This window comes from Somniosus microcephalus, chromosome 5 (genome assembly GCF_052327205.1).
Source record: "Somniosus microcephalus isolate GS21.2 chromosome 5, FLI_Smic_1.0, whole genome shotgun sequence".
In the NCBI taxonomy this organism is placed as follows: domain Eukaryota; kingdom Metazoa; phylum Chordata; class Chondrichthyes; order Squaliformes; family Somniosidae; genus Somniosus; species Somniosus microcephalus.
The window spans coordinates 256,546,271-257,699,703 of NC_140991.1; the positions used below are offsets into that span (position 1 = coordinate 256,546,271).

At 45.8% G+C, this 1,153,433-nt stretch overlaps 2 protein-coding genes across 3 annotated transcripts; one reads left to right on the forward strand and one right to left on the reverse strand.

Annotated features, from left to right (window-relative positions):
* The first annotated feature begins 131,212 nt into the window (after positions 1–131,212).
* dtnbp1a (dystrobrevin binding protein 1a) lies at positions 131,213–476,555 on the forward strand. 2 transcript variants are annotated; one of them, XM_085988854.1, is made up of 10 exons: positions 131,214–131,394; positions 132,741–132,788; positions 138,621–138,671; positions 189,379–189,439; positions 206,011–206,143; positions 333,787–333,919; positions 337,534–337,556; positions 433,550–433,705; positions 455,675–455,818; positions 475,858–476,555. In XM_085988854.1, the coding sequence occupies exons 1-10, from the start codon at positions 131,339–131,341 to the stop codon at positions 476,088–476,090; spliced, it is 1,038 nt and encodes a 345-aa protein (XP_085844980.1). In that variant the 5' UTR covers positions 131,214–131,338; the 3' UTR covers positions 476,091–476,555. The 2 variants fall into 2 exon arrangements, with proteins under 2 accessions (XP_085844982.1, XP_085844980.1); XM_085988856.1 differs by lacking the exons at positions 333,787–333,919; positions 337,534–337,556 and having other exon boundaries at positions 131,213–131,394.
* A 733-nt stretch (positions 476,556–477,288) lies between these two features.
* Positions 477,289–912,173, reverse strand: LOC147117669 (protein Jumonji-like). The gene is given in 20 exon segments (XM_085988853.1): positions 477,289–479,186; positions 483,075–483,182; positions 486,506–486,689; positions 493,585–493,715; positions 494,891–495,073; positions 506,819–506,924; positions 510,290–510,404; positions 518,779–518,849; positions 519,039–519,157; positions 521,277–521,369; positions 529,693–530,180; positions 546,978–547,604; positions 547,607–547,994; positions 556,473–556,708; positions 578,197–578,376; positions 611,603–611,772; positions 684,469–684,619; positions 722,132–722,221; positions 749,995–750,145; positions 911,667–912,173. Coding segments are annotated over 20 exon segments (3,816 nt in total). The 5' UTR covers positions 911,712–912,173; the 3' UTR covers positions 477,289–479,006.
* Between the last annotated feature and the right edge of the window lie 241,260 nt (positions 912,174–1,153,433).

Genomic DNA, 1,153,433 nt, shown 5'->3' on the forward strand with positions numbered 1-1,153,433 from the left:
CACACCTCACCCAAGAAGCTAGCGAGGGCAAAAGCCATGCAAGGCACAAGATAGAGATCCTAAAGTGCCAGTTTACAGAAGCAAGGAGTAACGAGATGAGACTGCGGGAAGAGAATGCCCGCCTCACCTTAGAAGTAACAGAGCAGGAGGAAATGGTTAGGGAGGTAAAGGCAGCTTATAAGCTGGCCTGCGACCAAAGGTTTGAGGAAGCAGAACATGGCCCCTGTAGGGCAGAGATAGAGGCCTAGAAATTCAGTTAGGGGCGCCCAGCTCGCCTGGGCGCCGGAATTACCGCTGCGCGCGGAGCCACTTGCGCCAGCGGGAAATTCACTTTCAGCGCCCCAAGTGGAAGCCGGCCGCTAAACAAGGTTTTCAGCGCCCCGCTTGGGGCGCTGAAACTGAATATCGGCGTGCAAAGTGCCGCAGCGCCACTCGCTGCGGCACGGCAGCCTGCGGTACTGCAGGCCTTCCTCTCAGTCTTAAGGGGGAGGTGCCTGCAACAGCGCAATCCCCGCTCGCGAGTGCCGGCAAATGAGCCCGGCACCAAGGAGAAGTGCCGGGCTCTCTGGAAACAGCCGGCAATGCCGCGGAGGGGTGGTGAAGGAGGCCGGGGACGGAGGTGCGGGCAGGCGGCCGCCGAAAAAGCGGCCGGCCGCACCTCCACCTTAACTCGCCCCACTACCGGCACAGGTAGGCCCCGTGTACCGGTCGCTGTTTGCGGCCGGCGCGGGGGAGGCGGCAGCAACCAAATATGGCCAGCGGGGCGATAGCGGGGCGCTGCACACCGATGACGTCATCGGTGGTGGCGCAGCGCTACTGGCTAATGCCGCCATTGGTGCCCCGCTAAATATCGCGGTAGGTTTGCACAGTGGCGCAAAAGCCCTCTTTGGGTGCAAACTGGTGGCGCAGGCCACTGAATTTCTAGGCCAGAAAGCCTTAACATGGCTTTAAAAAGAGCAAAGGGGATGATTTGTCTGATCAGCCCGAAGGTAGGTCAGCCGGATTTTACTGGCAACCTAAGCAAAACAGCCCCACAGGCAACACCCAGGGAAAAGCTGGCTAGGGAATTAGAGATCCCAAGACAGCAGCCCATAGCTCCGAGTTTTGAGGAGCTCTGACAACAAGAAGGGGTGGACAATGGGGTGGTAGGAGAATGCCAGCAGGTCCCGCTAGGCAGGCGGGGACCAGAACAAGTGTACCCCCTCCGACAACGGAGGTACGGTCCGCCCGTGAATGATAATGACCATGGGGCTGTTCAGCATACCTATCTGGTGGCCTATGATGCCCGACAGCTCAGAGGCCTGGTGAAACATATTCCCCTGCTCTCTGAAAAGGGAGACCCCTCAGTGCACTTCCAGGGGATAGAACAGGCAGCCTGTGTTAACAGCTGTGATGAGGAAGAGAAAGCCAAAATGTTGCTTTTCTCTGTAGATAGTAAGCTCTATCAAACCCTTTCAGATGAGGCTAAGAGAGGGCAGAAGGGTTTTGAGGACCTAAAGGAGGAAATACTGGAAGCCATGGGTGTGAACGACGGCAATCCATTCGATCGCATAGGGAAAACACTGCAGAAGGGGAGACCCCACAGGCATTTGCAGACAGGCTGTGGCCAGTCTACAACAGCGCGTGTACAGGGGGACAAAATAGGGTACAACTGAACCAGCAGCAGCGGACCCAATGGCTTCGTTGCCTGGTGTACAATTGCCTGCCCCAGATAAAAGCAAAGGCTGATACCTGGTTTGACCCCCGAGACCCCCTAGCAACTGAAGAGACTGTAATCCGGCAGCTCACGGTAGCATATAGGAATGGTAGGAATAGTGGGACCCCCCAGCACAAGGGTAAGGTCCACGAGGTCAAACCTGGGGCTCAATACAAGAAAGAGTGGCGCCAGGAGGGGAGCTGTCCCTCCCAGAACAAGGTCACTTGTTACAGGTGCGGAGAGGATGGCCACTGGTGCAGGGATTGTAAAAAGCCTGGGAGAGACGATAAAGCCAGGGCCCCCGTAGCCCCAACTCAAAAGGCAGAGACAGAAACTCCTCCCGATACAGTCGAGTCCATCCTGGAGTCGATAAAACCTTTCCTCAGGGCCAATCAGGGAAAGGTAGTAGCCATCAGTGGTGCTGCAGCCCCCTCGCCCACCTCTGCCTCCCCACAATGACTGGCCAGTATGCTGGCCAAGAAGGGTGCACGTGCAGGCACTTTCTGGGACCCATATGAGTCTGGGCCAGTGGCAGCGATTACAAGCAAGGATGGGACACAAGGAAAATCAGGTAAATTGTATAAATCTGACCATACAAGTTCAAGTTCACAGGCTGTAAAGACAGGCACTGTGGCTTGTTCCAAGGGAAAAGTTGTCCGGCCCACCAATTGGGACACTTCCCCGCCCCAGTGGGACCTAAGTTTTGGTCAAAGTTTAAATTTGAACCAGTTATTTGGCTCAGAAACAGAGAAACAGCAGCCTGAGAGTAGAAATTGGCAGGCTGCTGCCAGTTCATTCACAGAAGATCGTTTGGAGACTGCCCGCGTATGCGCAGTCGCTGGTCTGGAGACAGGAATCCCCCAGTCTTCTGAACAACAGGTTCACACAGATGCAGTCGCGCGCCTGAGGGGAGAGGTTTCCCAACACCGGGTTCACACAGGCGCAGTTTCCCAGCCCGTGACCCAAGCGGCTCTTCTTCAGTTTTCCCGCGCAGGCGCAGTCGCACGCCTGAGGGGAGAGGTTTCCCAACACCGGGTTCGCGCAGGCGCAATCACAGACTTGGAACCCCCAGCGGCTCCTTTTCACTGTGAGGCCGCGCGCAAAGGCGCAGTCGGCCGTTTAAAGGTCCCTGTTTCTCAGTCTATACGCGCAGGCGCAGTAGCCTGCTTGGAAGACCCAGCGGTTCTTCCTACCCTTTTCAGTGAAATCGAACGCGCAGGCGTGGTTGCCTGTGATAGTGTAGCGGTTCTCCAGCCCTGTGAAGAGATTGAACGCACAGGCACAGTTGCCTGCGGGACCACAGCGGCTCCTCTTCGGTTTCCCTGCGCAGGCAGTGTCACCTGTTTGAAGACAGAGCCTTCACAGCCTCTGCCGGGGGACTCCAGGGAGGAGGTTTGCGCAGGCGCAGTCGCCTGCTTGAAGACTGAGGCTTCACAGCCTCTGCCGGGGGACTCCGGGGAGGAGGTTCATGCAGGCGCAGTTCCCCAGCCTGGGACCACAGCGGCTCCTCATCAGTTTTCCCGCGCAGGTGCAGTCGCCTGTTTGAAGACAGAGGCTTCACAGCCTCTGGCGAGGGACTCCGGGGAGGAGGTTTGCGCAGGCGCAGTCGCCTGTTTGAAGACAGAGGCTTCACAGCCTCTGCTGACAGACTCAGGGGAGGAGGTTCGCGCAGGCGCAGTCGCCTGTTTAAAGGGACAAGCTTCCCAGCCCACTTCTAGAGTGGTTCCCCCTATGGTGTGGGACTCTGGGGAGGAAGGGATAGCAATTCCTCTTGCAGGGGAGCCGGTACCAGGTTTTGGACCTGGAGAGGAAGATTTTCAGCCATCAGCAGCGGGTGGTGAGGGGATACCTGCCCCCAGTACAGGAGTGGGTAGGGAAAAGGAGACAAACCTGGAGTACCGGCAGGCTGCCAGGTACATTATATAGTCCGGGCTGTTTGCACCATGGGGAGAAGGTTCCCAGCCAGCTAGGGCTGTGACCCAGGCTCAGGGTTCGTCAGCCAAAGTTTCCCCCACAGAGACGCCCCGCAGAAGGTCTCAGCGGGTCCGCAAGCCCAAGAAAAGGTGGTCACCAGGGTACCTGCCACAAAGAGCAATCTCCCGAGCCCGGGAGGAAACAGATCAGAGAGGTCCCCAATCAGCAGCCATAAGCTGCCAGGGACCAGAAGCAGGAGACAGTCCAGCTTCACTGCAGGCAGCAGTAATCTGCGACACTGACACCAGAGATTAGCCTGGCCATCCGAAGACGGGCGGCATTTGTATTATAGCTTTGTGTTAAGTAACCAATGTTTAAAACTTGTTGTTAAGGTGTTTAAATTTTAAGTTTAGAATTTACTAGTAGTGTTGAGTTTAAGTTTAAAGTTTAAGTTTACAAGTGTGCCAAATGCTTGTATTTTGGTCCGAGGTCGAGGGACCCGACCATGTCTCCACCTAAGGCAGCAGGTCAGTGAGACACCTGGCTGCATGTCCTTTTAAGTTTTTTTTACAGGAGAGTGGACCAAGAAGCAGCCCTGTTCGCCCAGCCCGAGCTGGGCATCAAATGAATATTTACAGAATGTTGGGGATCACCTTGCCACTGGACAAATCCAGGAGGAGACCCCGCAGCGACCTTTGGGAGAAACCGGACAGGGTCCAGAGGAACTTGCCTACTCATCCTATGCGGAAGAGATGGCCCCAGCTGGGTGGGGCATGGCCCCCAACCCAGCACTATCCTGACCGAAGTTCACTTGCGGGAGACCTCGCTATTGAGGAGTTATGGTGGGGAAGCGTGGGTGCCTTGTCAGATAGGGACGCGTTCCCCAGGAGTGGGTGGTGATGGCCCGGGAAAGATTGTATAGGGGAGGGGGGGACCCAAGAGTCGCGTGGGTGCATTCGGGGAAGGGAGGAACTCACCCGGGGGCCCACGGGCAAAGTTAGAGTGTAAGTGTGGCTGGGGAGGATGAGTGGGTGGCCGGATCTGGGATCCAAGTTTGAGTGTGGGGCCAGTGAGAGCCGCCACACAGGCACCCATCATTTTCTCCAGCCAGTTGAGGGAAGACGGGAGGGGGAGGGACTGGGAGTTGCAATCCCATACTCCCCAGTCTCGGTCTGTATAATGTGAGGGGTACCCCGCCTCCACAAAGGGACAAGGGAACGGCTCAGGGCTGGCGGAGCAGGCTGTTCTGTAAAATCCATTCTGCATGTTTTAAAAGTTTAAGACCATTAAAGGGGGATGGAAGGAACATTTACTGCCCGGGTGGGAGGAGCAATACCCACTCGAATTTCGTGACCCATCATTGGCATGTGATGGCTGGGGTTTATTTCAGCATTTTGTTTCAAATGTTTCAGCATTTTGTTTCAAATGTTTAATGGAGATTTTTGGATCTTGTTTTACAGTTCCAAGTGGTGCAGAGGCGTAGCACCCTCTCCGTGCTTGGAATCATTTTGATTACATTGTATAACCAAGATTGCAACATTTTGTAATATGTTATAATGTAACAAGTGGTGCAGGGGTATGAGTCCCCTTGTTGTAACATTGTGTAATTGATGTATCTGTAGATGCCTACCGTACCATGGTTTTTCTCGGATTTAAGGGGAATAGACGGGTCGGGGGATCAGTGGTAGGTAGCTATAGGTAAATACAGGCAATGGTTGTTTGTCAGGGGTCAGAAAGTTTTGCTCACTTTCTTCAAATGGATACTACAAGCAAGTTGGAAGTATCCAAAGGGGGGAATGTAGGGGTTCACAAAATCCCTCAGCCCCGAAGATACTGGAGATATTAATCTACATCATGGACGAAGACTCGTGGAATTTAAATTGTCTCCGGGTTGGACAATGTTTTAAAACATACCCAGAACTGAAAAAGGCTGCATTGAAAAGCTCGTTGGCAGAGCAGCACGTGGACAACACTGGAATTGAGGAACTTTGTGGAAAAATTCGCACACTTTAAGACAGTACATTTTTATTAATAAAATTGTTCCCTTGAGTTTGGTAAATTGCAAAGGGGTTTAAAAAATGGCCGTCAGAAAAGCATGGCAGGGACAATGGGGCTTGGAAAGCAGCTCGTGGATGTCTGTGAAAAGTGGGAGGGTCAAGCAGTGATTAATTCTGTCAATCAAAACCAGGGAGTTTCCCTTCCCTACAGAGGCAATGTTTGTTTACAGGAAACTGCAGGATGTTGACATAAGGGATTAATCCACTTGAGACTGCAGTTTCGATGACCACAGGACAAAGGGGCTTCTGTTTACATAGTAATCCAACTCCATTCAAAGCCCAGCACACAATTGAGACACACCTAAACTACGGAAGAGATTTACTAAGAAAAGGAATGAATGGGTTTGAATCACCCATTACTCAGACAATAGGGCAGTTGGCTCCCTCTTCTTTTAGCCAGATGAACTCCAGATGTGGGCGGGATCATTTCGGCCCCAGAATGAAGACACATTCAAACCACCCCAAGCTTTATTCGAAACCCATTCCAGACAAAGGAAGCAGTTTGGCCACTGGGAAATAGCCCGTTTGAATCAGCCAATCATGGCCTTTCTCTTGTGTGTTCGAACTTTCTGGCGCGAATTTGCACACAGACCTTTTCAGTGCCAAAACAGCAGGAGCTCACAGGATATAAAGATAGCTTCTCAGAAGCTCTCTCTCTTTTTCTCCTTGGACCGCAGGTGAGCTCTTCTCTCTCTTTGGGCCACAGGTGAGCAGGTTTCTGACTCCTCAGCAAGGCAATCTAGTAAGGAGTTAGAGGGGTGGTAATTTAAGGGAAATTGCTAAGATTGTAAGACTTACACTGTAGCCATTTATCCCTCATTTTTGCCATCTGCCTTCCCCTGTTAAGCAATTTTACATTGATCGTGTGGTGTAGTTTTCTTTAGTTAATAAATTTGACTTTCTTACATTCAGACCATTTGTCCGTTTTTAATATATCATTAATTATAAATTCCTCCAGTCAGAACTGGAAGGTGGGGTTTAGCGATTCGAAACCGCTGTTTGGAAATTGGTTTATAGTGCACTGCAAAAGCTGTCTGACCAGGTAAATTACCGTAAACCAGGTAAAAGATTGGAATTGGTCACAGTGCAGGCAAAGGCTGCTGACCAGGTAAATTACTGTAAACCAGGTAAAAGATGCCCCCCTACACTATAGAGATTCAAACATGGAGTTGTGGGGAAGATGGATACAAATTTTGGACGTGACAGCATGTTCAATGACTTTAGAGAGGATAGCAAGTTTTGAAGAGAGGGCAGTAATTTGCAAGAACAGAAGTGTAAAGGGTGCTTATTTTGAGGAGGGGGAGGTTGATGGTTTTGAAAGGGAGGAGAAAGTAACTGAGTAGAGGGAACCATTTATAATGTGAGCTAGTATGGGGCCAGGAAAGGAAGTTGGGTGGTCAGCAGTTTAGTGGGAACAAGGTCAAGAGAACAGAAGGTGGATCTCATGGACAAGATGAGCTTGGAGAGATTTGGGCCACTTACCACCACCCGTTTGCGTCGCTATCCTGGTGAAAAATGGAGGCTGACACTCTAGCGTGGGACTTGGCGGCCGCCATTTTGTTGAGGGCCTTAGAATTGCCAATAGCAGCGCTGGCCCTGGGCATGTAAATGAAGAGAGGGTGACATCAGTCAGCGTGCACCCCGAACTTAACGCCACCTCAGCAAACTTTGACCTTAGCGCTGAGTTCAGTGCTGGGTCCTAAGCTCGCTCTGAAAACAGAGTGTTCAGCAGACTGATAGGGCTGGATTTTGTCAATGGGAAGCTTTTGGAGACGGGACTGCTGCTTGCCAGCTTTCAATCCTGCCTCCATCAGCTTCACAGAATCACAGAATCACAGAATCACAGAATCCTCACAGTGCAGATAGAGGCCATTTCGGCCCATCGAGCCTGCACCAACACATATCCCACCCTATCCCCGTAACCCCACGTATTTAATCCCCTAACACACATTAAGGGTCAATTTATCATAGCCAAATCAACCTAACCCACCCAGCTTCTGGACAACCAGCGGGACTTTCCCCAGATTGACCTTGTTAAGCCCGCCCAGTGGGCTCAGCAGGCCAATTAGGGGGAAGTCACTGACAGAGCACGTCACCATATGACGTGCCATCTGTCAAGATTTTTTTGAAAGAAGAAATGTCAGCGTTTGACAGCTCTGTGAAGCTGTCAAACACTGACATTCTGTGTAGTTTAATGAGCCCTTGTGTTCAGGACTCATCAAACTTTTCAACTTTGCAGAAATCACCTGGCTGTTGGTTCGGAGGATCCAACAGCCAGTCTGTGAAATCTACAATGGAGATGTCACAACTCCGGCTCCGCAGCGGCTGAAGTCTGTAGGCAGAAACAAAGGTAAGTGAACATTTTCTAACACTTTACACTCACCTTACATACTTACCACTCCACACTTGCACCCATCACTCACCTCTACATTGCATTTTCAGACCCCCGCAGACCTCCTACTTGCCTCCTGCACCCCGGAGGGGTTCCCCGAGGTTGGGAAGCCTGCACTTCGGATGGAAAAATGGGGCTAATCCTATTTTCTGCCTGTTAACTACCTGTTAACAGGCAGTTAATAAGATTGAATCCCTTTCCCACCTCGAGGAGACGGGACCTGGGACAGAACAGCTTCCCGCCTCCTGGCAAGAGGGCATGGAGGTGGGATGGGGGCAGGTTTGCCACCCACCCCCAAATTCTGCAACTTTACCGGCAGTCCCACCTCCATACCCGCCTCCTTGGGGCTGACAAAATCCAGCCCATAGAGTTGCAGTCAGCACCTCTTAAAGGGACACACACACATCATTCAGGTAAGTTTGCATTTAAGCTTTTGGACTGGATTTTTATTATTTTATTGAAGTAATGGCTTGATGCAATACATGTTAAAAGTTTTTTAAATATGCAGGGAGTGCAGAGAGTGCTGCTGGAGGCTTGCAAGGCCTCAGATGGTAAAGGAAGGCCTCTGAGAAGACAGAAAATGCTGGAAAAACTCAGCCGGTCAGGCAGCATCCATGAAGAGAGATACAGAGCTCACAGCTCTGGTTGAGATGCTGCCTGACCTGCTGAGTATTTCCAGCATTTCCTGCTTTTATTTCAGATTTCCAGCATTCGCTCGCAGAGGGAAGAGGAAGACGCAGAAGAGGAAGATGCAGAAGAGGAGGAAGCAGAAGGAAGGATGCAACCCAGACAGCCCATTGCTGGCTGGGATTTCCGGGATGGAATCATCCGCCTAGGTACCAGTGACCACAACCCCAATTCCCCTTTCAACATTTGTCCCACACCTTACCTTCCCTCTGTTACTGACCATCACAACGTCCTTTTAGCCATAATGCTGAAATAAAAGCCACCACAAAACAAGCTTTCCAATCCAACTTTATACATCTATCCATCCAATATGACATCAAAAAATCAACTCATCACCTTTATACATTCCCTTAGTGACTGTCTTGTGTGTGCCTTTGCCATCCTACTGATGTCACACAATGTTATCCCAGTGGCTGCAACATGGCTGGTGGAAGACTGCAGACTTTCAGTGGGGGGGCACTAAAAATGCCCTTGCTGGTTGACCTTGAGGAGCTGGTAGCTGGGATGGTCAAATCGAGTGATGGTGTTTCTTCTTCTTCTTCATTCTTCTCTCCCTCTTCTTGGTCACCCACTAGTTGAGCAGGCTGCATTTCTTGAATGTGTGAAATACGGAAGGCACAAGGGTGGAGTTGTGGTGAGAGGAAGGCAGGAAAGCAAGAGGTGCATGCGAGAAGGAGGATAATGTATGAGGATACCAGCATCTTGTATTCTTTCAGCCCTGCCGCTGGTCAAGGGCTCAGCCTTGCCCCTGCCAAGAATGGCCTGTACTATCTCCTCCAAGGGGGTGAGGTGAAGCTAGGAATGGGAGGTGTGCCTCGTGTTTGGTGCAGATTGTTGGTAGGTGAGTGATTGGGGGGATGGGGGGAGTCGTGCATTGAGAAGTGTGTGAGGTTAGTGGTGCTGTTGGTAGAAGACGGCTTTTGAAGATGCATTCAGTGACTTGACCACTGGTCTGAGGTCATGGAGCTTCTTTGGGCACTGGAGCGTACTCGTGGGGGTGACACTGCTGGCAGTGACGGCATCGGTGATCTGGTCCCACATCCTTCTTTCTGAGGGCTTCCTGGGTTGCATCCTTCCTTCTGCTTCCTCCTCTTCTGCGTCCTCCTCTTCTGCTTCCTCCTCTTCTGCATCTTCCCCTTCTGTGTAGAAGACCTCTCTTGTAGTGTTGGCCCCCTGCACAAAGCTGGAATGCTGCATGCGAGACCCTGGGTGCCCTTCCCTGGCTTGTTGAGCCATTTGTGTTAGTGCTGAAGCACTTTTCTAATCTTGCCTAAAAAAACAATTACTGTTTGGATCTTTTACTTGCCTTGTTTCTTCTTTCTCTTGGCTCCCTCCGCCCATTTTGGAGGTGGGAACATTTTTAAAAAACAAAGGTTTTCATTGGCAGAAATTCAGCTCTCAAGGCCTTTTTCACAGCCAATCAAGAGCCCAGAATTGCAAGACTGATATGGTAACGTCATAGATACAATCGTCTCATATTTGGCATTTATTTTTATATGGCAAACTAGAAAGATGACTGATGAACAAGTCTTCTCATAGATGAGCTCTGACTAAACACTTTCCATAAATTCATAATGAAAGTTCTTGAAGTGTGGGAAAGAATGAAGTGCCTGCTGCTTTCATGGAAAAAAAACCCTTGAACTAGAAAATTTATTTACTATTTACTCAGGTAAAAGATTAATAAATTGATACATAACATGCTGCACTTTACTTTAAACTAAGCTTCTAAGTTAAAATGTTATAAAAAGCATATCATTGGTGTCAAATGATGATGACACATTAATGGCCCAGAAATTCGGGTCGGAGGCTTCCCGCAGGTGCAAGCCTCCGACCTGCACTTATCTTGCGCACCAGCCGTTGAGCTGTGGGCCCACGTGATATTCCAATCCTGGGCCTCCTCCAACTGCCGGCACGCAGTGCTTGCGTATCCCAGGGGCGCAGTTAGTTCGAAGCGTCCCCTGGGAGCACGTGGGCCATGGAGAGCCAATGGTAGCAGGGAATGCTTCATTCATAAATTTGACAGAAAGAGCTGTCAAACCTATAAATACTATAAGCCCCGAAACATAACTAAAACTTCAAATAATTTTTTTTTAAATCACATTTTTAACATAACTATAAATTACATGAAATAACTATTTTAAACAATAATTTAAATTTTTGAAAAAATGTATTACATTTTCTAACGGGGCTAAAAATAAACTTACCTTTCTTTAAATTATTTTAAAATAATAAACCTGTGGAAAAAATGTTTTAATTTTAATTAATTCACCACTTACCTTGTTAAAAGCAGACCTTGCGCCTGTTTTTTAAAAGTGTAACTGCTGGAGACTTACCCTCCCGGAGAACCCTGCAAAAAAAATGTAAGTTCGATGCGCACGCGCTGCCTCTCCGGCGCACACGTTCCACCTGTCAACCCCTTCTTTTAAGGGAATGGATGTTCCGGTTTCCCGCGCATGTGCAGTGCATGCATGAAACCGGCACTTTCGTTGGGCCTACGCGGGAGTACCCAGTGCGTACTCACGCGTGGGGACCTGAATTTCTGGGCCATTAAGTTAATGTGCCGCAATCAGTTCTATATGCCCCACTCAAGAAAATATCCTAAACATTTACTAAATATATTTATCTAACCCTTTACAATTCAAACTTTGTGCTCTAAGCTTATAGAAACATAGAAACATAGAAGATAGGAGCAGGAGTAGGCCATTCGGCCCTTCGAGCCTGCTCCGCCATTCAATGAGATCATGGCTGATCATCCAAATTCAGTACCCTGTCCCTGCCTTCTCCCCATATCCCTTGATCCCTTTAGCCTTAACTGGATATATTTGCAGAACTGATAGAATTTTATTGCACACAAGATTCTTATTTAATGGGATATTTCCCATTACACAAACAATTTCTCTGATATAAATTATCAGCTTCAGTTATTTTTTTTTTAAATTGCAGATAAATAAAATATTTTTGCCCGTAGATTCATTAAAAGGAAAAGAGCTAAAGCAATCAAGAAAAATGTAATGCTAAACCTGCCTCCAAGAATCTGAATTTCCTCTTTTGTTTCCTGAACAACTCTTAACTCTCTACCAAGCCCAAGTGTGTCCGATACTGCTGCCACTCAGTTCCAAATGTTCCAGCATCACTCCCTGTAGACTTTAGCAACTTTAAAGAACTCTAGAAACCACCAAATGTAGCAAGAGCCAGTAGAAATCAACCAGCAACTAACCTGCAAATAGTTGATGATCCCATCAAATAGCGCTGGTGGGGGCTCCTTCCTGTGCATGTTTAAGAGAGGGCTTTAGCTGCAGCGTTGAACTCCAAAATGGTAGCACTGGCGTCAAATCAGCGGTACACGCTGATTGACGCCACGATCTGCCTACTTTGCATACTTCCGGTGCACGCTTCCAGCACCTGCACTAACTCCCTACCAAGATGGTGTCCAGCGCAGCCCCACCAGAAGTGTGTGTGCACGCTGTGGATGCCATGGAGACTCCTGCCCCACCAGAGCAGGAAAGTTGACCGGATGCCCTTGAATACTCTGCCACATGTAAATGATGGTGGGGAGGCAAGGCCCAAGAACCCGCATGTTTTCTCTGCCTTCTGTTTCTACTACCACTGACCCCAGGTGCTACCGTGAGAAGGGTGGTAGTAGACCCTAGGCAGCAGCAGGAGGCCCACTTTTAAAGGCCCTTTTGGAAGGAGAAGGCCCAGTAGTGGTTACCTCTCCCCCACTAACCTATTTTAGGCCTTAGCTCAGAATGAGGCCTAAAATAAAATTTTGCATTAAATCTTCAGGTGCTTCTGCCCCCTTTAAACGTGACTCCCTCCTTCTGGCCCTGCTGTGGGTGTCATACTGCAGTGCTGCCACATTGTCTTGGCCAGCAGCAGCAGGTTGCTCTATGTAGCGGGCATCCAGCGCACTCCGCATAACTAATGACCCCCTACCCAGAAAAATAGGCTAGCCTCACAGCAGGACAGGGACAGTGAACAATATTCCACCAGCAGTGAACCGCCCCAGAGGAACATACAGCCCTTAAAGTGCTAAATTTTGATAAATTTAGTGCAAGCCACCTAGAATAAGGGAGTAGGGCGAACAACTACATCCCATTGTTTGTTTTTAATCTTAGTTGTTTAGATTTAAATTTCAATTGTCATTGGCCCAGAATTTGCTGGAGTGGCGTAGGCCATTAGTTAGACTTTTTCTCTCACCCAACAACTTAAAACAAATTTGCGCCGGAAGTTGCTGGAAGTGCGAGCTGATAACAACGCAGCGACGCAGCGAGGTCAACATGGCATCTGGGACCTCGGTGAACAATGGGACCAACAGTCTATCTCATTAACCAATGAGATTTTAGGATTGAGAAAGAAACAGAGGAACATCAGACAAGGAACTAGAGTGAATTAGAGTCAAATTACATACAGAAATAAAGGGGGCAAGAAAGATTAGATTAAGTGAGAGAGAAAGAAAAAGAGCCAGAAAGGAAAATTAAGAAAAAAATTTAAAATGTTAATTTAAAAAATCTCTAACAACCATTTACTACCTGTTTCCTTTCTGGGCCGGAGAAGTTGAGTGGCATTGCAGGAACATAAATTTTATAATTAAAAGGGTCCTTACGCTGTTAAGTACCAGCCCTAATTTTCTGCGGTCAGTTCAATTTGTGTTTACGGCACAAATGCAGCAATTTCTTGAAACTCATGGAAAGGCTGATGACAAGTTGCCTTTTTCGCAAAGCTAACGGAGGAGCGGCGCAAATCATCCAGCAATTTGTGGCGATTTGTAATTCACGAGGTATCTCTTTCTCACCACAAATTGCTGGACAATTTAAACACTAATAATGGCGTGCACATTAAACTCGCCGTTATATTCCCAGAAAATTCTGGGCCATATGAGAATGGCTTCAGTGCCACTGCAAATAGTTAGACAGACTGGATTTTGTTTAGGTTTTTTCTACCATATGAGCAGGCATCTGAGGGGACTGGTGGGCGAGCAGGCATATGTTGCTATCTTGTGAGAACAGCTTCATGCCAGTGCATTCCTGCCATCCCACTGGTACTGTGCACGGGCTCTGCGTGACCAATGATCAGAGGGAAAGCAGACCAAATAGTGCTGATAAGATCAGTGAAGCCCTAAGAGATGGTTGCCTGCAACTAGTCAGCAAGCCTGTCAAAGACACCTTTACTCTGGCACCCAAGGCCCCTATGGCAGCAGTCTGAGTATCCATGCCAGAGACACAGTCTTCCTTTAGAACTTTGCTGGTGAGGGCCTCTGCTGTAAATCATCCTGGAACTACCGCACACAGTGTGGCCTACAGTGCTGCAAATCCATCTGTGATGATACCACAGATGCTGGCAATGGACTTTTCTCACTTGCCCTGCCATCTGCTGCACGTTCAGGGAGATTGTCCCCATTGGCCACATGAAATTGTGATGTTCTGCAAACATCCTTTTTAAAAGCATGACCAGTGAGATCTGAGAACTGAGGCTCTTCAGCCAAGGGTATTGTTGATTTCCTAATTTAAATGCCTGCAGCAATTTAAAGAGGCCATAATACAAAAAATATTTTTGGCCGAAGAATAAGAAGTTTGCTTCTTTCAAAAATGGCAATGAGGTCAGCAAGGTCCCGAGCAGGGCCCAGAGAGTCCAGTTCACAGACAAAGTTGATAGGTGGCTTAGCAGCACTAAAGGCACTATATAAATTCAAGTTCTTCCTTTCTAATGGCTGAAAGCAAAGGTGGTAATGAAATGTTTAAATGGAAGGTGCTTGTTGCTATCCTACATCTGAAAGTATTATAACCAGGGAATGAATGGAAACACCTGGGTGAAGTTAAATTTAGTGCCAAACTCTGTATTCTCCATGCAAATGAAAAGGTCAGGACTAGGTTGATAAATTCTGCAATACAGTGTATAGTTAAAGTGCCCTAGCTTGCCAGGAAAATGTATGGTATCCTTTCAGAGTTTATCATCAATCTCCAACTCCATTCTGAGTGTCCCCCTCCTAAATGTTTTCTCCTTGATTTCTTCTAGTCCATTCTCATCAATAACATTTGGAAGACTAGCCTGGCATCTCCACCTCTACAACTGTGACCCCTGCCTCACCCACATGGCACCAGTCCACATACACCCATTCAGGGGCATGTTCTTAGTGAGTCAGAGAGTGACACATAGAGCAGTAAATAGGAGGGCTGGGACCTGGAAGATAAGGAGGTGTTTGAGTCAGGCTGGAGAGTTAAGAACTAATTGTCCGCGTATTTTAAAAGAAACTTCTGCGCATTTTAAAATAATCTAGGGAAGAGATAGCAGACGCACTATTACACATACTTAATATTTATTAGAAAAAGGTGTAGTGCCAGAGGACGGGCAGATAGCGAATGTTATACCTATATTTAAGAAGGGAGATAGAACATGTCCAAGGAACTATAGACCAGTGAGCTTAACATCGGTAGTAGGAAAAATAATGGAAGCCCTACTAAAGGGGAAAATAGAAAATATCTAGAAACCAAAAGTATAATAATGAATAGTCAACATGGATTTCAAAAGGGAAAGTCTTGCTTGACCAACCTCATTGAATTTTTTGAAGAGGTAACAGGGAGAATAGATAAGGGTAATGCAGTAGATGTAATATATCTAGATTTCCAAAAGGCCTTTGATAAGGTACCACATCATAGACTAATGAATAAGGTCAGAGCATACGGAGTCAGGGGACAAGTAGCAGAATGGATAGCTAGCTGGCTGTAAGACAGAAAGCAGAGAGTAGGGGTAAAAGGTAGCTATTCAGAGTGGCAGAAGGTGGGAAGTGGGGTCCCACAAGGATCAGTGCTGGGACCACTGATGTTCACAATTTATATTAATGAGTTAGACTTTGAAATCAAAAACGCAATTTCTAAATTTGTGGATGACACCAGAGTGGGAGGGATAGTCAACACTGAGGAGGACCGCAACAAATTATAAGAAGACATCAATAAACTTGCAGAATAGGCATATAATTAGCAAATGAATTTCAACATAGATATGTGCGAGGGATTAAATTTTGGTAAGAAAAATAAGGAGGTCACATATTACTTGTAAAATAAGAATCTAAATGGGGTAGAGGAGCAAAGGAGTACAAATACACAAATCACTAAAAGTTGCGATGCAGGTCAATAAGGCCATAACAAAAGTAAACCAAGCACTAGAGCTTATTTCTAGTGGGATAGAATTGAAAAGTAGAGAAGTTATGCTGAACTTGTATCAAACCTTGGTTAGACCACACTTGGAGTATTGTGTACAGTTCTGGTTCATATTATAAAAAGGATATAGAGGCACTGGAGAGGGTGCAAAATAGATTTACAAGGATGATACCAGAACTAGAGAGGTGCAAAATAGATTTACAAGGATGATAACAGAACTGGAAAGGATGAACAGCCTGGGTCTCTTTTCTCTTGAAACGAGAAGGCCTAATAGAGGTTTTTAAAATTATGAAAGGTTTTGATAGAGTAGACACACAGGCCTCGATTTTAACTCAGCTGCGGGCTATTGGCGTGTTCCCCGAATTTCGTGTTTCCCACACGAATCTAAATGGATGTGGGAGATTGATGCAATTTTAACTCAATTGGCCAATTGATTTCCAACGTGTGGGAAGCCTTTGCAAATGGGTTTCTCATGACTGAAAGTCCCCTCCGATGACGTCATCATTGCTGCTGCATTTAAGGTCCACAGCAAGCCTTGCTTCTTCTGCAGACTGCCAAGCTCTCTCCATTTGATGGCACAGGAACCTACAGGAACAATGGCCAGCGGGAGGCCAAGAGCAGCTCCTAAGTTTGACGAGGCAGCACTACAGACATTGGTGGATGGGGCTAGGGCCCACAGGGAGGTCCTGTTCTCTTCATCAGGGAGGAAGCAGCCTCCTAGTCAGACCAAGGCTGTGTGGATACAGGTGGCTGGGGAGGTCAACTCCTTGGGGGTCACACGGCGCACCTGGATGCAGTGCAGGAAAAGATTCCATGACCTTCAATGCACTGGAAAAGTATAAAGTTCCCATCACCCTCAATCTGATCCCCACTGCCTTTCCTCACCAGCACTCAGCTTTAGCAATCTCTTCTTCCACATCCCACTTGACACTCACATCCATGCACCCTTACCCATTCCCTCTCTCTCTATGCTCACATTCACATAACTATTCCACCATGCAGCCCTCACACTCCCTATCACTCTGATGCTTTGAACACAAATGACAATACACAGGGAGGGCCCTTGGTCTTGCAACCTCACTCTATCTTTGTCTCCTTCTAAGTATCTATGCTATGCAATCTCTACACTCACTCCTTCATTCTCACTCAACCTCCACTTGTCTCCCTCATTGCAGGAAAAGAGCTCACAATAAAAGGGAAAGAGCCAGGACAGGAGGAGGCCCACCATCATTAGCCCAGCTCACCCCCTGGGAGGAAGCCGTCCTGGAAATTGTCGGGGTTGAAAAAGATGCGCACGTTGGGGACGGACAGACGGGTGCATCACAGCAAGCTAGTGACAGAATAGTTTTGCATCTCTCTCATTGACATTGCATGAGTCGCTGATAATGATTCTGAAGCTATAACAGATGGACTTATGATCATCTGCAATATGCAATGTGCATGTAACCTTGACCTCACATCTCTAACTCTTTCCTTTACTCCCCCACAGGACCATCGAGAGCCCCCGTCCCCACTGTCCAGGAGGAAGAGCCTGAGCTTCCAGAGTCCTCAGAGGAATCTGCAACCTCTGAGGGCGCAGTGTCAGCAGAAATAAGCGCACCCAGCACCAGAGCAGACACTCACACCTCGGTGGGACCTTCGGGACATAGAGTAATGTTGTCACCTGGTGTATCACAGTTCACAAGTGAGCATCAGCAGATTGTGGAGACAGGGACAGCAGTGGAGAGTCCTCGTCGGAGGGCGCAGGACTCTGCCAGCTCGGCTCAGCTGCATGTCAACCCTCTGCCTCTGGGTCCATCCATAAGATCAGAGGTGATGGAACTCCATGCACAGATGCAGGAGTCTCTGGCAGATTTTGTCTCTAGGGTCGCTGCGAGTGTGGAGCGAATAGAGGAGTCCATAGCGAACATGAGCAGAGCCTTTGTGGAGTCATTGGCGCATGAACGCATCAACACAGAAAGCATGGCTACCTACGTGGAAATGATTGCTGCCTCCGTGGTAAGGCTGGCTACGGTAGAGGAGAGGAGTGCTACAGCCATGGAGGAGGTTAGTCGCCAGGGTATGGAAAACATGGTGAGTGTTCAGAATAGAATGACATCTCTTGAGGAGTGATGGGCATCTATTGAACATAGAAACCAGACCTTCTGAGTAGGACTGCCATTGCAGATACAGGTCCCCATGGCCCCCCTGATGTGCAGCAAGGTGCTCTCCAGCCACTTGCAGGCACGGAGGGGGAGCTGACCCATGAGAGGGAGGTTGGTGGCAGACCTCAAGGAAGTGGGGGTTCCTCTCCAGGCGCTCACACTTCCATGCCACTGCAGAGCCCTCGGTCAGAGCCCCACCGGAGTCCACACCCAAGTGAGGTAGACGTCAAAACCCCTGCACGGCCGCAGGAGCAGCAGACTGTTGACGAGCCCTCACAGGCTCGCCATCCCAGAGGACGCCCGCCAAAGGTGTCGAGACAGGAGCAGCAGGAAAGTGAGCAAGGGGCCTCCACATCTGCTGAAGCCACAGGGGAACCACGACGTAGGAGCACGCGTAAGAGGAAAATAAAGCACAAGTAGTCACAAGGGTAGTCACTTGGGTGAAATTTTATGAATTGTTAAAAAAAGCCATCAGATGAATTCTGTCAATAAAAAGTCTGATGGCTACTGCTGTATTTGTGGCGTGTGTCATTTCGCGAATGGGACTTTCACATTGAGGGCTTAGGATTACTTGCAATTGTCAGTATGCTGGACAAATAGCTAGGAATCTGCAGTATCTTGGCCATTGTCAATGCTCAGGTAAGAAGCTGCGAGGCAAAATTGCTTGATTGGCTAGGCTAAGCAAATCTGGCCAGGATGAGTGCATACCTTGCATCCCGGGCAACAATGTTCTGGCATAATGCTGCTGCTGGTTGTTGGTCCACTGCAGGATGGTCGTTTTCGCCCTCCTCCTCCTCCTCATCATCATCATCTGAGGAGGGTATGTGAGGAGCCACTTGGTCCTCAGGAATCTGCAAGCCACGACGCTGTACCATGTTGTGAAGTGCACAGCAAACCACGACGATTCTGGAGACCCTGGCTGCTGAGTACTGTAGGGCTCCACCTGATCTATCCAGGCATCTGAAGCACATCTTCAGCAAACCGACGGTTTGCTTGATAATGGATCTGGTGGAAATGTGGCTGGTGTTGTCGCGCTCCTCAGCTTCATTGGCTGGCCTCCTCAACGGCGTCATTAGCCAAGTCCTCAGGGGATAGCCCTTGTCTCCAAGTAGCCATCCGTGAAGTTGGTCTGGCGGCCTGAATAGCGGAGGCACACTAGACTGGCACAGTATGAAGGAGCCTTGGCAACTGCCAGGGTACATGGCACAAACATGCAAAATCTCCTTCTTGTGGTCACACACCAGCTGAACGTTAAGGGTGTGGAAGCCCTTGCGGTTGACAAAAATACCTGGATTGTGATGGGGTGTCCTAAGGGCCACATGTGTGCAGTCAACGATGCCCTGCACCCTTTGAAAGTCTGCCAGATGAGCTAATCCAACCGCTCGCGCCGTCACACTTGCGCGATTCTTGGTGAAATGGATGTGATTGTGCGCGAGGGCAAAGAGGGCATCGGTCACCTGCCTGATGCAAGTGTGTGTGGCTGCCTGGGAAATGCCGCTGATGTCTGCTGATGATCCCTGGAATGAGCCTGAGGCAAAAAAGTTGAGTGCGGTGGTGACTTTGATGGCCACTGGTAAGGAGTGTCCACCTGGTCCTCTGGGCAGCAGGTCTTGCTGTAGCATTGCGCAGATGTCAGTCACTACCTCTCGCGAAAGTTGGAGCCGCCTTTGGCACTGCTGCTCAGACATGTTGAGGTAGCTGACCCTGTGTCTGTAGACCCTGTTTGGGGGCTATCTCCTGCGCCGACGGGCTTCCAGGCGCTGGCCCCTTCTGGCCTGTGCTGCCTCAGGTGGGTGAGCAGCAGCTGTCGCTCCTGCTGCTGCTGCTGCTGTTGCTGGTGCTGCTGTTGTTCCTGGTTCTGCTGCTGCTGCGCCTGGTGCTTGAGTTCCTCTAATGCCCAGAAGGGAAGGAAAAAAATGGCTCCCATGCTTCTGGCATATGCCTCCGTTGAGGAAGCGCTGAGTGAAGGTGACGAGAGGGGTTTCCCAGGAGTTCACACTGGAGATGTGTGTGAGGCTCCAACCTTCCACAGGTGTGGTTAAGCCTAGTAAAAGTTGCCCCAGGCCTGAGACAAAAAATCCTGCCACCTGCAAATGATGGCTGATCAAATCTCCTCTTTAATGGTTGACCTGCAGCTGATAGCCAGCAAGCCAATAGTGCTCCCGCCAGGTTTCACAGTCATGATTCCCACCAAGCGTGTTTTATGTGGGAAAAGGGTTAAAAGTGCAAGGGACTGTTAAAATGGCATTATAGAGGCCATTTAGTGGTGATTAAGGGCCTTAAAGACCAGTCCCGCCTGTTGGATGCGGGACGGATTCGGGACCATCAGACACGCCTGTGTAAAAATGGCTCGGAGTCGGGGACCAGGCGGGGGGGTCCCGACCGCCAGTTTTTGCGATTTTAAACCCCCGCACGCCTCCAAGCCCGCCTCCACGGCTCAGTTAAAATCGAGGCCACAGAGAGTGTTTCCACTTGTGAGGAAGAGCCAAAACTAGTGGCCATCAATAAAAGATAGTCACGAAGAAATCAAAAAAGGGAATTCAGAAGAAACTTCTTTACCAGAGAGTGATGAGAATGTGGAAGTTGCTACTACAGAAAGTAATTGAGGCGAATAGTATAGATGCATTTAATGGGAAGCCCGATAATAATATGAGGAAGAATAGAGGGTTATGCTGATAGAATTAAATGAGGAAGGATGGGAGGAGGCTCGAGTGGAGCATAAACACCGCCATGGACTGGTTCGGTTGAATGGCCTGTTTCTGTGCTGTATATTCTATGTAATTCTATGCCCTTGGCTGGGGAGTCCTCAAGAACCTGGTCTTCAAACAGAAAATGATCCAGGAGCATAGAATTCATACATAGGCAGTGGAAATGGCTTCCATGAATGCGTTGCAGTTAGTGAATAAGTTGAAGGAGTCCATTACTCGCATTTGCAACAAAATGAAGGAGGTTTATGAGATCATGTAGACCACCCTGGAGCATGTGGCAGTCCAGGAGATATCTGCAGCTATATGGAACCAGGAGGTGTATCTAAAGACAGTCATGGCCTCCTGAATGGCAGCTACGACTGCTTCCATTGATTCCTTGCAAGACACCTGTTATGTTCATAAATAAATAGACGTTTTCATTATGAACAGCTAGCTTGAGCTAGTCATTTATTCAGCCATGTGGACTAGTGTACAGGCATCCATCTTGACTACTGCCTTGTGGGTAGCCCACTCCTAAACCTACAGCTCCACCTAGTGTACCATTCTAGAATGACATGTTACTGATCATTACATCCCCCTTCCTTAGAGGTTAAACAAAATCAATATCAATCAATCATAACGACATAAACATCTTCACAACAGTCAACACATTTTCAAAGCTTTACTTTATGAACTCTAAGCTTTTCATTCTTTCATTATAGTTTTCTTTGTGCTCAAAGATTAAGTCTATCAGGCTTTTTTACTTCACGTGTGGATCTTCTCAGCACAGGTAAGTCTGATGTGTTTTCATGAGAGCCTGTATGTGTGTTTGTGTTAGATTGTTCTGGTGGTGAGTGACAAGATTCAGTTGCGGCATTGTCATCGATTTGCTCTTGGATAGTTTCTTGTGTTTTCAGGAGGGAACGGCGGTTCCTCCTGAGAATCTGTCCTTCCTCAGTTCTAACAGTGTATGACCTTGGTCCTACTTCCTCAAGAACTGTAGCTTTCCTGTTCCATGCATCTGGATCCTCAATCCTGACAACATCATCCCTTGTCAATGGTTTCAGAGTTTTGGATGACTTCTCATAGTGTGATTTCTGTTTCAGCTTTAACAGTTGAAGTCTCTGTCTCAGTTCCTTACTCTGCTTTTCTTTTGCACAGCAGGGTAGCGTGGTGCACAACTTGCGACCCATTAGGAGTTCAGCAGGTGAAGAACCACAGTCTAAAGGGAAGGCTCGGTAGCTCAGCAGGGCGAGATAAGGATCAGACTTGCTTTCTGTTGCTTTCTTCAGTAGCTGTTTGAGAACGTGAACACCTTTCTCTGCCTTACCATTCGACTGAGCATACAGAGGGCTGGATGTGATGTGTTGAAAGTCATAATGTGCTGCAAATTGTTGCCACTCCTTACAGTTGAAGCACGGACCATTGTCGCTAACGGCAATCCTGGGAATTCCATGTCTAGCGAAGATGGATTTAACATGCATTATGACACTGCTTGCTGATGTGCTTGAGAGCAGCGCCATCTCAGGATAGTTAGAATAGTAGTCAATCACTAATAGTAGTCTTTACCATTCAAATGAAAAAGGTCCATACCAACCTTTTGCCAAGGTGCTGTTGGTAAGTCAGCTACTATCATTGGTTCCTTTGCTTGTTTGTTTTGGTGTTTCTGAAATGTCTCACATATGCCTAACATGTTCTCAATGTCCTTATTTATGCCAGGCCAATAAACAGTGTCTCTTGCTCTCCTTTTGCATTTTTCAATTCCGAGGTGTCCCTCATGAATCCTTTTGAGCATGTCTCGGCGTAGAGCCTGTGGAATGACTATTCTGTTCTGTTTTAGTAATAGTCCACTTGCGACACTCAACTCTGACCTGATGTGATAGTACTTTGGACAGGAACCTTTTGGCCAACCATGATGAATGTTCTCTATTACTGTTTGTAACACTGTGGCCTAGAAATTCAGTAAGGCGCCGTCAGCTTTGCGGCCAGTTACCGCCCAAAGAGGGCTTCTGCGCCAATAGAGGAGTTTGCGCTGATATTCAGCGCAGCGGTAATGGCGGCGGTAGCCGTTAGCGCTGCGCCGGCACCGATGACATCATCGGTGTGCGCAGTGCCCCGGTTCCGCCCCGATACCGGCCCGACCCCCATATTTAGTTGCGGCCGCCTCTTCCGCAGCGGCCGCAAACAGCGATCAGAAAACGGGGCCGTACTGTGGCCTTAGTGGGGCGCTTTAAGGTGGAGGTGCGGCCGGCCGCTTTTTTGGCGGCCGCCTGCCTGCACCTCCTTCCCCGGCCTCCTCCACCCACCCCCCCGCCGCGGCATTGCCGGCTGCTGTCCGCGAACCCGGCACTTCTCCGTGGTGCCGGGCTCATTTGCCGGCACTATCCAGCGGCGATCTCCCCATTGCAGGCACCTCCCATTTAAGAGAAGGAGGAGGCCTGCAGTACCGCAGCCTGCCGCTCCGCAGCGGGTGGCGCAGCGGCGCCTAGAGCGCTGAAATTCAGTTTCAGCGCCCCAAGCGGGGGCGGGCACACCCTGGAATAACGCCCGGTTCCGACTTGGGGCGCAAAAACTGAATATCTGACGGGCGCAACTGGCTCCGCGCTCAGCGCTAACTTTTGGGCGCATGCCAGCTGGCGGGCCCAAAGTGAATTTCTAGGCCTGTATCTTTTACTGTTTCTTCTGCTATTTGCTTTGATTTTGTGTCTGACACGCCGCAGTGACCATACTCACATGAACATCCACATCTTCCTCAGTAGAGCTCACATGACTCATTGTGGGTGCTCGGGATAGTGCATCTGCTAACACTATGTGTTTGCCTGGTGTGTAGATCAGTTCAAAGTCATATCTTTGCAGCTTCATCATGAGTCGTTGAATCCTTGGATACATCTCATTCAGATTTTTTTTTATGATGGCAACCAGTGGGCAGTGGTCTGTCTCAACTGTGAAGGTGGGAAGTCCATATATGTAGCCATGGAACTTTTCTAGTCCAACTACCAAGCCTAGACATTCCTTTTCAATCTGGCATATCGACACTCAGAATCAGTCATAGACCTGGAGGCATAGGCAACAGGCTTCCAATCTTCACCCTCTGCTTGTAGCAAGACTGCGCCTAGGCCATCTTTTGATGCATCCGTTGACACTTTGATTCTCTTTGTTGGGTCAAAGAAGGTGAGTACAGGTGTGGTTGTCAGCACTGTTTTAAGGTTCATCCACTCTTGTTCATGTCTTTCTGTCCATGCGAACTCATTTGTTTTATGTAGCAGGTCTCGCAGACAGGCTGTCTTGGCTGACAAGTTAGGAATGAACTTTCCAATGAAGTTTATCATCCCCATGATGCGTAGCACTCCTTTTTTGTCAGTGGGTCGGGGCATTTTGAGTATGGCGTTTACTTTTTCCATATCTGGCTCTAATTCTTTACCAGATAGATTATCTCCTAGGAAAGTGACTTCCTGGACACCAAACTGACACTTGGCTTTGTTGAGCTTCAGTCCATTCCAGCGTATGCTCTGTAGCACTTTAGTCAGTCTCTCATTGTGTTCTTTCAGTGTGGAGCCCCAGATGATGATGTCATCAACATAGACCCGAACTCCTTCCAGACCTTCAATTATGTGTTCCATCGCTCTATGAAAGATTTCAGATGCAGATATTATCCCGAAAGGCATTCTGAGGAAACAATACCTGCCAAATGGTGTGTTGAAGGTACAGTATTTGGTGCTCTCTTCATCCAGTTTTAGTTGCCAAAATCCTTGTGAGGCATCGAGCTTTGTGAAATATCTGGCACCTGACATTTCACTGGTGATTTCTTCTCGCTTGGGAATCTGGTAGTGTTCACATTTTATGTTTGCATTTAAGTCCTTTGGATCCATGCATACTCTTAGATCATTGTTCTTTTTCTTTACACATACCATGGAGTTAACCCAGTCTGTTGGCTCTTCGACTTTCCTGATGACTCCTAGTGTGGTCATTCTGTCCAGTTCTTTCTTGAGCCGGTCATGCAGGGGTGCTGGAACTCTCCGTGGAGCATGTACCACTGGCTGAGCATTCTCCTTTAGCTGGATCTTGTATGTGAATGGTAGAACTCCAAATCCTTTGAACACATCCTGGAAATTACTCACTACAGAATCCACCGAGTCATCTGGTCTGCTTATGGCACAGTTTATACGGTAGACTCTCTTGACCAGTTCTAAGTCCTCACAAGCTTTGTCACCTAGTTGTGAATCAAGTCCTTCAGCCACAACAGAAAACATAAGATGATGCACTTTGTCTTTGACTGTCACTTTAAGTGTGCATACACCTAAGCTATCTATTTTCTGTCCATTATAGTTCTTCAATAGTACTGACTTTTTCTGTATTTTGGGCTTTTCTTTCATATTTTTAATGTCACTCATACTGATTAAGTTTGCTTTTGCCCCAGTGTCTAGTTTCCATGTAACTAATGCTCCATTTACCTGCAGTGGCATCATCCATTTGTCCTCTTTTACTGCATTAACTTTATGTTCAGCATTGTCCATTCCTGAGGGCTGCACATTTTCTGTATCATTTTCGATATTGTCATATGACACCATTCCTACAAAAAATGTTTCACTTAAATCAGTGTCCTCTATCACATTGACTTGTTGCCCTTTCTTTGTTTTTACTTTTGAAAAGCATTGTTTGGCAAAGTGATTCTTTCCATTACATTTTGTGCACATTTTTCCAAACGCTGGGCATTGTCTTGACTGGTGCTGGTAACCATAGCGTTTACAATTAAAAATTCCATCCTCCGATTGCTTTGCATTTCTGTTCTGCCCATGTTTCTTCCCCTTGCAGAACACAGCACCGACAGCAGCACAGTCACTCATTACAGTCGCATTATTATTAATTTCACTGAAAGTCTTCGCGTGCTTCTGAGCTATCTCACTGGCATGGCATATTTTCACAGCATTCTCCAATGTTAGTTCGGTTTCTCTCAACAGACATTCCCTGACTTTTTTATCATGAATACCAAACACAATCTGGTCACGAATCATGGATGATTTCAGTTCAGAGAAATTACATGTCTGTGCTTTCAGTTTCAGATCAGTTATAAAGCTATCAAAAGTCTCATTTTGCTGCTGTGTCCGTGAACGGAACACGTACCTCTCATAGGTCTCGTTCTTTTTGGGAGAACAATGTGTATCAAACTTCTTTAGCACATCATCCATCTTTTCTCTGTCCTCCTCTTGATCAAATACAAATGTATTAAATACCTCTATCGCCTGTGGGCCTGCAACCGTGAGCAGTAAAGCTATTTTCCTTGTATCTGGCATCGCACCGAATCCGATGGCGGCAATGTAGAGTTCAAATTGTTGTTTGAAAGTCCGTCAATTGCAGTCGACATTCCCCGTGAGTTTCAAACCCTCCGGTGGCTTCAAATTCTCCATGTCGCGTTTCACAATATTCAGCAGATATTACCAATCCTGGTACCATGTTGTATGTTCATAAATAAATAGACATTTTCATTATGAACAGCTAGCTTGAGCTAGTCATTTATTCAGCCATGTGGACTAGTGTACAGGCATCCATCTTGACTACTGCCTTGTGGGTAGCCCACTCCTAAACCTACAGCTCCACCTAGAGTACCATTCTAGAATGACATGTTACTGATCATTACAACACCCTTAAGAGCACCGTAGGTCTGGGCTTCCAAGACTTATTTGAGACTATTCAGTCTGTTCTCTTGCCAAACATTGTACCAACTAATCCATTGCTCAGCACCAGTGGGCTGCCAGTATGGTGACTAAAGATGCATTTGACTCTCAGGATAGTGACTCAGCGGTTCTTTCCTTGCAGCCCCCTCTGATGCCAGCAGATGAAGGAACTTTGGGTCAGGTTGAGGACACCATTGCAAATGCAAGCAAGATGCAGCCAGAAGCAAGTCGTTGAAGGACTTCAGCTTTACTGAGATAAGTGTCACCTCAGTCCTTGAAGGTTTCAGCTGCGAAGACGCAGACACCCATCTCACAACCTTCTGACATTTAGGGAGCACCATGGAGAAGAGGTTAGGTATAAAAGTAAGCATGGTTTTAGGTACAAGGGGTAGACACAGTGGTAAGAAATAAAACTAGGAAATTCTGTTTTTTTGGTTCAGTAAACTGTCCGTTGATGTGTGTGTTTGTGTATTTTTTTCTGTTGGAGTATCCAGAATCTTTTTCCTTAAGATGATAAGGGATGGATATTTCCTGAAAAGGGTAAAAGATTTATTGGTTTTGGGAATAGTGGTCAGTATTGAGCAATCGCAGGGGATCCTTGGGGCAATAATGATCTTTGCTGTACACTTGTTATGATATTTACTGAAAGCATTTGGTGATAATTTACTCCCAACAACAACAATTTGTATTTAAAGAGTGCCTTTAATGCAGTAAAACATCCCAAGATGCTTCACAGGAGTATTGTAAGACAAAAAATTTGACACCGAGCCACAAAAGGAGAAATTAGGGTCGATGACCAAAAGCTTGGTCAAAGAGGTAGGTTTTAAGAAGCGTTTTAAAGGAGGAGAGATAGAGAGGTGGAGAGGTTCAGGGAGGGAATTCCAGAGCTTAGGGCCTAGGCAGCTGAAGGCACGGCCGCCAATGCTAGAGCGATTAAAATCAGGGATGCTCAAGAGGGCCGAATTAGAGGAGCGCAGATATCTCGGGTGGTTGTGGAGCTGGAGGAGATTACAGAGATAGAGAGGGGCAAGGCCATGGAGGGATTTGAAAACAAAGGTGAGAATTTTAAAATTGAGGCATTGCTTAACCGGGAGCCAATGTAGGTTAGCGAGCACAGGGGTGATGGGTGAACGGGACTTGGTGTGAGTTAGGACACAGGCAGCTGAGTTTTGGATGACCTCAAGTTTACATAGGATAGAACGTGGGAGGCCAGCCAGGAGTGCATTGGAATAGTCAAGTCTAGAGGTAACAAAGGCATGGATTAGGGTTTCAGCAGCAGATGAGCTGAGGACGGGCATAGACGGGCGATGTTATGGAGGTGGAAATAGGTGGTCTTAGTTATGCCGCGGATATGTGGTCGGAAGCTCATTTCAGGGTCACCAAGGTTGCGAACAACCTGGTTCAGCCTCAGACAGATGTTAGGGAGAGGGATGGAGTTGGTGGCTAGGGAGTGGAGTTTGTGGTGGGGACCGAAGACAATGACCGGAATTTTCCGGGGTGGTAGCAGACGCAATCGCTGGCGGGTCAGGTGGGAAAGTTGTTATTTTTGACAGTGCTGTCATCCTGCCCCCACATGCCTTTCCCCCAGATGCGTCTGTCATTGCGGAGCTGACCCGACCGGCAGCGGCCGGCGACCCAATTAAAATCATTATCACGCAGTTTACCGGCACTTAAGAGCCTTTTTTCACTTACTTTTTAAATTTCCGTGCATGGCCACGGGATTCACGCAGCTCGGGAAGCATGTCCGTCAACCTGAGGTGGGAGTTCCGTGGCCATTGCGCCAGCTGATTACTTGACAGCATCAAATGTACAGTAAAAGCTCCCACTGACAGATGATCACTTTCCTCAGGCAGAAGCTGTTGCTCAGTCCATTTCCAGCACAGATTCTGCAGGCTGCAAGTGTTTCCAGCAAAGTCTCCATCCAGCGTCACCTCATTGGAAGAACTCTCTCACCATTGCCAGATTGCTTCTGTCATCTGTACTTCACCTGCCATCTATTCCATCAACATGGGTGCCGTTTATACTGTCTCACCTTGGTCCTCAGAATCTGACCATGATGAGCCCCAACATCAGCAGCACCAGGCACACCAGCAGCACCAACAACAACACCAACCTTCTCCACAATCAACTGATGCTGCACAGGACAGAGGGCATCAGCACCCGAGCACATTGCTGCCTGGGAGGCCAGGGATGGCCTCATCATGGCCAGATTTAGTTAACTTTATGCTGTACACCCATATGGCTGCAACAGGATGCGCCAGGTTGGCACCACCGCACACCAACATCATAAAGCATCCATAAGCATATGGAGGGAGTCATCGGAGAACCTGGGTGCAGCCCTCTGCCTTTGTGCAGTCATTGTCAGTGTTTGCAGCACTCCAGTGCTGTAGTGCACTGACAGCACTATGTTAGATTAAACTTCAAATTTAATGTGGCCATTGTCCCTTTAAAGATTCCGTCTGAAAACGCGTCATGAATGACGTCACCAGACCCGCTCCATCTCATTGGGCAGGATAACGCACTGGGCGGGCTTAATAGGCCCCATTAAGGTAAGTTCATTTCAACAGTGGGATGGAGCCAGCAGCGGGGTCACGACCCGCCACGGACACCGCCTGCACCGTACCCGCCCAGGTAGGCAAAATTCCGGCCAATGGCTTCAGTCTTCCCAATATTTAATTGGAGAAAATTCCTGCTCATCCAGTACTGGACAATTTAGAGACTGTGGGGGGGTCGAGAGAAGAGGTAGTGAAGTAGAGTTGGGTGTCATCAGCATACATGTGGAAACTGATGCTGTGTTTTCGGATGATGTCACTAAGGGGTAGCATGTAGATGAGAAATAAGAGGGGGCCAAGGATAGATCCTTGGGGGAAACCAGAAGTAATGATGTGGGAGCGGGAAGAGAAGCCACTGCAGGTGATTCTCTGGCTACGATTTGATAGGTAAGAATGGAACCAGGCGAGTGCAGTCCCACCCAGCTGGACGATGGTGGAGAAGCATTGGAGGAGGATGGAGTGGTCAACCATGTCAAAGGCTGCAGACAGGTCGAGAAGGACGAGGAGGGATAGTTTGCCTTTGTCACAGTCACAAAAGATGTAATTTGTGACTTTGATGAGAGCCGTTTCGGTACTGCGGCGGGGTGGAAACTTGATTGGAGGGATTCAAACATGGAGTTCCGGGAAAGATGGGCATGGATTTGGGAGGCGACAACACATTCAAGGACTTTGGAGAGGAAAGGGAGGTTGGAGATGGGGTGATAGTTTGCAAGGACGGAGGGGTCAAGGGTTGGTTTTTTGAGGAGGGGGTGATGACGGCAGATTTGAAGGAGAAGGGGACAGTACCTGAGGAGAGAGAACCATTAACAATGTCAGCTAACATGGGAGCCAAATAAGGAAGATGGGTGGTCAGCAGTTTATTGGGAATAGGGTCGAGGGAGCAGGAAGCGGGTCTCATGGACAAGATGAGGGTCATGAGGGGAGATCGGAGAAAGATTGGAGAAAGATGCGAGTTCAGGGCTAGGGCAGGGGGGGGAACATTAGAGGAAGTTTGGCCCAGTGGGCTAGGGGAAGGAAGGGAAGTGGCAGAGGCAGCTGATCGGATGGTCTCAAGAAGTCCATAGGCTCCTCGCACTTGTTGTTGGAGGTGAGGGTGGAGGAGACAGGGGAAAGGGGTTTAAGAAGATGGTTAGCAGTGGAGAATAGGAGCCGGGGTTATCTTTGCATTTCAGAATAATCCTGGAATAGTGAGCAGTTTTGACAGACAAGAGCAAGACCCGATAATGCTTTATGTGGTCCAGCCAGATTTGGCGGTGAATGGCTAAACCAGTTGTCCGCCATATCCGATCAGGTCTGCATCCCTTGGACTTAAGGGAGCAAAGATGAGAGCCGTACCAGGGGGAGCGGCCAGAGTGAGAGAGAGTAATGGTTTTAATAGGGACTAGGGCATCAAAGGTGTTGGTGAGGGTGTGGTTGTGCAGAGCTGCAGAAATGTCATGGTGAATGGAGGTCCAAAGGCTGGACAGTTGGGATTTCATAATGCAGTTGTAAGAGAGTTGGGAGAGAGTTTTTTCCAGGAGTGGATACAGAAGGAAGTGGGGTTGGGGTTGTGTGGGTGGGGGGCGGGCGGGGGAAGGGTGATGTAGGTGGAGAGTGATACAAGGAAGTGGTCAGAGATGGCCTTATCTGCGATTGACACAATGGGAGTAGCGAGGCCACGATAGATGGCAAGGTGAAGAGGGTGACTGTGAATATGGGTTGGGGAAATTTCATGGTGGGAGAGATTATGGGAGGATACGAGGGTAGTGAACTCAGAGGAGCGATGGAGATTGAAATCACCGAGGATGAGAAGTCGCTCGGTGCAGAGGCTGAAGGAGGAAAGCAGTGAAAATATCTCGTTGATAACATTTTTATGGTACTTGGGTGGGCAGTAGAGAATGAGAATTTTAAATGGGAATTGAGAGGGGTGGAACAAGGTGAGATGCTCAAAGGAGGAGAAAGTGCCAGAGAAGTAGGGGGCTAGACCACGGTGTGACTTACATTGGCTCCCGGTTTGGCAATGCATCAATTTTAAAATTCTCATCCTTGTGTTCAAATTCCTCCATGGCCTCGCCCCCCCCTATCTCTGTAACCTCCTCCAATCCTACAACCCTCAGAGATATATGCGCTCCTCCAATTCTCGCCTCTTGTCCATCCCCTATTTTAATCACCACCATTTGCAGCCGTGCTTTCAGCTGCCTAGGCCCTAAACTTTGGAATTCCCTCCCTCAACCTCTCCACCTTGCTACCTCTCTCTCCTCCTTTAAGACGCTCCTTAAAACGTACCTCTTTGACCAAGCTTTTAGTCATCTGTCCTATGTGGCTTGGTGTCAAATTTTGTTTCATAATGCTCCTGTGACACACTTTCGGTTGTTTTACTACGTTAAAGGCGCTATATAAATACAAGTTGCAATATTGCCTGAAAACAGGCAGTTTTACAGTAGAAAATCTGCAGTCTGCTGCATGTCCACTTGAGGACACAGGTGAAATGAGAGTTACTTCAGTCCCAAGAATCTCATATAGGATTCTGTGGTGGCATAGTGGAGTCCCTTAAAATAAAAACATTGGCCCAGAAATTCCAGAACGGGGCTTGCAGCGCGTGCAAGCCCCGTATTTACACTTACCCCGCGCTACTGCCGATCAGCTCCAGGGACGCCTGGAATTGGTGTTTCCAGAAGAAGAATCCCGGGCAGCGTATGACGTCACGCCGCCCAGGAGTGCAGCCAGCGCGAAGTCAGGAGCGTGCAGTGCAAGTGAGACACGCCCCTTGAGGTCTCAGTTTCACTGGACACGCCCCCAATGTTTCTGTCAAGCTGCTAACCATTTTTACATGCAAAGCAGCAGTTTAAATAGGTTTTTGGAAGTTTTTTGAAGATTTTGGTAACTTTCATAAACTTTTTTAAATGTTTACATTATTTTGAGTAATCTGAAGTAGTTTTAAAGAGAATTAAAGCAATTTAAAGACTTTTAAAAGCCCTAAAAGAATTTTTTTAATTCCATTTATTTATTTAGCAATGTCGTCGTCATACGTGTCTTCACACTGTTCCCTTTGGGGAACTGTATGAAGTGGTGGAAGGATTTATGGCCATGATTAACGCTCATTCCGTGACCGTAACCATCTTTGAACCAGCCATTAGGGCGGTTAGTCCTATGGCGGGAGGGTTTTACGGGCTCCCACAAGCTATACAAGGAGGTGGGGCCACCCACACCCACGGACGCAAATATCCCACTGGATGTCAACCCAGAATTTAGAGCCGGAGCTCCGACTCCACTTGCCGGGACTGTCTGGAGCGGGGTTCGAAACCCTACCCTGATCTGGCCCAGCGGCGGGGATCCTACCGCTATGACAAAGGCCCAATCCGATTAGCAACGTGAAATGGCAGCATAGGGCTCCAGTCACGGGGAGGGAAAAGGCGCAGGAAACGTATGGGTGTCACCTTTTGTGCGGAGTGGGCCTTTTGCGTAGCAGTAAGCATCCCCGCCGCTGGGCCAGAAGGAGTAGGGTTTTGAACCCCACTCCAGACAGTCCCGGCAAGTGGAGTCGGAGCTCCAACTTTAAATTCTGGGTGGACATCCAGCGGGATGCTTGCGTCCGTGGGTGTTGGTGGCCCCCCCCCCCCCCTCAGATGGGTTGTGGGAGCCCGTAAAACCCGCCCGCCATAGGACTAACCACCCTAATGGCTGGTTCAAAGATGGTTACGGTCACGGAATGAGCGTTAATCACGGCCATAAATCCTTCCACCACTTCATACAGTTCCCCAAAGGGAACAGTGTGAGGATACGTACGATGATGACCTCTTGCGCAATGCACCTCCTTGGACCCTCAGTCGCAGATGCGAGGGGGCAAGTTGTGCAATTGTTAAATTTTTTATTTTATTGACATGTAAAATGTTGGCCCAGTAATTCCCTTCCAAATGCGCTAGTACGGTCGGGGTACTTACGCATCTGGCCAGATGAAATGCCGGTTTTCAGCATGCACAGTGCATGTGGGGAAAACAGGCATTTCCTGTCCTCTGAACGAAGGGGTTCAGGGGCAGAATGCGTGCGACTGCACAGGCAGCGCGTGCGCAGTATAATTCGCCGCTTTCATTAATGCTTTCAGTGAGGTCCAGTCATTACAACTTACACATGAAAAAAGCATGGGTACAGTTGCTCCAGAGGCTGCGGAGGAAGATATTTCTTATCGTGGAGCTTCTGAAAGTGTGTATGTCTGTATATATTCCTTTGCGTGTTATGTATATATTCCTTTACTTATGTGTATGAATGTATTATTTAATTATGACTTTCAGAGAAAGTAACTTATTGGAAAATCATAATTAAAAATATACATTCATACACATTAGTAAAGGAATATAAAACATACATACATATACGTAAAGGAATATATGTGGACATACATACATAACTCATTCTCACATTCCATTCACACAGCCACAATTGCTCCTTCTACCTACCGTTCTGAAAACCCGTTTAAAAAAAAAAAAATTAAATTTAAAACTTAGTTAAAATTTCTTAAAATAACTTCCCTCCCTTTCCCAAACCTAAATATTGCATTTCATAAGCTCCTCCATAAAATATATCTCCTTCCCCAGCCAATGAACAACTTTACACTTGCTTTTTTTAAGTGCAAGTTCTAGGGACTTACCCTCACTGAATCCATCAGTGAAATCCACAAAGTTCACTGCGCAAGCGCTGCCTGTGCAGTCGCACGCGCTGTGAATAGACCTCGGGTCTGGAAATGCCGGCGTTCCCCGCATGCGCTGTTCCTGCTGAACGCCGGCATTTCCAACGGCCAGATGCGTGAGTAACCCAACCGTACTCACGCTTCTGGCCTGGAATTTCTGGCCCATTGTGGCAGCTCCTGGGAAGTGAGCATTCCTTTACATGAGGATGTGCAGCTGTTTGCAAATGAGCTACACATGTAGAGAATGTTATTCTTTCCTGTTCCAGTAAATATCAGCACTGATCAAGAGAACATGTATGGTCACATGGGTGAAATCTATGACTCTTTGGACCTTGGCAAATCCTGCCACTTGGTAAAGTTGCAATGCTCTGTCATGTTGCTGCAGGTTATCCACCGGAGCTGATGAAATTACTAGCTCTAGAGAACAGTCATCTGTGGCATGTGTGATGCACTATATAGGTGGCTGTTCGGGATAAGTGTAGACGGTGTAAGTGGTGGGGATTGTATTATATCCTTCCCTCAGTTCCCTGTATTACACATCATCCTTTAAATTCCTACTTAATTGTAGTGTATGTACCTTTAAGAGCCCCTGTGTACTGTAATACCGGTAGTGACCACTCGGGTATATAAGCCTGTATAGTGTCTTGTATCTTTTAGTTCACCTCCAGACTTTGTTCAGTAAACACCTGTTAAACCAACTCCTGCATTCCGTGTCTCCATTAACACACGGATACAACAGTGGCGACGAATTGGAAATGGACTTACCTGCAATTCGGCAGCACCTCAAGGAGATCGATTCCTCAGACGAAGGTCGAAGAAAAAAAAAGAAAAAAAAAAACTGTGGTTTCACCAGCTAGCCGGGCTGGTGGCAGGTACTGCACTAATCCTTCCTGGGCGGCGGGCTGGGGCTCAATCGGGTGGCTCTGCAGCGGGGCCGAGCAGCGAGTTGGAAGGCAGAGGCAAACAGAGATGGAGGGTGGAGCACTCGGGAGACGGCCGGCGCTGCAAAGCAGGTCGGCGTTCGGACCAAGCAGAGGGAGGGAAAAGTCCCAGAGAGTCCGGCAGGAACGGGTCTCCAACTATTAAAAATATCTGTGTAAATAAAAACCGCGGAGAACAGCATTGTCAGCAGCGGTAGCGGCGGGAAAGCGCAGGAGGCGCCATTTTTTCTCGGCAGGGAAGAAAGGAAAGCGCGGGAGGCGCCATTTTTGATTTTCAGGATGCCTAAGACTGGCAATATTACTGCTTTCGATAGTGATATAGAGGATTGGACCACATATGTGGAAAGAGTGGAGGTATATTGCACAGCGAATGAAGTAGAGGATGATAAAAAGGCATCGGTACTTCTAAATCTGATGGGCGCAAGGACATACGGGCTGTTACGAAACTTAATCACTCCAGCCAAACCGATGGACAAGAATTTTAAGGAGATTGTTGATACCCTACAGGAGCACTTAAACCCAACACCGCTGCTGATAGCGGAACGATTCAAATTCTACAGGAGGAATCAGCACAAGAATGAAAGTAACGCTGATTACCTCACCGAATTAAGAAAGCTGTCAAAGCACTGCCAATTCGGGGCAGAACTGGCAGATTCTCTACGAGACAAATTCGTCAGCGGTCTCCTAAGTGAAGGAACACAGAAAAGGCTACTTTCTGAGAAAGATTTGACAATGGACAAGGCTTTCAGTGTGGCTGTATCATACGAAGCAGCAGCAAGAGGAGCTGCAGAGATACAGCAAAAGCCACAGGACTTCGGCACCCATGAAATGACACGGGGTTTCGAGAGATGTTATCGCTGCGGCAGATCCACCCATGACCAGAGGGACTGCTGGTTCAAGGACAAAGCATGCAGGCAATGCGGAAAGATGGGACACATTGCACGTGTATGCTGATCTGGAAACAAAAAATCCACTGACAGAAAGAAAATCAATAAGGAAAAGTACAGAAAGGTACAAATGATGACGGACAGTAGCTCCAAATACCAGAAGAGCGATAGCGACTCCGGAAATAAGAGACTAAGCTGTCTCAAATTACATAATGTAATTGCCAAAGAAGATTACCAGACCATTTGGGTTACCCTCATGATAGCGGGGTCCCCAGTTAAAATGGAGCTAGATACAGGATCAGCTCTGACCGTCATAAGTCGATGGGATTACGAGCGGCTATTTCTGCATATACCTTTGAAAGACACATCCGTTATCTTGAAGACATATACGGGGCAGAAAGTATACCCCAGAGGGAAAATAAGGGTGCCTGTTGTATAAAACGGCAAGGAAATACAGAAGTTGTATTTATACGTTCTGCAAGATGGTGGTCCACCGCTGTTGGGACGTGAATGGATCCGGAAGATACGTTTAGACTGGCACTCCATTCAGGCACTGATGGTGACCAGTAAGAAAAAAAATGATGATGACGTCATACCTGAACGATTAAAAGACATCTTGGCCAACGCCAAAGAAGTGTTTCAACAGGAACTAGGAAACTTGAAAGGCGTCACCGCCTCAATAAAAGTGGAAGATGCGGCAATTCCCAAGATTTTTAAGGCAAGGCCGGTGCCATACGCAATTCGTCCAGCAGTCGAGGCAGAGCTGGAGAATTTGGAAAAGGCAGGCGTGTTATCCAAGGTAGATTGGAGCGAGTGGGCAACACCCATCATCCCGGTCATGAAGAAAACGTTGAATAATGATAAATCTGAAGAACAGAGAAAAATTCGCATCTGTGGGAACTTCAAGGTGACTGTAAACCTGGTCCTTCACATGGTACAGTATCCTCTTCCGAGGATAGAAGATATTTTCGCCTCACTATCCGGAGGGAAACGTTTCACCAAAATTGACTTGGCACAGGCATATCTACAGATGGAGGTTGAGGAGGCCTCTAAAAAGTATCTCACGATAAACACACACAAAGGCCTGTACCAGTACAATCGACTGGTTTTCGGAGTAGCATCAGCTCCAGCTATCTGGCAAAGAGCTATGGAGCAAGTCCTGCAAGGGATTCCGGGGACTCAATGCTACCTAGATGACATCCTTGTAACAGGAGAAAACGACAATGAGCACCTTGCCAATTTGGAGCAGGTGCTCACTAGGCTGAGAGAACGGGGCCTACGAGCAAATCGCCCCAAGTGCGAATTTTTCCAGAAACAAATATCATATTGGGGCCATATAATTAACAAAGAAGGGTTGCATAAGTCACCTGAAAAAATTGAAGCGGTCATAAAAGCCCCAGCACCTGAAAATGTCTCACAATTAAGGTCGTTCCTGGGATTGATAAATTACTATCATAAATTTTTACCGAACTTGTCAACTGTTCTGCACCCTCTTAACACACTGCTACAAACGGGAATAATTTGGAAATGGAGCGAAGACTGTAAACGTGCCTTCCATAAATGCAAAGGCTTGATCACGTCCAAGGAAGTGTTGGCTCATTACAACCCATCACTGCCAATCAGACTGGCGTGCGATGCATCCCCTTACGGCGTAGGAGTGGTATTATTGCATAGATTCCCCGATGGCTCGGAGCGGTCAATAGCTTTTGCGTCACGCTCATTGAACTCAGCTGAGCGTAACTAAGCCCAGATCGACAGGGAAGCACTCAGCCTGGTATGGGGAGTGAAGAAATTCAACCATTACCTACACGGACAAAAATTTACCTTGTTGACTGACCATCAACCCCTCGTCTCCATATTCAACCCTAAAAAGGGCGTTCCCATTATGACAGCGCAAAGGCTACAGAGGTGGTCCCTTTTCCTAGGGGCACACCAATATGACATAGAATACAAAGGATCAAAACAGCATGGGAATGCTGACGGTTTATCGCGCCTACCGTTGCCAATGGTAGAAGAGGCACCTACAGTGGACCCAGTGGAGATGTTCCACTCAACCATAGTGGAATGTCTACCAGTAACAAATTCTACCATTGAAAAGGAAACGAGAAATGACCCAACTCTCTCACGAGTCTACGATTTAACGGTGAAGGGATGGCCAGCACATGGCGAACCACTGTTGCCAGCATTCTCGCAAAGAAGAGGACAGCTGTCAGTGTGCCGAGGAACCTTGATGTGTGGATCCAGAGTGGTGATTCCACCCAAACTCCAGGATAAAGTGTTAAAGGAGCATCTGGCAGCCGGAACTATTTGCACACGACTAGGACCGCTGATGTATACCGTGGACATTGGAGAAAGCATAATAAGGCGCCATGCTGACCAGATCGTAGAGTCATCCGAAAAGGGACAACCTACACCACAACTCTATACGCCTAATGATGAAGCAGAGATACCCATAGTATCTACCTCCGATCCGGTGATACTGGAACCAGATGAACCTGACACTGGCATTCAAGCCGAATCGACCTTGCCAAAAGAACCTACTACACCACCGAAAACTACTACACCACCGAGGCGTTATCCGGACCGAGTCAGGAAGCCTCCAGAGAGACTGACTTATAATTGATTAACTGCAGCAAATGTGTAGATTATTGTTCTTGTAAACATGTTAATTAATGATTACTTAAAATGTTATGTCCTAATTATCTAAAAGGGGAGGAATTGTAGTGTATGTACCTTTAAGAGCCCCTGTGTACTGTAATACCGGTAGTGACCACTCGGGTATATAAGCCTGTATAGTGTCTTGTATCTTTTAGTTCACCTCCAGACTTTGTTGAGTAAACACCTGTTAAACCAACTCCTGCATTCCGTGTCTCCATTAACACACAGATACAACAGTAATTATCTCAAATCCCTTTGGCTAGTGGATGTTGAAGAGTTATGAAGAGCCACACTTCCAGCACCTATCTATGGTCTCCAAGGAGCAAACATTGCAACTTTCTTTATTTATGGAAAAGTTCCATTGGCATGTATGGTTATCATTGTGTGGTTGAAGATCATTTGGACATTGATGGAGATGAAGTGAATGGAGGTTTGTAGGTTTGCAATGCAAACTGGCTGATCCTGGACACATCTGCATCCAGTACCTATGCTGCTGAACAAACAAAACAAGGCCTCTTCTTCCAGTTTCCTTCCTCCTCAGATAATTTTGCAACTAATGCCAACTGTCTTCATTAGATCTCATCAGGTGTGAATTCTGCTCAATTGTGGTGATCTGAATGACTTTTAACAAGGGCTTAACCAGGTAAAACAAATTTATACTTTGAACTCGTGGGAATGTGAGCAAAAGGTGACATCACCAGAGAGTATGTTTCTATAATTTGCAAGTAGTGCACACACACCTAATTAGTTTGAGGGTGAAAGGTTACTCCGAATTAATGTTTAATTTGCGCATGCAGTAAACCAATCAGTAATTTTAGTCCTGAAAGATTCAATTCAGTAGGATAAATAATAGGCAATGACAATATGAAATTCAGCATTATTTTCTCCTCCCAACAGTTCCAGGTTCACCCCTATCTCCATGCTTCTGCCTTCAGTCCCTCATTTATCCTCTAGGTTCCTCTACTTGGTTTTTCTGCTGCCCCACTCTCTCTTATGCCTCTGATATCTCCTCACAGCTCCCTTCATGCCATTGAACCCTTTCTGCTGCCCAATGTAAATCAAAATTCTGCATGAAACCTACTTCGTTTGCCTTCATAAAATAGCTTGCTGCTATTTCTCACTTTTACACTTAGAGTGCTCTTGAGAGAGAGCAACTGTGGGGAGCAGGTCAGTTCCATTCTCTCTTGTGTTGTTCATCCTTATTTGTACCCTGAAACAGGTGCAATATCACTGTAGGTAATAGACCAGTTGCAGAGTAAGAGGGAGGCTGAAATAACCCCATTTCACAATATCCCAAATTATTCCTGCTTCAAAAATAAGTCAGTAGCACTTTTTTGAAGGCAAATGGAGTGGGTGTGAGGGGAGGAGTTTGGAGATTGATTAGACAGGCAGAGAATGGGTGCTCAAGCATACATGGAGTGGGTAACAGGGAGAAAACCAGCATGCTCTGTAACTCCACATTCCTTCAAATACCATCAACTGTGGTAGCCTAACACCTAACTAATATTGAACCCTGAGTAAACGTCTTAAATCTGTCTTTGCAATATTGATCCAAAATCAGCTTTCACTAATCTCTTCTCATATCCACAGCTTGCAGTTTCACCAGTTACATAAGAACATAAGAAATAGGAACAGGAGTAAGCCATATGGCCTTTTGAGCCTGCTCCGTCTTTCAATAAGATAATGGCTGATCTTCTACCTCAACTCCACTTTCCCACTCTATCCCCATATCCGTTCTCTGCAGTTTAACCATTTCCAGTGTTTCCTTCCAAAAAATTTCCCTAAGAACTGTTTTCACATCTCCTTTGGATCTCAGGAGGAAACTTTGTTTTGAACATTTAACAACACTGCTTCTTCTCTCCCCGCCCCCCAAGAGACAATTACACATTAATGGCTAAGATTTCTGTTTTTAAAGAATGTCATCATGGGCATCAATGCATTGAGCCTCAAAGTAACTTGAGGTATTGTTTTATCAATTCTATTTGCAGTTTACGCTCACAAATGTACATTCATTTCTTTATTAGCATGGATTTCCGGCAAGCTTCCGTACTCAATTTCTAGAATGGCGTTGGGACGATATGGTTTTGCATGGCATAGCAGAGCACAGCACAGCACAATTGCGACAGCCAATTCTTCTTGGTAAAACTCAGGAGTTTCAGAAAACTTGATCCATAGGGGTTAAGTAACTGTAGGTGATTTTTTCATATTCATCAAGGTGAGAAGTCAGTGCTCGGGATTGGTCAGGAGAGTCAGGGGGTAATTATCTAAACGCATGCTGGCAGTAGGGAACCTTGGCCATTGGTTACGCGTTCCGGAAATTTGCAGGCAGCACACCCATGGTCTTCTGACGTGCACTGCATGTGGACGAGGTTGCCCACCTCCAGCGCATATTTGGAAAATTACCCCTTTAGTGTTCAGTATGTCATGTTGTGACATGCTTTTCTGATTCAGGCTCACAGAAAGAAAATTTGTTTTGAGCAGTTAATAACACTGATTCTTCCCTCCCCCGAGGCAATTAAATATTAATGGCTAAGATTTCCATTTTTAAACAGTGTGTCATCCCTCAAAGTACCTTGAAACAATGTTTAAGTAATTCTATTTGTGGTTTACACTCCCAAATGTACATTAATGTCCTTATTAGCATAGCTTTCTAGCAGGCTTTGCACTTAATTTCCAGAGGTGAGTTGGCATTTCTGCACAAATTGGGGTAAATCTTTGTCTTTAGATTTCCAGCACAGAGCTCCGTGCCCCATAAGTGCTAAAAACAAAAAATTACCCAGTTATATTTTTGACACAAGTGAGAAGGTAAAATCATTACCAATAAAAATGACACTGTAGTGAATGTTCTCACTCCTATTCATTGGACTTTTTTTCTACAGTCAATACATTACCCTTCACTAATACATTTAAATAAATGTATTTATTACAAGCATTCACCCTCAACTCTCACCAATCTTTGATAATTACCAATTCAGAGCTACAGAAACCCATACACACATGCCCCAAAAACACACGACTGTTATTTTACAAGTTCTAAATGTAGGGGGCTCCCCATAAATGTACTCCATTTAAAGAACAGTTTCTGAAACAAAATAAAACTTCCACACATAGTCAACCCTATAAGTCTGAGCAGTAGCTGGTTAGTTGTTTTATTAATTAGAGTTGTAATTGAATAAACCTAGACACAGCTACCAAAACAACAGAACATTATTCCAAGGAGCTTTCTTGTTATGATTTCTACCCAGCTCCCACCCTGTATGTTCTCTCCATAACCAATGATCTGCACTAGCTTCCCCCTCAGCGCATCTCCTCCTGGACTTTTGTTATATTATACATAACTGACTCATAACCTATATTATAGTCAGCTGTGGCTCAGTGGTAGCACTCTCGCCTCTGAGTCAGAAGGTTGTGGGTTCAAGTCCACTCCAGAGACTTGAGCACATAATCTAGGTTGACACTCCAGTGCAGTACTAAGGGAGCGCTGCACTGTTGGAGGTGCCGACTTTCAGATGAGACTTTAAACCGAGGCTTCCTCAACCCTCTCTGGTGGATGTAAAATATCCCATGGCACTATTTCGAAGAAGAGCAGGGGAGTTCTCTCATAACCAACATCACTAAAACAGGTTATCTGGTTATCACATTGCTGTTTGTGGGTCCTTGCTGTGTGCAAACTGGCTGCTGCATTTCCTACATTACAGCAGTGACTACACTTCAAAAGTACTTCATTGGCTGTAAAGCATGTTGGGATGTCCTGAAATGTGTCATATAAATGCAAGTCTTTCTTTCTTGCTAGATAGCTCTACACAGTGGCAATTAAAAACAATAGGAGTATAATTTATTGCAGTTATTGACTACCTGCCTGCCAGGTCCATGGAGAACACAATCTGATTCAGAAAGCATGCTAGGAGAGAGATACTTAATGGAAATCAAAAACAAATTATTCCACTGTGTTGAGATTGGGTGACCTCCAGGAAACAAAGGGTGTAACCAACATCCCAATCTTCTTGACTGGCACTCAGGCTAACATAGAAACTTGGCACATTGCTTGATCCAAAGCTGGGTTTTCTTCCTAAATCTGTTCTGGCACTAAACTCATCTTCTTCCACCTTTGAAACAACATAGACCTCCACCCTAACCCTTTTCTCCTCTATTGCTGAGACATGTCCTTATCACATCAAAGCTCAAGTTCTCAAATGCTGCCCAAGTCAGCCTCCCTGATTCCACTGTCCATAAATAGCAACTCATTTGCCTCCTTACCAGCTAAAAGTCCCTCACTTCCATCTTCCTGGTCCTCAACGAGACACCTTGCCCTCCTTGGAATGAGGTTCCCATTTCTCACTCAACCAACAACAACTTGCATTTATATAGCGCTTTAATGTAGTAAAACTCTGGTGCCCTGCTGGGATGATCACTATGCTTAGGAAACATCTCATGTGCTCATAGGCCAGGTTGTTTCCCTGTACCCAGCATTCCCAATAAGGTGACTGGAACATAGGAACAGGAATAGGCCATTCAGCCCCTCAAGCCTGTTCCGCATTTAATTAGATCATGGCTGATCTACATCTCAACTCCATTTACCCACCTTGGTTATATATTCTTTAATACCCTTACTGAACAGAAATCTATCAATCTCAGTTTTGAAATTTTCAATTGACCTAGCCTCAACAGCTTTTTGGAAGAAAGAGATCCAGTTTTCCACTACCCTTTGTGCGATGAAGTGCTTCCTGCCATCACCTCTGAATGGCCTAGCTTTAATTTTAAGGTTATGCCCCTTGTTCTGCACTCCCCCACCAGAGGAAATAGTTTCTCTCAATTTACCCTATCAAATCCTCTTAAACATCTCAATTAGATCACCCCTTAAACTTCTATACTCAAAGGAATACAAGCCTAGTCTATGCAACCTGTCCTCGTAATTTAACCCTTTTAGTCCTGGTATTATTCTGGTGAATCTGCGCTGCACCCCCTCCAAGGCCAATACAGTCTTCCTGAGGAGAACTGAACTAAACGCAGTACTCCAGATGCGGTCTAATTAGAGATTTATACGACTGTAGCATAACATCCACCCCTTTGTATTCCAGCCCCCTTGAGATAAGGACTAACATTCCATTTGCCTTTTAAATTATTTTAGTGATTTCTGTACATGGACCCCTAAATCTCCCTGCTCCTCTACATTCCCTAGCTTCTCGCCATTTAGAAACTACTCTGATCTATCTTTCTTAGGTTCAAAGTGGATGACCTCACACTTCCCCACATTGAACTCCATCTGCCACACTTTTGCCCACTCACTTAACCTATCAATAGCCCTTTCCAACTTTCTGCTCCCATCTACACTACTTACTGTGCCACCTAACTTAGTGATTTAGACTAGTAATAAACACCAATTTCCAGAGATTAATAGTTTGAAATATCCTTCAATAATTTTGAATGCTCTATTTCTCACCATACTGATTTATTTTTGCATAGTATTTCACATTATGTTTCTAACATTCTCTCACTCTGTCCATATCACAGTATAGAGTTTAAAAGTTTTGTTAATGTTGTTGCAAAATAAAGCTGAACCAGTCATTCCAACCCAGAATGCAGTCACTAAAATGACATTAAATCTGGATGATTGCACAGGGTATTTAATAAATGATGGGATAGAACTTCTGTGGAGTTCTACCACCATATGTTCAATTTACGTTGTTTCTCCGGAGTTTCCACTGATCTTCCGCCAAAGTTACGATGACAATTGGGAGAATCCACGTTGAAATTCCAAGTGAATAACAGGAATCTGATATGTACAATCAGGTATGGAATCTGATATGTATAATTAATGTTAAGAATTCCAGTCAGCGAAGCCAGCAGGAATTGGAATAATAGGGCTATAAAATAGGAGTCAAGGTCACCTCCACCTTCTTCTAGCCTAGCTTAGGAATTATCTGCTGTATCAGCTAATTTGCAAACCACAGATGTATCAAACATTGTTCGGCAGGGCCAATCCATTCATAGAATAGCAACAAGAGCATGTCACAGCTGTGCAATTTCACTACACTGCTGAATTTTCTAAAGTATAGGAGGGCATTGATGGTATCCAGGCCTACAGTACATTTCAGTTTAGAATGCTAGCTCCAAGTGACACTTTCAAACACAGCTTACATTGCAAGGTACTGAGTGTAGTTTGTATGGATGTGTATGCTTGTGAATAAGAAGGACAAGACATAACAACAAGATGGTACTAGACCTGAGCTTGGAGAAGGCCTCTGGCTTCACCCTCCCCTAATGGAGGAAAGGGCAAGGCAATAGGAATAAGTAGATACCTCCTTGAGAGTTTGCGCATAGTCATTCTTTCTGTGCTGTCAAATTTTCTGATTCTAACCCATCAATGCTTTAATAAGCAAGGATATTTAGGACAGAAGCAAAATACTGCAGATGCTGGAAATCTGAAATAAAAAACAGAAAATATTGGAAATATTCAGGTCAGGCAGCATCTATGGAGAGAGAAAAAGAGTTAACGTTTCAGGTGATGACCTTTCATCAGAACTGGAAAAATTTTAAGATGTAACAGGTTTTAAGCAAGTACAGAGGCAGGGAAAGAAAGAACAAAAGGGAAGGTCTGTGATAGGGTTGAATGCAGGAAAGATTCAATGACAAAAGGGATGATGGTGCAGGCAAAAGGGGGTGGTAATGGGACAAGTAAAGAAACAAAAGGCGGCTCCTCAAAGGAAGTCAAGGCATTGTAATTTTTGGTCTTCAGCCAGTTCGGGCCTGTTCCATTTTATTAGGCGTTATCCCAATTCTGCAAGCAGAGAAGTAGTTTTAAGGGATTGTAAATTTAAGGAGAACATATAGTGACAGACTTATGCCCAACCTATAGCCCATCCTGTGTGTCAGCAACTGCACATGCATCGTAAGCTCGGGTGAGTTCGAAGGGTTTGCTGTGTGAAGTATCTTTAAGATTTCAGTGTTACAATGTAAGTTGTATCATAGAAACATAGAAGATAGGAGCAGGAGTAGGCCATTCGGCCCCTCGAGTCTGCTCCGCCATTCAATGAGATCATGGCTGATCATGTACACTCAGTACCCTGTCCCTGCCTTCTCCCCATATCCCTTGATCCCTTTAGCCTTAAGAAATATATCTAGCTCCTTCTTGAATATATTTAATGAATTGGCCTCGACTGCCTTCTGTGGTAGAGAATTCCACAGGTTCACCACTCTCTGGGTGAAGAAATTCCTCCTCATCTCTGTCCTAAATGGCTTACCCCTTATCGTTAGACTGTGACCCCTGGTTTCAGACTCCCCCGCCATCGGGAACATCCTTCCTGCATCTAGTCTGTCTAGTCCTGTTAGAATTTTATAAGTTTCAATGAGATCCCCTCTCATTCTTCTAAACTCCAGCGAGTATAAGCCCAATCGACCCAATCTCTCCTCATACGTCATTCCTGCCATCCCAGGTATCAGACTGGTGAATCTTCGCTGCACTCCCTCCATAGCAAGAACGCCCTTCCTCAGATAAGGTGACCAAAACTGCACACAAAACTCAAGGTGTGGTCTCACCAAGGCTCTGTACAACTGTAGCAAGACATCCTTGCTTCTGTACTCGAATCCTCTCGCTATGAAGGCCAACATACCATTTGCTTTCTTAACCGCCTGCTGCACCTGCATGCTTACCTTCAGCGACTGGTGCACAAGGACACCCAGGTCTCGTTGCACTTCCCCTTCTCCCAATCTATTGCCGTTCAGATAATAATCTGCCTTCCTGTTTTTGCCACCAAAGTGGATAACCTCGCATTTATCCACGTTATACTGCATCTGCCATGCATCTGCCCAATCACCCAACCTGCCCAAATATATCCTTTAAATGTGCCATGTTGCTGTCTGGCCATGCATAGTAAGCACTGAAATGGCTTTACAGCTGCATGAAGGGAGACCAGTACAAGAGTAACAGGATCAGAAAAGATACTTTGTGGTATGTGTACTTGGGACTGATACTAACTATGGCATGCTGGGTAGCATAACTTTTCCTCAAATCTGCTATCTACACCGACATTTGCAACCAGGTTCTCTGGTGGTTGCAGAGAGCAATTTAATTCAGCTATCTCCTGTCAGGCATTTCAAATTACTTTTCTCTGGTGAATGCCAATCACAGCAAGTCTCCTTTATCCCATTGCATGCATCAGCCTCCCAAGGCCACCATCTATAAATAGCCTGTACACATTCATGAACCATCCATTGATGAGAAATTGTGTGAATCTTTGATCTCTTCTCTTCATTTTATATGAAAAAGGAGTTTAATTCAGAGTATTTATTGCCTTGAATTTCTATATTTTTTTATGCTCTAAAGATTAAATGCAAACATTGCGAGTGCAGTCTGCCAACAATAAACAGAGGGGCTGAAATTCCGCGGGGATTCCGCCAGTCATTTCTGCTAGAGTTATAGCAGGAAACAGATGAAAGCCCTGCGTAGTTTCAGCAGCAGAGTATTTGCTTCACTGCTACAGCCCTTTAAATAACTGCAGCAATGCTTTGCAGGGGGAATAAGGTAGATTTTAAGGAGCATCTTAAAGAAGGAGAGAGAGATAGCGATGTGGAGAGGTTTACGGAGGGAATTCCAGAGCTTGGGGCCTAGGCAGCTTAAGGCACAGCCGCCAATGGTGGAGCAATTAAAATCAAGGATGCGCAAGAGGCCAGCATTGGAGGAGCGCAGAAATCTCTGAGGGTTGTAGGGCTGGAAGAGTTTATAGAGATAGGGAGGGGCAAGGCCATGGCGGGATTTGAAAACAAGGATGAGAATTTTAAAATCAAGACATTGCCGGACTGGGAGGCAATGTAGGTCAGCGAACACAACGGTGGTGGGTGAGCAGGACTTGGTGCGAGTTAGGATATGCCCAGGAGTGCATTGGAATGGTCAAGTCTAGAGGTAACAAAGGCATGGATGTGGATTTCAGCAGCAGATGAGCTGAGGCAGGGGCGGAGTCAGGTGATGTTACGGAGATGGAAATAGGCGGTCTTAGTGATCGTGCAGATATGTGGTTGGAAGCTAATTTCGGGGTCACATGTGACACCAAGGTTGCGAACAGTCTGGTTCAGCCTCAGGCAGCTGCTACGGAGAGGGTTGGAATCGGTGGATCGGAAACAGAGTTTGTGGCAGGGACCAAAGACAATGGCTTCGGTCTTCCCAATATTTAGTTGGAGGAAATTTCTGCTCATCCAGTACAGGATGTCGGGCAAGCAGTCTGACAATTTAAAGACAGTGGAAGGGTCGAGAGAAGTGGTGGTGAGGTAGAGCTGGGTGTCATCAGCGTACATGGATTTCAGCAGCAGATGAGCTGAGGCAGGGGCGGAGTCGGGCAATGGCACAGATGTGGGAAGTAGGCGGTCTTAGTGATGGAGCAGATATGTGGCTGGAAGCTCATCTCAGGGTCAAATACAGCACCAAGGTTGCGAACAGTCTGGTTCAGCCTCAGACAGTTGTCGTGGGAGAGGGATGGAATCGGTGGTTGGAGAACCGAGTTCGTGGTGGGGACTGATGACAATGGCTTCAGTGGAGATGAGGTAGAAGATCAGCCATGATCTTATTGAATGGGAGAGCAGGCTCGAAGGGCCAAATGACCAACTACTGCTCCTATTTCTTATGTTCTTATGTTCCCAATATTTAGTTGCAGGAAATTTTTGCTCATCTAGTAGGTCGGACAAACAGTGTGACAAATCAGAGACAGTTGAGAGGTCAAGACAGGTAGTTGTGAAGTAGAGCTGGGTGTCGACAGAGTACATGTGGAACCTGATGTTATGTTTTTGGATGATATTACCGAGGGGCAGCATGTAGATGAGAAATAGTAGGAGGCCGAGGATAGATCACTAGTTCGGCAAAACTGGAATTATTACCCAAAATATTAAGAACTAAAATTATAAAGACTGTATTGATATATGATCCTATGTAATCCTATATGGTATTGAGCAGAGTCAATGACTGACAGAGAGAGAGAGAGATTTTTTGTAAGTTTCTGATCCAAGCAAAGACAGTGTTTAACTTTGAGGAATTCTAAAGAGGTTTTCAAAAAGGTTAAGTACCTGTAGAGACATAACAAAATATTAATTAACAGCCTACAGCCAAGTAGTAGCAACAATGCACTTGTGACTAAATAATTACTATTACGTAGAAACATATCAGATGTTTTTCTCATGATCAGGAGCAAAGTATTCCAAAAATAAATCTATATTATCAAACATGATTTATCTTAATAGTCTCCTGTATTAGATCACTTCATACCTAACTTTTACATTCTGAAAAATCCTTACTAACAGGGGACAAAATAGTTAATGTATGTGCTGAGTTGTATAATGTGTATTAATTTGGTATGTTAGCATTGAGGGAGCATTAGCACATTTTTGCACTTCATTCCAAAAATGTTCATGTTGCCGAACTTAATTAACATACTTTAAGGCATAGATCTAGTAGTAATGTTTCTTTTGGCTTAAGGGCTTGTTATCCACCAATTAGTGACAAACTTGCAAATATACTTATGATTGAATTTCAGCCTACATCACATTAATAATGCTCGTTATAAGGCAGTAAGAGAGTGTTGATAGAAATCCAGCAGGGATTGGAGCTGGAGACACTGGAAACAGCAGCTCAGCTGTTTCAGTCCACACAGCAGTATCAGTGCATTCACAATTTCATTAACATGTAGGAGGAGGAGGAAGAAGAACAGTAAAGGAAGTACAGTTACAAAGCCATAAGAGGAGGTCTACCATGCTCCACTACTATCCCAAACTACAAGCCTCCGTTGGTGAAAGAACTAACCTAAACTCACTGAGGAGCAGTGTGTGTAGATGTTGTGCCTCACCAAGGAAACCACAGGTAAATTATGCCATCTCCTAGAACCAGGCCTGCAACCACGGAGTAACATTATAACTGCATTGTCATATTGATAAAAGTGATAACAGCATTCAATTTTTCATTAAGGGCTCCTTCCAGGAATGCCTGGAGACTCAGCAAAGATCAGTCAATTTGCAGTTCACTGCTGCATTATCCAAGTCACAGGTGCTTTGTTTCAACAAACTAGTGAATACATTAAATCGCCACTGGCATTTATAACAGTATATAAGAAAGGCAGACATGCTATTTCAAAAACTGTAACTTTCCCAGGGTACAGGGCGCCATCAATTGCACACATTTGGCCATGCAAACACCCATTCAACATCCAATGATGTTCATCGATAGAAAAGCACATCATTGAATAAACACAGTGGACAGTGACCATTGTTACGTCAATATGCACATCAATGCATTGTTACTAATGAGTGACCATGACACCCATATCTTGAAAGAATCTTATTCCAGATTAGAGACAAGTTGGACAGTTGTTTTTTTTTCCCCCAAAGTACAGACTTCCCACTTGAAATGTGAATGACATTGAAAACTGTTTGATTATTATTAAAACCTAACTGGTTTACTAATGTTCTTCAGGGAAGGGAATTTGCCACCCCTGCAAATGACTCCAGTCCCATATTATGTGGTTGACTCTTAATGCTCTTCGAAGTAGCCTAGTGAGCCATTTGGTTTTGCTATGAAGATCAAGCAGAAGGCCCACCTAGGGATGGGTACTAAATATAGCCTTGCAAGCAACGTTCCCTTTAAGCTGTGCAGCCGCGCAGCCTTGGAATGCTCTGCAAGTCCCGTGCAGCCAATGAGCAGGCTTTCAAATAGAAAAACCACGCATGGGCGGAATTTTGAATGGGACAAAACAAAATTAGAGGGAGCATTGCTTGCGAGTACTGCCCACATACCAATAAGTAATTATGTAGCTCAGGCCATGTCAAGCACTTCACAAACAATTAATTACTTTTGAAAGGACAGTCATTATTGTTATGTAGCCAAGCATGGTAGGCAGTTGCAGCAAATGAGATAAATAACCAGTTAATCTGTGTTTTTATATTGGTGCTGTTGATAGAAGGACTATTGTTTACCTGGACACTGAGAGAACACTCCATTCTTTGGCAAATTGTGCCATGGGATCTTTTTCGACTGCCGGAACAGGGCCTTAGTTTAATGTCTCATCTGAAAGACAGCACCTCCAATAATGCAATATTCCCTTAGTACTGCACTAAAGTGTAAACCTAGACTATGTGCTCAAATCCTGGAGCAGGGCAGGGACTCACAATCTTCTGACTCAGAGGTTACCAAGTGAGCTAAGCCAGTGGACTATAATACTGTTTTGCAGCTCATTACATTCAAGGCAAGTGCAGCATTTACTCTTTTCACAATTTTTAGATGTAGAGACCAATGGTTTGCAGCAGAAACAAGAGCAGCAGTGTTACACCAGAGCACGCATTGTCGCCATTCACACTTACACTAAGCACCAGCCCACAAACTACGGAAGTATTTTGGGATTTCCTGTGACAGAGGAGCATGAGAAAACACTGGGTCTTGCACAGCATAGTGGTGAGGATGGGACAGAAGAGGTGAGGGCTGATGATTTGGCAGCAGGTTCAGGATGGAGTCCTACCATACTGGTTGCCTCTGCTCAGGGTTCTCGATGCGGCGACTTCTGGGTGCTCGAGCCTGGTCATGGACTACTGCAACCTGGCTGCTTCTGGCACCATGGCAACTATTGGTTGGGAGGGGTGGAAGTGAATGTGCAGGCATCCTGAGAGAGGCCAGCATATTCTGCTCCAAACATGCCACTGCCACTCCCTTGGGGCTGGGGCTCATCACTTCCATTGATCTGTGGGAGAGCTGATTGCAGAAGGTGACCTACCCCTTCAAAGCCCCTATCCATTCGATCCATCAAACTCTCCATTGTGGAGCCCAGAGTCTGCATGACAGCCATTTGGGCTTCTGCTAAAGCTGCAAAGTGTGCTAACATGTACTCCTGCTCTGAGGGCCCGGCTGCAGCATCTCTACAGGTGACCACACTATTCAGCATAGACTGCAGAGTGGTGATGCCATGCAAGATGATACCACGGAGGCTGGATGCAGACTCATCCACAATCTCAGCCATAGTGGTGAAGCTACTTTGCATGCTTTCCAAAACCTCAAAACAGCTGTTTGTATGAGGCCCGCACTTTCTTGCCATGGCTAGGCCCTCAAAGTCTTCATCTCTTGTCATGTTCAGCAGAGCTGGGAGAGGGTCTCACCCTGTGGTGAGGTCTCTCCCGGTCTGTCCCTGCTACCAGTATCGTATATAGTGGATGATGAGGTCTAGAAGAAGCAAGATGGAAAAGGTATGTGGAGATGATGAATGTAAATGGAAGTGTGAGTGATGTGAAGTAAAGGAGCAGTGGGAATAGTTGATGGTTGTGCAAGTGATAGTATGTGAAAAGATAATAGTGTTAGTGTGTGGTGTGAAGAGGAAAAGAAGTGTGTGTGCTTGGAATGAGAAAGAGATGTGTCGTTGTGATTGCATGTTGAAGGTGTAATGATATCAGCAAATAGTGATGATATTTGTCTGTGTTTGATTACTTATGCCTTACAGCATATTTGTCTGTGTTTTTGATTACTTGTGCCTGACCAGCAGAGGTCATGTGAGAGACAAGCAGTCCAGAGGAGTTTTACTTTCAGTTTCATTCTAGATGCATCACAGCATAGTGTGTTCTGTAAAAAGCTGTAGAAAGTCTTGAACAAGACTTTAGATTAAACAACATTCTCTTTCAGAAATGAGTCTTTATTGAACCCAAAAAGAAATCAAAACATGATGTCAGAAGTGGCTGAAAGAGAAAAAATCTGAAGTTAGCAACTTGATGGGACAGTGAAAGCAGTTGTGGCAAGTAAGCGAAATCAGCTCTCCACATATTAGCAAGCCAGAAGAGAACATCGTTGCTTACCATTAGAGAATAGCTAACGAAGTGAAAGAATGGAAGGTTTACACCCACCGGCGACGCTTCAATTAACAGGTAATGTGGCTGAAAATTGGAGAAGGTTCAAACAACGTTTAGAGTTGTATTTAGCGGCAATCGGAGCTGACAAGAAAAGTAATAAACAGAAATCGTCACTGTTCTTGCATGTCGTGGGTGATGAAGCGCTGGAGGTGTATAATAACTTCACATTCGCTGTTGATGGAGACAAAATGAAGCTAGATAAAATAATGGAACAGTTTGAGGCCTACTGCATACCTAAATGCAACATGACCTTTGAGAGGCACAAATTTTTCACATGTGTACAGAAAATCGGCGAGACTATTGATCAGTATGTGACTGAACTGAGAAACCGGAGCAAATCGTGTGAATTTGGGGGACTCACAGACTCGCTGATAAAAGACAGACTGGTGTGTGGTATTCGAGATAATGGTCTAAGGGAAAGACTGCTAAGAGAGCAAGATCTAGACCTGGGAAAAGCCATAGCACTGTGTAGGGTTGCAGAGACTGTGAAGTTGCAGGCAAAGGAGCTGTTCAGTGACAGTAGCTGCAACGTGGATGCAGTGAGAAAGAACGGATACAAACCGTTTAACAAAGAGAGCGCCAATGTGAAAAAAGAGACGTGGCCAGCAAACGAAAATGAAAGAGACAATTGGAAGTCATGTAGTCGATGCGGTACACAGCATCCACCAAGAAAGTGTCCAGCATATGGTAAAACATGCAATAGATGCAACAAAACAACCATTATGCCCGTTGCTGTAAGAACCAAGCGCAACAAAGCAAGGTCCATACAGTAGATGAAAGCGAGATAGAGGAATTCAATGTAGATGTTGTGTCTGAAAACAAAAAAGAAAGAGACTGGATGTTGACACTAAAAGTGAATGACATACACATTCCATTTAAATTGGATACTGGAGCACAAGTTAATGTGATATCAGAGACCGATTTTAAGAGAATTAGACCCAGACCAAAGTTACATGGAATACAAGTGAAAATGACCGGATACTCAGGTACTGATATGCCAGTGAAAGGAAAATGCATTGTCAAAGTAACACACAAGGACAGAGAGCACACGCTAGCATTAATCGTGGTGCCAAAGGATGTGCAAGCCATACTAGGGTTAAAAGCCTGTGAGAGACTGAACCTGGTAAAGAGAGTCCTCGTTGTGGAAAACGAAGGAGAGACAGTCTATGATGAACTCATGAAAGAGTACAAAGACCTATTTAAGGGTCTAGGCTGCATTCCAGGAGAACACATGATCAGAGTAGATAAAAGTATGACACCGGTCATACATCCATGCAGAAAAGTTCCGTTTGCTCTTCAAAAGCAACTGAAGGCAGAGTTGGACAGGATGGAAAGCCTGAACGTGATTCAGAAGATAGATGAGCCAACTGAGTGGGTGAGTTCCCTCATCGTAGTGGACAAAAAGAATCGAAAGCTCAGAATTTGCCTGGATCCAAGAGATCTAAACAGAGCAATAAAGAGAGAGCACTTCAAGCTTCCTACACGTGAGGAAATCATGGCACAGTTTGCAAATGCAAAATATTTCAGCAAGTTAGATGCGTCCTCAGGATTTTGGCAGATGAAGCTGGACGAAGCAAGTTCAAGACTGTGCACGTTCAACACTCCATTTGGCAGATACAGATTCCTAAGGTTACCATTTGGCATTGCCTCAGCTCCTGAAGTGTATCACAAGACTATCCATATGATCTATGAGCACCTGGAGGGAGTTGATACATCAATGGATGACATCATAGTATGGGGAACCACGAGAACTGAGCATGACGAGAGACTGAAAAAAGTGCTGGAAGCAACAAGGAAAACAAACCTGAAGCTGAATAGAGAGAAATGCCAGCTCGGGGTGACAGAACTGACATTCGTGGGAGATATCCTTAGCAGTGAGGGCATCAGACCAGATCCCAGAAAGGTGTCCGCCATTGAGAATATGCCAAGGCCACAATGCAAAAAGGACGTGCAGAGGTTTAATGGAATGATCAACTACATGGGTAAATTCATATCCAACCTCTCAGAAAAAATAGCGCCACTGAGAAGACTAACTGAAAAGAACATAGAATGGGAATGGAATCATGAGCATGAGAAGTCATGGAGCGATCTAAAGAAACTGCTCACAGAGGAACCAGTTCTGAGGTTTTATGACCCAGCGAGACCCATCAAGATATCATCAGATGCATCACAGAGTGGGCTCGGTGCCGTTCTTCTGCAACAATATGACTACTGGCAACCTATTGCATATGCATCGCGCTCAATGACAGACGCGGAGACGCGATATGCTCAAATAGAAAAGGAGCTGCTCAGCATCACATACGCCTGTGAAAGATTTCACCAGTTTGTGGCAGGACAAGCAATCAGTGTAGAGACTGACCATAAGCCCTTGATTACATTGTTCCAAAAGCCACTGAATAGCTGTCCGCTTAGAATACAAAGAATGATGATCAGGCTGCAACGCTATACACTGAATGTTGCGTACACACCGGGTAAGCTGATGTATACAGCAGACACGTTGTCCAGAGCTGTTGACCCAAGTGAGCCCGCAAACACCACAATGGATGAAAAAGTGAACGCCTACGTGGACATGATCACAAGTGCACTGCCCATAGCAGATGCAAAAATGGAGCTCATAAAGACTGAGACAAACAAAGATGAAACAATGAGACGACTGAGAAAAAGCATCTTGGATGGATGGCCCAACATGAAGCAAGACTGCTCACCTGATATAGCAGAGTACTGGAACTGCAGGGCGGAACTATCAGTGGTTGAAGACATCATCTACAAAGGAAGTAAAATAGTTATCCCAAAGAGTCTGAGAAGAGAGATGCTAAAAAAGATCCATGGAGGACATCTGGGAATCGAAAAGTGTAAGAAAAGAGCACGAGAGGTGATGTACTGGCCACGAATCAACCAAGATGTGACAAATGAGGTGTCAAACTACACAATATGCCTGAAATATCGAGCAAGCAATCCGGTAGGACCACTAAAGCCACACCCAGCACCAGACAGACCTTACCAGAAGGTAGGCGCTGACCTATTCGTATGTCAAGGGAAGGACTATCTTGTCGTCACAGACTATTACTCCCTGTATCCAGAGGTTTGTAGACTGTACACCACCACTGCAGAAGCTGTGATAAGAAGTATGAAAGCCATATTCTCCAGACATGGCGTGGCAAGCGAGGTCTTCACAGACAACGGACCCCACTTTAACAATGCAAATTTCCGACACTTTGCCAAAGAGTGGGACTTTGTCCACACAACGTCAAGTCCTCACTATCCACAGTCCAATGGACTAGTGGAAAAATCGGTCCAGACAGTGAAAAGACTGATGTACAAGGCAAAAGACAGTGGAACTGACTTCTACCAAAGCATGCTTGTATACCGCACAACGCCGCTCGAGTGTGGTATGTCACCAGCCCAACTCCTGATGGGACGTTGGCTAAGGTCAAACCTACCCATCCCGGAGAACCTCCTGAAAACAAAAGAGGGGGAGAAAGTGAGGAAGTTCAAAGAGCAACAGAAAGAAAAGCAAAAGTACTACTATGACAGAGGAACACAAAACCTACCTGAACTCCACACTGGTGACCAAGTAAGGTTGAAAGACAAAACAAACACATGGACTCAGAAGGGAACTGTCCTGAGTGAAGTTCAACCAAGATCATACACCATTCAGACAGATGAGGGTGCTGTTCTGAGAAGAAATCGTCGAGATCTTCTCATGGGACCAGCCACAGCAGGTCAAGAGACTGATACTGGTGAACAACCTGATCACACAGCTGAGAACCAATCATCTGAGGCAACAACTCAGATTCAAGGACAATCAATCAGAAAATCCTCAAGACACGTGAAGCCTCCTGAGAGACTCATTGAGCAAATTTAAGGACTATTGTTAAAGAAGGAAGTAATGTTATCTTATTCTTTCTTCAAGTTCTAGTGTATTGACATATTTCATGTGAACACACAAAGCAAGGGTAAAAAACCTTGATCATGATAATGATAATGTAAGTTCATTAAATGTTGTTAGTTAAAAGTAAAATATTTTTGTTTTAAGAAAGGGAGATGTAATGATATCAGCAAATAGTGATGATATTTGTCTGTGTTTGATTACTTATGCCTTACAGCATATTTGTCTGTGTTTTTGATTACTTGTGCCTGACCAGCAGAGGTCATGTGAGAGACAAGCAGTCCAGAGGAGTTTTACTTTCAGTTTCATTCTAGATGCATCACAGCATAGTGTGTTCTGTAAAAAGCTGTAGAAAGTCTTGAACAAGACTTTAGATTAAACAACATTCTCTTTCAGAAATGAGTCTTTATTGAACCCAAAAAGAAATCAAAACAGAAGGATGTGATGAAGGAGTGGTAATACTTTAGAGTGATGGGGCAGCAGTGAGAGGAGTAGTGTGAGGTGTTGTTGAGAAGGGTGTGCTCACCCTTGCTGCTCTTGTGAGGTCATTAAACCTCTTTCTGAAATGAACCCAGGTCCTAGGAGTGATGCTGTTGGCACGGACCCCATCAGCCACTCCTATCCAGGCTTGCTTGACAGTGGCCTTGGAGATGCTTCACTGGCTGCTGGGGAAAGAGTACCTCCATCCTGGCTCTCAATTCCTCCACTAGGATCTCGCATCTGAAAAGTGAGGGGCAGCTCTTCGACTCATTTGTGCTACTACAATCTTTCCCAGCATTCTTCCAACAAAAATAAAAGCAGGAAATGCAACCTCACTTTAAGAGGCACATCCCTGCTTTATGTACAGTCGGAAATTGCAATGTAAATAGCGCGGGACATGTGAGCGGGCTGCTCGAGTTAAAATGGCCTGGGCCTCACGCCAACATCATCATGGGGACTTCCTGCCCACCTGATTCCTGCCCCATTTAATCAACTCTATTGTTTCTGAACAGTTGTTACTTTCACCTATTGAATTGTTCGTTCTAATAACAGTGAGTAAGCATCAAAAATGCATCAACTGTGAAATGTTTTGGCACTTTAGGCTTTGAAGTGCGCTATATAACTGCAAGTTTTTTCTTCTCTTTCTGACCATGCCTCACACCAAGCAGATTTTCTCAGTGTGTGAGAAAGGTTCCAACTGTTTCTCTTGAACTGATGTCTGGAATATGCTTGTTGACGTTAACGAGCAGTTAACAAGCTTGTTTTCACGTTCCAGCACTTTGCATGTAACAAAATCTCACAAAGGCAAAAATACCCATTTCATAGGAAATTTACAAAACGATCAGCATTCCTCCCTAGTTTATTCACTTTTTTGTAACACTTTGCACCACAAGGAACATGTCTTTCCCAGAACTTACTCTGTATTAAATCAGCTATATGTCTTAATTGGTATTGTTGGTGATAGACTTGCACTATTAGTAATTCTAACAACAATGTGGACATCTGGTTTTAATTAGTCACAAACTGTTCAAAGCACCTCTGGTACCCAGCCTAATGCAGCATTTTACATGTAGACAAGCTGAGCTGACCATTACCCAAGCAACCTGTGGTACACTATTGTGTCTGTCACTCAAGCACATGCAAACAATTTCAATATAAAATTCATTTTTAAAGAAACACAGACCATCACGAAAGTACTTACATTTTAACTTAAAAAAAAACTAAGATATATGTCTCTGTTAAATTGTCCCCGCATCAATAAACACCTCGACCTGTGACTTTGGTGTTTATTCAAACTGTCAAGAGTGATTTAAAACCTCTTAAAACTCATGAACTTAAATTAGTACAGGACTGTTATAATTCAATTTGGCCCAGAAATTCGGGTCCCAACGCGTGAGTACGCACGGGGTACTCACGCGTAGGCCCAACGAATGTGCCGGTTTCATGCATGCACTGCGCATGTGCGGAAACTGGCACTTCCGTTCCCCTGAAAGAAGGTGGGACGCGTGCGCCAGAGAGGCAGCGCGTGCGCATCGAAATTACGTTTTTTTCCCAGGTTTTTCCAGGAGGGTAAGTCTCCAGCAGTTACACTTTTAAAAAGCAGGCGCAAGGCCTGCTTGTAACAAGGTAAGTGGTGAATTAATTACAATTAAAACATTTTTTCCACAGGTTTATTATTTTTAAATACTTTAAAGAAAGGTAAGTTTATTTTTAGCCCTGTTAGATGTAATTAATTTTTTCAAAAATTTAAATTATTGTTTAAAATAGTTATTTCATGTAATTTAGTTATTTTTTAAATGTGATTTTTAAAAATTTATTTGAAGTTTCAGTGATGTTTTGGGGCTTATAGTATTTATAGGTTTGACAGCTCTTCCTGTCAAACTTATGAATGAAGCATTCCCTGCTACCATTGGCTCTCCATGGCCCACGTGATCCTAGGGGATGCATCGAACTAACTGCACCCCTGGGATACGCAAGCACTGCACGCCGGCAGTTGGAGGAGGCCCAGGATCGGAATCTCACGCGGGCCCACAGCTCAACGGCCGGCGCGCTTGGTAAGTACAGGTCGGGGGCTTGCACCCGCGGGAAGCCCCCGACCCGAATTTCTGGGCCATTATTTAGCAACAGTGATCAAATAAGTTTGATTTCTTAAAACTGGGATAATTTAACTTGAGTAAAGTTAAAAGTTTTCCTGTTTTCTATCTGGAATTATAAATGTTATCTTTACAATACACACTGCCCTTCATATAATCACAAACACTGAAAATTCACTCAGCGGTGAGCTCCTTCAATCTTGATTCTAGGGGCTAGAAATTGGAAATCGCTAAAAACCTGCCAGTGCCACCTCGGGTTGGAGTTAACGGCCACTGAAATTGATGGCAATGGCAGGACTGGTAAATCGGCGGTGGTTGCTAATTAACATTAGCCCTGCGCTAAACTTACCGTGCAAGGCCGTTTTTGTGGCGTTGGTCCCGGCAGGAGGCCCAGTGCAGCATGGCCATAGCGTCATTGCAGCAAGAACAGCCTTCCCTTAAGGCAAGGCTGTCATTTCAGAAAGCAGTTTGGTCCCTTACAGGGGAACTGCCTTCTAAAATGAAATAAATAATCATTTTAAAATAGGCAGTTTTTAGCCCTTACAGCTCAACTGCCTTCTGAAAAAAAATTAACATTAAAAAGAATTCCCAAATGGGAGTTTTCAGCTCTTAAAGCTGAATTGCCTTCCACATCTAAAAGAAAATGGGAAAAGTGCTTCAGCACTAACACATATGCCTCAGCAAGCCAGGGAAGGGGTACCTAAGGTCTCACAGGCAGCACACCAGCTTTGTGCAGGGTGTCAACACTGCAAGAGAGGTCCACTACCCATATGGGCCAGGAGGCCCTCCAGAAAGAAGGATGTGGGACCAGATCACCGAGGCAGTCACTGCCAGCAGTGTCGCCCCCACGACCTGGCACCAGTGCCCAAAGAAGCTTCATGACCTCAGACCAGTGGTCAAGGTCAGTGAATGCATCTTCAAAAGCTGTCTCTTACCAACTGCATCTCACACACTTCTCAATGCACAGCTCCCGACCCCACTCACTTACCAATAATCAACTAAAATCACGAGACACATCTCCAATTCCTAGCTTCACCTCACCCCCTTGGAGGAGACAGTGCAGGCCATTCTTAGCAGGGGCATGGTTGACCCCTTGGCCAGTGGCGGGGCTGAAAGGATACGAGATGCTGGTATCCTCATATGTTATCATCCTTCTCGCATGCACCTCTTGCTTTCTTGCCCTCCCCTCACCACAACGCCACCCTTGTGCCTTCCTCATTTCACTCACCCAAGAAATGTAGCCTGCCCAGCCAGTGGTCGACCAAGAAGAGGGAGAGTGAAGAAGGAGGAAAAAAAAGCCACTTGATTTGACACTCCCAGCCACCAGCTCCTGAAGGTCGACCAGCAAGGCCATTTGCAGTGTCCCCCACTGAAAGTCAGCAGCTTTCCACCAGCCATGCTGCAGCCACTGTGTAACATCAGTAGGATAGGCAAAGGCACACACAAGACAGTCACTAAGAGAGTGCATAAGGGTGATCAGTTGATTTCTTGAAGTCATATTGGATGGATAGATGTATAAAGTTGGATTGGAAAGGTGGCTTTTATTTCAGCATTGTGGCCAAGAGGACGCTGTGATGGTCAGTAATAGAGGGAAGGCAAGGTCTGGGACAAATGGTGAAATGGGAATTGGGGTTGTGGTCACTGGTACCGCAGGCAGATCATTCCATCCTGGATATCCCAGCCAGAAAGTGGCTGAGTGGGTTGCATCCTTCCTTCTGTGTCCTCATGTTGTAAATCTGAAATAAAAGCAGAAAATGCTGGAAATATTCAGCAGGTAAGGCAGCATCTTGACTCGAGATGTGAACTCTGTTTTCTCTCTCCATAGATGCTGCCTGACCTGTTGCCTGTTTCCAGCATTTTTTGTCTTCTCAGAGGCCATCCTTTACCATCTGAGGCTTTGCAAGCATCCAGCAGCACTCCCTGCACACTTAAAAAACTTTTATTTTCTATTATACCAAGCCACTACTTCAATAAAATATTTTTAAAAGCCAGTCGAAAAGCTTAAATGCAAACTTACCTGAAAGATGTGCATGCCCCTTTAAGAATTACTGACAGTGTCCATCAGTCTGCTGCACGCTCGCTTTTCAGAGCGAGCTTAGGACCCAGCGCTAAGGTCCATGTTCGCAGAGTGTGACGTTGCGTCAGCGTGCAGTCACGCTCTCCATATCTGCATCTCCAGGGCCAATGCTGCTATTGGCAGCGCCAAGGCCCTCACCAAAATGGCAGCCGCCAGGTCCCGTGCCAGAGAAGGGCGTTAAGAGCGGCGGCCGCCATTTTTTGCCAGGATTGCGGCATTAACTTGTGACAGTAAGTAGCCCAATTTCTGGGCCTAGATCTTTAATGCTGATTCTATGACAGCATTATCAGTATGCCAATGGCAAAAGTGCAGTAAACTGCTTTGCATGCAAACATGCATTGGTATAACCAAGACAACCTTCGAGAGCTGGTCTTGCATCATTTTAACTACCAATGGTGCAAAATCCACCTTTCACTTTGTAAGATTAGGATCACAGGCCACACACAGATTACCCAAAGGGTTTTAGGAGTTGCAAGGCTTTTATTAAAGAGCTAGGCCTAGAAATTCAGTTGCGTTCGCCAGCCGTTAGCGCCATAAGAGGGGTAGATTTCGAGCGCTAGGCACTTAGCGCCCGGGCGCAGACCGATCTGCGCCTACGCCCAACTTTAGTTGACATTTAGCGCCGGCGCAAAGTGTTTGCGCCCGCTCAGCTGCGCGCGCAGCTTATGACGTCATTTCGTCGTGCAACGCCGTTTGTGCGCCCCAAACCGGAACTTCAGTGGCGCCCGCCCAATGTGGGCGTGGCGCTGTTAAGAACTGTGAAGTGGAATGCAGCAGAGGCCCTGCGGGCCTCGGGGAGCGTTAATTAAAGGGCACTTAGACTGAACTATAAAGGGCAGCCATTTTGCTGCAATGACTTTAGTGCTACGGATTTCTGGACAGAGACCAAGGAAGAGACCTTACTGAATTGGGCCAACATAGGAGAGGTATTTTTGGCTTCTGGCCAGAGCTTGCAAATTTGTCTCATTGTGATTTCACTGTTTGCAAGTATATTATGGGGGCTGCATGGGGTTCCAACCCTCAGTTCCAGCATTATGTGCGAAGGGCTCGCAGATGCTGTGTGAGAGGGGCAGCCATGCCAAGACGTAGAGGGGCCATCAGGCGTCGGCAACGTAGGCCTTACCCACTCAGGGAATACCGCCAGCAGGTGTCCTATCTCACCATGACTGCCGCGCATTGTGTTAAGAGGCTGCGCTTCAGAAGGGAGGTGGTTGCAGAGATCTGCCAGCTGCTTCACAGAGATCTGCGTCCACAGCTGATGTGCAGGACGTCTCTGTCGGTGGAAGTGAAGGTCACGGTGGCTCTGAACTTTTATGCAAGCGGCTCCTTCCAAGCCGCTGCTGGGGACATAGCGAACATCTCCCAGTTCGCCGTGCATCGCTGCATCCGGCAGGTCACCGATGCCCTTTTCGCAAGGAGACACCAATTCATCTCCTTCCCCATGACCCTAGAGAGGCAGGAGCAGCGTGCAGTCGGATTTGCGAGGATCGCTGACTTCCCCATGGTGCAGGGCGCCATTGACTGCACGCATGTGGCTATGCGGGCACCTATCGACAATGCCGAGGATTACCGCAACCGGAAGGGCTACCATTCCCTCAATGTACAGCTGGTGTGTGTCCACAGGCAGCGCATCCTAGCTGTCAATGCCCGCTTTCCAGGAAGCAGCCACGATGCATTTATCCTGCGCCAGACTACTGTGGCTGACATGTTCCAGGCACAGCCTCCCCCAAGAGGATGGCTTATCGGGGACAAAGGCTATCCTTTGTGTACATGGCTCAAGACCCCGCTCCACGCGCCCAGGACCCCTGCTGAGGAGGCATACAACGAAAGCCATCAAGCCACAAGGAACATCATAGAGCAAATGATTGGCGTCCTCAAGCAACGGTTCCGCTGCCTGGATCGTTCCGGCGGATCTCTACAGTATTCGCCGGATAGAGTCTCCCAGTTCGTCGTCGTTTGCTGCATGCTGCACAACCTGGCTATCCGCAGGACTCAGGCACTGCCACCTCACGTTGGACCACCACCTCAGGAGGACGAGCAGGAGGACCATGAGGAGGAGGAGGAGGAGGAGGAGGAGTACCAGCCCAGGAGGGAGCCACAAGGTCCAAGGGCCGTCCGTCGGCGGCTTATTGAACGACACTTCTGGGCCCCCTGTCAGGGAGTGGCTTGTGGCAATGAACGCACCTGAATGCAGCCGCTCCGCAAGCCCTCAGCCGGTTAACGCAACAACCACTTGAAACATCACACATGGACAAGCTGAATAAATAAAAAGCTTTATTTAACAAACTCAGGGCCCTTCCCACATGAAACCCAAAAACAGACAAGACCCCCAAAAAACAGTCAAAAACATATCTCACTCCCACAACCTGGGGAGGAATAACAAAACTTGTCCATCCAAATGGCCTTCATCCTCGGCCTTACCAAGACAAACCCCCCCATACAGAACACAAACACCCCCATATAAAAAAACATTTGCCTTCATCTTCGGCCTTACCAAAATAAACCCCCCCCCATATAGAACACAAACACCGAGAGGGCAAGTCCTTGTCCAGGCTTTTCCGGCCCCTGGCCGACCTGCTGCTCCGCCTCAACCTGGGCCCTGTGGGTGTTGCAAGGCTGGGGGAAGGCTCCTGAGGGGCACAATGCGTGACGGCAGATGCCCTTGGGGGTCGGTCTAGACGAGCTCCGGCCCTGGAGGGGCCGGCTGCTGACTGCTGCAGCTGTGGCTGGGCAGCATCAGTCTCTCCAGCAGCTCGTCGCAGCTTTGCTGGGGGAGTGGCAGTGGCGGCTGCAGCAATGGGGGCAAGCTGGCTGATGCCAGGCGCTCGCTGGTCGCCAGAGACACTGGCAGTCGGCCGGGCTGGCACTGCAGCAAGCGCAGCAATCTGGTGAAGCCCAGACCGCTGTGCTGCAGCAGCGCGGCGGGTGCCCTGGCGATGCGTGCGTGACACAGCGAGTGTGGCAGCAGTGAGTGCCCGTACTGCCCTGGTCTGTGCCCGCATCAGACCAGCCAGTGACTGCACGGCACCACTCATCAACTCTGCACTCGCTGCCTGTGCTGCCCTGAAATCGGCCCGACTCGCGTCCTGTGATGCCCTGAATTCTTCGTGACCCCTGGCCTGTGCTGCCCCGAATTGTTTGTGACCCCTGGCCTGTGTTGCCGCGAGTTCTTCTAAACCCCTGGCCTGTGAGGCCCCGAAATCGGCCACACTATGAGCCAGGGACTCAATGGCCTCAGGCAACCGTCCCACAACCCCCATGAACTCGGTGTGCCGACGATCCGAGTCCGCAGACATTTGATCAAGGAGGCGCACCTCCTGGGCGAGGACCGTCTCCGGACTGGAGGCCGGACTCTCCCTCTGGGGAGAAGGCCGCCGAGCTGCCCGACCCTTCCCGCGTGGCTGGACGCCACTGGGCCCAGCAACTGCACTCCCCTGCAACACTTCCCCCCTCTGGGGAGAAGGCCGCCGAGCTGGCCAACCCTTCCCGCGTGGCAGGATGCCACTGGGCACAGGAGCTACACTCCCCTGCAACACTTCCCCCCTCTGGGGAGAAGGCAGCCATGCTGCCCGACTCTTCCCGCGTGGCTGGACGCCACTGGGCACAGGAGCTACACCCCCCTGCAACACTTCCCCCTGGCTCTCCTCCAGGCAAGACGTGTCCCCTCCATTGCCATCCCCTGGCGCGGATGAGGGTTCCCCCGATGTGCCGCCTTCCTCTTGCTCCTCGTCGTCCTCCTCTTCCGAGGGACTGACACTCGCAGCCTCAGGGACCTCCTCCTCACCAGCTGAAAGCAGGAAGGCACAAGAGTAGCTTTAGAGTGAGGACAGGGCGTCAGCGAGGGAGGCATGAGTGGTGGCATTATGCGCATTGGTCGGACAGTGGCAAAGGATGTAGATCTGAAGCGCAAGGGGAACGAGAGAGGTCCAAACGCTCATGTCCTTACCATTGGGGCCCAGCACAGGGTCGGCATCTCCAATTGCAACGGGGCCAATCACCCAGGCACCCATGAGTCGACCCACGCGCTCCTCCAGGTCACTGAGCTCCTGGAACTGGGCACGGCCTCCCCCGGTGACAGTCCGGCTCTTCAGATTCTGGGCCAGCTTGGCCTGCAAGAGAAAGGACGGCCTCTAAGTACAGTGTGGTGCCCTGTTGTTGTGTGCACTGCCTCCCATGGTGGAATAGCTTGGCCAGTGTGGTGCCCTGTTGTTGTGTGCACTGCCTCCCATGGTGGAATAGCTTGGCCAGTGTGGTGCCCTGTTGTTGTGTGCACTGCCTCCCATGGTCGAATAGCTTGGCCAGTGTGGTGCCCTGTTGTTGTGTGCACTGCCTCCCATGGTCGAATAGCTTGGCCAGTGTGGTGCCCTGTTGTTGTGTGCACTGCCTCCCATGGTCGAATAGCTTGGCCAGTGTGTAAAGTGCAGAAAGTGCTATTGATGTTCATGCCAGTGCCATAGCTGCTGGAGGAGGGCTGGCCATTAGGCCTTTGAGGTCCCTTTGCCCATAATGTGAGGTGCACATGCAAGGATGAGGAGGACAATGGAAAGGGTACTCACCCTGACCAACCGAGTGAGGTCGTTAAACTTTTTCCGGCATTGGTCACCAGTCCTGGGGACATCGCTGTTGGCTGTGACCCTCTGGGCGATTTCCCTCCAGGCTCTCCTGTAGAGCCTCTTGGGAGCCTTCTTGCCACTGTCCGGGCACAAGATATCTCTTCTCCTCTCCAAAGCCCTAACCAGCACCTTTAAATCATGGGCAGAGAAGCGCTGCGCTCGCTCACGGGCCCTCTGCATCCTTGCTGGCGCTATTTCTCTCCAGCAGCAGTGTTTAGGCCTAGCTGGAGGGCTGCAGTATCCAGGGCGTGGCAGCAGACCAAGTCGACCCTTCCTCCTTTAAGAGCTGGCCGGCGCCAGGGTGTCTGCTGTCAAACAAAACATGACCGCACCTGCGCTGCGCCCGGCCTCGGCGGTATCAGTCTGCACCGCCGGCTTAGCGCCTAAAGATAGGGGTGCAATGCCAGTTTTAGCGCTCGAGCAAACTCCTTGGCCAAAGCTACTGAATATCGGCGAAGTGGCCTCCACTTTCCGGCGGGCGCAAACTTTAGCGCCCGCCCGACTTTACCGCCCCAAAAGTGGCTATACTGAATTTCTGGCCCTACAGTTTTAAAGGATAATCAAACATTACATATGGTTTAAGCTGAGTATAATAGACATACAACCCGTGACAGTAGAAAGCGATCTACGACTCCCGAAGTGGAACGCCATGACCGGACAGTTGGGTAGATGTCTGATGAGACAGCGTGGAGGTCTCGGGTCAGCAGGTCTTTGCAGTCTGTAACAGCAGTCAGTTCTGTCTATTCATCCCCCGGGCTGTTGGAGGCGTTAGGCCTGAGCCAGCATTGATTTCCACCTTGAAAAAGCCTTCGCCCCTCGCTGCCTGACTTCTTCTCTCAGCCCTCTATATTTATAATTATTTCGGTGGGCTGTGATCTATCTAGTGTCAATCACCTATAATCATCTATAACCCAAGTGTGGTGCGGGAAAACATCCCTCACTGCTCCTTTCTGCATGGCTGACGAGGCCTTTCTCTTATCTTTGAGGGATGTTTTGTTATGTTTCTTTAAGGACATTTTATGGCTTTGTGGCTCCTTATTGTCTAGCTACGACTATCCTCCCGTGTTTTCTTGCATTTTACGATCTTCTTATCATTTTGGTGTTTGTTAATTGACCTTGCTGACACTTCACCCATTTGTTCCTGACAGCATTTTAATTTCTGTTCTAAGAGTCAAACTTCATCTATGAATCTAATAGCTATTTCTTACAACTTACCTTTATTAAAAATTATTTAAAACTGAGACAACTTACTTGTTCGACTGAAAAAAGCTGACTGCTCACTCAAATTATTTTCATTGTGGTGAACCGTACAAGACTAATAAGCAGCAATTAAAATCTCATGCATGGAATTGTGACGATGCCCCACTCCGTGGTAATGCAACCAGGCAGTGAGAATACACTTCTTCACTTGCGTTGCTGCTGCACCAAAAGTTTAAAGATAGCATAAAACTCGATCATTGATAAGAAGGAGGAAATTATATGCTACAACTCCCATTAGCATACAAAAGATATTCTCTGAATTTTTAACTGTCTGCACCTTAGGTTATACTGTTATCTATTTACCAATTTAACCTATTGCTGGCCAGCACTCTATTTAATGATTTACTTTGCTGTTAAATTACACGTTTCCAAGTTTGCATTTCCAGCGGGGAGCCTCAGCCACCAGCTGCACATATTGGGCAATTACCGTTCCACTGCCTATGAATCTCTGTCCCTGGATAGAAAATCATGGGTTGCATGCCCACAAGGTTCCTTGTCAACAATGAAAACTTGGAAAATTGGCCCTGTAAAATCTGTGCAGTAGAGCTGGAACAATAAAGTCGTAAACAATGCATCAAGCATTTTCTTGACAACAAAGTCATAGAACAATGTGAGAAAGTAAAATATTAATTTGTACATAAGAACTATTTTACTTTACTTTCCTGTTACTTTTTAAATTATATTGTTATAATTTTAAAAAGTTGACTTGCAAGGTAAAATAAATTAACAGTTGACAATTTAAAACTGACAACTTGAGCAAGAAATCTAAATGAAAAAGTGGCCTTCCTTAAAGATACAAGGGTAAATTCACTGATTTCACGCCCCAAACGTGGAATCAGGCTTGAAGGGAGCGCAGGTCGAGGAATCGGTACAAAACTGTTGTAGCCCTATATCTCATTCACACTCCCTTCAAGCATGGCTCACCTGTGAATTTACCCTATAGCTCCCTAAGATTAGCAAATGTAGGAAAATAAAAGGGTGATTACATTCTCCCAGTTGGAAAGCCACCTCCCAGGGAGTGTGGGTCCGATGTAGGGCTACAATATTGGCCCAGAAATTCGGGTCGAGGGCTTCCCGCGGGTGTAAGCCCCCGACCTGCACTTACCTTGCGGGCCGGCCGTTGAGCTGTGGGCCCCCGTGGAATTCCGATCCTGGGCCTGTTCCAACTGCCGGCGCGTAGTTCTTGCGTATCCCAGGGGCGCAGTTAGTTCAATGCGTCCCCTGGGATCATGTGGGCCATGGGGAGCCAATCGGAGCAGGGAATGCTTCATTCATAAATTTGACAGGAAGGGCTGTCAAACTTATAAATACTATAAGCCCCAAAACATCACTAAATCTTCAAATAAATTTTTAAAAAACATCACATTTTTTAAATAAACTATAAATTACATGAAATAACTATTTTAAACAATAATTTAAATTTTTGAAAAAAATAATTTTATTTTCTAACGGAGCTAAAAATAAACTTACCTTTCTTTAAAGTATTTAAAAATAATAAACCTGTGGAAAAAATGTTTTAATTTTAATTAATTCACCACTTACCTTGTAAAAGGCAGGCCTTGCGACTGCTTTTTATATGTGTAACTTCTGGAGACTTACCCTCCCGGGAAAACCTGGAAAAAAAATGTAAGTTCGATGCGCACGTGCAGCCTCTCCTGCGCACACGTTCGACCTTTCAACCCCTTCTTTCAGGGGAACGGAAGTGCCGGTTTCCCGCGCATGTGCAGTGCATGCAGGAAACCGGCACTTCCATTGGGCTTACGGGTGAGTACCCCGTGCGTACTCACCCATGGAGACCCAAATTTTTGGGCCATTGTATCCCTGATTCTCCATCTGTGATCCTATGAGTGAGGATCCCCACTGTTAGTGCGAGATTATGGAATCATCCTATTTATCCTACTACAGTATTTCTTTACATGGTTTGTAGCACCAACCAACATCCCTGCTAAGGACATAGTCCATGTAGAACACTACAATTATAGAATAAATCCAAATATTGCATGGAATACAGCAACAGACCTGAACTTGAGTGCATAGGTTGAGGCGTTAAAATTGTACACCACACTAATGCCTGCTAAATGTGTTACCGTTTATTCCATGGATGTGTATATGTATATATAGATAGATAGTTTTAACTCTTCTTAGCATGCCTTGAGTGAGTTCACTTGTCCAGTTGTGCTCTTCTTCTGGGATTTTAAATATGTAATAATGTTTTGCAGTTTCAATCTGTATAAACTGAAAACAAACAAACAGTTTGGTCCAGGCAGATAGGAATCTGTACCTCACAAATAAGTTGTATTTGAGAATTCTTTGCTGTTTTACACTAATTCACTGCCATGGGCCATTGTAAAGGACCACTGGTGAAGCAGAGGGATGCTACAATAAGGCTCACATTGGTGTCAAATTAAAATTGAACAGGTCATTGACACGTTGAAGAGATGATTTAGGCACCCTCAGTATGTTCGCAATATTGTCTCATGATTCTCCATTCCATCATTCAGGTCTGCACATTGGAGGTGATGACTTGCCTCTAAACCTATGTGGGAATTATGGCTGCTCGAGGAACTCCGGCTCCGTGTTGAAGAGCTGGAGTCCGAGCTTCAAACACTGAGACACATCAGGGAGGGGGAGAGTTACCTGGACTCTGTGTATCAGGAGGTAGTCACACCAATTAGATTAATTAATTCAGATGTAGTCCGTGGCCAAGGTCAGGATGGTGTGACTAGAAGTGAGGCAGGTACAGGGATCCAGGAGGTAGTGTTGGAGGAGCCGCAGCCCTCGTTCTTGTCCAACAGGTTCGAGGCTCTTACTCCCTGTGAGGATGGGAACAGGGACTGCGGGGAGGATGAGCACCGTGGAGAGGGGGGCCATTCAAGTGGGGGGAGTTAAAAGAAATGTTGTAGTGGTAGGGGATAGTATCGTTAGGGGGATAGATAGAGTTCTTTGCAGCCGAGAGCGAGAGTCCCGAAGGCTGTGTTGCCTGCCCGGTGCCAGGGTTAAGGACATCTCCTCTAGACTGGAGAGAAACTTGGAGTGGGAGGGGGAGGATCCAGTTGTCGTGGTCCATGTTGGTACCAACGACATAGATAGGGCAAGGAAGGAGGTTCTGCTGAGGGAGTTTGAGCAGCTAGGGGTCAAATTAAAAAGCAGAACCACAAGGGTAATAATCTCTGGATTATTACCTGAGCCACGAGCGAATTTGGCTAGGACAAATAAAATTAGAGAGTTAAATGCATGGCTCAAAGACTGGTGTGGGAGAAATGGGTTTTGCTTCCTGGGACACTGGCACCAGTACTGGGGCAGGAGGGAGCTGTTTCGTTGGGACGGGCTTCACTTGGCCAGTGCTGGGACTAGAGTCCTGGCGGATCATATAACTAGGGCTGTAGAGAGGGCTTTAAACTAACTAGTGGGGGGGAGGTTCCAAGAGAGCAAATAATAAAAATGACAACAGAGAAGGTCATAGACTTAGGTAGCAGTGGGGAAATTAAAAACCAGAGCATGTCAGGAAGGGGCAGAAGGTATGGAGTAAAAGGTAAAGTAATAAAAAGGGCAAAAGCAGGCACTAAGTGTCACAAAACATCTTTGAAAGTTCTCTATCTGAATGCACGTAGCATTCGTAACAAAATAGATGAGTTAATGGCACAAATAACTACATATGGGTATGATCTTGTGGCCATTACAGAAACATGGCTGCAGGGTGACAATGCCTGGGAATTAAACATACCAGGTTATTTAACGATCAGGAAGGACAGGCAGGAAGGAAGGGGAGGTGGGGTGGCTATGTTAATAAAGGAAGGAATCACTGTAATACAGAGAAATGATATTGGGTCAAAAGATCAGGATAATGAAACAGTTTGGGTGGAGGTTAGGAATAATAAGGGGAAAAAAACACTAGTGGGCGTAGTCTATAGGCCTCCGAACAGTGGCAACTCTGTTGGACGGAGTATCAATCAGGAAATAGTTGAGGCTTGTAATAAGGGAACATCTATAATTATGGGGGATTTTAACTATCATATTAATTGGACAAATCAAATTGGGCAGGGCTGCCTTGAGGATGAGTTCATTGAGTGTATTAGGGATGGGTTTCTTGAGCAGTATGTAACTGAACCGACCAGGGGGCAAGCAACCTTGGATCTGGTCCTGTGTAACGAGACAGGATTAATTAAAAATGTCCTAGTAAAGGATCCCCTTGGAATGAGTGACCATAACATGGTTGAATTCCATATTCAATTAGAGGGTGAGAAGGTTGGATCTCAAACAAGCGTGCTAAGCTTGAATAAAGGAGACTATGAAGGTATGAGAGCGGAATTGAGTAGAGTGGATTGGGAAAATAGATTAAAGGGTAAGACGATACATGATCAGTGGTGTACATTTAAGGAGTTATTTTACAACTTCCAAAAAATATATATTCCACTGAGAAGAAAAGGGTGTAAAAGAAAAGTCAGCCATCCGTGGCTAAGTAAAGAAATTAAGGATAGTATTCGACTAAAAACAAGGGCATATAAGGTAGCCAAATCTAGTGGGAGGATAGAGGATTGGGAAAACTTTAAAAGACAACAAAAAATAACAAAAAGATTGATTAAGAAAGGGAAGATAGATTATGAAAGTAAATTAGCAAAAAATATAAAAACAGATAGTAAGAGTTTTTATAGTTATATAAAAAGAAAAAGGGTGGCTAAAGTAAATGTTGGTCCATTAGAGGATCAGACTGGGAAATTAATGGTGGGAAATATGGAGATGGCAAAAACACTGAATGAATATTTTATATCAGTCTTTACAGTAGAAGACACTAAGAATATCCCAACACTGGACAAACAGGGGGCTAAAGGGGGGGAGGAGCTAAACACGATCAAAATCACTAAGGAAGTGGTACTCAGTAAAATAATGGGACTCAAGGCGGATAAATCACCTGGACCTGATGGCTTACATCCTAGGGTCTTGAGGGAAGTGGCGGTAGGGATTGTGGATGCATTGGTAATAATTTTCCAAAACTCCCTGGACTCGGCAAAGGTCCCGGCAGACTGGAAAACTGCTAATGTAATACCCTTATTTAAAAAGGGCAGTAGACAGAAGGCTGGAAACTATAGACCGGTTAGCCTAACATCTGTGGTAGGTAAAATTTTGGAGTCCATTATTAAGGAGACAGTAACAGGTCATTTGGATAATCATAATTTAATAGGACAAAGTCAGCATGGTTTTATGAAGGGGAAGTCATGTTTGACAAATTTGCTGGAGTTCTTTGAGGAAGTAACATATAGGGTGGATAAAGGGGAACCAGTGGACGTAGTGTATTTAGACTTCCAAAAGGCATTTGACAAGGTGCCACACAAAAGATTATTGCTTAAGATAAAAAATCACGGGATTGGGGGTAATATTCTGGCATGGATAGAGGATTGGCTATCTAACAGAAGGCAGAGAGTTGGGATAAATGGTTCATTCTCAGACTGGCAATCAGTAACTAGTGGTGTTCCGCAGGGGTCAGTGCTGGGTCCCCAACTCTTTACAATCTATATTAACGATTTGGAGGAGGGGACCGAGTGTAACATATCAAAGTTTGCAGATGATACTAAGATGGGAGGGAAAGTAGTGAGTGAGGAGGACATAAAAAACCTGCAAGGGGACATAGACAGGCTAAGTAAGTGGGCAGAGATTTGGCAGATGGAATACAATACTGGAAAGTGTGAGGTTATACACTTTGGCAGGAAAAATCGTAGAGCAAGTTATTGTCTTAATGGCAAGAAACTGGAAAGTACTGAAGTACAAAGGGATCTGGGGGTCCTGGTGCACGAAACTCAAAAGGTTAGTATGCAGGTGCAGCAAGTGATTAAGAAGGCCAATGGAATGTTGGCTTTCATTGCTAGGGGGATAGAATATAAAAATAGGGAGGTATTGCTTCAGTTGTACAAGGTATTGGTGAGACCGCACCTGGAATACTGCGTACAGTTTTGGTGTCCATACTTAAGAAAGGACATACTTGCTCTCGAGTCAGTACAAAGAAGGTTCACTCGGTTAATCCCGGGGATGAGGGGATGGACATATGAGGAGAGGTTGCGTAGATTGGGACTCTACTCATTGGAATTCAGAAGAATGAGAGGCGATCTTATTGAAACATATAAGATTGTGAAGGGGTTGGATCGGGTGGATGCGGGGAAGATGTTCCCGATGATGGGTGAAACTAGAACTAGGGGGCATAGTCTTAGAATAAGGGGCTGCTCTTTCAAAACTGAGATGAGGAGGAACTACTTCACTCAGAGGGTGGTAGATCCATGGAATATGCTGCCCCAAAAAGCTGTAGAAGCTACATCATTACATATATTTAAAACAGAAAGAGACAGTTTCCTAGAAGTAAAGGGAATTAAGGGTTACGGGGAGCGGGCAGGAATTTGGACATGAGTCTAGGTTCGGATTGGTCATGGCCCTGTGGGTAGCGGAGCGGGCCCAGGGGCCGTGTAGCCTGATCCTGCTCCTATTTCGTGTGTCTAATTCTGTTAGATTCAGGAGATGGTTCGGTGATAGTGGATTGGCAGTTAGGATCAGATCAGCCATGATCTTATTGAATGGCGGAGCAGGCTCGAGGGGCCGATTGGCCTACTCCTGCTCCTATTTCTTATGTTCTTATGTTCTTATTAAGCAGAGATTCCTGCAGTTGCCACTCACCCCAGGCTGCTCTTTATTATTGAGAAGCCTTCTATGATTGTTGCTGCAAAGGAAGGCATTGCACTCTGCCACCAGCCTTGCCATCTGCTGCACATTTTTGAAGAGGTTTTTCAGTGCCTTCATATGAGTTTCATGTTCTGCCTAGCATCCTTTTTTTCATAACAGGACCCCTGATAATATTGTCCAAATGATGTTCAGACAAGAGCTGGCATTAACCTTAGCTACTGCTCAAGAACATCCTTCTCCACTGCCACAACACTTCCGCTAGCTCCCTTGTTTGTTGTGCAGAACCCAGTGTCATTTCTCATCTAAACTATTTATAATCACCCCAATTGACTCCCTCTGGGCTGGTTAGTTAGAGTGAATTTCTGCTGGCTCTCTCTGCTGTTGAGGGCCCTGGCATGGCATCAATTTCTCTCTCTGCTTCTTCCTCCCTGCATCCAGCTCCTTTGGAGAAAAAAAGTCAAGAGAAATGCAATGAGTTTCCTGCTAGCCACTGTTTCTATATTGTTGTGCTTATGTAAGGATCTCCCCAGTGTACGAGTGTCAGAAAACTGATTTAAAAAATCTTACACACTCTTCCGCCTCTGTACATCCTCATTGCATTGAAATCAAGACTCAATCTAGTCTTCTACTGCAACACATTCTTTCCCAGGTCATTAAAACTGTAGAATTTCTTAGCTTCTTCAGTCTTTTCTTCTTCCTACAGTCTTCGGGCTTTTAATACCAAAGTACCAAATCACTGTTTGACCACCTAATCACTACTTCTGATTTACTACTTATTTTTTTCTCTTTTATTCTTTTCCAGCCTCAGTGTATTAAGGGACTCGGTCAGTTCCTCACTTTGGCTTCTAATAATAAAAACACATTACTAATAGCAAAAGTCTGGTGAGCTTTTTCACTCAAATTGTGAATGTGTTCACAGATTAAATGTTAAAACAAAATCTGAGTCAAACACTGCAATTGTTTTTGGATGAAGGCACATGAGCATTCAATAAAATAAGGGAGCTTCCTGTCCAAATTTGGAAAGCTTTTGATTAATACTCTACAATAATGGGCAACCTTTGGCTATTGGGCAGCTTTAAGTGCGACAGCTTCAGATCATCTCCATCTTCAACAGGGCCAATTTTGCAAGTACTGAATCCTATCTGTAAGGTAAAAAGATTTAAAATTCATAATTTCCTTTTAAGAATTTCATTGTATTTCCTATTCACTCATTTCAATTGGAAATAATTAACATATATCTTAAGTAGTTACTTCATTCATTCCCCTGACAATGAACAATGATAGAAAAGACATAAAAAGAAAACTGAACATTTTAGGGTACATTTACACTAAAAGTTTAGAAGTGTGAAACAGTTTTGGCTTTGCACCGACACTAAACCAGTAGGTGTCAGCCTTGGCTCAGTGGTAGCACTTTCGAGTCAGAAACATAGAAGATAGGAACAGGAGTAGGCCATTCGGCCCCTCGAGCCTGTTCCGCCATTTAATGAGATCATGGCTGATCATCCAAACTCAGTACCCTGTCCCTGCTTTCACCCCATATCCTTTGATCCCTTTAGCCTTAAGAAATATATCTAACTCCTTCTTGAATATATTTAATAAGTTGGCCTCAACTGCCTTCTGTGGTAGAGAATTCCACAGGTTCACCACTCTCTGGGTGAAGAAATTCCTCCTCATCTCAGTCCTAAATGGCTTACCCCTTATCCTTAGACTATGACCCCTGGTTCTGGACTCCCCCGCCATCAGGAACATCCTTCCTGCATCTAGTCTGTCTAGTCCTGTTAGAATTTTATAAGTTTCAATGAGATCCCTGACATGAATCAGCCATTCATGAAAGAAAGACTTGTGAAGTGATGCTGAGCGGCCTGCGGGTGGCGCTGCCAGGGAGAATATAAATACTCGGGCACGGGCCCAGCTTGCGCAGGGACATTCTTAACAGGAACTAGTGAAGGACACAACTAGACCTCCATGTTGTAAAACAGTTGATTAAAGCTTTGTTTAACGCTTAGACCAAGTGCCTAGTAGTTTTCTTACGTCAATCCCCTCTCATTCTTCTAAACTCTAGCGAATATAATCCTAATCGACCCAATCTCTCTTCATACGTCATTCCTGCCATCCCAGGTATCAGTCTGGTGAATCTTCGCTGCACTCCCTCCATGACAAGAACATCCTTCCTCAGATAAGGCGACCAAAACTGCACACAATACTAAAGGTGTGGTCTCACCAAGGCCTTGTACAACTGCAGCAAGACATCCTTGCTCCTGTACTCAAATTCTCTCGCTATGAAGGCCAACATACAATTTGCCTTCTTAACCGCCTGCTGCACCTGCATGCTTACCTTCAGCGACTGGTGCACAATGACACCCAGGTCTCGTTGCACTTCCCCTTTTCCCAATCTATTGCCGTTCAGATAATAATCTGTCTTCCTGTTTTTGCCACCAAAGTGGATAACCTCGCATTTATCCACATCTGCCATGCATCTGCCCAATCACCCAACCTGTCCAAATCATACTGGAGTTTCTCTGCATCCTCCTCACAGCACATACACCCACCCAGCTTTGTGTCATCTGCAAACTTGGAGATAGTACATCTAGTTCCCTCGTCTGGATCATTAATATATATTGTGAATAGCTGGGGTCCTAGCACTGATCCCCGCGGTACCCCACTAGTCACTGCCTGCCACTCGGAAAAAGATCCGTTTATTCCAACTCTTTGCTTCCTGTCTGCCAATCAGTTCTCTATCCAAGTCAGTACCTTACCCCCAATCCCATGTGCTTTAACTTTGCACACCAATCTCTTATGCGGGACCTTATCGAAAGCCTTCTGAAAGTCCAAATACACCACATCCACTGGTTCTCCCTTATCTATTCTACCAGTGAGATCCTCAAAAAATTCCAGTAGATTAGTCAAGCATGATTTACCTTTTGTAAATCCATGTTGACTTTGTCCAATCCTGTCACTGTTTTCCAAGTGCTCTGCTATTACATCTTTTATAATGGACTTTAGCATTTTCCCCACTACCGATGTCAGGCTTACCGGTCTATAATTCCCCATTTTCTCTCTACCACCTTTTTTAAATAGTGGGGTTACATTAGCTACCCTCCAATCCATGGGAACTGTTCCAGAGTCTATAGAATTTTGGAAGATGACCAGCAATGCATCTACTATTTCTAGGGCCACTTCCTTAAGTACTCTAGGATGTAGATTATCAGGCCCTGGGGATTTATCGGCATTCAATTCCATCAATTTCCCTAACACCATTTCCCTACAAATACTGATTTCATTCAATTCCTCCCTCTCATTAGACCCTATGTTCTCCGACATCTCTGGAAGGTTATTTGTGTCCTCCTTTGTGAAGATAGAACCAAAGTATGTATTTCTTTGTTCCCCATTATAAATTCCCCTGATTCTGACTGCAAGGACCTACGCTTGACTTCACCAATCTTTTTCTCTTCACATATCTATAGAGTCAGATCTATAGAGTAGGTTCAAGTCCCACTCCAGAGACTCGAGCAGATAATCTCAGCTGACACTCCAGTACAGCACTGATGGAACGCTGTCTGTCAGAGGTGCAGTCTTTCAGATAAGACTTTAATCTGAGGCCCTGTTCACCTTTATCAGGAGGACGTAAAAGATCCCATGGCACTATTCGAAGAGCAGGAGAGTTCTCCCCAGTGTCACAGCCAATATTTACCTTTCAACCAACATCGCTTAAACAGATTATCTGGTCATTATCTCATTACCATTTGTAGGACCTTGCTGTGCACATATTGGCTGCCGCGTTTTCTACATTACAGCAGTAATTACACTTCAAAAGTGCTTAATTGGCTGTAAAGCGCTTTGGGACGTCCTGAGGTCCTGAAAGGTGCTATATAAATGCATGTTCTTTCTCAGTGCAAATTTGGTTTAAAGCCCAAACTGGCTCTAATATTAAATGGAGTGAGACTTGCTCCGGTCAGGTTCAGCTGCATTTATAAAACCACACTGCACTAATTTTACAGTAAAAAGGGCTAGTTTTGCAAGGAAAGGCTCCTAGCACAGTGCCTCACAAGTGGCAAAAACAGGTCAAAAATCGGGCCTGCAATATTACTGCCCTATCTCTATTGCCACGCTTGCTAGTAGTGAAAATCCGTGCCAAGAAAATAATCATAGAATCACAGAAAGTTACAACGCGGAAGGAGGCCATTTCGGCCCATCATGTCCGCGCCGGCCAACAAAGAGCTATCCAGCCTAATCCCACTTCCCAGCTCTTGGTCCGTAGCCCTGCAGGTTACAGCATCCCAAGTGCACATCCAAGTACTTTTTAATGTGGTTAGGGTTCCTGCCACTACCACCCTTTCAGGCAGTGAGTTCCAGACCCCCACAACCCTCTGGGTGAAGAAATTTCCCCTCAAATCCCCTCTAAACCTTCCCCCAATTACTTTAAATCTGTGCCCCCTGGTTTTTGACTCCTCTGTTAAGGGAAATAGGTCCTTTCTATCCACTTTATCTATGCCCCTCATAATTTTATACACCTCAATAATGTCTCCCTTCAGCCTCCTCTGTTCCAAGGAAAACAGACCCAGCCTATCCAGTCTTTCCTCATAGCTAAGATTCTCTACTCCCGGCAACATCCTTGTAAATCTCCTCTGTATCCTCTCTAGTGCAATCACATCTTTCCTGTATCTAAGCCCCACAAACCAACCCTATAAGTTAAATGCACCTTTTGCAATTTAAGAACTAAATGGTTTGCAAGCAGTTCTGAGGCAGCTGAATAAAAAGTTCATCAGATAAAAGAAAAAGTTCAGATGAAAGATGTCTTTCCATTCAATAGCTGCTTTTTCCATTACATAGTTTATGGTTACTGTGTGCATGTGTGTGCAGAGCAGCCATGTGATTATGTTCACACAGAATGGTGGTCTCTGAATCTGGGACACTAATTAGTTGCCTTGTGCTGTAGTTGAAACATTATGATAATTTGCATTAGTCCTTTGGGAATATAGGATTACACTGATTGATATTATCAATTGCTTTAAGGATTATAGTCATGGTATCATAAGCAAGACCATTCAGCCATCCTGCTTTCTTTGGCTTGCAAAGCAGAATGGGACATATTTTAGTAAGCTTTCACTATCAGTACTCTGCATTTCATTAGCATTATGATAAATACTTATTGCAATCTCCAGATGGTAACATTTAACAGACTACAATGCTTCTTCTGTTAAATTGAAATAGACATTGACTTCTACAATAAGGATGAGATCTTTGGATAATAAAAGATACCACCCAATTTAGCTCATGTAAATTGGAGGAGCAAATCTATATTTTGGTTGACTGGGGCTTCTATGTTATTTTTACATATTACAAGTCTTCCTTGTCCTTATAAACCCACAGAATAAAATCAAGAAAATACAGGCAGTAATCATGCAAGAATGAATGATTTCATCAATCTTTGTCTTTTGCTTAAGCGGCTTTCTGCCATCAACATACCTGTGTCTGACCAGACCTGAAGCGTGTTAAATTACTGTATAAATGCACAACTAGGTAGTTAATGTACCTTCCTTAAATGCTGTGTTGAGCATATACACAACCACTACTACTAAAAGTTTTAGATTTAAAAAATATTTATACCTGGCTAAATGTTTGCCAGTTTTTCCATTTTATCTGGTAATGTAATGTGTTTGTAATGTTAGGCTTCTTGAAATAAAATAAAGAAAAAACAGCTTTGCAAGATGATGTTCAGTAAGCCTGTGGTAATGATATTAGCTGGTGATGAAAGGTGGCGACAATTATGCCATTTACTCAAAATGAAAAGAAAGCTCTCAGTAAAGAATGAAGATACTGGACATTTCAATTAGTTATAGTTTTTTTTTATTTTCCAGTTTTGGGGACCTTTATGTGGTTTACAACAGCAGTGCCCAAGCTTTTGTCCTTGTAGGCTACATAGATCCATAACCATGGAGCCTCGAGGCCATGTATAATGTTTAAATCAATATTCCCAAAATTTGCAAATATCTCAAGATACTGATAGTAACAGATATTGGTTTTCTGATTTAGGATTTAAACAGTACTAAAAACAGCCCTTTCTAAACCTCCAGGCCCACAAAATTCAAACAGGACAAAGACAGTAACAAATATAAATGGAAATAGGAATGAGCTGCTGGTGCTTTGAGGACCAGATTGCCAAGGCTCGGGAACTGCAGGTTGGTCACTCCTGGCTTAGATATTTGTTCCTTTTTTTTACTGTATAACCATTGTGCCGTTATTAGAGTCCAAGAACAGTCAAACTCATGCTATGTCCCCACTTTTCAAAATGGTTACTTGACTTAAGCATAAGCTTGTAGGAATGTCTAGTTCCTATCCAAAAGACTGAGGTCCACTCAGGCGATCAAATAAATGAGGTTTAATGAAAACTAACAGAGTTTAACGGATAACTACAGGAGAACATCGAATATAGGTCTAGTCAGTTCGGAGGCTCCACGATGACTGCTTGGGCGGTCCTGTGGCTGACGTCATGACATCATCACGTTTTTCCCACCGGTGGGGGATCACGTGATGAATGGCATGATGCCATCGCGTTTACTCGCGCTATTAAAGTGATCGCGCTCTGTACATGTAAACAGTGAAAACAAAGATACAGACTCAGGCTGTAACTAACATATTATTAAAGGGAATTATATACAATTGATTGGAGTCCCTTAGTGGCTCCGCCACATGCGCCCCCCCAGAATTGTCTTTAATAGCAAAAGTAAAATGGCGAGGAGGCCTGGCAAGCCTGTCAGATCGACTTCTGTAGCCTTGAAGTGGGAGCTGATGGACAGCGGGCGAGCTGGCGGGCGGTTGCGTTTGATCTGGCACGGCAACTGTGGGCGGTCGGCCACGTTTCGGCAGTTGTGCGATCTCGACTGGGCGGTCAAGGTCCAAGTGAGCCGGCTTCAACCGGTCAACCGAAATGTGGTTCGGTTTACCTCTGACATCGACCGAAAAAGATTTGTCTCCCGGCTCTATCACGCAGAAAGGACCAGTGTAAGGGGGTTTGAGCAGGCCCCGATGAGTGTCGTGGCGGATAAACACATAGTCGGCGTTCTTCAGCTCAGCTGGGACGTGGGAGCTCTGCAAGCCGTGATGTGACGTAGGCACTGGAGCTTCTGGCCGACTCCTGGTGTCTGATGAGCTGCTGGGATGCGGACCATGGCTCTGTTGGAGTCGGAAGTAAATCCCCTGGTACGTGTAGCGGCTGGCCATATACGAGCTCCGTCGTGGACGATGGAAGATCTTCTTTAGGCACCGTACGAAGACCCAAAAGGACCCATGGAAGCCTGTCCACCCAGCCCGCACCTTGAAGGCTGGCTCGCAGTGCGGCCTTGAGCGACCTGTGGAATCGTTCGCACAGGCCGTTCGCCTGTGGATGGTAGGCAGTGATGCGATGTAGCTTGATGCCGAGCCCCTGAGCCACAGCGTTCCAGAGCTCCGAAGAAAACTGTAGCCCACGATCAGACGAGATGTCCGCCAGTACCCCGAAACGGGCGACCCAAGAGGAGATGAATGCCCTGGCGACGTCTGCGGAAGTGGTGGATGACAAAGGAACCGCCTCCGGCCATCAAGTGGTGCGGTCCACCATTGTAAGAAGATGAGTAAACCCGTGCGAAGGCAGAAGTGGCCCCACCAGGTCCACATGCACATGATCAAACCTACGTTCCGGAACAGCGAAAGTGGCCAATGGAGCCTTGACGTGACGCTGCACCTTGGCCTTTTGGCCGACCACGCAGGTGTTGGCCCAGTCGCGAACATCCATGTGTATGCACCGCCACACGAATTTAGATGACATCAGCCGTTGCGAGGCCTTCATGCCAGGGTGCGACAACCGTGTATGGCGTCAAAAACTTTTCGGCGCCAGGCGACCGTGACGATAGGGTGAGGATCTCCTACGGAGACGTCGCAGAGTAGCGTAGTGCCCGCGGCGTGAAATTTGACGTCGGCCGCTTGGAGGCTAGAGGGGTTGGTTCTGTAAGATTGGACTTCCGGATCCGAGGCTTGATCCGCAGCCATGAGGGCATAGTCGATGCCGAGCTGGACTGCATGAACGGTCGCGCGGGAGAGGCAATCCGCCACCAAGTTGTCTTTACCGGACACATGCTGAATGTCAGTGGTGAATTCTGAGATAAACGTCAACTGACGTTGTTGCCAAGCTGACCGCGGTTCGGCGGTCTTGGCCATAGCGAACGTTAGTGGCTTATGGTCCACAAAAACCGTGAACGGACGTCCCTCTAGCAAGAACCGGAAATGGCGGATGGCCAGACAAAGGGCCAGCAACTCCCGGTCGAACGTGCTGTACTTCCGTTCGTTTCGCCATAGTTGATGGCTGAAAAACGCCAGTGGTTGCCACGTCCCATGCACCCACTGTTCCTGCACTGCGCCGATGGCGTAGTCTGACGCGTCGGTGGTAAGGGCAATGGTGGCACCTGGCAGCGGGTGTGCCAGCATGGTTGCATTGGCTAAAGCGCCTTTTGTGTCGACGAACGCCCGGTCCATGTCGACCGTCCAGCTAATCGGATTCTTGCCGGACTTGCCCTTGAGGGCCTTGTACAGGGGCTGCATGAGCAGAGCTGCATTAGGGACGAACTGGTGATAAAAATTTACCATCCCGAGGAACTCCTGCAGGGCCTTGACGGTCTGCAGGCGCGGGAACGAAGTAACCGCCTCCATCTTCATTTGCAGGGGAATTGCGCCGTCCGATGTGATGCGATGGCCTAAGAAATCAATCTGTTGCAGGCCGAACTGGCACTTGGCTGGGTTGATGATCAAGCCGTGTTGACTGAGGCGTCTAAAGAGGGTGCGCAAATGTCAGATGTGCTCCTCTTTATTAGGGCTGGCGATGAGGATGTCGTCGAGGTAGACGAATAGAAACTTGAGGTCCCGAAGCACGGAGTTCATCAAGCGCTGGAAAGCCTGTGCAGCGTTCTTCAATCCAAACGGCATCCGCAGAAATTCAAACAGGCCGAATGGGGTGATGACTGCAGTTTTCGGGACGTCTTGCGGGTGTACGGGGACCTGGTGGTAGCCACGGACAAGGTCGACTTTTGAAAAAATGGTATTTCCCGCCAAATGGGCAGAGAAATCCTGAATATGAGGGACCGATCAGGAGTAGTGGCGTCGTTCAGGCGTCGGTAGTCGCCGCAAGGCCGCCATCCGCCGCCAGATTTCGGAACAATGTGGAGAGGCGAAGACCAGGGACTATTTGACCGGCAAATAATCCCTAGTCGCTCCATCGTGTCGAACTCCGCTTTCGCAGCCGCGAGCTTGCCAGGTTCGAGGCACCGGGCCTGTGCGTAGACCGGGGAGCCAGTAGTGGTGATGTGATGTTCGACACCATGTTTCGTGGCCGTGGAAGAGAAAGTAGGTCTGGTCAGGTCTGGGAAATCTCCGAGGAGGCGAGTGAAGTCATCCGGAGGTGGGAACGCACAGGAGACAGTGCGCACTACGGTGTTACCACGGTGGCACAGGATGGAGTGAAAAGTGGCCACATTGATCAACCGGCGGTGCCGTACATCCACCAGGAGGCCGTTGGCGCACAAAAAATCCGCCCCGAGGATGGCTTGAAAGACTTTGGCCGTGATGAAATCCCAGTAAAACCGCTGGCTGCCGAAGCACACCTGGACCCGCCGGCTTCCGAAGGTCCGAATGGCCCCGCCATTAGCCGCCTGGAGGGAGAGGCCGTGCCCCCCGGCTTGTAGATCAAGATTTGATGCGGGTAGGATGCTACACTGCGCCCCGGTGTCGCAGAGGAAACGTCGACCAGATAGGGAGTCGTTGATGAAGAGGAGTTTTCCCGAATCACCGATTGCCATCGCAGCCACGGGGCGCTCGTTATAACCGGTCCTCTTTCGACAGGGTGGCTGTTGTTTTTTTTTGAGCGAAAAGCTGCAGGGAGGGCGGCAGCATCTTGCTTTCACGGCAAAACGGGCGTGGTAGAAGCACAACCCCGCAGGTTGAGGGGCTGGAGCAGCGTCTGTGGGGGATGGGCGCCTCGTGGCAGCACAGTACTGCTGTGTCACCGCGAAGATCTTGTCCGCTTCGGCAGCCAGCTCTGCGCAGTCTGTGACTTCCGACCTGACTAGGGCAGCCTGAACTTGCTCTGGTAGCTGGCTGAGGAATAGCTCCCTGAAGAGGAAGCATTCCGGTTCGGAGCCCAGGAGCGTGAGCATTTGGCTCATGAGCTCGGACGGCTTGGAGTCCCCGAGGCCGGGCATATTGAGCAGCCGGCGGGCGCGCTCCGACTTTGTGAGCCCAAAGACCTGTAACAACTGCGCCTTTATCGTTTAATACTTGCGATCTTCTGGTGGATTACCAAGCAGGCTGACGATCCGCAAGGCTGTGGCGCTGTCGAGGGCGGCGACCATGTGATAGTAACGGGTCTGATCCGCAACGATGTTCCTGATTGCGAACTGGGCTTCAGCCTGGATGAACCACGTGGTAGCTTCAAAGCAACGGCGTTCGATTCCGTGTTCAGTAACTTCTGCGAAAACCGTTCGCAAAAGTCGGGGTCACCAATGTAGGAATGTCTAGTTCCTATCCAAAAGACTGAGGTCCACTCAGGCGATCAAATAAACGAGGTTTAATGAAAACTAACAGAGTTTAACGGATAACTACAGGAGAACATCGAATATAGGTCTAGTCAGTTCAGAGGCTCAACGAGGACTGCTTGGGCGGTCCCGCCGGTGGGGGATCACGTGATGAACGGCGTGACGTCATCGCGTTTACCCTCGCTATTAAAGTGATCGCGCTTTGTACATGTAAAAAGTGAAAACAAAGATACAGACTCAGGCTGTAGCTAACATATTATTAAAGGGAATTATATACAATTGATCGGAGTCCCTTAGTGGCTCCGCCACAAGCTAAAGAATTTTTTCTTGTAACTTTTTAAAAGAAACATTTCTGCAATTCCTTTGTGTGGTGTGCGGCACACTATATAATGGATAAGTAACATATTTTCAAGCCTCTGCTAATGTCATTCTATAATCTAGGTGGTGTGCAAGAGTAGCCTGGGGAGACATGCCTTCCAATTTCTCTTGAGTGCATGCCTGGCCTCCAATCAACTCCTAAGCTGAAATCAGGACTTTGTCACTTGAAAAATGCCATACAAAAATCCATGTCCTAGCAGTCCAAGACAGAACATGATGTGTGCAGAATTGCAGGTCTTTGGTTCATGTCCACGTTTCTCCACCCCAAGATTTCCTGATTTTAACTAGGATAACTGGGGGAGATACCAAGCCGAGAAAAAATATTTCCTCAGAAAGATGAAATGGTAATTGGAGAATCAGGCGACTCATACTGCTCTCCCGTGCACTAGCAGTAGGGTATAGGCTCAGGAGTAAGACTACCTGATCTTCTCATTTGAAAAATGTCAGGTAGCTAACGTGGACCTATGAATCAAAAGGAAAAAGTGTTTTAAGGGAAATAGGAAGAGAAGAGCAATAAACAGTACATTGCATGATGGAATTTGTTAGTTGCTACCAGTTTGGACGTTATTTCTGAGTGACCCAGAAAATTTTGCTGAGGAAATCATATCATTTAGTCAATATCAACACATTCCATTACTCTTCTTTCCCTCTTTGCAGAAGAGAGCACAGAACACCAGGGAGAGGCAGAGAACCTAAGGTGGTCCTCCATCAATCTCACAATTAACATCGGCAGAGGAGGAAGCGCTGGAGATCAGTGGAGTCTTGGCATGCCTGGCCGTCAGAGATGGGAAGATGGGGGCCTCCCAGCTACCTGGTGACAGAATTAACTATCATACAGCTACATGGCATACAACGCTCACTCATGTTGGCTTGATGTCAGCAGCGAGTGAAATATGATCATGTGCATAATGATCACTTAAAACATTCTTACCATGACAGTTCTAATCCATGTCTTTAATCTCCCAGAGGGCCTTCAAACGTTCCGCAGGATGATGACGACACTGTAGGGTTCGCAAAAATCCTTGAAATACAGTATACGGGTAGGGCCCCTGAAGTGGCCACATTGTGAGAACACAGAATGGAGTTGGCAGTTCTCATGGCCCAGTTCAAAAGGACACACACACAGTACCTAACAGCAGTCTGAGTCATCATCGATTAGAAGAATCCAGAACCTTACTGTTTTTGATATTGTAATGTGGTTACAGCAGTAAACAAAACTATTAGCACCTGGAGGTGCGCTAATCGCTGGCAGAGCGGTAACCGATCTCAGAAACCGCTGAGCACACACAAACGGAGGGACACTAAATGGATTCCCATTATGGCAAAGCGGTAACCGATCTCAGAAACTGCTGAGCACACACAAACGAAGTGACACTAATCGGATTCCCATTAGTTCGATTTGCGAGCAGTTAAAATTAATGTGCTTGCTTTTGTTAAAGCAATCTTAACAAAGGAAAACGGTTGATTTGGCGCCAAGATTAGGACCAGAAAAGAGTATAACCGTTCAGGTAAATCGTCAGCAAGTCAGTCTAAGATTCGACCAGAGTAAGGAAGACTCCTCCGGAGACGGTTCACACCGTGAAGTCCAAGTCCAGTTACCATCAGGAGTTCGAGGACCGTGCGGAACAGAAAACGGCTAGAGGATTTCGGAGGACTTCCAAAGTTTGTACAGGAGAGCGAGTCCAGGAGCCGGTCCCATAAGGAAGGTCGGAGGTCCCGGACGACACCAAGTAACAGGGTCCAGGAGCCGGTCCCATAAGGAAGATCGGAAATTCCAGACTTAACAAGAAGTACCAAGGTCTAGAAGGGTTTTGAAATTCTGGTGAGCATAAAGGCCCAACTCTACCTAACTGACATAATTGACGTATATTCAGTAACGGGAGGGTTTGTAACGTTAAGGGTATTTGTAAGTGTGATTTATCCCTCGATGTGTCCGTGCGCTTCCCTCACCCCCGCTTTTAGCTTATCGCTATTTTAGAACTGTTTATATGCTTTAAAGTTATTTTTCTCAGTGTATAATTTAGTCCTCTGTGAGAAACGTTATTTTTCGTCTGTATTTATTCTTGCCATTTTTCTCTGTGCACATTCTCTTTCAAAAATAAAGATCGTTTTGATTTAAAACTCAATCTGTCTCATCTGACCATTTGTCTTCCGAGTCACGAGTTGGGCCAACACACAAAGGTTGTCTGGCAATAAGCCCAGTGTCTAGAACCGTGAGGGGGGAGCGCATTGAAACCGCTCACGAGTAGTGCGAAAATCAAAACCGATTTAGCACACCATAAGCTCGTTAAAACGACCCCTTACAGAATGGTGACCGCGGCAGGACACTGGCTACAGAAACCTTGTGTGGTGGACAAAGACTCGGGTGAGGCAGATGTGATGGAAGATAAGTTAGCTTCCTACGTGTGTGGGAAAGTCAATGTAGCGAAAAAATGGGTGTATGACATGTTAGGAGCCGAGCGTCCCCTAAAGGCAGCCGCTCAGTGGACGGCTAGTAAAAAGCACCACAAGGGCATTGAGAAAGCGGTATGGCTCATGTGTTATAAAAAGCAGGTTCTGGTACTGGACCACGCGGTGGCCAGTAAAGAATCTAAGATTAGGCATTTGTCCCAAGAGCTGCAGGAAAAGGTTGCAGCAGAAGGGAAAGTGCTAGTGGCCCTGGAAGCAATAAGCCAAGAGAGGGCAGCGATGGTCTGGGTTCATCGGGGGAAAGTAGAGCACATGGAAAGCCAGGCCGCTGAAGTACAGCGTGAGCACCAAGCCAGGGTAGAAAGGCTAAAGGGCAAGATAGCTGAGTTAGAGGGGAGTGCTAGTTTTAGGGTAGAACATGTTGAGTACCAAGCAAGAGAATCTAGGGAAAGAGAAAGGAAGTTAAAAGTGGAAATTAGCAGTCTCACGGGGGAACTTAAGGCACAGGAGGAGAAAGTAGCCGAGGTAAAAGCAGCTTATAAGGTGGCTTGCACTCAGGGGTTTGAGGAAGCAGACCACGGCCCCTGTAGGCAGGAAATTGAAAGCCTACGTATGGAGTTGGCCAAAGCAAAGGGGATGATATGTCTCATTAGCCCAAAAATCGGCCAGGCTGAATTTAACAGCAACCCAGTCAGGGCAGTCCCGCAGGCAGCCCCTAGAACTAAACGGGTTAGGGAACCTGAGGTTGCACAGCCACCACCCCTAGCCCCTAGTTTTCCAGAGGTCTAGGAACAGGAGCAGGTGGGGAATGAAGAACCCCAGGTAGACCAGGCTAGCCCAAGAGAGAGTCAGGGACCGGGACCGGTGTACCCCATTATACAGTGGAGGTACGGACCACCCGGTAACGACGGGGAGCCTGGGGACATCCAGAACCAATTCCTGGTGCCACACGGTACGCAACAATTGCGTTCCATGGTGAGCTACATCCCCAAGCTCACCATGAAGGGGGACCCTTCTCTGCACTTTAGGGAGATAGAGCAGGCGGCCTGTGTGAATGACTGCCACGAGGCAGAAAAGGCCAAAATGATGCTGTTCTCCCTGGGTAGCAATCTCCTCCAGACGCTACCCGATGAGTGTAAGAGGGGTCAGGAGAATTATGGCAAGCTCAAGGAAGAGATCCTGGAGGCCATGGGGATGAATGAGGGGAGTCCGTTCTCCCGGGTAGAGAAAGCAGTCCAGCTCCCCGGGGAATTCCCGCAGGCGTTCGCAGACAGGCTGTGGCCAGTCTATCAGGATGCGTGCCCGGGAATGCCGGCGCGAGCGCACCTGAACGGGGAACAGTTAGTTCACTGGCTAAGGTGCCTTATGAACAACTCCCTGCCCCGCGTTCGAATGCAGGCAATGGCCTGGTTCGACCCCCGAAACCCTCTGACCACGGAGGCGACGGTAATCCGCCAACTCACTGTCACCTTTAGAAATGGGAGGGATAGTGAGACACCCCAGCAAAAAGGGGAGGTTTGTGAGGTCAGGCCTGGTGACCAGCCCCGTAAAGAGTGGCGCCAGGAAGGGAGCCGTCCCAACCAAAGCAGGCAAACATGCTACGGTTGCGGGAAGGAGGGGCATTGGCGCAGGGACTGTAAGAATCCCTGGAAGGACACAAGGGAAAAGGTTCCCACAGCCCCAGTCCAAAAGGCAGAGACAGAAATTGCTCCCGCTGGGATCGCGTCATTTTTAGAGGCCATGCGGTCTCTTCTGACTGGCCAGGGAAGTACAGCTGCTGTAGTTCCCTCCCCCACCTCTATATCCCCCACAATGACTAGAGCCAGCGCAGCCTGTCGACCTGTGTCCCCCAGAAAGACATGCACAGGAAAAGACCTCCAGTAAAATGGAGGAATGCCTGTGGTGCCAGGTTGCGGAGGCTAAGTTAGTTGAGCAGGCTTTAAGGGAGGAGAACGCTAGGTTAACAGCGAGGGCTGGCAGTTTAGAGGGTCAGCTAAAGGTTTTTAAAATGGTTCATGAAGATTTTCAGCCACCAGCAGCGGGTGGTGAGGGGATACCTGCCCCCAGTACAGGAGTGGGTAGGGAAGAGGAGATAAAACTAGATTACTAGCTAGCTGCCAGGTATATTAAACAGCGCAAGCTGTTTAAGCCGGAGGCAGGGAAACAGACAGCAGGGGCTGAAAAGGCCAGTAAAGAGTTAAACGCTGTAGGGGAGCTGCAGCCACAGGTCACACAGGCTGGACGTGCAGCCTGCGTGAGGGGAAGAGTGGTCTCATCTAGACGGGAGACTCCCCCATTGTTCTGGGACCCAGGAGGAGAGGAGCCGGAGGTCTTAGGTCCTGTCCCTGGTTACCCAGAAGGGGAGGAGCCGGAGGTCCCAGGTCCTGTCCCCGATCACCCAGAAGGGGAGGAGCCGGAGGTCCCAGGTCCTGTCCCTGGTCATAATGAAGCCGAGTCGGAGGACGAAGGTCCCGCCCCCGACTGCGGTGAAGGGGAGGAGCCGGAGGTTTTAGGTCTTGCCCCTCAGTGTAGCATTAGAGAGGTGCCGTCTGGGGGCGGGGACTCTCAACCTGGAGTCCCAGGTAGCAAAGAGGTGCCTGCCGCTGACCCAGAGCCTAGGGAGGCGGAGCCTGCGGGAGGAAGCCCACAGCCGGCAGTCGTGGGGAAGCCACGAACTGCAGCCAGGGCCAAAACTCCAGCCAAGGGTCCGACCCATGAGGAAACCTCATATGTGGTGACCGTCAGACGGTCAGATAGAAAACCGCAACCGAAGAAGGTCTGGCCGCCGGTTTTCACAAAAGGAAACCCCCGTAAGAAAGCTGCGGGAAGTTTAAACAGTCCACAGCCAGCAGCCACGGGCTGCCTGGGACTAGCAGCTGAGACTGATGTGGGAACGCCGCAGGGGGAGGCCTGCGACAGTCCCCGCAGATTATAAGCTGGCCGTCCGGAGACGGGCGGCAGATGTACATAGATATATATAGTTTTGGAGAATAAGGTTTAGTTATTGTTATTTTAGAATGAATGTATAAGGTATTCCATTGGATTGTTTTGTACATTGGATGGTTTTGTAATATTTTGGATTGTTCTGTACCTTGTTGGATTTCGCATTATATTGTATTATGATTATTCTGTTATGACTCTAGGTGAGTCTGTATATTGTTTAAAGGTTTGTCGCCAATAGGAAATGTTTTCTCAAACTTCGTTGTTCGGAATGAGGAAAGTGCGGGCGAGGTACACTCCTTAGCAAGGTAAATTACGGGGAAGGTCAGTTGGGGAGGGAACGGATTTGTGCTCACCCAAAGACATTTTATGATACAAAGACGATTGAAGATGCTCATTGTATCACAGGGGGGACTGTAGGATTCGCAAAAATCCTTGAAATACAGTATACGGGTAGGGCCCCTGAAGTGGCCACATTGTGAGAACACAGAATGGAGTTGGCAGTTCTCATGGCCCAGTTCAAAAGGACACACACACAGTACCTAACAGCAGTCTGAGTCATCATCGATTAGAAGAATCCAGAACCTTACTGTTTTTGATATTGTAATGTGGTTACAGCAGTAAACAAAACTATTAGCACCTGGAGGTGCGCTAATCGCTGGCAGAGCGGTAACCGATCTCAGAAACCGCTGAGCACACACAAACGGAGGGACACTAAATGGATTCCCATTATGGCAAAGCGGTAACCGATCTCAGAAACTGCTGAGCACACACAAACGAAGGGACACTAATCGGATTCCCATTAGTTCGATTTGCGAGCAGTTAAAATTAATGTGCTTGCTTTTGTTAAAGCAACCTTAACAAAGGAAAACGGTTGATTTGGCGCCAAGATTAGGGCCAGAAAAGAGTATAACCGTTCAGGTAAATCGTCAGCAAGTCAGTCTAAGATTCAACCAGAGTAAGGAAGACTCCTCCGGAGATGGTTCACACCGTAAAGTCCAAGTCCAGTTACCATCAGGAGTTCGAGGACCGTGCGGAACAGAAAACGGCTAGAGGATTTCGGAGGACTTCCAAAGTTTGTACAGGAGAGCGAGTCCAGGAGCCGGTCCCATAAGGAAGGTCGGAGGTCCCGGACGACACCAAGTAACAGGGTCCAGGAGCCGGTCCCATAAGGAAGATCGGAAATTCCAGACGTAACAAGAAGTACCAAGGTCCAGAAGGGTTTTGAAATTCTGGTGAGCATAAAGGCCCAACTCTACCTAACTGACATAATTGAGGTATATTCAGTAACGGGAGGGTTTGTAACGTTAAGGGTATTGTAAGTCAGGAGTGTGATTTATCCCTCGATGTGCCGGGCGCTTCCCTCACCCCCGCTTTTAGCTTATCGCTATTTTAGAACTGTTTATATGCTTTAAAGTTATTTTTCTCAGTGTATAATTTAGTCCTCTGTGAGAAACGTTATTTTTCGTCTGCATTTATTCTTGCCATTTTTCTCTGTGTACATTCTCTTTCAAAAATAAAGATCGTTTTGATTTAAAACTCAATCTGTCTCATCTGACCATTTGTCTTCCGAGTCACGAGTTGGGCCAACACACAAAGGTTGTCTGGCAATAAGCCCAGTGTCTAGAACCGTGAGGGGGGAGCGCTTCGAAACCGCTCACGAGTAGTGCGAAAATCAAAACCGATTTAGCACACCATAAGCTCGTTAAAACGACCCCTTACACTCCTCAGAGGAGGTCACACACTCTATGGGCGTACAGGAACAAGACTCATGCAGAACATGCACCAGCTCAGATACTCCCACTTCAGTGGGACCAGTAAGGAAGATAGTTGAATTTTCACCTGGTGACTCACATATCACAAGTGAGCAAGAGCAGATGGTGGCGACAGGGACAGCAGTGCATTATACATGTCGGAGGTCACAGGATGCTCCAAGCTGTGCTCAGCTGGATGCAGATGCTGTACCTCGGGGGCCGTCGACGAAGAGGATACTTCTGGAGCAGCAACAATGAATGTGCAATGTACTGGCAGGCTTTCAAGCCACACTGTGCATGATTGCAGAGAGATTGGAGGAGTCCGTCTCAAGCATGAGTGGCATGATGTCGCAGGCCTTTGCGATGATGTCTTCGTCCATGGAAAGTATGGCCACCTGCATGGAGCAGCAAACGCGGCAATCAAACGAGTGCATGCAGGCCCTCACCAATGGCTTGCACACTATGAAAACCACCTTAAATAGGATTGATGAAACCCTAGCCTTGGCCATTCATTGCCTCACTGATCTGCAGCAAAGTGCTCTCCAACTCATTGCTAGCAGGGAAGTGCGGGTGGGCCATGAGGGGGATAGAATCATAACATTGTGGCGACACGCCACCATTGGACATAATCAGCTCACGGCGGCACGGACAGTTTACGCAGGCGCACTGCCGGCAGCAGCCGCCCCCAGCCGTGGGCCCTTTCCTCCGGCAACTTGTTTCCCGCAGGGACAGGCTGCCGGGAGCACTTCCTGTCTGGGGAGTATTTAAGTGGTTGCGCGGGCTTTTTAACTTCACTTGTATTGCCATGATGTAAATTAAAGCAGTTGTGTTCCATCAACTCTGGTCTCGACTCCCACGTTTGCCGCGGTATCTCAACAACATCATAGAATGGTTACAGCACAGGAGGCCATTCGGTCCGTCGAGCCCATGCCAGCTCTCTGCAAGAGCACTTCAGTTAGTCCCACTCCCTTGCCCTTTCCCCGTAGCCCTGCAAACTTTTTTCCTTCAAGTACTTATCCAATTCCCTTTTGAAAGCCACGATTGAATCTGCCTGTCATGAATCGCAACTTCTACAAGAAGTAACTCAGGAAGTACTACTGAACGGCTAGCTGAGGGCGCCGCCCGAGGAGTATAAATAGTCAGGCGTGGGCCCAACTTGGCCAGAGACAGACTGGAAACAGGAAGCTAGTGACTACTAACTAGACCTCCATGTTTTGTTACAAGTCGATTAAAGCCTTGCTTTATGTACAACCAAGTGCGTAGTGAGTCTTTATTGCGTCAATTTAATCGACTTGATATCGTCTCCACGCCTTGGGTGATTCGGAACAACCAGCTGCAACTCGAACTGCAGAAAGGGACCTGGGCAAGAAACTGATCCATCATGGAAAAACTCCTTAGACCCGCTCGTCTCGACCTGGACCCGAATGAACCTGCGGCAGCGAAGGTATGGAAGCATTGGTTTCGTACCTTTAGCAACTTTCTTGAAGAATGTGGGGCGGGTGCCTCTAATAAGTTATGAATGCTTATTAACTACGTATCCCCTCATGTGTATGATTATATTGAGGACTGTATAGACTACGACGCTGCTATCAAAATTTTACAGCAGCTATTTGTCAAGTCCCCGAATGAAATCTTTGCTCGACACCTACTGGCCACAACTTGGCAGCAGCCTGGGGAATCACTCGATGAATTCCTCCAGAAACTTCGCAGGCTCAGCAAAGATTGTAACCTTAAAGCGGTTACAGCTGAACAGTATCAAGAGGAAGTAACAACAGAAAATGCTGGAAAAACTCAGCAGGTCAGGCAACATCCGTGGAGAGAAATTTGAGTTGACGTTTCAGGTCGAACCCTTCTTCAAAACTGGAAAGAAAAGAAAATAGATTGAAGGCAGGGCTGCGATCGGACAAAAGAAGTGAAAGAAACAAAAGAAGTAAAAGAGCTAGACGAGATGGTAATAGGCTGAGATTGGGTGTAAAGTGTACTGGCAGGGCAAGAGATAGCTGCCAGGTGGGAGAGTGAAACAAAAGGAAAGTGGGGGGGGGGGGGAAGGAGTGGAAAAATTACAAGAAAAAATGTGTAATAGGGGCCGAGGTTATGATCTGAAATTGTTGAACTCGATATTGAGTCCGGAAGGCTGCAGAGTGCCTAATCGGAAGATGAGGTGCTGTTCCTCGAGTTTACGTTGAGCTTCCGTGGAACAATACAAGAGGCCAAGGACGGTGAGGTCCGAGTGGGAATGGAGCGGTGAATTAAAATGACAGGCGACTGGAAGTTCGGGGTCACCCTTACGGACTGAATGGAGGTGTTCCACAAAGCGGTCACCCAATCTGCGTTTGGTCTCCCCAATGTAGAGGAGACCGCATCGTGAGTAGCGAATACAGTATACTAGATTGCGAGAAGTACAAGTAAATCGCTGTTTCACCTGGAAGGGGTGTTTGGGGCCCTGGACAGTGGGACGGGGGGAGGTATAGGGGCAGGTGTTACATCTCCTCCGCTTGCACAGGAAGGTGTCAGGCGAAGGGGAAGGGCTGTTTGGGGTGATAGAGGAGTGGACTAGGGTGTCTCGGAGGGAGCAGTCCCTATGGAATGCTGAAAGGGGAGGGGAGGGGAGGGGAAGATACGTTTGGTGGTGGGATCACTTTGGAGGTAACGGAAATGCCGGAGGATGAGGCACTCTGCAGCCTTCCGGACTCAATATTGAGTTCAACAATTTCAGATCATAACCTCGGCCCCTATTACACATTTTTTCTTGTAATTTTTCCACTCCTTTCCCCCCCCCTTTCCTTTTGTTTCTCTCTCACACCAGGCAGCTGTCTCTTGCCCTGCCAGTACACTTCACACCTAATCTCAGCCTATTACCATCTCGTCTAGCTCTTTTACTTCTTTTGTTTCTTTCACTTCTTTTGTCCGATCGCAGCCCTGCCTTCGATCTATTTTCTTTTCTTTCCAGTTTTGAAGAACGGTTCAACCCGAAACGTCAACTCAAATTTCTCTCCACGGATGTTGCCTGACCTGCTGAGTTTTTCCAGCATTTTCTGTTGTTATTTCGGATTTCCAACATCTGCAGTATTTTGCTATTGTACTAGTATCAAGAGGAAATAATCCGCGATTCCTTTATCAATGGGATTGCGTCCCCTTTTATACGTCAGCGCCTGCTGGAAAATAAAACCCTCAATTTACGGACTGCTTATGGCCAGGCGTGTTCCCTGGACTTGGCCAAGAAGAATGCAGACACTTATCTCCCACCACATGCACGGGCGGCGGCTATCACCCTTAGTAAGTCTTTCGATAGGTCTCGGGTGGATGCCTCCGCTGATGATGACTCTACTCTAACGGACGACGACCCTACCCTAGGGGCCTTTGCTGATGACGACCCCGCCCTAGCAGCATCCTGGCAATCAGGAAGAAGTGTTTCTTTTGTGGAGGTACGTTCCATTACAGAAAATTTTGCCCGGCTCGTAATGCGACCTGCAATCATTGCAGCAAGAAAGGACACTTTTCCAAGGTACGCCAGTCACGGGCCTCTGCTAACAAGAAAGGCCGCTCCTCTAAAGTATACCGGTCGAGAGCTCCTGTTAGCTTCACGGCTGATATCTATGGAGCTGCTCCTCCCTCAAGAACCACTGCTAAGGCTACAGCTGCCGAAGGAAAAATTACCCCTCCTCCCATCACAGCTGTTTTTCCCTAAAGTTTGTCCCATGCAGCTATGAAGGTTTCAGTAAATGGGCACACTCTAAGCGCGCTAATCGACTCCTGCAGCTCTGGCAGCTTCATTAGTAAGCGGGCTGTCAGCAGGTTAAAACTGCGCATTTATCCCTCGGACAGGGAGATTGCAATGGCTCTGACGACTCTGACCACCAATTCTTCTGGCTTCTGTCTTGTCAACCTCATCCTCAATGATCGCACGTATCCCTCCACCCGGCTTGGAGTACTCGAAAACTTATGTAGCGATGTGCTTCTGGGACAGGACTTCCAGAAGCAGCACAAAAGACTCACTTTTGAGTTTGGAGGGTCTAAGCCGGAGCTTACCATTTCTAAGGTACCGTTTTGTGCGCTCTCGGCGGCCTTACTCGGTGAGCCCTCCCTGTTTGCCAATTTCTCCCCCCGCTGTAAACCCATAGCCACCAAATCGCGGCGCTTTAGCCAAGACGACCGAGCATTTATCGAGGCAGAAATCTCTCGCCTTTTAGCTGACGGTATTATCGAGCCGTGTTCATCCCCCTGGCGGGCTCAAGTCGTCATTGTGAAAAACCCTTTAAAACAACATAAGAAACGTCTGTGTATTGATTATTCACAGACTATTAATCAATATACCGATCTGGATGCCCACCCGCTACCACGCATAGATGACATGGTCAACAACCTTGCCAAATACAAGGTATTTTCAACCTTCGATTTAAAGAACACGTACCATCAGGTACCGCTGAAAGACTCTGACAAAAAGTATACAGCCTTTGAGGCCAATGGTCGGCTTTATTAGTTTCGTCACCTTCCATTTGGGGTCACCAATGGGGTGGCCGTCTTCCAACGGGCAATGGATGGCCTAGTCCGGCAAGAGAACTTGACAGATACCTTTCCGTATTTAGACAATATCACTATTGCCGGCCATGATCAAAAGGAGCATGATGCCAATCTTCAGAGATTTTTTGACATTCTCCGCTGTCGCCACTTAACGTTAAACGAATCCAAATCGGTGAAATCGGTGCCATCAATGAACATTCTCAGCTACTGGGTGGGCAACGGTGTTATTAAACTGGACCCAGAGCGACTTCGTCCACTTCAGGAGTCCTCTCCCCCTACAAATCTCGGCTCTCTTCGTCGGGCACTTGGCATGTTTGCTTATTACGCAAAGTGGATACCTCACTTCTCCGATAAAATACAGCCCCTGCTTCATGCGAAGTCTTTTCCATTGGAAGCAACGGCTATTTCTGCCTTCAACCTCCTCAAACGACAGCTGGAGAAAGCCACGCTTCGCTCCATTGACGAAAAGCTTCCTTTTGTGGTCGAATGCAATGCATCGGAGGTGGCGATCTCAGCTACCTTGAATCAAGGTGGTCAGCCCGTGGCATTCCTATCCAGAACCTTACAGGGTAGCGAGCTCCATTACCCTCCCGTTGAGAAGGAGGCTGCAGCCATCATCGAGGCTGTACGTCAATGGAGTCATTTTCTTGCTCGGCGTCATTTCATGCTCATAACTGACCAGTGCTCCGTGGCCTTCATGTTGGATAACCGGAAGTGCACGAAAATCAAAAATAATAAAATTCAACTCTGGAGGATGGAGCTGGCCGCCTTTGGATATAATATCCGTTACCGACCTGGCAAACAGAATGTGGCCCCAGATACCTTCACACGGGCATTTTGCTCTTCAATGTCAACGTCGACTCTGGCGGATCTGCATATGGACTTATGCCATCCTGGCGTTACCCGTATGTTGCACTTTGTGCGCTCCAAAAATCTACCATTCTCAACGGAGGACGTAAAGAAAACATGCTCCTCCTGTAGGATTTGTGCAGAATTGAAACCACAATTCTTCCACCCATCAGATGACTTACTCATACATGCAATGCAGCCTATGCAGAGGCTCAGCATAGGCTTTAAAGGGCCATTGCCTTCATCGACGCGGAACACCTACCTACTTACGATGGTAGACGAGTATTCATGCTTTCCCTTCGCCTTCCCCTGTCCTAATATGCTTACCTCTACGGTAATTAAATGCCTCGATCAGGTCTTTTCCCTTTGCGGGATGGCCAATTTTATCCACACGGATCGGGGTCCCTCCTTTATGTCGAGTGAACTTAAAAGTTATCTCTCCCAACGGGGAATCGCCTCGAGTAAGACGACACCATATCACCCAATCGGCAATGGACAGGTTGAACGATACAATGCCATCACCTGGAATGCTGTCCGTCTGGCACTGAGGTCACGCAACCTACCAGACCAGCAGTGGGAAACTGTGCTCCCCGACGTGTTACACTCTATCAGGTCTCTTCTCTCCACATCCACTAATGTCACACATCATGAGCGATTCTTCAAGTTCCGGCGTCGTTCTACACACGGGACATCTCTACCGTCATGGTTGGTGGCTCCAGGCCCTGTGCTACTCCGGAGGTTCGTCCAGTGGGCCAAGAACGACCCTCTCGTTGACGAGGTGGAGTTAACGGAGGTAAACCCCACGTATGCGCACGTGCAGTACCCCGATGGCTGGGAGTCCACCGTCTCGCTCAGAGATCTGGCTCCCTGTCCAACCGGTCACACGGGCCCGAATGATGTAGGATCCCATGACGATGATGTCAACACTCTGCACCCCTATGAAGATGATGCCCTACCTGGGACATCGAGGGATCTGCCGGCAGTGCTACCGGACCAACTCAGGGAGCCGAACGCTCCCCATAGGATGGCCACCCGAAATCAGGACGCCGGACAATCTCCGGCTACGACCCAGGATGAGGCCAGCTCTGCGCCTGTGGGGACCCGCACCCGGAGTCATGATATTCCCAGGCCTTCACAGGACGATCAAGACGACGCGGACACTACCGACTTACCGGTACGGGCCAAGTGACCCAGGGACCAGGACACGGTCCGGGGAGATGTGCCTTCCGGTCACAAGCAGAAAGCTAAACGACTACGGCTCTTTTTGGTCCGCCTAGTCTGTTAAAGGAAGACTGGACTTCCAAACCTTTTAGGGAGGAAGAATGTCATAAATCGCAACTTCTACAAGAAGTAACTCAGGAAGTACTACTGAACGGCCAGCTGAGGGCGCCGCCCGAGGAGTATAAATACTCAGGCATGGGCCCAACTTGGCCAGAGACAGTCTGGAAACAGGAAGCTAGTGGCTACTAACTAGACCTCCATGTTTTGTTACAAGTCGATTAAAGCCTTGCTTTATGTACAGCCAAGTGCGTAGTGAGTCTTTATTACATCACTGCCTCTACCACCCTTTCAGGCAGTGCATTCTAGATCATAACTACTTGCTGCATAAAGTTTTTCCTCATGTTGCCTTTGGTTCTTCTGCCAATCACCTTAAATCTGTGTCCTCTGGTTCTCGGCCCTTCTGCTAATGGGAACTGTAGTGTATGTACCTTTAACAGGAGAACTACTTTTACAGCTCCTGTATACTGTAGTACCGGCAGTGACCACACCTGTATGTAAACCCTGTGTAGGGATCTGTACTGTTAGTTTTTAGACGACCCTCATCCAGTAAACATCTGTTGATTGTTAATCTGCAGTCTCCGTCTATTTATTGAAGAACACCATACCTTAAGATTCACGGATTTAACAGGAACAGTTTCTCTCTACCTACTCTGTTTAGACCCCTCACGATTTTGAACACATCTATCAAATTTCCTCTCAACTTTCTCTGCCCTAAGGAGAAAAACCCCAGCTTCTCCAGTCTATCCATGTTGATGTTGAAAGGGGTCATGGAAGTGGGAACTCGGCTCAAAGCGCTTCCATGTCTCACCCATTGACTCTGAGAGTACGCTGCCATACCCACTGCAAAATCAGGCGATTATTTATTTACACCACTTTCCCGTGTTGCCCATTTTTGGCTGCTGCCTGGCAAGTGGCATTTTAACTTGTGATGAATAGTAAGGCAAGAATTAACGCCAAACAATGGGTGGCTATGAAAGGGGTGCTTGGTTGATTGCAGGACTGCTTTGTGTTGGGGATGGTTGGGGCGGGGGGGAGAGGGGCAAGTGGGTTTAGCATGTGGCTGCCAGATGGGTGAACTGGTGGAACCTAACTGAACCTCACCATTGAGGGAATCCCGGGCAGCAATATACGTCACTGCTGGTGCATTGGCCGCATCACATTCCTCCTCCTCCGAAGAGGCTCTGTGCTCTGCGCCTTGTTCCTCCTGAAGGTCCAAACCTCGCTGCTGTGAAATGTTGTGCAGAGCGTAGCACACCACGACCATTCTGAAGACCCTGGTTGGTGCATAATGAAGGGTGCCTCCAGATCTATCAAGGCACTTGAAGCGCATTTGGTTGTCATATGGCTTTCATTGTATCGCTCCTGGACCTCAATGGTTGGGTTCCACATGGGTGTCATCAGCCACGTTTTAAGTGGGTATCCCTTGTCTCCAAGCAGCCAGCCAGTAAGTCTGCTTCGAGGTGTGAAGAGGTCAGGGAGGGTGGACTGATGAAGGATGAAAGCATCATGACAGCTGCCTGGGAATTTTCTGCACACCTGCAAATTCATCTTTTTGTGGTTGCACCAGCTGTACATTGATGGAGTGGAAGCCCTTGTGGTTGATGAATACTCCTGGGTGATCTGGGGGTGCCTTACTTGATACATGCATGCAGTCGATGATGCCCTGCACCTGTGGGAAACCAGCCAGAGCTGCAAGCCCGAGCGCCCACTCATTCTGACTGGCATCATCGGTGGCAAAGTGTACATAATTGCCTGCCCTAGCAAACATAGCATCAGTCACCTGTGTTATGCATTTGTGGGCGCTGATTGCGTGATCCTGCGAATGTCTCCAGCAGATCGCTGGAAGGAGCCAAAGGCCAAGAAGTTGAGGGTAGTGGCGACTTTAAAGCATGGCCACCAGGTCCATTTGGCAGCACGACTTTTTCCAGCGGGCTGCAAATGTCTGCCACCACCTAAAGCGAGACCCTGAGCCTCCTGGGACACTAGTGCGACATGTCCAGGAAACTGATCCTCTACCTGTACACCCAGTGTTGCGGGTATCCCCTCCTGCAAGCTGCACCTCTCTGCTCATCCCCTCTCTCCTGCGGAGAAGTAGGTCTGTGACGAACAGGCTGCTGCTGCTCCTGCGTGTGGTGCTGCTGCTGGTCTTTCTGCTGCTGGTGCGCTTCCTGCTGCTGCTGTTGATGCTGCTGGCCATCTTGGTCCTCATCTGAGGTCCAAAGTAAAACAGCATAAGCAGCACCCATGCTGACCTGATCGATCACAGCTGCAAAGTGCAGATCAGACGTACAAACCTCCAAAGTAGTGAAAGTCACCTCTCAGCACAAGTACTGTGAGCAAAAACCTTTCACACAAGCAGGTAAGAAAGCAGCTGTGAGCATTCAGTACTTATTGGAACATTTGCCTGTCACTCCTTCAGCCCTCTAAACTGCTGCTGTGTTCTCACCTTATTTTCACTGGCAAGTTGCAGGAAGCTCGGCAAACCCATGCACCCAGTTAAATCCCCAAACCCACGTTACTATCGCTCTTAATGAGCTATTAACATATTGAAATTGACAACCTGCTCTGCCAAATAGCCAACAGATAATCGATCGATCGATCAATCAATCATTTCATTCATTTATTATTTTACACTACATTTTGTGTATTTAAGATAGTATCTGACTACTATCTGAATTTATGTTTATAAATTATTGGGAGGGTAGAAGTGGGAGTGATGATCAACACTGAGTTGGCCGGTTACAAATTTAATAAAATTAACACTTTGCTCTCACCAACGTGTGCGGTCCCTTTAAATTTGCTGTGCGATATCTCATCCAGCAGCAGGAGCTGGTGAGCAGCCTGAGTGGGACCTCGCGATTGGCAAGCGACCTAGGGGGCACATTGGTGTGCGGCCCTCAACAGCTCACCAAAACTTGTTAAATGGCCCTCCAGCCCAAATAACTGCCCACCCATGTACCAGAGGGTTCAAAGACTTATTCTATTTAGTTAGAATTTAGGAACAGAAAAGAAGCTGTTACATTGCTGTGTGTTTACCATAGATCCCCAAATAGAGAGAAGGCAATAGAGGAACACATCTGCAGGCAAATTTCAGAGAAATGTAAAAATAATAGAGCAGTAATAGTAGAGGATTTCAATTATCCTAATATACTGTATATACTTTCCTAAAATGTGAACAGGAGAATTTCCTTAATCAGTATGTTTCTAGTCCAACAAGGAAGGAAGCAGTGCTGGATCTAGTTCTGGGGAATGAAATAGGGCAAGTGGAGTACGAGAACATCTGGGTAATAGTGATCATAATGTAATTAGGTTTAAAGTAGTTACGGAAAGGAACAAAGAAAAATCAAAGGTGAAAATACCCAACTGGAAGAGAGCAAATTTCAGTGATTTGTGAAGGGATCTAGCACAGGTGGACTGGAAACAAAGATTGGCCAGGAAAACAGAAAATGAGCAATGGCAAGTCTTCAAGACAGAGATACTTTGTGTACAAAGGAAGCCATAGACAGACTGGTGAGATGGACACATGGCAGATGCAATTTAATGCAGAGAAGTGTGAAGTGATGCACTTTGGGAGAAACAACATGGAGAGGCACTATAATCTAAATGGTACTATTTTGAGGGGGTGCAAAAGCAGAGGGACCTGGGGATGCACATCCCAAATCCTTGAAGGTGGAAAGGCAAGTTGATTAGACAGTTAAGAAAGCATATGGGATACTTGGCTTTGTAAATAGGGGCATTGAATACAAAAACAAGGAAGACATGCTAAACCTTTATTTGGTTAGGCCCCAGCTGGAGTATTGTGTACAACTCTGGGCACCACACTTTAGGAAGGAGAGGGTACAGATGAGGTTTACCAGGGTGATACCAGTGATGAGGGACTTCAGTTATGTGGGGAGATTGGAGAAGCTGGGATTGTTCTCTTTAGTGCAGAGCAAGTTAAAGGGAGATCTAATGGAGGTATTCAAAAATATGAATGGTTTTGATAGAGCAAGTAGGGAGAAACTGTTTCCTCTGGCAAGTGGTTCGGTAACAAGAGGTCATAGATTTAAAATAATTGGCAAAAGAACGAGAGGAAATGAGGAGAAGTTATTTCACATAGAGGGTTGTTATGATCTGGAACACATTATCTGAAAGAGTGGTAGAATCAGATTCCATAAGAACTTTCAAAAGGCAATTGGACATGTATTTGAAGAGAATTAATTTGTAGGGTCATGGGGAAAAAGCTGGGGAGTGGGACTAAATTAGACAGCTCTTTCAAAGAACCGGCACAGGCATGATGAGCCAAAAGATCCCCTTCTGTGCTGTAGGATTCTATGCCCCGGAATTTATGGTCAGTGACAAAGGAACAGTGCTTGCTGTTCACTTCACTGACAGCTGGCCAAAAAGTTTTTGCGGGCTTTTGAGCGGAGACTTGCTGAAATCCAGCGTCTGATCCAGCGCAGCGCCATCTACAGGGGATCTGTGGCGTCTGTGAGCAGCTCAAGAAACAACGAGGCTCTTCAACCAATCAGATTGAACAATCGTCATGGAGACACGCAGAGTCTAAACCAGGAAGTATAAAGCAGGAAGTATAACTTAGATTTAAATCATGTACAGAAAGTGAAATAAAGATTGGAAAAGACAAATGGGATTAAGAGAGCAAGATAAAGAGATAGAAAAAGTTAAAAAAAAATTAATTAAAAATCTCCAACACTAATTAACTTCTGAAGGAATGAGATTCCACACTTATAAAATTACATTTTCAGGGTCAGAGAGATTGGCAATAATTATCACTTATCAGGCCGTTAAAAATTCACTTACTCCTGAATCGACCAGCCATAACCTATAATGACATCTTTAGTGAGGAACTAGTGGGCAAGTGCAGCAACTTCACAGCATTGCATTGATTTCAGTACCGAGTCTATTGGTGACGAATGTTACACAGGAAGAGTGGGGTATCTCGAACAGCAACTTAGGATTTCTGTGTTTAACTGTGCCTGTGCAGATGCCGGGAGTTACTGTCCGATTTACTCCATTATAACGGTGAGCATTGTTAGCCTCATCATTATTATCTACACAAAATGTGATTCTAGGTTGGGTAGGTCTATTCTTTCTTTACACTGGTTATCAGGCCAGCAAACTACATTTTGAAGACCATACTAAAATTACTAATTTTCCAATCTTGAGATCAATAAATTAAGTTATTATAACAATAGGTGTCGGCAAGAACTTAGTTTACAGCAGAACTTCTGGCAAAACTCATCAGAGACAAGTGCTCCACAATCTCACTAGTCTCTAAAAAGTGTAGGCCTGTCTTTTAGGTATTTTTAAAAATGTATTCATTTATGGGATGTGGGTGTCGCTGGCAAGGCCAGCATTTATTGCCCATCCCTAATTGCCCTTGAGAAGGTAGTGGTGAGCCGCTTTCTTGAACCACTGCAGTCCGTGTGGTGAAGGTACTCCCACAGTGCTGTTAGGTAGGAAGTTCCAGGACTTTGGAGGGGAACTTGGAGGTGGTGGTGTGCCCATGCGCCTGCAGCCCTTGTTCTTCTAGGTGGAAGAGGTCGCGGGTTTGGGAGGTGCTGCCGAAAAAGCCTTGGCGAGTTGCTGCAGTGCATCTTGTAGATGGTACACATTGCATCCACGGTACGCTGGTGGCGGAGGGAGTGAATGTTTAAGGTGGTGGATGGGGTGCCAATCAAGCGGGCTGCTTTGTCCTGGATAGTATTGAGCATCTTGAGTGTTGTTGGAGCTGCACTCATCCAGGCAAGTGGAGAGTATTCCATCACACTCCTTACTTGTGCCTTGTAGATGGTGAAAAGGCTTTGGGAGTCAGGAGGTCAGACACTCATCGCAGAATACCGAGCCTCTGGCCTGCTCTTGTTGCCACAGTATTTATGAGGCTGGTCCAGTTAAGGTTCTGGCCAATGGTGAACCCCAGGATGTTGACGGTGGGGAATTCGGCGATGGTAATGCTGTTGAATGTCAAGGGGAGGTGGTTAGACTCTCGTTTGTTGGAGACAGTCATTGCCTGGCACTTCTGTGGCGTGAATGTTACCTGCCACATATCAGCCCAAGCCTGAACGTTGTCCAGGTCTTGTTGCATGCAACCATGGACTGCTTCATTATCTGAAGAGTTGTGAATGGCGCTGAACACTATGCAGTCATCAGCGACATCCCCATTTCTGACCTTATGTTGGTGGGAAGGTCATTGATGAAGCAGCTGAAGATGGTTGGGCCTAGGATACTGCCCTGAGGATGTCCTGGGGCTGTGATGATTAACCTTCAACCACCACAACCATCTTCCTTTATGCTAGGTATGAGTCCACCCAGTGGAGCGTTTTCCCCTCCGATTCCTGTAGACTTCAGTTTTACTAGGGCTCCTTGATGACACTTGGTTAAATGCTGCCTTGATGTCAAGGGCAGTCACTCTCAGCTCACCTCTGGAATTCAGCTCCTTTGTCCATGTTTGGACCAAGGCTGTAGTGAGGTCGGGAGCCGAGTGGTCTTGGCGAAACCCAAACTCGGCATCAGTGAGCAGGTTATTGGTGAGTAAGTGCCGCTTGATAGCACTGTCGATGACACCTTCCATCACTTTGCTGATGATTGAGAGTAGACTGATGGGGCGGTAATTGGCCAGGTTGGATTTGTCCTGCTTTTTGTGGACAGGACATACCTGGGCAGTTTTCCACATTGTCGGATAGATGCCTGTGTTGTAGCTGTACTGGAACAGCTTGGCTAGAGGCGCGGCTAATTCTGGAACACAAGTCTTCAGCACGATAGCCGGGATGTTGTGGGGGCCCATAGCCTTTGCTGTATCCAGTGCGCTCAGCCATTTCTTGATATCATGTGGAGTGAGTGAATAGAACTGGCTGAAGGCTGGCTTGTGTGATGGTGGGGACCACAGCACCTCATGGATGCCCAGTTTTGAGCTGCTAGATCTGTTCTGAATCTATCCCATTTAGCAGGGTGGTAGTGCCACACAACACAATGGAGGGTTTCCTCAGTGTGAAGATGGGACTTCGTCTCCACAATGACTGTGTGGTGGTCACTGCTACCAATACTGTCATGGACAGATGCATTCAGATGCATCTGCGACAGGTAGATTGGTGAGGACGAGGTCAAGTAAGTTTTTTCCTCGTGTTGGTTCTCTCACCACCTGTCGCAGGCCCAGACTGGGAGTTATGTCCTTCAGGACTCGGCCAGCCCAGTCAGTAGTGGTGCTACCGAGCCACTCTTGGTGATGGACATTGAAGTCCCCCAGAGTACATTCTGTGCCCTTGCTACTCTTAGTGCTTCATCCAAGTGGTGTTCAACATGGAGGAATACTGATTGTCACATACCGCCCTTCCTCAGCTGATGAATCAGCAGGAGGTTTCCTTGCCTATGCTTGACCTGAAGCCATGAGACTTCATGGGGTCTGGAGTCAATGTTAAGTCACCCAGGGTCACTCCTTCCCGACTGTATACCACTGTGCCACCACCTTTGGTGGGTCTGTCCTACCGGTGGGACAGGACATACCCAGTGATGGAGGAGTTTGGGACATTTGCTGAAAGGTATGATTCTGTGAGTATGACTATGTCAGGCTGTTGCTTGACTAGTCTGTGGGACAACTCTCCCAATTTTGGCACAATTCCCCAGATGTTGATGAGGAGGACTTTGCAGGGTCGACTGGGCTGGGTGTGCTGTTGCCATGTCCGTAGCCGGTGCCGAGGTCGATGCTGGGTGGTCCGGCTGGTTTCATTCTTATTATTGTATTTCGTAGTGGGTCGTTACAACTGAGTGACTTGCTAGGCCATTTCAGAGGGCAGTTAAGAATCAACCACATTGTTGTGGGTCTGGAGTCACATATAGGCTAGACCAGGTAAGGACGGCAGATTCCCTTCCCTAAAGGACACTAGTGAACCAGATGGGTTTTTACGACAATCCGATAGTTTCATGGTTACCATTACTGATGCTAGCTTTTTATTCCAGATTTATTTAATTAACAGAATTTAAATTCCCCAACTCACGCCTCTGGATCATTAGTCCAGGCCTCTGGATTACTAGCCCAGTGACATTATCACTTCTGATGAAGGGTCCCAGACCTGAAACGTTAACTCTGTTTCTCTCTCCATGGATGCTGCCTGGCCTGCTGAGTATTTCCAGCATTTTCTGTTGTTATTTTTGACATTACCACTACGCTACCGTTCCCTTTCCATACTAGTGCTTCCAATATGTCTTCCTTTTTCCTCAACCAAGGATTCCCCTCTACCGTAGTTGACATGACCCTCGACTGTGATCATTCCATTTCCCACACTGCTGCTCTCACCCCTTCTCCTCCCTCCCACAACCACGATAGGGTTCCTCTTGTCCTCACCTTTCACCCCACCAGCCTCCACATTCAATGGATCATTCTCCGCCATTTCCACTACCTCCAGCATGATCCGACCACCAAACACATCTTCCCCTCCCCTCCCCTCCCCTTCCAGCATGCTGAAGGGACCGCTCCCTCCGCGACACCCTGGTCCACTCCTCAATCACCCCCTCCCCTTCCCATGGCACCTTCCCGTGCAAACGCAGGAGATGCAACACCTGCCCTTTTATCTCTTCCCTTCCCACTGCCCAGGGCCCCAAACACTCCTTCCAGGTGAAACAGCAATTTACTTGTACTTCTTTCAATTTAGTATACTGTGTTTGCTGCTCACAATGCAGACTCCTCTACATTGGGGAGACCAAAAGCTGATTGGGTGACCGCTTTTTGGAACACCTTCATTCAGTTCGTAAGCGTGACCCCGAGCTTCCGGTCGCATTAATTCTCCGCTCCAGTCCCACTCTGACCTCTCTGTCCTTGGCCTCTTACACTGTTCCAACAAAGCTCAGCATAAGCTCGAGGAACAGCACCTCATCTTTTGATTAGGCACTTTACAGCCTTCTGGACTCAACATCAAGTTCAACAATTTCAGACCATAACCTCTGCCCCTATTTTTTCACATGGCAGCATGCTAATTCTGCCATTCCCATTTACACCTCTTCTAGACTCATCCTTTGTTTCTTTACTTGTCCCATTATCACCTCCTTTTGCTTTGTACAATCATACCTTTTGTCATTTAATCACTCCTGCCTTCCACCCTATCACAGACCTTCCCTTTTGTTCTTTCCTCCCTTCTCCCTTTCCCTGCCCCTGCGCTTGCTTAAAATCTGTTACATCTCCAACTTTTTCCAGTTCTGATGAAAGGTCATCGACGTGAAACGTTAACTCTGTTTCTCTTGCCACAGATGCTGCCTGACCTGCTGAGTATTTCCAGCATTTTCTGTTTTTATTTCAAATTTCCAGCATCTGTAGTATTTTGCTTTTGGTTAAGCCTCTCACTCCATTGTAACTGTCCCACCCAAGTGGGGAGAGTTAAAATTGGCTCCAAGGAGTTTTACTCCTTGTGGTTGTATGGGTTTGTCACTTTTCTCCTTGGTGTCTTCCAACCAAAGTTAGCTTTAAACTTAATTGTTGTTTGTGGAAGGTGTTTCATTCTGTGCCTTTGCTTATAAACCTTGATTTCTATAGCTTTATTAATGCTATTTTGAGGGAGTTATGTATTTTTGAGTTGAATTCCCATGAAGCGGACTTGATTTTTGAGATATCATTGTTAAACTGTTGGGTCTAAAATAACACTATTGCTTTGAATGAGTGAGGCAGGACTGATTTTTATTGTTAGCATTCTAGCCTAGGGTCATAAGTAGTTTGATGCAGTAAGCTATTTGAAAAAAGACGTAACATGCCAAAATTGCATCCTTCGCGAGAAATGCCACAACATTCACTGACTATTAATGCAAGTATCAGTCGTTTTAATTTAATAGTTGATCTCCTGTGACATTGATTACGGACAAAAATTTTAAAAAAACTTGTTTCCTGCTATGTTGAGTTTGTGGCAGAGCCACCAAGGAACTCTTATACGAATGTATATAATTGCCTTTAAATCTGTATTCTTTCGCTGTATGTAAATAGCGCGGTCTCTAAAGGGTTAAGACCGAACGCGATGACGTCATCACGTGGGTCACGTGACGTTCCCAACGGCGGGAAACGTCATGACGTCATGACGTCGGACTGAGGGGCCTCCCCTTCTCAGTCCTCGTGGAGCCAGCATTAAGCAAGCACCTGTTGATTTGTTCTCCTGCGTTTTTGTTTGTTACTTCCACCAGTTTGCATTAAACATCATTTTGGTTAGCTGATTGACTCACTCTCAGTATTTTCGTCAGGAATTTACCAATTCCTACAGTGGTGACCCCGAATCTTCGCGGACGATCTTCACGGAGGAAGCGAGACGCAGTGACATGATGGAAGCAAACACAGTGGCTTTGAAGCTCCCTCAGTTTTGGGAACAACAGGCGGCCTCCTGGTTCGTGCAAGCAGAGGCTCAGTTCGAACTTCGGAACATAGTGCAGGATCAGACCCGTTACCTCTACGTGGTCTCCGCACTCGACAGCTCCATGGCTTCGAGGATCATCAGCCTGCTGGAAAAACCCCCGGCGGACAGCAAGTACAACACCCTTAAGGCGCGGCTTATCCAGGTATTCGGCCTCACAAAGTCAGAACTCGCACGGCGGTTACTCACGCTGCCCGGGTTAGGCGACTCCAAGCCGTCGGAGTTAATGAGCCAGACGCTCACATTCCTTGGTTCAGAACCGCAATGTTTCCTCTTTCGGGAATTGTTCCTGAGCCAATTGCCCGAGCAGGTGCAAGCGGCCCTCACGAGGTTGGACACTGCGGATTGTGTGGCGCTGGCCGCCGAGGCCGACACAATTTACGCCGTCATGCAACAAAACTGTGCCGCCACGAGGCATCCCGCCCAGAAGGGCCCCGCCCTGATGCCTCCACCATCCGGTTGGTGTTATTACCACGCCATTTCGGCCCGAAGGCCAGATGCTGCCGCCCTCCCTGCGGGTTCAAGTCTAAGGCAATGAAGAAACACCAGCACCAACAGCGCGACGGGAAGACTGAACCTGAAGTAGGCCCCACGGCCGCGATGGCGATTGGCGATTCCGGGAAGCTATTATATATCACCGATTCCATCTCAGGCCGGCGGTTCATATGCGACACGGGAGCGCAGTGTAGTATCCTTCCCGCCTCGGTCCTCGACATCCGGGCTGGGAGGCGCGGTTGTCCCCTCTAAGCTGCCAACGGCGGTGCTATTCGGACATTCGGGAAACGGCGGGCCCAGGTGTGTTTCGGCAGTCTGGGAGTTTATCCCCGCCAAAATTTCGTAAGCGATCCTCAGCGCCGATTTTTTATGCACCAAAAGCTTGTCGGTCGATTTTAAAAATCGTCAGCTGATCAACGCCGCCACGTCCAACTCCATCCCGTGTTTTCGGGGTTCAGTCGCGTCGCACACGGTCTCCTGCGCTTCACCAACGCCCAACGAATTCACCCGCCTTCTCGGTGAATTTCCAGAGTTAACCAGGCCCACCTTTTCTGCCACGACCGCCAAGCATAGGGTGGAGCACCACATTACAACGACCGGTTCCCCAGTCTACGCACGGGCTCGGCGACTAGAACCCAGCAAACTCGCGGCCGCTAAGGCGGAGTTCGCCGCAATGGAGCGGTTGGGGATTATTCGCCGGTCGAATAGTCCCTGGTCCTCGCCGCTCCATATCGTCCCTAAACCCGGCGGCGGATGGCGGCCCTGCGGTGACTACCGACGGCTTAATGATGTCACAACTCCGGATAGGTACCCCATACCACACATCCAGGATTTCTCCGCGCATTTGGCGGGGAATTCGATCTTTTCCAAGGTTGACCTCGTCCGTGGGTACTATCAAGTGCCTGTACACCCCCAGGACATCCCAAAGACAGCGGTTATTACCCCCTTTGGCCTATTTGAGTTCCTCCGAATGCCATTTGGGCTCAAAAATGCGGCACAGGCGTTCCAGCGCCTTATGGATTCGGTGATGCGGGACCTTAAGTTTTTATTTGTGTATCTCGATGATATCCTGATCGCCAGCGCCACTAAAGAAGAACACCTCAGTCATCTGCGCGCCCTCTTTCGCCGCCTCCATCAGCATGGCCTGATAATCAACCCGGCCAAATGCCAGTTCGGGCTGCAGCAGATGGACTTTTTGGGCCACCGCATCACTTCGGAGGGGGCACTGCCACTCCAGTCAAAGGTGGAGACAATCGCAGCATTTCCGCGGCCACAGTCCGTCAAGACCCTCCAGGAGTTCCCGGGTATGGTAAATTTTTACCATCGTTTTGTTCCCAGGGCCGCGCAACTGATGCAACCGCTTTATGAGGCCCTCAGAGGAAAACCGGGAAAGGAACCCGTGGTTTGGACGCTTGAGATGGATTGCGCCTTCAGAGACACAAAGGCTGCTCTCGCAAATGCAACGATGTTGGCACACCCACTGCCTGGAGCCACCATCGCTCTTACGACCGACGCTTCTGATTACGCCATCGGAGCCGTGCAGGAGCAATGGGTCAATGGTGCGTGGCAGCCACTGGCGTTTTTTAGTCACCAACTGCGCAGTAATGAGCGCAAGTACAGCACGTTCGACAGCGAGTTGTTAGCGCTGTTTCTGGCTATCCACCATTTTCGTTTTCTTTTGGAAGGGCGCCACTTCACCGCGTTTGTGGACCACAAACCGCTGACTTTTGCTATGGCCAAGACTACCAAACCGTGGTCGGCTCGGCAGCAGCGACAACTCACCTTTATTTCAGAGTTTACCACCGACATCCATCACGTGGCCAGCAAGGACAACATGGTGGCCGATTGCCTCTCACGGGCATCCGTCCAGGCCGTCCAGCTGGGAATAGATTATTCACACATGGCTGCCAACCAAGCAGCCGACCCGGAAACTCAGGCATTTCGTACCGACTCCTCCTGCCTCCAGCCAACAGATGTGCATTTCCACACGGCGGGTACCTCCTTGCTCTGCGACATCTCCTTGGGGGATCCCCGCCCGATCGTTCCGGTTTCCTGGCATTGGAAAGTCTTTGACGCCATACACAGACTGTCACATCCCGGCGTGAAGGCGTCTCAAAAGTTACTGGCATCCAAATTCGTCTGGAGAGGGATGCGCAAGGACGTCCGCGACTGGGCGAACACCTGCGTCGTTTGCCAAAGAGCCAAAGTGCAACGTCATGTTAAAGCCCCCTTGGCCACCTTCGAAGTACCGGAATGCCGTTTCAACCACGTCAACGTCGACCTCGTTGGGCCACTTCTGCCGTCACAAGGTTTCACTCACCTCCTGACCATGGTCGACTGCACTACAAGATGGCCAGAGGCGGTTCCTCTGACGTCCACTACCTCCACGGATGTCGCCAGGGCTTTTATTTCCTCATGGGTGGCACAGTTCAGCATCCCATCAGATATTTTGTCTGACCGCGGTCCACAATTCTCGTCTGAACTTTGGAACGCTGTAGCCTTAGGTTTGGGCACCAAGCTCCATCGCACCACGGCCTACCACCCGCAGGCCAACGGGTTATGTGAGTGCTTTCATCGGTCATTGAAGGCGTCACTGAGAGCCAGCCTCCAGGGCACTGCATGGGTAGACAGGCTGCCTTGGGTTATGCTTGGTTTGCGTACGGCACCAAAGGAAGACCTGCAGTCATCTGCCGCGGAACTGGTGTACGGCCAGCCACTTCGGGTGCCAGGCGAGTTCCTGCCGTCATCAACGAAGCTGTGGTCCGCAGCCGACCAACTGGAAGCTCACCGGGAAGCAGCCCAAGTGTTCCAGCCAATTCCAACGTCACATCACGGTTTTCCAGCCCCCCACATCCCAATGGAGCTAATGCGGGCCAAGTTCGTTTTTGTCCGTCACGATGCCCATCGCAGTCCACTCAGGCCTCCTTATACGGGCCTTTTCCGAGTATTGCAGACGGGTGCCAAGAGCTTTTTGGTCGACATCGGTGGCAAGCCCGACCACATTTCAATCGACTGCCTCAAGCCCGCGCACCTGGACCTCGAACAACCAGTCGAAATTGCACAGCCACCGCGTCGTGGTCGACCGCCCGCTGCTACCACGCCTGACCGGATCGCTCCACCCACCCGTTCATCAACTGCCCAGCAAATTCCTCTCCGGGAATATAGGAGTCGTTCGAACAGGCTTGTCCGACCTCCTCTTCCATTGACTTTTGTTATTAAAGACAATTCTGGGGAGGCGCATGTGGCAGAGCCACCAAGGAACACTTACACGAATGTATATAATTGCCTTTAAATCTGTATTCTTTCGCTGTATGTAAATAGCGCGGTCTCTAAAGGGTTAAGACCGAACGCGATGACGTCATCACGTGGGTCACGTGACGTTCCCAATGGCGGGAAACGTCATGACGTCGGACTGAGGTGCCTCCCCTTCTCAGTCCTCGTGGAGCCAGCATTAAGCAAGCACCTGTTGATTTGTTCTCCTGCGTTTTTGTTTGTTACTTCCACCAGTTTGCATTAAACATCGTTTTGGTTAGCTGATTGACTCGCTCTCAGTATTTTTGTCAGGAATTTACCAATTCCTACAAGTTATCTTCCACATTCTAACTGTACTTATAACCTTTTCTCTGGCTTTCTGTTTGCCTTGCACTTTCTCTCTCATGGGTTTATTGGGGCCAATTTTAACTCAGGGTGGGAATCGGGGGTGCGGGGGCTGAAGCAGGAGGTGAACTGTCCAGCTCAGGGTGTTAGGCCCAGGAGATTTTAACTCCTAGTTCTCATTTACATGTCCCAACACTGACTTGCGCACAAAACCGACGGGAATAATGTCACCACCGGCGGATGGTAGTCAAAATTAGTGGGGAGACCAGGCTGCTGCCAGGGACCCATGGAAACGGTTCAACCTTCCAAGATTGCCCTGGAGTCACCAGGAATTAAAGACTAATCTCCAGGACACGCCTGCGAGCAACCCAGGAGAGAAATCATAGGGGCATTAAAACATTTTTTGAAAACTTGTTTACTAGTTATAGAAATATTGGGCATGGGAAAAAAGGCTATTTTACTGACAGTCAAGAATCATCCAATTGGGTAAAGAAGCGTCTGTTCACTTTCCGATTGGCATAGGAAGGCGGTGCACCACGAGGATGGACATGTTGGGCGACCAATGGCGAGAGTTTGGGGGCGGGGCGGTTGGAAACAGGGGGTCATGTGAGGAAACCTCCAGGAATATGTCCAACCACAGCTGGCAACCCTACCGGCAACGCAAGTAAGGATTTGGGTGGGGAGGCCAGCAAATCAGTGATCGGGATAGAGGGAAGCACTGGCAGGGAAATGTCATGTGCATTCAGATGATGTCATCAGGACGCAACATCGCCACTTAAATTTGGCCCCCGCTCCTCTGGGCGGTCAGTCCTCTTATGCCGGAATTCAGGCTAGCAAAAATGGTGGGGGGCCTGTACCATTCCTGCTAAGTGGGGGGTGGGGTGAAATCTGCCCTCAAGTCTCCCTTTGTCTCTGACTCTTTGATTGTTTATCTCTCTCCCTCTTTCTGTAAATCTCTGCTTACTTGTTTTCTCATTGTGCTGTATATCTACCACTTTGCCATATACCTCTCGAAAGTCTATGGCCTCAAAATTCGGCTCGGGCGGTTGCGCAAAACAGGCAGTATCGGATTGGCTGCCCGTTATACACTGCGCATGATATTCATATCAGATACTACGTATAATGGGCAGCCGATCCAATACCGCCTACTTTGCGCAAATGGCCTCCTTCTGTAATGCTATGATTGCATTAGGATGAGAGTGAGTGTCAGTGGTGGTTCGTCAGATGGGGATGTGAGTAGGTGCACAGATAGTGAGGGATGGGTGAACCTGCAAGGTAGGCTGGTGTGAGGAGTGATGTGCAGTAGACTTGGGAAGGCAGAGTGATGGGGTTGGGGTGACAGGCACATCAGGATGTAGGCGACTGTGGCGTTACACTCAGCTTTCCTGACCTCATGAGTCTTTGAATCTTTTGCGGCACTGGATCCACATCCTCCTCACCACATCCCTGTTGCTGACCTCCTCTGCGATCTCTGGCCATGCCCTTTTAGTGTCTTTGGCTGGTCTCTTTCTGCCATCCGCAGGGAAGAGGACCTCCCTGCATGCTCTTACTCCCTGGATCAGCACTTCCAGAAGGCATCTGGGAATCTTGGCGCTGCCCTCTGTCTTTATGTCTCCATGACCCACAGAATTGTCAATGTTATTCAGCAATTTTGAGCTCTTGAAATCACCTTGAACACTGCTACAGCAACCTTCAAATGAGATGTGTGCAAGGTTGCTTTAAATTTCCACGCAGAAAACAAGTCATCGGTGACGTCATCAGACCCGCTCCATTTAATTGGGCCGGGAAACACGCATGACTCTTTCAATTGGTGCCATTGAATTAAACGCGCAGTGCAGAAAGCACTGTTGAAATCTTCGGGATGGCGACCCGCCACAAGGCCCGCACACACCTGACCTGACTCCAAGCTAAAGATTCCGGCCAATCTGTCTAAAAGTGAAGGAAGCTTCTTCTAGATGATTACTGTAACAGCTGCTCATACAGCTGGCAAATACTCCAGTTACCTGCAATTTCATCCAAACTAAAATTGATGAGCTGAGTGATTCTGTTTATATCCAGATGTTACAGTAACCAGCTGCAAGCCTCCTTTAACGTTAGCTGGGAGAGGGCACTTGAAACATGCTGCTGACTAAAGTTGCATTTATGTCTGACATTCTCTCACTTTGTGTAATTCTCAGCTTGTTTCTCTCTCCTTTTGTCTGTATCCCTCAGGGATTTTTATCTTTTAATTTCTCTCCATATACATGTTTTTCTTTCATTATATCTGTTCCTCTATATCTCTCCCATATGTTCTCTCTGTATCCCTCTCTCCCTCACTCATATTGATTGTATCCCTCTGCATTTGTTTCTCCCGCTGTCTCAGGTCGTCTCATAACCAGCCTGTATCAGGCTTGCTCACTCTCAGGTAAAAATAGGCACTTGAAACTAGTTGAACTGCCTAAATGTACCTCAAAAAAGGTTCTTAAATTCATGCTTGAGGTTGTTTTCAAGTCATTTGGATAAACAAACTCAATCACATTATAGCCTGAGGAAAAATATAGTTTTGAGTTGTTGCACAGATTACCTGAATCATAAGCTGGATTTTTTTCCCCCACAATGCCTATGCTGAAACTGACATGCTGAAAATTCTGAGCAGTGCTTATTAAAGTTGTTAAGTGTCTTTGGCTGCAAAGCTGTGGGAAGAATATCAATTCAAACCCTAAGTTTTTCAGAGGTGTCAGCCTTCACTCAGTGGTGGTACTGTCACCTCGGAGTCAGACAGTTGTTGGTTCAATTCCCACTCCAGAGATTTGAGCACATAATCCAGGCTGGCACCTCAGTGTAGTACTGAGAGAGTGCTGCAACATTGGAGGTGCTGTCTTTCAGGATCTCTCGGGTGGTTGTAAAAGATCCCATGGCAGCATTCAAAGACAAGCAGGGGAGTCCTCTAGGTGTCCTAGCCAATATTTATTGCTCAACCAAATCACTAAAAACACATTGGGCTAAACATTCGGGGACTTAACGCCACCTGTTATGGGCAAATAGTTGCGTTAAGAGGGCGGCCACTGCTCTTTTATCAGCTGGTGGCGGGTCCTCCATTTTCCAAGGCTCAGCAGCACTGGCGGTAACATCAATCGCTCTGCAAATTGAAATGAGGGAGAGGTGACTTCAGTCAGCATGCAACACCGACTTAACGTCACCATGGCGAACTTGGACCTTTGCGCTGAGTTCAGGTCCTAAGGGTGCTAAGCTCATCATGTAAACCTAGCATGCAGCAGACTGACAGTGGCGCTGTCAGCACCTCTTAAAGGAACACATACGTCTTTCAGGTAATTTTGCATTTAAGCTTTTGGACTGGGTTCTTTTGATTTTATTGAAGTAGTGGCTTGCTGCAATACATGTTAAAAGTTTTTTTTTAAGTGTGTAGGGAGTGCTGCTGGATGCTTGCAAGGCCTCGGATGGTAAAGGAAGGCCTCCGAGAAGCCAGAAAATGCTGTATTGAGCATCCATGGAGAGAGAAATAGAGTTCACGTCTCAGGTCAAGATGCTGCCTGACCTGTTGAGTATTTCCAGTATTTTATGCTGTAATTTCAGATTTCCAGCATCTGCTCGCAGAGGAGGATGCTGAAGAGGAGGTAGCAGATGAGGAGATAGCAGAAGAGGAGGTAGCAGAAGAGGAGGAAGCAGAAGGAAGGATGCAACCAGACAGCCCCTTTCTGGCCGGGATATCCAGAATGGAATCATCCGCCTGCGGTACCAGTGCCCACAACCCCAATTCCCCTTTCAACAATTGTCTCACACCTTACCTTCCCTCTGCTACTGACCATCACAGCGTCCTTTTGGCCATAATGCTGAAATAAAAGCCAGCACAAAGTAAACTTTCCAATCCAACTTTATACATTTATCCATCCAATATGACATCAAGAAATCAACTCATCACCCTTATGCGTTCTCTTAGTGTGTGTGCCTTTGCCTATCCTACGAAGTGCTACCTTAATGGCTGCAGCATGGCTGGTGGAAAGCTGCTGACTTTCAGTGGGGGACAGTGCAAATGGCCTTGCTAGTCGTCCTTGAGGAGCTGGTGGCTGGGACGGTCAAATCGAGTGATGGTGTTTCTTCTTCTTCTTCGCTCTCCTTTCCCTCTTCTTGGAGTTGTGGTGAGGGGAGGGCGGGAAAGCAAGAGGTGCATGCGAGAAGGAGGATAACGTATGAGGATACCAGCATCTTATATCCTTTCTGCCCTGTCGCTGGCCAAGGGCTCAGCTATGCCCCTGCCAAGAATGGCCTGCACCGTCTCCTCCAAGGGGGTGAGGTGAGGCTAGGAATGGAAGGTGTACCTCATGATTGGTACAGATTGTTGGTAGGTGAGTGATTACGGGTTGGGGGGGAGGGCGGGCGAGTCGTACATTGAGCAGTGTGTCAGGCTAGTGGTGCAGTTAGTAGGAGATGGCTTTTGAAGATGCATTCACCTTGACCAATGGTCTGAGGTCATGAAGCTTCTTTGGGCACTGAAGCCAGGCTGGCAGTGACGGCCTCGGTGATCTGGTCCCACATTGTTCTTTCTGGAGGGCCTCCTGGCCCCTGTGGGCAGAGGACCTTTCTTGCTGTGTTGACCCCCTGCAAAAAGCTGAAATGCTGAGGCGAGACCCTGGGTGCTCCTTCCCTGACTTGCTGAGCCATTTGTGTTAGTGCTGAAGCACTTTTCCCATTTTTTGAAGTTTGGAAGGCAATTCAGCTTTAAGAGCTGAAGACTCCCATTGGGACTACTATTTAACGTTAATTATTTTTTTTAAAAGGCAGTAAGGGTTGAAAACTGCATTTTCACTTCATTTTTATTTTTCAGTTCAGAAGGCATTGCCTTGTTAATTCATTGAACGTAAGAATTAGGAACAGGAGTTGGCCTGCTCCGCCATTCAATAAAATCATGGCTGATCTTCGGCCTCAACTCCACTATCCTGCCCTATCCCCCTATCCCTCGATTCCTCTAGAGTCCAAAAATCTATCTATCTTAGCCTTGAATATACTCAACGACTGAGCATCCACAGCACTTTCGGGCAGAGAATTCCAAAGATTCACAACCCTCGAAGTGAAGAAATTCCTCCTCTTCTCAGTCTTAAAAGGCCGAACCCTTATCCTGAGATGATGCCCCTAGTTCTAGACTCTCCAGCCAGGGGAAACAATCTCTCAGCGTCTATCCTGTCAATCTCCCTCAGAATCTTTAATGTTTCAATGAGATCACCTCTCATTCTTCTAAACTCCAGAGAGTATAGGCCCAATCTACTCAATATCTCCTCATAGGGCAATCCTCTGATCCTAGGAATCAATCTAGTGAACCTTAGTTGCACTGCCTCTAAGGCAAGTATATCCTTCCTTAGATAAGGAGACCAAAACTGTGCACAGTACTCCAGCTGTAATCTCACCAAAGCCCTGTACAATTGTAGCAAGACTTCCTTACTCTTATACTCCAACCCCCTTGCAATAAAGGTCAACATGCCATTTGCCTTCCTAATTGCTTGCTGTACCTGCCTGCTAACACTCTTGTGTTTCTTGTACTAGGATACCTATATCTCTCTGAACACCAACATTTAATAGTTTCTCACCATTTAAAAAATATTCTTTTTTCCTATTCTTCCTACCAAATGAATAACCTCACATTTCCCCACATTATACTCCGTCTGCCACCTTATTGCCCACTCACTTAACCTGTCTATATAGCTTTGCAGGCTCTTTGCGTCCTCCTCACAGCTTATTTTCCCACCTAGCTTTGTATCATCAGCAAACTTGGATACATTACACTCGGTCCCTTCGTCTAAGTCATTAATATAGATTGGATATAGCTGAGGCCCGCACTAGTTACAGGCTGACAATCTGAAAATGACCCGTTTATCTCTACTCTCGGTTTTCTGTCCATTAACCAATCCTCTATCCATGCTAATACATCACCCAGCAACCCCATGAGCCCTTATCTTGCATAGCAACCTTTTATGTGGCACCTTATTGAATGCCTTTTGAAAATCCAAATATACTATATCCACTGGTTCCCCTTTATCTACCCTGCTAGTTACATCCTCAAAAAACTCTAATAAATTTGTCAAACACGATTTCCCTTTCATAAAAACCATGCTGACTCTGCCTAATCATATTATGATTTTCTAAGTGCCCTGTTACCACTTCCTTAATAATGGATTCCAGCATTTTCTCGACAACTGATATCAGGCTAACTGCAGTTCCCTGTTTACTCTCTTTCTCCTTTCTTGAATAGCGGGGTTACATTTGCTACCTTCCAATCTGCTGGGACCATTCCTGAATCTAGGGAATTTTGGAAGATCACAACCAATGCATCCACTATCTATGCAGCCACCTCTTTTAGAACTCTAGGATGTAGGCCATCAGGTCCAGGGGATTTGTTGGCTTTGAAGCCTTTTTAATCTCCCACAATTCCTTGCGAACTCTATTGCCTGGCTTCCGGAGGCTGTTAGAAGCTGGAACGCCGCTTCTAGACGGCAACTTCGACTCCCATGCCTACACGAATGCCACCAGGAGGGCGTTATGCGGTAAGTTAGTGCTGGGCTAAAAATCTTTAGTCACCAGCGTGAATTTTTCTTTTGTAGCACTTCGTCCATTTTCAGCGGCCGTTAACCCGAGGCCACACCAACACCGGCAACTCTCGTGGCGGCCACAAATTTTTAGCCTATTATCTGGTCATTATCTCACTGCTGTTTGTGGGACTTTGCGCTGCATAAACTGCTGCGATTTCCTACATTACAACAGTGACTACACTGTAAAAGTTCTTCACTGGCTGTAAAGCATTTTGGGACATCTTGAGGTCATGAAAGGCGTTACACAAACACAAGTTCTTTCTTTCTTCTTTCAGAGAGGCTCAGGCCTCCGAGTAAAAACAATGAAGATATTCAAAGACAGCTAGGACAATTTTGTAAGTAATGTTAATGTGAAATAGGCAATTTTATGACTTTATGTTATAGACTTTATTTTCAACATTGAATATTGCAGTTACTGAAAAAACAAAGGTCATGGTTAAAAGGGTTTTCCAAAACATTTCAGAGCAATTTGATTGGTTATCTTTCTCCTTTCTCTTATTAGCACATTTTTGCTCATATTTGATTGCTTGCTGTTTTATGAATACAAAATTCAAAGCAGCAAAAAAATTAGAAATTATGACAAGTCTGACAAAAACACAAGCTAAACAACCCATTTTAATTACATTATTACGAGCAGATCTCCCCAGCATTGCTTATGGAAAATAAAATGATACATTGTTTTGTAATGGCAGGTATAATATATCATGTAATGCACAACTTTATAGGCAGGCTTAATCATCTTATTGTGGCGGAGCCACCAAAGGACTCAGAGCGGTTGTACATAATTCCTTTAACAGCAATGTAGTTACTGTCTGTGCCTGTACCTTTAATTACACTGTTTGACTGTACAATGCCTAGTTACCTTTACAGCACGGTTTCAACATGATGACGTCATGCCGTGAGTCACGTGATGCCCCAATGGCGGGAAGAACGTGATGACATCACTCTCCTGATCAGGGGGTCAGTCCTCGTGGAGCCCTCAAGGAGAATAGACCTGTTATTGATGTGTTCTAGCAGTTTCCAGTTTAAACTCGTTTGTTTTCATTAAAGTTCATTAATTTAATTACCTGAGTCGAACTCAGTCTTTTTGATAGGAACCTCCGTTCCTACATTATTGTGAAATATATGAGTTTTAATATTTTTGTTATGTTATTTTGGGGATTCTCACGATCAGATGCTGTAACTTTAGCAGAAACCCTGCATAGACGATAAACAGGGTTTCAACCAAAAATCCGCCAAAGTTAGGTCAGCTGATTAGGAGAACCCCCTCCTGCCACAGAAAGTTCGCAGTGCTTATTTTTAGTGTGTACTTGCTAGGCTCAGAGCAGACAAAATGGCAGATAAAAAGATTATCAAATTGTCTTTTAAACAATTTCATTGGTTTCCCTTCTTTCTTTTATTCATTTATTTGTCTGACTGGGCATTCAGGATTGTTTGTTTTCATAAGTCCTGAGTAGTTTCTCACTTTGGTTTTCTATTTGCTATTCTCATTTTGAGTAGTGCATTTCCTACCCTTTTAGTTCTGATTTGCTGCTGTTCTACTTGGAGCCAACTGACAGAGAGAGCAACGAAAAGTATGGCAGAATGTATAACACATACAGGAAGTGAATGTTACATGCACATTTTTATATATTACTAGATTTCCTGTGGTATTGCTCATGGTGAGTTGGAGAATATGCTGTTTCATAACTATTAGAATAGTTAGTGACAAAGTGTGAGGAGGACGTTCTTATGGGAACTAAATGTGACTCTTACAGGAAGTGTGCACTATACACAAGACTTTTAATATATTGTAGGCATATTAAAGATCTATCTTATATTACTGGTTGATCTCCTATGGCATTACACGTGGTAAGTCGGGCAATATGATCTCTCTTACCTGTCTCTGTTGTCTTTGTGGTGCCATTTGTCTCTGTCTCTTCCTAACTATTCTTTTTGCTTCTCTCTTTTTCTTCTTTCCTTTCAGGTGAGAGGTGGTGGATGGCATGGCATAGTATGGCAGGGAAACAATGGTTACAGGGTACATTTGGGGTGGGGGTTGTGGTGAAAATGTGGTCCTCAGTTGCTCCCTTCCTATCCTCTTTCCCAATCACTCATGCTTCCCTCACCCCGACTCCAATTGTATCCCCTACCCCTTTGAATTACCCGCTCAACACCTGTATGTTCCCCTCCCATTTGCTCCACTGTTACTTATCTCACTCATCTTAACCTTCCATCCACCAATCCACTTGATTCCCTAATGGTAGGTGGTGAGAGACCAGAAAGCCCCTCAGGTTCCACCTGTTTATAGTGCTTACTGGCAGATATCCTATAGCATTGCTTAAGGTTAAGTGGGAAGATACGCTGCTTATTAATGACAGGAATATATTACTATTTAATATACAATGTATTATTATGATGCTAATGGGGAGATGTGTGTAACTGGCATGTCCATTTCAGGTCTAATTACAGTAAATCTCCATGTCCTGAGGTAATTTGAGGCACATTATTCTTAGACACATACTGAGGTCATTTAATAGGTACTTTCTGTAGTTGGTGAAGTTTCTCTGTAGATTTAGCTGTGGCTCTGTGGGTAGCACTCTCACCTCGGAGTCAAAAGGTTGTGGGTTCAAGTCCCACTCCAGAGACTGGAGCACAAAATCTAGGCTACTAGGGACTTGAGCACATAAAGCTAGGCTGACACTCCAGTGCAGTGCTGAGGGAGTGCTGCACTGTTGGAGGTGCCGTCTTTCGGATAAGACGTTAAACCGAAGCCCCGTCTGCTCTCTCAGGTGGATGTAAAAGATTCCATAGCACTATTTCGAAGAAGAGCAGGGGAGTTATCACCGGTGTCCTGGCCAATATTTATCCCTCAACCAACATAACAAAAAAAACAGATTATCTGGTTATTATCACATTGCTGTTTGTGTCAGTTTGCTGTGTGCAAATTGGCTGCCCCGTTTCCCACATTACAACAGTGACTGCACTTCAAATAGTACTTCATTGGCTGTAAAGCACTTTGAGACATCCAGTGGTCGTGAAAGGCGCAATATAAATGCAAGTCTTTCTTTCATTGTCAGAAGTGCTGTCTTTCGGATGAGACGTTAAACCGAGGCCCCAGCTGCCCTCCCAGATGGATGTAAAAGGTCCCACAGCACTATTTCGAAGAAGAGTTGGGGAGTTCTCCCCGGTGTCCTGGCCAAATATTTGACCCCTCAACCAACATCACTAAAACAGGTTATCTGGTCATGATCACATTGCTGTTTGTGGGACATTGTTGTTCACAAAAATTGGCTGCCACGTTTCCTACATTAAAACAGTGACTACACTTCAAATAGTACTGTATTGGCTGTAAAGCGTTTTGGGAAGTCCTGAGGTCATGAAAGGAGCTATATATAAATGTAAGACTTTCTTATCTTTTATTGGCAGCTCCTTGTCAATCTCTGGCTTCTCCATAGGGTCAAAAATTCACACATTTGATAAAGTGTACACCTGAAATGTGATGAATACATCTCAAAAGTTTTATCGATACATAGATAAAAAATGTATTTTAATAAAGTGGGGTGGGCAATCTTGGTGGTGCACTTGTTATAGAACACTGAGGTATTCAGTTTTGGGAACTGGGTTTGAATCTAACCTTGATTGATGGGATGGAATATTCCTCTCTCCAAGTTATGAGATCTGTGTGAAGAGAGTATGGGGAAGTTCCAACCTTATTTCTCGTGGGCATGAATCCACAGCATACATTTGTTCATAATTCCACATTAATTACCACTGAATAAAATTTTAATTGAAAAAAGCCAGAAGGATAGCTTATTTGGTTAAAGGAAATGTCACACTGACATAGAAAGAATAAGGCACAATTTTCAAGAGCTAGTTTTATTTTACCTGATTTTGGGATTGTTAATGTTGACACTAGAAGCAAAGATAAGACAAATTTCAATTCCCTCACTTTGATGAACAGAAAATTCAATATTTAAGTTTTTGCATGAAAAGCTGCTGGGATAAAATAATGCTTTTGTACAATTGTGTCAAGGTAGCACAAAAATGTACAAACAGTAACTGTGCAGATAACCTAAAGAAAAAAATAAATAAAACAGAATCCACCAATTAAATCAAATGGACAGCTGGATATTCCTGAAAATAAAATTATGGATAGGTTTTATGCCCAGTATTCATTAAGAATTTGAACAAAACGACATACTTCAATTACCTGCAACTTCTCACAGAAAATATAATTGGTTGGCTGCCAATAGAAAGATAATTATATTATACAGATGAAAAGCTCAAACAGCTGTGTATCATAACCTCTCTGTCGTCAGTAGGATAATAATAAAAATTGAAATGCATGTCATGTAGGAAATGTGAGAATCACTTACTAACATGGTAGCGATTCTCTCAGACAACAATTCATTTTCAAACAGAAAAGTTTGAGGATGACCATAAGCCCTTGGTAATGAAGTTGGAGCTTTCCTTGAGTCATTTATTATTTTAGACTCACGGATGATGTAGAGAATTACCAGTGGGTAGAGGTTGGGTGTGAAAAATCTGCCAAGTTACATTGGGAAGATCAATGATTCCAGCGACTGAGGCGAGTTGTGTGTTTCCTGATGCAAAGGGTTGCATTACTTTTCTGTGTCGCCTTAATTCCCAAGTTTGGCCATTTTATTACACCTTGTAAATGGTACAAAAAAATTAATACGTTGTTACAATATGGGCACTGGATATGATCTCAAGTTACTTGATATTATCAGCATTATTTCTGGGTTAAAAGTAAGCAATAAAAAAATCAACCATGTATGAGTTTAAAGGTGTGGTATAAGTTGTGTGAAACTTGATTACACAGATTTTGTCCACTACTAATAAAAAATCATGTTTTTGGAGGTTTTGGTTCACATAAAATGTGAGTATTCATGAAGCCAAAGATAATTCTACTCTTTAGAATACAGACTATTCTCTGATATGAATAATGGATAGGCACACAGAGGGGCAGGGACACTATCTTAGAATTCATGCAAGATCTAATTCTGGGTGCATTCTTCTTAATATTCTATGCCTTCTGGTTTTATCCACTTTCCTTCTGTTAGGAACAATTGCTTTGACTTTCTTTAAATTATTCTACAACTACACGGATGTTACAAATTTAGAAGCAACGTTGGTATATTCTCTGGTTCAGTGGAGTCAGTTGCTCCCTTAAGCGGTCAGAATATCTTACTTTTATGGCCGTTAACTCACACTGCCCTAAATCTACATGTATGATGGGATAACCCAAGGATGTGATCTGGACTGGATACTTGTGTCTTTCACACGTGTATTTCCTCGATCTCTTCAACAGAAAACCAAGCAAACACTTGCTGAGATGAGACTTGATACAAATTATTAGCTGTTTTATTTCCCATCAGGAAAACATATAGAACAAAAAAAAATTTCAGCAATACAACTTGCATGATAATATAAAAATGATGAACACACTACTTCAGTGGGTCACCTTATTTGACTTGAAGCTAATTTTCTAACTCCCATCTCCTTTATTACATGCCTTTTACTGTCCTGCTGCTACTAACTTTCACAGCTCCCTGTTTAAAAGCCTAACTTCAGTGTCTGCTTTGAGTCAAACTGACGACCCACTCCTCCACAAGACCAGAATCCATCAGCCTAACTTGGCAGTGAATAGAAAAACAAAATATTACAGATCCTGGAAATCTGAAATAAAAACAGAAAATGCTGGAAATACTCAGCAGGTCAGGCAGCATCTGTGGAGAGAGAAACAGGGTTAATCTTTCATCAGAACTCAGTCAGAACCTGAAACGTTGGGCTAGATTTTCAGGGAGCCGTCAGGCGGGGTTTCAGGCGTGTGGGGGGGGGGAAATCCCAACTTTGGGGGTCCCGACACCATCCCGCCCAAAACCCCGCCCCAGGTAAGTTTCAGGGGCGGCAAGTACCCGCCCCGCACTGGGACCCGCTGAAACCAGGCAGGAAGGGATTAGTGCCAATTAACTGCCTGTTAACAGGCAGTTTTTAGCCTAATCCCCATTTTGAGGGGTTTCGTGTGGGTTTCCCAACGGCTCCAAACCACACCAGGTTAGAGCAGCGGGCCGTCGGGTTGAATGAGTTGGAGGGGTCGCGATGTCGGTGCTCAGGTGAGTGATGGGTATATGAGTGTAAAGGTAAGTGTGTTTGGTGCGTCTAAAGTGTGTAAAGAACTTTTACTTACCTTAACAGCCTTTCTTCCTGTAACCGTCGGGAGCGCAGCACTCAGCCGGAACTGAAAGCTGAACGGCTGCGATCTGTCAAAAGTGACAGCCTTCAGCTTTTAGTGCTGCTGAGATTTCTAAATGAGTCTGTGCAGAAAGACTCATCTTAGAAATCAGACTGTCAGTGTTTGACAGCCTCAAACAGCTGTAAAACACTGATATTTCATCTGTCAGAAATCTTGACAGATGAAATTTCAGTCTGTGATGTCACCTGTTGCCGGGTGGCCCTTAATTGGCCTGCTGAGCCTGCTGGGCGGGCTTAACAAGGTCAATCAAGGGAAAATCGCGCGGATTGGCCGGACGTCGAAGTAGGCGGGTCAGAAACCCGAAAGGGGAAGTCCCGCCTTCTTCCCGACAGGTTCAACAAAATCGACCCCGTTAACTCTGTTTCTCTCTCTGCTGCCTAACCTGCTGAGTATTTCCAGCATTTTCTGTTTTTATTATTGTCGATGAATAGAGTTGATGCAGCAGAATGAGTGTGAATTTCAAACTATCTTTTACTATCTCCAACACACTGGTTCAAATTTCCCATTTGGCATTTTAGTTATACCTACTCACCCTGCTATTTTGTGAATTTTATTCCTTGAGAGCCAAGTTTAGCTTAATATTAACATTTGTAACATATATTACATCAAGGTTCCCCCACATAGTCTGAAGTCCTGATACATAATTTTCTCTTCTTTTATGTACTGTCCCATCCACCATTTTCCAGCTGTCCATTTATTTTCAAAATTTCAACCGAATATTTTCTGGTAGGATAACTGATCACACCTCCTAGTGATGCCGAATTAAAAATGGCCAGTGAAGAAGCACAAAGCTATGCAATGCAGGTTCAACCAAAGTGGACAGGTCTATACGGAGCTGGTGACAGCTGACATGGCTCGGGCGTACTGGTTCAGAAGAGTATATGAGGAAGGCCTAAATGGCTGATTCTGTAATTGTTCTCACCGGTACAATGGGTTATGGGACACCTGAACCCATCCTCCGCATAGGGCCAACCACCCAATCGGCTGGTATAAATGGTTACGAAAACTACCAGTAGATTTCCGTAGGCGCATTACACTTGCAAGTTCTACAATGAACTTTCTATCTCATATATGAAGATCGAACAGAAGTTGCAATCTCAAAGTAGGGCTCCACAATGCATTATTAATATCAATATTTAACTATAGCTCTAAAATGCGATTATGCACCAAAGTAATGAATAGGCGAATCGGTGGATTCACGCTTTGCACATTACTAAAGGTTAAGCCTCAGGACAAAATCTTAAATGAGACTGTACAATATCTGAATGATCAACTAACACTGTCCCGGTTATTTGATCATTACCAACTCCTCTGGTGTGGACATCTCATGCACCACCCCGACTCTGACCCTGCCTGACCATTCACCACCAAATCACCACCAACATGAAAGCAAGCCAGCCAATGGGGTTGAGGTCCTGCAGTCAGGGTTTCGGGAGCTAGGGAGGAAGTTAAAGAGCAGCACCTCAAAGGTTGTAATCTCTGGATTACTCAGTGCCACACACTAGTGAGTATGGAATAGTAGGATAAGACGGGTTAACACGTAGCTGGAGAAATGGTTTCAGATTCCTGGGGAATTAGGGCCAGTTCTGGGGCAGAAGGGACCTGATCAAGATGGACGGATTGCACCTCAACAAAGCTGGGTCCAATGTCCTCATGGGGCAGTTAACTAGTGCTGTGGGGGAGGGTTTCCATCCCAATGAAGAAGGAAGCAGTGCTGGATCTAGTTCTGGGAATGAAGTAGGGAAAGTGGAGCATGTTTCAATGGGGGAGCATTTGGGGAACAGTGATCATAATTTCATCAGGATTAGAATAGTTGTAGAAAAGGACAAGTAACAATCACGTGTAAAAATACTTAACTGGAGGAGGGCTAATTTCAGTTAATTGAAAAGGGATCTGGCCCAGGTAAATTGGAATTAAAAATTAATAGGCAAACCAGTAATTGAACAATGGGAGGCCTTCAAAGAGGAGATGGTTCAGGTACAGAGTAAACATATTCCCACGAGGGGGAAAGGAAGGGTATCTAAAACTAGAGCTACCTAGATGACTAAAGATAAAGAAATTAAAATGAAACAGAAAAAGGAATCTTATGACAAATGTAAGGTTTACAATACAGTTGAGAACAAAGCTGAATAGAGAAAGTACAAAGATTTGCAACTAACATAAAAGGGAACCCAAAAGTATTTTATAAACATGTAACTAGTAAAAGGGTAGTCAAATAAAGGGTCGGTAACCAGAGGGCACAGACATAAGGTGATTGACAAAAAAAACAGCGGCGACATGAGGAAACTTTTTTTTTACATAGTTGTGATCTGGAATGCACTAACTGAAAGGATGGTGGAACCAGATTCAATAGTAATTTTCAAAACTGAATTGGATAATACTTGGGAAAACATTGACAGGACTATGGGGAAAGAGCAGGGGAGTGGGATTAATTGGATAGCTCTACCAAAGCGTGGGCACAGGCACGATCAGCCAAATGGCCTCCTTCTGTGCTGTATCATTCTATGATTCTATGAGGCAGACCCAGAACAAGATGGGATGACAACATAAAAGTGCTCCTTAATAGCATGGGCATTACTGCTAATGAAACACATATGAGAGCTCTGATGGTTGGAAGAAGCTAATAGTTGCAATGTCCCCTCAAGGATAGTAGATGATGACAGTGGGGACAACAGAAGTTCAATTTTTACATGTGTGGCCCAGTTTTCAGGATCGCCAGTTCTCGACAGCTTTTCCCTTTCCAAATTCCCATCATGACCTTCCAATTCAGAAGTTTGAATTATGGTTTCAAGCACTACGGCTACTCACTAATGTCAAAGGTTTTAGTTATGGAGAACCTTGGGCTTTTCACCCTTGAATCGAGGCATCTTAGCGGTAATCTTACAGAGGTATATAAATAGTAATGGTAAATCTGGAAAATTGCTTGAAACTAAGTTGTGACTGTAGAATGAGAACATAGGTTCAAACCAGAAAATGCTAATTTAAGATTGATATTAGAAAGTTCTTCTTCACACAAAGTGATCAATACATGGAATGGACTCAGATAGAATAGTGGAGGCAAAAACCCTCGAATTAATCAAGAGTATTTTGGATGGATAAACAAAGATGAGCTGAATCTCTTGGGTTCTCCTGAATCCCCATTTCTATCAATCTTTCCCATCCCAGCATTCTCTGTCCAATTTTGGATTTAGTAAAAGAGATTAACCCTAAAGGGTTCTTTCAATTAGGATTCCAGGAGCCCAGAATCCACGTGTGAACTCCTGGCTTTTACATTGGAAAATTAATTTTCCACAGACTTAGTCTAATAGAATAAACACTGGGGGCAGGATTTTCATTGTGCCGTGGAGTCGGGATTGGAGGCATGCGGGGGGTTAAAATCCCCAAATCAGGGGTCCCGACCCCTTCCCGCACCCAAACTCGCCTCCATGCCAGTTTCAAAGGAGGCGGGTACCCACCCTGCACTGGGACCCACCTACCCGAGGCATGAAGGGATTAGTGCCAATTAACTGCCTGTTAACAGGCAGTTTTTAGCCTAATCCCTATTTTTGATGTTGAAGTATGGGATTCCCGATGGCTCCAAACCACGCCAAGTCAGAGGAGGCGGGCTGTCAGGTTGAAGGACTTGGAGGGGTCAAGATGTCGGTGTTCAGGTGAGTGATGTGTGCATGAGTGCAAAGGTAAGTGTGTTTGGTGTGTCTAAAGTAATTAAATAAGTTTTACATACCTTTTCTTACTTTTTCAGCCTTCCTTTAGGTTCCGGGAGTCCCTCATCTCACCAGCACAGAAAGCAGAATGGCTGTGAACTGTCAAAAGTGAAAGCCTTCAGCTTACTGTGCAGGAAAGATTTCTAACTGAGTCTGTGGAGAAGGACTCAGATTAGAAGTAAGACTGTCAGTGTTTGACAGCTTCAAACAGCTGTGAAACGCTGATATTTCATCTGTCAAAAGCTCTTGACAGATGAAATTTCAGTCTGTGACATCACCTGTTGCCAGGTGGCCCTTAATTGGCCTGCTGAGCCCGCTGGGTGGGCTCAACAAGGTCAAGCAAGTTAAAATTGCGTGGATTGGCCGCATCTTGATGGAGGCGGGACTACAACCCCAAAAGTTGTAGTCCCGCCTCCAACCCAACTCCCGAGTTAAATTCCTGCCCTGGGAGTTGGCTCACAGTATCCAGATTAAAGGAAGTACCTTAAGTAGGGTTGCCACCTGCCTGGTTTTGAAACCCACAATCTGAATTTTGAGTGGGCTTTCCAGAGATTTCTACAATATGATTCGCCTCGCCAACCTGTGTTCAGTGATAGTACTTTCACCTGATTCAGAAGGATGTGGGTTTAAGCCCACTTCAGGACTTGAGCACATAATATGGGCTTACATTTCGGTGCAGTACTGAGAGAGCGTTGCATTATAGAAGTACTGTCTTCCATTTGAGACATTAAACCGAGGTCTTCTCAGGTTGACATAAAAGATCGCATGTCACTACTCAAAAAAGAGAAGGGGAGTTCTTCCCTGTACTGCCCAACATTTAATTGGTCCACTAACACCACCAAAAAACAGTCATTTGTCTCATTGATGTGTGTGGGTCTTTACAGCCAATGAATTACTTTTGAAATTCTCATTTTTGTTTTCACATTCCTCCATAGCCTTGCCCCTCCCTATCTCTGTACCTTCTGCAACCCTACAACCCTCCAAGATATCTGCGCTCCTCCAATTCTGACCTCTTGCACATCCCCGATTTTCTTCACTCCACTATTTGCTGCAGTTGTACAGGGCCTTGGTGAGACCACACCTTGAGTATTGTGTGCAGTTTTGGTCGCCTTATCTGAGGATGTTCTTGCCATGGAGGGAGTGCAGCGAAGATTCACCAGGCTGATACCTGGGATGGCAGGAATGACGTATGAGGAGAGATTGGGTCGATTGGGCTTATACTCGCAGGAGCTTAGAAGAATGAGAGGGGATCTCATTGAAACTTATAAAATTCTAACAGGACTAGACAGACTAGATGCAGGAAGGATGTTCCCGATGGCCGGGGAGTCCAGAACCAGGGGTCACAGTCTAAGGATAAGGGGTAAGCCATTTAGGACAGAGATGAGGAGGAATTTCTTCACCCAGAGAGTGGTGAACCTGTGGAATTCTCTACCACAGAAGGCAGCAGAGGCCAATTCATTAAATATATTCAAGAAGGAGTTAGATATAATTCTTAAGGCTAAAGGGATCAAGGGATATGGGGAGAAAGCAGGGACAGGGTACTGAATTTGGATGATCAGCCATGATCTCATTGAATGGCGGAGCAGGCTCGAGGGGCCAAATGGCCTACTCCTGCTCCTATCTTCTATGTATCTATGTATTTGTGGCCATGCCTTGTTACCAAGGCTCTCAGCTCTGGAATTCCCTCCCCAAACCTCTCTTTCCTCCTTTAAGTCACTCCTTAAAACCTACCTCTTTGACCAAGTGTCACAGTTGGCAGTACTCTCGCCTCTAAGTCAGAAGGTTGTGGGTTCAAATCCCACTCCAGAGACTTGAGCACAAAAATCTAGGCTGACACTCCAGTACAGTACTGAGGGAGTGCTGCACTGTTGGAGGCGCCATCTTTCGGGTGAAATGTTAAACCGAGGCCCCGTCTGCCCTCTCAGATGGACGTAAAAAATCCTATAGCACTATTTCATGGTGTCCTGGCCAATATTTATCCCTTAATCATCATCTAAAACAGATTATCTGGTCATTATCACTTTGCTGTGCGTGGAAGCTTGCTGTGCTCAAATTGGCTGTCGCGTTTCCTACATTACAACAGTGACTACACTTCAAAAAGTACTTCATTGGCTGTAAAGCACTTTAGGACGTCTGGTGGCCGTGAAAAGCGCTATATAAATGTAAGTTGTTGATGTTGTAGACAAACTACACTTCAAAAATAATCAACGAATTTTCATCATTCAGCACGGAAGCGAATCGCTGTTCAAGGCTGGCCGAACAAAAAGATGACACCTGCCCTACATTCACACAGCAGAGGATCGGTTGTCTGCACTTCGGTTCTGACCTGAGGGACGAAGCCTCGACCGCATTCAACTTATCCGAAGCAAGCAGTCGTCTATCGCTAGGAGACGCGTGCCGGGTCCGGACCCTGGCTGGCAGAGTGCGAGGGAGAGTGCCGGAAGTGTGTGCCGCGGAGGGGGTCCGGCCTCTGGCCCCGCCCCTGGCTGGCAGAGTGTGAGGGAGAGGCGGGGCAGTGAGTCTGCTTCTACTCACGGATGGCTTGTTTACGGCGGCCTAGTCCCGCACTTGGGCAGTGTTAGGAGCTGCAAGGATGTTTGAGAATTTCAAAGAGCGGCTGCTGAGCGCGCAGCAGGATCTCAGCACCGGGTAGGAGAGGAGAGGAGCGGGAGACACGGCGGGCTGTATGCGGGAGAATCGGGCCCAGGGTTAGAATCAGGGCCGGGGACTCTCCTTCCTTCTGTTGGAGCGAAAGAGACAGTTAGACTGGCTTCAGTCAGATTGGTGCTGAGTTCTTTTTATATGTAATTGAAATAAAATAGTCAGTTTATCGGTGACAACCTGTTGCCGTGACCCTAACCTATAGAGAACGGTGCCTGAAACGCCATGTGTGTCAGTTGCGAAATCCTCCCACTTTCTGTAAGTTTATAACCAATTCCAGTTCCCGGGAAAGTATTTCAGCATAAAAAGTACTTGGTTTTCAGCACAGTTACAAACCTCTGTTTCGGAATTTTTTTTTTTACAAATAAAATTCCTAAATATTTATAAATTGAGTTTCCGAACTACACTTGGCCGTGTCCTTCCTGTCTGTTTTGCAAATCTTGAGTTGGAAGCAGCATGACAGTCATGTGAGAGCAGTTGGGACAGGCTTATTTTCCTCCCGATATCTGCTCAGTACTTGGGATGACGCCAAGTGAAGCTGCCTCATAAACTGATAGGAAACTTGCCTTGTGACATTTGCCCACACTATTCTTCAGTTGTCTGCTGAAAGTTTGTGAGCTGCATGGCACGATTTACTTCCTGCTGGGTTAGAAACTTCCCCCAGTGGCTGAGCTGAAGTTGGCAACTTGCGTGTGCAGATTCTGGCGGAAGTCTCCATCTTTCCACCGTTGCAGAAGACTAGTTTATTATTTTGTGCAAGCTGTTAAGTGACGGCATTGCTATTAAAGTAATCTTGTTCTCTTGCGAGGGAAGTGCCTCCAAAATGAATGGCCATCCTGTCTGAACTTAGTCAGTAATTCAAGGTAAAAAAGTTTTAAAATGGCAATTTGGAATTTGTGTGCAGAAAGCATACAATATCCTGCTATGTCTGCAGCCCAAGGAAGACTGCATACTAGTTTGTCAACATCACTGGCTCCAAGTATGGTATAAATCAGTAGCGTTTGAACTTTTGTTCTGTGGCAGACCCCTTGTGAATATTGACACTCCTATTGTTGCTCTAAAACCTATGAAAGAAAACAGTGCAATATCTGTACATTCATTTGTTTGACCTCCAAGTAGTATTTACATACCATGAGGAATTTCAAATTCTGTTCGCTAGCTCCCTTTACAGCTGTTATTTTCTTATAGAATCGCAATCAAATTGTAAGTGGGAAAATAAATTGTCTTCAAACTCGAAGCATGAAATCAAACACACTTCGAGTACTGATTTAACATTCGTTGTATTGCTATGTGCATCTGTTATGTATTAAATATTTGCTTGTCTCTAATTTCAGCTTAAAGACACTGAGTGACAAATCTAAAGAAGTAAAAATTAAGCCACGGTAATTATCATCTACTTCCAAACACTTTTTGCTAGAGTAGCTAGCTTGAGTTGGTTTGAAATCAGTCAATGGCACAAATATTTGACAGATGGTGTAAGGTGCAATTTTATCCATGTGAGGAAATTCCAATGCTTTGATTGAATACTCAGTCAACTGTTTATATACTGAAAAATTATTTTGAAGTTGAACAGAAAGTATTTAGACAACTGCATTTACAACCATTTTACAAATTTCTGCAAGTTACAGAATTTTCCAGAAAAAATTGATCAGTAACAGATGTTTTGTGACATCATTCCACAATTTGCAAACCAAAATGTCAACCAAAAAGAGCTATGGAAGGACGGCAGTCATTTGACTTGTTCAATTTGTAAAGCGTAACTAGAAGAATACAGAGGGATTCTGTCTTGGATTAGATAGAAATTTATTAAGCATTCTCATAATTTTTGTGGATAGGTAAAACAAATTCTGTTACTTTTTTGGTTTCTAAGTGGTTTGTTGCTGCACTATTTACTTTGAGTGTTCAGCTATTATCATTGTTTGCCTAGAAGCTGCCTCTGCCGTTTCCCTCCCTTTCCCAAGCCCACCAAGCCAAACTTCCCTGAGGGGTTCCCCCCTGCCCTAGCCCTGAACTCGCATCTTTCCCTGGTTTCTCTCCTATGTCCCCATATGCCCTCTCTCAGCTCATCTTGTCCATGAAACCCACCGCCTGCTCCCTCGACCCTTAGCCCACCAAACTGCTGACCACCCAACTTCCCTTACTGGCCCCCATGTTAGCTGACGTTGTTAACGGTTCCCTCTCCTTGGGTACTGTCCCCCTCCCCTTCAAATCTGCCGTCATCACCCCTCTCAAAAAACCAACCCTTGACCCCGTCGTTCTTGCAAACTACCGCCCCATCTCCAACCTCCCTTGTCTCTCAAGTCCTTGAACGTGTTGTCGCTTCGCAAATCTGTGCCCATCTTTCCTGCAACTCCATAGTTGAACCCGACCAATCGGGTTTCCACCCCTGCCACAGCACTGAAACGGCCCTTATCAAAGTTACAAATGGCCTCCTATGTGACTGACCGTGGTAAACTATCCTCGACCGGTCTTCATCTTTTGACATGGTTGACCACACCATCCTCTTCCAATGCCTCTCCTCCATCGTCCATCTTGGTGGGACTGTCCTCGCCTGGTTCCATTCCTAATTATCCAGTCGTAGTCAGAGAATCACCTGTAATGGCTGCTCTTCCTGCTCCCGCACCATTACATATGGAGTCCCCCAAGGACCTTTCCTTGGCCCCCTCCTATTTCTCATCTACATGCTGCCCCTCGACAACATCATCCAAAAATATGCCAGGTTCCACATATAAGCTGACGACACCCAGCGCTACCTCTCTCGACCCCTCCATTGCCTCTGATTTGTCATGCTGCTTATCCGACATCCAGTATTGGATGAGCAGAAATTTCCTCCAACTAAATATTGGGAAGATCAAAGCTATTGTCTTCAGTCCCTGCCACAAACTCCGTTCCCTAGCCTCCAACTCCATCCCTCCCTCTCCCAGGTCCCTGTCTGAGGCTGAACCAGACCATTCACAACCTTGATGCCCTATTTGACCCTGAGCTGAGCTTCTGACCCCATATTATCTCATCATCAAGACCATCTACTTCCAACTCTAACGTCGCCTGTCTCCGCCCCGCCTCAGCTCATCTGCTGCTGAAACCCTAATCGGTGCCTTTATTACCTCTAGACTTGATTATTCCAATGTTCTCCTAGCTGGCTTCCCACCTTGCACCCTCTGTAAACTTGAGCTCATCCAAAACTCTGCTGCCTGTACAAGAAACTTTGTGATATCCGGCACTGACGGGACCGAGCTGTTGCCGATCTATCAAAACTGCCGGACATACAAAGTTAATGTTGAAGCATACGGAGGTTTTCATCTCCGTATCTGACAACAAACACTGTTGCTTAGCAACAGCTTCTAAACAGTCGGCTGCAGCTGCAAGCGTCTCTAGCTGAAGCTGTTGCTATAGCTACAGACCTTGCAGTGCCTGACTGGGGGGAAAAAAAGCAACGAGAACTAAAAAAACTTATAGAAAACGGCTCCTGATTTTTGCCGTTAGATCGAGTATTCCGGACATATAACCTCCGGATAAACCAAAGTTTCCTGTATCAAAATTCTGCTGCTTGTATCCTAACTCGCACCAAGTCCCATTCACCCATCACCCCTGTGCTCACTGACTTACGTTGGCCCCCAGTCTGGTAATGCCTCGGTTTAAAAAATTCCCATCCTTGTTTTCAAATCCCTCCATTGCCTTGCCCCTCCTTATCTCTAACCTTCTCCAGCCCTACAACCTTCTGAGATATCTGTGCTCCTTCAATTTTGGCCTCTTGCGCATCCCCGATTTTCAATGCTCCACCATTGGCGGCCATGCCTTCAGCTGTCTAGGCCCTAAGCTCTGGAATTCCCTCACTAAACCTTGCTACCTCTCCTCCTTTAAGACGCTCCTTGAAACCTCATTCCTTGACCAAGCTTTCGGTCACCTGTCCTAATATCTCCTTATATGGCTCGGTGTCAAATTATGTTTGATATAGCTCCCGTGAAGCACATTGGGACATTTTGCTACGTTAAAGGTGCTATACAAATGCAGGTTGTTGTAGAATGGCAATTTAATTTTGTAAAAGTAATTATCCATTATATTGTCAAGTCAATTATTTTGAGTGGCACAGCTCATTTGTGCATTAGATCAGTGTTCAGTCACTGGGGTGTGGGTTCATTCTTGAGTCCCTAATCTTAGCTAGACTGTGTTTCTTCAAGAAGAGGAGAAATTAGACTTGTAAGCTAGGTTTTTCTGCTGGCATGCTTGGCAGCGTGTGATTCTTCCGGTCCCCACAATTTTAATGGAGAGGAAAATCAAGGACTAGTAAATGCACAGCGGAAAGCCCTGGTCCGAGTGTTCTTGTGCCCTTTCCAGTGGCTGGTTCAAGAATGGCATTAGCAGAGTTCTGCAAATGTGTTGTCTACCTAGCCTTTTGACATTGATGTGGAAAGGGAGGACAACATAACCATGAAGGAAAAATAAGATACAAAATGGAGGGAAACTATAACCTTATTGTGATAAGATTGATATATTAAAAGGTAAAATTAATTTGGAAAAGTATATTTCCCTGGTAGCTTAGAATTTTCCTGGTTGGGAAGTTTTGGCTCTGAGGATTCTGTTTGTTCGCTGGTGGGTATTGGTGCTTTTAAGAGTAAAACTATACATTATAACAATAGATTGGATTAAGGAGCAGCTCATTTTGAGATCACCGATCAGATTTTGGGGAATAGCCAGATATATAAGTTTGATTAGTTTATTTAATATATCCCCTCTCTTTCTTTTTATTTTAAATGCACTTCTCTCATTACTGATCTCATCATCCAATGTCATGTCCACCTGTTCTATCTCCCTGGTAAATACTGAAGCAAAATAATATTTAATATTTCTGCCATCGTTACCTGTGGTATTATCCTGCCTATCCCTTAATGGCCCTATTCCCATTCCAACCTTCCTTTTTTATTGATGTGCCTGTAAAATATTTTACTATTTTGTTTTATGTTCCTTGATAGTTCCTCTTTGCCTTCCTAATTGTTTTTTTGACTTCTCTCCTAACCTCTTCATATTCTCCCTTATCATGCACTTCCCTGCTGTCCGTGCACTTCATGTATGTCTCTTTCTTTACCCTCAATTGTTCCCTTATGCCTTTATTCATCCATGGAGTCTCATTAGTGTTTAGTTTGTTCTTTCCTTTTAGTGGAATATATTGTTCCTGCACTCTATTGAACACCATTATAATGTTTCCCATTGCTGTTTTACATTGTTGTATGCCAATATTGTTGCCCATTTTATTTTCCCCAAGTTCTATTCTCAGCCCCTCAAAATCAGTTTTTCTCCAATCTATTAACCTGGTTTTCATCATACTTTATGTCCTTCTCAATTATCATCTTAAAGCGTATTATATTATGGTCACTATTGCCTAGATGTTCCCCTACTTTTACTTTTCTTATCTGTTCTGGTTCATTCCCCATTACTAGATCCAATAGCGAATCCTCCCTTAATCTCTCTCACTCTCTTCATATTCTCCCTTTTCATGCTCTCCCTTGCTGTCCATGTACTTAATGTATGCCGCTTTCCTTACCCTCAATTTTTCCCTTATGGCTTTATTCATCCATGGTGTCTCATTAGCTTGATAAGATATTTAAAATGTATATTGATAGGACTGGAGGGCATGGCTATAAAATATGTAGGTACTGAGTCAAATTAGATGCCAGGAAATGGTCAGGATCGTTGTCATCTCAAGCAGGTAGTGCCAAATATGAGTATGCTGTACTCGTTTAAGAAGGGACTCAAATTCTGAGAAAGGAGAACATTAAGGTGTGTCAGGACTATGGGGCTTAGTGTTATAAATTTTGGGCCTTGTCTAGATTTTATCTCTGGTGCAGTGTCACAGGTCTCCTGTAATTGGAACTCATATCCCCCACAATGAGGAGTTTATCTTTACCATCCAGTATCTAGTCCTAAAATAGCATGACTGGAGTTTGTATTAATGGAAGCCCATTTTATATGAACTGGTTTCCATAATATTGCTCATGTAACCATGTATGCTTCGCCAATCTTCTGAAAGGTGGACTGAATAATGATTTTAGTGAGATGCGGCCAGGTGCAAATCATCAAGGCCTTAAAAGTAGGAGGTGGTGGAGACGTAGAGGGGTTTAGGGAGAGAATTCCTGAGTGTGGGTCCTAGGCAGCTGAAGGCACAGCTGCCAATGGTGGGGCAAAAGGAGGAGGAGAGGCACAAAAGGTCAGAGTCGGTGGAATCGAGGGTTTGGGTATGGAGTTGGAAGTGTATACCATCTTAGTGATGGAGCGTATATAGAGTCAAGCTCAGCTTGGGGTTAAATAGGACGGCGAGATTGCGAGTGGTCTGGTGTGGCTGGGGAGAGGGATGGAATTGGTGATGAGGGTACAGAGTTTGGAGCGGGGGCAGAAGTCTTCTCTATGTTTAACTGGAGGAAGTTGTGGCTAATCCAAGACTGGATATCGGACAAGCAATCTGACAGCACAGAAGGGAGTGCTGGTGTCAAGAGGTGGTGAAGAGGTAGAGCTTGGACATCTTCAGCATACATGTGGAAGTTGGCCACAAGTCTACGGATGATGTCGTCAAGGAGCAGCATGTAGATAAGAAAAAGGAGGTGGCCAAGGATGGATCCTTGGGGGACTGCAGCAACGATGTGGGGAAGAGAAGAGAATCCATTGCTGGGGATGCTTTGGCTATGATTGGATAATTAAGAGTGGAGCCAATTGAGGCCAGTCCCACTGAGCTGTGTAACAGAGGCAAGGCGTTGAAGCAGGATGGTGTGGTCAACCATGTCAAAGGCTGCAGAGAGGCCGAGGAGGAGGGATGCTACACCATGGTCACAGTCACAAAGGATGTTATTTGTGACTTTAGTTAGGGCCATTTCAGCATTATGGCAGGGACAGAAACCTGATTGGAAAGACTCAAACAGTGAGTTGCAGGAAAGATGGGCACAGATTTCGGAGGTAACAATATGATCAAGGACTCCAGTGTTTCAAGCTATTTTTACAACTGACTTTATTTGTTTGAAATGTTCCAAATCTGGAATCTTTTGATAACATACCAGTTTAATCCTAAAATGCTTGGTTAAAAATTGTCCAAATTGGATACTTTGAACTGAAGTACAAGGATATCCAGAAATAAGTACAATTGTGGTGATTTTTTTTTGAAGTAGTACTAAATTGTCTGGGTTTGATATGTTACACATTGGCTCAACATTTCTGATTTGTTTTCACAGGAGCTCAGATGGTTTGCCAAAGTTTGCTGCAGGAGCTGAGTTACTAAGCAGGTAAGGATAGTTATGCTTGTTTGATGGATTGTGCTGTTGTAAAATTCAGAGCATAGGTTTATATTACCGTACAAATTTTTTAGCAAGCAATTTGCTACTCACTTCTAGTGTCATGAGTGGAAGGACCATACACCAATGTTATAATTCTCTACCACAGAAGGCAGTAAAGGCCAATTCATTAAATATATTCAAGAAGGAGTTGGATATATTTCTTAAGGCTAAAGGGATCAAGGGATATGGGGAGAAGGCAGGAACAGGGTACTGAATTTGGATGATCAGCCATGATCGCATTGAATGGCGGAGCAGGCTCGAGGGGCCGAATGGCCTACTCCTACTATGTTTCTATAATGTTAAATACAATAATAGATATTGCCACGGCCACTTACATTCTATTTGCCAACAAAAAATGCATTGAGAGATGCTGTCTTTGAAATGCCAGTGAAAATCATGTAATCCAGTCTGCTTAAAAAAACATTCGGTCTATTCAGTCACTGTAAACCAGTGTGCCTAATTATGAATGGAAGGAATCGCAGAATAAGGTCCCTAAAACACTAGTGTTAATCTTAGCAAATCCCTGAATCTCATGGAACAGATATTGAGTTTAACTTATTCAGTCACTAAGTAGTGGCCCTGATTGTGGCATATAAAGGAAAGCAGCACTTGATGGCATTGGAAACTGTTTTGTATAACACTGGTGTCAACCACTAAAGCAGGTACATTGAATGCATTGATTAATATAAATCCATGTTTAGAACTTCGCATAGAGCTTGTGTTCAATTTTCCTACATTGTACTTTCTCTCAATTTGGTTTCACCTGCTTGTTTTTGTTATTTTAAAACTATACCTGAGAAGGTTGAGGAAGTTGGACTTAATAACATGCTACAACAAGATACGGTGCTATTTTGTTAACCAAGGTTAGAGAATTTATCTTGAAACCTCTTGGTTTCACATGGATGGCTTTTATATAAATAGGTGCAGCTTCACTGCTAGAAAATGATAATGTATTGTGTATTTGATGCAAAAAAACCTTGATTCTTGCATGTTGTGACATACTCTGGATTAAATGTTATTTCCAAGGCAATTTTCTAAGCCAATTAACCATGCTGTTTATTTTGTACATAAAATGTTGGCATACTTCAATGTGATGACACACTTTATCTCGGTTTTAGGAATGTTTCAACTAGAACCTCTGTTGCACATAACTCTTATTCAGGAACATTACTGCATTAATACGGTATTAGTGGAATTTTCCAATTAAAACACCCTGAGGTCGTCCTCACTAAAGCTGAAAGACAGAAAAACATCAGTGTACATATTTTGCAAATCCTGGCCCTAAACATTTCCATAATTATCTGTTAATCAAACTACTTATCATTGCTGTGCATGTGACTATGTATGCACAGAGATGTTGACCACTTTAATCTGCAAACTGAAGGATATATAATCATAGCCAAAGGATAATGAGATTAAAAATGCCAAGTCATTTACTGTAATTCTTAAATTGTGCTTCAGGGAGTATTTGAACAAGAGTTTTGTCTCCATAGTGCAAAATCACAAGGAAATTGTAATAGATACAGAACAAAAAGACTTGAAAATGAATTTAGTTTGAAACAAATTCTGTGTGAAGCTATTAGTCTTGTTTCATTAGTTGCACATCTGCCGATGCACTTTATTATGGTCATATTTATGCTAATATATATGTACAAATGTATGTTGAAATGTTTAAGTGTCCTAATCCAAATTGTACACTCTCGGGAGCCGCAAGCCTACATTTCGTTGTACTGCACTTGTGCACTAACAATGACAAAAGTTGATTTGATTTGATTTTGATACTTGGTGGTGTTGGAAGTGGTTTGCATGTGTAAGGATTGAAGTGCTGAGAAAGATAAGCTGGAGTTTGAAAGCAACATCTGTTCTCGGTGCTGTCCGTTTACACTGTATTGTCTCCACATTGATCCTGAAATGAAATCTTGTCTAGAGCTGGGTTTACTTTATACCAGGACCAATGTTGAATGCAGAATTCACTGCACTTATATTGCTCGTTGGAAAGATTCTTTCCCACCCCCAACTTTTGTCTGCTCTGTTCAAAGCAGTGACTCAAATGGGCTATAATTACAAAGCTGTTGGCAGTCCTGAATTGCTTTGTCTAGAATTACACCTCAAAATGCCAGTTCAGGCAAGTACTGACAGGCAATTTGACCACAGTAAGACATCACAGCTGAGGCTGATTCTGTTCTCGCCTGATGTCTACACATGCCGTTGACTTCGGTCACTGTGTAGAAATCATGACCAGGAAGCCTGGTTGATTTGCATAAAAGCACAGAAGTGGACTAAGAAAGACTGACCTAGACCGAGTGTACAACAATCTGTCACATATCCTCTGTTACATATCCTTTCTAAAATTAATATTTTAAGGTTTTAAAAAAGTCATATTTTAAATTTGTCATTCCAAGCAGTCATCTACCACTTTCTAAATGCCTGAAGCCTGACCTCAGCCTGTCTGCCCCAATACCTGCAGGCCAACTCCTAATTACATTGCCCAATATTTATCATCCTGTGGTTTAACATTGCTCTACCAGCAGCATGTATTGTGTCTGCCTATGGATCATTTGGTTGCTAGGCTTGTATTTCTGGCAGTGTTTTGCCACATAAACTGAATAACTGGACAAACCTGAAATTTTTTCGTAGATTTCAACAGTGCAGTTTCTGGAAATTGCAAATGTAATGCACAGGGACATAAAGTGAAACATAGAAACAAGGAGCAGGAGTTGGCCATTCGGCCCCTCGAGCCTGCTCCGCCATTCAATGCGATCATGGCTGATCATCCAAATTCAGTACCCTGTCCCTGCTTTCTGCCCATACCCCTTGATCCCTTTAGCCTTAAGAAATATATCCAACTCCTTCTTGAATATATTTAATGAATTGGCCTCTACTGTCTTCTGTGGTAGAGAGTTCCACAGGTTCACCACTCTGGGTGAAGAAATTCCTCCTCATTTCTGTCCTAAATTGCTTACCCCTTATCCTTAGACTGTGACCCCTGGTTCTGGACTCCCCGACCATCGGGAACATCCTGCATCTAGTCTGTCCAGTCCTGTCAGAATTTTATAAGTTTCAACGAGATCCCCTCTCATTCTTCTAAACTCGTGAGTATAAGCCCAATCGACCCAATCTCTCCTCATACGTCATTCCTGCCATCCCAGGTATCAGCCTGGTGAATCTTCGCTGAACTCCTTCCATGGCAAGAACATTCTTCCTCAGATAAAGCGACCAAAACTGCACACAATACTCAAGATGTAGTCTCACCAAGGCCCTGTACAACTGTGGCAAGACATCCTTGTTCCTGTACTCAAACCCTCTCGCTACGAAGGCCAACATACCATTTGCCTTCTCAACCGCCTGCTGCACCTGCATGCTTACCTTTAGCGACTGGTGCACAATGACACCCAGGTCTTGTTGCACTTCCCCTTCTCCCAATCTATTGCCATTCAGATAATAATCTGCCTTCCTGTTTTTGACACCAAAGTGGATAACCTCACATTTATCCACGTTATATTGCATCTGCCATGCTTCTGCCCAATCACCCAACCTGTCCAAATCATCCTGGAGTTTCTCGGCATCCTCCTCACAGCACACACGCCCACCCAGCTTTGTGTCGTCTGCAAACTTGGAGATATTACATCTAGTTCCCTTGTCTAGATCATTGATATATATTGTGACTAGCTGGGGTCCAAGGACCGATCCCTGCGGTACCCCACTAGTCGCTGCCTGCCACTCGGAAAAAGACCTGTTTATTCCAACTCTTTGGTTTCTGTCTGCCAACCAGTTCTCTATCCAAGTCAATACGTTGCCCCCAATCCCATGTGCCTTAACTTTACATGCTAATCTCTTATGCGGGACCTTATCGAAAGCCTTTTGAAAGTCCAAATACACCACATCCACTGGTTCTCCCTTATCTATTTTACCAGTTACATCCTCACAAAATTCCAGTAGATTAGTCGAGCATGATTTACCTTTTGTAAATCCATGTTGACTTTGTCTGATCCTGTCACTGTTTTCCAAGTGCTCTGCTATTACATCTTTTATAATGCAAGAAGTCACACAACACCAGGTTATAGTCCAACAGCTTTATTTGAAGTCACAAGCTTTCGGAGCGCTGCTCCTTCTTCAAGTGAAGTGGAGAAATGCATAAAGACACAGCTTATATAGTCAGAGAATCATGTCAGATGTTTACAGGTAACCTTTCCAACTGCCATTTATCACACCTCGGCAGAGAGTTAATCACAGCAGTCAAAGGTGTGAATGGTGTCCAAACAGGTCAGTCAGGGAAACATTACATCAAAGAACAATGAGGTGGGGTCACAAGGGGTCAAATATTGCAGATGCTGGGGTCTGTATGAAAAACAAAATAACAGACAAAAAACATTTTTTTTTTTTTTTTTTTTTTTTTGGCTGGAAATCACAGCAGGTCCGGCCGCATCTGTGTAGAGAGAACAAGCCAATGTCGACTCGAGTCTGGATGACCCTGCATCAGGTGGGGTTACATGTAGCGTGACATGAACCCAAGATCTCGGTTGAGGCCGTCCTCATGGGTGCGGAACTTGGCTATCACTTTCCTGGATCACTGGGCCTGCTTCTGGGAAAGGTGGGACTTGTACAAGTCGGACGGGTTGCACCTGAACCAGAGCGGGACAAATATCCTTGCGGGGAGGTTTGCTAGCACTGTTGGGGGGGGTTTAAACTAACTTGGCAGGGGGATGGGATACAGAGGGGAGCTGAAATAGGGGGTGATGTGCTGCCAATTATAGAGAAAAAAACAAGTCAGCTTGGTAGACAGGGCAAATATATAAGGGCAAGGCTGGATGGCATCTATTTTAATGCAAGGAGTCTTGCAAATAAGGTGGATGAACTGAAGGTGTTGATAAACACATGGGAGTATGATATTGTTGCTATCACGGAGACATGGTTGAGGGAGGGGCAAGACTGGCAGCTCACTATTCCGGGGTACAGAATCTTCAGGCGAGACAGAGGGGGAGGTATAAGAGGAGGGGGTGTCGCGATATTAATTAAGGAGTCAATTACTGCAGTAAGGAGGGATGATATATTAGCAGGGTCCTCTAATGAGGCCATATGGGTGGAGCTTAAAAACAAAAAGAGGGCAAGCACTTTGCTGGGAGTGTACTATAGGCCTCCAAACAGTCTCGGGGAGATAGAGGAACAGATATGTAGGCAAATCTCAGAGAAATGTGCAAATAATAGGGTAATAATAATGGGGGATTTCAACTTCCCCAATATTAACTGGGATAGTCAGAGTGTGAAAGGCTCAGAGGGTGTAGAATTCTTAAAGTGCATCCAGGAGAGCTTTTTGAGCCAGCATGTAGAAAGTCCTACAAGAGAGGGGGCGGTACTGGACCTAATTCTAGGGAATGTGGCCGGCCAAGTGGATAAAGTGCTAGTAGGTGAGCACTTTGGTGATAGTGACCATAATATGGTAAGATTTAAGGTGGTCATGGAAAAGGACAGGGATGGGCCGGAAATAAAGGTTCTAAATTGGGGGAAGGCCGATTTTAATAGGATAAGGCAGGATCTGGCCAAAATGGACTGGGATCAGCTACTTGTAGGAAAATCCGCATCGGAGCAATGGGAGGCTTTCAGAAGGGAGATTGAGATCATACAATGGCAACATGTTCCCGTAAAGGTCAAGAGTGGTTCCACAAACCACAGGGAACCTTGGATGTCAGGGGATATACGAGAATGGATTAGGAAAAAAAGGAGGGCTTTTGGTAGATACAAAAGGCTAAAGATGGAGGAAGCCCTAGAGGAGTACAAAAAGTGCAGGGGGATACTTAAAAAAGAAATTAGGAGATCAAGGAGGGGCCATGAAATAACACTGGCGAGCAAAATAAAGGAAAATCCGAAGATGTTTTATAAGTATATTAAGGGTAAGAGGATAACTAGGGAAAAAATAGAGCCCATTAGGGACAAAAGTGGCAATCTGTGTGTGGAGCCGGAAGATGTAGGAGGGGTTCTAAATGAATTTTTTGCATCTGTTTTCACTATGGAGAAGGACGATGTAGACATAGAAATAGGGCGGGGGGACTGTGATATGCTCGAATATATTAACATCGAGAGGGAGGAGGTATTGGCGGTTTTAGCTGGCCTAAAAATGGATAAATCCCCAGGCCCGGATGAAATGTATCCCAGGCTGCTGTGTGAGGCAAAGGAAGAGATTGCGGGGGCTCTAACACATATATTCAGGACCTCTCTGGCCACAGGGGATGTGCCAGAGGACTGGAGAACCGCTAATGTAGTACCATTATTCAAGAAGGGTAGTAGGGAAAAACCGGGGAACTACAGGCCAGTGAGCCTAACATCAGTGGTAGGAAAATTATTGGAAAAAATTCTGAGGGACAAAATTTGTCTCCACTTGGAGAGGCAAGGATTAATCAGGGATAGTCAACATGGCTTTGTCAAGGGAAGATCATGTCTGACTAATTTGATTGAATTTTTTGAGGGGGTGACTAGGTGTGTGGATGAGGGTAACGCAGTGGATGTGGTATACATGGATTTCAGTAAGGCCTTCGATAAAGTCCCGCACAGGAGACTGGTCAAGAAGGTAAGAGCCCATGGAATCCAGGGTGCCTTGGCACATTGGATACAAAACTGGCTTAGCGGCAGAAGGCAGAGGGTGATGGTCGAAGGTTGTTTTTGTGACTGGAAGCCTGTGGCCAGTGGGGTACCACAGGGATCAGTGCTGGGTCCCTTGCTGTTTGTGGTCTATATTAATGACTTGGATATGAATGTAAAGGGTATGATCAGTAAGTTCGCGGATGATACAAAAATTGGTAGGGTGGTAAATAGCGAGGAGGGTAGCCTCAGTCTGCAGGACGATATAGATGGGTTGGTCAGATGGGCGGAACAGTGGCAAATGGAATTTAACCCGGAAAAGTGTGAGGTGATGCACTTTGGGGGGACTAACAAGGCAAGGGAATACACAATGAATGGAAAGACCCTAGGCAAGACGGAGGGTCAGAGGGATCTGGGTGTGCAAGTACACAGATCCCTGAAGGCGGCGGAACAGGTGGATAAGGTGGTAAAAAAGGCATATGGGACACTTGCCTTCATTAGCCGAGGCATTGAATATAAGAGCAAGGAGGTTATGATGGAGCTGTATAAAACACTGGTTAGGCCACAGCTGGAATACTGTGTGCAGTTCTGGTCGCCACACTACAGGAAGGATGTGATCGCGTTAGAGAGGGTGCAGAGGAGGTTCACCAGGATGTTACCAGGGCTGGAGCGCTTCAGCTATGAAGAGAGACTGGGCAGATTGGGTTTGTTTTCCTTGGAGCAGAGGAGGCTGAGGGGGGACATGATTGAGGTGTACAAAATTATGAGGGGCATAGATAGGATGGATGCTGAGGAGCTTTTTCCCTTAGTAGAGGGGTCAATAACTAGGGGGCATAGATTCAAGGTAAAGGGCGGGAGGTTTAGAGGGGATTTGAGAAAGAACTTTTTCACCCAGAGGGTGGTTGGAGTCTGGAACTCACTGCCTGAAAGGGTTGTGGAGGCAGAAACCCTCAACATTTAAGAAGCATTTGGATGGGCACTTGAAATGCCATAGCATACAATTCACAATTCACAATTCAAATCGCTTTATTGGCATGATAAGTTACATCTTATGTTGCCAAAGCATCAAAATACATTTATGGTTGAGCACATAAACGCAGTTCTATTCATACAGTGTATAAACAGGTATATCCCTGAGTGTATAAATATACATTCGCATTGTTTATATATATTCATTTCTTAGTTTACTGGTTGTCCCTCTGTTCATGGCAAGCTGTAACATAGTGTGCCGCCAGTGTTACACAGCTTCTCTCCTCTCCCAGTAGGAATGGGAGTTTTTGGTTGTCATTCACAAGGCTACGGGCCAAATGCTGGAATATGGGATTAGATTAGACAGGGCTTGATGGCCGGCGTGGACACGATGGGCCGAAGGGCCTCTATCTGTGCTGTATTACTCTATGACTCTATGTATTTAATTGGTCTGCCATTTCTTTGTTCCCCATTATAAATTCCCCTGATTCTGACTGCAAGGGACCTACGCTTGACTTCACCAATCTTTTTCTCTTCACATATCTATAAAAGCTTTTACAGTCAGTTTTTATGTTCCCTGCAAGTTTACTCCCATATTCTATTTTCCCCCTCTTAATTAATCCCTTTGTTGAATCCTAAACTGTTCCCAATCCTCAGGTTTACTGCTTTTTCTGGCCAATTTATATGTCCTCTCCTTGGATCTTATGCTATCGCTAATTTCCCTTGTTAACCACGGTTGAGTCACCTATTTTATTTTTATGTCAAACTGGGATGAACAAATTCTGTAGTTCATCCATGTGGTCTTTGAATGTTTGCCATTGCCTATCCACCGTCAACTCTGAGTGACATTCCCCAATCAATCCTACCCAACTCACACCTCATACCAACGTAGTTTCCTTTATTTAAATTCAGGACCCTAGTCTCTGAGTCAACTACTTCACTCTCCATCTTAATGAAGAATTCGATCATATTATGATCGCTCTGACCCAAGGGGCCTCGTACAACAAGATTGCTAATTAATCCTTTCTCATTACATAATACCCAGTCTAAGATGGCCTGATCTCTAGTTGGTTCCTCGACATATTGGTCCAGAAAACCATCCCGTAAACACTCCAGGAATTCCTCCTCCACAGTATTGTTACTAATTTGGTTAGCCCAATCTATATGTAGATTAAAGTCACCCATGATGACTGCTGTGTCCTTATTGCACGCTTCTCTAATTTCCCTTTTAATGCCATCCCCAACCTCCGCATTACTGTTTGGAGGTATATATACCACTCCCACTAACGTTTTCTGCCCCTTGGTATTTCTCAGTTCTACCCATACAGATTCCACATCATCAGAGCTAATATCCTTCCTTACAATTGTGTTAATCCCCTCTTTAACCAGCAATGCTACCCCACCTCCCTTTCCTTTTTGCCTATCTTTCCTGAATATTGAATACCCCTGGATGTTGAGTTCCCAGCCTTGGCCACCCTGGAGCCATGTTTCCGTAATCCCAATCAAATCATATTCGTTTACCTCTATTTGCGCAGCTAATTCATCCACCTTATTACGAATGCTCCTCGCATTAAGACACAAAGGCTTGTTTTTTTAACGCTCTTAGACCTATTAGAATGATTATTTACTGTGACCATGTTTGATTTAAACCGTTGATTTCTCCTTCCTATCTTTTGCTTTTATCCTTGTTTCCCTTTCCTCTGTCTCCCTGCTCAGGTTCCCAACCCCCTGCCATTTTAGTTTAAACCCTCCCCCAGAGCATGAGCAAACACTCCCCCTAGGACATTGGTCCCGGCTGGTGAATATTTTTAAAGTGTAATTGAGACTGTACAGTTTTTAAATTGCTCATTCCTGTAATTTTTTATAACTGTAAATTACAGTATCCATTTTGGTACAACAGCTCAGCCTATGATCAAATTCAGATTTCTAGGGTTTTAAACTGTGGGGAAGGGGTTACCTTTAATATGGCCCCATGTACATTAGTGGTCCTCATGAGGTTTGCTGTGGGCCTTGGTAGAGATTTGTGTTTCCCACTGCATTTTTGCTTTTGTTACCAGTCCCAATTCAGCTGCAAGTGAGTTTCAGCCTTTTTTTAAATATCAAAAACTGTGCTATTTAATGAAAACTTTATGAAATTTCTCACAAAATATAAATGTGTGGGAATATAGAAATTATTAGATGAAAAAAGACTGCAGTCCATCTAGTTTTCCTTCTACCATCCTGGTAATTGCATGGCACAGTGATGTTGATTAATCATAGCAATCAATCTCAATCAATTAGTCTACAACAGACCCAGACATGAGGCGAGCAAAACCCCAGTGGTGCAAAGCTTTGGGAACTGTAGATCCAAAGTCACCTGTTCCTCCTAAGCATGCTACACTTACCATTTGTCATGTCTCAAATTACTCATACACTGTCCCAAAATATTCTATTCTGAAAGAAATCTTATCTAATTTGCATTTGAATCAATAATATCTGTTTCTGCCATCTCATTAGGGAGCCTTTTCCAGAGATTAACCACTCGCTCACTGGAATGTTGCCATAGATTAGTTATGAATTTACCCCCCTTCAAGCGCAGGCTTCTACTGTGCTGGACAAGCCTGAAACAGCATGTCATGGTCTACATTATCTAGTCCATTTTAAATTCTAAATACAACAATCATATCTCCTCGAGTGCTGTTTACATTTCTCTTTTCCAGTGAGAAAATGACAAATTGACATAATGGCTCCTCATAATCCAATCCCTCCATCCTCTCAATCATTCTGGTTGCTCTCTTCTGTATCCTTTCAACAGCAGCAACGTTTTAAAACTCCAAAAACATAACAGTAGCTTTTAATTTTCTTCAACTGCTGCATGCTATCATTGTTAGCTGTGTGGTGCAGCTCCGATCTGGTTACATGATGCTTTTGCAGTAGAATGAATCCAGTGTCGGTATTCAAAAATCCTGTTCTGCTTGCAATCCTATAAATCTAAAGTCTGGTTTTAGAATGCTGAGATTGTGTATGGAAATGTGAATAATACATCTAAAATAACTGGCTTGAATCAACAGAAAGGAAAGGAATTCTTAACTGTCATGTTCTGTTCCTTAAAATGAGTAAAATACTAAATTTATAATGAAAATAATTGATGTTTATAACTCGAGTAGCCAAGCTCAGTTTACTGTGTGGTTTTGGCAATCTAGGTTGACGACTATTATGTTCTGTGGAGTATTTGATCATCTTTGATGTATCTATTCCTCTAACCCCCATTCCTGTTGTCAACCAGATAGTCATCTGGTTTCTTTTAGAAGCTATTAAACAACCCAGAATGGACATATCAATCTTTATAATGAAAGGATTTGCATATGGCATGTGACTAGGGTGTGGCAAAGCATGCAATGTGCCTATAGGTTGTGAAGCACGCTGATTTAGCACAGATGTTCATCCATGAAATACAGTCGACAAAATAGTGATATTATGATCACTTATCACTATCTAATTTTTTTCTTGCCTTTATTAAAAAGTTTCTATTCTGAAAAGGAAACCAGTGATCAACCAAAGTGATATGTATTTTCCCCATACACCCTACCTTTTTAAAAAAAAAATAGAATTGAACCTAGTTAACACACACACAATTCTGAAAGCATAACCTTTCAATTTACAATTTTATTTTCTAATTATTTGTATTGCTCATTACATTTATCTTTCTCATTGCACTTAATATTGATTTACTAATATTTAATTACATAGTATTACATAGTATTTACAGTACAGAAACAGGCCATTCGACCCAACAGATCCACGCCAGTGTTTATGCTCCTCACAAGCCTCCTCCCACCCTTCTTCATCTAACCCCATCAACATATTCTTCTATTCCTTTCTCCCTCGCACCCATCATAATGAAGTGTTTCGAGAGACTGGTCCTGGCTCACATCAAAGCCAGTGTTCCTGCCTCTCTTGACCAACACCAGTTTGCCTATCGTGCAAACAGATCAACGGAGGACGCAATCACAACTGCTCTACACTCTGCACTGAATCACCTAGATGGTAAAGAGACCTACATCAGAATGCTGTTCATAGACTACAGCTCAGCATTCAACACTCGTCCCCAACAAGCTGGCCACCAAACTCTTGGCCTGAACACTTCCCTCTGAAACTGGACCCTGGACTTCCTAACAAACAGACCCCAGTCTGTCAAATTAGGTAACCACACCCTTTCCCTCCCCCCCCCCCCCCCCCCCGGACCCTGAACACGGGGGCCCCACAAGGATGTGTGCTGAGCCCCCTCCTCTACTCCCTCTTCACCCACGACTGTGTGGCTGTTCATGGTTCCAACACCATCATCAAGTTTGCGGATGATACCACGGTAGTAGGCCAGATCACCAACAACGATGAGTCAGCCTACAGGGAGGAGGTCCAGCATCTCGTGAAGTGGTGCGCCGATAACAACCTGGCCCTTAACATCAAGAAAACCAAAGAAATCATTGTGGACTTCAGGAAGTCTAAAGGCGGAAGTCACACCCCCAGCCACATCAATGGGGCTGTGGTGGAAAGGGTGGACAGCTTTAAGTTCCTTGGAGTCCACATCACGGAAGACCTCTCCTGGTCCCTCAATACCTCCTCTCTGGTGAAGAAGGCCCAGCAGCACCTATATTTCCTAAGGAGGCTGAAGGGATGTAACCTGTCACCCCTGATCCTCTCTAACTTTTACCGCTGCACAATAGAGAACATCCTGACGAACTGTATCACAGTATGGTATGGCAGCTGTAGCTACTATGACCGGAAAGCCCTGCAGCGGGTAGTCAAAACTGCCCAACGCATTACCGGCACCCGGCTACCGACCATAGAGCACATATACCAGAAACGCTGTTTACGGAGGTCACGGTCCATCATCAAAGACCCTACCCACCCCAGCCACAGTCTGTTTGCCCTCCTGCCATCTGGGAGACGCTACAGATGCATTCGCACCCGTACGACCAGATTTAGGAACAGCTTCTTTCCCAGGGCTGTCATCCTACTGAACTCCACAAATAAACTCTAAAGCCTGCACATCTGCCAATGCACTTTATTATGGTTATGTTAATGTATTACAAGCCAAATGTATGTTGAATGTTTAAATGTCTTAATCTAAATGTACACTCTCGGGAGCCGCAAGCCTACATTTCGTTGTACTGCACTTGTGCACTAACAATGACAAAAGTTGATTTGATTGATTTGATGTGGCTTCCCCTTAAATGCATCTATGCTTGTTGCCTCAACTACTCCTTGTGATAGCGAGTTCCACATTCTAACCACTCTCTGGATAAAGAAGCTGCTCCTGAATTCCCTATTGGATTTATTAGTGACTATCTTATATTTATGGCCCCTAGTTCTGGTCTCGCCCACATGTGGAAACCACTTCTCTACATCTACCCTATCAAACCCTTCCATAATCTTAAAGACCTCTATCAGGTCACCCCTCAGTCTTTTTTCTAGAGAAAACAGCCCCAGCCTGTTCATTCTTTCCTGATAGGTATAACCTCTCGGGCTAGGTTTCCCGTTGTATTTAATTAACATACTCACGGCTTTTAATAATTAAAGTACCACCTGCATTTCATAATCACAGTCACTAAACCAGTCACTAAACCAGAAAAACAATCATGAACTGATTAATAAAATGTATTCAATGAGATTATCACATTTTTGTCTGAATTTGCTACTTTATGAATCCCTACATATTGTGCATCAACAATGCGTGTTGTCTTTGACTCTCTGCCTGCTGCCTTGATCAGAGATCACATGAATACATGAGATAATGAAGTGAAAGACAAATGGCTAGTTGGCACAAGTTCACTGTGCAAATCTTCCCATAATTTAGCACTAATTGGCACATATAGGGTGGACAAGGGATGGCAGTACAGTTCAGTTTACACTTAAGGACAGAAAGTCAGTGCCTATGCACCTGAAATTTCCCATGGTGCTCTCCCTATGAGCGCTACCATGAGTGCTAGATTGGGGAATCATCCTTGGTAGATGGTACTTAGGAACAGGCAAATAGGACCTCATTGAAAGCCAAGTGTTCTGTTTTGCGAAGCGCATGCGCTGAAAACCAGCACTTCCGATCTGTCAAGAAGGGCCTCTGCGGGTGGAGAGTTCTCCGCCTGCCTGCTGAAAACCTTTAAAAAATCTTACACCTGGTAAAAGCAAGCATAAGGTCTGCTTTTACCAGCATAAGAGTTTACAAAAATAAAAAAAATTTCACTCATTTATAATTTATAATAATTTAAAAATACTTTTTAAAAAAAAAGGTAAGTTTAGTTTTAGCCCCGTAATTTTTTTTAAATAATTGATGTTTTAGTGTGTTTGAGTGATCCTCATTCATACTTTTGACTGGTCTAAGCTGAGAGACCTGTCCAAGTGTGAAGGGGGATTCCCTTCTTCCATTGGTTCCCCATGGCCCATGTGATCCCAGGGACGCTTGTGAACTGCCTGCGCCCCTGGGATACCTGGGCCTCTGTGCGCACGCACACCAGGGGAGGCCCAGGAGCGGAAGTGTCCGGACTTCCAGAGCCCTCGGGTAAGGCCATAGATTTTTGCCAGATTGGAGGCATCCGCACGCAGGAAGGCTCCGATCGGAAAATCTGGGCCATTAAAGTGTTTAATTTTGTCTCGATTATCTCTGGGGCAGGAATGTTGCTTGTATCTTCTTGTGAATGCTTGCAGGAAATAATCATTTTGAATGTTTACTATCTCATGCTCATCCTTTGTTTCTAGCCCATTAGCATCTTTTACAGTTCTTTTTTATATATTAATTCAATTTTCAATTTTATTTGTCACGTAACCAAATACAGCAAGTGAAATCCAGACAGTGAAATGCTTTTTCCTTAACGAGCCGAGCGCACCAAGCAGCAAAGGACACTTAGCTGCCTGGTACGCACGGAGCCCGCAAGGACGTTGGATGTGGGTGTCGTTGGCAAGGCTAGCATTTATTGCCCATCCTTAATTGCCCTTGAGAAGGTGGCGGTGAGCTGCCTTGTTGAACTGCTGCAGTCTGTGTGGTGAAGGTGCTCCCACAGTAGTGTTAGGGAGGGAGTTACAGGAATTGACCCAGTGATGATGAAGGAACGGTGATATATTTACAATCAGGATGTTGTGTGACATGGAGGGGAACTTGGAGGTGAAATTTGAGGTGGTGGTGGTCCCATGCGCCTGTTGACCATGTCCTTCTAGGTGGTAGAGGTCTCGGGATTGGGGGGTGGTGCCAAAAAAGCCGTGGCGAGTTGCTGCAGTGCATCTTGTAGACGGTACACACTGCAGCCACTGTACGCCGGTGGTGGAGGGAGTGAATGTTTAAGGTGGTGGATGGGCTGCTTTGTCCTGAATGGTGTCGAGCTTTTTAAGTGTTGTTGGAGCTGCACTCATCCAGGCAAGTGGAGAGTATTCCAACACACTCCTGACTTGTGCCTTCTAGATGGTGGAAAGGCTTTGGGGAGTCAGGAGGTGAGTCACTTGTCATAGAATACCCAGCTTCTGACCTGCTCTTGTATCCATAGTATTTATGTGGCTGGTCCAGTTAAGTTTCTGGTCAATGGTGACCTCCAGGATGTTGATGGTGGGGGATTTGACGATGGCAATGCTGTTGAATGTCAAGGTGATGTGGTTAGACACACTCTCGTGGGAGATAGTCATTACCTGGCACTTGTGTGGCGCAAATGTTACTTGACACTTATCAGCCCAAGCCTAAATGTCGTCCAGGTCTTGCTACATGTGGGCATGGACTGCTTCATTATCTGAGGAGTTGAGAATGGAACTGAACACTGTGCAATCACCAGCGAAAAACCCCACTTCTGAACTTATGATGGAGGGAAGGTCATTGCTGAAGCAGCTGAAGATGGTTGGGCCTAGGACACTGCCCTGAGGAACTCCTGCAGCAATGTCCTGGGGCTGAGATGATTGACCTCCAACCACCACAACCATCTTCCTTTGTGCTAGGTATGACTCCAGCCAGTGGAGCGTTTTCCCCCCGATTCCCATTGACTTCAATTTTACTGAGGCTCCTTGATGCCACACTCTGTCAAATGCTGCCTTGTTGTCAAGGGCAGTCACTCTAACCTCACTTCTGGAATTCAACTCTTGTCCATGTTTGGACCAAGGCTGTAATGCGGTCTGGAGCTGAGTGGTCCTGGCGGAACTCAAACTGAGCATCGGTGAGCAGGTTATTGGTGAGTAAGCGTCGCTTGATAGCACTGTCAACGACCCCTTCCATCACTTTGATGATTGAGAGTAGGCTCATGGGGCGATAACTGACTAGATTGGATTTGTCCTGCTTTTTGTGGACAGGACATACCAGGACAGTTTTCCACTTTGTCGGGTAGATGCCACTGTTGTAACTACTGGAATGGCGTGGCTAGTTCTGGAGCACAGGTCTTCAGCATTGCAGCCAGGATATTGTCGGGCCCCATAGCCTTTGCTGTATCCAGTTGCTCAGCCATTTCTTGATATCATGTGGAGCGAATTGAATTGGTTGAAGACTGGCTTCTATGACGGTGGGGACCTCGGGAGTAGATCGAGATGGATCATCCACTCAGCACTTCTGGTTAAAGATGGTTGCAAAAGATTCAGCCTTGTCTTTTGCATCCGTGTGCTTGGCTTCGCCATCATTGAGGATGAGGATGTTCATGGAGCCCCCTTCTCCCATTAGTTGTTTAATTGTCCACCACCATTCACGACCAGAAGTGGCAGGACTGCAGAGCTCTGATATGATCCGTTCATTGTGGGATCGCTTAGCCCTGTCTATAGCATGCTGCTTCCGTTGTTTAGCATGCATGTCCTGTGTTGTAGCTTCACAAGGTTGGCACCTCATTTTTAGGTACGTCTGGTGCTGCTCCTGGCATGCTGTTCTGCATTCCTCATTGAACCAGGGTTGGTTCCCTGGCTTGATGGTAATAGTAGAGTGAGGGATATGTTGGGCCATGAGGTTACAGATTGTGGTGGAATACAATTCTGCTGATAGCCCACAGTGCCTCATGGATTCCCAGTTTTGATCTGTTCTGAATCTATCCCATTTAGCATGGTGGTAGTGCCACACAACACGTTGGAGAATGTGACAGACTTCATCTCCAAGAACTGTGCGGTGGCCATGCCTACCAATACTGTCATGGTCAGATGCATCTGCGACATGTAGATTGGTGAGGATGTGGCCAAGTAGGTTGTTACCTCGCGTTGGTGTTCTCCCCACCTGCCGCAAGCCCAGTCTGGCAGCTGTGTCCTTCAGGACTCGGCCAGCTCGGTCAGTAGTGGTGCTGCCGAGCCACTGGTGATGGAAATTGAGGTCCCTTACGCAGAGTACGCTCTGTACCCTTGCTGCCCTCCGTGCTTCTTTCAACAGGAAGGAAACAATATTGGCAAAACTATGGCAGGCATATGGTTGACCACATATGGAATGTCCATTTCTGATTACTATTTTTGGAAAAGCACAAACACATTGGAAATTAATCAGAAAAGGACAAAAAGTGCTGTGTCCTGGTACCGAAGGCACTTCACTTTTGTTTGTACTTTATGCAACAATCAGTCTTGATGTATTTGTTTTTTTATCTTAGTTGTGACAAATGTTGATGTGGTTTTCAAAGTAACTTTTTAAGAGTATTCTAGAATTGCTAAGCTTGCCGTCTGTGCTGCTCTTCAAGGCTAGGTCTTTCTTCGACTATTTTCCTTTTCTGACTATTATTTACCTTTAGAGAGTTGTGATCTTGGGTAATAGAGAATGCAAAGAGAAAGAATTAGGCCTAGAAATTCAGTTAGGGGCGCCCAGCTCGCCTGGGCGGCGGAATTACCGCTGCGCGCGGAGCCACTTGCGCCAGCGGGAAATTCAGTTTCAGCGCCCCAAGTGGAAGCCAGCCGCTAAACAAGGGTTTCGGCGCCCCGCTTGGGGCGCTGAAACTGAATATCGGCGTGCAAAGTGCCGCAGCGCCACCCGCTGCGGCACGGCAGCCTGCGGTACTGCAGGCCTTCCTCTCACTCTTAAGGGGGAGGTGCCTGCAACAGTGCGATCCCCGCTCGCGAGTGCCGGCAAATGAGCCCGGCACCAAGGAGAAGTGCTGGGCTCTCTGGAAACAGCCGGCAATGCCGCGGGGGGGGGGGGGCTGTAGGAGGCAGGGGACGGAGGTGCGGGCAGGCAGCTGCCGAAAAAGCGGCCGGCCGCACCTCCACCTTAACTCGCCCCACTACTGGCACAGGTAGGCCCCGTGTACCGGTCGCTGTTTGCAGCCGGCGCGGGGGAGGCGGCAGCAACCAAATATGGCCAGCGGGGAGATAGCAGGGCGCTGCACACACCGATGACGTCATCGGTGGCGGCGCAGCGCTACTGGCTAACGCCGCCATTAGCGCCCCGCTAAATATCGCGGTAGGTTTGCACAGTGGCGCAAAAGCCCTCTTTGGGCGCAAACTGGTGGCGCAGGCCACTGAATTTCTAGCCCTTGGTGTTGTAGCAAATAAACTGAACCACAGAGAACCTCTGTCGGAAGACCATTTTTCCATTAACAAAATGGGAAATGTTGAACTGTAGAAGTGACTGGTCATTTGATTACAATCTGTTTGAAATTCACATCTTCCATTTATAATTTGGAATTTGAGAACACCCTGATACTGTGTCGGTTTTATAATTGTCAGTTATCTAGACGTCATTTTATAGTTGTCAGTTGTCTAAATGTTTTGTCCTCCCTGGAGAATATGCTAAATAATTTGGATGAGTTGTCACTGATCCATTTATAAATTATGGTAATAGATTCATTTTGTGGGCATTAAATACTGCAGAGTAAAAGGTTTTTGCACAGCGAGGCTCTGTAATTGCAATTGTGAATGTACAAATCTGACCTCATTACTTGAGTAGACTTGATATCTAGGTTCTATTCACTCGATGTGCTGTTGCTGTCAATGCCAATTTTGAGGAACTATGGTACTGTGATTCAGCAGCATGGGTTGTCATGCAAAATTTGACAAAGATAAATGTGTATAGATTGAGTCTTAATTGCATTTGGTATTTGTCTTGACTATTTAACTGGAATTGATGGTCAGTGTGGAGATTTTACAGGCAATTGTTTAAAAATAATTTTATCTCTGAAGGAGAAGGGTAATACTGTAACACTTTAATTGAGGCCTGTGAAGATTGGTTTCCAGACCATATCAATGCTGTCACTAGGCTTATATATTGTATCAGTATCATACAGTATGAAAAATAGTACTCCAGTCAATACATTTTTATGTTGTGCCAGTACACTTCAACATTGCTCTTAATTCATTATCTCAAATTTCTACTATCAACAATGATCTGTTGTGCTGTTACCGTAACCTGATATTGTATAGTTTAACATGATGTCCACAAATCGCCTGATGTTTTTCACAATTCAACTAGACAAAGTACAAAATGTTACTTACCCACCATTGCATTTCACCAAGATCCAAGTGAAAAAATCTACAGTGTAGTGCATGAAAATGTCATATGCTTACCATTGTTTTACGGAAATCTCAGTGACTATGTTTTATGCAATGAATATCCTGATTAGCCAGTGTGGTTTGGGAAATGAACCAAGCAGATGTTAATGTCCAGCACATCCAGTGTATGTCAGATAATAGATGTGAGTTACAAGGATCCAGTTGTCGTGGTCCATGTTGGTACAAACGACAGATAGGACTAGGAAGCCGGTTCTGTTAAAGGAGTATGAGCAGCTAGGGGTCAAATTAAAAGACAGAACCTCAAGGGTATTACCTGAGCCACGAGCGAATTTGGCTAGGACAAATAAAATTAGAGAGTTAAATGCGTGGCTCAAAGACTGGTGTGGGAGAAATGGGTTTTGCTTCCTGGGACACTGGCACCAGTACTGGGGCAGGAGGGAGCTGTTCCATTGGGACGGGCTTCACTTGGCCAGTGCTGGGACTAGAGTCCTGGCGGATCATATAACTAGGGCTGTAGAGAGTGTAGTGTCCGTGTGTAGATAAAGACACTGAAGACAGGAGTTGGTTCATAGGTATTTACTAAGCAAGTCTGGGGTGGGGGGGGGTTTCTAAAGGATATACACAATACACAGGCTTATATAGCCCAAGTGGCAATTACCGGCATTACTCACACCTGGGGCTCTTAAAGGCACATACACCACAATTGCTCTTAAAGGCACATACACCACAGAGAGGGCTTTAAACTAACTAGTGGGGGGGAGGTTCCTAGAGAGCAAATAATAAAAATGACAACAGAGAAGGTCATAGACTTAGGTAGCAGTGGGGAAATTAAAAACCAGAGCGTGTCAGGAAGGGGCAGAAGGTATGGAGTAAAAGGTAAAGTAATAAAAAGGGCAAAAGCAGGAACTAAGTGTCACAAAACATCTTTGAAAATTCTCTATCTGAATGCACGTAGCATTCGTAACAAAATAGACGAGTTAATGGCACAAATAACTGATGCGCTATCAATTACTCATAAAAGACTGAGAGTTAAGAGAGTAACCAAAGGCTTTTATTAACAAAAGAATGAAGGTCTGCCTCAAGTGGTCGACCGGTCCAGAAAATACAAAGGGCTGGGGAGCAGTCACCTTTATACTAGGACTTGTGGGAGGAGTCAGCCGAGGCATGTCCAGGCATGTACACAGTGAAATACAAACAGTGGTTTACCACAATAACTACATATGGGTATGATCTTGTGGCCATTACAGAAACATGGCTGCAGGGTGACAATGCCTGGGAATTAAACATACCAGGTTATTTAACGATCAGGAAGGACAGGCAGGAAGGAAGGGGAGGTGGGGTGGCTATGTTAATAAAGGAAGGAATCATTGTAATACAGAGAAATGATATTGGGTCAAAAGATCAGGATAATGAAACAGTTTGGGTGGAGATAAGGAATAATAAGGGGAACAAAACACTAGTGGGCGTAGTCTATAGGCCTCCGAACAGTTGCAACACTGTTGGACGGAGTATCAATCAGGAAATAGTTGAGGCTTGTAATAAGGGAACATCTATAATTATGGGGGATTTTAACTATCATATTAATTGGACAAATCAAATTGGGCAGGGCTGCCTTGAGGATGAGTTCATTGAGTGTATTAGGGATGGGTTTCTTGAGCAGTATGTAACTGAACCGACCAGGGGGCAAGCAACCTTAGATCTGGTCCTGTGTAACGAGACAGGATTAATTAAAAATGTCCTAGTAAAGGATCCCCTTGGAATGAGTGACCATAACATGGTTGAATTCCATATTCAATTAGAGGGTGAGAAGGTTGGATCTCAAACAAGCGTGCTAAGCTTGAATAAAGGAGACTATGAAGGTATGAGAGCGGAATTGAGTAGAGTGGATTGGGAAAATAGATTAAAGGGTAAGACGATACATGATCAGTGGTGTACATTTAAGGAGTTATTTTACAACTTCCAAAAAATATATATTCCACTGAGAAGAAAAGGGTGTAAAAGAAAAGACAGCCATCTGTGGCTAAGTAAAGAAATTAAGGATAGTATTCGACTAAAAACAAGGGCATATAAGGTAGCCAAATCTAGTGGGAGGATAGAGGATTGGGAAAACTTTAAAAGACAGCAAAAAATAACAAAAAGATTGATTAAGAAAGGGAAGATAGATTATGAAAGTAAATGAGCAAAAAATATAAAAACAGATAGTAAGAGTTTTTATAGTTATATAAAAAGAAAAAGGGTGGCTAAAGTAAATGTTGGTCCCTTAGAGGATGAGACCGGGAAATTAATGGTGAGAAATATGGAGATGGCAAAAACACTGAATATTTTGTATCAGTCTTTACAGTAGAGGACACTAAGAATATCCCAACACTGGACAAACAGGGGGCTATAGGGGGGGTGGAGCTAAACACGATCAAAATCACTAAGGAAGTGGTACTCGGTAAAATAATGGGACTCAAGGCGGATAAATCACCTGGACCGGATGGCTTACATCCTAGGGTCTTGAGGGAAGTGGCAGTAGGGATTGTGGATGCATTGGTAATAATTTTCCAAAACTCCCTGGACTCGGCAAAGGTCCCGGCAGACTGGAAAACTGCTAATGTAACACCCTTATTTAAAAAGGGCAGTAGACAGAAGGCTGGAAACTATAGACCGGTTAGCCTAACATCTGTGGTAGGTAAAATTTTGGAGTCCATTATTAAGGAGACAGTAACAGGACATTTGGATAATCATAATTTAATAGGACAAAGTCAGCATGGTTTTATGAAGGGGAAGTCATGTTTGACAAATTTGCTGGAGTTCTTTGAGGAAGTAACGTATAGGGTGGATAAAGGGGAACCAGTGGACGTAGTGTATTTAGACTTCCAAAAGGCATTTGACAAGGTGCCACACAAGATTATTGCTTAAGATAAAAAATCACGGGATTGGGGGTAATATTCTGGCATGGATAGAGGATTGGCTATCTAACAGAAGGCAGAGAGTTGGGATAAATGGTTCATTCTCAGACTGGCAATCAGTAACTAGTGGTGTTCCGCAGGGGTCAGTGCTGGGTCCCCAACTCTTTACAATCTATATTAACGATTTGGAGGAGGGGACCGAGTGTAACATATCAAAGTTTGCAGATGATACTAAGATGGGGGGGAAAGTAGTGAGTGAGGAGGACATAAAAAACCTGCAAGGGGACATAGACAGGCTAAGTAAGTGGGCCGAGATTTGGCAGATGGAATACAATACTGGAAAGTGTGAGGTTATGCACTTTGGCAGGAAAAATCGTAGAGCAAGTTATTATCTTAATGACAAGAAACTGGAAAGTACTGAAGTACAAAGGGATCTGGGGGTCCTGGTGCACGAAACTCAAAAGGTTAGTATACAGGTGCAGCAAGTGATTAAGAAGGCCAACGGAATGTTGGCTTTCATTGCTAGGGGGATAGAATATAAAAATAGGGAGGTATTGCTTCAGTTGTACAAGGTATTAGTGAGACCGCACCTGGAATACTGCATACAGTTTTGGTGTCCATACTTAAGAAAGGACATACTTGCTCTCGAGTCAGTACAAAGAAGGTTCACTCGGTTAATCCCGGGGATGAGGGGATGGACATATGAGGAGAGGTTGAGTAGATTGGGACTCTACTCATTGGAGTTCAGAAGAATGAGAGGCGATCTTATTGAAACATATAAGATTGTGAAGGGGTTGGATCGGGTGGATGCGGGGAGGATGTTCCCGATGATGGGTAAAACTAGAACTAGGGGGCATAGTCTTAGAATAAGGGGCTGCTCTTTCAAAACTGAGATGAGGAGGAACTACTTCACTCAGAGGGTGGTAGGTCCATGGAATATGCTGCCCCAAAAAGCTGCAGAAGCTACATCATTACATACGTTTAAAACAGAAATAGACAGTTTCCTAGAAGTAAAGGGAATTAAGGGTTACGGGGAGCGGGCAGGAATTTGGACATGAGTCTAGGTTCGGATCGGTCATGGCCCTGTGGGTAGAGGAACGGGCCCAGGGGCCGTGTAGTCTGATCCTGCTCCTATTTCGTGTGTCTAATTCTGTTAGATTCAGGAGATGGTTCTGTGATAGTAGATTGGCGGTTAGGATCAGATCAGCCATGATCTTATTGAATGGCGGAGCAGGCTCGAGGGGCCGATTGGCCTACTCCTGCTCCTATTTCTTATGTTCTTAAGAAGCAATTGAGTTGATGGTTCTGATGATGGCCTTGACCATGAAACTGAAGTGCCAACAGAACCATGTCATTAATATACTGTCTAATGTTTGTCTGATTGTTAAATGCTTCATGTGCTCCATGGATGAAGCAGTGTTTGGGTAGCTGGTTTTGTGCAAGATATTTTTTGCAATCAATGAATAGTGCACTTTGAAAATGACTGCTAGTACATCCCCTCCCCCCCACCCCCCCCCCCCCAAAAAAAAGAAACCCAAGGCAAAATTGAGGACTTTGTTTTAAATGAAATGGAAGAACTAGAAAGCTGAAAAGATTTAAAACCAATAAATCCCCAGGATTAGGTGGTATTTAAGAGTTCTGGGAGAGATTGTGGTGAGGGCAGATTTGTAATGCAGTCATTGGACATTACGGAGGTACCAATAGACTGGTGTGGTGCCCGTGTTCAAAAAGGGTGACATCTTGGATACCAGCAACATGTGGACCTTTGGTCTTTCTTCAGTTATGTGTAAAATAATTGAATTGATTTATAAAGATCAAACTTGAATATTATTTATATAAGAACCTAATAAACAGCAGTCAGCATGCTTTAAAAGAGGAAGATCATGCCTGGCCAACCTCCTTGATTTCTTTTGAAGAAGTGACAACCCAAATGGATTGCGGTAAACCCTAAAAAGTGTTCTACCTATAAACCATTATAGGGGATATGCTGGCTATATTGGAACCAGTAAAGTAGAAGCATGGGAAGGTGGTGCCAGAGAGGAGAATCATAGAACAGTACAGCACAGAAGGAGGCCATTTGGCCTATCTAGTCTGCACCGGCTCTTTTGAGCTCTTCCCATATCCCTGACATTTTTTGTCTGTTGTTGGGAAATTACTAGAGTATATAATTAAGGATAGAGTGATGAACACCTTTTCAGTTGATCGGAGAGAGCCAGCATGGATTTGTAAAGGGCAGGTCATGCCTGACGAACCTGATTGCATTTTTTGAAGAGGTGACTAAAGTAGTAGATGGGATTGTCTATGGATGTCATTTATATGGACTTCCCAAAGGCATTTAATAAAGTCCCTCATAAGAGACTGTTCTCTAAAGTTGAAGCTTGTGGAATTGAAGGCAAATTATTGACTGTTAGGAAATTGGCTGAGTGACAGGAGACAGAGCGTAGGAATATTGGGCAGGTATAATTGCAAAATACTACTGATGAAGGGTCCCAGACCTGAAACGTTAACTCTGTTTCTCTCTCCACGGATGCTGCCTGGCCTGCTGAGTATTTCCAGCTTTTTCTGTTGATATTGGGCAGGTACTCTAATTGGCAGGATGTGACTAGTGGTACCCCGCAAGGATCTTTGTTGGGGCCTCAACTATTCACCATTTTTATTAATGACTCACATGATGGGATAGAGAGCCACATCTCCAAGTTTGCGGATGACGCAAAGATAGGTGGCATGGTAACTAGTGATAAAATTGCAGAGGTATTAAAAGATTAAGTGAATGGGCAAAACTGTGGCAAATGTGAGGTCACCCACTTTGGACTTAGAAAGGATAGAACAGAGTACTTTATAAATGGTGAAAAGCTAGAAGCAGTGGAGGTCCAAAGAGACTTGGGGGTCCATGTACATAGATCATTAAAATGTCATGCCGGTACAGAAAATAAACAAAAAAGCTAATGGAATGCTGGCCTTTATATCTAGAGGACTAGAATACAAGGGGCTAGAAATTATGCTACAGCTATACAAAACCCTGTTAAGACGACACCTGGAGTACTGTGAGCAGTTCTGGGCACCACACCTTAGGAAGGATATATTGGCCTTGGAGGGAGTGCAGCGTAGATTTACCAGAATGATACCCGGACTTCAAGGATTAAGTTACAAGGAGAAATTACACAACCTAAGGTTGTATTCCCTGGCATTTAAACGGTTAAGGGGTGATTTGAACAAAGTTTTCAAAATATTATGGGGAATTAATAGGGTAGACAGAGAAACTGCTTCTGCTGGCTGGGGAGTCTAAGACTAGGGGGCATAGTCTAAAAATTAGAGCGAGGTCTTTCAAGCGTGAAGTTAGGAAACACTTCTACACGCAAAGGGTGGTAGAAGTTTGGAACTCTCTTCCACAAACGGTAATTGATGCTAGATCAATTGTTAATTTTAAATCTGAGATTGATAGATTTCTGTTAACCAAAGGTATTAAGCGATATGGGGCAAAGGTGGGTATATAGAGTTAGGTCACACATCAGCTATAATAAAGACAGTAGAGAGAAAGGATCTTGGCTTGGAAAAACAAAATGTAGAATCAGTTTGGGTGGAGCTAAGAAACAAGAAGGGGCAGAAAACACTAGTGGGAGTAGTCTATAGGCTCCGTAACAGTGGTTGCAGTGTCAGGCAGAGTATAAATCAGGAAATTAGAGATGCATGTAACAAGGGTAATACAGTAATCATAGGGGACTTTAACTTTCATATAGACTGGGCAAACCAAATTTGTAGAAATAGTGCCGAGGAAGAGTTCATGGAATGGATTCAAGATAGTTTTCTAGATCAGTATGTCAAGGAACCTATGAGGGAACTGGCTATTTTAGATCTAGTACTGTGCAATGAGACAGGGTTAATAACCTTGTAGTTAAGGAGCCTCTGGGGAGCAGTGATCATAATATGATAAACTCAGCATAAAATTCTGAGTGATTTAGTTAAACCCAAAATTAGTGTCCTAAACTTGAACAAAGCAAACTATATAGGTCTGAGGGGCGAGTTGGCTAAGGTAGGTTGGGAAATTAAATTTAAAAATATGACCGTAGAAAAGCAATGGCAAACATTTAAAAAGTCATTCATAATTCGCAACGAATATACATTCCCTTAAGGAATAAAAACACCACAGGAAAACCGTGGCTAACGAGAAATTAAAGATAGTATTAGATTAAAGGAAGAGGCTTATAATGTTGCCAAAAGGAGTAGTAAGCCTGAGAATTTGGAGGATTCGGCAAAGGAGGACCAAGACATTGATAAAGAAGGGGAAAATAGAATGAGCGTGAACTAGCGAGAGACATAAAAACAGACTGTAAAAGCTTCAATCGTTATGTAAAAAGGAAAAGATTAGCGAAAGTAAACGTGAGTCCCTTACAGGCTGAGACAGGAGAAATTATAATGGGGAATAAGGAAATGGCAGAGAAATTAAACAAATACTTTGTGCCTGTCTTCATGGAAGAAGACACACAAACTTCCCAGAAAAAGTGGCGAACCAAGGGTCTAGCGAGAATAAGGAACTGAAAGAAATTAGTAAAAAAAAAAAAAAAGTACTGGAGAAATTAATGGGACTGAAAGCTGATAAATCCCCATGACCTGATAGCCTACATCCTAGGGTTTTAAAAGAGGTGGCTATAGAGATAGTGGATGCATTGGTTGTAACCTTGCAAAATTCCATAGATTATAGAATGGTTCCCACAGATTGGAAGGTAGCAAATGTAACCTCACTATTTTAAGAAAGGAGGGAGAGAGAAAACAGGGAACTACAGATCAGTTAGCCTGACAGCAGGGCACTTAGAAAATAATAATAGGATTGGGCACAGTCAACACAGATTTATGAAAGAGAAATCATGTTTGACGAATCTGAGAGTTTTTTGAGGTTGTAACTAGCAGAATAGATGAGGGGGAACCAGTGGATGGTGTATTTGGATTTTCAGAAGGCTTTTGATAAGTTGCCACACAGGAGTTTATTAAACAAAATTAGGGCTCATGGGATTGAGGGTAATATACTAGCATGGATTGGTTAACGGACAGAAAACAGAGAGTCGTAATAAACGGGTCATTTTCGGGTTGGCAGGCTGTAACTAGTGGGGTACCGTAAGGATCAGTGCTTGGGCCTCAGCTATTCACAATCTATATCAATGATTTGGATGAGGGGACCAAACGTAATATATCGAAGTTTGCTGATGATACAAAGCTAGGTGGGAATGTAAGTTGTGAGGTGGATGCAAAGAGGCTTCAAGGGGATATAGATAGGCTAAGTGAGTGGGCAAAAACATGGCAAATGGAATATAATGTGGAGAAATGTGAAGTTATCCACTTTGGTAGGAAAAATAGAAAAGCAGAGTATTTTTTAAATGGTGAGAGATTGGGAAATGTTGGTGTTCAGAGGGACCTGGGTGTCCTTGTACACGAATCACTGAAAGTTAACATGCAGGTACGGCAAGCAATTAGGAAAGCAAATGGTATGTTGGCCTTTATTACAAGAGGATTTGAGTATAAGAGCAAAGATGACTTACTGCAATTATATAGGCCCCTGGGGAGACCACATCTGAAGTATTGTGTACAGTTTTGGTCTCCTTACCTAAGGAAGGATATGCTTGCCATAGAGGGAGTGCAACAAAGGTTTACCAGACTGGTTCCTGGGATGGGGGGGATTGTCCCATGAGGGGAGATTGAGTAGACTGGGCCTATATTCTCTAGAGTTTATAAGAATGAGAGGTGATCTCATTGAAACATACATAATTCTTACAGGGCTTGACAGGGTAGATGCAGGGAGGATGTTTCCTCTGGCTGGAGAGTCTAGAAAAAAGGGTCACCATCTCAGAATGAGGGGTCAGCCATTTAGGACTGAGATGAGGAGAAATTTATTCACTCAAATTTTGGAACTCTCTACCCCAGAGGGCTGTGGAGGCTCAGCTGTTGAATATATTCAAGACCGAGATCGATAGATTTTTGGATATGAAAGAAATCAAGGGATATGGGGATAGTGCAGGAAAGTGGAGTTGCGGTAGAAGATCAGCCATGATCTTACTGAATGGCTGAGCAGGCTCAAGGGGCCAAATGCCTACTCCTGCTCCTAGTTCTTATGTGGTACTTTATCAAATGGCTTTTGAAAGTCCACATACACAACGTCAACAGCACTGCCCTCCTCCACTCTCTTACCTCCTCAAAAAACTGTGATGGATGAGTTGGTATGATTGCTGAAAATGTGGGGAGAGCAGGGAAATGAGGAGAATGTGTGGTAATGACTGAAAGAGGAGGAGGGGGAACAGGAGGGCTGAGAGATGGCCTACAAATAATTAGAAGAGCTTGGATGCAGAAAAACAGTTTGTATGCCTGTGCAAGTGGGTACAAATAATAAATAATAGCCTTAGTTTACATGTAAGCATCATGTTAAAAGCTGCACATAGCTTATTATAAGTTGAGGCTTTAGAGTAGATACCAGTTTGTCATTCTTGTTGTTCTATTTTACTTTTTCACCTGTACAGCTCCAACACATTTGTGTCTCGAAGTAGCATCTGCATTGGTGAATAGCATTTCACCACCTGAGCGAAGTGTACTGTTCCTAAGATCCCACATTGATCTCCAGTTCCTTAGGATCCCTTTCGATATGTCCTTATAATACTTGAACTGTGCTGAGTGGAATGTTTACCCTCTTCGAACTGGAACTCAAACACGATCTTGGGCAGCTTAGACCATTTCAGCTGAACTTTAATCAGCGTGGTCTAAATCTATGACAAGCCAACAATTGCCAGGAACTCAGTGTTTCGAATCTTCTCTTGCTGTCTGATGTTCATTATGGTGTGTAGGTTTCAAAGCCTTTGATGTAGCGTCTGTAGACTTTCCAAGTCTTGCAACTGTGGACAAGAGACAACAAGACCGCTGCTTTATATTCTTTAAGCTTGGTCTTGATTTTTAGTCCAAATTCATCTCCCTACTGTTTCATAAGACAGCAAAAAGCTGAACATGCCTTCCTCAGTTAATGAAGCACTTTATACAGAAATGTACTCGATGATAGGGTGCTGCCCAGATTGGTAATTTGCTAGACTGAGTTCAGCTGCTCTCTCGATGATTGTTGATGGTGAGTACCTTGAGCAAGGAACATAACCCCAGTCTTCAGATTGATTGATAGATTGTAGTTCTTAGCTACAGATGCAAAATGGTTACAAAGTTACAAAATGTTTACAGCACAGCAACAGTCTATGCAGTTCAACAGATCCATGCTGGTTTATGCTCCACATGAGCCTCCTCCCACCCTACCTCATCTAACCCCATCAACAAATTCTTCTCTTCCTTTCTCCCTCATGTCCTTATCTAGTTTCCCCTTAAATGCATCTATGCTGTTCATCATAACTACTGCTTGTGGTAGCAAGTTCCACATTCTAACTACTCCCTATAAAGAAGTTTTTCCTGAATTCCCTATTGGATTTATTAGTGACTATCTTATATTTATGGCCCCTAGTTCTGGTCTTGCCCACAAGTGGAAACATCATCTTTCTGTTTACCCTATAAAACCCTTTCATAATCTTAAAGACCTCTATCAGGTTGCCCCTCAGTCTTCCCTTTTCTAGAAAAGAGCCCCTGCATGTTCAATCTTTCCTGATAGCTATAACTTCTCAGTTCTGGTATCATTATAGTAAATCTGTTTTGCACCTTCTCCAATGCCTCTATCCTTTTTATAATATGGAGTAAAGTGCTTTGGGACTTCCTGAGGTCATGAAAGGCACTATGTAAATACAAGTCTTTCAAGTCTTTATTTCATTCTTACGCTAACAAGTTTGAATTAAATTTAAGATTTAGCTTAACCCTCGATTTGGGCATCTACAAGCTACTGGGTGAATTAATTAAAACTTGCCGAATTATCAAGGAAAATGTCAGATACAATTTATTGGTTAAAAAGTCATAACTTATAGTTAAAGTTGGACAGAGTTGCTTATAAAAGAGTGGCCAAAGTTACGCAGACAATTCAGTGTATATTGCTATAAATCAGCATTAATGAATGCTGTGTATTAATTATAGAAGAGATCAGCGCCTGAGATTATTACATTTGGTTATGTTATTTTAGGGTTAAACCCCTAGATGGCTGACAGTAACAGCTTTAATGGCCAGTTTATTGGATAGATTATCATCTAGATACTGGTGGCGAGCAATGTTTGAGTGCTTGCATGACCCCGTCTTTGAGCGGCATGGTTGAGTCACTCCTTCCTTCCCTAGGATACAAGCATTAGCTCCTGAAGCGTTGAGTTTTTGAGCTTCCTTTCAGCAGCGGGGTTATCTGTTCCACTTGGATCCTAATTCCAGCTGAGCCCACTTACATATGAGTGACGATATCTGGCTTCACTCCCCTTTCTCTGATAAAGCTAAGTGACACTTCTCTCTGTCTGCGATTGGCTAGTACAGCCTCACAAGCTAACTTCGTATTTTACTCCCTGTCCTAATATGCTGTACCTGTAAAGGCACCTTTCGGCATCTGCTAGGTAAAGATTCTTAGTTCACTTAGGTTCTCTTAATTTTGTAAATGAGACTGCTACTTCTACTGTGAAGGAATAGCCATAATCAGAAAAATACACCACCCTATGAACAGAATTTTGACTTTATTAAAACATGACATACTGGGTCTGGAAGCCTTAACAATCAAAAGCTGCAAACAGCATGCAGGCTTTTGAGATAAGATAGGTTGTTGACACTGAGACAATAGCCTTATTGAAGTAGAAAGTTAAAGGTTTCTAAAAGTCTGCAGCTTGGAAAGAACATAATAGCCATACCCAGTTTAAGTGTTATAAACCAACACTTCGGAAAGAAATCACATAAATTAAAGAAACATGTGCCTTTGTAAAAATAACATCAAGTAAAAGAAACACCTAACATCAAATGAAACATGGGAGGCACTAGCCATCACATTGTTTTTGTGTTGAACTTGGAACATCTAGGAAACACGAAGTCTGTGTTGCAACCAGTTGAGGTGTTCTAAATGCAAAAGTTACAAACGGGAAACTTTGATAAAAATGACATCAAATAGAACCACTGCTCCGCATTGTTTTTATGATAAGTTTTGAACATCTAAAGGTAGCGACACCTACACAGCAAACACAAGTCTGCTTGCGACAGCTGAACTAACTAAGAATAGAAGAAGTCAACAGAAAAATGACTAGAGATAATTAGCTTACATCAGCAGAAAACGTCAAAGGATATACCACTGAAAAAAGGGTATAAATATAGAACTTTCAAATGGGAAGATAGATTCGCTGAAAGGGGCAAAGCGATTCTCAGGCTTCAGAGGCAGGCTCTGTAAGCCTAAAACTCTGAGTCTTAGGTATCAAAGGTATTTGATTTTGGTGGATATCCTGGAATAGACTAAGAAATGTAAAAATGTAACGAAGTTAAGATTTGAGAATAAGGATCTCTGATAAGATTTGTAAGCTTTTATATTTGGAACTGTTAATGTTGTGACTGAATCACCAGCTGTAATTACATGTCGGTTCTTTAATAAATCTATATTTTTTTAGAATTGTCTCACATAGTACTTCTGTATCAAACTTGCAAACCCAATCTCTGTACACTCTTTGGTGAGGAGTTGCAGAATTCTGGGGGAGTTTTCTGGACCCTCATAATATCCGGAAGGTTACAGTCTAGCTAAACTTATTAAAAGTGCTATCTGGAGGATGGTAACATCTTCAGGTCGTTCCTTTCCTTTAGGGAGCGATAGTCTAAACCTTTAGACCCAATTAAGCGTCTTTAGGATTCGGCTACCTCTAACTTTAGTTGAAGGTGAACGTCTGGGGAATACGCCTGATCTGGGGTAGCCTGAAAGGGGCTAGGACTAGTAATAATCCTTTCACTACAAGGATAAAGCAAGAGACAGCTTGCTTTCTCTAGAAAAATATACCTACAGAATGTCTACCATTGGAAGGATGTAATAGCCCTCTATTTTATATATCTATTTCGAAGGGAAGTCTCTCTACATTCACTTAACCAATCAGGGTGGCACCTGTGCTGGAAGGTCTCGCCCCGCCTGCCAAACAAACCTGATAAATGTGGAATCCTGTGACCATCACTGAGGCACTGGGGCATGGCTTTTCCCCAGCAAGACAGACTTATGTCAACGACTTCCCTGCTGATCAGTCTTGCATTTCTCCAAGGTTTTTCACGCAAATACATGTTACATGTTTATCCTCCCTTGGTGCTATTTTAAGTGGGGAGCAGCAACATTTTTAATACTGTAAGGAATGCCTTTCCTGGTGCAATTAACCTAGTGGTGTTATGGCTTGAATTAGTTTATGGCTTTTCCATGGCTTGAACTAGCTGAGAACGTGTGTTAGTTAAAAGCCTTTTCCCAGCATTCAGTTCAACAGCTGAATTCCATTTTGTGTGGTCAGCTTTCAAGCTAAAGCTCGATTTTTAGACATTTTTCAGCATTTCACCTACGAATCTTGAAGGCACCCTTCAAGCAATTTGCTAGGCATTGTTCCTACAAACTCCTTAACATGATTTAAATGTATTGCAGATTCTTGTGGTGGTTTATTTCTACCATAAATTGTTAACATTTGCAAAAACATTATTCTAACGAACCAACCTTACTTATACAAGGTGTCAGAGAAATGCTATCCATGACTGATCTGTTGTGGTCCAGTACTTGCATGTGGACATTTCAGACTATAGTTTAACTTTAGACATTTTAACAGAACACTTTCATCCTATTTGAATCTTCAGACTTCAAGCCGCATACTTTTTTTTTTAAGTGTATTTGGACTATTGTGTCCTATAGTTTAATTGACCTCATCTCTTCCCCTTTTTGAAACTAATGGCCCAAAAGTTGCAGTCGGTGGCGTAGCTGCGGTGTACGCCGCTGACCTACGAAAATAATCCAAACTTACTTTGTGCGAGGCCCAGAACGGAGACTTGCTCTTTGGTGCTGCAGAGTTCTGCGCAGCGTATGACATCAGGGAGGCCAGGAGTGCAGCGTACAGCCTATGTGTAAGGGAAGGCACGTCCACAAAAGCTGTCAAAACTTAAGTCACACCCGCAGAAACTTCTCTCCATCTCTTCCATTGAAATTACCTTTTAAAAACTTCTAAAAACTTTTAATTAAATTGGTACTTGGACTTATTTCATATCAGCATTTTGGTTTTTTTGATCCAAACTCTCAATTTATTAGTTCCTATGTATACAACTTCCTGTTTTGATACTCAGTAAATGTCTAACAAGTAATGTTGAACTTCAGAAAGAGATTCTCAGCCATATATTCAATGTTAATTTTCAGGATTAAAATATATTAATCAGACCTCATTTAGACTGGTAATAGATAAATATATATTCATTCTTAATGATGCATTATATTGTTTATTATGTTCATTTTTGAGTTGAATGGACAGAATTGGTCACTGAAATCTGAAGTTCACTTAATTTAATGTTCTTCTTCAACTTTCCAAGTAATTAAAATTAATACTTGACCTTCTGTGTTTCTAAAGGATATTTTTTCATGAGGAATCAATTTAATTTTCAGAATTTAACTAAGTTAAATAGAGTATGCTAACTAGTGTGTTCACATGAAACTTGCAAAATTTTTAAATAGTTAAATTGTACGATTTGGTTGTTTGCTCTCTGTTTAATATAAAACTAAAGTACACGAAAGATAACATCCCCTCGCTACACACTGTTAAAACAAAACTAAAATTTATCCATGAAATCTTGACCTGATTTCTGCTTAAGTCTGTGCAAAGTCAAACATTCCGAGGGCACGCACTGCACTGAGAAGTGTGTTTTGACTTTAGGAGATGTTTTTTGAACATGGCTGCGCCCTGTGATAACTGTTCTTAGTAATACAATGCTACAAATATTTACTTGTGTACGTCTCTCTCACATACACATAAAAAGCACCAATTTATATTGAACGTCAAGCTAGAAAAATTGAAACCTTTTCCAGTTTGCCATATTTCCTGGTTTTGAAGATTGGGTGTCAGTACTGTACCGTGTCTCTCTATATATGGGAAAATGCTGGAATCTATTCTAAAGGAGGCAATAAGTGGGCACTTAGAAACTAATAGTAAGATTGGGCAGAGTCAACATGGATTTATGAAAGGGAAATCCTCTTTAACAAACCTATTGGAGTTCTTTGAGGATGTAACTAGTGGAGTAGACAAAGGGGAACTGGTAGATGTGGTATATTTGGATTTTCAGAAGGCCTTCGATAAGGTCCCACACAAGAGGTTGGTGAACAAAATTAGGGCACATGGAATTGGGGCTAATATACTAGCATGGATTGAGAATTGGTTAACAGATAGAAAACAAAGAGTAGGGATAAATGAGTCTTTTTCAGGATGACAGGCTGTGACTAGTGAGGTACTGCAAGGATCGGTGCTTGGGCCCCAGCTATTCACAATCTATATCAATGATTTGGATGAGGGGACTAAATGTAACATTTCCAAATTTACTGATGATACAAAGCTAGGTGACAGTGTCAGATGTGAAGAGGCTTCAAGGGGATCTCGACAGGCTCAGTGAGTGGGCGAGAACATGGCAGATGGAATATAATAATGTGGATAAATGTGAAGTTATCCACTTTGGTAGAAAAAACAGAAAGGCAGAGTATTTCCCAAATGGTGAAAGATTGGGGAATGCAGATGCTCAAAGGGACCTGGGTGTCCTTGTACATGAGTCACTGAAAGTGAATGTGCAGGTGCAGCAAGCCATTAGGAAGGCATATGGTATGCTGGCTTCATTACAAGAGGAGTGGAGTACAGGAGTAAAGAAGTCTTACTCCAATTATATAGGGCATTGGTGAGACCACACCTGGAGTACTGTGTACAATTTTGGTCTTGCCTAAGGAAGGATATACTTGCCATAGAGTGAGTGCAACGAAGGTTCATTAGATTGATTCCTGGGATGGCGGGACTGTCGTATGAGAAGAGATTGAGTAAACTAGGCCTGTATTCTCTTGAATTCAGAAGAATGAGAGGGGATCTCATTGAAGCATACAAAATTATTACAGGGCTTGATAGGGTGGATGCTGGGAGAATGTTTCCCTTGGCTGGAGAGTCTAGAACCAGGGGCAACAGCCTCAGGATAAAGGGTAGGCCATTCAGGACTGAGATGAGAAGACATTTCTTCACAGAGGGTGGTGAATCTTTGGAATTGTCTACCCCAGAGGGGGTGGAGGCTCAGTCATTGGGTATATTCAAAACAGAAGTCGATAGATTTCTGATTAGTAAGGGCATCAAGGGATATGGCGATAGGGCCGGTGAATGGAGTTGAGGCAGAAGATCAGCCATGATCTCATTGAATGGCGGAGCAGGCTCGAAGGGCTGAATGGCCTACTCCTCCTATTTTTTATGTTCATATGCTTTAAATTGAAAGGCACGGCCATTTGAACTTTAAACGACCGACAAAACAAGTTTCCGCCACCAAAATACATACATAGATCTTTTTAAGTTGTGAATCAGGCTCCCACTCCTGCTTTCACTAACCGTAAAATTTTCGGCTGCAATTGCTGGGCAGTTGGTGGGCAAATAGCCCAACTGTGTGGCAGCAGTTGTGATTTCCAAGGCGGTGCGGATCATTTGTCAAGGCGTACCTTGACAGATCGCAAGTTCGGGATTTAGCGCATGCGGAAATCCCGAACTTGCGGTATGATGGCGTGCACTCCGACGCCGTCATACCCACTGCAAAATCCGGGCCATTATGTCAATCTAGAAGAATGATGGCAGTGTGAAACCTGGTCATGTGCTGCAGGATGCTATGGTTGGAAAAAATAGTACACTGTTGGTATCAGATTGCTCTTGTTTAAATGTAATTTTTTCCTCATTCGGCTTGTGCGCTGCCCTAAGCTCATTTATCAATGTACTGTGCGCGGGAACGGTAGTGTAGTGGTAATGTCACTGGGCTAGTAATCCAGAGACGTGAGTTCAAATCCCACCACGGGGAATTTAAATTCAGTTAATTAAATAAATCTGGAATAAAAAGCTAGTTTCATGGTTACCACTGCCTACTGATACTATCAGATTGTCGTAAAAACCCATCTGGTTCACGAATGTCCTTTTAGGGAAGGAAATCTGCCGTCCTTACCTCGTCTGGTATATGTGACTCCAATGTGGTTGACTCTGAAATGGCCTAGACCCACCAGTTGGAAAGGAGTGGCCCTGGGGGTCCTCGACATTGACTCCGGACCCCATGAAGTCTCATGGCTTCAGGTCAAGCATGGGCAAGGAATCCTCCTGCTGATTCCCAACTACCGCCCTCCCTACGTACTCCTCCATATTGAACTTGGAAGAAGCACAGAGTAGCAAGGGCACAGAATGAACTCTAGGTGGGGGACTCCATCACCAAGAGTGGCTCAGTAGCACCATGACTGACCGAACTGGCCGAGTCCTGAAGGACATAGCTGCCAGTCTGGGCCTGCGACAGGTGGCGAGAGAACCCACACGAGGGAAAAACCTACTTGACCTCGTCCTCTCCAATCTACCTGTCGCAGCTGCATCTGTCCATGACAGTATTGGTAGCTGTCCTGTCTTCACACTGTGTTGCATGGCACTACCACTGTGTTAAATGGGATAGATTCAGATCAGATCCAGCAGCTCAAAACTGGGTATCCATGACGCACCCTGGGCCATCAGCAGCAGCAGAATTGTATTCTACCACAATCTGTAACCTCATGGCCCGGCATATCCCTCACTCTACCATTACCATCAAGCCAGGGGACCAACTCTGGTTAAATAAGGAGTGTAGAAGAGCATGCCAGGAGCAGCACCAGGCCTTTCTAAAAATGAGGTGCCAACCTGGGGAAGCTGCAACACAGGACTACATGCATGCTGAAAAGTGGAAGCAACATGCTATAGACGGGGCTAAGTGATCCCACAATCAATGGATCAGATCAAAGCTCTGCAGTCCTGTCGCATCCAGTCGAGAATGGTGGTGGACCATTAAACAACTAACTGGAGGAGGAGGCTCCATGAATATCTCCATCCTCAATGATGGTGGAGCCCAGCATGCGAGTGCAAAGGACAAGGCTGAAGCGTTTGCAACCAACTTCAGAAGTGCTGAGTGGACGATCCATATCGGCCTACTCCTGAGGTCCCCACCATCACAGAAACCTGTCTTCAGCTAATTCGATTCACTCCATGTGATATCAAGAAACAGCTGAGTGCACTGGATACAGCAAAGGCTATGGGCCCCAACAACATCCCGGCTATTGTGCTCTAGAACTAGCCGCGCCTCTAGCCAAGCTGTTCCAGTACAGCTACAACACTGGCATCTATCCGACAATGTGGAAAACTGCCCAGGTATGTCCTGTCTGCAAAATGCAGGACAAATCCAACCTGGCCAATTACCGCCCCATCAGTCTACTCTCAATCATCAGCAAAGTGATGGAAGGTGTCATCGACAGTGCTATCAAGCGGCACTTACTCACCAAAAACCTGCTCACTGATGCCCAGTTTGGGTTCCGCCAAGACCAGTCGGCACCTGACCTCATTACAGCTTTGGTACAAACATAGACGAAGGAGCTGAATTCCAGAGGTGAGGTGAGAGTGACTGCCCTTGACATCAAGGCAGCATTTGACCAAGTGTGGCATCAAGGAGCCCTAGTAAAATTGAAGTCAATGGGAATTGGGGGGAAAACGCTCCACTGGCTGGAGTCATACCTAGCACAAAGGAAGATGGTTATGGTGATTGAAGGTCAATCATCACAGCCTCAGGACATCGCTGCAGGAGTTCCTCAGGGCAGTGTCCTAGGCCCAACCATCTTCAGCTGCTTCATCAATGACCTTCTCTCCAACATAAGGTCAGAAATGGGGATGTTCGCTGATGACTGCACAGCCTTCAGCACCATTCACAACTCCTCAGATAATGAAGCAGTCCATGCCCGCATGCAGCAAGACCTGGACGACGTTCAGGCTTGGGCTGATAAGTGGCAGGTAACATTCACGCCACAGAAGTGCCAGGCAATGATTATCTCCAACAAGCGAGAGTCTATCCACCTCCCCATGACATTCAATGACATTACCATTGCCGAATCCCCCACCATCAACATCCTGGGGGTCACCATTGAACAGAAGCTTAAATGGACCAGCCACACACATACTGTGGCAACGAGAGCAGGTCAGAGGCTAGGTATTCTGAGGCGAGTGTCTCACCTCCTGACTCCCCAAAGCCTTTCCACCATCTACCACGCAGAAGTCAGAAGTGTGATGGAATACTCTCCACTTGCCTGGATGAGTGCAGCTCCAACAACACTCAAGAAGCTCGACACTATCTAGGACAAAGCAGCCCACTTGATTGGCACCCTATCTACCACCTTAAACATTCACTTCCTCCACCCCCGGCATACCGTGGCTGCAGTGTGTACCATCTACAAGATGCACTGTAGCAACTCGCCAAGGCTTCTTTGGCAGCACCTCCCAAACCCGCGACCTCTTCCACCTAGAAGGACAAGGGCAGCAGACGCATGGGAACACCACCACCTCCAAGTTCCCCTCCAAGTCACATACCATCCTGACTTAGAAGCATATCGCCGATCATTCCTCGTCGCTGGGTCAAAATCCTGGAACTCCCCACCTAACAGCACTGTGGGAGTACCTTCACCACACAGACTGCAGCGGTTTAAGAAGGCGGCTCACCATCACCTTCTCGAGGGTAATTAGGGACGGGCATTAAATGTTGGCCTTGCCAGCGACGCCCACATCCCATCAACTAATTTTAAAAATAACGAATATAAAGCATATAATCCCATATGCATAATAATTTACAAAGTTGGTTCTGTTCATGTATTTTATTTAATTGGTTTTATCGCCCACAAGTGGTAGAAAAGCGAAATAATTAGAGGATAAGAAAGACAAAACTAAACATTTGAGACATAAGAGAAAATGGAGAGATTGTTTTTTCTATATTGGAGAGTAAAGGATAACAACTGAAAGGTGTAATTAAGATTATAAATTAGCTTCATACAGAGGAGAAACTCTCATCCCAAAGTTTTACCAATCTTTTACCTAATTGAGTTCCAGACATCTTTCGTCATGGTAGTCTGTTTTGTTCTAGTTGCATGAAATGGGGCAAGCTAGGAATTTTTAGGGGTGTCCTGTCTAGGTTAAATGTGCAAAAGTAACTAGCTCTATAAAATATACACCCATTGCACAGTGTGGAGTGATTGTCCCAACTGTTTGGATCCAACTTAACCGAGCAAGATAGAGCAATTAATATTGTCATCATAATGTGCACGAGGACAGATTTGATAAGCCCTTGTATTTATCAGGGTTGGACCAAGGGCAGTTGCAGATCCCTTCGGATGAAGACATTTTTGTGCTGATGTTCCTCTGCCTGTAACCTATAGAAGCAACAAGGCATGAATGGCTGGTGCTCTCCTGAGTTAAGGCTGCATTATCTTAAGGCATCACTTTGACCAAAGTATGGCATTACAAGGCAGGAAAGTTGACTTTGATAATTAACAACTGCTCATGTGAAGTGCCTGTGCCTAAAAGCAGAATTGATTGCCAAGTACTTTGGGAACTGTAAATTCATCCTATCAGCACTCTGCACCTAAAACAATTTGAGGATCCCACACATCCACCAATGATTGGCTTTGAAGCTGAGAACCTCGGAGTGCCTGACTGCAAGCAGATGATTTTTGAATCTGTTGCTGTTATGAGCAACACTGAAATTGCTGATGTGTAGGAGGATGGTAGGAATGAGTGAGGAAGACGCCCAAGCAAGTGGATCCAGCAAGTGGACAGAAGTAAGGGAATCTGACCCCACCACAGCCATAATGTCCAATTCTGTGTGATTGCTGAGGAAGTTGCAGACAACCAAACTAGACGCCCTGATGCGCTAAATACTTTGTCACCGAATGTGCTGTTGGCAGGAAGCAAACCACAATGAGTCATTTGCAGAGTGATTGAACTTTGTGTATCACAGCTTGTACAGTTTTCAAGTTTTGATCATGTGCTTTTTTTAGTGTTCGTGTAGTGTTTTGTTTTGCTGTGCTATTTAATTACAACTACTTAATGGGGTATTGAACAATTCAAATTTTTTGAGCAAAAAATGACTTGACATGAGACTATTGTACCTAGATATCGACATCCACAAGGATGGGCAATCGGAACCTTGGATTACTGTCTTCCGAAGAACAACTCCTCCAACAATGTAACACTTGCTCATTATTGTACTCCAGGACTTAGCTCAAGGAGAAACTTTTTTTGCCAGTGAACAATGCCATGGGAGATCAACTAAATCCTATTACATTGTGCGTTACATAATCCAGTACTCTTGCTATTTGTAAAATAGTAATGCGCAGGAGGCCTGTTACAGTAATAAAATATGGTAAGCCTTTGTTATTAAAGCCATTCCTTTATAAAAAAAAAAATAAAAAAAAATATTGGATGCCACAGAATTGGGACTATACTAAGTTCACTGTATATTTTTGAAAGTACAGGTAGACTATCCTTTATCCGAAAACCTCGGGACCAGCTGTGTTTCGGTTTTCGGAGAATTTCGGATTTCGGAAGGTGGGTCCGCGGGGGGTCGTGCGCACGACTTACGCTGACGCGCAGCGTAAGTCGTGCGCATGGCCCCCCGCCGCCGCCCCCCCCGCGGACGCCGGCCCCGCCCCCCCCCCGTGGACCCCCGCCGACCCCGACCCCCGCCGACTTACGGTCGGGGTCCGCAGGGGGTCGTGCGCACGACTTACGCTGAACAAAAAAACCTTCGGTTTTTAGAGGGTTTCGGTTTTCGGAAGTTCGGATAAAGGGTAGTCTACCTGTACTTGAAAAATTACTCGGTGAGGAAGGAGTAATTACAAAGAAGCTAATTAAGACTAATTAAAAAAAATTCTCCTTTGTAACTTTGGAACTCTAAATTCAGTGAAAGGGAATTCATTCCAAAATGATCTGAATTGAAGCATTTAGGTTAATTTTCCATGCACCTTGCCCGATTGAGCACTTCAAGGTTTGATTTAAGGTGCATTTACACATTGTCAGTATAAAATAATTTCAAGACTCAACCGAGTGCACAGTAGAGCAAAGTGTTTCAGGAATTGGGTTTGAGATAGCACGGAGTATAAATCTAGTAGTGTCAAACCTGGTTTGGAAAATACTCTAGTACCTCCTGGGCACTTTTTAAATCTACTTTACCTTGCTGTAAGTGTTGCGAAAGAGAGGACTCTCTCGCGCTCTCTCTCGTGCTATTCAAATTTTAATTTTCCATTGGGTTGGGGGGTTGGGGGGGGGGACTGCATTTGTCTATACAGGCACATGCAGCGCTCTTTACTCAACAGACAGTTCTAGGTCTTTAAAATTATGAAGGGGTGTGATGGGGTCGATGTAGAGAAAATGTTTCTGCTTGTGGGGGAATCCAAAACTAGGAGTCATAAATATAAGATATTCCCTAATAAATCCAATAAGAAACTCAGGAGAAACTTCTTTACCCAGAGAGTGGTGGGAATGTGGAACTTTTGACCATGTGAAGTAGTTGAGATGAATAGCATAGATGTATTTAAGGGGAAGCTTGGTAAGCACATGAGGAAGAAAGGAATAGAAGTATATGCTGATTCTCACCAACTTCTACCGGTGCACCATCGAGAGTACCCTGTTCGGCTGCATCACTACCTGGTATGGCAACTGCACCGCCACAGACCGCAAGGCTCTACAGATGGTGGTGAAAGCTGCACAAATTATAGGAATTAATCTACCTGCTGCTCAGGATATCTACCCCGAGAGGTGCCGGGGGAAGGCCCTGAGAGTCATCAAAGACACGAGCCACCCCAGCCACAACCTCTTCGCCCTGCTCCTGTCCGGTAAGAGATATCGAAGCAGACGGTCTCGTACCAGCAGGTTTCAAAACAGCTTCTACCCCCAGGCCGTAAGACTCGTGAATGAATAATTTATTATTTATTTCTGTTGTCTTATTTATTATTACTGTATTTCTGTTAGTATTTTTATCATTGCTATGCCATATTCTAATGTTGGGAGGACTCGTAAAAATCAACATTTCATTGTGCAGTACACACGTTTGCATATATGACAAATAAAATTGAATTGAATTGATAGGGGTAGATGAAATAGGGTGGCAGGAGGCTTGTGTAGAGCATAAACACTGGCACACACGAGTTGTGCTGAATGACCTGGTTCTGTGTTGTAGATTCTATGTATGTAGTTCTAGCCAGGCAGGGACCAAGCAATGTAAACAAGGCTTTTCCTGACTAGAACCTGAGCTAAAACTAGCCATCTTCAACCTAGCTGCAGTGCAACTGCTTGGTATCTCTAGTTGCTTTGTTCTAAACTGTGCGCATATGATTTGCACTGGAGTTTTGTTCTGATGAGATGGTCAATTGATCACATAGTGATGATGTGCCTCTGAGCCATACACAAGTCGAAGTGGTTGCAGTTGACTACAATAAATTTGATTTTTTTGTATCATAACATGGAAACGATATAAAGCATGAGCTTGTGAACTCTCTGAGGCCATTTTTAAAACTATGTTGAGCAGGAATCTTTTTATACCTCCCACCCTGCCCCACTTTTTAATTTCTTATCTCCCTCCCAACCCCTGGTCCTTATGCCAAATCCTGTGTCCCTTCCCCCTCCAGTACAACGACACCCCAGGTTCCTTATGTCCAGTTCTGCCCACCGTCTGGGCCATTGCCTCTGCATCCAACCTCCAGGAGACCCATGCAGCTAAAATTCTAGCACTTTCCATTTCTTCCTCCCTCCCCATCCCACATTGCTGGGAAAATCCCCAGGATCCCCACTACAGTGCTGCAAACTGCATGACCCACCGCCCAATTGCTATCAAGTCTTCCTTCCACAGTACTGCTAAACACCAGGTACTGACTTGCAATATGGTATATCTTGGCGACCATTTTGCTATGTATTCTGGCCTTTATAAGTAAACTAAAATGAAATGTATACATAAAGGCATACATAATAGTCAAGAACTCTTGATTCATAATTTTCATCAAAAAATAGACAATTGCAGAAGTTGATCTTGCAGTACCAATTAAAAAGTTAAGAATACCATGTAATATAAACAATTTGACCTATTTAGTTACTGGAAATCATGTCCTTGATCCGATGTGCATTATATGGCATATGAGCTGGATTTTTCTGTAGAAATAACGGTGAAGCGAACAGCGCTCAGTTATTAAAATGTAAATCGAACAGCAATTTCCAGTGACCACACGTGCGCAGCTAAACGCAGAAATCCGAGTTGTCCCGCTGCTCCAGACGCTGCGCCATACTGATATCTCGCCGAGAGACTCTGCATTGAAATACATGGAACGGCGTGAAGTTGCTGTACTAATCTGATACACTGGGGCATTCATCCAGCTGTCTGGGGATAAGGGAGGGTCTCTAAGTGAACTGCCCTGGGTCCCTCTTCCTCTGGATAGAGTGCTGCTGTAGAGTATTTGGGAACGGGTCACCAAGTTTGCAGCTGGTAGGTAGGTATATTTTAATGGGTGGATGGGAATTAACATGTCTGAAGACGTTAAAGGCAGTGTGATAATAGAGCTTACATAAATGACTAGAGCTTGGCACTTGTGGTTGGTTAGCCCCTGAATACCTTGGGATGTTGCTCTGTACTACCCTGATCAGTATCTGTTACATGCTTCCAGATTAAATATACAGTATAGGCCAGATTTTGCTGTAGAGATAACGGTGAGGCTAATGGCGCTCATCGTTATTAAAGTGTAAATTGGACAGTAACTTCCGGTGACCACACATGCGCAGTTAAATATGGAAATCAGGAAGTTGCTGAACAAGTTGCCTCGCTCCTCCAGAAGCTGCGCTATACTGGTATCTCGCCGAGAGACTCTGCATTGAAATACTTGGAATAGCATGAAGTTGCTGTACTTGTGAGATATACGCACTAAACTCGCCAGAAAAAGTTAGGGCTTGCCCATTCCAGTGTAAGTACATTTTTAATATGTTATAATTACTGTCAAACAACCTCTCTGGTACTGAAAATTAACTTTTACAAGTGTGGAGTCTCATGCCTTCAGATTTTAATTATTGTTGGGAGATTTAAATGTAAATAACTTTTTCGGTCTCTTTCTATACATAATTTGCAGTTAAATTAAATATTTTAACTTACACTTCCTGGTTCAGATTTGGTGCTGCTCATTTAACGATTCTTCAATCTGATTGGATAAGTAGATACACTGGTCACACAGGTTCCAGATCCCCTGTAGAAGGCGCTGCACTGAAATGGCTTTCTAATTACAGTAAGTTCCAGTGCAAAATCTCATAGAAGGTCTGTGGGCAGATGAAAGTGTAATGAACGGCTAGCACCGTTTGTTTGCCACTGAAGGCAAAATCCGGCCCAATATCTGTTCTAAAATGGTATATTCTGTGACTCACCATGACCAACATCATGGCAGATCTGCCAGCATTATAAAAAATTATAGACCAGAATTTGCAGTTGTGATGACGGTGAACTGGCAACGTTCGATGTCATTCCGCCTTTGAAACTGACCGCAACTTCAGGATTTGGCGCATGCAGAAATTCTGAAGTTGCGGTCTGTCAATGATGGCTCCAAATCAGGCTACACTGTGCTCCCTTCCACCTGCGCCCCCCCGGCCTCCACATAGCCGGCAATCTGTGTAATCAGCCAAATCAGGGAACTGACGAAAACTTCAGCTCTTCCGCGGTAATATGCTGTTAAATTCCCCACTGAAAGTTAGTCCCAATGGAATTAGGTGTAACTGGGGTTGTGACAGCGTTATTACTGCTAAACAAATGTTAAGGGCCTGGAAAACTAATTTTAATTTTGTGCAATGTGAAATTTGTCCATTTTAATAAAATTTAAATGTTTAAGAAACGATTTTTAAAGTTTGCCCAACTTTGTTTCAGGTTTGCTTTTTCCCCATGTGAGAGTCCCAATTTTTGTTTTGCTTTCGCGAACATTTTTAAAAAGTTAGAATTTTAAGAGCTCACTCACTTCCTTGTTTGCTGTCTGATAATTCTGCATTTTGATTGGTTGTTTAGACAGCCTGTTGATATCACAACAGTTTGCACTATAGTTCCCCACTATACTTCATTGATGTGAATTGAGTGTCAGAAAACCCGCAGATCTCGACATGGGGATCTCGAGATCCTTGTGCAAAGTGTACGTCGGGGCCAGCAGTGAATGCCTTTGCTTCGCTGTTTACTGTAAATTCCGGGCCATTAAGTTGTACGTGCATTTTCTCTGTCACACTCCAATTTCTGTGTTGCACTTCAAAAACAACTATGAAGAAACATAGAAACTTTTCAATTGTACAAAATAATGGAGCCTGAATGTATGCAGCCTGTTAATTGACCTCTGTGAACTTGCAGGGCTGGATTTTCATTCAGGAGTCGGGTTGGAGGCAGGACTACAACTTTCGGGGTTGTAGTCCCGCCTCCATCGAGTTGTAGCCAACCCACGCGATTTTAACTTGATTGACCTTGTTGAGCCCACTCAGCAGGCCAATTAAGGGCCACCCGGCAACAGGTGACATCACAGACTGAAATTTCATCTGTCAAGAGGTTTTGACAGATGAAATATCAGTGTTTCATAGCTATTTGAAGCTGTCAAACACTGACAGTCTTCTAACCTGAGTCCTTCTCCACAGACTCGGTTAGAAATCTCTCCTGCACAGAAAGCTGCAGGCTGTCACTTTTGACAGTTCGCAGCCATTCTGCTTTCTGTGCCAGTGAGATGAGGGACTCCCCGAACCTAAAGGAAGGAAGGCTGAAAAGGTAAGAAAATGTATGTAAAACTTATTTAATCACTTTAGACACACCACACACACTTATTGCACTCGTGCACACATCACTCACCTGAACACCGACATCTTGACCCCTCCAAGCCCTTCAACCCGACAGCCCGACTCCTCCAACTTGGCGTGGTTTGGAGCCGTCGGGAATCCCACAGTTCAAGCTTAAAAATAGGGATTAGGCTAAAAACTGCCTAACAGGCAGTTAATTGGCACTAATCCCTTCCTGCCTCGGAGGCGGGTCCCAGTGCGGGGCGGGTACCCGCCTCCTTCGAAACTGGCATGGGGTCGGGACCCCCGATTTCGGGAATTTAACCCCCCGCACGCCTCTAATCCCGACTCCACGGCACGCTGAAAATCGAGCCCGCAGTGTTTACTTAACAGACTTTGTGGCCTTAAAGGATGCATACCTTGCCCAGAAGAATAATACATGGGATTTTAGATCCATATAAAACACCACATCTTTTGAGTTGCAGTGAGCAGAGCCACAGATTTGTTTGTGTGTGTATCTTTTTCACCGAGAAAAGTAACCTGTATTCAAGATTCTTTCAATCCTCTACTGAATTGCAAGTTACATATTTAAAGGTCAGCATCACACCAATTGCAAAAAGAATTATTCAGTCCTGCTGTATGCTATCACCAAACATTGTGGAAAACAGTTTTTATTAATTGTTTTGCGGCTTCATTAGTATAACTCGTTTTAAAATCTGAACTAACAATTCAGTTACTGCATGAGTGAAATAACTAGGATACATGACTGCTTTCAGGGCAATTTCCAGGGACAGGTGAACCTTTGCCAGTAATTAATGTTGTACTGTTTAGTTTAACTTGACGTGGTTTATTGCTTGTGCGATTTTTGTTATCGTTAATATGGCTGATACTTTGTGTTTGAAAGGTTTCATTAGAGGGCATTTTTTAATGAGTGATTAAAGGTTTTGTGGGCTAACCGATTACAATGATATAAAGTGTAAATGGTGCAGTAAGAAAATGGATTATTAGCAATCCTTTAGTTTAAAAAAAAAATCAAGTTATATGGCAGTAAAGTATCTCTTGAATCAAAAACCAAGCACTCTTGCAATGCGCAAGGGGACAGAGGAAAATTATTTGAAGGTCATATGAATAATAAGCTGAAAACCACTGAAGTGGATTATGTTGAATGCAATACGATAGAAAGTGGAAGGGAGGTGGTGTGGAAATGAACTGTGAAATCGAACTTATCTGCAGTCTTTTAAAACATGGATTTATGTTCAATAGAGTTTTGATAACTGCTTTTTTCAGAGGAAATTCAATCTGCTTTAATGCAGATGTCTACCCACAGTGCTAACTATGTGATGGACCAGTCAAAGCCTTGCACATCCCTTTTTCCAACTGAATTTACAGTACATGACTGACGAAGTGGCCATAAAAACAAAATTTTGACATGTTCAGTCATAGAGTAAAAATCCATTAATCTTTATCCAATGTTTTTGCTATAGGTAAAGGAGTAGTGGAATCAAAATCTGTATTATGATTTCAGGCTATCTGCCAATGCTCTCTATTCATCCCCACGGCAGAAAGTAGCTTCCATAGTCAAGCCAAAGCCTTTATAACTTTGTGTGGAGTGAATTGCCGTATGCCAAGTTTACATAGGCCTTTACTATTACAACTGGAATGAGAAACTACTTTTGAATGTCACAAACAGCACATCTAGTTATCAGAAGGTGCAGTGACTCTTCACAAAGAATTGCAGAGATTGGAACAGAATAATATTTTGCCTAGCAATCTTTTAAAATAATAGAGGAAAAATTCTGCACTTTTCAAAGCAAAAAAAAAAAAATTCTGCCCATTTGACTAGGATTTATTTATACAGGGCTTTGGTGAGAGTGCTGTGTGCAGTTTTGGTCTCCTTGCCTAAGAAAGGATATACAGGAAACTCGATTTACCGGCACCTAAATAACCAGAAATCTCTGTTAACCGGCAAAATTCAAGAGTAGGTTCAGGTAAGTTTTACTTCATATTAGTGGCCGTTCCTGGATCTGTGGCTGTGTAACCGGGGTTCCTGCACCTGTTGCTAAGCAATAGGGACACCTGGATCTTGTGGCCGGGGTTCCAGCACCTGTTGCTAAGCAATAGGGACACCTGGATCTTGTGGCCGGGGTTCCAGCACCTGTTGCTAAGCAACAGGGAAGCCTGGATTTGTTGCTGTGTACGGAGCTCTCGTACCTTTTACTATACCTCTCTGTAATCCGGACTTTTTGATAAACCGGCACCACGTCGGTGCCGGATAAAAAAGAGTTTCCTGTACTTGCCATAGAGGGAGTGCAGCAAAGGTTCACCAGACCGATTCCTGGGATGGCAGACTTTCGTATGAGGAGAGATTGGATCGACTAGGCCTGTATTCACTAGAGTTTAGAAGAATGAGAGGGGATCTCGTGGAAACGTATGAAATTCTGACGGGGCTAGACAGACTGGATGCAGGGAGGATGTTTCCCCTGGTTGGAGGGTCTAGAACGAGGGGCCACAGTCTCTGGATACGGGGTAGGACATTTAGGACTGAGATGAGGAGAAATTTCTTCACTGAGGGTGGTAAACCTGTGGAATTCTCTACCACAAGGCTGTGGAGGCCAAGTCACTGGATATATTTAAGAAGATGATAGATAGATTTCTAGACGCAAAAGGCATCAAGGGGTATGGGGAGAGTGGGTATATGGTATTGAGATAGAGGATTAGCCATGATCATATTGAATGGCGGAGCAGGCTCGAAGGGCCGAATGGCCTACTCCTCCTATTTTTCTGTTCTATGTTTCTAGGACAACCATAGAACTACTTGGCTCTTCACTGGATAAGAGTCGTTTAGTTGTATTGAGAGTTTGCATTTTTGATGGTGAATTGAGGATCACATTGCAGCAGAAGTATGTTCGAGCCATCTTGTTTTAGCAACTTTTGTGGTCATTACTGTGTTTTTATGTTAAAATGCAGCTCGTGCTAAATGAGTGGTGGTTCTGTCTATTTCAGTTGTCATTATACATGACTCAGCCTTTCACCTGACAGGAGTGGTTACTCATTTTACTTGGGCTTTGTTAAGTGCTGCCTGATTCCCTACTGCAATTCTGGCCCGCTAAACATAAATCCAAGAGCTTCCGCTTTGGGCATAATTGTGATCCTGCTGCAAATTGTGCTAGTTTTCAGAAATGTCTTTTTTGCTCCGGTTTCTGCTCAAATTTATTTGCATATCGCCAAACATAAAATCCTCCATGAACCAGCACAATCGGGCAGCGTTTTAGGACACCCTTAAAAAAAAAAAAAAAAAAAATTAAACAAATTTTGCGTTAAATATTCCTCTGTATATTTGAGAGGTAACCTGGTGTAGTTTTATTAATACAATTGAAAATGGGTCTATCGCAAAAAAATAAGCATTTTTAATTGGTATCTAGCAATGTTCCCTGTAATTTTGTTTGGTGCAGCGCAGGCCATTCATAATACTGCACATGTGCGGTTTTTCTCATTGCAAGCCGGCCATGTGGGGTCCCTGGAGCATTGTGTGGCCATGCAGCTTACAGAGAACATTTGTGTCTAATTCACTACCTGTGAGTAACCTTATTTTAATAACTAAATGACTTTTAAAAAAACTACACAGAACCATTTACTAGTTACATTGGTGCCAGACTTGACTATTCCAATGCACTCCTGGCTGGCCTCCCACATTCTACCCAACGTAAACTTGAGGTGATCCAAAACTTGGCTGCCCATGTCCTAACTCGCACCAAGTCCCGTTCACCCATCACCCCTGTGCTCGCTGACCTACATTGGCTCCCGGATAAGCAATGCCTCGATTTCAAAATTCTCATCCTTGTTTTCAAATCCCTCCATGGCCTCGCCCCTCCCTATCTCTGTAATCTCCTTCAGCCCCACAAACCCCCGAGATATCTGCGCTTCTCTAATTCTGCCCTCTTAAGCATCCCTGATTATAATCACTCAACCATTGGTGGCCGTGCCTTCTGTTGCCAAGGCCCTAAGCTCTGGAATTCCCTGCCTAAACCCCTCCACCTCTCTGTACCTCTCTCTCCTCCTTTAAGACGCTCCTTAAAACTTACCTTTGACCAACCTGCCCTAATTTCTCCCTATGTGGCTGAGTCAAATTTTTTGTCTTAATACTCCTGTGAAGCGCATGTTTTACTACGTTAAAGGCGCTATATAAATACTTCTTCTTCTTCTTCTTGTCCTATTTATTTGAACTTCATTTTCATTTTTAAAAATAAACTTCTATTGTTCAAACCCAACTTTAAAATCTTTCTCCAACATTGTTTTTCTTTTGCCTCCCTGCTTCCACTACCCATTTTAGAAGTGACAGCAATGGCTTTTTAAAAATTGGCATTTGACTGAAAATGAACTTTAAGATCAGGTTTTAAAAAAGCAGAGAGTTCCTATTTTTTTTATCTTCAGAAGATTACTTGATCAAATATTTTTTTTAAAACGGCAAATCTTACTGTTTTTGTAGAATCGTAGAATGGTTACAGCACGGAAGGCGGCCATTTGGCCTGTCGAGTCCGTGCCGACTCCGTTAGTCCCACTCCCCTGCCCTTTCTCTGTAGCCCTGCAAATTTTTTTCCTTCAGATACTTATCCAACTCCCTTTTGAAAGATAAGATTGAGTCTGCATTCCAGATCTTAACCACTCGCTGCGTAAAAAAGTTTTTTCTTACTTCACCTTTTTGGTTCTTTTGCCAATCACCTTAAATCTGTGTCCTCTGCCAATGGGAACAGTTTCTCTCTCTCTCTACTCTGTCCAGACCCCTCATGATTTTGAACACCTCTATCAAATTTCCTCTCAATCTTCTCTGCTCCAAGGAGAACAACCCAGCTTCTCCAGTTTATCCACATAACTAAACCCGCGATCACTGTTCCCTAAATGTGCACCTGCTGACACTTGCTCCACTTGACCTACCTCATTCCCTAGAACCAGATCCAGCAATGCCTCCTCCCTTGTCGTGCTGGAAACATACTGATCAAGAAAGTTCTCCTGAACACACTTCAGAAATTCTTCCCCTTCTTTGCCCTTTACACTATTAATTTTGTTTTGTTTGTATCTTTTTTAAAGGTATGAGAATACATGGGCAGCCCTGCACAAACGGGCCGAGGACTGTGCTAAAGTCGGAGAGGTATGATATCAAAATAAATTTCGAAATATTCATTTCAGTGCACTCTTCCCCAGCTAATGCTCAGATAAATTTCCCCAACTGTGTTGAATATCTCATGGATGTTAGTTTTGGGTTTCAACTTTTTTATTACTTCCACAACAGGAGTTATTCTTTTAGAAATTGTAATACACAATAAACTACCTTCCCCTTTGCTTCACTGTGAAGCCCTACATATCCATATTCTTTTTGATTGCTGCTTCACTGAGCAAAATTTCTGTGAAAGAGGATCATGTAAGCAAGATGTCAACTGTTTCAATAACTGAATGCTACTAGCTTTGCAACACAGTTGGCATGAGTATTGGATTCATTCCCATCTTACTGCAAAGTACTTTTATTTCCATTCATGTATATTACACGAGGCATCTGAGTGGAAATCAACTGCAATTGTAATCACACTGGATGACCTCTTCTATAAGCTCATTTGTGAGACTGTCCTGGATTTTTGGCTTTAGAGATTAACATGTTAACCGTGTTGGTGTCTCTAGAAGAGTTGGGAAATTATTCGTCTTGCTTGCCAGGACCCAGACCCAGACCCTTAGGTGGCCTTCATATGAACTGGCCAGCAGACCACTACGCCTGCTTTCAATTGAAATTGGCCTTCCTCCAATTAAGTATTTTTACTCTAGATTGCTCCCTGTCCTTTTCCATAGCTAATCTAAACCTTATCACACTGTGATCACTGTTCACTAAATGTTTCCCTACTGACACTTGCTCTACTTGACCCACCTCATTCCCCAGATCCAGCAATATTTCCTTCCTCGTTGGGCCAGAAACATACTGATCAAGAAAATTCACCTGAACACACTTCAGAAATTCTTCCCCTCTCTGCCCTTTACACTATTACTGTCCCAGTCTATATTAGGATAGTTGAAGTCCCCCATTATCACTACTCTATAGTTCTTGCACCTCTCTGTAATTTTCCGACAAATTTGCTCCTCTATATCCTTCCCACTAGTTGGTGACCTATAGAATACACCCAGTAGTGTAATGGCACCTCTATTGTTTCTTAACTCTAATCAAATAGATTCTGTCCTTGACCCCTCCAGGACATCCTCTCTCTCCAGCACTATGATATTCTCCTTAATCAATACTGCCACCCCACCTCCTTTCTTTCCTTCCCTATCTTTCGTGAGCACTTTATATCCAAGAATATTTAGTACCCAATCCTGCCCTTTTTTTGAGCCAGGTCCCCGTTATCACCACAACATCATATTCTCATGTGTCTATTTGTGCCTACAGCTCACCAACCTTATTTAACCACACTTTGTGCATTCACACACATGCACTGTAAGCCTATCTTAGACCACCTTGTATTTTCTCTTAGTACAGTATTAGGTGGGGTCAGACTATTTCTAGTGCTATCTGTCTCTTCCAATCCTTTGTGCACCTTGTTTCTCCTTTCAAATGCTACATCCTGGTGCCCATCCCCCTGTCAAATTAGCATATGGCACAAGATGTGCATTCCACAGGACCGAGGTGCCCTGCCATGCCTCTACTTAATAGACTAAGGGGGAAAAATTGGGACGTGCCCCCATTGGGGCGCTACTTTTAGCACCCTGAAAAAGTTAGCACCCCAGCAGCCGAAATTCACTGGTAGCGCCCCAAGAGGGAGGCGGGGCGCTACTGGAAGCGCCCCACCTCTTGGGGCGCTGCGAATGAATATCGTGGCGCTATGTGCCACAGCGTCACCTGCCGAGGTATTGCAGGCCTTCCGCCCCTTATTAAAGGGGAGGGGCCTAGCGCAGTGTGACCCAGGGCCCAGCTGGGCCACCACGGATCGGAGTACTGGCAAAAGAACCCGGCACTCAAGAGAAGTGCCGGGCTCACAGAGCGCAGCCGGCACTCCGTGGGGCGGCTGTTCAGGAGGCCGGGGACAGCAACAGGTGCTGGCAGGTGGCCTGCAACAAAAATGGCCGCCTGGCACCTTCCCTTTAATTAGCGCCGCCCCGGCCGCAGGTAGGTCCCCCTGACCCTGTCGGGCATAGCGTCCGGCGGTAAGTCGGGGCACTACAGAAGATCACGGCCGGGGCTTGAGCAGGTCGCTGTGCACGATGATGGCGTCATCGGCGGTGGCGCAGCGCCGTGTGGCGCTAAGGGTTACCGCTGCCGCTAACCTCCTGCTGAATTTTGCGGGTGGCGTTGGTGGCGCTAGTTGCTTTGTGCCCCGGGAGGCGCAAAGCAACTGAATTTTTTAGGCCTAAGTAACTTAACAGAAATAAACTTAAGACTTAAAATAAATCATCAGCTGCTCACCAATCGGCTCCTTCCCTTGCACGGACATCGCTTACCTCACTCCCTGACGCTCGTGCTTCCTCCGGGCTCCGTACTCTTCGGCCTACCTTTATCTGTAGCCGCTCCTCTCGCTCTCCCGCAGGTCCGCTCTCGTCTATTAACTTAGAGACCTTGGGTTCTGTGGCTCCACTCCTTTTCAGTTAGACGTTTCGGCCGTCGCCTTCCTCCTCCACCGAATTCCTGCGTTCACCAAGTTCCTCCACTCTGCTTGCGATTTACCCAACTGTCTCCTAGCTCTGTGTTCAAGCTCTCAAGTTTCTGGAGTAGGGTTTGAAGTCAACCTTATGACTCGGGTAGTATGCTTCCACTGAGCCAAGACTGACACAAGCGTCACAGTTCAGCATTGTCTGCTATGAGGACATAATACTAGGTTAAATGGTTTCTAATAATGCAATTTAGTGACCCCAAGGTATCTGTTACTGTTAACTACAGGCCATTTTACCCAACCTTTTTAGCAAGCTGGATAGATCGTGCAGCACAATATGCATACCATTACAAAGATTATTGAATTATACTATAAAGTGTGATCTGAAGTTTGAACTGTAGTGATCCTTGTATTCTACAGTTTTTTTGTTTAGATTTTAATTTTGTTGATATGGTTTCCCTATCTCGATTTTTCAGTTTGGGTGTGAATGTGGTGGGGCTACTGGAAAGGGACCTTATGCACACCATGTTGTGTTTAGCTATCAATAGATTACACTGAAATTTATTTAATCCATTCTGTTTTCAACAAACAATAAAGGGGAGTTTGTGATATAGCAGGTTAGTACATTGGGATGTGATTCAGTTAGGGTCGAGGTAAAATAACTGGTTCAGATGGCCAACAAAGATGAACCTTGCACATTTGTTCTTATGCAGTCTGTACTGTCGTGCAATGTTGAAACTGATGCATACTGATTGGGTAGAAGCTGCAGCTCCCTCCTCAGCCAATTTGTGTACGACTGCTGTGCGCAAATTGACGGGTGCATTTCCCTACATTGCAACAGTGACTACACTTCAAAAATATTTAATTGGCTGTGAAGTGTTTTGGGACATGAAAGATGCTATATAAATGCAAGTTTGTTCCTCTTTCTATTTAAAAATTAGAGTTCCATTACTGTGGGGGGATCATACTTGCATAAAACAAGCTATTCTTCACATTTGTTTTCCTTCCCTATATATCCTGACCTGAACCGGCCTCCAAACCTCCCACTTCCTGTTTTAACAGAGTTGGGGACGGGCAACCAACCTGCTACTAGGAGGCGGGATGTCAATTTAAATATTAAAATGTGGCTGAAAGCCTCTTCTTTAACCACCATTTTGTTTTTAACTCTCTGGTCGGGTTTTACACACTTCGTAAAACCCAGCAGTTACAGCAAGGCGAGGACTGCTGCAGCCAGGAGGTAAGTGCCTTTATACCTACCTCCTGGATCCAGGGTGCCTGCCTACCCGTGATCGGAGATCCCCTCATGAAGCCTCCGATTGGCATCCCGGACCACCCCACGATCACAGAGGCCAGCCCCGATCTGATCTCTTCACTTTCTCCCCCCCCCCCCCCCCCCACATGATCTTGAGGCCAGCCCTGATCTGAATTCCCCCCCGCCCCCCATGATCTTGAGGCCGGCCGCGATCCTTCGGTGGCCGGCCCGATCTTCCTCACCCCACCACTGATCAGCATGAAGCTGGCTACCATCCTCTGATGGCCGGCCCGATCTTTCTCACCTCCCCCCTCCTCGATGGCCCCAATCTTCCTCACCTGGCAGGAGCAGGAGTGTTCCTCCTGGCCCCACATTAAAACCACGCAGGCAATAAATTTGCTGCATTACAGCAACGGGTGAACAGCTTTTGTATTGAGGCAGCAGGTGGACCACAGTAAATGTCAAACTGCACTCCCAAGTCCCCGAGAAACTCCACAGGAAATAATCTTGTTTCATTGAAACTCCAAGAGTGTTAAGTCGACTGAAATCACCTTGATGCTAAAGATGCTTTCTGTTCTTTGTAAATGTATACGTTGAACTTGGCCATCATTGTGTTTAGTATAGATAGTCACTTACGATATTTTATTGGATACAACAAGTGTGCAGACGGTTAATTGACTTTAAACTACTATAGATTTATTGCAGATATCAGTGAATAATGGACTTTTTCCTGTTGACTTCGAACTTTATTTTTTAAAATGGAACTGGAATTGTTTTGAGTAGAATGACATTGCTTTATAACATTCTGGCAAAACTACTATTTGAGTCTTGTAATATCAAAGCTACTTTTTAGTTATTTGAGGATACATTGGGCACCTGATCTTTAAATAACGGGAAAGTCATAAGGTATTGCAGTTGGTACTTGAAAGTGCGCATATCAGTGAAAACGTGACATTGGTGTATTGACCCAGCAGCTGAAGATTGCAATGTTAGAGCTATTCCTCAAAACTGTAATTGCTGTGTTCCGATGAATGGTGAAATTGATGCAGCTAAACAGTTCTGCTGAATGGAATGGAATACAAAATGTTCATTTAGGTCCAAGTGATTGGACTGTTGCTTTTCGAAGTCAAGAGAACTGAGAGCAAAGTTCAATGTTCATTTAAAATGTAGACGATTGAGCAAAAAGTTCATGCGGGTGATTATAAAACAAGTGGAAGGAGTTCTCAAACCACCTTCGTCCGAAATGCAAGGATGTGCTTTGTCCTGTTAAGTATCAATTCATTCAGACGATGACTAAAATATCAAAGTGGTTAACTAAAATAAAAGTCATAATTTTTCCCTGTACAACGCTGTTGGGATTAATGTATATTAGTAAACTGTCCATTTTTTCCTGAACTCAAAGTGGAATTCTGACCTGTAAACCTGGGCTTGAGCATGAGTAGGAAGTAGAGCTAGGGTTGGTGGCCAAGTTGTGATCGAGATATTGAACTTGAGCATAGGAAGCATGATATTGAAATTTGTTGGTGACTCAAAAGTAGGGATTTTGGCAAGCAGTGAGGTAGACTGCAAGAGACATCTGGGGGATGTAGATAGGTTAGTGAACTGAGCAGATGCAACTTAATGTGAAGAAGTGTGAGGTAATAGATTTTGGGAACAAAAACAAAGAATGGGAATATATAGTCAGTGGAAAGACACTGAAGAGTATGAAGGAACAAAGTGTGAGTGCAGGAATAAAGCAAATACAAAATCCAATAACCTTTTGGGTTTTATAAACAGGGGCATAGAATACAAAAGCAAATAACTTACAAATTTATACAAGGCAATGGTTAAGCCACAGTTAGTTCACTCTTTGCAGTAAATATGTAGTTAGAAAGTGAAGTAATCTTTTAACTAAAAGTTCATTGTATATTGTCCAACCTGAGGAACAGGAGTAGGCCATTGAGCCCCTCGAGCCTATGCCACCATTCAGAGATGAATCATGGCTGATCTGCGACCTAACTCCATATACCCGCCTTTGGCCCATATCTCTAAATACCTTTGGTTAACACAAATCTATCAATCTCATATTTAAAATTAACAATTGATCTAGCATCAATTGCTGTTTGCGGAAGAGAGTTCCAAACTTCTACCACCCTTTGTGTGTAGAAGTGTTTCCTAATTTCACTCCTGAAAGGCCTGGCTCTAATTTTTAGACTATGCCCCTAGTCCTATAATCCCCAACCAACGGAAACAGTTTCTCTCTATCTATCCTTTCTGTTCCCCATAATTTCTTGAAAACTTTGATCAGATCAGCCCTTAACCTTCTGGAGGATAATGGCCACTGTCTCAGGTTGAACCAGACTATTCCCAATCTTGGTGTCCTATTCTGACCCCATATCCTCCCCATCACAAAGACCATTTACTTCTGTCCCCACCTCTGTGCACCTGCTGCTGAAACCCTCCAATGCCAAACCCTCATCAGTACCTCCATACTGGACTGTTTCAATGCTCTCCTGGCAAACCTCCCACCTTCGATAAACTTCAGTTTATCCAAAACTCTGCTGCCTTTATCCTATCCCAGGCCAAGTCCCATTCACCAGTGGGCCAAGTCCCATTCACCAGTGGGCCAAGTCCCATTCACCAGTGGGCCAAGTCCCATTCACACCTACCTTGGCTCCAATTTAAAATTCCTATCTTTGTTTAAATGGCTTCACCCCTCCTTATTCCTGTAACCTCCTCCAGCCCTACAACACCTCCAGAATTCCCCATTACTCTGACTCTGGCCTCTCTTCTCCCCACCATTTATAGCCATGCTTATGCGCCTGACCCTCCTGTTTGACTGACTAAGCTCTTGGTCAGTTCTCCTGATACCTCCTGCTTTGTCTCGGGAATCATTTTTGTTCGATTACACCTCTGAAACGCCCAAATTAAAGGTGCTATATAAATGTTGTTGTATTAGATGTGTTAATGAAATATTTTTACTTTAGTGTATTCTGTAGTTTTTTTATCCAGAGATGGTTTTTACTCTTAAATTCATCTTACTGATCATCCACTCCTTTGCTTCTTGCAAATGCTTTCCAACTTTCTCCCTCTCCGCTGGAACCAGATGATTATACTGTTCTTTATTTCTATAGGAGTTTATTATCTTCATTAATAAATTATTACAATAAAATTGAAAACTTAATTTATGACAGCAAATTTCCATTTTAATATATAAACAGATTATAAAATGGGTGTCGGCCATGGTTCAGTGGTAGCACTCTCATATATCTGAGTCAGAGGGTTGTGGGTTCAAGCCCCACTCCAGAGGCTTGAGCACAATCTAGGCAGGCAATTCATTGCTGTACTGTTGGAGACGCCGTCTTTCGGTCGAGACGTTAAACCAAGGCCCCGTCTGCTCTCTGGGTGTAAAAGATCCCATGGCACTATTTGAAGACGATCAGTGGAGTTCTCCCGGTGTCCTGGCCAACATTTATCCCTCAACCAACACCTAAAACGGATTATTATTGCATTGCTGTTTAGTGGGAATTTACTGTGTGCCAAATGACTGCTGCATTCCCTTCATTACAAGTGATTATACGTCAAATAAAATGCTTTGGGATCTCCTGAGATCGTAAAAGGTGCTATATAAATACAAGTTATTTCTTTCTTTCCAACTGCATATATACTTTGTTAACCAGTAGTAATTTAAACTAAAAGAATTGTGGTGCTATCCAATGTTTATTCTGTGTTCAAACAGGCAAAGTTTTTTCTAGTTTTGGTTCAGAAATCCTGGTGTATTTCCTAAGTTTTAATTTGTTATCTCGGATACTTGCCATGAAATGTCTTTTATTTGACATAATTCTACATTGCTAGCAGCCCCTGTGGCATTGCTTATGGTAAATCAGATGATAAGCTGTTAGGATGTGTTATTCTGCTTGGGTGGATCAGTGTTTAATTAGGCCTCTCACTTTAAGGTCACAGACTAAGTTCTGTAACGAACAATTGTATGGCGAGGGGAAATTGACGAGCAGAAGGTGCTTATCAATTTCTGGCTCCAGAACATAGAAAAGTAAACACAAAATAAAAAACAAATTGTACTTTTTCCACACTGAAGTGTAAGATCTGAAAGTGTGAAGGATGCTCTCAAAACTAATGCCGCACTTAGTAGCAGTGCTATTCTTGGAAGAGGATTTTTTTTTAAATTGGCTTTGTAGGAGGCGGACTATAGCTTATTAGAAGATTAGTACAGTAAGTTTTTACAATCCTCATTAGTTATAGTTGTATGTTGTTGTAATGGTGTGTGATAACACGATCATTGATAAAGCTAATAACTAATGAGCACTTGTGCTGAGATTTCGGATCTCTGTCACAAGTGCCGTATGTCACCGTGCCATCAGCTATGTTGGTTTGCTTATGAATGTCCTTTATTTCATAAAATAATTTTTCATATTGATTTTTTTTTTAAATAGCAGTTACTTCATCTAGTGGCTGTCTGCACTGTAGTCTTATGTTCCTGTGTTATTGTAGGAACGTGGGTTCCTAACTAAAAGACTGAGTTCTACTCAGGCGATCAAACAAAACGAACTTTAATGAAACAAACAGGTTTTAACAAGAAACTGCAGGATAACATCGAATGTAGGTCTGCTCTCTTCGGAGGCTCCACGAGGACTGCCCCGGCAGTCCCGTGGCTGACGTCATGACGTCATCACGTTCTCCTGCCAGTGGGGAATCACGTGATGAACGGCGTGATGTCATCACGTTTCAGCCGCGCTGTTAAAGTAACCACACTCTGTACAGTTAAACAGCATAAATAAAGATACAGACTCAGGCTGTAGCTAACATGTTGTTAAAGGAATTATATACAAATGATCTGAGTCCTTTGGTGGCTCCGCCACATGATCACCTATATTTTCATTAGGCTTTTATTTTAATTTTAGATCGTAGGTGGTGCATTTATTGTTGTACATTTCACTTATCTTTATCAATCCATAGTCTGTAAATATTTAACTACTTGAATGAATGCTTGGCAAACTCAATTATGCAAACTGCTTTATAGACTGATGAGTTTGACAAACAGACACGGGCAACAGTTTGTAAAGGAAAGGACTTTATATAGCACCTTTCACGACCTCCGGATGTTCCAAAGCACGTCACAGCCATTGATACAGTTTTGACGTGTAATCATTGTTGTAATGTAGCCATTATGTACACAGTAAGGTCCCTCAAACCACAGTGTAATAAATGACCAGATCATCTGTTTTAGTGGTAGTTGGGGGATAAATATTGGCCCCAGGCACATTAGAGATGTCAGCAGTGGCTCAGTGGTAGCACTCTCCCCTCTGAGTCAGAAGGTCGTGGGTTCAAGTCCCACTCCAGAAACTTGAGCTCATAATCTAGTCTGACACTCTAGTGCAGTACTGAGGGAGCACTGCACTGTTGGAGGTGCTGTCCTTCAGACAAGACGTCAAACGCTATATAAAAACACATCAGTGTATTCTAAAAGTTACTACAGCACTATTGACATGATTAATGTTGATTTCAGTATTGGTTTGCTTATGAATGTTCAGTACAACTATCATGGTCACCTTGGGCTTTTTTGCATTAAACTGGAAACCACTACTTAAAATAAAATGACATATAGTGTATTGTGTTTTATTGTATTTCTGGGCTATATGAAACCCCAGTCCAGTTTCCCTGAAGTTGGTATTCATTTACATTAATTCACGTGCCATTCTTCCAAAGAGGAAAAGGATGGTGTATATGTCAAATGGGCATAACCGAATTAGACCATGCGGTATATATATTATATAAGCGTGCTGTTAACATTCACAATGACCAGCTGTATATACTGCATATTCCGTGAACTTGGTCTCGCTACACAGCTCCTGGGTTTCCCCAACTGCACCCTAACCCATCTCGGGCTGGCAGATGCTTAATTCATATCTCACCTTGTACTTATATTTGTTGTCTCTTGAATTGTCCCTCTGACTTGCTGGGCAGTACAGTCACTGGCTTATGAAGTGCTGACAGATTGCCATTTCAACTGACAAGCAATTCACTGAACAGTATGGGACCTCTGCATCCCCAGCTTTTGTTAGCTCCCTAACACTTGTGAACCAGCAAAATGATCAGTTTAATTGGCTATCTGACTCTCAGTTCTATTTTCTTGGCCCAGGAACCATTTCCTTAAAGTGTTTGAAACATTCAGACTGAGCGTTCAAAAGAGCAGGGCCAAGATGGCTGAAGGCTGTCACTAATGATGGGATGAATGGAGGGGTGAGAAAAGGCCAGAGTTGAAGGGGGTGGAAGGGCATGTAAGGCTGGAGTAGGTTGCAGAGATAGGATTGGGCAAGCCATTTGAAGAGACGGATGATTTTAAATTGGCTTTCTGTGCTCCAATGCAATCAATGTAGATCAGTGGAATAGGATGCAGACAACTGAGTTTTGAACAAATTGGAGTTTGTGGAGCGTGGGAGGCCAGCAAGAAGGGCATTGGTGAAATTGAGTCAAGAGGCGACTAAAGTGTGGATAAGGGTTTCAGCAGCAGCAGGGATGAGGTAGGGATAGAGGCAGATTATATTGCAGGGGTAGAAGTAAGCAGTCTTGGTGAAGGTTTGAAGCTCAGCTGTGGGTTGAAACAGGTTTTGCGTGGTCTGGTTCATTTAGATGAATAGGAAAAGATTATTTCCTATGTTTGGATAGTCAGATGGGCGCCATCAATCTAAAATTGTCATTGAGCGAGGAGAGAGGTTAGGAGTAATGTTCCCCCTAAGGTCTGTGGCCGCGCACCGATGGCGAGGTCCCGCGCAGGCTGCTCACCAGCTGCTGCCGCTGGAAGAGATACCGAGCATTCGCATACCAAGAAATTTAAAAGGCCTGCGCAGGGGGAAAAGAATTAGAGGGAGCATTGATTAAGAGAACTGTCTTTACGTAGGGAGTTGTTAGAGTGTAGAATGCTTTGCCACAAGGAGTGGCTGACGTAGAGGCCATGCTTAAGGGAAAGTGGATAAACTTTTGAAGCAACAAAACATACGGGGCTATGGGGAGGAAGCTGGCTAGTAGGATTAATTTTGGATTGCTTTTGCAAAGAGCTGGCACAGACATGGTGGGCCAACAGTAGTTTAGGGAAAGCGGGACTCTTGAAATTTCCCTTCACTAGTAGGAAGTTTCTGTCCCCAAGTGTCCATGAGACTCCTTGAGAGTCCCACTCTTCTAAAACTCCTGTGATTCCACAGTAAGAGCTGAGCACCCTGTCCCAGAATTCTGATCCTGGGCCTGGCTCTGGTGCTGACCCTGTCTAGCTCCCACCTGTTACAAACATATGAAATTGACAGGCAGGAAAAGACCAGCAACTCCATCTAGGCTTCCCCACACATGATGCCCAGAGCATCATGACTAAACATTCCTCCTCCCCCCCCATCCCACCTGCAGCCATGTAATCAACTGGGAGAGGCATATTCATATATTACAGGTAATTGAGCTAGTCCTGTAGGGGGCAATGATAGATTACACTGTAGCTCCAAATGCTGTCTTTAGTTTGGAAGGACAAAATCTTTAATTGTATTATACAGGATTTCATAGGATATACGGCACAGAAACAGGCCATTTGGCCCAACCAGTCCATGCCGGCGTTTATCCTGCACACGAGCCTCCTCCCGTTTTTCATCTAAATCTATCAGCATAACCCTCTATTCCCTTTTCCCTCATATGTTTGTCTAGCCTCCCCTTAAATGCATCTCTACTATTCACTTCAACCACTCCCTGTGGTAGTGAGTTCCGCATCCTCACCACTCATTAGGTAAAGAAGTTTCTTCTGAATTCCCTATTTGATTTTGTGACTATTTTATATTGATGGCCTCTAGTTATGCTCTTCCCCACAAGTGGCAACATTCTCTCTGTATCCACTCTCAAAATTTTTCATAATATTTAAAGACCTCTATTAGGTCACCCCTCAGCCTTTTTTTTCCCCAAGAGAAAAGAGACCCAGCCTGCTCATCCTTTCCTGATATGTATACCCTCACATTTCTGGTATCATCCTTGTAAATCTTCTCTGCACCCTCTCCAGTGCCTCTATATCCTTTTTATAATATGGCGACCAGAACTGTACGCAGTACTCGAAGCGTGGTCTAACCAAGGTTCGATGCAGGTTTAGCATAACTTCCCTACTTTTCAATTCTATCCCTCTAGGAATAAACCCTAGTGCTTGGTTTGCTTTTTTTATGGCCATGCTAATCTGTGTGTCAATTTTGAGTGATTTGTGTATTTGTACTCCTAGATCCCTTTGTTCCTCTACCCCACCTAGACTTGCACCCTCCAAGTGATAAGTGACCTCCCTATTCTTCCTACCAAAATGTAACACCTCGCATTTATCTGTGTTGAACTTCATTTGCCAATATTTGCCCATTCTACAAGTTTATTAATGTCCTCTTGTAACTTGTTGCAGTCCTCCTCAGTATTGATGACCCCCCCAATTTGGTGTCATCCACAAATTTAGAAATTGTGTTTTTGATTCCCAAATCTAAATCGTTAATGTAAATTGTGAACAGCAGTGGCCCTAGCACTGATCCTTGTGGAACACCACTACCCACCTTCTGCCACTGTGAATAGCTACCCTTTACTCCTACTCTGTTTTCTGTCCTGAAACTATTGCAATGCGCTGTATTTTCCGATTGGAGGCTTCCTGCGTGCAGAGGCCTCCGATCTGGAAAAATCAACGGACTTAACTGAGGGCTCCCGAGGTGTGTGTACTTCCGCATGTGGTTCGCAAGCGTCCCTGGGATCACGTGGGCCATGGGGAGCCAATAGGAGAAGGGAATCTCCCTTCATACACTTGACAGACCTGTCAAATATATGAATGGAGATCACCCCAAAGCACTGTAAAACATTAAATATGTTTTTAAAAATATTTTTTAAATGAGTTGAAATTACAATAAATTAAATATTTTAAACAAAAATTAAAATTTTTTGAAGTGTATTTTTTTACGGGGCTAAAAAGAAATTTACCTTTTTAAAAGTTTTTAAATGATAAATGAGTGAATTTTTTTTTACTTTTTTCGAAGCATTCTTGACGGATCGGAAATGCCAGTTTTCAGCGCATGTGCTTGACGTGCCTAAAACCGGCATTTCTGATGTCCCTACGGGTGTGTACGCAAGGTGTAGGGATCGGACTATACGGCCCTATGTATTTTCAGTTCAGTTGGACACAGATATATTTTAAAAATCCTGTAAGCCACAAATTATGTTGCTGAAGCAGTTAAGGTGTTAAGCAACACAAGTAAAACTTAGCACCAGTTCTTAATAGTCAGAATAACTCCATATTTTAGAGTGGTATATGTGCCACTGAGATGATCACAGTAAACATTGGATTTGCATTATGTAGTACTTTTTATAAAATGTACCTTTTTTATTTTCTAAAGTGGCTTTTGACATCACAACATCATGTATCATAGAAATTACAGCACAAAAAGGGGTCATGCAGCCCAGTGCACCTGTGCTACTGCTAGCTCTTCGATTGGAGCCCTCCACTGTAATCTAATTTTCCTGTATCCTTTTATATTCATCTACCAATAAGGAATGTAGCACTGCAGGGAATGGAGAACAACAAAATTCATTTTGAGGAATGAATATTTGTGAAAATGGAGTCTGGGACATACAAGATGATCTGAGCAAATGGGAAATCTGTTTCCAATACTTGAGAACCACTTATGGACTTGCTCAGTGACTTAATTCATATATTTGTTCACCATTTTTCAGTTCTGTTTTAAGTGTCTGTGGAGGTAGATAACCTGCACTGTGATTTTTACCACTGACTATTATAAGCGGCTAAAAAGTGTGGGCACAACCAGAATGACTTGCTGTTATGTCCCCTTTTTCTTCTATGAGGAAGGGCCTAGTCTCTACTAACCACCTTCCCTTAATGGTGTGGCCAATTTGGGGATTTCTAGTGTGCACCAGCGTTCTACCGCTTTGTATTATAGTGTAATAGCAAAATACTGCGGATGCTGGAAATCTGAAATAACAGAAAATGCTGGAAATACTCAGCAGGCCAGGCAGCATCCGTGGAGAGAGAAACAGGGTTAACGTTTCAGGTCTGGGACCCTTCATCAGAACTGGAAAAAGCTGGAGATGTAATGGATTTTAAGCAGGTGCAGAGATGGGGGGGGGGGGGGAGGGGAGGAAGGAATTGAAAGAACATGCTGTGAAAATGTTGCAAATGGGAATGGCAAAATCATACTGCATGAAAAATGAGGGCAGGGATTATTATCTGAAATTGTTGAACTCCCATGTTGAGTCCGGCAGGCTGTAAAGTGCCCAATCGAAAGATGAGGTGCTGTTCCTCGAGCTTACGTTGAGCTTCATTAGAACAATGTATTAGGCCGAGGACAGATCAGAGTGGGAGTGAAGTGGAGAATTAAAGTGACAGGCGACCGGAAGCTCAGGGTCACCCTTACGGACTGAACGGAGGTGTTCCGCAAAGCGGTCGCCCAATCTGCGTTTGGCCTCCCCAATGTAGAGGAGACCGCATCGTGAGCAGCGAATACAGTATATTAAATTGCAAGAAGTACAAGTAAATCGCTGTTTCACCTGGAAGGGGTTTTTGGGGCCCTGGACAGTGGGAAGGGAGGAGGTAAAAGGGCATGTGTTGCATCTCCTGCGCTTGCACGGGAAGGTGCCAGGTGAAGGAGAAGGGCTGTTGGGGGTGATTGAGGAGTGGACCAGGGTGTCGCGGAGGGAGTGGTCCCTTCGGAATGCTGAAAGGGGAGGTGAGGGGAAGATGTGTTTGGTGGTGGGATCACGTTGGAGGTGGCGGAAATGGCGGAGGATGATCCGTTGGATGTGGAGGCTGGTGGGGTGAAAGGTGAGGACAAGGGGAACCCTATCGTGGTTCTGGGAGGGAGGGGAAGGGGTGAGAGCAGAAGTGCAGGAAATAGAACGGACACAGTCAAGGGCCGTGTCAACCACAGTAGAGTGGAATCCTCAGTTGAGGAAAAAGGAAGACATGTTGGAAGCACTGGTATGGAAGGTGGCATCGTCCGAACAGACGCGGTGGAGACGGAGAAACTGGGAGAATGGAATAGAGTCCTTACAGGAAGCGGGGTGGGAGGAAGTGTAGTCCAGGTAGCTGTGGGAGTCGGTGGGCTTGTAGTGGATGTTAGTCGAAAGCCGATTGCCAGAAATGGAGACGGAGAAGTCAAGGAAGGGAAGAGTCGGAGATGGACCATGTGAAGGTGAGGGAAGGGTGGAAATTGGAAGTAAAGTGAATGAACTTACCTAGTTCAGGGCGAGAGCAGGAAATGGCACCAATACAGTTGTCGATGTACCGGAAAAAGAGGTGAGGGAGGGGACCTGAGTAGGACTGGAACAAAGAATGTTCCACATATCCCATGACCAGGCAGTCATAGCTAGGGCCCATGCGGGTTCCCATAGCAACACCTTTAATTTGGAGGAAGTGAGTGGAGTCAAAGGAGAAGTTGTTCAATGTGAGAACAAGTTCAGCCAGGCGGAGGAGGGTGGTGGTGGATGGGGACTGGTTGGGCCTCTGTTCAAGGAAGAAGCGGAGCGCCCGAAGGCCATCCTGGTGGGAGATGGAGGTGTCGAAGGATTGGACGTCCATAGTGAAAAGGAGACAGTTGGGGCCAGGAAACTGTTAAAGTGACGGAGGGCGTCGGAAGAGTCGCGAATGTAGGTGGGAAGAGACAGGACAAGGAGAAAAAATAGAGTCGAGATAAGAAGAGCTAAGTTCCATGGGACAAGAACAGGCTGAAACGATGGGTCTACCAGGGCAGTCCTATTTGTGGATCTTTGGAAGGAGATAGAAGTGGGCTGTGCGGGGTTGGGGGACTATGAGGTTGGCGGCCATGGAGGGAAGATCTCCAGAGGAGATGAGGTCAGTGACACAGTTGGAAACAATGGCTTGATGTTTGCTAGTGGGGTCATGGTCCAGGCGGAGGTAGGAGGAGGTGTTGGAGAGTTGCCGTTCAGCTTCCCCACGGTAGAGGTCGGTTCGCCAAACAACAACAGCACCACCCTTATCAGCAGGTTTAATGACGATGTTAGGGTTGGATCGGAGAGAACGGAGTGCTGCAAGTTCAGAGGGAGTTAAGTTGGAGTGAGAGAAGGGAGCAGAGAAATGGAGACGGCCGATGTCACGTCGGCAGTTAGCAATGAAAAGATCTAGAGAGGGTAAGAGGCCAGAGGGAGGGGAAATGGTATTACCATCTCGCCTCGCCTTGAATATCTCTTAATGTCTCTTCATCTCTCTCAGACCTTCCCTTTTGTTCTTTCATCCCCTCGCCCATTTCCCAGCCCCCAAACTTGCTTTTTAATCTGTTTCATTTCCTGCTTTTTTCTCAGTTCTGACGAAGGGTCTTTGACCTGAAACACTAACTCTGTTTCTCTCTCCACGGGTGTTGCCTGGCCTGCTGAGTTTTTCCAGCGTTTTCTGTTATTTTGGATTTCCAGCATCCACAGTATTTTGCTATATCACTTGTAGATGTGCTGTGCTTTGGAATGCAATTTAAATGCAGCATCAACAAAATGTATGGGCTGAGAAAGTAGTTGTGATGGGTACACTTTCACACCATGTGATAGTTTCACCAATAGATATTGTAAAACATGGGGGATAGCCAGTTCGAAGTAGTTAAGTACAGCTTCTGCAGGCCAGCTATACTTAACAATACAGTCTACTCCTGATAATTCTGGGGGGTTTTCTGTGCTGAAAAAATTAGAATTATTCAATAATTTGATTTAAGCAGTGTTAATGCCACAGCAAAAGTGGTAATTTAGAGCCAATCAAAATTTGAACCATCGGATAATTTGAATTGTTGCTTGTTTTTAACTGTATTTTCATCTGAATTTACTGAGTGGTTCACAATGTTGCAGGCAGTAGATGGCAAAGTGGTGGTACTGTCAGCATACTGGGAGAAAAAAACGAACCAATTAATCGAGCTGCAGGAACAGCTCCAACAAATTCCAGCATTGTTAGTAGGCCTGGACACCCTGACATCCAAACTTGGTGAGTGTTTTTTTTCTTTCAGTTAAATCCCAAAGATGCTTGTGGAACCCAGTAATTACATTTTTCTTGATGTGGTAATGTATTCTGTGATGTTCAGTTGTGAATTTTCTTGACAGATCCTCTGCATCCCCGGGAAATGGACATTCGTTGGCAGAGCCCACCTACTGCTCAGTGAATGCCTGTGAAACTCTTACACCTGGTAAAAGCAGGCATAGGGCCGCCTTTTGCCAGCGTAAGAGTTTAAATAAAAAAGCCTCCAACTGCAAATTCAGGCCCAATATCTTTAGTAGCCATGTACACAATTATGATGATGACCTAGACATTTCTTGCGTTGGGGTTAATCCTTGGGTAACAGAAAGAATGGGAAAAATTGTATGTTTTTCTCACTTACCTTGGGTGGGTGTTTTTTTAAATCTGCATAAAATTGAGCAAAAAACTATTGGGATTTCTATTCATATTTAATACCAGTAATTTTGTAATTGGAGTTGTCTAGATGTGCTAGTGGTTTGCCCACTTTGCCATTTAAGTCAAAGCATTGGGTAATGGAATTTGCTATTTTGGAAGTGACTTTAGTTTACATTTATGCTAAGGTTTCCACAGTTGTAAATGGGCCTTTTGAGTGCATTTCTAGCCCTCCGTTATAGTGAATAAGTTAATAGGATATTTCTTGTTAAGTTTTCAATTCTAAATATAACTCTGAATTATGACCTTGATGTCAAGACTCCTTGTAAACCAACTTGCTACTCAACTATCTTGAAGGCTCTTTCTCTAAGGGTTAGATGCCTTGAACCAGTCAAGATGTTAAAGGAGGTACGATGACTATGTGTGCGGGAAGTGTATCCAGTTGCAGCTGCTGGCAGACCGCATTGCGGCGCTGGAGCTGCGAATGGATAGATACTGGAGCATTCGCGATGCTTAGGACATCGTGGATAGCACGTTTAGGGAGTTGTCACACCGCAGGTAAAGGCTGCACAGGCAGGAAGGGAATGGGTGACCGCCAGGCAGAGTAGTAGGCGCAGGCAGGTAGTGCAGGGGTCCCCTGTGGCCATCCCCCCCCTCTCAAACAGATATACCGCTTTGGATATTGTTGGGGGAGATGGCTTATCAGGAGAAGGCAGCAGTAGCCAACTTCCTGGCACAATGAGTGGTTCTGCTGCACAGGACGGGAGGAAAAAGAGCGGGAGAGCTATAGTGATGGGGGATTCTATTGTAAGGGGAATAGATAGGCGTTTTTGCCGCCACAAACGAGACTCCAGGATGGTATGTTGCCTCCCTGGCGCAAGGGTCAAGGATGTCTCGGAGTGGCTGCAGGGCATTCTAGAGGGGATGGGTGAACAGCCAGTTGTCGTGGTGCATATAGGTACCAACAGTATAGGTAAAAACCGAGATGAGGTCCTAAAAGCTGAATATAGGGAGTTAGGAGGTAAATTAAAAAATAGGAGCTCAAAGGTAGTAATCTCAGGATTGTTACTAGTGCCACATGCTAGTCAGAGTAGCAATAGAAGGATATTTCAGATGAATACTGTGGTGTATGTGCCTTTAAGAGCAATTATGGTGTATGTGCCTTTAAGAGCCCCAGGTGTGCGTAATGCCGGTAATTGCCACTTGGGCTATATAAGCCTGTGTATTGTGTATATCCTTTAGAAACCCCCCCCCCCAGACTTGCTTAGTAAATACCTATGAACCAACTCCTGTCTTCAGTGTCTTTATCTACACACGGACACTACAGTGGCGACGAAGTGGAAACGGACTTACCTGCAATTCGGCAGCACCTCAAGGACATCGATTCCTCCAGCGTCCAGAAGACTCAAGGAAGTAAGAGAAACTGTGGTTTCACCAGCTGGCCAAGCTGGTGACAGGTACTGCGCTAATCCTTCCTGGGCGTCAGGCTGGAGCTCCAGCGGCGGGCTCTACAGCTGAGACAGGCAGCGAAATCGGAGGCAAGCAATAACGGACTGGGAGGGTGCACTCGAGAGACGGCCGGCGCGGCAAGCAGGTCAGCGTTTAGACCTCCGTCGGGAACGAGTCTCCAACAGTGAATAAACGGAAACCACAGTAAAACAGCGTTGTTATCGGTAGCAGCGGCGGGAAAGCGCGGGAAGCGCCATATCGTTGCTACAGAGGGGAAAAAAAAAAGCACGGGAAGCGCCATATCTTTTCTGAAATGCCTAAATCTGGTAATATTGAGGCTTTTGATGGCGAAATAGAAGATTGGACCACATACGTGGAAAGAGTAGAGGTTTATTGCACTGCAAATGGAATAACAGATGAAAAAAAAGCTTCAGTACTTCTGAACTGAATGGGCGCGAAGACATACGGGCTGTTACGAAATTTAATCACTCCAGCCAAACCAAAGGACAAGACTTTTAAAGAAATTGTTGATACCCTGCAGGAGCATTTAAACCCAACACCGCTGCTGATAGCGGAACGATTCAAGTTCTTCAAGAGAAATCAACACAAGAATGAAAGTAACGCTGATTACCTAACCGAATTAAGAAAGCTATCAAAGTACTGCCAATTCGGAGCAGGACTGTCGGATTATCTTCGAGACAAATTTGTTTGCGGTCTCTTAAGTGAAGGAACACAAAAAAGACTGCTTTCTGAAAAAGATTTAACATTGGACAAAGCTTTCAGTATGGCTGTATCATACGAAGCAGCAGCAAAAGGAGCTGCAGAGATACAACAAGAGACACAGGACTTCAGCACCCATAAAATGACACAGGAGTTCGGAAGATGTTATCGCTGCGGCAGATCCACCCATAACCAGAGGGACTGCTGGTTCAAGGGCAAAGCATGCAGGCAATGTGGTAAGATTGGACACATTGCACGGGTATGCCAATCTGGACAAAATAAATCCACTGACAGAAAACAAAAAATCAATAAAGAAAAGTACAGGAAGGTACAAATGATGACGGACAATAGCTCCGAAGACCAGAATAGCGATAGCGACTCCGGAAACAAGAGACTAAGCTGTCTCAAATTACATAATGTACTTGCCAAAGAGGATTACCAAACCATTTGGGTTACCCTCACAATAGCAGGGTCCCCAGTTAAAATGGAGCTAGATACAGGATCAGCTCTAACCGTAATAAATCGACGAGATTACGAGAGGCTATTTTCGCATATACCTCTAAAAGACACATCCATTATCTTAAAAACATATACGGGGCAGAAAGTCTACCCCAAAGGAAAAATAAGGGTGCCTGTGGTATACAACGGCAAAGAAATACAAAAGTTGTATTTATACATTCTACAAGATGGTGGTCCACCGTTGTTGGGACGTGAATGGATAAGGAAGATACGTTTAGACTGGCACTCCATTCAGGCACTGACGGTGACCAGTAAGGAAAAAAACAATGATGACATCATACCTGAACGATTAAAAGACATCTTGGCCAACGCCAAAGAAGTGTTTCAAGAGAAACTAGGAACCTTGAAAGGCATCACCGCCTCAATAAAAGTGGAAGATACAGCAATTCAAAAAAATTTTAAGGCAAGACCGGTGCAGAGCTGAAGAATTTGGAAAAGGCAGGCGTATTATCCAAAATAGATTGGAGCGAATGGGCAACACCCATCGTTCCAGTCATGAAAAAAGCATTGAAAAATAACTCTGAGGAACAGAGAAAAATTCGCATCTGTGGGGACTTTAAGGTGACTGTAAACCCGGTCCTTCACACGGTACAGTATCCTCTTCCGAGGATAGAAGATATTTTCACCTCACTATCCGGAGGGAAACGTTTCACAAAAATTGACTTGGCACAGGCATATCTACAGATGGAGGTTGAGGAGACCTCTAAAAAGTATCTCACAATAAACACACACAAAGGCCTGTACCAGTACAATCGACTGGTTTTTGGAATAGCATCAGCTCCAGCTATCTGGCAAAGAGCTATGGAGCAAGTCCTGCAAGGGATTCCGGGGACTCAATGCTACCTAGACGACATCCTTATAACAGGAGAAAACGACAACGAGCACCTTGCCAATTTGGAGCAGGTGCTCACTAGGCTGAAAGAACGGGGCCTACGAGCAAATCGCCCCAAGTGCGAATTTTTCCAAAATCAGATATCATATTGTGGCCACATATTAATAAGGAAGGGTTGCATAAGTCACCTGAAAAAATTGAAGCAGTTATAAAAGCCCCAGCACCTGAAAATGTTTCACAATTAAGGTCATTCCTGGGATTAATAACTTAGTATCATAAATTTTTACCGAACTTATCAACTATTCTACACCCTCTTAATGATCTTCTACACACAGGAGTGATTTGGAAATGGAACGAAGACTGTAAACGTGCCTTCCATAAATGTAAAGACTTAATCACATCCGAGAAAGTTTTGGCTCATTACAACCCATCACTACCAATCAGACTGGCGTGCGATGCATCCCCTTACGGCATAGGAGCAGTATTGTCCCATAGATTCCCTGATGGCTCGGAACGGCCGATAGCTTTTGCGTCACGCTCATTGAACTCAGCTGAGCGTAACTATGCCCAGATAGACAGGGAAGCACTCAGCCTGGTATGGGGAGTGAAGAAATTCAACCATTACCTACACGGACAAAAATTTACCTTGCTGACTGACCATCAACCCCTCATCTCCATACTCAACCCTAAAAAAGGTGTCCCCATTGTGGTAAACCACTGTTGTTAGTATTGTTGTTCACCACTGTTATTAGTACTGTTGTTCACTGTTAGTACTGTTGTTCACTTTTGCATATTGTTGTACTTGCCTGTGCATGCCTCAGCTGACTCCGCCCCTGGCTCCACCCTCATGGCTGGATATAAAGGTGGCTGCTCGGCAGCCCCCGGCCCTTTTGGATACCAGGCAACCACAAGAGGCATGCTCTGTTCTTTGGTAATAAAAGCCTGTCTGTTACTTTCTCAACTTCCAGTCTTTTGTAGCAATTGATAGTGCATCACCCATTATGACGGCACAAAGACTACAGAGGTGGTCCCTTTTTCTAGGGGCACACCAATACAACATTGAATACAAAGGGTCAAAACAGCATGGGAATGCTGACGGTTTATCACGCCTACCGTTGCCAACGATAGAAGAGGCACCTACAGTAGACCCAGTAGAGATATTCCACTCTACCATAGTGGAATGTCTACCGGTGACAAATTCTGCCATTGAAAGGGAGACAAGAAATGACCCTACTCTCTCACGGGTCTACGATTTAACAGTGAAGGGATGGCCAGCACATGGCGAACCACTGTTGCCAGCATTCTCACAAAGAAGAGAACAGCTGTCAGTGTGCCGAGGAACCTTGATGTGTGGATCCAGAGTGGTGATTCCACCCAAACTCCAGGATAAAGTGCTAAAGGAGCTTCACGAGGGGCATCTGGGTGGAGTGAAAATGAAGAACCTAGCTAGGGCGTTTGTATGGTGGCCAGGTATCGATGGAGACATCGAAGACATGACCAAGAGCTGCCTAGGATGCCAGAAGGTCCAAAATGCTCCGCCACAGGGCCCTCTACATCCATGGGAGTGGCCCTCATCTCCCTGGCAAAGGGTGCACATCGACTTTGGTCCATTTATGGACTCAATGTTCTTAATCGCAGTTGATGCACACTCCAAGTGGCTGGAGGTAATAAAGATGTCCTCCACCACCACGGACAAAACCATCACAGTATTAAGGACCATATTTGCCAGGAATGGGCTGCCGGAGCAGATATGTTCTGATAATGGACCGCAATTTGTGTCCGAAGAATTCAGAAAGTTCTTAAAAAACAATGGGGTAAAGCACTACACGTCCGCCCCATACCATCCCGCCACCAATGGATTGGCTGAAAGGTTTGTCCAGACCTTCAAGAAGGCCATCAAGGCCATGGGTAATGAAGACATAAAACTTCAGCACAAGGTGGATAACTTCTTATTTGCGTATAGGAATGCAACGCATATGGTTACTAACCAAACTCCCACCATGATGTTCTACAATAGAAACCTAAGATGCTGGCTGGATTTGGTCAAGCCCAACATCCGAAGGGACGTGGAGAACCGGCAGTTTCAGGGCATGAATGAAAGGCCAACTAGGGCCTTCCAGATAGGTCAACCGGTTTTGGCCCGGGACTACCGTACCGAGAAATGGCAGCCTGGAACTATCTGCACATGATTAGGACCACTGATGTATACCGTGGACATCGGAGACAGCATAATAAGGCGCCATGCTGACCAAATCATCAAGTCATCCGAAAAGGGACAACCTACACCACCACTCTATACATCTAACGATGAAGTAGAGATACCCATATCTACCTCCGATCCGGTGATACTGGAGCCCGATGAACCCGACACTAGCCTTCAAGCCGAATCAGCCTTGCCAGAAGAACCTACTACACCACCAGAAACGACTACACCCCCGAGGCGTTATCCGGACCGAGTCAGGAAGCCTCCTGAGAGACTAACTTATAATTAATTAATACAGCAATGTATATTATTTTGCATATAACATGTAATTAATAATTACTTAAAATATGATGTACTAGTTAGCTAGAAGGGGAGGAATTATGGTGTATGTGCCTTTAAGAGCCCCAGGTGTGCGTAATGCCGGTAATTGCCACTTGGGCTATATAAGCCTGTGTATTGTGTATATCCTTTAGAAACCCCCCCCCCCCCCCCCCCCAGACTTGCTTAGTAAATACCTATGAACCAACTCCTGTCTTCAGTGTCTTTATCTACACACGGACACTGCAAATATGTGGCTAGAGGAATGGTGCAGTGGGGAAGGGATTCAAATTCCTGGGGCATTGGAACCGGTTCTGGCGGAGGTGGAACCAGTACAAACTGGACGGTTTGCACCTGGGCAGGACTGGGACTGATGTCCAAGGGGGAGTGTTTGCTAGTGCTGTTGGGGAGGGTTTAAACTGAAATGGCAGAGGATTGGGAACCTGTGCAGGGAGACAGAGGAAAGGGAAGCAAGGATAGAAGCAAATGACAGGAAGGAGAAAAGCAAAAGTGGAAGTCAGAGAAATCAAGGGTGTAAATCAAACAGGGCTACAGTAAATAATTCTAAAAGGACTGAGTGTTTAAAAAAAAAAAAAAAACAAGCCTGAAGGCTTTGTGTCTTAATGCGAGGAGCATTCATAATAAGGTGGATGAATTAGCTGCGCAAATAGATGTAAACGGATATGATATAATTGGGATTATGGAGACATGGCTCCAGGGTGACCAAGGCTGGGAATTCAACATCCAGGGGTATTCAATATTCAGGAAGGACAGGCAAAAAAGAAACGGAGGTGGGGTAGCATTGCTGGTTAAAGAGGAGATTAACACAATAGTAAGGAAGGATATTCGCTCTGATGATGTGGAATCTGTGTGGGTAGAGCTGAGAAATACTAAGGGGCAGAAAACGTTAGTGGGAGTCGTATACAGACCCCCAAACAGTAATGCTGAGGTTGGGGATAGCATTAAATGGGAAATTAGAGATGCGTGCAATAAGGGCACAGCCGTTATCATGGGTGACTTTAATCTACATATAGATTGGGCTAACCAAATTAGTAACAATACTGTGGAGGAGGAATTCCTAGAGTGTATACGGGATGGTTTCCTGGACCAATATGTCGAGGAACCAACTAGAGATCAGGCCATCTTAGACTGGGTATTATGTAATGAGAGAGGATTAATTAGCAATCTTGTTGTGCGAGAGGCCCCTTGGGGAGGAGCGATCATAATATGATAGAATTCTTCATTTAAGATGGGGAGTGAAGTAGTTGACTCAAAGACTAGGGTCCTGAATTTAAATAAAGGAAACTACAATGGTATGAGGCGCGAGTTGGCTAGGATTGATTGGGGAATGTTACTCAAAGGGTTGACGGTGGATAGGCAATGGCAAACATTGAAAGGCCGCCTGGATGAACTACAGAATTTGTTCATCCCTGTCTGGCATAAAAATAAAACAAAAAAAGTGGCGCAACCGTGGCTAACAAGGGAAATTAGGGATAGCATAAGATCCAAGGAGAGGACATATAAATTGGCCAGAAAAAGCAGCAAACCTGAGGATTGGGAGCAGTTTAGGATTCAGCAAAGGAGGACAAAAGGATTAATTAAGAGGGGGGAAATAGAGTATGAGAGTAAGCTTGCAGGGAACATAAAAACTGACTGTAAAAGCTTCTATAGATATGTGAAGATAAAAAGATTGGTGAAGTCAAGCGTAGGTCCCTTGCAGTCAGAATCAGGGGAATTTATAATGGGGAACAAAGAAATGGCAGACCAATTAAATACATACTTTGGTTCTGTCTTCACAAAGGAGGACACAAATAACCTCCCAGAGATGTCGGGGAACATGGGTCTAATGAGAGGATGGAACTGAATGAAATCGGTATTTGTAGGGAACTGGTGTTGGGGAAATTGATGGGATTGAAGGCCGATAAATCCCCAGGGCCTGATAATCTACATCCGAGGGTACTTAAGGAAGTGGCCCTAGAAATAGTAGAGGCATTGCTAGTCGTCATCCAAAATTCTATAGAATCTGGCACAGTTCCCATGGATTAGGGTAGCTAGTGTAACCCCACTATTCAAAAAGGTGGTAGAGAGAAAACGGGGAATTATAGACTGTTAAATTTGACATCGGTAGTGGGGAAAATGCTGGAGTCCATTATAAAAGATGTAATAGCAGAGCACTTGGAAAACAGTGACAGGATTGGACAAAGTCAACATGGATTTACAAAAGGTAAATCCTGCTTGACTAATCTACTGAAATTTTTTGAAGATGTAACTGGTAGAATAGATAAGGGAGAACCAGTGGATGTGGTGTATTTAGACTTTCAGAAGGCTTTCCATAAGGCCCCACATAAGAAATTAGCGTGCAAAGTTAAAACACATGGGATTGGGAGTAAGGTACTGACTTGGATAGAGAACTGGTTGGCAGACGGGAAGCAAAGAGTTGGAATAAACGGGTCTTTTTCCGAGTGGCAGGCGGTGACTAGTGGGGTACCGCAGGGATCGGTGCTAGGACCCCAGCTATTCACAATATATATTAATGATCTAGACGAGGGAACTAGATGTAATATCTCCAAGTTTGCAAATGACACAAAGCTGGGTGGGCGTGTGTGTTATGAGGAGGATGCAGAGAAACTCAGTATGATTTGGACAGGTTAGGTGATATGGCAGATGCAGTATAATGTGGATAATAGCGAGGCTATCCATTTTGGTGGCAAAAACAGGAAGGCAGATTATTATCTGAATGGCAATAGATTAGGAGAAGGGGAAGTGCAACGATACCTGGGTGTCCTTGTGCACCAGTGGCTGAAGGTAAGCATGCAGGTGCAGCAGGCGGTTAAGAAGGCAAATGGTATGTTGGCCTTCATAGCGAGAGGGTTCGAGTACAGGAGCAAGGATGTCTTGCTGCAGTTGTACAGGGCCTTGGTGAGACCACACCTTGAGTATTGTGTGCAGTTTTGGCCGCCTTATCTGAGGAAGGCTGTTCTTGCCAGGGAAGGAGTGCAGCGAAGATTCACCAGAGTGATACCTGGGATGGCAGGAATGACATATGAGGAGAGATTGGGTCGATTGGGCTTATATTCGCTGGAGTTTAGAAGAATGAGCGGGGATCTCATTGAAACTTATAAAATTCAAACAGGACTAGACAGACTAGATGCAGGAAGGATGTTCCCGATGGCGGGGAGTCCAGAACCAGGGGTCACAGTCTAAGGATAAGGGGTAAGCCATTTAGGACTGAGATTAGGAGGAATTTCTTCACCCAGAGAGTGGTGAACCTGTGGAATTCTCTACCACAGAAGGCAGTAGAGGCCAATTCATTAAATATATTCAAGAAGGAGTTAGATATATTTCTTGAGGCTAAAGGATCAAGGGATATGGGGAGAAAGCAGGGACAGGGTACTGAGTTTGGATGATCAGCCATGATCTCATTAAATGGCGGAGCAGGCTTGAGGGGCCGAATGGCCTACTCCTGCTCCTATCTTCTATGCTTCTATGATGTGCAAGGTCCCTGACCTCATTGTTGAATGTGTCCTTGTTGCTTTGATTGTGATTCTGATTTTACAGGAATCAAATCCGATTTTTCCATCTTTGGACAAATTCAAAACACAATGAATGGGATGGGGGCTTTCCTATCTCTGCTGAGGTGGTTCCAATGCCTATAGTAATTGAGTTGTGATTCTTGACCCATTTACTGTCCGCAAAGTCCGTGCTCCTTCATATATGTTGTATGATGATTCTGAAAATTCTTGGTAAATTAAGAAGGCAGGAACAGCATTGTGTTCTCATAATGGCCAAGGAAATCTTAGTTACTGGGACTGGCCCAGCTGATCATCAACTGAACATTTCCTATAGACTGGGTCCTTTGTCTAAGGCGATCAGATTTACTGCAGATCTATCCAAAACATCCAACAAGCCCTTCGCACAAACATGCTGTTAAACCTGTGCTACCATATCCTGAATGCATTTTTCATTGCTCGTGTTTTTTTTAGAACTTTAATATTCTATATTAACAGGACCAGTTTTTCTTAATCTGTTTCCTTTGGTAATGAAATTTAAGATGTCACTAATAGATTTAGGAATACATGCAGTTACATGACAAACTGGGTTGAGAATTACCAGTACAGGTAGATTATCCTTTATCCGAAAACCTCGGGACCAGCCGTGTTTCGGTTTTCGGAAAATTTTGGATTTCGGAAGGTGGGGCGGGGGGGTCGGCGGGGGTCCGCAGTCGTGGCTTGTCCGTTGCTGCTAGCCTGGAATGCAATGAAGTTCCGCATTTCCACCAACAGGTCGTCGTGCTCGGTCGGAACAGGGGCCGGCACCGCCGCGGGCTCAGAGCTCTCGTTGCTTTCGAGCCTTTGGAAGAGAGTCAGGTGGTTCCGCGGGGGGTCGTGCGCACGACTTACGCTGACCCTCTGCTCAGCGTAAGTCCGCGGGGGTCGGGGTCGGCGGGGGGTCGTGCGCACGACTTACGCTGACCCTCTGCTCAGCGTAAGTCGTGCGCCACTCTGGTCATGTCGTGCGCACGACTTACGCTGAACGAAAAAACCTTCGGTTTTTAGAGGGTTTCGGTTTTCGGAAGTTCGGATAAAAGGTAGTCTACCTGTAATAGTTAAGTGTTCCTACTTAAGTTATGGTTACCTCAAGAGTCACTTTAGACCATATATGCAATATAAGCCTCCATGGAACAATATTCATTCTTGTACTAAACACGACTGCTTCAATTTGTCTTCCAAAGGTGGTACACTTTTTTTTGTGCACAACTGCTTGAAGGTATTGGGAATGAGGATCAACCTTAATCTTTGGTGGCACTGTAATGCAACATGAAGATTAAAATGAATGGCATGTTACAATAACTACTTTTATTATGATCTTCCTTGTTCCATATTGTTTGAATGTACCTTATCCTATATAGCTATATAGTTTCCACCCTCTCTTCATTGATTTGTGTTCTCCGTTTTGGAGTGCTTGGATTCATTTGGGGAAAAATCTTATTTGCTGTTTGACGCAGGCTATTTGCTTGCGTCAAAAAAGAACCAGGGATCTTATCCAGTGTTGGATTGGCAGAGATCACTTGGTTCTTACAAGACTAAAGGAATCAATCGCCTTTGAAGGCGCACCATCCCAGTGATTTCCCCCCCCCTCCTTTAACCCTTCCTGCTAAACCCCCAATTGTGTAATGGCCTAATTTAATGTACCTGAAGGAAATATTCAGCAATTTGCAAAAGTTGTGCCAAAAGTAATTCATTTTAACTTTTTCCTCTTACAATTCAATGGTACTGTGTAGTTGACCAGTGTCCAGTTCCTAGCAGGTTCACGAGAAGAATGTGTCCACTTTTAGCTTGTGTAATTTGAATTCCTGGCATTGTACAGTACAGCTTAAATATTGAAACAATTAAATTTAGAATATTTGAATTTTGCACCCTTCAAACTTTGAATCTATCTGAACACTTATACCTAGCATTTCCTTATAAATAGAACACTATTATAACTTGTATTTCCATGATAACATGCTTCCATTGAGATAAAGTGGATGTAAATTGGCACAAGCCCCTTATGGGCCTTGTTATTTGCTGCAAAATAAACATTTATGTTATAAAGATGTACCTTGCCAACAGCACAGAATTTTTAGATCAGCATTTAATTGTTGCTTTTGTCTCTCTTTTGCATTCATACGATATTGCGGAAATTGAGTTCATAAAAGGGCATTGCTGAATTTAGGTACAACTAGTGTGGTAAATTTATAATGGGGCACTGCATTAAAAAAAATTGGTTCCCTATTCGTTGTCGAAATGAACACAGAACTGCGTTTGTAGATGAAAAAATACTGACACTGCTTTATTTTCAGAAAGATGCTCAAATTGTTAATTTAAATGTTTGATTCTTGAGTAAAGTATGATTTCTTGCATCTCTAGCCAAGCTGTTTCAGTACAGCTACAACACTGCCATCTATCCGACAATGTGGAAAACTGCCTAGGTATGTCCTGTCCACTAAAAGCAGGACAAATCCAATCCGGCCAATTACCGCCCCATCAGTCTACTCTCAATCATCAGCAAATTGATGGAAGGTGTCGTTGACCGCGCTATCAAGCAGCACTTACTCACCAATAACTTGCTCACTGATGCACAGTTCGGGTTTTGCCAGGACCACTCGGCTCCAGACCTCTTTACAGCCTTGGTCCAAACATGGACAAAAGAGCTGAATTCCAGAGGTGAGAGTGACTGCCCTTGACATCAAGGTAGCATTTGTCCCGAGTGTGGCATCAAGGAGCCCTAGTAAAACTGAAGTCAATGGGAATCGGGGGGCAAACTCTCCACTGGCTGGAGTCATACCTAGCACAAAAGAAGATGGTTGTGGTTGTTGGAGGTCAATCACCACAGCCCCAGGACATTGCTGCAGGAGTTCTTCAGGGCAGTGTCCTAGGCCTAACCATCTTCAGCTGCTTCATCAATAACCTTAGCTCCATCATAAGGTCAGAAGTGGGGATGTTCGCTGATGACTGTACAGTGTTCAGTGCCATTCGCAACTCCCCATATAATGAAGCCGTCCATGCCCGCATGCAGCAAGACCTGGACGACATTCCGGATTGGGCTGATAAGTGGCAATTAACATTCGCGCCACACAAGAGCCAGGCAATGACTATCTCCAACAAGCGAGAATCTAACCACTGCCCCTTGACATTCAACGGCGTTATCATCGCTGAATCCCCCACCATCAACATCCTGGGGGGTCACCATTGACCAGAAACTTAACTGGACCAGCCACTTAAATACTGTGGCTACAAATGCAGGCCAGAGGCTGGGTATTCTGTGACGATTGTCTCACCTCCTGACTCCCCAAAACCTTTCCACCATCTACAAGGCACAAGTCAGGAGTGTGATGGAATACTCACTACTTGCCTGGATGAGTGCAACTCCAACAACACTCGAGGAGCTCGACACCATCCAGGACAGAGCAACCCGCTTGATTGGCACCCCATCCGCCATGTTAAACATTCACTCCCTTCACTACCGGCGCACTGTGGCTGCAGTGTGTACCATCTGCAAGATGCACTGCAGCAACTCGCTAAGGCTTCTTTGGCAGCACCTCCCAAACCCGCGACCTCTTCCACCTAGAAGGACAAGGGCAGTAGGCGCATTGGAACACCATCATCTGCAAGTTCCCCTCCAAGTTACATACCATCCTGACTTGGAAATATATCGCCGTTACTTCATCATCGGTGGGTCAAAATCCTGGAACTCCCTACCTTCACCACAAGGATTGCAGCAGTTCAAGAAGACGGCTCAAGGGCAATTAGGGATGGGCAATAAATGCTGGTCTTGCCAGCGGTGCCCATGTCTCATGAACAAATTTTTAAAAAAGTAACTAGAATACTCAATTCAGAAATTGTGTGGTTTAATACATTTTTTCAAATGCTTTGATACGCTACTCAGTATTAGAAGTTTGGAGAAAACATGTTGATGGATATTTGAAAGCTGCAAAGGAAATGGAACATGGGTAGGTCATTCAACCCCTCAAGCCTGTTCCGTCATTCAATTAGAACGTGGCTTATCTGTATCCTAACTCCATCTACCTGCCTTGGTTTTGTAACCCTTAATACCCTTGCCTAACAAAAATCTGTCGATCTCTGTTTTGAAATTTGCATTTGATCTAATCTCAACAGCTTTTTGGGAGGGAGTTCCATATTTGCCCTACCCTTTGTGTGAAGACGTGCTTACTGATGTCATCTTTGAACGGCCTTGCTCTAATTAAGGTTATGTCCTCTTGTTCTCGAAGGTGTGAATTTAAGATACCGTAATCTAAGTTGAAGCAAATTTTGTTTGAATTGCAGTTTAGCTTTGCATAATTTACTCATTCGCTTGCATAATTTACTCATTCACTTGTGTTAAGTAAAGATTGTTCAGTAGACTCTTTTTCTGCAACAGTTCATTTTTTAAATATTTCATAAAATTTTAATGTGCAAGAACTGAAAATTGCTGAACCAGCTACTACAGGGGCATTAATTCCACCGGACCTGTTGACAGTTAAGGGTGGCACTTTATTCAACGGAAACTCTTTTTATTATACACTTCCCTAGTGTATAATAATAAGTATTACATGTTAGAGGGTTGACAGCATGCATAGTTTTTCAATTTTTAACCATCCAGTGACAATTATGGTGGTTGGTAGTTGTGAAATTTTGGGTTTTGTGCTAGATATTCTCTAGTTCACTATTGCCAGTGTCAGGCATTTCTTTAAGTGGACATGATCCAGAGTGTACCAATACTGCCCAGTATCTCGCTAAATGATAGCTGGGATCATAACTTACTGCAATTTTGCATGTGCTGCAAACTCGTTCTCCTGTATCTATAGAAGAGGAACTGAACAGCATTCTAGTGAGATGAGGCAAGATTGTAAACCAACAAACTGGTTTATTTTACATAAAAATACATGAATGGACAGAATACAGTTAGTCATAGAATCATATGACACAGAAGGAGGCCATTTGGCCCATTGAGTCCATTCCAGCTCTCTAGAGCAATCCAGTCAGTCCCATTCCCCCGCTCTATCCCCATCTCCCCTTGAAAACATTGAGTGTCTCCGCTTCCACCACATCCGTCAGCAGCGAATTCCAGGTCGTCGCCAATCGCTGCGTAAAATAGTTTTTCCTCACATCCCACCCCCCCCCCCCCCCCGTATCTCTTGCCCAAAACCTTAAATCTGTGTACCCCTAGTCCTTGTACCATCAACTAGTGGGAACAGCCTTCCCCTGTCTAGCCTATCCAAACCTGTCATAATCTTGTACACCTCTATCAAATCACCCTCAACCTCCTTTGCTCTAATGAAAACAAATCCAGCTTCTCCAACCTGTCCTTGTAGCTAAGATCCCCCATCCCTGAAACCATTCTGGTAAATCTCCTCTGCACCCTCTCAAGGACCTTCACATCCTTCCTAAAGTGTGGTGACCAGAACTGGATGCAATACTCCAGTTGTGACCTAACCAGTGCTTTATAAAGGTTCAGCACAACTTCTCTACTTTTGTATGCAATACCTCTATTTATGAAACCCAAGATCCCACATGCTTTGCTAACCACTCTCTCAATATGTCCTGCCACCTTCAGGGACCTTTGCACATTAACTCCCAGACCCCTCTGTCCCTGCACACTCTTTAAAATTAAGTGTGTATTGCCTCTTCCTGTTCCTTCTGCCAAAATGCACCACCTCACTTCTCTATTAAATTCCATCTGCCACTTGTCTGCCCATTCTGCTAGCCTTTCTATGACCTGTTGCAGTCGATTGGTATCATCCTCACTGTTTATCACATCCCCAAGTTTGGTGTCATCGGCAAATTGAGAAATTCTACTCTGTATTCCAATATCCAGGTCATTTATATATATCTCAAAAAAGCAGTAGCCCCAGCACTGACCCTTGGGGAACACCACTGTCTACCATCCTCCAGTCTGGAAAAACAGCCATTTACCACAACTCGCTGTTTTCTGTCCTTAAGCCAATTCCTTATCCAAGCTGCCACTGAGCCTCAATTTTGTTAACTAGCCTTCTATGTGGTACTTTGTTAAACACCTTCCGAAAATCCATGCAGACAACATCCATTGCATTCCCTTCATCAATCCTCCCTGTTAACTACTTCAAAAAATTCAATTAGATTAGTCAAACACGATCTGCCTTTTACAAATCCGTGTTGGCTCTCCTTAATTGGCTTAAACCTCTCCAAGTGCCTATTAATTTTTTCCTTGATTATTGTTTCTAAAACTTTACCCACCACTGATGTTAACCTAACTGGCCTGTAGTTACTAGAATTGTCCTTACACCCTTCTTGAACAATGGTGTCACATTTGCCACTTCCCAATCCTCGGGCACCTCCCCCGCATCTAGAGAAGATTGGAAAATGATGGCAGGCGCTTCCGCTATCTCCTCCCCCAATTCCCTTAGCAATCTGGGATGCAAGCCATCTGGTTCAGGCAACTCGTCTACTCTAAGCATACCCAGCCTTTCTAGTACATCCTGTTTAGCAATTTTCACCCTTTCCATTGCTTCTACCTTTTCCGCTTCTACCAATATTTTGTCAGCATCCAACTCCTTAGTAAACACTGATACAAAGTACTCATTGAGTATTCTAGCCTTGCCCTGCGCCTCTAAGCATATATCACCACCTTTGTCTCTAATAGGCCCCACCCCTTCTCTTACTACCTGCTTACTGTTTACATGCCGGTAGAAGATTTTTGGGTTCCCTTTTATGTTAACCGCCATTCTACTTTCATATTCTCTCTTTGCCAACCTTATTTTCATCTTCACTTCCCCTCTCAACTTACTGTATTTGGTCTGGTTCTCCCTTGAAGAATTCACCTGACATGCATCATACACCCTCTTTTTTTTTGTTTTATCATTTTTATGTCCCTCATCATCCAAGGAGCCCTTGCTTTGGTTCCCTTACCCTTCCCTCTTGTTGGAATGTACCTAGCCTGTACTTGGAACATCTCCTCCTTAAAGATCACCCATTGTTCTTAGTTTTTCCTGTCAGTCTTTGGTTCCATTTTACCCTGGCTAGATCCTTTCACATCCCATTGAAGTTAGCCCTATTCTAGTTTAGAAGTTCCACTCAAGATTGTTCCTTGCTCTCTCCATTGCTAATCTAAATCTTATGATACAATGATCACTTGTACCCAAGCGTTCTCCCACAGACACTTGGTCGAACTGGCCCACCTCATTCCCCAGCACCAGATCCAGCAATGCCTCCTTCCTAGTTGGGCCAAGAACATATTGGTCAAGGAAATTCTCCTGAACATATTTCAGAAATTCCTCCCCCTCCTTTCCCTTTACCCTAGCATTATCCCAATCGATATTTGGGTAATTAAAGTCCCCCAGTATCACCACTCTATAGCTCTTGCATATCTGTGATTTCCCTGCAGATTTGCTCCTTTACCTCCCTCTCACTATTTATTTGGAGGCCTATAGAATGCCCCCAATAGTGTGATCATACCCCTTTTGCTCCTCAACTCTAACCAAATGGATTTTGTCCTTGTCCCCTCAAGAACATCCTCCCTTTCCAACATTACACTGCCACTCCACCTCCCTTTTTTCCTTCCCTATCTTGAACAGCTTGTACCCTTGAATATTAAGTGCCCAGTCCTCACCGTTTTTAAGCCACGGTTCCGTTATTGCCACAACATCATATTGCCACACAGCTAATTGTGCTTGTAGCTCACCAACCTTATTCACCACACTTTGTGCGTTTACGTACATGCATTCTAAACCCATTTTTTAATTTTTCATCATCTTTTAGCCTGCTCCTATCTAAAATGGTACTACTTCCGCCTCTAGTACTACTTTCTACTCTAGTACTATCCAACACACTCACTCTTCTATGCACCTTATTCCTCTTTTCTACTCTTGTATGCTAGTGCCCATCCCCCTGCCAAGCTAGTTTAATGGTGTGGAGATGCCGGAGTTGGACTGGGGTGGACAAATGTAAGAAGTCACACAACACCAGGTTATAGTCCAACAGCTTTATTTGAAATCACAAGCTTTCGGAGCGCTGCTCCTTCTTCAGGTGAAGTGGAGAAATGCATAAAGACACAGCTTATATAGTCAGAGAATCATGTCAGATGTTTACAGGTAACCTTTCCAACTGCCATTTATCACACCTCGGCAGAGAGATAATCACAGCAGTCAAAGGTGTGAATGGTGTCCAAACAGGTCAGTCGGGGAAACATTACATCAAGAACAATGAGGTGGGGTCACAAGGGGTCAAATATTGCTGATGCTGGGGTCTGTATGAAAAACAAAAAAACAGACAAAAAACATTTTTTTTGGCTGGAAATCACAGCAGGTCCGGCCGCATCTGTGTAGAGAGAACATGCCAATGTCGACTCGAGTCTGGATGACCCTGCGTCAGGTGGGGTTACATGTAGCGTGACATGAACCCAAGATCTCTGTTGAGGCCGTCCTCATGGGTGCGGAACTTGGCTATCAGTTTCTGCTCGACGATTTTGCGTTGTCGTGTGTCTCGAAGGCCGCCTTGGAGAATGCTTACCCGAAGATCGGAGGCTGAATGTCCTTGACTGCTGAAGTGTTCCCCGACTGGGAGGGAACACTCCTGCCTGGTGATTGTTGCGCGGTGTCCGTTCATCCGTTGTCGCAGTGTCTGCATGGTCTCGCCGATGTACCATGCTCCAGGGCATCCTTTCCTGCAACGTATGAGGTAGACAACGTTGGCCGAGTCACATGAGTATGTACCATGTACCTGGTGGGTGGTGTCCTCACGCGTGATGATGGTATCTGTGTTGATGATCTGGCATGTCTTGCAGAGGTTGCTGTGGCAAGGTTGTGTGGTGTCGTGGTCGCTGTTCTCCTGAAAGCTGGGTAATTTGCTGCGAACGATGGTCTGTTTGAGGTTAGGCGGCTGTTTTAAAGCGAGTAGTGGAGGCGTGGGGATGGCCTTAGCGAGGTGTTCGTCGTCATCGATGACATGTTGAAGGCTGCGAAGAACATGGCGTAGTTTCTCCGCTCCGGGGAAGTACTGGACGACGAAGGGTACTCTGTTGGTTGTGTCCCGTGTTTGTCTTCTGAGGAGGTCTATGCGATTTTTCGCTGTGGCCCGTCTGAACTGTCGATCGACGAGTCGAGCGTCATATCCCGTTCTTACAAGGGCGTCTTTCAGTGTTTATCTCTCTGCCGAGGTGTGATAAACGGCAGTTGGAAAGGTTACCTGTAAACATCTGACATGATTCTCTGACTATATAAGCTGTGTCTTTATGCATTTCTCCACTTCACCTGAAGAAGGAGCAGCGCTCCGAAAGCTTGTGATTTCAAATAAAGCTGTTGGACTATAACCTGGTGTTGTGTGACTTCTTACATAAGCTAGTTTAAACCCTCCCCAACAGCACAAGGAACTCCTTGGGTGGGGCAGGGAGCGGGAGTGGCAGTTGATTGAGCACCATGGAGTGGGATGGTAGCAGAATTCAGGGACATTTTAGTAGTTAGTCACATGTGCCTATGGTTACAGGGAAAGGTAGCGTTAGGAAAATAGGGCGCTCAATATTAAAGGTTGGACTGCTGTGTTACTCCTTCAGGGAAGGCAATATGGTGGCTGTTGATACCTGCCACAGTGCCTGCAGATAAAGTAGCAAATAATAAACTGCAATTGTGTTCATTAATGGAATCTAACATCCGTCTGTATATAAATAAAAAGATTGTCCATCATGTTCTGCAGATATGATTTGTCCATGTGAGTGCACATGATTTGAATTATATAGAAGTTACAACATGGAAACAAGCCTGTTGACCACACCAAATGGCACATCATTTGATTCAAGAAACTCTCGACACTTTGCTCAGTGTTATTATTAGTTCTAAAGTCTACCCGAACTTAACTAATCATTACATTCTTGGACAGATTTTGGGCTAAAAATTCAATTGCCTCTGAAAATAGACGAGGGGATCACGACGCACGATCAACCGGCGTCCGTTCAAAGTAATGCAGGCAGGATGCAAACTACATGCCGCATGCTAATTATAATGATTGTGGCATGCATCCCAGTGCTGAATGCACTGCTGAGTGGCTGCACACCTCAGCAGGGGGCCCAAGTTCATGCAAAGCTAGCCTGCACTACTTAAAGGCAGCCTGCACCTCTTAAAGGGGAGCTGCATTCTCGCTGCAGCAGGTGATTCATCTGGCTGGGGGAACAGAGTCTGAACAGGAACAGCACAGAGTAATGGTGGAACAGGGCAGAGAACAGGCTACAAGATTCTCTGATGCAGCACTGGAGGCCTTGGTGCAGGAGGTGGACAGGAGGCGAGAGGTCCTATATCCACGGGGGCAGGACAATGTTCCCTCTAATTTCTTTTTTCTACTGAGCGGGCCACAAACTCCTTTGAGCGTGACCTTTTTGTCGGTGGGCAAATTTTACAACAACGACAACAACTTTTACACCAACAATGGCAGCAACAGCATTCACTTAAAAGCATATATACAGTAATACCATATTGCCATCCCAGCATCTCAAATCATGAGGCAATCAGACAAGGTTCTATTCAAGTTTAACATAACTTCTCTGCTTTTGAATTCTACTCTTCTAGAAATTAACCCCAGTGCTTTATTTGAACTTTTATAGTTTTTTTTTTAACCTGCGTTGCTACTTTTAATGATGTGAATCTATACCCCTAGATCCCTTTGCACCTCTATTCCATTTAGTCTCTTACTTTCCAAGGTGTAGGTAGTCTCCTTATTCCTCCTACCAAAATGCACCACCTCACACTTATCTATATGGGCTGGATTACCTGTATGTGCTGTAAATTCAATGTAATTCTATGTAACTGTTATTTTCTTATAAGATCAGTTTTAGCAGCAACACTATTATAACCACGTGCCAGACAATGTGACTGCTCTCAAAATTCCTCTTGTAGTGCAGCACCTGTCAACTTTTTTTTTGAAGGGGTGGGAAGAGATTCCATTGGGAAATCATTTGGCCTATCCTTTCTAATAAAGAATTGAACCTGCCGTTGCCTTCATTAGCATTCGGGATAAAATCTGTAGTGCTACTGCAGTTTGAAATTTGCTTCCGTTCGTATTCATCTTCAGGTTGTTACTGCCATTTACCAGTTTGTATGCCATCATTGCATATCAGTACATTGTAGATGTGGTCAGTGGATACTGGATGTGTCTTTTTTGTCAGTTTTCTACTCGTACCGTAGAAGTTTAAAGCACAGAATGAGGCCATTTGGCCCTTTGTATCTGTGCCAGCTGTTTTCTAGGATAAGACAAAACTAATCCTACTACTCTACTCTCTTGTATCTTCTGCTTCTAAATATTTACCAATTTCCTCTTAAAAGATGAAATGGTCTGTGCCTCGATCATTCCTTGTAGCAAAGCAGTCCATGTTCCAGCAAGCCACTGTGTACTAACCCCTCTCCTCACTCTCTTATTGATTAATTTTAATTTGATGAGCCCTTGTCACTGACTCCCCAACTACAGGAAATAGTCTTTACCTATTTGCTCGATTAAAACTCCTCTTCATTTTAAAAACGTCCTATTAAATTTTCTCTTCTCCAGTGGAAATAGTCGCATTATCCCTGGCATCTACCTGGTGAATCTGTACAATACAATCTCTGTGTTTAATGTCCTTTCTGTAATGGGGTGCCCAAAACTGCACACTGTACTCTAATTATGGCCTAACCAATGTTTTGTACAAATTCATCATCATCTCTCTATTCTTGAACTCTATGCTCCTATTTATAAAACTAAAAATTCAATTCACCTTCTTAATGGCTTTATCTACCTGCACTTGCACTTTCAGGGAATTAGATATTTGAAATCCTAAGTCTTTTTGTTCAGCTGCACCTTACATTGACTTTCCATTAACTATATATTCTGATTCCTTGTTTTTTTTTCCTCCCAAAGTGTACTACTTTACACTGATGCATTTTTTCCCAGTAAGGCCATTTAAACATCAGTCTCTGGACTCCAATGGCTCAGCTCATTAAGGCAGGGAGCAGCCAAGCCATTGGGTTAGTCCAGTGACTGATGTTTAAATGGTCATGCAGGAGAAAACGCAGTGTCAGCTGTGGATCAGTTGGTAGCACCCTCGCCTTTGAGTCAGAAGGTTGTGGATTCAAGAGACTTGAGCACAAAAAATCTAGGCTGACACTCCAGTGGAGTACTGCACTGTCGGAGGTGCCATCTTTTGGGCGAGATGTTAAACCGACGTCCCGTCTGCGCTCTCAGGTGGATGTAAAAGATCCCATGACACTATTTTGAAGAAGAGCAGGGGAGTTATCCCCGGTGTCCTGGCCAATATTTATCCCTCAATCAACACAAACAAAAACAGATTATCTGATCATTATCACATTGCTGTTTGTGGAAGCTTGCTGTGTTCAAATTGGCTGCCGCGTTTCCTACATCACGACAGTGACTACACTTCAAAAAGTACTTCATTGGCTGTTCAGTGCTTTGGGAAGTCCGGTAATCGTGAAAGGCGCTATATAAATGCAAGTCTGTCTTTCTTTATGACAACTGCTCCAATTCATACTCCAACTCGCCCAGCTTAGCATTCAACTGCATTGTGAACGTGACTAATTTCTTTGCAACTACCATACCTGGTGGATTATTTCAAATGTTTATCACCCTTTGAACAAGCATTTTTTTTGTTTGGGTTTTAAATTTACTTTTACTATTTTAAATTAATCATCTTGTCCTGACTGAAAGTAAATTTTGGGTGCACACCACATTATGTACCTTGATGAGATCTTCCCTTAACCATCTGCTCTCTAATCTTTCCTTGAAGTGCATCCCCTTTACAGTTGGGCTTTTCTCTAAACTGCCTCCAATACATATTTATCTCTTCTGAAATGTGATAAAAATTGTGCACAGTATCCCACATATGACCTGACCGCTGGTTACAAAGTCTTTAGACTTTCACTCCACGGTTCTGGCTTGGCATCTAAATACTCAGTTTATTTATTTTTAATTGCTTCTCCACATTGTCTCTACATTGAAAGTTGCAAGTCTACTGTCTGTTTCTTTTCAAAGCTTCGTTGTGCTAATTCTATTTGTTTTATTGTATATTTATCCCCATATGCCCAACTTTTGGTATTCAACTTGTTGGTATAAAATTCAGCTTGCCTTTTATCTGCCTGATTACATTAAAGATCTTAATCTTTCTGCAAAACATTGAAGTGAAGGAGAAATTTATTTAAGGATGAGTATTACTGTTTTCCTTTTTTAAAAAAACAATGTAGAAAGATTTTTATTGGATCACTGACTTTTAACTCTACACTACGGAGCTCCCTATTGTATAGGAGGAAATAAATTTGGCTCCTAAATGTATTTTTCATCGATGTACATTTTACTAATGTCATACACCAAGTGGTCGCTATTTGTACTGGAATTGCATTTGCTTTGGTTGGTTGTGCATTCCTAGCTTTTGTAATCTGTTTATCGTGAGATTTTTTAAATTTTGTTCCTGGGATGTGGGCGTCGCTGGCATCCCATACCTAATTGCCCTTGAGAAGCTGGTGGTGAGCCGCCTTCTTGAATCACTGCAGTCCTTGTGAAGGTGCTCCCATAGTGCTGTTCGGGAGGGAGTTCCAGGATTTTGACACAGGAACGGTGATTATACTTCCAACAACAACTTGTATTTATATAGCGCCTTGGAGGGATTTGAAAACAAGGATGAGAATTTTGAAATCGAGTCGCTGCTTAACCGGGAGCCAATGTAGGTCAGCGAGCACAGGGGTGATGGGCGAACGGGACTTGGTGCGAGTTAGGACACAGACAACTGAGTTTTGGATGATCTCAAGTTTACGTAGGGTAGAATGTGGGTGGCCAGCCAGGAGTGCGTTGGAATAGTCAAGTCTAGAGGTAACAAAGGCATGGATGAGGGTTTCAGCAGCGGATGAGCTGAGGCAAGGACGGAGACGGGCGATATTATGCAGGTGAAAATAGGCAGTCTGTAGATATGTGGTCGGAAGCAGACAGATGTTAGGGAGAGGGATGGAGTCAGTGGCTAGGGAACAGAGTTTGTGGCGGGGACCGAAAACAATGGCTTTGGTCTTCCCAATATTTAATTGGAGAAAATTTCTGCTCATCCAGAACTGTATGTCGGACAAGTAGTCTGGCAATTTAGACACCGTGGAGTGGTTGAGGGAAGAGGCGCAGAGCTGGTTGTCGTCAGCGTACATGAAACTGACGCTGTGTTTTTGGATGATGTCGCCAAGGGGCAACATGTAGATGAGAAATAGGAGGGTGCCAAGGATAGACCCTTGGGGGACACCAGAGGTAACGATGCGGGAGCGGGAAGAGAAGCCGTTGCAGGTGATTCTCTGGCTATGATTAGATAGATAAGAATGGAACTGGGCGAGTGCAGTCCCACCCAGCTGGACGACGGTGGAGAGGCGTTGGAGAAGGATGGAGTGGTCAACCGTGTCAAAGGCTGCAGACAAGTCGAGAAGGACGAGGAGGGATCGTTTACCTTTGTCGCAGTCGCAAAGGATGTCATTTGTGACTTTGAGAGCTGTTTCGGTACTGTGGCAAGGGCGGAAACCTGATTGGTGGGATTCAATTGGTGGAATTGCGGTCACCATCACCTCCAAGTCAGGATGGTGTGTGACTTGGAGGTGATGGTGTTCCCATGCGCCTGCTGCCCTTGTCCTTCTGGGTAGAAGAGGTCGCGGGTTTGGGAGATGCTGTCGAAGAGATTACCAAATAATGTACCGAATGATAGCAGTGGAACTTTGAGCTGTTGTCAGATTTTTCAGTTGGAGAGATGTGCAAAATCATTCAATGTAAAAATAAATAAAAATTAGAAATGGCGAACTGGATTACTGGCTGCACCAGTTATTTATTTGCAATTGAGTTTGTGTATTTCTTGTACTAGCCACTGATGAATGTAGTTCAAATGGGTGGCAGCCAATTTCAAGTGTCAACAGATAACGTTCAGTCATAGAAAGAAAGATATGATACAAAAATAGCTGTTAACAGCAGGTTTAAATTATCTAGGGGAAATTAACAACACTAGCACACAAGTCTATGCATTATAAAGATTGGAATTGGTCACAATCCTATTACTGTACTAAAATGTGATCTGGCAGGCAGTTCTAATGAATATGCATTAAAAACAGAAAATGCTGGAAATACTCAGCAGGTCAGGCAGCATCTGTGGAGAGGGAGACAAAGTTAACGTTTCAGGTCGATGACATTTGGTCAGCACTGGAAAAAGTTAGAGATGTAACCGGTTTTAAGCAAGTACAGAGGCAGGGAAAGAGGGAGGGGAGGAAAGAACAAAAGGGAAGATTTGTGATAGGGTGGAAAGCAGGAGAGATTAACTGACAAAAGGGATGATGGTGCAAGGCAAAGGGACAAAAAGAAACACAAGATGGGTCTAGAGGAGGTGTAAATGGAGTAGCAGAATCATTGCCAACATCTGCTGTCTGGAAAAAATGGGGACAGTGGTTATGATCTGAAATTGTTGAACTCAATGTTGAGTCCGGAAGGCTGTAAAGTGCCTAATCGAAAGATGAGCTGCTCTTCCTCGAGCTTGTGTTGAGCTTCATTGGAGGCCGAGGTCAGATTGGGAGTGGAACGGATAATTAAAATGACAAGCAACGGGAAGGTTGGGGTCACGCTTGCGGACTGAAGGGAGGTGTTCTGCAAAGTGATCACCCAGTCTGCATTTGGTGGTCTCAATGTAGAGGATAGCACATAGTGAGCAGTGAATATAGTATACTAAATTGAAAGAAATACAAGTAAATCACTGTTTCACCTGGAAGGAGTATTTGGGGCCTTGGATGGTGGGAAAGGAGGAGGTAAAAGGGCAGATGTTGCCTCTCTTGCGCTTGCATGGGAAGGGGAGGAGGTGTTGGGGGTGATTGAAGAGTGGACCAGGGTGTCACAGAGGGAATGGTCCCTTTGGAATGCTGGAAGGGGAGGGGAAGATGTGTTTGGTGGTGGCATCATGCTGGATGGAGGTGGTGGAAATGGCAGAGGATGATCATTGAATGTGGAGGCTGGTAGGGTGGAAGGTGAGGATAAGAGGAACCCTATCGTGCTTCTTGGAGGAAGGGGGGAAGGGGTGAGAGCAGAAATGCGGAAAATGGGACGAAGACTGTCAAGGGCCCATTCAACCACGGTGGAGGAGAATCCTCAGTTAAGGAAAAAGGAAGATGTATTTGAAGCTCTGGTATGGAAGAACATACCAGAATGGTCAGAACAGATGCGACGGAGAAACTGGAAGAATGGAATAGAGTCCTTCCAGGAAGCAGGGTGGGAGGAAGTGTTCAAGGTAGCTGTGGGCTTATAGTGGATATTAGTTGACAGCCTATCCCCAGAAATGGAGATGGAGAATTTGAGGAAGGGAAATTTTGGAGATGGACCATGTGAAGATGAGGGAAGGGTGGAAATTGGAAGCAAAGTTGATGAAATTTTCCAATTCGGGGCAAGAGTAGAAAACTGCACCGATGCAGTTATCAATGTACCAGGAAAAGAGGTGAGGGAGGGGACCCGAGTAGGACTGGAACAAAATGTTCTGCATATCCCACAAAAAGGCAGACATAGCTTAGGACCTCTACGGGTTTCCATAGCGACACCTTTTATTTGGAGGAAGTGAGTGGAGTCAGAGGAGTTGTTGTTCAATGTGAGAACAAGTTCAACCAGGCGGAGGAAGGTGGAGGTGGATGGGGACTGGTTTGGGCCCCCGTTCAAGGAAGAAGCGGAGTGCCTTAAGGCTCTCCTGGTGGGGGATAAGAACATAACATAAGAAATAGGAGCAGGAGTAGGCCAATCGGCCCCTCGAGCCTGCTCCGCCATTCAATAAGATCATGGCTGATCTGATCCTAACCGCCAATCCACTATCACAGAACCATCTCCTGAATCTAACAGAATTAGACACACGAAATAGGAGCAGGATCAGGCTACATGGCCCCTGGGCCCGCTCCGCTACCCACAGGGCCATGACCGATCCGAACCTAGACTCATGTCCAAATTCCTGCCCGCTCCCCGTAACCCTTAATTCCCTTTACTTCTAGGAAACTGTCTCTTTCTGTTTTAAATTTATGTAATGATGTAGCTTCTACAGCTTTTTGGGGCAGCATATTCCATGGACCTACCACCCTCTGAGTGAAGTAGTTCCTCCTCATCTCAGTTTTGAAAGAGCAGCCCCTTATTCTAAGACTATGCCCCCTAGTTCTAGTTTCACCCATCATCGGGAACATCCTCCCCGCATCCACCCGATCCAACCCCTTCACAATCTTATATGTTTCAATAAGATCGCCTCTCATTCTTCTGAACTCCAATGAGTAGAGTCCCAATCTACTCAACCTCTCCTCATATGTCCATCCCCTCATCCCCGGGATTAACCGAGTGAACCTTCTTTGTACTGACTCGAGAGCAAGTATGTCCTTTCTTAAGTATGGACACCAAAACTGTACGCAGTACTCCAGGTGCGGTCTCACCAATACCTTGTACAACTGAAGCAATACCTCCCTATTTTTATATTCTATCCCCCTAGCAATGAAAGCCAACATTCCATTGGCCTTCTTAATCACTTGCTGCACCTGCATACTAACCTTTTGAGTTTCGTGCACCAGGACCCCCAGATCCCTTTGTACTTCAGTACTTTCCAGTTTCTTGCCATTAAGATAATAACTTGCTCTACGATTTTTCCTGCCAAAGTGCATAACCTCACACTTTCCAGTATTGTATTCCATCTGCCAAATCTCTGCCCACTTACTTAGCCTGTCTATGTCCCCTTGCAGGTTTTTTATGTCCTCCTCACTCACTACTTTCCCTCCCATCTTCGTATCATCTGCAAACTTTGATGTGTTACACTCAGTCCCCTCCTCCAAATCGTTAATATAGATTGTAAAGAGTTGGAGACCCAGCACTGACCCCTGTGGAACACCACTAGTTACTGATTGCCAGTCTGAGAATGAACCATTTATCCCAACTCTCTGCCTTCTGTTAGATAGCCAATCTTCTATCCATGCCAGAATATTACCCCCAATCCCGTGATTTTTTATCTTAAGCAATAATCTTTTGTGTGGCACCTTGTCAAATGCCTTTTGGAAGTCTAAATACACTACGTCCACTGGTTCCCCTTTATCCACCCTATATGTTACTTCCTCAAAGAACTCCAGCAAATTTGTCAAACATGACTTCCCCTTCATAAAACCATGCTGACTTTGTCCTATTAAATTATGATTATCCAAATGTCCTGTTACTGTCTCCTTAATAATGGACTCCAAAATTTTACCTACCACAGATGTTAGGCTAACCGGTCTATAGTTTCCAGCCTTCTGTCTACTGCCCTTTTTAAATAAGGGTGTTACATTAGCAGTTTTCCAGTCTGCCGGGACCTTTGCCGAGTCCAGGGAGTTTTGGAAAATTATTACCAATGCATCCACAATCCCTACCGCCACTTCCCTCAAGCCCCTAGGATGTAAGCCATCAGGTCCAGGTGATTTATCCGCCTTGAGTCCCATTATTTTACCGAGTACCACTTCCTTAGTGATTTTGATCGTGTTTAGCTCCTCCCCCTCCCCCCCCCCCCCCCCCATAGCCCCCTGTTTGTCCAGTGTTGGGATATTCTTAGTGTCTTCTACTGTAAAGACTGATATAAAATATTCATTCAGTGTTTTTGCCATCTCCATATTTCCCACCATTAATTTCCTGGTCTCATCCTCTAAGGGACCAACATTTACTTTAGCCACCCTTTTTCTTTTTATATAACTATAAAAACTCTTACTATCTGTTTTTATATTTTTTGCTAATTTACTTTCATAATCTATCTTCCCTTTCTTAATCAATCTTTTTGTTACTTTTTGCTGTCTTTTAAAGTTTTCCCAATCCTCTATCCTCCCACTAGATTTGGCTACCTTATATGCCCTTGTTTTTAGTCGAATACTATCCTTAATTTCTTTACTTAGCCACGGATGGCTGACTTTTCTTTTACACCCTTTTCTTCTCAGTGGAATATATATTTTTTGGAAGTTGTAAAATAACTCCTTAAATGTACACCACTGATCATGTATCGTCTTACCCTTTAATCTATTTTCCCAATCCACTCTACTCAATTCCGCTCTCATACCTTCATAGTCTCCTTTATTCAAGCTTAGCACGCTTGTTTGAGATCCAACCTTCTCACCCTCTAATTGAATATGGAATTCAACCATGTTATGGTCACTCATTCCAAGGGGATCCTTTACTAGGACATTTTTAATTAATCCTGTCTCGTTACACAGGACCAGATCTAAGGTTGCTTGCCCCCTGGTCGGTTCAGTTACATACTGCTCAAGAAACCCATCCCTAATACACTCAATGAACTCCTCCTCAAGGCAGCCCTGCCCAATTTGATTTGTCCAATTAATATGATGGTTAAAATCCCCCATAATTATAGATGCTCCCTTATTACAAGCCTCAACTATTTCCTGATTGATACTCCGTCCAACAGAGTTGCAACTGTTCGGAGGCCTATAGACTACGCCCACTAGTGTTTTGTTCCCCTTATTATTCCTTATCTCCACCCAAACTGTTTCATTATCCTGATCTTTTGACCCAATATCATTTCTCTGTATTACAGTGATTCCTTCCTTTATTAACATAGCCACCCCACCTCCCCTTCCTTCCTGCCTGTCCTTCCTGATCGTTAAATAACCTGGTGATATACCTATCAATTCCTCCAATAAAAGGCGAAGAGTTACGAAGGTGACTAAAGGTTTTTATTGACTAAATAACAGAGCCCACTCTCGTGGGTGATCCGATCCAAGCAGGAGGAATACCAGCCAGTCGCTCACCTTTATACCTGGCCTGGTGGGTGGAGCCAAGGCGGAGTCGGCAGTGGTCATCCCAGGTATAGCAGTGTGGCAAGAGGCGACCTCGTACCGTGATACAATAGTGGTCAGTGATACAGTTATAACGAACAGTGGTGAACAGTGCTAACTACTAACAGTGATACGATAGTGAACGTGGTTTACCACATTCACCCCTTGTTTAGAATTAAGTCCGGCGGGGTGAAGTGTACTACCAATTCTGGTAGGTCAGTCTGTCCGGAGGCTTCGTAAGCCTCTCCGATCGCCGCAGCGGTGGTGTTGCCTTATCCGGTGCTGGTGCCTTATCCGGTGTTGATGCTGGTGTTTGCGTGGTCGGCGAGGGCTCGTGGGGTTCCGGCATGCCGTCTACCTGGACTGAGGTTGGGGGGGGTGGTGGCGGTGTTTCCGGATCGGCTGAGGGTGCGAGGTCTCGTAGGGAGACAGTGTCCTCCCGCCCGTCTGGGTACGCCACGTAGGCGTACTGGGGGTTGGCGTGCAGGAGGTTCACCCTCTCGACCAGGGGGTCCGTTTTATGGGTCCTCACGTGTTTCCGCAGCCAGACCGGCCCCGGGGCGGTCAGCCAGGTTGGTAGAGTGGTTCCCGTAGTCGACTTCCTGGGGAAAACGAACATTCGTTCATGGGGGGTGGTGTTAGTGGCCGTGCAAAGTAATGACCGGATGGAGTGCAGCGCTGTCGGGAGGACTTCTTGCCAGCGGGAGGTTGGGAGGCCCTTAGACTTTAAGGCTAAGAGGACGGCCTTCCATACCGTCGCGTTCTCTCTTTCCACCTGACCGTTACCTCTGGGGTTGTAGCTGGTGGTCCTGCTTGCTGCAATACCTCTCTCTAGGAGGAATTGCCGGAGTTCCTCGCTCATGAAGGAGGAGCCCCGGTCGCTGTGTATATAGTTCGGGAACCCGAACAAGGCGAAGAGGGCATTCAGGCACTTAATGACCGTGCTACTGGTCATGTCGGGGCAGGGGAAGGCAAAGGGGAAACGGGAGTACTCATCAACGATGTTGAGGAAGTACACATTACGGTCAGAGGACGGGAGGGGCCCCTTAAAGTCGATGCTCAGGCGCTCGAAGGGGCGGGTGGCCTTGATCAGGCTTGCTCGGTCCGGCCTATAGAAGTGCGGTTTGCACTCCGCACAGGTCTGGCAGTTCCTGGTCATGGTCCTGACCTCCTCGATGGAGTAGGTCAGGTTGCGGGCCTTAATGAAATGGTAGAGTCTGGTGACTCCGGGGTGGCAGAGCTGGTCGTGGAGGGTCTGAAGCCTATCGATATGCGCGCTGGCGCATGTCATTCGTGAAAGGGCATCAGGGGATTCGTTCAGCTTGCCTGGCCGGTACAAGATCTCATAATCGTAGGTGGAGAGCTCGATTCTCCATCTCAAAATCTTGTCATTCTTGATTTTGCCCTTCAGCTTGTTATTAAACATGAAAGCCACCGAACGCTGGTCGGTGAGGAGGGTAAATCGTTTGCCTGCCAGGTAGTGCCTCCAGCGCCGTACTGCCTCCACGATCGCCTGGGCCTCTTTCTCGACCGACGAATGTCGGATCTCGGGGCCCTGTAGGGTCCTTGAGAAGAAGGCCACTGGCCTCCCCTCCTGGTTTAGGGTGGCGGCTAAGGCGAAGTCGGATGCGTCGCTCTCCACCTGAAAGGGGATGGACTCGTCCACTGCGTGCATCGTGGCCTTGGCTATGTCTCCCTTAATGAGGGAGAAGGCCGCGCACGCCTCCTCCGTGAGGGGGAAGGAAGTGGCTTTCAGGAGGGGTCTGGCTTTGTCCGCGTAATTGGGTACCCATTGGGCATAGTAGGCGAAAAGCCCCAGGGTTCTCCTAAGTGCTTTAGGGCAGTGGGGGAGGGGTAGCTCCATGAGGGGGCGCATTCTTTCTGGGTCGGGGCCGATGATTCCGTTCTCCACTACGCAGCCGAGGATGGCAAGGCGCGTGGTGTTAAACACGCATTTCTCCTTATTGTAGGTGAGGTTCAGCCGTTGGGCCGTACGGAGGAATTTCTCCAGATTCGCGTCATGTTCCTGCCGGTCGCGGCCGCAGATAGTGACGTTATCTAGGTAGGGGAATGTAGCCTGCAGTTCGTTCTGGTCAACCATCTGGTCCATCTCCCTTTGGAAGACCGAGACCCCATTAGTGACACCGAAGGGGACCCTAAGGAAGTGGTATAGGCGCCCATTCGCCTCGAAGGCGGTATACTGGCGGTCCTCAGGGTGGATAGGGAGTTGGTGGTAGGCCGACTTCAGGTCGATGGTCGAGAATACTTTATACTGTGCAATCTGATTGACCATGTCAGATATGCGGGGGAGGGGGTATGCGTCCAGCTGGGTATATCTGTTTATGGTCTGGCTGTAGTCGATGACCAGGCGGTTTTTATCGCCGGTCTTTACGACTACGACCTGGGCACGCCAGGGGCTGCTGCTCCCCTCGATAATGCCCTCTTTCAGGAGGCGCCGCACCTCAGAGCTAATGAAGGCTCTGTCCCCGGCGCTATACCGCCTGCTTTTGGTAGCGACGGGTTTGCAGTCAGGGGTAAGGTTAGCAAACAGAGAGGGTGGCGGGACCTTGAGGGTGGAGAGGCTGCAGGTGTTACGCGGTGGGCGGTTTAACGTTTGCTGGTTGTTGACTGTGAGTGGGGGGAGGGGTCCACCGTATGCTAGGGTTACGCTTTGGAGGTGGGATTGGAAGTCCAGCCCTAGTAGGACGGCAGCGCAGAGATGGGGGAGGACGAGGAGTTTAAAGTTTTTATACTCCGTGCCCTTAACCAACAGGGTCACGACACAGTAGCCGCTGATGTCCGTGGCGTGGGACCTCGATGCCATCGAGATTCGGCTGCGCGTTGGTAGGACAGAGAGGGAGTAGTGGCTCACCGTGTCTGGGTGGATGAAGCTCTCCGTGCTTCCGCTGTCGAACAGGCAGGTCGTGGCGTGGCCGTTCACTTTGATGTCCATCATTGACTTGGACAGATGGTGCGGGCGGGCTTGGTCCAGGGTGACGGAAGCTAGTGTGTAGCTGAGCGAGTCGTTGTCATCTGCGGGCGAGGCGGTCGGGCGTGGTGAGTAAAATGGCGTCTCCCACGAGGTAGGGCCCCATGAGGCACTATTGGGGTCGGTTGCCTTAATCAAAGATGGCCGCCCCCATGACTCATGTGTGGGGATGCTGGCCTCAGTTGCCCTAAACAAAGATGGCCGCCCCCATGACTCATGTGTGGGGATGCTGGCCTCAGTTGCCCTAAACAAAGATGGCCGCCCCCATGACTCATGTGTGGGGATGCTGGCCTCAGTTGCCCTAAACGAAGATGGCCGCCCCCATAGTTCGCATGCGGCACTGCTGGCCTCTGAGGATCCGCTCCTGCAGGCCTTGGAGAAGTGGCCTTTCTTCAGGCAGGTTTTACATATGGAGTTCTTGGCTGGGCAGCGCGACCTCGGGTGCTTCTCCTGGCCACAAAAAAAACAGCCGGCGGCCCGATCGCGGATGCCCGATGTCGGGGCCGGTGCCGGGGGTGGCGGGGCCGGTCGGGTCCGGGACGCCGACGCAGAGGTAGGTCCCGGGGGCGGCGCTGGGAAGGGTGCTGTGGTAGGGGTCGGGCCCGAGTCCCAGGGTCGCGAGCAGTACCTGGTGAATGCTTCCTGATCTTGGTGGGCCACTTCCAGGGAGATAGCGAGGGCTTCAGCTTTTTCCATGCTGAGGTCTTTAGCTTCCAGCAGTCTTTGCCGTGAGTACTCGGACCGTAGGCCTTTCAGGAATGCGTCGCGGATATTATCTTCAGTATTTTCGGCTGCCGACACCGATTTAAACTCACAGTTCCTGGCGAGTGCATATAGCGCCTGTGAGAATTCGGCTACTGATTCTCCTGGCTGTTGCGGCCGTGATCTTAGGAGGTGCCTAGCGTACATGTAGTTTACCGGGGTCCGGTACTTCTGTTTCAGCAGGTTGATGGCGGTCTCGTAGGTAGTCATGTCCTCGATGAGAGTGTATACTCTCGGGCTCAGTTGTGCCTGCAGGACACTTAGTTTGGATGCCTGAGGGACGCTGGATTCTCTCAGGTATGATTCGAAGCAGACCAGCCAGTGTTTAAAGTCTGCGGCTGAGTTTGCTGCTCGTGGGTTCAGGTCCAGGTACGGCGGTCTGAGGGCTCGCAGCCAAGCTGGCTGGTGTGGCTGTGCTCCTGGGAGCTGCGCTGGTGGCTCCTCCGCCGGTTGTGACTCGTTGTCGGACATCATTAAATTTAGTCAATAAAATTGATATACCTATCAATTCCTCCAATAAAAGGCGAAGAGTTACGAAGGTGACTAAAGGTTTTTATTGACTAAATAACAGAGCCCACTCTCGTGGGTGATCCGATCCAAGCAGGAGGAATACCAGCCAGTCGCTCACCTTTATACCTGGCCTGGTGGGTGGAGCCAAGGCGGAGTCGGCAGTGGTCATCCCAGGTATAGCAGTGTGGCAAGAGGCGACCTCGTACCGTGATACAATAGTGGTCAGTGATACAGTTATAACGAACAGTGGTGAACAGTGCTAACTACTAACAGTGATACGATAGTGAACGTGGTTTACCACACCTGGTATGTTTAATTCCCAGGCATTGTCACCGTGCAGCCATGTTTCTGTAATGGCCACAAGATCATACCCATATGTAGTTATTTGTGCCATTAACTCGTCTATTTTGTTACGAATGCTACGTGCATTCAGATAGAGAACTTTCAAATATGTTTTGTGACACTTAGTTCCTGCTTTTGCCCTTTTTATTACTTTACCTTTTACTCCATACCTTCTGCCCCTTCCTGACATGCTCTGGTTTTTAATTTCACCACTGCTACCTAAGTCTATGACCTTCTCTGTTGTCATTTTTATTATTTGCTCTCTAGGAACCTCCCCCCCCACTAGTTAGTTTAAAGCCCTCTCTACAGCCCTAGTTATATGATCCGCCAGGACTCCAGTCCCAGCACTGGCCAAGTGAAGCCCGTCCCAACGGAACAGCTCCCTCCTGCCCCAGTACTGGTGCCAGTGTCCCAGGAAGCAAAACCCATTTCTCCCACACCAGTCTTTGAGCCACGCATTTAACTCTCTAATTTTATTTGTCCTAGCCAAATTCGCTCGTGGCTCAGGTAATAATCCAGAGATTATTACCCTTGTGGTTCTGCTTTTTAATTTGGCCCCTAGCTGCTCAAACTCCCTCAGCAGAACCGCCTTCCTTGTCCTATCTATGTCGTTGGTACCAACATGGACCACGACAACTGGATCCTCCCTCCCACTCCAAGTTTCTCTCCAGTCCAGAGGAGATGTCCTTAACCCTGGCACCGGGCAGGCAACACAGCCTTCGGGACTCTCGCTCTCGGCTGCAAAGAACTCTACCTATCCCCCGAACGATACTATCCCCTACCACTACAACATTTCTTTTAACTCTCTCCCCCCCCCACCCCCCCAACTTGAATGGCCCCCTGCTCCACGGTGCTGTGGCGAGGTTGCTCATCCTCCCTGCAGTCCCTGTTCCCATCCTCACAGGGAGTAAGAGCCTCGAACCTGTTGGACAAGTGCAAGGGCTGCGGCTCCTCCAACACTACCTCCTGGATCCCCGTACCTGCCTCACTTCTAGTCACACCATCCTGACCCTGGCCACGGACTACATCTGAATTAATTAATCTAATTGGTGTGACTACCTCCTGATACAGAGTCCAGGTAACTCTTCCCCCTCCCTGATGTGTCTTAGTGTTTGAAGCTCGGACTCCAGCTCTTCAACACGGAGCCGGAATTCCTCGAGCAGCCAACACTTACTGCAAATGTGATCACCGTGAGCATCAATGGTGTCCACCAGCTCCCACATATTGCAGCAGCAACACATCACCTGATCTCCCATTCTATGTAATTAATTAAATTTATTAATATTATTCTTAAATACCCTCTGCCCCGATTCTAGATGGTGGATATCACACCTTAGAAACTATAAACCAAAGAGATTTAAGCTTAAAAAGGGAGAAATACTTACCAACCAATCACTTACCCGCTTTCTGGTGACGTCACACTTGGATTACTTTTTACCTCTCTCCTTCCCTCCGAGTTCCAAGATTGGAGATTGGTAGGTCTTACCTGGGTCTCTGGAGCCTTTATACAGCCGCTCAGCCCGCGATTCCCACCGATTCTCGCACTGAGGCCTTACCTGGGTCTTGGGAGCCTTTATACAGCCGCTCAGCCCGCGATTCCCGCCGGATAGAGGGATTGGACGTCCATGGTGAAAAGGAGACGGTTAGGGCCAGGAAACTGTAAGTTGTTTAAGTGGCGGAGTGCGTCAGAAGAGTCGTAGATGTAGATGGGAAGAGATTGGACAAGGGGAGAAAAAATGGTCGAGATAGGAAGAAATCAGTTCTGTGGGGCAAGAACAGGCTCAAACGATGGGTCTACCAGGGGAGTCCTGTTTGTGGATCGTGGGAAGAAGGTAGAAGAGGGCTGTGCAGGGTTGGGGGACTATGAGGTTGGAAACCATGGAGGGAAGATATTCAGAGGAGATGAGGTCAGTGTGAAGAGATAATTACAGTCCTAGCCCTTTTGGGCTACCCCAGATCAGGTGTATTCCCCAGACGTTCACCCTCAACTTAAGTTAGAGATAGCCGCATTCCATAAGACGCTTAAATGAGTCTAAAGGTTCAGGCTATCTCTCCCTAAAGGAAAGGAACGACTAAAGATGTTACCGTCCTCCGGATAGTACTTTTAATAAGTTGAACTAGACTGTAACCTTCCGGATATTATGAGGGTCCGGAATACCCCCCAGATTTCTGCAACTGCTTACAAAAGAGTGTACAGAATTTGTGGGTTCACGAGTCTATACAGATTCACTCTTTGAGACAATTCTAGAAATATATAGTTTTATTTAAGAGCCGGCATTCAGTTAACATCTGTTGAATCAGTCGTAACATTAACAATTCAAAGTACAATTAGCTTACATTTCTTATTTCTCAGAGATCCTTATTCTCAAATCTTTACTTCATTATATTTCTTATTTCTAAATCCAGAACATCCACCAAAAATCAATACTTTAACTTCCTGAGACTCGTAGTTAAAAACTTAAAGATGCCTCTGGAAAGTTGAGAAACGCCCTGCCCGTTCAGTGTGTTCGGACGTTCTGTTAAAAAAGGTCTTATTTTTATACCCTTTTGGCTTTGGTTTCTTCTTTGATGTTCTCTGCTGATGTCGGCTAATTGTCTTTATTGATACCTCTGTTTGAATGCTTTCTATGTTACGATCAATTCAACTATTGCATGCATAATTATTTCTCTACTTTTAGGTGTTCCAAAAACCATCATAAAAACAATGACAGCTATGGTTTCTGTTTGATGCCATTCTTATCGAAGATTCTTCATTTAATTCTTAATTTTGGCTTAACTGCTTTTTTGCAGACATTGTGTCTTTCCTTATTCTCCATGTTCAATACAAACACAATGCAATTGCTTGGTGTCTCTATTGAAGTTATATCTTCAAAGCCTTCTTGTTGGTATGGTTTTTACTATATGTAAATCAAAACCACTTTAACTGTGTTTACTTGTTTTCTAGCTATCTCAATTGGTTGCATATTTAATCTTATGGTTCCTGTTTTCCAAGTTTAACATAAAACTATTTGACCAGCAGATGTTTCTTTTCTTGATGTCATGTTTCAAAGGCACATGCCTCTTTTAATGTTTGTATTTCTGTTTTATCGTGTCAGCTCTTCACACTTTAAACTGTGTCTCTCATTGTGTCCGTTGCAAACCGTAGACCTTTCGAACCACCAGTGGTTTGCTTCAATCTTTCATTGTTTTAGAATATTTAACTAATTCCCATTTCAAAGCTTGTTTACAGCTTTGTTATCAACTGATCTTTTCTCAGAAGCCTGTATTCTGTTTACAGCCTGTGTGCTGAGACCCGTGTCTTTTAAACCCAGTATGTCTTTTATTAATAATATTAGAAATCTGTTCATGGCGTCGTGTATTTCTCTGAATCATGGCTATTCCTTCACAAGTGACGATCTGGGAAATAATGGCTTGATGTTCAGTGGTGTGGTCATAGTCCAGGGGGAGGTAGGAAGAGGTTGTCAGAGAGTTGGCGTTCAGCCTCTGCAAGGTAGAGGTCGGTTTGCCAAACAGCAATAGCGCCACCCTTGTCAGCAGGTTTAATGACAATGTTAGGGTTGGACCGGAGTGAACGGAGTGCTACAAGTTCAGAGGTAGGTTAGAGTAATTGAGGAGAGTAGAAAAATTGAGAGAGCCAATGTCACACCAGCAGTTCCCAATGAAAAGATCGAGAGGGTAAGAGGCCAGAGGGAAGGATCCAGGTGGAATGAGAATTCTGAAGATGGGAGAAAGAATCTGCTGTACGGGGGGAAGACTCCTGGCCAAAGAAGTGGGCATGGAGGCAAAGACAATGGAAGATGAGCTCTGTCATGCCGAACTCGAAACTCATTAAGTTGATGAAGCTGAGGCCTTTGCTGAGGACTGATCATTCAGGGTCAGAGAGCGGAAGATCAGAGGGGATAGTGAAAACATGGCAAAAGATGAGATGGGGTCAGAGGAAAGTGAAGGGGAAGAAGGTTCTGGTTGGGCATTGGTATCCAAGAGTTGTTGAAGCTTGCGAAATGGAGTGAGTCGGTGCCGCTGAAGAGAGCATGCAGGTGGTGGCGTGTGGCATTGAGCGTGGATCTCAGGATGTGGAGAGAGCAGTGGTTTGAGGAACGCTGACTATCTTGGAGATATCTGTAATCATGGGTGAATCCAAAACCTGAAGAGTGGAATTTCAGTTGAAATCCATGTGGAATAAATCTGAGCCAGAGACAGTTGCTGAGGAAAGAGATGTGGCTGTGGAAGCAAGCTTTGGTAGATACCTGATCAAACACGAGAAGGAAAACAGAAAGCAATGAAGGTGAACAAGGTAAAACAGACAAACTGAAGAGCAGAACAACTTCAAGGTGGGCATTCCTACAAGAGAATGCCCACTTTATGAATATGATATGGTATTTCAGCTATAATTAAAACAGAAAATGCTGGAAATACTCAGCAGGTCAGGCAGCATCTGTGGAGAGAGAAACAGAGTTAACATTTCAGGTCAATGACCCTTCGTCAGAACTGGAAAAAGTTGGAGATGGAACAGGTTTTTAAGCAAGTGTACAGGCAGGGAAAAGCTAAATGGCTTTAAATGAAGAAAGTAACTTGTAATGTGCAAAATTTGTTGTGCAGGTCCCAAGTAATGTCCTTTATGGAAGGATATCTGCTGTCCTTGCGTGGTCTGGCCTATATGTGACTCCAGACCCACAGTTGACTCTTAACTGCCCTCTGAAATGGCCTAGCAAACCACTCAGTTGTAACAAATTGCTATGAAACACAATATAATAAGAATAAAACCGGATGGACCACCGGGCATCGACCTCGGCACCGGCTACGCACACGACAACAGCACACCCAGCAAAGTCATTCTCACCAACATCTGGGGACTTGTGCCAAAATTGGGAGAGCTGTCCCACAGACTAGTCAAGCAGCATCCTGACAGTCATACTCTCAGAATCATACCTTTCAGCCAATGTCCCAAACTCCTCTATCACCATCCCTGGGTATGTCCTGTCCCAGCGGCAGGACAGACCCACCAGGGGTGGCGGCACAGTGGTATATAGTTGGGAAGGAGTGGCCCTGGGAGTCCTCAACATCGACTCTGGCATCAGGTCAAGCATGAGCAAGGAAACCTCCTGCTGATTACTACCTACTGCCCTCCCTCAGCTGATAAATCCATGTTGAATACCACTTGGAAGAAGCACTGAGAGTAGCAAGGGCACAGAATGTATTCAGGGTGGGGGACTTCAATGTCCATCACCAAGAGTGGCTCGATAGCACCACTGCTGACCGAGATGGCCGAGTCCTGAAGGACATAACTGCCAGTCTGGGCCTGTGACAGGTGGTGAGAGAACCAACACGAGGGGAAAACCTACTTGACCTCATCCTCACCAATTTACCTGTCGCAGATGCATCTGTCCATGACGGTATTGGTAGCAGTGACCATCGCACAGTCATTGTGGAGACGAAGTCCCGTCTTCACGCTGAGGACACCCTTCATCGTGTTGTGTGGCACTACCACCGTGCTAAATGGGATAGATTCAGAACAGATCTAGCAGCTCAAAACTGGCGCTGTCGGCTCTCAGCAGCAGCAAGAATTGTATTCCACCACAATCTGTAACCTCATGGCCTGGCATATCCCTCATTCTACCATTACCATCAAGCCAGAGGACCAACCCTGGTTCAATGAGGCGTGTAGAAGAGTATGCCAGGAGCAGCGCCAGGCGCACCTAAAAATGAGGTGCCAACCTGGGGAAGCTGCAACACAGGACTACATGCATGCTAAAAAGCAGAAGCAGCATGCAATAGACAGAGCTAAGCGATCCCACAATCAATGGATCAGATCAAAGCTCTGCAGTCCTGCCACATCTAGTTGTGAATGGTGGTGGACCATTAAACAACTAAAGAGGGGAGGAGGCTCCGTGAATATTCTCCTCCTCCATGATGATGATGGAGCCCAGCACGTGAGTGCAAAAGACAAGGCTGAAGCGTTTGCAACCATCTTCAGCCAAAAGTGCCAAGTGGACGATCCATAACTGCCACCTCTTGAGGTCGCCACTATCACAGAAGCCAGTCTTCAGCCAATTCGATTCACTCCACGTGATATCAAGAAAAGGCTGAGCGCACTGGATACAGCAAAGGCTATGGGCCCCGACAACATCCCGGCTGTCGTGCTGAAGACTTGTGCTCCGGAACTAGTCGCACTTCTAGCCAAGCTGCTCCAGTATTGGCATCTATCCAACAATGTGGAAAACTGCCCAGGTATGTCCTGTCCACAAAAAGCAGGACCAATCCAATCCGGCCAATTACCGCCCCATCAGTCTACTATCAATCATCAGCAAAGTGATGGAAGGTGTCATCGACAGTGCTATCAAGCGGCACTTACTCACCAATAACCTGCTCACTGATGCCCAGTTTGTATTCCGCCAAGACCAGTCGGCTCTCAACCTCTTTACAGCCTTGGTCCAAACATGGATAAACTAGCTGAATTCCCGAGGTGAGGTGAGAGTGACTGCCCTTGACATCAAGGCAGCATTTGACAGAGTGTGGCATCAAGGAGCCCTAGTAAAACTGAAGTCAATGGGAATCGGGGGGGAAAACGCTCCACTGGCTGGAATCATACCTAGCACAAAGGAAGATGGTTGTGGTGGTTGGAGGTCAATCATCACAGCCCCAGGACATCGCTGCAGGAGTTCTTCAGGGCAGTGTCCTAGGCCCAACCAATTTCAGCTGCTTCATCAATGACCTTCCCTCCAACATAAGGTCAGAAATAGAGATGTTCGCTGATGAATGCACAGTGTTCAGTGCCATTCACAACTCCTCAGATAATGAAGCAGTCCATGCCCCCATGTAACAAGACCTGAACGACGTTCAAGCTCGGGCTGATAAGTGGCAGGTAACAGTCGCGTCACAGAAGTGCCAGGCAATGACTATCTTCAACAAGCGAGAGTCTAATCACTGCCCCTTGACATTCAAAGGCATTACTGTTAAGTCCGTGAATGATTGAGACACGGACTAGCAGGAGAGAAACAAACAGAACTTTACTGGTGAAAGGCATAAACGAATCTAACAAAACAGAGGCTCTCTAGCGCCTTTTATACAGGGGTGGTCACTGCCGGTACTGCAGTCTGAGACCAGTTATTCTCTTAAAGGTACATACACAACAATTCCTCCCCTTTTAGATAAACAGTACATAACATTCATTTAACAACTAAATAATAACAAATTACAATCACAATTACTGTTGCTAGATACATTGGTTAAGTTTAAGCAATTATAAGTTCAGTCTTTGAGGAGACTTCCTGATTCTGTCTGGATAACGCCTCTTTGGGGTATCAGGTTCTTCTGGCAATGTTGAGTCGGAATCAATGTCATTGTTTGGTTCATCTGCTTCCAATATTACCGGGTCTGCGGTAGCTGCAATTGGAACGTCGATTTCATTACCAGGTGTATCAGATCGTGGTGTGGAGTTGACGTTTTCCAGTGACTCTAGAATCTGGTCAGCATGTCGTCTTACAATGCTCTCCCCAACGTCCACGGTATACATGAGAGGTCCTTGTCGTGTACAAATCGTTCCTGGCTGCCATTTCTCAGTGCGGTAGTCCCGGGCCAAAACTGGTTGACCTATCTTAAAACTCCTGGTTGGCCTTTCATTCATATTCTGAAACTGCCTGTTCTCCACATCTCTTCGGACGTTTGGCTTAACCAAATCCAAGCGGCATCGTAGTCTTCGATTGAAGAACATCATGGCTGGAGTTTGGTTGGTAACCGCATGTGTCGCATTCCGGTAGGCAAACAAGAAGTTGTCCACCTTGTGTTGTAGGGGTATATCTTCATTACACATTGCCTTGATAGCCTTCTTGAATGTTTGGACAAACCTCTCGGCCAATCCATTAGTGGCTGGATGATATGGGGCAGATGTGTAATGCTTAACACCATTGTTCTTTAAGAACCTCCGGAACTCTTCAGATACAAACTGTGGTCCATTGTCAGAGCAAATCTGTTCAGGCAGCCCATTCCTGGTGAATATGGTTCGTAAAACTGTGATAGTTTTTTCCGTGGTGGTTGAGGACATTTTTATTACCTCTGGCCACTTTGTGCATCCACCGCAATTAAAAACATCGAGTCCATGAAGGGACCAGCAAAATCAATGTGCACCCTTTGCCATGGAGATGAGGGCCACTCCCATGGATGCAGAGGAGCTTGTGGTGGGGCGTTTTGGACCTTCTGGCATCCTGCACAGCTCTTGGTCATCTCTTTGATTTCTCTATCGATTCCCAGCCACCACACAAACGCTCTGGCTAAGCTCTTCATTTTTACCCCACCCAGATGACCCTCATGAAGCTCATTGAGCACTCTATCCATCAACTTAGGTGGAATTACTACTCTGGATCCACACATCAAGGTTCCTCTGCAGACTGACAGCTGTTCTCTTCTCGGCGAGAATGCTGGCAGCAGTGGTTCGCCATGTGCTGGCCATCCCTTCACCGTTAAATCATAGACCCGTGATAGTGTCGGGTCATTCCGTGTTTCCTTTTCTATGTTTGCATTCGTCACAGGGAGACATTCGACTATGGTCGAGTGGAATAACGCCATTGGATCCACTGCAAGGTCTTCTTCTTCCACCGTCGGCAACGGTAGACGTGACAATCCATCAGCATTTCCATGCTGTTTAGTTCCTTTGTACTCGATGTCATATTGGTGTGCCCCTAGGAAAAGGGACCATCTCTGCAGCTGTTGTGCTGTCATTATCGGTACGCCCTTCTGAGGGTTGAAAATGGAGACAAGAGGTTGATGATCGGTTAGTAGAGTAAATTTTTGACCGTGCAGATAGTGATTGAACTTCTTCACCCCCCACACTAGGCTGAGGGCCTCTCTGTCAATCTGGGCGTAGTTACGCTTGGCAGAAGTTAACGAGCGTGACGCAAAAGCTATCGGCCTCTCCGAACCATCAAGGAATTTATGTGACAGTACCGCCCCAATGCCGTAGGGCGACGCATCACACGCCAGCCTGATTGGCAGTGTTGGGTTGTAGTGAGCCAATACTTCCTTTGAAGTGATTAAGTCCTTACTCTTCTGAAAAGCACGCTTACAATCATCGCTCCATTTCCATGCTACCCCCATTCGTAGCAGGGCGTTCAGTGGGTGCAGAATTGTCGACAAATTCGGCAAAAACTTATGATAGTAATCACCAACCCGAGGAATGACCTCAGCTGCGACACATTTTCAGGCGCTGGGGCCTTAACAACCGCTTCAATTTTGTCAGGGGACTTATGTAACCCCTCTTCATCAATCACGTGGCCACAATACGATATCTGTTTCTTAAAAAATTCGCACTTGGGGCGGTTGGCTCGCAGCCCATGTTCCTGTAGTCTAGTGAGCACCTGTTCTAGATTGTTAAGGTGTTCACTGTCATCTTCACCTGTTACAAGGATGTCGTCCAAGTAACACTGAGTCCCCGGAATCCCTTGCAGGACTTGTTCCATCGCTCTTTGCCATATCGCCGGAGCCGATGCTACTCCGAATACCAATCGATGATACTGGTAAAGACCTTTGTGAGTGTTTATCGTGAGATACTTCCTAGAGGACTCTTCAACCTCCATCTGCAAATATGCTTGTGCTAGGTCAATTTTTGTAAAACGCTTCCCTCCAGACAGCGAGGCGAAGATGTCTTCTATCCTTGGAAGAGGATATTGTACTGTGCGAAGGACAGGGTTCACCGTCACCTTGAAATCCCCACAGATGCGAATCTTTCTTGGCTCTCCGGACTTATTGCTTAACGTTTTCTTCATGACCGGAACGATGGGTGTCGCCCACTCGCTCCAGTCGACCTTAGACAACACGCCCGCCTTCTCCAGATTCTCCAGCTCTGCCTCGACGGCTGGGCGAATTGCATATGGTACCGGTCTCGCTTTGAAAAACTTGGGAACTGCATTCTCTTCTATTTTTATCGAGGCGGTTACGCCTTTAAGCGTGCCCAGTTCTTGTTGAAATACCTCTTTGGCATTAGCTAAGATTGTTAACAATCGTCCAGGAGTGACGTCTTCATTTTTACCGTCCACCGTCATTGCATGAATGGAATGCCAATCTAAGTTTATCTTCCTGATCCATTCCCGTCCCAATAACGGTGGTCCACCATTTGGCAGTATGTAGAGATACAATTTCCGTATTTTCTTGCCATTGTATTCGACAGGCACCCTTATTTTTCCTCTGGGGTATACTTTTTGCCCCGTATACGTCGTCAAGACGATGGATGTCTCTCTCAAGGGTATGTGTGAAAATAGCCGCTCATAGTCTCGTCGATTCATGACGGTTAGCGCTGATCCTGTATCCAATTCCATTTTAACTTGGGACCCTGCTATCGTGAGAGTGACCCAAATGGTTCGGTGATCCTCTTTTGCGATTACATTGTGAAGTTTGAGACAGCTTAGTCTTCTGTTTCCGGATTCACTATCGCTCATCTGGTCTTCGGAACTACTGTCCGTCATCTTTTGTACTTTCTTGTACGGTTCCTTAGTAGCCTTTTTGTTGTCGCTGGTCTTCTTCCCAGACCTACAAACTCGTGCAATGTGTCCAATCTTTCCGCATTGTCTGCATATTTTGTCTTCATGACCAGCAGTCCTTCTGGTCATGGTTAGTTCTGCCGCAGCGATAACATTTTGCAAATCCCCGTGTCATTTCGTGGGTGCCGTATTCCTGTGGTTTTTGTTGAATTTCTGCAGCTCCCCTGGCTGCTGCTTCATACGATATTGCCACGCTGAAAGCCTTATCTAGCGTCAGCTCTTTTTCTGCGAGTAACTTCTTCTGTGTTCCTTCACTCAGGAGTCCACAGACAAATTTGTCCCGTAGGGTATCTGCCAGTCCTGCTCCGAACTGGCAGTGCTTTGATAGCTTGCGTAGTTCCGTAAGATACTCAGCATTGCTCTCATCTTTGTGCTGAGTTCTCCTGTGGAATTTAAATCTTTCTGCTATCAACAGCGGTGCAGGGTTTAAGTGCTCCTGTAGAACAGCAACAATTTCGTTAAAACTCTTCGCCTTCGGTTTGGCTGGAGTAATCAGGTCCCGCAATAGGCCGTACGTTCTAGCGCCCATTAAGTTTAACAATACCGATGCCTTTTTCCCCTCCGCTATATCGTTTGCCTCGAAATATACCTCTACTCTTTCCACATACGTGGTCCAGTCCTCTAATGTATTATCAAAAGCAGTGATACAGCCAGTCTTCGGCATCTTGCAAATCTAAAATGGCGCCTCCCGCGCTTTGCCGCCTTCTCCGATTTAACAAAATGGTGCCTCCCGTGCTTTTCCTTCTTCTCCGCTGTTGTTAGCGCTGCTTTCCACGGTTTCCTGCGCGTTAAATATTAATTCGTTTTCTTTTATTATCTTCCCGTCGTGGAGCGGACCCTCTGGGACACTTCCCTCCCTCTTCTGAGGTCCGAACGCTGCCCAGCTTCGAAACACCGGCCGCGCCCTGTATGCTCCACCCTCTCTCTCTCCTTGCTTCCCGACTCTCTGCACGGCCCCGTTGCAGCCCAGGAAGGATCAGCGCACTACCTGCCACCAGCCCGATTAGCTGGGAAACCACGGACCGAGGAACCCAGCCTGGCTCTGGACAGTCTCTCCTGCAAGTTTTGAAATCGATGATTGACGGTCGACGCCCGTTTCTCGAGTTTCAATGGCCTATTTTTTTTTTTCTTTCTTTTGGCTCTGACCTTCAACACGTCGTCTGAGCTGCTGCTGAGTTGCAGGTAAGTTCGTTTCTAACTCGTCGCCAGTGCTAAGTCCGTGAATGATTGAGACACGGACTAGCAGGAGAGAAACAAACAGAACTTTACTGCTGAAAGGCATAAACGAATCTAACAAAACAGAGGCTGTCTAGCGCCTTTTATACAGGGGTGGTCACTGCCGGTACTGCAGTCTGAGACCAGTTATTCTCTTAAAGGTACATACACAACAATTACCATCGCCAAATCACCCACCATCAACATCCTGGGGATCACCATTGACCAGAAACTTAACTGGACCAGCCACATAAATACTGTGGCAACAAGAGCCAGGTCAGAGGCTAGTATTCTGCGGCGAGTGATTCATCTCTTGACTCCCCAAATCCTTTCTACCATCTACAAAGCACAAGTAAGGAGCGTGAATGAATACTCTCCACTTGCCTGGATGAGTGCCACTCCAACAACATTCGAGGAGCTTGACATCATCCAGGACAAAGCAGCCCGCTTGATTGGCTCCCCATCCACTACCTTAAACATTCACTCCCTCCACCACAGGTGCACCGTGGCTGCGGTGTGTACCATCTACAAGATGCACTGCAGCAACTTACCAAGACTTCTTCGGCAGCACCTCCCAAACCCGCAACCTCTTGCACCTAGAAGGACAAGAGCAGCAGGCGCATGGGAACACCACCACCTCCAAGTTCCTCATCAAATCACACACCATCCTGACTTGGAAGTATATCAAGGTTCCTTCATAATCGCTGGGTTAAAATCCTGGAACTCCCTCCGTAACAGCACTGTTGGGAGTACCTTCACCAAACGGACTGCAGTGGTTCAAGAAGGCGGCCAAGGGTAATTAGGGGTGGGCAATAAATGCTGGCTTTGCCAGCGATGCCCACATCCCAGGAACGAATATTTTTTAAAAATTGATTTTCTCAACAAATGTCTGTTAAGGAGCAATTTTTTATGTTTAATATATGTTGCATAATTTATTATCTCCTTTCTAAAACAGTAAAGAATTATTTTAGCTTTAAACTAGATACTGTCCTGAGCGAGAGTTAAATTTTTGGGGGCTTCAGTTTAAATTTTAGTTGCCACTAGGTGGTGCTGCTATTACATAGTGTTAAACCTAGCAAGCCAGTGGGATTGATTCAAAGCAGCATTCTGGAGTCGTGCAGTTTTTTTTAAATTCTTACGTGAGCTAAGAGCATAGGAATGGGTAATATGGAGAGATTTGTAAAGACAATTTTTTTTATAGATTTCCCTTATTATTGTCTTTTCAGTGAGCTGTTTTCTAGGAATTAAATTCTGGAGAAGTCTAAAGCCCTAGTTTTCACCACGGATGTTTTTGTTACCATTGAGTCTCTAACGATCAGGTCTTGAGCAGGGGAGTATTTGCCATGATCTGGGCCTGACTGGCTGGTTGAATGCTGCAATGTCTAAATTCAACTTCAGAGCTCTAGCAAAACCACAAGTCTGTTTCAGTGATGCAAAAAACTCATCCTAAAGAATGTAGATAAAATGTTTACTATAAAACATTTTTTTTAAATTTGTTTTCCTGTTGCTATGTTTTCCAGGTTAACTTTTTGCCTGGTTGTCACATTTTTCCCTTGGGTAGTTCACCAAAGAGAAGGCCATGGTTTTGTGAGGTGGGGGCCATCCCCACCTGGATTCAGACTGCTCAAACGTATTTCATAGAGTACTCCTACAGGCAACAGACAGGAGGCTTTCATTTTATTTATCTGAGCTGCATTCAAACCATGTTTGTTTTGAAATATAGACCACATTTTAAATGAAACTTCTGAAATACTAAACAGTCAGCAACTGTAATAATTCCACAAGGAACTATGGAGCCATCTATCTTTTCCTGTTGCAGTACCCACCACTTAAAACGCCCACATTTAAGATGGGCAGTTGCTTATATTGGCCAAAAAGTGATAGCTGTTAGCCGTTTGTATTAACGTCAATTTCAAAGTTGCCAGTTATAGCGTCTTAAGTGCTCTGTTTATTTTGGGCAGAAACCGCTGTACTTATTAATGACCAGGTTTCACAGTCAGCTATTAGCACAGAATTAATCAGATTCATTGAAGCTAGAGCTAGAACAACGGCTAGTGTTAAAGTTGGGCAGTTGCCGCAAGCTGTAAAGTTCAAAGTTAGCCTTTTTTTGTAGACCCTGCTAAAATGAAACTTGTTTTTATACTTAAAGCTGTTCACCTCTACTTCACTTTATCTTCTCATCCTGATTAGGTCTGTTGGTCCCATGGCTGAAATTCTTGAGTTGTCGTAAGAGGTGCATGAGAGTAGGCCAAGGTAAATTATCATCTGATTTCCACCACCCCCACCCTAGCTAGCTAATTCCTTTGATGCTGGAGTTGATATTGGAAATGTGGTGTGTGGGGAAATCATGGGAGTAAACTAGTATCTCATGACTCGGCATTAAACCACTCCAGTATACTGCCTAAAAACCAATGTACTGCTAATTCACAAACGTATGAATACGGAATTTATTCTACTATTACCCATTGTGTCCTTTATCTAAGTAAGAAATTTGACTTGCTTACAATAAAACTAGTTATGCACATGGAGTTGGTGCAGATGGTTAAATATTGTTTTGTTTGCATATATAGTAATAGTCACAGAAAATTTGACAACCATTTACATGAAGTATTAATGTAAAGTTGATCATTTGTATTTCCTAATGGACTAGACATGACAACGGTGCTCAGTAAAAATAACTTGCATTTATAGAGTCCTAATCACAATTACTCACTCTGTTTCCATATTCCTTCAACTCATTTTCCTTTATCCACCTAGCCAATCTATACTTGAATATTGAGAGATTTTCTGCCCCAACCATTAATCCTGGAAGTGAATTCCAGAGTCTCTCAACTCCCAGAAAAGAAGTTTATCCTACCCTCTGGTCTAATTTTCTTACATTTAATGTTGGATCTATCACCCCTCCACTAGTGGAACAAGTCCGATTCCATCTACCTTGTCCCATCCTTTTATAATTTTAAGCATTTCTATCATATTTCCCCATAATCTCCATTATTCTAATGAAAAAAAGCCCAATTTTTTAAGCCTTTCATTTATTTGTATTTCCTCATACCAGGCAGCATCCAAGTGAATCTGTGTGATGCCCTCTCTCGAGCCTCAATATCCTTCCTATAATGTGGAGTCCAATACTGCACGCAGTACTGTAACTAAGGTCTTTAGTAAGGTTTGATACAGGCTCATCATGACCTCTTGCCAGCAAATTTCTGTACAGCAAAGTACCTCAACAGCACTGTCAATCTGTTTTTGGTCTTACTGGTTGAGCGACAAATTTTAGCCGGGACACCAGGGGAATGGCCTTGCACTTTGAATAGTGCACTGGGATCTTTTATGTACACCTGAATAGGCAGACTGAGTCACTTGAATTGGTTTAATGTCTAATCTTAAAGATGGCACCTCTGACATGCAGTCCTCCCTTCAGTACTGCACTGAAGTGTCAGCCTGGATTATGCGCTCAAACCCCTGGAGTGGGACTTGAACCCACAACCTCCTGACTCGGAGGCAAGAGTGCTACCAACTACGCCACGGCTGACACCTAGAGCTTGAACCCATGGCCTTCTGACTCTGAGGCTAAAGCTATCACTGAGCCACGCTGATTGAAAGACTCACCAGCAACACTGGTTGATCAGAGTGCATCACCAAAGCTTGGAGCTTATTGTATGAAATTCTCAAATGGTCTCATGAATCATGTATACCTGTCATTTTCCCTTTTAGAAGATCAGTATTGATTTACTTTTGATTTTGTGCATAAAACATTTACAGTTTTCAGTCTTGGAATCCAATTTCAGATATGGAAAACCTTTAGGAAAATAAAATAGCATGTTAAGCAAAATTCTGTGACATAGCTGTGGGGTACAGCCCAGTAGCTCCAGTGATTAAGCATGGGACTCCCAACTGGAAACTTTTGAATTCACATCCCAGTTACAGTTGTTCAGATTTTGCAGTTTGTCCCGAAGCTGCCAGATAGAGCATAACCATTCCGTGGGTTGAAGGGGGGTTGAAGGGTGTGGTGGAAGCACTACTACGAACAGTCCTCCTATCTTGTAGAGCATGACTTTTCTCAGTTAATCATAGAGAATGCTGACTGGAGCAGTGCAGAAGCAACTCATGCCCTTAGGTTTTGATTTCCATGTTGATTATAGTCTTGGGTAATAGATTCAACATTGTTTAAGTCACAAGTTGTATTTTTGTGATTTTCTCAATTGGATAACTTAATGTAGACAACAATTGGCATTAATACAGCACCTTTATCGTAGAAAAAACATCTGTGCATCACAGGCGTGTAAGGAGACAAATTGAAGCTGTGCCAAAGAGGGCAATATTAGGAGGAGTGACTAAAAACTTGATCAATGAGGTAGGTTTTAAGGAGAGTCTTAAAGGGGGAGAGGAAGGTAGATAGGCAGAGGTTTAGGGAGGGAATCCCAGAGCATCGGGGCTAGACAGCTGAAGGCACGGCCGCCAGTGGTGGGGTGTAGGGAGTGGGGGATGCACAAGTAGGTAGTCACAGTTGGAGGAGGGTTGTAGTGCTGGAGAAGGTTGCACCAATAGGAAGGGGTGAAGCCATGAAAGGATTTGAACACTAGGATGAGAATTTTAATTTGAGATTTTGGGGGACCGGGAGCCAATGTGAGTCAGTGAGCAATGGAATCAAAGGTGAGCGGGACTTGATGTGGAATAGGATAGGGGCAGCAGAGTTTTGGATGAACACAACTTCATGGAGGGTGGATGTTGGAAAGCTAGCTAGGAGAGAATTGGAATAGTCGAGTCTGTAAGTGACAAAGGCAAGGATAATGGTTTCAGCAGCAGATGTTACGGAGGCAGAAGTTGGTGTGGTCCTTGTGATAGAGACGATATGGGTCGAAAGCTCAGCACAGGGTTGCCGAGGTTGCAAGCAGACTGCTTCAACCGAAGACAGTGGCCAGAGAGGAGGATAAAATAGGTCATGAAGGTATGCAGTTGATGGTGGGGGTTGAAGACAGTGACTTCCGTCTTCTCAATGTCTAAAGCGAAGAAATTATGGCTCATCCAAGACTGGATGTCAGACAAGCAGTCTGACAGCACAGAGGCAGTGGAGTCTTGGGGGAGGTTTAGCTTGGTGGGCAAGTGGAAGGGGGAATGCAGCAAAGGCAGCTGAATGGTTGGTCTCAATCTTAGTGACAAAGAAGTCCATGAGCTCATAGTACTTGATGTTCGAGGTGAGGGTGGAAGGAGCAGGGGAGATAGGTTTAAAGAGATGAGCCTGAAATCGGCCAAACCAGTGCAAAAGAGCAAGGAATTTCAGCACAAATTATTTAAAATCGGGTTACTAGCAGGTGGTGGACCATATGCTCTAATTAAAAATGTTTTTTTTGTGATAAACCCATTTTCAACTATATTAATAAAACTGCACCAGGTTACCACTCTTAAATATATCTAGGAATAATTTTTAACACAACTTTTTTAAAATTATGTTCTATAACGCTACCCGATTGCGCTGCTTTTTCGGTGATATTCAAATGAGTTTGAGCGGAAACTTGAGCAAAAAAGCCACTTCTGAAAACTAGTGCAATTTTGAGCGCATTTAACGCTTCAATAACCGATTGCGCCCAAAGCGGAAACTCTTGGCCATGGGTTCTGCTTAGACAATTGGAAAATAGTGATCCATTCATGTAATGTTTCGATGGCAGTGTGAGCAGTTTAACTTCTTTTTCATTAATGAAGTAAAGAATTAGATTTATAGCTCGAAGCATTACAATTGTAAAGCAGAGTTTAAACAAAAACAAAAGTGACAGCTGTTTGTCAAAAAGGTTGTACACTCAGTTTTATATTAGTAGTCAGATATTCTAACTAAACCTCAAGTTAGTTCATATATCTTGGGTTTCTGACAAACAGTGCTGTTTTATTTATAGTGCAACTTGAATACAGGAATGTTTATGCCGATCCTGTAGAAATGTTTCAGTTCTAGCTGTGTTTACCAGCTCCTGGCAACAATTTGATCTTTTACTTTCATACAGTCTGCTCCAATTAGTTAAATCAAATCTCTGTAGCTGACATTCAATGAAAGGCACGGTTGCTTATCCCTCTTGAGCATCTGACACTTTGACTCGTTTCTGCATCAGAAGGTTGTGGGTTTGAGCCGCATGCCAACAATTTGTACTTGCAGTCTGCAGTGCATTGTGAGAAAGAAACGAACCATATTCCCTTAGTTATAAATGGAGCACATATAATTCCAGAACATTGGGATGTACAAATAGTAATGTGTGACTCTGGCCTTATAATTAAGTTGTGCTTGGACCCCTTGTAGATTATTCAGTCCAGCCTCATCAGTGGTGTACTTTTCATGTACCTCTCTTACATAATAATAATATATGGTCAAACCCACTACATGTCTCTTATTGTTCTGCTTACCAACAACAGCAACTTGCATTTATATAAACGCATTTAACGTCAAAACATAGTAAAATGTCCCAAGGCTCTTTACAGAAGCATTATAAAACAAAATTTGACACCGAGCCACATGAGATATTATGGCAGATGACCAAAAGCTTGGTCAAAGAGGTAGATTTTAAGGAGAGTCTTAAAGGAGGAAGGAGATGTAGAGAGGGAATTCCAGAACTTAGAGCCTAGGCAGCTGAAGGCACGGCCACCAATGGTGAAGCGATTAAAATCGGGGATGTTCAAGAGGCCAGAATTAGAGGAGTGCAAATATCTCAAGGTTGTGGGGCTGGAGGAGATTACAGAGATAGGGAGGGGCGAGGCCATGGAGGGATTTGAAAAGAAGGATGAGAATTTTAAAATCAAGGCATCGCTGAACCAGTGTAGGTCAGTGAGCACAGGGGTGATGGGTGTGAGTTAGGACACGGGCAGCAAAGTTTTGGATGACCTCAAGTTTATGGAGGGTAGAACATGGGAGGCCGACCAGGAGTGCATTGGAATAGTCAAGTCTAGAGGTAACAAAGACATGGACGAGGGTTTCAGCAGCAGATGAGCTGGGGCGGGGCGGAGGCAGCCGATGTTCCAGAGGTGGAAATAGGCGGTCTTAGTAATGACGCGGATATGTGGTCGGAAGCTTATCTCGGGGACAAATATGACACCAAGATTGCAAACAGTATGGTTCAGCCTCAGACAGTTGCCAGGGAGAGGGATGGAGTTGGTAGCTAGGGAACAGAGTTTGTGGCAGGGGCCAAAGACAATGGCTTTGGTCTTTCCAATATTTAGTTGGAGAAAATTTCTGCTCATCCAGTACAGAATGTTGGACAAGCAGTCTGACAATTTAGAGACAGTGGAAGGGTCGAGAGAGGTGGTGGTGAGGTAGAGCTGGATGTCGTCAGTGTACATGTGGAAACTGATGCTGTGTTTTCGGATGACGTCACCGAGGGGCAGCATGTAGATGAGAAATAGGAAGGGGCCAAGGATAGATCCTTGGGGGACACCCGAGGTAATGATGGAGGAGCAGGAAGTGAAGCCATAGTATTTTATGCAAAATTAGCAGTTGGTTAAGATGTTGCTGTTGTAAAATACTTCAGGGCATGCTAAATTAGCAGTTGGTTAAGATGTTGCTGTTGTAAAATACTTCAGGGCATGCTAAATTAGCAGTTGGTTAAGATGTTGCTGTTGGAAAATACTTCAGGGTATGCTGTATCAGTTACATCATTATTGATGTTAAATCCTCTAAATATAGAAGTGTGATCTGCCCTTTCTTATAATTGCTCCTTTAATGTAGTGGTCATGGCTAAGCAAGATAAGATCATCACCTCTAGGCATCTCCACAGGTCTCCTATATTGCTCTTAATTAAAAGTGTACTGCAGCGCTTTTGAAGCGGATGATTTTTCCCTCCCAACATTTAATGACCTGACTGAAATTCGAAACACCCCACTGTGGGAAATCATGTGTCAGCTGAACTTCTTATTTAACCCTGGTCTGTTAATATGCATAACATGAATGCTTCCCATCACCAGGCAACCCAGCTTCCAGTAAATGTTAAAATTCGTATCTTTTGAGCATCTAGTTTTGAGGAAATTATGCAATTGAGTTGCATGGGGTAGCTAGCCACTAAAATGCTATTCTATACTATCCAAAGCCTTCAGATTTGGCGTCCTATTTTATCACTGCAGTCGGATCTACCCCAGCTATTCACAATATATATGTACAAACTAGATGTAATATCTCCAAGTTTGCAGACGACACAAAGCTAGGTGGGCATGTGTGCTGTGAGGAGGATGCTGAGAAACTCCAGTATGATTTGGACAGGTTGGGTGATTGGGCAGAAGCATGGCAGATGCAATATAACGTGGATAAATGCGAGGTTATCCACTTTGGTGTCAAAAACAGGAAGGCAGATTATTATCTGAATGGCAATAGATTGGGAGAAGGGGAAGTGCAACGAGACCTGGGCGTCCTTGTGCACTAGTCGCTGAAAGTAAGCATGCAGGTGCAGCAGGCGGTTAAGAAGGCAAATGGTATGTTGGCCTTCGTAGCGAGAGGGTTAGAGTACAGGAACAAGGATGTCTTGCTGCAGTTGTACAGGGCCTTGGTGAGACCACATCTTGAGTATTGTGTGCAGTTTTGGTCACCTTATCTGAGGAAGGATGTTCTTGCCATGGAACGAGTGCAGCGAAGATTCACCAGGCTAATACCTGGGATGGCAGGAATGACGTATGAGGAGAGATTGGGTCGATTGGGCTTGTACTCGCTGGAGTTTAGAAGAATGAGAGGGGATCTCATCGAAACTTATAAAATTCTAACAGGACTAGACAGACTAGATGCTGGAAGGATGTTCCCGATGGTCGGGGAGTCCAGAACCAGGGGTCATAGTCGAAGGATAAGGGGTAAGCCATTTAGGACAGAGATGAGAAGGAATTTCTTCACCCAGAGAGTGGTGAACCTGTGGAATTCTCTACCAAAGAAGGCAGTAGAGGCCAATTCATTCTTAAATATATTCAAGAAGGAGTTAGATATATTTCTTAAGGCTAAAAGGATCAAGGGATATGGAGAGAAGGCAGGAACAGGGTACTGAATTTGGATATTCAGCCATGATCTCATTGAATGGCAGAGCAGGCTCGAGGGGCCGAATGGCCTACTCCTGCTCCTATCTTCTATGTTTCTATGATGGTTCAGTAGGTAACCACATTGCTTGGTGTGCAGCTAAGCCATTTCGACTAATGTCTCAATCACAAGTCTAACCTAAGTTGGATCTCAGCATGGCATTCTACAATTGGTTTAGTGTTCCTGGATTAGGGAGGAGAAAAATAAACCAGGGTTCCACTTCCTGATCACTATCCAACAACCCCAGCTATAAAGTGCGGACAGGTGGCTGTTGGGTTAGGACAGTATCAGACTTGGCTATGACGTACCCACATGGGGAATTAGTCTACAGGTTCTGGTTTTCTAGATTAATGCATGAAAATGACCACTTAGACAAGGTACAAGAGGGTTCTTCATTCTCTTAGAAATGTACCTGCTTTGCTCAGTTTGTAACGCACTCACTTTATGGGTCAAAAGGTTGTGGGTTCATGTCCCACACTTGGACTTGAGTGCATTGTGAAGGCTGAAACGCCAAAGTAGTGCTTAAGAAATATTGCATTGTCAGAGGTGCCTACTTCAAATGACACCTTAAACCAATGTTCCATCTGCTGGTTCAGGTGGGGTTTAAAGATCCCACTGCACTATTTGAAGAAGAACAGAGTTCTCCTGTTGTCCTGGTCAGCATTCCTTCTTCAACCAAGTACACTTTAAAAAAAAAAAAAGTTGAATGGTCATTCTTCTCTCAACTATTAGATGTTACAATTGTAGATTAGCAATAAATTGTATGAAGCGCATTGAGATTATTCTATGAGAAAGATGCTATATAACTGCAAGAATTATTTACCCCAGCATGAGTGTGCCTTGCAAGAAAATGAGCGAAGTGGGGAAATTACTGTAGCTAGGGAACACAACAGCAATTTACATCTATATACCGCCTTTAACATAGCAAAACATCCGAAGGCGCTTGTATACTGCATATTGTTGTGATTTGAGTGTTATGCAGTGTACCAAGGATGTCACAACAACTTGCATTTATATAGCACCTTTAACATTGTAAAACGTCCCAAGGCGCTTCACGAGCGTTATCAAACAAAATTTGACACCGAGTCACATAAGGAGATATTAGGATAGGTGGCTAAAAGCTTGGTCAAAGATGTAGGCATTTAGGAGCGTCGTAAAGGAGGAGAGCATGGTAGAGAGGCAAAGGGAGGGAATTCCAGAACTTAGGGCCAAGGCAGCTGAAGGTCCACCCGCCAATGGTAGGGCAATGGTAATTGGGGATGTGCAAAAGGCCAGATTTGGAGGAGCGCAGAGATTTCGGAGTGTTGTAGGGCTGGAGGCGGTTACAGAGATGGGAGGGGTGAGAACCTGTCACGATACTATTTTGGAGCTCCACTGGACACTCTCTTAACCTTGTACAGCTAAACATGCGTTACGCAGCATGAAGGACCTGCACCAGCACTATTTAAAGGAATCATCAACTACTTACAGGTTAGTTGCTGGTTGATTTCTTCTGGCTGTTGCTGCAAGTCTACACATTTTTGGGGCTTTCTATAGTTGTTTCAAGTTTCAAAAGTCTACAGGAAGTGGTGTGGCAGGTGCTGAAGTACTTTTTGCTGACTTCAAGGTTTCTGCACAAACCAGGTACTTGCAGACATGGGTGCAATTGTAGGCCTTCCTCTTGGAATCGAGCATGACTGAGAATGAGCAGAGGCCGCGCAGAGCAGGACAAGCTGCTAGAGGAGGGGGAGAAGGGCTCTCAGCAAGGTGTTCACAGAGCAATTCTCCTGAACCTCAGCAACGACCAATGTTTGAGACATCTGCACTTCACTAAGGAGGTTGTCACTGAAGTCTGCCACCTGCTGCAGCCACAACTCCAACCTCAGAGCAGTGCAAGGACCGCATTGCCTGTGGCTGTGAAAGTGACCGTGGCTATGAACCTTTATGCATCTGGCTCCTTCCAGGCTGGTGCTGGAGATATTGGCAACATCTTGCAGTTTGCAGTCCACTGTTGCATAAGGGAGGTCACTGAATCGCTCTCTTCAAAGAGAGATAACTTCATTTCATTCCCTCTTGCCAGAGACAAGCAGGCGGAGCGAACAACAGGGTTTGCAAGGTTTGCAGGCTTCCTCATGGTGCAGGGTGCCATTGACTGCACGTACATTGCTTTGCATGCGCTGCATATCAACTCTGCCATGTACTGGAACCGATAGAGATTCCACTCCCTCAACGCCCAGCTGGTATGTGGCCAGCGACAGCGAATCATGCTGGTCAATACCTTAATCCTGGCAGCAGTCATGATGCCTTCATTCTGCGGCAGTCCGCTGTGCCAGCTGCATTTCAGCTACCACGGCAAACCAAAGGGTAGCTATTGGGCGACGAGGGCTCTCCGCTGACGGCAAGGCTCATGACTGCGGTTTGCAACCCATGCACACGTGTGCAGTACGCATACAATGAGAGCCATGCTGCCACAAGAAATGTGATAGAGCAGAGCATTGGTGTGCTGAAGCAACGATTCCGCTGTCTGGACTGCTCTGGAGGAGCCCTGCAGTACCCGACTGAGCAGATGTCAAGATTTGTGGTAGTATGCTGCACAACCTTGCTTTCATGAGCGAACAGCCCTTGCCACCACCTATCAGACAAGAAGCTGAGGAGGAGCAAGAAGAGGAAGGGAGGCTGCAACCTAGAAAGCCCCTTTCTCCCAGGCTGTACGTGAAGAACTGATTCAAGTGCGATACCAGTAACCTCAAGCCCAATTCCCCATTCACCAACAGTTCCACAATCCTTACTTTCCCTCTGTCCTGAATGCTGTCACCCTGAGAGGACAGCAGACTCATGCTCCATGGAGCCACTGCCACTCCCTCATTGCGGTGCCTCAGCAATCCTAGTAATCTGTTGGAGGACAGATTGCTGGACTGCTGTGACACCCTGCAAGCTCCTTTTAACACTGGTATCCACAGCCATGATGGCAACAGTCTGAGCTTGCGTGGCAGCAAGCTGACTGCATGATTTCAGTCTGAGCTGCCACTGCAGCACTCCAACTTTTGGTTGAAGCTGTTGATGCTGCAATGGAAGCTGAGATAGGGGCCATCAGATGCTGCATCGTGGTTGTGTCCACAAGTGTGTTGATGGAGTTGGCCACCAGTTCCCTGCTGGAAAGGATGGACTCCAGCTCTGCGCAAAGCCCTGTGCCAAGTTAATGCCGGACTCCTCCATGCTCCTTGACATTGCGCACAGGCTTTCTGGCAGGCTTCCAAATGCATCAAGCATTTCGTTGTATGCATCCATCAGCCTTCTTCTGTAGCTAGGCGCATCAAAGTCCTCATCTGAGTCCTCTGCAGCAGAACTTGTGTGCAAGCTGAGATGTGAGGGTGAGGTGAAGCATATGAATGTTTGGTATGAGCCCTGATTGATAAGAGATTGTTGGTAAGTGAGTGATTGGGGTGTGGTGATTTGAGCAGTGGCTGAGGCTGGTGGTGTGTGTGGTAAACCACTGTTTGTATTCCACTGTGTACATGCCTGGACATGCCTCGGCTGACTCCTCCCACAAGTCCTAGTATAAAGGTGACTGCTCCCCAGCCCCCTTTGTAATCTGGACCGGTCGACCACTCGAGGCAGACCTTCATTCTTTTGTTAGTAAAAGCCTTTAGTTACTCTCTTAACTCTCAGTCTTTTATGAGTAATTGATAGCGCATCAATTTTATTAACAAATTTTTATAATGGAGAAGATCCTCACACCAGCATGCCTGGACTTAGATCATCGGGAGGCGGACTCATCCACCAAGTTTACTCACTGGCTTAAGTGTTTCGAAAAATTCCTGACCGCCTCCGCAGCAATCAAATCGGACGAGGACAAACTGGATGTCCTGACCTCCAAAGTGAACCACCGAGTGTACTCGGTCATCCAAGACGCGACCTCGTACGCGGACGCTATCAAGCTCCTCAAGGACCAGTACACGCGCCCAGTGAACGAAGTGTACGCCAGGCACCTTCTGGGGAGTCGTAAACAACAACCTGGGGAATCGACCGTGGAATACCTTCAGGCACTGTCTGTGCTTGGCCGGGCCTGTGGTTGTAAGGATGTAAAGGCCGCCGTGTACACAGAGGAACTTATCCGGGACGCTTTTGTAGCGGGCCACAGATCCAATTACACCCGACAGCGACTGTTGGAGCAGAGTGACCTCGACCTCAACAAGGCCTCTGAACTCGCACTATCACTGGATGCAGCCTACCGGGGCATGGATGCCTACTCCTCTGCACCGTGGACGCCGCGGGGAATGACAGCCTGGGACACGGTAGGACCGCCTCATAGCGCCGTGCCACCCCAGCAACGGCTCAACTACCGCAGCAGTGTCCCAAGGCCAGACAGCAGTGCCCCAAGGCCAGAAATGCTACTTCTGTGGCCAGGCAAAACACCCCAGAGCGCGCTGCCCGGCGAAAAACGCGATCTGCTCGGGCTGCGGGAAGAAGGGACACTACGCTAACGTCTGCAGCGCCAAAGCCACCCCGAACCCCAGCAGCGCCGCGTGTGGGCCATGCGGGCCGCCATCTTGGGCCTCCCCGGCCATGTGCGAACCACCGGTACAGCAGCCATTTTGGACGCCTCCAGCCACATGGGAATCATGGACGCCGCCATCTTGGACGACAGCCGGAACGCAGCAGGCCCCCAACACCGCCTCATCTGATACCCGCAGCGACACACCGACCCCTACGCTGGCATCCGTTACACTGGACCAAGCGAGACCGCACCAGCTGGCCAGCTCCACAATGGACATTAAGGTAAATGGCCACGATACAATCTGCCTTTTTGACTCTGGGAGCACGGAGAGCTTCATCCACCCCGACACGGTGCGGCGTTGCTCTCTCCCAGTCCTGCCTGCGCACCAGCGGATTTCTATGGCCTCCGAGTCCCAGTCGGCGGACATCGGTGGCTACTGCGTAGTGACACTCGTAGTAGACGGGACCGTGTACGATCATTTTAAACTTCTGGTCCTGCCCGACCTCTGCGCTGCCGTTCTGCTGGGGTTAGATTTTCAGTGCCACCTTAAAAGTGTTACGATGGCGTACGGTGGACCCCTACCCCCACTCACAGTCCGCAGCCAGCAGCTCCCAAATTGCCCGCCGCGCACCAGGTGCAACCTCTCCACACTCAGAGTCACCCCCCCCCCCCCCCCCACTGTTTGCTAACCTCACCCCCGACTGTAAGCCCATCGCCACAAAGAGCAGGCGATACAGTGCCGGGGACAGGGTTTTCATTAAAACCGAAGTGGAGCGGCTCCTGAAGGAAGGGATTATTGAGGGCAGCACCAGCCCCTGGCGAGCCCAGGTTGTGGTCGTTAAGACCGGCGAGAAGCAGCGCCTGGTCATCGACTACAGCCAGACAATAAATCGCTACACCCTGCTGGATGCCTACCCACTCCCCCGCATAGCTGATATGGTCAACCAGATCGCGCAGTACCGCGTCTTCTCGACCATTGACCTGAAATCAGCGTACCACCAGCTCCCTATCCGCCCTGAGGACCGCCAGTATACTGCCTTTGAGGCAAACGGCCGCCTCTATCACTTCCTTAGGGTTCCCTTTGGCGTCACCAACGGGGTCTCCGTCTTCCAAAGGGAGATGGACCGGATGGTAGATCAAAATGCGTTGCAGGCCACTTTCCCATATCTGGACAATGTGACCATCTGCGGCCGTGACTTGCAGGACCATGACGCAAACCTCAAAAAATTCCTCCGCACCGCCCAACTCCTGAACCTGACATATAACAAGGAGAAGTGCATATTCTGCACAAACCGCCTCGCCATCCTTGGCTGTGTTGTGGAACACGGAGTCATCGGCCCCGACCCCGACCGGATGCGTCCCCTTATGGAACTCCCACTGCCTCAAGGCCCTGAAGAGGTGCCTAGGGTTTTTCTCCTATTATGCCCAGTGGGTCCCCTACTATACGGACAAGGCCCATCCGCTGATCAAGTCCACCTCTTTTCCCTTGACGGCAGAGGCCCGCTTAGCCTTCCACCGTATCAAGGAAGACATTGCCAAAGCCACCATGCACGCAGTGGACGAATCCATCCCCTTCCAGGTGGAAAGCGACACGTCCGACTTTGCCCTGGCCGCTACCCTCAATCAGGCGGGGAGACCCGTGGCCTTCTTTTCACGAACCCTCCAAGGCCCGGAGACCAGACACTCTGCTGTTGAGAAGGAGGCCCAGGCGATTGTGGAGGCTGTGCGTCATTGGAGGCACTACCTGGCCGGAAAACGATTTACCCTGCTCACTGACCAACGTTCAGTTGCTTTCATGTTTAACAACAAGCAGAGGGGCAAAATCAAAAATGACAAGATCTTGAGGTGGAGAATCGAACTTTCCACCTACAATTACGAGATCTTGTACCGGCCCGGGAAGCTCAATGAACCCCCGGATGCGCTATCGCGTGGCACCTGCGCCAGCGCGCAGATCGATAGACTGCGGGCCCTCCACAATGACCTCTGCCACCCGGGGGTCACCAGGTTCTTCCACTTCATCAAGGCCCGCAACCTGCCTTACTCTATTGAGGAGGTCAGGACCATGACCAGGAACTGCCAAGTCTGCGCTGAGTACAAACCGCACTTTTATAGACCAGACAGGGCCCACCTGATAAAAGCCACTCACCCCTTCGAGCGCCTGAGCGTTGATTTTAAAGGGCCTCTCCCCTCCTCCGACCGCAATGTGTACTTCCTCAATATTATTGATGAGTACTCCCGTTTCCCGTTCGCCATCCCCTGCCCGGACATGACCAGTGCCACGGTCATTAAATGTCTGAACGACCTCTTCACCCTGTTTGGTTTCCCCAGCTATATCCATAGCGACCGGGGCTCATCGTTTATGAGCGACGAACTCCGTCAGTACCTGCTAACTAGGGGTATTGCCACAAGCAGGACCACCAGTTACAACCCCCGGGGGAATGGACAGGTGGAAAGAGAAAATGCGACAGTTTGGAAGGCCGCCTTGCTAGCCTTAAAGTCTAGGGGCCTTCCAACCTCCCGCTGGCAGGATGTGCTCCCCGATGCGCTCCACTCTATTCGGTCACTGCTCTGCACTGCCACTAACGCCACCCCTCATGAGAAAATGTTTGTCTTCCCAAGGAAGTCCACATCGGGGACATCGCTACCGCCATGGCTGACGTCCCCAGGGCCGGTCCTACTGAGAAGGCACGTGAGGACCCATAAAACGGACCCCCTGGTCGAGAGGGTCGACCTCCTCCACGCCAACCCCCAGTATGCTTACATTGCATACCCGGACGGGCGGGTGGACACAGTCTCCATAAGAGACCTTGCATCCTCGGGGGCCGCAGTAACCCACTACTCACTACCACCCCCCCCCCCCCCCCCCCCCCACGATCCGATATCCAGCCCAGCAGGCCTGGGCCCAGCGACCCGCTCGACACCTACGAGGACAACACGCCTGTGCCACAGCCTACGCGGGACTCAACGCCGGAAGCTCCACTACCCCTGCCGTCGCCACGCCGATCACAGCGGCAGACAAGACCTCCGGAGAGACTCCAATACACTAACTTTTAATACACTTCACCCCGCCGGACTCAATTTTAAACAAGGGGTGAATGTGGTAAACCACTGTTTGTATTCCACTGTGTACATGCCTGGACATGCCTCGGCTGACTCCTCCCACAAGTCCTAGTATAAAGGTGACTGCTCCCCAGCCCCCTTTGTATTCTGGACCGGTCGACCACTCGAGGCAGACCTTCATTCTTTTGTTAATAAAAGCCTGTTAGTTACTCTCTTAACTCTCAGTCTTTTATGAGTAATTGATAGCGCATGTGGTGCAGTTGGTAGGATATGGCATTTGAAGATGCATTCACTGACCTTAACCACTGTGTGAAATCATTAAACTTCTTGTGACACTGCATCCAGGTCCTAGGGGATGTAGTCCTAGCATTGATCGCATTGCCTTCTCACCGTATGTCTGGAGGGCCTCGTGGTCCGCTGCGGATACAGGACGTCTCTCCTCCATTCCACCTCCTTCACCAAGACCTCCAGTGCAGCGTCGGAAAACCTGGATGCCAGCTGTCTCCCTGGATGCTAGCTCTCTCCCTTGTTCAGCCATTCTTCTCTCTTTCCCAGTTCACAGAGACTCAGCTCACAAAGGACTCCCAGTGCCTGCTCCAGCCGCAATACATCTCTCCTTTAAGAGGTGCAGGCTAGTTTTAAGTAGTGCTAGCAAGTTATGATTTTGGACCCGCTGCAGATGTGTGCAGCCAATTAACCACACTGTTAGCGCTGGCTGCACACACAAATCATAAGCTGGCAGCACGAAGATGCCGTGCTGCCTGCATAACATTAAACGGGCGCAGGTTAATCACGTGTCGCGATCCCTGCACCGGTTTTCGGGGCCTATCCAATTTAACCCCCCACAGTTTGTGATTTAGGACTATTTCATTGTGTGAAGGGTAAACATTGACATAGATTGGTTGGGCCAAATGGGTTGTTTCCTTATTGTTACTTGTAACTTCGATGATGAGCAGTCTGGTAAAGCAAGGTTGATGAAGAGCTGAATTATTTTGCAGAGAACACATGACTGAACAAGAGTAATAATTCTATATTTCCTTAAACTTCTCCAACAATACTTCCCATAATACAAAAACAACAAAAACATAATCAACTATTCTGAACGGCAGACAGAATATTCATTTTTTTTGTTTTATTTCCTTTTGAGCTAGGAAAACTGACTTTTTAATTTGTTCCTGGGATGTGGGCACCATTGGCAAGGCCTGCATTTATTGCCCATCCCTAATTGCCCTTGAGAAGGTGGTGGTGAGCTGCTGCCTTGAACCGCTGCAGTCCTTGTGGTGAAGGTACTCCCACAGTGCTGTTAGGGAGGGAGTTCCAGGATTTTGACCCAGCGACGATGAAGGAACAGTGATATATTTCCAAGTCAGGATGGTGTGTAACTTGGAGAGGAACTTGGAAGTGATGGTATTCCCATGAGCCTGCTGCCCTTGTCCTTCTAGGTGGTAGAGGTCGCAGGTTTGGGAGGTGCTGACGAAAAAGACTTGCCGAGTTGCTACAGTGCATCTTGTACACACTGCAGCCACGGTGTGCCGGTGGTGGAGGGAGTGAATGTTTAAGGCTGAATCAAGTCACCTCAATCAGAATAGATGTGAATGGTCACTGAAATATCCAAACTAATTTTCATTGGGTTTAAAGCCAGTCTAAGTCTAGAGCATGCACTCTAGGCTGGCACTTCAGTGCAGTACTCCGGTACCATCTAACTCGGGTACCTTCAGCAACTGGTTTGTGGCAGAGAATTTGATCTAACCACCTTTGGTGTAAAGCATTTTTCTCTAACTGCCCAATTCTTTTTGTCATTATCTTAAATTTGTGTTCAATGGCTACCATCTTACCAACTATCGGAAACAACCGATGACAACATTTTCTCCAGCTAACCTTTAATAATATTGATTGTTGTCATCCCTGAATCTTCTCAGCTCTAGCTTTTTTTTTAAAAGTCCTAATTTCTCGTGAATGAGCATAAACTGGGGTGACATGCCTGCAGGTTTCCCTTGATTTCAGGGGTGAAGCTCCTGACATTCATTCGTCAAGTCCCCTTGGTGTCTTGAACCATCATGTGGCAAAATGCAGCTGTGAAATTATTTCATACTGTGCAGTTGTACTAGCAGCACACAGGAGCTCTCACACTGAACGGTTTGAGACTTCCTCTTTTAAATATCTTGTAACATCTTAATTCTGAACTCTGCTATTAAGTGTCCTAAGAAATTGAACTCAAAAGCAAATACATGCATGGTCTAGTTTTGCATATTGTTAATCTGCCAAGATTATCTATTATAGTTGTGAAGTCAGGGAAGACAATCTGTAGTGTTATTCTGGGTATAGTATGTAAAAAAAAAATCTTGCATTTATATAGTGCCTTTCACATTTTCAAAGAGCTTCATTCACTGTGAATGAATGACTTTTGATGTTCAGTCACTGTTATATAAACAAGTGCGCCAACCAATTTGTGAACAGCCAAGTTCCCACAAACAAAAATGAAATAATTGACCAGTTGATCTGCTTTTGATGGTTTAGACTGAGAGCAATGTTGGCCAGGATGCCAGCAGAACGCCCTGCTCTTTGAGTAGTGCAATTAGATCTTTTAATTCCACCTAAACAGATGGACAAGGCTTTGGCTTAACATCTCATCCAAAGGAAGCATCTCTGACAGTGCAACATTCCCTTAAAACTGCACTGAAATGGCAGGCTAGCTAATGTGCTTAAATTTATAAAGTAGGGCTTGAACCCATAACCTTCTGACTTGGAGGCAAGAGTGCTAAGACACTACAAAAAATAGTGTGGCATTCAGAGACTCGAAAGCAGTTGGGATATTTTCAGTGAATGGGAGAACACACCCCTTTCTCTTTCCTTTAACCCCACAAGAGAAAAACTTGGATCCCAAAGCAATCATTGAAACTTGGATTTTTGTGACCAAATTAAGGGCTCTGTGAAATTTATTTACAGCTCACTCTAACTCTTCACATGTACATTGTTGGTGCTTATGATTTATTTATTGAGTGGGGGTCTTCAATGTCTTGTTTAAAATCACCGTGAAAGTGAATTTTCCTTTAGTTTGATTTTATTACCTAAAAAGGCAGTTTTATGGGAAAGAGATTTTGAGAGCACAAAGGAGCACTATATATACAGTATTGTGAAAAGCTTAGGTTGGAGCTGTATATATTTTGAATGTCATGAATAGTTATGGTCTTTTAGAAAATCAGCTACTGCATATAACCAAATCCCTGTTTCTATTCTTGTGTATTACAGTATATTGCTCTTTTCAATAGGCACATAGCTCTTGAGAGTCTCTGCATGGGTGCGTTTCAGACACTGCAGGATTTGTTTTCCTCCGGCACTGCAGCCTTTCCAGAGTGGAGAATGAGTGTACTACTTTTCTGTGTGCCCATTGTAGCAGCCTTAAGGCAATACAACATAGAGCAGTCTCTTCAGATTTGCAAACCATGTCAAGTGAAAAATGTCTAGCTGCAGAATATTATTGTTTTCCTGTTTTTTTTAATGTAGCAGTTTAATCTGCCTTTGATTCAGATAAATATTTTATTTAAGATTTGAATGAAATGTTCTCTAGTCCAACACCTTTTTTACTAGAATTACGTTTTATTATAACACATTTATGATTAGATCGATTACATGTGCTTAAAATAGGGGAATCCTCTAAATATGAGTGTTTATTTACATGCCCTTGGATGGCAGTTGCTCTTATTGAGAATGAGTATTTAAACTACAGAAAGTGTATTTAAACTACTGGACTATAATTGGGTTGAATAGACCGAGTGTGAATAACTGAGGGAGTGCTACAATTTGCACACATGAAACGAATCCCATGAGGTGCACTCACAACAAGATATATGATGGAGAGCTAGAATCGCCGCACAGATTATAAAAAGGATAGTAGTTACATGAATTGAAGCAAGCAAGGTAGCATATTAGAACAAGGATAAACACCTGGAAATCTATTCGCAAGATGGTGACGCAGTAACTGGTTTAGACCAGCTTCATGAATTCTAGCACCCAGCTCTTCAACATGAAAATATCCTTTAGTACAAGTATGATATTTAAAGAAAGGAAAGACGAATGAAGAGCCTGACTTCACATGAAAACAATGCCTCTGGGAACTTCTGAAACTGGATGAGTGACTAGCTCTCTGACAGAAATCAAAAATGTCCTAAAAAGTTAACAGTAGTCACAGAACTATGTTAAAGTTAGTCAAGAATAGTAGAAAGGCTTTGGGATACAGTTCAGGTTCCAGCCCGGTAAAGACCAATGTTCCCTGTCATTTTTTTTGAGCCGCGCGTCCTCTAACGGGCTGCGCGGCCTATTCAAGACGCTGCGCATGCGCACTTTTTTCAAATTAAAAGCTGGCTCACTGACTGCGCAGGACCCCTGGAGCGCTGCGCAGATTAAAGGGAGCATTGGTAGAGACCTGTTCATAGAAACATAGAATTGTTACAGCACAGAAGAAGGCCATTCGTCCCGTCGAGCCCGTGCCGGCTCTCTGCAAGAGCACTTCAGCTAGTCCCACTCCTCCGCCCTTTCCCCGTAGCCCTGCAAATTTCTTTCTTTCAGATACTTATCCAACTCCGTTTTGAAAGCTGTGATTAAGTCTGTCTGTACCACCCTTTCAGGCAGTGAATTCCAGATCACCACCACTCGCTGCGTAAATTTTTTTTTTCTTGCGTTGCCTTTGGTCCTTTTGCCAATCACCTTAAATCTGTGTCCTCTGGTTCTCGACCCTTCTGCCAATGGGAACAGTTTCTCTCTATCTACTGTCTTGACCCCTCATGATTTTGAATACCTCTATCAAACTCCTCTCGATCTTCTCTGCTCTAAGGAGAACAACCCCAGCTTCTCCAGACTATCCATGTAACTGAAGTCCCTCATCCCTAGAATCATTCTCATAAATCTTTTCTGCACCCTCTCTAAGGCCTGCACATCCTTCCTAAAGTGTGGTGCCCAGAATTGGACACAGTACTCCAGTTGGGGCCGAACCAGTGTTTTATACAGGTTCATCATGATTTCCACGCTTTCCTACTCTATACCTCTATTCATGAAGCCCAGGATCCCATAAGCTTTCTCAACCTGCCCTGCCACCTTCAATGATTTGTGCACTTTCTGTTCGTGCACCCCCTTCAGGATTGTTTCATTTAGTTTATATGTCCACTCCTCATTCTTTCTACCAAAATGTATCACTTGACACTTTTCTGTGTTAAATTTCATCTGCCACGTGTACACCCATTTCACCAGCCTGCCTATGTCTTCCTGAAGTCTATCACTCTCCTCCTCACTGTTCACTATACTTCCAAGTTTTGTGTCATCTGCAAATTTTGAAATTGTGTTCTGTACACCCACGTCCAAGTCATTAATACATATCAAGAAAAGCAGTGGTCCTAGAACCGACCCCTGGGTCCTTCCTCCTCCAGTCCGAGAAACAGCCGTTCACCACTACTCTCTGTTTCCTATCACTTAGCCAATTCCGTATCCATGCTGCCACTGTCTCTCTTATTCCATGGACTTCAACTTTGCTGACAAGCCTATTATGTGGCACTTTGTTGAAACACCTTTTAGAAATCCATGTACACTACATCAACTGCATTACCCTTATCAACCCTCTCTGTTACCTCATCAAAGAACTCGATCAAGTTAGTTAAACACGATTTGCCTTTAACAAATCCGTGCTGGCTTTCCTTAATTAATCCACACCTATCCAAGTGACTGCTAATTTTGTCCTTGATTACTGTTTCTAAAAGCTTCCCCACTACCAAGGTTAAACTGACTGGCCTGTAGTTGCTGGGTTTATCTTTACACCCTTTTTTGAACAATGGTGTAACATTTGCAATTCTCCACTCCTCTGGCACCACTCCCGTACCTATGGAGGATTGGAATATTATGGGCAGTACCTCCGCTATTTCCTCCCTCAATTCCCTCAGCATCCTAGGATGCATCCCATCCGCTCCTGGTGATTTATCTACTTTAAGTACAGCCAGCCTTTCTAATATCTCCTCTTCATTAATATTTATCCTATCAAGTATCTCCACTACCTCCTTTACTATGTCTATGGCAGCATCCTCTTGGTGAAGACAGATGCAAAGTACTAGTTTAGTACCTCAACCATGCCCTTTGCCTCCATGCATAGGTCTCTTCTTTGGTCCCTAATCGGCCCCACCCCTCCGCTCACTACTCTTTTGCTATTTATGTGCCTATAGAAGACTTTTGGATTACCTTTTATGTTGGCTGCCATTCTATTCTCATACCCTCTCTTTGCCTGTCTTACTTTCTCATTCACTTCTCCTCTGACCTTTCTATATATAGCCTGATTCTCAGATGTATTTGCAACCTGACATCTGTCATACACGCCTATTTTCTGCTGCTTCATATTCTCTATCTCTTTTGTCATCTAGGGAGCCCTGACTTTAGTTGCCCTGCCTTTACCCCTAGTGGGAATGCACCTCAACTGTACCTGAACTATTTCCTCTTTAAAGGCAGCCCATTGTTCCACTACAGTTTTGCCTGCCAATCTTTGATTCCACTTTACCTGGGCCAGATCCGTTCTCATGCCATTGAAATTGGCGCTCCCCCCCCCCCCCCCCCCCCCACCCTCCCCAATTAAACATTTTCACTCCGGATTGCTCCCTGTCCTTTTCCATAGCTAATCTAAACCTTGTGATACCTTATTTATATTACGTGGCTTGAACTTTAACTGTCCTGTTTAGGAGAGCCCTTCACCAGCCTTGCTAAATACATGTGTTGACCTCTCTCCCAGAAGTTTAAATGTTTAGATAGCACGGAGGAGAAGCTCTGAACATTTGTATTGAGATAAGGTAGGTTTGAAAATACCCGAGGATCCAACAGGTCCTCTTAAGCATTTTGTGCTACAGTAGATTAACAATCTGCGCAATGTGAAATGGAAGCAGTACGAGTCTCCTGTCTCCATGGAGTCTCGCTCCACATGGCTACAGGGTCAGGTTAGCTCCCGACTCCAGATTTGCACTTCCAAGTTTAGTGTTGGTGCAAGGTAGAAATTGCTTTGCACCAACACTGTGCATGGAGCTTTCTATTTGACAGTATGAGTGGATGGAGGCCATTATTGCATCATCCCTTGAGAAAAGTGTAAACTTATGGAATTGGCTTTCTGTCTATTGTAAGAAAATAACTGAGCTACTACTGGCTCGACTATGTTTGTTTGTTATTCAACTAAATGTTGTTCAAAGCTCAAGAATGTTTTTCCCAAGGCATTTCAGAATAGACTAGTTTTACTCCCTGGGAGTGATGATAAAGCAACAGTTGAAAATTAGTTCCTAGGTATGTGTGAAAATTATTAGTCTAAAAACTGCCTGCAATATTGGTGTCCACCTGTCACATATGGGGCTTGATCCTCCTGAAATTATTCACTTCGTAACACTTCCAAGGTAATGGCCCAGAATTTGCAGTAGTAATAACGGCGAGGCTGCCAGCGCTAACCGTTATTACTGGGTAAAACTGAGAAACTTCTGGCGTCTGCACATGTGCAGTTAAACATGGATATTTGGAAGTTGCTATCGGAGATACCCTGCTCCTCCACAGGGTGCGCTGTTGCAGTCTTCGCTAATAGAATCAACACAGAATCACTCATTTGGTGTGAACGTAAACGAATCGCCCACAATTCTTGCTATAAAGACCGATGAAAAACTTAAGCCTTATTCAGTCAGGTGTAACTGAGTTTTTAATGGTGTACTAAGTCATAATTACTGCTGAACAACCTCTCTGGCCCTGAAAAATTAATTTTCCAGGTGTGGAGTCTTATTCCCAGAAGAAAATTTAAATGTTGCAGATTTATTTATTTTTTTTAAAAAGATTTTTTTATAATTTGTGTTTTGCTATTTAAGTTTCTCCCTTAATCCCATGTATACGTCCCAATCTTTATTTCATTTTCTGCACAATGATTTAAATGTATTTTATATTTCTTACTTTTTACTTCCTGCTTTGCCGTCTCAGAATTGTTCAGTCTGACTGGCTGATCAGTCTCCCTGATGCCTGCCCTGTTCACAGACCCAACAGATCCCCTGTAGAAGGCGGCAAATTCAAACTGACTTGGAAAAGAGGAAGTCTGCGCTCTAGAATCCGCTAAAATTTTGTGGGCAGCTTTTTTTCGAGGTGTACAGCGAGCCGTTCCTTCGCTGCTGACCGCAAAATCCGGGCCAATGTATTCATAAAAGATGATGACTGTTGGCATCTCCAGCTTGAGAGCTATTGCACCTGCACCAGCTTTGCTCACACTGTTGTAGCACCTTACTTGCTTGAGTGCCAGCCCAGATACATTCACTCAGTAGGATTTTATTAACTAGACAGAGGAAGTGACACAAGGTGACACAGCCGGGACTCGGAGAATCCTGCCCCGCAATAAAAGCTGTGTACACTCTCTTTGCTTTGATGGGTCCATGGGGAAGTACATAAATTCTGATGCCGATCCCAACAGGTCATCTGTGGCGTGTTTAATGCAGTGATGCACTGCTGATTGACTAATGTGACTGAAGGTTGCATAAAAATTCATAAATGTAGACACTTCAACAGTGACTGACAAGACTGTACCTCTGCTAGAAATCTTACCTTTGTTTATTTCCTGGTATATTTCAGTTGTTTCTCAGGTGGAACAACTGAAATATACCAGGAAGCATGAGGCCACTCCCACCCAGTGTTATTTACATAGGTGGGCAGCCAAAGTGTCTTGCCTGGAGTGGATTAAAACATTAAGATTTTCCTTTACTCCTGCTGTGCTGCCTAATATCGGCCGATAATATCAATGAAAATCTAAGCCAAAATCTGTTCCTACCAACAAGTTGAGATATATGTAAATTAATGGCAACATTGATTTTAAAATTCGTAAGTGACCCTGAGGTGCCATAGTGTACACCGAAGCAAACTACCATGACAAATAGCCTGGACACTCCTGGCCTGAAACTTTATTGCTCACCAACCACTGGGTAATTAGAGCTTCAGAGGAACATGGGAACAGGAGTAGGCCATTCAGCCCCTCGAGCCTGCTCCGCTATTCAGTTAGAGCTTTGAAAAAGTTTTGATTTTCCCAGCACCATGTGTGAGTATGTGATGGAATAAGCACAGAACAATTTCATTTCCAACAACAACTTGCAGTATAGAACACCTTTAATGTCCCAAGGTGCTTCACAAGACCGTTACCAAATAGAATTTGACACCAAGCCACATGAGGTATTAGGACAGATGGCCAAAAGCTTGATCAAAGAGGTAGGTTTCAAGGAGTATCGTAAAGGAGGAGAGAGAGGCGGAGAGGTTTAGGAAGGAAATTCTAGATTTTAGTGCCCAGGCAGCTGAAGGCATGGCCTTCAGTGGTGGAGCGATTAAAATCAGGGATACGCAAGAGGCCAAAATTGGACGAGTGCAGAGTTCTCTGAAGGTTATGGAGCTGGAGGAGGTTAGAGATGGGGAGAGGTGAGGCCATGGAGGGATTTAAAAACAAGGATGAGAATTTTAAAGTCGAGGCATTGTCGATCCAGGACCCAGTGTAGGTCAGCGAGCACAGGGGCGATGGATGAACAGGGCTTGGTGCAAGAGGATATGGACAGCAGAGTTTTGGATGAGCTCAAGTTGTACGGTGGAAGATGGGAGGCCAACCAAGAGAGCTTGGAATAGTCAAGTCTGGAGTTAACAAAAGCATGGATGAGGGTTTCAGCAGCTGATGAGCTGCAGCAGGGTAGCAGCGTGGAGTCCGCCGAAGGTACGGAGGTGGAAGTAGGCGGTCTTGGTGATGTAGCGGTTATGTGGTCGGAACTCATGTCTGGGTCAAATACGACACCAAGATGAAAGCTGGATTGAATGAGAGTATGGTTTTAATGTGGTGGTTTCAACATTGTGACTACATTTTAATTAGTATATGGATGCCGTGTCAAAGATGTACAGCAGCGAGTATACTCGGCACACTTGTATTGATTTGTAAAAGCCTAAATGGTCCACTTACTAGCCTTGAGTCACCACCTGGATATGGGCATCAGTGGGATGAAAATGGGCAACCTAATCTTGCCATGTCTTGACACTTCCCTAACTGTAGTACTTCGTTTATTGAGCAGTTTCTGCTGCTAACATATGGACCAGGATTTTCCACTTATGCCCTCACCAGCCCGTGACTTTACAACCATTAAAGTGACTGGGCAAAAAATTGCGCACTGGTGAGTGCAGAAGCGAAAACTACAGCCGCCAGTTCAAAAGAAGTCTATGCGTGGGTTCCCACAATTTGGCCAGCTTGTAAATGGACTTAGATTTTTAGATATGCATATTCATGGAAACTTTGTAACCGTCATGTCCACATTAATGTGGTGCAGACACACTGGCCTAGAAATTGGATCTTGCATGCCTGTCTTTTGGGTGAAAAATTGACCCAATATGGCGTGCACGCGTGCATTTCATGCCAGGAAAGCGCCACATGCCAAATTGGTTAGGACGCCTCAAAGTTGTCCAGGGCGCATGACAGAAACGAGTGTTGGACCTATTTCCTTTGCAAACCAAGGGCTTGGTGCTGGTTTTAGGCCCCTTTCCCATACTCGATTGCGACTGACTGCAGCATGCGCCGTACATGCTATAGTCAGTTTTCTTAGGCCTAAAACAGCCAAAACCAAGCAAGGTGATGGAGATAAAGCTGGTCATCGTCAGCATACATGTGGCAGCTGACCTCTTGTCTTCAAATGATATCGTCAAGGAGCAGCATGTAGATGAGTAAGGGGAGCAGGCAAAGGATAGTTCTTCGGGGGACTGTGGAGGTAACAGTGCATGGAGCAGGAAGAGAAGCCACTGTGGGTGATACTCTCTTTGATTGGATAGAGTCAGAGTGGAACCAAGCTAGGGCCATTGCACTGAATTGGACAACAGAGGAATGGCATTTGAGGACAACGGTGTGGTTGACCATGTCAAAGACTGCAGAGAAGTCAAGGAGGCCCAGTCACTGTCACCGTGGATGTTATTTTGACTTTGGTTAGGGTTATTTTAGTGCTGTGGCAGGGAAGGAAACCTGATTATTGGAGAAATTCATAAAATGGAGTTGTGGAAAAGTTGGATATGGATTTAGGAGGCAATAACACATTTGAGGAAGTTAAAGATGATGGGTAGGTTGGAGATTGGGTGGTACTTTGCAAGGATGGAGGGGCTATTTTGAAGAGTGAGGTGACGGGCAGTTTTGAAAAGGAGGGGGGCCAGTACCGGAGAGGAAACCATTTACAACGTCAATTAGCATAGGGACCAGGAAGTGAAGTTGGATATCCGTTTAGTGGGAATGAGGTGAAGCAAGCAGGCGGTAGATCTCACAGACAAGATGAGCTTGGAGAGAGCATGATGCAGGATCGGAAACTGGAAAAAGAAGTGGGTTCAGAACTAGGACAGGGGGAAGCCTGGAGGGAGGTTTGGTTTGGTTGGCAAATGGAAAAGCGAAAGTAGCAGAATGAAAAAACGGATAAAATTTTCTTCAGATACTCAAGTAAGGGACTGTTTGAGTTGCATTTTGAAATTGCTTTGTAATTCAGCTTGGGTCTCTACTGTGTTACGAGCCTGACATTTATCATAAGCCTCCTTTATCTGTTTCATTTTAATCTCTGGGGGGGGGTTATTTTGATGAAAGGGTGAAAGCAGGCACTAAGTGGGTGCTGTGTGAATAAGACATGCCTGTTTGAAAGTTTGATTTTAGCATGCAAATTTGGGCCTAATTGCTGATGACCATAATTTGAACTTGCCTGGAGGCGCTAAATCAGACACCCACAGATTTAGCACTCAGGCGCTGATAGAAGCGATTTTCATGGCGCAGTATATGTGGGTTCCACGCACCCACTTACACTGAAGGTGTGGAGTCCGCTGGCTGACACACAACGGCAGGTTTCAGGATGGTTCAGGGACTGAAACAGAGGGTGCACGGGTTCACGGATGTGGCATTGGAGGCCCTAGAGGAGGAGGGATGTCCTGTACCCACAGAGAGGGAAGGGGCCCACCTCGTCCTCCTGTCCCACTCTCCTGCAGGAGCTGCTGCTGCTCTGCCTGGCCTCATGTCCTCATCCAGACCAAGAGGGACCCCTAGCAAAATGCCCATGACCAAGCACTCCTTCTGGTGACTCCTATAAGGTAGAGTAGCACAGCACCCACTCTTTTTAGGAGAAGTCCTCAGAGAATTTCCAGTAAAAATATTGATGGGTAGTAATCTCAGGATTGCTCCCAGTGCCATGTTTTAGTGAGTATAGAAACCAGATGATAGTGCAGGTAAATGCGTGGCTGAAGAAGTGGTGCAGGAGGGAGAGTTTCAGATTCTTGGGGCGTTGGTCCGGTTCTGGGGAAGGGGAACCCGTACAAAATGGACAGGTTGCACCTGAGCAAAGCTGGGACCAATGTCCTCGCTGAGAGATTAACTAGTACTATTGGGGAGGCTTTAAACTAATTTGGCAGGGGGAGGGGAAGCAGGAAGTAGTAGAGAGGGGCAGAAATGAGATCAGAGGGCAGAGAGATATGAACAGCGGTAAAATTAGGAATATCCCAAAAATTGCGGGGACCAGATTGAGGAAAATAGCAAAAGTGACGAAGGAGGTATTGAATTGTATATATGTCAATGACCGTAGTGTAACTAATAAGGCTGGTGAGCTGCAGGCACAAATTGCTGCATGGGATTATGATGTGGTTGCATTAACAGACACATGGCTCAACCAAGGCCAGGAATGGGTTCTTAATATTCCTGGTTACCAAGTGATCAAGAATGCTAGAGGAGGAAAAAGAGGAGCAGGCGTGGCAGTATTGATTAAGGATGATACAATTCTAAATAGAAAGGATTTACTAGATGGTTCTAGGACTGAATCTATTTGGCTTGAGTTGAGAACAGAGGGGGAACTGTTACATTGTTGGGAGTTTTTTCTTAGAGCTCCGAACAGTGAGAAGGAGGTAGATGAGCAAATTTGTTGGCAAATTTCAAAGGCGTGTAACAAAGAGAGAGTAGTAACATTAGGAGATACTAATTATCCTAATAGACTGGGAAAAACAAGGATGGAAGCAGTGTTGGATCTGGTTCTGGAAATTGAAGTAGGACAAGTGGAGTGTGTTACAGTAGCAGATCATCTAGCTAACAGTGACCACAACATAATTTGGTTTAAAGTAATTAGGGAAAGAGACCAGAAAATATCGAAGGTAAAAAGGCTCAACTGGGGAAGAGCTAATTTCAGTGATTTAAGGTCTAGGGACAGGTAGATTGGAAAAGGTGATTGCACAGTAAAGGAGTAACGGAGAAATGGAGGGCATTCAGGGAAGAGATAGTTCAGGTACAAACTAGGCATAATCGTTTGAAAGGAAAAGGTACAGCGTCCAAAGCTAATGCACCATGGATGACAAAAGATATAAAAGTTAAAATAAAGCAGAAAAAGGGTATGGCAAATGTCAGAAGCAAGATTTGGTTAACAATCAGGAAGTTATGGATAGTTCAGGAGAGAATTGAAAAAGTTAATATAGGAGGTACATAAGAACATAAATAGGAGCAGGAGTAGGCCATTTGGCCCTTCGAGCCTGCTCCGCCATTCAATGAGATCATGGCTAATCTTCTGCCTCAACTCCATTCACCGGCCCTATCGCCATATCCCTTGATGCCCTTACTAGTCAGAAATCTATCGACTTCTGTTTTGAATATACCCAATGACTGAGCCTCCACAGCCCTCTGGGGTAGAGAATTCCAAAGATTCACCACCCTCTGTGTGAAGAAATGTCTTCTCATCTCAGTCCTGAATGGCCTACCCTTTACCCTGAGGCTGTGGCCTCTGGTTCTAGCCTCCCCAGCTAAGGGAAACATTCTCCCAGCATCCACCCTATCAAGCCCTGTAATAATTTTGAATGCTTCAATGAGATCCCCTCTCATTCTTCTGAATTCAAGAGAATACAGGCCTAGTTTACTCAATCTCTTCATTCGACAGTCCCGCCATCCCAGGAATTAATCTCGTGAACCTTCGTTGCACTCCCTCTATGGCAAGTATATCCTTCCTTAGGTAAGGAGACCAAAATTGTACACCGTACTCCAGGTGTGGTCTCACCAAGGCACTATATATTTGGAGTAAGCCTTCTTTACTCCTGTACTCAAATCCTCTTGTAATGAAGGCTAGCATCCCATTTGCCTTCCCAATGGCTTGCTGCACATTCACTTTCAGTGACTCATGTACACGGACACCCAGGTCCCTTTGAGCATCTGCATTCCCCAATCTTTCGCCATTTAGGAAATACTCTGCCTTTCTGTTTTTTCTACCAAAGTGGATAACTTCACATTTATCCACATTATATTCCATCTGCCATGTTCACGCCCACTCACTGAGCCTATCGAGATCCCCTTGAAGCCTCTTCGCAACTGACACTGCCACCTAGCTTTTTATCATCAGCAAATTTGGAAATGTTACATTTAGTCCCCTCATCCAAATCATTGATATGGATTGTGAATAGCTGGGGCCCAAGCACCGATCCTTGCGGTACCCCACTAGTCACAGCCTGCCATCCTGAAAAAGACCCGTATATCCCTACTGCAGGGGGAGGCGTGTGCGCCCAGTCAGCTTCACCTCTGACTGTCCTGAGTGGTTCGAATCGCTCCCACACCCCTGGGTTCTAGACACCGGACTTGGGTACAGGCGGTGATACAGAAAATCGAGTAGACAAGTGGTTTGGTGTAAGAAAACCAAAATTTTATTATAAGCAGAATACAACAATTTTATGAAAATTACTGGTATGAAAATACAGGCATAAAACAATTACACTTATATGGGAATGGGGAACATACGGCACATCGAGGGAAAACAATTACATTAACAATCCCCTTATCCTTATCCCACCCCCTATACCTAACTAGATTATGCTATGAGGGGCCAGGAATTCATGCTCACCAATTCAAAACCTGTTGCTTTAATGGTTGAGAGTTTTGGGGTCCGTCCTGGGCTGCCCTTTTGGGGTATCCTGTCGCCACGTGGTCTCGGGGCGCGGCGCTGAAGTTGTTGATGCGAAGCACCCTCCATTTCCTCAGCTACTGTCGTCTCATCGCGATGAGTTTTCTTCTTCTCCCTCGGGCGGTCGTCGGCGGTAATATTACGGTCGGGGGTCGATTGGCGGTTTTTACCGCTTAGACGATTTTACTAACCAAGCTTCGAACGCCAGTTTATTCGTTGCGGGCGCTGCCACCCACTCTTCGAACGCCAGCTTATTCTCACTGTCCATACATGCAATGCCAATTTATTCACCAAACGCCAGCTTATAACTAGGCGTTTGGTTTTTCCCAATGCGTCTTTCGCTGCCCTTCTCTGCTTTTATCGGGTTACCTTCTTCTTTGTCTCGTCTCATCTTGTCTGCCTGTTTGTGGCCTGTGTGTCCTGTGTGGCTTTGAACTCTGGTCTCGTTCTCCTCCCGCATTTGGCCCCGGTGTAATGGGCGTCCTTGGTTGTTGAGCGGCGCGGGGAGCGAGAAGAGAGCCTGCCACGAGGCCAGGGCACGAGAACGAGCGGCAGCAGGCCAAAGGCCAAACGATGAGAGCAGGAGCAAGAGAGAGCGATTGTCACTGATGCGCCTACAATTATACCCATTCTTCAACCCCTTATCTGCGCGCCAAATCAGGTCAGTCCATTGTTTAACTTTTGGCGGGCGTGTTTAAATGATTACAGCCATTTATTTTAACGACATGTAGGGTGGTTGTCTCCAGGTCTAATGGCCCCGATGTCCTGCTTGTTTTGTCATGAATAAGACTTAATTGTCCCCCTCCTGACTTGATGGCTACTGAGAGCTGTTACCGATTAAATATGCAGAAACCTAATGGCCTCGATTCTAGGCCCATTCTGGCTTGATTTATTTCAAGTTGAGTGAATGCGTATTCTGTGTTTACTTTGGCTGGCTCCAGGGAGTCCTTTTTCACAGATTCCTGCATTTTAAGTTTCGTCTCCGGGCCTGCTTGTCTGCAGAGCCTTGCTTTAAAAATCCTGTCGGTTTTGGTCACGAGGTTACAGAAGCCATTTTGGGCACCCTGGTTTTAATAACTTGTCCAAAACAGGGTCCCTTGATCCATAATTTGGGGAGTGCGGGAATTTTGAGAACCCTGCACTTACACTACTCTTTGTTTTCTGTCTGTTAACCAATTCTCAATCCATGCTAGTTGATGCACTATCAATCACTCAAAAGACTGAGGTTAAGCGAGTAACTAACAGGCTTTTATTAACAAGAGAATGAAGGTGTGCCTCGAGTGGTCGACCAGTCCAGAATACAGAGGGACTGTGGAGCAGTCACCTTTATACCTGGACTCGTGGGAGGAGTCAGCCGAGGCATGTACAGACATGTACACAGTGGAATACAAACAGTGGTTTACCACATTCACCCCTTGTTTAAAAATGAGTCCGGCGGGGTGAAGTGTATTAAAAGTTTGTGTATTGGAGTCTCTCCGGAGGTCTTGTCTGCCGCTGTGATCGACGTGGCGATGGCAGGGGTAGTGAAGCTTCCGGCGTCGAGTCCCGCGTAGGCTGGGGCACTGGTGTGTAGTCCTCGTGGGTGTTGAGCGGGTCGCGGGGCCCAGGCGTGCCGTCTGCTGGGGTTGGATATTGGATCGTGGGGGGGGGGGTGGTAGTGGGTTACTGGGGCCCCCGAGGGTGCGAGGTCTCGTATGGAGACTGCGTCCTCCCGCCCGTCCGGGTACGCAATGTAAGCGTACTGGGGGTTGGTGTGGAGGAGGTCGACCCTCTCGACCAGGGGGTCCGTTTTATGGGTCCTCACTTGTCTTCTCAGTAGGACCGGCCCTGGGGACGTCAGCCATGGCGGTAGCGATGTCCCCGATGTGGACTTCCTTGGGAAGACAAACATTTTCTCATGAGGGGTGGCGTTAGTGGCAGTGCAGAGCAGTGACCGAATAGAGTGGAGCGCATCGGGGAGCACATCCTGCCAGCGGGAGGTCGGAAGGCCCCTAGACTTTAAGGCTAGCAGGGCGGCCTTCCAAACTGTCGCATTCTCTCTTTCCACCTGTCCGTTCCCCCGGGGGTTGTAACTGGTGGTCCTGCTTGTGGCAATACCCCTAGCGAGCAGGTACTGACGGAGTTCGTTGCTCATAAACGATGAGCCCCAGTCGCTATGGATATAGCTGGGGAAACCGAACAGGGTGAAGAGGTTGTTCAGACATTTCATGACCGTGGCACTGGTCATGTCCGGGCAGGGGATGGCGAACGGGAAACGGGAGTACTCATCAATAATGTTGAGGAAGTACACATTACGGTCGGAGGAGGGGAGAGGCCCTTTAAAATCAACGCTCAGGCGCTCGAAGGGGCGAGTGGCTTTTATCAGGTGAGCCCTGTCTGGTCTATAAAAGTGCGGTTTGCACTCGGCGCAGACTTGGCAGTTCCTGGTCATGGTCCTGACCTCCTCAATGGAGTAAGGCAGGTTGCGGGCCTTGATGAAGTGGAAGAACCTGGTGACCCCCGGGTGGCAGAGGTCATTGTGGAGGGCCCGCAGTCTATCGATCTGCGCGCTGGCGCAGGTGCCACGCGATAGAGCATCCGGGGGTTCATTGAGCTTCCCGGGCCGGTACAAGATCTCGTAATTGTAGGTGGAAAGTTCGATTCTCCACCTCAAGATCTTGTCATTTTTGATTTTGCCCCTCTGCTTGTTGTTAAACATAAAAGCAACTGAACGCTGGTCAGTGAGCAGGGTAAATCGTTTTCCGGCCAGGTAGTGCCTCCAATGACGCACAGCCTCCACAATAGCCTGGGCCTCCTTCTCAACAGCGGAGTGTCTGGTCTCCGGGCCCTGGAGGGTTCATGAAAAGAAGACCACGGGTCTCCCCGCCTGATTAAGGGTAGCGGCCAGGGCAAAGTCGGACGTGTCGCTTTCCACCTGGAAGGGGATGGATTCGTCCACTGCGTGCATGGTGGCTTTGGCAATGTCTTCCTTGATACGGTGGAAGGCTAAGCGGGCCTCTGCCGTCAAGGGAAAAGAGGTGGACTTGATCAGCGGACGGGCCTTGTCTGCATAGTAGGGGACCCACTGGGCGTAATAGGAGAAAAACCCGAGGCACCTCTTCAGGGCCTTGAGGCAGTGGGGCAGTGGGAGTTCCATAAGGGGACGCATCCGGTCGGGGTCGGGACCAATGACTCCGTGTTCCACAACACAGCCAAGGATGGCGAGGCGGGTTGTGCGGAATATGCACTTCTCCTTGTTATACGTCAGGTTCAGGAGTTGGGCGGTGCAGAGGAATTTTTCGAGGTTTGCGTCATGGTCCTGCAAGTCATGGCCGCAGATGGTCACATTGTCCAGATATGGGAAAGTGGCCTGCAACGCATTTTGATCGACCATCCGGTCCATCTCCCTTTGGAGTTGGATATTGGATCGTGGGGGGGGGGACGCCAAAGGGAACCCTAAGGAAGTGATAGAGGTGGCTGTTTGCCTCAAAGGCAGTATACTGGCGGTCCTCAGGGCGGATAGGGAGCAGGTGGTACGCTGATTTCAGGTCAATGGTCGAGAAGACGCGGTACTGCGCGATCTAGTTGACCATATCAGCTATGCGGGGGAGTGGGTAAGCGTCCAGCAGGGTGTAGCGATTTATTGTCTGGCTGTAGTCAATGACCAGGCGCTGCTTCTCGCCGGTCTTAACGACCACAACCTGGGCTCGCCAGGGGCTGGTGCTGCCCTCAATAATCCCCTCCTTCAGGAGCCGCTCCACTTCGGTTTTAATGAAAACCCTGTCCCCGGCACTGTATCGCCTGCTCTTTGTGGCGATGGGCTTACAGTCGGGGGTGAGGTTAGCAAACAGTGGGGGGGGGTGACTGAGTGTGGAGAGGTTGCACCTGGTGCGCGGTGGGCAATTTGGAAGCTGCTGGCTGCGGACTGTGAGTGGGGGGAGCGGTCCACCGTACGCCATCGTAACACTTTTAAGGTGGCACTGAAAATCTAACCCCAGTAGAACGGCAGCGCAGAGGTGGGGCAGGACCAGAAGTTTAAAATTATCGTACACAGTCCCGTCTACTAAGAGTGGCACCACGCAGTAGCCGCCAATGTCCGCCGACTGGGACTCGGAGGCCATAGAAATCCGCTGGTGCGCAGGCAGGACTGGGAGAGAGCAACGCCGCACCGTGTCGGGGTGGATGAAGCTCTCCGTGCTCCCAGAGTCAAAAAGGCAGATTGTTTCGTGACCATTTACCTTAATGTCCATTGTGGACTGGGCCAGTTGGTGCGGTCTCGCTTGGTCCAGCGTAACGGAGGCCAGCGTAGGGGTCGGTGTGTTGTTGCGGGTATCAGATGAGGCGGTGTTGGGGGCCTGCTGCGTCCCGGCTGGCGTCCAAGATGGCGGCGTCCATGATCCCCATGTGGCTGGAGGCGTCCAAAATGGCTGCTGTTCCAGTGGTTCGCACATGGCAGGGGAGGCCCAAGATGGCGGCCCGCACGGCCCACACGCGGCGCTGCTGGGGTTCGGGGTGGCTTTGGCCCTGCAGACGCTGGCGTAGTGTCCCTTCTTCCCGCAGCCCGAGCAGATCGCATTTTTCGCCGGGCAGCGCGCTCTGGGGTGTTTGGCCTGGCCACAGAAGTAGCATTTCTGGCCTTGGGACACTGCTGCGGTAGTTGGGCCGTTGCTGGGATGTGGCTGGGGTGGCACGGCGCTATGAGACGGTCCTACCGTGTCCCAGGCTGTCGTTCCCCGCGGCGTCCACGGTGCAGAGGAGTAGGCATCCATGCCCCGGTAGGCTGCATCCAGTGATAGTGCGAGTTCAGAGGCCTTGTTGAGGTCGAGGTCACTCTGCTCCAACAGTCGCTGTCGGGTGTAATTGGACCTGTGGCCCGCTACAAAAGCGTCCCGGATAAGTTCCTCTGTGTACACGGCGGCCTTTACATCCTTACAACCACAGGCCCGGCCAAGCACAGACAGTGCCTGAAGGTATTCCTCGGTCGATTCCCCAGGTGGTTGTTTACGACTCCCCAGGAGGTGCCTGGCGTACACCTCGTTCACTGGGCGTGTGTACTGGTCCTTGAGGAGCTTGATAGCAGCCGTGTACGAGGTCGCGTCCTGGATGACCGAGTACGCTCGGTGGTTCACTTTGGAGGTCAGGACATCCAGTTTGTCCTCATCCGATTTGACCGTTGCAGCGGAGGCGATCAGGAATTTTTCAAAGCACCTAAGCCAGTGAGCAAACTTGGTGGATGCGTCCGCCTCCCGATGGTCTAAGTCTAGGCATGCTGGTGTGAGGATCTTCTCCATTATAAAAAATCTTGTTAATAAAATTGATGCGCTATCAATCACTCAAAAGACTGAGGTTAAGCGAGTAACTAACAGGCTTTTATTAACAAGAGAATGAAGGTATGCCTCGAGTGGTCGACCAGTCCAGAATACAGAGGGACTGTGGAGCAGTCACCTTTATACCTGGACTCGTGGGAGGAGTCAGCCGAGGCATGTACAGACATGTACACAGTGGGATACAAACAGTGGTTTACCACACTAGTATATTACCCCCAATTCCATGTACCCTAATTTTGTTCACCAACCTCTTGTGTGGGACCTTATCGAAGGCCTTCTGAAAATCCAGATACACCACATCTACCGGTTCCCCTTTGTCTACTCCACTAGTAAAGAGAGGTGACGAGAAAAGACTAGCAAGCAACTTTAAAATGAACCCTAAAACTTTTTTATAAACATATAAAGTGTAAGCGGTTTGCTAAGGGAAAAAGTTGGGCCCAAAGGGAAAACTTCATGTGGAGGCAGAAGACATGGCAAAAGTATTAAATGAGTACTTTGCATCTGTCTTCACAAAGGAAGTGGATGATGTGATGGTTGCACTAAAAGAGGAGAGGGAAGTTATGGACAGGATGATGATAGATAGAGAAGACGTACTAAAAAGATTAGCATTACTGAAATTTAGTAAATCATCTGGTCCAGATGGAATGCAACCTAGGTTGCTGAAAGAAGCAAAGGTAGAAATAGCAGAGCAAAATCTAGGCTGACATTCCCGTGTAGTACTGAGGGAGTGCTGCACTGTCGGAGGTGTTGTCTTTCGGATGAGATGTTCAGTCGAGGCCCCGTCTGCCCCCTCAGGTGGATGTATAAGATCCGATGGCACTATTTCGCAGAAGAGCAGGGGAGTTATCCTTGGTGTCCTAGCCAATATTTATCCCTCAATCAACACTAAAACAGATGATCTAGTCATTATCACATTACTGTTTGTGGGAGCAAGCTGTGCTTAAATTGGCTGCCACCAGTTACAACACTGACTACACTTCGAAAAGTACTTTATTGGCTGTAAAGTGCTTTGGGACATCCGGTGGTTGTGAAAGGCGCTATATAAATGCAAGTCTGTCTTTCTGTCTGTCTCTCTCTTCTCTCTCTCGCTCTTTCCCTCGCGCTCTCTCACGCTATCTCACGCTATCTCTTGCTCTCTCTCGCTCTTTCTCGCTTTCTTCCTCTTTCTTGCTTTCTTTCTATTCAATCATTCTATTCAATCGTTCTTTGTCTGTCGGTCGTGCTGGAGGTTTGCTAATGTTATACCACTATTTAAGAAAGGGGAGAGGAATAAACCAGGAAACTACAGGCCAGTTAGCCTAACATCTGAGGTGGGGAAGATATTGGAAACCATTATCAGACAAAAGAAACTTTCATTTGGAAATTTGGTTAATCAAGTAGAGCCAGCATGGATTTGTTAAAGGTAAATCATGTCTGACGAACTTGATTGAATTCTTTGATGAGGTAACATTCCATTGAGAAATAAAAACTCCATGGGTAAAGTGATCCATCCGTGGCTGACAAAAGAAGTTAACGATAGTATTAGATTAAAAGAAGAGGCTTATACTGTTAAGAATAGTAGTAAGCCTGAGGATTGGGAGAGCTTTAGAAACAAGAAAAGGATGACCAAAAAATTGATTAAAAGGGAAAAAAATAGAATGTGAGTAAACTAGCAAGAAATATAGAAACAGATTGTAAGAGCTTCTACAAGTATGTAAAAAGGAAGAGAGTAGCAAAAGTAAGCATTGGTCCCTTTAGAGGTTGAGGCAGGCGAAATTATAATGGGGAAGAAGGACATGGCAGAGACTTTAAACAAATATTTTGTATCTGTGTTCACAGTAGAAGACACAAAAAACATACCAAAAATAGTGGGTAACCAAGGAGCTAATGAGAGTGAGGAACTTAAAGTAATTAAGATAAGTAGAGAAAAAGTACTTGAGAAACTAATGGGACTAAAAGCTGACAAATCCCCTGGACCTGATAGCCTACATCCTAGGGTTCTGAAAGAGGTAGCTGCAGAGCTGGTGAATGCATTGGTGGTGATCTTCTAAAATTCCCTAGATTCTAGAATGGTCCCAGCAGATTGAAAGGTAAGAAATTTAACCCCGCTATTCAAAGAAGGAGGGAGAGAGAAAACCAGGAACTAGAGGCCAGTTAGCCTGACATCAGGCGTCGGGAAAATGCTGGGATCCTTTATGTGGTAACAGGACACTTAGAAAATCATAATATGATTAGGCAGAGTCAACATGGTTTTATGAAAGGGCAATCGTGTTTAACAAATTTATTAGAGTTTTTTGAGGATGTAACTAGCAGGGTAGATAAAGGGGAACAAGTGGATGTAGTATATTTGGATTTCCAAATGGATAGGTGCCACATAAAAGGTTGCTATGCAAGATAAGGGCTCATAGGGTTGGGGTAATATAGTAGCATGGGTAGAGGATTGGAAAACGGACAGAAAAGAGAGAGTACGGATAAACAGGTCATTTTCCGGTTGGCAGGTTGTAACTAGTGGGGTACCGAAAGGATCAGTGCTTGGACCTCAGCTTTTTATTAATCTATATTAATGACTTGGATGAAGGGACTGAGTGCATCCAAGTTTGCTGACGATACAAAGTTAGGTAGGAAAGTAAACTCTGAAGAGGACACAAAGAGCCTGCAAAGGGATATAGACAGGTTAAGTGAGTGGGCAATAAGGTGGCAGATGGAGCATGATGTGGGGAAATGAGAGGTTATTCACTTTGGTAGGAAGAATAGGAAAATAGAACATTTTTTAAATGGTGAGAAACTATTAAATGTTGGTGTTCAGAGAGATTTAGGTGTCCTTGTACAGGAAACAGAGTTAGCATGCAGGTACAGCAAGCAGTTAGGAAGGCAAATGACACGTTGGCCTTTGCAAGGGGGTTGGAGTAGAAGAGTAAGGAAGTCTTGCTACAATTGTACAGGGCTTTGGTGAGAGCGCACCTGGAGTACTCTGCACAGTTTTGGTTTCTTTATCTGAGGAAGGATGTACTTAACTGAGAGGCAGCGCAACAAAGGCTCACTAGATTGATTTCATGGATGATGGGTTGTCCTATGAGAAGAGATTGAGTTATTTGGGCCTATACTCTCTGGAGTTTAGAAGAATGAGAGGTGATCGCATTGAAACATAAGATTCTGAGGGAGATTGACAGGGTAGATGCTGAGAGGTTGTTTCTGTAAAGTCCGCGCCTCAATAATACATGGACTTCGGGAGAACAGTTTAACAGGTATTTTACTGAACAAGAGGCAGCTTGAAACTGAAACTACAGAAGACTGCTAGGGCCTTTTATACAGGGGTGGTCACTGCCGGTACTGCAGTCTAAGACCAGTTATTCCCTTAAAGGTACATACACAACAATTCCTCCCCTTTTAGATAAACAGTACATAACATTCATTTAACAACTAAATAATAACTAATTACAATTACAATTTTCTCAGTAATATATACATCAACTGAAATAGTCATTTATAAGTTCAGTCTTTGAGGAGGCTTCCAGATCCGGACTGGATAGCGTCTTTCTCGAGTATCCTGTTCTGGCAGTGGAGTCAATTCTGGCTCATTGTCATTGGTTGGTTCGTCAGCTTCCAATACCCCTGTTTCTGAGGTAGACGCAATCTGTACTTTGGGCTCGTTACCAGGTACACATGCTTGTGGTACAGGTTTGGCTTGTTCCTGTGACTCTAGAATCTGGTCAGCATGGCGTCTCACGATGCTCTCTCCAATGTCCACTGTGTACATCAGTGGTCCCTGCTGTGTGCATATCGTGCCTGGCTGCCATTTTTCTGTTCGGTAATCGCGGGCCAAGACTGGTTGCCCTATCTTGAAGCTCCTGGTTGGCTTCTCATTTATGTGCTGGAACTGCTTATCCTCAACATCTCGTCTTATGTTTGGCTTGAGCAAATCCAAGCAACATCTTAGTCTCCGGTTGAAAAACAGTATGGCTGGAGTTTGGTTGGTTACTGCATGTGTCGCATTCCGGTAAGCAAACAGGAAGTTATCCACCTTGTGTTGCAGTGGTATGTCGTCATTATACATTGCCTTTATGGCCTTTTTAAAGGTCTGAACAAACCTCTCAGCCAATCCATTTGTGGCTGGATGATATGGGGCAGATGTGTAATGTTTCACCCCATTATTCTTCAGGAACCTCCGGAAATCCTCAGACACAAACTGTGGGCCATTGTCGGAACAGATCTGTTCTGGCAACCCATTCCTGGCGAAGATGGTCCTTAGGACTGCAATAGTTTTCTCCGTGGTGGTGGAGGACATTTTAATGACCTCTGGCCATTTCGAATGGGCGTCCACAGCGATTAGAAACATTGAGTCCATAAATGGACCAGCGAAATCAATGTGTACCTGTTGCCATGGAGATGAGGGCCACTCCCATGGATGTAGCGGGGCCTATGGTGGAGCGTTTTGGACCTTCTGGCATCCTGTGCATCTCTTGGTCATATCCTCGATTTCTTTATCAATTCCTGGCCACCACACAAACGCCCTGGCTAGGCTCTTCATTTTTACCCCTCCCAGATGACCCTCGTGAAGCTCATTGAGTACTCTTATCTCTCAACTTGGGTGGAATTACCACTCGGGATCCACACATCAAGGTTCCCCGGCACACTGACAGCTGTTCCCTCCTTGGTGAGAATGCTGGCAACAGTGAGTTGCCATATGCTGGCCATCCCTTCACCGTCAAATCGTAGACCCGAGAGAGTGTCGGGTCATTTCGGGTTTCCTTCTCAATACTTGCGTTTGTAACAGGCAAACATTCGACTATGGTTGCATGTAATACCTCCACAGGGTCCACTGCAGGTGCTTCTTCCGCCGTAGGCAACGGTAGGCGCGACAGCCCATCAGCGTTTCCATGTTGTTTCGTACCTTTGTACTCTATGTCATACTGATGTGCCCCTAGAAACAGTGACCATCTTTGCAGCCGTTGCGCCGTCATCACCGGAACGCCCTTTGGGTTAAAAATTGAGACCAGGGGTTGATGATCAGTCAGTAGGGTGAATTTCTGCCCGTGCAGGTAGTGATTGAACTTCTTCACCCCCCACACCAGGCTGAGGGCCTCCCTGTCAATCTGGGCGTAGTTACGCTCGGCGGAGGTTAGCGAGCGCGATGCAAAGGCTATTGGCCTCTGTGAACCGTCACGGAATTTGTGTGACAGCACCGCTCCAATGCCGTAAGGTGACGCATCACATGCCAACCGAATCGGTAGTGTTGGGTTGTAGTGGGCCAATACTTCTTTTGAAGTGATTTGGCATTTACATTCCTGAAAGGCACGCTTACACTCATCACTCCATTTCCATGCTACACCAGTTTGAAGGAGGGCGTTCAGTGGGTGCAGAATTGTAGATAAATTCGGCAAGAACTTATGGTAGTAGTTCACCAACCCGAGTAATGACCTCAGTTGCGACACATTTTCTGGTGCTGGAGCCTTGACTACAGCCTCAATCTTGTCCGGCGACTTATGCAACCCTTCCTCATCAATCATGTGGCCACAATACGAGATTTGTCTCCTGAAGAACTCGCATTTGGGACGGTTGGCTCGTAGCCCATATTCCTGCAATCTCGCGAGCACCTGTTCCAGGTTGGCAAGGTGTTCATTGTCATTTTCGCCCGTAACCAGGATGTCGTCCAAATAACACTGGGTCCCCGGGATCCCTTGCAGGACTTGTTCCATTGCCCTCTGCCACATAGCCGGGGCTGATGCTACCCCAAATACCAGTCGATTGTACTGGTAAAGGCCTTTGTGAGTGTTTATCGTGAGGTATTTCCTAGATGCTTCTTCCACCTCCATTTGTAGATACGCTTGAGCCAGGTCAATCTTTGTAAAACGTTTCCCTCCAGATAGTGAGGCGAAAATATCTTCTATCCGCGGAAGCGGATACTGTACTGTGTGCAGGACTGGGTTCACAGTCACCTTGAAGTCCCCACAGATGCGAACCTTCCTTGGCTCCCCAGGCGTGCTGCTCAATGCTTTCTTCATTATAGGAACGATGGGTGTGGCCCACTCGCTCCAGTCCACCTTAGACAGCACCCCCGAACGCTCCAGACTCTCCAGTTCAGCTTCCACAGCTGGGCGTATCGCGTATGGCACCGGTCTGGCCTTGAAAAATTTTGGGGTTGCGTTATCCTCAATCTTTATGGTTGCCTTTACTCCTTTTAGAGTCCCAAGTCCTTGTTGGAACACCGCTTTCGCGTCAGATAGAATTTGTGACAGACGTCCAGGTGCGACGTCATCATCTTTTTTGTCAGTCACAGTTAGTGCCAGAATGGAATGCCAATCCAATTGTAGTCTTCGGATCCATTCACGTCCCAATAATGGTGGTCCTGCATCTCGTAGTATATACATGTATAGTTTCTGTGTTTCCTTTCCGTTATATTCAACTGGCACCCTTATTTTTCCTCTGGGGTAGACCTTTTGCCCCGTGTATGTCTTCAATACAATGGACGTGTCCTTTAAGGGTATGTGTGAAAATAGCCGCTCATAGTCTCGTCGATTCATGACAGTTAGGGCTGATCCTGTGTCCAATTCCATCTTCACTGGGGACCCTGCTATCATGAGGGTGACCCAAATGGTTCGGTGATCTTCTTTTCCGATCACATTGTATAACTTTAAACAACTTAGTCGCCTGCTCCCGGAGTCCTTATCACTCTCCTGATCTTCTGAACTACTATCTTGTCAGTTTCTTTACTTTCCTGTACTGTTCCTTAGTAGTTCTTGTCGTGTTGGTCTTCTTTCCCGACCTGCAGACTCTTGCTATATGTCCCATTTTCCCGCATTGCCTGCATATTTTGTCTTTAAACCAGCAGTCCTTCTGCTCATGGGTTGTTCTGCCGCAGCGATAGCACTTTTCGGCTCCATACGCCATTTCGTTAGCGCTGTATTCTTGTGGTTTCTGTTGTATTTCCGCAGCTCCCCGTGCTGCTGCTTCGTAGGATACTGCCACGCTGAAAGCCTGTTCTAGCGTCAGGTCCTTTTTTGAAAGTAGTCGTTTCTGGGTTCCTTCACTCTGGAGCCCACAGACAAACTTATCCCGTAAGGTGTCTGCCAGTCCTCCTCCGAACTGGCAGTGCTTCGATAACTTGCGTAGTTCCGTAAGATAGTCAGCATTGCCCTCATCTTTGTGCTGGTTCCTTTTATGGAACTTGAATCTTTCTGCTATCAGCAGTGGTGTAGGGCTTAGATGTTCCTGTAAGATATGAACAATCTCCTCAAAACTTTTCTCCATTGGTTTAACTGGGGTAATTAAATTCCGCAATAGGCCGTACGTACTCGCACCCATCAGATTTAATAATACCGACGCCCTCTTTCCATCAGCCGCCTCATTTGCCTTGCAGTACACTTCAATTCTTTCCACATACATGGTCCAGGCTTCTACCTCGTTGTCGCAAGCAGTGATACTGCCACTTTTCGGCATCTTGGGCGATTTAAAATGGCGCCTCCCGTGCTTTTACTTCTTCCCCAATGGAATAAAATGGCGCCTCCCGCGCTTTTGCTTCTTCCCCGACGGGATAAAATGGCGCCTCCCGTGCTTTTGCTTCTTCCCCTTACTGCCACGCTGCTCCTAGCGTTCTACGGGGTAATGGCGGCGACCCGCAGCTTCGGCGCGTCTCGCTTTCCTTCCCCCCCCCCCCCCCCCCGGTTTAGTTTCTCTCCGCTGTCCTGTTCTCGAGCACCGACCGCTCCCTGTGCCCTTTTCTTTTCCCGGCGACGCTGCGCGGCCCGATTTGTAGAGTCGCTCGATCGAGCTTGAGCCCACCGCAGTCCGGAAGGGTCAGCGCGCTACCTGCTACCAGCACAATTCGCTGGAACCACAGTCTCTCCCGCAATTCTCCAAACACCGATGGATTCTTTGGGCGGTTGCCCTCGGTCGACGCCCGTTGCTCAGACTAAGACCTTCCAGGACCTTCCTTTCAGGCAAGATCCCTGTGAGATGATGCCACACTGCAGGTGAGTTCGAACTTACTCGTCGCCACTGTAAAGTCCGCGCCTCAATAATACACGGACTTCGGGAGAACAGTTTAACAGGTATTTTACTGAACAAGAGGCAGCTTGAAACTGAAACTACAGAAGACTGCTAGGGCCTTTTATACAGGGGTGGTCACTGCCGGTACTGCAGTCTAAGACCAGTTATTCCCTTAAAGGTACATACACAACAGTTTCCCCTGGTTAGAGTGTCTAGAACTAGGGGGCATAGTCTCAGGGTAAGAGGTTGGCCATTTAAGAATGAGATGAAGAGGAATTTCTTCAGGGTTGTGAATCTATTCTCTGCCCCAAAGGGCTGTGGATGCTGAATCATTGAGTATATTCAAGGTTGAGATAGGTAGATTTTTGGACTCTATGGGGATCGGACGGGAAAGTGGAGTTGAGGTTGAAGATCAGCCATGATCTTATTGAATGGCGGAGCAGGCTACTCCTCCTAATTCTTATGTTCTTAGAAGGTTGATCAGGGTGGTACAGTAGATGTATATATGGACTTTCAGAAGGCATTTGACAAAGTGCCACACAGGAGGCTTATTAAGACAATGGTAGCCCATGGAATTAAGGGGGAAGTGGCAGTATGGATTCAAAATTGGCTTAGTGGCAGGAAGCAAAGAATAGTGGTGGATGAATGTTTTTCAGACTGGGAGGTGGTTTGCAGTCGTGTTCCCCAAGGGTCAGTTTTGGGTTCATTACGTTTTGCACTTTTTATAAACAACTTAGACTCCGCTCTAGGGAGCAATATTATAAAGTTTGCAGATGATACGAAACTTGGCAAAGCAGTAGATCATGATGAGGATAGTTATAGAAACATAGAAACATAGAGATAGGAACAGGAGTAGGCCATTCGGCCCTTCGAGCCTGCTCCGCCATTCAATGAGATCATGGCTGATCTTCGTCTGAGATCATAGCTGATCTTACCAGTTCAGTACCCCGTCCCCGCCTTTTCTCCGTAACCCTTAATCCCCTTAGCCTTCAGAAATATATCCAATTCTCTCTTGAAAATATTTATTGAATTAGCCTTCACAGCCCTCTGTGGCAGGGAATTCCACAGGCTCACCACTCTTTGAGTGAAGAAATTCTTCCTCATCTCTGTTTTAAATGATTTGCCTGCTATTTTTAGACTGTGGCCCCTGGTTCTGTGCTCCCCTGCCATTGGAAACATTCTCTCTGAATTCAGCCTGTCCAGGCCTGCCATAATTTTATATGTTTCGATGAGATCCCCTCCCAATCTTCTAAACTCCAGTGAGTACAAGCCCAAACTATTCAATCTCTCCTCGTAGGTCATTCCCGCCATTCCAGGTATCAGCCTGGTGAATCGCCGCTGCACTCTTTCCATGGCAAGAACATCCTTCCGCAGATGGGGCGACCAAAACTGTACACAATACTCCAGATGCGGTCTCACCAGCACCTTGTACAGCTGTAGTAAGGTATCCCTATTCCTATACTCGAACCCCCTTGATATGAAGGCCAACATACCATTTGCCTTCTTAATCGCCTGTTGCACCTGCATGCTCTCCTTCAGTGACTGGTGCACAAGAACACCCAGGTCCCTCTGCACTTCCCCATCTCCCAATCTATTGCCATTTAGATAATAATCCACCCTCCTGTTTTTACCCCCAAAGTGGATAACCTCGCATTTATCCACATTATAGTGCATCTGCCACGTATCCGCCCATTCCCCCAACCTGTCCAAATCGCACTGTAGCCTCCTGACATCCTCATCAGAGCCCACCCCTCCTCCTAGTTTAGTGTCGTCAGCGAATTTGGAAATATTGCATCCAATTCCCTGATCCAGATCATTTATATATATTGTGAACAGCTGGGGTCCCAGGACAGATCCTTGCGGCACCCCGCTGGTCACTGCCTGCCACTCCGAAAACGAGCCGTTTATTCCAACTCTCTGTTTTCTATCCGCCAGCCAGTTCTCTATCCACGTTAATACTTTGCCCCCAATCCCATGAGCCTTAATTTTGCATGATAATCTTTTGTGTGGAACCTTATCGAAGGCTTTCTGGAAGTCAAGGTACACCACATCCACTGGCTCTCCCCCATCTATTTTACCAGTTACTTCCTCAAAAAATTCCAGCAGATTAGTCAAACACGATTTACCCTTTGTAAATCCATGTTGACTCTGTCCGATCCTTTCCCCATTTGTCAAGTGCTCCGCTATTTTATCCTTAATAATGGACTCTAGCATTTTGCCCACAACCGATGTAAGGCTTACTGGTCTATAATTCCCTGCTTTCTCTCTACCCCCCTTTTTAAATATTGGGGTAACATTAGCTACCCTCCAATCCACGGGTACTGTTCCTGAGTCAATGGAGTTCCGGAAGATGATCCTTAGAGCATCTGCTATCTCCAGGGCCACCTCCTTAAGTACCCTAGGATGTAGTTTATCAGGCCCCGGGGATTTGTCGGCCTTCAGTCCCCTCAACTTACCCAACACCATATCCCTAGAGATACTAATTTCTGTCAGCTCCTCCCTCTCATTAGTCCCTATGTTTGTCGATATTCCTGGGAGGTTATTTGTGTCCTCCTTTGTGAATACAGAACCAAAGTATGAGTTTAATTGGTCTGCCATTTCCTTATTCTCCATTATATATTCTCCCGAATCGGACTGCAAGGGACCGACTTGGGATTTTACCAGTCTTTTCCTCCTGATATACCGATAAAAGCTTTTGCAGTCTGTCTTTATGTTTGCTGCAAGTTTACTTTCGTATTCTATTTTCCCCTTCCTGATTAATCCCTTTGTCCTCTTTTGCTGTATCCTGTACTGCCCCCAATCTTCTGGTCTGGTGCTTTTTTTTGCCAGTTGATATGCCCTTTTTTTTTATTTTATGCTGTCCCTAATTTCCCTCGTTATCCACGGTTGAGTCACCTTTTTAGGTTTATTTTTATGCCAAACCGGTATAAACATGTTCTGGAATTCTTCCATTCTATCTTTGAATGCTTGTCATTGTCTATCCACTGTCAATCCCCCCAGAAACACCACCCAATCAATCTTACCCAATTCCCGTCTCATACCCTCGTAATTCCCTTTATTTAAGTTCTGGACCTTAGTCTCTGATTCAATTTCCTCACTCTCCATCTCGACTGAGAGCTCGATCATATTATGATCGCTCTGACCCAAGGGGCCTCGTACAAGAAGATTGCTGATAAGTCCCTTCTCATTGCACAATACCCAGTCTAAAATGGCCTGATCTCGAGTCGGCTCCTCGACATATTGGTCCAGATAACCGTCCCGAAAACATTCCAGGAATTCCTCCTCCTCAGAATTTTTACTAATTTGGGTAGTCCAATCAATATGTAAATTAAAGTCACCCATGATGACAGCTGTGCTCTTATCGCACGCTTCTCTAATTTCCCTTTTTATGCCTTCCCTCACCTCCATATTACTATTTGGAGGCCTATATATCACACCCACTAACGTTTTCCTCCCCTTGCTATTTCTCATTTCTACCCATACAGATTCCGTTTCATCCGAGTTAATATCCTTCCTTTCCATTGCATTAATCCCCTCCTTTACCAGCAATGCTACCCCACCTCCCCTACCTTTTTGCCGATCCTTCCTAAATATTGTATATCCCTGGATGTTAAGTTCCCAGCCTTGCCCACCCTGCAGCCACGTTTCTGTAATCCCAATCAAATCATACTTGTTTACCTCTATTTCCACAACTAATTCATCCACCTTGTTCCTAATGCTTCTAGCATTAAGATACAAAGCCTTCAGGCTTGCTTTTTTCACACTCTCATTATGAATTAGTTTGGCCCTTTGTGTTTCTCTCCTTTGCTTATTGCTTCTCACCTTTCTACCATCTATTTCTAACTTCATATGACTTCCCTCTTTTCCACTACCTAGGTTCCCATCCCCCTGCCAAATTAGTTTAAATCCTCCCGAACCGCCCTAGAAAATATTACCCCGAGGACATCAGCTCCCTCACAGTTCAGGTGTAGACCGTCCCCTTGGTACAGGTCACTCCTCCCCAAGAACTGGTTCCAATGCCTCAAGAATTTAAATCCCTCTCCCTTGCACCACTGCTCAAGCCACGTATTTAGCTTATCTATCTTACTCTCTCTAAACTTATTAGCTCGTGGCACTGGTAGCAATCCAGAGATTACTACCTTTGAGGTCCTACTTTTCAATTTAGCTCCTAACTCCCTTCAGGCTCGCATAGACAAGATGGTGAAATGGGCAGAAGCATGGCAAATGGAGTTCAATGCGGAGAAGTGTGAAGTGATCCACTTTGGGAGGACTAATATGGAAAGACCGTATACTATAAATGGCACATTTTTGAAAAGTGTAAATGAGCAGAGACACCTTGGTGTCCACATACACAAATCCTTAAAGGTGGCAGAGCACGTTGATAAGGTGGTCAAAAAAGCAGAAGGGTTACTTGGTTTGGAATAGAATATAAAAGCAAAAAGATCATTCTGAATCACTGGTTAGGCCTCAGCTGGAGTATTGTGGACAATTCTAGGCACCACACTTCAGAAAGATGTAAAGGCATTAGAAAGGTTACAGCGGATGTTGACAGGATGTTGCCAGGGATGAGGGACTTCAGTGATGAGAGCTTGGAAAAGTTAGGACTGTTATCCTTGGAACAGAGAAAGTTAAGAGGTGACCTAATAGAGGCTTTCAAAATGATGAGAGGTTTTGATAGAGTGGAGAGAGAAAAATATTCCCCCTGGCGAGTGGGTCAATAACTAGAGATCATGGATTCAAAAAGACCTAGAGGGGAGATGCGAAATTTTTTCACTGAGTTGTCGGGATCTGGAAAGGTGGTGGAAACTGATTCCATCGATGATTTTAAAACAGAGTTGGACAGGTACTTTAGGATGAGCAACTTGCAGGGTTAGGGACAAAAAGTGGGGATGTGGGACTAAGTACGACTGCTCTTTCAAAAAGCTAGCACAGGCATGACGGGCCAAATGGTCTCCTTTTGTGCTTTGTTTCTCTGAATTTCTAAGTGTTGGTGAAGTCTTGATAAACTGTCCCAGAATGTTTCCCAATGTGTTTCAAAAGTCCTCTTCAAGCCTCCAGCTGCAAGTGAACAGTAAAAGCTAAGCATGGCTTTAAGTAGCGCTCGAAATCCTCAGCAATGACATGCTGGTCGCTGTTATGAGAGAGTGTTAGTTGAAGCGCTAGCCAGCAAAATGCCGTGCAACCTCTTTGCCAATTAAGTTGCCTGCGAGCACTTAGTAATCAGCTTCTTAACGCTCCTTCAGGCTGGCGTTCCTAACGCGTGCTTCAACTCCTTTACTAAGATGGCGCCTTGCACTAAACGCAGGCTAAACCAGTGTTGCAGCTCAAGATCCCATCTTGGCCAACTCGGAGTCTCTTTAGCACTTAAAGTATGCGGGGAAAGTCGCCCCCTATATCTTTAGTCATCCATGCAGCTCTAGCTTTGGATGCCCTTCCTTTCCCCCTCTTGTGAATGTGTCTAGTTTGTACCCGAACTATCTACTCTTTGAAGGCCTCCCATTACTCATTTACTTTTTACCTACCAAGTTTTGATTCCAATCCATCTGGGCCAGATTCCCTTTCGACTTGCTGAAATAGCCCTTCTCCAGTTGAGTATTATCATGTTTGATTGTTCCTTGTTCTTTTCTATAACTATTCTAAACCAAATATTGTGATCAGTGTTTCCCAAATACTCCCCCAATGAAACATGCTCCATTTGCCCCACTTCATTCCCCAGAACAAAACCCTGCACTGCTTCTTTCCTCGTTTGGCTGGAAACATACTGATCACAAGTTCTCTTGTACACATTTCAGAAATTCCTCCCCCTCTTTGCCCTATATTAGGATAATATTCCTCCAAGATTATTCTGATGGATGAGGATAATCTATCCATGACTTCTCTTTCCTCATTCCCTCCATTGTAACCTTCAATTTCAAGTGTGAGGAGCTTGTGGATACTTTTTGTCTTGAAGACTGAAATTAGCCTCTCGGCTGCCTGAGATGACTCCTGCATCACTTCCTGCAATCCCTATCCCTCCTCAGGTTCATTTCCTCTGAGATGTATCTACTGCCTCCTTGAACCTGCCCACACACAACTATCTACCTTTACAGAAAATGCTGGAAATGCTTGGCAGGTCAGGCAGCATCTGTGGAGAGAGAAACCGATTTAATGGGCCGGATTTTCCGACCCCCACGGGTGCGTACGAGGTGTGTACGCACCCGTAGGGGCCTCGCAAGTGCCGGGTTTAGGCATGCAAAGCGCATGCGCTACAACCCGGCACTTCCGATCTGTCAAGAATTCTCTTGACAGATCATCTGCCTGCCCAGGAGAAGGGCCTCCGCAGGCAGAGAGTTCCGCTTTCTGCACAACATCCGCCCGTTGAAAACCTTTAAAAATCTTACGCCTGCGTTTGGTTTCCCCATTGTAGAGGAGACTGCATCGTGAGCAGCGAATACAGTATACTAAATTGAAAAGAAGTACAAACAAATCATGGTCACCTGGAAGGAGTGTTTGGGGCCCTGGTCAGTGGAAAAGGAGGAGGTAAAAGGGCAGGTGTTGCACCTCCTGCCTGCCACCCTATCAGACCTTCTCTTTTGTTCTTTCCTCTCCACCCCTCCCCCTGCCCTTTTCCGGTCTCTATACTTGCTTAAAACCTGTTACATCTGTAACATTTTCCAGTTCTGAAGAAAGGTCATCGACCTGAAATGTTAATTCTGTTTCTCTTGCCACAGATGCTGCCTGACCTGAGTATTTCTAGCATAATCAGGGTGAATTTGCTGCAACTAGAATACAGTCATGATGTGGAAGCACTTGCGTTTGTTCTGCACTATAAATGAGATATCCATGTTTTCCCATAACCATCACTGAAATTTCACTTAAATACATCAGACTAATTGCCACCATATAAGTCATGCACGAATAACCTATGAAAATCTATCAAACAACTATGTCTATTTTGATTGCATTGTTTAAAAGATGTTGCACGTCTTTTGCAAGCACTATGCTCAAAGTATATCTAAATATACAAGCTCTATGCTGGTATAGAGGTCGAAGAGCAGAATAAAAAGTACCATGTAGTTTAATAGGGATTCAGTCTGTGTGGTTAATGTTCAGGTTAAGTGTATTTGAAAGTTTGTGGTGCTGCAGTTTGGAATTAGAACATTCTTGGAAACAATTTCAGTGATCTGTCAACATGGGGTGAGCTTCAGTGACTGGTTCTCCCTCACCCACTAACAGAGTTTGGATAGGCATCAATGCTAGGATTTTATCTTCAATCCTGTGCTTGCTTTAACTTCAAGTGCTACTAGGTCACCCCATTGCACAATTATTAAACAGAATTAAAAGGGTATGGGGAAAGGGCAAGAGAATGAAAATAAATGGATAGCCCTTTGAGAGTTGGCACAGATGCGATGGACTGAATTGCCTTTTGTATTGTAAAATTCTAAATTACTGTTTTAGTTGAATCAAAATTTAAATGACCAGCCTACAGCATATGCTTCTCTCAGTGAATCTTTGAAGAAGAGGTAGATATATGAGTGGGGAATGCATTCCAATGTTTCATTTGCCTGCCTATAAATGTAACAAGGATTTGAGATTTATAATATAATCTTGTGGCATCTTAATTTGAATAGTAGCTCCGAGCAAAACAATTTAAAGCTGTACCTGTGGGCAATGTGGTTATCTGGCTGAGTGTTATTGCTGTAATTTTAGAAGATAGTTTTAGTAAAAAGAATTGTCTAACTGCGCTCCCAGTTAGGTAGAATGAGATTAAGCTAACATTACACAATACAGGTAGACTATCCTTTATCCAAAAACCTTGGGACCAGCCGTGTTTCGGATTTCGGAAAATTTTGGATTTCAGAAGGTATTACGGGGCAGCACCCCGTAAGCCACCACATTAATATTTCTGCAGCGAACCTTATGAATACCTGTATTCACACTGAGTGGGATAAATAAAGACTATAAATACTGTAGTATTACAGGGATAAATACTCTAGTACAGTTTATTTGTAAGGAAAACATTCAGTAAAACTTCAAACATATACAGGTACAAACTAAGCTAAATACCTGTACGTATACATGCAGTAAAGGTACATTACATCTGGCTTGAGGATCTTGGAGAAGAGGGTACATCAGTGTTGTAATCGCCGTCATCAGGTTGGAGTTGGACATCTGAAGATGGGCCAGGAACAGGATTCTCAAGTGATGAAGCAGCACTACGACAGATAGCCTTTTTAAAGATTTCTTCCAGTGTCATCTGTCTCATTAACATTGGTTTCTGTCTAAGCAGTCTCTCTTTAATTGAGTAAACTTGCATAATCTCTTGCTCACTGATAAATGCACGTTGTTCAAGGCCAGCAATTAACTGATCACACATTGTCACCATATCGTCTATGGGGATTTTTTCACCTGTGCTCACAATGTCATCATCATCATCATCACTACTATCCTCATGCTTGTCTTTATTTAACACCATTTCAGCAATTTCCCCATCACTCAATGAATTCACAACAGGTGCATCATTGTCAATGTTCAGCACTTCTTCGATGCCAGCTTCCTCTAACTTATTTACACTTTCGGATGATAAACCTTTGGCGTAAGTAAGGAGGTTTGATATCATCATCTTCTCCTGACTGACAGGAAATCCTTCAAAATCTTCATCTGCAGGTCCATCTTCATGAAACATCGTTGAAGGCCAAAGTCTGTGCCAAGCATTTATTAATGTTGGTTTGTCAACATCGTTCCAAGCATTAGCAACTGCGTAAATGGCATCCTTAACATTGAACTCTTTCAGGAAGCTTTGGATTCCTATGCCTCTGTTGATTGCATCAAGCATAGAGTTCAAAAAAACGTCTTTATACTTGCTCTTCATGGAGCATAAAATTCCTTGGTCACAAGGCTGTATTAAAGATGTCACATTAGGGGGAAAGTTAATGCCGAAAACATAACTTTTCACAAGAAGTTCAGGAGGGGGATGTGCGGAGCAGTTGTCCAGGAACAATAAAATTTTGCAGTTTTCTTCCAGTCCAGCTTGCCTGCAATGAGCTCGTGTCGCTGGTACGAAGTGGTTATTGAACCAGTGAGAAAATATTCCTCTGGTTACCCATGCTTTCTTGCTCGCATAATAATGCACAGGTAAATTGCATACACCTTTCAAACATCTAGGATGTTGGCTTTTTCCAATCACTACCAACTTTAACTTGTGTGTGCCTGCAGCATTGGCACACCCAAGAACAGTCAGCCTGTCCTTAGCGTCCTTAAAACCTGCTGGTGCACTCTCATCAGCCATTGCTAATGTTTTTCTAGGAACGTAGCGCCAGAACAGAGCTGTTTCATCAGCATTGTAAATTTGTTCAGGACCGAGGTTTTCATCAGATATTATTTTGGCAAATTCGTCTATGTAATTTTCAGCTGCTTCATGATCAGCAGAAGCTTTTTCACCACAGATTTTCAGATATTTTATACCATGACGCTTCTTAAATTTATGCAGCCAACCTTCTGAATATTCACACTCGACTTTAATGTTCAGTTCTTCATGGTATATTCTAGCTTGTTTCATGACCATCAAACCAGTCAGTGGCACACGTTCACCTCTTCGTTGTCGAATCCACTCAATCAGCACACGGTCAAGATCTTCATTTTTTGCCCTATGCAATGTTTTCCTACTTTTCATTAGTTTATGGTCATCACTGTCAGTGTAAAACTTCAACAACTTGTCTTTCTGATTCTTTAAGTCATATATGGTGGTAGTTCCCACACCATATTCTTCAGTAAGACGCCGCACAGACACACCACAATCAAGCTTCTGCAATAACTCCACTTTCTGCGATATCGATAATGAGAGATGCTTCCTTCTCTGCTTCTCACTGTTACCCATAGGGGTATCTGCAGCTCTTTTTAGCATTTTCACAAATCATAAAAAAACAACAAATATCAAAGAGAGCAGCAGACACACGTGTGACAGCGCTGAGACACAACTGAAGCCTCACACCTGCGTGGGTCAAGCATCGGCCGCGTCGGGTCATGTCGTGCGCACGACTTACGCTCCACGAAAAAACTTTCGGTTTTCGGAAGTGCGGATAAAGGATAGTCTACCTGTAATGACCATTATTGCATCACACTAGTTCCCTTCTTGTTTGCTAGCTAAATGCAGTCACAAACAATATTTCAGCATTCTCTCCTTGTATTTCTGATTGTTAGCAAGCAAAAAAATGTGAATTTGAAAATCTACAGCTGCAGTTAGGTGTCTGCAGTATTCTCAGCACATTTACTTTAACTATGTCTTAAATACCACATCAGCCATGTAGTGTTACAAGCGGGGTACGATAGCAAAATACTGCAGATGCTGGAAATCCGAAATAACAATAGAAAATGCTGGAAAAACTCAGCAGGCCAGGCAACATCCGTGGAGAGAAAATAAAGTCAACATTTCGGGTCAAACCATTTGTCAAGACTGGGAAAGCACAGGAAATGAAATACTGTAGATTGAAAGGCCAGGCTGGGAGAGAACAAAAGAGAAGTGAAGAGACATTAAGAGGTGTTTAAAATGAGACGAGATGGTGATAGGACTAGTGGAGACAAAAGACGGCTCTAGATTAGGTGTGAAATGTGCTGGCAGAATGAGAGACAGCTGCCATGTGGGAGAGAGAAAAAGGGGGGGGAAGGGCCAAAACACAGGGGTGGATAAAAAATAAGTAAAAATGTATTGGGGGGCCGAGGTTATGATCTGAAATTATTGAACTCGATATTGAGTCCGGAAGGCTGTAAAGTGTTACAAGAAATTTGGCTGTGCTAGGAAGCCTGCTGGAGTTGTTAGGAATTCAGGAAAAATCTTTTGGAATAAGTGCATCTTAGTAAGCCATAAAACAAAAATGGTGCATAATGATTTTAAGGAATATATCTACTCAAATTTAAAGGAACATTATCACTCATGTTTTTATATCAATTTTTGAAAATGTGGTGTTGTTCCTGTCTGTTCAACTGCGCATTCAGAAAAACGGTGGCAGGCTGCTCCATGACAGCTGTCATCACTTTTTCTATGGTCCACTCTCTGGGCTTTTTTTTCTTTGCAACAATGAGACGTTCTACACTATATATTAAGCACTGGCCAAACCCTTCGCTTTGTGGCTGATTGACTGGAATGACGCCCACAGTTGAGACTCGAGTCAGCACCTAGGTGGGAAGCAAGTACCTGAACTGTTGCACTGTGGTTCCCTTGCACAGTTCTTAATGATGTAGTAGTGTCCGGGTCTTGCCACTTTAACTTGCCACATAATTCAGTCCATGAGTCGCATCTGCAGTCAGGCAACCTTTACATCAATGTGACCCGTAACATTTATGGTATGCAGAGGAAGAATTTATATGGTCTATGCAAAGATGCATGGCTGATTAGCCAGCTCTACAGTTTAGACTCGGAAAAGTTTCATGGTTGTATTTGTTTCCAGAAAGTTTTTTTCCCCCCCCAAGTTAAGTGAAAATTCTGCCTGTCTTATTGAAAATTAATGTTTATGGTCCTGGGATCTGGAGAATGCTGATCTGAATGGTGCCTTTCTGAGCTTGGGAACATCAGTAAATCAAGGTGAAACTATTTTGTGCTGCTGTACTACACCAGTCATGTACGCTGAATACAGGTTTAATGGTGATGCAGGCAAAAAGCCATAGTTATACTGCACACTCCCCTTGCTGTTAAGTGGAAGAGAGTAGAGCTCCAAATTTACCCCTTTTCAAATTAAAATTTCATATGAAGTATCAGCTTGGCTCAGTGGTGGCCTCTCCATATCAGAAGGCTGTGGGTTCACGCTCCACCGCAGGACTCGAGTACAAAATCTAGGCTGACACTTGAGCGCAGTACTGAAGGTGTTGTTCGAGGTACTGTCTTTTGGATGAGATGTTAAATTGATGCCCACCTGCCTATACAGGTGGATGTAAAAGATCCATGACAGATTTTAGGAGAGTTCTCTTGATCAACATTTATCCCTCAGCCCCCACCACCAAAATAGGTATGTCCTTGCTATTTGTGGGACCTTGCTGTAGGCCACTTGTCTGCCGCAAAACAAGTGACTACACTTCAACAATCACTCATTGGCTGCGAAGTGCTTTAGGATCTTCTGAGGATGCACAAGGTGCTATATAAATGCAAGAATGCTAATTTTTGGCCTTCAGTTGTTAGTGGCAAAAAGATCTAATGGGCTACACCAATTTATTTTTTTAATCAGAGTTGTAAGGCAGTTCGGCAAGGTGCCAATGTTAAACTTTAAAAAGTAGTTTTTAAAAGTAGCAGCTTAAGTGCAACACCTTTTTTATAGGTAGTTTTACTATCATCATTATATGCTGCACCTGCAAAGGTGCTCAGCAAAAGATCTGATGCCAAAGCTATTGTACAATCAGTTATAAAACTCAAAATATCTTTGATCAGTAGTTTTTATAGGGAGGAGCACTGAAAGTTCTTGCCCACTGCCCACACCTCCTTTAAGGGAATACTTCAGTTTAAAGCCTTAAAGTGGCTCTTGAGCTGGTCTGAAAAAATGTATCAATATTTATTTGCCTCTCGTCTGAAGGAGGTGACTCAAGACAGGGTGCAGTTCTGTTAGTGCAAGCAGCACTCGGGTAATGCCTCCAGTTGCCATTCTACATGTGTGAGCATAAATACAGACTATTCAACGTGGAGGTCATCACAGCTGAGCCCAATTCTTTCACTGCCCAATATCCACCCATGCTTACTTTTGTAGGAGTGGTTAGAACCAGGCATGGGAACCATGGATGGCTATTGTTATGGTAGTGATGGATTATTAGCAACAATATTATAACTATGTTGAATGTACCAAACCCATTTATTTTTTACAGTATAAATTTAGTCATGAGCACTTACACATGCTCACTTTTCAGGGAGCAGGAGCAATGAGTCGAATAGCTTCATTATGTGCTGTAGAATTCTATCACTTGTTTACCTGCATTTATCCTGAAGTTACTGTGAAGTTTTAAAAAAAATATTTCTAGGTATGTGGCCAATACTGGCAAGACTGCATTTATTGTCCTGAGAAAGTAATTGGTTGGCTTTTTCCTTGAACCATTGCAGACCTTGTGGAGATGGTGCTTTTATGATGGTGTTAGGTAGGGAATTACAGGATTTTGACACAACGACAATGAAGAAATGTCAGGATGGTGTGTGAGTTGGAGGAAAACTTTGAGGTGATGGTGTTCCCACGACATTACTACTCTGGTCCTTGGTGGTACAAGTTGCAAGGGAGGGGCGGTGCTGTCAAAGTAACCTTGAGTTTTTGCTTGTACAGTTAGATCCTGTAGATCATCCAAATTAAGTTATGTCCTTTATTGGTCGAACAATAATATGGAATGGAATGAATGGACATGATGCTGACCTTTTAAATGTAAGAACATTGGAAGTGTTGCATGAAATTGTATATGCCTAAAGTGTGCAATACTGAAGTATACTAGTGTATACCAGGATTTCTTTGGTTGTTGCATTTGCTATGGTATATAATAGGTGATTAGCATCAGAAATACAGATAGCTATTGTACAGGGATAAAGGGTAAGAACAAAGACAAATGCATCAAATGGCAATGTTGCTTTAAACAAAAATTTGCATACATGAAATGAGTTTAGGCAGTCTCGGTCCAGTTTCTAATGGGCATGAGACCACTGCATAAAACACCCCTAATTTTGCACTAAATTGGAAATCTGAGAGGATACATAATGGCTGAGAGGAAACATGTTAGCTGGTGTGGGAAATAGAAAAATCATCGGCACGCAGGAAGAGGAATTCTGAGATTGGTGATGAAGGAAATTGCAAGCACAGCGTGAGAGAGCTTTACTCTGTGTCTACCTATACTATGCCTGACCTGGGCACAGTCAATCAGTGCTAATGTTGAGTGCCCACAGTGGAATGCTGTATTCCCAGTACTGTACTAACATCCCTCACTTTGGGTGCAAAATGTATATAAAAATTACACTCATTTGAGACTTTGTATACCAAATAGGATCATCTATGAGACTGAGCAATTGGGATGTAATTTTGTTACATAGAGGCATGATTTTTCTTATAATGAATTTAGTCTGCTAATAGGAATTTTCTTTCACATAATATGAGGTATGCTATTTTGAATTGTGTCTCAAGGGGTTTTATACCCTTACCTATATAACAATTAAGAAGGACTCCGGGGTGGAGAGTTTAGTTAACGGCCATTTTATTTACAATGTGCTTCTTCACTCAATGCACTACATTTCCCATAGTGCATTGCAAATCACCACTACGGTATCCCATGTGGGACAATTCTAATACACATTCAAAATACACAACATATTTCCTCCCCCTTAAAATAGAATGTCCACAAAACAGAATAACTGAAAATGACTATAACTTTGGAAGAGAGTGTAGACTGCCTCTACACTCCGCTAACCCTGGGGATTATTCTGCCCCATGCACACCGGTTAGCACTAACTGTAACTAAGGTGCTCTGGAGGCTGCCTTTCTCTTTGGGGGTAACGCCTAGTCTCAGGAGCAGGCTCTGGCTGGCTCTCCCGTGACCCTGCAGGCGTGGCTTCCTCCCTCGATGGCACAAGAGTGGATGGTGCCATCGTCTCAGGGTCGGACGACCAGTCCCTGCTGGAGTCCCCAGCAGGTCCTTGATCCTCTGTTTCTTGGGTTACCTGTGGCGACTGTCTTGGCAGTAACTGGTCTACACGCCGTCTCCATGTTCGGTCGTCTCCGGTGCGGACTCTATGAAACGGGGCCTGTCTTTTGAATGACCGTAGCCGGGACCCACCGCTCCGGGGTGGTGTAGTTACGCGCGAGGACTTTGCCCCCCACCACAAAGTGTCGTTCTTTGGATCTCTGAGCTCGTCTGCTGACTTGATCCTGCTGATTGGCGTGCACCACTGCTTCTGTGGACGTTGGCCTCAGCAGGTCAAGGCGTGCCCGTAGCTGCCTTCCCATGAGTAGGTAAGCAGGAGATGCTCCAGTCGTAGCATGAGGCGTGTTTCGGTATTTCAGCAAGAAAGCATTCAGGCGCTGCTTTAGAGGAGCATCACTTCTTGCCGCTTTCAACGCACGTTTCAGCGTTCTGACAAATCTCTCCGCCAATCCATTCGTGGATGGATGATAAGGCGCGGAGAACGTGAGCTGGATTCCATTGCTCTTGAGGAACTCCTCCATCTCCTGGGATGTGAACTGTGTTCCATTGTCGGTTACGATCTGCTCCGGCAGACCAAATCGCCCGAACATCTCTCTGAGTCTCGATGGTTTTCTCCGTAGTGGTAGTGGACATTACTGCAACCTCCGGCCATTTGGAATGGGAGTCCACCGCGACCAGGAACATCGCTCCTTCCACTGGTCCCGCGAAGTCCAGATGGATCCGTTGCCACGGTGTCGCCGGCCATTCCCATGGATGCAGTGGCGCTGCTCTTGGCGTATCCCTGGTTGTCTCGCATGATGGGCATGATTTCGCTTCAACTTCAATTTCATGATCCAGACCGGGCCACCAGAAGTAGCTTCGTGCTAGCTCCTTCATCCGGACAATACCACAATGTCCTGATTGCAGCTTGTTGAGGACATGTTTCCGCAGCTTTGGTGGTATGATCACTCGCATGCCCCAAAGGAGGCATCCTGACTTGACAGACAACTCCTTCCCTCTTGACAGGTAAAGTAGGAGCTCGGGTGGTGCGTCTGACACCCGTGATCCGTCTCCTCGCATCACCCAATCCAGCACCTTGGATAGCGTAGGGTCCACTCTGGTCTCTTTCTTGACTTGACCTGCCGGGCCGTGACGGGGGCATTGCTCACCATGTCAAAGTAGAAAATCTTCTGCTCACAGCCTTCAGAGGGCACAGGCAGCGGAAGTCTTGACAATCCGTCCGCATTGCCATGTGCTACTGACCTCCAGTATTTGATGTTGTAATTGTGAGCGCTTAACATCAGCGCCCAGCGCTGCATCCTGCACGCTGCCAGGGAGGGTATTCCTGTGTGTGGACCAAAGATCGATGTCAGAGGACGATGATCCGTCAGCAAGGTGAATTTCCTTCCGAACAAGTAGTGATGGAACTTTTTGATTCCAAAGATGATGCCCAAAGCCTCTTTTTCGATCTGCGGGTATTTCACCTCCGCCTTGCTCAGGGACCTTGACGCGAATGCAATTGGCTTCTCTTCGCCTGAGGGAAAGATGTGGGACACGACCGCGCCGACTCCATAAGGCGACGCGTCACAGACCAGCTGAATCTGCAACGACGGGTCAAAGTGCGTCAACACTCTGGGGTCAGTCAAAGCTGCTTTGGCTTTCTTGAATGCAGCTTCGCACTCCTTCGTCCACGCCCAGGCCTTGCCCTGACACAGCAACTCATGTAATGGCTTCAACAGTGATGCCAGCTGTGGAATAAACTTTCTGTAATAGTTCAGGAGACCTAAGAATGACCGCAGCTGGCCGACATTTGTAGGTGCAGGAGCGTCGGCAATGGCTTTCACTTTCGACGGTGCTGTGTGTAGGCTGTCCGCGTCGATGACATGGCCTAGGTACGCCACTGATGGCTTGAAAAATTTGCATTTGTCCTTGCGAACGCGTAAGCCATATTCTTCAAGTCTTCCCAGTGTCTTCGTCAGGTTCTGCAGATGCTCGTTGTCGTCCTTTCCTGTGACAAGGATATCGTCGAGATAACATTGTACCCCTGGAATGCCGCTTAAGATCTGGTCCATGGCCCGCTGAAACAATGCTGGTGCTGACGTTATACCAAAGGGTAGGCGGCAGTACCTGCAGAGGCCCTTGTGGGTGGTGATGGTGAGGTACTTCTGTGAGTCCTCTTCTACATGCATCTGCAAGTAGGCTTGGCATAGATCAATCTTGCTAAACTGACCGCCTGCTAGACCTGCGAAAAGATCTTCAATGATGGGGAGGGGGTACTGTTCAGCTGAGAGCACAGGATTCACTGTTACTTTGCAATCTCCACATAAGCAAACTGCGCCGTCACTCTTCATCACTGGTACCACGGGCGTGGCCCACTCACTGTGCGAAACCGGCACCAGGACCCCTATCTTGACCAGACGCTCCAGGTCAGCCTCCACCTTTGGTCTGAGGGCGTAGGGAACGTTCCTGGCCTTCAGGAATCGTGGCTGGCTGTCAGGCTTCACCTTGAGTTTGACCGTAATCCCCTTCATACTCCCCAATTCTCCGTCAAAGATAGCCGCATGCTTTGTCAACACTGCCGCTAGCCCCGCCTCTTCGACTGACACCGCATTCACTTTTTCCCAATCCAGATGAATTTTCTCCAACCATGGCCTGCCCATCAGGGATGGATAGTCACCCTTGACCACGTAAACTGGCAGCACCACGGTTTGTCCATTAAGCTCCACCTTGACCTCCGTCTTACCCAGCATTGGGACTGTTTCCCAAGTGTAGGTCTTTAAGATGAGCTTGGCCGGCGTCAGTGATAGGTGGTTCAGTTTTTCATTGAATAGCTTCTCTGAAATCAAGGAGACAGCGGCCCCCGTATCCAGCTCCATTTTGACCGGTATTCCCTCTAGCAGCGGAGTGACTCTATAGCCTGATGAGCCTCCATTCACCGTTAACACATGGAGATTCAGCTCCCCATCAGAGTCTGTGTCACTGTCTTCTTGTTCTTGTTTCACCATGTGTAGGTTTTTCTTTTTAGAACGCCAGTTGGATGTGTTTCCTTTGTTTTTGTGTGCCTCTGTGTAGGATTGTTTGCTTTGCCCTTTACACACACGTTCAATGTGTCCTTTCTTTTCACATTTCCGACAGGTCAGGTCTTTACACCAGCAGTCCGATGGCTGATGACTTGACCTTCCACATCTGTAACACTCTCTGGTGCCCCTTGCATGCTTATCCGGTGTAGCTGCTACCCTGTGCACTCCTGTTGCAGCCCCCAACAGCTGTGCATCTTTAGCTGCTAACTCCATAGACACAGCGAGCTCCACTGCTGATTTAAGCATCAGTTTGTCAGTCGTGAGCAAGCGCTTCTGTGTTGCTTCACATCTTAATCCACACACAAACCTATCACGGACAGTGTCATTTAGAGTTTCACCAAACTCTCAATGCTCAGTTAGCTTCTTTAGCACTGCAACATATTCGGCTATGGACTCACCCTCCCCTTGGTTTCGTTTGTGAAACCTGAACCTCTCGGCAATCAGCAGCGGCTTGGGTGCGAAATGTGTTTCCAAAACTTCCACAATCTGATCATATGTCTTAGCTCCAGGTGCATCAAACTCCGTAACAAGCCAAATGTTTTTGCTCCGATCACACTGAGGAACGTCGCCACTTTCACGTCATCTTTAATGCCATTTGCAGTCACGAAAAATCCGAAACGCTCTGTATAAACACTCTATTGCTTCACTGTTTCATCAAATGGTCCAAACGCATAGCATAGCCATTTTTTTTATTTTTTTTTATTTTTTTTATAAAAACAGTCCTTTTCCTCCACTTTATATAAAAAAATAAAAAAAAAATTACAGTCCTTTTCCTCCACTTCATTTCACTGTATCGTTACTCTCCCCCTTCTTATTTGTGTAACACACGAACCGCCACCTTTACGAGGCGATTGCATCAGCACTAAACTGCGGGCGCGCCATTAAGAAAAGACAGGAACTTCTTACTTTAAACATCGCCGATTCCAGTGCAAAGTGATGCGCAAATCCGTCGTCCTCGTCGCCAGTTTTGTTGTGTCTCAAGGGGTTGTATACCCTTACCTATATAACAATTAAGGAGGACTCCGGGGTGGAGAGTTTAGTTAACGGCCATTTTATTTACAATGTGCTTCTTCACTCAATGCACTACATTTCCCATAGTGCATTGCAAATCACCACTACGGTATCCCATGTGGGACAATTCTAATACACATTCAAAATACACATGAATAATGAGCCAGTTTCCACTAATAAAGTTCTCTACGAATTTACTATTTCAGTTGCTGTAAAGGACATAGATAATGCAAAGTGAATTTGAATTATTTTGTAACCTCCAGAACTCTATCTCATGCCTAGTCCAATTAGCCCAATCATGCCCAGCAGCAAAAAGTGACATGGCAGAGAGTATTGGCAATGCTGTTAGAGGTGCGGATTTCTCTTCACTGTCATAACACCTGACATCAGGCACGGTTGCATAGTGGTTATGTTACTGGACTAGTAATCCAGAGAACTGGGCTAATGATTTGAAGGCGTGAGTTCAAATCCCCCCACGGAACTGGGGAATTTAAATTCAGTTAATTAAATAAATCGGTTATAAAAAGCTTGGCCGGAATTTTCTGGGATTCGTGCAGGCACGATTGGATGTGGGTCGGGTGGGAAATTTGAAAAAAGTTGCAGCAGGTCAGGAACCTGCCGTCATCCTGCCCCCACACGCCTTTCCCTCGAGCGCGTTTGCCGGTATGGCAGCAACCCGACCAGCAGAGGCGGGCGACCTAATTCAAATTATTAACAGGTAGTTGTCAGACGCTTAAGAGCCTTTTTCAGCCTACCTTTCGAATTTCCCTGGCTGCCCACAGGATTCACGCAGCACAGGAACCACATCTGTCAGCCTGGCTGCATTCCCAGCACACATTTAGATTTCTACAGGCTGCAAGTGCTTCCAGCAAAGTCGCCATCCAGTCTCCCCTCATTGTTGCAACCTATCACTCCACTGACAGCTTGCTCCTCTGATCTCTACTTGACCTGCCATCTACTCCATCAGCATGGCTGCCGTTTATACTGTGTCACCATGATCCTCAGAGTCGGACCACGATTAGCCCCAACACCAGCAGCACCAACAACAACACCACCAACCTTCTCAACCACCTGATGCTGCACAGGACAGAGGGCATCAGTGCAGGGCTGCACCACGCTGGTGGCAATACCCCCAACACAGGGTATACAGGCAGAGGATGAGCTTCCTCAACATGACTGAGCAGCAGTGCCAAAAGAAGCTCAGGTTATCGTGCCAGGTCATCGCAGACATTTGCAGATTGCTGGCGCAAGACCTGCAGCCCAGAGGAGTGGGTGGACACGCCTTACCAGTGGCTGTCGAAGTCACCAGTGCCCTCAACTTCTTCGCCTCAGGCTCCTTCAGGGATCTGTAGCAGACATTTGCAGTTGGCTGCCCACAGATGCATCACACAGGTCACCGATGCCCTGTTTGACAAGTCAGCCAATTATATCAGCTTTGTCACTGATGAATCCAGTGTTATTGAGCAGGCACTCGGCTGTGCCACTCTGGCTGGCTTCCCATGGGTGCAGGGCGTCATTGACTGCACAAATGTGGCCATCAGGGCACCGCATCATAACCCAGGAGTCTTTGTCAACTGCAAGGGCTTCCACTCTCTGTGTGCAGCTAGTCTGCAATCATAGGAAGATCATCATGCATGTGTGTGCCATATTCCCTGGCAGCTGCCATGACTCTTTCGTCCTTCGCCAGTCCAGCCTCCCTCAGCTCTCTGCTCCTCCAAACAGATTTTCCGGCTGGCTGCATGGAGATGAGGGCTATCCACTGAAGACGTTGCTGATGAATACCCTTGCAGAGGCCAAGTCTGTGGCCCAGGAGAGATACAGTGAAAGCCACATTTCCACCACCTGTGTCCTAGAACAGACAAGAGGCATGCTCAAAATGCGCTTCAGCTGCCTTGACAGATCTAGAGGAGCCCTTCAGTCCGCACCAGCTAGGGTCTCCAGAATCATCGTGGTCTGCTGCGCCCTGCACTAAATAGCGCAGCAGTGAGGATTAATGCTGCATGAGGAGCAAGGCACTGAGCGCACAGCCTCTTCAGAGGAGGAGCAGGAGCTGGAGGAACCTTCGGGCCAGATCCCACCAGCACCCAAGCACATTGCTGCCAGGGATGGCCTCATCATGTCCAGATTTACTTAACTTTTCTCAGTACACCCATATGGCTGCCACATGCTGCGCCAGGTTGGCACCACCCCACACCATAAAGGATCCCTACAACAACCAAGCATTCCTTTCACATTGACCACCATTACTGGAGGTACCGTTATGTCTTACCAGTCACTGCAACTCACTAAACCACTTCCAAAGGTGCACGCAAATGTGTTCAAGACAGGAAAGTGGTGAAAATTAAGATTTTAATGGTTGACAATACATTAACGGAAACTTGCTATTAACATTGACTAAAACACCTAAGTGGCTACCCTGTGCATCTATTTGTGTGTCATCTTTCTCTTATGTGTGCTTCTACGAGCTGCTACCCCTACGAGCTGCTACCCCTGTGGCTTCAGCAGAGGTAGAGGCAGCCTGCTCACTTCCCTGCTGCGACTGCTTAGACACTCTTGGTGGACATCCTGAGAGTTTTGGAACCTGTGATGGCCCCGCCAAAGTCTGCTCCTCCTGCGACTGTGTAGGGGCAAACTCTACCATCGCGATCCGAGGAGGCATCTGGGGCTCTGACTGAGGGGGTGGCAACGGGGCAGACGTGTAAGCGCTTCCCCCCTCACCGTCATCCCCCCTCATATGGGCCACCTGCACTTCCCTGCTAGCAAGGAGCTGGCGAGCACCTTGCTGCACATCAGTGGGGCCATGAGGTCCCATGTCTATGCTGGCATTCCTCCTAGACAGGAGGTCTATGAGCCTCTGCCATCTATGCTCCATGGATAGCCATCTCTTCTCCATAGAGACCATGTGCTCCTGTGAGTGGCGCATTAGCTGCGCCATGCAGGTGGCCATCCTATCCATGGAAGTGCCGCCAGTCACCATCGCCTGCGACACGGTGGTGCTCATGTTGGAGATGGACCCCTCCATTCTCAACATTTGCAGACATCACGGTCGCAAAACCTGTCGGAGCCCCCTGCACCACTTCTGCACCTCCATGATCACCCTCTTTCTGGATGGCCACCGAGGCTCAGCGTCTGCATGCAGCTGAGCAGAGCTGGGAGCGTCCTGCACCCTCTGGCGAGGAGTCTCCACTGCTGTCCCTGTCTCCACCATCTGCTCTTGCTCACTTGTGACTTATGATGGACCCGGTGACACCACTACTCTCTCTCACGTGGGACCCTCCGAGTTGTGCATATCTGCACTGGTGCTGGGCGTGCTCATGTCTGGTGACGCTGCACCCTTAGAGGCTGGAGGCTCCTCTAAGGAGTTGTCTTGCTCTTCTGGACAGTGGGGGGGGGGCCTCTTGATGGACCTGTGGGAGAGTAAAGAGATGAGTTAGATATGTCATATGAAGAATGGATACATGATGACCATTCAGTGGCTGATGACATCAGTCCCCATATGAATGACTGATGTATGCCATGTACTTTGAGATGAAATTCTGTCACCAGGTTGTCCCCCTCTCTCCGTCTCCCACCTCCAGCTGTTCAGCCGCTCCTGATACTTCCAACGCAGCCTCCTCTGCTGTTGAGGGTGGCAAATGATGGAGGCCCACCTCCAGTTCTCTGCCTCTCCCACTTATTGTGCGCTCTCTTCCTGCAAGGAGGGAAAGAAGGGAAGGTTGAGTGAGGGTGATGGAATGAGAGTATGGAATGGATGGGTTACATCTTTGGAGGGAGACTATGATGGGAGTGTGTTGGCAATGCCATGTGGCCTCCTTGCATGTTGTTAGTTGGTATGATTGCATTAGGATGTGGCTAGTAAGATGGGGATGTGATAATATAGATAGAGAGAGGGATGGGTGGAGGTGTAAGGTATGTTGGGGTGAGTAAGGATGTGCAGGATTAGGGTTGGGAAGGCGGAGTGATGGGGATGTGATGAGAGGCACAGCAGGATGAAGTTGAGTGTGGCTTTGTACTCGCCTCTCCTGATCTAATGAGATCATTGAAGCGTTTGCGGCAATGCACCCAGGTCCTTCTGAACACATCCCTGCTGTTGACTTCCTCTGCAATTTGGAGCCAGGCTCTCTCTCTTTCCTGGGGAGGTCTCTTCCGCCCATTGGAAGGGAAGAAGACCTCCCTGCATGCTCTGACTCCCTCCACAAGCATTTGGAGGGAGTCATCGGATAACCTGGGTGCAGCCCTCTACCTCTGTGCAGCCATCTCTGCAACTGTTTGGAGCAATGAAAACCTCCAGTGTGCTGCCTGCACAGTCCTAGATGAACCTTCAAATGCAATGTGACCGTGGCTCTTTCAAATATCCCGGCTGAAAACGAGTCATAGATGACATCATCAGAGCCGCACCATTTAATAGGGCTGGGAAATGCGCAGGGCGGGCTTAATAGGCCCCATTAGCGCAAAATCAATTTCTGCAGTGGGATGGAAACAACGACGAGTCGCGACCCGCCATGCCAACCAACCCGCCCTGGTACAGAAAATTCCGGCCCTAGTATCATTAATGGTGACCATGAAACTACCAGATTGCCGTAAAAACCCATCTGGTTCACTAATGTCCTTTAGTGAAGGAAATCTGCTGTCCTTCCTTGGTCTGATCTATATGTGACTCCAGACCCACAGCAATGTGGTTGACTCTTAACTGCCCTAGCAAGCCACTCTGTTGTACCAAACCGCTACAAAGAAGTATACCAAGAATAAAACTGGACAGAACACCCGGCATCAACCTCGGCACCGGACACGACAAAGGCAAACCCAGTCGACCCTGCAAAGTCCTCCTCACTAACATCTGGGGATGTGCTAAAATTGGGAGAGCTGTCCCACAGACTAGTCAAGTTAACAGCCTGACACAGTAATAATTACAGAATCATACCTTTCAGCCAATGTCCCAGACTCCTCCATCACCATCTCTGGGTATGACCTGTCCCACCGGCAGGACAGACCCACCAGAGGTGGCGGCACAGTGGTATACAGTCGGGAGGGAGTGGTCTTGGGGTCCAAAGTCAATGTTGAGGACTCCCATGAAGTCTCATGGCATCAGGTCAAACATGGGCAAGGAAACTTCCTGCTGAGTAACACCTACTACCCTCCCTCAGCTGATGAATCAGTACTCCGCCATGTTGAACACACTTGGAAGAAGCAATGAGGGCACAGAACATACTCTGGGTGGGGGACTTTAATGTCCATCGCCGAGTGGCTCGGTAATACCACTACTGACTGAGCTGGCAGAGTCCTGATGGACATAGCTGCCAAACTGGGTCAGCAGCAGGCAGTGAGAGAACCAACATGAGGGAAAAATCTACTTGACGTCGTTCTCGCCAGTCTACCTGTCGCAGATGAATCTGTCCACGACAATATTGTTAGGAGTGACCATCGCACAGTCCTTGTGGAGACAAAGTCCCATCTTCACATTGAGGACACTCTCCATCGTGTTGTGTGGCTCTACCACTGTGCAGAACAGATCTAGCAGCTCAAAATGGGGCTTCCATGAAGCACTGTGGGCCATCAACAGCAGCAGAATTATATTCCACCACAATTTGTAACCTGATGGCCCGGCATATCCCTCACTCTACCATTGCCATTAAGCCAGGGGACCAACCCTGGTTCAATGAGGCGTGTACAAGAGCATGCCAGGAACAGCACCAGGCGTACCTAAAAATGAAGTGCCAACCTGGTGAAGTTACAACACAGGACTGCATACATGCTAAACAGCAGAAACAGCATTCTCCAGACAGGGCTAAGCAATCCCACAACCAACGAATCAGATCAAAGCTCTGCAGTCCTGCCCCATCCAGTTGTGAATCATGGTGGACAATTAAACAACTAATGGGAGGAGGAGGCTCCATGAACATCCGAACCCTCAATGATGGCAGAGTCCAGCATGCAAGTGCAAAAGACAAGGCTGAAGCGTTCACAACCATCTTCAGCCAGAAGTACCGAGTGGATGATCATAAGAACATAAGAAATAGGAGCAGGAGTAGGCCAATCGGCCCCTCGAGCCTGCTCCACCATTCAATAAGATCATGGCTGATCTGATCCTAACCGCCAATCTACTATCACAGAACCATCTCCTGAATTTAACAGAATTAGACACAAGAAATAGGAGCAGGATCAGGCTACACGGCCCCTGGGCCCGCTCCGCTACCCACAGGGCTATGTCCGATCCGAACCTAGACTCATGTCCAAATTCCTGCCCGCTCCCCGTAATCCTTAATTCCCTTTACTTCTAGGAAACTGTCTATTTCTGTTTTAAATTTATGTAATGATGTAGCTTCTACAGCTTTTTGGGCAGCATATTCCATGGACCTACCACCCTCCTGAGTGAAGTAGTTCCTCCTCATCGCAGTTTTGAAAGAGCAGCCCCTTATTCTAAGACTATGCCCCCTAGTTCTAGTTTCACCCATCATCGGGAACATCCTCCCCGCATCCACCCGATCCAACCCCTTCACAATCTTATATGTTTCAATAAGATCGCCTCTCATTCTTCTGAACTCCAATGAGTAGAGTCCCAATCTACTCAACCTCTCCTCATATGACCACCCCCTCATCCCCGGGATTAACCGAGTGAACCTTCTTTGTACTGACTCGAGAGCAAGTATGTCCTTTCTTAAGTATGGACACCAAAACTGTATGCAGTATTCCAGGTGCGGTCTCACCAATACCTTGTACAACTGAAGCAATACCTCCCTATTTTTATATTCTATCCCCCTAGCAATGAAAGCCAACATTCCATTGGCCTTCTTAATCACTTGCTGCACCTGCATACTAACCTTTTGAGTTTCGTGCACCAGGACCCCCCAGATCCCTTTGTACTTCAGTACTTTCCAGTTTCTTGCCATTAAGATAATAACTTGCTCTACGATTTTTCCTGCCAAAGTGCATAACCTCACACTTTCCAGTATTGTATTCCATCTGCCAAATCTCTGCCCACTTACTTAGCCTGTCTATGTCCCCTTGCAGGTTTTTTATGTCCTCCTCACTCACTACTTTCCCCCCCATCTTAGTATCATCTGCAAACTTTGATATGTTACACTCGGTCCCCTCCTCCAAATCGTTAATATAGATTGTAAAGAGTTGGGGACCCAGCACTGACCCCTGCGGAACACCACTAGTTACTGATTGCCAGTCTGAGAATGAACCATTTATCCCAACTCTCTGCCTTCTGTTAGATAGCCAATCCTCTATCCATGCCAGAATATTACCCCCAATCCCGTGATTTTTTATCTTAAGCAATAATCTTTTGTGTGGCACCTTGTCAAATGCCTTTTGGAAGTCTAAATACACTACGTCCACTGGTTCCCCTTTATCCACCCTATACGTTACTTCCTCAAAGAACTCCAGCAAATTTGTCAAACATGACTTCCCCTTCATAAAACCATGCTGACTTTGTCCTATTAAATTATGATTATCCAAATGTCCTGTTACTGTCTCCTTAATAATGGACTCCAAAATTTTACCTACCACAGATGTTAGGCTAACCGGTCTATCGTTTCCAGCCTTCTGCCTATTGCCCTTTTTAAATAAGGGTGTTACATTAGCAGTTTTCCAGTCTGCCGGGACCTTTGCTGAGTCCAGGGAGTTTTGGAAAATTATTACCAATGCATCCACAATCCCTATCGCCACTTCCCTCAAGACCCTAGGATGTAAGCCATCAGGTCCAGGTGATTTATCTGCCTTGAGTCCCATTATTTTACCGAGTACCACTTCCTTAGTGATTTTGATCGTGTTTAGCTCCTCCCCCCCCCCCCCCCCCCCCAGTGTTGGGATATTCTTAGTGTCCTCTACTGTAAAGACTGATACAAAATATTCATTCAGTGTTTTTGCCATCTCCATATTTCCCACCATTAATTTCCCGGTCTCATCCTCTAAGGGGCCAACATTTACTTTAGCCACCCTTTTTCTTTTTATATAACTATAAAAACTCTTACTATCTGTTTTTATATTTTTTGCTAATTTACTTTCATAATCTATCTTCCCTTTCTTAATCAATCTTTTTGTTATTTTTTGCTGTCTTTTAAAGTTTTCCCAATCCTCTATCCTCCCACTAGATTTGGCTACCTTATATGCCCTTGTTTTTAGTCGAATACTATCCTTAATTTCTTTACTTAGCCACGGATGGTTGTCTTTTCTTTTACACCCTTTTCTTCTCAGTGGAATATTTTTTTTTTTGGAAGTTGTAAAATAACTCCTTAAATGTACACCACTGATCATGTATCGTCTTACCCTTTAATCTATTTTCCCAATCCACTCTACTCAATTCCGCTCTCATACCTTCATAGTCTCCTTTATTCAAGCTTAGCACGCTTGTTTGAGATCCAACCTTCTCACCCTCTAATTGAATATGGAATTCAACCATGTTATGGTCACTCATTCCAAGGGGATCCTTTACTAGGACATTTTTAATTAATCCTGTCTCGTTACACAGGACCAGATCTAAGGTTGCTTGCCCCCTGGTCGGTTCAGTTACATACTGCTCAAGAAACCCATCCCTAATACACTCAATGAACTCATCCATCTCGGCCTCTTCCTGAGGTTCCTACCCTCACAGAAGCCAGTCTTCAGCCAATTCGATTCAGTGCACGTGATATCAAGAAACAGCTGAGTGCACTGGATACAGCTAAGGCTATGGGCCCAGACAACATCCAGCAGTCATGCTAAAGACGTGTGTTCCAGAACTAGCCGCGCCTCTAGCCGAGCTGTTCAGTACAGCTACAACACTGGCATCCACCCGACAAAGTGGAAAATTGCCCAGGTATGTCCTGTCCACAAACTGCAGGACAAATCCAATCCGGCCAATTATCGCCCCACCAGTCTACTCTCAAATCATCAGCAAAGTGATGAAAGTTGTTGTCAATGGTGCTATCAAGTGGCACTTACTCACCAGTAACCTGCTCACCGATGCCCAGTTTGGGTTCTGCCAGGACCACTCGGCTCCAGACCTCATTACAGCTTTTGTCCATACTTAGACAAAAGAGCTGAGTTTCAGAGGTGAGGTTAGAGTGACTACCCTAGACATCAAGGCAGCATTTGACCGAGTGTGGCGTCAAGGAGCCCGAGTAAAATTGAAGTCAATGGAAATCGAGGGGAAAACTCTCCACTGGCTGGAGTCATACCTAGCACAAAGGAAGATGATTGTAGTTGTCAGAGGTCAATCATCTCAGTCCCAGAACATCACTACAGGAGTTCCTAGGCCCAGCCATCTTCAGCTGCTTCATTAATGACCTTCCCTCCATCATAAGGTCAGAAGTGCAGATACTCGCTGGTGATTGCATAATGTTCAGTTCCATTTGCAACTCCTCAGATAATGAAACTGTCCGTGTCCGTATGCAGCAAGACCTGGACAACATTCAGGCTTGTGCTGATAAGTAACAAGTAACATTCACGTCACACAAGTGCCAGGCAATGACTATCTCCAATAAGAGAGAGTCTACCCACCTCCAATTGACATTCAAAAGGATTACCATTGCCAAATCCCCCACCATCAACATTCTGGGGGCCACCATTGACCAGAACCTTAACTGGATCAGCCACATTAATACCGTGGCTACAAGAGCAGGTCAGAGGCTGAGTATTCTGCAGCGAGTGTCTCACCACCTGACTTCCCAAAGCCTTTCCACCATTTACAAGGCACAAGTAAGGAGTGTGATGGAATACTCTCCACTTGCCTGGATGAGTGCAGCTCCAACAACACTCAAGAAGCTTGATACCATCCAGGACAAAGCAGTCCGCTTGATTGGCACCACCACCTTCAACATTCACTCCCTCCGCCACTGGTGCACCGTGGCTGCGGTGTGTACCATCTACAAGATGCACTGCAGCAACTCGCCAAGGCTTCTTCAACAGCACCTCCCAAACACTCGACCTCTTCCACCTAGAAGGACAAGAGAGCAGACGCATAGGAACACCATCACCTGCAAGTTCCCCTCCAAGTTACACACCATCCTGACTTGGAAATATATCGCCGTTCTGTCATTCTGGCTGGGTCAAAATCCTGGAACTCCCTCCCTAACAGCACTGTGGGAGTACGATCACCACACGGACTGCAGCGGTTCAAGAAGGCAGCTCACCACCACCTTCTCGAGGGCAATTAGGGATGGGCAATAAATGCTGGCCTTGCCAGCGATGCCCACGTCCCATGAACGAATAAAGAAAATACATATATAATAGCGACTGGAAAATGAGATTTTACCATTTAGTGAGCACGAGCCAAAAATACTTCTTTTTGGTTTTTTTCTTGGTAATCTTCTCCTATTCTCTGAAAGGTACTGACAACTTGCCCCACTACCTTGCTCAAGTGGCCATTCATGTGTGATCCTAACCATTGAATATTGACTATGTGGACATTACAACTGAGCCCCATCCTATCTTCACTACATGTCCACATATGCATACTTCCAGTGGGTGGGTGGCAGATCAGTGGATAGCAATCAAGAGCAGAAATCCTAGATAACTTTTTTTCCTCCTAACCCAGGGTGCTGAGGTCAATAATTATGCCACTATCACCGCCTTGGATGAAATCAGCTAAATCAACACAGACCTAAGATTAAGCAGAGGCATTTCTGTTCTGTGTGGCTTTAGTTGAGTCTGTATGGTACTTTTCAGTAAGAGTACTTTTCTATTATAGTAACATTCAAGCCGTATATTTTTTGCGCTCGGTGGAATAAGGAAGAATAAGCATCAATCATATGTTTGACATTTGACTGTTCTTGATGAGAGACCTCATGAGGCTGATGCGCATTTTTTCTCTTGCAACATGTTCAGATCCGATTAAAGGAATAGAGCAGTATCATATACTCGCCTGCTTGCCAGTACTCTAGAGAAGAAATTTGCTGTTGTGCAATGTCCCACTATATGAACTATTAACTTAATTCTGTCAAGTGCCATTGTTTAAATACTGTAATCTACAAAAACTAGTTTCAAACAGTTGATCTGTCCCTGATTCTCTGATACATAGTAACATCAAACTAGGGGGTCACCAGAGTTGTGAGAGTTAATATTTTTCTCTCCCTTCAAGTGAAGTGCCTCGTGTCTACTTGGCACATCTCCAGACTTTTTTGACTCGTATCTTGTTGAGCTTGTTAAGATGAATCAATTACTAGCAACAAACTTAAAGATTCGTATATGAAAATTGCCTAATAAATGGCAGGCAGTGTGCTTTCAGAAGCGAGGGATCATGTCTGACCAACCTCCTTGACTTTTATGAGGAACTAACATCCCAAGTGGATGTTTGAAAGCTCGATGATATATTGCACCTAGACTTCCAGAAAGCCATTGAAAAAGTTCAACATAAAAGGCTGTTACACAAGACAAAACTCTGAGGTGGAAAAAAACTGTCTGAAAGAGGGGAAACAGCAGCTAATTAGGGGAGTGATCTTAGGTTGGGGAAATATACGGAGTAGCACGTCCCAGGGATCAGTGCTGGAACCCCTAATAAAAACTTGAATTTTTGGTTACTGTCGATCCCCATTAACAAAAAACTAAGTTAAACAACCACCTCCTGGGTGCTTAGGAAGAGTTCTTCAATCCCAACAGTTTTATAAAGTTTTATAAACATGTCAGAGGGTTCTTCAGTTCCCTCGGCAACACCGGGTACTCCAACTAGTAGATGATAAACAAAGGTAATTGAGTCCAGTCAAGCAACTATAGAAAACTAGGCAAAATTTACATGTGGGCAGAGACTGATCTTCAGTATCCGAAGACTAATTACAAAAACTTGGATTCTTCAGTCTTACAAGTAGGTTGAGAGAGAGAATTTTGTACATAAGATACTAAGTGAAATAGAAAAACTTAGTCTGGAGCACTATTTCAAGTTAAACTCTGACTGCAGGAAAGAAAGACTTGCATTTATATAGCGCCTTTCATGACCACTGGACGTCTCAAAGCGCTTTACAGCCAATGAAGTACTTTTGAAGTGTAGTCACTGTTCTAATGTGGGAAACGCGGCAGCCAATTTGCGCACCGCAAGCTCCCACAAACAGCAATGTGATAATGACCCGATAATCTGTTTTTGGTATGTTGATTGAGGGATAAATATTGGCCAGGATGCCGGGGATAACTCCCCTGCCCTCCTTCGAAATAGTGCCATGGGAACTTTTACGTCCACTTGAGAGAGCAGACGGGGCCTCGGTTTAACATCTCATCTGAAAGACGGCACCTCCGACAGTGCAGCATTCCCTCAGCACTGCACTGGAGTGTCAGCCTAGATTTATGTGCTCAAGTCTCTGGAGTGGGACTTGAACCCACAACCTTCTGACTCCGAGGCAAGTGTGCTACCCACTGAGCCACAGCTGACACAGGACAAGGAGACTGGTTCAGGACTGGTGTCAGGAAGCACTTTATACAGAGTGGCCTTGAATGGCCTCTTGGTTAGGGTAGTGGAGGCACAAACTGGAAGCATTTAAGGAACAGTACTAGAATTCTGGTTGCCATATTATAAAAAGGATATGGAGGCACTGGAGAGGGTGCAAAAAAGATTTACAAGGATGACAGCACGGTGGCATAGTGGTTAGCACTGTTGCCTCACAGCGCCAGGGACCCGGGTTCGAATCCGGCCTCGGGCGACTGTCTGTGTGGAGTTTGCACATTCTCCCCGTGTTTGCGTGGGTTTCCTCCGGGTGCTCCGGTTTCCTCCCACAGTCCAAAGATGTGCGGGTTAGGTTGATTGGCTATGATAAATTGACCCTTAGTGTTAGGGGGATTGAATACGTGGGGTTACGGGGATAGGGTGGGATATGTGTCGGTGCAGGCTCGATGGGCCGAAATGGCCTCTATCTGCACTGTGGGGTTCCTGTGATTTCCTGTGATACCAGAAATGCGAGGTTATACCTATCAGGAAAGGATGAACAGGCTGGGTCTCTTTTCTTTTGAAAAGAGAAGGCTGAGGGGGTGACCTAATAGAGGTCTTTAAAATTATGAAAGGTTCTAATAGAGTGGGTACAGAGAGAGTGTTTCCACTTGTGGGGAAGAGGAAAGCTAGAGGCCATCAATATAAGATAGTCACCAAGAAATCAAATAGGGAATGCAGAAGAAACTTCTTTACCCAGAACTCTCTACCACAGGGAGTGGTTAAAGTGAATAGTATAGATGCATTTAAGGGGAGGCTGGATAAACATAAGAGGGAGAAGGGAATAGAGGGATATGCTGATAGATTTAGATAAGGAAAGACTGGAGGAGGCTCGAGTGCAGCATAAACGCCGGCATGGACTGGTTGGACCGAATGACCTGTTTCTGTGCTGTATATCTTATGTAATCCTCTGTCCTCCTATGAACAGTTAGATTCTGTGATTGGGTGGGAGGCGGACAATAGTTTTCTAAGAAAGGGTGAACTAGAGTTGAATAGTCTCCCTGGTTTTCCCTTTGTGAATAATCTGAGCTCCTATAACTATAATGTTTTTAAAGCTTTTCTATGGCAAATAAAATCAACTGTACTTTATTATCCACCTTTACTCTGATAAAGTGGACTTAAAATATCAAGATTTATCTGTCTATAATTGTTTTGTATGATATTTTAACTTGGTTTCACAACTGCTTTCAATATCGATTTTCTTCTGATTGCTCCCTGCTTACCAAATTTATTTACTGCTGAATGCTTCATTTAATTACTGATATTAACTCTATTGTTTGGACCTCTGGTTAGAGCATGATGTCCTTACAATAGCTTTTTTTTACTTGCTGAGAGCTATGGGTTAACAATTCAATTCAAAAACATTGGATGAAAGAATGGGTATGTTTTAAAAACACTTTTTCAGCCTAAGATGTGGAAAGAACACTAAAACACCTATACACACCTGTGCCTTTAAAGCATCTTATATTTGGTGATAATTCTGACAAATGAATTTGTATGTGTAAGTGAAATAAGTTACTCATTTTATGTGGATGTGTGTGACTTCTTCTTCTTAGGCAGTCCTTTGAAACCGAGGATGACTTGCTTCCACATTAAAAATGAGTTCTCAGGTGACTGATGAGTCCAATGCGGGACCTACAGTCTCTGTCACAGGTGGGGCAGACGGTGGTTGAAGGGGCGGGTGGGTGGGGTGCTTGGGTTGACGTGCGCTCCTTGCGCTGCCTGCGCTTGGCTTCCGCTTGCTCCCGGCAAAGAAACTCGAGGTGTTTGGCGCCTTCCCGGATGCTTCTCCTCCACTTTGTGCGGTCTTGGGCCAGGGATTCCCAGGTGTCGATGGGGATGTTGCACTTTTTCAAGGAGGCTTTGAGGGTGTCCTTGAAGCGTTTCCTCTGCCCACCTGGGGCTCTCTTGCCATGTCGGAGTTCCGAGTAGAGCACTTGTTTTGGGAGCCTCGTATCAGGCATGTGGACAATGTGACCCATCCATCGGAGCTGATTGAGCGTGGTCAAAGCTTCGATGCTGAGGATGTTGGCCTGAGCAAGGGCACTGACGTTGGTGCGCCTATCCTGCCAATGGAATGGCAGGATCTTGCGGAGGCAGTGTTGGTACCTCTCCAGTGCTTTGAGGTGCTTGCTGTACATGGTCCATGTCTCTGAGGCATACAGCAGGGCGGGTATCACTGCTGCTCTGTAGACCATGAGCTTAGTGCCGGGTTTGAGGTCCTGGTCTTCAAACACTCTCTTCCTCAGGCGACCGAAGGCTGCACTGGCACACTGAAGGTGGTGTTGGACTTCGTCATCGACGTCTGCCCTTGTTGACAGTAGGCTCCCGAGGTATGGAAAGTGGTCCACGTTGTCCAAGGCCCTGTCGTGGATTTTGATAATCGGGGGCAGTACTGTGTGGCAGGGGCAGGTTGGTAGAGGACTTTTGTCTTACAGATGTTTAGTGTAAGGCCCATGCTCTCGTATGCTTTGGTGAAGGTGTTGACGATGGTTTGGAGTTCGACTTCCGAGTGAGCGCAGACGCAAGCGTCGTCTGCATACTGTAATTCGACGATAGAGGATGGGACGACCTTGGATCTGGACTGGAGGTGACAGAGGTTGAACAGTTTCCCGTTTGTTCTGTAAATTAGCTCCACTCCAGCGGGGAGCTTACTGAGGGTGAGATGGAGCATTGCAGCAAGGAAGATCGAGAAGAGTGTTGGTGCGATGAGACAGCCTTGCTTGACCCCGGTTCATACGTGAATTGGGTCTGTGGTGGAACCGTTGGTCAGGATCACGGCTTGCATGTCGTCATGAAGCAGGCGGAGGATGGTGACAAACTGTTGAGGTCAGCCGAATTTGAGGAGGACCCTCCATAATCCCTCACGGTTGACAGTGTCGAAGGCATTTGTGAGATCAAAGAAGGCCATGTACAGCGGTTGGTGCTGTTCCCTGCATTTCTCGTGTAATTGACGTGCGGTGAAGACCATGTCCAATGTGCCCCTTAGTGGGCAGAATCCGCATTGTGACTCTGGGAGGAGCTCTTCGTCCACTGGGTGAAGGCGATTGAGGAGGATTCTTGCAATGACTTTCCCTGTGGCAGACAGCAGGGAAACTCCTCTGTAATTACCGCAATCGGACTTGTCACTTTTCTTGAAGATGATCATAATTACGGCGTCTCTGAGATCCCCTGGCATGCTCTCCTCCTTCCAGATAAGAGAAATTAGTTCATGAATTCGCGCCAGTAATGCTTCTCCACCATGCTTTAGTGCCTCGGCAGGGATTCCTTCTGCTCCTGAGGCCTTGTTGTTCTTCAGTTGTCGGATGGCCTTTTCAACCTCATGCTGGGCTCGGGTTGTGCGGAGATGGTGGCAGGTAGCATGCTGTGGGATGGAGTTGAGGACACTCGTGTCGAAGACAGAGTCGTGGTTAAGGAGATCTTCGAAGTGCTCCTTCCAGCGGGCACTGACTGCCTCTCTGTCCTTGATGAGTACCTCTCCGTTCTTGGCCCGCAGTGGTGTAGGGCCTTGGGTGCTTGGGCCGTAGGCGGTCTTGACTGCGCTAAAGAATCCACGCACGTCGTGGCTGTCAGCTAGCTGCTGGATCTCCTGCACTTTCTCCACCCACCATCTGTTCTTTAGGTCGCGAGTTTATTGTTGGACCTCGGCCTTCAGGCTTCTGTAGAGCTGCTTTCTTGCTCTTGAGTTCTGTTGCTGTTTCCAGATCAGGAATGCCTTGCGCTTGCAGCTTATTAGCTCCTGGATCTCCTGGTCGTTCTCGTCAAACCAGTCTTGGTGTTTCCTGGTCGAGTGACCGAGCGTCTCTTCACAGGTGCTGATTATGGAGGCCTTGAGTGCAGACCAGGCGCTGTGGACACTCTGTGTCTCTGCATCACTGGGAGTCGTCAGGTTGTTTGTGAGGCGCAGGCTGAATAGGGCTTTCTTAGCAGGGTCTTTGAGTGCTCCAGCGTTAATTTTCCTGCGGCATTGTTTCTGTTGCCGCTGCTGTTTTGGGGCTACATTTAATGGAGATGACAGGGCGGATTAGGCGGTGGTCTGTCCAGCAGTCATCAGCGCCTGTCATGGCGTGGGTGATGCGGACGTCCTTGCAGTCCCTCACTCAGACGATGACGTAGTCCAGCGGATGCCAGTGCTTGGAGCGAGGGTGCTGCCATGAAGCCTTGTACTTGTCCCTCTGACGGAACAAGGTGTTGGTTATGACAAGGCCATGTTCTAAGCACTTCGACAGGAGGAGGGTACTGTTGAAGTTGGCTTTCCTTAACCCCTCTCTACTGATCACACCCCCCCAGAGGTCTGTGTCCTTTCCAACTCTGGCGTTAAAGTCGCCAAGGACGATCAGCTTGTCGCCCGTTGGGACTCGGGACAGGGATTGTTCGAGGCTGGAGTAGAATTCCTCTTTGGTCTCGTCTGTGGCTTCCAATGTTGGGGCGTACGCACTGATGACCGTAAGCGCACTGGTTCCGGGCTAGGGTGAGCCGAAGAGTCAGGAGGCGCTCGTTTATACCGCTAGGGGAGTCTCTGAGACGCCCAACCAGTTCATTTTTTTATGGCGAAGCCTACCCCATGGAGGCGGCGTTCTTCTTCAGGTTTGCCTTTCCAGAAGAAGTTGTAACTACCGCCTTGCTCCTTGAGCTGGCCTTCCCCTGCCCGGCGGGTTATGCTTAGGGCAGCGATGTCAATGTCGAAACGTCTGAGCTCCCGGGCAACGATAGCAGTATGGCGTTCCGGTCTGTCACTGTTGGGGTTGTTCATGAGGGTCCTGACGTTCCAGGTCCCGAACTTCATTTTAAAGGGTGGAAGATGCCTGTGCGTGAATTCTTTTAACGTGGGGTGGCCGTTGCACACCAGCTACCACACGGGTTTGACAGAGCAAGGTCTTGGTCCAATGGCAAGGGGATCCAAGACGATTGGAGGCCAGGCTCTGCTACAATGGCCTAGCACACACAGAGAACCATACTCCTACTGTCCTCCTTCCCGCAGGTCCTCTATGCCTGAGTTTCGTAGGATGCATTGTGGTCCTCCCGACCTCACTGTTGGCCCTTGCCGCACCTTCCCTGGGCCCTGACCCCGCTGCTGGTACACACTGCGCCACTCCTGGGCCTTGATCTCGCTGCTGGGCTCATCCTCGTTCCTGGGTTCTGGCCTCAGACATGAATGATGTTGTCTCTCACAGGATCAAATTAGCACTGATATTCTCGTGATCCCTGGCCCCGAGCTCCACTCACGATCCACTAGTCACTAGATCATTAGTCTAGTGGAGAAGCATAGTCTTGACGACAGAGCGGTCTGGGAATTTGGGAGCTAAGTTTAAGTGAAGAGCCAGGGCTCACTGAGAACAAAGAACAGGCACGGTCGGGGGATGGGCAGTGGGCTCAGGTAACTTTAACCTTGCAGTTAGGGATAAAATGTACCCACTATTAGAGCCAGGGGAACTTAAACAGCAGAAGAGAGGAGACTGGGGGGAAAAAGAGCAAAGGATGGCAAAGGAGCTCCCTACGGAGCTGCCAGCATAGGAGCCATCTTGAAAAATCTTGTGTGTGACTAGATGCTTATTATACTGCAGACAGGTATAAACGTCAATTTAATTTTAGAACATTGAAGAGTATATGTTGGAACAGTTCACTATTAAATCATTTTCAAAGCAAAAGCAGTATGTTTTAAATATTTGAATACTTTCCATTTCTTGCAGCTCAATTGGAAGCAGACTTTGAAGAGTTGGAAGGTCACTTACTGCACTTGGAGGATATCTGTGAACAGTGTGAACTTGAGCATTATAAGCAGTTACACATCCTTCAACTGGAAAACTACAAGAAACAAAAGAGGTAACTATTAACACAAATGTACTATTGCTCAGTTACTCTCTACATTACCAGAATTTTATCCAACTCTCTAGCAAAAATGATTGCAGGAAGATGATCATTTTAAGGTTTCACAGGGTAACCATCCTGGCTATCGTGTGATTTCCTTTGTTTCCCAATTGTTTTCTCCTATTCTCTGCTGTAATGCATTCAACTCTTTAACAAACATTGCTGTAGTTTCTTCAGTGTGATTGCTTTAACATACATCGAGTTTGTCTCAAAAAGTATTTATTTTCTGCTGTTTTATCCTGGAACAAAAAAAGGTTTTCTTGGTTAGTGTGTTTGATACTTTGAATAGTAACATTTTTAGGAATGAGAAAAGACAATTAAGCCCAACAAGTCTCTCACTTTTTAATCAACCCAGTCTTTTCACAATATCCACCAATCCCTTTGTTGTTCATAAGTACATCTAGTCACTTCTTGAAATAAAAACAGAAAATACTGGAAATACTCAGCAGGTCAGGCAGCATCTGTGGAGAGAGAAACAGAGTTAACGTTTCAGGTCAATGACCTTTTGTCAGAACTGGCAAAAGTTAGAGATGTAATAGATTTTAAGCAAGTGCTGGAGTGGGAGCAGGTGATAGACTTTATGAAGGGGGTATTTTCATTGATGGATGTGTACATAGGAAGGGGCAAGGCCCTTGAAGGGATTTAAACACAAGTATGAGAATTTTAAATTTTGAGGCTTTGGGAGATCAGGAGTCAGTGTAGGTCAGTGAAAACAGGGTTGCTGGCTGAGTGTGACATGGCATGGCCGGTAGAATTTTGGATGAGCTGAAGTTGCCAACAGTTTGGATCAACCTGAGACGGTGGCTGGGGAGGAGATGGAATTGATAATGAGGATACGGAGTTTGTGGTGGGTGCCAAAGGTGATGGCTTTGGGCTTAACAAGGTTGGGCTGGAAGAAACTACAGATCATTCAAGACTGAATGTCAAACTAGCAACACAGACAGTGGAGGTGTTGAGACAGGTGGTGCAAGGGTAGAGCTGGGTGTTGCCAGCATATATGTGGAAGCTGACTCTATGTCTGCAGATGATGTCACCAAGGGGCAGCATGTAGGTGAGGAAGAAGGAGGGGCCAAGCATAGATCCTCGGGGACTCCAGAGATAACTTTGCAGGGGCAGAGGGGAAGCCATTGCTGAAGATGCTTTAGCTACAATGGGCAAGAGTGGAACCTAGCTGGACAAAAAAGGAGAGGCATTGTCAAAGACTGCATAGAGGCCAAGAAGGGATAAATTCACCATGGTTACAGTCACTGAGGATGTCATTTGTGACTGATCGGGGCCAGTTCGGTGCTCTGATGGGGCAGGAACCTGATTGGCAAGATTCAAGGAAGGAGTTGCAGGAATGACGGATTTTGGAAGTGACAGTATGCTGAAGGACTTTGGAGAGGAAAGTGAGATTGGAGATGGAGGAGTAGTTTGCAGGGACAGAGATGTCGAGTGGGTATTTTGAAGATGGGATGATGGCGATGGTTTTGAAATGGAGGGGGACTGTAGCTGAGGAGAGCGAACCATTTACAATGTTAGGAAGGGAAGATTGGTGGCCAATTGGAATGTAGTATTGGGCAAGCAGTACTACATTTCCCAAAATGCCATCTCTCTGTCCCTCAATATTATTTTCCCAATGGTACAAACCCTGTTTCTTATCCACCGACACTCTTCCCCTCCCTGGCCACTGTCTAAGGCTGAACCAGATGTTTCACAACCTCGGCGTACTATTTGACCCTGAGCTGAGCTTCCGATCCCACTTCCACCTCAGTAATATCGCCCCGCCTCAGCCCTGCTGATGAAACCCTCATCCAGGGTTTTCATACCTCCAGACTTGACTATTCCAATGCTCTCCTTGCCGACCTTCCACCCTCCATAAATGTCAGCTTATCTACCATTCTGCTGCTGTTCGTATCCTATCCAACACCCCGGTACTCACTGATCTACATTGGCTCCCAGTCCCAAATTTAAAATTCTCATCCTAGTGTTCAAATCCTTCCATCTTTGTAGCCTCCTCCAGCTGTACAGTCCTCTGAGATCTCTGCATTCCTCCAATTCTGGCCTCTTGTGCATTCCTGATTTTCATCGCCCCACCATTGGCAGCCATGCCTTCAGCTGCCTAGGCTCTAAACTCTAGAATTCCTTCCCTAAACCTCTCTGGCCTCTCTACCTCTCTCTCCTCCTTTAAGACACTCCTTAAAACTTACCTCTTTCCTGTCCTAATATCACTTTATATGGCTCAGTGTCAAATATTGCATGATAACGGACCTGTGAAATGCCTTGGGACGTTTTTATAAATGCTAGTTGTTGGTGGTATTCTAGGAATTTTGGATTGAATCCCATAACATATATGTAGATTGAATATAGTGATTTAAGCGGGGGAGTGGGGGAAGAGAGGAAGATAAACATTTTCACCATTTCTGAAGATGTTACGTTGATGGTAAATCTTGAATTGTCAGCTGCCAGACCTCCTCAGTTCCGGACAGATTTGAGGGCTCTGGCTCTTACCTGCTGGGGATTGTATCAGCCTCAGACCGACAGAACCCAGTGAGAAAGGTGTGCAGAAACCACATGGGTACTATTCTGAAACAAACACATTCAACACATGGGACGGGGCTGAGAGTTCAGAAAATAGAGGTATCAATTAGAAATATTCACATTATGGTCTTTGGTGGGAACAAAAATCTTATCTCAGAAATGTGAAAACTGACCCTAAATTGTGAAGATGCATGTTCCAAGTTCCTATTCCAGATTGATAACTTCCAACAGAGTTGTTCTTGGTGAATATTAGCATATGGGACAATTATTCAGTGTTCAATTTTTTTTACACAGTAGCACTACTTATCATGAAGCTGTTTCTCTTCCCCATCTCTCCCAAAAAAGTGTTGTTGGGGCTACTAATTTGAAAATTAACTTATTTTAATTGAATTACCAGTCATGTGAAACACATTTGTTTTTTTCTGTTTTCAGTCATGGCTCTTTAGATTTTTTTATTGCACCACTGCTACACCTTCCTGACGGCCAGTATTAGCGAGTCTTGCCAATTTTGCATTTGACTTGCAGCTGGCTGCATGAGGCCTGTGCTTGGGGAACCCAGTTGCACTAACACGGGTATCATGGAATATAGGAATACCTCAAACTGAGAAATTAGGGCATGTCTGTATTTAGTAGCTCATCGCTTGTTGGAACAGACAAAAGGTTGAGGTCACGTAGGTTTATGGGTTGTCAAAATGAGACCTGCCTTGATACTGTTAGCTGCTACATTTTGTATAGTTCCTCGCTAAATGAGAAGAAAAACTTTTTCTCTGAAACGCTGATTTGGTTATGCTCAATTTATTGCCATTAGAAGTAGGGAATGTAATTTCTGCACATTCATAAATTTAACAAGCTGTATTTTTAGTTTATAGTCAAGTTTTTAATAACGTATGGAGACTAAAAATGTTTTGTACTTAGTAAAGTAGTTAAAACAACATTTTACTTTAATAATCTTATTTTACTTTGATTTTTCAGTAATTGACTTGTACATTGTAGTAATTCTAAATTACACATGCACAGAGATTAACATTTACATTTTATTTTCTTGATAGGAAAAAAATTGAAGCTTTGAAAGGTAGGCTTCCTTTATATTTGATCTTGCTTTTGTAGCCTGTCACGATGGCCAAGAAACCTATATCCACAGATTGCTTAGAACATCGAAATAAATGACATTTTACTGCCAGAAGGCAACTGTTAAACCCAAATTACAATTTAGCAAGTTGATCACTTGCATGTTTTTGAAGAGAGCAGTGAACTGTCATGTTGGGGAAATGGCGTATTTTTCACTTGGGCTTTGGAAGAATGGCTTGCCACCTTGGGCAACTGTAAGCGGGGAGTTCATTTGCAAGTACAGGTACTTTCTCTGCTGGAATTGGCTATTGAGAGGTATGGAGGACTAGTTTTTTCCACCCTTTTTTTTATTGATATATAGTAGTAGAGGCACCTTCTGTCTTGGTCGCTCCACAAGAGAGAACAATGGCTTCACCTTTTTTGAAAACTGCAGGTTAACTGCATACCTCACCCAAAACTAGCAACATATCTTAACTTGGGGTCTGGCCTAAAATAAAATTTGAGCTCCATGGTGAGTGACTACTCAATTGCAGGTTAGGTTTAGTTTAAAACCTATTTAAAGTTTTTATTTGTCAGTTTTTGCTAAAACATTTTTTGTTTCTTTCAAGTGCATTTTTTACATGGAATGCTACACATCGTTGTGCAGTTTTAAATCAGGAAGACAGCTTTGAAAAACTAAATAGACGTTTTATTGCCCTGAAGTAATTTTTATTCTAAAGTGCATCTGTGTGTGTGTATATATATATAGATAGAGAGAGAGATATATATAGATGGTTACAGTGATGTATATATTTTTTATGTGTGTATGGGTGACAAGTTGTAAGGTCTAAATTTTTGTAACCTTTTGTTAGATCACTGTTTTGAGTTAACTTATTGAAACTAGAAAGTAAATGGATAGGGTGAGTTTAAATGTACCTGCTTCTGCTGTATGAACTCTGAACAGGGATCAACTGGGTACAAATGCAGTTTCTTGGAGCACTATAATGTCTCATTGGAATTGAAAGTTGCCACTTATCAAAAACAAGTTTTGCAGTTCAGATTTAATAGTATTCCAAAATTGTAATATGAATATGGTTTTTCTAAGCTGCAGTGCTTTAGAAAGTGATTTTTATGATGTCATAACATGAACAATGCAGCCAGCTTAGTCTTTGCAAAATGTAGTTTCTGCACTAGCTGAGCAACTAAATGTTGCATTCTTCTTGAGTAAAAATTCAATTTCGGAATTGAGTATAGTTACGTTGTGAAACGTTGCTTTAAGTCTTCCTCCCCTTGACATTCAATGGCATTACTGTTGCCGAATCCCCCACCATCAGCATCTTGGGGGGTCACCATTGACTAGAAACTTAACTGGACCAGCCACATAAATACTGTAGCTACAAGAGCAGATCAGAGGCTGGGTATTCTGCGGCGAGTGTCTCAACACCTGATTCCCCAAAGCCTTGCAGCCATCTACAAGGCATAAGGCAGGAGTGTGATGGAATACTCTCCACTTGCCTGGATGAGTGCAGCTCCAACAACACTCAAGAAGCTCGACACCATCCAGGCCAAAGCAGCCCGCTTGATTGGCACCCCATCCACCACCTTAAACATTCACTCCCTCAACCACTGACGCACCGTGGCTGCAGTGTGTACCATCTACCAGCTGCAGCAACTCGCCAAGGCTTCTTCAGCAGCAACTCCCAAACCCGCGACCTCTACCACCTAGAAGGACAAGGGCAGCAGGCGCAGGGGAACACCATCACCTCCAAGTCACACACCATCCTGACTTAGAAGTATATCGCCGTTCCTTCATCGTTGCTGGGTCAAAATCCTGGAACTCCCTCCCTAACAGCACTGTGGGGAGTACCTTCACCTCACGAACTGCAGCGGCTCAAGAAGGCAGCTCACCACCACCTTCTCGAGGGCAATTAGGAATGGGCAATAAATGCTGGCCTTGCCAGCGACGCCCACATCGCGGAATGAATAAAGGGAAGTCATTGCACCCATTATGTCTGTGCCAGCTCTTTGCTAGAACAATCCAAAACTAATCCGATTGTCACACGCTCTCCCCATAGCCCTGCATCATCGTCTTAAAAGATGCAGTGATATCTGCCTCAACCACGCCCTGTGGCAAAGCGTTTTATGCTCCAAACTCAATGTAAAGAATTTTTCCTAACCCCTTTATTTGGTCTTTTAGTGACCATTTTAAATTTACTATCTCCCCTACCAAAGGACCTAGTTATTCCCTATTTCAGTCTATCAAAACCATTCATCAATTTAAAAGCTTCTTTTAAATCTTCTCTTGGCCTTTGTAGCTCAAGTGGCAATAGTTAGTACCTCCAACCTCTCTAGTCATTGTCGATAGCAATTTCTGAAGGCAACACAGAGGTAACTGCGCAGATGTCGGCTCGGAATCTCGCTCAATGCACAGCACTAACAATCCCCAAATCTGTGATACTCTTAATTCCTAACCTTCACCCTAAGCTTCTCAAACCCTAACCCAAGTTACGATGAGAATAGCGCGATGCAGGGTGGCTGTGGTGTCAGCAGTCACTGATTTATAAAACCAAAAATTATGTTGACCGTTTTTATGTCTTCATCTATCTGCACCATCTCTTTCAGGGAATTAGATATTTGAACACCTAATTCTCTCTGTTTCTAATCCTAATCCTTTCGGCATTATTCTATTGAGTGTACACTCCCATTCCTCCCAAAATGTATTTCACATTTGCATTAAAATCCTTGTTGCACCTGTCTTCACATTCTGCTAACTCTTTTTTCACAGTCCTCCTCAGTCTTTGCCAATCCCCCTACTTTTCTGTCACCAGAATTTTTTAGATTATGTTCCTTATGCTTAAGCCCAAATCAGCTACATACTCCAAGAACAAAAGTGAACATAGACATACCCAGCTCCTCGGAGGCGAGGTGAAAGCTGGGATAAGTCAGGATAGTTCTCTGCACCGATACTGCATGATGTTTCTGAGCCAGATGATTTTATTTGTATATATATTATCATTGCAATAAGCAGAAGTCCAAGTCAAATAATGCAGTCATTGTTCTGAATAAATGTAACTTTTAGTGCCAAATGGGAATTACGTAATCTTTTTGATTAAGTCCCAGGACATAGTGTAATTCTTTTATTTACCTATACACGCCAACTGTCTTGTGTGCTAGCATAATCCACAAGTGTGATAGAAGTATTCTTGGGGTGATAAGCTTACTTGACAACTCTTATTTTATTAAAATTTCACATAACTGCCTCAGTCCTCACTGGAGCCAGAGGGTTGATCTCTTTCCTCCCCCATCTTTATCCTCATAAATCAATTGGAAACTCTTGGGTTAATCACGCCTTTTCTTTGAGGTTTTTTTTTAGGCAGTAGCAGAAAAAAATGGAAATTGTACTTGACATACATAATGCATGTGTACAAGAGGTACTGGAGAGTCTACTTGCAAAATATCTGATCTCAGTGCTGTAATTTGGTCATTATCTACGTTGGACTGTTTCTTGGCCGTACATCATGTTCCAACAGCTATCCTTTGTTTTTCTTCTTTCTGTTAATGTGTGGTTGAATAGCATAAATCCTTTTAGTACCCTAGGAATATCCCTCTGCTTGGCAACTTCCCTGTCCTGTTTGACACTGAGCTGAACTTCAAACCCCATATCCTATCCATCATTAAAACGGCCATTTTCCACAACCATAGCATCTCCTGCTTCCATCCCACCATCGCTGAAACTCTCACTTACATCTTAGCACTTCAGGCTCAATTCCTCTAATGCTGTCATCAGCTTCCCAAGATTTAAACTCCAAGTTGTCCAAAACTGTGCTACTCGCACCCTGTCCTTTGTTGGGACTCAATACCTATTACTGCTGGAATTTACTGACTAACCATTCCCTAGTATATAGATTTAAAATCCTTGCCATTTAAAAATTCCTGCATGGCTTCGCCCCACCTTCCATCTCCGATGACCTCCCTCCTTATGCCTAAACGGTCACCCTTCACTCTTCCAACTAGCCTACTGTGCGTTCCCCCCTCTCCTACGCTTCTTCCTCTGCACCACATCAGTGCTAGAGCCTTCGGCTAGCACTCCCTGCACTCCAGAATTTTCTTCCTGAACCCTTCCACCATGCTACATCTCTTCCTATCTTCAAAAATCTCCTCAAAACCTCTGTTCAATCATGCCTTTGTTCGCTTCCCATAATTCTAACCCGTTCTCATTATTCATGCCTTTGCAGAATGCATTTTCTTACATTTCCAGGAACTATACAAGTGCAAGTTATCTATTGTACCCAGTGGAGACCATGTACAGATTAGTACTGCAAACTCCCCATCTCTCCAGAGTACTGTTCTCTTTACTTGGTGGGAGGGGTTGAGATCAGAATGAGTAGGGCTTCTAATTTGGCAGTGGTATAACACCATGTGAGTGCTCCATAGTGCATTGGACATTGTGGAAAGGGACACAAGAACTATTGTTTTCTTTTCTTCTAAATCATGATCAAAACAGGTTACTTTAAAAAATACATTAAAAAGAAGGAAAATGAACCCCCACCCAGATCGTTCACCAGAATTGAAAGTGAATTGCTGATGATCACAGTGACAGAAGCCACCAAAAGGGGAGAGGAATGGAAACAAAACTCTCTAATACTCAGCAGGTACACTCGATTCCAAATTCATGTGGCCTATTTAAGAAAGGCTCCTCCAGTCCCTGGCTGCTAGTGATTTATACAAACAGCTGTATTGTCTCCAGTCAGTTTCAGTCGTGATCTGCTATAGTAGACAGCAGAGAGGTCAGTTGCATGTTTCTACCTGATAAATGAGAAATGTATATATATTACTTGTGGGTAAATCAAACATTTTTTTATTCAACATAGTCTCTTATTGAGGTGCAAGACTGAAATTAATTTCTTATTCCATTCAGTTTCCAGAGCTGCAGTTCAAAGTTGTGTGTGTTTAACCCTACATTTGCTACATGCACATTTTTATTGCATATTCAGTTGGATTTTCAGCTAAATTTGTATTTGTTAGTATGCATTATGCTTGCATGTAATGTTTCTTTAAACTATATTCTCCCTAGAAAAGACAGCTACCTATCCTCATTTTATAGTTTGGACTTATGAACTACAGTTCGAAGAATTAGTTTGCTGTCTACTGTAGCAGATCGAAGAATCCACGTATAGTTTAATGTCTTTCTACAAAACTAGTAAACATTTGCCAGACTTGCAGTAATTTCAAACAATATATTTGTGCTACTTTGAGAGTTTGAGTTTTAGGCAGCGTTTTCCCGTGTATTTGTCAGAGCAGAACTCAAAATGTTTCACTTGAATTACATGTTGTGCTTCTTTATTAAGTCAATAATGAAACTATGGGTTATTATGAAGATTGTTTTTACAGAATGGCTTTTCAGTTTCCACCAATGAGCAATTGTTACATAAAGTAACAGGGATGAAATATGACATGATTTCTTTAGACTAGAACTGCTATATTGGCTGATGTGATTTCTAAAGATTTTATTTTCAATGTCTTGTTTGTTTTACAGTAGAAGTAATTTTGCTGTGCTAAAACTTCAGATTGTTTCCTTGGGGTTTATAAAAGACTTTCATAGGCACTCTGGAATATTAAGAGTTCAGGTTTATGCTACATTTGTGATCAGTAAAGACTTGGAAAAAGCAGTGATTTTTGACCGTCTTCTGTAATAATAGAAAATCTGTGCTAGTAATATGGCCCATAGACAGTTTGCAGAGAAATCATCTGTACTTGGTATATTTTCCTTTCCGTGGCTTCCCTCTGCCTTATTTCTGGCTTGCACATCTATCTGATGATCCAGCACTGCTCTCCTTTCTTCTCTTACATTCCAGAGTAAGTGGGGGGTGTATTCCAGCATGTATAGTGCATTTGGGAAAAACGATTCAAACTCCAGGATCTGTACAGGCCATCAAATGTTTTTATTGCTAGAGACCGAGCTGGAGAAGGGATTGCACTGAATTAGGAACGCAAGAACAGGAGTAGGCAATTCAGCCCCTCAAACTTGTTCCACCATTCAGTTAGATCACGGCTGACCTGTATCTTCATTCCATTTACCTGCCTTGGTTCCATAACCCTTAATCCCTTACCTAACAAAAATCTATCAATCTCATTTTTGAAATTTTCAATTGACCGAGCCTGAACAGCTTTTTGGGGGAGAGAGTTCCAGATTTCCACTACACTTTGTGTGAAGAAGTGCTTCCTGACATCACCCCTGAATGGCCAAGCTCTAATTTTAAGGTTATGTCCCTTGTTCTGAACTGTCCCACCAGAGGAAATAGTTTCTCTCTATCTACCCTATCAATCCTTTAATCATCTTTAACACCTCAATCAAATCACCCCTTAATCTTCTATACTCGTGGGAATACAAGCCTAGTCTATGCAGCCTGTACTCCTAATTTAAACCTTTTAGTCCCAGTATCATTCTGGTAAATCTGCGCTGCAGCCCCTCCAAGGCCAGTATATCCTTCCTAAGGTGCGATGCCGAGGTCTGAACACTGTATTCCAGATGGGGTCGAATTAGAACTTTATATAACTATAACATAACTTCTACCCTATTGTATTTGAGGCCCCTTAGATAAAGGCTAACATTCCATTGGCCTTTTAAATTCATTTTTGCACCAGAAATCATCACAACAGAGTCAGCCATGAACACAATTTATCCCCCCCCCAACTCCCATAAAATAACTTGTATTTTTCCTGGTTCCTCTCACCTTCCACAGTCGCCTCCATCAAAAGGAATGGAATTGGCAACTATCTCTGTGGTTCTAGAATGCTACCGTGCCACTCCAATTGAGTTACTGTTTAATTAGATTTTGACTTAATGCAAAGATAAATACATTTTGTTTTAACCAAATCAGATTAAATCTTCTTTTTAAAAAAAAAAAAAAAAAAAAATTTTACATTTTTTAAATTCGTTTATGGGATGTAGGCGTCGCTGGCAAGGCCAGCATTTATTGCCCATCCCTAATTGCCCTTGAGAAGGTGGTGGTGAGCCGCCTTGAACCGCTGCAGTCCATGTGGTGAAGGTACTCCCACAGTGCTGTTAGGTAGGGAGTTCCAGGATTTTGACCCAGTGACAATGAAGGATCGGCAATAGCTTCTAAATCAGGATGATCTGTGACTTGGAGGGGAACTTGAAGGTGGTGTTCCCATGCGCCTACTGCCCTTGTCCTTCTAGGTGGAAAAGGTCGCGGGTTTGGGAGGTGCTGCCGAAGAAGCCTTGGCGAGTTGCTGTAGTGCATCTTGTAGATGGTACACACTAGCCGGTGGCGGAGGGAGTGAATGTTTAAGGTGGTGGATGGGGTGCCAATCAAGCGGGCTGCTTTGTCCTGGATGGTGTCAAGCTTCTTGAGTGTTGTTGGAGCTGCACTCATCCAGGCAAGTGGAGAGTATTCCATCACACTCCTTACTTGTGCCTTGTAGATGGTGGAAAGGCTTTTGGGAGTCAGGAGGTGAGACACTCGTCGCAGAATACCTAGCCTGCTCTTGTTGTCACAGTATTTATGTGGCTGGTCCAGTTAAGTTTCTGGTCAATGGTGATCCCCAGGATGTTGCTGGTGGGGGATTCGGCGATGGTAATGCCTTGGAATGTCAAGGGGCGGTGGTTAGACTCTCGCTTGTTGGAGGTAGTCATTGCCAGGCACTTGTGTGGCGCGAATGTTACCTGCCACTTATCAGCCCAAGCCTGAACGTTGTCCAGGTCTTGTTGCATGCAGGCAGTGCTTCATTATCTGAGGAGTTGTGAATGGCACTGAACACTGCAGTCATCAGCGAACATCCCCATTTCTGACCTTATGTTGGAGGGAAGGTCATTGATGAAGCAGCTGAAGATGGTTGGGCCTAGGACACTGCCCTGAGGAACTCCTGCAGCAATGTCCTGGGGCTGTGATGATTAACCTTCAACCACCACAACCATGTGAGAACCAAGGATAAACATTCTGATTCATTCTGGCTTTTTGCTACTTGAAATTGTGATGGTTCTTATCCAGCGTCCATTAAAACAAAATGACACTCTCAAAGGAGCTAGAGAGTTGCCTTGTGCTATTGAGGAACTCCTGTGAGCTCAATAGGCTGCACCCCACCTTCCATTTCCATTCCACTGTTAAAGCTGGACAATAGCTTGAGCTATTTGACCTCTTCTCCCTCCCCCCCACCCCCCCCCCACCCCCAAACACCCCATGACAAATGTAAGGATATCTGATGCACTTTCTTCCCCAAAAGAAAAATAGACCACTACAAGAAATCTGACAACCGATCAGTACAAAATAAATTAATAGGCCATATTCTTGTTGCAAAAAATCTTTGCCAAATATTGTTGAGTCATTGGCCGGAATTGTCACCTTAGAGTCTGGGTGGGTGTGTGCAGGCTGCGTAGCGGGTCGCCATCTCGAAGTTTTCTAGAGTGCGTTCTGCACTGTGCGTTTAACTGATTTGGAGCAATTGAAACAGTCATGCGGATTTCCCGGCCAATTAAATGGAGTGGGTCTGATGATGCCACCGATGACTCACTTTCAGCTCCGATAGCTAAGGGAGCCTTGCACACATCACAGTTGCAGGTTGTTGGAGGAGGCATACATGTGGTTGGGAGAGATGGCTATTGTTATATATTGAAGAGTTTTATGTGGGTGCAAGCAAGGATGGAGTCACAACGGCAGAAGGCTACGCCCAGGTTCTCGGATGCTTCCCTGAAAGTCCTGGTCCAGAGCGTCAGAGCACGGAGGGAGGTCCTATTCCCTGGTAGCAGTAGGAAGAGAGCAGCCAGAGAAACGAAGAGGGCTTGGCTGGACATCACACAAGAAATGAGCAGCAGGGTTGTTGTCAGCCACTCCTGGATTCAATGCCACAAGAAATTTAATGATCTTATGAGGTCAGGAAAGGTGAGTGCAATGCCACACCCAACTACATCCTGATGTGCCTGTCACCCCAACCCCATCACTCTGCCTTCCCAAGCCTACTCCTCACACCAGTCTACCTTGCAGGTGCACCCATCCCTCTCTGTCTATGCACCTACTGGCATGCACCCTCAACCTAATGCAATCCTACAAAGTAATGCCACAGAAGGAGGCCATTTGGCAATGTCATGCCACTCCCTCATAGTCACCCTCTACAGATGTAGTCCATACATCCCTTATACTCATTCTGTCACTCTCACTCTTCTTTCCCTCCTTGCAGGAGAAGAGAGCGCAGAACAGGTGAGAAATAGAAAGAACCAGAAGTGGCCCTCCAATATATACTAATTTGATTCCAGCAGAGGAGGATGCTCTCAAAATAAGTGAAGTGACAGAGCTACTGGTGGTGGGAGACAGAGCGGGACCTCCCAACAACCTGGTGACAGAAGTAAATATTCCACATGGGATACAACAGTCACTCACGGTGACTGATGTCAGCAGCCAGAGAAATATCATCATGTGCATAATGTTCATGTTACACATTCTTATCATAAGACATCTAATTCATGTATTTACTCTCCCATAGGCCCATCAAGTGCCCCCACCCACTGTCCAGCTGGAGGAGGAAGACGACTCCTCAGAGGAAGCTTCATTCTCTGAGGGTGCGTTGTCACCAGACCCATGCGCACCCAGCACCAGCGCAGATGAGCGCACCTCGGTGGGTCCAGCGAAACATGGTGTAGTGTTGTCACCTGGTGTCTCACACATCACAAGTGAGCAAGAGCAGATGGTGGAGACAGGGACAGCAGTGGAGACTCCTCGCTCTACTGAGCTGGCTGCAGATGCTGAAACTCGTGGGCTGTCGACAAAGAAGTTGATCTTGGAGGAGCAGCAACAAATGCGCGAGGCTCTGGCAGCTTTTCCAGCCGCGATGTGCGCGGTTGTACAGAGAATGGAGGAGCAGCACCATATCGGAGGCGATGGTGACGATATGCTTTTCCATGGAAAAGAGCAGCTAATACGCCAGTCAAACGATAATATGCTTGCTGTGAACAACAGATTGCAAACTCTTATTGACCTCATCTCTAGAAGGGATAGTAACGTAGACTTGGGTGTTCATCACCCCACTGATGTGCAGCAAGGTGCTCTCCAGCTCCTTGCTAGCAGGAAAGTGCGAGTGGCTCATGAGAGGGGACGTGGAAGTGGGGGGCTCTTCTCAAAGCGCTCCCACTTCTCCGTCGTTGCCTCCCCCTCAGTCAGAGCCCCACATGCTGCCTTGGACCCCGATGGCCGAGTCTACCCTACACATTTGCAGGAGGAGCAGTCTTCGGCAGTTCAGCATCTGGGAGCCAGATGGGTGCACTGGTGCAACTTAACTAAATTGGGCCATTATGAGGCCATCCCGAGCAGCAATGTGCACCGCTGCTGGTGCCATCTCCACCTCTGGTTTCTTCTCGTCTTCGTGTTCCACCTGTCCCTTCTCTTTCTCCTCCTCCTCAGAAGAGGCTGTGAGCTCTGCGCCTTGCTCTTTCTGCAGCTCCAGTTCTCGCTGCTGCGCTATGTTGTGCAACGCGCAGCATACGACGATGATTCTGGAGAGGGTGGCTGGTGCGTACTGAAGGGCTCCTCCAGATCTGTCAAGACATCTGAAGCGCATCTTCAGCATGCCTATTGCTTGCTCTAGGACACATTTGGTTGACGTGGCTTTCATTATAGCGCTCTTCGGTCTCATTGCTTGGCCTCCTCAAGGGTGTCGTCAGTCATGTCTTCAGGGGATAGTCCTTGTCTACAATCAGCCAGCCGGTAAGTCTGTTTGGAGGTGTGAAGAGCTGAGGGAGGGTGGACTGGTGCAGGACGAAAGAGTCATGACAGCTCCTGGAAATCTGGCACACACATGCATCATGATCTTTTTATGTGGTTCACAAACACTCCTGGGTGATCTGGGGGTGCCCTGATGGCCACGTGTGCAGTCAATGACCTGTGGGAAGCCAGCCAGAGCCACAAAGCCGAGCGCCTGTCATCAGTGGCAAAGTTTACATAAGTGGCTGACTTGTGAAATATGGCATCGATCACCTGGGTGATGCATTTGTGGGTGGCCGATTGTGTGATCCTAGAACTGTCTGCTGCAGATCCCTGGAAGGCGCCTGAGGTGAAGAAGTCGAGGGCGGTGGTGACTTTGACAGCCACTGGTAAGGCATGTCTGCCAAGTTCTCTGGGCAGCAAGCTACAAATGTCTGCCACAAACTGGTGCGATAGCCTGAACCTCCTGAAGCACTGCTGTTCAGTCATGTCTAGGAAGCTAATTCTCTGCCTGTACACCCTGTGTTGGGGGTATCACCTCCAGCGCGGTGCACCCCTGTGCTGTCCCCCTCTCTCCTGTGGAGCATCAGATCATTGAGGAGAAGGCTGCTGTTGTGGCTGCTGCTGCTGGTGTTGTTGGTGTTGGGGCTCATCTTGGTCCGAATCTGAGGTCCAAGGTGAAACAGCATAACTGGCAACCATGCTGATCTGATAGATGCCAGGTAAAGTGGAGATCAGAGGCACAGTCCTCCAATGTAGTGAGAGTGGCTTCCGAGGTTGCAGAAATCACCTGCAAACTCCTGAAAGCAAAATCTCTGCGCAAAATGCTGTCAGCAAGAGTCTTTCCCTTAGGCAAGGAAGCAGGTGTAAGGTGTGTGTACTTATGTGCTTTTTCCAGCTGTCACTTAATGAAGTAGCACAATGGCCACTGAGCTCTCGCCTTGCCTTCACTGGCGAGCTTCCCGAGGTCCATGAATCCCGTGCGCAGCCAGCTAAAGTAGAAACCTCATGTTAAAAAGGCGGTTAAGGGTCTCGACGAGCAGTTAACTATCTCAATAAGGTCGTCCGCCTTTCCTGAGCGGGTCCGTGGCATGCTTCGAAACGCACCCCAGTTAAATGCGGAAGTTGGCGGATGACGGCAGGTTCCCGATGCGCTGTCAATTTCAGCGCCTTTAACTGCTGACCCGTCTCCAAACTCGGCACTGGGAAAATTCCGGCCAGCATGTTGGAAGATTGCATTGTTTCTAGGTTCTATAATATTGACAAACAATTACGTATCTTTAAAATGTATACAAGTATGGCCTGCGCATTTATTTCAGAATTTATAATACTTGTATATAACACTGCAAAATCTTTAAAAAAAAAACATTTTTTTTTAAGTTGTGCATTTATTTTACCTTCCTTGGTATAAAACTTTTTCTTTTTAATTTGTCTAAAGCCCGTAATGTTTTTTTCAAATTTGTGATTTGAAGTGTAAGGGGTGGCGTGTGGGTTGTTTGTCAGCTTCACCTCTGACTCCTTTGAGCGGTTCGAATCGCTCCCACTCCCTTTTGTTCTGGACTTTGGGCTTATTTGGGGGTTGTAATAAACTTGCAACAGACACCTGGGTTAGTCAAAAGAATTCAGATCTTTATTTTGAGACAGGAAAATATACAATACAATAAAACTTATACTCTAAAAGGGTAGGGAACACTTGGAATAAGCATTACAATATACAAAACCCCTTACCCTCCCAACACTAGCTAGGCTGGAATCCAGAGGACCAGGAAATGCTCACCAAAACGACTTTCTTGACAGACTGTAGAGGTTTGCGATTTTGGGGTTCTCCTTAGTTGTGGCGGTTGGGGCCTGCCGTACCCCGGACATGGTAGAAGACTGCACCTGCGTTGGGTCTTCAGTTTGGGTTTGTCCGCAGATGCGGTTAGTCACGCTGTTGGATGTATCAGGTGAGTACCTGATTTTCTTTGGTTAGGGCTAGTTTTAGGGTCTTTTGTGTCAAAATCTTACCCAGGGGTAAGTCAGACTAGCTTGTAGAGTGGAAACAAGTCTTTGGTTCGTGAGTTTTTCGGCGGTTGGTTCCTTGTTGGTCGCGGTGGGCCCAATATTACCTGGTTGGTGGTAATATTGGTGGTTGTTGGTTTCTGTAGGCCTTTGGTTGCCGCGATCTCCGTTTCTTCTTTCTTCCTTCAAGTCTCCGATCTGGTCTTGGTGATCCGTTGAACTGTACTGTGCTGTTTCTTGAGCTTGAACTCTGAGCTGAACTCGAACTGACTGTTGAACTGAAAAGGCAGGCCTCAATTATACTAATTTGGGGCCTGGCTTATCTGACCGCCAAATCTCAGGTTTCTTTGTTAAATTTGGTGGGCTCGTTATTTTTAATATGTTTTAAAACTTTAACGCGCTTCAGGGATGGCCCATCTAAACTTAACGAGTTTCGGGGATGGTCCATCTAACTCTTAATCGGCCTTTAACTGGTTTCGGGATTGCCTTGAAACCAGTTTAAAAATGCAAAACGTTTGTCGATCTCTTTTAATTGGTTTTGGACTGTGGTTTAATTGTTGTATCCTGTAGGGCTATGTTCTTTCCTTTGTGTTGCTGGGGATATGTCCTGTTTATTCATGTACCTGGCTCTGCAAATTCTTGGCGGGAACAGGTTTCATTGTCTATGTCCTGGGCCACCCCAGCTTTACATTCTCAGACTGTCCAATATCCAAACTCGGGGGCCCACCCCACTTCCCCTGTGTCCCAGCCTTTTGCAAGCCTGAACATGTCTTTTTAAACCAGCCAAATCTTCCTGGGATTTTTATTTTAAACCCCTTTGGCCCAATAACTCCTTAAAACAGTCCAAAATGTCTTCCTTCCTTACACTTAGGGAAAATGTGTAATTTAACTCTTTGAATTCTTCTGTTGGGCCCAACCACACTTTTATCCCTTTTTACAGATTTCTTCTGTGATGTTCCAAAATCATTTTAAAAATAAGGCTTTCCTTCTGTTCTGGGGTTGTGCAGAAATTTTTGAACCTTACAGAAGCATAGTTTGAAATTCAGATAAAGCCATATTTAGTCCAATGTTTCAGCATTGTGGGCTGCAGAGGTGCCCATATAAAGTTTGATTCCATGTTTCCATTAATTTGCATGTACCTTAAGCTGTTGGTACTGACTGAGATCTTCAGATTCTGATTTGGAATTAACCTGCATAATTTAGTTCTTTGACACACAGTTACACATACTGTTATATCACATCAAACCTGTAAAGCTCAGTTGCATGTTTCACCTACACCCTGTTTTTAAAAAACATGCTTAAAAAAAATGAAAGTTCTTAATCCTGTAACAGCACTGTGCGTATGTCCTTCATTTTAATTTACATGAATGAGTTGTAAAATTGTAATGCTCAGTATCTGTAAAGCGAATTAAGTAAGATCAATAGTTTTTTTGATGCTTCTTAAAACCCAAGCACAGTTAATATGCTTGTATTTGTAATTCAAAAATTATAGTTTAGATGTAAAATTGTTCTGTAAATTAAATAAGCAATTATATCAAGTCTATTTTGACAAGAGTGCAAAATTGCGCTGTGAACAGCCTGCTACTAAAGTGGGAAGTTGAACAGGAGCCATAACTGCTGATATAACTATTTTAAATGAATGAACCAAACTCGTTCTCATACTTTCCCACAGATGATCATCACCCATATAGTATAAACACTGTAATTCATAATTCAATCATACATGCTCGCCATGTTTAGAGAATCGTCCAAGAGCTGGAAATAAGCTCAAATTCTGTAATTTAAAAAAAATGAAGAATGGAACTTCCAATAAAGGGAACCTGCTACAATACAGTTGATTTTTAGCTTCTAAATCCATTAACATTTTAGCAGCCCGAAATGCTTTTAAAGTCTCCACTGTTCACCATCTCTTTTTTCCCCCATAATCTATTACTGAATTAATAGAAAAAAATCAACTAACCATTCTATATTAACTTTTGTTTGAATTTTATGCAGTAGTGTACATTGCAACAATAGTAGCCAAGATTTTGTTGCATTCAAACCAACCTATAAATATTGGGATTGGAGCACAAGAAATGTGTATAGGTGAGGTGTAGACATTCATTTAGATTGAATTACAAACAATAGTATAGGTGCTTTAATTCCAGCACATTTTATTTTAATGTATTTTAACAATTGAAATCTTGATTTATGTGGTCATGTATGTTGTGACCGTGGTTTTTCTTTAACATGATAAAAGATTGCTTGGTGCCTTATCCCTAATCCCCTACCCTTTACAACAGTTTGTGGTATGTTCCAAAGCCTGCTACTACTGTGTAGCTTGCAAATCTCTTGACAGATCACGTTTAGATTTTGGATGGGCTATCTGCGCGAGCTGTGGAGAACTGGCATTCAGTGTTTTGTGCTACGCCTGACAACCGTAGTCTCGTCTCGGTTTGGTCTTTTTCTTTTCTTTTGTATTTAGAAGATGCAGATTGCCAGAGCAGCTTGGTAACTGGGGTTGTGACTCGGCCAATACTGTGCTTCTGTTTACTTTCCTTCCTGCAGTAATGTCAGCTCCAGGATCTACAGAGAGCAGTAAGAGGAACTCCCGTAGGTTAAACTACTCGTTTATGCCAAATTTTACTGTGGGTTTTAAACCTTGGTCTGTTTACAAGACTGCTTTACACGACTGCTGTATTAGCTTAGCCTGAATAGGGGAAGAGTGTTGGTTTAATTTCAGCTCCTTGTAATTTATGCAGTTTGAGGGAATGCATATTTAAACAGAACAAATTTTGTAACTCAAAATGTCACTGCTGTATTCATGTATATTCCTTTGGTACTGATTTTTTTTTAAAAAGCAAATACTTACATACAAGCCTATGAGGTTATGTTCTATAATGAAGCTGTTTTCAATTCCGATCTGTCATGGAACCTTGCTAGTGTTTATACAACTGATTGTAGATATTTTCTAATTGCTATTCTAATTTAATCAATGATCATTATTAATTCAGCAAGTAAATATGACAGTAACAGTATTTGATTTGCTGAAGACTTTTATTTAGAGAAACATTTAGAAGCATTTGTCAGTGTAAAGGACTAGTCACTTGTGAGCATTGGAAAGTGACGAGTGCTGAAAATTGATTTTTATATTCAGTGACGGAATGGACTGTCTACACTTCAGTGTGTATTATATAAGCTTGACTGCTTCAGCAAGGAACGAAGCTGCACTTTGGAGACCTGGTTGTTGGAGGCTGTTGGATCTTGAAGTAATTTAATTGGGATGAGGGACTAATGTGTCAGCCGTGGCTCAGTTGGTAACACACTGCCCTCTGAGTCAGAAGGTTGTGGGTTCCTAAACTCCAAAGTCCCACTCCAGAGACTCAACACATAATAAAGCCTGGCACTCCAGTGTGGTACTGAGGAAGTGCTGTGCTGATGGAGGTGCCGTCCTGAAACCGATGTTTCAGCATGGTGGGACTTGGAGCCTACTGTGTGGGGAATTTCTGAAAGTATCTGCATCTTACCATTCTGTGGTCCTCCAGAAGTGCTCATTTTTTATAACTTACATTTTAACTCCGATACCTTTTTATATGCTTTGTGCATTTATTAACACTTTGGATACTATGAGACGTTAAACCGAGGTCCCTTCTGCCCTCTCAGGTAGACGTTAAAGATCTCATGGCACTATTTCGAAAAAGAGCGGGGGCGTTCTCCTGGTGTTCTGGCCAATATTTATCCCTCAACCAACATTACTAAAACAGATTATCTGGTCATTATCACAGTGCTATTTGTTGGACCTTGCAGTGCACAAATTAACTGCTACATTTCCTAAATTAAAACAGCGACTACACTTCAGAAGTACTTAATTGGCTTTAAGGTGCTTTTGGACGTCCTGAGGTTGTGAAAGTCGCTTTATAAATGAAAGTTCGTTCGTTCTTGTAGCTGTGTCTCTGAGGGTTGGTAGAAGAAAGTGAATTTCTTTAAAGGTACCAGAGATGGGGTTTGAATACTACATCATTAAGTCTTTAGTTGCTATTTAACGCAGTTTTTGCTTGGATTTATTTCTGTCTCATGAGAATTATGCGGAACAAATGCTCCCTTTCACTGTGTACTTAAAAGTTTTGTTACACACAGGCAGGTACTCTGGTTTGTATTCCTTATCTTCCCCCTTCTCTCCCCCAATACGTGCACATATGATATTTCAGTTATTGGTTCAACTATAAGGAGAACCTTTAGTAAAAGTGTTTAGAAACTTAACATTTTGAATGGGATTAGGTGTTATGTGATTTAATGACCGACACTAAAACTGCTTCAGATGTGTGCCAGCTTCTGTTGTGACGCAAAAGCAACGGCAAGTTATTTTTGTATTGTGAAATTTTAAATAATTACCATTTTTAAAAACCAACAAAGCAAAATCCGCATCCCTTCACAAAGGACCTAATTTGCTTTAAACCTGAATGGTCGCCACACTCTTATTCTGTGGTTTCAGCTATTTCAATGGTCAAGTATTCACATTCCTTCTTCCTGTGCTGTGCACAACCTTTACCTGAGAGCCTTGGCTGGATAACTCTTGGCAGTGCTACTGTATAGCTAGCTGTTAAGTTTCTGACCAGTGCCGAACTGACTTTCCTTGCTTCCTGTAGGAAAGTCTTGATGTTTCAGCATGGTGGGACTTGGAGCCTACTGTGTGGGGAATTTATGGCATTATCTGCATCATACCATTCTGTAGTCCTCCAGAAGTGCTCATATTTTTCATAACTTGAGGTTTCATTCCAATGCCTTTCCATATGCTTTGTGCATTTATTAACGCTTTGTAGCATTAGTAGCATTTACAGCGTTTTAAATTATTTTGCTGAATATCTTTTATTCCTCTGTGTGTTGCTGCCACTGCTTTCCCCATTGTAGAGGTATTGTGATGGCTGCTGCCTTGTGACCAGAACTAGTGGAACAAAGCTGTTTTTATTTTACTTGGTAGCTAGTGCTGTACAAGAGAGGAGACATTGTATTCGTCCCTGCTCATGTTCACGGGGAAGTAGTCTTGCCCATGTGATGTACAATATCTGCAGTTTTATGTGATTTTTGCCTATGACAAAAACAGGAGTAAGACCTGCCATTTTGAATTGTTTAAAAATCTACAGATTAGAACTTTGATTTTTGAGTACCCAAATTAACCTAAATGATTATCCTTATTAAACAGAAGCCACACACAAAGGGTTTCCAAATGCATGATTGTAACACTGCAGGAAGTACTGTTTCTCTGTTAAGTGATAACAATTGTGTGCTAAAAATGTGACCTGTGAGGAGCTGATCTGCATACTGTGGGGAAATGTTGAATGTTTTAAAGTGGGTTTTGACTGGATTTTTTTTCCACTTGGATGTCAATAAGAAATAATATTTTCATAATTAACTTTTTCTATTTTTGCTGTCAGTCCTTCATACAAGAACCCTGATTTGTTTATTACAGTATCTGACTGCTTTTGAAGTATCTGGCATTCCTACGTAATAAACCTAGATGATTTATCAGGGGTTCTCTTAACTGTCTTTATTTCTTGTTCCATGCTAGGACCCACAAGGACCTGCATTTCTGGCAATTTTAATGGAAGGCTGGTTATTTGTTGATCATTAACACTTGGTGCATCCTACAGAGAAGAATAGCTTTGTTATGCAAGAACTGCAGAACAACAATCTCATTTACAATGTAGCCACACCAAAACAGATTGCAGATACCAATACAGAACTGTAATTCTATTTACTCTTGACACTAAAATGATTTGTAAATACAGTTGATCTACCCATATTTACACACAAGCATTTTCCAAATACTTTATATGTACCGTACACTATATGTGGCACAATCTATTTGGAAAATTAATATGGGTTCTTACTATAGTAATGGAAAGGAATGACTACCCTCGTCATGTTTGGTGTGCTTCCCTGAGGATAAACACATATGTTAATCAAGTCGAAAGGCAATTAATGAGGTTTGTGTCTTTGGTAACCTTAATTAGATATGACAATGACTGCAGCTTGATTCAGTGTACAGTCCCAACAGCACCAAAGCATACAATAACTCTCAACGTGCATAGTCGATGCATATACTGTAGTCAGAAATCATTTTATTTGCTGTTCTAATCTATCTGGTCATTCAGTTGTAATTCAGAAAAGAATGGTTATCCTAGTTGAACCACATTGTAGTATATTGCTCTCTATCCCCTCTCCTGACTCAAGAGGAAATATAACTTCTGTCACTTGTCGGGGTCAAAGTCACCTTCCCAACAAGCTACTTTTGTTATTTTACTTCACCAAATTAGATTACCACCCCACAAATCTTTTACTTTTCTTAAGGTCCTCTCTTGTGTGCTGCCCTTTTATTTTTCTTATTATTTAAAGCTACTTTGGCCAGGAAGAAATGACTGAATAATGCATATTCTATTGTTTTATTCACAGTAATGCTCCCGGTACTGACACCTATTTTTAAAGCAGTGCAAGAAGGTAGCGCAGAGTTATACTGCCTACTTGCATCCCTAGTCATGGTGAATCAGAGCTCTGCATATACATGCTGAAATACTGTTGCCAAACTCTGCTTAGCATCATGTGAAATGTTTAATTTTAGAACAGATTCTGGCCTGCCAATCCTTGAAGCATAACTTCCCTTTTTAAAGTTTGAACAGTTGACTTCCCATAGGTTGCCCGTATACTAAACCTGCTGCAAAACTGAAGCAGTGTATAAATACCTTCTCAAAGTGGCTTCCCACCTGACACCAAATCCTGAACTGGTACCAGCTCTGCTACAGTTTTACAATAAATTTATTCTGAATCCAGTGTTATTTGAATTTGCACACTATAAGCAAGGGAATAGACGAGCCTTACAAAGCAGTTGAGTACTGTAATAACTACTGTAATTCTCAACAAAGTCCTAATTGCATTCGCAACAATTGAGACGGAATAGAACTGATGCCATCCCTAGATCATCAAAAAGGATACATTTTTGACATAGTTGTGAGGTAGTAAACATACATAACATCTTTGTCAACTGTTTGCCTGCTTTCTGTATTTGTGCTGTACAGATGCACAAACATGTATGTAATAAACTGAAATGATGAGCATAAAACGTGAGCAATTTTACTTTTACTTTTTTTCTTGCAATTAAATCTGGCAGAATTTGTTGTCCTGGCTGAATTCTGAGTCAGTCATTCCAACATTTGCCAGTATAATTTTAACAGGTCTATAGACCTATTTACATCGTCCTCTTTTTCCTCCTCCTCCTTTTCCTCCTCTTCAACCCTGCCACAAGGCAGAAGAAGTGGAATGTGAACAATACAGATTTTTGTTGAGTCACCTTGCATAGGATGAATGATTTTATGGGCAGGCTTTCTTGTATGTATTTCACATTGAAGTAGTGTCTGATGACTGAACTGATGTATGGGATTCAAAAGTGGCATAACAAAAAATTCAGTATGCGATCAAAAAGCCCTAAGCATTTGCTGCAAAATGAAAACTTTCCAGGCCGACTCTGAACTCTGCGGATCACATTCCACACATTTAATTTGCGGTGGCAGGAGGAAGAAGGCAGTGACAGTAAATATGCCTGTACACCTGTTGCCAGGGAGCTGACTGGGTGCAGTCTGACCAGAGCACTTTAAAGTTTTAGCACTACTTCCTGTATTGGACATATATTCTGCTGTTTGGCATTGTTGGTTGCTGCTTTGCTTTGCTTGGACACATTTTAGTATCAAATCTACTAAGACTTCTAGGCAATGTTCCTCCTAAGGTGCGCACCAATCGCAAGGTCCCACACAGGCCACTCACCAGCTCCTGCCGCTGGAAGATTTAACACGCATGTGTGGCCGCGCAGCAAATTTAAAGGGACCGTGGCAGCACGGTGGCATAGTGGTTAGCACTGTTGTCTCACAGCGCCAGGGACCCGGGTTCGAATCCGGCCTCGGGTGACTGTCTGTGTGGAGTTTGCACATTCTCCCTGTGTTTGCGTGGGTTTCCTCCCACAGTCCAAAGATGTGCAGGTTAGGTTGATTGGCTATGATAAATTGACCCTTAGTGTTAGGGGGATTAAATACATGGGGTTACGGGGATAGGGTGGGATATGTGTTGGTGTAGGGGTTACGGGGATCAGGTGGGATATGTGTCGGTGCAGGCTCGATGGGCCGAAATGGCCTCTATCTGCACTGTGGGGTTTCTGTGATTCTGTGCACAGGAAAAAAATTAGAGGGAACATTGCTCCTCGGTCACTTTCAGTTTTATCTTTGGTTATTTCAACAGCATTCCTTGGAGTATGTGTGTTGTAAGTTTTTTCTTCCGATGTGTCTGCATTAAATTTTATCTGCCATTGTTCTGCTACTTGTCTATCTTTCACCTTATTTTGTAATTGCGGAGTTGCCTCATCCCATCCCACTGCCCTTCCTAGTTTGGTATTGTTTGCAAATTTTACTACTTTGCATTGAGTTTCTAAATCCAAGTAAACTAGGAACAGTGGTCAAACAGGATCTTCTTGGAAGAGAGGTTGAGGAATTGTTAGCTTCTAAGAAGCACTAGCAGAACTTGCAAACAATGTCAGGAATAGCTACGAAAAGCGAGACCCTTTACACGCGAGTCTTGCTCAACCAACAGGCCATGACACTGATGGTTCAGCAACAGCCCTTTCGGGGTTTTTGAGCCTCCTACCTGCGAACAGCTGTTCACCCCCAGCTTAATACTTCAATTTCCTCTCACCATGGCATGGGCTTTCCCTAACCTCACATCAATAACTCAGGGGTCACCCCACCCACACAGGGCCCAGGTTGGGTATTAGCTACAGAAGTCATGGTGAAGTGGAGAAGTCACTACAGGTGAATTGCTTGTAGGGATGGTCAGAGAGGCTTACAGTCTCCACTTATCAGGTGCAACCATGAACCTTAACTGGGTAGTTGATTGGATTATTTACCTATTATGATTGCAGCGCCATGACGCAAATCAACAAATTGCTAATTTCAGGCACAGTTGAAAGGGTTTACTTTAAGCAGAAGAATATAGGTGCCTACTTCACATATTTTATAGCCCCAAATAGGCATGGGGACACTGTCCGATATCAGACCTCAGGGTTTTAAAGAAGTTCCTCGAGCAGGAGAGATTCGAGATGGTCACACTGCCTCAGATTATTCAGGAGATATGCCCAGGAAGACTGTCTGGCAAACAGTGACCGAAAAGATAACATCCTTCCAGAATCTTACTCTGGTTTGCCCTTTGAAATAAAACCTGTAGGTACAAAGTACTGCTGGTTTTCCTCTCGACAGTATCCAGGGTTTTTACAAAGGGTAGTCTCCTATAGTTGCTACACAGCAGCTTCTCTGGATTTTCCATGTGCCTTGGAGTTTCTTTGGTTCATCAGAACTCCTTCCTTACAATTTGCTTACATGGCTGTGCAGCAGATATTCAGTACTGTTCAGGAGCTAGCCATCATAATGAATTATAAGTCTTAGCTGCAATCCATGAACAGCCTGTTATTGGAACAATATTCTGAGCTATCCAGCAGAAAGTATTTGTGCCTCGAGGCTAGCTCAATACTCAAGATTCTGATATCTCCCCAACAGCCAGGGAAACTAATCCCAGTGAATAGCTATATACAAATACTCATCCTGATGGCTGCAGTGAGCTTGTTAGTTCCCAAAATCTGTTTCCACTTGCTTCAGTCAGTGAACTTCCCACAGAGCCTTCCTGCCTCAGCTAATAAGGATCAATCTGTGTGTGTGTTTCCCAGCTCCTCCGCCTGTACTGCAGAGACGCTCCTGTGCTCCAACCAATTCTACTTCTCTCTTTCCAAAATTGCTATATGTTTTGCTATTTAATTGTAAATAATATGAACTCAAAAGTATAATATAAAAATAACGACAGAATGTATAACTTTAAAATGCTGATTATATTATATCTGCAGTCCTGGTCCAATTATCCCCACCTTTGAACCCTGCCTCACCTGAAGGCTACACCAGGTCTGGACCCTTTCTGTGCAGTGCCACAGAGGATCAACTAGTATTTCTAAATATTATGAAAGCAATAGAATAATGATTGCAAGAGCATATTGGTGTTGAACTGAAAACAAATCTTTGATTCTATGCTGCTGAAAACATTTTTATTAGGTTGATGTATTCTGAATGAAGGACAGCCAGATTCAGCTTTCTACTTACGATAATGCTCCTTTATCATACTTCAATTTTAATAATAGCCATAGACTAATTACATGACCTGCTTCACTTTCTAGAGTGTATTTTCAGGTTTTAACAAAATACCTCCGGGATAAGAACTTCTGTTCTGTTTGACCTAATTCCCCAATGTTTTTCAGTATTCCACAGACCTGGACAATTCTACAAATTAGTTTTAGCTAAAAAAATGCAGTTCACTTAATGTATTATAGAACAGTACATTATGAATGTAGTTTATTTTTCAAAAATGAATTGACATGAAGTGAACAAGTTAAACCTTCCTCATTCTGTAAGCTATTTTACACTGCCCTTTTATGTTCAGCACACCATGTACCATGCCCTGTTTGAAGGGCGAGCAAGATGCTCGCACCTAGCTTCATATGCTTTAGAGCCAGTCTTTTGAGGGAGGCAGGGGTTATACTGCAGAGTTGCTGAAGTTGTAGCATAAATCCAGAGTCAGGGTCTAACCTGACTCAGGAGAGAAGTGATGTATGATACCCTAGTAGAGACAGTCTCTTGCTGGGTTTGGCATTGCATGGGGCGCAATTCCTATACAGTCCCAATGGGTTTTAAATGTTCTCGGCATTTCTGAAACTAGTAGGTCTTTTAAGCCCACCTGCACTTAATTTAAATGTTTAGACCATGTGGACACTCCAGCCTACACATTCAGACTGTTTAAATTTGACTGAGCGAGGAGCTCTGTGCATGCATGTAACCATGAAAATAGCAGCTCCAGTCAGGCAGTGTAAATACAGTATTTTCCTACCTGGAACCAAGCAGCAGCCTAGTCTGAGATCAGTAACTGCCAGATAAATGCAGCATAAATAGTGCACAAGCTGTGTGGGTTGACTTGCTCTCCACATTCCTTCTCTGCCTGCTATCACCACCTTCCCTCCTAGATAGCTTGGTTGAGATCTGAAATTCCTTTATGGGTTAATTTCATGTTTTGAGATTTGTTTTGATTATTTGGCCACAGAAGGATTTTATGATTTTATATTAAAATGATGAGTTCCATTTAGCTCACGGGATTAAATTCCACAGGGAAGTCGCATGCTTGGAGGGAGGTGTGGGGGAGGGGTAGCGGGTAAGGTGTGCTGCAAATTACATCTGAACAGACTGGTTGGTGAAGTGATGGCTCCCGCATTCCACTTCAGCTTGATCAGTGGAAGTAGTTCAGACGCCACTGTGAAAATCCATACCCGTCATGTTGGGATAGCTCTACTCCGTCCAACGAGGAATGGGTAGTTGCAGGAAAAGTTCACCCCGGAACTGGTTTAAATTCCAAAGCTGTCGAGGCCAGCCACCCACTTTGCACCCTCCGTACACTTGAGCTCATCCAAAACTCTGCTGTAGGTATCTTAACTCATTTCACCCATCACCCCTGTGCTCGCTGACCTGCACTGGGTCCCGGCCCCGCAACGCCTTGATTATAAAATACTCTTGTTTTCAGATCCTTCCATGGCCTCGCCCCTCCCTATCTCTAACCTCCTCCAGCCCTACAACCCCGCCGAGATCTCGGCACGCCTCCAGTTCTGGCCTCTTGCGCATCCCCTGTTTTCCTCACTCCGTCATTGGCGGCCGTGCCTTCAGCTGTCTAGGCCCTAAGCTCTGGAATTCCCTCCCTAAACCTCTCCATGTCTCTACCTCTCTTCTCTTTAAGACACTCCTTAAATCCTACCTCTTTGACCAAGCTTTTGGACACCTGTCCTAATATCTCCTTATGTGGCTTGGTGTCAAATTTTGTTTGATGATGCTCCTGTGAGAAGCACATTGGGACGTTTTACTACATTAAAGGCACCATATAAATGCAAGTTGTTGTTTAAGTGTCAACTCTACTGGCCAAACCCTTGCTTCCTGTCCTGCTTGGGAACAAAATCATGATCTGGGTCAGTTGCAAAGAACTGGTATGGGAAACTGACATGGGAATCGAGCGTGTTCTCTTTAATATGATACCGACTGGGATCAAAGGAAATACTGGTCAGAAAATTTATAATTACTGTGCGAACAGGGAGAGTGTGGCAAGTGTTACTATTTTCTACATTAATCGGAGTATTGTAACATAAGTTGTAATTTTTGTAATAGTTGCTCTGCGCATTTATTTAGGGTTTGTAAAATGAACTTGTTCATTTGTATTTGGCCTTATCTCAGTAAATTGTTATTAGTCTGTCATCCAGAAGATTGGAGAAGCGTACTTGGCAGTGGGTGTGTGATTACAGTTGCCAGTTCTTGCAACAAAGTGTTTCATTGCTATGGCTACCAGGTCATGTTATGTTATAACTAGATATTGGGCAGTAATGGTAAACTCTGGATCATAAGTGCTGTGGGATACATTTACAGAAGAGATCGATGACACTAACCTGAGAGAATATCTAGTGTGAACCTAAGATTTGTAATAGAAAGTCAAAGGGAGAAGAGGTGGTGGTTGTTAGGGGAGATGTTTAAACTGGCTGTTTTAAAATTTAACTTGTGTTTACATTCAGGTAGAAAAATTGCAGTGTCTATTTGTTGGAATAAACTGTATAGCTCACGGCTTGATATATGTTCAGTAATACTGCAGATAATTGCAACCACTTGTAGATTTTAAAATATATATTTTAGTGAACTATCTGATGCTGAGGCCTGGAAGAATTTCCGTACATATCCTCAAAGATAAATTTTGCATATGTTTGTCATATAATTAGCATCAAAACTGTGCACAGAAGGATGAGTTTAGTTTTAAAAAGTAGAAACCAATCATTTAAATTGCCCATGGGATTTGAACCAGACTGCTTTATCATATCAGCTCCAACTGCAAATAGCAGCAGCTGTACCTGCAAACTAGGCACGAGATTACGTATATGCACATGTATAGTTATTGAAGGTATTTTTGCACTGACAGATTCTGTCTTCCGTCCGTTCCATTTGGTTATTTCTAACCCTCCTATATGTCAGCCTGTTTAAAAATAAAAACACACCTTTTCCGAACCAGTGACCACCTCTAAATGCTGTTGTATAACGGAGTGCTGTGAAGTGTAGAGGAGTGTCTTGGGCTAACTTTTTCTCTTTCATTTCCCCCTTCTTCCAGTTGGCAGCTCATATGCATATTGTTAACTGAACACTAGCTAGCCTCTGATGGGAGTAAGCACATTGTAGCAATTACACTCCAAGGTGTCTCGTGTTGCTTTTGTTACTCCTTGACGGAATGTTGTAGAGGGCCTGGGAAAAAAAGCAGCTAGTTATTACCACACTAATTTGTGTGTTTATTCGGACATAAGAGTGCTTCATTGAAAGGATTGAATAGTGGACATCTTTGGTACTTGGGTAGTTATCTACCTTGTCACTGGATTTTTTTTTATCATGTCGATATTAGTTGGCAAAATTGGATGGGGTCAAACTTTTAATAGCTGCCAAAAGGGAGCAGTGGATCTACAACATATGCAGTGGTTAAGAATCTAATTGCTCCTGCCCAGCCTAAAGTCAGAACATATGAGGAGTTGGCCCTAGTGGTCAAAGAACATCTGAGTCCAAAGCTACTCATTTTGGCAAACGGTTCAAAGGGATGATGAAAATGTTTCTCAGTTTATGACAGAACTGATGAAACTGTCTGAAATGTATGACTTTGGTGGCTTTCTTGACAATGCAATAAGAGACCGTTTTGTCTGCAGTTTTTAAAGGAAACATTGATACAGAAGAAACTGTCTGTAGAAAACAGGTTTGCGTCTGCATGAGCTCTCGAAATAGCACATGGGATGGATACTGTTGCCAGGCGCGCTAGCAAGTTACATGCCACAGGGTCCAACAGCTTCAGAGTAAACAGTTGCTTACCCATGTTGGAGGTGTGATGAAAATAACATGACCAATGTTTTTGTAGGAAGGTTAACTGTCATAACTGCATGGAATCAGCCCATTTAGCTGTGTTGTCAGAAGCCAGTAGGTCCTGCTAGATTGGAGGCGAGGAGACGAAAAGAAGGTCCCAAGTAACGTCCTTTAGGGAAGGAAATCTGCCGTCCTTACCTGGTCTGGCATTTATGTGACTCCAGACCCACAGCAATGTGGTTGACTCTTAACTGCCCTCTGAAATGGCCTAGCAAACCACTCAGTTGTAAAAAAAAAACCGCTACAAAAAACAGTAAGAATAAAACCGGATGGACCACCCGGCATCAACCTCGGCACCGGCTACGGTAACGACAATGGCACACCAGCCCAGTCAACCTTGCAAAGTCCTCCTCACCAACATCTGGGGACTTGTGCCAAAATTGGGAGAGTTGTCCCACAGACTAGTCAAGCAACAGCCTGACATAGTCGTACTCACAGAATCATACCTTTCAGCCAATGTCCCAAACTCCTCCATCACTATCCCTGGGTATGTCCTGTCCCACCGGCAGGACAGACCCACCAGGGGTGGCGGCACAGTGGTATACAGTCGGGAAGGAGTGGCCCTGGGAGTCCTCAACATTGACTTTGGACCCCATAAAGTCTCATGGCTTCAGGTCAAGCATGGGCAAGGAAACCTGCTGATTACCACCTACTGCCCTCCCTCAGCTGATGCATCAGTACTCCTCCATGTTGAACACCACTTGGAAGAAGCACTGAGAGTAGCAAGGGTATAGAATGTACTCTGGGTGGGGGACTTCAATGTCCATCACCAGGAGTGGCTCGGTAGCACCACTACTTACCGAGCTGGCTGAGTTCTGAAGGGCATAGCTGCCAGTCTGGGCCTGCGACAGGTGGTGAGAGAACCAACACAAGGGAAAAACTTACTTGACCTTGTCCTTGCCAATCTACCTGTCGCAGATGCATCTGTTCATGACCGCATTGGTATCAGTGACCACCGCACAGTCATTGTGGAGACAAAGTCCCGTCTTCACGCTGAGGACACCCTCCATCGTGTTGTGTGGCAATACTACTGTACTAAATGGGATAGATTCAGATCAGATCTAGCAGGTCAAAACTGGGCATTCATGAGGCGCTGTGGGTCATCAGCAGCAGCAGAATTGTATTCCACCACAATCTGTAACCTCATGGCTAGGCATATCCCTCACGCTACCATTGCCATCAAGTCAGGGGACCAACCCTGGTTCAATAGGGAGTGTAGAAGAGCATGCCAGGAGCAGCACCAGGTGTACCTAAAAATACGGTGCCAACCTGGGGAAGCTGCAACATAGGAGTACATGTATACGAAAATGCGGAAGTAGCATGCTACCGACAGGGCTAAGCGATCCCACAATTAACGGATCAGATCAAAGCTCTGCAGTCCTGCCACATCCAGTTGTGAATGGTGGTGGACCATTAAACAACTAACGGGAGGAGGAGGCTCCATGAATATCCCCATCCTCCATGATGGTGCAGCCCAGCACGCGAGTGCAAAAGACAAAGCTGAAGCGTTTACAACTATCTTCAGCCAAAAGTGCCGAGTGGATGATCCATACCGGCCTCCTCCTGAGGTCTCCACCACCACAGAAGCCAGTCTTCAGCCAATTCGATTCACTCCACGTGATATCAAGAAACGGCTGAGTGCACTGGATACAGCAAAGGCTATGGGCCCCGACAACATCCCGGCTATCGTGCTGAAGACTTGTGCTCCAGAACTAGCCGCGCCTCTAGCCAAGCTGCTCCAGTACAGCTATAACACTGGCATCTATCCGACAGTGTGGATAACTGCCCAGGTATGTCCTGCCCACAAAAAGCAGGACAAATCCAATCTGGCCAATTACTTGGCCCATCAGTCTACTCTCAATCATCAGCAACATGATGGAAGGTTTTGTCGACAGTGCTATCAAGCAGCACTTACTCACCAATAACCTGCTCACTGATGCCCAGTTTGGATTCCGCATGGACCACTCGGCCATCCGCAAACATCCCTACTTCTGACCTTATGATGAAGAGAAGGTCATTGATGAAGCAGCTGAAGATGGTTGGGCCTAGGACACTGCCCTGAGGAACTCCTGCAGCGATGTCCTGGGGCTGTGATGATTGACCTTCAATCATCACGACCATCTTCCTTTGTGCATTCACATCAGTTTTACTAGGGCTCCTTCATGCCACACTCGGTCAAATGCTGCCTTGATGTCAAGGGCAGTCACTCTCACCTCTTTTGTCCATGTTTGGACCAAGGCTGTAATGAGGTCAGAAACTTAACTGGACCAACCACATAAATACTGTGGTAACAAGAGCAGGTCAGAGGCTTGGTATTCTATGGCGAGTATCTCACCTCCTGACTCCCCAAAGCCTTTTTACCATCTGCAAGGCAGAAGTCAAGAGTGTGATAGAATAATCTCCACTTGCCTGGATGAGTGCAGCTCCCAACAACACTCGAAGCTCGACACCATCCAAGACAAAGCAGCCCACTTGATTGCCACCCCATCCGCCACCTTAAACATTCACTCCTCCACCACCGGCGTACCGTGGCTGCAGTGTGTACCATCTACAAGATGCACTGCAGCAACTCACCAAGGCTTCTTCGGCAGCACCTCCCAAAACCGCAACCTCTACCGCCTAGAAGGACAAGGGCAGCGGGCACATGGGAACACCACCGCCTCCAAGTTCCCCTCCAAGTCGCACACCATCCTGACTTAGAAGTATATCGCCATTCCTTCATCGTCACTGGGTCAAAATCTTGGAACTCCTTGCCTAACAGCACTGTGGGAGTACCTTCACCACACGGACTGCAGTGGTTTAAGGCGGCGGCTCACCGTCACCTTCTCGGGCAACTAAGGATGGGCAATAAATGCCGTATCATAGTTCTGTGAGGAATCAACAGAAAAAAAGACAAAAATCCAGTGTCAATTATGTTGATTCTGATGAGGAACCGAGGAAGAAACTACCACAAGGTGAGACAGATGAAGAAGAAATCTGCTTTCCTGTATAGCCGGTAACACAAAAGGGGCAATTTAAATTGTGATCCCATCTAGATAGAAAGTATTAAATATAAATTTGAAATGGACATTGGGGCTGCAGTAACTATTATGTCACCCAAAGTATATGAAGAAAAGTTTTGGAAAATTGCCCTTCAAAATAAACAACAATTTACTGAAAAGTTATTCTAGACACTGACTGCTAGTCCTTGGGAAAATGTCCAAGTAAAATATGAAGATCAGACAAAACAATTGTCTGTAATTGTAATTGAGGATAAAGGTCCCTTATTGATGGGCAGAAATTGGTTTCGTAGTCTGAAGTTAAACTAGGCCAATATTCAGAAGATCACCACTCAAAAAGCCATGGACGGCCTTAGGGAAGAGTGCAAGTCCTATTCAGCCTGAAACTTGTTACTGCAAAGGGTACCCAAGTGCACCTTAATGTGAAGGATAGACTCATAGAAAGTTACAGCACGGAAGGAGGCCATTTCGGCCCACCATGTCCACGTCAGGCAACAAAGAGCTATCCAGCCTAATCCCACTTCCCAGCTCTTGGTCTGTAGCCCTGCAGGTTAGAGCATCCCAAGTGCACATACAAGTACTTTTTAAATGTGGTTAGGGCTCCTGCCTCTACCACCCTTTCAGGCAGAGAGTTCCAGACCCCCACAACCCTCTGGGTAAAGAAATTTCCCCTCAAATCGCCTCTAAACCTTCCACCAATTATTTTAAATCTGTGCCCCCTGGTTTTTGACCCCTCTGCTAAGGGAAATAGGTCCTTTCTATCCACTTCATCCATGCCCCTCAATTTTATACACCTCGATAAGGTCTCCCCTCAGCCTCCTCTGTTCCAAGGAAAACAGACCCAGCCTATCCAGTCTTTCCTCGTAGCTAAGATTCTCTACTCCCGGCAACATCCTTGTAAATCTCCCCTGTATCCTCTCTAATGCAATCACATCTTTCATGTAATGTGGTGACCAGAACTGCATGCAGTACTCTAGCTGAGGCCTAACTAGTGTTTTATACAGTTAAAGCATAACCCCCCCCCCCCCCGCTCTTGTATTCTATGCCACAGCTAATAAAGGCAAGTATTCCGTATGCCATCTTAACCACCTTATCTACCTGGCCTGCTACCTTCAGGGATCTGTGGACATGCACTCCAGGGTCCCTTTGTTCCTCTACACTACTCAGTGTCCTACCATTTATAGTGTATTCCCTTTCCTTGTTAGCCCTCCCCAAATGCATTACCTCACACTTCTCCAGATTGAATTCCATTTGCCACTGTTCTGCTCACCTGACCAATTTATTGATATCTTCCTGCAGTCTACAGCTTCCTTCTTCAGTATCAACCACACAGCTGATTTTAGTATCATCTGCAAACTTCTTAATCATACCCCCTATATTCAAGTCTAGATCATTGATATATACCACAAAAAGCAAGGGACCTAGTACTGAGCCCTGCAGAGCCCCACTGGAAACAGCCTTCCAGTCACAAAAACACCCAACAACCATTGCCCTCTGCTTCCAGCCTCCGAGCCAGTTTTGAATCCAACTTGACACTTTGCCCATGGGCTTTTAACTTTGTGACCAGTCTGCCATGTGGAACCTTATCAAACGCCTTGCTGAAGTCCATATACACTACATCAAACGCACTACCCTCATTTACCCTCCTTGTTACCTCCTCAAAAAATTCAATCAAGAAGCCAAAAAATGGTAAGCTCAGACCAGTACCCTATGCTTTAAAGGAAAGGATATCAGTGGAATTAAATCGTACAGTGTGAGCGGGCATAATTGAGAAAATCGACCACGGTGGCTGGGCCAGCCCGATCATGCCTGTGATGAAACCTGAACAGAATGTTTGAGACCATTTTTGAAAGTGAATGCACCAAGCCCATCATCAAAGAAGTGCCTGAGGACAATGTAGTATGTGGCTTCAAACAAGAGCAGTGAAAACTGCTCAACCCAGAGGGCAAGAAACGATATGACTGAGAATTTCTCCTTGGTTTCCAGTTCATACCGTCTAGCATTAACAAACCATATGGTTTGCCAGCAATCGGTGATGTTGTTCATGACTATATTAACCAGACCAAACTATTGACGAGACCTTTAGACCCCTTACGAATGCTTCCTAGTTCCCAGACTTCATGCACATCCTATGCAGATTTTGGAAGGCAGTGACAAAGTGAACGAGAACAAGAAAAAGGTGGTCAGGAGACCACAAAGATGGTTGCAGGGGATATTTATAAAGGGAGGGAGGTAACAAGGTGGCATTGCAGAGGGAGGGAGGTAACGAGGTGGAGATGCTGAGGGAGGGACTTTCAGCAGTTGACGGCAAGGTGGCTGAAGGAGTAGCCACTGTTGGTGGAGCAGGAAATAAGAAGTAGGCTGGTATTGGAGAGGGGAGGGTGCATGCATGGGCACAGGGCTAGAAGAGAGCCAGAGATGACGCTGTGTAGAGATTTGAAGTTGAGGATGAAAATTTTGGGAAAAGAATAGTAGCACAGTTTGGTAAGGACAGGGGCAATAGGGATGCGGGCCATGGTATTTGACACATTCTAAGTGAAAAGCACTTTTAAATTTGGTATAATTAGTTCAATGTTTCCTCTTCCATCTGTCCTTTACTAATATTAGAAGTTATTGCTAGTCATTATAATTACATTTTTCATGTATCGCCTCCACACCTGTCATTAATTCAGTGTTATTGTTTTTCTAACAATTGTGGTCTGATGAACAAATTAAAAGTAGTTTGCGAACTAATTTAAATACATCCTTTATTAAACAACATCTTTGATTCCACCTCTTACTAATTCAGCATCGATGGAACATTGTTTGACATTTCCCACTTTTAAGTGGATGAACATAAGCCGAAGATTAATTCTGCTGTTAAATATGTATTTAAATGGCGTGTTCCATTAAATGCTCATGTAGTGTTTAACAAGGGTTCTCACTGGTTAGATAAATTATGTAATGCATCAGTATAATTGAAACCATGTTTTGTCCTAATCCTTTTCAAAATCAAATTGCGTGTGAGATGATGTATGATTGCCTATTTAATTTCATGTCAGTGATGGCAAGAGCAGACTTTAGACTGCAGTTTCACACTACAGTTCTGACACTGACAGGAGTAGAGCACAAAGTGCAGTTGGCATGATCCAAGCTAAATTGCAGGATGTGACTGGTTGTGGGTTGCTCTCTGCCTGCCAGGAGAGAGCTCTATGCAGGTCTGCTTACTCATGTGTGCAAAGCTGTGTCCCCCAGTGACTAACATTTAGTATTAAGGATAAGCTGCAGTGTCTGCTTTCTGTCATAACATTAAAAAGACTCTTAAGTTTAAAAGTGACCAGGAAGTCTAACAAGCCATCTGAGCACTTTTTAATCTGCTTTCATACTGGACTGGAGTTGTGCAAATTCAATCAGCCTCCTGGTGGGGATCTTGTATCGCTTGGCTTTAGTGTGTGGAAGGACCTGATTGGGACTTGATTATATTGCCAATTTTGCATTGATGTGTATTCAAGACTGATTTGCATCAGTGCAAAAGTCACAGTAGCAGCCTTACACTGGCATTAGTTAATTAAAATGAGAACCTTCAATCTTTGCACATAAAGTGTTGAGCTTAATATCAGGCCTTCAGCCCCACAACACCCCGAGATATCTGCGCTCCCCTAATTCTGCCCTCTTGAGCATCCCTGATTATAATCGCTCAATCATTGGTGGCCGTGCCTTCTGTTACCTCGGCCCTAAGCTCTGGAATTCCCTGCCTAAACCTCTCCGCCTCTCTACCTCTTTCTTCCTTTAAGACACTCCTTAAAACCTACCTTTTTGACCAAGCTTTTGGTCACCTGTCCTAATTTCTCCTTATGTGGCTCGGTGTCAAATTGTATGTCTTATAACACTCCTGTGACGTGCCTTGGGACGTCTTACTATGTTAAAGGTGCAATATAAATACAAGTTGTTGTTTCCCCATTTGAAACACATCAGAACTAGTGGGGATTCAGCTCATTTATGGTGTATTGGTATCTCTGAGATTGTCTCTGTCGCTGTTGCTTACCCACCTCTGTTCTACAAAGATAACAATCTCTTCCTCCCCATTGCAAACATTTAGCTCCTTGTGTTGGTAACCATGACTGAACTGCATTGGCCCAAATAAATGGCAAAAATGGATGGAAAAGCTACAAAGCAATAGGAATCGCCAAGAAAAGTTGTCCCAACTTGTGAATATCGGCAACTTAAGTATTGTACAACATCTGTAGTAATCCACTGAAGGAATATTGCACCCTGCTCAGTGTACTATGGTGAAAACCCATCTTTTACTGAACTCAGTTCAGCTCAGTTACACTAAACAGGAGACTTGATCTAGATAAAAACAGAAAATGTTGGAAATACTCAGCAGGTCAGGCAGCATCTGTGGAGAGAGAAACAGAGTTAAAGTTTCACGTCGATTATCTTTCATCAGAATTGGAAAAGTTAGAAGTGTAACAGATTTTAAGCAAGTGAGGAGGCAGGGATAGAGGGGAGGAGAGAACAAAAGGGAAGGTTTGATAGGGTGGAAGGCAGGAGAGATTAAATGACAAAAGGGATGATGCTGGTGTGTAAGGCAAAAGGAGATGGTGCTGCCCTTTTTCTCAGTTCTGTTAACTCTCCCAGAGACTCAACTCCTGGGCATGTTCTCATACATATGCAAGAATGACAATTGTGTCACCTTCCACCTTCATTGGCCACTGAATGGTAAGAACACAAGGGGGGGAAAATTCGGTTGGTTGCGCCACCCATTAGCGCCTAAAGAGGTCGAGAAGTGGGGTGCTAACCAACTAGCGCCCGGGCGCAGCGAACTCTGCGCCTCTTCCCAAATTGAGCGGACAAAACCGTTGCGCCCGCTCACCGGCGCACGCAGATCATGACGTCATTTCAATGTGCAACGCCGTTGGTGCGCCCCGGACCGGAAATTCAGTGGCGCCCCCCTCCGTTCCGCCTGGCGCTAATGAGGACAGGTTACCTTGAACGTTTCCCAGTCGCTATCGGGCTGGGGGGTGCGCTATTTAAAGGGGACTCTTCCTGGATTATTAGTGGTAGCCATTTTTGGACCACACCTTCTGTGAGAGAGAGTTGCTCAGAGACAAACGGAGAGCCATTTCTGCAGTGAGCTAGCGCTGGCTGAGGAACTTTAGCCTTCTGAACATTACTTTGCAGTTGGTAAGCTTCTCAACCGGCATAACTTTCAGTGCACACTTACTATGGGGGCTGCGTTGGATGGGAATGTCGTCCTTCTCAATCATATTGACAGGGCACAGAGACGCAGGGATAGAGTGGCAGGCATGGCCAGACGGAGGAGGGCCTACAGACGTTGGCACACAAGACCTTACGCTGCCAGGGTTTTCCGACAACAGTTTTCGTATATCAACATTTCGGAGGAGCAGTGTTTCCGAAGGCTGCGCTTCAGTAAGGAGGTGGTCACTGAGCTCTGCCACCTGCTTCAGCCAGATCTGCAGCCTCAACTAAGGTGCAGGACATCTCTGTCGGTGGCTGTGAAGATCACTGTGGCTCTAAACTTCTATGCCAGCGGCTCCTTTCAGGCCGCTACTGGGGACATGGCCAACATCTCACAGTTCACGGTGCATTGCTGCATCCGTCAAGTGACTAATGTCCTCTTTAAAAGGAGACGGCAGTACATCTCCTTCCCAATGACCCCGGACAAGCAGCGAGAGCGCGCAGAGGGCTTCGCAAGGATAGCGGGCTTCCCCATGGTGCAGGGCGCCATTGACTGCACGCATGTGGCTTTGCGGGTGCCTCTAGAGAATGCGGAGGATTTCCGCAACCGAAAGGGGTTCCATTCTTTGAATGTGCAGCTGGTCTGTGACCACCGACAGCTGATATTCGCTGTCAATGCCCACTTTCCAGGCAGCAGCCACGACGCCTTCATCCTGTGGCAGACCTTTTCGAAGCCCCGGCTCACCCAGGAGGCTGGCTTCTTGGGGACAAGGGCTATCCTCTGTGCCCCTGGCTGATGACCCCGCTCCGTTCGCCCAGCACCCCTGCTGAAGAACGTTACAATGAGAGCCATCAAGCGACCAGGAACATCATTGAGCACACAATCGGCGTGCTGAAGCAACGGTTCCGCTGTCTGGACCATTCCGGAGGAGCCCGTCATTACTCACCTGAGCGAGCCTCCCACTTCGTGGTTGTGTGTTGCATGCTGCATAACCTGGCACTCCTGAGGACCCAGCCAATGCCACCAGACATTGAAGCACCAGCAGAGGAGGAGGAGCACCAAGACGGGAGGGAGGCACAAACTGCAAGGGCCGTCCGTCAGAGGCTTATAAAGCAAGTCGCTTCTAGGCCCCTCTGAGGGAATGCTTTTTACCATTCCAAGAACATGAATGGAACCGTTCTGTTACCACTAAGCCGGTCAAGGCAGCAATTAGTGCAAAGAACAGACATGGACATTGTGAATAAATAAACTTCTTTCTTTAACAAAATGTGTATCCTTCCCGCATGACAAAGCAATGGAAACAAACAGTAAAACAAACCGACTGTCTCTCCCACCCTGGAGACACTGTCCAAAACATAACTGCCTCTCACACCCTGGAGACAATGTCCAAAACATAACCACCATTCAGACCAGCATCCTCGGCCTTGAATGAAAGAAATAACATAATTTAGCAGCACCTCCTACTTTTTGCCCCTCGATGGTGATCTGCTTCCCTTGCAGAATTGCCCGCCCTGCAGCTCCTCCGTAGTGGGACCCCAGTGGCTGCAGCAAGGCTGGGGGAGGCCTGCTGACTGTCCGAAACTGAGACCGCAGATGCCCTTGAGGTATGGCCTGGACCAGCTCTGGGCCTGGAGGGCCCAGCTGCTGACTGCTCCAACTCCGCATGGGCGGAAGCAGTCTGTCCTACAGGTGGTGGCAGCTGCAGTGGCGAAGTGCCAGTGGTGGCATCAGGAATGCTGTCCTCCTGAGAGCGGACAGCAGCTCCCTGGTCGGCCGACACACTGGCACTCTGACGGGGCAGCATGCGCAGCAATCGGCTGGTGCACAGATTGCTGGCCTGCTGTGGCGCGGCGAGGGCCCCGGGGAATCCTGCCTGATCCAGCGAGGGTGGCAGCAGTCAGTGCTCGCGTGGCCTCAATCTGCGTCTGCATGAGACCAGCCACTGACTGCGTGGCAGCACTCGGCACTTGCCGAAGTCCTGGAGAATCCTTGCCAGTGCTGCGCTGAAGTCCTGCACACTCCTTGCCTGTGCTGCGCCAAAGTCCTGGGCACTCCTTGCCAGTGTCTCAATGGAGTCGGGCATCCTTGCCACTGCAGCCATGAGCTCAGTGTGCCTCAGCCCAGCCTGGGCGCTCATTTCTGCGAGGGCACGCACCTCTTCTGCGCTCTGTGCAGCAGCGCTTGCGGCCCGACTCCCCCTCCGGGGAGACGTGCCCCCGAGCTTCCCTACCCCCCTCGCGTTGCTGCAGGCTGCTGGGTGCTGGAGCTGCATCCTCCTCAGACCATTCCCACCCGCTCCCCTCCAGGGAAGGCGTCTCCCCAGTCTGGACATGGGCTGGCTCGCCTGAGGGTGGTACGGATGGTCCGGCTTCCTCCTCCTCGTCGCCTCCAGAGTCACTCGCACTGGCAGCTTGAGGGCCCGCCTCCCGAGCTGGTGATGCAGCATCTGAAAGCAGGGAGGTTCAAGAGTGGCTTTAGCGAAAGGACAGGGTGGCAGCAAGGGATGCATAAGTGCTGCAATGCTCTGAGTTGGCTCGAGAGTGAAAAAGCATGCTGGTGTGGGGAACAAGTGGAAGGAGAGAGGTCAAAAAGGTCATGACCTTACCATTGCTGTCCACAATGGGGTCGGCATCTCCAGAGGCGACGGGGCCAATCATCCGGCTTGCCACAATCCGGTGGACTCGCTCCTCCAGGTCTGTAAGGGTCTGCAGGTGAGACCGGCCTCCTCCGGTCCGATGCTGTTGCCTTCTTTTATTGGCCAGCTTGGCCTGCAAGAGAGAGGACGGGGTGTGATGAAACCTGCAGCCCTGATCTGGGATGACATGCCTCCCGTGGTCGATTAGCCCTTACATTATGCTGCCCTGATCTGGAATGACATGCCTCCCATGGTCGATTAGCCCTTACATTATGCTGCCCTGATCTGGGATGTCATGCCTCCCATGGTCGATTAGCCCTTACATTATGCACAGAGCTGAATGTGCATGTGTGTTTCCAGAAAGGGCCATGGGTGCTGGATGACAGCTGGCCATTGGGGCTTTGCACACCCTCTGGCCATAAAGTGAGGTCCAGATGGAGGGATGAAGATGATTCTGAAAAAGGCACTCACCCTGACGACCCGAGTGAGGTCGTTGAACTTCTTCCTGCATTGCACAGGAGTCCTGGGAACCATGCTGCTGGAGGTGACTCTGTTGGAAACCTCCCTCCAAGCTCTGCGATAGTCGCTGTGTTGAGGCCTCCTGCCATTCTCTGGGTAGAGTACAGATCGCCTGCGCTCCACTGTGCCAACCAGAGCATCCAATGCCCCCTCGCTGAAGCGCTGCGCTCTCTCCCTGGCCCCTTCCATATTGATGCAGTTGTCGACGCCACAGGTAGGTTACTGCCGAGTTTGAGGCCTACGAGGCGCAGGGTGCGGCTGGAGATGATAATCGATCCGCCCCTTTAAGAGCTGGCCAGCGCCAGCGTGTCTGGCTGAAATCGATAATTGACAGCACCTGCGCCCGCCCGCGGAGAAATTGCGTCGTGCCGCCGGGTTAGCGCCTTAAGACTGTCGTGCAGTGCCTGATTTAGCGCCGCAATCACCTTCGGGGCGCAGCTACCCAATATCACTCAAGCTGGCGATAAATTGCGCTTGGCGCTAAACTTTGCGCACCACCAATACTAGCGCCCCAAACGGGGCGATACCGAATTTCTCCCCCAAGATCTATTATCTTGACTTATGAAGAGCATTTTGAAAACCAACTATTGCACTAACCTGGTATACGCACTTTTGGTTGAGGGCTGCAATTGTAACTTGCTTTAGGGTCACATTGTTGACACCACCACAAGGCAACTTCGTTTCCTAACTAGTATATGCAAACTTCAAGGTGAAAATACTGGCAAAAAATTCAACATCATTGGCTTAAAGTGTACTGAATATATTTATTTTTCTGAACTAGGTTGCCAACATTTGTGTCCACAAACTAGTTGTCTAAAGTTGGTTTTCATGTCAAATATTCCAGGTCTCATAAAGCCTCTGTCATGAACCACCTTCACCAGTGCCGAGATTTACCTCGACTGATATTCCCCTCAGTTATGGGGTCCCAACAGCAATAGATTCGAAAACATTCCATGTATTTCACAGCAAGTGAGACTAGAATATTATGTAACAGTTGGGCACAAAATTTTCCAGTCTCTGCCTCCTGATTGGGATCAAGGACCAAAAAGGCTGCTGGATAGCATGGAAAATGATGTAGTTGATTGCTGGAAGCCGGTAGGTGAAATACAGATCTGTGAAATCAGGTTTCCAGTCCATCATTTGGGGAAATAAGGAGAATAGTGCAGCAAGACTATGGAATGATAAATGAATGTATCACTATGTTTCCCCCAATGAATGCACTTACATAAATAAATGTTCATTATAAAATTCATAGGGGGCTGATGTGCCTTCAATAACCACAAAACTAGAAGTTATAGACTTTAACAAGTAGGCTTTTAATCACTAAGATCAGAGCTAACATCTCAACACACCGACTGGCTCACAGGAATGAGTCATACAGATCCTGGGATCTGTAAGTAAGAGAAGTCAGGGGCGGAGCCAAGAGCCAAGACCTGGAACCTTCCAGGTTAGTCAGGAAAGAGGAAGTGAAACTATACACCGTGTGGGGGAGGGTAATATACATGAGTGCAAAACGAATACAGGCAAGACAAACAGATTTCATTACAGGGGCTTTTTGGCCAAAGGGTGGAAACAGGTGTTAAATGGGTGCAATACCAATAAGACACGCCTATTTGAAAGTCTGGATTTAGCGCACAATTTTGGTCCTAATTGCTGATTACCATAAGTTGAATTTACCTGGAGGTGTTAAACCAGAAACTTGCAGATTTAGCACTCATTGTTGATTAGACGCAATTTTTATGGAGCAGTATATGAGGGCCCCTCGCATCCACTTCCACTGATGTTCTGGAGTACTCTGGCTGGCACAGTGGCACGTTGCAGAATGGCTCAGGGACTGAGCAAGAGCACGCACAGGTTATCGGATATGACACTGGAGGTCCTGGTGGAGGAGTCAAGAGGAGGAGAGATGTCCTTTACCCGGTGTGGGGGGGGTGGTGGGTGGGGGGCGGGCGGGTAGGAGGACACCACCTCGACCTCCTGTCCCCCTCTCCTGCAGCAGCTGGTGCTGTTCTGCCTGTCCTCATGTTCTCCTCCCATTCCTCGTCCAGGCCAAGGGGGACCCATAGCAAGATGTCCATGACCAAGCACTCCCTTTCTCCTGGTGATGTCTATAAGTTGTCCAATAAGGTGGAATGGCACAGCACTTCATTTTTTAGGTGACGTCATCAGAGAATTTCTGGAATAAATATTGCTCGAGTGTGGTGAAGTCTTGACAAAGTGTCCCAGAAAGTCTTCCGATGTGTTTCAGAGGTCCTCTTCACTCTTCCAGCAACAATGAATATGAAATGGTGAATATCCTTCAAGTAGTGCTTGAAATCGACATCAACACAGTGTTTACTCCCAAACAGCTGGTTGCTATTAGGAGAGGGCGTTTGTTGAAGTGCTATCCATCAAAATGCCGTGCAGCCTTCTTAATGAGCGCTAGCAAACATTATAAGTGGCAATCAGCTATTTAACCAGCCTCCAGGATGCCCTGCCTAGTGTTGACTTCAACTCCTTTACCAAGATGGCATCTTGCACTAAACGTGGGCTAAATCCAGCTTTTCAGCTCAAGACTCCATCTTGGCCTCGGAGGATCGTTACCACCCGAACACGCTGCCGCAAATCCCACCCCCCCCCCCCATACTTTTCTCTTCAAGTTTTATTCTTCAGCCAACGTGTTTGCAGTGTGAACATTACATGCAGTTTCTCTCAGTTGGATATATTGCTCTCTCCAGTCTTTCATTTGATAAACTTGCACAAAATTTTACAGGCCTTTACGTTGATCAATCAACCCATCTGAGTGACTACCAAAATGGCAGAGCGTAACTAGCTATTTTTGTTCAGGTCTGTTTGTTTGAATTAGATGGCATCTAGTCACGAGCCGAGGAGTAGTCTTGATCTGCAAGTTGCAGGAGCACACCTACGGTGGTAAACCTGTGCCAAGCTGCAGCCCATCCTCTGTCTATACATGACTATGTGACTAGATTACATTGCAGTTATTTGTGTAAATGGTTTTGGAATAGTTTTGAAGATGTGTCCAGGCTTTCAATTATAAGTTGCAGCCTGAATGTGTGCCCTGCTGGAGTATGGGTTTGTCTGATCAGCAATTAAAGAACTATAAGGGTGCATGAAAGCTTGACGTTGGCCAGCAGCAAATGTGGAACAGGTTGTCTGGCATATCTACTTGGGTCATGTACCTGCTAAATGGTACTTTTGGGTAGTTTTGCGTTACCAGGTTCCTTAAGACATGTCATCAGCGCCTGTTTCGAGGTGTTGCAGATAGTGCATATTGTTGAGTTTGACTGCCATTTCCTGACTAGCATGCTGTACTGTTCTCTGGGGAGGGTATCCTGCAGTATCAAGCAAGGCAATTTAAATTGTCAAGACCAAGATCGATAAATATTTGTAGGTAAGGTTATCGATGATGTGGAGTAAAGGTGGGTAAATGGAATTGAGGCACAGATCAGCCACGATCTAATTGAATGACTGAACAGACTCGATGGACTGGATGCTTTACTTCTGTTCCTATGAAATAAATTCTCTTCCCCATCACCATTCGAATATCTCGCAGAAGTCTTCCTCTTGGGTTTTTTGAGAGACACCAACAATTTGTATTTTGGTAATGGGCCTCCATCCTCCTGCATTGGAATTCTCAAATTAGTTTTTGCTGAGATTCTCACAGCCATTATAGAAGCAAGGTTTTCATTCCATCAGTTAGAACTGGTTTCAAATCCAGTTTACAGAGGTGAAATGATCATGTGCTATCACTCTGCTATCCAGTCCCTTTGTGTTGAATATTAATGTTTCTTTTGCATTTATTTAAGCTGCTACCTTCAGTTTTATTTTTTTACATTGCCGTCAGTTGAGGTCTAAGGGAATATGACACAAGAGAATTGCAATAAGAAGCTGGTATCCATGCAGCAATTGGGGAGTGGTTGAGTAATATATTAAGCCAAAAGTTAAAAGGGACTGATAGCCGTACCTGTGGTAACGTTGCATTGGACTGTTGACAGATACAGATTTAAGGCTATGAACCCTGTTGTGTTGCATGCAGAACTGGTACTTTCCTCTTTTAATCTGACCAATTAAATAAACTGCATTATTAATGAGAGGGAATCTATAAACGTACACTAAAAATCGTTGTGACCACAATTAGTTTGTTTCCTTGCTGAGTCTGTAGCTTACCCCCTGTGCTGTTAATGTAACCTCTAAAATATTACTGAAACAATACCTACTTTGCTAGTGTGGGCCAGTATGCCTGCAGTCAGAATAAATTACTTAGACTATAAGGAGAATACTAAATAGCATAAATACATTAAGCAGAAACAATTAAGGAAAATCGTATTGACCTAATTGTGTTCCACATCCCAGAATCTGTTTGAAATATTAAAATAAATTTAAACACAAGAGAATGGATAATTTCTATTTATTTTATCTCCCTGCTTTGTCTTTCAGTTCCTCTTTGAGCATAAGTCAGTTTGCACAATCAATACAGCGTACTTTGTTCTCAGTGTATAATAAAGTTCTGTTCAGTATTGTGAACGAAGTTGTGTGATGACAATTGACAGGTCACATTTTACACTTCAAATGTGTTGGCCATACAGTAGATGAGAATTATACAGAAACTGCCTTCATCTCTGAAAACTAGATATCCTTGCAAAATCACACTTCACTGGCAAATGATAGCAAATTAAATGAGTTCAGCAGGTAAATTTTCAGTGGGCCTTCATTTATGGTTTCAGTCTGATGGATGCATTGTCTATTGTCCATCTCATAAACAATGGAAATGTCGTCTGATGGTGTATGGGGGTGTGGAGGAGGGTATATACAGTATAAGTTGTATTTTTCATTATTGAGAATGCATTTTGTAGAAGTTTAATCTTAGTTTCTGCAAAGTTTGGGGCGATCAATATTTGCATACACATGTGACTGGATTAATATAGACAACAGAGTAGTGCTGGTTCTTTATATTTCAGTACTTCAAGCTGGCTCAAGAATTCCTCACCCCTGCAATAACCCTAATGATGCAATCAGCGCTATTTGTTTCAAGTAAAAATATTTACAGAAGGTAGTGCAATGGGTTATATAGCATTGTCCTTTCACTGCCAGGATCTGGGTTAAAATCTAGCTCAAGCTAATGAAATGAAACTCTCTGACTGTTTTAGGAATCCTAAATAAAGTGTGTACTTCTAACCCCACTTCCTATTGGACATGAGACCGCAGCACAAAACTGCCCCTAAATGAGTACTCTGCATTAGATTAGCAGTTTTGGGCAAGGTGAGAGGGTGCCTGTTGTGGTGCATTGAAAAAGTTCTAAGTACAGTCAAACATTCTGTTCTGAATTTTAAATGCACTGTTGATGTAAAGTAGAGGAAGCTCTGAAGGGATACTGGCTTAGAAATTTGGTTGCGTAGCGCCCAAACTATGGGTGCTGAATTGAGACCAGAATTGTGTCTGAGCAGCGCATGCACACTTCTGGTGCGGGACGCGCCGGATGCCATCTCGGTTAGGGCGGCCATTAGGAGCATGCGCTGGAAGTATGGTAAGTCGGCAAAATGCTGATTTGGTGCCAGAGCTGCCATTTTCGTGTCATCGCTGGAACTAACGCCTTGTGTTAACCTCGCACAGCTGAACATGCATTCAGCAGCAGGAAGAACCCCCCTCCTCCACCAGTGTTATTTAAAGGGATCATCACCAACTTTCAGGTAATTTGCTTTTTGATTTCTACTGGCTCCATGAAAGTTTGTGGAACTGTTTGGAGCTTTCTAGAGTTATTTAAAGTTGGTGAGGTGACAGGAAGTGGTGCTGCAAGTGGAGAAGGCCTTGGTTCTGAATTCAAGGGTTCTGGTCAGACCACTTGCTCCCAGTCATGGGTGCTCTAGATGTCATCCCCCTTGGCCTGCAACATGACAGGAAGATGGAGCAGAGGCAGCGAAGAGGACAGGCTGCTCACAGAAGGAGGAGGGGGACTAGGGCGCTCAGAAGGAGGCCTTCCCCACCTAAGGTCTTCAGAGGGCAATTCTCTTACCTCAACCTGAGCCAGGAGCAATGTGTGAGACATCTGCACTTTACGAAGGAGGTGCTCACAGAACTCTGCCACCTCTTGCAACCAGACCCCCAGCCTCACTTCAGGCAAGGACAGTGCTGCCAATGGTTGGGACGGTGATCGTGACCCTGAATTTCTTAGTTCCAGGATATTTCCAGGCTGGAGCAGGTGGCACCTGTAACATCTCCCAGTTCGCTGTCCACTGCTATGTAAGAGAGGTGACAAACGCTATTTATGCCAGGAGAAGGAACTTCAATGTCTTCTTTCTGACCAGAGAGAAGAAGACAGAGTGTGCACATGGATGGCTTTGCCAGGATAGCAGGTTTCCCCATGGTGCAGGGCACCATCAACTGCATGTACGTGGCTTTGCAGGCACCATATATAAATGCTGAGATGTACCGCAACCGCAAAGGTTACCACTCGCTGAATGTGCAGTTGGTGTGCGACTATGCTTGGCATATCATGCTGGTGAATGCCCAGTATCCTGGCAGCAGTCATTGCCTCCTTCCAGGGAGCTGGCACCTGAGTCACCCTTTCCTCCTGAGAGCCTGTCCCCCGCCGGTTAAGGTCTGCTGACGCCAGTTATGCGCCACCTTGTCCTGTGCGAGAAAGGGAAGTGTGTCAGTAAGTGTGGTGTAATGTGCTTGGGTGATATGTCTGTCATGGTTGAATAGATGACTGTTCAAGCTGTGAGATGTGGATGTGAAGGTTACAGCAGTGGTAAGTGTGTACGGTTGAGGTGAAGCTGTGAATGTGAGGCGTGAGCCATGTTTGGTAAAGATTGTTGGTAGGTCAGTGATGGGGGTGTGGTGCATTGAGCAGTGTGTGAGGCTAGTGGTGTAGATGGTGGGATATGGCATTTTAAGATGAATTCACTGACCTTGGCCACTCGTGTGAGGTCATTAAACTTCTTCCTGCACGGAGTCCAGGTCCTTGGGGATATACTGCTGGCATTTACCACATTGGCTATCTACTTCCACTGCAGTCTTGTCTGTTGCCTAGAGGGATTCCTGGCCCCCTGTGGAAAGAGGACCACTCTCCTGGAGTTGACCTCCTGGACCAAGGCCTCCAAAGCTGCATCGAAGAACCTTGGAGCCCTTTCTTTGGCCTGTTGAGCCATTCTTCGATCGTCTTCTGGGTAACACTTGGCTCCACAACCAGTTCCAGCACCTGTTGCAGGGAGAAGGCACCTCCCCTTTAAGAGATGCAGACTGCCTTTAAGCAATGGAGGCTAGGTTTATTGGAGCTAGCCTCGCACGAACCTGGGCCCCCTGCTGAGCGTTTAGTCACTCGTAAGCGCGTTCAACGCTCAGCTGAACACTACAATCATATAAAGTAGCAGGCAACATGAATTTTACGTGCTGCCTGCAGTCCTTCAAACGGGCACGGGTTGATATCGCATCGCGATCCCCACAGCCGTTTTCGAGGAACACCGAATTTCTAGGCCACTAGGTTTTGTGTGTATGTCTGTGTGTACAAGTAACGCACTCCTGGGGTGCTGATAAGCTATTTATGTTTAACTAGTAACCGCATCACACTTACTGCAGCTATTAGTTTCTTGTATATAACAGTATTTCTGTCATTTTCTTCGGCGTTCACAGCGCAAGCTATTGCATTACCCGAGGAATCAATATGGAATTCATCAGTTTCAGACACTGTTTCTGGTTTTATAGTTATTTTGGTTAAAAATTTTAAAAGATTTTTTTGTGCATGTAGCTTTTCTGAGGTTTAGCATTGTTGATATTTTGAAAATACTTTTTGCATTAAATGATAGTAGAGGGGCTGCTAATTAAAATTAAGAACATAACACAAGAATTAGGAGCAGGAGTAGGCCGTATGGCCCCTCGAGCCTGCTCTGCCTTTCAATAAGATCATGGCAGATCTTTGACCTCAACTCCACTTGCCTGCCCGATCCCCATAGCCCTTAATTCCTTGAGTCCAAAAATCTACTCAACGGTTCAGCACCCACAGCCCTTTGGGGTAGAGAATTCCACAGATTCACAACCTTGAGTGAAGAAATTCCTCTTCATCTCAGTCTTAAATGGCCAAACCCTTATCCTGAAACTATGCCCCCTAGTTCTAGACCCTCCAGCCAGGGGAAACAGCCTCTCAGCATCTACCTTGTCAATTCCCCTCAGAATCTTATACTTTTCAATGAGATCACCTCTCATTCTTCTAAACTCCAGCGAATATAGGCCCAATCTACTCAATCTCTCCTCATAGGACAATGCTCTCATCTCAGAAATCATACTAGTGAACCTTCGTTGCACCACCACTTCTAAGGCAAGTATATTCTTCCTCAGATAAGGAAACCAAAACTGTGCACGGTACTCCAAGTATCGTCTCACCAAACCCCTTACTCTTGTACTCCAACCCCCTTGCAATAAAGGCCAACATGCCATTTGCCTTCCTAATTGTTTCCTGTACAAGAAAACCTAAATCTCTCTGAACACCAACATTTAATAGTTTCTCAACATTTAAAAAATACTGTTTTTCTATTCTTCCCACCAAAGTGAATAACCTCTCATTTCCCCACATTATAGTCCATCTGCCACCTTATTGCGCATTCACTTAACCTGTCTATGTCCCTTTGCAGGCTCTTTGCGTCCTCTCACAACTTACTTTCCCACCTAGCTTTGTATCGACAGAAAACTTGGATACATTATACTCGGTCCCTTCATCTAATTCATTAATATAGATTGTAAATAGCTGAGGCCCAAGCACTAATCCTTGCAGCACCCCACTAGTTACAGCCTTCCAACCTGAAAATGATCCGTTTATCCCTACTCTGTTTTATGCCCATTATTCACCAATAACCTGTTCACTGATGCCCAGTTTGAGTTCCGCCAGGACCACTCTGCTCCAGACCTCATTACAGCCTTGGTCCAAACATGGACAAAGGAGCTGAATTCCAGAGGTGAGGTGAGAGTGACTGCCCTTGACATCAAGGCAGCATTTGACCGAGTGTGGCCTGAAGGAGCCCTAGTAAAACTGAAGTCAATGGGAATCTGGGGGGGAAAAACTCTCCACTGGCTGGAGTCATACCTAGCACAAAGGAAGATGCTTGTGGTGGTTGGAGGTCAATCATCACAGCCCCAGGACATTGCTGCAGGAGTTCCTCAGGGCAGTGTCCTCGGCCCAACCATCTTCAGCTGCTTCATCAATGACCTTCCCTCCAACATAAGGTCACAAATGGGGATGTTCGCTGATGATTGCACAGTGTTCAGCGCCATTTGCAACTCCTCAGATAATGAAGCAGTCCATGCCCGCACGTAACAAGAACTGGACGACATTCAGGCTTGGTCTGATAAAGTGGCAGATAACATTCACGCCACAGAAGTGCCAGGCAACGACTATCTCCAACAAGCGAGAGTCTAACCACCGCCCCTTGACATTCAATGGCATTACCATCGCCGAATCCCCCACCATCAACATCCTGGGGGTCACCATTGACCAGAAACTTAACTGGACCAGCCACACACATACTGTGGCAACAAGAGCAGATATTCTGCGGTGAGTGTCTCACCTCCTGACTCCCCAAAGCCTTTCCAGCATCTACAAGGCACAAGTCAGGAGTGTGGTGGAATACTCTCCACTTGCCTAGATGCGTGCAGCTCCAACAACACTCAAGAAGCTCGACACCATCCAAAACAAAGCAGCCCGCTTGATTGGCATCCCATCCACCACCTTAACATTCACTCCCTCCACCACCGGCGTACCGCGGCTGCAGTGTGTACCATCTACAAGATGCACTGCAGCAACTCACCAAGGCTTCTTTGGCAGCACCTCCCAAACCCGCGACCTCTACCAACTAGAAGGACAAGGGCAGCATACACATGGGAGCACCACCGCCTCCAAGTTCCCCTCCAAGTCACACACCATCCTGACTTGGAAATTTATCGCCGTTCCTTCATCGTCGCTGGATCAAAGTCCTGGAACTCCCTCCCTAACAGCACACTGGGAGTACCTTCACCACACGGACTGCAGCGGTTCAAGAAGGCGGCTCACCACCACCTTTTCAACGGCAATTAGGGATGGGAAATAAATGCTGGTCTTGCCAGCAACGCCAGATCCCACGAACGAATTTTTAAAAAAAGTCCTCTATCTCTGTTAATTTATTACCCCAACCCCATGAGCCCTTTTCTTCCGTAACAACATTTTATGTGGCGCCTTATCAAATGACTTTTGGAAATCCAAATATACTACATCCACTAGTTCCCCTTTATCTACCCTGCTAGCTACATCCTCAAAAAACTCTAATAATTCTGTCCTGTAGTTCCCTGTTTTCTCTCTTCCCTCCTTTCTTGAATAGCGGGGTTACATTTGCTACCTTCCAATCCACTGGGACCATTCTAGAATCTTCGGAATTGTGGATGTTCTTGGGTCTATCAACTTTAAAATTGCACGAGGATGGAATACTTTGCACATTGTAGAAATTGTGAAATGTTTTCCTTCTAGGCCTGGATCTGGTGGGTTTGATCTGCAACAACTTCAAGCTCGTCGATGCACTCAAGGCTGAAGTGTTCAGCCTTAGTGAATGACTGGCCATGGTTCAAAATATTAGGGAGGGGAGAATTTTTTAAAGTATAGATAAAAACTATACTTAAAGCTCCAGTGTGACAAAGGATGCTTGATGGTAAGGAGCTGAATATGAAATATATCCAATTAGTAAATGGGATCATGCACTTCACAAGTATGATGAATTCAGATAATAGCTTACTTCTATATTATAATTCTACCAAACTTGTAATGTAAAAACAGTGTAACAGCAACATTTAATTTCATCACTAAATCTAAATTAAAATACAGTTGGTTAAAAGAGCTGGTTAACAAGAATGTGCTTTAAATATGTCCTATGAAGCAATTTCAGTGTTCTATGGGATTTTGTCTGCTTCTTGAAAATCATATTCCTTGGAGATTAAAATTCGTGATTCAATGTACAAGTATTGACAAACAGCGGGTACCTTCTGAAAATTTGTCGCAGTTTCAATTTCTTGTTTCCTAAATTTTTAGCATTGTAAATATTAGAGGAATAATTTCAGAGTTGCATATGGTCTTTGCGTTAATTTGGAAGAGCCTTCACCATGTTAGTTTGTTTCTAAATTGCTTATTTTGTCAGAGGGAAATAGCCGAGAATTCAGACAAATTAAATGTATATTATTTCTAGTGCATTAATTAAGGCTGTACTCTGCACTGATCGGAATAGGAATAAATTAAGTAAATGATGATAGACCACTGAGTGTAAGCTTGGCTCAGTAATAGCACCCTCACCTTTCAAGCACTACATAATCTAGACTGGCCTTCAGTGCTGTACTGAGGCAGTGCTACATTGTCAGAGGTGCCATCGTTCAAATGCAATGTTAAGTTGAGGCCCTATCTGTCGATTCAGATGGCTATAAAAAATCTGATGGCTTTTTTCCGAAGAAGAACGGAGTTCTCCCAGTATCTTGGCCAACATTCATCCCTCAATCTCTGCAGCCAAGACCGAGAGTTCCGAAGGCTGTGTTGCCTGCCTCGTGCCTGGGTTAAGGATATCTCCTCGCGGTTGGAGAAGAATTTGGAGGGGGAGGATCCCATTGACGTGGTCCACGTAGGAACCAACAGCATAGATACAACTAGGAATGAGGTTCTGCTGAGAGTGTTGGAGGAGCTAGGGTTCAAATTAAAACGCAGAACCTCAAAGGTAATAATCTCTGGATTGTTACCTGACCCACGCGTAAATTGGCATAGGGACAAGCAAATCAGACAGTTAAATGTGTGGCTCAGAGTGGTGTGGGAGGAAGGGATTTCGATTCATGGGGCACTGACATCAGTACTGGGGAAAGAGGGAGCTGTTCTGTTGGGACGGGCTCCACTTAAACCGGGCTGGGACCAATGTCCTGACGAATCGAATAACTAGGGCTGTAGATCAGGCTTTAAACTAAAAAGGGGGAGAGGGGTCAGGTGAGGGGAAATTTAGAAACCTAAAGTGAAAAAGCCAAGGCAATGGAGCAGTTTAGCCATTTGGGTAAAGATAAGCAGAGTGTGACAGGAAGGGACAGAGAGTTTAACGGTAATAGTGCATCAGCGAATAAGGTGAAAGCAGGGAACAATGGTTAAAAAGTTAAAATTAAACGCTCTTTATCTGAATGCATGAAGCATTTGTAACAAGGTAGACAAATTAGTGGCACAAATAGAGATAAATGAGTTTGATCTAATACCCATTAGAGGTGTGGTTGCAAGGTGACCAAGGTTGGGAACTAAATATTCCAGGGTACTTGACGTTTCGAAAAGACAGGCAAAATGGAGGGGGCGGGGTAGTCCTGATAAAGATGACATAAGGACAGTAGTGAGAAAGGATCTTGGCTCGGAAGATCAGGAAGTAGAATCAGTATGGGTGGAGATAAGAAATAACAAGGTGAAGAAAACACTAGTGGGAGTAGTTTTTAGGCCCCCTAACAGTAGCTATACCGTTAGACAGAGTCTTAATGAAGGAATAATAGGAGCTTGTATCAAAGGTAATACAATAATCGTGGGGGCCTTTAACCTTCATATAGACTGGGCAAATTAAATTGGCAAACGTAGTCTGGAGGACGAGTTCACGGAATGCATTCGAGACAGTTTTTTTGAACAATACGCCGTGGAACCAACTCGGGGAACAGGCTGTTTAGATCTTGTATTGTGTAATGAGACAGAGCTAATTAGTAATCTCGAAGTAAAGGATCCTTTGGAGAAGAGTGATCGTTATATGGTAGAATTTCACGCTGTGTTTGAGAGTGACATGCTTAAATCCAAAACTAGTCTTAAACTTAAATAAAGCCAATTACATAGGTATGAGGGGCGAGTTGGCTAAGGTAGATTGAGAAATTAGATTAAAAGGTATGATGAGCAGTGACCAACATTTAAAGAAATATTCCAAAATTCTCAATGAATATACATTCCATTCCATTGAGAAATAAAAACTACATGGGGAAAGTGATCCATCTGTGGCTAACTAAAGAAGTTAAGGAGAGTATTTGATTAAAAGAGGCTTATGTTGTGAAGAATATAATGGTAAGCCTGAGGATTGGGACAGCTTTAGAAACCAATAAAGGATGACCAAAAAATTGATTAAAAGGGAGAAAATAGAATTTGAGAGTAGACTAGCAAGAAATATAAAAGATTGTAAGAGCTTCTACAAGTATGTAAAAAGGAAGAGAGTAGCAAAAGTAAGCGTTGGTCCCTTAGAGGCTGAGGCAGGAGAAATTATAGTTAGGAATAAGGAAATGGCAGAGGCTTTAAACAAATATTTTGTATCTGTCTAAAAAGCATACCAAAAATGCTTGGTAACCAAGGGGCTAATGAGAGTGCGGAACTTAAAATAATTAAGATCAGTAGAGAAAAAGTACTTGCGAAACTAATGGGACTAAAAGCCAACAAATTCCCTGGACCTGATGGCCTACATCCTAGGGTTCTAAAAGAGGTGGCTGCAGAGATAGTGGTTGTGATCTTCCAAAATTCCCTAGATTCTGGAACAGCCCCAGCGGATTGGAAGGGCAAATGTAACCCCGCAATTCAAGAAAGGAGGGAGAGAGAGAACCTAGAACTAGAGGCCAGTTAGCCTGACATCAGTTGTCGGGAAAATGCTGGAATCCGTTATTAAGGAGGTGATAGAAAATCATAATTTGATTAGGCAGAGTCGGCTTGGTTTTATGAAAGGGAAATTGTGTTCAACAAATGTATTTGTTTTTTGAGGATGTAACTAGCAGGGTAGATAAAGGGGGATCAGTGGATGTAGTATATTTGGATTTCCAAAAGGCATTCGATAAGGTGCCACCTAAAAGGCTGTTAGGAAAGTTAAAGGCTCATGGGATTGGGGGTGATATATTAGCATGGATGGATAGAGAATTGGTTAACGGACAGAAAACAGAGAGTAGGGATAAACAGGTCATTTTCCAGTTGGCATGCTGTAACGAGTTGGGTGCCGCAAGGATCAGTGCTTGGGCCTAGGGTTGCAAAATTCCAGGAATTTTTAAAAGAGGAAACTTTCCATGGGAATTTTTAGTTTTTTTGCACACTGATGGGTTTTTGTCTCTGACCCTTATATTATCTTTGTCATCAAAATAGACATACTGTTCCATACAAATAAAAACAGGCTTTCAAAAGGTTATAATTTTGAACTTTATTGAACCCCTACAAAAAAGACCCATCTAAAATAAAATAAAAAGAGCGTCAGCTTATTTAGCCTGTAATTTGTCCTTATTTTGCCCCTTTGAGTCTTCTACTCATGAGTCTTCTGAGTCTTCTACTCATCATTGCTCCTCCTGATTCTCTGACTCTGGCTCTGACGTGTCCATTTCCTCCTCTGTCATTGTCTAGCTGTGTGGTGGACACTTCTGTATCTGGCTCAATAAGTTGTAGGTTCGCCTGGATAGCCACCAGTTTCTCCACTCTTGTTAGTCAGCCTGTTGCTCACCTTTAGAAACATAGAAGATAGGAGCAGGAGTAGGCCATTCGGCCCTTCGAGCCTGCTCCGCCATTCAACGAGATCATGGCTGATCATCCAAACCCTAGCACCCGGTCCCTACACTGACAGCCATCCCACACAAGCCCTATCCCCGTAACCCCACGTATTTAATCCCCCCTAACACTAAGGGCCAATTTTTATCATGGCCAATCAACCTAACCCGCACATCTTTGGACTGTGGGAGGAAACCGGAGCACCCGGAGAAAACCCACGCAAACACGGGGAGAATGTGCAAACTCCACACAGTCACCCGAGGCCGGATTTGAACCTGGGTCCCTGGCGCTGTGAGGCAACAGTGTTAACCACTATGCCACCGTGCTGCCCGTGCACCATGTATGCGTATTCCTAAAAAGTGACCAGTTTCGTTCAGAGGCCACTGATGAAGGTGGGATTTGGAGTATCACCGATGCAATGGGTGACAGGGCCTCAGATGCACAAAGTCCCTTCCACCAGGTATGTGCACTGATATGCTTGCATGATTCCCATATCCCGTCCCCATTCCAAAGACCTTGCTTGGTAGAGAACTTTGCCAGACTTCCCAGAACTTTGCCCACGTCCAGATTGAGGTGGCGTGAGAGGGTAGAAATCACACTAAGCGCTGTTGATCTGTTCTCCAGAAAGTATTGGTCTCCCAACATGCTTTGGGTCCAGCATTAATACTGCAGCATGAATTGGCTTGACACAAAATTCTTGATGCGTCTGTATGAATTGAACAGTTGCCTTCTCCTCTGCTTTGAGCAGCAGGGATGTGGGTAGGACAATGCTGATTTATTCTTTTATATCAGCAAAAAGCCTGACAACATCTGACAAGACAGCATCTTCAATCTGAGCAATTGCAGATCCTACTGGTGAGAGTAGTTTAAGGCTACTAACCACTCTCTCCCAAAACACATCAGCCAGCAGTATTTTCTTGATGGTGGTTTCCATATCCCCAGACTGGGATATTGCCATTTCTTGCAGCGACTCCTTACCCTCCAGAAGGCTGTTGTACATTATGACAACGCCACCCCATCTAGTGTTGCTGGGCAGCTTCAGTGTGGTGTTCTTGTTCTTTGTCGTTTGCTTGGAGTTGTAGGTTGCTGCAACTACCTGTTTTCCCCTGACATACTTAACAACTTGCTTGGCTCTCTTGTACAGTGTTTCCATGGTTCTCAAACCCATGATGTCCTTGAGGAGCAGGTTGAGCCCATGAGCTGCGCACCCAATAGACGTAATATGAGGGTAGGCCTCCTCCACTTGAGCCCAAGCAGCCTTCATATTCGCAGCATTGTCAGTAACTACTGCAAAGACCTTTAGTGATCCAAGATCGTTGATGACCGCTTTCAGCTCATCAGCAATGTATGTGCCTGTGTGTCTGTTGTCCTTCGTGTCTGTGCTCTTGAACACTGGGAGAGGAGTGGAGACGATGTAGTTTATGATGCCTTCCCCTCGTACATTTGACCACCCATCTGCAACACAGTATGCCATCTCTATCGTTTCTTTGAGCTTTCCTTGGACTCTGTTATACTCAGCCTCCAGCAAATAAATGGACAAAGCATGTCTGGTGGGAGGACAGTATGCAGGGCGAATAACATTGAAAAATCTCTTCCCGTACACATTGGCTGTGAGCATGAGGGGTGAGCCTGTCGCATATACAGCTCGAGCAAGGCACTCATCTGCATTCTTCTGGCTATGGTTATCCATTGTATCAAAGAACCTTCCAAGTGGGCCAGGAGTTGCTGATGATAAGGAGCCTGATGCTGAATGTGAACCATCATCTTCTGGGCTGACTGCTGTGAGCTTTGAGTGAAGTTGTTGCATTTGGATAAATGCTGCTGCATCTTTGTGGCATTCTTTACATATGTCTTTGTACAGTGTTTGCACATGTACACAGTCTTTCCATCTTTAATGCCTGGGGTAAAATGCTTCCACACATCCGATGGTAAATGTGGTATTGTTCTATGCAGAGAAATAAAGGGCATTCGTCTCTGTGTCGAACTGCGATTGATCAGCACGATTGCAACAGGGTGAGAATATTTTTCCTGATGCTCCATGTGATGGAAGCATGACCTGTGCACGCACGACGCTACATCACCAATAGAGGGAGCTAATTGCTCATCCACTCATCCAACCAATCAGGACACATTTGTTCAGGCACACACAAAACTTGTAATTATTAAAACAAGCCAAGTAAGAAGATAAACATATATTGATTAAGAAATTCCTTAATACAGGAAACTTTCGGAGGTTAAAAGTCCGGAAAGCTCTACCTACCGGCAAAATTCAGGAGCCGTTTTCTATAAGTTTTTTTTACTTCTCGTTGCTTTTTTTTCCCAGTCAGGTTCTGCAAGGTCGGTAACTAAGCAACAGCCTCAGCTAGAGACGCTTGCAGCTGCAGCTGACTGTTTTGAAGCTGTTGCTAAGCAACAGGGTTTGTGGATTCACGCGGAGCTGAAAAGCTCTGTATGTTTTAACATTGCCGCTGGTTTATACGGCAGTTTTGATCTAACGGCACCAGCTCGGTCCCGTCAGTGCCGGATACCAGAAAGTTTCCTGTAATTAAGATTCCATCTCTGTTAGTAATTTTAAGAGAGGACCTGTGGAAAAAAAATGAAAGAAATACAAAAAAAAAACCAATATTATGCTAGCATGTGCTTTTTTGGGCAAAATTCCCAAGCTAAACTTTACCGGAAACTTTCCACCCCTTCGCAACCCTACTTGGGCCTCAGCTATTTACAATCTATATTAATGACTTAGATGAAGGGACCGAGTGTAATGTATGCAAGTTTGCTGATGATAAAAAGCTAGGCGGACACAAAGAGCCTGCAAAGGGATATAGACAGGTTAAGTGAGTGGACAATAAGGTGGCAAATGGAGTAAAATGTGGGAAAATGTGAGGTTATTCACTTTGGAAAGAATAGAAAAACAATGTTCTAAATGGTGAGAAACTATTAATGTTGGTGTTCAGAGAGATTTAGGTGTCCTCGTACAGGAAAGCCAGAGTTAGCATTGCAGGTACAGCAAGCAGTTAGGAAGGCAAATGGTATGTTGGCCTTTATTGCAAGGGAGTTGGCGTACAAGAGTAAGGAAGTCTTTCTACAGTTGTACAGGGCTTTGGTGAGACCACACCTGGAGTACTGGGCACAGTTTTGGTCTCTATCTGAGGAAGGATATACTTGCCTTAGAGGCGGTGCAATTAAGGTTCACTAGTTTGATTCCTGGGATGAGAGGGCTGTCCTTTGAGGAGAGATTGAGTAGATTGCGCCTATACTCACTGGAGTTTAGAAGAATGAGAGGTGATCTCATTGAAACATAAGATTCTGAGGGGGCTTGACAGGGTAGATGCTGAGAGATTGTTTCCCCTGGCTGGAGAGTCTAGAACTCGGGGGCATAGTCTCAGGATAAGGGGTAGGCCATTTAAGACTGAGATGAGGAGGATTTTCTTTACTCAGAGGGTTGTGAATCTTTGGAATTCTCTGCCCCAAAGGCTGTGGATGCTCATTCATTGAGTATATTCAAGGCTGAGATAGATAGATTTTTGGACACTCAGGGAATCAAGGAATATGGGGATCGGGTGGGAAAGTGGAGGTGAGGCCGAAGATCAGCCATGATCTGATTGAATAGCGGAGCAGGCTCGAGGGACCGTATGGCCTACTCCTGCTCCTAATTCTTATGTTCTTAATAACTGACTTGAAACAAGCTATTCTTTTGAGTTTTTTGATGATTGATCAGATAACAGACTCACTTTTAATTCTTTGCTCGAGGTAGACATTTGAATACACCAGTACTAAAAGAGGAATCAGGGGACATAGCCCACAGGATTTGCCAGCTAGGACTTTATCTTTCAAAAGTTATTTGTTTTTAATTGTTTTTGCTTGAAAAAAGTTATTGAGTAGAGTAATTGAAGCATTACAAACTTTCCTTGATGTATGTTTGTGTTTATATGTTGTACTTGTTAGTATTTGTCAAACTTCTGCAAATAAGTACATTTGTTTTATCCTTGAAAATTTGATTTGAGTCTACTATCCACCATTCCAAAATGATTGTGTTAGTATAGTTTGAGAATACTCTGTTGAACTATGTGATTAAAAACCCAAAATGGAATAACCAGTCAATCTGTAGTGTTGCATATTGTCTTTTATACCAAACTATTTTTGTTGCAGTATGTAGGGCTCACCTTGACCTAAAGTAATAGGCAAGCACACGGTGTGTTAGACAAACATTAATCAAAACCAGATATTTCTGCATTTTCACATCTGTGTATGCATAATTACTTAACAATAGTGTATTAACTTGCATATATGCAGCACTTTATAAAAACAGAAACTTACTTTAAATTGATGTGGCCTTCATGTGATTTGATCATTTTTTAAAGAGGACTCAAGTTTTGGGTGTGCTTTATATGCACGGATGGCCTATATGTTTGCTAGTATGGTATTATCTTTCTGTAGCAATCCTGTTCGGAGGAACACTGATCAATTCATTTAAGACTGCGTTCAGCAGACTGAATTCAGAGGCATTGTAATATAATTACGCAGAGATGTGACATTATATAAAAGGAGATTTGGTTCAATTAGCATTCCCAGCTTCATGCTGGACAAAATAGCATCTGCAGAACTCTCCGTACACAAGACAGAACCATTATTTATTAATTATTCAAGTGAGAAGCAGCTAAATGTAGACGTATGATTCCGGCATTGCTATAGAACAGACCAGCTTCACAGTGGGAGCCAATTTAATCCATGAAACAAGCCTTCAGTACCAGGCTATACCCCAGAAACAAAGGTTATATAAACAACGGAAGTTTTTATTGCAACAGCGGGCTCTCATTATTCAAAATAAAATGAGCCATTCTAGGGTTAGTGATATTCAAGCTGCACTTTGTATTTGATTATCTTTATATTAATACAAACAAATGGTTACAAAAAACAAAAATGGGATCCATGATAAATCTGCCATAGTAAAAATACATAGGCCCAGAAATTCGGGTCGGGGGCTTCCCGCGGGTGCAAGCCCCCGACCTGCACTTGCCTACCGCGCCGGCCGTTGAGCTGTGGGCCCGCGTGGGATTCCGATCCTGGGCCTCCAACTGCCGGCGCGCAGTGCTTGCGTATCCCAGGGGCGCAGTTAGTTCAATGCATCCCCTGGGATCACGTGGGCCATGGAGAGCCAATGGTAGCAGGGAATGCTTCATGACCTGTCAAACCTATAAATACTATAAGCCCCAAAACATCACTAAATCTTCAAATTAATTTTTTTTTAAATCACATTTTTAAAATAACTATAAATTACATGAAATAACTATTTTAAACAATAATTTAAATTTTTGAAAAAATTAATTACAGTTTCTAACGGGGCTAAAAATAAACTTACCTTTCTTTAAAGTATTTAAAAATAATAAACCTGTGGAAAAAATGTTTTAATTTTAATTAATTCACCACTTACCTTGTAAAAAGCAGGCCTTGCACCTGCTTTTTAAAAGTGTAACTCCTGGAGACTTACCCTCCCGGAGAAACCTGGGAAAAAAACGTAAGTTTGATGCGCACGCGCTGCCTCTCCTGCACACGCGTTCCACCTCTTAACCCCTTCTTTCAGGGGAACGGAAGTGCCGGTTTCCCGCGCATGCGCAGTGCATGCACGAAACCGGCACTTCCATTGGGCTTACGGGTGAGTACCCCATGCGTACTCACCCGTGGAGACCCGAATTTCTGGGCCATTAAGTTTAAAAGGATCAGGACTTACATTTAAGGCACTTATGCTCAAAGCATGCCACATAGATGCATTTAAGGGGAAGCTAGATAAACACTTGAGGGAGAAGGGTATAGAAAGTTATGCTGATAGGGTTAGATGAAGCGGGGTGCTCGTGTCGAGCATAAACACTGGCATGGACCGTTTGTCGAATGGCCAGTTTCTGTGCTGTACATTCTATATAATTCTGTCATTTTCAGTATTTGCTTTAAGTAATGAATTCATCTAAGTTTACCTTTAATCACTGAGAATATTTTATATGAATATATTACCTGTAAAATGATAGATAATTAATAACATTGCTTCATCAGCATTTATGCTTTTAAACCCCTTTTTCTGCTCTCCATAGCTTTTTTTTGTCCTGAAACACTTGATGCAGCAAAGTACAAGCGTAGTGTGTAGCAGCAGCAGAGCATATGTTTTATTGAAATATAACCACTACATTTTTGGGTGAATCTAGAAATGTTATCATAGAATGATACAGCACAGAAGGAGGCCATTCCTGCCCGTGCTGGCTCTTTGGTCGAGCTATCCAATTAATCCCACTCCCCTGTTCTTTCCTCGTAGCTCTGCAATTTTTTTCCCCTTAAAGTATTTGTCCAATTCTCTTTTAACAGTTACTATTGAATCTGCTTCCACCACCCTTTCAGGCAGAGCATTCCAGATCACAACAACTTGCTGTGGAAAAAAATGTTTCCTCATGTCGTCTCTGGTTCTTTTGCCAATCTTTTAAATCTGTGTTCTGTGGTTACCGACCCTTCTGCCACTGGAAACAGTTTCTCCTTATTTGCTCTATCAAAACCATTCATGATTTTAAACACCTCTCTCAAATCTCCTGTTAGCTGTCTATGCTCTAAGGAGAACAATTTCAACTTCTCTAGTCTCTCCACATAATTGAAGTCTCTCATTCCTGGTACCATTCTTGTAAATCTCCCCTGTACCTTCTCCAAGGCCTTGACATCCTTTCTAAAGTGTGGTGCCCAGAATTGAACACAATACTCCAGCTGAGGCCTAACAACTGTTTTGTAAAGGTTTAGCATAGCCTCCTTGCTTTTCACAGAATCACAGAAACCCCACAGTGCAGATAGAGGCCATTTCGGCCCATCGAGCCTGCACTGACACATATCCCACCCGATCCCCGTAACCCCTACACCAACACATATCCCACCCTATCCCCGTAACCCCACGTATTTAATCCCCCTAACACTAAGGGTCAATTTATCGTAGCCAATCATCCTAACCCGCACATCTTTGGACTGTGGGAGGAAACCGGAGCACCCGGAGGAAACCCACGCAAACACGGGGAGAATGTGCAAACTCCACACAGACAGTCACCCGAGGCCGGATTCGAACCCGGGTCCCTGGCGCTGTGAGGCAACAGTGCTAACCACTATGCCACCGTGCTGCCTATATTTTGTACTCTATATTCCTCTATAATAAAGCCAAGGATCCAATATGCTTTTTTAACAGCCTTCTCCACTTGAAAGATTTGTGTACATTCACCCACATGTCTCTCTGTTCCTGCACCCCCTTTAAAATTGTACCATTTAGTTCATATTCCCTCACCTCATTCTTCCTACCAAGATGTATCATTTCACAATTCTCTGTGGTAAATTTCATCTGCCATGTGTCTGCCCATTTTACCAGTCTGTCTATGTTCTCCTGAAGTCTGTAACTATCTTCCTCATTGTGTGGAGATGCCGGAGTTGGACTGGGGTGGACAAATGTAAGAAGTCACACAACACCAGGTTATAGTCCAACAGCTTTATTTGAAATCACAAGCTTTCGGAGCGCTGCTCCTTCTTCAGGTGAAGTGGAGAAATGCATAAAGACACAGCTTATATAGTCAGAGAATCATGTCAGATGTTTACAGGTAACCTTTCCAACTGCCATTTATCACACCTCGGCAGAGAGATAATCACAGCAGTCAAAGGTGTGAATGGTGCCCAAACAGGTCAGTCAGGGAAACATTACATCAAAGTTCTTTGATGTAATGTTTCCCTGACTGACCTGTTTGGGCACCATTCACACCTTTGACTGCTGTGATTATCTCTCTGCCGAGGTGTGATAAATGGCAGTTGGAAAGGTTACCTGTAAACATCTGACATGATTCTCTGACTATATAAGCTGTGTCTTTGTGCATTTCTCCACTTCACCTGAAGAAGGAGCAGCGCTCCGAAAGCTTGTGATTTCAAATAAAGCTGTTGGACTATAACCTGGTGTTGTGTGACTTCTTACATTTATCTTCCTCATTGTTTACTACGTTTACTACATTTCCAAGTTTCATATCTGCAAACTTTGAAATTATGCTCTGCATACCCAAGTCCAGGTCATCAATATATATCAAAAGTGCAGTGGTCCTAATACCGACCCCTGGGGAACACCACTGTATACTTCCCTCCAGTCTGAAAAACAACCGTTCACCACAACTCTGTGTTCTGTCCCTTAGCCAATTTTGTGTCCCTTTAATCCCATGGGCTTTAATTTTGCTAACCAGTCTATTATACAGGAAACTTTCTGGTATCCAGCACGGACGGGACCGACATGGTGCCGGTTCATCAACAATTCCGGATAACCGAACGCTATAGTAAAAGATACGGCGCTCAGAGCGCCGTATAAAGCAACAAACCCTGTTGCTTACAGCTTCAAAACAATCGGCACAAGTTGCAAGCGTCTCTGTAGCTTAGCAACAGCTTCAGCTACACCCTTGGACAGCAACAAATGGAGTAAAAAAAGCAATAAAATTAAAAAAAACTTACCTGAACCGATTCCTGAATTTTGCCGGTGGATAGAGCGTTCTGGTTATTTAGGGGCCGGTTAATTGAAAGTTTCCTGTATAGTACTTTGTTAAATGCCTTTTGAAAGTCCATACACACAATATCGACTGCACTACCCTCATCAACCCTTTCCGTTACTTCATCAAAGAACTCGATCAAATTAGTCAAACACAATTTGCCTTTAACATATAGTGTTGACCTTCCTTTATTAGCCCATACGTTTCCAAATAGCATTTAATTTTGTCCCGAATTATTGTCTGTAAAGGTTTCACTACCACCAACGTTAGGCTGACTAGCCTGTAGCTGCCGGGTTTATCCCCCTCCCCTTTTTTAAACAGGGGTGTAACATTTGCAATCTTCCCCAACCCCATAACCAAGGAGGATCAGAAGATTGTGCCCAGCACCGTGTCAATTTCCACCCTTGCTTTGCTCAGTAACCTAGGATGCATCCCATCCGGACTGGGTGACTTTTCTACTTTGAGGACTGCCAATCTTTTAAGTACATCCTCTTTATCTATTTTTATCCTATCCAATATCACTGCTGCCTCCTCCTCCTCCTTTACTGCTACATTGACAGCATCCTCTTCTTCCCTAGTGAAGCCAGACGCAAAGTACTCATTTAGTAACTCAGCCGTGCCCTCTGCCTCAACAAGCAGATCTCCTGTTTGGTCCCTAATTGGCCCCACCCTTCCTTTGACTACCCTTTTACTCTTTGTTTATAACATTCTTTTGGGGTCCCTTTTCTGTTAGCTGCTAATCTATTCTCATGCTCTCTCTTTGCCCCTCTTATTCCCTTTTTTAGATCTCCTCTGTACTTTCTATATTCAGCATGGCTCTCTACTGTATTATGAACCTTACAATTATCATAAGCCTCCTTTGTCTGTTTCATTTTAACCTCTCTATCTTTAGTCATCCAGGGAGCTCCAGCTTTAGATGCCCTTCCTTTCTCCCTCATACGTATGTGTTTACTCTGTACCTGAGCCATCTCCTCTTTAAAGGCCTCCCATTGTTCAATTACTGTTTGCATACCAATTTTTGATTCCAATCTACATGGGTCAGTGTCTGTGCTATGCGGTGCAATATTTAATCATTTACTTAAAATAAAAAAACCTTGTGTTAGCTGGCATGATGTAATCTTTAATTTTTGTTTTAACCTACCAGTGATTAAACTAGGCTTAACATCAAAGAACTGGAATTGAACCCAGGCCAGATAGAAGGCCTAAGAGTACTGAAAGAGAAAGAAAGAAAATGTCAGCCTTGGTTCAGTGGTAGTACTTTCGCCTGTGAGTCAGAAGGTTGTAGGCTCAACCGCCACTTCAGACACTTGAGCACAAAACCTAGGTTCATTACTGAGGGAGTGCTGCACTGTCGGAGGTGCCAGTTTTTGGATGAGACATTAAACCAAGACCCAGTATGTCCTGAGGACATGAAAGGTGTATAAATGCAAATTATTTGCTAAAAGTATTAATTGAAGATTATATACAAAATTAAAAGAAATGTATTTGCCCAGCTCAAATGGCTCCCCAGTGAACCTAGATCTGGAGCACAAAATGTTCTCATAGTACTGAATTAATTGTGCATTTTCACTCAAAGAAGCCATTAGAATGATTGTTGAGGCATTGCAATAGCAGCCACAGTGTCTTTCATAAATCAGATGATGGCCTAGAAATTCAGTAGCGTTCACCAGCCGTTAACGCCTTAAGAGGGGTAGATTTCCAGCGCTAGGCACTTAGCGCCCGGGCGCAGTCCGAACTGCGCCTACGCCCAACTTCAGTTGACATTTAGCGCCGGCGCAAAGTGTTTGCGCCCGCTCAGCTGCGCGCGCAGCTTATGACGTCATTTCGTCGTGCAACGCTGTTTGTGCGCCCCAAACCGGAAATTCAGTGGCGCCTGCCCAATGTGGGCGTGGCGCTGTTAAGAACTGTGAACTGGAACGCAGCAGAGGCCCTGCGGGCCTCAGGGAGCGCTAATTAAAGGGCACTTAGACTGAACTATAAAGGCCAGCCATTTTGCTGCCATGACTTTAGTGCTTTGGATTTCTGGACAGAGACCAAGGAACAGACCTTACTGATTTGGGACAACATAGGAGAGGTATTTTTGGCTTCTGGCCAGAGCTTGGAAATTAGACTCATTGTGATTTCACTGTTTGCAAGTTTATTATGGGGGCTGCATGGGGTTCCAACCCTCAGTTCCAGCATTATGTGCGAAGGGCTCGCAGACGCTGTGTGAGAGGGCCAGCCATGCCTAGACGCAGAGGGGCCATCAGGCGTCGGCAACGTAGGCCTTACCCACTCGGAATACCGGCAGCAGGTGTCCTATCTCACCATGACTGCCGCGCATTGTGTTAAGAGGCTGCGCTTCAGAAGGGAGGTGGTTGCAGAGATCTGCCAGCTGCTTCACAGAGATCTGCGTCCACAGCTGATGTGCAGGACGTCTCTGTCGGTGGAAGTGAAGGTCACGGTGGCTCTGAACTTTTATGCAAGCGGCTCCTTCCAAGCCGCTGCTGGGGACATAGCGAACATCTCCCAGTTCGCCGTGCATCGCTGCATCCGGCAGGTCACCGATGCCCTTTTCGCAAGGAGACACCAATTCATCTCCTTCCCCATGACCCGAGAGAGGCAGGAGCAGCGTGCAGTCGGATTTGCCAGGATCGCCGACTTCCCCATGGTGCAGGGCGCCATTGACTGCACACATGTGGCTATGCGGGCACCTATCGACAATGCCGAGGATTACCGCAACCGGAAGGGCTACCATTCCCCCAATGTACAGCTGGTGTGTGACCACAGGCAGCGCATCCTAGCTGTCAATGCCCGCTTTCCAGGAAGCAGCCACGATGCATTTATCCTGCGCCAGACTACTGTGGCTGACATGTTCGAGGCACAGCCTCCACCAAGGGGATGGCTTATTGGGGACAAGGGCTACCCTTTGTGTACATGGCTCATGACCCCGCTCCGTGCGCCCAGGACCCCTGCGGAGGAGGCATACAACGAAAGCCATCAAGCCACAAGGAACATCATAGAGCAAACGATTGGCGTCCTCAAGCAACGGTTCCGCTGCCTGGATCGTTCCGGCGGATCTCTACAGTATTCGCCGGATAGAGTCTCCCAGTTCGTCGTCGTTTGCTGCATGCTGCACAACCTGGCTATCCGCAGGACTCGGGCACTGCCACCTCGCGTTGGACCACCACCTCAGGAGGACGAGCAGGAGGACCATGAGGAGGAGGAGGAGTACCAGCCCAGGAGGGAGCCACAAGGTCCAAGGGCCGTCCGCCGGCGGCTTATTGAACGACACTTCTAGGCCCCCTGTCAGGGAATGGCTTGTGGCAATGAACGCACCTGAATGCAGCCGCTCCGCAAGCCCTCAGCCGGTTAACGCAACAACCACTTGAAACATGACACCTGGACAAGCTGAATAAATAAAAAGCTTTATTTAACAAACTCAGGGCCCTTCCCACATGAAACAGAAAAACAGACAAGACCCCCAAAAAACAGTCAAAAACATATCTCACTCCCACAACCTGGGGAGGAATAACAAAAATTGTCCTTCCAATTGGCCTTCATCCTCGGCCTTACCAAAATAAGCCCCCCCCCTCCAGAACACAAACACCCCCATATAAAAAAAACAGTTGGCAACACACTCTACTTGGTGTGCCGAGAGGGCGAGTCCTTGTGCAGGCTTCTCCGGCCCCTGCCCGACCTGTTGCTCTGCCTCAACCTGGGCCCTGTGGGTGTTGCAAGGCTGGGGGAAGGCTCCTGAGGGGCACAATGCGTGACGGCAGATGCCCTTGGGGGTCGGCCTAGACGAGGTCCGGCCCTGGAGGGGCGGGCTGCTGACTGCTGCAGCTGTGGCTGGCCAGCATCAGTCTCTCCAGCAGCTCGTCGCACCTTGGCTGGGGGAGTGGCAGTGGCAGCTGCAGCAATGGGGGCAAGCTGGCTGATGCCAGGCGCTCGCTGGTCGCCAGAGACATTGGCACTCGGCCGGCCTGGCACTGCAGCAAGCGCTGCAATCTGGTGAAGGCCAGACCGCTGTGCTGCAGCAGGGCGGCGGGTGCCCTGGCGATGCTTCCGTGACACAGCGAGTGTGGCAGAAGTGAGTGCGCGAACTGCCCTGGTCTGTGCCCGCATCAGATCAGCCAGTGTCTGGACGGCACCACTCATGAACTCGCGACTCGCGTCCTGTGCTGCCGCGAGTTGCTCGACACCCCTGGCCTGTGCTGCCGCGAGTTGCTCGACACCCCTGGCCTGTGAGTCCCTGAAATTGGCCACACTATGAGCCAGGGACTCAATGGCCTGAGGCAACTGTCCCACAACCCCCATGAACTCGTTGTGGCACCGCTCCGAGGCCGCGGACATTTCATCAAGGAGGCGCACCTCCTGGGCGAGGACCGTCTCCGGACTGGAGGGCGGACTCTCCCTCTGGGGAGAAGGCCGCCGAGCTGCCCGACCCTTCCCGCGTGCCTGGACGCCACTGGGCCCAGCAACTGCCCTCCCCTGCAACACTTCCCCCCTCTGGGGAGAAGGCAGCCGTGCTGCCCGACCCTTCCCGCGTGCCTGGACGTCACTGGGCCCAGGAGCTACACCCCCCTGCAACACTTCCCCCTGGCTCTCCTCCAGGCAAGACGTGTCCCCTCCATTGCCATCCCCTGGCGCGGATGAGGGTTCCCCCGATGTGCCGCCTTCCTCTTGGTCCTTGTCGTCCTCCTCTTCCGAGGGACTGCACTCTTAGCTTCAGGGACTTCCTCCTCACCAGCTGAAAGCAGGAAGGCACAAGAGTAGCTTTAGAGTGAGGACAGGGCGTCAGCGAGGGAGGCATGAGTGGTGCCATTATGCGCATTGGTGGGACAGCGGCAAAGGATGTAGATCTGAAGCGCAAGGGGAACCAGAGAGGTCCAAACGGTCATGTCCTTACCATTGGGTCCCAGCACAGGGTCGGCATCTCCAATAGCAACGGGGCCAGTCACCCGGCCACGCACGAGTCGAGCCACGCTCTCCTCCAGCTGACTGAGCTGCTGGAACTGGGGACGGCCTCCCCCGGTGACAGTCTGGCTCTTCAAATTCCGCGCCAGCTTGGCCTGCAAGAGAAAGGACGGCCTCTAAGTACAGTGTGGTGCCCTGTTGTTGTGTGCACTGCCTCCCATGGTCGAATAGCTTGGCCAGTGTGTTAAGTGCAGAGAGTGCTATTGATGATCATGCCAGTGCCATAGCTGCGGGAGGAGGGCTGGCCATTAGGCCTTTGAGGTCCCTTTGCCCATAATGTGAGGTGCACATGCAAGGATGAGGAGGACACTGGAAAGGGTACTCACCCTGACCAACCGACTGAGGTCGTTGTACTTCTTGCGGCATTGGTCAGCAGTCCTGGGGACATCGCTGTTGGCTGACACCTTCAGGGCGATTTCCCTCCAGGCTCTCCTGTACTGCCTCCTGGGAGCCTTCTTGCCACTGTCCGGGCACAAGATCTCTCTGTTCTTTTCCAACCCCCTAAGCAGCACCCTCAAAGCATGCTCTGAGAAGCGCTGCGCTCGTTCACGGGCCTTCTGCATGGCTTCAGGCGCTATTTGGGTCCACCAGCAGTGTTCAGGCCTAGCTGCAGGGCTCCACTATCCAGGGCGTGGCTGCAGACAAAGTCGACCCTTCCCCCTTTAAGAGCTGGCCGGCGTCAGGGTGTCTGCTGTCAATCAAAACATGACCGCACCTGCGCTGCGCCCGGCCTCGGCGTTATCAGTCCGCACCGCCGGCTTAGCGCCTAAAGATAGGAGTGCAACGCCAGTTTCAGCGCTCGCCCAAACTCCTTGGCCAAAGCTACTGAATTTCGGCGAAGTGGCCTCCACTTTCCGGCGGGCGCTAACTTTAGCGCCCGCCCAACTTTACCGCCCCAAAAGTGGCTATACTGAATTTCTAGGCTGATGTATTATTTCTATTTTTCTTCTTGCACCAGCCTTCCTCTCGTCCCCTCAAGAATTATTGGCAATGTTCCCTTTTTTTCCTGCACGGGCATGTGCGGTATCTCTTCCAGCAGCTGGTGAGCGGCCTGCGCCAGACCTCGTGATGCCGCGCACCTTAGGGGGAACATTGGTTATTGGCTTATTGCTTTTGAATGGTTTCATTGGTACCAAGTACTCTCCAGTACCTTGCCCATTATTCAAGTGAGCCGTAGCAGTAACTGTCTGTATACTATTCCACTTCCAGGGACGTCAGAGCCGAGCCTAATCTTGTCCTCACCCAATGCCCACAAAAGCACTTGCAGCTGACGTAGCTATCAGAAGCAGTAACTCTGCCTATAGCTGAGGGCCACTAAGGTCAGTTGTAGCAATCCTATTGACATCCAGCTGAATTCAGTACAAGCCAGGAACCAAACTTAGGACCTTCCTGGTCTGTAAGTCCCAGCAACCCCCGAGACATCAGAGAACTTCTCTTGTTTCATATCCAGATTATTTCAACATCTTTTGAATTTTTGAAAGTTACAAGAAACCTAGTGATGGTCAGACTTGTTTTTTTCATTGTCTTCCTTTTTGATTGCCATTCCATATTCTCAACGTTGTGAAAGATTTCAAGAGATGTTGAATAATTGGGAAAAATGTATAATTCTACAACCTACCCAAAGCAACTATAAATGATTAACTCTGCAGCAAGAGCATAACTCCGATCAGGACGATTAATCTAACTCCGATCAGGACGATTAATCTAACTCCGATCAGGACGATTAATCTAACTCTGATCAGGACGATTAATCTAACTCTGATCAGGACCACTCAGCCTCTTGAAGTGAAGAATTGTTCCTAAAGCATTGGTGAGGTCAGTTTGATGTCACATCAATTATTACTCTTGAGGCTAAAAGTTGAGTAGGGATCAAATCAAAATCTGTTGAAAAGGGTGGATCATATGCAGCTTCAGGCATTCCCTCTTTCCATTAAATTGTGGAGTTGCATTGCTGGATCAAGGTCTTCCAACTTGCAAAACATGATTTGCTATTCCATAAAACCCTAACTGGGTAAAATGAAAGAGACCATCTTGAATTTCAAGCAAAATCAGTAAACCATAAATCTATTCCTACCTGACCCTCGAAGACCTAGTTGCTGCATGTGTTTCAGCCCCAAATAGGGTTCCTTTCAAACCTACTGTGGAGTATACAAAAGGTTGGAAAATCATGGGCGGTGCAGACCAAGTGGGTGAAGCGGCCCAATAGGAGCATAAAGTCTGAAAATTATTCCAGCAATGTCAACTTTTCTATACTTTGTGTGTCAGATAGGCGTTAACAACATGCCTTAATGGGTATACAGCAAATGAGTGGAATGATCTATTTTTAGTGCTGTTGGTTGAAGGTGGAATTGTTGACCAGGACTTCCTCATTTTCCAAAAAGCAGCATGGGATTTCGTACATCCACCTGAGCAGGCAAACGCAGCCTTGGTTTAAGATCCCATCCAATGACAGCCCCTTTGACAATACAGTAGTACCTTCGTACTTATTCAAGCGTCAAGTATGTGCTTGATATTTGGAGTGAGGCTTGAATTCACAATCTTCTGAGGCAGGAGAGCTACCAACTGAACCAAGCTGACAAACTGTACTGAAAAGCAATTTTCCCCTGTTAATTAGGTTTTTAAAAAAAGTTAATGTAGGATACTTCTTTTATCTGAACTAATACTAATTTGTTTATGTAAAGGTAAGACCAACATTATTTAAGGGATCCCCTAAAGATCTAAACAAGGAAATGCTGTACAGATTCTGTATTTAAAAATAGGTTTAAAAAAAAGTTTTCTTTTTGTCAGTTAAACAGATTCCATATCTAGAACCTTCTTTCAGTCCTGACGTTTAGCTCTATGACAGAGAAACATTACCTCGACATAGCATTTAGGTTTAGTTATACACAAAGACTATCCAAAATCATTTAGCATCTCATTCATAACAAAAGCATAAACAAAGTCAAGCTTTAACTGCCATGAAAACTGCTCAGTAACAGTAAAGATGGAGAAATGGATTTTAAGTTTTGTGTTTTGACACAAGCATTAGAATACCTCAACAAAACAAGCAGATCACTCATCTTTAGGTATAGCACATTCTCTGAACGAAAGGTATACTCCACATTTTGTGGGTAAGCAAAGTCATCTACAAGAACAACTTGCATTTATATAGCGCTTTTAACGTAGTAAAACATCCCAAGGAGCTTCACAGGAGCATAATCGGACAAATATTGATAAGGAGCCAGAGAGAAAGATATTAGGACAGGTGACCAAACGCTTGGTCAGAGGTAGGTTTTAAGCAGCATCTTAAAGGATAAGAGGGAGGTGGAGAGACAGAGGTTATGGGAAGGCAGTTCCACAGCTTAGGGCCTAGACGGCTGAAGGCACGGCTGCCAATGGTGGGGCGAAGGAAGTGGGAGATGCACAAGAGGCCAGAGTTGGAGGAACGCAGAATTCCTGGAGGGTTGTAGAGCTGGACGAAGTTAAGATAGGGAGGTGCGAGGCCATGGAGGGATTTGAACACAAGGGCCTAGAAATTGGGTTGGGGCGCCAAAGTGGCGCAAAAGTCGGCTAAGCGCAGGATTTAGCGCAGCGATCGGTGTGATACCGATCGCCAGAAATTCAGTTTCAGTGCCCCTCGAGGGACACGGGGCGAGGCTCGAGGCGCTCCGCATCCCTCTTAGTGCGCTGAAACTGAATATCGCAGCACAACGTGCCGCAGCGCCACATGCTGCGGCACGGCATGCTGCGGTACTGCAGGCCTTCCTCCCACTGTTAAGGGGGAGGTGCCTGCAACAGCGCGATCCCCGACCGCGAGTGCCGGCAAATGAGCCCGGCACCAAGGAGAAGTGCCGGGCTCTCGGGAAACAGCCGGCAATGCTGCGGGGGGGGGGGGGGGGGGGGTTAGGAGGCCGGGGACGGAGGTGCTGGCAGGCGGCCGCCGAAAAAGCGGCCACCCCGCACCTCCACCTTAACTTGCGCCGCTGCCGGCACAGTAAGGCCCTGTGAACCGGGCGCGGGTAGCGAGCGGTGCAACTGCGGCGTTTGCTACCAAATATCGCGAATGGGGCGCTGCGCATACCAATGACGTCATCGGTGGCGGCGCAAATGCCTAACACCACCATTAGCGCCCCTACTGAATATCGCCAGAGACGCAGCCAGTGGCGCTACAGCCACTGACTGCCTCTTTAGGCGCTAACAGGTGGCGCTACTCACCCAATTTCTCCCCCAAGGATTTTAAAATCGAGGCATTGGTGCGCACTGGAAGCCAATGTAGGTCAACGAGCACAGGGGTGCTGGGTGAATTGGTCTTGGTGTGTGTTAGGATGCGGGCAGCAGAGCTTTGGATGTGGTCAAGTTTATGTAGGGTGGAAGATGGGAGGCCGGTCGGTAGAGCATTGGAATAGTCAAGTCTGGAGGTAACAAAAGCATGGATGAGATATTCAGCAACAAATGGGCTAAGGCATGGGTGGAGACGAGCAATATTACAGATAAAACTGGGATATATCAGATGAATGCCTGTTCCTTGACCAGGATCAAGGAGGAGGCACAAGTTTAGATACAAGAAGCCCACTTCCCTTGTGGGAAGTAGGAAAACACCCTACATTTGGTTTGGAATTCAGTAATCTAGATAAGTACAGGCAAACTGCAGTGCATACCATTATAAGCAAATCCATAATATACAGGAATAAAAACAGAAAATACTGGAAATACTCAGCAGGTCAGGCAGCATCTGCGGAGAGAGAAACAGAGTTAACATTTCAGGTCGATGACCCTTCGTCAGGACTGGAAAAAGTTGGAAATGGAACGGGTTTTTAAGCAAGTGTAGGGGCAGGGAAAGGGGGGAGGGGAGGAAAGAACAGAAGGGAAGGTCCGTGATAGGGTGGAAGGCAGGAGAGATGAAGAGACAAAAGGGATAATATAGAGGGGCAGGTATCGCTTCAGTAGTTTAAAGTAATATTCAGTTAAACTAACTATAGAACCACACATTTACCCGGAAATGAATCCTCCTTAACTTGATAAGTGATTCCTTGTTGTTAATAAATGGACATTAGACACTATGAATTTCCAACATATGAAGCTAATTTTTCAAGCTTCTGTCTCATAGCATGCATGATCTGCTTGGACTGAACGACGTCCCATATTGTTTTAAATGGAATTGATCAAATTTCCAACAGAGAACATCGCAGAAGCTAAGTTTGGTCCTACTTGGTGCCGCTACTAGATGGCAGCAAGCCCAGAACATAAATGGCTTGATTTCATTAGATTTCTTTATTTCCTGAAGTGTAGCAGACAGACTGTCCCTTTATACCATAGAAACAGGTTTTATACCAGCACCTGCTTTACACCAGTTCAGGCCAGCAGAAGCTTTACTGCTGGCTCTACCAGTTCTATACTAGGGCAAAATGCTTAAGCACGTGTTCAGAACTCTGTTCTGGACACTGGTTAAAAAAAAAATTAAGTTCTATTAGGTGGGTTACTTTTAACCGCCTCACTTTGATGAAAAAAATTAAATACTGTCTCACATCACGTGCCAAAGTAACCTCAAATTGGCATCTTGGAACAAGGGTTATATTTCAGTTTCTGCAAGGATGAGACTAGCAGAATTGTCCAACAGTGTCTTGCTACACAGGGGCAAGGAGGGGAAGACACCTTTTAGTGTCACAGCACTCTATTCCCAGCTCCTGAGTTAGAGAAATGCCATTGCCATTTGTTGCCAAAGGCTAATAACTCAACCTATAGTTGCCTTGAATTCCTAAAAATTGCTGATGCTAATCATGTTTTGAAGTGTTCATTTACACCATTTTGATCTAACCCATGTTGGAAATAACTATAAATTTGTACCTTACTGCACAGCTATCCTCTCAGCAAGGCATCCAAGCAAAGGGCTGTGTGTCTTGTGGACCTCCATACTCACTTGTTGATGCATCAAATCATTTGTTTGCCATTCACAAAAGCTGTAATTTTGTCATTGGGCCTTGAAATGCTGCAGTAACAGCCAGACTGCTGAGTTCTAGCCTGCTTGTTTATGTGCCAGCTAGATTGTTGCTGAAACCAGATGGCCTGTCCTGTATTTGAGCTCCCCAGTCTGTCAGGTAGCTAACAATAGTAATGGTCAGAATATTTCCTGAGGAGATCAACACTAGCACAGCATCTCACACACCACACCTTCTCGCACATGCCACACCACTGAAAAATTTATGTGGAAGTGACTGCCATTTTCACTATCTGATGTAGGGAAAAATATTTAGAAGATCCCTTTATCAACACGTTGAGCTGAAACAGCCTCATATAGATTCTCCATAAATCACACAGCTCCACAGTACAGCCAGCATTAGGCCCTGCTGTGAGGGATGGGCTTGCATCAGTGTTCAAGACATGTTAATGGCCCAGGACAAGAAATCCAAGTGCTCCTGGGACTGGGTAGGAGCAGTGCATTTGGGGTGCAGTGCTAGAGTGGGAGAGAGAGGGAGACTAGGGAAATCAATCCTTAAAAGTCCGAGGAAGTATTAACTAAAAATATTGATGAGCCCGTTTGTGGAACATTATGTCCAAAACTGGTCACTGTGCTAGTGGAAAGGTGTTAGAGTTGGGTTGTAAAGTCCAAAGGCGCTTCACAGGAGCGTTCTAAACAAAATTTGACTCCGAGTCACACAAGGAGATATTAGGACAGATGACCAAAAGCTTGGTCAAAGAGGTAGGTTTTAAAGGAGGGTAGAGAGGCGGAGAGGTTTATGGAGGGAATTCCAGAGCTTAGGGCTTTGGCAGCTGAAGGCACAGCCACCAATAGTTGAGCGATTAAAATCGGGCATGCTCAAGAGGCCAGAATTAGAGGAGCGCAGATATCTCGTAGGGTTGTGGGGCTGGAGGAGATTACAGAGGTAGGGAGGGGCGAAGCCATGGAGGGATTTGAAAACAAGGATAAGAATTTTTAAATTGAGGCGCTGCTTAACCGGGAGCCAATGTAGGTCAGCAAGCGCAAATAGAATTTGTTTAAGGTATATCCTTCTAATAAAATGGAGAAAAGTGGCAATGGGAAAACCAAGATTATGCTTGCTAATTTAGGTCAAACTAAGAATTTTAGGATTCAATTATATTGGTTTGGGGACCTGCGTTGTTTATGGACGTGTGTAAAGTGTGTGTTATGAAGAAGCTCAACAAATTAAATCTCTACTCGACACCTGGACTGGATCAGTTGCACTCTAAAATTAACAAAATAAATGAGGCTATGCTTACTAATCTATTAACTATGAAAAGGGGTACTACAGAGTAGAACGCCTCTTTATTGGAAAAAAGATGATTGATTGCGAGGGGGGCATGATCTAAGTTTTTAAAATGTTGAAAGGACTGAATTTTGTAAAATTAACGAACTTCAAGTAGGGTAAACGAGAAAGCCTTCTCTCCCCAGAGGGGTGAAATTGGGCTCAATAGCGCTCGTTTTTGGGCGCTACGAGGACACTAAGGGTTGCAAAATGATGTCCGCGGCACGCGCGCACACTTCTGCCACGAAGCGCGCCGGATGCCATATTGGTAAAGGGGTTAGTGCGCTCCCACTTAACACCTGGCAGAAGTATGTAGAGCAGGCAGATCATGACATCACGCTGATTTAACACCAGCGCTGCTATTTTGGAGCTACACGCTCCAGTTGACGCCCTCGCTTAACCTCGCATAGCTGAACACTCATTCAACGGCATGAACCACCCACCACCAGTGCTATTTAAAGGGATCCTCGGCTGCTTGCAGGCTAATTGCTGGTTTATTTCTTCTGGCTGTTTCTGCAATTCTGAGAGTTTTGGCTGCTTCCTATAGTTGGTTAAAGTTTAATTAGTGGATAGGGAGTGGTATGGCAGGTGCTGAAATACTTTCTGCTGAATAAAAGACTTCTGCACAGATCTGTTGCTCCAAGACATGGGTGGACCAGTAGGTCTTCCTCTTGGCATTGAGCGTGACTGGGAGAATGAGCAGAGGCCACACAGAGCAGGACAAGCTGCTAGAAGAGGGAAGGAGGGAGAGAATGGCTCTCAGTAGGAGGCCATATCTGTATAGTCTTTAGGGAGCAGATTTGTTGAACAGAATGCAGGAGTGCTGTGATGCCCTGGAAGCCACTTTGCACGCTGATATCCAGAGCCATGATGGCTAAGCTTTCATGGCAGCAAGCTGAGATTGCATGACGGCAGTCTGAGCTTCCACTGCAGCACTCAGACGTTGGGTGGAAGCTGCTTGCGTTGCAATGAAAGCTGAGACATCGCCATCAGACGCTGCAACATGGTGGGTTCCACGAGTGTGCCAGTGGAGGTGACCACCCGTTCCATGTTGGAAAGGATGGGCTCCCAGGTCTGTGCAAAGCCCTGTGCCAAGTTGGTGCTGGGCTCCTCCATGCTCCTTGACGTTGTGTGCAGGCTTTCTGGCAAACTTGCCAATGCACCAGGCATTTGGCTATGTATACCCATCAGCCTTCTTCTGTAGCCTGGCCCATCGAAGTCCTCATCTGACTCCTCTACAGCAGAACTAGTGTGCCGCCTCGCTCTGGCGAGCTGGCACCTGTGCTATACTTTTCACCCGCCCTGGCTCCAAAACAATTGTGCCTAGTGTCTTACCACCTGCAGATCCCTCCTCTATCCTAGCCTCTAAAATACACAGGGCTCGATTTTAACGCAGCCGACAGGCGGGCTTTTACGCGGGGGGTTAAAATCGCAAAACCTGGGGGTCGGGACCCCCCCGCCCCCGACCTGGTTCCCGCCTCCACGCCATTTTAACCTAGGTGTGTCTGATTGACCCGAATCAGTCTCGCCCGCAACAGGCAGGACTGGTCTTTAGGGCCCTTAAACAGCACTGATTGGCCTTTATAATCCCATTTTAACAGGCACTTGCCTGTTTAACCCTTTTCCCACGTAAAACGCGCCTGGTGGGGATCACGCCTGTGAAACCTGGCGTGAACACTATTGGCTTGCTGACTATCAGCTGCAGGTCCAACATTAAAGAGGATATTTGATCAGTCATCATTTGCAGGTGGCAAGCCTTTGTTGTCTCGGGCCTGGGGCAACTTTTACCAGGCCTAACCACACCTGTGGAAGGCTGGAGCCTCACACACTTCTCCAGTGTGACCTCCTGCGAGACCCTTCTCGCCACCCTCACTCAGGGCTTCCTCAACTGAGGCACCTACCAGAAGCATGGGAGGCCTTTTTTTCCCTTCCCCTCTTGGCATTAGAGGACCTCCAGCCCCATTCACGAAATCACACACACCACAACTGCAGAAGTTGCCATCAGAATTTTTATGAGAAACAAACAACTGATGGCATTTTTACAAAACACACAGCATTTCACCCAAGTGACTACCCTTGTGACTATTTGTTAATTTTCCTCTTACACGTGCTCCTACGTAATGGTTCCCCTGTGGCTTCAGCAGATGTGGAGGCCCCTTGCCCACTTTCCTGCTGCTCCTGTCTCGACACCTTTGGCGGCGTCCTCTGGGATGGCGAGCCTGTGAGGGCTCACCAGCAGTCTGCTGCTCCTGCGGCTGTGCAGGGGTTGAGACCTCTATCTCCGTTGGGTGTGTACTCCGGCGGGGCTCTGACCAAGGGCTCTGCAGTGGCATGGAAGTGTGAGCGCTTGGAGAGGAGCCCTCACTTCCTTGAGGTCTGCCACCAACCTCCCTCTCATGGGTCAGGTCCCCCTCAGTGCCTGCAAGTGGCTTGAGAGCAGCTTGCTGCACATCAGGGGGGCCATGGGGACCCGTATCTACAATGGCAGTCCTACTCAGAAGGACTTCCATGAAGGTCTGGTTTCTCTGTTCAATAGATGCCCATTGCTCCTCAAGAGATGTCATTCTATTCTGAACACTCACCATGTTTTCCATACCCTGGCGACTAACCTCCTCCATGGCCGTAGCCGCCCTCTCCTCTACCGTTGCCCTCCTCTCCTCTATGGTAGCCAGCCTTACCATGGAGGCAGCAATGATTTCCACGTAGGTAGCCATCCTTTCCGTGTTGATGCATTCATGCGCCAATGACTCCACAAAGGCTCTGCTCATGTTCGCTATGGACTCCTCCATTCGCTCCACACGCGCAGCGACCCTAGAGACAAAACCTGCCAGAGACTCCTGCATCTGTGCATGGAGTTCCATCACCTCGGATCTTACGGATGGACCCAGAGGCAGAGGGTCGACGTGCAGCTGAGCCGAGCTGGCAGAGTCCTGCGCCCTCCGACGAGGACTCTCCACTGCTGTCCCTGTCTCCACAATCTGCTGATGCTCACTTGTGAGCTGTGATACACCAGGTGACAACTCTACTCTATGTCCCGAAGGTCCCACCGAGGTGTGAGTGTCTGCGCTGGTGCTAGGTGCGCTTATTTCTGCTGACGTGCCCTCAGAGGTTGCAGATTCCTCTGAGGAGCCTGGCTGCTCAGGCTCTTCCTCCTGCACAGTGGGGACGGGGGCTCTCGATGGTCCTGTGGGGGAGTCGAGGAAAAAGTTAGAGATGTGATGCCAAGGTTACATGCACATTGCATTTTGCAGATGATCATAAGTCCATATGATGTAGCTTCAGAATCATTATCAGCGACTCATGCAATGCCAATGAGAGAGATGGAAAACTATTCTGTCACCAGCTTGCGGGGATGCTCCTGTCTGTCCTTCCCCAACGTCCACATCTCGGTCAGCCCTGGCAATCTCCAGGATGCCTTCCTCCCAGGGGGTGAGCTGGGCTAATGAGGGCGGCCCTCCTCCTGTCCTGGCTCTCGCTCTCCTGTTGTGAGCTCTCTTTTACTACAATGAGGGAGACAAGTGGAGGTGGAGTGAGTGCAGAGATTGCATAGCATAGATACTTAGAAGGAGACAAAGATGGAGTGAGGTTGCAATACCAAGGGCCCCCCCTGTGTGTTGTCAGTTTTGTTCAAAGCATCAGAGTGAGAGGGAGTGTGAGGGCTGCATGGTGGCATAGTTCTGTGAATGTGAGCATAGAGAGAGAGGGAATGGGTAAGGGTGCATGGATGTGAGTGGCAAGTGGGATGTGCAGGAAGACATTGCTAAAGCTGAGTGCTGGTGAGGAAAGGCAATGGGGATCAGTTTGAGGGTGATGGAAACATCATACAGTACTTACTTTTCCAGTGCGAAGAAGGTCATGGAATCTTTTCCTGCACTGCAACCACGTTCTTCGTGTGAGCCCCAAGCAGTTGACTTGACTTGCCACCTGTAGCCACACAACCTTGGTCTGACTGGGAGGCCTCTTCCTCCCTGAAGAAGGGAACAGGACCTCCCTGTGGGCCCTAGCACCATCCAGTAATGCCTGCAGTGAAGCCTCATCAAATTTGGGGGCAGATCTGGCCCTCCCGCTGGCCGTTGCTCCTGTGCCATCTTAATGGTGAAGTTTGGGAGCCTGCAGAGGAAGCAAGGCTTGCTGTGGACCTTAAAAGCAGCAGCAATGATGATGTCACATTCTACGACTTTCTGACTGGAAATACTCCATTGCCAAGGCTTCCCACATGCTGGAAATCAATTGGCCAATTGAGTTAAAATGGCATCAATCTCCTAGACCCATTTAGAATCGTGTGGGAATCACTAAATTCGGGGAACCCGCTAATTCCCCGCACCTGAGATAAAATCGACCCCTCAGTGTCTGAGCTGGTAACTGCGAGTGTCGGTGTCTCTTCATCTTCACTGTCGCCTTCGTCTTCCTCTTCCTCCACTGACTGGAAAGGCTCCAGTTCTTGAGTATCTGAAATGAAAAAGGGACAAGGTTTGGATTGTGGTGAAGGGAGAGGGGAATGTAAGAAGTGTGTGCTTACACCATCTGCAGCTTCTAACTCAACAGATTGTGGGATGAGAGAAGGAGGATTAGGTATCCCTGCAGCCCTGCCAGTGGCCACGGCCTTAGTGATTCCCCTTCCCATGATGGCCAACACTGTCTCCTCCATGGGGGTTAAAATATGCAGGCGTGTTTGTCCTCTTTCAGTTCCTTGCTGCTGCCACCTGCTGTTATGTGCCATCTTCTCCTGCAAGAAAGAGAGAAGTGCGTCAGTGAGTGTCCTGCAATATGTTTGGGTGATGTGGCTGTCATGATTGAGTAGCTGCCAATGTGTGCGAGCTGTGAGATGTGGATTTGAGGCTTGCAACAGTGCTAAGTGTGTGAAGGTGAGGTAAAGCATATGAATGTTAGGTATGAGTACTGATTGATAGAGATTGTTGGCAGTTGGGTGATGGGGGAATAGAAAATTGAGCAGTGGATGAGGCTAGTGGTGCAGTTGGTAGGATATGCCATTTGAAGATGGACTCACTGACCTTGACCACTCACGTGAGGTCATTAAACTTCTTTTGACACTGCATCCATGTTCTTGGAGCAACACTCATGCATTGACCTCCGCCTCTATTTGTTCTCACTTCCTCCTGAGCATATTTCTGGAGGGCCTCCTGCCCCCGAGGTTACAGGATGTTTCTCATTTCCACCTCTTCCGCCAAGACCTGCAGTGCATTGTCTGAAAACCTTGGTGTCACCCTTTCGCATGTTCAGCCATTGCTCAAAGTATCACAGTCCAGATTGCATTTTCAAATAACACTCACCACTTCTTGCAGCCACAATGCACCTCCTCTTTAAGAGGTGCAGGCTGCCTTTAAGTAGCGATAGCCACTTGCGGAATGGAGCACCCTGCTAATTGTGCAACCAATGAACAGCGCAGGCAGAAATCCTGTAAAAGAGCAGGCAGCACTAATTTAACGTGCTGCCTGCAACGCAATGAACGGGCGCGGGTTAATCCCCACGCCCATTTTCCGGGTTAGCTAATTTCTCCCCAAGGTCTCCTCATCTCAACTCTGGTTCGTTTGCCCTGTTTTATTTGCAGATGGTTATTTGCAACTGTTCCCATGATATCTTGAATGAATTCTGTTGCATTTAGCAGTACATCCTGTTCTATTATTCTTCCTGGATACCAAGTTAACTTTTGAGATGGATTAATCGCTCTAATTTAATTTTATTACTTAATTTAATGTTCACAATAATTTGAAGTACAGAATCCCTTCAGTGACAGTGAGCTAATTATGTTAAATTAGGATGAGGCAGTTAAGCCCCTTTGAAATATAGACCATAATCTAAAAATCGAGAACAATGCTCAACCTAATTAACCCCGTCTAGCGAAAGCTGGTAAACCATTCTAAATTTTACTAATTACAACATTTGAGTTTACACATAGAGATTCTTATAAATCTTTGTCGTTTATATTTTGAATCTTTCATTAAATTTCAACCTGTACAGTACTTCACTGCAGATGGCAGAAGAGTGAGTTATGCAATGACTCAAATTTGTATCAATGGTTTTGGAAAACGGCTCCAAACTGGAGTTCTCTGAAACTCTTTTTATATTACTGAACCTCTTCCAGTGCAAGTGGCTCAGTAATTGATCCTGCTGTATTGTTACCAAACGTACCCTACTTGTACTGTAGGGCAGATTCAGGAACAATAGAGGAATCACTCTGCAGGATTTGCATAGTTGCTTAGAAGTTTTGAATAGGACTTGCCAGTTTAGCGGGACCTTCCCTATTGTTTGGTGAAGGCCCATACAGACGAGCAATGATAGCACATCAGTGGCTGTACACAGTGGCTGAGAGGTTAGTCGCCTGCACGCAGACCCAAAATGGCAGACCTGGTGGCACTTTCAGAACACCAGAGCGCTGGTTCATTTACGCACTCTTGCCATCAGACCCTGCAGCATAAAGGCGGCTTTAAAGGAACTGTAGAAACTGAACAAAAAGGAGAGACAGATAAATTAAAAGAACCAGGTAAAATTGAGTGAAAGAAGATTGTTGAAATGTTAGTAAAATGAGGATTAAATCAAAGATAATCAGAGGTATGGTGCTATTCATATGCTAATACTTTACTGGAGCTATTAATCAAGTGAATCACAATACTGCCAATATATAGGCTTAGCTTGAAGCGTGTTTGCATTTTACATTCAGGCGAGGCAGTTTAGTTAGCTGCTCAGTTATCCTAATTTAGAACTGGAATAAGTAAATGAGGTGGTTTCCACAGCAAATGAAACAAAAAAAGCTGCAATGTGTGGCTTGCTTTCTGGTCGCCATGCCGTCCTCGGCGGAAGTGCAAAACTGCCTCACTGTGTTCTATCTGTGGACTCAGCTGTGAGCTGTCAGATGACGATGGCTGCTTCCAGTGGCAATGTCCGTAGTGCCATCAGAGGTAGGACCACCTTATTTTGTCTTAAAGCTGTGCTACTGAAATCAGGCTGCTATATGTTATATTATGGTAGCATAAATGGCAGAGCACTGTGTCCTAGTCTGTGGTGTGTTTTTGGAGGGCACATGAAAATCTGTCTCCTTCCCATCAGAATTTTTCTCTTGCTCATTTGTCCATGCCATGCACCGTTTGCAGAGTTCAGGTCTGGTACTGTGCTCTCTGGCATCTTCAGTGCCATGTTTGGCCATTAAATAGTTGAAGGGACCCTGTCTGGTTTCATTGGGGGCTAAATTCGGTTGATTTGCACCCTAGTTGTCATCGCCGTGCGCAGCGCCCCGGCTGTAATATTGGGTGGCGCCCCCCGACTTAACCGCCAGACACAGTCTGCCGGGGTCAGAGGGGCCTACCTGCAGCCGGGGGAGGTGGCGGGCGGCCATTTTTGTTGCTGGTTGCCTGCCAGCACCTGCCACTGTTGCTGTCCCCGGCCCCCGTGGAGCCCTCCTCGAGTGCCGGGCTCGTTTGCCGGCACTCCCGATCCCTGGTGGCCCAGCTGGGCGCCGGGACGCGCTGCGCAAGGCCCCTCCCCTTTAATAAGGGGAGGAAGACCTGCAGTACCGCAGCGCAACGTGCTGCGATATTGGCTCGCAGCGCACCAAGAGGGACGCGGGGCACTTCCAGTAGCGCTCCTCCTCCCTATGTCTGCCGGGGTCAGGGAGGCCTACCTGCGGCCGGGGCGGCGCTAGTTAAAGGGGAGGTGGCGGGCAGCCATTTTTGTTGCTGGTCGCCTGCCAGCATCTGCCCCATTGCTGTTCCCGGCCCCGAAAGAGAGGAGAGGTGCTACCTGGGAAAATCGGCTGCGGGGACGCTAACTTTTTCGGGGCGCTAAAATTAGCGAAGGTAAGGGGCGCTACCCAATTTGTTACCTGATTGTCTGTGTCTTTTTTTCTCCTACCCCTTGATGCAAATTTTTTTAAATGTGCACGCATGCATGCTTTGAAATCATGAATGAGATTTTGGCAGTCTGGCTGGAATCCTGCTACCAGTATCGACAATGATGGCTTGCAAAAATCAACAAAGCATGGTTCTGAGTTCCACATTGGTTAAATCGTCCTGTTTAGTTTCACCAATAGTAAGTACCTTTCAACATGCTTGAAGCCACTTCTTGAATAATATTTTCTACGCATAATCAAGATACAGCAACTTCCATTATTAATCATTATCGGGATATAGACATCGCTGGCAAGGCTGGCATTTATTACCCATCCCTAGTTGTCCTTGAGAAGGTGAGTGAGCCTCCTTCTTGAACCACTGCAGTCCGTGTGATGAAGGTGGTTGCACAGTGTAGTTAGTTAGGGAGTTTCCAGGATTTTGTTTGACAATGAAGGAATGCTGAGATATGTCCATTCCAGGATGGTGGAGAGGTGGACTTGGAGGTGATAGTGTTCCCATGCACCTGCTCCCCTTGTCCTTCTAGGTGGTGGAGGTCATGAGTTTAGGAGTTTCTACCAGGGGAACCTTGGCAAGTTGCTACAGTGCATCCTGTAAATCTGCCTATAGCAAGTTGCTCTTTAGCATGCCTGTAGTCCTGTGTTGTGGCTTAACTAGGTTGACACTTAATTTTCAGGTATGCCTGGCACGCCTCCCGGTATGCTCTTCTACACTCCTCATTGAACTAGGGCTGGTTATCTGGCTTGATGGTGATAGAAGAGTGAGGGATATGCCAGGTCATGAGGTTGCAGCTTGTTGTGAAATACAATTCTGCTGCTGATGATGGCTCACAGTGCCTCATGGATGCCCAGTTTTGAACTGTTACATCTGTTCTTAATATGTTCCACTTAGCACGGTGATAATGCCACACGATACGATGGAGGGTGTCCTCAATGTGAAGATGGGACTTGGTCTCTACAAGGACTGTGCGCTGGTCACCCCTACCAATGCTGTCGTGGACATCTGCGCCAGATTGGTGAGGACAAGGTTAAATAGGTTATTCCCTCGTGTTGGTTCTTTCACCACCTGCTGCAAGCTCATTGTGGTAGCTATGTCCTTCAGAACTCGGCCAGCTTGGTCAGTGGTGGTACTACCAAGCCACTTTTGATGATGGACATTGAAACCCCCCCCCAACCCAGTGTGAATTCTGTGCCCTTACATCCTCCAAGTGGTGTTCAGCATGAAGGACTACTGATTCATCAGCAGTGGGAGGGTGGTTGGTGGTGATCAGCAGGAGGTTTCCTTGCCCAAGTTTGACCTGAAGCTATGAGACAACAACCACGGCTGTGTATCCACGGAGACTACTACAGCTTCACATTGTTTTCTAGTTTATATTGTGTTTTCTGGTTTGAGTACAAGACTAAATGTAAAATAGTATTCATTGACCAGAAAATGTTTTAAGTATACAATGAATAGAACTGAAATGACAGGATGGCTTAGAAAGGAATCTGGGAGCAATAGTAGAGTCAGCAGTTTCAATGTCTAGACAATATGATAATGTAATATTTTAAAAAGCTAAAAGAATACTGGGGCATATAGGCAGAATAATAAAGTACAAGTCTACAGAGGTTGTGCTAAGGCTTTACAATGCACTGGCCAGACCACACTGTGTAGGGTTCTGATTCCCACACCATACAATAGATGTGCAGACATCGAGAAAGGCAGAGATCAGAGCAAGATGACGATCCCAAGTGTGAAAGACTGGAAAAGCTCAATGTATGCAGTTTGGGAAGAAGACAGTTAGGGGACCCTTACTGAGGTTTGGAAATTGGTATAGATGAAATCTAGATAAATATAAAGATTAAAATACAGATAAAAGGTACTCCCACAATATTGCTTCAAAGTAAGCCAGGAAAGCAAGGCCAGAGGATGTACATTTTAAGACGTTATTGGGAAGAGTGGTGCGCGTTCCAGACGAGGTGATCAAAATAAAAACATTGGAATGTTCAAAAAGCAATTTACTATAATAGGAGGGTTAGAATGCTAGAGGGATGGGCTGAATGGACTATTCTCATCTTTGACTTTGCTTATGTAATGTACTTGTACCATTGAATAGGCAATCCAAATTATGCCATGTTTTAGTTCAGCCATTGATGAGAGATCTGTGTTTTGATGGTCTCGGGCTTCTCTTTGGTGAACATGTTTTCAATTTTGCCAATTTTGAGTGGCAGCATTGAAAGTGTTAGCAGCAAAGTCAAGGGGGGAGAAATTCAGTTGTCTGCGCCTCCCGTTAGCGCCTTAAGAGGGCACTAATGGGGCGCAAAGCAACTAGTGCCCGGGCGCGGTGGTGTTTGCGCCGCTCGCAAAATTAACTAGACATTTTGCGGCGGCGCTAAACACTACCGCCACAATCTCCTGCGCCGGCAGATCGTGACGTCAGTCGAGTGCACAGCGCCCCGGACTGGATATTGAGTGGCGCCCCCTGCCTTACCGCCTGCCGCTAGCAATGACAGGTTGAGGGGAGCGTTTTGCAGTCAGGAAGGGATCGGGGGAGCGCTATTTAAAGGCGACCACTTCCTGGTGACATTTTTGCACCACGCATTCAGAGAGAGAGAGAGAGACTTCTGGAGAGATTCAACGCTGTGTGAAGGAGTTTTGGGTACTGAGCAGCGCTTTGCAGGTTCATTTTGATTTGCCCTTCCTTGTATCGATTTAGAAGAGACTATGGGGGCTGCACTCTGAGCTCTTTCCCTGGTTCTCTCCATTGTTCTTTCCAGCAGATTTGATGTACAGGTTTCTCCAGGCCGAGATTCAAGGCTGCAATGAGCAGGATGTGGATGGAGAGCAAGATCAACCCTCCCCTTTAAGATAAAAACAAAAAAATGCAGGAGAAACTCAGCAGGTCAAGCAGCATCTGTGAAGAGAGAAACAGAGTTAACGTTTCAGGTCGATGACCATTCGTCAGAACTCCCCTTTAAGAATTGGACGGTGCCAGTGTGTCTGTGTTCCATTGCTGACTGACATCACATGAGCTTCGCCAGCGCTGTGAGTTAGCGCCTCGTTCCTTGGCCTTTGCGCCTTAAGACAGGTGTGAAGCGCCGGATTTAGCGCTCCAATCACCTCCAGGGGCGATAAAAGTCAAGTTTGCCATCGGAGGCGATAATTAGCGCCACGCGCTAAACTTTGCGCACGGCCGATAATGGCGCCCCAAACGGGACGATACTGAATTTTTCCCCCAAGCGCTTTTGTCTATTACATCACTCATAATGAGTTTGAATGTGGAACTCGCAACCACAAGGAGTAGTTGAGGCAAATAGCTTAGATGCATAGGAACAGGAGTAGGCCATTGAGCCCCTCGAGCCTGTAACGCCATTCAATGAGATATGGCTGATCTGCGACCTAACTCCACATACCCACCTTTGGCCCATATCCCTTAATACTTTAGTTAACAAAAAGCCATCAATCTCCAACTTAAAATTAACAGTTGATCTAGCATCAATTGCCGTTTGCAGAAGAGAGTTCCAAACTTCTACCTCCCTTTTGTGTGTAGATGTGTTTCCTAATTTCACTCTTGAAAGGTCTGGCTCTAATTTTTAAACTATGCCCCCTAGTCCTAGAATCCCCAACCAGCGGAAATAGTTTCTCTCTCTACCCTATCTGTTCCCCTTAATATCTTGAAAACTTCAATCAAATCATCCCTTAACCTTCTAAATTCTAGGGAATACAACCCTAATTTGTGTAATCTCTCCTCGTAACTTAACCCTTGAAGTCCGGGTATCATTCTGGTAAACCTACGCTGCACTCCTTCCAAGGCCAATAAAACCTTCCTTAAGGTGTGGTGCCCAGAACTGCGCACAGTAATCCAGGTGTGGTCTAACTAGGGTTTTGTATAGCTGCAGCACCCCCTTGTATTCTAGTCCTCTAGATATAAAGGCCAGCATTCCATTAGCCTTTTTAATTATTTTCTGTATCTGTTCATGACATTTTAATCTATTTACCTGGACCGCCAAGTCCCTTTGGACCTCCACTGTTTTTAGCTTTTCGCCATTTAGAAATTACCCTGTTCTATCCTTTTTAGGTCCAAAGTGGATGACCCCACATTTGCCTACATTGAAATCCATTTGCCACAGTTTTGCCCACTCGCTTAATCAGTCAATATCCCTTTGTAATTTTATGCTTTCATCTACACTGCCTATCATTGTATCATTGTATCATTGGCAAATTTGGATATATGACTTTCTGTTCCATCATCTAAGTAGTTAATAAATACTGTGAATAGTTGAGGCCCCAACACAGATCCCTGTGGGACACCACTAGTCACATCCTGCCAATTAGAGTACTTACCCATTATCACTACTGCCTGTCTCCTGTTGCTCAGCCAATTTCCTAACCAGGTCAATAATTTGCCCTCAATTCCATGGGCTTCTCCCTTAGTTAACAGTCTCTTATGTGGGACTTTATCAAATGCCTTAGATAGAGTCATCATAGTTATACAGCACAGAAAGAGGCCCTTCGGCCCATCGTGTCCGCGCCGGCCATCAAGCCCTGTCTATTCTAATCCCATTTTCCAACACTTGGTCCGTAGCCTTGTATGCCTTGGCATTTCAAGTGCTCATCTAAATGCTTCTTGAATGTTGTGAGAGTTCCTGCCTCTACCACCCTTTCAGGCAGTGAGTTCCAGATTCCAACCACCCTCTGGGTGAAAAAGTTTTTCCACAAATCCCCTCTAAACCTCCTGCCCCTTACCTTGAATCTATGCCCCCTTGTTATTGACCCTTCTACTAAGGGGAAAAGTTCCTTTCTATCTACCCTATCTATGCCCCTCATAATTCTGTACACCTCAATCAGGTCCCCCCTCAGCCTTCTCTGCTCTACTGAAAACAACCCCAGCCTGTCCAGTCTCTCTTCATAGCTGAAACGCTCCAGCCCAGGTAACATCCTGGTGAATCTCCTCTGCACCCTCTCCAATGCTTCTGGAAGTCCATATAAATAACATCCATAGACATTCCCCTGTCTACTACTTTAGTCACCTCCTCAAAAAATGGTTTGTCAGGCATGATCTACCTTTCACAAATCCATGATGGCTCTTTCTGATCAACTGAAAATTTTCGAGGTGTTCATTCACCCTAGCCTTAATTATAGACACTAGCAATTTCCCGACAACAGATGTTAAGCTAACTGGCCTATGATTTCCTAGTTTCCCCCTCTCACCATTCTTAAATAGGACTGATATGTGCAGTTTTCCAATTTAAAGGAACTGTTCCTGAATCGAGAGAACTTTGGAAGATTATAGTTAGGGCATCTGAAATGTGCTCACCTACTTCCTTTAAAACCCTGTGATGGAAACCATCTGGCCCTGGGGATTTGTCATTCTTTAGAGCCATTATTTTTTTCATTACTGTGATTTTACTTACGTTAATTTTGTTGAGCCCCTGTCCCTCATTTAATATTAGTTTCCTTGGGATTTCTGGCATGCTATCCTCTTCCTCTACTGTAAATACTGATGCAAAGTAATTATTCAACATGTCTGCCACTTCCTTAACATTGACAATATCCCTGCTTTCAGTTTTTAAGGGGCCAACATTGTTCCTGACTACCCTCTTTTTCCTAATATAATTGTAAAAATTCTTTGTGTTGATTTTTGATATCCCTTGCAAGTCTCTTTTCATACTCCCTTTTTGTAGCTCTTACTATGGGCCAGTAATCCCGGTCCCAACGCGTGAGTACGGATGGTGTACTCACGCTTGGGCCCGTTGGAAGTGCCGGATTTCAGCATGCACAGCGCATGCGCGGGAAACCGGCATTTCCTCCAAGGGGTTCAGAGGTGTAACGCGTGCGCGCAGGACTCTGCGCGCACACGTTGAACTTCCTTCTTTTTGACAGGTTTGCCCGTGTGCAAGGGCCTGAACATTTTAGACATATAAAAAGGAGGCGTAAGGACTTGATTCTTGAAGGTAAGTGGTCTATTATTTAAAGTTATAAAAAAATTTCCACAGCTTTATTGTTTTTAAGGACTTTACAGTAAGGTAAGTTTATTTTTAGACCCGATTTCTTTAAAAAAAAAAAAAAAAATTCAAAAATTTGATTAATTGTTTAAAATAGTTTTTTTTTAAGTTATTGGGATGTTTTTTAAAATTTTATTTAAAGTTAAACTAGTCTTTTGGGCGCCCGTACTTTTCATGAGTTTGACAGTTCTTACTATCAAACTCATGAATGAAGTTTCCCCTCCCCTGATTGGCTGCACAGTGCTCACCTGATCCCAGCCGGCACATCGCACTAACTGCGCCGCTGGATCAGGCAAGCACATCGCGTCGACATCTGAACCGGGCCAGTGACAGGAATTCCAAGCAGGCCCAGGCTTCAGATGTTGGCGCGCCGGGTGAGTGCACATCGGGGGCTTGCACGCGCGGCAAGCCCCCGATCCTAATTTCTGGCCCAATGTGTTTTGTAACCCTTTGCTGTTCTTTGTATCTTTCCCATTTGCCAGGATCTATGCTATTTTTTGCATTCTTGTATGCTTTTTCTTTTAGTTTTTTAGCCAATATGCACACAGCAAGCTCCCACAAACAGCAATGTAATAATGACCAGATAATCTGTTTTAGTGATGTTGACTGAGGGATAAATACTGGCCAGTACACACAGGATAACTCACCTGATCTTCTTAGAAATAGTGCCATGGGATCTTTTACGTCCACCTGAGAGCGCCTCGGTTTAACATCTCTTCCGAAAGACGGCACCTCTGTCAGAGCAGCACTCCCTCAACACTGCACTGGAGTGTCAGCCTAGATTTTTTTTGTTGTGACATCAGCAGGGATGACGATCAGGTTCTCCTATGTTTTCTGAAAAGTAGAAAGTGTCACACCTTTAGACAAAAGCATATAGGCAAAATCTAATTATTTATAAATAGAATAATGCACAAATGCAACAAAACACAAAGTTACTGAAAGTGCAATTTGCACAAATTGATGAGCAGCAGGTCTCTTGAATGGAACAGTTTTTTCTAGACCATCACAACGCAGTGCTATACATGGATGATGTAAATGACCAATCGAAAGTGTTCAAATCTCCTAAACTGAACTAAAGTTATTGAACGAAGTTTCCAGTATCAAATTCAGATCAAAAGTCTCTGGGTGCAGAACTGTCAATCAAGATTAAAGGCATATTGGAGTATACTATTTACATAGAATGACTGATGAGCATGTTCTCTGTGATGCTTTAGCCAAGTGCAGCTTAACAACCAAAACCAAGCCTCCGTATCCTAATTAATTTACAGATCAGGTAACCTGGTCTATGAGTTATAAATAACTAGGCTGTGTTCTACATTTTGAAATTTAATCAGGAAAGCAAGCTTCCTCTTTTAACATTAGTTATTTCAAATACTGTATGACTTTAAATACAGTATTTCTCTTTATCACAGGCATATCATCATTAAAGGGGGAAGGATACTGAAGCTTCTTACTCCTAGCAGAGTGCTAATATGTGTGCTTCAATAGAGAATCCTTAGTCCTTCATCTGTGGGAGATGAGTCTGTAGGGATTGTAAGGCCAGTTGTGGTTGCTTTGACATGACTAAAATGTGTGCAATGTACTGGTCTGCATATAGCATCTTCACAACTCATTTATCAGAGCAGGGTTTCTGTGGACTGTGGGGTTTGGTTCTAAAGCGCCACAATATTTAGCAATAATTTTGATTAAGGTAGAAAAAGTAGAATGGCAAAGATTACAGGTAGTGATCAAGTTGTGTGGGAAAGCAAGATGATCAGAGGAAGGGAAAGAATTCAGAGAGACCAACACTTACCAACTAAGCAGGTTAATTGCAAATGGTATTCAACATTAAAAAGTGTAAGGTAGCGCATATTTTCTCAATATTGTATTAAAATTGCAGCAGTTGTAAAAAATCATTTAGTAAATAAAACATAGCCTTAGAAAATAATTTTTCAAAAACTATTAATTGATGAATTCCCAGTTCACAATTTTCTTTAATCGCACATGCAATGTGCACGTGGCAGTAATATGACTTTAAATCCAGAATAATTACATCCTTTGGCTTCTGTTTCCTTCATTGCACATGTTCCTATTATCTGTTTTTTGTCATGTGGATGAATCATGTAGAAAAGTAATGAAAACCTGGTTGTGTATTAGTTGGAGATTCATTAATATGATTATGAAATAATTCTGAAAGATTTGGGGCTTCATAGATGGTGTTTTGAGTTCTAAAATTAGGATTGGGGTAAATAAAAACCTGACTTGTTCTAATTACATGGAATATATAATAATAGGCACTAGTGGCTTGGATTCTATCACAGCTTGAGGCACACTCTGACCTCCCATTATATAAATCTACTAGAGAATAGCTAATTTTTTTGTCAGATCTCGTGTCTGTCAGTGGTGACTGCTCAGCTTCGTCTTTGCTGACATTTCTGTTTTATGTATTGCTGCTGTTTTGTACTACTTCAATATTGTGTGTAATAGGGAAGAGGGTGCTGGTGTATTATCACCATCTATAAAAGCAGCGACTTACATTTATGTGGCATTCCTTGTACTATAAAGATGTCTGATGCTCAACGGTGTGATGAAGTAAAAAATTCAAGACTGAAACAAATAGTTTTTTGGACACTTAAGGGAATCAAGGGATGTAGGGATAGGGCGGGAAAGTGCAGTTGAGGTAGAAGATCAGCCATGATCTTATTGAATGGTGAAGCTGTATGGCATACTCCTGCTCCTATTTCTTATGTTCTTATAATATGGAGCCAAGGCTGGTAAATGGAGTTGAGGTAACGATCAGCCATGATATAATTGAATGCCGGAGCAGACTTGAGGGCCTCTGTTCCTGTTGGATTAAGTGGATGTCACTTGTCCATAATGACTTTGCAATTAAAATTATAGCACATTAAGGACTCTTTCATCAACAACAACTTGCATTTATAAAGCGTCTTTAACAAAGTAAAACGTGCCATGGCACTTCAGAGGAGCGTTATCAAATAAAATTTGGCACCGAGCCAAATAAGGAGATATTAGGACAGATGATCAAAAGCTTGGTCAAAGAGATAGATTTTGAGGAACGTCTTAAAGCAGAGTTTTGGATGAGCTCAAGTTGATGGAGGATGGACGATGGGAAGCCGGCCAGGAGAGCATTGGAATAGTCAAGTCTGGAGGTAACAAAGGAATGGAGGTGGGTTTCAGCAGCAGCTGAGAGGTGGGGCGGAGTCGGGTGATGCTACTGAGGTGGAAGTAGGTGGTCTTGGTGATGGAGAGGATATGTGGTCAGAAGCTCATCTCAGGGTCAAATATGATACCAAGGTTGCGAACAGTCTGGTTTAGCCTCAGACAGTAGCCAGGGAGAGGGATGGAGTCGGTGGCTAGGGAATGGAGTTTATGACGGGGACTGAAGAAAATGGCATCAGTCTTCCCAAAATCAACATTATAGATCACACAGTAGTGGAATGGAAGGCCCAGTTGAAAAGGCACAGTTTTGGGAGCAAAGAAGAGGGAAGGAATGAGGCGCCCAAGGGAGGGACAGGTCGAGCATCAACAACTAGTCTCCCTTCACGTCCTCTTCAGGCTCATCTTGTCCATGAGACCCGCGTCCTGCTCCCTGGACCCTATTCCCACCAAACTGCTGAGCACCCAATTTCTATTCTTGGCCCCCATGTTGGCTGATATTGTTAACAGTTTCCACTCCTCAGTTACTATCCCCCTTCTCTTCAAATCTGCTGTCATCACTCCTTCCTCAAAAACCCACCCTTGACCCCTCTGTCCTTGCAAACTACCGCCCCATATCCAACCTCCCTTTCCTCTCCAAATTCCTTGAACGTACTGTCGCCTCCCAAATTCGTGCCTATCTTTCCCGCAGCTCCATGTTTGAATCACTCCAATCAGGCTTCCACCCCTGCCACAGTACTGAAACGGCCCTTATCAAACTCACAAATGATATCCTGTGACTGTGACCATAGTAATCTATCCCTCCTTTTCCTTTTTGACCTGTCTGTAGTCTTTGACATGGTTGACCACACCATCCTCCTCCAACACCTCTCCTCCAATGTCCATCTGGGTGGGACAGCCCTTGCCTGGTTCCATTCTTAGCTATCCAGTCGTAGCCAGAATCACCGGCAATGGCTTCTTCCCGCTTCCATACTGTTACCTCGGGAGTCCCCCAAGAATCTATCCTTGGCCCCCTCCTATTTCTCATCTACATGCTGCCACTCTGTGACATCATGCGAAAACATGTCAGGTTTCACACATACGCAGATGACACCCAGCTCTACCTCGCTGCCACCTCTATCAACCCCTCCACTGTATCTGATTTGTCACACTGCTTGTCAGACATCCAGTACCGGATGAGCAGAAACTTCCTCCAATTGAATATTGGGAAGACTGAAGCCATTGTCTTCAGTCCCCGCTACAGACTCTCTCCCTCTCCATAACTGCTGTCTGAGGCTGAACCAGACTGTTTGCAGCCTTGGTGTTGTATTTGACTCCGAGATGAGCTTCGGACCACATATCCTCTCCATCACCAAGTCCACCTCTGTAACATCGCCCGACTCCGCCCCTGTCTCAGCTCATCTGCTGTTGAAATCCTCTTCCATGCCGTTGTTATCTGTAGACTCGACTATTCCAATGTTCTCCTGGCTGGTCTCCCATCTTCCACCGTACATAAACTTGAGCTCATCCAAAACATTGCCAGTGTCCTAACTCTCACCAAGTCCCATTCACCCATCACCCCTGTGCTCACTGCCCCGTGTCCTAACTCTCACCAAGTCCCATTCACCCATCACCCCTGTGCTCACTGCCCCGTGTCCTAACTCTCACCAAGTCCCATTCACCCATCACCCCTGTGCTCACTGCCCCGTGTCCTAACTCTCACCAAGTCCCATTCACCCATCACCCCTGTGCTCACTGCCCCGTGTCCTAACTCTCACCAAGTCCCATTCACCCATCACCCCTGTGCTCACTGCCCCGTGTCCTAACTCTCACCAAGTCCCATTCACCCATCACCCCTGTGCTTGCTGACCTACAATGGCTCCCGGTCCAGCAACGCCTCTAAGCTCTGGAATTCCCTCCCTAAACCTCGCCACCTCTCTACCTCTCTCTTCTTTTAAGACGCTCCTTAAAACCTACCTTTTTAACCACCAACAACAACAACTTGTATTTATATAGCGCCTTTAACATAGTAAAACGTCCCAAGGCGCTTCACAGGAGTATTATAAGACAAAAAATTTGACACTGAGCCACATAAGGAGAAATTAGGGCAGGTGACCAAAAGCTTGGTCAAAGAGGTAGGTTTTAAGGAGTGTCTTAAAGGAAGATAGAGAGACAGAGAGGTTTAGGCAGGGAATTCCAGAGCTGTCCTGATATCTCCTTATGTGGCTCAGTGTCCAATTTTGTTTGATAACTGTGAAGTGCCTTGGGACGTTTTACTCGTTAAAGGTGCTATATAAATGCAAGTTGTTTATTTATCAAGCCAGCGCCTATGCTTGACATCTAGTCCAATCTCAGCAAAAGTAAATGAGATGTAATATGAAAGGTATAAAGAGATAACATTATGGGCAGAGAGAAAATAGAGAATGTAAAGAGGTATGGTGGGGAAAAAGGTGACTAATGGGAAAATTAATGAATTAGTCAAAAGACGAAGCAGAGATAAAGATGTAGCCACAGATAAAGTGTGTGAGAGATAGTGATAAATGTACACTAAAAGAATGTAAGATGTACAAAAACACAGGGAAATGGAAAGAATTACAGAACAGACACAAATACAAGATCAATTATTTTCCACTCCATGAGTAATGCCGTAGGACAGAAACAACTGCAGAAGATTAGGAAGTTTAAAACCATGGTCATTATGAGACAAAAAACTGTTTTTAAATTTGTTTATGGGATGTGGGCGTCGCTGGCAAGGCCAGCATTTATTGGCCATCCCTAATTGCCCTTGAGAAGGTGGTGGTGAGCCGCCGCCTTGAACTGCTGCAGTCCATGTGGTGAAGGTACTCCCACAGTGCTGTTAGGGAGGGAGTTCCAGGATTTTGACCCAGCGACGATGAAGGATTGGTGATATACTTCTAAGTCAGGATGGTGTGTGACTTGGAGGAGAACCTGGAGGTGGTGGTGTTCCCATGCGCCTGCTGCCCTTGTCCTTCTAGAAGTCGTGGGTTTGGGAGGTGCTGCCGAAGAAGCCTTGGCGAGTTGCTGCAGTGCATCTTGTAGATGGTACACACTGCAGCCATGGTACGCTGGTGATGGAGAGAGTGAATATTTAAGATGGTAGATTGGGGTGCAAATCAAGCGGGCTGCTTTGTCCTGGATGGTGTCAAGCTTCTTGAGTGTTGTTGGAGCTGCACTTATCCAGGCAAGTGGAGAGTATTCCATCACACTCCTTACTTGTGCCTTGTAGATGGTGGAAAGGCTTTGGGAAGTCAGGAGGTGAGACAATCGCCACAGAATACCTAGCCTGCTCTTGTTGTCACAGTATTTATGTGGCTGGCCCAGTTAAGTTTCTGGTCAAAGGTGACCCCCAGGATGTTGATGGTGGGGGATTCGGTGATGGTAATGCCTTTGAATGTCAAGTGGCGGTGGTTAGACTCTCGCTTGTTGGAGATAGTCATTGCCTGGCACTTCTGTGGTGCGAATATTACCTGCCACTTATCAGCCCAAGCCTGAACGTTGTCCAGGTCTTGTTACATGTGGGCATGGACTGCTTTATTATCTGAGGAGTTGTGAATGGCGCTGAACACTGTGCAGTCATCAGCTAACTTCCCCATTTCTGACCTTATGTTGGAGGGAAGGTCATTGATGAAGCAGCTGAAGATGGTTGGGTCTAGGATACCGTCCTGAGGAACTCCTGCAGCAATGTCCTGGGGCTGTGATGATTGACCTTCACCCACCACAACCATCTTCCTTTGTGCTAGGTATGACCAGCCAGTGGAGAGTTTTCCCTCCGATTCCCATTGACTTCAGTTTTACTAGGGCTCCTTGATGCCACACTCGGTCAAATGCTGCCTTGATGTCAAGGGCAGTCACATTCGCCTCACCTCTGGAATTCAGCTTCTTTGTCCATGTTTGGGCCAAGGCTGTAGTGAGGTTGGGACCCGAGTGGTCTTGGCGGAACCCAAACTGGGCATCAGTGAGCAGGCTATTGGTCAGTAAGTGCTGCTTGATAGCACTGTTGATGACACCTTCCATCACTTTGCTGATGATTGAGAGTAGACTGATGGGCCGGTAATTGGCTGGGTTGGATTTGTCCTGCTTTTTGTGGACAGGACATACCAGGGCAGTTTTCCACATTGTTGGATAGATGCGAGTGTTGTAGCTGTACTGGAACAGCTTGGCTAGAGGCGCGGCTAGTTCTGGAACACAAGTCTTTAGCACGATAGCCAGGATGTTATCGTGGCCCATGGCCTTTGCTGTATCCAATGCGCTCAGCCATTTCTTGATATCACGTGGAATGAATCGAATTAGCTGAAGATTGGCTTCTGTGGTTGTGGGGACTTCAGAAGTAGGCCGATATGGATGATCCACTTGGCACTTCTGGCTGAAGATGGTTGCAAACGCTTCAGCCTTGTCTTTTGCACTCACGTGCTGGGCTCCACCATCATTGAGGATGGGGATATTCATGGAGCCTCCTCCTCCCGTTAGTTGTTTAATTTACCTAGTGTTTTACCCACAGGGACTGAACAGCTATGCCAAGATTGTGACTACTTTTTTTCTCTCAAAACACTAGGTAAATACAGTTGTTTTTTGTCTCCTGATGACCATGGTTTTAAACTTCCTAATCTCCTGCAGTTGTTTGTTATTTGCAAAAACTGGTTATTAATTACAGATGATCTTCTCTTCTTCTTAGGCAGTCCCTCGGAACCGAGGATGACTTGCTTCCACATTAAAAATGAGCTCGCATGTGACTGATTAGTCCAATGCGGGACCGACAGTCTCTGTCACAGGTGGGGCAGACAGTGGTTGAAGGGGCGGGTGGGTGGGGTGCTTGGGTTGATGTACGCTCCTTGCGCTGCCTGCGCTTGGCTTCCGCTTGCTCCCGGCAAAGAGACTCGAGGTGTTCGGCTCAGATGATGATATCACAGTCGCATTCCTTAATTATAGTTATATTTACAGCTATATATACAGAACCAAAGTAGCAACATAACATCCTTTTTTAGAAACTCAGAAACTATCTTTTTACAATTAAGCAAATGAAGTGTTATGGAGTCTGTTACTTTAAATTCATTTGAATTGGGAAGGAGTTCATTCAACTCTCCAGAGAGCAGATTAATTCTTCTGCATGTGAATAGTAAATTGGACAAAATGATGCTATGCTCCCAGGAGCCTGTACTGTTGCAACTTGTCTTTTAATTAAGAAGCATTGACTCTGTAAAAGCACAATCAGACAATGATGTTCTGCTATTGTTTTCATTTTGATGCAAACGGTTTCAGATGTTCATCAACACAAAAACAGTAGTATAATTTGAGTCTCCGTCAAACTCCTAAACTCACTCAAGCCGTGTGATGTGAAACCACCTCTTGTAGATAGTGTTGGGGACACTTGAGCTTCACACAAAATGGATCACTGGCTCCCTTGTGAGAGTAAAAATTAGTTCTGTGGGTGCACAATGCTCCTCTGATGCTGAACTTAATGCAAAGTGGAGTTGGCAGTGTAACTTGATCTGTCCACTGCAGAATTCAGCATAAGTCTGAGAGCAATTTGCTTTTTCAATTTTTGCTAGTTTCTTCTTCAAACCAATGAGTTATAAAAGGTTTAAACTCCTGTTTTATGTAGTTTTCTTGCACCTACAGGTTGCTGGTGCTGATATGAATAGAGCCCTGTAACTTGGAGCCACATTCTGTTTCTCATGGTTCGTATCAAAGATCTTTCTTTCTGTTCCAGCTGAGTTGGATGGAGAACATGCCCAGAAGGTTCGAGATATGGAGAACACACAGCAGCTGAAGCTAAAAGAGCGGCAGAAATTTTTTGAAGAAGCCTTTCAGCAGGATCTGGAGCAGTACCTGTCGACAGGATACTTGCAGATAGCACAGAGACGAGGCAAGGTTTTATATTATTTCACTATTGTATCTTTATCCAACTTTTATCAAACTTTCCTACAAAGCAAAAGTGTTTGCTATTTTGTGGTGTAACTTTAGAAGCTCCTTTGCCTCTTAATACTTCTGGTACACATAGTCGATGTAGCTCTTGAATTTTTCATTTTTAACCAATATTTATTCAGCAATTTCATGTATTAGTATCTGCAGGTGATGTTGGAAATTTATTTTAGTTTAATAAGCCCATATGGGAAAACTCCAGCAACCTGGTGTGTGGGTGTGTGTGTGTGTTTGGGGCTGGAATGAAGTAGAGAGTTTGTAAATTGACCTGAGGGATTACTCATGTCTGTGTTAGTTAGGGGAAGGATTGTGTGTATTTAGTTCTATTTTGAATACCTTAGACAGTATGTATACAGGATAAATGCGATAGAACACAGAACAGGGAAACAAAATATAAAAATGGTGAAACTCGCAGGTCAGATAGCTGCTGCGTTCCATATGTTGTCTTCTATTATTACCTTTAACTCATCCATAACTGTTAGGAGATTTGGGAGTCAGTTTAATAGTCTTCACAGTATTTGAAATAGGAACAAGATTAGGCCATTCATCGTCTGAAGCATCTTCCACCATTCAGTTAGATCATGGCTGATCTGTACCTCCAACTCCATTTAACTGCCGTTGATCCATATTCCTTGATACCCTGACTTGATAAGAATCTGTCGATCTCAGTCTTGACAATTACAATTCATCCAGCATCCACAGTTTTTTGGGGAGAGAATTCCACTACACTTGTGTGGAAAAAATATTTCATGGTTTCAGTCCTGAATGACCTAGCTCTAATTTTAAAACTGTGCTCCCTTGTTCTGGATCCACTTCCCCCCCCCCCCCCCCCCTGCCCAACAGAGTAACTGGCTTCTCTATATCTTCTTCAGTTTAATCCTTTTATAATTTTAAAGACCTCAATTAGATCACCTCAACCTTCTAAATTCAAGGAAATACAAGCCAAATTTATGCAACCTGTCATTATAATTTAACCCTTTGGTATTGCAGCCCCCTTGAGAGAGAGGCCATTCTATTAGCCTTTTTGATTTATTTTTGTACCTGTGCACTAGCTCTTAGTGATTTGTGTACTTGAACACCCAAATCCCTTCGTTCTTCTATCGTTCCTGATCTCCCCAGTGAGAAAACATTCCGATTTGCCTTTCTTGGATCCAAAGTGATAACCTCACACTTCCCCACATTGAACTCCATCTGCCATATTTTTCCCCCCTCTGCATCTGTCTATATCCCTTTGTAACTTCCTGCTCCCATCTACACAATTTACTGTACCTCCTAACTTACTGTCATCTGCAAACCTGTATATACAACTCCCTCTCCCGTCATCCAAGTCAGTGATATTTATGATGAAAAACTGAGGCCCCAGTACCGCCTTGGGAACACCATTTGTCACATCCCACAAATCTGTGTACATTCCTTTTATCCCTACTCTTGCTTCTAGAATGATCTTTGCACTCTTGCTTTTCCTGCCCCTTCCAATTAAAAGGTTGCTTGGATTAACAGTAAAATGGAATTCAGTTTTCTCAAAAGGAAAGCCTCAACATGTTTGCATCCCTTCCACCAATTCTATCTTGCTTTTGGAGGTGGCAGAGACCGGCTGAAAAGTTGGACAGCATAAGAACATAAGAAATAGGGGCAGGTGTAGGCCATTCGGCCCCTCGAGCCTGCTCCACCATTCAATGAGATCATGGCTGATCTTCTGCCTCAATTCCATTCACCGGCCCTATCGCCATATCCCTTGATGCCTTTACTAGTCAGAAATCTGTCGACTTCTGTTTTGAATATACCCAATGACTGAACCTCCACAGCCCTCTGGGGTACAGAATTCCAAAGATTCACCACCCTCTGTGTGAAGAAATTTCTTCTCATCTCAGTCCTGAATGGCCTACCCTTTATCCTGAGACTGTGGCCTCTGGTTCTAGACTCCCCAGCCAATGGAAACATTCTCCCAGCATCCACCCTATCAAGCCCTGTAATAATTGTGTATGCTTCAATGAGATCCCCTCTCATTCTTCTGAATTCAAGAGACTACAGGCCTAGTTTACTCAATCTCTTCTCATACGACAGTCCCGCCATCCCAGGAATCAATCTCGTGAACCTTCGTTGCACTCCCTCTATGGCAAGTATATCCTTCCTTAGGTAAGGAGACCAAAATTGTACACAGTACTCCAGGTGTGGTCTCACCAAGGCCCTATATAATTGGAGTAAGACTTCTTTAATCCTGTACTCAAATCCTCTTGTAATGAAGGCCAGCACGCCATTTGCCTTCCCAATGGCCTGCTGCACCTGCACATTCACTTTCAGTGACTCATGTACAAGGACACCAGGTCCCTTTGAGCATCTGCATTCCCCAATCTTTCACCATTTAGGAAATACTCTGCCTTTCTGTTTTTTCTACCAAAGTGGATAACTTCACATTTATCCACATTATATTCCATCTGCCATGTTCTCGCCCACTCACTGAGCCTGTCGAGATCCCCTTGAAGCCTCTTCACATCCTCTTCACAGCTGACACTGACACTGCCACCTAGCTTTGTATCATCAGCAAATTTGGAAGTGTTACATTTAGTCCCCTCATCCAAATCATTGATATAGATTGTGAATAGCTGGGGCCCAAGCACTGATCATCCTGAAAAAGACCCGTTTATCCCTACTCTTTGTTTTCTATCTGTTAACTAATTCTCAATCCATACTAGTATATTACCCCCTAATTCCATGTGCCCTAATTTTGTTCACCAACCTCTTGTGTGGGACCTTATCGAAGGCCTTCTGAAAATCCAAATACACCACATCTACCGGTTCCCGTTTGTTTACTTCACTACAGGAAACTTTGTGATATCCGGTACCGACGGGACCGAGCTGTTGCCGTCCCATCAAAACTGCCGGACAAACCAGCGCTAATGTTAAAATATACGGAAGCTTTTGAGCTCCGTATCTAGCAAAACAGTCGGCCGTAGCTTGCAAGCGTCTCTGTAGCTAAGCAACAGCTTTAGCTAGACCTTGCAGAGCCTGACTAGTGAAAAAAAAAAGCAACGAAAAGAAAAAAAACTTACTGAACCAACTCCTGAATTTTGCCGGTGGCTCGAGCATTCCGGACAGTTAACCTCCGGATAAACCAAAGTTTCCTGTAGTTACATCCTCAAAGAACTCCAGTAGGTTTGTCAAACAGGATTTCCCTTTCATAAATCCATGTTGACTCTGCCCAACCTTACTATTAGTTTCTAAGTGCCCAGTTATTGCATCCTTTATAATAGATTCCAGCATTTCCCCAACAACTTTGCTGTTTTTTTTAACTAAAAGGAGGCCGGTGACTGCTCAGTTGGGTAACAGTGCTACCTGACTGCAGGTTTGGGGGAAAAATTGCATGTTGCAGATCACCTCTCACCTATTTAAGGTTGAGATAAACCAAGAAAACTTGGAAAGAAGACAAATACTGGAAAATATGGATACCTGGACAGACACTCAAAAAATGGGCTTTTAATGCCCAGTTAAACTTTTAAAAAAAAGTGTCTACTTGAAAATGGTTGGTGCCAACCACTGTTCCCCCTCAGCTGAACGGGTGCTTGATCGTGCAGTTACCTTGAGGCTGCCACACACCAGGCGTTGCAGGCTGTGCAGTCCCGCTGGAGCGGGTTCCAGCTCGCAGACGCCCTTTTCAATCGCGTCCCACGTGCAAGTTCTTTAGGCCCACAGGAGCGGGCTTTGACGCCTGCGCACTGGACCCATTTTGGCGGCTGCCCACTGGAACCCATTACAGACCTGGCCCTGAGGTACTGGATATGACTCCAGACCCCATGAAGTCTCATGGCTTCACGTCAAGCATGGGCAAGGAAACCTCCAGGTGATTACCACCTACTGCCCTCCCTCAGCTGATGAATCATGTTGAACACCACTTGGAAGAAGCACCGAGAGTAGCAAGGGCACAGAATGTACTCTAGGTGGAGGACATAACTGCCAGTCTGGGCCTGTGACAGGTGGTGAATGAACCAACACAAGGGAAAAACCTACTCGACCTCGTCCTCACCAATCTACCTGTCGCATGCATCTGTCCACGACAGCATTGATAGCAGTGACTACCGCACAGTCATTGTGGAGACAAAGTCCCGTCTTCACACTGAGAACACCCTCCATCGTGTTGTGTGGCACTGCCACTGAGCTAAATGGGATAGATTCAGAACAGATCTAGCAGCTCAAAACTGGGCATCCATGAGGCGCTGTGGGCCATCAGCAGCAGCAGAATTGTATTCCACCACAATCTGTAACCTCATGGCCCGGCATATCCCTCACTCTACCATTACCACCAAGCTAGGGGACCAACCCTGGCTCAACAAGGAGTGTAGAAGAGCATGCCAGGAGCAGCACCAGGCGTACCTAAAAATGAGGTGCCAACCTGGGGAAGCTGCAACACAGGACTACATGCATGCTAAAAAGCGGAAGCAGCATGCTATAGACAGGGCTAAGCGATTCCACAATTAACGGATCAGATCAAAGCTCTGCAGTCCTGCCACATCCAGTCGTGAGTGCTGGTGGACCATTTAAACAACTAACGGGAGGTGGAGGCTCCAAGAATATCCCCATCCTCAATGATGGTGGAGCCCAGCACATGAGTGCAAACATAGAAACATAGAAGATAGGAGCAGGAGTAGGCCATTCGGCCCCTCGAGCCTGCTCCGCCATTCAATGCGATCATGGCTGATCATCCAAATTCAGTACCCTGTCCCTGCTTTCTCCCCATACCCCTTGATCCCTTTAGCCTTAAGAAATATATCCAACTCCTTCTTGAATATATTTAATGAATTGGCCTCTACTGCCTTCTGTGGTAGAGAATTCCACAGGTTCACCACTCTCTGGGTGAAGAAATTCCTCCTCATTTCTGCCCTAAATGGCTTACCCCTTATCCTTAGACTGTGACCTCTGGTTCTGGACTCCCCGACCATCGGGAACATCCTTTCTGCATCTAGTCTGTCCAGTCCTGTCAGAATTTTATAAGTTTCAATGAGATCCCCTCTCATTCTTCTAAACTCCAGCGCGTATAAGCCCAATCGACCCAATCTCTCCTCATACGTCATTCCTGCCATCCCAGGTACCAGCCTGGTGAATCTTTGCTGAACTCCTTCCATGGTAAGAACATCCTTCCTGAGATAAGGCGACCAAAACTGCACACAATACTCAGGATGTGGTCTCGCCAAGGCCCTGTACAGCTGCAGCAAGACATGCTTGTTCCTGTACTCAAACCCTCTCGCTACGAAGGCCAACATACCATTTGCCTTCTTAACCGCCTGCTGCACCTGCATGCTTATCTTCAGCAACTGGTGCACAAGGACACCCAGGTCTCGTTGCACTTCCCCTTCTCCCAATCTATTGCCATTCAGATAATAATCTGCCTTCCTGTTTTTGACACCAAAGTGGATAACCTCGCATTTATCCACGTTCTATTGCATCTGCCATGCTTCTGCCCAATCACCCAACCTGTCCAAATCACCCTGGAGTTTCTCGGCATCCTCCTCACAACACACACGCCCATCCAGCTTTGTGTCGTCTGCAAACTTGAAGATATTACATCTAGTTCCCTTGTCTAGATCATTAATATATATTGTGAATAGCTGGGGTCCAAGGACCGATCCCTGCGGTACCCCACTAGTCACTGCCTGCCACTCGGAAAAAGACCCGTTTATTCCAACTCTTTACTTTCTGTCTGCCAACCAGTTCTCTATCCGAGTCAATACCTTGCCCCCAATCCCATGTGCCTTAACTTTACACGCTAATCTCTTATGCAGGACCTTATCGAAAGCCTTCTGAAAGTCCAAATACACCACATCCACTGGTTCTCCCTTATCTATTTTACCAGTTACATCCTCAAAAGACAAGGCTGAAGCGTATGCAACCAACTTCAGCCCGAAGTGCTGAGTGGATGATCCATATCGGCCATCATCACAGAAGCCAGTCTTGAGCCAATTCAATTCACTCCACGTGATATCGAAACGGCTGAGCGCACAGGATACAGCAAAGGCTATGGTCCCCGACAACATCCTGGCTATCGTGCTGAAGACTTGTGCACCAGAACTAGCCGCGCCTCTAGCCAAGCTGTTCCAGTACAGCTACAACACTGGCATCTATCCGACAATGTGGAAAACTGCCCAGGTATGTCCTGTCCTCAAAAAGCAGGACAAATCCAGCCCGGCCATCAGTCTACTCTCAATCATCAGCAAAGTGATGGAAGGTGTCATCGACAGTGCTATCAGGCGACCCTTGCCCACCAATAACCTGCTCACTGATGCCCAGTTTGGGTTCCGCCAAGACCACTCTGCTCCCGACCTCATTACAGCCTTGGTTGAAACATGGACAAAGGAGCTGAATTCCAGAGGTGAGGTGAGAGTGACTGCCCTTGACATCAAGGCAGCATTTGACCAAGTCTGGCATCAAGGAGCCCTAGTAAAACTGAAGTCAACGGGAATCAGGGGGAAAACTCTCCACTGGCTGGAGTCATACCTAGCACAAAGGAAGATAGTTGTGGTGATTGAAGGTCAATCATCACAGCCCCAAGACATCGTTGCAGGAGTTCCTCAGGGCAGTGTCCTAGGCCCAACCATCTTCAGCTGCTTCATCAATGACCTTCCCTCCAACATAAGTTCAGAAATGGGGATGTTCGCTGATGACTGCACAGTGTTCAGCGCCATTCCCAACTCCTCAGATAATGAAGCAGTCCATGCCCGCATGCAACAAGACCTGGACGACGTTCAGGCTTGGGCTGATAAGTGGCAGGTAACATTCGCACCACTGAAGTGCCTGGCACTTCAATCTCCAACAAGTGAGAGTCTAACCACCTCCCCTTGACATTCAACGGCATTACCATCGCCGAATCCCCCACTATCAATATCCTAGGGGTCACCATTAACCAGAAACTTAACTGGACCAGCCATATAAATACTGTGGCAACAAGAGCAGGTCAGAGGCTAGGTATTCTGCGGCGAGTGTCTCACCACCTGACTCCACAAAGCCTTTCCACCATCTACAAGGCACAAGTAAGGAGTGTGATGGAATACTCTCCACTTGCCTGGATGAGTGCAGCTCCAACAACACTCAAGAAGCTCGACACCATCCAGGACAAATCAGCCCGCTTGATTGGCACCCCATCCACCACCTTAAACATTCACTCCCTCCACCACCGGCGTACCGTGGCTGCAGTGTGTACCATCTACAAGATGCACTGCAGCAACTCGCCAAGGCTTCTTCAGCAGCACCTCCCAAACCCACAACTTCTTCCACCTAGAAGGACAAGGGCAGCAGGCGCATGGGAACACCACCAGCTCCAAGTTCCCCTCCAAGTCACACACCATCCTGACTTGGAAGTATATCGCCAATCCTTCATCGTCGCTGGGTCAAAATCCTGTAACTCCCTACCTAACAGCACTGTGGGAGTACCTTCACCACAAGGACTGCAGCAGTTCAAGAAGGCAGCTCACCACCACCTTCTCAAGGGCAACTAGGGATGGGCAATAAATGCTGGCCTTGCCAGCGATGCCCAGATCCCATATGCAAATTTAAAAAAAAGGAACGCTGTGATTATCCACACGACCATTTTTGCGGCCTTCTGCGTATGCTCACGGTAACCCAGAGCCATGCATACGCATTACCCAACAGGTGCGGCCTTGCACCGTGGCTACATTTTTTCAGCTCAGTGGAAGAACTGGATCCATTGATGGCGAGGGGCAGGGGAGAGGGGGAGGCACTGGAGACGGGGGGGGGGGGGTGAAGCCTGGAGAGGGGAAGGCGCTGGAGACTGTGGGAGGCGCTGGAGACGGGAGAAGGGGGGGGGGCCACTGGAGACGGGAGAGGGGGAGGCGCGGGAGACGGGAGGCACTGGAGACGGGAGAGGGGGAGGCACGAGACGGGAGAGACTGACACGGGGTGGGGGGGAGAGAGAGAGAGGGGGACAGGAACAGAGAAGGGTGAGGCTCCAGGCGGGCGCGTGTAGTCCGTTCCCGGGGACTGAGCAGCAGCTGCATTTTGGAACAAAACAGGTGGAGGCATAGAACGTGTACAATGGCCGCTGGAAGGAAGCTAAAGCAAACAATTTTTAGACCTGCGGTGAAACTTTTTTTTTAATTCGGAAAATTGTTTAAAGCTAGAAAAAAATACAGGAAAGTGATGTTGAATGTCCTGCGGTAAGTTCCAGTTAAATTTTGCCAGGTGTTGTCCCCTTTTTGAAAGAGTTTATCAGAGTTATTTAAATCATGTTATGAAAGAGGGGAAAAAGTTTGTTCCCCCGTTTGTACCTCAGAATCTGTGAGAGACGGAGGGAACATCAGCAGAAAGAGGAAACACCTTCTCCAAAACTGATCCCAACTCATTACCAAGGCTGGGGATAGATAACCTCACCGCCGCCTTAGGAAGTTTAACCACTTTATTCACTTACTTATTTGAGCTCCGTTTGAAATTAGAGTTTATTTTATTTTTTGTTGTATGTTTAACGACAGCGTTGAAGAGGGAAAGAAAAACTTGGACCAACTTCTTTTGTCAAAGCTGCAATGAGACTTGAAAGAATTTAAAGATTTTTAATGAACTTTTCACAAAAAACTAGTGTTAAAAACACTTCCCCCCGCCCCCCCCCCCCCCCCCAACGTATCAATTTTGGAAGAAATAAACTATCTAAACAAGTTTCAACCAGATCTTGAAGTCAAAACGCTTTTAAAGAGGCTCTGAATTGCTTAAATGTTTTAAAATTGAAATTTCTCAATCTATGATTTTGAACGATTGACGGAAGTGAGTAGCTTTACACAACCATGCTGTTGAGGAGGGCAGGGGAGGATTTGTAGGTGTTACATATTACTTTCTATTGAGTTTTATTAGGAAGTAAACGAGTAGGAGGAAGTAACGAGCAGGGTGGATAAAGGGGAACCAGTGCATGTAGTGTATTTGGATTTCTAGAAGGCATTCGATAAGGTACCACATAAAAGGTTACTGCACCAGATAAGAGCTCACGGTGTTGTGGGTAATATATTAACATGGATAGAGGATTGGCTAACTAACAGAAAGCAGAGAGTCAAGATAAATGGGTCATTTTCAGGTTGGCAAACTGTAACTAGTGGGGTGCCACAGGGATCAGTGCTGGGGCCTCAACTATTTACAATCTATATTCATGACTTGGATGAAGGGACCGAGTGTACTGTAGCCAAATTTGCTGATATAAAGATAGGTGGGAAAGCAAGTTGTCAGGAGGACACAGTCTGCAAAGGGATATAGACAGGTTAAGTGAGTGGGCAAAAATTTGGCAGATGGAGTATAATGTGGGAAAATGTGAGGTTATCCACCTTGGTAGGAAGAATAGAAAAGCAAAATATTATTTAAATGGAGAGAGACTACAGAATGCTGTGGTACAGAAGGATCTGGATGTCCTCGTACATGAAACACAGAAGGTTAACATGCAGGTACAGCAAGTAATTAAGAAGGCAAATAGAATGTTGGCCTTTATTGCAAGGGGGATGGAGTATAAAAGTAGGGAAGTCTTGCTATAACTGTACAGGGCATTGGCGAGATAGCACCTGGAGTACTGTGTACAATTTTGGTCTCCCTATTTAAGGAGGGATATACTTGCATCGGAGGCAGTTCAGAGAAAGTTTACTAGGTTGATTCCTGAGTTGAAGGGGTTGTCTTATGAGGAAAGGTTGAGCAGGTTGGGCCTATACTCATTGGAGCTTGGAAGAGTGAGGTGATCTTTGGAATTTTTTTACCCCAGAGAGCTGTGGAGGCTGAGCCGTTGAATATATTCAAGACGGAGATAGACAGATTTTTGAAAAACAAAGGAGTCAAGGGTTATGGGGAGCGGGCAGGAAAGTGCAGTTGAGGCCAAGATCAGATCAGCCAGCAGGCTCGCGGGGCTCTTAAGTTCTAAGAGAACCAATAAAGGGGACAAACACAAACCATTTTATTTTGTCTGCCGTTCTATAGTCCGAACAAGTCCCAGGAATAATATAAATATAGATTTCCTCTTAAACGTTTAGTGGAGTGTTAATAGAAACAAGTATTATGTAATGATGTATAAAAATTGCAGGTAGCTACTTTAGAAGAAACCACTATTTGTTTATTGAGAAAGACACAGAAAATACTTGGATTAAACTGATAATGTACAATTTTGATTTGGTGTAAATATTTGAATTATGAGATTAAAAATTGAGTACAATGAAGTTGGATTCCCGCTATTTAATTGCGAAGTACCTAAAATAATTCAACACTTTTCGTGATAAGAGCAGGGATTAATATTGTGGAGAATGTTTGAGAGAGAAACATTAGAAGCGAAATTCGTAATTTAACATCTTTACGTCAACATATTAATAAACATTTCCAAGTTGGTCTGATTGGTTCTCCTATCCTGGAAGAAAGATGAAAGAAAGTTTATTTCTGTTAAATCATAGTTTTTCCTGCTTTTTGTTTTTAATTCAGTGACGCAAATTGTGTATGTGTTTTTCTGCACTTGTGAATAAGTGCTGCATTTCTGACATGTTACATGGCGGGGTGGTGGTGTGCTGGTTCAAGAAGACGATGTTTATTAATGGAAGTGATTGAAGTTGAAAATACGGATACTCATTCTTGTTCAATTGTTCATTTCTTTTTAATACTGTGAACTAAAGAACTACAGCACTTTATATTTGTTGGTCGTCTGGTTGCTTTGTTATTCTAATCACTTATGTGGACGTACAGCACGTCAGCGCCATAGGAAAGCTGCTGCTTGTGCAGCCATTGCTATAGTGACATGAGGGATGGGCTAATACATTGAAAACTTTAAAATTGGTACTAATTGCACAAATAGAATTGCCTCTTTCAGCTCACCTTGTGTTTTTGGATTGTTTGTATAACCGTGTAACTGAGTGACGGTTCTGAGGTGTTAATGCATTATTATGCAGTTCTTTTATATCCCAGTCATTTCTGACCAGTAATTTTTTTTTTAATAGAGTTTGTACATGACGAACTAAAAGCTTTTAATTAATTCTACCGTAAAACTTGCAGAATGGGCATGTAAATGACAAATGAATTTCAATATGGATAGTGTGAGGTGGTGCATTTTGGTAGGAGGAATAAGAAGGCTCCCTACTCCTTGGGAAATAAGAATCTAACTGGGGTAGAAGTGCAAAGGGATCTCGGGGTACAGCTTCACAAATCATTAAAAGTAGCAACGCAGGTTAAAAAAACCATACAAGTACAAATAAAGCACTGGGGCTCATTTCTAGAGGAACAGAATTCAAAAGCAGCGAAGTTATGTTCAACCTGTATCGAACCTTGTCTGATTGTCTCATGATTTGAGATGGTGGGCTGGCACTATGGCATTACTATCTATGCTATTAAGTGGTTGCTGTCGTTGTTGTAAAAGTTGTTGTAAAATTTGCCCACGGACGAAAAGGTCGCGCTCAAAGGAGATCATGGCCCGCTCGGTACAAAAAAAAATTAGAGGGAATATTGGTGTCAACCCCAGTCTTGCGTGTGGTGGTCATATGAAATTGGGTCTAAGGCACATTGAGACAGAGTAGAAGATCTGCCCCCAAACCACGTTGGATCCATGTTAGTGACTGATTCCCAATACTAACATCCCTCAGTTTGATGTGCACAAAATTAACAAAAAAGTTTTAAGCAAGAAATGTCGAGGCCTTTTCTACAAGAGACAGATTTTAAACATAATGATCCTAACTGTACTGTCATTGTACTTAATTAACACTCTACTAGAATACTGTGTATGATTAGTCATGTGGTGAGATTGTTTTGTTGATGCCTCATAACCAATCTATTTTAGCTTAACTACATTAACGCTTACTGCTTACAAAAATAGCTGTGAATTTGATTTCTCTAATTAATGATGGAGTTGTCAGTCAGCAGCTTAAGAAAATGCACTTGTTCCGATACTGCTTCCTATTCTCTTTCTTCTTTGGTTAATTTTCACATAGGAACATACATGTTATTCAGCCTTGTGATAAATGTGTTTATAAAATATAAATCTGTCTATGTTGGTAATAGAGCACCCATTGTAATGAACCTACAAATGAGATATTTATGACAGAAGTAAGAATGATTCCATTTATACCAACAGTGGTCCGTCTATCTAATAAAGGATTGTATGCATGGAGCATACGTCTGTTTATTTCCACACACTTCACTGATCTGTGGTTAACAGGGATCAGTTCCCGCATTCCTGACCAGACCTGACCATGTAACCAGTTTGCACCTTTCTCTTTCTTCCTCCTCTCTCATCCCCCTCACTCTCTCTCTTTCTCTATCCCTCTTCTCTCTCTCTGTGTCCCCGTCTCTTCGTCTCTCCCCCTCTCTCCGTCTCTCCCCCTCTCGCACTTCCCCCGCCCTCTCGCCCTGCCCCCCCCCCGGCTCTCTCTAATGGCTATCGGATCATACCCATTTATTTCTATTTGTGCTGTCAACTCATCTATCTTGTTACGAATGCTGCGTGCGTTCAGATATAGAGCTTTTAATTTTATCTTTTTACCATTTTTCCCTCTCTTTTTCCACTCAACCTAGATCTGCCAACAAAACATGTACTTTAAAAAGACCTACTGTATATTTGAATGTCTAGGCTCCTCTGCGGAAAAAAAAAACTGTTGCAAACACTTTGAACGAACTGTGAGATGCCTCCCCATGTAAGGCACCCACTAATAGCTGTTGCAGCAATTCAATTATTTCCTATTAGTAACGGCACTTTAAACACAATGAAGAAAGTAATCCGTTAAGTAGGGTGTTGCAAATTATGTTGCTTCCACTAGTATGTTTCCCAAATACCTATAGTAGATATACCATTTGTTCAGTGGCTGTTGTGTATACCAAACAAGCTGGGCCATTTTCCTGCGACTAAACCTGGTACAGTATATAACTCCATATATACCACGATAAAAAAGAAAGAAGCCAAAAACATAATACACCACAGACAATTTTTGTCACATCCATCAAAAATGTGACAACTGTGATAAAATACATTGAGATCCAAAGCAATGAAGCATTTAAGCTATGGAATGGAAGATGGATTTTAAGATGAATGTAGGGTAATGTATATCAGAATAGTAGATAAAGAATATAAATGCACAATGAAATGAGATTCAAAAGCAAAACAAGAGTTGGGAGTGATTATTGACCATTCCTTAGAGGTTACCAGTAAATATAAAGCTATTATCAACAATAGCAGTGCATAAATATCTGATTAGGAGCCGATTGCTGGTTGTAGGGGTAAGTATAGATAGAGGTTCAGATGCTGCTGAGGCCAGTAAGGGGTGGAGATGTTTGTCAAGGGCAGCCAAGGTTGAATAGTGCAGTATGGATGGATAAATATTCTAAACTTGATTTCCTTTTGGATTTGGAGTTATTTATACTGAACATTTCACAAGAGATGAAATAGTGCCCAAACCATGATCAATTATCAGGACATGTGAAAGGAATGAGCTTGATGGCCTTTCCGTCGTTCCATGTTTTCTTTTGTTCTCCGATGCACTGATGATTCTGGACATGCATGACAATGGTGAGTGTGTGTTCAAAAACACCTTACCTAGTTTCCTTCTTCCTTAACTAATGAAAAGTTTTCAAAATGTAGAATGTTTGCATCTGGGAGCATTAGTTGCAAAAGGAAAAAATCCTTTAACGTTACTCTTGGGCATTGCTGTCGATTCATTCTCCAGAGGTTAAGGAATTTGTGAAATGTCAGTGATTTCCTCAGGAGAACAGACACCAGAGCCCTGCCAGTACACTTTACACCTAATCTCAGCCTATTACCATCTCGTCTAGCTTCTAACACCTTTTATTGTCTCTTTTTTGCTGCTTTTGTTTCTTTTTATTCTTTTGTCCGATCGCAGCCCTGCCTCCGATCTATCTTTTCTTTCCAGTTTTGAAGAAGGGGTCGACCCGAAACGTCAACTCAAATTTCTGTCCATGGATGTTGCCTGACCTGCTGAGTTTTTCCAGCATTTTCTGTTGTTATTTCGGATTTCCAACATCCGCAGTATTTTGCTATCGTACCAGAGCAAAAGAGGTGATGTGAATTTTATGCTGGATTTTCCACCAAGGTATACAGAGGCAGGCTTGGGATATAGACTGCAAACTGTTCTAAAAATACTTGCTTTGATTGCAGATTGAGTGAAAAGTGAAGAATGCATCGAATTTTTTAAACAATTGATTTTTCTGTTCACTTAAATTAGGGACTATATTGTATATTCACCATATTAGAATTTATTGCACATTGTGACTACTTTGCCCTTCCCAAGTGAGTTCTTTAATTGTCCGCAAGCAGATTTTGCTCTTGCCATCTGCGGCATTATTATGGATGATTACATTGACATCATGGCTTCGAACTGAAACTTGGCTCACAGCTGGTGACACTTTGCTCCTTACCGAAGCCACTCAGCCTGGCAGTACTTTCTACCTCCTCACCAAAACACACCTTTGTCTCTCCCCCTACTCCTCTGGCACCTTCTCTTCCTTTGAGCACCACACCTTGTTTCACCTCCCTGTACTGCCCCCCATCCCCTGCAAAGCACCACCCCGAGTTTCAGTGATATTGTAGGAATTAACGAATAACTGAGATCGACACAGGAGAGCAATTAAACAGGTCTTTACTCAAAGGAGATGCCACAGGGGCTGCCTGGGCAGCCCCATGGTTTGCGACGTGACGTCATCGCGTTTGCCCGCGCTCTTAAAGGGGCCATGCCCCGTACATGCAAACTCTATATACAAAACGCAGTAATGCCTAACACAATGGTACAGGTTTAGGCTGGTGTTAGAACATCGTTAAAGGGAATTATATACAGTTATCCAGAGTCATTCAGTGGTTCTGCCACAATATCATCACTACTTTCCTCTCTCAGCATCTGCATTGAGTGACTTCTCATCCTCGGTGATTTTAATCTCTAACTCGGCTCTTCCTGCCCCCTCTCTTCTGAGTTCACTGCCTTCCTGCTCTTCCTAAACCTCTCCCTCTAAATAAACTCTACCACCAATATTCATGGCCACAACCTCGACCTTGTCATTTCCTTTGATCTCAATCATTGACAAGGCCATCTCTAACCACTTCTTTGTATCCCTCACCACCCATATCCCGCTACCCCCTTCCAATCCCACTTTCCTTTGTGTCCATACTTGGAAAAAAAAACTCTGCTTCAAGTCACTTACAACCACACTTTCAAAGTCCCAACTGGCTAGCTTTTGGCCTTCTGGTCATCATGATACTTTCGGCTTTTCTTCACATCCAACAATTTCCTTAAACCCCTCTTTGCTCCCTCCACCCTCTCCTTCATGGATTCTTTATCATTAAGATTGAGACCATCCATTCAGCTGTCTCTGTTGTTTCTCCCACTTCCCGATTCCCACTTAGTGGAACCTCCCCCCCAAGACTTCTCCCTGCCCTGGCCCTGAACCCATGCCTCTCTCCAGTTTCTCTCCTATCCCCACATGTGCCCTCTTGAAGCTCATTTTGCCCGAGACCTATATCTTGCTCCCTTGATCCTATTCCTACTAAACTGCTGACCACCCAATTGCCCTCCCTGGCCCCCATGCTAGCTGACAGTCTCTCAGATCCTGTCCTTTTTAGGCAGACCCTCGGAACCGAGGATGACTTGCTTCCACATTAAAAATGAGTTCTCAGGTGACTGATGAATCCAATGCAGGACCTACAGTCTCTGTCACAGCTGGGGCAGACGGTGGTTGAAGGGGCGGGTGGGTGGGGTGCTTGGGTTGACGTGTGCTCCTTGCGCTGCCTGCGCTTGGCTTCCGCTTGCTCCCAGCGAAGAGACTCAAGGTGTTCGGCGCCTTCCCGGATGCTTCTCCTCCACTTTGTGTGGTCTTGGGCTGGGGATTTCCAGGTGTTGTTGGGGATGTTACACTTTTTCAAGGAGGCTTTGAGCGTTTCCTCTGCCCACCTGTGGGGCTCTCTTGCCATGCCGGAGCTGCGAGTAGAACTTCCTTTCATAACCCAAAGTCATTGTGCTCTCAAGAAATCCACCATTGACCCCTTGCAAACTAGCGCCTTATTTCCAATCCTCCTTTCCTCTCAAGTCTTTGAACTTGTCGCCTCTGTAACACATTTCCTGTAACTTCCTGCTTGAATCGCTCCAATCGGGTTTCTGTCCCTGCCACAGGACCAAATTGGCCCTAATCAAAATCACAAATCTCATCGTCTATGACAGGTGCAGTATCCTTGCCAAACCTCTCTGCAGCCTTTGGCATGGCCAACCACACCATCCTCATCCAACGCCTCTCCCCCATTGTCCAGCTCAGTGGGACCACCCTCACTTAGTTCCATTCTTTTATATTATCAAATCATAGCAAAGCAACTCCAGAAATTGCTTCTCTTTTCATCATTACCTCTGGAACCCTCCAAGGTTCTATCCTTGCCCCCCTCCTCTTCCTCATCTACATGCTGCCTCTTGGCAACATCATCCACAGACATGCGTTCAGGTTCCACTGATGACACTCGGCTCTATTTCTCCACTAGCCCTTGACCCCTCCACTCTTTGTCAGACTGCTTGTCCAATATCCAGTCTTGGATGACCAGCAATTTCCTCCAGTTAAACATTGGGAAGACCGCAGCCGTCGTCTTCGGCCCCACCACAAACTCCATATCTTTGCCAGCGATTTCATCCCTTTCCCCGGCCACTGTTTCAGGCTGAACCAGATTGTTCGCAACCTCAGCATCCTCTCTGAGCCTAAGCTGAATTTCTGACCTTGTATCTTCTCCATCACAACACTCACCTACATTGCTGGCCTTTGTCGCCACAGACTCGACTATTCCAATGCTCTTCAGGCTAAACTCCCACCTACCACCCTTCGTGAACTTTAAATTATCCCAAACTCTGCTGTCCATATTCTAACCCACACCAAGTCCTGCTCACCCATCTATGTTAAAGGCACTATAATAATACCAATTGTTTTCTACTTCGCAATGGAAAATAAAAGTTTAAGTATTAGCATAGGTGGCTTGTTAATAGGTTTTATTGTCTTGGACCTAATGGCAGTTGGGGTGGTACCTGGAAGTAGATGAACCTTGAAACAGACCTACAGTTGTCACATAATTAACCTTGTTTTCTTCCCGTCCATAGTGGTTGGTTTTTCTGTCTTTTAATCTAGTCCAGGTATGGGGAATGGTGTGGACAATTGGCTTGGGTGGAATGGCTGGAGGACAAAAGAATGAAGAGTAGTATCCTTTTTGGAATCAATGTAATTTGGGGGTTAAGTTTAGAGACATTGGAGGTAGAGACTGAAAAGCAAGACAAAAACTGAAATTTAGCTGGTGGGAATGAGTAGGGGACACCAGGATTAAAGCAAAACACTTTTGATGAACAGACTGGAGAAGAGGACACAGTTGTTGTTTGAGTAGAAGGCCAGGTGCACAAGTAGGGATAGAACAATTTAACCCTTCGAGCATTGAAAGTGAGTTTAATTCTTAAGGCCATGTTTGGCTCCCAGGCCGATTCATGAGTATACTTACTCAGCAGACCTCTTTGCTTGATGTATGTAAGTAAATTTTAACACTTGCAGCTTACTATTGACTGAAAAAATTACCTTTAAACACAGTTTTTGGAACTGGTTTCCACAGCCAAAATGGAGGATGGTAGCCAGAAAAAAAGGAACGTAAAAGGTTTACAAATTATATTTAAAATTGTAGATTTAAGCCAAATAGGAAAAAAAAGCCAATTTCAAGATTAAAGTAACAGAAATAGGATGGAGAGAATAGAGAAACAGAAAATAGAAGGAAAAGAACACGGTCAGCTGAATAAGTACTCAAACCTCATTTTTATTTAATATTGAGCATTGGCTGTTTACTTTAATAACCCTAAACTACAAAAGGAAATAAAACTATTCCAAACAATTGAGTAAGTTTATAGTTTATATCAGAGTTTGTTCCAGCATCACAGCATGTAAACTGAAAATTTAAGCAACCTGCTATCCCAGGGAGTCGGTGAAGTCCCTCAACGAGCCATCCGTCTAATGGTTAAAAAGACATTCTACTTTCACTATACTTTGCATTGCTTTATTCAATTCAGTGGTGATACCGATATTTGCTTTTAAATATTGCTTGTCACTACAGAACAAACCTCAGACTTTTTGTTGATGAATTTAAGACTTTAATGTGTTGTGAATTTATTAACATGGTTTCTCTCTCAACTTCTAAGTCCCAGGCCTTTCAATTGTAAGTATTGGACTTTGAGATGCCTGCAGGTCATCCACATGGACTTAGCACTGCAGAAAGTTTTTCAAGCAAGCTTATTTTCAAGAGATTTATGCAGTTCCAAGATGACATTCTGCAGTATAAGTTATTCTATATTGTGATAGACCAGCTCACAGTAAAAATAAAATAATTAATATATATTCTAAAACAAAGTATAATGGTGGATAAGATAAAATAATTTTTATTTGCTTTCATTTAGAATCATAGAATATGTCATCACAGCAATTTGACTTCAAGCCATCAAGTCTGCGCCAGTGTTTTTCCCCACATGAGCCACCTAGACCAATCCCACTTTCCCTCTTGTTCCTTTAAAATTTCATATTTTTCAAGCAATTGTTTAATTCCATTTTAAAAGAATTTGTGGTTTCTGCTTCAACAATGATTGGTAGCAGAGAATTCCACATTCTAACCTCTTTAATGTGCTTTGTGACTTAAAATCTAATCATTCATTTTGCACAAAAAATATGAATTATTCAGTGATTAAAATTAACCAATGTACTGTATTTAAAATGGAAATGTTTAAAGAGTCCAAAAAGAATTTGCATTATTTACTAAAAATTATTTAGTAATTTGAATTAACCAATTTTACTGTATTAAATCCGTGCTCTCTTGTTACCATCTCGCCAAACTGTGGAAACAATCTATCGCTGTTTACTCTATTGCCATTCATAATGGAGGCCAGCGTCAGGTCACTTCATAGACTTCTCAGCTATAATGAAAAAGCTCTAATTCCAAATTATCAGACCACAGCTGCGCAATCCCACCCACTTGTAGCCTGCCTGTTTGGTCAGGCAGTGTGTGATAGTGAGCCTAGTGACAGATTATCATCACTATCACTTCAGCTGACCGAGAGATATGGATCAGATGGCTATGACAATTATTTTCTTTTTTTAAGCTGCCTCTGGGGAATGAAATCATGCCTAATTTTCACTAACAAATACAAGTTTGCACGTCCTTTGAATCTTCTCCTATTACCCACTGCTTCCACTTACTGCCACACCTTCCTGCTTCAGCTAGAAATAAAGCACAGTATAGTCTGCATATAGCAAGGTTTTTTATTTCATAATTAGCCACCTTTTATTAAAGAAATATAGGCCTAGCAATTCAGTTGCGTAGCATCCATTATTTGGGCGCTATGGGTGCCAAATTTGGTCAAATGGTGTCTGAGCAGCGCATGCACACTTCTGTTGCGGGCCGCGCCGGACACCATCTTGGTGAGGGTGGTAGGGCAGCCGTTATGAGTGTGTGCTGGAAGTATTCACTGATCTTGACCACTCGTGTGAGGTCATTAAACTTCTTCCTGCACTGAGTCCAGGTCCTCGGCTCTACTGCTGGTTTCATTTACCACAGTGGCTATCTGCTCCCACGGTAGTCTGGTCTGTTGCCTGGACAGCCTCATGGCCCCCTGTGGAAAGAGGACCTCTCTCCTGGAGCTGACCTCCTGGAGGAAGGCCTCCAGTGCTGTATCCAAGTAACTTGGAGTCTTTTCTCCGGCCTATTGAGCCATTATTTAGTCATCTTCTTTCTCACACTTGCCTCCAGAACCATTTCCAGCAGCTGCTGCAGGCAGAATGCACCTCCCCTTCTGCCTTTAAGAAGTGGAGGCTAGCTTTAATTGGAGCTAGCCTCGCACGAACCTGGGCCTCCTGCTGAGCTTTCAGCCACTCAGCAATGCATTCAGCGGTGGGCTGAACGTTACAATCGTGTAAATTAGCCGGCAGCACAAAGTTTGCGTGCCGCCTACAGTCCTCTGAACAGATGTGATTGTGTATCGTGATCCACATGCCCGTTTTTGGGCCTTATCCAATTTCTAGCCCATAGTTTGCAATAAACTGGTTCAGTCAGTAGCTTGGCCCGATTCATCTAGTGAAGAATGTTTACCATTAATAGCTTTTTAAAGAAAAAAATCAACCAGTTAGAAAGAATTCAGAGATCAGCTTTGACAGCTGTTTGATTTTATTTTGTTTGTATTGATTTTTTTTGTCGTGTGTGTGTGTATGTATATCTCCCATGCAAAGTGCTATATAACCCCTCTTCTCTGTTTCAACTCTGTCTCCCAGACAAGTTATGTTTGGAGAACAGATAGTGTTGGACAAAGCCTTACTCATAACTTTCTAACGAAGGGTCTACTAATGTTGACTTCACATTCCTCTTTTCAGATGCCCTTTCGAAATAAACCACCAATAAGGAGACACTGGATTGCCGCAGTGTCATCAAACAAAAAAAGAAACAAAAGTGGCCCCTTTTTTAGAGGGAAAGAACAAAGGAAACTTATAAACTTAAATAATAATGTTGTTACACTTGTCCAGTATACACTCCACTCCCTATGTTGCCGACTGGTCACGGGAAGCATGCCAAAGTGACCACCTCTACGGGCCGTGTCCAACCTGGACCTGTGCTGGTGAACCTATTTCTGGCATTTTCTGTTTTTATTACAGTTCTAGTAATACCTTATTTAATGTCCAGCACTACAACATAAACCTTATGGAAAATCATCACAGGAAAAACGGACACCAGCAAAAACCTGTTTCTTTCCTCATATCTCTCTCTCTCCCAGCACCAATAAACATGAGCATTGTCCTGATGGTTTATTATCCCTTAACAATATCCTTTCTTTAATTGATGCTTCTTCTGCAGCCAGCCATTTGTAAGCTTAATCTATTACACTCAGTTTGTTGCATCTAAAATTAAACAGTTTTGTTTGAAGCTGAGCCTTGCTGCTATATAGCTTGGAGACATTACTTAACCAGCAGCATGGGGTCACTGGCTTTACAGACACACAGTAAAAGCAAAGCACCGTGTTAATATTGCTATCAGTTGCTGTAACTTCAGCTCTGTTCCACTGCTGAAGTGTGTGGATCCTGCAAGCTAGTACTCTCAATAACAGGACTCATTGAACAAAAATAGAAATGTTTAAAAAAATGCAATCAGATGTTGCAATTTTTAAAATTAAACTGTTACAAAGAAGGTGAGCCTCCCTCCTCTCAAATGTTTGGGTTCAGTGCCTTGCTGCTAGAGATACATTATACAGGTACTTTACATCCAAAGATTTTGATAAAATTGCCTTAAGACACTGAAACCAAGCTTCTTTTCTTTGACTAATCAGCCACTTTGTTAAGGAAGAATTAAACACTGGCTCCTGGCTTCACTATGAAAAAATAGGTAACATTGGCAATTCAGGATGGGGAATTGTAGCCACAAAACCATCACCCACATCACTTCAGAGATCAGTGTTTTAGTGTTCACCACACTCGCGAGTTTTGAAAATTTTTACTTTGAGGTCAAATAATCCAAAATACATAAAAAAACATGATTCTTACAATATACTTTAAAGGGGAAATTTTCTAACTTCATGTTCCCACTGGGGCTGGGGGAAAGTCTTGCTCACCAGAAGCACATACCTGGAATTCAAACATTCACTGAGTAAGATTTTCAGAATATTTAAATTAATGGTTAAACGTCCGTAGTGGCACACACTCGAATTTCCAACATTCTGGGGTTTGAGGCTCCATCTCTGTTGAAAGTGCAAAGTCAGAAAATTACCCTTAAAATGTACAGTTACCAAACTAGGCTATAATAGTTCAGAACTAAAACAATATGGCTGATCGTTTTCATCCTGTTCTCCCCACAATATTCCATTTATACTTATTGGAACAAATCCCTTTTTCTTTTGTGTCTTGGTGTATTTGTTTAATGTGTTTTTTTTTTACCCAGAGCCCATTGGAAGCATGTCCTCTATGGAGGTAAATGTGGACATGCTGGAGCAGATGGACCTGATGGACATGTCTGACCACGAAGCGTTGGATGTATTTCTCAACTCGAGTGGAGAAGACAACAATGAAATCTCACCAGTATTAGGTAAAGCAATGCATTGTTTTTACTATGGGTGGCAGCAGGCCAATTAAACATGTGGAAAGTGAAATATAAATGACGGGTCACAGGAGTGAATTGAGTCCTTCCTTGGTGGTAAACATTTGTGTATGAATATTTATATTTTGCAGAAACGATGTGAATCTAACCTAACTAGTTTTGAATTTTTGATTCCCCATATAATCATTTTACAGTTTTGTACATGCTTTTTACTCTTCACCCTAGACTATTTACACAAAAAGTGTACGATTTCAAGGATGTAATCTCATTGAGATATCCAGATATCATACAGTCGAATGATCATTCAAAGTTGGTTTTTGCACTTAAAAAAAAAATTGAATAATCATATAATTTGAATTAAGCAAATTAAGAGTAGACTGAAAATCATGAAATTGAAGCACAAACAGCTTACAACAGTCAACTGAAATCTGAGACGTGATTATTGTCTTAGAATCACCCCTGGAGAGCCATTATTTCCTTTAATAATGGCCCCGATCTTGACGGTTGGGCTGCGTAGGTGGTGGTGCGGGTTGGGGGGAGGGGTGGCATGTTTCTGTTGGGACCCGGAAGTTCGGGTGTCCCGGCATGCTGTGGAGTTTTGACTCCACTGCGGCGTAGTTTTGCTTTAACAGGTTTCCCGCCTGGAAGTCAGCCTGATTGATGGGTTTGGCTTCCAGTTGGGTGGGGAGCACTCCAGAGAAGGCTGCAGCTGCAGGTAAGTCACCTGTTGCAATTAGTGGAAGTGTGTATGGGTGGGGGGTGGGTTGGTGGTGTATGTTGGGGGGACTGGGGGGAAGCACTTAACCTTCTCCCCAAAGCTGTCCTTGCCTCCCTTCAGCTGCTGGGTTTCCAGAGACCTGGGAAACCTGGCTGGCCAGGGTTAAACCTGCAAAGCAGGTTAATTCAGAGGCTGCCAGCCTCATTAAAATATTAAATTGGCCAACCAGCCTCCTGGGCACTGGTTAGCTGCCTGCCCCCTTCCTGCCTCCATTAAACCCGAAGTGGTGTTGGAAGCAGGTTGGGGTCGGATTTGAGACCCGACCCCAACCCACCTGTTTTTGGGGGTTAAGATTCAGCGCAATGGAGTTGGTGAATCAAGATTCTATTCTGTCAGCAGTCTGGGTACTTTATGCTGTTGATGTGTTTTCACTGAGGGATTAATAATTATGATCTAAATACTACAAATTTGTTGTGTGATAATCTAGGTAATTGCCAGGCAATAGCCCAGTCAATATCTCTGCTTTAATAAGTTGTTTTACTATTATACAAGTGTAATGGTGTTTGTTCAAAGTACCCTCTTTTGTAGAAGAAAATGATAGTCAATCTCTTCAATCTTTTTTTAAAAATGCTATCCATCCAAGCAAGGCTACCAGTTATATCTATTATAGAGCACATTTATTGTCTTGAAACAACGCTATTGGAAACAGCGGGGCAGGTAACTTCAGATTGGCTTGAGAGTTGCTCCATATCTTCTGGACTCTGGGAAGCTACATTGCAAGCTGTGACTATTGATTTACCGGTTTGTAGCGGAGTTTCTTGGGCATAAGCTGGTTTGAGGTTCTCCTGTACCAATGTACTGTTTGTAATGGATTTGTATGGTGATGTTCCCTGTAAATGACTTCACAAGAGCAACCTAGAAGTGGGCAAGACTCTACCTGAGAGTTTCCAGTTTCGCAAGAAAGCTCATTACTTTTTTTAAGAAATGTCTGACCCTAAATTTCTTAATGACTATCAATTTCAAGATGAAAAAGAGGGAACACTTTGTTTTTTTTTAAAAATTTCTTAAAGCTTTTTCCTTCTCTTTGAGGAACGACAGGAGTTATTCCACATACCAGCGCTCTCAATGGGCAACAATGCTCGCAGAGGTTGGACCTCAGAATATCATAGGCAGGCAGCCCCTGATTTTATATCCATTTAAAGATAGCTCTGTGCTATTAGCTGAGAGTACCTCTCCTTGTACTTGCATGTTGAGATGAAATAGTGACCATCAAAATTAAGATCTGGTTGCTAAAATGGAACTGGGTTCATAAAAGCTTGTGCTTGACTGGGTGTAAATTCCTGTCTTTGGAATATCTGTCTTCCATATTGACTTCGTAGTTACAAACTTCTGATATTATCTGTAGTACAGTATTTTCAAAGCAGGGTTGGTAGTAAATGTGAGGTTTCAAAGTTTCTTTAAAGGTGCATTTACATTACAGCTTTAGCATTGGTGAGAAGTGGTTTTGCTTTGCATAGTTAGTGTGGGTGCAACCTGACACCAAAGTGAGACTGGTGGGTGAATTCTCACTCTGCTTTGCTTCAAAGTTAGAAAACCTGGAAATACTGAGCAGGTCAGGCAGCATCTGTGGAAAAACAGAAGTCGGTTGACGTTTCATATCTTAAGTCTTCCTCAGGATTGGGAGATATTAAGGTGAACAGCATTTAAAAAGGAACACAAGGGAAAAGGGGGCAAGTGAGAAGTGTTGCCTCAGCCAGCAGCCTCATCCTTTCATGTACCAAGGATGGAACCAACTGAATCAGCTAGTTCACAGCCTTATGAGGAGTGATATGTTGCCTCGGGTTCGGAAGAGGATCCGCTGTATAGGAGGCAGAGCAACCTTCATTAAATGAATATCACAGTTCCTCTGGCTCAGTTGGTTAAGGCAGTCAATAGTTGAGCTATACAAACTAATACAGGTTCAATTCCTAATCTGTCCTGAGTTACCTCATCTCAACAAGGGCAGTAGTCGGGACAGTACAATTGCTCTGCTGGAAGTACACGTATGGACATGTCAAATAACTTGCTGACAATCACTGCCTAAGCTCAAACATGATGAATGGCTACTTGGGCACAGTACACAGCAATCGTAGAGGGGTGAGGCCATGGAGGGATTTGAAAACAAGGATGAGAATTTTGAAATTGAGGCGTTGCTTAACCGGGAGCCTGTGCAGGTCAGCAAGCACAGGGGTGATGGGTGAACGGGACTTGGTGCGAATTGCGACACAGGCAGCCGAGTTTTGGATGACCTCAAGTTTCCGTAGGGTAGAACATGGGAGGCCAGCCAGGAGTGCGTTGGAATAGTCAAGTCTAGAGGTAGCAAAGGCATGGCTGAGGATTTCAGCAACAGATGAGCGGAGGCAGGGGCGGAGACGGACGATGTTACAGAGGTGGAAATAGGCGGTCTTAGTTATGCTGCGGATATGTGGCCGGAAACTCATTTCAGGGTCAAATATGACACCAAGGTTGTGAACAGTCTGGTTCAGCCTCAGACAGATGTTAGGGAGAGGGATGGAGTCGGTGGCTAGGGAACGGAGTTTGTGGCAGGGACCGAAAAAAATGGCTTTGGTCTGTTTAATTGGAGAACATTTCTGCTCATCCAGAACTGTATGTCGGACAAGCAGTGTGTCAATTTAGAGACCGTGGAGGGGTCGAGAGAAGTGGTGGTGAGGTAGAGCTGGGCGTCATCAGCGTACATTTGGAAACTCCTCCTCTTCAGTGGAAACTGACGCTGTGTTTTCAGATGATGTCGCCAAGGTGCAGCATGTAGATGTGAAATAGGAGGGGACCAAGGATAGATCCTTGGGGGACCCCAGAGGTAACGATGCGAGAGCAGGAAGAGAAGCCATTGCAGGTGATTTTCTCAAGTCCAAGGGACGCAAACTTGAACGGATATGGCGGACAACTGGTTTAGCCATTCACCACCAGATCTGGCAGGACCACATAAAGCACTATCGGGTCCTACTCTTGTCTGTCAAAACTGCTCACTATTCCAGGATCATTCTGGAATACAAAGATAACTCCCGGCTTCTATTCTCCACTGCTAACCGTCTTCTTAAACCCCTCTCCCCGTCGTCTCCACACTCCCCTCCAACAAGAAGTGTGAGGAGCTCATGGATTTCTTTGTCTCTAAGATTGAGACCATCCAATCAGCTGCCTCTGCCACTTCCCTTTCTTCCCCTAGCCCACCGGGCCAAACTTCCTCTAAGGTTCCCCCCTGCCCTAACCCTGAACTCGCATCTATCTCCAATCTCTCCCCCTGAATTTTGTCCATGAGACCTGCTCCCTCGACCCTATTCCCACTAACCTGCTGACCACCCAACTTCCTTTTCTGGCTCCTATGTTAGCGGTTCGCTCTCCTCGGGGACTGTCCCCTTCTCCTTCAAATCTGCCGTCATCATTCCTCTCCTCAACAAACCAACCCTTGACCCCGCTCCATCCTGCCACAGTACCGAAACGGCTCTCATAAATGACATCCTATGTGACTTGTGACAAAGGTAAACTATCCCTCCTCGTCCTTCCTGCAGCCTTTGACACGGTTGACCACAACATCCTCCTCCAACGCCTCTCCACTGTCGTCCAGCTGGGTGGGACTGCACGCGCCTGGTTCCATACCTATCAAATCGTAGCCAGAGAATCACCTGCAGTGGCTTCACTTGTTCCCACATCATTACCTCTGGTGTCCCCCAAGGATCTATCCTTGGCCCCCTCCTATTTCTCATCTACATGCTGCCCCTTGGCGAAATCATCTGAAAACACAGCGTCAATTTCCACATGTACGCTGACGACTCCCAGCTCTACCTCACCACCACTTCTCTCGACCTCTACTGTCTCTAAATTGTCTGACTGCTTGTCCGACATCCAGTAATGGATGAGCAGAAATTTTCTCCAATTAAATTTTGGGAAGACTGGTTCAATTCTCTTCAGGCTCCGCCACAAACTCTGCCCTCTTGAGCATTCCTAATTATAATCGCTCAACCTTTGGTGGCTGTGCCTTCAGCTGCCTCAGTCCGAAGCTCTGGAATTCTCTGCCTAAACCTCTCCGTCTCTTTACCTCTATTTCCTCCTTTAAGACGCTCCTTAAAACCTATCTCTTGACCCATCTGCCCATATATCTCCTTGAGTGGCTCGGTGTCAAATTTTGTTTTGTAACGCCTTTATGAAGCACCTTGGGTCATTTTACTACATTAAAGGTGCTATATATGTTATTTTTATTGTTACATTTCTGTAAAGAAAGCAAGATAATTTACCAGTGTTATGCCAAAGTTTGTCTGTCATTGTGTCCTGGCTTTGGAGCTTATTTGTGGCTGTTTTTTATTTGATTTTTTTTTGTTGAAATGTAGTGTAATTGTTTTGTCAAAACCCTTGTTGTTTAGTTGTGATGGTGCAAGTATGCCATCTTGTGGTGGCTAGACATCCGTTCTCTGCCACTCGGGGTGTGGGAGAGCAGTAAAGGAAGATAGGCACGTACGTGTCTCACTCACTAATGGGCCAAGGATGATGATGTTTCTGACTGCTTAATTGACTACTGGTGCTGCCTTATTATTTGAACTTAGGATAAATCAGAGCTGTGCCCCTGGTCACACACTTGGGGCAAATTCATTTCAATACAGGTAAGTGTGAGGTGGTGCATTTTGTTAGGAAGAATAAGGAGGCCACATACTCTTTGGATAATAAATCTAAATGGGGTAGAGGAGCAAAGGGATCTAGTGGTGCAGATACGCAAATCACTAAAAGTAGCGACCGGTTAATAAGGCCAACCAAGCACCGGGGTTCCTTTCTAAAGGGATAGAATCGAAAAGCAGAGAAGTTATGTTAAAATCGTATAAAACGTTAGTTAAACTACACTTGGAGGTTCTGGAGAAGGTGCACAAAAGTTTCACAATGATTATACCAGAACTGAGAGGATACACTTATCAAAAATGGCTGAACCGACTGGCGTTCTTTTCTCTAGAAAAGAGAAGGGTGAGGGCTGACCTGATAGAGGTCTTTAAGATAATGAAAGTGTTTGACGGGGTAGATGTAGAGAAAATGTTTCCACTTGCGGGCAAGACCAGGACTAGGGCCCATAAATATAAATCCAATAGGGAATTCAGGACAAACATCTTTTACTCAGTGAGTGGTGAGAATGTGGAACATGATACCACAGGGAGTCGTTTAGGTGATTAGCATCGATGCATTTAAGGGGAAGCTAGATAAGTACATGAAGAAAGGAATAGAAGGATATGCTGATATTGACTCCTGGTTCCCCAGTGCCCCAGATTTTAAATTCTTGTCCTTGGCGTTAAATCCCTCCCTAACTTCCTCCAGTGCCACAACTCTTTCTCCCTCTCTCCTCCCCCCCCCACCCCACACCAAACTCTCCATTCTCTTACTCTGATGTCTTGTGCATCGCACCCTCACTTTGCTCCACCATGCATTCAGCTGTCTCAGTCCCACTGTTGGTAATTCCTTCCCGAAACATCTTCACCAGATCCTTGTCCTCCTTTAAGACCCTCCTTAAAACTACCTCACTGACCAAGCTTTTGATCACCTCTCCCTTGACTCCTTGTCTATTTTCCTCTCACCTTTTGCACTCTCTTCAAGCACTGCTCCCTGCTCGGAGTGCAGAATTGCAGAATCACTTCCTATATTTGTGGTTTACAAGATCCATTCAGCACAGGCTATCGTTCAATCCCCTCATTCCCTTGGAGATCTAAGAGGTGTTCAAAAAAGTATTTAACATGATACAGAACCAGTTTATACCCCTAAGGGGCAAGGGCTCTGCTTGCCAAAAGAAAACAGCCATGGACAACTCGTCAAGAGATAACAAAAGTAAAAGAAAAAGCATACAAAAATGCAAAAAATAGCACAGATCCTGGCGAATGGGAAAGATACAAAGAATAGCAAAAGGTGACAAAACAGATAGTAAGAGCTACAAAAAAGGGAGCATGAAAAGAAACTTCCAAGGGATATCAAAATCAACACAATTTTTTACAAATATATTCAGGGAAGAGGGTGGTCAGAAGCAATGTTGCTCCCTTTGAAAACTGATCGGTGATATTGTCAATGTAAATAAGGAAATGGCAGACAGGTTGAAGCCCATGGAATTGAAAGTAAATTATTGACCTGGTTAGGAAATTGGCTGAGCGGCAGAAAACGAGAGTAGGGATAATGGGCAGGTAGTCTAATTGGCAGGCTGTAACTAGTGGAATCCCGCAGGGATCTGTGTTGGGGCCTCAACTATTCATCTATTACGACTTAGATGATGGGATAGAAAGCCACATATCCAAGTTTGCCGATGACATAAAAATAGGCAGCATTGTAAGCAGTGTAGATGGAAGTGTAAAATTACAGAGATATTGACGGATTAAGTGAATGGGCAAAACTGTGGCAAATGGATTTCAATGTAGGCAAATGTGAGGTTATCCACTTTGGACCTAAAAAGGATAGAACAGGGTACTTTCTAAATGGTGAAAAGCTAAGAACAGTGGAGGTCCAAAGACACTTGGGGGTCCAGGTACATAGATCATTAAAATGTCATGAACACGTACAGAAAATAAACAAAATGGCAAATTGAATGCTGGCCTTTATATCCAGAGGACTAGATAGAATACAAGGGGGTAGAAGTCGTGCTTCAGCTATACAAAGTCCTAGTTAGACCACACCTAAAGTACTGTGAGCAGTTCTGGGCACCACACTTTAAGGAAGTGGCCTTGGAGGGAGTAAGAACATAAGAAATAGGAGCAGGAGCAGGAGTAGGCCAATCGGCCCCTCGAGCCTGCTCCGCCATTCAATAAGATCATGGCTGATCTGATCCTAACCGCCAATCCACTATCACAGAACCATCTCCTGAATCTAACAGAATTAGACACACGAAATAGGAGCAGGATCAGGCTACACGGCCCCTGGGCTCGCTCCGCTACCCACAGGGCCATGACCGATCCGAACCTAGACTCGTGTCCAAATTCCTGCCCGCTCCCCGTAACCCTTAGTTCCCTTTACTTCTAGGAAACTGTCTATTTCTGTTTTAAATTTATGTAATGATGTAGCTTCTACAGCTTTTTGGGGCAGCATATTCCATGGAGCTACCACCCTCTGAGTGAAGTAGTTCCTCCTCATCTCAGTTTTGAAAGAGCAGCCCCTTATTCTAAGACTATGCCCCCTAGTTCTAGTTTCACCCATCATCGGGAACATCTTCCCCGCATCCACCCGATCCAACCCCTTCACAATCTTTTATGTTTCAATAAGATCGCCTCTCATTCTTCTGAACTCCAATGAGTAGAGTCCCAATCTACTCAACCTCTCCTCATATGTCCTTCCCCTCATCCCCGGGATTAACCAAGTGAACCTTCTTTGTACTGACTCGAGAGCAAGTATGTCCTTTCTTAAGTATGGACACCAAAACTGTACGCAGTATTCCAGGTGCGGTCTCACCAATACCTTTACAGCTGAAGCAATACCTCCCTATTTTTATATTCTATCCCCCTAGCAATGAAAGCCAACATTCCATTGGCCTTCTTAATCACTGCATACTAACCTTTTGAGTTTCGTGCACCAGGACCCCCCAGATCCCTTTGTACTTCAGTACTTTCCAGTTTCTTGCCATTAAGATAATAACTTGCTCTACGATTTTTCCTGCCAAAGTGCATAACCTCACACTTTCCAGTATTGTATTCCATCTGCCAAATCTCTGCCCACTTACTTAGCCTGTCGATGTCCCCTTGCAGGTTTTTTTTATGTCCTCCTCACTCACCACTTTCCCTCCCATCTTAGTATCATCTGCAAACTTTGATATTTTACACTTGGTCCCCTCCTAATCGTTAATATAGATTGTAAAGAGTTGGAGACCCAGCACTGACCCCTGCGGAACACCACTAGTTACTGATTGCCAGTCTGAGAATGAACCATTTATCCCAACTCTCTGCCTTCTGTTAGATAGCCAATCCTCTATCCATGCCAGAATATTACCCCCAATCCCGTGATTTTTTATCTTAAGCAATAATCTTTTGTGTGGCACCTTGTCAAATGCCTTTTGGAAGTCTAAATACACTACGTCCACTGGTTCCCCTTTATCCACCCTATACGTTACTTCCTCAAAGAACTCCAGCAAATTTGTCAAACATGACTTCCCCTTAATAAAACCATGCTGACTTTGTCCTATTAAATTATGATTATCCAAATGTCCTGTTACTGTCTCCTTAATAATGGACTCCAAAATTTTACCTACCACAGATGTTAGGCTAACCGGTCTATAGTTTCCAGCCTTCTGTCTACTGCCCTTTTTAAATAAGGGTGTTACATTAGCAGTTTTCCAGTCTGCCGGGACCTTTGCCGAGTCCAGGGAGTTTTGGAAAATTATTACCAATGCATCCGCAATCCCTACCGCCACTTCCCTCAAGCCCCTAGGATGTAAGCCATCAGGTCCAGGTGATTTATCCGCCTTGAGTCCCATTATTTTACCGAGTACCACTTCCTTAGTGATTTTGATCGTGTTTAGCTCCTCCCCCCCTTTAGCCCCCTGTTTGTCCAGTGTTGGGATATTCTTAGTGTCTTCTACTGTAAAGACTGATGTAAAATATTCAGTGTTTTTGCCATCTCCATATTTCCCACCATTAATTTCCCGGTCTCATCCTCTAAGGGACCAACATTTACTTTAGCCACCCTTTTTATTTTTATATAACGATAAAAACTCTTACTATCTGTTTTTATATTTGTTGCTAATTTACTTTCGTAATCTATCTTCCCTTTCTTAATCAATCTTTTTGTTATTTTTTGCTGTCTTTTAAAGTTTTCCCAATCCCTTGTTTTTAGTCGAATAGTATCCTTAATTTCTTTACTTAGCCACGGATGGCTGTCTTTTCTTTTACACCCTTTTCTTCTCAGTGGAATATATATTTTTTGGAAGTTGTAAAATAACTCCTTAAATGTACACCACTGATCATGTATCGTCTTACCCTTTAATCTATTTTCCCAATCCACTCTACTCAATTCCGCTCTCATACCTTCATAGTCTCCTTTATTCAAGCTTAGCACGCTTGTTTGAGATCCAACCTTCTCACCCTCTAATTGAATATGGAATTCAACCATGCTATGGTCACTCATTCCAAGGGGATCCTTTACTAGGACATTTTTAATTAATCCTGTCTCGTTACACAGGACCAGATCTAAGGTTGCTTGCCCCCTGGTCGGTTCAGTTACATACTGCTCAAGAAACCCATCCCTAATACACTCAATGAACTCATCCTCAAGGCTGCCCTGCCCAATTTGATTTGTCCAATTAATATGATAGTTAAAATCCCCCATAATTATAGATGTTCCCTTATTACAAGCCTCAACTATTTCCTGATTGATACTCAGTCCAACAGAGTTGCCACTGTTCGGAGGCCTATAGACTACGCCCACTAGTGTTTTTTCCCCTTATTATTCCTTATCTCCACCCAAACTGTTTCATTATCCTGATCTTTTGACCCAATATCATTTCTCTGTATTACAGTGATTCCTTCCTTTATTAACATAGCCACCCCACCTCCCCTTCCTTCCTTCCTGATCGTTAAATAACCTGGTATGTTTAAGTCCCAGGCATTGTCACCCTGCAGCCATGTTTCTGTAATGGCCACAAGATCATACCCATATGTAGTTATTTGTGCCATTAACTCGTCTATTTTGTTACGAATGCTACGTGCATTCAGATAGAGAACTTTCAAAGATGTTTTGTGACACTTAGTTCCTGCTTTTGCCCTTTTTTATTACTTTACCTTTTACTCCATACCTTCTGCCCCTTCCTGACACGCTCTGGTTTTTAATTTCCCCACTGCTACCTAAGTCTATGACCTTCTCTGTTGTCATTTTTATTATTTGCTCTCTAGGAACCTCCCCCCCCACTAGTTAGTTTAAAGCCCTCTCTACAGCCCTAGTTATATGATCCGCCAGGACTCTAGTCCCAGCACTGGCCAAGTGAAGCCCGTCCCAACGGAACAGCTCCCTCCTGCCCCAGTACTGGTGCCAGTGTCCCAGGAAGCAAAACCCATTTCTCCCATACCAGTCTTTGAGCCACGCATTTAACTCTCTAATTTTATTTGCCCTAAATTCGTTTGTGGCTCAGGTAATAATCCAGAGATTATTACCCTTGTGGTTCTGCTTTTTAATTTGGCCCCTAGCTGCTCAAACTCCCTCAGCAGAACCTCCTTCCTTGTCCTATCTATGTCGTTGGTACCAACATGGACCACGACAACTGGATCCTCCCCCTCCCACTCCAAGTTTCTCTCCAGTCCAGAGGAGATGTCCTTAACCCTTAAGGCAGGCAACACAACCTTCGGGACTCTCGCTCTCGGCTGCAAAGAACTCTATCTATCCCCCTAACGATACTATCCCCTACAACATTTCTTTCAACTGCCCCCACTTGAATGGCCCCCTGCTCCACGGTGCTGTGGCCAGGTTGCTCATCCTCCCTGCAGTCCCTGCTCCTGTCCCCACAGGGAGTAAGAGCCTCGAACCTGTTGGACAAGTGCAAGGGCTGCGGCTCCTCCAACACTACCTCCTGGATCCCCGTACCTGCCTCACTTCTAGTCACACCATCCTGACCCTGGCCAGCATAGGTTTACCAGAATGATACCCGGACTCCAAAGGTTAAATTACGAGGAGAGATTACACAAACTAGGTTTGTATTCCCTGGAATTTGGAGGTTAGGGGGTGATTTGAACATAAGAAATAGGAGCAGGAATAGGCCATTCAATAAGATCTTGGCTGATCTGATCTTGGCCTCAACTCCACTTTCCTGCCTGTTCCCCATAACCCTTGACTCCGCTGTAGCTCAAATATCTGTCTATCTGAGCCTTGAATATATTCTCTGACTCGGCCTCCACAGCTCTCTGGGATAGAGATTTCCAAAGATTCATGACCCTCAGAGAAGAAATTCCTCTTCATCTCCATCTTAAATGGGTGACCCCTTATCCTGTATGTCCCCTCGTTCTAGATTCTCCCACAAGGGGAAATGTCCTCTCAGCATCTACCCGGTCAAGCCCCCTCAGAATCTTATATGTTTCAATAAAATCACATTCTTCTAAACGCCAATGAGTATAGCGACAAGCCTTTCATCTCAGGAATCAACCTAGTGAACCTTCACTGAACACCCTCCAATGCAAATATATCCCTCCTTAAATAAGGTGACCAAAACTGTACGCAGCTCCTCCAGGTGTGGTCTCACCAACACCCTGTACAGCTGTAGCAAGACTTCCCTACTTTTATACTTCATCGCCCTAGTAATAAAGGCCAACATTCCATTTGCCTTCCTAATTACTTGTTGTACCTGCATCCTAACTTTGTGTTTCATGTACGAGAACATCCAGATCCTTCTGTACCGCAGCATTCTGTAGTCTCTCTCTCTCTCTATTTAAATAATATTTTGCTTTTCTGTTCTTCCTACCAAAGTGGATAATCTCAGATTTTCCCACATTATACTCTCTCCCAAATTTTTGCCCACTCACTTAACCTATATCCCTTTGCAGACTCCCTATGTCCTCCTCACAAACTTGCTTTCCTACCTATCTTTGTATCGTCAGCAAATTTGGCTACAGTACACTCGGTCGTTTCATCCAAGTCATTAATATAGATTGTAAATAGTTGAAACCACGGCACTGCTCGCTGTGGCACCTCGCTAGTTACAGTTTGCCAACCTGAAAATGACCCATTTATCCTGACTCTCTGTTTTCTGTTAATTAGCCAATCCTCTATCTATGCTAATATATTACCCCCAACGCTGAGCTCTTATCTTGTGCAGTAACCTTTAATGTGGTACCTTATCGAATGCCTTTTGGAAATCCAAATATACATCATCATCTGGTTCCCCTTGATCCACCCTGCTCATTACATCCTCAAAGAACTCTAATAAATTTATCAAACATGATTTCCCTTTCATAAAACCATGCTGACTCTGCTTGATTGTAGTATGATTTTCTAAATGTCCTGCTATTACTCCCTTAATAATGGATTCCAGCATTTTCCCAATGACGGATGTTAGGCTAACCGGCCTATAGTTTCCTGCTTTCTGTCTCTCTCTTTTCTTGAAAAGGGGTGTTACATTTGCAGTTTTCCAATCTGCTGGGACTTTTCTAGAATCTAGGGAATTTTAGAAGATCACAACCAATGCATCCATTATCTCTGCAGCCACCTCTTTTAATCTGCATCCAATAGATGCAGGCCATCAGGTCCAGGGGACTTGTCAGGCTTAAGTCCCATTAGTTTGCCTAGTACATTTTCTCTTGTGATAGTTTTGATTATCTACTATTATTGGGATACTTTGTGTTTTTTACCGTGAAGACAGATACAAAATATTTGTTCAAAGTCTCTGCCATTTCCTTGTTTCCCATTATTAATTTCCCAGTCTCATCCTCTAAGGGACCAACGTTTACTTTAGCTACTCTCTTCCTTTTTATATACTTGTAGAAGCTCTTGCTGTCTGTTTTTACATTTCTTGCTAGTTTACTCTCAATCTCTTTTCTCTCTCTATAATCTTTTTAGTCATCCGTTGCTGGTTTCTAAAAATTTCCCAATCTTCTGGCCTACCACTAATTTTCACAACATTGTATGCCTTTACTTTCAATTTGATACCATCCTTAACTTCCTTAGTTAGCCACGAATGATTCATCCTTCGCGTAGAGTCGTTCTTTCTTACTGGAATATATTTTGTTGAGTTATGAAATATCTCCTTAAATGTCTGCCACTGCTTATCTACCGTCTTACCATTTAATCTATTTTCCTAGTCCACTTTAGCCAACACCAACTTCATACCTTTATAATTGCCTATATTTAAGTTTAAGACATTCGTTTCAGACCCAAGTTTCTCACCCTCAAACTGAATGTGAAATTCTATCATGTTATGATCACTCTTCCTCAAAGGATCCTTTCCTATGAGATCATTAATCTGTCTCATTATACATTACCAGATCTCAAATTCCCTGGTCGGTGTTCCACAGCGTATTATTCTAAGAAACCATCCCAAATACACTCTATGAACTCGTTCTCAAGGCTACCATTGCCAATTTGATTCGTCCAATAGATATGAAGATTAAATCACCCATGAATATTGCAGTACCTTTCATTTGATCGAAGTTTTCAAGATATTAAGGGGAAAGGATAGGAAGATAGAGAAACTATTCTTTCTGGTTGGAGAGTCGAGGACTGGGGGAGCATAGTCTAAAAATTAGAGTCCGACCTTTCAGGAGTGAAATTAGGAAACACTTCTACACACAAAGGGTGTTTGAAGTTTGGAACTCTCTTCCGCAAATGGTAATTGATGCTAGATCAGTTGTTTAGTTAAAAATCTATTCCTCTCATATTTTAAAATTAAGGTATTAAATGAGAACGGGCAAATGGAGTTAGGTCGCAGATCAGGCTCGAGGGGCTAAATGGCTACTCCTGTTCCTCTGAACCATGTGGTTAAGGAACAGTGTGTGGTGACTGCTGTCCATTTTCCATCTCTTCCTCTCTGCTTGCCATGGCATAGACAAAATCAGGAAGTAGGTTTGTGGGTATTAATGGACTTGAGCCTGTCGTCCACTCCACAGAACCATGTGTTAGAGAACCACCACACCTCTAATTTTCCACATGTGCCCATTTATTCCTCCTCCTCAGTGCCTTTTCTTTGGTCAGCACTTCAGCCATAAATTGTTTTTTGTGTAATCCTCCCTATAATAAGTGTGTCGCACAACTGAAAGTGTTCTCTTTAAGAACCAACTCTATGCATTTGTGATAATTTCAATAACACGGTATGCTATGGGTAAACTCACCAGTGTTGCTGAAGAGAGGCGTATCCTAGAAAAAAAACCCAAGCTGGGCTGCTTGTGTACACCTGGCCCGTGGTTATTGGTTATTCTGATATGCAGTTTGAACATACAGTATTTTTAAACTTGGTGTTAACTGTGCTTCTTACCAGCAGCATGTTTTACTAATGTCAGTCTCTAATCAGTGTTTGGTTTCCCATACACAAGTCCTGAGGGATAGGATCGTTCTTCCTTTTGAATCCTCCACACATCGTTAGCATGGACTGAGATACCACATTTGAGCAAATTCCATCCCCCAACCCCTCCACTTCCCTCCTCTCTTTTGAGCAAATTCCATCCCCCAACCCCTCCACTTCCCTCCTCTCTTTTAAGGCCCCACTTGTAACCACAGAAGAGATTACAGCCTAGAAATTCACTATGGCCCCGCCAGCTGGCTAGCGCCCAAAAGTTAGCGCTGGGCGCGGAGCCAGTTGCGACCGTCAGATATTCAGTTTTTGCGCCCCAAGTCGGAACCGGGCGCTATTCCAGGGTGTGGCCGCCCCCGCTTGGGGCGCTGAAACTGAATTTCAGCGCTATAGGCGCCGCTGCGCCACCCGCTGCGGAGCGGCAGGCCTCCTCCTCTTAAGGGGGAGGTGCCTGCAACGGGGAGATCGCCGCTGGATAGTGCCGGCAAATGAGCCCGGCACCACGGAGAAGTGCCGGGTTCGCGGAAAGCAGCCGGCAATGCCGGGGGGGGGGTGGAGGAGGCCGGGGAAGGAGGTGTGGGCAGGCAGCCGCCGAAAAAGCGGCCGGCCGCACCTCCACCTTAAAGCGCCCCACTAAGGCTACAGTACGGTCCCGTTTTCTGGTCGTTGTTTGTGGCCGCTGCGGAAGAGGCGGCCGCAACTAAATATGGGGATCGGGCCGGAACCGAGGCACTGCGCACACCGATGACGTCATCGCTGCCGGCGCAGCGCTAACGGTTACCGCTGCGCTGAATATCAGCGCAAACTCCTGTATTGGCGCAGAAGCCCTCTTTAGGCGGTAAGTGGCCGCAAAGCTGGCAGCGCCTTACTGAATTTCTAAGCCTACTTCTTTAAGATTATTGTTGGATGTTGAAAGATAATCAACCTTACTCCCGCATTGTATTAAAGCGCTGCACCATTAATTTGTTTGTCCCCTGTCTGGAAAACATTGCAAGTCTGTGAGACTTATTTAGCTAGCATTTTGCCAGCACAGTCTATCATGACTTAATCTATTGTCTCATCTTTCGACGGTGGGTACATTGTGCATTGTACTTCTTTAAAGATTCAATTTTTTCTTAAAAATACTTTGCAATGGTACTATCTAAAACCAGATTCAAACCTACACCGTGTTCCTGGAGCTTCATAGTAACAGCTGCCCATGACTGCCGTGTTTCTAATCCTCAACAATTCACACAATGTCTGCAGTTGAGTCTGTTTCACCTGTGGTCTCTGCTATTGCAGTCAGTGGAGATTGACTAGGCCTCTGCTCTGAATCAGAAACTGCAATCTGAGAGTCCAGTTACAGGATGGACTACAAGCAAGCCCACATGACAGCCTCAAATTGCGAGCAGTGCTTAGATACTTGCAAAGTCTGGTGGTATAGCTTACACTTTGGTGCCCGTCTCACAAGGTGACACGCTCAGTATAACTATGGACAGCACAAAAATGCTCCCAGTTGCTTGACAATCCATCAAGAAAGATTCATCTCAAGATGGCCCAGAACACATTCCACACTTGGGCTACCCAGCAATAGACCTCCTCATATCACCAACCCCACATTTCTGCTCAAGGATTAAGGACAAATCAATGTGCAGGCTAGATAATCTTTTTCATGAAAACACATATTTCTGTATGCATTTCCATTACCTAGGGTAATTTAGACCCTCATCGCAGGGCTCCCCTAATGGTTTAACTGGTTAAGCTAGCAAGGAACTGAACTATATAGACCTGAAGGCATTGAGCTCAATATCTGCTCTAATGAGTTAGCTGATCTTATCAGAGGTGACACTGAGGCACCACAATTGGTCTCAGTACCCTTATTAGGGAGTGTGAAAATTGTGCTTACCTCTTCAATCCCCATCGTTATCCAAGAACCCCTACTGGAAGTAAGGATGTGTAGACAGTGGTTAAGAGAGGATGCTGCTGGGTGAAATTTGTCCTTCCCTCCCAAACAACCGCTTAGTCTGTTGGTAGTCACCGTCTAGAATCATCCATGAAAAATGGGCCAATTTGGTGAGATACAGGAGGGTTAGCTGGTGCTAGTGGAACTATAACCCATCAGTGCACAGCCCGTACCGAAGAGTGTGGGGAAAAGGAAGAAAAAAAGACCATTGTAGCATCCCTAGCTTAATAGCTGTTGAGATCTGCCCTGTGTGAGATTAAAGAGTAAAAGTTCTGATGGAGCAGGAACACTATGCAATTGGGCATCCACCTGCTGTGCTGCAGAGGCCACTCCCACCACAATTTCTGGGTTCAGCCTTCATTTACTATTCTGTGCAAGCCCCTTCCCTCATGCAGCAGGTTATTTCTAAGAGTTTGCACATAAAATGGTACAGCACAGGGGAGTCCCACTCCCCTGTTCTTTCCCTATAGCCCTGTCATTTTTTTCCCTTCAAGTATTTATGCAATTCCCTTTTGAAAGTTACTATTGAATCAGCTTGCACCACCCTTTCAGGCAATGCATTCCAGATCACAACTCACTGACAAAAGAACCTGAGGAAACATTTTTATACAATCACCTTAAATCTATGTCGTCTGGTTACCGATCCTGCTGCCACTGGAAACAGTTTCTCCTTAGTTACTCTATCAAATCTCCTCTTAACCTTCTCTGCTCTAAGGAGAACAACCCCAGTTTCTCTAGTCTCTCCATGTAACTGAAGTCATCCCTGGTATCATTCTTGTAAATCTCCTCAGCACTCTTTATAGCCTGGTCATCAAAGTGTGATGCCCAAAATTATAAAGGTTTAGCATAATTTCCTTGCTTTTGTATTCTATGTCACTATTTATAAAGGCACGGTTCTCGTATGCCTTTTAAACAGCCTTCTCAACTTGTCCTGCCACCTTCAAAGACTTGTGTACGTACATCACCAGGTGATTCTTCCTACCAAAATGAATCACTTCACACTTCTGGTGTTAAATTGTCTGTATGTCCTCCTGACGTCTGTTACCATCCTCCTCACTGTTTAATACATTTCTTCTGAGTTTTTTGTCATCTCCAAACTTTGAAATTCTGCCCTGGATACCCAAGTCCAAGAGCAGTGGCCCAACACTGACCCCTGGGGGTCACTACTGCACACTTCTCTCCAGTCTGAAAAACAACCGTTCACCACTACTCTTCTTTCTGTCCTTTGCCAATTTTGTAGCCACTGCCTCTTTAATCACATGGGCTTCAATTTTGCAAAAAAGTATAATGTGGTAATTTATCAAACACCTTTTGAAAATCCAGATACACATCAGCCGCACTACCCTCATCCACCCCTCGCCGTGACTTCATCAAAGAACTCAAAAGCAAATTGGGTTTGACTAACTTGATTAACAGACCTGTGTTCGCTTTCATTTATTAACCCATATTTTTCCAAATGGGGCGACTGGCTTGTAATTGCTGAGTTTATCCCTCTCCTTTTTTTGAACAGGGGTATAGCATGTTCAGAGCCATAACCTAGGCCCTTCTTGACAAACATTTCCTGGGTCCCATTCCTGTGTATTGTACTTGAATTTTTACCCTGAACTGATGACTTCAAGCAATTCAACATTGCAAATTGTATTAACTGTCCTCAGCAGTATCTAGGATGTAAAAAGATTACCTCCTACTGTTTGGTTTTCTTCAAGTGAGCACACGCCACACTTTGACCTTACTGTACCCTCAGACTGCACAGAAATCTCACTTTTTTAAAATATGCTGTGGAAGCTGCATGAGAAAGGAGTGGATTACACAGGGACACCTCTGATAATACAAAATGAGGACACCTGCCTTTTGTAACCAAACCGGGCTCAGGACTGGGCCACTTCAGCAAGATGTGGAGGCTGCTCATTTGAATAATGCAAGTTATGATGGTTTCTCTGAGCCAATTCAAATCTCTTATCAGTCAGTCTAGTTAAAACTGTTTAACTGGATCACAGGTCACACATTCCATGGTTGATTCATTTTCTCAATTGAGTTTTACATCAATATTTTAAAAACACATTCAATGGAATTGTTAACAGCACTGGTTGGGTGATCAGAAGTCATGCAAGTACAAGTTAACTTGGTAAAGATGCTGCATTTAATTGGTTTTCAGAAATCTTGTCCCTCTTTCTCTCCTCTCTCTTCCCCCCCGCCCCCTTGAATTAAAGTTGGCATTTCATCAAGTAATTAGAATTTATTGCAGAAAAATTGCAAACTGCCTGTGAGGTGGTTTTAATGGATTTTGTTTCACCTTTGGGTCGATGAGCAAGCTGGATTAAAAACTCAATAGACTGAAATGAGAAACTTTATCCTCAGACTAGCTTTGGATAGTGATGTATTTCCTAATGATCTCTTGCAGTATATTGTAGCCCAGAAATTCCAAGAACGTCTGCCATCCTGTCCCCTGATCATTAATGTCCGGGCCTTTTAATTATTTTGGGCATGCTCCAGCACGATTGGTGCAGTTAAGCTGCCCATATCACCTTTGAGCAGGAAAAGCATACGTGCACACTGGTCCAGAAGAACTTGTTCAATGCCAGCTTCCATAATGTAATTGGTCGCTCTGTGCTCTGTTACACTACTGGAAAAACTGGCCTTTAAAATCCACCCTCCCTTGGGAACCCAATGACTGGAAATACATAGCCATATTCCTTCATTTGCATGTTATGCTTACCCATATTTGGGCATAGTTACCCCCCCATTAATCCAGAAATTTTGACATTGTGCTAAGTTTTCCACTTGAGTCCACTCCCCCCAGATTTGTGTCCCTGGAAGTTCAGAGCAGCAAGTCTTTCTATATTATAGAAACATTACTTACAGCAATTGACATGAGTATAATGTTATTTATGGTCTTAAAAGGGACACAGCTTCACCCTAGCAGAAGAATATTATATTCTGTTATTGCATGGTCTTTTATAATAGTGTAGCAGCTAGTGTTACTGTAACACCACAGGTGATCATCTAGTAATAGCATCTGCAACGTCACTTTTTTAAACAGGTGCAAAACAATCTGCAATGGAATCCAAAACTCATGAGGCATCTTCCAAACTGACGAACACTGAATGAATGGCTTTGTTTACTAATTAGATTTTGCAGCCTTAAAAAAGATACAGCCATGGTAGTACATTGTGCATAAAACCTTCTAAAACAAAAACAGAATTAGCAAAATCACATCTGTTTGTAAATATTTTAATATATACTTAGAACTGTGCAGTGTTGGTATAAAATGATTGGGTATCTCACAGATGGGGTTGCTTGCCATCCACAGAGCACTGACAGCTGAGCCAACAGCCAGTCATTCATCATAGTTAGTGAAATTATACTTTTCTCTTTTTGTACAGGGTCAGAGTCCGAGCCATATCAAAGTGAAATAACTCTGCAAGTGCCAAGCCAAGCTGAACTAAGACTGAAATTATCATCTTTCTCTTCCCCCGCCGCTGACCCTGCCAGCCACAGTTTGAGTGAAGACGACACTCCACTGGTCCAGTCTGATGAAGAGGAAGTTCAAATAGACACCACTCTAGTTGCAGTAAATTCAGATCCAAAAGAGAATGCTGACAGTGACTCTCAGTAAAGTGTGGAATTTCATTATTTGAGATGGCTTGTCAAAAGTTAACTGAATATTGCAGAAAGATCCACTGTGTGAAGAGATTTGTAATGGCTAATCCAGACCTTTTCCATTTTGAACGAGTATAAACTCCTGTTACCCAGTGTTTCTGCAGATTAACATTGATAATTATATATAGACATGCTGTGTAGTAAGTTATAATTGATCACCTGTTTACTTCAAATACAGAAGCACATTTCTCAGGCTTGACTAATGAACCTTCTTTCCCCACAAGAGATTATTTACATTTCTATGCACAGCACTTACTGAACCAATAGGTTGTCTTATTCTGTTAACAGGCAGTTCCCAACATGGTATGATGCATGGAAGGATCCTTTAAATCCAAATTTGCTTGTTTAGAGAGTTATGTCTGACTGAAGAAGTTGTGCACTTTGACATTGACATTGATTAATAAAAGAGTTTTGCAGTACTGCTTCGCTGCCATTCAGTTTTCATTTTCACTTAAAGCGCTGCCAGCTTGAACAATCAAAGCTGTTATGTTTGTATATATTTTTTTTAAACTTCTAAATACTTACAAGGTGCTTTTAGCTCGCCTTTCATAACTTTTACCAGCAAAAAGAGGGGAGACATGCAAGAATGGGCCAAGGTGATTCAAAACTTTGCTTGCCTGTGATGAAGTATTTTGCATTCTTGCTGCAACAACCAAGGTAAGGAACTGCCAAACAACATTCTACCTGGCAACAGTTGTTTTCTTTTGGTGGAGGAGAGGGGGAAAAACAGATAAAAGGTGGGCCTAGGAGTCTGCATGGCTGGTGAAAGGGGAATTAAATCAACTGCAAGCATGTATTACTTATAGCAAGAAATTAATACTTGGCCATAACACCAACTACCAGTACTGTCATGATGTTTTTCTTAAATATTTATTATATATATTTAAGAAAAACATCATGACAGTACTGGTAGCCAGTGTTGTGTTTATATATATATATAGCAAGAAATTGATACTTCGATACACAAACCAATGCTGTATTATAGTACAGAATGAAGTCTAGGCTGGTCCGATGAAGACCCAGACTCTTGCTGCCTCTCCACTATTTAAAAAAGCACATTAATACATAGTAACACCAAGCCCCACTGAATTTAGTGTACTTGACCAGTGTCGTTAATGTGAACAGTTAAAGAGTAATAACTCAACTTCACAGGAAACTGCTCAAAAGTTTTATTAAACTTTTAAGTACAAACCTGAAAAGTAAAAAAAAAACTCGCAATTACAACGTGAACTCTTTCCGCACAGAAAGGAAAGGTGCAGAGCAGCACTAATAAATTAAATGTCAATCAGTAAGCAATAGTCAAATATGTCTGCTCTCAAAGAAGAAACAAAAAATACATAGTAAGGCCATAAAAACTGGACAACCACATTTGAAAAACACTTGAAATCAGTTATGTTGTTAAATACTCCAAAGCAGTTCAGTCTTCTGCAGCAACAACAACCAACCAACCAACTAACAACTGGGAAAAATAAAATGACTTCTTGACAGTCACCACTGGCAAGCTCAGTGCAACATGGGTAGCTACAATTAATGTTGCATTTTCAGCAATGAAAACTAATTATAATGAACGTTTCCCTTTTTTTTAATAAAATACACTGAAAGGGGCAACAGCTACACCATTATTTGTTCAGTGATGTAAGCAGCACTTAAATGTTACAAGAAACCCTGTAAGCATCCAAAACCGATGAAGAAACTGAAACATAAGGCTTTTCTTCATCTCTTGTTTCTCCCCCCCCCCCCCCCCACTCCCCCACAAAAGGCTCAAGTATTTAAAACAATTTACAGGCATATGTACAAAGTTTGTTTTTGTTTGTTTTCTTTTTTCTTTTGTAATCTTTATTTTTTTTACAAACATGGAAAGTAAAACACAAATAGAAATGAAGGAAATGCATTTTCACATTTCACAAAGAAATATGCACGTCCTCTAGTGGCTCTCCATTGTGACCATCTCACCAATGAACTGAATATTAATGCTGATTCTGTGTCAAAAGGAAGGATGGAGAAGGAACACAGAGATGAAAGTGGAATTAAAATGGAATGTTACAAAGATTGCACATCTACAAAGGCGAAGCAGGGGAGCCCTGCTTCAATAATTTGATAAAGGACACCATTGTAGGGTGTTTTTTTTTGATAAAATGATTGACAGCACCAAAAACTTTATGAATTTGCTAATGAAAGTCAGGCACAGTTTCCTCCAGCCAGGCAGCCTTATTATTACAGATGCATAGTGATGTGCTGGTAAGGAGAAAAATATCACCTTTACTTTACTTTCAAAATCACCATTTTTATACTTTGTAAACCAGATCAAGTATCAGCTGCCATGACTCTAAAAACAATAGTACAATTTTCTAAATAGAAAAGCAAACTTTTCAACTTACACTTAACCAAAAACAACATAAAACTTAGCCAAACTGAAGCAGTTTCTTTCAAGTTTTACCTCCCCCTTCCTCCAAAAAGCTGCTCGCATGACTGAAATTGCAAGATAAAACACACAGCACTCAACTTCAACCTAGTTCAAACGGGTTTAAAACATCCCACCTGTTCACAGTAACAAAAAAATCAAACACAAGAGGTTTGCTTCAGCCAAAAGGGCAAATGCAAACTTGGATTACTGTTCAGCCCTTTGACTTGGTTTTTAAACAGTGAATGAAAACACTACTACTGCATTCCAAGGAATACTGCCAACCGCAGCGTCTGGTGTTCCTAAAAGAAATAAGCCAACATTTTAATGCTAAAACAAACTGCTTTTTTTTTCCTAAAAAACAAAACAGAAGTCATCTTTAGAGCTAGTGCAAAGACAGCTTGCATTCTTCTAGCAAGTACTCACAAATTATAGTACAAAAAAAACAACTGAGTACAAGACTTGGCAACTTCATGGGGAACTTGTAGCACTTCTGGACAAGGACGAAAGTCTAGTTGCTGGCACATCAATGGTCGCTCGCTTTCGAGGTCCTCTTTTCAGTGCAGGCTTGCTGGTACTGGTGGTGTTGTTGTTGCTGCTCTTAGCTGCTGCTTTTCCACAGATTTGATTGACTAAATTGTTTATTTGATCCTGTAACATTAAACCATTAAAATTACTATACCAAAAAAAACTATAAATTTCTGATACATTTGCACAGACTATTAGCATTTAATAAAATGGAATGAAAGTCTGTGCTGTCTTGAGTTTAGGAAGTTACAATGCAGTTCCTAGCTGCCTTGGGACTGTGGCAAAAACAAACGGCTCCCAATTCAGCACTAATTGACAGTGCCACTCCAACAGGCCCCAAGATTAGTTGATTTTGGAGATGGAAAGATTACCACACTCATACAGTTAAGGGTGATCGTGAGTTGGGGCTGAGGCAGATTGTTGGGTCAGAGTAGAAGGAGCATTAGGTTAGCCTTGATTTTAACCTGGAGTCTTAGTTAGCGGTGGGGAAGGCGAAGTGACTCCAAACCATCCCCCTCCCCCGGCAATGCGAAACCCAGGTGATTTTAACAGGACTCATCTGCATGCCGCCAGTCAGCTGCTCATGCAGAACAGAAGTTTGAGCAGCAGAAGATTGCTGCAGGGAGTAAGTCACAGGGAGGGGCCCAGGGAGACCTAAACTTTCCTGGGAGGGCTCGGAGAAGTACTGCTGCATTCTTCACCTGATGAGAAAACCACAACGGTTTAAGTGTTAAAATTGCAGTCAGGGTCCAATGACGTCATCGAATCCCAATCTGCATATTAAAGAAAGACCCCGCAGGCTTCAGGCGGGTGTTTATGCCACCTACTCAGAAGAGCAGGTTAAAACTGAAGACGGTGGGATCCATGCAAGTGGTCAGGGGTAAGTTACCTGGACAATTTTAACTGCCTACTCAGTTTGCCGCCACATAGTTGGCCCCTTCTGTATCTAGCTGGGCTTTTTACCTGACCTGAGAGTGATTGATGCGGACACTGAGTGGCTGAAATGGAAGGAGTTTCATTCTCTAACACTAACAACCTTGCACCTTGATAAGCACAGCAATCATGAATATGGATCCTGGAGACATATTCGAACAGAAAATTAATTTTCTCCAGTCTCAACTAATGAAGTTCAGGCAAGTGATTAAGATTGTAATCTTGTAATTTATTTAACCAACGACATTACTGGCAGAATGTTTGTAATATTGTGTTATTGAACAAACTCTACTGGCAAGTACAAGCAAGACCCTTTTCTGCCTGGCGACAGTTTCCAAGGAAATTTTCAAACTATACATGATGAGGTATATAATGGCCCAGAATTTGCTGACAAAGTAACAGCACATTTAATGACGCTCAGTATTCATGGTGCTCGGTGTTATTGTGTAAAACATACAGCAACCTGTGGCGAGGAAGAGATACCCCGTGAATTGCGGATCGCTACAAGTTGAACAACTTGCGAAAATGGCAGCTCACTCTCAACCAATGCTCCCTGCAATTTTTTTTGCCGCCTCGTGACCCCTTTAAGGGACTGCACGGGCCTTTCAAAATTGCACACTGAAAAGCCGGCTGCGTGGGATCCCTGCATAACCTAAAGGGAACACTGCTCTCAACCTCCCCGTTCTTTTTAAGAACTTGCTATATTTACAGATTAAACTCACCAGAAAGTTAGGGTTGGTACTTAATACCGTAAGTACCTTTTTATCAACGTGATAATTGTTAATACAATGCCAATCAACCTCACCAACCCAGAAAGAAAACATTGTAAACTGTTGAGTTTCATTCCTGCATGTAGTAAATTCTTCTTGATGTAAAAAATTTGAATTTTACATTTTCTTTCTTACTTTTCCTTTGTCTCTTTTTTTCCCTCTTTATTTCTCTTTCTATACCCGATTTGAATAATTCACCCCATTTCCTTCTCTGTTGTACGTCCAGCAACTTAAAAGGAATTTTTTCGAGCTGTAGGGTGAGGGGAAAAGTCTAATGGGACATGCCCCACTCCAGCAAAATCTGGGCCAATATATTCCAGTCTTGGGGATTGATGAGTCTGCATATCACCAGTCAATCATCAACTCCAACTTTCTGCTCAAAGACAGAAGACAAATCAAGCTAAAGGTCAGATGATCTTTTTCATGGAAGTGAACAGTTCTGTACAGACCGTGTGATAAATTTACTACAAGAGCACCACTGACTAGGCCTCAGACGAAGTGATTTGCCAGCCCTCTCAAAACAAAACATATGGTACACAACATGGAGGGGGAGCTTCAAAGCAGAAAATAAAAAGATAGATTGCCTACCTGGTGGGGTCTTTTTTATTATTTATATGATGTATATCCTCCATAGTGGGTTCAGGCTCTGGGGAAACCACATGCTGAACACAATGTGTCATGGTGGTGCAGATAGATGATGTCTTAAAACCCCAGGACCTATTCATTCTGACCTTAAGCTAAGCTTGATTTGAAAATTGAGACCACCTGACAAATCCTTTGTGACCAGACTGATTTTTTCGTAGCAAATGAGTCCCAAGTTTTATAAAACGGTGGCAGTAAGTGCTCAAACTCTCAGTAAAGATACTGAACGAATATACACGTCAAAGAACAATAAATCCTCAAATGCATGGGTCTTCAGTACGCTGATCAAATATATACGATTAGACTGAGGCTCAGGCTATAAGCCAGACAGTTTATTTAACACAGAACAGGCAAATGAATAGTAATCAATACCAACCAGTATGTTACAGTAATTCGAAACTTGACTATTTCTAGATAGCAAAACAATAGACACTGTGCTCCCTGAGCTATCTCTACATAGTTTGAACTTTGAAAATAAATGTCACTTCTTACACTACCATAGAGGCAAAGTAGCTCAGCTCTTCCATTGGCTGTAGACTGACAGTTTCCCGAAGTAAACTCAGCTTTTGTATCAATCCAAATCTATTAATGGTGTACTTGAAAAAAGCCCATTAACAAAATAGCAGTTACTTTAAACTTTATTAGTTATCCATTCTTTGTCAATCACATGGTATGTTTGTCTCCCAGTGTGCAACATCTATGATATTTGGAATTTAACGTTATAACCATCCAGCCAAAGGTGTAACAACACAGGTACAAGCTCATTGTCTCGGCATATCAGAACCACCTTTTGTTTCAACAGTCACGCTTACTATTTCCCCATTCAGGCAACCAAGCTGAATGCATAGCAAGCAGGCTGGCCATTTTCCACAGGAACCTAGGTTTTTAACCCCTCATGTGCTGTTATTACTAATAAAGAACTCAAAGCAATAATCAGGTTTCATTTTTGTCATGGTCACTCCACATGCAGCAACTAAAACCTTTCCACTGAGTTCTGAATCCTGAAGGAAAACTGTGTGCATTATATATGGTACAAGCTTGGCCTGCAATGGTACTTTGTGTCACTCAAGAGAGATGAAAAAGACTAGAGTTGCCTTTTCTCAACACGGTTCGGAAGACACATGTCCATGGTAAAGATGGTATCCACCAGAATAACTGAGATACCCTTGCATCTTACAATCAATATGTTCGAGATTCCCTCTTGAACTAATAACCAGCTAATTGGAAACAATTATGGTATAAAGGAGCATAAGTTTTCCTTTCTTTTGTACATATGCACTGTTAAAGACATCCCAGCATATTTTCTGAAGCTTTGTTGCAAGACACCCAAGTCTCCAGGGAAATCTGGAAAAAAAAACTTGGGTAGGACAGATTACAGAACAGTCTGTTTGATACTCTTGACTGTCTAATCAAAGCTACTGCTGTAGATTTTACCCAAGCTTTAGTGACAGAGAATCTTTAGCTAGTGAAAAAGAAATGGCGCAGGATCCTGGGGCTTGATAAGCTGCAGGTGATCTACTCCTGCATCGTATTGACAATACCGTGATGACATTTTTGTATGGGTGCTTGATACTATGGTTTCCCCAGAACCTGTCAAGCTGGGTGATGCCTCTCCACCGTGAGGAAGATACAGAAAGGCAGAATCAGTTTGTAACCATCAACAAACCTCATCATAGCGATACATCATCTTCAATCCCCGACAGGATTTCTGCTTTTCTACATGGCGAAGAGCACACTCGAGACAGAAGACAACATTCTCATTTTCTTGCACTACCTGGGTAGATAAAATTTTGTGGGTCAGTACTTAAATTAGTTAACCTGCAATTCAATTTGTTATCAAAATCAAAAATTCTATTTGAATTCTGCAGAGGTACAGTTACAGAATTGCTGGTGTAATATGTGTGTGACTATTATGCAGGCAGAAATGGCCATCATACCCTAACCGAGGTGTATTTAGTAATCGTGTCTATTTGATTTTAAATTTATTCCCATCTCCCAAGGACAAATCCATGTTCACTACATATTTTTGGCTCAGCAAACCCCAATATTCTTTCCTGCCCCTACAGGCAAGATGCTGCTGTGTTAAATCTGCACATCCTATTTAACTCCAGTCCACTTCAAAGCCCCATTTATAAAGTGCCTGGGCAAGCCATTGGACTTGGGAGAATTTTTTGAAACTTTTAATTGAGTATTTTTAATCTTTAACAAAACAGATGCTCCCCCAACATTAAGAATGACTGATGGAAGGGATGGGAACACGTGCACAGAACTCCTCGGTCACTGTGTCTCGGTAGCAATCACCAGTCCAGACTATAATATTTTGAAATATACTACAGCGTATAATGTTTTGAATTTCCACATTTTTAAAACTCTTTTACTTTAGTTTTTTTTTAATAAAAGTCCAGTGTCTTAGATGCCTCCTGTAAGTGAGATTTTGTTCCTTATGTCCCAGAGAGGACTTGCATTTTCCCCAAGATATCTAGGTAAATTTGTATTGTGTCCAGAGATCATCAAATAACTCCCTTCACTTTATTTCAGTTTTTAATTTCATCATGTTACCTCGTGTCATCCTCCTTGACTTCAGAAAGTGGCAAAACTACACTACAGTAGACCAGGACTTTTTAAAAAGGACTTGCATTTATATAGCATCTTTCACAACCTCAGCATGTTCCCAAAGCACTTAACAGCCCATGAAATACTTTGAGTGTAGTCACTGTCGTAATGTAGGAAATGCCGCAGCCAATTTGCACACAGCAAGCTCCCACAAGCAGCAATTAAATAGATAACCAGATCATCTGTTTTAGATTTTGGTTGACCAGGGACACTGGAGAGAACTCCCCTGCTCTTCTTCGAATAGTGTCATGGGATCTTTTACATCTACCCAAGAGGACAGACGGGGCCTCGGAGTAACGACTCATCCGAAAGTGCAGCACTCCCTCAGTACTGCATTGAAGTGTCAGCCTAGATTATGTGCCCAAGTCTCTGGAGTGGGGCTTGAACCCATGACCTTCTGCCTCAGAGACAAGAGTGCTACCACTGAGCCAAGGCTGACACCAACAAATTTAGGTGTCAGTCTTGAGACTTAGGCTTTAACTAACAAATAACAGTAGCAGAGACACACAGTAGACTTTACAATAGTTTTTTTTAAACTTAACTGTCTCCTTGAGTAAATAGCAAATAACTAAATAGTTTGTGACTGCTCCTATGGATGCTAAACTACGTATTCCTGCACGGTGGCCTTTTTCCTTTTCTCACTGTCCAAGAAGGTATGAAGACTTCAGTCAAAGTCTCAGGTTTAAACCAGCCCTTTCTGAATTTTCTCCTCCCTATCCTGGGAAAATTGTAGCTGTCCACCTTGGTTGTGATCAGCCAACTTGGCATAGTTCAAATCAAAGTTGGGCTTTCCTGTCTATACGACTTAGTGCAACGCCATGGTTACTTACTAAGACACAAGACAAGCCTTCTTTCATTTAAGGACTTACACTTATATAGTACCTTTCACGTTCCAAGGACGTCCCAAAGCAGCTTATAATGAATAGATTACATTTGAAGTGCAGTCACTGTTGTTGCATAGGCAAACATAGAAACATAGAAGATAGGAGCAGGAGTAGGCCATTCGGCCCTTCGAGCCTGCTCCGCCATTCAATGAGATCATGACTGATCATCCAAATTCAGTACCCTGTCCCTGCCTTCTCCCCATAAGACAGCAGCTAATTTGTACACAGGTGGAATGACCAGATGATCTGTTTTGGTGATGTTGATTGAGGGAGGAATGTTGGCCAAGCATCAGGAAAACTCACTGCTTCCTGTTGAATTGTGCAATGGGATCTTTTTCATTCACCTGAACAGGCAGACAGGAACCTCGGTTTAATGTCTCATAAGGAAGATGGAATCTCCTCTTATTTCAGCCTATTATTGTCCTGGAATAATTCTTGAACATTCTGGCTCAGAGGCCAACATTCATCCAGCAATCAAAGGCAATTAATTGGTTTTAAAGTGCTTTGGAGCAGCCTGAGGATGTGAAAGCCAGTGTATGAATGCAATTCATTTCTTTCTTTTCCTGATCTATATAGCTAAGTACCACACTATGCATTGCATTTACCCTCTCCTACTCCACATCAAAAATGTAATGCATTTTGATGCAGTATTGCAGGCATGTAATAGTCCCTTGGGTTTGGCTGGGCAAGAGCACAGGAGCATCTTTAGCAAGAGTGGAAGATAGTGGCCCAGAAATTCGGGTCTCCACAGGTGAGTACGCACGGGGTACTCACCCGTAGGCCCGATGGTAGTGCCGGTTTCCTGCATGCACTGCGCATGCGCGGGAAACCGGCACTTCCGTTCCTCTGAACGAAGAGGTTCAGAGGTCGAACGGGTGCGCGGGGGAGGCTGCGCGTGCGCATCAAACTTAGGTTTTTTTTTTTTTAAAACAGGTTTTTCCGTGAGGGTAAGTCTGCAGAATTTAGAAATGTAAAAAGCAGGCATAAGGCCTGCTTTTTACAAGGTAAGTCGTGAATTAATTAAAATTAAAACATTTTTTCCACAGGTTTATTATTTTTAAATACTTTAAAGCAAGGCAAGTTTATTTTTAGCCCCATTAGAATATAAAATTATTTTTTTCAAAAATTTAAATTGTTTAAAATAGTTATTTCATGTAATTTATAGTTTATTTAAAAAATGTGTTTTTTAAAAATTTATTTGAAGGTTTAGTGCTATTTTGGGGCCGTAGTATTTATAAGTCTTGACAGCACTTCCTGTCAGACTTATGAATGGCTTCCCTGCTCCGATTGGCTCCCCATGGCCCATGTGATCCCAGGGGACGCATCGAACTAACTGCGCCCGAGATACGCAAGCACTGCGTGCCGGCAGCTGGACCAGGCCCCGGATCGGAATTCCACGGGGCCCTACAGCTCAACGGCCGGCGCGCAAGGTAAGTGCAGGTCGGGGGCTTGCACCCGCGGGAAGCCCCTGACCCGAATTTCTGGGCCAATATGAAACAAACCTAAAAAAACAACTTGCTTTTGCTGGTTAGTAATTAAACTACAACTGTGCTCAGATACTGAACATTTCCATTCCCACCTCGACCAACCCGCTACTCACCATGGATAGGTAACACAACTGCTGGCAGATCTGGCACCTCCTCTCCGACGTTTCAGATGCTAACCACTTCCGTGGTTTCTTCTTCATATCCATCATGGACAGGTGGCTGTCATGGCTACCATAGCGAGCTGACGAATGCAAACCCGCATCAAGCAGCTGCTGCCGCTGTCTCGACTCTGTATCCCTGAGTAAATATTGGAAATGTTATTACTTTCAGAGTTGAAAGACTGAGAGCATCATACTATTGGTGGAGGTGTATTATTACTTTATTGTGATTTAGTGGGAAATCAATGACATTTTTAAATTATTCTTTCAACAATGCAGCCATACTAGTAATCTACATATTTTGGACATTACTGTAATACCTTAGAATAGCAATGAGGAGAGATCGCAATACAAATACGAAGGTTTGCTCTCATTCAAATGTACAGTGGATGCGTTTCCAGGAGTCAGTGGTTGAAGTGGACTAGAACATTCTAGAAGAACAATTAGCTCTTTAACAAAAGCTGCTTTTTTCCTGCTATACGGGGCAGTTTTCTGGTGCATAGCCATGCATACTAGGGAAGTGAATTGACTTCCCAGCCTTTCATGTAGGACTCTTCATGCTAGCAGAGAGAGAGAGACTGTCATCCCATCAGTCTTGGCTGCTTTGAATTCCAGGTCCCAGAGGTGAAAGAACATTGTGCTAAACCACTGCGCTGCCAAATTCTCCAAATATGCTTCGTGCTTGCTTTCATTCCACAACAGCTGCTCGCTGTGGATCTTATGTTTACGTTGCTGCTATTTGGGTTGGCATTTGAAGAAAGCCACCCTAATGGTCTGGTCCTCATGTGCTCTTCAAACCTTTAAGATTTGCAACTCAAATGTCTCCAGCCATGCCTCATCATTTCACTTTCATCCAGTACAATACTGACGAGTTGATATAGGATTTGTTCAGACCAGGAATGCATGAGCAGAAGCTCAGGTCTGCTCCTATAATATAGCAAGGATTTCTCATGTGTGCATACAGTCGATTTTGTGTATAGCTTTACTGAGAGGAATCAAGCATCATCTGTGAAAACCAGTCTGCTGTTCTCAAGACAGGTTAACCAGAAGTGATGCAACATAAATCTGTCTGAAGACACTACTGTCCAAATTCTGGTTACCATAATGTCAAAATAACCCACTAGAGTCCAGAGCACTCCTTATTCAGAACTTCAGGTGCATTTTCTGTACCGTATAAAAGGTCATATATATGTAAAAATCTTCCGCATGCACCTCCAGTCAATTTCTATCTTTATAAATTCCTACGTATACACTTAATAGTAGAAACTTGTCATGCTGTAAGTAAAACCTCCCACCAGTGGAGGCACTACAGCAGCATCACTGGCGAGAGGGTATAATTACAGTATGACAAGTTTACATAGGCAGTTTTCATTATAAATGTAGACAGAATGTACGACTATAAAATGGAAACTGAATTACCTCTGCACGCCCTGGCCTAATTAAAGCTTTGCCCTCTAACCCCACTTCAGCTGAAGACTAAACTTAAGTGTTGACTTCCATGCACAAGGAAGCAAGAGATTGGCTAATGTTATAAATTCTTTAATCAGTTTTAAAACTATTGGCCCGGAATTTGCGATCAGCGGCGAAGCAAAGGTGTTCGCAGCTGGCCCTGAAGTAAGCTTCCCACAAAGATCTCGCGATCTCTGCATCGAGAATGAAATATAGATGAACAAACTTAAAAAATGTTTTAAAGTTTCTTAAAAATTTTAATTTTTATTAAAATAGATAAATTTGACACGGCACAAAATTAAAATTAGTTTTTCAGGCCCATAACCTTTGTTTAGCAGTCAATACGCTGTTAAAACCCCAGTTACACCTTTGGATCTAACATTTAGTGGGGAATTTAACAGCGGTATTACTGCGGAAGAGCCAAAGATTTTGTCAGGGAGGTAGCGCAGTTCAGGTAGCTGTGGGAGTCAGTGGGCTCATAGTGGATGTTTGTCGATAGCCTGTCCCCAGAAATGGGGACAGAGAAGTCAAGGAAGGGAAGGGAAGAGTCAGAGATAGACCATGTGAAGGTGAGGGAAGGGTGGAAATTGGAAGTAGTGAACGAAATTTTCTAGTGCAGGAAGAGAGCAGGAAACGGCACCGATACAGTCATCAATGTACCGGAAGAGGTGAGGGAGGGGACCCGAGTAGGACTGGAACAAAGAATGTTCCTGGACTACACTGTCTGTAAGGATTCTACTCCAATCTCTCAGGTTCTCTGTCTCATCTGCTCTGACGATGCCACCTTCCATACTAGTGCTTCCAATCTGTCTTCCTTTTTCTTCAACCGAGGATTCCCTTCTACCGTGGTTGACACGGCCCTCGACCGTGTCCATTCCATTTCCCACACTTCTGCTCTCACCCCTTCCCCTCCCTCCCAGAACCACAATTGGGTTCCCCATGTCCTCACCTTTCACCCCACCAGCCTCCACATTCATCCTCTGCCATTTCCGCCACCTCCAGCATGATCCCACCACCAAACACATCTTCCTCTCCCCTCGCCTTTCAGTATTCCGAAGGGACCGCTCCCTCCACGACACCCTGGTCCACTCCTCAATCACCCTCAGCACCTCCTCCCCTTCCCGTGCAAACGCAGGAGATGCAACACCTGCCCTTTTACCTCCACCCTTCCCACTGTCCAGGGCCCCAAACACTCCATCCAGGTGAAACAGCGATTTACTTGTACTTCTTGCAGTTTAGTATATTACATAGAAACATAGAAGATAGGAGCAGGAGTAGGCCATTTGGCCCTTCGAGCCTGCGCCGCCATTCAACGAGATCATGGCTGATCATCCTAACCCTAGCACCCAGTCCCTACACTGACAGCCATCCCACCCAAGCCCTATCCCCATAACCCCGCGTATTTAATCCCCCCTAACACTAAGGGCCAATTTTTATCATGGCCAATCAACCTAACCCGCACATCTTTGGACTGTGGGAGGAAACCGGAGCACCCGGAGGAAACCCACGCAAACACGGGGAGAATGTGCAAACTCCACACAGACAGTCACCCGAGGCCGGATTTGAACCCGGGTCCCTGGCGCTGTGAGGCAACAGTTGCTCACGATGCTGTCTCCTCTACATTGGGGAGACCAAACGCAGATTGGGTGACCACTTTGCAGAACACCTCCATTCAGTTCGTAAGTGTGACCCTGAGCTTCCGGTCGCCTATCATTTTAATTCTTCAATCCACTCTCTCTGTCCTCGGCCTCTTACACTGTTCCAACGAAGCTCAACGTAAGCTCGAGGAATAACACCTCATCTTTCGATTAGGCACTTTACAGCCTTCTAGACTCAACATAGAGTTCAACAATTTCAGACCATAACTTCAGCCCCTTTTTCTTCCACACGACAGCTGTTGATGATTCTGCCATTCCGATTTACACCTCTTCAGACTCATCTTTTGTTTCTTTACTTGTCCCATTACCATCTCCTTATGCTTGTATAATCATAGCTTTTGTCATTTAATCTCTCCTGCCTTCCACCCTATCACAGACCTTCCCTTTTGTTCCTTCTTCCCCTTCCCCCGTTCCCTGCCCCCGCACTTGCTTAAAATCTGTTACATCTCTTAACTTTTTCCAGTTCGGCTGAAAGGTCATCAACCTGAAACTTTAACTCTTTCTCTCTCCACAGATGCTGCCTGACCTGCTGAGTATTTCCAGCATTTTCTGTTTTTATTGCATTCCTACTAATGCTGGGTTCTTTAAATTCTCTTCAATTTTCTCCCACATGCCTAACAACTCCGGATACCTGGTTTTTATATTACATACATATATACACACACATACATATTTTATTTATTCATTCATAGGATGTGGGCGTCGCTGGCCAGGCCAGCATTTATTGCCCATCCCTAATTACCCTCGAGAATGTGGTGGTGAGCCACCTTCTTGAACCACTGCAGTCCTTGTGCTGAAGGTACCCCCCAAAGTGCTGTTAGGGAGGGAGTTCCAGGATTTTAACCCAGCGACGATGAAGGAACGGCGATATATTTCTAAGGCAGGATGTTGTGCGACTTGGAGGTGGTGTTCCCATGCGTCTGCTGCCCTTGTCCTTCTAAGTGGTAGAGGTCGCGGGTTTGGGAGGTGCTGTCAAGCCTTGGCAAGTTGCTGCAGTGCATCTTGTACATGCTATACACTACAGCCACGTTGTGCTGGTGGTGGAGGGAGTGAATGTGTTGCCGATTAAGCGGGCTGCTTTGTCTTGGATGGTGTCGAGCTTCTTGAGTGTTGTTGGAAACTGCACTCATCTAGGCAAATGGAGAGTATTCCATCACACTCCTGACTTGTGCCTTGTAGGTGGTGTAAAGGCTTTGGGGAGTCTGGAGGTGAGACACTCGCCACAGAATATTCAGCCTCTGACCTGCTCTTGTTGCCACAGTATTTATGTGGCTGGTCCAGTTAAGTTTCTGGTCAATGGTGACCCCCAGGATGTTAATGGGGGATTCAGCGATGGTAATGCCATTGAATGTCAAGGGGATGGTTAGACTCTCTCTTGTTGGAGATAGTCATTGCCTGGCACTTGTGTGGCATGAATGTTACTTGCCACTTATCAGCCTAAGCCTGAATGTCATCCGGGTCTTGCTGCATGCAGGCATGGACTGCTTCATTATCTGAAGAGAACTGAGCACTGTGCAATCATCAGCGAATATCCCTCCATCGTAAGATCAGAAGTGGGGATGGTCATTGATGAAGCAGCTGAAGATGGTTGGGCCTAGGACACTGCCCTGAGGAACTCCTGCAGCGATGTCCTGGGGCTGTGATGATTGGCCTCCAACAACCACAACCATTTTCCTTTGTGCTAGGTAGGACTCCAGCCAGTGGAGAGTTTTCCCCGATTCCCATGATATATGAGCAATAAGAGTAAATAGTGCATGCAAGGCACCAGTAAATTGAGTGGATCCAATTGGAAAATCCAAGCCAATTTATCCAGATCTCTGAATACCAGCAGGTTCCCTTAATCTTGTCAACATAGAAACATAGAAGATAGGAGCAGGAGTAGGCCATTCGGCCCCTCGAGCCTGCTCCGCCATTCAATGCGATCATGGCTGATCATCCAAATTCAGTACCCGGTCCCTGCTTTCTCCCCATACCCCTTGATCCCTTTAGCCTTGAGAAATATATCCAACTCCTTCTTGAATATATTTATATGAATTGGCCTCTACTGCCTTCTGTGGTAGAGAATTCCACAGGTTCACCACTCTCTGGGTGAAGAAATTCCTCCTCATTTCTGTCCTAAATGGCCTACCCCTTATCCTTAGACTGTGACCCCTGGTTCTGGACTCCCCGACCATCGGGAACATCCTTCCAGCATCTAGTCTGTCTAGTCCTGTTAGAATTTTATAAGTTTCGATGAGATCCCCTCTCATTCTTCTAAACTCCAGTGAGTACAAGCCCAATCGATCCAATCTCTCCTCATACATCATTCCTGCCATCCCAGGTATCAACTAGACACACCTACCAGCAAATCTATTACAACAGCTATCCTCCATATTGTTTACAAAATGTGTAAAATAGACAAGAGTCCAAATCACACCTTCACTGGAACTCCACTCGTCATTGACTCAGAGTCGCATGCCCACTGATCACCCTTGCCTCTTATTATCAAGGCAGTTTTCAATCCAACTAGCCAGTTTATCATTAATTACATGTAGCTCAATCTTCTTTCAGTCTCACATATGTAACATTATGTAATCTTATGAAAATTCAAGTAAATTATATCAACCCCATTCATTGCTATGGTTACTTAGAGAATTCCTGCAACTATGTAAGCTATGATCCATTGCTTCAAAGTCCATGCCGACTACTACTCATGGTTTCAGTGACTCATGTTCTTCAGTTCAGCAGTGACTACACTTCAAAAGCAATTTATTGGCTGTGAAATGCTATGAAACATCCCGATGACATGAAGGCGCTATATAAATCATGTTCTTTCATCCATTAGAACAACACTGACAGGAGTGTGAAAAATGATGAAAGTATCTTGCCTCTATTAATATTAGCTGAATAATTCTTCAATTGACTTTTTACTCCATTTTTAAATATCAGATAACAGTCACTATCCTCCAGTTCTCTTATACTTGTGCATAAAAATATCCGCCAAAGCCTCAGCCTATTTTCTCACTCACTTTAAGGCTTCCAGGATAGAGAATTCAAGGGAAAGCATTTACAGGACTTAAATTTCAGCTTAAATTGAAGGTCATTCTTAGTGAAATGAAGGATAATGGAAGAAGCATGATACAAGTGTTTCATTTGATGAAAGGCACTGATAAAATAAAATGGTCTTTGTAGTGGATGAAGAACACAGAACAAAAGGGTATGGGAGCAACATTTGCAGAAAAGGTCACATCAGAATATTAAGCCGCAAAATCATGTGCGGAGAATAGAAGATATGGAAAAAGGTTTCATCTCACATGGGAGATGTGATGCAAGAGCTGCCCCAGTTTTTGTTGCAGGAAGAAATGGGGTGCGCACATCAATCAAAACATGAAGGGCAAATTTAAAGACAGGAATTCTGAACATAGAATATGCACCAGAAGTAGACAATGGGATAAAGTTGTTCAGGCATGTCAATGGAAGTAATGGATCTGGATTAGAAAAGAAAGGCCTAAATATCTCAAATGGCCTTTTCTTATTCTTTATATAATTCTGACTGCTCCTTCAAATGGCAAAACCTTTGGTCTTAAGAGTAGAGTACGGTATTATACAGTGACATTCACATAAGTAAACTAACCACATTTATCCTCAATTTCACATTTTATTTTCTGAATAATGTGGAGTCATTAATGTCAAATACGTTCACGTTCTAATGAAATCCATTCATATCACAAATCATTCGCCTCATTAACTTAACTTGTCCTTTTTGCACAAGGGATAAAAGTGAGGAGTAACAAGTATTACACAACACAATTTCACCCCCGCCCTGATGTGCTCTAAACAACTAATTCATTTGCAGAGGAAAACCCCAGTGACATTTATTTCTCCAGACCAGTGAAAGCAAGCTAGATTTCTCTCCTTAAGGGTTTCAGCTAAAAGCGCAAAAAGTACCTGAGTTCTTTCAAAAGTGAAGAGATGTGGCTTAGTGTTGACCCACTTTCCCGCTTCGACTCTGCCGTTGCCATAAGGTAAAGTAGTTTTTCCATTGAAAATGCATTAGCAATGTATCGACGTTTCAAGTCCTGTACAGGCAGAACAAAAACACTCCCTTTAGACGGGGTGAGAAAGCACAGCAGACCAAACACATGGGTAGTACATCTCCTACAGTAAATGGTGACCTTCAAATTTAGATCTCTGGTGCAGATGAAAGTAGAAGAAATATGCTTGGACTTGAACATCAAATAGTTCAACATAACCAATTGCTTTTTGACTCTAGGAATCTGAACAACAGTCCCAAAATTAACTGCATGGCCCCCAAACTAGAAGAAAAAGTAGAGACCAATAAATACTGTGAAGTTTGTTTTGATGGCTCAAAAAAAAACCAAGCAGTACTTTTTATAGTTACAGATCAATTTAATTCACCAATAGCAGTTGTATTTTTCAGGCATTTTTATTTTTAAAATGCCAAATCAGATTGCCAGAGATGCTCCAATTACACACCAATAGGGCACTGGCCAGGCCCACCATCCCTCGCACTGGATTAGGGCACTGGCCAGGCGCACCGTCCCTCGCACTGGATTAGGGCACTGGCCAGGCGCACCGTCCCTCGCACTGGATTAGGGCACTGGCCAGGCCCACTGTCCCTCGCACTGGATTAGGGCACTGGCCAGGCCCACCGTCTCAACACTGGATTAGGGCACTGGCCAGGCCCACCGTCTCAACACTGGATTAGGGCACTGGCCAGGCCCACCGTCCCTCGCACTGGATAGGCCCACCGTCCCTCGCACTGGATTAGGGCACTGGCCAGGCCCACCGTCCCTCGCACTGGATTAGGGCACTGGCCAGGCCCACTGTCCCTCGCACTGGATTAGGGCACTGGCCAGGCCCACCGTCCCTCACACTGGATTAGGGCACTGGCCAGGCCCACTGTCCCTCGCACTGTATTAGGGCACTGGCCAGGCCCACCGTCCCTCGCACTGGATTAGGGCACTGGCCAGGCACACCATCCCTCGCACTGGATTAGGGCACTGGCCAGGCGCACCATCCCTCACACTGGATTAGGGCACTGGCCAGGCCCACCGTCCCTCACACTGGATTAGGGCACTGGCCGTGCCCACCGTCCCTCACGCTGCAGGTGGCTTTGCCCACCATTCCTTCTCTCACAGCACATCCCATCTCAGAAGCCCCAAAAAGCTCTTTAAAAATGTAGTAATTTTACTCACTTTACAAGGCATATACAGTAACTTGAGTCTGTTACCTTAGCAGCTTCATAGCCCGTATTTAACCACTGGGTAGTTGCAAAATGTACAGCTTCTGAAACACTGTAGCCACAGCACACTTTAGAGACAAAGGCCCCTGGGGAACACACAATAAATTGTCCACTCTGCTGTACAGTACGACACACTTTGATTCCCTCCTTACACAGGACCTCTGGAGAGATCTAGAAAGACAAACATACACCAGTTAGGAACAGAAAAACAGTGTTGTGTTAGTCTATAGTAATCATTGTCTTTCACTATAGAAAACTCGTGTTAACTGAAAAACAAGTGAAGTAATATAGTACAACTAACTCAAACCAGTTCACAAGTATGTTATTTTTGCATTACAACAACAACTACTTGTATTTATATAGCACCGTTAACATAGTAAAACGTCCCAAGGTGCTTTATAGGAGTGTTATAAAACAAAATTTGAAGAGCCACATAAGGAGAAATTAGGACAGATGAAAGAGGTAGGTTTTAAGGAGCGTCTTAAAAGGAGGAAAAAGAGGTAGAGCGGTTTAGGGAGGGAATTTCAGAGCTCAGGGCCTTGGCAGCTGAAGGCACAGCCACCAATGGTTGAGCGATTAAATTCAGGGACGCTCAAGAGGCCAAAATTAGAGAAGCGCAGCTATCTCGGGGTGTTGTGGAGCTGGAGGAGATTAGAGAGGCCATGGAGGGATTTGAATTTTAAAATCGAGGCGTTCATTAACTGAGAGACAATGTAGGTCAGCGAGCAGAGGGGTGATGGGTGAATGGGACTTGGTGCGAGTTAGGACATGGGTAGCAGAGTTTTGGATGACCTCAATTTTACATAGGGTAGAATGGGAGAGGCTAGCCAGGAGTGCGTTGGCATAGTCAAGTCTAGAGGTAACAAAGCATGAATCAGGGTTTCAGCAGCAGATGAGCTGAGGCAGGGTCGGAGTCGGGCAATGTTACGGAAATAGGCGGTCTTAATTATGGCGCGGATGTGTGGTCGGAAGCTCATTTCAGGGTCAAATATGACACAAAGGTTCAGAACAGTCTGGTTCAGCTTCAGACAGATGCTAGGGAGAGGAATGGAGTCGGTGGCTAGGAAAACAAGTTTGTGGTGGGGATCGAAGACAATGGCTTCGGTCTTCCCACTATTTAGTTGGAGGAAATTTCTGCTCATCCAGTACTGGATGTCGGACAAGCAGTCTGACAATTTAGAGACAGTGGAGGGGTCAAGAGACGTGGTGGTGAGGTACAGCTGGGTGTCGTCAGTGTACATGTGGAAACTGACGCTGTGTTTTCAGATGTTGTTGCCGCGGGGGGGCGGGGGGGGGAGCGGGGGGCAGCATGTGGATGAGAAATAGCATTACCCACAATTACCCACTTGAATTTCCTGCACCAGCTAATGGAAGTTCAACAACTGACTCACCTATACTCTTGCAAGGCCTGTAATGTGGAGTAACGTGCATGGTTTTAATGTTACATGGTTAAATGGCATTTGGTGTTGCACTCTGCTAACTATATACACTTTAAAACAAATGTGCCATGAAGTAGCCTATTTAGTATAAAATCACCACTCCTTTATTTATGCGGTAGAATCTATCTTGCTTGGGAAGGAGGTAAGTTGGGTCTCTATGTTGTTGAAGTGGTTCCAAAATAACATTGCTCATGATGGAAGTTCAAAACTGGGCTAATTTTCTGCTGCAGGCTCAGTAATCCAATATCTGAACCAATCATAGAATCATACATTGATACCGCATATACCCATGGTACTCCAGGACACTGTTACTGATTGACCAGCTAGCCCGGATCGCTAATGGAAGCTGGAGACGTAGATGAGTCACTCGGGGTGGAGATTCGTCCCACTTGGCTTCAGAAAACCCTGCAAGCCAATGCCCTTAATAGTGGAGTGGCTGTAGCCGGACAAGCTGTGGAAAGCTTACCAATGCGCTGTGCCGATGCACTGCACAAGTTTCTTTGGGCAAACTCCAGCAGTACCCTGGGCACACTTAAGAGATCCTTCAGACTTGGCTCTGCCAAATTGCACTTAAAACTCCGGACTTAGGTGGGTAGGATGTGTCCCTATGGGGAGAGGACGTGCATCTTATCAAGCAAATAGAAACTCTATGGATTTCTCAGAAACTTGGTTCAGAGGCTCAAACATCATGACAGGTCTCCACCAGTGTTGGACACTGAGCTGACCAAATGAAATGCAGTGGAAATACATACAGCTTTCTCTGAAGGAAATAAGAGACACCCCCCCCCCCCACACCACCCCCCAGCAAACCTACAAGCAAGGATGAAAGAAAATATAATACGGATTAATCGTTGAATTACAGTCACCAGCTTTAGCCTGGTACCTCACCAACCTCCTACCATTACCATAAGACTTTTTCCTTTGAGGAAGTTTGAAGCATGAAAAACATATTGTAGCTCAGCAAGTCTTTCAAGAGTTCTGAAATGCACAGTTTCAAAATAAAAAGGCTCCATTAGCATAGGTTTTAGCGGTATAGACACTGTTAGGTGTTTGAAAATTGATTTAAAAAGGACTTGCTGTATTTCAATAATATTAATGTTTGCTTCAAATTTTGTGGGGGTTAGCTGTAGTTGGATGTAGCAGAAATAGTTTCTATCTACCCACCTGTTCCCCTTAATAACTTGAACACTTCGATCAAATGGGAATACAATCCTAATTTGTGTAATCTCTCCTCGTAATTTAACCCCTGAAGTCCGGGCATCATTGTGCTAAACCTACACTGCACTCCCTCCACAGCCAATATATTCTTCCTAAAGTGTCGTGCACAGAACTGCTCACAGTACTGTACTCCAGGTGTGGTCTAACCAGGGTTTTGTACAGCTGAAGCATGACTTCTACCCCCTTGTATTCAAGTCCTCTAGATATAAAGGCCAGCATTCCATTCGCCTTTTTGATTATTTTCTGTATCTGCTCATGGCATTTTAATGATCTATGTACCTGGACCCCCAAGTCTCTGGGCCTCCACTGTTGTTAGCTTTTCACCATTTAGAAAGTACCCTGTTCTATCCTTTTCAGGTCCAAAGTGAATGACCTCACATTTTTCTACACTGAAATCCATTTGCCACAGTTTTGCCCATTTGCTTAATCTATCAATATCTCTGTAATTTTATGCTTCCATCTACACTGTTAACAATGTCGCCTATCTTTGTGTCATCGGCAAATTTGGATAAGTGGCTTTCTATCCCATCATCTAAGTCGTTAATAAATACTGTGAATAGTTGAGGCCCCAACACAGATCCCTGTGGGACACCACTAGTCACATCCTGCCAATTAGAGTACCTGCCCATTATCCCTCCTCTCTGTCTCCTGCCGCTCAGCCAATTTCCTAACCAGGTCAATAATTTGCCTTCAATTCCATGGGATTCAACTTTAGTTAACAGTCTCTTATGAGAGACTTTATCAAATGCCTTCTGGAAATTCATATAAATAACATACATAGACATTCCTCTGTCCACTACTTTAGTCACCTCTTCAAAAAATTCAATCAGGTTTGTCAGGCATGACCCACCCTTTACAAATCCACGCTGACTCTCTCTGATCAGCTGAAAGTTTTCAAGGTGTTCAGTCACCCTATCCTTAATTATAGACTCTCGTAATTTGCCGAACAATGATACTGTTGGAGATAAGCCAGCTAAAACTGTGCAGTCTACCAAAGAGTACTGGTAAACTGAGCTGGTTGTCTAGCTAGGATCAGCTTACCTATTTGGGCTTTGGCCTGCACAGTTACCTAGAGCCAACATTATTAGGAAGTAATGGTGTACACACCACTTGATCCGGAGTAGATAATGTTGAATGAGGGCAGTGTGCAACTGACAGTTAGTGGAAGGTGAAACAAATTAAACGTTTCAAGTGACAGAAGGCATTTTATAGGGATCGTAGCAGGAGGAAAAAAAACACATTTGCATTTATATAGTACCTCTCATGGCCTCAGAATGTCCAAAGCACTTTTGCAGCCAATCAATTGATTCTGAACTGTAGTCATCATGGTTATATAGGCAAATGCAACAGCTAATTTCCACAAAAACTGCAAATGAGGTAAATGACCTGTTAATCTGTTTGTGGTAGTGATGGTTGAGGGAGAAATGTCAGCCAGGACACTGAGTAAACTCCTCTGCTCTTCTTTGAATAGTGCCATGGGATCTTTTACATCTACCTGAACAGGTAGTCTGCGTCTTGATTTAACGCTTCATCAAAAAACAGCACCTCCAACAATGCAGTACTGCACTGAACGGTCAGTCTAGATTATGTACTCAAATCCTGAAGTGGGTCTTAAACCCACAACCTTTTTACTTGCTGTCACTGAGCCTAGCTGATATATGGATAGTGAGTTGTGGAAGGAAGATAAAGTTCATAAAGCTGTATAGTTTCAAAGGATGAAAAAGATCATTATTTCATTGAAAAACTGTACACTAGTTTAAATATTGCTGTAGTCAGTCGTACTTTTCCTGGACATAGAAGTTACAGGAGGATATATTGACACCACAGTCGAGCATCCCTCCGAATTTAGCTGGCTATGGGGTGGCGGTAATCACCAGATGTGGATGCACAAGGACTATATCTTGTGTGTGTGTTTTGGGGTTGTGTCGCATTTCTTGTGCAGGTGGTAGTGCATATTTACTAACATTTCTTATTCATTCAACATTCGCATACAAATAGGAGTATACCACAGCAGTACAACATGGGGCTGGATTTTACTAACCTCAGTGGGTCCGTGGCTGGTCCTGGCACCACTGCCGGCTCCAGCCCACTGTGTAGAATTAACTAGTTTCCTTAAAGGGACCATGGCCAACTTTAATTTGACAACTGCGCTGTCAGTGTTCTACAGCATTGAGGTGCTGCAAACACTGACAAGCACCGCACAGAGGTGCAGGGCTGCACCCAGGCTCTCCCATGATTCCCTCCATATGCTTATGAGGGAGCCACAACACGCAGGGAGGTCCTCTTCCAGTCCCATGGGCAGAGAAGACCTCCTTAGGAGATCAACAAAGCCTGGTTGCACATTGCAGAGGAGGGCACAAGCAGGGTGTGGTCAGGAGGACCTGGGTGCAATGCCGCATTCGTGTCAATGATCTCATTAGATCACGAAACGTTAGTACAAAGCCACACTCAACCTCATCTTGCTGTGCCTCTCATCACACCCCATCACTCTGCCTTCCCTACCCATCTTCTGTCAGCTGTGGCTCAGTGGGTAGCACACTCGCCTCTGAGTCAGAAGGTTGTGGGTTCAAGTCCCACTCCAGAGACTTGAGCACATAAATCTAGGCTGACACTCCAGTGCAGTGCTGAGGGAGTGCTGCACTGTCGGAGGTGCCGTCTTTCGGATGAGACATTAAACCGAGGCCCCGTCTGCCCTCTCAGGTGGACGTAAAAGATCCCATGGCACTATTTCGAAGAGGAGCAGGGGAGTTATCCCCGGTGTCCCGGCCAATATTTATCCCTCAATCAACATAACAAAAACAGATTATCTGGTCATTATCACATTGCTGTTTGTGGGAGCTTGCTGTGTGCACAAATTGGCTGCCGCGTTTCCCACAGTGACTACACTTCAAAAAGTACTTCATTGGCTTTCAGAAGTCCGGTGGTCATGAAAGGCGCTATATAAAATGCAAGTCTTTTTTTCTTCCTGCTCCTGCACATCCTTACTCACACCAACTTACCTTGCATCTCCACACATCCCTCTCTTATCTACAGGGCTAAGCAATCCCACAATCAACGGATCAGATCAAAGCTCTGCAATCCTGCCACATCCAGTCGTGAATGGTGGTGGACCATTAAACAACTAACAGGAGGAGGTGGCTCCATAAATATCCTCATCCTCAATGATGGTGGAGCCCAACACGCGAGTGCAAAAGACAAGGCTGAAGCGTTTGCAGAAGTGCCGAGTGGATGATCCATATCGGCCTTCTCCTGCGGTCCCCGCCATCACAGAAGTCAGTCTTCAGCCAATTTGATTCACTCCACGTGATATCAAGAAACGGCTGAGCGCATTGGATGCAGCAAAGGCTATGGGCCCTGACAACATCCCGGCTATCGTGCTGAAGACTTGTGCTCCACAACTAGCTGCGCCTCTAGCCAAGCTGTTCCAGTACAGCTACGACACTGGCATCTATCCAATAATGTGGAAAACTGCCCAGGTTGTCCTGTCCATAGAAAGCAGGACAAATCCAATCCGGTCAATTACCGCCCCATCAGTCTACTCTCAATCATCAGTAAAGTGATGGAAGGTGTCATCGACAGTGCCATCAAACGGCACTTCCTCACCAATAACCTGCTCACTGATACTCAGTTTGGGCTCCGCCAAGACAACTCGACTGCCGACCTCATTAGAGCCTTGGTCTAAACATGGACAAAGGAGCTGAATTCCAGAGGTGAGGTGAGAGTGACTGCCCTTGACATCAAGGCAGCATTTGACTGAGTGTGGCATCAAGGAGCCCTAGTAAAATTGAAGTCAATGGGAATCGGGGGGAAAACTCTCCACTGGCTGGAGTCATAACCTAGCACAAAGGAAGATGGTTGTGGTGATTGAAGGTCAATCATCACAGCCCCAGGACATCGCTGCAGGAGTTCCTCAGGGCACTGTCCTAGGCCCAACCATCTTCAGCTGCTTCATCAATGACCTTCCCTCCAACATAAGGTCACAAATGAGGATGTTCGCTGATGACTTCACAGCTCCTCAGATAATGAAGCAGTACATGCCCACATGCAGCAAGACCTGGACGACATTCAGACTTGGGCTGATAAGTGCCAGGCAATGACTATCTCCAACAAGAGAGAGTCTAACCACCTCCCCTTGACATTCAACTGCATTACCATCGCCGAATCCCCCACCATCAACATCCTGGGGGTCACCATTGACCAGAAACTTAACTGGACCAGCCACATAAATACTGTGGCTACAAGAGCAGGTCAGAGGCTAGGTATTCTGCGGCGAGTGTCTCACCTCCTGACTCCCCAAAGCCTTTCCACTATTTACAAGACATAAGTCAGGAGTGTGATGAAATACTCTCCACTTGGCTGGATGAGTGCAGCTCCAACAACACTCAAGAAGCTCGACACCATCCAAGACAAAGCAGCCCGCTTGATTGGCACCCCATCCACAGTGCATGGCTGCAGTGTGTACTCTCTACAAGATGCACCACAGCAACTCGCCAAGGCTTCTTCGGCAGCACCTCCAAAACCCGCGACCTCTATCACCTAGAACGACAAGGGCAGCAGGTGCATGGGAACACCATCACCTCCAAGTTCCCCTCCAAGTCACACACCATCCTGACTTGAAAATATATCGCCGTTCCTTCATCATCGCTGGGTCAAAATCATTGAACTCCCTCCCTAGCAGCACTAAAGGCCGCCAAATCCCCTGGACCTGATGGCCTACATCCTGGGGTTTTAAAAGAGGTGGCTACACAGATAGTGGAGGCTATAGGCTGACATCAGTAGTCGGGAAAATGCTAGAATCTATTATTAGGGACGTGGTAACAGGGCACTTAGAAAATTATAATAATATGATTGGGCAGAGTCAACATGGATTTATGAAAGAGAAATCGTGTTTCACAAATCTAGCAAGAGTTTTTTGAGGTTGTAACTAACAGGGTAGATAAGGGGGAACTAGTGGATGTAATGTATTTGGAGTTTCTAAAAGCATTCGATAAGATGCCACACAAGAGGTTATTAAACAAAATTAGGGCTCTTGTGACTGGATGGATTGAGGATTGGTTAACGGACAGAAAACGGAGAAGAATAATTTTTGGGTTGGCAGGCTGTAACTAGTGGGGTACCGCAAGGATCAGTACTTGGGCCTCAGCTATTCACAATCTATATCAATGACTTAGATGAAGGGACCGAGTGTAATGTATCCACGTTTGCCAACAATACAAAGCTAGGTGGGAAAATAAGTTGTGAGGAGGATGCAAAGAGGCTGCAAAGGGATATAGACAGGTTAAGTGAGTGGGCAAGAACATGGCAGATGGAATATAATGTGGAGAAATGTGAAATTATCCACTTTGGTAGGAAAAATAGAAAAGCAGAATATTTTTTAAATGGTGAGCGATTGGGAAATGTTGGCAGAGGAACCTGGGTGTCCTTGTACATGAATCACTAAAAGTTAACATGCAGGTACAGCAAGCAATTAGGAAAGCAAATGGTATGTTAGCTGATGGATAAATGATGTCTAAGTCACCAGGAGTCATAGAGTCATAGAATTATACAGCACAGAAAGAGGCCCTTCGGCCCATCGTGTTTGCGCCGTCCATCAAGCCCTGTCCAACCTAATCCCATTTTCCAGCATTTGGTCCATAGCCTTGTATGCAATGGCATTTCAAGTGCTCATCCAAATGCTTCTTGAATGTTGTGAGGGTTCCTGCCTCTACCACCCTTTCAGGCAGTGAGTTCCAGACTCCAACCACCCTCTGGGTGAAAAAGTTCCTCCTCAAATCCCCTCTAAACCTCCTGCCCCTTACCTTGAATCTATGCCCCCTTGTTATTGACCCCCCTACTAAGGTGAAAAGTTCCTCTTTATCTACCCTATCTATGCCCCTCATCATTTTGTACAACTCAATCAGGTCCCCCCTCAGCCTTCTTTGCTCCAAGGAAAACAACCTCAGCCTGTTCAGTCTTTCTTCATAGCTGAGGTGCTCTAGCCCAGGTAACATCCTGGTAAATCTCCTCTGCACCCTCTTCAATGCAATCACATCCTTCCTATAGTGAGGCGACCAGAACTGCACACAGTACTCCAGCTGTGGCCTTACCAGCGTTTTGTACAGCTCCATCATAACCTCCCTGCTCTTATACTCTATGCCTCGGCTAATGAAGGCAAGTATCCCATATGCCTTTTTAACCACCTTATCTACCTGTTCCGCTGCCTTCAGGGATCTATGTACATGTACACCAAGGTCCCTCTGACCCTCTGTACTTCCTAGGGTCCTACCACTCATTGTGTATTCCCTTGCCTTATTTGTCCGTCCAAAATGCATCACCTCGCACTTTTCAGGGTTAAATTCCATTTGCCACTTTTCCGCCCATCTGACCAACCCGTTTATATCGTCCTGTAGCCTGCGGCTTTCCTCCTCGCAATTTACCACCCCACCAATTTTCGTGTCATCTGCGAACTTACTGATCATACCTTTTACATTCTCCTCCAAATCATTTATGTACATCACAAACAGCAAAGGACCCAGCACCGATCTCTGAGGTACCCCGCTGGACACAGGCTTCCAGTCACAAAAGCAACCTTCGACCATCACCCTCTGCCTCCTGCCACTCAGCCAGTTTAGGATCCAACGTGCCAAGGCACCCTGGATCCCATGGGCTCTTACCTTCTTGACCAGTCTCCTATGCGGGACTTTGTCAAAAGGCTTAGTGAAGTATATGTATACCACATCCTCAGCATTTCCTTCAGCCACACACCTACTCACCCCCTCGAAAAATTCAATCAGATTGGTCAGACATGATTTACCCTTGACAAAGCCATGCTGACTATCCCCGATTAATCCTTGCCTCTCCAAGTGGAGACTAATTTTGTCCCTCAGAATCTTTTCCAATAATTTCCCTACCACAGATGTTAGGCTCACTGGCCTGTAATTTCCTGGTTTATCCCTGCTACCCTTCTTGAATAATGGTACTACGTTAGCTGTTCTCCAGTCCTCTGGTACATCCCCTGTGGCCAGAGAGGTTCTGAAAATTTGTGTCAGAGCCCCTGCAATCTCCTCCTTTGCCTCACACAGCAGCCTGGGATACATCTCGTCCGGGCCTGGGGATTTATCCACTTTTTGGCCTGCTAAAACCTCTAGTACCTCTTCCCTCTCGATGCTAATATGTTCAAGTATATCACAGTCCCCTTGCCCGATTTCTATGTCTACATCGTCTTTCTCCATAGTGAACACAGATGCAAAAAATTCATTTAAAACCCCGCCTACATCATCTGGCTCTACACACAGATTGCCACTTTGGTCCCTAATGGGCCCTACCCTTTCCCTGGTTATCCTCTTGCCCTTAATATACTTATAAAACATCTTAGGATTTTCCTTTATTTTGCTCGCCAGTGTTATTTCATGGCCCCTCCTCGCTCTCCTAATTTCTTTTTTAAGTATGCCCCTGCACTTTTTATACTCCTCTAGGGCTTCCTCCGTCTTTAGTCTTTTGTAACTGCCAAAAGCCCCCCTTTTTTTCCCTAATGCATTTTTGTATATCCCTTTGCTTGTTGGTCTTGTTGGAATCCAATTCCTGCTCTTCTTCAAATAGTGTCAGAGTCTTTTACATCCACCCGAACAGGCGAATGGGGCCACAGTTTAACGTCTCATCTGAAAGACAGCATCTCTGACAATGTACCACTCCCTCAGCAAAAGGGGCCAGTGGTCAACAGAAATGTAAATCACTGGAATGACTATGTATTAGAGCCCTTCTACTAGAGACTCCCAGAGAAGGTAGCTGATTTGGGTCTACTGATTGGATCAATGGGGGCGAAATTCGGTCATGGGCGTAGCCAAACTGTCACCGGAGATTTCACGCCCAGCGCGAAGTACTGCCCTGGTCGCTAAATTCGGCTTACCGCCCCGGCGCTATCTCGGGCACTCCACTTCCTCTTGGGGCGGTGTCGGGGGCGCTTAGCACCAGAGTGCTACACGGGCGCTCCGCGTAGCGCTGACATGGTTCAGCGCCCCTCCCCTTCTGTTAAAGGGGAGGGACGCTGCGAGCTCTGCAGGGCCTCCGAAGGCCGACACCAGCCCATCAGGATGGCGTGGTGCCGTGGCTGCAGCCCAGCACCAAGATGCGGTGCCAGGCTGCAAGATGGCTGCCACGGACCACACCGAGGGCTGCTCTGGAGGGCCGATCTGGAGGTCCAACAAAAAAAAAAAATGGTGGCATGGGTGCAGCCGTACCTCCCTTTAAATAGCGCCCCGGAAGCAGAGGTCGGCCCCCTGGGGCGCAGACAAATTTCTGCTGCGGGACGGTAAGGGTTCGCGGCGGTGGCGGCGCAGTGGCCCGGGGCACTTTCGGCTAGGGCCCCGCCAAGTTTCTCGGAAGGCGCTACCCGGCCAGGCGATAAGCCCTTTGCGACCCGTTAGCATCCCCCACCCCCCCGAAGTGCTAACGGCAGTTGCAAAGGAGCCGAATTTTGCAGCCAATGTGTGTTGCAAAGTGGGATTGAGGGTTATAAAGATATTAATAGCACTGTTTGGACTTCTTGAGGAGAGGCAGGGGAAGCAATTAGTGCTTCTTAAAGTCGGGGATCAACAGGTATTATGGGAGCGAAATCTACGGCTGAATAACAATCCGAATGGAGTGAATTCGATGGGCCAATTGCTCTTTTCCAATTCTAGTCCTTATTTCAACTCTGGATTGGATTCCAATCCAGCCACAATTGATAGGATTGAAGTCTCCTTTCTCTGCTACTAATAAAACATCAAATTCCTCGGCACCACTTCTGAATTTTAATTTTAAAGGTTTAGAAGGAAAGGCATTTAGTGTTGATACCTAAATTTTAAACTCTGGTACTTACATCACCACAATTCAATCCCTGGCCAGGAGGAGCATCTCATCAGTAAGTGGTATCATTAGCAGTAATCTCCAGGTTTATATATTGATAACTGACAGTATGTACTTCAGAAGAAGTTCAAAAGAAGGGACTATGTTTTTTGAAGTTAATGCCTATTTTATCACCCATAGCCCTCCCCTCCAGTTGCCTATATCTTGATTGCAGAGCAAGTTAGTGCAGCCTACCAGACATCATCAAATTGACTCCTTCCTTGGATTTCAGTGAAGTGGAATGGGCATAGGATTCCTATTTAATATGACAAAGACTGGGAAAAGGGGAGAACCAGGGCCTATGACTATCAGTCTATGCCAGTATGTCCTGGTTACAAGGATTGCAGTTGCTAGCCATCTTATTCTCATATATACACATATATAGCTTTGTTCTTACCATTATATTACTTTCAAGCATGTCCAGCCCTGACGTGCCATTAGCTTGCAGCAGGGTATGCACCACTTCATCAAGTTTGCTCTTCTCCTCAGCAGGAATACAATACCTGGAGAAAGGAAGATAGCTGAAAATGTCACGGTCCAAAACTTGCAGGCAACAGGACATAAAAGGCACCAGTTTCTAAGTGCATGCCCTCTCTGCAGTCTTACAAAAATCTGGACTGCAGCTTGCAATGGTGCAGTGATTACTTTTTCCGAGCAGCACAGCAGTCGTCCCATGGCTTCTATTTAACCTGTGGAGAGTTTGCAGAAGCACCCAACAAGTGACAACTAGCCCAGAGTTCCCAAAAAGACAAGTTTCTCAACTGCAATTGTGGAATTGTCACACACCTTGATTTTTGTCCTTGTTCCTCCCCCCACCAACACACACACACCCCCACACACACCCCCACCCCCACACACCCCCACCCCCACACCTTCCAAAAGGCTGAGAAAGCTTATCGTCTTCTCAACATATACCCGTTAAACAGCTACTTTATGACATTACAGAAATGCTCCAGGAAAAAGTCCTCCAATGGCCTTTATCCACATATCTATAGGAAAATACTCACCATCCCTTTTCTAGTTTAAAAACATCCTCTGTGGAGGCTCACCGTATGGCCTCCAGACCAGGATTACAATCTTCACTGAATCTCCGAGACTTGGTATAAAAACATGTTTCTTTGCTTAGTTTCATTGCGGATTAACTCTCAACCTCCCACTGGAGTGCAGCTGGAGAATTTACATTTTGTTAAGAATTGGCCACCAGATTGGCCGAATTGGTGTGTAATTGAGCTATGCAGACCAAGACGTTCCCAAGTTCAATCCCTGATCCGCACTGAGTTACTTAGCTCAGCTGGGGCTGCAGTAAGGGGCATTGCTAATACTGGCCTCCGCACTTGGATAAAAAGGGGGAGTGGGGGGGGACAGAAAGAGCAAACGTGGCTCTCACTTCTGACTACTAACCAATGACCAATGTTGGGCAAGAACACAGTTGGATTCAGCTACAATGTGCCTCCCCCCCCATTTCTTCATCTCCCCCGCCAATCAAATAACTTGCCAACTGCCTAGGCTAACACATGAATGGCTATTTGGGAAATTTTTGCATATACTAGTTAAATAGAATTAGCCCAATAAAGTTTGTTTCCAAATTTAAAATATGATATTGGCAGGTTATAAATATGCCTAAATTTCAAGTTTTTTTTCCATAGGTTAATGAGTCGATGTGGCCTCAAACAATAAATGCAGTTAACCAACTGTTCAGTGCAGAAGCTGAAATAAGATTTAGTACTGAATTGATTTGAGTCCTCCATTAATTTTATGCAAAATTGTAGAATATAAACTAAAAGTTTGACATGGCAACTACTAAGAAAACCAGAATTTTGTTTTTCAATTTCACCAACCAATACAATTAATGGAAATTAAATGACATTTCTCCTGAACTAAAGGTCTGTTATTTCAAACAAATATGAACTGCAAAGATGTCTGACCGATCATCAGAAATTACTCTTATAACCATGGTTGCTCTGGCTGACTTAATTTTTTTCTCAATGTGTTAGTGTTGCCACTATAGTGCTCGTCATTTTCCAATATGTTCAGAAGGAATAGCAACAATTTAAGCTATATTTTTAAATAAGTATTTTTATTCCAAATTAACACTCGAACAGAATCAGATCAGATCCATCAACTTTCCATGGTTATCAAGAGAACTTGGGTCATCCCAATTTTTTTTTTTAATTCTCTGGGTTTGCATCTGGTAGCAGTACCCCACCCCCCACAGAGCAGGCACTGGAACAAATAGATTACCTGCGTACATTCTTAGAGGGACATATAGAAACGTCTATGTCCCACACCAAAAAAAGAAAAAGCCAACATATGTAACTGTCGTGCCATTCACAGGAGAATTGTTGGAGCAACCTGTTATTCCATTATCAGCCATGTGCATGTGTTTTTAATGCCCAAGTCAATTTGTTACAAAGTGCATTGGTGTGTTCAGGTCATGTTTCTGAAAGCTAGCTGACAATCTTCAAAGTAGTGGTCAGTAGGAGGAGTTCATTGAAGACCATGGTCCCCATCAATTGATGGGAACAAACAAGTAGTGCAAAGGTCAACCAGACCAGTGCTTACTGAACTCATTTCAAGTTTGTACGTTTGTATTTAATGGCATGTTCATCTGCTTGGGGCGAATCTCAGGCGGTTTGCCTCTTTAAACTTGGCTATTATGCTAGAAGAGACAGCAGTTTGCATTCCTTGGAGGTTGTGCCAAACATGCGATCAATAATACTTTCATAAAAATCTGAATGTTTCCATTCAGTTTAGCAGGATACTGAAGCTGCTCAAATATAAATAGCACCATTAAGGGGCATCTCAACTTAAAGAACTTGCTTAAGAAAAAAATATTACATTGCAATCTCATTTCAAGGATTTATAAATATACCTGGGTTTGCTGCTTTGCATCTCACTAAGATGGCACAAGACTCAAATCCGCAAACCTCCGCAGCATTGAGCTTTATCAGACCCTTCGATTATGGCGTCAGGTCTGACCAGGAAGCCTCTGTCCACCCACATGCATCTCAAGATGCACTGAATTAAGACAAAGCGGTGTCAACTCCAGTGAGCCACACATAAGCAGAGTGCAAAAAAAGACAATTAAAAACAGCGCAGAAAAACTGAAACTGGGGAGGAGTGGGGTGGTGAAGGGGAAATCAAGTTCATGATTTAAACTAATAGCAAGTTCCATCTAGTTTTAGCTGCCCTTTAAGTGCTGAATACTCTGCCTGTCTGACACAGATATGCTAAGTTCTGTCCATGCTGGCTAACTGGTCATTTGATTAAAGCAATTTTAAAGGTAATTTAAGGATATGGACAAAAGGTTTAACTCACTTCTGTGTCAGTGAAGCAGGTCTTCAGTTCAATCTGGTGGAAGAATTAAAAAGAACTATTATCTTAACAATAAAGTACTTGGTGATACTTGATGACCAAATGCTGACTAGTGAGGACCAGCCACAGAAGCTCCATTTACACTGAGGCAATGGATTCAGATAGAATCCAAATCTACAGCTAACTGGGGTTTAAAAAAAATCAAGTGTAAATAGGGCAGGTGAATTCAATTCAGAAGCAATCCGAATCTTAACAAAAAAAGACATGCACCATTTGGGACAATGGGTTTATTCTGATTCAGTTCTCTGGAATGAAAATTCAAATCACGACTCCGTAAATGCTGCCAACAAAATTATTTCCCGAGCTGGTACCCCACAAGGCAACATTAAAGCAAGAGGTGTATCTGAACTAGAATCGACCTGTGTGTGTGTTGGGTGACAGAATAGGTTGGGCAGCCAAATTTAAATCCAGAGCCAGTTGTTGATCCAAACCTGCTCTGCTGAAAGTGGGGCTAGCAAGGGAGAGCCCCCCCCTCCCCAGGACAGGCACTTACCAAATGCAATCAGCACCAGTGTGTAAGTAGTCAATGTATGGAAGGTGGTTTTGGTCTCGTGACCAGCATGAGGTAGTGAAAACCATGCCAATATTTAGCCAAGGAATCGTCACTCCTAGATAGAATGAGAGAAAATAAATTGGAAGTATAACCAGGATATAAGATTAGCATTTTCTTCAGAAATCCAAAACAAGCTGCAGTATATCAATCGGAGCCCATAGTTCTTCAAGTCCAGTTTAGTGATCCAGTACAATTTAGCCTGGCAAAAGTCTGCAAGTGTTCAAACATACAAAAAGAACGGCAAGAAACGACCATCGAGCTCATCCAACATCACAAACTGTTCTCCCACATGTAACAACACGGTCTCCTGGGATAAGAAAGAGCAAAACAGCTGTGGCCAATTCAGGAAAAAAAGCACCGAGAAATTCCTCTCCAACTTCCTACGGAAATCAAGCTCCGGGAGACAGCAGTTACTGATAATGCATCACAACCTAAACTAATTAACCACTTACTCCCTTTAACTGGTAATAGAAATAATCAAGTTCCCTTTTCAAGGACTGTAGCGACCTCCACTCACCAAATGTATTACATAGAATTGCATAGAATATACAGCACAGAAACAAGCTAATCGGCCCAACCAATTCATACTGGCGTTTATGCTCCACCCAAGCCTTCTCCCATTCTTCCTCATCTAACTCTATCATAACCCTCTATTCCCTTCTCCCTCATATGCTTATCTAGCTTCCCCTTAAATGTATCTCTACTATTCGCCTCAACTACTCCCTGTTGTAGTGAGTTCCACATTCTCGCCACTCTCTGGGTAAAGAAGTTTCATCTGAATTCACTATTTTATTTCTTGGAGACTACCTTAAATTGATGGCCTCTGGTTTTGCTCCTTCCCATAAGTGGAAACATTCTCTCTGTATCCACTCTGTCAAAACCGTTCATAATTTTAAAGATCTCTATTAGGACACCCCTCGGCCTTCTCTTTTCAAGAGAAAAGAGACCCAGCTTGTACATCCTTTCCTGATCGGTATAACCTTGCAGTTCTGGTATCATCCTTGTAAATCTTTTTTTGCACCCTCTCCAGTGCCTCTTTATCCATTTTATAATATGGCAACCAGAACTGTACACATTACTCCAAGTGTGGTATCACCAAGGTTCATAACTTCTCTACTTTTCAATTTCAACCCTCTAGAAATAAAACACAAGCAAACCAAGCACTAGGTTATGTCCTTATTGGCCTGCATCGCAATTTTTAGTAATTTGTACTACTTGCTCCTCTAACCTATTTAGATTCTTATTTTCTAATATGTGACATCCTTATTTTTCTTACCAAAATGTAGTTTCACTTATCTACGGTGAAATTCATTTGCCAATTATATGCCCAGTCTGCAAGTTTATTGATGGCCTCCTGTAATTTGTTGTAGTCCTCCTCAGTGTTGACTATCCCTCCCAATTTGGTGTTGTCCGCAAATTTAGAAATTGTGTTTATGATTCCCAAGTCTAAATCGTTAATATAAATTGTGAACAGTGGTCCCAGCACTGATCCTTGTGGGACCCCACTTCCCACCTTCTGCCACTCTAAGTAGTAACCTTTTACCCCGCTTTCTGTTTTCTGTCTTTCAGCCAGCCAGCTATCCATTCTGCTACTTTTCCCCTGACTCCGCATGCTCTGACCTTATTCATTAGTCTGTTATGTGGTACCTTATCGAAGGCTTTTTGAAAATCTAGATATATTACATCTACTACATTACTCTTGTCTGCTCTCTGTTACCTCTTCAAAAAATTCAATGAGGTTGGTCAAGCAAAACTTGCCCTTTTGAAATCCATGTTGACTATTCTAGATGTTTTTCTATTTTCTCCTTTAGTAGGGATTTCATTATTTATCCTATGTTAAGCTGACTGGTCTATAGTTCCCTGGACATGTTCTATCTCCCTTCTTAAATAAAGGTATAACGTTAGCTATCCACCAGTCCTCCCTCTAGCACTACATTTTTTTCTGATGAATTATTAAATATGCGTAATAGTGTCTCTGCTATCTCTTCCCTAGATGATTTTAGAATGCACGGATGTAATCCATCCACACCAGGGGTTTTACCCTCCGAGTTTGATTAGTTTATTTAATATTTCTTCTCTTTTTATTTTAAATGCAGTTATATCATTTCTAATCTCATCTTCCGATGTTATGTTCACTTGATCCATCTCCCTGGTAAATACTGAAGCAAAATAATTATTTAATATTTCTGCCATTTTGCTATCGCTGCCTGTGATTTTATCCTGACTGTCCCTTAATGGCCCTATTTTCATCCTGACTTTCCTTTTTTTATTTATGTGCCTGTAGAATATTTTACTATTTTGTTTTATGTTCCTTGATAATTTAATTTCATAGTTCCTCTTTGCCTTCCCAATTGTGTTTTTGACTTCTCTCCTAGTCTCTTCGTATTCTCTCTTGTCTTGCTGTCTATGTACTTAGTGTATGCCCCTTTCCTAACCCTCAATTTTTCTCGTGTCTTCATTCATCGATGGTGTCTCATTAGTGTTTAACTTGTTCTTGTTTTTTAGCAGAATATAAATTTTCCTGGGCTCTGTTGAATACCGTTTTAAATGTTTCCCATTGCTGTTCTACATTATTTGTCCATTTAATTTTTCCAAGTTCTATTCTCAGCCCCTCAAAAATCAGCTATTCTCCAATCTATTGCCCTGGTCTTTGTCATGCTTATTGTTAGATCTGTGACTCTGAGAGTATGATGTTTTTCAATAACTACACGGATGCTGTAACTTAACAATCAACAGGTGTTTACTGGAGTAGGGTAGTCTCAAGACTGGGGGTACAGAGGCATGCTCAAGGCTTATATACAGGTGTGATCACTGCCGGTACTACAGTATACAGGAGCTGTAAAAGTAGTTCTCTCTTAAAAGGTACATACACTACAATTCCTCCCCTTTTAGATTAGTACCCATAATATTCAAATAACAATTAACACTTTAACATGCACATTAAACAACAGTCCATTTATAGATTCAGTCTTTGGGGTGGCTTCCTGATCCTTTCGGGATAACGCCTTTCCTGCGGTTCTTGTTCTTGGTGCGGAGGCGATTCTGGCCCCTTTTTGTCGGTTAGTTCATCGGTTTCCACTGCTACTGGTTCTGAGGTAGATGCTACCGGTATGTCGGGTTCATCCCCAGGTACGCGAGACAGTGGGTTGACTCGTTCCTGTGATGCTAAGATCTGATCGACGTGGCATCTCACAATGTTCTCCCCGACATCCACTGTGTACATTAATGGCCCCTGCCTTGTGCATATCGTTCCGGGTTGCCATTTTTCTGTTCGGTAGTCACAGGCCAAGACTGGTTGTCCTACATTGAAGCTCCTTGTCGGCTTCTCATTGATGTGCTGGAATTGTTTATCCTCAACATTTCTTCGCACATTTGGTCTGAGCAAATCCAGACGAGATCTCAACCTTCGGTTAAAGAACATCATGGCCAGGGTCTGGTTGGTAACTGCATGTGTCGCATTTCTGTAGGCGAATAAGAAATTGTCCACCTTATGCTGTAGTGGAATTTCATCGTCGTACATGGTCTTTATCGCCTTTTTAAAGGTTTGTACGAACCTCTTAGCCAATCCATTTGTGGCTGGATGATACGGGGCAGATGTGTAACGCCTTACCCCATTCCTTCTCATAAATTTCCGAAACTCTTCGGACACAAACTGTGGTCCGTTATCAGAGCAAATCTGCTCTGGCAAGCCGTTCCTGGCAAATACGGTCCGTAGGACTGCAATCGTTTTCTCTGTAGTGGTTGAGGACATTTTTATCACCTCAGGCCATTTCGAGTGAGCATCCACTGCTATTAAGAACATTGAGTCCATGAATGGACCAGCAAAATCAATATGCACCCGTTGCCATGGAGAGGAGGGCCACTCCCATGGGTGTAGAGGGGCATGTGGTGGTGCATTTTGGACCTTCTGGCATCCTGAGCAGCTCTTGGTTAGGTCCTCGATTTGTTGATCGATTCCCGGCCACCACACAAGCCCTAGCAAGGCTTTTCATTTTCACCCCTCCCAGATGACCTTCATGAAGCTCATTTAGCACTCTCTCCCTTAACTTGGGTGGAATCACCACTCGGGATCCACACATCACTGTCCCCTGGCATACTGACAGCTGTTCTCTTCTGGATGAGAATGCTGGCAACAGTGAGTCGCCATGTGTTGGCCATCCCCTCACCGTCAAATCATATACCCAAGACAGCGTCGGATCATTGCGGGTCTCCTTCTCTATATCCGCGTTAGTTACTGGCAATCGTTCAATTATTGACGAATAAAATATCTCGATAGGGTCCACTGCTGGTGCTTCCTCCGCAGTAGGCAGTGGCAGGCATGGTAGCCCATCAGCGTTTCCATGCTGTTTCGTGCCTTTATAATCTATTTCATATTGATTCGCCCCTAGAAACAGGGACCATCTTTGTCACCGTTGTGCAGTCATCACCGGAATGCCCTTCTTTCGATTAAAGATGGAGACAAGTGGTTGGTGGTCAGTCAGCAAGGTGAACTTCTGCCCATGCAGATAGTGGTTGAATTTTTTTACTCCCCATACTAGGCTGAGGGCCTCCCTGTCAATCTGGGCGTAGTTGCACTCGGCTGAGGTTAGTGACCGAGACGCAAAGGCTACTGGCCTCTCCAACCCGTCTGGGAATTTGTGCGACAGCACCGCTCCAATACCATAGGGTGATGCATCACATGCCAAACGAATTGGTAGTGCTGGGTTGAAATGGGCCAACACCTCTTTTGATGTGATCAATTCTTTGCACTTCTGGAAAGCTCATCTACGTTCGTCATTCCACTTCCATGGTACCCCTGTTTCCAGTAGGGTGTTCAGTGGGTGTAATACCGTAGACAAATTTGGTAAGAACTTATGGTAGTAGTTTACCAGCCCGAGGAACGACCTCAGTTGTGACACATTTTCCGGTGCTGGAGCCTTGACTACTGCCTCAATCTTTTCAGGGGACTTATGTAACCCCTCTTCATCGATAACGTGGCCACAATACGAGATCTGCTTCTGGAAAAACTCGCACTTGTGGCGATTAGCTCGTAGCCCATATTCCTTTAATCTGGTGAGCACCTTCTCCAGGTTGGCGAGGTGATCACTGTCATTTTCGCCCGTGACCAGGATGTCGTCCAAATAACACTGGGTCCCTGGAATCCCTTGCAGGACTTGATCCATCGCCCTATGCCAAATAGCCAGAGCCGATGCTACCCCGAACACCAGCTGGTTGTATTGGTAGAGACCTTTATGAGTGTTGATCGTGAGGTATTGTTTTGAGGCTTCTTCTACCTCCATTTGCAAGTACGCCTGGGCTAGATCAATTTTGGTGAAGCGTTTACCTCCAGATAGCGAGGCGAAAATATCCTCAGTTCGTGGAAGTGGATATTGTACCGTGTGAAGGACTGGGTTCACTGTCACCTTAAAATCCCCACAGATGCGGACCTTCTTTAGTTCCCCAGGCGTATTACTCAACGACCTCTTCATTACAGGAACGATGGGTGTAGCCCACTCGCTCCAGTCTACTTTGGACAGTACTCCTGAACGTTCCAACCCTTCCAGCTCTGCTTCGACGGCTGGTCTGATCGCATAAGGCACTGGTCTGGCCTTAAGAAACTTTGGGCTTGCATTTTCCTCTATTTTAATCGTTGCTGTTGTGCCTTTTAGTGTTCCGAGTCCCTCCTGGAACACTTCTTTTGCGTCAGTTAGCATTTTTGACAGTCGTCCAGGTGTGACGTCGTCATCCTTTTTGGCCTCAACCTTCAGTGCCTGTATGGAATGCCAATCTAATTGTATCTTCCGGATCCATTCACGTCCTAGTAGTGGTGGTCCTCCATCTGGCAATACATATAAGTCCATTTTAGGTATTTCCTGGCCTTTGTATATCACTTTCACCCTTATTTTTCCTTTGGGGTAGACTTTTTGCCCCGTGTACGTCTTCAAGACAATCTTTGTATCTCTCAAGGGTATATGTGAAAATAGCCGCTTGTAGTCCCTTTGGTTTATGACTGTTAGGGCTGATCCTGTGTCCAATTCCATTTTCACTTGGACTCCGTCTATCTTGAGTGTAACCCAGATAGTCTGGTGATCCTCCATTTTGGTTACCTTATGTAGTTTCAGACAACCCAGCTCCTTGCTTCCGGAGTCTGTGTCACTTTTCTGTTCGTCTGAACTACTGTCCATCACCTTATGTACCTTTTTGTACTTCTCCTGTGGAGATTTCTTGCTGTTGGTTTTCTTCCCAGACCTGCAGACTCTTGCTATGTGTCCTGCTTTTCCACACTGTCTGCACACTTGGTCCTTGAACCAACAATCCTTCTGGTCGTGTGTTGTTCTGCCGCAGCGATAACACTTCCCTGTTCCATAGGACATTTCATTGGTGCCATATTCTTGCGGTCTCCGTTGTATCTCTGCAGCGCCCCTTGCGGCTGCTTCGTGTGATACTGCCATGCTGAAAGCCTTGTCCAGCGTAAGATCCTTTTCTGATAGAAGCCGTTTCTGGGTTCCTTCACTTTGAAGTCCACACACAAACTTTTCCCTTAACGTATCTGCTAGTCCCACTCCAAACTGGCAGTGTTTCGATAGCTTGCGCAGTTCCGTTAAGTACTCAGCATTGCTTTCGTCTTTATGTTGGTTCCTTTTATGGAACTTAAATCTTTCTGCTATCAGCAGCGGTGTGGGGTTTAAGTGGTCCTGTAGGATTTCTACTATGCTTTCGAAATTCTTATTCACGGGCTTCTCTGGGGTTATTAGGTTTCGCAGTAACCCATAAGTTTTTGCACCCATGGAATTTAACAAAACCAGTGCTTTCCTAGCATCTGGCACTTCATTCGCCCTGCAGTACACCTCAATACGTTCCACATATGTCGCCCAATCTTCGACTTCATTGTCGAACGTAGAGATACTGCCACTCTTCGGCATCCCTGGGTGTGATTTAACTGTCAAAAATGGCATCTCCCGTGCTCTCCCTTCTTCTCCGCTGGCACAAAATGGCGTCTCCCGCGCTTTCCTTTCTTCCCGCGCTCGCCCTGCTTCTCCGCTGCGGCTTCTAAAAATGGCGTCTCCCGCGCTCTTCCTTCTTCTCCGCGGCTCACTGGCGTCTCCCGCGCTCTCCTCCCTTCTTCTCCCCGCGGACACTGTTCAGCCCTTGAGCCCTGGCTGTGCTCTGCGCGTTTTTTTTTCTGTGTGCCTTTCCCGTTTCCGCCGCTCGGTCCTGAACCCGGCTGCTGCTTTACCCTCTCTCTCCGTTTTGTTTTTCCTCGACGCCGCTCGGTTTTCAACCCCCGGCTACGCCCTGTGCGCTTCACTCTCTCTCTTACCCCGTCGACGCTGCTCGGCTTTTTCTCTGCCGTCGGTCGGCTCCAGCCGCCGCTGTCCGGGAAGGGTCTGCGCTGTACCTGTTGTCAGTCTGTTGCTGATCGTCGTGGCTGGAGAACCAAGCCCGGCTCTCCACAGCCTCCCCTGCGATGTTCACTCTCTGCCGGACGACTGGGCGGTTGCTCGCGGTCGACGCCCGTGCTTCTGGCCTCGACTTTCTTCCACCGCCCTCCCGGAGCGAATCCTCGAAGGGAAATGCAGAGTTGCAGGTAGATTCGAATCGACACTCGTCGCCACTGTTAGGTCCGTGATTCTGAGAGTATGATGTTTTTCAATAACTACACGGATGCTGTAACTTAACAATCAACAGGTGTTTACTGGAGTAGGGTAGTTTTAAGACTGGGGGTACAGAGGCATGCTCAAGGCTTATATACAGGTGTGGTCACTGCCAGTAATACAGTATACAGGAGCTGTAAAAGTAGTTCTCTCTTAAAGATACATACACTACACTTATGTCCTTCTCAATTATTATCCTAAACCGCATTATATTATGGTCACTATTGCCTGTGTTCCCCTACTTTTACTTCTCTTATCTGCTCTGGTTCATTCCCCATTACCAGATCCAGTAGCGAATCCTCCCTTGTTTGGCTTCTTACATACTGGGTTAGAAAGGAGTCCTGTACACATGGTAGGAACTCCATTCCCTTATCCCCTTTATCTATGTCTTCTGGCTAATTAATTTTGGGATAGTTGAAATCCCCCACGATTATTATTCTATATTTGTTACTCATTTCCCTAATTTGTTTGCATATTTCTTCTTCCACTATTAGGTGGCCTATAGACTACCCCTATTAATATGATTGATCATTTTTTATCTCTTATGTAATGTAATGGAAGTTTGCATCAAGGGGCGATGATTTTCTGCAAAAATAAATACTTCCTGGCATCTAACCCAAACCTTTGCTTATGGATTTTATAAGAATACCCTCTAATCTTACCATCCCAATTCCTTTCAAATAATAACCTTCCCAAAAGATTTGTGAAAGGCCCATTACTCAATTACAAAATAGCATCCCCTCTCTCTCCACCCCCACGCCCCCCAAATATTCTCATTTACTGCACACTTCTTACCTGACAAAGCACCAAAATGTCGCAGGATGGACCCTGAATTATTAGGAAGGACTGTAAGGTTCCAGCCATGCCTGTTGTAGAAAAGAAAAACATATGGAAAAACTATTGTTTCAGAAACTTCCCCTCCCCGCAAAATAACAAGGGAACCAATCTAGCATCATGGCTCTCGTGATAAACGTGAGCTGGCAAAGTTGTACATGTGATCATCTTGCTCTCCTGTGATTTCTATTGTAACCTGCCATCAATAAAAGAGGTATTACCTTGAAAAAGGTTCGGATTTCCCCACAGGAAACCCACTCCCATGTGCTTTTGTGTCCACTTTCCCAGAATGCACCGCTACATGGGAATCTTTCTGCTCCACGGCCCTCCAGTATTCTTGCTGTAGTTAGAATGAAGAGAGAGGGGAAGTTATTGTACAGCTATACATCAAAGGATGCCAAGGCACAGCTTAAGAACCACAGTCCTGAACCTACAAAGCTAAAGCTCGGCCATGCAGTGCTGAACAGGGCATGGGGGCTTCCATTTTTCCAACCCATGTTTTCCTCCACAAGCAAAACCAACCTCCTACGCATCTTCTACCTGCCTATCTCAAAACTGCAATATCTTGGAAAGCTACTTCTCTCCCTCTTCACAAAGGTCACTGCATGGCACAGCAAGACCCAAAAAGTGGGGAATATGCATCATGAAACCATGGATTCTGTACAAAAAAATTGTATTATAGCCATTCATTGACCAAGGGAACAGTTGTATTGTACAGTAGCCTACCCATTGCATGAAACTTATTCGAGGTGTTTCCTTAGGTTTGTTATGGAAACTGGCAGTGTGTGAACAAATCTTTGTTGGTAGGTTAAAAGTAGAAGACAAACTAGAGAATTCCCTCTAAGTTCCCTTGAGCGTTGTACAGCTGTTAACTGGAAAATGGTGTCACATTGTAGGGACTGGGTAAAAATAGAAGACCAATAAGGTCCAATTTCTATGCCTGCGTTCTAAGTCAAGACATGTATCTTTGAATTCATGTTGATATAAAAAGACACATCAATAAAAACTGTTAACATGCAGACCAAAAGAATAACAGTATCACAGAAAAGCCCAACAAAGGCAAAATCTATTAGAAACAGGAGAGCCAAGAATTGCACTCAATATTTGCCATAATTTTCTGGATATGACATTGTAATTTAGATGTTTCTATACACTTCATTTATTGCTAAATGGTAAACTCTCCGACAGGTCACAAAGGTTTGGCTCTTTGACCCATTTAATGTTATCCTTCTGGAATACCGACCCCAACTGTATTCCCAATACAGCATCTTTCAAGAATGAGTTCAATGTCCTGGCCTTAACAATCCTTCCTGACAATCTATTCCAACTGCTTCCATCCTTTGTATAAAAGAAGCATTTCCTGGCATCTGTCCTTCACTGTCCTACTGTCCCGTTCTACTTGCATATCTGAAAATAAAATGTTGAATTATCAATGCTTTTAAGTACTTTATATACTCCGTAAGGTCCCTTCTGAGATATCTCTTTTGGAGGCTCAAGACTGTCAGCTTATCATACCTTCAAAGTTTATCTCTCAAACACCAGGGATCAGCCTCATTGAACCTTCTCTGGGCCAGGATGGCATAACAACCAGAACTGTATGCAGTACCCCTGGCATGGTTGGACCAGGGTACTGCACAGCTTCAGCATGACTTCTGGGATTTGAACTCAAGATAACCTAGCATCCTTCCATTTCATTTATTTCCGACTCATGCTGTTGTGACTGATGAGTCAACCAAGGACGCACTTACCTTGCAGCTACTGGTGAGGCGCAAAGCTGTCTGCCAACAGTTAGAAACAAAAATGCTTGAGAGCATTATTGTTCTCTAAATATGCAAATTAAAGTCAAGCAGGTTTAAAAAGTGCCCGAGCCACTGAGCATTTCATAAACCAGTTTTGGCACAGCACTGGATTTATGCTCCACCTGCTGTCAATCTTAAAGTGGTGCCAGTCTGCTGCCACTAGGGATCTCATTCCGCTTTGCTCTTATCCCCGAATCTAGATTTGCAAAACATGTTTAATGTCAGTACAAAGCATAAATTGCTTTGTGCAAACGTCAAACTTGCAGTGTAAATGCACCCCAACACTCCTTGGGCTTGTTCAGCTTTCCCATCAGCAAGTTCTAGCCAACCCATGGAGAACACATACCTACTTTCACTTCCAATTCCCATATATTAAATTTCTATTGTTACTGATCAATCCAGATGTAAATCCTATTGAGCACTTGGTAAGATCTCTCCCCCAACCCCACCCCACGTTTCAGCTCCAGCTTGGTGCCACCTTGTACTGCATCCATGGATGCAGGCTATTTATATCTAACAGGAACAGAAGGGGTCTCCATTCCTCTTATTAGTCTAGCCTTTTCAGATATGTTGCTGAAATCCCTAATCACACATTTAAGCATAAACCAAACTGCTAATATGGTGCTGTGTTAAGGTTTATGTACAGCTTCAGACTCCTACCTCCACCTCAGCTGCCGTTGGCTCCTTGCTAAAGCACATGTTCATCGTGTTTCTAGCTGTCCGATAAAATGTAGTCAGTGATACAGATCGTCCCTGTACATGAAAAAATATAAATCAATTTAGAGATCCAAGCAAATATAGCCATCCCATCGAATAGTGTCGTTTCCCGGGGCACCACAAATCAAGATAGGTTGTCAGGCACATTTGCTCCAACTGAGCCACTCAAACATCACTGATTGGCCTGCTAATCGACAACACCTTCCAAACTCACGGCCTCCACCACCTAGAAGGACAAGGGCAGCAGGTGCATGGGAACACCATCAACTCCAAGTTCCCCTCCAAATCACACACCATCCCGACTTGGGACATATATCTCTGTTCCTTCACTGGGTCAAAATCCTGGAACTCCTTACCTAAGAGCATTGTGGGAGCACCTTCACCACCAGTTGTTCAAAAAGGGGCACCACCACTACCGACCTTCGCAATGTAGTACTGAGGGGCTGCTGAAGTGTCAGAGGTGCCGTCTTTTGGATGAGAAGTTAAACCGAGGGCCTGTCTGCCCGCTCAGGCGAGTGTAAAAGATCCTATGGCACTATTCAAACAAGAGCAGAGGAGTTCTCCCAGTGTCTTGGCCAGCATTTATCCCTCAACCAACAAAACTAAAACAGATTATCTGGGCATATATCTCATTGCTGTTTGTCGGACCTTGCTGTGTGCAAATTGGCTGCCACATTTCCCTACAATGCTACAGTGAATACAATTGAAAAGTACTTCATTGGCTGTAAAGCGCTTTAGGATGTCATGAAAGGCACTACATAAATGCAAGTTTTCTCTTTTCCTTTCTTACATAACCGTCAGTGCACTTCAAAAGTAATGCATTGTGTGAAGTACAGTACTTGGGAGACATGTTAGTATAATACGATTTTTTTAAGTATGCATATATAGCATTTCTCATGTAACAAAAAGTCCCAGAGTGCTTACAGAGGGAGAGAGGTGGGCACTGAATGGGAGTAAAGAATTTAAGGGTAGATCAATAGCATGGTGCAAAATATAGGTCTGTGGGAGGCTTTTGAAGGTAGCGAGAGAGGCAGCAAAGTGAAGTGGATTTTGAAAAGAATTCCAAAGGGAAGATGCCCTAATGACTGTAGAGCTGCTTCTGATGGGGGAAAAGAGAGGAAGGGAATGAGCAATGATCCACAGTCAGAGGGGCAGTGGGCTGGGACCTGTGGCTGGAGATTATCTAAACAAGAGAGTTAAGTAGGAACATACAGAACTAGAAGAGTTGCTTCCGAAATGTTAAAAATAACATACTACTCCCTCGATATAACCCAATCACTTCTTTCACCAAAAATACTATCTGGCTCTCTCCCGAATTTGCTGACATTATATGCCCTCGTTCCGCATGTCTGTTCTGCACATACACCATCCAGCCTCTGTGTGAAGTTAAATCTAAACAGTCTGTTTACCTTCCCTCTTCCAAGCTCGATTTTGTATCCCCGGTTACACAGTTTGCGATTATGTCAAATAGTTTATTAGAGTTGAATTTTAAAATCTTTAAAATGTCATTAAACTCTCCTGAGCATCCTTCTCTCCAGCATGGGCATTCCCAGTTTCCCTAGTCTTGAGTTACAGCTCAAGTGCCTAACTCCTGGTATCAGTGTAAGTGCCCTCCTTTCTACCTTCCCCAAAGTCACCATGTTCTCACTGCAGTACAGTGACTGTGCAATCTCATTATTGCTGGGATATATGCTCCACCCCTCTGGCTACACACCCTTAGATCTTCACTTTTAAGCTTTTGAAAACGAGAACAAGGATCTTGAAGTCAATTTGCTGGAGTACCGGTAGCTAGGCAAAGCTGGAGGTTAATAGGTGTGTGGGAGGGGACCTGGACTGAAGAGTTCTTGATTAGCTGCAGTTTGTGAGTAGGGGTAGCAGAGATGTCAATGAATGGAGCGGTTGGGAAATTGAGAGTCTCAAAGTGACGATGGTGTAGATGAGGGTTCCAGCAGTAAAGGAACGAGATGGAGCGTAACCAAGTAGGTGAAAGTGCATGGTCTTGGCGATGAATCCTATGTGAGGCGGAAAGCTCAGCTCAGTTGTTGAATAGAACAGCAAGATTGTGCACCTCCAGACTCAGGCTGAGGGAGCAGCAAGGAGGCTGAAATGAGTTGGTCAGCTGCACATGGTGCTGAACAGGATGCCTTCAGTTTTGATGATGTGGAATGCATAATTACAATTAATCCAGAATTTGATGTTGGACAAGCAGTCAATGGTACTGCAATGCCTTGGAGTCGATAGGGATGGTAAAGTTGAGTGTCATCAGCTTTTATATGGAAGTTGACCCTTCTGGACAAAGTCACCAAGCAGTAGCATGTAGATGAACAGGGACAAATGGACTGGAACCACAAAAGCATGGTACCACAGAAGTGAATCGTGGAGGGGAGGCAATGGCCAATGTTTTCAAAGGTGGCAGAGGGGTCAGGGAGGATGAGGAAGGACAGGGGGCAGTCATTTGTGACTTAAAGCAAGGAATTATCAGTGCTGTGAGCTGGTTGAAAACCTAATTGATGGCACTCAACCAGGGAATAGCAGGAGGCGTGAGCTGAGGCGCGGCACGAAAAGGACACCAGAGCAGAGGTTCTCTAAAACAAGATGGAACAGGTTTCCCTAGTAACAATCTCGAATGCCAGTCTTACCCATTATCATAATGTTCTTGTGTTATGTAACCTTTCCAATAATGAAACAGAAGTCAGAATTAATTAACAACTATTCCTGCATTATCCTATATTTATCACACAAGTGTACTAGTACTATTGGAAAAATCCAACAATAAATTCAAGTGAGATTTTCAGGGTAGTAGAGATATTGAATCTGAATTAATTGCACTTATTTGCCTATATTAACAAATAAATTTCTAAAAACATTAATTTCACACGCTTAAGAAAAATAGAATTTGCATTTATATAGCACCTTTCACAACCTCAGGATACCCAAAACACTTCAAAGTCAATGACGTTTAGTCACTTGCAATGTTCGCTCTTATTTTTTTTGGGTGCGCAGCCATTTACAGTTTTGTGCATGCGTGAAACTTAGCATTGAAAAAGCCAGCCCAGGGCTGTGCAGGAGAACATTGGTCTCTTGTTATGTAGCCATAAACAGCATTGTGATAATGACCACATAATCTGTTTTCAGTGATGTTGGTTGAGGGATAAATATTGCTCAAAACACCGGGGAGAACTCCTCTGCTGTTTTTGAACAGTGCCATGGAATCTTATACATCTACCTGGGAAGACAGGCGGGACTGCAGTTTAACGTCTCATCCAAAAGACAGCATCTCCAGCAGTGCAGCACTCCCTCAGTACTGCACTGAACGGTCAGCCTAGATTATGTGCACAAGTCTCTGCAGCGGGGCATTAACCCACACCTTTCTGACTCAGCGGCAAGAGTGCTAGCACTATGCTGGGATCGCAGCCACATCTTAAATGTAGGCCTTGCCCGTGGAAACTCCGATCAGTTAATGATGACCAGACGATTAACGTTTTAATTCTAACACTACTAATGAATACATACTGAAGTCTACAGTAGTGTCAAGACAGAGGGGAACATCAATTATTTGGTTGCAACACAATAAATCAAGCTACATGTTGCACACAGATAGCATTAATTAATTATACTAATTGATGCAATTTGCAGTCCTACTTAACTTTCAAGCTGATAACAATGTACTGTACTTCTGCAGTCTTCTGTGGCTAACCAATCATGAAAAAAATGGCTGTTTTATCAGATTGAGATGTAATAATACAAATAAATCAGATGGGTTACTGCATCAACACTTCTAAAGTAATGAAGATGAAAGTAATTCCTTGGATGTGAAACACTTTGGGACATCCTAAGGACGTGATAACATGTTATATAAATAAAAGTTCATTATTTTCTTTGCACAATGTTCAATAACTTAGATGCAGATATATTATTACAACCAAACTTTTTTTTTATATAAAAGATCTCAACTTCTACAAGGGGCAACATATCAGCTGTTGGCAAAATGGAATTTCTTTTTAATTTAACATTGTCTAAACGTTCCAACATCTGCATTTCTCTATCTCTGTGGCTGAATAAAGAAGTGTACTAAAGCTCATCTTATTTTTTTCTAACTTATATATACACATAATTCAGTGTGTCAGGATAGCAACCTGCAGAATGTTTAAAGAGAAAACTGGAGATTGCAGCGTGCTATCAAACTTTAACTAAGTATAGAAATCTTAGTGAACTAAAAAAGGTCCACATTTTTTTAGAACTAAAAATTTAGAGGGAAAAATGGGATTTTCCAGCTGAATGGGGTGTAAAGAACGCAGTGTTGAAACACAAATATCACCTCGAGAGGCACATTTTCTAAGAGTTTTTAAACTGAAAAAGTGTAAACGTGGTTAAACTTCAAGAACGCGGAGAGAATCTTGATGATGTATTCATTTTTCTAACCAGGAAGAATCAAATTCTGTACGTGATGGGAGCTTTTTTTTGCTAATTTTCTCCCCTTCTGTCCCAAAGATATTGAACATTTGAGATCCACAAGTACCAGGACTATTATCAAGTGCCCATTTTTAACGCAGGAGCCTAGACTGAGAGGAGGCATCAGAGGCAATGCCAACTCCATCCCCACCCGACATCCATACACGAACACTTTCCAACTGAGGCCAGTGGGCAAGCAACCAGGAATGGGAATGCTGGCTAATTTCACATACACACAGCATAGACATGGGATCAAAGCTACGATTCTCTGGTCTTGAAAACATACCTACATGTTGTCTTTACCAGCTGAGCCAGCAGGAGCAACTTCAAAAAGGAATGGACTAGGTGCATCTAAAGACTACCCAAAGACAGGTTTAGCTAAGCTCAAGTCCATTGAGAAGAGAAAAAAAAGGCAACGAGGATGCTGAAGATTTGGGTAGTGAAGGTTGATGAGATCGACACATCATTGTTACAAGTGAGATGAAAATTCTACCTGCATCTATTCTACAAAACACAAGTGCGAGTTGCCCAATACTGTTGGGAGATTTTTTCCTGTATATTAAATTTATTGCATTTATACAAGGAACATTGAAAAAAAATGCAACATTTTAAATCAAATGTATGTATAATTTTAAGATGCGTGTTAAGTGCTTTATGTAATTTAGCCTAATCACAAAATTAGCACTTTTAACAATCAATATGGGGAAATGCCATTTCCACCACTTCCAGCATGATCCCATATGAACATACGAATTAGGAGCAGGAGTAGGCCACTCGGCCCCTCGAGCCTGCTCCGCCATTCAATAAGATCATGCATGATCTGATTACTCCACATTCCCGCCTACCCCCAATAACCTTTCACCCCCTTGCTTATCAAGAATCTATCTACCTCTGCCTTAAAAATATTCAAAGACTCTGCTTCTACCGCACTCTGAGGAAGAGAGTTCCAAAGACTCATGACCCTCAGAGAAAAAATTTCTCCTCATCTGTCTTAAATGGGCGACCCCTTATTTTTAAACAGTGACCCCTAGTTCTAGATTCTCCCACAAGAGGAAATATCCTCCCCACATCCACCCTGTCAAGACCCCTCAGGATCTTATATGTTTCAATCAAGTCACCTCTTACTTTTCTAAACTCTAGCGGATACAAGCCCAGCCTGTCCAACCTTTCCTCATAAGACAACCCGCCCATTCCAGGTATTGGTCTTGTAAACCTTCTGGTAAATCCCATCACCAAACGCATCTTCCCCTCCCCTCCCCTCCCCTCCCAGCATTCCGAAGGGACCGTTCCCTCCGCAACACCCTGGTCCTCTCCTTAATCACCCCCAACACCCTCCTCCCACGGCCCTTTCCCATGCAAGCGCAGGAGATGTAACACCTGCCCTTTTACTTCTTCCCTTCCCACAGTCCAGGACCCCAAACACACCTTCCAGGTGGAACAGCGATTTACTTGTACTTCTTTCAATTTAGTATACTGTATTCGCTGCTCACTATGCGGTCTCCTCTACACTGGAGAGATCAAACGCAGATTGGATGATCGTTTTGCGAACACCTCCGTTCAGTCCGCAAGCGTGACCCCGAGCTTCCGGTCGCCTGTCACTTTAATTCTCCGCTTCACTCCCACTCTGACCCTTTTGTCCTCGGCCTCTTGCACTGTTCCAATGTAGACCCATCTTTTGTTTCTTTACTTGTCCCATTACCATCTCCTTTTGCCTTTTAAGCTCTCCTGCCTTCCACCCTATCACAGACCTTCCCTTTAGTTCTTTCCTCCCCTCTCCCCTACCTCTGCACTTGCTTAAAACCTGTTATATCTCAACTTTTTCCAGTTCTGATGAAAGGTCATTGACCTGAAACATTAACTGTTCCTCTCCACAGATGCTGCCTGACCTGCTGAGTGTTTCCAGCATTTTCCGTTTTTATTAGGAGAAATGCTTTATTAGTTTGATTAAAAGCCAAAGGAGGATTTATTTATTGAAGTCACAAGTCTTGTGTTTGTAGAACACATGCAAATATAAAATTTGATTGCACTTGTAGCAAAAGCAGATGAGTCAATGTCTCTCATTAAATTAGCTAATTATTAGCCAAGGTTAACTGAAGGGGGAGAAGGTATTGTTCAGACAGCAGGAACTTAGAATAAAAGGTATGGAATGAGAAAGTGGGTGCATGAGCAAGGGAAAGAGAGAGGGCACGTGTGAAAGAACAAGGGCACGAGCAAAAGACAGAAATTGATGTTTGACCTTCAGAGGTGGGGGAATGCTGGTAACCCTAATTGGGAGACTGATCATGTAATGGATTTAGAATTTTCTATTTATGTTTTAAAATTAGATGTTTGGATGAAGTCAGAGAAGGTTATTGAGCAAGTGAAATTGTACCCAAGTCTGAATCAGTATCTTCAGGTAAAACAGTCATCACTTAGCTAGCGAGGTGCTGATGTCTAGTTTCGTGATAAATTCTTTTAATCTAAAGAGCGTGATAGTGCAAGGTAGTTTAATCTCCAGTAATCAAATGTCAGGAATTAGTCAATAAATTCTGAAAATGAGTCATTAAACTGTAAAGCTCTGCCAACAAGTGCTTTACGTGGCATCAATAAAAAGGAGAAACATCCTTGAGCTAAACCAACAGGCTTGCTTCATTGCAAATCATCTGGTGTACACATTGAAAACAAAAAACATCGTATCAGGAAATGCCAAAGTTACTCCGCCTTCCTGAATCCAGCAACAAACATCAACACAGAACCAGCAAACTAAACCAGTAACTGTGTCTAGAAAAGGGCCATAATTATTCTACATATTTGCTGATCAATTTTGAATCAGTGAAAGACACGGACATCACATAAGTTAAGACAGAACAAAGACACCCATTTTTGAAACAGAATCATTTCTATTCAGGGGCGCAACATTACATCAACTCTCAACAATTAACATTTTTACACATGTTGTCTCAGTAACTATAGGGGGAGAGGAGAAATCACAAGAATTGCTGCACAAAACTAAACGCAATGCACAAATCTTTTCTTTGCACAACTACACTAACAGCTTACAGAAGGGGAGTGGGGAAGGGGTGGAAAGATGAAGGGGAGAGGGGGTAGGAGGAAGGGGGAGTAAAGAAGTGGGAAGGTAGGAGGACGGAAGGGGCAGGGAATGGAGGGGGCTGGGAAGGGGGGGCGGGAGGAGGAGCAAAGGGGAAGGGAAAGAAAGGAGGTGGTGAGGAAGGGAGGAGGAGCAAAGGGGAAGGGAAAGAAAGGAGGAGGTGAGGAAGGGAGGAGGAGGGGGAAGGAGGACATGGATACAGGGAAGATGAAGGAAGATTGGAAAGAAATGGGTTGCTCCAGCACCAGTACACAGCAGCAATGTTAGGAAGTCAACACTGCAGCTATTTAGAGAAGATGGGTATGAGACCCTTCCCCTATATCAGCTTTTCAAACTAGTCTTCCCTTCCCAAAAGAATTTACAAAACAGAGTATTGCCAGAACCAGTTTGCATGCCTGCTGCACACAATAAAAATGGATGAGATCATGATGTGCTCACCACAGGCCTAATAAAGCACAAGCCTAATAAAATAACTTTTTGGGCATTCAGATTTGTCTCACACCCAAGAACTCTTTCTCTGTCAAATGGCTGTCACTAACGTAACACAGTTACTCTGCGCGTGCACAGGCAGGCATCTGTATTAAAAATCATAGCCAGCACTAAGGGAGGCATCTTGAATATGCTACTGAGCCAAACACAAAACATTTGCATTATACCCAGCTACATCACTGACATTGTTCTAGAAGTCAAGCAACTTCTATATAAATGCAAGTCTTTCTTTCAACACACCTCTCCCGTCTGTAAATGTCAATAGTGTGCAGTCACTATTATATTATAAATGTGAATCTATTTGGACGTAGATAATGTGAATGCACACACCTTATATATACACTTGTACAAGTCACTGAGAACTTCACTGTCTTCTTCACTCTCCTTCTTTTCCTGAGCAAACAGTCGCCGCCTGCCTGTTTTCAATTCAGTGTCTATTTCTTTTAGCTTATTCCGGAAGCCATTTTTATGCACCACACCATTTACCAGCCCATTTTTTGGCTCAAACCTGGGCAGAGACTGAGACTTATACGTGTTGTCTGAATGTGCTTCCAAGGGCCCTTTCTTCTTCTCCAGGTTCTCTTTTTCCGTCAACACCTCTTTCTCCAGCTTCTTGTGCTCTTCCTGGGAGAGGGAGTCATAGGAGAGTAGGAACTGGCAGTAGGCCTCTTGTAACTTGGCCAGCCTGTCCTGTGCAGTTTTAGGGATTCGCAGCATGTCTGCCAATTTATTCCACTTCTTGAGGTCAGTCACTTGCTGCATGCCACCCATGTCATTGATCAGCTGATAAAACCGTGCCAAGTCCAGCTCACATCCTCCTACAACAGAGAACCACATCAATTATGTCAACCTTCAGTTCAACATCACTGCAACTACATTTGGAACTGTATTTGTAACAGCAGGCCCGTGAAAGGTTATTTATCTCTATCAATTAAATATTGCACATTACTCACCATCAGATCAATACTACTATGGTAATTTTGCCTTTAATCATGGAAAGGCTAATTAAGGTCTTTCTGTTTTAACAGCAACAATTATGTCTAATCACAATTAAAGATTGATTTTAAAATACACCACTTCAACTAGTGTTTTTGGAGGGTATTATACTCCCAGAACCACCATCTTATATTATAATCAAAAAGTAACAACGTTTTTAATCAAGAATTGCAGTTTTCATAGGAAATACTAGCTTGCATTTCTACTGTTCATAGCAGAGGCTATACCTTAAAGGGGAAAGAATATTCAGGGAGTATTTCTTTCCTCCCCTACCCCACTCCCCCATTTAAAAAGATATTCCTCAATTTTAAAATGTAAAAAAATTACACTAGAGAACCATCACGTCGGATCTTCTGGTCACATGGAGGGCTGGTGCACTACAGAACAGCCATAACTTCACACTACCCTCGGAACAAATCCAGGGCTGCTGGCCAGCGGAAGATAGGCTACTGGGTGCGTTCACACAGCAAAGTTAGCATCGGTATGAAGTGATTTTTATTTCACACCGACACTAAGCACATGTAGTGCAAATCCGGTGTTACGTCTGAAGTGACTCTGAAGCAAAGCGAGACATCCTGCTCCGGATTCAGGCTGCATTTCACAGTATGAATCCAACAACAACAACAACTTGCATTTATATAGCGCCTTTAACGTAGTAAAACGTCCCAAGGCGCTTCACAGGAGTATTAGAAGACAAAAAATTTGACACCGAGCCACAAGGAGAAATAAGGGCAGGTGCCCAAAAGCTTGGTCAAAGAAGTAGGTTTTAAGGAGCGTCTTAAAAGAGGAAAGAGAGGTAGAGAGGTGGACAGGTTTAGGGAGGGAGTTCCCGAGCTTAGGGCCCAGGCAACAGAAGGCACAGCCACCAAAGGTTGAGTGATTATAATCAGAGATACTCAAGAGGGCAGAATTAGGAGCGCAGACATCTCAGGGGGGTTGTGGGGCTGAAGGAGATTACAGAGATAGGGAGGGGCAAGGCCATGGAGGGATTTGAAAACAAGGATGAGAATTTTGAAATCGAGGCGCTGCTTCAGGAGCCAATGTAGGTCAGCGAGCACAGGGGTGATGGGCGAACGGGACTTGGTGCGAGAACCACTTTGCACTGTCTCTACAGTTGTAGTTGAAATGCACCCGCCATCTGGGAACCTGTTGAACGAAAATGTTCTCCCTCTACACTTTCCTTCCCCTTTAACATCAGTAAAGGTTTAAAAAAATAGCAACTAAGCTGTACATGTTGTTGGACTTTAAAACGGAGTAGGATTTTTCTTTGTAGGTTCCAAAACATACTGGGACCGTATGTTGCTCTCAGCGGTGAACAAACGGTGCCAGCTGTTCATTACGCTTGCACTTACCCATAGACTTTCTATGGGCTTTTGCACTGGAACTTACTGTAAATTAGAGAGCCAAAACAGCACGGCACCCTCTACAGGGGATCTGGAACCTATGTGAACAGGGAAAGCAGCTGTGTATCTCCTTAACCAATCAGATTGAAGAATCATTAATAAGCAGAGCAGTCTGAACTAGGAAGTGTCAGTTAGAATATTTAATTCAATGTCAAATCAGGTACAAAAACAAAATAAAGAGGGAAAGAATTATGGGATTAAGAGAGAGATAAAAAAGACAAAGAAAAAGTTTTTAAAAATTATTTACTTTTTTAAAAAAATCTCCAAGAGTAATTAAAATATTAAGGAATGAGACTCCACACTTGTAAAAGTTAATTTTCAGTACCAGAGAGGTTGTTTGGCAGTAATTAAGACTTGTCACGCCGTTAAAAATTTACTTACACTGGAATGGACAAGCCCCAGCTTTTTCTGGCGAGTTTAGTGTGTATCTATCATGTTAGTACAGCAACTTCATGCCAGGTATTTCAACGCAGAGTCTCTCGGTGAGATACCAGTATTGCGCAGCTTCTGGAGGAGCGAGGCAACTTGTTCAGCAACTTCCTGATTTTCGTATTTAACTGCGCATGTGCGGTCGCCAGTAGTTGCTGTCCCGATTTATACTTTAATAACGATGAGCGCCATTAGCCTCACCGTTATTTCTACAGCAAAATCCAGCCTATATCACAGAAATCACAGAAACCCCACAGTGCAGATAGAGGCCATTTCGGCCCATCGAGCCTGCACCGACACATATCCCACCCGATCCTCGTAACCCCTACACCAACACATATCCCACCCCTATCCCCGTAACCCCACGTATTTAATCCCCCTAACACTAAGGGTCAATTTTTTATCATAGCCAATCAACCTAACCCGCACATCTTTGGACTGTGGGAGGAAACCGGAGCACCCGGAGGAAACCCACGCAAACACGGGGAGAATGTGCAAACTCCACACTGCAAACCTGGAGGAGGTTACATGGAGACATAGGGGGAGAAATACTGTATAGTTAAGTTGGAAGCATATAACAGATACTGATTAGGGTAGTACAGAGCATCATCCCAAGGTATTCAGGTGACAACCAACCACATGTGCCAAGCTCTAGTCATGCAAGCTCTATAAACCCACTTCCTCAGACATGTTAATTTAATTCCCAATCTATGGCACTTCTCTAGGATTCCTTCCCATCCATTAAAATATACCTACCTACCCACCAGCTGCAGACTAGGAGTGACCTGTTCCTAGATGCTCTACAGCATCACTCTATCCAGAGGAAGAGGGACCCACTGCAGTTCACATACAGAGACAAAACCCTCCCTATCCCCAGATATGTGCATGAATGCCCCATCACCCAGTGTACCAAGCCTAAATATCTTAAACAACACTCCATTGAGTAGTGGATACACTTTCTGCTTCGCTAAAGTCCCCAATAAGATATCAAAACATCCCGAGCTACCCCATGAAAGCACTGCATTGTAACTAAATAATTGCTAGAATTCAAACAAGGTCTGTGTATTCGATCAGCGTTACAACTGAAAACGCAAACTGTGGCAGGACCAAGCAGCAGAGTTAATGATTTGCAACAACAGATCAATAGCAATTTTGGGGGGGGGGGGGGGCAGAGTGGTGATAAGACACAAATATAATGGCCGGAATTTTCTTTACTTGGGCGAGTTGGGTGTGGACAGTCGGCGTGGCGGGTCGGGACCCCATTGTTCTTTTCATCGTGCTCCTCAGAGCGACTTTCCCTTAATGGCACCTATTAAGGCAGGCCTGCGTGTTTCCCGGCCCTATTAAATGGTGCGGGTCTGATGATGTCATCAATTACTCATTTCCAGCCAGGATATTTAAAGGAGCCTTGGCCACATTGCCTTTGAAAGGTTCATCTAGGAGTGTGCAGGCACTACATTTCAGCATTTGGGTCTTGCTCAGCCTTGCACACATGACTGCACAGAGGCAGAGGCAGAGGGCTGCGCCCAGGTTCTCAGGAGGACTTCCCCCATCTGCTTGTGGCGGGAGGGAGAGTACGCAGGGATGTGCTCGTCCCTTCCGATGGGCACAAGAGATCTCCCCAGGAGACCAAAAAAGCCTGGCTGGAGATAGCAGGGATGTTGTGAGGAGGGCCTGGGTGCAGTGCCGGAAGTGCTTCAATTATATCTCATTAGATCAGGAAAGGCGAGTGCAAAGCCACACTCAACTTCATCCTGCTGTACCTATCACCACATCCCCGTCACTCTCTCTTCCCAACCCTACTCCCACACAGCAGCACGGTGGCATTGTGGTTAGCACTGTTGCCTCACAGCGCCAGGGACCCGGGTTCAAATCCGGCCTCGGGCGACTGTCTGTGTGGCGTTTGCACATTCTCCCCGTGTTTGCATGGGTTTCCTCCGGGTGCTCCGGTTTCCTCCCACAGTCCAAAGATGTGCAGGTTAGGTTGATTGGCTATGATAAATTGACCCTTAGTGTTAGGGGGATTAAATACGTGGGGTTATGGGGATAGGGTGGGATATGTGTTGGTGTAGGGGTTACGGGGATCGGGTGGGATATGTGTCGGTGCAGGCTCGATGGGCCGAAACGGCCTCTATCTGCACTGTGGGGTTTCTGTGATTCTGTGACATCATTACTCACACCAACATACGTTGCACCTCCACCCATCCCTCTCTCTATCTACATTATCACATCCCCATCTGACTAGCCACCCCTCACACTCACCCTCATCCTAATGCAATCATACCAACTAACAACACACAAGGAGGTCATTTGACTTTGGCACCCCAATCCATCATAGTCTCCCTCTAAAGATGTACCCCATCCATTCCTTACACTCATTCCATCACTCTCACTCAAACTTCTCTTCTTTCTCTCCTTGCAGAAGAGAGCCCAGAATAAGAGGGAGAGAATCGGAGGTGGCCCTCCATCATTGGCCACGTTGACTTCAGCAGAGGAGATCACCCTGGAGGTCTCTGGAGCAGAGCAGCTGGAGGTGGGAGATGGAGGGGGACATCTCAACAACCTGGTGACAGAATTACATCTCACACAGCCACATGGCATACAGCAGTCGCTCATATGGGGACTGATGTCAGCAGCCAGTGAATGTTCATCATGTGCATAATGGTATCGTTACCCATTCTTGATGAGGCGATTCTAAATAATGTCTTTACTCTCCCACAGGTCCATCAAGAGCACCCCCACACTGTCCAGATGAAAGAGGAAGATGACGCCTCAGAAGAGCCTCCAGCCTCTGAGGGTGCACCGTCACCAGACATAAGCGCACCCAGCACCAGCGCAGATACACACGCCTCAGTGGGTCCTACGCAAGATATAGTGGTGTTGTCACCTGGTGTCTCACAAGCCACAAGTGAGCAAGAGCAGATGGTGGAGACAGGGAAAGCAGTGGAGACTCCTCGCCGTTTAACTTGTTCCTGTTCAACAGCTGATTGACATGATATGGAAGTTCTTAAGGCACCACAATAATTAATTCCCCTTCTTCGATTTTTGGTAGTCCATTTCATAGATTTGCTGTCTTTCTTCCATCTGGTCTATGTACAATCTACTCATGGAACCAAACTAAGGAAATGAAGTGCAATGGGAACTCCAAGTTAAAGCCTCCTGAAGCAGCTTATTCAAATTTAGTTTTCACATGCTTGCAGTGGATTGATCCTCAGCTATTTGCTGGGAGGGTTTTTAACTGAACCAGATTCAAACTCAGGTTATAGAGGTGAACACTGTTTCATTCTAGCGCACTGCCTGGATCCATCAAAAACATGCTCAGCTACAATCATTTTGTTTCATCTGTATCGACACAGATGTCCTTAGTTTACATTTTGTACTCTCCCCAGTTTTTAATTTTATTTGATAGGTACAGTAGTGTAGAGATTATGGGACAGGACAAAGAGCCTAAAGGTTACGAGTCCAAATCCCATCATGGCAAGTTGTGAAAGTGAACTCAATAAATCTGGTAATTTGTGGGTTGACACCAGAAAAACTGATCATAAACCTGGCAGATTGCGGTACGAACAGAACTGAATTCTAATGTCCTTTGGGGAAGGAAACCTGCCACCACTACCTGATCTGGCCTACACATGACTCTCAGTTCCACACTATGGCCTGGGATTTGCAGTCAGCGGCGAAGCAAAGATGCTCGCCATTGACCTCAAAGAAAGCTGCCCACAAAGATCTAGCGATCTCTGTGGTGTGAATTTCAGCTCTCCTGACCTTTGTTTGAATCTGGCGCCAAATCAAGTGAATCTCCAGTATGCAGCAAAAGTGATGTCATCAAGCAGGCTAAGAAGCCAATTACATTGAAGAATTCTCAGACAGCAAACCAGGAAGTAAAACACATAGATTCTAATTTACTTTTTATAAATTTTACAGAGAGTGAAATAAAGATTGGGACAAACACTTAGGATTAAGGTAGAAGCTGAAATATCAAACAAACTTCTTTTTAAAAATTATTTTAAAAACCATGTAATTCTTATTCATATAAATGGAATAATTTACATTCCACAAATATTAAAATAAATTTTTCAGGGGCAGAACCAATGTTCCCCCTAATTTTTTTTGGGTGCGCGACCCCTTTAAGGGGCTGCACGGCCTATTTACAGTTTCACGCATGCGTAAAACTTAATGAAAAAGTTAAGCACGGGACCAGCAGAGAGCTGTGCGGCCACGCATCCATACAGCTTACAGGGAACGTTGGCCTGAACGGTTGATCAGCAGTCAATAAGCCATTGAAAACCCAGTTACACCTTTTTCAACAAGGCTTAACTTTCTTGGTGGGGTTTAACAGCAATATTCCAGTGTAATAGGGGAAGTTTTCATCCTTCAGTGTGATTTGAATTGATTGCCGGCTCTGGGCAGTTCCACAGTGCAACCTGTGGCGGAGCAGGGAATGACAGATCACAACTTGTGGATTTCCACGTTTATCTGTGTATGCGCTAAATCCTGAAGTTGCTGTCAATTTCAGAGAGGTAATGATAGCGAGCGCTCACTTTCGCTGTCATTATCACCACAGAATCTGGGCCCAAGTGTCTGTGTCCTAATGTAGGCCACTTAGTCGGTTTTAAACAAAATCGTATCAAGCAGCGGTCCAACACCTTCGCAGGACAACCGAGGACAGACAATAAACGCAGCCTCGGCGGTATCACCCACATCCCGAGAACAAGATGATGTTGATATTTAATGCATAATGCTCAATCTACATGTGTAAAACGTAAATAACTATCAGTTACACAGCCATCTAATTTTCACATCTTTAGATCAATTTCATTGTGCTCGTTTCATGGGGTATGGGGTGGTCTAAAATGGCCAATTCTTTCCTCAAGCTTACAAAGAGCACACTTTTACACCGAGTACTGTACCTCTCCTCCCTTATACTCACTCCTGTGCCAAATGTGACACGCATCGTTCTCAGCTGTAGTGAATGAAATTTTTGGATGTCTTAAGCAGCTGAAAAGGGTAATATTGACTTAACCCATCAAGAGCATTTCTTTGGTGAGTGAACACTGGCCGTTAAGTGAGGCAGCACTTCCTAACTGGCTGTTCCTCTCCAACAGGAGCAGGAAGCAGCTGGCCACACGACATTAGATGGCCCAATATTTTTCTTACTTTAAATCGATGCCCTTCCCTGTTTATTGACCTCTCTGCTAAGGGAAATAGGTCCTTCCTATCCACTCTATCTAGGCCCCTCATAATTTTATACACCACAATTAAATCTCCCTGCAGCCTCCTCTATTCCAAAGAAAACAACCCCAACCTATCCAACCTCATAGCTAAAATTCTCCAGTCCTGGCAACATCCTCATAAATCTCCTCTGTACCCTCTCTAGTGCAATCACATCCTTCCTGTAATGTGGTGACCAGAACTGTATACAGTACTCTAACTGTGGCCTAACTAGTGTTTTACACAGTTCTAGCACAACCTCCCTGCTCTTATATTCTTGCCTCGGCTAATAAAGGAAAGTATCCCGTATGCCTTCTTAACCACCTTATCTACCTGCCCTGCTACCTTCGGGGATCTGTGGACATGCACTCCAAGGTCCCTCTGTTCCTCTACACTTCTCAGTATCCTACCATTTATTGTGTATTCCCTTGCCTTGTTAGCCCTCCCCAAATGCATTACCTCACACTTCTCCAGATTGAATTCCATTTGCCACTTTTCTGCCCACCTGACCAGTCCATTGATATCTTCCTGCAGTCTACAGCTTTCTTCCTCACAATCAACCACACGGCCAATTTTTGTATCATCTGCAAACTTCTTAATCATGCCCCCTATATTCAAGTCTAAATCATTGGTGTATACCACAAAAAGCAAGGGAGCTAGTACTGAGCCCTACGGAACCCCACTGGAAACAGCTTTCCAGTCACAAAAACATCCGTCGACCATTACTCTTTGCTTCCTGCCACTGAGCCAATTTTGGATCTAACTTGCCACTTTCCCTTGGATCCCATGGGCTTTTACTTTTCTAACTAGTCTGCCACGTGCGACCTAGTCAAAAGCCTTGCTAAAATCCATCAAACGCACTCCTTGTTACCTCCTCAAAAAATTCAATCAAGTTAGTTAGACACTATTTGAAGTGGAGTCACTGTTGTAATGTGGGAAACGCGGCAGCCAATTTGCGCACAGCAAGCTCCCACAAACAGCAAGGTGATAATGACCAGATAATCTGTTTTTGTTATGTTGGTTGAGGGATAAATGCTGGCCAGGACACCGGGGATAACTCCCCTGTTCTTCTTTGAAATAGTGCCATGGGATATTTTACGTCCACCCGAGAGGGCAGACGGGGCCTCGGTTTAACGTCTCATCCAAAAAACGGCACCTCCGACAGTGCAGCACTCTCTCAGCACTGCACTGGAGTGTCAGCCTAGATTTTTGTGCTCAAGTTCCTGGAATGGGACTTGAACGCACAACCTTCTGACTCAGAGGTGAGGGGGCTGCGCACTGAGCCACAGCTGACAATTAATACTGTCCCTTATCATTTTTCTACCAACGAGGTTAGACTGACTGGTCTGTAATTACTCGGTCTATCCCTTTCTCCCTTTTTAAACAACGGTATAACATTAGCAGTCCTCCGACACCACATCTGTAGCCAGAGAGGATTGGAAAATGACGGTCAGAGCTTCTGCTATTTTCTCCCTTGCCTATCTAACAGCCTAAGATACATTTCATCTGGGCCTGGCAATTTATCTACTTTCAATTTATCTACCTTTAATACTTCCCCTCTCAATGTTTATCCCATCTAATATTTCACACGCTTCTATCTTAACTACAATGTCTGCATCATCCCTCTCATTTGTGAAAATTCTGCTGATAACTCTATGCCATCTCCAGTTGTGTTATAATAATCAAGCTGGCTGGATGTGCACCTGGACCTTGCTTTCTTCAAGTTTATTTCCCACTTGAACAGCTTTCCCACTCTATTGTGGGTACTTTGGTGAAGATGTATACTTGAATCTGTAGGCTTCACTAAACTTCTGCACAATTACATTTGAACTCTTGCATTAGTTAACTTTTCAACTTCAAAACAAAAATGAAATGTAGTCTATGACGACTAAATATTGATTTGAATGAAATTATATTGATCCTAACTTTCCTCCATGGTCTTTTTCCAAGTAGTTTTCACACTGACAAATTAGGCAAGACCTTATCTAAATTATTCACCATGCCAAGATGTTGTTGCTGTCTTTCCTGTTGCTTGGTTTTTTTCATGTGTTTGATGGCTTATAACTGATTAAAAATATCTGCCTATAGTCCTTCTGCTTGGGTATGTGCCCTATTTATATGATTTCTTGTACTTTGAACTGGCACTTATTCCTATTCAGCTTCACATTATTAGCTGTAGGAACTTTTCTAACCTTCAGTCATACTTCTGTGCATTGACTTCGCAAATCAGGATAGCATCTATAAAAAACTTCCAATCCTTCAATATCATCTAGCATCTGTAACATTGAATGTTGGAAAATGTATGGAAATAATCCCAAAGGGCACTCTTCTGTACATCTTTCAGCCTAGGACAATTAAGAGTTGAGGTATGCTCTAACTCGGACATTGTTTGGTCCTCACACTACTGATCTAACGACTTGATTCTGACATTTTAATTAATAATACTAAGATTCAGGACTTAGCATCATGTAAACCCACTGTGCTCATCTTAAAACAAACAATTCGCATTTATATACAGCCGTTAACTTAGTAGAAACGTCCCACGGTGCTGCCACGGAGCGTTATCAGACAATATTTGACACCGAGCCACAGAGACATTAGGAGAGGTGACCAAAAGCTTGGTCAGAGGCAAGCTTTATGGAGCGACTTAAAGGAGGTGAGAGAGGTAGAGAAGCAGAGAGGTTTAGGAAGGGAATCCCTGAGCTAAGGGCTTAGGCAGCTGAAGACACGGCCACCAATAGTGGAGCGATGAAAACCGGGAATGCGCAAAAGGCCAGAGTTGGTTTTATCATTTATCACCGAGGGGAGGAGCCAGGAGAAGCGCCAGGAGAGCACGAAGGGCAGGGGGAGAAGTGGCGAGGGGAGCACCAAGGGCAGGGGGAGAAGCTCTAGGAGAGCACCAAGGGCAGGGAGAGAAGTGGCGAGGGGAGCACCAAGGGCAGGGGGAGAAGCTCTAGGAGAGCACCAAGGGCAGGGGGTGAAGCGGCGAGGGGAGCACCATGGGCAGGGGGAGAAGCGGCGAGGGGAGCACCAAGGGCAGGGGGAGAAGCGGCGAGGGGAGCACCAAGGGCAGGGGAAGAAGCGGCGAGGGGAGCACCAAGGGCAGGGGGAGAAGCTCTAGGAGAGCACCAAGGGCAGGGAGAGAAGTGGCGAGGGGAGCACCAAGGGCAGGGGGAGAAGCTCTAGGAGAGCACCAAGGGCAGGGAGAGAAGTGGCGAGGGGAGCACCAAGGGCAGGGGGAGAAGCTCTAGGAGAGCACCAAGGGCAGGGGGAGAAGCTCTAGGAGAGCACCAAGGGCAGGGGGAGAAGCTCTAGGAGAGCACCAAGGGCAGGGGGAGAAGCTCTAGGAGAGCACCAAGGGCAGGGGGAGAAGCTCTAGGAGAGCACCAAGGGCAGGGGGAGAAGCGGCGAGGGGAGCACCAAGGGCAGGGGGAGAAGCGGCGAGGGGAGCACCATGGGCAGGGGGAGAAGCGGCGAGGGGAGCACCAAGGGCAGGGGGAGAAGCGGCGAGGGGAGCACCAAGGGCAGGGGGAGAAGCGGCGAGGAGAGCACCATGGGCAGGGGGAGAAGCTCTAGGAGAGCACCAAGGGCAGGGAGAGAAGCGGCGAGGAGAGCACCACAGGCAGGGGGAGAAGCGGCGAGGGGAGCACCACGGGCAGGGGGAGAAGCGGCGAGGAGAGCACCAAGGGCAGGGGGAGAAGCTCCAGGAGAGCACCAAGGGCAGGGGGAGAAGCGGTGAGGAGAGCACCATGGGCAGGGGGAGAAGCTCTAGGAGAGCACCAAGGGCAGGGGGAGAAGTGGCGAGGAGAGCACCAAGGGCAGGGGGAGAAGCTCTAGGAGAGCACCAAGGGCAGGGGGAGAAGCGGCGAGGAGAGCACCAAGGGCAGGGGGAGAAGCTCTAGGAGAGCACCAAGGGCAGGGGGAGAAGCGGCGAGGAGAGCACCAAGGGCAGGGGGAGAAGCTCTAGGAGAGCACCAAGGGCAGGGGGAGAAGCGGCGGGGGGAGCACCAAGGGCAGGGGGAGAAGCGGCGAGGGGAGCACCAAGGGCAGGGGGAGAAGCTCTAGGAGAGCACCAAGGGCAGGGGGAGAAGCGGCGAGGGGAGCACCAAGGGCAGGGGGAGAAGCTCTAGGAGAGCACCATGGGCAGGGGGAGAAGCTCTAGGAGAGCACCAAGGGCAGGGGGAGAAGCTCTAGGAGAGCACCATGGGCAGGGGGAGAAGCTCTAGGAGAGCACCAAGGGCAGGGAGAGAAGCGGCGAGGGGAGCACCAAGGGCAGGGGGAGAAGCTCTAGGAGAGCACCAAGGGCAGGGGGAGAAGCGGCGAGGGGAGCACCAAGGGCAGGGGGAGAAGCTCTAGGAGAGCACCAAGGGCAGGGGAGAAGCTCTAGGAGAGCACCAAGGGCAGGGGGAGAAGCGGCGAGGGGAGCACCAAGGGCAGGGGGAGAAGCGGCGAGGGGAGCACCAAGGGCAGGGGGAGAAGCGGCGAGGGGAGCACCAAGGGCAGGGGGAGAAGCGGCGAGGGGAGCACCAAGGGCAGGGGGAGAAGCGGCGGGGGGAGCACCAAGGGCAGGGGGAGAAGCGGCGAGGGGAGCACCATGGGCAGGGGGAGAAGCTCTAGGAGAGCACCAAGGGCAGGGGGAGAAGCGGCGAGGGGAGCACCAAGGGCAGGGGGAGAAGCTCTAGGAGAGCACCATGGGCAGGGGGAGAAGCTCTAGGAGAGCACCAAGGGCAGGGGGAGAAGCTCTAGGAGAGCACCATGGGCAGGGGGAGAAGCTCTAGGAGAGCACCAAGGGCAGGGAGAGAAGCGGCGAGGGGAGCACCAAGGGCAGGGGGAGAAGCTCTAGGAGAGCACCAAGGGCAGGGGGAGAAGCTCTAGGAGAGCACCAAGGGCAGGGGGAGAAGCGGCGAGGGGAGCACCAAGGGCAGGGGGAGAAGCGGCGAGGGGAGCACCAAGGGCAGGGGGAGAAGCGGCGAGGGGAGCACCAAGGGCAGGGGGAGAAGCGGCGAGGGGAGCACCAAGGGCAGGGGGAGAAGCGGCGGGGGGAGCACCAAGGGCAGGGGGAGAAGCGGCGAGGGGAGCACCAAGGGCAGGGGGGAGAAGCGGCGAGGGGAGCACCAAGGGCAGGGGGAGAAGCGGCGAGGGGAGCACCAAGGGCAGGGGGAGAAGCCAGGATCAATGTCGATTTGCAAGACACAGACTGTCGACATGAAACTCAGATAGTTAGCATGCCTAGTCGTTCGTGGATTCATGGTGGCCTCCAGGTCTTGTTTACACTAAAGGCCTTAGACTTTTCAAAACCGAACTGATCAAAGTAGCAGTGTGTTGATGCAGTAATAGTTAGGTGGTGAGTCACAGAGTGGATGTGTACCTGTGATTCCCCACTGAGAATCTTCATCTGTGCCAGAATTCCTGAATGGTGAAAAGTTATCTGGCTGGGAGTGGGGGAATGAATGTAAAGGTCACATTTCCTCACAGCTCATTTCAAAGCAGTACAGAGGTGGGTTTAGGTCTAAAGGCTATCATCTTGGACTGTGATGGCATCAGTGATGGGTTGGAGAAAAATATAAAAACTTGTAACTCAATAGCTAGGGAAGAGGCAGTGCTAGATTTAGTTCTAAGAAATGAAGTGAGGCAAGTAACTAATGCAAGGGTATGGAATCATCTAGGAAACAGCAGACATTAACTAAAATTTGAATAGAATAGTTAAAATGAGGGGGAAAACAAACAAAAGATATAGGTAATTGACTGAAAAAAGCCAGTTTCAGCGAGATAAGAAAAGGACTAGCCCAGATAAACTGTAAAGAAAATTGGGGAATTAGACAGTGCACAAACAATGGGAAAAATGTTCGAACAGGAGATGATCAGGGTATAGACCAGACATATTCCCCAAAAGCTGGTGGAACAGAAACTAGAATTCCTTGGCCGAGTAGAGAAATTACAATAAGATGACAAGTGACAAAACTAGGGCGAATAATACAACAGAAAATCAAGCCAAATATAGAAATTGTAGAGTAGAATAAAAAGGATTAGAAAGGCTAAGAGAAAGTATGAAGCAAGACTGGCATAGAACAAAGTGAAGTCATACAAGTGAAAGAAGAGTTCAAGAAAGGGCAGGGCCAATTCAGAGGGGAAAAACAAAATGTCATGGAGGAATGGGGGAAGATATGAAATTAGTAGCTTGCCACCGTTTTCATCGAAGAGTGTGATAGCTGGAATGAAAGGGTACAAGAGGAAGATGTGGAATAATTCGATTGGATAACTATAGGTAAGAAAGTAGGTACTGAAAAGTTGCTGGAACAGGCGATGGGTCCTGATGGCATGTGTCCCACAATACTGAGTGATGTCAGAGGAAATAGCAGAGGCTCTGACCACAATCTGCACAGTATCAAAACGTGCAGACAACACACAAATAGGCATTGCAGTTAACTGTGAAGAAGACTGTAAGCAACTTCAGAAAGGGATCAACAGGTTAGGTGGTTAGGCAAATGAAATTTAATGCAGAGAAATGAGAGGCAATACATTTTGGAAAGATGAATAATGAAATGCCATGGTAAAACTTTACAAAGGAGTACAGACACTTAGGGGTTCAGATACACAAATCTTAAAAGGAGGACAAATTGATAACAGTGGGGGGGGGGGGGGGGGTGGAAATGGGATCCTCGGTTTTAATAAGTAGGCACACAGAGTATAAAAGCAAAAAGTTAATGATAAACCTATATAGATCATTAGTTAGGAAGCAGTTAGAATATTATGTTCAGTTTTGGCCACTCTACTTTAGGAATATGTCAAAACCATGGAGTGAGTGCAGAAGAGATTCACTAAGATGATATCAGGGATAAAGGGCTTTAGTTGTGAAGACAGACTAGGGAAACGGGCTCGTTTCTTCAAAACAAAGGAAGTTAAGCGAAGCTGATAGAAGTGTTTAACATGATGGGTTTTGATGAGGTAAAATTGAGAAAATTACTTCCACTAATTAGTCAGTTGCTAATGAAGTTAAATTAATGCTAATTAGTGAGCATGAATTTAATGTCACTGGCAAAAAAGTGCAGAAGATTTTTAGGACATGAAAAACCCTGTCAAACAGTAGTGAAAGCAGAATCAAAAGTAGCTTTTAAAAAGGAAGTGGATAACTATTTGAAAAGTACAAAGATGAAAAGAGCAGAGGAATGGAACTAAGTGGACAGTTTTTTTCCAGAGAGCCGAAATAGGCACAATGGGGCAAACGACCTCCTCCTGTAAAATTCTACAAAAACAGTTTATGTTACTGGTACACAACGGCTCCTGAAGATACATGATCAAGATGAAAGGCCGACAGTGGAGCGAAACCAGACACCTGCTCACATCGTACGGGTACGAGTTCTCAAAGCAGGGCCCGTTGAGGTTCCAAGCCAGTTTTCCTCCAGAATGTAGCAAAGTAAATGTTGAATCTACTCCAGCACAGACTTGGCAGCATGAACAAGGTGCTGAGGTTATTATAACAACTAAGCGTAATGCACGTGACCAAATATCACAGCTCTGGTTGTGTATGCAGGAACAGTTTCCAAAAAAAATTTCCGCTACTGGGTGCACAGAATTTTTTGAAAAAGTCCCTGAAAATGTTAAGCTTAATTAAAGAAAATGAATCCTAAAGGCGAATGAAGCACAACCCTCAAACAGCAGACAGTTGCCTTGGGCTATATTTAAATAAAGCAACAAGTATGCATTATACATAGATACACATCGAGACGCTGGCTGGCTGCCATGCGGAGTACAAAAATTCAAATGAAGTCTTGCCGTTAAATTCGGCAGGACCTCCGCTTTTCCCGTATTTCCAGGTTTCCCAGCTGCTGACAGTCGCCCCCGCACTTTTTCCTCCTTCCCATAAGTATCGGGGCCTAGGTTTCTCTAGAAAAGAGAAGACTGAGAGGTATCCTGATAGAAATCTTTAAAATTATGAAGGGGTTTGATAGGGTAGACATAGAGAAGATGTTTCCACTTGTGCGGGAGTTCGAAACTAATAGACAGTCACTAATAAATCCAATAAGGAATTCAGGAGAAACTTCTACACTCAAGAGTGGTGAAAATATGGAATTGGCTATCGCCTGGAGTGGTTGGGGTGAAAAGCAGAGATGGATTTAAGGGGAAGCTAGATAAGTAGATGAGGGAGAAAGGAATCGATGGATATGTTGATAGGGTTAGATGAAGTTAGGTGGGAGGAGGCTTGCGCAGAGCACAAAAACCGACAGAGACTTCTTGGGCCGAATGGCCTGTTTCTGTGCTATAAAAATCTAAGTTCACTTTTTTTAAGCTAAGCTATTCAAAGCTAGCTGGTCCAGACTTCTTGCTAGGGCACAGCTCACCAATTGCGAGAGAAAGTGTACACAGAAGAGAGCAAGCGAGTGAGAGAGGGAGCGTGCACTAGCAAATACTTGGTCCCGTAATGAGTCAGCGTGAGTGAGCGTTGGGCCCACCGAATAATCAAAGTTACTACCCTTTGATATGTGAGGACACGGCTCCCAATGCCTGCCCCAGCTAAGCCCCCAGCTGCGTGAATGGAATGGAATGACACCTGGCCTCTCAGGCATTGCAAAAAGGGCTCTATTCAAAATGGCCTGAAATGTTTGTGTGTGTATACAAGCACCCGACCGTTGTTTGCTAATTACCACCCTAAATCCCTGTGGTAATCAGCTTGGTTTTCACACTGCTGGACTTATTGTTGAGAGAGAAAAAAATGACTTGAACCCCACAGAAAGAGTTAAAATCCAATTCAGGCAACTTAATCCAAAGTGCTACAGGCAGTCAAAAATAATTTTCTAATAATCGCACTCTACTGAATCAAGAGCTCTCCCGTGAAAAGTTCCGCTTAAGATTTTTGGCTTAAACACATGGGTTTTGTGCTAGTTTCTGAGGCACTAAACCCCAAGAATTATCTAGTGCTCTTTCCAGCGAAGCTGGGATTCTTTTGAGCGAGATATCTACAAACCACTTTCAGTGCAGGTTTACTGCAGTATCCAATGTTACTCTGCTATGTTATATCAAAAGAAAGCTGATGATCAGGGGAGTGTCATAGGCGTATTTACTTTTTGGTCAGACAAAAATTGTTCGGACAGTATACAAAAAACGTTCAAAAATCCGCTCATTAGTGGTTGACCAATCCTACCGCTCATTAGCGTTGAGTGACATGATGGTTGACCAATCCTACAGTTCAGTGACCTGATGGTTGACCAATCGGTGCGTCATGGGCGGGACCTAATCCTGCAGCCTCCCGAAACGTTGCCGCCATTTTTTCCCCTGCTTTTACCAGCTGCAGCGGCCCGCCGGAGCAGATGGGGAGTTGGGGTCACTCGGGCCGGGCCTGACAACCGCTCAGCCTGAGACACAGAGCGGGGGAGGGGCAGCGGCCGGCCGTCAACCGCACGGCCTGAGACACAGAGTGGGGGAGTGGCAACGGCCGGCCGTCAACCGCGCAGCCCTCTAAACTGCCCTGGCAACGCCGGGCCCCCCCAGCTAGTATTATATATTCCATATATACACACACAAAGTGTATTTTTACATATAAAGTGCTGTAGTGTGCAGAATGTACAATAGATGGCTTACCTATGAGTGGGGGCTCATCTATAGTAATGCCCTGAGATCTGAGGTGTTTCTTGATACAGGCTAGTCGTTGTACATTGGGTCCCCAGCGTCTACCCAGTTTATGCACATGCTGAATCTGAGTCACAAACCGCATTTCATCATTCAACTTGCACTCGGGCCTCCAGTCAGAGGGAGGGATCACCCGGCACATGCCATACTTCTCCGCCTGAGTTCTGACAGATTCCACATAAGCTAATGGGTCATGAAACTCCTTCTGGGTAGGCCTGAGAATGGGAATTTCTCCAACCAGTGCCATGCCAACCTTGCTGCCTTTCTCCTGTTTTACTGAAGAGTCTTGTGGCTTGTGCGAGGACTCTGTAGCTGAGGTAGAACTATTTTCACTGGAGGCACTTTCCAATTTGCTCTGTGCTTGTCTGCTTGGGGTGTTCTTACCTAAGGATGCCTTCCTAAGCCTCTGTCTTTCACTGTTTTTGACTGGTGTTTCACACTTTATTCGTCCATTAGGTAGAGTTTTTTCTTTTATATTTGCTTTATTATCTTTAGCTCCTGCTGTACATGTGTTAGCTTTCACTCTCTTTGAAGGTGACTGTGGTTTCACTATATGGTTGACCTCCTCATGCCTCCTTTGGAGGTCCGCAGTCCTTCCTTAACTTCTCGGACTTCAACTTTAGTGGATGCTTTCCCATTCATCTTTCCATTTAGTTTGACACAGCTAAGGGCAGCACCATTTGAATGTGACGTTCCATTGGATAGCACCTGTTTTCTTGATTTTGCATTGCTGCTTTCGGTTTTCCCTGAGTTATGGTTAACAGCTACACTGGATTTGACATGGTTCGGTTTGGTTTCCTTGACCAGTTCTTTCTTGGCTTTGGTGTATGTAACATTTCCCTTTGTCACCGTTGCAGTGTACTTCACAGTTTTGGACGGTGAAGGTCTGACCTCCCTATTCTTTTTGGCACTAGATGCATTCGCGCCTAACGATGGAGTCTGGGCAATTCCATTCGCCCCCTTTGAAACCTGCAACAGAACAAAAGCACAATGGTTAACACCGTCACCCTTACTGATACAAAAACCTGTCTCACAGCAACAAATTGTCCATATTAGAAGAAACAAAGCATGTATTTACATATTGTCTGATCACGTTCTCAGGACGCCGCAAAGTGTAGTCACTGTTATGTAGACAAAACACCACAGCCAATTTGTACACAGCTAGGCCCCACAAAGAGCAAATCTGATTTTGGTAGTGCTGGCTGAGGAAAGAATGCTGGCCAGGATGTCAGGAGAACTCCCTGCTCGTCTCTGACCAATGCCACTGGATCTTTCATGTCCAGCTGAACAGGCAGGCTGGTCCGCATCCAAAAGACAGCACATTGGATAATGCAGCACTCCTCCAGTACTGATTATGTGCACATGTTTTGGCGTGGAATTTAAACCGACAACCTTCTGAGACGCAGAAGTGAGAGTTTAGTACCAATTGAGCCAAGTTGATACTTACTAGAAGGGAGATAAAAAGACATTTCACATACACACACACCTTTGCCGAAGGACGAGTTACCAGAGGACTACAGGTGACTGTGGAAATACACCCCAGTAAGGAGGAGAAAGTTAGCAAAGGAAGAACTAGTAAGAATTATTTTCTTAAAAAAATTATATTTTTAAAAAAAGATAGCAGTGGCCAAAAACATGGCACCAGCCATCGAAATTCCGCAAGACTTCTCACTCCGGTCTGCACCAGTATTGAACTTATGGTCACTAGGGCGGAGTGAGGAAGGGGGGGGGGGGGAAAGGTAGAGAAGAGGGAAGTACTAAAATATTTTAAACAGTACTTTCACCAGCATGTCATATTTTCTTCCAACCAAGTGGCTCCACGGGTAGCTTAAATCAAAATCTCTCCAGCCCTCAATGGATTGCAACGATTAACAAGGGGAGACAACATAAGCAAGTGAGTTTTCCAACCACTTCAGTACTATTATGGGTAGTAGCAGCAGCCACCATGTTTTTTGGCCACCAGTGCCATGTAGATCAGAGTTGAGAGTGGTTAAATCAGGAGGGAGACACTGCAAACAAACAGGGCTAATTTGAAAATCGGCTGTGTACAATACGAGATTTCAAATTATTTATAGGACAATATTAAAGCAGCTTAGATGGCTGAAACTGCCAGCATCACCCCATGTCTGGTTAAGGGCTGTCAGAACCATGCGGATTGACCTGTCCCATTTCCCCTCATTGGAAGCCCTAAAACGCTGCATTTGCCCTAAAGGTCCAGTCAAGGTTCAGAATTATGGGGACACACACAAACCCATCACCGTATTAGTAAGTACACAACCCGACCTATAGCCCGCCCTGTGACGGGCTTTAATTCAGGAGCGCTTGAAGATCAATCGGGACTTACACACAGTGCAGTCCATCATCTATTCTGGCAGGAGTGTTCCCACCATTACCTAGCAGAAATTACTTTTATAACAGAGTTTGTGAAACTCCAACCTATGCCACCAGAGGGAGCCATTAAGCCTTCATTGTCATCACAGAGAATCCACTGGTTATCAAAATAATTAACCAACGTGCAAACGGTAGATTCTGGAAAAATGTGTCTGAAAGTGATTTTAATTATAGCTTTTTTTAAATGACTCATTGAACATAAATGCTTTGAGTTTTATTTTTGACTCCCCGCAAAGATTTTTTCCCCCAAGCCTGTTGTTACATGGCAGGTCACTAAGGTCACGCAACAAAACAGTAAAAAAAACTTTCCTTCCTAATCGTGAAACAAGTTTAAAAATATCAATTTTTCTTGCCCTGCTTTCTTAAGTTTGGTGCCTCATGCTGGCCACAGGAGCCAACAGCTCTTCAGTAACTTGCCCAAGGGAACATTATTGACGTGTAAACCCGACAGTGGAACAAGGACCCAGAATAGTTTTTTCCTCTCCCTACCTCAGGGACACTGAAGCCAGCTGTCCTACTCCTCGCCACTTCACTCCCTAAATCCTAGATTAGCTAACTCAGAACTTGCCAAAAGTCATCAAATCCAGCATCTTTGTAAATTTGCATGGCTCAGTATCATACAGGTGCATTTACCAATAGCTATGGGGAGAGGAACGGAGAGGAATCAGAACTATCAATTTTCTGAAGAGTGGAGGGAGACAGAAGCTGGGACTTGAGATTTTGTACAAATTAAAGAACCTTTTCAAAAACCAGGAAATTGTAGACACCAGCCTTAAACATCCTGCACTGGTGTAAAGGGCCGAGCTCCCCAAATTGGTTCAGTAGTAACACGGGACCCACAGTATCACTGTGCCACTGAGGAAGCTTAAAACATCATGAAACTGGATTGTGTTTTGGTCCTTTTGTCAGGGTAGGCACAGCTCACTGCCTGCTAACCAAATCAATACAAATCACAGTGCCACTCTAAACAGGTGGCAGTTAACTATAGTGCGTTCTGCAACAGAAGAATGGGATATAGAAGAAACAAGCTACTGGCATTCTTCAACAGGCTTGCTAACAGCCTCTGCACAATTGGCAGCCTTTATTGGACAATTCACTGGACTAAATGACCACTACCACATTGCTACAGATGTTTCTATAAAATAGACCTTGCTTTGTACCTTTGTTTGCTTCATGACAACAACATGACTGAAAGCACGATGGCAGCCCTTTCAAGAAGCTCACGCTAAAGAATATTTTCAAATAATAATGGGTGGCCTATTCATCCAGCAGGTTACTGAGGCGCATAGGTTTTATTGATGATAATGCATTGAACAGAGGCTCTTAAATTTTTCAGTACAGGCACAGATAATTGGGAAGGGTGTTTTTTTTTTTTTAAACTCACATCCTGTACTTTAAGAAAAGTGTTTATCCAACATGCATTACTGAGTGAGCACTGCACTGTCGAATGTACCATATTTCGGATGAGATGTTAAACCGAAGCCCCATCTGCCCTTCTCAGATGGACGTAAACAATCCCATGGCACTATTCAAAGAGCAGCAGGGGAGTTCTCCCCGTGTCTTGGCCCATATTTATCCCACAACCAACATCACTCAGGTTATCTGGCCAGTATCACAGTGCTATTTGTGGGAGCTTGCTGTGTGCAAATTGGCTAACGCATTTCTCCGATTACAAGTGACTGCACTTCAAAAGTACTTAATTTTTTGTAATTGTTTTGGGATGTCCTGAGGTTGTGAAAGGCGCTATATAAATGCAAGTTCTTTCTTTACTGTGGCCGTATTCAATCATTACTGAACTCCTGATACGCCATATATATTACAAATCCACTTCGGCACTCACTGGACAATCTGTTCTGGTTATATTGCAGGGCGAATTTAGTAACAAATGATTCATGGATATGTAGGTTACTCCAAAATCACAAATGTGACTTTAAGGCAGCTGTGCATAAAATATTTGAAAGTCAACTGCGCCTCCACAAATCTACCCACGACCTGTCTGATATTAGAGGGTGTGAGTGGGGGGGGGGGATAAAAAGAGGGAAATACATACTGGCCAGCAATACTAGAAGTGGGCTGCTTCAGCACAGCTGGATGCTGAGTAACGCTCCCTCTACTCTGCCCCAATATTAGAAGTAAACTCCCTTTCGTCAGCCATGGCTCAGTTGGTAGCACCCTCGCCTTTGAGTCAGAAGGTTGTGGGTTCAAGACTTGCATTTATATAGCGCCTTTCACGACCACCGGATGTCCCAAAGCGCTTTACAGCCAACGACAGTTTCAGAGAAACAGCAGGAATAGAGCAGCACTCCAGACCGGCCGGAGGGTCCGTAGCCCACCCGCCGATCACTCTCCGTGTTTGCTACACTTTGAAAACTAGAAAATTCCATAACACCGTTCAGACTCCTGAATATTCAACATACATCTGGCAGGCCTATCTTTTCTAGTAAGCTTCACTGCATTTATAAAACTACACGTGTGGCAAAGGATTCAATTCCCCCCAGCCCCACCAATATTCTTCTGCAACTTGTCCTAGAAATATCTCATGTCGTATAGCCTAAAAAGTAATAAAATAACAAACCTATTCATTTATAAATGGCCAGTGAAAAATCTGATGAACCATCTGCCTCCGTCAGCAATGCTCAAGGTTACAGAACTAGTTCTGTTAAATACTAGTCAGTAAGCAAAGTTCCTGTATATTCACACATCTGCAACGCATTTCATTTCCAGATTTTCAAACCAAACCTGTTGCTCATTAACATTATACTTTGCCATCCATTTTTCATTGCGGCTATTGCATTCTAATTGTTTCTTAACACGTTTGAAATTCTAGGAATGGAAAGAATTTTTGAGCTATGCACAATTGATATTTTACATATTGTGGCACTTTCACCGTACAGACCTGTACCCTGACAGCCAACAGGTGTCTGGGAGAAAAGGGTGGGAGAGAGAAGGGGCGGGGGGGGGGGGGGGAGGAGAGAAGGGGCGGGGGGGAGAGAGAAGGGGCGGGGGGGGGGAAGAGAGAAGGGGCGGGGGGGAGAGAGAAGGGGCGGGGGGGGAGAGAGAAAGGGCGGGGGGGGAGAGAGAAGGGGCGGGGGGGGGAGAGAAGGGGCGGGGGTGGAGAGAGAAGGGGCGGGGGGGAGAGAGAAGGGGCGGGGGGGAGAGAGAAGGGGCGGGGGGGAGAGAGAAGGGGCGGGGGGGAGAGAGAAGGGGCGGGGGGGAGAGAGAAGGGGCGGGGGGGAGAGAGAAGGGGCGGGGGGGAGAGAGAAGGGGCGGGGGGGAGAGAGAAGGGGCGGGGGGGAGAGAGAAGGGGCGGGGGGGGAGAGAGAAGGGGCGGGGGGGAGAGAGAAGGGGCGGGGGGGAGAGAGAAGGGGCGGGGGGGAGAGAGAAGGGGCGGGGGGGAGAGAGAAGGGGCGGGGGGGAGAGAGAAGGGGCGGGGGGGGAGAGAGAAGGGGCGGGGGGGGAGAGAGAAGGGGCGGGGGGGAGAGAGAAGGGGCGGGGGGGAGAGAGAAGGGGCGGGGGGGAGAGAGAAGGGGCGGGGGGGAGAGAGAAGGGGCGGGGGGGAGAGAGAAGGGGCGGGGGGGAGAGAGAAGGGGCGGGGGGGAGAGAGAAGGGGCGGGGGGGAGAGAGAAGGGGCGGGGGGGAGAGAGAAGGGGCGGGGGGGAGAGAGAAGGGGCGGGGGGAGAGAGAAGGGGCGGGGGGGAGAGAGAAGGGGCGGGGGGGAGAGAGAAGGGGCGGGGGGGAGAGAGAAGGGGCGGGGGGGAGAGAGAAGGGGCGGGGGGGAGAGAGAAGGGGCGGGGGGGAGAGAGAAGGGGCGGGGGGGAGAGAGAAGGGGCGGGGGGGAGAGAGAAGGGGCGGGGGGGAGAGAGAAGGGGCGGGGGGGAGAGAGAAGGGGCGGGGGAGAGAGAAGGGGCGGGGGAGAGAGAAGGGGCGGGGGAGAGAGAAGGGGCGGGGGAGAGAGAAGGGGCGGGGGAGAGAGAAGGGGCGGGGGAGAGAGAAGGGGCGGGGGGAGAGAGAAGGGCGGGGGAGAGAGGGAAGGGCGGGGGAGAGAGAGAAGGGCGGGGGAGAGAGAGAAGGGCGGGGGAGAGAGAGAAGGGCGGGGGAGAGAGAGAAGGGCGGGGGAGAGAGAGAAGGGCGGGGGAGAGAGAGAAGGGCGGGGGAGAGAGAGAAGGGCGGGGGAGAGAGAGAAGGGCGGGGGAGAGAGAGAAGGGCGGGGGAGAGAGAGAAGGGCGGGGGAGAGAGAGAAGGGCGGGGGAGAGAGAGAAGGGCGGGGGGGAGAGAGAGAAGGGCGGGGGGGAGAGAGAGAAGGGCGGGGGGGAGAGAGAGAAGGGCGGGGGGGAGAGAGAGAAGGGCGGGGGGGAGAGAGAGAAGGGCGGGGGGGAGAGAGAGAAGGGCGGGGGGGAGAGAGAGAAGGGGAGAGAGACAAGGGGCGGGGGAGAGAGAAGGGGCGGGGGAGAGGAGGGCGGGGGGGAGAGAGAGAAGGGGAGAGAGCCTGGTAGATGGAGGGGGAGAGAAGGGTAGATGGGGGGTAATGAGAAGGGGGGGGTAATGAGAAGGGTGGGGGGGGGGGGAGAGAAGGGTAGATGGGGGGTAATGAGAAGGCGGGGGGTAATGAGAAGGGTGGGGGGGAAGGAGCTGGGTGGGGGGAGAGAACGGTAGATGGGGGTGGGGGGGGGGGCGGGGGGGAGAGGGGTAGATGTGCGGGGCGGGGGGGGGGCTTCGGTCTCCACCTGCCACAAACAAAAATGCTTCTACAAAGTGTTCAGGCTGCTCCCTCATCACAACAGAGTTCGTCTGAACTGCACAAACATAGCATCAATCAAGTGTGGCGTGTTAAGTAGTGTGGCGTGGACATTCTTGTCCCAATTACAGCCAGATTGACTGTAATTTTATATCTATCCCTATATCAACCAACACCCAAGGAACAAATGGCTATTACCCCAATGATTTATCTTTCATTGTAAAACATCTATCACTGCTAAGAATGTATGCTTGATAAGTGTTGTCAAAACCAAAAATTTAAATATTAAACAGAATCAAGGTGTTTCCAAATCATTAACCCATCATTTGTTTATTAAGGTGCTGACAGACTTGCTGTGTATTCGTAGCACGTTTTGCTTGTTATTGTAACTGCACCTGTTTGTGTCTGATAGAGTGGAAAATATTGAACCCAACAGACATGTCCCCAATGTTTTACAAAGATGCCAATATATGAACTATGAATGCATTGTGTCGCTCCTAGCTACACAACTAGAGACTCCATGCTGAGTACAACAATGGCAATAGTTGGTATTGGTACATTTTCCAAAATGAAAGGAATATTCCTTCAGCAATGGGCTTCTAGACATGTAAAGTGCTGTGGTAATTTGGCAGACATGAAGTTAATCATTTAGCAGCGACACTCTTACTGTGACTACAGATTAAATACAAAACAAAAGTTCCACAAGGAGCTCCTCACTATCGCTTGGCAGATGAGCACAGTAGTGTGGGCCAATGACGTTACTCCACGTACTGCTGACACATTACTCACTGACTGAAGCATCCAAGCCAGGGCACCACCTTCAGTTTAAGAAATGAGCAAGGACACAAGCAAACGATGGATTAATTACCTATTCACAAACTGAGAGCACTGTGGAAAATATATATATTTAAACATTTAAATTAAGTACACACAGGTCTTCATGGCTGGTTAAACAGTGACCCTAGAAAATGTAGAACATGGTGCAGTTTTATGGAGAATAATAATTAACCCTCTTACAGCACCCAAGAATATTCAGGTTTAAACAAGAAATGGCAGGGTACCAAATTACCAATGGATGTTGGAATGCACCTATACCGATTCCCCAAACTGCAGTACTCCAATATCTGCAGAAATTCCACTGTATACAGATGCAGGAAGGACAGTAAAGAAAGATAGTATTGAGACAGAGACATCCTGTAGATTTTAAAACTGGAACATCACAGGCTATGTGAAGCAGCCAGGATGTCTAAATGGAGATCTAATCAAACATTAAATTAGCAACTATCAATGTACGACCTTATGCGGAAGCAAGACTCATGGGCTAAGGAAATAATCCATCAGGTACAGTTATTTACTGTTTGATTTTTAGCAAATATAATACATTTATTAGAATAGAAAGAAAAAAGAGGGAGGAGGCTGTCCATAGGAAAAGTTGGCCATGATTTAGCTGCAATGACATAGCAAGCTTTCCAGTCTTAGCTTTGCTGTCATCAGGCGATAGATGCCCAGGAGAGACCAACAATTTTCCCATTAGGAGGGAACAAAATGAGTCAAATCTGTCTCACTCACCCAATCATGGACAGTTACAGAGAACACACTGTTCTCTGCCTGAGAGCGACCAGCAGGCAAACTGCCCCAAAACTCTGCCAGCATCAGTCTTTTACTGGATACTGGGAGAGACAGCTGCTTTCGATCCATGTTAAGGCAGGTCCATGCCAAATCGCAGAGCCGGGAACTAGCACCGCAAGATCACCAGCAGTAAAACTGCCCCATCTGTGAGCCCAATCAGAACAAAATCTCAAAACGCATTGCTACAAATGCAATTTTTGGTTTAGTCAAGTATATTCAAGCTTAACGTTTCAGGTATCTCAAAAAGATAAATTTAGTTCCCCACTAGTTATAGCAGACGTGTCCATGCAAACGCGATTTGCATGTGATGACCAGTATAGTGCAACGTACATGACATCTGGGGACCCAGTGTTTGTAATATTTGTTGCTCCTATAGGAATGATGCTAAACACAACCATCCAGTCTGCAGAGCAATAGAGCAAAACTCCTGAAACTCACTGGCTGTTTCTGCCCAAAATAAACTGAGCACTTAAGATGCTATAACCGGCAACTCTGAAATTGACTTTAATGCAAATAGCTAATGTTATCACTTTTTGGTCGATACAAGTGGCTGCCTGTTTTAAACATGGGCGTTTTAATTGGTGGGGACTGTAAAAATATTCCACCTTTATGCAAGTGTTTGAAAATGAGCGGCCCTTCTGCGGTATGGGGCGAACTCCTCAGTTAAATATGCTAGGCAGTCATTTTTGTACCTGTTGTGTTCGGTGCTCCTGAGATGGTTTCGTAACAGCTGAGCCATTAGCAGCAGGGCCTTTTGTTGAGCTGCCCATTTGTGAAGGAGAATTAGCAGCAGTGCCTGTCGAACACGGCTCTTTCTTGCACTCAACCTTTTGGTCACTGTTCTTCTCCTTCCCTGGCGTGGCCTCTCTTCCTTTGTGTTTCTGGACAGATTCTTTTTCTCTCAAAAGCTTACTAGAACCATTCAAAACTGAAAAAAACAAATGTGAAAAGTTAAGGGGAAAACTATCTTAAACTCAGGTTATAAGAAATTCATACACAATTTATAAACCAGTGACAACCCCATAGAAATGTTTTAGAAGCCACGGTGGGAAGCGTGAATCGAGCACTGCTTCACCAGGTATGAATAGCCTAGTTAAGAAAGGAGATTTAATCTGTTCAAACAAAACATCAATGATGTTTTTTACATTCAACCTTAAACTAGATCTCACCAGATGGTACTTTACACACAGTGTTGGCTCCAAAGTCAGAGAAATAAGATGCATCCTCCCGCATTGCATGCCCTCCCACACCTTTGACTCGCCTTTTGTGCATCCCCTTCCCCCTTTGCCCCACCACCAGTAGCAGAGCCTTCAGGCTCCTCAGTCCTACTTTCCTCCTCCCCCCCCCCCCCCCGACAAATTGGCCTGGGTTTTTGCCTCTCCCAGTAGATCACATGGTTTCATGGGGTGGAGTGTATATATTGTGATACACAAGGTATTGCAATTGTGTGGAACAGGCTGGATGGGCCAGATGGTCTTTACCTGTCCGACATTGTTTGTATGCTCGTAACTGCTGCCTTAAACCACTCCCACCTCTCCATTTCTCTCCCCACCTTAAATACCATCTCAAAACCCATCTTTTACACCAGGTGTTCGATTACCTCTTATTTCTTCCACCATGGCTTCCCTTTATCTATTTAATTTCTCTCCCTTCTCTCGAAAGCATTTTGGGATATTTTCTACATTAAAAGGCAAGTTGTTGCTGCTACAGGGCGACATTAGATTTGACTATACATACAGTCCTATAAAATGGACAGATTTAAAAATACCATTGCACATGAATGGAGAAACTAAGGATGTTGTTATGCTACAGATACCTCTCTCGAACCAGCATCTAAAAGACACAGGGATAGCAGACCCAAGTTACACTCCTATTTACACGTATGGAACTCTACTCGCTGGCATCCAAATGCTGGCCAACTTTGAATGTTAGTAAAGAGCCAAAGGGATAAATGAAGGGCTGGATTTTGCACCGGGTTAACATACACTGTTCTAGCTGCAGGACTTCTTGGTCGGGGCCTCACCACTCTCTTGTGCCGTTGCGCTTTAGGTGACCCAACATCTGAGCTACACTACATGGATTGCCGATTGGTGCCAGAGGACGGGAGCATTGCAAATGTTGCACCCCCGTTCAAAAATGGGGAGAAGGATAAGCCCAGTAACTACAGGCCAGTCAGCCCGACAGCAGTGGTGGGGAAACTTTTAAAGACAGTAATCCATGCAAAATGAATTGACGCTTGGAAAATTTGAGCTAATAAATGAAAGCCAGCATGGATTTGTTAAAGGCAGATCGTGTTTGACTAACTTGATTTGAGTTCTTTGCTGAAGTAACAGAGAGGGTTGATGAGGGTAGTGCGGCTGGTGTTGTGTATATGGATTTTCAAAAGGAGTTTAATAAAGTACCACTTAATAAACTTGTTAGCAAGATTGAAGCCCATGGGATTAAAGGGGCAGTGGCAGTGTGGATACAAAATTGGCTAAAGGACAGAAAGCAGAGAGTAGTGGTGAACGGTTGTTTATCAGTTTGGAGTGAAGTATACAGTGGTGTTCCCCAGGAGTCAGGACCACTGGTCTTTTTGATATATATTAATGAGCTGGACCTGGGTATACAGGGCATAATTTCAAAGCTTGCAGATGACACAAAACTCAGAAATGTAGTAAACAGTGAGGAGAATAGTAACAGACTTCAGGAAGACATGGACAGACTGGTAAAATGGCCAGACAGAAGAAATGTAATGCAGAGAAATGCGAAATAATTCATTTTGGTAGGAAGAATGAGGAGAGGCAATATAAACGAAATGATACAATTTTAAAAGGGGTGCAGGCACAGAGAGAGCTGGGGGTGTGCATACACAAATCTTTGAAGGTGACAGGACAAGTTGAGAAGGCTGTTACAAAGGCATATGGGATCCTTGGCTTTAGAAATAGGCGCACAGAGTATAAAAACAAGGAAGTTATGCTAAACCTTTATAAAACACTGGTTAGGCTCCAGCTGGAGTATTGTGTCCAATTCTGGACACCACATTTTAGGAAGAATGTCATGGTCTTGGAGAGGGTGCAGAGCAGATTTACTAGAATGGTACCAAAGATGTGGGACTTTATAGAGAAGCTGGGATTATTCTCCTTCGAGCAGAGAAAGCTCAGGGGAGATTTGACACAGGTGTTCAAAATGATGAAGGGTTTTGACAGAGTAAATCAGGAGAAACTGTTTCCAGTGACAGAGGGTCAGTAACCAGAGGACACAGGTTTAAGGTAATTGACAAAAGAAGCAGAAGTAACATAAGGAGAAAAAAAATTTACGCAGCGAGTTATGATGATCTGGAATGCACTGCCTGAAAGTATGGTGGAAGCAGATTTAATCGTAACTTTTGAAAGGGAATTGGAAAAATACTTGAAGGTGAGAAATCTGTAGGGCTATGGGGAAAGAGCTGGGAGTGGGGCTAATTGGATAGCTCTTTCAAAGAGCCGGCACAGGCACAATGGGCCGAATGGTGTCTTTCTGTGCTGTATTATACTACAAAAACCATTGGTGCACATCATACGTGTAACTAGCCTCTAAGTTTGGCCAAGTTCAAATAATGATGTGCTAGTTCCTTTTTTTTTTAAAAAACAAAAATGACAGATGTGCAATGCTATTTTCAGTTGCCTTCACACACAAAAACACTTCCCTCCTGGTACAGCTGATATTTGATTGACCATACAACATTTTGAAGTGTTTTTATTTGAGGGCATGTTACTTCCTCTTTGTCCCTTCTGGGTCATGCATCATCTCCAAATCAAACATTCACTGCCAATTGCTGCTCTTAGTAGCCATGGAACTAAATATGTTAACAGCACAGAAAGACCATTATGCTTATCAATTCAAAACTATTTCCAATGCTTAGCATTCTCCCCATAGACCTGTCCCACCTTCTAATTCAAATATCTTTCCAACTTTCCCTTAAAAAAAAAGCAACAGTCTCACTTCAGCTACTGCATTCTGTGCTCCAACTACTAACTGTGGTAAACCATTCCACATCCCAATACATGTAAGGAAATTTCACCTAACCCTTCTCGTCACTCACAGTATCAATTTTAAATGCATGGTCCCTCATCACCGACTCCCCAACCAGAGGTAGAGGTGGTGTTGGGTCCCTACGAACAATGTGTGCGACGGAGCAACTCTCTGGAGCTTGGGGAATTGGGCTGATTCTTTGCACTTGCTGCCAACTGGAGAGTCCGACTCCACTGCTTTCTTCCTGTGCTCTGCCCACAAAGAAGCACATTTACAGCAAGTATAAGCGGAAGTAACTGTTCAGCCTGTTAACTCAATGTACATTTGAGATGAATGGGACTGGGTGTGGTAAGCAGCTCCTTGTACTTGTCCCAAAATATACCGAGACAATGCACGCAGTTCAAGGGAGACCCTGAAAACCCTAAGACTACTCCTGACGAGGGAGACCCTGAAAACCCCAAGACTACTCCCGACGAGGGAGACCCTGAAAACCCCAAGACTACTCCTGACGAGGGAGACCCTGAAAACCCTAAGACTACTCCTGACGAGGGAGCTGCTGAAAACCCCAAGACTACTCCTGACGAGGGAGACCCTGAAAACCCCAAGACTACTCCTGACGAGGGAGCTGCTGAAAACCCCAAGACTACTCCTGACGAGGGAGACCCTGAAAACCCCAAGACTACTCCTGACGAGGGAGACCCTGAAAACCCCAAGACTACTCCTGACGAGGGAGACCCTGAAAACCCTAAGACTACTCCTGACGAGGGAGACCCTGAAAACCCTAAGACTACTCCTGACGAGGGAGACCCTGAAAACCCTAAGACTACTCCTGACGAGGGAGACCCTGAAAACCCTAAGACTACTCCCGACGAGGGAGACCCTGAAAACCCTAAGACTACTCCTGACGAGGGAGACCCTGAAAACCCTAAGACTAATCCCGACGAGGGAGACCCTGAAAACCCTAAGACTACTCCTGACGAGGGAGACCCTGAAAACCCCAAGACTACTCCTGACGAGGGAGACCCTGAAAACCCCAAGACTACTCCTGACGAGGGAGACCCTGAAAACCCTAAGACTACTCCTGACGAGGGAGACCCTGAAAACCCTAAGACTACTCCTGACGAGGGAGACCCTGAAAACCCTAAGACTACTCCCGACGAGGGAGACCCTGAAAACCCCAAGACTACTCCCGACGAGGGAGACCCTGAAAACCCTAAGACTACTCCCGACGAGGGAGACCCTGAAAACCCCAAGACTACTCCCGACGAGGGAGACCCTGAAAACCCCAAGACTACTCCCGACGAGGGAGACCCTGAAAACCCCAAGACTACTCCCGACGAGGGAGACCCTGAAAACCCTAAGACTAATCCTGACGAGGGAGACCCTGAAAACCCTAAGACTACTCCCGACGAGGGAGCTGCTGCAAACCCTAAGACTAATCCTGACGAGGGAGCTGCTGAAAACCCCAAGACTACTCCCGACGAGGGAGACCCTGAAAACCCTAAGACTACTCCTGACGAGGGAGCTGCTGCAAACCAGTGAAGCCTTTTTATCCAATTTCTTACGCTCTTCTCCACAAATTACCGCGTCAGCTGTGGCTCAGTTGATAGCACCCTCGCCTCCGAGTCAGAAGGTTGTGGGTTCAAGTCCCAGTCCAAATACTTGAGCACAAAAATCTAGGCTAACACTGCAGTGCAGTGCTGAGGGAGTGCTGCACTGTTGGAGGTGCCATCTTTTGAATGAGACATTAAACCGAGGCCCCATCTGCCCTCTCAGGTGGACGTAAAAGATCCCACGGCACTATTTTGAAGAGGAGCAGGGGAGATATCCGCGGTGTCCTGGCCAATATTTATCCCTCAATCAACAGAACAAAAACAGATGATCTGGTCATTATCACATTACTGTTTGTGGGAGCTTGCTGTGCACAAATTGGCTGCCACATTTCCTACATTACAACAGTGACTACACGTCACAAAGTACTTCATTGGCTGTAAAGCGCTTTGGGACGTCCGGTGGGCGTGAAAGGCGCTATGTAAATACAAGTCTTTTGTTATTTTCTTTTTCACTTTCCTTGCCACCACCCAGGTGTGCCTGGCTGCTATATGTAGCCTTCCCACTGCAGTGTAGCTGAGGCAAAGAGCTCAGCAGAAGAGGCGAAACAGAAGCTACAGTACACTTTTAACAGAGGGATAGTTCTCCAATGCACATGGCACCTAAGCAGAGTTAAAATTTTAATTAGTGACTATTTTGTATCTGAACTCCAGTTTTTATTTTTGGGATGGCAAAAGAAAAAAGGGGATGGTCACATGCATTTTCTTGGCAAGTACAGAGTCATCTGATCCCCGACGGTCTGTTATGGGTCTCCAGTTAAGTTCAGCTAACTGCACACAGACCAGCGACTAAACTTGAAACCTGCCTGGTGGGTTGATACCATGCTGACCTGACACATTTACCCGCTGAGTCAGAGGGATTTATTATAAATTGCTATCTCTCCAACACTTTGTCTGACCCATACAGTAAAGAGTTTGCATTAAAAAAGTCAGCCAGTATATTCAGACAGTAAATGCCACAGACTCTACATGGTCAACTAATTGCTCCTTTCAAAGCCTTCGGTTTTATTGAAGAAACAAAGTATTCATTATGAAGTTGTTTTTCATTTTCTGAATCAATAAAACTAAAGCCCAAAATGGACATAACGCAAAAACATGTGTGATCACAGACAGAAAAATAATATGATTATGCACTACCACAGGGACACCAGGCAGTACTTGATATATCTACTGCTCAATGCCAGCATTCAGTAGTTTATGTCATTTCTGAAACAGAATCTTGGGAGCTAAATCAATCCAACTCGCCACCTCTTCCCCACCAATGGCCATGATGATGAACAGGCAAAACAAAATGGCCCTTTTTAAAAATGTTCCAGATGTAGGCATGATTGGCAAGGATGCCATTTATTGCCCATCCCTTGTTGGCCTTGAGAAGGTGGTGATGGACAAAGAGTGCTGTGAGTTTGGGTAAGTGTGAGAGTTCTTTAATTGTTATTTCTCTTTAAATCATTCTTGATAAGATTACTTAAGCAGTTTAAGTAAAGGGGAAAAGTTAAATATTTGGGATTCTGTTGGTTTAAGAAGAGTAAAACAAGGTTACACTGCAGTAGGAGTAAATTGGCACAGCAGGCAGTGGAAACCAGTTTTCTAACCAATCAGCAGGGGTGACTCATTTGGCTGTAATCAAACAAACAGTAGAAAAAGACCAGTCCTAGTGCGAGCAAGCACTGAGTGCGAGTCATCAAAGAGTGCTGAGAGTTAGGGTAAGTGGGGTGTTCGGTGCGCTTTTCAAACTTTAACTCTGTGGGTTGTAGTTAATAAGGTCTTTCTGGTGCAGAGTGACTGTTGGTAAACCATTTAATTGGTGTAACTAGAGGGATTGATTTAATTTAAATCCAATTAATTAAAGGGGATACCAGCATCTAAAATCGGGCAGAGGGTGTCCATAACTAACAATAAAAAATTTAATTAATTACATAGAATGGAGCAGGTGATGTGTTACTGTTGCAAGATGTGGGAGCCGGTGAACCCCATTGAGGCTCACGGTGATTACATCTGTGACAAGTGTCTGCTGCTACAGGAACTCCAGCTCCGTGATGATGAGCTGGAGTCTGAGCTTCAGACACTGCGACACATCAGGGAGGGGGAGAAGTATCTGGACTCTGTATCAGGAGGTGGTCACACCTCTGAAGTTAATTAATTCAGATGTAGCTCATGGTCAGGGACAGGACGGTATGACTACGAGTGAGGCAGGTACGGGGAACCAGGAAGTAGAGCTGGAGGAGCCGCAGCCCTTCCTCTTGTCCAACAGGTTCGATGTTCTTACTCCCTGTGGGAACAGGAGCAGGGACTGCAGGGAGGATGAGCAACCTAGCCACAGCACCGTGGAACAGGGGGCCATTCAAGAGGGGGGAGTAATTAGAAATGTTGTAGTGGTAGGGGATAGTATTATTAGGGGGATAGATAGAGTTCTCTGCAGCTGAGAGCGAGAGTCTCGAAGGCTGTGTTGCCTACCCGGTGCCAGGGTTAAGGACATCTCCTCTGGGCTGGAAAGAAACTTGCAGTGGGAGGGGGTGGATCCAGTTGTCGTGGTCCATGTTGGTACAAACGACGTAGATAGGACTAGGAAGCCGGTTCTGTTAAAGGAGTATGAGCAGCTAGGGGTCAAATTAAAAAACAGAACCTCAAGGGGTAATAATCTCTGGATTATTACCTGAGCCACGAGCGAATTTGGCTAGGACAAATAAAATTAGAGAGTTAAATGCGTGGCTCAAAGACTGGTGTGGGAGAAATGGGTTTTGCTTCCTGGGACACTGGCACCAGTACTGGGGCAGGAGGGAGCTGTTCCGTTGGGACGGGCTTCACTTGGCCAGTGCTGGGACTAGAGTCCTGGCGGATCATATAACTAGGGCTGTAGAGAGGGCTTTAAACTAACTAGTGGGGGGGAGGTTCCTAGAGAACATCTATAATTATGGGGGATTTTAACTATCATATTAATTGGACAAATCAAATTGGGCAGGGCTGCCTTGAGGATGAGTTCATTGAGTGTATTAGGGATGGGTTTCTTGAGCAGTATGTAACTGAACCGACCAGGGGGCAAGCAACCTTGGATCTGGTCCTGTGTAACGAGACAGGATTAATTAAAAATGTCCTAGTAAAGGATCCCCTTGGAATGAGTGACCATAACATGGTTGAATTCCATATTCAATTAGAGGGTGAGAAGGTTGGATCTCAAACAAGCGTGCTAAGCTTGAATAAAGGAGACTATGAAGGTATGAGAGCGGAATTGAGTAGAGTGGATTGGGAAAATAGATTAAAGGGTAAGACGATACATGATCAGTGGTGTACATTTAAGGAGTTATTTTACAACTTCCAAAAAATATATATTCCACTGAGAAGAAAAGGGTGTAAAAGAAAAGACAGCCATCTGTCGCTAAGTAAAGAAATTAAGGATACTATTCGACTAAAAACAAGGGCATATAGGGTAGCCAAATCTAGTGGGAGGATAGAGGATTGGGAAAACTTTAAAAGACAGCAAAAAATAACAAAAAGATTGATTAAGAAAGGGAAGATAGATTATGAAAGTAAATTAGCAAAAAATATAAAAACAGATAGTAAGAGTTTTTATAGTTATATAAAAAGAAAAAGGGTGGCGAAAGTAAATGTTGGTCCCTTAGAGGATGAGACCGGGAAATTAATGGTGGGAAATATGGAGATGGCAAAAACACTGAATGAATATTTTGTATCAGTCTTTACAGTAGAGGACACTAAGAATATCCCAACACTGGACAAACAGGGGGCTATTGGGGGGGGGGGGGGGGGGGGGGGGGGGGAGGAGCTAAACACGATCAAAATCACTAAGGAAGTGGTACTCGGTAAAATAATGGGACTCAAGGCGGATAAATCACCTGGACCTGATGGCTTACATCCTAGGGTCTTGAGGGAAGTGACGGTAGGGATTGTGGATGCATTGGTAATAATTTTCCAAAACTCCCTGGACTCAGCAGTTTTCCAGTCTGCCGGGACCTTTGCTGAGTAACAACCTTATTTAAAAAGGGCAGTAGACAGAAGGCTGGAAACTATAGGCCGGTTAGCCTAACATCTGTGGTAGGTAAAATTTTGGAGTCCATTATTAAGGAGACAGTAACAGGACATTTGGATAATCATCATTTAATAGGACAAAGTCAGCATGGTTTTATGAAGGGGAAGTCATGTTTGACAAATTTGCTGGAGTTCTTTGAGGAAGTAACGTATAGGGTGGATAAAGGGGAACCAGTGGACGTAGTGTATTTAGACTTCCAAAAGGCATTTGACAAGGTGCCACACAATTATTGCTTAAGATAAAAAAAATCACGTGATTGGGGGTAATATTCTGGCATGGATAGAGGATTGGCTATCTAACAGAAGGCAGAGAGTTGGGATAAATGGTTCATTCTCAGACTGGCAATCAGTAACTAGTGGTGTTCCGCAGGGGTCAGTGCTGGGTCCCCAACTCTTTACAATCTATATTAACGATTTGGAGGAGGGGACCGAGTGTAACATATCTAAGTTTGCAGATGATACGAAGATGGGAAGGAAAGTAGTGAGTGAGGAGGACATAAAAAACCTGCAAGGGGACATAGACAGGCTAAGTAAGTGGGCAGAGATTTGGCAGATGGAATGCAACACTGGAAAGTGTGAGGTTATGCACTTTGGCAGGAAAAATCGTACAGCAAGTTATTATCTTAATGGCAAGAAACTGGAAAGTACTGAAGTACAAAGGGATCTGGGGGTCCTGGTGCACGAAACTCAAAAGGTTAGTATGCAGGTGCAGCAAGTGATTAAGAAGGCCAATGGAATGTTGGCTTTCATTGCTAGGGGGATAGAATATAAAAATAGGGAGGTATTGCTTCAGTTGTACAAGGTATTGGTGAGACCGCACCTGGAATACTGCGTACAGTTTTGGTGTCCATACTTAAGAAAGGACATACTTGCTCTCGAGTCAGTACAAAGAAGGTTCACTCGGTTAATCCCGGGGATGAGGGGATGGACATATGAGGAGAGGTTGAGTAGATTGGGACCCTACTCATTGGAGTTCAGAAGAATGAGAGGCGATCTTATTGAAACATATAAGATTGTGAAGGGGTTGGATCGGGTGGATGCAGGGAAGATGTTCCCGATGATGGGTGAAACTAGAACTAGGGGGCACAGTCTTAGAATAAGGGGCTGCTCTTTCAAAACTGAGATGAGGAGGAACTACTTCACTCAGAGGGTGGTAGGTCCATGGAATATGCTGCCCCAAAAAACTGTAGAAGCTACATCATTACATAAATTTAAAACAGAAATAAGACAGTTTCCTAGAAGTAAAGGGAATTAAGGGTTACGGGGAGCAGGCAGGAATTTGGACATGAGTCTAGGTTCGGATCGGTCATGGCCCTGTGGTTAGCGGAGCGGGCCCAGGGGGCCGTGTAGCCTGATCCTGCTCCTATTTCGTGTGTCTAATTCTGTTAGATGCAGGAGATGGTTCTGTGATAGTGGATTGGCAGTTAGGATCAGATCAGCCATGATCTTATTGAATGGCGGAGCAGGCTCGAGGGGCCGATTGGCCTACTCCTGCTCCTATTTCTTATGTTCTTATACCTCCCTATTTTTATATTCTATCCCCCTAGCAATGAAAGCCAACATTCCATTGGCCTTCTTAATCACTTGCTGCACCTGCATACTAACCTTTTGAGTTTCGTGCACCAGGACCCCCAGATCCCTTTGTACTTCAGTACTTTCCAGTTTCTTGCCATTAAGATAATAACTTGCTCTATGATTTTTCCTGCCGAAGTGCATAACCTCACACTTTCCAGTATTGTATTCCATCTGCCAAATCTCTGCCCACTTACTTAGCCTGTCGATGTCCCCTTGAAGGTTTTTTATGTCCTCCTCACTCACTACTTTCCCCCCCCATCTTAGTATTGCTTCAGTTGTACAAGGTATTGGTGAGACCGCACCTGGAATACTGCATACAGTTTTGGTGTCCATACTTAAGAAAAGACATACTTGCTCTCGAGTCAGTACAAAGAAGGTTCACTCGGTTAATCCCGGGGATGAGGGGATGGACATATGAGGAGAGGTTGAGTAGATTGGGACTCTACTCATTGGAGTTCAGGAGAATGAGAGGCGATCTTATTGAAACATATAAGATTGTGAAGGGGTTGGATCGGGTGGATGCGGGGAGGATGTTCCCGATGATGGGTGAAACTAGAACTAGGGGGCATAGTCTTAGAATAAGGGGCTGCTTTTTCAAAACTGAGATGAGGAGGAACTACTTCACTCAGAGGGTGGTAGGTCCGTGGAATATGCTGCCCCAAAAAGCTGTAGAAGCTACATCATTACACAATTTAAAACAGAAATAGACAGTTTCCTAGAAGTAAAGGGAATTAAGGGTTACGGGGAGCGGGCAGGAATTTGGACATGAGTCTAGGTTCAGATCGGACATGGCCCTGTGGGTAGCGGAGCGGGCCCAGGGGCCGCGTAGCCTGATCCTGCTCCTATTTCGTGTGTCTAATTCTATTAGATTCAGGAGATGGTTCTGTGATAGTGGATTGGCGGTTAGGATCAGATCAGCCATGACCTTATTGAATGGCGGAGCAGGCTCGAGGGGCCGATTGGCCTACTCCTGCTCCTATTTCTTATGTTCTTCTTGAACAACTGCAGTTTGTGTGGTGATGGTGCTCCCATAATGCTGTTAGGTAGGGAGCTCCAGGATTTTGACCGAGCGACGATGAAGGAACGATGGTGTATGTCCAAGTCGGGATGGTGTATGACTTGGAGGGGGAACTTGGAGATCATGGTGCACTTTTCCTTCAAGGTGGTGAAGGTTGCGGGTGTAAGAAAGCTGTCGAAGAAGCCTGGGTAAATTGCTGCAGTACCTCCTACAAATAATACACACTGCAGTCATAGTATGGTGGTGATAGAGGGGGTGGATGTTTAGGCTAGTGAATGAGGTGCCAATAAAGTAGCCTGCTTTGTCCTGGATGGTGTTGAGCTTCGAGTGTTATTGCAGCTGCACCCACCCAGGCAAGTGGAGAGCATTCCATCACACTTCGGACTTGTGCCTTGCAAGTGGTAGGAAGGCTTTGGGGAGTCAGGAGGCGAGTCACTCGTCGCAGAATACTCAGCCTCTGACCTGCTCTTGTTGCCACGGCATTTATGTGGCTGGTCCAGTTGAGTTTCTGGTCAATGCTGACCCCAAGGATGTTGATGGTGGGGAACCGGATGATGGTAATGCCATTGAATGTCATGGGGAGATGGTCAGTCTCTCTCTGGTTGGAGATGGTCATTCCCTGGCACACTCAGACATGATGGTGGTCAGCTTGTGTTAAAACACAGCAAGTGCATTTTGACCTTCTCTCACACACAGCACTGGAACCAAAAGATAACCAAATCTGATGCCCTATTTTTTGGGGCACTCATCCCTACTAAGGACATAAGGAATAAGAGCAGGAGTAGGCCATACGGCCCCTCGAGCCTGCTCCGCCATTCAATACGATCATGGCTGATCTTCGACCTCAACTTCACTTTCCTGCCCGATCTCCATATCCCTTGATTCCCCTAGAGTCCAAAGATCTATCTATCTCAGCCTTGAATATACTCAAGACTCAGCATTCACAGCCCTCTGGGGCAGAGAATTCAAAGATTTAAAACCCTCAGTGAAGAAATTACTCCTCATCTCGGTCTTAAATGGCCTACCCCTTATCCTGAGACTATGCCCCCTAGTTCTAGATACTCCAGCCAGGAGAAACAACCTCTCAGCATCTACCCTGTCAATCCCCTTCAGAATCTTGTATGTTTCAATGAGATCACCTCTCATTCTTCTAAACTCCAGAGAGTATAGGCCCATTCTACACAATCTCTCATCATTTGACAGCCCTCTCATCCCACGAATCAATCTAGTGAACCTTCGTTGCACCGCCTCCGAGGCAAGTATATCCTTCCTTAGATAAGGAGACCAAAACTGTGCACAGTACTCCAGGTGTGGTCTCACCAAGGCCCTGTACAATTGTAGCAAGACTTATACTCCAACCCCCTTGCAATAAAGGCCAACATGCCATTTGCCTTCCTTATTGCTTGCTGTACCTGCATGCTAGCTTTCTGTGTTTCTTGCATGAGGACACCCAAATCGCTCTGAACAACATTTGAAAGTTTCTCACCATTTAAAAAATATTCTGTTTTTCTATTCTTCCTACCAAAGTGAATAACCTCACATTTCCCTACATTATACTCCATCTGCCACCTTACTGCCCACTCACTTAGTCTATCTATATTCCTTTGCGAACTCTGTGTTCTCCTCAGAGCTTACTGTCCCACCTAGCTTTGTATCAGCAGCAAACTTGGATACATTACACTCAGTCCCTTCATCTAGATCATTAATATAGATTGTAAATAGCTGAGGCCCCAACACTGATCTTTGCGGCACCCCACTAGTTACAGCCTGCCAACCTGAAAAAGATCGGTTTATCCCTACTCTCCGTTTTCTGTCCGTTAACCAATCCTCTAGCCATGCTACTATATTACCCCCAACCCTACTAAATCATCAATCTTGTACATAGTTTCATGGGCTAAGTGTCCAAAATGAAAATATCACTAATGCAGGCGCCAGTTCCTTCTGAGGTGAAGGTTTAATTACAATGTCAGTATAATATAGCTGAACCTCTGCATTGTACACAACCTCGCTGTTACTTAAACGAGATGTTGATGCAGGTGCCAAGTACAAACAGGAACATTTTCCATTCCAGTGTCACTCCCTTTAACACGCAACAGCATTGGAGGTCACCTGTGATGTGAAGCATGTTGATGCATGCTCCACATCACAGCCTATAGCTTTCTGCATTCCCATCCCAGTGCTCCTCTCTTCGATAAATGTTCAAAAGAACCGAGGTACAAAAGTGACAATGTTACTGTATTATGTTGCTTCACTAACCTGCACTTTTAGATTCACCCTTTCTGGGCAATTTTTTTCCCTCCACCCTGAAAACATTGGCCTATATTTTTCGATCGGAGGCTTCCGATCTGGAAACATAAAAGATAGGAGCAGGAGTAGGCCATTCGGCCCCTCGAGCCTGCTCCGCCATTCAATGAGATCATGGCTGATCATCCAAACTCAGTACCCCGTTCCTGCTTTCTCTCCATATCCCTTGATCCCTTTAGCCTTAAGAAATATATCCAACTCCTTCTTGAATATATTTAATGAATTGGCCTCTGCTGCCTTCTGTGGTAGAGAATTCCACAAGTTCACCACTCTCTAGGTGAAGAAATTCCTCCTCATCTCCGTCCTAAATGGCTTACCCCTTATCCTTAGACTGTGACCCCTGGTTCTGGACTCCCCGACCATCGGGAACATACTTCCTGCATCTAATCTGTCTAGTCCTGTTAGAATTTTATAAGTTTCAATGAGATCCCCTCTCATTCTTCTAAACTCCAGCGAGTATAAGCCCAATCGACCCAATCTCTCCTCATACATCATTGCTGCCATCCCAGGTATCAGCCTGGTGAATCTTCACTGCACTCCCTCCATGGCAAGAACATCCTTCCTCAGATAAGGCAACCAAAACTGCACACAATACTCAAGATGTGGTCTCACCAAGGCCCTGTACAACTGCAGCAAGACATCCTTGTTCCTGTACTCGAACCCTCTCACTACGAAGGCCAACATACCATTTGCCTTCTTAACTGCCTGCTGCACCTGCATGCTTACCTTCAGCGACTGGTGCACAAGGACATCCAGGTCTCGTTGCACTTCCCCTTCTCCCAATCTATTGCCATTTAGATAATAATCTGCCTTCCTGTTTTTGACACCAAAGTGGATAACCTCGCATTTATCCACGTTATATTGCATCTACCATGCTTCTGCCCAATCACCCAACCTGTCCAAATCATACTGGAGTTTCTTGGCATCCTCCTCACAGCACACACGCCCACCCAGCTTTATGTCGTCTGCAAACTTGGAGATATTACATCTAGTTCCCTCGTCTAGATCATTAATATATATTGTGAATAGCTGGGGTCCAAGGACCGATCCCTGCGGTACCCCACAAGTCACTGCCTGCCACTCGGGAAAAAAACCCGTTTATTCCAACTCTTTGCTTTCTGTCTGCCAACCAGTTCTCTATCCAAGTCAATACCTTGCCCCCAATCCCATGTGCCTTAACTTTACACGCTAATCTCTTATGCGGGACCTTATCGATAGCCTTTTGAAAGTCCAAATACACCACATCCACTGGTTCTCCCTTATCTATTTTACCAGTTACATCCTCAAAAAATTCCAGTAGATTAGTCAAGCACAATTTACCTTTTGTAAATCCATGTTGACTTTGTCCGATCCTGTCAATGTTTTCCAAGTGCTCTGCTATTACATCTTTTATAATGGACTCTAGCATTTTCCCCACTACCGATGTCAAGCCCCATTTTCTCTCTACCACCTTTTTTGAATAGTGGGGTAACATTAGCTACCCTCCAATCCATGGGTACTGTTCCAGAGTCTATCGAATGTTGGAAAATGACCAGCAATGCATCTACTATTTCTAGGGCCACTTCCTTAATTACCCTAGGATGTAGATTATCAGGCCCTGGGAAGTTATCGGCCTTCAATCCCGTCAATTTCCCCGAAAAAAATCTACGCCTTTACCCGAGGTCTCCGGAGGTCCGGACTCTTCCGCTCCTGGACCTCTCCAGGACGAAACGCGCAGGGCCCAGGTATCCCAGGGGCGCATGCGGTTCGCAAGCGTCCCTGGGATCATGAGGGCCAGTTCAACCAACGGAAGAAGGGAATCCCCCTTCATATTTTTGACAGGTCCCTCAGCGTAGACCTGTCAAATGTATGAATGGGGATCACTCCAAAAACACATCAAAACATTAAATTTTTAAAAAGCACGTTTTAAAAATTAGTTAAAATTACATTCAATTTAATATTTTAAACAAAAATGTATTTTTTGAAAAAAAAATTAGTTTTTTTTTACAGGGCTAAAAATAAACACCTTTTTAAAACTATAAATGAGTAGAAAATTTTTTTAATTTTTTTTTTTTTTTACTTTTTTTAAACTCTTATGCTGGTAAAAGCAGGCCTTACGCCTGCTTTTACCAGGCGTAAGATTTTTAAGGGATTTCAACGGGCGGAGGTTCTGCAGAAAGTAGAACTCTCCACCCGCAGAGGCCCTTCTCCAGGGCAGGCGGAGAATCTATCAAGAGGATTCTTGACAGATCGGAAGTGCCAGTTTTCAGCGCATACGCTTTGCATGCCTGAAACCGGCACTTGCGAGGTCCCTACGGGGTGTGTACACAGCTCCTACACACCCGTAGGGATCGGAAATTACAGGCCATTGACTTTTGTGGTAGAGTTCCACAGGCAACAGTCACTCTCCATACTTGGCCCAAGTGGTCATGTTCATGTGAAGGCCTGTTCAGTGATGCCCCAATTCATCACCTGGGGCATTACAACCAAGTGCAATACTACCCTCAGCTGACTGTATACCTCCAACAGTGGAAGGCTTCCTGGTTAATTTTTACTCTCTAACCCAGGGGTGTTGAGGCCAAATTTGCGCTTCTACCCATACAGAAAATAGTTGATAGCCCTGCTTTAGCAATATGTATTCGTTTAATTGAAACTGGAAAAGTTATTAGCCATACAGCTATCTGACCAGGTGCTATACTCCTTTAACCACTATCAGCCCCCAGACTTTATTCGCTACTCACTATAAATTAGATCATATATTCACAAGACATCTGGTTTCCTCATGGATGAGTCATTTTTGGTGTCCACCTGAATGCACATTTGGGCTGCCACCTTCCAGTCTCATTCAGTACCCAGCTCTTTTTCTTTGGCCACTTCATCAACACCTTCCATTTCTCGATCTTACTGCATCATGCCCCAAACCACTCACCACCACTCTGCTGCTGGCCTCCTTTCTCGCTACCACCCTTAGATCGAGTCCCTCCCAGGCAGCCCCCATGACTTCCCTTCTCTCTAAACTTGGCATCATCCACAATGCCCACCGTGGCTCCTACAATGGCATTACTAAAGCAGCAACCCACATCATGTCACTGCCCAATCATCACAAATCCCACCCACCTCCCTCTTTGGGAGTAGGCCTCTTCAAACTCTGTCGTAGCCTCTCAACAGTGCCTTGGCACCCACTTCTCTGGTCTCCTACTGCCCATTTGCTCCATATCATCCTTCAAAATGTTCATGCTCTTAAAAGTTATTGAGGTTGCTTCAGTCAACTAAACCTCCTGCCGTATCCCTAATTCTAACCATTCGTGTGGCTCTCCGTGCCAGGTCCCATCTCAACCTGTCCCTATCCCGTCCCTCTACTGGTACATGCTCTTTTTTCACTACTTCATATTCTACCACTCCTCCTTCAAATTTATTGTCTATTATCCTTCCTAGTCCCCGAGAAAGCTCACTCCTTTTCCCAGTTAGCTTCAGCAAAGAGTGGCTCCTCATCCCCAGTGATTTTACACTTCACTTAAATTACCTTATTTCCCTGCACTACAGCCCTCACCCTTCACATCAACTCCCCCACCCACATCCAACACTTAATTATCGTGCAAGATCTTGCCGCCTGCGCGGTTTCTATAACTAATAAGGCCATCTCTGATCATTTCCTTGCTTCCTTCAACATCACCGCCTCCCCGCCCGTCTCCCACCATTCTATCATCACCTTCTGTCCTGGAGAAAACTACAGTCCAGCTCCCTCCCAATACCCTTTCAAGCTCCTCACTTCCTCTTCACTGGCCTTCCACGACACCACTGATGCTGTTTCCGGCTCAACAACACTCTAGCATCCCCTTCAAACTGCTCACTGTTTTCTTCCATCGCTGTTTGCCTATTATGTCCCACCTTCACATCCTTGAATCTGAGTGCCATAGGTTTTAGTACACCTGGTGCTCAACTGGCCTAGTCACTCACCACCAGATCTAGCTGGATTGCCTCACACGCCACCATTATGGCCAAATCCACTTGGAGTCGGATTATCCTGGACTCCTCTTTTTGACAGCAAAGAGTCTGCTCCTTCATCCCTCACCTCCGACATCAAGTTGAAGGGGATGAATAGAAGTGAAACCAAGTAAGGGCAGTGCCATGGAGATGGATTTCAAAGGATTGTCAAAGGCTGATGCCTTTTTTGACTTTTGAGCAGGTAAACAGCAACAGTGATGGCAATGGAGAAGCAAAGAAGAGGAATTTGGGAGTTTAAAAGGGTGTTGGCTAGGTAGCTGGGTAATGGTAGAGTGGTGAGAGGAAGATGTAGATGTTGAAGGAAACAAGGCAGTGAACAGAGTTGGTATTAATGATAAAAACCTTCTCCAACTGACCATCAACAAGACTGAATCCATCCTGTTTAGCTCGCCCCAAAAAATTGTCACACTATAGCCTCCAATTCTCTCCTCTCCACAGCTGCTCACTCAAGGTGAACCCCACGATGTGCAACATTGATGCCCTTAACCTGGAATTGAGCATTTTACACTATATCCTATCCATCACCAACACCACCCATTTCCATCTCTTCAATATTTAACTCACCCCACCACCACTGAAACCCTCTTCCACATCTTTTTTTTACCTCCATGTTCAACCACTCAGACATGCTCCTCACTGGCATCCTGCGGTCCTTCATACATAAAAGTACAATTTTTTTGCTGCCTGCATCCTATCCCATTCCCTTATTATCCCAGTTCTTGCTAACTACCATTGGTTCTCTATTTACCAATGCACCAAATTCAAGATCTTTGTCCACATTTACAATTCCCTTCATGGCCTCGCCACTTCCTACTCCAACCTTTGCCAGCCCTTCATGTCAGTGCATTCCTTTTCCAACATACTAGCTCTGGCCTCCTTTGCATCCACTTCCTTTGCTCTGCTCCACTTTCAGTGGCAGAATTTTCAGCCATCTTGGCCCGACAGTCTCCATAAAACCCTCAGCTATTACTTTACCTCCCCTCTTTCAAAAGTCTCCTAAAATGTTATCTCTACGACCATGCTTTTGGTCACCTTCCCTAAATCCATCCCCTCCTCATCACTGCCTGGCACATGTTTGCTTTGGATGTTCTACTATGTTGAAGACACTGTACAAGTAGTTGTTGAGTAGGAAGAAAAATCTCCCAAGTTTTCAGAAGATAGCAAAATGGGAAGCAGAGTAAATAATGAAGAAGAATGCAACCAGATTCAGAACAATTTAGAGCATTTATGTAACTGGATCAATAGGCAGCAAATGCAGTTTAATGTGTAAAACGATTAGCTTGGGAGCAAGAAACTTAGAGGCAGTACATATTAATGGAAACAGTGGTGCCATATTCTGATCAAAAATGAGACCTAGGGATCATACAGATAAATATATGAAACTAGCATTTTAAGATGTGAAACTATCAAATGCTCAAAGCTAGCAATTCTGAATACTCTGCAAACAGAGACTAAAGTGGGAGCCATTCATGTCACCTTTCTTTTGCTAGTCTATCCCCCTAAACAGTACTGTAAAACATACCAAAATTATATATAGACAAAGTATTAAGCATCCGCAATACTCTTTTTACATTTATGAAGGCGATGGATGATCCTTCACTGGTACAGTGTCCGAAGAGTTTCCTATGCTACAACACACAGTAATGCAATCTCCCAACACGTTTAGCTGTCAGCTAAGTCACACTATAGCAATACCTCACTAGCAAAAACCATATGGCCAGATCCCAAGTAGTTCATTACATCAATGACTTACTGTACTGAAAGATTTTTTTTTTAAACATTGAAATTCTGTACTTGATCAGTTACAAACTAAACACAGAGGGGGCATACTATGCAGTCTCTAGCTGGGTAGGAGGGGCAAGAGGAGAGAAAGCGAGAGTGAGAGGAGGATTAAATAGTGGTTATATAAAGAAAATTACTTCAAACATCATGGCTATCTTCAGAACAAATTAAGAGTTAAGTACATTAAAGAAACATGTTTAAATAAATGTAATGGTCTAGATAAAGACAATTATTTGCAGAAGTGTCACATGCACACTGTAGGGTCATGTAACAGACTATGGAGGATCCTGTTGTTCAACAATGTTTTTTAAAGTAGAGGATTCCATGCTCTCTTCCTGATGATTTTATTTCACAAAATGGTCTAGATTTTATTGCATAACTCCACCCTGTGAACAAACCCAATATCCAATCTGACTCTTACCTAATGCAGCAAAATGTTTCTCTCCTCCTCCCCTCCCCCATCCTCAACCAGTTCACATCATCTGTCTTACTCCACCGGGCAGCACGGTGGCATAGTGGTTAGCACTGTTGCCTCACAGCGCCAGGGACCCGGGTTCGAATCCAGCCTCGGGCGACTGTCTGTGTGGAGTTTGCACATTCTCCCCGTGTTTGCGTGGGTTTACTCCGGGTGCTCCGGTTTCCTCCCACAGTCCAAAGATGTGCGGGTTAGGTTGATTGGCTATGATAAATTGACCCTTAGTGTTAGGGGGATTAAATACGTGGGGTTACGGGGATAGGGTGGGATATGTGTTGGTGTAGGGGTTACGGGGATCGGGTGGGATATGTGTCGGTGCAGGCTCGATGGGCCGAAATGGCCTCTATCTGCACTGTGTGGTTTCTGTGATTATCCAATTCAAATCCATTATACAAAGAATGCAAAGAAGTAAATATACATGGCTGGGTAAAGAGTAAAGGTGGAGACAGATTTGGTTGAGTTAGAAGGGAAAGCTTGCATGGAGATTTGGGAATTTTGTTAGTGGAGCTGGGAAAGGATTCCACCGGCAGCATGCAAGTTCAATCAAAGTTCAGTTGGTTAGCATTACTTTTATGATGTCATGCTTTCTTGCCACTTTGTGCTATTTCCCCTTCTCAGTTATTTCCAATTTTTAAATTACAAAATTATTACATTTAGTCTAATGGGACAAAGCTAAAAATTTCAACCAATATTCTTGTCTATTTTAAGAGGATGATCTAAAAACACATGATACACTGACTTACTACTAATGTAATCAATATGTTCTTGTTTTTAAGAAACCTCTATAAAACCTGTGGTACATTGCTGAGTGGGAACCTGGCACTTTCCCCACAGGAGGAAGAATAGGTGGGTGACTCACTCCATTCTCCACTCAGTCAAGTTCCTACAACCCAACTAGAGCAGCACAGGCAAAGACTTGAAAGTCTTCTTCTATCCTCTTGCCCAGGAAAGGTGAACAGTGGCACCTATCTATTCTGGGGGCAAAGGGAGAGAGAAGGGGAATAGGGATAGAATAAAAATTTAAAAAAGGTAAGAATTTTTTAAAAAGTGGAACAGTACTCAATTTTAAAACTTGGATTGAATTTGCATGCTTGAAACATCACTGAGCCTATACTAATCCCTAATTCAGTATTCTAAGAACTGTGACTGGCTACCTACATACAAGTATAGGAATATGCAGGCTGTAACTCAAGGTAATTAAAGTACTCCCCTATCACCAAATGTCTCAATCCATTACCAGCACTGTTCCCTCTTTTTCTTTTTTTAGGTGCGCGGCCCCTTTAAACGCCCATTCCATTTAAAAGCCAGTGAGCGGCCTGCGTGGGACCTTCAGACCGCTGCGCGCAGGAACATTGATTACCAGATATTCAGACATTCTAAGTTGCCCAGGTCTGCACAAATGAACTGACACTTGTTTATGCAGTAATCTTTTTCTGAACTGTCCACACTAATGCATGTTAGCTTGTTTCGGTACGTTGGAGAGTTACGCTGTGGGCATTAAAACTAAACTTAAAGACATGCCTCTGAAGGTTCCCTAGGTTCCATTAACTGCACATTACATTAGCAGTCAACCTTCTATCAAAGTTGACCTGCAGTCTGCAGTTACTAGTTTCAATCGTTATAAATGAACCTACCGTGACCATTGAGGACTTGTTTACCCTGTGGTTTTCCTTTCCTAGGTGTTGAGTGGCATGAAGATGAAGCATTGTTTGGAAGTGTTTTGACATCTTCACACTCATCGTCCTCTTCTACTTCATCAATGTCATCCTGGGAACTTCCGAAATACATCATATTGTTCGGCAGGGCAGGAGAGCCTAGGTACATTTAAAACAAAAACTGTTTTACTTTCCTCTCCTTGTACAGTTCATATTAAATGGCACCCAAAGAACTATCATCATGTTTGATGGTACATTACCCATTAAGAGCTGAACTCGCCGAACAGAAGATTTCTGGGTAGAATCAAGGGAAAACACTGACACCTAATACAAAACATTGTCCATCAAGCACAACAAATCATTTCAGATTAAAACTAAATATTTATAAATGAAATCAGGCCCACTGATATACAGAAAATCCATTTTTGCTGCATAGTATTGAGATTTATACCAGTGTTTTGGAGTTAAAATGCCAGAAATTTGCCATTTTCCCCACAAAAGCCATAAATCGGTGAACCTGAACATAACTCATTACATAGTCCAGAATCGCAGCAACAGAGAACATTTTCATTTGGGGAGGGAGCTTCACATTGTCTCTAAGATTGAGACCATCCGTTCAGCTGCCTCTGCCACTTCCCTTCCATCCCCTAGCCAGAGAATCACCTGCAATGACTTCTCTTCCCACTCCTACATAGTTACCTCTGGGGTCCCCCAAGGATCTATCCTTAGCCCCCTCCTATTTCTCATCTACATGCTGCCCCTTGGCGACATCATCTGAAAACACAGCGTCAGTTTCCACATGTGCACCGACGACACCCAGCTCTACCTCACCACCATTTCACTCGACCCCTCCACGGTCTCTAAATTGTCAGACTGCTTGTCTGACATACAGTACTGGATGAGCAGAAATTTTCTCCAATTAAATATTGGGAAGACCAAAGCCATTGTTTTCGGTCCCCGCCACAAACTCCGTTCCCTAGCCACTGACTCTATCCCTCTCCCTAACATCTGTCTGAGGCTGAACCACACTGTTCGCAACCTTGGTGTCATATTTGACCCTGAAATGAACTTACAACCACATATCCACGGCATAACAAAGACTGCCTATTTCCACCTCCATAACATCGCCCGTCTCCACCCTGCCTCAGTTCATCTACTGCTGAAACCCTCATCCATGTCTTTGTTGCCTCCAGACTTGACTATTCCAATGCACTCCTGCCTGGCCTCCCATGTTCTACCCTACATAAACTTGAGGTCATCCAAAACGCGGCTGCCCATGTCCTAACTCGCACCAAGTCATGTTCACCCATCACCCCTGTGCTCGCTGACCTACATAGGCTCCCGGTTAAGCAACGCCTCGATTTCAAAATTCTCATTCTTGTTTTCAAATCCCTCCATGGCCTCGCCCCTTCCTATCTCTGTAATCTCCTCCAGCCCCACAAACCCCTCCCCAAGATATCTGCGCTCCTCTAACTCTGCCTTCTTTAGCATCCCTAATTATAATCGCTCAACCTTTGGTGGCCGTGCCATCTGTTGCCTAGGCCTTAAGCTCTGGAATTCCCTCCCTAAACCTCTCTGCGCCTCTACCTCTCTTTCCTCCTTTAGGACTCCTTAACACCTACCTCTTTGGCCAAGCTTTTGGTCACCTGCCCTAATTTCTCCTTATGTGGCTCGGTGTCAAAATTTTGTCTTATAATACTCCTGTGAAGTGCCTTGGGACGTTTTACTACGTTAAAAGGCGCTATATAAATAAAAGTTGTTGTTGTTGAAAGGCTGTTAGGATTCACAGAATATGAGATGAAGGAATGATGCAGCTAAGCAGAAAAGGGTTAAACACACAAAATAGAAGGCCACTATAAATGGAAACTGTGCAGACTGGAAAAGAGGTTACAAGCTGAACAGCCTGTGGTCATTCTTTGGAACCTTTGCTTTAAAAAAAAAATACAATGACGAAAACTATAGTAAGCAAAATTTTCAAGCTTGATAGCAATACCAAAACAGGAGATGGGGCAAATAATGAAGAACACAACCAGATTCAGAAAGATTTGGATCTTCAGATATGTGAGCAGATCCAATTCATTGTGGATAAACATAAAGTAACTAGTATGGGATCACTGGACCAAAAGATAAAGTTTATGTTAAATAGATGTATTTCTGGAATGGGAAGGAATTGAGGGATATGGTGAGAAGATAAGTAGGGAGGATTGATCCAAGTTAAAGAAACTGACTTGCTGAGTCAAATAGCCTTTTCCTAAAAAGTCTCATTATAGTTTAGACTTCAACAACAACAATTTGTATTTATATAGCGCCTCTAACATAGTAAAACATCCCAACAAGCTGCAATGGAGCGTTATCAAACAAAATTTAACACTGAGCCACATAAGGAGAGGTTAGGACAGGTGACCAAAAGCTTGGTCAAAGAGGTAGGTTTTAAGGAGCATCGAGGCATAGAGAGGTGAAGAGGCCTAGGGAAGGAATTCCAGAGTCTAAGGCCCAGGCAGCTGAAGGCACGGCCACCAATGGTGGAGCGATGAAAATCAGGGATGCACAAGAGACCAGAATTGGAGGAGCACGGAGATTTCTGAAATTTCACCAATAATTCCACAAAATCAAGATGGTGTCATTTAAAAAAAAAATCTTTCCTCAGCTCATTATAAACTAAATCAGGAACATACAGTAATTAAAATAACGCAGTGTTATTTTGGGGGGGGGGGGGGGGTTCAGAATATACTTTCAACATAAAATACTTTCTTTACCTATCTATCCAGGCAAAGTAGTTAAAAAAATAATTTTTAACTAACCCGTAGATTTCTGAAGATTTGTTTCTCCTTCCTGTAAACAACCATCATTGCAAGTCTGCGCAATCAGCAGAAAGCTGCTCAACTCTTTTCAGCCATGACCCCTCAGCCAAGGCTCCTCCATAGGAAACTGTAGAAATTGGCATTCATTCCACTCACATTGACTGGGAGGCATCTGAGCCAAGAAACTTCAAGATCGGTATAGTACAGAGCACTGAATTCTGACCAACATCCAGAACTAGAATGGATGCTGATTTTCTAATAATTTCAGTGACTGACTCCTTACTGATCAGGGAGGAGGGAGGGCAGATAAAGCAAACTTCAAAATCACCTACAAAATGGGCTTATCACCTTTTACCATCACTTTTTGGGGGGGGGGGGGGGGGGGGGGGAAAAGACAGTGGGGAGAGCTGACGAGGAATTATTTCACATTGGCGATACTCCCACCCATACTTACCTTCAAACTTGAAGTAAGCTACAAATAAAATTACAAAATTCACAGGAAAAAGTAAAGAAAGCCAAACACAGACCCTTTCATATTACAGAGGATGGTTATTTTGTAAATATACAGCAAAAATAACATTACTGCTCCATAAATATCAAAAGGAAGTCACAGGGACCTCACCAGGTGCCCGTCATTGTGAGGACTTGCACGCTGCAACAATCTATTATATATTAAAATCCATAGGTGGGTCACGGCCTTCTATTTCAAAATGCACTGACAACTGATGTTAATGAGAAAATCCATTTACAAATGTCCATACGTACCTGCAATACATGCTATGCCTGTAGGAGACTACATGTTGTAAATGCCACATGACATTAAGCCCCAAAATAATATCTGACATTGTACACTGGAGTTGGCAGCCTGGATGCATGGCATAGCAGTGTTATTTCTGCCATAACCATATTCAGTCAGCAACTGAACGCTTTAAAACAGATTTTTGAATCTTAAAAATTTTGAGCCTGTAAATAAATCTTGAGCACGGTTTTATTTTCAGTCCACAACTTCAGCGTTGGCAAAATCTTAATCTCACTCACTTGATGTGGCCTGAATCATTCCCCCACCCCACCTCTAACTTTCACCCTAAACAAAATACTGAAAAATGAAAAGCAAGATGAAAAGATAGACCAGTTCAATAAAGTTGAGATGAAAAGTCATTGACCTGAAACGTTAATCTAAAGGCACTGTATCTGAATGCACGAAGCATTCGTAATAAGGTAGACGACTTAACAGCGCAATTGAATGTAAACGGATACGATATAATTGCAATTACGGAGACATGGCTGCAGGGTGACCAAGACTGGGAGCTGAATATCCAAGGATATTCGATATTTAGGAAAGACAGGGAAAAAGGAAAAGGAGGTGGGGTGGCATTGTTAGTAAAGGATGAAATCAGAGCAATAGTGAAAAAGGATATTTGCTCAGAAAATCAAGATGTAGAATCAGTCTAGGTGGAGCTAAGAAGCACCAAGGGGCAGAAAACATTGGTGGGAGTTGTCTATAGGCCTCCAAACAGTAGTGGTAATGTAGGAGATGGCATCAAACAGGAAATTAGAGATACATGTAACAAGGGTACTACAGTAATCATGGGTGACTTTAATCTACTGGCCAAATCAAATTAGCAATAATACTGTGGAGGATGAATTCCTGGAGTGTGTACGAGATTTTTTTTAGACCAGTATGTTGAGGAGCCAACTAGGGAACAGGCTATCCTAGATTGGGTATTGTGCAATGAGAAGGGGTTAATTAATAATTTTGTTGTGCGGGGTCCTTTAGGGAAGAGTGACCATAACATGATAGAATTCTTCATTAAGATGGAAAGTGAAGAAGTCCAATCCGAAACTAGGGTCCTAAATCGAAACAAAGGAAATTACAGAGGTATGAGGAGTGAGGTGGCTATGATAGATTGAGGAGGTTCATTAAAAGGCATGACGGTGGATGGGCAATAGCTAACATATAAAGGAACAAATGCATGAATTGCAACAGTTATACATTCCTTTCTGGCACATAAACACAAAAAGGAAAAGCGGCCCAACCATGGCTAACAAAAGAAATTAAGGATAGTATTAGATCCAAAGAGGAGTCATATAAAGTTGCCAGAAAAAGTAGCAAGCCTGAGGGGATTGGGAGCAGTTTAGAATTCAGCAAGAAAGGACTAAGAGATTGATTAAGAGGGGGAAAATAGAATATGGGAGTAAATTTGCAAGGAACATAAAAGCAGATTGTAAAAGCTTCTACAAGTATGTAAAAAGAAAAAAGGTTAGTGAAGACAAATGTAGGTCCCTTACAGTCAGAAATGGGAGAATTTATAATGGGGAACAAGGAAATAGCAGAGCAATTAAACAAATACTTTGGTTCTGTCCTCACGGAAGAGGACACAAAGAACTTCCCAGAAATGCTAGGGAACCAAGGCTCTAGTGCGAAGGATGAATTAAAGGAAATTAGTATTAATAAAAAAAAGTGCTGGAGAAATTAATGGGACTGAAAACAGATAAATCCCCAGGGCCTGATAATCTGCATTTCGGAGTACTAAAATAGGTAGCCATGGAAATAGTGGTTGCATTGGTTGTCATCTTCCAAAATTCTATAGATTATGGGACAGTTCCTGCAGGTTAGAGGGTGGCAAATGTAACTCCAATATTTTAAAAAGGAGGGAGAAAAAACAGGGAACTACAGACTGGTTAGCCTAACATTAGTAGTAGGGAAAATAGAATCATAGAAAGTTACAGGAAGGAGGCCATTTCGGCCCATCGTGTCCACGCCGGCCAACAAAGAGCTATCCAGCTAATCCCACTTCCCAGCTCTTGGTCCGTAGCCCTGCAGGTTAGAGCTTCCCAAGTGCACATCCAAGTACTTTTTAAATGTGGTTAGGGTTCCAGCCTCTACCACCCTTTCAGGCAGTGAGTTCCAGACCCCCACAACCCTCTGGGTGAAGAAATTGCCCCTCAAATCTCCTCTAAGCCTTCCACCAATTACTTTAAATCTGTGTCCCCTGGTTTTTGACCCCTCTGCTAAGGGAAATAGGTCCTCTGTATCCACTTTATCTATGCCCCTCATAATTTTATACACCTCAATAAGATCTCCCCTCGGCCTCCTCTGTTCCAAGGAAAACAGACCCAGCCTATCTAGTCTTTCCTCATATTAAGATTCTCTACTCCCGGCAACATCCTTGTAAATCTCCTCTGTACCCCCTCTAGTGCAATCACATCGTTCCTGTAATGTGGTGACCAGAACTGCACGCAGTACTCTAGCTGAAGCCTAACCAGTGTTTTATACAGTTGAAGCATAACCCCCCTGCTCTTGTATTCTATGCCATGGCTAATAAAGGCAAGCATTCCGTATGCCTTCTTAACCACCTTATCTACTTGGCCTGCTACCTTCAGTGATCTGTGGACATGCACTCCAAAGTCCCTTTGTTACTCTATACTACTCAGTGTCCTACCATTTAATGTGTATTCCCTTTCTTTGTTAGCCCTCCCCAAATGCATTACCTCACACTTCTCTGGATTGAATTCCATTTGCCACTGTTCTACCCACCTGACCAATTTATTGATATCTTCCTGCAGTCTACAGCTTCCTTCTTCAGTATCAACCACACAGCCAATTTTAGTATCATCTGCAAACTTCTTAATCATACCCACTATATTCAAGTCTAGATCATTGATACATACCACAAAAAGCAAGGGACCTAGTATGTACTGAGCCCTGCAGAACCCCACTGGAAACAGCCTTCCAGTCACAAAAACACCCATCAACCATTACCCTCTGCATCCCGTCTCCGAGCCAGTTTTGTGACTAGTGGGGTACCGCAGAGATCAGTGCTTGGGCCCCAGTTATTCACAACATATATCAATGATTTGGATGAGGGAACCAACTGTAATATTTCCAAGTTTGCTGACGACACGAAACTAGGTGGGGTTGTGAGGAGGATGCAAAGAGGCTTCAAGGCGATTTAGACAAGTTGAGTGAGTGGGCAAATACATGGCAGATGCAGTATAACGTGGATAAATGTGAAGTTATCCACTTCGGTAGGAAAAACAGAAAGGCAGAGTATTGTTTAAATGGTGACAGATTGGGAAATGTTGATGTATAAAGGGACCTGGGTGTCCTTGTACACCAGTCACTGAAAGCAAACATGCAGGTGCAGCAAGCAGTTAGGAAGACAAATGGTATGTTGGCCTTCATTGCAAGAGGACAGGAGTACCAGAGCAAGGATGTCTTACTACAGCTATACAGGGCCTTGGTGAGACCACACCTGGAGTGCTGTGTGCAGTTTTGGTCTCCTTACCTAAGAAAGGATATACTTGCCATAGAGGGAGTGCAGTGAAGGTTCACCAGACTGATTCCTGGGATGGCAGGACTGTCGTATGAGGAGAGATTGGGTCGACTAGGCCTGTATTCACTAGAGTTTAGAAGAATGAGAGCGAATCGCATTGAAACATGTAAAATTCTGACAGGGCTAGACAGACTGGATGCAAGGAGGATGTTTCCCCTGGCTGGGGGGTCTAGAATGAGGGGTCAAAATCTTAGGATATGGGGTATGACATTCAGGACTGAGATGAGGAGAAATTTCTTCACTGAGGGTGGTGACCCTGTGGAATTCTCTACCACAGAAGGTTGTGGAGGCCAAGTCACTGAATATATTTAAGGAGATAGATAGATTGCTAGGCACAAAAGGCATCAAGGGGTATGGGGAGAGAGCGGGAATATGGTATTGAGATAGAGGATCAGCCATGATCATATTGAATGGCAGAGCAGGCTCAAAGGGCCGAATGGCCTACTCCTGTTTCTATGTTTCTAACTCTGTTTCTCTCTCCACAGATGCTGCCTCACCTGCTGAGTGTTTCCAGCATTTTCTCTTTTAATTTCTAATTTCCAGCATCTACAGTATTTTGCTTTGGTTTCAATACATGCTGTACATACAGTGAGGAGTAGATTACCAGCAAATATGAGGGGGCTCAGATGTGGCACTGTTATTGACAATTGCAGCAACTAGCTCATCATGGTTGCCACCACAATAGTTCCCAATAGACCTGCCTTAAAGAGGACTGTGGTTTTACTTAGTACAGCTGTGTGGAGCTTGTAGCAGTAACACTGCAGTAGGTTGAAGTCATCAAACTAGATTTAGGAAGAAAAGTAATAGAACATGAAAGAAAGTAAAGCAATAAGGGGACAGGAGGAGAGCAGTTGTAGGCAATGGGTCATCCAATTTCTTTGAGTGACCAAATCAGATCACAACATTGGTCAAATATTTTTACAGCTCCCTCAACTGATCTAACTAGGTGAAGCATCTGCCCAAACCCCTGCCTCAGAGCAGCAAGCCATCACCGTGCCTTTTTGGTACTGTCAAATTAGTGCCAATCATACTGAATTTTGGAGTAGCTTTGTGCCGTGGACTCTAGTCAACTGACAACAGTTATCAAAGATTTTCCACTTTCAAACAGACTCATCCCCAACTGTAACAGGTGTATTCAAGAGGCACAGAGAGTCAAGAAACCATTATGGATCATAGGGGATAGGAGAAACCGGGGAGAAATCTGGTAAAAAGGCAGTTTTGAGGGAGGTGACTAAAGTAGCGGACAGGGGAATGTCTGTGGATGTTGCTTATATGGCCTTCCAGAAGCCATTTGATAAAGTCCCGCATAAGAGACTGTTAACTAGATGTAATATCTCCAAGTTTGCAGACGACACAAAGCTGGGTGGGCGTGTGTGCTGTGAGGAGGATGCCGAGAAACTCCAGTATGATTTGGACAGGTTGGGTGATTGGGCAGAAGCATGGCAGATGCACGGTTATCCACTTTGGTGTCAAAAACAGGAAGGCAGATTATCTGAACGGCAATACTGTAGATTGGGAGAAGGGGAAGCGCAACGAGACCTGGGTGTCCTTGTGCACCAGTCGCTGAAGGTAAGCATGCAGGTGCAGCAGGCGGTTAAGAAGGCAAATGGTATGTTGGCCTTCGTAGCGAGAGGGTTTGAGTACAGGAACAAGGATGTCTTGCTGCAGCTGTACAGGGCCTTGGTGAGACCACATCCTGAGTATTGTGTGCAGTTTTGGTCGCCTTAACTGAGGAAGGATGTTCTTGCCATAGAGTGCAGCGAAGATTCACCAGACTGATACCTGGGATGGCAGGAATGACGTATGAGGAGAGATTGGGTCGATTAGGCTTATATTCGCTAGAGTTTAGAAGAATGAGAGGGGATCTCATTGAAACTTATAAAATTCTAACAGGACTAGACAGACTAGATGCAGGAAGGATGTTCCCGGTGGCGGGTGAGTCCAGAAACAGGGGTCACAGTCTGAGGATAAGGGGTAAGCCATTTAGGACTGAGATGAGGAAGAATTTCTTCACAAAGAGAGTGGTGAACCTGTGGAATTCTCTACCACAGAAGGCAGTAGAGGCCAATTCATTAAATATATTCAAGAAATGAGTTAGATATATTTCTTGAGGCTGGAGGGATCAAGGGATGTGGGGAGAGGGCAGGGACAGGGTGCTGAATTTGGATGATCGGCCATGGTCGCATTGAATGGCAGAGCAGGCTCGAGGGGCCGAGTGGCCTACTCCTGCTCCTATCTTCTGTTTCTATGTTTCAAGACCGAGATCAATAGATTTTTGGGCACTAGGGGAATCAAGGGATAAGGCGGAAAAGAGGAGTTGAGGTAAAAGATCAGCCATGATCTTACTGAATGGCGGAGTAGGCTCGAGGGGCCGTGTGGCCTACTCCTGCTCCTATTTCTTATGTTCTTATAATCTAAACACCTACCAATATTGCTATTAGGCATATTTATTTACACTACAGAGGGAAAACAATTGCCCTCAATAATACTCCTAAATCATCACAAATGGCGTCCAACAATGCAATACACCTGTAACTAACACTAAAATAAAAACAGAAAATGCTGGAAATACTCAGGTCAGGCAGCATCCGTGGAGAGAGAAACAGAGTTATTGTTTCAGGTCAATGAGATTTCGATGCTGCCTGACCTGCTGAGTGTTGCCAGCATTTTCTGTTTTTATTTCAGATTTCCAGCATCTGCAGTATTTTGCTTTTGTATCTGATAGTACCCTGGTGTTGTCTTCCAAATGCTCCCACTAAACACAATTCAGGTATTCAAGGACAGTATCAATAATTATACTGCTAGGCATTTTTCATAGTTCATATGAACATATAAGGGGGTTGCTCCGCAGGACTGCGCTCACAGGAGGTACATCACTGGAAATCACGGGTGTGCAGCCTATAGTTTTCCACAAGGTGCATTCCCTGTGGCTGGCTCATGGAATCACCCCTATAGTCTGAATATTTCAAAAGCCAACCATTACACTTCTCTGAATCTCTCCTGTCCAAAGACAGTGGCTTATACTGGGGTGTGGTTCCATGGGCATCCGCAGCATTCCGTTACCTTGTCCAACTATCCATATTTCATGAAAGACTAGAAACTGAGTGTCAGCTGGGTATTCAACTAAAAAGAGGCGGCACAGCTGGGTATCATCCTATCCTCACCCAACTTACACAATTAACCTGGAGGGATCACTGGGACAGCAATCCTGACCCAATGATCCTGAAGCCAATTGGAGACGTAGAAATGTACCTGAGACTAACTGTAGACCAGTGTTGTCCCAATATGTTAAGCCACTTGTGGATAATTGAGCATCCAGATGTGGATAATTACATTTCTGATTAGTGAATAAAAAACATCATTGGGCATATGATCTCAGTACTCATTTGCATGGCGGATACATATGTACTTTAATCTTTTTGTGCGTTTGTTGGTAAATGGTATGACGAAAAACAGAGTGTGCTTTTGATTATCGAGTGCTTTACTTCTTTGGTTACTGAATGGTACATATATACTTGTGAAGTACATTTAGCTGTATTATACGAGTGTATGAAAGCTGCTTTCTACTAAAATTAGAGCATACAGCTAAAACGTGTTGCCGTAGCCACATCTGTGACTAGTCAACGATTTTTACTGGAGAACACTGCTGTGGCGCAGTCACTTTCAATGTCAAGAGAACGTGGAGAAGCAATTAAAAAAGCAAAGAGAATGTTGGGTTATATAGCCAGAACAGTGGAGTACAAGTCTGAAAAGAAATTATACTGAGGCTTTATAATGCACTGATTGATCAGACTTGGATTTCCGCCACCACAATTCAAAAGAGACATAAATGCACGTAGAGGGTGCAGAGAAGAGCAAATGTAAAGGAGGGGGAAAAAAATTAGGAAGAGGGCCATATTAAAATAATTAAAGTGCTGAATGCTATAAATAGGTTATCATAGAAACTAGCGCAGAATGAGGCCATTCAACCCATCGTACCCACCAGGTAAGGCCTCAGACCCCGGGGGGGGCGGCGGGAGGCGCGAGTGGGAAGCTTGAAAAAGCTTCAGAGACCCAGGTAAGGCCTCAGACCGCGGGTGTCAGCGGGAGGCGCGAGCGGGAAGCTTGAAAAAGCTTCAGAGACCAGGTAAGGCCTCAGACCGCGGGTGTTGGCGGGAAGCGCGAGCGGGAAGCTTGAAAAAGCTTCAGAGACCCAGGTAAGGCCTCAGACCGCGGGTGTCGGCAGGAGGCGTGAGCGGGAAGTTTGAAAAAGCTTCAGAGACCAGGTAAGGCCTCAGACCGCGGGTGTTGGCGGGAGGCGCGAGCGGGAAGCTTGAAAAAGCTTCAGAGACCCAGGTAAGGCCTCAGACCGCGGGTGTTGGCGGGAGGCGCGAGCGGGAAGCTTGAAAAAGCATCAGAGACCCAGGTAAGACCTACCAATCTCCAGTCTCGGACCTCAGAGGGAAGGAGAGAGGTAAAAAGTAATCCAAGTGTGACGTCACCAGAAAGCGGGTAAGTGATTGGTTGGTGAGTATTTCCCTCTTTTGAAGCTTAAACTCTGTGGTTTATAGTTTCTACGGTGCAATATTCATCATCTAGAATCGGGGCAGAGGGTGTTTAAGAATAATATTTATAAATTTAATTAATTACATAGAATGGGAGATCAGGTGATGTGTTGCTGCTGCAATATGTGGGAGCTGGTGAACACCATTGATGCTCACAGTGATCACATTTGCAGTAAGTGTTGGCTGCTCGAGGAATTCCGGCTCCGTGTTGAAGAGCTGGAGTCCGAGCTTCAAACACTGAGACACATCAGGGAGGGGGGAGAGTTACCTGGACTCTGTATCAGGAGGTAGTCACACCAATTAGATTAATTAATTCAGATGTAGTCCGTGGCCAGGGTCAGGATGGTGTGACTGGAAGTGAGGCAGGTACGGGGATCCAGGAGGTAGTGTTGGAGGAGCCGCAGTCCTCGCTCTTGTCCAACAGGTTTGAGGCTCTTACTCCCTGTGAGGATGGGAACGGGGACTGCGGGGAGGATGACCAACCCGGCCACAGCAACGTGGAGCGGGGGGCCATTCAAGTGGGGGGAGATAAAAGAAATGTTGTAGTGGTAGGGGATAGTATCGTTAGGGGGGATAGATAGAGTTCTTTGCAGCCGAGAGCGAGAGTCCCGAAGGCTGTGTTGTCTGCCCGGTGCCAGGGTTAAGGACATCTCCTCTGGGCTGGAGAGAAACTTGGAGTGGAAGGGGGAGGATCCAGTTGTCGTGGTCCATGTTGGTACCAACGACATAGATAGGACAAGGAAGGAGGTTCTGCTGAGGGAGTTTGAGCAGCTAGGGGCCAAATTAAAAAGCAGAACCACAAGGGTAATAATCTCTGGATTATTACCTGAGCCACGTGCAAATTTGGCTAGGGTAAATAAAATTAGAGAGTTAAATGCGTGGCTCAAAGCCTGGTGTGGGAGAAATGGGTTTTGCTTCCTGGGACACTGGCATCAGTACTGGGACAGGAGAGCGTTGTTCCGTTGGGACGGACTTCACTTGGCCAGTGCTGGAACTAGAGTCCTGGTGAATCGAATAACTAGGGCTGTAGAGAGGGCTTTAAACTAATTAGTGGGGGGGAGGTTTTAAGAGAGCGAAAAATAAAAATGACAGCGGAGAAGGCAATAGAGCAAGGTAGCAGTGGGGGAATTAAAAACCAGAGCGTGTCAGGAAGGGACAGAATGTATAATGATAAAGGTAAAGTAGTAAAAGGGGTAAAAGCAGGAATAAATTGTCAGAAAACATATTTGAAAGTTCTTTATCTGAATGCACGCAGCATTCGTAACAAAATTGACGAGTTGACGGTACAAATAACTACACATGGGTGTGATCTGGTGGCCATTACGGAAACATGGCTGCAAGATAATCATGACTGGGAACTAAACATACATGGGTATTTGACAATTAGGAAGGACAGACAGGAAGGAAAGGGAGGTGGGGTTGCTATATTAATCAAGTCAGAAATGATATTGGGTCAAAGGATCAGGATAGTGAAATAGTTTGGGTGGAGATAAGGAATAAGAAGGGGAAAAAGTCACTAGTGGGCATAGTCTATAGGCCTAACAGTTGCAACTCTGTTGGTCGGAGTATAAATCAGGAAATAGTTGGGGCTTGTAATCAGGGAACAGCTATAATCATGGGGGATTTTAACTTTCATATTGACTGGACTAATCAAATTAGGCATGGCAGCCTTGAGGAAGAGTTCATTGAGTGTATTAGGGACAGGTTCCTTGAGCAGTATGTAACTGAACCAACCAGGGGACAGGCAATCTTAGATCTGGTCCTGTGTAATGAAACAGGATTAATAAAAAATGTCCTAGTAAAGGATCCCCTTGGAATGAGTGACCATAATATGGTTGAATTCCAAATTCAGTTTGAGGGTGAGAGAGTTCACAGAATCACAGAAACTCCACAGTGCAGATAGAGGCCATTTCAGCCCATCGAGCCTGCACCGACACATATCCCACCCGATCCCCGTAACCCCTACACCAACACATATCCCACCCTATCCCCGTAACCCCACGTATTTAATCCCCCTAACACTAAGGGTCAATTTATCATAGCCAATCAACCTAACCCGCACATCTTTGGACTGTGGGAGGAAACCGGAGCACCCGGAGGAAACCCACGCAAACACGGGGAGAATGTGCAAACTCCACACAGACAGTCGCCCGAGGCCGGATTTGAACCCGGGTCCCTGGCGCTGTGAGGCAACAGTGCTAACCACTATGCCACCGTGGATCTCAAACCAGCATACTGAGCTTAAATAAAGGAGACTATGAAGGTATGAGAGTAGAATTGACTAAAGTGGACTGGGAAAACAGATTAAAGTGTAAGTCGGTACAAGAGCAGTGGTCTACATTCAAGGAGATATTTCACATCTTTCAAGATAAATATATTCCACTGAGGAAAAAGGGGAGTAAAAGAAAAGACAGCCTTCCGTGGCTTAGTAAAGTAATAAGGGATAGTATCCGACTGAAAACAAGGGCATATAAAGTAGCCAAATCTAGTGGGAGGATAGAAGATTGGGAAGCATTTAAAAGCCAGCAAACAATAACTAAAAGATTAATTAAGAAAGGGAAGATAGATAGATTATGAAAGTAAACTAGCAAAAAATATAAAAACAGATAGCAAGAGTTTCTACAGCTATATAAAAAGAAAAAGGGTGGCTAAAGTGAACGTTGGTCCCTTAGAGGATGGGACCGGAAAACTAGTGGTGAGAAACATGGAGATGGCAAAGACGCTGAACAAATATTTTGTATCAGTCTTTACAGTAGAGGACACTAAAAATATCCCAACACTGGATAAACAGGGGGCAATGGGGAGGGGGAGGAGCTAAAAACGATTAAAATCACTAAGGAGATGGTACTCAGTAAAATAATGGGACTTAAGGCGGATAAATCCCCCGGACCTGATGGCCTACATCCTAGGGTCTTGACAGAAGTGGCGGTAGGGATTGTGGGTGCATTGGTGATTATTTTCCAGAACTCCCTGGACTCAGGAAAGGTCCCGTCAGATTGGAAAACTGCTAATGTAACACCTTTATTTAAGAAGGGAAGTAGACAAAAAGCTGGAAACTATAGACCAGTTAGCCTAACATCTGTGGTTGGCAAAATGTTGAAGTCCATTATTAAGGAAACAGTAACAGAGCATTTGGATAAACATAATTTAATAGGACAGAGTCAGCATGGTTTTATGAAGGGGAAGTCTTGTTTGACAAATTTGCTCGAATTCTTTGAGGATGTAACATACAGGGTGGATAAAGGGGAACCAGTGGATGTAGTGTATTTGGACTTCCAAAAGGCATTTGACAAGGTTCCACACAAAAGATTACTGATCAAGATAAGAAATCACGGGATTGGGGGTAATATACTGGCATGGGTGGAAGATTGGCTATCTAACAGAAAACAAAGAGTTGGGATAAATGGTTCATTCTCGGGCTGGCAATCAGTAACTAGTGGTGTTCCGCAGGGGTCAGTGCTGGGACCCCAACTCTTTACAATCTATATTAACGATTTGGAGGAAGGGACCGAGTGCAACATATCCAAGTTTGCTGACGATACAAAGATGGGAGGGAAAGCAATGAGTGAGGATGACATAAAAAACCTGCAAAAGGACATAGACAGGCTAAGTGAGTGGGCAGAGATTTGGCAGATGCAATATAATGTTGAAAAGTGTGAGGTTATGCACTTTGGCAGAAAAAATCAAAGAGCAAGTTATTATCTAAATGGAGAGAAACTGCAAAGTGCTACAGTACAAAGGGATCTGGGGGTCCTGGTGCATGAAACACAAAAAGTTAGTATGCAGGTGCAGCAGGTGATCAGGAAGGCCAATGGAATCTTGGCTTTTATTGCAAGGGGGATGGAGTATAAAAACAGGGAAGTCTTGCTGCAGTTATACAGGGTATTGGTGAGGCCACACCTGGAATACTGCGTGCAGTTTTGGTTTCCATATTTAAGAAAAGATATACTTGCTCTCGAGGCGGTTCAGAGAAGGTTCACTCGGTTGATTCCGGAGATGAGGGGGTTGACGTATGAGGAAAGGTTGAGTAGATTGGGACTCTACTCATTGGAGTTCAGAAGAATGAGAGGCGATCTTATTGAAACATATAAGATTGTGAGGGGGCTTGATCGGGTGGATGCGGGGAGGATGTTTCCACTGATGGGTGAGACTAGAACTAGGGGGCATAATCTAAGAATAAGGGGCTGCCCTTTCAAAACTGAGATGAGGAGAAACTTCTTCACTCAGAGGGTAGTAAATCTATGGAATTTGCTACCCCAGAGAGCTGTGGAAGCTGCAACATTAAATAAATTTAAAATGGAGATAGACAGTTTCCTAGCAGATAAGGGAATTAGGGGTTACGGGGAGAGGGCAGGGAAGTGGACGTGAGTCGTACCTGCTATTTGGCCTCTGGCGGTGCTGGCTCAACTGGTGCTATCCACTCTAATCACATTTCCCTGCAGAATATTATAGGTAAGTCCGGACAGAAGAGGCAAATTTAAATAAGTTTATTAGTGAAAAAAAATGGTTCACTCAAAAGATGATAAATGTGTCAAATAATCTGACAGGTAAAAACATTAGGTGCAATCAGAATGCAGTTAGATACTAGATTGGGTGAAGTTGATCCTCTGGTACATTTAACTCAATGGGGTGAATGGCCTTTTATCATTCCTCACCTTTCTGCTTTTTCTGCCTTGGCTATCTCCACTTAAATACTGTAATGGAATGAGAACTACAGGGTTGTTGTGATGCACAAGTTTTACTGTGGCACATTACAATCTTTGGCACTGTGGTTCAAAACTTCATGGAGTCTAATATGGATTTAGTTCTGGGGCCACTTCTGTTCACTGCGTATCAATGATTTACATATAGGCTTAGAAGGAGTGGTGTCGAAATTTGCAGACAATACCAAAGCTGCAAAGGGATATTGATAAGATGAGGAAAATGTGCTAAAAGTTGCAGATGAAATTCAATGTCAGTAAGTATGCGGTGATACATTTTGGTAAAAAAATGGTTTCTACTCTGAATGGGAGTAGGCTCGATGCTGCACAAGATCAGAAGGATTTGGGGGTAGAAGTTCATAGACCGTTAAATGCAGCACCTCAGGCTTATAAGGCTGTGAAAAAGCGCTAATGGAATTCTAGGGTTTATCACGAGGTATAGACTATAAAAGCCAAGAGGTAACGATGAACCTGTATAAAACCGTAAGACCTCAATTACAGTACTGTGTGCAGTACTGGACTCCACACAATACGAAGGATATTGAGGTTATAGAGATGGTACAACACAGATTAACTAGGATGCTGTTTGGTATGAGGAAACACAAATACAAAGAAAGACTTGAATAATTGGAGTTTTTTTCCCCATTAGAATAGCGCACATTACAAGACAATGTGATAAAAGTGCTTACAATTGTGAAAGAGTGGAACAGGATAGCTAGAAGCAGATTGTTTCCACTAATCGAGTGGTCTGGAACGAGGAGCCAATAGATGCCATATTAAATGTAAGAGATTTAGAAAAGAGGTGAAGAGAAACATCTTTACACAGAGTTGTGAAACTGTGGAATTCACTTCCATGGTTAGTAGTTGAGGCAGAAACTAAGTCAACAGTAAAGATTAGATTGGATAGGTGGATGAAGGAAAAGACGATGATGGGATAATGGATATGGGAACATGGTGGGTAAATGTGATTAGAACTACTTTCTCACATGGAGGGTATACACCAACATGAACAGGTTGGGCCAGATTCCATGCTGTTATTTCGATGTATAACTCACTGCAGCCATGTCTGGAGAGGGTTTCTAAATATGATTGAAATGAGTGCTTCTGTCGCACAGTAATAGTACAGTGCCTTTAGGTTCTTGGTGTTATGAATATGGTCGAGAGATATTTACAAGAGACAAAGTTATTTTTCACTTACAGAACCTTCCCAACATGGTTTGTGCAACTACTTATCACTGAGATCCATGCGAAGTACTCTGTACAACAGCACACCCATATTAATGCACATTTCCAATGTTTATAGCATCTTTGTAACACAAAGCATGTATCACTCTATAAATGTTTGGGTTTTATGTGAGCCCAGGGACTGGAAACATTCCTTTATGCACCATTTCTGCAGAACCCATTGCAAGATCCCAAAACAAAGACCTCATTCTTAATTTTAAAAATCTTACAGACTATGTGACAGGAATGAGTCAAAACAGTGTTGAAAATTAAATAAAATTTTACATTTGAAGGACTCTTGACACTGCAGAACATATTCACCAATTTTTGGAAACAACTAGCTGTTTACAGTTGCACTGTAAGATCTGAATGTGGGTACTCTGCACAACTCTTCATAGCAAATACCCAATACCGAGTGATACTGTACAGACTCCCCCTCCCCCCACCACTTGAATCTCAACTTCCTAGCTAAACAACACTTTCCATTAGCAGACATTTTTTCATGAACTGAACTCTGCTTCTTTACTATGCCAAGTACAGTAAACTCTAGTTTAAACGGCACCTAATCAACTGGAATTCTTTAATAACCGGCAAAATAGATAGCCGGTAATCTTGCCGAATCCATCCATTTTTCGTTTTTCCGAGTCTGAGTTTCCCGCGGTGGCCGAGTTAGTCACTGTTTTTTATTTTTTTTTGTTGTTAAAAATTGCCCACCTCTGTTATCTGGAATTTTTAATCAACCAGCACCATCCCGATCCCGGATACGGAAGAGTTTACTGTAATAGGTTAGCGTGCCCTGGTTCAACAATTAACCCTCTAGTCATGCTATATCAATCACTGGAGATCACGTGGGGTGCCCGCCACGTTTTCCTGTCCCTTCTTAAAAGGTGGAACTTAACACCCCATACTGGCTAAAACTACTTGGTCACATTTGTTTACTGGTTAAATATATAGAAGCCAAATGATAGTCAAATACTGAAAAGAGCACAATATTTAGCAAAAATAGAATCCACCAAAGGGTTAACACATCATTTTTAGAACACGTTTTAGAGTCCGTTAAGAACTTTTGGATAGACTAATCAGGGTTTCTAAATACCATGTTGTACTGGGGCTGGGGAAGAACACAAATTCCAGTTCACTCAGAGTTTGGATTTTTGCCTGAACTAAACTTTAGCAACCAGAGTTGTGATTTATGCCATGGGACAACTTTTATCTTGCAGCCATTTCTTTGAAGTAAACAGAGTTGAACAGATCTTGCACTTTGTGAGGTGAAGTGTTAATATCTGGATAGTGCTGCTCCCTAACTAATTCCCCTAGAGTTTTGCCTCTAAAAAAATGTTCCATAATGGATTAATATTTTGTGTAGCTAAATACACACTAACAAGAAATAAATCTCATTTAAGACATAGATGCCCCATTGAATGTGATGACTGAGTCTATTTGGATGCAAACAGTTACCAACTTTGACACAGAATAATGGGATCCATTCCTTACAGACCTCCCAGAGATACAGCTGGCTGAAACCATTTAAAGAAAAAACTCTCTGAAATTGTGTAAAAATAGACATTTTCTTACTCGTCACATGCCAACAACAGCCTGCAACAGCAAGTGCAAAGTGAGGTGGCTCTAATGGCATAGATGCTTCTGAAATAACCAAAACATCATTTGACTTTGTTCCTCCAGCGGCACAGTTTCACTGGCTGCCACCATCAGCACTTCCGTTATATCCACCAATGGGATTCTAGCCAGAGGTTGACTGAACTCTTTGCCATTGCTGAGCTGTGAATCTTCTCTCTGCTCCATCTTGCCCTCGCCCCAATTACTCATTTGTAATGCTTGCATACATGCAGCTTGCTCCTTTCTCCAATCAGCCCATAGAATAAACAACAACAACTTGCATTTATAGCACCTTTTAACATTGTAAAACATCCCAAGGTGCTTCACAGGAGTATTGTACTGTTCTCACTAGATGTAACTCCTATCCAGCTATCCAGTCAGCTAAACACTCATTCAAATAACTCGAGAAGCAGGGTGCTGTTTTGAAGCTTTACTTGAATAAAAGTGTGAAACTGTAAACAAAGACAAAGTATGTTTTGGACACAGAGGGAAGTACTATACATTAGATGTTACATAAGATGCAAACATATGTTTAGGAAAACAGAATAGACTGCTTAACAGATAAGTAGGTAACTGTATAAGTAAATAGCACTGAAGCTAACCCTTAGTAGCTAGCAGCTAATAAACTTCTTATTCACAAAGTATTGTCAAAATACTATACCAACAAGGTTGTTATTATGTTACCAAACAAGGATTAGAGGAGCAGAGATATCTGGGAGGATTGTAGGTCTGGAGGAGGTTACAGTGATGGGAAGGGGCGAGGCCACAGAGGGATTTGAAAACAACAATTTTAAAATCAAAGCATTGCCGGAGCAGGAGCCAATGTAGGTCAGCAAGCACAGGGCAAGTTGTCACAGCAGGAACAGAGTTTTACATAGACAGGGCATAAAATCCACAAATGTACACTCGCACATTTTCAATTTACTCTTTAGCTGATTTGGCAAATTAATTTGGTTATGAGGAATGAGATAATTGCACTTTAATCATCAAACAGTTTTGGCAGAAGAAAATCTACCATTACTGAAACTGATTAACAAATGTATCTCCTACTTGGGAACCTACATTCGTTTCCTGCCATTACTGCACAAGGGAAACAAACCTGCTTCAAGTTTCTGAATGCTCGAATCCATTGACTGCCAGATTATTAGAGTAAAATCAAATGAGTTTACGGTGAGCTTCCATGGAACAATGCAAGAGGCCGAGGACGGTGAGGTCCGAGTGGGAATGGAGTGGTGAATTAAAATGACAGGCGACCGGAAGCTCGGGGTCCCCCTTACGGACTCAACGGAGGTGTTCCGCAAAGCGGTCACCCCAATCTGTGTTTGGTCTCCCCAATGTAGAGGAGACCGCATCGCGAGCAGCGAATACAATATACTAAATTGCAAGTACAACAAGTAAATCGCTGTTTTACCTGGAAGGGGTGTTTGGGGCCCTGGACAGTGGGAAGGGAGGAGGTATAAGGGCATGTGTTACATCTCCTGCGCTTGCACAGGAAGGTGCCGGGCGAAGGGGAAGGGGTGTGGGGGGTGATAGAGGAGTGGACTAGGGTGTCACAGGGGAGCGGTCCCTACGGAATGCTGAAAGGGGAGGTGAGGGGAAGATGCGTTTGGTGGTGGGATCACGCTGGAGGTGGAGGAAATGGCGGAGGATGATCCGTTGAATGTGGAGGCTGGTGGGGTGAAAGGTGAGGACAAGGGGAACGCTATCGTGGTTCCGGGAGGGAGGGGCAGGGGTGAGGGCAGAAGTGCGGGAGATAGAACGGACACGGTCGAGGGCCGTGTCAACCACGGAATCCCCGGTTGAGGAAAAAGACATGTCAGAAGCACTGGTATGGAAGGTGGCATCGTCAGAACAGATGCGGCGGAGATGGAGAAACTGGGAGAATGGAATAGAGTCCTTACAGGAGGTTGGGTGGGAAGAAGTGTAGTCCAGGTAGCTGTGGGAGTCAGTGGGCTTGTACTGTACATGACTGTACATGTTTGGAATCTTTGTGAGATACCACAGTTGAGGGGTTACTGTGTCTAATATGGTATAAGAAAGAAAGGAGGAGGAGAAAGAAAGAAAAAAGGAAAACTTCCAAAAAAGAAAAAGGGAGTATTTACATAGCATCTTTCAGGACATCCCAAAACACTTCACAACCAATAGATTCCTTTCGAAGTGTAGTCACTGCAGTTAAGCAGGGGAAAAAAGCAGAACATTTGCACCCAGCAAGTCCCACAAACAGCAAATTAGATAAATGTCCATTTAATCTATTTTGGTGGTGTTGGTTGTCAAACCAATTTTGGCCAGGACACCAGAACTCTCTCCTCTTCTTCACATAATCCACCTGAACAAGCAGATGGGACTTTTATTTAACGTCTTAAATGAAAGGCAGCATCTCCAACAATTTGGCACACTCTCTGTACTGCAATGAAATGTCAGCCAAGATTATGTGCTCAACTCCTGGAATGGGGCTTGAACCCCAACCTTCTGACTCAGGCAAGAAATAATGTTGTTGCATTGTGAACCACAGCCTAATTTCTTCTTCCTTCGCCCCTCAAATACTTCCCTCTAATTAAGTCAATGCAGTACCAAAACAATGGAGCAACTGCAGCTTTCAAACTTTATGGGGGGCGGGGGATTTTTAAAAACAAAAACAGGCGGGTTTGGGTAGGGCGGGAGGTTAAATTGGCAGAAATCTGAAATCCAACCCCAACCCGCCTACTTCCGGTTTTAACAGAGGCGGGATGGGGGGCCAACCCGCTCTCAGGAGGCGGTTGGCACTTTAAATATTATAATGAGGCTGCGTGCCTCATTTTGAATCTCCAATTTAAATTTAAATCGGAGTGGTCAGATTTCCCAGGCCTCGGGGAACCCAGCAGCTAAAGGAAGGCAAGGGGATCCAGCCTCCCAGGCTCCCAACCTCCCCCCCACCCCGCGATCGGACACTCCCTCCTGACCCATCCAATCTCCCCCCCACCCACCGAGACCACCCATCCCCAGCCACCCCCCCTCCCAAACGCTCTCTCCCTCCTCTGCTCCCCGGCTGCTGCCTGGTGCCGCAGGCCTACCTGCCCAACAGCCTGCCAGCCTCTCAATCTGGCTGGTAACAGGAGGGGGAAACAGGGTGGGGGCGGGGGGGGAAATGTTAAATTCGGCAGGGGTCGACGGAAACCCGTTCTCCCGGATTTCTCGACCACATTCCAGCCCCCCTGCTCCCTACCTGCCTCCAAGTTAAAATCCAGCATATTCTGTTTTTATGTAGACCAACAGCCCGTTTAAATTACAGCACTCCCTAACCTGGCAGCATTGCTTCAAAATAAAATGGGTGCCTGGATGTGTCAAGATCCACCTAAACAGGCGAGCTTTGCCAGCATTCCAGAGATAGCAATAGCCTCAGCAGCAAACGGAACTACAACCTTCCAAGTCAGTGGTCTGCATTTTTTTTTTTTTTTTAAAGTCTCAGGCGGCCGGGGCACTCATATAGGCCAGTGATTTTCCAGGCCTGTTACGTACCTTCCCTGATCATCGCTGCAAGTCCTATGTCTGAAATAAAGTCATGCAGTGACTTTAAACTAGTGCAGTTGTTTGTGTATTACTCCAGAGATGTGGGCCTCGATTTTAACTCAGCTGTGGGCTATTGGCGTGTTCCCCGAATTTCGTGTTTCCCACACGAATCTAAATGGATGTGGGAGATTGATGCAAATTTAACTCAATTGGCCAACTGATTTCCAACGTGTGGGAAGCCTTTGCAAATGGGTTTCTCATGACTGAAAGTCCCCTCCGATGACGTCATCATTGCTGCTGCATTTAAGGTCCACAGCAAGCCTTGCTCCTTCTGCAGACTGCCAAGCTTCCTCCTTCTGCAGACTGCCAAGCTTCCTCCATTTGATGGCACAGGAACCTGCAGAAACAATGACCAGTGGGAGGCCAAGAGCAGCTCCTAAGTTTGACGAGGCAGCACTACAGACATTGGTGGATGGGGCTAGGGCCCACAGGGAGGTCCTGCTCCCTTCATCAGGGAAGAAGAGGCCTCCTAGTCAGACCAAGGCTGTGTGGATACAGGTGGCTGAGGAGGTCAACTCCTTAGGGGTCACATGGCGCACCTGGATGCAGTGCAGGAAAAGATTCCATGACCTTCAACGCACTGGAAAAGTAAGTTCCCATCACCCTCAATCTAATCCCCATTGCCTTTCCTCACCAGCACTCGGCTTTAGCAATCTCTTCCTCCACATCCCACTTGACACTGATATCCATGCACCCTTACCCATTCCCTCTCTCTCTATGCTCACATTCACCTAACTATTCCACCATGCAGCCCTCACACTCCCTATCACCCTGATGCTTTGAACACAACTGACAACACACAGGGAGGGCCCTTGGTCTTGCAACCTCACTCCATCTTTGTCTCCTTCTAAGTATCTATGCTATGCAACCTCTACACTCACTCCTTCATTCTCACTCAACCTCCACTTGTCTCCCTCATTGCAGGAAAAGAGAGCTCACAACAAAAGGGAAAGAGCGAGGACAGGAGAAGGCCCACCATCATTAGCCCAGCTCACCCCTGGGAGGAAGCAGTCCTGGAAATTGTCGGGGTTGAAAAAGATGCGCACGTTGGGGATGGACAAACGGGTGCATCACAGCAAGCTGGTGACAGAATAGTTTTTCATCTCTCTCACTGACATTGCATGAGTCGCTGATAATGATTCTGAAGCTGTAACAGATGGACTTATGATCATCTGCAATATGCATGTAACCTAACCTCGCATAAGAACATAAGTAGGAGGAGCAGGAGTAGGCCAATCGGCCCCTCGAGCCTGCTCCGCCATTCAATAAGATCATGGCTGATCTGATCCTAACCGCCAATCCACTATCACAGAACCATCTCCTGAATCTAACAGAATTAGACACACGAAATAGGAGCAGGATCAGGCTACACGGCCCCTGTGCCCGCTCCGCTACCCACAGGGCCATGACCGATCCGAACCTAGACTCGTGTCCAAATTCCTGCCTGCTCCCTGTAACCCTTAATTCCCTTTACTTCTAGGAAACTGTCTATTTCTGTTTTAAATTTATGTAATGATGTAGCTTCTACAGCTTTTTGGGGCAGCATATTCCATGGACCTACCACCCTCTGAGTGAAGTAGTTCCTCCTCATCTCAGTTTTGAAAGAGCAGCCCCTTATTCTAAGACTATGCCCCCTAGTTCTAGTTTCACCCATCATCGGGAACATCCTCCCCGCATCCGCCCGATCCAACCCCTTCACAATCTTATATGTTTCAATAAGATCGCCTCTCATTCTTCTGAACTCCAATGAGTAGAGTCCCAATCTACTCAACCTCTCCTCATATGTCCATCCCCTCATCCCCGGGATTAACCGAGTGAACCTTCTTTGTACTGACTCGAGAGCAAGTATGTCCTTTCTTAAGTATGGACACCAAAACTGTACGCAGTATTCCAGGTGCGGTCTCACCAATACCTTGTACAACTGAAGCAATACCTCCCTATTTTTATATTCTATCCCCCTAGCAATGAAAGCCAACATTCCATTGGCCTTCTTAATCACTTGCTGCACCTGCATACTAACCTTTTGAGTTTCGTGCACCAGGACCCCCAGATCCCTTTGTACTTCAGTACTTTCCAGTTTCTTGCCATTAAGATAATAACTTGCTCTACGATTTTTCCTGCCAAAGTGCATAACCTCACACTTTCCAGTATTGTATTCCATCTGCCAAATCTCTGCCCACTTACTTAGCCTGTCTATGTCCCCTTGCAGGTTTTTTATGTCCTCCTCACTCACTACTTTCCCTCCCATCTTCGTATCATCTGCAAACTTTGATGTGTTACACTCGGTCCCCTCCTCCAAATCGTTAATATAGAGGTCCCCTCCTCCAAATCGTTAATATAGATTGTAAAGAGTTGGGGACCCAGCACTGACCCCTGCGGAACACCACTAGTTACTGATTGCCAGTCTGAGAATGAACCATTTATCCCAACTCTCTGCCTTCTGTTAGATAGCCAATCCTCTATCCATGCCAGAATATTACCCCCAATCCCGTGATTTTTTATCTTAAGCAATAATCTTTTGTGTGGCACCTTGTCAAATGCCTTTTGGAAGTCTAAATACACTACGTCCACTGGTTCCCCTTTATCCACCCTATACGTTACTTCCTCATCTCCAACTCTTTCCTTTACTCGCCCACAGGACCATCGAGAGCCCCCGTCCCCACTGTCCAGGAGGAAGAGCCTGAGCTTCCAGGCTCCTCAGAGGAATCTGCAACCTCTGAGGGCGCAACGTCAGCAGAAACAAGTGCACCCAGCACCAGCGCAGACACTCACACCTCGGTGGGACCTTCGCGAGATAGAGTAGTGTTGTCACCTGGTGTATCACAGCTCACAAATGAGCATCAGCAGATTGTGGAGACAGGGACAGCAGTGGAGAGTCCTCGTCGGAGGGCACAGGACTCTGCCAGCTCGGCTCAGCTGCATATCGACCCTCTGCCTCTGGGTCCATCCATAAGATCAGAGGTGATGGAACTCCATGCACAGATGCAAGAGTCTCTGGCAGGTTTTGTCTCTAGGGTCGATGCGAGTGTGGAGCGAATGGAGGAGTCCATAGCAAACATGAGCAGAGCCTTTGTGGAGTCCCATTGGCGCATGAATGCGTCAACACGGAAAGGATGGCTACCTACGTGGAAATCATTGCTGCCTCCGTGGTAAGGCTGGCTACGGTAGAGGAGAGGAGGGCTACGGCCATGGAAGAGGTTAGTCGCTAGGGCATGGAAAACATGGTGAGTGTTCAGAATAGAATGACATCTCGAGAAGCGATGGGCATCTATTGAGCATAGAAACCAGACCTTCATGGAAGTCCTTCTGAGTAGGACTGCCATTACAGATACAGATCCCCATGGCCCCCACTGATGTGCAGCAAGGTGCTCTCCAGCCACTTGCAGGCGCGGAGGGGGAGCTGACCCATGAGAGGGAGGTTGGTGGCAGACCTCAAGGAAGTGGGGGGTTCCTCTCCAGGCGCTCACACTTCCATGCCACTGCAGAGCCCTCGGTCAGAGCCCCACCGGAGTCCACACCCAAGTGAGATAGACGTCTCAACCCCTGCACAGCCGCAGGAGTAGCAGACTGTTGACGAGCCCTCACAGGCTCGCCATCCCAGAGGACGCCCGCCAAAGCTGTCGAGACAGGAGCAGCAGGAAAGTGAGCAAGGGGCCTCCACATCTGCTGAAGCCACAGGGGAACATGACGTAGGAGCACGTGTAAGAGGAAAATAAAGCACAAGTAGTCACAAGGGTAGTCACTTGGGTGAAATTTTATGTATTGTTAAAAAAAGCCATCAGATGAATTCTGTCAATAAAAAGTCTGATGGCTACTGCTGTATTTGTGGCCTGTGTCATTTCGCAAATGGGACTTTCACATTGAGGGCTTAGGATTACTTGCAATTGTCAGTATGCTGGACAAATAGCTAGGAATCCGCAGTATCTTGGCCATTGTCGATGCTCAGGTAAGAAGCTGCGAGGCAAAAGTGCTTGATTGGCTAGGCTAAGCAAATCTGGCCAGGATGAGTGCGTTCCTTGCATCCCGGGCAGCAATGTTCTGGCATAACGCTGCCGCTGGTTGTTGGTCCTCTGCAGGATGGTCGTTTTTGTCGTCCTCCTCCTCATCATCATCTGAGGAGGGTATGTGAGGAGCCACTTGGTCCTCAGGAATCTGCAAGCCACAACGCTATGCCATGTGAAGTGCACAGCAAACCATGACGATTCTGGAGGCCCTGGCTGCTGAGTACTGTCGAGCTCCACCTGATCTATCCAGGCATCTGAAGCACATCTTCAGCAAACCGATGTTTTGCTCGATAATGGATCTGGTGGAAATGTGGCTGGAGTTGTAGCGCTCCTGATCTTCGTTGGCTGGCGTCCTCAACGGCGTCATTAGTCAAGTCCTCAGGGGATAGCCCTCGTCTCCAAGTAGCCATCCGTGAAGTTAGTCTGGTGGCCTGAATAGCGGAGGCACACTAGACTGGCGCAGTATGAAGGAGTCATGGCAACTGCCAGGGTACATGGCACAAACATGCAAAATCTCCTTCTTGTGGTCACATACCAACTGAATGTTAAGGGAGTGGAAGCCCTTGCGGTTGACAAAAATAACTGGATTGCGATGGGGTGCCCAAAGGGCCACATGTGTGCAGTCAACGACGCCCTGCACCCTTGGAAAGTCTGCCAGATGAGCTAATCCAACCGCTTGCGCCGTCACACTTGCGCGATCCTTGGTGAAATGGATGTGATTGTGCGCGAGGGCAAAGAGGGCATTGGTTACCTGCGTGATGCAAGTGTGTGCGGCCGCCTGGGAAATGCCGCTGATGTCTGATGATGATCCCTGGAATGAGCCGGAGGCAAAAAAGTTGAGTGCGGTGGTGACTTTGATGGCCACTGGTAAGGAGTGTCCACCTGGGCAGCAGGTCTTGCTGTAGCATTGCGCAGATGTCAGTCACTACCTCTCGCGAAAGTTGGAGCCGCCTTTGGCACTGCTGCTCAGTCATGTTGAGGTAGCTGACCCTGTGTCTGTAGACCCTGTTTGGGGGGTATCTCCTGCGCCGACGGGCTTCCAGGCGCTGGCCCTTTCTGGGCTGTGCTGCCTCAGGTGGGTGAGCAGCAGCCTGCCGCTCCTGCTGCTGTTGCTGGTTCTGTTGCTGCCGCGCCTGGTGCTCGAGCTCCTCTAATGCCCAGAAGGGAAGGAAAGAAACGGCTCCAATGCTTCTGGCATATGCCTCCGTTGAAGAAGCACTGAGTGAAGGTGGCGAGAGGGGTTTCCCAAGAGTTCACACTGGAGATGTGTGTGAGGCTCCAACCTTCCACAGGTGTGGTTAAGCCTGGTAAAAGTTGCCCCAGGCCCGAGACAAAAAATCCTGCCACCTACAAATGATGACGATCAAATCTCCTCTTTAATGGTTGACCTGCAGCTGATAGTCAGCAAGCCAATAGTGCTCCCGCCAGGTTTCACAGGCTGATTCCCACCAGGCGTGTTTTACGTGGGAAAAGGGTTAAAAGTGCAAGGGACTGTTAAAATGACATTATAGACGCCATTTAGTGGTGATTAAGGGCCTTAAAGACCAGTCCCGCATGTTGGATGCGGGACGGATTCGGGGCCATCAGACACGCCCGAGTAAAAATGGCTCGGAGTCGGGAACCAGGCAGGGGGATCCCGACCGCCAGTTTTTGCGATTTTAACCCCCCGCATGCCTCCAAGCCCGTCTCCACGGCTCAGTTAAAATCGAGGCCGTGGAATCAGCCCCACAACATAAAGTGTGTTTTTGGAGTGGTTGTTTAATATTAAAAACAGAATTAGACTACGAATTTCCCTTTTGCTAAACTACAGAAACTCTAATTTCCACCACTACAGCATATTTCACCTTTCTGTATTTGCAAGACTGTAGCTCAATCCAGCACCTTAAGTTTGTAATGCAGAAAATAAAAAAGTGCTCTTTGAAAATTAGATTTTGGGCAATGCCCCCACCTGAAACTGTATATTATACATACACATATATTCACCCTTGTTATTTTTTAATAAAAATCTGAGACGATACATTGAGCTGCAAGTGTTCAGTGAAGTACATACATCACAAAGTTATTTATATCACAGACATGTAACTTGTAATTCCTGAGCGCAGATTATACCGCGTTTCCAACCCCCAAATTGTGACCTTCCTTTAAGATAAACCAGACAAATTATTTAAACTCCACCGCTTTACAGGTCTTCCTGCACCATACGGCATTCCTCTAGCGGATAGGACGATCTGTATCCACAACTTTATTAGCATTTCCCTGTAACTATCAGAAATTCAAGGGGAGCCTCATGGATATTTAAAAGACAAATAGCAGGAATGATCATTTAGGTGTTGCAGAGGGTTTGGGCTAGATCCCAATAATGGGCTTGGCCGGGATGGATTTATGCTTTTCGCAGGCAGGCCCATGTTAGTTACCCAGTAGGGAGCCAAATCATTGATCACTTTTACACACCAACCCATAAAGCTCTATCGTCCTACTATGAGATGGTTAGAGAATAGGGTACAGATATTTTTGAGTAAAATTCTGACTAATAGACCATGTACATTAGTAATTGTCAGTTTAACTTTGTACTTTATTTTTGTCTTTTTACTACATTTTCACATTGCACTATAAGTATCCTGGGATCTTTACTGGCATTTTTCCCCCTAACGTTTTGTTTTCCCAACCGGACCTACAACATTGCATCCCGTGACCGTCACACAGCATCCAACTCTAGCTCCAGTCAGATATTTATAGCCTTGGGACTGCTCTACCGAGATCTACGGGTCACCAACACAACAGTACATGATGTTTCTTGCCTCTTTCCATCTCTTTGAATCTTGCCTTATATACCCAACTTCCTGCTCCCCTTTCCCAGGGTGGAAGGAACCACATTTCTACTTTCCCCACAACACAGCTCTCAAGATCATTGCACAGTACAGCCTGATTCACCAGCAGAGACCTTCAAAGACCACCTATAAGCTAAATAGAATAGACTCCACTGGGAACTCTGCTCGTAGGACTAGATACCAATTAGGGCCTTCAGCAACAGACCACCATTTTCCTTCAAAAAGAATGCTCAAAAAAGATGTTAATAATATGCACATACTTCACAGTTATCTGTACAAAAATCACTTTCCTCTTATCATTTCTATTTTCATTATCAAAACTTGAGACAGAATTACACCTCCTGATGAGTTTTAGCAATGCTGGCCTACAAAAAGGTCAAATGGTTTCAAAACATTTGTTGGCACTCTTCCCAACAAGAAATTATGTTTTAAGTGTGGTGCATTATACATCTGATGTCTAATAAGTCAAAGGATTGTCACGGTTTTTTCAGTATCCCTATTTTTCTTTCTGAAAAAGGGTCTGTTAAGTTACAGAAGGAATCAATTTTCAGATACCACTAAGCTCACTGGGTTCTGTTGCAAGACATTAATATAAACTACAGTTCAGAAGAGCAATGCAGAGCCAGAAACAAAGAGAAGGCATTTATCCACTGTAGCAAGTTAGGTACTTTCCCAAATCAAGATGTTACTCAAAAAAGGCAACCGCAAGTTCATAGGTTGTAAAATATAGTATTTGGTGGAATGGCACAGCTTTTGCTTGTAATTTTCTTCCAAAAGTATGTTGTGGAAGCAGGAAAAGAAACCACATGGTACTGTGATCAAACACTGAAAAACTCACTTACAATAGGTACATTGAATTAGAGTCAATTGTCAAGTACAACTGAAGAATGTTTGGAAACTCAGCCTTTGATATGAATTCTAGCTCTCTCCCAGTATTGTTGCAAGGAACACAGGGTAGGCGACAGTGCGAGAGCAAGCCAAGATACAAAGCTATTTTTAGCCAGCAGCATTTAGTGGCAGAGTGTCAACAATACAGCCCCCCCAGAGTTATTTCCCTACAATTACACAATACAACTATAACTACTGGAAACAAAATACAGCCAGTCATCCAACTTCTCTTCCCCTCTCACCCCCCGCACCATGGAAAAACTGACACTCAATGTGCAAGTGCATTTAAAGATCGAGATCTCTAAAACTAATCAATGTCTTTGACTCAAAATATAATCTATGCATTTCCTGGCTTGCCGGAAATAATCACCACGACCAAAGGTCAGAAACCTTAAAATGTGGACAATTATAAATTGGCCATGCTGCAACTACAATCACCTCCCAGTTAGAGGTCAATGAATGCTGCTTCTCTACAGCACTCATTTGTATCATAAAAATCTTCTTGCAACCACACGTTTAGGTCATAAAAGCCACAGGAGGACTTGTATACTTTTGATTGAGGGAGGTATAACATTGGTAGACTACCTCAAAGTAAAGGTTACAATTTCCCATTTTTTCATAATTTACTGTTCTATGGAAGCCTGCTACACAAGTGCTGTGCTTCATAATTTTAATGTGCTCATTAAGGTGAGGGATATCAATGCTGGGGAACTAAATAATTTTCATTTCAGGAACCCAGTGTCAGCAGCAACTACTCCCAGATCAGGTACAGCATGGTTAGATGCAGAGCAGAGCTCCCTCTACTCTGTCCCAGCTACAGTACAGCATCATTATTGCACAAGCATACTATAAACACGGAGAAAAACTAGAGAACAGCTTCAAAAAAGCCAACAACTCAAAAAGCAACATACAAAAAGAAAAAAGACTTACATTTATATAACGCCTTTCACGACCACCAGACGTCTCAAAGTGCTTTACAGCTAAATAAGTACTTTTGAATTGGAGTCACTGTGGTAATGTGGGAAACACAGCAGCCAATTTGCGCACAGCAAGGTCCCACAAACAGCAATGTGATAATGACCAGATCTGGTTTTGTTATGTTGATTGAGGGATAAATATTGGCCAGGACACCGGGGATAACTCCCCTGCTCTTCTTCGAAATAGTGCCATGGGATCTTTTATGTCCACCTGAGAGCGCAGACGGGGCCTCGGTCTAACGTCTCATCCAAAAGATGGCACCTCCTACAGTGCAGCAATCCCTCAGCACAGCACTGTAGTGTCAGTCTAGCTTTATGTGCTCAAGTCCCTGGAGTGGGACTTGAACCCACAACCTTCTGACTGAGGCGTGTGTACTACCAACTGAGCCACAGCTGACGCTCAACAACTGAAAACAACACTGAATAAAGGCCTACGACCAAGGCCACAGCTTCAAAGCAAATTAATACGTTAAATTCCATTTAATTACATTGGATTTCAGGATTCATTAGTGTTTTGGGATCACATTCCGTAATTAAGTTTTCGCTTCTGGCGGCCCCAGAGCGGATAGGTAACCTGGGCACCCAACCCAGGTTTCTGCCAGGCGGATAGGGTTAAAACCACCCTGTTGATCTTTGCATGACCAGAAGGTGATAAACAAAACAACATGTATTTCTATAGACATCTAATTGCACTTTAAATGGAGGAAAAAAACACAATCAATAAACTATAGAATAGGAATACCAGGTAAACTTTGAAATATTTTCAACAGTCACTCTCCCATATCTAACTCCCACTGCTCCTGTTCACAAAAGCACTCTACCCTCTCCAGATCTATTTCACAGTGACATTGTAGCCCATCCATTCCCCCACTTCACTGCAATCACTACCTCTCCATTTTCCATCCTTGCCATGCATTCTGTCCCAGCCCCTCAGCATGCATCTCCTTGGCACTTGGCATTTGTTTTCCCCGACTGCTCCTATTCAAGTCCACTGGACAGACCCTGCTCCTCCTCTTCGCACCACTAAGGCCTAAATTGGTGCCTCTGTATATGCTGGAGGCGGAGCTCACAGTCTCATGATAGTACTCAAATCCAATATAGATAGGTGACAATCGGGGCCATTAGTGCTAGAAGCACTTGGAGAGGGAGCAGGGCCTGTCCAGTGCATTATAGAAACATAGAAGATAGGAGCAGGAGTAGGCCATTCGGCCACTTGAGCCTGCTCCGCCATTCAATGCGATCATGGCTGGTCATCCAAATTCAGTACCCTGTCCCTGCTTTCTCCCCATATCCCTTTACCCTCCAGCCTTGGTAGGAGAAGCACAGGGAGGGACCTGGAGTTCCATTTCCACTAATTTCTAGCCACAATCATGAACAGTGTGAATGAGGACTCAAAATATTGACTGCCTGCACAAAAAGCAGGTCTTGGCCGTGTTTATTATCGAATAATTTCCAGACCTCCATCTAGGTTCTCTGATTTCAGAAATCATGTTGAATCACTAACTAACCACCCCGTGACAAAAAATGGTGCCCTCCTCTTCAGCACCACCCACATTTTTTGTTAGTGAATCTCGGCTTTACTGTTTATCGGCGATTTTATACAGTTGTAATAGGTTAGTAATCAGGTGAAATGTCAAATAACCTAAATTCTGGCTTGTTAAGCTAATTAATTATTGCAGTGCGTTCTGATTTAACATCTTAAAATGCTATTTGGAATATAGCCAATGTTCTGACATCTACGGTTTATGATATGAACTATTCATACCAAGCAACATGGTTGGTAGAAACAAAATGAGAGAAGTAATACAAGCTTTCACAGAGATGCTGAAAAATACGTATTATGAAAAAGTAAAAAAAAAATACAATTATATATTCTGTATAATCAGTGCTTATCAATACAAAATTACTGTTACACATACCTCTAAGGCAAAGAAAAGTAAGAAAATCTTCTGTTTTGGGCTTTCTTTTTGAGAGATCAATGATCTGTGTTGCAGGTGGCGGCAAGACTGGATCCACCATCTTGATTGGGGTTGTGCTGGGGGAGTTGGGTTGCGACTGGGCAAATTTCCTTTGTGCTTGCAGTCTCGGCCTGGAACAAAAGACATAAAAGATCTACTTAAAAACATTTTCCAAAATATCAAATGTTTTAAATAGTGTATGATAAATTATACAGGAATGTTCCCATTTCTGCTCTCTTTGTCAAAAACTGTACCTTAATTTAGCCTTATTTTGAGTATTTATGTAAGTAACAGTAGTGCTTTGTCAATCCATACAATACCCACAACAAATGCACTACAACCCACATGGACACCTGCACTAGAACCCATAGTAGTGTCAACATTATACCCCCAGGCCAGGTATAGCACAGTGCTGTGCATTAGAAATTGCTGACTAGCTACAATCGTGGTTACGGTAACACCGTTTTAGCCACATGCACTCATTTTAATATAAAACGCCTTAAATACGCTCACACAATACAGGTACCACCATTCAGTAACCAAGGAAGTAAAGCACTCCAAGATTAAAAAACACTTGCACACACTATTTTTCATTTTATAATTTTACCAACAAACTTACAAAAAGGTTAAAGTATACATGTGAATACGAGTATTGAGATCACCTGCTCAAAAATTGTGTCTATTACTCATTTTTATTTACTAAACAGAAATGCAATTAGCCACATCTGGATTGTCAATAAACCAAATGTGGCTATGAGCTAATGTATTGGGCAACACTGGTACAGTTCAGCCAGAAGCAACGCAAGGTGCCCTCCACTATCCCAACATGCCCCAATCTCAGATGTCCACCAATGGCCAATTAGCATTGAATTAAGAACAGTTTTGTGTTGTAGGCCCATGTCCACCAAGAACTGGGCTGAGACCGCCCAGACCTTTCCAGAGAGATTACTCTCATCCCATCAGCCTGGGTTGGGTTTGAGCCCAGATCTTCGAGGTAGGTGAAAGACCAACATCTAATCCATTATGCCATACAGTTCTGTACAGCGCTTTAGATGTTAAATTTTAATCTCTACTGCTTCTTCAAATCAAACAGACTACCCGTTGGAAGGACAATACAGGATTGTAATAAAAAAAAGGAAAATCCTATTTTGAGTAGCTAATTCATTTTTTGGTAAAAGTTCAACCTCTATACATAATTAAAACTTATCCATGGGAAGGGGTTACAAAGAGGGGGAAATAAATCAGCACAGAATACTGCCCTTTTGAGAACTTCATGCCTTTGTACTGCCTTTTAGTTAGATTATTTTCTCCCACTCAGCTGTTACGTAAGGGATCTTATCTAAACCACACCTGTAATTTTTTGGCAGTAGGGACCAAGTGATTACAGAAACAATATAACACAGATTCAAATCCAACAGTTCTATGAAGCACCAGAGAGGACATTGATGGGTAGGCTAAGTAGCAGCCTTGTATAGTGATAGAATTTCTCTTGAAGAATGAGAATGAAGGATGTAATCTATCTTCCTTTTAATGTTCAACCTCCACACAAAATTAGAATGATAGTCTAATAGTGCAAAAAGTATGCATGGGACTGTGAAGAACCAAACATTTAGGCTTGTTTGCAGCCCTACCACATTGTTCTGGGCAAAAATACAACGTATAGCAGTTGCTCCAATTTAGCTCTTGCCGTAAGCATCAAGAAAATACCATTCACGTATAGACCAACAAAGAAGCTGAACAAGCAGTTAAATGAGCTCCCTCTCAGGTGGTTCCTCCCTGCCATCTAACTAAAATGGCAGTGCAAACGCACAATTTATTTTAATTGTTGCTTTTAGGATAGTATGTCATAATTGTATGTACATTGGGAGTGAGTTTTGGCAGACTAGTTTCATATAATTAGTATTTGCCATCTGAAGATAGTTCTATTTCAGTCAAGTACTTTGTTCAGTACTGTAATCAAGGAATGCTGAACTACCATAGCACAGGGAAAAGCCTAATGGCTGCAATCATCTGAAGTGGGCTACAAACTGAATTAACAGAATTAAGTTTGAACTATTTTTCTCCAAAAGAAAATGGTTACGGTTCACATATATGATTTCCATGACCTCTCCATAGATTATATACGTGCTAAGCTGCTGGACGAGTAGCTCTCCCCCAATGGTCTAGTGTGTAAATCACTGCCCAGAGCAGTACCAGCTAAAGACCAAAAGATCCCAGGTTTGATTTCTGTTCTATGCTAAGTAGGAGAGAAAAAAAACAAAATGGGCTTCCTGCTGGAAATTATGACTGTGTGGAGTCAAATGAAGACAGGATGAGGCTCAGCTGTGATCACATGCACGAATGAATAGTCTGCCAGCACATTCTCTAGGCCCATACATGAACAGCTTTTTGGGTGAGATACTGGATGGTTGCCAGAGCTTGTGGTACTATACTCCAGCAGGGGCCAAGAGGGAGGCAGCAGATAGGAGGACAAAGGAGAGGGCGGTGATATTCGGGGGGGGGGGGGGGGGGGTGTGAAGAGGAACTGAACACCAGCATCTTCTGATCAGAGAATCAACTACTGCACACATTAGGGTAGGAATGTTCAACAGCATCACATTCAAGACCCCCATTTGCATTATGCAGCCCACTCTAAACCTTAGAGACCAAGATGTTACTGTCGAGGTCAAAGTACGAGAGAATATATTTTCACAATGCTAAAAAATAACCATGGCTTTTACATTCTCTTTAGAGACAGAGATTGTCAAATCAGGAAAAGCTGAAGTGTGCTCGTCCACATTAAGAGTAGCAAAGGAAGTTCTGAACAACAGTCAAAGCGAGATGATTCATGAGTCTGACGACACTCTGTGTTCAGCCTCCTCTGGGCCTCATCACAGCTGCTAATGAATGCAGAAAATATAATAGTCCCAGTCAACAGTCTGAATTTCTGTAAACCTTGTAATGATTATAAATCACTAGTTTCATTGTCATTTCCAAATGAATAATGAACAGAAATTACTCACATCCACTTAGCATGATGTACATTGACAAATTGATAATCAAGTTAATGGCAGAATGAAAAGTACAAACCAACTGCATTTTCCCCTTTTAATGCAATGTTATACGGTGCTCTCCAGGGTTCGGCACTAACTCAATTAACGACTTAGCAATGAATGGTAATACAGTAGCTATACCAAGGGGTTTCATTGTAACCATACAGCAGAATAGCTTTCAGCATCAGTTCACTACCTAACCTATACCACAGCAACATGATTGGCCATATGACATGCCTTTTGATGACAATCATGATGTAATTTTGTGTCGCACTTTAGTGTGCATTTTCTCACCCCTCCTTTTTAGGGGTCATAGATTAACACTGATCAATGATTTCTCCCGATGTCCAAGCCTAAATTTCTCAGTCAACAACCATCACTAAAAATAGGTTACCTGGTCACCCAAATTTTATGCTGTTTTCTGGAACTTCACTGTCACAAACTGCCAGCCGAGTTTTTTCCCATATAACAGTGACTAAATTTTAAAAGGTAACTCATCGATTGTGAAGAGCTTTGGGATGTACCAAGGACATGACAGACTGCTAATTAAATGCAAGTTCTTCCTTTTTCCTTCGATTTGATAATCATAATAAAATGACCCTGATTTTAGAGCCCATGGCCCCAATTTTCAAATTTGCAAATTGAGTGGTATAGTTTGAGATTGTGGTCATATGCTCAAGTTTTCTTCAACCAGAAAACAGAGATAATTTAAGTTCACTCCACATGTTCAAAACCTGCGGCTGTGTCACTCAAAATAACTGCAATTTCACCAAAATTCCCAGAAAATGTCACTAGTTTTTTTTCTAAACCAAATCTTCCCACATATGGAAAACTAAATGGCAACAGTAGGACCAACATGATATGGGGATGTTTTAATTGTATTCTCTGCAAGAGGCTAGGAATATGCCGACTACATTTTTGTATGTATGCAGATCACATGGGTAGAAACTATTTGAAATATATGGAATTTTTAGTTAAAGACTAGTGAAATTTCCAGGATTTTTGGTAAATCATGCAGCTATTTTTAGTTATGTTTCCAGGCTCAATTATCACTTAAAAATATGTATTTTTTCTAATTGAAGGAAATGCAGCGCGTGACACCAGCCCCGACCATTGTCCTCAACCCGCAAATTGTAATAGGTGTACCGTCATGAAATAACCTATTATTTTTATTGTTTTGCACTGTTCGTCTGCTTCTCATAAGTTTAATGTATTCATAGAATATTCCAGCACAAAAATTGGTTATTCAGTCCAACAAATCTGTGCTAGAGTTTTTCTCCATGCGCAACCCAGTCTAATCCCAATCTCCATCAATATTCCTCTTTTACAAGCAATTAATTCACTTTTAGAAGCAACTATTTCATGTTTAGAAGAATTTGTGGACTCTGCTTCAATAAATGTTTGTTAGCAGAGAATACCGCATTCCAACCACCCTCTGCAAGAATTTTTTTTTCCCCAGCCATCTATTTATTCCTTTTTGTGATTTATCCTAAATTTATGCCCTCTCATTATCATCTCACCGATCAGTGGAAACAACCTATTACTATTTACCTCATCATAATGGGAACAGTAGCATAGTTAAAGCAGATAAAATATCTTCGCCTTTATGCGGGAACGGTAGCATAGTGGTTATGTTACTGGACTAGTAATCCAGAGGCCTGAACTAATGATCTGGAGACATGAGTTTGAATCCCACCATGGCAGCTGGGGAATTTAAATTCAGTTAATTAAATAAATCTGGAATTAAAAAAGCTAGCATCAGAAATGGTCATAAAAACCCATCTAATGGCCTGTAGGGAAGGAAATCTGCCGTCTTTACCTGGTCTGGCCTCTTAACTAACCACCCTCTGAAATGTACAACATTGTACACAACTGCTACGACCGTCACCACAAGGGCTGCAGTTCAACGTTCAAGAAGGCGACTCGCCTTAGAGACATAACATAACGGCAAAGGGGGCCATTCGGCCCATCGAGTCCATGTTGGCTCTCTGTAGAGCAATCCAGTCAGTCCCATTCCCCCGCTCTATCCCCGTAGCCCTGCAAGTTTATTTCCCTCAAGTGCCTATCCAGTCTCCCCTTGAAAACATGGAGTGTCACCACTTCCGTCGGCAGCGAATTCCAGGTCCTCAACACTTGCTGCATAAAAAGGTTTTTCCTTACATTCCCCCCTGTATCTCATGCCCAAAACCTTAAATCTGTGTCCCCTAGTCCTTGTACCATCAACTAGTGGGAACAGCCTTTCCCCGTTTAGCCTATCCAAACCCGTCATAATCTTGTACACCTCTATCAAATCCCCCCTCAACCTCCTTTGCTCTAATGCAAACAAATCCAGCTTCTCCAACCTGTCCTTGTAGCTAAGATCCCGGAACTATTCTGGTAAATCTCCTCTGCACTCTCTCAAGGACCTACAAATCCTTCCTAAAGTGTGGTGACCAGAACTGGACGCAATACTCCAGTTGTGGCCTAACCAGCGCTTTTGGCCCAACCTGCTCAACCTTTCTTCATAAGAGAACCCTTTCATCTCAGGAATCCACCTTCTCAAGAGCAATTAGGGATGGGCAATATTTACTGGCCTTGCCAGTAACACCCACATCCCTGGAACAAATATAAAAGAAAACCTTCCTAAGTCTGAAGATCGCTTTCAGGTCGCTCCCTAACCTTCTCAACGGTAATTAAATAACCCCAAATCCCTCCACAAGTATAACCCATCACTATATTTATGAATTTCAAATCGACTAAAGGGGGAGGGGTGTCGGAATGGAATTTCCCTGATTTTTTCCCCCGCCAAAATTGGCCTGGGTTTTCATTCTGGTTTTTCGCCTCTCCCAGGAGATCGCATGGTTTCGGGTGGGGTGGAGTCCAACATTCCCTTTAAGCTGCGCAGCAAACTGAAGGTCCCGTGCAGTCGGTATGCTGGCTTTTAAATAGAAAAACATTGCATGCGCGGAATTTTGAATGGCCCGCACAACCCGTTAAAGGGGCCGTGCGAGCCAAAAAGAATTAGAGGGAACATTGTTGGAGTCTATATATTGTGATGCACAAGGTATCGCAATTATATGGGACAGGCTTGGTTGACCAGAGGGTCTTTTCCTGTCCATCATTGTTTACATGTTCGTCCTTGGTAAGATCCCAATGAATCATCACTGATACTTTCCCCTGGTTTTTATACATTTCCTATAATGGAATGCCCTAAACTGCACACATTGGTGTCATTTGCACATGTTTCAGTGTTCATTTTAATGTCCCTTTAATATAAAGTGTCACAAATCACAACCATGCAGACACCAACTGCATCTTTCTGGTATCTTCACCACCAAGATATTGAAGCCAATCACACTAGAAGGTGCCCATGGAGAAATCACACCTACCTGCCTAACCTCCTATGAACCCAACAAGATCTTTTGGGATCTTTGGGTTTCACTAAGGCGGCAAGTGCATGAACCATTATTCAAAATACCATCAGGACACCTACACCACCCTCCAGTGCCATGGAGAAAAAGGTTTAAATATTCAAGGACCCCAGCGTTTAACATAGTGCCAACAAGGATTCCAGTGAGAAAATGGCCGTCACTCCCCAAGCCTGACAATGTGTGACTGTCATTTCAAATAACTGCACGGCAATGCCTTAACGAAGCACAGTATTACTGTTAACTATAAAGGAAATTAGGAACATAGGGAAGAACCAGAAAGACTCGACTGTTGATCCCAAAAACTAAAACCTCTCAATCTCCCACTTCTTTATATAGTTATTATAAATCTAATATATCAACGACATTTCCCTCTTATAATCTTCAGCACATGTCCCTGGTTCTAGAGTTGGAAGATTTATTTTGATGCCTAAATCTGAATAAATGAATGTGCGTTTGTTCTGAGTTTGCAAAAGATAACAGGTAGCCTTTGCAAAAATGTATAATTTTTTGCTGGATGCCATATCTGAATTGTTTTTTGATCATAGAATGATTCATAGAAGCAAGCCATTCAGCCCATCTTGCCTGTGCCGGCTCTTTGAAAGAGCTATTCAATTAGTCCCATTCCCCTGCTCTTTCCCCTTCAAGTATTCATCGAATTCCCTTTTGAAAGTTATTATTGAATCTGCTTCCACTAGTGCATTCAGGCAGTGCATTCCAGATCATCATAACTCTTCTAAAACTCAAAAATACAAACCTAAAAGTTGATTTAGACACATAAATCCAGAGTGTCGTCCATGTGAGATGAACTGTCTGGGTTTAATGATTTCCCTTCCCGTCGTCTTGTAGTATTTGCAATTACTTCCTATACACTTAAGGCAGCGAGAGGTTCTGACATTAACAGTTCATTTGTATTTACAGAATGACAACTTGCTGTGGCTGGAGGCAATGCATTGGGATTGGATCGGATTAATCCATACCAATACAACCACAGTCCACCTCGAACAAACATGACATGGAGAAAATTACTAATAATGGAACACTATTGAACTGTAGGACAAAACCAAATTTCAGAAAAAGGGGTAGGGCTATATATGTACAATAAAAGGATAATTAAGTCTGCACTGAGAAAAGAACCATAACAAATCCATACTTGTTTAACAAGCTGGAGTCGTGATCACTCAGAGCCATAAATACACACGGACAAAATGACACAATCTGCAGTGTAGCCCACAGGACAGCTGTTTGAGCTCCAGGTAGCCAGATCTCTCAAGTACTGTATTCTGATTTAAACGCGTTGTGTGAAATCTTTTATTTAGTTGTGGCTTTTGGGCAAACAAGGGCATGTCATATAGTATGTAGTACACATCCACTCTAATGGACTGTTGAGAGACGCCAGCTACACAAGCCTCAATGTAATTTACTTCAAATCAGAGCCTGTTGTAATCCAGCCTTCGCAGGACACGGCTTGAATCAAAACTAGTTTCGAGAAAAGAAGAAACTGGTCATGAATTGTCACAAGGGGAAACGGATTAAAGCTTCTCTTTTTTTTTTGAATAGCGCTGTTAAAAAGGGACTGATGTGTCTTGCTTTACAAGAACCTCCTCCTCCGCACACAAACCAGATCAGCACTGTAACAACCCTCCCGATCCAGTGAGTACGTAGTGCTTTTTGATAAGAGCCGCTAAGATTTCTCTGCTTTAACTAATTGACACATTTTGTAACACAAAATACCAAAGCTGGAGCCTTGGCTTCTTCTCAACATCTCCCACCAGCCCTCTGAGTGGATTTAAGAGGTGGGCAGGCACCAAGAGATTTTTGAAATCTCAATTATCCACCCTCAGCTTCCAGCATGCCACGGGGATTCTCAAAAAGTTTAGTTTGCAGGCAAGGCCGGTTTCCACGCAAAAATAACCCGCTGCAAAATAAAACAGGGTTGCACTGCGCAGGCTTCCTCCCAGGTATGGATTACCTACTGCTGAAGCCTTGAATATGCCTGCTGTGGCTCAGCAGTAGCACTCTCGCAGGTTGTGTTCAAAACCTAATCCTGAAAGTTGGGCACAAATTCTAGACTGACACTTCAGTGCAATACTAAAGGAGTGCTGCACTGTCGGAGGTGTAGTACTTTGGATGAGATGTTAAACCGAGACCCCCCTCTGCCCTCTCAGGTGGATGCAAAATGTCCCACAGCACTATTTCGAAGAGGAGCAGGGGAGTTCTCCCCAGTGACCTGGCCAATATTTATCCCGGTTACTAAAAACAGATTCAGGTCTTTTAACACATTGCTGTTTGTAGGACCTTACTGTACGCAAATTGGCTGCTGAGTTTCCTACATTAAAACAGTGACTACGCTTCAAAAGTACTTAATTGGCTGTAAAGTGCTTTGGGACATCCTGAGGTCATGATCAGTGCTATATAAATGCAAGTCCGTCCTTTCTTCTCAACATCTTTAACTTCCTTATGCCACGGCCTCAATAAAGTTGAGCTGCTGGTTTGGTCAGAACCAAGTCCTTAGAATTCAGGACAGTAACGACATAAAGCTGAGACCTATGTGCACAAGGGCCCCAGAACAGGAATCTCTGGAGCAAAGGGGTTTAGTCCCATTATCATGAATTCCATTCCGCCATCACCACTTGCTCTCCGCAAGGCGCAGGGTTACTTACTTCAGGGACACAGAACAGAAAGGCTACTGAGCAAGGGCTAGTGAAACAGCATTAGTAAGTGCGTTAATTAGTTAAAGCAGATAAAATATCTTCACCTTTATGTGGGAATGGTAGCATAGTGGTTATGTTACTGGACTAGAGACCAGAACTAATGATCTGGAGACGCGAGTTCGAATCGCACGGCAGCTGGGGAATTTAAATTCAGTTAATTAGATAAATCTGGAATAAAAAAAAGCTAGCATCCGAAATGGTGACCGTGAAACTATCGGATCGTCGTAAAAACCCATCTGGCTCACGATGTCCTTTAGGGAAGCACTCTGCCAACCTTACCTGCTCTGACCTATACGTGACTCCAGACCCACAGCAATGGTTGACTCTTAACTACCCTCTCAAATGGCCTAGCAAGCCACTCAGTTGTCTTCGGCAGCACCTCCCAAACCTGCGACCTCTACCACCTAGAAGGACAAGGGCAGCAGGTGCATTGGAATATCACCCCCTCTAAGTCACATACCATCCTGACTTGGAAGTATATCGCCGATCCTTCATCGTCGCTGGGTCAAAATCCTGGAACTCCCTCCCCAGTACCTTCACCACACGGACTGTAGCGGTTCAAGGCAGCAGCTCACCATCGCCTTCAAGGGTAACTAGGGCTGGGCAATAAATGCTGACCTTGCCAGCATCACCCATATCCCATGAACGAATAAAAAAAGAGCTGCACACTAACGCACATATACATACATCCCCATAACAGCACTAATTGACTGGCAGGAGTTTCTGGGCCTCCCTTTATTCCCATTAGTCATCCGGAGTGGCATCAGATGCCACCTTCCAGATAGATCACCGTCTTCACAAGGAAAAAGAACCTACAAAAATCTTTTAAAACGGAACAGTAAAATTGGGATTCGCTCCAAAGCTGTGACAGTTGAACATCCTCAAAATAGTCCAGTAAAAGAAACTGGAGGTGGTTTGCTTTGGTTAGATGGCATAAAACTTAAAAAAAACATTACTTTGGAATAAATGAACAATTACATCTGTTTGCTGCTCTCCACAGCACCCCCACCCACCCAAGATATTCAAGCCGAGGGCAGCCACTCGTCCAATGCTATTCTGCAACCAGACACTAGGTGGTGTGTAAACCCAACGTGGGCCAACAAGTTCAATCTGTCTTCCCACCCTCTCTGCAGGGATCAGCCTAACTCAGCAGCCACCCCTAAAGGTGGACCCAAAACAATGCACTCATCCTGCAGAGCAACAGTCATGAACTTGCATACAATCATAGAATAGTACAGCACAAAAGGAGGCCATACACTAGAGCAGCCTAGTCCAATCAACTGTTTAAAATCATTCAAGAAAGGGCTTCACCTCACATAATGCAAAGGATACAATATGAAAAAAAAAAGTAAAACAAAATTATTTTCAAAACTCAACATGGAGTTTCCGACTTGCCAATAAATACACAATCTTTGTTGCATTTCCAAAGGAAGGCGTGGAAATAGGAACATAGGAACAGGAGTAGGCCATTTAGCCCCTCGAGCCTGTTCCGCCATTCAATGAGATCATGGTGATCCGTGACCTAACTCCATATACCCACCTTTGCTCCATATCCCTTAATACCTTCAGTTAACAAAAATCTATCAATCAATCTCAGATTTAAAATGTGCTGCATCAAAAAATTGACTTGGGGGCCCAGCATCCTACTGGGTCTGGCACAGCAACAGTGTATGCTGAGAAGCAAAGATAACTGAAGGTGCACAGAGATTCCACAACTACTCCTGCACGTGACAAAGATTGTGCCCTATCCCCCTCACCACAGGGAAAATAACTGACTCTGCTTATTAAAATTCAACACTGCATGTTTAAACACTTTGGATAATGCCACTCGTAGAAACTTGGGGCTTACAATTTTACAGCATACAGAAGAATAGCACCTTTCATGACCCCAGGTTATCCCAAAGTGCTTTACAGTCAATGAAGTACTTTTGAAGTGTAGTTACTGTTGTAATGTAGGAAACGTGGCAGTCAATTTTGTGCACAGCAAGCTCCCACAAACAGTAATGTGATAATGACCAGATAATGTGTTTTAGTGATGTTGATTGAGGGATAAATATTGGCCAGGACACAGGGATAACTCCCCTGCTCTTTAAAATAGTGCCATGGGATCTTTACATCCACTTGAGCGAGCAGACGGGGCCTCGGTTTAACGTCTCATCCGAAAGACGGCACCGCCGACAGTGCAGCACTCCCCCAGTACTGCAGGGGAGTGTCGGCCCAGATTTTTGTGCTCAACTGCTGCCCCAGGACAGCACGGCCAAGTATATCTCATTGAAACTTATAAACTTCTGACAGGACTAGACAGACTAGACACAGGAAGGATGTTCCCGATGGCGGGGGAGTCCAGAACCAGGGGTCACAGTCTAAGGATAAAGGGTAAGCCATTTAGGACAGAGATGAGGAGGAATTTCTTCACCCAGAGAGTGGTGAACCTGTGGAATTCTCTACCACAAAAGGCAGTTGAGGCCAATTCATTAAATATATTCAAGAAGGAGTTGGATATATTTCTTAAGGCTAAAGGGATCAAGGGATATGGGGAGAAGGCAGGGACAGGGTACTGAGTTTGGATGATCAGCCATGATCTCATTGAATGGCGGAGCAGGCTCGAGGGGCCGAATGGCCTACTCCTGCTCTTATCTTCTATGTTTCTATGTATAGAGCAGTGATCAAACCAGTCTGTATGGCTCAGTATCATGTCGGGTGTTGCATCTACCCACTGAGACAGACAGTAGGTGCATGGTCTGCTGCCACTGTGAGGTGGACTGTAGTTTTCTTAGGTATGGTGTAAACAAACCCAATGAGGAAATAAAAACCCAGACGGCTGGGTGGTGGTGCATTGCGTTAATTGCATCACCCCTGGCAATCAGGCCCAGAATGATGGAATGTACGTCTCCTTTCTCTATTAGCTGTTAAGAGTTCTACAAGAAATAATTAAGGGTAATTAACACTGGTCCTACCCATAATCCACCAATCTCACTCAATTATCAGGCAAACTGGTGTAGGAAGTGAAAATCCAGACTGCTGCAGCAATGGGTGCCCTTCTGAAGTAGGCGTAAACTATGTTAGTCAGGTAGAATACAAGAAGCTTAACTCTCAATCTAGTCTGTGCTAGAACTGAGCTGGGAATGCTCAATACTGGCACAGAGTAGAAAGCTGCCTAAAGCCAATTCCAAAATAACAGCTACAATCTGCCAAATTAAAACATTGGCTTTGGAACTACTTTTTGAGCTGCCTAATTGGTAAAATGAGTGTGGGGGTGCATGTTACTGGAGGAATACTTTGTGCCTGAAGTTTTCCTGTGTAGGTCACAAGCTCACACATGCTATCCTTATTCAGACATTAGTGGCTGCCATCAATTCTTCCAACCTTAAAGTGCTGCAGCTCCTCATAATAAAAGTGTTGTTATTGTACAGTCTTCAGCCAGTAGAGGAATGTTTTCAGGAAGGCTAAAAGATGGCCATAAAGGTAATCCAAACTGCATCAAGACAACCTGTCCCCAGTGCACACTAGTACCATGTTGAATGTTTATATCTCGGGTTTTACCAGCACAGATATTTAAGTCAGAAAGAGGGGTAACGTGAGCTCATTTACATTTTGCAGTTTTTAGTTGATCGATTTCAATTGTATCAATGAGGGCATAGGCAGTGAATTACTGGAAGGAGCTGGATCTCGACTACTTCGGCGATCAGGTGCTGGAATAACAATCACACCATTTGTACTACAGTACTTATCTGTGAACGGCAAGATGAAATTTATACCCAATGGATGTCTTGGACATACGTCTGCTACTCCTAATTATCCAACCTTTCTGCGGGTTCTCTGTGTACATACAATACCACCAATGATTACAAGACAAGTTAGCGCAGGGAGACTTCCTCTGTTGTCACTGGAGCTCTGTGTAGCTTGTCAGTCCTGGTAGCAAGCAAGGGCAAATCAACTCAAATTATCCTTCATATTTTGAGCCAGTGTCTCACCCAATGGTGTGAGAAGAAAACAGAGGAATAAAGTGCACTAAATACAGGCCCGATGCACTGTTTCTAGGTGAAATCCTAATTAAGTGAAGCAAGTGTTTTGCCATCAAATTAACCCTATCTAAGATCTGTACGATAAGGAGGATTTCCTCCTCTTCAATCCCTTCTCCTGTAGATACTTAGATCTCTAAGAATTCAGATATGGTGTGGCGACACGCCACCACTGGACATAATCCGCTCACGGCGGCACAGACAGTCTAAGCAGAAGCCCCCAGCCGGGGGCCCTTTCCTCCAGCAACTTGTTTCCCGCAGGGACAGGCTGCCGGGAGCACTTCCTGTCTGGGAAGTATTTAAGTGGATGCGCGGGCTTTTCTAGTTCCTGTTTGTCATGTGGTTGGAATAAAGCAGTTGTGTTTTCAATAGCTCTGGTCTCGACTCCCACGTTTGCCGCGGTATCTCAACAATGGCTTCAAAAGATTAAATGAATCTACAAGCTTAGATCAGTCATATTGAATTGATTGTACTGTTGGGACTATAGGAGAACTGGCAGATGCATTGTTTGGAATTGGCATTAGTATCTGAATGATTGCCACTGGCTCGTGCACTACATCATTCGTGCCACATGAGCGCTGTACAGGTGAGGAAATGGAGTCAAAAATTTCATCTAGACAGCTTCTGAAAGCTGGCTACCCAGTAAACTGAACCCGGTCCGTCCAGAGCCAGCATCAAAGCACCATATGTCATGACAGCTGCGGTAAACTCTGGTGAATCGAGGAGTAATTTCGACCTCCAATTCAGTGTCAATTGGTGCTGATATAGCAGATACTATAATGGCAATGGGAGCTACACGCAATACGGTCACCAAGACTAGTTTCAAATGAGCAATTATTTTCTTTAGTAACTAGAAAAAACAACAAAGTTTTCAATAGCTTGGGCTAGATAGCAATTTCCTCCGGTGTTGTAGCACAGGAGCTACTACACAGTCATGTGGGTGGGTAGCTGTATAGTTGAACCTGGGAAGTCCCAATACTTTTTCCTTAGTGCTATCACTGTGCTGCACTGTCAGAGGTGCCATCTTTCGGATGAGACGTTAAACCGAGGCCCCGTCTGCTCTCTCAGGTGGACGTAAAAGATCCCATGACACTATTTCGAAGAGGAGCAGGGGAGTTATCCCCGGTGTCCTGGCCAATATTTATCCGTCAACCAACATAACAAAAACAGATTATCTGGTCATTAATACATTGCTGTTTGTGGGAGCTTGCTGTGCGCAAATTGGCTGCCGCGTTTCCCACATTACAACAGTGACTCCACTTCAAAAAAGTACTTAATTGACTGTAAAGCGCTTTAAGATGTCCGGTGGTCGTAAAAGGCGCTATATAAATGCAAGTCTTTCTTTCTGTCTTACAAGTAGATGCTCAACCTGCCCTCCTGTACCTCACCAAAGCTGTCACTCACGGTGTGAGAGTGTCAGTAAATGATTCAACTATGAAGAGCATTTTGGCTAACCCAAAATGTCCCTACACACTGCAATCACCTGGAGCAAATCTGGCTGATGCACCTCCCTTTCCCAGCGAATGGAAGTGAAGGCTGACCATCATTTGCACTATTGCTCCAATAGTGATGGGCTAACTCAGCACAGGCTAGAGACTTTAATGATCTGCATGGGCCAGCTCCGTACCAGGCCTATATTTAACCATTGAGCCATGAGGTAACTGATTCACAAGATGGGCCCTACTGCTGAGCTCGGACAGGTTATACAATTCTGGAAATCGTGGGAACACAGGCACCTGAAAACAAAAATTCTCTTTTTAGATCAACAGCTTTGGAGCTCATGAAAGGCATGGATCGACAAGTTGCCTCCAGTACCCTGCCCAAGACCCAAGAGCTTTGAGGGCAAGGGCTGGCAGGCTATTTGACCACAGGAGGCACATTACAGCCAAGCCCGAACCTGTCCTCACCCAAAGTCCATCTAGATGTGCATTTGTAGTGGGGATTGCTGGATAGTGACCAGGAACAGGAACCCTGACGGATTCCCCCCTCTTTAACTCAAGAGCACTATCTCTACAATCAAAGTGCCCCACCACTGCCAGGCTGGCCTGTATGGCTCATAGAACATGGAAAAAAATAGGAGCAGGAGCAGGAGTAGGCCATTCGGCCCTTTGAGCCTGCTCTGCCATTCAATATCATGGCTGATCCTCTCTCTCTCTCTCAATACCATATTCCCGCTCTCTCCCCATACCCCTTGATGCCTTTTGTGTCTAGCAATCTATCTATCTCCTTCTTAAATATATTCAGTGACTTGGCCTCCACAGCCTTCTGTGGTAGAGAATTCCACAGGTTCACCACCCTGAGTGAAGAAATTTCTCCTCATCTCAGTCCTAAATGTCCTACCCCGTATCCTGAGACTGTAACCCCTCATTCTAGAACCCCCCAGCCAGGGGAAACATCCTCCCTGCATCCAGTCTGTCTAGCCCTGTCAGAATTTTACACATTTCAATGCGATCCCCTCTCATTCTTCGAAACTCTAGTGGATATAGGCCTAGTCAACCCAATCTCTCCTCATATGACAGTCCTGCCACCCAGGAATCAGTCTGGTGAACCTTCGCTGCACTCCCTCTATGGCAAGTATATCCTTTCTTAGGTGAGACCAAACCTGCACAGTGTACTCCAGGTGTGGTCTCACCAAGGTCCTGTATAACTGTAGTAAGACATCCTTGCTCCTGTACTCAAATCTTCTTGCAATGAAGGCCAACATACCATTTGCCTTCCTAACTGCTTGCTGCACCTGTATGTTTGCTTTCAGTGACTGGTGTACAAGGACACCCAGGTCCTTCTGTACATCAACATTTCTCAATCTATCACAATTTAAGTAATACTCTGCCTTTCTGTTTTTCCTACCGAAGTGGATAACTTCACATTTATCCACGTTATACTGCATCTGCCTACTCACTCAACTTGTCTAAATCGCCTTGAAGCCTCTTTGCGACCTCCTCGCAACTCACAATCCCACCTACTTTCGTGTCGTCGGCAAACTTGGAAATATTACAGTTGGTTCCCTCATCCAAATCATTGATATATATTGTGAATAGCTGGGGCCCAAGCACGGATCTCTGCGGTACCCCACTAGTCACCGCCTGCCACCCTGAAAAAGACCCATTTATTCCTACTCTCCGTTTCCTCTCTGTTAACCACTTTTCAATCCATGCCAGTATATTACCCCCAATCCCATGTGCTTTAATTTTGCACACTAACCTCTTATGTGGGACTTTATCAAAGGCCTTCGGAAAATCCAAATACACCACATCCACTGGTTCTCCCTTATCTATTCTACCAGTTACATCCTCAACAAATTCCAATAGGTATGTCAAACACGATTTCCCTTTTATAAATCCATGTTGACTTTGTCTAATCCCGTTGATATTTTCTAAGTGTCCTGTTATCACATCCTTTACAATAGACTCTAGCATTTTCCCTACTTCTGATATTAGGCTAACCGGTCTGTAGTTCCCGGTTTTCTCTCTCCCTCCTTTTTTAAATAGTGGGGTTACATTTGCCACCCTCCAATCTGCAGGAACTGTTCCATAATCTATAGAATTTTGGAAGATGACAACCAATGCATCCACTATTTCCATGGCTACCTCTTAGTGCTCTGGGATTCAGATTATCAGGCCCTGGGGATTTATCAGCTTTCAGTCCCATTAATTTCTCCTGCACTATTTTTTTTTACTAATACTAATTTCCTTTAATTCCTCCTTCTCACTAGACCCTTGGTTCCCTAGCATTTCTGGGAATTTATTTGTGTCCTCTTCCGTGAAGACAGAACCAAAGTATATGTTTAATTGCTCTGCCATTTCCTTGTTCCCCATTATAAATTCTCCCATTTTTGACTGTAAGGGACCTACATTTTTCTTCACTAATCTTTTTCTTTTTAAATACTTGTAGAAGCTCACTGAATAAACTTGCTGAACTAACTAACAACCCACAATGGTACTTCTTATGGGCTTCAGCAACAGGAAAGGGCCATGACAAGATATGGTGAAAATAAGTGCTAGCAACAACCAACTGAAAAAATAAAACCCCTAAAACAAATGTAAAATACTGCGGCTGCTGGAAATCTGAAATTTAAAAAAACAGAAAATGCTGGATACACTCAGCAGATCTGGCAGCTTCTGTAGAGAGAGAAACAGAGTTAACGTTTCAGGTCGAGGAAACTGAAGTACTGATGAAAAGTTATCAACCTGAAACGTTAATTCGGTTTCTCTACTCACAGCTGCAGCCTGATCTGCTGAATGTTTCCAGCATTTTTTGCTTTTTTTTTTAAACCTGATGAGGCTAGAACACAATGGCAATGATTAATACCAAAGTTGGAAGACACGCTGAAAAATAAGTTTCGGATTTTCACAAAAACTTGCAAAAAGACATGATGGCAACATGAAGAGTCACACTGAATTTCTGCTGGTGCACCAACAATGAGATGTGTGGCCAGTGATGGGCTCAAATAAAATTGCAGTACATTTCCATGCAGCTCAGGTGAAGACATACCCTTGTACGGCATCAGACTCTTAAAGGACTGCATTCCAGCAACTCCTCGCCCCACCCCCACCCCCCAACTTCCTGTTTGGGCGACAGCTGATTCATGTTTACGTGGCCGCCAAATGAGTGAAGAGGAATGCAGATTTCGCCACTGTACAGAGGCACTCCATCATCACGTTTAATACTGTCATCCTCTTCTTCAGTAGGCAAGTCTCCACTAGCAGCCACTTGACAGGTGATGAAACTCAGTTATTGTAGGATGGAATCCCAGTCTGCAGATACCACTGATCTCAAACTTCTGACTGAAAACTCGATGGCGTCTCTTGGTTCACTTAGTTCCATAATTAATCAATTTTACAGAATAACCCCACGTTGTGCATGTTTGAGGGTATTTTAATGTACCTTAGCCACAGCTTTACAACTAGGGTTGTCAACCCTCCCGGATTGCCCTGGAGTCTCCAGGAATTAAAGACTAATCTCTAGGACACTGTTGTAAGCAACCCGGGAGAAAAATCTTAGGGTACATTTGGAAAAAAAGTGTTTTTTCCCCATTTTCTTCGAACACTTTCATTTCTTAGTTATAAAAAATATTGCAGGCAGGGGAACAAATGCGGTTTCACTAACAGTCAAGATGAATCAATTGGGTAACAAAGAGTCTGTTCCCTTTCTAATTGGCTGGGAAGGCTGAAAACCCGAAGGATGGACCAATGGCGCGAGTGTGGAGGCCGGACAGGGGGTCATGTGCTGAAACCTCCAGGAATACACCCAGGAATAGTTAGTTGGCAACCCTACTTTAGAGACTAGTCTGAAACCAAATACAAAAAGGGTTTCTTAAGGAACTGGTTGAAAAGTAAATCTGTAACAAAGGCAAAATGGGTTTGCCGGCCTACTATTTTGTCCTGGTAAACATACAGCACTGAAAGTTCATCAATAGCGTAAACTCCCCACTGGCACTGCCAAACCATTTAATACCATGTTTATACTGGCACACTTGGATTAGACTGGTCCAAAACTGGCTAAAACATGACTTTCATATATACTAGGAATAAGCCTGCAAGGAGATTGTTCATGTGGAGCTTGGTCAGACAGGAATGCAAAGTCTGAGAATCGGCCCTATCTGCAAACCACACTTCCATGTACCGAGGCAGAACCTCACAAAATTACCCTTTTATATACAGGTTCGACTATCAGTTCCGAATTGTTAACAGTGTGAACTAGATCCACCTCAAGATTAGGCCTCAATGATTTGGATGCTTGTGGCCAAAATTCTCCCACCCTCCAACAATAAATTTATTAGCATTCTGCCCATTTGTGTTCTCAGTTTCATTTGGGGGAAAAAAACCTATGCACACTGCAGGATAAATGGGTCAGGTCTTGGTTTATGTGAAATATTAAAAACATGGCTAGACCAATTCCTATTACGTATTAGTATAGTTCGTCATGCATGCCAGCCTACATAGCACAATGTAACCCGCACGGACAGGAATGCCCAGTGTTCTACCATTCATCCCATGGCACGTTAATTATTATAATGCAGATTCAGCTATCACATCAGGTTGACAGATGCCAGAGAAGAATACAGGACGTTTACTGGGTCACTGTTCTGGGCACACTGACAGGCATTGCCTGAGGATATCACGGACACTGGTGATTTAGACTGGGGTTTAGAAAGCAACATTTATTCACATTGCAGCATGAATTCAGACAAAAGGCCAGATAGGTTCTCTTCCCTCCCCTCCTCCCATCTCCCCCACAACCAGCACCACCCCCCCCCCCCCAACCCCCCCCCACACTTTATGGAATACTAATTTATAAACAAAACTTGAATTTGGAGAAAAGAAACCAGGCTGAATAGATTTTGATGACAGTACTCAGGTCCTTTCACATCCCCAATGAAAGAGCAATCAAAAACACACAGTAAAAAAAATAAATAATCGAGCGCAACGAATAGCAAGCGCCTGTTGGCTCTCGCGAAAGAAAACTGAAGTCCAAGTTGTACAGCATTCCCTGAAATATATCACAGTATTTTCAGGAACATACAAAGTAAAAATGCAAGTAACTCACTAAAAAAAGTGCTCAGAAAGTGAATAATGCAAGAATACACACAAAGTAAAGTTGACTGATTTTCAAAATGCTTGGGCTGCTCTACCACGAAGTGCAGCTGTTCCATTTTAGTGCTTGCACATTAATAAATCGGTGTGGTTTCCTAGCTCCAAGTGGTTTAACATTCTTGATATGGTTCTAATTTTAATCTTTACGGATTTAGGCCAATAAAACACAGATATAAAATCCTTAGTATGCTTTTTCAAATGAATCCTCGATCTGATTAAAACTTTAGAACGTTAGGAATCTGAAATAGACAACAGGTTCCTCAGCATCCAAAGAGAGAAAAAACATTTTGGCTTCAGTTCTGTCTTTTCTCTTTTCAGGCCTTTTGTGCATTCCTGTTTTTGCATCTAATTAAAACTCAAACTGTCTCTAATTTGAAATTTGGCTAGAATTAAGTACAAACATATTGAGGTTATAAGTCCATAATTTTAGGTGATATGGCTCCCATATCACCCAATATCAAAAGGACCCAGGAGGTTCAAGCACTTCTCTCCCCCATCAAGTTTTTAGAAGAGAAAATATCACAGAAATCACAGAAACCCCACAGTGCAGATAGAGGCCATTTCGGCCCATCGAGCCTGCACCGACACATATCCCACCCGATCCCCGTAACCCCTACACCAACACATATCCCACCCTATCCCCGTAACCCCACGTATTTAATCACCCTAACACTAAGGGTCAATTTATCATAGCCAATCAGCCTAACCCGCACATCTTTGGACTGTGGGAGGAAACCGGAGCACCCGGAGGAAACCCACGCAAACACGGGGAGAATGTGCAAACTCCACACAGTCACCCGAGGCCGGATTCGAACCCGGGTCCCTGGCGCTGTGAGGCATATGTGAAAGCTCTACTCCAAAAGCTCTATTCCAAAAGCTCTACAACTGCCTAATTCTCAGGTGCACAAGGCACTTGCTGCCTTTAGTAGCAAAGATAAGTGAAGAAGCAATATGCTTCAGTACCAGCATCAGATATGTAGTACTGACCTGTCCTAATTGGGATGTAAGCCAACAGATGAAGAGGTTTAACCGCAAGGTGAGGAAACAGAGCGTGTGTGGGGGGGGGGGGGGGGGGGGAGGAGGAGGAGAAGAGAACAGTTACTTTTCTCACGAGTAGCTCAGGGTAAGAGCATCACCTCTGCAAACAGGTCCTGTGGAAAGGACCCAAGTATGCTCATTTTCAAAAGGAACACAATATGAGGGCAACTCAAATCTGTCAAATTACTTTACTGTTATTGTTACACAAAAGGAGGTACAGTATCGTAACATAAATCACTCCTGCTTCTATTAGTCGAAGGGAAGATTAAGTAGTTCAAATTAGCATTTAGAAGTATTAGCTTTCAGACAATGACCAGCTGCTACAATACTACAGTGACCGAAAGTACACTCCACTCCTCCTGTAAACCAGTCATGCCTCACACTAAAACAACTTGCATGCTACAGCAAATACAGCAATAACCTTGCCTAAAATACAACAGGAGAATTTGGGAGCCATTGCTGACTTAGATATGGAATAATAAAACCTTTTACGTGTCATCTTGAGATTGGTCATCCTCAGTGCTCGGAGTCACAAGGCTGTTGATTCAAAGGGCGTAATCTAGACTGACACTTGCTCTCAGGGTTCTGGCCAACATCCCTGCCTCAACCAACACCATCCAGAAGATTATCTAATCCATTCATTAATTTGCTGTTTGTGGGGCCTTGCTGTTCAGGTTGACTGTTTTGTTGCCTATACTGACTACAATAAAACTATCCACTGGTTGTAAAGCACTTTGGGACATCTTGAGCAGGTGACAAGGCGCTATATAAATTCAAAAGTTTTCTTTCTCATGGAGGTTGATAATACCAGAAAATCCTTTAAAGCACTGTGGCATGAGAACAAATGCTCAGTACAACTCTGAACACAGGCAGAATTTAAGAACTTGAATGTATACAACACCTTTAACATAAAAGAAAATGTCCTAAGGCACTTCACAAATAGGAGTAAAGAAAATAGACTTTGATCCAGGAATGGAGCAACTAGGAGAGGTAAACAAAAGCTTGGTCGTAAAGATGGCTCTTGAGGTTTTTAAACGACCCTTAGTTTGGGGATCTTCAAGACTTATGCCAATTTCTAAACAATGCAAGCACCTATTTTCAGTCATAAATTGGTCATTCTGCATCCAAGCAACAACTTGCATTGATACTGCGCCATTAACATAGGAAAAGGCCCCAAAGAGGCTATTTGCTACTTCTAAGACTTTTTTGGAATTTTAATAAATATAAATTACTATCTTTCAGATAATTTTTTGTTCTTTTAATTCCATACAATCTTAACATACTATAGTGTATAGGCTGGCTTGACAGGTTATGAGGCAACCACATACAGATGCCGAGATAGATACATTTTTGTTAGGTCAGGGTATCAAGGAATAAGGAGAAAAGACGGGAAAATGGAGTTGAGGTACAGATCAGCCATGATCCAATCGAATGGCAGAACAGGCTTATAGGAGTTGAATAGCCAACTCCTGTTCCTATGTTCATCAGGACTGAGGAGAATCAGGTGTTACTTGCCCTAACAGGCAGGTAAATCGGTAAACACGTGATACCTGACCCCAACCCACCACGAACGTACCTACTTTGCGGGTTTGGGAGCGTTCGTGTAACCTGCTCTGGGCTCGTGATTATAATATTTAGATGAGGCTTAGTTCCTCAGAGTTTGGGAGCCATTTGAATTTAACGGCTGTGGGCGGGTTTCCCAGGGCTCAGAAACCCGGCAGCTGAAGGGAGGCGGGAATTGCCAGATCCAGCAGGTAGGTGCTTTTTTGGAGCACTGTGTGGGCCAAGAGCAGCAGGAGTGCTTCCCCCGGCCCCTCAAGTGAATCTTCTGCTGCGATATTCCAACCCCCTCCCACGATCTCTCCCTCCCTTATTCTCCAAGCACCCCCACTATTCCCCAATCTTCTCCAATTGCCATTACCCTGCCCGGCAGCTATCCAGCCGCTTAATCTGGCTGGCTGCTGGGCAGTAAAGGGAGTAAAAACAAAGCTAATGAGGCCCTGCCGTTAAATTCGGCAGGACCCCCCAACGTTCCTGGCATTTCTAGTATTCCCGGTCGCCAACACGCAGCCGTTCCCTCCCAGCCTCTCCGTAAATATCGGGGCCTTTGTCTCCGTGACAGGGAATGACCAATACACAAAATGTGCTAGATTCATCCACATGACAGTCAACTAGCCTTCATTATTGATGCCATTGCCTATACTCTAAGTCAACTGTTGCTTGGCAGCAAGGGCAAGTTTCTTTAAAATGTTACATATGAATCTATATAGACCAGGAGAATCTGTAATGGCTAAACTACGTGATTTGAAATGTCAAATGATGGCAGGTCATGTCTCAACACCAACGCCGGTGACATGAAAGGCTTTGTTTGGCTCAAACCAATCGTGTCCAAATTAAAACAACATGTCTGCCCTGTAATTCGGTTCAGTGTGGATCATCTGGACTTCATGCGTCAGCATTTGAATTGTATCGCCCATGTATGACATTGCATTAGGAAGGCTACAAATGAATCTTTCTTCCAAAAATCTTGCAGACTATCTAAGACACACATTCTAAAGAGGGCACTGGAACCCCTTGCAGATGATTCCATCTTCATTTCTTTAAATATATCTTTTTTGTTGGTTTTTGCAGTGCCTTATTGCTTCTGGGTATTTCCTTATAAATAAAACAATTAGCTTTAGCCTGAATGCAAAGGCTCGACAGTGTGACATTTACAGTCCTTCAAAGAGAAAAGCAGAATGAGGTGGGCATCTCTAGTGCACTGTGCCGTAATTAATGGGTAATTGTTGTTCCACGCATATTGCTCAACACACATAAGGGTATAGATTTTGCTTCAAAGGAAACTATATTTATAGAAACTACTTTTCTACTATAAGCTCAAGTTAAAAGTGTTGTAAGTGCAAAGAGTTACCTACTTGGAAATCAGGTAGTACTGTACTTTATTTACATATACAGCTTGGTGCCGGTCACTGCTGACATACGCTCAGCACTGGGTGATGCCACTGAGCACAGAGGCGTAAAACAAAGCTGCCTTACAGCTTTATGAACTGGGGGAAAAAATTGCGATTCCAGGCATCAGCTTGGCTCATTTGGTAGCATGATCAACTTCTGAATCAAAAGATTGTGGGTCCAACCCCCACTTCAAGATTTGAGCACAGAATCGAGGCCGACATTCTCTTGCAACACTGAGGGAGTGCTGCAGAGGTGCCGTCCTTCAGACAATACATTAAACAGAGGCCGCATCTGTCTGTTTAGATGGATGTAAAAGTTCCCATGGCACTATTCAAAGTTGAGCGTGCAGATCTCCATATGTCCTGGCCAACAATCCTCCTCCAACCACCAAAACAGATTAAATGGTCATCTATCACATTACTGTTTGTGGGACCTTGCTGTGCTCAAATTGGCTGCCGTATTTGACATTACAACAGTGACTACATTTCAAAAGTAATTAATTGGCTGTCAAGCACTTTTTGGAATGTCTTCGAATGTGATAGGCACTACATAAAATGCATGTTCTTTTAAAAAAAATCATGTTTAGGTAACACGCAATGATTATGAATGTCAGTGATTGCAGATGAACTATTTCATTGTGCACGGTTTAAAGCTTTTGGCTGATGTTGGTGTAGGAATGCTGACCCAATTATGGAGGCACTTAAGTTTGTTTTGATGCAGTAAATGTACTGGATGGATTAGTGCCGAAGGTTCCTCCACTAACGACAGCCTAGCTAGGGCACACACACACAATGTGCTGAATGTAAAGTTCCCAACAGTGGCTTAGGTCCTTTGTATGCTAAAATTTGTTTGTTTGCTATTGATCACTGTCGAAGAAGCATTTTCACTAGTGTTGCCATACAACCTAAAGAGCGAGCTTTATATATTTGAATAAGGCAGCATGGTGGGTCACCAACTCCTGGGAAGCCATAAAGAAACGCAGGCCAGATAGTTAACAGAATGATTGATACTCTAACTAATCAAACCTATTCTTGCAGAGAGCCTGGTGACTTTGTCTCAAATTTTTGACAAGAGACCAAGCAGCAGAGACCATTTAGCTGAGGAAAAACAAACTTGCACACAGGTTTTGGGGTTTTAGATAATGCAAGGGTACCCACACTGTCATGATGACATTTTCAAGCTTGTGGTTCACCTGGAATTTACCAAGCAGGACTATACTCCTACACTGTGTGGAGAAACATGGATCACTCTTTGTTCTTCCTATAGCAGCACTTTTATTACTTTATCCCTTGCAGCATTTTTTTCCCCTGCTGAAAGTGTCGACAAAGTTGCAGTCAATGGATTTGGATCTGCCTGCACAGGGATCAATGTTGGGATCCTTAATATTTACTATTTTCATTAATGATTTCGGTGTAGGTGTTGATGGAATGATCTGCAAATTTACGGGCGATACCAAGATATGTGCAAGTGTTAGGACTGTACAAGATGCTCGACTACTGCAAGCAGATCTCGATGTGTTGGAACATTAATAACTTGCATTTATATAACATAAGAATTAGGAGCAGGGGTTGGACATACAGCCCCTCGAGCCTGCTCCGCCATTCAATAAGATCATGGCTGATCATCAACCTCAACTCTACTTTCCCACCCGATCTCCATATCCCTTGATTCCCCTAGAGTCCAAAAATCAATCCATCTAAGCCCTGAATATACTCAAAGACTCCGCATCCACAGCCCTCTGGGGCAGAGAATTCCAAAGATTCACAACCCTCAGTGGAGAAATTCCTCCTCATCTCAGTCTAAAATGGTCTACCCCTTATCCTGAGACCATGCCCCCTAGTTCTAGACACGCCCGCCAGAGGAAACAACCTCTCTGCATCTACCATGTCAATCCCCTTCAGAATCTTGTATGTTTCAATGAGATCACCTCTCATTCTTCTCAGAGAGTATAGGCCCATTCTACACAATCTCTCATCATAGGACAGCCCTCTCATCCCAGGAATCAATCTAGTGAACCTTTGTTGCAGTGCCTCCATGGCAAGTATATTCTTCCTTAGATAAGGAGACCAAAACTGTGCACAGTACTCCAGGTGTGGTCTCACCAAGGCCCTGTACAATTGTAGCAAGACTTCCTTACTCTTATACTCTAACCCCCTTGCAATAAAGGCCAACATGCAATTTGCCTTCCTTAATGCTTGCTGTACCTGCATGCTAGCTTCCTGCATTTCTTGCACGAGGACACCCAAATCGCTCTGAACACCAACATTTGAAAGTTTCTCACCATTTAAAAAATGTTGTTTTTCTATTCTTCCTGCCAAAGTGAATAACCTCACATTTTGCTACATTATACTCCATCTGCCACCTTACTGCCCACTCACTTAGTCTATCTATATCCCTTTGCAGGCTCTGTGTTCTTCTCACAGCTTACAGTCCAACCTAGCTTTGTATCATCAGCAAACTTGGACACATTACACTCAGTCCCTTCATCTAGGTAATTAATATAGATTATAAATAGCCGAGGCCCAAGCACTGATCCTTGCAGCACCCCACTAGTTACAGCCTGCCAACCTGATAAAGACCCGTTTATCCCTACTCTGTTTTCTGTCCGTTAACCAATCCTCTATCCAAGCTACTATATTACCCCCAACTCCATGAGCCCTAATCTTATGTAATAACCTTTTATATGGCACCTTATCGAATGCCTTTTGCAAATCCAAATATACTACATCCACTGGTTCCCCTTTATCTACCCTGCTAGTTACATCCTCAAAAAACTCAAATAAATTTGTCAAACACAATTTCTCTTTCATGAAACCATGTTGGCTGCCTAATCATGTTATGATTTTCTAAGTGCCCTATTACCACTTCCTTAACAATGGATTCCAGCATTTCCCAGACGACTGATGTTAGGCTAACTGGCCTGTAGTTCCCTATTTTCTCTCTCCCTCCTTTCTTGAATAGCAGTGTTATATTTGCTGCCTTCCGATCCACTGGGACCGTTCTAGAATCAAGGGAATTTTGGAAGATCAAAACCAATGCATCCACTATCTCTTCAGCCACCTTGTTTAGAACCCTAGGATGTAGGCCGTCAGGTCCAGGGGATTGGTCGGCTTTTAGTCCCATTAGTGTCTCTAGTACTTTTTCTCTACTTATGTCATCCTTTATCAGGGCTACCACCCCTCCTTTTCCATTCTGCCTGTCTTTTTGAAACATCAAGTACCCTGGAACATTTAGTTCCCAACCTTGGTCACCTTGCAACCATGTATCTGTAATGGCCATTAGATCAAACCCATTTATCTCTATTTTTGCCACTAGTTCGTCTATCTCGTTACGAATGCTTCATGCATTCGGATAAAGAGCCTTTAATTTAATTTTTTTACCATTATTCCCTGCTTTGACCTTATTCTCTGCTGCACTGCTACCGTTAAATGCTGTCCCTTCCCGTCACACTCTGCTTATTTTTACCCAAATCGCTACACTGCTCTATTGCCTTGACCTTTCTCTTTAGATTTCTAAATTTCCCCTCACCTGACCCCTCCCCGCCCTTTTTTTAGTTTAAAGCCCTGACTACAGCCCTAGTTATTCGATTCGCCTGGACAGAACAGCTCCCTCTTTCCCCAGTACTGGTGCCAGTGCCCCATGAATTGAAACCCCTTCTTCCCACACCAGTCTTTGAGCCACGCATTTAACTCACTGATCTGCTTGACCCTATGCCAATTTGTGCGTGGCTCAGGTAGTAATCCAGAGATTATTACCTTTGAGTTTCTGCTTTTTAATTTCGACCCTAGCTCCTCAAACTCCCTCAGGTAGAACTAAGAATGAGGTTCTGCTATGTCGTTGGTTCCTACATGGACCACGATAGCACCTTTAATGTAGTAAAACATCGCAAGGCACTTCACAGGAGCGTTAACAAACAAAATTTGACACAGAGCCACATATGGAGATATTAGGACAGATGACCAAAAGCTTAGTCGAAGGGGTAAGTTTTAAGGAGCGTCTTAAAGGAAGATTGAGAGATAGAGAGGCAGAGAGGTGTAGCAAGGGAATTCCAGAGCTTAAGGCCTAGGCAGCTGACGGCATGACCACCAATGGTACAGCAATTAAATTGGGGACGCACAAGAGGCCAGACTTAAAGGAGCAGAGAGATCTCCAAGGGTTGTAGGAAGAATGAACCCCATGTTTAGTAAGTAATGTTTAACTTAGAAGTGTAGTGTTTATGCATGTGGGCAGATCAAATGCCAAATATACTTACACTACAGGAAACAGAACTAAAGCCAGTGGTGAAAGAAAGATCTCCTGGCAGGAAGGTTAGGACGAGGTAACTGAAGTTTCCCTTTGTAAATTCACAAAAATAAGTCTTTGAAGGTGGTAGGACAAGTTGATAAAGCTGTTAAAAAAAACATACGGGATACTTGGCTAGAGAAACTGGGATTGTCCTCCTTAGAGCAGAGAAGGTTAAGGGAAGATTTTATAGTGATGTTGAAAATTATGAGGGGTTTTGCTCGAGTAAATAAGGTGAAACGGTTTCCACTGGCAAGAGGGTCGGTAACCAAAGGACACAGATTTAAGATAATTAGCAAAAGAACCAGAGTGGAGATGAGAAGAAATCTTTTTACACAGCGAATTGTTACAATTTGGAATGCGCTACCTGAAAGGCTGGTGGAAGCAGATTCAATGGTAACTTTCAAAGTGGCATTGGACATATATTTGAAAAGGAAAAATCTGCAGGGCTATGGGGAAAGAGAGGAATGGGATAAATGGAAAAGCTCAAGTTTCCACTCTTTCCTCATAACAATAGGAACAGACATAGGCCATTCAGCCCTTCCAGCCTGCATTCAATGAGATCAGGCTGATCTGTACCTCAACTCCATTTACCTGCCTTTGCTCCGTATCCCTTGATAACTTACCTAACAAAATTCTATCGATTGAAAGCATCAATTGTCCACAGTCTTTTGGGGAGGAGTGTTCCAGATTTCTCCTATCCTATGTGAGGAAGTGCTTCCTGATTTCACTTCTGAATGGCCTAGCTCTAATTTTAAGATTACGTGTCCTTGTTCGTGATTCCTCCACCAGAAGAAATAAGTTTATCCATATCTAACCTATCAAACCCCTTTAACAATTTAAACATCTCGATCTGATCACCCCCCGAACCTTCTAAACGCGAGGGAATACAACCCAAGTTTATGCAACCGGCCCACATAATTTAACCCTTTAAGCCCCGGTATCATTCTGATGAATCTGCACTGCACCCCCTTGAAGGCCAATATACCCGTCTGGAGGTGCGGTGCCCAAATCTGAACGCAGTACTTCAGATGGGGTCTGACCAAAGCGCTGTACAACTGAACTAATCAAATACAATTTTTAAAGCAGAATACAACTGTAGAGGTGAATATTTAGAATGAAAGGGGCCTTTGTCTCGTTATGTGTTCCACTCTTTTGTCTTGTAATTACTTCTTTATTGCTGAAGAAATCAGCAACGGAAGGGCTCTCAACAGAAAGTCAATTCAGTGCATAGAAATGAAGTGATGTGGTTCCAGTGACATCAGTTACAGACATCTTTATGGACATGTTTGTTGACCAGCATTGGCTTAAGTATAATTCCTATTCCTCTCCTACACAGGAATCTTAAACTATTGATTTTCCAGTGAATTTCCCCTTTATGTTCCTAAAGTTAATATTTTCTGAGAAGTTTAATCCTTTGAGTTGGATTTTTTGGGAAACTGAGGTGTCCTTCCACTGTGTCTACAGGAATACTACTAAGAATCCTATCTCGAGACTATTGCAATATCAGTAAAAAAACAATAGTATGCTGCACAGGTTGCCATGGCAGCCCTCCAGGGAGAGGTAGGTGTGTGTGTGTGCGTGCGTGCGCTAGGCCGATGTGGCAGAGCCTGGTCTCCAATCGTCTTGGATCCCCTTGCCATTGGACCAAGACCTTGCTCTGTCAAGCCCGTGTGGTAGCTGGTGTGCAACGGCCACCCCGCGTTAAAAGAATTCACACACAGGCATCTTCCACCCTTTAAAATGAAGTTTGGGGCCTGGAACGTCAGGACCCTCATGGACAACCCCAACAGCGATAGACCGGAACGCCGTACTGCAACCACTGTCTGCCCCACCTGTGACAGAGACTGTAGGTCCCACATTGGACTCATCAGTCACCTGAGAACTCATTTTTAGTGTGGAAGCAAGTCATCATCGTTTCCGAGGGACTGCCTAGGAAGAAAAGACAACTGAAGCATCACTTCCTCACTTTTGAATTCCAAACCCCCTTGAGATTAGCCTTTGATTGTTTTTTGTACCTGTCTGCTGGTTTTAATCATTTGCGCACTTGAATTCCCAAATCTATTTCCTCCACTGCAATTCCTAGTTTCTCACCATTTAGAACTCAGACCGTTACACTTTCGGCCAGCCTGGCGGCTCTTCTCTGTACTGCCTCCAACCTCATATGTTTTGGTCTGAAACGCCTCTTTATGTTACTATTGGCACCAAGATCATCGGGAGGTGCAGAATTCAGATATTCCTGATGCAGTGAACTGCCTACACTGAATTATAATCATTGATACTGAATCATAAGAATTTAGCATGCAAATCTGAGTTTTGATCACTACAAAGCGTGACAATTTAAAAGAAAAAACAAAGAATTGAATGAACTTGAGAGCTGTGTATGATTTGTTTATGCAGCAAACCTTTTATTTTCTTCATATGCTCAGTGTATTTAAAGACTTGCATTTATATAGCGCCTTTCCCGACCACCAGACATCCCAAAGTGCTTTACAGCCAAGGAAGTACTTTCTGAAGTGTAGTCACTGTTGCAATGTAATGATAATTTAAATGATGATTTAAAAAGGCTGTACGAATTGCTTTGAAATTCTGCACTGAGTTTTGTTTCCCCCTCCAGGATTACAATTATCCTAAATTAAGTTATATGAAAACCCACTCAGGTTTTGAATGCTTTGTAAATTTTTTACAGGCAAAATTAAGTTCAATTATTTTAACGGCAGTGAAATGAGTCCACAATGAGATGAGGCTGCCAGTGAATTCACCCCCGCCCCCCTCCCCTATTTATATAGTGGGCAGAATGGAAGAAAAGAAAGCAAGAGAGAAAACGAACAGGTGCACAAGAGAGCACATATGCAAGACAGTATGCAAAATAAAGACAGAAAGACAGAACACAAAACATAAAGAAAATAGAAAGAGTATGCGCACGAGAAAAACGAGCACACAGTCAGTCATAGAGTCATAACGGCCCATCGAGTCCGTGCCGGCTCTCTGTAGAGCAATCCAGTCAGTCCCATTCCCCCGCTCTATCCCCGTAGCCCTGCAAGTTTATTTCCCTCAAGTGCCTATCCAGTCTCCCCTTGAAAACAGAGTGCGTGTTCGCTTCCACCATGTTTTAATGATCTGCCTCCCCGCATCAGGCAAGTCCCAGGGACTTTTAGAAAAACACATCCAAACTTGGTGATGTTAGTTGGCTCAAGCCAAATTAGGCAGTGGCACTATATTGAAGTGTCAAGACCTGAAGAAAGACAACTATTCTTTGTCATACATTGGCTGTTCTCCCACGCCCTTACACCCCAAACTGAGACCTACCACTTCTGTTTCACTCCTGGGCATCACAGTTCCACTTGTGGCACCTACAGCAATGAGTAAACACCATGACTATGACATAGCAAATGCAGTCACAGCACAGTTCCTGTGCAGTGGTGTTATGGGGTGGGGAGAAAGCTGGGCTGAACTGGCCCTCCAGCCCTATAACCCTCAGAGAACTCTGCGCTCCTCCAGTTCTGGCCTCTTGTGCATCCTCAATTTCCCTCACCCCACCATTGCCTTCAACTGTCTAGGCCGTAAGCTCTGGAGTTCTCTCCCTAAACCTCTCCACTTCTCTTTCCTCATTTAAGATGTTCCTTAAAAACGATCACCATGACCAAGACCTGTCCTCATTTTTCCCTATGTGGTTCATTCTCAAATCTGTCGGATAACGCTCCTTAGGATATCGTACTATGTTAAAGGTACTATATAAATGCAACTAGTTGTTGTTGTCAACAGCAAGACCAGTGAGGGTAAATAATAAAGAAGGAATTGAGTTGCAACACATTCTGCAGCTAGGTACGGATAGCATTATAAAGAGGATGTACTGCAATAGCAGCCCTAAAATGCAATATTTTTAAATAAAATGTTTTGTGCTATTTGCAAACAGCACGTACCAATTTTTCTGAAAAGACAAAAATGAGCAAAAAAGAGGCTAGACTTGGACACCATCATAGTATCTTTTGTTTGGGACAGAAAGTAAATCAGATTTTGTTATTTTCAATTAAGATTCCTTTCTCGGGTCATCATCAGCCTCACCCACTACGATGGAAGCAAGAAATGGAACGGCCAAATCTACAACAACTCCATTTATATAGCGCCTTTATATGTATCCCAAAGCGCTTTAGGGGAGCATTATCAAACAAAATTTGACACCGAGCCACATAAGGTGGTATTAGGACAGATGACTAAAAGCTTGGTCGAAGAGGTAGGTTTTAAGGAGTCTCTTAAAAGGAGAGAGACGGAGAGGTTTAGGTAGGGAATTCCAGAGCTTAGGGCCTAGGCACCTGAAGGCACGACCATCACTGCTGGAGGGTTGTAGTCAATGTCCCCTTTTATTTTTTTTTGGGTGTGTAGCCCCTTTATCGGGCTGCGTGACCCATTCAAATTCCCACCATGCACTTTTTTCTATTTAAGAGCCAGACAACTGCGCGGCCGTGCAGCTTAGAGGGAACATTGGTCATAGGGCTGGAGGAGGTTACAGAGATAGGGAAGCGCGAAGCCACGGAGGGATTTGAAAGCAAGGATGATCATTTTTAAAATCAAGACATTGCCAGACCAGGAGCCAATATAGGTCAGTGAGCACAGGGGTGATGGGTAAGCGGGATTTGGTACGATTTAGGATACAGGCAGCAGAGTTTTGGATGAGCTTAAGTTTATGGAGGGTGGAAGATGGGAGGCCGGCCAGGAGAGCCTTGGAATAGTCAAGTCTAGAGGTGCCAAAGGCATGGATGAGGGTTACAGCAGCAAGATGAGCTGAGGCAGGGGCAGAGTAGGCGGTCCTGGTGATGGAGCAGATGTGTGGCCGGAAGCTCAACTCGTTGTCAAATACAACACTAAGGTTGCGAACAATCTGGGTCAGTGAGAGGGATGGAGAAATCCCATGTTGGGTAAAATTAAAAACTGGGAAAAATCTGACCCAGGCAGATTCAGTTTAGTCGAGATCACTGCTTCAAATCTGGTGCTCATTTAGAAAAATAGAAGTAGTTTAAGAGTTAAATTCTAGCAATACAATCAACATTCGAATTTCTGCACCACTCCATTAAAAACACACGTCACTGAAACTAGCTTCTTCTTAAACTCCATTTTGCCCCTTCACATTCATTATCATGACACTTCCTGTGATGCAGAAGTGAGAATGAAATATGAAAATTAATACTGTTACTGAGTTATTATTTTTAAAAACAGTTGCTTGAATTTTATGGGAGAGGTGCCTGTAACCATGGTATCAGTAGGCAATGAGACAAACCTAAGGAGTTATGGTAAACAAACCCACCAGACATCAGCAAATAAAAAAGCAAATAGGAAGTGCTCCAAAATGTAAACAGACAGCCCCAGATGTTTTATTAATAAACTAATGATTTCAGCTCCCAGCACCTCAAACAAATAGTTTCAGGTTTAATTGATACTTCCAACAGTGTCCACTAGTTTGAATGATTCTACACTCTCTCCAGCAGGAAACACTAAAGTCAAAAGGTCATCCAGCCGTGAGATAGCACGACCCTGGGATGTGGTTAGCAGTGCTCAGCCTAACATTCTCAAAATTTGATTCTTGCACATCACTTGGTGTTTTCAGACCTCCACTTACCTTCTTCTAAATGTAGACTCGCCACTTAAACACCATTAAACAATACAGGCTGCCACAGGAACACCAGGCATTAAGGATATATTTGTACTACAGAGACAAAGATGCAATGGCCGGTACTCAGTGTGCTCATGTGCATTGGGCACAGTGGCCCGAGGCTTACCATTCACCCAATCCCATTCACTGACCCAAGATGCGGCCAGCCTGTGCCAAGCATGCTGGAACGTCATGTACAAAATATACTCACGGCTCCTAAAGGCCCCCGGTTTATTTAAATTAGTAAGTCTTCCCATAATACAACGGAAGTGCCCCGGTGGGGCTATAGACACTAAGTCCCAATTTGGAACAAGTGGTGCAGGGAAGGGCTTGAGGTCAGGAGAATTTAACTACTGGATGGTCTCCCTAATATAACCCCACCTTTCTTTGCTGTCACCATTGTTTTCAGCCTTCCAACAGCCAAGTTGAACAAGAGGGCTCAAGTCCCCAGTGACAGGGCAGTGGGGGGATGGCAGTGCTGTACAGGCAACCTTCAAGACTTCACTGGCTAATGGCAGCCGACAATCCCCCCAGCCCCCAAAGCAGCATTAAAATATGGTTGAGGTCAGTTCCTTCAGGCCCAGGCGCAGCCAGTGTGAAGTGGTCCCAGAGCAGCGCAGCCAGGGTTGCATCATCAATCTCTACAAGTTTAACACTGTTGCAAAGCAATTTTCATTTCAAACTGATGCTAAACTTGTGTAGAATAAATTCAGAGTTACGGCCTGACTTGAGACTGCAGGAAACTCTTTATTATCCGGCACCAACGGGACCGGCGTGGTGCCGGTTTATCAAAAAGTCCGGATTACACAGAGGTATAGTTTAAAAGGTACGAGAGCTCCGTACACAGCAACAAATTCAGGCTTCCCTGTTGCTTAGCAACATGTGCAGGAACTCCGGCCACAGACCAAGCATCCCTGTTGCTTAGCAACAAGTGCACAAACCCCAGTTACACAGCCACAGATCCAGGAACGGCCACTAATATGAAGTAAAACTTACCTGAACCTACTCCTGCATTTTGCCGGTTAACAGAGATTTCCGGTTATTTAGGTGCCAGTTAAAAGAGAGTTTCCTGTACCTCTTAAAAGGAATTCCACTCCGCTTTGCTTCATTAGATCAGGGACAACTCCAGATTAAAATTGCATTTACGCTATAACTGTAGTGAAATCAGTTGTTTTGTAAATGCACTCTAAGCATTCTGCGAACAGGGAGCAAACTGTCCTACCAGAGTCAATAGAGAAGAGAAAGATAAAATCCATACTGTAAAGCAGTAAAGTCAAATATTCATTGTACATTGACCACCTTCTCTCCAACCCCATAAAGGGTTTTTTCTTAATTTATCCCCATCTCCTCTCTTCTTCAACCCCTCAAAGTAACTTTTCCAACCTAATACAGGTAGACTACCCTTTATCCGAACTTCCGAAAACCGAAACCCTCTAAAAACCGAAGGTTTTTTCGTTCAGCGTAAGTCATGCGCACGACCCCGGCCCCCGCCGACCCCTACCCCCCGCCCCGACCCCGACCCCCGGCAAATTTCCCAGTCTTATAAAATACCTTCTGAAATCCAAAATTTTCCGAAAACCGAAACACGGCTGGTCCCGAGGTTTTCCGATAAAGGATAGTCTACCTGTAGTGAAACATTCTGGTCATTCTTAGCCAGGAATTTTTTATTTTTTTTATTTTTTATTTTTAAATAAGGCAGGGCAGGGATGCAAGAGATTACTGTGTGGAATCCAGCACATTGTTGTTCCGATATAGCGCGCCGCAGAGTAACACAGATGGAGATTCCCCACCTGCGAGTTCTCAACACTGCTGTTAGGGGGAAAGTGCTAAGGGGAATAAAAAGGCCAGTCATCCAGACTACTCTTACACACCTTCCAGCAACTAGTTGCAGAGTGGCATTGGCAGACGCTTGTGAGCAAGCGAGTGTGTGGTTTAAAGAGACCAGAGATAAGGAAAGTGGACAAAACAACAACTTGCTGCATCATGTTTTCACTGGAGAGGTTTAAGAGATTTCCCATCCCAGGAGTCGGATCTCCATGGGGAAGGAATGTGCTGAAACAGGTCACATTCTTACCACAGCAATTGTTATTGGTTTCAGAAGTGTAGCCAGGGAGAGCAAAAGGACAGAAACAGCTCAGTTGTCATGCAACTTAAATAGAGCATTCCTGACAAACTGCCAAGTTTGTCAAAATAGGTGCTCCAAATGGTCACCAATAAAAACTATTCTAACCATGTGGGGTAAGTGCAAATATGTTGATACTTCTTTGAAGAGAATGCCTATTTGCGATTTGCTTAAAAACTAATTAAATAGCACCACAGAGGGGCAAATGGAAAAATACTTTAAATAACTTAAGATTCATAAATAAAACAGACAGATTGACCTCTGTACAACTTAAGCCAATTGTATTTCAGTTCATTGAATTGCTGAACAGTCAACTCTGAAGGTTGAAATCCCAGATTTCCTGTGTTTTCTAACAGGGATTTTAGGGGAGACGGTAGTGTCTGTGAAGCACAATTTGTTGTGGGGAGGCGGATAGTCCAACTATTTTGATTCATCTGAAACTTTCTGAATTCCAATACAAATAGAAACTAGAAATATGGCAAGGCTCACACTTGTCCTCAACTGATACTGCCCAACATTGTTTCTCCTGCAAGTTTGCTTCTTTCCATTTCCTCCATTCCATTTCAGTTTGTTTTATTAACTTGATACCCTCCCTTACTGAGCAAATCTATGATGTGCGTACGCTCTAATTTATATATAATAGCAAAATACTGCGGATGCTGGAAATCTGAGTATTTCCAGCATTTTCTGTTGTTATCTCTAATTTATATACCTGCCTTATGCTTAATGTTCATATCACTCCATGCATCTGTCACACAATGTAATGGAGCAAAAGTGAATTTAATATCACAAAATGCACAGGAAAAGGAGCCGGTATTACAAAGTATATCTTAGTAAAAAAAAACATGTAGTGAGGAAAAAGACTTGGAGGAAATAGTTAACCAAATACCGAAACCTTCCTCAATAGGTGGGAGAAATTGTCCAGGCAAACCAAATGCTGGGGTGTAAAAGCAGATCTAGTGCCAAAGAATTGCTCCATAAAGCTCTGTTGAGATCATAACAGGGAGTGTTCCAATTATATGTTAATCATGGAATCATGAACAAGTTCACAGGAAGAGTGAAAATAAGGGCATCAAAGATGGTACCAGGCTCTACGAGTTGAAACTCGGAGTGAACTGTGCCTATGGTAGTGGGACAGAGAGAGAACAACATTGGGAGTGACTACAGCACAAGGCAAGAGACAAGGAACAAAATGTGATACCAAGTATCTCAAATTGTGATGAAATCAGAAAAACTGTGTGTGTGGAAACATGAAGCAAGATGACAGAAACATATCAGAGTTTTAGGAACTGTAAATTTCTGTACATTTATGAGTATTATGACAGACACCTAATTCAGCAGGGAGCAGAGGAACATAGACTTGACTGAAGAAACTAATTAAATGGGTGTGTTTTAGGACAAGATTTGGGGATTTTTCTGGTCATTACTTTGATTTGTAGAAGTGATTAATGAGTCTTCACACCAGAATTGGCAAATCACACAAACAAGTGAATGACCAAATTTTTCAGATTGTCTGAATCTCACATGTAACCGTCAGCCCTTGCAATTCCCATTGGGCACATTAAGCTAATGACATGGTGCTATACACCAGTGCAAAAACAGAACAGGAAAACACCAATACACATAATGGACCATAGCCAGTTTAAGAAAATGGAGCTAATGCACACAATGGAAACATTTTCACAATGTGGCAGTGGCTGACTCAAGTAATGATTTATGCTTAGGGAAGAGTGACCATAATATGATAGAATTTTATTGAGTTTGAAAGAATTTTATTGAGTTTGAAAGTGATTTAGTTAAGTCCGAAACTAGGGTCTTAAAACAAAGCAAACTACATAGGTATGAGAGGCAAGTTGGCTAAGGTAGATTGGGAAACTACATTAAAAGATATGACGGTAGACAAGCAATGACTAGCATTTAAAGAATACATAATTTAAAACAAATATACATTCCTTTCAGGCACAAAAATCCCACCGGAAAAGTGGTCCAGCCGTGGCTAACAATAGAAGTTAAAAATAGTTTTAGATCAAAGGAAGAGGCTTATAATGTTGCAAGAAGAGTGGCAAGTCCGAGGATTGGGAGGATTTTAGAATTCAGCAAAGGAGGACCAATAAATTGATAAGGAAAGAGAAAAAAGAATGAGAGTAAATTAGCAAGAGACATAAAAACATATTGTAAACGTTTCTATAGTAAGAGATTAGTGAAAGTAAACGTGGGCCCATTAGAGGCAGAGACAGGAGAAATTATAATGGGCAATAAGGAAATGGCAGAGACATTAAACAAATACTTTGGCCCCGATTTTCCCGGAGCCGTCGGGCGGGGTTTCAGGCGGGTGGGGGCTGAAAAATCACGGAAATAGGGGGTCGCGACCACCCCCCCTCCCCCGCCCAATTCCCCGTCCCGCCCGACTTTCGCCCCGGTGTTTCAGCACGACCCGAAACAGTCCCGCCCATAGCCGGCGGGACTGGTTGGCGGGAGCCTAATGATCAATAATTGGCAGCTGTAATCCAATTTTAAGGGGCCCTTGCAATTTTCAGCCGTTCCCCATGTAAAGCATGCCTGGTGGGAACACCGCTGATGAAACCTGGCGTGAACAATGTTGGCTTGCTTACTTTCAGCTGCAGGTCAATCAGGAATGAAGAGATTTAATCAGACAGTATTGGTAGGCTGCAGGACCTTGTTACTCCAGGCTTGGGGCAACTTGAAGGCTCAGGCACAGCTGTGGAAGGTTGGAGCCTCACACACTTCTCCAGTGTGAGCTCCTGGGAAGCCCCTCTCACCACCCTCACTCAGCGCTTCCTCAACGGAGGCATCTGCCAGAAGCATGGGAGGCCTTTTGTTCCTTCCCTTCCTGGCATTAGAGGATCTCCAACAGCAGAGGAGGCTGGAGCAGATGCAGCAACAACAGCAGCTCCAGCAGCAGCAGGAGTGACAGGCTGCTGCTCACCCACCTGAGGCAGCACAGGCCAGAAGGGGCCAGTGCATGGAAGGCCGTCTGCGCAGGAGATACCCCCCAAACAGGGTCTACAGACACAGGGTGAGCTACCTCAACATGACTGAGCAACAGTGCCAAAGGCGGCTCCGACTTTCACGAGAGGTAGCGACTGACATCTGCGCAATGCTCCAACAAGACCTGGAGCCCAGAGCACCAGGTCGACACTGCTTACCAGTGGCCATCAAAGTCACCACCACACTCAATTTTTATGCCTCAGGCTCCTTCCAGGGATCAGCAGCAGACATCAGCAGCATTTCCCAGGCGGCCGCACACACTTGCATCAAACAGGTCACTGGTGCCCTCTTTGCCCTCGCGCACAATCGCAACCATTTCACCAGGGATCGCGCAAGTGTGAGGGCGCGAGCGCTTGGATTGGCTCAGCTGGCAGACTTTCCAAGGGTGTAGGGCATCATTGACTGCAAACGTGGCCCTTAGGGCACCCCACCGCAATCCAGGAGTTTTTGTCAACCACAAGGGCTTCCACTCCCTTAACGTTCAGCTGGTGTGTGACCACAAGGTGGTGATTTTGCATGTTTGTGCCAAGTACCCTGGCAGCTGCCATGACTCCATCATACTGCGCCAGTCTCCTGTGCCTCCACTATTCAGTCCGCCAAACGAAGAGACAAGGGATATCCCCTGCGGTCTTGGCTAATGACGCCGTTGAGGAGACCAGCCAACGAAGCTGAGGAGCACTACAACTCCAGCCACATTTCCACCAGATGCATTATCGAGCAAGCCATCGGATTGCTAAAGATGCGCTTCAGACGTCTCGATAGATCAGGTGGAGCCCTACAGTACTCATCAGCCAGGGTCTCCAAAATCGTCGTGGTATGCTGTGTGCTTCACAACATGGCACAGCGTCGTGGCTTGCCGATTCAGCAGGACCAAGAGGCTCCTCACAGAGCCGCCTCGGATGAGGATGATGCGGAGGAGGAGGAGGAGGACGCCGCAAACGAGCATCCTGCAGAAGCCCGTCAGCCAGCGGCACCAGTGCGCGAGAACATTGCTGGGCGGAATGCAAGGAACGCACTCATCCTGGGCAGATTTGCGTAGCGTGGTAAATCAAACACTGCAGCCTTGCTGCTTCTTAACTGACCATGGACAGTGGCCCATGCCTGCGCATTTCTACCTATTTGACCAGCTTGCTGACATCTGCAAGTTATCCTAAGGCCTCAATGTGATACCCCCATTCGCCAAATGACAGACGCCATAAATGCAGCAGTTGCCACCAGATTTTTAATGTACAGGAAACTGATGGCATTAAAACTATTTACAAGACTTTTCACCCAAGTGACTACCCTTGTGATTAGTGGTGCTTTATTTTTCTCTTATGTGTGCTCCTACGTAGTGGTACCCCTGTGGCTTCAGCAGATGTGGAGGCCCCTTGCTCACTTTCCTGCTGCTCCTGTCTCGACACCTATGGCGGGCGTCCTCTGGGGTGGCGAGCCTGTGAGGGCTTGCCAGCAGTCTGCTGCTCCTGCGGCTGTGCAGGGCTCGAGACTCCTATCTCCCTTGGGTGTGGACTCCGGCGGGGCTCTGACCAAGGGCTCTGAAGTGTGAGCGCGTGGAGAGGAGCCCCCACTTCCTTGAGGTGTGCCAACAACCTCCCTCTCATGGGTCAGCTCCTCCTCAGTGCCTGCAAGTGGCTGGAGAGCACCTTGCTGCACATCAGGGGGGCCATGGGGACCCGTCTCTGCACTGGAAGTCCTGTTCAGAGGGACTTCCATGAAGGTCTGGTTTCGGTGCTCAATAGATGCCCATCGCTCCTCAAGAGATGTTATTCTATTCCGAGCACTCACCATGTTTTCGAAAACCTGGCGACTAAGCTCCTCCATGGCCGCAGCCCGCCTTACCACAGAGGTAGCCATCCTTTCCGTGGTGATGCTTTCATGCGCCAATGACTCCAATAAGGCTCTGCTCATGCTCACCATGGACTCCTCCATTCGCTCCACACTCGCAGCGACCCTGGAGACAAAACCTGCCAGAGACTCCTGCATCTGTGCATGGAGATCCATCACCTCCTCTCTAGCGGATGGACCCAGAGGCATAGGGTTGACATGCAGCTGAGCTGAGCTGGCAGAGGCCTGCGCCCTCCGACGAGGACTCTCCACTGCTGTCCCTGTCTCCACAATCTGCTGATGCTCACTTGTGAGCTGTGAAACACCAGGTGACAACACTACTCTATGTCTCGAAGGCCCCCCCGAGGTGAGTGTGTCTGCCCTGGTGCGCTTACTTCTACTAACACTGCGCCCTCAGAGGCTGGAGCTTCCTCTGAGGAGTTTGGCTGCAAAGCCTCTTCCTCCTCGGCAGTGGTGACGGGGGCTCCGGATGGTCCTGCGGGGGGAGTAAAGGAAAGAGTTAGAGATGTGATGCCAAGGCTACTTGCACATTGGATTTGGCAGATGCTCATAAGTCCAAATGATGTAGCTTCAGAATCATATCAGCGACTCATGCTATGTCAATGAGAGAAATGGGAAACTATTCCGTCACCAGCTTGCGGGCTTGCTCCAGTCTCTCCTGCCCCAGCTTCCGCAGCCCCAGCAATCTCCATCACTACTTCCTCCCAGGGGGTCAGGTGGGCGATTGAGGGTGGTCCTCCTCCAGTCCTCGCTCGCTCTCTCCTATTGTGAGCTCTCTTTTCCTGCAATGAGGGAGACAAGTGGAGTTTCAGTGAGAGTGCAGGAGTGAGTGTAGAGATTGCATAGCATAGATACTTAGAAGGAGACAAAGATGGTGTGAGGCTGCAAGACCAAGGGCCCTCCCTGTGTGTTGTCAGTTGTGTTCAAAGCATCAGAGTGATGGGGAGTGTGAGGGCTGCATGGTGGAATAGTTATGTGAATGTGAGCATAGAGAGAGGGGGAATGGGTAAGGGTGCATGGATGTGACTGTGAAGTGAGATGTGGAGGAAGTGATTGCTGAAGCGGAGTGCTGTTGGGGAAAGGCAATGGGGATCAGGTTGAGGGTGATGGAAACTTCATACTTACTTTTCCTGTACGGTGAAGCGCTTCCTGCACTGCATCCAGGTCCGACGGGTGACTCCCTGAGAGTTGGCCTCTGCAGCCCCCTCCATCCATGCAGCCCTGGTCTCTTTGGGAGGTCTCTTCCTCCGAGCTAGGGAAGAGGATCTCCCTGTGGGCCCTAACCCCATCCACCAATGTCTGCAATGAGGTCTGATCAAATTTGGCGGCAGCTCGGCCTCTGCCGCTGGCAGCAGCTGGTGCCATTCTCTCCGACTGGTTCGGAAGCCTGCAGAGGTCGAGAAGCTTGCTGGAGACTTTAAAAGCACCACGAATGATGACATCATACTGTGGGGCTTTCCGACTGAAATTGGACACTTAGCAAGGGTTCCCACACACTGGAAATAAATTGGCTAATTGAGGGAAAATTGCGTGCAGCTGGCTGACCCATTTAGATTCGGGTCGGAACCCGACATTCGGGGAACCCGACAATTCCCCACTCCTTCGGGAAAATCGGGGCCTTTGTATCTGTCTTCACGGTAGAAGACACAAAAAACATTCTGGAAATAATGGGGAACCAAGGGTCTAGAGAGAATGAGGAACTTAAAAAAAAAATCACTAAGTAAAGACATAGTACAGGTAGACTATCCTTTATCCGAAAACCTTGGGACCAGCGGAGTTTCGGTTTTCGGAATTTTTCGGATTTCAGAAGGTATTGGGAAATTTGTCGGGGGTCGGGGTCAGCGGGGGGTCGGGTCAGCGGGGAAGAAAAGAATATCGGACGGGTCGTGTCGGGTGGGGAGAAAAGAATATCGGACGGGCCGCTGTATTGTTGGGTTCACTCTCCCGGTACCTCCTTCACACTGCCCGGCTCGGCCTGCAATCTCCTACCCAGGAGGGAACTCTGTGACCCTCTGCCCTGCTCAGCGTAAGTCGTGCGCCACTCTGGTCATGTCGTGCGCACGACTTACGCTGAACGAAAAAACTTTCGGTTTTTAGAGGTTTTCGGTAGTTCGGATAAAGGATAGTCTACCTGTACTGGAGAAATTAGTGAGACTAAGTGGCAACAAATCCCCTGGGCTGGACGACTTGCATCCTAGGGTTTTAAGAGGTAGCTGCAGAGATAGTGGATGCACTGGTATTAATCTTCCAGAATTCCCTCGATTCTAGAACAGTCCCCAAGGATTGGAAGGTAGCAAACATAACCCCGCTATTTAAGAAAGGAGGAAGAGAAAAAACGGGGAACTATAGGCCAGTTAGCCTGACATCTGTAGTAGGCAAAATGCTAGAATCTATTATTAGGGACGTGGTAACAGGGCAGTTAGAAAATCGTAATATGATTAGGCAGAGTCAACATGGATTTATGAAAGGCAAATCGTGTTTGACAAATCTGTCAGCTTTTTGAAGATGTAGCTAATAGGATGGATAAGGGGGAACCAGTGGATGTAGTGTATTTGCATTTTCAAAAGGCATTTGATAAGGTGCCACACAAGAGGTTATTACACAAAATTAGGACTCATGGGATTGGGGGTAATATACTAGCATGGATTGAGGATTGGTTCATGGACAGAAAACAGAAAGTAGGAATAAACGGGACTTTTTCAGGTTGGCAGGCTATAACTAGCGGGGTGCCGCAAGGATCCGTGCTGGGGCCTCAGCTATTTACAATCTATATTAATGGCTTAAATGAAGGGACTGAGTGTAACGCATCCAAGTTTGCTGATGATACAAAATTAGGTGGGAAAGTAAACTGTGAGGAGGATGCAAAGAGGCTGCAGAGAGATATAGACAGGTTGACTGAGTGGGCAAGAACCTGGCAAATGAAATACAATGTGAAGTTATCCACTTTGGTAGGAAAAACAAAAAAGTAGAATATTTTTTCTATAGTGAGAGACTGGGAAATGTTTGCATTCAGAGGGACCTGGGTATCCTTGTACATGAATCACAGAAAGTGAACATGCAGGTACAGCAAGCAATTAGGAAAGCAAATGGTATGTTAGCTTTTGTTACAAAGGGATTAGAGTATAACCTATGTCAAGGAACCAACTAGAGATCAGGCCATCTTAGACTGGGTATTATGTAATGAGAAAGGATTAATTAGCAATCTTGTTGTGCGAGGCCCCTTGGGGCGGAGCGATCATAATATGATCGAATTCTTCATTAAGATGGAGAGTGAAGTAGTTGACTCAGAGACTAGGGTCCTGAATTTAAATAAAGGAAACTACGATGGTATGAGGCGCGAGTTGGCTAGGATGGATTGGGGATCGTTACTTAAAGGGTTGACAATGGATAAGCAATGGCAAACATTTAAAGATCGCATGGATGAACTACAGAATTTGTTCATCCCTGTTTGGCATAAAAATAAAACAAAGAAGGTGACTCAACCGTGGCTAACGAGGGAAATTAGGGATAGCATAAGATCCAAGGAGAGGACATATAAACTGGCCAGAAAAAGCAGCAAACCTGAGGATTGGGAGCAGTTTAGGATTCAGCAAAGGAGGACAAAGGGATTAATTAAAAAGGGGGAAATAGAGTATGAGAGTAAGCTTGCAGGGGACATAAAAAGTGACTGTAAAAGCTTCTATAGATATGTGAAGAGAAAAAGATTGGTGAAGTCAAGCGTAGGTCCCTTGCAGTCAGAATCAGGGGAATTTATAATGGGGAACAAAGAAATGGCAGACCAATTAAATACATACTTTGGTTCGGTCTTCACAAAGGAGGACACAAATAACCTCCCAGAGATGTCGGGGAACATAGGGTCTAATGAGAGGGAGGAACTGAATGAAATCAGTATTTGTAGGGAAATGGTGTTAGGGAAATTGACTGGATTGAAGGCCGATAAATCCCCAGGGCCAGATAATCTACATCCTAGGATACTTAAAGAAATGGCCCTAGAAATAGTAGATGCATTGCTGGTCATCTTCCAAAATTCTATAGACTCTGGAACAGTTCCCATGGATTGGAGGGTAGCTAATGTAACCCCACTATTTAAAAAAGGTGGTAGAGAGAAAACGGGGAATTATAGACCGGTAAGCCTGACATCAGTAGTGGGGAAAATGCTAGAGTCCTTTATAAATGATGTAATAGCAGAGCACTTGGAAAACAGTGACAGGATCGGACAAAGTCAACATGGATTTACGAAAGGTAAATCGTGCTTGACTAATCTACTGGAATTTTTTGAGGATGTAACTGGTGGAATAGATAAGGGAGAACCAGTGGATGTGGTGTATTTGGACTTTCAGAAGGCTTTCGGTAAGGTCCCGCATAAGAGATTTGTGTGTAAAGTTAAAGCACATGGGATTGGGGGTAAGGTACTGACTTGGATAGAGAACTGGTTGGCAGACAGGAAGCAAAGAGTTGGAATAAATGGGTCTTTTTCCGAGTGGCAGGCAGTGACTAGTGGGGTACCGCAGGGATCGGTGCTAGGACCCCAGCTATTCACTATATATTAATGATGATCTAGACGAAGGAACTAGATGTAATATCTCCGTTTGCAGGCGACACAAAGCTGGGTGGGCGTGTGTGCTGTAAGGGGGATGCCGAGAAACTCCAGTATGATTTGGACAGGTTGGGTGATTGGGCAGATGCAGTATAATGTGGATAAATGCGAGGTTATCCAGTTTGGTGGCAAAAACAGAAAGGCAGATTATTATCTGAATGGCAATAGATTGGGAGAAGGGGAAGTGCAACGAGACCTGGGTGTCCTTGTGCACCAGTCGCTGAAGGTAAGCATGCAGGTGCAGCAGGCAGTTAAGGCGGCAAATGGTATGTTGGCCTTCATAGCGAGAGGATTCGAGTACAGAGCAAGGATGTCTTGCTGCAGTTGTACAGGGCCTTGGTGAGACCACACCTTTAGTATTGTGTGCAGTTTTGGTCGCCTTATCTGAGGAAGGATGTTCTTGCCATGGAGGGAGTGCAGCGAAGATTCACCAGACCGATACCTGGGATGGCAGGAATGACGTATGAGGAGATATTGGGTCGATTGGGCTTATATTCGCTGGAGTTTAGAAGAATGAGAGGGGATCTCATTGAAACTTATAAAATTCTAACAGGACTAGACAGACTAGATGCAGGAAGGATGTTCCCGATGGCAGGGGAGTCCAGAACCAGGGGTCACAGTCTAAGGATAAGGGGTCAGCCATTTAGGACAGAGATGAGGAGGAATTTCTTCACCCAGAGAGTGGTGAACCTGTGGAATTCTCTACCACAAAAGGCAGTTGAGGCCAATTCATTAAATATCAAGAAGGAGTTAGATATATTTCTTCAGGCTAAAGGGATCAAGGGATATGGGGAGAAAGCAGGGACAGGGTACTGAATTTGGATGGTCAGCCATGATCTCATTAAATGGCGGAGCAGGCTCGAGGGGCCGAATGGCCTACTCCTGCTCCTATGTTTCTATAAGAGTAAAGAAGTCTTACTACAATTATACAGGGCATTGGTGAGGCCACACCTGGAGGAGTACGGTGTACAGTTCTGGTATCCTTACCTAAGGAAATACATACTTGCCTTAGAGAGAGTGCAACGAAGGTTCATTAGACTGGTTCCTGGGATGAGGGGATTGCCTTATGAGGAGAGATTGAGTAGACTAGGTCTATATTTCCTAGAGTTTAGAAGAATGAGAGGGGATCTAATTGAAACATATAAAATTCTTAAGGGGCTTGACAAAGTTAATGCTGAGAAAATGTTTCCCCTGGCTGGGGAATCTAGAACTAGGGGTCACAGTCTCAGAATAAGGGGTCGACCATTTAGGACTGAGATGAGGAGAAATTTCTTCACTCAAAGGGATGTGAATCTTTGGAATTCTCTACCCCAGAGAGCTGTGGATGCTCAGTCATTGAGTATATTCAAGGCAGAGGTCGATAAATTTTTGCGAACTAAGGGAATTAAGGGATATGGGGATAGTGCGGGAAGGTGGAGTTGAGGTACAAGATCAGCCATGATCTTGTTGAATGGCGGAGCAGGCTTGAAGGGCTAAATGGCCTACTTCAGCTCCTAGTTCTTATGCTTTCACAAGCAAGTTTCAATTTGGATCAAGCCAGGCCTTTCCTACCCATGATTCTGCGCACATCATGAAATCACTTTTATCTTGATGGAATAATGGCAGACCCACAGTTCCCCCATTGTCATCAACAACAACACCCAAATATGACACCAGACATCCACATTAAAAACAATCCAAAATGTGATGCCCGAATTCCAACTTGCACATTCATCTCTTTCTGTGACTTACTATTCCCTCCTTTGGCCCACTGAACACATTGAGCCAGCTCCATGCATCTATGTGTTAGGTCATGGCGAAAGCACACAAACACACAGAATTGTCTCACCGTCAATCCCGGGCCCACTGTATGTGCAATGATATAATATTTAATGGCCTGCTTCCACGATAGTGTAGTGGTTGTGTTACTGGATTAGCATCCCAGAGGTCGAGAGTTCAAGTCCCATCATAGCCAATTCAATAAATCTGGTAACATTTGCGCTGACACCCGGAAATAATTGCAATGGAAACTGCCCGAATGTCGTAAAAACCCAAATGGTTCATTAATGTCTTTCAGGGAAGGGAACCTACCATTCTAATCTGATCTGGCCTACACATGACTCCAGTCTCACTTTAACTCTTAATGCCTTCTCAAGTGGCCCAGAAACTGCTCAGTTGTAAAAAGAATCACTTCCAGCAATTAAGGTGACAGCCCATCACCACCATCTCCTCAGGCTAATCAGGGAGGCGCAGTAAACGTGGCCATCCCGAGAATTTTTAAAAAAAGTACTTCCTGAATTTGATTGATCTGGATCAATGCAAAATTGCCTGCGAATAGTGGTCATTACACTCACCTCTACGACCCATTGCAGCACATCACAAGGTCAGGACACTCCACACACATGCACGAGAACAGATCTCCATTTTCTGAACTGGCCTTCAACATGGTGCAAAGTCAAACGCCAATATTAAATCTGGGATTTTGTGCACACCAGACGTTGAGCATTATTCTTTTGGTATCCGACCCAATTAATTAAAAGGGCCTTATACCAAACCCATACTCCCAGATTTTCTCTCTTAAAAAGGGAGCTGCCAGAAACAACCGAAATGAGGACCGATTTCCTAACCAAAATCACAACACGGATAGGTTGGAAAGAAAAAGGTTATTGTCGCATATGCTTAAAACGCTTCACGCACCTGTTGTTCCTAACCCACATAGTATTTCATTACATTCAGTGTTAGTTGTATCACCTTTAATCTAATACCTGTAGATCCTATGAAATAAGGGCAGAAAATTTCACCAGAAAATTAATAGCCACATCAAACAGTTAAGCTGCCTATGTTTTCTATTCTCCAGGTGGGCTTCTCAAATACCTGATCAAACGATAAAGTAAACTGAACATCTGCTCAGTGACTCAGCTCGCTATCACCTGCCTTCATTCACGGATTTTCCAAGGACCGTATTTTGTACTACAAACAAATGTGGGCAACATGGAATTGCATTTTCCAATTGAGGTTAACATTTGCTGCTTCAAAAGCTGTGGCATTATTTTCTTTGACGTTACACTTTGTATTGTGCACATTCCTAACACATGACTCAACCTATTTACCACAATGCCACACCAGCCCGCTTGTGGTAATAGCATTGTAGGAGTCTCACGCTAGCCTGTGGGTGGATGGGTGGCGAGAACACACAGTCCACCCATTTTATCACAACTTAAGTATCCCCCGCATTGAAGTAAAACCACACTATGCATCAGCAACAAAATTAACAGGAACATCCTCTACGACAATGTTGGCTAGCAGGAACACATACACACAAAAAAAATTGGCTGTGCAGTTTATTCTTCTATTTAAACAAGTCACAAAAGGTTTGCGTTTGGCTATTTTACTGCACACCTCAGCACTACTACTTATCGTACTACAAGCAAACATCTGCAGATTCAAAACAGCCACAGCGTCCTTAGTTATCTTGAAACTGCCAACTTCCAGCTGTTTTTACTCTTTCCAAATAATTCCATGGGTAAAAACTCATTTTCACAGTTAAAAGTGTACCTGAAGAACAGCAACTAAAACACAACTACTCAGAATGGGCAAATTTGAAAACTAATTGAATGGATGATTTACACTGGGCCCCTGAATACAAGTCCAACATTCTACCACTACTGATTTTAAGAAATCTTTATTACCCTGGGTATATAGAGCAGTGGATCTAAATATACAACTGATCCAACCGGAGAGCCAATCATGGCCAATCAGAGTAATTAGCTGTGACAATGCAACAATGTCCATTACCATATACGGTCAGGAAATGTATCCAGTAAATAGTAATGAGTTACCAATAATATAACTAGGACATGCACACAGGATGGTCGGTACTTACTAAAATGAAAATGAAGCTATTTTTGCCATTTTAGCTCCTTATTGTGAACTACTACACGCCTAGTATTCTGCCACTTTAAGTATGTAGACTAGATACCTGGAACTCCAAAAGTTTCCCCTCCTCCCCCACCCAGATCAGGTGTCATTGCTAAATACTCAGCAATTTTGATGAAGAGGAACTCATTCTAGTCTGGGAACCTGAAGATGACACGCATCCCATCGCCAAGCATTCTTATTTGAGAGGCTACTAATCACAGATGAAAGGATTTTTAATATTCCAATGTATTTTGATTCCTGTAAGGAATATACAAAAACTATTGCTAGTTTACCAAAATAAACCAGTGATAAGTTAAAGTTGTATTACAAATTTAATCTAATGTACCGTCACCACCTCCCCCTCCCTGCATCGCCATCAGACTTGCTGTTGTCACCATCTTTATAGTTATGTTAAACTGGTTTCTTGTGCCACCCCCTCCTAAATCACTTCCTTTTTACATTTTCTTGCAGTGTACTGTAGGGGTGGGGTAGGTAAGAGTATGAACCTGATAATAGGAAGATCTTGTAAAACATACTCCCAATTAAAACAGTTAGGCCTAAAAATTTGGTTGCTTTAACGGGCCGCAAAGCAACTAGCGCCTAGGCGCAGCGCCGCTAACGCCTCCTGCGAAATCGAGTGGGAGGTTAGCGGCGGCGGTAACCGTTAGCGCCCTGCGCCGCCGGCGATGACGTCATCGCCGTGCGCAGCGCCCCGGCCATAATCTTCGGTGGCGCGCCCGGACTTACCGCTGGACACTATGTCCGACGGGGTCAGGGGGCCTACCTGTGGCCGGGGCAGCACTAATTAAAGGGAAGGTGCCGGGCTGCCATTTTTGTTGCTGGCCACCTGCCCCCCTCTGCCGCCCCGCCCTCCTCTGCAGCCCCCCCGCGGAGTGCCGGCTGCGTCCCGTGAGCCCGGCAATTCTCTTGGGTGCAGGGCTCTTTTGCCGGCACTCCGATCCGTGGTGGCCCAGCTGGACCCCGGGTTGCGCTGCGCTAGGCCCCTCCCCTTTAAGGGGAGGAAGGCCTGCAGTACTGCGACACGTAGCGCCACAATATTCACTCGCAGTGCCAAGGGGGAGGTGGGGCGCTTCCAGTAGGGGCGCTAAAAGTAGCGCCTCAGTGAAGTTAGTGCCACAAAAGGGGCACAGCTCAATTTTTCCCCCTTAATGCTTTAACACAGTATCAATTGATATCTAAAATGGTGGATGCATCGGAGTTTAGGAACAAGGAGTCAGCCTTGTCTCAGTGGTAGCATTCTTGCCTCTGATTCAGAAGGTCGGAGACCTGAGCACATAATCTAGGCTGACACATCAGTGCACTACTAATAGAGTCTTTCGGGTGAGATGTTAAGCATGTGCTCTCTTTGGTCGACATAAAAGATCCCACAGGACTATTTCAAAAAAAGAGCAGGGGAGTTCTACTGGTGTCCTGGCCAATATTTATCCCACAATCAACATCACTAAAATAGATTATTTGGTCATTTATCTCACTGCTGTTTGTGGGACCTTGCTGTACACAAATAGGCTGCTGCATTGTTCTCCAAAAGTACTTAATTTTCTAAGTGCTTTGAGACATCCTGAAGTCATGCAAGATGCTCTGCAAGTTTTTCTTTCTTTAAGAGTTATAAGGATAATTACAAAGAGAGATTATCAAATGTTGCAGGTCCTGATAGTTCCTGAGCTGTGGAGACTTTGGATGTATCATGTCATTTTTAAAAAACTTTGCGTTTATATTATGCCTTTAATGTAAAGACATTCCACAAATAGACGCAAGGAAAACAGACATGAAGGTATGGAAAACAGAGTAAAGGATGAAATATTTAGGATATTTAGGATGCAAGATTAGATAAGGCACTCTTGAATATGTCCAATTTGTAGCATCAGCCATGGTTCAGTGGTAGAACGCTTGCCTGAGTCAGGTGGTCATGGGCTCAAGTCACATTCCAGGGACGTGAGCACAAAATCTAGGCCGACACTCCAGTGCAGTGCTGAGGGAGTGCTGCACTGTCGGAGGTGCCGTCTTTCGGATGAGACGTTAAACCGAGGCCCCGTCTGCCTGCGCAGGTGACGTCAAAGAACAGCAGGGGAGTTCTCCCCGATTTACCTTTGGAAGGCAGAACAGAGAAAATCTCTGCAGAAAACTTTTGTCGGGAGATGAAATGAGCTGGCTAGCATCCATTCTACATCAGATTTCATACAGTCCGTGGAAGGAGTGGATGTGATTGGACAATTGGGTGATTCTTGCGTCTCCTGATAATTGAATATTTCACCATGGTGAATGATTTGGCTGGATCAAAATTTTGTTACTCCTCTTCTTGATCTCAAAAAATGTCAAATTAGACCAGCTCAAAGTCATCTTTTTTCCCCCTCAAAGAAAACAAGACCAACTTCCTTAACCTTTTCCCTTAACTTGAATTTCTGATACCCGGAATAATTTTGCTGTTCACCTTTGTACTCTCTCAAGGGTAATCTCCTTCCTACGATGAGGTGACGAGAATGGCAGACAAACTCTTAATATAGCATTTTACAAAAATGAATTCAATAAATCTGGTATTATGTGGGTTGGCACGAGAAGGATGGCATTGTAATAATACCTCTTCAGATGTACACACTCCCTCTGTTAATGCAACCTTCTTTACTCCAGTTAAGCACTTGCTGACAGTTCATAGGTTTATCCACTAGAACGTCTAGATCTCCTAATTTATCAGCATTTTTCTGCTTATTAAAGGTCACGCATGCTAGCACTAGGGATTGGAACTCTTCCCATTTCAGGCATCCAGTGTCAGGACCAAGCACCAGTCCCAGGTCCTGCATTGCAGTCAGATGCAGAGTAAAGCCCCAGTGTAGCTCAGTCTCAACCACAGGAAAGCACCCCCCTACTGCACATTGTGACATTCCCTCACCACCCCATTTCCCAAACCTACTGTATTGAAACTGTTGAAACTAATAGGACAGTTACACCCCGTCCATCTGGGCTGGATTTGAATCCAAATCCCAGAGGTCAAAGGCCATTGTGTAAACTGCACCATCAGGTTCCTGTAAAGCAATTCTTGGTCTTGGGCTATTTAAAACACATGTTCCCTCTTTTGGCTCCTTGCTCCCATAATAACCATTTTCCACTTTTCCCACACTGAATTGCAATGTACTATTGGCTCAGTTATCTAAAAGATCTAAATCTTTTTGAACCTAGTTGCTCATTGTTTGCCCAGCCTTTGATTTTGTCGTCAGTGGCAGATTCTTCCGATAAATATATCATCGAGGTCATTAATATGCATCAAAAAAAGAGTCACAATGGCCCCCGGGATGGGGGAGGACTTGTAACCTCTTTCCAGCCAGAAAAGCCCTTGCTTATATTTTCTGTTTTTAAAGCTATCCTCCACTCTATGTCAGAAGGTTATGGGTTCAAGCCGCACTTCAGAAGTGGAATTCACAACCTAAGCTGACATCTCTTTTGAGGGAGTGCTGCATTGTTGGAGGTGCTGTTTCAGGCAAGATCCCAATCTACCTGTTCGGTTGGATGTAAAAGATCCCATTGCACTATTCGAAGAAAAGAAGGGGAGTTCTCCCAGTGTCCTGGCCAATATTTATCTGGAGTGATTATCTGCACGAACATCTTTGCGGTCTTCTGCGCATACATGCACTTTCCCAGAGCCACGCATGCGCAGTATCCAACAGTAATGGCCTGCAGGTGGTCAGCTTTCCTCGCCCCTTGGGAAACGGTCACTGGATCTGTTGGTGGCCGGGGGGGGGGGGGGGGGGAGAAAGAGAGAATCAAAAGGGGAAGAGAGGGGGAAATCGGAAGGGGGGGTAAAGAGAGAGGAAATGGGGGGATCGAAAGTGGAGGGGACAGAGGGGTGATCGAAAGTGGAGGGGAGAGAGGGGAGGTCAAAAGTGGAGGGGAGATCGGAGGGGGGAAGAGAGTGGATCGAAGGTAGAGAGGTTCGAGGGGGGGGCGAGAGAGGGGAGGGGGGGGCGAGAGAGGGGAGGGGGGGGCGAGAGAGGGGAGGGGGGGCGAGAGAGGGGAGGGGGGGCGAGAGAGGGGAGGGGGGGCGAGCGAGGGGAGGGGGGGCGAGCGAGGGGAGGGGGGGCGAGCGAGGGGAGGGGGGGCGAGAGAGGGGAGGGGGGGCGAGAGAGGGGAGGGGGGGCGAGAGAGGGGAGGGGGGGCGAGAGAGGGGAGGGGGGGCGAGAGAGGGGAGGGGGGGCGAGAGAGGGGAGGGGGGGCGAGAGAGGGGAGGGGGGGCGAGAGAGGGGAGGGGGGGCGAGAGAGGGGAGGGGGGGCGAGAGAGGGGAGGGGGGGCGAGAGAGGGGAGGGGGGGCGAGAGAGGGGAGGGGGGGCGAGAGAGGGGAGGGGGGGCGAGAGAGGGGAGGGGGGGCGAGAGAGGGGAGGGGGGGGCGAGAGAGGGGAGGGGGGGCGAGAGAGGGGAGGGGGGGCGAGAGAGGGGAGGGGGGGCGAGAGAGGGGAGGGGGGGCGAGAGAGGGGAGGGGGGGGCGAGAGAGGGGAGGGGGGGCGAGAGAGGGGAGGGGGGGCGAGAGAGGGGAGGGGGGGCGAGAGAGGGGAGGGGGGGCGAGAGAGGGGAGGGGGGGGCGAGAGAGGGGGGGGGGGCGAGAGAGGGGGGGGGGGCGAGAGAGGGGGGGGGCGAGAGAGGGGGGGGGGCGAGAGAGGGGGGGGGGCGAGAGAGGGGAGGGGGGGCGAGAGAGGGGAGGGGGGGCGAGAAAGGGGAGGGGGGGCGAGAAAGGGGAGGGGGGGCGAGAAAGGGGAGGGGGGGCGAGAAAGGGGAGGGGGGCGAGAAAGGGGAGGGGGGCGAGAAAGGGGAGGGGGGCGAGAAAGGGGAGGGGGGGCGAGAAAGGGGAGGGGGGGCGAGAAAGGGGAGGGGGGGCGAGAAAGGGGAGGGGGGGCGAGAAAGGGGAGGGGGGCGAGAAAGGGGAGGGGGGCGAGAAAGGGGAGGGGGGGCGAGAAAGGGGAGGGGGGGCGAGAAAGGGGAGGGGGGGCGAGAAAGGGGAGGGGGGGCGAGAAAGGGGAGGGGGGGCGAGAAAGGGGAGGGGGGGCGAGAGAGAGAGCGCGAGAGGGGGAAGAGAGTGAAAGGGGGTTCTTTCAACCCCACCCCCTTTACACCCACACCATATTTTCTCCCTCCTCCCCCCAGACCTGGTTGATTTCTCGGAAAGCTTGGTGTGTGTGTGTGGCAAGTGACTGGACGAAATCCAGAAGTCATGACACTGTCAGTATTCACTCCATACCCAATAAACCCGTTAACAATCCGTGACCCCTACACAATGCCCCATCTATTGCCGGGCGGGGGGGGGGTAAAGAGATCAGGAACTTCTTGTCGGGGAGAAGATCAGGAACCCGATCGTGTGGGGTTGGGGGGAGGGGGTGGGAGGAGATCAGAAACTTGGGAGAGAAGGTCAGGTGGTCAGCAACTTCGGCAGGGGAGGAGGTCAGGTCAAGAACTTGGACAGGGAGGTGGTCAGAAACTTGGACGGGGCGAGGTCAGGAACTTAGGTGGCGGGAGGTCAGAAACTAGGGGTGGGGGCGGAGAGACAAAGCGGTCAGGAACTTGTGGGGTGGGGGGAGGAGGTCAGGCAGATAAGATCAGGAACTTTGGCGGGGGGGGGTGGGAGGAAGCTTAGGAACTTGTTGAGGAGGAGGGAAAGGGTCAGAAACTCGGGGGGGGGGGGTGGGAGGAAGGTTAGGAACTTGGAGGGGCAGGAACTTGCTTGCGGGGTCGGAGAAGGTGTTAACCTGCACGGGTGAGCCCTGTCTGTTTTATGTGAGCTCTGTTCTGTCTGGAGCCTGGCGGTCAGAATGGCTCGAATTACACTTTGCAAAGTAATTGATTACTTCGGCAGACAGAATCTAATTACACATTCCAGAGAAACTGCTGGGTGTGTCTTGTCCTCCAAGGGGACCAATCAGAAATCAGATCTTGTCCTCCAAGGTGACCAATCAGAAATCTGCTGTTGAAAATAAACGCAACCCTATTTCTCCATCAACCAACACCTAAACAGGCCAACAAGTCACTTATCTCATTGCTGCTTGTGGGACATTGCTATGCACAAATCAGTGATACACCACAAACAAATTTAATTGTGCGCAAAGCAGTTTGGGACAGCCTGAGAATATGGAAGGTGCTTTATAAATACATGCTCTTTCTTTCTATTTCCTATCCAATGCCAGACTTTACTCCCTAAACCTGAGGCTCCTTAATCATCAATGTGGACCGTCATCAAAAATCTTATGAAATTCCAAAATGTCAATAATGTCCTTGGAAAACACCACTCGGTGAAGTTTCCTTTATATTTGAATTCATAATCTTGCTATAATAGCAAACAGAGGAACTCTTCCTCCAACTTAGTTAAACATAACTTCCATTCCCTATGTCCTTGCCGACTTATCCTTAACAAGTTATGCTTTCCCAGCATTCACCCACTATTCTTTCAATCATTTCAAAGACTTTTCCTGACAGCAGATGTTAAACTTAGTGGGCCACAGTTTCCAGGTATAGCTTTTCATTTAAAAAAATATAAGGTTATGTGTGTGCCACTTTCCAAGCCTAAAGTGTCAGCTTGGCCTAGTTGGTAGCACTCTCAACTCAGATGCCACGGCACTATTCTTAGGGGAGTTTTCCCAGTCTCTTGGCCAACATTCCTCCCTCAACCAACACTACCAAAAACATGATCACTTACTTCATTGTTGTTTGCGAGACTGTGCTGTGCACACATTGGCTGCCGTGTTTGCCTGCACAACAACAACTTCAAAAAGTAATCCACTGGTTGTAAACCACTGTGATTTCCAGAGATCATGATGAGGCACTATATAAATGCACATTTTTCTTTTTCATGAATCTCCCTCAATTTAGCATCTGATACCTTTTTAGAACCATATCTTGTGTTACTATGCTGTTCTGGAAAATCTGCTTCATGCAGCTTTCACTACTCATCCTGTGCACAAATTTGAATTAAACTATTGAAATATAATCCTGCTATTCCATCATTTTTAAATGGACCAATACTTTCTTTCATTGTTTATTTACTGTGTATGCATTTGAAAAGCTCTTAGATTGTTCTGCAAAATGTACTCAGCTATCTAACACACTATTTTTCCTGGCTTCCCTTATTACTTTTTCACCCAATGTTGTATTTACCCAGTCCTGCTGCCAACTGGATTTCTCTTTAGAAAAGTTTAGAAATTGACAGCACAGAAGGAGGCCATTCGGCCCATCGTGTCCGTGCTGGCCAACAAAGAGCTATGTAGCCTAATCCCACTTTCCAGCACTTGGTCCGTAGCCCTGTAGGTTACGGCACTTCAAGTGCCTATCCAAGTGCTTTTTAAATGTGATGAGGGTCTCTGCCACTACCACCCTTTCAGGCAGTGAGTTCCAGACCCCCACCACCCCCTGGGTGAAAGAAGTTCTCCTCAAATCCCCTCTAAACCTCCGACCAATTACTTTAAATCTATGCCCCCTGGTTATTGACCCTTCTGCTAAGAGAAATAGGTCCTTCCTATCCACTCTATCTAGGCCCCTCATAATTTTATACACCTCAATTAGGTCTCCCCTCAGCCTGCTCTGTTCCAAAGAAAACAACCCCAGCCTCTCCAATCTCTCTTATTCTGGACTCCCCCCGCCAGAGGAAATAGTTTCTCTCCATCTACCCTATCGAATCCCTTAATCCTTTTAAACACCTCTATTAGATCACCCTTCGACCTTCTAAACTCGAGGGAATACAAACCTAGTCTGTGCAACCTGTCCTCATAATTTACCCCTTTAAGTCCCGCTATCATTCTGGTGAATCTGCACTGCTCCCCCTCAGAGGCCAATATATCCTTCCTGAGGTGCGGGGCCCAGAACTGACTGCAGTGTCCAGACGGGGTCTGACCAAGGCTCTGTACAACTGTAACATAACTTCCTCCCCTTTCTAGTCCAGCCCCCTGGAGATAAAGGACAACATTCCATGAGCCTTTTTGGGCCACGACAGGCTTTGAAGTTTCCAGCAGTGAGAGATTGGCATGTTCTGGTAGTGCCGCGGGGACTATCCTGGCCCAGTGGATATGTGGCCCCCCACCCCCCCCCCCCACTGTCTCTGCAAACTCGGGCAGGTGTCAGAGCCCTAGTTTCTGCGTATCCCTAATACAGTACTACTCTTTAAAGTCACAAATCTATGATTTAATTGTACAGCTGTGCATTTTTTCCACAGTTCAAATGAGTAAATACATAAAATTTCACACACCCACCAAACAGTACATTATACTTTACTAAAATCCTCGTGACAAGATTGCATACTTTGATTTTTTATGTCATTTATCGTGGCTGTAAGCTGTGCATAATAACTTGCCAATGTTATGCACTTGCATGCTTGCTAAAGCAGGTGTGATTTGTATCCAGGACCCAATGCATTTCCATTGGTGTGTCTTGTGTGTATTTAGTACAGTGCAGGTAGGACTTGGCACAGCACAAAAAAAATGAATGCAAGAATAAATATTGGTAGATTAATTCCACACATTAAGGAAATGCAGGCTCTCTCGGTTTATAAAACTGCAACTTTTTCTGACCTAGACTGATATTTTGTCAGGAATAAGTGAATGGGCAACAGGAAAGAGAAAGGTAACTAGGTGCATACATACAGAACAGAAGAGGATGAAGGGAAAGTGGACTAGACCATCCTGAAAATAATGGCTCAACACAAGAAAACCTGCAAGCCTGCAATTAACAATCTGTCAAAAGAACAACCTGGATATTTTTTGGGTACTAAATAGGTTAGGAGACAGGGATCAAGTATGCTTGTGGGCACACATTCACAAATGTACCACTACATGTACATGTAACACATGCCCATTATTCTTCTACAGTCACAAACAAATCAAGAATACTCTTTCATTGACTCAATTGTGTAGTTGATTCGTACAGCAATCTGTGCTGAGTTAGCGGATCTTGGCTGAGGCCCTGTTAGACACAACTGGTGCTCCTGGGTTAGTGAGGATCATGAAAACGGCCCATGGTTTCCACTCCTGGTCACTATCCAATTACTCCTACTAGAAGTACCTCCAGGCACAGGTTTGGCTGTAAACACCCACCCCCAGGTCAAATTTGCTCAACAGTCACTGTCAAGAGTTTTAAATGAATAATACAACAGCAAAATACTGCGGATGCTAGAAATCTGAAATAACAACAGAAAATGCTGGACGCACTCAGCAGTCCAGACAGCATCCGTGGAGAGAGAAACAGATTTAACGTTTCAGGTTTGGGACCCTTCATCAGAACTGGAAAAAGTTAGAGATGTAACAGATATTAAGCAGGTGCAGAGGCAGGGAAAGGGGGGAGGGGAGGAAAGAACTGAAGGAACAGTCTGTGCTAGGGTAGGAGGCAGGAGAGATTAAATGTTGCAAATGGGGAAGGCAGAATCATAAACAGCCTGAAAATTGGGGGCAGGGGTTATAGTCTGAAATTGTTGAACTCGATGTTGAGTCCAGAAGGCTATAAAGTGCCTAATCGAAAGATGAGGTGCTGTTCCTCGAGCTTACGTTGAGCTTCATTGGAACAGTGCAAGAGGCCGAGGACAGAGAGATCAGAGTGGGACTGGAGCGGAGAATTAAAGTGACAGGCTCGGGGACAGACAGGAAGCTCGGGGCCACCCTTACGGACTGAACGGAGGTGTTCCGCAAAGCAGTCGCCCAATCTATTTAGTCTCCCCAATGCAACACTTAATCTCTCCCGCCTCCTACCCTAGCGCAGAATATTCCTTCCTCCCCTCCCCTCCCCACCACTTTCCCTGCACCTGCTTAATATCTGTTATATCTCTAACCTTTCCCAGTTCTGATGAAGGGTCCCAGACCTGAAACATTAACTCTGTTACTCTCCCCACGGATGCTGCCTGGGCTGCTGAGTATTTCCAGCATTTTCTGTTGTTATTTCTTAAATGAATAATGTTAATTTGGTCAAGGTATCAGAGGGTGACTGTACCTCAGAAAATAGTTAACGAGTTCAGAAGAGATGGGGAGAATACTGAACACAAAAAATGCAAATTCACAGACGAGATGGTGTAGATTGTATCTATGTACAAGCTCCTTTTAAAGGCCAATTTACATGACATTTGTTTATTCAGTTCTGAGCTAAATAGGAGCTAGTTAAATACACTCTAAATGCTGCAAACCTGCTCAGTGCTCTCTTACTGCACACAGTGGACACATGCAACTCGCCACTATTCCAAGAAGTAGCTGTGAATCACAGCACTGCACATCAGTCCTGTGTAAATTGTTTCATTTGAGCCATCTGCTGGTTTTCTGTCAGAGTAACATAGGAACAGGAGTAGCCTATTCAGCCCCTCAATCCTGTTCTGCCATTCCATTAGATCAGGGCTAATCTGTACCTCAACTCCATTTACCTGCCTTTTCTTCATATGCCTCGACACCCTTACCTAACAAAAATCTTCGATCTCGGTCTTGAAAGCTCCAATTGTCCCAGCAACCACAGCCTTGTTGGGAGAGAGTTCCAGATTTCCACTACCCTTTGTGTGAAAAAGTGCTTCTTGATTTCACTCCTAAATGGTCTAGCTCTAATTTTAAGATGATGCTCTTGTTCTGGATTCCCCTACCAGAGGAAATAGGTGCTCTGTATCTACCCTATCAAATCACTTAATCATTTTAAATACCCTGATTAGATCACATCTCAACCTTCTAAACTCAAGGGAATACAAGCTGAGTATGTGGTGGACACTAATTTCATGCAGGAGCACATAGAACAACAACTTGTATTTATATAGCACCTTTAACGTAGTACAACGTCCCAAGGCGCTTCACAGGAATATTATAAGACAAAACATTTTACACCAAGCTACATAAAGAGAAATTAGGGCAATTGGCCAAAAGTTTGGTCAAAGAGGTAGGTGTTAAGAAGCGTCTTAAAGGGGGAAAGAGAGGTAGCGAAGTGGACAGGTTTAGGCAGGGAATTCCAGAGCTTAGGGCCGAGGCAACAGAAGGCACGGCCACCAATGGTTGAGCAATTATAATCAGGGATGCTCAAGAGGGCAGAATTAGAGGAGCACAGCTATCTCGGGGGGTTGTGAGGCTGGAGGAGATTACATAGATAGGAAGGGGCGAGGCCATGGAGGGATTTGAAAACAAGAATGAGACTTTTGAGATCGAGGCGTTGCTTAACCGGGAGCCAGTGTAGGTCAGCGAGCACAGGGGCGCGAGCACTTTCCATACCTCGGGAGCCTACTGTCAACAAGGGCAGACGTCGACGACGAAGCCCAACACCGCTTTCAGTGTGCCAGTGCAGCCTTCGGTCGCCTGAGGAAGAGAGTGTTTGAAGACCAGGACCTCAAACCCGGCACTAAGCTCATGGTCTACAGGGCAGCAGTGATACATGCCCTGCTGTATGCCTCAGAGACATGGACCATGTACAGCAGGCACCTCAAAGCACTGGAGAGGTACCACCAACGCTGCCTCCGCAAGATCCTGCAAATCCATTGGCAGGATAGGCGCACCAACATCAGTGTTCTCGCTCAGGCCAACATCCCCAGCATCAAAGCTCTGACCACGCTCAATCAGCTCCGATGGACGGGTCACATTGTCCGCATGCCCGATAAAAGACTCCCAAAACAAGCGCTCTACTCGGAGCTCCGGCATGGCAAGAGAGCCCCAGGTGGACAGAGGAAACGCTTCAAGGACACCCTCCGACACCTGGGAATCCCTGGCCCAAGACCGCACAAAGTGGAGGAGAAGCATCCGGGAAGGCGCCGAACACCTCGAGTCTCTTCGCCGGGAGCAAGCGGAAGCCAAGCGCAGGCAGCGCACGTCAACCCAAGCACCCCACCCACCCGCCCCTTCAACCACCGTCTGCCCCACCTGTGACAGAGACTGTAGGTCCCGCATTGGACTAATCAGTCACATGCAAGCTCATTTTTAATGTGGAAGCAAGTCATCCTCGGTTCCGAGGGACTGCCTAAGAAGATGATGATGGGTGAATGGGACTTGGTGCGAATTAGGAACCAGCTGCCATGTGAATGGAACAAATTCATTTTTGATCTATTGACTTGAATTGGCTGAGACCTGGATCATGAACAGGATGAGTGTATAGGTATTTGTGCATAAACAAATGTGGTGCAGAACAGGATGGTGAAATTAAAAAGTATCTGTTTAAGAACATAAGAAATAGGAGCAGGAGTAAGCCATTCGGCCCTTCGAGTCTGCTCCGCCATTCAATGAGATCATGGCTGATCTTCTGCCTCAACTTCATTCACCGGCCCTATCGCCATATCCCTTGATGCCCTTACTAGTCAGAAATCAATCGACTTCTGTTTTGAATATACCCAATGACTGAGCCTCCACAGCCCTCTGGGGTAGAGAATTCCAAAGATTCACCACCCTCTGTGTGAAGAAATTTCTTCTCATCTCAGTTTGTGTGTTGGGTGAGCCTTGGGTGTTTTGTTTTGCTTTTTTTGGGGCTGGGGCGAGATGTTTTTACCCAAAACATGGAAGTTCTTTTCAGCAGAATCCCAGGGGCTGTAATATCAGTTTTAGAAAACCTTCAAAAACCACACCTTACAATTAATCAACTCTTCATGCCTTCTGAGAAGTCAGTAATCTTAAGTAATAAAGAGGTTCATTATCGTTCATTAACCTGACTATCACTTAATTGTGAACAGCTAAGATTGGAATAGCATTTGTAAACAAAGATATAATCTTTCAAGGGAAGTCAGGCAGCTTGTTTTGTTTTCTCGGAGGGTTGCCAGAATAAGGAATCTTTTATCACAAGAAGTTTTTGAGGCAGAGACTATCATTTGCTAGGGGACTGAATAAATATTTGAAAAGGAAAAATGCAAATGAGGAAAAGGGAGGAAATTGGGACTGGAGTAGTCTAGAAAGTGCCAGTTTAAGAGCCAGTATCGACACAAATCCAAGGACTCAAATGGCCTCCTCCTGTGTTGCAAGCTCTATGATGCAATGATAAGTACGTGTTTAAATGAAACACTGGGAGTTACAATATAAATTTTAAAACCTTTAATTAGATTTCTCTCATCAGTTTTGCATTACTGTAGATAAAAGGATCAAATCTAAACATGCTGCTTCCTAATTAACTTTGTCAGCTTCAATTCACACCTTTTTCCTTCTCCACCTAGAATTGTAAAGGAGTGAGTCTCTCAACTTCCTGTAATCCCAAGATCACCACCACTCCATTCCCATCGCTGAAGCACAAACATTCGGGTAAAATACCACCCAGCAGCTTGGCTTAGATCAGCCAAACCCCCAACAGAAAATGGGCGTAACCACCCTGCGGCGACATAACTGGCTCCCGGTTATTGGGAGTGAATCCAAGTGAGAATTTGTAAAACTAAATCAAGACACTATAAAATGGATAACAAAGCTGGAAATAAAAAGTCTGAATGGGAAACCTGGCACAAAGTTTAACTTCCTATCCCAGAAATTCAGTTCTGTTCAGCAGACACCATCAGCACTAAGCCTCATTATAAACACCCTCATTATACCTGGTCAAATAGCTGAGCTGTTCAAATGGCATAGGAGTATTGTAACTGGGACCTTCCTGGTCTGAATGTCTTTATACGAAACCACACAATGCAATTACTCGCTGAGTCTTTGGAGAGCTTGGTCCTTCATCATAATATTGAGGTATCAAGGTGTTCTGGCCATTGTTGTAGGTGTTATGGGATAAGAAATCAAACATATGCATGTTCTGTTCAGTTACTGATTGGCCCAATGCTCAAAGTATTAAAAATGTAAAACTGTGCAAAAAAAAAATCTACCAGCTTTCTAACTTGCCTACAAAATGATTCAATCTCTCTCAGGCAGTCCCTCGGAACCGAGGATGACTTGCTTCCACGCTAAAAATGAGTTCTCAGGTGGCTGATGAGTCCAATGCGGGACCTGCAATCTCTGGCACAGGTGGGGCAGACGGTGGTTGAAGGGGCAGGTAGGTGGGGTGCTTGGGTTGATGTGCGCTCCTTCCGCTTGCTCCCGGCGAAGAGACTCAAGGTGTTCGGCGCCTTCCCGGATGCTTCTCCTCCACTTTGTGCGGTTTTGGGCCAAGGATTCCCAGGTGTCGATGGGGATGTTGCACTTTTTCAAGGAGACTTTGAGGGTGTCCTTGAAGCGTTTCCTCTGCCTACCTGAGGCTCTCTTGCCGTGTCGGAGCTCCGAGTAGAGCGCTTGTTTTGGGAGTCTCGTATCAGGCATGCGGACAATGTGACCTGTCTATCGGAGCTGATCAAGCACGGTCAAAGCTTTGATGCTGGGGATGTTGGCCTGAGCGAGAACACTGACGTTGGTGCGCCTATCCTGCCAATGGATTTGCAGGATCTTGCGGAGACAGCGTTGGTGGTACCTCTCCAGTGCTTTGAGGTACTTGCTGTACATGGTCCATGTCTCTGAAGCATACAGCAGGGCGGGTATCACTACTGCTCTGTAGACCATGAGCTTGGTGCTGGGTTTGAGGTCCTGGTCTTCAAACACTCTCTTCCTCAGGCGACCGAAGGCGGCACTGGCACACTGAAGGACTTCGTCATCGACGTCTGCCCTTGTTGACAGTAGGCTCCCGAGGGATGGAAAGTGGTCCACATTGTCCAAGGCCTCGTCGTGGATTTTGATAATTAGGGTGTAGTGCTGTGTGGCAGGGGCAGGTTGGTAGAGGTCCTTTGTCTTACGGATGTTTATTGCAAGGCCCATGCTCTCGTACGCTTCGGTGAAGGTGTTGACGATGGTTTGGAGTTCGACCTCCGAGTGTGCGCAGACGCAAGCGTCATCTGCATAATGTAAAATTGATGATAGAGGATGGGACGACCTTGGATCTGGACTGGAGGTGATGGAGGTTGAACAGTTTCCCGTTTGTTCTGTAGTCTCAGTGAATGTATGGAGAACAGAGCCACCTACCTTACTATCTGAAAAGATAAGTTTGAAATTGCACTGTAAGCAGTGCTGTTGGTAACTAAAGTATTGATATAGGATGCAAAGGCAATACAATTTTCTAATCAAAAACACTCAAGACACATGGTTAAGCTCTCTAGTGCGTCTGTGCACTGTGCTTCTCAAGCAGTAGGTTGTATTATCTACCGAGTTTACTAGAACTGAGAAGGACCCGGGGGCAGGAGAGAGAGAGAAAAGGTCACCGATAGGCATTTCTGAATAAAGTACTGCATAGGATTACATGGAATTTAAAGCACAGATACAGATCATTCAGCCCAATTGGTCTATGTTGGTTTATGCTCCACACAAGCCTCCATGCCCATGCTACTTCATCTAATCCTACCGGCATAACCTTCCATTCCTTTATCCCTCAGGTGTTTATCTAGCTTCCCCTTAAATGCATCTATGCTATTCGCCTCAACTACTCCATGTAATAACAAGTTCCACTTTCTAACCACTCTCTGGCTAAAGAAGTTTCTCCTGAATTCCTTATTGGATTTATTAGTGGCCATCTTGTATATATGATCCCTACTTTTTTTTTTTGGAGTATTGCACAGCTCCTAGCATTCCACTATAAAACAGCATTGCAGAGGCCCAAGTGCAGGCCTCTAGTGAAGATTGGTACTCACTGCAAAATAATCTAAAGGGGATGTGAATGTGTTTTTTTTTTTAAATGGGTGGTTGGGTGGGGGAGGAAAGGCGGCAGTATTAAACAGAAAAAAAATCAGCTTCCATAAAAGCCAAGTGGGTAAAGACATTACCCAATAAGGTACTGAGCCAAACAGACGAGGGAAGAATGGTTTCATAGCATCAGTGACCTTTCCAACTAGGTCACTGGGTATTGATCAGGGTGACTAATTTACTTTTAAATTTGTTTCCCACACTCCCCTAGTCCAAGTGCACTGGGACCAATTATAATTACAGAACTATTTCTACTTTAAATATTCTGCAATATAAAACGGGATTTAAACTAAGGATGGTTGCAGCAGAGCAGTACAGCTACAACACAAGCCTGTGGGTGACTGAATCAGCGGACTGCCTCGCTCTCAATTTAAAAATTCATCACAATCCCTCATTCATATTACAGGTAGACTATCCTTTATCCGAAAACCTCGGGACCAGCCGAGTTTCGGATAAAGGAGAATTTCGGATTTCGGAAGGTGGGTCGGCGGGGGGGGGGGGGGGGGGGGTCGGCGGGGGGGTCGTGCGCACGACTTACGCTGACGCTCAGCCTAAGTCAGTCGGGGTCGGGGCCGGCGGGGTAGGGGGGGGTCGGCGGTTGTCGGGGCTGGCGGGGTCCGCGGGGGGGGTCGGCGGTTGTCGGGGCCGGCGGTTGTCGGGGCCGGCGGGGTCCGCGGCGGGGTCGGCGGTTGTCGGTTGTCGGGGTCCGCGGCGGGGTCGGCAGTTGTCGGGGCTGGCGGGGTCGGCGGTTGTCGGGGTCGGCGGTTGTCGGGGCCGGCGGGGTCCGCGGCGGGGTCGGCGGTTGTCAGGGCCGGCGGTTGTCGGGGCTGGCGGGGGGGGTCGGCGGGGGGTCGTGCGCACGACTTACCCTTTATCCGAACTTCCGCAACCGGAACCCTCTAAAAACCGAAGGTTTTTTCGTTCAGCGTAAGTCGTACGCACGACTTACGCTGAACGAAAAAACCTTCGGTTTTTAGAGGGTTTCGGTTTTCGGAAGTCCGGATAAAGGGTAGTCTACTGGTATATAGTTCTATTGTTTTTTAAAAAACACTCATCCTCCATTTTAAGAAGTTAAGAACCCCAAGCTACATTAAAATAGAAAAAAATCTAAGAGTTCCAGATTAAAACTATATTATTGTAATAATTCAACAGCTACCAGTGTCCAATCGATTCCAATTAACAGCAGAGACATTAAAGAAGGAAAATCAGAAGGCTCACGTTGAACCATGCACCTATCTCTATCCTCTCCCCTCAACTCCTCCCCCCAGGGCAAAACCAGAAAGATGCACTGGAGACACCCGCAGAAAGAAACAGTGGCATTTCATTAGTCACTCTGCTGAGAGTCACACTGTAATTGTAGGGTGTTTTTCTGAATAAGCCCAGGCATTTTAATATTTCACTAAAACCACTATGGGTTCTTTATCTCCGCTTCTCACATCTGCGGACTATAAATACCTCCCTTCATACAAGGCCAGTTCCGACCTGGTCACCAACAGCTGTGTGGGATGTAATGATATCAAATAGTGAAACCAAGCAACTTTCTTCATTTTAATCTAATTGAGCTATTGGTTTGCCTCTGGACAGGCTAGAAACGGTTTCTAATATTCTGATACTGTACACAAAAGCTTTCCATTTTATTTCAGACTGTATATCATCATCATGCCATGATTGAAACACACTTTTCAGTTTTACTCTTTACACATGCAGCTCTAAATACTACCACAGGAAGGAAGTTATTGGCTTCGAGAAAATGCAGTGCAAGAGAACCATGATACCATATCTAAGGAATCTGAGTTATGAGGAAAGGTTAAGGAAGTTGGGCCTGTCCTCACTGGAAAAAAGAGAGCATTTCAAGGTGACGTAATAGAAGGAAGTCAACTCAAGAAGTTTTTAAAAATTATACAAGGTCATTGATAATGATCCAGAAAAATTGCTTCTACATAAGAACATAAGAAATAGGAGCAGGAGTAGGCCAATCGGCCCCTCGAGCCTGCTCCGCAATTCAATAAGATCATGGCTGATCTGATCCTAACCGCCAATCTACTATCACAGAACCATCTCCTGAATCTAACAGAATTAGACACACGAAATAGGAGCAGGATCAGGCTACACGGCCCCTGGGCCCGCTCCGCTACCCACAGGGCCATGTCCGATCCGAACCTAGACTCATGTCCAAATTCCTGCCCGCTCCCCGTAACCCTTAATTCCCTTTACTTCTAGGAAATTGTCCATTTCTGTTTTAAATTTATGTAATGATGTAGCTTCTACAGCTTTTTGGGGCAGCATATTCCATGGACCTACCACCCTCTGAGTGAAGTAGTTCCTCCTCATACTGATGAGTTTTGACACCAAAAACTAGTATGCAAAATAATTTAAACTTCAGGTGAGAGAGAAAGAATGAATTCAGGTGCAACTTTTCAGTCACTGTTGTTATGTAGGCTGATACAGCAGCCAATTTTGTGGAAAGTTCCATAAACAGTAAGTGAGATGAACAACTTGTTAATATGCCTCGGTGGTGTTGTTGGAGGGCGGAATGAGGGCTAGGACACTACAGTCCTTTTAAATAGTGCCTTGGGATCTTTTAAGTCCACCTGAACAAGCAAATGGCACTTTGATTTAGCATTTCATCAGAAATATGGCACTTTCAACAATACAGCATTCCCTCAGCACTACACTGAAGCATCGGTCTAGATTATTTGCTTAACTCCTGAAGTTGGGCTTGAACCTACAACCTTCTGCCAGAGAAAAGAGTGCTACCAACTGATTCAGGCCAACACAAAGTATAAATGACAACTAGACGCATTCCTGGAAAAGGAGGGAATAAATGGACAAGTGGGAATGTATTCAGTCCAAAAATGCAGGACAATATACGACGACATTCATATCTCAAACTACTCAGACTCATTACTTTACTGCATGCGCGTGTCTTACTAAAATCTGATTTCATAACCCAGTAATTATTACTGTTAACAAGTTACTATCACCTTATTTTCTTAAAAATGTTTGTAGTTCATTCTTCCACTGTTACATAAAATAGAAGCATCAAGCCAAGCTCTTTAAATAGAACGAATATTTGCATACCATAATTATTCACCTCAACTCTTACCATGGCGTGAAGTCAACTTTCTTGACCCCAAGCCAAAAATGTGACAATGGCCCTTTAACCTGCCTGTCATGGCATTTGCCTGCTGCATACAATATTTTTACAGGAAACTTTTTTTTAATCTGGCACCGACGGGACCGGCATGCTGCCGGTTGATCAAAAAGTCCAGATTGCAGAGAGGTATACTTACTAAGGTACGAGAGCCCCGTACACGGCCACAGATCCAGGCATCCCTGTTTCATGGCAACAGGTGCAGGAACCCCGGTTACACGGCCACTAATATGAAGTAAAACTTACCTGAACCTACTCCTGAATTTTGTCGGTTAAGAGAGATTTCCGGTTATTTAGGTGCTGGTAAAAAGAGAGTTCCCTGTATTCAGCAGGATGCAAGTTAAAACTGTCGTACTTTTAAAAACACATCCCTTTCGCTGTCTCAGTGGTAGAATGGTCTAATCCAGTATCCAAGCCTTTGTCGTTATGGCCACAAAGACATGTTCCATGGGGCCTTGGGGGCCATATTTAGGGGGCTAAATTCAGTTTATTTGCGCCCTAAGAGAGCGCCAACAGGGCGCAAATCAACTAGCGCCTGGGCACGGCACCACGAATGCCTCCCGCGAACTTCAGCGGGAGGTTAGTAGAAACATAACATAGAAGATAGGAGCAGGAGTAGGCCATTCGGCCCCTCGAGCCTGCTCCGCCATTTAATGAGAGCATGGCTGATCATCCAAATTCAGTACCCTGTCCCTGCTTTCTCCCCATATCCCTTTAGCCTTAAGAAATATATCCAACTCCTTCTTGATATTATTTAATGAATTGGCCTCAACTGCCTTGTTTGGCAGAGAATTCCACAGGTTCACCACTCTGGGTGAAGAAATTCCTCCTCATCTCTGTCCTAAACCCCTTATCCTTAGACTGTGACCCCTGGTTCTGGACTCCCCCGCCATCGGGAACATCCTTCCTGCATCTAGTCTGTCTAGTCCTGTTAGAATTTTATAAGTTTCAATGAGATCCCCTCTCAATCTTCTAGACTCCAGCGAATATAAGCCTAATTGACCCAATCTCTCTTCATACATCATTCCTGCCATCCCAAGTATCAGTCTGGTGAATCTTCGCTGCACTCCCTCCATGGCAAGAACATCCTTCCTCAGATAAGGCGACCAAAACTGCACACAATACTCAAGGTGTGGTCTCACCAAGGCCCTGTACAACTGCAGCAAGACATCCTTGTTCCTGTACTCGAATCCTCTCACTATGAAGGCCAACATGCCATTTGCCTTCTTAACCACCTGCTGCACCTGCATGCTTACCTTCAGCGACTGGTACACAAGGACACCCAGGTCTCGTTGCACTTCCCCTTTTCCCAATTTATTGCCGTTCAGATAATAATCTGCCTTCCTGTTTTTGCCACCAAAGTGGATAACCTCGCATTTATCCACATTATACTGCATCTACCATGCATCTGCCCAATCACCCAACCTGTCCAAATCATACTGGAGATTCTCTGCATCCTCCTCATAGCACACACGCCCACCCAGCTTTGTGTCGTCTGCAAACTTGGAGATGTCACATCTAGTTCCCTCGTCTAGATCATTAATATATATTGTGAATAGCCGGGGTCCAAGCACCGATCCCTGCGGTACCTCACTAGTCACTACCTGCCACTCGGAAAAAGACCCGTTTATTCCAACTCTTTGCGTCCTGTCTGCCAACCAGTTCGCTATCCAAGTCAGTACCTTACCCCCAATCCCATGCATTTTAACTTTACACGCTAATCTCTTATGCGGGACCTTATCGAAAGCCTTCTGAAAGTCCAAATACACAACATCCACTGGTTCTCCCTTATCTATTCTACCAGTTACATCCTCAAAAAATTCCAGTAGATTAGTCAAGCATGATTTACCTTTTGTAAATCCATGTTGACTTTGTCCGATCCTGTCACTGTTTTCCAAGTGCTCTGCGATTACATCATTTATAATGGACTCTAGCATTTTCCCCACTACCGATGTCAGGCTTACCGGTCTATAATTCCCCATTTGCTCCCGACCACCTTTCTTAAATAGTGGGGTTACATTAGCTATCCTCCAATCCATGGGAACTGTTCCAGATACCATTGAATGTTGGAAGATGACCAGCAATGCATCTACTATTTCTAGGGCCACTTCCTTAAGTACCCTAGGATGTAGATTATCAGGCCCTGGGGATTTATCGGCCTTCAATCCCGTCAATTTCCCTAACAGCATTTCCCTACTAATACTGATTTCATTCAGTTCCTCCCTCTCATTAGACCCTATGTTCCCCGACATCTCTGGGAGGTTATTTGTGTCCTCCTTTGTGAAGACAGAACCAAAGTATGTATTTAATTGATCTGCCATTTCTTTGTTCCCCATTGTAAATTCCCCTGATTCTAACTGCAAGGGACCTATTTAACTTCACCAATCTTTTTCTCTTCACATATCTATAGAAGCTTTTACAGTCAGTTTTTATGTCCCCTGCAAGCTTACGCTCCTGCTCTATTTTCCCCCTCTTAATTAATCCCTTTGTCTTCCTTTGCTGGATCCTAAACTGCTCCCAATCCTCAGGTTTGCTACTTTTTCTGGCCAAATTATATGTCCTCTCCTTGGATCTTATGCTATCCCTAGTTTCCCTTGTTAGCCACGGTCGAGTCGCCTTTTTTGTTTTATTTTTATGCCAAACAGGGATGAACAAATTCTGTAGTTCATCTATGCGATCTTTAAATGTTTGCCATTGCCTATCCACCGTCAACCCTTTAAGTAATGGTCCCCAATCCACCCTAGCCAACTCGCGCCTCATACCACTGTAGTTTCCTTTATTTAAATTCAGGGCCCTAGTCTCTGAGTCAACTACTTCACTCGCCATCTTAATGAAGAATTCGGTCATATTATGATCGCTCCGCCCCAAGGGGCCTCGCATAACAAGATTGCTAATTAATCCTTTCTCATTACATAATACCCAGTCTAAGATGGCCTGATCTCTAGTTGGTTCCTCGACATATTGGTCCAGGAAACCATCCCGTATACACTCCAGGAATTCCTCCTCCACAGTACTGTTACTAATTTGGTTAGCCCAATCTATATGTAGATTAAAGTCACCCATGATAACTGCTGTGCCCTTATTGCATACATCTCTAATTTCCCATTTAATGCCATCCCCAACCTCAGCATCACTGGTTGGGGGTCTGTATACAGCTCCATGCGTTTTCTGCCCCATGGTATTTCTCAGCTCTACCCATACAGATTCCACATCATCAGAGCTAATATCCTTCCTTACTATTGTGTTAATCTCCTCTTTAACCAGCAATGCTACCCCACCTCCTTTCCCTTTTTGCCTGTCCTTCCTGAATATTGAATAACCCTGGATGTTGAATGTCCAGCCTTGGTCACCCTGGAGCCATGTCTCCGTAATCCCAATTATATCATATCCATTTACATCTATTTGCGCAGCTAATTTATCCACCTTATTACAAATGCTCCTCGCATTAAGTCACAAAGCCTTCAGGCTTGTTTTTTTAACACTCTTAGTCCTTTTAGAATTATTATTTACCGTGGCCCTGATTGATTTACACCCTTGATTTCTCTGCCTTCCACTTTTGCTTTTCTCCTTCCTGTCTTTTGCTTCTATCCTTGCTTTCCTTTCCTCTGTCTCCCTTCACAGGTTCCCAACCCCCTGCCATATTAGTTTAAACCCTCCCCAACAGCAGTAGCAAACACTCCCCCATGGACATCGGTGCTGGTCCTGCCCAGGTGCAAACCATCCAGTTTGTACTGGTCCCACCTCCCCCAGAACCGGTTCCAATGTCCCAGGAATTTGAATCCCTCCCCCTTGCACCATTCCTCTAGCCACGTATTCATCTGAAATATCCTTCTATTTCTACTCTGACTAGCACGTGGCACTGTTAGCAATCCTGAGATTACTATATTTGAGGTCCTATTTTTTAAATTTACCTCCTAACTCCCTATATTCAGCTTTTAGGACCTCATCCCATTTTTTACCTATATCGTTGGTACCTATATGCACCACGAAAACTGGCTGTTCACCCTTCCCCTCCAGAATGCCCCCCCCCGGGGTTAGTGGCTCTAACCATTAGTGACACGCGGTGCTGCGCCGCCAGCGATGACGTCATCACCATGCGCAGCGCCCCGGCTGCAATATTGGGTGTCGCCCCCCAACTTACCGCCGGATTCCATGTCTGCCGGGGTCAGGGGGGCCTACTTGCGGCCGGGGCGGGACTAGTTAAAGTGGAGGTGGTGGGCAGCCATTTTTGTTGCTGGCCGCCTGCCAGCCTGCCCCCGTTGCTGTCCCTGGCCCCTGTGAAGCCCACCCGCAGGGTGGCAGCTGCTCTCAGTGAGCTGGGCACCAGGACGTGCTGCGCCAGGCTCCTCCCCTTTAATAAAGGGAGTAAAGCCTGCAATACCGCACATAGCACCGCAATATTGGCTCGCAACGTCCCAAGAGGGATGCGGGGAGCTTCCAGTAGCATCCCTCCTCCCTCTCTGGGCGCTACCTGGGAAAATTGGCAGGGGGGGGCGCTACCCAATTTTTAACCCTTAGAGTTTAAATCCCTGTTCCCATTCATTTGCATGTCTTCCCAGTTGCTGATACGATCAAATCCTGGGGTTCCGATTTAGGATTTATCCACCAATGATAAAGTGCGGGGAAAAAATAACCTTTTCCAAACCTCAAGGCTAACAAAATTCAATCAGGCCAAATCAGCAAATAAGAAGTGAGAGCTCAAATACGACGAGCTTCCTTGGCTTCAGGGCCTGCAGACTGGGAACCCCTTATCCAGAAGAGGGGCTTCTCTACAGCTATTCCATTCAGCAAACAGATTCATATTTTTGGGAAATATTTTAAAATTGAAGAAAACTAGGATCTTTAAGACTGAAAGATCTTAAAGATCACTTCACATTTTCATTGAACGAAACCAACCAACATCAAGGGAGCACTAACCTCTTTCTAACTGGCCCATCTTCATTTTCCGATGAGCTTGCATCATTTCCATCTCCTTTCTGCGAAGTGTGTGACCCATCCTCTTTCCCATTTCCAACTGCCGCCTCAGGTGACAGTATTGATCCGTTTGAGGAACCATTGCTGAGAGAACCTGTGTGGTTAAAAGACTGCAGCATCAGTAAACAGTACCAACAACCTACAAACAAACCGTTATTTAAAAAAATATACCAGGAACAGCTTTGCGCGTTGGCAGTTTTTGCTCTTTGTTTTCAAAAGGGGCACTTGCACGTTGATGAAGGTCTCTCAGTATAAATGTACCTACTGGTATAGAAGTTTTACATGCTTCAGGATCAGGGTGGTCAAGCAATGATGGACTAGCGCAACCTACCTTTTCTGGGGTGGTGTTAGGTAGTTTCACTTTTGGGCAGTGATTTATTTACCACCTTCCCTCCAGTATCAGCCTGCCCACCTTCCCTCTGCATGGCTGTGCTGTGTTGTTGGTGAGGGAGGCCTCATTGTTTTGGCCTCCTTCAGGAAAGGGGTCTTGGCTACTTGGTAATTTCCCAGCTCTAGACAAGGCCATACAGTTCGAATGCAAAACACCCAAGAAAGTGTGGAGACACCCCACAGTTGCACCATTGATCTGGAGGGAGGCCTTTTCTGGGTTTGTCAACCATAATGGCAGCTGTGACTAAAGGTGATTCCAGAGAAAAGCTCAAGAGATAGAAACCTGTGCCGGCTGAAAAGGAAAAGTTGAAATGACTGGTGACTCAAACTCTAATCTATTGTTCACCAGAAACCTTCATTTGTGTTATGCCCTTGTCCTTTCTGTCTGTTCACTGCGGATATTAAAACCATGAATTGAGATTATTACAATCCCACACCTCCGCAATGCAAACGTTTCGAGGAAACTTATAACAGTGTGCATTTTCCACCCCAAACAAAAAAATTATGTTTCATCATGCCTCTGCAATTGACATCTCAAACAATCCAAATGTTTGTAGCTATCTTTTTACGTTGCAAAACCCACAACCAAAGGTCTCCCAGGGCATTGCTCACTGGATAGACACACACACACACACCTTTATTATAACAATAAGGAGCATCATCAGCAAAAATACATGGGGTGGGGGGAGAACCAACAGGACAAGCATTGAGGAATTACACCACAGGGTCATGGGTGAAACCCCAGCCTACCACCCAAAAACAAAATCCAATCAAAAGATCAGATCCCTCACTGATTGGCATATAGAAAGGTTAACTCACCTTTCGAACAAAACGGTTCCCTCAAACACACAAGACTAAATTTTCTGATCTGCATTACTTTAGTGCCTTGGATAGCATCTCGAACAATGCAGCATTCCCTCAGTATTGCACTGACATGTCAGACTAGATTATGTGTCCCAGTCCTGGAGTAGGGTTTGAACCCACAACCTTCTAATTCAGAGGCAAGAGTGCACCAACTGAGCTAAAATGTCACAGTATTATCCCTGTGTATTCAGACTCGAGGAAAAAACAAGAGATATGGAACAGGCTATTGACTTTTCTGCAGCCACTCCAACATATAACAGAGTTCCACATATATGAGCAACACAGTGTCTAACAACAGGACCCATGTTTAAAAAAATCTATTATGCATCTTGCAGTCCATCAACTAGAAGATGGGGCACCAGACATATGGCCTCCCAGATTGCTAGATTTTTAAAATCAGTATAATTCGTGTTTATTCTGTATTTCACTTGTCACTGAGTATTTTGTAAACAAGTGTTAAAGCTAATGGCAAAGGAAGAAATGGTGGATTTTCCAACTCATTTCCCAAGTTTCCAGCAAGTCAATAGTTACGTAGTTAGTTTAGAGTGTGTTTATTTTACCACATTACCAACCGCCCTGACGCTGGCAACAGGACTGTAAACTATGTGGTGCTGCTGACTCCAGAGGCCACACACTGCCATTTGAACCCCCAAAGGTAATATAAACAAAATTGGCCATGTTTTCAAGCTGCCAGCAGCTTGGTCTGGATGTACGGGTCTGGAAAACACTGGCCTGTACAGACCTTCCCATACCATTGGACAGGGGTACGGATACAAACACAACTGCTTATGGGAGCTGTTTTAGGTTATTAGGCCTGCTGTGCAATCAGCCCCAGGATATAAACAGGGAGGTTTCTACAGCACTCAGGAGACTGTGCAAGCAGTACAGAGCTGCTTCCTAAAACAGTTCTGTACCTAAAACAGTTCTGTACACACAAACAAATTGGGTTAAGCCATCATTGGGCCCTCCCATATTTACTATGCAAAAAACACTCGATAAAGTTGCCTGATGGGGAAGGGGGGATTGTAGAAGTTAGGAGCAAGATTCATTCTGATTGTTAACTAGTTTTGGCTGCAATACTGAAAAGATGAACAAGCCCAGGAAGTCAGAGTATGTGCTGTTGCACTCAGATTTTACAGTAAATAAATGCTGTAAAGGCAGTCAAATCTATAAAAAGCATTAAAGTTTGCAGTTAAACCTGAGCAATGTAAAGTGCACTACCTGATGAGTAATGTAATTTAAATGGTCACTTGGAGAGTTTCCATTCTAATGTAAACCATGTAATATAGTGAATCAAATCAACAAACAGCATATGAGCCTTTCACTGTATGAAGTAATCCAAAACTAATCCCACTGCCACACTCACTGCACAGTCTTGCATTTTCCTGTAGTTTATCTTATTATTTCTATAAAAATAATCAGTAGTCTCCATCTCAACTACTCCCCAACTTCTCACAACTACCTTGGGTGACAAATTCAAACTGATGACCTCTCTCATCACATAATCCCCAATCAGAGGAAATTGCCTTTCCATGGCCCCCTTGTGAAAATCTTTCATAGCGTTAAAAACCTCTATTTGATCTCCTCTTAGCCTGCTCTGCCTCAGTGGAAACAGTCCCAGAATCTCCATCTTTATATAACCCCTTTGATTAGTAGGTCCCCTCCTTCATGCTTCAGTGAGAAAATGGTGTAATACTGAGCCGTACAGACGAGGAAGGTTCCAAATTCTGTATGTGGTGAAACAGCTCATCTCAGCAGGGGCACTACAATAGGCCTCACTGCCCGAGCTGGTTGTTTTTTTTAAATGTATTTCTGTATTAAATGCACCTATTCATCATCCATTGATTCTTGCTAGAAAAGTACAAGCATGGATATCTAGTGAGGATGCCAGCTGGTTCAGCTGTGGTGTCTTCCATGGTCAAATAAATAACCTGCCACTGTCCAGAATCACCCAACAAAAATGGGTGAAATACCAGAGGGCTGCTGTCACCCAAAGAATTTTTCAGGAGAGTGTAGGTTTTGGGGGGGGGGGGGGGGGGGGAGGAAAGAGAAAAAATGTCAGTAAACATGATTAAATTTGGAAAAGACAGTAATACTGTACCACGTACATAAAAATGCTGTAGCGCACAGTGAATACATCTCCTTAATAATTTGAATGCCAGTGAAGATGGTAAGTTGACTCAACCAATGAACTAAGAATGCGTTTAATGCACAAACACCAATGGCACCTTTTAATTTGCTTTACCCTTCATACAAGCCCCAGACACTGGAAAAGTGAATGTTTGAGGTGAATTTGCAGAAGTCCACTTGATATTTACAGAAGTCTCCTGCTGCACCAAAACAATTCTGCTACACATCACAGAACTTCAACAAGGACTGCAACAGAGGTACCACAACAGATCTCTAAGCATCCCAGGTTAAGGAGGAAAATAAAATAAGTCCAGGTTTCTGTCATCTCCTGCTGCAGATGATACAGATGTAGAGGGCCACAAAAGTCAAATAGCCCCAAGACTCACTGCTCAGGATCAACCACAAAGAATAGCCACCACTGACTGTGGAACCCGCATCCCAGCAATGAATCGTCACTTTCAGGAGGATGAATGTTGCCTTTTAGCATCTTGTATAATGCTATGCAGCCACATTTATCTTTTCTTTTTTAAAAAAAGGATGGGTTGTCTTTTCACTGCAGGATTGATTGACAAACAAGTTAGTTGATGGCATTTGGTTTAGGTGATGGGAGATCCCACTGGGCAAGAGAAAAAGATCAGCTTTTTCTGTTGAGTCCACATCCAAAGGCAAAAAATATCGATCTTTGCTAAAGCCCTGAAGGATGTCGCTTTTAACCGGGTCCATACCCAGACTCCAAGAGGACCCCCCGCCGACCACCAGAGATCAGCGGGGTACATATCAGGAACACTACAAAGACCACCACCACACCAACCGAGACCGGAGAGGATCCCCATGCAAAACAACATTATCAGACCTGCACCACTCCTGTCCCACCGGGGAATAGGACCGCTACCAGCCAGACAGAGGGAGAGATGCACAGGACGTACGCAATACCTCAGACAGAAACAATCCATTAAGAGACAATAAGCAGATGTGCAGCAGCATCTACTTCCGCCTTATGGATCAAGGACTAATTAATAGAAAGAACTGTAACCAAATTGTATTAACTTTTGTAGACAACTGGGGTGATCTTTTTTTTCCCCACACTTAGACACGACAAACACGTACCACTCTTTAACCTATCATAGAAAAAGATAAAACTTAACATGAAATCCTTATATATTTCGACCTGGAATATCCAAGGTCTACGCTCTTCAGTGCGAGAAGTGAAGAGTAGGACCCCAGAGTTCATAGAGGAAACTAAAGATCTAGATATTATCATTTTACAGGAAACTTGGTATAAAGGAAAAGGACACACCGGCTGTCTCCAAGGGTACACTGAGCTAGTGGTCCCCTCCAATAAATTACCAAGTGTAACCCAAGGCAGAGACTCCGGAGGCATACTGATCTGGTTTAAAACAGAACTTAAGAATTACATCAAATTTATAAAAAAGGGCGAAAACCATATGTGGCTCAAACTTGAGAGGGAGATTATCTCAAACACCCAAGATGTTTACATTTGCGCACTTTATATCCCTCCAATCGATTCCCCGTACTACAAAGAGGACACCTTCTCCAACATGGAGGGGGAAATTATCCAATACCAGGCCCAGGGGAACGTGTTGATCTGTGGGGACCTCAATTCAAGAACGGGCGAAGAACCAGACTTCACCAATAATCAGGGAAACAATTACGTATTCGGGAATAACCACTTTGACATCCCTTCCCTTCCATACAGGCATAACTGCGACAAGCAGTCAAATGCCAACGGTAAACAGCTACTACAGCTCTGTCGAAACCTGGGTCTGTACATTGTCAATGGTAGGTTCATAGGAGACCTCCTAGGAAGATCGACCTACTGCTCACCTCTTGGCTGCAGCACAGTAGACTATATGATTACAGACTTGGACCCATCCTCTTTCAGAGCATTCACAGTCAAACCACAAACAACACTGTCAGATCACAGCCAAATTACTATGTTTCTCAAAAAGACAGAAACAAACAACATAGAAACACAACCCAGTAAACTGTATAACGCCAAAAAATCGTACAGATGGGCCAAAAATGACACGGAAAAATACCAGAAAACAATTAGCAATGCATCAACTCAAGCTCTCTTAGACACCTTTCTGGATAACATATACACTCACAATAAAGAAGGCGTAAACCGGGCAGTTAGTAAACTAAACAATATTTTTGATAATTTGGCAACAAATGCAAACTTGAAAGCTCGCAAGAACAAACCCAAAACAAAAAACTATGAAAAATGGTTTGACCATGATTGCCATAACATGAGGAAAAAGCTTAGAAAACTATCAAACCAAAAACACAGACATCCAGAAAACGAGGAATTACGCCTTACTTATTGTCAGACGCTAACACAATACAGAAACACACTCAGGACCAAAAAAGAGCAATTTATTAAGAATACACTCAGCTCCATGGAGGAATCCATTGAGTCGAATTGTTTCTGGGACAACTTGAAAACACTACACAAAAAACAACACGACGATTTGTCCATTCAAAATGGGGACACATGGGTAAACCACTTTGAAAAATTATACCAGAAAAACACACTTAAGACCAGAGCAACACCAAATACGCAAAAAACTGGAAAAGCTTGAAATGGCCATAAAAGATAACCAAAACCCGCTAGACGCCATAATAACAGAAAAAGAACTTCTTGAAAAACTCAAGGACCTGCGACCAGGAAAAGCTTGCGGGACAGACGGCATACTAAACGAGATGATTAAACACGCAGACGACAAACTGAAACTGGCTATCCTAAAACTCTTCAACTTGGTTCTGAGTGTCGGTTATTTCCCTGACATCTGGAACAAAGGACTCATAACACCCATATACAAAAGTGGGGACAAAATCGACCCAAACAACTATCGAGGCATCTGTGTAAACAGTAACCTGGGGAAGGTATTCTGTAGCATCATAAACAAAAGACTTATAAACTTCCTTGAAGAGCACAATGTCTTGAGTAAAAGCCAAATTGGATTCCTGCCAAACTATAGAACATCCGATCATATCTTCACCCTACAGACCCTAATTGACAAACACGTTCACCATAACAAAAGCAAAATCTACGCATGCTTTGTAGATTTCCAGAAGGCTTTCGACTCCATCTGGCATGACGGTTTATTCCTGAAACTTATCGAAAGCGGGGTAGGAGGGAAAACATATGATGTAATTAAATCAATGTATACAAACAATAAATGTGCAGTTAAAATTGGAGACAAACAAACAAAATACTTCCCACAGGGGCGGGGGGTGACGCAGGGCTCGCCAATCTCACCGACACTCTTTAATATTTACATTAATGGATTGGCAAAACTACTTGAACAATCTACAGCACCCGGCCTCACCCTATATGAATCCAAGGTTAAATTCCTCCTCTATGCCGACGACCTGGTTCTGCTGTCACCAACTAAGGAGGGTCTACAGCAGAACCTGGACCTGCTGGAGTCGTACTGCCAGACTTGGGCCCTGACAATAAATCCCCAAAAAACCAAAGTCCTTGTGTTCCAGCAAAGATCCAAACAACATGGACCCACAATAAATTTCACAGTAGGAACAACCAAAATTGAACAAACCACTCACTACACATACTTGGGCTTAAAAATCAGTTCTACGGGAAACTTCAAACTGGCTGTGAATGAACTGAAAGAGAAAGCAAGAAGGGCTTTCTATGCCATCAAAAAATCAATCCAAATAGAAATCCCAATTAGCATTTGGCTCAAAATTTTCAAATCAGTAATTGAACCAATTGCACTCTATGGCAGTGAGGTCTGGGGACGACTAACACAACAAGATTTTGCAAAATGGGACAAACACCCAATTGAGATCCTACATGCGGAATTCTGTAAAAGTATCCTCCGGACTCAAAGGAAAACAGTAAACAACGCATGCAGGGCGGAACTAGGCCAATACCCATTAATAATCACTATCCAAAAAAGAGCCACCAAATTTTGGAATCACCTACAAATGAGCAACCCCCAATGCTATCACTACGACGCCCTGAAATGCCAAGAGCTGACCATAAAGAAGAATACCCTCAGTCAACTAGTCCTGGGACTCAATAAAGTAACTAATAACAATACTAACAATAACCAGTCCCAGGACAGTGACAGGGAAACACAAAGAATTCGACCCAACACAATCGTCGCTAAGCAAAAGGAAAAATATCTGTCATATTGGGCAGAAACAACAAAAACCCAAAGCAAACTCAATTGCTACTTGGCCCTAAACAGACAATACAACATAGCTGATTACCTGACCATGGTAAAGGATAACAAACTGAGAAGAACCTTGACAAGGTACAGACTTAGCGAACATAGCCTAGCAATCGAAAAAGGCAGACACAGGCAGACCAGGCTGCCAAGAGAAGACAGGATATGCTCTCACTGCAGTCAGGGAGTAGTTGAGACAGAGATGCACTTCCTCACAGCCTGTGGAAAATATCAGGGCATCAGAGAGAATTTCTACCAAAAATTCTCACAAATATGCCCTGAATTCAGAAATCTGACTGACAACCAAAAACTCCCATTCCTACTGGGGGAGGAGAGAAGCTGTGTAACACTGGCGGCACACTATGTTACAGCTTGCCATGAACAGAGGGACAACCAGTAAACTAAGACAAGAGTATATATAAACAAGGCGAATGTATATTTATAAACTCAGGGATATACCTGTTTATACACTGTATGAATGGAACCGCGTTTATGTGTTCAACCATAAATGTATTTTGATGCTTTGGCAACATAAGATGTACCTTATCATGCCAATAAAGCGATTTGTATTGTATTGTATTGCATACTGCTCAACAAAACTGACTGATCGCCAAAATTGCTCTCAAGGGTTAACAAAGAACGTTCGCACAAAAGAAAGGTCAGTGTTTCAAATATTTCATTAACAGACGCCCAGACACTGCTCACCAGTAAGAATCATATGCTTTTCTGCCATCAGTCGCGGCCATGAATGTGAACAGCAGTACGCAAGATTAAAATCTGGAAGACAATGTCGATACAACACAATGCCACGCACATGAAAATACAGCAATGCATAACACATCCTTGAAGATGAACGTCAATGGAGACAGTGAGCTGGCTCAGCTGCAAGCTAAGAATGAGTTAAATGCATATATGCCAGCGGCAGTCATCAGCTACACAATATCTACAGAGAGAATGCTGCACAAAGCATTCAAGCCCATTATTTACCGAATTACTACAGGAGTCACGTCTACTGCGAGCCCTGCTTTCGCAGACCTATACAAACTAAAGTCTTTTAAGATCGTAAAATACATCAACAGTGACGGTTTAACAGTACACAGCCCTTCTCAACGACCTTGCTAAACAATCTACATTTTCTCCTGGATCCTGCACCTTGAACTGTGGTAGAGGACAGGTGGTGGATGGTGGACATCGTCACAGCCTCTGCCGATGGCATTCCCCGGCCTGCTTAGTGAGCTACTAAAGCAGAATTCAAGATGAACCCCCTGCTGATTTCCACTTCCATAAGCCTGATTCTTCACCGCTGTTGAATGCTGCACCACATGACCCAGGTGAGCTTAGCAACTCGCTGGCTTTAGGAATCCAAAGTGCGAATTGGAGTTAAAAAAAAAATCCAAGCAAGCTCTTCCGGTCTGAGACGGGCTACAATTCAACTGAAGTAGCTGTAACCACTTTAGGAATTTAAGGAAACACACATCAGATTTAAACTATAGTTTAAACAAAAGGCATATTTATTGCCAATTAGTGCACGGGCTCGCTAGGCAAGCCTCTGAGAATTGCATCCTTTTCATGTCAAGCAAACATCTGCTGTGGCTCAGCCTGAAAGCAGTCACATGATCACTGCACAGCTTCAGTTTACCAGGGAATTTTTTTTTGCAGCACTCCTAGAAATGAACATTGTAGTTTCTCTCCTCTTTGCTCCGCTATTGTAACTTGGTTTCAGCATTGCTTTTTAAATTTCAGACTTGTTTCACAAAGCATTTTCAACTTCAGCAATCCAAAAATTTAGCCAAATACTTCTGAATGTATTCCAGTGTATTAGCCAAGACAGAAATATAATCAGATTCTACTTACTACTGTAGTAAGTGAGAAATGAGTTTTGTCCAATTAATAGAAAGTAAATGAATCAATGTAAATGCAGCACTTTCCCAGGTTCTTTTGTGCACTGCCCAGGTCAGGTTTAAAGACGCAAAAGTGCAGACAAGCTGGCGCCAACCCCAGCTCTCTTTTTGTATGCATGGACATGCTGTACCATGTAATGGCAGCACATAGTTTGTCCTCATGTCTTCCCATATTCCCAAGTTGGCAATGACAACCAAACTGCCTGGCAGGGAACCAAGCAGGGCCACAAAAACCTCTCTGGAACAAAAACATTTGGCAGAGGCAACCTGCACTCTCTTCACAAATGCCTCTAGGTAGCCAGTTCTGTACAGTATGGCATTGCTGGAGGTTTGGCACCTTCAGAGTGAGAAAACAGTAATGAGGGAGGTGGATCCCAAGGTGATGGGAGGAAAATTCTCAAAGCTGAGGAAGAGGTTCTGATGGGGGAAGGGAAGCTTTACAGGACAATGGTGTACTTAGGAGTTATAGGCCAGGTCTTTATTGGCACCCATAATTCTGCACATGGTCTTAGCCAAGTTGTCAGAACTTGGCATCAAACAAGACTAGTTCCTTCTCCACAGCGAAGTAGAAGAAATTATGCCCGCCTTCTTTACTGGGATAGGAAGCAGATGGATGGGTGCAGGGATCAATAAAGGAAGTGCTCTTCCTGTGCCAAGCTACAGGGCTAATTATTCCTCTGCCCTGTCCAGGGATGCTTAGCTCAATAGCAACGTTCTCCCTTGGCTCAGCGTAAAGCAGACTTCAAACCTAGGACCTCCCTGGTTTGCGTGGCTCAGTGCCACACAATAATGGAAAAGGAAAGCTTGTTCTTAAAACATATTCATTTGTGATTATTAAGATCAAAATCTCCACAACACTTTATGTATGAAGCAGGAAGATTGAACATGCTAAAGTATTTATTTTTATAATAACGGGTTTCCTGATTACCAGTTAAACAAATACTCATTACTGTAGTCGGGGAAATTGGGCAGACAAACAAGGGCAGTAAATGGCTTCCCTCAAGAAATATCCACCAACATCCCCATTATAACAAAGTTTGAGTAACCTAAAAGCTAGACCCAAAAGCGGTCAGACATCCAGAAATATGATTGAAAATAAAAAAGGAACACAAGAGAGGGGGGGGGTGGTGGTGGTGGGGGGGAAGTAGAGAGAGACGGGGGGGGGGGGGGGAGAGGTAGAGAGACGGGGGGGGGGGGGGGAGAGGTAGAGAGACGGGGGGGAGAGGTAGAGAGACGGGGGGGGGGAGAGGTAGAGAGACGGGGGGGGGGAGAGGTAGAGAGACGGGGGGGGGAGAGGTAGAGAGACGGGGGGAGAGGTAGAGAGACGGGGGGAGAGGTAGAGAGACGGGGGGGGGGAAGAGGTAGAGAGACGGGGGGGAAGAGGTAGAGAGACAGGGGGGGGGGAGGTAGAGAGACGGGGGGGGGGGAGGTAGAGAGACGGGGGGGGGGAGGTAGAGAGACGGGGGGGGGGGGAGGTAGAGAGACGGGGGGGGGGAGGTAGAGAGACGGGGGGGGGGGAGGTAGAGAGACGGGGGGGGGGGAGGTAGAGAGACGGGGGGGGGGAGGTAGAGAGACGGGGGGGAGAGGTAGAGAGACGGGGGGGGAGAGGTAGAGAGACGGGGGGGAGAGGTAGAGAGACGGGGGGGAGAGGTAGAGAGACGGGGGGGAGAGGTAGAGAGACGGGGGGGAGAGGTAGAGAGACGGGGGGGAGAGGTAGAGAGACGGGGGGGAGAGGTAGAGAGACGGGGGGGAGAGGTAGAGAGACGGGGGGGAGAGGTAGAGAGACGGGGGGGGAGAGGTAGAGAGACGGGGGGGAGAGGTAGAGAGACGGGGGGGAGAGGTAGAGAGACGGGGGGGAGAGGTAGAGAGACGGGGGGGAGAGGTAGAGAGACGGGGGGGAGAGGTAGAGAGACGGGGGGGAGAGGTAGAGAGACGGGGGGGAGAGGTAGAGAGACGGGGGGGAGAGGTAGAGAGACGGGGGGGAGAGGTAGAGAGACGGGGGGGAGAGGTAGAGAGACGGGGGGGAGAGGTAGAGAGACGGGGGGGAGAGGTAGAGAGACGGGGGGGAGAGGTAGAGAGACGGGGGGGAGAGGTAGAGAGACGGGGGGGAGAGGTAGAGAGACGCGGGGGAGAGGTAGAGAGACGGGGGGGAGAGGTAGAGAGACGGGGGGGAGAGGTAGAGAGACGGGGGGGGAGAGGTAGAGAGACGGGGGGGAGAGGTAGAGAGACGGGGGGGAGAGGTAGAGAGACGGGGGGGAGAGGTAGAGAGACGGGGGGGAGAGGTAGAGAGACGGGGGGGAGAGGTAGAGAGACGGGGGGGAGAGGTAGAGAGACGGGGGGGAGAGGTAGAGAGACGGGGGGGAGAGGTAGAGAGACGGGGGGGGAGAGGTAGAGAGACGGGGGGGAGAGGTAGAGAGACGGGGGGAGAGGTAGAGAGACGGGGGAGAGGTAGAGAGACGGGGGAGAGGTAGAGAGACGGGGGAGAGGTAGAGAGACGGGGGAGAGGTAGAGAGACGGGGGAGAGGTAGAGAGACGGGGGAGAGGTAGAGAGACGGGGGAGAGGTAGAGAGACGGGGGAGAGGTAGAGAGACGGGGGAGAGGTAGAGAGACGGGGGAGAGGTAGAGAGACGGGGGAGAGGTAGAGAGACGGGGGAGAGGTAGAGAGACGGGGGAGAGGTAGAGAGACGGGGGAGAGGTAGAGAGACGGGGGAGAGGTAGAGAGACGGGGGAGAGGTAGAGAGACGGGGGAGAGGTAGAGAGACGGGGGAGAGGTAGAGAGACGGGGGAGAGGTAGAGAGACGGGGGAGAGGTAGAGAGACGGGGGAGAGGTAGAGAGACGGGGGAGAGGTAGAGAGACGGGGGAGAGGTAGAGAGACGGGGGAGAGGTAGAGAGACGGGGGAGAGGTAGAGAGACGGGGGAGAGGTAGAGAGACGGGGGAGAGGTAGAGAGACGGGGGGGAAGAGGTAGAGAGACGGGGGGAAGAGGTAGAGAGACGGGGGGAAGAGGTAGAGAGACGGGGGGAAGAGGTAGAGAGACGGGGGGAAGAGGTAGAGAGACGGGGGGGGGGAGGTAGAGAGACGGGGGGGGGGGAGGTAGAGAGACGGGGGGGGGGGGAGGTAGAGAGACGGGGGGGGGGAGGTAGAGAGACGGGGGGGGGGAGGTAGAGAGACGGGGGGGGGGGAGGTAGAGAGACGGGGGGGGAGGTAGAGAGACGGGGGGGGGGGGAGGTAGAGAGACGGGGGGGGGGGAGGTAGAGAGACGGGGGGGGGGGGGGGGGGTAGAGAGACGGGGGGGGGGGAGGTAGAGAGACGGGGGGGGGGGAGGTAGAGAGACGGGGGGGGGGAGGTAGAGAGACGGGGGGGGGAGGTAGAGAGACGGGGGGGGGAGGTAGAGAGACGGGGGGGGGAGGTAGAGAGACGGGGGGGGGAGGTAGAGAGACGGGGGGGGGAGGTAGAGAGACGGGGGGGGAGGTAGAGAGACGGGGGGGGGGGGAGGTAGAGAGACGGGGGGGGGGAGGTAGAGAGACGGGGGGGGGGGAGGTAGAGAGACGGGGGGGGGAAAGAGGTAGAGAGACGGGGGGGGGGAAAGAGGTAGAGAGACGGGGGGGGGGGGAAAGAGGTAGAGAGACGGGGGGGGGGGGGGGGGGGGAGAGAGAGGTAGAGAGAGACCGGGGGGGGGGGGGGGGGGAGGGAGGTAGAGAGACGGGGGGGGGGGGGGGCCGACAGATAGCCAGCGAGGAGAGTGCGGGCGGGCGCCCCCGACAGAGAGCCAGCGAAGGGGAGGGAGAGAGAGAGCGCGAGGGTGAGTAACATTGGTTCTGACCACTATAAGACAATGCATTATGGAAAATACATGCGCGCGCGGGTGCCAGATGAAGATAGGATCAGGATTGGCTGTGAGAATCCCCACAGGTCAATAGACACGATTAAGATTGGCAAATTACAGCCACTGCAGTGTGGAACCGCGATCACCGCCTGAGGTACCGTACTCATTGAATTTGCGAACGGGGGTGGACAACAACTCCAGGAGACCTGGGAAGGGAAGAATATGGGACAGGAAAGAAAAAGTAAAAATTTAAAGAGTTTAACAATTATAATCTATTTTGATCATATGTACCATTCATTTTCACCCCACTAAAATTGCTAAGATCACCTACACTGCTTAAAGACAGGCATGTTTCAACTGGAGTATTCCTAGAGATCCAAAGTGACCATGTATATTTTTATGCATGGTGTACCATTAAATCAACCAATAATCATCCATAAGCACATCGTAAAATCCCTCGAGAGTGTGTCAATAGCTTCTTCATTAAAAGGTGAGTAGAAGTTGATCTGTCACATTGCTTCCAAATAAAATAGAGCAACTGTTTGTGCCTAGGACAAAATTTTCAAAACTCTGCTCGACACCAGCATGTGATGCTGATAGAGGCCGGGGGCAGGGGTGGGTAGAGAAAAGAGATATGCTTTTTCTGCTGCCACTCGCTTCCACCTCACCTTTAGGCTCCCCTGCATCATTCCCCAACCAAGAGGGTGGCCACCTAACCCATACTTCAGGCTTCAGTTAATGCATTCCTGGAATCCATTGCTAAGAAGTGCCCGAGAGAAATCCAGGGCAATCTCCTCCCTGAATTTTCCCCAGCCTTTACTTACTATTTCGAACAACTCAACCAAGATCAGTAATATACTGCAAGAAGTAGCTGCTTAGCTCAGTTGGTCGAACTCTCACCTTAAGAGTTAAAACGTTCCGAGTTCATGCCCCACTCCAGGATTTGAGCAAAAATCTAGGCTGATACTTCACTGTAGTACTGAGGGAGTGCTGCATTGCGTGAGGTGCCATCGTTTCAATGAGATGTTAAACTGAGGTGCCCTGTTTACCTGATCAGGTAGATGCAAGAGATTCAATGGAATCTGAATGGAATCAAATGAATCTGAAGAGCAAGGAGCTCTCCCTCTGTCCTGGCCAACATTACCAAAAATGGATAGCCGATCATTCATCTCATTTGCTGTTTGTGTCATCTTACTGTGCACAAATTGGCTGCTGTATTTACCTACAGAACAATGACTACACTTCAAAAGCAATTCAATGGATACGAAGCACTTCGACATATCCTGAAGATATTAAAGGCTTTACATAATGGAAGTTCTTTCACAGAGAATTTCAGGTGTGAATCCCACAGACTGAACCCCACTCATAAAATGGTAACGATGCAGGCTAGAGACATTATATCAGAGTCATGAAGCAGATTTCCCCAGTACTCCAATAATAATTATGCTCATTGTGAGAACACTCCACACTGGCTAACTCGTAAACTGCCAGGAGGTTTGTCACTGCTGTTATGCAGATACAAAAAACTGTCGATGAACAACAACAAAAAACAAGCAAGGGTCAACACAATTTACATGCCATTTAAACAACCTACTATAACTTAATTGTACAACTGCTTATGTATTGTTGGGCTCAGTCATGACACTACTGGTCAGACAACCACAAAAGGAAGATACGAAGCACCTGCACAGTGGGATATTTGAAATTCAAGTTTCTAAATAAAACCTGTTCACAAGGATAAAATGCATTTCTCTAAAAAGAACTGCTCTTTGTGTAAATGTGGAATGATGTACTGAATCTCCTGCAGCACACAGCAGCTTTCTGTGCCAATATCAGACAACTTGAAGACATATTTCATATACATTTTATTCAGAAACTGCACAGATTTAATTCATGGAACTAATTTCCAAGCAGAATTACTATTGCAAATACCTTGAAACTTCACAACAAAAACCAACAGGAAACCCTTGTAACTTCCTGGATTATTAAAACAGACAGTAACAGCTGGCATTTATTGCAACATGTCTTTAATGTAGCAACACATCCCAAGGTACTTCACAGGGAGAAAAGAAACGGACGTTGTGCCTTTGTGGGAAGGCTATGGTGCGACAGAGCTTGGTCGAAGAATTGGGTTTTACGGCATCTTTTTAAAGCCAAGGAGGGAGATTGGCAGACAAAAGGATTGAAGGGGGAAGTGCCAGGGGGTAATGGAGAGAGAGCTGACAGCTCTGCCACAGATGGAGTAGGCGAAGGTGGGGAGGGAATGCCAGAGTCAGAGAACCAAAGGATAAGGAGCACTGGAGAAAATTAAAGAGGTGGAGGGGATGTTGGCCATGGAGCAATCTGTAGATGATGATTTTAAACTCAATCTGTTGGTGGACACAAAGCCAGTGTAGGTCAGCAAGGTTGAGTGTAATGAGCCAGTGGGGACTGCTCCACTAAATATTTACTCCTCGATTACAGTCCAGCTACTAAGGTATCTTTGGTGTGCTATATTTTCATAGCAAAATTGATTAATTAATAGCACAGATTTAAAAACATGGGTTTGATCTAATAGCCATTATGGAGACATGGGTGCAGAGTGACCAAGGATAGGAACAAAATATTCTTTTAGAAGAGACAGGCAAGATGGAAAAGGCACAGGGCAGGAGGGAGCCCTGACAATAAAGGATGGGATAAAGACAGTAGAAAGGATTTTAGCTCAGAAAATCAAGAAGTAGAATCAGTTTGGGTAGAGCTAAGAAACAAGGGGCAGAAAACACTGGTGGGAGTAGTTTATAAGTCCCCTAGTTGTAGTTTCGGACAGAGTTTAAATTATGAACTTAAGAGGTGCATGTAACAAGGGTAATACCGTGATCATGGGGGAATTTAATCTTGAGACAGACTGGGCAAATCAAATTGGCAGTAATAGTGTGGAGATGAGTTCATGGAATGTACTCAGGATAGTTTTCTAGATCAGTATGTTGAGGAACCAACTAGAGAACAGGCCATTTTAGATCTAGTATTGTGCAATGAGAAAGGGTTAATTAATAACCTTGTAGTAAAGGAGCCTTTAGGGAAAAGTGATCATAATATGATAGAATTTTACATCGAGTTCGATAGTGAATTGGTTAAGTCCAAAACTAGGGTCTTAAATCTGTACAAAGCAAACTATGTAGGTATGAGTGGGCGAGTTGACTAACAAGATTGGGAAACTAGTTTAAAAGATATGATGGTAGATAAGCAACGGCAAACATTTAAAGAATTAATTCATAATTTGCAACAAATATACATGCCCCTGAGGAATAAAAATTCCACGGGAAAAGTGATCCAACCGTGGCTAACCAGAGAAGTTAAACATAGTATTAGGTTAAAGGAAGAGGCTTATAATGTTGCCAAACAAATAGCAATCCTGAGGATTGGGAGGATTTTAGAATTCAGCAAAGGGTGACCAAGAAATTGATAAAGAAAGAGATTAAGAGAATATGAGAGTAAACTAGCAAGACATAAAAAGATTGTAAAAGCTTCTATAGGTATGTAAAAAGGAATAGATTAATGAAAGTAAACATGGGCCCCTTAGGGGCAGAGACAGGAGAAATTATAATGGCAGAAACATTAAACAAACACTATGTGTCTTCACGGTAGAAGACAGAAAAAACATTCCGGAAATAGTGGGGAACCAAGGGTCTAGTCAGAATGAGGAACTTGAAGATATTAATATTAATAAAGCAATAGTACGGGAGAAATTAATAGGACTAAAAGTCGACAAATTGCCTGGACCTGATGGCCTACATCTAGGATTTTAAAAGAAGTGGCTACAGAGAAAGTGGATGCATTGGTTTTGATCTTCCAGAATTCCCTAGATTCTAGAACGGTCCCCGTGGATTGGAAAGTAGCAAATATAACCCCACTATTCAAGAAAGGAGGGAGAGAGAAAATTACGGCTCATGGATTTTTTTTTTTTTAATTTGTTCATGGGAATTGAGCGTTGCTGGCAAAGCCAGCATTTATTGCCCATCCCTAATTGCCCTCGAGAAGGTGGTGGTGAGCTGCCGCCTTAAACCGCTGCAGTCTGTGGTGAAGGTGCTCCCACAGTGCTGTTAGGTAGGGAGTTTCAGGTTTTTGACCTAGTGACAATGAAGGAATGGCGATATATTTCCAAGTCAGGGTGATGTGCGACTTGATGGGGAACTTGAAGGTGATGGTGTTCCCATGCATCTGCTGCCCTTGTCCTTCTAGGTGGTAGAGGTCGCGGGTTTGGGAGGTGCTGTTGAAGAAGCCTTGGTGAGTTGCTGCAGTGCATCTTGTAGATGGTACACACTGCAGCCACGGTGCGCCGGTGGTGGAGGGAGTGAATGTTTAAGGTGGTGGATGGGGAGCCAATCAAGTGGGCTGCTTTGTCATGGATGGTGTTGAACTTCTTGAGTGTCTTTGGAGCTGCACTCATCCAGGCATGTGAAGAGTATTCCATCACACTCCTTACTTGTGCCTTGTAGATGGTGGAAAAGCTTTGGGGAGTCAAGAGGTGAGACAGTCACTGTAGAATACCCCGCCTCTGACCTGCTCTTATAGCACAGTATCTATGTGGTTGGTCCAGTTAATTTTCTGGTCAATGGTGACCTCCCCCCCACCAGGATGTTGATGGTGGGGGATTCAGCAAAGATAATGTCGTTGAATGACATGGGCGGTGGTTCGACTCTCTCTTGTTGGAGAAAGTCATTGACTGGTACTTGTGTGGCACGAATGTTACTTGCCACTTATCAGCCCAAGCCTGAATGTCGTCCAGGTCTTGCTGCATGCGGGTACAGACTACTTCACTATCTGAGCAGTTGTGAATGGCGCTGAACACTGCAATAATCAGCGAACATCCCCATTTCTGACCTTATGATGCAGGGAAGGTCATTGATGAAGCAGCTGAAGCTGGTTGGGCCAAGGACACTGCCCTGAGGAACTCATGCAGCAATTTCCCGGAGCCGAGATGATAGGCCTCCAACAACCACAACCATCTTCCTTTGTGCTAGGTGCGATTCCAGCCAGTGGAGAGTTTTCCCCCTGGTTCCCACTGACTTCAATTTTACTAGGGCTCCTTGATGCCACACTCGGTGAAATGCTGCCTTGATGTCAAGGGCAGTCACTCTCACCTCACCTCTGGAATTCAGCTCTTTTGTTCATGTTTGGACCAAGGCTGCAATGAGGTCTGGAGCAAAGTGGTCCTGACGGAACCCAAAACTGAGCATCAGTGAGCAGGTTATTCGTAAGCAAGTGTTGCTTGATAGCACTGTTGACGACACCTTCCATCACTTTGCTGGTTGGGAGTAATATATTAGCATGGAGAAGGGTTTTGGCTAACGGATAGAAAACGGAGTAGGAACATGCGGGACATTTTCGGGTTGGCAGGTGGGGTACCGCAAGGATCAGTGCTTGGGCCTCAGCTATTTACAATCTTTATTAATTACTTAGATGAGAGGACCGAGTATAATGTATCCAAGTTTGCTGAAGACACAAAGTTAGGTGGGAAAGTAAGCTGTGAGGAGGACACAAAGAGGCTGCAAAGAGATATGGACATGTTAAGTGAATTGGCAAGAACATGGTAGATGGAACATAATATGGAGAATTGGAAAGTTATCCACTTTGGTAGGGAAAAATAGAAAAGACGACTTTTTTAAATGGTAAGATACTGGGAAATGTTGGTATTCAGAGGGACCTGGGTATCCTTGTACACAAATCACAAAAAGTTAGCCTTTATTAAAAAGGGATTGGAGTATAAGAGTAAAGACGACTTACTGCAATTATATAGGGCCTTGGTGAGACCACACCTGGAGTACTGTGCAGAGTTTTGGTCTCCTCACCTAAGGAAGGACATACTTGCCTTAGAGGGAGTGCAACAAAGGTTCACCAGGCTGATTCCTGGGATGAGGGGATTGTCCTAGGAGGAGAGATTGAGTGGACTTGGCCTAAATTCCCTTGGGTTTAAAAGAATGAGACGTGATCTAATTGAAACATAAAATTCTTACGGTGCTTGACAGATAGATGCTGGGAGGATGTTTCCCCCGGCTAGGGAGTCTAGAACCAGGGGGTCACAGTCTTAGAATAAGGGGTCGGTCATTTAGGACTGAGATGAGGAGAATTTCTTCACTCAAAGGGCTGTGAATTTTTGAAAATCTCTACCCCAGAGAGCTGTGGAGGCTCAGTCATTCAGTATATTCAAGACAGATTTCAATAGATTTTTGGATACGAAGGGATCAAGGGATATGGAGTTGGGGTAGAAGATCAGTCATGAGCTTACTGAATGGTGGAGCTGGCTCGAGGGACCGAATGGCCTACTCTTGCTCCTATTTCTTATGTTCTTATGCAATAAAAGAAAGTCAAAGTGATTCACATTCTGTAGAACCCCAAAAGTGAGTTACTGGCCAATAACCTAAGCAACAATGTTAGAGACCATTAATTGCTTCATCGCAAGCCACACAATGTGGATGCACATGAAAGTTAGAGGTATGTTACTTTAAACCTATGGCCAGGGCAGCACTACTTTGTAGGGCGTAGTGATACCGTAGTACCACTCCTGGCCATAGGGGTATAAATAGTACTGTGGGTACTGATCTCCCCTCAGTTTCCCGCCTGTTGGTATTAAGTAAAGACCTACGTTGAATCTTCCAAGCTGTCTCGTCATTATTGCATTAAGTATAGACACATACTTTATACTGGCGACGAGTAAGGTTCGAACTCACCAGTACACGGTGCAACAAAGGAACGGTAGCAGTACGGAGAGAGAAGAAGAGAGGCTTCTTACCAGCCAGCCTGCAGAGTCCAGCGTCGACTGAAGGAGGCCACCCAGCACTCCGGGTTCGGGAGGAGCAGCAGCAACGGAGCGAGAGAGAGAGGTTTCCAGCGGAGGCTGCGGCAGCTGAGAGAAGAGGCTGAACAGGCGCTCCAGCCACGGGGCAAAAGTCCACCCAGGGCCAGGTAAACTGAAATCCTTCCCGGGGAACGGGAGCTGCAAGGGCCAGAATGGGCAGGCGATCTGGGGAACAAACAGAGCCACAAGGACTAGCAGGCCACGAGAGGGGAAGGTCGTTGTTAATAGCGGCGGTGGCAATAACGGGAGCTGCAAGGGCCAAAAATAACGACGCTGGAGAGAGGTCGTTGACAGCAGAGGGAGAACAGGCGGGAAAAACGCCATCTAGTGGAGAAAGCGGGAAAAGTTTTTTTTCTCTTCAAAAGTTTAAAATGGCTAAAGAAGGTTGTTTGTCAGCATTTGTTGAGGACACAGAAGAGTGGGATGCCTATATCGAAAGGCATGAACTTTATTGCATAGTAAACAAGGTGGAAGATGACCAAAAGGTAGCAACCTTATTAAATTTTATGGGGGCAAAAACATACGGTCTGCTGAGGAATCTTCTTACTCCAGACAAGCCAGCAGACAAAACGTACGCCCAAATTGTTGATACGTTAAGGGAACATTTAAACCCTAAGCCACCATTTATAGCGGAAAGGTACCGCTTCTACAGATGCGACAAAGGGATGATGAGTCGCAGGCAGCCTATTTAGCTGAGCTCAGAAGGTTGTCCAAACATTGTCAGTTTGGAGCCATATTGGCGGACGCGATCAGAGACAGATTTGTCTGTGGCATGTTAAATGAGAATACACGTAAACGGTGCCACGCCCATCGTCCCAGTTATAAAGAAATCTGCAAATAACACACCAGGGGAACCAAAGAAGGTTCGCATTTGCGGGGATTTTAAGATAACTATTAACCCAGTCCTGCACATGGTACAGTATCCGCTGCCGCGGATAGAGGACATATTCGCATAGTTAGCTGGGGGTAGACACTTTACGAAGATTGACCTTTGTCAAGCTTATTTACAGATGGAGGTGGAGCAGGACTCGAAAAAGCTCCTAACGATTAACACACACAAGGGATTGTACCAGTACAATCGCCTGGTATTTGGTGTGGCGTCCGCCCTGGCAATATGGCAGAGGACCATGGAACAGGTCCTACAGGGCATTCCAGGAACGCAATGCTACCTGGATGACATCCTGGTGACAGGACAAACGGATAACGACCACCTCGCTAACCTGGAGCGAGTACTTCTGCGGTTACAACAATACGGACTCAGGGCGAACAAGCAGAAATGTGAGTTTTTCCAGGAACGTATCTCATACTGTGGTCACATTATAGATAAGGAAGGCCTGCATAAGTCCCCGGAAAAGATCGAGGCAGTAGTGAAGGCCCCGTCCCCTGAGAATGTATCTCAGTTACGATCATTCTTAGGCCTTATAAACTATTACCATAAGTTCCTCCCGAACTTATCGTCCATTTTACATCCACTAAATTCCTTGCTGCAAAAGGGAGTCTCCTGGAATTGGGACGAAGCGTGTGAGGCTGCTTTTAAAAAGGGTAAACAACTCATTACATCAAAAGGAAGTGCTCGCACACTTTGACCCAAAAATGCCAATGAGGTTGGCATGCGACGCCTCCCCGTACGGTATAGGGGCAGTGTTGTCACACAAATTTCCCAACGGGACGGAGAGGCCAATAGCATTTGCCTCAAGGTCGTTAACTACAGCCGAAAGAAACTATGCGCAAATCGACAGGGAGGCCCTCAGTCTGGTGTGGGGTGTAAAAAAATTCCACCACTACCTGCATGGGCAACGTTTCACACTACTGACGGATCATCAACCATTGGTGTCGATATTTAATCCAACAAAAGGGGTGCCCCTGATGGCGGCCCAAAGGCTACAGAGATGGTCACTGTTCTTAGGAGCACACCAGTACCTTATCGAATATAAGGGTACCAAACAGCATGGCAATGCGGATGGCCTGTCGCGGCTACCCTTGCCTGCTGAGATCGAAGAGATAGTACAGGACCCCGTGGAAATATATCATACGGCTGTTATGGAACACTTGCCCATCACCAGCCAATGTATCGAGCGGGAAACACGGAACGACCCGACATTGGCAAGGGTTTACGAATTAACCGTGAAAGGCTGGCCGGCGCAGGGTGACGCATCATTGCCGGCGCTTTCGGCAAGGAAGGACCAGTTGTCCATCTGCCGGGGCACATTGATGTGCGGAGCCAGGGTGGTGGTCCCTCAAAAATTACAACATAAAGCGTTGCAGGACTTACACGAAGGTCATCTGGGGGGTGTCAAAATGAAAAGCCTCGCCAGAGCCTACGTCTGGTGGCCCGGCATTGACAGGGACATTGAGGAAGTAGCAAAAGCGTGCCAAGGGTGCCAGATGGTACAGAACGTACCACCACAAGCCCCACTACATCCGTGGGAGTGGCCCTCAACACCGTGGCAAAGGATCCGCGTGGACTTCGCTGGCCCCTTCCTGGATGCGATGTTCCTTATTGTAGTGGACGCCCATTCAAAATGGCCGGAGGTCGTAAAGATGTCATCAACAACAGCCGAAAAGACGGTCGCAGTCTTAAGGACCATTTTTGCCCGAAACGGGGTGCCCGAGCAAGTCTGTTCGGACAATGGGCCACAATTTGTGGCAGAAGAATTTCAAGCATTCCTAAAAAGGAATGGAGTGCGACATTATACGTCCGCACCATATCATCCTGCTACAAATGGGCTGGCAGAGCGATTTGTACAGACTTTTAAAAAGGCCATCAAGGCGATGGGGGAGGAAAGGTTGCCACTACAACACAAGGTGGACAACTTCCTAGTCGCATACCGTAATGCTGCACATACGGTGACCAACCAGGCCCCCGCCGTCATGTTCTTTAATAGAAGGTTAAGGTCTCGCCTTGAATTGCTCAGACCAAACATTCGGAGAGATGTGGAAAACCGAGTATTTCGTAGGGCTCCTGACAGACAGACACGGAGCTTCGAGGTGGGGCAGCAAGTGTTGGCCCGTGATTATAGGAATGCAAAGTGGCGGTCTGGTACGATAAAGGCCCGCCAGGGACCCTTGATGTACACAGTTGAGACAGGGGAAGGCATAATCAGACGACATGCTGATCAACTTGTGGAGTCCAGAAACCCAACTGATTCACTACCTCAAACGTCTCAGCACATTGTTACAGCGGAATCACGGCCCAGCTCGTTGCTACAGAGGTCTCAGGATTGCGAGGAGTTCAGCACTCCAGTGATCTCCACGGCACAGGATGTGCCATCAGACACCGACGAGTCCAGCGATGAAGGGGTGACGGAAGTACCGCCGCCTACACCGAGACCGACTAGAGAAAGACGTTATCCTAGTCGAGACAGGAGGCCTCCTCAGAGACTGAATCTATAACATGTTTCTGTTATATATATATATGTAGACAACTCTTGATGTAAATATGTTATGTATATTGTGTTACCAAATGCTATTAGCCCTAGTTATGGGGCATCTATTGACTTAATTGCACGGGTATGTTTTAATTAAAAAGGGGAGGAATGTTGTGTATGTAATAGGTATGTTACTTTAAACCTATGGCCAGGGCAGCACTACTTTGTAGGGCGTAGTGATACCGTAGTACCACTCCTGGCCATAGGGGTATAAATAGTACTGTGGGTACTGATCTCCCCTCAGTTTCCCGCCTGTTGGTATTAAGTAAAGACCTACGTTGAATCTTCCAAGCTGTCTCGTCATTATTGCATTAAGTATAGACACATACTTTATAGGACCCAGGCCTGTTCAACAAAGAGCAGCCAAGAACAGTCACAATAACAGCCTCTGCAGAAAACAGAAACAGTTTGTAGGAACTAGGAAACCTTCGTGGAAAGCCTCTACTCTTAAGAGTACCAACAAGCATCTCAATTTTAGATGACAAACTACACTAAAGATTTTAAATACAAATATTGTTAATTATTTGTAAAGAATTAACAAAGGCAATAACTACCAATCGGCTGCTTGATGAAAAACACTGATATTTTCAAACGGAATCTTCAAAACAAAGCTGCAAAGAAATTATGGCATCAAATCTATCAAAAATGTGGGCTTTCCACAGATCTACCATTTTGAAACCCAGATTTTAAAATGGCAGCTTCGAATAAAGCCTAACTGCAGTTAGTCCACCATGTCCTAATTTACATTTAAAACCCACTGCAACATGTGGTGCTCAAACACACAGCGTGTTAATGTGATTAGTAGCTGAAAAAAAAAATCTGTATATGACCAGTCTGTGGAGAGTTCCAAAATTTCTTGCTATTCTGGGAATGTATTTCTGTCTCAGTGCAGTGTTGAATGAGACCTACACAAAGTACTACACTACCTTGTGGCACTCTTGCAGGTTTACAGAGAATCATTTACAGCAGATTACAGGGAAATTCCAGACGGTATATTTAATCATTTGTATGAGGAGTTTTGAAAAATATGCTCCTTGCGTGCAACAGATGGTGTTTGTTTAATTCACATAGTTCAACAGAAAAACACTCCACACTTAATACTGCTTTTTAAAAAAAAGGTTTGTTCCTCCATACCTCATTCTACAGTATTTGCCAAAATTTCCTGAGGGGAACATGCCCAGTATAAACACATTCAGAGCTAAAATATTGCCCGACATGGTTACATTTTCAATACTACAGTACACAGCCCACTGAATTTTTATCAGCATAATTTAATGAATATTTACCCAAAGATCTACATGTAATTTGCTGTCCAACATCAATTTACAACCATGGTTACAGAATCTGTTAAAGAGCACCCTTTAGAGTGGGGGTTTTGAGAAAAAAAATCCCGTGCCACAGTTCAAAAGGTCAGATAATGGATCTTTAGAAATTGTAGCAGGAGTTCTGCGACTAATAATCAAAGTTAATGTTCAATGAGCACCACAGTGCAGCTGTAGGAGCAAACACTTCAGAATACAGAGGCTACAGGGCTGCCCAATTGGGCATAGGTCTGACGAACCAAATGCCCTCCTCCAGTGCGACAATTTCTATGATCTACGGACAGGTAATGCACAGTATATTTAGTATACTGAGCCACTTAAAAACATAACTGGTCTTATATCACATTTACTTTACCACAGAAAGCAGTCTCAATAGAAGTGCCGCCATAAGCAGCAAGGAAGTTATGCTGAACCTTTATAAATTACTGGTTAGGCCTCAGCTGGAGTAGTGTGTCCAATTCTGAGCACCACATTTTAGGAAGGATGTGAAGGCCTTGGAGAGGGTGCAGAGGATGGTACCAGGGATGAGGGACTTCAGTTATGTGGCGAGGCTAGAGAAGCTAGGATTGTTCGCCTTAGAGCAGAGAAGGTTAAAGGGAGGTGTTCAAAATTATGAATGGTTTTGATAAGAATAAATAAGGAGAAAGGGTTTCAGGGGGGTCAGTAACCAGAGGAGACAGAGTTAAGATAAATGGCAAAAGAACCAGAGTGGTGAAATTTTTTTTTTTTTTTTTTTTTTTAAACACAGTAAGTTGTTATATTCTGAAATGCACTGCCTGAAAGGGTGGTGGAAGCAGATTCAATAGTAACTTTCAAAAGGGAATTGGATATATACTTGAAAAGGAAAAATTTGCAGGGCTATGTAGAAAGAGCAGGAGTGGGACTAATTGGATAGCTCTTTCAATGCACCGGCACAGGCACGATGGGCCAAATGGCCTCCTTCTGTGCTGTATGATTCTATGATAATAGCATAAATGTGGTGGTATTGCCTCCAGAGGTTCCAGCACATCTCCAAAAACGGTGGTTTTCACAGCCGCCAATGCTGCTCCAAGATATGAACAGATCAGTTCTGCCAGGTGCAGCCACTGGTTTTCGGTCACTGGCAGGCTGAGTGACTCATCCCTCTCTCAGAGGCAAGCAACGCAGCCTGTGTGCACTTCCTCAGCAGCCAGAAATGGTCCCAAATAGGGTAGCCAACTCTAGTTAGTCATATTCCTGGAGGCCGCATCACATGACCTCCCTCCTCCGACTGCCCAATCAGCCTTTTTCCCCCATTTCCAATTTTTTTTTTAATGTAATAAACAAGCTTTCAAAGAAAATTAAAAAACAATTTAAAAAAAATTCAATAATACCCCTATGATTTTTCTCCTGGGTTGCTCACAGTTGTGTCCAGGAAATTAAACTTTAATTCCTGGAGATTCCTAGACAATTGGGAGTTGGGGGGGGGGGGGGGTGGAATTGGCAACTGTAGCCCCAAACCATAACTCAAGAACAAATGTACATGGGCAAATGTTGTATCCGTGGAGTTTCTATGCAGTTCCAGTTACTGTGGAACCTGTTCCTCAATGTAAAGGTGGTCAGCTTCCTCCTAACGCAGTTAGACAATATAAACACATTAGATGGAGAAAAGGCTCAATACCGGAGCTAGCCACACTGGAGCAGGTCTTAATGTACTACTAAAGAGTCTACAGTCTAAGCGACCCTCTTCCCTCTCTTTCCCCCCTCCCAGCACACAGGCCAGAAAGAACTCTGCCAATAACACTATGCAGTGGCGGTGAGAAGAGCAGCAATCGCACATTGAGAATATCTGCAAATAAGCTTCATTTTCATAGAGCTCCATTCAACAATAACAATTTGCATTTATTTAGCGCCGTTAACGTCGTAAAACATCCCAAGGCTCTTCACAGAAGCATCATCAAATCTGACACCAAGCCACACAAGGAGATATTAGGGCAGAGGGGTAGGTTTTAAGGAGCGTCTTAAAGGAGGAAAGAGAGGTAGAGAGGCGGAAAGGTATAGGGACAGAATTCCAGAGCTTAGGGCCTTGGCAGCTGAAGGCATGGTCGCAGTGGTGAAGCGATTAAAATCAGGGATGCGCAACAGGCCAGAATTGGAGGAGCGCAGAGATCTGAAGGTTGTAGGGCTGGAGGAGGTTACAGAGATAGGGAGGGGCGAGGCCATGGAGGGATTTGAAAATAGGGATGAGAATTTAAAAATCGAGCTGTTGCTTAACCAGGAGCTAATGTAAGTCAGCGAGCACAAGGGTGATGGATGAACAGAACTTGGTGCGAGTTAGGATATGGGCAGCAGAATTTTAAATGACCTTTTATGGACGGTGGAAGGAGGAATGCCGGCCAGGAGTGCGTTGCAATAATCAAGTCTAAAGATAATAAAGGCATGGATGAGGGTGTCAGCGAGCTGAGGCAGGGGCGGAGTCAGGCGATGTTACGGAGGTGGAAATAGGCAGTCTTAGTGATGGCATGGATATATGGTCAGAAGCTCATCTCGGGGTCAAATACCCCATCAAGGTTGCGAACAGTCCGATTCAGTCTCAGACAGTTGCCAGGGAGAGGGGTGGCGAGGGAACGGAGTTTGCGGCGGGGACCTAAGACAATGACTTCGGTCGTCGCAATATTGAGTTGGAGGAAATTCCTGCTCATCCAGTACTGACAATTTAGAGACAGTGGAGGGATCGAGAGAGGTGGTGGTGAAGTAGAGCTGGGTGTCATCAGCGTATATGTGGAACCTTGCTGTTTTTGGATGATGGCGCCGAAGGGCAGCATGTAAATGAGAAATAGGATGGGGGCTAGGATAGATCCTTTGGGGGACACCAGAGGAAACGATGCGAGAGCAGGAAGAGAAGCCATTGCAGGTGATTCTCTGGCTACAACTGGATAGACAAGAATGGAACCAAGCGAGTGCAGTCCCACCCAGCTGGACAACGGTGGAGAAGGATGGAGTGGTCAACCGTGTCAAAGGCTGCAGACAGGTCGAGAAGGACGAGGTGGAATAGTTTACCGTGGTCACAGAGACATAGGATGTCATCTGTGACTTTTATAAGAGCTGTTTCTGTACTGTGGCAGGGGCGTAAACCTAATTGGAGGTATTCAAACATGGGAGTTCCGGGAAAGGTGGGCACGAATTTGGGAGGCGACAACACATTCAAGGACTTGAGAGGTTGGGGGTGGGGGGGGGGGGGGGGGTAAGTCTCCAAGGACGGAGGGGGTGGGGGGTCGTTCCCCCCCCCCCCCCAAAGAACAGTCTGTCTCACAAACACCAAAACTACAAACAGGCAGCTGTTGGTACAGTATCTAGGATTTAGAAAGGCCACATTATCCAAAGTCTCAAATTAACTATAGTGACATCTTGCATAGAATCATTGAAATTATAGACCAAAAGGAGGCAATTCAGTCCAGTGAGATGGTGCTTGTGCCAGCACTTGAATGGGAGCCATCATCTGTAATCCTGCCCTTTCTCCATATCCTTTTATATTCTTACTCTTCCAATACTTATCCAATTCCCTTTAAAATGATGGCTGCAGCCTCTGTCCCAGGTGCCATTTGTGGTAAAATATTCCATGTTCTAATAACTCGCTACATGAGAAAAACTCTTCTAAATTCCTTCAGTCTTCAACTGATCACCCTCAACCAATGTCTCTCATTACCAATTTACCAACCAGTAGAAACAAACTTAGAGCTAAGTTCTAACAGACTAGCCTAGAGCTAATGGTACTGGACTAGTAACCAAGAGATCATGAATTCAAATCCCACCACAGCAAGTTATAAAACTGGTAATTTGTCAGCTAGCACCAGAAAATGACCATGAAAATGACTGGACTGTGGCAAATCATTCACAAATGTCCTTCAAGGAAGGGATTCTGCCACCTCTACCTAGTCTGCCCTACAGACCAGCCTCACATCCCTAGAAAACATTTAAAAAATAAACCGCATAAAACATTTCATAATTTGGAAAGCTTCTATTTGTTTCCCCCCTCCCCCTTAAAATTCACTATTCCAGTGAAATAAATTCTCAATTTTCATACTTTCCTTCACAACTCTAACCTCTCATTCCTTATATCATTCTAGCTAATCTTTGCTGTACCCTTTCCACCCTACACGCAGGGTGCCCAGTACTGCACGCAATACTCCAACTGTACGCAATACTCCAACTGTGGCCTAATTAATGCTCATCTCAACAGGATGTATCTACATAAAAAGGTTCCCAAATCATTAACTCCACATGTGATGCAAAATTACACAGAAATAATGCCACCCACCTCACTACCACACACGCAGAGCTGAACTACACTGGTACCAATTAAATTCTACAACAACTGTATAAAATAGTTACCACCTCTCCAGATTTTTTTTTGCAAACTGCTTTTCTCACTTCCGAGGAGACCGGAAGGCAGAGGATTTGCTCCCATATATCGCCAACATTGCTCATCAACAAACCACTTAGAGATCCACCGCGACTCACTACCCTTCCTTAATTTAGCAAAATGTCTCACGTCTACTTGGCATCTTCCCCACCAGACAATCTAGTGAGACAGTCAAGACCACAAATCGAGCGGGGAAAGCGGACGTATAGCCACAGCCCACCGCCTGGTGATGTACTGCAAGGACCTATTTTCATTAAAAACAAAATTCAATGACAAAGTCATATAAAGGTCGGCCACCAACTCCCACATCAATTGGCCAGATGAAGTTAAAACTGCCAGTATTGTTAGATCAGCAACCAGGAAGATCAGTTTTTTTCTTCTGGATCTTGGCACCTATCGCTTAACTGACTGTACCTAGTAAAAGCTCTACACCAGCAACAGCACAATCTTTGCGTTCCCACCAATAATATAGTAGTGGTGTATAAATTTGCTTCCCACAGAGGTTTTGGTCATCATAAGGCCACTAACTAAAGACCTGCATTTATATAGCACCTTTCATGACTTCAGGACATCCCAAAGCACTTTACAACCAATGCAAGTACTTCTTGAAATAAAAACAGAAAATGCTGGAAATTCATAGAAACATAGAAGATAGGAGCAGGAGTAGGCCATTCGGCCCCTCGAGCCTGCTCCACCATTCAATGCGATCATGGCTGATCATCCAAATTCAGTACCCGGTCCCTGCTTTCTCCCATACCCCCTGATCCCTTTAGCCTTAAGAAGTATATCCAACTCCTTCTTGAATATATTTAATGTATTGGCCTCTACTGCCTTCTGTGGTAGAGAATTCCACAGGTTCACCACTCTCTGGGTGAAGAAATTCCTCATTTCTGTCCTAAATGGCTTACCCCTTATCCTTAGACTGTGTCCCCTGGTCCTGGACTCCCCGACCATCGGGAACATCCTTCCTGCATCTAGTCTGTCCAGTCCTGTCAGAATTTTATAAGTTTCAATGAGATCCCCGCTCATTCTTCTAAACTCCAGCGAGTACAAGCCCAATCGACCCAATCTCTCCTCATACGTCATTCCTGCCATCCCAGGTATCAGCCTGGTGAATCTTCACTGAACTCCTTCCATGGCAAGAACATCCTTCCTCAGATAAGGCGACCAAAACGGCACAAAATACTCAGGATGTGGTCTCGCCAAGGCCCTGTACAACTGCAGCAAGACATCCTTGTTCCTGTACTCAAACCCTCTCGCTGCGAAGGCCATTCAAAAGTACTTTTTGAAGTTGTAATGTAGGAAAACTGGCAGCCAACTTTCACATAGCAAGGACTCACAAACAATGTCATAATGACCAGATAATCTGTTTTAGCGATGTTAAATAATTACTTTGTGTCAGTCTTCACAGTAGAGGAAAAGGAGATGATACCCAACATTCCTAGCAAACTTATAATGAATCAAGGGCTGGAACTCACTAAAGTTAAAGTAAGCAAGAACACAGTATTATAAAAAGTAATGGTACTAAAGGCTGAAAAATCCCCAGGACCTGATGGTTTCCACCCTGGGGTTTAAAGGAAGTAGGTGAGGAAATTGCAGATGCTTTAGCCGTAATCTTCCAAAGCACTCTCAATTCAGGAATTGCCCCTTTACATTGGAAAATTGCAAATGTAACTCCATTATTTAAGAAAGGTGAGGGAGAGAAACTAGGAAATTAGACATGTTAGTCTATCATGTTGTGGGGAGGTTATTGGAATCTATAATTAAGGACAGAGTGACTGCGCACTTAGAGAAATTTGAGCTGATTAGAGAGAGCCAACATGGATTTGTAAAGGGTAGATCACGTCTAACAAACCAAATTGAATTTTTTAAGGAAGTAACGAAAGTGGTAGACATGGATGAATTTTATATGGACTTCCAGAAGGCATTCGATAAGTATATAAGATACCGTTAGCTAAAATTAAAGCTCGTGGAATTGAAGGCAAATTATTGACCTGGTTAGGAGATTGGTTAAACGGTAGGAGGCAGTGAGTAGGGATAATGTGTATGTACTTGAATTGGAAGGAAGTGGCTAGTGGTGTCCCACAATGATCTGTGCAGGGGCCTCAACTATTCACTATATTTCTTAATGACTTAGATAACACAATAGAGTGTCATATATCCAAGTTTGCCAAGGACAAAGATTGGTGGTATAGCAAGTAGTGTAGCAGAAGCATAAAATTACAAAAAAATTGATAAATTAAGTGAGTAGCCAAAACTGTGGCAGAAGGATTCCAATGCCAGTAATTGTGAGGTCATCCATTGTGGACCAAAAAAGTATAGATCAGAGTATTTTTTACATGAAAAGTTAGGAACAGTGGAGGTCAAAGGAGATTTAGGGGTCCATGTACACAGATCACTAAAATGTAGTGGTCAGCAACGTTCCCGTTAAGCTGCACAGCCGTGTAGCAGTCTGGAGGTCCCGCGCAGGCCACTCACTGGCTTTTCAATGCAAGAAATCGCGTACGCATGAAAATTTGAATGGGCTGCGCAGCCCATTAACGGGACCGCACAACCCAAAAAAATGAGAGAACACATTGGTAGTCAGGTACCAAAAAAAAATCAAAAATGAAAAGTTAGCCTTTATATCTGGCGGGCTAGAATATAAAGGGGAGGAAGTTTTGTTACAGCTATACAAAGCCCTGGTTAGACGACATCTGGAGTACCGAGAAGGAGGGCAGCGCAGGTTCACCAGAATGTTACCAGGGCTCCAAGGGTTAAATTATGAGGTGAGATTACATAAACTAGGCTTGTATTCCCTGGAATATAGAAGATTAACAGGTGATTTGACTGAGGTTTTTAGGATTTTGAAAGGAATTGATAGGGTAGATGGAGGGAAACTTTTTCCACTGGTGGGGGGAGTCCAGGACAAGGGGACATAAACTTAAAATCAGAGCCAGGCCATTCAGAAGAGAAGTTAGGTAACACATCTTCACACAAAGGGTTGTAAAAGTGTGGAACTCTCTCCCATAACAAGCAGTAGATGCTAGCTCAATTAATAATTTTACATCTGCGATCGATAGATTTTTGTTAGCCATGGATTTTAAGGGCTATGGAGCCAAAGCAGGTAGAAAGAGATCAGCCATGATTTCAGTGAATGGTGGAACAGGCTCGAGGGCCTGAATGGCCTACTCCTGTTCCTACAATGTTGGTTGATTTTTTTTTTGATAACACTCTTGTGAAGCGCCTTGGGACATTTTATTATATTAAAAGGTGCTATATAAATAAGTTGTTGTTGTAATTCAGGGATAACTGTTGGCCAGAACACCAAAGAGAACTCTAGGGGTTGATGCCATGATAAGATTATGCTGTATTTTTGCGCAGTGCCCAATTTGTCACTGCCACCCTGTGCACGGTCCCCCTTTTGTCATCAATTCACAGGGTGACTGGCAGCACCATTTGAAACTGAAGTCTGGGGAGTGGCATATGTAGGTTGCTGACCCAAGACACAGACAGTAATATAAGTCTATTAGTGATGCTTGATCACAAGAGATCTGTGTAACTGACGTCAGCAAGAAGCAGGATGTGAATACCGTATATGAATATTAATTACTTCAGTCAGATCAAAGTACAAACTCATACAGTTAGATGGTAGTCAGCGAAACATAGTGGGGGAATAAATATCTAAGAGCTTCTGGCTACAACCACTAAAAAGCAGCATTGTATCTGTCAATTGGTGGCTGTGGCATCCTCTTATGCTCTGTTCCTTTAAATAAAGCACCATTGTATACAGCTCCCTTTGATGTACTATGTGTAGAAATGTTTTGCTTTCCAATTTGTTTTTTAATGTATTTGCCAGTGGGACAACACTTTGGAGCAGAAGAAATTTTGGAGGGAGGGAGGGAGGGAAACAGGAAAAAACCACTACATTAGGATTACATAGGGTAAACAGCACAAAAACAGGCCATTTGGCCCAACTAGTCCATGCCGGTGTTTATGCTCCACTTGAGCCTCCTCCTGTCTTTCCTCATCTAACTAACTATCAGCATAACCTCTATTCCCTTCTCTCTCATATGTTTATCAAGCCTACCTTTAAATGCATCTATACTACTCGCTTCAACCACTCCCTGCGGTAGTATGTTCCACATTCTCACCACTCTCTGGGTTTCTTGGTGACTATCTTATATTGATGGCCTCTAGTTTTGCTCTTCTCCACAAGTGGAAACACTTTCTCTGTATCTACTCTATCAAAACCTTTCATAATTTTCAAGACCTCCATTAGGTCACCCCTCAGCCTTCTCTTTTCAGGAGAAAAAAAAAGAGACCCGGCCTGTTCATCCGTTCCTGATAGGTATAACCTCGCATTTCTGGTATCATCCTTGTAAATGTTTTTTGCACCCTCTCCAGTGCCTCTATATCCTTTTTATATGGCGACCAGAATTGTACACAGTACTCCAAGTGTGGTCTAACCAGGGTACTATACAAGTTTAGCATAACTTCCCTACTTTTCAATTCAATCCCTCTAGAAATAAACCCTAGTGTTTGGTTTGCTTTTCTTATGGCCTTGATTACCTGTCGCTACTTTGTGATTTGTACTCAGAGATCCCTTTGCTCTTCTACCGCACTTCGATTCGTATTATCCAAGTAAGATGTGACCTCCCTATATTTGTTACCAAAATATAATACCTCACATTTATCTGTGTTGAATTTCATTTGTCAATTATATGCCTATTCTGCAAATTTATTCATGTCTTCTTGTAATTTGTTGCAGTCCTCCTCAGTATTGACTATCCCCCCCTCCAATTTGGTGTCATCTGCAAATTTAGAATGTGTGTTTTTGATTCCAAAGTCTAAATTGTTAACATAAATTGTGAACAGTGGTCCCAGCACTGATCCTTGTGGAACACCACTTCCCACCTTCTACCACTCTGAATAGCTACTCTTTGCCCCTACTCTCTGCTTTCTGTCTTGAAGCCAGCTAGTTATCCATTTTGCTACTTGTCCCTTGACTCCACATGCTCTGACCTAATTTATTAGTTGATTATGTGGTACCTTATTGAAGGCCTTTTGAAAATCTAGATAAATTACATCTACTGCATTACCCGTGTCTACTCTCTCTGTTACCGCTTCAAAAAATTCAATGAGGTTGGTCAAGCAATCCATGCTGACTATTCATATTATTATTTTTGGTTTCTAGATGTTCTATTTTCTCCTTTAGTAGGGATTTCATTATTTATCCTATGTTAAGCTGACTGGTCTATAGTTCCCTGGACATGTTCTATCTCCCTTCTTAAATATAGGTATAATAACGTTAGCAATCCGCCAGTCCTCTGGCACTACACCTTGTTCTAAAGAATTATTAAGTATGTGCAGCAATGCCTCTGCTATCTCTTCCCTAGATTCTTTTAAAATGCACGGATGTAATCCACACAGACCAGGGTTTAATTCTCTTTGAGTTTGATTAGTTTATTTAATATTTCTCCTCTTTTTATTTTAAATGCAGTGATCTCACTTCTAATCTCATCGTCCAATGTCACACAGAATCACAGATGTCATGTCCATCTGTTCTGCCTCCCTAGTAAATACTGAAGCAAAGTAATTATTTAATATTTCTGCCATCCAGTGTGTCTCATTAGTGTTTAGTTTGTTCTTTCCTTTTAGCGGAATATATTTTTCCCGGACTCTGTTGAACACCATTTTAAATATTTCCCACTGCTGTTCCACATCATTGTTTGCCAATATTGTCGTCCACTTTATTTTCCCCAAGTTCTATTCTCAGTCCCACAAAAAATCGGCTTTTCTCCAATCTATTATCCTGGTCTTCGTCATACTTCTGTCACTCTCAATTATTATCTTAAAGCATACTATATGATGGTCACTATTGCTTAGATGTTCCCCTACTTTTGCTTCTTTTCTCTGCTATGGTTCATTCCCCATTACTAGATCCTATAGCGAATCCTCCCTTGTTGAGCTTCTTACATATTGGGTTAGAAAGGAGTCTTGTACACATTCCCTTATCCCCTTCACCTACCCCTTCTGGCCAATTAATGTCAGGGTAGTTGAAATCCCCCATGATTATTCTTCAATGGGTTTTACTCGTTTCCCTAATTTGTTTGCATATTTCTTCCTCCACCTCCCTTCCACTATTAGGTGGTCCGAACACTACCCATATTAGTGTAATTGATCCTTTATTGGGGTAAAAAATTGGGTAGTGCCCCCTTTGGGCCGGGGACAGCAACGCCCACCACCTCCCCTTCAACTAGCGCCGCCCCGGCCGCAGGTAGGCCTCCCCTGACCCCAGCGGACATAGCACCCGGCGGTAAGTCGGGGGGCACCACCCAGTATTACAGCCAGGTGCTGCGCACGGGAGGTGTTAGCGGCGCCGCGCCCAGGCGCTAGTTAATTTGTGCCCCGTTAACGCCCTCTTGGGCGGTAACGGGAGGCACAAATCAACCGAATTTGGCCCCATGATCTTTTCTCTCTATCTACATGGATTCTATTTTTGTCTTGCTGATCGTTGCGTCACCTTTTTCTACTGCCATTGTTATCCCTAATAAGTACAGCTACTCCACCTCCCCTTTTTCCCCCCTCTATCTTTTCTAAATGTTATACCCTGAAATGTTTAATTCCCAGTCCTGATTTTTCTGTAGCCATGTCTCAGTAATCCCTACAATGTCTGGTTCCTCGCAACGTATTATTGCCTCCAGTTCCCCTGTTTTATTACGGACACTGTGTTTTAATAGCAGTTCCTCTCATTTTATTAACAATCTTTTTACACTCCTGTTCTATAACTCTATTTATTCCCTGGCCATCAATGTCCTCCCTTACTTTATTCTTTCCTATGCTCTCCTTTCTTGTTTTGTTTATATTTAGGCTGGTTTCATTTCTTGTAGGTCCCTCCTCCCATCTTACTAGTTTAAAGCCTTTGCCACCTCCCTATTTACCCTTTCCTCTAGAACACAAGTTCCATCCCGGTTCAGGTGGAGCCCGTCCCATCGGTACAGCTCCTTTCTGTCCCAGTACTGGTGCCAGTGTCCCATGAAATGCAACCCCTTTTTCCCACACCAGCTCTTTAGCCACATGTTAATTCTCCTGATCTGACTGTTTCTAAGCCAATTTGCACGTGGCTCGGGCAATAATCCAGAGATTACTACCCTCGAGGTTCTGCTTTTAAAATTTTGCTCCTAACTCTGGATACTCCCTCAGCAAGACCTTCTCCCTGTTCCTACCGATGCCGTTTGTTCCGACATGGACCACAACAACTGGATTTACCCCCTCCCTTTCCAAATTCCTCTCCAGTTGCCTCAAGAAGGGTAGGCAACACATCCTTTGGAATTCTCGTTGGTGGTTACAGAGGATGCTATCTATCCCACTAATGTCCCATCATTACCACACTTCCATTCTGCTCTCTCCCCCATCTCGCCACGCCCCACACAGCTTTCTGAGCCACGGTGCCTTGGTCTGCATTGTGGCTGTCCTCCCTCACAGGTAGCGAGTACAATGTACCTGTTAGACTGGACCAGTGTCTGTGGGACCGCCTTCTCAACCTCTCCTAAGTCTTTGCTACCCTGCTCCCTAACAGTCACATCCTCCCTTTCCTGAACCTGTGCTTTCCTCTGGGGTGTAGCTGTTTTCTGGGTAAAACTATCCAGAAATTCCTCCCCCTCCCTTATATTTCAGAGTGTGTGTAAATCGCACACCAGCACAATGACTGAAGCGGAGTGACTGAAGGCAGAGACATGTCCTGCAGATGTGGGAATCCGTGACAGTCTTGCTGTCCACAAACTCTGCCATACTACAGTCCCGACACATAGCCTACCCTGCCATCTCTAGTCTTTTTTATTTATTTGCTTATTGATGGCCTGAATTAATTTAAGTTTTTATTCAAATGATTATTTATAGTTATATTAATCAGTTTATCTAGTTAAGTTATTCATTCAATAAAGTATTAGTTATAGATCCCCAGCTCTTAGTTTAAACCACTGCCTAGCTTAGAGAAAAAAAAGTTGCAAAACTCACCAACCAATCGCCTACCTGCTATCCTGTGGAAACAAAAGCAGTACCTCCTTCCCACTCTCTCCAAATTCCCAAGTTTAACACTCTGTTTAAGTGCACTCTGTGCGCCAGCAGATAGTGTTTACTTTTATACCTTTGGAGCCACATCCAAGTTACAACTAACATTCAGCTCCCTGCTCACAGTAATTAGCACCTATTCAAGACAAACACTCCCAGCTGACTGACAGCTAACTGCCACTGACAGGCAATTTCTGTTAAAGTTTCAAGTTAAATGCAAAATGTTAAACTAAATGTCACTTTTTACAGCTAATACTCACTATGGGGGACGGGGGCAGGCCACTGCTGGTTCAGCGTGGCAGAGAGACCAGACTCTGTTTCAGTTACTGTTGGTGTGGATTCCAGGGAGACTAGAGAATGGAAAGAAAGGTAAAAGAGCAGTTAGGTGGTCTGATTCCAGGCCTGTGGCAAGGTTGCTCGACTTGGATCTGGGCAATTCCTCCCGCTTCGCAGAGAAGTATGAAGTGATGCATTTTGGTAGGAAAAATGAGGAGAGGCATTATGAACTAAATGGTACAATTTTAAAGTGGGTGCAGGAACAGAGAGACCTAGAGGTGTATGTAAAAACAAAAGACCTGCGTCTACATAGCGTCTTTCATGACCACTGGACGCCCCAAAGCGCTTTACTGTCAATGAAGTACTTTTTGAAGTGTAGTCACTGTTGTAATGTAGGAAACGCAGCAGCCAATTTGCACACAGCAAGCTCCCACAAACAGCAATGTGATAATGACTCGATAATCTATTTTAGTGATGTTGATTGATGGATAAATATTGGCCAGGACACTGGGGATAACTCCGCTGCTCTTCTTCAAAAATAGTGCCATGGGATCTTTTACGTCCACCCGAGGGGGAAAACGGGGCCTCGGTTTAACGTCTTATCCAAAAGACGGCACCTCCGACAGTGCGGCACTCCCTCAGTACTGCACGGAAGCTCAACGTAAACTCGAGGAACAGCACCTCATCTTCCGATTAGGCACTTTGCAGCCTTCCGGACTCAATATCGAGTTCAACAATTTCAGATCATAACCTCGGCCCCTATTACTTTTTTACTTGTAATTTTGCCACTCCTTTTCCCCCCCCCCTTTCCTTTTGTTTCACTCTCCCACCTGGCAGCTATCTCTTGCCCTGCCAGTACACTTCACACCTAATCTCAGCCTATTACCATCTCGTCTGGCTTCAAATACCTTTTATTGTCTCTTCTACTTCTTTTATCTCTTTCACTTCTTTTGTCCGATCGCAGCCCTGCCTTCGATCTATTTTCTTTTCTTTCCAGTTTTGAAGAAGGGTTCGACCCGAAACGTCAACTCAAATTTCTCTCCACGGATGTTGCCTGACCTGCTGAGTTTTTCCAGCATTTTCTGTTGTTATTTCGGATTTCCAACATCTGCAGTATTTTGCTACCGTGTCAGCCTAGGTTTTTGTGCTCAAGTGTCTGGAGTGGGACTTGAACCCACAACCTTCTGACTCAGTGCTACCCGCTAGCCATGGCTGACACACAAATCTTTGAAGGTGGCAGGACAAGTTGAGAAGGCGGTTAAAAAAACATATGGGATCCTTGGTTTTATTAATAGAGGAATAGAGTACAAAAGCAAGGAAGTTATACTAAACCTTTATAAAACACTGGTTAGCTCTCAGCTGGAGTATTGTAGCCAATTCTGGGCACTGTTGGATATTGTGAAAAGATGTATGTTAGATATCTTGGGGCGTTAAGGGTTAACAGTCACACTTCTTTGCATCTTGGAGTAACATGCTTTCCAATACAAACACTGAAGTGTCATGTGGAGAAAGCATGACTTTTGTCTTCTGATATTTTCATCATGCAGTCTTATCTATATTTTCCTTTGATGTAGCCAAAATATGGTGTATGACAGAGCATGGTTTTCAGCATTTCTTTGGAGAGCTTGTAAGATACAGAAACCAAAAAGCCACTCTCTGTATACAGTTAGGCTGATCATGTGTACTGTGTATCAATAAAGTCTGTTCCGTATACTCCACTAGAGTGTCTCGTGCCTACTTGAAATGTGTTGTTGTGAACCAGAGGAGGAAGGCGGTTGACTGCTAACAGGCACCACACTTTAGGAAGGACATCAAGGCCTTGGAAAGGGTGCAGAAGAGATTTACTAGAATGGTATCAGGGATGAGGGACTTCAATTATGTGGAAAGACTGGAGAAGCTGGGGTTGTTCTCCTTAGAGCAGAGAAGATTGAGGAGATTTGCTAGGTGCTCAAAATCACAAATGGTTTTGATAGAGTAAACAAGGAGAAACTGCTCTATGGGAGAAGGGTGGTTAACCAGAGGACACAGATTTAAGGCGATTGGCAAATGAACCAAAGGAACATGAGAAAACATTTTCCTTTAAACACGGCGTTGTTGTGATTTGGAATGCACTGTCTGAAAGGGCAGTGGAAGCAGATTCAATAGTAACATTCAAAAGAAATATTTGAAGGGGAAAAAAATTACAGGGCTATGGGGAAAGAGTAGGGGACTGGGATTAATTTGACAGAATGGCCTCCTTCAGTGCTATATCATTCTACGATTCCCTCCCTCCCCCGATACGGTGAGCCCCAAGAACTCACTAAGTGAATTTCTGTACACATCAAGGTGAAAGGTATTCACGATAAGGAATGGAACACTTCTGGCAGTTGGGTATGAACATCAAACACACCTAAATCAGGTGCAGCACATTTCAACAGTGATGTACCCTATACCCAGCCTCAAAGACCACTTCCTACTGCACCAATGTGGATTTTCCCATTTCCCACATCAACCATCCCATGGGGTGAGTAACATTGCCAATTTGTGCTGAATGAAAGGTAGTATTGTGCTGTGCAGCCGTAGCCAGTGGGAATGGATCTAGTTTCTGACCTCATGTGCAGTGATGTGAAGTAGAATGAAAATAAAATAAGGTGAGTGTTCTCATCAATTTGAAAGCAGGGGGAAAAAAAAGGTGATGTACACTTAAGGAAAAGCAGAATGCCTTTTTAAGCACCTTCAGACATACTGTCGACTTTTTCTGCTCACTTAGACTCCACAAGAACAAGGAACTATTTTCACATGCACAGTAACACTAAGAGTAAGGGCGGTCAGTAATATTACACAGGGAAGAATATGCGGCTGGTTTACTGAAACACACAACAATTTGTCCCCATGGTTGGGGGGGGGGTAAGAAGACAGAAAACTCGTCCCCACAAGACTTATGGCCCATAATTTGCGGTCAGCGGAAAAGCAAAGGTGTTCGCCGCTGGCCCCAAAGAAAGCTTCCCACAAAGGTCTTGTGATCTCTGTTGGCGAGAAGTTCAGCTTTTCCGACGCTCAACTGCGATCAGTGCAGCGAGATGGAAAATCCACAGCTGCTGTGACGGCAACAAGCTGTCTAAGCAGCCAATCACAATACAGAATTCTCAGACAGGAAACCAGGAAGTGAACAACCTCCTTTTATTCTGACCATTTAAAAATGTCAACAGAGCAAAACAAAGATTAGAGCTCTCATGGGGAAAAAGGTAAACCTGAAACAAAGATGAACAAAATAATTTTAAGTTTCTTAAAATTTGTAATTTTTACTAAAATCGATCATTTTGACACTCCACAAAATTTTAATTAGTTTTTCAGGGCCATAATGTTTAGCTTTCAATACACTGTTAAAACACCAGGTACACCTAATCCAACAAGGTCTAACTTTTAATACGGTATTTAACAACAATATTACTGCGGAAAAGCCAAAGTTGATTTCCCTGATTACAGCCGATGGGGGAGGGTCCATAGCGCAGCCAGTGTCAGAGCAGTGAATAACTGACTGCAATTTCAGGATTTCTGCGTTAGGATGCGCATGCGCTACATCCTGAAGTTGTGGTCAGTTTCAAAGAGCTAACAATATCAAACGTTGCTCGTTCGTTGGTATTACCCATCGTAAATTCCAGGCCATTACCTTATCAAATTCAAAAGTAAAAGCAGAACAGATGTGTAGATGTAAACTGTCACCATGTTCATTCACATTTGCTGTGGAGCAACAGAGACAGAGGCCGCAAATTTAATAGTGCTCAGGGGGCGGGTTTGAAGGCGGGTCTGCTGTCAAAATAGCAAAGATCGACAGCAGGTAGGACACCCGCTGTCAACCCGCCTCCACGCGAGTCTCCCAGGTGTTGGGTCTGTCAGCGGAGAACTGACCCGACACCAAGCGGCAGGGGATACATTTCAGCTAGTTAAATGCTTAAGAGCCAATTTAAGACTATTTTGAGGCTTACTTCTAATTTTATGTTCTCTCCCACAGGTTACCCACTGTTCGGGGAGCACACCAGTTCAACCTGCCGTGTTTTGAGTCTGCTCTGATGTTTGTGAAAAGCTGACAGCTGCAGAAGTGGTGTAAAGGATGCCATGTTGCAGGTGGTGAGTTTCAGAGTGCAGAAAATGTTGTTTACTGCATTTTTAATACATAAAGATTTCTTTAGCATACAAGTTTTCAGATCCAACTGTGTGTCCAGTGCCACCTCATTGGGAGGACCTCTCTTACCATTGACAGATCGCTTCTGTCATCTCACCTGCAGATCGTCATCTATTGCAGCAACATCAGAGCCAATGAAACAATCAGACCTTTGTCCTCCGAATCCTTCCACGATCAGCCCCAACACTAACATCACCAGGCACAACATCACCAAGCTTCTCTGCTGTCACCTGATGCTGCACTGGACACAGGGCATCAGCCCCCGACAACACTGCCGCCTGGGAGGCCAACGATGGCATCACCATGGCCAGTTTTTCTTCACTTGACGCTGTAAACCCTGGCTGCCACATGATGCGCCAGGTTGACACCATCCCACAACCAGCCTCCTTTTAATGTCCAAGCCATTTCATGCACACTCATCACTATAGTGTGTGTGTGGGGGGGGGGGGGGGGGGGGGAGTGGAAGTTATGACTGAACAATCACTGGAACTATACTTCAAGGTGCGCTCAGATCTGTCCAATATGGGGTACTTTTGGAAAAAGAGATTTCACTATATGACAACACATTACCAGAAACTTCACATGGACATTGGCTTGCAGTAGGATGAGGGTGAGTGTAAGGAGTGGCTAGTGAGATGGGGAAGTGATAAAGTAGATAGAGGGGGTTGGGTGGAGGTCCACAGTAAGTTGGTGTCCTGGGGAGGTCTATCCGCCCTTGGAAGGGAAGAGAACCTCCCTGTGTGCTATGACTCACTCCATAAGCATGTGGAGGGAGTCATTGGCGAGCCTGGGTACAAGCGTTCACCTTTGTGCAGTGCCGTCAGTGTTTGCAGCACCTCAATGCTGTCAAACACTGACAGAACAACTGTCAAACTCCACGTGGACGTGGTCCCTTTAAGGAAACCGGCTGATGACGCGTCATCAAAAGACGTTATCAGACCCGCGTCTTTTTAATTGGCTGGGAAGCCCGCAGGGCGGGCTTAACAAGGCCAATCAAGGGAAAATCACATTTAGAGAGCTGCCGCAGCTGGGAGCGAAACCCGGAAACCACCTCTCCCGTCACCATCCTGCCTCCTCCATTAAATTCGCGGCCAGAGTGTCCATCTTGGCTGTCTGACCAAGAGCTGCCAAAGCTCATCATACTGCAAGTTGGTGGACGACGTAATGGCTGAAGCTAGAGCCCAGACTCCAGTACCACAGGAGGCGAGAAGCCATATACCAATGGAAAACAAGCAGCAGCAAATCACAACTGGACCTCACAACTAGAGGGACTCATTAAAAAGCGCATTCTTCTGAAGCCTTCACTTTAAAATATTGACAGAAGGATTCAAAATACAATAGGGGCTATAGTACAAATTATTTTATATATAAAAGGAGGTAGGAGCTAGATACCAGTAAAAGGTGCCAAACACATGATGCGCTATCAATTACTCATAAAAGACTGAGAGTTAGAAGAGTAACTAAAGGCTTTTATTAACAACAGAATGGAGGTCTGCCTCGCGTGGTCGACCGGTCCATGATACTAAGGGCTGGGGAGCAGTCACCTTTATACTAGGACCTGTGGGAGGAGTCAGCCGAGGCATGTCCAGGCATGTACACAGTGGAATACAAACAGGACAAACAGGAATACAAACAGTGGTTTACCACATTCACCCCTTGTTTAAAATTGAGTCCGGCGGGGTGAAGTGTATTAAAAGTTAGTGTATTGGAGTCTCTCCGGAGGTCTTGTCTGCCGCTGTGATCTGCGTGGCGACGGCAGGGGTAGTGAAGTTTCCGGCGTCGAGTCCAGCGTAGGCTGTGGCACAGGCGTGTCGTCCTCGTAGATGTCGAGCGGGTCGCGGGGCCCAGGCCTGCCGTCTGCTGGGGCTGGATATCGGATCGTGGGGGGGGGTGGTAGTGGGTAGTGGGTTACTGCGGCCCCCGAGGGTGCAAGGTCTCTTATGGAGACTGTGTCCTCCCGCCCGTCCGTGTATGCGATGTAAGCATACTGGGGGTTGGCGTGGAGGAGGTCGACCCTCTCGACCAGGGGGTCCGTTTTATGCGTCCTCACGTGTCTTCTCAGTAGGACCGGCCCTGGGGACGTCAGCCATGGCGGTAGCGATGTCCCCGATGTGGACTTCCTTGGGAAGACAAACATTTTCTCATGAGGGGTGGCGTTAGTGGCAGTGCAGAGCAGTGACCGAATAGAGTGGAGCGCATCGGGGAGCACATCCTGCCAGCGGGAGGTTGGAAGGCCCCTAGACTTTAAGGCTAGCAGGACGGCCTTCCAAACTGTCGCATTTTCTCTTTCCACCTGTCCGTTCCCCCGGGGGTTGTAACTGGTGGTCCTGCTTGTGGCAATACCCCTAGTTAGCAGGTACTGACGGAGTTCGTCGCTCATAAACGATGAGCCCCGGTCGCTATGGATATAGCTGGGGAAGCCGAACAGGGTGAAGAGGTTGTTCAGACATTTAATGACCGTGGCACTGGTCATGTCCGGGCAGGGGAAGGCGAACGGGAAACGGGAGTACTCATCAATAATATTGAGGAAGTACACATTGCGGTCGGAGGAGGGGAGAGGCCCTTTAAAATCGACGCTCAGGCGCTCGAAGGGGCGAGTGGCTTTTATCAGGTGGGCCCTGTCTGGTCTATAAAAGTGCGGTTTGCACTCAGCGCAGACTTGGCAGTTCCTGGTCATGGTCCTGACCTCCTCAATAGAGTAAGGCAGGTTGCGGGCCTTGATGAAGTGGAAGAACCTGGTGACCCCCGGGTGGCAGAGGTCATTGTGGAGGGCCCGCAGTCTATCGATCTGCGCGCTGGCGCAGGTGCCACGCGATAGCGCATCCGGGGGTTCATTTAGCTTCCCGGGCCGGTACAAGATCTCGTAGTTGTAGGTGGAAAGTTCGATTCTCCACCTCAAGATCTTGTCATTTTTGATTTTGCCCCTCTGCTTGTTGTTAAACATAAAAGCAACTGAACGCTGGTCAGTGAGCAGGGTAAATCGTTTTCCGGCCAGGTAGTGCCTCCAATGACGCACAGCCTCCACAATCGCCTGGGCCTCCTTCTCAACAGCGGAGTGTCTGGTCTCCGGGCCTTGGAGGGTTCGTGAAAAGAAGGCCACGGGTCTCCCCGCCTGATTGAGGGTAGCGGCCAGGGCAAAGTCAGACGCGTCGCTTTCCACCTGGAAGGGGATGGATTCGTCCACTGCGTGCATGGTGGCTTTGGCAATGTCCTCCTTGATACGGTGGAAGGCTAAGCGGGCCTCTGCCGTCAAGGGAAAAGAGGTGGACTTGATCAGCGGACGGGCCTTGTCCGCATAGTAGGGGACCCACTGGGCGTAATAGGAGAAAAACCCTAGGCACCTCTTCAGGGCCTTGAGGCAGTGGGGCAGTGGAAGTTCCATAAGGGGATGCATCCGGTCGGGGTCGGGGCCGATGACTCCGTGTTCCACAACACAGCCAAGGATGGCGAGGCGGTTTGTGCGGAATATGCACTTCTCCTTGTTATATGTCAGGTTTAGGAGTTGGGCGGTGCGGAGGAATTTTTCGAGGTTTGCGTCATGGTCCTGCAAGTCACGGCCGCAGATGGTCACATTGTCCAGATATGGGAAAGTGGCCTGCAACGCATTTTGATCTACCATCCGGTCCATCTCCCTTTGGAAGACGGAGACCCCGTTGGTGACGCCAAAGGGAACCCTAAGGAAGTGATAGAGGCGGCCGTTTGCCTCAAAGGCAGTGTACTGGCGGTCCTCAGGGCGGATGGGGAGCTGGTGGTACGCTGATTTCAGGTCAATGGTCAAGAAGACGCGGTACTGCGCGATCTGGTTGACCATATCAGCTATACGGGGGAGTGGGTAGGCGTCCAGCAGGGTGTAGCGATTTATTGTCTGGCTGTAGTCGATGACCAGGCGCTGCTTCTCGCCGGTCTTAACGACCACAACCTGGGCTCGCCAGGGGCTGGTGCTGCCCTCAATAATCCCTTCTTTCAGGAGCCGCTCCACTCCGGTTTTAATGAAAACCCTGTCCCCGGCACTGTATCGCCTGCTCTTTGTGGCGATGGGCTTACAGTCGGGGGTGAGGTTAGCAAACAGTTGGGGGGTGACTCTGAGTGTGGAGAGGTTGCACCTGGTGCGCGGCGGGCAGTTTTGAAGCTGCTGGCTGCGGACTGTGAGTGGGGGTAGGGGTCCACCGTACGCCATCGTAACACTTTTAAGGTGGCACTGAAAATCTAACCCCAGCAGGACGGCAGCGCAGAGGTCAGGCAGGACCAGAAGTTTAAAATGATCGTACACGGTCCCGTCTACTACGAGTGTCACCACGCAGTAGCCGCCGATGTCCGCCGACTGGGACTCGGAGGCCATAGAAATCCGCTGTTGCGCAGGCAGGACTGGGAGAGAGCAACGCCGCACCGTGTCGGGGTGGATGAAGCTCTCCGTGCTCCCAGAGTCAAAAAGGCAGATTGTATCGTGACCATTTACCTTAATGTCCATTGTGGAACTGGCCAGTTGGTGCGGTCTCGCTTGGTCCAGTGTAACGGATGCCAGCGTAGGGGTCGGTGTGTCGCTGCGGGTATCAGATGAGGCGGTGTCGGGGGCCTGCTGCGTCCCGGCTGTCGTCCAAGATGGCGGCGTCCATGATCCCCATGTGGCTGGAGGCGTCCAAAATGGCTGCTGTACCGGTGATTCGCACATGGCCGGGGAGGTCCAAGATGGCGGCCCGCATGGCCCACACGCGGCGCTGCTGGGGTTCGGGGTGGCTTTGGCCCTGCAGACGCTAGCGTAGTGTCCCTTCTTCCCGCAGCCCGAGCAGATCGCGTTTTTCGCCGGGCAGCGCGCTCTGGGGTGTTTTGCCTGGCCACAGAAGTAGCATTTCTGGCCTTGGGGCACTGCTGTCTGGCCTTGGGACACTGCTGCGGTAGTTGGGCCGTTGTTGGGGTGTGGCTGGGGTGGCACGGCGCTATGAGGCGGTCCTACCGTGTCCCAGGCTGTCATTCCCCGCGGCGTCCACGGTGCAGAGGAGTAGGCATCCATGCCCTGGTAGGCTGCATCCAACGATAGTGCGAGTTCAGAGGCCTTGTTGAGGTCGAGGTTACTCTGCTCCAACAGTCGCTGTCGGGTGTAATTGGATCTGTGGCCCGCTACAAAAGCGTCCCGGATAAGTTCCTCTGTGTACACGGCGGCCTTTACATCCTTACAACCACAGGCCCGGCCAAGCACAGACAGTGCCTGAAGGTATTCCACGGTCGATTCCCCAGGTTGTTGTTTACGACTCCCCAGGAGGTGCCTGGCGTACACTTCGTTCACTGGGCGCGTGTACTGGTCCTTGAGGAGCTCGATAGCGTCCGCATACGAGGTCGCGTCTTGGATGACCGAGTACACTCGGTGGTTCACTTTGGAGGTCAGGACATCCAGTTTGTCCTCGTCCGATTTGATTGCTTCGGAGGCGGTCAGGAATTTTTCGAAACACTTAAGCCAGTGAGTAAACTTGGTGGATGAGTCCGCCTCCCGATGATCTAAGTCCAGGCATGCTGGTGTGAGGATCTTCTCCATTATAAAAATGTTGTTAATAAAATTGATGCGCTATCAATTACTCATAAAAGACTGAGAGTTAGAAGAGTAACTAAAGGCTTTTATTAACAACAGAATGGAGGTCTGCCTCGCGTGGTCGACCGGTCCATGATACTAAGGGCTGGGGAGCAGTCACCTTTATACTAGGACCTGTGGGAGGAGTCAGCCGAGGCATGTCCAGGCATGTACACAGTGGAATACAAACAGGACAAACAGGAATACAAACAGTGGTTTACCACAACACACTAGAGGGCACAAGGAATGAGGAGAATGTGGAAATACTCTGAAGGTAATAGTGCCCTCAAAAAAGGAAGAGAGAGGGTATTTATTTCCACTTTGCCCCTTACCTCCTTTATGGGTTTTAGTTTGGTTTTGCAAATAGGTAATGGTATTCACAATAGTTATTGTTGGTAACAATTTGCGAACATAAACTATTTTAGTAACTAAGATTTTTCCGCTCGTGAAAATGTTTGTTACAGAACATTGAAAAAAACCTAATTTAATAAAATTTTTACACGGACAAAGAATAGCAAAATGTGCATGTTACCCACTGAATGATGCACGAGCAATTACAGAACAGTATTAAAACAATCCACTGAATAATCTCTCACGCCAATGACAAAAGACACAAGACCGTATACACTTCACTGTATCCAAATATTTAATTATGTAAAAATCTGTCATCTGGTGTCGTAGCACATTAGTGTACCAGTGGATCTGGCGTGTGATTGGATACCCATTAATACTTAATAATGCTCCAAAGACAGTGTTGTTGATTACAGCCAAGTTCCCAAGCCACTTGCCCTCACTTCATATCAGCTGGTTAGGTATAGAAAAAAAGTGTGTTAAGAAAGCTGAAAACAGCCTCCTTAGTTGCAAACAGTATGATGACAATTGAGGAAAGTAAGGAAGAAAGCTTTTTAGTTTCTTTTTAAGAATCAATACTCCCTTTCTGATACTTCCAATTCCTCCCTCATCCCTTGTTTCCCTCTCTCGTGTTGTACGCCATCCATGTCAGAGTGTGCAGGTAGTCAAGCTGTTCCCAGGACTTTACCAATGACACAATCACAGCCTAAGCAACTCTCCATCTGATTTTAGTTGCAATGTGAGTTTGCCTGCCCTCTTCCCAGAATGGCTCCCCGTTAATGCTGAATATCAGGAGATCAGCATGCAGGATTGCTGATGAAAAGTTTCTATGATAAAAATACACAACTGCACCTCAGTTTTACGGCAGAGCCCGAGATTATATCCCATTAATCAACTGAATTTGACCCATGCTTTGTTTGGTGACTTTCCCAACACAGCAATATAACAGCTGAATTTACACAATGTACAGAAGAAATATGCAGTGCCTGAAGGATAAATCGAGGGCACTTTTACCTAATTTATACTTCCAACTCCAAGGGTAGTTATTGACCCAAGCAGAATGTGATCTCCAGGGTTTGCAACAAGGGATACCCAAATCAGTTTGCAATTCAAGTTATCGGAGGGCTGGGAGACAAATTTTTATCAATGGCATATTTTAAGCATTTCTACCAACTGGCCTCAATACTCTTGCTCCACACATTGGATTTCAGAGTAAAAACAAGAAAAATAGCGACCCTCCCACCACACACCTAGTCTGAAATGATTAGGATTGCAGTCCAGCTTAATAATGTAATGAGACTTTTAAAACTGTGGATTGAAGACGGCTGAGATTAAAGGCTTGTTTAGGCGCCCTCAATAATTCACTAAATTTATCTGCAGCATACTGATTGACACAGAATACCAGGTTTCTCACTCTGTACTAATTTATCAAATTTCATCCAGGTTGCCAGTTGGACTATCACAATTGGGCCTCAGCACTCCCAGGTTGGGGAGATGGAGCGATCAGTCAGTGGGTTTCCTCTCAGGTCCGCAATTCAACAACCCCTGTTAGAAGAGAGAGAGTGTGTGTGTGTGTGTGTGTGTGTGTGTGTGTGTGTGTGAGCGAGAGAGCGAGTGAGGATGTGTGTGGATGTCAGGAGTACTGGGCTCAGCTGCAATGTCCCACAGTGGAAGAGCCTGCCAACATCTGCTGTCAAGGCTTGTGTGACAAGAACAGTAATTTGGGTCGCTGTGGAATTGCACCCAGTAAGTAGACAACACTTTTGGCAGCGATGGGGCATGGAGGTAATTGGCAAGGAAGCAAGTGTTTTGTGTTCTGTCGTGTGGAGGTCACTGTTGTCCATTTTTTTCCCTCGCTTTCAAACATCTGTCACTCTCATTTCCCTATCTTTCCCCAACAAGTTAGTTGATGTTCAATGGTAACAGTAGTTGAGGTAGGGTAATTATGGTAGTGCGAGTGGCACTCTGATGTCTTCTTATAGCTGGAACGAAGAACGGCCTACTGTGCATGTAATACAATCGACAGATCATGCAGAGAGGAAGTGCTTAGCTCAAAAGGTACTGTATTAACATTCCAATCAGCTTGAAATTAAAACTTTGGTGCATGCAAAAAACCTCACTGCTTTATTAAGCACAAGTTGGTACTTGCATTATAATATGCTGAATTACTTTCAGAAAAAGATTTTTTTTTAATAACAAGGAATGTAGGATTCAACCCCTTCCCCCAGAACCTTTCAAATGCAGCAGTAAGATGGATAAGAACATAAGAGGAGTCAGCCATTTGAGCCTGCGCTGCCATTCAATGAGATCATGGCTGATCTTCTGTCTCAACTCCATTCACCGGCCCTATCGCCATATCCCTTGACACCCTTACTAATCAGAAATGTATCGATTTTTGTTTTGAATATACCCAATGACTGAGCCTCCACAGCCCTCGGGGGTAGAGAATTCCAAAGATTCACCACCCTCTGTATGAAGAATTTTCTTCTCATCTCAGTCCTGAATGGCCTACCCTTTATCCGGAGGCTGTGGCCCCTGGTTCTAGACTCCCCAGCCAATGGAAACAGTCTCCCAGCATCCACCCCATCAAGCCCTGTAATAATGTTGTATGCTTCAATGAGATCCCCTCTCATTCTTCTGAATTCAGGAGAATACAAACCTAGTTTACTCAATCTCTTCTTATACGACAGTCCCGCCATCCCAGGAATCAATCTCGTGAACTTTTGTTGCGCTTCCTCTATGGCAAGTATATCCTTCCTTAGCTAAGGAGACCAAAATTGTACACAGTACTCCAGGTGTGGTCTCAACAAGACTCGATATAATTGGAGTAAGACTTCTTTACTCCTGTACTCAAATCCTCTTGTAATGAAGGCCAGCATACCATTTGCCTTCCTAATGGCTTGCTGCACCTGCACATTCACTTTCAGTGACTCATGTACAAGGACACCCTTTGAGCATCTGCATTCCCCAATCTTTCACCATTTAGGAAATACTCTGCCTTTCTGTTTTTTCTACCAAAGTGGATAACTTCACTTTTATCCACATTATATTCCATCTGCCATGTTCTCGCCCACTCACTGAGCCGGTCAAGCTCCCCTTGAAGCCTCTTCACATCCTCTTCGCAACTGACACTGCCACCTAGCTTTGTGTCATCAGCAATTTTGGAAATGTTACATTTAGTCCCCTCATCCAAATCATTGATATAGATTGTGAATAGCTGGGGCCCAAGCACCGATCCTTGCGGTACCCCACTAGTCAAAACCTGCCATCCTGAAAAAGACTCATTTATCCCTACTCTTTGTTTTCTGTCTGTTAACCAATTCTCAATCCATGCTAGTATATTACCCCCAATTCCATGTGCCCTAATTTTGTTTACCAACCTCTTGTGTGGGACCTTATCGAAGGCCTTCTGAAAATCCAAATACACTACATCTACCGGTTCCCTTTTGTCTACTCCACTAGTTACATCCTCAAAGAACTCCAATAGGTTTGTTCAACAGGATTTCCCTTTCATAAATCCATGTTGACTCTGCCCAATCTTATTAGTTTATAAGTGCCCAGTTATTGCATCCTTTATAATAGATTCCAGCATTTTCCCAACTACTGATGTGAGGCTAACAGGTCTGTAGTTCCCCGTTTTCTCTCTCCCTCCTTTCTTAAATAGCGGGGTTACATTTGCTATCCTTCAATCTGCAGGAACCATTCCAGAATCTATAGAATTTTGGAAGATGACAATCCCAATGGCCACCTCTTTCAAAACCCTAGGATGTAGGTCATCCAGTCCTTGGGATTTATCGACTTTTAGTCCCATTAATTTTGCTAGTACTGTTTTTTTACAAATAATAATTTCTTTAAGTTCCTCATTCTTGCCATACCCTTGGTTTTCTCGTATTTCTGGGAGGTTTTTTATGTCTTCCCCCGTGAAGACAAAAACAAAGTATTTATTTAATTTCTCTGCCATTTCCTCATTCCCCATTATAAATTCTACTCGTCCTGGACTGTAAAGGACCTACATTTACCTTCGCCAATCTTTTCCTTTTCACATATTTACAATCCGTTTTTATATTTTTTGCTAGTTTGTGCTCATATTCCATTTTCCCTTTCTTTATCAATTTCTTGGTCCCCCTTTGCTGATTTCTAAAAAGATCCCAATCCTCAGGCTGACTGCTTTTTCTGGCAACTTTATAAGCTTCCTCCTTTGACTTAATACTAGCTTTAATTTCTTTTGTTAGCCATGGTTGGATCACTTTTCCTTTTGGGTTTTTATGCCCTAGAGGAAATTATGTTTGTTGCAAATTATGCATTATTTCCTTGAATGTTAGCCATTGTACGTCCACCTTCATACCTATTAGTGTAGTCTCCCAATCTACCATCAAGGTGGCTGTATCCTTTAATGACTTAGCAGCAACTTCATACTCCATAAGGCAGCAAATAACCTGCTGAGAGGGGTAATGCAGCCACACTCCCACTTCAGACCTCCAAAAACCCAACCACACGCCTGACCAGAGACCGTATTACCTAACTATCACTGGACAGACATAATTTAACAAAGTGACCTTTTAAGCAGAGATTAACCTTCTCCCACCCAAGGACAGCAGAAGCACCAACTCTTCTCCCCTCCCATTAGATCAGCAGGGTCACTCTCCCAGGTTAATGAGCACAACCCACCTTGGGATTGGGGAGGTTTGGGCAGGGGGGCGGGGGAGAGGGTTGGGGGAAAGAGAAAGAAAATGGAAAGATGGAGATGTGCGTTCCCTCCCTTTAATTTTTTGGCTTATTGGTATGCCCCCCCCCCCACGTCTTGTTCCATTCCAAATCCTGGAATTGTTCCCAAAGCGTCCCCTGCCCCAACTCTAAAGTCCTGAAACAAGCAAATGTTTTTCAATTCTGTTGGTTGTTTATAATCTATACAACCCTATTGTGCCCAAATAGACACCAAGGATTCATGTCCGGTGGAGAACACAACCTTCACAAACTGTAAAGGAACAATGGGTGATCTTTAAGGAGGAGATGTTCCAAGTACAGGCGAGGACCATGGTAAAGGATAACAAACTGAGAAGAACCTTGACAAGGTACAGACTTAGCGAACATAGCCTAGCGATCGAAAAAGGCAGACACAGGCAGACCAGGCTGCCAAGAGAAGACAGGATATGCTCTCACTGCAGTCAGGGAGTAATTGAGACAGAGATGCACTTCCTCACAGCCTGTGGAAAATATCAGGGCATCAGAGAGAATTTCTACCAAAAATTCTCACAAATATGCCCTGAATTCAGAAATCTGACTGACAACCAAAAACTCCCATTCCTACTGGGGGAGGAGAGAAGCTGTGTAACACTGGCGGCACACTATGTTACAGCTTGCCATGAACAGAGGGACAACCAGTAAACTAAGACAAGAGTATATATAAACAAGGCGAATGTATATTTATAAACTCAGGGATATACCTGTTTATACACTGTATGAATGGAACCGCGTTTATGTGTTCAACCATAAATGTATTTTGATGCTTTGGCAACATAAGATGTACCTTATCATGCCAATAAAGCGATTTGTATTGTATTGTATTGTACATTCCAACAAGAGGGAAGGGTAAGGGAACCAAAGCAAGAGCTCCTTGGATGACGAGGGAGAGAGAAGATGATGAAACAAAAGGGGGTGTATGATACATGTCAGGTAAATTCTTCAAGGGAGAACCAGACCAAATACAATAAGTTGAGAGGGGATGTGAAGATGAAAATAGGATTGGCAAAGAGAGAATATGAGAATAGAATGGCGATTAACATAAAAGGGAACCCGAAAATCTTCTACAGGCATGTAAACAGCAAGCGGGTAGTAAGAGGTGGGATGGGGCCTATTAGAGAGAAATAAGGTGATGTATGCTTAGGATGTGAAGAGGCTTCAAGGGGAGCTCGACAGGCTCAGTGAGTGGGCGAGAACATGGCAGATGGAATATAATGTGGATAAATGTGAAGTTATCCACTTTGGTAGAAAAAACAGAAAGGCAGAGTATTTCCCAAATGGTGAAAGATTGGGGAATGCAGATGCTCAAAGGGACCTGGGTGTCCTTGTACATGAGTCACTGAAAGTGAATGTGCAGGTGCAGCAAACCATTAGGAAGGCAAATAGTATGCTGGCCTTCATTACAAGAGGATTTGAGTACAGGAGTAAAGAAGTCTTACTCCAATTATATAGGGCCTTGGTGAGACCACACCTGGAGTACTGTGTACAATTTTGGTCTCCTTACCTAAGTAAGGATATACTTGCCATAGAGGGTGCAACAAAGGTTCACGAGATTGATTCCTGGGATGGTCGGACTGTCGTATGAGAGGAGATTGGGTAAACTAGGCCTGTATTCTCTTGAATTCAGAAGAATGAAAGGGGATCTCATTGAAGCATACAAAATGATTACAGGGCTTGATAGAGTGGATACTGGGAGAATGTTTCCATTGGCTGGGGAGTCTAGAACCAGGGGCCACAGCCTCAGGATAAAGGGTAGGCCATTCAGGACTGAGATGAGAAGAAATTTCTTCACACAGAGGGTGGTGAATCTTTGGAATTCTCTACCCCCGAGGGCTGTGGAGGCTCAGTCATTGGGTATATTCAAAACAGAAGTCGATAGATTTCTGACTAGTAAGGGCATCAAGGGATATGGCGATAGGGCCGGTGAATGGAGTTGAGGCAGAAGATCAGCCATGATCTCATTGCATGGCGGAGCAGGCTCGAAGGGCCGAATGGCCTACTCCTGCTCCTATTTCTTATGTTCTTATAGAGGCGTAGGGTAAGGCTAGAATGCTCAATGAGTACTTTGTATTGGTGTTTACCAAGGAGGTGGATGCTGACAAAATATATCAGAAGAAGTGGAAAAGGTAGCAACGGAAGCGGTGAAAATTGATAGACAGGGTGTACTAGAAAGGCTGGGTATGCTTAAGAGTGAATAAGTCAGCTGGTCCAGATGGCTTGCATCCCAGGTTGCTAAGGGAATTGGGGGAGGAGATAGAGGAAGGGCTTGCCATAATTTTCCAATCTTCCCTAAATGCGGGGGAGGTGCCTGAGGATTGAAAAGTGGCAAATGTGACACCATTGGTCAAGAAAGGGTGCAAGGACAATCCCAGTAACTACAGGCCGGTCAGTTTAACATCAGTATAATAGCAAAATACTGCGGATGCTGGAAATCTGAAACAGAAAATGCTGGAAATACTCAGCAGGCCAGGCAGCATCTGTGGAGAGAGAAACAGAGTTAACGTTTCAGGTCTGGGACCCTTCATCAGAACTGGTGAAGGGTCCCAGACCTCAAACGTTAACTCTGTTTCTCTCCACGGATGCTGCCTAGCCTGCTGAGTATTTCCAGTTTAACATCAATGGTGGGTAAAGTTTTAGAAACAATAATCAAGAAAAAAATTAATGGGCACTTGGAGATGTTTAAACTAATTAAGGAGAGCCAACACGGATTTGTAAAAGGCTAATCTAATTGAATTTTTTTGATATAGTAACAGAGGATAGATGAAGGGAATGCTATGGATGTTGTCTACATGGATTTTCAGAAGGCGTTTGACAATGTACCACATAGAAGGCTGGTTAACAAAATTGAGGCTCATGGAATAGGTGGGTGAGTGGCAGCTTGGATAAGGAATTGGCTTAAGGATAGAAAACAGCGAGTTGTGGTAAATGGCTGTTTTTCAGGCTGGAGGATAGTAGACAGTGGTGGTCCCCAAGGGTCAGTGCTATGGCCGCTGCTTTTTTTGATATATATAAAATGACCTGGATATTGAAATACAGTAGAATTTCTAAATTTGCTGATGACACCAAACTTGGGGGTGTGGCAAACAGTGATAATGATACCAATCAACTGCAACAGGACATAGAAAGGCTAGCAGAATGGGCAGATGAAATTTAATACAGAGAAGTGTAAGGTGATGCATTTTGGCAGAAGGAACAGGGAGAGGCAATGGGGGAAAAATTCAGTATCGCCCCATTTGGGGCGCCGTTATCGGCCGTGCATAAAGTTTAGCGCCCGGCGCTAATTATCGCCTCCGACAGCAAACTTGACTTATCGCCCCTGGAGGTGATGGGAGCGCTAAATCAGGCGCTTCACACCTGTCTTAAGGCACAAATGCCGAGGAGTGAGGCGCTACCTCAGAGTGCTGGCGAAGCAAGGAAGGGCAAATCAAAATAAACCTGCAAAGTGCTGCTCAGTACTCAAAACTCCTTCACACAGTGTTGAATCTCTCCAGAAGTCTCTCTCTCTCGGACTGCGTGGTGCAAAAATGTCACCGACAAAATAAGGCAGGAAGCGGTCTCACGATGCGGTCTCCTCTACATTGGGGAGACCAAACGCAGATTGGGTGACCGCTTTGCGGAACACCTCCGTTCAGTCCGTAAGGGTGACCCCGAGCTTCTGGTCGCCTGTCATTTCAATTCACCGCTCCATTCCCACTCGGACCTCACCGTCCTTGGCCTCTTGTACTGTTCCACGGAAGCTCAACGTAAACTCGAGGAACAGCACCTCATCTTCCGATTAGGCACTCTGCAGCCTTCCGGTCTCAATATCGAGTTCAACAATTTCAGATCATAACCTCGGCCCCTATTTCATTTTCACTTATATTTTTCCACTCCTTTCCTTTCCCCCCCCCCTTTCCTTTTGTTTCTCTCTCACACATGGCAGCTATCTTTTGCCCTGCCAGTACACTTTACACCTAATCACAGCCTATTACCATCTCGTCTAGCTTCTAATCTCTTTCACTTCTTTTGGTTCTTTTATTCTTTTGTCCGATCGCAGCCCTGCCTTCGATCTAGTCCCTTTTCTCTCCAGTTTTGAAGAAGGGTCAAACCCGAAACGTCAACTCAAATTTCTCTCCACGGATGTTGCCTGACTTGCTGAGTTTTTCCAGCATTTTCTGTTGTTATTCAGGAAGCGGTCGCCTTTAAATAGCGCTCCCCTAGTCCCTTTCTGACAGCATAACGCTCCCCTCAACCTGTCGTTGCTAGCAGCAGGTGGTAAGGCAGGGGGCGCCACTCAATATCCGGCCTGGGGCGCTAACAAGGTGTTGCGCACTCGACTGACGTCACAATCTGCCGGCACAGGAGATCATGGCGGTAGTGTTTAGCGCCGCCACAAAATGTCTAGTTAATTTCACGAGCGGCAGAAACATCGCCGCACCCAGCCTCTAGTTGCTTTGCACCCCAATTGGCGCCCTCTTAAGGCGCGAATCGGAGGTGCAAACAACTGAATTTTTCCCCCAATATACACTTACGGGCACAGTTTTAAAGAGTGTGCAGGGACAGAGGGACCTGGGAGTTAATGTGCATAGGTCCCTGAATGTGGCAGGACATATTGAGAGAGTGGTTAGCAAAGCAGATGGGATCTTGGGCTTCAAAACAGGAGGTATTGAGTACAAAGCTAGAGAAGTTATGCTGAACCTTTATAAAGCACTGGTTAGGCCACAACTGGAGTATTGCATCCAGTTCTGGTCACCACACTTTGGGAAGGATGTAAAAGGCCCTTGAGAGGGTGCAGAGGAGATTTACCAGAATGGTTCCGGGGATGGGGGATCTTAGCTACAAGGACAGGTTGGAGAAGCTGGATTTGTTTTAATTAGAGCAAAGGAGGTTGAGGGGTGATTTGATAGAGGTGTACAAGATTATGACGGGTTTGGATAGGCTAGACGGGGAAAGGCTGTTCCCACTAGTTGATGGTACAGGAGACTTTGGTTTATCCGGAGGTTGTATGTCCGGAAACCTCGATCTACCGGCAGAAATCGGGAGCCGTTCTATTAGGTTGTTTTTCTTTTCATGGCTTTTTTTTCCCCCCAACAGTCAGGCTTTGGAAAGTCTCTCTGAAGCTGTTGCTAAGCTACAGAGATGCTTCCAAGGTACGGGCCGACTGTTTGAAGCTGTTGCTAAACAACAGTGTTTGTTGTCAGATACTGCTTCAACATTAACTTTGTATGTCCGGCAGTTTTGATAGATCGGCAACAGCTTGGTCCCGTCGGTGCCAGATATAACAAAGTTTCCTGTACAAGGACTAGGGGACACAGATTTAAGGTTTTGGGCAAGAGATACAGGGGGGTTGTGAGGAAAAACTTTGTTACGCAGTGAGTGGTGATGACCTGGAATTCGCTGCTGACGGAAGTGGTGGAAGCGGAGACACTCAATGTTTTTAAGGGGAGACTGGATAGGCACTTGAGGGAAATAAACTTCCAGGGCTACAAGGATAGAGCGGGGGAATGGGACTGACTGGATTGCTCTACAGAGAGCCGGCACAGACTCGATGGGCCGAATAGCCTCCTTCTGTGCCGTTATGACTCTATGGCCCACCTTTATGCTTCACTAAAATCTCGCTGAAAACCTTAAATTCCTTTTAGTTACATAACAAAACTGTATTTCCTCACATCACATTGAATGCAATCCACATTTTGCAAAGACACCTCTTGCAGAGTACAAGGAATGAGGGAAGTGCTAGATTGCAGATTGTCCGGATTCAGCGACTGCTTATGGAGAACGGGAGTTGCTCCTACCTATTTCCAGTTTACTTTTTAAATTCAAGTCGGGTAGCTCACAGGTCCTACAAAATTACAATTACTTCCATATGGACTGAGGCTTTGGAAATTGTAAAATACTAGTCAACGCATGGATTGTGGCAACAAATTCACACAATTCCATTGGGCCAGTAATTCCGGTCCCAACGCGTGAGTACGGACGATGTACTCACGCGTGGGCCCGTTGGAAGTGCCGGATTCCAGCATGCACAGCGCATGCGCGGGAAACCGGCATTTCCTCTCCATCGAACTAAGGGGTTAAGAGGTCCAACGCGTCTCTGCGCGCACGCGTTGAACTTCCTTCGTTTAGACAGGTTTGCGCGTGTGCAAGGGCCTGAACTTTTTGGAAATGAAAAAAGGAGGCGTAAGCAGTGGATTCTTGAAGGTAAATGGTCTATTATTTAAAATTATTACATTTTTTCCACAGCTTCATTGTTTTTAAGGACTTTACAGTAAGGTAAGTTTATTTTTAGACCTGAATTCGTAAAAAAAAAAAAAAAAATCAAAAATTTTATTAATTGTTTTAAATAGTTTTTTTAAAGTTATTTATAGTTTATTTAATTATTGGGATTTTTTTTAAATTTTAATTAAAGTTAAACTAGTCTTTTGGGCGCCCGTACTTTTCATAAGTTTGACAGTCTTTACTATCAAACTCATGAATGAGTTTCCCCTCCCCTGATTGGCTGCAGAGTGCTCATCTGATCCCAGCCGGCACATCGCACTAACTACGCCGCTGGATCAGGTAAGCACATCGCGCAGACATCTGAACCGGGCCAGTGACAGGAAATGCAAGCAGGCCCGGGCTTCAGATGTCAGCGCGCAGGGAGAGTGCAGATCGGGGGCTTGCACGCGCGGCAAGCCCCCGATCCTAATTTCTGGCCCATTATGTTTGCACTTAAGTTAGAAAGTACTGTACCTGGAGCGAAAAGCAAGCTCCAAACGCAAGGGAATATTCGAAGACCAAGCTTTAAATTTTACTTAGGTAGCATACATAGAATTACATATAGAATATACAGCACAGAAACAACCATTTGGTCCAACTAGTCTGTGCTGGTCTTTATATTCCACAGGAGTCACCTCCCATTCCATCTACCTCATCTCAGCCTTTCAGCATACCTTTCTATTCCCTTTTCTCTCATGTACTCGTCTTCTCTTTTCTAAAGAAAAAAGCCCCAAACTGTTCAATCTTTCCTGATGGCCATAATCTCTCAGTTCTGATACCATCCTTGTAAATCTTTTTTGCACTCTCTCTAGTGCTTCTATGTCCTTTTTATAATATGGAGACCAGAACTGTGCACAATACTCTTAAGTGTAGCCTGGCCAGAGTCCTATAAAAGTTTAACATCACTTCACTACTTTTGAATTCTATACCCTAGAAATAAATCCCAGTGCTTTGTTAGCATTCTTAAATGCTTTACTGACCTGTGATGCTGCTTTTAATGATTTGTTCACCTGGATCCCTAGATCCCTTTGCTCTTCTACCCCATTCAGTTTCTTAGCTTAAGGTGCAAGTGGTATTTGTTTATCCTACCACAGTGCATCACCTCACATTTATCTCTGTTAAAGTTCATTTGCCACTTAACTGCCCAGTCTGCAAGTTTTCTAATGTCTTCTTGTATTATGCTGCATTCTTCTTCAGTTAGCTTTACCCCCCTCCTACCCAGTTTGGTATCATCTGCAAATTTTGATACTGAGTTACTTATACCAAATTATTAATGTAAATGAAGAGGATACTGCATAGGTCCCAATGCAAATTCCATATATACGTGGAGTAGATATGACCACAAAACACGAGACTCTCAATGGCACTTTGGTGTGTGGTACTTCCCGCCATCGACTGCACGCACATTATAAAGCAGGGGATCTCCATAACCTCAAAGATTTTCATAGGTCTCGCAAGCAGCCATCCACTTATACTTAACCATGCGAAGCCATCAATCGCGGGCCACCAGCTTGTAATAGAACGTGATTCAGAGCAGCTACAGGGAAAAAGCTAAATAGCAGACAGTTATGCTCGCAGGTCTCCATTTGAGAGGTGTGCCTCTTGACCCCAGCTTAAAAGTGTCCTGTGTCACAGGCATGTTATGTCCCACCAAGTCTCTTAGTTTAAATGTGGTACCACACCAAAACAACTGAAGTATCCTTTTGTACAGGCAGGTAACTGTAATGTTTAAAGATTTAAGAAATGGAAGAGTCATCTTGCAAATGCTATTTTCTTTCTCTGTAATGCACATGTCAATTGTATAGATTTGTGCCATTACAGGCAATGCATCTGAATGCCACTCAGTGAAGGGGTCATTTGATTAATTTATTTTTGTGTGCTTGTAACAATACCCGGGCATACACCTATTTTACAAAGTATCAACCTCACAATTCAGGACAACAAACCACTTCAACTCTCACAACTAGGCAGATTTCTAAATGAAAGATTCCATCCTCTCTAAATTTCTACTTTGGAGTCTATAACGCAGAGCTTTACTTAGAACTGATAACACAGCTCTTTTAAGGTTGCAGTTTCTGACAAATTTATAATCTGCCAGTGCCAAAGTGTCCAAGCAAGTTACATTCCTCTTTGGTCACCAATGCACATGCCAATTCCTGATGCCAAATATTTGCTTCATAGCACCTGACACCAGCTATGCAGTCACAACTGTGCAAGTTTTTTTAAAATTAAGTTGCAAATGCAATTTGTGTCTAATATAGAATTCTTATCTTATTGGGCTCTTATTAGCAGATCTCACATGGCATTGCTCAGATGTCATTTGGGATCTGGTGCATGGTTTTGATGTTGCTAATCTGGCCTTTCCCTTTAAGATCATGGCTAAGTAATCTAGCTGTTTGTAAGTTCCCGAGGTAAATTAGGGGTCAGTAAGTTGTTTGCAAATTCCAGGCTCCAAGTGGGAAGAACACAGGATAAAAATATCTTTCATTCTCTTATAGAAAAGTTGTTTTGTATCTGTAACAAAGTGAGATATTTGGGATGTCGCACTTTAGAGGCTCGCTCTCCCGGTATGGCACCTTCTTTACAGAGCATTGATCGGAGAAGCAGGTATGGAGATTTGTGTGCCCAGTTCGCAGTGATCCCGATTTTACAGCAATGTGACATGACAATAATGAGTGATGCAAATTGGGCACCTCAACCTCCACATCCAACTCTCAAATCCATACTCATGTTCAGCAAGGACTTGTACGGGGAAGAGCCTTGTGAAAGCTTTTTCATCATACATATACAGAGCATGTAAAAAATGTATTTGTAGGTCTCTCGTGGTGCTGCTCATATTAGGTCAGAGGAAGTGTGTTAGATAGGACAGTAAAAGAATAGTTAAAGAGAGGGTAGGACTGCTCAGGAGTGAAAGAGGGAGTCTAATTGTGGAGGACGAAGGTGGCATTAAAAAATATTTAAACTAGTTTTTACAAATGATGGTGTTAGTGTAGAATGTAGATGTACTAAATGAGGACATGGAACAATTGTTAGGAGGTAGCTGGAGAAAAGGATTAGGCTTTAATTTTTTTTTTTTTTTTTTTTTTTTAAAGCAGAACTCAGGATGGTCAAGTCACCAGCCCTGATGGCATTGTACCCTAGCCTGTTGAAAGAAGTCAGAGATAGCAGAGGCTCTCGCCACAATTTTTCAATCTTCAAAATATGCAAGTCATGCTAGGGGGCTGGAGAGTAACACCATTGCTTAAGGGAAGACAAGGATAAGCAACTACCTACAGACTAATTAGTCTAACTTCAGTGTGGGCAAGCTCATAATACATAATCCGAGATAAAATGAGTGAACATTTAGAAATGCATGGGTTAATCAAGGGTAGCCACCATGGATTTATTAAAGGCAAGTCACATGTGACAAATTTAAGAACATCAAAGCCAGTGTTCCCGCCTCTCTTGACCAACACCAGTTTGCCTATCGTGCAAACAGATCAACGGAGGATGCAATCACAACTGCTCGACACTCGGCACGGAATCACTTAGATGGTAAGGAGACCTACATCAGAATGCTGTTCATAGACTACAGCTCAGCATTCAACACTATCGTCCCCAACAAGCTGGCCACCAAACTCCAAACTCTTGGCCTGAACACTTCCCTCTGCAACTGGACCCTGGACTTCCTAACAAACAGACCCCAGTCTGTCAAACCTGACCCTGAACACGGGGGCCCCACAAGAATGTGTGCTGAGCCCCCTCCTCTACTCCCTCTTCACCCACGACTGTGTGGCTGTTCATGGTTCCAACACCATCATCAAGTTTGCGGATGATACCACGGTAGTAGGCCAGATCACCAACAACGATGAGTCAGCCTACAGGGAGGAGGTCCAGCATCTCGAAGTGGTGCGCCGATAACAACCTGGCCCTTAACATCAAGAAAACCAAAGAAATCATTGTGGACTTCAGGAAGTCCAAAGGCGGAAGTCACACCCCCATCCACATCAATGGGGCTGTGGTGGAAAGGGTGGACAGCTTTAAGTTCCTCGGAGTCCACATCACAGAAGACCTCTCCTGGTCCCTCAATACCTCCTCTCTGGTGAAGAAGGCCCAGCAGCGCCTAGATTTCCTAAGGAGGCTGAAGAGATGTAACCTGTCACCCCTGATCCTCTCTAACTTTTACCGCTGCACAATAGAGAGCATCCTGACGCACTGCATCACAGTATGGTATGGCAGCTGTAGCTACTATGACCAGAAAGCCCTGCAGCGGGTAGTCAAAACTGCCCAATGCATTACCGGCACCCGGCTACCGACCATAGAGCACATATACCAGAAACGCTGTTTACGGAGGTCACGGTCCATCATCAAAGACCCTACCCACCCCAGCCTGTTCGCCCTCCTGCCATCTGGGAGACGCTACAGATGCATTCGCACCCGTACGACCAGATTTAGGAACAGCTTCTTTCCCAGGGCCGTCATCCTACTGAACTCCACAAATAAACTCTAAAGCCTGCACATCTGCCAATGCACTTTATTATGGTTATGTTTATGTTAATGTATTACAAGCCAAATGTATGTTGAATGTTTAAATGTCTTAATCTAAATGTACACTCTCGGGAGCCGCAAGCCTACATTTCGTTGTACTGCACTTGTGCACTAACAATGACAATAAAAGTTGATTTGATTTTTGAAGAAGTAATTGATCTAATACAGGGAATGCATTCGATCAAGTGCTTGTGGATTTTGGGAAGGCATTGAATAAGTGCTTCACAAGACGATTATTGAAAAAAATCAATGGTACAAGAGGAAATGTAGCAGCATGGATAGAAAGTTGGTTGACGGACAGGAAACAAAGAGTCTGGGTAAATAGGTATTGCTCAGATTGGACTAGAGTTGGAAGTGGTATACCTCAAGGTCAGAGCCGAGTCCATATTTGTTCTTGGTATATATAGATTTGAACTTAGGCACAGAATCTCAAAATTTGCCTATGCCGCAAAAGTAGGGGATATGGCAAATGGGGAGAAGGGCTGCAAAAGACTTCAGCAAGACAGACAGGTTAGCGCAATGGACAGACAGGCGGCAGATGCAATTTAATGTGGACAAATGAAAATAATATATTTTGGGAGAAAAAATCAAGGACTGGGAGTATATACTGAACGGAAAGATTATGGAACTTAAACGGCATCATTCCCTGAAAGCAAGAATACAGGTAGATAAAAGCCATAAAATAGGCCAACAGCATTTTAAATTTTATAAATAGTGGCATAGATTACAAGAATAAAGTAGTAATAAATTTATCTGCTGTAGATTCCTTCTTGGTTCAGTGGCCCCAACCGCTCCCCATAAGAGGTCCGAGTTGTTTTGTATGACAGGAAAAGGTTATAATGGGCAGACCTAAATCTGTGATAAGAGTATACAGCGTAGATTCACCAGGATGATATCAGGGGTGGGAAACTATAGTTATGAGGAGAGACTGGAAATACTGGGGCTATTTCCACTGGAGCAGAGAAGGCTAAAAAGGAGATTTAATAGAGGTTTTTAAAAATATGAAAGGTTTTGATATAGTGAACAGGAAAAGACTATTTCTTCTGGTTGGAGAATCCGTGACGAGGGACCACCAATTTAAAATGGTCACAGGAGGAGGAGAGGTATTGGGAGAAATTACTTTATGCAGAAGGTTGTTGGAGCTTGGAATGCTTTGCACAGTTGATGCAGCAACTATTGCATTTAAAAAAAAAAAAAATTTTTAAAGGGAAAATTGGATCAATAGTTACAGGAATACAGGGAAAGATTAATTTTGATTGCTCTGGCAAAGAGTTGACACAGACACAACGGGCCAAATGGCCTCCTCTGTGCTCTAAACTTCTTTAGTTCTATGATACTTCACAATGTGAAGATGCTTGTGCTCTGCCCTAAAGTAGTCTAAATCATCTGCCCTAGCTCAGAACAGCACTGCTAACATTTTACTTTTATTATACATATTTAAACTAGATTCCTCCCGTCAAGTGATCGGCAAAGATGTGGTCTATACAACATTGAAGACTTGTTTTTGTACTATATGTACATATCAATCCTTAAAGATAGGATGATGCTGAACACTCAAGTTTCATAATCTTGGTACTTAAGTTTTTATGGAAATTGCTATCCAATTAAGCTCATTTGCATATATAAATTGGATCCAATAGGTTATCCTTGACATTAGAGCATAAAAATTCAGAGCAGAAAAGCAGCCCCGAGCTACCAAAATATCACTGCTGGGAAAGTGAAAGTCTGATGTTACAAGGTTATAAGGAGATAACTGTAATGTACTGTTTTTTCAGGGTGGGGGGGAAGCAGGTAGGAGGGATAATGATACAAAGACCAACAATGTATCTCTCACTTTCATTTTATATTTGCATTTTATACAATTTCTTTGTCAATGCAGCAGACGTCTGCTATTGCTACTGCAGTTTTCTCTCCCTTTTGCTTTCACTGCCTATGCTGGAGCTCTTAACCGGTGTTATTATCCATGAGCCTTCTAGAAACAATTCATTCCACCTCGAGGAGCTGAAGTGAAGTGAAACCTTGCTGGGGCTACTTATAAGCTGGCTTTTTAAAAAATTGTGCTATAACCTGAACAAAAGAACTTTCTAAAAAAAAAATCAAACCGGTGGCCAGTTTTTCAGAATGTATAGATCTTCTGTTGTCATCCTGGATGCAGATCCATTTGCCAACTTGGCTGGAGCTCAAGGAATTTTATTGGAATTTCACGAAACAGGCAGTACCAAGAGTAATTTAACCTGCAGTGATGTCTACCAGTATCTTTAGTTACTTACCATTCAAATCTTTCCCATGTGTTTTGTCATCGCTGCTCCCATTGATATCTCCGCACTGTCGCCTCTGCGAGTTCTTGAATTCCTTCAACGACAAGTAAAGGACTTTTCGGACGACTCTCTCTTCTGACCACGGAATTCCATCATCGTGGTCCTACAGACACAAGAACAGTACATGGTCAGTATATGGAATTGTGCTGATATTATGCAACTGCACATGCTCTGCATTGCTTGGCTTCATTAGACGCTAAAATATTTTAATCAAATGCCAATTGGAAGGTAAAATGTACAAAAACATTTCTAAGATGCTATAAAGATAGTTTATATCTACCGGTGCAACTTTATTTGTTAAGTAGGTCAAATACCACCCACTTTTCTGTAGGAGATAAAAACAATGGAAAAAGGTGCAGCATAGCGTCATAAGGATTTAATCAGGGACAAGGATTACAGTTATGAAGAAAAATTCAGAAGTTAAGGTTTCTTCTCCCACCTGGAGCTGAAATTAAGAAATTACTTGATAGAGATCACAGAAATCACAGAAACCCCACAGTGCAGATAGAGGCCATTTCGGGCCATCGAGCCTGCACCGACACATATCCCACCCGATCCCCGTAACCCCTACACCAACACATATCCCACCCTATCCCCGTAACCCCACGTATTTAATCCATGGTGGCACAGTGGTTAGCACTGTTGCCTCACAGCGCCAGGGACCCGGGTTCGAATCCGGCCTCGGGTGACTGTCTGTGTGGAGTTTGCACATTCTCCCCGTGTTTGCGTGGGTTTTCTCCGGGTGCTCCGGTTTCCTCCCACAGTCCAAAGATGTGCGGGTTAGGTTGATTGGCTATGATAAATTGACCCTTAGTCTTCAATAATATGATGGGTTATGATATAGCAAATAGTGATGGATTGTTTTCACTGGTTGGCAAGATGGTGATGGGAGGATACAAATTTAACAATCACAAAAGTTAAAGTGGAGATTGGGAAAAATAATTCTTTACAAAAAGGGTGGTTAGAATCTTGAATTCTCTGCCATAAACCACTGTTGAAGTAGAGTCCATAGATTATTTTGGAAGGGAGTTAGACAGATGTTCGATATAAATTAAAAGGGTATGTGGAATGAGGAGAGTGGGATTAGACTAGGTGGTTTATGTGGAACAAACACCGGTGGAGATTTGATGGCCTCTTTCTGAACATTGTAGGATTTTAGTTTAGGAATTGTGTAAATCTAAATTCTTTAGATCCCTGTTCTTTGCAATTACTTCATTTATAATTCTAAAAAAGGACAAACATTCCCCATTACAGTATATCATTCCTGCAGGAGTCACAGATGCACCGTTTCCAGGCTTTGCACACATTTTAAATCAAATTCTTTCACAAGCTACACAGCATTTTAGCTCTCTTGCTCCATTATTAAAATGAGTCACTTGCTTAAGGGTCATGCAGTGAAATGCAGCTGCAGTGACAGTGCAGTATGGAAAGCCAGATTGCAGACCATCTTGACCAGGGTTAAAGCTTTTAGTTCTTCCCACTCTGGGAGTGCAGTCTGGCCCTTCTTACCAGCTATTCAGTCTGTGTGTTAAACAAGTAAGCATTACACCTTGAACAAATGGTATTGGGCAAACAAAAGCATTCTGTACTCCCCGATGAAGGGCAACAAACTGTGGATTATTAATCAGCAACACACAAATATTTGTTCACCAAATATCTTATCTAACCCTAGATAAATAATTCAAGGATCGATTCATCCAATAGCAAGTTTTAATAATTCCAAATGTTAACTCAAAACAGCTATCACTGTCAAGTACAACTGAGATGCTGGCATGGATGACTGTAGTAAACTGACTCCCCCAATAGCCAACTGGATAAATGCTCTGCCTGGTGTGGTGCTAAACCATACAAACCAGGTGGTCCCAATTACTGCTCTGTGCTGAGTGAGCTGATCTGTTTGATCTCAGCCAGGGTGGTAAAATTGGCCTCAATAACCCAGAACTAGAGAGGGAAGAAATAAAACACAGGACTCCCACTCCTGACCCTCGCTGTAATTTGCACTGATAGAGGTATTGGGAGTGGACAAGATTGGATTTAACCGTGATGCCCTCCACAATCAGATAACCTGGAGTCACACACAGTCTGGGCTCTCAGATGAAGATTAGCCACTTGGGCAAGGTTTCAGAGGGCTGCTGGCACCTGTGGAACTGCAGCTTCCCACCTCCCCATCAAAAAAAGCAGCTTCAGCAGAAGAGAGAAAGAAGGGGAGAGAAAATTGCAAAAAAAAACCCTGGGGGTTGTTGCTCAATATCTCCTTCCTTCAACCCCCACCCTAAAAAAACCAAGAATGAAGACACAAACATACACATAGTGAAGGGGGGTTGGAGAGAAAGAGCGTGCAAACGTGCGGGGGGGGGGGGGGGAAAGAGAGAGGACATGAAGGACAGAGAGCAAGGGAGGGGAGGAAAGAAGTTAGGAAAGTCCGTTGGTCTTGGGATAGTGTATTTACTCCAGCACTTAATTACAAGAGAGTTTTTTTGAAGCCGAGTGCTGCTTTAAAAAAATGTTCGTACTGATGAGAAATGCGAGGTTACCCACAGCCAAGACTGTATGGAACATTAAGAAACAAAGACACATCAAGATCAGCCCTGAACTCTGGCAAACACTTTTGCACTCCAGTGATAACATGTGCTGCTTTTGCTGTGGTCACATGGGCTTTATAGTCATTAGTTATGGTTTCTTGCCCTTGAATTCCTTAAATGCTGTACGGTTGCCAAATGGGAAGGCTACAGACTGTACACCCACTGTAACTGCATTAGTGAAGTCCAGCTTGCTTGAATCGGCATTTCCCTGGATGCTTCAATGTGACGAGCTGAAAAAGTTCCCTTCTCCCCTTTGCGCCATTCCAACAAGCGCCCTCCCCTTGCAGTTTCTGCTTAACGACCATTTCAAATCATTTATTTCCCAGTCACAAGTGAGGTTGACATGTGGACATCTCTCTCTATGGCCTTTACAGAGCTAGCATCTAGTTTTTTTATTGGCTCAGTTCAATTCCAGCTGGCTCAGGGACACACTTATATAACTGCAAACTCAGTAAGAGTATTAATACACATTAATGACAGAGCAATTGCTATTTTTTTTTGGAAAAGATTTATTTATAAAAGCTGGCACTCTCCAGTCTAAATGAGGATGAGAAGCAATAAAGCCTCGCCTCACTCTGTACAGTTTTCAGGAATTTTCCATTTAAATTTACATCCATACAAGAGAAGACAGTTACTTAACGAGTTCTACTGTATTTGCCAAAGGGGCTCAACAGCAACATCCTCTACTCTGGAGGAACGAAAATAATCTTAAACAGATTGTTTGAAGGATAGTAGCTGCTCTGTCACAGAAACCCATTTCATTTGTTTAAATGTTACAAACAATCACAAGGCCTCAGCTGAACATTTTCCAACACACTCAGGAAATATGTTGCAATACTTGGATTTAGTTTGTAGTTTCAACAGTACACCTCCCCTATTGATGCCAACACACCCACCCTCCGCCCCCTCAAAATTTTCAAACCATTCCATTCTTAAGTTAGTATTAAAATACCAATAAAAGCTCTACACTGATTATATTAGTTCGAGGGCTGGTAACTCTAGATCAGTGGTTCTCAAACTTTTTCGGTTGAAGGACCCTTTTCAAATGGATTAGTAATTACGGACCCCTCATCTAAATTATACTATAAACTCCTTGCACATTTACATTTCTGATTATGAAGTTCATCAGTGTCCTGTTAAAGGGACTTGCATGAAATTTTGCCAGAGCTGTCGATATAGTGAACATTGATGTGACTGGTGATGTGAAAACTTATATCTTCCTTTCAGCTGAAAGGTAACCCGACATGTATTCAACAGGCATGGTGCTGAACCTAACGGCACAACACCTCCCTTCTCTTCCTAGGACTGATGACTTCTATTGGGAACACTGGCACCATTTCAGGTGTAACCCTCCACCGCCCGCCTATTCATTGCACAGCTGCTGAGTGTTTCAGGGTTTTTTTCCCTCCCCATCTGCCGTTTACCGGCCTGTCTGTGTTGGAATATCACTGACACGCTGCCTGGTGTGCGGCATTTCTGCCATCAGTAACTGGGACTGCGGCTTTAGTCCGGGTCCTGTCACAGGCCCAGCTGCCGTACTCAGTGAACGAAGCTTGGCTTGATCAGTCATTCCAAGGCTGACATGGCGGCTGCTTCCTACCCGGCCCCAGCCCTACAAATCTCGTCTCCTCTCCCGGGATTCTCTTGTCAGATCGAGTCCCCGCTAATCCGGTTACGTGTCCATTTCCAGAGCTGCCCCAGCCCCAGTGCCCGCCCAGTAATCGCTTACCAATGTCTTGCTGTGAGAGTGCAACAGGCCCCCAACCGGACATTGAACTCCCTGGTGCACGAGCTTGCGGCTGTGCCGCTCGAACGGAAAAAGGCAATCACAGTAACGAACAACAGCGCACGCCCGACCCGCACCATCACAGCAACGGGTCCCAATCACATTACTTCACAGACACACTGGAAAGTCTCTACAGATCCCAGTTTGAGAACCACTGCTCTAAATGACAGATGCAGTGTATGTAGGTGATGCAGTTATCACTTGCCTCTCTACCTTTGGAGGCCTAGAGACACAAATGCCTTTAAGATGGCTTTTGAGACCAGTATCTCTTATATTTGACCGACCTAAACCTTGTGCACTTGCATGCAGCTTTGCACTGTTGCAATATCGGAAAGTAGTACAGCAGGATTTTATTCAGTAAGTGAAATTCCAGCACAGTATTTCATGGTTACTGCCAACTCAACAAAAGCATTTAAGCAGTGAAGACTGAAAGAATTTCAACATCTGTAGACTTGGTAGTGTTTCAGGTGAGACATTAAACCAAGGTCCTTTCTGCCCCCTCAGGTGGACGTAAAAGGTCCTATGGCACTATTTGAAGAAAAGAAGCAGCGGAGTTCTCCCAGTGTCATGGCCAATATTTATCCCTCAAACAGCTAATGACCAGATAATCTGATCATTATCACGTTGCCGTTTGAGGGATCTTGCTGTGCGCAAATTGGCTACCACATTTTCTACATTACAACAGTGACTACACTTCAAAATTACTTCATTGGCTGTAAAGCGCTTTGGGGCATCCTGGGATTGTGAAAAGTACAAGTCTTTCCTCCTTTCTTTTAGCTCCAAGTATTCATTTCACACTCAATTTGCTACCACCACAGTGTCAGCCATGGCTCAGTCGGTAGCGCGCCCACCAGAGTCAGAAGTTTGTGGGTTCAAGCCCCACTCCAGAGACTGGAGAACACAAAAATCTAGTACTGAGGGATTGCTGCACTGTCTAAGGTGCTATCTTTCGAATGAAACCTTAAATCGAAGCCCAGTCTGTCCCCTCAGGTACTATTTCAAAGAGCAGGAGAGTTATCCCCGGCGTCCTGGCCAATATTTATCCCTTAATCAACATCACTATTAAAAAAATCATCTGGTCATTATCACATTGCTGTTTGTGGGAGCTTGCTATGCGCAAATTGGCTGCCACGTTTCCTAGACTACAACACTTCAAATGTACTTAATTGGCTGTAAAGCACTTTGGAATGTCCTGATCAATGTTCTCTCTAAGCTGCGTGACCGCGTGCCTCTCTGCTGGTCCCGTGCAGCCCGGGACCGGCTTTTTCAATGTTAAATTTTGTGCATGCGCGAAACTGTGAATGGGCCGCACACAAAAAAAAGACAGGAACATTGGTCCCAAGGTCATGAAAAGGTGCTATATAAATGTCTTTTTCACCCAAGGAGAATATTGCGAATATAATAGACAATAACCAGCTTAACCTTATTAGTAGCAGACTACATTTTGCCTACATGTGCACTGTCCTGGGTTGGAGTGGAGAAGTCCCAGAAACAGTCACTAAAGAAGCATCATTAAAAACATTGCTGGCTGTTCTGTTATTACAGCTTGAAATCAGAGTATGACAGCTGCTGGGGGCCATCAGGTATTTTAGGAAGACTTGTCATTTTTAAACAGCTTTTTTTTTTATATAAAGTGCATCAATAAAACTGTGCAATAACAAATCTCAAACAATTTATCCTCATCCCGAAGGGAGGAAAGATCAAGATGTTAACATTCTTCACTGTATACGGTTGACCGTGTATGCAAATGTCTCCCCCAAAGGCTCTCTCTAGCCGACCAAAATCCAGACATTCAGCAAAAAAGAAATTGAAGTTGCTCCAAGATTCCTGTCCTGCAATACACAGACCATCATAATGATTTGAAAACACAAACACAAGGGCATATTCCATGGATGAGGTCAGTTCTTCTCCGTTGCTAGAGACAACAGTTTGATAAAATCCAGCACTACATAATATTCACTCAGGTTCAGACTTCCTAAATCAATGGAGATTTGATGCAAGAAATTAGGATCCAAATTTTCTGCACACTACATAAATACAGTAGAATGAATAATGGCTGTACTGTAAGTAGAGCCTGTGAATAGCTCCTCCTACCTCTGACAGTCAGACTGCATTGAAATTTTGAACCGACTCACTCAAGACCCGGATCGATGATCACTTTCAGGACTGAACTAAGAGGAGTTTTGAGGACAGACAGCTGCCAAAGTTAGAGATGCACATCAAGGTGGGCACATTTGCCTGTGAAAATCTAATGTATAGTGTATTTGCATTTGTCTAGAGTGCATAACTCAGCATGCAAACTGATGAAATGAGTACTTAATGCCTCCAAGTGCTCCAGGTATTTGTGAAGGAGAGCAGATATCCTAATCTGTGCACTCTAACCTGACAACTGGACTTAGTCATTCACTTCTGATACTTCCTCCCCTTTCCTCATCAGGTTTCCAATGAAGAATTGTATGTGTTTAAGCCAGCAACTTAAAAACTTCCTGGGACGGGACACTGGAGGTGGGGTAACAAAAGCACTTAGGGAGACTAGGACAGCAGGTACAACTACAACTGGCATTTATGAAACACTTTTAACATAGTGCATATTCCAAGATGCTTCACAGAGGAGAAACTGACAGCAAGCAACAACAGAATAATTAAATTAATGGCATGGGCCAGGAGGTAGGCTTTCAAGAAGGCTTTTCAAGATGGAGAGAGGGGCAGCATGCCAAGGGTTTTTTTTTTGTTTTTTTATTAAAGAGAGTTGGACAGTAGAGCAGAGGTGGCTAAAAGTGCACCAGGAGAGACTTTACAGCAACACACCCAATCTGAAGAAAACCGCGCTGAAGACTAGTTGAAGAGCCCATGAGCGGAGACTGATGCAGGCAACCTTCCTTGTGTGGATACTGGAATATAGGATTTCCCTTAATACATGGGAGACAAAAAATAAGTTTGTTCATCTCACTGCTGATCCTCATGTTTCTCACTAGAAAATAGGTGGTTTGCCTTCTGTCTGATTATATGGATTTTAATACGAGTTCAGCTGACCTCTCAAAACCACGTTTATCTTGCATTGTGCCAGTCAGTAATGTCTCCCCGCCAGAGGTCTCCTTTCTCTTTCCTGCCCATCCGAAACTCCAGGTCTTAATTAAACGCAAAGAGAAAAAAAAGCTAACTGTTGAATTATCATTCAGTGCCATCTGTCATGCTGATATGGATAGCCTGGGCAAAACCTGTAGCTGCTGCACCACAGCTCCCAGAATAGTCAGGCACAAGCTCATCCATAGATTAGCAATGTGAAGCCCAATTTCAAAATATCCTATTACAATCTGAAGTATTATCGAGGTCAGTAAACTCCCAAGTACAAGTGAGATAAATTTGGAATGTCAGATTAAAATACCCAATCAGGATCTATACAGCACAGTAATAAAATGAGAGCAGGTTTGTTACATTTTGGAGGGGTGCCTTGAGAGAAGTTTGAATTAAAAAAAGACTGATGAATAAAGTCCATGGTTGGACAACAATAGGATCAGGATGAATGTTTTATCCCATTAACTGCTGGAAAAAGAGAGAAACATCTTAGCTCCCAATTCTCCCATAGCTAAATTCTCTCTGTATATTTTATTACATAATGACAGGTTTAAATGCTGTCTTGACAAGATGACTAAATCCTTAGCTCTAGGCATTGAAACTGCTGCAGTCAGGGTCTGCAAGGATTTTTTTTAAACTCAAGATGATCAAAAACATTTCCCGTACTCCCTCAAAACCCTTTCAGGGTCAACGACAATCTATACCTACACAGCACCCCACTGAGAGATGAGAGTTAGGTGGGTGGCAAGTACAGCTTGATTCCTTATTTTTGTACAATGAATTTACTACATTAGCACGTATTGAAAATCTTGCTTTGAACCAGGCTTTCATTGTGCTCATAAAAATATCATTTACAATTTAAAAATCCAAAAGGCTTTTATTAGGTATTGTTAAATCTGGGTGTACAAATTGTACTCCTATTTTACAGATAACCAGATTTAACCCCCCCCCCCCACCTTCCTTTAATCAGGCTGCTATACAAGTCACTTCTCCTTGGAACTTTTCTACATTGCTAAATAACTTTTTCACTCTGTAAACTGGAATCCGAAAATATTCACTGTTGTTGCAGGGAAAGAGCTTTTGCACAGGATCAAAGTTTGAATACTTTGTACGCTCACCGTTAAGAACTTGAGCTGCAAAAGATCATTTTGTGTCATTTCCTCAGTCTTTAAATCCTTAAAAGTCATTAAGAGAAAAATCTAATCCAGCTCCTCATTTGACTGATCAGCAAATTAGGAGTTTAGTCCAACTATCAATCACTGTCAGCAACATTTAATCTGCTCACACAATGCACAGCTGAAATCCATCAGTGGCCAGTGAGGAAGAGCAAGAACATGTGTGAGCAGGCTTTAATTAATATACAATCCCTCCAGTTTGTTTCACTGCAGGCCATTTAACATCCTCTGATAAAATCTTTCCTTTTGGAAAAATTTGGAGCCCTCAATGCGTTCATCTATATGCAAATTTATCCTTTTATGGAACATACCTCAAGTATTTTTTAAAATTACATTTTTTTCAGAAAAGCAGAACAGCACCATAACATTTTGTTGTTTAGCAGATTTTAAGGCATCAGAGGCACTCTCTCCAGCGGATGGTTTGGAGAAAAGAGCCTATTTTGTAATTAGCTTGATCTACATATTCAAATTGAATCGAATTACGCACAACCAATAAGCCCTCCAGTTTATGTTAAGAATTTGCTTTGAGCTACAGTAACCACCTTGTAATTAACTTAATCTGCATATGCAAATCCAGTTTAATTCACATATTTGAAGGTTATACATGAAGTATACCCACCATTCAAGTAGGAGGGCTGAAAAAGTATATGCATGTTACTACAGGTAGGGCATAGCAGTGGGGTCAGCTCAACCTGGCGTGCTTGGACAGATATGGCGTGGTTGCATACAGCCATCACTGAGCTACTCCAGCAACTCCGGGGAGAAGATGCATCCAAACAACTTTTCTATTTGAACATAGGAACAGGAGTAGGCCATTCGGCCCCTCAAGCCTGTTCCACCATTCACTTAGACCGTGGCTGATCTGTACCTCAACTCCATCTACAGGAAACTATTATCCGGCACCAACGGGACCGGCGTGGTGCCGGTTTATCAAAAAGTCCGGATTACAGAGCGATATAGTGAAAAGGTACGAGAGCTCCGTACGCAGCAACAAATCCAGGCTTCCCTGTTGCTTAGCAACATGTGCAGGAACTCCGGCCACAGACCAAGCGTCCCTGTTGCTTAGCAACAAGTGCACGAATCCCAGTTACACAGCCACAGATCTAGGAACTGCTACTAATATGAAATAAAACTTACCTGAACCTACTCCTGAATTTTGCCGGTGAACAGAAATTTCCGGTTATTTAGGTGCCGGTTAAAGAGAGTTTCCTGTACCTACCTTGGTTTCACAACCCTCAATACCCTTTGCCCAGCAAAAAGTTAAAATTAATTATTTTTTCGCTGGTGAAATAAGATAGGAATGTGCATATACTTTGGGGGGGGGGGGGGGGGGGGGGCTAGGAAGGGAACGGTTGGAAAAGTGCACAATTGGGAAGAGTTGAGGAAGGGGTCATCAGAAAAACTGACGAGTTGAACCCTGGACCCTTCAATAATGTTGGCCTATCAGCATAGCTGGAGTCACTAACAAAGAAAAAGACTAAGAACAGATCATCAGGCACAAGCTTGCTCTTTTTTCATAGATAATCCACACTTAACTACGTTTCTCAATCCCTTCTCTTCCCAAAACACACACATATTGAAATCATTTATTCGTCGTCCTCATTCTCTAAAGTGATTAAATGAATGAGGAAGAAAATGGAAAATTCACAAAGCCACTACACAACCATCGGAAGAGGACAAAGATGCAAATCTTGAGACTGGACAAGGTAGTTGACAGTCTCTCAAGAACATTTCCTCCAAAACTTGCTGTTTCCTCAGACTATCACTGCCATGTCTCTCAGTCACTTAGTTTAATCCAGCTACATTTACAGGAGCTAAATACTTCAAATATTCTGCAATCTGCTTCTCACTGGCAGCTAGTAGCAAGCCCAAGTCAGTGGTCAAATGACCTCTAACCAGCCCCACCCAGTACACAATATAACTTGCCTCTCAATCTTCTAGCTTTAAAAAGATAAAAGCAATTCTAGTCCAATTACAACTGGAACCAAGATACAAAATCTGCACCATTAATTACCAACTTTGACCATGTTTCTTCTCTTGTGTAGAAGTACAATTTTGACCACTGCTTTTATGATAATTTCAGATCAAGAACAGTATGCAGTCTTTGAAATGGCTTTCAAAAAATGTTCCAATTTAAAATTTATACAATTTTAAGTTGCTTAGGCTTGAGTTTTGAGCAATTTCATAAGGCAAGGTGAATATTCAAACAGTGGCAAGCTTCTGACAGCCAATGACCCCTTCCCGCGCACATACACACAAACATGCACCCTCCCGCGCACATACACACAAACATGCACCAAGTTAATAGTTACTTTTTTTAAAAAAAAGAGGCAGTTCACTAAATGTAATCTTCAAGCTCGCTTCACTGTGCGTGGTGCAATTTGAGTACAAGTGTAACAAACGGTTCCTGTTGAATTTGAATGTAGAACAAGGAGTAGTTGAGGCGAATAGTATAGGTGCATTTAAGCGGAAGCTAGATAAGTACATGAGGGAGAAAGGAATAGAAGGTTATGCTGATAAGAGTTAGAAGAAGTAGGGTGGGAGGTGGCTCGTGTGGAGCATAATCTCTGGTGTAGACCAGTTGGGCCGAATGGCCTGTTTCTGTACTGCAAGATCTATGTAATGTTTTCTTTACAATACTTGATTTTGGAACTCTGTCAAGCACAGAATCCAAATTTTTGTAACCAGAATTCAGCAATTTCCTTGAACATCTAAACTATGGCCCCATCATAGCAATCTGGCCTTTAAAGCCTATGCAACTCAGTCACCTATTTGTGCTCGATGTTTTGTTAGCTGATTTGCCCTGCTTGAATTCCATATACAAGGAGGAATTGACAGTCTATTCTTAGTGCTGTTGCCTCATTGGTAAGAAAGTCTTCATTCTGAACACCAAGATCTGTTAGTGACAGCAATTTGAGAAAGATGAAAATTAGTGGATTAAACTTTATATGGCCACCAAGTCTCTGTGGTACACACCAGTAAGGCCCACAAAGACAAAGAATTTAGACAGCCCTGTTCTACAATAAAACCCTATTCCAAAGAATATTGGCGACATCTAGTGTAAAAGGTACATCAACTATTAGAGAATTGTCAACAAAGGACTAAGCAAATGGATAAAGCCATAATAGCTAATGGTTTTATAGCAAGAGCTATAAAATATACAAATTGAGATATAATGGTGGATCTATTAAAATCTTAGTAAGACCACAGTTGTGCAATTATAGGAAGGATGTTGAGACAATAGAAAGGGCCTGGTGTGAGAAACTAGAAATACAAAGAAATGCTTGAAAAATAAGGGCGGTTTTCATTAAAAGAGCACATTACAGGGTGATTTGGTAATGGTGTTTAAAAATGATGGAGATGGGACAGAGTAGATGGAAACAGACAGTTCCAGTGATTTAAGGATCTTGAACAAGAGGACATAGAAATAAGATTAAATGAGAGATTTAGGATAGAGACCAGGAGAATTTTTTTTTTTTTTTTTTTAAAACACAGGTTTATAAAAGTTGTTGAATGCACTCTCAAAGAGTTAGTAATTGAAGCAGAAACTATGTCCATAGTTAAGACTAGGTTCAATAGGGTGAAGGAATAAAAGGGACACGGGAACAAAGCAGGCACACAGGATTAGGCAACTGCTGATACGGAGGATAAACACCAACATGGACTGCTTAGAAACAGATTGTTTCAGTGTTGTAATTTCAAAGTAAAAACCAACATGAATATCCTAATCTTTCATAACAAACAGCCATTCCTACCTGAGCCAAAGAATTCTAGCACTATTTCTCTATCCAATTGTGTTAGCATTTGAATAAACATCAAGTTTACAGGGCAACTGGACGACGCAAGGAGAGAAGGACATACTTGCATTTATACAGCGCTTTTCACAGCTAATACAATACAAAATGAACTGTTGCGATGTTTTAACTTGGACATTACCGAATCTTCGTATCATCAGCGACATCATCCGAAAACACAGCATCAGGTTCCCCATGTACGCTGACGACATCCAGCTCTAACTCACCACCACCTCTCTCGACCCTTCCACTGTCTCTAAATTGTCAGACTGCTTGTCCAACATCCAGTAATGGACAAGCAAAAATTTCCTCAACATTGGGAAGACCAAAGCCATTGTCTTCGGTCCCTGCTGCAAAGTCCGTTCCCCAGCCACCGACTCCATCCCTCTCCCTGGCAACTGAGGCTGAACCGGACTGTTTACAACTTTGGTGTCGTATTTGACCCCGAGGTGAGCTTCCAACCACATATCCACTACATCACTAAGACTGTCTATTTCTACATCTGTAACATCGCCCGACTCTGCCCCTGCCTCAAGTCATCTGCTGCTGAAACCCTCATCCATGCCTTCATTAGCTCTAGACTTGACTATTCCAACGCACTCCTGGCCGGCCTCTCATCCTCCACCCTCTGTAAACTTGAGGTAATCCAAAACTCTGCTGCTCGTGTCTTAACACACAAGTCAGGTTCACCCATCACCCCTGTGCTCGCTGACCTACACTGGCTCCCAGTTAAGCAATGCCTCAATTTTAGTGACCGCTTTGCGGAACACCTCCGTTCAGTCCGTAAGGGTGACCCCGAGCTTCCGGTCGCCTGTCATTTTAATTCACCGCTCCATTCCCACTCGGACCTCACTGTCCTTGGCCTCTTGCATTGTTCCACGGAAGCTCAACGTAAACTCGAGGAACAGCACCTCATCTTCCAATTAGGCACGTTGCAGCCTTCCGGACTCAATATCGAGTTCAACAATTTCAGATCATAACCTCGGCCCCTATTACATTTTTACTTATTTTTTTTTCCACCCTTTTGTTTTGGGTCTTCCCTTTCCCCCACCCACCCCTTTCCTTTTTTTTCTCTCTCCCACATGGCAGCTGTCTCTCATCCTGCCAGTACACTTCACACCTAAACTGAGCCGTCTTTGTCTCCTCTGTCCTATTACCATCTCGTCTGGTTTTGAATACCTCTTAATGTCTCTTTACTTCTTTTGTTCTATCGCAGCCTTGCCTTCGATCTATTTCATTTCCTTTCCAGTTTTGAAAAAGGGTTTCGACCCGAAACGTCGACTCTATTTTCTCTCCACGGATGTTGCCTGGCCTGCTGAGTTTTTCCAGCATTTTCTGTTGTTATTTAAAATTCTCATCCTCATTTTCAAATCCCTCCATTGCCACCCTATCTCCTTACTAGTCTGGAATACAAGCAAACTGTGAAATTTAAATATACTAACAGATCTCCTATGGCATTACTCAGAGACAGAGGGTATGCTGTTTTATTATTATAGGGGTGTTGTTCCATGTAACACAAAATGCACAGATTTTTCTAGCTACATTCCTTTGCATTTGATTTGTACGTTCCATGCCTCTCCACTTCTGATTTGCTGTTGTTTTACTTCGAGCCAAAGTGTGACATGAAGGAAATGTGATGCTTATAGAAAGTGTATGCAGTACACAAAATATTGCATATATTCTTGAAATTCCAACACACACTCATTGTAATTACTGCAAGCACCCCAGGGAGTACCTTGCAAAATTCAGTAAACAGCTGCATCCATGTATGTTCTCCCCTTCCCCCACCCACCCCCCCCCCAAAAAAAAATGTTCCCCTCATCAATGTTTCTGCTTCCCTCCCTGGGTATAGTACCACAGCGCTGCTCACCCTCCTGTACCTTACCCAAGTGGCCCTTATTCACGGAAGAGCCTGGGCAAAAAAAATCAGAAGCCTAAATGACTGTGGACTACATCACTGTCAAGCGAAGTCTTTGTCGGGCACTGGAATGTGTACTTCCAGTGTGGGTCACTGGACATTAGAGGTGGCTGATCTTCCCCTCCCTAACTCAAGAGTGCTGAAGCCCGCTGCAGCTCCCCCACTATCGCCAGACCGAGATGAGCTAATTTACCACAGACTGGTAATTGGACCTGGGAGGACCAAACCAGTCTGTGTGATTTTAGCTTCACTTGAGCCAACAGGGGGACCTTGTAATGAATTACATAACAGGCAGTAGTTTTAAATGTGAAACTAACTCAATGGACATCAGCAAAAAATCCTGATAAACATGGTAAACCAGATCAACAGCACTTAACTTGCAAATGCAGCAGCATGTGGTTTGTGCCACATAGCTATCTATAATAATATTTTTTAAACTATGTATTGACACATTTCCCGTCTGTCATGCTTCAGATGTCCATCACAGTCTAATGCAAATTTCTGTGTCACTTGAAAAAATGTATAAAGAAACAAAGGCAATCATTAGGAATGTCATGCTATCCAGCCTCATACTCAAGCCACATACTAGAGCCACAATGTCTCCATCCTCTTAATTGATCTATGTAGGAACAACCCAGTATTTATCAATTAGCCATTAAGGACAAATAACTACATATTAGCATAATAATGCATCGTGCTCCTGTCACTACAGGAGATTATAGAAACTGTAGGATCAAGCACTTATTTCTTGCCTATCACACTAAGATTTGAGTGTCCACACTTCAACACAAAAAGGTATACAGAAACAAAGACAGTCATTTGACACAGGAGCCAGAATGTCTGTAACCTCAATGACGTTACAAATTACATTTGTTCTTTGGGGCAGGTGGAAGAAAAATCAGAAAGCAATGCAGGGCTGTGGCCTGCAACACTAATCCATGGTTTATTTAACAGCAATTAGTGGCCTTAAAGAGACAGAAGTTCACCTTGACAGCAGAATATATAGTGCATTACATGATATAACATGGTGTTTATAAAAAAGGTACAGTGTACTGATGAGACCCTGATGAATGCCAAATTCTGCACAATACACCTCCCCCATATACATTCCAAAAAAACATACCAAGTCCACCAAAAACAAGTAGTAGACAACAACGGCTGGATCAAATGGAAATCAATAGAAACCTACCCTTAACTACTTGATTAGGCTTTTCTTGGCTGGTAAAATTTAAACTGCCCGTGCAGCCAAGTCCCCCAACATTACAAAACTGCAATTTTTAAGCAACAAGCATCCATAAAGTGGGACTCCAGACATCAGGTATAGAAACTGTAAGTGATATATGAACTGGGATATCCTTTGATTTGCTAAAGTAACAAAAAAAGTGCTAAACCTAAATATTTGCCATTAAATAATAAAGTATGCTAGATACACCTCGTGGTAAAGGGGTATGCCAACTCTTTAGAAACAGTGAAGAATTATTAATGGAGACAGTGCTAATGGCAACATAAGCAAGTTGCAGCCAACAATCAGTTTTCCTAAAATTTGACCAAAAGCGAAAGCAACAGTGAGATGTTGAGCACTAATCTGATCCAAGAACAGGAAATTAGATCTTGAATGATTAATTGTAATCCAATAAAAATATTTGCATTTATATATGGTCTTTCCAATTGAAACATTAACATTTTATGCCATTTTTAAAATTATAAAGTAAAGTAGTGACTATTATGTAGCTAAACATGGCAGCCAGCTGCACACAGCTATGTTTTGCATAAGAACATAAGAATTAGGAGCAGGAATAGGCCATACGGCCCCTCGAGCCTGCTCCACCATTCAATAAGATCATGGCTGATCTACGACCTCAACACCACTTTCCTGCCCAATCCCCATATTCCTCGATTCCCCTAGAGTTCAAAAATCTATCTATCTCAACCTTGAATATACTCACGACTGAGCATCCACAGCCCTCTTGGGCAGAGAATTCCAAAGATTCACAACCCTCTGAGTGAAGAAGTTCCTCCTCGTCTCAGTCTTAAAAGGCCGACCCCTTATCCTGAGACTATGCCCCCTAGTTCTGGACTCTCTAGCTGTGGGAAACAATCTCTCAGCATCTATCCTGTCAATCCCCCTCGGAATCTTTTCAATGAGATCCCTCATTCTTCTAAATTCTAAAGAGTATAGGCCTAATCTACTCCAGGAGAACCCTCTCATCCCAGGGATTAGTCCAGTGAACCTTTGTTGAACCGCCGCCACAGCAAGTATATCCTTCCTTAGATAAGGAGACCAAAGCTGTGCACAGTACTCCAGGTGTGGTCTTACCAAGGCCCTGTACAATGGTAGCAAGACTTCCTTACTCTTGTACTCCAACCCCCTAGTAATAAAGGCCAACATGCCATTTACCTTCCTCATTGCTTGCTGTACCTGCAATGCTAACTCTGGGTTCCCTGTACGAGGACACCGAACTCTCTCTGAACACCAACATTTAATAGTTTCTCACCATTTAAAAATTTTTTCCGTTTTTCTATTCTTCCTACCAAAGTGAATAACCTCATATTTCTCCATCTGCCACCTTATTGCTCGCTCACTTAATCTGTCTATATCCCTTTGCAAGTTCTGTGTCCTCCTCACAGCTTACTATCCTACCTAGCTTTGTATCATCGGCAAACTTGGATACATTACACTCTGTCCCTTCATCGAAGTCATTAATATAGATTATAAATAGCTGAGGCCCGAGCACTGATCCTTGCAGCACCCCACTAGTAGCAGCCTGCCAATCTGAAAAAGACCCGTTTATCCCAACTCTCCGCTTTCTGTCCATTAACCAATTCTCTATCCAAGCTATTACCCCCAACCCCATGAGCCCTTATCTTGTGCAAAGAGCCATAAAATGAATGTCCAGTCAATTGGCATTAGGGGTTGTGAAAAGAATGTGTGCCAAGATGTCTACTCTTCTTCAAACAGTGTCATGGGACATCCAACTGAAATCAGTGAAATAGGCAGACAGAACTCTGGGTCAACATCTCATCTGAAGGATGGCATCTCCAAATAACCGATCATTCAGGGAGTACTGCACTGAACTGTCTGCCTAAACTATGTGCCCTAGCCTTGGTGTGTGGCTTGGATCCACAACCTTCTGACCAAGAGGCACGTGTGTTACCAAATGAGCCAAGCAGTTTGTACGCAGCATTTGACCTTCCAAACTCATCTTAACATGGCTGTAAACAGAGCTAACATTGTACGGCACTTAGCACCAGAATTTGAACTTAAGTAGGCTTCCCTGAAACTTCAGAGATTTGAGGTAACCCTAACAGATAGGGATGGGTTGGAAATCTCACCATTGCTCAAATTACCCTTCTGCGAAGTTGGGATGATGATTTGCTTTCTTCTTCCCATAGATTCCAAGAGGAAGTAGGTGAAAAGCAGCATTCCACATCAGGGACAAAAATACCCACTTTAGAAGAAAAAAAGCCTGCTGATATTCCTGGGGTGAGATAGATCTTACTACCCTAGCTGGAGGAAGCCAAGTGAAATAAAACATTGTGGGGTGAAGGAAAACAAAAAAGTCACAGATCAGAATCATTTCTATGTCCAACAGATCCAAATGCACTAGTGATTTTAATGACCAAAGTTAAAACGTTCAAAATGAGTCACTACTACGGAAAATGATCACTACTGCACCGATATTGCAGAAGTTTCATTCAAAAAGAAACCTTAAAACTAGCAATCAACACACACTGCAGAGGATGGCATTCTTCCAGTGTCCAGACTAACATTCCTCCCTCAACCGATACCAGCACATTCATTGGTTTTTGTGGGAGCTTGTGGTGCATAAATTGGCTACTGCATTTGCCTACATAACAGCAGCTACACTTCAAAAGTAATCTATTGGCTGTGAAGCGATTTGGAACATCTTACTACTGCACTCCGCTGAATTACAAAATGTACAACAGTTCAGATATGCAGAATTCAACTCCTTTAAAAAGCACTATGTGAAGGCTGCAGGTTGTTAACTGGTAGCTTAATGGATGCTGTGACAGTAATAAGAATCATGCTGCATTATAAAGATAACGGTATTACTGCATGCTTTATTTAAACCTCCAATTGAGACAGCATTAGATGAATTTGAAAAACCAAAGCACTGGAGCAAGTACTGAAGCTGCATGATGTGATACTATACTCCAATAGGAAGGCACAGGGGACAAGTTTCACTCAGCATAAAATAGAGGGGCAGTGTCCCAAAACACACAGCTGCTGCAATTTTTTAAAATACAGACACCTGAAATTACTAGGAAAGAAAAAAAAATACTGTGCACGATTCTCTTTTTTCTGTGTAGTGTGTGTGTTCTGAATCAGCATTACTGGCTTTCTTCCAAGACTCCAGTGGGTTTTCCCCTGTTGAAGTACCCTACCTTAGCCTCTTTCCTGGGATCTCTCTAGCAATGTAACCAGCAGCTGGGCTGTTGTGCAGTGATTACACCATTACACAGCTACATTCACAGGCATCATTCTCCCCAGAGTTTTGCACCCGACATATGGAGGTCAAGCAATGTGCCAGTACGAATCTCAGTATAACAAGTTTGTGTGCGGATTTTTTTTTTTTTTTTTTTTTTTTTTTTTTTTAAGATCATTTGAGCTTTTTACCATTTAAATTTGTGCTTTTTACCATTTAAGTGCTTGAAAACCATGAAGGAAAAAGAAAGAGACTTGCATTTCTGTAGCACTTTCAAACATCTCAAAGCAGTTCACACAATGAATTACTCAAGTACAGTGGCTGTTATGTGGACAAATGCAGCAACCATTTTTGTACACAGCCAGATCCCACCAATAGGAATGAGATGTATCTGTTTTTTGGCAGTGTTAGTTGAGGGACAAATTTTGGCCACGACAACAAGAAAGTGTTGCTCCTTCAAATAGTGCCATGGGGATTGTCAAAACCTTCCTCAAACAAAGAGCCTTTTTTTTTTAACAAAAAAAAGAGGACGGCACCTCCAGCAACGCAGCATTCGCTCAGTACTACATTGGTGTGTCAGCCTTGATTACATACTTTGCATTCCATCAATCTCCTGGAATTTGTTAACATTTAACACATGTAAGATTAAGAATCTAATCCATCACTCCAAAGATCACCATTCTCCACTTCTTCTCCCTGCCCAAAACCACAGTTTACCATGTGACCATTCGAACACAGCAACATGACTGTCCCCAGGATACTATAATAAATTCCAGTTATATGTAGTGTATCTAAATAAATAACTCTCTGTCCTACAGAACAACCAATAAAAAGCGTTAACTCGGTTAATGCCAAATGGGCACAGATGCATTAAGAGTACATTTACTGTTCAGAATAAACATCTGAAAATAACAAAACTACGATTAATAATCCAGTGGTTAATTATGTGCTGATTGGTTTCAGGCAGATGTTGCCCATCACACTGGATTGTGACTGTTCAAAACCTTAAAAGGATTAGAAGGACTAGATTTCAGAGCAATTTAATAGGCTACACCAGTAACTATAATCAACTTAATAGAACACAGTACCCAAATTTCTTGCAGTTCAATAAGCTTAAGTGTATTTGCTTTCAACTTCATTTACCCCAATTTTTCAAGTCATTCTTCTCTTCCTTTCATCCCGAACAAAACAAAATCGCTCAGCAGCCATGTCGCAACTTTGCCTCATCTGAGAGCAGCCAGAGGCACTTGTAGGCTTCAAGGTTGAAGTCATGCAAAAAATATGTAAATAGCAGTAAACGTCCATTTAAAAAAATTAACAAATCGAGCAAGGCCATTGTGAACTGAGAAGATTACCCCAAGGCTTTGTAAATTGTTCTCATTATTCCTTGCAAGTGCCTTGGGACATCTTGCATGTTAAAGGTGCTATACAAATGCAAGTCATCATCTTACTAACCAACTCGATATCTTGCACCAGCACTGAGTGACAACACATTCTCAAACTTTAAATGTTGCTGCTGTCTGATGAAAGGTCATCGACCAGAAACTTTAACTATTTCTCTCTCCACAAATGCTGCCTGACCTGCCGAGTGTTTCCAGCATTTTCTGTTTTTATTTTAAATGTTGGTGTCGGACTTGACTGCTACTAGTGAAAAGTTGCAAGAACTGGCATTTTGATCAAAGCACCATCACAGCCGGGCACAATCCAGCCTTCCACATGCACACATCCAGCAGGTGGCTGTACCTTCAGGGAGGAGGGAAGGAGGCAAAATTTAAATTCCAAAAGCAGGGTTTTTTTTGCCGACGTGTTGCACAGGATACTGGACGGTTCAAAGTGCATTTGCAATTCGAGGGAAAAACATGTGCAAATACTAAGTGGTGGTGACCACACTAGGCTTTGCAATGGCCATAAATGAATGAAATTATGTTTCATGAAAACTGTCCCTCAAGAAGAGCAGAGGGTTAAGATCCAAATCTGCCAGAGATCATCTGCAATAGGTTTAGTTTAATGGTGATTTTAAATTGCTAGTTAATAGACAGATATGCTTCTGCAGTAAGGATTGCTTTGAGAAATATGAATAGAACAGTTTTTGAAAATCAAACTAAAAGGGGACCTCTACCTGAAAGTTCATTCTTTTCTAAATACAATTCTAGTTTATCACAGGCCCATTTAATTCTTTGGTCGGATCTGCGGGTAACTGTCTGTAGTGTTCCTGGTTGTCCAGTTGTCGGTATACTTCTTTGCAATAGTCCGTTCTGTATGACGATGGCACCTCCTTTGTCTGCTGGTTTGATGACGATGTTGCGGTTGGTCTTGAGAGCGTGGATGGCGTTGCGTTGTGCTCGGGTGACATTCTGGACTGTCTTGTGAGTGCGGCTGATGAATCTGGCGTTGATGCATCTCCTGACAGCTTGAGCATACATGTCAAGCTTAGGGCAGCGACCCTCCGGAGGGGTCCAATTTGACTCTTTCTTCTTCGGTAGCTGCACTGCGGATCCCTCTGTCTGCTGTTCCGGATCATTGATTGTCTCATTGGGTTCGCTGCTGACATCTTGGGATTTGTGGAAGAATTCCCGGAGCCTCATTCTCCTGATGAATTCCTCTGTGTCTGCCGCGAGACCGATGGGGTCCATTTTGGTGGTGGGGCAGAAATTGAGCCCTCGGCTGAGAACTTCAATTTCGTCTGGTTGAAGGGTGTGGTCGGACAGGTTGACGATAGATTTCCCTGTGGTTTCAACCGTGGTACCAGGGGAGGCTTGGTTGCTGCTGGTGGTGATGCCAAGTTTCTCAAGCTTCCTGTTCTTGGCGTGCATGTAGGTAGCGTAGTTCCGTTGCCTTGTTTGTTTGGCGGTGTCTCGTAGCTGGTCTGCTGCGTCCTGAGCACAGGCCGAGAACATGGACTCCATCTCGGTTTCAAGGTTGCGGCGTCTGCTGTAGAGCTGGTGTACGAGATGGTTGAGGAGTGTGCGAGAGGTACGATGGCAGAGTCTCTCAGCGTAGTCTGTGTTGTAGGTCGACTTGAGTGGGTTAGTGATCTGTAGTCCTTTCGGGATCTTGTCTGCTTTCTTGCATCTCTGTAGAAACTTGATGTCTGTGTCAATATGCGCGATCTTCTTGGAGATCCTCTCCACTTTGAGCCGGCAGTTTGTGGTGTCGATAGTAGTCATGGTGTGGAGATGCCGGAGTTGGACTGGGGTGGACAAATGTAAGAAGTCACACAACACCAGGTTATAGTCCAACAGCTTTATTTGAAATCACAAGCTTTCAGAGCGCTGCTCCTTCTTCAGGTGAAGTGGAGAAATGCATAAAGACACAGCTTATATAGTCAGAGAATCATGCACAAGTTCGAGCAAGACTTCTTCACTGCACAGGATCTCCAACCAACGCTATACACCAGATACATCGACGACATTTTCTTCCTATGGACCCACGGCGAAGAATCACTGAAAAGACTACACGATAATCAACAAGTTCCATCCCACCATCAAACTCACCATGGACTACTCCTCAGAATCGGTCTCATTCCTGGACACACGAATCTCCATCAAAGACGGACACCTCAGCACTTCACTCTACCGCAAGCCCACGGACAACCTCACGATGCTTCACTTCTCCAGCTTCCACCCTAACCACGTTAAAGAAGCCATCCCCTATGGACAAGCCCTGCGAATACACAAGATCTGCTCAGACGAGGAGGAACGCGATGGACACCTACAGACACTGAAAGACGCCCTTGTAAGAACGGGATATGACGCTCGACTCGTCGATCGACAGTTCCGACAGGCCACAGCGAAAAATCGCATAGACCTCCTCAGAAGACAAACACGGGACACAACCAACAGAGTACCCTTCGTCGTCCAGTACTTCCCCGGAGCGGAGAAACTACGCCATGTTCTTCGCAGCCTTCAACATGTCATCGATGACGACGAACACCTCGCTAAGGCCATCCCCACGCCTCCACTACTCGCTTTCAAACAGCCGCCTAACCTCAAACAGACCATCGTTCGCAGCAAATTACCCAGCTTTCAGGAGAACAGCGACCACGACACCACACAACCCTGCCACAGCAACCTCTGCAAGACATGCCAGATCATCAACACAGATACCATCATCACACGTGAGGACACCACCCACCAGGTACATGGTACATACTCATGTGACTCGGCCAACGTTGTCTACCTCATACGTTGCAGGAAAGGATGCCCCGGAGCATGGTACATCGGCGAGACCATGCAGACACTGCGACAACGGATGAACGGACACCGCGCAACAATCACCAGGCAGGAGTGTTCCCTCCCAGTCGGGGAACACTTCAGCAGTCAAGGACATTCAGCCTCCGATCTTCGGGTAAGCATTCTCCAAGGCGGCCTTCGAGACACACGACAACGCAAAATCGTCGAGCAGAAACTGATAGCCAAGTTCCGCACCCATGAGGACGGCCTCAACAGAGATCTTGGGTTCATGTCACGCTACATGTAACCCCACCTGACGCAGGGTCATCCAGACTCGAGTCGACATTGGCTTGTTCTCTCTACACAGATGCGGCCGGACCTGCTGTGATTTCCAGCCAAAAAAAATGTTTTTTGTCTGCTTTTTTGTTTTTCATACAGACCCCAGCATCTGCAATATTTTACCCCTTGTGACCCCACCTCATTGTTCTTTGATGTAATGTTTCCCCGACTGACCTGTTTGGACACCATTCACACCTTTGACTGCTGTGATTATCTCTCTGCCGAGGTGTGATAAATGGCAGTTGGAAAGGTTACCTGTAAACATCTGACATGATTCTCTGACTATATAAGCTGTGTCTTTATGCATTTCTCCACTTCACCTGAAGAAGGAGCAGCGCTCCGAAAGCTTGTGATTTCAAATAAAGCTGTTGGACTATAACCTGGTGTTGTGTGACTTCTTACATTTGTCCACCCCAGTCCAACTCCGGCATCTCCACACCATTTAATTCTCAACAAGGAGAAAATCTTTTGAGGGGAACTATAATGAGGTGCCACCTTTCAAATGTCCTGCTCATTTAAAACGATCAGTGGCATCAAATGAAAAGTATATGCAGAGCTGCAGTGCGGGATATGGATGGTGAATCTACATAGAATGGTGTGACCTCTCCAGTTATTTATGTAATCTATACAATGAGTGAGCAAAATGCTAGTTACATTTTCAGGCTCCTAAATGAAAGATACCGTAAGTCACTAAGAGAAGTTGTGTATGCGGGTTTGTAGCATCAACAGTACAAAAAGTAGTTACAATTAGAATTTTCTAAATGAGAAAACAGCAATCGTTGCCATCTGCACTAGAACAGTATGGGTAAAATAAGAGAAGTTTACACGCAACAGTCAAGTAGATGCAGGTAACCAGTGTTGCATTTAAGGAGCAGACCCAAGTCACTACACAACAGGAGAACTGGAAAGTGATGCCACTCAAGATTTCAGCCTAGTTCTGAAAAGAAAACTACAAATGCTGGTAATTTCAAAATGCTGAAAAATACTGAGCAGGCCTATCAGCATCTGTGCAAAAATACAGGTGACTCTTTTGGGTCTTCTCAGGATGGATTCCACACCCGAAAGGTTAACCGGTCTTTTGTTTTTACAGATGCTGACTGGCCTACTGTAACTCCAGCATTTTCTATTTTTAGTTTCAGCGAATGTTGCAATTTCAATTGCTTCGTACCATCAAGTAGCTCAGAACCAAACAGCTCTGCTCCCCCTGATGGCTAAGTGGGTAAATACACTGCCCATTGTGGCACTAACTCTCACAGGGCACAAAAGGCTTCTTATTCAGTTTCTGAACTGCACATTCAGCGGGGGAAAGCAGCGAGAGCAGCGCAGCCGACACTGCCACTGGATTGGAGAAGAGAAAGCTGTTGTGCGGAATCAGAATCCTGCTCACTATCCAGCCACCTCTGCCAGAAAGACAAAGTCAATATCAGATGGGGTTAGAATCCAACTTGGCTGCCCTCCCCACCCATCATATATTCAAGAAGGAGTTGGATATATTTCTTAAGGCTAAAGGGATCAAGGGATATGGGGAGAAGGCAGGGACAGGGTACTGAATTTGGATGATCAGCCATGATCTCATTGAATGGTGGAGCAGGCTCGAGGGGCCGAATGGCCTACTCCTGCTCCTATCTTCTATGTTTCTGTCATCGAATAACCTGCCGCCACATGCATCATGGTGACCTGGGTGAAGTAGTGGTAGGTAACCAGCATCAATGAGACCATATCCCTGCAGGTAAACACCTTCAGGAGAGGATGACAGAAAATTGGGAAGGAAATTCACAGATAGGAACTTCCTTTTTTTTTTAAAAAGGAAGCCATTAATCTCAATTGATTGGCATGAAAAAAAATGGTCAAGTATTAGAACAGTGCAGCAGATACATTTCAGAAAGCAACATGAATCACACCCTTTCAATTTCAAAATTTTTACTTTTCAACAAAAAAAATTAAAAACTGAACTTTGATGATCTCTTCACACACAACCATAATCTGGGTTTCTTGGACTGAAAACCCCAATTAATGTGAAGTCTGCTTAAAATGTCACTAAGAAAAATACACAAACCTTCTCAAAAAGAGACAACTGTCGGAAATACCCTAAAAATGAGTAATTTTCACCATTATGGCACAACATGGCAGAATGAATTAGAAAGATTTAACCACTCTGCCAGGGAATAAGATTAAAATGAAAAGTACACAAAAGTGCAACTAATGACCATATGAAATGTTGCACATTTTACAAATGAACGGAGTCACAAAAATGTGTGGTAAAGAGCGGCAAATGGGGATGGTAGCCTAGGACAAAGGGCCCCCTCCTCTGGGTCGTCACACTTCGATGTTGAACAAGTAGCAAAAAAGCTGAAAATTGTACAGCCACTGGAACAGGCAGATATAAGTTTGGTTTACGTCTCATCAGAAGGATGCTGCCTTTGATAGTGCAGCACCTGCTCAGTACCGCATGGGCATCAGCTTAAATTACATGCTCAAGTCCTCAAGTGAGGCATGCACCCTTCACAACCTTCCAAACTTGAACCAAGTCTCCTACTGACTTAACCAAGTTGAAAGAATGCTGGGGCACATAGCCAGAATAGTGGAACACAGTCTGGAGGTTATACTGTGGTTTTATTATGCACTGGTCAGACCAGACTTGTGATAACCAAAAGAGAACACATTACCCCATCACAAAAAAAGATTACCTTTTCTAACTAATAAAAGTGTCAGAAAAGACCAAGGCTTCTCCGTAGAGTATTTTAACCTGACTCTCCCAAAACAGTGCAAGTTATCAGTTTAAGAGGAAATAGACACAACTGGCATCAACCACTAAAATAGTGCTGCTTTTGCATTCCCTAGCCCCAGTAAGTCCAACCTTCAGTCTCTGTGGTCCACAGAAGAGTATACCATTAAGCCTCAGGGGCCACATATATAGTTTAAATCCACGTTCCTTTCGATATGCATATATCTCAAGTTGCTGATACCAACATATCTTAGGTTTGTGATCTAGTGTTTATTCAACAATGAAGCAGCAGTACTACAACAGCCCTTTCCAAACTTTCCAGCCCATGAAATTCAAACAGGTTAAACTGGCAAATAAGGAACGTAAACTCCAAACTGAACAGAATTGTCTGGGTTTCGAAGCCTGGATTGTAAGGGTTTGCACATTACACGTGGCCCTAGGCTGAACACTCCTAACCTAAGCCACTGTAAATACCTTGCATCACAACAAAAAAAGGCAAAGATGTTACTGTATAAGAGCTCACTCCATAGCCAAAAGAGAAATTTGAAATGTTGAAACATAATTTGACATAAATTGGACCCGTTGAATTTAGACCACCGACTAAGTTTCCTCCTCCCCTCCCCTGCTTCCGATGTCTAACTCAATAGACACCCACAACACCAATGACTGTGCACAGTGATTGTTATTAAACTCCTAAAAAAACAGCAGAGCTGCTATTACCAGAGAGGTAATGAAGAGGAAAAAAAAATCTGTCATCAATTTCCAGAGGGTTACTTGTGAAGTTTTAAATGTCTCGATTGCTTCCAGCTCCTAAACCTTTCCGCTTTGAATTCACATCTGGTCAGAAGTGTAGCCTGGAATCCAGTGCTTTCAAATGCCAAACATTCGGGAAGCCCTCGAGTCTCAACTGATTTGTTTCCTTACATTACAACAGACTACTCATGGAGTGGAGTGCAGTCATTTGTCTTTAGACATGAGGGGGAAGGAACAACCCATTCCCATCTGTGTATATCTATTGGTCTCCCCTGCAGCCAGTGTTGATCAGAAAAACCTGGGAATTGCACATCTTCCACCCATTCTATTCACCGAGGAAAAAAGGTAAGAGTCAGGCCATTAACAAAAAAGTTTCTCTGGCTTCCATTCTACACGATGTAGAGGTTTTAGGAGCAAGAAAAAAATTTGGGAATGAGAAAATACTGGTTCTAATTATTTCTGCGTTAAACATATTTGAAAGAACATTTTGTCCCACATTTTCTTTATGTATTTTGAATTTAGGGTCTTCTCACTGTATACAATACACTTTTTGTATTAATGGACCGTCACCTGGCCTCTCCTGATGGTTCAGCTGGATGCCAAGCCACACAGGAAGGTCCCAGGTTTGTTCTGCATACTGAATTAGCTGATCTGAGCTGCAGTGGCAGCAAGGCTGCCACAATTGGTCTCAGGACCTGGGGGAAGGGGGGGGGCTGGGGGACAAGTAAAACCGGGGGAAAAAGTCAAGATTCCTGCTCTTGATCACAACTCAGTGACCCCTGTGGGATATCAGGATCAAGCCTGGCCAACTTGTCCCCAGTGGTAAAATAGGCTGTCAAAACTGTGTCTCGGCTCCACAAAGAAGACCCATTTGGGCAAATTACAAGACGGAAATCAGGGCCAGTGGAAACATCCTAGCGCAGAATCGATGGCATCAGGGCAGGATGCAATGAGCATACATCACTGGTTCATTACTAAAAACAAACTGGTTTCAGTCTAGCAGAGTCATAATGGAGCTTGAAATAGTAAAAAAAACACAGATGAAATGCACATCACATATGGTTGTGATGAGGAAAATGCTGATTTTAAATAGAAATTGCTTTGTGTGTTTCATGCTGGGAAATAGTTAAAACAGAAAACAAACAACAGATCACACAGCAACAAAATACTCTGCTCCCTTCCTCACGTGAAGGCCTCAGTTTAAAATCTCATCCGAAAGACAGCACCTCCGACAAAGCTGCACTCCTCATTACTGCACTGAAGCGTCTGCCTAGATTGTGCGCTCAAATCCTCGACTGCGGCTTCAAACCCACAACTGAGAAGAGACAGCACAACTGAGCGAAGCTGACATTTGTAAATAAGTGGCCATTATTAAGGCGCAAGTCCTAGCGAGCCATCAGGCTGCAGAAGACATCACAATCATGCCAAATCTGCCCTCACCCAACATCCGCACATGTGGATTTACACAAGGATCACTGTACAGAAATCAAGAGCAGGAAGCCTGGCTGATTTTTTCCCCCTTCCCGAACTCATGGTCATGGGCTAAATTTCTACTATTGCTGCAGCCGAGATCAGCGAACCCAGCAGAGATTGGGTGTCGAACCTGGGAACTTCCCACGATGAACAGCTCAAAGTTGGTGACGTTACTTAAAAGGAACTGTTCAGCTACATTTGTCAATTGTGAACGAGCCAGAAGTTTTTTCACCTCAAAAGGTCCCAGGTTGGCAACCTGGTCTATGCTGAGTTTGCTGATTGGTCTCAATATCTCCAGCTACAGGGGAGTGAGAAATCAAGTCAGTCAGAGGTCATACCCTAATCGCCATCTAGTAACTCTTGCTGCACATGTATTGGCGTCAGATCAAGTTGGACTGTCTCCCCACATCAACGAACAACCCATCAAGTCATTATGTAGGCAAGGTATAGGAGGGCTGCAGCTCCCTATGGGATTGTACCCCAGCACCAGTGTTCCCTTTAAGCTGTGCAGCGCTGTGGAAGTCCTGCGCAGCTGGTGAGCGGCTTTTAAATGGAAAAACTGCATATGCGTGGAATTTTGCACGGGCCTTAGAAGGAACATTGTCCAGCACAGTCTGTACTTTCAGAAAAAGGAGAAAACTAGACCAACAGATAACAAGAATAACCAAAACAGAAGTTTCTAACACTAAACAGGCTAGAGCTGTAGTGGAGTCGCTCTACCAAGAGGGAATAATCTATACTTAAAAACAGAAACTTCAAATACCAAGTAATAGATTTTGGCATCTGATGGCGTATGGACAAGCATGACTACTTTTTGAAATATATACACATAAATTGTAATCCTTTTCACACCAGGTTTCAAAAGCCCTAGAACATGGGTAGACATGCAAGCTAGATTCAATTTGTGTTAATCATATATAAAAAGACCCCTGTCAATGAATTGGAGTTGAGCCAGTGAATCACTAAGCAATACAAACCAGGAAAATCCCAAGTTTGATCGCCAGTCTGTTGCTCAGTTTTACTGATCTCAGCCAGGATGGTTACAATTTGGCATCAGCACCTAAGTTAGGTAAGGGGAAAATGTCAGAGTCAGGATTCCCATTCCCCATAGTGTCCAGGAACCCCTGCTGGAAGTGCAAGGGTTATGAAATGGGGTAAAAATGGAGATGGGCACATTTGGGTTTTTTTTTAAACAAATAAATAATCTATAAAAGGCTAAAGGAAAACACTCAGTATTAATTTTAATACACAGTACTTTCATTGTTTTGACACCATCTCTTTGTACAGATACAGTAAAGAGACCCTGCAAATTAACACTGATGAAGCTTTTAATGGTTGTCCCAAAATCACCATTCTAGGATCTGCCTCAAGGTCTTTGCATACTTTCTAACCCCAAGCACCTGTATAGCTATTTGCAACCTTTAGTGGAGTATAAAAACAAACTGTGTAATGAAGCTCTGGACTGGCCTTCTGTTCCCCGGTCTTGACAGGTGGGATTAATGACAGATGAAGCTTCAAAGGCTGAATGTGAAGAACGCCTGAAGTTTCAAAGCCCTGTTTCAACTTAGCTTTTAAATTAGTTTTCTTGCTCCTTTTGATTGCTTAAACTTTCCTGAACAGAATGTTAACCATAGGCTGACGTCAAAACAAGCCCATTAATGAGATTTTACTGAAACAGGTGCACATGCAAACTTTTTCAAACATGAAGCACTGGTTACTGATTAGACTAAATTCTCACTTCCAGCAATGTCATCAGCAAGGTCCCGCGCAGGCCGCTCACCGGTTTTTCCAATGTAGATACCGTGGGTGAGCAAAAATCTGAATGGGCCACGCATTGGGGGAAGCGGGCCGCGCAGGAGGCAGTGCAACTAACAGGGGACCAGCACCCCAGAGGTGAAGGACATGTGAGCATAGATTGAGTAAAAAAAAATAAATCGATTGCCTGCCGTTTCCACAAATCTCAAATTGCTTGCTACAACCTACCATTCAATGGAACTTATTACACAGGCAGATCATTTGATCATCATGCTACATACTACAACTACAGCAAGTGGATATTATGAGGATATGTTGTAGTATGTAGCATGATGATCAAATGATCCCCGTGTGTAGCAAAGATAAAGATAAAGATAGAGAAACATGTGGGTTAAATAATTTCAATGGTTTTTTTTCCCCCTTGAAGCACAGACTAGCTTAAATTATGAGGAAGCAATACCATCGAGAAATGTTGTACTCTCCCTTTCATCCCTCCCCCAGTATTAGCTGTATGAGTATATACACTGCCTTTACCACCAGCGTCATTAGAGAGCCCATCAAATTGGTCTTTTTAAGCAGCACTCTGAACAAATGCCACCTTTCCCACTTTTGCTCAAATTGCATTTGTACATCAGGAGTGAGCTTTTTATTTTGCCTTTTGGCAAGTCCTTTGCATCAGAGGATGCGGCTTGCAATGCAGGCTTTGAACACATCCCTGCCCAGCATTTTCCCTGCATCCATCCACTAAACCTAAGCAAACTGGTTTGTTAACAAGAAGCAGGCCTCTCTCTACACTTGTCCACTAAGGGCATGATTACATCACGTGACTAGCCACAGTGTCAAATATCAATAAGTACACAGGACCCTCTCCATAAAGCTGTCTTCAGTAGCTATACGAGAAACAGGTTACAGCAAAGACCATGTTGCAGACGGAGTTTTATATGTTCTCTGTATTAATAAGAGCCATAAACACTGCATGTTATATCACAAGCTATGGTATAATGATGAACAAATGGGCCATTTTCATTAACCAATAGTTGCCATTTCTGAACAGCAAAGCTGTTGCACATTTATAAATACATTATACAACACGAAAATATTCAAAATATTGAAATGCTCCTACCAATTACATTAGTGAAAGCAATTCATGGGACCTGAATACGGTAGATTCTTCCTCCCCAATACACCACAGTGGTAATAAATGGGTGGTCCGGTTCCGCCAAGCACCAAGAGCACCCTACACAGATCAAATTCACAATACGAAAATCTGAACTGCACAATATAATAAAGCCAAGGACCAGCACCCTTTATCTTGAGATACAGTAGTGGCTGAACAGGGAGCAGAGCCTAACAATGATGACCCATATTCTCTAAATTGGGGTGTCTGTGAGCTACATAGCTGCGTATCAATGAACCTCAGTAGCCACATATATAAAGTTTCAATCCATGTTCCCAGTAATTTACACACATCTCAAGTTGCTGACAGATTAACAGATCTTGGGTAAAAACAGAAAATGCTGGGCACACTCAGCAGGTCAGGCAGCATCTGTGGAGAGAGAAACAGAGTTAATGTTTCAGGTCGATGATCCTTCGTCAGAACAGATTTTGGGGTTCTGATTAAGGATTTAACTACCAATGCGAAAAACAACCCTTTGCAAACCTCCAGGCCAACAAAATTCAAAAAAGGACAAACCAGCAAATAAATAGAAGCGGAAATAGGATCGAGTTGCCTGGGTCTTTCGACTAGAGAACCATAGCTCCAATTCTCCACAGGGCAAGCCCCCAGTCTCATTGTACCATTAATGGAATAGAGGAGGCAAGAATAAATTAAGCAACATCTGGGTAGTTCTCCTTCTGCTATCAGCATATCACTGGGTGCAGTGTGTACCAAAAGAACGAGGGGTTGGGGGGAAGAGAAAGAAAGAGCCAGAACGCTAGAGAGAAGGGGGAGTGAAAAGAGGGAAAGCAATGTCCTGGATTTGTGACGGCGGCGACAACAACTTGTATTTATACAGCACCTTTAACGTAGTAAAACGACCCAAGGTGCTTCATAGGAGCGTTATCAAACAAAATTTGACTCCGAACCGCATATGGAGATATTAGGGCAGGTGAAAGAGGTAGGTTTTAAGGAGTGTCTTAAAGGAGGAAAGAGAGGTAGAGAGGTGGAGAGATTTAGGGAGGGAACACAAGAGCTTAGGGCCTTAGCAGCCAATGGTTGAGCGATTAAAATCGGGGGTGCTCAAGAGGCCAGAATTAGAAGAGCGTAGATATCTCGGAGGGTTGTGGGGCTGGAGGAGATTACAGAGATAGGGAGGGCAAGGACATGGAGGGATTTGAAAATATCAGAGTGACAGCAGCCAGAAAACCATAACATTGAGCAGGGCTATCCCAGCATTCATAACAATGAATGAAAATCTCCTTCAACAAATGGCTCGCCAACAAGAGATGCGAAAGCAAATGGCACTCGCTGGCACTCTCATACACAGCCAGTGAAGACAAACAAAGAAAGGGAGGAAAATTGATGAACAGATAGATTAATTTTTGATAGCTGTAGTATTGCTTCAGTATTGACAATGGTGCAAGCAGAAGCCATGTTTTCAGTTCTTGCCCTGCTGTGAAGTTGCAGCAAGTAGGTCTCCACACGTAGATTCAAAAAACAAACCTGCAAGGCAATCTTTATATTGTAAAGACCAAAGCCCTGCCGCAAAGTCTGTTCCTGCATCACCAAATAACTCTCCCGCCCTGGCAATTGGCTCAGGCTGTACCAGACTGTTGGCAATTTTGGCATCCCATTTGACCCCAAGCGGAGCTTCCAACCCCATATCCTCTATCACAAAGACTGCCTTTCACTTCTGCAACATCACCATCTCCACATCTGCCTTCGCCCATCTGCTGCTAAAGTTATGCTTTTGTAATCTCCAGACCTGGCTATTTCATGCTCTTCTGGCTGTCCCACTCCTTTCGCCCCTGGCAGCCGTGCCTACTGGAATTCCCTCTCAACCGCTCGACCACTCTCTCGCCCTACATACCCACCTTAAACCCCATCATTCTGACCAGGTTTTTGGTCACCCCTCCTAATGGGCCATAATTTGCTGCCCCTACAGGCACATAAGTGCTGCGTACGCACCCATAAGTGCACCGCAAGTTCCCGGTTTTCATGCGCAAAGCGCATGCGCGAAAACCCGGAACTTGCAATGTCAGGAAAAGGACATCCGCGGGCGGAGAGTTGGGCTATTTACCCAACTTCTGCCCAGCGAATGCTCGTGAAATTCTTACACCTGGACTCCTGCTTTTACTAGTGTAAGAGTTTTTTTAAAAACATACATTTTTATCAATCATTTATACATTAAAAACCCTGTCCAACAAGGTACGTTTATTTTTAGCCCTTTTAAGAGTTAAATTTATTTTTCAAAAAATTAAATGTTTTAAATATTTAATTAAATGGAATTTTAATTAATTTTAAATATGTAAAAAAAATTGATGTGTACATGTATCTTTTTGGGGGGGTATTCCCATTCATGCTTATGGGTTTCCATACATGTGGAATCCCCATAAGCATGAATGAGGATCCCCTTCTTTCATTGGTTGGGCCACCCCACGTGATCCCAGGGGCGCTTGCGAAACGTGCGCGCCCCAGGATACGTGGGCCTCTGCCCGCGGGTACCCAGAGAGGCCCAGGACCGCGAATCTCCGGACCTCCCGGACCACCAGGTACGCGGGCATTTTATTTGTGGATCGGAGGCACTTCCCTGCAGGAAGCCTCCGACCGGACCGCAAATTCAGGGCCAATATTTCCTCCTTTGGCTCGGTATCAATTATTGTCTGCTTGTGCTGCTGTGAATGGCCTTGGGACGTTTCCCTATGTTAAAGGCGCTATGTAAATGTAAATTGTTGGTGGTGGTGGTGGGGTGATACGATGCCTCAGGTAGAAGGTTGACTCCTAGTTTGCGTACAGTTCTATCAATATGGAGTTAGCAAAGTGATTGCAATTTCAAATTGGTGAACTTCGAGAGTACAACATTCATCCGAAAACTAAAGCCTACAAAGAATGCAGGTATTGAAGTAGCGAGAAAAAGCACTAGCTTGGAAATCCATTTATCAAAATAGAATTAATTACAGCACGCTTCACAAATTAACAGCAGCAATCTCAGCGTGTAGGCGGAAGAATCGATCCTCTACTCCCTAATTTAAATGTGATTATTTCCAGTGGGATTGTTTTGACTTGAGCAAATAATCTAGGCCGGAGGATCAGTGCTGCATTGTCAGAGGTGCCATCTTTTAAATGAGATGTTAGACTGAGTCCTGTCTGCCTGTGCAATTGTACGTAAATGATGCCATGGCACTAGTCAAAGAGGAGCAAAGGAAGTCTCCCTGTGCCCTGGCCAACAATGGTCTCTCAACCACCACCACCAAATACCAATTGAACTGTTCATCATCGCAGTGGGATCTTGCAGTGCACAAATTGACTGCCGTATTTGCCTACATAATAACAGGACTATACTTCAAAAAAAATTAATTGCCTATGAAGTCACTTTGGGACATTGAAACATAGGAGCAGGAGTAGACCATTCGGCCCTTCGAGCCTAATTTGAGGACATGAAAGATGAACACACACATATACATGTCTTTCCTTCATCAAACCAGTTCAGTCGTGTGCCCAGAAAGTTTTATGAAGCTGGGAAAGATAGCAAGAGCAAGACTGCACCAGAAACAGAGAAGGTGAAGAGAGAGCAAAGAAAACTCACAGACGGTAATACTAGCTTATTGAAACAAATAATTTGATTTCCGCAACATATGCTAAAAAGCAAGCAGGTTTTGACGGTCATATTACTAGATGTAAAATATAATTTCCTTTTGGCACTAAAATGTAAACTTTGCCTGTAGCAAGTGCTGTAAAGCACTTTTTACTATTGGCAATTGCAGCCTCAAGTACATTCGTACACTTCCCTTGTGTGCATACAGCAAGACATTTACCCAACAGTATTTTGGCAAGCAAATTACTTTAAACCCACTACCCAGTAATGCCATGAACTAATTGCAAGCCTGATTTGCTTTAGGTACCTGCCACTTTCAAAATGCTGAATTTCAGCAAAGTACAGATAGTGCAACACACACACACACGATAAAATTACATTATACACCAAAAAAAAACTCATCAGCACTAATTACTGGCAATAACTATCTTCAGCTACATAGACGTGTAGATACCACGACTAAATTCACTGACAAATGAACCATTTTCAGATTCTGGACAAAGTTTCCTCTGTAGAATGCGCCCAAACTTAGGGAAGGAAAGAAAAAATAAAATAAACCATGCACCAGTAGAAAAGGTGCTTAATGTAGCCAATTTAATAAAATATGCAACATAGTGGGGGAGGGAGTGGAATATGCGCCCGAATCCCCTTGACCGTCATCAGTTCCATTTTACAATCAAGTAGGAGAGGTACTTCGTAGGGCAAGCATTCCCTCCCCCGCTAAAACACTCAGTTGCTGCAATTTTCTTGGAAGGCGCAGTAGCAGGATCTTGTCAAGTAGAATGGTTTGGGTGAGGGGCATCAAGTCGCAGCATAGATTCTTCTACCGAAAAACTAGATCACGTCCATTGAAAATCCTCCTAAAACAAGACACAATATTCACAAACACAAGGCAGCTTTTGGGAGGCACAAACTCTGCTTGCTGCTTAGACGGCATTCACGTAGAAAATACGGTCTGATAACAGAGGCCGCCACTACAAAAGACACAGCAAAGGTCACCTATTCCCCTGACAAGTAGAGAACAGACTTGCAGCCCTGAGCAGAATGTCTGTGCTCGAGTTACGGATCCACAACACATCACTAGTACTAGGCTGCAGCACAGGCAGCTAACCTAATTCTTTACACTGTGTGTATGTTTAGGCCCCACTGGCAAGCAAGCCCAGGAGAAGCAAGCAGAGAGGGGTTTGGGTTTTAGCATCTGCTCACTTTGAGCTGGTTCCTGCTGCTTAAACCAACTGCCTTGCCTTAAATGGTTGGATACAGAAACTTATACATTTCTGGTGGAAAATAGTCTTCAATTAAAGCCAATTTTTCCAAGAGTCTCTGCAACTGTTTGTTGGCAAGCCTGCAGCTTTTAACTTTTTGGGGGGGAACTGCAGACCAATACTCTGGAAACGATTAGGTTTCTTACTGAAAGTCACAATATAAAGTTTTTAAAATGCCAAGATTTTTCAGTAGAATGAAGGGTAAAAAAACCCAAAAGTGTGTGTGTATATACACCTCAAAACGTCCCAAAGCCCTTTACAGACAATCAAGTACTTTTTTGAAGTGTAGTCACTGTTGTAATGTGAGAAACGCAGCAGCCAATTTGCGTACAGCAAGCTCCCACAAACAGTAATGTGATAATGACCAGATAATCTAATTTAGTGATGTTAGTTAAGGGATAAATATTGGGAAGGACACCTGGGAGAACTCCCTGCTCTTCTTCAAAATAGTGCCCCGGGATCTTTTATGTCACCTGAGAGGGCAGATGTCAGTTTAATGTATCTGAAATGGTTGAATCCCTGAAGTGGGACTTGAACCCACAACCTGCTGACAGAGGCAACAGTGCTATCACTGAGCCATGGCTGACACTAGTTAGAAATCGGACACTTTTTAGGTCCTGCATGACCATACTGCTGTGCAACTGTTCAGAATCACCCTGCTCAGGCAAAAATGAAAACTAACCTGCAAGGAGATCGTTCCAATGAGCCACTATTGCTCTTTGTACAAGAATGGCCTGTACTATACAAGCGCTTTGCAGATGATAGGAAAAAAGTGCATTAGAATCATTTAATGAAATATTTGGGATAGAATTCTAAATATGTACTTCTGTACAGAGGGACGACAAGAATGGAACACTTTGGGCTCTTCGGTCATCAATTGTTCCCAGGCCAGATAAAGAACGAGCAAAATATACAAAATAATGGTCCCTCTACTCTGCTCCAACTTGGCTCAACCTCGGAAGAGCAAGTCATTCCCTACCACTGCATCAGTGTAACGTGCCAACTCCCCACACCACACCACCCATTCTTGTGGCCCAAGTGAAATTTCGTACCAAATCAAGGATTTATTTTCATCAACGAGCAGAGTTCTACCCCATCAATTTAGGCTGGATTTAAATGCCCTTGACCTCCAATATGAGCGCGCAATGCTGTGTCTAACCCATTGCATTTTCCGGTCAACTTAAAGAGATATACTTAACATTAAAACACATGCCAGATTGGAGAAGATGCCTAACCAAAGAATATGCATTATCTGTGCAGACCAGAAAATAGACACAAATTCATTTCTTCTACAGTGAAGCCCACAGGCACCTGGGAAATGTATAGAACAAATTTAGCATGCAAATTCTGCGACAATCAACCCAAAAGTTATGATTAAAAATACACAAGTCAGACATTCTGCACATTTTATAGTAACATGAGGCGAGTACTTTCAAAAAGAAATTCTGTATTTTTAAATATCTGCCTTGAAGTCACCTCACGTACAAATAAAATTAGTCACCACAAAGACAATTGGGTTACCAAGTCAATTTTACAATGGAGTAAGAAACATCAACCATTACAGAAAAGTAATGCCAGATTATCATGTGTTAAGAGTCAAATTGATGATGTTAAAAAAAAACTCTCACTTCCTCAGGATGTACCAAAGCACTTTACAACTAATTATTAGACACTTATGTAGGGAAACTCAGCAACCAATCTGGACACAGCAAGGTCCCACAAATAGAACCACTCTACTTTGGCTGGACTGTAGGTAAATAATTGGCTTTTTTTTTTAAAAAGGTGCAGAATTATTTTACAAGAGCATAATACTGTGGTGCTGGAAATCGGAAATAAAACAGAAAATGCTGTAAATACTCAGCAGGTCAGGCAGCATCTGTGGAGAGAGAAACAGAGTTAACATTTCCGGTTGATGACCTTGCATCAGAACTGGAAGAAAGGTCATCGAGTTGAAATGTTAACTGTTTCTCTCTCTCCACAGATGACCTGTTGAGTATTTCATTATTTTGGTTGTGCTATCCCATGTCAGGCTAGCTAAATAAAAAAAATATCTATCACCACCAGACAGCAACAAAAATGGTAATTTAAGCACCTCTTGCCCTGCATAATTCTTTTTAAAATGCCATTATCTTAATCTGACTCTCAAGACTTCAATAGAATGTATAAATTCAAAAGCAATGTTCTTTTAGAAGATTGAGTCTAGCAGTAAGCAGTGTTAAAATTCAATTTTCATAGCTATAAAACTTGGGCGGCACTCTAGATAGTCGTTTTGAATTGCACGTTATAGTGCCCAGCTGGCGCTCAGCAACACTGCAATCCAGAACTTTCCATGACTAATGCAGTTTTTAATTTACATACAGTATGCAGACAGTAAATGGCTCCACTACTTGATCCAGTAGTGTCATTTTGGTTCAGTCGGTATCACTCTTGCCTTTTAGTAAAAAGGTTGTGGGTTCAAGCCCCACTCCAGGACTTGAGCACATAATCTGAGCCATCACTTCAATGCAGTATTGAGGGTGTGCTCTGCATTGTTGGATGTACCAGTAAATGTTAAACCGATTCCCCATCATATCCCATGCCACTATTTCTACAACCAGAGGACATAGGCTCAAATTGAGAAAGGGGACGGTACAGTCTATATTTAACTACTTGATGCAGGGGGCAGTGAATATAAAGAACAGACTGCCGAGGAACACAGTGGAGACAGATAGTGTGAAAAAGTTTAAGGGAGAATTGGATAGATATTTAGGAGAATGCAAGGTTAAGAAATATTAGTTGTTCTGAGACTGGCCAGTTACACTGGCTTACAGATAGGGAGAGTTAAGGGAGAGTTAAAAAGTTAGGGTTTATTAAAAAAAAAACTCGTGCTGAGAATATTAAGAGGTTGCCTGATTGAGATTATATGAAGGGTTACAGAGCTGAATAGTGATGGTTTGTTTGCACTGGTTGAGGAGATGGTAACAAAAGCGTGCATATTCAAGATATGAACAATGACATAAAGGAAAGAACCTTCTGGTCGGTCCCACACAATTGTGATGATACTTTGTGCATCACAATATATACACTCCTCACCCCATCTGAAACCATGTGGTCTCCTGGGAAAGGCAGAAAAACAGATAAAAACCCAGGCCAATTTGAGGGGGGTGGGGGGGGGGGGGGGGGCGGGGAGACTGGAAAATTCCTCTCAGACCCCCTTAGGCAACCAAAACTAGTCCAAGAGATCACAGAAAGAATTAGAGTGAGATTATAAATTATTTCTTTACACAAGAGGGTGGTTAGAATGTGGAATTCTCTGCCACATTGTCGACGTACAATCCACAAATTCTTTTAAAAATGAATTAGATAATTGCTTGAAGAGGAAGAATATTAAAGGGTATGGGGACAAGCAAGAAAATAGGATTGGATTAGGTTTCTCATGTGGGGAAAACCACTGGCAGACGTGTGTTGTAACAAGCAACTGGTCTGTGGCTACAGTCTTCAGATCCAGTACTCTCATGTTCTTATTTGAAGAGCAGCACAGGCCCTATCCTGGCCAACATTCCTCCCCTCAACCAACACCACTTAAAAACAGATTAACTGGCCAATTTGCTTCTTTGCCTGTCGTCAGACCTGGGTGTGGTGCAATTGGCTGCTGTGTTTGGCTACAAAACAGTGAATGCACCTCAGGAGTAATTCACTGGAGCTGAAACACTTTGGAATGTCCTGAAGGATTTGATAAGTTGCTATATAAATGCACGGTCTTTACTTTTCTTGCTTCCTCACTCTAGATATGCAATAATTTGCAGAAGAAAGAAAAGATTAAATCAAAACTGTGCCAAGTCTGAAGAACTGCAAGGACACTGCTGAGTACCACACGAAGCAGCAGGCCTCCGTGGCTGAACTGCAGCAGGCACACTTGTCTAAAGGGAAAGGGCATAGTCAATCAGTTCAGGATTGTTGCGTCTGTTTAAACCATTCCGGCTCCACAGTAATTACACTCCAGCACTCAGCAGATTGATATGGTCAAGCTTAAACTTGCAGTACATTAGTCATAATCAAAAATGTATCATACCGGTCATTTTGGACTGTGTCCAACAATCTGTCCTGTTAACTTGCTGCACAATCTCCCCACCAATCCCCACAATCATTATTGCTTGAACATAGCAGTAAGAATTGTGTCTGACACCCTCAGTTAGGCCTTTGATAAGTGTACAATTTTACACTAAAATAAGAGCAAAATATGCCAGTGTAGCAAAATTCATGCAAGGCTTTTGGCCCAGAAACTAATCTCCAATCCTGTTCAGACAGTAAACTTCAAAAGATCAGCAATCCAGCGTCACTGCCTGCAGCTGTGCAATACACACGCGCAAGTGTGCTCAACATACTACACTTGCAATTAACAAAGCGGCCCCAGAAACCAGTCAACTGAAACAGGTTAAAAATTTGTCGTGTAGCTCCAGGTTCCAAGCTAGCGAAGCTCAGTCAGGGCAGCGATAGAGGTGCTACAACTGAACTCAACAACTCAGTTTAAGGAAAGGAATAAAAAAGTGTCCCTAACCCATATCAACTGGCCTCCCACTGATGCTTGTGTGGACAGAGGGTGAAGACAAGATTAGGAGTTCAACGTCAAGGCTCATGCATCAATTTTGGCCATATGGGAAGGGAGAGATGGGGGAAGGGGGAAAATGAGATGAGAGGAGTAGAGATGGAGAAGGAGAAGGAGCAAAGGAGGAAAAGGAATGCAAAGGTACATCTATATACTGTAGCACCTTTTAAGACCTCAGGACACCCCAAAGTGTTTCATAGTCACTCAATTACTTTGTTGAAGTGTACTCACTGTAAGCAAACCAATTTGAGCACAAAGTCCCACAAACAGCAAATGAGGGAAGTGTTTGAGATACTTAAACACCACAAAGGTCTCACTGCTGCCAGTGCAACACTTTTGCTGACCACAATTAGCCCAGGGGCATGTGCCAAGGCCCAGGCAAATAAGGGTCTTCCTGGCTGCTGATCTAAAAAGCTATTTGGCAGTTTTACATTTCTCTGGCCACTATCTGCAGGAGAGCTGGGCTACAGAAGCACAGCAGTCGAAGAATAATATAAAAGCAGCTTTTGTCTAGTGAATAGGCTGAAGCCATTGCAACAGTACAAAGTCACTTGCTTCATTCTGCTCATCATTTCTAGCAGTTGTGAAAATCTGCTCTATTAAAATGGCACCTGTGAAGTCAGAACGGACTTCAAAACACCCCAATCATATAGGTGGTTCAGAGTTTAACACAAGGCTCTATTACAATGTTAGTCAAATAGGAGGAGAGATTTAAAATGCTACAAGTAACCCTCTAAAAGCTGTAATATATACCTTATGTAATTGAGTTTCAATCACAGCTTAGAGAGCAGCATTCAAAATCTCTCTCTCTCTCAAATGGAGACGGATTCCAGAATCTCATTTGTAAAACATCCAATTTTGACTCCTGTGATAGGCAAATGTGGCAGCCAATGTGCACACAGAAAGGTCCCCACAAATAGCAAATGCAACGATGTCCAGCTAATCTGTTTTTGGTATTGGCTGAGGGCAAATGTTTGACGGGAAATGGGGAGAATTCCTCTGCTCTTCTTCAAATAGCGAGATCTTTTACGGCCAGCTGAACAGGCTAACCAGCCTTGGGTTAATATTTCGTCTGAAAGACAGCACCTCCAACAATACAGCCCTCCATCAGAACAGCATTGAAATATCAGTCTAAGTCCATAGTTGGATTCCAACCCATAATATTCTATGTCAAAGGCAAGAGTGCTACTGCTGAACTGAATCGGAATTGGTGGTTGCGGCCAAGTCTAGAGATTGCAGCACAGAAGGAAAATAACGCATAAAAATTTGATCAAAAACTTCTTCGAAGTTATTCACTGTAGAGCCTGCCTATTTATTCACCAGAGGCATTCTACTGCTCACCATTCAGTTGAAAATACAATTCCCTTCAAACACTATACCCCACTAATGGGTGGCGTTTCACTCACTCGGCCCTATTCTTTACTCAATGGAGCAGGACTCGCTGAAACATTTTACAATGCAAGTAGAACAATGAATGAAGAGCAGGACTGGTAAAAGTTGCACAAGTCGATGCAAATTTTTGTAAATATACAGTTAATGTTTTCCTGCCAAGCAGGCCCTGTACCACAGTATATCTTGTTTTCTTTTCTCATGTCTAGGTTAAATGAGAAATGATCCTTCAGATATGTAGCAAAACAAAGGTTTTTGATTTCACTTCCAATTTGCTGAACTTGTGGTGATTGCATTTACAAATTCTGCGAATGTGTGCTTTTCAGAAAATACCCAAGGAACACGAATTGAACCCAGTGTTTGAATTTCCTTTTTGGCTTTCAAAATAACCCAACACACACAGTTTCTAATTTCCATCATGTATAGTAGCTCCTGTGCATTTAGAATGTTAAACATGCGAAGCATAATTAAACACCCTGCACGGAATCATAGAATGCTTAAAATTCAGTATTCTAACTATCCAAATAATCTCAACACCCTAAAACCAGCCTAATGATGTAAAGGAGTCAAAGCAACATCAGTGACTGAAAAATTATCTTCCCTCTTCTCCCACATCCCCAACCATACTTCCTTACAGACTCCTGTTGTAAAGCAGTAAATGAGGTTCAACTACCACGTCCTTTTATTACTGTACTTTTCACCCAAATAATTATAAAAATGAAATTATAAGGGCTGTCAGTTTGTTTGTAGTTCAATCCATTGGGATAGCAGAAAATGACAAAACAAAGATTTAAGTCAATCGAATTATACATAAATTACAAGTGTATTCATCTCGTCGCAAGTGGATGCAGGTTAGTCCTCAAAGGGTTAAGGAAAGAAATATCCAATGTGATCACTAGGATTAGCAGCACACTTAAGACAGGGAAGTATGAGTCATATTGAGAGCAGGTGGCCTTTAAAGCAATGCTGCTATAGGAAGCTGCCATCTCTTCCATGGGTCAGATGGTTTACTTAAAAGAGTTGTCAGTCAGGACTCATTTTCTGTGATGAATGAAGCCAAGCATTCTGCAATACCGTCTTTAGGCTCAACCTAATTGAACACCAAATCTTTTTGCATCTGTAACCTAGAATGTTATTAAAGCTGCATTATAAAGTTATTATCAAAACTTAGCATTTACCTTTCACAAATACAGGTTGATCCATTTCATCAGAATGAAACTTTAACAACCTGCTTCACAGATAAAGTTCCTTAAGAAGGCAGAAAGTAATATTATGCAGTCAGTATTGGATAACCAGGATTAGCTGCAATGTTTCAGAAAACAAAGGCACATACAGTACACAAAACAAAGAGATGCACATCAGTGCAGTTTAAACAGGAGACTGCCAGATGGCTTTCCAATGGAAAACACTCCATTTTGCTGGAGCTATGTTGGCTCTGTTTTATAATGATTCTACAAATAGAGCAAATCATGAACCTGGAAAGATTCCCAGTTATTTAATTTTACATGCTGCCATTGCCCCGCTCCATTTTTTTTTAAATAAAGGGAGCAGCATTTCTATACAAGTTTAAGATAAACATAAAAAGATTTAAAGGCGGTTTGAAAAAAAAGTCTTTACATGGAGGGTGTTTATAACTGTTGACACAGAGTCCATAAGTTACTTTAAAAAATAATTTGATATTTGCATGAAAAATTAGAAGCAAGCAGGAATATGGGATTAGACGAAGTGGCTCATGTAAAGAAAAACACTGCCTCAGTAGAGCTGACCAATGTCCAGATAACACTTCACATCTCTTGTGTCAACCTACCATTCTACAGAATTCTTCCTCACTTATCAAGATAAAATTAAATATTAATTGGCCTATGCAAGTTGTGCTGAAGAAACGTTTTATTACAATGTAGCCTGCCGCCATTCTAATGATTGGGACGGTCAGCTGTAACTATTACAAAATAATATGCTCGCACTGCATTTATACTGGTGTACCTACAGCAGACCAGATCAATACTAGACTTAAAGACTGTTTTATAAGTGCACAAGTCAATGACTACACTCTGTTCATTTTAAATCAGCCGTATTTCCTCTATGTTTTTCCCATATTTCTTTTGCTCATTCGCCACCAATTGATTCTCCACATTTGAAATGCTGCCCACTTATGGACATTACACAATTTTCTGGCTTAGGACCAATAAGTCAAGCGGGCCAGAAGCTTCCACGGTTGATTCTTGACCTGGGGTGAGTTAGTTAATCTCAGCACCCCTGCTGCCTCCTGATGTAGGGCAGGATTGATTGAGATCAGCTGTAATGTCCTACACAGTTGAATAGATGGTCAACATTCATTGTACAGGCTCACACATGAAGAATAGCCACTTGGATGAGGTTTAGGTGGACTGCTGGCATCCATTGAATTATACTCTTTCTCCACCACCCCCCACCCCACCCCCACTCAGAGGTTGGTGGTTTTAGGAACAGACGGAGAAAGCAACAGAATTATTATTTTTAAGAACCTTCTTTGGAAAGTCTAAATGGCTTACTTGCATGGTGCCATGCATCCTTTTCTCCAAAACAATTCTGGGAATGTGCAGGAGGACTATCCTTTCGGAGAGAAGGGGAAAAGAGGAAAAGCAGAAGAATGAGACTGAGACCAGAGGTTGCTGCTGTAAAGGTGGACTTAAACAAAAAAAAAACTCAGCACTATTCGAAAACAGAGCAGGGAGTTTTCCCAGTGTCCTAGCCAAGATTCCTCCCTTAACCAACACTATCCGAGGGCAGGTTATCTGGTCATTCGTTCATTTACTATTTCTGAGATCCTGCTGTGTGCACATTGACGGTCACATTTACCTAATTCACAGTGGCTGCACTCAGAAATTCAGCATTTGTAAAGCACTTTGGAACATCCTGAGGACCCAATGAGACATTCTATAAATACAACTTCTTTCTTTCCAAACTTTAATTGGACCCACTAGTGTCTATAAATCAGCTTCCTCGTATCTCACCTCCAACTACCAGATAGCTACAACCAAGTACACAGGTACCATAAAACATTGACTCCTACTGCTGGATCTAACCCAACACAAAAAATAGCCACCAATAACAGTAGGAATCTTAGAAAATCAGAATACACTAATTTCTCTCATCTAGAACATTTCAGACCAGTCAGATCTGGTTACCACCACAATTTCTTTTTAAGTTTGTCATTTGGAACAAATTCTGGGATTTAATTTTTTTTAACCCCAGATGGTTTCATTGACAATGGTTGAGCCCCTAGTGGTGAAACTATCAGTGCTCAAAAATGTAACCACCACATTCTGGATAAAGATGATGCAGGTGCAAAGACCAATAATAAATTTAGATACATTTCAGAAAGTTGGTCAAAGTATCTTCTTGTAATGCAGCTGCATTTAATCTATACAACAGCAAATAATTCATTAGTGATTAAAGGAGCAGCGTGATTAGTTAGGATGCAGAATCATTTGTTAAGGGTCTTTCTTAATCCAGCTGCAGAGGCTGTAGTTTTGCTCAGCAGATAACTTTGCATGGGAGAATGCTGCTGGGCCCTTACTTCCAAGTTAGTTTCATAAACAACATTCTACAAACGGTGGCATAGTGGTTAGCACTGTTGCTCACAGCGCCAGGGACCCGGGTTTGAATCCGGCCTCGGGTGACTGTCTGTGTGGAGTTTGCACATTCTCCCCGTGTTTGCGTGGGTTTCCTCCGGGTGCTCCGGTTTCCTCCCACAGTCCAAAGATGTGCGGGTTAGGATGATTGGCTATGATAAATTGACCCTTAGTGTTACGGGGATTAAATACGTGGGGTTACGGGGATAGGGTGGGATATGTGTTGGTGTAGGGGTTACGGGGATCGGGTGGGATATGTGTCGGTGCAGGCTCGATGGGCCGAAATGGCCTCTATCTGCACTGTGGGGTTTCTGTGATTCTGTGAAATTGACTGGCTCACGGAAGACAGCGTGTTCTTTTCAGTCAGCTGTTCAAACACACACTAATCACAGTCAACAAGCCAGAGTGGAACCAACTTTGTTAAAATTCAGAGGTAAATTATGCTGGATAAACAAAGCTGTTCCACAGCAGAGCCAAACTTTGTAGCAGTTGAGGGGGGAAAATGATAGAGTGAACAATTATACGCCCTGCAGCATGCCTAGGAGGGACTACAAACTACTCCTTTAATTGCTGCATCTGCATGGCCATCATCTTTTGCATCTTACCTGCCACTCTAAACTCTTTGGGGTGGAATGGGGAAACACTCAGAAGTTCCCACCTTCAAAGACACTGATGGGGAAGGTAGAACAGAACAGAAGTGCAAGTCCCTAGCATCACCAGTGCGGGCACGTCAAATGTCAGTAGGTGCCAAATCCAGAGGGGATAAATATGGGGCAACAGCAAGTGAGAATATAAACAGAAAATACTGGAAACACTAAGACAGGCAGCTCGTCACATTCCCCTCCCCCCCTCATTCCCTGGCTCTGCACTTGCTTAAAAACTGTTAAATCTCTAACTTCTTCTAGTTCGGATGAAAGGTCATCGACCTGAAACGTTAACTCCTTTTCTCTCTCTATGATTGCTGCCTGACCTGCAAAGTGTTTCCAGCATTTTCTGTTTTTATTTCAGATTTCCAGCATCTCCGGTATTTTGCTTTTGAGCAAGGTTCCATGAGCCCGCTGTCTCAGTCTTTCATTATGAGATACCAACACAACAAACCCTGAACCTTTAATTTAATTTACACTTCTTCAAAATTAGAGATCTTAATGATACAACAAATAAAGACACAGGATTCTTTTTATCTTTGTTTATCTACTTCTAGATCGGCGCCTGATGGCTATCATTTAAACGAGGGCGAGCAAGGTACAAAAACCACACCCTCCATACCAGAACAGAGTGAAGTGTGGGAGTCCCTGATGCAATTTTTGCAACTTACAAACCTATATTGGAAGAATTTCCTATCCCAATATTACAATCAACTCAAGTTTAAGCCAGTGAACATCACTGCTGTAAGACTTTGAGCTTTCATTTCCAAGGTGGATTTTTAAAAATCTCTTAAATTTTTTTAACTTTCTCATCCTCGAATACGGTTTCCCAGTAGCGACCACGGGCAGCTGACTTGCTCTTCTCAGGCCAATTCTGCTTTTTGAGGAAGACACTAGGTTAAGTACACAAGAGCAGTTCTTTTACATTGGCCTCAGAGCCATTTGACACATGGGCAAACCACTCCCAGCAGCAACCCCAATATAAAGCTGCCAGATTTGCTACTGGGAAGACTAATTTGTGACCAGGTTATTCACAGAAATCACAGAAACCCCACAGTGCAGATAGAGGCCATTTCGGCCCATCGAGCCTGCACCGACACATATCCCACCCGATCCCCGTAACCCCAACACATATCCCACCCTATCCCTGTAACCCCACCTATTTAATCCCCCTAACACTAAGGGTCAATTTATCATAGCCAATCAACCTAACCCGCACATCTTTGGACTGTGGGAGGAAACCGGAGCACCCGGAGAAAACCCACGCAAACACGGGGAGAATGTGCAAACTCCACACAGACAGTCGCCGGAGGTCAGTAAACCTGCACTAGAACAGTATACACTAAACCAATGCTGTTTATCACAGGCATTTTCAAAATAGAGCCAATCACTTATATTTGGCAAAGATATGGAAACTAAGTTACAAGAAAGCTGCTTTTAAATAGAAAGTAGAACTTTAACGATTGACAGGACAATGACCATTAAAGGCATATCCTTTTGTAAAAAAAAATGGAAATATAGAGTTTCATTACGGTTAAAATCTAACCGAGCATTTCTACACAGTTGGTAAATTAGTGTTCACAGCAAGAAACAAGCCTCTTCCACCCCCCTGATAAAGAAACAGAAAAATATAAGCCTTTTCTCTCAAGATTTTTTTTTTTTTTTAATTAAGTACAGAGCATTGTCAAACCTCTGGCCTCACTGCATTTCATAGTCATGGTGGTGCAAGTTAAAAAAAAATGTGCAGGGAACCCATCACGTCTGTTCCTGTACCATGTGCTGCCAGAGAAACTGGGTCAGGCTGTAGTCAGGCAGAACATACAGCTGCAGTCCTCTAGGCTGGCAGAGCTCCAAAACAGCAGGCCTGGCAAAGGGGGAAGAGACACGCTGGCCTCTCCTTCACTATTTTGTTGTGAAATGAGAGAGGATTTTTTTTTTGGCTCATCTTCTCCACCCCCTTCCCCTAAGAAAAAAGGAAAAAGAAAACCTGCAGTTTGGTTTTTGTTATTAACAATAGAATTCTTGGATGGCTCTTTTATAGTTCCTTCTTTCCAAGTGGTGCCGACCATCACAGCTCTGATGTTTTTTTGAAACGCATTCGGCAAAAGAGCCTTGGCACCTGGGCGAGAGTGTGTTACAAGGACGTAACATAATCGAGGGGCTCAGATGACATGAACCAGAGGCTGAGGTACAGCTTTGTAGCACATAGTGCAAGCTAGCTTTCTTCTCTATTCATATAAAAATACACACCAATCATCATGAGAAAGGAGTTAAGAGTCCATTGAGATTGCTGCAGTGTACCAATGTATGATTTGCGTCAATAATTGAAAAGATACCAATTTTCAGTGATAAAATACTACAAATATTCAGAAACTAGAATTTAAAATGTGTGTGTTTAAACATTTGTGCTGTATATAAGTCTAAGACTGTTCTCTTACTGTCAAGAGAAAGTTGTTTAGACTTAGGTGGCTCATGTGGAGAAATGCACTAGTACAGATCTAATGGGCCAAATGGCCTGTTTTTGAGCCGTAAGATTCTACGGTTTGTAGCCCCTTTCAGAATTACAAGATCAAGTGATGCCGGGCAACCATTAACTAGAAGAATTAGCAACTTTGTTTTTTAAACGTTCTTGCATTACCAAGTATTGGACCAAAATGACAATAGGCAACGAATCAGGGAATCCTGGATCCTTAAACAGAATATCCTTTTATAAAGGGATTTCCTATATTTGCTATTGAATCAGCTATGAGAACAAATTGTAATCAGAGTTTGTAATGTGCCATACAGTGTTTAGAGATTACACATACAGTACCAACTGGGCCTAGTAAATCAATGGAAGGAGCTGCTGCGTGTGGAGCTACTGATTCAACAGCAGCTTCTGAACAGGCCAAAAGGTCACCAACTTCATCAAAGAGTCTTCAAAATATAGCTTTGTTTGGGGAGAAGCAGCAAAACCCTGTGCAGCCTTTTCCTCAGTGATAATGACGTGGACAAGTACTGCATCATACATCTTATTCTAATTATCTGTTTCTAAACATCTGTTACCATGTTGTTACTTGGGGCCAATGGCCCAACTATGTGACCTCAGAACGGGGATACTTGTACAGTCATGCTCACCCAGCTCCCTGGCCTCTTTCCTGCCCCCTCCTCCAATGACAGAGCCATCCCTGGCCCAGACAGCCTCAGCTTGCACCCAACCAGCTCCCTTCCCACATCCAGGCAGCCCCAGTGCAGTATCACTTGTTCTGCAACTCCTCTCAACCCTTCAAATACACTCTGCCCTAAACCCAGCAGGGGCCCTACCTCCCCACACTCTCTCTCAAATGTTGCAGTACTGGGTGCACCATCTCAGGCTATGCCCACAGGATTGGATTCGGGCACAATTGTGACAGGAAAACCATACAGCACAAATCAGAGGCACAACCCAGCCTCAGCCCACCCCCCTCATTTCCATTCTTTATACCCAGGGACAGATTTAATCATTTCTGCAACTATCAGAGGGTTAACCACCACTCTCTTCTGCACCCCCAAGTCCAAGTCTCGATGAGAAGAGAGGAGCGAAAGAGTCGTATATGCAGGGAGATATACAAGGCATACAGTGGGAAAAGGAGGGAAGAGACATAGAAAGAGGGAGAATGAAAGTGAGCCTTGGAGTCAGAAAAAGAGAGATAAAATGAAAAAGTCTGTGAGGCATAAAGGTGGTGGCTGAGGGGGGGGGGGAACGAGAAAGAGAGGAGGGAAAGAAACTAAGTAGAAGACGCACAAAGACGGAGAGGGGCAGATGGAAAAAATTAGAGTAGAAGACAAGCAGTTACAGGGAATTTTTTTTAAAATTCCCCATGAGTAACGCCACAAGACATTTTTTTGTGTTTTATTTTCAAAAGTGGAAAATGGAGACTGGGTCTCTTTAACTAGTTGGAATAAATGACACAAATTGCTACAAGCTTCCACGAATAGTACAACTTTAACTACCTGACAGCACAAAAGATGTCCGAGAACCTGAGATCTGATAGGAGTTTATACTGCCCAAGTCTGCTATTTGTGTTTCTATCCCTGATCCAACTGGAGCAGACTCTATGGACCAACAACTGGAGGTCTGAGAGAAGCTGTTCCGCAGGCAGGCATCGATGGTATAAACTGGATAATCTGGAAATTGGATGTAGCATTTTTTTTTAATGGGGTGGGGGGGCGGTTACTTAAAACAACTTGGGCACGAACAGCAAACTGCTCTTTGCAAAGTAACAACAGAAAATGCTGGAAAAACTCAGGTCAGGCAACATCCGTGGAGAGAAATTTGAGTTGACGTTTTGGGTTGGACCCTTCTTCAAAAGGGTCCAGTTTTGAAGAAGGGTCCAACCCGAAACGTCAACTCAAATTTCTCTCCACGGATGTTGCCTGACCTGCTGAGTTTTTCCAGCATTTTCTGTTGTTATTTCGGATTTCCAACATCTGCGGTATTTTGCTATCGTGCTCTTTGCAAAGTACTGATTAAATTGGGGGTGGGGAAGTTGCATTTATATAGCACCTGGACATCTCAAAGTGCTTTACAACCATTAGATTAAATGCAGCAGCCAATTTGCACTTAGGAAAGTCCCACAAACAGCAAGTGAGATGAACAGCCAGTTAATCTGTTGTTGATGGTGTTGTCCAGGCCGCCTAGATTTCTCCGTTTCTCTCTCCACAGGTGCTGCCTGATCTGCTGAGTATCTCCAGCATTTTCTGTTATTTTCAGATTTCCAGCATCTGCAGTATTTTCTTTTTGTTCTGCCTAGATTTCTGTTAGGTAAGGGTATCCAGGGATATGGAGCAAAGACAGGTAAATGGAGTGGAGATACAGATCAGCCATGATCTAATAGAATGGCAGCAGGCTTGAGGTGCTGAATAGCCTACTGCTGTTCCTACGCCATTGGAAATTCAGCTGAATAGGCAAATGAGGCCTTGGTTTCTAGCACCTCTAACAATGCAACACACCCTTAGGGAGGAGGAGAAGGGGAGGGTGGGGCAGCAGAAGCAAGCCTTTAATGCAATAAGCCTGTTCTAGGCAGATAAAACAAGATCATGGTAATATAAAGAGCCATGGGAAATAATCTATTCAAGTTAAATACTGGATAGCAATAACTGGATAGTAGTACAGTAACTTACTATTTTTATGAACTGTGCCAATAGTTTTTAGATCTTATAAGATAATAGTGGGCCAAATTTCATTGTTTCCCCCCACCTATAGCCCATAACCAGTGCTTTATGTGGAGATAAATTTCCATCGACACTGGACCTCACTCAAATAGTCTTTCCCAAGCCTCAGACCTGTAGCCAAAGTATAGAACTCAAAATGCGACATCAGCTTGGATCAGCTATCTCAGTACAGATCAGGCATTGAAACAAAAACCTTCCTAGTCCAACAGAGGATGTTACAAATATACAGCTCATCAGTCAGCATCTGTAAAGAGAAAAGATATTTTGGGTACAACACCCTTCCCCAGAAATCAGACCAATGTTTTTGGCTGCAAGGATGCCAAGTTCTGATGAAAGGTAACACCTGAAACATTAACCCGTTTTCTGATTGATCTGCTGTGCGTTTCCACAATGTTTTGTTTTTATGAGATTTCCAAATTTGTGATTTTTTTTTTTAAACCTTGCTTGTCTATATGGCTTAGTACTACAGCGGGCAGTGTGATTACCCTAGGGAGGAATGTATAGAACAGAATCAATTTGTTAGCCTTCCCAAAAGGACGCTGTAAGCCACATCTTTTAAGAATACGACTGTACAAGGTGCACTAACGATCTTCACTTGTTTCCAAGCCATCAATTCCATACTCCAAACAAGCTTTACACTGGTCAAACCCCTCTCTCTTGGGTGAATAAAGTCTCCAGCAGGAGATTAGCACAACACACCAAACAGAACTCCCTAGCAGAATATCCGTTAGAGATTAGGTTTCGGAATTTAGATGAGCACCCATTTCAGTTTTATGGAGCGCCTAATGCTTATTGGCTGACAAGGCCCTAAATACTGGCATGGCAGAGAATCATTTCCTGAAAACCTGAATGAGCCAGGTAAATAGCACTTCATGTTCACCTTCAAACAGATCTATTTGTACATAACAGCAAATTGCTGTATAGACTTGGAAGCAACATGAACTCAGTGAAACCACTGAGGAGGCTTTGATATCCTGCATCTTCCCTCACTCACTGGAAGGGAAACATCATCGAAGTTTAACACTAAAGTTAAAGGTGTGTTAACTTCAACTGCACAATGACTGGACCCTCAAGAAACTAGAACTAGAACATGTCACACCTTAAGAGACAATCTGATTAACAACCCAGAGCTGCAACAGCGAATCGGTGTGAAAGATAACTGAAGGACAGACAGGTCAAAGCAGACTCCTGCACACATATTTGGCACCTCTCTAGCTACCACCCCACCCCAATCTATTCATATTCCAGGCCAAATCCACTGACGTTACACCTTTCGACCTTGCAATTTCTTAGGTAATTAAGGTGGGCATCTGAGGTTCATATCTGTGTCGAGGGAAGTTGGGCAATTCTTCAGAGCACCAGTCTCTTTCGTGTCATCCCTGTTGAAGAGGCTGTTCTATTTTGGAACACGGAAATACCAATTTCAGGCTATTCTCATTGGAAAGAACATCTGTGTGCCCCTGGAAACAAAGAGATTCTTCGCAAAATTGTGAACAAAATAACAAATATGTAATGGAGACAAAACATCATGGCGTAGGGAAGATGAAACTTCCATTTGTGAGGGAGTCCAAATCTAGGGGGCATAAATACAAGATAGTCACTAATAAAACCAATAAGGAATTCAGGAGAAACTTCTTTACTCAGAGGTGTTGAGAATGTAGAACTTGCTACAACATGGAATAGTTGAGGTGAATAGCATAGATGCATTCAAGCAGAAGCTAGATAAGTACATGGAGGGAGAAAGGAATAGAAAGTTATATTGATATGGTTAAATGAAGAGGGGGAGGCAATGTTCCGTTATTTTTGGGGGGGGGGGGGGGGGGGGGGGCTGCGTAGGCTATTCAAAATACTGCACATGCTCGATTTCTGCACTGAAAAGCCGGCAAGCCAGCTGCGTGGGATCCCTGGAGCGCTTAGAGAACTTTGGAGGGAGGCAACATTACCTCTAAGCTGCATAGCTCTCTGCCGGTTCCACACAGCCCAGGACCGGCTTTTTCAGTGTTAAATTTTATGCATGTGCAAAACTGTGACTGGGCCGCGCAGCCCCTTAAAGGGGCCGTGCATCCAAAAAGAATTAGAGGGAACATTGGTGGGAGGAGACTCGTGAAGCATAAATGCTGTCATAGACCAGTTGGGCCAAATGGTCTAAACCATGCCATACTGTAGAAAAGGGTGGACAATGTGGACAAGGTACTGAAAGGCAGTCATAATGAACACTGAGCTGCCTTAAAAATTTTTTTTTTTTTTTTTTTTAATTAAAAAGAGCAGCCCAGTTGGCAATGCTTCTAATATTAGTTGGTTCAGTCATATTCCTTACAACTATTTAGTTTGCGGTTTTTGAAAGTAAATATTTAGTATCAGCATCAAAATTAATGAATCCCTTTAAAATAATACCAAATTAGTTCACAGGTATGTACAAAAGAGAGAAAAAGAGCATGAGACAGAGGAGAGAGAGAGAGAAAGAGAAAATCAGCACTGCACGTAGCATTTCCCTCTGCCATTCATTCAAATGCTAACTGGAGCTGTAAATTTAATAATGTGCAAATGAGTGGCAATAAATCTACGCATCTTTGCCGGCTGATGCTTTTCTGGGTTGACAATCCCTTCACATGAATAACTGTTTAGTCAAACAATGGAGAACGCCACTTCAGCATGGGATCAGGCACCCACATTGGGACATTGAAGATTCCAGCACACTCCAGGTTCGGGGTTTCCACTCCCTGTCTATTAGAATGATCTGCTTCTCATTATCTGAGCGGCAACTGCAATCAGAAACTCCAGGGAGACGTACATGTAACAAGACCGAAGCTCCTAAAGACAATGGCTTCATCTTTACTGCAAGGTGCCAATAAGCTCTCATTAACAGGAGCAGTCAGTCTTATTTTAAAAGGAACCCTTCCATACAGAACAGAATTAGATTTAGAAAAAATGACTAATTCAGTATCAGTAAATGTGATCACTTCACAAAGGACAGCGAGATAGACAGACTCTGCAAGTGTGATAGAATGCTCCCTTTTGGAACGGAGATTTACAATCTTCAATTCCGTTCCCTGCGCTCCCATTTTAACATTCTGCCCAGGGCTGCTGGAATGGTCATTCCAGACTTGAAAACATTACAGAACACCTTAGTTGATTTATGATGCTGTAATTTTTCTGATTCTGTAGTGGGGAAATGGGATTACAGCATCTAAAGAGTTAGCACCAGCATGGGCACAATGGGCCAAACAGTCTTCTCCTGTGCTGTACTTTCTATGAAGAATATGTCCAATCAATATATCAATAAATCTGCATCAACATGGTTCAAAAGGATTACAAGTCAGAAACACTTTTTTTTTAAACCCCGTCCTATCTCTCTCCCACTTCCCCAAATTTCTAAAACTTTGTTCAGGATGTGGAAGACACAGACAAGGCTACATTTGCTGCCCATCTCTAGTTGAAACGTGACTTTTTTTTTAAAACTGAATGGCTTGCTAGGCAATTTCAAAGGGTTTTTAAAGAGAGTTAACATAGCATGGACTAAAGCAGTGGCGGGAAATATACGGCCCGTGGGTCGTATCCGTCCCACCAATGGATTCTATCCCGCCCGCCAAGGCCTGGCTTCGAGCTGCGAATGTCCACCGCACCGGACCCCTAGCCTGGCCCTGCCCCACGTGACATCAGGAGGCGGGTCATCGTCTCTGAGGCAGCAAGGCGGCCTAGCAATGGGCCTTGACGGGAGGAGAAGATACGGAGACTTGTGGTTGAGGTGGACAGAAGGCGGCCGGGAGTCACTGATTGGGTCACCCCGCCCCCCTCCTGGTGAGAGCCTTTTACCTATAGCAGCGCAGCCCCTAAACACCGGTGGAGCGTGATGAGTGTAGCAACGGTGAGGGCGCAGGCCCGTCCCACCCAGCCCAGGCCCAACCTCCCAGTGATGGGGTGACTGGTGAATGATATCTGTTAACCAGGTATTAACTCCCACCTAACTAATTAATGCAAAACTGATGTGTTTACCAATTAGCATTTTAATTATCTCAAATTTAATCTGATTATTTATACTAACTGATAATTAGTAAATTGGTTAACAGATTTATTCACTAACTTAACACCCTCTGCTCATTAGGCAATTGGTGAGCCACTTAATTGTGCTCATTACTGTACTAACTACACAGCTATTCATTTAAAAGCCGCAGTGCGGCCTGCATGGGACCTCCAGACCGCTGTGCAGCCTAACGGGAACATTGGTGTGCGGCCATCAACAGCTCACCAAAACTTATGTGGCCCTCCATCCCAAATAATTGCCCATCCCTGGACTAGAGTCATACGTAGGCCAGACTGGGAATGACATTAGTGAATTGGTTGTTGTGTTTTTACGACAGTCTGGCAGCTTTTAAGGTCATATTTATCTGGTACCAGAATTATTTAAGTCAATTTCACAACTTGCCATCGTAGGATTTGTACTCCTCACCTCGATTCGTAGTCCAGTACCATAACCTACACCACTTATTCACTTTAGAACAGCAGTTCACCACACTGGGGTTTCACCAGGTTACAGAGATCAACATAATATTTCAAAGATGCTGGCATTGCAAAGATATTTCATCTTTTTTTTTTAAACTTTACCGAATGTTTCAATGTAATGGATTGTGATTTTCTGCTGGAAACCCTTCCTGCATCACTATTATTACAGTACTGTTGTGTAGTGGCCTTACATTTTTAACCACTCAACAACAGTTGGTTGTAATTAACTTCAAATTTATACTTGATACAATGAGACTAGTCAATAATGTATAACGTTGTTCGCTATGGCACTGAATTCATGACAAGGTCTGTTTTTCACCAATGATTGATACTACAGCTATGTTGTGAAGTTATATGTACTGGTATTTAAATGATGTGGTCATTTGGTGTTATCTGTAGATTGCATGATAATTACAGATGGAGGAAGGTTATTCAGCCCACCTTAGCTCATCCATCCGGAAAGACCCGAAAGAGCCCCCCACTGTTGCATCCAATTGGTTCTAAATAATTCCAGGATTTTCACCTCTGCTACTCTAGCTGGAAGTCTATCCCATCACTCTTTGTATGAAGAACTTCCGGATATCTGTCCTAAATCAATATTTTTAGTCTGAACCTGCGTCCCCACTCTTGCAATTTAGTTTGAATAACATTTTCCAGATCTACCTTTTTCTGTACCATTTACTATCTTCTTTACCTCCAAGATCACCTCTCAGATGCCTCTTTTCTAGGCTGAAAAGCCCACATTTATCCAGTCTTTCTTCTTAACTCAAACATGGGATCAGCCTCTTGGCATTTCTCTGCACTGCCTCCAATGTTTAAATGTGTCCTTGTACCTGTGTAACCAGAGCTGGACACAGTACTCAAGGTGTGGTCTCGCCAGAGTTATATACAGTTGGAGCATGAGTTCCTCTCCTCCTCAGGAGATATCCTCAGACTGGGTTAGCAATGATTGCAACAAAATGTTACAGCGCAGACATCAAGCAAGTTATTGAAATGCAACTAGACAAGTGTGGTTTACAAACGCTCCCCCTATGGGCTCAATAGATAGATATGACTGGGCCGCACAATCCAGGAAGGTCCTAGGTTCATTCCTTGGCCCATTCCAAGTTAGCTGGTCTCAGCCAGGGCACGGCCCCAGTTCTCTCTCCTGATAGCTAATCAATCATCCTTTGCAAGGGATGTGTATTTGAGTGATCAGGCAAGGACAGAATACCCCAGGTTGCAATTCCCTCTTTGCCCAACCTCGATCAAACAGTCTGCCAACACTCACCAAAAGGCACACACATGAAAAATGGATACTTGGCTAAAGGACCAGAGGGCAAATTGCACTTATGTATAGGTGACTACATACCTTTGTAGGAGTCATTATCTTCAGGAGAGATGGAGAGGAAAGTGGGAACATTTAAGAAAAATATCAGATTCTGGTTATTTTATTACACGCTCTGGTTACACTCACATGAGTTACTGGAAGTTATTGTCAATATGATAAGCAAGTCTCAATTCAGTTACACAGTATCAGAGGACATCAGTGGGTCATCTATTCCTGTACTTTTCTCAGTTTAAAGAATACACCATTGTGGTCGCAAAGGAAAGACCGCCCCGCCCCCACCACACACACACACGCCTTTTCCATTCTTCTCACCATGCCATGTACAGTGGGAATGTTTATAATGATGATTTTGTTTGAAGCGCTTTTGATTTTCCCAATCAGAAAACCACCCAAAAGCAGTCAAATAAACAAGTGCACCTGGAAATCTGCCTCTGTTCTTTGCCACTCAGCAAGCCACTTCTCCAAGCACCAATGTCCAGTTGAAATAAAAGAATTAACAGCTTGCATTTATATAATGCCTTTAATATAGTAAAACGTCCCAAGGCTCTTCACAGCAATCTGACAAAAATTGTCACTAAGTCAAAGTAGTAGACAATGGGACAGGTGACCAAAAGCTTACTTAAGGAGGTTTTAAGGAGCATCATAAAAGGAGGGAGCAGTGGAGAAGTAGAGAGGCAGAGAGGTTTAAGGAGGAAATTCAAGAATTAGGGCCTAGATAGCATAACCCTAACAGTTCTATCTTTTCACACACATAGTTTTCGTAAACTGTCTTCTATCTATAAAGGAACATATATATGAACAGCTACCCTGTTAGCTATCTGCTCGTTTCAGGAGTGGGGGAGGAGAAGAGGATGGGAGAGGAGGTGCAGAAGGGGTGTTGAAGAAAAGTCACAATGCTAAGTAATGGGAGTAAATACAAAGAACAATGACACAATCAGTCCCCCTTGCATGTGCTAGATCAACAGAGATGCTAAAATTAGATTGTTTAAAAATATCTCCACCCTTGATTTCTATTTTAATGGTAATCCTTCTCATTCTGATGGCAAAATGCCAAAGGTGCCACAGGAAATTTGGACCTCCACACTTCCCGTCAACAATTCAGCTACCACAAAAAATAGTGCAGATTGTCTGCCAGACACAAAAATAAAGGTTTCGGATACATTTAAACCTCACTACAGTACAAATAAATGGGTACTGAAATTCAACACTTTTTTCTTTTTACATTGGTGGTACTACAGTATTTAGGATCAGTCGATAGGAAATTCAAAACATACACTACGTTAGGAATTCCGTGCACTATTTGCACCTTCCCACTGTGTGTGCTGGGGTTGGGGGGGGGGGGAGGCGGGAGGAGAACGAGAGAAAGAAAGAACGAACGAGAGAAAGAAAGACTTGCATTTATATAGCGCCTTTCACGACCACTGGACATCTCAAAGTGCTTTACAGCCAATGAAGTACTTTTTGAAGTGTAGTCACTGTTGTAATGTGGGAAACGGGGCTGCCAATTTGCGCACAGCAAGCTCCCACAAACAGCAATTTGATAATGACCAGGTACTCTGTTTTTCTGTTATGTTGGCTGAGGGATAAATATTGTCCAGGATACTGGGGATAACTCCCCTACTCTTCTTCAAAATAGTGCCATGGGATCTTTTACATCCACCTGAGAGAGCAGACAGGGCCTCGGTTTAATGTCTCATCCGAAAGACAGCACCTCCGACAATACAGCACTCCCTCAGTCCTGCACTGAAGTGTCAGCCTAGCTTAATGTGCTGAAGTCCCTGGAGTGGGACTTGAACCCACAACCTTCTGCCTCAGGAGAGTGTGCTACCAACTGAGCCACAGCTGACACTAGGATAGAGAAGAGTGTTGGGAGGGAAGTGGAGGACAGTTACTTGAACAGCAATTTCACCAAGCGTTTTTGTTGAAAAAAATTTAAGTCACCAAACCATCCAAGTACTGATTCGTCTTGGCACTTCACGTAAAGCAGGTTTGTGTTCCATTACCATTCTACAAGCAGGGCCCAAAATCACTTACTCACATTCAAAGCAATGTATGGTAGAAATATGAGCTCTACTGACTTGAATCAAATTGGAAGAGGTAGGAAGACAAATGGCTTCCTCACTTATTACAGAAATCGGTTAGTAGAATTGAAACACAATGATTGAACTTCAGTGAAGTCAGCGTGCTTTAAGAAAAATTCTGTCAAGCACTCACAAGTTTCTTTTAAAAAAAGCTAATTATCTTAATTCTATATATACAAAATACTATTTGTTGTATAGATGCTTCAAACTACAGTTCTGGCAGGCTTTTAAATATCAAGAGCCTAAACAGACAGCACAAAATCTAGATCGCTTTTTCACTCAGTGCTGTACCACAACCTGTGAAACACTGACCTACAATTATCACGATGGTGTGTGTGTACGTGTGTGTTGGGGATTGGGGGGGGGGGGGGGGGAGAAAGAGTGGGAGGAGCAAAATCAAGTTTACATAGAAAACACAGGACTTTCCACTGAGAACCTGACTACATAAAATCACCTAGCAACAAAGTTCTAATTATATGAACAGCACAGAGATCACAAACCATTGGGAGTAATGCAAACTATTTCTACCACACAGGATCACATTTATTTTTTAAAAAAGGTAAAAATACAGCAGGACTTACAAGAACCACTTAGACAGCAGAGAAATTTGCTCCATTTTGATTATACATCATTTGACTATAGAGCCTTCAGCTCTCTCAGCCACACTCCCTCCGCCTTTAAAAGTCTCCTGAAAACCCCATCTATTTGACCAAGTCCCCCACTAGAGATCGAGATAGTCTCTTGCTTTATTCCTCTGAAGCGCCGTGGGACACTTTCCTATGTTGAAGGCACTATATAAATGCAAAAAGTTGCTGTTATAAATCATACACAGCCTACACATGTAAGCTGCAATAAAAGTATACTCCTTCCCTTTCTGCCCACCCCTGATACATGACATCACAGGAGGAGTATTTAGATAATAAAGCCAGTGTCTGAGCCTGGATCTCCAGGAAGTGTCAGTGTCAGTACACACAAAGCCTGCAATCAGTGTTCCATCATTAAGCTTAAATAGTGCCACACTGAAAAATACATCATATGCCTGGTCAATTTATAGCATACAGCTATCAAGGGCTATGCATTGCTTATGGGCATTTTATGCTCCCTCATCATCTCTTACCACCCCCGCACCCCGCCCACCCACCCCACCCTACCCTACTCTGACCAACTACACATTTCTGCTGAATGTTCCATAGCTTCTCATTCAGCCAACCAACACCAAATCTTTAAATTCAGAGATCCGTTATTTCAGAAACATTGTGTTTTTTAAAAGCACTGCTGTTTTCGGAAGGGGAGGGTGGAGAGAGAGGAAATAGTGAACCAATCAACAGCTTTCAAGAGCACAATAGAAGCCAGCAAAACATGCCTGGGATACAGTACATTAGATGTCCTCATTCTCCTTAGCTTAGAAGAGATCACCAACACGCACCACTGCATTACACCGTCTTTCAGGCTCATCCACTCTGCCAATATGCATGCTCTGTAGTGGCTACACTCCTTGTCCATTTCCCCCTACAGAAAAAACAAGGCTCTGAATAGTGCCTTTTACACACAACTGCTTTCATTAAAACACTACAGCTCTGTCTGGCCAACTGCTATTTTAAAAGAAACAAGAGCCCATGAAGCAACTGAAGTTTGAAAGCGTTCTTATAATTCCAAGGACTGGCACAAGCTATTGCACAGATGGCCCCAAACAAAAATAAAAGCACAAAAAGGAGAGACACACACACAAACACAGTCACTGGAAAGAAAGATCATCCTGGTGTGCACTTACAAAATGCTAAATGGAACTTGAGGTATTCGACCAATAAGCTTTCTACTGCACATCAGATGACTGAAAAAGTCGCCACAGTTCAGACACGGAGAGAACATTTCTGCAGAGGGAGGTGAAATTTCAAACTTCCCAAAGCAGCTTCTGCAGTGTTTCCACTCCAGGTTTTGCACTCTCCCATCCCAAGAACAGCGTAGTCAGCATTATTAAGTTGGAACATATACATTAAAAACTTTATTGGGATTGTCCAAACTCACTTTCAGGACCAGTTTCCTTCACAAAGTCAGTTCAATCCCACTGAGCGGTCAGATCACACATGGTTTTCCTATACTGGCTTAGTTCTTCACCTTTGGAAGGGAATCCGTTTTTTTTGTTAAAAGTCCTTTAAGTGTCTAAATTATGAAACTACTGCACAAAACAAAATTGAACAGGACGCCCATTCATTTCTCAAATCAGCATGTGAAGCCCCACGGGGAATTCGAGATCAAAAGGGCTCCCTTCAGCTGTGAAGCGGGTGTCCCCACCCCCACGGCCTGGCTAAGTTCGAGCTAAGTGCATGTAGTGATCCTGGGCACTAAATAGCATGCTACCAACGTGACAGGTCCGTACAGCCATGGGTTGCACTGGTAGACCATCCACGGTGGCAAGATAATGATAAGTTTGTTATAGCTTCAACCTGAATTTGAGCTCAGCTTTCTTGGCTGCTTGTCTGTAAACTAACTGTGTACATTTAAAATATTACTGCAAGCACAGATCACACTTTACAGAGGTTTCAAAAAAATCATCACCTTTGAGTAAATTATCACCTGTGCTGCCACAAGGAAGTAAAGTAAAAGGCCCTTTCTTACTGAGAAGGAAAGGAAGTGAAAAGGAAAAATGCCCCAGCTCTGCCAAGCAAATAGAAACAGATATGAATACAAGAAACTCTTGTTTAAACGGCACCTAAATATCCGGCATTCTCTATTAACCGGCAAAATTCACACTCCAAAAGCAACACCTCAATAACCGGAAATGTTGCCGAGTCAGAGTCAGAGTCTCCCGCGGTGGCCGAGTTAGTCAGTGGGGGTAGTTCTCCAAACTGCTACTACTCGGCTTCTTGGGCGGTCGGAAATCCAATTACTGTATACTGCAAATTTCTTGATTTTTTAATTTTTGTTAGTTAAAAATAGCCTTGGTAGATAACCCTCTCCGTTATCCGGAATTTTTAATCAACCGGCATCATCCCGGTCTTGTCGGTGCCGGATACCAAAGAGTTTCCTGTAGTTAACACTCAGCAGCTTTGGTACAATTTGCCGAGTTTCACATCCCGCTTTGGCATGTTAGTCCACCCATGTCTGCAAGTGTGGATACAATCTAAAATTATCAAACTGAGTGCCAAACACATTGTGAAGTTTGAGCTCCCCTGACACGGAGTACAGGCACCACCTGGTGCAGCACGAGGCTGCACAAAATTAAAGGTCCCAGGCTCAACTCTTCAAATAGTTTCATGGTTTAGACATTTACAGGACTTTTTTTTTAATGATTCCCGTCCAAAGGCAACAAACTAAGCCAGTATAAGTAAACTGGATGTAATCAGGCCACTCTGAGGAGGATTGAACTAACTGAGAAAAGAGAGCTCTGAATGCAAGATCGCACAGTAACTTCACTCAGACACGGCAGCAGTTTGTGTGTTGCAACTAAGTGAAGGGGAGGGAGGGCAAAGAGAGAAACAGCCAGGATAGGGTCCCTGTCCCTGCAATTGCTATCCAATGACTCTTGCTGGAAAGTGCATGTGTGCATTCATGGTGAGTGGAATAACTGGATCGAGCTCAGTTGCAATGCCATTGTGGTTGAATAGTCTGCGACTCAGTCTAGGTTCTCACATAAAGAACAGGTACTTGGATGAGGTGCCAGAGAATGGTTGGCATTCTACTCCAGAAAGACTCGAGCGTCCAGGAAAGGGGAACAAAGTTGAGATTACTTTAAAATATGAAATGAGAACAAACTTTTCTAAAACGTGTGGATGTTTACATGAGCATTCAACTTCCTCTTCTCATGGTAGATGCTGGCCCCACCACCCCGTCTCAGTCTCAATGCCCGCCTCTCCACCTCCTTCAAGACATTCCTCAAAACCTACCTCTTTGACCAAGCTTTTGGTCACCTGACCTAATGTCTCCTTCTTTGGCTCAGTGTCAATTTTTGTGCGATAACAACTTGCATTTATATAGCGCCTTTAACATAATAAAATGTTTCACGGTGCTTCACAAGAATGTTATCAAACAAAATTTGACGCAGAGCCACATGAGATATTAAGGCAAAAGAGGTAGGTTTTTTTTTTAAGGAGCGTCTTAAGGAGGAAAGAGGTGGGGATGTTTAGGGAGGGTGTTCCAGTAGGGCCTCAGCAGCTGAAGGTATGGCTGCCAATGGTGGAGCAATTAAAATCAGGATGCGAAAGAGGCCAGAATTGGAGGAGCACCGATATCTTGGAGGGTTGTAGGGCTGGAGGAGTTACAGAGATAGGATGGGGCGAGGCCATGGAGGAATAAGGATGAGAATTTTATCCTTGACCAGGAGCCAATGTAGGTCAGCGAGCACAGGGGTGACAGGTGAACGGGCGTGGTGCGAGTTAGGGTATGGGCAGCAGAGTTTTGGAGGAGTTTAGGTTTATGTAGGGTGAAAGATGGGAGGCTGGCCAGGTGTGCGTTGGAATAGTCAAGTCTAGAGGTAACAAAGTCATGGATGAGGGTTTCGGCAACTGAGTTGAGGCAGGGGCGGAGTCGGGCGAAGTTATGGAGGTGAAATTGGGCTGTCTTAGTGATGGCATGTTCCTGTGATGCGCCTTATGACATCTTACTGTGTTAAGGGCAGTATATAAATGCAATTTGTTGTTGCAGTGGAACAAAGAGGAAACTATTTAACATCACTCATCTTTCTACTTTCTATGTTGCTACAGCAGTGAATCTGAATATTGCTGCACCTGGAAATCTGCAGAACCACCACCCCACTCGAATCCCTTGAGCTACTTTTTTTTAAAAACTTTATGATGGTGTATAACTTACACTTTTTGAGTCATGATCTACTGTAGTACCAAAAAGGTCATGCGGTCGTTTCCTTCACTGCTACAGTTGGGTTTAAGCATTCAGGAAAGGAAACCTGCTACGCCAATCCGGTCTGGTCTACACGGACTCCAGTCAAATCTAAATGCCCTCGCAACTGTCCCAGCAAGCCAATCAGTTGGGGAATAATTGCTACTCAAGAGGAGAGCCCGCCAGCACTTTCTCTGCCCATCTCAGGGATGGGCAACAAAGAACAAATATTTATTTAAATATAAAGCAGTACATTGAGAGACTAATCCAAACCCAAAGTGACTCATCCAACAGTATCCATCCTGATGGAATAATGGATTTTTACCCTCGCCTCCCCGAGAGTATTTTGGAGACACGCCTTTAACATGTTAATGAAATTAAGCCTGCACAACTAGAGTAGGCCGCAGGAAGAGCAAACACAAAGTCCTGACTGAGATGACACATCACACAATCACTCGGAATTAAGCTCATTCAGCAGCTCAGCAAGTTTATACAGTAAAGTAGCTGAACCATTCACAACAGAAGGTGCCTGGTTTGATCCCAGTATTTGTTACATTAACTGTTGCAGTGGGGGCAGTGATAGAGCTGCTTCTTCCTTTGCTATAACCAATTCCTTTGCTTTAAACTTAAACTAGGTAGCTCATAGATTCTAAGACAAAGACTATCCATTTTACACTGCCTCAGCCTCCTCTTCTGCCAAGTCCCCCACCTCCTCCTTCAACCTTTCCCATAACTCAGTTCTGACCTCATATCACTAAACACCTGTTCGCTGTTCTCATCAACTCCTCCTCGAGACCTACTTCCTGCAATCTCAACCCCTCCCAGCCAGACTTCTGACCACACAACTTCTCCCTGTCCCAATCCTTGATATCAATGGCTTCCTTTCAGCAAGCTGCACTTCTTCAAAACTGCAATCACCCACCTCTTCAAAAAATCCCTTGATCCCTCTGTGCTCTCCAACTACCATCCACATAACTTCCTTTTCCTCTCTATACGCCTCAATTGAGTGGTCAGCAGAGACTCTGTGCTCATCGCTCCCATAATTAAATCTCTCGCTCCCTTCCACCGTAGTGACAAAACCCTCAGCTGTCTTGCCCCACCCGCCCCCACCAACGTGGAAAGTTTCTCCCAAAACCACAAGACTTGCAACCTCCCTATTTACAAAAGCCTTTAAAAATCTACCACTTTTCCTGCAGCTTTGGTCACAGCTGTTTGTGGGACTTTGCTGCTTGCCTACAAAAGGTAAAGCAATTTGTGTAAGATAAAGGATGTGAAAGGCACTAACTAAATGCTAGTTCTTCCTTTCTTATAGCCCATGGGCCAATTACAACTCTTTTCCTCACCCAATCATTTTGTCCTTTTATACAAGTTTTAATGTACAGATAATAAACATGTACACAAAAACTCGGACACCAGTACTTAAATACATATACGCAAGACAAGCCCATAAACAAATCCAAACAATGTGCCTCTAATGTTAACAAATGGACATTCTGTGTGTAACAGATGCAAGTAGGAGTTATCTCCCTAAGCATACAATACTCTACTCCTGGATGTTGTACAAACATCTAGATAAAAAGACACCCAACACCAACACACTATTCAACAATCCCACCAATTAAAGTCAGCAGGGACTGGGTTACTGACAAAGGCGCAAATCATTTCCATTCCGTGACAAATTAAAAAGCCCCACCCAGATAAATCCAGCTCATTGCGGTTTACAGATTGTTTGTGATGGAAGAGATAGGCCAGGGCCAATTTACACATTACTCAAGACTCCTCTATAACCACCCATTCAGTCGCAAAGCACCTGTTCATACAGATAATGTTATGGGCACCCCCACTCTTTCAACAACTTACTATACTGTATATACTTGTTAACTATACAGACACCAACAACCAGTCAGCCTTCTAACAAAAGTCACAACCTATACAGAAATCTTCAGAGATTATCTTTTTTAAAAATGTGAACATATCACCATGGACTTTTACTGAACTTTTAAAAGTCCAAAGCCTGCAATTTGATAGATTTGTATGGTGACGACCTTGGATTCATTAAATTTTTATAGGTGGAGTCTGATGTACAAATCTTTTAATACCCAACAGGATCAAAATGTATATTAAAGTGATAAATTCAATTTCCAAATGGGTTGATTTTTTTTTTGCTTATGTACAACGTTACTTCCAAAGCAGACTAGTTGTAATTTGACTGCTTCAACAGGGACACAGGATAATAACGACTTGCATTTATATAACACTTTTAACATAGCAAAAACATCCCACGGTGCTTCAAAGGAACATAAGAAATAGGAACAGGACTAGGCCATTCTGCCCCTCGAGCCTGCTTCGCCATTCAATAAGATCATGGCTGATCTTCTACCTCAACTCCACGTTCCTGCACTATCCCCATATCCCTGGATTCCCTTAATATCCAAAAATCTATTTATCTCTGTCTCAACGACCACAGCCTTCTGGGCTAGAGAATTCCAAGATTCACCACCCTTTGAAGCAATGTCTCCTCATCTCAGTCCTAAATGGCCAACTCCTTACTCCGAGACTGTGATCCCTGGTTCTAGACTCCCCAACCAGGGGAAACATCCGCCCAGCATCTACCCTGTCGAGCCCTGTAAGAATTTTGTATGTTTCAATGAGATCACCCCTCATTCTTCTAAACTCGAGAATATAGGCCCAGTCTACACAATCTCTCCTCATAGGACAATCCCCCCATCCCAGGAATCAGTCTGGTGAACCTTTGTTGCACTCTCTCTATGGCAGTATATCCTTCCTTAGGTAAGGAGACCAAAACTGTACACAATACTCCAGGTGTGGTCTCACCATGACCCTATATAATTGCAGTAGGACGTCTTTACTCTTATACTCAAATCCTCTTGTAATAAAGGCCAACATACCATTTGCTTTCCTAACTGCTTGCTGTACCTGCATGTTAACTTTCAGTAATTCGTGTACAAGGACACTCGGGTCCCTCTGAACACCAACATTTCCCGAGCTCTCACCATTTCTATTTTTCCTACCAAAGTGGATAACTTCACATTTCTCCACATTATATTCCATTTGCCATGTTCTTGCCCACTCACTTAGCCTGGCTATATCTCCTTGAAGCCTCATTGTATCCTCCTCACAACTTACATTCCCACCTAGCTTTGTATCATCAGCAAACTTGGATATATTGCATTTGGTCCCCTCATCCAAATCATTGATATAGATTGTGAATAGCGGAGACCCAAGCACTGATCCTTCCGGACTCAATATTGAGTTCAACAATTTCAGATCATAACCTTGGCCCCTATTACATTTTCACTTGTAATTTTTCCACTCCTTTCCCCCCCCCGCCTTTCCTTTTGTTTCTCTCACACACCTGGCAGCTATCTCTTGCCCTGCCAGTACACTTCACACCTAATCTCAGCCTATTACCATCTCGTCTAGCTTCGTATACCTTTTATTGGCCTAGAAATTGAGTTGGTGCCGCGCCAGGGCTTTAGCGCCGGAAATTTAGCGCCGGCGCTAAGTCCCCCTGCGCGCGCCAAAAATTCAGTAGCGCCGCGCCCAGACGGCTGCCGGCGCTACTGGAGGGTGTCAGCGCCTCGCAATGGGCGCTGCCTGCCGCATTGCGGCGCTAATCCGCCGCTGCGGCACCCGATGCGGTGCGGCAGGCTGGGGAAGTGCAGGCCTCCTCCTTCCGTTAAGGAGGAGCTGCCTGCACCCGACCGCTGATCTGTGGAGAAAAATGAGCCCGGCACCTCGGAGAAGTGCCGGGCTCGCGGCCCACACGCATCTGTGCCGCGGGGGGGTGTTGGAGGAGTCTGGGGAGGAAGGTGCGGGCAGGCGGCCGCCGGGAAAGCGGCCGGCCGCCGCGCGACCTTAATGCGCCGGCGCTAAGACCCGTAGCGAACTTTTGAAAAATCGTTGGTTGCGGCTGCCACGGGCGAGGCGGCCGCAACTCAATTTCGGCGTTCGGGCGCGTTGCCACGGCAACCGGGACGCTGCGCACACCGATGACGTCATCGGTGCCGGCGCAGCGCAACCGGCTAACGCCGATGGCAGCGCCCAAGTGAATTTCTCAATCGGCTGTACTTGCGGCGCTAGGCCCTCTAGCGCCTCAAAATGGGCGCTAACCCCACTCAATTTCTAGGCCATTGTCTCTTATAACTCTTTTGTCCGATTGCAGCCCTGCCTGCGATCTATTTTCTTTTCTTTCCAGTTTTGAAGAAGGGTTCGACCCGAAACGTCAACTCAAATTTCTCTCCACGGATGTTGCCTGACCTGCTGAGTTTTTCCAGCATTTTCTGTTGTTATTTCGGATTTCCAACATCTGCAGTATTTTGCTACCCCACTAATTACAGCCTGCCAACCCGAAAATGACCCGTTTATTCCTACTCTGTTTTCTGTCCGTTAATCAAGCCTCAATCCATGCTAGTATATTACCCCCAATCCCATGAGCCCTAATTTTGTTTAATAACCTCTTGTGTGGCACCTTATCGAATGCCTTCTGAAAATCCAAATACGCCACATCCACTGGCTCCCCCTCATCTATTCTGCTAGTTACAACATCAAAAAACTCTAACAGATTTGTCAAACACGATTTCCCTTTCATAAATCAGTATTGACTCTGCCCAATCCTATTATTTTCTAAGTGCCCTGTTACCATGTCCTTAATAATAGGTTCTAGCATTTTCCCTACTACTGATGTCAGACTAACTGGTCTGTAGTTCCCCGTTTTCTCTCTTCTCTTCTTTCTTAAATTAGTGGGGTTACACTTACTACCTTCCAATCCGCAGGAACCATTCTGGAATCTATGGAATTTTGGAAGATGACAACCAATGCATCCACTATCTCCACAGCCACCATTTTCAAAACCCTAAGATGTAGGCCATCAGGTCCAGGCGATTTATTGGCTTTCAGTCCCATTAATTACTCCAGTATATTTTTTTTTTTTTTTTTTTTAACTAATTTCTTTCAGTTCTTCATTCTCGCTGGACCCATGGTTCTCCACTATTTCCGGGAGGTTTTTTGCGTCTTCTTCCGTGAAGACAGACACAAAGTACTTGTTTAATTACTCTGCCATTTCCTTATTCCCCATTATAATTTCTCCTGTCTCAGCCTGTAAGGGACCCACATTTATTTTCGTTAATCTTTTCCTTTTTACATACCCATAGAAGCTTTTACAATCTGTTTCTATGTCTCTCGCTAGTTTACTCGCCTATTCTATTTTCCCTTTAGCAATTTCTTGGTCCTCCTTTGCTGAATTCTGAAATCCTCAGGCTTACTACTCTTTTTGGCACCATTATAAGCCTCTTCCTTTGATCTAATACTATCTTTAACTTCTCTTGTTAGCCACGGTTGGACCACTTTTCCTGTGGGGTTTTTGTGCCTTAAAGGAATGTATATTTGTTGTAAATTATGTATTAATGCTTTAAATGCTAGCCATTGCTCGTCTACCATCATACCCTTTAATGTAGTTTCCCAATCTATCTTAGCCAACTCGCCCCTCATACCTACGTAGTTTGCTTTGTTTAGATTTAAGACCTAGTTTCGGACTTAACTAAATCACTTTCAAACTCAATATAAAATTCTATCATATTATGGTCACTCTTCCCTATGGGCCCCTTTACTACAAGGTTATTAATTAACCCTTTCTCATTGTACAATACTAGATCTAAAATAGCCTGCTCCCTAGTTGGTTCCTCAACATTCTGATCTAGAAAACTATCTTGAATACATTCCATGAATTCGTCCTCCACACTATTTACTGCAAATTTGGTTTGCCCAGTCTATGTAGATTGAAGTCCCCCATGATTACTGTATTACCCTTGTTACATGCGCCTCTAATTTCCTGATTTATACACTGCCCTACATTACAACCACATTTTGGGGGCCTATAAACAACTCCCACCAATGTTTTCTGCCCCTTGCTGTTTCTTAGCTCCACCCAAACTGATTCTACTTCTTAATTTTTGGAGCTAAGATCCTTTCTCTCTACTGTCTTTATTCCATCATTTATCAGGGCTACCCCTCCTCCTTTTCCATTTTGCCTATCTCGTCTAAAAGGTAAGTATCCTGGAATATTTAGTTCCCAACCTTGGTCGCTTTGCAACCACGTCTCCGTAATGGCTATTAGATCAAACCTATTCATTTCTATCTGAGCTATTAATTCATCTATTTTGTTGCGAATGCTTCGCGCATTCAGATATAGTGCCTTTAGCTTTGACTTTTTCCAATTTTCCCTGATATCACCTTAGTTACTGCCCTACTCTCTCTGTCCCTTCCTGGCCCACTCTGCTCTAAAGCCTTGACATTTCTCTTGCTGCTTTTAAATTTACACTTTCCTGAATCCCCCCACTCATTAGTTTAAAGCCCTGTCTACTGCCCTAGTTATACAATTCGCCAGGACACTGGCTCTAGCCAGTTTAAGAGGAGCCCGTCCTAATGAACAGTTCCCTCTTTCCCCAATACTAGTGCCAGTGCCCCATGAAGCAAAACCCCTGCCTCCCACACCATTCTTTGAGCCATGCATTTAACCTTCTGATCTGCTTATCCCTATGCCAATTGGTACGTGGCTCAGGCAACAATCCAGAGATTATTACCTTTGAGGTTCTGCTTTTTAATTTGGACCCCAACTCCTCAAACTCTTTCAGCAGAACCTTATTCCTAGTACTACCTGTGTCGTTGGTTCCTACGTGCACCACGACAACTGGATCCTCCAAGTCTTTAACCCTGGCACCGGGCAGGTAACACAACCTTCGGAACTCTCGGTCGTGGCTGTAGAGAACAGTATCTATCCCTCTGACTATACTGTCCCCTACCACAACTACATTCCCTTTCACTCCCCCCACTTGAATGGCCTCCTGCACCATGGTCAGCTTGCTCATTCATCCTGCAGGCTTTTCCCTCATCCACACAGGCAGCAAGAACCTCATACCTGTTGGACAAGGGCAAAGGCTGAGGCTCCTCCAGCACTTCACCTGGGGTCCCCTTACCTGCCTGAGTTGCAGTCACACCCTCCTGTCCCTGACCACTTACCAGACCTGTACCACTACCTAACCTAAGGGGTGTGACTGCCTCCTGGATCAAAGTGTCCAGGTAACTCTCCCCCTCCTTGATGCCCCGCAATGTCTGCACCTCAGACTCCAGCTCAGAAACTCTGAGTTGAAGTTCCTCAAGATGCAGGCACTTACTGCAAACGTGGTTGTCCGGGAATACAATGCTCTCCGCAAACTCCCACGTGCTGCAGTTGAAGCACACCACTTGCACTGCCATCCCTATATATAACCTTGTTCTATTTAATTAAATTTGTATTTAAGTAACTTAGTTTACAGTTTAGTTTCTTGGACTACTTAATTGATCTAGATTAAGTTATGGGTAATGAAATTAAATATCTACCTGTAACACAAAGCACTACAATTAGTGTAGGCCAAAAGCAGCAACTCCTTCCCCCCTTCTCCGAATTCCCACTCTTTCCAAATTCCCAAATGAACACTCTGTTTATGTGCACTCCGTTTAATTCCGCTCTGTGCAGACCGCAAGGTGCAAGGAAACAAATGGAAGTCAAGCCAAAGCAGGATATATTAGCAGAGCTTGGTTGAAGAGGTGGGTTTTAAGAAGCGTCTTAAATTAAGAGGAACGGAGCGTTCGAGCGAGGTGTGGATTGTAAGGCTACATGAGATCACAGAGATGGGGGGGGGGGGAAGAAAGAGGAGAGGCCATGAAGGGATTTAAATACAAAGTTGAGAATTTAAAATGAGGCACTGTGGAAGAGAGTCAGCAAGGATAGGAGAGATGGGCGAGCAGGACTTGGTGTAGGATAAGCGAAGGGCAGCAGAGTTTTGGATAAGCTGAAATTTAGAGGGTAGAGGATGGGAAGCCAGCTGGGAGGGCACTGGAATAGTCAAGTCTCGAGGCACAGATGAATGTTTCAGCAGCAGATGGGCTGAGGAAGGTGCAGAGGTAGGCGATGATATGGAAGTGGAAGTAAGCGGCGGTCTTTATGATGAAGCTATGGGGTCGGAAACTCAGCTCAAGGTCAAATACGATGCCAAGGTGGCAAGTTGTGTGGTTCAGCCTCAGGCAATGGAAAGGAAAGGGAATGGAATTTGTGGCTGGGGCCAAAGATGATGGTTTTTGGTGTAGTCAGCATAAATATGGAAACCGACCCCATGTCTGCAGATGTATTTGCCAAGAGGCAGCATGTATATGGGGGGGGGGGCCAAAAATAGATCCTTGGGGGAATTCCAGAGGTAACAGTGCAACGCAGGAACAGAAACCATTGCCGTACATGCTTTGGCTTTGATCGAATAGGCAAGAGTGAAATCAAGCGTCGGCAGTGTCACTGAGCTAGACAATGGAGGAAGATGGTGTTGTTGACCGTGTCAAAGGCTGCAGAGAGATAATGTACAATGGTTACAGTCACAGAGGATGTAATTTGTGACATTGATCAGCGTTGTGGCAGGGGAGGAAACCTGATTGGAAAGGTTCAAACAGGAAGTTGCGTGAAACATGGTGATGAATGTGGGAGGCAACGCATTCCAAGAACTTGAGGAAAAGGAGGCTGGAGGTGAGGCAACAAGCCCATGAGCGTCTCGCACTTGAAGGTGAGGGAAGGAGAAAAAGGTACAAGGAGACAGTTGGTAGTGGAGAAGGAAAGACTGGGAGTTATCTTTGCCCTCCAGGATGATCCTGGAGTAGTGGGTGTTTTTAGCAGAGAAGAGAGAAAGCCAATAGCACTTGATGTGGTCCAGCCAGATTAGTGAAGGAGGCTAAATCAGTTGTGAGTCAGGTATGCTCAAGTCTGCGCCCCTTGGACTTGAGGAAGCAAAGCTGGGGCCGTACCAGGGAGATGACCAGGATGGGAGAGAGCTCATAACAAGGGCATCAAAGATGTAGGTGAGGGAGTGGTTGAGCAAATCAACAGCTGCATTGTGGCGAATGGAATGCCAAAGACGAGGTATTTGGGAGTTTGAAGTGCAGTTGTAAATGATTTGGGGTTCCAGGGACAGACTTAGAAGATCTTTCTTTCCTCTGTATGGCACATATTTTCAGCACTTTATCTCCTTCCAGCACAACAGGATCTAAATCCTTTTCACACTGCTGTCTGCACAAGTATGTGCACTGGAGTGTGAAAGGAGACAGTGGAAAAGAGGAGGGGGGGGGGGGCAGTTTTCAAAAGCACAGTAATCTGCTCAACAAAGCACTAGCTCCATCTGTGTGCTAATTAGCAAGCAGAAATGTAGCCAGTAATGAAGTACACAAGAAGCAGACAGTTCTCAGAAAAGACATGAATATATTAAAGTGTACATAAAACCAGATTTGTAGACACAACCCGCTTTTAATTCTGGCTAATCAAAGGTGCTTCATATGCAGAGACTTGCACTGCAAAAGATCGTCCTGGATTCCAAGCATCAACCATTTCTCTTACTCATTACTCTTGCTCACACACAGCTGCTTATTACAGAACTGCGGCGAGTCACCTCAAGTAAGGTAGGTCAACCAACAGGGTGGGGTGGGAGGGGAAAACACAGCTCTGGCATCGACCCTTTGTCAGGTGTACACCTAGAACACTAACCTGCCTTTTCTCTTTACAGATACTGAAACATTTTGCAGAATTTTCGGATTTTATTTCAGATATCCAACATTTGCAGTTTTTACCTTTAATGTAGTAAAAGGTGCCTCACACAAGGCAAGAATTAATGCTGAGCAGTAGTGGAAGAATTAGTGGAGGTGGCCAAGAGACGCAGATTGTGAGCAGGATTTTGAACGTGGGAAAAGAGGTAGCAAGAAAGGGTTTAAAAGGAGAGAATTCCAGCATATAGGGGAAAAGTGGCTGAAGGCTGTGCCACCAAAGGTGTGGTGAGGGTTTCAGCAGCAGAGACGAGCAATGTTATGAAGGTGAAAAGATGGGTAATGCAAAAGGCGTAGAGTTTGAAGCTCAGCTTGGGGGTCAAATAGGACACAGAGGTTAACCAAGGTCATGTTCAGCATGATGAGAGGCCAGGGAAAAGATGGAATTGGGGGCTAGAGCGTAGAGTTTTGTCAGGACAGAACAACTTTGATCGGTTTGATGTTATGTTGGTGAAAGTTCTGGCTCGTCTACCACTTGATGCTGAACAGCCAATCAGATAGCACAGTAGTAGGCGTGTTAATGGGAATTTAGAAAAACTTCCTCTGCACTCACTGTGACAGATGTTAGACATGCCACACTTGACTCCAAGCATTGTATAAAACAGATACACAATGGGATTCTAGAATATCCATTTTATTTCACTCTTAAAGAACTACTTCAGGAACGAGAGTAGTCAGACAACAGCACACTAGTCAGACTTTTTACCCTTTTGAGCTCCAGGGTTGGCCCGTGAGCAGTAATGCTTGTATTCATATCGTGCCTTAGCAAGTCAAAAAAATCCAAAAAGTGCTTGACACAATAAATTACTTTTAGAGTTCAGTGATTTGACACATCGGCAAAATGGGGCAGATACTGTGACCAATGATGCCTCAACAATGACAATGAGATGAATGACAATTGATTTTTTTTTTTTGATGGTGTTGGTTAAGGGAGGAAAATTGATCCGGACACCAGGAGAACCCCTTGCTCTTCTTTGAATAGTGGCATGGTTTCTTTAATGTCTGCCAGGCAGACAAATGAGGCCTTTGTTTAGGATTTTAAAAAAAGAGTGGGCGAGGTATAGTAATAGGGGATTCTATTGTATAAGGGGAATAGATCGGCATTTCTGCGGCCGCAAACGTGACTCCAGGATGGTATGTTGCCTCCCTGGTGCAAGGGTCAAGGATGTCTCAGAACGGCTGCAGAACATTTTGGAAGGGGAGGGTGAACAGTCAGTTGTTGTAGTGCATATAGGTACCAATGATATAGGTAAAAAACGGGATGAGGTCCTAAAAGCTGAATATAGGGAGTTAGGAGGTAAATTTAAAAAATAGGACCTCAAAAAGGTAGTAACGTCAGGATTGCTACCAGTGCCACGTGCTGGTCAGAGTAGAAATAGAAGGATATTTCAGATGAATACGTGGCTAGAGGAATGGTGCAAGGGGGAGGGATTCAAATTCCTGGGACATTGGAACCGGTTCTGGGGGAGGTGGGACCAAAACAAACCGGACGGTTTGCACCCGGGCAGGACCGGGACCAATGTCCTAGGGGGAGTGTTTAAACTAAAATGGCAGGGGGTTGGGAACCTGAGCAGGGAGACAGAGGAAAGGGAAACAAGAATAGAAGCAAAAGACAGGAAGGAGAAAAACCAAAAGGTGGCAGTCAGAGAAATCAAGGGTTTAAATCAAACATGGCCACAGTAAATAATAATTCTAAAAGGTGTAAGAGTGTTAAAAAAACAAAGCCTGAAGGTCTTGTGTCTTAATGCGAGGAGCATTCATAATAAGGTGGATGAATTAGCTGCGCAAATAGATGTAAATGAATGTGATATGATTGGGATTACTGAAACATGGCTCCAGGGTGACCAAGGCTGGGAACTCGACATCCAGGGGTATTCAATATTCAGGAAAGATAGGCAAAAAGGAAAAGGAGGTGGGGTAGCATCGCTGGTTAAAGAGGGGATTAACAAATTCAAAGGAAGGATATTAGCTCTGATGATGTGGAATCTGTATGGGTACAACTGAGAAATACCAAGGGGCAGAAAACATTAGTGGGAGTGGTATACAGACCTCCAAACAGTAATGCGGAGGTTGGGGATGGCATTAAACGGGAATTTAGAGATGCGTGCAATAAGGGCACAGCAGTTATCATGGGTGACTTTAATCTACATATAGATTGGGCTAACCAAATTAGTAACAATACTGTGGAGGAAGAATTCCTGGAGTGTATACGGGATGATTTCCTGGACCAATATGTCGAGGAATCAACTAGAGATCAGGCCATCTTAGACTGGGTATTATGTAATGAGAAAAGATTGCTAATTAATGCTATTGTGTGAGGCCCCTTGGGGAGGAGCGATCATAATATGATCGAATTCTTCATTAAGATGGAGAGTGAAGTAGTTGACTCAGAGACTAGGGTCCTGAATTTAAATAAAGGGAACTACGATGGTATGAGCCACGAGTTGGCTAGGATTGATTGGGGAATGTTACTCAAAGGGTTGACGGCGGATAGGCAATGGCAAACATTCAAAGATCACATGGATGAACTACAGAATTTGTTCATCCCTGTTTGGCTTAAAAATAAAACAAAAAAGGTGACTCAACCGTGGCTAACAAGGGAAATTAGGGATAGCATAAGATCCAAGGAGAAGACATATAAATTGGCCAGAAAAAGCAGTAAACCTGAGGATTGGGAGCAGTTCAGGATTCAGCAAAGGAGGACAAAGGGATTAAGTAAGAGGGGGAAAATAGGGTATGAGAGTAAGCTTGTAGGGAACATAAAAACTGGCTGTAAAAGCTTTTATAGATATGTGAAGAGAAAAAGATTGGTGAAGTCAAACGTAGGTCCCTTGCAGTCAGAATCAGGGGAATTTATAATGGGGAACAAAGAAATGGCAGACCAATTAAATACATACTTTGGTTCTGTCTTCACAAAGGAAGACACAAATAACCTCCCAGAGATGTCAGGGAACATAGGGTCTAATGAGAGGGAGAAACTGAATGAAATCAGTATTTGTAGTGAAATGGTGTTAGGGAAATTGATGGGATTGAAGGCCGATAAATCCCCAGGGCCTGATAATCTGCATCCTAGGGTACTTAAGGAAGTGGCCCTAGAAATAGTAGATGCATTGCTGGTCATCTTCCAAAATGCGATAGACTCTGGAACAGTTCCCATGGATTGGAGGGTAGCTAATGTTACCCCACTATTCAAAAAAGGTGGTAAAGAGAAAACGGGGGAATTACAGACTGGTAAGCCTGACATCGGTAGTGGGGAAAATGCTAGAGTCTATTATAAAAGATGTAATAGCAGAGCACTTGGAAAACAGTGACCGGATCGGACAAAGGCAACATGGATTTACAAAAGGTAAATCGTGCTCGACTAATCTACTGGAGTTTTTTGAGGCTGTAACTGGTAAAATAGATAAGGGAGAACCAGTGGATGTGGTGTATTTGGACTTTCAGAAAGCTTTCGATAAGGTCCCGCATAAGAGATTAGCTTGTAAAGTTAAGGCACATGGGATTGGGGGCAAGGTATTGACTTGGATAGAGAACTGGTTGGCAGACGGGAAGCAAAGAGTTGGAATAAACGGGTCTTTTTCCGAGTGACAGGCAGTGACTAGTGGGGTACCGCAGGGATCAGTCCCACGAACCCAGCTATTCACAATATATATATATATATAAATAAATGATCTAGAGGAGGGAACTAGATGTAATATCTCCAAGTTTGCAGACGACACAAAGCTGGGTGGGCGTGTGTGCTGTGAAGAGGATGCAGAGAAACTCCAGTATGATTTGGACAGGTTGGGTGATTATACTGCATATGCCATGCATCTGCCCAATGTGGATAAATGCGAGGTTATCCACTTTGGTGGCAAAAACAGGATGACAGATTATTATCTGAACAGCAGTAGATTGGGAGAAGGGGGAAGTGCAACGAGACCTGGGTGTCCTTGTGCACCAGTCGCTGAAGGTAAGCATACAGGTGCAGCAGGCAGTAAGAAGGCAAATGGTATGTTGGCCTTCGGAGCAAGAGGGTTCGAGTACAGGAACAAGGATGTCTTGCTACAGTTGTACAGGGCCTTGGTGAGACCGCACCTTGAGTATTGTGTGCAGTTTTGGTTGCCTTATCTGAGGAAGGATGTTCTTGCCATGGAGGGAGTGCAGCGAAGACACCAGACTGATACGTGGGATGACAGGAATGACGTATGAGGAGAGATTGTGTCGATTGGGCTTATACTCACTGGAGTCTAGAAGATTGAGAGGGGATCTCATTGAAACTTATAAAATTCTAACAGGACTAGACAGACTAGATGCAGGAGGGATGTTCCTGATGGCGGGGGAGTCCAGAACCAGGGGTCACAGTCTAAGGATAAGGGGTAAGCCATTTAGGACTGAAATGAAGAGGAATTTCTTCACCAAATTCTCTGCCACAGAGGGCGGTGGAGGCTAGTTCATTAAATATATTCAAGAAAGAGTTGGATATATTTCTTAAGGCTAAAGGGATCAAGGGATATGGGAAAAAGGCAGGGACAGGGTACTGAATTTGGATGATCAGCCATAATCACATTGAATGGCGGAGCGGGCTCGAAGGGCCTACTCCTGCTCCTATCTTCTATGTTTCTATGTAAAGATAAGGGGTAAGCCATTTAGGACAGAGATAAGGAGAAATTTCTTCACCCAGAGAGTGGTGAACCTGTGGAATTCTCTACCACAGAAGGCAGTGGAGGCCAATTCATTAAATATATTCAAGAAGGAGTTAGATATATTTGTCAAGGGTAAAGGGATCAAGGGATATGGGGAGAAGGCAGGGACAGGGTACTGAATTTGGATGATCAGCCATGATCTCATTGAATGACGGAGCAAGCTCGAGGGGCCGAATGGCCTACTCCTGCTCCTATCTTCTATGTTTCTACGTATCTCAGCTGAAGGATAGTACCTCTGTGAATGCATCACTGTTCAGACTGCATTGGAGCACTGTCCTGGCTTGTGTGTCTTGAACCGAACCAGTAACCCTGTGCCATAGCCAAGGCCGCCAACCAAAGCCACTTTTATGCTGGCACTATTTCATTCTGGATTTCAAGAGACCAGCGCTGTGAGTTGGCTTCTGCCGTTTACATTGCCGAACCCAACGCCCTTGTCTCAGCGGCAGATTTGTAGACATGAAAATCTAGGCCCATGAGATAATGCAGCTGGATTTAGCAGTGTGAACCATGGAAGTGGGCTCACTGACACCAGTCTTGGAATCCGAGTTAAGAAAATCTCAGTTCTAAAAGTGGCTTAACTGAAGGTACAGCAACCTGTTGCATGACCTGTAAAAGTGCTTCTATTGATCAGGCAGATGGGAAAACAGGTGAATCAAGGCCAAGCTTTCAAAATGGTAGAAAATCCAGTTTTCAGAAAATTGGATTTTTGTTGACTAACTTGGTCCCACACAGTTGGAGTACAGGGGAGCAGGAAGACTGGTCAGTAAAAACATTTAAACTTACTGTTTTCCAGTAACAAAAAAAGTTAGGCGAGATAGGATAGATTATAAGAGGAAGGGGTGAGCAGAATTAATTTTGAATTTTAGTTTATTTTTTCATAGTTTAGGATTAATGATGTATTAATGAAGTAATCCTAGATGATAGAGTAGCTTTTTTACTCTAACAATAATATTTTGTGTGTCAAGAGTGTCGGAACTAAAAACAAAACCAAGAAGCCCAGAGAGACAGGAATTGCCCCACCACCAGTCCAAAGGTTAATAGCCCAAGAAAACAAACATTCTGTACAAGCCTGACAGATTGATCAAGACTTTCAGAAACAAAGGAAGAGAGATTACAAACAGAAAGCAAAAAGATTAAAATAGGGAAAGAAAAATGAGCCATTTTGTGCAGAACAGAGTCACAAGAAAAACTTCTTCCAATGACGATATTTGGACTGGCAGCTTTGAAAAATCAGAACTGAAAATACACATCAGGTCTGTCAGCATCTACAGAGAAGACCAATTGGTGTTTTGGGTGTGTACTCTTCTGAACTGTGCATTTACAGCATCTTTCTATTTTTATTCTATTTCTATTTTTATTTCAGATTTTTAGTCCACCAATTTGCTTTGGAAATCACAGCTGGTTGTTTTCTTTACATCAAACAATCCAGAAATAAATATTCTTCCCTCGATGACCCATTTTCCTCAAACTGAGAAAATACTGTGGACGCAATTACAGAGTCGCTCAGATGACTGCAGGGTCGGATAGTCCTTGCAATTGAATGAGGGTTGTATGGCAAACTGAATATTTTCAGATTAGTGCAGTTTAAAAAGAAGTCAGTGTGTAAAATCCTTATATTTAGTTTCTTCCTTCTTTATCCCCCAACCACCTTCTTGCAAGAACATATCAATACAATAAGTAAAATTCAACAGTTCCCCCACGGAGGTTATAAACCACATCTTGGGTCACCTAGCTACTGTAATTGGCAAGTTGAAAAGCTCACACACCACAAAGACTGTAAACACTTGCCACTTCCTTTTTACTGAAGAGAACAGCAGGAGTGCAGGCAAAGAACAGTATATGGTAAAGGGCTATTTCTTTCAGGGAGGCTACAATTGTGAACTGTTTAAATAGTTGGACCCTCAGAAATTATTTGTACAAACATCATTCATCCAGCACAGCTGGCAGTGAGAGACGGAACAGTAAATGAACCAAGAGATTTTGGAAAAACAAATGGCCAGTTTTCATGTTCGGAATCTAGAAATCAGATACTCTCGCATATCTACCTGTCATTTGTTATTTAGATTACATTGGCTAGTCAGGCTCCCTGATGACTTAACAGGTTTACACAGTATTTAGCTGACCCATACCAATCAGTAAGATTCCTGTTGTGCGGAGTTAGTCGATAATGGCTTGGATAGCAGTTAGGGTGCAACAACTCGTCTGTGCGCCCTGCGAAAGAACGAACAAACACTCAAAGCTCCTTCTCCCGACAGCTGTCCACAAAAAAAATGCATGTCGATGTTTGGGGGAGGAGAAAGACAACAGGGGGTAGTAAAATATAGGATCTGGCTCGGCCGTTACAATCCTTCCTGCTTTCATGGTTGAATATCCTTCCAACATTCATTGCTCGAGACACTCAGGTGAAGAATGTCAACTTGAGTGAGCCACCAGAAACTACAATGTAGCAAGGAGTCAAGCTCCCTCTAGGAGAGTTGTATAAGGAAAGAGAGAAGAAAAGGGCAGTGTTTATATATTGTTAAAGCTCTGTTGGATTGTCTACCAGTTGGGTGGCTTTCTTCAGCATTTGGGAGCAACGTTTGTAAATGAACAGGGTGATGACAGTATCTTTGGGACCAAAGTTATACAGTACAGTAAAACCAGGTCTCCATTACAGAATACAAATTAATATGATACAGGCAGAAAGTCCCCTCCAACTATTAAAATGCTAATACGATACCCTGAAGTAGGGTTTCGACCTGAAACGTTAACTCCGTTTCTCTCTCCACGGATGTTGCCTGGCCCGCTGAGTTTTTCCAGCTTTTTCTGTTATTAAAACGCTAAGATATTCTCTCAGTTCAGATGGGCAACTCCAGATATTCTTGTAGCATGTCTGTACATAATAGCATGAAAATCCTGTTTTTTCTTTGTGCCGGATCAGAATCTGTTTGGAACTATCTATATACCACTTTTAGCTGCAACTCTCTCCCCACTACAACCAATGATACACGATTGTTTGTACTCTTTCCACTCACTGTCGCTTCTCTTCCAGGAAAGCCAACCTTGAAATATGGTTCTTCTCAAAGCGTTGATAAAGGGGGCGCTATTGCGTGATGGAAGGTCTTCTATTTGGCTGACGCCAATAGCAACTTTCTTACTTCTCCTATAGATGTTGACTGACCGTATTTCTGGCATTTCCAGAGTGTGTGTACCTTGGCGGTTAATTAGGGACCTCTGTACAGTAGCTTAGAAAAAGCTCAGTTGCTCAGGATTACTAAAGCATACTTTCAGTTCTTCAAATACTCATGATAATTTCTCGGTTTAGCAATCCAAAATCAGAAGTTTAACGGCCGTTGCTTGTTATTTTAATGTATTACTTTCTATGGTCTCATATAGTAAACAACAATTACACAATTACTCATGCTCATGTACAACTAAGGCCTCTTGCACATCCCCGATTTTAATCGCCCTACCACTGGCGGCCATGCCTTCAGCTGCTGAGGCCCTAAGCTCTGGAAGACCCTCCTTAAACCTCTCTTTCCTCCTTTAAGACACTCTTTAAAACCTGCCTCTTTAGTCATCTGCCCTAATATGCCTTTATGTAGTTCATTGTCAAATTTCGCTGGATAACGCTCCTGTGAAGTGCCTTGGGATATTTTATTACGCTAAAGGCACTATATAAATGCAAGTTGCTGTTGCTGTACCCAATTGCCATACTCTGCAACCAAGAAGCAGGTGATACTGTTGACATGCATTAACATTAGCTGGCTATTGGGGACACCATTTTAGTTTCCAACATTACCAGGCAGCCATTTTGGAGTGGAGCAGTAAACAATAAAATCACCCACCCACTTATTCAGCATTTTCCCTTGACCAAATCAAAGTACAACTTTGCTAAGAAAATTATGTGTTCAAAAGCGGAGAGCTTAGAATCATGCCTTTCTGAATTTGAAACCAAATGTGCTTAAAACCAAAAAAGAAAAGTTCCAACATTGCAACAAAGTTCCTTTCACATATTGTGGACCATCTACAATTTCCAAACCCAGCACAAATCTCTGGTCCTTCACTTTGTGGAACTCTTCCATTAAAGCAACTTGTGAAAGAACAAAAGGAAAAGAAACCACTTGGTGGCATCCAAAGGTTCTTTTCAGAAGTTAATGTTCCCTAGCTTCATCATTCATCCATCAGTAAGCTGCTTGCACAAAAAGAGAGTTAGGTCTGTGTATTAACAGATGTTGCTACGAACAGTCAATAGTGCTCTCATTACCAAACACACACACACATCCCCCTCCAAAGTTACCTTCTTTGGCAAAGCATTTTCTATCAAATTACTGGCACATACAATAAAGCTTTTAGTGTTTACTATAAAGATGCGCCTCAATTTCCAGCATTAAAGTCTTCACTAATATACAGTCTGCTTTTAAGTCAGTTAATTCAAATTACCTAATAATTAAATTTTTTATGCACTAAATTTCCACTTTACTGTTATTTATGTTGCTTAATTCAAATTATTGGATAATTCAATTTTTAAAAGCACAAACACCCCCAAGTTATCAGAAGTAGATTGTATACACGGTGCTACTTTTGGAACTCTTATGGTCACACACTTAAGTATTTGAAGAATTGAAAGTTTGAATGAGTGCTTTCTGAAAAAATGATGTGTGCAACCTACAAGGAGGTTCCCCTTTACCTCCATAGTAGATATTAAAAGGTATACTAGCAACTGTACATTATAACTCAATAAACCTGCAGCAATTTTTAAATGCATCAGTGAGGCATCATTGCGCATTAACTGCATGGAGTGCCCTGGGCGGCAATGGCTACCACACTCTTGCTGCTCGCAAATACATTTTTTTTTAATCCCTCATTCATTGTGAAATACACATTAGGGGACAAACAAAACAAGTGGCTACATGGACTGATTTCTAGGGGTTTCATATATCAGTTGCACTCTACTTGCCTCCACACTCTCAGTTTGTGATCTTATCTGACCAGCTGAATGAGATTACAGTCTTGTGAACACGCCTAAGGTTGCAGTCTCATTCTGTGGTGGTGGGGAGAGAATTAGAGCAGAGTGAGAAAAATACACAAATAGTCTACCCTCTAATAAACAGATTAATGTGGCATCATCGCTTATAAAACTCCACTGCTGTTCTATAAAAACAATCTGGATCTTGCAGATTATCTGTAGATTTGCACAGTTATACTGTACCAGCTAGTACAGTTTGCAGTGATGTAAGCAAGCAGCTGCATTTATACTGCCCACTCATCACTATGGAGTGAGGGGTTAGAGAGTTCAAAGAATTTGCACTCAAATACATGCATCACAGAGCACCGATTACCAGCCCCCAACGGCCTGTGAAGTTTCCAATGATTGAAAAGCACCAATGGGACAGTCAGTTCTTTTCAATCGTTGTAAATTGAATGGCCAAAGAGTAGACCACCTGCAGTTTCTTTTTTTAAAAAGCTTAAAAAGCTGGCTGTGCGCCAGCTGCAGGGTGGGTAGCATTCACGATGCAAGCACACCTCTTCTCCGGGGGTGGGGGGGGGGGGGGGCGGGGGGGGGAAGGGAAGGCAAGCAGAGTGTTAATTTCCAACATCAGATTGCTGCAAAATTGGCAGCATTGCATGGCAGATTTGGTGCTGGTGCAGTACAAGAGGATGCACCATACCAGCCTGCAGTATAACTGTGGCACTGGGTCATTTGGACGGCGATTATTTTAATTCCCGATGGTGATTATTTGAATTCCACATTTTTCCAATAGTGAGGTAAAGATTCACATATACAGTGTACACCTGGGGAGAAAAGTTACTTCTAAGTATCAAACAAGGGACTAGGTCAATCTAATGAGATACAGCAACTGTGCCTAACGGTCAATGTACTTCGTTGTTTTATTACTATTCAGAGACATTGGTATATTAAAGCCGGAAGTCTAGCTATCCATCAGCTTTTGAATTTCAAACCATAACAAGCAGAGTGTTCCGTGGCATAAAATTTTAATTGTCACAAAGTAGCATAAGAGCTTAGCTTAACCTTACTGCAAAGTGCAAAACCATGGCAAGTGTATAAAAAACTAATGGAAGTGTTTTAGTCCAGCATTTCTCTAATGGCCCTTTCTCACATTAAGTGAAGGTCAAATTTAAAGGCGGTTTCAAAAGCTTCAAAAATAGAATGGACAGCTCTGCAAAGACCCCCTACAGACTATTAACCAAACCATGCTGAAAAGTCCGGCTCCACAAAATGGGGGACCCTTTTAAGGGGGGGAAATGGCTGACCGAGAAGCCACCAGAAGAACATCTGAATTGCTCATTAACCCACAAACATTATTTGAGCCCACAGAAGAACTTAATGCAGTAGCAAACATCAAACAACTCTCCAGACCTTCAAAGTCAAACAACATTGGCTAACTCACCAAGAAAGCCAGCCACTATTCAGGAGCCCTAACACATAATACAAACCTGTCTCTAAAGTATCAGTTATGAATTTAGCAGCTGCCATAGATTCATAGAAACTTACAGCAGAGAAGGAGGCCATTCAGCCCGTCCTGCCTCTGTACTGGCTCTTTGAAAGAGCAGTTGTGCTTAGCCCCATATCCCCGCTTTTTGTACGTAACCCTGTAGGTTGCTCATCCTCAAGCACCTATCCAACTCAGTTTTAAAATTATGGAATCAGCTTCCACCGCTATTTCAAGTAGAGCGTTCCAGATCCTGAAAACTCGAGTGAAAAAATTTCTCTCCTCTAAATCTTTTTACCAATGATTTTGAATCTGTGACCTCTAGTTATTGACCCACTTGCCAGAGGGAATATTTTTTTCCTTATTTACTCTATCAAAACCTCTCATCATCTTGAAAACCTCTATTATGTTACCTCTTAACCTTCTCTGTTCCAAGGAGAACAGTCCTAACTTTTCCAAGCTCTCCTCATAACTGAAGTCCCTCATCCCTGGTAACACCCTAGTAAACCCCCTCTAGCCTTTACATCTTTCTTGAAGTGTGGTGCCCAGAATGGTCCACTACACTCCAGCTGAGGCCTAACAAGTGATTTATAATGTCCTAGCATGATCTCTACTTTTATATTCTATTCCAAACCAAGTAACCCATATGCTTTTTTGACCACCTTATCAACTTATCCTGCCACCTTTAAGGATTTGTGTATGTGGACACCAAGGTCTCTCTGATCATCTACACTTTTCAAAATCGTGCCATTTATCGTATACGGTCTTTCTATATTAGTCCTCTCAAAGTGCATCACACTTCTCCACATTGAACTCCATTTGCCATGCTTCTGCCCATTTCACCATCTTGTCTAAATCAGCCTGAAGCCTATAACTATCCTCATCATAATCTATTACTTTGTCAAGTTTTGTATCATCTGCAAACTTTATAATGCTGCTCCCTACACCCAAGTCAACATAGAAACATAGAAGATAGGAGCAGGAGTAGGCCATTCGGCCCTTCGAGCCTGCTCCGCCATTCAATGAGATCATGGCTGATCATCCAAATTCAGTACCCTGTCCCTGCCTTCTCCCCATATCCCTTGATCACTTTAGCCTTAAGAAATATATCTATCTCCTTCTTGAATATATTTAATGAATTGGCCTCCACTGCCTTCTGTGATAGAGAATTCCACAGGTTCACCACTCTCTGGGTGAAGAAATTTCTCCTCATTTCTGTCCTAAATGGCTTACCCCTTATCCTTAGACTGTGACCCCTGGTTCTGGACTCCCCGGCCATCGGGAACATCCTTCCTGCATCTAGTCTGTCTAGTCCTGTCAGAATTTTATAAGTTTCAATGAGATCCCCTCTCATTCTTCTAAACTCCAACGAGTACAAGTCCAAGCGACCCAATCTCTCCTCATACGTCATTCCTGTCATCCCAGGTATCAGTCTGGTGAATCTTTGCTGCACTTCCTCCATGGCAAGAACATCCTTCCTCAGATAAGGCAACCAAAACTGCACACAATGCTCGAGGTGTGGTCTCACCAAGGCCCTGTACAACTGCAGCAAGACATCCTTGTTCCTGTACTCAAACCCGCTCGCTATGAAGGCCAACATACCATTTGCCTTCTTAACCGCCTGCTGCACCTGCATGCTTACCTTCAGCGACTGGTGCACAAGGACACCCAGGTCACGTTGCACTTCCCCTTCTCCCAATCTATTGCCGTTCAGATAATAATCTGCCTTCCTGTTTTTGCCACCAAAGTGGATAACCTCGCATTTATCCATATTATACTGCATCTGCCATGCTTCTGCCCAATCACCCAACCTGTCCAAATCCTACTGGAGTTTCTCGGCATTCTCCTCACAGCACACACGCCCACCCAGCTTTATGTCGTCTGCAAACTTGGAGATATTACATCTAGTTCCCTCGTCTAGATCATTTATATATATTGTGAATAGCTGGGGTCGTAGGACCGATCCCTGCGGTACCCCACTAGTCACTGCCTGTCACTCGGAAAAAGACCCGTTTATTCCAACTCTTTGCTTCCTGTCTGCCAACCAGTTCTCTATCCAAGTCAGAACCTTGCCTCCAATCCCATGTGCCTTAACTTTACACGCTAATCTCTTATGCGGGACCTTATCGAAAGCCTTCTGAAAGTCCAAATACACCACATCCACTGGTTCTCCCTTATCTATTCTGCCAGTTACATCCTCAAAAAATTCCAGTAGATTAGTCGAGCACGATTTACCTTTTGTAAATCCATGTTGCCTTTGTCCGATCCGGTCACTGTTTTCCAAGTGCTCTGCTATTACATCTTTTATAATGAACTCTAGCATTTTCCCCACTACCGATGTCAGGCTTACCAGTCTATAATTCCCCCGTTTTCTCTTTACCACCTTTTTTGAATCGTGGGGTAACATTAGCTACCCTCCAATCCATGGGAACTGTTCCAGAGTCTATAGAATTTTAGAAGATGACCAGCAATGCATCTACTATTTCTAGGGCCACTTCCTTAAGTACCCTAGGATGTAGATTATCAGGCCCTGGGGATTTATCGGCCTTCAATCCCGTCAATTTCCCTAACACCATTTCCCTACAAATACTGATTTATTTCAGTTCCTCCCTCTCATTAGACCCTATGTTCCCCGACATCTCTGGGAGGTTATTTGTGTCCTCCTTTATGAAGACAGAACCAAAGTATGTATTTAATTGGACTGCCATTTCTTTGTTCCCCGTTATAAATTCCCCTGATTCTGACTGCAAGGGACCTACGCTTGACTTTACCAATCTTTTTCTCTTCACATATCTATAAAAGCTTTTACAGTCAGTTTTTATGTTCCCTGCAAGCTTACTCTCATACCCTATTTTCCCCCTCTCAATTAATCCCTTTGTCCTCCTTTGCTGAATCCTAAACTGCTCCCAATCCTCCGGTTTACTGCTTTTTCTGGCCAATTTATATGTCCTCTCCTTGGATCTTATGCTATCCCTAATTTCCCTTGTTGGCCAGGGTTGAGTCACCTTTCTTGTTTTATTTTTATGAACAAATTCTGTAGTTCATCCATGCGATCTTTGAATGTTTGCCATTGCCTATCCACCATCAACCCTTTGAGTAACATTCCACAATCAATCCTATCCTAGGTCGTTTATAAAAATTGCAAAGAGTAATGGATCCAAAACTGACCCTTGGGGAACACCACTGCAAACCACCTCCCAGTTTGAAAAACCCATCCACCATCACCCTTTGCTTCCTGCCACGGAGACAATTTTGTATCTATACTGCCACTTTCCCCTCAATTCCATGGTCTTCCATCTGCTTAATAAACCTCCTGTGTGGCACTTTGTTGAATGCCTTCCAAAAATCCATATATACACATCTACTGCACTACCTTGATCAACCTTCTCTGTCACCTCGTCAAAGAATTCAACCAAGTCTGTCAGACATGATTTACCTTAACAAGTCCATGCTGGCTCGATATTGGTTTCCAATAACTTCCCCACCACCGATGTTAGGCTGACTGGCCTGTAGTTTCCTGGTTTATCCCTCTCCCCTTTCTTAAATAGTGGCATAACATGAGCAATCCTCTGGCACTACTCTGTATCCAATGAGGATTGAAAGATTGTGACCAATGCCTCTGCTATTTCTACCTTTGCTTCTTTCAGCAACCTAGGATGCATTCCATCCGGACCAGGTGACTTACCAACATTCGGTATTGCTCTTTAGTACGTCTTCTCTATCATCATCCTGTCCATAACTTCCCTCTCCTCTTTTAGTGTAACCTTCACATCATCCACTTCCTTTGTGAAGACAGATGCAAAGTACTCATTTAATACTTTTGCCATGTCTTCTGCCTCCACATGAAGTTTTCCCTTTGGGTCCTTAATAGGTCCAACTATTTCCCTAGCAAACCACTTACACGTTATAGGTTTATAAAAAGTTTTAGGGTTCAAATTAATGTTGCCTGCTAATCTTCTCAGAAACTCTCTTTGCCTCCCATATTAATTTTTTCAATTCCTCCTGGATTATGGATTCTTTCCATAATCTTCCTGGTTATTAACTGAATCTTGCTCCTGACATGTCATAATCCTCTTTTTTCTGCTTTATTTTAACATTTATATCTTTTGTCATCATGGGTGCATTAGCTTTGGATGTTCTACCTTTTCCCTTCAAAGGAATATGCTTAGTTTATGCCTGAACTATCTCTTCCCTGAATATCCTCCATTGCTCAGTTACTGCTTTACCCTGCAATCGCCTTTTCCAATCTACCTGTGCCAAGTCCTTTTTAAATCACTGAAATTAGTTCTTCCCCAGCTGAGCCTTTTTAGCTTTGATATTTTCTGGTCTCTTTCCATAATTACTTTAAATTGAATTATGTTGTGGTCACTGTTAGCTAGATGATCTCTTAATGTAACACACTCCACCTGTCCTACTTCATTTCCCAGAACCAGATCCAACACTGCTTCCTTCCTTGTTGCACTGGAGACATATTGATCGAGAAAGTTCTCCCATACACATATCAGACCTTCTTCTCCTCCCCCACCCTTAGCACTATAATTATCCTAATATAGACTGGGAAAAACAAAGTCCCATCATATCAAAACTCTTTTTGTTACACCTTTGAAATTTGCAGACAAATTTGCTCATCCAGCTCCTTCTCACTGTTGGGAGCTCTTTAAAAAAAACTCCCAACAATGTAACAGCTACCCCTCTGTTCCTCAACTCATGCCAAATAGATTCAGTCCTAGAACCATCGTAAATCCTTTCTATTTAAGAACATAAGAAATAGGAGCAGGAGTAGGCCATACTCAATAAGATCATGGCTGATCATCGACCTCAACTCCACTTTCCTGCCCGATCTCCATATCCCTCGATTCCCCTAGAGTCCAAAAATCTATATCTCAGCCTTGAATATACTCAAGACTCAGCATTCACAGCCCTCTGGGGCAGAGAATTCCAAAGATTCACAACCCTGAATGAAGAAATTCCTCCTCATCTCAGTCTTAAATGGCCTACCCCTTATCCTGAGACTATGCCCCCTAGTTCTAGACACTCCAGCCAGGGGAAACAACCTCTCAATCCCCTTCAGAATCTTGTATGTTTCAATGAGATCACCTCTCATTCTTCTAAACTCGAGAGTATAGGCCCATTCTACACAATCTCTCATCATAGGACAGCCCTCTCATCCCAGGAATCAATCTAGTGAACCTTCGTTGCACCGCCTCCAAAGCAAGTATATCCTTCCTTAGATAAGGAGACCAAAGCTGTGCACAGTACTCCAGGTGTGGTCTCACCAAGGCCCTGTACAATTGTAGCAAGACTTCCTTACTCTTATACTCCAACCCCCTTGCAATAAAGGCCAACATGCCATTTGCCTTCCTTGTTGCTTGCTGTACCTGCATGCTAGCTTTCTGTGTTTCTTGCACGAGGACACCCAAATCTCTCTGAACACCAACATTTGAAAGTTTCTCACCATTTAAAAAATATTCTGTTTGTCTATTCTTCCTACCAAAGTGAATAACCTCACATGTCCCTACATAATAATCCATCTGACACCTTGCTGCCCATTCACTTAGTCTATCTACATCCTTTTGCAGACTCTTTGGGCTGGATTTTGTCAATGGGGGCGCATTGTGGGTGGGACTGCTGCTTTTCGGGTTTCAGTCCCACCCCCAATGACATCTGACCAATCCACGCTATTTTCCCTTGATTGACCTTGTTAATTAAGGGAAGGCCGGTGACAGAGGACGTCAGCGTATGACGTTTCATCTGTCAAAAAGTTTTTGACAGATGAATGGTCAGCGTTTGACAGCTTTGAGAAGCTGTCAAACACTGACAATCTCTGTTCTAAGGTGAGCCCTTGCACAGAAGACTCACCAAAACCCCTCTCCTCAGCAGAAAGCAAATGGCTGCTGCATCTGAGAATGCAGCAGCCATTCCGTCATCTCTGCCGTTGAGATGAGGCACCTCCGGATCCCCACGGGTTGAAGCCTGCAGGAAGAAGCAAAGGTAAGTAAACTTTTTCTAACTCTTTACACTCAACTCTCCACACTTGCACCCATCACTCACCTCTACAGCGGACTTTGACCGCTCTCACCCCCACAGACCCACTGCTCGCCTCGTTGACCCTGGCAAGGTTCGCAGCCGTCGGGAAGCCAGCACTTGCAGGGGTAAAATGAGGATAAGCCTCGAAACTGCCTGTTAACTACCTGTTAACAGGCAGTTAATCGGTTCTAACCCCCTTCCCGCCTTGAGGAGATGGGTTCCTGTGCAAGTCGGGGACCCGCTCCCAGTTTCTGCCATTTTCCCAGCAGTCCCACCTCCAAAAGCTGGTAAAATCCAGCCCTTTGTGTTCTCCTCGCAGCTTACTGTCCCACCTAGCTTTGTATCAGCAGCAAACTTGGATACAGTACACTCTGTCCCTTCATCTAGGTCATTAATATAGATTGTAAATAGCCGAGGCCCCAACAGTGATCCTTGCAGCACCCCACTAGTTACAGCCTGCCAACCTGAAAAAGATCCATTTATCCCTACTCTGTTTACTGTCCATTACCCAATCCTCTATCCATGCTACTATATTACCCCCAACCCAGTGAGCCCTAATCTTGTGTAATAACCTTTTATGTGGCACCTTATCGAATGGCTTTTGGAAATCCAAATATACTACATCCACTGGTTCCCCTTTATCTATCCTGCTAGTTACATCCTCAAAAAACTCAAATAAATTTGTCAAACACAATTTCTCTTTCATAAAACCATGTTGACTCTGCCCAATCATGTTATGATTTTCTAAGTGACTTGATACCACTTCCTTAACAATGGATTCAAGCATTTTCCTGACGACTGATGTCAGGCTAACTGGCCTGCAGTTCCCTGTTTTTCCGTCCCTCCTTTCTTGAATAGCGGTGTTACATTTGCGACCTTCCAATCCGCTGGGACCATTCCAGAATCGAGGGAATTTTGGAAGATCAAAACCAATGCATCCACCATCTCCTCAGCCACCTCTTTTAGAACCCTAGGATGTAGGCCGTCAGGTCCAGGGGATTCGTCGGCTTTTAGTCCCATTAGTTTCTCTCATACTTTTTCTCTATTTATATTAATTACGTTAAGTTCCTCACCCTCATTAGACCCTTGGTTCCCCATCATTTTTGGTATGTTTTTTGTGTCTTCTACTGTGAACTGCAGCACCATCCTTAGTCAATACTGCCACACCTCCTCATTTTTTTCCTTCTCTATCATTCCTGAATACTTGGTAACCAGGAATATTAAGAACCCATTCCTGGCCTTGTTTGAGCCATGTCTCTGTTAATGCAACCAGGTCATAATCCCATGTAGCAATTTGTGCCTGCAGCTCACCAACCTTATTAATTACACTATGGTCATTGACATACACACAATTCAATACCTCCTTTGTCACTTTTGCTATTTTCCTCAATCTGGTCCCCGCAATTTTTGGGATATTCCTAATTTTACCGCTGTTTATATCGCTCTGCCCTCTGAACTAATTTCTGCCCCTCTCTGCTATTTCCTGGTTTCCCCTCACCCTGCCAATTTAGTTTAAATCCTCTCCAACAGTACTAGTTAACCTCTCAGTGAGAACATTGGTCCCGGCTTTGTTCAGGGGCAACTCGTCCTTCTTCTACAGGTGCCCCTTCCCCCAGAACCAGTCCCAATGCCCCAAGAAACTGAATCCCTGCCTCCTGCGCCACTTCTCCAGCCACACATTTACCTGCACTATCATCCTGTTTCTTTACTCACAAGCACGTGGCACTGGGCGTAATCCTGAGATTACTACCTTTGGAGGTCCTGTTTTTTAATCTTTTTCCCAGCTCCTGAAACACCTTAATACTTTTTCTACCAATGTCATTCATTCCAATATGGACCACGACCTCTGGCTGTTCCCCTTCCCCTCGCAGAATGTCCTGCACCCACTCGGTGATATCCTTTACCCTGGCACCAGGGAAGCAACATCCCATTTGGGAATCACATTTGCGGTTACAGAAACGCTTGTCTATGCCCCTAACTATCGAATCCCATGACTACTGCATTTCTACCCTTTCTTTTTCCCCCTGGTGTGCAGTCAAATCTCCTGTGGTGCCAGGGCTTTGATTCTTACTGCATTCCTCCAAGGAGTAGTCACCCTCCCCGGTTAGTGAGTGCCACTGGCTTGGGGGGCAGTGCCTTCCTCCTACCCTGTCTGGTGGTCACCCATTCTCTCACCTCCTGCACCGTCTGTAACTGTGGGGTGACCACATCCTGGAACGTATGTTCGAGGAAACTCTCAGACTCCCAGATGCACTGCAGTGACTCCAGCTGCTTGGAGCTTGAGCTCGAGCAACTGGCGGCACTTCCTGCACACGCGGTTATCCAGAACGCATGGTGTCCTGGAGTTCCCACATAGAACAGGATGCGCATGCAATGGGTCCCAGCTGGCCTGCCATGGTAGTCAATCCACTGACTTCTAAATCACAGAGAACCTGACCACTAAAACACTTAACATGAACTCTAAAAAACTGACGTAAGACACTGGCCTATAAAATTCTAAGAAACTGACCACTGAAAGACTGATACTAAAATGGTAAAAAGTTAACTAAAGGTCCTGGAAATGATATCCATCAATCTAAAACACAATGGAAACTACGATCAAGTGAATTTCAACATAGAAAAATGAACAATTTAATAAAACAAACGAACAAACCAATGCTGGCTTGTTACCCACCAATCCACTCGCTCTGCAGCAGTGACGTCACTTTCGAATTTCTCTCAGATTTCCACTTTCAGATCGTGCTCAGACTCTCACTTGCCACTCTCACCGACTCTTGCACTGTTTCCCCTCAGGTTTGCTCTCTCCACTCTCACTGACTTGACTCTCTGCCGCTGGTTCTCCTGCTACCCTCTCTTCCCTCGAAGCCCAACAACCTGGGGATTAGTAGAGTTCCTGTGCCTCATCTCCCAAATCAAACCCCTCTTAATAAGCCCCTAAATCACAAGATCAATGCAGATGAGGAAAGTTATTCAACCCATTCTAACTAATCCATCAGGAACAAACCCATGGTCTCTCTCTCGCTCTCAGCAATCACAACATTAAACTGTTCTTTAAACCACAGATGTCCAAACATTAGCCTGTGTGACTCTCCAGCTGCAGCAATTCAACACATGAAATCCAGGTAACTGGAGTCTTATTTACGTATATATTTCTAATTGGCTTGTTTCTCCTGTTCGGATTATGAGCCTGGGATCTGGAAAGGGCTGTTCTTAGTTCTGTTACCTCACTGATACTACTACTACCGGCTGATGTAGAACAACTATAATTTTACATTTAGGTGGTTAAGCCATATAATTGAGTCGAGAGTAGCCGAATGTAATGCTGTAATGCCTCCTTCGTATTTGTGGATTGGGCATTGAGTCATTATATGTTCCATGGTCTTTTCTGGGTGAACAAAGTCACACGCTGGAGAGTTTTTAATTCTCCATTTGTGCATCAAGTATCCGCATCTGCCATGGTTTCACAGAATCACAGAAACCCCACAGTGCAGATAGAAGCCATTTCGGCCCATCGAGCCTGCACCGACACATATCCCACCCGATCCCCATAACCCCTACACCAACACATATCCCACCCTATCCCCACGTATTTAATCCCCCTAACACTAAGGATCAATTTATCATAGCCAATCAACCTAACCTGCACATCTTTGGACTGTGGGAGGAAACCGGAGCACCCGGAGTAAACCCACGCAAACACGGGGAGAATGTGCAAACTCCACACAGACAGTCGCCCAAGGCCGGATTCGAACCCGGGTCCCTGGCGCTGTGAGGCAACAGTGCTAACCACTATGCCACCGTGCTGCGGTGTGTGGATGCGGTTTAGGGTTTCCCATAAGCTTTGCGGAAGATTGAAGCCAGGGATCTTCCGCGGCGGGTCTTTCACAAGGCATTTTTTTGTGACTTCTTGTGAACTCCATTCGGCTTTCCAAGCATCGTTAGGGTTGAAGTCGCATTATCGAAGTTTAAGCGCGTGGATCCAAAAGGGCTTGCGTGGTGGTGAGGGAAGTGTTTGAGATCCTGGTGGCTGGGGAGAAGTTTGTTTTCCACGATTCGCTGTACTTCCCAGAGGAATCACTGATGAATAAATCCTACATAAGAATATCAAAATTAGTGAATTTACAGCACAGAACCAGGCCATTTGGCCAAATTGGTCTATGCTGGTGCTTATGCTCCACATGAGCCTCTTCTCCCAAACTTTATCTAACACCATCTGCATAAATTTCGATTCCTTTCTCATGTACTTATCTACATTCCTTTTAAATGCATCTATGCTAATCGCTTCAACTACTCCATGTGGTAGCAAGTTCCACCTTCTAACCACTCTCTGGGTAAAGAAGTTTCTCCTGAATTCCTTATTGGATTTATTAGCGACTATCTTAGATTTATGACCCCTAGTTTTAGATTCCCTACAAGTGGAAACATATTCTCTACATCTACCCTATCAAACCCCTTCATAATTTTAAAAACCTCTATTAGTATCATCCCTCAGCCTTCTCTTTGCTAAAGAGTCCCAGCTCTTCTGTTGGTGTTAACTCAAAATGTATACAAATTAATGGGAGGGTGGATTTAAATCTTACATGTGGCCCCGAAGCGTCATGCTGCCTGTGCAGATTAGGAGAACCTATGATTCCAGGGTTTTTCCCTCCACTGCCTTTACCAGGAATCACAGTCCACATGTTAATGAGTCTGACAACACTCAGACATGAATTAGAGTTCATTTTATACAAGATGTGCAATCTGGCCACCGGGACAAGGAAATCTTCTCACACATTTCACAGGGAGTCTGCACACACACTCAGCAGATTGACCAAAACCCACTCGTGACTTAGTCACTCATGAGTGTCTCGTCAGCCTCGCTGACTGCCCGAGACATCATGTTTCCCCCTCGTACTAGAAGTGGTGTTGCATCCTGTGGTTAGCTCCCAACCAGACAGAGACATGGGCTCAAGTTCCAGGCCAGTCTCTCACTTCCTGAGAATGAGTGTCAGAACTTTAAAAAAAAAACATATATTTTAGAAAATAAAGTAACAAAAGTAATGAAAAGCCTGTTCTCCCCAGGCACCAATACACAGTGAGCTGATTCAACTAGGTTTCCCCATCTTCCTCCTTCCATGCTTCCCGATGATCAGCAAGTCTGATTTCGGGCTCCTCCATTCTAATTTCCTGTCCAAACTATTACTGGATCAAGTTACAGTGTTTGGGTGGGTGGGTGGGTGAAAATTTCCAGGGAGCTCTCATTACATGATACAACCGTAAACACTTCACTAGTTTTATGCAATCCAATGGTCTTGCACCGTAACTAGTTGTAACTCTGTAATTAGGCAGGTGCTCGTAATAAAAGAAACCATGCGGCATGTTATACTTCAAAGGGGACTGCAATTCAGACCGTTAACGGAGAAAAATCCGCAATCTAGACAAAAAAAAATTCTCTTACCAAGGAGTTAACGTGTAGAATTATTTTGTTAAAAGGAATCAACACAGGAGGTGTCGGATTGGGATTTTCCAACCTCTTAAAGCGAGGCAGTACAACAGTATGATAGAAAATACTGCAGATGCTGGAAATCCGAAATAACAACAGAAAATGCTGGAAAAACTCAGCAGGCCAGGCAACATCCGTGGAGAGAAAATAGAGTCAATGTTTCAGGTGAACCCTTTGTCAAAACTAAAGAAGCACAGGAAATGAAATAGATTAAGAGGCCAGTATGTTCATTCGGAAAGGTTTTGTGCTGCTGGCTCACACAATAAGCATATAAAGGGTTACTTTGTCATCAATATGCTTAGCAGGGGCCATGTAGCAAGTTATATAATGTAAATTTACAGCTACAGTGATGGTTTGGCAGTGTATAGAATCCAGAAGTACTAGATACAGGAAACTCTCTTTTAACCGGCGCCTAAATATCCAGAAATCTCTCAACCGGCAAAATTCAGGCGTAGGTTCAGGTAATTTTACTATATATTAGTGGCCATGTAACCGGGGGTACCGGGGTTCCTGGATCTGTGACCGTGTAACCAGTGTTCCTGCACCTGTGGCCGTGTACGGGGCTCTTGTACCTTGGCAAGTATACCTCTCTGTAATCCGGACTTTTTGATCAACCGGCACCACGCTGGTCCCGTCGGTGCCGGATAAAAAAAGAATTTCCTGTACACACAAGAAATTTGTATCTTGCTTCATTCAGGGCTGAAATTTTAGGTCAGCTTCATTTTTAGTTTCAAAGACAGTTTCCAACATTACACCTAGAAAGACAAACACAGACGCACCTTTTCTTACTCCACCCCTACCCCAGGCTGTTCGGAACAGAGGAATTATTATTTTCCTCCTTCTCGCTTTATTCTATCAAAAGGCAAAGATTTTGAACTTCTCCTCCTGCTCCCTCCCACAACCCTCCCTCAAAATTAGGCACAGCACAGGAAAAAAAATTGAAGTTAAATAATATGTACTAATAACTGATTCAGCAAAATCTGCCAAATTTAAAAATAACAGTCTTATTAACCTCAAACTATTCAAGAGTACAGTTAAATTTCTGATCAATTAGGACACTTCGGAACAGAGACACTTCACACGTGACTGGAATTAAACCATTCTGATGCTCACTGCCACGATCAACACTAACCACATTCTTTGGCCTAAGACTGAGGAAAGCCCATTACAAGTGCCTTGGCACCCAGCCAAATGCTTTGAATTTATCTTGCATTTCCTAAATAGCCTTTCTGCTCACAAAGCAGAATTTGCTTGGATGAGGAAAAAAGCAAAACACAAAGAGCATTCTGCACCTGCAAGTAGTAAAAATACAGGAAAACAACCAGTGTTTTAAATAGGTCACGATGCACAGTTTGACTTCATGCCCTTTGGTATGGGCTCCATCTAATTCTTGGGACAATTAAGATTCAGCAACTCAAAACTTTTAATGACAAAAGTGAAACCAAATGCGAGCAGGCACACCCACTAAAAATAGTGCATGAAGTAAAACAGCATCAGTAAAACCTGGACTCATTTTAGAAACCTTATTTTCTTTTTAAATGTGGCTGTTTTTGCACGTGGCCATACAAAAGGGCACAGAAAGTCAGAATGTGCAACATATCAAGCTTAGAACATACTCCACGCTTACAATGGCAAGACAAGTGCCAATACAGCTCCATTTCAATATTTATAGAAACTTCAGAGACCCCTTTTCCTGTATGCGCCCCATCTGAACCTCTCAGATATCAGGAGTAATTAGATGGAATTCTGCCCTTTTACGCAGTTCATAGTTCAAACACTATTTTGCTGAACTATTCTTGCATGAGCGTGCATCTGCTGAGTGGAAATGTTGGAATGACCCCAACACCCCAATATAATTCCTCTCTTCTTTCTTCACCCCCAGTAACCACGAGGTTTAAATTTAAGGTTACTTTTATATTTCATGCTTCCTTAGCTCAGGTTGTGCAAGTCCAATGTCCATGTGCCGCTTCCCTGCATTTACATTGCTACAGCCAGCTTACTGTTTCCTACAATAGAATCATAGATCTACAGTTTAGTAAGTGTATGAAGCAGTCATTATAATAAAACCAGCCATTGGAGATTCAGATCTCAATCCATCACCTGCAATGATATGGTGTAAAACAGCCTTTAAAAACCTGTCCTTGGTGCAGTCGCCTCCACTGCAGCCTGATGGGTCACAGACTTACACAATGCACCCCAGTCCCCTAGGTTAAAGTACTCACCCAAAAAGCCCCAGATATCCATAATTTCCAGCAACAGAACTGTGGCTTGGGTTGACAGGGATGCTGCAATGTGCTAACTCTGAACATTAAATGTTGATCATTGACTCAGCAAATCTGTACACACATTGCACAAAAATTGGAGGGAATGGGGTGTAGTGACACAGTTCCCTAGCACTGCAAAAAAAATACCTGCTCAAAAGTACAAGTCAGCCTGCATCGCCCTTGTACATCACGACCAACACAGGCAGTGCAAGTGCAGCACAGGATGTGGTCAACCACCTATCTTCTCAACAAATGGCGGTAACACGGGGCAAAATGAGATGAACACCTGCTGAGAGCACTGAGGAAGGGCAAAGCTTGGAAGAAAAAGCCCAAGAATAGCAGTGAGGATGGGATCCCAAGCCGTTGCTATGAAGGTAGGAATTATGTGCCCGAACTGAGCAGGGGTAGGATAGTAGTAGCATGAATTGATTGTGGGGGTTGGTGGAAAGAGGCAGAAAAGCACTAGCATGAACTGGTGAGATTGGAGGGGAAGACTGCTTTGTGAACTGAAGGAGACGTATTGAAGGATGAAATGCATTGGTGAACTTGGGGGAAGGAGCAGCTGTGGGGGGTGGTAAAGAGTGTGCTAGAAAAATAAACCTTCGGTTTTCCACACCTGAATCCCCCTTCAGGCTTGTGTAGTTACATTTTTCTTTCGTACTCCAATACAAAATGAGGGAAGTTACAAGCCCATGTCCCACTGTACTTTGTGTAATTATTTTGACGTCATTGGCTTTTCTTCAGGGAAAGTTTGCAGTTGTTAGCTTTTTTGAAGCCGTTAGTCACTTTTGCTACTCTAGGTAGGTATGCCTGATACGTCTATCGCTCAGTATTTCACGGTAGTCTTTTTCTTTTTAAGTATCTGTTCATTATTTTCTGATTTACTTGGACGACATGCAGCATAGCTTCTGGCCCTTCACTTTAGTTCCCTCAATTTAAAATAAAAGCTGACTCTGGATCCTGAATTACAGCCTCAAATATCTGAGGTTACTTCACAGGTGTAGTACATAAGAACATAAGAAATAGGAGCAGGAGTAGGCCAATCGGCCCCTCGAGCCTGCTCCGCCATTCAATAAGGTCATGGCTGATCTGATCCTAACCGCCAATCCACTATCACAGAACCATCTCCTGAATCTAACAGAATTAGACACACGAAATAGGAGCAGGATCAGGCTACACGGCCCCTGGGCCCGCTCCGCTACCCACAGGGCCATGACCGATCCGAACCTAGGCTCGTGTCCAAATTCCTGCCTGCTCCCTGTAACCCTTAATTCCCTTTACTTCTAGGAAACTGTCTATTTCTGTTTTAAATTTATGTAATGATGTAGCTTCTACAGCTTTTTGGGGCAGCATATTCCATGGACCTACCACCCTCTGAGTGAAGTAGTTCCTCCTCATCTCAGTTTTGAAAGAGCAGCCCCTTATTCTAAGATTATGCCCCCTAGTTCTAGTTTCACCCATCATCGGGAACATCTTCCCCGCATCCACCCGATCCAACCCCTTCGCAATCTTATATGTTTCAATAAGATCACCTCTCATTCTTCTGAACTCCAATGAGTAGAGTCCCAATCTACTCAACCTCTCCTCATATGTCCATCCCCGGGATTAACCGAGTGAACCTTCTTTGTACTGACTCGAGAGCAAGTATGTCCTTTCTTAAGTATGGACACCAGAACTGTACGCAGTATTCCAGGTGCGGTCTCACCAATACCTTGTACAACTGAAGCAATACCTCCCTATTTTTATATTCTATCCCCCTAGCAATGAAAGCCAACATTCCATTGGCCTTCTTAATCACTTGCTGCACCTGCATACTAACCTTTTGAGTTTCGTGCACCAGGACCCCCAGATCCCTTTGTACTTCAGTACTTTCCAGTTTCTTGCCATTAAGATAATAACTTGCTCTACGATTTTTCCTGCCAAAGTGCATAACCTCACACTTTCCAGTATTGTATTCCATCTGCCAAATCTCTGCCCACCTACTTAGCCTGTCTATGTCCCCTTGCAGGTTTTTTGTCCTCCTCACTCACTACTTTCCCTCCCATCTTAGTATCATCTGCAAACTTTGATATGTTACACTCGGTCCCCTCCTCCAAATCGTTAATATAGATTGTAAAGAGTTGGGGACCCAGCACTGACCCCTGCGGAACACCACTAGTTACTGATTGCCAGTCTGAGAATGAACCATTTATCCCAACTCTCTGCCTTCTGTTAGATAGCCAATCCTCTATCCATGCCAGAATATTACCCCCAATCCCGTGATTTTTTATCTTAAGCAATAATCTTTTGTGTGGCACCTTGTCAAATGCCTTTTGGAAGTCTAAATACACTACGTCCACTGGTTCCCCTTTATCCACCCTATATGTTACTTCCTCAAAAGAACTCCAGCAAATTTGTCAAACATGACTTCCCCTTCATAAAACCATGCTGACTTTGTCCTATTAAATTATGATTGTCCAAATGTCCTGTTACTGTCTCCTTAATAATGGACTCCAAAATTTTACCTACCACAGATGTTAGGCTAACTGGTCTATAGTTTCCAGCCTTCTGTCTACTGCCATTTTTAAATAAGGGTGTTACATTAGCAGTTTTCCAGTCTGCCGGGACCTTTGCCGAGTCCAGGGAGTTTTGGAAAATTATTACCAATGCATCCACAATCCCTACCGCCACTTCCCTCAAGACCCTAGGATGTAAGCCATCAGGTCCAGGTGATTTATCCGCCTTGAGTCCCATTATTTTACCGAGTACCACTTCCTTCGTGATTTTGATCGTGTTTAGCTCCTCCCCCACTATAGCCCCCTGTTTGTCCAGTGTTGGGATATTCTTAGTGTCTTCTACTGTAAAGACTGATATAAAATATTCATTGTGTTTTTGCCATCTCCATATTTCCCACCATTAATTTCCCGGACCAACATTTACTTTAGCCACCCTTTTTCTTTTTATATAACTATAGAAACGTTTGCTATCTGTTTTTATATTTTTTGCTAATTTACTTTCATAATCTATCTTCCCTTTCTTAATCAATCTTTTAGTTATTTTTTGCTGTCCTTTAAAGACTTCCCAGTCTTCTATCCTCCCACTAGATTTGGCTACCTTATAATATGCTCTTGTTTAGAAATTAGTCAGCTTCAAATGGAACTAAACTTGAGAAACTGTCTTAAGAATTACAGACACAAAGAGTGCCAATAAATTGCTTGAATCACATAATAATATTAATGATATTGTTGCTGTGATGATTAAAGTTGGCCCGATTAGCTTCAACCATACTTCAGCTCAAGTGCAGTTCGGTAGAGTTAGAGGGCACCACCATGGGGAAATCAAATGTATGCTGCACCACTCTCTGGCACCTCTACATATTTGGTGGTGGCAGCAGCACCAACAGGATCATCAATTATTAAGCACCTTTAACATTAAAAAAAAGGCCCAAGACACTTTGCAGAAGCACATGGATAAAACAGATGCTGAGTCAGTAAGGAAGGGATTAGGAGCATTAACTAAAAGCTTGATTGGAGGGATGTGTTCCAAGAGGTTTTTAAAGGAAGGAGAATGAGAGTGCAAAAGGAGGAGTACGAGATAGAAAAGGTGAATGTGAGCAAACAAGTGAAAGATAGAGAGAAAAGGAGTGAAAGAGAAAAAGTTGAGGGGAAACGGGAAAAACGAGAGGCAATTTTAAATTGAAGGTGTTGGGAGACAGATCCAATGTAGGTCAAGGTGGAAAGAGTGTTGACGGAGTGTTAATTGAGCAGGACTTATTACCACGGTCAGTTACCACCTACCTCTCTCCTCTGTTCATCTGCACAAGGCTTCTCCAAGAATAGTTACACTTTGAGCCAAGGTGACTGGTGCTTTGGGGGAGTGGGTGTGAGAATGGGAAATAAAGCATGAATAAGTTACCTCCCTTCATCCATTCCAAATTCGCACCCAGTCTGACAATCCCATTCCTTAAGAACAGACTCTTTCTAGAATTTAAACATAACTCACCATTGTTGGTGCAGTAAAAAACCCAATGTCTGCAACAATGAGGCTTATTCAGTGCCAAACACAAAGCTCAGCATTTTCATAATACTGTAAAAAAAAAATGACCAATGCAAGTGTACAGCAAACTCAATTTAAAAGGAAAGTTCCAGAGTTATTTACTGTAAAATTTGATTGGGTTTTGCAATGCAAATTTGATACCACTTGGTACAAGGGGAGCTGAGATTCTTTCTGCCCAAGCTTCAATGGGAACAGCTCAATCCTGGACCTTAAATTATTTCCAACAATTTCAGTTTCAGATTGGACAACAAACCAACAAAAGCTCAAACAGCATCAATCTTGCCCTTGCAAATTATTTTAGAGGGAAGACCAGTTACGTGTCAAATTCTCCCACTCAGTTTAAAATTCCGATCTTTAAAAGCACAGAGCTGTACTTTTGAGGGCATTTGTCCTAAAACGGATGTGGTACACTGCCTCACACACAGCTCATATCAATTGTCCACGCTCACAAGTGAAAAATGACCACTTGACAATGCAAGGAGGGTTGCCAGTGCCCAAGCAAACTCAGCCCCAGCAAGAGTCACCACCTGCAGCAGAGAAGAAGAAAAAAAGATTCAAAAAGCAGCTGGTCTAGCTACATTTTCATCCTCCATTCCCTTTCCCTCTCCCCCTGCCATGACCCTTCAGTTTCCTTCAATCATGAGTACAGGACACAAATCTGACATGATTGCCAGTCCTGTGCAGCTGGACATGGCTATGGGCGCAGATGTGATTCCCAGTCCAACCAATTGCTAAATGACAAATAGAGAAGCACGGAGGAGAGACTACAACATCTCCCAGCAAGTGGGAGTCGGCAGAGGGTGAAGATAGAGTAAAGAAGGGAACTGGAGTTGTGCCTGGGTGGTTCACTGGCCAGATATAGGCAGCACCTGCTTTCTTGGCTGCCAACATGTCAGCACAGGAAGACAAAGAATGAGCATAAAATCTGCAGGAAAACCATGGTGAGGCTCTTCCTGCATAAATAAAAAGTTAAAATAAGTTTGACATCTCCTACGAAAACTATTTGAATGCCATATTAATTGCCCTTTTTTGGGTTGGGGAGGGGGAGGGGGAAGGGAAAGAGGAAGAAAGGTGGCGAGAAGACTTTGCCTTGGGGACAGGCTCCAATCTTACTCATGATTTAATATTTATAAGCCGAGTCCGCTTACAGCTCTTGAATTCATTTCAATCCCCCAGTGTAATGACTGCACGTGCTCAGGATCATTATGTAGCAACTCGGCATTCTGGAGGAGAACACCTTTAAACTATAGCTGAAATTTTCAGCTTCACTGTAAAGGTTCATTAACAACCCACACAAAATAAAAACAAAACCACCCAAACTAGGGCTACAAAATACCAACACAGGACTTAAAAGTTCGCTAGTCATTCCAAACCCAGTGTTGTGTATCGCACCAACATTGTCCATCAAAAATCCTCTCTTACTCCAAGATTTTGTGATGTAATTCTATTCTTCCCTGCTCTCCATGTGCAACAGATAGAACGTCACTGCAAGCTCAATTCAGCTTTGTCACTTTGCCAAAGTGATGGCCTTTAGCACCAATGTTGCTGAGACACTGCCAGCAGCAGAAAGAACAAGCCTGCTCCACGCAAGCTTGCGACCACCCACTAGCATTGAGGGGAAAGGAAGTCAATGTAAACATTCTGAAAAACTGAGGGAAACTTCTGTAAAAGATTCTCAATTCTCTGCTCAGGAAAAGAAAATGGTGAACAAGCCCAAGCACAGATTTCATTCTACTGCAGCTCAATGCATTGCTGCAGCAATAGCCCTAAACTTTCCAGGTCGGTGTGGCTTCAATAAAGAATCAGTCCATGGCATCAATTTAGTTGAATAAAGAGTGATATTGAAAGTGTACTAAAAAGGAATAATGAGGGAAAATTCAAGAAAACACAATTCTTAAGAGTGTCAAGAAAACCACATACGGATTTACATATTGATGTACTTTTGCCTATTTTTTAACGTAGCATTTAAAAGGATGCATCAACAGCACACTTGAACATACTGGCACAGTAGTTTTGCACACTTCCAGATCAGAGTGGCCATAGGGGAGATGTGGGGGGAGAAAAGAGGAAATAATGTAAAGGTTCGAGGACCTGTGTTTTTGAACCAAATCCTACATGGGGTTTAGCTAATATGATCTCTAAAAAAAAAACCACCCACTTAGACATTCAAACCTCTTGTCGTAATTGGTCTGCGTCTTTCAGTACAAGAAAATTCTTGACGGGATGTCATCGCCATGAAACGTTACCTGGCAAACTTTTGTTTGTGGAACAGCAGCTATGAACAGTCTCACACCAACAAATAACATGGGCCATAATTTGCTGTTAAAACAACGGGGAGGCTAATGGCGCTCGCCATTATTTATGCGCAAATGGTACAGCAACTTCAGGCGAGGGTAGGTGCGTGATTAAAAGCCAAAATCCAGAAAGTTGCTGTCCGAGAAGCGCCGCTCCTGTTAGCTTTGCGAAAACAGCATCTCGCTGTCTAGCTCACCATTGAAAGGCATGAAGTTGCACGGTAGATATGAACTAAACTCGCCACAGAAAGTTAAGTCTTGTCCATTTCAGTCTAACTACCCTTTTAACAATGTGATCATTACTGCCAGTCAACCTCTCTGGCACTGAAAATTAAATATTACACACGTGGAGTCTCACTCCTTCAGGTTTTAATTGTTATTGGAGATTTTTTTTTTTTTTTAAATACAAATTTTCCTTTGTCTTTTTTTTTCCTCCATCTCTCTTAATCCAATTTTTTTTCCCCCTCTTTATTTCTCTTTCTGACCCTGATTAGACATTGAATTCACCCACTCTAATTTACACTTCCTTCTCACTTAATTTCGCAAACCTTCAATCTGATTGGTTAAGGAGATACACAGATGCTTGCCCTGTTCACTCAGGTCCCAAATGCCTGGTTTTTCTCGCTGCAACGTTATCAGCTCACACTTTCAGCAACTTGCAACACAAAAACAGTAACATGCAAGGGCAAATCTAACTAACAGCAGATTCACTCCTACAGCAAATGATGGCCTTCGCTCAACAATCCCTTTTCACAAAGGGCCCTTTCTAAATGAGAAAAAGAGTACAACCAGTAAAGCCACTTAATTATGCCCAGTGTGGTGTGAAGCCTTACAGGTCAGAATGGCACCAGGTTCAATCTCAATCTCTGCAATGTTAGCCAATATCAGTTAGCCAACTGTAGGAATGTGCAGCAATAGACCTCAGCAGCCCCAGGGGGCAGGGGAGGCGGAAGAAGAGGGACAAAAATGAAAATGTTAGCCAGGGTTCCTATTCCTAACTAATGACCAAATGATCTTTCTTGGAAAGTGTAAAAATGTGCTCACATTGAGCAAGGACAAGATCAGGCTCAGCGGTGGTGCTCCGGAGATACAATAACTTCCTGATATTCGGGCTTAGGTTTTCCAATTGTAATGCTGATGGTAACCCATTAAAGTGAATGTTGCCGTTACAGTTGGAAATCCTAGGGCTCACAGATTGTAGCCACTCAGGTGAAATACTGGAGATCTACAGCCAGCTGTGGATATGTACCCCAAGGTTATGTTTTTTTTTACAGAAAGTGCATGGAATCGTGAATTGCAACCCAAAAACACTAGTAAAAATCCCAAACCCCAAGTAATAAAAAGGAAATGATTTCCACCACCCCCCCCCCCCCAAAGTCACTAAACTAGTCATCCTGCCTATTTTAAGTTATACTGCTCAGAGGTCAGAGAAAGGGGATGGGGGGGAAATTGTGGGAGGGGTGCAGGGCGGGGCAGGGGGGGGGGGGGGGAAGAGGCAGGACTTTTCCAAGTTATACAGACTACTTCCTTAAACGAAATTTACTGAATTGCCATTTAGCATCTGAAATTCACCAAGGAAAAATCTGAAGATAAAAATCATTTTGATGTTAAATAAAAATTTTAAAAAACATTAATAATCTTCAAATAATTTCCCCTCATTGATCAGGTGTTTTATCCCCTTCGCTACAGAGGCTCACTTCCACATCTCACCTTATAAGTAGCCATTATTCACATATGAGCCTAGCTGGTAACTTTTTGGCACTTGCAGCAAAGGGGGTTGAAAGTGATCAGGAATCCTGGCAGACTAGGCTTGTATTCCCTGGAGTATAGAAGTTTATGGGGCAATCTAATTGAGGTGGTTAAGATAATTAAAGGATTTGATAGGGGAGAGAGAGAGAAACTATTTCCTCTGGGGGGGGGGGGGGCGGTAGTCCAGAACAAGGGAGAATAATCTTAAAATTAGAGCTCGGCCATTCAGGAGGTGAAGTCAGGAAGCACATCTTCACATGAAGGGTAGTCTGGAACACTCTTTCCTTCCCCCCCCCCCCCAAAAAAACTGTTGAGGCTAGGTCGTGAAAAATTCAAAACTGAGACCGATAGATTTTTGTTAGATATTAACGGTTATGGAACCAAGGCGGATAGATGGAGTTATGATACAGATCAGTCATGATCAAACTGAATGGTGGAATAGGCTCGAGGGGCTGAATGGCCTACTCCTGTTTCTAAGTTCTTATGACTACCCCTCTACGGCTGCTGTATCTGCTAGCACAGTACCTTTTACACAACCTTTATGACAGAAAATTGGTATACATGAACTGGCTCCCATGAACCAACTCCCAGCAATTAAACAGCTAAGCCTTGCTCCCTTATCCCTGGCAGCAGACTCGGACAAACTTTTTTCACAGGTATACGAGTCTGCTGCCAGCAGAAAAGGAGCTAGACTTCGCATCTGACTCACAGACCCCCCCCCCCCCCCGCCCCCAACTTAATTGTTGTCAATACAAGAGCAAGGTCAGCTGCAGAAAGAATCCCCCTTCGCTTCAAGCTTGCTCCAACACCTCCCACCACCCCCCCCCCCACCCCTCCAAAAAGGAGGCAAATGTTTCGCCTTAAAATGCCGTCTGGAAACTTTTCTCCAGCTTTAAAAGGTGGAAAAAAAAGTTGTAGAATATCAAACAGTACACTAAGCAAAAAAAACTGCCCACAGCACAAAACTTCACGACCAACCAGCTGTAGACTGCTAGAAGCAAAGATTAAAAACTGCAGTACAGAAACTAGATCCTGCTGTCACTGTCTTTAATGCATGGATCACATTGGGCACATAAATGGAGACAGGTTAACTGCTGTCTGCACACAGAGGAAGTGAAACGGAAGAGAGAGGGATACATCCGTTATTAAAAGCCCTTTCATTGATCTCCCATTAAGGCAAATTGCGTGGACAGGCCAATTTTCGTTAATGATGAGGATCTCTGCTGTTTGTGAAAACAAAGACCTTGACTACCATTTTTCACAAGACGCATTCAGGAATCACAGTGAAAGATCTTGAATCACACCACTTTATTGAAGCCCTTACCAAGCCTGGGTACTAAAGATCAGCGTTTATTCCTCACTATCTCTGCACTATTTAATTCATGTCTCCAGGACTATTTCATGCTTGTTACAAAGTTTAGGGCTCAACAAAGTCTTTCCTGTCATTCATGGCGACATCAGGAATGCAGGCATCACCATACATCACTGCACTAGACTAGATTTTTTTTGTTTCCTAGTTGGAATTAGCTGGAGGCTTCCTTTATGTGCCTTTGAAGGGCAGGGAAGTCAGCTCCCATACAAAGCTTGTAAACGCTACATCCTCCACTGAGCACTGTTTTCTCCCATTCTTCCCACTTCTCCTTTTCCAGGCAGAAAGGAGGTGGGGGGGGGGGGGGGATCTGGGCAAAGAGATAATTTCCTGCTTCACTTAAATTCACTGCCTGGCAAGGTGCCCAATGAACAGTATGGAGATCTGTAACCTGGAATGTCAGACCAACTATGTGTCAACAAAAATCATGCACTCCCAGGCAACAGCAGAACTGATGGGATAGCAATCTTAGTATCACACTAGAAGTTTGTATTATGGAGAGCAGTCTATTCCACAAACCCGTTTCTCCCCCCCCCCCCCCCCCCCTCACTCAATTTTCTTCCCTCGTCTGAATGCGCTGGACCTTACTAGTACACAGTTCAATGGGTGATGCCTTGCCCAAGTAACTATTTTTGTCCAAGCCTAGGCCAGGTGGTTACTCAACTGTGGATGGCATCACAGCTGTATGTTCATGCATGTTCAAGGAGTCACCACTCCACAGTAAACAAGAGCGTGAATCCTTCCCTAACCCAGACCCACGGAGGTATACTGCAGCACTAACTCAACTGGCTCTGCCGAGATCAACTGGGACCTTCCTGGTCTTATAATTGCCCAGCTTCACCCTGGGAACACTTAGCAACTCAACAAGCCTTGTTTCCTAAAGGGCTTGGCTGACTAAAAACAGTAGCAGAGCCTTGCAGCACATTCAGTCCTTGGCCACTTAGCTGATCTCAGCCACATCAACAGTAGAGGAGCTACAATTCCTTTCAACGCCCCGGGTTTGCAAGGGAACAAAAAATGCTGAAGAAAATAACTCTCTGAAATGAACCCCAGTTACTGATCACTATCCAGCAACCCTGCAGGTAGTGTAAGCATGTGGATGGCAGGGGAGGAGAGTACTAGACTCAGCTGTGGCGCCTTCTATGATGAAATAGCCTAGGCTTAGGCATAAATAATAGCCATTTGAACAAGGTACGAGAGGGTAACTAAAGACTTGCATTCATACAGCGCCTTATACGACCCCAGGACGCTCCAAAGCACTTTGCAGCCAATTGGCCCACAGCATGATCCCACAAACAACAATGTGATAATGACCAGATAATCTGTTTTGTAGTATAGGAAACTTTGTGATATCCAGCACCGACGGGACCGAGCTGTTGCCGTCCCATCAAAACTGCCGGACAAACCAGCGCTAATGTTAAAACATACAGAAGCTTTTGAGCTCCGTATCTAGCAACAAACCCTGTTGCTTAGCAACAGCTTCTAAACAGTCAGACGTAGCTTGCAAGCGTCTCTGTAGCTAAGCAACAGCTTTAGCTAGACCTTGCAGAGCCTGACTAGTGAAAAAAAAAAGCAACGAAAAGAAAAAAAAAACTTACTGAACCAACTCCTGACTTTTGCCAGTGGCTCGAGCAGTTAACCTCCGGATAAACCAAAGTTTCCTGTATGTTGATGGAGGGATAAATATTGGCCAGATCACCAGGGAAAACCGCACTCCTTTTCCTCAAAATAGTGCCATGGGATCTTTTACGTCCACCTAAGACCGAACTAGTGCATGTGACACCATACTCTAGCAGTCAAAGCAACACCTTAAAAGGGGAGGAAATTATTAGTGGGTAGAGGAGGAAGCAACAGAGTGAAAGCATGAAAAAAATTCTGAGGGACAGAATTAGTCTCCACTTGGAGAGGCAAGGATTAATCAAGGATAGTCAGCATGGCTTTGTCAGGGGGAGATCATGTCTAACCAATTTGATTGAATTTTTCGAGGGGGTGACTAGGTGTGTGGATGAGGGTAGTGCAGTTGATGTGGTCTACATGGACTTCAGTAAGGCTTCTGACAAAGTCCCACATGGGAGACTGGTCAAGAAGGTAAGAGCCCATGGGATCCAGGGCAATTTGGAACATTGGATCCAAAATTGGCTTAATGGCAGGAGGCAGAGGGTGATGGTCGAAGATTGTTTTTGTGACTAGAAACAGGTGTCCAGTGGTGTACCGCAGGGATCGGTGCTGGGTCCTTTGCTGTTTGTAGTGTACATTAATGAATGTAGGAGGTATGATCAGTAAGTTTGCAGATGACACAAAAATTGGTGGAGTGGTAAATAGCGAGGAGGGAAGCCTCAGGCTACAGGACGATATAGGCGGGTTGGTCAGAACAGTGTGAGGTGATGCATTTTGGGAGGACTAACAAGGCATGGGAATACACAATGAATGGTAGGACCCTAGGAAGGACAGAGGAACCTTGGTGTGCATGTACATAGATCCCTGAAGGCAGCAGGACAGGTAGATAAGGTGGTTAAAAAGGCATATGGGATACTTATATTCTCTGCCTCAGGTAATGAAGGCAAGAGCAGGGAGGTTATGATGGAGCTGTACAAAATGCTAGTTAGGCTGGAATACTGTGTGCAGTTCTGGTCACCACACTATAGGAAGGATGTGATTGCATTGGAGAGGGTGCAGAGGAGATTCACCAGGATGTTGCCTGGGCTGGAGCGCTTCAGCTATGAAGAGAGACAGGACAGGCTGGGGTTGTTTTCCTTAGAGCAGAGAAGGCTGAGGGGGGGACCCGATTGAGGTGTACAAAATTATGAGGGGCATAGATAGGGTAGATAGAAAGGAACTTTTCCCCTTAGTAGAGGAGTCAATAACCAGGGGGCATAGTTTCAAGGTAAGGGGCAGGAGGTTTAGCGGGGATTTGAGGAAAAACTTTTTCACCCAGAGGGTGGTTGGAATCTGGAACTCACTGCCTGAAAGGGTGGTAGAGGCAGGAACCCTCACAACATTCAAGCAGCATTTAGATGAGCACTTGAAACACCATAGCATACAAGGCTACGGACCAAGTGCTGAAAAATGGGATTAGAATAGACAGGGCTTGATGGCCAGCGCAGACATGATGGGCCAAAGGGCCTCTTTCTGCGCTGTATAACTCTATGACTGAGTGCCATGCTGCGCAAGGAGTGATTGACCAACACTCCACGTAATGAGTCCTCAGTATCAACCATATCTTCAGTGAGATATCACAGGCCAGGTGGTTTGCTATATTTTGAGGAATGGGGGGGGGGGGGGGGGGCAGGAGCAAGAAAGATAGCAGGTCACCCGGGGCCATGATTGCATGTCTTCTAATGGGGCAGCTCAAAAGCTGTACTGCAGAGGCATGGGAACGGGATGCTTGCCTGCTCTTGCCTCACTCCTGTTAAAAATCTACTTCAGAATGTAGAGAATCTATTGGTGAGGTTAGCTGAAAGGAAAAAAAGAACATGGCACTTATTGTAATTTGGGATAGTTCTGTGCTGTGGAAGAGAAAGAAAAGTTCACCTTCAGCCCAGTTATTTGTACCTTACACTCCAAACTTGGACAAAAGCACTTTCTGCTGTAGCCTTTGATGTGCTAAGTACTGTGTAGGTTATTTGTGAATTATAAAGCATGTTGCTCGTTTCTGAAGAGACTATGACTAAAAGTGCCCACGATGTTACTCAGCAAACACTTCTCCCACTCGCCTCCTGAGCACTATCACGATTTATTCCTTTTGATCTTCCAAAATGGAAGGAAAGGCTCGACTTCAGGTTTTTTCAAAGAACAAAGTAATGGTGACAACAATCTGTACCATTAGATGATGAACATGTGAAATTAACTGTGCTTAAAATAAAATATTATCTCCAGTACTGAAAAGTCTCGCCTCGAGCACCGCAGTTTACTGCTCACCTATGGAGCTCAGATCCAACTAATCTCTTCTTTCCTCCTCCTCTTCCCCCCACCCCTCCCCAAAAAAACATTTCACTGCACTCTCAAGCTATAAGTCTTTATGAAGGATATTACAATTTTCCCCACTGCTTTCGGGAAAAAAGCAGCTTGCAATTACGTCCCAAACCTACACCACAACACTATCAAAATGACTCGACACTGCAAGTCACGGTCAGCTGTTATCTGGGCTGATAAGAAACGATAAGTGGCTCATTTCTTCAACAGCATATCCAAGTTGAAAATACACAAAAACAAAACTACTCAAGACAAAGGAAACCTTTTCCATAAACAGTATGTAAACCTGCTGCCAATCCTTTACCTTACAGCAATCAGCATCCACAGCAGCCCCCAACTCATACAGGCCATCAATTCAGTCTCTCACTGGCCTTTTACAGATCTTACCCAGCCAGCAGAGGAGAGCCAGACGTCAAAGTCACATAGCTGCGATTCCAAATAACTGTCAGAAGTGTTAGCATGCCTCAGTTGGCAGCACTCTCACCTCTGAGTCAGAGGTCCTGGGTTCAGGCTCCACCATATGGCTGACACTTCAGTGCTGTTGAGGGAGTGCTGCATTGTCACGGGTGCTGTATTTCAGAGACGTCGTCAAATTGAGACTCCATTTGCCAGGTAGACATGAAATATTCTGGAGTACTATTTGTAGCACAGCAGGGAGTTCTGGTATCCTGGCCAACATGTTCTGGTATCCTGGCCAACATTCTTCCCTCCCAACTGATCATTCATTCATTTGTGGGATTTTGCTGTGCACAGATTTGCTGCTGCATTTGCCTACATAACAGTGATTGCACAAGAAAAGGTAATCCATTAGTTGAGAAGCATTATAGGACACCCTGAGGACGTGAAAGGCACAACAAACACAAAGTTCTTAAGTGCAGTGTGTTGTAGAATCCTGCCCACAGTATGAATGGAGGAATTGAACGGCACCAGCAGTGAAACATATTACAGGACTGCTCCTACATAAAGCACTGGCCTTGCCAGCGATGCCCAAATCCCGTGAATGAATATTTTAAAAAAAACTTGTTGCTAAGTTACCTGTTTGTGTTACAGGGCAGATTCAACAACAACAGTTTATATAGCGCCTTTAACGTAGTAAAACGTCCCAAGGTGCTTCACAGGAGTATTATAAGACAAAAAATTTGCAAATCAAGTGCCTGTACAATTTGCACAATGTCGTGTATGCAACTTCATTGTGCTGTCTGGGACCTTCGCCAATTTTGGGGTAACATCTGTGCATGCCAGCAATAACAAAGCTCAAATCCAAGAAGGCAGACCCAAGCATCAGTGGCATGTGCTGTTGAACATTTCGGCTGCTGGGCACCTTCCAGAGGCACCCATCTAAGACAGCCCCACCTACAAGAAGCAGTTTTGATACATTCCACTGCAGTCATTCATTCATAGGAGAGCAATGCTTCAAGCAGTGCTGTTACCCGTGGACTCAAAGAATTTTACAGCCATTCGGTGCATCGCTCCTGCACAGCTCTTGTAAGAGCCACCCACTTAGTTCCAACCTCTGCCCTTTCCCCATACCCTTTTAAAATGTTTCTTTTTCAATTATTTATCCATTTCCCTTTTAAAAGCGGTTACAGATTTTGCTTCCGCCGCTGTTTCTGGTAGGGCATTTCATGTCTTAACAACCCGCCACGTGACAATTTTTTCCCTAACTTTTCCCGTTGGTTTCTTTTTGCCAATGATTTGAAATTTATGCCATCTATTTATTAACAAAGGGGAATTATTTTGCTCGATTTACTTTACCAAAACTTCTCAATTTTGAATGCAGCCATCAGATCTCCAATTAAGCTTCATTGTTCTAATAAAAGAAAAGCCCCAATTTCTCTAGTCTCCCCTCATTGCAGAATCCTGTAAGTGACCTCTTCATAAAGAATGTGATAAAATCGCAATATTAGTGTCACTTGCACTTTTACAGCGAAAACAAAATCCAAAAAACAACTAGAAAGGAATTTTTATTTTTTATTTTTTATAAATTGTCCATATTTCACTGGTCTATTCACTTATTTAGAAAACTAATTACACTACAGCCAGTTTCTATTCTCTTCAAAAATCAAACAGCACTTACAGCTGAGCTAGAAGACTTATAATCTTAACCCATACCAGCCCGACTGAAACATTAGATGGAGAGAGAGAGAGAAAAAGATTCTTTCACAAAATTAAAGGTACATTGATTTCTCAGTTACGTGCCAAATTCTCCCCCTCAGTTTAAAATCCCTATCTTTAAAAGTACATAGAGCTGTACTTTTGAGGGCAATAAAATACAATTAACAGATCAGATGCTCCGCTGCAGTATGTGGAATTATAAGGCCTGAGGAAAATTTGTGCGCGCAGTTTCCTTAGGTCAATCCTAATGGCGTCATTCATTGGTCACGAGTGGAAATTGTAAGGGAGCGGATCTCCACAGCCAGCCTCCAGCCTTGCATAAATCCAACCTCTCGGTGATCAAAGAGTACCAACTCATTACAGCAATTTGATGCGTAATGGATCATCTGGGGAAACCACACAGCATCCTTTAAATCTATTCTATGAAACTATAACCACACTTCTTTATAAAATTCAGAATGAGTCACAGTTGCCAAGAAAGGATAGAAAAAACTGCAACATAGCAAAAAAAAAATGATGCACTTGCCACTGATGCAACAAATCCATTAACAGAAAATAAGATGCCCCAAGATTACAGGAAAAATACACCGGTTATTTTCCCAGTGGCATCCTAGCTTCACTTACTAGCAGCAATACTTCAGAAAAACCACAAGCACGACACAGCTACCAAATAACGCAACTTAGAAAACCTTATTGATGCAAATGAAATGTGCCGAAAATGTTTTCACCTCTAGCCACCTCACTGACTGGACTCCAAAGGTCACCCTTTCATACCCACTGTATTTGTCTTCTAGTTTCCAGGAGGATAAGCAATGAACTTTTGCCACTACAGTACACAGATAAGAATTACGAGGGTCAACACACACCCAGTTGAGAAGGTTATGTACATAAACAAACCAGGAAAAGAAGATTCCAACAGCAAGGGAATCAATCTCGAGAGAGGAGTTTACCTTTATCTTGCCCAGGTATTGCAGCCTGGACCATCCAAACTGGATCTGATGTACAAAATCACAGAAATCACAGAAACCCCACAGTGCAGATAGAGGCCATTTCGGCCCATCGAGCCTGCACCGACACATATCCCACCCGATCCCCGTAACCCCTACACCAACACATATCCCACCCTATCCCCGTAACCCCACGTATTTAATCCCCCTAACACCAAGGGTCAATTTATCATAGCCAATCAACCTAACCCGCACATCTTTGGACTGTGGGAGGAAACCGGAGCACCCGGAGGAAACCCACGCAAACACGGGGAGAATGTGCAAACTCCACACAGACAGTCGCCCGAGGCCGGATTCGAACCCGGGTCCCTGGCGCTGTGAGGCAACAGTGCTAACCACTATGCCACCGTGATTTTACAATCAGGGAATATAGCAGATGACATCAAGAGACCACACAGTGTTTATTTGCTCTACATCAGATGCAAAATTAAGGCTGGTTTATGCCAGCCTGAAAGTGAGCTATTTTCCCAATTACACTTCTCCACTTGCCAGCGGCATTAAATCTAATATCCAGTTTACAATGGCCACATGAAAACTGGTCTATTAAAAGCCAGCCAGCAGCATCAGTCCCGAGTTTAAAATTATTCTGTAAAATGTACCCAAGAACTAACTACTCGCCTTCCAGGCTCTGCTGTGACACCTTCTCACGAGCGAGAACAATTGAGTTTCAATGTAGTAGGCATTGTCCAGCCTTGTGTGTCATGAATTCCTGAGACAGTGCGAGTCGTCTTCTTCTTAGGCAGTCCCTCGGAACCGAGGATGACTTGCTTCCACATTAAAAATGAGTTTGCAGGTGACTGATGAGTCCAATGCGGGACCTACAGTCTCTGTCACAGGTGGGGCAGACGGTGATTGAAGGGGCAGGTGGGTGGGGTGCTTGGGTTGATGTGCGCTCGGCTTCCGCTTGCTCCCGCCGAAGAGACTCGAGGTGTTCAGCGCCTTCCCGGATGCTTCTCCTCCACTTTGTGCGGTCTTGGGCCAGGGATTCCCAGGTGTCGGTGGGGATGTTACACTTTTTCAAGGAGGCTTTGAGGGTGTCCTTGAAGCGTTTCCTCTGCCTACCTGGGGCTCTCTTGCCGTGCCGGAGCTCCGAGTAGAGCGCTTGGTTTGGGAGTCTCGTATCGGGCATGCGGACAATGTGACCCATCCATCGGAGCTGATCGAGCGTGGTCAAAGCTTCGATGCTGGGGATGTTTGCCTGAGCAAGAATACCGACGTCGGTGCGCCTATCCTACCAATGGATTTGCAGGATCTTGCGGAGGTAGCGTTGATGGTACCTCTCCAGTGCTTTGGAGTGCGAGTCACCACTCATCACAATACATGTGCAAGTCAGGACTAGCTGCCAACTGGGAAACTAGAACACTGCGCACACAAAAAAAGGGTTAATTGTGTGATTACAGAGAGTTAGAAAGGAGATGCCCACTGCACACTAGGCTGCTCCAGTGAACAGGCACTGTAAAGGAGCACAATTGAATTTTATGCTGTGCAGTTTACACAGAATATGGTTTGTAAATCTGCTGAAAATTAAAGAAAAATTAGTCTTAAAAGATTAACTACAAGGTTAATTCGTGCGCAAATCTGCATATTGTAGCGGGTTGAATTTAGCATTGCGTCAGGTCTCAATACCAGAGATTCTTTGTCTCTATTGGCATTAATGCTGATCACTTGTTTTTATTGCTGGTACTGGGGACACAAGTGACTTTTATGACTCAAACAAGAACCAAGTCAAGCTATCCCTTCCTCCTGATGAGCCAAGAGGAAGAGAAACATGGCAAGAAATCTAAATATTAGACATATTACTCCATTAGCCTTACAGTAAAGATACAAGTCTCTGTTGCATTGCATCACTAAAATCCTATCCATGTGTTAACACAGAGGGCAGTAACCAAACTGATTTAGTGCATTAATACTGATCTACAACATGCAAGAGAAGCAGACCATTTAGTTTGGCTGTCTGTACAACAAAAAACAAATCCTCTCTGAACAAAATGTACATGGGGTCCCTCATTAATTTGGGGCTTGAATGCACGAGATGAAAAGCAACTCTAAATCTAATCCTGCTTCCTACCAGCTTTTCAAAAAGCATTCTATTGTGGCCATTACATTTTTTTTTAAATCACACCCCTCCCTGCCCAAAAGGTGCTTACTCATGTTGGGGTAGAGTGTCAGCTGTGGCTCCGTTAGTAGCACCATCACCTCCGAGTCAGAAGGTTGTTGGTTCAAGTCCTGCTCCAGAGACTTTAATACAACATCTAGGCTGACACTCCAGTGTAGTACTGAGGAGGCGCTGCACTGTCGAAGGTGTCGTCTTTCAGATGAGAGGTTAAACAGAGGCCCCATCTGCCCTCTCAGGTGGGCGTAAAAGATCCCATGGCACTATTTCCTGTCCTGGCCAATGCTGGCGAAAGGCGCTATATAAAACCAAGTTCTTTCTTTTTTCTTCACATTTTCCAGCAGCCCTCTAGTACCAAGTCAAAGTCTTCACAATCACAACTGGACAGTAGTTATCAGTGAACTCAGATTATGGGGGAGGTGGTGGGGGAGTAGGAGAGAGGACATCAGAGCAGCTGAACTCAGGCTTGTCCTGTTGCAGCACCTGTATACATACGCCTTCCATCAGAGGTGAGCGGAAGGGCAGGATCTCCAGGTGGACTGCCTTCACCTTACAAAGCTACAATATGGAAAATTAGCTCAGTTAACTCGTTTCCCCCAGAGACCCAGGCTTCGGTGTCCGCGGTTCAAAGCTCGTGCCAACGCCACCGGGTCCCAATGCACTGCTGTCTGTAAACCCAAACGGTAAGCCTGCCAGATTAGAAGTCTTCCCACAGGCAGCAAATGCTGAAAACACTCAGCAGGTCAGGCAGCATCTGTGGAGGGAGAGAGGAAGGTAGGGTTGACGTTTCAGGTCCATGACCTTTAGTCAGAACCAGTTTTTTTAAATATTTGGCTCACGGTTGGTTGCCTTGTTTTGCCAGCGCAGATCTCGTCCAAAGTAAAAGCAGCTTGCAAAGTGTACAATAAAAATAAGATTTCCAACAATGTGATGTGCACTGTTTATATGTTGAAGCATGTCATCACCTCACAAGCATACACACCATGCCATCAAGTGCACAAAAAAAGTTTTCATGGGGGAAAAAAAGTTTAAATTCCCCCAGAACTTGTTAGTGTTAAGTGGCAGTTAAAATTGAAATCTAATTAGCCTCATTATAAAAGCAGGGCTCAACACGAACCTGGAGTAATTTGTTTTTTTGAAATGGTGCTCTACAACTAAAAAGCCTCAGGCCAACATTAAGACTAAAATGCGCTATATGAATGCTTACTATCTAAGCATTTTCTAGTGGCAGATCATTTCCATCAACTTCATAAATCATTTAATATAGGTTACTGTATTATAGTAATTGGATGCAGGGACAGTATAGCTGTTTTGGCAGGATGCCAGTGTTGGGGAGTGGATCCAAGAAAATTGTTTTGGTTTCAAGTTTTTAAAAAAAATGGAAGGTTTAAGCAGGACCTGAACTAATATCTAAAGTGTTAACTATTTTCATTAGCAAAGACAGCTCCTTCAACTAGTCAGTGACAGCAAAGTCCCACAGCTCTGGGAGAAAAATAAAGCACAACCCTAAAGAGAGCCTTGCTCTAGGGGCATTAAAAATAATTAGGCACCTCCAAAGCAAGATTTGGTCAGCCAAAGGGAGCATCTTGAGGAGCTTGTAACACCATTTCATCAGCTAGAAGACCCTGCAGCGAGGCAAAGATTATTGGATAAACGCTTCAAATATGATCAAAGGGGGAAGACTTGTGCAATACTGGTTATTTGGCAGAATTTTCACACTAGCAAACTCTGACAAAGCAACTCAAGTCTGCACACCACTCAGATGTAAACCCATAAACAAATCACTTCTACTCTGTAAAATAAGTCATCCGTAACCTATTGAAGTGTTATTTGTGCTACCATCAACAATCCAGCTTGGTGCACACATTAATATCACCTTCCAACTCGAGACATCTTTCCAGTGTTGGAAAGTTTATCAGCCAAGTGTGTCACATTTTGGACAAACTCATTTTTAAAAGTGTAGATTCTTACACTGCCAGAAACCCATTGCCATTATGCAAAGTTCCAAATGTTATAAAACCCACACACAGGCTCATTCTGCTTGAATGTTTGAAGAAATTAAATGAGTTCTCATTTTCCAATCAGCAGGTTAAATCAGGTTATGAAACATGCAATGTAGTCTTGCTCCGACATAAAGCAGGCTGATGGTACTGGTGGTGAGGTGGCTGCATCTAACCAGAGATGGGGGATTCCAGAACTACCCATCACATCACTAAATAGAATCCCCAAAACTGGTGGGCATGTTTGTTTTTCACAAAGTTGTTAAGGTGGAGCAGCCTCCAACAGTACATTTTATGTGGAAATATAGGTAATTAAAAAAATTAGACACTCAAGTGAGAACGCACCAAATCAAAGTCTTTAAAATCTTACATCTCAAACGAGCTCGATGTGGATGTGGAAACACATGCTGTTACAAAAGACATTAGCCTGGCATATAATTTCTGAAACTCTCTGCCCAGTTAGCTGATCTCGACAAGGGCAATACAACTTGCCTCGAGCGTGTCTGATCTAAGGAGGAATAGAAGAGAGCAAGTGTACAGAAAGCAACAAGCCAGATTTCCTGCTCCCAATTGCTGTCCATTAACCTCACCTTCAAAATTACATGCAAGTGAACTGTGGGTTAAGTCAGGATTGGGCTAGCCTCCTGCACCTCACCTGATCGAAAGGCCTTTTGACACACTAGTCTATGCTCACACATATATACCCAACTGTGAATTAGTCTCCAGGAGAGGAGGAAGGAGAAATGGGCAAATAAATAATTGGAGAAAAATAAACCAAGGCGTTATGGTTTGGGATCTTCTCCCTCCCTCCCTCCCTCCGCACACTGTTTCGCAGTCAATAATTGTACAAGGTTGTTCTAGAGCAAGCCTTGCTCCTGGAGAACTGGGAATGCATGTGTTTATATCCCTCAATGACCTCACCCCTCCCCATCTCTATGACATCCTCCATCCTCTTTCATGGCCATCCAGAATGACTTCTTTCTGGCAAACTCTTGAAATGGTAGTCTTCTGTCTTAATACACAAGCCACCTTGTTATGGATTTTGACGCTACCAAATGTATATTGGCTACTCACAGAACTAAACATTTACACTTTGGATGTGAAAGCAATTCCTTTGAAAATTATACCCAACAGTCAACCTTGATAAGCTTACACATCGCAGATAGTTCACAAGCAGTTGTTGATGAATTGACATATGGCTACATTGAGCCCAGGAAATCATAAAACAAGTTATGTTTTAGGGGATCAACTTCACATGTCACCAGTTGCAAACCACATTCTTGTCTGGAAAGTGGATAGTCACCAAGTATACTTGCTAGTATTTTAAACATCCTGTCCATCAGCGATCCCTTTTATCTGAACTAATAATTTTGAATGAAGACTTGTTACTATGAATCAGAAACTGTCTCCAAGCAGCCATTTTCAACAAAATCCATGAAATATGTGCTTGATGATAACAAAGGCTTTCTGATGGAAATAGATTACGATGCAACATTGCCTCTAATGCGTACTTCCTGTTCATTACACTCAAGTGTCATGCTCAGATTTCTGTGCCACACTTTGGGGAAAAAAAGTATAAAAAGGAAAAAAAGATGGTTAATTGACACAGGAACCAGACCATATATACACCCTCTAAATGGTCTTACCAAGCACACTGTAAAAAAATAATTTGTAACCTACAGCTTCAACAATTAAATCCTGAACAAACCCAGTGTTTACTTAATAAATCAATTAAAGGGATAAAGTTTCACATTAGCAGCAGAATAAAGCACTCTGCATTGAAGGATATAATATGGTCCCTATAAAACAGTGCATAATGGACATACTGTGAGCTTAATACAGGCTATACACAGGCCTAACTGGATAGAAATTCTGTCTTTGTGACTTTAATATGCCAGGGTGTCCATCCTGTATTGCTATCCAATGACGCTTGTTGGAAAGCTTGTTCGAGTGGAAAGTCAGTTGAGAATAGGAGCAGATTTGGCTGCAATACTCTCAACGGTCATTGCCAACACTTGATCCAGATGCAGAAGTTGAGAATGACCGCTTGGGTGAAAACACAAGGGCTGTTGGCAGCTGCAGCTCTGTACCCCAGCAAAAGCAAGTGCCTTCAAGAGAAGAGGGAAAAAAACAGTAGGGTTGATGATGTAGAAAGTGGTGGGCATGAAATTCAGTGGCTTGACTTAAATAACGCATTAGGTACTGGTTAAAAAAAAATTACCTTTTAATGGACAATCACATTGGTTCAGGTATGTAAGCCAGGATCCAAATGATCCCACATTTTGAAAATGGTGGAGGGTGCACATCAACCATGAGCTTTTAAAACTGGCCGATTTTCCATCTGTGTCAGCTTGTCAGGGTTTTATATGAAAAATGAGCTATTCACTGACGATGTCGATTTGTCATCATCAACTAATCAGATCATTTAGAGGGTGGGGCTGTAGCTAGTCAGAATCTGATAGATTGGACGGTGGGACTCGAACCAAATGTTGCTTTCTCCCATTTTTGTTGCACATAAACTTGAGGTAGAAAAATTTTAAATGAGCTATTGATTTCTGAGAGTCTGAGTTACAAGTGTGTTTGCCCCCCAAATATGTTATATTTAATAAACTGCTAAAATACAGTTTCTAAAAACCTTTTTACTTCTGGGATATGTCTAGCTGTTGTCTTATATGAAGGTTTTTTTTCCCCCCCATACAGCTTGAAACTGCTTTTTGAAATAAGGTAGATGCTTCCTTATGTGAAATGCAATAATGAGTTTAATTTGACAATTCCTGTCATGGTACTTATGGAATTGCCACGGTTTAGAAATGCAATAGGGAGTAGGATGGCATGATGATGCATTTTACTTATTTAAAAAAATTATGCTATGGTTTAAACACAGAGTTACAGTAGGCTCCAAAATGTCAATAAATGCCAAGGTGTTTTGAAGTGTTCTGGAGAAGGTATGCCCCCACAGAAAATAATGCCCCAATTTTCTGAGAACTAGCAACGTTCCTGGGGAAACAGTCCAGTGAACAGTGACGTAAGAAAACTACTAGGCACTTGGTCCAAGTATTAAACAAGGCTTTAATCAACTGTTTTTCAACATGGAGATCTAGTTGTGTCCTTCACTAGTTCCGGTTAAGGAATGTCCTGAGCAAGCTGGGCCCATGCCCGAGTATTTATACTCTCCCTGGACAGCGCCACCAGCAGGCCGCCCAGTATCATTTCAGAAGTCATTTCCACATGAATGACAAGATTCATGTCAAACAGTGACTGAGGGGCCAGGAAATTGGACAGGGTCCAGTAACTTCAAAAATAATGCAACAAAAACTTGTATTTATATAGAACCTTTAACATAGAAAAAAATGTCCCAAGGCGCATCACAAGAGCAGTATAAAACAAAATGACAGAGTCACAGAAGGAGATATATGGGCAGATGGTCAAAGAGGTAGTTTTAAGGAGCGCCTTAAGGAAGGAAAAAAGAGGTGGAGAGGATTTGGGAGGGAACTCAAGAGCTTAGGGCCTTGGTAGCTGAAGGCACGGCCGCCAATGGTGGAGCGATTAAAATCAGGGGTGCTTAAGATGCCAGAATTGGAGGAGCACAGATATCTCGGAGGGTTGTAAGACTGGAGGAGATTACAGAGATAGGGAGGGGCATGGGCATGGAGAGATTTGAAAACAAGGGTGAGAATTTTAAATCGAAGTGTTGCTTAACCAGGGGCCAATGTAGGTCAGCGAGCACAGGGGTGATGGGTGAACGGTGAACGGGGCTTGGCGTGAGTTAGGACACGGGCAGCCGAGTTTTGGATGAGTTACGGAGGGTAGAAAATGGGAGGCCAGCCAAGAGTACATTGGAATAGTAAAGTCTCGAGATAACAAAGGCATGGAGAGGGAATTCATGCTGGGGATTGGGGGGGACACGGGAAGAGGAGAGCATCCGTCCCATGGAAGCCTGGTGTTAAAGAAGGAAGCAGAGCAAGCAGAATGGCGTCACCCGTCGTATGGTCCATTGTTCCCACCTCCTCTGGCCCGACCATACTGGACACAAGAAAAGATACTGGTGTCTAGTACAGTGCAGAGAGGGAAGTGGGGCCCACAAGCATGTTCCAGGCCAGGGTCATGTCTTGAAACAATGCAGCAATGTAAAAGGCTGGCAATTTCTAGTATTGCAGCCGTAGCTCTGAAGCAGCTTTCTAGTGCAATATTTTGCTCCCCTCTCTCTAGCGGCACCCAAGATACATCAATACTGGCACAGGAGTTTGTTTGAATTATTTTAAATACCTGGTCCTGCAAACTCTGGCAAAGTCAGGCTCCGAGGTAGCCGGGACATTACAATTTCAACTCCAGTTACAGCGGTGGAGCAGGATCGCAGATATTCCAGTCCTGAATCTCATGCCTTCAGCACTCATCAGTAAATTCTACACCACTACTGCTGCTTAACTGTGCTTTTTTCTACTACAATAAAGACTGGAATGTTGAGTATCTCTGCAGTGCAGCTTATATCAAGCCAATGTCCCACTGCACTCTCAGTCCAACTCCTATTCTTCACGGCATAGGTCTATATTCAAAGTGGTTGCTGATTGGTAATCTTTTATTAGTTTTCTAGGTTAACGGGTTTGAAGAAGACAAAAGCATGCGTGGGGGGGGGGGGGGGGGCGGTTAAGGAGATGAAATGACATTCAGATATTAGATTTAACAAAAAATTACAACCTGCAGAGGCCAAGAGTTGAGCGCGAGGAATACAGAAATCTCTCTGTAGTGTATATTGCAGTATGTAATCTAGCAGAGTAACTGCTGCACTTCCCGGGGTTATCAAAATGTCAGCGTGCGACACCAAAACTCCTTTCGTAACATCCAACAGCTCACTGGGTACGTGGCTGCCTTCCAATTTCAGAAGTTTCAGTTGGATGTTATCAGTTACAAGGGAATGAAAAAATGTTCAATGCCATCACTGGCATGCACAAAAAGACCCACAGTGGTGACTGGTATAATGGAGCAGTACATTGTTATTGTTATTTTTACCTTCAACTTTTAGACCAGCCTGAAATTCAATAGCAATTATATGTTTCTAACAATTCTTTGCCACTTCTAAACTAGCAATTTATATTATAAAGTTCTGCTCAGTCTCAATTATAGACAGAAGCGCCTCAAAGCCCAACTTATTAAGTTTACAAGATGCATAGTTAAGTGAGAGAGTAGAATGTTTTTCAATGTGCCCCATCCCCCTACTTTCTGCAAAAAATTCCTTGAATTCATTAAATTTTACTTTTGATGAAGCCCTGCACTCAAGCACCAGCCAATTAGTTTGAAAACCCACCAAGGACAGTTAATGGTGCAAACTCAAAGATTGCCTGGGACCTGAACTCTGCTTTTTCTCAATCAAGAATGACATCTGCCTTATGCCAATTACCAAACCAAGAGGCCAGACCTGGTGGGAAATGAACAGCATCGTGCTCCCACAGATCCTTTTCTGCCTCAGTTCATATCAAAATCATCCGCCGATGGGATTTTAAGAAGAAAAAGCAACCCACTAGCCTAATGCAAAAAGTAGAAAGTTCTGTCTGTAATCTAGGTAATAGTAAAGGGCTGAATAAAGAGACTAAGCTGCAGGTTTTGCTGATCCCATTTTATGACAACCAGAGGACTAAAACTGTTTGACATAGTTGGCTGCTCGATCATAAAATCTTCTGCCGCAGATGGCCAGGGTAGCCTGGCTCTGGCACACCAGCCTCAGAGAATGGAGCGGATTTGAATACTGCACTTAGGCTTTCCACAAGGCTATCACTCCACAAACAGAGAAAGCATAGACAATACAGACATATCAAAATGCATCACTTCTTTATAAAAAGGGAGAATATACTAGAGACTTTAATCGTCAAATGCTATGTGAAAGCAGAAGAGTAGATTCATGCTCCAAAGATCAGCTGACCAGCTTTAAATTACTGTAAAACTTCAAAAATCTATAAAAAAGGACATTCTCTCATGACATTAATTTTCAAATGTTAAAATTGTTCTGAAATTGCAATAGACGTATGTTCGAGGGAGAAGGAAAGTGGTTAATGTTATTTTACAGACATGGGGCAGGTTCAATAACCAGAAACAAAGCAACAAATTAATCAAACAAACACAAGGAGCCCCACGAATATCACCAAACAGCTTCTTCTTGAAGCAAGGGGCATGAAAAGTGTCATTTTCCTGAGCCCGTTCCCTGCCGCCATCCCAACTTCCTGTTCATGATGCAGATTTATGTACCAATGTGAAAAATTTCAAAGGTTTGTCAACCGACCAGGAGAATTTGATAGGGAGGGGAGGGGAGGCGGGGGGGGGGGGGGGATTACCAAATGCTTCAGTGACATCCTCAGCTGAAACCACTTATTCCAGGAGTTGGTAGCATTCATTTGTTGAACTAAACTTAGTTGGCTGTGCATGTGTGTGTGTCTGTACACAGGCAGCTTAAACCGCGGCCCCTCAATTTGCTGCCTCCTAGTGCCTTGTTTATGGCAAAGGGTGCCCCATTGAAACTACCAATGATGCATTTCTCTGCTGTTGGAGCTGATCATAGCAAATGACTTTTCCCTTTCCCACCCAAATAAAAATGCTGAACTGAGGAATGGAGTCCCTATTTCGGCTTTCCACAATCCCATTTCCAAATCAACTGGAGTAACAGATGGGATAATGGCCATCTGATGCTGTTGACACAGAGAAAAGACTGGGGCAGGCCGTAATACATGGGAATACACAAGCTGCAGTTTGCTAGCATTACAAATGGCTGTTCTGGTACAGTACAAAGCAGTGCTACATAATTTGAAGTGAGTATGCCTTTAATAGGCAACTGGTGGTTGGTTTGCAATATTGGCCAGCAGTCTTGCAACAATGCTAATTTTAAATATGCATTTAATCATTGAGATTCAATGCAAAATTAAAGACCTGTCTTGTAGGATAAGATATATGTACACTTCAGACTAGAGAAGCTTTTTCATGTTGGCTCTTTGATGGTGTACCATTTACAGCTGAGAGTTCCGTTTACAACAACAAGATGTTGTTATAATACATTTTAATCACACACAGGTTGAAGTAATCCTTTAGCGAAGGTTTAGCCTGTATAGCCATATGCTTGGATCAGTGTAAAACCACACACAAACAAACATCAGGCAAATCCTGCATTATGCAAAATGAAGCATTTCACGGATACATCAGAAAATACCTGGCAGGGAGATTTATATCTCAAACATTCGACTGCATACATTTAAGAAATGTATTAAACAAGCATTTGCCACTTGAGTCAAAAGTGACAAGCTCTTTGAAAAAGATGGATACCATGTATTATCAAAAACACATGCCGCCCTAAATTCTGCATTTGGCATCCTGAAATTAAAATCCTACTAGCACATTGTACTTTTGGTGTATAACCAAATTTGGTTGGACATACAACCTTTTTTTGTTTGGGGGGGGAAAGAGGGTGAAAGAAAGAAGAGAGAAGTCATTAAACACATTAATAAACATGCTTACAGTGAGGATTGGAGATCTTATTAGACTTCTCCTGAAATCTGACCATTTGCTACCATCAGTCTAGCTGAATTATTAGTAGTTCATCACACTGGTGTAAACTGCCACCAGGGGTTGGGTCTCAAGCTGGTGCAGATTCTTATAGGTGAGTACACTACCAAAGTAAGCTGGCAGCAGGCTCGTGAATCCCCCACAAACCAACTACCACATTCCTTTGCTTCCCTTCATTTTACTCATTATCCAGCCATTTCCCCCACTATTGTAACCCTCAAATTGTGTCCCATTCTCAGGACGTGGGCATCGCTGGCAAGGCCGGCATTTATTGTCCATCCCTAGTTGCTCTGAGAACGCAGAGGGCAGTTAAGAGTTACCCACAATGTGTGGGGCTGGAATCACATATAGGCCAGACTGGGTAAGGACAGAATGTTTCATGCCCTGAAGAACAATAATCAACGGTTTTTACGACAATCCGACAGCTTCATAGATAACGGAATTCAAATTCTCAAATTGCTATGGTGGGATTTGAACTCTCAGTCTCTGGATTATTAGTCCAGTAACAGAACGACTAGGCTACCTACCAGTGTCTCAATCATTTGCAAAGGAGAGGGGTTGTTGACTAGATAGGAAAAAAACATTTTCTGAAAAAGAGGATCAATGTGCACGTGCTCAGTATGCTTGCCAATGTGGTAAGACGAGTGCTTAGTGGAGCAGTTCCAGTCTGCCCTGATAATAGCACCAGGTAACAGCGTAAACAAAGCATCAGACACAGGCTAAAAGTGGAAACCGTTGATTTGAACAGCCAGTAATCTAAATGTTATAAAGATAGATATGTGTACACAATTACCAGTGTTGAAAACTTCCCGAAGTTTGAGGTCTTAAAACGGTTTTAGAAGCAGCCTGGGAACAAGAGATTCTACGCACAAAAAGTTCTCCTGCAGTATCAGGACGTTCCACTTTAGTCACAAGTTGAAGGGGAGAGGGTGCCAGAAGCTCTGTATCTGGGATGAATTCCACTCTCCATTCACTAGGTCACTGCAGCAAAAAAATCCTAGAGAGACACTGTTCCCAGGCTGCCTATGACCAGCAGAGCATGGGAACAAGAACAAACACACACGTTGAGTGTACATGCATCTCCCTCCAGAACAGTTAGGATCATGTGGCAATCTAGTCCTCCTTAAGGGCCATAAATTCTAGTATAAATCAAGTAAGGAATTTTTAAAAAATGCTTTAAATCCATTTGCTATTGACTAGGCAAATCAGCCTGAGAAAGACGAAGTTCAAAATAAGTGAACTTTTCAAAAGTATTCAGTGTAGTAGCACGTTAACAACCACTGCCCTGCATAAGTCACTTCCCCTCCTCCTATTTTCTCTCTCGTCTCTCACACACACACACCCCCCCAAGGCATGCCTGCGCAAAGAAAGTCCTTTACCAGTCAGATTGAGAAACACACCTTAGAATTAGGTCCAAACACTAGATGTTAGCAAAGGGCATTTTGTACTATATCAGTTGGAGTGAAAGCTGGGCAAACTAACAGTTCCAAAATGGACACACGCACAACACTTGGGCCCAAATCCCAGATTTCTTGAGAAACTAGACACACAAGTCACAAAGATCAAAGCTCCAGGGAAACCAATTACATGCCTTGTGGGATTTTTCAGCTCATTCATCAAAATCTTCATTAATGAAGATAGCATAATCAAACATCAATCTCAGGAGGTAGATCTGAAAACAATAAAATGAATGACCTCATTGATTCAATCCCAACTGCCCCTTTCTTGTACATACGGTCGCTTCACTCTACGTACAAAATTAGACATCTAGGTTATTAAAAGTTGCAGTAAATGGAAATGTTTAATGCATTGCAACTTTTAAAGCATATGAGTAGAAGAAAAAAAGCCCATTTGCAATTACAGTACAAGCACTAAAGCAGCCTACTTGTTACAGTAGCTTCCTACATCTCCAGACTACCCCAATCCTTTAACAAGACACTTTCGACCAAAACAGCAGTACATTATAGCAGGAGGAATTATTTTTCCACTATGAAGATATGCACTTCATCTAGTGAAAGATTTTCTGTCAGTATAGCAAGATGCCAGCCAAATCCATAAAGAGAATCTGTATAAAAAGATACTACTTTTAGAGCCACCAGGTCAAGGCAGTTGTCAGCACTTAGTCAATTGTCATTTTCTGAAGCAGTAGAAAGCATTTATTTTCTTTGTTCTCAGGATGTGAGAGGTGCTGGCAAGGTCACATTTATTACTCGTCCCCAGCTACCAGCCATAGTTTTTAATAAGTCAATAGCTTGCTTGGCCACTATGTTCCATTGAGTTAACCACAAAGTTTTGTATGTTCTTATCGATAGATTTTTGAATATTAAGGGAATCAAGGGATATGGGGATAGCGCAAAAAAGTGGAAATGAGGTAGATCAGCCATAATCTTATTGAATGGCAGAGCAGGCTCGAAAGGCCAAATGGCCGACTCCTGCTCCCATTTCTTATGTTCTTCTTCCGAGTCATGCATAGACAAGACCAAGTTAGGGGTAGCAGCATCCTTTCCCTAAAAGACATTAGTAATCCAGTTCGGTTTCTATGATAATCCGACAGCTTTCATGGATTTTTTTTTTCTGGTCCAACATTTGAGATACAGGAAACTCTGGTATCCGGCACCGACGGGACCGGGATGGTGCCGGTTGATTAGAAATTCCGGATTACGGAGAGGGTTATCTACTGAGGCTATTTTTAACAAACAAAAATTTAAAAAATCAAGAAATGTGCAGTATACAGTAATTGGCGGATCGGAAGAGACTACCGGCAGCGCGGGAGAGACAGACTTCTGTTATTGAGCCATGGTGTGGAGATGCCGGAGTCGGACTGGGGTGGACAAATGTAAGAAATCACACAACACCAGGTTATAGTCCAACAGCTTTATTTGAAATCACAAGCTTTCGGAGCGCTGCTCCTTCTTCAGGTGAAGTGGAGAAATGCATAAAGAAACAGCTTATATAGTCAGAGAATCATGTCAGATGTTTACAGGTAACCTTTCCAACTGCCATTTATCGCACCTCGGCAGAGAGATAATCACAGCAGTCAAAGGTGTGAATGGTGTCCAAACAGGTCAGTCAGGGAAACATTACATCAAAGAACAATGAGGTGGGGTCACAAGGGGTAAAATATTGCAGATGCTGGGGTAATGTAATGTTTCCCTGACTGACCTGTTTGGACACCATTCACACCTTTGACTGCTGTGATTATCTCTCTGCCGAGGTGCGATAAATGGCAGTTGGAAAGGTTACCTGTAAACATCTGACATGATTCTCTGACTATATAAGCTGTGTCTTTATAAGCTGTGTCTTTATGCATTTCTCCACTTCACCTGAAGAAGGAGCAGCGCTCCGAAAGCTTGTGATTTCAAATAAAGCTGTTGGACTATAACCTGGTGTTGTGTGATTTCTTACATCTGTTATTGAGGTGTTTGGACTTCCGACAGCGCCAAGAAGCCGAGCAGTGGCAGTTTGGAGAACTACCCCCACTGACTAACTCGGCCACCGCGGGAGACTCGGACTTGGCAACATTTCCGGTTATTGAGGTGTTGTTTTCGGAGTATGAATTTTGCCGGTTAATAGAGAATTCCCATATTTAGGTGCTGTTTAAACGAGTTTCCTTTGTACTATATTGGCAAAAAGGTTCAATTGCCACAGCCTCAAATATGGCTGCCTCAACAGTCCCAAGAATTGTTAGTAGGGAGGGAGAGACAGAGACCAAGAGATTTAAGTTATAGAAGATGATCCTAGACTGAAATAGCAGGTTTCTACAGTTTTCATATGCAGGTATGTCTAGCAACCTGTGTACCAGGCGAAGGTTTGAGCCATGTCTTAACCTCATGACCTGTACAAAAGACAGCAACATGGCAATAAGTAGCATTAAACACCATCTCAGCGAAAGTCACAGCAAAATTGAACATGGCGAGGTCCATTTAATAGAATATATAATCCTTAACCAATCAGTGCTCGCAACTTAGAATTCAGCATCTGCAAGACATCTGCTGCCAACCACATCAATACAGGAAGTAAATTTCTGACTCAGCCCACCAACATTCAGTGTCCAAGCATCACATATCAACAGCAGCCATTTGGTCTTCCAGTCCTCACACACCTCCATTTATTGAACTGTATTCCAGCATGCAGCTCTACTTTCAAGAGGAGGAAAGGTAGGGGTGGAAGGAAACAAGAAACACATACAAAATTACATTTCACAGGACGACTTCTCCTTCTTCGGCAGTCCCTCGGAACCGAGGATGACTTGCTTCCACATTAAAAATGAGTTTGCAGGTGACTGATGAGTCCAATGCGGGACCTACAGTCTCTGTCACAGGTGGGGCAGACGGTGGTTGAAGGGGCGGGTGGGTGGGGTGCTTGGGTTGACGTGCGCTCCTTGCGCTTGCTCCCGGCGAAGAGACTCGAGGTGTTCGGCGCCTTCCCGGATGCTTCTCTTCCACTTTGTGCGGTCTTGGGCCAGGGATTCCCAGGTGTCGGTGGGGATGTTACACTTTTTCAAGGAGGCTTTGAGGGTGTCCTTGAAACGTTTCCTCTGTCCACCCGAGCGCTCCGGCACGGCAAGAGAGCTCGAGTAGAGCGCTTGTTTTGGGAGTCTCGTATCGGGCATGCGGACAATGTGACCCATCCATCGGAGCTGATCGAGCTTGGTCAAAGCTTCAACGCTGGGAATGTTGGCCCGAGCAAGAACACGGACGTTGGTGCGCCTATCCTGCCAATGGATTTGCAGGATCTTGCGGAGGCAGCGTTGGTGGTACCTCTCCAGTGCTTTAAGGTGCCTGCTGTACATGGTCCATGTCTCTGAGGCATACAGCAGGGCGGGTATCACTGCTGCTCTGGAGACCATGAGCTTAGTGCCGGGTTTGAGGTCCTGGTCTTCAAACACTCTCTTTCTCAGGCGACCGAAGGCTGCACTGGCACACTGAAGGCAGTGTTGGACTTAGTTGTTGACGTCTGCCCTTGTTGACAGTAGGCTCCCGAGATACGGAAAGTGGTCCACGTTGTCCAAGGCCGTGTCATGGATTTTGATAATCGGGGGCAGTACTGTGTGGTGGAGGCAGGTTGGTAGAGGACCTTTGTCTTACAGATGTTTAGTGTAAGGCCCATGCTCTCGTACGCTTTGGTGAAGGTGTTGATGATGGTTTGAAGTTCGACCTCCGAGTGAGCGCAGACGCAAGCGCCTGCATTAATACAGCATTAACCACAGCCTAGCTTTCAAAAAGATACCAGCACTGAGAAAATAATCCGCACTAAGCTGAAACAAAGTTTTCTCTTTTGCCTAGCATCAGATTTTTCACCCATTTTAGTATTTGCTATAGTTACAACAGGCAGGAATACAATTATATGTCAAATTAAAATCATGCTTACACCACAGGGGGAAAAACACACAAAAGCATTTTAACTGGATACAATTACATTTCTAAAAAAGTACTCTCAATATGGTATACAATCGTGGTTTAAAGTAACTGTGAAACACAAATTTAAGGGGAGCAACTATTCTCCCCAATGGTAATTTTGAGGGTGCAACTGCACCCCCAATCTGAGACTTCTTATGCAGATCCCAACTTATTACTGCCTAGTTCCTAAACACATACAGCAGGGAGTTCATGCATGCTCGGACTCAGTCCTGGGCTCCAATGTTGCGTACAAGCTTACGATGAACATGCATCTCTTTGCTCGTACTATCCTGCTCTTCTCCCATCCCTTTTTTAAAAAAATAGCAACCTTTTGTATTTCATCAAGATTGTACTTTTTGCTTGCGGGTGTGAAACACTGCATAGACTCGGTTTTGTATACTTTAACAAAACAATCTTTCTCCAATCAATAGGTTTTACCGAGATGATTCACTCCTGCTGACTTTAGTCTTGGGTGGAGGAGCAGAGGAAGACAAAAGGGTTGGAAAGGAAACAAAATTTGTGAGCCTCAAAAGGAAAAGGTTTAGTACTCTAGGGGTTAACTGTTTTAGGAAAGCTGGCTGATCTGTGTAACGTTAGCCTTCCCACTTACAGTACCAAGCACAAAAAGCAGGCCTGTGTTGTTAATTATACAGGGCAGTGCCAGACTCCCATGTGGTTACATGATCTCACATTACCTCGGAGAACAAGAGCAGCAGTAGCCTGCACACTCTCAAGTACGACACTACAGTATCGATAGACTAGTCCCCTCCCCCACTATCACCCGAAAAAGTTGCTGCTATAATGTGTGTTCTGAGAGGAACTGCATATATGCTACCTTCCAGCATTAAACTAAAGTCTTGAACGCAGTATCTTCTATTCACATAGTGAATTGCAGAAACGAGGAACTAATGAGAGATCTAAGACAACTGCTAAGGCTCATAAAACTGCAGTTTCAAAAATGTTATCTTGCAGACATCAAGTCTTCAAAGGGCTAGACTTCTTTTGGAATCTCAGTGTGTGTGTCTCCTCTGGGTGATCTGGACAATTATAGCCTGATAAAAGAGTTAACAGATCAGAGCTTCATCTACACTACTTGCATCATTTGGGAGTCGGCATACTTGCTAATCTTGCAGCAGAACAGAACAAACAAGTTAATTTTCAAAGTGATCCTTTGTATAAACCCAATTGTCTAAATACTGCCTGTAGTCAAGTGCTTTAAGTATAATTTAAAAATTTAAACGCAAAAGAATTTGCATTTATATAGCACCTTCCACGACCAAAGCGCTTTAGAGCCAATGAAGTACTTTTGAATTGTTGTCACTGTTGTCATGTGGGAAACACAGCTGCCAATTTTGCGCACAACAAGCTTTTCTTTGAAATAATATTATGGAATCTTTTACGTCCACTTGGGAGGGAAGACAGGGCCTCGGTTTAATGTCTCGTGAAAGACGGAACCTCCAACACTTCAGCACTCCCTCAGTACTGCCCTGGAGTATCAACCTAGATTTTGTGCTCAAGTCTCTGGAGAGGGACTTGCACTAATGACCTTCTGACTCAGAGGAGAGAGTGCTACCAGTGAGCCACGGCTGGAGGAGTTAAATGTATAAAGCAGGAGTATTTTAGTCATCCATTCCAACCATGTCTCCCATTTTATTTAGCTACAAACTAAACTTTATAAAAATGTTGGTGTGGTTCAGATAATGCTCAGTGTCCATCACTACACATAAAAAAAGTATAAGCTTCAGAAAGCTTGTCCAAAATCAGCAACAAACTACATAAAAAGTTAAATTTTTTACAAGCTTGAGTGGGTATTAACAGGAGTGTCTGAACCTTGTGAAGCCCATGGAGCCGGGGCGGAACATATAAAGTTTAGATCTATGTTTCCATTAATTTGCATATATATCAAGCTGCTGGTACCGAGCGATCTTGAGGGCTGATTTAGGATTTATCTACCAATGAGGCCAAGAAAAGCCCTTTCCAAACCGCCGGGTCTATAAAACACAAAAAAAAACAGACCAGTGAATAAAAAGTTTAATAAGACAAAGGACTAAATTACGAGGACTATGGGGTTTGCCATGGCCCCAGGGCTGCATTTTTGGACACTGCAGAGTTCTACAACAACTTGCGTTTATATACAGAACAAACCACTTGTGTTGTGCCACTGCTATTGTAACTCATGCATGATTGCAATGCTCCCAAATTAAGTGACCTCTGCTATTATACAAGCCAGCAACTGACACATTTCATCATTTACCCTTCAGATGGAAGGTGGGTACATCTTTGAAATTTAAAACTGCCATAGTTGGGTACATGTGTAATAAAAAGGCAGTCATTTTACCCTCCATTTTAGGCACCAACCTTGCAAAAAAAAAATAAACCCACTAAAAAAAAAATTATTTTGGAATTGAAAGGTGCTGCACTAATTCCACACCAGGTAACTTACTACAGTTTACAACAACAACAAAAATCCCCCCCAATTACTTTTGTTACCTGACAAAAAAAGGATTGTGGATAGGATTAAACAAAAAGCCCTTTAGGCCCAAATAAGGGAGGTGGGAATTGCTTTTACAGGCAGTTCACTGAAGATAGAATTTAACATGTGACATGCCAACTCTACTTCCAAGTAAATAAACATTGAAAAACATTTAGACTGAAGTAACAAAAAATTATTTGTGAGGTGCAATTAGCTGTTTTTGGGGGGGGGGGGGGGGGGGGGGAATGATCTCTTCATGCAGCATTCAATTTTCCACCACTCCAAGTACTTGAGACAAGATACTGTTAATTCAGCTCTTTTCCCAACAGCAGCAGTGAAACATTGCATAGGGAGTGCAGCCCAGGAGCATTGGTGTGAAGATGACAATAAGATATTTACAGATGAGGAAGGCCATTCATCCCATATTAGTTCATACATCCAGAGAGACCTAAAGTCTCCCTGTTGCTACATCCAATTGGTTCTTAAAATGATTCCAGGGTTTTTAACCTCCACGACTCTATCTCGGGGTCCATTGTATGCACTGGTCACTATGTGTGAAGACGTACTTCCTGATATCAGTACTAGTTTGCACCTGTGCCCTCTTATCCTATTCTGAATTTAGTTTGAAGTAATTTTCTGGATTTGCCTTTTTCATATAGTTAACATACTTATTTACCTCAAAGATCACTTCTCAAATGCCTCTTTTCAAGTATCCTACATGGAAGCAATTTAATTGCATGGGGGGAGAAAGGCAGGGGTTTTGGGGGGGGGGGGGGGGGGGAGTCGTCGTGGGTGGAAGAAAAAGGATGAGAAATTTAAGTTATAGAACAGGATCCCAGAGTGAAACTGCAGCATGTTACAGTTTTAATATTTGGGTAGGCTATACCAGAGGTAATGTTATCTTAGCAACCTAATCAGCAGCACAAAAAAATCAACCCTTTGACAATAAATAACATTAAACCTCCATAAACTCCAGCTCATCCAATATTCTGCTGCCCGTATCCTAACCTGCAGCAAGTCTCACGGTTGTTAATCCAGTTTCTGTACTTGAGACACTTCACTCATCCAGTTTTGTATCCGCTGTGGCATCTGAAGATTATAGGCACCCACATTTAAAAATAACCCAACAATTAAGAGATGATCAGGATCTTGGGCAATTTTGGTTCCTTGGCCCAGTAGTACCACTTTTGCCTCAGAGTCGGAAAGTTTTGGTTTCCAAGCCCCAACTAGACTGGAGCACAGAATTCAGTCAACACTTCAATGCAGTGCTGAGGGAGTGCTGCATTGTTGGAGGTGCTATCCTTCAAGTGAGACATTATAATAGAGGAGAGGCCCTGCCTGCAATTCTCATTTGGATGGAAAAGATCACTGGGGACTATTTGGCAAAATCCAACAAGTTTTCTCGGTATCCTGATTAACATTCCTCCCTCAGCTAGCACCACCAAAAGCAGATGATTTATGCATTTGCTGGTTGTGGGACGTTACTGTACACAAACTGGCTGCCTTGTTTGATTACGTAACAACAGTGACGGTGTTTTAAAAACAATCTTTATGAGCATTGGAGGATGTCCCAAGGATGTGAAAGGCAGACTATAAATGAGTTCTTTCTTTTCCTGACTCTCTCAGGTTCAGACTTTTTTATACTATTGCACAAGGTTGGCTCTGAAGGCAGCAATATATCAGAAAAGCGTACTAGACGTGGACCACAGGAGAGTTTGCTCACGTGGACTAAAACACTGGATCATCAAGCAGAGAGTGCCAAGTTATCGGTCAAGTTAAAAATAGGACAGGGCTCCTTTGAGCCTTGAGGGCCACAAATAAAAGTTTAAATCCACGTTCCCATTAATTTGCACATAGCTCAATCTGCTGATTGAGGGTTTACCCACCAAGGGCAAAAAGCAGCCCTCTTCAAACCTCAAGGTCCCAACACCAAACAGCAAGCGCGTAGCTGAGCATAAAATGTTAGACTGGCACAGAAACGTAACTAGCGCCCTTTATTCCATCTTCTCATTCCAGTGTCGCTGCCTTGCATTTTCAGCAGGAATTGCTGGAAATAGATCAGAAGCTTGAACGCTGGCCACATCCAGGCACTAAGACCAACTGTAGTCCTGGCTGAGATTAGCTAGCTCAGCACAGACCAGGGCTGGATCAAACTTGTGATCTCCTGCTCACTGGATAAACTCATTCAGCCATGCCCGGGGGGGGGGGGGGGGGCGGCAAGGGGGTGGAAATGACAGACTCAACCAATTCTTTTACTGCATTCTATTCTACTCGATTCATTAGGCAATACAAGTTAAGGCAGGGTGTAGCGTCGCCTCATCATTGCCGTGCTTTGGCTCCATCATTAATTTCCATGCTCCTCTCAAAATTACACCTAGGTTAGGCTAAAGATGGTTGTATATCCTCACCATTGCTGTGCTTTGGAACCATATTTAAATTCAAATGGAAAGAGAATGTAGAGTCCACCCTTTGTACATCTGCCAGTACTGAAGGTGATGATCAATGAAATGACCTCATTTCTCTGAGCTTACACAATACCAAGTTAAATTTTAGTTCCTCTAACAAAATTTACCTTTCATTATGTTTCTCCTCATCTACCACTCCATTGCTCAGAGTCAGATTGGAACACGGGTGAAACAGAGCTTCAGAATTTAGATTCAGGGGGCTTCCCAACTAAGAGTGGTCAGAATAAGCAGGACAGCTACATGATAAAATTGCATAATTTCTCCTTATGCCCCAAGCAGGTCTTCATGAGTAGTTACTTTTGCAAGATTCCACAAACAGCAGTGAGCTGAATGGCCAGTTGTGTGATGTTGGGGTGAGGAACGAGTATTGATCAGGACTTCCTGGTCTTCTTTGAACAGTGCCATTTGATCAGTGTCTGCCTGAACAACCAGGACAGGCAAGCGGAGCTTCAGTTTAACATCTCATCTGAACGATGGCATCTCTAATGATACAGCAGTCCTTCAGTACTTCAAGTTTCAACCTCGTCATTCAGAGACAACAGTGCTCAAGCCAGGCAGACATGATTTATCAGTCAGAATTAGTTGATGAAGAGTTCCCGTTAGATTGTACTGGCTTAAATCTCAATTGATTCCAAGGTCATGTCAACCCAGATCAAAACCTGTAAGGTCTCACCAAGGCTATAATAGAGTTTATTTTATTTCCGACCAGATCAGCTCCTTTGGAGATAAATGCTTTCATTAATAGCCATCACACCTGTGGCTCTGTTGGGGCAAAGACTGGGAGGCAGCCGGAAACTCAGATGGAGCGAGTCTACAAGGGCACCTGGATTCTTTACATTGGGCTTCAGAGCATCTGGTCGCAGCTAGGCAGGAATGTTGGGAATACTTAGACGGCCTGGTCCATGGGTGGAGAAGTTAGAAGATGGAATGGGCAAGGAGGTGATTTTTCTTTCCCATCAATTATTCCATCTTCTGTGTTCATTTTGTTCAAAGATTTAATTCTAAGGTGTTTATACCAGGGTGGGTGAAGAAGTGTCATAGTGGCAGCAAGTCAGAATTGTTTTCCTTGCAATGTGATTAGAGAGGGTTTATTTTTCTGCAGAGATATTTGTTTTTTAAACACAAGCCAATTGCAGAGAAAATCGAAAGGCTTGAAAAGGTTATGTGCAATATAATTGGCAAGGTTAAAAAACGTAGAAAATAACCAATTAGAAAGCAGAGGGGGGGGAAAAAAATGGAGGAAAATTGACAGATGCTCAAAGAATATTGACTGATTATATTAAAGTGGCGTCTATTTATCCAACACTGACTTTGCAAACAGCTCCCAGTAGATTATCTGGACAGCAAAGCTTACAATTTTATGGGCTTTTACATTTGTCACATCTGTAATGCAGATTATGGGAGAATGGTGTCCATGCTGGCTCCTCATCTTTAAACTGTCCTCCCTACCCAAACAGCAGAATTTCAGACACACGAAAATATAGGCCTACAATCAGGATAAAAGGAGCCAGTTTTAGCAAAGTAAAACACTGGAAGCCAATTGCCTGGGCACTGACTGGTCTTCCACAACCCAAACTACTGAAGCAGCAAATACAAAAACAATTTGCATTTACATAGCCCTTTTAACGCAGCAAAACGTCCCAAGGCACTTCGCAGCAGCTTAATCAGACAAAAACTGAACGGCTTTAAATTCTGCTCTTCAGGTTTAACAGCCTAGGAAGTAAATTCTTCCTTTTGTTGTGCCTGGGTGCCAGTCACTTCTAAAAGCAACAGAGAGACGCAACGTGTGGTACATTTTTCATATCCACTTAACCAACGACTGTCAGTGGCCACAGCCTCTTCAACGTGCCACAGCAATGACCCCATGAACAACGTTTGAGCTGCAGGCTACATCAGCTAGTCACAATGAAACTCAAAATTGATTCAACTGCCACAGATACCACAATCAAAATTTCACAAGAAAAGGATATAGGAGTTAAACTGATCATCCCTGAAGGATTTCTGGACATCTCCCAAGGTCAGTTCATTTTATTCATCTCCTGCCCTCTTCAAAATATTGTGCGCAAATTTACTGCCAGACAGTACACTTTATTTTTAAAATCTACTAATCGATGCATGTGACGCAGTCTGCAACATCCTCCACTACCAGACTGATGTATATGGGGAACCGGAGCCTGGCGGTGTCACTTTTACTGCTGGCATCAGTGGCAAAGAAAGGTTTGGAATACTCCCTGCTTCACAGAAAAGCGCTTTCGCAAATATTTTATAACTGCAAACCAACGTCTATTCTATTTACACACTGCTTTGGATTCCTGGACTGGCCTCATCAGTTGTGCGCCTGATGAAACAACCACTGACAGCTTTTTTGCATTTGTAAAGGGCCCACAGCAGCTGTGGTTATCCCACCATAGAGCAATGAATTAAGTCTGAAACCCAGCAGAGTCTAAATAGAAGTCTGCTCTGCACAAAACAGCAACATTATCCATGTTACTTTGGTTTATTGTCACACCCAGTTCAACAAAATGACATTTAAAACCTACGTCTGCTTTCAACATTTTTACAACCCAATAAAGTACATTGCTACATACACCACATCCACAGTCACTGAATGTGCATTTACACCACTTCAGGGCATTTGATAAGATACTTGAATTTATGGGAACTAACCCTGTGAATACCTAAGACTATATCCTTCCAGTGCCCCAATAGTAAATCAGGCCAACCTAACCACAACATTGTCAACCAAGTTTCATATGGCCCAATCTGGTGTACAGACTGTGCTAGCTGGTTGCAATAGACAAACTGAAAATTGATTCTGTAGACCTACAAAAGGCAGGTATTTATTGAAGTAGCATTAATGGCTTTTAAGTCCCACTGCAACACTACATAGATATAAAAAAAGGGAGAATGTTTTAGTTGCACAGAGCCTTAAATTTAGTAACTTTGGACATATTGTAACCCATTCATAGTTGGGCCACAAAATACAGTTAAGTTTAACTTGTCGAGCATGAGCAAACCCTTAGACCTGCAGTTTCCATTTCACATCACATCTCTGTTCATAGCAAAATGACACAAATAGTGTTTCCAATAATACCTCTGATTAAGCTAGTCCCAACCTTTTAAAAAAGGAATGTACCTGGTCTGCCAGACACTGAGTCGCCACTTAGAAGCAACCCTCAAAGAGAACTCAAATGTCATAAAACGTCAATACAATATTTAGAACATAAATAAATATCCAAATAAATGTCATTTAAGAACAGCCACTCAGCAGGTAGCAGCTTGTCTGCCAGCCATGATGTCACACTGCTGACCCTGTAACCATGGGTCACATTTCAAATGTGCAATCTCCTGATGTATAGAGACGGGTTAGAGACTCAGAAAATGGATACCGATGAATTACAAGTACAGAAGTTCAAAAATAATCCAGCACAGAACTTTAAATCAAAGTCCTTCAGAGAGCCAGGTAAACCAGATTCTGTGCATTAGCACCATTATATTGGCTCACAAGTCTGGATATGTGAAAAACGCCCATTCCAAAAATAACAAATCTAAAACCTTGTATCTTTGTACAATTAATTTAGAAGATTTATAAATATAGTACAACCAAATACCAGTCATGGCCCTATCCAGTTGAACTCTAGGCTCTGATTTACATCATATTGATACAAATTCCAGTATCAATAAAATAAAAAATAAAAAAGGTGCTGTCAATGCAAGGCAGAATTACATAGCTCCAATGTTGAGTGGGACAGCCAGGACCTCATTTTTGAAATGCATGCTTACCATAAAACAAGAGTACAAACATGAGTGATCTACATGTACAATGTCCCATTTTTACAACCTACTGACTTCTGTTGAGAACACCTAAAGCCTTTGCTATTGATGCAGCATTGAAGTGTATAAAACGGTATTTATTACTGATGGCAAGTTCCGCACCCATGAGGACGGCCTTAACCGAGATCTTGGGTTCATGTCACGCTACATGTAACCCCACCTGATGCAGGGTCATCCAGACTCGAGTCGACATTGGCTTGTTCTCTCTACACAGATGCGGCCGGACCTGCTGTGATTTCCAGCCAAAAAAAAATGTTTTTTGTCTGTTTTTTTGTTTTTCATACAGACCCCAGCATCTGCAATATTTGACCCCTTGTGACCCCACCTCATTGTTCTTTGATGTAATGTTTCCCTGACTGACCTGTTTGGACACCATTCACACCTTTGACTGCTGTGATTATCTCTCTGCCGAGGTGTGATAAATGGCAGTTGGAAAGGTTACCTGTAAACATCTGACATGATTCTCTGACTATATAAGCTGTGTCTTTATGCATTTCTCCACTTCACCTGAAGAAGGAGCAGCGCTCCGAAAGCTTGTGATTTCAAATAAAGCTGTTGGACTATAACCTGGTGTTGTGTGACTTCTTACATTTGTCCACCCCAGTCCAACTCCGGCATCTCCACACCATAATTTTACCAATTGAAATGTGCCCATGGTACACTTCAGGCAATTGCAAATTCGAGCAATCACCATAAAGGCAATGCATGGCAATGCACTATAACAAAGAACATACCTCTATATTTCTAGATGGATTTGACCAATAAATTCATTTGCAAATTCCTCCGCTTCCACTTTCATGCATAAAAAAGGTGCAAATGGCAAACAGAATAAAATGCTTTTTCATTATCTATTCTTTTGCAAATTGGTTGAATCAGATCTAATTACGCTGTGTGGCTTGTGGCTTGTTTTCTGTGTATGCTTGCTAGTATCAACCACCAGAATCTTTAAGGCATATTAGCATTGCACAATACGTACTGCTGCAAAAGGTGTCAAAAGCAGTGGACATTCAAAAACAGTGACACGAATGTCCACTGCATCAAAAATGTGATAGCATAGGGCACCCTTCCTGCTCCCACTTCCAGCAGGGTCCCTGGATGGCAATCCACAGCAGGAACTCCAGCCAGTTTTCCCTCCCTAGGGGTGTTGATGACATGTGCAATGCCCATACTGCCACCTGAGCTGAAGTGAGCATATGTAGAATGAGATCGAACCTAGCATGTCCCTAGTCTGCACAGCCCCGAGTGGATTCTTATTCACATTTAAAAACATCTCCCTTTTGCATAAAGAAAGGCAGAACTTTACCTTAAACTGCCTCCTTTTCAGACATAACTTCTTACTGATGCTGGGGAAAGGGGGAAGAGGGAAATACTGAAATATTTGTACCTTAAATAGAATGTGATCGCACCTAGGGTGACAGTAGAGGTGCTGCAATTGGCCTCGGTATCACTGGGTTAGTGAAGGAATAAAATCAGGCATGAATTCCGCTCCTGATGACTATTGTTAGAGGTTTGTATGTGTGGATGTCAGGTAAAATCAGGATTGGGCCCACACTATGATAATCCTACGCTCACATTGCCTGGTGACATGAGAAATGGACACTTGGGTGAAAAATCGAACAATGCAACTGCGATGCCAAGAGTAAATAAAAAGACAAAAAATATATATGCATCTGGAGATGCAAACATACAAAATTGTCAAGCTGGAAAAGACCACCTTGCCCATTAAGCCTAACCCACACCATGATGGCTGAAGCATCATGACGAGATACTTCCTCCCCCCCACAGCCATGTAATCTCATGGGAGAGGCAAAAAAACAAATTAAACCAACCATTCACTCGGAGGTGTACTCACACGGTGCCACTCATCTGTTTACTGTCCATAAATCATGCTCCCCAACGTATCCAATGCACAAATGTGTCTAGATATCTCTATGGAAGAGTAATTCAGCAAAATACTACGAAATTGAGTTACAATTAAACAGTATAAAAGTAGGATATGCTTTGAGAGCCATACAACCAGGTAATGCAACATCATAGGACAGCTGCAATATGAGAAGTACAGCTATCCAGATGCATCGCTACTCCATATATTTGACCACCATTGCCACAGCAGAATGAAGAGTTTTCTCGGTCTCGTGTGAAGTTGATCTTTCTCAGTTCCCAGGATGGGCTACTGGGTAGATTGTACTGAGCCATGCAGCCCAGAAAGTCCCATGCTCAATTCTTGATCTGTGCTGAGTCAGCTTACTTCAGCCAGGGCAACAATTTGAGTTCTACAATTGACCTTGAGCACCATGGTAGGGAGTGGGGGCGGGGAAACTCAGTGACTCTGCATAGTGCGCTTCCTAGCAGAACATTATATGAAGATAGGAGCTGGCTTAGCTATGATTCCAGCCACAGCTGAATAGCTTGTTGGTGCCCATGGAACTATACCCCAGCAAGAGTCGGCTTCTTCAGAGAAGGCGAGAAAATACAAAAAAAAAACTCTCTGCAAACAATGTTTACTAAAATGCACATGATAACTTATTCTGATTTTAAATGTGCAACATTATGATCAGCCAGCAAATTAAGACATCTGTCCTTATTAGTTACTTACAGCTATACCCTGGAGCAATAGTGAATAAAAAAACACATAACTATATACGGAGCTTAAGCCATCAGCATGAGGTCTGGACTGTTCTCGTAACAGTACATCAGAGCTATAATTCAAGGGAGGGGAAAGAGGGGACACAATAGGATAAATACCCTGTACAAAATGTGTTAGTAAATATTACTAATTAAAGTGCAACAGAACAAATAGTGCATCTGTTTTCCAAAATTCAAGTCTGTATCCCTTGTTGGCCTGCACACCCCTGAATGTAAAAGTCCAAGAATTCTAACCTAAACACGGTTCTTTCTGGTTTCGCAGCCTTTTCATAAACTTTTGTATTTTAAAGCCTGTTTAATCAAACATTGAAACACTTGTACAAGATCCAAGATAAACTTGGCTGACTGAAGTTTGTACAAAACTGGGACCATCTCAGGTAGAATTATGGCCTTGCGACAAGGTTTAGTCTTTCAAACCTCTTCCATAAATCTCAAAACCCGGAGAACTTCCACTGGGGGGGGGGGGGGGGGGGGGGGGGGGGGGGGGAGAGAAAGAGAGAGGGCAGAAAGCAAATGCTGCTGTTGTTTCCACTTCAAATTATGTCAGCTTTCAGTTACCTTTCATAGAGACTGGGATGCTCCACTGGGTCTCCATCACCTTCTTGGCAATAACTTGCACATCTAGTATCGACAGACCAATAAGCAGATCGTTGATTAGACTGATGTCGAATGTAAAATGAAGGGCATCTGAATTTCTGAAAGTAGCTCCTTCCCATCCGACAGGATGATAGAAATTGCTGTCGGCATAAACCGTCAACCAGCAGCAAATGTGCGATTATGGCCTGCAATGTGGGGGGACCCACTATACTGTGCAATTCCCACTCGCTTTCTCCCTGGCCCAAAGCTAGTGCTGAAGCGGTGCACGCATCATTGCACCTAGGCCTTATGGAGCTGGTTATTTCCCAGCTAGTTGCTGGCTAATTCCAGCCTTTACACATCACACATACAATCCACTCCTACTGCTCATAAGAAATCGGGCATTAAAGCCAAGCTAGATTCTCGTGTTTAGAGTTCTCTGCAGAGAACTCTAGTTACAGTTACGATCATAGATTTTTACAGCATAGAAAGAGGCCTTTTGGCTCATTGCACCTGTGCCAGCTCTCTGGAAATAAAAACAGAAAATGCTGGGCATACTCAGCAGGTCAGACAGCATCTGTGGAGAGAGGTCGATGACCTTCCGTCAGAACTCCAGCTCTCTCAAAGACCTATCCACTTAGTCCCAGTCCCATTCCCCTGCTCTTTCTCCATACCTTTTTTAATTTTCCTTTTTCAGTTTCTCTTGCCAGAAAGTCCACTACAAGAGTAACTGCTTTCCGTGCTCTCAATGGTACTTGATTTAGCAGAGGAGTGTGAGCAGGAGCAGAGAATGTCTATTTGACATGTGAAAGGACACCAAAGACATACTGTTCAGATCGGCACCTCCAGTCCCAGCTTCAGCTAACTGCTAATGGCTCATTGGCTGGCCTGTTGCACTTTTTAAGCCCACAGATCGAAAACATCAGAAATCAATAAACCAGGAGTACATTTTCCCAAAATCTTTCTGTAACCCACAGTTACGCCCAAATGGGTGTCAGCCTTGACTCAGTGGTAGCACTCTCACCTCAGAGTCAGAAGGTTGTGGGTTTAATTCCGACTCCAGAGACTTGAGCACATAATCCAGCCTAACACTTCGGTACTGAGAGAGGACTTTACTGTCGGAGGTGCCGTTTTTCAGAGGCGATGTTAAACCGAGGCCCCGTCTGCCCCCTCAGCTCGACACAAGAGATCCTATGACACTATTCGAAGAGCAGCAGGGAAATTCTCCCCTATGTCCTGGCCAATATGTATCCCCCAACCAACATCACTAAAGAGAGATTATCTGGCATTACCTCATTTCTGTTTGTGGGAACTTGCTGTGTGCAAATTGGCTGCCGCATTTTACATTACAACAGTGACTACACTTCAAAAGTACTTGAGCAAAATACTGCGGACGCTGGAAATCTGAAATAAACACAGAAAATGCTGGAAATACTTAGCAGGTCAAGCAGCATCTGTGGCGAGAGAAACAGAGTTAACGTTTCAGGTCGATGACCCTTCATCAGAACTGGAAAAAGTTAGAAACGTAACAGATTTTAAGCAAGTGCAGGGGCAGGGAAAGGGGGGAGGGGAGGAAAGAACAAAAGGGAAGGTCTGTGATAGGATGGAAGGCAGGAATGATTAAATGACAAAAGGGATGATTGTGCAAGGCAAAAGGAGATGGTAATGGGACAAGAAACAAAAGATGGGTGTAGAAGAAGTGTAATTGGGACTAGCAGAATCATCAACAGCTGCCACCTGAAAAAATAGGGGCAGAGGTTATAGTCTGAAATTGTTGGAACTCGATGTGGAGTCCAGAAGGCTGTAAAGTACCCAATAGAAAGGAGGTGCTGTTCCTCGAGCTTACATTGAGCTTCATTGGAACAGTGTAAGAGGCCGAGGACAGAGAGGTTAGAGTGGGAGTGGAGAATTAAAGTGACAGGAAGCTCGGGGGTCACGCTTACGGACTGAACAGAGGTGTTCTGCAAAGCGGTCACCCAATCTGCATTTGGTCTCCCCAATGTAGAGGAGACCGCATCGTGAGCAGCAAATACAGTATACTACATTGCAAGAAGCACAAGTAAATCACTGTTTCACCTGGAAGGAGTGTTTGGGGCCCTGGATGATGGGAAAGGAGGAGGGTAAAAGGACAGGTGTTGCGCATCTCCTGCGCTTGCGTGGGAAGGTGCCGTGGGAAGGGGAGGGAGTGATAGAAAAGTGGACCAGGGTGTCGCGGAGGGAGCGGCCCCTTTGGAATGCTGAAAGGTGAGGGGAGGGGAAGATGTGGTTGATGGTGGGATCATGTTGGAGGTGGCAGAAATGGTAGAGGATGAATGTGGAGGCTGGTGGGGTGAAAGGTGAGGACAAGGGGAACCCTATCGTGGTTCTGGGAGGGAGGGGAAGGGGTGGGAGCAGAAGTGCGGGAAATGGAATGGACACGGTCAAGGGCCGTGTCAACCACAGTAGATGGAAATCCTCGGTCGAGGGAAAGGAAGACATATCGGAAGCACTAGTATGGAAGATGGCATTGTCAGAACAGATGCAACAGGGACAGAGAAACTGGGAGAATGGAATCGAGTCCTTACAGGAAGTGGGGTGGGAGGAAGTGTAGTCCAGGTAGCTGTGGGAGTCAGAGGGCTTATAGTGGACGTTTGTCGATAGCCTATTCCCAGAAATGGAGACAGAGAAGTCAAGAATGGGAAGGGAAGAGTCGGAGATGGACCAAGTGAAGGTGGGGGAAGGGTGGAAATTGGAAGCAAAGTGAATGAAATTTTCCAGTTCAGAGCAAGAGCAGGAAACTGCATCGATACAGTCACCAATATAATGGAAAAAAGAGGTGAGGGAGGGGACCTGGAGTAGGACTGGAACAAAAAATGTTCAATATATCCCACGAAAAGGCAGGTATAGCTAGGACCCATGCGGGTTCCCACAGCAACACCTTTTCTTTCAATTTAGTATATACTGTATTCCCTCCTCTACATTGGGGAGACCAAACGCCAATTGGGTGACCGCTTTGCGGAACACCTCCGTTCAGTCCGCAAGCGTGACCCCCAAGCTTCCGGTCACCTGTCACTTTTAATACTCCACTCTACCCCTACTCTAACCTGTCTGTCCTCGGCCTCTTACACTGTTCCAATGAAGCTCAACGTAAGCTTGAGGAACAGCATCTCGTCTTTCTATTAGGCATTAGACTCAACATCGAGTTCAACAATTTCAGACCATAACCTCTGCCCCTATATTTTCACATGGCAGCTGTTGATGATTCTGCTATTCCCATTTACACCTCTTCTAGACCCATCCTTTGTTTCTTCACTTGACCCATTACCATCTCCTTTTGCCTTGCACCATCATCCCTTGTCATTTAATCTCTCTTGCATTCCACCCCATCAGAGACCTTCCCCTTTTGTTCTTTCCTCCCCTCCCCCCTTTCCCTACCCCTGCACTTGCTTAAAATCTGTTCCATTTCTAACTTTTTCCAGTTCTGACGAAAGGTCGTCGACCTGAAACATTAACTCTGTTTCCCTCGCCACAGATGCTGTCTAACCTGCTGAGTGCTTCCAGCATTTTCTGTTTTTACTTCAAAAGTACTTCATTGGTTGTAAACGCTTTTGGATGCCCTTAGGTCATGAAAGGCGCTATATAAATGCAAGTCTGTTTTTCTTTTGTTCAAATATCAAAAACAGCAATTTCCAGGCTTGCATCTCTACAGTCCAAAATGCATGACTATTGGCAGACTTGCAATAATTCTGGCTCTCCGCCAACTTTTCTGGCACCGAATCAAAACGGGAGTGGGGGGGGGGGAATGAAAAGCATATATTAACCAACTAGCCCACTCTTGCAAAAGATAGGTAGGCAGTCAAAAACTATAATCCACCTGTCCTAGTATTTAGATCATGAGCTTTCTGTGTCAAAGGAAGGAAGGGTTCTATAGTGAGTGCCTTCACTTAGAGTATCATGGGTGATGGTGCATACTTGGCAGCTATTGGATGATGGACAATATCAGTACCATATTTCTAGTGAGCAGAGGGGAACTCCTAGATTGCCATACTTTCTTTATAAATTTATTCCTTTGTGGCATCACTGGCAAGGCCGTCATTTATTGCCCATCCCTAGGTACCCTCAGAAGGTGATGGTGGGCTGCCTTCTTGAACCGTTGCAGTCCGTGTGGTACTCTTTGTTGCGGTTTGATACAGCAGAGTCGGCACATTCTAGGCCACTTCAGAGGGCAGTTAAGAGTCAACCACTGGAATCACAAATAGGTCAGACTGAATAAGGACAGCAGGTTTCCTTCCCTAAAGGGTTGGGTTTTTACAATAAGCCAATAGCTTCATGATCACATTTACTGATGAGTTTTTTCTTATTTCCAGATTTTTAAAAACTGAATTCAAATTCTCAACCTGCCATGGTGGGATTTGAGCTCATATTCTCTGGGATTATTAAATCAAAAGAAAGATGCTATCTCCTCCACTCAAAAAAGTCATTAGTTGGAAACATCTCATTTGCCTGCAATAGCCAAGGCCCCGAAGTGACCAACTATGTTCAAAACATTATTAAAATACGTCGCTACATCATTCAATGCAAGCATGCTATTCTTTTAGAGTGTTAAAAATGTAACCACATAACCTTCAGGCACTAAGGGCAGCACTCCAGCAAATATCTCTAATTTTTTTAACATAGGATTCATAAAGTAAATAAGTACAATTAATAAAAATAAGCTGAATACCTATGAATGACCATCACAGCATGTAGTGTGTGTGAAATGTGTCAGCCATGGCTCAGTTGGTAGCAGTCTCTTGGTTCAAACCCCACTCCAGTACTTAAGCACATAAATCTTGACTTGACACTTCAGTGCCCTACTGAAGGAGTGCTGCACTGGCGGAAGAGCCATCTTTCAGATGAGACATTAAACCGAGGCCCTGTGCACCAGCTCAGGTGGACATAAACAATCACGTGGGACTATTTGAAGCAAGACAGGGAATTTTCCTGGTTCCCTGGCCAACATTTATCACACAAGTGACACCACCAAAAACAATCTATGGTTATTCATTCATCTGCTGTTTGTGGGACCTTGTTAACAAATTCATTGCCAGGTAATGGCTTGACTTCAAAAGTAAAGCATTTTTGAACATCCAGAGCACATGAAAAGGCACGCTTTCTTCCTTATGCCAGGTACTCTGCATTAAATCATATCCTGAGAAAGCATGTAAAGCTCTTGTACAAAATTTAAAAAAGTACAGTAACAAAAAAGATGGAAAAGAAGAATGATGCCCACATGGCACACACCACCACGGTGAATAACCAGTTAAAACTCACTATCTAGGCTCACAAAATAAGTACAGGCACTTGGGCACGGTACGGATTGCCAGCCCCAGTATGAGTCACCACCTTCAGATGGGTGTGGAAATTAGGGAAGGGGAGCACCATTCAAAATGGCGTGTTTATGGTCAGTTGGAGCTACATCCAAATCCATTTGTTAAAGCTGGATTTACATATTTCTCCCAGTGGGTAAATACACCATGTAATGTGGTACTGCACTATATGGAGGGGAAGCGCCAAGTTCAGTCCTTGCACAGCAGTGGGTGCACTGCAACTGGCATCAACATACCCAGGCTAGGGAAGCAATAAAAGGTTCAAGGTTTCCACTCCTGATCGCTGCATCAACTCTCATGGAAACGGATCAAATTTGGCTGCAACATACATCTCACCACCTCCCCCCACCCCCAAAACAAATAGCCACGGCTCACGTGAAGAACGAGCACCTAGGCAAGGTTTTCGAGGCTAACTAGTGACTGTAGGACTGCACCCAGCATGGGTCAAGCAGGAGGAAAAGGACAGAGGTGCGTCAAAAAACAGCTTTTAACAAAAACTGCACCCAAGTAACAGGAAATAAATCTACACTAATCCAAGGTGCGCTATTAGTTTTAGTAGACCCATGCCTACCCCCCCGACACAGGAAATAAAGTTCAGCTGCATCAAAATTTAGACGCTGCTAGATTTGGGATTACGTGACTCCAACCTATATACATGACTCAGTATAAACACATCCAGGTCAAAGGCTGTAAAACACCAGCCACAAAATACTATACAAGTTACTAGACAAACTAATAATGAGCTCGTCTCCTCTTGCAATATGTGCACTCAAAGAGAAATAGCTAAACACAATCTACAGCTTGAAAATATGAAAGTGATAAAAAGATTGATGTGTAGAAAATACAAAACAGGGACAATAAAATCAAGATGTTCAGTTTGTGCAAGTTCAGGCAGCTCTAATCAATCTTCTGCTTTCACTTTCTGCAGCTTATAGTACATGCATCACAAACTATTACATTACTCAATATAACAAACTAATAACATTACAGTGCAAGTTTCCCCAGTGGCTCAGGCTGGGAATAGCCAAGTCATACAGACCATAAAGGTCCCAGGTTCAGTCTCTAATATATACTGCATTAACTCACCTCAGGCAGACAGCTGTAGCTGCCACTGGCCTCAGTATCCCAGGCTAGGGAATAAAAAATAAATCAGGATTCCTGCTCTTTATCACGATCCAGCCACAAGAAGCATGCCTCTGCCGATGAAGGCAGGGTAAAGTTCAGTTATGATGCCCCCTCTGGTAGGACAGCATGCCAACATGTTATCCAAGCACACCTGTAAAGCTGTACCCTGGGATGAACTAGTCTTCAAAAAAAAAGAGGCTAGAAAAACTAGCAGAGAATGTCCATGGATGGTCCTTTATTTTGTCTGAAAATGCTCCCGTGAAGCACCTTGGGATGTTTTACTACGTTAAAGGTGCTATATAAATGCAAGTTGTTGTTACAATCAACTTTTTCTACAACTTGCCGATTCTGAATTCCTCACAAAACTTTTAATCAGATCAGACATTCCCAAGCAAAATGCAATACTCATCTGGCATGAGTTAGGGCAGGGGTGTCAAACGACATCGGGCCCCAAAGGCCTGGTAATCCAAGCCTCAAAGCCCAGGCATATTGCTTACTTGCTGGTTTGTTTTATCTCAATTAAGGTGATCCTAGCGATTCAGAAAGAGCTGTTACTACCATTGTTGGATGAACCCAATATCTGCTAGTATCAGCAGTTTGAAATATATGTACGTTAACAGGAACACCGATTTAAGCTTTGTACGGTGGACCTCTCTTTCCCCCCTCTGCAGAGGCTCAATAATATGCACCTATGCAGCCCTCAAAGTCAACTGTCCAGAGATACCCAAGTTAGGGTACTAATTACAAATTTAGCATCACTGCGAAGTGAAAACTAGTTTGTGGTGATGCTGAAGTTACAATACAACTCTGGAGTGGGGTTCCAACTAGATTTCAAAGATAGGGAATGAGACCTCCCCACCTCAGAGGAGGCAGTCACAGTGGGGTTTAAAGAATGCACAGGTTTACTAGGCCCTTTTTGAAACTTATCTAGAAATGATTTAAACATTCAAAAGGGGGTAGACTTCACTCTCAATGTAAAACAGAAAATGCTGGTAATCAGGCAGCATCTGTAGAGAGAAACAGAGTTAATGTTTCAGGTCGATGACCTTTGAGTTCTGACGATAGGTCATCGACCTGCAACTATTGCTCGCTCCTCAGATATTGCCTGACCTGCTGAGTATTTCCAGCATTTTCTATTGTTATTTCAAATTTGCAGCATCCGCAGTATTTTGCTCCCGTTTTACTCTCAATGTAATGGCTAGCAGGGGAGCTCTGCCCATGCCTGTAAGTAGGCATATACAGAGTTATCTCCTGGCTGGGAGATTTGCAGTTGAAGCCAAACAGTACAAACTAGGAATAAAAACAGAAAATGCTGGAGCTACTCAGGTCAGGCAGCATCTGTGAAGAGAGAAACAGAATTAACGTTTCAGGTCGATAACCTTTCGTCAGAACTGGAAAAAAAGCAGGAAATGGAACAGATTTTAAAGCAAGTGTAGGAGCTGGGAAAGGGGGGGGATGAAAGAACAAAAGGGAAGGTCTGTGATAGGATAGGATAGAAGGCAGGAGAGGTTAAGAGACATTGAGAGGTTAAGAGACATTGAGAGATATTCAAGGCAAAAGGAGATGGTAATGGGACAGGTTAAGAAACAAAGGATGGCTCTAGATGAAGTGTAAATTGTGCTGGCAGAATGAAAGACAGCTGCCATGTGGGAGAGAAGAAAAGAAAACAAACAAAAAGAGTGTGGAAAAAATGATAGGGGCCGAGGTTCTGATCTGAAATTGTTGAACTCTATGTTGAGTCCAGAGGGCTGTAAAGTGCCTAATCGAAAGATGAGGTGCTGTTCCTCGAGCTTACGTTGAGCTACATTGGAACAGTGCAAGAGGCCTAGGATCTGAGTGGGAGTGGAGCAGAGAATTAAAGGGACAGGCGACCGGAAGCTCGGGGTCTCCCTTACGGGCTGAACGGAGGTGTTCCGCAAAGCGGTCACCCAATATTTGGTCTCCCCAATGTAGAGGAGACCGCATCGTGAGCAGTGAATACAGTATACTAAATTGTAAGAAGTACAAGTAAATCGCTGTTTCACCTGGAACGGGTGTTTGGGGCCTTGGACAGTGGGAAGGGGCGAGGTATAAGGGCATGTATTGCATCTCCTGCGCTTGCATGGACAAACTAGTACAAACTAGGCACAGGCTGAGACTGCTACTACTTGTCTAAGACTCCTTACATTGGGTACTACTATAACACACAATACAAAATATTTACTCATTAAAAGGTTGAGGAGGCCTGCCTACAAGAATTCATTGTGAACCACAGAAATGTGGGGACTGCCCAATTTAGCAACTGGTCCGGTCGTGAGCACAAGAGCTTCAAAGTCTGTTCACGAAGCACGTATAAATTACAGTTCTACCTCACCTCGCAACATTCTGAATTTCAATCCAGCTAGTGAAAACTTTTAGCTTTAATTGAACCTTGGAAGAAAAAGAAAATCAAAAGAATTCAACATTTTGTAGTGTATTGGTGGATACAGTCAATAATACCAGCATGGTCAGAACACAGAATCTAGGCTAAGATATGACGAATGGCTTGCTGGAAGACAGTCTACTAACTCTAACTTATTAGTCAAGCAGCTCCAGCCGCTCACATCTCACTAGAGGCTTAAGGAATCTCTGAATACCTATTGTGTAGAGAGATTATAAAGTTGTATTAAGTTGCCCAGCAATAACCTCAAGGCAACTTTACCATTCTCTCTTGCACTGTTGCTTTACATATTGCCTATCAGTGTCCTCCGCTTTTCCTCCCTTCTTCCCCCATTCAAATAGCAGTGAAGTAGAGATGAACACTAATATTGCGTTGATTAATTGACAGCAGGAGCAGGAACAAAATTAACCCTCAACCATTGCTATGCATTTTCCTTAAATTTCAAGATTTGCGGACTTGTGGTACAGGGCCGGGGGGGGGGGGGGGGGGTGGGGGGGTCCAAAATGGAGTATGTCTAGGGTTCTTTTGTTTCCAGCTTTTAGTTTTTTTTAAAATTCTGGATTAAATTCTAATGTTACAAAGAAATCTCTGGAAAAACTTTTTGTGCACTTACTCATTGTGGCTGTTGTACTATTACTACAATTTATTTTAAAAAACACTTCCTACTTAAGATTTTATTTAGGTTATACACATTCTTTTGATAGTCATTCTCCCCTATCCAATACACTAAGTCACGATGCACTATCTACAAATGCAGCTGGAAAGAATTGCCCAGCATCAAATATTAATACATTTTGGGAAAAGCGTGTAGATCAGCATTCAATTATCTTTCTCCAACACCCCCTGCCCCCCAATGTAAATAAAAATACAATTAAGACTAATTTTATACTCTGGGAATCTCCGAAGGGTGTAAAGAAGAAAGGGGACGTGGGGGGGTTAGATTGCGGTTAGGCGTACTGTGCAACTGCAGCAACAGGCAGTAATGCATTGAACGGTGCTGCAGAGGTGTAATAAAAAAAAACACTTGCCCTCCCCCCACCGAAACGTTACGTACGTGTAAATTTTATTCCACTGAAACACTGAGGACATAATAATGAGTAATTTAAAACAGCATCTCAAGGATTATGACATAAAATGAAAGACTTGCATTTATATAATGTCTCTCACGACCTCAGAACGCCCTGAAATGCTTTACAGCCAATGAAGTACTTTTGAAGTGTAATCACAACAAATGTTGCTTGTTTTTTGATGAGGAAAAAAAAACACATTAGTGCAAAGTATAATCCAAAACACACAGAACTGTTACAGTAAAAACACTATATCCCCATGTCCCTTAGAACCACATGTACTATGCTGACATGCCTTTCATTGTTCTGAGCAGGATGTTATAGCAACTAAGCAGATGTGACTGATTTGGTAGGTGAGGTACTGGGCAAAAAAAACACGCTGCAATCAAGATCCACCAAGTCATCATATTCCCACAGCAATAAACCAATTACACCATCTGTACATAGTAACTATTATATCCACGACTTATTATACAAGTCATAACGGCAGCACTTTGCTTCACAAAAATGACATCAAAAATCTCACTTTGACTTTCCCGTCACACCAAAGAATTGCACCGTCATCTACACGATAGGAAAAACAGCGAAATTTACCAGAATGCAGGACCTGCTAAAAATAATTCCATTGATGACTATTGATGGCATAAGCGGGAAGGAGACACCCTGCAACTTCCAAATTTGGTGAGTTTCATCCATTACCTATAAAGCACAGTGCTTACAATGAAGTGATTGCAGTATTCCAAGGTCAGTTCTCTCAAGTCATAAATTCAACTGCCCTGGCAATAAATGATAGAAGGGGGGAAAATCAATTAATTCATTTCACATTCAGATCATTAAACTCAGGTTTTTTTACCGCATAAGCCAACATCCCAAATAGCTCGACATCCAGGATGTGTGAAAAACTTTTAGTTCTCAGCCTGTAGGCAAGTTCTCCCACTGGAAAAACAAAGTGACAGCAGTCTCTGTCACCACAGGAGACCTCGAACTACATCAATGTACCTCACCTGGCCCAAGCAGAGCTCCAATCCCCACTATATATTGATGAGTGAGCAAAGGCAAATGAACTAAAAATTCAACCACATGGCAGTTAGTGAGTAATCTTAAGAAGGAGAGCATTTAATGAAACTGGTGAAAATTAGTTTACAACTTGGGTCATGCATACTGTTTTATTGTAGCTGTTGAAGAATTCAAAGGTTGAACTTAACGATTTCAAAATGGTATCTCATAAGAGTCTATAAAGTTTAGTTTGATGAAAACTTAACTGAGAAATTAAAGCACAGTTCCAATAGACCTTCTGGGTACTGGGAGGAGATCAAAGCTGCTCTGTTTAAAATTACAGGCTCTCAACAGGGCAACCTCATTCTCTGCAGACCTGCGCTACAGATGATCATTTCATCACAGCAAATATTTATTCCATCACTGGAAAGGCACCCATTTTCTACAAAGTCCCTTTACTGCACCTAGAACAACTCCAATATTTTGCTTCTACTATCCTGCCAGACAGATCATTTCAAATATTTATCACTTCTTTACTCAAAAGAAGTGCTTCCTGCCATTGGTTTTAAATTTACTGCTCACTAATTTCCATTTATGTCCTCTGGTCCTAATTTCCTGGCTTGCTTTGAAGTAATCTTGGGTTATCTACAAATAGAGTACTTTCTTCCTACACTCCCCCAACAAGTCTTTTCCTCTCAATATCATTGACTCCTTGCTGGATGTACGACTCCATAGGCATCAGTTACCCTCCCATTATTCAAGTGAGCATCTTGGATGGAAATGTCAGGCTATTGAACCACAATATCACAGGTCAACCGGTCCATCTACGCACTCTTCTTGCATGGGTCATTGAAGAAAAGCGACAACCCTGGACAATTTCATAATCGAATTATACCATCCCACCGAGATGAAGTAACTCATCAAAGACCAGAAAGGGAACGTGGGACCTCGCTACTCACTGGATACATATTGAGCCGTTGGCATAATCCCCGAATGGAATGGATGTACTTCCTCAAACGTTCTTTCTCCTTTAAAATGTAGAAGGATCAACCATACCATCCATTTCCAGACTAACATCACCAAACAAAGCAGCTGCAACTCTAGTATAGTCTACTGGTAGTGCATATCCATAGGGCACACAATGACAATGTATAAATTTCTATCACAATTCCTTACAGAAGCTCCCATATTTGTCTAGTTGTTGGGCAATGGACTGTTCCCCAAAAGAGCAGGTGTTGATCCAAGGCAATTTATACACACCTCATGTATCCTCACAGACAGGTCAGGACTGGCACTAGCAGAGCATTCCACCTACCAGATTTGGTATGGGAATGTTGCATGTAGGACAGGAGAAAAAAAAGTAATGAAGGGGAGAAGAGTTTGAGAAGAAACAAATGGTGACATGGCAGAAATTGCAGTAAAGCCAGTGGCTCTATTGATTTGAAAGTAGCAAAGAGCGACTCAACAATTCTAAGGTGTCAAAAAATTAAAATAAAAACCAAATAAAAAGTAAATTAAACCTCTGTCATGAGCATTTATAGAGTAACTTCGGAATACACCAACTGTTCCCAAAGTGAACACTGTTAGAAGATACATATGGATGATGAAGGCCATTCATCCCATCTTAATTCATCTAGCCAGAATGGCCGAACGCTACCCCATTGCTACACCAAATTGTTCTCGATTCTAGGGTTTTGCCTCCATTCCAAGTTTGATCACTCTGAAGAAAAACTTTGTAAGAACAGTCCTAAAGTTACCTTTTACCCATGGCCCCTTGTCCTACTCCCACAATTTAAAGTAACATTCCGGATTAACTTTTTCCATTCCTTTATCTTATAAACCTGCATACAGTCATCTCTTTAGGTACCTCCTTTCCGGGCTGAGAAGCCCAAATCTTTCCACATAACTCAGACCCGACATTAGGAATCAGGCCCGTGGTTCTTCTTGGCTCTGCATCCAGTACTTGAATGTCTCCTTTGTTTCTCAGCCACCAGAACAACACACAGTATTCAATGTGCAGTCTGACCAGAGCACATGCACAGTTTGATTACAACTTCCACTGACTTGTATTCTACTGTTTTGGCTAAGTAGTTCTATATTCCATTAGCCTTGTTGATCTGCATTGGATGGACAAGTTGAGTGTCAAGTCTACAGACTCATAGGTCTCTTAACTTTATCCTTAACTATTTTACCACGCATGGAGTACATCTATTGCCCGTTTTCCTTTCTATGTTCAGTACTTTACATTTGTCATTTTCTGGAAGCACAATACTAATCACCTATTAAATATGCAGTCAAGCATCACACCTCCCTCTTATCCTTTAGTCCACTATTTAAATAAAAACAAGAGTTAAATTGGCCATATTCTTTTCCCAACTACATAGCTGGGTTGTATATAAATTGGAGTACAGTATATAGAAACTTCTTCCAATCAAAAACTTCTACCACAAATCTCCCAAGTACTTATTTAAATTTTGCTGCAAACATTTCTTCTTGAATTGCATCTTTCAAACAAAGTCTTTGAAATTTTGCAAGAAAGTACACCCAAGTTTCATAACCAAAGAAAATGGGGTGCAGTTCTGCAGCCAAATACCACAACATGGAAAAGCAAAAAGTGGCAAAAAAATGTATTCCTACCTGCCAACTAGTGAGTTAGGGCCTTTAGGTGTCAGACTTGATTCAACGGTAGCAATCTTGACCGAGTCAGAAGGTCGTGGGGTGAAACTCGACTCGCGATTTAAGCACAAAATCTAGGCTGACACTTACAGTGCAGTACTGAGGGAGTGTTGCAGTCAGAAGTGCCGTCTTTCAGATGAGATGTTAAATCAAGGTCCTGTTTGCCCTCTCAAGTGGACGTAAAAGATCCCATGGCACTATTCCAAGAGCAGAGGTGTTCCCCCAGTGTCTTGGTCAACATTTATCCCTCAACCAACACTGCCAAAAACATTAGCTGGCCAGTTATGTCAGTGTTGTTTGGGGGACCTTGCCGTGTGAAAATTGGCTGCCACATTTCTCTACATTACAACAGTGACTACACTTCAAAAGTACTTCATTAGTTGTAAAGGGCTTTAGGACATTGAGGTCGTGAAAGGTGCTGTATAAATGCAAATTATTTCTTTGTGTAATAAAGGGAATGAAGTAATTTGTATTTATATAGTACCTTTCACATGCTCAGGATGTCCCAAAGTGCTTCACAGCAATGAATTACTTTTGAAGTGCAGTCACTGTTTTATGTAGACAAACTAGGTAGCCCATCTGCACAAAGCATGATAAATGGCCAGTTAATCTGTTTAGGTGGTGTTGGTTGAGGGAGGAATGTTGGTCAGGAGACCTGAAGAACTCCCTGCTCTTTGAATACTGCTTTGGGTTCTTTTACGACCATCTGAACAGGCTTTGGTTTAATGTTCCATCTGAAAGAACAGCACCTCGGACAATTCAGTACTCACTCAGCAAAGCAGATCCCACAGCATAAAATTGAGTATGTGCATATTCAATTATGAAATTATGATTGAGTGAAAAATGAATTTCCTTGCTGGACTATACAAGCAGCCTGCTGGTGATCAAAAATCACACCTAACTCAGCTATTTAGTCCTCTTGTGTCTTTACGGTGATCAGGATAGCACTGCCTCCAGAGTCACCCATGGAAGCAGCCTCTTTTTTTAAACAAGTCTAACACACTGGGATCAGCAGCATTGCTATATTTAAAATGCTGCTTCCAAAGTTGGGGCTCCTACTGGCAGCAATACAGTAAACATACAAAAATGTGTCTGATGCTCTTCATGTTGATTGGCTACTCATTTTGCAGCAAGTTAAAACAACCCCTGCCTCTCGGAGAAAACAGTGCATCTCACTAAAGGGAAGAGGCTGCTTTCGTATCACAGGGAAGCCAGAATCACCCCACTGCAAGAGCACTTGGATATACATTTACAATAATTTACATCTCTATAACACTCATTTACGTGCAAAAAAAACCCGTCTCGCAGCACCTTATGGGGCAATGGATAGCGAGTGAACAAAAATGGTGGTGGGCGGAAAAGAAAAAGCCACATGGTCAGGAGGGGCAAAAGCATGGTTGAAGAGGAGACGTACAGATGCATCAGGTGCATCATAGACAACCAAACCGGAAGACTGGGTTGGAAATGTACACCTACTGCTGTTATATAAGGTTCCAAATGCTGAGTGGAACGGTCATTCCGTTCATGCTAAGCCGATAGGTCTCAAGTCGCTTCATTGCAGTGAGAGACATCCTTTGCCCAACTAAAGTAGGCAGCCAACTCCATGCAATTATCCAAAATCGAAGTGCTGCGATCACTGATTCAAAGCTTCAGCCTCCAGTTATTAACTTTAAAAAGCAACAGTGCAAGTCTCGAGGTTAAGTGGGTCTGCGAGCATGAAACTTCTCTATCTGCATTTACCCAAAACCGGCACGATCTCCAAAAAAGGACAAATTCGTCACTGAAAACGCTGTTTACGTAAAATAAATCTCAATGACTAACAGTGTGGCGCACACCAAATTCAGGGATTCGGCGTAAGAGTCCCTGACCTACCGGGGCATTGATATACATGAGAGACAAGCAATTTCCTGCGATGCTGAGCGGCTGGCAGGAAGAAGGGCAGACTTCAGAAGTTAACTTAAATTTCCCCTTTTTTTTGTGAATTAAAAAAAAATGCAACTGGTCACGTGGGGGCGGCCGCAGCTTCCGTGCGCACCGGTCCCGCCCCCCCTCCATTGTGACGTCACAGAGGCCGGTTCTCCCCCTCGTGTCCCGCGGTTCCGGACCGTGCTGACGTCACGCTCGGCTCGGCACGTCGCGGCCGACACAGCGTTGGAAGCGGCCCCCGCGTGCCGACCTGTTGCACCCGAGTCAGCAGCAACCACCCCAGCAAGACGCAGAAAGCCGGGGGCCGCCCCCGGCACAGCGCCCAGCAAGCTGGCTGCCACTGCAAGCTGCTTTCTGCAATCAGACCGGCCGGCCCGCCCACGGACCATCCGCAAAAACTTTTTACTCCCCTCTTTTGTTCTAAAGCTTTTTAGCAATGTTTGGGGGGGGACAAAAAACCATTACGTATAGGCTTTTAAATTACTGAGTTTTTTTTCATTCTAAATAAACTTCAGCAAACGCATCCCTGCAATGCGTCAGATGTTCTTCAAAATATATTCCAGTTTGTGTTTTTTGTTGTTGTGCGTCGTTGTTTCCGTGATGCCCCACGAATGTTGACGTTCGCTTTCTATCGTTTCAGCAATTTGACAAGTTATCAGATGGACAATAAAGCATCTCTCGCGTCGCGGAGGGACCGATCAGAGTTTTTTTTGGAGGGAGGGAGGGAGGTGGGAAGAGTCGTACAGATAGAAGTCACTCCATGGACCGAGTTGAGTGTGTAGTGTGGTGAACGTGTCACCTTCCTCATTTAAACACTGGCGTCTGCCGAGTCAGAGGTCATTGCAGATCCAAGAAGGGGGGGGGGGGGGGTGAAGAGAAACCTTGTCGCTTTCCAACCCAAATTGTAATGGAAGCCTTTCAAACATCTGCAATCTCTTCACTACTCCATTACCTAAAGGCCCTGAATAATTCACATCCGCCGACTGCAGACAGTAACCCTTTGAAGAATGGTGGGTGTTTTTTTTTTGGGGGGGGGGGGGGGAAATGAGAATGCAAACATTGCTATAAGATTACAGCGTGACCATGTGGCAAACAAAACCCCCAAAAAACTATTCTAAAACCAAACATTCTTTTTCGCAACTTGCAATAAAAACCTAAAGAAAATAGAGTACAAGCGCCGGGCTGTAGGATAATTTGTCGAAAATGCAGTCCAGCTGTACGGGGAGAGAGAAACCTGCTTGGAAATAAGAGTTCAACAACAAGGCAATGCAGGTTGCCATTAATCCAAGCAGAACCAATCGGCGGCGGCAGAAAGATCCAAAATGGGGGGCAAAGCAGGGAAAAATCCTGCAGAGGAGGAAGAGCCTGGCGTCGCTGGATCGCCAGCCGAACAAACGGCACAAGTAATTCGTGGGGGAACGCGATCGCTTCCCTTTCCTCCCCAGAAGAAGCTTTGCAACACAACAGGCCGGACCAACAACTATTAAATAATTAGATCTGATCCGGTAAGGGACGGCCAGACTGTCACCGAATCACTCTTCTCTGTAAAGAGCAGGCACCAACATAAAAAAATAATCCATTAAAAAAAATCATTGTGTCTACAATTAGGAAAATAAAACGAGAGAAACGTACAATGGGGATACCTTGCAGTGTTAGCAGCCAAAACCATAACAAACAAAAAAAATACCTTCAAAAAAAGGGGAAAAATGTTAAAGCCTAACCACCACCTTCAGGAAAAGAGATTTAAAAAAAACTTCTTGAGCCACTTACTAATCTTTTGTGAATTATATTCCTCTTGGGTCTTTCTCTGGTCATCCTGTTGTCCCAATTTTCTTTGCGAAGAGAAGAAAATTCCACATGAATCAATCTCGTCGATGTGGATAAGCCCTGGCTGGTCTATATTTACAAAGCTCCCTCTCCGTGCTTGCCGTGCCTGCTCGCCTTTTGATTAAATCCGAAGTTGGGAGGGAGAAAAAAAATAAATAATTCACTTCAATAAAATACTCATCATTTAAAAAAAAAACTCGTCGACACCAGGTATAGTTACTGCTCCCGGGCAACACGAAAAGACGAAGTAAAAAAAAAAGCTACGTGTGGTGAAGTTACATCTTGAATAAGAAAAAAAACATGGGGGAAAGAGAGAAGAGAAGGGGGAATAAAATAATGTAGTCACGTTCTGTGCAGAGAGACAGACAGAGTCTCAAACACACACACAACTCAGGCTCATACTCGCACTCCCACCAATCACATCCCTTTAACTTTAAATGGCTACGTTAGGACGCTCCCGGCCACGCACACTCAGTACAGCCCCTGCCGGAGAGCACAAGAGCTGCAGCACAGACTGGGACTTCCCTCTTTCTCCGTTTCTCTTTTCTTCTCCCTCTCTCTTCCACTTCCATCTCCCAACATACTCTGTGTATATATAAAATACATTTTAAAAAAAAGACTTACATTCACAACCTCAGGACGTCCCAAAGCATTTCACAGCCAATGAAGTACTTGTTGAAAAAACACTGTTGAAATGCAGCAGCCAATCTGTGCACAGCAAGGTCCCATCAAACAGCAATGTAACTGACCAGATAATTATTTTTTAGTGATGTTAGTTGAGGGATAAGTATTGGCCAGAATACCCTGCTCTTCTTCAAAATAGTGCCATGGGGTATTCTACATCCACCAGAGAGGGCAGACAGGGCCTCGGTTTAACGTCTCATCCAAAGGATGGCACCAACGACAGTGCAGCACTCCCTCAGTACTGCACTGAATTGTCAGACTAGATTTTGTGCTCAAGTCTCTGGAGTTGGACTTGAACCCACAAACATTTGACTCAGAGGCAAGGCTACCCACTGAGTCACAGCTAACACCTGTAATATAAATAACACATGGCCTGCTGCCAGCGTAAATCAGAAAATTGCATGCACCAGTAATTTTTTTGATTGCAAGTTATCCTGCTGCCTGCGTGGATTGGAAAAAATTAGGCTACACCCTCCCTGTGGAAGCAAAAAATTACTGGAAATACATAGCAGGTCTGTCAGCATGTGTAAAGAGGAAGGACAAGTTAATGTTTCACGTATATCTTTCATTAGCACCCAAATAAATTGAATGTATGTTATCAGGTACTCAGGTACAATGTGAAAAAGAGTTGAGTGACTGCTTTTTGAAGCCAACACATGAAAATGACAGCGACAAATTGCTGGTTTAAGGAGTGTTGGGAATTCATTCTTTGCTCAGGTTTCAGATCTGACTTGCATTAGAGGCCCAGTATATTCTAGCCCAATCCTGTCCTTGCTAAGTGCTCACACAGGCGCACTTTCCAGAGACAACTTTCAGTCTGATATTGCAGTACAGTTGTAATACACTGTAACATGGAATGTTTAGACCTGTGTTTCCCCACTTGGATAGTCCCACACATCAGCCATGCTGTTACAGGATGTACAGAGCGGATGTCAGCAACTAACCCATAGAGCGGGAGCAATTATTCTGAGGGTGAATCGCTTAGGCTCCTCTCACACTGTAATCCTACCAGCTGATTATACAGAAAAAATCTTAGCACTGGATACCTCCTCACTCACTGGTTACTCAGCTGGAGTGTGGTGCATGGCATGGGAGGAATAAATATTAAGATATAAACCATAAAAAAAAAAATTTAATTGCCACCGTGGCATTAAGGATCATCATAATAAGACTTGGCATTGGCACACGTAGTGATAATAAAATCTTACCTGACTCTGTCTGTCCGCTGGCAGCTGGGATAGTGCGAGCACCTGCCTACACTTAAACCTTTCTAGCTTGCACTGATCCTTTAATTCCACAGTGAACAGAATTATTTCTATTATACAACAGTGAGGCTCCTCTTACTCCAATGAAAACAAATAGTGGTAGATGTACATTACTGTTTCTATTTCACAAATGTAAAAAACCCATAATTTACTAACCATTTATAAAATTTGACAGGATGTGAAATGATTACCAGCATTATTTTCTTCAGTGAATTATTGTTTTTAGTTTCACTGTAGCAAATTATCATGTTGGAAGCAGTGAAATTATCGACAATCTTCATATAGAATAAATATAGGTTCACAACGGAATTCTCATGCATCTGAGTTCTGACAAATTTTTACACAAGTGAGTGAAAGGCTCTGTTTTATACTAAGATGTCACCTCGGTCTACTGTTAACTAGCTTTAGTACTGTGATTTCTAAATACCCAGATTTATTGATGCAACACGCAGACACGTTTATTTGATAACATGCCATTAAACTTATAACTTTGCTTGACAGGTTGACATAGCAGTAAAACTAAGTGACTGAATTGGGCAACATTTTTTTTCTGTTTACATGCAGAACCTATTCCCAAAATGGTCACAGACATAATTTGAGATTATCAGTTGTTTATTCTTGCCAATTTTCTCATCCAATTTTTATCCCTTCCCGGTTGCTTCCTTGCAACGGTTACAGTCGCAAAGTTGTTAGTCAGCCTTCTGTACTCCTCCCAAGTGGCCATTATTTGTATGTGAGCATGGACATTGTGTGTCAGTAGGCTATTCAACTATGGAGGGCATCACTACCACACCCAATCCTATCCTCACCTGACACCCACTCACATGGCTTTCCAGCAGGGGTTGCTGAATAGTGATCAGTAGCACGAAGTTTGGCTGATTTTATCCTCCCTAACCTGGGGCGCTGTGGCCAATTGTAGTGCCTGAGATTAGCAAAGTCAGCAGAGACATGAATTGATCTGGGAACTTTGATTCATGCCCATTAACTCCATGCATTATGCCAAGTCATTCAGAATTTGGAGTCGTCTCAAGATTAGTTAGCATTTATCTGGAGATACATCAGGGACTATTAGCAGATGGTCAAGCCAATACATGTAAAGAGTGTTAGATTAGCAAAAATTAAATTTTTTAATAAACCACTGCAGACAACAAACTGAGGAGACTGGATTTTCCGCCCAGTGATTACAAATGAGAGGAATATTTGGTTCAAGATCTGGTGCCTTTATATAACGAGGTCTTAGTGTCAGTAAGGAATTCTCAATGGTGTACTATTCAATTTAATTTGTTCTTTATAGTAAAAACTTGCTGCTAACTTAACCCCACCTCCCCAAAAAAATTCAGAAACTTTGGTAACCATTGTTCCACATGATTTCATAGCAGTTCTTGTTGAGTCTTCATGTCCTCTGAATCCTGGCAAGCCACTCAGTTGTAAAGCAATTGCTACTCAGGTCAGCGGCCTACTACCATCTTCTCAGCTCATCCATCTCAGAACTGGGCTCAACTGTGATGCTCCCCACAGTGAAATAGCCTGGTGAATTTCACCTATTGATCTCACACATGAAACATGAACATTTAAGGTGTCAGCTGTGGCTCACTGGGTAGCACCATCACCTCTGAGTCAGAAGGTTGTGGGTTCAAGTTCCACTCCAGGGACTTGAGCACAAAAATCTAGGCTGACACTCCAGTGCAGTACTGAGGGCATGCTGCACTGTTGGAAGTGCCGTCTTTCGGATGATATGTTAAACCAAGGCCCCATCTGCTCTCTCGGTTGGTCGTAAAAGATTCATGGCACTATTTCGAAGAAGAGCAGAGGAGTTATCACCAGTGTCCTGGCCAATAGTTATCCCTCAATCAACATCACTGAAACAGATTATCTGGTCATTATCACATTGTTGTTTATGGGAGATTGCTGTGTGCCCATTGACTTTCGTGTTTCCTACATTACAACAGTGACTACACTTCAAAAAGTACTTAATTGGCTATAAAGTGCTTTGGGACATCTGGTGGTTGTGAAAGGCGCTATATAAATGCAAGTCTTTCTTTTCTTTTTAAGGGAGGTACTGGGGGATCTTCAGGCATTGGTGGAGCAGTAACCCAGCATGGATCTATGCCTTCAGGAGGGAGCTAGAGAAAGCTGACAAAGAAACAGATTTCAAGTGTAGTGATTTTCAGTGTGTACATGAAGAATCCATTTGGAAGTGACTAATTCTATGAAAAACAGTTTGACGTGAAGGTATCACTATTTAAAGCCTCAAATTACACCACATTTATTACCATTTCAATGAAGTCCAATAACGTGGAAACAGAAACAAAACATTCTTGTTGACTAATCACCTGCTTTTACCGCTATGACAACCTAGTGGTATAGGTTCTTATCATCCATCACTGTTGCCAAGTCTTACTGTATGGTTTCATATCTTCTGAATCGGTCAAAGTTTAAAAAAATTCAAGTCAAGAGGTTTCTTACATAGAAACATAGAAGATAGGAGCAGGAGTAGGCCATTTGGCCCCTCGAGCCTGCTCCGCCATTCAATGAGATCATGGCTGATCATCCAAATTCAGTACCCTGTCCCTGCCTCCTCCCCATATCCCTTGATCCCTTTAGCCTTAAGAAATATATCTAACTCCTTCTTGAATATATTTAATGAATTGGCCTCAACTGCCTTCTGTGGTAGAGAATTCCACAGGTTCACCACTCTCTGGGTGAAGAAATTCCTCCTCATCTCTGTCCTAAATGACCCTTCTTGGTTCAAAGGTTTCTTTCAAAATGTGTATTTTTTCTTTAATGGTACCTAATGAAAATTGAAGTCAAGATATGAGGAAATGGATTGTGAATCCCCTCACTAAGCTAAGGAAAGTTGGCTGGGATAGCCTATCACTGTCACTGCCAAGGGTAACATTAAGACTACATTCTGCTACTGCCCTCATGTTGTGCTGACAGGAAAAAGAAAGAAAGACCGCTGGACGTCCCAAAGCGCTTCACAGCTAATGAAGTACTTTTTGAAGCTTAATCACTGTTGTAATGTGGCAGCAAATTCGCGAACAGCATGGTCCCACAAAGAGCAACATGATAATGACCGGACAATCTGTGTTTTTTTAGTAATAGGATAAATATTGGCCAGGACACCGATGAGAACTCCCCAGCTCTTCTTTGAAATAGTGCCATGGGATCTTTTACGTCCACCTCAGAGGGCAGACGGGTCCTCGGTTTAATGTCTCACTCAAAAGACGGCACCTCTGACAGTGCAGTGCTCTCTTAGGACTGCACCAAAGTGTCAGCCTAGATTTTGTGTTCAATTCTCTGGAGTGGGATATGAATCCATGACCTCATGACTCAGAGGCAAGGGTGTTACTACTGAGTCATGGCTGACAAAGGAGGAGAGGATGAAGCAACCATTGTTATTATATGTAGATAAATAAGATGAGGCAACATCACATGTGAAATGTAAAGATTTGACTAGGTTAATTTTTCCTAACTCCTACCAGGTTTGACATTATGTTCGAATTACTGTAGACAGACCTTTTCCCCCTTTTAATCCTATTGGATGGATACGAGAGGCCATAAAGAAAGAAAAGGGAAATTGACTACAAATAGAGGGGGAAATTAGTTTTAGAAATATGGAATAAATATGTAAATAAATGCATTTTTAATCAGGTATTTAGAGAATAAACAGAGTACTGCAGCACCAGCAGTATATTATGTCATTATTTGCTCGTGTGAAATGTCTATGGAGATGATTTTAACCCTGCGTGTCCAGTGAAAAATTGGTGGGCGGGCAGTTAAAATCATCTGTGGGACTTCCCCGCTGTCTTCCCGCGGGTTCCAACTTTACCTGTTCATCTTCCAGAAACTGGGGGAGTCCTTCTTTAAAAATGCAGATTGGGCTCCTATGACATCATCAGGGCCCCACTGCTATTTTAACCAGATACCTGTCTGCATAAGCCATTGTGGCTTTCCCACCAGGCCAACCTAGCAGAAAGAGGAGTCAGGTCCAGAACAGGCATAAAAAAAGTAAGTGTATTTCCTTTTTTTGTATTTCCTTGTGGGGGCCAGGAGGAGCAGTAGTGATATGGCAGGTCCCACAAGGTATGTTTAGTTCTCCCTTGCCCCGGGCTTGCCCCCTCTCGCAACCGCAAGAGCCATTCCTTCGGTACCCGGTGGCAGTCTCCTGCCAACCGACATTCTGCTCCAGCCAGCCGGCCAGCTGCCACTTCCCACTGGTTTCAGGCAGGTGATTGATTGGGCCTATGCAGTTGAGGCCTGGGACTTAATATCTCCCGGACCTCATGCTGCCAAGATCGGGATGGTTTGCCACGCTCCTCAGCCCCCACCCGCCGACTGCTGCCCCAAGTTAAAATCGAGTATTACTGTATATGGTTTTTCACAACTTTGTACACATCACCACCCCTGTGAGTTCCTTGCTGCCAATGCTTTATCCCTGTAGTAGTTATGATTCATTGCTGTTGTTCTCTATAGTCAGTAATTCTCACTGCTCTCCGGGCCACTCGATGGATTGTCTCATGACTGTGAAGCAAGTGGGGGGGGAAAAGAAAAAAGTAGCTGGAGGCTTATTTCAGCCTTTAATGTGTGCTCTCTGTTTCTGACGTGGCGAGACTTCATAACAAAATCCAACCTTACAGCAAAAGGGAGATAAGGAGGTTCCAATGTTATTAGGGTTTCACTAGAATGAGAGGTTACAGTTTTGAAGAAAGGCACAAAAATTGGGATTTTGCCTCTCAGGTGGACATTCGACCATTTGAAGAAGAGCAGGAGTTCTTCCAGTGTCCTGGCCAACATTTATCCCTCAACCAATACCATCAAAACAAATTATCTGGTCATTTATCTCATTGCTATTTATGGGACCTTGTTGTGCTCAAATTGGCTACTTCATTTTCCCACATTATAATAGTGACTACAATTCAAAAATGCATCGAATTATATCGAATTTACAGCTCAAAAACAGGCCATCCGGCCCAACTGGTCTATTCTGGTGTTTATGTTCCACATGAGCCTCCTCCCTCCCTACTTCATCTAACCCTATCAGCATATACTTTTATTCCTTTCTCCCTCATGTATTTATCTAGCTTCCCCTTAAATGCATCTATGCTATAAGAACATAAGAACGTAAGAATTAGGAGCAGGAGTAGGCCATACGACTCCTCGAGCCTGATCCACCATTCAATAAGATCATGACTGATCTTCGACCTCAACTCCACTTTCTCATCCGATCTCCATATCCCTTGATTCCCCTAGAGTCCAAAAATCTATCTATCTCAGCTTGAATATACTCAACAATTCAACCCTTTGGAGTATAGAATTCCAAAGATTCACAAACCTCTGAGTGAAGAAATTCTTCCTCATCTCAGTTTTAAATGGCCAACTCCTTATCCCGAGACTATGCCCCCTAGTTCTAGACTCTCCAGCCAGGGGAAACAACCTCTCAGCATCTACCCTGTCAATCCCCCTCAGAACCTTATATATTTCAATGAGATCACCTCTCATTCTTCTAAACTCCGGAGCGTATAGGCTCAATCTACTCAATCTCTCCCCAGGTATCAGATAAGCAGACCAAAACTGTGCACAATACTCCAGTTGTGGTCTCACCAAAGCCCTGTACAATTGTAGTAAGACTTCCTTACTCTTGTACCCCAATCCCCTTGCAATAAAGGCCAACATGCCATTTGCTTTCCTAATTGCTTGCTGTACCTGCATACTAACTTTCTGTGTTTCCTGTACGAGGACACCCAAATCTCTCTGAACACTAACATTTAATAGTTTCTCACCATTTAAAAAATATTCTTTTTTTCTATTCTGCCCACCAAAGTTAATTACCTCACATTTCCATACATTATACTCCATCTGCCACCTTACTGCCCACTCACTTAACTTGTCTATATCCCTTTGCAGGTTCTTTGTGTCCTCCTCACAGCTTACTTTCTCATCTAGCTTTGTATCATCAGCAAACTTGGATATATTACACTCGGTCCCTTCATCTAAGTCATTAATATAGATTGTAAATAGCTGAGGCCCAAGCACTGATCCTTGCAGCACCCCACAAGTTACAGCCTGCCAACCTGAAAATGACCTGTTTATCCCTACTCTCTGTTTTCTGTCCGTTAACCAATTCCCTATCCATGCTAATATATTACTCCCAATCCCATGAGCACTTATCTTGCATAGCAACCTTTTATGTGGCACCTTATCGAATGTCTTTTGGAAATCCAAATATACTACATCCACTGGTTCCCCTTTATCTACCCTGCTAGTTACATCCTCAAAAAACAAATACATTTGTTAAGCACAATTTCCCTTTTGTAAAACTATGTTGCTTCTGCCTAATCATATTATGATTTTCTAAGTGCTCTTTTATCACTTCCTTAATAATGGATTCCAGCATTTTTCCGACGACTGATGTCAGGCTAACTGGCTTGTAGTTCCCTGTTTTCTCTCTCCCTACTTTCTTGAATAGCAGGGTTACATTTGCTACCTTCTAATTTGCTGGGACCATTCTAGAATCTAGGAAATTTTGGAAGATCACAACCAATGCATCCAATATCTCTGCAGCCACTTCTTTTAGAACCCCAGGATGTAAACCATCAGGTCCAGGGGATTTGTCAGCTTTTAGTCCCATTAGTTTCACAAGTACTTTTTTCTCTACTGATATGAATTACTTTAAGTTCCTCACTCTTATTAGTCCCTTGGTTCCCCACTATTTTTGGTATACTTTTTGTGTCTTCTACTGTGAAGACAGATACAAAATATTTGTTTAAAGTCGCTGTCATTTCCTTATTCCCCATTATAATTTCTCCTGTCTCAGCCTATAAGGGACCAATGCTTACTTTTGCTACTCTCTTCCTTTTTACATACTTATAAAAACAAATTGTAAGAGGTTCTACATTTCTTGCTAGTTTACTCTCATATTCTATTTTCTCCCTTTTTATCAATGTTTTGGTCTCAACTACTCCATGTGATAGCGAGTTCCACATTCTACCCCCTCTCTGGGTAAAGAAGTTTCTTCTGAATTCCTTATTGGATTTATTAGTGACTATCTTATATTTATGACCCCTAGTTTTGGACTCCCCACACATGGAAACATCTTCTCTACGTCTACCCTATGAAACCCTTTCATAATTTTAAAGTCCTTTACCCCTCAGTCTTCGCTTTTCTACAGAAAAGAGCCCCAGCCTGGTCATTCTTTCCTGATAGGTAAATCCTCTCAGTTCTAGTATCATCTTTGTAATTCGTTTTTGCACCTTCTTCTGTGCCTCTGTATCCTTTTAATAATACGGAGACCAGAACAGTACGCAGTACAGTCGAACCAAGTGTGGTCTACAAGGGTCTATAAAGTTTAACATAACTTCTCTGCTTTTCAATTCTATTCCTCTGGAAATTATCCTAATGCTTTGTTTGCATTTTTTATGGCCTTGTTAAGCTGCGTTGCTATTTTTAATGATTTGTGACTCTGTACCCTTAGATCCCTTTCCTCCTCTACCCAATTTAGACTCTTATTTCCCAAGCAGTGTGTGGCCTCCTTATTCCTCTGACCAAAATGCACCACCTCACACTTATCTATATTAAAATTAATTTGCCATTTACACAAGCATTCTGCAAGGTTATGAACATCTTCTTGTATTTTGTCACAGTCTTCTTCAGTACTAACTATACCACCCAATTTGGTGTCATCTGCAAATTTTGAAATTGTACTTCCAATCCCGAGTCCAAATTGTTTATGTAAATGGTGAACAACAGTGGACCCAGCACTGATCCCTGTGGAACACCACTTCCCAGCTTCCACCAGTTTGAGTAAATAACTTTAGCCCCTACTTCATTGGCTGTGAAGCGCTTTGCGATGTCTCGAGAACATGAAAGGTGCCTTATAATTGCAAAATATTTCTTCTTTAATTTCTATTTTCACCAGACAGAGAAGGTTAATGGCGTTTTCCAGAATGTGGAATTCGATAAGGTAGATACAGAGAAACTGGCCTAGAAGTTCTATCTCGCTGCGCTCATTTTTCAGGCATAAAACCAGCACCTAAAGGTCCAATATGGCGGGTGATGCATGCATGCCTGTCCCGTGTGCAAGTGCGCTGCCCTCCACATTGGGCTCCGTAGGTGTCTCAGACACACGCTAGAATGATTCTGCAAGCTAATTATAATATTTAAATGACGGTCCTACGCTGGTTGTAGGGACTTTTGGGGAAATTGGACTGCCCCAGCGCCTGACCTGCCATGTGATAAACTCACCCAGCAACTCATGGCACAAGGACAGTCAGCAAGGACCCTGGAGGAATGCTATGTAAAGGGCTCATACCCTCTGACGTAAGAAAACTACTAGGCACTTGGTCTGAGTAATAAACAAGGCTTTAATCAACTGTTTTTCAACATGGAGATCTAGTTGTGTCCTTCACTAGTTCCTGTTAAAGAATGTCCTGAGCAAGCTGGGCCCATGCCCGAGTATTTATACTCTCCCTGGACAGCACCACCAGCAGGCCGCCCAGTATTATTTCCTAAGTCATTTCCACATGAATGACAAGATTCATGTCACCCTCCATACAAGCTAGTTGCTGGTTTATTTTCTTAGGCTGCTCATTAACATCTGGGTCTTTTTTTTAGGCTATTTTCTGTGTTCCACAAGTGAATTCTGACTTCTGGGAACAACTTTATGCTGGTGCTGGACTGCTTTTGTCTGCATTGTCTGCTTTGCAACTAGTTTATTCCAGTCATGGATGGTCTGGTAGGTTTGCTTTAGGGTTGGAGGAGGAGCAGTGAAGATATCAGAAGAGAGCAGGAGCAGCTGGGAGAAAAGGCAGGAGGAGGCACTGCGCAGCAGCCATACCCAGAGTGGGTCTTCAGGGAGCACGTTGACTACTTTAACTTCACCAAGTAGCACTGTGTGAGGCATCTGCACTTCACCAAGAAGGCTTTCACTGAGCTCTTCTCTTAGGCAGTCCCTCGGAACCGAGGATGACTTGCTTCCACATTAAAAATGAGTTCGCAGTTGACTGATGAGTCCAATGCGGGACCTACAGTCTCTGTCACAAGTGGGGCAGACGGTGGTTGAAGGGGCGGGTGGGTGGGGTTCTTGGGTTGACATGCGCTCCTTGCGCTGCCTGCGCTTGGCTTCCGCTTGCTCCCAGCGAAGAGACTCGAAATGTTCGGCGCCTTCCCGGATGCTTCTCCTCCACTTTGTGCGGTCTTGGGCCAGAGATTCCCAGGTGTCGGTGGGGATGTTGCACTTTTTCAAGGAGGCTTTGAGGGTGTCCTTAAAGCGTTTCCTCTGCCCACCTGGGGCTCTCTTGCCGTGCCGGAGCTTCGAGTAGAGCGCTTGTTTTGGGAGTCTCGTATCGGGCATGCAGACAATGTGACCCGTCCATCGGAGCTGATTGAGCGTGGTCAAAGCTTCGATGCTGGGGATGTTGGCCTGAGCGAGAACACTGACGTTGGTGCGCCTATCCTGCCAATGGATGTGCAGGATCTTACGGAGGCAGCGTTGGTGGTACCTCTCCAGTGCTTTGAGGTGCGTGCTGTACATGGTCCATGTCTCTGAGGCATACAGCAGGGTGGGTACCACTGCTGCTCTGTAGACCATGAGCTTAGTGCCGGGTTTGAGGTCCTGGTCTTCAAACACTCTCTTCCTCAGGCGACCGAAGGCTGCACTGGCACACTGAAGGCGGCGTTGGACTTCGTCATCGACGTCTGCCCTTGTTGACAGTAGGCTCCTGAGATATGGAAAGTGGTCCACGTTGTCCAAGGCCTTGTCGTGGATTTTGATAATCGGGGTGCAGTACTGTGTGGTGGGGGCAGGTTGGTAGATGACCTTTGTCTTATGGATGTTTAGTGTAAGGCCCATGCTCTCGTACGCTTCGGTGAAGGTGTTGACGATGGTTTGGAGTTCGATCTCCGAGTGAGCGCAGATGCAAGCGTCGCCTGCATACTGTAATTCGATGACAGAGGATGGGACGACCTTGGATCTGGACTGGAGGCGACGGAGGTTGAACAGTTTCCCGTTTGTTCTGTAAATGAACTCCACTCCAGTGGGGAGCTTACTGAGGGTGAGCTACGTCACCTGCTGCAGCCAGAACTCGAGTCCCAAACAAGGGCATGGACAGCACTGCCTGTGGGTGTCAAGGTCACTGTGGCGCTAAACCTTTACGCCTCAGGGTTGTTCAACCTGCAGCAGTGACATCAGCAGCATCTTGCAGTTTGCCCTTCACTACTGTATCGGGAACACCTCCGAGACTCTCTATAAGAGGAACATCTACATCACATTCCCTATGGACAGAGCAAAGCAAAACAAGAGAGCACTAGGCTTCGCCCACATTGCTGGCTTCCCCAGGGTGCAAGGTGCCATAGACGACATACACATTGCCCAGCGTGTTCCCCATCACTAGTCTGACATCTTTCTCAATAGAAAAAGATACCACTCCCTGAATATGCAACTTGTTTATGACCACAGGCAATGCATCATGCAGGTGTGTGCCCATATTCCTGATGGCAATCATAATTTATTCAACTTGTGCCAGTCTTCTGTGCTGCCTTTATTCTAACTAGGCTGTCAGGTTACAGGCAGGTTATTGGGGGACAAGGGATATCCCCTCCTGACATAGCTTATGGCTCTTGCCTGGAACCTGGGTACAGGCACAGAGCTGACCTGCAAAGCCTCCAGAAATATAACTGAGCAGACCATTGGTGTGCTCAAACAATGCGTCCACTGTTTGGACAGTTCTGGAGGAGCTCTGCAGTACATCCTTGACCGTGTTTCCAGATTTGTGGTCATGTGCTGCATGCTGCATAACTTCGTGATACTGAGGGACCAGCCCTTACCATCACCTGGGCAGCAAGAACTGGAGGAGGAGGATGAAGAGCGGCTTGAAAAGGAGGAAGAGCAGGAGCAACATCGACCTCCAGTGCCCCAGCTACCAGAGGTCTCAAGGAGCAACTCATCCAAGAGCATACCACCCATCCCCAATAGAACAACAGTCCTGCAATTATTATCACCACTTCTTACTACCACCATCCGATTGCTTTGCTTCAATCCAGTCTTATGGGTCTTCCTCTCAACTGCCTACAAATTTGAACATCAACACAAATACAGAAAACAGAAACTTTACTTCAACATCTTACTTCAGATTTGAGTAACAGTTAATAATTAAGAATCATCTTTATGCAACCCCTTAGTGCCTGCCTTGTGTACTTATTTACCTATCCTAGTGCTCCTACGAGGTGTATCCCCAGTGGCTACAGCTTGGGAGGTGGAAGGCTGCTGAGTTTCCATTAAAGACACTTCAGATGGCCATGGGGGGGTGGGGGGGGTGACCTTAAGCAGCTCTGGGTCTTAAAGACCCGGCTATATACTGCAGCATCTCGGCATGGGCCGGGGCAGTCTGGCCCAGCTAGCTGTGTGGCAGTAACAAGTACTTCATTAGCTATAAAGCACTTTGGGATGTCTGGTGATTGTGAAAGGTGCTATATAAATGCAAGTTTTACTTTAAGGGCACCAGAAGAGTGCGTGGCTGGGGCGCGGGCATGCTGTCATTCTGAGAGAGGACAGCAAGTGCCTCTCCCATGGAGCCAAGGCCACTCGCTTGGGACTGCGCCTACGCACTCCTACAACTCTATGCGACAACAGAGTGCAGAAGTGATGTGATGCTCTGAAAGCCCATGTCAATACTGACTTCCAGAGCTAAGATGGCAGCAGTGTGAGCTGCCATGGAAGTTGTTAAATCTGCCAGCAGAGACTTCATCAACGTGGGCGACATTGTCGTGTTCATGGAGCTACCCGCTCGGGCTATGTTGGAAAAAATGGTCTGCATGCTCTTCACAAAGCCCCGACACAAGTTGGAGCTGGACTCCACCATGCTCTCTGTCATTGTGTGCAAGCTCACTAGCTGTCTGCCTAGCGCACCTAATATGGTGCATGTCCATCAGCCTCTTCAGTAGTCTGGGTCCTCAAAATCTGCATCTGAGCCCTCTGCAGCAGAGCTAGAATGTGATTTTGCTCTCCAGTGAGCTGGCACCTGTGGCGTCCTATTCCCCTTCCTTAGCTCCTGCACATGTGCCCAATGATCCACCATGTGAAGACCCCTTCTCTAACCTAAAGTATGTATGATGCCAGTCTCTGAGCTGGTGCTTGTTATGGTCAGATCGAGTGACGCTGCATCTTCAGGAAGACCGCCCTTCTCTTCCTGCACAGGCACGGAGGCCTCAACATTTTCAACACCTGAAATGAAAGAGAGGAATAAGGATTAGCTTTTAGTGTGACAAGAGATCAGGGCGAGATGAGTGACTGCTGAATCTTCCTCCTCCTGTCCACTGCCTGGACCAGGGCCACCAAAGCGGCATCTGAGAACCTGAGGGCCCAATCTACAGGTCTTGCAGCCATTTCTGTGTTCACAAGTGTTCCATTCTGCCCGTAGAGGTGCTGGCTGCTTTTAAGTGGCGTCAGAGACATCCGATTTCCCATCCCCCAAACAGAGCCACTAAGCAGTGCGGGGTAGTGCTGCCTGGCTCACGATAATCAACACCAATTTCACATGGTCCCTGCTTGCACGTGTTTGGGCACAATCAAATTTCTAGGCCATTACTTCCTCTGGTAGAAGAATCCAGAATAAGTGGGCAAAATCTTAAAATTAAAGCTAGGCCACTTGGAGTGAAATCAGGAAGGACGTCTTCTCACAAAAGGTAGTGAAAATCTGGAACATGCTCCCCCAAAAGGCTGTGGATGCTGGGACAATTGAAATTTTCAAGACTGAAAGAAAGACTTGCATTTATATAGTGCCTTTCACAACCACCGGACGTCTCAAAGCGCTTTACAGCCAATGAAGTACTGAGATAGATAAACTTTTGCTGGTTAAGGGTATCAAAAAAAATGGAGCAACGATATGTAAATGGAGTCAAGGTACAGATCAGACATGATCTAATTGAATGGCGGAACAGTTCCTATAAAGTTCTTGTGAAAAGTGTTGCCACGAATTAGCAAATTGATAACAAGAGCCTGGACTCAGGAACAAAGAAGGAAGTTAACAGAATTTGTTTTTATACAGTGAGTGATTGGAACATGGATTGCTTTCCCACACATGGCCATTGAGACAGAAGCTATAATATAATTTAAAAGGGAAATGGATAAAGAAGAATATAAAAGATTGCAGGGTTCTATAATTTCTATGATTCTATAATGTCGCGATATGATGATGTGTTAGGAAGGAAAATTACAAAAAACATTTAAATGTTATTCTTGTTACTTGAGAATGTCTTTCGGAGCTTTCAATGCCAATACAATCAATGTTATATAATAATTGTAAGCCAGAGATTACAACATATAAAATGAGAGATTTTCCTAGACTTTCTGGTATATTTGAATTGGGGCCTCTTAGCAAACTAACACTTGTGTGACTAAGAAGGGGGCTTAACTTGTTTGAAGATTTGTCTACATAACATTGCTCACAGACTTCTGACATTTCTGTTATTATTCCCAAAAGGCTTCTCCAGTTATAATAATAATATATAAATAATTTTTGACAGTTTCTGTGCTGATTTGTATGCTATATGATAATTCGCTTTTCTACTTGCATAATAAATGGTAGGGAAACTTTTCAATCATAAATCAATTACTGGACTTCTCTGCACCAGTCAAAGCTTTAAGTTGTGACACAAAACACACTTCAGGGGTTTCTCCTGGCCTTTTACCTGTGTTTAAACTAGAAACACAGTCCATGTTGCAGACGAGTGCTCTCCATAACTAACAGAGGCCAGTTTTTTAAATACTCCTCATTATGAGTGTCACCCAGCTTTGTCTTGTAATGTTTCAGTCTCTGGATTCCAGACCATAAGTTTGCGGCTCTGAACCCTCCTTAAAGGAGAGGGGTGCCTCAATATTATTTATTTTATTTATTTTCAGTTTTCTCCCCTGAAGACAGCAATTATGCCAGTTATGGTTCCATGGGCACCAAAAGCCCTCTGGTAGTTTGGCCAAGTGGGCATTATTATACATATATACACATATTATATATGTAGATATATTATATATTAGGTGCCAGCCGTGACTCGGTGGTAGCACTCACACTTCTGAGTCAGCAGGTTGTGGCTTCAAGGGACTTAAGCACAAACTCCACACACTCACACACACACTCACACACACATACTCACACTCACACACACACACACACTCATCCAGTACAATACTGAGGGAGTGCTGTGCTGTCGTAGGTGCCGTCTTTCAGATGAGATGTTAAACCAAAGCCCCATCTGCCCTCTCAGGTGGACGTAAGTCTGCGATGGGGAGCAGGGGAAGCCAGGAGTAGAGAAGGTATCCTTGTGGGGCCAGGAGGAGCACTCCTGCTCATCCTCCTACACCTGGCTGACAAGAAAACATGTAAACCCTCCTGTGGCCTGGATCCTTGCTGCTGCCATGCTTCCGGACCTGAGAATGTGCAGGCCGTAGTCGGACCCGTGGTTAAAATGGCACGTGCGTCCCAATGACTTCATCGGGATGCGACACTGCCACTTAAATTAGGACCCCATTCCTCATTGGCGGGTGTCATTCCCGTGCCTGAAGATAGGTAAGTAAAAACGGTGAAGGGAGGGAGTGTGGAAATGCGTTGGGACCGTGGTGCGGACACACCAGCCATCTTGCAACCCGCCGGCCAACCCATTCCTGCTAGGCGGGTGTGGGGGTGGGAGGTTAAAATCGCCGGTTGTGTGTCTGCAGACAGTGGTACATCATCAATGGGGTGGAATGCTGGTCGGAGTAAGGGAATTTTTCACAGTCAGTTTCGATTGATCCCCTTGAAAGCCACAATACAAGTAAAACTGGCACTTACATTGGCACTTTTCACTGAAGTTACAAATGTGTTAATTACAACATAGTTGCAATATAACTAGAACTAGGTGGGGTCATTTGCATAGCAAAAGATATGCAAAGGATGGGAATTTTGCAGGAGATCAGCATTTACACCATTAGAATAGTTGTAAGCAGGGGGTGGAGACGAGTCAGCACTTTGCAAAAAGTGCAGCTTACCAACAAAAGCAATAGCATTTGTTTTGGTTTTGTTTTAAATGCAAAATTGCCCTGGATATGGCCTCAAGACCTCCAGGGGGTCCCAAGGAACAGATGCTCCCATAGTACAGGTCTGTGAAATTAAAACAATGATTTAACTGCAACACCCTTTACAACTCGTTGAAGCTGTCACGAGGGGACTGTAAATAGGGAGATTTGTCGCATCATCAACAACAACAACAAGTTGCATTATATAGAACCTTTAACGTAGTAAAACTTCCCAAGGCGCTTCACAGGAGCGTAATCAGGCAAAAATTGACTTTGTGCCAAAGAAGGAGACATTAGGACAGGTGACCAAAAGCTTGGTCAGTATCTTAAAGGAGAAGAGAGAGGTGGCGAAGTTTGGGAGGGAATTCCATTGCATAGGGCCTAGACTGCTGATGGCACAGCTGCTATTGGTGGGGTAAAGGAAAGGGGGGATTGGACAAAAGACCAGAGTTGGAGAAGCGCAGAGTTCTCGGAGGGTTGTGGGGTTGGAGGAGGTTACAGAGATAGAGAGGGGTGAGGACATTGAGGATTTGAACATGAGGATAAGAATTTTAAAATTGAGGCGATGATGGGCCAGGGACCTTTGCTCCCATGTTTCAACTTTGCAGTCAACTGGAAAATGCAATTTCACACCAGGACTATTTAAAAAATAGATTATAGAAGATTGGCGCAAACCCGATTAATGACAAAAATGCAAATCAAAATAGCTTTCTGACTTCACCTTGACTCGGTGGCAGCACTCGCACTTCGGAGTCAGAAGATTGTGGGTTCATGCGCCACTCCAGATTGAACACATATGCTAGACTGACACATTGGGAGGAATTTTAACCCTAAAAAATGGGTGGGTTGGAGTCCGGTGGGAGGTTAAAATGTTAAAAATCTGAATCCCGACCCTAACCAGCATCCAACCCGCCCATTTCCGGTTTACACGGAGGCAGAACAGGGGGCGGGCGGCCAACCCGCTCCCAGAAGGCGGATTGGCACTTTAAATATTATAATGAGGCTGCACGCCTCATTTTGAAGCTCCATTTTAAAGTTATCTCTGGCTGGCCGGGTTTCCCAGGCCTGAGGAAAACTGCCAGCTAAAGGAAGGTGAGGACTGCTGGATCCAGGAGGTAAGTGCCTCTCCACTTACTTGCCTCACCAACCCCCTACGATTGGACACCCCCCGACCCTTCCGAGCGCCTCCTGACCTCCCCTCCCCCCGAGGCCTCTGACCTCCCCTTCCCCCACAAGGCCTGTGATCTCCGATCCCACCTTTGGCCTTCCGACTCCTTGTCCCTGCCCCCGGCCCCCGAGCCCCCGTCAAGCCTTCGATCCCCCCTCTGGGCTTCAGACCCTGGCCCCGCCCTACCGACCTCCGATCTTCCCTCCGGCCTTCTGACCCCTGGCCCCCCCGACCTCCCCCCTCCGGCCTCCATCCTTCCAACCCCCCTCCGTTCTCCATCCTTCCTATCCCTCCGATGATCTGCAATCTGCAACCCCCAACTCCTCTGACGATCTGCAGCCCCCGAGCCCTCCGATAAGCCACAGCCCATGACCCCTCCGACAATCCCTGGCCTTCTGACCCCACTGCCCCCGCCCCGATCACCCCCTCCCTCCTCTGTGCGGCCTGGTACCGCAGGCCTACCCGCCCAACAGCCAACCAGCCTTTCCATCTGGCTAGCTGCGGGTGGGAAACAGAGAATCAAAATGATCATCAGGCCCTGCCATTAAATTTGGCAAGGCCTGAGGGAAACCCATTCTCCTGGGTTTCCTGACCGCATTCCAGCCCCCCCCCACTCCCTACCCGTTTCCAAGTTAAAATTCCAGCCATTATTGCAGTACTGAAGGCCAGAAGGAGTGCTATGTTGTCAGAGGTGTTGTTTATTTACATGAGATGTGAAACCCATGTCCTGTCTGGCTGCTCAGTACTCAGGTGGATGTAAAAGATCCCACAGCACTATTCAAAGAAGAGAATTAGAGATCTCCCCATGTCCTGGCCACCATTTACCCCTCAATTGACATTATTAAAACAGATTATCTGGTCATTTATTTCTTTGCTGTTTGTGGGACCTTGTTGAGTGCAAATGACAACTGCCAAGATAACAACAGTGACTACACTTCAAAAAGTAATGAATTGACTGTAATACCCTTTGGGGGCTTAATAGTGCTCTGTAGCACCCGTTTTTTTTAGGCGCAATGCGGCAACCTAATGCTTGAAAAAGGGATGTGAGATGCGCGCACGTTTCCGATGTGGAGTGCACCAGATGCCACCTTGGTAAAAGGGTTTGCGTGCGCACCTAACAACCACCGGCAGCATGCAGAGCAGGCAGATTATGATGTCAGTCAGTGTGCAACGCTGATTTGATGTCAGCGCTGCCATTTTTGAACTCCACACATTGCCTTGCATGCGCCTCATGTGAACTCGGCTATTTTCATGAACCAAAAGGGATTCCACTCCCTCAATGTGCAGCTGGTGTGTGACCACAGGCAGTGCATCATGCAGGTGAATGCCCGTTATCCTAGCAGTAGTCACGATTCCTTCATTATGTGGCAGTCCTCTGTGCCCTGTATTTCAACCACATGGCAAGTCAAAGGCTGGCTACTGGGCGACAAGGGTTATCCACTCATGACATGGCTCATGACACCAGTCAGGAACCAACGCAGATGTGCACAGCAGGCCTACAATGAGAGCCATGCAGCCACAAAGAACATTATAGAGCACACCATCGGCGCCCTCAACCAATGCTTCCACTGCCTGGACAGCTCTGAAGGAGCCCTGCAGTACTCAGCTGAGTGGGTATCAAGATTTGTGGTAATATGCTGCACGCTGCACAACCTGGCCATTGTGAGGGAACAGCCCTGGCCATCACCTATCAGGCGAGAAGCTGAGGAATAGGTGCACAAGGAAGAGGAGGAGCAGGAGGAAGTGTAACAGGAAGTGGAGGAACAGGAAGAGGAAGGGAGGCTACAACATAGACAGCCCCTTTATACTGGGCTCTACGTGATGAAATAATAAATGAGTGATACCAGTAACCTCAACTACACCTCCCCATTTACCAACAGTCCCACACTCCTTACCTTTCCTCACTGACCATCACATTGTCCTCTTTCTGACAATACAAAAATAAAAACCACCAGAAAATGCACATTGCAATCCAAATTTATAAATTCAATCATGACGTAATGCATACAAAAATAAACTAATCAGTCTTGTGCATTTCCTTAGTGCCTGTCTTCCGTGTGCCTTTGCCTCTCCCAGTGTCCCTATGAGGTGCTTCCCCAGTGGCTGCAGCATGGAATTGAGGAGACTTCAGATGGCCTTGGAGGTGACCTTGAGCAACTCTGGGCCTAGAGGGCCTGGCTTCAGACTGCACCATCACCACCTCGGCTGCAGCAGTCTGGGCTGGCTGCCTGTCGGGCAACAGCAAGGACACTGGCGGAGTGGCAGGGGTGGAAGCAGGAATGCCTGAGAGAGGATGGCAGGTTCGTGCTCCATGAAGCCACTGCCACTCCCCTGGGGCAGCACCTCATCAATCCTACTGAGCTGTTGGAGAAGAGATTGATGGACTGCTGTGATGCCCTGGAAGCCCCTTTGAACAGTGGTATCCTAAGCCATGATGGCAGCAGTCTGAGCTTCCACTGCAGCACTCAGACATTTGATGGAAGCTGTTTGTACTGCAATGGAAGCTGTGACATCAGCCATCAGATGCTGCATCATGGTGGGTTCCACAGCCTCCCACCACTTCTTGCAGCCACAATACACCTCCCCTTTAAGAGGTACAGGCTGCCTTTAACTAGCGCTATCCACTTGAGATATCAGGCAGCTGCTGATGCATGCAGCCAATGAACAGCGCGGGTTGTGCTGGCTGCACGCAGAAATCATTTCAAACAGCAGGCAGCACCAATTTAACATGCTACCTGCAACGCAATGAACGGGCGGGGTTAATCGTGTACCACGATCCCCACGCTTGTTTTCGGAGATTAGCCAATTTAACCCCCATTGAGTTTGTGGACGGGTAAAGAGCTATATCAATACAAGTTCTTTCCTTCTCTTTCCTCACAAATATTTTGAATATATTTAATGATAGGAAATGAGATACAACTGAGACCTTTAAAATAATTAAGTATAAACTCATAAAGTGGGGCAATGACAATCATATGCTGTTGCGTTGCCCTTCTCTGGCGATGGGAGGGGGGGGAAACAATTATTATAAAAATTAGAGAAATTGTCATTCTTGGGCCACCAGCATATGTTCTGAGTGGCTTCCTTAAGAGAGATGAAGAGGGTGAAATTGGTTTTCAGCGACAGCTCAAAATGTGCGATAGCAAACTGGCTGCCTGTTTTACATTCCCCCCCCACAACCGATTTATTTTCTCGCTGACTTCAATAGAAAAGAAAATTGGGCGGGGCATAAAACAGGCTGCTGATTTACTGTCGCCTGCTTTGCACTGCTGTCCAAGACCAATTTCACCCCCAAAGTGCACACACCTCAAACATTAACTTGTCTGTTGTCTTGACCTGCTGACAGCATTTTCTGTTTTTATTTCAGGAGAGGCACTGGCAGAAGTCTGCAAGCAGATGGCCTGAACTCCCTCTTGGCAGCAGGTGATGTATGACTAGGCGGACCAGAGAGATAATGGAGGAATTTGCATCTTCACAATGATAATTTGAAAGGTGGGAGCTAGCAATATTTCTGAACGGTAGGGCAAAAGAACATGGTTTGAAAGTTAAGAAACCACTGGCTACGTGAGAGTCCAGGAAGAACTCCTTCTTCAGCAGAGTTGTTAGTTTTTGGCATTTGCTGTTATTTAATATACAATGGATGCTGATTGTGTGCAGTCATCAAAAGGGAACTCAACAAGTTTCAGCTGGAGGAAGGTGCAAGAAGATAGAAAGACTTGCATTTAAGTAGCACCTTTCACGACCACTGGACGTCCCAAAGTGCTTCACAGAGGTACTTTTTTTGGAGTGTAGTCACTGTTGTAATGTAGGAAACGTGGCAGCCAATTTGTGCACAGCAAACTCCCACAAACAGCAATGTGATAATGACCAAATAATCTGTTTTTTCTTAGTGATGTTGATTGAGGGATAAATATTGGCCAGGACACTGGGGATAACTCCCCTGCTCTTCTTCAAAATAGTACCATAGGATCTTTTACGTCCACCTGAGAGAGCAGACGGTGCCTCGGTTTAACGTCTCATCTGAAAGACGGCACCTCCGACAGTGCAGCAATCCCTCAGTGTAAAGAGGTAAATGCTTAAATCTAGGGCAGGGTTACATTTAATGAATTGGGGTTCTGAGAGATGAAAAATAAATAATAACAGCATCAGACTGCCAGAAGGAACACATTTGATAGGCTGATACTTTTTCTTATCATGCAACCTGATTAACAGTATTGATGGATTTATGCCAACACAGCAGCAAAACATTCCTCTACACCCATGGCAGCCTTGAGTCACCATCCAAAACATACCTTCTCTGGAGGCAGATCATTTGCATAAAGGAAAGAGCATTTAAATATCAACTATGGAATCAGAGATTCTAAATTCACTTTTGGTAAACATAAATTTCCTCCTCCCCACACACATTCAGACACTCACACATCACTACGATAAACTTACCTCCACAATCAGAGGGATTGGACCATCCTCCAACTCATTGGCCTGTCAATACCCTCATGGGATTGGACACCGACTCACCTGGAACTTTGGTCACTGGAGCAAAAGAAATTACAACATGACCTTTAACAAGCTCCATTTTTTTCCCCTTTCTCTGCTCTGCAACTGTTGTCACGGATCAAACCCTCCTTCCAACCCCAATTAGACTATCAGGAATTGTATACCCTGAATTAGACTTGGAAGTAGCTATTTGTCCCTTCGATGAAAATCAAATAATAAAATACAAAACACTTAGATCTCTCACTCTGGTTCTGGCCACAGGTGGAAGCCATTTACTTGAATGATGGCAGAAAACCAATTGCATGAGACTGAAATTGGAATGAATGCATATAAGGACAATACTGTATCACTATACGCATCTGAGGCACTATTTTGTTTAAAAAAATAGATACATCTGAAAACAGTGCCAAAATGTACCCAAATAAGGGTATCATTGAATTAACTCAAAGTAACCTAATTGGGATGAGTTCAGATTTGGTATTTGTTTCTGTGCTCCTCCCTGTTAAGTATAGAAGTTCCTTTCCCCACTGTTCTACCCTCATTACCTGAAGGTAGTGACCGCCTGGTACCTTGTCCAAGTGAGGATTCCCCACTCCTGAACCTAAAAAGTATGTGTTTGCAAGCTATTTAACCAGAGAGGGCATCACAACAGGGCACAACCCTGTCCTCATCCGATATCCACAACCGAACACTTTCCAGCAAGGTCACTGTAAAAGGTTGGGAGTGGGGACCCTGGCTACTGTTTCCTTCCCTAGTTCAGAAGTACTGAGAACAATTGTAATATCAATACTGCTACTTTAGCAAAGATCAGCTAGCTAACTCACCGCAGATAAATCCTGGCATTTTTGTCTATTTTTAAAACTTTTTTTTGTTAATTTACTTCCCCACCCCCCATCTTTCCTTCACTGGTGGCAGTCTGTTCTTGCTGGGGTATGTGTTCTTCCCTCTGTACCATCTCTCCCACAACTCACTCTTTGAATCTCTACAATCAGGTTTCCACCCCTCCTACAGTACGGAAACGGCCCTAACCGAAGACACAAACAACATTCGTTGTGACTCTAACCATGGTGCATTATCCCTCCACATCCGCTCCGCAGCCTTTGACCACATCATCCTCCTCCAACACCTCTCCTCTGTTGTCCAGCTTGGTCGGACTTTCCTTGCTTGATTCCGCTGTTACTTATTTGATGGATAGCCAGAGTATCTCCTGCAATGGCTTCACTTCCTGCCTCCACGTTGTTACCACCAGTGTTCCCAAAGAATCTATCCTTGGCCCGCTCCTCTTCCTCATCTACAAGCTGCCCATTGGCGACATCATCCAATGACATGCAATCAGCTTCCATGTGTACTCTGATGAGACCCAGCTCTACCTCTCTACTACCTCTCTCAACCCCTTCACTGCATCTGCACTGTCAGACTGCCTATCTGATACCTCGGCCTTAATTTGAACTCCTCCCCCGACAGTCGGGAGAGGGGTTAAAATATCAGAATCGGGCAACCCGACCCCATTCCCGCCACTTTAAATTTTAAAGTGCAGAATTCAGGCCGTGGGTGAAGCTCCTGCAAAAGGCAGGTGGGGGCCTAATTAGCATTCCAAAGTCATGGCCTGATGACATCATCGGCGCCACAACTTAAATTTAAGAGTACGTGAGAGGGAGGCCCGAGCTGTGGGATTCCCGGCAGATGAATTGAGGTGGGAGCTGTCGACTCCCCAAGGTAAATGGGTCTTTCAGCACTCCTTATGGGCTAGACGGAGCAGGAGTGCTTCCCCTAGCTTCTCAAGGAAGTCTTCGGCCTCCCCCAGCCTCGCTCTCCAGCCTCCTCCTCCCAGGTTTCCCGACCGCGGGCCTCTTCTTCTCCCAGCCCTCCTGTCTGCTGGCGAGGCTGTCCATTTGGCTGGCTGCTGGGTGGGAGACGGCCCTACAAGATGCAAATACGGTCCTACCATTAAGATCAGCAGGGACTCCACGTCCTCAGCCTCAGCCTATCTGCCACTGAAACCCTTATCCATGCCTTTGTCACCTTCAAACCGGCCGGCCTCCAATCCGCCAACCTTTGTATGCTTCAGCTCATCCAAAACTCTGCTGTCTGTATCCTATTCCGCACCGTCCTGCTCACTAATCACCCAGTCCTTGCTAACCTGCATTGCCTACCAGTTCTGCAACACCTCAAATTTAAATTCTCATCCTCATGTTTAAATCTTGTCATGGCCTTGCCCCTTTTTATCTCTCCAATGTCCTACAGCCCTATTAGCGGCCTTGCCTTCAACCGTCTCGGCCCCATGCTTCGGAGTTCTCTCCCTAAATCCCACCTCCCTCTCCTCCTTTAAGACCCTCCTGAAAATCTACTTCTTTGACCAAGTTTTTGATCATCCCTCCTAATATTTCCTCCTTTGACTAGGTTTCCATGTTTATGATTCCACCTTTGTGAAGTGCTTTGGGATGTTTTTCTACATTAAAGGCACTATTTAAATGCAAATTGTTGTTGTTATTGGTAGTATAGTTCAGTCAGTGCTGGCTGCCCTTTAGTACCTTACCAGGTCACCATTAAGCCTTGACAATGAATCCTAGCTGGCTGTTTGACCATATTGGGCATCGCAATCAAATCTAATCCAGTCATCATCAGATGTAAAAACACAGTTGCAGTCATCAGATGACAATCAGAAGCAGGATCCCGGACCAATTTTTCTCTCCTTAACCCTGCGATTGACTGACTGTAGTCCACTTGCCACTGCCTTGGCTCCTCAAAAGCAGGAAGCATACCTGGGACCTTCCAAGTCATTATAACTCAGCTACTCACTGTAAATTCGCTGAGGGACGGGGGAGCCTTTCAATTTCCCTGAAAGTGGACCCTCTTGCTGATGTATGGTTGTACACACAACGGATGCACTCTGGTACTGTGCCTATTCTTCACTCTGGTACTGTGCCCATTCTTCACTCTGGCACTGTGCCCATTCTTCACTCTGGTACTGTGCCCATTCTTCATTTGTGAGCCATGACAGTGATTTAGCAGGCTATTCCACTGTGGATGGCATCACAGATGCACCTCATCTTTTTCTCACCCATCCACACATATGCACTTTTCAGCAGGGTTTACTGGACAACAAATCTTGGAGTGGGAATCTTGGCTGATTTTCCCTAAGTTCAGTTAAATTAGCACAGAGTGGACATGGAGACTGGTACCCTCTGGCCTGTATAACTTAGTGCTACACTGGACAGTACCTTTATCAGGGAAGCTGAAAATAAAAGTTTAAATTTCCCCCATTATCTGGACGGCATCCGATATTACTCCTATCTGCAACTACAACAACTTGCATTTATATAGTGCCTTTAACATAGTAAAACTTCCTGAGGTGCTTCACAGGAGTGTTATCAAGCCAAATTTGACACTGAGCCACATAAGGAGGTATTAGGACAGGGAGAGGTAATATTTAAAGGAGCATCTTAAAGGAGGAAAGAGAGGTGGAGAGGTTTAGGGAGGGAATTTCAGAGCTTACGGCCTAGGAAGCTGAAGGCACGGCCGCCAACGGTGGGGCAAAGGGAGTCAGAATGCGCAAGAGGCTAGAGTTGGAAGAGCGCAGAGATCTCGGAGGGTTGTAGGGCTGGAGGAGGTTACCGAGATAGGGAGTGGTGAAGACATAGAGAGATTTGAAAACAAGGATGAGAATTTTAAAATTGAGGTGTTGCCAGACCGAAAGCCAATTCAAGTCAGCGAGGGTGATGGGTGAATGGGACCTGGTGCGAGTTAGGATATGGGCAGCATAGTTTTGGATGGGCTCAAGTTTATGGAGGGTCGATGATGGTAGGTCGGCCAGGAGAGCATTAACATAGTCGAGTCTAGAGCTAACAAAGACATGGATAAGTTTTCAGCAGCAGATGAGCTGAGGCAGCGGCGGAGACAGATGATGTTACGAAAGTGGAAGTAGGCGGTCTTGGTGTTGGAGCAGACATGGTAACTGAAGCTCATCTCAGAGTCAACTCTTTGGGCTCTGATTTGGGGGAGAGGGGAAATTGGGACAGCAACCCGGATCTGCTAGGTTTTTACCCCATTTTTCGTCCTTATCTAGTTGCGAGGAAGGTGGATGCGCCTTCTGCCTGCCCCCAGAGTACCAGAAGCATTTTGGGGTATATCTGGAATGTTATTGGGTTACCCTTGGAAAGAAAGAACTTACATTGATATAGCGGCTTTCACTACCTCAGGGTGTCCCAAGGCAGTTTACAGCCAATGAAGTACTTTAAAAGTATAGTCACTGTAGTAATGTAGGAAACTAATTTAAATGATTTTGTTGTACATTTGGTAGATCGAGGTCCTGCCCTGACAACACAGTAAGGTGACATGCTGTGTGTATACTAGCCTCTAATAAAATGGCAGTGACTCTGAGGAGAGGTTATAGGGTAACTTTTTGGAGTCTCCGGTCCTGTCTCAATTAATGGGAATGGCAATTTGAGAGTCAGGTGCAGAGGTCAGTTGCAGAGTCAGGAGCGAAGGTCAGTTGGAGAGTCAGGTGCGATGGTCAGTTGGAGAGTCAGGTGTGATGGTCAGTTGGAGAGTCAGGTGCGATGGTCAGTTGAAGAGCCAGGGGCGGAGGTCAGTTGAAGAGCCAGGGGCGGAGGTCAGTTGAAGAGTCAGGGCAGAGGTCAGTTGGAGAGTCAGGAGCGAAGGCCAGTTGAAGAGTCAGGTGCAGAGGTCAGTTGGAGAGTCAGGAGCGAAGGTCAGTTGGAGAGTCAGGTGCGGAGGTCAGTTGGAGAGTCAGGAGCGAAGGTCAGTTGAAGAGTCAGGTGCGGAGGTCAGTTGGAGAGTCAGGAGTGAAGGTCAGTTGGAGAGTCAGGTATGAGGTCAGTTGGAGAGTCAGGAGCAAAGATCAGTTGAAGAGTCAGGAGCAAAGGCCAGTTGAAGAGTCAGGTGTGGAGGTCAGTTGGAGAGTCAGCAGCGAAGGTCAGTTGGTGAGTCAGGTACGGAGGTCATTTGGAGAGTCAGGAGCGAAGGTCAGTTGAAGAGTCAGGTGCGGAGGCCAGCTGAAGAGTCAGGAGCAAAGGTCAGTTGGAGAGTCAAGCGCAGAGGTCAGTTGGAGAGTCAGGTGCGGAGGTCAGTTGGAGAGTCAGGTGCAGAGGTCAGTTGAAGAGTCAGGTGCAGAGGTCAGTTGAAGAGTCAGGTGCGATGGCCAGCTGAAGAGTCAGGTGCGATGGTCAGTTGGAGAGTCAGGAGCAGAGGTCAGTTGGAGAGTCAGGAGCAGAGGTCAGTTGGAGAGTCAGGAGTGAAGGTCAGTGGGAGAGTCAGGAGCAGAGGTCAGTTGGAGAGTCAGGAGCAGCGGTCAGTTGGAGAGTCAGGAGCAGAGGTCAGTTGGAGAGTCAGGTGCGAAGGTCAGTTGGAGAGTCAGGTGCAGAGGTCAGTTGAAGAGTCAGGTGCAGTGGTCAGGTGAAGAGTCAGATGCGGAGGTTAGTTGAAGAGTCAGGCGCAGAGGTCAGTTGAAGAGTCAGGTGCAGAGGTCAGTTGAAGAGTCAGGTGCGATGGCCAGCTGAAGAGTCAGGTGCGATGGTCAGTTGGAGAGTCAGGTGCGAAGGTCAGTTGGAGAGTCAGGTGCAGAGGTCAGTTGGAGAGTCAGGAGCGAAGGTCAGTGGGAGAGTCAGGAGCAGAGGTCAGTTGGAGAGTCAGGAGCAGCGGTCAGTTGGAGAGTCAGGTGCGGAGGTCAGTTGGAGAGTCAGGAGCAGAGGTCAGTTGGAGAGTCAGGAGCAGCGGTCAGTTGGAGAGTCAGATGCAGAGGTCAGTTGGAGAGTCAGGTGCGAAGGTCAGTTGGAGAGTCAGGTGCAGAGGTCAGTTGAAGAGTCAGGTGCAGTGGTCAGGTGAAGAGTCAGATGCGGAGGTCAGTTGAAGAGTCAGGCGCAGAGGTCAGTTGGAGAGTCAGGTGCAGAGGTCAGTTGGAGAGTCAGGTGCAATGGTCAGTTGGAGAGTCAGGTGCGGAGGTCAGTTGGAGAGTCAGGAGCGAAGGTCAGTTGGAGAGTCAGGTGCGGAGGTCAGTTGGAGAGTATGGAGCAAAGATCAGTTGGAGAGCCAGGTGCTGAGATCAGCTGAAAAGTCAGGAGCAAAGGTCAGTTGGAGAGTCAAGCGCAGAGGTCAGTTGGAGAGTCAGGTGCGGAGGTCAGTTGGAGAGTCAAGCGCAGAGCTCAGTTGGAGAGTCAGGTGCAGAGATCAGTTGAAGAGTCAGGTGCAGCGGTCAGTTGGAGAGTCAGGTGCAGAGGTCAGTTGGAGAGTCAGGTGTGAAGGTCAGTTGGAGAGTCAGGTGCAGAGGTCAGTTGGAGAGTCAGGAGCAGAGGTCTGTTGGAGAGTCAGGGGCAGAGGTCAGTTGGAGAGTCAGGTGCAGAGGTCAGTTGGAGAGATAGGTGCGATGGTCAGTTGGAGAGTCAGGTGCAGAGGTCAGTTGGAGAGTCAGGTGCAGAGGTCAGTTGGAGAGTCAGGTGCGATGGTCAGTTGAAGAGTCAGGCGCAGAGGTCAGTTGGAGAGTCAGGTGTAGAGGTCAGTTGGAGAGTCAGGTGCAGGGGTCAGTTGAAGAGTCAGGTGCAGAGGTCAGTTGGAGAGTCAGGTGCAGAGGTCAGTTGAAAAGTCAGGTGCAGAGGTCAGTTGGAGAGTCAGGTGCAGAGGTCAGTTGAAGAGTCAGGTGCAGAGGTCAGTTGGAGAGTCAGGTGCAATGGTCAGTTGGAGAGTCAGGTGCAGAGGTCAGTTGGAGAGTCAGGTGCAGAGGTCAGTTGGAGAGTCAGGTGCGATGGTCAGTTGAAGAGTGAGGTGCGATGGTCAGTTGGAGAGTCAGGTGCGATGGTCAGTTGAAGAGTCAGGTGCAGAGGTCAGTTGGAGTGTCAGGAGCGATGGTCAGTTGGAGAGTCAGGTGCAGAGGTCAGTTGGAGAGTCAGGAGCAGAGGTCAGTTGGAGAGTCAGGTGCAGAGGTCAGTTGGAGTGTCAGGAGCGATGGTCAGTTGGAGAGTCAGGTGCAGAGGTCAGTTGGAGAGTCAGGTGCAGAGGTCAGTTGGAGAGTCAGATGCAGAGGTCAGTTGGAGAGTCAGGTGCAGAGGTCAGTTGGAGAGTCAGGTGCAGAGGTCAGTTGGAGAGTCAGGTGCAGAGGTCAGTTGGAGAGTCAGGTGTGAAGGTCAGTTGGAGAGTCAGATGCAGAGGTCAGTTGGAGAGTCAGGTGCAGAGGTCAGTTGGAGAGTCAGATGCAGAGGTCAGTTGGAGAGTCAGGTGCAGAGGTCAGTTGGAGAGTCAGGTGCAGAGGTCAGTTGGAGAGTCAGGTGCAGAGGTCAGTTGGAGAGTCAGGTGCAGAGGTCAGTTGGAGAGTCAGGTGCAGAGGTCAGTTGGAGAGTCAGGTGCAGAGGTCAGTTGGAGAGTCAGGTGCTGAGGTCAGTTGAGTTGGAGAGTCAGGTGCTGAGGTCAGTTGGAGAGTCAGGTGCAGAGGTCAGTTGGAGAGTTAGGTGCGATGGTCAGTTGGAGAGTCAGGTGCAGAGGTCAGTTGGAGAGTCAGGTGCAGAGGTCAGTTGGAGAGTTAGGTGCGATGGTCAGTTGGAGAGTCAGGTGCAGAGGTCAGTTGGAGAGTCAGGTGCGATGGTCAGTTGAAGAGTCAGGCGCAGAGGTCAGTTGGAGAGTCAGGTGTAGAGGTCAGTTGGAGAGTCAGGTGCAGAGGTCAGTTGAAGAGTCAGGTGCAGAGGTCAGTTGGAGAGTCAGGAGCAGAGGTCTGTTGGAGAGTCAGGAGCAGAGGTCAGTTGGAGAGTCAGGTGCAGAGGTCAGTTGAAGAGTCAGATGCGGAGGTCAGTTGGAGTGTCAGGAGCGATGGTCAGTTGGAGAGTCAGGTGCAGAGGTCAGTTGGAGAGTCAGGTGCAGAGGTCAGTTGGAGAGTTAGGTGCGATGGTCAGTTGGAGAGTCAGGTGTAGAGGTCAGTTGGAGAGTCAGGTGCAGAGGTCAGTTGAAGAGTCAGGTGCAGAGGTCAGTTGGAGAGTCAGGTGCAGAGGTCAGTTGAAAAGTCAGGTGCAGAGGTCAGTTGGAGAGTCAGGTGCAGAGGTCAGTTGAAGAGTCAGGTGCAGAGGTCAGTTGGAGAGTCAGGTGCAATGGTCAGTTGGAGAGTCAGGTGCAGAGGTCAGTTGGAGAGTCAGGTGCAGAGGTCAGTTGGAGAGTCAGGTGCGATGGTCAGTTGAAGAGTGAGGTGCGATGGTCAGTTGGAGAGTCAGGTGCGATGGTCAGTTGAAGAGTCAGGTGCAGAGGTCAGTTGGAGTGTCAGGAGCGATGGTCAGTTGGAGAGTCAGGTGCAGAGGTCAGTTGGAGAGTCAGGAGCAGAGGTCAGTTGGAGAGTCAGGTGCAGAGGTCAGTTGGAGTGTCAGGAGCGATGGTCAGTTGGAGAGTCAGGTGCAGAGGTCAGTTGGAGAGTCAGGTGCAGAGGTCAGTTGGAGAGTCAGATGCAGAGGTCAGTTGGAGAGTCAGGTGCAGAGGTCAGTTGGAGAGTCAGGTGCAGAGGTCAGTTGGAGAGTCAGGTGCAGAGGTCAGTTGGAGAGTCAGGTGTGAAGGTCAGTTGGAGAGTCAGATGCAGAGGTCAGTTGGAGAGTCAGGTGCAGAGGTCAGTTGGAGAGTCAGGTGCAGAGGTCAGTTGGAGAGTCAGGTGCAGAGGTCAGTTGGAGAGTCAGGTGCAGAGGTCAGTTGGAGAGTCAGGTGTGAAGGTCAGTTGGAGAGTCAGGTGCTGAGGTCAGTTGAGTTGGAGAGTCAGGTGCTGAGGTCAGTTGGAGAGTCAGGTGCAGAGGTCAGTTGGAGAGTCAGGAGCAGCGGTCAGTTGGAGAGTCAGGTGCAGAGGTCAGTTGAAGAGTCAGGTGCAGAGGTCAGTTGGAGAGTCAGGAGCAGAGGTCTGTTGGAGAGTCAGGAGCAGAGGTCAGTTGGAGAGTCAGGTGCAGAGGTCAGTTGGAGAGTCAGGTGCAGAGGTCAGTTGGAGTGTCAGGAGCGATGGTCAGTTGGAGAGTCAGGTGCAGAGGTCAGTTGGAGAGTTAGGTGCGATGGTCAGTTGGAGAGTCAGGTGCAGAGGTCAGTTGGAGAGTCAGGTGCAGAGGTCAGTTGGAGAGTCAGGTGCGATGGTCAGTTGAAGAGTCAGGCGCAGAGGTCAGTTGGAGAGTCAGGCGCAGAGGTCAGTTGGAGAGTCAGGTGCAGAGGTCAGTTGAAGAGTCAGGTGCAGAGGTCAGTTGGAGAGTCAGGTGCAGAGGTCAGTTGGAGAGTCAGGTGCAATGGTCAGTTGGAGAGTCAGGTGCAGAGGTCAGTTGGAGAATCAGGTGCAGAGGTCAGTTGGAGAGTCAGGTGCGATGGTCAGTTGAAGAGTGAGGTGCGATGGTCAGTTGGAGAGTCAGGTGCGATGGTCAGTTGAAGAGTCAGGTGCAGAGGTCAGTTGGAGTGTCAGGAGCGATGGTCAGTTGGAGAGTCAGGTGCAGAGGTCAGTTGGAGAGTCAGGATCAGAGGTCAGTTGGAGAGTCAGGTGCAGAGGTCAGTTGGAGTGTCAGGAGCGATGGTCAGTTGGAGAGTCAGGTGCAGAGGTCAGTTGGAGAGTCAGATGCAGAGGTCAGTTGGAGAGTCAGGTGCAGAGGTCAGTTGGAGAGTAGTTGGAGAGTCAGGTGCAGCGGTCAGTTGGAGAGTCAGGTGCAGAGGTCAGTTGGAGAGTCAGGTGCAGAGGTCAGTTGGAGAGTCAGGTGTGAAGGTCAGTTGGAGAGTCAGGTGCTGAGGTCAGTTGGAGAGTCAGGTGCGGAGGTCAGTTGGAGAGTGAGGTGCGGAGGTCAGTTGGAGAGTCAGGTGCAAAGGTCAGTTGGAGAGTCAGGTGTGATGGTCAGTTGAAGAGTCAGGTGCAGAGGTCAGTTGGAGTGTCAGGTGCGATGGTCAGTTGACGAGTCAGGTGCAGAGGTCAGTTGGTGTGTCAGGTGCGATGGTCAGTTGAAGAGTCAGGTGCAGAGGTCAGTTGGAGAGTCAGGTGTGATGGTCAGTTGGAGTGTCAGGTGCGATGGTCAGTTGAAGACTCAGGTGCAGAGGTCAGTTGGAGAGTCAGGTGCAGAGGTCAGTTGGAGAGTCAGGTGCGGAGGTCAGTTGGAGAGTCAGGTGCGATGGTCAGTTGGAGAGTCAGGTGCTGAGGTCAGTTGGAGAGTCAGGTGTGATGGTCAGTTGGAGAGTCAGGTGCAGAGGTCAGTTGGAGAGTCAGGTGCAGAGGTCAGTTGGAGAGTCAGGTGTGATGGTCAGTTGGAGAGTCAGTTGCGATGGTCAGTTGGAGAGTCAGGTGCGATGGTCAGTTGGAGAGTCAGGTGCGATGGTCAGTTGGAGAGTCAGGTGCGATGGTCTGTTGGAGAGTCAGGTGTGATGGTCTGTTGGAGAGTCAGGTGTGATGGTCAGTTGGAGAGTCAGGTGCAGAGGTCAGTTGAAGAGTCAGGTGCAGAGGTCAGTTGAAGAGTCAGGTGCGGAGGTCAGTTGGAGAGTCAGGTGCGGAGGTCAGTTGGAGAGTCAGGTGCTGAGGTCAGTTGGAGAGTCAGGTGCAGAGGTCAGTTGGAGAGTCAGGTGCGATGGTCAGTTGGAGAGTCAGGTGCAGAGGTCAGTTGGAGAGTCAGGTGCAGAGGTCAGTTGGAGAGTGAGGTGCGGAGGTCAGTTGGAGAGTCAGGTGCGATGGTCAGTTGGAGAGTCAGGTGCTGAGGTCAGTTGGAGAGTCAGGTGCAGAGGTCAGTTGGAGAGTCAGGAGCAGAGGTCAGTTGGAGAGTCAGGTGCAGAGGTCAGTTGGAGTGTCAGGAGCGATGGTCAGTTGGAGAGTCAGGTGCAGAGGTCAGTTGGAGAGTCAGGTGCAGAGGTCAGTTGGAGAGTCAGATGCAGAGGTCAGTTGGAGAGTCAGGTGCAGAGGTCAGTTGGAGAGTCAGGTGCAGAGGTCAGTTGGAGAGTCAGGTGCAGAGGTCAGTTGGAGAGTCAGGTGTGAAGGTCAGTTGGAGAGTCAGATGCAGAGGTCAGTTGGAGAGTCAGGTGCAGAGGTCAGTTGGAGAGTCAGGTGCAGAGGTCAGTTGGAGAGTCAGGTGCAGAGGTCAGTTGGAGAGTCAGGTGCAGAGGTCAGTTGGAGAGTCAGGTGCAGAGGTCAGTTGGAGAGTCAGGTGTGAAGGTCAGTTGGAGAGTCAGGTGCTGAGGTCAGTTGAGTTGGAGAGTCAGGTGCTGAGGTCAGTTGGAGAGTCAGGTGCAGAGGTCAGTTGGAGAGTCAGGAGCAGCGGTCAGTTGGAGAGTCAGGTGCAGAGGTCAGTTGAAGAGTCAGGTGCAGAGGTCAGTTGGAGAGTCAGGAGCAGAGGTCTGTTGGAGAGTCAGGAGCAGAGGTCAGTTGGAGAGTCAGGTGCAGAGGTCAGTTGGAGAGTCAGGTGCAGAGGTCAGTTGGAGTGTCAGGAGCGATGGTCAGTTGGAGAGTCAGGTGCAGAGGTCAGTTGGAGAGTTAGGTGCGATGGTCAGTTGGAGAGTCAGGTGCAGAGGTCAGTTGGAGAGTCAGGTGCAGAGGTCAGTTGGAGAGTCAGGTGCGATGGTCAGTTGAAGAGTCAGGCGCAGAGGTCAGTTGGAGAGTCAGGCGCAGAGGTCAGTTGGAGAGTCAGGTGCAGAGGTCAGTTGAAGAGTCAGGTGCAGAGGTCAGTTGGAGAGTCAGGTGCAGAGGTCAGTTGGAGAGTCAGGTGCAATGGTCAGTTGGAGAGTCAGGTGCAGAGGTCAGTTGGAGAATCAGGTGCAGAGGTCAGTTGGAGAGTCAGGTGCGATGGTCAGTTGAAGAGTGAGGTGCGATGGTCAGTTGGAGAGTCAGGTGCGATGGTCAGTTGAAGAGTCAGGTGCAGAGGTCAGTTGGAGTGTCAGGAGCGATGGTCAGTTGGAGAGTCAGGTGCAGAGGTCAGTTGGAGAGTCAGGATCAGAGGTCAGTTGGAGAGTCAGGTGCAGAGGTCAGTTGGAGTGTCAGGAGCGATGGTCAGTTGGAGAGTCAGGTGCAGAGGTCAGTTGGAGAGTCAGATGCAGAGGTCAGTTGGAGAGTCAGGTGCAGAGGTCAGTTGGAGAGTAGTTGGAGAGTCAGGTGCAGCGGTCAGTTGGAGAGTCAGGTGCAGAGGTCAGTTGGAGAGTCAGGTGCAGAGGTCAGTTGGAGAGTCAGGTGTGAAGGTCAGTTGGAGAGTCAGGTGCTGAGGTCAGTTGGAGAGTCAGGTGCGGAGGTCAGTTGGAGAGTGAGGTGCAGAGGTCAGTTGGAGTGTCAGGAGCGATGGTCAGTTGGAGAGTCAGGTGCAGAGGTCAGTTGGAGAGTCAGGTGCAGAGGTCAGTTGGAGAGTCAGATGCAGAGGTCAGTTGGAGAGTCAGGTGCAGAGGTCAGTTGGAGAGTCAGGTGCAGAGGTCAGTTGGAGAGTCAGGTGCAGAGGTCAGTTGGAGAGTCAGGTGTGAAGGTCAGTTGGAGAGTCAGATGCAGAGGTCAGTTGGAGAGTCAGGTGCAGAGGTCAGTTGGAGAGTCAGGTGCAGAGGTCAGTTGGAGAGTCAGGTGCAGAGGTCAGTTGGAGAGTCAGGTGCAGAGGTCAGTTGGAGAGTCAGGTGTGAAGGTCAGTTGGAGAGTCAGGTGCTGAGGTCAGTTGAGTTGGAGAGTCAGGTGCTGAGGTCAGTTGGAGAGTCAGGTGCAGAGGTCAGTTGGAGAGTCAGGAGCAGCGGTCAGTTGGAGAGTCAGGTGCAGAGGTCAGTTGAAGAGTCAGGTGCAGAGGTCAGTTGGAGAGTCAGGAGCAGAGGTCTGTTGGAGAGTCAGGAGCAGAGGTCAGTTGGAGAGTCAGGTGCAGAGGTCAGTTGGAGAGTCAGGTGCAGAGGTCAGTTGGAGTGTCAGGAGCGATGGTCAGTTGGAGAGTCAGGTGCAGAGGTCAGTTGGAGAGTTAGGTGCGATGGTCAGTTGGAGAGTCAGGTGCAGAGGTCAGTTGGAAAGTCAGGTGCAGAGGTCAGTTGGAGAGTCAGGTGCGATGGTCAGTTGAAGAGTCAGGCGCAGAGGTCAGTTGGAGAGTCAGGCGCAGAGGTCAGTTGGAGAGTCAGGTGCAGAGGTCAGTTGAAGAGTCAGGTGCAGAGGTCAGTTGGAGAGTCAGGTGCAGAGGTCAGTTGGAGAGTCAGGTGCAATGGTCAGTTGGAGAGTCAGGTGCAGAGGTCAGTTGGAGAGTCAGGTGCGATGGTCAGTTGAAGAGTGAGGTGCGATGGTCAGTTGGAGAGTCAGGTGCGATGGTCAGTTGAAGAGTCAGGTGCAGAGGTCAGTTGGAGTGTCAGGAGCGATGGTCAGTTGGAGAGTCAGGTGCAGAGGTCAGTTGGAGAGTCAGGATCAGAGGTCAGTTGGAGAGTCAGGTGCAGAGGTCAGTTGGAGTGTCAGGAGCGATGGTCAGTTGGAGAGTCAGGTGCAGAGGTCAGTTGGAGAGTCAGATGCAGAGGTCAGTTGGAGAGTCAGGTGCAGAGGTCAGTTGGAGAGTAGTTGGAGAGTCAGGTGCAGCGGTCAGTTGGAGAGTCAGGTGCAGAGGTCAGTTGGAGAGTCAGGTGCAGAGGTCAGTTGGAGAGTCAGGTGTGAAGGTCAGTTGGAGAGTCAGGTGCTGAGGTCAGTTGGAGAGTCAGGTGCGGAGGTCAGTTGGAGAGTGAGGTGCAGAGGTCAGTTGGAGAGTCAGGTGCAAAGGTCAGTTGGAGAGTCAGGTGTGATGGTCAGTTGAAGAGTCAGGTGCAGAGGTCAGTTGGAGTGTCAGGTGCGATGGTCAGTTGACGAGTCAGGTGCAGAGGTCAGTTGGTGTGTCAGGTGCGATGGTCAGTTGAAGAGTCAGGTGCAGAGGTCAGTTGGAGAGTCAGGTGTGATGGTCAGTTGGAGTGTCAGGTGCGATGGTCAGTTGAAGACTCAGGTGCAGAGGTCAGTTGGAGAGTCAGGTGCAGAGGTCAGTTGGAGAGTCAGGTGCGGAGGTCAGTTGGAGAGTCAGGTGCGATGGTCAGTTGGAGAGTCAGGTGCTGAGGTCAGTTGGAGAGTCAGGTGTGATGGTCAGTTGGAGAGTCAGGTGCAGAGGTCAGTTGGAGAGTCAGGTGCAGAGGTCAGTTGGAGAGTCAGGTGTGATGGTCAGTTGGAGAGTCAGTTGCGATGGTCAGTTGGAGAGTCAGGTGCGATGGTCAGTTGGAGAGTCAGGTGCGATGGTCAGTTGGAGAGTCAGGTGCGATGGTCTGTTGGAGAGTCAGGTGTGATGGTCTGTTGGAGAGTCAGGTGTGATGGTCAGTTGGAGAGTCAGGTGCAGAGGTCAGTTGAAGAGTCAGGTGCAGAGGTCAGTTGAAGAGTCAGGTGCGGAGGTCAGTTGGAGAGTCAGGTGCGGAGGTCAGTTGGAGAGTCAGGTGCTGAGGTCAGTTGGAGAGTCAGGTGCAGAGGTCAGTTGGAGAGTCAGGTGCGATGGTCAGTTGGAGAGTCAGGTGCAGAGGTCAGTTGGAGAGTCAGGTGCAGAGGTCAGTTGGAGAGTGAGGTGCGGAGGTCAGTTGGAGAGTCAGGTGCGATGGTCAGTTGGAGAGTCAGGTGCTGAGGTCAGTTGGAGAGTCAGGTGCAGAGGTCAGTTGGAGAGTCAGGAGCAGAGGTCAGTTGGAGAGTCAGGTGCAGAGGTCAGTTGGAGTGTCAGGAGCGATGGTCAGTTGGAGAGTCAGGTGCAGAGGTCAGTTGGAGAGTCAGGTGCAGAGGTCAGTTGGAGAGTCAGATGCAGAGGTCAGTTGGAGAGTCAGGTGCAGAGGTCAGTTGGAGAGTCAGGTGCAGAGGTCAGTTGGAGAGTCAGGTGCAGAGGTCAGTTGGAGAGTCAGGTGTGAAGGTCAGTTGGAGAGTCAGATGCAGAGGTCAGTTGGAGAGTCAGGTGCAGAGGTCAGTTGGAGAGTCAGGTGCAGAGGTCAGTTGGAGAGTCAGGTGCAGAGGTCAGTTGGAGAGTCAGGTGCAGAGGTCAGTTGGAGAGTCAGGTGCAGAGGTCAGTTGGAGAGTCAGGTGTGAAGGTCAGTTGGAGAGTCAGGTGCTGAGGTCAGTTGAGTTGGAGAGTCAGGTGCTGAGGTCAGTTGGAGAGTCAGGTGCAGAGGTCAGTTGGAGAGTCAGGAGCAGCGGTCAGTTGGAGAGTCAGGTGCAGAGGTCAGTTGAAGAGTCAGGTGCAGAGGTCAGTTGGAGAGTCAGGAGCAGAGGTCTGTTGGAGAGTCAGGAGCAGAGGTCAGTTGGAGAGTCAGGTGCAGAGGTCAGTTGGAGAGTCAGGTGCAGAGGTCAGTTGGAGTGTCAGGAGCGATGGTCAGTTGGAGAGTCAGGTGCAGAGGTCAGTTGGAGAGTTAGGTGCGATGGTCAGTTGGAGAGTCAGGTGCAGAGGTCAGTTGGAGAGTCAGGTGCAGAGGTCAGTTGGAGAGTCAGGTGCGATGGTCAGTTGAAGAGTCAGGCGCAGAGGTCAGTTGGAGAGTCAGGCGCAGAGGTCAGTTGGAGAGTCAGGTGCAGAGGTCAGTTGAAGAGTCAGGTGCAGAGGTCAGTTGGAGAGTCAGGTGCAGAGGTCAGTTGGAGAGTCAGGTGCAATGGTCAGTTGGAGAGTCAGGTGCAGAGGTCAGTTGGAGAATCAGGTGCAGAGGTCAGTTGGAGAGTCAGGTGCGATGGTCAGTTGAAGAGTGAGGTGCGATGGTCAGTTGGAGAGTCAGGTGCGATGGTCAGTTGAAGAGTCAGGTGCAGAGGTCAGTTGGAGTGTCAGGAGCGATGGTCAGTTGGAGAGTCAGGTGCAGAGGTCAGTTGGAGAGTCAGGATCAGAGGTCAGTTGGAGAGTCAGGTGCAGAGGTCAGTTGGAGTGTCAGGAGCGATGGTCAGTTGGAGAGTCAGGTGCAGAGGTCAGTTGGAGAGTCAGATGCAGAGGTCAGTTGGAGAGTCAGGTGCAGAGGTCAGTTGGAGAGTAGTTGGAGAGTCAGGTGCAGCGGTCAGTTGGAGAGTCAGGTGCAGAGGTCAGTTGGAGAGTCAGGTGCAGAGGTCAGTTGGAGAGTCAGGTGTGAAGGTCAGTTGGAGAGTCAGGTGCTGAGGTCAGTTGGAGAGTCAGGTGCGGAGGTCAGTTGGAGAGTGAGGTGCAGAGGTCAGTTGGAGAGTCAGGTGCAAAGGTCAGTTGGAGAGTCAGGTGTGATGGTCAGTTGAAGAGTCAGGTGCAGAGGTCAGTTGGAGTGTCAGGTGCGATGGTCAGTTGACGAGTCAGGTGCAGAGGTCAGTTGGTGTGTCAGGTGCGATGGTCAGTTGAAGAGTCAGGTGCAGAGGTCAGTTGGAGAGTCAGGTGTGATGGTCAGTTGGAGTGTCAGGTGCGATGGTCAGTTGAAGACTCAGGTGCAGAGGTCAGTTGGAGAGTCAGGTGCAGAGGTCAGTTGGAGAGTCAGGTGCGGAGGTCAGTTGGAGAGTCAGGTGCGATGGTCAGTTGGAGAGTCAGGTGCTGAGGTCAGTTGGAGAGTCAGGTGTGATGGTCAGTTGGAGAGTCAGGTGCAGAGGTCAGTTGGAGAGTCAGGTGCAGAGGTCAGTTGGAGAGTCAGGTGTGATGGTCAGTTGGAGAGTCAGTTGCGATGGTCAGTTGGAGAGTCAGGTGCGATGGTCAGTTGGAGAGTCAGGTGCGATGGTCAGTTGGAGAGTCAGGTGCGATGGTCTGTTGGAGAGTCAGGTGTGATAGTCTGTTGGAGAGTCAGGTGTGATGGTCTGTTGGAGAGTCAGGTGTGATGGTCTGTTGGAGAGTCAGGTGTGATGGTCAGTTGGAGAGTCAGGTGCAGAGGTCAGTTGAAGAGTCAGGTGCAGAGGTCAGTTGAAGAGTCAGGTGCGGAGGTCAGTTGGAGAGTCAGGTGCGGAGGTCAGTTGGAGAGTCAGGTGCTGAGGTCAGTTGGAGAGTCAGGTGCAGAGGTCAGTTGGAGAGTCAGGTGCGATGGTCAGTTGGAGAGTCAGGTGCAGAGGTCAGTTGGAGAGTCAGGTGCAGAGGTCAGTTGGAGAGTGAGGTGCGGAGGTCAGTTGGAGAGTCAGGTGCGATGGTCAGTTGGAGAGTCAGGTGCTGAGGTCAGTTGGAGAGTCAGGTGTGATGGTCAGTTGGAGAGTCAGGTGCAGAGGTCAGTTGGAGAGTCAGGTGCAGAGGTCAGTTGGAGAGTCAGGTGTGATGGTCAGTTGGAGAGTCAGGTGCGATGGTCAGTTGGAGAGTCAGGTGCGATGGTCAGTTGGAGAGTCAGGTGCGATGGTCAGTTGGAGAGTCAGGTGCGATGGTCTGTTGGAGAGTCAGGTGTGATGGTCTGTTGGAGAGTCAGGTGCTGAGGTCAGTTGGAGAGTCAGGTGCAGAGGTCAGTTGGAGAGTCAGGTGCGATGGTCAGTTGGAGAGTCAGGTGCAAAGGTCAGTTGGAGAGTCAGGTGCAGAGGTCAGTTGGAGAGTCGGGTGCAGAGGTCAGTTGGAGAGTCAGGTGCAGAGGTCAGTGTGCCCGATTCACCGGGTGCAGGATTGTTGAAAAATCAGAGGTTGGCTAACCTCCATGCCTGATTCTCTGATCAGCACACCCATTGAGTAGACTCCATGGCAGGAATGGAGTTTTAGAAATATCATCCATATGTGCTGACACTTTAACGCACAAAATAGGATCTCTTTGGGCTAAGCAGAGACTTCTATTTTGATAGTCCCACACAGAGATGCCAAACCATAAGGTGTTTCTTATGATTCTGTGCTCAGTGAAGCACAATACTGCAAGCTGGGAGAGCGGCTGCCAAGGTTCTCTGATGTGATCTTGGCACTGGATAACTAAGCCGAATGTGGAGGGAAAGCATGGCCATCAAAAGTGCAGCTACAACAAGAGATGCAGAACAGAGAATTGAGGATGAGGGACAAATAAAACTTTGAGTCAGAATCAGGGGGATTAAATACGTGGTGTTACGGGGATAGGGTGGGATATGTGTTGGTGTAAGGGTTACGGGGATCGGGTGGGATATGTGTCGGTGCAGGCTCGATGGGCCGAAATGGCCTCTATCTGCACTGTGGGGTTTCTGTGATTCTGTGAATCTATCGGTGTAGCGTTGATTCAGATTTAGTTTTGTTTTTTTTTGGACCAATTTGAATAATTTGTAATCAGATACAACTGCCCTTTCAATAAAAGGGCAAAGCATAATACTCATGCACAGTAGGGAATTTTGTCATCCATTTTTTGTCACAAACAATGCCACATTGACTATAAAATACCAATGTTGGTGTGTCACCATGTCGGGCCTGCTGCTAATAACAGAGGCTGGCAGTGACTGGCAGGATGCTATTGGTGCTGGGCAGGTACAGTACTTAACTTTTTCTTTAGTAATTGAATTTTTTTTTACTTTGAGTTTATGTAGCTGAAGTACAATTCTGCGACAGGGATAAAGAGCGTGGCTCTGTTTTGATGTTGCCCTCTACAACAAAGGGAGGCTGCATTTCCAACTTTCTTCCCTCTTCTCCTGAAGCTGGTGACTCACGCCAGTGGCAGCCCTTTCTGCTATTCTGCTCAAGTGGGCAATCTTCATGTTTGAGTCTGAACAGTGTGTATTAGCGAACTATTTGACATGCCATGTGCCGTAGCTGAGCCTGTGCTGTTCTCACATGCAAAGAAAGAACTTCAAGGAACGATTTCCTTTGCCCCACCATTGGTGGCCGTGCCTTCACGTGTCTCGGCCCTAAACTCTGGAATTCCCACCCTAAACCTCTCCGCCTCTCTCCCTCTCTCTCCTCATCTTCCTGTCCTAATATCTCCTTATATGGCTCGGTGTCAAATTTTGTCTGGTGATGCTCCGGTGAAGCACTTAGGGACGTTATACTATGTTAAAGGCGCTATATAAATGCAAGTTGTTTTTGTTCATTTATGTTGTGCCTTGTCACACTCTCAAGATGTCCCAAAGTGCTTCTCATTCCAATGGATTGCTTAGTAAGTGCAGTCACTGCTGCTATATAGGCAAATGCAGTGGCAATTTGTGCACAGCAAGATCCCACAAACAACAAATTAATGAATGAGCAGATAATCTATTTTTAGGTAGAAAGTGCACTTTCCAGCGGGACTCACTGGTTAGCAATCTGGACTGTGCGTCATGGCTAATATTTGGAATCCCCCAGTCCAGGGAAAAGAACTTACAGCATCAGCAGTGTTGTCCCTGCTGAGATTGGATAATTCAGCACACACCAGCAATCTGAATCCTTTACATCAACTTGGCTCAGTTGGCAGCATTCTTGTCTCTAACATAGAAGTTTGTGCGTTCAAGACTTACCATGGACCTGAATATGTAATCTAGTCTAATAGTACTGAGGAAGTGCTGCATTGTTGCAATCACTATTTATTGAATGAGATGTTAAACTGAGGCCCCATCTGCCTGTTCAGGTGGATGTAAAAGATCCTGTGGCACTATGTGAGCTCTCCTGAGTTCAAATCAGTGTTATTTCAGCACCAGTGGTATTCTGTTTATTTTAAAACACCAATAAAAAAATTCTAAGTTACTCTGTCCTGATTAACAGAAAGAGTAGACAAGGGTAATAATGGTGTAGATGTAATGGGGGAAAAATTCGGTTGCTTTGCGCCTCCCGTTAATGCCCTAAGAGGGCGCTAACGGGGCGCAAAGCAACTAGCGCCTGGGCGCAGCGCCGCCAACGCCTCCCGCGAAATTCAGCGGGTGGTTAGCAGCGGCGGTAACTGGTAGCACCCCGCGGCGCTGCGGCGCTGGCAGTGACATCATCGCCATGCGCAGCGCCCCGCTTGCGCCCTGGCCATGAACTTTGGGAGCGCCCCCTGACTTACTGCCGGACGCTATGTCTGACAGGGTCAGGGGGACCTACCTGCGGCCAGGGAGGCGCTATTTAAAGGTGAGGTGCGGGGCGGCCATTTTTGTTGCTGGCTGCCTGCCAGCACCTGCGTCCGCTCCTGTCCCCAGCCTCCTTACCCGCCCCCCTGTGGAGTGCCGGCTGCGCTCCATGAGCCCAGCACTCCTCTTGAGTGCCAGGCTCTTTTGCCGGCACTCCGATCCCCAGGGGCCCAGCTGGGCCCCGGGTCGCGCTGCGCAAAGCCCCTCCCCTTTAAGAAGGGGAGGAAGGCCTGCAATACTGCAGCACTCAGCACCGCGATATTCCCTCGCAGCACCCCAAGAAGGAGCTGGGGCGCTTCCAGTAGTGTTCCGCTTCCCTCTTGGGGCGCTACCACTCAATTTCTGTCGCGGGGGCGCTAATTTTTCCGGGGTGCTAAAAGTAGCGCCCTGGTGAAGTTAACGCCCCAAAGGGGCTGCTACTCAATTTTTAGCCCAATGTATTTGGATTTTCAAATGGCCTTCAATAAGGTACCGCATAGTAGACTCATGACCAAGGTCAGAGCGTGTGGAGTCAGGGACAAGTAGCAGAATCAATACCTAACTGGCTACAAAACAGGAAACAGAGAGTAGGGGTTAAAGGTAGTTACTCAGACTGACAAATGGTGGGAAGTGGTGTTCCAAAAGGATCGGTGCTGGGACCACTGTTGTTCACTATTTACATAAACGATTTGCACTCGGGAATCAGAAGTACAATTTCAAAATTTGTGGATGACAGCAAATTGGGGGTTTAGTTAATACTGAGGTTATCCTGATAGGGATAGATGAAGATGGTTAGTGTCCATCGTGGGGGGTGGGTGCGCGGAATCAGGGGGGGGAAATCAGTGTATCAGTGTCCATCGGGGGGGGGGTCGGTGTCCATCGGGGGGGGGTCGGTGTCCATCGGGGGGGGGGTCGGTGTCCATCGGGGGGGTCGGTGTCCATCGGGGGGGGATCGGTGTCCATCGGGGGGGGTCACTGTCAATCGGGGGGGTCGGTGTCCATCGGGGGGGGTCGGTGCCCATCGGGGGGGGTCGGTGTCCATCGGGGGGGGTCGGTGTCCATCGGGGGGGGATCGGTGACCATCGGGGGGGGGGTCGGTGTCCGTCGGGGGCGGGATCGGTGTCCATCGGAGGGGGGATCGGTGTCCATGGGGGGGCTCGGTGTCCATCGGGGGGGGATCGGTGTCCATCGGGGGGGTCGGTGTCCATCGGGGGGGGGAACGGTGTCCATCGGGAGGATCGGTGTCCATCGGGGGGGGGGATCGGTGTCCATCGGGGGGGGGATCGGTGTCCATCGGAGGGGGGTCGGTGTCCATCGGGGGGGGGGATCGGTGTCCATCGGGGGGGGGTCGGTGTCCATCGGGGGGGGGGATCGGTGTCCATCGGGGGGGGGTCGGTGTCCATCGGGGGGGGGGATCGGTGTCCATCGGGGGGGGGTCGGTGTCCATCGGGGGGGGGGATCGGTGTCCATCGGAGGGGGGGTCGGTGTCCATCGGGGGGGGATCTGAGTCCATCGGGGGGTCGGTGTCCATGGGGGGGGTCGGTGTCCATCGGGGGGGGTCGGTGTCCATTGGGGGGGATCGGTGTCCATCGGAGGGGGGGAACGGTGTCCATCGGGGGGGGTGTCGGTGTCCATTGGGGGGGGATCGGTGTCCATCGGGGGGGTCGGTGTCCATCGGGGGGGGGAACGGTGTCCATCGGGGGGTAGGGTCGGTGTCCATGGGGGGGGTCAGTGTCCATCGGGGGAGGGGTCAGTGTCCATCGGGGGGGATCGGTGTCCATCGGGGGGGGGATCGGTGTCCATGGGGGGGATCGGTGTCCATGGGGGGGATCGGTGTCCATCGGGGGGGGATCGGTGTCCATGGGGGGGATCGGTGTCCATGGGGGGGATCGGTGTCCATCGGGGGGCGATCGGTGTCCATCGGGGGGGATCGGTGTCCATCGGGGGGCGATCGGTGTCCATCGGGGGGGATCGGTGTCCATCGGGGGGGGATCGGTGTCCATGGGGGGGTTGGTGTCCATCGGGGGGGGGGTCGGTGTCCATCGGCGGGGGGGGGGATCGGTGTCCATGGGGGGGTTGGTGTCCATCGGGGGGGGGTCGTTGTCCATCGGGGGGGGGTTGGGATCGGGGGGGGGTCGGTGTCCTTCGGGGGGGGAATCAGAGGGGGTCGGTGTCCATCGGGGGGTGTTGGTATCGGCGGGGGGGGGTCGGTGTCCATCGGGGGGGTCGGGATCGGGGGCGGTCGGTGTCCATTGGGGGGGTCGGTGTCCATCGGGGGGGGTTGGGATTGGGGGGGGTCGGTGTCCATCGGGGGGGTTGGGATTGGGGGGGTCAGTGTCCATCGCGGGGGGGTTGGGATCAGGGGGGGTTCAGTGTCCATCGGGGAGGGGTTGGGATCGGGGGGGGTTCAGTGTCCATCGGGGAGGGGTTGGGATCGGGGGGGGTTGAGTGTCCATCGGGGAGGGGTTGGGATTGGGGGGGGTCGGTGTCCATCGGGGGGGTTGGGATCGGGGGGGGTTCAGTGTCCATCGGGGAGGGGTTGGGATTGGGGGGGGTCGGTGTCCATCGGGGGGGTTGGGATTGGGGGGGTCAGTGTCCATCGGGGAGGGGTTGGGATCGGGGGGGTTCAGTGTCCATCGGGGAGGGGTTGGGATCGGGAGGGGTCGGTGTCCATCGGGGGGGTAGGGATTGGGGGGGTCAGTGTCCATCGCGGGGGGGTTGGGATCGGGGGTGGTCGGTGTCCATCGGGGAGGGGTTGGGATCGGGGGGGATCGGTGTCCATCGGGGAGGGGTTGGGATCGGGGGGGGTTCAGTGTCCATCGGGGGGGGGATCGGAGGGGGTCGGTGTCCATCGGGGGGGGTCGGTGTCCATCGGGGGGGTTTGGATTGGGGGGGTCGGTGTCCATCGGGGAGGGATTGGGATCGGGGTGGTCGGTGTCCATCGGGGGGGGTTGGGATTGGGGGGGGTCGGTGTCCATCGGGGAGGGGTTGGGATCGGGGGGGGGGTCGGTGTCCATCGGGGGGGGGGTTTTGGTGTCCATCGGGGGGGGGGTGGGATCGGGAGGGTCGGTGTCCATCGGGGGGGGTTGGGATCAGGAGGGGTCGGTGTCCATCTGGTGGGGGGTTGGGATCGGGAGGGGTCGGTGTCCATCTGGTGGGGGGTTGGGATCGGGAGGGGTCAGTGTCCATCTGGTGGGTTGGGATCGGGGGGGATCGGTGTCCATTGGTGGGGGTTGGGATCGGGAGGGGTCGGTGTCCATCGGGGGGGTTGGGATCGGGAGGGGTCGGTGTCCATCTGGTGGGGGGTTGGGATCGGGAGGGGTCGGTGTCCATCGGGGGGGTTGGGATCGGGGGGGATCGGTGTCCATTGGTGGGGGGTTGGGATCAGGGGGGCTCGGTGTCCATCGGGTGGGGGGTTGGGATCGGGAGGGGTCGGTGTCCATCTGGTGGGGGGTTGGGATCGGGAGGGGTCGGTGTCCATCGGGGGGGTTGGGATCGGGGGGGATCGGTGTCCATCGGGGGGGTTGGGATCGGGAGGGGTCGATGTCCATCTGGTGGGGGGTTGGGATCGGGAGGGGTCGGTGTCCATCGGGTGGGGGGTTGGGATCGGGGGGGATCGGTGTCCATCGGGTGGGGGGTTGGGATCGGGGGGGATCGGTGTCCATCGGGGGGGTTGGGATCGGGGGGGATCGGTGTCCATCTGGTGGGGGGTTGGGATCGGGGGGGATCGGTGTCCATCGGGGGGGTTGGGATCGGGAGGGGTCGGTGTCCATCGGGTGGGGGGTTGGGATCGGGAGGGGTCGATGTCCATCGGGTGGGGGGTTGGGATCGGGAGGGGTCGGTGTCCATCGGGTGGGGGGTTGGGATCGGGAGGGGTCGGTGTCCATCGGGTGGGGGGTTGGGATCGGGAGGGGTCGGTGTCCATCGGGTGGGGGGTTGGGATCGGGAGGGGTCGATGTCCATCTGGTGGGGGGTTGGGATCGGGAGGGGTCGATGTCCATCGGGTTGGGGGTTGGGATCGGGAGGGGTCGGTGTCCATCGGGTGGGGGGTTGGGATCGGGGGGGATCGGTGTCCATTGGTGGGGGTTGAGCCGGCCAGCAACGGCCCGTGTTCTTTGAGTGTGGGGTCGGGAGGAGCACTCATGCCTTCATTGTGTGACTGACACACTGAGAAGGCAGCTTATTCCGTTCATTTGACACCTTTAAGAGGTTTAGAGATATTAACAGCAATGTTTGATTTTATTTTTTACAAGGGAGATGTGGAAAGGAATTTAGTTTTCTTAAAGTAGGAGATCAACAGGTGGAGGTGGGAAGTCCATGATAGAATAATTATACATGGCCTCTGAATGGAGTGGGAATGGCTTTTTCTCATTCCAGATTTTATGAAGATATAATATCTCCCAAATCTCTCCTTTAATAATTTCTCTCAGCTCACAAACAATGGGACACTTCATACCATGCGAATAACAGTGGGAATTTTAATTTAAAATCATTTTTTGATTTTTTTTTAGGGTAAACTTAATCCCTTCATTTTTTTACCTTGGTCTCCTTCGGTCATATGCTAGTTGTAGCTGGGAGAGTGTGCGGATGGCTTACTCCCATGCTTTTAGCAGTGCTACTTTGTATTGAACAGTGGCTGAGAGTGCCACATTTGGCCTCTGTGTCTATAATATCCAATGATCTCTGCTGGACAGAGAATTTGTGTAGCTATGGTTAAGGTTGAGCTTGAGGCTGCTCGGCTGTGATGTCACCCACAGTCAAATAGCCTGCTAACACTCACTGTTCAGGCTCACTCAGGAAGAAGAGCTACTTAGATGATGTACTGGAAGATGACCAATGAAAACATGTTCCAGCTGGAGTCAATGAGGTCGATTTTGGTGCGTGGGAGGGGTTAAGATCAGGCCGAGTCCACTTATTGGCCTGAGGCCGCACCATTCCCACCCGGTGACATCTTATCTTCACCGACTTTGAAGTCGGCTGAGGCTCCTGCTGCAGACAAGCAAAGGCCTAACTTAAATTTAAAGGTTGGGGCTCGATGATGTCATCGGCGCCTCAACAGCATTTTACCTTCTGGATTCGGGAGGCTCGCATGAGGCTCACCCCGACAGCCGAACCACTGCGGGAAGCACCAACTGGCCAGAAGAGCCACAATAAGCTTTTAAAAAATTACTTTTCTGGGAGCTCCTTGTGGGCCAGCAAGACCAGGAGTGCTTCCCCAGGCCCTGCAAAGAGTCCTTGAACCTCCCCTTGCTTCTCCCTCTCAGCGCTGGCATTGGCTGCCAAAGCCTTTGCCCCACGCTAACTTTATGACGAGGACCATTCCCTTGGGTCCCTGGCATTCTTAGACTCCAAACCCAATTTTTGTTCCCACTCACCGGCCCTGACGTCAGTCCTGCCGGTTTTGTGAGGGAGACTGTCCTGGATTATTTAAATGAGGCCCCAGAGTAGGGTAGCAAATTCCAGTTGGATATATTCCTGGAAGTTTCATCACATGACATCCTGCCTCCAACTGCCCCACCCCCACGTTCCCGTCAATTGGTCACCTGACAGGCCCATCCTCGCGGTACACCACCTTCCAACGCTAATTGGGAAACAAACAGACTCTTCATTACCCGATTGGAGGATTCTTGACTGTCAGTCAAACAGCCTTTTTTCCCACCGTCAATATTTTTATATAACTAATAAGCAAAAGTGTTCAAAGCAACTTTTTTTTAATGTCTCTATGATTTTTCTCCCGGGTTACTCACAGCAGTGTCCTGGAGATTAATCTTTCATTCCTGGAGACTCCAGATCAATCCTGGAGGATTGGCAGTCCTACTCAGTGTAATGTATGTACCTTTAAGGGGGAACTACTTTCTACAGCTCATGTATACTGTAGTACCGGCAGTGACCACACCTGTATATAACGCTGAGTAGTAGTAATCTGTTGTTTCAGTTGCAGTTTGAACCACGTTGAGTAAACACCTGTTGTACCGTTCTCTGCAGTCCTTTTCTTATTATTACACGGACGTAACAGTGGCGACGAGCAAGTTCGAACCTACCTGCAACTCTGCATCACCTCCCAGGGATTCGCTCCTGGAGAACAGTGGAAGAAGGTCGAGTCCAAAAGCACGGGCATCGACCACGGGCAACCGCCCAGTCATCCAGCGGAGATTTGAGCATCGCAGGGGAGGCTGTCGAGAGCCAGGCTTGGCTTTCCAGTCACGGTGGTCCAGCGAAACGGGCTGGCAACAGGTACTGCGCAGACCCTTCCCGGACAGCGATGGGCTAGAGCCCGACCGAGCGGCACAGAAAAAGGCCAAGCATCGTTGACGGGGGAGAGAGAGAGGGCAGAGCGCACAGGGTGCAGCTGGTGTTCAGGACCGAGCGGCGTCAACGGGGGAGAGAGGCGAGAGAGAGCAGAGCGCAGCTGGTGGTCAAGGGCTGAGCAGCGTCAACGGGGGAGAGGGGCGCGCAGGAAAACGCGAGGCGCTGCCATTGCCACGAGGACCGCAGAGAGCGGCGTTGGCAGCAGCGCAGGAGCAGCGCACGAAACCCACAGGGCGTCGCCATTTGCCACGAGGACCGCCGAGAGCGGCATTGGCAGCAGCATGGGAGACGCCATTTTAAGCCGCAGCGGGGAAGAAAGGAAAGCGCGGGAGACGCCATTTTAAGCCAGTCTAACCACACCCAAAAATGCCGAAGAGTGGCAGTATCACAGCGTTCGACAATGAAGTCGAAGATTGGACGACATATGTCGAATGCATAGAAGTATACTGCAAGGCGAATGAAGTGCCAGATGACAAGAAAGCGCTGGTATTGTTGAATTCAATGGGTGTAAAAATGTATGGCTTACTACGAAACCTAGTAACCCCAGAGAAGCCAGTAGAAAAGGATTTTGAAAACATAGTGTCAATCCTACAGGACCACTTAAACCCCACACCGCTGCTAACAGCAGAAAGATTTAAGTTTCACAAAAGGAACCAGCATAAAGATGAAAGTAATGCTGAGTATTTAACGGAACTGCGCAAGCTATCAAAACACTGTCAGTTTGGAACAGGACTAGCAGATACTTTAAGGGACAAGTTTGTGTGTGGGCTTCAAAGTGAAGGAACCCAGAAACGGCTTCGATCAGAAAAGGATCTTACGCTGGACAAGGCTTTCAGCATTGCAGTATCACACGAAGCAGCAGCACAGGGCACTGCAGAGATACAACGGAGACCGCAAGAATATGGCACAAATGAAATGTCATACGGAACAGTGAAGTGCTATCGCTGCGGCAGAACAACACACGACCATAATGATTGCTGGTTCAAGGACAAAGTGTGCAGACAGTGTGGAAAAGTAGGACACATAGCAAGAGTCTGCAGGTCGGGAAAGAAAACCAGCAGCAAGAAATCTCCACAGGAGAAGTACAAGAAGGTACATAAGGTGACGGAGAGTAGTTCAGACGAACAGAAGAGTGATACAGACTCCGGAAGCAAGGAGCTGCGTTGTCTGAAACTACATAATGTGATCAAAATGGAGGATCACCAAACTATCTGGGTCACGCTCAAGATAGCAGGAGTCCAAGTGAAAATGGAATTGGACACAGGATCAGCCCTAACAGTCATAAACCGAAGGGACTACAAGCAGCTATTCTCACATATACCCTTGAGCGATACAAAGATTGTCTTGAAGACGTACACGGGGCAAAAAGTCTACCCCAAAGGAAAAATAAGGGTGAACGTTATATATAACGGCAAGGAAACACCAAAAATGGACCTATATGTATTGCCAGATGGAGGACCACCACTACTAGGACGTGAATGGATCCTGAAGATACAGCTAGATTGGCATTCCATACAAGCACTGACTGTAGATGCCAAAAAGGATGACGACGTCACACCTGGACGACTGTCAAAAATGCTAACTGACGCGCAAGAGGTGTTCCAGCAGGGACTCGGAACACTAAAAGGCATAACAGCGATGATCAAAATAGAGGAAAATGCAAGCCCAAAGTTTTTTAAGGCCAGACCGGTACCTTATGCGATCCGCCCAGCCGTCGAAGCAGAGCTGGAAGGTTTGGAACGTTCAGGAGTACTGTCCAAAGTGGACTGGAGCGAGTGGGCTACACCCATCGTTCCTGTAATGAAGAGGTCGTTGAGTAATACGCCTGGGGAACCAAAGAAGGTTCGCATCTGTGGGGACTTTAAGGTGACAGTGAACCCAGTCCTTCACACTGTACAATATCCGCTTCCGCGGATTGAAGATATTTTCGCCTCGCTATCTGGAGGGAAACGCTTCACTAAGATTGATCTGGCCCAGGCGTACCTGCAAATGGAGGTAGAAGAAGCCTCGAAACAGTACCTCACGATCAACACTCATAAAGGTCTCTACCAGTACAACCGGCTGGTGTTCGGGGTAGCATCAGCTCCGGCTATTTGGCAAAGGGCAATGGAACAAGTCCTGCAAGGGATTCCAGGGACCCAGTGTTATTTGGACGACATCCTGGTCACGGGCGAAAATGACAGTGATCACCTTGCCAACCTGGAGCAGGTGCTCACTAGATTGAAGGAATATGGGCTCTGAGCTAATCGCCACAAATGCGAGTTTTTCCAGAAGCAGATCTCATATTGTGGCCATATTATTGATAAAGAGGTGTTACATAAGTCCCCTGAAAAGATTGAGGCGGTAGTCAAGGCTCCAGCACCGGAAAATGTGTCACAACTGAGGTCGTTCCTCGGGCTGGTGAACTACTACCATAAGTTCTTGCCGAATTTGTCTACCGTACTACACCCACTGAACACCCTACTGCAAACGGGGGTACCATGGAAGTGGAGTGACGAATGTAAACAAGCTTTCCAGAAGAGCAAAGCATTGATCACATCAAAAGAGGTGTTGGCTCATTTCAACCCAGCACTACCAATTTGGTTGGCGTGTGATGCATCACCCTATGGCATTGGAGCGGTGCTGTCGCATAAATTCCCGGACGGCTCGGAGAGGCCAGTAGCCTTTGCGTCTCGGTCACTAACCTCAGCTGAGCGTAACTACGCCCAGATTGACAGGGAGGCCCTCAGCCTAGTGTGGGGAGTGAAAAAGTTCAATCACTATCTGCACGGGCAGAAGTTCACCTTGCTGACTGACCACCAACCACTTATCTCCATCTTTAATCCAAAGAAGGGCGTTCCGGTGATGACTGCGCAACGGCTACAAAGATGGTCCCTTTTTCTAGGGGCGCACCAATATGAAATCGAGTATAAGGGCACGAAACAGTATGGAAACGCTGATGGGCTATCACGCCTGCCACTGCCTACTGCGGAGGAAGCACCAGCAGTGGATCCTGTCGAAATATTTCATTCGACTATAATTGAATGCTTGCCAGTAACTAACGCTGGTATAGAGAAGGAGACCCGAAATGACCTGACACTGTCTCGGGTATATGATTTGATGGTGAAGGGATGGCCAGCACATGGCGACTCACTGTTGCCAGCATTCTCATCCAGAAGAGAACAGCTGTCAGTATGCCAGGGGACCTTGATGTGTGGATCCCGAGTGGTAATTCCACCCAAGTTAAGGGAGAGAGTGCTCAATGAGCTTCACGAAGGTCATCTGGGAGGGGTGAAAATGAAAAGCCTTGCTAGGGCTTATGTGTGGTGGCCGGGGATCAATCAGCAAATCGAGGACCTGACAAAGAGCTGCTCAGGATGCCAGAAGGTCCAAAATGCACCACCACATGCCCCTCTACACCCATGGGAGTGGCCTTCATCTCCATGGCAACGGGTGCATATTGATTTTGCTGGTCCATTCATGGACTCAATGTTTTTAATAGCCGTGGATGCGCACTCGAAATGGCCTGAGGTGATCAAAATGTCCTCCACCACCACGGAGAAAACTATTGCAGTCCTACGGACCATTTTTGCCAGGAACGGCTTGCCAGAGCAGATTTGCTCTGATAACGGACCACAGTTTGTGTCCGAAGAGTTTCGAAGATTTATGAAAAGGAATGGGGTAAGGCATTACACATCCGCCCCGTATCATCCAGCCACAAATGGATTGGCTGAGAGGTTCGTACAAACCTTTAAAAAAGCAGTAAAGGCCATGTGCGATGACGACATTCCACTGCAGCATAAGGTGGACAATTTCCTGTTAGCCTACAGAAATGCGACACATGCAGTCACCAACCAGGCCCCGGCCATGATGTTCTTTAACCGAAGGTTGAGATTTCGTCTGGATTTGCTCAGACCAAATGTACGAAGAGATGTTGAGAGTAAGCAATTCCAGCACATCAATGAGAAGCCGACAAGGAGCTTCAATGTAGGGCAACCAGCCTTGGCCTGCGACTACCGAACAGAGAAATGGCAACCAGGAACGATATGCACACGGCAGGGGCCACTAATGTATACAGTGGACGTTGGGGAGAGCATCGTGAGACGCCATGCTGACCAGATCCTAGAGTCACAGGAACGAGTCAACCCCATGCCTCGCCCATACGTACCTGGTGATGAACCCGACGTACAGGTAGCATCTACCCCAGAAACAGTAGCATCGGAAGCTGATGAACCAACCGACGACAGGGGGCCAGAATTGCCTCCGCACCAAGAGCAAGACACTCGGAAAAGGCGCTATCCAGAAAGGATCAGGATGCCTCCCCAAAGACTGAATTTATAAATAGACTATTTTTAGCTAATGTTGCATGTTAAAAGTGTTAATTGTAATTAGTTTGATATTTAATTGTTAAATGAGTGTTCTGGTACTGTTAATCTAAAAGGGGAGGAATTGTAATGTATGTACCTTTAAGGGGGGAACTACTTTCTGCAGCTCATGTATACTGTAGTACCGGCAGTGACCACACCTGTATATAACGCTGAGTAGTAATCTGTTGTTTCAGTTGCAGTTTGAACCACGTTGAGTAAACACCTGTTATACCGTTCTCTGCAGTCCTTTTCTTATTATTACACGGACGTAACACTCAGGAGTTAAAATGGCCTGGGCCTCACGCTGAGATCCCTGTGGGAGTTTCCCTCCTGTCCGTATTCACCCCCCTCCAAGAAAGTGCCCCTCCCCCAGTTAAACTTGGCCCCAATGTGTTTCAGGAGAGGGAGAAAAAATTGGCAAAAATGAAAGAGCCACAGCAGCTCTTGATCTGTATGGTATCTCATGAAAGGCTTGACAAGTAACATCCCTGAAGTGGGTGAAGTGGTGGTTCTAGGAGGAGGCGAATGGAATCGGCATAGTGATCTGTGACCCAATTTGTTTGGCCAGTTGTCCGTAGCCAGTTTGCATAGTTGGGTGCCTGTTTTGCAGGGTAGTGTCTGTGTAAGTGAAGATTGCCTTACTAGTGGTTCATTGAGCTGGCAGTTCCTTCTGTTTTGCAGCATCAGGAAGTCTGTAGTTAATGATGTAAAGACCTCTAACCACAGTTGTTGAAATGTTCGTTCTTTCTAATTCAAGTAGTTCCATAGTCCAATGCTTACATCTACATGCTGGTTCCACATTGGAAGGCTTACTCCCACCAGCTTATTGCTACGTCTGGGTTTCCATGCAAAGGTATTTTTGCAATGGGAAACACCATTCTCTGGGTTAGTGATGTTTGTTTCTCAACCTCACCCTCACTCAATACTTGTTGGCATCTGCAGCCTCACTTGGTTGTGGCTTCCTAACAGGTCTGTTGTCACCTGTAAAATATTATTCAGAGCTCCATGGATGCTTTCTGTACATAGAAAGAAAGAATTGCATTTATATAGCATCTTTCATGACCTCAGGACTTCCCAAAGTGCTTTACAGCCAATAAAGCACATTGGGAGAGAAATTCAGTATCACCCCATTTGGGGCGCAATTATTGGCCGGGCGCAAAGATTGGCACCTGGTGCTAATTATCGCCTCCGACTGCAAACTTGGCTTTTATCGCCCCTGGAGGTGATTGGAGCGCTAAATCAGGCGCTACACACCTGTCTTAAGGCGCAAAGGCTGAGGAGCGAGGCACTACCTCAGAGCGCTGGCGAAGCTCATGTGATGTCAGTCAGCAATGGAACACAGACACACTGGCGCCGGCCAGTTCTTAAAGGGGAGGGTTGATCTTGCTCTCCATCCACATCCTGCTCATTGCAGCCTTGAATCTCGGCCTGGAGAGACCTGTACATCAAATCTGCTGGAAAGAACAATGGAGAGGCCCAGGGAAAGAGCTCAGAGTGCAGCCCCCACAGTCTCTTCTAAATCGATACAAGGAAGAGCAAATCAAAATGAACCTGCAAAGTGCTGCTCAGTACCCAAATCTCCTTCACACAGCGTTGAATCTCTCCAGAAGTCTCTCTCTCTCTCTCTCAGAATGCATGGTGCAAAAATGTCACCAACAAAAAAAGGCAGGAAGCGGTCGCCTTTAAATAGCGCTCCTCCAGTCCCTTCCTGACTGCAAAACGCTCCCCTCAACCTGTCGTTGCTAGCGGCAGGCGGTAAGGCAGGGGGCGCCACTCAATATCTGGTCCGGGGTGCTACCGGGGCATTGCACACTCGACTGACGTCACGATCTGCCGGCGCAGGAGATCGTGGCGGTAGTTTTTAGCACCGCCGCAAAATGTCTACTAATTTCGTGATCGGCGCAAACATCGCCGCGCACGGGCGCTATTTGCTTTGCGCCCCATTAGCGCCCTCCTAACAGGAGGCGCAAACCAACTGAATTTTTCCCCCAATGTTTGTTGAAACGTAGTCACTGTTGTAATGTAGTAAATGCAGCAGCCAATTTGTCCACAGCAAGGTCTCACACACAGCAATATTTTAATGACAAGATCATTTTTTTTTAGCAACGTTGGTTGAGAGATAAATATTAGCCTGGACATTCCCCTGCTCTTCTTCAAAATAATGCCATGCGATCTTTTGCTTCCACCTGAGAGGGCAGATGGGACCTTGGTTTAATGTCTCATGCGAAGGACGGCACCTCCAACAGCGCAGCACTCCCTCAGCGTTGCACTGGAGTATCAGCCTAGATTTTGTGCTCAAGTCTCTGGAGTGGGACTTAAACCCACAACCTTGACTCCGAGGCCAGAGTGCTATCACTGAGCCACAGCTAACACTTATTTATTTTAAAACAATTATTGCCATTTATTTAATTTTAAGATGATTCTGAAGGAACGCTATCAGGGTAGATCTTACAAATTAGTGCCCCTGGCAAAAAGCTTTGTGCAACAAGACTGGATATTGGGAATTCAGACATGAAGATCCGCATGCCCCAGTGATTTTTTGTCCATTGATTTTAACCGATAGAAAATCATGAGAGGTAAACTAACATCTGCAGCCGAATTCCCGATAGGACAAACTGATCCCAGTGGGGCAGCCACATTCAAAGGGAGTGGGGGTTGGATAATTGATGCTAAGGTGTTGTACCCCTACCTTGACCTGGCCTCCCTTCGACCATGACTCCCTGCTGGGAGTGAAGGATCAGTGAATTCCTGATATGCATTCCTGCCGCAGGAAGCTCTGCACCCAGAGCACTCACTTGTAAAATCTATCCCTATATTTCAGTGGCAACATGGAGTTTTTTTCATACATAAACATGTCATTAGTTCCTCCAGTGGCTTCATAGAATTACAGAGAATTTACAGCACAGAAACATTCGGCCCAACTGTTCTGTGCCTGTGTTTATGCTCCTCACAAGGCTCCCCCCACCCTACTTCATCTAACTCTATCTACATAACCTTGTATTCCTTTCTCCCTCGTGCACTTTTCTAGCTTCCCCTTAAACACATCTATGCTATTTGCCTCAACTTCTCCCTGTGTGAGTGAATTCCACATTCTCTGGGTAAAGAAGTTTCTCCTGAATTCTTCAATGGATTTACCGGTGACGATCATACATTTACGGCCCCTAGTTTTGGACTCCCCCACAAGTGGAAACATCCTTGTGTGGTTCTGAGCAGTGCAAACAAGAGAGCTCCTAAATTTGAGCAGTAGGGTTGCTACAATTCTCTTTAGTATTCTTTTGCCAGGAGGGGAAAATCAGCCAAGGTTATTATTCCTGATTGCTGTCCAGTGACCCCTGTCGGAATGTATTTGTGATTGGATGCCAGGATGGAGTTCAACTTTGATACCCTTCAAGGTTGAAGAGCCTGTGGAACTAACTGTTAACGGTTTCTCAGCACTTCAAGAGAAATTTAAATTGGGTTTTGTACTGCCAGTTATAGGATTAATTGAAACAAAATTGATAAGAAGAAAAAAATTAAAAGGTGAGATGCTAACCAGGTAAAAACGTTACACTTTAGCGCTCTGCAGGCAATGGTGCCTTCAAACGCTTGGGGGGAATTTAAACTTAAAAAATCAGGTGGGTTGGGGGCGTGTGGGTAGTTAAAGTGTTAAAAATGTGAATCCGGACCTGAACCCGCCTCCAACCCACTTACATCCAGTTTTAACGGAGGCGGGACGGGACGGGACGGGGTGGGGGGGGAATAGGCAGCCAATCTGCTGCTAGGAGGCTGGCCGTCTATTTAAATATTATAATGAGGCTGGAAGCCTCTGCTTTAACCTCCATTTTGTATTTAACTTTAGTTGGTCGGGTTTTGCACACTTCGTGAAACCCGCCAGCTAAAGCAAGGCGAGGACTGCTGGATCCAAAAGGTAAGTGCCTTTACATTTACCTTCTGGATCCAGCGTCCCTGCCTAACCCAGCCCCTGTGATTGGAGAATGCCCCCATGAGGCCTCCGATCAACCCCCAGGCCTCCGATCTTCCCACGAGGTCTCCCCCCCGCTCCTCCACCACCCCACCCCGTGCTCCTCCAGGCCCGTGATCTCTGCCTCCCCCCCGCCGCCGTGCTCCTCCAGGCCCGCGATCTCTGCCTCCCCCCAGACTGTGCTCCTCCAGGCCCGTGATCTCACCTCCCACCCCATGCTCCTCCAGGCCCGCGATCTCTGCCCCCACCCCACTGCTCCTCCAGGCCTGTGATCTCTGCCCCCACCCTCCTGCTCCTCCAGGCCCGTGATCTCTGCCCCCACCCCCCTGCTCCTCCAGGCACGCGATCCCTGCCCACCCCACCGCTGTGTTCCCCCAGGCCCACGATCTCTGCCTCCCCCCCCCGCCTTGCTCCTCCAGGCCCGCGATCTCTGCCCCGCCACCCCCTGCTCCTCCAGGCCTGTGATCTCTGCCCCCACCCCCCTGCTCCTCCAGGCCCGCGATCTCTGCCCCCACCCCACTGCTCCTCCAGGCCTGTGATCTCTGCCCCCACCCCCCTGCTCCTCCAGGCCCGTGATCTCTGCCCCGCCACCCCCTGCTCCTCCAGGCCCGCGATCTGTGCCCCCACCCCCCTGCTCCTCCAGGCCCGTGATCTCTGCCCCCACCCCCCTGCTCCTCCAGGCCCATGATCTCTGCCCCCACCCCTGCTCCTCCAGGCCCACGATCTGTGCCCCCACCCCCTGCTCCTCCAGGCCCGCGATCTCTGCCCCGCCACCCCCTGCTCCTCCAGGCCTGTGATCTCTGCCCCCACCCCTGCTCCTCCAGGCCCGCGATCTCTGCCCCCACCCCCCTGCTCCTCCAGGCCCGCGATCTCTGCCCCCACCGCCCCCCGCCGTGCTCTTCCAGGTCCGCGAACTCTGCCTTGCCTCCCCCCACCCCTGCTCCTCCAGGCCTGTGATCTCTGCCTCCCCCACCATGCTCCTCCAGGCCCGCGATCTCTGCCCCCATCCCCCTGCTCCTCCAGGCCTGTGATCTCTGCCCCTACCCCCCTGCTCCTCCAGGCCCGTGATCTCTGCCCCCACCCCCCTGCTCCTCCAGGCCCGTGATCTCTGCCCCCACCCCTGCTCCTCCAGGCCCATGATCTCTGCCCCCCACCCCCGCCGTGCTCTTCCAGGCCCGTGATCTCTGCCCCCACCCCCCTGCTCCTCCAGGCACGCGATCCCTGCCCACCCCACCGCTGTGCTCCCCCAGGCCCACGATCTCTGCCTCCCCCCCCCGCCTTGCTCCTCCAGGCCCGCGATCTCTGCCCCGCCACCCCCTGCTCCTCCAGGCCTGTGATCTCTGCCCCCACCCCCCTGCTCCTCCAGGCCCGCGATCTCTGCCCCGCCACCCCCTGCTCCTCCAGGCCCGTGATCTCTGCCCCCACCCCTGCTCCTCCAGGCCCGCGATCTGTGCCCCCACCCCCCTGCTCCTCCAGGCCCGTGATCTCTGCCCCCCCACCCCCTGCTCCTCCAGGCCCGTGATCTCTGCCCCCACCCCCCTGCTCCTCCAGGCCCATGAACTCTGCCCCCACCCCTGCTCCTCCAGGCCCGCGATCTGTGCCCCCACCCCCTACTCCTCCAGGCCCATGATCTTTGCCCCCCGCCCCCCGTGCTCCACCAGGCCCGCGATCTCTGCCCCCGCCCCCCGTGCTCCACCAGGCCCGCGATCTCTGCCCCCACCCCCCCCCCCCCCGCCGTGCTCTTCCAGGCCCGCGATCTCTGCCTCGCCTCTCCCCACCCCTGCTCCTCCAGGCCTGTGATCTCTGCCCCTACCCCCCTGCTCCTCCAGGCCCGTGATCTCTGCCCCTACCCCCCTGCTCCTCCAGGCCCGTGATCTCTGCCCCCACCCCCCTGCTCCTCCAGGCACACGATCTCTGCCCCCACCCCCATGCTCCTCCAGGCCCGTGATCTCGGCACCCCACCACCCACTGCTCCTCCAGGCCAGTGATCTCTGCCCCACCCCCATGCTCCTCCAGGCCCATGATCTCTGTCCCCCCCCGCCGGGCTCCTCCAGGCCCGCGATCTCTGCCTCGCCACCACCCCCCCGCCGTGCTCCTCCAGGCCCGCGATCTCTGCCTCGCCCCCCCCACCCGCCGTGCTCCTCCAGGCCCGCGATCTCTGCCTCGCCCCCCCCACCCGCCGTGCTCCTCCAGGCTAGCGATCTCTGCCTCGCCCCCCCCACCCGCCGTGCTCCTCCAGGCTAGCGATCTCTGCACCCCCCCCTGCTCCTCCAGGCCCGCGATCTCTGCCCCCACCCCCCATGCTCCTCCAGGCCCGCGATCTCTGCCCCCACCCCCATGCTCCTCCAGGCCCGTGATCTCGGCACCCCACCACCCACTGCTCCTCCAGGCCCGTGATCTCTGCCCCACCCCCATGCTCCTCCAGGCCCATGATCTCTGTCCCCCCCCGCCGGGCTCCTCCAGGCCCATGATCTCTGCCTCGCCCCCCCCCACCCGCTGTGCTCCTCCAGGCCCGTGATCCCTGCCCCCCGCCCCCGCCGTGCTCTTCCAGGCCCGCGATCTCTGCCTCGCACCCCCCCCCGTGCTCCTCCAGGCCCGCGATCTCTGCCTCGCGCCCCCCCCCGCCGTGCTCCTCCAGGCCCGCGATCTCTGCCTCGCCCCCCCCACCCGCCGTGCTCCTCCAGGCTAGCGATCTCTGCCTGCCCCCCATGCTCCTCCAGGCATGTGATCTCTGCACCCCCCCCTGCTCCTCCAGGCCCGCGATCTCTGTCCCCACCCCCCATGCTCCTCCAGGCCCGCGATCTCTGCCCCCACCCCCTGCTCCTCCAGGCCCGTGATCTCTGCCTAGCCCCCCCCTCGCCGTGCTCTTCCAGGCCCGCGATCCCTGCCCCCCCCCCCCCGCCGTGCTCTTCCAGGCCCGCGATCTCTGCCCCCACCCCCCTGCTCCTCCAGGCCCGTGATCTCTGCCCCCACCCCCCATGCTCCTCCAGGCCCGCGATCTCTGCCCCCCCCCCCGCCGTGCTCTTCCAGGCCCGTGATCCCAGCCTCCCGCCCCGCTCCTCCTGCCCCCGTCTTTTTATGATTACCCCCCCGCCCCGCCTCTGCTCCTCCCCCGATCTTTTTGCGATCCCCACCCCTGCTCCTCCAGGCCGACCCCAGCCCCCATCCGATCCCTCCCTCCCTCCTGCAGGCCTACCCCTCTGGAGCCAGCCAGTATTGTGATCTTCCTCCAGCTGTATATCAAAATTTGCAATTGTGTCTGTTGTCACTTTCACGTAATTGCGATGTTTTCTGTAATTATCGCTGTCTTGTTTGTTGTTTGAGACCTTAACAGTATGGCAATGTGTCCAGAAGAAAGAACTTGCATTTATATAGCACCTTTCATGATTTCAGGACTTCCCAAAGCACTTTACAGCCTTTACAGTACTTTTGAAGTGTAATCACTGTTATAATGTAGGAAACGCGCCAGCCAAATTGCGTACAGCAAGGTCCCACAAACAGCAATGAGATAATGACCTGATAATCTATTTTAGTGATCATAGAATCATAGAATGATACAGCACAGAAAGAGGCCATTCGGGCACCCTCTCTAAGGTCTTGACATCCTTCCTCAAGGCTTCACAAGCTAATGAATTACTTTTGAAGTGTAGTCACTGTTGCAATGAAGGGAAAACACAGAAAGTAATTTACACACAGCAAGGTCCCAGAAACAACAATGAGATACATGACAAGATAATGGGGGCGAGATTGGACTCGGTATTGTCCGTTTTTGGGTGCTAAGAGGCCCCTTAAGGTTCCGAGATGAGGTACGCAGCGCACGTCCACACTTCTGAAGTGAAGTTTGCCGGAGGCCATATTGATAAAGGGGTAAGCAATACCTAACGTCCACCGGCAGCATGCAGAGCAGGCAGATCATGACGTCAATCAGTGTGCAACGCTGATTTGACGCCAGTGCTGCCATTTTGGAGCTCCACGTTCCAGCCTATGCCCTCTTAACCTCCACAGCTGAACACGACGTTAAGCAGCATGAAGGACCCCCCACTAACGCTATTTAAAGGGATTATCAACTACTTACAGGTTAGTTGCTGGTTTATTTCTTCTGGCTGTTGCTGCAATTCTACAAGTTTCGTGTGCTTTCTATATTTGGTTAAAGTTTCGATAGTCTACAGGCAGTAGTGTGGCAGGTGCTGAAGTATGCTTTTGCTGACTTAAAGACTTCTGCACAGACCAGTTGCTCCCAGATGTGGGTGGACTAGTAGGCCTGCCTCTTGGCATTGAGCATGACTGGGAGAATCAAGAGAGGCCACACAGAGCTGGACAAGCTGCTAGAAAAGGGAGGAGGAGGTGGGGCTGAAGGGCTCTCAGCAGGAGGCCATGTCCGCAGAGGGTGTTTAGGGAGCAATTCTCCTACATAGCTTTAAGTAGTGCAGGCTAGCTTTAGCCACTCACAATATTGGGCACCCGGTGATGCACGCAGCCAATGAACAGCATGGGGAGCATTGGCTGCATGCAGAAATCATTATAATGAGCAGGCAGCAGGTGCGGGTTACTCGCGCATTGCGATCCCCGTGCCCGTTTTCGGGTGCTAACCAAATTAATCCTCAATCTGTTTCATTGATGTTGGCTGTTGGATAACTGTTGCCCAGGACACTGGGCCAGCTCTTCTGCTTTCTTTGAATAATGCCATGGGATCTTTTGTATTCTGCTGAGAGGGCAGACACGACCTCAATTTAACATCTCACCTGAAAGACAGCACCTCCGACAATGTAGCACTCCCTCGGAACTGCACTGAGATGTCAGCCTATGTGCTCAAGTCTCTGGGGGGAGAAAGGAAAACTGGTGCAAGCTAAAAGAAAAATGTTAAAACTGAACGTTGTAAAGAATCCAAGGGCCCTATTTTCTGAGTGGCTGTAATTTTTTATTCCCCATGAATTGCCGACTGGAAATAAACAATTGAGCTCTGACTGAGATCAGCTAGTGAGCCAATCATAATGCTCCTTGCTGCTCTGACTGAGATCAGCTAGTGAGCCAATCATAATGCTCCTTGCTGCCCTGGCTGAGATCAGCTAGCGAGCCAATCATAATGCTCCTTGCTGCCCTGACTGAGATCAGCTAGCGAGCCAATCATAATGCTCCTTGCTGCTCTGATTGAGATTAGCCTGTGAGGAAGCAAACATGGGGGCCTAGAAATTCGTCTCGAGCGGTGTCGCAAAACGGGCGGTATTGGATTGACTGCCCATTATTCGCAGCGACTGATATTTAGTTCCAATTGATTGCAATGGAATTGAATATCAGGTGCTGCGTATAACGGGCGGCCGATCCTATACCGCCCACTTTGTGCCAACGTCCAAGACAACAACAACAACAATTTGCATTTATATAGCGCCTTTAACGTAGTAAAATGTCCTAAGGCGCTTCACAGGAGTATTATAAGACAAAAAATTTGACACCGAGCCACATGAGGAGAAATTAGGGCAGGTGACCAAAAGCTTGGTCCAAGAGGTAGATTTTAAAGAGCGTCTTAGAGGAGGAGAGAGAGGTAGTGAGGTGGAGAGGTTTAGAAACATAGAAACATAGAAAAATAGGAGCAGGAGTAGGCCATTCGGCCCTTCGAGCCTGCTCCACCATTCAATATGATCATGGCTGATCCTCTATCTCAATACCATATTCCCGCTCTCTCCCCATACCCCTTGATGCCTTTTAAGTCCAGAAATCTATCTAGCTCCTTCTTAAATATATTCAGTGACTTGGCCTCCACAGCCTTCTGTGGTAGAGAATTCCACAGGTTCAGCACCCTCTGAGTGAAGAAATTTCTCCTCATCTCAGTCCTAAATGTCCTACCCCATATCCTGAGACTGTGACCCCTCGTTCTAGACCCCCCAGCCAGGGGAAACATCCTCCCTGCATCCAGTCTGTTTAGCCGTGTCAGAATTTTATACGTTTCAATGAGATCCCCTTTCATTCTTCTAAACTCTAATGAATACAGGCCTAGTCGACTCAATCTCTCCTCATACGACAGCCGTGGCAGTTTAGGCAGGGAATTCCAGAGCTTAGGGCCTAGGCAACAGAAGGCACAGCCACCAATGGTTGAGCGATTATAATCAGGGATGCTCAAGAGGGCAGAATTAGAGACGACTTTCTAGGCCGGGGTGTTTCTGTTTTGTATGGCTCAGTACCACACTGCACAGTGCAGTTGCTTGCTGTGGTCCCAAAGCTTCTCTCATCTAATTTTTAGGAACAATTCATTGGTCCTTGGGTGGGTTTGTAATTAGATCATTACACCTGGCATGAGTTTATCTCTGTTATTTCCCACATTGTGGCTAGGTTGTCAAGAGAGGTCATAAGTAAAGGCCAGGAACTTTCTCACAGGGAAGGAGGGATACCATTGGGTAACTCATGGCCTGCTGTTGTCTATCTTCCAGCAGCTGGGTAAAAGAAAGAAGGAAATTGCATTTCTGTAGCATTTTGCAGGACCTCAGGACGTCGCAAAGTACCTCACAGCCAATGAATTATTTTGAAGTGTAGTCACTGTTATGTAGCCAAGAAACAGGAGACGTTCAGCTGCTTATCCTCGCATCGTGGGAATGGTGTGTGACATGGGAACAGCTTAAATGAATAAATAATGGAGGAATAATGTAAATAAGCAAAGAAATTGAATAAAAGAATGTGATCAGCAAAGTACAGAACCAGGAATTAATTAACAGACAGTTTTGTCAGGTGCTTGTGGTATCTCACAAGATTATTTTATGAAAAGCTGCCAATTCGTTCACCAAAAGAAATTATTTGCTCCAATAAACAGTGTTACACTTTATTGAATGTTGCTTCATGATACATAAAATGCTGGAAATGAACCGTTGGAAGTGCAAAAGCCATGTACCTTTTCGTCCCATGACTCACAGTGTTAGGGTTAAATGTATCGGCTGCCCACAAATCACAGGTAGCTGCTTTTAATGTAATGACTCTCAGTATCGTCAGCTGAGCTTCCCAAAGGGCCAGTTTCACATCTGCAATGGAGCAATGACATCAAATATCTCTGATTTGTCACGACAATGTCAGAAAGCACTTACATCTCAGAAGCCTTAACATAAAGGTATTATGACAAGGTTTTCAGTCCCGTTAAATTAAATGGGAGCACATTAGCTTTAAGGTGTTATTGAAACTAAGGCCCTCTCCTATATCTAAAAACCCAAATATATTTGCATCATCATCATTTTATAATTTAGGTTATGTTGGGCTACTTATCAAGATGTGTGAAGAAGCTAATTTTCAAGCACCAGTGGCTTGAAATGATGTGAAGCCTAATGCCAGGGTTATCCTGAGACCCTGTGCGGTAATCCGGTCGCAGTATGTTGTAGCCATTTGGAAGATTAGTGAGGCTGCCCCAGTTAAACTGAATGCTCTCAACAGGACAGCTTTATGGCTAAAATTAGTGTCTGTAGCTTTGTAAAAAAAATTGTTGCAGGGCGTGGTTTCCCTTTGCTTCAAAACAAAACAAATGAAGTGGGGCAACACCAGATGCAAGGCTCAATGGGATGTACTGCTGCTGGAATTCTTTGGGTACAATGATGTCGGAGCAACTTGGTGTCCAGTCCATCGATCGGTTATAGTGGCATCTGCCTGAAGTGGTGGTACCATGGAACCAGTCATAGAGGCAGGCCTGGTTTGCACCAGCATTCAAAATGTACAAACCAGACTGAATATATTGTATTGCTGAGAATTCATACATGTGTCAGTTTGGCTCAGTTAGCAGCACTCTCATCTGTGGTCAAAAGGTTGTGAGTTCAAGCCCCACACCAGCATTACAATTTATAATCTTGACTGACATTTCAGTGCAGTACAGAGAGAGTGCTGTTTAAGGCACTGTTGTTCACATAGATATTACAATAATAACTTTATATAGTGCCTTTAATGTAAGGAATGCCTCAAGGAGCTTATTAAATAGGTGTAAGGAAAATGGATGCTGAGCTGGAAGGGAGAGAAGGCAAGGATGACCAAAGAGGTGTGTCCAAAGAGGTGTGTCCAAAGAGGTGTGCCTTGAGGAGGTTTTTAAAGGTGGAGCGAGAGAGAGGTGGAAAGGTTTAGTTAAGGAGTTCCAAAGACTACCACCAAGGTGGCTTAGATCTCTGCTACCATTTGCAGGGCAAAGGTGGGGAGTGGGGGGATGCACAGAAGATTGGAGTCAAAGGATAGATATGTTTGTATGGGGATATACTAAACCCTTCTTGCAGTTCAGGTGGATGTTAAAGTTCCCATCGCACCAGGGAAGTGCTCTGACCAACAAAACTCCCTCATTGGGACTTGACATGTATATGTGAAGAAGGACCTTATCAGCTTTGGATGGGTGTCCTTGCTGCCTGCTCAAGAGAGCTGGTTAAAATCTCGAACAGCAGGATCTGGCAGCTCCAGGGTGGGTAAGAAACTCAGGGTTCTTTAACTGCCTACCTCCCCATTTTCCACTGGGTGGGTAAGGTTAAAATCACCCCTGTCTTGCTCTTGGGATGCGGGCGATGCTGCCTTTGTTGCTCATCCCTAGTGTCCTGAGAAAATGATGGTGGGCATTTTCATTGAACCACTGCAATACTTGTGATAATACGGCCATGATGGTGTTCGGTAAGCAATTCCAGAATTTTGACCCAGTGACAATGAAGGAACATTGATACATGTCCAAATCAGAAAGGTATGTGACCCGGAGGGCAGCTTGGCGGCGAGATTGCTGCTCTTGTCTTTCTCGATGGGGGAGGTTGAGGAGGTAGAATAGGTTACGGAGGTGGGAGCTGCTGTTAAAGTAAGCTTGGCGAGATACTGCAATGCATCCTATAGATAGTAAATACTGCAGCCATAGTAAACCTGTGGTGGATCTTGAGGTCAGTGGCAGGAACGCTAATCAAGCAGACTGCTTTGTCCTGAATGGGGTCAAGCTTCTTGTGTGTTGTTGTGGCTGCGTTCATCCAGGCGAGCAGTGAGTATCTATCACATTACTGATCAGCCTTGTTGCTGATGGAGAGGCACTGAGGGGTCAGGAAGTGAGCACCTGGTTCCAGAATATCCAACTTATTTTCTCTACTGCAAACCATCTTCTTAAACCCCTCTCCCCTGTCTCCTCCACCCTCACCGCCAACAACAATGTGAGGAGCTCATGGACTTCTTTGTCTCTAAGATTTACACCATCTGATCAGCTGGCTCTGCCACTTCCCTTCCTTCCCCTAGCCCACTGGGCCAGACCTCCTCTAAGGTTACTTCCTGCCCTAGCCCTGAACTCGCATCTTTCTCCAGTTTCTCGCCGATCTCCCCATATGACCTCTCCAAGCTCATCTTGTCCATGGGACCCACTTCCTGCTCCCTTGACCCTATTCCAACTAAACTGCTGACCACCCAACTTCCTTTTCTGGCTACCATGCTAGCTGATATTGTTAACGGTTCTCTCTCCTCAGGTACTGTCCCCCTCTCCTTCAAATCTGCCGTCATCACCCCCCTCCTCAAAAAACAACCCTTGACCCCTCCGTCACATCTCCAACCTCCCGTTCCTCTCCAAAGTCCTTGAACGTGTTGTCGCCTCCCAAATCCGTGCCCATCTTTCCCGGAACTCCATGTTTGAATCCCTCTAATTAGGTTTCCGCCCCTGCCACAGTACCGAAACGGCTCTTATTAAAGTCACAAATGACATCCTTTGTGACTGTGATGAAGGTAAAGTATCCCTCCTCTTAGCTTACCCCAGCTGGAGCAGCAGTAGAAATGTTACAATTGGTCTCAACACCTCTGGGCTAGGAAGCAGGACAATCGCCCTGATCACAATCCAGTGATTGCTGCTTGACAGTATGGATGATGATAAGGATGATGATAGGATCAGACTCAGCAGTGATGCCTTCCATGATTGAATAGCTTACCAACAGTCACTGTTTAGGCTCACAATAAGTATAATGGCCACTTAGATAATGAGGCTTGCAATACCGCTACGTGCCGACGCGTGTGGTGCTGTTGCATGTAACGCCGCAATATTCAGTTGTAGCGTCCTAGGAAGGAGGTGGCGCGTTTCCAGTAGCGCCTTGCTTCCTGCTTAGGGCACTACCACTGAATTTATGGCGCAGGGGTGCTAACTTTTTCGGGGTGCTAAAAGTAGCACCCCGGCGAAGTTAGTACAGGTACCCCAAAGGGGGTGCCCCGAATTTCTCCCCCCTCTTTGACCAAGTCTTAGTCAATTTTCCTAATATCTCCTTATGTGGCTCGGTGTCAAATTTTGTCTGATTACGCTCCTGTGAAGCGCCTTGCGATGTTTTACTATTTTAAAGGTGCTATATAAATGCAAGTTCTTATTGTTGTTGTAAATGTATACCATCAAAGTGGAGGCCTTTGGGACAGGTCAGACAAACTGTAAGGTTACGGTTCTGCAGAGCACTATGGGGTAAATTTTCCACTTGCACATTCTTGGTGTGGAGCTTTTCTTGAGACCGGATTTCAGGAAGTCATGCATGTGGAACCCACAATTGTACATCCATTCATTTTAGTGAACGTACATGCAATTTCCTGATTTGTGGGCCAAGCTTCTGTGAGAAACATGCAAGTGGAAAATTCACCCTTATCTAAGCTAGCCACAAATGATGACCAGCTTTGTATTGGACTCCTTCTACAATTCAAGTGAATATCCTGCTTCCTTTATGTTGTAACGCAACTATTTTTGTTTGCTTAAAGCGAACAGACAAAGTACTCAGGGTTCACGTGACCTCTGCCAGATGTGTGGACATTAGTTGAGAACAGGATTTAGTTTCGCTGTGGTGCTCCCTGCCCCTCCCCGCTACCCCTCCTCCCCATGATAGAATGGCTTGCTGACAGCCTTTAAGTCGGAGCATCAAAAATGGCCGTGAAAGGCGACCAGCACCTGTGAAACCACGGCGACAAAAAGAAATGTCAGCCCAGTGCTTATCATGCTGTTCTCCTGTAATTGGCATTTTGATGCACTCTGCAACTAACCTGTACTGTAGGAAAGTATTCTGTTGGCCAGCAATGATATAGGCACAAATGTCAACATATATCAATTCAAAAACACAAAACTCAGTGAAAAGAATGACTTTTTCACCACATCTCTACTTAAAGCTGGAGCCTGGTACTCCTCCGGGCTCGTTATCTGTTTCTCTCTTCACAGATGCTGCTTGACCTGCTGAGTTTCTCCAGCATTTTCTGTTTTTATCTTAAAGGGGAGGGTTGATTTTGCTCTCCATCCACATCCTACTCATTGCAACCTTGAATCTCGGCCTGGAGAAACCTGTACATCAAATCTGCTGGAAAGAACAATGCAGAGGCCCAGGGAAAGAGCTCAGAGTGCACCCCCCACAGTCTCTTCTAAATCGATACAAGGAAGGGCAAATCAAAATGAACCTGCAAAGTGCTGCTCAGTACCCAAAACTCCTTCACACAGCGTTGAATCTCTCCAGAAGTCTCTCTCTTTCTCAGAATGCGTGGTGCAAAAATGTCACCAACAAAAAAAGGCAGGAAGCAGTCGCCTTTAAATAGCACTCCCCCAGTCCCTTTCTGACTGCAAAACGCTCCCCTCAACCTGTCGTTGCTAGCGGCAGGCAGTAAGGCAGGGGGCACTGTTAGATCCGTGATTCTGAGAGTATGATGTTTTTCAATAACCACACTGATGCTGTAACTTAACAATCAACAGGTATTTACTGGAGTAGGGTAGTCTCAAGACTGGGGTACAGAGGCATGCTCAAGGCTTATATACAGGTGTGGTCACTGCCGGTACTACAGTATACAGGAGCTGTAAAAGTAGTTCTCTCTTAAAGGTACATACACTACAATTCCTCCCCTTTTAGATTAGTAGTACCCATAATATTCAAATAACAATTAACACTTTAACATGTACATTAAACAACAATAGTCCATTTATAGATTCAGTTTTTGGGGCGGCTTCCTGATCCTTTTGGGATAGCGCCTTTCCTGAGGTTCTTGTTCTTGGTGTGGAGGCGATTCTGGCCCCTTTTCGCCGGTTATTTCATCCGTTTCCACTGCTACTGTTTCTGAGGTAGATGCTACCGGTATGTCGGGTTCATCCCCAGGGACGCGAGACATGGGGTTGACTCGTTCCTGTGACGCTAAGATCTGATCGACGTGGCATCTCACAATGTTCTCCCCGACATCCACTGTGTACATTAATGGCCCCTGCCTTGTGCATATCGTTCCGGGTTGTCATTTCTCTGTTTGGTAGTCACGGGCCAAGACTGGTTGTCCTACGTTGAAGCTCCTTGTCGGCTTCTCATTGATGTGCTGGAATTGTTTATCTTCAACAATTCTTCGCACATTTGGTCTGAGCAAGTCCAGACGAGGTCTCAACCTTCGGTTAAAGAACATCATGGCCGGGGTCTGGTTGGTAACTGCATGTGTCGCGTTTCGGTAGGCTAATAAGAAATTGTCCACCTTCTGCTGTAGTGGAATTTCATCGTCGCACATGGCCTTTATCGCCTTCTTAAAGGTTTGTACGAACCTCTCAGCCAATCCATTGGTGGCTGGATGATACGGGGCGGATGTGTAATGCCTTACCCCATTCCTTCTCATACATTTTCGAAACTCTTCGGACACAAACTGTGGTCCATTATCAGAGCAAATCTGCTCTGGCAAACCGTTCCTGGCAAATATGGTCTGTAGGACTGCAATCGTATTCTCTGTAGTGGTTGAGGACATTTTTATCACCTCAGGCCATTTCGAATGAGCATCCACTGCTATTAAGAACATTGAGTCCACGAATGGACCAGCGAAATCAATATGCACCCGTTGCCATGGAGAGGAGGGCCACTCCCATGGGTGCAGAGGGGCATGTGGTGGTGCATTTTGGACCTTCTGCCATCCTGAGCAGCTCTTGGATAGGTCCTTGATTTGTTGATCGATTCCCGGCCACCACACATAAGCCCTAGCAAGGCTTTTCATTTTCACTACCCCCAGATGACCTTCATGAAGCTCATTTAGCACTCTCTCCCTTAACTTAGGTGGAATCACCACTCTGGATCCACACATCACTGTCCCCTGGCATACTGACAGCTGTTCTCTTCTGGATGAGCATGCTGGCAACAGTGAGTCGCCATGTGTTGGCCATCCCCTCACCGTCAAATCATATACCCGAGACAGCGTCGGATCATTGCGGGTCTCCTTCTCTATATCCGTGTTCGTTACTGGCAATCGTTCAATTATTGACGAATAAAATATCTCGATAGGGTCCACTGCTGGTGCTTCCTCCACAGTAGGCAGTGGCAGGCGCGATAGCCCGTCAGCGTTTCCATGCTGTTTCGTGCCTTTATATTCTATTTCATATTGATTCGCCCCTAGAAACAGGGACCATCTTTGTAACCGTTGTGCAGTCATCACTGGAACGCCCTTCTTAGGATTAAAGATGGAGACAAGTGGTTGGTGGTCAGTCAGCAAGGTGAACTTCTGCCCATGCAGGTAGTGGTTGAATTTTTTTACTCCCCATACTCGGCTGAGGGCCTCCCTGTCAATCTGGGCGTAGTTGCGCTCGGCTGAGGTTAGTGACCGAGACGCAAAGGCTACTGGCCTCTCCAACCCGTCTGGGAATTTGTGCAACAGCACCGCTCCAATACCATAGGGTGATGCATCACATGCCAAACGAATCGGTAGTGCTGGGTTGAAATGAGCCAACACCTCTTTTGATGTGATCAATTCTTTACACATCTGGAAAGCTCGTCTACGTTCGTCATTCCACTTCCATGGTACCCCTGTTTGCAGTAGGGTGTTCAGTGGGTGTAATACCGTGGACAAATTTGGTAAGAATTTATGGTAGTAGTTCACCAGCCCGAGGAACGACCTCAGTTGTGACACATTTTCCAGTGCTGGAGCCTTGACTACTGCCTCAATCTTTTCAGGGGACTTATGTAACCCCTCTTCATCGATGACGTGGCCACAATACGAGATCTGCTTCTGGAAAAACTTGCACTTGTGGCGATTAGCTCGTAGCCCATATTCCTTTAATCTGGTGAGCACCTTCTCCAAGTTGGCGAGGTGATCACTGTCATTTTCACCCATGACCAGGATGTCGTCCAAGCAACACTGGGTCCCTGGAATCCCTTGCAGGACTTGATCCATCGCCCTTTGCCAAATAGCTGGAGCCGATGCTACCCGGAGCACCAGCCGATTGTATTGATAGAGACCTTTATGAGTGTTAATCGTAAGGTATTGTTTCGAGGCTTCTTCTACCTCCATTTGCAAGTACGCCTGGGCTAAATCAATTTTGGTGAAGCATTTACCTCCAGATAGCGAGGCGAAAATATCCTCAATCCGTGGAAGCGGATATTGTACCGTGTGAAGGACTGGGTTCACTGTCACCTTAAAATCCCCACAGATGCGGACCTTCTTTGGTTCCCCAGGCGTATTACTCAACGACCTCTTCATTACAGGAACAATGGGTGTAGCCCACTCGCTCCAGTCTACTTTGGACAGTACTCCTGAACGTTCCAACCCTTCCAGCTCCGCTTCGACAGCTGGTCTGATCGCATAAGGCACTGGTCTGGCCTTAAGAAACTTTGGGCTTGCATTTTCCTCTATTTTAATCATTGCTGTTATGCCTTTTAGTGTTCCGAGTCCCTCCTGGATCACTTCTTTTGCGTCAGTTAGCATTTTTGACAGTCGTCCAGATGTGACGTCGTCATCCTTTTTGGCCTCAACCTTCAGTGCCTGTATGGAATGCCAATCTAATTGTATCTTCCAGATCCATTCACGTCATAGTAGTGGTGGTCCTCCATCTGGCAATACATATATGTCCATTTTAGGTATTTCCTGGCCTTTATATATCACTTTCACCCTTATTTTTCCTTTGGGGTAAACTTTTTGCCCCGTGTACGTCTTCAAGACAATCTCTGTAGCTTTCAAGGGTATATGTGAAAATAGCCGCTTGTAGTCCCTTTGGTTTATGACTGTTAGGGCTGATCCTGTGTCCAATTCCATTTTCACTTGGACTCCGTCTATCTTGAGTGTAACCCAGATAGTTTGGTGATCCTCCATTTTAGTTACCTTATGTAGTTTCAGACAACCCAGTTCCTTGCTTCCGGAGTCTGTGTCACTTTTCTGTTCGTCTGAACTACTGTCCATCACCTTGTGTACCTTTTTGTACTTCTCCTGTGGAGATTTCTTACTGTTGGTTTTCTTCCCAGACCTGCAGTCTCTTGCTATGTGTCCTGCTTTTCCACACTGTCTGCACACTTGGTCCTTGAACCAACAATCCTTCTGGTCGTGTGTTGTTCTGCCGCAGCGATAGCACTTCCCTGTCCCATAGGACATTTCATTGGTGCCATATTCTTGTGGTCTCCGTTGTATCTCTGCAGCGCCCCTTGCAGCTGCTTCGTGTGATACTGCCATACTGAAAGCCTTGTCCAGCGTAAGATCCTTTTCTGATAGAAGCTGTTTCTGGGTTCCTTCACTTTGCAGCTCACACACAAACTTGTCCCTTAACGTATCTGCTAGTCCCGCTCCAAACTGGCAGTGTTTTGATAGCTTGCGCAGTTCCGTTAGGTATTCAGCATTGCTTTCGTCTTTGTGTTGGTTCCTTTTATGGAACTTAAATCGTGCTGCTATCAGCAGTGGTGTGGGGTTTAAGTGGTCCTGTAGGATTTCTACTATGCTTTCAAAATTCTTATTCACGGGCTTCTCTGGGGTTATTAGGTTTCGCAGTAACCCATAAGTTTTTGCACCCATGGAATTTAACAAAACCAGTGCTTTCCTAGCATCTGGCACTTCATTCGCCCTGCAGTACACCTCAATACGTTCCACATATGTCGCCCAATCTTCGACTTCATTGTCGAATGTAGAGATACTGCCACTCTTCGGCATCCCTGGGTGTGATTTAACTGTCAAAAATGGCATCTCCCGCACTTCCCCTTCTTCTCTGCTGGCACAAAATGGCGTCTCCCGCGCTTTCCTTCCTTCCCGCGCTCGCCCTTCTTCTCCGCTGCAGCTTCTAAAAATGGCGTCTCCCGCGCTCTTCCTTCTTCTCCGCGGCTCAATGGTGTCTCCCGCGCTCTCCCTTCTTCCCCCCGCGGATACTCTTCAGCCCTTGAGCCCTGGCTGTGCTCTGCGCGTTCTTTTTTTTTTGTGCGCCTTTCCCGTTTCCGCCAATCGGTCCTGAACCCGGCTGCTGCTTTACCCTCTCTCTCTCCGTTTTGTTTTTCCTCGACACTGCTCGGTTTTCAACCCCCGGCTGTGCCCTGTTCACTTCACCCTCTGTCTTACCCCGTCGACGCTGCTCGGCTTTCTCTCCGCCGTTGGTCGGCTCCAGCCGCCGCTGTCCGGGAAGGGTCTGCGCTGTACCTGTCGTCAGTCTATTGCTGATCGTCGTGGCTGGGGAACCAAGCCCGGCTCTCCACAGCCTCCCCTGCGATGTTCACTCTCTGCCGGACGACTGGGCAGTTGCTCGTGATCGACGCCCGTGCTCTGGCCTCGACTTTCTTCCACCGCCCTCCCGGAGCGAATCCTCGAAGGGAAATGCAGAGTTGCAGGTAGATTCGAATCGACACTCGTCGCCACTGTTAGATCCGTGATTCTGAGAGTATGATGTTTTTCAATACCCACACGGATGCTGTAACTTAACAATCAACAGGTATTTACTGGAGTCGGGTAGTCTCAAGACTGGGGTACAGAGGCATGCTCAAGGCTTGTATACAGGTGTGGTCACTGCCGGTACTACAGTATACAGGAGCTGTAAAAGTAGTTCTCTCTTAAAGGTACATACACTACAGGCGCCACTCAATATCTGGTCCGGGGCACTACCGGGGCGTTGCGCACTCGACTGATGTCAGATCTGCCGGCGCAGGAGATCATGGCGGTAGTGTTTAGCGCCGCCGCAAAATGTCTAGTTAATTTTGTGAGCGGCGCAAACATCGCCGCAACCAGGCGCTAGTTGCTTTGCGCCCAATTAGCGCCCTCTTAAGACGTTAACGGGAGGTGCAAACCAGCTGAATTTTTTCCCCCATATCCCTTAATAGCCTTTCTTAACAAAAATCTATGAATCTCAGTGTTGAAAATTTCAGTTGACCTAGCCTGAATAGCTTTTTGGATGAGAGAGTGCCATGATTTCCACTATCCTTCGTGTGAAGAAGATGCAGCAGCTGTTCAGGTGCAGTCAAAGAACTTAGAAACAGGAGTAGGCCATTCAGCCCCTCGAGCCTGTTCCACCATTCAGTTTGATCAGGGCTGCTCTGTATCTTAACTCATCCATCCGCCATGGTTCCGTAACTGTTCATACCCTTTCCTAACAAAAACCTATCAATCTCAGTTTTGAAAGTTTCAATTGACCGAGCCTCAACAGCTTTTTGGGGGAGAGAGTTCCAGATTTCCACTACGCTTAGTGTGAAGAAGTGCTTCCCGACATCACCCCTGAATGGCCAAGCTCTAATTTTAAGATTATGTCTTCTTGCTCTGGATTCCCCCACCAGAGGAAATAGTTTCTCTCTCTCTACCCTATCAAATCCTTTAATCATCTTAAACACATCAATTAGATCACCCCTTAATCTTCTATACTCAAAGGAGTACAAACCTTGTCTATGGAGCCTGTCCTCATAATTTAACCCTGTAATCCCCGGTATCATTCTGATAAATTTTTCACTCTGCATACAGAGTACGTTACATGGTACTTAATAGGCATACTACTTTTGACCTTGTAATACAATGATTTCCACTCTAAACTTACACCCAAAAGGCTGTAAGTCTAGTACAAAAGTCATATTGCAGAGCTGCTGACTATCAATCTGTTCCAGTTGTCCACCTCCACTGAGATCTGCTCCAAGTGGTGGTCTGGCAGCTTAGTATCATTAACAGTCCAACAGTTGAAGCCAACACAATGCTCAAGAATCCATATGATGGATGAAGAGTAATCTTATGAAATCATAGCCTACACTTGACTCTAGCCCACACTGTCGCTGGGAATTTCCTTGGGGGGTGGGGCGGGTGCGGGGTGGTGGTGCGGTGTGATTCTTCCGGTTGGCCACTGTAACTTCGGTTGAGGATTGGCGGAAACCCCGTTTATACAGCTTATCCGATGCTATGGCGTTTGATCGAAAGAACCCCTGAGGTAATTGTCGATGTATGTGTTTGACTCTTAAGGGATCTGAAAGCAAGGCAGATAAATGAAGTTGAAATACAGATCAGCCATGATCTAATTGAATGGTGGAATAGACTGGAGGGGCTGAATGGCATACTCCTGGTCCTATATTCCTTAATGCCCTCTGAAGTTGCCAAGTGTCATACTTCAGGATGTTTGATTCTTTGCCCTAGGAGGTATTGCAAATTGATTAATATTAAGATGATGCTATTGAAGTAAATACAGTTCACAAGCTATTAGATCCACACCACACCCCCTGCTTCTGGGAACATAGATTAGATCCAGGCAAAGTAGTTTGTGAAACGGCATTTCTTGCATAACACATCAGTTTGGCGGCGGGGAGGGGGGAGGGGGAGTGGCAGCACTCTGCACAACCCAGCACACCTGACAGAAATTGCTTGTGAGCTAAATTGTGCAACTCTTTTCTTCAAAGTTTGATCCTGTTGGCCTCTTTAAGCTGTTAACAGGTCTTTAAATACAGGAGCAGTAGTTCTCAATTAGAGGCAGTACTCCCATCAGGGTTGCCTGCATTATATAAAGTAGGCTTGTGGCAGAACCACTGAATGACTGGCTAACTGTATATAATTCTCTTTAACGAGGTTCTAACACGAGCCTAAACCTGTACCATTGTGTTAGGCATTACTGTGTTTTGTATATAGAGTTTGCATGTGTGGGGCGTGGCCCCTTTAAGAGCGCGGGAAAACGCGGGCAAACGCGATGACGTCACGGCGCAAACCACGGGACTGCCCAGTCAGTCCTCGTGGCATCTCCGTTGAGTAAAGACCTGTTTAATCGTTCTCTGGTGTCGATCTCAGTTATTTGTAGGAATTTGTTAATTCCTACATTGGTGACCCCGTTTTTGTGAACGTTTTCACAAAAGAAGAGCACAGCATGGAAGCGAACGCCATTTCCCTAAAGCTACCGCAGTTCTGGGAGCAGCAAGCGCCCTCATGGTTTATTCAGGTCGAGGCCCAGTTCGCCCTGAGGAGCATCGATGCGGATCAGACCAAGTATCTTTACGTGGTCTCCGCACTCGACAGCTCTACCGCCTCTTGGATCGTCAGCCTCCTGGAAAACCCCCCAACGGAGCGCAAGTATGAAACCCTCAAGGCGCGGTTACTGCAGGTTTTCGGGCTCACAAAATTGGAGCGCGCCTGTCGATTACTCGCTATGCCCGGGCTCGGTGACTCCAAGCCTTCAGAGTTGATGAGCCAAATGCTCACGCTCCTGGGCTCAGAACGGTAATGTTTCCTATTCCGCGAGATTTTCCTCAGCCAACTGCCTGAACAGGTACAAGCTGCCCTGGCCAGATCTGAAGTTGAAGACTGCGCAACACTCGCTGCGGAGGCTGACAAAATTTTCGCTGTAACTCGGCAGCACTGCGCCGCCACGAGGCATCCATCCCCCGCAGACACCGCCCCAGCTCGTCCGCCTGCTGGGCTGTGTTTCTACCACGCGCAGTTCGGCGCAAAAGGGAAGCATTGCCGCCCTCCCTGCAGTTTTCCCCGAAAAAAAACCCAACGACTTACACTGCGACCATTGAGGAACGGGTCTAACGGGCACCCCGTGGCCACGATGGCGATCGGCAACGCGGGAAAATTGCTCTTCATCACCGATACTCTCTCCGGTCGTCGTTTTCTCTGCGACACCGGAGCGCAGTGCAGCATTTTACCCGCGTCCGCCCTCGATGTGCAGACGGGGAATCACGGTCCCGCCCTTGAAGCGGCCAATGGCGGAACAATTCGGACCTTCGGCAGACGGCGAGTGGAGTTGTGCCTCGGGGGGCAACGTTTTCACTGGAAGTTTGTTGTGGCCAAAGTTTCCCAGCCCCTCCTCGGCGCGGATTTCCTGTGCGCCAACAGCCTCCTGGTCGACGTTAGGAACCGGCGGCTGATTAACGCAGCAACTTTTAATTCTCTTCCGTGTTACCGCAGTAACACTACATCACACACCGTCTCCTGTGCGTTCCCGACTCCTGATGAGTTCGCTCGCCTGCTCAGCGAATTCCCCGACCTGACAAGACCCACGTTCTCCTCCACAGCCACGAAACATCACCACCAACGGCCCCCATGTCTACGCGTGGGCCCGGCGCCTAGAACCTGGCAAGCTGGCGGTCGCAAAGGCGGAGTTCGCAACCATGGAACGGTTAGGGATTATTCGCCGGTCGAATTGTCCCTGGTCTTCACCCCTCCATATTGTCCCGAAGCCTGGCGGCGGATGGCGGCCATGCGGCGACTATCGATGACTAAACAACGCCACCACTCCTGATCGGTACCCGATCCCCCATATCCAGGATTTCTCTGCCCAATTGGCAGGGAACACCGTGTTCTCAAAAGTCGACCTCGTCCGGGGCTACCACCAGGTCCCAGTTCATCCACAAGATGTCCAGAAGACCGCAGTCATCACCCCATTTGGCATCTTCGAATTTTTACGGATGCCGTTTGGGTTGAAGAACGCCGCCCAGGCTTTCCAACGCCTGATGGACTCCGTGCTGCGGGACCTCAAGTTCCTCTTCATCTACCTGGACGATATTCTAATTGCCAGTCCTACTAAGGAAGAACATACCTGTCACCTACGCACCCTTCTTCGACGCCTCAGCCAACACGGCCTGATTATCAACCCGGCCAAGTGTCAGTTTGGCCTGCACCAAATTGACTTCCTGGGGCATCGCATCACCTCCGAGGGAGCGGTTCCTTTACCTTCGAAGGTAGAGGCGGTGACATCCTTTCCATGCCCACAGAACATAAAGGCCCTGCAGGAATTCCTAGGCATGGTAAACTTTTACCACCGTTTCATGCCTAAGGCGGCACTACTCATGCAGCCCCTGTACGAGGCCCTCAAGGGCAAGACTGGTAAGAACCCGGTAGACTGGACGGATGACATGGCCCGAGCGTTCGCCGACACCAAAAGCGCCTTAGCCAACGCGACTATGCTGGCGCACCCGGTGCCAGGAGCCACCATCGCCCTCACCACCGACGCGTCGGACTACGCAGTTGGTGCCGTGCAACAGCAGTGGGTGAACGGGACGTGGCAGCCGTTGGCATTCTTCAGCCGTCAACTACGGCAGAACGAGAGAGCATACAGCACGTTCGACCGGGAGTTGCTCGCCCTTTTTCTGGCCATCCGCCATTTTCGGTTCCTTCTGGAAGGACGTCCTTTCACCGCTTTTGTGGACCATAAGCCGCTGACCTTTGCAATGTCCAAGACCACCGAACCGTGGTCAGCCCGACAGCAGCGTCAACTGACCTACATATCCGAATTCACCACAGATATTCGACACGTGGCCGGTAAGGACAACCTGGTAGCAGACTGCCTCTCCCGTGCGATCGTCAATACGATTCATTTGGGCATCGACTACGCCCTCATGGCAGCGGACCAAGCCTCAGACCCGGAAGTCCAAGCTTACCGAACGGCCATCACTGGCCTCCAGTTGGCCGACGTCAAGTTCCATTCGGCAGGTACCACGCTGTTATGTGACGTCTCCGTACAGGATCCTCGCCCTATTGTGCCGGTCGTCTGGCGCCGCAAAGTGTTCGGCGCCATACATGGGTTGTCACACCCTGGAATGAAGGCCTCTCAGAAACTGATGTCAGCAAAATTTGTATGGCATGGCATGCATAAGGATGTCCGCGACTGGACCAACACCTGCGTGGTCTGCCAAAAGGCCAAGGTACAGCGCCACATCAAAGCTCCGTTGGCTGCCTTCATAGTTCCGGAGCGACGTTTTGACCACGTCAACGTGGACCTGGTAGGACCACTACCACCCTCCCATGGTTTTTCACACATCCTGACCATGGTTGACTGCACCACCAGATGGCCGGAGGCGGTCCCCCTGTCATCCACTGCTTCGGCGGACGTGGCCAGGGCGTTCAATTCCTCCTGGATCGCCCGTTTCGGAGTACCCGCCGATATTTCGTCAGACAGGGGACCGCAGTTTTCCTCCGAACTCTGGAATGCAGTGGCCCAAGGACTCGGTGTCAAATTACACCGCACCACAGCCTACCACCCACAGGCGAATGGCCTCTGCGAACGCTTCCACCGGTCAATGAAGGCCGCCCTGAGAGCCAGCCTCCAGGACGCTGGATGGGCAGACAAGCTACCGTGGGTCCTGTTGGGCCTTCGCACAGCCCCCAAAGAAGACCTTTACTCTTCATCAGCGGAGCTGGTGTATGGTCAGCCGCTGCGGGTCCCAGGGGACTTCCTACCAACATCGACGGAGCCATGGTCCGCGTCTGCCCAGCTTGCTAGTCACCAAGAGGCAGCCAGATGTTTCGCACCGGTTCCCACTTCGCACCACGGGCCGCAGAGGTCACACGTTTCCACGGAGCTTCTCAAGGCTGAATACGTCTTTATTCGCCATGACGCCATGTGGGCAGGAATTTGGACATGAGTCTAGGTTCGGATCGGTCATGGCCCTGTGGGTAGCGGAGCGGGCCCAGGGGCCGTGTAGCCTGATCCTGCTCCTGTTTCGTGTGTCTAATTCTGTTAGATTCAGGAGATAGTCCTGTCATAGTGGATTGGCGGTTAGGATCAGATCAGCCATGATCTTATTGAATGGCGGAGCAGGCTCGAGGGGCCAATTGGCCTACTCCTGCTCCTATTTCTTATGTTCTTATGTTCTTATGACGCGCATCGGGATCCGCTCAAGGCCTCATATACCGGTCCCTTCCACGTGTTGGAAGCAGGGGACAAAACCTTCATGGTAGATGTCGGTGGTAAACCGGACCACATTTCGGTCGACCGCTTAAAGCCAGCACATTTGGACCTCGACCGCCCCATCGAGACAGCACAACCGCCGAGACGGGGTTGGCCACCCGTCGTCGTTACGGCAGACCAAGTGCGACCGCCCGCCAGACCGCCAGCCGCCCAGCAGCCTCCGCCTCGAGAGTACAGGAGTCGTTCTGACAGGTTTGTCAGACCCCCTCACCGTTTGACTTTGTCCGTTAAAGCGAATTCTTGGGGGGCACATGTGACAGAACCACTGAATGACTCTGGCTAACTGTATATAATTCTCTTTAACGAGGTTCTAACATGAGCCTAAACCTGTACCATTGTGTTAGGCATTACTGTGTTTTGTATATAGAGTTTGCATGTACGGGGTGTGGCCCCTTTAAGAGCGCGGGAAAACGCGGGCAAACGCAATGACGTCACGTCGCAAACCACGGGACTGCCCAGTCAGTCCTCGTGGCATCTCCGTTGAGTAAAGACCTGTTTAATCGTTCTCTGGTGTCGATCTCAGTTATTCGTAGGAATTCGTTAATTCCTACAGGCTGATCTTAGAAGCTGCAGTGGGGGGCAAACCCTTGACTTTGGGCTGGCTGAACTGAACATAAGAACATAAGAACATAAGAAATAGTAGCAGGGGTAGGCCAATCGGCCCCTTGAGCCTGCTCCACCATTCAACAAGATCATGGCTGATCTGATCCTAACCTCAAATCTTCCATCACTCTGCATCCACCCGAACCCATGTGATCTCCCAGGAGAGGCGAAAAACCAGATAAAAGACCCCATGGCCAATTTGGGAGAAAAAAATCTGGGAAATTCCTCTCCGACCCATCTAGGCGATCGAAATTCTTCCAGGAGATCACTCTGTCCCTATATTTTCTACAGTACTTACCTTCTGTAAAGGCGATCTCCACCCCAGCCAGGAACAGGAATAAAACCACCTCCTGAAATCTAACACAGAATTAGAACACAGTAGGAGCAGAACCAGGCTACACGGCCCCTGGGCCCACTCCACTACCCACAGGGCCATGACCATTCCGAACCTAGACTCATGTCCAATTTCCTGCCCACTCCCCGTAACCCTTAATGCCCTTTACCTCTAGGAAACTATCTGATATACCTATCAATTCCTCCAATAAAAGGCGAAGAGTTACGAAGGTGACTAAAGGTTTTTATTGACTAAATAACAGAGCCCACTCTCGTGGGTGATCCGATCCAAGCAGGAGGAATACCAGCCAGTCGCTCACCTTTATACCTGGCCTGGTGGGTGGAGCCAAGGCGGAGTCGGCAGTGGTCATCCCAGGTATAGCAGTGTGGCAAGAGGCGACCTCGTACCGTGATACAATAGTGGTCAGTGATACAGTTATAACGAACAGTGGTGAACAGTGCTAACTACTAACAGTGATACGATAGTGAACGTGGTTTACCACATTCACCCCTTGTTTAGAATTAAGTCCGGCGGGGTGAAGTGTACTACCAATTCTGGTAGGTCAGTCTGTCCGGAGGCTTCGTAAGCCTCTCCGATCGCCGCAGCGGTGGTGTTGCCTTATCCGGTGCTGGTGCCTTATCCGGTGTTGATGCTGGTGTTTGCGTGGTCGGCGAGGGCTCGTGGGGTTCCGGCATGCCGTCTACCTGGACTGAGGTTGGGGGGGGTGGTGGCGGTGTTTCCGGATCGGCTGAGGGTGCGAGGTCTCGTAGGGAGACAGTGTCCTCCCGCCCGTCTGGGTACGCCACGTAGGCGTACTGGGGGTTGGCGTGCAGGAGGTTCACCCTCTCGACCAGGGGGTCCGTTTTATGGGTCCTCACGTGTTTCCGCAGCCAGACCGGCCCCGGGGCGGTCAGCCAGGTTGGTAGAGTGGTTCCCGTAGTCGACTTCCTGGGGAAAACGAACATTCGTTCATGGGGGGTGGTGTTAGTGGCCGTGCAAAGTAATGACCGGATGGAGTGCAGCGCTGTCGGGAGGACTTCTTGCCAGCGGGAGGTTGGGAGGCCCTTAGACTTTAAGGCTAAGAGGACGGCCTTCCATACCGTCGCGTTCTCTCTTTCCACCTGACCGTTACCTCTGGGGTTGTAGCTGGTGGTCCTGCTTGCTGCAATACCTCTCTCTAGGAGGAATTGCCGGAGTTCCTCGCTCATGAAGGAGGAGCCCCGGTCGCTGTGTATATAGTTCGGGAACCCGAACAAGGCGAAGAGGGCATTCAGGCACTTAATGACCGTGCTACTGGTCATGTCGGGGCAGGGGAAGGCAAAGGGGAAACGGGAGTACTCATCAACGATGTTGAGGAAGTACACATTACGGTCAGAGGACGGGAGGGGCCCCTTAAAGTCGATGCTCAGGCGCTCGAAGGGGCGGGTGGCCTTGATCAGGCTTGCTCGGTCCGGCCTATAGAAGTGCGGTTTGCACTCCGCACAGGTCTGGCAGTTCCTGGTCATGGTCCTGACCTCCTCGATGGAGTAGGTCAGGTTGCGGGCCTTAATGAAATGGTAGAGTCTGGTGACTCCGGGGTGGCAGAGCTGGTCGTGGAGGGTCTGAAGCCTATCGATATGCGCGCTGGCGCATGTCATTCGTGAAAGGGCATCAGGGGATTCGTTCAGCTTGCCTGGCCGGTACAAGATCTCATAATCGTAGGTGGAGAGCTCGATTCTCCATCTCAAAATCTTGTCATTCTTGATTTTGCCCTTCAGCTTGTTATTAAACATGAAAGCCACCGAACGCTGGTCGGTGAGGAGGGTAAATCGTTTGCCTGCCAGGTAGTGCCTCCAGCGCCGTACTGCCTCCACGATCGCCTGGGCCTCTTTCTCGACCGACGAATGTCGGATCTCGGGGCCCTGTAGGGTCCTTGAGAAGAAGGCCACTGGCCTCCCCTCCTGGTTTAGGGTGGCGGCTAAGGCGAAGTCGGATGCGTCGCTCTCCACCTGAAAGGGGATGGACTCGTCCACTGCATGCATCGTGGCCTTGGCTATGTCTCCCTTAATGAGGGAGAAGGCCGCGCACGCCTCCTCCGTGAGGGGGAAGGAAGTGGCTTTCAGGAGGGGTCTGGCTTTGTCCGCGTAATTGGGTACCCATTGGGCATAGTAGGCGAAAAGCCCCAGGGTTCTCCTAAGTGCTTTAGGGCAGTGGGGGAGGGGTAGCTCCATGAGGGGGCGCATTCTTTCTGGGTCGGGGCCGATGATTCCGTTCTCCACTACGCAGCCGAGGATGGCAAGGCGCGTGGTGTTAAACACGCATTTCTCCTTATTGTAGGTGAGGTTCAGCCGTTGGGCCGTACGGAGGAATTTCTCCAGATTCGCGTCATGTTCCTGCCGGTCGCGGCCGCAGATAGTGACGTTATCTAGGTAGGGGAATGTAGCCTGCAGTTCGTTCTGGTCAACCATCTGGTCCATCTCCCTTTGGAAGACCGAGACCCCATTAGTGACACCGAAGGGGACCCTAAGGAAGTGGTATAGGCGCCCATTCGCCTCGAAGGCGGTATACTGGCGGTCCTCAGGGTGGATAGGGAGTTGGTGGTAGGCCGACTTCAGGTCGATGGTCGAGAATACTTTATACTGTGCAATCTGATTGACCATGTCAGATATGCGGGGGAGGGGGTATGCGTCCAGCTGGGTATATCTATTTATGGTCTGGCTGTAGTCGATGACCAGGCGGTTTTTATCGCCGGTCTTTACGACTACGACCTGGGCACGCCAGGGGCTGCTGCTCCCCTCGATAATGCCCTCTTTCAGGAGGCGCCGCACCTCAGAGCTAATGAAGGCTCTGTCCCCGGCGCTATACCGCCTGCTTTTGGTAGCGACGGGTTTGCAGTCAGGGGTAAGGTTAGCAAACAGAGAGGGTGGCGGGACCTTGAGGGTGGAGAGGCTGCAGGTGTTACGCGGTGGGCGGTTTAACGTTTGCTGGTTGTTGACTGTGAGTGGGGGGAGGGGTCCACCGTATGCTAGGGTTACGCTTTGGAGGTGGGATTGGAAGTCCAGCCCTAGTAGGACGGCAGCGCAGAGATGGGGGAGGACGAGGAGTTTAAAGTTTTTATACTCCGTGCCCTTAACCGACAGGGTCACGACACAGTAGCCGCTGATGTCCGTGGCGTGGGACCTCGATGCCATCGAGATTCGGCTGCGCGTTGGTAGGACAGAGAGGGAGTAGTGGCTCACCGTGTCTGGGTGGATGAAGCTCTCCGTGCTTCCGCTGTCGAACAGGCAGGTCGTGGCGTGGCCGTTCACTTTGATGTCCATCATTGACTTGGACAGATGGTGCGGGCGGGCTTGGTCCAGGGTGACGGAAGCTAGTGTGTAGCTGAGCGAGTCGTTGTCATCTGCGGGCGAGGCGGTCGGGCGTGGTGAGTAAAATGGCGTCTCCCACGAGGTAGGGCCCCATGAGGCACTATTGGGGTCGGTTGCCTTAATCAAAGATGGCCGCCCCCATGACTCATGTGTGGGGATGCTGGCCTCAGTTGCCCTAAACAAAGATGGCCGCCCCATGACTCATGTGTGGGGATGCTGGCCTCAGTTGCCCTAAACGAAGATGGCCGCCCCCATAGTTCGCATGCGGCACTGCTGGCCTCTGAGGATCCGCTCCTGCAGGCCTTGGAGAAGTGGCCTTTCTTCAGGCAGGTTTTACATATGGAGTTCTTGGCTGGGCAGCGCGACCTCGGGTGCTTCTCCTGGCCACAAAAAAAAAACAGCCGGCGGCCCGATCGCGGATGCCCGATGTCGGGGCCGGTGCCGGGGGTGGCGGGGCCGGTCGGGTCCGGGACGCCGACGCAGAGGTAGGTCCCGGGGGCGGCGCTGGGAAGGGTGCTGTGGTAGGGGTCGGGCCCGAGTCCCAGGGTCGCGAGCAGTACCTGGTGAATGCTTCCTGATCTTGGTGGGCCACTTCCAGGGAGATAGCGAGGGCTTCAGCTTTTTCCATGCTGAGGTCTTTAGCTTCCAGCAGTCTTTGCCGTGAGTACTCGGACCGTAGGCCTTTCAGGAATGCGTCGCGGATATTATCTTCAGTATTTTCGGCTGCCGACACCGATTTAAACTCACAGTTCCTGGCGAGTGCATATAGCGCCTGTGAGAATTCGGCTACTGATTCTCCTGGCTGTTGCGGCCGTGATCTTAGGAGGTGCCTAGCGTACATGTAGTTTACCGGGGTCCGGTACTTCTGTTTCAGCAGGTTGATGGCGGTCTCGTAGGTAGTCATGTCCTCGATGAGAGTGTATACTCTCGGGCTCAGTTGTGCCTGCAGGACACTTAGTTTGGATGCCTGAGGGACGCTGGATTCTCTCAGGTATGATTCGAAGCAGACCAGCCAGTGTTTAAAGTCTGCGGCTGAGTTTGCTGCTCGTGGGTTCAGGTCCAGGTACGGCGGTCTGAGGGCTCGCAGCCAAGCTGGCTGGTGTGGCTGTGCTCCTGGGAGCTGCGCTGGTGGCTCCTCCGCCGGTTGTGACTCGTTGTCGGACATCATTAAATTTAGTCAATAAAATTGATATACCTATCAATTCCTCCAATAAAAGGCGAAGAGTTACGAAGGTGACTAAAGGTTTTTATTGACTAAATAACAGAGCCCACTCTCGTGGGTGATCCGATCCAAGCAGGAGGAATACCAGCCAGTCGCTCACCTTTATACCTGGCCTGGTGGGTGGAGCCAAGGCGGAGTCGGCAGTGGTCATCCCAGGTATAGCAGTGTGGCAAGAGGCGACCTCGTACCGTGATACAATAGTGGTCAGTGATACAGTTATAACGAACAGTGGTGAACAGTGCTAACTACTAACAGTGATACGATAGTGAACGTGGTTTACCACACTATCTATTTCTGTTTTAAATTTATTTAATGATGTAGCTTCCACAGCTTTCTGGGGCAGCAAATTCCACAAACCCACCACCCTCTGAGTGAAGAAGTTTCTCTTCATCTCAGTTTTAAAAGAGCAGCCCCTTATTTTAAGATTATGCCCCCTAGTTCTAGTTTCACCCTTCATTGGGAACATCCTCACCGCATCCACCCGATCAAGCCCCTTCACAATCTTATATGTTTCAATAAGATCGCCGCTCATTCTTCTGAACTCCAATGAGTAGAGTCCCAATCTACTCAAACTCTCCTCATATGTGTGGTGTATGTAACCTGTTCCACCTTAAGAGAACTTAAGCCTGGTCCACCTTAAGAAAGGTACTACTTTCTTTGGCTGCTGTATACGTAATACCGGTGGTGACCACACCGGTATATAAGCACAGTGTAATAATATTGTATTCAGTATAGTCCTGACCTCCAACCAGTAAAGACCTGTTGAATTTACTCTTGTGGTCTGTGTAGTAATTCTCACTATAACACACAGACTTAACAGTGGCGACGAGTCCGATTCTTACCCTGCTGCAGTAATTTCCACGGCGACTTCGTCCACAGACAGGACGTCGAAGAGAGGTTTCCACCCTCATCACCTACGGGAAGACACGTCGAGCGGCAGGCATCGAGCAACCGGAGTGCAGAAGACATCCTGACCTCGAAGCCTCCATCAGCGACTGTCAGCTTCTTCTACTACCTCGTGGTGGGTAAGCCGGGCAGCGACGCGACAGAAAGTCAACCGCGTTGGCTGTACAGACGGGGCTGGGAAGACGGAGGAATAAGGGCGGTGAGGTCGATCGCGACCAGAGATAAGGGCCGGGCCGCTTTCGAGCGAGAGGCGCAGTGCGGGACATCGATTGCGACCGGAGATAAGGGCCGCATTCGGGCTAAAGGCGCAGCGTCTGTGGAAATTGAAGGCGCGAGAGCCACGGTGAAGCGGAGACAGCGTCGGGGGACGGGTGAAGACCGCCGAGCGCGGGAAAGCCGACATTTTGTGGGCGGAGGATGACGGCAAGAGCGGGAAACCGCCATCTTAGATAACAAGAAAATTACGATAAATTGCTACGATGCCTAAACATGGGAACATTAATGCCTTCGACAGTGATATAGAAGACTGGGCTATGTATGTAGAACGCATACAAAACTATTGTAAGGCAAATAAAATTCCTGAGGCAGATAAAGCACTAACATTACTAAACTTAATGGGTGCGAAGACATACGGGCAATTGAAACACCTGTTATCACCAGATGAACCGACGGATAAGACGTTCGAACAGATTGTTACTGTCCTAAAAAACCATCTTAACCCCACGCCGCTGATGCTAGCGGAACGATTTAAATTTTACGATAGAAGACAGCTGCAAAATGAAAGCATTGCTGAATATTTGATGGAATTACGTAAGCTAGCAAAATATTGTCAGTTTGGAACGGGACTGACAGAGGCACTTCGAGATAGATTTGTGTGTGGTTTATTTAAACAGGATACACAAAGGCGACTGCTCGAGGAGAATGAGCTGTCTCTCGAGAAGGCGGTCACTATGGCAGCAGCACACGAGGCCGCAGCGAGAGGCACGGCAGTAATGCAGCTACGGCCACCGGAACTCGGTACAAACAAATTGGGTTTGAGTTCTGTCAAATGTTATTGTTGTGGAAAGACAACGCACGATCAGAACCAGTGTTGGTTTAAAAACCAAGAATGCAGAACGTGTGGCAGGCTTGGCCACATAGCTAAAGTATGCCGGTCAGGAAGGAAGACCAGCAACAAAAAGTCACCGCAAGGAAAATATGCAAAGGTACACAAGGTGACAAAGAACAGTTTGACCAAACAGAAGTCAGATTCAGACGCTTGCAGTAATGAACTGGATAGCTTAAGAATACACAACGTTGGTAAGGATACAGACCTCCAGACAATTTGGGTCACTCTTAAAATAGCAGGAGTCCAAGTAAAAATGGAATTGGACACTGGATCGGCATTGACGGTCATGAATAAGAAAGATTACAGAAGGTTATTCCAACATATTCCCTTACAGGATACGGAGATTATATTGAAAACGTACACGGGGCAAAGAGTGTACCCCATCGGAAAAATAGAGGTAGAAGTGGTCCACAAGGGCGAAGGAAGCCAAGTAATGGACTTATATGTGCTACCTGAAGGAGGTCCACCACTACTAGGACGGGAGTGGATTAGGAAAATTAATATGGACTGGCACTCCTTGAAAGCACTAACGGTAGATTCCGGGGAAAGAGCTGTCAAACCTAAATGATTGTCCAGAATATTGGATGAGGCTAAAGAGGTGTTCCAGCCGGGACTGGGAACACTGAGAGGAATTACGGCAAACATCAAGATTGATGAACATGCACAACCAAAATTTTTTAAAGCCAGACCGGTACCCTATGCAATACGACCTGCGGTTGAAGCGGAGCTGGAAGCACTAGAACGTTCAGGTGTACTGTCTAAAGTAGATTGGAGTGAGTGGGCTATGCCCATTGTTCCCGTTATGAAACGTCCTGCGAACAATAAGCCAGGAGATCCAGGGAAGGTTCGCATCTGTGGAGATTTCAAAATCACCGTTAATCCGGTGCTTCACACGGTGCAGTATCTGCTTCCATGGATTGAGGATATTTTCGCTTCACTGTCTGGCGGGAAACACTTCACCAAGATAGACCTGGCGCAGGCGTATTTGCAGATGGAGGTTGAAGAAGAGTCACGCCAATACCTCACGATCAACACGCATCGAGGGTTGTACCGGTACAATAGGCTGGTTTTTGGAGTGGCATCGGCTCCAGCAATTTGGCAGAGGGCCATGGAGCAGGTATTACAGGGAATTCCAGGCACACAATGTTACCTGGACGACATTCTGATCACAGGTGATGGTGATGAACAGTATCTCGCTAACTTGGAACTGTTGCTCAACAGACTGAAAGAGTATGGACTTAGAGTAAATCGGCAGAAATGTGAGTTCTTCCAGAAGCGGATCTCATACTGTGGTCATGTCATTGACCGGGAGGGGCTTCATAAGTCTCCTGACAAGATAGCGGCAGTTGTAAAGGCTCCCGCTCCGGAGAATGTCTCTCAGTTGAGGTCGTTTCTAGGATTAATTAACTATTACCATAAATTTCTGCCACATCTATCCACGGTGCTGCATCCGTTGAACGCTCTTTTACAGAAAGGGGTGCCATGGGACTGGGGCGAAAACTGTAAGAAGGCATTTCGCAAAAGCAAAGAATTGATCACCTCAGAGGCTCACTTCAACCCGACACTGCCTATTCGGTTGGCTTGTGATGCTTCTCCATATGGTATTGGGGCAGTACTCTCACATAAATTGCCAAATGGCACGGAAAGGCCAGTCGCGTTTGCATCCAGATCATTAACCTCCGCTGAGCGCAACTATGCGCAGATCGATAGGGAGGCCCTTAGCCTTGTATGGGGAGTGAAGAAGTTTAATCATTACCTACAGGGCCAAAAATTCACACTTCTGACGGACCATCAACCGTTGGTGTCCATTTTTAACCCTAAGAAGGGTGTTTCGGTGATGACAGCACAGCGTCTCCAGAGATGGTCTCTTTTCTTAGGGGCACATCAATATCAGATAGAATTCAAAGGTACGAAACAGCATGGCAATGCTGATGGCCTGTCGCGCCTGCCACTACCTGAAGATGAAGACACGACGAAAGTTGACCCTGTTGAGTTATTTCATTCGACCATTATCGAGTGTTTACCTGTCACCAACGCAAGTATTGAAAGAGAAACCAGGAACGACCCGACACTGTCCAGAGTCTATGAGGTGACAGTGAAAGGATGGCCAACACGGGGTGATCCTCTGTTGCCGGCATTCTCGGCAAGGCGAGACCAGCTGTCCGTCTGCCATGGTACTTTGATGTACGGGACAAGAGTGATTATTCCTCCCAAGTTAAGGGAAAGAGTTTTAAAAGAACTACATGAAGGTCATCTGGGGGGAGTTAAAATGAAAAGTCTTGCTAGGGCTTACGTATGGTGGCCGGGTATTGACCAACAGATTGAGGAGTTAACGAAAAGCTGCACTGGGTGTCAAAAAGTGCAAAATGCACCTCCGATAGCACCGCTACACCCATGGGAATGGCCTTCAGCCCCATGGCAACGCGTACACATTGACTTTGCTGGTCCATTCATGGACTCCATGTTCCTAATTGCGGTGGACGCACATTCCAAATGGCCAGAAGTCATCAAGATGAATACCACTACTTCAGAAAAGACAATTGCGGTGTTAAGAACAATATTCGCAAGGAACGGATTGCCAGAACAGATCTGTTCGGACAACGGACCACAGTTTGTATCGGAAGAATTCCAACAATTCTTAAAGAAGAATGGAGTTAAACATTATACCTCTGCCCCATATCATCCGGCGACAAACGGGTTGGCTGAAAGATTTGTCCAGACATTCAAAAAGGCTATTAAGGCCATGAATGATGATCAGATTCCGCTGCAACACAAGGTCGATAAGTTCCTGATGTCATATAGAAACGCCGATCATGCCGTGACTAACCAAAGTCCTGCTATGATGTTTTATAACAGGAGGTTGCGGTCCAAGTTGGACTTGTTAAAACCAAATGTGCGGAGGGAAGTGGAAAACAAACAGTTTCGGCATATTAACAGCAAGACCACTCGAACTTTCGACGTAGGACAACCAGTGATGGCAAGGGGCTATGGAAACGAAAAATGGCAGTCTGGAACAATCCGGGCCAGACAAGGACCTCTGATGTACACCGTAGATATTGGTCATAATGTGATAAGGCGTCATGCGGATCAACTGGTAGAGTCGAGAGCAAGGGTCGAACCCATGGTTGTGACAGAGACAGCTGTGGAAGACGTTCATGAACCTGAAGCATCTACCTCGGCCGAGAATGTATTTGATGATGATGACACCCAATACATTGGCAACCAACTAGAGGAGGCACCTCAACAACAAGAATCAGAGACCACTGAAAGGCGTTATCCAAGCCGAATCAGAAAGCCTCCTGAGAGACTGAACCTTTGAACTGTTATACCTGAAGTTATATATGTATATATGTTATGTTTATTTGGGGATATGACTGTTAAGCTAAAAAGGGAGGATTGTGGTGTATGTAACCTGTTCCACCTTAAGAGAACTTAAGCCTGGTCCACCTTAAGAAAGGTACTACTTTCTTTGGCTGCTGTATACGTAATACCGGTGGTGACCACACCGGTATATAAGCACAGTGTAATAATATTGTATTCAGTATAGTCCTGACCTCCAACCAGTAAAGACCTGTTGAATTTACTCTTGTGGTCTGTGTAGTAATTCTCACTATAACACACAGACTTAACAATATGACCACCCCCTCATCCCCGGGATTAACCGAGTGAACCTCTTTGTACTGACTCGAGAGCAAGTATGTCTTTTCTTAAGTATGGACACCAAAACTGTATGCAGTATTCCAGGTGCGGTCTCACCAATACCTTGTACAACTGCAGCAATACCTCCCTGTTTTTATATTCCATCCCCCTAGCAATAAAAGCCAACATTCCATTGGCCTTCTTGATCACTTGCTGCACCTGCATACTAACCTTTTGAGTTTCGTGCACCAGGACCCCCAGGTCCCTTTGTACTACAGTACTTTCCAGTTTCTTGCCATTAAGATAATAACTTGCTCTATGATTTTTCCTGCCAAAGTGCATAACCTCACACTTTCCAGTATTGTATTCCATCTGCCAAATCTCTGCCCACTTACTTAGCCTGTCTATGTCCCTTTGCAGGTTTTTTATGTCCTCCTCACTCACTACTTTCCGTCCCATCTTTGTATCATCTGCAAACTTTGATATGTTACACTCGGTCCCCTCCTCCAAATCGTTAATATAGATTGTAAAGAGTTGGGGACCCAGCACTGACCCCTGCGGAACACCACTAGTTACTGGTTGCCAATCTGAGAACGAACCATTTATCCCAACTCTCTGCTTTCTGTTAGAGAGCCAATTCTCCACCCATGCCAGAATATTACCCCCAATCCCGTGATTTTTTATCTTGAACAATAATCTTTTGTGTGGCACCTTGTCAAATGCCTTTTGGAAGTCTAAATACACTACATCCACTGGTTCCCTTTTATCCACCCTGTATGTTACTTCCTCAAAAAATTCAAGCAAATTTGTCAAACATGACTTCCCCTTCATGAAACCATGCTGAGTTTGTCCTATTAAATTATGTTTATCCAAATGTCCCATTACTGTCTCCTTAATAATGGACTCTAACATTTTACCAACCACAGATTTTAGGCTAACAGGTCTATAGTTTCCAGCCTTCTGCCTACTACCCTTTTTAAATAAGGGTGTTACATTAGCAGTTTTCCAATCTGCCGGGACCTTTGCCAAGTCCAGGGAGTTTTGGAAAATGATTACCAATGCATCCACAATCCCTACCGCCACTTCCCTCAAGACCCTAGGATGCAAGCCATCAGGTCCAGGGGACTTATCCGCCTTGAGTCCCATTATTTTACCAAGTACCACTTCCTTAGTGATTTTAATCGTATTTAGTTCCTCCCCCCCTAGAGCCCCCTGTTTGTCCAGTGTTGGGATATTCTTAGTGTCCTCTACTGTAAAGACTGATACAAAATAATTGTTCAGTGTTTTTGCCATCTCCATGTTTCCCACCATTAATTTCCCGGTCTCATCCTCTAAGGGACCAACATTTACTTTAGCCACCCTTTTTCTTTTTATATAACTATAGAAACTTTTGCTGTCTGTTTTTATATTTTTTGCTAATTTACTTTCATAATCTATCTTCCCTTTCTTAATCAATCTTTTAGTTATTTTTTGCTGTCTTTTAAAGACTTCCCAATCTTCCACCCTCCCACTAGATTTGGCTACCTTATATGCCCTTGTTTTTAGTCGGATACTATCCTTAATTACTTTACTTAGCCACGATGGCTATCTTATCTTTTACACCCTTTTTTCCTCAGTGGAATATATCTTTTTTTGGAAGTTGTAAAATAACTCCTTAAATGTACACCACTGATCATGTACCGTCTTACCCTTTAATCTATTTTCCCAGTCCACTCTAATCAATTCCGCTCTCATACCTTCATAGTCTCCTTTATTCAAGCTCAGCACGCTTATTTGAGATCCAACCTTCTCACCCTCTAATTGAATATGGAATTCAACCATGTTATGGTCACTCATTCCAAGGGGATCCTTCACTAGGACATTTTTAATGAATCCTGTCTCATTTCACAGGACCAAATCTAAGGTTGCTTGCCCCCTGGTTGGTTCAGTTACATACTGCTCAAGAATCCCATCCCTAATACACTCAATGAACTCATCCTCAAGGCTGCTCTGCCCAATTTGATTTGTCCAGTTAATATGATAATTAAAATCCCCCATAATTATAGCTGTTCCCTTATTACAAGCCTCAACTATTTCCTGATTAATACTCCGTCCAACAGAGTTGCAACTGTTCGGAGGCCTATAGACTACACCCACTAGTGCTTTTTTCCCCTTATTATTCCTTATCTCCACCCAAACTGTTTCACTATCCTGCTCCTTTGACCCAATATCATTTCTCTGTATTATAGTGATTCCTTCCTTTATTAACATAGCCACCCCACCTCCTCTCCCTTCCTGCCTGTCCTTCCTGATTGTTAAATAACCTGGTATGTTTAATTCCCAGTCGTGGTCACCCTGCAGCCATGTTTCTGTAATGGCCACAAGATCATACCCATATGTCGTTATTTGTGCCGTTAACTCATTCATTTTGTTACGAATGCTACGTGCATTCAGATAAAGAACTTTCAAATATGTTTTGTAACACTTAGTTCCTGTTTTTTCCCTTTTTAGTACTTTACTTATTACTCCATACCTTCTGTCCCTTCCTGACATGTTCTGTTTTTTAATTCCCCCACTGCTACCTAAGTCTATGACCTTCTCTGCTGTCATTTCTATTATTTGCTCTCTAGAAACCTCCCCCCCCACTAATTAGTTTAAAGCCCTCTCTACAGCCCTAGTTATATGATTCGCCAGGACTGTAGTCCCAGCACTGGCCAAGTGGAGTCCGTCCCAACGGAACAGCTCGCTCCTGTCCCAGTACTGGTGCCAGTGTCCCAAGAAGCAAAACCCATTTCTTCCACACCAGTCTTTGAGCCACGCATTTAACTCTTTACTTTTATTTATCCTAGCCAAATTCACTCGTGGCTCAGGTAATAACCCAGAGATTATTACCCTTGAGATTCTGTTTTTTAATTTGACCCCTAGCTGCTCATACTCCTTTAACAGAACCATCTTCCTTGTCCTATCTACGTCGTTTGTACCAACATGGACCACGACAACTGAATCCTCCCCCTCCCACTCCAAGTTTCTTTCCAGCCCAGAAGAGATGTCCTTAACCCTGGCACCGGGCAGGCAACACAGCCTTCGGGACTCCCGCTCTTGACTGCAGAGAACCCTATCTATCCCCCTTATGATACTATCCCCTACCACTACAACATTTCTTTTTACTCCCTCCACTTGAATGGCCCCCTGTACCACGGTGCTGTGGCCAGGTTGCTCATCCTCCCTGCAGTCCCCGCTCCCGCCCTCACAGGGAGTAAGAACCTCGATCCTGCTGGACAAGAGCAAGGGCTGTGTCTCCTTCAACACTACATCCTGGATCCCTGTACCTTCCTCACTCGTAGTCACACCGTCCTGTTCCTGACCACGGACTACATCTGCAGTAATTAACTTCATAGGCGTGACCATCTCCTGAAACATAGAGTCCAGGAACTTCTCCCCCTCCCTGATGTGTCGCAGTGTCTGAAGCTCGGTCTCAAGCTCCATAACATGGAACTTGAGTTCCTCTAGCAGCAAACACTTGTCGCAGATGTAACCACCGTGAGCCTCAATGGGGTCCACCGGCTCCCACATCTCGCAACAGTAACACATCACCTGCTCCATTCTATATAATTAATTAAATTTCTTATTATTAGTTATGAAGACCCTGCCCGGATATAGATGATAATATCACACCACTATTCAATAGGACTTACCACTTAAAGGTATAAAAGAGAAGAGAAGGAAGAAAACCAACCAACCAGCTGATCACCAACCTCCTCCTTGAATACTGTCTGTGGGGCCTGTTTGGTTCACTTGTCTCGCTGCTCCGCCTCCGCAGTGCTGTCTAAGCCTGGGAATGGGGGGTAAAACAGAGCAAAAAACACACCCTCACCTCCCAGCACTAGCCCCACCCCTTTTATACCCGGATTCTACTTCCGGTTTAAACTGCCCAATAGTTTAATATACCCTTAAAAAATTAAACTTACTTCAAATAATTGACTTTTTAACACACTAAAATTCACAAAATACTCTTAAATGATTTTTCTCCCACTTACCAAAACTCCAGTAGCACTCAATGCACAAAGCACAGTGCCCGTCATTACTTTGCTCGGGATTTTACCTGAGTGGAAAATCTAGGCTACTGATTTTAGTGCGACTTTGTCTAATGTGCCATTCTTTTGTGTTTTCTACACTAATGTGAAAAAATCAGGTAAGATACATTAAATGCATCGGTCTCCATTTTAACCCCCCTTCATGCAGCGAGAATGGTCTTTAAGACGTGGTCAAAATCAGGTCGAGTCCACTTACCGAGCGGAGACCGCACCGTTCCCACCTGGCAACATCGTATGATGTCAGCCGAGGCTTCTGCTGCAGGCAAGCGAAGCCCTAATTTAAATTTACAAATTGCGGCCCAACGACATTATTGGTGCCGCAACGTGATTTTCATGGTGATTCAGTGGGAGGCCCGCCCGGTGTCAAACCTGCCAGAGAAATCTGAGGCGCTAACTGGCCAGAAGAGACCAAGGTAAGTTTTTTTAAATTACTTTTCTGTGACCTCCTTGTGGCCCAGCAGGAGCAGGATGGCTCCTCACGGACCTCGCAGGGAGTCCTTGGGCCTCCCCAGCCCCAGCATTGCTTCTCCCTCTCGTCGCTGGCATCAGCTGCCAAAGCCCTTGCCCAATGCTAACTTTAAGCTGAGAACTGTTCCATTGGGTCCTGAGGTTCCTGACCGGGTTCTTGTTCCTGCTCCCGCTCGCCAGCCCTGATGTCAGTCCTGCCGGTTTTGGGAGGGAGACTTCGTCTCGCCTGTCCCGAACGTGCCCCCTGATTAAAATTGAGGCCTCAAGTCACTAGCAAGAAATTCACTGTTGGCAAATTTTGGAGATTTACTGACACATTCATTGAATTTATCAATATTCTGGGATAAGGCAGCTTAATTGCTCATTTAACAAAATCAGATAATTTGTTGTCCCGTCATGTTCATTATTTATTTTAAACTTTGTTGACACAAAACGCTGGTGACAAACCCTTCACGTTTATTGACAAGTTCCATTTATGGCATACATTTTTCAGTAAGCCTTCTGGCTTTACTTGCAGTGCAGATGTCAGGAGATAAGACTCCAGCATTCCTTGCTAGTCCAACAAACGCTCACAACATTTTAATGCCACAGGGCGGCTTTGACAAGGTATCATCTACCTGCAATCTGTTCAGTTAGGTTGATTTTCTATTTGTCAGCTGGGGTTTGTCTGACATGGCGTAACTCAAGCCAATGAATGTTGGTTGTTTTGTTTTTTGAGGATCCTTCTCCAGTTGACCTGACTTCAAGGTCACCTTGTCATGCGATCAGTCTCAGTGTTTATCAGAACTCATTTTGAATACAATCACTTGCAGAACTGTTGTGCTTCTGTGCTGTTTCTTTAGTACATGCAATTCAGAAATTAAGAGACAAGACCAGAAATAATTTACTGTAAATTAAATCATTTTGAAATTGCGTCAGCGGTTTGTAGTTCATATCATTTTGCCTTCATTAAAATCCTATCTGAAGTCAATTTCTGCCTCTCTAAATTGTATGGCATTCTCTTCCTAGCACCAGTTTCCATTTTTAGATGATAGCGATCATTACTGTTCCTGTGGCTCATTCTGAAATGTAATGTGCTCCTTTGAATCTTTCTCAATAACTTATTATTTCCACAGGCATCGAGCAATCTTGATTGTCAGGGTAGATAATCATAACTCCGCTCTTTTCCTGGGAGAAGATAGGTTGGTTGATACAGGTTGTAAGTTAGTTTTGTGGGGAGAAAGGGGCTGCTATGACACCCATGGCTCTCACAAAGTTTGACACCTTTCATTATTTCAATATGCTATTGCATGAGAATGGGCAGTAAAGGCTGTTTTATAATATACAACAGAGCACACAGGATATTTGTTTGGGGGTTTCAAAGGCTACTTGAAGCACTCGGTCAGAATAATATTGTCCTGATTCCTGATGTGAGCTCTACAGGGGTACTAGGGGGAAAAGACACAGGAGCAGCAAAGTCAAAGGGAATAAATGTTCACTGTTGATCTCAGCTCCAGCAACGCTAGAGCTTCATAAGGGTTAGGGGTCCCACATTTCTAATGGTATTTCTTGTATCACACAAATGGGTTATGGAAAATGCAAGTGTAAGTTATATTGGCCACAACTGGGAAAGCAGATTCTCTGTAAACCAGACACTGCTGAGTGCTTAATTTATATAAGGAACGGTTTTCTGAATGTATGCTCCCAGCGTGGAGCCCTGCCTGCCGGAAATGCATTTTGGGAAGTAGTGTGTGAGCTCCCCACAATTTCCTGAAATATACTTCCGGTGATGAGGCTCCATGCCAGGAGCAAGCATTTGGAAAATTGGCTCCATCTACTGAAAAAAAACGTCAAATTAAATTTTTTTTTTTGTCGCTTTGGGATAGCTTTACTTCCATGGATTTAGTAAGCAGGCTGTGGACTCGCATGCATTTTAGCATTTGTAAAACAGCCTCAAATTGTTGAGAAAATAGAAAATAACGTACTTAAAGGCTTGCTGCAATGGCTCAGCAGGTAAAGAACAATAACAACTTGCATTTACATAGCGCCTTTATCGTAGTAAAGTGTCCCAAAGCGTTTCACAGGAGCGTTATCAGACAATATTTGACACTAAGCCAAAGAAGGAGTATTAGGACAGGTGACTAAAAGCTTGGTGAATAAGGTAGATTTTAAGCAGTGTCTTAAAGGAGGAGAGAAAGATAGAGAGGTAGAGAGGTTTGGTTGCCAATGGTGGGACGAAGGAAGTTGGAGAAACTCAGAATTTTTGGAGGGTTGTAGGGTTTGAGGAGGTTATAGAGTTAGGGAGGGGCGATGCCATGGAAAGATTTGCACGTGCGGATGTGAATTTTAAAATTGAGGCTTTGGTGAAAGCACTTATAGTGTGGTACTGAGGCCGACAGATTAGGAAGATCCCAGGTGTGTGCTGCATTAGCTACTGTCAGCAGGGCTGCTGATCACGATCCAGTGACCTGTGCTGAAAAGGCCATTTCTATGGACATCAGGATGAGGCTAGAATCAGGCTTGGTTGAAGAGCCCCTACTATGGTTGAATAGCCCACTGACACTCAAGGCATGAAGAATTGTCATTTGGACAAGTAACTGGAGATTGGAGCATGCCCCATCAGGACTCAGCGCACAAAGAAGAAAGGGAAGAGAACTGGAGAGAAAAGTAACAAATACAGATTTTAATATAAAGAGGACACAAGTCAAGAAAATCAAATTTTATGATGCAGTGGCACATAAAATGATTAAGTGTAAAAGGCTATTTAAATTTCGCTGGTAGGGATCACTTTTGCAATTCAGTCACAAGTTATGAGGTCTTTATTCTCCCTCGCCCAGCAGAAATATTAATAGCATTTCACATGTACCCATTACAGACCCTCTATAACTTGTGACAGCCAGATAACTGGCTGGTAATGTTTCTCATTCAACTGGCCTCTCTCCAAAGTCAAAGGGGCAGAACTAGCTCTGACGACAATGTAGTTGCTTTGAATAATGAACACAAAATCCATACCCTTACACTGCTAGACAGCACACACAGTATTCAATCATTCCCTGCACAACATTACGTACGCTTAACACGCTATTGGCCTCGATAACAGCAGCACACCAGGGGTCAATATTTCAGAGGTGGTTCCAACTCTGGACACTTGCATCAATCCCAAGTGTCAGCAACAAAAGAATTCTGAGTTTGCAGCTGACAAATCAGCCGCGATCGGATTATTGTAACCAGGGAAGTTTGAAAATGACTCCTACATTACAGCAGTGACTACACTTCAAAAAAGTACTTAATTGGCTTTAAAGCATTTTGGGACGTCCGGTGGTCGTGAAAGGCGCTATAGAAATGCAAGTCTTTTTTCTTTTACTCATTCACACACTGCCTGCATGCACTCACATTCCTGTATTCAGTCCCTGCATGAAGTGCTCAAGTTCTCAAATTGATCTATTAATATATCTCTGCAATATATCTTTCTGCAGCCTTTTACATGGTCAACTACATTCTCCTCCTCCATCGTCTCTCCTCCATTCTCCAGCTCAGTGGGACTGCCCTCACTTGGTTCCACTATTACCTATCCAATCGTAGCATCTGCAGCAATTGTTTCTATCTCCGCCCCCAACCCCCCACCCCCGTACCATAACCTCTGGAGTCTCACATGGGCCTATCCTTGGCCTCTTCCTCTACAAATTGCCCCTTGGTGACATGATCCAACACGAGGGTTAGCTTCCACATGTACACTGACGATGCCCAGTTCTCCTTCTCCATGACATCTCCCAACTCTGCCTCCGCCTTTGTGTTGCCAAACTGCTCGGCCGACATCCAGTCTTGGATGAGCTGCCATTTCTTCCAGTTAAACATTGGGAAGACAAAATCCATTGTCTTTGGCCCCTGCCACAAGATACATACCCTTGTCACCAATTCTATCCCCCACCTGGCCACTGTCTCTGGTTGAACCAGAGTTGTTCTCAATCACAGCGTCCTATCCAACCCCGAGCTAAGTTTTTGACCCCATAGCCTCTCCATCACAAAGACTGCCTACTTCTGTAACCGAAACATAGTGAGGGAGTGCTGCATTGTTGGAGGTGCTGTCTTTCGGATGAGAAGTTAAACCAAGGCCATGTCTTCCCTTTCAGATGGATATAAAAGATCCCATGGCACTATTTCGAAGAAGAGCAGGGGAGTTCTCCCCGATGTCCTGGCCAATATTTATCCCTCAACCAACCTCAATAAAATAGATTATCTGGCCATTATCACATTGCTGTTTGAGGAATTTTGCTGTGTGCAAATTGGCTGCCGCGTTTCCTACATTACAACAGTGACTGCACTGCAAAAGTACTTTGTTGGCTGTAAAGCGCTTATGGGGTGTCCTGAGGTCATGAAAGGTGCTATTTAAGGCAAGTCTTTCTTTCTTTCTTACTAATAAACAGAAAAAAAACTTAGCAAATGCTGGGAATCTGGAAGAAAAACAGAAAATGCTGGAACCGGTCAGTTCGTATTTAAAGTGAAAATAAAGCTTAACGTTAGGTGTTATGCTTCATCACAGCTGAAAACATGAAGATTAGCCTTATCAATTAATGTTCAGTTCAGATGAAGGGTTGCACCCGAAACACTAGCAACTGTTTTTTTACAGATGCTGACTGACCTGTATTCTTCCAGCATTTTCTGTTTTGGTTTGTCATGTACCTACTGTTGCCTCGGCTGAGAGTAGCACTATTTGTGATCTTCTAGGCCCCCATTTTCTGCGGAGGTTTTCCTAATCTCCCACTGTAACTGCGGCAGGACATCAGTGGAACCCCCTGGGAGTAAATGGTCATTTGCTGCCATTCACCCCATTTCTCAGAGGGGCTCTGCCGATCTCCTGTCAAAGTTACGGGAAAAGATCTCGACAACACTTGGTGCAAATTCAGCGCCCCTCTGTATGGTTTAGGACTACACCAGGTATTAGACCAATCGGCGAGCTTATTTGAAGAGTTATGATATATTGCTTGAAAATGACCAAATAAAAATGTTGTCTGGTAATTTATCGCATTGCTGTTTGTGGGACTTTGCTGTGCGCAAATTGGCTGTCACATTTCCCCACAGTTCAACAGTGACTACACTTCACGTACGAGGAGAGATTGTGTCAATTGGGCTTATACTCACTGGAGTTTAGAAGATTGAGAGGGGATCTCATCGAAACCTATAAAATTCTGCCAGGTCTGGACAGACTAGATGCAGAAAGGATGTTTCTGATGGCCGGGGAGTCCAGAACCAGGGGTCATAGTCTAAGGATAAGGGGTAAGCCATTTAGGACTGAAATGAGGAGGAATTTCTTCACCCAGAGAGTGGTGAACCTGTGGAATTCTCTGCCACAGAGGGCGGTGGAGGCCAGTTCATTAAATATATTCAAGAAAGAATTGGATATATTTCTTGAAGCTAAAGGGATCAAGGGATATGGGGAGAAGGCAGGGACAGGGTACTGAATTTGGATGATCAGCCATGATCTCATTGAATGGCGGAGCAGGCTCGAAGGGCCGAATGGCCTACTCCTGCTCCTATCTTCTGTGTTAAAAGTACTTCGTTGGTTGTAGAGCGCTTTAGTACGTCCTGAGGTCATGAAAAGCGCTATATAAAAGCAAGTTTTTCACTTTTTTTCTATCGTGTGGGTAACCTGATGATGGTCTGTTATGTAACACATGAAGACAAATGTGTTTTTAAAATAATAAGCTTGCAGTTTTGGTATTTTAATCCTTAGAATGCCAGCACGTCCAGGATTATTCCTGTTTCTCTGGGCTGACTGGTTTTGTGGGGTTTGGCTCCTGCAATGTGATGCCAAACCATTAATATGACTAACTTGTGTAGGTGCAGCTGACTCCTTACACAAGCGATAATATCAGCCTCAACCTATTAAAACAAATGCTGAAAATAAAACTAGAATTATTTTATTAACAAGTTTTCCTCCGTCATCCTCTCTGAAAGGCGTTGATTTGTGTTGAGAAAGGTCGGGTTCCGGGGAGTCAGCAGGTGGGTTCGCGTGTGAGCATAGACAGTGAGTGATGGCAGGCTATTCCACCCCAGAGGGCATCACAACCAAGTCCAATCCTGTCCTTGGCCAACTTCCACACATGCACTTCCCAGCAGGGGTCACTGGATAACAATGTGGAGCTGATCTTTCTCCTTCCTACTCTGTGGTTGTGCCAGAGATCAGCTAAGCCAGCACAGCTCAGAATCAGGGCTGTGACCTTCTGGTCCATATGGCTTAAACTGGTAGGGCACCATGGGAGATAAACCTTTTTAAAGCACTTTCGGGGGAAGGAAAACACTGCAAATGCTGGGACTCTGAAATAAAGGGAGAAAACGCTGGGGCTACACAGCAGGTTGGTCAGCACTCACATTAGGGGTCATTTGTGCTCTTGATCGGGAGCCTCACCTGCCAGGAGCGCATGACGGGACTTTGAGCGTGTGCACCCTCATTACCCCTTCCCCCCCCACTGATTTTAAGATTAATGGCAAAAAATCCAGAGATGTGATGAGAAGAAATGTTTTTACACAGCGAGTTGTTATGATCTAGAATGCACCGCCCGAAAGGGTGATGGAAACAGATTTTGATAGTAACGTTCAAAACGGAATTGGATATATACTTGAAAAGGAGAAATTTGCAGGGCTATGGGAAAAGATTGGGGGAGTGGGAATAATTGGATTTCAAAGAGCTGGTACAGACACAATGGGCCAAATGGCCTCCTTCTGTGCTGTATGATTCTATGGGGGAAAAATTGGGTCGCGCCCCCTTTGGGGCTCTACCTTTGCCGGGACGCTAATTTTAGCACTCTGAAAAAGTTAGTGCCCCCGCAGCCGATTTTCCCAGGGGCACTACCGGAAGCGCCCCGCGTCCCTCTTGGGCGCTGCGAGCCAATATCGCGGCGCTACGTCGTGCCGCGGTACTGCCGGCCTTCCTCCCCTTTTTAAAGGGGCAGGGCCTGGCGCAGCGTGTCGCGATGCCCAGCTGGGCCACCAGGGATCGGGAGTGCCAGCAAACGAGCCCGGCAATCAAGAGGAGTGCCGGGCTCACGGAGCGCAGCCAGCACCCCGTGGGTGGGTGGGGGGGGGCTTCATGGGGGCCGGGGACAGCAACGAGGGCAGGTGCTGGCAGGCGGCCAGCAACAAAAATTGCCGCCTGCCACCTCCCCTTTAACTAGCGCCGCCCCGGCCGCAGGTAGGATCGAGGGGCGCCACCCAATATTACAGCTGGGGCACGAGCAGGGCGCTGAGCACGGTGATGAAGTCTTCGCCACCACTAACCTCCTGCTGAATTTCGCGGGAGGCGTTAGCAGCGCCGTGCCCAGGCTATAATGAATTTCTCGACCCGCTCCCCCCCCCCCAACTTTGATTTATCTGTTCATGGTGTCTGCAACACTGGGGAATAAATTCAACTTTGTTTCATCCATGTTTGGACCTACAATGGAGGCTAGGGGATGAAACTCGTGTTGTGACCTCCCATTCCCGATCTGTCCTGCCAGTGCGCTATTTGCTATATTGGAAGCAGTGCATTTTAGGTGTCTAGGGTGCCTGCCTGAAACCGGTGTTAGGCACCTTGCATATGCAAATTGGATCCTAATGCTGGTTGTAGGACCCCCAATGCAAAATTTGGGTATAATTGAGCAGAGCTTGTGCCTTGCTGTATCAGGTCTCAAGCAGCCAAATCAGCTATCCTTAAAGGGGCTTCTGGAGATCGCTCAAGAAATGAGCACATAGCTGTTTAAAAGTTATAGTTATGTGGAGACAGGAGGAGCAGGAGCATTCCTCCTGGCCCCACAAAATTACGGCGGGCCACTGAGTGATTCCAGGGATGAGGGACTTCAGTTATGTGGATAGACTGAAGAAGCTGGGGTTGTTCTCCTGAGAGCAGAGAATGTTGAGAACATAAGAACATAAGAAATAGGAGCAGGAGTAGGCTATTCGGCCCTTTGAGCCTGCTCCGCCATTCAATGAGATCATGGCTGATCTTCTGCCTCAACTCCATTCACAGGCCCTATTGCCACATCCCTTGGCCTTTACTAGTCAGAAATCTATCAACTTCTGTTTTGAATATACCCAATGACTGAGCCTCCACAGCCCTCTGGGGTAGAGAATTCCAAAGATTCACCACCCTCTGTGTGAAGACATTTCTTCTCATCTCAGTCCTGAATGGCCTACCCTTTATCCTGAGGCTGTGGCCCCTGGTTCTAGACTCTCCAGCCAAGAGAAACATTCTCCCAGCATCCACCCTATCAAGCCCTGTAATAATTTTGTATGCTTCAATAAGAGCCCCTCTCATTCTTCTGAATTCAAGAGAATACAGGCCTAGTTTACTCAATCTCTTCTCATACGACAGTCCCACCATCCCAGGAATCAATCTCGTGAACCTTCGTTGCACTCTCTCTATGGCAAGTATATCCTTCCTTACGTAAGGAGACCAAAATTGTACACAGTACTCCAGGTGTGGTCTCACCAAGGCCCTATATAATTGGAGTAAGACTTCTTTACTCCTGTACTCAAATCCTCTTGTAATGAAGGCCAGCATACCATTTGCCTTCCTAATGGCTTGCTGCACCTGCACATTCACTTTCAGTGACTCATGTACAAGGACACCCAGGTCCCTTTGAGCAGCTGCATTCCCCAATCTTTCACCATTTAGGAAATACTCTGCCTTTCTGTTTTTTCTGCCGAAGTGGATAACTTCACATTTATCCACATTATATTCCATCTGCCATGTTCTCGTCCATTCACTGAGCCTGTCGAGATCCCCTTGAAGCCTCTTCACATCCTCTTCACAACTGACACTGCCACCTAGCTTTGTATCATCAGCAAATTTGGAAATGTTACATTTAGTCCCATCATCCAAATCATTGATATAGATTGTGAGTAGCTAGGGCCCAAGCACTGATCCTTGCGGTACCCCACTAGTCACAGCCTGCCATCCTGAAAAAGACCCGAGGAGATTTGATAGAGGTGTTCAAAATCATGAGGGGTCTGGACAGATTAGATAGAGAGAAAATGATTCTCTGTAGCCCTGCAAATTTGATTGAAACATATAAGATCCTGAGGGGTCTTGACAGGATGGATGTGGAGAAGATGTTTCCTCTTGTGGGAGAATCTAGACCTGGGGTCACTGTTTAAAAATAAGGGGTCGCCCATTTAAGACAGAGATGAGGAGAAATTTTTTCTCACAGAGGGTCGTGAGTCTTTGGAACTCGCTTCCTCAAAGGGCGGTGGAAGCAGAGTCTTTGAATATTTTTAAGGCAGAGGTAGATAGATTCTTGGTAAGCAGGGGGGGTAAAAGGTTATCGGGGGTAGGCGGGAATGTGGAGTAATCAGATCAGCCATGATCTTATTGAATGGCGGAGCAGGCTCGAGGGGCCGAGTGGCCTACTCCTGCTCCTAATTCGTATGTTTGTATGTTCCCATTGGCAGAAGGGTTGAGAACTAGAGGACACAGATTTAAGGTGACTGGCAGAAGAACCAAAGGCGACATGAGGAAAAACTTTTTTACGCAGCGAGTGGTTATGATCTGGAATTCACTGCCTGAAAGGGTGGTGGAGGCAGACTCAATTGTGGTTTTCAAAAGGGAATTGGATAAGTACCTGAAGGAAATAAATTTGCAGGGCTACAGAGAAAAGGTGGGGGCGTGGGACTAGCTAAAGTGCTCTTGCAGAGAGCTGGCATGGGCTCGATGGGCCGAATGGCCTCCTTTTGTGCTGTAACCATTCTATGGTTCTATGATTCTATGTTCAGCGGGGATGTAAATAGGGTTGCCAATTCTGGTTGGAGTTTTTCCTGGAGGTTTGATCATTTGATGTTTTACATCGGATCCCGTGATGCTTGCCCTCAGTGTGCAGATGTTATCATATTTATGCTATAAAGGCTGGGTACCCTGTAGTTGAGTAACTTTTCTTGCGGTTTTGTGCCAGCAGCTGTCGTGCGAGAAGTTCCGAGAACCAGGAGACCACCAGCGAGCCGGCGATGAATTTACACAGGCACAAACCACAGGTACAAACTGTGAATGCGGCCAAGTGCGAACTCTACTTTTCTGCCGGATTGCTAGCAGTAGTGCCGGGAGATTAACCTATCATTCCTGGAGACCCTCAGACAATCCGGGAGGGTTGGCAACCCTAGTTGTACCTTCCCTAAAGCCTGAATATCCTTCCGACAGGGTGGAGCCCAATACAGCACACAGTACTCTAACGGAAGTCACCTCTTGGCTTTGATATTCTATACCTCTTGAGATAAAACCTAGAATTCTATTAGCTTTTATCACAAATTTGATCATTTGGGGTGCTACCTTTAATGCTCTGTGAATCTGTGCTCCAAGCAGCTCAGCTCTTCCACAGCACTAAGTCTTCCTCCATTCAGAGTATAATTACTGCTGGTATTTCTTTTGCCAAAATGCATCACCTCACACTTACATTGAATTCCATCTGCAACTTATTAGCCCATTTCCGCATCTTATCAATATCCCTTTGCAATTTCCTTTGGTCTTCTAAAGAAGTAACTATACTTTCTATTCTGGTATCATTTGCACTGCTCTCTCTAGGCCTTTGGGCAAGAAACAGCCCGCTTTGCAAACTCTGCTCAGAGCTGATTGGGATAGATTTTGACATTGTGCCATAGTGTAAAACTGGTGATAGTGAATTGGCAGCCCGTTTGACACCTCTCCCGAAATAAACCATAATGGAAATAAAAATCGGGAGAGACGTCAAACCAGCTGCCGATCTACATTCACTCTACAAAAGCTGCTGATCCCTTGCTACTAAGGGGTCTCATTGAAAGCAGACTGTAGGGCTAACCTTTGAGGGTGGTGAGCTTCTGCTGCATTATACCTCAGTGGAGTCTGACAGCAGGTGAGAAATGTCTCTATCTTAAGTGCTCAACACACAAGAAAGAAAGTTAAAGCAGGTTTCAAAGTAATTGGCAAAAGAGCCAGAAGGGAGAAGAGGAGACATTTTTTTACGCAGCGAGTTGTTGTGATCTGGAATGCGCTGCTTGAAAGGATGGTGGAAGCAGATTTAATAGTAACTTTCTAAAGGGAATTTGATAAATACTTGAAGGCAAAAAAACTGCAGGGCTGTGGGGAAAGAGCAGGGGACTGGGACTAATTGCATAGCTCTTTCAAAGAGCTGGCAGAGGTATGATGGGCCGAATGGCTACCTTCTGTGCTCTATGATTCTATAATTCTAGGTACATTAAGAGAAGTTTACGGTTTGTTACATAATACTCCCATAAGGGACTTTCATCCTGTTCTGAGGAAGTGAGTGGAAAGGTTTGTTTATCAATGAACATCTGATATTCAAATAGAAAACACCAAAAATCCAGCACCTAACAGAGTGACACAACTAAACGCAGCGTACGCAAGCTTTACCAGAAATCACTCCCCAAAAATAAATGGAAATCATCCAAATAAATAACCTTGCTGCCCCGAGGTTGGATAAATAAAGCAGTGCAGTTCAGGAGGTTCCCCCTCTTCCCCAAGTACAGCCTGTGATCTGTAATGATTTACTAAACCCAGTTATCAGCCAATGCTGCAGTGGAACCTAAGTCTCACGTGTGTCCCTTGGCTCCGCTCTAAGGTGACTGACTGAAGGTCACTTAATCCATTGGGCTAAACCCAGCTGAGCGCCTGATACAAGACGGGCTCAACCCGGCTCCGACTCCAGGTCCGCTGCCCCCCAGACCCAGCTGAGCGCCCGGTACAAGCGGGACCCAACCCGGCTCAGGGTTTTTTGCCCCTCAAACACAGTGGGTTCTTTACCCACAACTCAACGAGTGACAATTCAGGCAATTAACTACAGTTCCCACCACTTTCACCGTCCATGCTTATCACGGGCAGCCGCTTATATCGGGCAAGTGGCGCTAACCATTTGCCATTACCATTGAAGTCAATTACAAAGGCTTACAATACATTAAGCATGCTGGCTATTTCAGGCTGTATGGGTGGTAGAAGTTTTGTCATCTTAATGTTCACAAGTTGCCACCAGCCCTTCTTAATCTTTTAAAATTGATTAGCTCTATAACAAAGACACGCAATGACGTAACACTTACTGAATTGCTCCAATATGTTGTAGTGGCAAAAAGAGTCCGCAGGGGTCCCTGGAGCAATAGGGAGAATCACAATTATCAGAGATGGCGATCCGGATAAAATCCATAACTTTGCTTTTTATACACATTGCGCAGCAGTTTACCATCCACTCCTTATAGTGGGCAAATCGCGCTAACACCAATGGGTCCACTATAAGCGGTGGGGACTGTAGTTTAAATCTGCATTCGTAGGTCACCTATCTGGTGCGGGTCAGGCAGGATTTGGGTTCACCCCCTTTCCCACCGTCACTGGGAGCACGGGTCAGAGAATCGTGGAGGGAGCACAGATCGGAGTAGTGGGGAAGGATTTACGCAGGTGTCATACCACAGGTGTGAATCTCTACTTTTCTCCCGGGTTGCGAGCAGCAGAGCCCAAGAAATTCATCTTCCATTCCGGGAGACTCCCGGACAATCCGTGAAGGTTGACAAGCCTGGGTGTAAAACAGGCAGTGACAGATAGGCCAGCTGTTTTACACCGTGTCCAATTTTCCTTTCCATTGGTGGGGTGTATAACAAGCAGCTGATTCGCTACTGGCTGTTTTACTTCCTGACCAAAATCGAATGTTCCAGCATTTGTGTTTTTATCTTGTTTGCCTTTGCCAAATGGCCGTTAAAATTACAAAGAAATTCTGCCTATTCTGCTGATCTAAAATCTGTTTGGAGCAGTAAATACTCTGAATTCAGCTAGGCCTCAGAGTTCACCTGGACTCACCTCAGAACTAGTTTAAAAAGAATTCATGCTGGGGCTATAGGCGCCTCTGGCAAGGCTGGCATTTAGTGTCCATCCCTAGTTACCCTGAGAAGGTGGTGATGGGCCTTCGCCTTGAATCCCTGCAGTCCGTGGGGTGAAGGTATTCTTTGTAGCGCGGTTTGATCCAACTGAGTGGCATGCTAGGCCAATTCAGAGGGCAGTTAAAAGTCAACCACATTGGTGTGGGACTGGAGCCTTGATTGTTAAGCAACAGTGAAAGCTTCACTTCTGAATCTCATGTGATTGTAGCCACTGGCAACCTGACCACTTCTGCCTCTCGTAGCCAACTTGCACTCCTACCGACTCGCACTCCTACCGTCCTTTCATTGCTCTGTCCGGGTTGACTGAAGAAATGTGACGCTAATGGAAAGAAAAAGAGAAAAAAAGTACTTGCATGTTCAAATACTGTATGGGTATTCCAAAGCTCACCTGACCGGCCTCTCATTGTTCAGCCTCTATAAACTTGGGCTCATCGAAAATTCTGCTGCCTGTATCCTAACTCGCACCTAGTCCTCATCACCCATCACCCCGGTGCTCACTGACCTACATTGGCTCCAAAGTTCCCTTCAAGCTGGGTAGCTGCACGGCCGCGCACTGCTCCAGAGATCCTGCGCAGCCGGTTTGCCGGCTTTTCAATGCAAAAACCATGCATGCGCGTTATGTTGAATGAACCCCGCAGCCCCTTAAAGGAGCTGCGCGAGCTAAAAAAAGTTACAGGGAACATTGATTAGCTCCCAGTGCACTTGATTTTAAAATTCTCTTCCTTGGTTTTCAAATCCTTCCATGGTCTCGTACCATCCTATGATACCACAGCATCCTATATCTCTAACCTCCTCCAGCCCTACACCCTCTGAGAGCTCTGCCTTCCTCCAATTCTGGCCTTTTGTTCATCCACGATTTCCTTCGCCCCACCATTGGTGGTCGTGCCTTCAGCTGTCTGGGCTCCAAATTCTGGAATTTAGCTCCCTAAACCTCTCCACCTGTTTACCTCACTCTCCCCCTTTAAAACCTACTTCTTTGACCAAGCTTTTGGCCGCCTGCCCTAATGTGTTCTTTTTTGGCTGGTAGTCAATTTTTATTTGATTAACCTCCTGTGAAGCACTTTGGGATATTTTACTATGTTAAAGGTGCTATATAAATGCAAGTTGTTGTTGTTGTTGTTTATATGAAGAATAGCCAACTGGTTGAGGTTCTGGTATGCTGCATCTGACGAACTGTACTCTAGGAACAATCAACGCCATGAGGACAGGATAGGAGGAGAAAGGGAGAAACTTGCCACAAAAAAGCAAAATTACCTGTTTTTTTCCCATTTAACTCATTTGTTTGAGTGGAAATATCACTCAGTTATGCTGTGCAAAGTGTTTGCAGAATTCTGCAAAAGTGCTGTTCCAAAGGACCTCTGTTTTTTGTCAAAACTGCACAGTGCGCTAAATGATGGTCCAATGGCACATGTGCTACACTGGAGATCAAATACACATCATTCAATTATGCTGATGGCATGGCAACGCAAACAAAATTCCGAAGCCCGAAAAGTCTTGTGGCAAAAGCATGCGAAATGTAAGTCTGTCACTGACCGTTCACATTAGGATTGGGAATATTCACTCCCTTTTACTGTAATGCAGTTTATTATGGTAAGTTAGAAATTGTGCAAACTTTAAAGCCTGACAGCTTCACAGCCCAAAAATTGCAACAGATGCCTTCAGGACATGTCCGAACTTCCTTGGGAAAGGTTTCCCTGGTGAAGAAGAAAATGTTCAACCTGAACATTTTTGAAATATACCATGGTGCATAAAGAAACCTCCGAGAAACACAAGTTGTGCCAAAAAATATAATTAGAGAGCATCAGAAAAAACACACACACATGTCAATTATAGGCTTTTTTTTGGGAAAATGAGGGGCTGAAGGCCCTTTTTAAAAAACATTTTTTGGGGCTGGAACTTGAAGACTTTTTACAACTTAACTAAAAACTCCTTTCTGGTTATGGTGTTTACAGATTTGTCCTCACACACATTGTAATTGAAGATGAGCTTTTTCTCTGTTATGATGTCCCCCAGTTCCACAGCTGGCATTTAGCACCTGGTCAGGCTTGCGAACAATGGCCCAGTGGGGATTGTGTGGCACATGTCTGCTAATTGGGTTCTATGAGTCACCCAGGTCTGGAATTCTCCCTGTCAGCAACTCTGCAGCACATAATTGCCCACTGAGTGTTCCCAGTTAATAGTCCACTGAGCAACTGTGTAAAATAAAGAGTAGCTTCAAAAAATAAGCTGCATGTTCCGTGTCATGATTTATGTGCTGGCGTAAAATTGCAATGCTTCAATAAGCTCGCACCTACCAGTACACATTATCCGGCACACATGCGAATCATATGAAGTGTGTTATATCTCGTGCTGTAATTAAATGTCATCCTCTGCAATGCCAGCGCCTGTTCTGTGTTTTATTCTTAATTGCTGTGTTAGCATGAATTATGTGACAAAGTAATTAGGCAGCCAAGAACAGCTGTGTCTTACTCTCACACGTTTCTGGGTCCTGGCGCTTTGGGGCCTGTTTGTCCCCTATTCTTGCAGGTGTGCAGATCATGCATGAAGTCACTTTCTTAAAATATATTTGTAGGTAAAGGTGTGAAACAGTTCTTTGGGATGAAAGCAAACGGTCTCATGCATAGAAGCATTCTCCTCGGAAGTCATGGAAAGTTGTTTTTAATTGGCCAACAGGCATGGCAGATTGCAACATACGGACCCCAAATTCTATAGCATCTTACAGCACAGAAGGGAAAAAAAAGAAAGACTTGCATTTATATGACATCCTTTGTGACTGTGACAAAGGTAAACTATCCCTCCTCTTCCTTCTTGACTTGTCTGCAGCCTTTGACACGGTTGACCACTCCATCCTTCTCCAACGCCTCCCCACCATCGTCCAGCTGGGTGGGACTGCACTCGCCTGGTTCCATTCTTATCTATCTAATCGTAGCCAGAGATTCACCTGCAAAGGCGTCTCTTCCCGTTCTCGCATCGTTACCTCTGGTGTCCCCCAAGGATCTATCCTTGGCCCCCCTCCTATTTCTCATCTACATGCTGCCCCTTGGCGAAATCATCTGAAAACACAGCGTCAATTTCCACATGTACACTGACGACACCCAGCTCTACCTCACTACCTCTTCACTCGACCCCTCCACGGTGTCTAAATTGTCAGACTGCTTGTCCGACATACAGTTCTAGATGAGCAAAAATGTTCTCCAATTAAATATTGGGAAGACCGAAGCCATTGTTTTCGGTCCCCACCACAAACTCTGTTCCCTAGCCACTGACTCCATCCCTCTCCCTAACATCTGTCTGAGGCTGAACCACACTGTTCGTAACCTTGGTGTCATATTTGACCCTGAAATGAAGTTACGACCACATATCCACAGCATAACAAAGACCGCCTGCTTCCACCTCCGTAACATCGCCCGTCTCCGCCCTTGCCTCAGCTCATCTGCTGCTGAAACCCTCATCCATGCCTTTGTTACCGCTAGACTTGACTATTCCAACGCACTCCTGGTTGGCCTCCCACATTCCACCCTATGTAAACTTGAGGTCATCCAAAACTCAGCTGCCCGTGTCCTAACTCGCACCAAGTCCCATTCACCCATCACCCCTGTGCTTGCTGACCTACATTGGCTCCCGGTTAAGCAGCGCCTCGATTTCAAAATTCTCACCCTTGTTTTCAAATCCCTCCATGGCCTCGCCCCTTCCTATCTCTGTAATCTCCTTCAGCCCCACAAGCCCCCGAGATATCTGCGCTCCTCTAATTCTGCCCTCTTGAGCATCACTGATTATAATCGCTCAACCATTGGTGGCCGTGCCTTCTGTTGCCTTGTCCCTAAGCTCTGGAATTCCCTGCCTAAACCTCTCCGCCTCGCTACCTCTCTTTCCTCCTTTAAGATGCTCCTTAAAACCTACCTCTTTGACCAAGCTTTTGGTCACCTGCCCTAATTTATCCTTATGTGGCTCGGCATCAAATTTTTAAAATACTCCTGTGCAGCGCCTTGACATGTTTTACTATGTTAAAGATGCTGTATAAATACAAGTTGTTGTTGTTATGTAGCACCTTTCACAACCTCAGAATGTTCCAAAGCGCTTTACTGCCAATGAAGCACTTTCAAAGTGCAGTCACTGTTGTAATGTAGGAAATGCAGCAGTCAATTTGCGCACTGCAAGATTCAACAAACAGCAATGTGATAATGACCAGATAACCTGTTTTCAGATGTTGGTTGAGAAATAAATATTGGCCTGGGCACCAGGAAGAGCTCCCCTGCTCTTCTTCGTATAGTGCCATGTCCACCTGAGAGGGCAGACAGGCATCGGTTTAATGTCTCATTCCGAAAGACAGCACCTCCAACAGTGCAGCGATCCCTCAGTGCATTTAAAAAAATTTGTTTATGGGATGTGGGCGTCGCTGGCAAGGCCAGCATTTATTGCCAATCCCTAATTGCCCTTGAGAAGGTGGTGGTGAGCCGCCTTCCTGAACCGCTGCAGTGCGTGTGGTGAAGGTATGCCCATAGTGCTGTTAGGGAGGGAGTTCCAAGAGTTTGACCCAGCGACGATGAAGGATCGGCGATATACTTCTAAGTCAGGACGGTGTGTGACTTGGAGGGAAGCTTGGAAGTGGTGGTGTTCCCATGTGCCTGCTGTCCTTGTCCTTCTAGGTGGAAGAGGTCGCAGGTCTGGGAGGTGCTGCCGAAGAAGCCTTGGCGAGTTGCTGCAGTGCATCTTGTAGATGGTACACACTGCAGCCACGGAACGCCGGTGGTGGAGGGAGTGAATGTTTAAGGTGGTGGACGGGTGCCAATCAAGCGGGCTGCTTTGTCCTGGATGGTGTCGAGCTTCTTGAGTGTTGTTGGAGATGCACTCATCCAGGCAAGTGGAGAGTATTCCATCACACTCCTGACTTGTGCCTTGTAGATGGTGGAAAGGCTTTGGGGAGTCAGGAGGTGAGACCCTCGCCACAGAATACCCAGCCTCTGACCTGCTCTTGTTGCCACAGTATTTATGTATTTATGACACTAGCGTGTCAGCCTAGATTTTTGTACTCAAGTCCCTGGAGTGGGACTTGAACCCACAACCTTCTGAGTCAGAGGCAAGAGTGCTGCTACTTGAGCCACGGCTGACCATTTGTCCCATTGTGCCTGTGCCACTCTTTGTAAGAGCTATCCTAAGAGTCTCACTCCTCTGATCTTTCCCCATAGCCCTGCAAATTTTTCCTTTTCAAGTATACATCCAGTTTCCTTTTGAAAGTTGCTGTTGAATCTGCTTTCACCACCCTTTCAGGCAGTGCATTCCATATCGTAACAACTTGCTGAGTAGAGACATTTCTGCTCAGCTCCCCCCTTCCCCCATCCCCGCTTCCTTTGCCAATTACCTTAACTCTGTGCCCCCTGGTTATTGACCCCCCCTGCTAGTGGAATCGGTTTCTAGCTGCAAAAAACACACAACGTGTGGATCGGGAAGTGGCTTTATTCTTTCTGCTCTCTAGCTAAGAATTCGTCATGGTACCACTCCCTTTAAAATTGAGTTCCTATGATTTTCATCCCTTTAAGGATTTTTTCCATCTCTCCCTTGCAACCTGGTTGCCATTAAGGACTAGGGAATGTGATATGGCCAGGTCGTCTGGTCCATAGAAACATACAGAACTGGCAAGGACCATTATGATCCATCTGTTCAGTCCGATTTTGCATTATCTATAATACTCCTCAAACAATTCTTTCACAACAAACCATCCAGTTCTCTCTTGTACTTGCACTTGCTGACGCAATGCACCTCCACCGCCTCCCTGGGCAGTCTATTCTTCCGATTAGGCACTCTGCACAATGCACCTCATCTTCCGATTAGGCACTCTGCAGCCTTCCGGACTCAATATCGAGTTCAACAATTTCAGATCATAACCTTGGCCCCTATTACACATTTTTTCTTGTAATTTTTCCACTTCTTTCCCCCCCCCCTTTCCTTTTGTTTCTCTCTCATACCTGGCAGCTATCTCTTGCCCTGCCAGTACACTTTACACCTAATCTCAGTCTATTACCATCTCGTCTAGCTCTTTTGTTTCTTTCACTTCTTTTGTCCGATCGCAGCCCTGCCTTCGATCTATTTTCTTTTCTTTCCAGTTTTGAAGAAGGGTTCGACCTGAAATGTCAACTCAAATTTCTCTCCACGGATGTTGCCTGACCTGCTGAGTTTTTCCAGCATTTTCTGTTGTTATTTCGGATTTCCAACATCTGCAGTATTTTGCTATCAGTCTATTCAATGTGTTCATCGCCCGCTCTGTGAAGTGGTTAAATTTAAACTGTTCATTGTCCCGCTACTGAGTTTGAGTCCATGCCCTCCTGGTTACAGTTTGTGGTTTTGCCAAATAATTTATTTAGTTTCAGTTTATCTGTACCCCTTACAATCTTATTGAAAACCTCAATAAAGTCCCCATAGCCTTCTTTTCCCCAGTGTAAATAGTCCTAATTTCCTTAGTTCCTTCCTCAAACTCAGGTTCTGAAACTCGGTGTTGATATATTTGCCTTTCTCAGTACCCTTTCCAAAGCCAGCATGTTCCCACTATAGAACAGTGACTAGAACTACCGAGACAGTGCCCTAAACAAGTTCATTATTACATCATGGCACTTCTGTTTTATCCCTCTAACTATAAACCCCAGGATCCTATTGACCTTCATTACTGTTGTCGAACACTGGGGGTGAATTTCCACAGAGGTTCTCCTGCTTGTCCGCCATAATTTCAGCAAAACAGCTGTGAAAGTTTCAGAAAAATGGCGTTAATGGCATTCACGCCATTGTTCTGGGTTTCCATGGCTTTTCTGTGGATGGCAATGTTTGTGGATTCATCAAAATATCCTGTAGTAACCCCAGATCCCCCTCCTGTGTTGTGCCCTGTAGTTTATTACTATTCATATTACATTCCCACTGCTTATTCCCCTTCCCCAGTCTTAACATCTGCACTTGACCACTTTGTATGACATGTCATCACTTGCCAGCTCAATCCTCCAATTCCATCTGTATTTAGTCTGCTTGTTCACTTTCCTTTACAGCCCTCTCCCAAATTCTGTATTGTTAGCAAATTTAAACAGCTACTTTTCTGGCCCCACTTTCAAATCATTTCCGTACAATGTTATCAGTAATGGCCCTAGCAATGAGCCCTGAGGGATCCTGCTAATCACACTCTTCTATTATGATGCAGCTGTTTGTACAACTACTCTTTGTTTCCCCTGATTGAGCTGATTGCTGGATGGATCACTCCAGTAGTTTTCACTCTATTCTGTTCCTTTTGACTGTGTGGACCAATCTGCTGTGTGGCATTGTGTCAATAGCTTTTGTTAAAATATATTGGGGTAGATTTTGGTCTGGGCCTGTTTTCAGGCCTAGCACCCCCCCAGACTGAGAGACCCGAGGGTAGGCGGAAATTGGTCCTCGGGCCTCATCAAAGTACACGGTACTGGTCACGCTTGCACAGGCAGCTCGCCTGAGAAAAGAGATCACTGTCGGGCTGCCTGCCTCGCTCACAGTGGCTCTCAGGTAAGTCCTGGGAGGTGGGATTGGAGCAGGCTACGAGGAGGGAGGACCTGTTCACAAGGTCCCAGGCAGCACGTTAAATTTGTGCTGGGACCTCATTAAAATGATTCAGATGTGAAGCCAGTGCTATCTGCGCTATTTATTGGCTGCACGCCTGATTGGGGGGAGGGGGGGGTGTAAATCGTCCATCTCTGATGCCACTTAAAGGTAGCCAGCACCTCTTAAAGGTGAAGTGTACTTTGGCTGCAGACAAGAGGAAACATTATCAAAGGGCTAAACTAGCTCCAAGAGCTCCCGACAGGGCACCCAGGTTTTCTGATGCCACGTTGGAGGCCCTGGTGCAGGCAGTGGACAGGAGGTGGGAGATCCTATTCTTCCCAGGGGGAAGAAAGCCCTCCAGGTAATACCTCCGCTGCCGGTGGGAAGAGGTCGCAGAGGAGGTCAATGCCAGGAGCTTATCTCCCAGGTCATGGCTGCATTGCCGGAAAAAGTTCAATGACCAGAGCCGTCAAGGTAAGAATACTGCTCTCACTTTCTGCTCACACCTCCATCACCTCTAGTCTCACTACTCACAATACTTCTCTCCCGCTTCCCTTCACTCTCCTACAATCACGCCACCACACTTCACTCTACCTCCTTCTCCTCATATGCACACACTCACCACTAATGCAACCCTCACTTGCTATACCTCATTTACACACTGTAATTAACCATGATAAGCACATTCTGTAAACACTTCACAGGGCTGTCATTGACATATTCCTTTCTTTTTTGCAGGAGAAGGTCACCCACAACCTGCACCAGGAGGCTGCCACCAGAGGATGCCGAGGTCACTTGGACAGCCTCTCCCCTCGAAGAAAACATGCTTCCCATCATGGGCAGGGGGAGAGTCATGGCCGTAGTGAATGGCAACGCTGGAGGAGGTGTCACGCATGGTTTCTTTATACCTTATCCGCTTTTTCCTTCTTACCTCTACCTCACCCTACATGCTCTACATGACAAACTGCAGCTGCTTTCACAAGCCATTCATATCTCTCTCTGCTCTCCCATCACACTAAATGCTACCTATTGTCCATCGCTTTCATTTCAGGTGCTGAAAATGTAGCACTTCAGGATGAAAAGGCCAGTGTGCCTGAAGATGTACCGTCACTCCATCTTGGAAACTGGCGCCGTGTGTACTTTAGAGGCTAGGTTAGAGGAGGGGTCATCACGTGGTGAATTACTGGCCACAAGTGTCCAGGAGCTAGGGCAGGATGATAGGACACCACAGGTGCCAGCTCGCCAGAGGGCGAGGTCACACACTAGCTCTGCTGCTGAGGACTCAGTTGCTGATGTTGAGGGCCCAGAGAAAGCTGCTGGGAATACATCAGGAAGTGTTAGGTGCACTGGGCAGCCTGGCAGCCAGCTCGCACACAATGCTTCAGAACATGAAGGAGTCTAGCTCCAATGTGTGTCAAGGCTTTGCGCAGAGCATGGAGATCATTTTGTTCAACAAGGACCAAGCTGTCAGTTCGATGAATGTGACAGTAACACCCACCATGATGGAGCCTCTGCTGACAGCTCTCACAGCTGCCATGGAAGTTAAGACGGCTGTCATCTTGTCTTTGAGAGTGAGAGTTGACAGTGTGACCTTTTCAAAAGCCTCAATATCACCTACCATGTGAGCGGACTAAAACTGCACACAATGGCCCCGATACTAATGGAGAAGTGGGGAGGGTGCAGGGTAGCGCGGTAGTGTGGGAAGAACCTGGCAAGGCCGGGGATGTGGAGGCCCTGTTGATCTTAACGACAGGGTTTTATTTAAATAATCTTCTGCAGACTCCTACCTGACAGCCGAGCAAATTAACAGCCTGGCCAGTGGGCGGGAGCTGGAACAAACGGAGGCTGCAGCCGGAGACCTGTGGGAACGGTCCCAGGCAGTCAGTCAAGGCTGAAGAGATTGAGGCTGGGGGTGCGGGGTAGGTATTGCATCTTGACCGAACAGTAATGAATAGAGGAGACGGAATGAACCTTTTACTATTTACTGAGTAAGTGGGTGGACATTACAGCACATTGTCTGCATGGCAGAACCCAAAACCGAAAGTGAAAGACAAAGTAAAACCGAGTCCCCCAGCACCCCCTTCAGGTAACACCCGGGAACTGGGACAAACTTCATTGAAGCAAAACTCAAAACACAACACTCCTTTCCCCCAGATAAAACCTCTTAGTCCTCCAGGCGTCTGGGACGGAATCTAACCCGACTTGAGCGCCGCTGGACAGGCATAGTCGGGGTGCCACTGCTAGCCGCAGGAAAACCTTCCTCCGTGGTTGATGACTCCGTGACACCTTCTGTCGATGTGGCTTCCGTCGTTGTTGCAGGAAGCAGGCCGTCACTGCCTGGCAGAGGTGGCGGAGACAATGGCCTAGCCTGTGACGTCTCTGTTACCCTCACCAGAGTACGACCCCATAGCTGGTCTATGTGGCATCTGTGTAGCTGGCCATCAGGTGTACAGACGCTGTATGACAGGGGACCCGTGGCCTGCTCCACCACGGCAGGCATCCATTTGTCTCCTCCTGCATAGCAACGGGCAAACACAGTCTCTGACGGCTCGAACTGCCTGGCGGTGCCCTGGTGCTTCTTAGCCAGCTCCTCTTGCTTTGTGTGCATCTCATCCCTGTAGTCCGGGTGTAGCCGGTCCAGTGCAGTTGACAGCCGGCGACCCATCAGCATCTCGGCAAGACTCTTCCCCGTTGCTGAGTTTGGTGTGGTATGCTGTGATAACAGGAACCTGGCCAATCTGGTTTGCCAGTCCCCCACCGATATCCTCACCAGTGCCTCTTTTGTGGTTTGCACCATCCTCTCTGCCTGCCCGTTAGAGGAGGGGTGATAGGGCGCCGTGGTCACGTGGCGGGTCCAGTTTCTGCCTGCAAAAGCCTTGAGCTCCGCTGACGTGAAGGCTGCTCCATTGTCCGAAACCAGCACGTCGGGGACCCCATGTGTGGCAAACAGCAAACGCAACGCGTTGATCACTGCACTGGATGTCATGGAGCTCATGATAGCCACCTCCAGCCATTTCGAATGAGAATCCACCACTATCAAAAAGACCTTCCCCTGAAATGGCCCTGCAGAGTCAATGTGGAGTCTTGACCATTTACGAGTGGTCCACTCCCAGGGGTAAAGGGGCGCCTTGGATGGGCTATGGCGAGTCAGCTGACATGTCTCACAGCTCTTTACCACCTCCTCCACGTCTCGGTCCAACCCCGGCCACCAGACGTAGCTTCTCGCCAACGCCTTCATGTGCACAATCCCAGGGTGTGAGTCATGCAGCATTTTCAGCACCTCTTCTCTTGCGGCGGCAGGAACCACCACACGGCTTCCCCAGAGCACGCAGTTCTTGTGTGCAGACATTTCATGGCGCCTCTGAACGAAGGGCTTGAAATGCTCCTCCTGGACCTCGGAGGGCCAGCCATGCAGCAGCCAGCGTAGCACCCGTGATAAGACTGGATCTTTCTGTGTGAGGCTGCCAATCCGCTGGGCATGGAGTGGGGCCTCCGGAACCTCCTCCAGTAGCAGCACCTCCAGGGGTGGTGGCGTCTCAGCCATCGGCCGGTTCAAAGGCAAGCGACTTAGAGCATCAGCATTAGCCAGCATCTTCCCAGGCCTGTAGCAAAGTTCATAACTGTAGGCCCCCAACATCAGACTCCACCGAAGCATACGCGGTGATATGATCTGGGGCATGGGCTTGGAGTGATGCAGGAGCCCCAAGAGTGGCTTGTGGTCTGTGTAGATGATGAACTGTCTCCCTAACAGGTACTGGCTGAACTTCTTTACCCCAAATATGATGGCTAGGGCCTCCTTGTCAATCTGGGTGTAATTACGTTCTGTTGTTGAGAGTGTTCTTGAGGCAAAACTGATCGGCGCTTCCCGGCCATCTGGCTCTATGTGACCCAACAGAGCTCCCAGCCCGTATGGTGAGGCATCACACACCAACACCAATGGCTTGTTTTCATCATAGTGTGCCAGAACCTTATCTGCTTGTAGCAGTTCCTTTGCCTGTCTGTAGGCTGTTTCATGAGCTGAGGTCTAGTTCCACACTGTTGCTTGGTCTAACAGCCTGTGCAGTGGCTCTAAGATTGTGGCTTTGCCCTTGAGAAAACAACTGCAGAAGTTTAACAGTCCGAGGAATGCCTGCAGTTCGGTCTTGTTCTTGGGGGTGGGAGCGCTCCTGATAGCCTCCACCTTCTCCGTAGTCGGATGCACACCGTCTTTGTCCACTCGGAATCCCAAGAACTCCATCCCATTGGCAGCGAACACACATTTCTCCTTCTGAAGGCGTAGTCCTACCTCAGCCAGCCGGCGTAGTACTTCCTGCAGCCGCTCATCATGGGCTTCCTGTGTCTTGCCTGTAATCAGTATGTCATCCAAGTAAGGCTGAACTCCCGGAACACCAGCCAACAGGGTGTCCATGAACCTCTGAAAGATTGCCACAGCCGTAGACACCCCAAACTGCAGCCTTGTGGCTCGGCAAAGTCCTCTGTGGGTGTTGATTGTCAACAGCTCGGCTGACTCTTCATCCAGGACCAGTTGCTGGTATGCTTGCTTGAGCTCCAGCTTGGTGAACAGAGTGCCTCCAGCCAGTGTTGAAAACAGCTCTGTAACTGTTGGTAAGGGATACACATCTGGTAACACAGCAGTATTAACCGTACATCTGTAATCTCCACAGATTCGCAGGCCCCCATCCTTCTTTGCAATGGGCACGATAGGGGTGGCCCAATGAGAGTTCTTCGTTGGCAAGAGAACCCCTTGGTTCACCAGCTTATCCAGGGCCTCATCCACCTTCTTGCACAATGCAAAAGGAACTGGTCGCGCCTTGAAGAACTTAGGCACTACCCCTGGGTCCACATCGATTGAGACTGGCGGTCCCCGACAGGCCCCGAACTCACCAAAAACTTCTTCATAGTTCTCCAACATAGGCATTATGGGCTGTCGCTGTACCGTGTGTACTCCTGTCACTTCAATACCGAGGGGCTCAAACCAATCTCTGCCCAGCAGGCTTGTGCCCTGCCCCGCCACCACATAAAGTAGAAGTGTGTCCTTGACTGCCTGATACTTAACTTCCACATGAATCATACCCAGCACCTGGAGTTGAGCTTGGGACCACTGCCGTAGCACGCCACTGACCTGAGCCATCGCCGGGGGTTCACTTGGCCACAGCCTATTGTAAGTCTCTTCACTTATCAATGAACACGCTGAGCCTGAATCCACCTCCATGCAGAGTGGTGCCCCATTCATGATCACATTTGCCGTGTATCCCCACCGTCTGTGGGGTAGCTGCTCAGCTTCCGTGGTGTACACTGTGTACTCATCGTTGTCCTCCAGTATCAGGGTGTGTGTCTGCGATGCTTGTGTTGGCTCTGCTGCAGCAGCCTGAGCTTTCTTCATGCAGACATGAGCTATGTGTCCTCTTTTCTGACAGAAATGACATACCGCTGACACAAATTTGCATGTAGTGGAACCATGGAGAGCCCCACAGCGGAAACATTTTCTTCCTGTCTCTTTAGTTGCCTCCATGTCTCTCGCAGCAGCAGCTGCGTGTGTGGTCTTGTGCACCTCCTCGGTGGCCTGAGATGGTGCTGCCTCTGTACGGAGCATACGTGTGTTCATCGATGCAGCCTCTGCTGCTAAAGCCTTCTCGGCCAGTCGGAACGTCAGGGCCTTCTCCGCTAACGGCTGTCTCTGCAATGCCGAGTCCAGCACTCCACACACAATCCGATCACGGAGCATATTGTCTAAATGGTCACCAAAATTACAATGTAATGAGCGTTTCCTCAACTCAGCAATGTAACTTGAAATAGATTGTCCAGGCTGTTATTTACAATTGTGAAAATGGAAACGCTGCACAATCTCTGAGGGTTTTGGGTTAAAATGTTTCTGCAGCTTCTCAATCAAATCAGCATAATCCACCTCACTAGGTTTACGAGGAGCCACCAATGAACGCAGGACGGAGTAAGTAGCAGCTCCGCATACACTTAGCAACACTGAGCGCTTCTTCTCTTCTTTGTCAATATTATTGGCCTCAAAGAAACACCCCAGTCTTTCTGCGTATTCCTCCCATGAACTGTCCTTATCCTCAGAGAACTCTTCAATACGTCCCAAGGTCGTCATAGTTTTAATGTGCACTGTCCCTTTAAGATCCACGGACTTTTTTCTTTTTTTTTAGTTAAGTTACGGTAGCTACACTCACGGTAGTTGCCTGGCCCGCACAATACTCTGTCCGCCGTCTACGTCGCAGCTAGCCAACTATCAAAATGCCGTTGATGTTGCTAGCTGAGTGGCCCGCTCGTCGCAATTTCCAATATCACGGCTGTAGGTTTGCATGTCTATCTCCGTCCTTCTAGAGAGTTCAACAGCCACCTCGTCGCCAGTATTGCATCTTGACCGAACAGTAATGAATAGAGGAGACGGAATGAACCTTTTACTATTTACTGAGTAAGTGGGTGGACATTACAGCACATTGTCTGCATGGCAGAACCCGAAACCGAAAGTGAAAGACAAAGTAAAACCGAGCCCCCCAGCACCCGCTTCAGGTAACACCTGGGAACTGGGACAAACTTCACTGAAGCAAAACTCAAAACACAACAGTAGGGAAAACCAGGAAACTGGGGCCATGATTAGGGCTGGAGGATGGAGAAGCCAAAACATCAGGGCATGAACGGGCTGGGGAGAGGGGGAGCCATGATATCGGGGCCATGGTTTGGGCAGGGGAGAGGGGCAGCCAGGACATCAGGGCCGTGTTCGGGGCAGGGGGGAGGGGGAGCCAGGACATCAGGGCCGTGTTCGGGGCAGGGGGGAGGGGGAGCCAGGACATCAGGGCCGTGTTCGGGGCAGGGGGGAGGGGGAGCCATGACATCAGGGCCGTGATCAGGGCAGGGGGGAGGGGGAGCCAGGATATCAGGGCTGTGTTCGGGGCGGTGGGGGGGAGCCATGACATCAGGGCCGTGATCGGGGCAGGGGGGGAGGGGGAGCCATGACATCAGGGCCGTGTTCGGGGCAGGGGGGAGGGGGAGCCATGACATCAGGGCCGTGATCAGGGCAGGGGGGAGGGGGAGCCAGGACATCAGGGCCGTGTTCGGGGCGGTGGGGGGGAGCCATGACATCAGGGCCGTGATCGGGGCAGGGGGGAGGGGGAGCCATGACATCAGGGCCGTGATCGGGGCTGGGGAAGAAGGGGAGCCAGGACATTGGGGCTGTGATCGGGGCTGGGGAAGAGGGGGAGCCAGGACATCGGGGCCGTGATCGGGGCGGGGGGGGGGGGAGCCATGACATCAGGGCCGTGATCGGGGCGGGGGGGGGAGCCATGACATCAGGGCCGTGTTCGGGGCAGGGGGGAGGGGGAGCCATGACATCAGGGCCGTGATCGGGGCTGGGGGGGGGGAGCCATGACATCAGGGCCGTGATCGGGGCGGGGGGGGGGAGCCATGACATCAGGGCTGTGATCGGGGCTGGGGAAGAGGGGGAGCCAGGACATCGGGGCCGTGATCGGGGTGGGGGGGGGAGCCATGACATCAGGGCCGTGATCGGGGCGGGGGGGGAGCCATGACACCAGGGCCGTGTTCGGGGCAGGGGGGAGGGGGAGCCATGACATCAGGGCTGTGATCGGGGCTGGGGAAGAAGGGGAGCCAGGACATTGGGGCCGTGATCGGGGCTGGGGAAGAGGGGGAGCCAGGACATCGGGGCCGTGATTGGGGCTTGGGGGGGAGGGGGAGCCAGGACATTGGGGCAGTGATTGGGGCTTGGGGGGGAGGTGGAGCCAGGACATTGGGGCCGTGATCGGGGCTTGGGGGGGGAGGTGGAGCCAGGACATCGGGGCCGTGATTGGGGCTTGTGGGGGAGGTGGAGCCAGGACATCGGGGCCGTGATTGGGGCTTGGGGGGGAGGGGGAGCCAGGACATCGGGGCCGTGATTGGGGCTTGGGGGGGAGGTGGAGCCAGGACATCGGGGCCGTGATTGGGGCTTGGGGGGGAGGGGGAGCCAGGACATTGGGGGTAGGGGAGGCCGAAGGCTTCCTTTTGAGGCTTGGAAGGAGCAGTCCTGCTTCTCCTACAGAAAAGAAAGACTTGCATTTATATAGCGCCTTTCACAACCTCAGGATGTCCCAAAGTGCTGTATAGCCAATGAAGTACTTTTGAAGTGAAGTCACTATTGTAATGTAGGAAACGCGGCAGCCAATTTGCGCAGAACAAGGTCCCACAAAGAGCAATGTGATAATGACCAGATAATCTGTTTTTGTTATGTTGATTGAGGGATAAATATTGGCCAGGACACCGTGGTAACTCCCCTGCTCTTCTTCGAATAGTGCCATGGGATCTTTTACATTCACCTGAGAGAGCAGATGGGGCCTCGGTTTAACGTCTCATCCGAAGGACGGCACCTCCAACAATTAGTACTGCACTGGAGTGTCAGCCTAGATTTTGTGCTCAAGTCGCTGGAGTGGGACTTGAACCCACAACCTTCTGACTCAGAGTTGAGAGTACTACCCACTGAGTCTGGCCCACAAGGAGCACTTCTCACTTCAGATCTGCTGCGGGAAATCCCACAACGTGGGCCTCCCCCTCGGGCTATGACTTTTGAATGTTAATTAGGACCCCGCCTGCCTTTTGCCCCCTCCCGCCTGTTGGGGAGGGTTTAAAATTGAGGCCAGTATTCTAAAAGAGGCCGAAACAAAGTTATCTCCAAACTGTGTTTCATTTTATATTGAATAGTCCTGTGAATGCAGCTCAGTACCCTATTTGCTTTAGTCACATTAGTCATGAACCTTTAGAGAGTAATGAACTATGATACCAGGATCTCTTTCTTTCTCCACAGATTTCAGTTCTGTTCCCTGTAAGGTGTATGTACACTTAGCATTAGTCCTGCCCATGTGCATAATATTGCACTTGTTAAATACTATTTGTTAACTGCAGGCCGATTCCCCCAACTCATTGAGATCTGCTTGCAGTAGTTTTCTCTCTTCCACAGTCCTACCACTTGCACAAATCTTTGTATCATCTGCGAATTTGCAGATCATTCCCCACCCACACCCCCCCAACCCAACACCTTCATTTAGGACACAGGTACAGGAATAAGTTATTCAACCCCTTGAGTTAGATCATGGCTGATTGTACCTCCACTTCATTTGCGCCTTTTCTTCATATCCCTTGACACCCTTACCCAGCAAAAATCCAGCAATCTCAGTCTTTAAAATTTCAATTGACCCAGCATCCACACTCTTTTGGGCGAGAGAGAGTTCCAGATTCACTCCAGCAGCTTCCTACTAAGTCCAAAAGATTCGATTTTGTAGAATGATCTATCGTGAAGTAAATTATCAAAGGCTTTCTGAAAATCCAGTGAGACTATGTCTACTGGGCTACCCTCATCCACTAAATTAGTGACTTCTTCAGAAATTCAATCAAATTTGGTAAGATGTGACATTCTTTGCCAGAAGCCACGGTAAGTGCCCCTGATGACTCCTTCTCCATCTAGGTGATCATAGAGAGCTTCTCTTATGATCACTTTGAGCACCTTACCTATAACCGCTGAAACAGGCGCTAATGATTCTCAGCTGCCACGAAATTGGCTGTTAGCGCTCCAGGAAGGAAGTGGAGCGCTAAATCGAGCGCCACCACTTCCCTTGGAGCAGTAAAGCCGGCAGGAGGGGCGGTAGCGGTGCAGCGCTGCCGGGAGCGGAGGCCCCTTCCCTCCCTTAAAGGGAAGGGCCATTGCTGCAGGCTCTGCAATGAAAAGAGGTACCTCGTTGTCGATGGCCGCTACGAACCGCCACAATCAGCCCCAAGCACTCTAGCAGAGTGCAGGGCTGATCGATCATGACCCAAGAAAATAATGAAAAATGAACATTAGGCTTCACGAAAAATTATTCTCCCCGTAACCATCGTCCCCTTTAAACAGCGCTCCAGAAGCGACCGGCCTCCTGAACAATGCCTCCTGCAGCTGTCGGTGTTGTCGCCCGGGTCCAGGGGGCTACCAGGGCGATGTGCAGGATGATGACATCATGATCTCTGGGTGCACGAGATCATGGCGCTAGGGGTTACTGCTGCCGCAAACCTCCAAGTGAATTTAGCGGGAGTCGTTTCTTTCGCTGCGCCCAGGCAATAAGTCATTAGCGCCTGTTATCGCCCCCTGGAGGTGCTAACGGGAGGCGCTAACCAACCGAATTTCAACCCCCAGTCTCTAGCGAGCTGTTAAAGATACCAGCAAGGGGCTTGCAAAGCGCATGACCCATTTCTTTAAGAACCCTTGTTTGGATGTCATCAGCCTGATTAATTTTGAACTTCCTTATTCTATCTTAAGATGATGATATTGTGGCAGAGCCACCAAGGAACTCTTATAATTGCCTTTAAATCTGTATTCTTTTGCTGTATGTAAATAGCGCGGTCTCTAAAGGGTTAAGACCGAACGCGATGACGTCATCACGTGCGTCACGTGATGTTCCCAACGGCGGGAAAAGTCATGACGTCGGACTGAGGGGCCTCCCCTTCTCAGTCCTCGTGGAGCCAGCATTAAGCAAGCACCTGTTGATTTGTTCTCCTGCGTTTTTGTTTGTTACTTCCACCAGTTTGCATTAAACATAATTTTGGTTAGCTGATTGACTCGCTCTCAGTATTTTCATCAGGAATTTACCAATTCCTACAGTGGTGACCCGGAATCTTCGCGGACGATCTTCACGGAGGAAGCGAGACGCAGTGACATGATGGAAGCAAACGCAGTGGCTTTGAAGCTCCCTCAGTTTTGGGAACAACAGGTGGCCTCCTGGTTCGTGCAAGCGGAGGCTCAGTTCGAGCTCCGGAACGTAGTGCAGGATCAGACCCGTTACCTCTACGTGGTCTCCGCACTCGACAGCTCCATGGCTTCGAGGATCATCAGCCTGCTGGAAAACCCCCCGGCGGACAGCAAGTACGACACCCTTAAGGCGCGGCTTATCCAGGTATTCGGCTTCACAAAGTCAGAATGTGCACGGTGGTTACTCACGCTGCCCGGGTTAGGCGACTCCAAGCCGTCGGAGTTAATGAGCCAGACGCTCACATTCCTTGGTTCAGAACCGCAATGTTTCCTCTTTCGGGAATTGTTCCTGAGCCAATTGCCCGAGCAGGTGCAAGCGGCCCTCGCGAGGTCGGACACGGCGGATTGTGTGGCGTTGGCCGCTGAGGCCGACACAATTTATGCTGTCATGCAACAAAACTGCGCCGCCACGAGGCATCTCGCCCAGAAAGGCCCCGCCCTGACGCCTCCACCATCCGGTTGGTGTTATTACCACGCCCGTTTCGGCCCGAAGGCCTGATGCTGCCGCCCTCCCTGCGGGTTCAAGCCTAAAGCAACGAAGAGACACCAGCACCAACCGCGCGACGGGAAGACCGAACCTGGAGTTTGCCCCACGGCCGCGATGGCGATTGGCGATTCCGGGAAGCTATCATATATCACCGATTCCATCTCAGGCCGGCGGTTCTTATGCGACACGGGAGCACAGTGTAGTATCCTTCCCGCCTCGGTCCTCGACATCCGGGCTGGGAGGCGTGGTTGTCCCCTCCAAGCTGCCAACGGCGGTGCTATTCGTACATTTGGGAAATGGCGGGCCCAGGTGTGCTTCAGCGGTCAGCTCTTCCAATGGGAGTTTATCACCGCCAAAATTTCACAAGCGATCCTCGGCGCCAATTTTTTATGCGCCAACAGCTTGTCGGTCAATTAAAAAAATCGTCGGCTGATCAACGCCGCCACGTCCAACTCCATCCCGTGCTTTCAAGGTTCAGTCGTGTCGCACACGGTCTCCTGCGCTTCGCCAACGCCCAACGAATTCACCCGCCTTCTCGGTGAATTTCCAGAGTTAACCAGGCCCACCTTTTCTGCCACGACCGCCAAGCATAGGGTGGAGCACCACATTACAATGACCGGCTCCCCAGTCTACGCATGGGCTCGGCGACTAGAACCCAGCAAACTCGCGGCCGCTAAGGCGGAGTTTGCTGCAATGGAGCGGTTGGGGATTATTCGCCGGTCGAATAGTCCCTGGTCCTCGCCGCTCCATATCGTCCCTAAACCCGGCGGCGGATGGCGGCCCTGCGGTGACTACCGACGGCTTACTGATGTCACAACTCCGGATAGGTACCCCATACCACACATCCAGGATTTCTCCGCGCATTTGGCAGGGAATTCAATCTTTTCCAAGGTTGACCTCGTCCGTGGGTACCATCAAGTGCCTGTACACCCCCAGGACATTCCAAAGACAGCGGTTATTACCCCCTTCGGCCTATTTGAGTTCCTCCAAATGCCATTTGGGCTCAAAAATGCGGCACAGGCGTTCCAGCGCCTTATGGATTCGGTGCTGCGGGACCTTAAGTTTTTATTTGTGTATCTCAATGATATCCTGATCGCCAGCGCCACTAAAGAAGAACACCTCAGTCATCTGCGCACCCTCTTTCGCCGCCTCCATCAGCATGGCCTGATAATCAACCCGGCCATATGCCAGTTCGGGCTGCAGCAGATGGACTTTTTGGGCCACCGCATCACTTCAAAGGGGGCACTGCCACTCCAGTCAAAGGTGGAGATGATCGCAGCATTTCCGCAGCCACAGTCCATCAAGGCCCTCCAGGAGTTCCTGGGTATGGTAAATTTTTACCATCGTTTTGTTCCCAGGGCCGCACAACTGATGCAACCGCTCTATGAGGCCCTCAGAGGAAAACCGGGAAAGGAACCCGTGGTTTGGACGCCTGAGATGGATTGCGCCTTCAGAGACACAAAGGCCGCTCTCGCAAACGCAACGATGTTGGCACACCCACTGCCTGGAGCCACCATCGCTCTTATGACCGACGCTTCTGATTACGCCATCGGAGCCATGCAGGAACAGTGGGTCAATGGCGCGTGGCAGCCACTGGCGTTTTTTTAGTTGCCAACTGCGCAGTAATGAGCGCAAGTACAGCACGTTCGACAGGGAGTTGTTGGCGCTGTTTCTGGCTATCCGCCATTTTCGTTTTCTTTTGGAAGGGCGCCACTTCACCGCGTTTGTGGACCACAAACCGCTGACTTTTGCTATGGCCAAGACTACCGAACCGTGGTCGGCTCGCCAGCAGCGACAACTCACCTTTATTTCAGAGTTTACCACCGACATCCATCACGTGGCCGGCAAGGACAACGTGGTGGCCGATTGCCTCTCACGGGCATCCGTCCAGGCCGTCCAGCTGGGAATAGATTATTCACACATGGCTGCCGACCAAGCAGCCGACCCGGAAACTCAGGCATTTCGTACCGACTCCTCCTGCCTCCAGCCAACAGATGTGCATTTCCACACGGTGGGTACCTCCTTGCTCTGCGACATCTCCTTGGGGGATCCCCGCCCGATCGTTCCGGTTTCCTGGCGTCGGAAAGTCTTTGATGCCATACACGGAATTTCACATCCCGGCGTGAAGGCATCGCAAAAGTTACTGGCATCCAAATTCGTCTGGAGAGGGATGCGCAAGGATGTCCGCGACTGGGCGAACACCTGCGTCGTTTGCCAAAGAGCCAAAGTGCAACGTCATGTTAAAGCCCCCTTGGCCACCTTCGAAGTACCGGAACACTGTTTTGACCACATCAACGTCGACCTCGTTGGGCCACTTCCGCCGTCACAAGGTTTCACTCACCTCCTGACCATGGTCGACCGCACTACAAGATGGCCAGAGGCGGTTCCTCTGACGTCCAGTACCTCCGCGGATGTCGCCAGGGCTTTTATTTCCTCATGGGTGGCACGGTTTGGCGTCCCATCAGCTATTTCGTCTGACCGCGGTCCACAATTCGCGTCCGAACTTTGGAACGCTGTAGCCTTAGGTTTGGGCACCAAGCTCCATCGCACCACGGCTTACCACCTGCAGGCCAATAGGTTATGTGAGCGCTTTCATCGGTCATTGAAGGCGTCACTGAGAGCCAGCCTCCAGGGCACTGCATGGGTAGACAGGCTGCCTTGGGTTATGCTTGGTTTGCGTACGGCACCAAAGGAAGACCTGCAGTTATCTGCCGCGGAACTGGTCTACGGCCAGCCAGTTCGGGTGCCAGGCGAGTTCCTGCCGTCACCAACGAAGCCGTGGTCTGCAGCCGACCAACTGGAAGCTCACCGGGAAGCAGCCCAAGTGTTCCAGCCAATTCCAACGTCACATCATGGTTTTCCAGCCTCCCACATCCCAATGGAGCTAATGCGGGCCAAGTTCGTTTTTGTCCGTCACGATGCCCATCGCAGTCCGCTCAGGCCTCCTTATACGGGCCCTTTCCGAGTATTGCAGGCGGGTGCAAAGAGCTTTTTGGTCGACATCGGTGGCAAGCCCGACCACATTTCAATCGAACGCCTCAAGCCCGCGCACCTGGACCTCGAACAACCAGTCGAAACTGCACAGCCACCGCGTCGTGGTCGACCGCCCGCTGCTACCACGCCTGACCGGATCGCTCCACCCACCAGTTCATCAACTGCCCAGCAAATTCCTCTCCGGGAATATAGGAGTCGTTCGAACAGGCTTGTCCGACCTCCTCTTCGATTGACTTTTGTTATTAAAGACAATTCTGGGGGGGTGCATGTGGCAGAGCCTCCAAGGAACTCTTATACGAATGTATATAATTGCCTTTAAATCTGTATTCTTTCGCTGTATGTAAATAGCACGGTCTCTAAAGGGTTAAGAGCGAACACGATGACGTCATCACGTGGGTCACGTGACGTTCCCAACGGCGGGAAACGTCATGACGTCATGACGTTGGACTGAGGGGCCTCCCCTTCTCAGTCCTCGTGGAGCCAGCATTAAGCAAGCACCTGTTGATTTGTTCTCCTGCGTTTTTGTTTGTTACTTCCACCAGTTTGCATTAAACATCGTTTTGGTTAGCTGATTGACTCGCTCTCAGTATTTTCGTCAGGAATTTACCAATTCCTACAATATCATCTATTTAAATATTTGCAATTTTGTTGTCAACAGTGCAACTTATTGCTAATAGTTGAGCATCGTCTTTGTAATGTAAGGGGAGAACTACTTTTTACAGCTCCTGTATACTGTAGTACCGGCAGTGACCACACCTGTATATAAACCCTGAGTAGGGATCTGTAGAGTTAGTTTTAGAGTAACCCTCATCCAGTAAACACCTGTTGATTGTTCCCTGCAGTCTCTTGTCTAATTATTGAAGGACACAACATCAAGATACACGGCTCTAACATTGGCGACGAGAAGATTCAAACCTACCTGCAACTCTGCATCACCTCCCAGGGATTCGCTCCTGGAGAACAGTGAAAGAAGAAGGCCGAGTCCAGAAGCACGGGCGTCGACCACGGGAAACCCCCCAGTCATCCAGCGGAGATTTGAGCATCGCAGGGGAGGCTGTCGAGAGCCGGGCTTGGTTCTCCAGTCACGGTGGTCCAGCGAAACGGGCTGGCAACAGGTACGGCGCAGACCCTTCCCGGACAGCGGCGGCTAGAGCCGACCGACGGCACAGAAAAAGGCCGAGCAGTGTCGACGGGAGAAGAGAGAGGGTAGAGTGCACAGGGCGCAGCCGGTGTTCAGGACCGAGCGGTGTCGACGGGAGAAGAGAGAGGGTAGAGCGCACAGGGCGCAGCCGATGTTCAGGACCGAGCGGCGTCAACGAGAGAGAGCAGAGCGCAGCCGGTGTTCAAGGGCCGAGCAGCATCAGCAGGGAAGAAAGGAAAGCGCGGGAGATGCCATTTTGAGCCGCAGCGGAGAAGAAGGGAGAGCGCGGGAGACGCCATTTTGAGCCAGTCTAACCACACCCAGGGATGCCGAAGAGTGGCAGTGTCACAGCGTTCGACAATGAAGTCGAAGATTGGACGACATATGTCGAACGCATAGAAGTGTACTGCAAGGCGAATGAAGTGCCAGATGACAGGAAAGCGCTGGTATTGTTGAATTCAATGGGTGCAAAAATGTATGGCTTACTGCAAAACCTAATAACCCCAGAGAAGCCAGTGGAAAAGGATTTTGAAAACATAGTGTCAATCCTACAGGACCACTTAAACCCCACACCGCTGCTGATAGCAGAAAGATTTAAGTTTCACAAAAGGAACCAGCATAAAGTTGAAAGTAATGCTGAGTATTTAACGGAACTGCGCAAGCTATCGAAACACTGCCAGTTTGGAACGGGACTAGCAGATACTTTAAGGGACAAGTTTGTGTGTGGGCTTCAAAGTGAAGGAACCCAGAAACGGCTTCTATCAGAAAAGGATCTTACGCTGGACAAGGCTTTCAGCATGGCAGTATCACATGAAGCAGCAGCACGGGGCGCGGCAGAGATACAACGGAGACCGCAAGAATATGGCACAAATGAAATGTCATACGGAACAGTGAAGTGCTATCGCTGCGGCAGAACAACACACGACCATAAGGATTGCTGGTTCAAGGACCAAGTGTGCAGACAGTGTGGAAAAGTAGGACACATAGCAAGAGTCTGCAGGTCGGAAAAGAAAACCAGCAGCAAGAAATCTCCACAGGAGAAGTACAAGAAGGTACATAAGGTGACGGAGAGTAGTTCAGACGAACAGAAAAGTGATACAGACTCCGGAAGCAAGGAGCTGGGTTGTCTGAAACTACATAATGTGATCAAAATGGAGGATCACCAAACTATCTGGGTCACGCTCAAGATAGCCGGAGTCCAAGTGAAAATGGAATTGGACACAGGATCAGCCCTAACAGTCATAAACCGAAGGGACTACAAGCGGCTATTCTCACATATACCCTTGAGAGATACAGAGATTGTCTTGAAGACATACATGGGGAAAAAAGTCTACCCCAAAGGAAAAATAAGGGTGAACGTTATATATAACGGCAAGGAAACACCAAAAATGGACCTATATGTATTGCCAGAGGGAGGACCACCACTACTAGGACGTGAATGGATCCGGAAGATACAGCTAGATTGGCATTCCATACAAGCACTGACTGTAGATGCCAAAAAGGATGACGACGTCACACCTGGACGACTGTCAAAAATGCTAACTGACGCACAAGAAGTGTTCCAGCAGGGACTCGGAACACTAAAAGTCATAACAGCGACGATCAAAATAGAGGAAAATGCAAGCCCAAAGTTTTTTAAGGCCAGACCGGTGCCTTATGCGATCCGCCCAGCCGTCGAAGCAGAGCTGGAAGGTTTGGAACGTTCTGGAGTACTGTCCAAAGTGGACTGGAGCGAGTGGGCTACACCCATCGTTCCTGTAATGAAGAGGTCGTTGAGTAATATGCCTGGGGAACCAAAGAAGGTTCGCATCTGTGGGGACTTTAAGGTGACAGTGAACCCAGTCCTTCATACGGTACAATATCCGCTTCTGCGGATTGAAGATATTTTCGCCTCGCTTTCTGGAGGGAAACGCTTCACTAAGATTGATCTGGCCCAGACGTACCTGCAAATGGAGGTAGAAGAAGCCTCGAAACAGTACCTCACGATCAACACTCATAAAGGTCTCTACCAATACAACCGGCTGGTGTTCGGGGTAGCATCAGCTCCGGCTATTTGGCAAAGGGCAATGGATCAAGTCCTGCAAGGGATTCCAGGGACCCAGTGTTATTTGGACGACATCCTGGTCACGGGCGAAAATGACAGTGATCACCTCGCCAACCTGGAGCAGGTGCTCACTAGATTGAAGGAATATGGGCTCCGAGCTAATCGCCACAAATGCGAGTTTTTCCAGAAGCAGATCTCGTATGTAACCCCTCGTATTGATGAAGAGGGGTTACATAGGTCCCCTGAAAAGATTGAGGCGGTAGTGAAGGCTCCAGCACCGGAAAATGTGTCACAACTGAGGTCGTTCCTCGGGCTGGTGAACTAGTACCATAAGTTCTTGCCGAATTTGTCTACAGTTCTACACCCACTGAACACCCTACTGCAAACGGGGGTACCATGGAAGTGGAGTGACGAATGTAAACGAGCTTTCCAGAAGAGCAAAGCATTGATCACATCAAAAGAGGTGTTGGCTCATTTCAACCCAGCACTACCAATTCGGTTGGCGTGTGATGCATCACCCTATGGCATTGGAGCGGTGCTGTCGCACAAATTCCCGGCCTTTGCGTCTCGGTCACTAACCTCAGCCGAGCGTAACTACGCCCAGATTGACAGGGAGGCCCTCAGCCTAGTGTGGGGAGTGAAAAAGTTCAATCACTATCTGCACGGGCAGAAGTTCACCTTGCTGACTGACCACCAACCACTTGTCTCCATCTTTAATCCAAAGAAGGGCGTTCCGGTGATGACTGCGCAACGGCTACAAAGATGGTCCCTTTTTCTAGGGGCGAACCAATATGAAATCGAGTATAAGGGCACGAAACAGCATGGAAACGCTGATGGGCTATCACGCCTGCCACTGCCTACTGCGGAGGAAGCACCAGCAGTGGACCCTGTCGAAATATTTCATTCGACTATAATTGAACGCTTGCCAGTAACTAACGCTGATATAGAGAAGGAGACCCGAAATGACCTGACACTGTCTCGGGTATATGACTTGATGGTGAAGGGATGGCCAACACATGGCGACTCACTGTTGCCAGCATTCTCATCCAGAAGAGAACAGCTGTCAGTATGCCAGGGGACCTTGATGTGTGGATCCCGAGTGGTAATTCCACCCAAGTTAAGGGAGAGAGTGCTCAATGAGCTTCACGAAGGCCATCTGGGAGGGGTGAAAATGAAAAGCCTTGCTCGGGTGTGGTGGCCGGGGATCGATCAGCAAATCGATGACCTGACAAAGAGCTGCTCAGGATGCCAGAAGGTCCAAAATGCACCACCACATGCCCCTCTACACCCATGGGAGTGGCCCTCATCTCCATGGCAACGGTTGCATATTGATTTTGCTGGTCCATTCATGGACTCAATGTTTTTAATAGCCGTGGATGCGCACTCGAAATGGCCTGAGGTGATCAAAATGTCCTCCACCACCACGGAGGAAACTATTGCAGTCCTACGGACCATATTTGCCAGGAATGGCTTGCCAGAGCAGATTTGCTCTGGTAACGGACCACAGTTTGTGTCCGAAGAGTTTCGAAGATTTATGAAAAGGAATGGGGTAAGGCATTACACATCCGCCCCGTATCATCCAGCCACAAATGGATTGGCTGAGAGGTTCGTACAAACCTTTAAAAAAGCAGTAAAGGCCATGTGCGATGATGACATTCCACTGCAGCATAAGGTGGACAATTTCCTGTTAGCCTACAGAAATGCGACACATGCAGTCACCAACCAGACCCCGGCCATGATGTTCTTTAACTGAAGGTTGAGATCTCGTCTGGATTTGCTCAGACCAACTGTACGAAGAGATGTTGAAAATAAGCAATTCCAGCACATCAATGAGAAGCCGACAAGGAGCTTCAATGTAGGGCAACCAGTGTTGGCCCGCGACTACCGAACAGGGAAATGGCAACCAGGAACGATATGCACACGGCAGGGGCCACTAATGTACACAGTGGATGTTGGGGAGAACATTGTGAGACGCCATGTTGACCAGATCCTAGAGTCACAGGAACGAGTCAACCCCATGTCTCGGCCATACCTACCTGGTGATGAACCCGACATACAGGTAGCATCTACCTTAGAAACAGTAGCATCGGAAGCTGATGAGACAACCGACGACAGGGGGCCAGAATCGCCTGCGCACCAAGAGCAAGACACTCAGGAAAGGCGCTATCCAGAAAGGATCAGGAAGCCTCCCCAAAGACTGAATTTATAAATAGACTATTTTCAGTTAATGTTGCATGTTAAAAGTGTTAATTGTAATTAGTTGATATTTAATTGTTAAATGAATGTTATGGTACTGTTAATCTAAAAGGGGAGGAATTGTAATGTATGTACCTTTAAGGGGAGAACTACTTTTTACAGCTCCTGTATACTGTAGTACCGGCAGTGACCACACCTGTATATAAACCCTGAGTAGGGATCTGTAGAGTTAGTTTTAGAGTAACCCTCATCCAGTAAACACCTGTCGATTGTTTCCTGCAGTCTCTTGTCTAATTATTGAAGGACACAACATCAAGATACACAGATCTAACAGTCTTCAAGGGTAAAGACTGATATGAAGCAATCATTTAATACCTCTGCCATGCCCTGGGAGTCCATTTGAATCTGTCCTTGGGAATCTTTCGATACAGTATTTAACTGTCCTCTGACTCTAAATGTAGCAAAAAAAACTTCTCCCATTGCTATGGCAATTGTCCACTATCCTCTTGTCCACTGATCTTTTGGCTGCTCTGATGGCAGCTTTTGTTTCCTTTAATTGTGCATGATACATATCTTTGTTTTTTTGAGAATTATATTCTTTTAATCTATGAAAACATTTTGGTTTCAGTCTAATTTGTCTTTGTACGTGACCAGTCAGCCACCTTGGCTTAGTCTTGCCATGTGTCCTTATTTTGACTTTAGGGACATATATGGCTTCTTTGTGGTTTATTGTTCTCTTAAAGACATGTCATTCATGATATTGGTGGTATCTGCAGGAGTCACTTGAGTCTGTGCAAATATCCTGCAAGGTCGTGTGAGGAAAGTGAAGGAGTCCACCAGCCAGATCTGTTTCGTCATGGATGAATGCACTGCCATGATGCTTGCAACAACTCCAGTGACATCTGCAGTAAAGCACTCAGTGACACAGGTCTTATGCACACTGGGAGTGCGTGTCATGAATTGTCACAGGGTTGCTATAAAGGCCTTGGGCTCAAATGTGAAAGAGGCTCTCTGTCCAAGAAGGTATAGGTTCAATCCGACCAGCTGCCAGCCAGTACACTTACTCCTTCTACAGGGAATCACTTAGGAGAAATAATAGGACAGGGGTTAGAAGGCACACACAAAGTACCAGTATTAAGGTGAAGCATCATGAGACATCGCTCACACATTACAGTGTAGGGAAATGAATTGGCTGCACTTTGTACTTTGTGCTGAGATTTTCTTTGTAATTCTGCAGAATAAGGTAACAGTAAAGGATGAGCATTCATGGTAATTGAAAAGGTGCAAAAGACAGCGTTGGCTGAAGGTTTCTTGGGCAACTTTATTTTGTAAATGTGACCAGGAGGGTTACTTAAAGCGGGCGCTCAGGGACTTGGCTAAATATACTCTGTATGAATGCATAGCACACCAGTCTTCCTGCTGCACTGGTGTGTCCTGCTTTATACAGAAATATATTTATACATCCTCATAGTCAGGACACTGACAGAGCCTGACACGCAGGGAGCGGCTGATCAAAAATTGCAGGCGCGCTGGATACAATAAGATGGCAGTTGCACGTGAGGGCCACTGGTAGTGCGGAGTCTCAGAACATTTCACTCCCCTGTGTGGGTTGTACTGTAATCCATCTCCTGATCTGTTCTGACATATGAAGCGTTGCTTCAAGGTGCACTGGTATGCTCACTAATAAATCTGATGGTCACCTGGCCTTGATGTGTGAGTGCTCATGTTCTTTCTATGGTTGCAGCAAGGGAGCCATTATCTGAAGAGGATAGCCTTGGTCTCCAAGGGGCTGTCCTTCCAGTGTGTGTCTTTATCTTTGAATAATCCTGGCACAGATGATTGGTGTTGAATGAGAAGATTGTGGGAGCTGTCTGTGAAGTGGATATTGTCTTGTATGATATGGTGCTGGTGATTGTGGACCAGCTGCAAATAAATGCAGTAGAATCCTTTTCTGTTCCTGTATACTGTAGACTGTCGTATTATAGGCAATGCCAAGATAGCCTCATAGTGCCATCAATCACCCCCTGTACTTTTGGAAAGCCAGCAATCTGATGGCTGGGCTGTGAATACCATGCTGGTGTTACCAGTCAGTGGGAAAGGAGATGAAAATTTCCTCCTGAATAATGCATCAAACACCTATTTGATCTATCAATGCACACAAAATTAGCTGATTCGGCTGATATTATTGGTGTTGGCTTGGAATGACCTCGGAAACATCAAAATTGAGGTCTGTGGTTACCGTGACAGTCAATGACCAGCCTATTCCTACGTTCAAGGTTGCCTGCAGGTCTTCTTGAAGCAGATGACAGAGTTTTGTAACTGCCTTTTTGCCAAATCCCAGCCATTGGAGGCAATGCTCTTCTGCCATTGGCAGGCGGCTGTAGGTTTGATGGGTGGCTTTGTGTTGGATCTGGTGCCGTATGACGTTTCTGCCATCCTCCTCCGCTAAGTCAAGTGTCATGGCAGATGTTGAAAATAAAGAAAGACATGAATTTATATCATAGTTTTCATGTCCTCGGGATGTCCCAGCCAATGAATTACTGTTTTTTGAAGTGTAGTCGCTGCCATTTTGTAGGCAAACACAACAAAGTCCCATAAACATTGGATAGCCCCTCAGTTATAGATCTCGTCTGATAATGGAAAAATTACCCCTCTTGGTTGAGGGCTAAGTGTTAGCCAGAATCTAGGAGATCTCCAAAATCTTCCTCAAATAGTGCTATGGGATCTTTTACATCTACCTAAACAAGCAGATAGGGCCTTGATTTAACATCTCCTCCAATAGAAGATACCACTGCCAATGCAGTGCTCTCTCAGTCTTACACTGAAGTGTCAGCATAGATTATGTACTCAAATCCTGGAGTGGGGCTTAAACTTGAAAACTTCAAACTCTGAGGTGACGTTGGTGTGGCGGCTGGTATACCCAGGGAGTGGAGCCTCCACAAGTGTGTATGTGGGCCCCACCAGTGGGGCCCAGGCCAGGCAAGCAGCCCTCTTGCTCAAGAGGTGAATAGGAGGATTGCTTGTGTCGAGGGTGCATTTGGGTAAACCCCCACCCACACATGCAGAGCAATGCTGGGATTTCCATTGGCATGGAGCAGACGGTCTTCAGAGTCAGGCCCAATGTACTGCTTGTGCTTGCCTGCCCCATGTTAAAGAGGTGCCCTCCTAATGACCCTGCAAACTCCTGTGGTTTCAGTGCTGGTGGACACCAGCGGATGTGCTCTCGGTGGTTATGCAGAGTTCATGACCCAGGGAATTTTGGGGCATATCTCTGTAACCTCATCCAGCCTTATACCCCTTCCACACATCCTCTAACACTGGCATCTCCCATCGCCTTTGCTTTTATGCCACGATTGGTGGCAGAGCCTTCAGATGCTTTGGCTCCACTCACTGGAACTCCCTTCCTAAACCTCTCGGCCTCTCCTCTCTCCAACTTTAAATACCTTCTCAAAACCCGTCTTTTCGATGAAGCTTTTGATTACCCATCTTCATTTCTCTCTTCATGTCTCAGAGTCCATTCTCCGACCTATCTCCTTTATGAAGCGATGGGAACTTTTTTATGTTAAAGGCTCGATATAAATGTAAGTTAATAGAATGAAAATCGGGGAGGTTCTATAACGGGCGGGCGTTCTGTGCGACTAGATTATTGCACAGCCAGGGAAGACAAAAAGCTACTCTAGTATATTTGCTAGGGAATGTGGTAACACAATTTTTATTACACTTGTGACATGACGCAGCCATACATAACTCACGTGCAATAAAAAATGCATTACCCATTTTCCTATCAAGTATCATTTATATTCATAACCTATGATGTCTTTTTGAAATGGAGGTCCAGATGACATATTCTCCAAGTATTCTGACATCAGTTACAGTAGCTTCGTTCCTTTTGGATTCTGTTGAAAGCATTCAATTTGGTATGAAAATGAGAGCACTGTGTGACAAGGACATAAATGGGAAGGTTAAAATGGTGTTAAATTTAATTGTAGATTTTTATTGAGTTCTCGAAGGTGAGGTGTATTTCACTTCTGTAATGTAAAATGGGGATAGGTTATTAACATAAAACCAATAGATCTCTTTTGGGAATCAGAAAACAGGAAGCCTCAGGAAGTTGTGGCTGGGCAGAGCACAAAGCTTACAGTACGTTTCAGGTTGATAAGAGATAAGCCTGTGAAGCTGTAATACTGGGAGGATGGTCTAATAGAATCACTGATGGACTTTGAGAGCAGGTTTGCTTTGTATTCTCATGTGTGTTTAAAGCTTGCTTAGCCTGCCAGAACTTGTATTAAGGAGCCCAGAGAACACTGCTGAAAATTTTTGTTGTACCACTCTTGTGGACTTCCATTTTAGTCAGAAGGATAAGGGTTAATAGACAGCAGAGTGAGGAGCTTTAGGGGGTTATTTTGGTGAAAGGGTGAAATCCGGCGCTAAATGGGTGCTGTGCTAATAAGACACGCCTGTTTGAAAGTCTGGTTTTAGCATACAATTTTGGTCCTAATTGCTGATTACCATAATTTGAACTTGTCTGGAGGTGCTAAAACAGAGACGCCTACAGATTTAGCGCTCAAGCACTGATTAGACACGGTTTTCGTGAAGCAATATATGTGGGCTCCATTCACCCTCTTCCACTGAAGGTGTGGAATGTGCTGGCCGACACACAGCGGCATGTTTCAAGCTGACTCAGTGACCAAGTGAGAGGGCTCACAGATTCTCAGACGCAGCACTGGTGGACGAGGTCCAGCGGAGGAGGGATGTCCTATACCCATGGGTCGGGGGGGGGTGTGATGAAATATGCCATTCATCAGACTCTGTAGTTAACTGTATATATTGTATTGCCTGCTCCGGTGTTTGTACCTTGTATTGTGTATAGGGCACCGCCCCCTTTGTGTGTCGGCTCCACCCATACCTGGCCCTACTTAAGACAAGTCCAGGCTTGTCTTGCAGTAGAACAGCAGCACGCTAGGTGAAGCTAGGTGCAGACACCGGCATCTTTTCTTTGCTAATAAAAGCCTTGTTTTATTCTGCTAACTTCGAGTCTTGGAGTTATTGAGGCGCATCAATTTTATTAGCAAACTTTTAACGATGGATCAACTTTTGAAACCGGAACGCTTGGATTTGGACCCGCATGCTTCGGATGCATCGGCACGGTTTGGACACTGGTTCCAGTGCTTGGAATTCTTTATGGCCAACTCCAAAAGCCGTCACAGCCTCTAAAGCCACCGGAGATGTGAAACTCGGGATCCTGCAGAATCGGGTAAGCCACCAGGTTTTTCCACTCATACAAGACGCCGCCACCTACCTGGATGCCTGCAACATTCTAAAGGCCCACTATCAGCGGCCTACCAACGAGGTGTACGCCAGGCACCTGCTTGCTACCTGCACACAGCGACCCGGAGAGTCGCTAGAGGACTTTCTAGTCACCCAAAAAGTGCTTGGCAAAGACTGCAAATGCAAAGACGTGAAAGCCACGGTATACACAGACGAGCTGATTCGGGATGCCTTTATCGCAGGCCTTAGCTCTAATTACATCCGGCAGAGACTGCTAGAGAAAACGGGCCTAGATCTGACACAGGCTGTGGACACAGCGCGATCGTTGGATGTGGCTCAGAAGAACTCTGACTCCTACTCGGCAGGCCGCGCGGCCCACGCCGCCTCTGCTTCCCCGCCCGGTAGCCCAACACCGTCGGGGCCCTGCTCTCCCCCCAGAAGCCCTACGACCGCCGCGACGCATCGGGGCCCCAAATGCTACTTCTGCGGGCAGCCGAAGCACACCAGGGCAGCACGGTGGCATAGTGGTTAGCACTGTTGCCTCACAGCGCCAGGGACCCGGGTTCGAATCCGGCCTCGGGTGACTGTCTGTGTGGAGTTTGCACATTCTCCCCGTGTTTGCGTGGGTTTCCTCCGGGTGCTCCGGTTTCCTCCCACAGTCCAAAGATGTGCGGGTTAGGTTGATTGGCTATGATAAAAATTGACCCTTAGTGTTAGGGGGATTAAATACGTGGGGTTACAGGGATAGGGTGGGATATGTGTCGGTGCAGGCTCGATGGGCCGAAATGGCCTCTATCTGCACTGTGAGGTTTCTGTGATCTGTGACCAGGAACCTGTGCCCGGCGAAAGGCACCACCTGCTTTAAGTGCGGTAAGAAGGGGCACTTTGGGAAGGTGTGCAGAGGGAACCCCGCAGGCAAAACCACCACCGCCGCGTGCGCGCTGTGGGAGCGGCCATCTTGGATGCCATCTTGTCCGACCTCGTGGGGTCCGCCATCTCGTGAGCAGACAGCGTGGATGCCATCTTACCCGGCCTCGTGTGGCCCACCACCTTGTCCCGATCAGGGCCCTACAGTGGCGTCGATCACAGTGGACCAGTCCAGACCGCACCCACTATCCAAATCGATGGTGGACATTGAGGTAAACGGGTGCAAGGTTAAATGTTTAATTGACAGCGGGAGCACAGAGAGCTTCATTCACCCTGATCTGGTACAACGACTCTCGCTAACTATAGTCCCTACTCAGGGCAGGATCTCTATGGCCGACAAAACCCAGATATCGACTATTGCGGGTTACTGCGCGGTACGATTGTCCGTAAAAGACACTGTATATAATCATTTTAAACTGTTAATTATGAAGGATTTATGTGTGAGCGTGATCTTGGGCCTGGATTTTCAGTGCCACCACCAAAGCAGCCGCCCCTCACCGTGTGCGGTCTGGCTACCCTGAAGGTAAAGCCGCCTTCGCTATTCGCGAACCTTACCCCTAACTGCCGGCCAATAGCGACCAAAAGCAGGAGGTACAGCTGGGAGGACAGGCGGTTTATCGCGACCGAGGTAGACAGGCTCCTGAAGGAGCGCATTATTGAACGCAGCAACAGCCCGTGGCGCGCCCAAGTGGTGGTGGTGAGGGGTAGCGAGAAGAAGCGGATGGTGATTGACTATAGTCAAACAGTCAACATCTATGCCCAACTAGACGCCTACCCGCTACCCCGCATATCCGAGATGGTGAACCAAATCGCCCAATACCGGGTGTTCTCCACCATCGACCTCAAGTCAGCGTACCACCAGCTCCCTATCAGACCAGAGGACCGTTCGTACACCGCCTTCGAGGCAAACGGACGCCTCTACCAGTTCCTCAGAGTCCCCTTTGGGGTGACGAATGGGGTCTCGGTCTTTCAGAGGGAGATGGACCGCATGGTCGATGACCACCACTTGCAGGCAACCTTCCCCTATCTCGACAACGTCACCATCTGCGGCCACAACCAACAGGACCACGACTCAAACCTCGCAAGGTTTCTGAAAACCGCACAAAAACTCAACCTCACCTACAACGAGGACAAGTGCGTTTTCAACACCACGCGCCTCTGCATACTAGGCAGCGTGGTGGAGAATGGGGAAATCGGACCAGACCCCGACCGATTGTGCCCCCTACGGGAGCTGCCCCTGCCCAACACTCCCAAAGCCCTGAAAAGGTGCCTGGGGTTATTTTCGTATTATGCCCAATGGGTCCCTAACTACTCCGATAAAGCCCGTCCCCTCTTGAAAGCATCCTCTTTCCCGCTCTCTGCTGAGGCCTATGCTGCCTTCAAAAGCATTAAGCAGGATATTGAGCGGGCCACGCTACAGGCAGTGGACGAGAACACTCCCTTTCAAGTGGAAAGTGATGCGTCTGACTTTGCCTTGGCGGCCACCCTCAACCAGGCAGGGCAGCCCATAGCTTTCTTCTCGAGGACCCTCCAGGGGCCCGAGATCAGACACTTCTCCGTGGAAAAGGAGGCCCAAGCCATCGTGGAGGCAGTGCACCACTGGCGGCACTACCTAGCCGGCAAACGCTTCACCCTACTTACCGACCAGCGGTCGGTAGCGTTTATGTTCAATAATAAACAGAGGGGGAAGATTAAAAATGATAAGATTCTTAGGTGGCGGATCGAGCTCTCCACCTTCGAGTACGACATCATATACCGGCCGGGGGCCCTTAACGAATCCCACGACGCCCTCTCACGAGGGATGTGTGCCAACGCCACCGGGGATCGGCTACAGACCCTCCACAACGACCTCTGCCACCCAGGGGTCACACGGCTGTTCCACTTCATAAAGTCCCGCAACTTACCCTACTCGATTGAGGAAGTTCGGTCCCTGACCAGGAACTGCCGCACTTGCGCTGAGTGCAAGCCTCGGTTCTACCGCCCTGATAGAGCCCACCTAATCAAAGCTACACGGCCCTTTGAGCGGCTTAGCTTAGATTTCAAGGGCCCCCTCCCGTCCGTCGACCGCAATGTTTACTTCCTGAACATTGTGGACGAATACTCCCGTTTCCCATTCGCCTTCCCCTGCCCAGACATGACCAGCGCCACGGTCATTAAATGCCTCAACAGCCTGTTCTGCCTGTTCGGTATGCCAAGCTATATCCACACGGATAGGGGGGCGGCCTTCATGAGTGAAGAGCTACGCCAGTACATGCTGTCCAAGGGGATTGCCACGAGCCGTACCACCAGCTACAACCCCCGGGGTAACGGTCAGGTGGAGCGAGAGAACGGGACAGTATGGAGGGCAGTCACACTAACTCTAAGGATCAAGGGCCTCCCTATCTCCCGCTGGCAGGAAGTCCTCCCAGATGTGCTCCACTCAATACGGTCACTATTGTGTACCGCCACTAATGCCACGCCTCATGAGCTAATGTTTGTGTTTCCCCGGAAATCCACCTCAGGCGTATCCATACCATCATGGCTCTCCATCCCAGGTCCGGTACTTCTGAGGAAGCATGTGAGGGGCCACAAGACGGACCCCCTCGTGGAGCCAGTGCACCTGCTCCACGCCAACCCACAATATGCGTATGTCCGGCACGCCGACGGACGGGAGGACACTGTGTCCATAAAAGACCTCGCCCCAGCCGGTAACAACAGCAACAACGACAACGACTACAACAACAACAACAACCACAACAACTATTACCCACCCACTCCACCCACTATTCTTTCATCACCCCCGGAAGAACACCAGCCAACGGTACCCCCACCACCTACCCCCCCACCACCTACTCCTTCAACAACCCCGGTGGCGCCCCCGGCAGAGCCCCAGGAGACCACCCGGGACACCCAGCCGGCACCCGCGGCACCGCAACCGTTACATCGGTCACAGAGGACTATCACACCCCCGGACAGACTAAATCTGTAGAAGGGGTGAATGTGATGAAATATGCCATTCATCAGACTCTGTAGTTAACTGTATATATTGTATTGCCTGCTCCGGTGTTTGTACCTTGTATTGTGTATAGGGCACCGCCCCCTTTGTGTGTCGGCTCCACCCATACCTGGCCCTACTTAAGACAAGTCCAGGCTTGTCTTGCAGTAGAACAGCAGCACGCTAGGTGAAGCTAGGTGCAGACACCGGCATCTTTTCTTTGCTAATAAAAGCCTTGTTTTATTCTGCTAACTTCGAGTCTTGGAGTTATTGAGGCGCATCAGGGGGAAAAGGAGGCCACCTCGCCCTCCTGTCCCTCTCTCCTGCTGCAGCTGGTGCTGCTCTGCCTGGCCTCAACTCCTCCTCCCATTCCTCCTGCAGACCAAGGGGGACCCCTAACAAGATGCCGATGACCAAGCACTCCCTTTCTCCTGGTGTCTCCAATGAGGTAGTCACACAGCACTTACTTTTTAGGTAAAGTCCTCAGGGAATTTCCAGAATAAATGTTTATTTATAGAGTGTTGGTGAAGTCTTGACAAACTGTCCCAGAAGGTCTCCCGATGTGTTTCAAAAGCCCTCTTCAAGCCTCCGGCAGCAAGTGAACAGTAGAAGGTAATATACCTTTAAGTACCACTCAAAATCCTTTGCAATGTCTAGTTTACTCCCAATCAGCTGGTCGCTGTTAGGAGAGGGTGCTAGGTCAAACGCTAGCCACCAAAATGCCATGCAGACTCCTTAATGAGCACTAGCAGGTAATTTAAGTGGAAATCAGATGCTTAACAATCCTCTGAGCGGCCGTTCCTGGCGCAAGCTTCAACTCCAGATGACGTCTTGCATTAAATGCGGGCTAAACCAAAGTTTCAGCTTAAGTCCCCCATCTTGGTCACCTTGGAGGCTCTTTAGTGCCTAAAGTATCCGGGGAAAATCAACCCCTTAGTTTCTTATACAATCATAGACATTTACAGCACAGAAGGAGGTCATTTGGCGCTTTGAAGGAGCTATCCAATTAGTCCCACTCCTCTGCTCATTCCCCATAGCCCTGTAAATATTTTCTTTTCCAAGTATATATCCAATTCCCATTGGAAAGTTACTATTGAGTCAGCTTCCACCACAGGCCAGGGACGAGGAAATTCCAGCTAAGCAATCTCTCCCCCCACAGTGGCAGTGCATTTCAGATCAAAACTGTGGCAAATGGATTTCAATGTAAGCAAATGTGAGGTCATCCACTTTGGACCTAAAAAAGATAGAACAGGGTACTTTCTAAATGGTAAAAAGCTAAAAACAGTGGATGTCCAAAGAGACTTGGGGGTCCAGGTATATAGATCATTAACATGTCATGAACAGGTACAGAAAACAATCAAAAAGGCTAATGGAATGCTGGCCTTTATATCTAGATAGAGGACTAGAATACAAGGGGGTAGAAGTTATGCTGCAGCTATACAAAATCCTGGTTAGACCACACCTGGAGTACTGTGAGCAGTTCTGGGCACCACACCTTAAGAAGGATGGAGTGCAGCGTAGATTTACCAGAATGATACCCGGACTTCAAGGGTTAAATTACGAGGAGAGATTACACAAATTAGGGTTGTATTCCGTAGAATTTAGAAGGTTAAGGGGTGATCTAATCGAAGTTTTCAAGATATTAAGGGGAGCAGGTAGGGTAGATAGAGAGAAACTATTTCTGCTGGTTGGGGATTCTAGGACTAGGGGGCATTGTCTAAAAATTAGAGCCAGACCTTTCAGGAGTGAAATTAGGAAACACTTCTACACACAAAGGGTGGTAGAAGTTTGGAACTCTCTTCCACAAACGGCAATTAATGCTGAATCAATCGTTAATTTTAAATCTGAGATTGATAGATTTTTGTTAACCAAAGTTATTAAGGGGTATTGGCCAAAGGCGGGTATATGGAGTTAGGTCGCAGATCAGCTGTTGACTGGCAGAACAGGCTCGAGGGACTGAATGGCCTACTACTGTTCCTATGTTCCTAAGTTCCTATGGTGCAGGGGCTGGTGTGCCCAACTTGCGGCGGTTGCTAATTGGACAGCTGAACTCTGTGCACGATTGTTTCATCTGTTCTCCTGTTGAGCAAGGCTCCACACTGGATCATCTGAAGCAAATCTTACATCAGAACCTGTCCCCTGACAGTCTTCAGGTTATATCCAAGTACAGAGAAAAGTGGACAACAGTAACAAGAGAGTTTGAATGAGAAAGCAATGAGCACCACCTTAAAGCTGCTGAAATGTTCCTTGGAAGAGCTTAATTTGCCTGATATTCGTTGCAGAACAGCTTCCACCTCATTGTTAATATACAAGAGGGTTGGAGAGCCATTGTAGATGTCTTCCTTGGAGACGTAAAATATCAGTAGGCTCTAGGATATACTTGCTTATGTATCGTTCTCAATCTCCTCTGGGTGTTTGGTTGCTCTGGTTAAAGGGCCCAGTAATGTTGCAGTTGGAGTTCTTCACGAGCAAAAAATATTTTATAAAACTGTTGTGTGCAATGATTGGTGTAATGGAAAACAAGGGGAACCACAATGATCTCCTTATGTTTTAGATTATGTCATGCTGATCTAAGCTCTTAAATCAGCTGGAAGCTATTGTCCTGAGACACTTTCTCAGCAAAATATCTGTTGGGATTCAAACTTTTGTTGAGGTGGAGTCTGATCAAGTGTAAACTGCAGCATGTTCAGGAACTTAGCCAAATGTGAAGCTGGAAACTCAAATTTTACTTCTTGGAACAGAGCCCTTTGAACCTGGTCAGCTTGTAACTGGACCTTAAGGTCACCAGGGCTTGTAAATTAACACTGGGCTTGGTTATCCCATTTATTGGGTCTGAAGATTTGTATATAACTCAGAAGAATTTGGGAGGGGTGGGGGAGAGGGAGAGGGAGAGGAGATATCCAATCAAATCATCAAAGACTTCTCCAACAGGATTGATTTGTGTCTAAAGAGCTAAGGCCTGGATTTTGTGGTTGGCAGCGTACCAACGGAGTACGCTGTCGGCATCTGAATAGAATGTACACTTACCTGATGGGGACCCTCTTTCGCGAACTTGCTGTTTGATGCTGCGTACTAGAGGGCAGCGTAATGGCCCACGGATCCTGGGGTGCAGCGTGTGCGGAAGCATACCTAGGATCACGTGGGCCTGGTGCTCCAATCAGTGGAAGCACTGAGTTTCCTCTTACAGTGTTGACAGATATGTAAGAACCATTGTATCAGTCTTATAGGAGAAAGGAGGGTGCAGGCTGGCACCTGACACACTGAATGTTGTATAGTCCACTCACAGAACGGGCACGGTCAATGACAACATAGCCGTACGGTGATTTTAAAAGCTTTAGGGGTAAAAATTCGGTTGCTTTGCGCCCCGTTAGCACCGAGGGGGTGCTAACGGGGCGCAAAGCAACTAGCGCCTGGGCGCGGCGCCGCTAATGTCTCCCGCGAAATTCAACCGTGCGCAGCGTTTCGCTCGCACCCTGGCCACAAACTTGGCTCGCGCCCCCTGACCTACCGCCAGACGCTATGTCCAACAGGGGGGCGTTTTTGCGGCTGGGGCGGCAATAATTAAAGGGCAGGTGCCGGGCGGCCATTTCTTTTGGGCCACCTGCCAGCACCTGCCCCCTCTGGCCTCCTGCTGCGGGGTGCCAGCCACGAGCCATCAGCCCGGCACTCCTCTCAAGTGTCGGTCTCTTTTGCCGGCATCCCGCTCCCTGGTGGGCCAGCAGGGCCCCAGTGTGCGCTGCGCTAGGCCCCTCTCCTGTAATCAGGGGAGGGAGACCTGCAGTACTGCGGCGCTATGTGCCGGCGCGCGTGGCGCTTCTGCATGTAGCACCGCGATATTCAATGGGAGCGCCCCAGGAAGGAGGGGGAGCGCTTCCAGTCGCACCCCGCCTCCTGCTTGGGGCGCTACCATTGAATTTCGGGCGCGGGTCACTAACTTTTTCGGGGCACTAAAGTTAGCGAAATGACAACACCAAGCTTCAACATCAGGATTTCAATAATATAGAGATTAAATGTGTAGACACTAAAACAAACTAACAAAAAGAACTCTTTGCAATTCTACGAATCTCACGGCTAAATTATTCAAACGGAGCTCAAGTGCTTCCATCTGTTGTAATGTTCCAGTTTCACTTTTATGTGAGCCAAATAATGTTAAAACATGCCGAACGATGCTTTGAATCGTTTGAGGTATCCCCTTGATGCAAACAGGCCCTGCGCCGATGCAAACAGGCCTCTGAGAGTACGCTGTCATACCCACTGCAAATTCTGGCCCTATGGGGCTGAATTTTGTCATTGGGGGAGGGCTGGGGGCGTGTTAGGTGGTCATCGTGTCAGGATCCCGACTCCGATGGGCAATTGATTTCCAGCGTGCGGGAACCCCTGGCCCAGTGAGCCTTTTCATACAGAAGCTCGCCTCCGATGGCGTCATCAATGCTGCTGGATTTAAGGCCTGCAAGCAGCCTTGCTTCTTTTTCAGCCTTTCAACTTTGTGACCATTGTTCTAAGTGATTCCTTCTGCATGTCCAGCTCTAGACCAAAGTGTGCACCCAGATTCGATGAGGCCTCCCTCCAAGCTCTGGTGGAGGGAGCAAGAGCAAACAAGGAGGTGCTCTTTACTTCCTCAGGCAGGAAAAAGCCTCCACAGCAGACTAAAGCTGTGTGGCTGCAAGTGGCACAGGAGGTCAATGCTATTTCTATGTGCAGCAGAACCTGGCTGCAATGCCGAAAGAGGTTTCATGACCTTCTCCGCACAGGAAAAGTGAGTATTGCATTCCCATCACCCTCAATCTGATCCCCATTGCCTCTCATCACCAGCACTCTGCTTTGTCAACCTCCTCCTGCACATCCCACTTCACCCTTACATCCCTGCACCCTTACCCATTCCCTCTCTCTCTATGTTCACATCCACTGAACTATTCGACTATGCAGCCCACACACTCCCTATTACTGTGATGCAATATCAACAACTTACAACACACAGGGAGGGCCCTTGGTCTTGGCACCTCACTCCATCTTTGTCTCCTTCTAAGCATCTATGCTATAGATTCTCTACAGTCACTCCTTCATTCTCACTCAAACTCCAGTGGTGTCCCTCATTGCAGGAAAAGAGCCCACAATAAGAGGGAAAGGGCAAGGACAGGAGGAGGGCCACCCTCAATAGCCCAGCTCACCAATGCAGAGGAGGCAGCCCTGGGGATCGTGGGAGTGGAGGACAATGCGCAAGTGGGGGACAGACAGACGGGCGCATCACAGCAAGCTGGTGACAGAATAGTTTTGCATCTCATTGACATTGCATGAGTGACTGATATTGATTCTGATGCCCTAACAGATTGAGTTATAATCATCTGTACAATTCAATGTGCATGCAAACTTTATCTCACATCTCTAACTCTTTCCTTTACTCCCCCACAGGACCATCGCGAGCCCCCGTCCCCACTGTCCAGGAGGAGCAGCTTGAGCCTGAAGACTCCTCAGAGGAAGCTGCAACCTCTGAGGGCACAGTGTCAGCAGAATTCAGTGCACCCAGCACCAGCGCAGACAATTACACCTCGGTGGGACCTTCGCGAGGTAGAGTAGTGTCACCTGGTGTATCACAGATCACAAGTGTGCATCAGCAGGTGGTGGAGGGCGCAGGACTCTCCCAGCTCGGCTCCGCTGCATGTCGACCCTGTGCCTCCGGGTCCATCCAGAAGGAGAGCGGTGCTGGAACTCCAGGAACAGGTGCAGGAGTCGCTGGCAGGTTTTGTCTCCAGGGTCGAAACGAGTGTGGAGCAAATGGAGGAGTCCATCGCGAACATGAGCAGAGCCTTTGTGGAGGCATTGGCACATGAACGCATCACCACGGAAAGGATGGCAACCTCCGTGGAAAGGATGGCTACCTCTGTGGTAAGGCTGGCTACCGTAGAGGATAGGATGGCTATGGTAGAGGAGAGCATGGCTATGGCCATGGAGGAGCTTAGTCACCAAGGTATTGAAAACATGGTGATTGTTCAGAATAGACTGACATCTCTTGCGGAGCGATGGTCAGCTATTGAGCAGAGAAACCAAACCTTCATGGAAGTCCTCTGGAGTAGGATTTCCAGTGCAGAAACGGGTCCTCATGGCCCCCCTGAAGTGCAGCAAGGTGCTGTCAAGCCACTTGCTAGCTCTGAAGTGGGGCTGACCCATGAGAGGGATGTTGGTGGCAGAGAAGAAGGACGTGGATGCTCCTCTCCAAGCATTCACACGACCATGCCACTGCAAAGCTCTCGGTCAGAGCCCCACCAGTGTCCTCACCCAACTGAGATGGTCGTCTCAGCCCCTGCACAGCCGCAAGAGCAGCAGACTGTTGCCGAGCCCTCACAGGCTCGCAACCCCAGAGGACGCCCGCCAAAGGTGTCGAGACAGGAGCAGCAAGAAAGTGAGCAAGGGGCCTCCACATCTGCTGAAGCCACAGGGGAAGCACCACGTAGGAGCACGCATAAGAGGAAGATAAAGCATATGTAGTCACAAGGGTAGTCACTTGGGTGTTCTATTGTGTTTATTTTTGAAAAGCCATCTGTGAATTCTGATGATAAACAAATTTGACGGCAAACTGTTGAAGTTGCAGCCTGTGTCATTTCACAAATGGGACTTCCACATTGAGGCTTTAGGGCGACTTGCAATTGTCAGTATGGAGGTCAGAGTGATAGGAATCCGCAGGTTCTTGTCCATTGTCGATGCTCTGGTAAGAAGTTGCGATGCAAACGTGTTTGATTGGCCAGGTTAAACAAATCTGGCCAAGATGAGTGCGACCCTTGCATCCCGGGCAGCAATGTGCTCGTGTGCTGGTGCCACTGGTTGATGTGCCTCCGCAACCTGTTCATTGTTGGTGTCCTCCTCCTCCTCATCTGAGGAGGGTATGCGATCAGCCACTTGTACCTTAGACAGCTGCAAGCCACGATGCTGTGCCATGTTGTGAAGTGCACAGCAGACCACGACGATTCTGGAGTACTGCTGAGTACTGCAGGGCTCCACCTGATCTATCAAGGCATCTGAATTGCATCTTCAGCAAGCTGATGGTTTGCTCGATTATGGATCTGGTGGAAATGTGGCTGGAGTTGTAGCACTCCTCAGCTTCGTTGGAAGGGCTCCTCAACGGCGTCATTAGCCACGTCTTCAGGGGATAGCCCTTGTCTCCAAGTAGCCATCCGAAAAGTGGATCTGGCGGACTGAAGAGTGGAGGCACACTAAACTGGCACAGGATAAAGGAGTCATGGCAACTGCCAGGGTACTTGCCACAAACATGCAAAATTTCCTTATTGTGGTTACACACCAGCTGCACATTGAGGGAGTGGAAGCCCTTGCGGTTGACAGAAAGACCTGCATTGTGATGGGGTGCCTTAAGGGCCACACGTGTGCAATCTACGACGCCCTGCACCCTTGGAAAGCCTGCCAGATTGGCAAACCCAACCGCACGCGCAGTTTCACTTGCTTGATCCTTGGAGTAGTTGATGTAATTGTGCACGATGGCAAAGACGGCTTCGGTTACCTGAGTGATGCAAGTGTGTACAGCCTGGGGAGATGCCGCTGATGTCTGCTGCTGATCCCTGGAATGAGCCTGAAGCAAAAAAGTTGAGTGCGGTGGTGACTTTAACGGCCACTGGTAAGGGATGTCCACCAGATCCTTTGGGCTCCAGGTCTTGCTGCAGCATTGCGCAGATGTCAGCGACTACCTCTCGCGAAAGTCTGAGCCTCCTTTGGCACTGCTGCTCAGTCATGTGGAGGTAGCTGATCCTCTGTCTGTAGACCCTGTTTGGGGGGTATCTCCTGCACCGACATGCCTCCATGCGCTGGCGCCTTCTGGCCTGTGCAGCTTCAGGTGGGTGAGCAGCAGCTTGGCGCTCCTGTTGTTGCTCCTGCTGTTGGTGCTCCTGTTGTTCGGGTTCTGCTGCTGCCACGGCTGGTCTTCGTCCGAATCTGATGTCCAGGAGGAAAGGAAATAAATGGTTCCCATGCTTCTGGTATATACCTCAGTTGAGGAAGCGCTTAATCAATGTGGGGAGAGGGGTTTCCCAGGAGGTCACACTGGAGATGGGTGTCAGGCTCCAAACTTCCACAACAATGAGTAGGCCTGCTAAAAGATCCCCCAGACCTGAGACAACAAAGTTCTGCCATCTGCAAATGATCATTGGTGAAAACTCCTTTTTAATGGTGGAGCTGCAGTTGTTAGTAAGCAATCCACTTGTGAGGCTGCCAGGATTAACTGGCTGGTTCCAGAGGAGACGTGCAGGACGGGGGAAATGTGTTAAATTCAGAAAGGCCTCTCAAAATGGGATTATAGAGGCAATTAACTGATAGTTAAGGGCCTATCCCGCCTCTTGGAGGCGGGTTGGAAACGGGGTCTGAAACCACGAACATGGGAAAATTGCTCGGAGGCGGGATGGAGGCGGAATTGGAGCCACCCCCCATTTTTAGCGATTTTTTACAACTCACACGCCTCCATTCCCGCCTCCTTGGGCCTGGCAAAATCAAGCCCTTGGTGTCTTTCTTCAAATGAATTTAACCTGAGCTCAGAGCCAATGTTTTCAGGTTTATTTCTCCAGCTTCTAGGAGAACATTTCTAACTTGCCAGGGGCGGGGCGGCGGGATCATATGAATACAGAAGTTACGCTGCTGTAGGTCTAGGCCTAGATTTTCCTGGCTGGGGCCATCACCAGCAGAAGTGAAGCAGGTAGTGACTACTGCCCGACAGAGTGACCTGGCATTGACCCCGTTGAATTTTCCAGGCTCAGCTAACTTTAAATCATGAAAGTGGCTTCTTGGCAGTAATTGCTGTTTCTGTTGGGGAGCTCACCACTTGGGAGGGAAATGAGTGCTGCAGCAGGATTCCAACACTAAAAGCAACTGTAAGGGTCAGGAGGCTGCATCCACAACTGTCACCATACTGCGCTGTAGGGGGTGGTGGGTTTGTCGGCCTTTTAAATTGACCTTGACGGTTCGAATCGTCCCACTCCCTGGTTCTGGGGCTTGGAATTATTTAGGGGATGTGATAGATGTAGGCAGACAACTGTTTGGTGCAAGAACAAATATTTTATTTAGAAATCGCACACCACACGAATTAACTAAACAAAAACGTATACGCAATGGGTATAGAGGTTATGCAGTGAAAGAGAAAAAAACAAAATAAAACCACCTCCCACCACTACACTAACTAAGGTAGGCTCTGAAATTACAGGGACTCTGCTCACCAAAGGATTTCTCCACAGTTTAGACCAGTTGCACACTGCTTTCTCTCTCCTCAATCTTGTGGACTCCTTGGCTGGTTGCGGTGTCTTCGGTATTAGCACTGGTCGACGTTTTGATGGTAAACAAGTTTTTCCTAGAGTCAGCACTGGATGATGTTTGATCTTTCAGTGACTCCGAGGCTTCTTGTTAGGTTTTCTTGTTGCGTTGCTGTAACCTCGTGTGGCAAGTTAGATGTTTCAAAGCCAGAGTCAAAGGCCTAGAAATTGGGTATAGCCCCGCTTGAGGCGTTAGAACTGGCGATGCGCTAAGTTTATAGCCAGACGAGAGCTATCCGTGCCTGGCACGATATTGGGTTGCATCGCCCCCAAAGGGGATTGAGGCGCTAAATCAGCCGTTGCACGGTGCTCTTAAGGCGCAAAAGGTCAGGCGCTACTCAATATCGACGCGGACGGGCGCAGCGCAGGTGAACTCAATTACGGCAAAGCACGAGACCTGCTGGCGCTGGCCGGCTCTTAAAGGGGTGGGTCAGTCAGACTGAGCTTCAACACCCAATGCCCTGTAGGCCTCAGATTCGGCGCTCGCCCTTGTCTGGCGGTACAAAGTTGATCATTATGGAGAAGGTTAGGCAGAGAGCAGAGCGCTTCAGCACTGAGGCTCTGGACCAATTGATGGCTGCAGTTGAACACCGTCGACGGGTGCTGTACCCGGATAATGGCAAGAGGCCAAATCAGAAGGCTTACCGACGATCTTGGAGGGAGGTTGCTGTGAGGGTCAACTCCAGCAGCATGGCGACCAGGACCCCTGTTCAGTGCAGGAAGAAATTCAACGACCTCACACGGATCGTTAGGGTGAGTGATGGTTTACCAAACTTGTGCTTCCCTCCATCTGCAGCTGACTTCGGGCACCCTGCTGCAATGATGCGCCACTGGCCATCTGTCAGTATGCACCCATGGCCCTTTCTGGGCAGACACATGGACAGATGTCTCAAGGCCTCAGTAAGGGCTCTTGCACCATGGGGGGCATGTGATGATGTCTCAAGGCCTCATGTAAGGGCTCTTGCACAATGGGGGGCATGCGATGATGTCTCAAGGCCTCATGTAAGGGCTCTTGCACAATGGGGGGCATGCAATGATGTCTCAAGGCCTCATGTAAGGGCTCTTGCACAATGGGGGGCATGCGATGATGTCTCAAGGCCTCATGTAACAGAACCTCCCCTTCTTTCCCATGCAGTCCAAGATGGCGCAGATTAGAAAAGAACAGCGTCGAACCGGTGGCGGACCTGCACAAGTGGTCACTCTCACGGATCTGGAGGAGAGAGTGCACCAGATACTTGGAGGACGTCTGTCTGGTCCAGTGACCACTGCATCTGCCAATCCCATTACCGACAGCGAGGGTAAGACTCTCACCTTTTCCACCTGTTGCCTTCCACTTGGTCCCCCCGCCAGCATGCATCCTCATTGTGCAGCCATGTCAGAGCCATGCCGCAATCTGGCATGCCTTTCAGCAAACCTGTCCTTTTGCTAAAGCCACTCTTCCACCTCCCACTTTCAGATGAAGCAGCACCAACTCAGGCTCAACGCGCTGAAGCTGCCAGTGCCAGTGCCACCGGAGGTGAGGACCAGGAGGAATCCGGACCAGCCGTTGCAGAATCCGGGGAGCTGAGACATCTGCAGACTGGGGATAGTAGTCCCCTGGAGGGGAGGGTGGGTGGCTCTGAGGATGAACCAGTTGCCGGACCAAGCGGCATGGAGCAACGCAGGGGGGATAGGCAAGTTCGGCCACCGTCTCCCCTCAGGGCAAGGCAGGTCGTCATGACTGCTGCACAGAGTGCAGATGAGGTCCGTCGCCTGGCAGAGATGAGCAAACAGGCCCGGGTCAGACACACGGAGCTGATGGCTGCAGTGGAGAAGATGCTTGAGTCAATAGATTCATTGGCTAGGAGTATGTTGGACTTCGGGGCAACAATGGAGAGGACTCTGCAGGGCTTTGGCGCAACAATGGAGAGGTCTCTCCAGGTGTTCGGGGAAACAATGGACAGGTCTATCCAGGGCTTCAGGGCCACAATGGACAGGACTATCCAGGGCTTCGGCCCAACAATGGAGAGGACTGTCCACGGCTTTGAGTCGGCAATGGAAAGGACTGTTCAGGGCTTCGGACAATCCCTGGAAAGGTCTGTGCAGGGCTTGTCCGAGGCAGTGGAGCGGTCGGCTCCTGCCTTGCCCGAAGCCATGGGAAGAACTGTCCAGGCCTTCTCCGAAGCACTGGCACCTGGCACACAGGTCCTCACTGTTGCCACGCATTCACTTGCTGGGCTCCTCCACAGCCAGATTAACGCAACGCGATGTCTGACTGCAGCCACCCTCTCTGCATCAGATAGGATCACCCCGGGCCCTTCCACTCCCGTACAAGGCCAGGAATCCGTGGAGCCTGCGATTGTGGCGGATGAGCCGAGCCGCTCCCCTCAGATAGCCAGTGTGTCGTCCGACCATGGTGCAGGTGTCCTCTCTCGTCAGGAGACCATTGCACATACCAGCGCTGGGACGCCTGCATTGCAGCTGCCACCACCTGCAGCCCACACTGCTTCCAGTCATGCTCAAAGCAAGCATCCTGCGTCCGCACCCTCCAAGCCCAGAGGTCGGCCAGGCCGTACCTCAGGGGCTTCCGCGCTTCCAGACAGTCGGCAAGCGTCCCCCAGCCTTGAGGCCGCCACTGGGGTGCAATTACGTAGGAGCAGCAGGGAGGGAAGGGGCCGGGCGCGAACGAGAAGTCGTTCTCCCTCAAGGGGCCAGTTGTAAAGGGAGGTGCTGAGATGTTTGTTTGTCCAAATTCAAGGACACCCTCACCTGCTGTTATAGGTGCAGATTTTTGTTGAGTTTTGCTGCTTTGCCGAACAGGTCACATTTATTTTGGAAGTTATGGTTTCTGCTCACTTTACGTTGTTTAGCTGTAATGAAAGACTTTTGTGTCAATAAACAGAAGTTTAAATGTTGCTTGGTGCACGTGACTACTTTCAGTGATGCTGGCATGCAGAGGCCCTCAAACATCCAAAGTGCGCATGAGGTAAGACTCTCATCATTCCGCCACAGGGGTGTCGAGACGAGTCCAGAGGAGCCTCTGACGTATGGACCTTCCACTTTCAGCAGTCCTTCCATCTTCCTCCTCCTCCTCCTCCGCCTGCTCTTCCTCCTCCTCCTCCTGCTCCTCCTCATACTCCTCCTCCTCCGCCTGCTTGTGCAGGGTCCGAGGGAAGGTAATGAATTCGCCTATAAAGGGCATCTGTCACTTGCCGGATGCAACAGCGGACTGCAGCCTGAGCGACAGTCGCATTGTCCCCAATGGCTGACTGAAAGGATCCGTTGGCATAAAAATGGAGGCCTTCAGTCAGTGTAGCCATCACGGACAGAGAGGTTCTGCAGCGTTCACGCGGCTGCAGATCCTGACCAAGCAGGTGGCAAAGATCAGTAACAATGTCCCTCCAGATTCGGAGCCTTCGCAAACACTGCTCCTCCGACATGTCAAGGCTTGTCACCTGCTGCCTAAAGACCCTCGCAGCCTCCCGTCGGATTGGCCGACCTCCATTGCCCCTCCTCCTTCTTGACAATCCCGGCCCTCTCTCCCGCCGTCTCTCTGCCCCCTCACAGTGTTGGGCGATGAGGCCGTCGCCCTCCAAACAAGCTCCCATTCCGATGCCAGTTGGTCAAAAGGCTTTTAGGTGTAGTGCTGCAAGTGCTTCGGACAGGGTTGAAGGTCCCAAGTACTGTAAAGCTCAAATCCCAGAACTCCGCTCCACATTAGCTCGCCAACTCTCTCTAGCAGCGATCGCAATGAGCAGGCCAAGTGGCAGAAGATTCTGCACTAGAGCTGTCCCCTTTAAATAGCGCCGCCCTACTCCGAGAAGGGCCTGTTAGCCCTCCCTCGAACTGTCACTAATAGCGCTGGGCGCTAAGGCTCCGGGCGCCACCCAATATGCGCTCAGGCGCTCCTAAAAGGCGTTGCACACTGAAATGACGTCATGAGCTGTTTGCGCGCACGGGCGCACGCAAACACTTAGCGCAGGCGCTAAATGTATAGTCAATTTCTGAGTCGGCGCTATCCTCATAGCGTTCGCCCCAACATAGGGCTTCGCCCCAATTCTAGGTCTCTTTAGGCGCTCAGCGCCGGCGCTACCAACCCAATTTCTAGGCCAAAGAGCCCAGAGTCCAAGTGCTTTTCCAGCGTGTTCTCGGGTACGTTTCTTCTGCTCCAGTGTGCTGCTGCTGCTGCCCGCCGGCACTCTCTCTCTTCAGCCCATCTGTTGAGGTCTCTTTAGCTACTAGCAAGCCCCCAGTTATACCTGAGAGGCTGCTTAAACTTTTGTGCCAAAACTCAGGTGCACAATTGATTTTAGATGACTCCCTTTTGTGCGATTTTGGCAGGCTGATCAACTCTGCTGTGATCCCTTTGTGAGAATTTTGGTGGGCTGATTGAGCATTAGCAGGATACAAGATTCCCAAAGGTGTTGATGGGGTGTTTGAATGGTGCTGTTAGAATGTAATCAAGTCTTGATACTGTCCATTGTGTGTTTTGCTGGTGCCAGGGTTTTTCTGTATAGCCGTTTTAAGAACTATTAAAATATGTATGTATCTGGGTCCCTGGTAAGTGGGCTTTTGTTAGACTGCTAATGTCTCCCTGGGGGCCTGCCTCCCAGGTGGGTTAGCAGCCCTATAAGGATCCCATTTTCCTGTGCAGACCCAGCATACAATTTAAAATGTCCAAACTCATTCCAATAGGCGCTAATTTAGTCCAAAGCAGCCTAATAGTGAGATACTTCTGTCCACATTTCTCCTCCAAAAGGTCCAACACAGTCCCTTTTTAAATTCCAGACACATGTCCATTGAGTAGGGGGGGTCCCAGAATTTTGTGAATCCTACAGCGCCTCTGTACCTATTTAAACTTCGTTTGGCATCTCCCATCATTTAGCAATGCTGGACACTTGTTATAAACAAGCGTAAGTTACTTCCAGTGTTACTGACGCGGTAATGACAGGAAATATGACATATTGGTTGGTAACCTCCTCTTCAGTTTGGAGTTCTGGCAAAGTGGGACTTCCCCCCTCGTAATCCTCCCTGACCCATACCAATTTGCCTAGGTCGGCAGGGGTGGGTGGGGGGCGGGGGGTGGGTGGTGGGGGTGTCATTTGCAATACCTAGGGCTCCAGGTGGTATTCCCACCAGCATGAGGGAGCCACCAGTGTTACGCCCTTGCGCTTGAGTGTGGACATTGCTTCAGCACCAGAAGAGATGGTGAAAGGCCTTAAAGGGGTAGAAACACCCTGAAGATTGGACCAGCTGTCCCATTGAAGGTCTCAGTCAAGACTGGTGACATCAGCAGGTATGTGTTAGGCCAACTGGAAGGAGAGGAGTCTGCTATAAGGCACTTCCCTTCATGGGGAGGAACTCAAGGGGGCAAAAATTCGGTATCGCCCCATTTGGGGCGCTATTATTGGTGGTGCGCAAAGTTTAACGCCTGGCGCTAATTATTGCCTCCGACAGCAAACTTGGCTTTTATCGCCCCTGGAGGTGATTGGAGCGCTAAATCAGGCGCTACACACCTCTCTTAAGGCGCTAAGGCCGAGGAGCGAGGCGCTACCTCAGAGGGCGGGCGCAGCGCAGGTGCTGTCAGTTAGCGATGGAACACAGACACACTGGCGCCGGTCAGTTCTTAAAGGGGAGGGTCGATCTTGCTCTGCAGCCACACCCTGCTCATTGGAGCCTTGAATCTCGGCCTGGGCAGACCTGTGGCTATATCTTGCAACCAAGGACTATGGAGAGGGCCAGGGAGCGAGCACAGCGCTTCAGCGAGCGGGCCTTGGAGGCTCTGGTTGACGTGGTGGAGGGCAGAAGATCTATTCTGCACCCAGAGAGTGGCAGGAGGCCTTTGCCATGCGAGTACAGAAGAGTTTGGAGGGAGGTGGCTCAGAGAGTCTCCTCAAGCAGCATGGTGCCTAGGAGCCATCTCCAATGTAGGAAAAAGTTCAACGACCTCACTCGGGTCGTCAGGGTGAGTGCCTTTTTTTCAAAACCTCTCCATCCCTCCATCTCAACCTCACTTTATGGCCAGAGGGTCTTAAAAGCCCCAATGCCCAACACTCATCCAACACCTATGGCCCTTTCATCAAACACACACGCACATTCCACACTTTGCATACAGTAAGGGCTATTCAACTATGGCAGGCATTTCAGGCAAGACCAGGGCTGTATACAGTAAGGGCTATTCAACTATGGCAGGCATTTCAGGCAAGACCATGGCTGCATACAGTAAGGGCTATTCAACTATGGCAGGCATTTCAGGCAAGACCATGGCTGCATACAGTAAGGGCTATTCAACTATGGGAGGCACTTCAGGCAAGACCATGGCTGCTTACAGTAAGGGCTATTCAACTATGGGAGGCACATCAGGCAAGACCATGGCTGCATACAGTAAGGGCTATTCAACTATGGGAGGCATATCAGGCAAGACCATGGCTATATATTTACTCAGACGCCGTCCTTTTTCTTGCAGGCCATAATAGGAGACAGCAGCAATGGACCGGTGGAGGGCGGCCTCAGCTTCAACCCCTCAGCGATCTTGAGGAGCGCGTCCACAGGATTGTGGCAAGCCGGGTGATTAGTCCTGTCGCCACTGGAGACGCCGACCCCGTTCTGGACAGCAATGGTAAGATCATCACCTTTTTGTCCTCTCTCCTTCCGCTTGTTCCTCACAACAGCAGCCTTTGACACTTTCAATCCAAATCACTAAATCGCTGCACTCATGCCTCCCTTGCTGCCACCCTGTCCTCACGCTAAAGCCACTCTTGTACCTCCCTGCTTTCAGATGGTGATTCACCAGGTGAGGAGACGGGCCCTCAAGCTGCCAGTGAGAGTGAAGCTGAAGGCGAGGAGGAAGAGGAAGCCGGACCATCAGCGCCACCCTCAGCCGAGGCAGCCCATGCCCATACTGGGGACACGCCTTCCCTGGAGGGGAGCAGGGGGGAATGGTCTGATGAGGGTGAAGCTCCAGGACCCAGCGGGCTGCAGCAACGCGATGGGGGTAGGGAAGCTCGGGGGTCTTCTCCCCAGAGGGAGAGTATGGCCTCGAGTCCTGCTGCACTGGACGCAGACAAGGAGCGGGTCCTCGCTGAAATGAGCGCCCAGGCGGAGCAAAGGCACACTGAGCTCATGGCTGCAGTGGCAAGGTTGCCCGAATCCATTGAATCACTGGCAAGGAGTGTTGAGCATTTTGCTGTAGCACAGGCGGCTGCCACGCAAATGCTAAGTGCTGTAATGCAGTCAGTGGCTGGTCTCATGCAGACGCAGATTGAGGCCACGCGAGCACTGGCTGCTGCCACCCTCGCTGGATCGGGCACATTTCCCCGGGGCTCTCACCGCGCCGCAGCAGGCCTGCAATCTGTGCTCCATCAGATTGCTCCGGATGCTGAAGTGCTGCCCCGTGGGAGTGCCAGTGTGTCGGTCGAGCAGGGAGTTGCTGTCCTCTCTCAAGATGACAGCATTCCTGCTGCCACCACTGGCACTTCTCCACTGCAGTTGCCACCGCCTGTAGGACAGACTGCTGCCACCCATGTAGAGTTGGCGCAGTCTGCAGCCGGGCCCTCCAGGCCCAGAGCTGGTCCAGGCCATCCTTCAAGGGCATCTGCAGTCTCAGTTTCTGACACTCAGCAGCCTTCCACCAGCCTTGCTCCAGCCACTGGGGTCCCATTACAGAGAAGCTGCAGGGTGGGAAGGGGGGGAATTTCGCAAGGGAAGGAGATCACCCTCGAAGGGCAAAAAGTAGGAGATGTGACAAAATGTTTTTCATTGTTTTATTAAAGGCCGAGGTTCGTGGTCAAATTTTTGTAACTGTTTTGGACATTGTCTCCAGGTTGTGAGAGCCAGTTATGTTAATAACTGTTTTTTTTGTCCTTCTTTCTATCAGTTTGTCATGCAGAAATGAGACACACAGAGTTTGTCAAATAAAGAAGTTTCTGGATTCAAAATGTACATGTTTGGTCTTTGCAATCATTGTTGCCTTGACCGGCTTAGGGGTTGCGGGATGGTTTCATTCAGATTGTTTGAATGGCAGAAGCAATTTCCTCAGCGGGGGCCTAGAAGCGACTTGCTATGAGCCTTTGACGGACGGCCCTTCCACTTTGTACATTGTGTGCCTCCCTCCCGCCTTGGTGCTGCTGATGATCATCCTCCTCATCTTCCTCCTCCTCTTCCTCCTCCTCCTCTGCTGGTGCTCCAATGCCTGGTGGCATTGGCTGGGTCCTGAGGATTGCAAGGATATGCAGCATGCAGCACACAACAACGAAGTGGGAGACTCGCTCAGGCGAGTACTGAAGGGCTCCTCCAGAATGGTCCAGACAGCAGAACCATTGTGTGAGCATGCCGATTGTGTGCTCAACGATGTTCCTGGTAGCTTGATGGCTCTCATTGTATCACAGCTCAGCAGGGGCGTTGGGCGTACGGAGCGATATCCCTTGTCCCCGAGAAGCCAACCTCCTGGGTGATGTGGTGCCTGGAAAAGGTCTGCCACAGAAATCTGGCGCAGGATGAAGGCATCGTGGCTGCTGCCAGGAAAGTGGGCATTGACAGCGAGTATCAGCTGTCTGTGGTCACAGACCAACTGAACGTTTAAGGAATGGAAGCCCTTTCAGTTGCGGAAATCCTCGGCATTCTCTTGCGGCGCACGCAAAGCCACATGCGTGCAGTCAATGGCGCCCTGCACCATGGGGAAGCCCGCTATCATCGCAAAGCCCGTTGTGCGTTCTTGCTGCTTGTCCGGGGTCATGGGGAAAGAGATGTACTCTCGTCTCCTTTTAAAGAGGGCATTTGTGACCTGATGGATGCAGCAATGCACCGCGAACTGGGAGATATTGGCGATGTCCCCAGTAGCTGATTGAAATGAGCCGGTGGCATAAAAGTTGAGAGCCACTGTTATTTTCACTGCCACCGACAGAGACGTCCTGCTCCTCAGTTGAGGCTGCAGATCTGGCTGAAGCAGATGGCAGAGCTCAGTGACCACCTCCTTGCTGAAGCGCAGCCTTCGCAAACACTGCTCCTCAGACATATTAATGTAGGAGAACTGTTGGCGAAAAACCCTGGGAGGGTAAGGTCTCCTGTACAGAGGCCTGTTGGCCCTCCTCCGTCTGGCCATGATTGCCACTCTCTCTGTGCCCTCCGAATGTGATGGAGAAGGTCGACGTTCCCATCCATTGCAGCCCCCATAGTATCTAGGCAATCAAAGTTATGAAGGTCAAAAACCAAAGTACCTGCAAAGTTATGGTCAGAAGCCAAAACTACCCCAGACAGCGTTGACTCAATGCAGAAGTCTCTCTTTTTCTCTTTGTCTCTCTCAAAATCTCTCTCTCTCTCTCAGAACGAGTGGTGCAAAAATGGCTACCACACAGAAGCCAGGAAGAGGCCCCCTTTAAATAGCGTCCCCCCAGCCCCACAGCGACTGGGAAGTGTTCCAGTCAACCTGTTGTTGGGTGCGCCAGGCAGAAAGGAGGGGGGCGCCACTCAATTTCCGTTCCGGGGCGTCACAAGGGCATTGCACTCTTGAATGACGTCAAGATCTGCGTGTGCAGGAGATCGGGCGGTATTGTTTAGCGCCGCCGCAAAATGTCCGGTCAATTTTGCGAGAGGCGCAGATATCGCCGTGCCCAGGCGCTAGTTGCTTTGCGCCCCACTTGGCACCCTCTTAAGGCGCTAATGGGAGGCGCAACCAACTGAATTTTTCCCCCAAGGTCTTTACCACTGCTTCCTGAGGCCCACAGCCACATGACAGCCCAGAGAAGCAATGGTAACTGGACCGGATAGATGGGGAATCCTCCAGGGACTCAGACTCCTGCCTCTCCCCCCACCCATCCCCCCCTCCCCTACCACTGTTATTTGTCTGTGATGGAGTGGGGAAGATTGGCCAGTGGGAGCCCCAGTGGGGGTGAAGGGTAAGCAAAGTTCTGGTCAGGGTGGTTAGGCAGCGGTAGGATTCATTGCCCGAATTTTCCTTCATTCCCCACCGCAATCCCACCCAGTTTTAGGTATTCACCGTATTTATTAATGACTTAGATGATGGGATAGAAAGTCATATCCAAATTTGCTGATGACACAGACATAGGCGGCATTGTAGACAGTGTAGATGAAAGCCTAAAATTACAAAGAGATATTAATAGATTAAGTGAATGGGCAAATCTGTGGCAAATGGATTTCAATGTAGGCAAATGTGAGGTCATCCACTTTGGACCTAAAAAGGATAGAACAGGGTACTTTCTAAATGGCGACAAGCTAAAAACAGTGGAGGTCTAAAGAGACTTGGGGGGTCCAGGTACATAGATCATTAAAATGTCACAGACAGGTACAGAAAATAATCAAAAAGGCTAATGGAATGCTGGCCTTTATATCTAGATAGAGGACTAGAATACAAGGGGGTAGAAGTTATGCTGCAGCTATACAAAACCCTGGTTAGACCACACCTGGAGTACTGTGAGCAGTTCTGGGCACCTTAGGATGGATATATTGGCCTTGGAGGGAGTGCAGCGTAGATTTACCAGAATAATACATCGACGCCAAGGGTTAAATTACGAGGAGTGATTACACAAATTAGGGTTGTATCCCCTAGAATTTAGAAGATTAAGGGGTGATTTGATCGAAGTTTTTAAGATATTAAGGGGAACAGATAGGGTAGATAGAGAGAAACGATTTCCGCTGATTGGGAATCCTAGGACTAGGGGGCATAGTCTAAAAATTAGAGCCAGACCTTTCAGGAGTGAAATTAGGAAACACTTCTACACACAAAGGGTGGTAGAAGTTTGGAACTCTCTTCCACAAATGGCAATTGATGCTGGTTCAATTGTTAATTTTAAATCTGAGATTGATAGATTTTTGTTAACCAAAGTTATTAAGGGGTATTGGCCAAAGGCGGGTATATGGAGTTAGGTCGTAGATCAGCTATGATCTCATTGAATATTGGCTCGAGGGGCTAAATGGCCACCCCTGTTTCTATGGCCTAGAAATTCAGTATAGCCACTTTTGGGGCGGTAAAGTCGGGCGGCCGCTAAAGTTTGCGCCTGGCGCAAAGTCGCGCCCCCTTCGCCGATATTCAGTCGCATCGCCCCAAGAGGTTGCTGCTGCGCTAAAACAGGCGATGCACGACTATCTTTAGGCGCTAAGGCGGCGGTGCTGAGCGATACCCCCGAGGCCGGACGCAGCGCCGGTGCGGCGAGTTGCTGATTGACGGCAGACACTCTGGCGCCGGTCAGCTCTTAAAGGGGGAGGGTGGATTTGTTTGCCTGCCATGCCCTGCACACTGCAACCCTCAACCTAGGCCTGACCACTTCAGCTTCACCTGCACAACGCCCAGGGCTATGGAGAAGGCCAGGGAGAGAGCGCAGCGCTTCAGCGACGGTGACCTGAGGCTGCTGGTTGGCGGAGTGGAGCGCAGGCGCCATGTTCTGTTCCCAGAAGGTGGCAAGAGGCCGCTGCCCAGCGCCTACCGGAAAGCCTGGAGGGAGGTCTCAAACAGGGTGTCTTCCAACAGTGTTGTTGCCAGGACTCCTGTGCAATGCCGGAAGAAGTTCAACGACCTCACTCGGGTTGTCAGGGTGAGTACCCTTTCCAGTGTCCTCCTCATCCCTGCATGTGCACCTCACTTTATGGGCAAAGGGACCTGAAAGCCCTAATGGCCAGCTCTCATCCAGCAGCTATGGGACTGTCATGAAAATCACTTGCACATTCAGCACTTTACACACTGTACAAGCTATTCGACCATGGGAGGCATTGCAGACAAGATCAGGGCTTCACACTGTACAAGCTATTCGACCATGGGAGGCATTGCAGACAAGATCAGGGCTTCACACTGTACAAGCTATTCGGCCATGGGAGGCATTGCAGACAAGATCAGGGCTTCACACTGTACAAGCTATTCGACCATGGGAGACATTGCAGACAAGATCAGGGCTTCACACTGTACAAGCTATTCGACCATGGGAGGAGTGCAGACAAGATCAGGGCTTCACACTGTACTTAGAGGCCGTCCTTTCTCTTGCAGGCCAAGGTGGCGCACAACCGGCGGAAACGAATTGACACCGGGGGAGGCCGTCCTGACATTAAAGAGCTCTCCGACCTCGACCAGCGTGTGGAGCGCATTATGGCAGGCCGGCTGATTGGACCCGTCGCCAGTGGAGATGCCGACCCTGTTCTGGGCACCAATGGTAAGGGCATCACCTTTTTGACCTCGCTCGTTCCACTTGCGCCTCAGATCAGCATCCTTTGCCACTGTCCGACCAATGCAGTGAATGGCACCACTCATGCCTCCCTCGCTGCTGCCCTGTCCTCACTCTAAAGCTACTCTTGTGCCTCCCTGCTTTCAGATGGTGAATCGCCAGGTGAGGAGGCGGGCCCTCAAGCTGCCACTGTCAGCGCTTCGGAATACGAGGAGGAGGAAGAGGAAGCCGGCCCATCAGTGCCACCCTCAGCCGCGCCAGCCCATGGCGATGTAGGGGACACGTCTTCCCTGGAGGGGAGCCGGGGGGAAGGGTCGGAGGAGAGTGAGGCTCCGGGGCCCAGCGGCCTGCAGCAACGCGGGAGGGGTGGGGAAGCTCGGCGGACTTCTCCCCAGAGGGTGAGTGCAGCCTCCAGTCCTGCGACGGTCAGCGCAGAGGAGGTGCGGCTCCTGGAGGAAATGGCCGTCCAGGCTGAGCGCAGGCACAATGAGCTCATGGCTGCAGTGGCAAGGATGCCTGACTCCATTGAGTCTTTGTCAAGGAGTGTGCAGCAATTTGGAACAGCACAGGCCAGGAGTCTACAGGACTTCGCGGGAGCGCAGGCGGCGTTGAGCCAAGTGCTCAGTCGTGCCGTCCATTCACTGGCTGTTGTCATGCGGACACAGACCAGGGCCACACGGGCACTAACTGCTGCCACCCTCGCTGGATCAGCCAGGCATCGCCAGGGCACTCGCCGCGCAGCAGCAGCCCAGCAGTCTGTTCTTCAGCTGTTTGCTGCGCATGCTGCAGTGCTGGCCCGTGCGAGTGCCAATGTCTCAGGCGACCAGCGAGCACCTGCGATCTGCCAGGTTGGCACCATTCCTGCAGCCGACACTGCCACTCCGCCATTGCAGCTGCCACGAGCCGCTGGACAGACTGCTGCCGCCCAGCCAGAGTTGGAGCAGTCAGCAGCCGGCCACTCCAAGGCCAGAGCTGGTGCAGGCCGACCCCCAAGGGCATCTGCCGTCTTGCCATCTGCCCCTCAGCAGCCTTCCCCCAGCCTTGCTGCAGCCACTGGCCTCCCATTGAGGAGGAGCTGCAGGGCGGGCAGGGGCCAGGCAAGGATGCAAAAGGCATCGCCCTCGCAGGGCAAAAAGTAGAAGGAATGCACAAATGCCTGGTACTTTTTGTAAGGCCGAGACTGGTGCAGTTGTGTTTTTGTAAGGCCGAGACTGGTGTCTTTCTTTTTGTAAGGCCGAGACTGGTGCAGTTGTGTTTTTGTAAGGCCGAGACTGGTGTCTTTCTTTCTTTTTGTAAGGCCGAGACTGGTGCAGTTGTGTTTTTGTAAGGCCGAGACTGGTGTCTTTCTTTCTTTTTGTAAGGCCGAGACTGGTAGTTTTGTGTTTTTGGAGGGGGCTTCTCCACATGAGGATGTAATGTGGGAAGGGCAGAGGTTTGCAATAAATTATTGTTGTTAAATTGCAGTGTGCATGGTTTTTTGGTTAAGTCCTGGTTGCCCTGCTCGGCTGAGGGCTTGTGGAGCGGCTACATTCATCTGCTGACATTGGCACAAGCCATTCCCTGAGAGGGGGCCTAGAACCGACGTTCAATAAGCCGGCGACGGGCGGCCCTTGCACTTTCTGCCTCCCTCCTGTGCTGGTCCTCCTCCTCCTCCTCCTCCTCCTCCTCCTCCTCCTCCTCCTCCTCCTGAGGTGGTCCTCCAATCTCTGGTGGCAGTGCCCGAGTCCTGCGGATAGCCAGGCTGTGCAGCATGCAGCAAACGACCACGAAATGGGAGACTCGCTCCGGCAAATACTGTAGAGCTCCACCGGAACGATCCAGACAGCGGAACCGTTGCTTCAGGACGCCGATTGTTTGTTCGATGATGTTCCTGGTCGCTTGATGGCTCTCATTGTATCCCTCTTCAGCAGGGGTGCTGGGCGCACGGAGCGGGGTCATCAGCCAGGTACACAAAGGAGAGCCTTTGTCCCCGATAAGCCATCCTCGTGGGTGAGGCTGTGCCTGGAACATGTCTACCACAGAAGTCTGTCGCAGGATGAAGGCATCGTGGCTGCTGCCTGGAAAGCGGGCATTGACAGCTAGGATGAGCTGCCTGTGGTCACACACCAGCTGGACGTTCAGCGAATGGTAGCCCTTCCTGTTGCGGTAATCCTTGGCATTCTCCAGAGGTGCCCGCAAAGCCATATGCGTGCAGTCAATGGCGCCCTGCACCATGGGGAAGCCCGCGAATGCTGCAAAGCCCATTGCACGCTGTTGCTGCTTGGCAAGGGCCATGGAGAAGGAGATGAACTGACGTCTCCTTTTGAAAAGGGCATTGGTCACCTGGCGGATGCAGCAATGCACGGCGAACTGGGAGATGTTGGCAATGTCCCCAGTAGCGGATTGGAAGGAGCCGGTGGCATAGAAGTTGGGAGCCGGTGGCATAGAAGTTGAGAGCCACCGTCACCTTCACTGCCACCGACAGAGACGTCCTGCTCCTCAGCTGTGGCATCAGATCACCGCCAAGCAGGTGGCAGATCTCTGTGACCACCTCCCTTCTGAATCGCAGCCTCCAAACACACTGCTCCTCAGACATGTTGAGATAGGAGAACTGCTGGCGGTATACCCTGGGTGGGTAAGGCCTCCTTTACCGACGCCTGTTGCCCCCTCTCTGTCTAGCCAGGGCTGCCACTCTCTCACGGCGTCTGTGAGCCCTTTGGATGTAATTGAGAAAGCCAGCGTTTACACCCATTGCAGCCCCCATAATATGCTGGCAAACAATGAGATGTCAATGAAGGCAAAGACAAGTGGAAAGCTGTGGCCTGAAGCCACAAGTACCTGTCCGAGTGTTGGGCCAAAGCAGAAAGCTCTCTACCTTGGTCTCTCTCCAAAGATCCGTTTCTCAAGAAGGAGTGCTGCGAAATGGCAGTCTTTTATAGTGCAGGAGGAGTGCCCTTTAATTTGCGCCCCCCGCGCCCCGCATCGACTGAGCACCGTTCCACTCTAACAGTCGCTAGGGGCGCCAGGCGCACAATGGGGCGTCGCGACTGAATTTCCGGTTGGGGGCGCACAAAGGGCGTTGCACGAGGAAATGACGTCATGATCTGCGCGCGCAGCTGAGCACGTGCAAAGACTTTGCGCCGCCGCTAAATCTCTAGTGAAGTTGGGGCGAGGCGCAAACCGCGCTGCGCCCGGCCGCTAGCCGCCTAGCGCCCGACATCTACTCCTCCTAAGGCGCTACCGGCTGGCGCAACCAACTGAATTTCTAGGCCTATGTTCTTATGTTTCTAATTCTCATCATTGTTTTCAAATCCCTCCATGGCCTCGCCCCTTCCTATCTCTGTAATCTCCTTCAGCCCCCCGAAATATTTGCGTTCCTCTAATTCTGCCCTCTTGAGCATCCCTGATTATAATCGCTCAAGTTTTGGTGGCCGTGCCTCTGTTGCCTAAGCCCTAAGCTCTGGAATTCCCTGCCTAAACCTCTCCGCCTCGCCACCTCTCTTTCCTCCTTTAAGACGCTCCTTAAAACCTACCTCTTTGATCAAGCTTTTGGTCACCTGCCCTAATTTCTCCTTATGTGGATCGGTGTCAAATTTTTTGTCTTAAAATACTCCTGTGCAGTGCCTTGGGACGTTTTACTACGTTAAAGGCGCTATATAAATTCAAGTTGTTGTTGTTGTACACAGCCACACAGAGTCTTTAAACCAGTCTGTCATCTCTTGCTACTGCTGCAACTTCTGAAGTACAAGCCATTTCTTAATCAGTCCGAATGCAACAGGTAACAACAAAAGTTAGATCCATTTCTTGCCACAGTCTCATTGATTCTAACACGATGGTGACAGTTCTTCTATTTAAAACTTGGTTTAGCAACATCTTACAGGCAATGCTTCCAATAAAGTACATGAAGGCCTCCAGACAGAAGTCCTTTTGGCTGCACTTTACAGTCTAATAACTGCTGATGACTCCACTTTTGCCTATTTGTCAAATATCGTTGACAAAATTCAAACACTTACCCCTCAAGTAACTTCAATTGTCATCATCAGAACTGGCTATGAAAAGAGAGGGATCACCACGGGTATACTGTGCTCCCCTTGTGGATGCTAATAGCTGGACCACCCTCCACCTGTAGATGGTGCCATATAAATACAAGTTGTTGTTGTTGTAGGATCACAGAGGAGAATCTTTCCTATAATGCCACACTGTCATCACCACCGCATTTAAATATGCCCACACATATTTGGGTGGCTGCTTCTGGTATCTGGCATAAATGGCACCAGAATCTTTGATAACTGTAAAAGAGTGAGGACTTCGGTGTCACGGTTCCCCATCCCATTTTCCGCCCCACCCACTGCCCAAAGGAAAATCCAGGCTCTACTGTCGGCCATCAAACTTAATTCATCACAGGCCCTGATCAAGTGGAGGTACAGGGGAACCTCCAAAATAGAATTGCTTACATTACATTTACAAAGATTCTCCCTAAGATTCACAAAGCTCAAAATTCAAAATGGGTGTTCTTGTGAGAAAATCATTGACACTCAAAAATCTCAAAAGTTTGACACAATTCTAATTTGAATGTGTCTGTACATTTAAAAATAGCACCACACACATACATCAAGAGATATTTTGTTGATCTGAGCCCCTTTCTTGACCCATATGACTGTTATTTGTAAGCCAGAAGTTCCTCTCAAGGCAGACGTTGGGTGATGAAAGGAAGTTACTGCTCCAAATAAATGTAGCTTCTATTTTTTCCTTCTTACAGTTAGATGTGGCCCATTTTCATGGTGGTACCCTGATATATATCTGGCTTCTCAGCAGTTGGTGTTGATGCTCTGTTCGAGGCCACGTCTTGTGGTTAGTGCAGGCTCGAGTTCTGACGGAGTCACGATGTTGTATGGGCCTGAGTCTCTGGTGTTCAAGTGTTGAATATCTATTTGATCTACAGTAATCTGTCTACATAACAATAATGACTGCATTTTAAAAGTAATTAATTGGCTTTGAAGTGCTCTGAGATGTTCTGAAGACGGGATAAAGAACTGTATCAATACAAGTTCTTCCTGATTTAGCTGGAGGGGGAGGAGGAAGTGATCCTCTAGTGGTGGATATGCATACATCTGATCTTTTGTTGTCTATTGGCAGCTTTCCCCATTCACGTGATAGCTTTGTTATGCCAACAGAATGTCCTTATTTACACTACAGAAAGATGAATCCAAATGTTTGACCTCTGAATTATCTGAATGACTTATCTTTCTCGCAAGCTTGTTCCACTTGTCCCTTGGATCATGCTGAGGAACAGGAACTCTGGTTCTTTCTCCCCTTCCTCTCTTCCTCCCCCACCCCCTCCCCACCCCAATCAGGGATACTGAAGCCAATTGTAGCAGGCCCCAACAGAGATTAGTCAACTTAGCATAAGCAGCAGCCCAAATCCAGGATCTGCCTGATCTGAATGGCTCAGTTCCACACTGTGCAAACGATGTACAAATCCAGCCACCGTGGAGTGCTTATTAGTAGTATTAACTTTATACTGTGAACCGAATCACACAGCTGCTTGCACACAACTCACAACTATTATAGACAATAGTAATATCTTTTTAAAAATCTGTTTGTGGGATGTGGGCGTCGCTGGCAAGGCCAGCATTTATTGCCCATCCCTAGTTGCCCTTGAGAAGGTGGTGGTGAGCTGCCTTCTTGAACCGCTGCAGTCCTTGTGGTGAAGGTACTCCCACAGTGCTGTTAGGGAGGGAGTTCCAGGATTTTGACCCAACGACGATGAAGGATCGGCGATATACTTCTAAGTCGGGATGGTGTGTGACTTGGAGGGGAACTTGGAGGTGGTGGTGTTCCCATGTGCCTGCTGCCCTTGTCCTTCTAGGTGGGAGAGGTCGCGGGTTTAGGAGGTGCTGCCGAAGAAGCCTTGGTGAGTTGCTGCAGTGCATCTTGTATGTGGTACACACTGCAGCCACGGTACGCCGGTGGTGGAGGGAGTGAATGTTTAAGGTGGTGGATGGGGTGCCAATCAGGCGGGCTGCTTTGTCCTGGATGGTGTTGAGCTTCTTGAGTGTTGTTGGAGCTGCACTCATCCAGGCAAGTGGAGAGTATTCCATCACACTCCTTACTTGTGCCTTGTAGATGGTGGAAAGGCTTTGGGGAGTCAGGAGGTGAGATACTCGCCGCAGAATACCTAGCATCTGACCTGCTCTTGTTGCCACAGTATTTATGTAGCTGGTCCAGTTAAGTTTCTGGTTAATGGTGACCCCCAGGATGTTGATAGTGGGGGATTCGGCAATGGTAATGCCATTAAATGTCAAGGGGAGGTGGTTAGACTCTCGCTTGTTAGAGATAGTCATTGCCTGGCAATTCTGTGGCATGAATGTTACCTGCCACTTATCAGCTCAAGCCTGAACGTCGACCAGGTCTTGTTGCATGCGGGCATGGACTGCTTCATTATCTGTGGAGTTGTGAATGGCACTGAACACTGTGCAGTCATCAGCGAACATCCCCATTTCTGACCTCATGTTGGAGGGAAGGTCATTGATGAAGCAGCTGAAGATGGTTGGGCCTAGGACACAGCCCTGAGAAACTCCTGCAGTGATGTCCTGGGGTTGTGATTGCTAAGTCTGTGTGTCCCAGTTATGCTTATTATAAATCACTAGACACAGACCACAAGAATAACTTTAACAGGTCTTTACTATTCGGGGGTCAGGGCTGAACTGCCCAGCAAATCCCTACACAACACTTATATACCGGTGTGGTCACCACCGGTATTACAGTATACAGCAGCCAAGAGAAAGTAGTACATCTCTTAAGGTAGTTCTCTTAAGGTGGAACAGGTTACATACACCACAATCCTCCCTTTTTAGCTTAACAGTTATATCCCCATTTAACATAACATAATAACATATATATATATACAACTTCATGCAAAACAGTTCAAAGATTCAGTCTCTGAGGAGGCCTCCTGATTCGAGTTGGATAACGCCTTTCAGGGGTCTCTGATTCTCGTTGCTGGGGTGACTCATCTAGTTGGTCTCTTATGGATTGGACATCATCATCAGGTACATTCACTTCTGAGGTAGATGCTTCAGGTTCACTAACTTCTTCCACGGTTGTCTCTGCCGTAACCATAGGTTCGACCCTTGTTCTCGATTCTACCAGTTGGTCAGCATGACGCCGTATTACATTTTCACCAATATCTACCGTGTACATCAGGGGTCCTTGTTTGGCCCGAATTGTTCCAGATTGCCATTTCTCGTTTTTATAGTCCCGGGCTAACACTGGTTGTCCTATTTCGAAACTCCGAGTGGTCTTGTTATTTATATGCTGGAACTGTTTGTTTTCAACTTCCCTCCGCACATTTGGTTTTAACAAGTCCAACCTGGACCGCAACCTCCTGTTATAGAACATCATGGCAGGACTTTGGTTTGTCACTGCATGAGTGGCGTTTCGATATGCCAGTAGGAATTTGTCCACCTTGTGTTGTAGTGGAATCTGATCTTCGCTCATGGCCTTTATTGCTTTTTTGAACGTTTGTACAGGTAGACTATCCTTTATCCGAAAACCTCGGGACCAGCCGTGTTTCGGTTTTCGGAGAATTTCGGATTTCGGAAGGTGGGTCGGCGGGGGGTTGCGCGCACGACTTACGCTGACGCGCAGCGTAAATCGTGCACACGACCCCCCGCCGACCCCCCCGCGGACCCCCGCCGGCCCCGACCACCGCCGACCCCCCCGCGGACCCCCGCCGGCCCCGACCCCAGCCGACCCCCCCGCGGACCCCCGCCGGCCCCGACCCCCCCCGCCAGCCCCGACCCCCGCCGACCCCCCGCCGACCCCCCCGCGTACCCCCACCGGCGCCGACTCCCCCGCGGACCCCCGCCGACCCCGACCCCCGCCGACCCCGACCCCCGCCGACTTAAGGTCGGTGTCGGCGGGGGTCGGCGGGGGGGTCAGCGGGGGTCGGGGCCGGCGGGGGTCCGCGGGGGGGTCGGCGGGGGGTCGTGCGCACGACTTACGCTGACGCTCAGTGTAAGTCGGCGGGGGTCGGGGTCAGCGGGGGTCCGCGGGGGGGTCGGCGGGGGTCGGGGCCGGCGGGGGTTCGCGGGGGTCGGGGCCGGCGGGGGTCCGCGGGGGGGTCCGCGGGGGGTCGTGCGCACGACTTACGCTGGACTTACGCTGACCGAAAAAACCTTCGGTTTTTAGAGGGTTTCGGTTTTCGGAAGTCCGGATAAAGGGTAGTCTACCTGTACAAATCTCTCGGCCAACCCGTTTGTAGCCGGATGATATGGGGCAGAGGTATAATGTTTCACCCCATTCTTCTTCATGAATTTCTGGAATTCTTCTGACACGAACTGCGGTCCGTTGTCTGAACATATTTGTTCTGGCAATCCATTTCTTGCAAATATCATTCTTAGCACCGCGATCGTCTTTTCCGAAGTAGTGGTAGTCATCTTAATCACTTCTGGCCATTTAGAATGTGTGTCCACCGCAATTAAAAACATGGAGTCCATGAATGGACCAGCAAAGTCAATATGTACACGTTGCCATGGGGCTGAAGGCCATTCCCATGGATGCAGCGGTGCAATCGGAGGTGCATTTTGCACTTTTTGGCACCCTGAGCAGCTTTTCGTCAGATCCTCTATCTGTTGGTCGATACCCGGCCACCACACATAAGCCCTAGCAAGGCTTTTCATCTTGACTCCCCCCAGATGACCTTCATGCAGTTCCTTTAGAACTCTCTCTCTTAACTTAGGAGGAATAATCACCCTTGTTCCATACATCAATGTTCCTTGACAGACGGACTGCTGTTCTCGTCTTGCTGAGAATGCCGGTAACAGTGGATCACCATGTGCTGGCCATCCCTTCACTGTCACTTCGTAGACCCGGGACAGTGTCGGGTCGTTCCTGGTTTCTCTTTCAATACTTGCATTGGTGACTGGTAAACATTCGATGATGGTCGAGTGAAATAACTCAACAGGGTCAACCGTCGGTGCCTCCTCCTCTGTAGGTAGTGGCAGGCGCGACAGCCCATCAGCATTACCATGCTGCTTTGTACCTTTGAATTCAATCTGATATTGATGTGCCCCTAGGAAAAGGGACCATCTCTGGAGTCTCTGTGCTGTCATCACCGAAACACCCTTCTTAGGGTTAAGAATGGATACCAACGGCTGGTGGTCTGTCAGAAGTGTAAACTTTTGGCCCTGCAGGTAATGATTAAACTTCTTTACTCCCCACACAAGGCTGAGAGCCTCCCTATCTATCTGAGCATAGTTGCGCTCAGCGGAGGTCAATGATCTGGATGCGAACACAACTGGCCTCTCCAGGCCATTTGGCAACTTGTGTGAGAGTACTGCCCCAATACCATATGGAGAAGCATCACAAGCCAAACGAATAGGCAGCGTTGGGTTGAAGTGAGCCAACACTTCCTCTGAGGTGATCAATGCCTTGCTTTTGCGAAAGGCCCTCTTACAGTCCTCGCTCCACTTCCATGGTACTCCCTTCTGCAAAAGAGCGTTCAGCGGGTGCAGCACCGTGGATAAATTTGGCAGAAACTTATGGTAATAGTTAATCAACCCTAGGAACGACCTCAACTGGGATACATTATCCGGAGCGGGAGCCTTCACAACAGCTTCGATCTTGTCAGGAGACTTATGAAGCCCCTCCTGGTCAATGACATGACCACAGTACGAGATCCGCTTCTGAAAGAACTCACATTTCTGGCGATTAACTCGAAGTCCATATTCTTTCAATCTGGTGAGCACTAGTTCCAAATTTGCAAGGTGTTCCTTGTCATCTCCTGTAATCAGAATATCATCCAGGTAACATTGTGTGCCTGGAATTCCCTGTAATACCTGCTCCATGGCCCTCTGCCAAATTGCTGGAGCCGATGCCACTCCAAAAACCAGTCTATTATACCGGTACAAGCCTCTATGCGTGTTGATCATGAGATACTGGCGTGACTCTTCCTCAACTTCCATCTGTAAGTACGCCTGCGCCAGGTCTATCTTGGTGAAGTGTTTCCCGCCGGACAACGAAGCGAAGATATCCTCAATCCGCGGAAGCGGATACTGCACCGTGTGAAGCACCGGATTAACAGTGATCTTGAAATCTCCACAGATGCGAACCTTCCCCGGTTCCCCCGGCTTTTTGCTCGATGAACGCTTCATGACGGTACCGGTCTGGCTTTGAAAAATTTTGGGTTTGCATGTTCTTCAACCTTGATGTTTGCCGTAATTCCTCTCAGTGTTCCCAGTCCCTGTTGGAACACCTCTTTAGCATCGTCCAATATTCTGGACAATCGTTTAGGTTTGACATCTTTTTTACCGGAATCTACTGTTAGTGCTTTTAAGGAATGCCAGTCCATATTTATTTTCCTAATCCACTCCCGTCCCAGTAGTGGTGGACCTCCCTCAGGTAGCACATATAAGTCCATTCCTCGGCTTTCTTTGCCCTTGTGGACCACCTTTACCTCTATCTTCCCGATGGGGTATACACTTTGCCCCGTGTATGTTTTCAATACAATCTCCGTATCCCGTAGGGGAATATGTGGGAATAACCTTTTGTAATCTTGCTTATTCATGACCGTCAATGCCGATCCAGTGTCCAATTCCATCTTCACTTGGACTCCTGCTATCTGAAGTGTGACCCAGATTGTTTGGAGGTCTGCTTCCTTACCAACATTGTGTACTCTTAGACTACCCAGTTCATTACTGCTGGAGTCTGAATTTGACTTCTGTTCGTTCGAACTGTTCTCTGTCACCTTGTGTACCTTTCTGTACTTTTCCTGCGGTGACTTTTTGTTGCTGGTCTTCTTTCCTGACCGGCATACTTTAGCTATGTGACCAAGCCTGCCACATTTTCTGCATTCCTGATTTTTGAACAAGCACTGGTTCTGATCGTGCGTTGTCTTTCCACAACGATAACATTTTACTGTACCCAAGACCATTTGATTGGTGCTGAGTCCCGGTGACCGTAGCTGCATTTCCGCAGTGCCTCTCGCTGCGGCTTCGTGCGATGCTGCAATAGTGACAGCTTTATCAAGCGTAAGATCATTCTCCTCAAGCAGTCGCTTTTGTGTTCCTTCTTTTAACAATCCACACACAAATTTATCTCTCAGCGCATCTGCTAGTCCTGTTCCAAACTGACAGTACTTTGATAGCTTACGCAGTTCAATTAAAAATTCAGCGTTGCTTTCATCTTTCAGCTGTGTTCTTCTGTAAAATTTAAATCGTTCCGCTATCATCAGCGGCGTGGGGTTTAAATGATTTTTCAGGACAGTAACAATATTCGCCAAAGTCTGATCCGCCGGTTTATCTGGTGACAGAAGGTGCTTCAATAGCCCGTATGTCTTCGCACCCATTGAGCTTAATAAGGTTAGTGCTTTCTCATCATCTGGTACCTTATTTGCTTTACAATAAACTTCCATGCGTTCTACATACGTGGTCCAATCTTCGATATCGCTATCAAAGGTATTAATGTTCCCATGTTTAGGCATCCTTGCAAGTTTTTAAATTTTTCTTTTTCTCAAAATGGCGGCTTCCCGCGCTTGGCGGTCTTTCCCGCGCTCGTCTTCTTCCCCCGCCGACTACAATGGCGGATTCCCGCATTTCCCTTCTTCTCCCGCTGGCTGCAATGGCGATTGCCGTGCTGCTGCCGTTCTCGCCTCCCCAGCGGTTCTCAATTCCCCGACGCTGCGCCTCTCGGCCTCGATTGCAGCCCGGCCCTTTTCACCGGCCGTGGTCGAGTTCTCCGCCCTTTTTCCTCCATTTTCCCTCCCCCACTCCACAGTCAACACGGCCGACTTTCTGCTCGTGTCGCTGATCGGCTTACCCACCACCGTGGTAGAAGGGATGATCACTGCCTGTCGCTGATGGAGGGCTTCGTGGTCAGAATTTTCCTTTTTAACCCGGGTTCTCGATGCCTCCCATGCGATGGTGCTCAGCAGGATGATGAGGGCGGATGCCTCTTCTCGACGCCCTTTCTGAGGACGAAGCTGCCTTGGATGTAAAACTGCCGCAGGGTAAGATCGGACTCGTCGCCACTGTTAAGTCTGTGTGTCCCAGTTATGCTTATTATAAATCACTGGACACAGACCACAAGAATAACTTTAACAGGTCTTTACTATTCGGAGGTCAGGGTTGAACTGCCCAGCGAATCCCTACACAACACTTATATACCGGTGTGGTCACCACCGGTATTACAGTATACAGCAGCCAAGAGAAAGTAGTACATCTCTTAAGGTAGTTCTCTTAAGGTGGAACAGGTTACATACACCACAGTGATGATTGACCTTCAACCACCACAACCATCTTCCTTTGTGCAAGGTGTGACTCCAGCCAATGGAGCGTTTCCCCCTGATTCCCATTGACTTCAGTTTACTAGGGCTCCTTGATGCCAGACTTGGTCAAATGCTGCCTTGATGTCAAGGGCAGTCACTCTCACCTCACCTCTGGAATTCAGCTCCTTTGTCCATGTTTGGACCAAGGCTGTAATGAGGTCGGGAGCCGAGTGGTCTTGGCGGAACCCAAACTGGGCATCAGTGAGCAGGTTATTGGTGAGTAGGTACCGCTTGATAGCACTGTCGATGACACCTTCCATCACTTTGCTGATGATTGAGAATTGACTGATGGGGCAGTAATTGGCCGGGTTGGATTTGTCCTGCTTTTTGTGGACAGGACATACCTGGGCAGTTTTCCACATTGTTGGATAGATGCCAGTGTTGTAGCTGTACTGGAGCAGCTTGGCTAGAGGTGCGGCTAGTTCTGGAGCACAAGTCTTCAGCACGATAGCCAGGATGTTGTCGGGGCCCACAGTCTTTGCTGTATCCAGTGTGCTCAGCCGTTTCTTGATATCACGTGAACTAGAATCAAGCCCCCAATCATAAGCAGTTCTCTTTGCTTTCATTTGACGGATAACACCAGGCCAGGATATCCAAATTTAATTTGTTATGTTGAAGCTGAAGTTCCACTCCTCTACACTGGTAGTACACATGGTCACCAAGCACTGCGGGACCATGAAACCAGGATCAGAGTCAATGCACCTGATTTGTGCTTCCCTGGGTTTTCTAATGAGCATCAGCAGAAGGCATAGGAGGCTTGTGCTATTCCACGGTGCAAGCATCACCATTATCTGAATAATTGGGGCATGTCAATGATACCATATGATACAGCACAGAAGGAGGCCATTCGGCCCATCGTGCCTGTGCTGGATCTTTGGTACAGCTATCCAATTAGCCCCACCGTCCTGCTCTTTCCCCATAGCCCTGTAATTTTTTTTCCCTTCAAGTATTTATCAAATTCTCTTTTGAATGTTACTATTGAATCCCACCACCCTTTCAGGCAGTGAAATCCAGATCAAAACAATTCGCTGTGGAAAAAAATGTTTCCTCATGTTGCCTTTGGTTCTTTTGCCAATCACCTTAAATCGGTGTCGTCTGGTTACCGACCCTTCTGCCACTGGAAACAGTTTCTCTTTATTTACTGTATCAAAACCATTCATGATTTTGAACACCTCTATCAAATCTCCTCTTAATCTTCCCTGCTCTAAGGAGAACAACCCCAGCTTCTCCAGTGTCTCCACATAACTGAAGACCTTCAGCCCTGGCACCATTCTAATAAATCTCCTCTGCACCCTCTCCCAGGCCTTGACATCCTTCCTAAAGTGTGGTGCCCAGAATTGAACACAATATGCCAGCTGGGGCCTAACCAATGTTTTATAAAGGTTTAACATAACTTCCTTGATTTTATACTCTATTCCTCTATTAATAAAGACAAGAATCCCATATGTTTTTTTAACAGCTTTCTCAACTTGTCCTGCCACCTTCAAAGATTTATGTACATACACCCCCAGGTATCTCTGTTCTTGCAACATCTTTAAAATTGTCATACAAAAGCAAAATACTGTGGATGCTGGTAATCTTGTCCCATTACCATCTCCTTATGCTTTGTATAATCATAGCTTTTGTCATTTAATCACTCCTGCCTTCCACCCTATCACAGACCTTCCCTTTTGTTCTTTCCTCCCCTCCCCCCTTTCCCTGCCCCTGCACTTGCTTAAAATCTGTTACATCTCCAACTTTTCCCAGTTCTGACAAAAGGTCATCGACCTGAGACGTTAACTCTGCTTCTCTCTCCACAGATGTTACCTGACCTGCTGCGTATTTCCAGTATTTTCTGTGTTTATTTAAAATGGTCATATTGCCTCTCCTCATTCTTCTTATCAAAATGTATCACTTCACACTTCTCTGTGTTAAATTCCATCTGCCATGTGTTTGCCCATTTCACCAGTTTGTCTATGTCCTCCTGAAGTCTGTTACTGTCCGCCTCATTGTTCACTACATTTCCACATTTCGGATCATCTTCAAACTTTGAAATTATGCCCTGTATACCCAAGCAATGTTCCCTTTAAGCAGTGCGGGGGTTCTGGAGGTCCCGCGCAGCCGGCTCAACGGCTTTTAAATGCAAAAACTGTGCATGTGTGCATTTTTGAATGGGCCGTGCAGCCTGGTAAAGCGGCCCAAAAAATATTAGATGGAACATTGTACCCAAGTCCAGGTCATTAATATATATCAAAAAGAGCAGTGGTCCTAATACCGACCCCTGGGGAATACAACTGTGCACTTCCCTCCAGTCTGAAAAACAACCGTTCACCACTACTCTCTGCTTTCTGTCCCTTAGCCAGTTTTGTATCCATGCTGCCACTGTCCCTTTAATGTCACACTCCTGGAGGAGTTCTGCACTACCTCTTCTTACCCTGCCAGATGGCTACCCATTTACTATTCTCCTGAACTCTCTGAAGTTGTGGGGTGACCACCTCCTGGAACGTGCGGTCTGGGAAATGCTCAGCCTCCCGTAATCCCTGCTGTGACTCCAGCTGCTCCTCAAGCTCAGAAACCCCAAGCTCGAGCTTGAGCAGCCAGAGGCACTTCCTGCACATGTGGTTATCCAGGGCACATGGAGCATCCTGGAGTTCCCACATGCCACAGGAATTGCAGGCAATGGGTCTCAGCTGTCCTATCATTTTGCTTAAAAATAAAACCTTTCAATCTAATTAATTACGCTGATTATTTATATATGTACTGTTGCCCTTGGCTTAAATTACTTAGCACCTACTTCCCCCTCTGCATTGAATTCCCACTCTCCTAAAAATGCTAAATATACATTACTTGGAGATGCTAGCAATCGAACCCAGGGTCTCTTACATACCACTGAGCTACATCTCCACTATCTCTTTGCTTTCCAAGGAATTGCAATGCCTTGCATCCTTAGCCCCTGGCGAATGTAGTGTGTCTAATAGTTAGAGCAGAGCACACATCTATAGGTGCACAGCAACCAGAAGTATCTCAAAACTGTCTGAATACACCGTTTGTTGAGGTTAGTCCCTGGATTCTGCCTTTTGTTGGGATTCAACTTTACTGCTGGACACCACCATTGCCTGACATTGGATGTTTTACTCACCCCCGGATATCATCAGTCGTCTGCCTCACCTCAACACAAAACAGAAGAAAATTCAAAACCTCAAACGTTGCCACCAACAGGAAGTGCAGGTTTTAACAAGCTGCACCTGTCATCAATAGTGCCATCAAACAAGACCTATTCACTAAGATCATGCTGGCACTCCTCTTTCTGCGTTCATGTTGGCTCTTCTGCCTTGCTCCTTCACTCTCATTTCAAACTAGTCTCCTTCTCCTTCTCACCCCACGCACCCCCCACCACCCTCCATGTTCAACAATGGCAACAACAACAACATGCATTTATATAGCGTCTTTAAAGTAGTAAAATGTCCCAAGGTGCTTCACAGGAGCATTATCAAACAAAATTTGACACTGAGCCACATAAGGAGACATTTGGACAAAGTAAGTTTTAAGGAGCGTCTTAAAGAAGGAAAGTAAGATAGAAAGGTGGAGAGGTTTAGGGAGGGAATTCTAGAACTTAGGTCCGCTCGCTGTTGAAAGCACGTGATGTAGCATTTAAATCTGGCGACGCGGCGGCTTACAGTGCAGCTAGGACCAACCTAAAAAAGGGTATCAGGACTGCCAAAAGGAAACAGACACTGCGGATTGAGGATCATTTCCACAACAACTCGGACCCCCGGCGCACGTGGCAAGGCATCCAGTCCATCACTGACTACAAGAGTAAAAACACCAGCCCCCCGGTTAGCGATGCCTCCCTTCCGGAGGAGCTTAACAACTTCTACGCTCGCTTTGACAGGGACAACAGGGAGCTGGCTACCAAAGCCTTGCCACCCCCAGAAGACCAGGTGCTCACTCTGTCGACCTCCGACGTAAGGGGCGTTCTACGCGGAGTGAACACACGTAAGGCTGCTGGACTGGATAGCATCCCTGGACGGGTACTCAAGGAATGTGCTGATCAGCTGGCTGATGTCTTCACCGCCATCTTCTATCTGTCATTGGCCCAGGCAGTAGTCCCTACATGCTTCAAGACCGCTACCATTATTCCTGTGCCAAAGCAAACGGCTGTGACGTGTCTGAACGACTATCGACCTGTCGCACTCACACCCATCATAATGAAGTGTTTCGAGAGACTGGTCCTGGTTCACATCAAAGCCAGTGTTCCCACCTCTCTTGACCAGCACCAGTTTGCCTATCGTGCAAACAGATCAATGGAGGATGCAATCACAACTGCTCTACATTCTGCATTGAATCACTCAGACGGTAAAGAGACCTACATCAGAATGCTGTTCATAGACTACAGCTCAGCATTCAACACTATCGTCCCCAACAAGCTGGCCACCAAACTCCACACTCTTGGCCTGAACACTTCCCTTTGCAACTGGACCCTGGGCTTCCTAACTAACAGACCCCAGTCTGTCAAATTAGGTAACCACACCTCCCCCCTCCTGACCCTGAACACGGGGGCCCCACAAGGTTGTGTGCTGAGCCCCCTCCTCTACTCCCTCTTCACCCACGACTGTGTGGCTGTTCATGGTTCCAACACCATCATCAAGTTTGCGGATGATACCACGGTGGAAGGCCAGATCACCAACAACGATGAGTCAGCCTACAGGGAGGAGGTCCAGCATCTCGTGAAGTGGTGCGCCGATAACAACCTGGCCCTTAACATCAAGAAAACCAAGGAAATCATTGTGGACTTCAGGAAGTCTAAAGGCAGAAGTCACACCCCCATCCACATCCATGGCTGTGGTGGAAAGGGTGGACAGCTTTAAGTTCCTCGGAGTCTGATGCGCCATCAATTACTCAAAAGACTGAGGTTAAGCGAGTAACAACCAGGCTTTTATTAACTAAAGAATGAAGGTCTAGTCTCGAGTGGTCAACCCGTCCAGAATACTAAGGGACTGGGAGGTAGTCACTTATATACCTGGAATAGTGGGAGGAGTCAGCCGAGGCATGTCCAGACCTGTACCTAGTGGAATACACATACACATACAGACAGGTATAACAGTGGTTTACCACATTCACCCCTTGTTTAAAAATGAGTCCGGCGGGGTGAAGTGTATTTAAAAGTTCATGTATTGGAGCCTCTCCGGAGGTCTTGTCTGCCGCTGTGATCGACGTGGCGACGGCAGGGGTGGTGGAGCTTCCGGCGTCGCGTCCCGTGTAGGCTGGGGCACTGGAGTGTAGTCCTCGTGGGTGACGGTCCAAGGCGAGCCTGCTGCTGGGGTTGGATATCGGGTCGTGGGGGGGGGTGGTAATGGGTAGTGGGTTACAGCGGTCCCCGAGGGTGTCGTGGGGGGGGTGGTAATGGGTAGTGGGTTACAGCGGTCCCCGAGGGTGCGAGGTCTCGTATGGAGACTGTGTCCTCCCGCCCGTCCGGGTACGCAATGTAAGCATACTGGGGGTTGGCGTGGAGGAGGTCGACCCTCTCGACCAGGGGGTCCATTTTATTGGTCCTCACGTGTCTTCTCAGTAGTACCGGCCCTGGGGACGTCAGCCACGGCGGTAACGCTGTCCCCGATGTAGACTTCCTTGGGAAGACAAACATTTTCTCGTGAGGGGTGGCATTGGTGGCAGTGCAGAGCAGTGACCGAATCGAGTGGAGCGCATCGGGGAGCACCTCCTGCCAGCGGGAGGTCGGAAGGCCCCTAGACTTTAAGGCTAGTAGGGCGGCCTTCCAAACTGTTGCATTCTCTCTTTCCACCTGTCCGTTCGCCCGGGGGTTGTAACTGGTGGTCCTGCTTGTGGCTATACCCCTAGCGAGCAGGTACTGGCGGAGTTCGTCGCTCATAAACGATGAGCCCCGGTCGCTATGGATGTAGCTGGGGAAACCGAACAGGGTGAAGAGGCTGTTCAGACATTTAATGGTCATGTCCGGGCAGGGGATAGCGAACGGGAAACGGGAGTACTCGTCAATGATGTTGAGGAAATACACATTGCGGTCGGAGGAGGGGAGAGGCCCTTTAAAATCGACGCTCAGGCGTTCGAAAGGGCGAGTGGCTTTTATCAGGTGGGCTCTGTCTGGTCTATAAAAGTGCGGTTTGCACTCAGCGCAGACTTGGCAGTTCTTGGTCATGGTCCTGACCTTCTCAATGGAGTAAGGCAGGTTGCGGGCCTTGATGAAGTGGAAGAACCTGGTGACCCCCGGGTGGCAGTGGTCATTGTGGAGGGCCCTCAGCCTATCGATCTGCGCGCTGGCACAGGTGCCACGCGATAGGGCATCTGGGGGTTCATTGAGCTTCCCAGGCCGGTACAAGATCTCGTAATTGTAGGTGGAAAGTTCGATTCTCCACCTCAAGATCTTGTCATTTTTGATTTTGCCCCTCTGCTTGTTGTTGAACATAAAAGCAACTGAACGCTGGTCAGTGAGCAGGGTAAATCGTTTTCCGGCCAGGTAGTGCCTCCAATGACGCACAGCCTCCACAATGGCCTGGGCCTCCTTCTCGACCGCGGAGTGTCTGGTCTCCGGGCCCTGGAGGGTTCGTGAGAAGAATGCCACAGGTCTCCCCGCCTGATTAAGGGTGGCGGCCAGAGCGAAGTCGGACGCATCGCTTTCCACCTGGAAGGGGATGAATTCGTCCACTGCGTGCATGGTGGCTTTGGCAATGTCCTCCTTGATACGGTGGAAGGCCGAGCGGGCCTCTGCCATCAGGGGAAAAGAGGTGGATTTGATCAGCAGACGGGCTTTGTCTGCATAGTAGGGGACCCACTGGGCGTAGTAGGAAAAAAACCCTAGGCACCTCTTCAGAGCTTTTAGGCAGTGGGGCAGTGGGAGTTCCATAAGGGGACGCATCCGGTCCGGGTCGGGACCGATGACCCCGTGTTCCACAACACAGCCAAGGATGGCAAGGCGGTCTGTGCGGAATATGCACTTCTCCTTGTTATATGTCAGGTTCAGGAGTTGGGCGGTGCGGAGGAATTTCTCGAGGTTTGCGTCATGGTCCTGCAAGTCATGGCCGCAGACGGTCACATTGTCTAGGTAAGGGAAAGTGGCCTGCAGCGCGTTTTGATCGACCATCCGGTCCATCTCCCTTTGGAAGACGGAGACCCCGTTGGTAACGCCAAAGGGAACCCTAAGGAAGTGATAGAGGCGGCTGTTTGCCTCAAAAGCAGTATACTGGCGGTCTTCGGGGCGGATGGGGAGCTGGTGGTACGCTGATTTCAGGTCAATGGTCGAAAAGACGCGGTACTGCGCGATCTGGTTGACCATGTCAGCTATGCAGGGGAGTGGGTAGGCGTCCAGCAGGGTGTAGCGGTTTATTGTTTGGCTGTAGTCGATGACCAGGCGTTGTTTCTCGCCGGTCTTAACGACCACAACCTGGGCTCGCCAGGGGCTGGAGCTGCCCTCAATAATCCCCTCCTTCAGGAGCCGCTCCACTTCGGTTTTGATGAAAACCCTGTCCCCGGCACTGTATCGCCTGCTCTTTGTGGCGATGGGCTTACAGTCGGGGGTGAGGTTAGCAAACAGTGGGGGGGGTGGGACTCTGAGTGTGGAGAGGTTGCATCTGGTGCGCGGCGGGCAATTTGGAGGCTGCTGGCTGCGGACTGTGAGTGGGGGGAGGGGGCCACCGTACGCCATCGTAACGCTTTTGAGATGGCACTGGAAATCCAACCCCAGTAGAACGGCAGCGCAAAGTTGGGGCAGGACCAGGAGTTTAAAATTATTGAACACAGTCCCGTCTACTACTAGTGTCACCACGCAGTAGCCGCCAATGTCCGCTGACTGGGACTCGGCGGCCATAGAAATCCGCTGGTGCACAGGCAGGACTGGGAGAGAGCAACGCCACACCATGTCGGGGTGGATGAAGCTCTCTGTGCTCCCGGAGTCAAAAAGGCAGTTTATTGCATGGCCGTTTACCTTAACGTCCATTTTGGACCGAGCTAGTTGGTGCGGTCTCGTTTGGTCCAGTGTAACAGAGGCCAGCGTAGGGGTCGGTGTGTCGCTGCGGGTATCAGATGGGGGGGGGTTGGCGGCCTGCTGCGTCCCGGCTGGTGTCCAAGATGGCGGCGTCCATGATTCCCATGTGGCTGGAGTCGTCCAAGATGGCTGCTGCTGCGGTGGTTCGCACATGGCTGGGGAGGCCCAAGGTGGCGGCCCGCACGGCCCACACGCGGCGCTGTTGGGGGCCCAAGATGGCGGCTCGCACGGCCCACATGCGGCGCTGCTGGCGTTCGGGGTGGCTTTGGCCTTGCAGACGCTAGCGTAGTGTCCCTTTTTCCCGCAGCCCGAGCAGGTCACATTCTTCGCCGGGCAGCGCGCTCTGGGGTGTTTGGCCTGGCCACAGAAGTAGCATTTCTGCCTTGGGATACTGCTGTCTGGCTTTGGGACACTGCTGCGGTGGTTGGGCCGTTGTTGGGCTGTGGCTGGGGTGGCACGGTGCTATGGGGCTGTCCTACCGTGTCCCAGGTTGTCGTTCCCCGCGGCGTCCACGGTGCAGAGGAGTAGGCATCCATGCCCCGGTAGGCTGCGTCCAGCGTTAGTGCGATTTCAGAGGCTTTGTCGAGGATGAGGTCCATCTGCTCCAGCAGTCGCTGTCGGGTGTAGTTGGACCTGTGGGCCGCTACGAAGGCATCCCGGATCAGTTCCTCCGTGTACTTAGTGGACGTTACCGCCTTACACCCACAGGCCCGGCCAAGCACGGACAGTGCTTGGAGGTATTCCTCAGTCGATTCCCCAGGTTGTTGCTTGCGACTCCCCAGGAGGTGCCTGGCGTAAACTTCGTTCACAGGGCGTGTGTACTGGGTCTTGAGGAGCTGGAGGGCGGCTGTATACGAGGTCGCGTCCCGGATGACTGAGTACACTCGGTGGTTCACCTTGGAGATCAGGACAGACAGTTTGTTCGCATCCGTTACAACCGCAGTGGAGGCAGTCAGGAATGTCTCGAAGCACATGAGCCAGTGAGCAAACTTGGTGGAAGCGTCCGCTTCCCGACTGTCCAGGTCCAGGCATGCTGGTGTGAGGATCTTCTCCATTATAAAAATTTAGTTAATAAAATTGATGCGCCATCAATTACTCAAAAGACTGAGGTTAAGCGAGTAACAACCAAGCTTTTATTAACTAAAGAATTAAGGTCTAGTCTCGAGTGGTCGACCCGTCCAGAATACTAAGGGACTGGGAGGTAGTCACTTATATACCTGGAATAGTGGGAGGAGTCAGCCGAGGCATGTCCAGACCTGTACCTAGTGGAATACACATACACATACAGACAGGTATAACAGTGGTTTACCACAGAGTCCACATCACGGAAGACCTCTCCTGGTCCCTCAATACCTCCTCTTTGGTGAAGAAGGCCCAGCAGCGCCTATATTTCCTAAGGAGGCTGAAGGGATGTAACCTGTCACCCCTGATCCTCTCGAACTTTTACCGCTGCACAATAGAGAGCATCCTGACGAACTGTACCACAGTGTGGTATGGCAGCTGTAGCTCCTATGACCGGAAAGCCCTGCAGCGGGTAGTCAAAACTGCCCAACGCATTACCGGCACCCAGCTACCGACCATAGAGAACATCTACCAGAAACACTGTTTACGGAGGTCACTGACCATCATCAAAGACCCTACCCACCCCAGCCACAGTTTGTTCGCCCCCCTGCCATCTGGGAGACGCTACAGATGCATTCGCACCCGAACGACCAGATTTAGGAACAGTTTCTTTCCCAGGGCTGTCATCCTACTGAACTCTACAAATAAACTCTAAAGCCTGCACATCTGCCAATGCACTTTATTATGTTTATGTTTATGTTAATGTATTACAAGCCAAATGAATGTTGAATGTTAAATGTCTTAATCTAAATGTACACTCTCGGGAGCCGCAAGCCTACATTTCGTTGTACTGCACTTGTGCACTAACAATGACAATAAAGTTGATTATGATTATGATTATTATGATTCGGCAGCTGAAGGCACGGCCGCCAGTGGTGAAGTGATTAAAATTGGGGATGCGCAAGAGACCAGAATTGGAGGAGCGCCACTATCTCGGAGGCTTTTAGGCAATGTTCCCTCTATATTGTCTTTATTGTGCGCGGCCTGTTTACTTCAATGCGGGGTCCCTTTAAATTTCTGCGCATGTGCGGTATTTCAAATGGAAAAGCTTGGAGCGGCCTGTGTGGTACCTTGCACGGCCATGCACCCGCGCAGCTTAGAGGGAACATTGGTTGTAGGGTTGGAGGGGCGAGGCCATGGAAAGATTTGAAAAGAAGGATGAGAATTTTAAAATTGAGGTGTTGCTTAACTGGGAGCCAACGTAGGTCAGTGAGCACAGGGATCAAAGGTGAATGGGACTTGGTGCAAGTCAGGACACAGGTGGCAGAATTTTGAATGAGCTTAAGTTTATAGAGGCTGGAAGATGGGAGGCCGGCCAAGAGTGCGTTGGAGTAGTCAAGTCTAGAGGTAACAAAGGCATGGATGAGGGTTTCAGCAACAGGTGAGCTGACAGAGGGGCAGAGTTGGGCAATGTTACAGAGGTGGAAATAGGCTTTCTTAGTGAAGATCAGAAGCTCGGCTCGGGGTCAAATACGACACCAAGGTTGCGAACAGTCCGGTTCAGCCTCAGACCGTTGCCAGGGAGAGGGATGGAGTTGGTGGCTTGGGAACGGAGTTTTTGACGGGGACCGAAGACAATGGCTTTGGTCCTCCCAATATTTAGTTGGAGGAAATTTCTACTCATCCAGTACTGGATGTTGGACAAGCAGTCTGACAATTTAGAGACAGTGGAGAGGTCGAGAGAGGTGGTGGTGAGGTAGAGCCGGGTGTTGTCAGCATACATGTGGAATCTGACGTGTTTTCGGATGATGTTGCTGAGGAGCAGCATGTAGATGAGAACTAGGAGGGGACCAAGGATAGATCCTTTGGGGGGACACCAGAGATAACGGTGTATGAGCGGGAAGCGAAGCCATTGCAGGTGATTCTTTGGCTACGACTGGATAGATAAGAATGGAACCAGGCGACTGCAGTCCCACCCAGCTGGATGATGGAGGAGAGGCGTAGGAGCAGAATTCTGTGGTCAACCATGTCAAAGGCTGCAGACAGGTCGAGAAGGACGAGGAGGGATAGTTTACCAAGGTCACAGTCACATAGGATGTCATTTGTGACTTTGATAAGAGCCATTTTGGTACTGTGGCAGAGACGGAAACCTGATTGGAGGGATTCAAACATGGGGTACCAGGAAAGTGGGCACGGATTTGGGAGGCGACAGCACATTCAAGGACTTTGGAGAGGAACGGGATGTTGGAGATGGGGCGGTAGTTTACAAGGGCAGAGGGATCAAGGTTTTTTTTTGAGGAGAGGGGTGATGACGGCAGATTTGAAGGGGTGGGGGACAGTACCTGAGGAGAGAGAACCATTAACAATATCAGCTAACATGGAGGCCAGGAAGGGAAGTTGAGTGGTCATCAGTTTAGTGGGAATAGGGTCGAGGGAGCAGGAGGTGAGTCTCACGGACAAGATTGCTCGGAGAGGGCATGAGGGCAGATAGGAGAGAAACTAGAGAAAGGTGTGAGTTCAGGGCTAGGGCAGGGGGGAGCCCTAGAGGAAGTTTGGTCCGGTGAGCTCGTGGAAGGGAGGGAAGCGGTAGAGGCAGCTGAACAGATGGTCTCAATCTTAGTGACAAAGAAGTCCATGAGCTCGTCGCACTTGTTGTTGGAGATGAGGGTGGAGGAGGCAGGGGAGAGGGATTTAAGAAGACAGGGTTTGCAGTAGAGAAAAGAAGTCGGGGTTTATCTTTGCAGTCCTGGATGATCCTGGTGTAGTGAGCAGTTTTGGCAGACGAAAGCAGGACCCAATAATGCTTTATATGGCCCAGCCAGATCTGGCGATGAATGGCTAAACCAGTTGTCCGCCATATCCGTTCAAGTCTGCGTCCCTTTGACTTAATGGAGCGGAGATGAGGGCCGTACCAGAGGGAACGACCAGGGTGGTTTTAATGCGGACTAGGGCATCAAAGGTGGAGATGAGGGTGTAGTTGAGCAGATGTTGTGGTGAATGGGGGACCAAAGACTAGACAGTTGGGATTTTGAAACTGCGGTTGTAAGTGAATTGGGAGAGAGTTTTTTCCAGGGGCGGACACAGAAGGAAGTAGGGTTAGGAGGGGGAAGGGGGATGTGGGTGGAGAGTGATACAAGGACCTGATCAGAGATGGCCTTATCTGTGATTGACACGATGGGAGCAGCGAGGTCATGTGAGATGGCAAGGTCAAGGGGGTGGCTGTGAATATGGGTAGGTGAGTTTATATGGAAGGAGAGATTAAGGGAGGAAAGGAGGAGAGAGTGCATGATGAGTTGAAATGGAGGTTGAAATCACCGAGGATGAGAAGTCAATTGATGCAGAGGCTGATGGAGCAAAGCAATGAAGTTATCTGAGTGAGAAAATTGGCATGATACTTGGGTGGGCGGTGGAGAACGAGGATTTTAAATGAGAGGTTTGTGCTGACATTCTTCTCTCATCAACTCAGATCACATTGGCACTCTCCTGCTCCCTTCAAGCTCATGCTGGTACTTTTCTCCCCTTACTGTCATTCCTGACATCTGCCTGACACTGTTGCTGCTGCTCCAGGGTTGGAACTATGTTGCAAGCTCTAGGTGGGACCTTCTGATCTTGCAAAAATACCATGAGCATTCCCACCACAGTTTGCGTTGCTCGGAGGCACTAATGCCTATGATAAAGGGCTGTCGATAGGCAACTGAAATCACTGCAAATGCCAGCATCAGTGAAAAATATAGCTACACAGCCCCTACATGGCCAGACAAAAAGGACTGATCAAGGGAGCCAACAAATCCTCTGACTCTTCCCAGTTTTGGTATGTGACACATTTTTTCTTCAAACTCTGCTCATAAATAAGGAACAATGTCAAAATAATTTTTATAATATTTGCCAGTAGTATTTAGTAAACTCATGAAGATCTCATAAATAATGCGCTGAGTGAGTATTTTTTTTTGCTGTACTTGAAGTAAATCATTTAATTAATGTTTTTCTTCTTCTGGAACAGTCTTGGCGTAAAAACCTGCAGCTCATGCACAGTCCAAAACCAGTTATTAAAAATATTGTTCCAGGTCTCCACACATGATTTCATGAAGTCACACCCAGAATCACCACCAGTGTGGAAGAGAGAGATGATATCTGACTTTAACACAAGAGGCATGGCAGTGTAGTGGTTATGGCACTGGGCTATCAACACACAAGGATTGATTTTAACTCCCCCCACCTGGTGGAAATCTGGCAGGGGCAACGTCCCCCGTAAGCCGCACTCCCTCCTGCACGGCCTGCCTCCCTGACTATGCGGTCCACTCAAATTGTTGCGTATGCAATGTGGAAGCCAGTGAGCGGCCTGCGCGGGACCTTGCAGGTGACTGCACGGATGTGTATCTTAACGGGAACATTGGACAGGGGACACTTAAAAATGGAACGGAGGACTTACCCACTTCTTTACTGCCCCAATCTGGCGGACTGCAATGTTAAATTGCAAGCGGCATGGACACCCGCGTAAAGCCAGCAAGGACCTCTTTAACCCTTGGTGAAGAATGGAGCAATAGCACCAAGCGTGCTCCCTCAAAACCTGTAGTGAGTTTATCCATGGAATGGCTGTGGCATTCAGGCTGAATCTTGACAGAGGTGGGATGTGGAGGCGGAATTTCTGTTGGGAAACCCGGAAGTCCTCAGCGTAATTTTGCTTTGACAGGTTCTCCGCCCGGAAGTCAGTTTGAATGACAGGTTTGGCTTCCAGTCGTGCGGGGAGCACTCCGGAGGAGGTTGCATCCACAGGTGAGTCGCCTGGTGCTGCTAGTGGGGGCGGGGAGGGGGACCGATCCATGACCGCGGGGGTTGGGGGGGGGGCGGGGGGCGGCGGGGGGGCGGCGGTGGTGGCATGGTGTAAGGGGGGGTTCTGATGGGGGGGGGCGCTGTCCTCGCCTCCCTTCAGCTGCTGGATTTCCCGAGGCCTGGGAAACCAGGCCAGCCATGGTAAAACTGGCAAAGCAGGTTAAATTAGAGTCTGCCAGCCTCATTAAAATATTTAATTGGCCAGTGTTGTGTATTTTGAATGTGTATTAGAATTGTCCCACATGGGGTACCGTAGTGGTGATTTGCAATGGACTATGGGAAATGTAGTGCATTGAGTGAAGAAGCACATTGTAAATAAAAATGGCCGTTAACTAAACTCTCCACCCCGGAGTCCTTCTTAATTGTTATATAGGTAAGGGTATAAAACCCCTTGAGACACAACAAAACTGGCGACGAGGACGACGGACTTGCGCATCACTTTGCACTGGAATCGGCGATGTTTAAAGTAAGAAGTTCCTGTCTTTTCTTAATGGCGCGCCTGCAGTTTAGTGCTGATGCAATCGCCTCGTAAAGGTGGCGGTTCGTGTGTTACACAAATAAGAAGGGGGAGAGTAACGATACAGTGAAACGAAGTGGAGGAAAAGGACTGTAAAAATTTTTTAAAAAGTGGAGGAAAAGGACTGTAAAGATTAAAAAAAAATAACAAAATGGCTATGCTAACCAGAGCGTTTGGAACATTTGATGAAACGGCGGAGCAATGGAGTGTTTATACAGAGCGTTTCGGATTTTTCGTGACTGCAAATGGCATTAAAGATGACGTGAAAGTGGCGACGTTCCTCAGTGTGATCGGAGCAAAAACATTTGGCTTGTTACGGAGTTTGATGCACTCGGATAAGCCCGGCGCTAAGACATATGATCAGATTGTGGAAGTTTTGGAAACACATTTCGCACCCAAGCCGCTGCTGATTGCCGAGAGGTTCAGGTTTCACAAACGAAACCAAGGGGAGGGTGAGTCCATAGCCAAATATGTTGCAGTGCTAAAGAAGCTAACTGAGCATTGAGAGTTTGGTGAAACTCGAAATGACACTGTCCGTGATAGGTTTGTGTGTGGATTAAGATGTGAAGCAACACAGAAGCGCTTGCTCACGACTGACAAACTGACGCTTAAATCAGCAGTGGAGCTCGCTGTGCCTATGGAGTTAGCAGCTAAAGATGCACAGCTGTTCGGGGCTGCAACAAGAGTGCACAGGGTAGCAGCTACACCGGATAAGCATGCAAGGGGCACCAGAGAGTGTTACAGATGTGGAAGGTCAGGTCATCAGCCATCGGACTGCTGGTGTAAAGACCTGACCTGTCGGAAATGTGAAAAGAAAGGACACATTGAACGTGTGTGTAAAGGGCAAAGCAAACAATCCTACACAGAGACACACAAAAACAAACAAGGAAACACATCCAACTGGCATTCTAAAAAGAAAAACCTACACATGGTGAAACAAGAACAGGAAGACAGTGACACAGACTCTGATGGGGAGCTGAATCTCCATGTGTTAATGGTGAATGGAGGCTCATCAGGCTATGGAGTCACTCCACTGCTAGAGGGAATACCGGCCAAAATGGAGCTGGATACGGGGGCCGCTGTCTCCTTGATTTCAGAGAAGCTATTCAAAGAAAAACTGAACCACCTATCACTGACGCCGGCCAAGCTCATCTTAAAGGCCTACACTTGGGAAACAGTCCCAATGCTGGGTAAGACGGAGGTCAAGGTGGAGCTTAATGGACAAACCGTGATGCTGCCAGTTTACGTGGTCAAGGGTGACTATCCATCCCTGATGGGCAGGCCATGTTTGGAGAAAATTCATCTGGATTGGAAAAAAGTGAATGCGGTGTCAGTCGAAGAGGCGGGGCTAGCGGCAGTGTTGACAAAGCGTGCGGTTGTCTTTGACGGAGAATTGGGGAGTATGAAGGGGATTACGGTCAAACTCAAGGTGAAGCCTGACAGCCAGCTACAATTCCTGAAGGCCAGGAACGTTCCCTACACCCTCAGACCAAAGGTGGAGGCTGACCTGGAGCGTCTGGTCAAGATAGGGGTCCTAGTGCCGGTTTCGCACAGTGAGTGGGCCATGCCCGTGGTACCAGTGATGAAGAGTGACGGCGCGGTTCGCTTATGTGGAGATTTCAAAGCAATAGTGAATCCTGTGCTCTCAGCTGAACAGTACCCCCTCCCCATCATTGAAGATCTTTTCACGGGTCTAGCAGGCGGTCAGAAGTTTAGCAAGATTGATCTATGCCAAGCCTACTTGCAGATGCATGTAGAAGAGGACTCACAGAAGTACCTCACCATCACCACCCACAAGGGCCTCTACAGGTACTGCCGCCTACCCTTTGGTATAACGTCAGCATTGTTTCAGCGGGCTATGGACCAGATCTTAAGCGGCATTCCAGGGGTACAATGTTATCTCGACGATATCCTTGTCACAGGAAAGGACGACAACGAGCATCTGCAGAACCTGACGAAGACACTGGGAAGACTTGAAGAATATGGCTTACGCGTTCGCAAGGACAAATGCGAATTTTTCAAGCCATCAGTGGAGTACCTAGGCCATGTCATCGACGCGGACGGCCTACACACAGCACCGTTGAAAGTGAAAGCCATTGCCGACGCTCCTGCACCTACAAATGTCGGCTAGCTGCGGTCATTCTTAGGTCTCCTGAACTATTACGGAAAGTTTATTCCACAGCTGGCATCACTGTTGAAGCCATTACATGAGTTGCTGTGTCGGAGCAAGGCCTGGGCATGGACGAAGGAGTGCGAAGCTGCATTCAAGAAAGCCAAAGCAGCTTTGACTGACCCCAGAGTGTTGACGCACTTTGACCCGTCGTTGCAGATTCAACTGGCCTGTGATGCGTCGCCTTATGGCGTCGGCGCGGTCGTGTCCCACATCTTTCCCTCAGGCGAAGAGAAGCCGATTGCATTCACGTCAAGGTCCCTGAGCAAGGTGGAGGTGAAATACCCGCAGATCGAAAAAGAGGCTGTGAGCAGAAGATTTTCTACTTTGACATGGTGAGCAATGCCCCTGTCACGGCCCGGCAGGTCAAGAAAGAGACCAGAGTGGACCCTACGCTATCCAAGGTGCTGGATCGGGTGATGCGAGGAGATGGATCACGGGTGTCAGACGCACCACCTGAGCTCCTACCTTACCTGTCAAGAGGGAAGGAGTTGTCTGTCACGTCAGGATGCCTCCTTTGGGGCATGCGAGTGATCATACCACCAAAGCTGTGGAAATATGTCCTCAACGAGCTGCACTCAGGACATTGTAGTATTGTCCGGATGAAGGAGCTGGCACGAAGCTACTTCTGGTGGCCCGGTCTGGATCATGAAATTGAAGTTGAAGCGAAATCATGCCCATCATGCGAGACAACCAGGGATACGCCAAGAGCAGCGCCACTGCATCCATGGGAATGGCCGGCGACACCGTGGCACCGGATCCATCTGGACTTCACGGGACCAGTGGAAGGAGCGATGTTCCTGGTCGCGGTGGACTCCCATTCCAAATGGCCGGAGGTTGCAGTAATGTCCACTACCACTACGGAGAAAACCATCGAGACTCTGAGAGAGATGTTCGGGCGATTTGGTCTGCCGGAGCAGATCGTAACCGACAATGGAACACAGTTCACATCCCAGGAGATAGAGGAGTTCCTCAAGAGCAATGGAATCCAGCACACGTTCTCCGCGCCTTATCATCCATCCACGAATGGATTGGCGGAGAGATTTGTCAGAACACTGAAACGCGCGTTGAAAGCAGCAAGAAGTGATGCTCCTCTAAAGCAGCGCCTGAATGCTTTCTTGCTGAACTACCGAAACACACCTCATGCTACGACTGGAGCATCTCCTGCTTACCTACTCATGGGAAGGCAGCTACGGACACGCCTTGACCTGCTGAGGCCAACGTCCACAGAAGCAGTGGTGCACGCCATCAGTAGGATCAAGTCAGCAGACGAGCTCAGAGGTCCAAAGAACGACACTTTGTGGTGGGGGGCAAAGTCCTCGCGCGTAACTACACCACCCCGGAGTGGTGGGTCCCGGCTACGGTCATTCAAAAGATGGGCCCCGTTTCATACCGAGTCCGCACCGGAGATGACCGAACATGGAGACGGCATGTAGACCAGTTACTGCCAAGACAGTCGCCACAGGTAACCCAAGAAACAGAGGATCAAGGACCTGCTGGGGGCTCCAGCAGGGACTGGTCGTCCGACCCTGAGACGGTGGCACCATCCACTCTTGTGCCATCGAGGGAGGAAGCCACGCCTGCAGGGTCACGGGAGAGCCAGCCAGAGCCTGCTCCTGAGACTAGGCGTTACCCCCAAAGAGAAAGACAGCCTCCAGAGCGCCTTAGTTACAGTTAGTGCTAACCTGTGTACATGGGGCAGAATAATCCCCAGGGTTAGCGGAATGTAGAGGCAGTCTACCCTCTCTTCCAAAGTTATAGTCATTTTCAGTTATTCTGTTTTGTGGACATTCTATTTTAAGGGGGAGGAAATATGTTGTGTATTTTGAATGTGTATTAGAATTGTCCCACATGGGATACCGTAGTGGTGATTTGCAATGCACTATGGGAAATGTAGTGCATTGAGTGAAGAAGCACATTGTAAATAAAAATGGCCGTTAACTAAACTCTCCACCCCGGAGTCCTTCTTAATTGTTATATAGGTAAGGGTATAAAACCCCTTGAGACACAACAGCCAGCCTGCCTCCTGGGAGCGGGTTGGCTGCCCGCCCCTTGTCCAGCCTCCATTAAACCTGGAAGTGGGAGGTTTGGAGGCGGGTTGGGGTCGTTTTTGAGATTTTTAAAGTTTTAACATCTCACCCGATACCAACCCACCCGTTTTTGGGGATTAAGATTCAACCCACAGATTAGGAAGGTTTGACATTCCTGATTGCATTGATCCACACCAGAAGTGCATCTGTGTAAATGCCAGGAATGGGCTAGGTATGATGTTGTCTGCGGTTGATAAGCTTGTTACTTATAAGGCTTACATTTAATTGTCCATCTCTAGTTGCCCTGAGAAGGTGGTGAGCTACCTTCTTGAAATAATTGAGTGTCTTGGCAGGCTATGGAGGGTATTAAGAGTCAATTGTGTAGTGCAGGCTAGAGCCACATGTCGGATAGACCAGGTAGGGGTTGACGTAAGAAAACTACTAGGCACTTGGTCTAAGCGTTAAACAAAGCTTTAATCAACTGTTTTACAACATGGAGGTCTAGTTGTGTCCTTCGCTAGTTCCTGTTAAGAATGTCCTGCGCAAGCTGGGCCCGTGTCCGAGTATTTATACTCTCCCTGGACAGCGCCACCCATAGGCCGCTCAGTATTATTTCATAAGTCTTTCTTTCATGAATGACTGAGCCATGTCAGGGGTTACCATAGTGAATCAGGTGCATTTGTTTATAACAATCCAGCAACTTTCACAGTCACAGAAAATACTGTCAACACTCAACAGGTCTGGCAGCATCTGTGGAGAGAACAGACTTGAAACAGGGTCTGCTGCTGAAACGTTAACTGGTTTCTTCTCTCCAAAGATGTTACCTGACTTGCTCAGCGTTTCCAGCATTTTCTGTTTCAGATTTTCAGCATCTGCAGTTTGGTGCAAGGCTTAGCTAAGCCATTTTATTTTGGTGCCAACCCCCCAAATTGCCAGATTTATTGAATTCAATTTCACAACCTTGTCAAGGCCAGATTTGAACTCCTGTCCTCTAGAATCATAGAATCATAGAATGGTTACAGCACAGTAGGAGGCCATTCGGCCCGTCGAGCCTGTGCCGGCTCGCTGCAAGAGCACTTCAGCTAATCCACTCCCCTGCCCTTTCCCGTAGCCCTGCAATTTTTTTCCCTTCAGGTACTTATCCAATTCCCTTTTGAAAGCCACGATTGAGTCTGCCTCCACCACCCTTTCAGGCAGTGCATTCCAGATCATCGCCACTCGCTGTGCAAAAAAGTTTTGGCTCTTCTGCCAATCACCGTAAATCTGTGTCCTCTGGTTCTCGAACCTTCTGAAAATGGGAACAGTTTCTCTCTATCTACCCTGTCCAGACCCCTCATGATTTTGAACACCTCTATCAAATCTCCTCTCAACCTTCTCTGCTCTAAAGAGAACAACCCCAGCTTTTCCAGTCTATCCACGGAACTGTAATTCCTCATCCATGGAAACATTCTTGTAAATCTTTTCTGCACCCTCTCTAAGGCCTTCACATCCTTCCTAAAGTGCGATGCCCAGAATTGGGCACAATACTCCAGTTCCAGTTATGGCCGAACCAGTGTTTTATAAAGGTTCATCATAACTTCCTTGCTTTTGTACTCTATGCCTCTATTTATGAAGCCCAGGATCCCATATGCTTTTTTAGCCACTTTCTCAACCTGTCCTGCCACCTTCAACGATTTCTGCACATAAACCTCCAGTACTAGTCCTAGTCTAAGACCTTGGCCTAGAAATTGGGTTGAGGCGCCAAAGTGGTGCCAAGTTCGCCTGGGCGCTGATTTTTGCGCAGCGTTCGGAGCATTAGCGAACGTCAGAAATTCAGTTTCAGCGCTCCTAGAGGGAGATGGGGCGAGGCTCGAGGCGCTCCGCGTCCCTCTTAGGGCGCTGAAACTGAATATCGCAGCGCAATGTGCCGCAGTGCCACACGCTGCGGCACGGCACGCTGCGGTGCTGCAGGCCTTCCTCCCATTGTTAAGGGGGAGGGGCCTGCAACAGCGCAATCCCTGATCGCGAGTGCCGGCAAAAGAGCCCGGCACTGAGGAGAAGTGCCGGGCTCTCGGGAAACAGCCGGCAATGCCGCGGGGGGGGGGGGCGGGGTCAGGAGGCCGGGGACGGAGGCGCTGGCAGGCGGCCGCCAAAAAAGGCGGCCGCCCCGCACCTCCACCTTAACTTGCACCACTGCCGGCACAGCAAGGCCCCGTGAACCGGGCGCGGGTAGCGAATGGCGCTACAGCGGCATTCGCTACCAAATATCGTGATCGGGGCGCTAATGGGGCGCTGCGCACACCGATGACATCATCGGTGGCGGCGCAGCGCAACAGGCTAACGCCACCATTAGCGCCCCTGCTGAATATCGCGGGAGGCACGGCCAGTGGCGCTACTAATAGGTGGCGCAACATACCCAATTTCTAGGCCCTTATCTGCTACACTACTGTACTTAATCTCCATCTTTGAATCACGTTATGGCCGGTATTTTCTGGGGTCTGTATGGACGTGATTGGAGGTGGGTCATGTGGGAAATTTGAAATACCTTGGGGCGGGTCAGAAACCCGCCGTCATCCTGCCCTCATGCCACATTTGTCAGCGTGGCAGCGGCCCGAACGGCAGAGGTGGGCGACCTAATTTAAATCATTATCAGGTACTAGTCAGACCCTTAAGTGCCTTTTTAAGGCTATCTTTCAAATGTCACTGGATGAGCACGGGAATCACGCAGCTCGCAAACCATGTCTATCAACCTGAGGTGGGAGTTGAGTGGCCATTGATCCAGCTGATTCGTTGACAGCTTGAAATTTACTATAAAAGCTCCCACCTCACAGCTGATCACTTTCCTCAGGCAGAAGCTGTTGCTGACTGCATTGCCAGCACAGATTTAGCTTTCTAGAGGCTGCAAATGTTTCCAACAAAGTCGCCATCCAGTGTCACCTCATTGGAAGAAACTCTCTCACCATTGGCAAATTACTTCTGTCATCTCTACTTGACCTACCATCTATTCCATCAGCATGGGCGCCATTTATGCTGTCTCACCTTGGTCCTCAGAATCGGACCATGATGACCCCCAACACCAGCCGCACCAGGCACACTAGCAGCACCAACAACAACACCACCAACCTTCACCGCAACCACCTGATTCTCCACAGGACAGAGGGCATCAGTGCAGGGCTGTACCTCGCTGGAGGCAATACCCCAACACAGGGTATACAGGCAGAGGATGAGCTTCCTCAACATAATGGAGCACCAGTGCCAAAGGAGGCTCAGGCTATCACGCCAGGTCATCGCAGACATTTGCACATTGCTGGAGCAAGACCTGCAGCCCAGAGGAGTGGGTGGACACACCTTACCAGTGGCTGTCAAAGTCACCAGCGCCCTCAACTTCTTCACCCCAGGCTCCTTCCAGGGACCTGCAGCAGACATTTCTGGCATCTCGCAGTCAACCGCCCACATAATAGGCATGCTGAAAATGTGCTTCAGATGCCTTGACAGATCTGGAGGAGCCCTTCAGTATGCACCAGCCACGGTCTCCAGAATCGTCGTGGTCTGCTGCACCCTGCACAACATAGCACAGCAGCGAGGACCAGCGCTGCATGAGGAGCAAGGCACTGATCGCACAGCCTCTTCAGAGGAGGAGGAGCAGGAGGAGGAGGAGGAGCATCAGCTGGGAGATGAGCAGGAGGAGGAGCAGGAGGAACCTGTGGTCCAGATCCCACCAGCACCCGAGCACATTGCTGCCCGGTAGGCCAGGGATGGGCTCATCATGGCCAGATTTACTTAACTTTACACAGTACACCCATATGGCTGCCACATACTACGCCAGGTTGGGTACCACCCCTCACCAACACCATAAAACATCCCTACAATGACCAAGCCATTCCTTTCACACTGACCGCCATTGGTGGAGGTAACGTTATGTTTCGCCATTCACTCCAACTCACTAGCCCACTTCCAAAGTTGCACACAAATTTCTCCAAGACTGTAAAGTGGTGAAAATAAAGATTCTTATGTTTGACATCCCAGTAACGGAAACTTTACATAAACATAAACCTTGTGAATCTACTTGTGTGTCATTTTTCTCTTACGCGTGCTTCTACGAGGTGCTACCCCTGTGGCTTCAGCAGAGGTAGAGGTAGAGGCAGCCTGCTCACTTCCTGCTGTGACTGCTTAGGCACTCTTGGTGGACGTCCTCTGGGTTTTGGAGCCTGTGATGGCTCCGCCAAAGTCTGCTCCTCTTGCGACTGTGCAGGGGCAGACTCGGCCATCGCTGTCCAAGGAGGCATCTGGGGCTCTGACTGAGGGGGTGGTAACGGGGGAGAAGTGTGAACACTTGCATGTCCTCCCACCATCATCCCTCTCATGGGCCACCCGCCCTTCCCTGCTAGCAAGGAGCTGGAGAGCACCTTGCTGCACATCAGTGGGGCCATGAGGACCCACGTCTACACTGACATCCCTCTTGAGAGGATGTCTATTTGCCTCTGCCATCTATTCTCCATAGATAGCCATCTATTCTCCATAGAGACCATGTGCTCCTGTGAGTGGCGCATTAGCTGCTCCATGCAGGTGGCCATCCTAACCATGGAAAAGCCTACAGTCGCTATCGCCTGCGACAATGGTGGCGCTCATTTTGGAGATGCTTTCCTCCATTCTCTGCACATTTGCAGACATCGTGCTTGCAAAACCTGTCAAAGCCTCCTGCACTTCTTCCTGCACCTCCAGGAACGCCCTCTTTCTCGATGGCCCCCGAGGCTCAGCATCTGTAAGCAGCTGAACAGAGCTGGGTGCATCCTGCACTCTCCGGCGAGGAGTCTCCACTGCTGTCCCTGTCTCCACCATTGGCTCTTGCTCACTTGTGCGTTATGAGACACCAGGTGACAAAACTACTCAGGGGTGCGTCTCTGTGCTGGTGCTGGATGCGCTTATGTCTGGTGACGGTACGCCCTCAGAGGCTGGAGGCTCCTCTGAGAAGCCGTCTTCCTCTTCCTCTTGGACAGTGGTGGGGGCTCTTGATGGACCTGTGGGAGAGTAAAGAGATGAGTTAGATATGTCATATGAAGAATGGGTACAGATACCATTGTGCACATGATGACCATTCACTGGCTGCTGACATCAGTCCCCATATGAGTGACTGAGTTATGCCATGTAGTTGTATGAGATGTAATTCTGTCACGAGGTTGCTGAGATGTCCCCATCTCTCCGTATCCCACCTCCAGTTGCTCGGCGACTCCAGAAACTTCTAAGGCAGCCTCCTCTGCTGCTGTTAGGGTGGCAAATGATGGCATTCCACCTCCGGTTCTCTCCCTCTCCCTCTTATTGTGGGCTCTCTTTTCCTGCAAGGAGGAAAAGAAGAGAAGGTTGAGTGAGAGTGATGGAATGAGTGTAAGGAATGGATGGGTTACAACTTTAGAGGGTGACTATCATGGAGTGCGGTGGCAATGCCAAGTGGTCTCCTTGTGTGTTGTTAGTTGGTATGATTGGTGAGGGTGAGGGGTGGCTAGTAAGATGGGGATGTGATAATGTAGATAGATGTAAGATGAAGGAGCAGCGCTCCGAAAGCTTGTGATTTCAAATAAAACTGTTGGACTATAACCTGGTGTTGTGTGACTTCTTACATTTGTCCACCCCAGTCCAACACTGGCATCTCCACACAATGTAGATAGAGAGAGAGAGGGATGGTTGGAGGTGCAAGGTATGTTGGTGTGAGTAATGATGCACAGGAGTAGGGTTGGGAAGGCAGAGTGATGGGGATGTGATGAGAGGCAGAGCAGGATGAAGGTGAGTGTGGCTTTGTACTCGCCTTTCCTGATCTAATGAGATCATTGAAGCATTTCCAGCACTGCACCCAGGTCCTCCTGACCACGTCCCTGCTGTTGACCTCCTCTGCTATTTGGAGCCAGGCTCTTTTTGTCTCCTGGGGAGGTCTCTTCCAGCCATCGGAGGGGAAGAGGACCTCCAAGGCTTTGTGTCTTAATGCGAGGAGCATTTGCAATAAGGTGGATGAATTAGCTGTGCAAATAGATGTAAACGGATATGATATAATTGGGATTACAGAGACATGGCTCCAGCATGACCAAGGCTGGGAATTCAACATCCAGGGGTATTCAATATTCAGGAAAGACAGGCAAAAAGGAAAAGGAGGTGGGGTAGCATTGCTGGTTAAAGAGGAAATAAACACAATAGTAAGGAAGGATATTAGCTCTGATGATGTGGAATCTGTATGGGTAGAGCTGAGAAATACCAAGGGGCAGAAAATGTTAGTGGGAGTTGTATACAGACCCCCAAACAGTAATGCGGAGGTCGGGGATGGCTTTAAACGAGAAATTAGAGACACCTGCAATAAGGGCACAGCAGTTATCATGGGTGACTTTAATCTACATATAGATTGGGCTAACCAAATTAGTAACAATACTGTGGAGGAGGAATTTCTAGAGTGTATATGGGATGGTTTCCTGGACCAATATGTCGAGGAACCAACTAGAGATCAGGCCATCTTAGACTGGGTATTATGTAATGAGAAAGGATTAATTTGCAATCTTGTTGTGCGAGGCCCCTTGGGTCGGAGTGATCATAATATGATAGAATTCTTCATTAAGATGGAGAGTGAAGTAGTTGACTCAGAGACTAGGGTCCTGAATTTAAATAAAGGAAACTATGATGGTATGAGGCGTGAGTTAGGTAGGATAGATTGGGGAATGTTACTTAAAGGGTTGATGGTGGATAGGCAATGGCAAACATTTAAAGATCGCATGGATGAACTACAGAATTTGTTCATCCCTGTTTGGCATAAAAATAAAACAAAAGAGGTGACTCAACCGTGGCTAACAAGGGAAATTAGGGATAGCATAAGATCCAAGGAGAGGACATATAAATTGGCCAGAAAAAGCAGCAAACCTGATGATTGGGAGCAGTTTAGGATTCAGCAAAGGAGGACAAAGGGATTAATTAAGAGGGGGAAAATAGAATATGAGAGTAAGCTTGCAGGGAGCATAAAAATTGACTGTAAAAGCTTCTATAGATATGTGAAGAGAAAAAGATTGGTGAAGTCAAGCATAGGTCCCTTGCTGTCAGAATCAGGGGAATTTATAAAGGGGGACAAAAAATGGCAGACCAATTAAATACATACTTTGGTTCTGTCTTCACAAAGGAGGACACAAATAACCTCCCAGAGATGTCAGGGAACATAGGGTCTAATGAGAGGGAGGAACTGAATGAAATCAGTATTTGTAGAGAAATGGTGTTAGGGAAATTGACGGGATTGAAGGCCGATAAATCCCCAGGGCCTGATAATCTACATCCTAGGGTACTTAGGGAAGTGGCCCTAGAAATAGGAGATGCATTGCTGGTCATTTTCCAAAATTTTATAGACTCCGGAACAGTTCCCATGGATTTGAGGGTAGCTAATGTAACCCCACTATTCAAACAAGGTGGTAGAGAGAAAATGGGGAATTATAGACCGGTAAGTCTGACATCGGTAGTGGGGAAATTGCTAGAGTCCATTTTCAAAGATGTAATAGCAGAGCACTTGGAAAACAGTGACAGGATCGGACAAAGTCAACATGGATTTACAAAAGGTAAATCGTGCTTGACTAATCTACTGGAATTTTTTGAGGATGTAACTGGTAGAATAGATAAGGGAGAACCAGTGGATGTGGTGTATTTGGACTTTCAGAAGGCTTTCGATAAGGTCCCGCATAAGAGATTAGCATGCAAAGTTAAAGCACATGGGATTGGGGGTAAGGTACTGACTTGGATAGAGAACAGGTTGGCAGACAGGAAGCAAAGAGTTGGAATAAACGGGTCTTTTTCCGAGTGGCAGGCAGTGACTAGTGGGGTACCGCAGGGATCGGTGCTAGGACCCCAGTTATTCACAATATATATTAATGATCTAGATAAGGGAACTAGATGTAATATCTCCAAGTTTGCAGACGACACAAAGCTGAGTGGGCGTGTGTGCTGTGAGGAGGATGCAGAGAAACTCCAGTATGATTTGGACAGGTTGGGTGATTGAGCAGATGCATGGCAGATGCAGTATAATGTGGATAAATACGAGGTTATCCACTTTGGTGGCAAAAGCAGGAAGGCAGATTATTATCTGAACGGCAGTAGATTGGGAAAAGGGGAAGTGCAACGAGACCTGGGTGTCCTTGTGCACCAGTCACTGAAGGTAAGCATGCAGGTGCAGCAGGCGGTTAAGAAGGCAAATGGTATGTTGGCCTTAATAGTGAAAGGATTCGAGTACAGGAGCAAGGATGTCTTGCTGCAGTTGTACAGGGCCTTGGTGAGACCACACCTTGAGTATTGTGTGCAGTTTTGGTCGCCTTATCTGAGGAAGGATGTTCTTGCCATGGAGGGAGTGCAGCGAAGATTCACCAGACTGATAACTGGGATGGCAGGAATGACGTATGAAGAGAGATTGGGTCGATTGGGCTTGTATTCGCTAGAGTTTAGAAGAATGAGAGGGGATCTCATTGAAACTTATAAAATTCTAACAGGACTAGACAGACTAGATGCAGGAAGGATGCTCCCGATGGCGGGGGAGTCCAGAACCAGAGGTCACAGTCTAAGGATAAGGAGTAAGTCATTTAGGACTGAGATGAGGAGGAATTTCTTCACCCAGAGAGTGGTGAACCTGTGGAATTCTCTACCACAGAAGGCAGTTGAGGCCAATTCATGAAATATATTGAAGAAGGAGTTAGATATATTTCTTAAGGCTAAAGGGATCAAGGGATATGGGGAGAAAGCAGGGACAGGGTACTGAGTTTGGATGATCAGCCATGATCTCATTAAATGGTGGAACAGGCTCGAGGGGCTAAATGGCCTACTCCTGCTCCTATCTTCTATGCTTCTATGCTTCCATGCGTGCTCTCACACCCTCCACAAGCATATGGAGGGTGTCATCGGAGAACCTGGGTGCAGCCCTCTGTCTCTGTGCGGTCATTTCTGGAACTGTTTGCAGCAGTCCAATTGTGTAATGTGCTACCTGCACACTCCTAGATGAACCTTCAAATGCAATGTGGCCATGGCTCCTTTAAATATCCCAGCTGAAAACGCGTCATCGATGATGTCATCAGACGCATACCATTTAATTGAACCAGGAAATGCGCAGGGCAGGCTTAATAGGACCCATTAACGCAAAGACGATTTCAGGAGCGGGATGGAAGCAAGAACGGGGTCGCGACCCGCCACGCCGATTAACTGCACCCCATCCATCCAAGTAAACAAAATTCCGATCTATATCGCTCTTTTAATGTATGAAGTAAAGTGTATTCTAAATCACTTGACATTCAAAACCTGCACAAGTGCAACCAAAAAAAAGGTTTGAAAGAAAGTTTGAAGCCATGCCATATCAAATCTCTGGAACTGATTAGTGAAAGGACCATGGGGATGAATTAATATGTAAATATCTCTAGATTTATATTATTTAGAAAATGAAGTATTATAGGAACACCTATCATTTCTGGCACATCTTCATTTCATCTATGTACTCACACATTGAAATCTTTAAAGTTAATTTTTCAGTCAGACATGAGATATCAGACATAACAGATTTTGCTGCATTTAATGTGGTAATTACCTCATTAATATGCATTGATCGGTTCAGCTCTTTAAAAGGTTCGAAATCCAATCCTAATACATATTTCTCAGAAACTGGAATCCAATGCATGAATATAATCAGATATATAATATTTAAATGGTTAAGTTGGACTAAGTAATCCATAAAATTTGTGCAGTTTTGTGTTTCCTAGCCTGTCGGGGGATTGCATTAAACCTTTCTGTACTGAAAATAATCGAAAGAAAAGATTACCTCGAGAGTAAATGATGGGAGTTGTTGGTTAACCAAAGACTAAAGCACTGAGTGGTGGCAGTCTCAGCTCTGACTCACTGTGGTTTATTTTAATGTGAACCGCCAGGTCCTGTTGGGTATCTCAATTATACCACACAGTCACATTGACTAATATTACAAGATTATTTAAGGTTTTTTTTTAGACAATAGTTTGAGACTACTGGGAATTTACCTTGCTGGAAGGCTGGTGCCTGCCCTGTGATATCAGATATGCGGTCAGCAGCGGCTGGTGCATTCAGTGCAGAGACCAACTGGTTGGTGTGGAGTGGCAGAAAGCACCTTCCAAGCTTTTAAAACATTCGTAGCAGTAAACTTCAAGAAATGGATATTGTAGTAAAGATTAAATAATCATGACTCTTATGAAACACTGAAGCAAGTAAGAGCATTTAAAAAGCTGGCATCACCGGGACTGCATATAGAATCATTGGCCAGAACTTTAATTGGGAGGCGGGTTGGGAATGTGGGGGCTAGGAAGCGGTCAGGAACCCGGGAAAACGGGTTTCCCGCTGGCCCTGCCTAATTTAGCAGCAGGGCCTGATTTGCATTTCAAGGGTCTGTTTCCCACCCGCAGCCAGCCAGAAGGAGAGGCTGGCTGGCTGCGGGCGGGTAGGCCTGTGGCACTAGGCCGCAAAGAGGAGGGAGGGAGGCATCAGGTGGGGAACGGGGGGTGGCAGGGGGCCGGAGCATCGGCGGGGAGGGAAGCATCGGAGCCAGAGGATCAGGCGGTGGGGGGGGGAGCATCAGAGACAGAGGATCGGGGGGGCGGGGAGCATCGGAGCCAGAGGATCAGGCGGGGGGGGGGAGCATCAGAGACAGAGGATCGGGGGGGCGGGGAGCATCGGAGCCAGAGGATCGGTGGGGGCGGGAATTGTAGTGTATGTACCTGTAAGAGGAACTATGTTTTTGAAGCCCCTGTATGCTGTAGTACCAGTAGTGACCACTCGGGTATATAAGCCTGTGTAGCATCTTGTGTAGTTAGTTCACCTCCAGACTTTGTTCAGTAAACACTTGTTAAATCAACTCCTGCATTCCGTGTCTCCATTAACACACGGATCTAACAGTGGCGACGAGTTAGAAACGAACTTACCTGCAACTCGGCAGCACCTTAAGGGGATCGATTCCTCAGACGAAGGTCGAAGCCAGAAGCAAAAAAAAAAATTTAAAAAAAATAACTTGAAGAAACTCGAAAACGCGGGCCAGGCTTGGTCTCCAGTCTGTGGTTTCCCCAGCTAAACGGGCTGGTGGCAGGTAGTGCACTGATTCTTCCTGGGCTGCAGCGGGCTAGAGCTCGATCGGGTGGCTCTGCAATGGGGCCGGGCAGCGAGTCGGGAAGCAGAAGCAAAGAGAGAGAGAGGGTGGAGCACTCAGGGCGCGGCCGGTGCTGCGAAGCAGGTCGGCGTTCGGACCGAGCAGAGGGAGGGGAAAGTCCCAGTGGGTCCGCTCCACGACGGGAACGGTTCTTCAATTACGGAGAGAATATTGAAGCGATATATAAAAAAAATAGAAATACCGCGAAAAGCTGCAGGTCGCAACGGGAACCGCGGAGAACAGCGTTGGCAGCAGCGGCAGCGTCGGGAAAGCGCGGGAGGCGCCATCTTAACTCGGCGGGGAAGAAAGAAAAGCGCGGGAAGCGCCATTTTAGATTTTCAAGATGCCGAAGACTGGCAATATTACTGCTTTCGATAGTGATATAGAAGATTGGACCACATATGTGGAAAGAGTGGAGGTATATTGCAAGGCGAATGAAGTCACGGATGATAAAAAGGCATCGGTACTTCTAAATCTGATGGGCGCAAGGACATACAGGCTGTTACGAAACTTGATCACTCCAGCCAAACCAATGGACAAGAATTTTAATGAGATTGTTGAAACCTTACAGGAGCACTTAAACCCAACACCGCTGCTGATAGCGGAACGATTCAAATTCTTCAGGAGGAATCAGCACAAGAATGAAAGTAACGCTGATTACCTCACCGAATTACGAAAGCTGTCAAAGCACTGCCAATTCGGGGCAGGACTGGCAGATTCTCTACGAGACAAATTCGTCTGCGGTCTCCTAAGCGAAGGAACACAGAAAAGACTACTTTCTGAGAAAGATTTGACACTGGACAAGGCTTTCAGTGTGGCTGTATCATACGAAGCAGCAGCAAGAGGAGCTGCAGAGATACAGCAAAAGCCACAGGACTTCGGCACCCATGAAATGACACGGGGTTTCGAGAGATGTTATCGCTGCGGCAGATCCACCCATGACCAGAAGGACTGCTGGGTCAAGGACAAAGCATGCAGGCAATGCGGAAAGATGGGACACATTGCATGTGTATGCAGATCTGGAAAGAAATCCGCTGACAGTAAAAAGGTCAATAAGGAAAAGTACAGAAAGGTACAAATGATGACGGACAGTAGCTCCGAAGACCAGAAGAGCGATAGCGACTCCGGAAACAAGAGACTAAGCTGTCTCAAATTACATAATGTAATTGCCAAAGAAGATTACCAGACCATTTGGGTTACCCTCACGATAGCGGGGTCCCCAGTCAAAATGGAGCTAGATACAGGATCAGCTCTGACCGTCATGAGTCGACGGGATTACGAGCGGCTATTTCCGCATATACCTTTGAAAGACACATCCATTGTCTTGAAGACATATACGGGGCAGAAAGTATACCCCAGAGGGAAAATAAGGGTGCCTGTTGTATACAAGGGCAAGGAAATACAGAAGTTGTATTTATACGTTCTGCCAGATGGTGGTCCACCGTTGTTGGGACGTGAATGGATCAGAAAGATACGTTTAGACTGGCACTCCAGTCAGGCACTGACGGTGACCAGTAAGAAAAAAAACGATGATGACGTCATGCCTGGACGATTAAAAGAAATCTTGGCTAACGCCAAAGAAGTTTTTCAACAGGAACTAGGAACCCTGAAAGGCGCCACCGCCTCAATAAAAGTGGAAGATGCGGCAATTCCCAAGTTTTTTAAGGCAAGGCCGGTGCCATACGCAATTCGTCCAGCCGTCGAGGCAGAGCTGGAGAATTTGGAAAACGCAGGCGTGTTATCCAAGGTAGATTGGAGCGAGTGGGCAACACCCATCATCCCGGTCATGAAGAAAACGTTGAATAATGATAAATCTGAAGAACAGAGAAAAGTTCGCATCTGTGGGGACTTCAAGGTGACTGTAAACCCGGTTCTTCACACGGTACAGTATCCTCTTCCGAGGATAGAAGATATTTTCGCCTCACTATCCGGAGGGAAACGTTTCACCAAAATTGACTTAGCACAGGCATATCTACAGATGGAGGTTGAGGAGGCCTCTAAAAAGTATCTCACGATAAACACACACAAAGGCCTGTACCAGTACAATCGACTGGTTTTCGGAATGACATCAGCTCCGGCTATCTGGCAAAGAGCTATGGAGCAAGTCCTGCAAGGGATTCCGGGGACTCAATGCTACCTAGACGACATCCTTGTAACAGGAGAAAACAACAACGAGCACCTTGCCAACTTGGAGCAGGTGCTCGCGAGGCTGAGAGAACGGGGCCTACAAGCAAATCGCCCCAAGTGCGAATTTTTCCAGAAACAAATATCATATTGTGGCCATGTCATTAACGAAGAAGGGTTGCATAAGTCACCTGAAAAAATTGAAGCGGTCATAAAGGCCCCAGCGCCTGAAAATGTCTCACAATTAAGGTCGTTCCTGGGATTAGTAAATTACTATCATAAATTTTTACCAAACTTGTTGACGGTTCTGCACCCGCTTAACACACTGCTACAAACGGGAGTAGCTTGGAAATGGAGCAAAGACTGTAAACGTGCCTTCCATAAATGCAAAGGCTTGATCACGTCCAGGGAAGTGTTGGCTCATTACAACCCATCACTGCCAATCAGACTGGCGTGCAATGCATCCCCTTACGGCGTGGGAGCGGTATTATCGCATAGATTCCCTGATGGTTCAGAGCGGCCGACAGCTTTTGCGTCATGCTCATTGAACTCAGCTGAGCGCAACTATGCCCAGATCGACAGGGAGGCACTCAGCCTGGTGTGGGGGGTGAAGAAATTCAACCATTACCTACACGGACAAAAATTTACCTTGTTGACTGACCATCAACCCCTCGTTTCCATATTCAACCCTAAAAAGGGCGTTCCCATTATGACAGCGCAAAGGCTACAGAGGTGGTACCTTTTCCTAGGGGCACACCAATATGACATAGAGTACAAAGGAACAAAACAGCATGGGAATGCTGACGGGTTATCGCGCCTACCGTTGCCAACGGTGGAAGAGGCGCCTACAGTGGACCCAGTGGAGATATTCCACTCGACCATAGTGGAATGTCTACCGGTGACAAATTCTACCATTGAAAAGGAAACGTGAAATGACCCGACTCTCTCACAAGTCTACGATTTAATGGTGAAGGGATGGCCAGCACATGGCGAACCACTGTTGCCAGCATTTTCGCAAAGAAGAGAACAGCTGTCAGTGTGCCGAGGAACCTTGATGTGTGGATCCAGAGTGGTGATTCCACCCAAACTCAAGGATAGAGTGCTAAAGGAGCTTCACGAGGGGCATCTGGGTGGAATGAAAATGAAGAACTTAGCCAGAGCGTTTGTGTGGTGGCCAGGTATCGATGGAGACATCGAAGAAATGACCAAGAGCTGCCTAGGATGCCAGAAGGTCCAAAACGCCCCACCACAAGCCCCTCTACATCCATGGGAGTAGCCCTCATCTCCATGGCAAAGGGTACATATCGACTTTGCTGGTCCATTTACGGACTCAATGTTCTTATTCGCGGTGGATGCACACTCCAAGTGGCCGGAGGTAATAAAGATGTCCTCCACCACCACGGAAAAAACCATCACAGTATTAAGGACCATATTCGCCAGGAATGGGCTGCCTGAACAGATCTGTTCTGATAATGGACCGCAATTTGTATCCGAAGAATTCAGGAAGTTCTTAAAAAACAATGGGGTTAAGCACTACACGTCCGCCCCATACCATCCCGCCACCAATGGATTGGCTGAAAGGTTTGTCCAGACCTTCAAGAAGGCCATAAAGGCCATGGGTAATGAAGACATAAATCTACAACATAAGGTAGATAACTTCTTGTTTGCGTACAGGAATGCAACACATGTGGTTACAAACCAAACCCCCGCCATGATGTTTTTCAATAGAAGCCTAAGATGCCGGCTGGATTTGGTCAAGCCAAACGTCAGAAGGGACGTAGAGAACCGGCAATTTCAAAGCATGAATGAAAGGCCAACTAGAACCTTCCAGATAGGTCAACCAGTTTTGGCCCAGGACTACCGTACCGAGAAATGGCAGCCTGGAACTATTTGCACACGACTAGGACCGCTGATGTACACCGTGGACATTGGAGAAAGCATAATAAGGCGCCATGGTGACCAGATCATAGAGTCATCCGAAAAAGGACAACCTACACCACAACTCTATACGCCTAGTGATGAAGTAGAGATACCCATTGTATCTACCTCCGATCCGGTGATACTGGAACCAGATGAACCCGACACTGGCATTGAAGCCGAATCGACCTTGCCAAAAGAACCTACTACACCACCGAGGCGTTATCCGGACCGAGTCAGGAAGCCTCCAGAGAGACTGAATTTGTAATTGATTAATTTCAGCAAATGTGTATATTATTGTTCTTGTAAAAATGTTATTTAATGATTACTTAAAATGTTATGTACTATTTATCTAAAAGGGGAGGAATTGTAGTGTATGTACCTTTAAGAGGAACTATGTTTTTGAAGCCCCTGTATGCTGTAGTACCAGTAGTGACCACTCGGGTATATAAGCCTGTGTAGCGTCTTGTGTAGTTAGTTCACCTCCAGACTTTGTTCAGTAAACACTTGTTAAATCAACTCCTGCACTCCGTGTCTCCATTAACACACGGATCTAACAGGGAGCATCAGAGACAGAGGATCGGGGGGGGGGCGGGGAGCATCGGAGCCAGAGGATCGGGGATGCGGGGAGCATCGGAGCCAGAGGATCGGGTGGGCGGGGAGCATCAGAGCCAGAGGATCGGGGGTGGCGGGGAGCATTGGAGCCAGAGGATCGGTGGGGGCGGGGAGCATCAGAGGCAGAGGATCGGGGGGGGGGGCGGGGTGCATCGGAGCCAGAGGATCGGGGGGGGGGTGGCGGGGAGCATCGGAGCCAGAGGATCGGGGGTGCGGGGAGCATCGGAGCCAGAGGATCGGGTGGGCGGGGAGCATCAGAGTCAGAGGATCGGGGGGGGGGTGGCGGGTAGCATCGGGGCCGAGGATCTGGGTGAGGGGAGTCCAGGAAGGCAATCCGAAGCCTCGTGGGAGGGATAGGAGGCCCCGTGGGGTGGATCAGAGGCCTCGGCGGAGGGATTGGAGGCCTCGGGGTGGTGGGGCCGTGCGGGGGTCTCAGATTGCAGGGGGTGGGTGAGGCAGGGACACTGGATCCAGGAGGTAAGTGTAACGGCACTTACCTCTTGGATACAAAATTGGCAAAGTGACAGGAAACTGAAAGTAGTGGTGAACGGCTATTTTTCGGACTGAAGGAAGGTACACAGTGGTGTTCCCTCGGGGTCGGTACTAGGACCACTGCTTTCCCTGATATATATTAATGACTTGGACTTGGGTGTACAGGGCACAATTTCAAAATTTGCAGATGACACAGAAGTTGGAAGTATAGCGAACAGTGAGGAGGATATTGATAGGCTTCAAGAGGGCATAGACAGGCTGGTGGAATGGATGGACACGTGGCAGATGAAATTTAACACAGAAAAGTGTGAAGTGATACATTTTGGTAGAAAGAACGAGGAGAGGCAATATAACCTAAAGGGTACAATTCTAAAGGGGGTGCACAAACAGAGAGACCTAGGGGTATGTGTGCACAAATCATTGAAGGTGGCAGGGCAGGTTGAGAAAGCGGTTAAAAAAGCATACGGGATCCTGAGCTTCATAAATAGAGGCATAGGGCTGGATTTTCATTGAGGAGGCGGGTAGGAGGCGGGACTCCAACTTTTGGGGTTGTAGTCCCGCCTCCATCGAGTTCTAGCCAACCCACTCAATTTAAACTTGATTGATCTTGTTGAGCTCGCCCAGTGGGCTCAGCAGGCCAATTAAGGGCCACCTGGCAACAGGTGACATCACAGATTGATAATTCATCTGTCAAGACCTTTTGACTGATGAAATATCAGCGTTTCACAGCTCTTTGAAGCTGTCAAACACTGACAACCTGTACTCCAGCTTAATTCCTTCCTCTCAGGATGATTTAGAGAGCTCCCCGGAACAGAAAGCTGAATGCTGCAATTTTTGACAGATCGCGGCCATTCTGCTTTCTGTGCCGGTGAGATGAAGGACTCTCGAGACCTGAAGGAAGGAAGGCTGTAAAGGTAAGTACATGTAAGTAAAACTTCTTTAAACACTTTACACACACCAAACACACTTACCTCTTCACTCATGCACCCATCACCCACCTGAACACCGGACATCGCGACCCCTCCAAGCCCTTCATCCCGACGGCCCGCCTCTCTAACTTGGCATGGTTTGGAGCTGTCGGGAATCCCACATTTCACCAATGAAAATAGGGATTAGGCTAAAAACTGCCTGTTAACTACCTGTTAACAGGCAGTTAATTGGCACTAATCCCCTTCCCGCCTCGGGGAGGCGGGTCCCAGTGCGGGGCGGGTACCCGCCTCCTTTGAAACTGGCATGGAGGCAGGTTGGGGGCAGGATGGGTTCGTGCCCCCCGATTTCAGGATTTTAACCCCCCCACACGCCTCCAATCCCGTCTCCATGGCCCAATGAAAATCCTGCCCATAGAGTACAAAGGCAAGGAAGTTACGGTGAACCTTTATAAAATACTGGTCTGACCTCAACTGGAGTATTGTGTCCAATTCAAGGCACAGCACTTTAGGAAGGATGTGAAGGCCTTAGAGAGGGTGCAGAAAAGATTTACAAGAATGGTTCCAGGGATGAGGGACTTCAGTTACATGGCTAGACTGGAGAAGCTGGGGTTGTTCTCCTTGGAGCAGGGAAGGTTGAGAGGAGATTTGATAGAGTGGTTCACAATCATGAGGGGTCTAGACAGAGTAGATAGAGAGAAACTGTTCCCATTGGCGGAAGGGTTGAGAACCAGAGGACACAGATTTAAGGTGATTGGCAAAAGAACCAAAGGTGACATGAGGAAAATCTTTTTTACGCAGTGAGTGATTAAGATCTGGAATGCACTGCCTGAAAGGGTGGTGGAGGCAGATTCAATCGTGGCTTTCAAAAGGGAATTGGATAAGTACCTGAAGGAAAAAAATTTGCAGGGCTACGGGGAAAGGGCGGGGGAGTGGGACTAACTGAAGTGCTCTTGCAGAGAGCCGGCAGGGGCTCAATGGGCTGAATGGCCTCCTTCTGTGCTGTAACCATTCTATGATTCTATGATTTCATGATCCGGCAGCCTTCGCTTTACTTTAGCTGGTGGGTTCTCCAAAGCCTGAGAAAACTGACCAGCCACAGTTAAATTTGAGATGCTGGTTAAATCTGAATTACGCCAGCCTCATTATAATATAGGAGCGGGTTGGCTGCCCGACCCGTGTCCCGCCGCCGTTAAAACCGGAAGTGGGTGGGTTGGAGGCGGGATTCAGTTTTTAACAGTTTAATCTCCCACCTGACCCCAACCCACTTGATTTTTGGGGTTAAAATCCCCCCCACGGAGTTTTGTAGCACAGAAGGAGGCCAATCAGCCCATTGCTTCTTTCATTGAACGAACCAAGCACTCGGTCCCATTCCCTTGCTCTTTTAACTTTTTCTTTTTCAAATATTTATCCACTTCCCTTTTAAAAACTATTATGGATTCTGCTTCCACCATTCTTGCAGGTATGTTCCGTGTAAACAAAATCAATTCTCCTAATTTACCCTTTCATACTTCCTGTGATGATCCTAAATTTATGCCTTCTGGAATGCACTGCCTGAAAGGGTGGTGGAAGCAGATTCAACAGTAACTTTCAAAAGGGAATTGGATAAATACTCGAAAAGGAAAATGTGCAGGGCCACGGGGAAAGATTGGGGAACTACTTGGATAGATCTTTCAAAGAGCTGGGGCAGGCACGATCGTCTGAACGGCCTCCTTCTGTGCTGTATGATTCTATGATTCTAGTTAGCAACTCACTGACCAGTGGGAATAATTTTCCCATTTACTTTATCAAAATCACTCATAATTTTGAACTTCTTTCCTCTTACTCTTTGTTCTAATGAAAGAGCCCGTTTCTCTTGTCTCCTCATAACTAAAACCTCTCATCCCATATGTGGCATGTCGTACTTGATTTTGGGAACCAGAAAAAGTGAACTAAATCATTGATGTTCAGAGGAAAGTTTTATTCCTTATTATTATGTAAATTATGAAATTTTTTGTTTCTCTAAACTCCAATTCTACATTCCAACATTCAGAATTAGAGATTAACAGAAAACACTTGCAGATGTCATTTCAAAGAGGTGGATATTTTGCCAACGCTTTAACATCCCGGTGGAGTCGAGGGATTGCCGTTGCTCTGTGGGCAATTTCTGCCTATATTTTGCTTCTGACCCCAGGGGAAGCCTCGGTGTACTTTTCTGGATGATGGACTCTGGCGAAGCAAATTAATTCTGCAGCAAACTTTTGCAGGAAACTATTCTCTTCAACTTGCAAGTGCCTGGGACTTGAGGGTGTGATATTTCTAAGGTGGATTAAATAGCTTTCAGCAGTGCAACCATCTGCTATAGATTTTAGGAATGTCAGATTAACCTTTTGTATTGTACTAAGTCTCAGCTCTGAGTTAGATGGTCATGGGTTCAAGCACCACTCTGGGACTAGAGCACATAGTCTAGGCTGGCGAGCAAGTGTGGCATTGTCATAGGTGCTATCTTTTGGATAACATATTTGTCACATTTCAAAATTGTTTTTGTTCATTTTGCCACAGATAGTGTTTGGAAAACCAAAGTTACTTTTAAATGTATGTTTTTAAATCAAAATGTCATCATACAAGTTAAGAAGGCACTAAAGTAATAGGTGATTAAAATGCTAGAAGTAGCATAGAAACATAGGAACAGGGTAGGCCATTCAGCCCCTCATGCCTGTTCTGCCATTCAATCAGATCATGGCTGATCTGCGACCTAACTCCATATATCTGTCTTGGTTCCATAACCTTTAATACCCTTTCCTAACAAAAATCTATCAATCTCAGTTTTGAACTTTTCAATTGACCTAGTCGCAACAGCTTTTTGGGGAAGAGAGTTCCAAATTTTCACTGCCCTTTGTGTGAAGAAATGCTTCCTGACATTACCCCTGAACGAGCTAGCATTAATTTTAAGGTTATGCTGCCTTATTCTGGACTCTCTATTGACCCTATCAACTGATTTGATCATCTTAAATTAGATTCTTAATCTTCGATATTCAAGGAAATAAAAGCCTAGTCTATGCAACCTGTCCACATAATTTAACCCTTTTAGCCCTGGTATTATTCTGGTGAATCTGACTGCACCCCCTCCAGTATATCCTTCCTGAGGTGCGGTGCCCAGCACTGAATGCAGTACTCCAGATAGGGTCTAACCAGAGCTCTGTACAGCTGTAACTTAAATTCCATCCCTTTGTATTCCAACCCTCTTGACATAATAAAGGCCAATATTTCACTAGCCTTTTTAATTATTTATTGTACCTGTGCATTAACATTTGGAGATTTCTGTACTTGAACCCTTAAGTTTCTCTGCTCTTCCACAGTTCCTAGCTTCTCGCCATTTAGAAAATACTCCGATCTATATATAGGGAAGCTGGGGTTGTTTTCCTTAGAGCTGAGAAGGTTAAAGGGAGATTTAACAGAGATGTTCAAAATCATGAAGGGTTTTGATAGAGTAAATCAGGAGAAATTGTTTCCAGTAGCAGGAGGGTTGGTAACCAGAGGACACAGATTTACTATAATTTTAAAACGAACCAGAGGTGAAATGAGGAGAATTTTTTTTTATGCAGCAAGTTGTTATGGTCTGGAATGCACTGTCTGAAAGGGTGGTGGCAGCAGATTCAATAATAACTTTCAAAAGGGAGTTGGATAAATACTTGAAGGGGAAAATTTTGCAGGGCTATGGGAAAAGGGCAGGGAATGGGACTAATTGGATAGCTCTTTCAAAGAGCCGACACAGGCACGATGGGTCGAATGGCCAACCTACTGTGCTGTATTTTCTATGATTCTATCTTTCTTAGGTCCAAAGTGGGTGACCTCACACTTTCTCACATTGAATTCCATCTGCAGTTTTGCCCACCCACTTAATCTATCAGTGCCTTCCGGGCGGGGAACCTTTCCGTGACATCACACACAGGCTGTGGGGTTAAAACTCCAGAGTGCTCTACTGGGCCACCCCACTCCGAGCGGGACAAAAACTTAAAAATTCTGGTCTTAGTACCCGTTGTGCTGGAGCGGTTTGGTCCCTTTTCGGCTATGAGCGGAGGGAGGTAAAACACAGAGGCAGAGGTATAGGCAATCAGTCAAGTCTTCAAACAGGCAGCTGCAAGGGCAAGTTTTGCCAGACTCGAAGTAAGATGCAGGAAAGTAGTTAGGAGTTACTTTCTTTATGCCAAGTAAGATGACAAACACATCTGTGTAATCATACTGGGTTTATTATTTTGTATTATTACGCAAAGACAAATTGTACTGATTGAAATAAATTAATCCAATCATAACTGTTCCTGTGTATAATCATGTGTTGTGAAATACAACAGTTTAACAATTTGCATCTGGTCTCAACTTACCAAGTGTTTTCTTGAGACATTTTCGAGGAGATTGAAGAATTATATGTGTGAAGGATACAAATATCCAGTTCGGAGCACAAGGGGGTACCATTGTTACACCTCGAGGTTATGCTGCCGGGCTAGTTAGATATTGGGCAGTCCGAGCACACCCCTATACACAGGGCACTCAGACCACTTATGGAAGTGATTTGTACTGCTGTACCCAAAAGAATATCTAAATCAAGACCCTAAAATTGTAACGCCATTAAACCGCAGTCTTGTCTGCCTGTTCACATGAATGTAAAAGATCCCAAGGCACTATTCGAAGAGCAGGGAGTTCTCCCAGTATTCTGGCCAACATTTATCGCTTGAGCAACATCACCTAAACAGACTAACTGTTCATTTATTTCACTGCTATTGGTGGGACCTTGCTGTGTGCAAACTGGCAGTTGGATTTGGCTACATTGCCACAATGACTATACTTAAAAAAAAATAATTCATTAGCTATGAAGCACCAGGATGTCCGGTTCAAGAAGGCGGCTCACCACCACCTTCTCAAGGGCAGTTAGGGATGGGCAATAAATGCTGGCCTTGTCAACAATGCCCACAATCCACAAATGAAAAAAAATGGATGTGACAGGTGCTGTATAAATGCAATTCTTTGTTTTTTCTTTGCTGCCTGACTCCATGATGTGAAACTCTACTGTTTGGCAATATGGGCACAATGTACCCTACATCACAGCTTCTGTTTGTACGAGAATGCCTTCCTCTCTAGATGGCTCAGGTGGCCTTTCATATATCCTTGTGTGCTGATGCTTCCTGCTCTTGCTGGGTTCACCATTGTCATTTGCTTTCTAGCGTCCTGTTGCACAACTGCTTTACATTGAGTACACTTTCATAAGCTCCTTGTCCTTCTGAAGCCTAATGTCTCATTTTGGGAGACCAGAAATGCTCAGATGGTCATTGGTGAGGAATCTTTCTTTCTTAGGCAGTCCCTCGGAACCGAGGATGACTTGCTTCCACACTAAAAATTAGTTCTCAGGTGACTGAGGAATGTGACAGTGTTTTCTGCGATGTAGTTGGTGTATCTTGATTCTAATTGCATGAAAGTATTTGCTAAGCACTTTTTGAAACACCCTTTAACTCCATCTTAAACTTACACTAAGCAGGATCAAAGGTTCTTGCTGCATATTGTCACAGAAAATGACTATTTCTCATAGAATTTGACTTCCTAATTATGACCTTAATTAGCTCTTAATCACACCAGTGGAAACCATTTCCATTTGTCATTGATGTCAAGTAGAAACTTTGAACTGGCAATAATTATGGCATATTTGATTTTCCACTGATCAGTGATCAGTAACATGGGGACATAAATTTAAGATCATTACCCAAAAAAAACCAATGGGGAAGTTCAGAGAACTCTTTTATAATGTGGAGAGTTGTAGAATGTCCTATCAGGAACAGTGAGGAAATCAGAAAAACAAAATCCCTTTCAAAAAAAACATGAATAAATATTTGAAAAATATATATTTTTAAGTGTTTATGGAAAGGGCAGAGGAAATGAGAATAAGTGGTGAACTTATTCAGAAAACCAGCATGTGTCTATTGGGCCAAATGGCCTTCTCTTATGCTGTGAAATTCTAGGATTCTATCCCAACACATGTCTTACTGCCAGTGTCAAAATTCACCTGAGTAGTAACATCATGAGAAGCGTTATATAATGCATATACAAATTTCTACTGTCCTTTATATGTTATATATCTGTTATGTTAATAAATAAATAGATGTTTTCATTATGAACAGCTAGCTTGAGCTAGTCATTTATTCAGCCATGTGGACTAGTGTACAGGCATCCATCTTGACTACTGCCTTGTGGGTAGCCCACACCTAAACATACAGCTCCACCTAGTGTACCATTCTGGAATGACATGTTACTGATCATTACATCCCCCTTCCTTAGAGGTTAAACAAAATCAATATCAATCAATATCAATCAATCATAACGACATAAACATCTTCACAACAGTCAACACATTTTCAAAGCTTTACTTTATGAACTCTAAGCTTTTCATTCTTTTATTATAGTTTTCTTTGTACTCAAAGATTAAGTCTATCAGGCTTTTTTACTTCACGTGTGGATCTTCTCAGCACAGGTAAGTCTGATGTGTTTTCATGAGAGCCTGTATGTGTGTTTGTGTTAGATTGTTCTGGTGGTGAGTGACAAGATTCAGTTGCGGCATTGTCATCGATTTGCTCTTGGATAGTTTCTTGTGTTTTGAGGAGGGAACGGCGGTTCCTCCTGAGAATCTGTCCTTCCTCAGTTCTAACAGTGTATGACCTTGGTCCTACTTCCTCAAGAACTGTAGCTTTCCTGTTCCATGCATCTGGATCCTCAATCCTGACAATATCATCCCTTGTCAATGGTTTCAGAGTTTTGGATGACTCCTCATAGTGTGATTTCTGTTTCAGCTTTAACAGTTGAAGTCTCTGTCTCAGTTCCTTACTCTGCTTTTCTTTTGCACAACAGGTTAGCGTGGTGCGCAACTTGCGACCCATTAGGAGTTCAGCAGGTGAAGAACCACAGTCTAAAGGGAAGGCTCGGTAGCTCAGCAGGGCGAGATAATGATCAGACTTGCTTTCTGTTGCTTTCTTCAGTAGCTGTTTGAGAACTTGAACACCTTTCTCTGCCTTACCATTCGACTGAGCATACAGAGGACTGGATGTGATGTGTTGAAAGTCATAATGTGCTGCAAACTGTTGGCACTCCTTACAGTTGAAGCACGGACCATTGTCGCTAACGGCAATCCTGGGAATTCCATGTCTGGCGAAGATGGATTTAACATGCATTATGACACTGCTTGCTGATGTGCTTGAGAGCAGCGCCATCTCAGGATAGTTAGAATAGTAGTCAATCACTATTAGATAGTCTTTACCATTCAAATGAAAGAGGTCCATACCAACCTTTTGCCATGGTGCTGTTGGTAAGTCAGCTACTATCATTGGTTCCTTTGCTTGTTTGTTTTGGTGTTTCTGACATGTCTCACATATGCCTATCATGTTCTCAATGTCCTTATTTATGCCAGGCCAATAAACAGTGTCTCTTGCTCTCCTTTTGCACTTTTCAATTCCGAGGTGTCCCTCATGAATCCTTTTGAGCATGTCTTGACGTAGAGCCTGTGGAATGACTATTCTGTTCTGTTTTAGTAATAGTCCACTTGCGACACTTAACTCTGATCTGATGTGATAGTACTTTGGGCAGGAACCTTTTGGCCAACCATGATGAATGTTCTCTATTACTGTTTGTAACACTGTGGCCTAGAAATTCAGTTGTTTGCGCCAGCCGCTAGCGCCTTAGGAGGAGGAGATGCGGGGCGCTAGGCAGCTAGCGGCCGGGCGCAGCGCGATCTGCGCCTCTCCCCAACTTCAGTAAAGATTTAGCGGCGGCGCAAAGCTTTTGCGCGGGCTCAGCTGCGCGTGCAGATCCTGACATCATTTCATCGTGCAACGCCCTTTGTGCGCCTCAAACCGGAAATTCAGTGGCGCCGGCCTATTGTGCGCCTGGCGCCCCTAGCGACTGGTAGAGGGGAACGGTTCCCAGTCGCTGCGGGGCGAGGGGGGCGCAAATTAAAGGGCACTCCTCCTGCAGTAGAAATGGCAGCCATTTTGCAACACTCCTTCTTTGTGAGAGACGGATCTTTGCAGAGAGACAAAGGTAGAGAGCTTTCTGGTTTGGCTCAACACTCGCACAGGTACTTGTGGCTTCATGCCACAGCTTTGCACTTGTCTTTAACTTCAGAGCCATAGCATTGATTGGAAACATATAATGGGGGCTGCAATGGGTGCAAACGTTGGCCTTCTCCATAGTCCTGGGCGTTGTACAGATCAAGCAGCAGTGGTCAGGCCTTGCTTCAGGGCTGCAGTGTGCAGGGCGTGGCAGACAAACAAATCCACCCTCCCCCTTTAAGAGCTCACCGGCGCCAGAGTGTCTGCCGTCAATCAGCAACTCGCCGAACCTGCGCTGCGCCCGCCCTCGGGGGTATCGCCCCGGGCCGCCGGCTTAGCGCCTAATGATAGTCGTGCATCGCCTGTTTTAGCGCAGCAGCAACCTCTTGGGGCGATGCCACTGAATATCGGCGAAGGTGGCGCGAAGTTGCGCCGGGCGCAAACTTTAGCGGCCGCCCGGCTGTAGCGCCCCAAACGTGGCTATACTGAATTTCTAGGCCTGTATCTTTTACTGTTTCTTCTGCTATTTGCTTTGATTTTGTGTCTGACACGGGCAGCGCAGCAGTGACCATACTCACATGAACATCCACGTCTTCCTCAGTAGAGCTCACATGACTCATTGTGGGTGCTCGGGATAGTGCATCTGCTAACACTATGGCCTAGAAATTCAGTAAGGCCCCGCCAGCTGGCTAGCGCCCAAAAGTTAGCGCTGCGCGCGGAGCCAGTTGCGCCCGTCAGATATTCAGTTTTTGCGCCCCAAGTCGGAACCGGGCGCTATTCCAGGGTGTGCCCGCCCCCGCTTGGGGCGCTGAAACTGAATTTCAGCACTGTAGGTGCCGCTGCGCCACCCCCTGCGGAGCGGCAGGCTGCGGTACTGCAGGCCTCCTCCTTCTCTTAAGGGGGGGGTGCCTGCAACGGGGAGCTCGCCGCTTGATAGTGCCGGCAAATGAGCCCGGCACCACGGAGAAGTGCCGGGCTCGCGGAAAGCAGCCGGCAATGCCGCGGGGGGGGCGGTGGAGGAGGCCGGGGAAGGAGGTGCGGCCAGGCGGCCGCCGAAAAAGCGGCCGGCCGCACCTCCGCCTTAACTAGCGCCACTAAGGCTGCAGCACAGCCCGGTCTTCACAACGTTGTTTGCGGCCGCTGCGGAAGAGGCAGCCGCAACTAAATATGGGGGTCGGGCCGGTAGCGGGGCGGAACCGGGGCACTGCGCACACCGATGACGTCATCGGTGCCCGCGCAGCGCTACCGGCTACCGCCGCCATTACCGCAGCGCTGAATATCAGCGCAAACTCCTCTACTGGCGCAGAAGCCCTCTTTGGGCGGTAACTGGTCACACACGCAACTGAATTTCTAGCCCTATGTGTTTGCCTGGTGTGTAGATCAGTTCAAAGTCATATCTTTGCAGCTTCATCATGAGTCGTTGAATCCTTGGAGACATCTCATTCAGGTTTTTTTTTATGATGGCAACCAGTGGGCAGTGGTCTGTCTCAACTGTGAAGGTGGGATGTCCATATATGTAGCCATGGAACTTTTCTAGTCCAACTACCAAGCCTAGACATTCCTTTTCAATCTGGGCGTATCGACACTCAGAATCAGTCATAGACCTGGAGGCATAGGCAACAGGCTTCCAATCTTCACCATCTTTTGATGCATCCGTTGACACTTTGATTCTTTTTGTTGGGTCAAAGAAGGTGAGTACAGGTGTGGTTGTCAGCACTGTTTTAAGGTTCATCCACTCTTGTTCATGTCTTTCTGTCCATGCGAACTCATTTGTTTTATATAGCAGGTCTCGCAGACAGGCTGTCTTGGCTGACAAGTTAGGAATGAACTTTCCAATGAAGTTTATCATCCCCATGATGCGTAGCACTCCTTTTTTGTCAGTGGGTCGGGGCATTTTGAGTATGGCGTTTACTTTTTCCATACCTGGCTCTATTCCTTTACCAGATAGATTATCTCCTAGGAAAGTGACTTCCTGGACGCCAAACTGACACTTGGCTTTGTTGAGCTTCAGTCCATTCCGGCGTATGCTCTGTAGCACTTTAGTCAGTCTCTCATTGTGTTCTTTCAGTGTGGAGCCCCAGATGATGATGTCATCAACATAGACCCGAACTCCTTCCAGACCTTCAATTATGTGTTCCATCGCTCTATGAAAGATTTCAGATGCAGATATTATCCCGAAAGGCATTCTGAGGAAACAATACCTGCCAAATGGTGTGTTGAAGGTACAGTATTTGGTGCTCTCTTCATCCAGTTTTAGTTGCCAAAATCCTTGTGAGGCATCGAGCTTTGTGAAGTATCTGGCACCTGACATTTCACTGGTGATTTCTTCTCGCTTGGGAATCTGGTAGTGTTCACGTTTTATGTTTGCATTTAAGTCCTTTGGATCCATGCATACTCTTAGATCATTGTTCTTTTTCTTTACACATACCATGGAGTTAACCCAGTCTGTTGGTTCTTCGACTTTCCTGATGACTCCTAGTGTGGTCATTCTGTCCAGTTCTTTCCTGAGCCGGTCACGCAGGGGTGCTGGAACTCTCCGTGGAGCATGTACCACTGGCTGAGCATCCTCCTCTAGCTGGATCTTCTAAGTGAATGGTAGAACTCCAAATCCTTTGAACACATCCTGGAAATTACTCACTACAGAATCCACCGAGTCATCTGGTCTGCTTATGGCACAGTTTATAAGGTAGACTCTCTTGACCAGTTCTAAGTCCTCGCAAGCTTTGTCACTGTAATGTATGTAATGTATATATACCTTAAAGGCGAGAACCACTTTTTACAGCTCCTGTATACTGTAGTACCAGCAGTGACCACACCTGTATATAAACCCTGAGTAGTGATCTGTACAGTTAGTTCTAGAGTAACCCTCATTCAGTAAACACCTGTTGAATCGTTCCCTGCAGTCTGTTGTCTGATTATTGAAGGACACAACATTAAGATACATGGACATAACTTTGGCGACGATGCAGATTCGAACCTACCTGCAACTCTGCATCACCTCCCAGGGATTCGCTCCTGGAGAACAGTGGAAGGAGGTCGAGTCCAGAAGCACGGGCGTCGACCACGGGCAACCGCCCAGTCATCCAGCGGAGATTTGAGCATCGCAGGGGAGGCTGTCGAGAGCCAGGCTTGGCTTTCCAGTCACGGTGGTCCAGCGAAATGGGCTGGCAACAGGTACTGCGCAGACCCTTCCCGGACAGCGGCGGGCTAGAGCCCGACTGAGCGGCACAGAAAAAGGCCGAGCAGCGTCGACGGGGGAGAGAGAGAGGGCAGAGCGCACAGGGCGCAGCCGGTGGTCAAGGTCCGAGCAGCGTCAACGGGGGAGAGAGGCGCGCAGGAAAACGTGAGGCGCTGCCATTGCCATGAGGACTGCAGAGAGCAGCATTGGCAGCAGCGCAGGAGCAGTGCATGAAACCCACAGGGCATCGCCATTTGCCACGAGGACCGCCGAGAGCGGCGTTGGCAGCAGTGCGGGAGACGCCATTTTAAGCCGCAGCGGGGAAGAAATGAAAGCGCGGGACACGCCATTTTAAGCCGCAGCGGGGAAGAAAGGAAAGCGCGGGAGACGCCATTTTAAGCCAGTCTAACCACACCAAAAAAATGCCGAAGAGTGGCAGTGTCACAGCGTTCGACAATGAAGTCGAAGTTTGGACGACATATGTCGAACGCATAGAAGTATACTGCAAGGCGAATGAAGTGCCAAATGACAAGAAAGCGCTGGTATTGTTGAATTCAATGGGTGCAAAAACGTATGGCTTACTACGAAACCTAGTAACCCCAGAGAAGCCAGTAGAAAAGGATTTTGACAACATAGTGTCAATCCTACAGGACCACTTAATCCCCACACCGCTGCTGATAGCAGAAAGATTTAAGTTTCACAAAAGGAACCAGCATAAAGATGAAAGTAATGCTGAGTATTTAACGGAACTGCGCAAGCTATCGAAACACTGCCAGTTTGGAACGGGACTAGCAGATACTTTAAGGGACAAGTTTGTGTGTGGGCTTCAAAGTGAAGGAACCCAGAAACGGCTTCTATCAGAAAAGGATCTTATGCTGGACAAGGCTTTCAGCATTGCAGTATCACATGAAGCAGCAGCACAGGGCGCTGCAGAGATACAACGGAGACGGCAAGAATATGGCACAAATGAAATGTCATACGGAACAGTGAAGTGCTATCGCTGCGGCAGAACAACACACGACCATAATGATTGCTGGTTCAAGGACAAAGTGTGCAGGCAGTGTGGAAAAGTAGGACACATAGCAAGAGTCTGCAGGTCGGGAAAGAAAACCAGCAGCAAGAAATCTCCACAGGAGAAGTACATGAAGGTACATAAGGTGACGGAGAGTAGTTCAGACAAACAGAAGAGTGATACAGACTCCGGAAGCAAGGAGCTGGGTTGTCTGAAACTACATAATGTGATCAAAACGGAGGATCACCAAACTATCTGGGTCACGCTCAAGATAGCAGGAGTCCGAGTGAAAATGGAATTGGACACAGGATCAGCCCTAACAGTCATAAACCGAAGGGACTACAAGCGGCTATTCTCACATATACCCTTGAGAGATACAAAGATTGTCTTGAAGACGTACATGGGGCAAAAAGTCTACCCCAAAGGAAAAATAAGGGTGAACGTTATATATAACCGCAAGGAAACACCAAAAATGGACCTATATGTATTGCCAGATGGAGGACCACCACTACTAGGGCGTGAATAGATCCGGAAGATACAGCTAGATTGGCATTCCATACAAGCACTGACTGTAGATGCCAAAAAGGATGACGACGTCACACCTGGACGACTGTCAAAAATGCTAACTAACGCACAAGAAGTGTTCCAGCAGGGACTCGGAACACTAAAAGGCATAACAGCGACAATCAAAATAGAGGAAAATGCAAGCCCAAAGTTTTTTAAGGCCAGACCGGTACCTTATGCGATCCGCCCAGCCGTCGAAGCAGAGCTGGAAGGTTTGGAACGTTCAGGAGTACTGTCCAAAGTGGACTGGAGCGAGTGGGCTACACCCATCGTTCCTGTAATGAAGAGGTCGTTGAGTAATACGCCTGGGGAACCAAAGAAGGTTCGCATCTGTGGGGACTTTCAGGTGACAGTGAACCCAATCCTTCACACTGTACAATATCCGCTTCCGCGGATTGAAGATATTTTCGCCTCGCTATCTGGAGGGAAACGCTTCACTAAGATTGATCTGGCCCAGGCGTACCTGCAAATGGAGGTAGAAGAAGCCTCGAAACAGTACCTCACGATCAACACTCATAAAGGTCTCTACCAATACAACCGGCTGGTGTTCGGGGTAGCATCAGCTCCGGCTATTTGGCAAAGGGCAATGGAACAAGTCCTGCAAGGGATTCCAGGGACCCAGTGTTATTTGGACGACATCCTGGTCACGGGCGAAAATGACAGTGATCACTTCGCCAACCTGGAGCAGGTGCTCACTAGATTGAAGGAATATGGGCTCCGAGCTAATCGCCCCAAATGCGAGTTTTTCCAGAAGCAGATCTTGTATTGTGGCCATGTTATTGATAAAGAGGGGTTACATAAGTCCCCTGAAAAGATTGAGGCAGTAGTCAAGGCTCCAGCACCGGAAAATGTGTCACAACTGAGGTCGTTCCTCGGGCTGGTAAACTACTACCATAAGTTCTTGCCAAATTTGTCTACAATACTACACCCACTGAACACCCTACTGCAAACTGGGGTGCCATGGAAGTGGAGTGACGAATGTAGACGAGCTTTCCAGAAGAGCAAAACACCAATCACATCGAAAGAGGTATTGGCCCATTACAACCCGGCATTACCAATTCGGTTGGCATGTGATGCTTCACCCTACGGCATTGGAGCGGTGCTGTCGCACAAATTCTCGGACGGCTCAGAGAGGCCAATAGCCTTTGCGTCACGATCACTAACCTCAGCCGAGCGTAACTACGCCCAGATTGACAGGGAGGCCCTCAGCCTAGTGTGGGGAGTGAAAAAGTTCAATCACTATCTGCACGGGCAGAAGTTCACCTTGCTGACTGACCACCAACCACTTGTCTCCATCTTTAATCCAAAGAAGGGCATTCCGGTGATGACTGCGCAACGGCTACAAAGATGGTCCCTTTTTCTAGGGGCGCACCAATATGAAATCGAGTATAAGGGCACGAAACAGCATGGAAACGCTGATGGGCTATCACGCCTGCCACTGCCTACTGCAGAGGAAGCACCAGCAGTGGATCCTGTCGAAATATTTCATTTGACTATAATTGAGTGCTTGCCAGTAACTAACGCTGGTATAGAGAAGGAGACCCAAAATGACCCGACACTGTCTCGGGTATATGATTTGACGGTGAAGGGATGGCCAGCACATGGCGACTCACTGTTGCCAGCATTCTCATCCAGAAGAGAACAGCTGTCAGTATGCCAGGGGACCTTGATGTGTGGATCCCGAGTGGTAATTCCACCCAAGTTAAGGGAGTGAGTGCTCAATGAGCTTCAAGAAGGTCATCTGGGAGGGGTGAAAATGAAAAGCCTTGCTAGGGCTTATGTGTGGTGGCCGGGGATCGATCAGCAAATCGAGGACCTGACAAAGAGCTGCTCAGGATGCCAGATGGTCCAAAATGCACCACCACATGCCCCTCTACACCCATGGGAGTGGCCCTCATCTCCATGGCAACGGGTGCATATTGATTTTGCTGGTCCATTCATGGACTCAATGTTTTTAATAGCCGTGGATGCACACTCGAAATGGCCTGAGGTGATCAAAATGTCCTCCACTACCACGGAGAAAACTATTGCAGTCCTACGGACCATTTTTGCCAGGAACGGCTTGCCAGAGCAGATTTGCTCTGATAATGGACCACAGTTTGTGTCCGAAGAGTTTCGAAGATTTATGAAAAGGAATGGGGTAAGGCATTACACATCCACCCCGTATCATCCAGCCACAAATGGATTGGCTGAGAGGTTCGTATAAACCTTTAAAAAAGGAGTAAAGGCCATGTGCGATGACGACATTCCACTGCAGCATAAGGTGGACAATTTCCTGTTAGCTTACAGAAATGCGACACATGCAGTCACCAACCAGGCCCCGGCCATGATGTTCTTTAACCAAAGGTTGAGATCTCGTCTGGATTTGCTCAGACCAAATGTACAAAGAGATGTTGAGAGTAAGGAATTCCAGCACATCAATGAGAAGCCGACAAGGAGCTTCAATGTAGGGCAACCAGTCTTGGCCCGCGACTACCGAACAGAGAAATGGCAACCAGGAACGATATGCACACGGCAGGGGCCACTAATGTACATAGTGGATGTTGGGGAGAACATTGTGAGATGCCATGCTGACCAGATCCTAGAGTCACAGGAATGAGTCAACCCCATGTCTCGGCCATACGTACCTGGTGATGAACCCGACGTACAGGTCGCATCTACCTCAGAAACAATAGCATTGGAAGCTGATGAATCAACTGACGACAGGTTGCTAGAATCGCCTCCGCACCAAGAGCGAGACGATCGGGAAAGGCGTTATCCAGAAAGAATCAGGAAGCCTCCCTAGAGACTGAATATATGAATGGACTATTTTCATATAACATTGTATATTAAAAATGTTAATTGTTAAATGAGTATTATGGTACTGTTAATCTAAAAGGGGAGGAATTGTAATGTATATAATGTATATATACCTTAAGGGAGAGAACTACTTTTTACAGCTCCTGTATACTGTAGTACCGGCAGTGACCACACCTGTATATAAACCCTGAGTAGTGATCTGTACAATTAGTTCTAGAGTAACCCTCATTCAGTAAACACCTGTTGAATCGTTCCCTGCATTCTCTTGTCTGATTATTGAAGGACACAACATTAAGATACACGGACATAACAGTCACCTAGTAGTGAATCAAGTCCTTCAGCCACAACAGAAAACATGAGATGATGCACTTTGTCTTTGACTGTCACTTTAAGTGTGCATACACCTAAGCTATCTATTTTCTGTCCATTATAGTTCTTCAGTAGTACTGACTTTTTCTGTATTTTGGGCTTTTCTTTCATATTTTTAATGTCACTCATGCTGATTAAGTTTGCTTTTGCCCCAGTGTCTAGTTTCAATGTAACTAATGCTCCATTTACCTGCAGTGGCATCATCCATTTGTCCTCTTTTACTGCATTAACTTTATGTTCAACATTGTCCATTCCTGAGGGCTGCACATTTTCTGTATCACATCACAGAATCACAGAAACCCCACAGTGCAGATAGAGGCCATTTCGGCCCATCGAGCCTGCACCGACACATATCCCACCTGATCCCCGTAACCCCTACACCAACACATATCCCACCCTATCCCCGTAACCCCACGTATTTAATCCCCCTAACACTAAGGGTCAATTTATCATAGCCAATCAACCTAACTCGCACATCTTTGGACTGTGGGAGGAAACCGGAGCACCCGGAGGAAACCCACGCAAACACGGGGAGAATGTGCAAACTCCACACAGACAGTCGCCCGAGGCCGGATTCGAACCCGGGTCCCTGGCGCTGTGAGGCAACAGTGCTAACCATTCCTACAAAAAATGTCTCACTTAAATCAGTGTCCTCAATCACATTGACTTGTTGCCCTTTGTTTTTATTTTTGAAAAGCATTGTCTGGCAAAGTGATTCTTTCCATTACATTTTGTGCACATTTTCCCAAATGCTGGGCATTGACTTGACTGGTGCTGGTAACCACAGCATTTACAATTGAAAGTTCCATCCTCCGATTGCTTTGCATTTCTGTTCTGCCCACGTTTCTTCCCCTTGTAGGACACAGCACCGACAGCAGCACTGTCATTCACTACAGTCGCATTATTATTAATTTCACTGAAAGTCTTTGCATGCTGTTGAGCTAGCTCACTGGCATGGCATATTTTCACAGCATCCTCCAATGTTATTGCAGTTTCTCTCAACAAACGTTCCCTGACTTTTTTATCATGAATACCAAACACAATCTGGTCACGAATCATGGATGATTTCAGTTCAGAGAAATTACATATCTGTGCTTTCAGTTTCAGATCGGTCACAAAGCTATCAAAAGTCTCATTTTGCTGCTGTGTCCGTGAGTGGAACACATACCTCTCATAGGTCTCGTTCTTTTTGGGAGAACAATGTGTATCAAACTTCTTTAGCACATCGTCCATTTTTTCTCTGTCCTCCTCTTGATCAAAAACAAACATATTAAATACCTCTATCGCCTGCGGGCCTGCAACCGTGAGCAGTAACGCTATTTTCCTTGCGTCTGACATTGTACCGAACCCGATGGCTGCAATGTAGAGTTCGAATTGTTGTTTGAAAGTCCGCCAATTGCAGTCGACATTCCCCGTGACTTTCAAACCCTCCGGTGGCTTCAAATTCTCCATGTCGCGTTTCACAATATTCAGCAGATATTACCACTCCTGGTACCATGTTATGTTCATAAATAAATAGATGTTTTCATTATGAACAGCTAGCTTGAGCTAGTCATTTATTCAGCCATGTGAACTAGTGTACAGGCATCCATCTTGACTACTGCCTTGTGGGTAGCCCACAGCTAAACATACAGCTCCACGTAGTGTACCATTCTGGAATGACATGTTACTGATCATTACAATATCCTACATGGTACCTTTGAACCCTTCCCTATAAGGAGATCTGTTTCTTCCTCTGGGAATTTTTAGATTCAGACATTTTTTTTCTGAGAGCTTTGTTCCAAATCAGTTGCAGATTTCACCCAAAATGGCAGCTTTGAGGTAGTTCCGCTCTTCTGATTGGATAATTGCATCTCTGTCAGAATGTTAGACTTGTAATCAGTCACAACTCTGGCATATGGAAAATGGGCCATAGCAAAGTTATGGCACACATATAAGACTCAGAAGAGTTGTGGGCATTATTCTGAGTTTACATATGTGAGTGATCAATGATTCCCGTGCTTTATACAAGATTTGTAATTATCAGACTTAGGAAGCTTTCACTTTTAACTCATAGCCTGTCCTGTCTTGTAACAGGAAGCAACATAACCTCTTAAACATAAAGCAACAAGAAAAGGCAAACCACACTTTAGATGATTATTTTTGCTTTAATCAGAAACAAAGGTTATAATTAAAGAGGTTTTGAAAACATAAAGAGCAGCAAATATATGTTAATAATTCTCCTGATCAAACACAAAGAACGGTGATTGGGTTTATGGTTCAGGATGTACCATCGGCGTTCCTCCCATTCTGGCCTCTTCTGCATCCCCCACTTCCTTTGCCCCAACATTGGTGGCCGTGCCTTCAGCCGTCTAGACCATAACCTCCTTGAAGTTCTGTAGCCTGGAAATAAAGGTTTAAAATAAATGAGTTAAAGTCTGTGTTAAAATTACAGAGGAATGCCATCCAGACACGTTAAGTATCTGTCCACTGATATCGCAAACAGTCATTTCTCATGTCTGTCATGTGCTGGCATAATCATATGCTTCAAAATGATTTCTGACTATTTCTCTGGCCATCCAATTGTAAAAATTTAATTAGGTTCTCTGTTTACAATACAGTGACGAATTTACTGTCGTCCAGTTTATCGCTCAATTTTGGACATCTTAGCGCATGAGCATGTAAATGTTATAGTACAACACCATAGCACAGGGAAGCTTAGTTAGTAACTCATCCTATAATTGTAACTTTATGTGACAGTAGACAACTAGTGTCACTTAAAGGTACAATTATAGCATGAGTTACTATTTCTCTCGCTGCACTAGAGTTCTGATGTTCCTTTTAAGACATTGCAGTTATTTATGAAAATATTGGCAAATGTTGGCTGAGACTTTAAATGTTAACATCGAGTAATCTTGTTTTGTACTGAATTCAGCACTGAGATATCCCCACACATTACGGACACACATGGTGCCAGAAAATCTCAGCTCGAAGTGATGTTCTGAGATTAGGCACTGGCTACACAGGGTGAACAACCTTAAGAGCAACTTTGCTGGAAAATAAGATGCGCGAAAAGTTGGCAATTTAAGCATCTTCTAACGGGGTCATGCATTGAGCTCCAACGTGAACAGCCTTAATTTCATTGTGTGGAAAGGCTCCTCAGTAAACTATTCTTCAGTTGTACAGAGCCCTGGTCAGACCCCAGCTAGAATGTTGTGTTCAGTTTTGGGCTCCGCACCTCAGGAAGGATATATTGGCCTTGGAAGTGGTGCAGTGCAGATTCCCCAGAATGATACCAGGGCTTAGAGGGTTAAATTATGAGAACTTGGCTTGAGTACAGAAGGTTGAGGAGTGATCTGATCGAGGTGTTTAAAATGTTGAAAGGATTTGATAGGGTCGATACAGAGAAACGATTTCCACTGGTGGAGGAATCAAGAACAAGGGGCCATAATCTTAAAATTAGATCTAGGCCATTCAGGAGAGAAATCTGGAAGCACTTTTTCACACAAAGGGTAGTAGAAATCTGAAAATCTCTCCCCCAAAAGTCTGTGGAGCTTTCAAGACTGAGATCGATAGATCTTTGTTAGGTCAGGGTATCAACAACAACAGCAACAACTTGTATTTATATAGCGCCTTTAACATAGTAAAATGTCCCAAGGCGTTACACAGGAATATTTTATAGACAAAAGATTTGACAAGGGATATGGAGCTAAGGCAGGTGAATGGAGTTGAGGTGAAGATCAGCCATAATCTAATTAAATGAGCTCATGGAGCTGAATGGCCTACTTCTGTTCCTACGTTCCTAGGACAGACAATGTTTCACCACATGAAGTTTTGTCAATAACAGCAGCTTTTAACTGCATGCAGGAATTAAAACTTCTGAAACTTAACTCGTTAAAACTATAGCCCAGTTTGTGTTAACAAGGAATGATCCTGTGAAACTAATTTGGTATTCCACTTAATTAAATCCAGATCAATGTATTCTTTTTTGTTTTATAGTTCTACTCTGAAAGAGACATTTAAGTGGAGAGAATTCATTGAGTTTGGGTTTCACCTGGTACTACTATATGACTCCCTCATGCAGGCAATACTTTACTTCTCCTCAGGTTATGCTCCATGTAATCCCACCAACACCCTATGGGGCTTTCAAAGTAGAATTCCAGATCAGATCAGTTCGGGATGCAAGTTTATTTGTTCTTTCTTTGGAGAATTTGCTGGGTAAAAGTCGGCACCATCTACAGGTGGATGGTGGTCCAGCTATTAGCATCCACAAGGGGAGCACAGTATACCTGTGGTGATCCCTCTCTTTTCATAGCCAGTTCTGATGATGACAATTGAAGTTACTTGAGGGGTAAGTGTTTGAATTTTGTCAACGATATTTGACAAATAGGCAAAAGTGGAGTCATCAGCAGTTATTCTGTCTGGAGGCCTTCATATACTTTATTAGAAGCATTGCTTGTAAGAAGTTGCTAAACCAAGTTTTAAATAGAAGAACTGTCACCATCATGTTAGAATCAATGGGGGTGATTTTCATTCAGAAGTCGGGAAGGAGGCGGGACTACAACTTTCGGGGTTGTAGTCCCGCCTCCATCGAGATGCGGCCAATCCACGCAATTTTAACTTGATTGACCTTGTTGAGCCCACCCAGCGGGCTCAGCAGGCCAATTAAGGGCCACCCGGCAACAGGTGACGTCACAGACTGAAATTTCATCTGTCAAGACGTTTTGACAGATGAAATATCAGCGTTTCACAGCTGTTTGAAGCTGTCAAACACTGACAGTCTTACTTCTAACATGAGTCCTTCTCCACAGACTCAGTTAGAAATCTCTCCTGCACAGAAAGCTGCAGGCTATCACTTTTGACAGATCGCAGCCATTCTGCTTTCTGTGCCGGTGAGATGAGGCTGAAAAGGTAAGAAAATGTATGTAAAACTTATTTAATCACTTTAGGCACAGCAAACACACTTACCTTTGCACTCATGCACACATCACTCACCTGAACACCGACATCTCGACCCCTCCAAGCCCTTCAACCCGATGGCCCGACTCCTCCAACTTGGCGTGGTTTGGAGCCGTCGGAATTCCCACAGTTCAAGCTTAAAAATAGGGATTAGGCTAAAAACTGCCTGTTAACTATCTGTTAACTACCTGTTAATTGGCACTAATCCCTTCCCGCCTCAGGTAGGTGGGTCCCAGTGTAGGGCGGGTACCCGCCTCCTTTGAAATTGGCATGGAGGCGTGTTGGGGGCGGGATGGGGTCGGGACCCCCGATTTCGGGAATTTAACCCCCCGCACGCCCCCAACCCCGACTCCACGGCTCAATGAAAATCGAGGCCCCTGTGTGGCTGTATACAACAATAACAACAACAACTTGTATTTATATAGTGCCTTTAACATAGTAAAATGTCCCAAGGCGCTGCACAGGACTATTTTAAGACAAAAAAAATTTGACACCGATCCACATAAGAATAAATTAGAGCAGGTGACCAAAATCTTGGTCAAAGAGGTAGGTTTTAAGGAGCGTCTTAAAGGAGGAAAGAGAGGTAGAGAGATGGAGAGGTTTAGGCAGGGAATTCCAGAGCTTAGGGCCTAGGCAACAGAAGGCATGGCCACCAAAGGTTGAGCAATTATAATCAGGGATGCTCAAGAGGGCAGAATTAGAGGAGCGCAGATATCTTGGGGGGTTGTGGGGCTAAAGGAGATTACAGAGATAGGAAGGGGGTGAGGCTATGGAGGGATTTGAAAACAAGGATGAGAATTTTGAAATCAAGGCACTGCTTAACCAGGAGCCAATGTAAGTCAGCGAGCACAGGGGTGATGGACGAACGGGACTTGGTGCAAGTTAGGACACGGGCAACCGAATTTTGGATGACCTCAAGTTTACATAGAGTAGAATGTGGGAGGCCAGCCAGGAGTGCGTTGGAATAATCAAGTCTAGAGGTAACAAAGGCATGGATGAGGGTTTCAGCAGCGGATGAGCTGAGGCAAGGGCAGAGACGGGTGATGTTACGGAGGTGGAAGTAGGCGGTCTTTGTTGTGCTGCGGATATGTGGTCGATAGCTCATTTCAGGGTCAAATATGATACCAAGGTTACGAACAGTGTGGTTCAGCCTAAGACAGATGTTAGGGAGAGGGATGGAGTCAATGGCTAGGGAACGGAGTTTGTGGTGGGGACCGAAAACAATGGCTTCGGTCTTCCCAATATTTAATTGGAGAAAATTTCTGCTCATCCAGAACTATATGCTGGGTGCGGGTGGTTGCCGTGGCAGGTTGTGACCCCACTCCTCATTCCATCCCGCTCCTGAGAGTGACTTTCCGTTAATGGCACCTATTAAGGCAGCCATGCACGTTACCCGGCCCTATTAAATGGTGCGGGTCTGATGATGTCATCGATGACATGTTTTCAGCCAGGATATTGAAAGGACTCATGGCCACATTGCATTTGAAGGTTCATCTAAGATTGTGTAGGCAGTGCACTGCATCACTGGAGTGTTGGGAAAGACTAGCAAACATGACTGCTCAGAGACAGAGGGCTGCACCCAGGAGCTCAAGTGACTCCCTCTAATGTGCGCTAACCAGCTGGATCAATGGCCATTCAACTTCCGCCTCAGGTTGACAGACATGGTTCCCGAACTGCGTGATTCCCATGGTCATGCAAGGAAATTTGAAAGGTAGGATTAAAAAGACTCTTAAGGGTCTGACAAGTACCTAATAATGATTTAAATTAGCTCATCCGCCTCTGCCATTTGGGTGGCTTGGCTGCCGCGCCGGCAAACGCGCCCAAGGGAAAGGCGCGTGAGGGCGGGATGACGGCGGGTTCCTGACCTGCTGCAAGAGATTTAAAATTTCCCACCTGTCCCGCCTCCAATCACGCCCACACGGACCCCAGAAAATTCCAGCCAGTGTGTTAAGAGGCTTCTGCAGTTGATCAAAATCCTGATCAATGCCCTACACACACTGCCGCCGTATATGGTGCAGTGTTAGCATTCTGATGACAACTCCAGACTGAGCGTGTGCGGACTGTTCGCCCAGTGGTGAAGCACATTCTTTTCAGGAATGGCAGTTTCTAGCTTAAAGTACCAACTATAGAATAAATCTACAAATAGCAGTACAGGAAACTTTCGTTTAAGCTCTATCCACCGGCAAAATTCAGGATAAGATAAATTTCAGATAAGTTTTTTTGCTTCTCGTTGCTTTTTTTTTCCAGTCGTGGCTCTGCAAGGTCTAGCTGAAGCTGTTGCTTAGCTACAGAGACGCTTGCAAGCTGCGACTGACTGTTTTGAAGCTGCAGGGTTTGTTGATTCAGACGGAGCTGAGAAGCTCCGTATGTTTTAACATTAGCGCTGGTTTCTACGGCAGTTTTGATGGGACGGCAACAGCTCGGTCCCGTCAGTGCCGGATACCAGAAAGTTTCCTGTACTTTTTTTGATAAGGGATTTTATTATTTTTCTCCGGCTCCACTTGTCTTGATGCTCCTTCTATCAGCCGAGCGAGTAGGCAAACCATCTGCTCGTGGGCTTCCCCTTGATTTGCTCTGTAAATGGCTGCTGGGAGCTATACAAGAGAACCCTAGGCCTGCCTCCCTCCTTAATTTCCACTCTGCACTTCTTTATAGAAGAATAGATGCGAAGGGTTAAGAAAGGAACTGTAGTTTTAGACCCCCAATTCAAGACATGTTGGCGCTTCAGTCTCTCAGTTTAAAATGTTTCTCTTTCTCCACATGAAGTGGGGTCAGGCCTTCAGCTTTAATGTTATATAAGTTGAAGCTTTTTGCATGAATTTCGATGCCATTGTGTCCGAACACGAAGACAGTATTTTCCAATCCCGAGCTGGCATGGCACAGCAGTGTATCAAAATCATTCATTGGCTGTAAAGCACTTGGGACATGCTGAGGTTGTGAAAGGCGCCATATAAAGGCAATTTCTTGCTTCCTTCAATGGTGAATTATGTGTAAATGAAGCAAGTATTATTCATCGGCAGTTTGGTGGGCATATTTGTCACTATCCCAGGAGAAATTGTTACATTGAGCACACTGAAAAGTCAGTGGCAATTCACCTTTAAAATATATTTCAAGACTGTTGAAAAAAATAGAAAATTCTGGTTCCCAACAGAGATGAGAGCCCATTAAAAAATTAATTTTTCCTTAAAATCTCCCTAGATGTAATGCTGGCCTCTTTTAACCCCAGATGTGAGATGGCCTTCTGTGTATTGTCAAATTAACCTAATTTGCACTGCTTGAATATACTGAGGACATATTTAACTCCAAATGAATGAATGCACACTAAGTGATTATTCTACCTGAAAAGAAATTGAAAATCCCAAGCCATTGTATCAGCTTGGTTCAGTTGGTAGCACTCGTGCATTTGAGTCACAACGGCTGTGCCTTCAGATCTCAAGATTTAATCTAAGCTGCTACTTTCAGTGCAGTCCTAAGAAAGTGCTGCATTGTCAGAGCTTCCATCCTTTTGATGAGAAACTGAGAACCTGTCTTGATGTTAAAGAGCTCATAGTACTGTTGCAAGGAGAGCAGGGAGTTTTCTTGGCTAGCATTCTTTCCTCAGCCAGCACCACCAGAATCAGATGAACTGATCATGCATCTCACTGTGGATTGTGGAATCTTGCTGATTGGCTGCTACGTTTGCCTACAGAGCAATAGTGATTACTTCTGCAAGATACTCCCCCCAGTGGCTGCAACATGGGAGGAGATAGACTGCTGTGGCTCATGAGATGCTCAATGTTGGTGACCTCTAGAAGCTCAGGCCTGAGAGGGCTCAGAGGCAGGTTGCAACAAGTCAGTGTCTTGCCTGGGCAGTGCGGCCCAGAGATAGGCATTGGTTGAGGGAGTTGCAAGGAGATATCTTGTCATCGTAAAGTCCCGGGTTTGGGAGGTGCTGCCTAAGAAGCCTTGGCGAGTTGCTGCAGTGAATCTTGTAGATGGTACACACTGCAGCCACGGTACGCCGGTGGTGGAGGGAGTGACTGTTTAACATGGTGGATGGGGTGTCAATCAAGCGGGCTGCTTTGTCCTGGATGATGTCAAGCTTCTTGAGCATTGTTGCAGCTGCACTCATCCAGGCAATTGGAGATTATTCCATCACACTTCTTACTTTGTGTAGAGGCTTTTGGAAGTCAGGAGGTGAGCCACTCGCCGCAGAATACCCAATCTCTGATCTGCTCTAGTAGCTTCAGTGAAGCACTTTGGGTCATTTGGCTACATAAAAGGCACTATATAAATGCAAGTTGTTGTTGTTTGTTGCCAGTCCAGGATTCTGGAGGCACAGTGCTAAAAATTCGATTTCCCCCGAAAACGGGCGTGGGGATCGCGATACATTCAAAGTCATGCAGGTAACACGCAAACTTCGTGCTGCCTGCTAATTGGAATGATTGTGGCGTGTAAGCCCAGTGCTAAATGCACTGCTGAGTTACTGCACGCTCAGCAGAGGCCCAAGTTCGTGTGAGGCTAGCACAAATTAAAGCAAGCCTGCACTTCTTAAAGGGGAGGTGCATTCTGGCTGCAGCAGGTGATTCAACTGGCTGGGGTACAGAATGTGAGCAGGAAGAAGAAGTACTAATGGCACAACAGGAGAGCGAGCATGCTCCAATGCTCTTGGATGCCTCACTGGGGGCCTTGGTGCAGGAGGTGGATAGGAGGCAAGCGATCCTCTATCCACAGGGGGCCAGGAGGCCCTCCAGGCAAATTTGGAAAAGGCAATGGGAGCAGATAGCCATCATAGTCAATGCCAGTGTAGCCCTGAGGACCTGGATGCAGTGCCGCAAGAAGTTTAATGACTTCACACGAGTGGTCAATGTCAGTGAATTAATCTTCAAATCCTTACAACTGAACCACTAGCCTCAGATGCTGCTCAATTCACCACAACCCCCTTCACTCACTTACCAACAATCTCTATCAACCACGACTCATACCCCACATTCATAGCTTCACCTCACCCTTATACACTTAGCACTGCTGCAAGCCTCATACCCACATCTCACAGCTTGAACACACTGCCAGCTATTCAACCATGACAGGCACATCACCCAAACATATTGCACCACACGCACTGACACACTTCCCTCTCTTTTGCAGGCCAAGGTAGCTCATAACTGGAGGCAACAGGGGCTACCCGCAGGGAGACAGGAGCGTCTGCATGACCTTACCCCAATGGAGGAGACAGTGCTGGAGATTATTGGAGCGGCCAGCACTGAGCCCGTGGCGAGTGGCGCGACTGAAACAATACAAGATGACGGTATCCTCAAACCTAATCCTTCTTCTCACATCCCACTTCCCTCTAATCTCACAATCTCTTCTGATTTACAAGCTGCAGACGGTTTAAACATGCATCTCTTGCTTTCCCCCCCTTCCCTCACTACAACCCTGCCCTTTCTCCTTTCAGAGAGCTATGAACTGCAACCTGCCCAGGCAGTGGTGGAGGAGCAGGAACTGCAAGAGGAAGAAGGCAGTGATGCTGAAGACACAGCGCCATCACTCGATTTCACAGCCACCAGCTCAGATACTGACACTGTGCATCATTTAGAGGGTAGCATAGAGTGGGATCTGCACATGGTGAGACACTGGGCACAAGTGGCCTGCAGCCAGGGCAGGGAGAAAGGGTAGCACAGGTTCCAGCTCACTGGAGGGTGAGGTCGCACACGGGTTCTGCTGCACAGGACTCAGATGAGGACTTCGATGGCGTAGCCTACAGAAAAATGTTGATGGGTATGCAGAATGAAATGCTTGGTGCATTGGCAGGCCTACAAGAAAGCCTGAATGCAATGTAAAGGAGCATGGAGGAATCCAGCACCAACCTTGTACAGGGCTTTGAGCAGATCTTCGAGCTCATCCTTTCCAGTGTGAAAGTGATGGGCAAATCCATTAGCGCACTTGTGGATCCAACTATGATGCAGTGTCTGATGGCCGATGTCTCAGCTTCCATTGCAGCACAAGCAGAAGCCACCCAACGTCTGGGTGCTGCACTGGAAGCTCAGACTGAAATCATGCAAGCTCAGCTTGTTGCCACGCAAGCTCAGACTGCTGCCATCATGGCTGCGGTTACGTGTGGAAAGGGGCTTGCAGGGTGTCACAGCAGTCCAACAATCTGTATTCTAACAGGTTACTTGGATTGCTGAGGCTCTGCCCTGGGAGAGTGGTAGTGGCTCTGTGGAGCATGAACCTGCTGTCCTCTCTCAGGGTGACAGCATTTGTCCTCCCACCACTGCCACACTGCCAGTGCCCTTGCTGATGCCTGTCAGCCAGCCAGCCCAGACTGCTGCCGCCCATGCTGAGGTGGTGCAGTCCAAAGCCGGGCCTAATAGGCCCAGAGCTGCTCGAGGATGTCCTACAAGACCTTCTGCAGTCTCCCCCGCTGAAAGTCAGCAGCCTT

Excerpts from the sequence above, each read along its gene's own strand:
- dtnbp1a (XM_085988854.1), top strand. The coding sequence starts at position 131,339 with ATGTTTGAGAATTTCAAAGAGCGGCTGCTGAGCGCGCAGCAGGATCTC. Across the intron at positions 333,920-337,533 it reads AACTACAAGAAACAAAAGAG|GAAAAAAATTGAAGCTTTGA; the intron begins GTAACTATTAAC and ends TTTTCTTGATAG. Across the intron at positions 433,706-455,674 it reads GCAGATAGCACAGAGACGAG|AGCCCATTGGAAGCATGTCC; the intron begins GCAAGGTTTTAT and ends TTTTTTACCCAG.